The sequence below is a fragment of the Dermacentor andersoni genome, chromosome 1 (assembly GCF_023375885.2).
Source record: "Dermacentor andersoni chromosome 1, qqDerAnde1_hic_scaffold, whole genome shotgun sequence".
NCBI classification, from domain to species: Eukaryota; Metazoa; Arthropoda; class Arachnida; order Ixodida; family Ixodidae; genus Dermacentor; species Dermacentor andersoni.
The window spans coordinates 148,304,427-149,457,859 of NC_092814.1; the positions used below are offsets into that span (position 1 = coordinate 148,304,427).

Consider the following 1,153,433-nt stretch of genomic DNA (forward strand, 5'->3'; position numbering starts at 1 on the left):
CTCTCCCGCGGGATGCAACACTGCTCTACCGCCTATTACTTGGTGTGGCATTTACGAACGCCTATTCTTTCCGTCTATGAATGGCCGATACACCAAAGTAGAATACTTGTGGGTCCGAAGAAGCTATCGCGCACCTCTTGCGCGCTTGCCCTCAATGCGACGTACAACTATTCGTGGGCTACTGCAGTTTTTGAGGAATACCGGCCTCGGCGACCGATTGTAGTCCTGCCGTGCGGCCTACTGTGTGTTCCCGTCGATCACTCCCTCTCTCTTTCTATTCTTCCTTTCCCGTACCCCCAGTGTAGGGTAGAAAACCGGACATGGGTCTGGTTAATCTACCTGCCTTTCCTCTCCTTGCTCTTTCTCTCCCAAGACAATTTCCTATGTAAATTGCCTTGAATAAAAAGGAGGAGGAACAAAAACGCTGTTAGAATTTTCAAATTTCTTTATTCTATTTCCTGACCTTTGCCACGGACCATGGGCCTTTTAACCTTATTGCTATTTCTCAAAACAGACACGCACACGATGTCACACACACGTCACCCTATTGTCGTCACCGGGAGTGTTGTGTCATCGTCTAACCGCGTCGTCATCCTCAGCTTCACCATAGCTATAACGCTGCGTAAAGAAAACCTATAGCCCACATTGCTAAGCGCCGCACACGATCAAGTCTCCAGCAGACTAGCATTTATAAATGACATTTTAACCTTCACAATAGTGCCGGTGAGTACATGTCTCGAGCGCAATTAACCAAGAAACCACTATACATCGCCCGCCTAATATTGTTACGCAGTAGTGACGGTGAAGAAGGCTGAAAAACTGTGACTGACGAAACTAGTGTTTTATTGGGCGAACCTGTGCCCTCAAAAGCAGGCCACACTCAAATAACGACGATAGCGGCGAACACAGTCGGCGATCGTCGAAAATCTGATCTGCCGGTCAAGCGCGTCGGCTTTTAACATGGGTCATCGAAGGTTTCAGAGTAATCGCTGGTGCCCGCATGTCTTCCAGAAAATTCTGCACAATTCGCATTGCACATGCAATCAGATTACACAAACTTCGGTGACGAAAGAAAACGGGTAGAAACATCGATAACATTCCAGAGACTTCCGATCGATACATACGACGCCTCCCGCGCTGAATGATAACATTTGTTAGGCGGTGAAAAGCGCTCAACCGAAAAAGATAAGCACACGTGTTAGCCTCACCGGAGGTCTCTCCAAAGCGCACATACCTGCTAATGTCGTGTATAGTGCGTGAAATTCAACGCTTTGCTATAATGGAGGCGGAATATCAACTTTTTGCAACAGATCAAGTGGTATACGTGCGTACGTGGGCAAAATACGCAGAATGTAGCCGTAAAAGCGCTTAAATCTGAACTTTACCGAACCCCGTCACGCGGATTCTAACTCATGCTATACTGCAGCATCGTGCACTTGGTTGCCGGCCACGCTAACGATTGCGCTATCACGCAACAATTTGTTCAAGGATTTGCGCTACACGCGCACTCAGGTAGTGGTGCGTCTGCGCATTTATTTCGAATGGCGTTATGTTAATCGCATAGAAGTTGTTCTTGAGACGATGGGGATGCGTTGGTGTCACAACAAGCCACGACTAGACATGTCACAAACAACAGTGACGTCAACAAGTTCAATGTGCCGGATTTGGAGCTAAATCACCGAAGAAGCGATGAAGCTTGGTGTCGGAAGGTTGTAACTGAGGGAGCTTGTGCAGGTTGTAATGCGTCTACCTGGCCTAACACGTCGGCTGGGACGTTGGTTCGCGCCAATGACGGGCCGAATATCAGAGGTAAATTCGAACTGCGCTTAATTGAAGCACAAAGGAAAGGTGACGACGCATTTCGCGGGGAGTATACGTATACACTGAGGGCGCGCCAAGGAGTACGTGAGAGGTTTGTGGTACCCGTGTACTTAGATTTAGATGCACGTTAAAGAACCCCAGGTGGTCGAAATTTCCGGAGTCCTCCACTACGGCGTGCCTCATAATCAGGAAGGGGTTTTGGCACGTAAAACCCCATAATTTTAGAGGTTCGTGGAGGGTCGGTAGACACAGTGAACTGAGTTCCTTCAACGAAGTGTCGGTAATGGCGCACGGTAAGGCCCAAGGGATCACGTCCAAGAACGCTGTACTGTTCTTGGGTAGAAGCGAGGCGCATCGAGGAGAAGGCCAGTGGTTGCCAGGAGTCATTGGCCATTTTCTGCAGAACGGCGCCCCCAGCCGTGCTGGAAGCGTCAGCCATCAGTCGAGGGCGGCACCCGGTGTTGGCCAGACTTGTGCACGTTACAGAAAAAAATAACCGATTACAATTACAATTAGGTCTGTGAAAATTTAAGTTGATTAGTTACCAATTACTGTCCCACGAACGTAATTGAGCACTCACTAAAAAGTAATTGATTACTTTAACCTTGCTTTCCTCCCTGCGTTTCTTAACATTGCACAAGTACGTACAGTAAATAGAACGAGCTGTCCTGGCTCTTTCAATGCTTCCTCTTCAGCCCTTCACATGTTTTTACCTTCAACTAAGAATTGCTCTTCAAACTTTATTTGCGTAATCTTCCCTCGTATTCTTGTGATGACACCTACAGTGACATTGAAAGCTCTATCGATGTGCGTGCTGCGGAGAAGGGCTGTGTTGTGGAGTACGAACACTTTGCTCACAAGATTGCGCATAGTAACTCAATGCCGCGGTGCTCCAGTCTGGATCCTTTGAGAAGCGCAGCGCTTTGTTGTTGCTGGGGTTAGGGGAAAGCGCTCCCGATAGGGACCGTGAGAAGCTGAAAAATCGACAATGAACGTGCATATCAAGCTGCTCGTTCAGCTTAGGTAGAAGACAACCGTCTATCAATCCCGCTGTCTAGGACAGATGCTGCAAGGATGATCTGCCTACTTGCATGCCAATGCACCACTTAAGAGTAGAATGGACCACATTTTTTGTACGCCCGTTTATAAACCCTGGATACAAACTTAAGTCTCCGACTTCCACCAAGATTTCCCCGAAGAGACGCGACCCTTTTGTGTAGGCCATGGTTGGGCGTCGCATTTACCAATGCCTACGCGTTCCGCATAGGGGTGGTCGACACCGCAGCATGTGGTGATTGCGGCGACGCAGATGCAATACGGCATGTTCATTGCCAGTGCCCGCAGTACAGTGTGTAGAGACAATCGCTCTCCGTCGTGCTGAACCAGTTGGACAACCAAACCAGCCTCTGTCGGAAGAAATAATTTTGCAACATCGACGCGTCTTAGCATCGCACCAGAAAATCATGCAAGCGCTACTGCGCTTCTTAAGATCGACCCGCCTGTATGAACACGTGTGATTAGAACGCCTTTTCTGTTAGCTGTCCCGGTTCCCCCCCCTCTCTCTCTCTCTCTCTCATTGCCCTCTTTCCAAACCCTATATTCCCCACTCCAGTAGAGGGTAACAAACCAGAAACTCGCCTCTGGTTATCCTCCCTGTCTCTTTTTTTTCTCTCTCTCTCTTTCTCTCTCTGAAAAATCGTCCTTAGGTGATTCCCTGGCACCGACTCCGACGTGGCCATCGCTATCGATCCATAGAATCCCCGTTTCAATTTGTCAACCAATATGTGGTGAAACTTCTCTCGGCGCCTTTCACTCGTTAGCAGCCATTTAGACTTAAACGAAGAGGCTAACTTAAACGCAACGCTGGAAAAAAACATGGGAATCATCGATGTGTTCTCTGGTTTAACTTTACAAAGCATTCTTCGTGGGTTTCTTGCCTTGCGGCACTCTGGTGCTGTCAAGCACCCGGAAGACAAATCTCAGAGTGCCTTAGAGCATGCAAGCCCAAGAGCTGAGAACCTGTCTTGGTCTACCGTGATGCGCTTCAACAGCCGCAACACTTACCACCGCCAGCAAACATCACATCAGTGCGTATGTTTCCACAGACACCTTTAGAAATCATCTTCGACACATTTCCAGACTACAGTCTCAACGCCTTGCTCCTCTCTCGGAAATTAGACCAGAGGCCAAATTTTTTAGCATTGTAGCCTCCTATCTCTCATGTCTTCCATGCTATTTCACGCCTGCAGCAAGATGACCATGTCCTTTGTGGTGTCTCCGGCAGCCACAAGTGCGGCTTTTCATTCCAGGAGTTGCAAAGAAGTCCGAATTGCCGACAGGAAAAAACATTGATTCACATCGGATGAAAAGCACTAGGATGCTTACCAGCAAGAATGCCGCCTGTAGGGTGAGCAGCACAGCAACATAGAACGTCAAGCGGAAAGTCAGATAGGCTCACATAATCTCATGGGTGGCGGCAATGAAAAAAAAACCTGCCTTGAGTAACTACTTAAGAGGAAAAAACGAAACATCTCTGCCACCTGTTGTTCGTGTGGGCCGTGGCGCAGAGCTGATAGGAGTTTGATAGGAGTTATTGCAGGTCTGTCTTTGAGTCACAGAATAGAGCCCAATGATCTGGTGACCGTTGATGCATATAAAGAACTGCGCTGCGGAGGGCACAAATTCGAACCCTGTCGATGCTGCGGGGTAGCTGGAATCATGCCGCTCTACATCTACTGCATGATTCCTACTCCAATCGAGTTCACATTTATGCAGATGGCTCTCCTACTCTAACCAGCTCTGCTGGTGCGGTAGTTATTCCGTCGGCGTTAATCTGCAAGAAGTTCAAGATCAGTCCCCACGCAGCATCGACAGGGTTCGAATTTGTGCCCTCCGCAGCGCAGTTCTTTATATGCATCAACAGTCACCAGATCATTGGGCATATTCTATGACTCAAAGACAGACCTGCAACAACTCCTATCAGCTCTGCGTCACGGCCCACACGAACAACTGGTGGCAGAGATACGATTACACAACCATCAAGCCGTGGACAGATGCCACGATATATTATTTCAGTGGCCACCTGGACACTGCAACATCACTGGCAATGAAAGTGCTGCAAAGCTGCCCGTGAGGCACATGGAGAATGTGAAAACACCTCGATACCACTGTCGAGAACGGATGCAGCGCGACACCTCAGCGGTCTTGTCCATATTATCACTAAGAAAATGAAATACGCCAGAGTTCATCAACCGGTGTCTATATGGCATGGACCCACACATGAGATTACAACTTTAACCAGGTTTTACTAGACGAGAACAAGCGTTAGTGTGCCGTCTGCGACTAGGAGATTCTTTCACCAACGTACACTTATTCCTAATCCGAATGGAGGACGGTGCCAACTGCAGCACGTGTGGATATAAGACACGATCAAACGTCCCCTGTGTGACTGCCCAACATACGAAGATGAGAGGATTGCCCTTCGAACAACTTTAAGGCACTTAGATGACAGGCCTTTCCCAGAAGAGAAGATCTTTGGACCATGGTGTCATGCGTCTGTTATGTACAACGCCACAAAAGTACTGCTGTGTTTCTTGAAATGCATCAGCCTAATGACCACTTGTGATTGACTCAACTCTTCATTGTGTGTGTACCAGTGCAAAGTGTGCACTTCTCTATTTCTTCTCATCTTTCAATCCCCTTTCCCCAGTGCAGACTAGCCTACCTGGCTTAGCATGGTTAACCTTCCTAACTTTCCCTTATGACGTCTCTCTTTCTCCAGACATAAACGGCTAATTGTAACGGACACCAGCAAACGTTCAGGTTCCTTGAAAAGGTGGCCGTATATATAACCATAATTTAATATAACGCTGCACATCATTCAGCCCTCATAATACTGTTCGTGTGTTACAACCGCAAAAATATGTGTATATGAGTCACGTACAGTGTATCAAACAAATGGAAACATATACGCTTAACGATCAAAACTTTCTGCACTTGTCAGAGAAGCCATAGGCTGCACTAAGCGAAAAATAATTAAGCCGAAGCTCCTAGCGCCTATGAAGGCCGTTTTAAAGCGCTTTTAAAGAGAGAGAGAGAGAGATTTATTGTAAAAGAAAAGCTGAGAGGTTGGACTTCTAAGAGAGATGTGCAAATCTGCAGACCTGCCATGTTCACGTGACCAACGCGTAGCTACAGTACGCCGACTGTTGTAAGGAGGTTGCCCATGTACATGTTTTCATCCCTTTAAACGCTGTAGATGCCGCCAATTTTGAGTGCTCGAAGCTGCGTCGCCTCTTAAAGCCTGTTTGGTCAACAATTTAACTGGTAGCGTGCATGTAATTATTGAAAAAAAGTAATTGTACTAGAGTGAGCATTACTGAGAAATCGTTAAATTACAATATTGCCAAAATGGTAATTGATAATAAGTCATTAATTACATGTAATTGGTTACGTACAAGGTGGTGTTTGGTGCGCTAATAGCACTGCATGGGCGAAAGTCGTGTTTGACGACGGCGAAGGCCTCATCGACGGCATCAGCCATGTGTGGCTGTCACTATACCACGTTTTTGTCTTAATGTGTAACATGCATCCAAAATATGAAATAATAAGCAATAGAAAGCAGTGTACTAGTGGGTGGAAGATAACCTAAACGGCAGTTTAGGTTATACACGTACGCATATCAACCATAGCCGTCTCGTATGCACTCCGACCATGCTCGCTCAGCGACGGTTGCGCTAACACGTTTGCCACAATGCCCTTGTTATGCAACAGAAAACACTACCGGCAGAGCAGCACGTGCATTCCTTGGGCCAGGAGTGAAATGGAAATCGGTATCTCAGCGTGCAATTCTCAGCTTTCTTTTATCGGTCGCGGGCGATGTTCGCGTACCGCGCACTGTGGCCTCAGAGGCCGTCACAAGGACAAGTGCACCTTACAGAATAGCGATGCAAGCGCAACCTGAAATGAATGACGAGCACGTAGCGTCAGCTGCCTTCCCACTGAACGAAAAGGGAAAGTGCTCGCTGCACGCAGCTATCGGTTGCCGGTACAAGGTAAAAGCGGGAGTCACTTGATCCAGAATCGGCCAACACATGTGCAAATGTCTTATCTGAAATCTAAATCAAAAAAAGTCACAAAGTGGGGAATTTTGTGGGCAGCCCATTCGGAACAACCTTCGTATAATTGGGCGTCATTTTATGCGGAGATAATAATCAGACGCCGATAAGCACTTCATGAGTGGTAATCTCTAAAAAAAACAATACTGTAACCTCGAATGCAACGTTTCAGCGTTGTTTGTCCTTCGATTACTTTCGCTGTCGTAAAGGAGGAATTTCGCATCTGGAATGTAATAATCGACGTTGATTCTGCACCTTTCAGGCTAAGCACGTAAGCATTGTTTTTGGCATGTAAGAACCCCAGAATTAGATTTTTAATAGATTCCAGCATGTGCGTTGGATCTAACGTCATTGTGCCTGCATAACAGTATATACCTCTCAAATTTATAAGCATTTTATCGCATCATACTTTAGCAACTAACGGAAGCTAAACCCTGCCCGAATGTTATTTTTCGTTTCTTTTTTTTTCAATATCTTGCTTAGGGTCGGAGTCCGGGTATACAGGTTTGTACGTTGTTATTGTTGCTTGCATCGTCGTTGTTGTTTCTTTGGTTGATTGATTGATTGATTGATTGATTGATTGATTGATTGATTGATTGATTGATTGATTGATTGATTGATTGATTGATTGATTGATTGATTGATTGATTGATTGATTGATTGATTGATTGATCTCTCCTTAGATGTGTGCGTTTTGCTGTTGATGTTATGATAGTTTAAGGGTGTGTTTGCAGCCGTTGTTGGGAGTCGTGTGGAGTGCGTCAGTATAGAGACATCGAGGTTAATATTACTATTACACAAACAAACAATGCGTCATGGAGCCAAAGCTATTGTCCTGAAGTCTAACGTTTGAATGATCTAAGCAACTGAAATGAGGTTGCTGCGTTGCACGTGGTGCAGGGATAAGGAGGGAGACCGCAGTCCGAGCAAGAGACGAGCTCGAAACGAACCCGTACATCGAAGGGTTGCGGACGCTGCAGGCGCAGTCCGAGTCCCAAAAGCTTTGAACGCGTGACGAGGTGTTCAAGCAAGAGTTATACAATGGCAAGAGGACACTTGAAGACCGATTTTCGTATACGAGATGAAACGGGCTCGGCTGTGAATACATAGCAAGAGAATGCCAGTGTTGATAAATAAGTAGGCAAAATGACAGGACAAAGGAGAAAAAACTCGTCAGATAGAACGGCCAGTTACAAAAACGGGGCACAGGCGATGGACTAAGGCGATGATTACGACGCCATGCTAGCTATAGCTTACATGCATGGACATAATTCTAGTTTTCAAACTTAATCACCGCGCGTGCGCACCAGTGATCGCCGTGGCTCCTGTCAAGAGTGGTAGCGCAATCGAGAACATACATTACGCAAGCTTTACTTCCAAGGTCGGAGATATGTGAATCTTCGACCTTGGAAGTGGTGCCCAGGTAATGGCTTAGCGCGCGGGCACCGTGGCGCGACACGACTGCGCGCCTTTCCTGCTGACTGACTTTCGCTGCATCACCCGTTTTCTCCAATGTCAAGACGTAAACAAAGGTTACGGGAAAACTGATGTCGCCAACAAAACAATATAGCTAACGACGGGTCGCCGGCCGCAAGTCGCGCCTTCGAACGCGCTGGAACAAAGCACCGACGCAGTGCCGACCGAGCTGTACAGGGGAGAGGCACGTGGCGAGCGCATTCCTTGAAAGCCGGCACAACTATAGCGCAAACACCGCGTGAAAGAAGAAAGCTTCCCTCTGAAACTCCCACACCTGTCAGGTGTATAATAGGCCGGAAAACCGTCGCGTGTTCTTGCAGGGCAAGCAGGCATGCGGCTCACAACCGTGCAGGCATTAACCTGGCGATAAGCCCAGGTTATTTACTCACTTACTTACCTACTTACACTTACTTACCTACTTATTTGCTTTCTTTGTCTTTCTTCCTTTCCTTTTTATTTATTTTTCCCTAAGTAAAGTTGCTTGGGTAGGGTTATTTTCCTTCGAACGAGTGAGTCAGTTGGCGCGCAGTTCTCATAATGCCAACATGATATCCCTGTTTTTTAGAGGCGTCACTGGCTCGAACATGCTGTGCGACACCCACGTACAGCAAGCTCCCGCCCAAATCTTCCCATGTAAGTAATGTGTGCGCGTACATGTTCAATGCAGCCAGTGTCTGCAGAGTCACTTAGCACGCAGACCACGCACAGACCAAGGAAGCCTCCCATCCGAACGACGCTAATAAACCCCAACTGCTGCAGAATTGCGCACAAAATATCCTGGTGCCCTAGCTATGGGCCCCTCCATTCGTAATCTTGGCGCTGTGCCCGTTATTCTGTGCTTTGTAACGAGAGCTCCCCATTTTATGTCTGATATCTGGGGAAACTTAAACTTGCCTTCCTGATTGCGATAATTCAATGCGATTCATTTAAATTCGTCACATTCGCCGTTATCATTTCCTACACCTAACGGTCCGATCGTGAAGATTACGGCGGCGCAGCCAGTCCTTCACGGTTGTTCCGTGAAGGACTGGCTGTTCACGGTTGTTCCGTAATAAAATTACGAAGTGCTATTACGTTATTTGAGCTCTATTCGTGCCAGAGGCAATCAACGCCGCATCGACTCTCTCGGTGATGCGAGGAATACGCGACTCTACGACGGTACAGAATACGCCACGCTACAATGAAAAGCGTCTTTTCTGGGCTGCTTTTAAAAGTGGGCGCAACACACTGCAGCTTCATTTACAATCGCAGTTGCACAAACGCATGCGACAGCAGTCGACCGTCTCGTCACCGGGTCCTTATTGTTCTCACAAGGATGAGCGAAATTACAGGTGGATTTCGGACTCCAAAACACCAAAATGCACCCTCCTTGCACCCCACCTAGGCTATGCCACTGACTTAGTTAATGTGCACCTAAACCTAAGCAAGTGAAAGTATATATATATATATATATATTTGCTGCCACACCGCCGAGAGTTCACTGTGCTCGCGCGTTCACTTGCATAATTATTTTAAATAAGGGTTCGGTGCGCCGAACGTATCATTGTAGTTCGTGTATATTCAAACACACACACTGACTTAGTTCTTCAGTGTTTACGTTTACTGCATGACGTGAGACGCTGATAGAAAATCTAATCTTATGAAAATCACCGAGGGCGTGCGTAAACAACACAGTCGGACATTTTCCAAAACATATCATTTTCCGATTGCCCGTGGAAAAGGTACAAAACTAACCCGAGTTCTAGCCGCAAACGAAATGCTTGTCAGTTAGTAGTTATTCGCACAGCGAAAGATGCCGCCCAGAGCGAGTCGTCGAGATATTCCGAAACACGGAATATCTTTGAACCTTGCATGTCCAACTTCCCATCTAATGCATGTGACTAAAGTCAGAAAGTTTACATTTCTTTGGGCGAAAACGTGGATTTCCGACGTTGCGAGATGGCTTACATTCATGCTATAAATACTTCGCTTCGCAAACATTGCAGATGGTTCCGAGCCCACAGTTTGTTCACTTTTGTCGAGTATTTGATATGCTCCAAGACAGACGTAGTCTGTCAATCAACGAGCTCGTATTAAAATTAATGCCTGGGATTTTACGTGCCAAGACCACGACATGATTATGAGGCACGCCAAAGTGGGAGAACTCCAGATTAATTTTGACTACCTGGGTTTTTTTAACATGTACCCAAGACATGGTACACGGGCATTCTTGCATTTCGCCCCCATCGAAATGCGGCCCCCGCGGCCGGTATTCAATCCCGCGCTCTCGGACTTAGCAGCGCAACGCCAGAGCCACTACTGCGGGTGATTTTGGCGTATACTTTCTCGTCTATAGACCGCTTTGTGCGCAGGAAGAGTTCTCGAAAATTGCTGGGTTTAGACTCTGGTCCCTCTGGAATGCAGTATAATCCTTCTTTGCCGATAAATATGACCCCGGCAGACGGCGTTAAAGTTGATGACGTCGCGGCGAGCTGGTGCGAGAGCTTCAAAGCGGCGGCGACACTCGTCCTTGCATATTTTCTGGCTCCAAACTACTTTTCTCGCATTAAATGTGGCCGTTTTGCGATCGCAGGAGCATAATTTACTGATACTCCTCAAGTCAGCATTCCTCTTTGCTGCCTTTTCTTTTCTTAAATATGGGTGTATGGCTGAACAGTTTCATTTAGCTTCAACCAGCGCACGATTCTCACTTGCTTCACCAATTTTTTACACTACTCTCGACACGTATTTTCTTGGTCTTACATAGTTTACATCATGCTTTAGAGCATACCACGACATGCTTCCGCGTCGCTTTAACCTGCGTCGCTGAACGTGTACTTTGCTGAAGTGTGAAATGTCATGTAAAATTTACTTAGCTGGTGAACTGTGCAGGGGCTAGGAAGCCTTGTCAAGCTCTCTAGAGCTTTTATTTCCTGGCCCTCCGCTGTTTGAAGTGGAAATAAGCTGATTGATTGATTGCAATACGCGCTTCCACATTGTTCGCGTTTTCTGCACCCCGTCTCACAATCTATTTGCAGCGATGCGAAAGCGAAGGACTGCGTCAGCTGACCAGAGAACCGGAGGTTCTGACAGTGTGAGCAGTGCGAGTCCGCGACGCACTGCTGGTCTGGATCGCCTGCTCAGAGAAGGAAGCGCAGAGCACACGACGCGCAAATCAATCGGTGCGCTGACCGTCCGCAACGGTATTTGTCACGATGGACGGACGGTTATGTGAATTTCGCATATACAGAGTCATTGACGGACGCATAAAGCCGACGGAAATGTGTGCCCGTGGAACAAACGTTTTCATGACACCATTTCTAATGCGCCATTGTGGTATATTCAGTGTGTTCGGTGCTAAGCAGCACGGTGTGTTTCTCGTTTTCTTCCTTTGCACCGACGAAGTGCAAAGCGACGCCTCTGACACCGTGTTGAACGGCATCGTGTACAGGATGTGCGAGTGCGTCGGCGCTGAAACTGAAATTGGCGAAAAACTTTTTACAGTAAACGCGCGGCCTTCCTTTTGATGGGCTCAAGAAAGATTGAACTGCGCGCATTTTCTACGGGAAACGTACCTGATTAATTGAAACCTAGCGAGTCAGGGCAGCTTTGACAGCTCTCTACGTCGGTGCGGTTTACACGGTTTACATATACAATGCTGGGTCAACGAACACTGCCTAACAACCAAGGTAACCAACTGTCACCGTCACATGCTGTCCGTCAGCTGTTATAGATGGTTTGCATTGACGTCATCGTGGCCTACACCTTAGGGTACTAACACGTCGAGAAGCCGCGTATACAATAAATGTGACAGCCCGACAGCACGAAAAGCGCGTCTTGCACCGAGCGACAAATTGATAGCAGTTATAACAGTTATAACCCGGTTCACTGTAAGAAAGCCGGTAGATCCCAAGCCTTGTGAGAATCGATATTATGCGAAGCAGTGTGCAGGGAGCCTATCAAGTTAACGAAACGACCATGAGAGCACCAAGATGTACGCGGCTGTTTCATGACCTACATGACACACATGTCATGTGACACATGACACACATATTCATGTCACGACCTCTCATTTATATTCGTCATACTATGCTAATTTTGGTGTATACCAAGCTATTAGTGAGTTTTAGGCTTTGCGCAGCGAAAATTAGGGACACTGTTCACCGGGTTTAGTATAAACCAACGGAAGCAGGGCGTGGGGCTTTCGACACGCAAACACGTTTAGGTTCGATATTTCGCTAACTCCATATGGACCCTTTCTCTGTTTACAAACATACGCCCAGGACGGCTTCCGGTTTCGCTCAAACGTAGCCCGCTAAAGTTAGCGAGCAAGGAAGACATTAGCGGCAATATCGAGTAGCAGGAGTGCGTTAAAATCTAAGCCCGCAGATTTTCAACACTTTTCCTCTGTACACAACGACAATTTTACAAGTCAAGGTTGCCGTAAGCTATACGAAAAATCTTATGTATTATTCTTGAGGCGTATCGCGCATGTCTTTTATCTGCAAACTTAAAAATAGACTTTGGACACAGTGAACCAACTTAAAAACACGCTGTGTGTCCAGCGCAGTAGACTGATAAGGCCCGTGACCGGAAGTTTCTTGAGGCCGCTCTTTCGCTGCTGTTATCGTGCGAGCGAACTCATCTACTCATGAGCTGTTGCGCTACTCGACGATGTATTGGTTATCGTGACTGAGACACGGCCGGAACGCAGCTGGTGTTACCGTTGTGACGCACCCCTAGCGGCATCAACTTTTCAGCGTTCAGGCAGGCTCCGAAACATGGCCGTTGGGCATCGGATGCGCTGTGGGATCGAAGCCGCTGTAAACATGGAACGCAGAGCGCAGCCACTGTAGACATTCATGACATTCAAGGTAACCAACTGTCACAGTCACATGCTGTCGGTCAGCTGTTATAGATGATTTGCATTGACGTCATCGTGGCCTTTAAGAAAGCTTTAAGAAAGATTTGCGTTTCGTACGAGCTGATCGCTGACTGGTCCTGAGTCTCGCCTGGGAAGTACACTCTTAAATAAAAGGTATCCATAATCACTAACTAAATATTAACATGCTACTGTCACAAAAAGCACTAACTTCTTAGTAAGTGCATGTAGTGAAATGATGGTTAGTACTTTTCACTATCCGCTGGAGCTAGAAAAAGCACTGATTACTAACTAAATACTGCCTCGGTAGTGCAGTTACTAACGCAACTGAAGTAATATAATTACCAAGAATACAATGGCGCCTATTCGATTTATAAGTGCCGCTTGCATTGTCATATGAAGTCGAAGATACTGTAAAATCACAACTAAAATAAGAAATATATACATAAAAAAGAGAACCGCGTCCTTTCGTTACATATTAAGGAACCTATCAAGGCTATATGTACATAATGCTTAGCAAGGACATTAGCGCACTGAATGCGGGTAAGAATGTACTACGTATCTCCAACAAGCAACGATAAGCAAGACCACACTTACAGAATGACAAAGAGGTACTACGCGACACTTACTGCTTCAAGAGTGTTTATAGCTTTAGTTTCAGGGAGCACCTGTGAGCACCTATGTATTTGGTCACATAAAGAAAGCTTTGTGCACGCATTTCTAAAGCATACTGTCTCCATATATGTGTGCTACGACGTCGCACGTAACTGTCAGTCCGCCATAATGAAAAACACCGCAGTTTATCTCAATTTTGCGTAAGACTGTCGCATCATAGCATAGTAAGCCATGGCCAGGCGAGGTAGTAGTGGCTTAGTAGATACTTAGTAAAAACTACTAAGAAGCCTTTCTGGTTAGCAAAAGCAACACTTACTAGCTTTACTAGCCGCTGACTAGTACAGAACTAGAGCGCAATCCCCGTTGTTCGGAGAGCGCGTTCGGATGCGCCGCGCGCGGATAGGCCCCGTCGACTTCGCCAGCCGTGCGAAGTTAGGCGAGTCCTTGGCCTCGCGAGAATATTGCGAAGAATCCTGCCAGTTGGCTATTTGCAAACGAGTGCTTCCACGAAGTTAATTTTACCTCGCGCGCGAGACAGCACATAGGCCACAAAGCTCGGGTTTATCTGGCGCTAGGGTGCACAGCCTCTCTTTCCTGGTTCGCATTTGTTTGCGAACAGACGCGCGGTAGCAAAGGTGAATATCGTGCGCGTACAAGGAATCGCCTTGAAAAGCCGGGGAGAGCGGGCACGCTTCGACAGCAATCAGTCGCGGCCAGCAGCGCGGATGCGCGCTCGAAAAAATGACGCACTGGGTCAGAAAAGCAGAGGCGACATACTAGGCAGAGAGATGACGGCTGTGAGCGATAGCACTGGAGCCCGCGCATCCCCGCAGTTTGGTCAAGGTTTCCGAAGTTCTTGCGTTTTCGGCCCCCCCCTCTCCACTGGTTTCCACGAGGAAGTCGGGCGCGTCGCCGGATCACACGTAGCCTTTCCACTGGGCGACTACCGAACGGAGGGGGCAGCAGAATGGGGGGAATGGCACACAGACAGGCTTCAAGTCAGCACTCTGTGCGCGGAATTGCCCGAAGGTCTCCGAAAGACAGGAGTAGGTGAGAGCCGCGTTCGACTCAATGCCACGGCTTGCGAGACGCTCCTCTCCACTCGGCGCGCGCACGTCAAGCAGCTGTCGCGGGAGGAGGAGGAAAACGGAATTAACACGAAAGAAGAAAGGGTCTCTCGCCCCATTCGTTATTCGTTTTCGCTCTCTCAGTAGGCGGTAAATAAAGGCGCCGGTTCCATACGCTCACGCGTCTTGGCAACGCACACTCTCTGCCCTAGCCGTGTGCCCTACCACTCTTCAAAGTTGAGCAGAAAGGCGGCGATGTCTTCGAGCATGGATGCCGTCGTGCCCGACACTTTCTTGATGCGTGACCCGCGGACGATGGGCTGGCCGCTAGTTGGCAGCAAGCAGTTTCTAATCACACTGCTTCTGGGCTACATTTACTTGGTCAAGATTGGTGGCCCGCGCTTCATGAAGGGCCGCAAACCTTTCGACAACCTGAAGCCGGTGATCATGCTCTACAACTTGTCCATGGTGTTCCTCAACGCGTACTTCGTATACCACTTCCTGATACGCTCGTACTTCGGCGGCGGCTACAGCATCATCTGCCAGGGCATCGACTACCAAGCCCGCGACCAGACCACCATGGAGTTCCTGGAGCTGTGCTACTGGTACCTGTGGGTGCGCATTGCCGACTTCCTCGACACCATCTTCTTCGTTCTGCGCAAGAAGGACTCGCACGTGTCGTTCTTGCACGTGGTGCACCACATTCTGGTCGTTTTCAACGGCTGGTTCGGGCTCGCGTACGGACCCGACGGACAGGTTGCGCTCGGCCTGACGCTCAACAGCTTCGTGCACGTGGTCATGTACTCGTACTACTTCTTGTCACTGCTGGGGCCCTCGGTGAGGCCCTACCTGTGGTGGAAGCGCTACTTGACCCAGTTCCAGCTAGTGCAGTTCATCATCATGTTCATCCACTGCACCATCCCTGTGTTCAAGGAGTGCGGCTATCCCATGACCCACATGATGATCACCATTCCTCAAGCCCTGTTCTTCTTCGGCATGTTCATCCGCTTCTACGTGCAGGCCTACAACAAGCAGCCCGGCAAGCTCGCCGCTGCGGACAAGAGCCAGTAGGTTCGCGACGACCAGGCGAGTACGGGCTGCGCGGCTGCTCTGTCGCCGCACGGTGCGCGTTTGCCTCTCAGGCGGCAACTCTTCAAACACGCCGCTTGCAGACTTGCCGCCGGAAAGATCTCTGTCCGAATGACTGATGCAGTGACGGAAAGTTTCCCGGCTTACGGATGGCACGCGTTTGCCTGACGCCCAATGTGCTGCAAGTCAGCGAGAGGACGCTAATTCATTGGTGCCTCGTATTGCTATGCCAGATTGAGCATCGCTGCACACCTGACTGTTTTTATGTTCTTAGCCAGAAAGTCGTGCGACAGGCAGATGAAGAAAGCGGTTGTGAAGTGCTTCTGTAAAAATATCCTGTGCCGCTTGATCCTTTGCCTGCAGCGTGAAACGTCGTGTTCACTTTTATGTAGTCCGACAAAGGCAACCCAATTCAAATGTAATTACTCTGTGGCACATACATCTCATGTAAATAAATGCACATCCAGCCCCTTTGGGTTTTTCAACTTCGTGTGTCGAACGGCTCTTATTTTTTTGTTTCATGTAAAGCGATATTTTGCCACTTCTACGGCACATGCGCATGCTATTACAATGTCCCGTCGATATTGTGGACATGAAGATAACACAGTGAAGAATCATGACATGGTTTCGTACCAACTGAAATTTTCACTCACTTTTACTGTAGGAAGATGCGTCGGTATTTTTCAGTTCAGGTATTAGTCCCTCTAGTCTTGCTTGACATGACTGCAATCGCAGGATTCGTTCTTGTCTGGCACGTGCCTTAACAAGCTAGTCCACGATATCCGCTCTATCTTTACACATTGGGTTACGTCATTGCTTTGTAACAGGTCGATGCTCATGATCATTTCTGAACTACTGGGAACGCAAATGGTTGTTCGTTGCAAAAGATAGCTGGCTGGAATGCACGTTTTCTCTTCGAACTACTGCGCGAGCTTTTCACGCATAGTTGAATGCGTGACGTCCCGCGGTAACATTGTGATAGAATTCTTAGGCGTGCAGATGAGAACAAAGATTATCGCATTTGCAGCCAATCGTATATGATTTGGCCCTCTACAGGAGGAGGCACGAAAGTGTAGATAAAAATTCTACAAATAAGAGCCGGGCTGAGGAGACGCCACTTTCCCGACCTCAACAATAGTCCGAAAAATCCTCAATCGCATTACCCTCGCTATTTTCTTCGATGTTTCCTTGCGCACCGCGAGAAAGTGGCGAGGACTGCCGGCATCGATTTTGCCGGCAGGGCAAGTGCACATGCGCTATGGACGCCGTGACATCCATCTAAATTGGCGAAAAGCTTGGTCATTCGAAATGTGGCGTAGCAGCGTCACGCCTGGCGCTATACTGCGCCGTATCTTGCTGCGCTGAAGTTGTGCGCGCAGCTCGAGCACTGCTCCAAGCTTCCCTTCCATTCATGGCCGCAGGAATGCGTGCGCGAGTGTAGTAGGTTCACTATATGTTGGCAAGCGTAAAGTGCATGCTGTCGTTTGTGAGACGAGCACGTGTTGCGAAAGCTGTTGAGCATGGTCGGCTTGTGTGTCAGTAGCAGGTTCTGGTTACGCGTGAGCAGCTGCAAATTATAGTCGAGGCCCCACTGCATCGGCCATGTGGCTCACCTCCAACGCTCATTAGTCGTCTTGCTCCTTTCTTTCTCTTCTTTTTTTAAGTTTGCGTACAATGGAAAACAAGTACGGTATCCGAAAGAAATTTCGGCTTACGATGCGACTAAGACGTAACGCATGGACGCTTTCTGCGAAGCAAAGCGCCAATTGTGGATTCACGGTTCCCTGGAATAACCGCTGCGCGGATGACACGTACTACATTGGAAGTCGGCCAGGACGACCTGACGGCTCCACAGCGCGCAATTAAACGTGCGATCAGTGACGCGCGCCGGTTTTTCACGTAGGTTTTTCTTTTCTATCTTTGTTTTACCTGTGCCCCATGAGAATAGTCGCGTGGCTGGCTACTTCATAGGAGTTGGGTGGACATATTTTTCACAAGCCGATCGTTCGGGCACTCTCGCGCCGACGGCAAGTGGCACAACCACGTGATGGACACGCAGGCGCGGCTGTTACTTTACTATACTGTAACTATACGCATGCCCACGTGCACCAAAAGGGAAGTCCTTTCAAGGACTGTCCCGCGACGCAATGGGTACCGAGCAAGCATTATTATCGAAGCATAGTATTGGCGCCGCAGCCTCGCGATCGCGTTGTCTTGCGGGCATGGGCCGTAAAAGCAAACCATCCCGTGGCGCGGCGTCAGCATGCTGTACAGATGTGCACAGCCCGGTTCAAGGTATGCGTTATAAACATGGTAACATTTGTACAGGTGCAAATTTTCACATCTTCTTAATTAGCGGACACATATCCGCCTTAAGCAATGGTAATATAAGGCACGAGACATGCTGTAGCATGTACATAACATGTGTACATTGCCGCTGCAATTTTTAATAACATCGATACTTTATTTATTTCAAGTACTGCTAGCCCCAACGCTATACTAGGGGTCGTATCAGAGTGGTACAAACAGTCCATTGGAAGACAAGAACAGAATATATGAAAACAAAACTAAACCAATACAAACAATGTTTCTATACACTTGTCTTCCGCATCGAAACATTTAAAATATGAAACATGCTTTACGAAGGCATTATCGCCACAGAAAATCTTGGAATAAACCTTCATACCTAACGAAACATAACCTAAACATCCAAGCCCGCGCGGCTCTTGCGGATATTTACGGTAACGAGTGGCCATAAAAGTTAGTTTGTTTTGATTGTGGAATGGTACCGGTCGTATGCGAAGACCGGCTTGAGAAAACGATGCGAGAGAGAGAGAAAATGATAAATGAAAGGCAGGAAGATTAACCAGGACTGAGCCTGGTTGGCTACCCTACAGTGGGGAAGGGAAAGGTTAAGAGAAGAATAGAAAGTCCACTGTGAAGAACGATGCGAAGATTGTTGACAAAGTTGCATGTTTGCGAAAAATGGTGCGTTTCTCTCAGTACTTGTATAGTTTAGTACATAGACACTGCCGAGGTTATAAACAAAGCGATATAATATGTTAACCTGAAAGAAGCAACCCGGCCCACAAATGGGTTCACGCAATGTGCAAGCGGCAAAAAGCTCGAATATTGCACGACCTGAAACACGCAACCTGCAAATCAGATGCGCGTACTCCTGTGGAAACCGTGTGGTCCGCACGTTCGTATCTTGACTCCGTGCTGGATGTTTATCTCGCGAGGTATTCGAGCTTTGTAGGAAGTTGCGCTGCTGCGAAAACTTCGGTTGGCATGCGGTGTGCTCGTATAGAAATGAAAATCATGTTTGCAAGCTTGTGGTAGTGACAACAAGGAGGAAAAAGGGGGTGCCAAATAGTGCTGAATGTAACGCGCAGAAGTTGGACGTGCGGCTGTGTATCGGCTGATGCAGCAGTCAGGTGTTTCCATCTTGTATAACAAAGCCCTCAACTAAGAACTGGCTCGTCAAATCTTAACGGATGTTCCCAGCGAAGTCCTCTTCACAAAGTAGCGAATGATCGGTGAGATTGCAACATCCCGTGTCGGTTACTTTTTATGGAATTTTGTGCAGAGATGATTAAAGGTACACTAAAGCGCAACGTTTAAATCAGCTTGGACTGGTAATGTACAACATAAAAAAAAATTCAGAGCCATTCAACTCTGTGAAGGTAGATCACTAGCGGAGCTGTATACTATATGGTGGTAAATATGTTGATAATACATATGTTGATTGAAAATAAAAGACACCACTATGAATTTCGTTTTTTCATGATTATTGTTGTTTTACTAAATCGCATACTCGATGCTTTTTTGTTGTTTTTAACCTTCTTTCGTTAGATTTTTTTTTTTTTGGATTTGTTATTAGGTCACCAAGGAGACTATCGCTTTATGACCGCTATTACATACGGTCAGTGACTCTGTGGCAACACTGCGAAGGTTATTGGCCAATGTGAGGTCTATGCACGACCGACGTCGCGTCGTGGGCACAGTGATGTTTGTGTAACATTGAATGCCGAACCTTTCCAAGAGGAACACCACGAACCACTTTCCGTTTGGCCGAGACACGTCTATGTTTGAAATCACCGACAATTACGATGGGAATGGAGTCGGTAGGTGTGATCCAAGCAAAGGTGCACACGCCTGGCGTTTGCGGCACGATCTTCGTCCGTATCACGTGCCGCCCGCCGTTTCTGTTTACGACGGCGTTCTTCGTAGGCGCGCTGTTCTTCCGCAGTTCTCACGGCACGCGGCCTACCCATTGCACAGGTGGAAAGGAACTGAAATAAGGTTACGTGGCTTGCCTATAGAGTTGGTGACCTCAAACCGCAATCCATAGTAAGTATTGTCTATTCCGGTTTTTTACCCGCCGTGGTTGCTCAGTGGCTATGGTGTTGGGCTGCTGAGCACGAGGTCGCGGGATCGAATCCCGGCCACGGCGGCCGCATTTCGATGGGGGCGAAATGCGAAAACACCCGTGTAGTTAGATTTAGGTGCACGTTAAAGAACCCCAGGTGGTCCAAATTTCCGGAGTCCCCCACTACGGCGTGTCTCATAATCAGAAAGTGGTTTTGGCACGTAAAACCCCATAATTTAATTTTTTATTCCGGTTTTACTTTATTTATTGCGACATTTTTTTATCGCAATACGTTTTGACACTTCTCGCGTTTAAACGCAGCTGGGGCATACCCAGCGATAAGCTTTTGCTTGATGCTTTCGCTCTTTTAGCTCTGGGTTGGCCGCCATCTTTCTTGCCTGCGCACAAAAACCGTCAGAACGTGGCGTATAACAGCGTATAACAGCGTATAACAGCGTATAACAGCGTATAACAAATGTTTTTACAACTCCACTGTAAAAACATTTTTTTTTGCAGAAGAAGTTTGATTACTAGAGGGGAAAGTGGCGGCCAGATTTCTCTGTACTTAAGAAGTCGGGTCAAGTCGACTTCATTTCTCCAGCAGAAAAACTGAAAGGGTTGCAGGTATAAAAGCTGCTCTAGGCAGCTTCACCAGACCCCTGACAACCCCCAACAATGGCAGTGTACAACACTATGTTAGAAAAAAACAAAGGTATATATGTAGTGGCTCGATTAAAAGCATACATATAGAGCATTAACGATAGGAAAAAAAATAACACCTTATCTATAAAGATCATGTGCGACGACCATGATTACATATACAACATTACTATACATAAGAAAAACAGTAACTACGCGCAAAAGGAAAGTAAAAGAAACGCATGTAATCAGTACACTCTAGCAAAAAGTGAAAAGAAGGAAGCAAGAGCCCAGTAAGCAAAAAAGAGCAAGAAACCATAAACCACAGAAACACGTCATTCTCATTCAGGGCAAGCCGTTGTCGAGTTGTAGTGTAAGCACTATGGTTGTGTTCGTTAAGAATTGACAGAATGTTAAATTGAAGTGCTCGCATTTTGTAATTCGTACGAAAACCACACACAAATCATGGAGTAGTATTTTGTGTACGTGTATTATTGCTGTTTTGGGTTAAGGATCAAGTAGAGTCCATGAGCTGCTGGTATAAGTAGTTGCAGAAAAGTAGAAAGAACAGTGAGACTTGAAGGTTGTATAACTATTGTATTTTGATCATGTCATAATCTTGAAACGCAGTTTGAGTTGAAACTCGGTAAGGGATTTCTGCGATATGACCAATATTTTCTTCCAAAAGTAAAAGATTAGGTAGCTGTCGTTTGGTTGTAGTCAACCAGACTAAACTGCAATAATTAATGTATGATGCAAAAAACACATTGGAAACCTGAAGCTTTACTTCGTGGGGAAGAAAGGAGCAACATCGTCAAAGTGCATCCAGTGCAGAAGAAAGTTTCTGAGACAGATGTGCAATACGGGAGCCCCAATCGAGATGAACAGAAAAAAAAAAAAACGAGTATTTCATGCTCATAAACAACGTCAATGCTTTGCCCGTCATATGTTATAGAACCTGTAATGAGCAGTGCCTTATTCTTGGCATGAAAAGTGACTAAGATTGTCTTTCTCGAGTTAATTTTTATTTGGTTAGGCAAGGACCAAGCTGATAGCTTTGACAGGAACATCCCTGCCTTCTTTTTATCTTTCTCTCCCTTGACAGGATGATATCACAGTGCACTATTAACACATTTACATCAGGACCTAAGAGGATATTAGGTTATTGCTGTCGGAATACGTAAGAAATTTACCTGCCTTGTCGACACCTTCAAGGTCATTAATGTAGATGTTAAATAAGGGGTCGAGAATGTTCCCCTGGGGCACCACTTTTGTGACAGAAATAAAACATGACTCATAGCCTCTCAAACAGGCACACTGGCGGCGCGTTTGCAGAGAGGACTTTATCAGCTGGAGAGGCTTCCTGCCATATTCCGCAACATAGCAGTTTCTTTGCTAGAATATCGTGATTAAGGCAATCAAATGCTTTGCTGGAACCTATGAAAAGGCCCAGTGCAATGAAAGTTAGTTATTTGTTTGGTAGTAGGCACATGCATTCATTCATTGATAGAAGAGCAGTTTCCATTAACTTTCGCGCTCGGAAGCCAAAATAGGCTGCGGACAAAATATTTCTATCCTAAGAAAATTTGTCACGCTAGAGCAAATAATTTTTCTAGACCTTTCGAGAACACTGGAGGCACGCTTATCGGTCTGTAGTTTGTTGCCGCGTTTTTGTCGCCACCTTCATGTATTACAGGCAACCTTGATAGCTTCATTTGGTCTGAAACACGCCCCGACTCTTTAGCGTCGGATTAAAAATGTGAGCTAGCGCTGGGACAACAAATTCAAGAACGTATTTCACCGGTTTTATTTACTTTTTTTTTTACCCGCCGTGGTTGCTCAGCGGCTATGGCGCTGGGCTGCTGAGCACGAGGTCGCGGGATCGAATCCCGGCCATGGCGGCCGCATTTCGATGGGGGCGAAATGCGAAAACACCCGTGTACTAAATTTAGGTGCACGTTAAAGAACCCCAGGTGGTCGAAATTTCCGGAGTCCCCCACTACGGCGTGCCTCATAATCAGAAAGTGGTTTTGGCACGTAAAACCCGATAATTTCATTTTTTTTTCAATTGCTTTTTGGTAATGCTAAGGGAATTATTCAAACTCATAGCTGTTCTGTAAATTTTCGCGTCATCCATAGGCTCTAAGAACAAGCGTTGGGTAATGGAAAGTTCTGGAGAAAGAGTGTCTGGTGCGTTGTTGTTAGTCATGCCGGCGCTTACGAAATGTCCATTGAAATAGTCCGCAAGAGCGTTGCCTGCAAACTCGCAGCACTTCGAAATAACCTTCTATAACAAAGCGTGGCATGCTTTCTTGCACGCCCTCAGACGCTATTTATTACGTAACGTCTCGATGCTTGTTTGTGACGTAATAAAAGAGAGAATCATAATAAATATTTTTTTTTACATGTCTAAGTTAGCTCTTCACTTTGTTGCGAAGTATTTTTGATTATTTGAGTACTGGCGGTGGACGCGCGCGCTAATGTACGTAACAAAGTACTTGTTCTATACCATTTCAAGGCGACTTCGTGTAATCCAAGGCTTCCTTATTTGTTTTGATTACCCTTGTTTTGCTTGCCCTAGAAAGGAAAATGCCTAGCATATATCTGCGCAAACACTCAGAGAAATTTTGAATATATGCCTCGTCTACATTTTCTTTTTTTCTTTTTTTTTTTTATCTTGAACACAAACGACCGGTCAAACTGGCATATATCTTTGCTAAATGGTTCCAGAGCCGCCTCCGACACGCACTGATATGTATTGTTCATGCTCGCACTTTCCATTCGTTCTATGAGCATCACGTGTGACAAACAAAAAAAAAAGAACAGGGCAGAGGTCAGTATTGTCTGACGCTATCGTTCCCACATGAAAGACAAAGTTAGTAGCAATGTTATAGTGATCCGCCAGGTCACGGCTTGCTAAGCCAGCTGCTGTAGGTCGTGTTGGCGTGCTAACGAAACCAGCAGAATTGAAAATTATTCTCGCGCCGTGACCCGAGCGCCGGTGCGTCACCGTGACGCCACAGATTTGCAATTGTCTTCTCGTATTGGGACTGTTCTAGCGCAGTAAAATCCCTCTCAACTTGCTAGGTTGGGCCTTCTGTTCTTTTGTAATACAATGTAATCCCTCTTTAAAGAGTTAACGATGAACAATCAATTACACACTCCAGCTGTTGTAGTCCACGACTCCACGGCAAGTTGGGGACGGGAAATTGAGGATGGACGTCGCTGCCCGTTTTTCGTTTTACGCTTCTTTTCTGGCTCACCAAGCCTGCTCTTATGGCAAGAGTGGCCGTTCTGCTGTTGCAGTAGCGCAATTCACTAATATAACTAAACTTCCCCTTTAGCGCGACTTTGTATATTCGCGCTAAGGGCTGATAACATGAAATAATATGAAAACATGAAAATAAACATGAAAGACAACGGGCACCATTCGCGACTGAAAGAGCTACGCTAGCACTCCTAGCAGACCAGGCCGGGGTTCACGTATGCAGGCCGTGAGCCCGTCGGAGGGCGAGCATGCAAGATGGACGCTCGGGCTCGCAGTGTACACCTCGAACGGAGCAGTGCGATTTGGCGCAGGAAGAAATGAACGAGAGGGGAGCGCAGTCCAACGGCGCCGCTTTGTTACAGGTTTGCTAGCCGCCGCGTCAAGGATAGGCATCACCGCATGACTGTCGTGTCGGCACCGCCTATACTGGAACAAGTTCTCTTTAATCTTCCTTGTCCTCTTTTATTTGACGTCATCCGACCTTGCCCAACACCTTCTAGACTGTCGTGTCTGCGCGATCGGAATATATATCAGTGAGTGAGCCTGCAAGCGCAACAGTTTTTAGAGCAAGTGCACAGCTTCAGAAAAGGACAAGTGTTCTCCCCATCAAAACATTGTCATTCTAGAAGCGAAGACATTTACTCGAGATTTCATCCGTAAGGGCGCGTGATTGTTTTGTATACTTTCGCGGTGTCGCGAGTTGCCCACGTGTTATGTGTGCAGAGAGGGGTCCACAACCCCACGCGTCCGGGGATTTTCTTGGTGGTTTTTGAGGGGTCAGAAGGCCCGTGTGTTGTCGGGTGACGAGTCACGGTGCGCGCCATGGGGGTGCAGTACGCATGCAAAGAACGCATTCAAAGAACGTCGTCTTGTAAACACCGAGTGCGGATTCCACCACTGGTCATAACTTGTTCCGGCGAGCAAACTTCGAGTGAGACACCAGGTCGTACGTGGTGTTGCGGAGCCGTCTACCGAACTCTTTGCTGGCTATAGGGCCGCCGCCGAAGTTTGAGAAGGCCTGGTAATAAATTGCGCCAACCTAGCGCTTTTGGCTGACTACGTGGAAATAGGAAAGTGAAACGTAGTCGTAGAAAGAAAGAAAACGGTTTTGGTTTCCGATACCTTTACTTCAAGAGTAAACCCAACCCTTTGGGTTGTGGCCTACCAAACATTTAATTCTCATTGCCAATTGCATATGTGGGACGGGCCAACGGACCTACCGCCCTTTTTCTTTGTCCGTTTGAGCTAAATTAATCCAGAAGATATCCCGCCCCTCAGTCTTGGCTGAAATCAGGATGGCTGATAGATCAGTGAGGCTCCGCACAAGGCACGTTACAAGGAGTCCGGGCTGTAATCAGATTTACTGACAGATCAATCAGGCACTGTACAGTAGTTTGGGCTCTAACAGTCATTGATAAATTCGAAGAGTGAGACACTGCTTGCACTATTGCTCAAATTGCAATTGATTTGTTTTATTGGCCATGTATAAGCATATGGGAAGGTTCACCTATAAACATCTTCTTGTCTATTTCATCTGCCTCGCTTCCTGTCTACGTTTGATCATCGCACGATAGACTTCACGTTCCCGTAAAGAACGGAGGAGCAAGAAGAAGAACCGAGGACGAGAACGTTACTTCATCGCCGATCGCAAAGGTACATTCCTTTGGAAGATTATTCGGAACACACGCCGGGAAGGGGGAAATCCTCCTCCTCCTTCTCCTCTCAGCGTCGGATCTTAGTCGATACACTTCTTTTTTTTTTTGTTCGACGTTTATTCAACGTTTCCAGGAACAGATACAAAAACTGTTATTCTTATCACAATGCAAGGAAATGACGCGTTACGTGCTAGCATAATAGCGCCACACGCATCATAGGTTATTCTCTTTGTTCAAAGAAACTCTTGCAACGACTCTGTATGTGGGCAGTTGCCAATTCTTTTACTGTTGAGCATTCGCTCAGAACGAATTTTGAAAAGAGTTATTTAGCGCCGAAGACGGTTGCTGTATTGTCGTCGTTGTGATGCCGGGCTTTCGTAGTGACTTCCCTATTTGTGTCACCGCGCTTTTCCGCGTGAAATCTTGAAGAAAGAGTGAGGCTGCGTTTGTTGAACAAGTTCTCGGGTCGCTGGGCTCGGGGCTTTGAATTCGCACTTCTTTGTTTAGTTTTTGCGCTACGCCAGGAGCCACAGACACGCAAGTCCCATACGGCGCTCCGAGCTCTCGCGTGTGGTACCCCACATACGTATACAAGAGTTGCGTGCTTAGGATCGATGCACGCGGCATCCGAGCATGGAAGCTTCTCGTCTTTACCGTGTTGTCGAAAGTATAGCGAATCAACCTTTACCATAGTTGTGTAAGCTCCGCCGTCACCGAAAACTCATCCGCGGGGCAGAGCTACCCCACGTTTCCATTTATGATCAGAAGCAGAGATCAGAATGCCAACTCACCTCCGTGGAGGATCCTCGAAAGGGAACAATACAGTGGCAGCCTCTTTCTGGAAGACAGGTGCCGGAAAGCGGTGCAACAGCACTAAATTTCAGCTATTTAGTACACTGGAAATTAAATCAAAAGAAGAAAGTGATGAAGAAGAAGTGGAGGAGGAGGAGGAGGAGGAGGAGGAGGGGGAGAAGAAAAAGAAGCAGCAGCAGGACAGTGCGTTTGGCAGCGGCAGCGCGCGATCAAATAAATGGTCCGCGCTCCCGTAAGATAGGAACGAAGTCCGAGTACGGCCGTTTTTGTGCGCGCGCGCGCGTGTGTGTGTGTGTGTGTGTGTGTGTGTGTGTGTGTGTGTGTGTGTGTGTGTGTGTGTGTGTGTGTGTGTGTGTGTGTGTGTGTGCGTGCGTGTGTGTGTGTGTGTGTGTGTGTGTGTGTGTGTGTGTGTGTGTGTGTGTGTGTGTGTGTGTGTGTGTGTGTGTGTGTGTGTGTGTGTGTGCGCGTGCGTGCGTGCGTGCGTGCGTGCGTGCGTGCGTGCGTGCAATGGGGCCATTTTAGAGGTGGGGCAGCCAAGTTACAGAGCTGTGAAAGAAAGAGGCTGATTGATCTCGACCTCCGAACACGCCACAGTGCCGTTCTTTGTGAGGTCGAGTGCTGTGTATATGACCTCGACCTTGGACAGTTGGTGACAAAGATGCTCCCCCTTGTACCTCGCGCGACCAACGAGAGGAAGACGGCGCCGAAGAGGGTGCACAGCTGCAGCAATATACGAAAGTAGGCTTAAGATCATTACGAGGCCTAATATCTGCGTGTTAATAACGCGGCTATAAAAGAAACAAAGATATGGGACAGGGAAAATGTAGCGCCTTTGCCCAAATCTTATTGAATTATTATTCCACAGTGACATCTAGTGAATTAATACTACAAACAGTCAAATTTGTTCAGATATTTACTAAACATATATAGGAGTGCGGTAAAGAGTGCTTTTTGTAATATTTATGGCTAAGCTTTAACAACAACAAAAGAATAATAATTTACGAACATCTGTCTGCTTTCTCCCAGCTTGTTCAGCCATACTACTTAAAGCGCGTGCCGCGCCAATAGCTATTTAGCAACATTTTCTTATCTTTCTTTAGTTTTTTTTTCTTTTTTGCATTGCTGAAAAGGAGAGCTACGTGCCCTCAATAAAGTGCACGACTACAAAAGCACATCGGAGACTTTGGCGACACCTCACAGGCACTCCCTTCGCTTTGAACCAGCGATTTTTCTTTCTATTGCTCGTTGCGCGGCCCTTACAGGTGGACTAAATAGAAAACTAAGTTAAGCTGTATAAGTAGATTAGGCTTCTACAATGCCCCTCCCCCCCCCCCCCCTTCCGTAAAAAAAAAAAAAAAAAAGGCTCTCATACCGTGGAAGGGGAAAGCCAGGAAGCCAGGAAAGACGCAAACACGAAAGACGGATGACCAGGACACTTTGAACTTTCCGCACCCGCTCGCCGCGACGCGTCGTGGTGTTTGCTGCCGTCTGCTCGGGCACAAGAACTTTTTTTTTTAATTCGTACAGCAGGATTACACGGCATTCCAAAAGAACCAGAGTCTCAACGTAGCAAGTTTCAAGAACTCTTACTGAGCCACATCGTCCCAAATACGAAAACAACAACAACATCGAAATGCATGACATCACACGACTGACGTATGCTGGCGCTAAGGTTACGGCGCGAAATTACAAAAATTGAACTTTGACGTCCATTTTTTTTCTTCTATTACTCAACCTCTTACCGATAAATAAAAAAAACAATAGTGTTTTGAAAGAAGAATATTTCATCAAGTTAAATTGATTTAGCGTTTCTCGTTAGTGTCCCCCCCCCCCCCCCTTAACTTCCTTTCAAAATGTATCTTTTTGTTAGATATATGCCCCACCTGTCAGTGTACCGGCGCAACACTGCGATTATGCCTTTTTATTTTCAATGATATCAGTAGCTGCCGTCGATGTCCACCATACCTGCCAACCCGTCAAGATTAAAATTCATAAAATCTCGTGGACACGACACTGATAGGGGATGGCAAGCATTTCCGTAAAGCTTGCTCTGAGCACGCCTTTTGATAGATGTATATACGTGCCTAATTAGCGATGATTTCCCTATAGAATTGCAGCTAACAGGAACTTCAGATCAAATGCCTTCGTTGTCCATCCTCACCTTCAAGAACTTAAATTTCACCGGTCTACCATTGATCAGACTCTTGCTTTCGTATTGTTCTTTCTCGAGTCTCCCTCACCCTCAAGTACTAAAGAGCTAGCAGCTTTCTTTACACTTTAAACCGTGGCTGTGTATGATGTCTACATATGGCTACAGCAGTGAGCAAAGTAAACACGCCATAAAAATTTGTTTCCCGTTATTTTAGCGCTACAACTTGTGTACGTCCCCGCAAGGTACCGAATATTGGGCCGCAAAGCGGCAACCAGACAGTCGCATCGGACGACTCGATGGAATTTCGAAGACCGTCCCCAGACACCCAAATTTCAAAACACCGACTAAAACAAAGGTCCTTCGGCACAGGGCGTCTGGAGGAGAAATAGGCGAAAGAGGGAAAGCACCGGCCGGGTGTAGGATGACCGCGGGTCTGGGAGTGGCAGTTGGAGGAGAGACGCGTTCAACTTCAGATCGGCCGGGCGCTAAGAGAACCACAGGAACGAAGACGCCCCGAACCTTTGCGCATCGCCAACTCCACCGGTCCCTGCCGCCGCCGATAATTAGGAGCAACCAAGCCGTCTACCTACACCCGAGCCACAGGGCCAAACTCCACTGAACAATTGACACCACTGCGTCGCGTCGGATGATGGACGTGTAACCGTGAGCCTTCTGCTAAAATGTCATTGTTTCTTCATGCTCCATCTCCTGTTGTGTCACATTAGACATTTGATTTTTCTGTGAACTATTCGTTTTGCTTGTGTAATATTTCTTACCTGTAATTTGATTATTGATTCCCAAGACAGGTTTTGATTGTGTGTTCGCATATGGCGGCTCGTGTCCATTCTGTCCTCGTAGCACACCTGCAGGCGTGACACTAAAGTCCCTCACAACTTGCAAGCAGTAATTGTGGTGTATCGCGTAAGTTTGTAGCAATTGCTACGATTGGGTGGATGTCACATTTTCCCTTATTTACTCACCTCTCTCCAACCTGCTGGTTTCCGCAGAACTATTACATCAATCGCATAAGTTTGTGAAGTAATCACAATTGTGACGGAGGCCAGGATGGTTTTTTTATTTAATTTGTTTTGTCTACGTTTTTGAATGAAAATATCGGAGGTGTAGTCCCTGCGCACATAAGAGACTTATGTTCTTATTGCGCTACTCGCTATTTAAATACTTTAAAATCATTGTCTTCTGCAAATTTTTATCTTGAAAAACTGGCTCCAGTTCCAAAAGTCATGGCGTGGCCAGTACAATTTACTCTAGGCGACGTCACTTGCTGCCCCTGTGGCAGCAGATGACGTCGTATAAGTGTCAGCACGCAACATTGTCGCTTGGCTGAAAGGCGACTTAAACTACAGAGTTCTGCTGTATGAACCTGGGACGGACCTGGAATATTTTATTGCAAAACTGATTTATCAAAATTACTCTAAATATTTCCATGGCACAAGTGGTTGCAAGCGAGACGCCCTGCTACTAGAGAACTTCTTCGTTATTCCAGCAGCTGAATTTAGCGGAGTTCTTAAACTGGCGAAGTAAGACATATTGTAAGCTGTCTCTGCGGAATGTTCCCATACCAGGGACTATAGCTTTGGTCGTTGAAAGTCTATCGGTCAGTGCACAGCGCGTTTGGTAACTTGTGCGTTGTATGGAGCCAGTGCACCTTATAGATAAAATGCTCGTACTTCTTTCGCCAACACAAAGGGGCGTTAGATGTTGTTACGTTTCACACTGCTTCTATAACGTGCCGTTGCGTATTGTTTCGCTGGTTCTTGTTGTTTTACAGCGAAGCTGTTAGCCTCTCGGTGGTCGGTATTTTTCGTGTCCCTCTGTGAATAGAACTTATCATCAGCAGCAATGGGCTCGGGCCTGCCAGATAACTGAGCAGAATCTCAATAAAGTTGTTACCACCACCACCCCCGTAAGCAAGCAAAAATGCAATGGCTCATTCCCCTCGTAATGCAGAGGCTACAAGCACTCAGCAAAGTGAAGCGAACAGTGCATACATTCATTGAAATCACCCATACAACACGCGGAACAGCATACGTTTCAATAAAGAACAAGCTCAAGACAAGTATCCGAACCATCGGTTACGTATTGCATGCCCCCCTCAGCAGTTGTAGTGGTGGTTTGCTACAGCTTCGCTGAACATCCACTTTCGCAAGGCCGAGATGGCGAGCGAATTTTTTTAACTGCAAATGCTATGAACGTCACAAACGCATGTGTGAACATGTTTCAAAATAAAGAGTTAGTAGAAAGGTCTCTGTCAGTGGGTCTTTCGTAGTTCCTATGGTATTGTAGTTTTTTATGCGTTGACTGCCTACCATGATTTCGACGACGTTAGCGTTACCTGAGCATGTTCACCTCGCACAACTGATGCGTTATTTTTTTAATTCTCATCCGAGATAAAACTAGTCGGAATATAAATAAAAATAAAAGTAATAATACTAAACAAACACACGAGCAAGGAAAAAGATAAATGAAAGGTAGGGAGGGTAACCAGGACTGAGCCGATTCACTTTTCTGAACTAGGGGAAGGAGAAAGGGGAGGGAAAGATTAAAAGAAGAAGAGAAAGTTCGCTCCGTATATCGCCAACGTAGTAACAGTTCTCTATATCACAGACGGTCACTCAGTCTGGTAGCCTTCAGGAATCGCAGCAGCGCTTTTGTTGCATTTTGTAGCTGCCGTATGAGAGGCCATAGTCCCAGCATATTGTTCAAGGTGGATGGTGTTGTGTGCAACTGATTTAGAACTGTGCAGAGGTCATTACTTTCGTTTTCAAAGGCTGGGCAGTAGCGCAGGAGGTGTCTCCTCGACACCTCAGGCATTGCACTCGGCGTTATCAGCCATTCCAATCAAACATGCATTGGTGAATGCAACGCCCCGGCGTAAGGGGAACAGCTTTGTTTTCTCGCATCTCGGAAGCCCCGGTAACCGTTGCATAGATGGGCCGAGAGAGTGCAACCGATGGTGAGTAAATTCAGGTGTGTGCCGCTTCTCGAATGTCACACGGTGCGCTAGCTTGCTTAAGTGTTGGGCTGCGGAAGTCCTCAACAGAGGTACAGAAACAAGCACATAAATTTAAATAGAGCTGCCGTAGACAGACGGCAGTATCGCCAACCTTTAGTCGTTATGAAAATAAATCTGTCTGCTACAGCCCAGAGGGAAAAAAAGTAATTATAACGATCATTAAGTAGCTTGAATTTCACGTTGAACACAGCGTTCAATCCGATCGGATGCGCGACGGGCAGTGCCAGAGAGCCTCCGTTAACCTGGACTCTGCTGATGAGACTTGAGTTGCGTGCCCCCTAAGGTGCCTCGATGTCCTCAGGAGGAGGTGCGCGTTGAGGTACCTTAGTTCCCCTTCCCCCTTCCAAAAAGAAAGAGAGAGAGAAAAAAAATGAACTGCATCCGCTTCCTAAGACCGCGCGTTCACCGAAGGGGTTTTATATCAGTGTGCCACGTGCTTGGCCATGCAGGCCCGCCTTTCCATTTCGCCGCTGTCAATCCCTTTCCACCACGTTGTCTCTACCGCTAGCGTTCCCAGCGCGCTTCGGCGTGTGCGAGTTGCAAGTTCACTCGTCTACGTCTGTCGGGTTTCCCCTTTGACGTAAACGGCGGGCAATCCGTTGTTTACATTTCACGGCTTAAAATGTACCCTCCCTCCCCCCTCTGCTCCCTTCTTTCCTCCTGGCGCCGGCAGCGACGAGAACTTGAGCTGCACGCTACCCCCCGCAACCAGGAAGAAAGGACAAGCGCGATCGCGCGTTCCTTCCAACGTGACCTGCGCAACGAGGGCGCCCCACCGAGTGCCTCCACCACTGCAGGTCAGAGAGAGAGCAACACACACAAAAAAAAAATTGTGTTACTCTGCGGGCCGGTAAAGAGAAAAGAAAAAAACAAAGACATGAACTGTCGCCTGAGCCCCGCTTAAAAAGCACAAAGTGCGTGGTGCCCTGTTGACCGCCGGGACTTGTGAGAATAGCTTGGAAGGAAGGCAAGGAGACAGCAAACCTCGTGTCGAAGCATGGAGTAATCGGCAGTGAAATCCTCTATACAAAGCGACGGAGGAAACTAAAGCCCCAAGTGCATGGCGTGAATCGGTTCGACAAAACACGCGCTTTTCAGGCTTAAAGGTTCAGGAGGCGTGGACCTCCACAGTCGAAAGTGAATAGAACGTCGACGCCCACGAGGACACTCGCGCAAAATTTCCTCTCGCGTTCTATTTTGTGTCTTTCTTTTTCTACATCTTCCTCCATCGGTGCTTTTGCCGCTTCTCCACCCATGGCTTTTGTACTGTGTGAGGAAAGTTCTGCTTTGCTCTGTAGTGTTTGGCGGTGCTTGGCACGTGAGGTCTGCTTTTCTGTGGCAGTAGGGGTTGTAAAAATTCCATCAAAAGAATGATGTCCATTTCAGGCACAAAACTAAATAAATGCTGCTTTACATAATATATATGGGAATATCATCGTTTGGACTCCTTGTTTGGGAATGATTCGTTTCCTTTTTCCTTCTTTTGACCCATCATCAATTGCTCGGGCATCATCGATATCTCCGGCTACGGCCACTTGGTGCGATGGGTTACGAAGGAGGACTTTACATTTACATTTACCATTAAAGGAGTGCTGAAATTACAATTTCATCTCGTCATTTTAATACGTTATATGAAAGTACGAGCCACCCTGACGCTATGGAAGAACAGTGTAAAGCACGGCAGCGCCCTAAATAATTACCTATGTAACTTGTTTCTGTGAACCAGTTTGGGTTTCGTGAACCAGAAGTTAGATGCGTCATGAGGTCACGACACGCACAGGCTCGCTCAATTCCTGTAATCGCTGCACTCACTAACGTAGCCACAAGAATCTGGCAAACCACTCTGGTTTACTTACTTTTGTATTTATTTTATGAGCAACACCATCACACTCACCCTCGTTTCTATACTATGTCAGACAGTTCTCCTCGGTGTCATGTGTGACTATAATGTCGATAAGGATAGGTCCGGCACTGCTGAACGACTTTGTATTACATTATACAATATATATTTCAATGTTTCCGGACCTTCATACTTGCTAAAAGGGATCATTTTATGTTCGAGAAGCCTACCTTAGAGTTTTTACAACATCGAAAATATGTGATCATCAAGAAAAAGAAAATAAGGTTCGCTTTTTTTTTTGTCCGAAACGAAGTACTAAACGCCATGATAGAATGTGTAAGCGCGACTGAACGAGGACGTAGAAAGAAAGAGACACACAAATCGCTGTCTCTGTGTGTCTGTCTCTTTCTACGTCCTCGTTCAGTCGCGCTTACACATTCTATCATGGATTCAAACCAACCAGCCGCCAACGTGTTTTAACTAAACGCCCATACAGTTTCAAAAACAGCTTCGTTCTTTGGATAGCCTTGGGTCTTAGTCTCGAAGCTGACGAGATTCAGCTGTACAATTATCGGGCAGTGAGACATGGTGGAGAAGAGTGAAAGTATATAGGACTTTTTATTTTTATTTTGTGCGGCTCCTTTTTTATTTGGACGCTCAGTGAACGCTGTCGTGCGTGCATGTGCATCACTTTTTGACACTTCCCTTTTTTTTTGTGCACTCTCCACCCTCTCTGGAAAAACAGAGTTTACCCCTTAACTATTTCCTGGTCTCTTTCTCTCACCGGAACATATCCACAGAAGATTAGCGGCCATATTATGTCATTTCATAAAAAACTAGGCCTTGCGCTGGGCATTGTTACTTGTGCGCCCGCGCCAGTGCGTAACAAGCTTGATGAAGACATAAAAGAAAGTGCTTTGGCGAGAGAAGAATAAATGGTTTCTTTTTTAAAACTGAAGGCCTCAGGGCTGGGCAGTGTCGAGCGTGCACGCGTAGCAACTTCGATAGCATCTGTTACGCTGTGTCCCACACTAAGATTCCGTGGTAGTCATCAAGGCCCAGCTGTTCGGCCATATTATAAAGAGCCTGAGCTGTTTTGAGATTAGGTGTATATGTCGCAGTTCTCCCCAGTTCAGATAACATACTTCACGTAAAAATAGAGATTGACATCAGCGTCGAACGGACTTCGGCGTATTCATGCCTTCATTGCGCCCAACAGCCTCTAGCTCACTGACGCAGTCACGCAAGACACCAGTGTTTTGTTAGGTTTATTCAGTACCCCGTATCAGATATGACTTGCCGGAAGTGACGTGCATCTTCAGAATGAACGCGTATTTAGACGACGTCGTGTTTCTACACATGCATGCGCTCCAACTTCGTAGCTATATGGTTTCGGTACGTTGTGAGCTCGCTAAGGGCAGTGACGCACCTTGAAACGCCAATGAACGAGAATGGGTGCCGAGGTGTCCGATTTTTATTAGGCACAATCATGTGAAGCCAACATTTAATAAAGCCTAGAAAAGAACAAGCGAAATTATTGTTTTAACAGAAGTGTATAAATGATAAGGTACAAAGGGAAGTGAAAGTGGACGAAAAAAAAAAAACTTTCCGCTGGTCGGAGCCGAACCAACAACCTCCGCATTGCGCTTGCACTGCTCTACCAATCGGCAATCTGAGAGACAGTTCTCTATATTTCTCACAACCTTTTCAACTATGGACAATATTCGGTGACGCGAAATCGACTCTGAAGCTACACAGAGGCGCAATGAAAGCCCTTACAGAGTGTTGGCTCTTCACACTGCCGAGCTACCCACTCTAGCTGAGGAGAACGGCCATCATGTTACACTTCGGTGGACTCCCAGTCACTGTAGCCTACATGGCGATGAACTACCTGACGCTGAAGCGAAGAAGGTTATCGAAGACTCAGAGATACTGCATACGATTCCATTTTCAAGAGCGGACGCCAACTGCCTTCTCATACAAAAAGTCACAGAAAAGCACTGCTGCTATACGGTATATTGCCACAGACCCCTCCTTAGGTTTGACCCTAACATAACATTTATGTACCACCAAAAAATTCAGCGCAGTTGTGCCAGTCTTCTGCGACGACTTAGGCTGTGAGTTACGTTTACAAGTGCTTACCTGCGCTTAATGAGTGACACCGAGTCTCTCGACAGTGAACTGTGCCATTTGCATGATTCTATAAAGCTTGTGCTATGTGACTGCCCTCAGTAGGTGGAAGAGTGACACCGGTTGATTGGTGATCTTGCCAGCCTCGACAGCCCACTGTTGTCAGAGGAAATAATATTCGGCCCTTGGCGTGACTGCAGATCTAGTTTTCAGGTCATCCAGATCGAGAGCACAGGTCCGCACTCTGGGTTTTGAGTAGACTTGCCTGCTGTGTGCTTTGCATATTCAGTGTGTCGTCACATATAGTCACCCATCACGCTCCTCTTTCTTTCCCTCTTCCCCATTCTGCAGCGCAGAGCAGCTGACTAGAGGGATGTACTTCAGGCCAACCTCTGGCTTTCACATCGTTGAACTTTTATTTCTCTCTGTCTTGCTCGTCTCGCGTCGACCCGTCCAAACTGGGCTGTTTTTTCTTCTATCTGCCTTTCTTATATCACCTTTCTCTCTCGCTAGCTCGTCTCGTATCATAAAACTCGAGGGAAGGCACGAGACCATCCTTGATCTCCATCGAGTACACTCGTGAGAATGGTCTCACGTTGTGCATCCCATTGGCGCCCTTGTAGTCGTGAGGTCTGCGCCACCACATAACCAAACCTCTTCTATGTAGCGACGCTATTCTAGGCCGCCAAGGTCAGAGGAATAAGCACCGATACACATGGAATCTGGCACACAGCTGAGAAATAGCTCCTTTAAAGGGTATGGTTGCTGTTCACCAAGCCGTGACCGTCAATGTCAAGGCGGCGCGCACTGACACCTTAGAGATCGCAGACCATCAAACACGATGGACGCTGGAAGCACCCCTAACGGATGGCATGGTGCCATATATAAGTAAACGGTGCCAGAGAGCATGAAGGAGAAGCAAGGAGACCGAGACGATCACAAGGCACACTAACAACTAAATTATTACTTCTCGATCGCGCAGAATAAACACAGGCTGACAACCAATAAACCGAACATACACAACAGCACAAGCACAATAAAAAGCAAGCCTACTGCGTGTTCATACCAAATCCCGATAGGAAGCACACACCTTTACCTGTTGGCATAACAGGGGGAATTTTCTTTGGTCAGCTTGTAATTTCACATACCCTTTTTATATTTATATATTTTTTCTGATGTTTTTGTATTAGCCTTGCTTGATGTCTGTAGCATCACCTGGCTACGGGGCTTCCCCGTGGTCAGCCTCGGTAGCTCCTCAGGAGCTGCCGATTGAGTTTTTTCTTCACAGTGGAGCCGGCACCGTTCCTGTGGCCATGGTGCCGACCGACGGCGGTACGATCAAGATGAAAAACCCAAAAACGATTCAGGGCGAATTGCAGAAGGCCTCACCCCACTTCCGTCAAATCACAGAGGTCCGTCAGTTCGGCAGAGGTGGCATACTCTGCTGCTCGCCAGACCACACCTGTGTCAAAGAACTGCTGAATTGTTCCACATTCGCTTCCCATCCGGTGAGCTGTTTCGTACCACCACATCTCGCATGCTCTAGAGGCATTGTACGAGGGGTGGACGTCACTTTAACCCCTGAGGAGATTTTACAAATGTTCTCGGTGGCTGGCGTCATCTCCGTTTACCGGTGCAGTCGAGTGATTGACAATAAGAAGATACCAACAGAGTCAGTCATAGTTACATGTGCTGGAACGATGCGGCCAACAGAAATTAAGGTCTGGCCCCTAATTTACAAGGTAGAAGCTCTAGTTCCACGCATTCTGCAATGCAACCAGTGTTAGCGATTTGGCCTAAGTGTCAGAGGCTGCAGATCTGCACCCCGCTGCCATGCTTGTGGAGACAGCCACAGTTTTAGTGATTGTTCCTCCAAAGAAGAGAAATGTTGTCTCTGCGGTGGTGGTCATTCCGCCAACTACTCGAACTGTCCTGCAAGATCACAGGAAATGCAAATTGCAGATTTAATTGAAAGGAGACGTTGCTCACGCCGTGATGCTGTTGTTGAGGTCCAGGGGAGGTCTAAGGGATATGCAGGAGTGACAGCCCGTCAGCAAATGGTTGCAGACTCAGCCCTTTCCGATTCTATTGCGACAGCGGTCGAAACGGCGTTGTCAAAAGCTATGGAACGACTAACATCAAACCTGTCGGAGACTTTTGCTCAAGTGTTGACATCACAAATGATTCAGCTTTTCAGTCCTTTAGCAAGTTCTAATGCTAGCTCGCAGATTATTACACAGACCCCAACATCGAATGCTGAACAACTAATGGATCCCTCATCAGTTATTGTACAAGACGCAGACAATGCGAGGCCATCAACTTCAACTCAGCAAACCGACAACGGTTGCTTCTCTGGATCAGTGTCGGAAAACAACCAGGATGTAGAAATGGACCTCCCGACTCTTAAACGCACAAGATCACCTAACGATAACTCATCGATCTCTGTCCCGCACTCAAAAACCAAAACGTTTGTGAAAGATAGTCTTTCCAAGTCAGATTCTAATCCTAACTCTTCCAGCTCTGACCCTCAATCAAAACCAACAAAGTACGGTAAAGAGAGTCTTTCGAAGAAAGATTTTGTAAAAGACAGTATTTTAGAGCAAGCGGTTTCGAAAGCAGGCATTAATTCATCATAGGTTATTTAAAGGTATTACAGTGGAACTGCCGTTCCATTATTTCTGCCGCTACTGATTTAATATATTTTTGCTCACAACTTTCTCCCGACATTATTCTTTTGCAGGAAACTTGGCTCTCCAATGGCCAAGATTTTCATATAAAAAATTAGCGTTTATTTCGATTGGACCGTTCATCGAGAGGCGGAAGACTTGTTTTCTTGATAGCAACTAAAATATGCCACAAAGTAAAAATTTCCTACCAGTATATGTCTATGGAGTGTAAGATACTAGCAATAGATGCAACTACTCCTGGTTGTTCCCCATTTTCCTTAGTTAATACATATTTTCCCACAGGCGTGCATGATACTCGTTTCCTCGATACCGTTGTCAACTCTTGTAGGAAAGAAATTGTGATAGCCGGAGACTTTAATTCGCATCATGTGTCTTGGGGTTTCAAAACGGACTCATGTGGAAAGCGATTATCCGACTGGGCAATGAATCAAAATTTTTGTTGTATAAACACGAGGTCAGCTACCTTTATTCAGGGTCTTTCTAAATCGGCATTGGATCTAACATTTGCCAGTTCAGGAATTTCCGTAACTTCCTGGTCTACTGTCGACTCAGCTTCAAATAGTGACCATCTACCTATTAGGTTTGACATTGTCTGCCCTGTTATTCCCCTGGAGTCTCCGACGCGTACTTTTGTCAATTACCAGAAATTTCAGAGTATCTTGAAAACGGTTCTCAATTCCCAGAAAACGCGACCCAATGACATCAAAGACATCAGGCTTTGCGCAGTAGTAAAAAGTTCCTTTAAAAAATCCCAATTTAATGTTAAGATAAGCAAAAGTACTACCTCTCCTTGGTGGAATTCGGATTGCACGCGGGAATATAGAAGACGAAAAGCCGCGTGGAAGAAATTACTTTACAATCAGTGCCCGAGTAACTGGAGTGATTATAAATTCGCAGCTGCTGCGTTCAAGAAAACAGTATCGAATGCCAAACACGAGTATGACGAAAAACATCATGAATTCCTCTCTAAACCCAGCAACAAAAAAGCTCTGTTCAGATTCCTTCGATATAGAAAATTCATACCAACACCAGCGAATACTGAATCGATAATACTTTCACCACGCGAGTTATCTTCTTCTTTAGAATTCATAGGAAAGGGCTTAGCGCAACGCTTAACATCACGTTTGCCGAATGGGCCACTAAGGCCTCCCATCGCTGATGACTTCGTGGAAGTCACAGTGTCAGAGGTCTCCAATGTTTTTAGATCTCTGCCTGCCTCAGCTCCAGGTCCTGACGGCATTCCCAATGCCATGCTAAAAATGTTGTTTGAAATGTCTTCTGATGACATTCTTAACGCAGTTAATTATTCTCTAAAGAATGGTTGGATTCCACCAGAATGGAGGACAGCCAAAGTTATTCCGCTGCTTAAAAAACAAAGAGCTGGCTACAACCTTGACAACATTAGGCCTATCTCTCTTACGTCAAATATGGTAAAACTAATTGAAAGAGTTTTATATGATCGTATGATGGATCATATATCTGAAAATTCGTTACTGAGCCCAAGTCAAATAGGTTTCCGGCCCGGTCTCTCCATTTGGTGTGTGCATGTAGATCTGGAAAGCCGCATCCAACTTGCTGAGCATAGCAAACAAGTTAGCCCTTTAGTGACTCTTGACATAGCAAAAGCTTATGACAGCGTTGAGTACTCTCTACTGCTGGACACATTACAGTCCTACAATTTTCCGAGATATATAACGGCATGGATTTTTGAATTTCTAAGAAACATAAAATTTCATTGTTTTCTAAACGGCTTTTCTTCAAGAATGTTCGATCAGACAAGAGGGGTGCCCCAGGGGGCTGTTCTGTCTCCTATACTATTTAACCTGTTGACGAGTTCAGTACCACTGCACCAGGATGTGAATCTGTATGTTTATGCAGATGACATTGCATTCTTCGCGACAGCTAGAGACATCAATTCCCTTCACCTGTCTTTGCAAACGTACCTCTGTACTCTACAGACGTGGCTTCGCAACCTGCACCTGTCACTAAACGTAAACAAAAGTGCAGTCCTTGTTTTTCCGCTTTCCGGGCCGTTACAGTTATCATTAGTATATGAACAGAGAACCATTCCTCAGGTAGAGTCGCTTAAATACTTGGGTATCGCATATGACCGAAAACTGAACTGGCGTTCTCACATGGAAAATATTGGAACGAAGGCGACACGAGCCGTAGGTTTACTACGTAGAATCAGGAACCGACGTTCTGGTATGCGAAGTGACACATTAATTATGATTTATCGTATGTATGTACGACCGATTCTAGAATTTGGTTGTGTTTTGTTCTCCGGAAGTGCAAAATATAAATTAAGGCCCCTTGTTCTGTTAGAAAGAGAAGCCCTTCGACTATGTTTAGGTCTTCCTAAATTCGTTGCTATTAATGTATTATACCAGGAAGCGCGCCTACCTACTCTTCACACACGATTCCGCTTGCTTACGGTTCAAACCTACTTAAGAGCTTATGATTCTTCGCTACGACGTGGACAATATGCACTTATTAGTGAACCAAGTCCATTTTTTGAGACCACGTGGTCACGGTTCCATACTCCACAAGTTGTATTTGTGCAAGCACAATTAGCACCTTTAAATGTTCGCCTTAGAGAAATAATTCCGCTTCATAGCTCTACAGGATCGCTCAAAATTGAATTTGCGGACATTTTTCTTAACAATGCAAAATTTCTGCCAACAACATATTTGAATGACCGTTTACAAGATTATTTGGCCCGTTTCAAAATAAACGTAATAGCGACCGATGCTTCTTCGTGTGAAGAGAAGGCAGGTGTGGGTATCTACTCACCATCCCTCAATTGGTCTTTTTCACTTCGCCTACCAGATTACACATCAGTTTTTCATGCCGAACTTCTGGCAACAGTTCTTGTCTTGCGGAAATTACCCATTCATATTACAAGAGTTATTACCGCCACAGATTCTCTATCTGTATGCAGCGCACTTACTGCGTCTACAAAGTCGACAACCGGAAACACGTTTTATTCATTAGCTCCACCTCACTTAAGTTTAGTGCATATAGTATGGGTCCCTGGCCACCGAGACATTCATATTAATGAAATAGCCGATTCCTTAGCACGAGCTTCTTTAGCAGGTCCTGTGCTATTTGTGCTGCCGGCAACTGCGCACATTACTGCAGCCAGATATCAGCAAATTTCTTTGAGCGAGAACAAAAAAGCTCTGTCATTAGCAAAATCTTCAGATTTTTTACACTTAAATTATTCTTGGAACCGGCAATGGTGTCCTAACCGGAAATTTGAAGTTTCATTTACCAGGCTGCGTTGCCGTATTCCAACACTTAATTTTTACTTGCACAGATGTGGTCTGGCGGTATCCCCTCTATGCTACCTCTGCAATGAACCAGAAACTATAGATCATTTTTTATTATTATGCCGTTTTCTACTCATCGAAAACTATATCTAGAAATTCCACTTCAAAATTTAGGATTACCTTTAAGCAGCACTGTTATACTCTCCCTTGGAGCAACAGTTTTGGGATATAGCCACAGGAACGTTTGCCTAGCCATTTATAATTTTCTATATGGCACAAAAAGAATGCCTTGTTAATAGTTTTCAGTTTCAAGAATTGATTTATTTCTACTGCAGTTTAGAAAATTCAAAAAGTAAAAGCACAAATTCACAGTTTAAATCTTACTATTATTATTCATAATTTACCTTACTCAAGTTAAATATATGCTTTTTTTTAACATTCCTATCAACGCAAGGCTTATTATAGTATTGATCAATACTTTATCTCATGTATTCATAGTTTATTTTGCATCTTGGATTATTTGTTTTCCTTTCTTTTTCCGTGTTATTTATTTATTAACCAATTTATTTTACTTTATTGAATCATATTACCACCCGATTCGTGGCCTATCCCCCTCAGTGGGTTTGTGCCATTGACTGAGGCTTCATCATCATCATCATCTCTCTCGGCTAGCTATATTTCGTCCAATTTTACACGCTTTCCGCGGCGCTTTATGTGTCCTGTCTTGCGGCTATGGACGCGGGGCCTCCAAGAGGCCCGAACGGCCAGAGGACTAGGACAGTGAACTCTTCATTGACATAGGCCACCTGGTCCACCAGCAGTGAAGACTCCACTGAGGCTCCTGCTCTCGTGGCCATGGACGCGGAGCTTGCCGACCCTGCAGGCAAGAGGTCTAGTTTGATAAGCTCTTCAGGGAAGCGAGGCACTTGGTCCAGTACCAGAGATACACTGTGGTTTACTCATTCTCAGGCGATGACCCTTCGGATGATAGCTTTGTGTCAGTGATGAGCCGAAAGGCCAAAAGGAGGCTCATCAAGACGTCATCACCTAGGAGTGCATCAACCCTACAGGCAAAGCATGAGCGCTGGCCGCACACCATCCTGTTCATACCTGTGGACTCTTCCATCAACCTTCGAGGATTAAACAGGCAAGCTCACTCCGTTTTCCTTGAGGGAATAGAGCCTAATCAAATCAAGGAGGTCCGACTAAACACGCGGAAAAATGTATTGGCTTTCGACACGACCCGTTGAAATGCGCTAGACACGCTCCGACAGACTACAGAATGTGGGAACATCAAAGTGGAGGGGCGCCCGGTTATACCGATGGAAGACACCTGTACTGCCGGCGTCAACTACGACACTGACCTGGCAATTACGAACTCGGACCTGCCTATTCTGATTAAACCGGCGTATGAAGGAGTGGTCATAACGCACGTATGCCGCCTTGGAAACAGCCGCTGCGTGAAGATAGTGTTCAAGGGCGACACCATGCCTTCGTATGCCAAAGTCGGTCACTTCCCACACGTCGTTCGACCATTTGTCCCCAAGCCGCTTCAATGCCACAAGTGTTTCAGGATCAGGCATGTCAAAGGTGCGTGTGCAAAATCTACGGTGTGTCCCCGGTGCGCGGAGTCACACGGTGTCTGCCGCGCAACAAATATCAGGTGCGGTAACTGTGATGGGTCTCATGAAGCCACATTAAAGATTACCCACGTATAAAAAATGAAGCTGCTCTCCTGAAACAACTGGTTAGGGACAGCTCATCTCATAGTGAAGCTTATGAAACGATCCGGCGTCTACAAGCGTACAACGAAGGTGCAGTTCATGCACAGATTGTGTCAACGACATCAGCTTCTAGTACAAGCAGACCCGAGATAGCAAAGAGGCCTGAAACGGAAAAGTATTCCTCTGTAGGAGACTGACCGGCGCTTCCGAACGCCCAGTCTTCCAAGGAGCCTACACGCTTGATGCTTCCACCGACGCAAACTTCAGTTGGTGATGTGCCAATAGTGGACCGCCAAAGCATTCCGACGCTGCAGTCCCTAATCAATGCCGTCAGAGTAACGTTGGCCAGCATCGAAACTTCATCCGCTCGAAGAGGACTACAAGTGCTGGACTCGCTGAGCCCACTCCTAGCAACCCCCGAGTGAACCATGGCTAATAGACACCAGTCCTTTCGTAAGGAGGTCAGTGATACATCGATTATTCAGTGGAACGCCAGAGGTCTAAGATCTCGCATTGCTGATTTTCGCCAATTTGTGCCTGTTAACCGTTTTCCAACCATCGTTATCTGCGAACCAAAATTATACCATCCGATCGGATTATCCGGCTAGGAGTCAATTTCGTCCTCAAGCAACAACGAAAGTATCAATGTCGTCGTCTTCATTCGCCGTGAGCTTACCTACGTCGTCCAGCCTGTGCAATCTCATGGCGACAATCAGTATGTCTGCCTAACAGTCAAAAATAGAAAGCTCGCCTTTGCACTCGTAGGTGCTTACCTATCTCCACCACGCCCGTTTGACATCAAAAGACTAGAAGACATAACAAAAGCATATCCTGGCCCTTGGATTATCCCGGGGACCTTAACACCGATCACACCATTTGGGGAAGCTCAAGAGTTGACGCAACGGGACGAAGACTCGCTTCATTTGTCTCTAATCATAACCTCTTGCTGCTGAATGACACTAGTCCTACATTTCTACGGGGTGCAGTGTACAGCAGCTGCCTGGACTTGATCTTTGTATCACGCCGCTTTGCCACGCGCGTTAAGTGGTTTTTGGACATTGAGACACATGAAAGCTATCCCATCCCCACTCACCTTAAGATCGACGGGATGTCTAACACTCATCCGCCAAGCACACTACGAAGAATAGATTGGACTGTGCTTAAAGACCTGCTGGAGGACGCTTGTCACAAAGGTCTCTCCTGTGGAAGTTATTAAATAAGTGGCGCAGAATGCTATGCGCACGTTCATGTGCTCACCGAAGAACTCGCAATTCGACATGGAGTTTGAGCGACTTCGTGTGATTCGTCGTCGCGCCGAACGAAGATACCAACGCACGAAGTCCATTCACGATCTAAGGACCGCCCGTAGCACTCAAAAGACGATACAACGCCGCATGGATTAACTGGAATCCGAGCGATGGACAAAATATTGAGTCCCTTGACCCCCGTATACCATTGTCTCAAATATGGAGAACTGTTAGAGGCCTACGTTCTGTTCCGGAACAAAGCTTCCAATTCAAGACCCTAGTGCTCTTACAACGCTGACAAGACCTCGACGTAGCGGAAGATTGATGTGCTATAATTGCAGGCCAGTCCGTAACGGGCACAGGTTCCATTACATTTAACTACGTTCCAGGCACACGTGATTCCAAGCATCGATCTGCCGTTCACCACTCAAGAGCTCGACGCGGCACTTGCCTTATATAATCAGTCGACATCACCTGATCCAGATAATATATCTTACTGCATATTGTGCCACTTCGGTGAACAGGCACGACGTGCATTGCCGCACATCTTCAGTGAGTCCTGGCAGGCTGGAGACGTTCCTCAAGAATGGAACAGCAGTCGCCTGATACGGCTCCTCAAACCTGGCAATTCTCCTCTACAGGTTATTTCTTACCGCCCTATCACGCTGGCTAGTTGCATTGGGAAGGTGATGGAACGAATGATCCTCGCTAGACATGAATTGTACCTTGAACACTATGAAGTGTACCTAGGTGCCATGGATGGATTTCGACGTCACCGATGCTCCATTGACAACGTCATCGATTTAGTTACGTACTGTTAGATATGGGGCTGTTTCCTGAGCCTACTTCGAGTTCCCCAGACCACATCGAATCGCGCCGTGCTAAGTAAGGAATGCAGAAACACGGAAAGCACATTCCAGAGAAGCGCACGTGCAAACAAGTTGAAGGCCCCCACTTCGTTCACCGCCGGTAGCTATTCACTGCTTGGTTCTTCCAGAAAGCGAGGGGATAGCCCGGCACTGTTCCAGGTAACGTGAGTCCCGAAGCCAAACGGCTGTGATGTACCGGAAAGGCCTGGCAGCGTCGCACCGGTCGCCTTTGAAGAGGGCATTTGCCACCACAGCGGGGCCGTACCACCGGGAGCAGGTGGGCCCTCGGACAATGGAGCCAAATCGTGCCCCCTTCGCCGCCTTTGAAGAGAGCATTGCACCACAGCAAGGCAAGACCGCGGGGAGCCGCCGGGTGTGACATCACCGCACGGGTGCCTACCATTGGCCGAAGGTGGCGTCATCGGAGCGGGTTCTCCCATTGGCCGAACATGACGCGACTTCCAGTCTTCGAAGGGTTTAAAAAGAGGATTCCAGAGAGACTAGAGCATTCCCTGATTCACCTCTCTCGAACTTCTTGCCGCGGGCCGCAGCGTCCGAGATGCTGCCGGCCCGTAATGACTGTACAACTGTTACTTCTCTCTCCTCTCTCTGTATATAATGTCAAATAAATTCCCCCAAGTTTTGTTTTCATCCCGAAGTCCGTCCTCAACCCCTACAGTACCTTCAACATCAAAGGCGTGTAAGCGATTATCTGTCGCCATGTTCCTCGATATCACAGGAGCATATGACGATGTTCTGCGTGAGGCTATATTAGATGCTCTGGAAATGGTTGGCCTCGGCGGTCGACTCTATCGTTGGACACGCAGTTATTTACATATGCGGTCTCTCTTTTCGAATACCGAAGACGGCCCAACTTCTCAACATTATACACACCCTATAGTACCACAGAGTGGTGTGTTGAGCCCAACACTCTTAAACCTTGTGCTTATTGGTCTCATAGAATGTTTACCAAATACGGTGAAGTTGTCAACTCATGCCGATGACATCTGCGTCTGGGCATCTGGTGTAACACGTCCTCAAGTGCGTGCAAGGCTGCAAAAATCTGTGACGTCGATATCGACGTACCTTAGCGAACAAGGCTTCACGATTTCTCTAGATAAATGTGCATTGGTGGCATTTAGCCGGAAGCCAATGACTTCGTACGCCATATCCATCGATGGAAAAATTATCTGTTGGAGTCCCTATGTGGCCTACATAAAGAAGCGCCTGACAGCCATCTCTCATCGTGTATGGTTTCTTGGAGGAAAAGCCTGGGATACTTCAGTACACGTGATGATGCAACTTTACCGGACGCTGTTTCTCGGATATCTGAGGCACAGCTTGCAGTGCTAATACCTGCAGAACTAACATCCGTACACTCGAAAGTGCTCACGCCCAGGCGCTTAGGGTTTGCACAGGGCTGCCACGATGTACATCAACATCCGAAGCCATTGCAATTGCGCATGACTACCCAGCCACGATTTACATTGTTATGGAAGCGCTTAGAGCACACGTCAGGCACCTTGCTCGCGCCCCTCTCCACTATCTCGCCTCACTGCCAGAAGATCGACCACGTGCCTCTTTTTGTCAGACGATACTGCTTTATCGTGTATACCTGCCACCAGATTACACAACTGCAGCGATAGTTTTGCTTGCCCCTTAGTGCTTGGCTCAGCCACAAGTTCGACTGACAGTACCAGGGATTCGAATGAAGGCACAACTCTCATCACCAGCTCTCAGACAACTTTCGTTGCTCTTGCTGTACGAACAATACAACGACCATACCCATATATACACTGATGGTTCAACCACCGTGGACGGCTCTGCAGGATCAGTAATGTTCCCTGCGAAAGTCCCCGCATTGAAGTTGAAGACATCGCATCAGACTACATCGACAGCCGCGGAGCTCGCTGGTCTTCATAGCGCTTTACGGATAATGCAACAGGAACCACCTCAAAAGTGCAGAATTTTCGGTGACTCTAACGAAGCTCTATATGTATACATTGCTTGCTTTCCGCCTTACGCCGTAGACCCTGCGAACAACTAGTGCTACAAATCCGAGAGCTCTTTCGTCGCCTCGTCGAGCAAGGACACCACGTAACATTTCAGTGGCTCCCTAGCTACTGTGGCATAAGGGGTAATGAACAGGCCGATGAAGCTGCTCGGTCTGCTCTCATAGACGGCGTGCAGGAGCCAATCCCGCTGTTAAGAACAGATGCAGCAGCGCAACTTCGAGTGCTTACATATGATGCCTTGTTGCCGCTTGCATATGATGCATATGTTGTGAAACACGTTGCGAGATGTAACTACGGCTTACGCGAGGTTCCGTTGCCAATCTTTCTCCAGCATGTGTCGGTGGCTTAGCTCATCGCCTCTTTATTGCCCCAGTGTACCAGCATTTCTGGCATTGTTTTGATACATGCCGTAAACAGCTAAACAGACAGCAAAGTGGACATCGACCATGTTTAGTTTCTTTCCAATTCTGATGAAGACAGCAAGAAAAAGCTTCGTGAAGACAACATCGAAAATTAATAACGATGTAGGCTAGTTTTGCTGTCCAAACAAGATGGCGGTTGAGCAGCCTGGCTGAAAACTCAGCACGGAGCTCGCCTTCACAAAAGCAAGGCTAGTCCCGCTTTCTTATGCAATTAAAGGAGCTACGTTGTGTTTTTCGTAGGTTCGCGCGCAGTGTTAAGACATGGCGCTAATATTTTTGTTTGTCTTATGGTTTCATTCGCGGATGCGAGAATGGCGCCAAATCGCAGAGACCCGTCACAAGTGTATTCCATTACTTCTGCTCGATGCTGTTTTAGGCATCAACGGAGACACGCTTCAGTGCTGGCCAGAGTTTGAACGCAGCCTTTGATTACCGCAAATGCTTTATTTTAAATAACAACACAGTAAATGTCTTTCTCTTCGAATTTACTTCCAGGAGCCTCATTTTTCCACTGTATATTTGGGTTTCGTGGCACCAACGAAGTATTTTGTGAGCTTAGCGGCGCCACATGGGAAGAACCGCGCTGCATTCCAACCAAGGCCGAAGAGAGCCACGCGAAAGCAGCATGCACTTTCTTCAAGGCGTCAATTAACACGCACGAGAAGCACTCCCAAACAACTCTCCTTCCATGGGCTTCGAGTAAGGTAGTGGTATCATCACAATTTTCATTTTAAAACAAACAACAGTTAATGAGCAAAGGGATGGACCGATCGTGTTCGTTCGCCTTGCTTCCTTCCAAGCACGGCCATCTGCACGTCGCAACACACGCACACACATGAACCTATGCGCGCGTATAGGGAGATAGAAAAAGAAAAGTCAGTGCGGCGAGTTTTCGCTGCGAAGTACCCGTAATGACTCGAAATTACTTGTGTGATCGCGTGATACAGCGACGTAAAAAGCAACTTCCTGTGGCAATGCGGCCCATTGGAATAAAGAAATTCGCCGTCGGTTACGCCCAATGAAACACACAAGGAAACGCGCATGTTTGTAATGCGTCACGACAAATTTCGTCATTTTATAGACCTTACGTAAAGAAAACGAGAGGTAATGGAAATCGCCCGGCCACTGCACCGCCGCAAGGAACATAAATGAGATGACAGACTGTGTAACGACAACGCATTATACTGCGCGCGTACGGCTCGCGCGCCTCCGATCGCCCGCCGACGCAACACTGGAAGAGAGCCTGTGCACGCACCACTCGCACGCCTTCGTCGTGTCGGCGCCGGATATCATGCGCCGCTTCTCACCACTCCACCTATAATGGCGAAGCAACTCCGCGCGATTATATTTTAGAGACGTCAAGCCACTTTAACCTTTAACGCATAGTAGCCTTGGCTGCAGAACGATAAAGAAGCCAGGTAGAGGCAGGCACCCACACGCTCCGCTCATAGCGGATCGCAGGCAGCGTTGAAGCAGACCGCTGCCGGCTCGAGTACACAAGCGCAATCGCTTCGGCTGCAAATGCTTAGGATACAGAGGTCTCAGTAGAGCAAACCGTAAACGTTCCGCTAAATATGCCTAATATGGAAATCAGGTTGAACGCTTTCGCGCTCTGTCAATAAAAAACTCTTGCATCACATAAAACAATCGCTTACACGGGCATGTTTATGAACGGGGCGCCGACCAAGACTTAAAGGTAAGGAAGGTGGACTTCTTCAGTCCCTGTATGTTCGTAGTATGTCAAAGCATTTGTTCGTTTCATCGAAGAAATTTACCGGCGATTACGATACTCCCTTACGCGAAATTTGAGCGCAGCACTATACGTGTTTTGATTTCGCGATATATTGAGGCAAAGAATTTTAGAGAGACATGTAGCAGAGTCGGCAACAGTCGAAAATCTAATCTGCGGGTCAAGCGCGTCTGCTTTTATGAATGAATCGCCGAAGGTTCCAGTGCAATCGCTGGCGCCGCGTGGCTTCCAGACAGCAATACACAATTCGCCTCGCGTATGAAATCAGACCGCAAAATAAGCGCAAACCATGGCAATCGAAACAAGCGCTAACGAGACAAAACCAATAAAACAAAACAAGCGCGAGCGAGAGCTGCCGCGAGCAGACGATAGTGCGAAACGAGCGGTCCGGCTGAGACCAGATATGAGCACGCATCGAGCGGTCGGGCGGGTCCGCATAACACCAGTTTCCCGCGCGCACGTCACTGAAGGGGCCGCTCTCATTGGTCTCCGTCGTTCGCGGCTCGCGTCTTTCATCTTTCTCTGTGCTCGTGCGCTCGGTTACGCTACGCCGCCGACGCCGACACTCGCCGCAGGAACGGGCCCTCACAGAGCTGCGCTCTAAAAAACCACCGCGGTGGCTTAGCGGCTATGGTGTTGCGCTGCTAAGCACGAAGTCACGGGATTACATCCCGGCCGCGGCGGCCGCATTTCGATGGGGGCGAAATGCAAAAATGCCCGTGTCTCGTGCATTGGGGGCACGATGAAGTTCTCCTGGGGATCAAAATTAATCCGGAGACCCCCACTACGGCGTGCCTCATGATCAAATCGGGGTTTTGGCACGTAAAAACCCAGAATTCATTCACTTTCTTCAAAAATCGCGGCTGCTATCTGAAATGCGCCACGACACGTTGTACAAGGCCAATTTTCACTTAACAATTACTTGTATACAGAACATCGAATTCCCGCACCAGAAAACATTTGCTGAGCTCGCCTACTGCAGGCTCGTCAACCAGACGAGCGTCCCGTTTAAATTAGTTTGCAATGGGCGAGTGCCGAATCTTGCACTTTGATATTTGTATTGAATGTCGCATACCGGCACACAATAACTGGAATTTAAGAGAAAAGGTAACGCAGGGTAAAGTGGAAATACTGCACATAATGCGGAAATATACCGGCTGTTCAAAATTACGTTTTATGATTTTCTTAATATTACGCACTGTGAGGCACGCGAAGAACACCTGCGCATATGCGCGAGCACCTGCGCATATGTGGCCAGGGGGACACAAAGTGAGATGCTAACTATAGCGGTCAGCAGCCCAATTAACTAAAATTGAATAATTAACTTTTTGTTGACTGCAGTAATTGGGTGTGTTTTGTATTGAAAAGTTAGAGGCAGTCGTGTTTCTACACAGTATCAGTTGGAAGAATTCTTCTACAGCGTGTCTGTGCTTCGAGATATCCGACGACATATTTTATTTGTCGTTCGCATGATTACGCATGCAAGAGAGATAGGATCGGCGCAAAGCTACTCCCTGATGTGACGCGGCTGTTGCGTGCCGCGTTTAATCTGACAACGAGGCGGAAGCATTGGCAAAGATGATAACTGTTCCGCTTCCCCTCTGGGCTGGCGAAATCAAGATATGACAGCGCGGTGGGCCGTGCAGTTGTTGCTTTCGATTTCAATAAAACTTACAGTACTTCGAAATCGGCAGTCACTTTATTTGCGTAGCCCAGGCAAGGACCATGTGCGCTCGTCTAGCCACCATTACGCAAGCGCGGTGCCCTCCGGCTTCTCCGCTCGCGCCATTATCTCGGCACGGCAGCCAAGGCGGATTTAAAGTGGTGGCGAAGGCTGGGCCGAAAACTGGTTTAGCGCGACTGCAGCACAACCAGAGGATGGGGGGCAAAACACTCATATAAAGAAATGATAAAGCTACAAAATTGGAATGTAATCTGCCAATAGAAAAGAAAAAATATATTAGCACCTTGTTTTATGAAAGAGGTAAGTCATTTTATTAAAACCTGGCAAATTTTGTATTTTTGCAACACTCTTGACCTGCCCCCTATTCATGAGTGTGCGGTGCATTACAGCGCGTCTTTGCAGGCCTTGTTTCGATACCCGGCTAACCCGGCCACAGTGGCAGGAGCTTACGAAGCGATTTCTTATCGCCAGCTGTCTGCGATGGCGCGCCTGGTAAAGCGTATAAATTTAGCTCGCCGGTCTCAAAATGCTCCTTTTGCGAAGTTTCCGTCGTCCTTGCACGTCGCCTCTTTGTCACCGTTCGGTAAGATTTGCAGCCCGCTGCACCGCTGCGGCAGTTTTCTCGGTTTTGTCGTTTCCTTCGGCGTGCGGCCAGTGCGAAGTCTTTTTCCGTCTTTGCACGCTTCGCGCTCTTCTTTTGAAGTGCTTAGCGCTTCATTTCAAGATGAGCTTGCGGCATGTGAAGAAACGATGCTCCGTGGTACACTGCGACAGCGTGGATCGTACCATTGGTGTCACGCTACACCGATTCCCGCTGGACTTTCACAGGTGAGCTCTTGACAGTGTCGTCTGCTCTAGGTATGCGCGATAGCTTCGATATGGTTTCGCCGGGCTGTTCGCTCGTGTTTCATAGCTGTAACCCGTTCGTGCGTACTTGGCTTCATGTTTTCGGGGATATTTATGTACTACACTGCAGGGCACACACTTTCAGTGCTGAGGTGTGCGAAAGAGGCCCACATTTTTTCTAATTTATAGTGAGTTTCATGCAGCTGACTATCACCAACGTGAACTTCACACCGGGCTCTCAGGAGCAACCACGTGCACGCTACTGACCGGGAGGCCCATTTAGAACAAAGTTTGCTACCTGACAGCTCTGAGTACGACATTGTTTAGTTTTGCAAAACCATGAAGCCAATTTGAGGATCCCCTCGCAACTGGGAGTATCGAAACTCAGCCTCGTGTATGTGCGCGGCTTTGAGGAGGCTTTAACTGGATTCGCTCAGCAGGAGTTATTGCCTGCCTTGGTATTGCTGTCCTGCATATACATGACTGTCAGGGTAATTTTAAACGCACTTCACTCTCTTCACTCGTTGAGCTTAGAAAAGCAGCTAGCCGCGTGGCATGAGGATGAGCGTTACCGCACTCTGGGGCGCAGAGAGCTTGGCGCGAGCATTTACTACCATAGTTCAGATGTAATGCAAGTATAATTTACTGCAGTTAGCAGTGACAGGAATAATGACGCATTGGCGTTTCGAGTATGCGTATTCCTTTTGGCGCAGTTGTATCTAACGTGCATGTTGCATCACGTCCAGGTGCCGAGCGTGGGCGCAGTTCTGCCGCAACGTCAGCCTGGAGAAGGCGCCGTCGCAGCTACGAGAACTCAGGATTTGCTCGAGGCACTTCGAACCATCTGTGTATCTGCCGTCAGGAAGGCTGCGACACGATGCTTTGCCTACTCGAGCAAGCATTGCCGGTAATTTTTGTTATCAAACTTTTAAGGCATTCGCCGCTCTTGAAATGTCAGGTTTTGTGAAAAAATGAGATTTTTCCTTTTTGTCGTAACCGTAAACAGTCTAGCGTCTTTTGCAAAACAAATTATGTATCTGTCTTGTGGCTTTAAAAATTACAGTAAATTTCTACCTGCACCCTGCTAAGCGAAAACGAAAATGGAAGTATCGCTTTCACGTGAGCACATGTAATTATATACATGTCGTGTGTGTGTGTGTGTGTGTGTGTGTGTGTGTGTGTGTGTGTGTGTGTGTGTGTGTGTGTGTGTGTGTGTTCGTTTTACGTCTCTTGCATGCACGTTCAGCGATTCAACAGTTGTCAGTATTTGAATCAACTAGACGCTCACACAAGGGGGTGCTCCAGCCCTTTTATTTGTGTACTTTCTGTATGCCGTGCGACATTGTACAAGGCGTATTTTTCCGCTGTTGGGATCGAAACTTCTTTTCTCCCGGTATGCACTGTACACTGTATGTGAGGTTCGTGACAAATGTCCAACATAGCATAGAATTAGGTTTGTGCTTGTGGTAAGCTAATGGCACAAGCTTAGTAGGCGAAGGGTGCTCAAGCGAATTTCTAGGCACGGGTGCGGAAAAAGTACACTGACGGTGTGAATACTCTTGCCTGATATTTCCGGTAAAAAAAAAAGGATAATGGAAGTGGGATATTTGGTAGTCTGGTATGGCAAAGGGCTCCAAAGGATCTTAACGTGAGTCTGTCAGTCTTCCGGTTCAGGCTGTTTGATGCCGCTAGCCACTTCAGCAACGGAAACCAGGAAACCAGTTGGGCATAGAAGTGAGGGGGGGGGGGGGAAAGGGTGAGCCTTCCTAAATGTTTGAACTTTAGTACTCCAGAACTTTGCTTTCTTGTATGCAGAGCTTCTTTTTTCACCTTCAGTCTTATCAGGATGCAATCTTATGCCGACTTGGGCAAGGTACGCTTGGTGAAAAGCTTCTCGAGATATTGTGTGCTCATGTGTTATGTATCAAAGCACGCACTGAACGATTATAGAAATGCACTAATAATTGTTTGTGTTGTTGCCTTTTACCTCAATATTCATGCTAGCGAAAGCCAATGTTTGTACAGGTTTTTATTTTTTGCGATAATTGCTTACGAATTCATTCTTGTTGCATCTCATTGCGTAGGCCATAGGCTGACCTGCATAAATCTGTAAACAATATGGGGCACATTACTTGATTTGCGAGCTATCGTTGTTTGTGTGATAGGCAAATTTCGCACTCTTCAAAGTAAAACATAGCATATGAAAATTGCAAATAATTTACTGGTGCTCCACAGCTGCTGATGACATCAAACTAATGTGCCTAACGATTAAGGGTGGTAAACAGAATTTTATTTCATTGGATAAGCATTTTTCTTTCTAGAGTGATGACAATGTGAACCGCATGCTGTGGAAGCTATAGTTCTTTGGAAATTATTTACTATAAAGGTACTCAATTCTCTTTTCTCTCCGCAATAACGTTGCCATTTCAGACACCTCAAGCGAATGCAGCAGCGACATGGACTGTTCACAATCTCTGAGCGAAACTTCGGCATCAGTGCGCCGGGCTGGAGAACCAGGTGAGCAGGGTTGTATGCATAACTGACATGAATCTTTTGAAAATGGTGACGACTGAAAGCTCATTGGACTGCTTCCTATGATAGCTGCTGTCTCCGGTGAACCTGTTTCCAAGGGGTACGTCCAGAGTCTGCCGTCCCAGTCGCTGCTACTCTTCCAAGAAGGTGATTGTTATTTCGTATCTGCTCGAACAGCCTGAGGAGGTATGGCTCAGAAATATGCTACAATTCCTTGTCTGTGCGCTGTGCAGATGCAGATGGTGCCAGCCCTACTGGTTCTACGCTGAACCAAGCTTGTTCCCACGCCAGTGGCTTCATAATGGTTCAGTGTAAGTGTTAATTCCGCCTGTGGTGCTTAGTTATTATTTGTGCATTGTTGGGTTGCTGGCTTCCCTGTCAGAACTGTGCTGTCACTATATTTTGTTCTTTATATTCTGTGGGCGCAGCTGACCACACATATGCAGGACCAAGCACTGAAGCAAGCGCTTCATCTCTGGCACCTGGCACGGCAGGGGTGGCCGCAACACTGTCAGCGAGTGCTGATCTGTCACCAGGAGCTCCGTTCAGCAGTTCGCCTCTTTCTTATGAAGGTTAGCAATTTTACAACGCTTTCGCAATATTGCGCACTTTTTGGTGCTACAGGACTACATGCAGCTATGACTAAACCCGACGTAGCAACTTATTGCTCTTCCGTCGACTCTGTACGTTGCAGGATCTTTCACCAGCCCCATCAATGAAAGGCGGCCACTGCAGAAACTTCGAGCCAAGCTCAGGCAGCTGCGTAACCGCAACAAGAGCCTGCAAAGACTGCTGCTTCAGCGCCGTCGCATGAAGACCACTGCCGAATTGGTAGATAGTCTGCGTGAGCATTTAACACCTGCTGTTGCTGCTTTTGTTGAAGCTCAGTTAAAGATGCACAATGTCAGCAGGTTTGGCCGTCGATGGTGCAGCCAAAACAAAACCTTTGCTTTAGGTTTATACTTCCACAGCCCAAAAGGTTACAGATATTGCAGGAAACTCCTGCAACTTCCATCTGTTAGGTCACTGCAGCTGTGGCTTGCACGCGTGCCATTGAGGGTTGGATTTTATCCTGAAGTTTTTGATTTGATCGAGAAACGGGCAGCGTCTTTTCCAAGGCAAGACAGGGCTTGCACCATAATTTTTGATGAAATGCATGTTTCAAAGGAGCTGTCGTACAATCCAGTGTCGGACAGATTTGAAGGCCTTGAAGAGTACAGTGCAGCACAAGGTCCAAATCTTGCAAACAAGGCGCTTGTGTTCATGGCCAAAGGAATATGTACGCCGTGGAAGCAGCCTCTTGGCTACTTCATTGCAGATAAGGCAGCGCCTGCAACTGTTCTGCATGACCTTCTCTTCAAATGACACAAAATCTTGGTTGGAGCTGGATTGCAGCCTGTGGCTGTGGTTTCTGATCAGGGGAACCAAAATGTTTCTCTGTTTTCGAAACTTGTGACCCCTGAAAAGCCGTACTTATGTGTGAATGGTGAACCGCTTTTCTTTATTTTTGATCCACCGCATTTGCTCAAGTGCTTGCGCAATATGCTCATCAAGTATGACTTCAGGGTAGGCAGTGACACAATTAAAAGCTCGTACATACGACAGGCTTATGAGAAGGATCGAGAAATGCAAATTCGGTCCATCCCAAAGTTGAGTGCCCGGCACTTTAACTTTAGCTTCGAAGATGTCTGTGAAACTCGCAGCACAGGTATTCAGCAATCATTGCGCTGCTGCATTGTGCACATTGGTAACATTCCAACAGTTGCCATCAGAGGCTATCCACACAGCCAGATTTGTTGAGAGGATCGATACTCTTTGACAGTCTAAATACTTCACAGAAGCGGGGAAAGTCTCCGTATGCATCTGCAATTTGTGCAGGATCTGTGCATGAAGAGTTTTTGGAAGAGTGTATTGCAGTTTTCGAAAACATCGAAGTTCTAGGCTGTGCGCGGCAGCCTCTTTGCATCCGTGGCTTCTGCCAAACTATGAGGGCTGTGCTGCTGTTATGGAACCACCTGGCCTCTCGCTACGGTTTGACATACCTCCTTACCAGGCACCTGAACCAGGATGCACTTGAAAACACCTTTGCTATTGTTAGGTCGAAATCTGGATCGAACAGCAACTCGTCTTGCCGGCAGTTTCAAGCAGCATTTAGGCATCTTTTAGTTAGCAACCTTTCCAAACTGTCGGAAAGCAGCAACTGTGCTGAAGACATGTCTAGCCTTCTAGCCACTCTCCCAGTTTGTTTATCTAAGTCTGCTCCTTCTCTCTGTACAGCTGCCACATCTTTGCCAGTTGCAGTAGAAGTTTTGCCATATGATTATCAGTCTCCAATACTAGAGAACAACATTGTCTATTTTGCTGGCTGGCTTGCCTACAAGTTTATGAATGATCACAGGTGTGTTACAGGGCCACATACGTGCGAGGTGAGGCTAGAAAATGCCGCCTTTGCCGATCAGAGCCAAGTTCTCTTGTACTTAAGTGTCAAATCCTGGAGAAGGTGACTTTGGGAGCCTGTCAGTTCCTACACCCTCGTTTGTAGCTTTCATCAATGCTTGCGAGCAGGTTTTTGTCGCATCTAGTTCCAATATTGTGGGAAAAGAACAAGTAGGGCATGATCTGTGCATGTAGCTTCATGCCAAGGTAGAAAAATCGCTGACTGTGTGTGGTGATGACGTTTATGATGGTTTGTTTGCCCTGTTCGTCAGGGTGAGGCTGCATTGGCTTGCACGCAGAAAAAATCTTGAACTGCACAGTCAAACTACTAAACGGAAAGCCACGAAGCAAGCACTGAGGCTAAGCAAATGAAAAGGATGCAATTCCCGAGCTGTTGGCTGAATATTTTGTGAAGTTGCAGGCTATTATGCAGCCTGTGCAACAAATCAGCTTAGTCTGGTTTAACGGTTGCAAAGGGTTTTTTTCTGGTTCACAGCCTGGTTCACAGCCTGGTTTTATTCTTTTATTTTTTACTTGTGTATTTTGATTTGCTAGGATGTGACGTGGTTGCTCACAGGGGCAATGGTTTAACAATGTAGCATCTTTCATCGTTCATTCCACTATGTCACTCTTTTAGGGTACTTTTATGCCATGTACAGCCTGTTGAAGTGTCACCTATGTACTTGTGCAATATTGTCAGATAAAACGCCATACCGATAAAGCGAATGCCTCTGAAAGGAGACTTTCTAGGCAATGGATTAACCTAGTTTCCGTGGCGCTGGGATTAATTTTTCCACCTGCTCGCCCCCCTTGCAGTTCCGTGCTGGCAGGTATAATGAAATCAACCATTGTCATCATACCTTGTCATAACTACCACTCGGCACCACTGGCTACCAGGCCACCTTTTAGCAGGCTAGTTGCATCTCAGAGTTTTTAGTAGGATCTTTGTCAGCGCAACGAACAGAACAGCGCTGGACTATTATCTGGCTATATTGTAGCGTACAGTACACTGATTACATGCTTTACTGCCCCGCGAATGTCCTTGCACTTCACTGTACGCTGTACTTCATGTGTACTTTTGTTGACGTAAAATTACTTCAAATTGATCCGGCTAACGACTAGAAGTACTCTGGAGATGGTACGCCGGCTCAATGTATGGTATTTGCTCCTACGTTGAGCACGTTTGAGGGTGCTAAAGCTGGCTTTAACATTGCCTTGCAGATGTAAACGCACCTGCTATATTCTTTCAGCTGAAGAAATTAAATGTGAAGAATAATCCCAGTGTGCTCTATGGTCTGTGTTGATGCGCCTACTTATGTCATGTTATGTTTGCTTCAATTGAAGCTGTCGTAGCATTGTTTTCTATACTTTTCAATTTCCTAACTGACAACGTTCGTGGCACTTCAGGGCTTTTTCCTATCTGCACTGTGACTATTGAGATGATTAGCCAACTTAAACAATACTGCTTGTGCTGCCTGTGACATGTATTTTTTGTTTGTGTGCCAAGGGTGTGCTTTGTGACTGTATTTGTTTGGTTGCTGCAATAAACAATATGAAACTATGAAAACCATACTTGCCGTACACTCTATTGCGAACTGTGCACTTGAGCCAGTGCTTTGTGCATCATACCTTGCTGTACTCAAAAGCTCTCAAAAGTACTAGCACCAGTATTTGCTCTACGAATCATGCATGCTTCGCCAGTGTCTGGAAGTGTTGCTGCCGTTCTATGCTGCCCCTCCTTTACCAGTCACTTTCATTGCGTTCCCAATTGCACATTAACAAGGCCATAACTAGCAGGAACTCGAGCACATTTGACTGGCAAAGGTTGGGGCGCGCTGAAAGGCAGCAACCTTCGAGAGGTACGGGCTCGAAAACGCGGATTCTACAGAAAGACCGCTTTATAATTCGCGCCAAAAGCATACGTACGCGTGACGTCATTCTACGTCACGTTTGCGTAGTTTGCCCCCCAAAATCCAGGGGGCGCTGGAGTGCCCACGAGCCGCCATTTTTTGGACCAATGGGCGTCTATGGAGTCTTCGCTACCAGTACATCTACCTTGCGGCAGCTGCCGCCATCGTTACAGGCTGCGCGGTCGCGTGTTACGACAGCGGTTCCGGGTACTTCGATTTTTTATTTCGCCAGCTGATCCATGCGCCGATCCTCACTCTCGTGCATGCGTAATCATGCAAACGACAATTAAAATTTGTAGTCGGATATCACGGAGCAAAGACACGCTAGAAGAATTCTTCCAACTGATACTGTGTAGGAACACGACTGCCTCTAAATTTTCAACACAAACATACCGAGTTACTGCCTTCAACAAAACGTTAATTATTCAATTTTAGTTAATTGGGGTGCTGACAGCGATAATTATCATCTCACTTTGTGTCCCCCTGGCCAGATAACTCATTTGCATAGGTGGTCTTCGCGTGTCTCCCAGTGCCTAACTTTAAGAAAACCATGCAGCTTAATTTTAAACACCCTCTATAGTATTACAGTGTCTCCCTGCATTTCGTTCTTTCCGTCCTCCCCCCCCCCCCCCCCCGGGATTATTTATCAAAACTGGTCTATTTGCCTAACCTCCTTGGTTTGGCGTGGCTGCTGCTTCTGTCTGCCCCTGCTGCCCTGCTGGGCCGATATAATTGTGGATAAATATATGCAAAGGTTACATGTGTGTCGAGGAAGATGTTGACGCACGACTTGTGCGGAAGTACTTTAATGAATTTTAGAAGAGTTAACTGCTGGGCTAGTTGGTGATCTTGCATACTGAAAAGATTTTGCGCCAAAAAACAACACACACAAGAAAGACGATGTGCCCGTGGTGTCGTCGTCTTTCTTGTGTGTGTTGTTTTTCGGCGCGAAATCTTTTCAGTATACTTTAATGAATCATTGCTACGCTTCCTGGAAGTACACACCTAAACCTAAAGTGATAGTACAGCTCCGCAGGGCTCAATATTGATTAGACTTTGTCAACCCAGCAGGGCTGACGGTTTTAGGAATGCTCGTCACAGAAGCGTGCCTGCGCTGCGTATTGTCGTTTTCTGTATAGTATGAATTGCATGGCAGGTCATGAAGAAAAAAATAATGAAAAGAGCTGTTCTAGTTGTTAGAGTATCGGGTTTTTTTGCCGGGAGATCGAGGTCCGATCCGACCACCGGACGCGTACTTTTATTTTCTGTGTTTAGCAAGACAGCAGACCACGGTCAGCAAAGTCTGTTAGGCTTCACTCTGTGTTACGATGGAAACGTCAGTCTGCGCGTTCACAATGTGTTTCGGACGGGCCGACACATCCGGCCCGTCTGCGGGAATTTATTGGTGAGTGAATTATGCATCACTTACAAGTTTTTGTTCTGAATATTTGCTTTTCTGTCAACGTGGCTATTCTAGTCTTCGGTGTGCGCCGGTGGTGAGTGTTCTTATGCGGTAGTTTTCATGCATACTTATTAGACCCCTATAGCGACAAATATGACTAAACAGCAGGCTGCGCTGTGTCATCCCGTCGTACTTGTCGCGTTGTCCTGTGACTACAGCAGCTTACATCTACGTGAATAAGGGCCCCTTAACAACACTCTTCTGCGAGGTCACATTCTTCCTTGGGGAAAAAAAAAACGCACGACTTTCCAGCGGTATATACGCGAAAATACGCGAATTGTCCGGAAACTGGCAACTCGCACTCTGCAACGCAAGCTCTGTTTGGTAGTTTTCTGGATGTTCTGTGAGACTGGCACGCCTACTCGCCTAACATTGTTCGCTGCATCAGGTTTTAATTAGATTGTGCGAGTGAAATATCTCGATATTTTTTGTAGCTGTACTTTTTACACGCCACCTCTCTACTTATTTAGGCTTGTTTTACGAAGGCTATTTACTTGCTTCCCCTCGTTAACCTGGTATGCCAAGGTTGATTTGACGCAGACTGTTTGGCAGGCCAACTTGCTCCTGGCTGTCTGTCTTCACCAAATGAAAAAGAAAAAAAGCTGGATGCATATAAGCTGCGCTCTGCGTAAATTGCGCTTATTAATGAGCGCTCACCTGTTTAGCAACCTCGGTTACGCTATACAGCGCTGAGCGTCATCACCGGGTTAGAATTTTTTGATAGTTTGAATATTTTAATGCGGTCTTCCCATACGTGCTGGTCGTAAAAATAATTTCCCTTTGGTCCGATGGCTCCTTGGGCGTAGCGCCACTATTCACGTACTTACATTTTGGTGGTGTTTTACCATCTAAAGCCCGCACTTGTTGGGTAAGTATACGAGCAAGTGGCGTGTCATATAGTGTGGGTCGTTTTGTACACGCAATCGCGGAGAGTAACATAAATGCTGGACAGCGGTGGAAAGGGCGCCGATGGCTGCAGCATGCGGTGCTTCGCAGTGACATTACTTCAAGGCCGGTACAAAGGTACGTAAGAAAGGAAGTAGCTTTACATCCGCTGCAGTCTAAGGTTGCGCCTGCTGCATTGTCATTTTGGTTTTCGAACTACGCTTCGTTCCCATTTTTGTTCCCGTTCTTCTGTGAAAGTTAACGAATCGACTATTGATCATATTCATAATCCCGCCCCGCCCCTCCAGCCCTCTACAGATTTAGCTTTTTTTTCTCGTGTTTGCTAAAATATTACATTGTTTAGGGCTTATTTCAAATGATAGTAGCTGCTATCTTCACGCCATACTTTCTTATACATCAATGCCAAGTTCCACAATAAATACGCCTAAGACTGGCGACCGTACTAAAATGAAGTCGAATGCTAAAATAACATGTCTGGTGGAGGGACTGAGATACATATCATAGGAAGCCAACAAGGACACCAAGGACAACATAGGGGGTAATTACTTGTACGTACTAAATGAATTTAAAAAATTATAAATTAATGGCAATGAAAGTGGATGAAAAAACAACTTGCTGCAGTTAGGGAACGATCCTACGTCTTCGCATTACGCGTGCGATGCTACACAAGTAGAAAAATCGCTTCCTCGCACTGTCTTCAAACTGAATTAAAGACAACAGCGAGTTCACTCAATATGTGTTGGCATCTACGTCAGGGACAAAGACAAATCTCTGTGTCGAAACGATGTCTCCGTGGGACGTCCCTCGTTCAACCACTGTTGACCACTTCAAGTGTCCATCTTCCTGTGTGCCTCTGTCTTGCGTCCCTTCTGTTTCACGCTAGATAGTTCATGGCTATGTTCACCCTGTATCAACAGCAACGTGCGCCCCGTTTCTCTACAAGGCTTCTGCATGGTTTCTCTACATGTGCCTGCTCTGCAACTCCCGTCGTTGGCAGGATTTTCCGGTGTGAAATTACGCGCACATCGACTTTGGGGTAGTGGCGTGTTTCGGGCTGGCTCGATGTTACCTGGAAGACCTCGGTACAAGACCCCGACTTTCGTGATCATCGGAGAGCCCGGTGAGTATGCAGAATTGTCAGCCGGAGAAGCCAGGCGCTTACAAAGGCATAAAGATATGGCACAGGGGGTCGTGGTACTTTACCCATGTATGTCACAAAGCCCGCCGAGTGAACGAAAGAAGTGCTAACGTCACAGATTCTTATAGACCCTGCTTTCAGAAGTATGTAAATCTGGTTTGGAAAATAGTCGTCTCGTAAATTATGTAACTATTAATTGCGTCCACAGACATAAATAAATAGCTAGCTCAGTCACGACAGACTGCATTTTGAGCTATGCACAGATCATGTTTCTCACGAGCGGACAAGGATAGAAGCTTTTTCGTCAGTGTGGTCATCTGGCCAGCCGAAGGGTTTTCAGCAAGCCTGCGAACGGCTGGCTTATTCGTGAAGCCGTTAAAGAAACACGCTTTATTCGCGAGGTGATAGCTTCAAAGAAATACGTAAATCTGGAGTGCAGTGAAGAAAAGCTTGTGGAATACCTATAGAGGTTGCAGGTGTGGCTTCAACTTGGCGCCACACAATCTACATTCGATCCACGATGGTGCAGTGAAATCACCTACAATACGCTGCGTGACTCAGCAGTGTCTCTACGACCACCCGGCGTACAAGACAGTTTACCCCAGCTTCGCAAGCCAGTAGGCTAAAGAGTAAGTATACAGGTCGGGCAAGAACAGAAACGGGCACTTCTCAAAGGCACCGATATCTCCTTAAACGCATATGATAAGAAAATGAGGTTCTCGATGGCACCAGTGCACTTATGAGCAAGTGTAAACGACTGCATTGTTGTAATTCGCTTTTGCTTTTTTTCATAAACGGTCTTGCCCCCCCCCCCCCCCCCCGCCTTCTAGAAATGATTCCAAAGCCACAAAACTAATTTTTATCTTACTTCAGCAGAGTTCTACAATTTTATGTCACAATAAAGGTGTATTTGCGTTTGATATGCTCCTGGGTATACACACAGATCTTGATGCCACTAGCTTGTACGAGTATGCGGTCACTACAATTTGCACAAGATTGAAAAAGCAAGAGTATGGTGCAGTGCTTACACTTGCCGTTCGAATGATGTCATCGGTCTGCGTGTACATGGAACTGACCAAGGTCGTAACAGCGCCGCCCAGGTACAAGATGGCTCCGACACCATGGTGCAGCAAGTACTGCGCAGGACAGAGAGGTGAAACAATATGAGTCACAAGATTTCGCATGCCATCTGTGTGCAATGCTGAAAGTACACACATGGCGTGATTGCGGCTATGTATCTGTAGTTGTGCAGTGAGTCTTTTGTTGGGCACCGATGGTCAAGATGACAATCCTTCTGATTCTTTACATGAATCTTCCTTTCCTTCTTCTACAAACAGAAGCTTTTGAAGGATGCTGGATTTTCCCACAGAAATGCACCGCTAAGTTTAGTAAGCAAAGTTATCAGAGTATTTCAGTGGACAAGAAAGGCATGACAAACCGCAGATTTCCAACACTTCTAATTTGCAGTCAAATAGAATTTTATAAATCAGTGTCGCCTAAAACACGCTAGAAATTATATATACATGAGGGTTAGGCATGATTCGCCTTCGCCTTCCAAGCGCATTTCTGTCGTCGGCGTCGCCATGAACTTCCGTATTAAGTCCAAGGGCGATAACACCGTAGCCGCGCGCCCTACGCTGAATGTGCGAGTGAAAGCGTGTGGGGGGAGTCGACCATCGGCGGCTCAATCTCGCCCGCGCGAAAGGGACGAGTGCGAAGAGAAAGCGCGCCGTCTTTTCTCGCAGGCTAGGCACCCAATGTTGCGAGGCGCCGGAGGGAGGAGAGGGAGAGGAGCGGCGTTATCTCCGGCTGCAACTGCGCATGGGGCGGCTGCGCGCGGTCGTGCAGCCGTATCTTGAGAGCGATCTGCGTTGGGGGCAGTCTACGTACGTAGGCGGCTGGTAGCTTAGTGCGTGATGTGTGTCCTCGGCGCTCGCTTTGCGGTGACGCTATAGACAGCACGAATGTCACATCGCTCGCTGCAGCTGCCACGCCTCCTCACGCCAGAGTTTTGACAGCAAGTGTCCGCAGTCAGCCATCGAGTTCAATGTTTTCATGTTTGATGCGCGCGCTGACACACCATGCTAGTTAATTTAGTTAGCAAGCGAATGTCTACAAGTTGATACGGCTGATAAAAGTACTATACTTCCTTCTTATAGCTGTCTGCTACTTTGCTATGGCAATCGATGCTTCGCCTTTCGGGTGAAACTACGTCTTTTTATCCGAAAACGCAAAAGGATACGATTACAATGAAGTGAGACTGAAATTTCTTTGAAGTTGCAGACTCACAGCTGGTAAAAAAACAAAAAAACACAAGAGCCCCGAAAATGCCCGCAGAAGCTGATACGAAAGAAGTAGCCTGCTTTTGACTTGGCCGATACTTTCTGTACGAAATTCACATAGTCATTGGGCTCGGAACGCCTGCATGGGCTCTAGGTACTGCCAATGTGAGGTTTTATTGATCTGTACAATTATCGCTTCCAACCAACTTAATCACTATTTTTTTTTATTTATTATGCTTTTCGTTGTGCGCATATACGTTTGATGTTATGTAGCTGTGTAGCTTTTGCTTCGACAAATAGCATCAACGTTTTTTTTTTTTTTCATGTTCGCTTTTACTTCTCCTGCTTGGTCTTACGACTGAAGTATGTATTAAATAAATAAACAAAATACACAAAGCGCAACAGATTCAACTGTTCGTCTTCTACCTCGACCTCGGTGATTCAGGTAGGTGCTAATTATGCAGCGAGTGACACGCATTGTGCCACACGAAGGGTAAGTACTTTCTCAACACACTATATCCTTGTCACAGCCGTCCCTCTCAGCTGCTATAATTGTACAGGAGCAAGACGGCATCGCTAACACGCGTTCATCTGGCACCCGCCTGGAGTGGTAACGGTAGAACGCCGTAACACTGTGCTAAGGCGTCCTAACCTGCATTATTATCGGTATGGAATTCAGCGGCAACGTCCGGGCAACGGAGTAAAATATAGAGCAGTGGCCACTTTCCTATCTTGCAATGTATTTGGCGTGGCCTGCTAATCTCCCAGCGATAAAAGGCGCCATGTTTTCTACGGTGCTTCATCTTATGTACAGCGCAAGACCACACGGACGGAGACGAAGAGGACACGACAGGTGCTGGTCGCAAGTGAGAAATTTCGTTGAAATGAGCACACATCATACACGATCACGTCACGTGCACTCCTAGAACGTTATGCAAGAAGAAGCGTGGTACTGTAATCGGGAGCATGCTCATAGGCCTAGGCGTCAACATTTTGCGTGCATGATTCTGTCTAATCGCTGTCAGTGCTATGAAGGAAATTCAATTACTCTGTGATAATGGCACGGAAGGGTGACTGATACACACACAGTTTGCTTTTCAAATACGGAACTCATCTATATTTCCATCATGAGTTGATTACTATGACGGTGAATGACAGCGCACTGCTCAAAACGAGGATCGCAGCCGCATGCGTCATCCCCCCCCCCCCCCCCCCCCCCCCCCCCCCCCCCCTATGCGCTCCGATGTGCGACAGCCTATCATTCCTGCTGGTCGGCTCATGCTCTTTCAAGTGCATGTTGATGCAGCGCCCCACCTGCCCTATATACACGCTTCCACATGATAATGGTACACTGGTACACCACACACGTTCTGCAGGCAACGAATGGCAACTTGTGCTTAACGCAGCATTCGTTCGAAAGGCAAATCCTTTTCTAGGATGTTCGTTGAACGGCGGCGCCGATGCCACTTATTTTCCTTGGTTCCGCAAAAACCACGTCAACCCCGTACCTTATTGCCACGTTTTACCGCTAAGCTGTTAGCCTCTAGTTGGTGGGGGTTGTTCGTGTCGGCGGTCATGGCGCTCACAAAAATGTGGGTTGATTCCGGAGACAGTGCACAGAAGCGGGAAGCGAACAGTGTGCTGCTTCTCCAAGAGGCATCACGTGACCTCACCAGGTGGCATCATCACTCGAACATTTCATCGCATGACGTCACGTTTGACGTGATGACGGCATTAATTAAATCACCAGGCGATATCGTCACGTGACGATGCCATTATTCTCATATCTTCGAATTACAATCCGAAGCTATCATGTCTACAGCATGTGTGTAAATCCTACTTTACGAATTTTCTGGCACAATTTACTCTGAGAAATTCCATTAGTTCAGTAACACACTTGCGCTTGGCGGCGGGCTTAGGGGAACGAGCATCTATGCTGCACTTCCGCACACCTGCGTGCGCGCGTGACGTGCGCGTGCACGCCATGCATTTGTCCTTGATGTGTGGGTGCTCCGCCTGTCGCATCTGTCGCACAGTTTGCGCTGCGAGCGTAACTATCCAAAAATCGTACCTCCATTTAGCGGCCGCGGCCATGTGACAGACCTCGAACGTCAGCTGGAAAATGGCTTTGTCTTTCAGTTTCCGCGTACTAGAAATATATTTCCTCGCATATTCAAACTACAGTACGAAGCTAGCATGTATGCCGCTTGTGTATAAACCGTACCTTACGAATTCTGTGGCGCAAGTTACATAGAAAATTTTAATTCGTTCAATAAGGCACTCGTGCTTGGCGGAGGGGCTAGAAGAATGAGCATGTATGCTCCATTCCCGCACAAGTACGTGCTTTCATGACGTACGTGGCTTGTGGTGGCTGTGCTTGTCTAATTTCGGCTACAGCTTTGCTGTACATCCACTTTCACGGAAAGAAATGGAGGAGGATTTTTTTTTCTTTTTTTTTAAGGGCATGCGATATACGATGCACATAAGGCATGATAGCCACATTGCTTTTCTTTGTGCGTTCGTGCGATTTGCCGCCTTCCTTCAGCCATAAAATAATCTCGCAAGAACGGTTGAGTAAACTAGGAGTGTAGCCTGCATGTTTCAGCGTATGCCAAATTGCTGGCCGGAGCTCTCCTCCTCAGCGCCCGTCCTGTTGTCTTCGTCTTCGTCCGTGTTTTCTTGCGCTGTACATAAGATGAAGTTTAACCAACTTGCCCAAATGTCAATTCTAGCGCACATTTTCGCGTTCCCGAAACAAGACTTTCCTTAACTTCTGACAAAAGTTTTTCATTGCTAAGACGCGCAGCCACTTCTCATCAAATTATGCTATCATCCTTACCAGGCACGTACCCAAGGGGGGCCCGGGGGGAGCCCGGGGCCCCCCCAATATTAAGCGGCATAACCCCCCCCCCCCCCTCCCTATCCGCCCAAGGCACCACTCCTCACACACATTCCTAAAGCTTTGACAAATCAATCTACTGGGCGGTCAACACTTTGCTGCCTTTCACAGCGAAAGCAGTGTATGACTAAGTTCCGTAGTTTTTTTCGGCGTCCTTTAACAGAAAAAATAATGATGTGGGCCGATCCTGGTGATGTGCAAAAAGGGTCCAAGATCAAGGGCATGTACCCCTGTGGACTCGGGAACCTATAACGCGCCCTTCGGAATCTTCGGGATGGGGCCACAAATGGGGAGTTCTTAATGCTTGCTTCACCTCCACCGCGGGTCGGCCCGGCATTGCACTAGCTTCGGGATGGATCCACCTGTGAGGAGCGCTTAACGCCTGCTTCACCCCTGCTGCGGGTGGGCCCGGTATTGCAATATCTTCGGGATCGGCCTACGTATGGCGAGTTCTTATTCACCTTCACCGCGGGTCGGCCCGGCATTGCACTACCTTCGGAATGGACCCATGTGTAGGGAGCGCTTAACGCCTGCTTCACCCCCACCGCGGGTGGGCCCGGTATTGCAATATCATCGGGATCGGCCTACGTATGGCGAGTTCTTAATGCCTGCTTCACCTCCACCGCGGGTCGGCCAGGCATTGCACTACCTTCGGGATGGAGCCACAAGTGGACCCGCCGTGGTTGCTCAGTGGCTATGGTGTTAGGCTGCTGAGCACGAGGTCGCGGGATCGAATCCCGGCCATGGCGGCCGCATTTCGATGGGGGCGAAATGCGAAAACACCCGTGTACTTAGATTTAGGTGCACGTTAAAGAACCCCAGGTGGTCGAAATTTCCGGAGTCCTCCACTACGGCGTGCCTCATAATCAGAAAGTGGTTTTGGCACGTAAAACCCCATAATTTATTATTTTTTTTTTTAGCCACAAGTGGGGAGCGCTTAACGCCTGCTTCACCCCTGCCGCGGGTGGGCCCGGTATTGCAATAGAGAGTTTTAGTTTAGGGGACGCAAGCGGCTTGCGCACGCAAGAACTAGGGGCGCCGGTACTGCGCATGCGCAGACCCACCTGCGCATGCGCAGTACCGGCGACCCTAGTTCTTGCGTGCGCAAGCCGCTTGCGTCCCCTAAACTAAAACACTCTAATATCTTCGGGATCGGCCTACGTATGGGGAGATCTTAATGCCTGCTTTACCTGCACCGCGGGTCGGCCCCGAATCGCACTACCTTCGGGATGGAGCCACATGAGGAGAGCGCTTAACGCCTGCTTCACCCCTGCCGCGAGTGGGCCTGGTATTTGAAGATCTTCGGGATCGGCCTACGTATGGGGAGTTCTTAATGCTTGATTCACCTCCACCACGGGTCGGCCCGGCATTGTACTAACTTCGGGATGGACCCACGTATGCGGGGTGCTTAACGCCTGCTTCACTCCGCCGCGGGTCGGCCCGATATTACACTATATTCAGGCCGACCGGCAGCGGATGTGAAACACTTTGCTTTTCATTTGAGAGCTTTCACTGTCGTCAGCTTTCGCTGCCATTCCATCTTCACAGAGTGGAATAGTTGTCAATTTTTTCACTCCTTTTGGAGGGCGGTAGTTATCGGCATCTCCTGGGGTGTGGAGGCCAGTTTTGTCATCGATTCGGTGCCTGCAGGATGAACTCAAGATGAATTCAGTTGTCACCATCTATTGCACCATCTATTTATTGTTTTAATTATAATATTTTTATTTATTTATAATGCCCAACACAATTTTTATGTCACCATCGATTCAACGATCACGCCCATCCCTGTTGCTTCGTTAGTTCAATGTTCTTTGTTTATACTAATCCAGGGGCCAGGAAAGGGATTCGGTTCAGAGTCGGCTGGTCTGTAAGCTCGTGGAACGGGTTGTGGCCGGAGAAAACGCCAGTTGCGTTTAACTTTTCCTTTTGCTTCATTATTTACTCGAGTGACACCTCGCCGCGACGCTGGCAGATCCTCGGAACCATATATCCACGATATGGGTTAGATAAGGTGGAAAATAAGATATTGCGAAAAAGCGTTCATTATCAGACCCTGCAATAACCCTTAAACCCATAAGCAATATGACTGTCACCCGTTACCCCGTGTGGTTTTTCCCTTTTTGTACAGCACGTTTCGGGAAAACTGGCAACTGGATACAAGAGTCGCAAGGAGATGAGAAATTAAGCGATCGACTAAGCAAGAAAGCCAAGGCAACAGCGAAACAGGGAGGAAAAGCGAAAATGGTTTGTGAAAATATTTATGGATCAACATCTTCTTATTTAAAAAGGAAGTAGAGAAAATGCCGCCGGAACTGGAGAATAATTCCATGTGTTTTGAATTACGCTTCTATAGTTATCAATCGAGCCTGCTGACGTAGCCACTTCCCTGCTGTGCTAAAGGGGGGGGGGGGGGGGGGTGTTATAACCTTCCGCGGTGGGCGCAGTACGTCTAGAACCGCAGCGTCCTGCGCTCTACGCGGTTGTACGGGACTGGTGACCACGCATCGTTACACAACTTCCCAAATAACGACACGAGTCGGTTTTCCTACTTGGTAGAGCAGTAAACGAGGGATGCAAAAGAACTGTGACTGTTGCGCAAATATACATTTATCTGAAGTTCTTCCAGGGCTAAATCAAAAAGCGTTACTAGAAATCTTTATTTTGCACTCTCGCTTGTTAACTTGTTCTTGGCAAGGTTCTTCCCGCGCACCTTTCATTCGCGAGTCCATTTGATGAGGTTCTTTGTTTGCCAAGTAAAGAGGAAGTGTATATCACAGGCGTACCTGTGAGATACACGTTATTTCAATTCTCTTTTGCGGCTTTACGCGTCTTTATGGCAAATGGTGGGCATTATTCACATTTGTACTAGTAAAAGTACCCTCCACCTCATTTGCATAGAAAAGTTACCTTGGGTTGCCCCCCCCCCGAAAAAAATCCTGCGTACGTGCCTTATCCTTACGCTATTTTTAAAAATGACGAAATTAAAAAAAAACTAAAATTTTGTTTACGAATTGATGCGTGTATGGTGCATGATGTAGGCCGATGAACTAGCTGGTGCCTGACTTGGAAAAACGAACAGCGAGGCTATTCACTTACCTGGCCTCCCACAGGTTTGTTGTGGCGGTTTCTTAGCTTCCCTGCCCCAGCACACTGCCTTCGATATATTTTGCCGTACGCAAATCAGCGTTCTGTAGGTCTTTCTTTCTTATCCTCTTTTTTGCCCTGTTTTCATTCTTCACAGCCAGTGCAAACTAGCATAGCCGCAAGCTCTTCTCGAGTGTATTGTCATAATGAAAGTCAGAGACAAGTGAAAGAAAAAGAAGAAGAAAAAATGGGGCGGGGGTAGGATGCTTATCATGCGTATCCTAGACACCCCGACATCCTATGCGTATCCTAGACACCCCCCGACAAAACCAGTGGCGGTGCTAAGTGACTCACGACCGGCTCTCCAGGCACTCTCCGATCACCATCGACACGGAGTCACTGAGACCCTCCTGAGAGCAAAAATCTCGGCCCTCTCTGCAGTGGGGGTAGCCATCTCCTTCCACTGGCTGCCTTCCCACGTAGGAATCGCTGGAAACGAGGAGGCGGATGTCCTTGCTAAGGCCGCCCACCACCCGACCGTTCCACTCACCAGAGCAGTCGCAACATCGGACTTCTCCAGGCAGAGACTCAAACAGCTGCTCACATCCAGCCATCCGGATAGCAGGGTAGCTACCAACCGCGCCCCAAAACTCCTCCCTGAGAACGGCCTCTCGCGACGGGACCGTTCCACACTCCTTCGTCTGCGCACGGGCTCCGTGTGGACGGCAGCTAGGCTCCATGCCAAGGGACGCATCGCCTCGCCGGCCTGCAGAAGGTGCGGTGACGCCGAGACCCTCGAGCACCTACTCTGCACCTGTCCTGCACTAGCCCAGGAGCGCGCTCCAGTCACTGCCACCTACCGACGGTATGGACTTCCGGCTACCTCAGAGACACACCTGCTCTTCCCGGCCCGCTACCACCTCCCAGCACTGGCAAGCCTGCTTGAATATGTGTACACAAACGGGCTCCTAGATCGCCAATAGACTCCGGCCTCGCACGGCCTCTGCCCGAGCGCCGGCCATCGCCCCTGGATGATGCTGACGTCTGCTGCCTGAAACCAACTCTCCCTTTCCCCCTCTATCCTCTCATCTTTCTTTCCCCGCCCCCATTCCCCATTACGCTGCGCCGTGCTCCCATATGGGCTGCAGAACTGAGCGTATTTTCCCTCTCCCAAATCACGAAGAAGAAGAAGAAGAAGAAGAAGCAAATCGCAATATTTTCGGAATGCTTTTCTTCGACGACAGAAGAAGCTCTTCGACGACATGAAGGCCTGGCGGGAAGCGAGAATGGCTCCAAGTTCTATGCGCGCGCTCGTCCCGTCTTTATCTGCGTGTGGAATTTTCAGCGCTGATCTCCCCTCAGCAGTTATGGTTAATCCGGAATGAGGTAAAGGCATGCCGTGAGTGGGGGCCACAATGTTCTGTGCATGGGAAAGGGGATCACTCCCCCCCCACTTCGGACTCCCACTAGCCCTCACCTTGGTTTCAGATTCAAGCTTTCCCTTTCATCCATGTCGCTCTTTTAGAGTCCACCTCCTGAAACTCTGTTCCGTGGGAAAGCGAGGAAGTGGGGCGGGTGCGGGGGTCGTCAGAATTATTTTTATTGGGGAGAGGGGTTTGACGCCCCCCCCCCCCTGGCTACGCCAATGATCAGTAACATATCCAGTACGGCAATGGTTATTGCTAATAAATAGCATACCACAAAATATAGCAATTAAGGCTGCATGGCTACAATCACAAAGAAAAGAAAGAAAAAATTATCAGCCCAAGCAGCCCGTACAGATGGTTCACCAGCGAAGCTGAAAGGTACGGCCCTGGTGTTTACCACTGGGTAAATTAAGACGGTTCATTAACGTCTTTCTGAATTATTGGTTACGTCTTCGTGTATCATAATTAATTAATTAATGACGACGACGTATGCGGGAGCAGTCACACGAGCGCGTTCGCGCGGTAGCGCCGAGGGGCGCCAACGAGCCAGCTGTGGAAGAAGATAACGCTGGAGCCAATCCCGATGATGATAGTTTTTTTCTACACGCGGACACGATACTGGGGAAACTAGCCCTTCCTTAACAGCTTGGCTGTAAAAAAAGGGGGCAGCTTTTGAAACCCATAGTCGCGTAATACCTTCAAGTTTCACTTTATCAGAATAAGCTTATATGCTGCAACTTACGCGAATCGTCTTTCCTTGCAACATTTAAAACGGAAACATTGCCAAGGATAACATAGCGCAATGCACTGGACAGAGAGCAAGACAAAACAACAGAAGGACTCTCTATCATAGGTGTTAAGCTATCTTATTACTCCTAATGCTACACCAACTGGTCTATGCTTCTACACCACTGAAACGTAATCACTGCGCAGAAAAGTCAACACGTAGACCCCTGGTCTAAATTACTCTTTAGTGCCCCATAACGTAATGAAGCGCGCAAAAGCTATATGCAGCGACTTTGAAGTAACTGGGAAGCCAATTAAATACTAAGCTTTACATAATCATTGCTCAGCCACCTTTGCACTTTTTTTTAGTAGGTAGGTGTCTTACTGTCTTGGAACTGTTTATGCAGACAAGATGGTTTTACTACATCCGACCCTTTGCGCCCATGGGCAACACAGATTCCTATATAGAGAGCGATATTCAGGTTAACCTCCCTGCCTTCTGCTCTTCTCTTTCCTCCTCCTCCTATATAGAGAGCGAGCTACAGCGCTGGAATCTGTGCCGACACTACCATAATAGCTTACGTTCCTGAATTTTTTCCTAAAGCATAAGCCACATAGCCTGCTAGCTGCGAAGGCACAATGCTGAAGGAGGCACATTTTCATTGGAGAAAGCGAAGCCCAGGAAAGGAAACGCGCATCTCCAGCATCGTGGTAAACGCGATAGCCGAGGCGCGACTGCCGACAGGGAGTTCAGGGTCGTCGAATGCGCGCCGCTGGATTTCTCTTTCAGTGTGCTCTGCGGAGCGACGTGTGAAGTTCACTTTTCCTCATCCGGCCTTCGAGGGGATGGCGAATAAAGTGCAACTACGGGTGTGCATACAGACATAGGTGGCAAGAACTGCTGACGCTGCTGCTGTGTAGAAACTCTCGTCTTTTACGGCTGACAGCATGCGACCGTGTGCAGAGCATCGAGAGAGAGAAGAAAAAAAAATGCCATGGCGACGAGGCAGGCGCAGTGGCTACCGACTTTGCGCCGACGCACACGTTAAACACGCGTTTCTGCCATGTATGCGTTCTTTCAAGGAAAGCCGAGGACGACTTGCCGTGAACCTGATGTCATGATTTGACAGATGATAAAGTAAAATGAGCTAGGTCTGTGTAGGTTTTGTTTAGAACAGACGCAAAAGAGAGGGAGAGACGGAGGGGGGGGGGGGGCGAGCTGGTTGTTTGTTCAGAAAAAAAATGGGGGGGGGGGTGAATGAGAAGAATGAAGGAAATGGCTGTTGGCCGCACTGTAACTGCTTAACTGAGGCTGCTCTCACCTGAATGGCGGCCAGCACTGGCGATATGGGGTACGAGAGTTAAGGACACACTCTTAAACAAAATTACATTCTTTGGGTCGTATCTTGCCACACAACAATAATCGTCACCTGTCTTGTCCGCATTTGCTTTCTTTAACGCTGCGAGCCCGGCACTTGCAAGTCGCGAACGGCATGCGCGTTATCAGCATGACAGAGCACTCTGGACAGGAAAGTAGCGAGAGCAGCGTTTTCAAGTAAGGAAACGCAAGCAAGACAGATGACGATTATCGTGGTGTGACAAATATACACCCCAAATGGTGTAGTACATTTGTTTAACAGTGCAGGGGAAGAAGATTGGCATATTATAAGACCACAGAAAAAAAGTTTACTTACAAAGCGCATACAAGAATGCCACTGCAAAACGGAGTTTCAGTGGCGGATCTTGTTATGTCACTCACATTACTCTTAAGACACAATATATCAAATCGTTATTAATCAGTGATGGGCCTGGTTTGACGTCCCAACGCTCTTTAATGGGTTATAAGTGATGTGGAAGAACCCGGTTTTATATCGCCCACCTAGTCAATACTAAGCACCGAGTCATTTCGGCCCCGTAGCTATTGGTTGAGATGGTTGCGGCATTCTGTTCATAAGTTGACAGGAAGCTGTCCGCGATGGATGTTCTAGGAAACTGTGCAGTGCTTTCTACTGCTGAATCATATGAACGACGGCTCAAAGAAATTCGCAATTTAAAGTTTCCCGCTGCAGAAGTGACTTCGTTGTCTCGAAATTCGACGGTATTAGAATCATATCAGATATTCGATGGTAATTCTTGAATAGAATGCGATGTTTGTTTATTTTAGCAGCGGAGCTCGTATTCGCAGTTTTCCCATATTCGCACGACCCGGCCAACTTGTTATTTATTTTGTTTTATTTTATTTTAATTTTATTTTTATTTATTTTCTTCTTTTTTTTACATTTGCAAGTAATTTTGTGAATGGGCTGAAGGAGGTTTAAATCATAGATCCCGGATCTCAAAGAGGTGCGACGCATTTCTCTCGCATTTAACGCTAAATCGCCGCTGAATTTTCGATGTGCTAATCTACTTTATACGGTAGCTGATATAAAGGTTAAGGTCGCCAGTCCATAATTTCCGTAGACCTTCGGCGGAAAGACAACAGACTTTAAACAGCACACTAAATAATCCGTATAGATCTCATAGGCGAATCTTGACAGACTTTACGTGGCTTGGCGGAATAAATTTCTGCAAGGCAAGCGGTATTGTGCCGGTGAGCTGTGCCACAACGTCGTTTACCGATAGGTGCTGGCCCCATCTGCACAAACGTGGCCGCAGAGTTCCACCGTATACCTACCGATCTGGCCATGGCAGAATGAAGGGCTGGACGGGCCCGGCAACGAGGGAGAAAACGATCCATCATCTCACTTTTTAGCTCAGATGGGCGGAGTACACTGAGACACTTATGCACTCAATAATAACTGATAAAAAAACCAAGCCGCTAGAATTCTGACAACAAAAACATCTCAGCCTGGTAATATTTATAGACCCTTTTGGAGAAGTTTGCACTAGAGGAACGAGATGGCGCTTTCGGCGGCGCGCAGCACGTTGCCTCAGCGAAAGTGCAGGCATACGAAACCATTACCGTCCTGCCCTGCTTGTACGATCAGCTGTCGGAAAGGCAACTGGGTGTTCGCTAACGCACTGTGTTGCATTCATGCTGTAATATGGGAAACGGTAGAGGGAAGACGTGCGCAGCGGTTGGCTGCAACAATAGTGGCTGGCATCCTAAGGAATGAAATGAATCTGTGTGGCCAAGTCCACGGACCGCTGCTGCATAAGGACTGCCTGTGTTGTATTGCCGGCCCTTCGCGATGCAGGGCTTTCCTCGAGGATAAAAAAGTTTACTCTTCCGCCAGCGTTGCATCGCCAAGCCCCTGAACGTCGGCAAGAGTGAGTACCGCTCGTTACACCGTGACAAAAGGAGTAGCGCCGCTTCCTGGCATATAGTAATTGTTTCTCGCACTTTATCGACACACACACACCCCAACTCACACGTAAACTTACCCCGCATATCGCCAACAGATCAAAAATAAGTGAATGTGCGCACACTTGAATCAATGCGCCGAAGCATGGGTTACGGCAACTACACAGGCTACACCCGAATGCTCGAAGCTGAACGTTTCGTGACGGCCTACAGGTGGCAAGCGAGTGACCATAGCGATAATACGTCATCGCTAGAAGCTATTACAAATTACACAACACCTACTTTCCACACCCTTGTGTGCAGTAAGGAAAAATATATCGCAACCCAGCACACCCGCAAGCGATTAGGCAGATAACGAACAATCGTATAGTGAGTGCCCCAAGAAGCGTAACCGAGTCAGAAACATTACAAACCGCTGATTGACAGCACTTGCCCAATAATGAATGAAGAGCAAAACACACTGATTCTGATTTCATTCATAAATGGAGAGTTTCGACACCTTGGAATACATTTGTAGACCCACTTTTATACCGCGTACGCTGCACGCGCTGTTTGGACAAGGCGTAATGACCACCGGAAGCGATTACATGTCCTTTCAAGCTGTGGTGTCGTCCACCCAATCATCGTTTAGGATAGTCGCCAAAACAGAGGTTTGCTGAGCCGCACAGGTGCGTCATGCACATTTATTGGAAACACGGAAGCAGCTGAGGCAAGCAATGGACGCGTCACCACCTGATCAAACATGGCGGCGCGCACGGGATCACCGTGAAAGGGGTCTATATTTTTAAAGGAACAGGGAACTGTTCCTGGGACTCCTACGTTACTGTCTGCCAGTCTCGTCAAATACATACAATAACAACGTTCGAGCTCGAGGGAGCATACAAGGTCAAGCCCTACGTATGTGTATATGGCTGCCTTCATACAGACCAACATCAGGAACAATTGTCATCGCGAGAGACTATATGATCCAGACACACGTAGCTGTCGACTCTCTCGGAGCGCACATTCGCCATCTGTCAAGGGTTCCTGACCATCATTTAGCTTCCTTGATGACAGAGAAGCTTCAAGGGACCTTTTCCTGAGTGATTCACGCTCATAAAGAGCGTATAGCGACAACGTATACACCTGCGACAAAACCTTCATCTCTCCTGTTATGCCTACGACAGCCTCAAGTGAATCTAGCTATTTCCGGAATTACAAAGAGGGCCAGTCATTTGTCCCTGGCTCTGAAGCAACTGACGCTGCTATAACGGCGCCAGACATACTGAAACCGCATACATATTTATACTGACGGTTCGACTTCAGCAACTTTCGTGGCTCCGTCGAAGCAGATCAGAATTAAATTCAAGGTGTCCCGCATAACATCTACGGCGGCAGAATTTGCAGGCCTCCATGGCGATGTACCGGCACAAAAATGGGTCATGTTTTGTGACTCTAAAGCAGCTCTGCACAGCCTGCAGTCTGCTTCACATCACAGAACATATTCGAGAATATGGCACCCGAATGGACAGGGGAGGATTATGTTGCTGGTTGCAGGCGGAAATAGCCTTGCAAGACATGCCGGCAATTGAGACCGCGCGACTCCTTTTAGGAAATTTTGGGAAAGCTCGTCGCCGTTCAGAAGCGCAGCGCGCGCGAGACGGATGAACAAGACGCGCACAGCGAGGGGGAAGAGGACACAAGCCTGCAGCGTGTGAGCCATCCCGCGTGTGCCGCACCGGGCCGCACACGCCCCGACACAACGCTCTGATATGAGGCTGCCGAATGTTACGAACTATAGGCTAAGTCCACATCACTTAAAAGCTTCCCCAGGAGTCAGAACACTTGAAGAAAGCTAGAAAATTGTAAACAAGTAGCATTACTCATAATAGGTTGCTCTACAAAACAGATAAACTCTATTGTCTCGAAAACCGTAATAAGAAATTTCAGTGCAGTCAAAGGGGCTGGTTGGTTCATCATTGGAATAAAACAGAAACAGACCGACACAGGACGAGCGAGCAAAGAGCACAGGAAAGAGCGCTGACTAGCCACTAAATGCTCTATTGGCAGAAGCAGCGTATAAAGACACCATGGAAGGCGACGTAAAAGAAAAAAAAAAGGATAAACGCTAGCCACGGAGATAATCCAGTTATTTTGTTGATAACGTAAGGGACACAGAACTGACGCATGCATCGCCACTTGTGAATATACAGAAGGCCTCAAAGATTTCCTGCCCCTGCTGTTCACTATATTGATACGTGTACTTATCTTTATCGGGCGACCACGTTTCGCCGCTTAACAAATGCAATCGCACAGCGCGGGACGCGCCTGCATGTATCCGACGTTTCTGGAAAGTTATCGATGCTTCTACCCGGCTGTCTGTTGTCGCCGAACCTTGTGTTATCTGATTTCATCGCGTAGCGCGAATGGTGTAGAACTTTGTGGAAAGCACGCGGGTCCAAACGATTAGTCTGGAACATTCGACGACTGCTCTATAAAAGCCGACGCGCTTGACCCGCTGAGCAGATTTTCGACGATCGCCGAGCGTGTTCGCCGCTATCGTTGCGCTATAAGTGTAGCCTGTTTTGTGGGCACAGGTTCGCCCAATAAAAGCTAGTTTTCTTGTTCACAGTATTGCTACTGTGTTCTTTCTTCAACGTCACCACCACGTGACAATATATTCAAATTAGTTCGCAATTCTTAAAGACCGGGGTGCACGCAACCACACGTGTTACAGTAGGCAGCCAGATGAGTGTATGGGTTTCCTTTTAGTGAAGCGGCATGTTCGTGCGTGCGATCATTAATGCACCTCCCCATTTGCCCAGTATAGCAACGTTTACAATAGAGTGGGATCTTATAGACGACCTGCGTTGCACAATCAATGAACCCGCGAACATGATTTTTATAGCAGTTTCTTTCGCGCGACAGTATCCACCCTGTTGACTATTTTGCACAACCCGCTCAGTTTATTAGGGGCATTGCACACAACACTCACTGCAGCCTTAGCCGCAATTTTAATAATGTTATGGGAAACACGGTGTACATATGGAATGACAGCAAGCCTCGACCTCGAAGGCTGTGACTGCATAGTTTGTTTTCCGGCGTTCTTCAACTCTTTTACCAGGTCACCAGCAACGCTGCACAACACGCTGGTCGGGTAGCCTGCTTATGTTAGTCGGTTAACTTGTGGTGAAAAGCTCTGTTCAACAGAGTGCTCGCACGAACTCGTGAGAGCAGCTCATAAACATGTCTTAGCGATGCCTCGTTTTACGAGTTTGGAGCGTGCATACGAAAACGGGAGAAGCCCTTTCTTTGAGCGAGGCAAGTAGATCTGGGGTCTTCTGCGAGGACTTCAACGGGCGCAACTATGAGTGTGTTCTATTTGGTAAAAACACATAAGGTGGAAACCCTTTTTCGTGTGATAGTGTGGGAGCGGGAAACCTGGCAGCGACTCCTAGTTGTTTTCCTGCAAAACTTTCTGGGTAATCTGGAAGTGGACGACCCTTTCCTCATCCGGAAGCCACACGAAGTGTCTACTTTCTTGTAAAGTGAGTTCCCACCGCACTCCCGCGCCTTTCCCGTTGATGTCAAAGACTTGTACTATTCGTTACCAAGTAATCTGATTTTAGAGGAAGTTGGTGAGTGCATCGATAAGCATGGGGTGGTTAGTTTTCAAAATGCTTGGGGAACGCGGGTCGGCAGCTTCATGGAAATTCTCGCCTACTACCTAAAATCCACCTTCGTTTGTCATGACAATAAGCTTTTAATCCGAAAGCAGGGAGTGTGTATACTGGAGGAGGAAATAAAGAGAGAAGGCAGGGATGTTAACCAGAAATGCAGCTGGTTGGCTACCCTACTCTGGGGGACGGGAAAGAGGGAATAGAAAGATAAGATAGAGAGAAGGAGGGGAGGGGGAGGAAAGCCGCGGTGAGCTCGCGCACGCACGCGGAGGGCCTGAGCGAGTCAAAGACGTTCCCATAGGCCAGTCGCCCTCAAGAAAGACAAACGTGCCTCCATAGCTTTGTGAGCCGACGAGCGATGGTGACGGCCTTCAAGTAGCACCTGCACAGACAACGGCCGATCGTCCAGTCGTCGCAATGCGATAATGTTTGTCTTTCCGACTGAAATCGATGACACTGGCACAATAAATGTTCGATGTTCTCTTCCACGCCGCAGACGTCGCATGCAGCACTCTCGGTGATTCCAATGAAAGTAGTGTACGCCTTCGTGAAAGCCACTCCCAACCACAGCCGGTATAGAAGCGATGCCTCACGTCGGTGAAGCCCGGGTGGAGGTCGGAGTTGTAGCAGGTTTATGCTTGGCACCCGTACTCAGCGACATTTTGTTGGCACGCTATGACAGGTGCTTACTCGCTAGCCTACAGCTGACAACCGTAAGAATATTCCGCTTTGTTGACGATTTTTAGCATTCTATCGAGTTGACCCTTGTGACACGGAGTTAACCTCCAAGACAATTACAGATGCCTTCAGTGAGATAATGAAGGATTTTGTATTAACAACGGAGGAACCCATTTCTCCGTTTTCGTCCGCACACTCCAAACTCGTAAAACGAGGCATCGCTAAGACATGTTCGCGAGCTGCTCACACGCGTTCGTGCGAGCACTCTGCTGAACAGAGCTTTTCAGCACAAGTCAACCGACTAACATAAGCAGGCTACCCGACCAGCGTGTTGTGCAGCGCTGCTGGTGACTTGGTGAAAGAGTTAGAGAACGCCGGAAAGAAACTATGCAGTCACAGCCTTCGAAATCGAGGCTTGCCGTCATTCCATATTATTATTTATTATTTAGCAATACTGTAAGCCTTTACAGGCTCATACAGGAATGGGTCACAAGCAAAACAAAACGAAAGCTTATGGGCAAGAACAAGAGAAAGCAATGAAATGCCGTAATTGTTATAATGTAAACAAATAAGATACAAACATAACAAACATATAAAGAAACAGTGCAAGGCTGATAATACAGGCAAGGGGAACAGCTGCGTAAAGTGCAGACGTCGTAGTGAACAATCAAAACATAGTTGCGCAGTACAACGTTGTAGCAGAGCACTAAACAATCGCGAGCAGACCTACTCATAGAAAGTGCACGTATTTTGGTTTCAAATTGTTCGATAGAGTCAACATGCGCAATTTCTTCTGGCAAATGGTTCCAGGCTTCAATTGCGGAAGGTAAAAATGAATATTTACATGTGTTGCAGCGCGCAGAAAGAATGTCTTATGCACTTATTATGATTTGTTCTTTCCGAATGTTTGGCCTGATGTACTTTGTTTTGTCTGTTTATGCGCCCGTGATAAAGAAGGAAAAGAAACTTCATACGCCGTCCTGATATTAGAGTCAGGATGTTTGCTCGTTCACGTAAAGCAGTGACGCTGTCATACGGTGAGTATCTGCAGTAAATAAAACGGAGTGTCATGCGCTGTATTCTATCTAGTTTATCAGTGAGGTATACACTGGTGCGGGGACCCTACAATACTGGTATACTCAAGTTTCGGCTGAACAAGGGTTTTATACGCATTTAATTTGACATGGGATGGTGCTATAGCTAACTTCCGACGCAAGAAATTAAGTTGTCGGAATGCATTTACGCATGTGTTATCAATGTGAGTGTCCCATTTGAGCGAGCTCGTGAATGTCACACCAAAATATTTTACAATTTCTGACCTTATTATTGCTGCGCCCCTTATATTGTAAGTGAATATGTCAGGTACCTTTATGTGTACAGGGGATGCATGCTGTTTTACTGACGTCGAATTTCATTCCCCACCTTTCACACCAATTTGTAATGCTGTTTAGTTTGATCGTCCGGGGGCCGAACAGTTGTGTAGACAACACAATCACCTGCGAAAAGACGTACTCTTACGTTAGGCTCAACACATGATGGGATGTCGTTGATGTACACAAGAAAGAGCATTGGCCCCAGCACGGAACCCTTGTGGCACATAAGAAAAAACATCAAGGCTCTTAGACTCAGCATTGTTTACCGGTGCATATTGTGATCTGAGTGAGAGATAACACGCTATCCATGCAACAGTGTTAGATTCAATGCCAATTAGTTGAAGTTTTTCAATCAATTCACAGTGAGGCACGCGATCGAAGGCTTTGGAAAAATCTACGAATATGGCGTCTCCTTGAAGTCCGGAAGAGATTATCTCTGCGAAGTCACGAGAACTTTCCAATAGCTGTGTTATTATGGAAAGACCCTTCCTGAAACCATGCTGGTTAGGGTATATCAGGTTATTGCTTTCTAAGTAACTAATAATGGATTTTTTATAATGTGCTCCATTAATTTGCAGCATCAGCTTGTTAGAGAAATCGGTCGGTATGTGTCTATGTGCAACCTATCGCCACCTTTGTGAACAGGGATTACTTTTGCAACGAGCCTGTCTGAAGGTTATACGGCTGCTTGAAGCGACACCATAAAAATCCTGCGTAGGAACGTAGCTAGTTTGGCAACGTATCGTTTTAGAAACGCATTGCAAATGTCATAGGTACCGGGCGCCTGCGTGCGTGCGTGCGCGTACGTGCGTGCATGCGTGCGTGCGTGCGTGCGTGCGTGCATGCGTGCATGCGTGCATGCGTGCGTGCGTGCGCGTGCGTGCGTGCGTGCGTGCATGCCTGCCCGCGTGCGTGCGTGCGTGCGCGTGCGTGCGTGCGCGTGCGTGCGTGCGTGCGCGTGCGTGCGTGCGTGCGTGCGTGCGTGCATGCATGCGTGCGCACGCACGCACGCAGGCGCCCGGTCCCGATGACATTTGCAATGCGTTTCTAAAACGATACGTTGCCAAACTAGCTCCGTTCCTACACAGGAGTGCGTGCGTGCGTGCGTGCGTGTGCGTGTGCGTGCGTGCATGCGTGCATGCGTGCGTGCATGCGTGCGCGCGTGCGTGCGTGCGTGCGTGCGTGCGTGCGTGCGTGCGTGCGTGCGTGCGTGCGTGTGCGTGCGTGCGTACATGCGTGCGCACGCACGCACGCAGGCGCCCGGTCCCGATGACATTTGCAATGTGTTTCTAAAACGATACGTTGCCAAACTAGCTCCGTTCCTACACAGGAGTGCGTGCGTGCGTGCGTGCGTGCGTGTGCGTGTGCGTGCGTGCATGCGTGCATGCGTGCGTGCATGCGTGCGCGCGTGCGTGCGTGCGTGCGTGCGTGCGTGCGTGTGCGTGCGTGCGTACATGCGTGCGCACGCACGCACGCAGGCGCCCGGTCCCGATGACATTTGCAATGTGTTTCTAAAACGATACGTTGCCAAACTAGCTCCGTTCCTACACAGGAGTGCGTGCGTGCGTGCGTGCGTGTGCGTGTGCGTGTGTGTGTGTGTGTGTGTGTGTGCGTGCGTGCGTGCGTGCGTGCGTGTGTGTGTGCGTGCGTGTGTGTGCGCGCGCGCGCGCAAGAGCCAGGTTCAGTATACCTGGCTCAGTTATAACGACAGCGGGCATCACTGAATCAGATGCAAACGAAGCGTCACTTGGACGGGAAGAGCGTGTGAACACAGATTGGAAATGGGCATTGAAAGCGTTAGCAATAGCGTGTGCATCATGTGTGCACTATTGGGTTTTAATTAGTAAGTACGGGTATTTTCCCGTATGTTTTCCTCGGTATCTTTGTTTGTTGGCTTCTCATGATATGAAGCATTGTCACGTCACACGTGACGGCAAGTGAAACCTAAATAAGCGTCAGAATTTTCAACGCTATAGATTTCTCGTGAGTAGTCAGGCTACAAATGCAGCTCAGCCGACCGCGTACAGCATTAAAATAGAACAGGAAGTTAAACAGAATTGTTCCAGTCCCTTTTCTGTAGCAAGATGTGCGAGCACCCGTAAGGCGCCCGCATTTTTCACTGCATCGAGGGCAGCCTTGGTTGCTCGAAAATTAACAACATGAGGAGTGTCAGAACTGAGTTGAGGTTATTTCAAGTTAGTTGTGTCTTGCTTCAGCGTAGGAATTGTTTACCGATGACGGGAGGCTTTAAAAGTCTTTGTCCAACGTTCCCACTCTTACATACCCTAGAAGAGGGTCCACAGAGCCTTCGAACCTTTTGTCGAAGCGGTTCGGAACGGTTGCTTCAATAAGTGGCGGTTCGGGGTTTGGTTCCAAGATGACGGGAAAATACCGGTTCGGTATCGTTTCTAGTTCAGCAGAAAATAACGCTTCAGCTCCAATTTTCGCTTCAGTTATGGTTTTGTCCGACACCCTGGTTCTAACACCGCGTTTGTCTTGTTGCGGTTCAGCGTAACAATTAAGCTAGATGCGAGTTCAGTGGAGCGCGCTTCAAGAGCCGTGGTGCTTGAGATTATTGCGAATTTACAACGCACCTATAGCTGTTGAATCGTTGGCTGCAAATACGAAGACATCGATACGAAAGTTCTACATCGAGTGCCGTAATACGCCGAGCGCTGTCAGATATCCTTACGTATACAGTGCACTGCGGGGCGTCCGTGTAGCCGTTCACGCCGCTAGATAAGTGGGCTTCCGCGAAAATGAGGTGTCGTTTGAAACAACAAAAAGAGGCGTTATCGCTTGTCGATGCACCCAGCCAGACCAAATCCACAGGCCGTGGCGAGCCGAGAAGGGCATGCAATCCAACGTTCAAGCGCGCAGCTGTACACCCGTGTACAAAAAAAGCGGGCAGTTATCGGCTAAAGCAAGACATTTGCGCTTACATCAACTACGAAAGGCGCACCTGAAAACTGCTGCATATTCCACTAAAACGCTTTCCGCTCTCTACGATGTGCTTAACGGTGCTGCTGTCAGCTCAAGAAATTTTAGCGCGAGTTCGTCACTGCTTCATGCGGGAGCATACAAAATACGGCTGCACACGAACTCAAGTGAAAGCCGAGCGATAACCTCCGAGTTTATCAGCGGTAGCGCTAAAACCTGATGTAGTGGCGTTCCCATTACTAACAAAAACCCAGATAAAAATCGCATCATGGCGACTGATTGAAGGCGAAGCATATTAAGATAACGGCCAGCCCCTCCCCCCCCCCTCCCGCCTCGCCCCCTAACTCTACCTCACGTAGCCTCCAGTATGCAAGGAAGGAAGAAGGAGCGGGAGCACAGTGGACGGATGGCAAGGTAATCTTTGACTGCCAATAACCAATGCGCTGGAAGTACCTCTTCGGAGGCTTTGGGCTGGAGTGGCCCCTACACCATCGGTCACCTGTGCTTGGTGATCGACAAAAAAACTTCCAAGGAGCGTTTTCGAAGTGCTCGGCTCCTGTGACAACGTCAGATGCTCAACACCTGCTTTGGATGTGTCCTGAAACGCGAGCGATCAGACCTAAAATTTTAAGAAAGGCTAGACTGAAACCAGACCTACCTGAAAACTACGACCATTGGGGGATGGACAACAAGTTTGCGAAGACAGTGCTGCAGTTCTTGCACGATGCAGAGTTAGAAACATTTATGTAACTTTCTTTTATTCTTTGTGCCTTGATGTCAATCCTCCCGAATAAAACAAAACTTACGCAACACATTGAAATATTTCTTGCTGGAGGATATTCCTTTACACAGTCTAATACCAAATTTATTTCAAACATTTGCTGAGAAGCATTAAAATTGTGGGGTTTTACGTGCCAAAACCACAATTTGATTATGAGGCACGCTGTAGTGGTGGAACACCGGGTGTTCTTTAACGTGCACCTAAATCTAAGTACACGGGTGCTTTTGCATTTCGTCCCCATCGAAATGCGGTCGCCATGACCGGGATTTCATGCCGCGACATCGCACTTACTGTTAAAAAGCATACCAAGGTTCCTTTAAATAAATAAAGCACGTGATGCGAGTTACGCTTTCATATATAGCTGCTTGTGCTACGTCTGCATTTCTTGTTCACCAGTTTCAGGAGTGGATAAACCAGTCGTCATTTCGGATGTCACTCGATGCTTTAGCAGCCATTTACGAGTGCGCAACTGAGTCAAGCTGCATTGGCTTTGACAGAATTGGAAAATTAGCGTGCACAAGCACCAACTGAGCATCTAGTTCTACACTCATCGATTTGCTGAGTACCGAAGTAATTTTTTCCCCTGCGTCTTAGAAAGAAGGCTCAGAAGAAAAGAAAAGAACAAAGCAGGAATTCTGACAGGCTTAAAGGTAACTTAAAAGATAAACAAGACGATCGAGTTCAAGGAACTCAACAGATCATTCATTACGAGGAGAAAAAAAAAAGAAACCCTTGTGACAGGCCTTGTAACGGGCTGCGCGGCTGTCCCTGACGGAATGTACGACGCGCGTGCAAAAGGTAGACGGGCTCACCAGCAACAGGCCGCGTATCCGGGCGCCCGTTGCGCAGAAGGCGATCGTGGCGTGTATGTAGAGGCCGGTCATCCACTGCAGGAAGGCCACGGTCACGAGGAACTTGTCCAGTTCGTTGGCCGAGTCCCAGAGCAGCGCATAGATCGCCATTCCCAGGATCTGATAAAAAAGCGAATTGCGAACGCTTTTTTAAGTGTGTTCCTGATGATTGCGCTCTCGCGCTTTCGGCACCGGTTAATCTCCATCGCGAGCTATTATTGTAGAACCTATACCGCGGTTGCCATTGTGGTGGAGGGAGAAGGGGGAGATATACGCTAGGCTGTCCTCGGCTGCCAGGCATGCTAAGAATAAAGGGCGACGAAGTATATATATATATATATATATATATATATATATATATATATATATATATATATATATATATATATATATATATGTTTGGCTCAAGTTACGGGAGACACCCTGCATATAACCTCCCTGTAACTTAAACCAAGGATTTAAAAAAAAAGTGGTTAGCCGCAGCTGAATGAAACCACTACATATGGTTTGCAGTGATGTTGTGCTCCTTAGAGCATTTTTTTACATTACGCTTAATTAGTTAGCTAAGAAGAATTATGCAAAATATTTAATATGCACTTTAGGGACAAGTGCGTTCCGTTGCTTTGTATAGGGGGTTCAGAAACGACCGATCCACTTTTTTTTTTTTGGCAACGTACATGCTGCATGGCAATTTTTGGGGGCGTTTAAAAAAGCCCGCTAAATATGAAATAAAACCACGTGACTGCGCTCGTGCGCTATCATGTTGCATGCTAATGTTTGTGCAGCTGTAATATCTATGCAGCCGACGGATAAACAGTGCATTTACCAGCAAGGTGTAGATGGCTAAATTCTGCGGAACGCGCTTGGCCACATGTTGTTGACATGGCGATGACAATTACCCGAGCTTTGTGCAGGTCAAATACCACGTTTCCGCCATTGATGTACCGGAAAGCCGTCGTGTAGTATTGATTGGTCCGAAAGCCGTGTGCAATGTAAGTTATTTGCTCAGATTTTCTTGAACGAGATCAGCAGCTCCGATGTCTACGCCTTTCTATACAGTCTGTCTGTCTGTCTTATTCACCTACGGTGTTCTAAATCTGAACATACAATTTATTCCAATTGGTTTTGGTAAAATAATTTACTGCTGCGTTTGCAGCCGTCCACCAATTGAACGCATTTAGTGATGCCGCAGAACCCGCAGCGTTTAAACCAATTCAAATTGATTTTGTAAAGAAATTGAAAAAGAACTTCAATATCGTGAGCGCAATGCAAAGTCTGTGGTGGCCACTATGCTGTGAAGCACAATCGCAATGTGAATACTAATGACAACGCAACCATTGCTTTATCATGGTCACGGAGCCTGCGCATCCTACAGTGAGTTTCGGCCGTTCACATGTAGCTTGTGAAAAATGAACTGCGTCGTAGAAGGCCATTTTTGAAGCGACTTTCCTATCTTCTAAGTGGCTAATATGTCGCAAAATTCAATTCACTAAAAAGGTTTCCCGTCACTAAATACAAAAAGTTGTCCTAGCTACTCAAGCAAAGGATACATAATAAAAAAAAAAAAAATTCACCGCCCTTCCACTACTGTGTGAGGAGTGCAAGCAAAGCTCGGTATCCGCAGCGCTTCGTTGTCGTAACGCCTCAGCTTCGCGCTCCCTCCCGGCGAGTTCGGTACGTCGACGACGAGCCCTTTCTCGAGCGAGTTCCCGGCGGCATTCATCAAACGCCACGTGTTCTTCAACCGAATGCACAAGTTGCGGCCCGCTCCCGCTGCCGTTCCTTCAATGCAGCCTGCTCTTCGGCAGAACGAACGAAACGCGACCTCACCATCCGACTGTCGGGCCTGAACTGGCGGGAGCCCGCCGTGGTTGCTCAGTGGCTATGGTGTTGGGCTGCTGAGCACGAGCTCGCGGGATCGGAACCCGGCCACGGCGGCCGCATTTCGATGGGGGCGAAATGCGAAAACACCCGTGGTACTTAGATTTAGGTGCACGTTAAAGAACCCCAGGTGGTCCAAATTTGCGGAGTCCTCCACTACGGCGTGCCTCATAATCAGAAAGTGGTTTTGGCACGTAAAACCCCACAAAAAAAAGGACTGGCGGGAAACGGCGGGCGTTGCACGTTAAGACTAATTTTGCACGTTAAAAGGCTAAGAGTCTAATTATTTATGAATCTTAGTACTTTCTTGATATGGGAGCGAATGCAGCCGTATAGCTACATTACCGTACGGCAAATCACAAATCATTCTTTACCTTACGTGGAAGTTATTTTTTCAAGGTCAATAAATGTTTATTCGAGGGCCCATGCATGTCGGGGTCGCGGTTTGTGCACCGTAACTTGCGCTTTCCTATAGCCGCGTAACCTGTCAAGAGTAACCGTGTCGCCTCAACCGCTTCCTAGGGTCTGCGAACACCCTTATAGCACGAGTTCCGTGTACTTATTGGTCGGTGGGCTGACTTGCGCCGAATTGGCCCAAGCCGCCATGAGGCCATACCACGCAGCTTGCGCCAATGGACGCCTCATTGCTCGGGGAACTCACTATTTCGCAGAGAGCCATGAGTCCGCTGAGGGAGAAGAAGTAGCCGAGGTTGTATAAGCGGATGCGCGAGCAGGGCTTGCGGCCGCCGTGAGCCGCGTTGCCCACCACTGGCCGCTCGCTCATGGTGGCCACCGCGGCCGCCACACACGGCCAGTGGCACCTTGCTGGAAGACAGGCGCCCGACGCGTCTGCGAATGAGAGAGAGAGAGAGAGAGCTCCATAAACAGCGCTATATTTGAGCGTTGTCACTTGACTTGCAGGTTGTACACGATGCGATCCAAGTCCCCGTCAACCTGCCTAACCGTAACGAAGCCAATGTCTACATACCAACATCATATCAACGCAGTTTTAGGCAACTCAAACATGCGACAAAAAACGCTGCGCGTTTGTGAGCAGAAGCCCTCCAGTGTTAACGCTGCTGTCCACTGGGTGCAAGCACATAGTCTTGACCACGAGAACGACCTCGCGTACGGCGATGCTCACTCTTTATCGCCGCCTGTAGCTCCTTCTCTTTCCCTTCCCTCTGACCTCGGCTCTGTTTACATTGCGCGAAAATCTATCCCCCGGTGGGACACGGGTGCCCGCGTGTCTGCGCCCTTCCCAACAATTTTTTTTCCAGATGGAGGAAGGCTTTCCCCGGAGACATCGGACCGGCGCGGCCTTACACCAGCCATCACTTGTATACCTGGGTCACCTATAGGACTCGCGTACCTCACCATCATATCGTGGTTTAGGCACGTAAAGCACCAGAATTTAATTTTGTTTAAATATATGAAGACAATGCCCAAGTGTCCGAAGTGTTACCCTCCTGCGTCTGCAGCTGATGCCAACCAACCGTGATTTGGACGTTAGCTGGGACCAACGCAGTCCGCGAAAGTGTATTTAGGTAAGTGAAGTTGAGCAGTGGTCAACCTCCAGAGTGCGAACGATGGACAACACATTTAATCAGCCGCTGCTGCACTATCTGCCTGAAATCGGCCTCCATACTTGTGTGTAGTTTCATTTGGACATTATGCCATCTGGAAACTCAGGCGAATAAAAAAAATTGCGGACGCGAAGTCAACATACGAAATACTATCTCTGTAATCTGATTTGTGTGCATGGGAAGTGCATCTCACGCAACTTCTTGCTCACGCTATTTCAATAACTATATTCGTAATATTTCTAACAGTGAGTTTTAAATTAGGGCACCCACCTTGGATGTCCTCATTTTGAAATCGTTTCATAGGGTGATTAAGCACACATCGGAACCATATCGTCGTTACCGCCTCGATAGCGACAATACAGTCGACCACGTTCCATCTTCGCGCGCGCTAGTTAATCCGCGGCGTCCTCTCCAGGTGCATGCACGGCGTGCGATAGATATAGCACGCACAAGTATTGCGGGTCACCCGGACGCGTATTTCCAATTGCTAGTAGGTACAACGGGGCGTGGCACTTGCGGAAACGACGGACGTGTGCGCGCATGCGCGAGTAAGAGACGGTGCGAGAGAGGAAATGTGGGGACTTCTGCTCCTTTAATGTACGACTCTGCCTAGGCACTACGGAGGAGTTTCTTAGCGCGTGTTGTATGCGCTCGTCCCTAGGCGTGCCGGCAGCAGTCGCGGGGCGCGGTAGTGCTGAACTTAGCATCGCAAGTTGGCGGATCGACGCAATTATATTTATTCAAGCGTGCTGTTTACTAATTAAAACAACGTGTCATTAGTTCGCATTATTGGCGGTGCCTCCAGGACACCAAAGCGGCAACGGGGTCATCAAAGCTAGAAGCCGGACTGGTCCGTGGGTTGGGGCTCGCAGAGGTCTGCGCGTGCCGGGGGAGTATAAGATCGGCTGTCCGCTATCGCGGACAGCAAATTTTTTATGCGAGCACCCCCTGGCACGCTTCAGCCTCCGCGGCCCCAAACCACAGGCCGCCCTGCTTCCAGCTTTGATCCCCCCGCTCTTCGGTGCCCCAGAGATCCTGCGCCGCCTGCTTTAATATAACCTCAGGTGCTCTCCTGAGGCCTCCGTTTGCCGGTTACATGTGCCCTCCTGGAGCAGTGCTTGTAAAAAATGCAATCTATCGTCCCGAGTAAAAAAGCGACCCGTGACTTATAGAACATCAGTCAGAACCTTCCCCCTTAAGACACAGCGATCACCAAATGGGGCGTCCGTGCCCACTGCTTCACCGCGCCGGCAGCCAGCGTCCGAGCGCAAACAAACTCGACCCCCCATCCGCCATGCCGGCACGCCTAGGGACAAACGCACGCTACACGCGCAAAGAAACTTCTCCACCGTAGTGCCTAGGCAGAGTCACATATTCACGGAGCAAAGGCCCCCAGATTTTCTCTCTCGCACCCGCTCTTACTCGCGCCTGCGCAGAAACGTCGACCACCGTGAAAAGCGCCACGCCACGCTGTACCTACTAGCAATTGTAAAAACGCCACCCCCGGACGGCAAGCGGCAGCGCTATGCTAAAACACCCGATTGAAACGTATCAGCCCATAGTGACAGCTCCACTGTCACCGCCACCGCCTATGAGACGGTTGCAACTGGCTAGCAATATGTGGTTGCAATATGTGCGTATGTGTGTGTCGTGACGCATCACAAACATGCGCCTTTCCTTGTTTGTTTTTTCCTTGAGCGTAACCGGAGCGCATACTGGATGGCCCATGTCACATCTGACAGGGGCAGTAGCAGCAATGTGGCATGATTATCGATTGTCCCGTTGTAGTGACGATGGACACAGTCGCAAAATTGTGAATCACGAAACTAACTCTTACAGCGAAGCTGTTATCCTCTAGTTGGTCGAGAGTTTTTGTGTCCGCGTGCGCGGTGTTAGGATCGGCCTGCAGGGATACTGTTCTGCAAAGCTATTTCAGCCCGCTGCACGTGCTCCGATCGACCGGGGTGGTGGCGTCCTTCGGAGAACCAGCGAGGACAGCGCTAACCAACCATGAACTTACTCCAGAGAACTGCGGACTACGGCAGCGTCAATCCACCAGGCGCCTCGTTCGGAGAATCGCAAGAAGAGCTTCCCTGACAAAAGGGTGTTTTGCGGTACGGGGGCCCCAGGATTCGTCACAGTATGCTGACACACGTGGCGACTACAGGAGAAAGGCAGCTCTGGAATTTAGAGGCGCCGGCTGGGCCCGGGCGTGACCACCTGGCTACGGGGACGCAAGACAATGGACACCACGACGGCCGCGTTGCGAAGGTCAGCTGCGAGTGCTGCGAAGGTCGTCTGCCCTCGGAGGGGGGCAGTGAAAGTGCGTACGTGTGTGTGTGAGCCCTCCTCCTCCAAAAGGGCGGGTCGTCTACGATGGCGTCGAACGGAGTCTTTATAAGCAGCTGTTTGTCGCTGCTTAGAGTGGGCTCGTTGTCGTGCTCGTGAGCTGCGTGCTCGTCAGTGTGTTTGGAGCTTCGTGCACGTATGCTGTATGCTTCGTTTTGCGGGCTCCATTTGGGAGTCACGCTAGACTGTGTAACTGTATCACTTGTTTAAAATGTAAATACAGTAAATAAATCCTGCTCGCCTAAGCCCCGACGAAGAGTCAAGGTCCTCCCTACAGCTACGACCGCCAAATCTTACAGCGGTGCTAACACAAAAATGTGGGCCAATCTCGGCGACTGTGCAAAGAAGCAGGAATCGCACAATGTGCTGCTTTTCTAAAAGGCATCACATGACGTCATCAGGTGACATCACTTGAAGAAGGCGCTATCGCGTGACGCCACGTTTGATGTGATGACGTCATCAGTTTACTTCATCCGGCTATATCATCACGTGACGATGGAGTTATTCTCGTATATTCGAACTACAATCCGACGCTATCACGTCTGCAGCTTCTATGTAAGCCGCACTTTACGAGTTTTCTGATGCAATTTGAGAAATTCAATTAATTCAACAGCACACTTGCGCTTGACGGAGGGCATAGGCGAATGATGGCGCATGCTGCACTTCCGCACACGTGCGTGCGCGCGTAACGCACGTGTGCACACAATGCATATGCCTTTGCTGCGTGGGTGCTCTGCCCGTTGCATTTGTCGCACAGCATGTGCTGCGACCGCAATCGAAATTATGCCAAACACTGGTGATGATGTAGATGATGATGATCATTTAATGGCATCCCCTTTGAAACTGGGCGGTGACAGATAGTGACCTAGCCTGCATGATTTAATCAGGTATGCTATACATGTTTCTTGGCATGTCTAGCATTTGTTTTCGATCACTTTTGTATACATCTCCTTAATTTTTTTCATGAAAATCTACCTTGTACCGCTAGCTATGACTGTAAGGGATTCAGTCATATTGATCTCTTCCCTGCTTTTTTCCACCAATACTCTAAACGTCTCTTGCTTCTCTCGACTGCTGACCGGCTGATGCTTCTGCCCACTTTAAACCCAAGCGCTTCTGAAAGGTGCACGTTACCTACGGCTCTGACTAGGTGAATTCCTTCGCATTCCATTATAATGTGCTGAATGGTCTCCGGATTTGCGCTGCAGCATACACCTGCCTCATTTAGTTCCGAATATTTGCTCCAGTATGTTTTTTCCTTAGGCAACCGGCTCGAGCCTCAAATAGCAAGGTATTTCCCTTTGTGTTATCGTACAGATTTTCCCTTTTAATTTCTTTCTTCTCATTCTTGTAAATCTCCGCGGCCCTTCTTGTTTCCATTATTTGCATCCAATTAACTGTCTCTGTTTCTCTCACCTTCCTTCTGATGACTCCTGGTTGTTTATTTGCAGTTTCAATTTCCCTGTACTTGGTTGCCAACTTTCTTGACTTCTTCCTCCATTCTTTGTCCACGGTTTTCAAGTGCAGATACTAGTGTACATTAGGTGCTTATTTATTATCATCCATGTTCTTGAGTCTTTCTTCAAAACTAATTTTGCCCTGCGGTTCTCCGGCTTTAAACGAGGCTAAACCCATGTCACCCTGCACTGCCTGATTTGTGGTTTTGCCGTGGCTTCCCAAAGCCAACAGGCCTACCGATTTTTGCTTAACTTCCAGCCCCGACAAGATATCCGATTTTAAGCACAGAATGGCATTTTCAAACGTTGGCATTGGCACCATTACTTCTTTCCAGATTCCACGCACCACCTCATACTCATTGTGGCCTCACAGTGCTCTGTGTTTCCTTACTGCAGCATTCCCCTTCTCCTTTATCTTTAGACTCTCTTGGTGGATGCTTGAATAAGTCTTTCCTTCGTTTATCTATACGCCGAAGCATTTATATTGTTAGACTTTGGGTATGACTTGCTCTTGAATTGACACCACGTAATTACTCGTCTCTTCATTAAAGATCATAATTCCCGATCTCTCTGTGCTAAACGTATGACCTAGATTTGTCGCTGTGTTGCCACACATATTCGCAAGTCTCTGTAAATCTCTTGCACTGTCTGCCAGCAGCACTGTGTCATCCGCATACATCAGTCTGTGGACCTTCTGTCGCACCCTTTGCCTATTACGCATGTAGGATAAATCAAACCCCAATTCACTGTTTTCCAGTCGTCTTTCTATGCCCTTAATTTAAAGCGTGAACAACAATGTAGACAGAAGACACCTTTGCTTCATTCCTTGGTGAATTCCCACAACTTCATTACCTTTTCGACCTTCCAATACAAATTGTACTCGGTTGTCTCTATATTTCTCCCTCAGCAGCTTCACGAAATCGTCCTCTATGCCTTCGTGCTTGAGAATATCCTATAAATATTCCCTGTCTACGTCGTCATAGGCTGCTTTAATATCTAGAAATGCTATCGATAAAGGTCTATTCTGAGCTACTGAAATCTCTATGCACTGAGTTAGTACAAACATATTATCCCCTAAGCGCCTGCCTGACCTGAACCCATTCTGCAGTTCCCCCAGTACGTCATTTTTCTCTACTCACTTCGACAGTTCCAATTTTATGGCTTGCATTGCCATTCTATATATCACTGACGTAACTGTAACTGGTCTGTACGAGCTCGTCTTATCCTTATTAGCTTTGCCTTTGTAGATGAGGTTAATCTTGCTATCAGCGCCATTTAACCGGAATTCGTTCTAATCCCTTGTTACATGTCATTATTCAGCAGTGCCTTGGCCTGAGCGTTGTTTTTGATTAGCTGTATTGGGATTTCATCGGGTCCTGCTGCCATGTTATTAGGGACATTTTCTTCTGCTTTTTTTTTTTCAATAAAAGCTTTCTATGCTAAAGTTTGATCTCTCAGGCTTCTCTTGTGTTGCTGGATCTGTTTGAGTCTGAGCTGCGCTTTCTTTCGTGCCGAAGTTATCCCTAATAATGTCTGTGATGTACCGCAGCGCATCGTCTCCTTCGTAGATATTACCGTCTTCATCCCTTATAGCCACTGTCCAAAAGCCGTACCTCCACCTAGCGGCCACTCAGACAAACCTCAAAGGACAGCTGGAAAAGGGCCTTGTCTGTGAGTTTCCGCGTACTAGAAGTATGTTTTCTCGTACATTCGAGTTACAATTCGAAGCTAGCATGTCTGCTGCTTGTATGTAAGCCACACTTTGCGAATTATTTGACATGATTTACATTGAAAAATTAAATTTGTTCAATAAGGCACTTGCGCTTAGCGGAGGTCCTAGAGGAATCAGCATGTATGCTGCACTTCCGCACACGCGCGTGCGCGCGTAACGTACACTCTTAGAAATATTTACACCCTTTGGGGCTTATCTTGTCCCACAACAATAATAGTTATCTGCCTTGCCCGAGTTTCCTTTCTTGAAAGCTCGGCGCTCGCTACTTTCCTTTCGAGAAGCTGTGTCACACTGATAACGCGCATGCCGTTCGTGACTGGGAAGTACCGGGCTCGCAGCGTTAAATAAAGGAAACGCGGGCAAGACAGATGACGATTATTGTTGTGGGACAAGATACGCCCCAAAGGGTGTAAATATTTCTAAGAGTGATACGTCGCTTGTGGTGATACACTCTAAGAAAAGTTTACACCCTTTGGGGTGCCCCTTCTGCCACACAACAATAATCGTCATCTGCCTTGATGCGTTTCCTTTCTTGAAAACGCCGCGCCCGCTACTTTCCTGTCGGGAATGCTATCATGCTGATAACGCGCATGCCGTTCGTCACTGGAAAGTACCGGGCTCACAGCGTTAAAGAAAAGAAACGCATCAAGGCAGATGACGATTATCGTTGTGTGGCAGAAGGGGCACTCCAAAGGGTGTAAACTTTTCTTAGAGTGTAGTGCCCGTAGTGCTTTTCTAACGTCGGCAACAGCTTCACTGTACATCAACTTCCACAGGGTGGAATGGAGGCGGATTTTTTTTATTGGGCGAACCTGTGCCCACAATAGGGACACTAGAAGCACAAAGACAGCAGCGAGCACAGTCTGCGATCATCGAAATCTGATCAGCGGGTCAAGCGGGATTTGACTCGTCGAAGTTTCTAACGTAATCGCTTGCGCCTGCGTGCCTTCCAGAAAGTACTATGCAATTCACGTCGCGCATACAATCAGATTACATAACGTTCGGTAACAACAGACAACGAATCGAACTATCGATAACGGCCGAGAAAGTTCCAAACCATGCAAGCGCGTCTTGAGCTGAGCGATAGCTTTAAGTTGTTAGCGAGTGAAATGCAGTCCCCTAGAAAAGGTTAAACAAGTACACGTCTCACTATTATAGTATATAGTCGTAATCCCGTGAGTACAACTGCAGTGCATTGCATTCGCTGGCGCATCATACATCCGTCGGTGTTTGTATACGATAGTGCATGAAGTCTCGCGCGACGGTGGTTTTACGCCAAACGTAACATGCTGGCAGCACAAGCTCCTGTTCAGCAGCACAGCACCGATTCCATGCGGCGTACGCGTCGATCGATACCATATATGGAAACAAAGCGCTGTATGAACGGATCTCTGTCTGCGGTGGCTGCTGTGAATCGCGCCCACGCGCCGCCTCTTGCGATCTCCCGATTAGCGAAGCACTCGCACCACGCATTTCCCCGTTTGCAACGTGCTGCACGAGACAGATTCTCCGTGGCAGCCAATATATCGCGAAATGAAAGCACGTATACAGCTGCGCTCAAATTTCGCATATTGGAGTATCGTAACCATCGGTGATATTTTTTTCATTTCTGCCTCCATCGGAAGGCTGTCGCTGGGATCGAAGCCGTGAACTCGTGCTGAGCAGCGCAACGACATATCCACTGAGCGACCGCTGCCCTCTGCTACAAGAACGTGATGCACTAGAAAGGCGTGATGCACTCGAGGCCGTTGGGACGTGCAGGGTGAGCGGACGGTGTATGGCAGCGGTGACCTTTTTCTTTGCCGCTGCTGCACGGTCCACACAAGGTGTACCCAACGTGTACCCCTGCGATTCGACCCTCTCTCTTGTCCTTATCATGGGCTACCCCCCCCCCCCCCCCGCCCCCCCAACGCGAGGTCTCATCTCTAGTTTCTCATCGAGGACGAAGTGTGTCGCTAACAGTCGCTTCTTGATCTGGCCCGCGCTTTAACCATGTGAATATCTCGGCGTCACTGACCGTCATAGGTCGCACCGCACAGTTTTACTGCGAACCGTATCGCGGTTTTGAAACCCCAAAAGCCACAAAGAAGCGATAGCATCGCATCGCGTGCAGCAAGCGGGCCGTTCGCTTACAAGTGCAAAACGCAGAAGCGTCGGCAAGGGCGATTAGAGGCATTTCGTCGCTTTTAAGGCCAGTGCCTTACCCATTTGTGCACCCTTCCCCAGCCCACTGCCGGTGTTTTTATTCTTCCAAAATAGCCTATCGTGTCCCTCGAAATTCGCTGCGTACGTTAAATTGAAAGGCCGCCGGCTTGCAACCTCTCTACTGAACCCCCTGTTAGACCAAAGAAGTCATCGATGCTTTCGCGTGCCCATTTCCACGTGCGGTCAGGTTTTAGAACACTCGCTATGCACGTGCACACCGTAAATGTGACCTCGACAATGTCGTTTTGTCTCAGCTATCGTTCTTATACAGTATCATTTGGGCAACAATTTCAGCCATGGCTTCGAGACATACAACTATCTAAACGAGAGGCAGTGTTCGGAATCATCGCTTCCGGATTAAAGATCAGGCGTACGTCCTTTCTCTCTCTGTCTCTCTCTCTCTCTCTCTCTCTCTCTCTATATATATATATATATATATATATATATATATATATATATATATATATATATATATATATATATATGTGTGTGTGTGTGTGTGTGTGTGTGTGTGTGTGTGTGTGTGTGTGTGTGTGTGTGTGTGTGTGTGTCAATGAGAAAAGGGTACAGCGACATGACAGACTCCCGATAGATACAGCTTTCTGCTGCTCAATACGTGGTACATAAAAGTGTTTTTCCTAGCGTGAAAGAAGCCCGCGAATACGCGCAAGGTGCCTCGAGCGGCCAGTCGCACGGCAATTTCACGTGCATTTGCCGGATTCTTTCAGGCTCGGAGAAACACTTTTATGTAGCACGTATTGAACAACAGAAAGCTGTATCGGGAGTCTTTCATGTCGCTATACACTTTTCTCATTGGCACTTTTCATCTAATTATAATATTTGAGAACTTGAATAATTAATTAAGACTAATTATATAATTAGGCGAAATGAAAAAATAGTTTGAGTATCTCCAAACAACGGCTAACAACATTACCTTTGTTCGGTCCAGCTACATGGGATTTGCATATTTTTAAACGCTGCCCAAAGTTAGCTGGGACAGCCTGTATATAGGGTGTTTGCGAGAACGCTCTTCCGTGTGGACGTTTAAGAACCCCAGGAAGTCAAAATTAATTTGGAGCTCTCCACACTACTGCGTCCTTGAAAGCCCGTTGTACCAGCCTAAGATCGTAAAGCCGAACCTATTATATTATGAAGCTGCTGAACTTTCTGAGAGCAAAAGAACCGCGATGTGATCGGCGTATATCAATGTATGTCGATGCATACTAACGCTTACATTGCGCAATGCCTCCTCTACGAAATCACGTGGCTATTTGACTATATGTAGCCAGCCGCTCCTGAGCAAGCAGCAACTTCCCCTTTACATATTTTAGTATGGCTCGAACCACTGGTCATCGAGAGTGCGGAGTGTTAGTCTCATTTTAATATGGCCGCGCGTGAAAGCGTCTTTCGTACGGCAAAGTGTCGTACGAAATACAGGCAGACACTGCCTGTGCTTGTGTGTTTGTGTGACAGTGGTGCACTGACGCATGGGCCAAGAAGCTCGCAAGATGAGCACTGACACCTCTTCCATACACGTCATCAAATGGCAACATTTTACGGCATTCCCCCATTCTTCCCAAGGCTTCCGGTAGGCATAGCGGTACGATCAATTTTCGTCCAAAATTGATCATGCCGCCATGCGATGCACAAGAATACAGGCTTATCGCAATATTGTAAAAGGCTTACACGAAATTAGCAACTCTACCGCGTTTGGAACGTATACCTAGCGTAAGCGTTAATTATCCGGGTCGTCTGTTTCGCGCCGCAAAGCGAGCGTGTACTTACCTGAAAAAAAAAAAGAGAGAAATAATAAAAAGTGACAACTCCACTGTATGCTGGTGCAAAACTTTAGAAACAAAGCGCGCACTCACGATTTTTCGTCGGCGGTGTGCGGACAGCCGGCGGCTATCCACTCGCTGTCCGCTGCGTCGTCGGCTGTCCAGCGCGGCGGGGCTCCGCTCTCTGTGCCCCTCCGCGGTCGAGCCCGACAGAGCGCCGCTGGGCGCGAGTGTTACCCATCAGGAGCGGGGATGCGCGGTAACTCGACTCGCACGTCGGCGGTAAAAAAACTGCAGCCTGCGCCCGTCGACCGACGGCCCGGTTTGTTTTTTTGCTCGGCTTTCTCGATTTTCGTTCACGATCGGCGCGCGCCGAGTGCGACAGCCGAAATGCTTCAGCGCGCCAATTCTACGCATTCCGCCAAATGTCCCGGCTGATGGCCCGGTAGCGCTGCGGGAGGAAAACGCTGCGTGTGCGGCGTCAGGATTGAATCGTAACTAAGATGACAGCAGTGAGGGCTGTACACTAATATATCTCTTTGTGAAGACGATGTGAAATATGGTCGCATAAAATAAGGCGTTCTCCCTACCCATACTTTCGGATTGAGTGCTAAAAGGATTATTATTATTATTATTATTATTATTATTATTGTTGTTTTTGGGGCTGCTGCTGTTGTTGTTGTTGTTGTTGTTGTTGTTGTTGTTGTTGTTGTTGTTGTTGTTGTTGTTGTTGTTGTTGTTGTTGTTATACGACAGTGTATTTGCCCCAGTATTGACATCTATATTTAATAGCTCTTTGAGTGCTTCCACTTTCTCTCACACGCGAAAAACTGCTCGTGTTTTTCCTGTATTTAAGTCTGGCTCGAAAACCGATGCCTCGAGTTATCGCCCGGTTTCTGTTCTCTATGCGATGACTAAGATTTTTGAGCTTGCTTGTCACAACATATTGTCTTTTACTGTAAGGTACTCGTTGATTCCGAATCAGCGTGGATTTCTCACCGGCCACTCCACTGTCACAAATCTCGCTCCTTTCGTGACACAGATCTCCGCGCCAGTACCTCAAAAGGGGCAAGGCGACAGCATTTGCTGTAACCTCAGCAAAGCTTCTGATGTAGTCAACCACCCACTGCTTCTGATCAAGCTTACACACTTTGGTGTCGACACGTCAGTTCTCAATCTCTTGCGCAGTTATCTTCTTGGTAGGCAATCTTATGTTAACCAAGTGTCTTCTTCTTATGGCAACAACCCGCGTCCATCAAGAATCAGGGTTAGAATGCCTTTTTAAATTTTTAATAATGACGTTCTTTCCGCTATTCGCAATTCTTTGCTCAGTTCTATAAGCCGATGACATCAATATTTTAAAGAAAATTAATACTGTTGGTGACTGTCGCATTCTGCCATCTGACCTGTACTTTTTTTCTACTTGATGCAAGGACAATAACCTAACCTTGAATGCTGCTAAGACCAAAGTCATCAGTTTCATTCGCAAAACAACAAAGATTTTTTTTTTATGCTATAGATTATGTACCATTCTGTAAGGTCTGTGAGATCAATGATCTCAGCGTACTTTTCGACACAACCTTACACTTTTCTGCTGACACTGAACGCGTTGCAATGCAGGGTAACCGCTCTCTGGACTCAGATTTCAGAGTATCGAGGGAATTCAAGTCTCCTACGCCGTTCCGCAAGCTGTACACGACAATCAGTCTTCCTCAACTCGAATACGCATCGGCCGTCTAGAATGGCATTTTCTAGATCCAACAATCACACTGTGGATCGTGTCTGTAAGAGTTTCTAAGCATATATCATCACCGCTTCACTAACATAGACGCTGGACCTTGTTCTACGCTCTTAATCTTGTTCTAGGTAGGTTCCAGATAAAACAGTGCTCCAGATATTTTAACGGAACGGGCGGGCATTTTATGTGGATCCGAGTTGATTAGCGAGTTTTATCCAAAACGGTAGCTGTATTTTCTTTTAGTGTCTGCTTAGGTAAGTGAAACGAGTCATAATTAACCGGAACCAGTGGTTTATTCCGGTTACCTAATTGCGTGTTTTGTCATTTGTTCTATTTACCACTGTGAGGCAACGCCGTATCAGGATCGCATGTTCCAGCTATATAATTCATGCGCGTCTGTGTAGCCTTTAACGGAGGAGCTGACAAGTCCGCCAGTATGGTGTCCCCCAAGATATCGCATGGACAATGCCTCAGATTATACCGGACATGCGTAGGTATGGGAAAACTAATTAATTCTTGAACAATTAAAGAGGCTTGACAAGGTGCGTGGCTGGCAGTGGCTTGGGCCATACCCCAAGCATGGCGTACTACGAATGCGAGCTCTATTTTTGCACACACAAGTTTGTTTTGGCACGCACAAGCATTATTGGATCATTGTCATTGCCCTTACTTCGCTGCCGACGTAATCGCGCTGACCTTCTGTTTCTATTCAAACTCCTTCACGGTGTTCTCACCTGTCCCGAATACCTCAGTTGTATCATGTTTCGTATTCCGAGCAAAGATCACCAGTGAACATGGACCTTACCATGTCTCTGATATTCATCACCAACACTCAACCATCCACTGAATACCGAGTCTTTATAATGTTTATTTTCATGATCTCGATATCTTTCATAACTCGCTGTCATTGGTCTTTTCCGAGCTTAGCGTTGTTGTGCCACAATTTCGCACGTTGTTTAACTGTCGTTTCTCCTCCTCCTTTTGTATTTACCCTGCGCTTTGTTTAGGGCAGACTTTTTATTCCAAATAGTTTTTTTTTATTCATTGTTACCATAATTATATACCCCTGTCATGTTTTTCGTTTTGTTTTTGTTTTAATGTATGCTTGCGCCAGCACTCAGACGGGGGTAATAAATGATGGCAACCTTTTCCTGGGCACGGTCAATACATGAGTTACTATTATCATCATCATCATCATTATTATTATTATTATTATTATTATTATTATTATTATTATTATTATTATTATTATTATTATTATTATTATTATTATTGCCGAACAACATAGTAGGAACGCCAACATGGAAATTCATGGCTTGAAATCGAAAACAGAGGGAAACCTGACTGAGTTCCTTCATGAGCTGGCCCAGAAACTCGAACTACAGAAGCCTCGTAATGGGGAAGTGGTGGCTGTCCGGCGTCTTCCAAGCAAGAAGCCATCTCCGCCTATCTTGGTGCGATTCGCCTCACGCTGGTACGCAGCGCGAGGCAAGCTCCAGAGCCTTTTTGAATCGGAATCATTGTACCAGCTCTAATTTAATCAAAATATGACACAGCTCAACAGGAGGTTGTTTTGGTTAGCAAGGACCACAGGAAAGAAAGCAGGCTACAAAATCGTATGGGTAAAAGGCGGCAAAATCTTCGCAAAGAAAGACGAAGCCGCAACACTCATCCGATTCACTTGCGACTCTGACATCGATAAGATAAAATGATTGACCGACTATTACCCAGCCCACTAGAATTTCCAGGCTTTGGCGCGTTTAAGGCAAACTTTGGCCGAAACCGCGATCAGGAATTCGCGTTGGTAAACTTGAATGTTCGTAGTCTCCGCAAATATTGGGGAAAAATATTTTAGCAGAAGAATCTATAGGTTTTGTAGATACATTTGTTATCACCGAGATAAATGCACCACAGTCCTGTTTAGATATGTTCACAGTGAACGGTTATCGTGCAGTCTTATTGTACGCCCGGTACGCCGTGGAGGAGGGATCGCTGTCTTTGTGAGCGAAAAATACGATGTCTATGCTGTTGACATTACGTTTATGCATGCGAAATGTTTTGTTTTAAACGTGAATCTATTACACACGGCTTTTACATTACTCGCGGTATATAGACCGCCGTCTGGTAGCATGACAAGATTTGTAATTGAACTCAAGGAAATGCTTCTCAAGTACAAAGCAGCTGAGTCGTTCTGCTTGACCGGTGATCTGAACATTGGTATTTTAAGCACAAACAAAATTTATATTTCAGACTACATATCCTCGCTTTCAGCATATGGAATTGAAAACACGATCAATGCCCCCACACGTGAAGATTTCTTGAACGGTCGACAAGTCATCTCTTGACCACATCGCTGTTCGTGCGCCGAATCCCACTTTGACCTCATGCATCATTTCGTAGCGGCTAGCAGATCATTATTTAGCCACCTGTCGTTTTTCTCCTTAGTATAAACCATCTGGTACTGCTTCATCAAGTTTCAGTGATGTTAATAAGATACCCGTGACAATAACACATGAAAGAAAGTTGGATGCTTTAGTGGTATCTTTTCACTGGGCAAGTTTAATTCCAAATGATCCAGCCGAGGTAGTTAACTCAAAGATGTGCCGTAAACTTGACGAGCTCAAAAACACCTGTACGCGAAAAATTATGCGTAAAGAAAGGCGGAATCACGATTGGCTTAGCCCTGAAGTTTTACGAGCAATCGCGAATAGATACTGGCTTTGGAGACGTTCCAAGCGTGCTCCTAAAAACGCAGATCTTCGCTCAGATTACAGAGCCGCCAGAAAGAAAGTTGTGGCACTTATTCAATCAGCTCGACGGCTGTACTTTCAGCAGCAGTTCAAACGAGCGTTTAACAATCCTGCAAAGATGTGGTCACTGATTAACCATCTTCGTGGACAAGGCGGGAACGTCCCTTGTTCTGATGTTTTAGATGAGCCCGTTTCAAAAGCTGATAGCATTAATAAGCATTTCACGCTAGCGGCGGAAATGGCAGCAGCTCGACAAGGCGTAACGTGCACATTAAAAGAACCTTTATCAGCTTCCGCATATCTTCCAAAGTTGTCAAAGGAAGATCTTGCCAGACTAGTGTTTAGCTTCAAGTGGAGTAAGGCCGCTGGAATAGATGGCATATCGGTGGCACTGTTGCAACGGAATTTTGACGCTCTTTCCGACATTATGCTCTTTTTGATTAACGGTTTGTTATACCACGCAGTCATGCCTGAAAATATGAAGGCCGCTATCGTAAGATCACTGTTCAAGGGAGGTCAGAAGAACGCTGTTGATAACTATCCACCGATCTCTGTTTCGCCACTCCTATCCCAAATATTGGAGACATTTTTATTTGAATGCATGATGTCCTTCTTAAACAAATTCGCTGCCCTTTCAAACCGTCAATATGGTTTTATTCCAGGAAGGGGCACCATACAACTTCTGGAAGAAATTGCAGGCGAGGTGTACGCAGCATTTGAGGAAAGCTCATTTAGCTGCGCTCTCTTTTTAGGTGTTAAGAAAGCTTTTGACACGGTTAACCATAGTATTCTTTTACAGTAACTGTACTTACTAGGCTTTAGAGGTCCCTTTTATGCCTTTATCAAGAATTCTTTGAGTGGTCGTTCTCAAATTGTTAGTTTAAACAGCTAATCAGAATGTAGTAGCAAGCTGCTTGTGAAGGCTGGTGTACCACAAGGATCCAATTTAAGTCCACTACTCTTTATTATATTTACAAATGACTTCAGCTCAATAACTTCTAAGTGTTTAATATTTCAGTACGTGGACGACACTGTTTTGCTCACAAGACATATAAACTACGAGACAGCAGTTAATGTGTTGCAGGAAAACATAAATTACGTAATGAAACGGTTCGCTGAGATTTCAGTAACACACAGAAAACCAGAATGATATGTTTCAGAAATCCTTTAAAGACAGCCCTTATAGACACATAAATATTTTTACGTGATCATGATTCACTCTCTTGTCGTTGCGAAACCGTTGAATATGTAAATTCGTTCAAATATCTCGGTGTGGTTTTCGATAGCAGTTTATCATGGCAAGACCACTTGGCTTACGTTTGTGTCAGGCTACGGAAGGTTTCATGGTTACTCTTTATCTATAATATCTCTGGCTCCAATGTCCGTGAAGAAAACTATAACTTATGCACTTGTGTATAGTGTTCTTAGATATGGAATCACTTTATTTGCGTCATACCCTTGTCGTTGGCATTGCCAAATTGATAGCTTATTAAAAAACATGTTAAAGAACATTGCGTATAATTGACACATACCATCCGCGGCGGATATCTTGCGGTTCTACGTCTTCCCTCATTCCATTCTCTCTTCGTACAAACTGTTGTTCAGCGCCACTTTTGGAATTCATACTTTTTAGTTAAATTTAATGCTGATCGGAAGTTGCGAAAAACCTTTCGATATCATATACCGCGGAGCTCAACAAGGTATGGAAATGCAAGAGGGTCTGCTTATGTGCCTGTCATCTTTAATGGGTTACCAGAAGAACTTTCTGCTGTAGCCTCTATGCGTAACCTAAGATGCATTTGAGAACATTGTGTTGATTGTTGTATTCTTTTATAGACGTGCTTAAAGTATGAGATTATATATTTTGAGTTTAGTTTCCTTAGAGCTAGCATTGATGTCCTTGGTACTGGTCTTGTGATTGCTTTGTTTTTACACTTCTTCAGCTGAAGCTATTGTTTGTTTCAATTAGTGTTCTGTTTGTTGTTGCCATTTTGTTACCTCTGCCGTAAACTGCCGGGCCCAGTCCCACAAGCCTCCTGTTGGCTTTGACGGGCCTGAACTTCTCTGTATCCTCTGCAAAGTGGCAATTATTATTATTATTATTATTATTATTATTATTATTATTATTATTATTATTATTATTATTATTATTATTATTATTATTCATAACCACTGTCTAAATCACTGGGAACGCTATTATTTGGATGTGACCAAGGAAATGAATATATTCTGGTACATTTATACGAGCACGATTTTTGTCGGTGCTGTTGTTTTCTTTTGTCGCCGTCTCACATTAGTCGTCGGCAGCTACAGCTGTGAGCTAGCTGAGCACCACTTATATAAGGCCGACTGCAGTACAGAACAGACAGAAAAACTGAGCCGGCAACAAAAACAGGAAGGGCTCGCATCTTAGCGGTGGCTGAAAGGCAAATCGGCAGACAGAGCATAACATTGCAGGTGCCTGCCAATGCCCAGGATATAGGCATGTGTGTGACACTAGCACAATGCGTTTTCTCATCCGAAAGCCGTTTATCGTAGTCGACAATTACTCATCGCCACTTTGACGTGTCATCTGGGATACATCAATGTAGTGTTCTATGTCCTTTATTATTATTTTCTTGTATATATAAGTTACTTGCCTTCTAACACAAAGTCTGCTACCACACTTTTTGCAGATGATGCCACTATTCATTGTAAGATGCGCCCAGATGCTGATCATATATATATATATATATATATCCTCGGGAAGAGCTTAACCGTGTTACTATAAACGATTTGTTCCACGCTGTATATGCCGCGTAATACTGACAAGCGCACTTTACTGACGCTGGGTAGAAAACAATCCAATTCTATGAATGCACGCATACTCGCTTAACAACCAGCAAATGGGACAGGTAATCCACTTACAAGAATCTCAGCATCAACTTTCGCCTAACGTCTCTGGGAAGATACATATAGAGAATGATTACTGCCAAGGAACCATCGTGAGCTCTCGCATATGCTTAATAAGTAACCTTCACGACGCTCTCTTTTGCACATGCAAACTATGATAGCGAACATTCGTTCACCACCTATTCGAACTTACACATGCACATTCTTTGCTTGGCCATTTGCCTTGTTCTTGAGCGAGCCTTGTGACTATATTTGTTATTTGATTAGCCTTCAAAGTTAGACTCGCCATTCTGTGCTCATTGCTCTCTTTTACACACATACACACATGCACGTACGCCCACGTACACACAACGCCGCCTTTCCTTTTGTATGTCCCATCTAGCACCCAAAAGCAATGTTCCATAAACCCCGCCAACAAGTCCAACTAGACAGAGAGAGAGTAGGAAGCATAGAAAGGTAGGCAGGTTCGCCAGACGTAGTTCCGATTGGCTACCATGCACGGGGGGAACGAGCAGACGATTGTTCAATTGGTAAAGCACTCTGCACATCACTTGCCTCTCGGCAATATAGCGCGCGCAGACACAAATAATGTGTGCGAGCGTCTCATCACAGCTTCATGTGTCGCACGTGGCACTGTTGGCCATTCCAATAAGGCATGTTTTTCTTTTATTATTGAAATGAATATAAAAGAAAGAGATGTAGTCACCCTATAATGGTGACGGCTACTCCCTTTCTCATAGCCGAAATGACAATATATAATAAGAACATGTAGGAGCATTTAGGAACATGCAGAACATGAAATGAAACGACGTCACAGAGTCAGAAACGCACAGCACACTGTCCTATATGTCCACACACACACACACACACACACACACACACACACACACATATATATATATATATATATATATATATATATATATATATATATATATATATATATAAACAGGCAAAGGCAAGTCGCACCACGTTAAGTTTGTAAACAAAGTGACAAAGTCACACAAGTGGCCGCGATGTAGACTGCAATGAGCATGTGAACAAATGAGGAATTACAGAGTTGAAATAATACACGCACAGAGTATGACAGTCAAGAATGAGTTTCGACACATAATACAAAAGTATGACACGTAATATACAAGCGCTAATAATTACAAATAGTGAAAGCAAGTTGTAGTTACATTGTATGTCTATTCCGTGCGATATCTAGTACTTGGTAAGGATGCCTGTATCTTCGTAAAAATGTTCCTGTGCATTCAATGCTTTTCGCTGTGTTATTTTGGATGGCCATGGGCCCAGCAGTTTCGCGAGTGAGGAGAGAGAGAGAGAGCAAATGATAAAGGAAAGGTAGGGAGGTTAACCAGGACTGAGCCCGGCTGGCTACCCTACACTGGGGAAAGGGAAAAGGGGACGGAGAGATTAAAAGAAAAATAGAAAGTCTACTGGGTATATCGTTCGGTCACTCAGTTCGGATCACAGACGCTGACTCAATCCAGTTGCCTTCAAATATCGCAGCAGAGCTTTTGTGCCCTTTTGTAGGTGCGATATGCGAGGCCATGGTCCCAAGATCTTCTTCAAGGTGAACGGTGTTCTATCTAGCTGATTGAGAGCTGTGCAGAGGTCATGTCTTTCGTTTTGAAAAGATGGGCAGTAGCACAGTAGATGTTCTATAGTTTCCTCGGTACCGCAGGCATTACAGTCGGCGCTATCAGTCATTCCAATCAAAAACGTATATGCATTGGTGAATGCGACGCCCAAGCGTAAGCGGCACAGCATTGTTTCTTCATTTCGCAGAAGCCCTGGTAATAGCCTCAGTTGCATAGAGGGGTCGAGGGAATGCAATCGTTCTTGGGTGAATTCAGGTGTGTGCCACTTCTCTAATGTCATACGGTGTGCTACCTTGCTTAGGTGTTGGGCTGCGTCGGTCCGCGATAAAGGTACAGAAACAAGGGTTGCTCCTTCGTGTGCTTTCCTAGAAGCTTCGTCAGCGAGGTCGTCGCCGGAGATACCGCAATGGCCAGGCAGCCACTGAAACACGACGCCGTGTCCTTTCGCTATCATACGATGGTGCATTTCTCGTATCTCCGACACTAGTTGTTCACACGACCCGCGACGAAGAGATGACAGAAGACATTGTAAGGCCGCCTTCGAATCGCAGAATATTCCCCACCGATTAGCGGGTTGGTGAAGGTCGGTGAGGATTAATGGAGTGTAGTGCTTCTTCGAGCTGCCGTGTTTGCATCGCGTATATGGAGCATTCGAGGAGTAGATGGCGAACATCCTCATCGTCATTGCCACAGGAGCAAGCCGGGGAAGAATTTCGTTTTATTCGATGTAGAAAATTTTTAATGTATGCTGTCCCAAGGCGCAGTCGATGAATTAGTGTCGCGATATTTTTCGAAAGTTCTATATCCAGCTGGTATTTGAGTCGAGGGTCTACTCCGTAAAGAATCGATTCCTTAGTATGCTCATTGAACCAGCTTGACATACACAAGTTATAATATGCGATGCGTGTCCATTGCTGTTAAAGGGATGAGTTAAATTTATGCATCTTTATGGGCCGATTTTGCCAACGAGTTCGCTAATTCGTTGCCTGCTATACCAGCATGTCCTGGGACCCACTGTAATATCACTTCGTGTTTTCTTTCGGTAGCCTAAGTTAAACTCTTCAGTAGTGCGCATGTTATTCGTGCGTGTGGCTGGTTGTCATCAATATTTTCAAGACATGCTAAAGCCGATAAGGAGCCCGTAAAGGTTATCCACTTTTTTGGTGTCTCATATGTTTTGATAAAATAAGTGGCTTGGAGAATTGCCACTAATTCCGCTATGGTTGGTGACGACGTGTGTCATAGCCGACACGCGTATTCTACCTGTAAGCATGGCATAACATAAGCTGCAGCCGCACTTTCTTTGATTATAGAACCATCCGTGAACTCGTAAATAGACTCCTGGTACCCGTCAAATGGCTGATGTAAGGCTAATTGCTTCGCTGCTAATGTGGAAACGTCGCTTTTATTTTCAAGACCTTCGATTGCCGTTTCTATTTTCGGTGCCTATAGAAGCCATGGTGGGTAGCAGAGGTCTGAGTGCCAAAAAAGCTGTCATGGAAGTCGTCATTTATGCTCTTGAAACATGGCGTGTATCTGTGTACCCGGACGGTTCTCTATCATTGAAATAAGTGGGTGCACAGAATGCTGGCGCGTTTCCAGGCTGCGAACACGGTGAAATATGGTTCCTGCGCTTCTGCAATAGTGAAGTGACTGGATGTAGCTTGCAGGACTCCGATAAATACTCGTAAACTGCGAGCCTGCAGTAGCTGTAGTCGGTGAGGGGACGTCGTAGATAGTTTGTGCAATACAGGGGCGGAGTAAGCAATTTTCTGGCGGACAAGCACTGAGTGAACGTGGAGCAGGAATGCACTTGTTCCACCCCACTTCGTGCCTGCGATTCTGCGAAGAAGATTTATGACACAACTTATTTGATCCTCCGGGGCGGTCAAATGATGAATCCATCGAAGCTGGTGGTCTAAAATCATGCTGAGACAAAGATGTTTACGAACCAGCTCTATTTCATGGCCGTCTGTTGAATGACCGAAATTTCTTAATTTCTTTCTCGTGAATGGAAAAACCACTGGTTTGGCATAGGATATCTGCATGCCCCTTTCTCTTAGATAGTCACTTATTGCATTTAATGTTTCCCGCAAACGATGCATGATAACCTTTACAGTCTTATGCGATGTCCATATGCAAATGTCATAAGCATACGTAGATATATTTACGTCTGCTGGAAGTACTGCTGGTAAGCCTGCTATTGCTGCATTGAATGGAAGTGGACATAATACACTTCCTTTCGAAACTCCTTTGTTTATGGAGTATGCATTGCTTTGTCGGTCATTTGTATTTATATATTTCTTTCTGTCTTTCAAGAAATTATCAATTCAATTGAGAACCCGGTCATGCACTCCGAGTGTTGAGAGTCCAAGCAGGACATGAAGGTGACTGACTGAGTCAAAGGCCTTCTTAACATCAATGAACACAGCAACAGCAATGTTCCCACGACTAACCTCGTGGTCAACAAACGTTACCAAGTCAAAGATGCAGCCTATTGCACATCTATATTTTCTGAAGCCCGCCATTTGATCTGGTAGACAATTGCTTGATTCTATCCACCACTGCACTCTAATATCGATAATTGTTTCCATCACTTTTGAAACATAGCTGGTTAAACGGACAGGACGGATGGAGTCAAGAGACATGGGCGTTTTGTCAGCAAAGCAGTTTGTAAATGCGACGCCTAGTCAGAGAAGGTACAGCATGGTCTGTTCATGTCGTGGCAATGCATCTGTATCCGGAGACGACGAACGCAACCGACACATGGTGAAAATGTTCAATTCCCCAAGAGGCAAAATATTTTCATCATCATCATCATCATCATTATCATCATCATCATCATCATCATCAGCCTGGTTATGCCAACTGCAGGGCAAAGGCCTCTCCCGTACTTCTCCAACTACCCCGGTCATGTACTAATTGTGGCCATGTTGTCCCTGCAAACTTCTTAATCTCATCCGCCCACCTAACTTTCTGCCGCCCTCTGCTACGCTTTCCTTCCCTTGGAATCCATTCCGTAACTCTTAATGACCATCGGTTATCTTCCCTCCTCATTACATGTCCTGCCCATGCCCATTTCTTTTTCTTGATTTCAACTAAGATATCATTAACTCGCGTTTGTTCCTTCGCCCAATCTGCTCTTTTCTTATCCCTTAACGTTACATCTATCATTCTTCTTTCCATAGCTCGTTGCGTCGTCCTCAATTTAAGTAGAACTCTTTTCCTAAGCCTCCAGGTTTCTCCACCGTACGTGAGTACTGGTAAGACACAGCTGTTATAAACTTTTCTCTTGAGGGATAATGGCAACCTGCTGTTCATGATCTGAGAATGCGTGCCAAACGCACCCCAGCCCATTCTTATTCTTCTGATTATTTCAGTCTCATGATCCGGATCCGCAGTCACTACCTGTCCTAAATATTTTCACGGGACATCAATCGTAGCTTAGCCGCAGGGTCTGTTCGCGAAAGCGGAATCAAAACACATTGGTCCCTTTCATGTGCAGATCGGGCGGCTTCGTCGGCTCGGTCATTCCCGCTGATGTTGCAATGTCCTGGAAGCCAGTGAAAGATTGTGTTGTGTCCCTTCACATGGCTGTGACGATATATTTGTCGAATTTCTGAGGCCAGTTGTTCATTGGGTCCGTGGTGCATTGGGCTTTGTATGCACTGAAGGGCTTCCTTGGTATCACTAAAAGCTGTTCATGGTAAGTAAGTAAGTGCTTTTATTTACAGTAAGCAATATACAAAGCTCACTGCAGGGGCATGGTTACGGTGGTTCACTGCATGGTTGCGGTGGTTCCTGATTAACGCAATCAAATGCAGCACGGAGTGCCGCAAGCTCTTCAGCTGTCAATGTAGTCACACACAAAATATTTGACTTGATTTCTTCAGGTTTCACCGGGATGATGGCTGCAGCAACAGAGCTGTTGAGTTTTACCGAACCATTTGTGTAGACATGTCGGAATCTGTGCACGTTAAAAATGTGTTCCAAAGTTGATTTCTTCAAAGCTTGCAACGACACTCCAGCTTTCTTTTCTGATGTCCAGAATTGTTAGTTGTATTTGCGGCCGGTGCATATACCTAAATGACAATGACAATCGTGTAGCAGGCATTGGCAAGTAGGACTCATGTCTTACAATACTTTTGGCAAATATTGAATGTGGCCTCTTTACTGACAAGCAAGCGAGATGATGTGAGGGAATCCGAGTCAAGTGTCGGATGTGGGCTGTCAGGACATCTGTATCTATATAGACTGTCAAAGGAGTGACTCCGGCAATGGCCGCTGTCGCAATCGATGACGTAGTTTTGGGGAGACCGAGACAAGTTCTGAATGCTTGTGCTTGCACACTATGAAGTTTGTGGATATTTATAGTGCAAGTATTTCCTAGTACAGGTAGGCTGTACAGCAGGAAGCCCAAAAATAGTACGTTATAAGGGTATCTACAAACCGGGAAAGCCAGGAAAACCGGGGGAATTCTCAGGGATATATAATAGTCTGGAAATACTCCGCGAAAACTCAGGGAATTTGTGCTTCTATAAGAAAAAAATTGCTGTATTTTATTGAAATGGAACGTAATTTTATTGAAAGTGAACGAAAGCAGTGGTAATGCTGGCTCGAGTAACAGAGAGGATTCGTAGCGAATCGTCTCTGACGCGTGTCGTCGGCTTGAGCAGTTGCCAGTGTACAGTCAGCCACCGGCTTTTCGGACGCCCGATAATTCCGACGGCTTCGCGGCCCCACCACGTGCCCCATAGGGCCTATGTATAAGAACGTCTGAAATTTCGGAAGCAAGAACCCTTCGCCGTCAGATTTTCCGTACTTTTTGCCGTCACCGCGGGTCCGAAACGGCATTAATCAAATCCACCACCGCCACCATAGGCGCAAAGTTTTCATCTTTCCAGGGGGGGGGGGGGGGGGGGGGTCGACCAGCTTTCCGAACCCCATATGTGTGTATATATATATATATATGGTACCTGTCGCAGAATATGAGAATTTACAAGACCTCATAGTAGGAGACAGTTCAGTTTCACAGCCTGAGTCCTCTCGCACCACCAAGGATATGGCGTCTCTCGGTGGCGTAATCTTCCTTCGTGTAATTGTTGTATACTTGGCTGTCGCTAATACTGCTTCGCCTTTCCGGAGAAACTCCAGCTATCTCTGTCTTCATTTTCTGTGAGTCCGAGTATAGGCGCTGCTGCACATGACTGTTATTGATTCTGATTTCAAGGGAATCCGGTTTTGCCTCATTTCGGTTACTGAGTGAATTATACAGGGCGCCCCAACTATCATGCACGAAGACTTAAAAAAAGAGCAGTAGCGTTACTCCAGCCGCCAGTAATTTTTTTTTACTGAGATTTATTTCAGTAATTGCGATTATTTACCTAACTTGAGAAGTACTGTCCTAATCATCAAAGTGTCAAAGGGACATTTGTAGGCACCCCAAATAGCATATAATTAGTGTGTTTTCAGCGACGTACTGATTTTCCGAGTGGCAAAAAAACATCGCGAAGTAAGAAAAATACAACGTTACTGCCCTCCCACTCGCATCATAAAGCAGCACCCTCAAATAAGTTGATTGAAAGCAACTGCATGCCTGTCGCAAACACTAAGAGACAGAGCATCACCTTGATAATGGTAAGGAAGGAGCACCAACAGCAGGTTTCGCGTTTCGCAGCTATTCCTTCCTGTCATTTCTAGGACACACTTATTATGCGTCTCTCAAGGCCGACTGGTCACATTGATAACAAAAGCCCCTTGATAACGCGGCTGATGCGCCGCACTGACTATGCATGAAACGCGAAAAGCAATGGAATAGGCATGGAATGTTTCAAAATTCCCTGCTCTGCTAGCACCGCATCGAAAGAGTGCGCGCCCAGCTATATTTCCCGCCAAGAACTTTCCCACCAGAAAGCAATTTAAAGTGACGGTTTTATTTTTCATGAAAGTGTATGCGTGCTGCACAAACAGGTTCGTGCAAAAAATAAAAGCGAAACAAACAGACCGAGAAGCGACCCACATATAGAAAAAAGGCAAAACCGATGCGTTCAAGAAAAAGAATATACCACTTCTAAATAAGCCTAATTGGCAATCGGGATTCCTGCACAAAAAAGGTAAAAAAAAAAACATCAGATTTCAGTTTTCCCTTATTATCTATGAATTTGTAAGCCCTGTTGAACACCAGCTGCAGCCTAGAGGACGGTTAGAATAGGTCTCCTTTTGCAGCTACGCAGTACTGTGTCCGTTTTATCACATCTTCAATGGCTTCCTTGATGACCGACGCCGGAATTCTACGGCAGACATCTATCCGTTATACTCGCCTTGAACTAATCTGACACCCGCCTCGATCACGTAAGCACGATCTTTCACATCACCCCAAAGAAAGAAATCGAGTGGGGACAGGTCAGGTGACCTAGCCACCCAATTTACAGGCCCGTGCCTTCCAATCTATTGCGCATGAAAAGTGCCATCCAGCTAGTTTCGTACTCAGCTGCTGCTCTGTGCTGGTGCCATATCTTGCTGATACCACAGCAGTGCAAGACGTGACAGCGAGACTTCGCTGGGGGGGAGAAACTCATCCGCCACTCCTTCAAGAATTTCATTCACGTAACGCTGTCCAGTCAGTCTGTGATCGAAGAAGATGGGACCAATGATAGCACCGGCGTAAATTCCGAACCACTCATTCAGCTACCATTGGTACTGGTGCCGACTGCGCTTTACCCAGTGTAGATTGTAGTCCCTCCAATAGTGTGCATTATATGCAAATTTACCTAGGCGTTTTCGCGAAAATTGGCTTCATCTGTACACATGATTTGCTCAAAAAGTCCGGTGACCCATCAGCTTTTGTGAGGACCCAATTCGAGAAATCTAGACGATTCTACAGGTTCCTATCTTCTAAGAATTGGTGCTGGTTAAGGTAGAACGGGTGAAAGGCCGTCATTTAGAATCCTCCAAACTGATGACTTGGAAATTTGTATCTGGGCGGCCACGTCCCGCATGCTAGCAAGAGGGTTTGAGGCCATAAATGCTAGAACATCCGTGCGTAGGCTAGGACTCAAAGATGGAGTCCTCTGCCGTTGTTTCTTGAAGCCGCTGGTTTGTCTCAGGTTTTCATAATTTCTGATGATAGTCGATGTCTTTGTTCTACCGCCACACTTCCATGACTGATATATATATTTGCGGCCTTACTCTTGTTGCCATTTGCAGATCCCAAGGCAAGGATCATGTTTACCTTCTGCTCATTAGAGAAAGACATGGCGACTGGGACGAAACAAAACGCACGTTTAAACATTTGCACTGACGTTCTCAATTCGCTTTTGTGGTGATAGATAATGTGGCAAAAAAGAAAAAAAACCATCCGTGCACTTTATCTACTCTAAGATAACAGCTATCGCAGCTTGTTTCCAACTAACACCAAGAGCGACGTGTTAATTCGGCCGCAATGCGGCAGTTAACACACTAACACGATCACGCTGTTATTCTTTATTTCCTTTATTTTGTCCTGGCTAACTCAGAGGGAGCCTGTTCGAGGGCACTGCTTTATGATGCGGGTGGGAGCTCAGTCACGTGGTATTCTCCATATATCGCTGGGTTTATTTATGAATCGTAAAAAATTAGTACGCAATTAGTACATCGCTGAAAACACCACAGTTAGATGTACCTTGGCCGCACCTACAAATGCCTCATTAACACTTTGATAATTAGGATAGTACGTCCCGAGATAGATAATTAATTACAATGACCTAATTGAATCTCAGTGACCGAAAAATTACTGGCAGCCACGCCACTGTACTGGAAGCAATGCTCTTTCTTGTAAATCTTGATGAATGATATTCCATAGGGACGCTATATATATATATATATATATATATATATATATATATATATATATATATATATATATATATATATATATATATATATATGAATGAATTTGTTGTTTTATGGCGCAAGGGCCAATTATGACCAAAGAGCGCCAGGTCAGTGATGATGGGTTTGCGGTGGGTAGATGAATTCCGTAAGTTATTGTGACGTAGCTGTAAAGGGGCTTAAAAGCGATCTCTGTAAAGTGCATAAAAGCTATATGTAATAAAATTATGGCAATGACTGATGAGTACTAATAAGAACACAAAAAATACATTCTGATAGAATGATCATATTTTAATATACTTGAAAGCAAACGTTTGCAAGACGCACTACTGCCTAAGAGAGCCCTTAAAACGGAAGGGCCTGAAGGCATGTGCTGTATAAAAATATCGCAGCGGCTTCCTCTTTAGAGAGAATGTGCTACAAATTCGTAGGGCTAACAACATGTAAGACAACATCGTTTAAGAAACTTAGGACTGCTGTGGCGTCAAACAACGGTCCTTTACCAAGAAACATTACAGGATGAAGGGGGATGTGCTGCCGGTATGCTATCGGAAAGTGTTTCTTTCTCTCTGTTTCGGCTTCCCGACACTCCAGGAGAGCGTGGAGGACGGTGAGCCTTTCACCGCATCTACCGCAGGGCGGTGGTTCATTTCCAGTTAGCAGAAAACTGTGTGTGGCATATGTGTGTCCTATTCTAAGACGACAGAATAGGACATCTGTTCGTCGTGTTTTTGTTGCGGAGGGCCAATAACCTAGTTTTGGTTTAATCAAGTGAAGCTTATTATTTGTTTCAGCATCCCATAAGCGCTGCCAGTGGCTTCTGAGTTTCTTTCGGATGAAAGGCTTTAGGTCTAAGGCAGGTAGTGCAGTGGTAGAATGGATATCTTGTGAAGCAATTGATGTGGCAATTTGGTCAGCCAGCATATTACCCTCAATGCCCCTATGTCCAGGTACCCAGCATATTATGACTTGCTGCTGAGACATGTACGATGTACAAATAACGGAATAAAGCTCGGTAAGTACAGGGTTTCGATTATTGCAGAGGAACATTAGCGCTTTTACGACGCTTAGAGAGTCGGTGTATATAATGGCTCTGTGCAACTTTGTTTTCTTGATTTGTTTAACAGCAGATAGAATTGCATAAGCTTCCGCGGTGAATATGCTTATTTCCGGATGCAGTCCATCGGACTCGGAGAAGGATGGTCCGATTGCAGCATAAAACACGCGGGCATGTGATTTATAAGCGTCAATGTAAAACTCTATGCACGAGTACTTCGATTGAAGTTCCAAGAAGTGCATTCGAATATGTGCCTCTGGGGCGTGTTTCGTCACCTCTACGAATGATGTATCGCATTCTATGGGCTTCCACTGCCATGGTGGCAATGGCTTAGCTGGGACCACCAGGTTTTGCTGAAGAATTGGTACTTGCATTTCCTCAGCAAGCTTTCTAATGCGCAGAGAGAATGGTTCTCTTGCTGCAGGTCGATTATTAAAGAGCATTGCAGATGCCACGTCGTTAATGCTTGCATAAGAGGGATGGTCGCAGTTTGCGTTCACTTTTAGAAAGTACGTGAAACTGGAGTATGACCTCTGAAGATGAAGCGACCACTCATTAGCTTCAATGTAGAGACTCTCTACAGGACTTGCCCTGAAAGCACCGGTCGCCAAGCGGATACCTAAGTGGTGAACAGGGTCAAGCATCTTCAAGGAGCTTGGACTGGCAGATTGATATAGTATGGCCCCATAGTCTAAGCTTGTGCGTATAAGACTTTTGTACACGTTCATCAGACACTTCCTGTCGCTGCCCCATGTTGTATGTGATAAAAGTTTAAGAATGTTCGTTGTTTTTAGACATTTCTCTTTCAGGTGCTTTAAGTGTGGAATGAAGGTCAGTTTGGAATCTAATATGACTCCTAAAAATTTGTCTTGTGTGACAACTGGTATGTGCTGTCCATGTAGTTCTACACTGGGCTCTGCAAATAGGCCTCTTTTTCGAGTGAAAAGGACACATGAGCGTTTAACAGGATTCAGTTTAAAGCAGTGTTCCTCTGCCCATTTACACACTTTGTTCAAGCCAAGCTGGACATGTCGCTTGCAAATAGAAAGGTTACATGACTTGAAACCTAATTGTACGTCATCTACGTATACCGAATAAAACATGCTCTGCGGTATAGATAAGCGCAAGCAATTTATTTTGATTATAAAAAGGGTACAGCTTAATACGCCTCCTTGCGGCACCCCAGTTTCTTGTGTAAATGGCCTGGATAGAGCATTGCCCACCCTAACGCGAAATGTACGGTTTGATAGGTAACTTTCAATTACATTAAGCATATTCCCTCGAATACCCATTTCTGAGAGGTCTCGCAAAATCCCATATCTCCAAGTCGTGTCATATGCCTTTTCTATGTCTAGGAAAACACAAAGAAAGAACTGCTTATGGATAAAGGCGTCGCGAATGGCTGCTTCAATGCGCACGAGCTGGTCAGTAGTCGACCTACCCTCTCTGAAGCCGCACTGATAAGGGTCGAGCATTTTATTCGATTCAAGGAAATGTAAAAGACGACGATTTATCATTTTCTCGAAGAGTTTGCATAAGCAGCTTGTCAGTGCTAGTGGACGGTAACTTAAAACGTCGGATGGGTCCTTGCCCTGTTTCAAGACCGGTACTACGATAGCTTCTTTCCATGAGGATGGGAGGTATCCAGCAGCCCAAACAGAGTTAAAAAGTGCCAGAAGTGTCATCTGTGTATCAGTGTGTAGGTTTTTAATCATGTCATACATGATTTTGTCAACTCCAGGTGCAGAGCTCATACACGAGCTCAACGCAGCTCTAAGCTCAGCAATATTAAAAGGACAGTTGCATGGTAGATTTGGTCTGCATTTACGGTTTATTGACTTAAGTTCTGCTATTTGCTTATATTTAAGGAATGTTTGTGAATAGATTATGGAACTTGATACACGCACAAAATGTAATCCAAGGGCATCGGCCTGGTTTTCGAGGGTATTTCCTCGCTGATCAATCAAAGGTAATGGGTTGATCGGCTGCCCTTTTAGCCTTCTCAGCCCATCCCATACTTTAGCCTCCTGGGTATAGGAATTGATGCCTGAGAGAAACCTCTCCCAGCTTGCTCTTCTAGCCTGCCGTCTCGTGCGCCGTCCTTGTCACTTGATGTGTTTAAATGCGACGTGATTTTCCGCTGTAGGATATTGGCGCAATCCGCCCCATGCCTTATTTTGTCTTTTTCGTGAATCCCTGCAGTCTTCATTCCACCAAGGAACACGTTTCTTAGATGACTGACCATTTGTTTGTGGAATGAACTTTTCAGCTGCATCAATAATAAAGGCGGTAAAATATGCTACAGCATTATCTATGCTAAAATCGCGTATAAAATTTTGTGATAAGTAAGTAGATTCCTTAAAACGCTTCCAATCAGCGGAGTCAAGTTTCCAGCGAGGTACCTGCGGGCGAATGTCGTGTCGTGTTAGTAAGCTTAAAGTTATTGGAAAGTGGTCGCTCCAGAATGGATTTTCTGTAACATTCAAGTCTAAGTAAGAAAAATGTATGGAAGATCCAAGCGCTGAATCTATCGAGGAGTATGAATTATGCACAATATTATAGTAGGTAGGTTTTTTTCCTATTAAATAGGCACACACCGGACGTAACAAGAAAGGATTCGATCAATTTCGAATCAGTCCTGGAATCTCCCCAGAGTCTGTTATGAGCATTAAAGTCCCCGACAATAAGAAACGGCTCGAGAAGTTGATTAATAAGTTCGTAGAATTCTATTTTGCTCATGTGATAGCTTGGAGGTATGTAGATAGAGCAGACGGCTATTAATTTATTAAAAAGAAATGCTCGAACTGCAACTGCCTCGAGGGACGTCCGAAGCGGCAAGTGTTGGCAAGCAATCGTTTTATTGACAATTATGGCTACACCGCCGGATGAGGTGTTCACCTCGTCACAATCTTTACGAAAGATAATGTGCGACCGGAGAAAATTTGTCTGAGTAGCTTTTAAGTGCGTTTCCTGAACACACAGTACCTTTGGATTAAGTTTGTGTAGAAGTTCGGTTACGTCGTCAAGATTGTGGATGAGACCTCTCACATTCCTATGCATAATTTGTGTATCCATTTTGATAGAGTTGGTTACTGTGTGTTCTGGAACGGAAAGGTTAGTTCACGGGCCCTTTGCAGGCGCCGTGACGGGAGTTTTTGTCTCTTTTGGAGCGATCGAGAGAGCCTCGCCGTTCCTTAGGCGCTGGTGGCGCCGTCTTGCTGGTGGTTGTGTCCATCGCCTCTTGCGAGGCGCTGAACACGCGCTCTTCCGAGCGCTTTGTTTGACGTTAAAGCCTCGGCACGTTGGACCAGACCTTCGAGGTCACCTGCCCGGAGGTTGATGGCCCCTTCTGCTAGGGTGACGGAGCAGCGCTAGCTGCATGCAACCGCCGCGGAGACAGGTGCCGTAACTGCCGACTCACTGCTTGTGGGTCGGACAGCCGCCGGAAGCCGTTGTGTCGTTGCCCCCTGACGCGTCACATCGGCAAAGCTGCTCTTAGGCAGGTATGACACCCGCCTACGTGCCTCCTTGAAAGATATGTTTTCTTTGACTTTGATTGTCACAATTTCTTTTTATCTTTTCCAAGACGGGCATGACCGCGAGTATGCGGCATGCTCGCCATCACAGTTGACACAATGTGGAGTGTTCTGGCACATTTCGGAGGAATGTTCATTGTCACTGCACTTGGCACATGTCAGCCGGCCTCGACAGTTCTGTGAACTGTGGCCGAACCTTTGGCACTTAAAGCATCTAAGAGAATTGGGCACGTATGACCTAACACGAAGTTTGATATAACCGGCCTCGATGGACTCGGGAAGGACACTTGAGCCGAAGGTGAGTATAAGGTGTTTCGTCTCGATCTCTTTACCATCGCGCCTCACCTGAATTCGTTTAACTTTCATGACATTCTGTTTATATATATATATATATATATATATATATATATATATATATATGTTCCAGTTCCTACTGAATGTTGTACATATTTGCATTTACATAGATCATGGAAAGTGCACCACCAAATGACTGCCGCCTCAGGAGGAATCCACAGCACTGTCACTACTTTGTGCAGCCACAATCTTCGGTCGTAAAGAGGAGAGCGAGATGAGGATGGCCTCCTACCACAAGAAACATGAGCATTATTCATTGTACTTGTATTACCACACTGCAACAAGTTGCAAATCACTGACACAGTCAAACCTTGATTTAACAAACTATTCTAATTTCCCAATCTTAGTTTTCGGCCATTTTAAGCATGTGCTTGGAGCCTTCTAGTGAAAAATTAAAGAAATGTCGGCCAAGGCAAAAGTTATTTGCCTTGGCCGTTCTCGACCCCAGCCCGGCCGGCTCAGCCCTCAGAGCCAATCCTTTTCCCAAGGTTACGGATCCGTTTCGCCGACTTCCCTTACCTACATTGGTCTATCGGCTAGAGGCTGTTCACTTTGGAGACCTGCTGCGGATGTGAATGCGGTCCGGCACGAAAATCACACTCCCTCACTCGGATTTTCAAGGGCCGACAGGAGCGCACCGGACAGCGCAGGAGCCGCACTGCTCTACGGAGCCACCGTCCCTATCTCGGGGTGAACCCATTCCAGGGACTCGATCTCCTTACAGAGAAAAGAAAACTCTTCCCGGGGCTTCCATCGGCGTCTCCGAGCTGGTTTGCGTTGCCGCACAACGCAAACATAACAGAACATAACAGATGCAATGAACAGTAATTATGTCATGTGGTCTCAGATGATGCCTCATCGAAAGGTGCCACAAAATTTTACTTTCATCTTTTTCTTCCTCTGCCAGCTTCTTGCCAATATATGCCTGTCATTTACGAGGTTGCTGTCGTGCTCAGAACAGTGCCTTGTCTGCCATGTGCAATGCAGGAAAGTCTAGAAAGTGCATTGTAGGATCCACTTTTCTTCAAGCAGTTGGTTTTAAAGCAGTAGCCGAGTAGTTTAATGCTTTGTGGTCTGAAGGAACTGCATTGCACTTGATCCTATATTATAAAGAATGATGTCATATGTAGGCCACACTGTATTTGATGCAAGACATCAGTTCAGTTATATGTTTCCAGCACAATGTGCCACATAGGAACCCTCTGACCTAAAAGATAGGCATGCATAAGTGGTGTGTTGACTTAGTTCCAAACTCGCTAAACGTGCATGCTTTTTTGTCAAGATGCTATCACATGTGCTTAATGTCAGTTACCATAAAGAGTGTGTACCACAGCAGACATCTGACTATCAACATTTTAAATAAATATTTCTTGAATTATACTTGCAATAAAGAAGGCAAATGCAAAATCTCTTGCCAGGTACAGATTAACAAGACTAAAAAAACACTATCTTCTCACATCCATTAAGAAAGTAACAGCACAGCAAGCCATAGACTCATAAACACTATTGATTTCAGAGTCTTCATTTTCACTTTCATCAATGGGAGCCCGAATGGCTTAGAAATGTTTATAAATTATTAGAAATGTTTTTTTCCTGAATTGTTAGCACTGCTTACTGGAAAGAGAAGCAATACTGAGAGACACAACATTCACGTGCATTCCACACGCCATTGATAAAGGTCTCTGACGAAGGGGTCACTGAAGTCTATAGGTTTTTTTCATGGTCAAAAAAGCACGCAAAGCAATTTGAAGCGTGGTGAACATACAGCAACATATTCATTCTCTAGGCATAGGCTATCCATACCTTTACAAACAATCTTTAATTGTCTAACTCCATCTCTTCAAAAATATATTAAACTTTGTCCTGTGTGTATATTTAAATATATTGTGTATGTGCATCGTACTTACAGTGGACATTTAAAATAATGTTGCAGTGAGAAAATACGGATGAGGCAGCCACCGCTAGTGCTTCTGATGCGCGGGTCCTCCTTCTGTCAGGATTTGCAGAAATAAAGCGAAAGTATGAATTAAAAGCCATGCACGTCTGCGCCAACAATGATGCAGTAAGCTATTAGCCCCAGTAAAGTTTCAAGTGAAAAGGTCTACGCAAGTCAAAAGGATCTTCGTATGATGTGGGTGACAAAGCTCTGATATTTTAGGTGTGTGTAGGGGTGAGGGCGGGGGGGGTAGGTCTCGGCATAACCGGGGGGGTGGAGGGGGTTCAATCGCCGGAGCCTCCCCGTAGTAGGCGCCTATGACCGCCGCCATTTTGGTTACCTCGCCCCCTCGAACAGGCGCTGTCGCACGCAGATCCGCTGGCCGTCATAGCCACAACCGGAGCAACGCTAGGCCTGGGTGCTTCGACGTTCGCTATTAAGCTTCTTGCCAATTGGTCCCGTGTCTTTTCATTGAAAGAATTCGCCGCTGTCAGCACTGGTACCGACTCCGCCTTTGTAATATTCGCCATTGGCTTCGAAACTCGGAAAGAACGACGCGTTGCATAATTAATGCTGGTTTCAGAAAGTTAGCCTCGCCTCAGTATAACAATGCTACGCGGTGAAGCATACGCAAAAGTATTGCGGTGAAACATAACAAGCGTGAGTAGAGGCAACTGTCACGGGAAGCGGTATGTATTCATTAATTATACACGCGTGCACCCACCATCTCCTGTCACAGTACGAGCACCGCTATACCTAAAGTGTACTGCCAGGCCCTCAGAGCTTTTTCGGATGTGCCTGCAGCGAGAGTATCCCTTAAGGGCAGTAAAAGACATGCATTCATTTTTTCCAACTGCTTGATTTTTCGGACCTTTTCGAGGCCGATAGGGAGTCCGAAAAATCGGACGTTGACTGTACAACTGACCAAAAGGATGCTTCAAATGGTCCGTGGGGCGAACGCGCGGTGGAAGGAGGGCGAGAACAAAAAGTACCTACGCAATGAAGAATTAACGGGAAAGGAAGCGTGCCTCTGCTTTGAAGGAGCTTGAGCTCCAAAAACAAAGTGTTTGAAAATTAGTGGGTTTAACGTGCCAAGACCACTTTCTGATTATGAGTCACGCCGTAGTGGAGGACTCCGGAAATTTCGACCACCTGGGGATCTTTAACGTGAACCTAAATCTAAGTACACGGGTGTTTTCGCATTTCGCCCCCATCGAAATGCGGCCGCCGTGGCCGGGATTCGATCCCGCGACCTCGTGCTCAGCAGCCCAACACAATAGCCACTGAGCAACCACAGCGGGTAAAAACAAAGTATTGGCTGATGCCGAGATGCAGGAGTCCGTAATATAAACCAAAATAAATTCTTTAAAGCACTGAAAGGCAACAATGAGGCGTTGTGTGCAGGCTGAGAGTATGTCAGGGCAGTTGTGGTTATCAGCTGTTGAGAGAGAATCTTACTTTTAACAACGTTCGGGTATCACACCAATGAGCTTGCTATCAGTCGTTAGAAATAGCTCATCTTCGAAAATATTTGTTTCTATATATGCATCTCCTTTTTATTCGTATTTGGAAATGTTCGACAATGGGTTTTACCGTTTTCGAATATATTCTTTTCGCTGTGCATTTTAATAACCCCTCCCTTCTGTTTTCTTTTTGAATACAACACTACTCCTTACTATTCGAGCTTGATTAAGTCGTTTTTTTTTAACATGCTTACTAGAGAGCGACACCGTAGGGCGACATGGTGTCAGCCCGTCTTGACATAAAACGAAGTTCTGTGTCACTCAAGGAATTTCACAAAGGAACTCAGGGAAAACCTGGTAAACTCAGGGAATTCGGAAACGTCAACTTGGTAGACGGCCTGGTTATATAATTGCAACGTTGACTATACTGTAGCACTCCAGGACTTCCCGCCGGGAAACGCGAGAAGGTCCACAATGGCGGTCAAATGGTTTGTCATGCACGAGGTGTGAGGGCTCCAAGACAAGTCTCCATCAATGATGACGCCAAGAAATCGGTGCGTTCGTGTGTTCGGTACATTTTGGCCCTTAATCTGCAGAGCAAACGGGGCCATTGCTTTGCGAGTAAAAGCAACGAGTGCACACTTCTCAGGTGAAAGTTCCAGGCCTCGTCTTCTTAGATATGTTGACGCTGCCCTTGAAACCTTCTGAAGTCGTGCGCGGACTTGTACACGTGTCACTCCTGAAACCCATATGCAAACGTCTTCCGCATATATGGAGACCTGTACGGTTTGCGGCAACGCATCGGCGAGACCAACCAGCACCAGGTTGAACAGGGTAGGACTAAGTACTCCGCCTCCCGGTACCCCACGGCTGGTATAACTAGACAGCGTTGGTCCATCTTCAGTCAAAATAAAGAAAGATCTTCCATTCCAATCGCTGCCTATCCAGCGAAAGACGTGTCCACCAATCCCTACAGCTTTTAAGGCATCCGTAGTTATGTGATGAGCTACATTGTTGTCAGCAGCTTTAACATCAAGGAATAAGGGCGTAGTGATTTGTTGCAGGTTTTTCTAGTGATGTACATACGTTACAAGGTCAATAGCGCTATCTATTGACGAGTGTCCGCGTAGAAAGCCAGCTATTAACTCTGGATAGACGTCGCAAAATTGAAAGTATCCTTCTAACAGTGTAAGGACCATTCTCTCCATTAACTTGCCGATGCTGCTGGCCAGTGCTATGGCAGTTCCAATGAAGAATAGCCAAGCTTGAGGAGTGGAATAAAGCGAATAAATTTCCACGTGGTAGGCACCGAGCCGTCACGCCATGACGCGTTGTATAGGCCCATAAGTGCATTTCTGGCCTCTTGACCGAGGTTTGCAAGAGCAGAGTACGTGATACTATCCGGTCCTGGTGACGAAGAAATCCTGTACCAAACAAATGTGGCCTCCAACTCTTCAATGGAGAAAGGAGCGCCCTGTTGCCTTCTCCAGGGTAGCGTATCCCACTGCTGCCACCAGTTGTCGCGTTCTCTAGGGTAGCGTACTCCACCTCTGCCGAGTTGTTGCGACGCCTGTTTATCGAAGCTCGACCGACGTTACTATTGGGTAGCGTGGAGTTGTCGGTGGGCTGCGAGCATCCAGTAGACCAGGGCGACCAGGCAAGCTCGAGACGATTTCTAGTGCGAAACTTGCACGGTTTATTCAATGGTTGGTGAAAGATGAGAAGAGAATGAAATGAAAAAGTACATTGCGGGGAACTTTAAATAGGCCCACTAAAATCGTGGGCGGGATCGTGTTCACGTCAACATCACGTGACAGGCACTGAGTCTGGTTTGTGGATGGGCGTCTCCCACTTTCGGCGAGCCGGTACGGGCCCGCCTCCGCAGGTACCAACCCGCAGGTCCGAGATCGGAGGCGCTTATCCTTTCTTCTAGGCGACATTGGTTCGCGGAAAGGATGCCTGTTTGTGGATGGGCTCCTGTTTGTGGAAAGGCGACTGATCCATTCTCCCAATGGGCGTGGTAAGCCCTCGTCGTGGCTTTGCAGCTGCCCTCAATTTCGGTGAGCCTGTAGGTCCGGGAGGGGCGGCTTGATACTTTCTTCTAGGCGACGTTGGTTCGCGGAAGTTCTCCTGTAGAGCTTGACAGTTCGTGGAAAGGGCGTCTGGTTGTGGATACGCGGCTAATCCATTGTCCCTGTTGACGTCTTCACGAGCGTGTCTCCGCGGGCGGCAGCCCGGGGGCCTGTCTTGTTCGCGGAAAGGGTGCACACATACAAAGGGGCATGGGAACACTGCGGGGCGTCCGCCAGACCGGCATCCACTCGAGAGGACCATAGCGAATTAGGAATTCACCCTTCGTTTCGATGAAGCATGGTGGTCGAGCATCCCTCTTGCACGGGGTGCCACACGCCAGCCGTAACAGCCCATACGAGGATCTCGGGAGTAAGGGGTGACAATAGGAATAGGTGTGCAAGTCTGGAACGTTGGGCCCTCAATCCTTGCACAGTAATCTTCTGCTACGTCGACTTCTCGGCGTCCTTGATGGAGCGCTAGAGATTTCAATAGACGGCGCTGTTTCGGAGCTGCTCAAAGTCCACGGACTGTTCTCCAGATAACCGACAGAGGCTTACGCGGATTGAGACTCACAAAAACATTTACAGCATTTATTTTGCATATTTTCGCCTAAACTATATTGTGTATCTAGCCGCGTTCATGGTCGCATGCGTACGGGTAACTCCGAAACCAAGATTCTAGAACCATTGAGAAATACTATGCCGGGCCACCTCCTGCGATGAGCAAAACCCGTATACCGCGGATAATTCAAGCATGTTTTCAAGCATTTAAGATTTACAAAATTGACTTAAACTGACTCTACTGACACTTCTGGCGCTAACTTTCTAGTGAGACCCCCTCAAAAAAAAAATCGTAGCACCAAAGGAAGAGAAAAAGTGATGAGAAAGTTTGCAGTATCACGCAAACAATAAGAAAAAAATAACGTAGCGACAACAGTTGCAAAGTTCACATACAGATTTTCATCAAGTAAAAAAAGAAGGTCGTAGTTTGCGTCCATTTATTTATTCTACATTTACACTTATATTCGTTTTCGCGAGTTTCCGTTTGTACTCCTGTAGATCACGAGCATGTATTCGCAACTGCTAAATTGCAATTATTGCAAGTGCGGCGGCAAAAGGGACGTCAATAGCTTTTCTGCGCGAAGTGTACACACAATGTCTAACTGATCGCAGATGCTTACGCTGTAGCTTAAACAAGGCGTCGTATAAGTGCTTTCCAACCATAGAGCAAGGTCGCTTCCAAGGTCGCCTATTTTAAGCGCAGTTCAGAACCCTTGCTTGGCGGCCCGTCTCGCCACTCTGAGGATTTGCCCTTTGAGCCAAAGTCTCTGCCAATGCACCCTCCTCTCATCCGACGCCTCGGCCTCGGGCGCCGCATCAGTATCAGTTCCGTCTCGTTCGGAAAGACTGTTCCGATGCCTCAGGCAGGCAGACGAGACCGTGAGCTGTTTGGTGTACCTCCCTCCATACGCGACTAGTGAATTCCTGGTAAGCGCTAAAAGTTCTTTCTCTTGCGCATTTTCTTTTTTTTTTTTTCGCAGTACTTTTAAGTGCTGTTCAAATTCACCGAAAATATATCGTGTATCTACCCGCCGCATGAGTACGGAAGACTCCGAAACCACGATGTTAGAACCATTTAGAAATACTATGTTGTGCCACCTGCCGCGATCTGCAAAACCCGTATATCGCGGATAATTCAAACATGTTTTCAGGCCGCGTATAGGATCGTCTGGGCTGGAATTCTCCGACCTCAGGTCGCTTGACAGCCCGCTGGGTTATCTGACTGAGCTAGCTTGGATGCTTGGTTGCCACCGTCAGAAGTTCGAATCCTCGCGTCTTTCTTTTTCTTTTTTTTTTTGAAGGTCGCAAACTTGAACTCACCTTCCCCAGTACACTACATATCCAGGCTTGGAGAGGCGCCTCCATACAGCTACAACCAAATTAGGAAGACCCGCTAAGCTTCAAAAAGACACTCCTGAGTCTTGTTGAACAACCTGTCTTGTGTCTTTCTCGGCGGTTCGTGTGTGTCTTCCTATGCGCTTCTTTTCCGTCGATCTGCAATGCACCATCTAGCCCGTATGCAGGTATTGCTAAACTCCCTCACCAGAACAGAAATTGGCCTCCCTGGTGGAGTATTCGCCCACTCTCTCCTGAATGACTCACTCAATTAGCCATTGGCCCTCCGTCCCCAGCAGCTGCGGCGCATCTAACCAAGGCGGTGGTCAGACCTGTAACGCAGCAGAGGGTGCTAAGAATCTCTGGACCCGGACAAGCCACCAATGGAAACTGACCCTTGGCAACGTTTAACACCCGAACCCTCTCGAGTGAAGCAGGCCTAGCAGGACTCTTTGAGGAATTATCAGGCATTGCTTGGGATATAATTGGCCTTAGTGAGGTTAGAAGACCTGGTGAAGCTTATACAGTGCCGACAAATGGCCACGTCCTCTGCTATAGAGGACTGCCAGATAAGAAGCAGTTCAGAGTAGGATTCCTAATCCATAAGGACATAGCGGGCAACATTGACGAATTCTCAGCATTAATGAGATGATTGCAGTACTCGTAATAAAGCTAAATAGGAGGTATAAAATAAAGTCAGTACACACCTATGCTCCAAACTTCAGTCACGATGATGAAGAAATAGAACAGTTTTATGAAGATGTTGAATTATCGATGCGAAAAGTGCAAACTCAGTATACTGTAGTCATGGGCGACTTCAATGCAAAAGTGGGGTAAAAGCAGGCAGGTCAACAAGCAATTGGAAATTACGGCGTGGATTCTAGGAACACTCGGGCAGAGATGTTGGTAGAACTCGCGGAAAGGAATAAGCTGCGAATAATGAACACCTTCTTCAGGAAGCATTGGAACAAAAAGTAGACCTGGAAAAGCCGTAATGGTGAAACAAGAAATGAAATTGACTTCATACTTTCTGCTGATCCCAGCATAGTGCGGGATGTAGAAGTGTTAGGTAGGGTAAAGTGCAGTGATCATAGGTTAGTGAGGGCTAGGATTAACCTCACTTTGAAGAGAGAAAGAGTGAAATTGGTCAAGAAGAACCAGGCCAACCTAGACGCAGTAAGGGTAAAAGCAGACCAATTCAGGTTAGTACTTTCAAACAACTTTGCGGCCTGAAGAAAACATAGAGGCAATGAATGAAACCACAACTAGGCTGGCTTCAGAAGCAGTAATTGAAGTGGGAGGTAAGGCCCCAAGGCAACCAGTACGCAAGCTCTCCCAAGTAACAAAGGACCTAATAAAGAAGCGACAAAGAATGAAAGTGTCAAACTCAAGAGATCAGACAGAATTCACGGAATTGTCAAAACAAAGACAGAAAGACTGAGGAAGCAGCAAAAAATGGACGCAGCCTGAAAACAGTGAGAAGGAAACAAGGCATCGGACGAACCAAGGTGTATGCACTGAAAGATAGACAGGGTAATATCATCAGCAATCTCGAAGATACAGTAAAAGTAGCGGAAGAATTCTATACTGACCTGCACAGTACACAAAACAGCCACGATACCTCCATTCAAAATAGTAATGAACAGGTTAGAGAGGCTTTTTCTTTAACTAGCGATGAAGTGAGAAGGGCCTTGCAAGATAGGAAACGGGGAAAAGCGGCAGGAGAAGATGGACTACCAGTCGATTTAATCAAAGATGGTGGAGACATAATGCTTGAAAAGCTAGCGGCTCTTTATACGAACTCCCTATCGACTTCAAGGGCCCCAGAGAACTGGAAGAATGCAAACATGTTACTAATCTACAAAAAAAAAAATGGAGACGTTAAAGAATTGAAAAATTATAGGCCCATTACATTACTTTCAATATTTAATAAAATATTCACCAAGATAATCTTCAATAGAATAAGAGCAACACTGGACTTTAGGCAACCAAGGGAACAGGCAGGGTTCAGGAAGGGATACTCTACAATGGATCACATCCATGTCATCTATCAGGTAATCGTGAAATCCGTAGAGTACAATCAGCCTCTCTATATGTCTTTTATAGTTTACGAAAAGGCGTTTGATTCAATCGAGAAACTAACAGTCTTAGAGGCATTACGTAAGGAAGGAGTACAGGACGCTTACGTAAGACCACACTGGAGCAATAACATACGTCAGTTCACACCGCATGTAGATGATAACCGAATGTCATTAAAAGTCGATGTCACATAAAGTTTATTGCCTGAGGGTCGGACGGGTTTCTTTAGGTTCGGTTCACATACGACAAGAATGGGGAATCGATTGGCGAAAATCATAAATACGGGATTTTAGTCTACAGGCATTCCATTGCATAATGAACGCTTCCTTGACTTCTCTGACGAACTGCTGAGGTGGTAGAGCCATTGTGTTTGCTATTCGAGGCTCGCAATAACCGGATCCAGGTGTCCAGAAGTTGCCGTGCACCCCGAGCAGATGGTGTCTGCATGTCATTTATCAGCACGCGAATTACTTTCAAAAGAGACTTGATGATTTCGATTACTTGCTTGCCTTGACCTTGCACGCCATCCGTGCCGTCATTGTTGCATGGGTTGCACCATGGGTCTTTGTTCTGCTGCAGGACTTAATGTCGGAAGTGCAGACCAGGCGTTCGCACTAGATGTATATTCACTGCGTCACTAGACACCGTGTTGTGAGTGCGGGTGACCGGCTTGGGAGAACCAGCTGTAGAAAGTAGCGTCTTTCTTACGACAGCATCAGTATTCTCAGTAGATGAAGATCGTCTGCGTTGGGCATGACACCATCGCACTTTGGCGGCGTCGTCTTTGTGCGTTGAGTTGTCTCTCGCCATTTGTTTGAGGGATTTCAGGTCTGTCTTGCGTCTCGGGCAGTCTTTCGACGACGCTTCATAGGGAGCAGAGCAATTGCCACACTTGATCAGTCGCACGGCAAACATCATCACTATGGTTCTGCGAGCATTTTGGATTTATGGTCGAATTTTTGCATATGCTGCTGACATACTCGATCTTCAAACAATTGTGGCTCTGAAGAGGTCTCGGAACGAAAGGTCGCTCTGGATTACGAAAAAATTCAACTTTCGCGTGTGACGGCAAGCATCCTTCCTTGAATGTTATCTTCTTACAACGTGATTCCCCTAGGTCACGGACTTGAATAATAATTACATCCGCTGTAGCGAGTTTGGCCAAAATAGGCATGTCCTTGTCGTGGATTGACTCATCGATATGATAAATCACGCCTGATGAAGTATCGCTGTCCTGTGGTATTGCGTTGCGGACATTTATTGCGCCCAGCACTCTGACTGTGCTCCAGATATCCAGCGTTGCTCTGTTCTTGACACCGACTGCTAAAATATTCTTACGAGTGTGAATTCTCACATCTGTAATCTCACTCGGAACAAGAGCCCCTAATGAGACAGATGTTACTTGCCTGTTTAGCCGATTCAGGTCGACGGTTGGCGTCTCGGGATAAAAGAGGATGGAATGGACCGTGTCAGTGTTCTTTGCCATCGCCGTCATCCTTGTTGAAGACGAGGAAGCAGTGACTACTCTCCACTTTCCTTTTTGCCTTACAACTGTCAAGTAGTCCCCGTCATCCGACACATCTTCTTCTGAAGCAGAGTAGTATACCAGGATGCCCTCGCTGCCTGTGTCACTCAAAAGGTGGTTGTGCTTCCTCCGAACGCTTGACGCTATGACTTCTGTCTCGTCCGGACTCCTAGCTTACTTCACTTGCATCGCCGAAAGTATAGGAAGTGGCGCCTCCTGGAAACGCAAAAATACTCGTAAAGTGAGAGAAGCAGAAAACGGGGTTCCACACAAGAGCCACTGCTTCGAAGGAGGAGGAAATAAAGAGAGAAGGCAGGGATGTTAACCAGAAATGCGTCTGGTTGGCTACCATACTCTGGGGGACGGGAAAAGGGGAAAAGAAAGATGAGATAGAGAGAGGTAGGGGAGGGGAAGGAAAGGCCGCGGTGAGCTCGCGCGCACGGGGAGGGCCTGAGCGAGTCAAAGACGTTCCCATAGGCCAGTCGCCCTCAAGAAATACAAAAGTGCCTCCACAGCTTCGTGTGCCGACGAGCGATGCGGACGGTCTTCAAGTAGCCTATGCACAGGCAACGGCCGATCGTCCAGTCGTCGCAATGTGATAAATAATGTTTGTCTTTCCGACTGAAATCGATGACAGTGGCACAATGAATGTTCGATGTTCTCTTCGACGCCACAGACGTCGCACGCAGCACTGTCGGTCATTCCAATCAAAGTAGTGTACGCCTTCGTGAAAGCCACTCCCAACCACAGCCGGTATAGAAGCGATGACTCACATCGGTGAAGCCAAGGCGTAGGTCGAAGTTGGAGCGAAGGGTTCAGTTCTTGCAAAAAAACTTCTTCGAAGAAGTTCTATTATATTAATGCCAGTGGCATCAAATCATTTTAATCGATTTCGTCGTTAGAATTCACGAGAACCGTCGTGCTCATTCACCTCTTATCAGGCGCGTACCCAGGATTTTTTTCGAGGGGGGCCCAACCCAAGGTAACTCCTATGCAAATGAGGGGGAGGGGTTCTTTACTAGTACAAACGTGAATGATGTCCACCATTCGCCATAAAAGCGCGAAAACCCGCAAAGGAGAAATTTAACTTGACGTAGTAGTTCTGCGGAAACCCGCAAGGTGGAGAGACCAGGACGAATTTTTCTTCAACTATGAGGTTTTTCTTTCGAGGAACCCGTATGGGTTTCCTTTGTAGCAATTGCTACGAACGGGTGGATGTATGATTTTCCCTTTATTCAGAAATTTAACTTCTTCTCGAGCTTCTTTGTAAACCTCCAAGTTTCTGCCCATATGTTAGAACCGGTAGAACGCAGCGACTGTACACCTTTCTTTTGATTGATAGTAGTAGTAGTTTAAACTTTATTTATTTTAGGGGTTTTAAGCGGTGGCTGGCGATCCAGAAAGCTTTAGAAAATAATTATCTGCCTTGTTCCTTTACACGTCTTGCCTTTACGTATAATTATGTTTAAACCATGAAAAACTTGTGTAAATAATATGGTGCACTTTAACTTGTGCATAATGACTTAAAGAGAGTAACATTTCATTTCTACTTGTGCTCAAGTTTTGCACAACATCGTCCATAACTATCGTGCATGATCACTACTGAAACACCACTTTCCTCTGCTCCGACGTGCATTAAAAAGAGGAACACCCTGGAAATAACAAATCCATAGCCATACAAAAGCACTCAGTAACGAGTTCCCGCGAACAGTTCCCGAGTCGTGGCACATAAGCTGCATGTTCACAAGCTAGAACACAAGCTCCTGCAGTCCATGTGAAAAAATAATAATAAAGTAAATATAACGACGATGAGCACAGATACCACCACAGTATGTCATGCATCATATATAAGAACATATAATAAAGAATGAACATACAACGTCACATATCTGGGATCAAAAGCCTTTCTGTTGTCGCAAGTGTCGCAATCGTCGATGCACATGTCTGAATAAGGGTAAATAAGTGCCTTTAAAATCTCAACCTTTTGCAAGTTATTTCAAAACCACTAGATAGTTTCCGCGATTTTGTCGTTTCTTTCAGAAAGTCAACGAATGCCCGTACTGTCCGTGCTCGCAATGTTTCTGTTGTCCAGGCACCTGAGAGCTTCTCTAATGACAGCAGTCTTCTAACACGAATCTGGATTTCTTGTTAGTTTGCTTTTGTTTTGTTTTGCGTGGTTTTTTTTTTTGTTTTTTTACAGCTTTAGGCGGTTAGATGAGTATTTGCTACAGTGTAAGAGAACGTGTTCTATTATTCAACTGAATCTTCACCGAACAAATTGGGCTATTAGCTTTTCCTATCCTGTATATGAAGCACTTTGTGTAGGCTGCGCCGAGTCGTAATCTGTGTAATACTGTTTCTATCTCTGCGCCCAAATTACGCGACTGACTTAGTTTAGTAATGGGGCTCAATGTTCAACATTATTCCGGATAGATAAACTTATGAAGTTCACCATACCGATCGAGGTTAGCCGCGCTAACACGCCTTTCTTTTTTTTTTTTACTTTCGCTTCGACCGACGTGCGTGGAAACCTACTCAGGTTATCATACACATCGTCCGGGTGCGTTGTGTGCTTACACTAAGTTCACTCAACTCCTATGGTGCCGCACAGCTTTCTTTCCTGTCGACAGTTCACCATGGCGAGTGTGCTGTGCGAGTCTACATTTTCTGAAGTGCACGGAAACTATAGGGAATCCCGGTGGCTCTGACGTGGCACAGCCCTGGTAGCCCATGTGGCTGACATAGAAAGCTTGCATCCCACCATAACTCGCTTTCAGCGCACGGGAGCGTGCTGCAAAGCGAATGTATCGCCAGCAGTGACAAAGATCAAAGTTTGGTGTGTAGCCTCAGGTCGCTCAGTTTTAGTGTGCCTGAAAACTCGGTCTGGATAAGGACCTTGTTAGGCCGCTCATCTCTCGAACATGCAGAACGGGCGGTGCAGGGCTGCATGATTGTTTTTTATATACTTTCGCAGTGACACGAGTGGCCCATGTGTTTCATGAATGGGGAGGCGTCCACTCCCCAGCGCGTCCGGGCAGCAACCGTTTCTGTTTTTGAGGGGTCGGACGGCTCGCGGGATGTCGGGTGACGAGCCGCGGCGCGCGCCGGGGGGTCGCGGTGCGGATGCGGAGAACGGATTCGGAGAACGCGGTCTTACGCGCACTGGGTTGGCATTCCGCCGATGGTCATAATAGGTCCACGCAGACAAGCCTCGAGTGGGACGGCTGTACGCGTTATTGTGGCGCCTGCTCCCGAGTCCCCTGCTGGTTAGGGACGCCGCCGAGGTTTAGAGGGGCCTAGCAATGTTGACCACGTGTTGCGTGTACGGAGCGGGGGCCCACTCTCCTACGCATCCGGGCGGCAACCACGTGCCCGCGAGGTGTTGGGTGACAACTTGCAGTGCGCGCCGTAGATAGAGGCGCGCGGTGCGCATGCGGAGATCGCGTTCGGAGAATGTCGTCTTAAGAACTTCTGGATGCCGCCAACGGTCATTATTTTTCCACGCGGAAAAACGTTGAGGGGGGACTGCGGTATGCCGTGTTGGAACACCAGCGCCCGAGCCCCCTGCTGGCTAGAAACGCCGCTGAGGTTCGAGATAGCCTCAATAAACCGTGCGTGCCTGGCGTGTTTGCAGAGGCCGTCACTGACCACGTGGAAATAGGAGGGGGAGACGAAGTTGTGAAAAGAACGAAAACAGGGTTGTTTTCCAATCCATTTACTTTTTAGAGTAAGGCCACCCCTTTGGGTTGTGGCTTAAGCAGACTTTCAACTCTCATTGGCAGCTGCTTCTGTGGGATGGGCTAATGGTCCTACCACCCTTTTTCTTTATCTCTTTCACCTATAACAATCGAGACGAGGTGCTTGTTCCTCAGTCTAGGCTGTAATCACTAAACCTGATAGATCAGTAAGACTCCGTACGATGCAACGCTAGTCTGGGCCATAACCACTTAGTGATAGAACAGTGAGACTCGGTTGGTCGTATGTAGAGACAGTTGCTCTAACTTAAGAAAAAATAGAAGAGTAAGGTGCTGTTTACTTGCGTGTTTTGCATCAGTGTTCTTTTGCTAACTCTGTATTGGACTTTGTAAATATTTTCGTTGCAATATATCTTCAAGTTTTGTTACCTCCAACCTGCCTCCTGCTTCATCAACGCCGATAATCACCTTGAAGAGTCTTTGGTCGACTTCAAGGAGAAAAGAACAAACTTAACTGACCTCTTTGTACGAGCGCGGAACTGTCTAAACTTGGGGTTTTGCCCGATGGCAAGGGAGCCTGCGCGCGTTATTTGCTGCTGACGAAAGCAAGAAAGGGGACGTTCATTCGGCCGACAACCACGGGAAAAGCTACTGTGGGTAATTACGAGTCACGCCACAAGCGGAGAAACGTGTTATTGCGCGAGGCCTGTAGGTGATCACCTGCAGGACGCAACGGCTTTTCTTTATTTTTCGAAATCGCACTGATGCCCCGAGCATGCGATGACGCCGCGCCCTTGGTGACGGAGCCGCGTCCGATGAGCGAGTGCGGCGACGCCCGCCTCGCCCCGCGCGACGCAGCTTCCCCGCAGCAGGACGCCTCAATGACGCGCCGAGACTTGACGGCCATTGCGCAAAGCGCTTCCGACGGGTCTGCGGCGGCTTTCCGTCGTGCCTTGCGTCTCCTGCTGTGTAGAATTCCATTTTCATCAGCATGCGGCTGTCGCTTGATGTATGGACAGACAAACATTCTGGCTTTGACAGAAACTGAAGACAGCGTGCCCGCGTGCTTCGCATGCCTCGTGAGATTGCACGAGCATGCCTTATACATATGTACGGGCATGCGAGGCATGCTCGTGCAGATGTATAAGGCTGTAGGGTGACAGATGACACACCCGCGCACTAACTCGCTCACTTATTGGCTCTCTCGATCATATTGCATTAGGAACCTTGTTGAATGCGAACCACAGTTTGGCTACTTCGTTAAACACTGCAGTGTTCTAGTTTATCCCAGTAATCCGTTTCGCAGATCCTAAATAGCGGCCAGATACTTAGTGTCATATAATGCGTGTTTCTTTTTACATGGAGCACTTTTTTAAAAGCAAAGCTTTCCTTTGCGAAGCTCGCCGGGTTTCGTGACCGTGGGTGCTGCCAACCAATCACTGCTGAGCAGGCGCGCCGCTGGATTCCTCGCACCACCACCAGATGGCGCTCGCCTCCGCGCATCCGCGTAGTAACTACCTCAAAGGAAAAAACGAAATCAAGAAAGAAACAATTTATGATAACTCAAAAGCAAGCTCCTTACTTTTAGGAGGGAGATCAGGATGTCTTAGAACGCGTAGTCATAAAGCGAGGTACACCAAGGACGAAGAAGCATGTGCTTGTGGCGCTAAAGTAGGGAAACGATAGAAAATGTTTTATTAGAATGTGAAGATGTCTACCCAGCTGCCGGTTTAGGCTCCTCTGGCCTCCTTGAAGCTCTTGGGTTCAGGGACAGCAGGGAGAAAGTAGGCATATCCGCAACTAAGATAAGTAAGACGCGTTTGGAGGTTTAGTGGCAGAAAAGTAGGGAGACCACAGACAACGGAGGCGTACAAAAACGTATTTCCCAGTAATTGTTCAAAAAGTTTGATGCTGGCAATTCTTTATGTTTGTGTGTTTTCTCAAAAAGTATAGGTATGACATTAGGCAAAACAAGAACAAGAGCTTGGTGGCGCAACCCACCACCCCGTTTCAAAGGGTACGCTCATAGCATCCATCCATCCATCCGCAACAGCGGCGGCGCCGGCCGTGCGGGGACAGAAAAATAAAGAACCAGAAATATCGCCTTCACGCATCCGCGGCAACGGCGGCGGCGTTGCATTAGCCTGTCTACAATGCCTGAGTAAATCCTTCCGTGTCGTTTTGTGCGCACATTCAATAAACATAAACTCGTGTTTCGACACTTTATGCACTCACACAAAGCTTCGCTGTATGTATGATCCAACTCGTTGGATCTGCGGCATTTTTTTTAAAGAAACTGCCTTACATATGCCCCTGCCATATTTTTTTTTTTTCAGATAGGCTACTTGGCTAGGCAGACATTAGCAGGTAGGAAATTCTCAACTATAATTTCTCTAATTGCCTAAAATGTGCCAAATAGTTTTTGTTTGGTTATTCACCTTAGCGCTCATTTTGTAAATGCGAAATTAAAGCTGACGAATAGTGAAGTCATGTTTTCATTGTATATGGAAGAAATCCCCACACGAGCCCTACTTTCCAGATCATCATCATCAACAACAGCTTATTTCGATGTCACTACAGAACAAAGACCTCTCTACCAGTGATCTAGCTAGCTGATTCCAAGTTGTGCCTGCAGCTTTCTTCATTTGATCACCCCAACTAATTTTCTGCCGTCCTCTGCTGACGGGACACGTCTTGCAAAGCTCTTCTAACTTCATCGCTATTTACACAAGGAACGTCTGTATCCTTTTCATGACTACTTTCAATGAAGGTAGCGTGACTGCTCTGGGAACTGTACAGGTCAGTATAGAATCCTGCTGCTTTTACTATATAATCAAAATTGCTCATGACATTACCCTGCTTATAGCATACATCTTGCCCTGTCCTATGCAAATATTTTTTTCTTCTCACTCTTTTTATTCTGTGCTCATTTTTACTGCTTCCTAAACCTTTCCCACGTTGAATTTCGACTATCACTTGCTTCCATCTTGTTTTTCAGTTTTGACAGTTCGGTGAATTCTCTCTGATCCCTTGAGTTGAACGCTTTCATGCTTTGTAGTTTCTTTATTAGGTTCTTGGTGACCTTGGAGATATGCGACCTTCAAAATGTGCTACGAACTACACTGGCGTTCCAGTTCGCAGTTTCTTAAAAGCGTACCTCAATACCGTTCGGGTCGATCTGAACGGGAATGCCGAAGCATTGAGCGAAGCACGAGGTGCGTCCACTTGGCTTCCTGGTTTTTGCATCCAAACGAACAGCGCGTCTCTTGCGTCTCGGAGGCCTTCTACTTATGATCCTTCCTGCGCGGGCAGCGCCTGCCCGTCGATATCGTGACAGCACGGCGGCGGCGGGGCCAGCGACGGCGCGATTGAGCCTCGAGTGTCCGTATAGTTGCGACATCGGAATAAGAAAAATACCTAGTATGACACCTAACGCGGATATTTTTTCCTGAATGAATATTGGTCAGCAGGCTTTGGTGCAGAATTCAAGCTGCGACGAACGCTTTGTGCGGTGTGTGTGGTGTGTGTGCGTCCACTGTGTCCATTGTGTCCACTGTGGGCAACTTGACTGAAACGGCAAAGGTCTAGACGTGGCAGCTTCTTTTAAAAGGAAAGCGTTACACGTAAAAAAAAACACCAGTTAGGTGACACCGTTTGATGAATTCAAAAAAGAAAAAAGTAAGATAGGAAGGACCTGGGGCGCTGACAGCACGCAGACGGTCAAAAAACAGCGCTTGCATGCGCTAGCTCACGAGGCCAGTTCCTAACGACTAAATATATACGGCGTTATTTTTTTTTAGAGTTAACAGAACGTTGAAGTATCACCTGGGGCATGTAGCAGAATTCTACTCCCCGAGCTGGACTACCTTGAGAGGGGCACAATATTTGCACGAAAAATCGGAATGCTTAATTGACTAATTGTAAAATCCTTGCTGATTAAGTTTAAAATTAATTGCCTTGCGGGGCACATATTGCAAAGTATGAATTATAGCCGGCGAGCTCGCAAGGCATGTACACTAGGAATGAATTCCGATAATACGACCATTTTCGACATATTCTTTCCCGAAATGTGCGACGAAATACATTTGTGTTCGAGTTATTTGGGAGATTCAGTGCATGACAAGGCCTCTTGTTAAAAAAGTAAATGGAACAACAGTGTATTTTTACCACAAGCTTCACCACGTTTAAATCGACACTGACGATGGTTTCAAAGTTCCACTCATTGGCTTGAATTCGTAAATTACAGCATGTGACCTAAAATAATTAGGTTATACATCGATTAGTAATTTTTTAATTAATTGATTGTGAATTTTAGTTTCATATGCAAGCACAATGATGTACGTTTTTCTCTTACAATCGTAGAAACAAAATATTTTTGCGCTTACCACTGCTCTGTTCTTGCTGAAATATTGCTGAAATTTTACGCTTTATGGTACAAATCCTTCAATATAACACCTGCCACAGTTACTTGTCTGGTATCTTAAAAAAATCACCAAAAAGAAACATTTAAATCTAAGAACTGCAGGCCCGTTGCTTCAGGTAGCTCATCCGCAAAAATTACTGTGACGTTTCCCGTCACGAACGCGCCATACGCAGCAGCTGCCGGAGTAGAACGCCCTGTTGTAAACACTCGCTTACTATCTAAATTACCTATAGCATGGTGTCATCGCACACAGGCAAACATGAACACATCACACTCAATGACCGTGGACGCTCGATGTCAACATGCTGGCGTGAGGAATCGCGGCGGCGGCGATTAGCGCGTAAATAGCGCGTATAGGGCGCGTATATATAGCGCGCATATATTCAAGTGTGCTCCGATTCACTTATTCTTGACACGTTGGCGATAGAGTGGGAGTAGGTTTCCGTGCCAGTTGGGGTAGATGTGTGTAGACACTGTGCGCGAAACTCGCTATGACAGGAAGCGGCGCTACTCCCTTTGTCATTGTTCAGCGAGCGGTACTCACTCTTGCCGACGCTCCGGTGCTGAAGGCCTTTATTTGAAGGTTAGCGATATAACGCTGGCGGATGAGCGAATTTCTGTATCCTCGATGATAGCCGTAGATCTCAAAGTCCCGGTAACACGTACGGACAGTTGCAGCGGTCCACAAACATGATCACACATATTCAATCCACATGATTCAATCCAGCATGATTCGCAGTACGTTAGTGAAAACACAGTTTCATTTCCGACAGCTGATCGCATAGAAGCAAGGTTGAAGCAGCAATGGTTTCGTATTCGTGCACTGTCGCTGAGCCCACGTGTGGCACGTAAAGTCCCTCAATCATTTAAAAGTACCGCCAGGCTTTGATCCAGCCGACAACGCCTGCGATAGGCTGATCGGTGACATGTGACCTTGCTCCGCTCCTTTGCCGCCATGAAAGTTCCTGCGCGCCGGGCGAAGAGCGCGCGTTTCGCCTGTTGTGCTTTGCACATCGCTGCGATAATTTCGTTCCGGGAGGTCGGAAATGCCTTGTTGCTGTGCGGTTGGGTGCCGAAACCGGACGAAGGATGGCAAGAAGCTATTTTGCATCGCGCGCGGCAACCAGAACCTAACCAGACGAAAAGTATGGTTACACAGAATTGCACGGACGGACTTTGAACCGTCGGTAACAGCACGACTATGCGAGGCAAGTAACATACAACGATACAAAGGTGCGATAGAAAGTATACACGTGCGTGTGTCGAGCGGTGATAGTATTTCACTCGCGTGCATGGATGTTGAGGGCCGAAGTTTGTAGAGGTTATTTATTTTAGTTCGCTGTGAGCCCACTGAATAGATCGGTATGACCTAGGATGTGAAGAACCCAAATGCCTTGTTGCTGTGCGGATGGGTGCCGAGATCAGACGGAGGACGACCAGTTATTTTGCATCCCGCGCAGCAAACAAAACCTAACCAGAAGGTAATTCTGGTTGCATAGAAATGGACGGAAAGACTGAACCGTCGGTAACTGCACGACTATGCGAGGAAAGTAACGTAGAGCGATACGAAGGTGCGAGAGAAAGTATACACCTGTGTGTGCAGAGCTGCAGTATTATTTCATTCGCGCGCATGAATGTTGACGGCCGAAGTTTGTGGAGATTACTGATTTTGGTGCATTACGAGCCCGTTGACTTAGCAAGTGCAGTATGACCTAGCATGCAAGCAAATAGTGGGGCAGAAACGCATTAACTCGCTGACAAATATCCGCATTGCGTTACGTGCGATAAAAAATAAAATTCAGCAGCGAATTCTACTTTTACACTTTCCTGTGTTTGTGCGCGCATTGTTAACTGCGCTTTACAACACGTCCAAAATGTAATTTCCAATATTCTAATCGTATTTTGTGCATTGCATATGTGAATAAATATATTGCTAAGTGCCTGCATTACTCTATTTTTAAAAACGAATACTGCATAGCCACAGCTACTGGCCGTCAAATAATAAAGCGTAATACAGTATATCAAAGTGCATTCCATACAGCTGCGAGCTCGTTCCGTCCAAGTTTCCCTTACACTCGAAGATGTTTCAGTAATCGGCGATGCCATTTTACTGATGAAAAACACACAACTGCAAATTAACATAAGAAAAACGCCACAAGCGATACACGGATTGCCAGCAAAACACAGTGCAGTAATATCTGGGCCAATCCGCGTGCGTTTCGTATAAGGGCCCTCTAATTCTTACGGGGCTTTAGCGGTGCACGGAGGCGAAAAGGGATAAACACAACAATGCGCGTCATGATTCGAGTTTACGCGATGACGTCGCACGGTTCACGAGAACAGTCAACCGCATTCACACACGCGCACACACTACGCTTGATATTGGTGTGCCGTGAGATCAGATCGCGCTGGCAGCCCGAACACGATCGAGGAGACACGCTGACACGATCCATACCTCCTCTTCATCATGTCACGACAGTTGCACTGGCTCGTAGCATTGAACCACAAGACACAGCAGTCGTCGTGTAATCGCTTCACGACAGACACACTCAGCGGCAAGAAGGCTGTTGGCGCACTCGTTTCCACACACACACAGGATGTTGTTTAGTTGCCGTGAGGGTCGCGCGCTTTGAGAATCGCACGTTTGAGCCACGTTATGTCGAAAGTTTTTAGGTCCAAGCGACTGTCAGCCTTCATTTTTACACGACCTCTTCGTTCAATGCAACCGCTATGTGTACGCAGCACACTTACATGCAAAAGATTTCACAGAGCATACGGGATTAAGCGCAAGCAATCACCAAGGCTCGCGCGGTGATTGAGCGCAAACGACCGAAATGTAAACACGCGGAATCGAGGCGATCAAGCCCTCATTACGCTCTCTTGAGCTATTTTCTTGGAGCGCTCATTTGAAATTAAAGGACTAAATTTAGCAGTCCGGGTCCTTCTTTCGTTTTTCGCCACAGTCAGGCACCAGTAGGTTTTATTTCCGCTCGTATGCAGATATTTTTTCACCTCACGAATACCGCGGCGCCGCGGTTTAGCGTGGGAGCCGTCTGCTACAGGAACTTCCTAGGTGGCGCGCGCGGCAGATGTCGCTACCTTGAAAATTATACAGGGACCTTAGTGGCACGCCGCCGAGAGCGCCATCTCGTTTCTCTAGAACAAACTGCTGCGCGAAAAGGGTCAATAAGGCGCGCTTCCTTCCCTTGCGCACGCGAGATTGAGCTGCCATCGTCGGCTCACCGTCGCATGCTGTCGCACACACAGCGTACGGCGCACGAGGGCGATGTTATCACGAGAAGAACCCGGTACGTACGCATCTCAAAGAAAACCTGTAGCAAGTGCCAGAGGAGGTCAACCCAGCACGCATCCGCCTACATTCCTCCTCCGCGACGCCTCGCCTCGTTTCTCCATCCCCACTGCGCTCAACACATTCCTCTAGGTAGCGTTAAGGGCTAAATATAGTCCGACGTAGCGTGAGGGCGCGTACACGTTACGTAATGTTGGCGAGAACAACAGCGTCTATACTTCGGCCGATGGTTCGAGGTACGATTCCTCCGACGTGCTCGGCGTCACGCCCGCGCGCCGATAACGTCGGACTATAAACGAGCCTTTACATTTCCGCGCGCTCAGAGCGCTCCTTCGTACTTTCCCCGGCGCGCAATTCTCTTCACCTGCCGGCGCCTTCCTCGTTCGCTTGCTTCGCGGCTCCAAACACATACTGCGGATTTCACGAGCTGTTACGCTTGCGTGTAATAGTTAGGGGAAAGCATTACGTCACGCAGCCAGCCCTTTGCTCAGTGCTGGCCCAACACGTGACCTCTTGCGTCGAGATCAGGGAACAAGAATGGAGATTTGCTGATACGTTTGGTTCCCTGTAGCTATTCCATTAGTTTTTATTCGGTGCCCGCTTGTTCGGCCGCCCTGCCGTGGCTCTGCATGCAGAGCGGGAACGGTAAAACTAACCATGCACTTTGACGTGCGATCACGTTTTCGGCCGACAGGTTTGGCTTCAGTCACGTTGCGCGATGATCCTTCCTAACTTTTTCCTTCCTCCATGTCCATAATAGAGCCCCAGAACTCAATTCACTGAGAAATGCGAACCCTCGACTTCACAGCTTGCGCATTGCCGTATAATTGAAGTATTTGAAACAGCCTTTACCATGTAAAAAAAAAGAAATTATAAGTAACTACCAACTACAACGCTCCTGCAAGGAGTTGTACTCGGTGAACTTCATCGGGTCAGCGTTGGAACGGCTTCCATCATGGAGAAAGGAAAATGTTAGGAGGGAGCATCGCGCCACGCGATAGATACCAGGCCTGGTGGCCCAACACGTACGAGATGGCACGTCAAAGTGCGCGGTTGGTTTTAGTCTTCCCGCTCTGCAGACAGAGCCACGGCAGGGCAGCCAAACAAACGCGCACAGAATAAGAGCTACTGGCATGGCTACTGAGAACCAAACGGCTCAGCAAATTTAAGCTACGTCAGCTTTCGTCACTGCGATGCGATTCAGAAGATATACTACTGCAAATAACTTCGCGCAGTCAGCATTGTCAACGTCTCATTTCCCGCAACTCAATTTTCCTCGGAACAACAAATGATAATCGACTAGAAAAATTGAAGTAACGATAAGGAGACTACGGTGTCGAGCCCCCCACTTAACTTTTACCTCCACAGGTCTGGTCGGGCTATATCGCGTTCTGGCCCTTTATGCAGTGAGAGTGAATCTCTGCAACACTTCTTTTTTACATGCCGCCAGTTCATTATTCAATGGAAAAGATTTTTAGAAGAACCCTTCCAAAAGCTTGGCTTGTATTTGACTCTTCCTGTAATTCTTTCGTTTGGGGCTACCGTACTAGTTTACAGCCACAGGAACGTTTGTGAAGCCCTATGCATCTTTCTGCGTGAGGCAAAAAAAATTGCATGCTATAATTCTTAAAGGGACCGACAATTCTTAAAGCACAACGTGAATCGAGATAACCCCGCCAATTGAAAGATTGCCTATCGTAGTGGCTAAAACGAGCGATGTTTTTCTCATTAAACACGGATTCATATTTTTAATTTTTCACTAAAAGCAGCGAAAAAGGACCTTTGGCACTCCGCGCGCCAAAAGCGTGAAGATGCATAAGAGGCCTATCACGTGACCTTCTATTAGTCTGCGCGGTTCCTGGTCTTTTTATTGGTATTGAAATCCCTTTTTCTGTTATAAGTTTTGTCTAACTTACAATGAGCAGATAGGCCTTTGTTTGAAGTGAGTAGAAAAGTGGTGCTGCCTTCGCCTTCGTTTTCGATGAGTTGGCTTGGCTTGTCCATCGACAGAACAACGACGATGGGGGCCAGTGAGCTATGACGTAGGCGTGTACTTGGGGGAACGCGCAGTACAAATCTAAGAAAGGTCTCTTCAACAAAGCGAACTTATTGTACCAACCTTTTATTTTGAAAAATAGCCGAGAACGTCTAAATCTAAGTGGTTAACGACGTTTCCCTCACTCCTGTGACAGCAGAACGATGTGCGGCTTTCAAATTTTGCGAGGCGGGCTATCGACATCGCTCTCACTTCTCAGCGTTGCTGGAGGTGGGACCCTTACTTTTTTAGAGTCTGCTCAGATCGAAACATTCTGCTTGCTGAATGTCCACGAGCTTTTGGAAGTAACTGCTGAAGGTGCAAACACTATACCAAGGGTGAGCTTTGGTTGCGCCGTAAAAAAATACGTCCTTAAAGGGACACTAAAGGCAAATATTAAGTCAAGCTAAAGTGATAGATTACTGCTCGTGAATCTCTAAGGCGCAAATATTATCGCGAACAGAACCTTAGTAATTGAGAAATTGAGGTAAACGCAGGACATAGTTAGGGACTCCCCCGGGACATTCAAGTACTTGCCCGATGACGAAAGCACTCCTCATCTAAATTCTGTCACTAGCACTCAACCATTCGTTGCAAAAAAAAAAACATCCTTGTATTGTGTTATAAGATGAAATAAAATGCTGCTTGTCCAGTTCTATTTCATTCTTTAGGAAAAAGAACTAAAAACTTAAAAAAAGAAAAAGAAAAAATAAGCCTACCGAGACGATCAACTCGGAAAAGAAAGCCTCTGGACAGATTTGAGGAGAAGGAAGTGCCGTATCGCGCTCACTGCTGAACTGTGCATGCGTGCATCGGCAGGGCGCGTGCATCCCGGAAGCGTGCGTCCATGAACTCTCTGACTGACGAAGACAACCAGGTGTGTCTGGAATAAACCCTGTTCTTTACTTGTAGTCCTGGCGTGTGTCGGTGTGTCGGGTTCTGGACGATACTTCAGAAACGCAAGCGTAGAGTAGCTACTCAGAAATGCTGAGCTGAATTGCCAAGCTCTCGGCTCACGCGCACCTCAGTACTAGGTTAAGACAACGGCAAATTATGTTCTGCGTACCCACTCAGACGTCCATTGAGAGATCAGGCAAGACACCCGACGTGTCTTTTAAAGCGCGTTCTTCTCCATCATTATGAATGAGAGCGTTACCAAAACTGTTTGTCCTGTCGTTATTTCATCTGTAAGAGGTCGGATCCTCAGTCCCACGGTCAAATGTGACTCATGTCGAGGGCGCCTTTCTGAACAACAAACGATGGAGATGCAGCATACCCCAACATAAAAAATGCTACACAAACTGGATGAATCAATATGTCTCCTGAATGTTCATGCTCACAAAGTGACATCAACCCAATTTTCGCATGATTTCCATCAATGCACTCCATTTTATTGGGCAAATTGGGAACGTTAGTGTTTTTGTTTGTTCGTTCGTTTGTTTGTTTTTTCGCTTTTTATACCCTGAAGAAAAACGAAGAAAAAGAACAGGCCTTCTCCCCAAAATTCTGACTTTTTTCCGAGCTCTCACACCTCTACCTCTCACCGTAAGAATAGCTGCTTTGCAATTGCAGAAGTGTAAACGCTAATTCAGCTTAACATTGCATATTAATGTCCCGTCATCATTCCTAATACAACCCAAATACAAGCCTTATTTGAATGACCCCGGCTAGCACATCATTTCGTATAAGGTCAGGAGCGACGAGTTCTCCCCTGCCTTTCAACCGTGTACTTTTCATCTTTCGCGTTTTCCCGTGCAACGCGGATTCCCGTAGGGAGTCAGCGCCGAGCACCGTTAGGTTCTCGAGATATATAGGACGGCAGACGGTGTCTCGCAATTTCCCCGCTCCGATTAAGCCTTTGTTGCTTCTTTTGTTTCCTCGTTGCGAAACCCTTGCGGAATCTCCAAACCGGTTGGAGACATGCAGAGATCCGTCATCTTGGTGTCATATGGTAGTTTTTTTTTCTTTTGTCGTTTTTTGCAGCGTGCGCCGCTCACTCGAACCCTAAAGACTTTGCGTGACTCATCAGCTTCTATACTTCAAGGATCGCGCCGAAACCATGAGTAGAGTACAGCCACGGCAACCGGTCGTGAATCGAATTCCGAGACATATTTGGCTGATGGAGCAAGCTATGCGCTTGTCTTGTTGTAGTGAGCGAGCGTTGTCCATGTAGGCGTATGTAGGCTACTGAGTAGCAAAGCGGTGATGCGGTGATTGTTCGTCCGCTATTAAGTACTCAAAATTACGAATGACACTGATCCAGTGCAAGCTAAGAAGAGAACCGCATCTGGGCCATCCTTCTCGCGGCTTTTGGGAAACTCCTCATTGAACCGCGAGCTCTGTCTCATTCTGGGTACACCCGTTCCGTACACCCAGAATGTAACGGTTGGTCGGGAAATGGGTGGCGTGGAGCGGTAACTAAACGCGCTCGTTCGTAAAAAAGAAAACGAAGAACTCCCTCGATTCTAGAAGAAAAAAAAAAAGGCAATTATTTTAACTATAAGTTACGAACTGTGTGCCATGCATACTACTTTTTACTAACACGTTAGTAATGGTACCGAACATACTAACTAGAAAAGATGCTAGCCGTAATTAATGCGGTTCAGTCGCCAACTTCGAAACAGCTGCAATAGCGCAGCTGCAATATTATGATCAGCAATTTAGTGTAGTGTAGTGTAGTGTATGATCAGCAATTAGTGTAGCCAATATCCGATATGCATGAGCGCCGTCGCTTCCATCTCCGTGATTAGGTCGCTTTTATTCTATAAAAGAGATCAAGTATTGACAAGGAAGAACTACAGTTTGTTTGTCATATTCATTAGACTATATCATTCATGGCGGGTCACTGACATAGCAAGAATAATTAAGCATACCAGAGTGTGGATGTAGGCCAGTTGATGATTCATGATTTGGAAAGTTACCGCAAAGAATGCACGAGCCCAAGAAAGAGACAACACGAAGCGGTGTTTTGTGCTGTCCCTTTCTTCGTCACGTGTGTTCCTTGCGATAGTTTCCCAAATCAAGAATAATTAAACCTCGGGTGCCTACTCCGCACCGATAGGAACACACGATAAGAGTGAACAAGGCATCGCACAATACAATGGACAGCTTATGCGTAGGCTTGTATTGTATGTATACTGCTATAAATGGGAGCGCAGGTGGTACCAGTCAGTAATTATGGTAAATATCGGTAATATTTGAAGTGTAGCGAAAAGGGGAAAAAAGCTTCGAAAATAACTTAAAACGTCAAATTTACAACTCCACAACTTTGCAACAGAAACAGATATCACAATCTCAGAAACGTCGTATGGAGCGTCTACGGGACGATACATATGATACGCCAATTTTTTTAACAGATCGTTAAAATATATTTTGCAAAAACAGTTACTTGATATAAAAACATCTATAGTAAATATGGATCTTAAGCTGTAAATATAATACGATAACTTTACGCAGGGTGCCACGATAGAACAAGTGAAGTATCGAAGCATCCGAGATAACACGTTGCGACACCAAATACGTCATCGCATATCTTCTATTGCTCCATGTTAAAATGAAATAAAGTATTTAAACTTGTAACACGGAAGCTCCATAACATAGCATGCGTATAATTTTCGCATTGGTTTGTTTTTTTTAGTGCCTTTCGTGTGGATTTCGTTCACATTGCTCTCTTTTATTTTTTTCTTATTTGTTTTTTGTTGTATAGTTGTCCGTGAATCGTATAAAAGCGTGTTTCGAAAAAAATAATCCAGTTGGAAGTGAGCGCCGTGTTTCGTCCCTTCACTACTCTGATGACCACGTTGTGCTCTCGCGATGTTAGTTTAATTATAACTTTATTCACTTTAAGCACTCTATCAGTGGGAATGAGAGAGAGAGAGAGATGCGGACTGCGCGCCGGCTTCCGAGAGCGAGGGTGACGCGGCGTCGTGGCGATGCTATCTCCCCTCACGCAACACCTGGCGCTCTATGGCAGCAGCAGGCGTACCCTTTCCCCGGCACTGCTCCGTCGAGGCGCGCTCGTGACGGGGCGCCGCAGCCAGCGTGAATTCCGGTGCCGTTTCGGTGCTACAGACGCCAGTTTTTTTTTTCGCTCGATTACTCTGGAACCATAGAGCTGGAAACTTCGATGACTCATGTATAAAAGCCGACGCGCTTGACCCACTGATCAAATTTTCGATGATCGCCGACTGTGTTCGCCGCTATCGTTGTTCTTTGAATGTATACCCTGTTTTTCGTGGCACATGTTCGCCCAATAAATAGTTAGTTTCGCTATTTACAGTTTTGCTACTGTGTTCGTGACCGTCACTACCACGTGACAATATCATATCCCAACTTGATGGAGAAAAAAAGAAACCACGTTGCCTACACTGTACATGCACAGTGCTTAGCACCCTGCGTTCTGAAACAAATGTAGAGAAAGTACAAATTTATTTATATTACGAAACACGTGTGCCTAGTTTGTCAACTGAAAAATTGACAGCTTTAGAAAGAATCCGAATAAAGCAATTAAAATGGCATGTTCCGTGCGACAATATGATTGCACATGAACCTTACTCTTGCGTGTCACCAATTTCTGTTTAATTGAGTTAAATAGCTTCTAGTCGCAGTGTATTATGCTATTCCTGAAAGCCAACAGACCAGCGTGTTTATGTTTACATTCGCGGTCTGTTGTCTCGAGTTACATCATTATACCTTACGATTATTATTTGAGAATTGAGATTCAAACGTGATATGAAATGGCTAGCAGTGTGTACAGGAGTGTTCACCTAAGCCTTCGTTACGTATTGCCGCACAACTATTTAGAAAGTGTAGTTCAGTCCTTCATATCTTAGTTTAACTTACAAGCATGGGGAACAGAGGATGTGATTTTTGTCTTTTAACTCTTTATTTATTTATTTATTTATTTATTTATTTATTTATTTATTTAGAAGCAACACCAGTGGGAAACTTGACGGAACGGAATCTACCTCTCGCAAATAGCCTTCAACTTCTTTTTCTATACCATCCTTCTTAAAGTGTAGGCAGGCGTCGTGCTCGTCTCGGTAGCAGTTGCCAGCCTTCTCCCTCCCTATTTCCCTCTGAATCCATTGTATATGTGTGTTTTCATATCAAGTAATCGAATAAAAATCTGTGTATGTTCAGCTGGTACCTTCGCAATAACCGAGAACTAGATCATGCTTCGGTTAGGCTCAAGGGCTAATGGAACAAGCCGAACAGGGCCGGGCCGTGTCGGGCAGGGCCCGGTTCTTTCGGGAGCAGGCCAGGCACAGGCCTCGTTTGAAATCACCAGGCCGCGCTCGTGCGGCCCAACGCATGACACTTTTGGGCTCAGGCCAGGCCCGGGCCTGAAAAAAACTACCCGTGCAGTGCTCTAGTCCTGACCTATAGGTCTGTTGCGATATGAAAAAACGCGTCATGGACATATACTCTCTAAACCAGGACTTCTCAGCCATACAGAGAGTTTCAGTAGACCAGGGGCGGCTTGCAAAAACATTTAATAACGAAAATAATGACGAATTTAAGAACACATTCTTAAATGTTGCCTAGACGACTCCTAGTCCGCACTAGAACGCGCTCTTAAATTCGTTATTATTTTCGTTATTAAATGTTCGTGCAAGCCACCCCAGAAAGCTGGCTCCATGTACGCAGCGTTCTGCGAGCTCCGTCCGACTACGCATGCGCAGAGCGCTGAGGCAGCTTGGTCTGTGCTGGAGAGTTGGTGGCGGACCGTGTGCCCCGTGACCTCGCCAGCTAAAACTCTCTCTTGTATAGGGAGCGTGGATCTTGTATATGGACCGTGGTCCACAGTCCACAGTCCACCGTCCACGGATTCGTATTGTATACGAATTGTATACGGACCGTGGATCGAATCATACTGTTAATATGAACTTGGCGGCGAGAACGCACCTCGCAGTTGATGACATTTCAATGTATTGTTCTTTCTTACATGCACATGAAATCAATTAATAATAAAACGTAGAAAAGCGTAACATATGCTGTGAAAGTTAATGTGGATTTCTAGTGGTGCGCAGGCACGTAACTACAATAGGATATCAGAAATTGATTAGGCTATTAATTCCTTCTATGCTAAGAATAAATTTGCGCTTGCTTAGGTGCTTTCTCTTATTTACACTCCAGCCTCAGATAACCGCGCGGGTAGTGTCTGTGCCGCGAACGAAAAGTTGTCGGAATGAATGGGGAAAGTGAGGCACAGATGTGATCAAGGTCACAAGTTCACTAGTCCATAAACTGATGCCAAAAAAAAAAAACATTAAACTAAGCTAGGCAGGTAGAAGCTGGAAGTCGGCAAAGGGTTGTTCGTAAAAAGAAACAGCGGTCAGTCGTGGTAGCGCCAAATAATATTAGCGACGGCAGTCGGCCCATTACAATGTCCTAGCTTAAAAACGAAAAGCTTTACAATTCGGTCTCAGCTTTCTACGACCAGTCAGACTGCGGCAACTTCTGGCTGAAGCCACTTATTCGGCTGCCTGCTAAGCAAAAGAAAAAAAAAACATTGTTGCTTGTATAAAAAAAAGAAAAAAAGACAACAGTTACATTGCACCGAAAATTCACTCGAACTGGCAATTTTCGTAGGCTTTCCGAATGCAAATACGACCCAAATGCACTCACAGAGCTCGAAAATTGCGACGTCACGCGACGCCTTTAGCGCCACGCTTTGGCGCCAAATTCAAGAAAACGTAGCCCAAGCTCGGCCTGTCACCGTTCAATCTCCCTGAACGCCAAGTGCTATCCGATTCGCCCTGCACTTTGTTCGCTGCAGTTCAGTGCCAGTTCTGCGCAAAGTCGGCCCGGCACATCCCTGAACGAGCCCTGCATTGACTCTCCCGCAAGCGCAAGCCGGGACCGAATTCTCTCAACTCGTCCTACACAAACTTGCACGTGGCGGCGTGACGAAGACGCAGATGCCGCAGCCCCTGAACTATAGTCCACAAAGTGCAGGTGAATCGAGTGAACCAACATTTTTGCCACTAGCTACCTCGTGCCACATTTTCGGTCTACTACTCCCCGTATAGGAAAGCGTATACAGGAATAATACGTCCATGCTACAGGGACACTACGTGCATGCTGCCGACGGAATCGCCTATAAAAAACACAGCGCACGTGGGCGCGAACTCCAGCGACGTAAGAGGAAGCGAACGTCGTATAGGGAAGCGAAGCGGGCCATTCGCGACATCTGTTGCCAGACGCACGACATGCATGCATCAAGGATGTCGCGCCCTCCGAGAGGGGCGTTTCGCTGCAGCCACAGGGACGCTGTTCCTGGCCCGTGGCCGCTTTTAATGGCTACAGAAGACCACATCTCGAAGAGTGACGGTGTGCAGTTTCCACCTGCCAAATAATAATAGGACTTTACACAGCCCGTAAACCTGTGCTCCCGGGTGCACCTGCACGGGCCGTATTGAGCAAGGGTGAAGAAAAAAATAATTGTCCTCTTCCCTAATGCTGTTCTTACGACCAGGAGCTGCTTCAACTGCTCGCCACACAAACGCCCATTTCCGTTGATTAAACAAGTACGGCTATAAAGGCGTGGAACCGACGTCACAACCACAAAGCCGTCACCTTGGCAAAGCCTGTAAGCAAAATGTGGCTTATTTGTTGCGGTGGCAACAATTCCAAGTGCTGTTCTTAGAAAATAGTCCAGGCCTACGAAATCATCTTCCTGACTATTAATGCAACGTGGAAGAGGTGCGCAGCTCCCGCGATAAGTCCCATTGCCTGCGAAAAAGAAACAGAAAAAATACACGCCATTGAAATACGCTGCGCAGGGGGCAACAACATTTTGAGCACGCAGTGTGCCTACTAAAAAAAAAAAAAGTCTGTTATTTGTCAGACATGGGTGGCCCCTGGCAGTATCTTATATCTAGCTTTAAAGAAACAGGGGCTTTAAGGGAGACTGATAAATCAGTTGATTATTGTGGAGAAAGTGAACGTTAAGATGTACCTTTCTTTAATTTCGCGTGAAATTTCAGCGCCGCTAGCTCCCGGATTGCAAAGATTTTGTCTAAGCAGCCATTTTTGGCGCGGGTATATTTATATTATAATGCAATGTAGTCTTTTTTTATATATAAACAATTGACTACACTTCCGTAGATTCTGTCAGAAATAGTGTATTAACTTCAAAGCGACGTCGCCACTTGTACTTTCTGGTTCGCCAAGCCTCCTCTCACGGTAGGAGTTACTGACTCACTATTGCAGAAACTTGGTTTGCTTGTAAACAGAGCTAAACTTTATATTCCTGTTTAGCAACCCTCTAAAAATGTAATTTGAGTCATAAAATTGTTGAGCCGATTCGAACCAAGGCAAACAGGGCTTAAGCGGGCGATTGTATCGTCAAGTCCGATTACAGCGAATACCTTATGTCGAGGGTAGCGGATGTAGATTAGCACGAAATCACAGACACACAAAAAAAGGGGGAATAACGGAAAATTGGAAACGACAATGTATCTCCTTTACTCATTTTCTTTCTGCCCAGTACATGATAGCCAACCGACGATGTCCCATGGTTATATAACCACCTTCCCTGCCTCTCTCTCTCTCTTCTTAGTGACCTCGTTTCCATTTCGTATGTGCGACATTCACACGACTCGCAACGCCAATAAAGGTAACCATAGCTGGACGCAATCAGTTCCGTATTGGCAGCATCATGTCTGCCTTGTCCTCAAGGTCATGAAATATTATCCGCCCTATAGTAGCGCGTCAAAGCGGTGCACCTTTCCCGGCGACATCAAACCAATGAGCCCTACTCATTCATGCACATCACCTCACCTGTCCACCTGAATATCACCCTGCCCTAAAAAAATTCCGAAGGAATATTATTGGTTTCTATAGGTTTCATTTTTATGGCTTGTGAAACGCTAGCCTTGATAAACCGATAAATATGATAGCCTGTATTGGTCTATAAAATAATAGACCTGATACACCGATAAAATCGATAGCTTGTATTGGTCCATTAGGTTACAAGTGTATTGGTGTAGATAGGAACTCTTCGTCGAAATGGTTTGTTCAACAAATGTGCACTAATTGTTTGTTTTAAAGCAAAGCTATCTCGCTGAAGGCTCCCGGACTTTGCTGATAGTGGTTGCTGCTGCTGTCTTGCCAAGTAGCTCACACACCGGACATAACCTGTATAATGAATCGTGGCATATATACAGGGTGTATTCTTTTTTTCGCTGCACCAAATTTTTTCAAGATTGACAATGGCAGATAGCACAATTCTAACCCTTGATATAAATTACTCGATGAGGCGGTCACTACTTCTACGAGAAATCAAAATGTTTAATTGAATATGTAACGTAAGTACGCTAGTTAACTTATTAATTAATTACTTTACGCAACATATTTCAATCAACGAATTATAACCGCTGAGTTCACACGGTGTATCCACTTGGAACGAATTCTCTGGACAGCGCCAGTTCCGATATATTAATTTTCAAAGTGTCTCGAAATGCACTGGTGCTCCAGTTACTTTTATGCTTCGATGCATAAAACAGTGGTTTCTTAAAGGGACACTAAATCGAAACAATAAATCAGTTTAGACCAATGAAGCATTGTATGAGAACCTTGCAGGCAGTCATTTCGAAAAAATTGTTTGATTATTAGACGAGAAAATGAAGGTCTAAGTATCAGTATTTTAATTTCGCGCCGAAACCCCAGCGCCGGTACGTCAGCGTGACGTCAGGGATTCCAAAGTATGTTTTCGCATTTGGGCCGCGATGGCTGAATAAAGGTTCCCGAAACTTGCCATGTTTAATATTTGGTTCCTTTCGAACACAATGTAGTCAATCTGTACCGCTATATATAATTAGTAGGCCCTAGAAGATGCCATCAAAATCCAAGACGTCACAGCCCCCAAGTGCGGGAACTTAAGTAGACGTCGCCACCCGTATTTCGTTCTTGCGCTTTTTCTGGCTTATCAAACGTCTTATCGTTGCAAGAGTGGTGTTTTTGGTGTTGTAGAACGGTAATTTACTGATGCAGAAGAAATCCCTTTAAAGAAGTCATATCTCACCCCAGCTGCGTTCACCACGTCGGCGTTGAAAACATCAATGTTAAGGGCCTGTCCCGCTATCGAAAATCCGGCGACGGTAGCAGAGGAGTTGAAGCTGGCCAGGTGGGCGATGGAGACGAAGATGTAGAGAAGAGATCCGAGGGCGTGAAATGTAAGAAACTGCGAACAACACATACACAGGCAAACAACGCAATTAAAGGTATACTAAAACTTCAAATAAATGTTTGCGTTATACACAACACTGAGTGCAGACACCACCACCACATGCGGAGAGGCTTCCTCTATAATTTATTGAAATTAACTTCTACAACTGTATTACATGTATACCTTAAAGGGTACAGCCTTAACCTTCCGTATATGTGTGCACTGCCGTTTGACGAGCCATGTATAAACAGCCTCGTATAGACTAATCCGTCAGGTTCAACTTCAAGGGGTTTCGTGACGTCGTGCCAGCCGTGCTATAAACGTCAAGGTTTTCCAAACCTGCCGCGCTGCTCACAGAGAAAGCAGGCTACTTTCTTTGCGATAATGTGAGCTCACGAGGTCTTCGTGGCGTTTACTGAGAAGGTACATCTGGCGACCGTGATGATGACCATGCAGGGTTTCACCGCGCGCGTTTTGTCACAGCGCTCCCAGCTGCCATTCAAGGTTACATCGAAAGCATTCAGCTAATACGCATTGGAATTATGTACAGTGTGCGCCAAGTTCTTGCGGAACCGATTTCTAAACTGTCCACAAAACCGACGAGAAAAGTCACACTTTCCAAACTATCTGTTTGCCTGTTGGATGGCTACGCAGGCTGCAAACCTGGTCCTGGCACAGCAAACGCTACCAGCAAGAAAAGAAGCCCGTGCGCCATGCGCAGATAAGTAAGCGCCAGTTGTGCGATGCGTAAGTGACGTGGTGGGGACCAAATTTCCAATATGCAATTAATCTTCAATATTCCGTTGCCAGGAGCACTGACACTGCCATTCTAGCGGGACACTAGTTTCAAAATATTTACAGCAGAACTCATCTCACGATGACTGTCGACGGTAATGCGAATAGCAATCGAGCAATGTAGCCACAGACCATGTTCCTGAAGTGCCGCTTATTTAACACATATACTGGTAATTTTGAGACTTTCGTTGTTTCGGTTATATACCACATAGTTCAATATCGCCCTACTTTGCTATGGCACTCACTTGCCAAGGTCGCTCATGAGCATGGAGGAATGACAACGACTCTATGACGACAACGCAGTGACGATTGAACGACGAAGAAAGAATTATGTCGTTCTGACGACAAAGACGTGTAACGACGACGTCGTGGCGACAATGAGATGTCGATTCTTAAATTATGACGATGGCATAACGACGACAACGTGGTGACAACGACATGAGAACAATGCGCTGACAACGATTGTGTGACGACGTAGCGTGACGACGACGGTATGACGACAACCGGATGAAGAAGCGGAAATGATGACGATGGCATGACTAAGATAGCATGACGACGACAGTATTACAACGGAAGCATGATACCGTTTGTGTGATGACGCAATGACGATGATGTCAGCATAATCACGATTGAATGGCGACCATAGGCTTATTTATCGGGGGGGGGGGGGGGGGGGGCAGGGTGCGAAGTATATATATCTACAGAGAAATAAATCTCCCTGTCACAGGCGTTCATACAATCCAGTGTCCTTCAGGAAACGCAGAAGGGCTTTTATGGCCTTTTGCCTGCAAGAACGCATAGGCCATGGTCCAAGGACCTTTTCTTCTGAGAGCCCTGTGTTGTCTAGCAGGTTGAGTTTCGCTTGTAAAGTACGTTGTTGAGTGTCAAAGGAAGGGCAGTGACACAGAAGGAGCTCTAGAGTCTCATCGCACCCGCACAAGTTGCACGCCGCACTGTTGGACAGTTGAGTTGAGTTGAACAACTCAACTCAACTGTTGGTCATCCCCAACCACATGCGACACAGTAAAGTCGTTTCGTGACGGGAGAGTCCAAGTGGCAGGCGAAGTCTCAAATTAGGATCGAGAGAGTGCAAGCGTGAGTTGGTGAAACCCGGTGAATTCCACCGTAGAAGTGTGATGCGGCGAGCAAGTTCTTGAAGTTGTCGCGCAGCATCAACTCCTGAAAGTGGTATAGGAACCCGATGATGTTTTTGGTGAGCCGAACGCACACCTTCATCTGCGCTGTCGTTGCCGACAATCCCGCAATGGCTTGGCAGCCATTGAAATACAATGTAGTGGCCTTTCTCGAGCACGTGACTAAGGGCGTGCTTTATTTGGTAGACTAGCTGCTCGTGTAACCCATGACGTAATGCAAACTGCAGAGTTTGTAGGGCTGCTTCGGAATCGCAAAAAATGGCGCAGCGATTTGGTGACTGCTGGAGCACGTACTTGAGTGCACCTTGAAGAGCCGCAAGTTCTGCTGCTGTCGACATTGCATTGTCCGAATATTTAAACTGCAAAGTTGACCGATGAAACAACTACTGCTCTGGTAGAGCTGTAATAATTGGTGGAACCGTCCGTGCAAATGTGTATGCTGTCAAAATAGGACTCGTTGAGGAGAAGCAGAGACAAATGCTTCAAGGCTAGCGGTGACAAGTCTGCCTTCTTAGCAATCCCAGGAACTGAGTAGCATACGTGAATTTGCCGGAGACACCACAAAGCCGATGTTGGGCGTTTCGCAGGCTTGAAGCCAGATGGTATCGAGTCATAGTATCTCGTCACAATAGCACAGAATGTAGCCTGTGGTCATCGCCCTGGAAAATCGGCTGAACGGTGGCATGGTAGCGGAGAAAGATGTTAAATGCGCGCTCTTAGCGTCTCACCGACGATATGCGTAGGGATCGGGTGCAATGACAATCGTTGCAGCTGCCGAAGAACATCTCGGGAGGCAAGACGTGTCCGAAGTGCTTGGATTTGTATGCTCTGTAGTGCAATAAAATTAGTCTCGCATGTGTTGGAAAAACAAAAACATTGTATCGCAAAAAAACAATAAAAAGTGCCTTGTATAGCTGCAACATGGAGCGCACGGACGGTCCCCACGATTTTCCAGCTACGAATTTGAACATATTCACAATACAAATGAGCTTTTTCTTCATGTATGAGACATGCGGACTCCAGGTGAGGTCACGATACACAATAACGCCTAAGAACTTGCGAGCTTTCTCGTAAGCGATGGACTGGCCCTAGGTACACACCGTGTAGAAAGACGTCGCTTTTCGTGTAAATGCCACTATAGTGCACATTTTTTCTGTAGAAATCATCAGACTTTGTCGGCGAAGGAATGCCGCTGTCAGAGTTGCCGCTTTCTGTATTCTGGCGCGCACTTGTGGCCTTCTCACGCCGGACGCCCAGATGCAAATATCGTCAGCACAGAGCAAGACATTAGCAGTCTGTGGTAGCGTTTCGGCAAGCCTCACTAGAACAAGATTGAAAAGAGTGGGGCTCAACACTCCGCCTTGTGTAACACCACGACTGGAGATATATCTAATTCTTGGGCCATTCTCTGCAAGGACAAACACAGCTCTCCGTGAGAGATAGCTCCTAATCTACCTAAAGACGTTGCCTTCAAGTTCTGCAGCCTCAAGTGCTTGGAAAATGACTTCATGGGTTACGTTGTCGTAGGCACCTTTTACATCTAAGAAGAGTGCCACAGAGAGACGCTTAATGGCTTTTCGTTGCTGCACGGAGGTCACGAGATCAATGACGCTGTCAATTGAAGACCGTCCACGTCAAAAACCAGCCATAGCCTCAGGGTAAATGTTATAGTATTCGAGGTACTATTCCATACGTGTCTGCAACATCCTCTCCATGACCTTACCAATGCAACTCGCCCGCGATATGGTGCCCAGAGACAAGTGCTGTGCAGAGTACTGGACCAGTTTGACAATCGTACACTCTAAGAACTGAAAGCTTTAGGTCAGTACTCCCACAGAGCATCCACGCTGAAGGCCTTGGTTCCTCGGTCCGCGGGTTGTCACGATATACTGTAAGAACGACGCCCCCTACCGCGCTGCAGTGTACGCGGTTTGTTCGTGCTCGTCTCTATTTCTTTTTGTGTCCCCCTTCTGCTCTCTTTCTCTTTTTATCCCCCTTCACCCTTCCCCCCGTGCAGGGTAGCCAACCGGAACTGCCTCTGGTTAACCTCCCTGCCTTTCTATGCATCCTTTTCTCTCTCTCTCTCTCTCTCTCTCTCTCGCAAGTGCAGTCGGCGGGTACGATGTAAGGTCCAGCGAAGTAGAAAGATGGCGGACTAGAAAGACGGCCCAGGCTTCAGTAGAGGCACCAGTCGGCTACACTTCCAACCGTCGGGGACTATGCCGTCACGACAAGATTGATTGAATATATCCGGAAGACAACGTTGTGCTGTTGAACGTAGGTGCCTTAAGGCAGCGTAGGTCACCCCAACGGGACCGGGTGATGACGATCGCCTGCACGCAGCCATGGCCACTTGCAGTTCTTCCACAGAGAAAGGTACTTCCATGCTTTGATCTCTCGAGATGGGAACGTCATGTAGCGAGAAGCCAGCCAGCGAAACGAAGTCGCCAGTAACTTTCGCACAAAATTCTCCCGCGACCTCAAGCTCTGGACGACTTTGATGTAGAGCCAGCGCTGTGAAAGAACGACGTTGTTGTGGAGGTGAGCAAAGACACTGAAGAGTTCTCCACACGGGGGTAACAGCTTGCGAGGGTCCAGCGATTCGCAGAAGCTCTTCCATCGTTGGCCCTGAAGTTTGTTCATCTGACGCTGAACTTTCTTCTGAATGAGTCGGGCTTCCTTCAGGTCATAAATGGACTTAGTACGCCTATATCGTCCCTCGGCCCACCGGCTGGTCATCCGAAGCCTCTCCACTTGCTGGTCGAAATCTGTACGTCTTGTAGATGTTGTAAACATCCGCGTAGAAGCCTGCAGAGCATGTATGATCACGTCTTCGAGGGGCTCGGGATGGTCATGTCTGCACTTCTTCTCGATCAAAATTCGATACGCTTGCAAGTCTATCTGTCTTGAGAGCACAGGGTAAAAGGAACTGTCAAGGCCTCTGATGGCCATGTACGTAGGAATATGGTCGCTGCCATAAGTTAAGTGTCTATGAACTTTGGAACTTAAACTATGCGACACAAATGTCAAGTCCAAGCAGCTGCTGTAAGACAATATTAATCAATACAAATGACAGTGGATAAAAAAAATAACTGGCCGTAGCTGAGATACAAACCCACGTCTTCGCATTACGCGTGCGATGCTCTTACCAATTTACCTTCTGCGGCGCCGTTTTCCCATACGCTTTCTGGGGTACTTATGTTTATATGCTAGGAGGAAGAGGAGGAGGAAACAACTTTATTAAAAATAAGAGAAGGGAAAGGGGGATGCGCCAGAGAGGGAGCTAGGTTGGGACCCATGAACTAACCCCCTGGGAGTGTTAGCCAGCGCCACCGCTCATGGCCTTGGTGATGGATGTGGAACATCGTTTATGGCGCAGGCGTCACGTCTACGTGAACTCTTTGGGTGAAGACAACTGGTCAATAAACCCACACATGCTACCTGTATAGGTAAAATTAAAGCTACCGGATTGAAAGGCTGAAGCATGGTTACGTAACTTCCACGCAGTTCTTTCGACTCAACCAGTTCATTACTCTGCGTCGTTTGTAAGGACAGTGGACGCTTGTAGTCAAAGACGAAATCTATAAAATGCAACGAAAAGAGAGAGGCCGTCTGTTTTTCGTCTGACGATCTCAAAGTTTATAGTCAGACAATCTAGCGCGTAGGTACGGGTAAAAAAAATGTGCGTAATTAGCACAGTTCCATACGGAAATCAATAAATATATGCACAGAGAGCAAAATTGAGGCGAGCGGCATGTGGGAAAAGAATATGCAAAGCTTACATAGCTCGTCCCGGGCAGGACAGGTCTCGTCGACGTACTCTCCGAAAGTAGAAAGAAAAAACACTGCAGCCAGTAGCTGAAGCTAAGCGCCATCAGGAGCTGCAGAGAGGAAATGCCTCCAGCCGAAGACACTGACAAGGCGTAGACGATGATCGACAGTATCTGAGTGAAAGAAAGAAATTTATTGAGACACCACGAACTATGGGAATTGGTGCTATGCGAAGAATTGTGCAGGTATATATTTATTTCAACATACTGTCAACCCTTTGACAGGGTTATTACAGGAGTGGGGTACAGAAAGAAACAGTAATAATAGTAATTTTCAGGGGTAGATTTCTGAACAAGTACATATAAGAAAAAAAACATATGTACAACAGTAAGCATGAATGCGAGTATTTACAAGCATGCCAATAGAAAAAACAAATAATCAAATGGAGAATGCAAATAAATGACATCAGCTTGATGAGTACGTATTAAGTGAGTTATGTAACACCTCAAGGAAATGAACAATTATTTGCTGTTCGACTACAAGTCGGTCAAGATCATGTGTATGACGTAAGTGCCTTGTTTGTTTAGTTTCGACGTATCTTGTTTGGTCTATCTTAAAATAGTTGTGTAGTAGCATATATAAGAACTTCAGGCGGTGAATTTTAGCTCGACTTTGGAGTGAGGGAAAACGTGCACGGCGTAGCAATTCTGTCGGGGAATCAAGGCGTCGATAGCGGTTAAAAATAAATCTAATCGCTTTGCGCTGCACGTTTTCAAGCATGCGGATACCACTACTAGTGAAGGGGAACCAGATTATATTGGCGTATTCTAGAATCGGTCGGACAAGTGTGGTGTACGCTAAAAGCTTAATGTCACGGTCAGCGTGCCGCAGCGTCCGCTTAAGGAAAAACAATTTTTTCATTGCTTTCGCGGTTAGAGCTTCCGTGTGAACTGCCCAACTGATATCAGAAGTTATTATTACACCAAGATATTTGTACTGGCTTACATTTCGGAGAGTGACGTTATTAAAACCATAAGGAAATGTAAGGTTATTTTCTTTTTTTTTTTATTGACATTGCAACTGTTTTGTCTGAATTAATCACCATTTGCCAGTTAGAGCACCAACTTACTACTTCATTCAGGGCAATGTTCAGCTCAATTTGGTCACTGTGGCTTTTGACCTCCTTATACAGTACGCAGTCGTCTCATCATCATCATCATCATCAGCCTGGTTACGCCTACTGCAGGGCAAAGGCCTCTCCCATACTTCTCCAACTGCCCCGGTCATGTACTAATTGTGGCCATGTTGACCCTCCAAACTTCCTAATCTCATCTGCCCACCTAACTTTCTGTCGCCCCCTGCAACGCTTCCCTTCCCTCGGAATCCAGTCCGTAACCCTTAATGACCATCGGTTATCTTCCCTCCTCATTACATGTCCTGCCCATGCCCATTTCTTTTTCTTGATTTCTACTAAGATGTAATTAACGCGCGTTTGTTCCCTCACGCAATCTGCTCTTTTCTTATCCCTTAATGTTACACCTATCATTCTTCTTTCCATAGCTCGTTGCGTCGTCCTCAATTTAAGTAGAACCCTTTTCGTAAGCCTCCAGGTTTCTGCCCCGTACATGAGTACTGGTAAGACACAGCTGTTATAAACTTTTCTCTTGAGGGATAATGGCAACCTGCTGTTCATGATCTCAGAATGCCTGCCAAACGCACCCCAGCCCATTCTTATTCTTCTGATTATTTCACTCTCATGATCCGGATCAGCAGTCACTACCTGTCCTAAGTAGATGTATTCCCTTACCACTTCCAGTGCTTCACTACCTATTGTAAACTGCTGTTCCCTTCCGACACTGTTAAACATTACTTTAGTTTTCTGCAGATTAATTTTTAGTCCCACCCTTCTGCTCTGCCTCTCCAGGTCAGTGAGCATGCATTGCAGCTGGTCCCCTGAGTTACTAAGCAAGGCAATATAATCAGCGAAGCGCAAGTTACTAAGGTATTCTCCGTTTACTCTTATCCCCAATTCTTCCCAATCCAGGTCTCTGAATACCTCCTGTAAACATGCTGTGAATAGCATTGGAGAGATCGTATCTCCCTGCCTGACGCCTTTCTTTATAGGGATTTTGTTGCTTTCTTTATGGAGGACTACAGTGGCTGTGGAGCCGCTATAGATATCTTTCAGTATTTTTACGTACGGCTCGTCTACACCCTGATTCCGCAATGCCTCCATGACTGCTGAGGTTTCGACTGAATCAAACGCTTTCTCATAATCAATGAAAGCTAAATATAATGGTTGGTTATATTCCGCACATTTTTCTATCACCTGATTGATGGTGTGAATATGATCTATTGTTGAGTAGCCTTTACCCTTTACGGAATCCTGCCTGGTCCTTTGGTTGACGGAAGTCTAAGGTGTTCCTGATTCTATTTGCAATTACCTTAGTAAATACTTTGTAGGCAACGGACAGTAAGCTGATCGGTCTATAATTTTTCAAGTCTTTGGCGTCCCCTTTCTATTCGCAGTCGTCTGCGAATAGCCTAATGTTTGCGTTAATGTTGACTTCCAAGTCATTTATAAACAACAAAAATAATATCGGGGCCAAGACGGATCCCTGGGGCACACCGGATGTGACGTTTAATGTGTCAGAAACGTGCTCATTGCATTGCCCAAATTGTTGGTGGTCGGACAAATAGCTTGATATCCATCGAGTCATTGGCCCATCCCCAAGTTTGCGGACCAGCTGGATAACTAGCTTTTCATGGGAAAACTGATCAAACGCCTTTGAGAAATCCATAAAAATTATGTCAATTTGGGAGTGTTCGTTAATTCTTTGGGCCAAGTCGTGCATTATCTCGACAAGTTGCGTCACGGTCGATAGGCCTCACCGAAATCCATGCTGGTTGGGGTGTAGCAGATTATTGTCTTCGACAAACTTTGTGATGAATTTGAGGACAATATGCTCATGTATTTTACAGCTGGTACACGTCAAGGAAATGGGCCTGTAGTTTGATGGGATCGTCTTGTCACTGGATTTATGCACTGGGATTACTTTTGCGACTTTCCATTCAGAAGGAATCTGTGAATCCTGGATAGATTTTGTGAATATTAAACGTAGATACTTCCCAACTGGTTCTGCATACCATTTAATAGCAGACACAGTATACCCTGTCGGTTATTTCTGGGGTTTCTAGTAATTTATTTTTGGTAGATGGGATAATCGGGGAATGTTGCACCTGTCCATTATCGATTGTAAAAATCGACTGGAACTACCGATTGAATTGATCCGCCTTATCATTTGTTTCTGTTGAAGGAGTAGCCTTTCTATCGTTATATTTACCATTTACGTAACGCCAAAATTTTGCTGGTGACGTTTGCATGAACATGGATAGAGCGGTACCATAGTAGTGCATTTTGGAAACACGTATCTTGCTTTTCAGTATTTTAGATAACGCGGAAATCTGAGCGGTGAAATTAGCAGCTAAAGCAGACCTCCTAGCTTTCCTTAGCCTACTAATTTTACGTTTAACGTGAATTATTTCGCGGGTGATCCATGGATTATACTTTCTTGTAAGTTTGCGCTCTAGTGGGACAAAATTTTCAATACAATGCATGACGTGTGCTTTGAATTGCAACCATATATGATCTATCGGTGAGTTTGTATCCGAACAAAGATTTGAAAAGTCGAGAAATTCGTGAGTGAGATATGTTATTATTGCATCGTTGTGTTCCCTCTTCAATGCAAGTACATGTTTCACAGGGCCATGGTGTCGTACAAGACCAGGTAGAGGCAGTGTGCATAGGACTAACTTATGATCGAATATGCCGTCTAAGATTTCGGTGCATGTCTGGTCGTTCAGGAAATGGTCATAACAAGAACAACGTCTAGAATAGAACTAGATTTGCCCTGGATATGTGTGGGGACGCGTACCAGTTGCTTGAGGTTAAAGTTGAACGACATATCCAATATGACGTCATTCGCGGCACCTCGCACTGTTTTTATGACCATTCGATTTGAGGCAGGTTATATATATATATATATATATATATATATATATATATATATATATATATATTGCATGTTTCATGTTTTAACGTTTCGGCCGTGGCACGGCCTTCGTCAGAATAAACAATTTTTTTTTGTTGGTCATCCCATCTGTATGGGGAAATGTTCGTGTACAGAGACGCTACGTCTAGTGTGACTAGAAGAGCATCGCTTGGAACACGCAAGTCAGCGATATCGGACAGGAAGTGGTTAGTATCTTTGGTATATGAAGAAAATTTAGGAAGAATTGAACAGTTAAGGTTGTCTATATAGCGGGACAAATTCTCTGTGACGGTACCTATTGCTGAAAGTATTGGCCGCTGGGTTGTTTTCTTTATGGATTTTAGGAAGGAGATAAAATCTACAAGCTACCGGGCTTAGGGAACTAATGACTTCACTGCAGATTTTTCAATTTTGTTTTCTTTGGCGAGTTGTCTAAAGTTTCCTTTACGATGGTTTTGAACTGTTTGGTCGGGTCGTAACTCAGGTGCCTGTAGAATGACTGATCATTAAGTTGTCTGTGAACCTCACTCAGGTAACTGGCTTTGTCCATAATGACGACTGCACCACCTTTATCAGCGGGTTGTGTCGTCATGGTTAGCCAATGTTTTAATTGCGTCCTTTTCTTTCGTCATATATAATTGTGTCCTATATGTTCGTCATATACTTGTTTTATATATGCCAATTTATATACATACCAAGTTAACGAAACGACCATGAGAGCACCAAGACGTAGGCGGATAGATAGATAGATAGATAGATAGATAGATAGATAGATAGATAGATAGATAGATAGATAGATAGATAGATAGATAGATAGATAGATAGATAGATAGATAGATAGATAGATAGATAGATAGATAGATAGATAGATAGATAGATAGATAGATGCTGTCAAAGTGGCTAATGTTCGCCAAGAAATTCTTCGCATTTAAAAGTTAATTAGTGTATTTTAATTAATCAGCGCAACTATCGCAGAAACTTTTCTTGCTGCTAATGCCCGCTTATATCCACGCAGATTTTCTGCAAAAGCGGCAGGGGCCTAGATATGACAGCGTCTTGAAGAAAATAAGTGTTCCGCAAAAGAAGGGAACACCTAATACACACACACACACACACACACACACACATATATATATATATATATATATAATGTTCGAGAGTGCCTCCCGGTGAGATTGGTTGCGGACATAAAAAAAAAAGTTCTCGCCTCAAACAAAATTTGCTCAAATTAAAATGACTGGATCACAAGCTGAAAGGTTGGTGTGTTTAATGCCATGTATCTTTATCTGGAGGGCCTTAATGCTTAATTAAGGTCTGAACATTGTCAGAAAGTGACTTTTTGGCAACTGCGAAAGTAATATTCTGGAAAAGTACTTGATTTCATAGTCAAATGTTATATTTAGAATAAACTATAGCAACAGAAAAAAATAGCAAAAAGCTTCTGACTGCAACGTGAACGATGTTTATGCAAAAAAAAATGCCTGAAAGCGCAATTTTCTTTTTGTTTTTATTGAGCCAATTAAGCGCGGAAGATTCATAAATGTGATCACCTATGACGTCACATGAAAGGACCACGCCAGTAGAAGATTCTAAGATAAGATTTGTCATTTTATCTAGTATCGCACTTGATTAAAAAGAACATTTACATCCAACCAATTTTTGCTTCATGGCTAAAATTTCAAAGAGCGCGCACGTCTCCGAAAATTCTTTTTTTCGAGGGTAAATACTTTGGTGAAACCTTACACAATCACCAGCTAGCCAACTTTTTCCCCAGGACAGTCGGTGATGGTCACTTTAGTGTCAGAGAAGCAGGGCCATTCCACGCGTGGAATGACCCTGCCAAGAGCACAAAAGGACTTCCGGTCCTATCCGCGCGCGTTCCATAAAAAAAGCGTGGCCGGCACTCGATCTTTTCACCGAGTGGCTCCGGGCATGGGATGCCGCACTTGTAATGTTTCCGCGAACGTAATTCTAGGGTTCCGCGAGTGGCCAAAACGAATGTGACCCCAATCATCACTGCACGACACGCCACATCGGCAGTTCGCTGGAGGACCATCGCGGCAACGTCGCGTCGCGCAAGACTCGTCGCTGAGCGATTTGTGGGCCTATACGTCCGCGTTGGACGCGTTTCGTTCGCGCTCGCAGGGTTACACGTCAGTGAGAATGGACTCGGGTATTCTGCAGGATGAAAGCCACTGTCAAATCTAGCAGCGTCTGCCTGGTCGACTCGTTGCCTACATATGACGATCGGCTGTTTAAACGGCGCATTGTAGCGGGCACGCGGCCGAGCCCGTTCACGCGAGTCGCGGTACCAGTAGGCTAACGAGGGGACTGTGCATATCCATACAGGCTGGCTTGCTTCCGCGCTGCGTCCATTTGTGCTTTATGCAGCATAAATAAAAGCGGCCGTGGCTTAGCTTGGTTAAGCCTGGTGATTGCGAAGCAATAGTGTCCGTAGCGCCCCTGGTGAGAGGAGCGGGAGTTAGGCCGTCGGTGGCTACCGCCTCGCCTCGCGACGGCGTGAGATGGGGCCCCGTTTTTACACAGCTGGTGTGACGTCACACTGACCGTAGCGCCCCTGGTGAGAGGAGCGGGAGTTAGGCCGCCGTTGGTGGCTACCGCCTCGCCTCGCGACGGCGTGAGATGGGGCCCCGTTTTTACACAGCTGGTGTGACGTCACTCTAGGTCACGTGGTGTGACGTCACGTATCGAGGTCACGCTAAAGGTCAATGGTGCCTACCACCGCCTCGCCACGGAACGGGCTGAAGTGCGACCTAAAGTAGTATTGCTTCGCAATAAAAACGCACAAAAGGACACGCGCGAGGCGCACCGCGGTCTCACGGCCGGCCGACGCGGGCATTTAGTTGTGTTCAGTTTATCAAAGACCATTCTGCAGCGCGAGTGACTTGCGACACTCATGTGCAAAGAGAGAGAGAGAAAACAAGACAACACAAAAGAAATGAAAACAAAATGGAAATCCAAAAAGGAAAATCTGAGCTTTTGCGCTTTCTACACGCCCTTGGAAGAATAGATCGGTGAATTTCCGCTTTTTACCATCTATACAGGTATACTGCGCGCAGTGAGAAATCGTTTGCGACGCAAGCGTGTGCCCAACAACAGCTAGGGTACGATTGATTTATTGTATACTACGGCAAAAAAAAAACACTACAGCCTATTCCACTACGACTCGCGCCAACCCCGAAGGCGGTACACACACATGTATATTGTCTCAACGTTCTATAGCTGCCACGAGGAAAGCATCGGAGAATTCGGGCCGCTCCCGGAGGCGGCGCCATGCAGGGTCACACAGTGTCTCAAAGCGCTATAGCTGCCACGAGAGAAGAACAGGGGAAACTGGCGCGCTCTCGCTTTTATAAGCAACTTGTTGCTATGCGACGTGGCACATTTGAAAGGACAATAGTAATGTTGACAATTAAAAATTACATTATGGGGGTTTACGTACCGAAACCACGGTCTGAATATGAGGCACGCCGTAGTGGGGGACTCCGAGAATTTGGACCACTTTGGGTTCTTTAAAGTGCACTTAAATCTAAGTACCACGGGTGTTTCCGCATTTCGCCACCATCGAAATGCGGCCGCCGTGGCCGGGATAATATTGACCATTACTCTCGCGTTCCATTCCCGCGTTAGCTGGCCTAATCGAAACTGGCACGCGCACGTTCTCTTGATTTTTTCTTCTTTTTTTTAAAGCAAACTGTTGCTGCGACGTGAGGCACGCGCGAATCGTCAGAAAGCATTAGCCAGCTGTGGCGCGAGAGAAGCATGCATCCAGAGCATCGCATTATTGTGCACCCTGGTTCGAAACCCACCATCGAGTATATGTCATTGCTTTTGCTGAAGAGCCACGAAAAGAGGCTAGACAGGAATCTACTGCAAGGTGCCTAATATTAAGCGAAGAATGTTTCGCTTTACTAATGCTTCGCATAAATAGCTTCTTTAGTTATAGCTGCGAACACCAGCCAAGCAGACACGCTGCAGGAGGTGCGAGGCCGTTCTTAACCATCGCAGGATAGGTACAGCCGGAGAGGACCACTCTGCCGCTGACACTGAACACGCGAAGCAATTTAATGAATTCGTTGCAAAAGAGCTGAGCACTCACGATCGTGAAATCTATTATCGCTCGCTATTTTCGTTTTGTTTACAGTCATACTACGATTCGACTTCAACTCCACTGCTGGAACCTGCCAGTAGTCAGAGAACCAACCACTCCACTACCCCCTCCCCGTATCTTCTACTCAGTAATGGTTCCTGACCATGTTTATCCGGGTCAAGCGTGACAGCCCTAATAGATCTCATTGTCTGCCATGCCGATGTGACTCACCATTTCGGACGCTGTGAGGATGCCAGTCAGGCTAGTGACAAAGGCAGTGGTGAACTGAAACGGTAGAGCTGAAGAAGGCGGAGGAACGCTTGGCCCGGCGGTGATGGTCACCGGCGTGGGGCTCAGAGCCATGGACATCTTCTGGCACTGACAAATAAAACTGCAATATATATATAATTTTATTTTTTTATTTTTTTACTTTTCAATACTGCTGCTCTCAACTGAGAGCATAGCAGGAGGGCAATACAATATGTGAAAGGTTTACAAAACAATCAAACATGTAAACAAATATAGGAAATAAGAGGTTACAGTAACGCATTACAACAACATATACTGGTTACATGAATACAGACAGTGAACATCACTCTAGTGTTCAACAATATTGATACTATAAAGAATTTTAAAAAATCTAGTTTTTGTTGCCTTCAATTTTATTAGCGAATTCCGAGAACGATTTAGTGTTTGTGATAGATGGGTGAAGTTGGTTCCATTCTCTTATGGCAAGCGGAAAGAAAGAATGTTTAAATGTTTTGTTACTGTAGGAATATTCAATTAATTTGTTTGCATGGCTTTGACGTGCAGGTCGAGTGTCGGAAAACGAAGTGTATTTGGATGCGTCTATCTTGAGATTGTTGTGAAGCATCTGGAATGAAAATTTGAGGCGAGCTTCTTTCGCTCTATCTGCTAGCGTTTTTAGATTAGATGCGGCAGGAAGGTTCTAAGAGTGAATCTGTGCGCCTGTACCTGTTATGTACAAATCTTATGGCTTTTCTTTACACTGCTTCCAGTTTTCTTAAGTTAGTCATTGTATGCGGAAACCAAACCACGTTGGCATATTCTAAGATCGGCCTTATGAATGTCTTATAGGCGAGCAGTTTAATTGGAGTAGGCGCTAGCTTTAGACACCTTTTAAGAAAAAATAGCTTACGTAGTGCTGCTGCGGTAATGTTATCGATGTGCGGGTTCCACTTAAAGGGACACTAAAGGTTGCCAGAAAGTCAAGTTAAAGTGATAAAGCAATGCTCTAGAACGTCTAAGGCGTCAATATAATCGCGAACAGAGCTTTAGTAACCGAGAAATTGAGGTAAATGCACGACACGATTTGAGACCCCCAAGCGACATTCCGGTACTAGCCCGATGGCGAAAGCACTCCTCATCATAATTTATGTCACTAGTACTCAACTACTCGTATTACCCGCCGCGGTTGCTCAGTGGCTATGAACACGTGGTGGGCTGCTGAGCACGAGGTCGCGGGATCGAATCCCGGCCACGGCGGCCGCATTTCGATGGGGGCGAAATGCGAAAACACCCGTGTACTTAGATTTAGGTGCACGGTAAAGAACCCCAGGTGGTCGAAATTTCCGGAGTCCTCCACTACGGCGTGCCTCATAATCAGAAAGTGGTTTTGGCACGTAAAACCCCATATATTATTATTATTAACTACTCGTATTAAAATGATCATTTCATTAGATTATAAGAAGGAAGAAAATGCTACTTGTCTACTTCTATTCGATTCTAAGAAAAAAAAACATTTTGACGTTACCCTTGAGTAGTACGGGTGATCGAAAGGTTTCGTTTTCGCTCGACTCTGCGCGCTCGACTTTGCGCCGCGCGCGCTTTGGAGTTTCAGTTGTTTCTTTATCGCGTAGTGCTGCGGTGGTCCTGCTGGCTCGCGAAACTTGCATTTGGAACAAGCAGCGAGAATGCCACGTGCATGTGATGTCGTGGGATGCGCGAACAGTCCGCGGAACTTGGCCAAGGGCAGATGCAGCGACGAATATCCAACGTTGCTTATCACTGTGTGCCAACGAGTGAACCTCTCCGTTCGAAGTGGTTAAATGCCGTACCTCTGCCACAGCGCGCTGGTAAAGAGCCGAAAAATCACGTAGTGTGCTTGCTGCACTTTCGTCCAGAGGATTACCAGTTCAACGCCGACTTACTGAAGTCGCGTGAAGTGCCTTTCAAAGCAGGCCGTCGTCGTAGTAGTACGCAACGACGGCGGCAGCGCGAGCCCTCAACAGCAGGTCACGTTCATCCGTGCTTAAATTGCTGAACTCGAGCCCAGCATCGCGAGCTAATGTGTCATTGTCAGGGTCATCCATTGCAACGAGCGTCGAAGTTGGCGTCATAAAATAAAGAACCAGCTTATCGTCGTGCGCTTTCCCTTCCGCTAGCCACCATAGTTCCGCTTACGCGCTGCTGTCGGCTCTGTCTTGGCTCTGTTTCTGGCCGCGCGTTTGCGTTTTGTGCAGAAAAGCCGTAGTGCCGTCTGCGGGAGCCGTTTTACTCACCGACGGCGCAACGTCACTATGAGATCATGACGTCAATACTCCTCGATCGGAGGGCGGGTGATTTGAACTGCGCTAGAGGTACGCGGACGCTTCAGAACGCATTTTCTCTTAAAATAAGTCTCATCTTCGCACGAAACAAGCGTTTCGAGGTTTCTGGGATGGTATTTCAAGAGTCCACGTTGACTTAATATTAACCTTTAGTGTCCCTTTAAGGTCTGCGGTAAGTGTCACACCTAAATATTTATGTTTGTTAACTTTAGTTAGTACGGTGTCATTGAGTGCATAAGCGAAGCTGGAAGGATCTTTTTTTTTTTTTTGTAGTGATGGCAATTACGGCGGATTTTTTACGTTAATTGACATCTGCCACATTTAGCACCACTCAGATATTGTGTTGAGGGATGCACTCAGGGCAAGGTGATCTGCGTGATTGTTGATTTCCCGGTAAACAACACAGTCATCGGCAAAAAGTTTAATGTTGGAATCGATTCTCGTTGAGATATCATTAATGTAGATTAATAATGACAATGGTCTAAGGACTGATCCTTGTGGTACACCCGATGACACAGAAATAGTTTGTGATGTAACGTGTTCAAAGAATACAAATTGTTTATGATTAAGCAAAAGGTCCTTGATCCAACGGGTAATGGGGCTATTACCTAAAACGGCTTCTAGTTTGATAATATATATATATATATATATATATATATATATATATATATATATATATATATATCCCCTGTGGCATGAAGAACAATTTCACTCCTTGAGCTCGATTATTCCAAGAGGCGGACATTATATGCCCAGGAAATCGAAATGCGCAACTAATTATAAATATGGCGCTAAATTATTTTAAAGCTAATTGCTTTACGGTACATGTTCCAGTTTACAAATTGTAGCCAGTGAGTTCGCGAGACGATGAGCGTTCGTCCTGTATTTGACCCCGTCCGTCGTTGTCGTTTTTTTTTTTTTTTCTCGCGCTGTAACCTTTATGAATGCTTACCAACGTGTCCACCTCTCTACTTTAATACTAAAACTAAATCATGCGGTTTGCACCACCACGATATGATTTGAGGCACGCCGTAGTCGGGAACTGTGGAATAATTTTTACGACCTGGAGCTCTTTAATGTTAACCCCATGCACAGCACACAGGTGTTTTTGCACTCCGCACCCATCGAAATGCGGCCGCCGCGGTCGGGATTTCATCCCGCGCCCTTCGGCTTAGCAGCGCGATACCAAAGCCACTAAGCCACCACGAAAGGGTCCCGCTTCCTTGTGCTGAAACCTAAGAACGCTGTAACCCCTAAACAAAACCACGGTGGGTCAAGTGGAAGCATTGTAATCAACCCCTATGAAGCGGATCTCGTTTAATAAAATCTTTTGTCTTGAAAAATCGTTAAAAAGTACGTTAAATGCAAAAAAAACATGCTATGTACTTCGTAACTGACTTTACAGTTAAGCTTTTTTAAATTCTGAAAGATCTCAAAAAGTTGACAGTCACTTTAGCGTATACGCCGAAAAGGATGGAGGTGAAGCTAGCCTGCCCGCTCACGAGACATTCATTACATTACTTGACATTTTCATTCTAATGCGTTGTTACTTCCTATTGTTTTCTCCCACCAAAGGTAGTGGGTTCCGGTGCCTTAATTAAGTTCGCCCTAATTAACACCAACTGTCGCGGGTTCGACTCCCACCACAAGTCGCGGGTTCGAGTGTCTTAATTAACTCGATCTTTATTTAATCAACGGTGTCTTAATTATTCTCGCCTCAATTAACACCACCGGTAGCGGGTTCGAGTGTCCTAACGTTACTTTAATTAACTGTCTTAATTATATTGACCTAATTAACATAAAATATCGCGGGTTCGAGCATCTGAATTAACTATACCTTAATTAACCAGGTCTTAATTATATTGGCCCTAATGAACACTAAATGCCATCGGCTCGGGTGCCTTAATTAACTTTACCTTAATTAACTTCGCCATAAGTAACACCAGATGTCGCGGGTTCGACTCCCACCAAAGGTCGTTGGTTTGAGTGCCTTAACTGGGCCTTAATCAACTTCGCCCTAATTAACAAATACCAAAGGTAGTAGGTTCGACTCTCGTCCTTCACGATGTCATTTGAAGTTCAACTTTGAGATATGGCCGGTTGGCCCATATCTCCATGTTGGGTCGTGGGTTCGAGTGCCTTAAATAGCTCGATCTTAATCTAAGAACACAATGTCTTAATTAATTTCGTCTTAACACCAGAGATCGTCGGTCCGAGTGACTTAATTGACTCTACATTAATTAAGTGTGCCTTAATTAATTTCGCTCTAATTAACAAGCACCAAAGGTGGTGGGTCCTAGTGCCTCAGATAGCTCTACCGTAATTAACTGCACTTTAATTAACTTCGCCCTAATTAACAAACACCAAATGTAGTGGGTTCGACTCTCGTCCTTCACGATGTCAATTGAAGTTCAACTTGGAGATATGGCCGATTCGCCCATTCTCCATGTTGGGTCGTGGGTACGATCTGCCTTAATTAACTGTGACTTAATTAACATCGCCCTAATTAGCACCGCTTGTTGCGGGTTTGACTCCCAGCAAAAGTCGTGGGTTCGAGTACCTCAATTAACTCTGCCTTAATTAACACCACCCTAATCAACACCAAATGTCACGGGTTCGATTGTCTTAACTCTACCTTAATAACTATGGCTTAATTAACTTTGCCCTAATTAACACCAAATGTCGCGGGTTCGACTGTCACCAAAGATTGTGGGTTCGACTCTCGACCTTCACAATGTCAATTGGAATCCAACTTGGAGATATGGCCGGTTCGCCCATATCTCCAAGTGGGTTCGACTCCCACCAAAGGTCGTAGGTTCCAATGCCATAATGAACTCTATATTAATTAACTTTGCCTTAATTCGCCTTAACACCAAGGGTCGTGGGTTCGACTTCCACATAAGCTGGAGGGTTCGACTCCCACCGAAGGTCGTAAGTTCGAGTGCCTTAATGAACTCTATATTAATTAACCTTGCCTTTTCTCCTTTTCTTCTTTTTTTCTTTCTTTTTCTTTCATGATGAGCTGCATCGGAGTCAGCTGTGGAAGAAGCCAAAGACGACCAACGCTCGAGCAGTGGCACGAGGGCGTGTCAGCGCGAGGCGAGACTTTCTGTACAGCACGCTGTTAAGAAAGGCCCCATGACATGCAAGTTTTAGCTGTTAGGAATGGCCTGCCGAGGTGGCAACGTGCAAGTTTTGCCAGCCTGTTGCGACAGCGGCTGCAAACTTTTCTTGGAACGCCACCGCAAACCTCTAGCCACGGCGTCACTAAGTCGACTGTGTGTGGAGAACAATACGCGCGTCCTCGACTCTCCAACGCTGGAGCCGAGTTTGACGAAGCAGGCTGCCTGAACCCGCCACCGCGAACCTGATCTACTATGAGCGGGAGAGTTGCCGCGGGAACGTCTACCGAGACCCGTTCCCACGCGCCGTTCAAGAAGCAAGACAATGGACACCACGGCGGCCGCGCTGAGGGGGTCAGCTCCGAGTTCTGCGAAGGCCCTCTGCCCTCGAGGGGGGGGGGGGGACCGTGAACCTGTGCGGGTGTGTGTGTGTAATCCCTCGCGAGGAGGCGGCTCGTCTCCGGGTCGAACGTTTCCCTCACCTTGGGATCGAGGGAGGACCGAGTGTTTATAAGCCGCTGTTGTGCGGCTGCTCAGTACACTTTCTCTCGCAGTCATGCTAGACTTATGAACTGCAACATCCTGATGTAGATACTGTAAATAAACCCATATTCCTCGTTCTCGATGAGAAGCAGTCCTTCCCTTCATCAACGTCCTCAGCGTGGATAAGTTGGACGACGGCATGGGCCAGCTACCTTCTAGTTCATGCCGGACTCCAATCTTGACAACGGGTTACGAGCGATCGGATTGAGCCCCCAATCCTGACAACGCCAAGGGTCTCGCCATATGGTATCGCCTTAAAGCAACGCACGTTTTTTACAGGTTTAGTTTGCCTGCCAGATCATCGGATCTCAGAGGCCATATGCCGTCGTTGCTGCTATCTCCCGACTGTAGCGATAGGTGGCGCTGACATCTCGAATGTTTCTTTCGTTAGGCTTCGACACGGAGGAAGGAAACTAAGGAGAGGCCCTACCCCCTCCGCGCGCTAGGAGAAAAGTGTGGCGGAAATGACGTATAGGTTCTCATTTCTTTTGCTGCTTTTTTATTTTTTTTGCTGCATGGCCACGCCTTTTGGGCCACAATGGCGGCGTTGTTCTGATTTTTTGAGCGCGCACACGTGTTGCTCTGGTAGGTTTCGTGCCGTGGCAAAGGCGCTGTGTGGGCGGGTTTGCGTTAGTCACCGTGTCTTGTTGCGCTGTGTTACCTGCACCGTGCTCTGCCGGATGTTGCGCGAGCGCGCGCGCTCCGCGTGCGAAACCACGCGCAGCGCGGCGTGGTTTCGCGAAAGATGTAAACAAGAGAGGAGGGTGGCACAAAAGGCGGAGCATCGCCATGAGCAACGCCAACTTCCGGCTTCACTTTTGCTTCACAAAGAGTGACTTCAGGGCCTCTCCTTAGTTTCCTTCCTCCGTGGGCTTCGACTTGTTCGAAACGAGAAGCGATCTAGAAAACACCACAAGGTTATCCATAATACTCTGTCGTCGAAGCGGCTAAGCGAAAGCCGTTTACACAGTCATTTGCTACGAACGAAGTGCATTTTACAAAGGCAACGCCAAATTCAATTCGAAGCGGGCAGCCGGTACCGCTGCCATGTTTCACGCAAACTCCGCAAACACGCAAAGACGCTAACGCTAAACCTGAGATTCCTCATATCAGGCACGACATCTACGCCGATGACGTAACGTTCTGCGCATGCACCCGCTATTTTATAGCGTACGTACGCAATGGTACAGCGTACGCTAAACTAAAATTGCGGTTCGTCACTGCGCATGCGCAGAACGCTAAACGACCCATAGCGTATAGCGTACGCACGCTATTTCTCAGACTTAGCGTTAGCGTCTTTGCGTGGTTTGCGGAGTTTCTCGTTTCGAACGAGTCGAATCCTAACGAAAGAAGCATTCTAAAACCCCTCCATCTCCCAAAGTAGCGCCAACCACTTCCCTCCTCCTCCGCTCGGCGCGGCCTCGACGGTGGCGCCGCCGGTGCTGGGCCTGCCGTGAGCAGACGACGGCTAACACGCTACGGGAGGAAATCCGCGGAAAAGTTCGTTCGAGCCCTGCGGAGCAGTTTTTTCAATCGATATCTTGCTTCGCCAGTCGGTAACTGGCCTTAAGAATGTCGTGTTGAAATTGCGGAAGAAAGGGACAAAAGGACCATTATTCAAGGCGTATTTACAGCGTAAAGCGCGCGCACGTTGAGAGTTCGTGTTGCTGAAACACGACGCAAGCCCGCGGTGTGCTCAAAGACGCGCATAATTACCAAAGTTTCAGGTTTTGACAGCGTGAAAGTATGTGTACGTGGTTTCGTAGGTTCATTTACGTACCTGCAGGATACTTTTCTTCGGCCGGCGCGTGAGAGATTCCGACTGTCTGCAGTCAGCAGCGCCTGGCAACAGGGCCGCTTTTTTCATTGCGGGGTGCTTTGATAATCGTGACGATCGATCGTTTTTTTTTTTTGTTTTTTTTTACAAGTACTGCTCCAGGAGGGCACATGTAACGGCTAACGGAGGCCTCTGAAAAGCACGTGACATTTCAATAAAGCAGGCGGCGCAGGGAGTGTTCACATACAAAATTGGCTGTCCGCGATCTTATACCCCCTTGGCATGCACAGGCTTCGGCCGGCAAGCACCATCCAGCCCTGGTTGGAGCTTTGGCGTTCCCGTTGCCGCTTTGTGCCCTGGAGGCGCCGTCAATAATACGAAATAATGACACGTTGTTACAACTAGAAAATAAAATCTATTGAATACAATCGCTCCGAGGCGCCAACTTCTAAGCAGCGCTAGAGCGCCCGCGCGAGAATTATGAAATGCCAACGAGGAATTTACTGGCGCACGTACGACTCTACGATCAAAGTGCACGTTAAACATCCCCTGGCGACGTAGAATGTTATCCGGAGCCATCCACTACGACCTCCATCATAGTTTTGGTCGCTTCGGGACGTTAAAAACGTTAATCACCACAAACGAAATCATTACATGCGGGCATACATTCGAAGCTAAATGACTGCACCCATAAGTCATAGTGAGCCTTTCAAAAGCGTCGAGAATGTGCTAACTTCTGGTGGAGCTCAAAACACACCCTGAATAAAGTCGCTTTTATGTCACAAACCAGCTGCAGATGTGTGCACTTTCACCGCAAGACGAAACTAAATGAATCAAAGAGAGCACATTCGAAAAAAAAGTCAACTTCAACGCGCTAAAAACCACGCAGATCATGAACACATACACTTTTTCGAAGCGAAAGGCGTGGACTAGGCTCAAAAGAAGAGGTTGTGAGTAGCCATGAATACTTTGTTTAGCGCAAAACGACAGAGACAAGAAAGACGACAGGACAAGGCGCTACTCTCAACTGACATCATGATGTCAGTTGAGAGTAGCGCCTTGTCCTGTCGTCTTTCTTGTCTCTGTCGTTTTGCGCTAAACAAAGTATTCATGGATTCGCACCAACTAGCCCACCAACGCATTGTGTTGTGAGTAGCCGTGGCGCTTACTTCACAAAACCATGCATTCTTTGTCACTTCCTCGAAGTCAGCCCGCCCGATCCTGTAAATCCACACTTTTTGCGTTGCGCCCTGTTACGTTTCGCCTACGACGCGCGGTATAGCCGGCGCGGATGCAACGGACGCCGGGGCTTCGTTCAAAGCGGCGGACATTTTGGCCCGTTCAGCGCTTCCGCAGCGCCTCCTGCCATGCGCGTCCAGGCATGTTTCAATGCCACGTGTCTTCGTGTGTGCGTGTGTGTGTGTGTGCATGTTGGTGCCCACGCTTGTCAAAGCGCGGCAGCCGGGGAGAGGAGCTCCCCAACTGTGAAGCGAGGAGGTCTGACCAGCGCCGGCCCGGCGGATGCGTCACCTTCTAGTCTCAACGTGTACGCGCGGCGCCGTCACGTGCGCCTCATCCCGAGCCGTTCCTTCTTGCCCTCGACTCCGAGAGTATAAAAGCAGCAGCCCACGGACGCCGAGGGAGGCTCCGATTTCTTCCATCGAGTAACGTGCTCTCCCATCTCTCCACTTCGGTCGACCTGACCGGCCGCTCTTTTGCGATGCTATAATAAACAAGTTGTTCTGTTAGCAGTCGACTCATCCTTTGCCAGGACCTTCGGATGCTTCCAGCTGTGCCCCAGGCCGCCAGGCCAACGCTACCCTTGGGGCTTGCGACCCATTTGCAACAGCCCGCCGGATGGCAAAGCAAAAAGCTTTTTGCCCTCGCTGTGTCTGTTGCGGCAACCAAAGGCGCAGCGGCACGGTATCGCAATTAAGTTCTCGGCCCTAACAGATTCTAGTATGCTAACGCGCTCCGTCAGTCCGCCTGCCGTACTTTCGTCGCGGAGGCCCAACAATGGAGGTCGGAGCGCGCTAGAAAGAAAAAATATACAAAAGCGCCGTGCCTGCTTCCACGTGACACATATTGGCAAATGGGGGAGCGGAGGAGGCTGGGGCGACAGGAGGCGTGGAGGAGGAAGCGCCGGGGTGAGCGGGGTGGCGGAAAGATCTAAGAATGGCGCTACTTTTGAAAAATTGAGGGGTTTTAAAACATTCTAGTGTTCCTGTATATCACGGAGGAAGGAAACTAAGGAGAGGCCATACCCCCTCCGCGCGCTAGGAGAAAAATGTGGCGGAAATGACGTAGTAGGTCCTCATTTTTTTGCTGCTTTCTTATTTTTTTTTTTTTTTTTTTTTTTTGTATGGCCACGTCTTTTGGGCCATAATGGCGGCGTTATGGTTTTGAGCGCTCACACGTGTTGCTCTGGTAGGTTTCGGGCCGTGGCAAAGGCGCTGAGTGGGCGGGTTTGCGTTAGTCACCGTGTCTTGTTGCGCTGTGTTACCTGCACCGTGCTCTGCCAGATGTTGCGCGAGCATGCGCGCTCCGCGCGCGACACCACGCGCAGCGCGGCGTGGTTTCGCGAAAGATGTAAACAAGAGAGGAGGGTGGCCCAAAAGGAGGAGCATCGCCATGAGCAACGCCAAATTCCGGCTTCACTTTTGCTTCACAAAGAGTGACGTCAGGGCCTCTCCTTAGTTTCCTTCCTCCGTGCTGTATATGCTCCCGCAGGGAGCAGAGTTGCGCATAACTTTTCCGGCGCCGCTCGCAACGCTATTAGCCGAGCGCGATCACGTGGTGAAAACTGACGTCAAATGATCAACTGCGCGCTCCGAAGCCAACTTTACGGAAACGGCGCCGACTCGTTTCTGTCAGTGCCATCGAAATTGCAATCAGCGGGCCGCCGAGCGTATGGATCACCATCGGCTCCGGTTTGCAGCTACGGTATTCGAGGATATTAAGTTAATGACTTTGGTGAAGTGCTACGAAGCAGATCATTTTTACACTTGTATTCCAGTATGACGGGTTGCAGCGCACCAAACTGTGCAAATCGCACGGAAAGTGGCAAAGCTTTTTACGCGTTGCCGTGTGGACGGACGAGAGCGGCCGGCTTCGAAAGGGACCAGGATATGCGAGGTCCGTTCGCCTTGTTTACAGAGGTGAGTTCGGCTTGTTTAGACTAAAGCGGCATTTATCTCGAGTAAAACTCCTGTACACGTGCACGCTTAAATGCGTACGCCTGGCATGAGAGGTTGTTCATTTGTGCAATTTTTGGTGTATATGTGCAGCGCGACACAGACGCGGTACAAAGAAAGGACGACACGGCTGTGTCGCGCTGCACATATAAGCCAAGAATGTTAACTTACCAACTCGCTCAATTCGTTTGTTGCTCTTACGATTGTTCTGACTATGCGGCTCCAGAAAAGTGTGTTCAGAACAGAGTAAATACTAACACGTACAATTTGCCCGCTGCATCCTGGCTTTTCCCTGCTCCGCTTTTATTTTAATTTTTTTCCGGCGTTCTGATTTTTCGTGTAAAGTCGATTGATGTGCTGGTGTTCATTGTTTTGTAGTAAGCAAAAACACCGTGCTCTCCCGCTTATGAGACAGCCGCGATAGCTTATTCAGCATTTACCGCCCGCAAATTGTTGCTTCTTCGATCAGCCTTATAGTCGACGTGAGGAATGTGAAATTATTTTTTTACGTTTAATAAGCGCTGTGTTATAGTAAATTAACCTGAGTAGTATGAAGAGATAAAGAAAAATGTGCTGTCATATTACAGTCTGCAATTTGTGAATAATTATTTTGCCAGTTTGTCATCTTATGTGATTCGTCCAATAAAAATGACCTGTTGTTACTCTTAATAACTTGTTGTCTTTCCAGTGGCTTTGAATTCTGCCCCCCAAGGCTCCAAGAACCAGCACTCATTCCCTGACGCCACCAGCCATTGCTTAACCACTCCCTTGTACGAAATAAATTTGATCTAGAAGCTCGTGCATGTTGAATCTTTTTCCACTTGCAGATCTGCTGCTACGAAGCAGCTGTTAAGTTTGCGGTATGAATCGTAAAAATAAGCTTTGCATAAGATGTGCGCATATGAACATTTGAAATGCGTTTAAATTTACGTACGTGTCTGCACCGCATACAGTGAAAACGTGCAGCTGCTGGGAACGACGTTTAGTGATGAATGACGGTCAACGGTCACTGACATTATTGCAGGCACGATAGTTCTGTTGGCGACATTCATTATTCGTCTCGTTTCGGCAGCCAAAATGTGCTCACATAATTGTCTACTACACGTGTATGAAGTTCTTTTTAAACATGCCCTTTAAATAATTTCTTGCCTTCCACCTCTGCGGGAAAACTTCATATGCATGCTGAAAAACAATGCACCACTTTTTGCTGCAAGGGAATGCGCGTTTGCACGCGAACGCGAGCTGTTCGAGCCACAGGCGTGGTCAGTATTTTATATCGAGGGGGCTCCTATTCTTTATATGTACATTCGTGCGTGTGTACACAGAAATTAAAAATTTCCGGTGGTTGACAGCTCTCCGGCTATGCCAACCGCTCGAGCTTAGCCTGCATTAAAAAGTGTCATCTTGCTCAGCGATTGCGTTCAGTTGCCGCGTGTAGCTCGCGACCAACAGACTAAAAAAGCAAGTGGAACACCGCGCAGCATTTGCCTCCTGCGCGCGCGAGGAGTGGCTCCACTGCAGAACTGGATCATAAGCCGGACCTATGCGCAACTCTGCTCCCTGCGGGAGCAAATACAGGAACACTAAAACATTTTAAAACCCCTCAATTTTCCAAAAGTAGCGCCATTCTTAGATCTTTCCGCCACCCCGCTCACCCTGGCGCATCCTCCTCCACGCGTCCTGTCACCCCAGCCTCCTCCGCTCCCCCATTGGCCAATCTGTGTCACGTGGAAGCGGGCGCCGCGCTTTTGTATATTTTTTTCTTTCCAGCGCGGAGCAGGCGCCGCGCTTTTGTATATTTTTTCTTTCCAGCGCGCGCCGACCTCCATTCTTGGGCCTGCGCGACGAAAGTACGGCAGGCGGACTGACGGGGTGCGTTAGCGTAATAGAATGTGCTGGGCCGAGAACTTAATTGCGATGCCATGCTGCTGCGCCTTCGGTGCCGCAACAGACACAGCGAGGGCAAAAAGCTTTTTGCTTTGCCGTCCGGCGGGCGCAACGCAAAAAGAAGTGTGGATTCGCAGGATCGGGCGGGCTGACTTCGAGGAAGTGGCAAAGAACGCACGGCTTAGTGAAGTAAGGGCCACGGCTACTCACAACCTCTCATTTTGAGCCTAGTTCACGCCTTCCGCTTCGAAAAAGTGGGTGTTCATGCTCTGCGTGGTTTTTAGCGCGTCGTTTGACTTTCTTTTTTCGAATGTGCTCTCTTTGTTTCATGTAGTATCGTCTTGCGGTGAAATGCACGCATCTGCAGCTGGCCTGTGACATAAAAGCGACTTTATTCAGGGTGTGTTTTGAGCTCCACCAGAAGTTAGCACATTCTCGACGCTATTGCAAGGCTCACTATGACTTACGATGCAGTCTTTTAGCTTCGAATGTACGCCCGCATGTATAGATTTGGTTTGTGGTGATTAATGTTTTTAACGTTCCGAAGCGACTAAAGCTAGGATGGAGGTCGTAGTGGATGGTTCCGGATAACATTATCTAGCTCGCCTGGGGATGTTTAACGTGCACTTTGATCGTAGAGTCGTACGTGGGCCGGTAAATTCCTCGTTGGCGTTTCATAATACCCGCGCGCTAGCGCTGCTTTAGAAGTTGGCGCCTCGGCGCGATTGTATTTCTTCAATAAATTTTATTTACTAGTGCAACAACTTGTCATTATTTCGTATTATTGACGGCGCCTGCAGGGCACCAAAGCGGCAACGGGAACACCAAAGCTAGAACCAGCGCTGGATGGGGCTCGCCGAAGCCTGTGCCTGCCAAGGGGGTATAAGATCGCGGGCAGCCAATTTTGTATGCGAACACTCCCTGCGACGCCTGCATTAGTGTAATGTTACGTGCTCTTCAGAGGCCTCTGTTAGCCATTACATGTGCCCTCCTGGAGCAGTACTTGTAAAAAAAAATATATATCATCACGATTACCAAAGCACCCCGCAATGAAAAAAACGGCCCTGTTGCCAGGCATTGCTCACCGCACACAGCCGGAATCTCTCACGCGTGACCGAAAAAAAGTGTCCTGCAGGTACGTGAATGAACCTACGAAACCACGTACACATACTTTCACGCTGTCAACACCTGAAACTTTGGCAATTACGCGCGTGTTTGAGTACACCGCGTGCTTGCGTCGTGTTTCAGCAATACGAACTCTCAACGTCGCGCGCTTTACGCCTTAAATACGCCTTGAATAATGGTCATTTTCTCTATTTCCTTCGCAATTCTAACACGAAATTCTAAAGGCCATTTACCGACTGACGAAGAAAGATCTCGATTGAAAAAACTGCTCCGCAGGGCTCGAACGAACTTTTCTGCGGATTTCCTCCCGTAGCGTGTTAGCCGTCGTCTGCTACAGCAGGCCCACCACCGGCGGCGCCACCATCGAGGCCGCGCCGAGCGGAGGAGGAGGGAAGCGAATGGCGCTACTTTGGGAGATTGAGGGACTTTAAAACATTTGAGATGTAAGCGCCACCTATCGCTACAGTCGAGAGATAGCCGCCACGACGGCATATGGCCTCTGAGATTTAAAGATCTCGCAAACCAACTAAAGCTGGAAAAAACGTTCGCTGCTTGCTGTTCGCTATACTACAGCATATAGCGTACGCTATAGTTGCGTACGTTAAACTAAAACTGTCTAATAAATGGCAGCAACACTTGGCGGCTCTGTGACTGTGGTGTTCTGCTGCCGAGCACGGAGCTCGGTTTCACTTCCCGGCAGCGGTGTTACGACGGGGACGGAATGCACGGAATGTACCGTGCAATGTGTGCATAGAACCCCAGATGATCAAAATGAACTCGGAGCCCTCCACTACGGCGTCCCGAATAATGCTCTCTGAAATTTCGGGACGTTGAACACGACACATTTTAAATTGTACATTGTAAATCGATTTGCACCCTTAAGATAGAGTGTTTTCTATCTATAACTCACACCCTTAAACCCGTAAAGGGAGTAAAGGTGCGAGTTGTAGACCAATTTACGCACTTAAGGAGTCTCAGGGTTGTAAAACTCTTACAGTGTAGCAACCACACAGTGCAACATTCAGTAGCAGCTCAAAAAATGGGTTATCGAATGCATGGGACGTTTCATGCCTAGCCGGTTACTGTAACGCCGCATAAAGTTGAAGAGTAAATTACGACATTCTCGTCAGCTTCTCGGAAACAGTGAATGACTTGCTTATACGATAGATGAGATAGCACACTGCAGATGAGAGTCTGCATAAGAACAGCAGACGATTTAAAAGAAGCAAAAATCATCGCGCAAACTCAAGTGCGAATGGCAAAGATAGTCTCGTCGCAGTTGGATTAGCGAACGAATATACGCTCAAACCTTTTGAGGGATCGAACTATCGGAATCTTCATGAGATTATGCAACATGTGTGCTGCCGGCCTTTCGGCTATCATTGTCACTACTGCCACGTGGTAAGTGACTTGAGAATCAAAGGCGTCCTCTTCAGTCGGACGTCCTTCGTATGAGCGATTTTCGCACGAACCAGACACGTCAACGTCCGAGATTTGTTGCTACCGCAAGTTGCTGCGGCTGGAAAGTTGACGTGGGCAATGAGAAGACAGAAAGCTTCCCGTGTACTTGTTCTCCTTTATTAAGGCGAAAGCCTCCGATGGCTCGTGGGTCGAAAAATTGACCCTCCGGCGTTATGGCACCAAAATTCAAGCGCATGTTCCAGTACTTCTTTATCAATAGAAAAAAAGAGCTCGATTATCTCCGTTCGCCTTGACCGGACAGCCTTTTCAATAATCAATGGGGCCACAAAAGTCTCTGCGTGTGGTTTTCCCGGTTTTGTCATTTGCCAAGCAATGTACACGTGTCTTATGACGCTTCGAGGAGTATAAGTACCTCTGCGAGAACTGGAAACAAATCTGTTGTTGAAAGTTAGCGGCTGTGTGTTTGTCTAATTTGCCTTTCCGTGTCCCTCCCATTCTACCTGTACTAGAAGAAAATAGAAGATACCATATATACAAGTCCACGTAGCTCCCTTTGTCGATTAAAGTGTAAAAAAGATTCATTCAGTGAACCGGCGTATGTGTCTTGCTGGTCTTCATAGACTTGCCACGACCGTTCTAACGTGTCATTGACCACGCTAAATCAATGGCCATGTCTAGGCCACTGAAAAAGAGAACAGTAGAAAACAAGTAATAGGAAGTAACAACGCATTCGAATGAGACTGTCAAGTAACTTAATGAATGTTCGTGAGCGCGAAGGCTTTCGCTGTTATCCTCTTTAGCGTATGCTGAAGTGACTATCAACTTTCACCTGCGAAACTTGGCCACCGGCCCTATCGATTCAGTGTTTCTTTTTCTTGATTATCGTACGGAGGATGCACTCTTATTGTATATCAATATCTTGTACCAGCTAATTGTAATTAATATTGTAATAGGTTTAGGTTTAGTTAGTTTTTATTTTATTTTTATCTTTATTTTCATTTTTTGCTGTTGTTGCTTTGTTTTCTTTTTGCGGGGAAGTTCTCCCTCTCAGTAACTGGTTTACTTCGTCACCAAGCCTACGATTGTGAACCAAGCTACTACTGCCAAGCTACGCACACAAGCCATATATGGCTTGTGCAGGCTGCATAACTTCATGAAGAATTATTATTATTATTATTATTATTAGTAGTAGTAGTAGTAGTAGTAGTAGTAGTAGTAGTAGTAGTAGTAGTAGTAGTAGTAGTAGTAGTAGTAGTGGTAGTAGTAGTAGTAGTAGTAGTAGTAGTAGTAGTAGTAGTAGTAGTAGTAGTAGCTGTAGTAGCAGCACTAGTAGTAGTAGTAGTAGTAGTAGTAGTAGTAGTAGTAGTAGTAATAGTAGTAGTGCTCGAACGTCGCTGTATAGCTTCCCGTGTTCATTAATACTACATGGGCTGATCATACCGGGACGTGCGTAACACTATTGTGCTGTTCAAGCGTTCGCGCACAAACCTCAGGGCTAGCAAGCACCTCACGGAAGCAGGCAACCGCTTCTGACTTCAAAACTCTTTCTCCTCGCTCTGAATAGCACATAGTAAGCAAAAGGACCGTGGATACTACACCCGTTCAATATATTTTCACCGACTATACTTGCGTGAAATATGGCGAACGCGTACACGCGACCGTGAAATAGCAGTAGCCAACAACAGGTGCCGCCTATGGAAAGCAGTATTAAAGCGGCGCGTCAAATTAGTACGTGTTCTAACTCATTTATTATATACGTGACTTAAATAATAAATTAGGTGATATCGTAATAAGTTCTGATGGTGTCCTAAACCTAATCTTGAATCTTGACACTAAAAAGTGTACCGGTTCAGAAGGTATCCCGAATTCTTTCCTTGTAAGATACTCCCTATGAACAGCTCAGTACCTTACTGTAATCTTCCAGAAATCCTTAGACTCTGGTCGAAGTACCAACTAAATCGAAAACAGCCAAAGTCCTGCCTTTGTATAAATCAGGTGATAAACAACTATCTAACTACAGGCCGATATCTCTCACACCCCAGTCATGCAAGATGTTACAGCACATTATTCACAAACACATAATCGAATTGCTTAACTCTAATGATGTTCTAACATCTGCCCAGCATGTTTTCCGTCGTGGTTATAGCACTGTAACGCAATTAGTCGATTTTGTTTATAATATCGCTTCTAACCTAGACATAGGTAATCAAGTGGATGCCATCTTTATTGACTTCTCTAAAGTTTTTGACTCTGTGATTCATTCTAAGTTACTGGTAAAATTAAACGCCATATTCAATAATCCCTATCTTGTTCCTTGGATAGCCAGTTTTCTTCGTTGCCGCTTACAATTTGTTTCCTTTAACTCAGTGAACTCAACTCCTGTCGACGTTACGTCAGGCGTTCCTCAGGGATCCGTATTAGGCACTTTATTATTTCTAATATACATTAATAATTTACCTCGTAGCACCTCAACTAAAATCAGACTTTATGCAGATGACTGCGTATTATACGAATCCATTAAACCGATTGATGACCACCACAGTCTTGCCCAATCCCTTATGTTTTTCTGCGCTTGGTGCAAAACGTGGCAAATGAACATCAACAGTAGTAAAACAGTCGTGATGTCATTTTCCAATAAACAGAGCCCCTTCTCGTTCGATTATTCTCTGGATGGCATCCAACTTAAAAGAGTGTCTCAATATAAATACTTAGGTGTAATTCTAACCGAACATCTTTCATGGTCGAAACACATTGAATATGTAAACGGGAAATCCCTAAAAAAGTGGGTTATTTGCGCCGCACTTTAGCTAAAACCCGCCGCGATACTAAACTGCTATAATATAAAACGTTAATTCGTCCTGTTCTAGAATATGCATATGTCGTTTGGTTCCCCTACAAACAATGTGAAATAAGCTCGCTCAACGAAAATCTAACATGTTCAACGAAAATCTAACCATTTCACTTGCCAAAATAACAGCCGCGCTTTCCCACCAACACAGGCTCAACAATATTTGAACATTGAGCCATTACTTTCACGTTACCACACTGAAGCTTTAAAACTTTTATATACAATTAATAACTTCACCCCTGGTCTTTCTGATTGTAACTGTATCACATTTACAAACGCAAGTTGTACCCGTTGCTCCCACGCCTTGAACATAACACCTAGTTATGCCCGTGCTAACACATTCAAGTACAGTTTTTTTTTCCCCACGTAAAATAGAGCTTCGCAATTCTCTACCCGGTGCCATTCGTTCACTATCACCTGAGTCCTTCCATTTTTGCTATCACTTAAATATTTCATAGCTACCACTGCTGCGCATTTCCCTAACATGTAAAGCGTTTCTTTTTGATCATTCATCTTTTTGTGTTTATGTATGTTTAATGTGTAATGTATAGTAATGTATAACGTTCCCACTCCTGCTATAGCCCTATATGGGGCTGCTGTATATATAAATAAATAAATAAATAAAAAATTAAAAGAGCTTCCGCAGCAGTAAATTTATTTTGCATGGGCGAGCGTACCGTACCAGCCATTAAAAAAAATTACCTAATCTGATAATGTCCATTTCATAAGATTTTCTCATTTCTGTAGCAAGAATATAAAGCCTTTTTTTCTTTGACTATTTTATTTTAATCGTAAAATTATTAGTGAGATATGGAATCCTCTGTGGATCACGTAAATAACAATTAGCGGGGGGGGGGGGGAACTGGTCTGAACGCTACAATTAATTGCACAGTAGGTAAATGAGCAAGGCATAAATGAAAAAAAAAAAAGCACCAAAAGGTGAACTATAGTATCTTAACATGTACGGCATAAGTATGAAGCATAATACATGTTTCACGTTTTTGGCTAGTTAACAACTTTAAAGCGCCAATAAAAAGCACACAAATAAGATTTCAGCTAGATGTACAGAATACAGAGGCTCAAATGTTTCTGTCTAGCGGACGTGACAATACAAAGCTGCACATAATAAAATTAAGGACACATGGACAAAACAACAGTGACAGAGGCAAGGCATACGTAACAGAAGCAAGAACCCAAACTTTGTGTATAGAAGAAAGATGTCATCTAGTATATTACAACATGCGCTGTACGCGTTAGTGCAGTCCAGAATGTCTTACAAGCCACAAAAGGACGAGACACATTGGCATAACAATTAACAGAACTCCAATGTGGAAGGCACGGAAGTTTTTGCCAACCGATCATTGCAATAAATCGCATACGATAGCATAATAAGTAAGTAAAAATGCGCTTGCGAACTTAAGAACGATGAAAGAAAAATTCCAATCCTGAGTTGAGCCTGTCTGGCTTAACTCAGGATTGCAATTTCCAATCCATAATGGCCTGCCTGGCTATTATGGGAAATAATAGCGTGTTCCAGAATAAAAATGCTGAAAATGAACCCATTTTACCGCAACTGCGGCTACCTTCAAATTGATGTAGTTACTGTCTCCTGCAAATCTTGTAGTGTGATCATTAAGAATACACGCTTTAATGGTTAAAGAGAAGCATGACGAACAAGTCATGAATTATTGAATAGACACGATGACTTCTGAGCACGGGCAAATAACAAATTACAAAATTTAAAGCTTTTATCCACCTGTCTAAGCAGTTCGTTTCAGAACTGCTTCAGTCTGAAGAAGCAATTTGCTGCTGCGAGAAAATAGCAATGACGTTAAGACAAGTGCAATCGTCCCGCCTAGTGCCGGTCGGTTTAACGTGCACCGCTGTTCTTATTTTCTGTTTCCTTCAATATCAATACATCATGCTCGCTATAGCAAGTGCAATTAATTTGGTCGATGTACACTTAAAGTGGTCTAGCTCACAACCTAACAGCTGTCATAGTGCATAGGCTGCACAGCTGTCGTCGTGCAGCCAAATTTAGATTAGTGAAAAGCTTTTCTAGCAATTTACGACGCCGTGCACCGTGAAACTATAGGGAACAGTGAAGAATGCAGGAGATGAATCAGTAAATGCCTGTGCAGCGCTCCACTGAAACACCTTCTAGAAACACCCGCACCGACCGCCTCGGCGCGACAGATTCAAGCATTCGTTTTTTCAGTTCAAGCGCCTCATGCTCCGTTATTTTTTCAGTATGATGGTTGGCTGTGCATCTCACTTTATTCGGGTCTATTGTTACCGAACATGCTTGTCCATATCGATGGGACCACGGTTGTGACATTCACTTTTGCAAGAATAATTCTCGTATCAAGCAGTGATATGAAGCGAATAGAGTCTCCGTGCCTTGTGCAGAATTCTGTAGCACGCAGCACAGCTAGCGCCATGAACAAAACCGCTGCAAAGTGGCCACGTGAACGAAGTCAAACTCGTACTTGACTTCAAGCAGTTTTCACGCTTGAATCAAGAGCACACTTCTCTGTCTAGCTCAGCGGCGGTAACGTTTCCATATTTTCCTGGCCCGTGACACCCCGACATATCACAACAGTATCGCCTACCTGCCTACGACATACTTTTCTTTTCGTAGAGCTTATCTGGCGAACGTTGAAGCTGCTAGTACGCAGCGCACAGCCAACTGTTCACAGCGTCACAGCGCGCCGAGACTCCATAGCCTCGATATCTACTTTAGTTAACCATTGCCTACACGGGAAGCATGTCTTCATTCTTGCCTTCGGTGATTGTGAAGCAAACGCACACTTGACAGGCTTCACATGTGGAGGGGCAAAGCAAGAGCACATCGTCGCAAACAGCTTAATTCATTGCCTAGTGCTTCGAACGCAAGGAAATTGGATTGCCTAGACCGCACCTGTTCAGATGGAAAAATTTAACCCATACGGAAGAAGAAAGCAAACAAGAAGGATTACCTTTTTTTAGGACGACACAGGAGCCTAATTTCCTGGTAAGCTCTTCACAAAAGAGCACTGTTATTGGCGGGGAACAAATCCGTGCCGCAAGCTTCGAGAGAGCAAGATGCCCAATATGCCCATCGAAGGACTGAAGAGATAACAAAGAAGGATACGCTTCGGCACGAGAGATAGTTGCCAGGGCGACAGATATACAGCTAACAAGAGGCGCGCGTACCGAGCATGTGCACCCAGCGAAGTGCGAGACAAGGGAAATGGTGTGTGTGGGAGGGGGGGAGGGGGTCACCATTATGAGGAGAGAAGCGCTGCCATCGTTCAGCCGGGGTAAGCTCCGTACACCTGCTCTGAAGCCTGTCCTTCAATATTGCGAGTCTACAGGTATATCGACGGAGAACACAGAAGCAACGAATCCACAGTGTATGTATTCGCCTATAAGTGGAGGCAACCTCATGTTGACAAATAACTGTCCCACTGACGTGACCCTGCGCCGTCGCACTGTGAAGACATGGCACACGAAGAACGTTGCCGTAGCGCGTAACATAAGCAAAGGAACACTCGCGTTAGTCAATATGGATGTGTCGCCTTCATCGAAAGGCCAATAATGTGCGCTTGGTCAGCCATCTGCAGCACGTGACTCGCGCTGTATCCGTAGGGCTGCTATGCACTTGAGGGCGCAGAGTACTGGTTGAACTCATCCAAGACGATCTCGGACCTCCAGCCCAACACGGCTTACCGGCAACTCTGGATACGCGCGCACCGATCAGCAAACTTACAAAGACATGCACATTGAAAACTACATCGAAGCTGCACGTGACAAGGATTCGTGGCCGTGTAAGTGACGATTGACTACACAGCCACCAGTCACTTTCTGCCGAAGGTATTGGCTTATAAGTGATTGACACGTAATAAGAAGCACTAGTGTAATAGCAGTGTCTTGCACATGATGTAGAACCACACGCGCAACACAAAAGACGAAGGCACTTTCATTTTTGTGAATCGTGTGGCGCTGCTCTCACACCATGCCACACAATCGGCGCTTCCTTTCTCTGCAAAGAATGGGTTGCACAACGCTCGGTGGCGCGACCTTTCTTAAGATCTGCTAACGTTCCAAACAACGGGAGGCGAAAGTTCAAATCCCAAGGAAAAGCCATGCGCTAGCGACAGCAAGGTAGAGAGTTTGGCTACTTGGAATGGCTGCATACTTGAAATCAGTGGGGAAAACGATGGCAACGCGAAAAGACATTAAGACAAGCCGAGCGCTGTGAGGATGTGGCGCTCGTCCTGTGTCCTCCTGCTGTAGTTTTCCGCACTGATTTCAAGTATGCTATGATGACAGGTATGACTCGCCTCACTATGTCCTCCCCTGTTTCTCGATAGCCGTCTATAATGTTCCGAGGCAAGCTAACACAATGAAGTTCTGAGCTGTAAGCTCATGCTTCTTCTTTTCTCCCGCTTCTCGAACATTCCAGACGCGGACAGCACAATGCGAAAAGGGACTAGCTGACCCATTTTATAGCTTAGGTGAACACCGTTCGACAGCACATGAGTAATCTTCCTCAACTGCGCGAAGCTTACCTTCTAAGGAAACCGCGCGGGTTTCCTTTGTATGTCCTCATGCTTAAATTATGGGGTTTTACGTGCCAAAACCGCGATTTCACTATGAGGCACGCCATAATGAGGGACTCCGAAAGTTTGAACCACCTGGGATTCTTTAACGTGCACCTAAATCTAAGTACTCAGGTGTTTCCGCATTTCGCCCCCATTGAAGTACGGCCACCGTGGCCGGGATTCGATCCCGCGACCTCGTGCTTAGCAGCTAAACACCATAGCCACTAAGAAACTGCAGCAGGTTGGTGTATTACCTGCTTGCTCTTGGCCTCTGATTCGCAACAGCAATTTGTACTTGCGTTTATTGTGTAAAGTTCGTTACTTGTGTCATCTCGAGGCTCCCGTTCCATTCTATGCGAAGAAAATAGCGTTTGCTGGGCCATTAAAGAGCCTATATTTCGTCACTCGGCGCACAGTGGACGTACGCCTTGAGGGTTACGTTGACGCCGTGTCGCGCGCCGGCTCGCAGGGCTGCAGAGGCCGCTGCGTCATTACGGAATTGAAAGGCGCACAGTACGTGGCCACGCGGACCAGCGACGGAGCGACGCGAATAGGTCGACGCAATACAGGGTGCTTCAGCGAACACTTTCAAAATTTTTTAAAGGTTGCCTGTGGCAGATAGCTCAATTCTAGTTTATGAGCCGGTCTACTCGAAGCGGAGGACACTATATTTGCACAAAAAATGTAAATGCAAAATCGTCTAATTAAAGAGGATTGACTAGTTAACTTTCTAGATAATTATCTTTTGACCCGTATTGCAATTTACAAATTCTAGCAGTGGACTTCGCAAGGCGGATCCACTGGGAACGATTTCTCAGGACGTCATCAGTTTCGATATATACATTCCCGAACTTTGCGGAGAAATGCATTGGCGTTCCAGTTACTTGTGTGCTTAAGTGCATGAAACGACGTTTTGTTAACAAATTAACTGGAACGCCAATGCATTTCTCCGCAAAGTTCGGGAATTTATATCTCGAAACTGGTGTCATCTTCAAAATTCGTTCCACGTGGATCCGCCTTGCGACGAACACCATGGCTGTCATTTGTAAAAAATAGTAGCGTGAGCTGTTTAAGGGCTGGTGATGATAGATCCGTTTTTTTCATGATGCCAGGTATAGTGAGGTTGATTTTTGGCTGAGCGAGGCGCCATGGAGGAACCGATGGTATCGCAGCCGGAGTGAAACAAGTTGGCAAACGACGACAAGGAAGGACGAAACGCAACGTCCTTCCTTGTCCTTCGTCATGGTCATTCATATTTTAGGAATAATGTCGAAATGCAAGTCGACATTAGCTTAAGAGTTTGAAAAATAGCTTCCCTTCACATTAACGAAACTTGAAATAAGTGCTGAAAATGGTTTCCATCTCCGGCACCCCCCCCCCCCCCCCCCCCCCCCGTGTCCCACTCTGACATCCGAGGAATCTGGTCACATTACGTATAGGTCTGCTACTGTACACAAGATCGCAAGTTCTGAGAAAGCCGCGACGTGGAAGTATACGGATCGGGTGCAAAAAGCGCCCTCATATTGCGGTGAACTGAAATACTTCTTCACCCATGCATGCGACTGAAGTTGAAAAGCTCACTGCGTATAGACCACGGACGCAAGATGAACGCTGGGGCCGAATCTTATAACGGTTCGGAAGGGGAACGGTTCACTTGGCATCATCTGATTGGGCAAAATTTTGCTTGCGTCAGAGGCCGTCAGAAACAGCGGGGCGGCACCGAAAATTATGATCACGTCGGGCATCGGTCAATCATTTCCAAAGCGAACCTGTCTTTGGCTAAGAGTGGAGCCGGCGAAGGGGTAGTCCGCTTTGGCTTCCATTGCTGTGGCTTGGCTGTTGGCTTGCGACTCTGGCCGCGCGCGCCGGTCGCGCGACCCCGGAGACTCGTGGGCGTCGCTCGCGCGTGCGTTGGTTGCTTCGGAGGCTATTACTTGCCTTCGTCGTCTGTTTGGCGTTGCTCTTTCGGTGTCGACCACGGCTGGAAATGCGATACGCGTTCGAAGAAATGACGGATAATGACTTGCACCGCCCCTGCTGGCTTTGTAAGTAGACCTTTAGCAGGCTACGCTACGAACTGGAGGATACTCAGGTGCAAGAGTACCAGTGGTCGTTCCACGCAGAGGATGGATTTGCGCGCTGCAGCTCATAGCCACCGGCCTGCAGTTCCCAGAGGTCGGTCGGAAGCGAAGCATTAATCGGAATGGCCTAGATCTCTGCTGCCGACACTGTCCACGAAGTTGCTCTCGCAATTGCTGTGTTGGTCGGTAGAAGGGCTGGGTCAGCTTTCCCGTGACCTCCCCTTCTAAGCCAATACCAAGGAGATATTTGCTTGGTGAGATCGGATTCCCAGTGCTATCGCCAGCGTGAATAGCTCGCAGATCGCAATTCAGCAATCAGAAGGGTTCAGCCTAGGCTGGTCCAGCGCTCCCTTCATTCGGCTGATAAAACTATACAGTCAGGACGGGAAGATATTGTGATCTCTTATTTGGCTGCCCCCTTTTTCTCTAGTTCGGGAGTGCTGCACTTTGTTCCTCAATTTAACGGCACAGCGCGCACCGTCAGCACCACGCTCACCCGCCGCGGTTGCTCGGTGGCTATGGTGTTGTGCTGCTGAGCACGAGGTCGCGGGATCGAATCCCGGCCATGGCGGCCACATTTCGATGGGGGCGAAATGCGAAAACGCCCGTGGTACTTAGATTTAGGTGAACGTTAAAGAACCCCAGGTGGTCAAAATTTCCGGAGTCCTCCACTACGGCGTGCCTCATAATCAGAAAGTGGTTTTGGCACGTAAAACCCCATAATTTAATTTTTAGCACCACGCTCTTCGATGTTACTTCGCGCAGGCAATGCAGGGCCGGTATATCGTAATGTTCGATTTCAAGTTCCGTTGCTTGTATCACGCGACACGCCGTGGGGCAGATCGCATGCAGGAAAAGCGGCAGCGCGACAGCGAGCGAATCATGTCCAAGCCGATGACGAAGCGCGAAGAAAGAAGAAATATTTATATAGTCGGCTAGTAAAGGTGGCCCTAAGAACCAGTTCACGGTTTGGTCACGCTCGCTTCTTAGGAAGTGCTCGGAGTGCATTCCTGTCGCGTGCATCGTGCAAGCTCCTGGTAGCAGACGACATAGCGCTGCGCTGTGCTAACTCATTTACGCTTGCGATACCGTCTGTCGGCAGAGAATGAAAAAGAATGACATTATTACTTCAAGCATTGGGTAAACACCCGGCACCACAGGTTTATACTTTGGAACTAGCCGTATAATATTGAATTTATGTTTTATATTTAATTAGCAAGCAGAAACATTCTGTATTTCCTCGAGAGACCTCTGAAGTGAGCGAATTCAGAGGTCTCTCGTATATTGGTGGCGCCCTCCCCTTCTTCCACCTCCGGCTTGGGAGCGCCACATTTAGTGACGTAAGCGGCGAAGTGAACGGTTCGCTTTCCGAAGCGTTATAAGATTCCGCCTCTGCGAGTTACTCAGACTTTTTCGCAGTTTCTGCATTCCGAGAACTTCTTTTAGGCAGGCGTACGGCACGCACTGAAAAGAGCTGGTTGTATACACACCTTTTCGAACGAGATCTCTCAGTGAACAGGCAGCGGTCGAAACACAGTGCGTGTTTGCAAAGGTAACGCCATGTGTGCTTTTGATATTGTACTGCCAGCTGCACTCTTTCATCTTGGCAGCATTGACAATCCACTGCGTGAAAGGCACGTCCACACGCGAGGAAAAAGGCGCGGCCGCTGCGGCAAGCTGCCGCAGCATCCTCGCACCGCGCGAGAAATGTTTTTCGCGGCACGCCGCGGGCAGAGGAACCGTTGTCAGATGGGAAGAGGACTTGGCATCTTTGAAGGCGCCGCGTCCATGAGCTTTCGTGTACTCATCAACCCAGCATCATTCGATACATTGACCCCGGTTCCCCCCCTCAACCCGGGTTGACTGGGCGGGGGGCTTTGGTTCGGGCCAACGGTCCTTGCCGGACAAGGGGGCTGTTGTGGTGCAGCAACACAGAGTTACTGCACTCAACACACAAACAGCCATGTCGGTCTTACAGGACTCAAGCCTGACTGACCCTCGGAGTGCCTCGGCGCAAAACAGGCCAAGGCATACAACCATGGAGAGCACCAAAGCCGTCCGCGGAGCAGCGCGACCAACCAAGGGTGCGCCACCACCGGTTCCAGCTCTGGGTTCCATTGAACCAAACAAAGCCCCGTAGATCGACTGGCACACACGGCCGAGTCGAGCGACCTTAGGAGCATGCATCATAACTTAATGGATAGCTTTCCACCTGACTCATCAAAAATCACCGCAGGACGGGCCCACACTTCGAGAAACTTCTTCTCGCCCAAGCGGTGCCGCTCCCGAGTGAGATGGAACCAGACCTCCTTCCGTGCTTTCGCAAGCACTTCGTGAAGGCCCGGTGCCCTCCCCCCGAAAACTGCATCGCGGCGTGCCAACCACACTTGGTAGGAGGACTCGGCAAGGAGAAGCACGAACTGGTTGACCGCCTGATTAGGCAAAGGGTGCAAAAATCGAACTGTCTGATAAGGGACGCCTGGGAGATTAAAAAGACTAGCAATCCTACGGAGAAGAGCTGCAGGAAGCAAACACTGCGCAAAAGCATGAACCGAGTCCTCACGAGCGCCACAGAATGGGCACACTCCACTAGCCGGAACGGATGTGAAGGGCCTGTAGCTCAACGGCAGGCACCCTCGCGCCAGGCGATACATGAAAGTGGCTCGCCTAGCGTCGAGGAAACTGGCCGTGATGAGCTTCCAGTTTGGCCGGTGAATGGACAGGTCATACATCTGGCAATGCGGGGGGAGGCCTGGGGTAAGGATGTCTACTAATTCTTGGAGTGGAGTTGAAACTACGTCGATGTCGGGGCGAACCGTGCGGAGGCTTACCAAAGAGTTGGCAGCCGCCGCGTAAATGGTGGACGGGGTACCTGAGCGAGGAACACACTGGGAAAATGTGCTCTGCGAAAACAAGCGGAATCGGGTGCTAGGGAAAAACGAGGTAAAGCTTCGAGTCAGGATCATATCCGAGTTAAGAGCGACCTGGGTCCATCTGACGTGTAGTGCAGTAGCCACGATGCCCAGGTCGGGGATTCCGAGTCCTCCCTTATCCCTGGGCAACTTGAGCACCCGCCCAGCTACACAACCAGTTGTACCCTTCCAAAGGAAGCGAAAGGGGACCCTCTCCAAGATAAGCTTGGTTCGGGTTGGAACAGGAGACACACACGCCACATACGTCAGGAACGAAAACAAAAGTGAGCGCAGAATTGTCGCTCGAGCAGTCAATGGGCATGACAACGCGCTGAACTCCTGAATTCTGGTTTGGAAACCAATAAAAGCGACCGCTTCAGTGACGAGCGCACGAGGCAGCCGGTGTCATTCGGAGCCGTCAAACGGCTCTCGGCTGTCTTTGCGTTCGCGTTCGTCCTGGTTTGTGCTTGTTTTTTACCGTCTACGTATTGGCCTCGAGCTCCACCACTGGAAAAGCTGGCGCCACCGTCGGCGTGACGTTCTATTAGGGATTACGTGGACATAGCGGCCGCGTCGGCTGCTTCGGGAGCGCCGAAGCGAGCTGAAAACGAGAGTTTAAATTCCCTCGTACGGTGCGGTCCTCATTTAGTGGCGAGATTTTCACGCTTCGAGTGTCTCCTTTACAACGCTTGAAAGCACTTCAATAGGTAGTGGCTGCCTTTGAAGGCGCGCAACATGGTAGGCTACTGCTCGGTGCCGCAGTGCCGGACTTACGCAGCGAAGCCTGGTGTCAGCCTCATTCACACGTAGCCGCAGGACAAGAAGCTGCGTGAAGCTTGGCTCGCGAAACATAAAACCGGCAAACAGTCATCGGCTACAACTCGGGTATGCAGCAAGCACAGACGCGAGGAAGATTTCTGCTACGGCGCCGGGTCTGCGATGTTCGGAAAACGCGCACTGAGACGCTCGCCCGAGTCCGCTGCCCGACTAATGTCATGACGGTTTGGTCTATGAACTTGTCGATGCTATAATACTGGCAAGTTTACTGGAGTGGAAAGGGAGCGGTAAGAAGCACATTAAAAAAAGAATGACATATGGTCATGTTTGTGTTATGGATTAATGCACTGTATTACAAAAAAAGAAGCAGCGGGAAATCGCACGCTGAGAACACCGATAAACATACAGTGCGGCGCAACTCGAGAAATAATATTGAAACGTCCAAGAATTTAGAAGAAAAAAAAATTGAATCGTCGCGACGGCACATCACAGTCCCCGTAGGCGTCGAAGCCTCTACAATGAAATTATTTTTGAATAGCTCTGATAGCGCCCACGCAACAATGGTTGCTTGTATGCTGTCAAATGCTCATATTCTGCCGCCTAAAGCTCATGGCACGGCGCGAAAACGCGCGTGGTGAAAGCGAAACAGTACGCGAACAAGCATGCAGACGCGCAGTCGGTCGCTGCGAATCTGTGCGATCGCTGCATTGAGGCTTCATTCTATTACGCTCCATTTAGTTATAAAAACAATATAAGAACACATTTCACATAGTTTGCTCTCAGCGTTTACCTACCTTTCACGCAAGAAGCCGGTTCGGGAGACTCCATCGCGGCGACCGGGCGCAGTGGCGTTCACTGTACGTATTCGGTAAAGAGACATAGCGTCTGTAAACGATTCTGTGCTTTCAGTTTGCCCAAGATTATTATTTAGACAGTAAAAAACTTCTCTCGTTTCGAAAGTACTTACAGAAATATGCGGGAGAGCTCGCGCGTGGTGTTTTCAGTGAGCGCTGACAGCAAAACCTATGAGGAGCGCGCCACGTGATCCCTCATACTACGCCAGCGAGGCGCTTCCGATAGATGGCGACTCCGTAACTCCTCGCCGCCAATAGGCGGAGCGAGGATTTATGTGGATCTTCAAGTAGGAAAGGAGGTGGGGGAAGTTTATGAAATTGTTCAGTGCCACACACGCTGTGATGTTGCCCTAGGTTGCGCTTGCCACGAAGTCGTCATTGCCTGACTAGTCTCGCGTTAACAACCAACTACAAAGAAATACTGGAAATATCTTCGTGCTGTCACGTGACTGCCTTAGCGGCTAACACCAGTTGGTGCAGCCGCACTAGCCGCAGTACCGCATCTGTGTTTTATCGCCGGCGGCGTACCGCGCATGTTTTCCTTTAGTGCGGCGGTGCTTTAACAGTAGGTCCAACTATTAGCAAACAATCGCTTTTCTTCTACTCAGCAACATTAGGAGAAACCCTCACGATTGTGCTTGTTACACCCTAAAAAATTATACTCCTCTGGGGTGCTGATTTTTCTCAAGGCTACCACCTTTACCCTTAAGGCTATAACAAAATGTATTTTACGTGACAGCGAGCTCAAACTACACCTGCACTGAGAGAAGCCGCAATTTAATAGTGTATTAGTTCAGACCACCTGGTGCGCAAGGGAAATAAGCGACACGAGAGTTTGCCAGCGATTAGCTAATAATGCTTACATCGCGCAGTTTATGGGTCCTCTGTCGCCGCTATCATTGTATTTACTGAGCCCAAAAAGTCACCAAAAAATTTCATTTGTCCCCATAAACGATTCGATATTTCCCCATAAAGGCGAGGGTGTTGGCCGCGGGACAAATCAAACAACTTTTTACACCCGTAAGGGTGTCAAAATCTTTGGAGTGTACTTCTCTGGTAAAATGTTGCCTAGGGATAAGGAGCAAACTTGTGCTTATAATTTTGATGACACTAAAGGCTGTTTCGCCTTCAAAAAGAAAAGTGTTTTGTTGGACGAAACTTGCCTTAGGCGCTTTTCTTCATAATTAAAGATTATCTCTTTTAAGTTCGGAGCTACCACATTAAAATTACTAATGCACTTTCAAGCCCTAAATATCGGCTCATCGAAAGGTTGCACATTGTAAACTATTAGCTAGAGGTCACGTGAGAATAAGAAAATATATCCATCTTGCAATTTTCTTTCCGGTGAAACGAACAAAAACGGACCTGATGGGCTTGTTGATACGTGCATATATATCTAGCGCGAAGCAGAAGCTTGAGTAGGGGCAGCAACTTTCAATCTCTCCTAACATAAAAACAGACAGGTTGAAATCTGCGTTCTAAAAGGCGATTTAAAAATTATCCACGCTCCTGTTAAACATTTATTCGTCGCACTTTCCTGCAACCGCTTTTCGTGCTACGTTGCTGTTTCTCAATCAACGGCTGTGCAGCTTTGAGCGTCTTACCTCAGTTCCGTTGTAGCTGCCGGGGGAAAAAAAACTTTGGAAGCCTGACTTGTGATAGCACAAAAGAAGAGCAGTTGCAGTGGTTTGTTTTTGTGTCCCAGTGCCATTTGTTTGTTTGCTTGTTTGTTTGTTTGTTTGTTTGTTTGTTTGTTTGTTTGTTTGTTTGTTTGTTTGCTTAATTTTCTTTAATTTTTTTGTGAAATGAAGGAAGAAGGTAAAGCGCGTCTAGCGCGATGTTTATCAAAGCCTTCTTTACATCATATAAGGGGTGATCATTTTTAATTATGGAATATTTAAAATATCGCCTGCTGGAGTAACATAATCCTTGTCCTTGAGCTGGATTATTCAGAGACGCGGACACTACTTGTACGAGAAACCAAAACACACAACCAATTATTAACAAACATTCGCTAAATACCTCCTGAATAAGTTATAATAAGGCGCATATTGCAATTTACGAATTGTGGCCGGTGAGCTTGCAAGGTGTATTCACTTGGAATGAATTTCCAGAATGACACCAGTTTGGTGGCACGCGCCATTGAACTCGCCGTAAAAAATTCGCTGTCGTTCCACTCACTTTTGTTTTAACAAAACGCTCTTTTATGCACTGAAGCACAAAAGTAACTGGAACGCCAATGTATTTCGCCCCACACTTTGGGAAATAATATGTCGATACTGATGTCATCCTGTAAATCCATTTCCAGTGGATACGTCTCGCAAACTCACCGGCTACGCTTAATAAATTGCAATATTTGCCGCAAAGCAATTAATTAGGAAGTTAATTAGTCATTTGTTTTGTTTAAATTATGGGGTTTTACGTGCCAAAACCACTTTCTGATTATGAGGCACGCCGTAGTGGAGGACTCCGGAAATTTTGACCACCTGGGGTTCTTTAACGTGCACCTAAATCTAAGTACACGGGTGTTTTCGCATTTCGCCCCCATCGAAATGCGGCCGCCGCGGCCGGGATTCGATCCCGCTACTTCGTGCTCAGCAGCCTAACACCATAGCCACTGAGCAACCACGGCGGGTTTTATTTACTTGAATATGTATTTTGATTTCTCGTGCTATAGTAATGTCCGCCTCTTCGAATAATCTAGCCCAAGGGAAAGAATTATGCCATCTGCCCCAGGTGGTTCTTAATAATTCCGTAAAACATTTTTTAAAAATATTTTGTCACGAAATGTCCGGATTTGTGCAGAATCGGAAGGACGATGCGTAAATGTCGACTACGAAAAATATTGAAACGTATTTAAGTAAAATAGCGGCCGGTTATCTTTCAAATGAGAAAATTAGGGCTTTTACAAAAGTGAGCGTACGTGTTTATGAAGTGCGTGGGCTGCCCGCCTTACCCCGGGACGAGACGGTTCAAAGCACGCCGCTCTTGCGTGTTACGTGATGTAGGAGCGTTGAGGAGCTCCTGTGCACAGGAGCTGCGGTGGCGGGCCTTCGTCGGATCGAAGCCCTGATTCCTCACTGCAGGCGAGTGACGACGAGCTCTGTGCTTGCTCGAAGAGCGGCGATCTTCATATTTGTTTGCCACAGGCTCATGTATAACGGGACCGCCTTGCACCGGAGCAGCAGGTGCGTAGAGCAATGTGCATGATTCCAAAAGACAATGCAACATTTCGAGAGCGCCTTGGAACGGCGCGATACCACGATAACAGTGATAATGCGGCAAACGCAGAAGAGCACCACGTAAATGTTACATCCAACATAACCCGCGAACAAGACACGCGGGACGTAAGCAGGACCCTCCCTTTTTCTTTTTTTTGTTCACTATCCCCTTTCATCGTGCGACACATTTCGCGTTTACGATTTTTTGAGAAAGTTTATTGGTAAACTGATATTGAATACAGGTTAAAATAAAAATGTCGAAAAACAAAAAACTCCTGCCGCCAGTGAGGTTTGAACTCACGACCCCTGGTTTACGAGACCAGTGCTCTACCACTGAGCTATAGCGGCGCACGTGACACGCGCGCTCTCTGGGCTGAAAGAAAACGCGCAGGCCGATTTTTCTTTATTCATTATCTTTTTCCGTTCTTTCTTTCTTTTCTTTCTTCTTTTTCTTGGGAGGGGGGGGGGCGTACAGTACGTTCCAGAAGGGCCCCCCTCTTCCTTCTCTCTACGTGTCCTTCTTTCTTTCGCACTTCTTTCTATAGTGGAAAGCTCGAATTCACGTTTTCTGTGTGATTTGGTCCTATGAATTCGTTTATCATGCGAAAAGAATATAAATACCGGCAGACGGAGGCCTCAGGAGGGAGCACCCCAGAATACAGCACTCATGTGCACCGCTATGCAATCTGGGACCCCACGGCTCACCACGCTTCTGCCGTTGCACTCGTTGCCGCGAAAGCAGCACCACTTGTTAGCGTGAACGATTCTTTTAGATCGTTATACACATAGAATAAAGCGAAAATGCCTATTTAGCATAAAGAGTGCGATTTTAAAAAGCCCATATGGTGCACTTGTTAACAGCCGCCTCACCTACAGTGATCTGCGGTTACGTACGTGGTCAGCATCCGTCGCTAGTATCAAGGAGATAACTATAGAGAGCAGAACGTTAGGCAAAATGCGCATTCATGTTTTTATTAGGTCCTTATCGTGCCTAGTTATTACATAAGCACAATCTATAGGTCTATAAACCTTTTAGTGGCACTTTTATCGTGCCTATAAATGCTTATTTCGATGTTGGTGCCTATATTGGATTTTCAGGGGCTAAAAATGTATTTTCCGTGTTTTGCCATACATAGCCTCATCTTGTTCATAACGCTATCACCCGCTGAGGAACCGGAACGAAAGGATCCGATTATTAAACAAACACTTTGCTGGTGCAAAGGCTGTTACTAACACTTTTGCAGCAGGCGAGAGCATCGCTGTGAGAAGGACTCAAGCTGCACTACGCGACGATACTCGTGAAGGTGACTTGCGTACTTGTGCACGCTCACTTCCCGTTTTCAGCCGACATCATCGAGATACTTGAATACTCGGGCGCAACTCTTACCTGGAATTCGGGGCTCATTTTGGACGTTCAGGAAAGGTTCGCCACCATCCGCAATGGAGCTGCTGCACAGAGTAAGTTCGAAACTTCATTCTGTCTCGGACAACAATCCCGGGCTTTCGCTATTGAAAGAACTGTCAAAGGTTCTGACCGACGAAGTACAAGTATGTGTCGCTAACTTCGGTGAACATTGAGCGTGTTCCTTTTCTGCATATACAAAGTAATATACTGAGTGAAGGAAAAAAAAGGACACACAAGATGAAACCCGAAAATTTTGAGATGGTGCTTCTTTGTCACATCTTTCACAATTTCTCCCTCGGTGTCAAGTCACATTAGATTTCACATAAATCTTGTAACCTACACAACTCGCCTCATTCCGTTTTATTGAAAAAATAAAATGAATTTCGCAAAATCAAGGTTCAGCGGGCTGTGTCCCATACAAAATTATAATTTACCCTCAGATGCACAGCGGAAGTTCTTATTAATTGAGCCTATACGTAGGCCTTAAGGACAGTTTTTGGCGCCTGTATATGTCTTGTTACGTCTCAACACAGCCAGAGGCGTTAATTAGACGTTTTGCCACAAGACAACATCCACCCATCCATCAGCGCCTACCAAGAAGTCAACGCAGCGTTGACACCAACGGCTAACAGCTCCACAAAAGGCCACTGCCGCTACCTGACGGCCTGAACTAATGATCAAAAGGGCTGGCACACATCAAGTGCTACCGAAAAACGACGACAACCTTGGATTCGCAGTTCGACGTTTGCCACGAAGCAAACCCGCACCCATCCATCAGCGCCTCTCCAGACGTCAGCGCAGCGTGGACACCGACTGTTGACGGGTCCACAAAAGGCCACTACCCCCACCACTACCTGACAGCCTGAACTAATGATGAGGGGGGCCAACATCAAATGGTATCGAAGAACAACGGCGACCTTGAATTCGCAGGTTGCTATCTTGTCACATATTCCATACCATCGGTGGTGGGAGTGCTGCTATATGGTAGGAGTGTTACTATGGTAGGGGTGCTGCTACGACAGGAGTACATCGGAGGTGGGAGTGCCACGGAACGATGCGATATCATGAGCGTGGTATCGCGACCGATTCGACGGTTGTGATTGGCTGCGATACAGTCCTCAGATTCCTCAGTCAACTCGCCTAGGGAAGACGACGGTACTTGGCAGCAGCAGTCACGGCGATCGCACGCTTTTCTAAGCGCTTTGCTGTACATTCTCAGGTGCCGGCCAAGCTATATCTGCGAGCGGTTTGACTTCGGCTATCGCTGGACACGACGACCATCATCGGACCACGTACTTCAAGGGCATTTCCTGGCCTAGTGTACTGCGCCTGCGTGGATTCCTGGCGGAGAGCAGAAAAGCCGGCGAAGAACGCATCGACGCCTTACTTGGCAGCAGCAGTCACGGCGATCGCACGCTTTTCTAAGCGCTTTGCTGTACATTCTCAGGTGCCGGCCAAGCTATATCTGCGAGCGGTTTGACTTCGGCTATCGCTGGACACGACGACCATCATCGGACCACGTACTTCAAGGGCATTTCCTGGCCTAGTGTACTGCGCCTGCGCGGATTCCTGGCGGAGAGCAGAAAAGCCGGCGAAGAACGCATCGACGCCTTACTTGGCAGCAGCAGTCACGGCGATCGCACGCTTTTCTAAGCGCTTTGCTGTACATTCTCAGGTTGGTGAAATTTTGCCCTACTAGCCTGGGAGCTTTTTCGTTTGCCGTGACTGCTGCTGCTGCTGTTGCATACCAACTATCGCTTGTACTTGCTCTTGTGTACTGTTGTTGTCATTGCGTCATACCAACTACCATACCAACTGTCGCTTGTACTTGCTCTTGTGTACTGTTGTTGTCATTGCGTCATCCGAACTGCAAGCTTATTTTCCCCTTTGCCCAGTGGCAATGTCAAAGGAACTTGTTAAACTTTTTGAGGAATTGAAACGAGAACTTAAACAAGAGTTCCGTGAACTACGGGAAAGTCTCGAAAGGGACATAAGAAAGGACATCCGCGACATAAAGAACAGCCTAGGATTCATAAACGAGAGTTATGAAGAAATGAAAACGTCCGTGAACCGCGTTGAATTGGAAAATGGACAGCTAAGAACATCCGTAGTAAAACTAGAAAAGGAACGAGACGCTTTGCATGCTCAAGTTCAAGAGCATGAAGTGAAACTTCTACAAAATGAACAGCACATGCGGTGTCACAACGTTGAAGTGAAAGGTGTTCCGAAGACGCAAGACGAGAATGTCATGGATATCACAAAAAATATAGCGAAGGCTATTAAGATGCCCCTTGAAAGTGGAGACATCGAGGTCTGTCACCGCGTCCGAACTACGGGGAATACAGAAGCGCCAAATATAGTGGTGCAGTTTGTTCGCAGATCAATCCGTGACTGCTTTCTTGAGAAAGCTCGAAAGCTGAGGATAACGTCAGAGGACATTGAACTTGAACCCAAAACCCCCATCTTCATTAATGAGCACTTGAGCCCTTCCATGAAAAAACTGTTCGGTGCGGCAAATGCAAAGAAAAAGGAGTGCCAGTGGAAATATATATGGACTCGGAATGGTAAAATATTTGTGCGCAGAACGGATACCTCAGCAGTCATGGCGATCACCAAGTTTGATGATTTGCGTCAAATTGTGTAGTTATACCTGCAGACACCTAAAATTTGTTTCTCGACATGGGTTATCAGCCACACGAAATTAAGCATATAGTGAAACCAAAAAAAATCTGTTTTGTCAGTTTTTCATTTAAACGTCAGATCCTTAACAAACAAAGAAGATGAATTAACTGTTCTACTCGATACTTTCGGAGTGTCACTTACTGCGATCATGTTAACTGAAACCTGGTACACACCAGCATCAATTGTATTTCACCGTCCCGGCTATCAGTGCTTCTATCAAAGCCGCGAAAATAAAAGGGGAGGCGGCGTCGCACTTCTGCTTAGAGAAACATTGTCGTGCGAAATAGTCGTAGAATACACGACCACAACTGCTGATTACGAAGTGCTCACTCTACGAAGTTCTAACAAACTTTTCTGCGTTATTTACAGGCCACCATCTGGCGCCATTAATCACTTCTTTGAATTTCTTGAAAATATTTTTAGCTACGCATCTGATCAATCTGTAGATATGGTCCTAGGTGGCGATATTAACATAAATATGCTTTCATTGAGTCAATCCCAAAAAGAACTCCAGTATTTAATTGCTGCTAATGGTTTTTTTAGCGTAATAACAAAGCCGACGCGAGTGACTCTAGAAAGTGAATCTTTATTAGATGTATTCATTACAAATGTTGACAGTAATTTAGTAACTGCAGACGTAGTTTATACCGACATTAGTGATCATCTAGGAATCGTCATGATAGCTGATAAGGCTGTACATGTTAATTACAAAAGGCAAATAATTTATACACAATCTATAACGAACAAAAATCTTGAATCCTTTCTTGCTGCGATTAGCCAACAGACCTGGAACCACGTTTTCGAGGAAGATAGTAGTGATACCGCTTACCTTAACTTCATCACTACATTCAAGGCTATATATGATGCACATTTTCCACTAAGAAAGACAGCCACGTCATCAAAAGCACGGAAACCCTGGATGACGTCCGACTTGCTCCAAATGGTCAAGCATAAGAACCGATTGTACGCACAATTTGTACAATCAAAGGATGAAGAGTTGCTTCGGCAATTCAAAAAGTACAGAAATAATCTAACATCAAAACTAAGAATGGCTCGAGACGCCTATTTCACAAATGTATTTTGGAGCCCTGAAGAACAGCGGTCGGATGTAATCTGGTGAAAACTGAATTGCTTATTGCAACGAAATACCCGTGATACTTCCGAAAACTTTCAGCATGAAGGAAAACGAATTTATGGGACCTGTTTAGCTGACGCTTTCAACAATTTCTTTATTTTACAGGCATCTCAGAGTCAGGTAGAGTGCAGCCAAAATTACATTGAATTCATGAAGGGAAGCAGCTGTCCATCATCCCTTTTCGTTGCGCCCACGAACTACACAGAAGTTTTCTCGTGCATAAGTAATATAAAAAATAGCAAGTCAGTAGATGCAACTGGTCTCCAAATAGTGCCCATTAAACATGTTCTTCACCTAATATGCCCCGCTGTTACTCACATTTACAATCTCATATTATCTACCGCTGTATTTCCAAAGGCACTGCAAATGGCTCGAGTGATACCGGTTTTCAAAAGCGGCAACAAGAATTTGATTCCTAACTATCGTCCAATTTCTATACTGCCAGTGTTCTCGAAGGGTATAGAAAAATTAATGCACGGTAGGGTACTATCTTTCTTTGAAAAACATAACCTGCTCCTTGACTTTCAGCACGGCTTTCGAAAGAATCGATCCACTGAAACAGCATTACTGACTCAAAAAGAAATCATTATAGATATGTTTCAAAATAAGGAAATAGGTGCAGGCATATATATAGATTTTACTAAGGCTTTTGACTTGATAAACCACAGAATTTTACTACATAAACTGTCAAACTATGGTGTCCGAGGAAAAGCTCACGATCTTATAAAATCTTATTTGTCGAACAGAACACAATATGTTGACTTTAAAAATTCGTTGTCTTCAATACAAAATATTTATGCAGGAGTCCCCCAAGGAAGCATATTGGGACCGCTTTTATTTTTAATCTATATAAATGATATTGTACAATGTGTAACTGATGGAAAGATTGTATCCTACGCTGATGACACTTCGGTGTTCATAACCGGGAGATCAGAAAGTGACATTGAAGAGAAAGCAATCAAAACACTGAGTGCATTAAATACATGGGCAAAATCAAATTGTTTGAAGAATAATTCTAAAAAGACAAAAATAATATTGTACTTTCCGAAAGTAATTTCTAGGCCGTTGAACGTGTTCTTAAGCTCTGATACTGTTGAAATTGTTGATTCTGTTAAAATCCTTGGCGTTATATTTTCCAAGCATTTGACTTGGAATGATCATGTTGACTATATCAGATCAAAAGTGTCTTCAGCTGTCGGTGTCATGTTGCGCCTGCGCGGTATTCTTCCTCTAAATGTAAGGCTATTGCTATACAACTCATTAGTTCTTTCTCTTTTGCAATATTGTTGTACAGTTTGGGGCACTACGGGTGTCACAAATTTATCCAAGCTTCACCTTCTTCAAAAAAGAGCTGTAAGATGCATTGCTTGTGCTCCTTATTGTTCCCCCACACATGATTTGTTTTTAAAATATGAAATCCTGCCAATCTATAGTTTACACAATTATAGACTTTTAATGATCTATAAACGCTCTTCACAAGGTGATGAACATTATATTAATTATCTGGCAAAACTTCAGAAAAACACGCATATCCTGCAGACTAGACATAAAGAAATTTGGTTAGTGCCGACGCCTAGGGCATATTATACCGAGCAGTCTTTCTTATACTGTTCCAGTATTATTAAATAAATTGAACAGAGACTTATTTGACCCCTTTCAGCATTCAAGTGATGTTATTAAGCTATATTTTCTTAACAAGATTACGTAATACTGCACTCAGTTTAAACCTATACCTGTTATTAATTTTTCCGTTTCCCCATGACCAATTATTTGTTTTTCTAATGCCTATGTTTGTGCTGCAATGCATAGCGCTGCCTTTTACAAAGTGTCTTGTTATTTAGTTTCAGTGTTTATTTGGACAATCGATAATCTCTGCCTGTGTACTGTGCTGCCGAGTTGATAAAGGGGGCAGGACCTCTGTCAAGCTTACGAGCTTTTAGTCCTGTCTCCTTCTCTGTTCAAGAGAAAAATAAAGACTGAATTGACTGAATTGAATTGAAAAGCAGAGACTTTTCGTGCAGTGGGGCCGAGGGTACTTATGTGACTCGGACGTTTAACTTGTTCCTGCATGGAGTAGGCTTCCGTAACTGAAGCCGTGTAACTAAGCCAATAAACCCTTTTTCCTTCATTCCTACAACTGGAAGCATTCGTCCATGTGCTTGCTTTTTATCTGTTTTTATTCCAAATCGGCCTTTAGCCCTCCCCGATAGGTCAGAATGGTTCGGGTCCAGCCCACATAGGCGGGCGCCGCACCCACATGGGCAGAGCCCGACCCATTTTGACCTATCACGTTGAGATAATGGCCAATTTGAAATAACAACAGACTGGAATAGTTTTAGGTTTACGTTATGCATATACTACACCGCGGCGCATACACAGGTCTGAGCGGAACGGACCAGTAAGGGTAAAATAGGGTTGGTAATATTGATGAATGATTAGAGGATTAATCGATTAAAAGTATCCCGCAAGATGATTATTATTCATCTATGTCCACCTTTCATTTCATCGACTTAATTGATTAGGCATGTTCGATTAATTGTTTTCTAGAGTTTGACAGGAGTGGCGCGAAAATTTTGAAATCGCACTAGAATGGCGGATCCCGAGCACTGATTGTGCGGCTTTGGTAGAGTAGCTGTCGACTGTTTTTGCGAGACCCAAGTCATGCCGGGCCGAGCGCTTCCCCTCTCTTCTTCCACACGCCACCACGCCGCCCGAAGCCGCAGGCTTCGGGCGGCGTGGTGAAATGTTTTCGCAATTGAAGGCATACTATACCAACCCAGTCGTTGATCGTCGTGTCACTCCCAGTCCACTAAAGACGTGGCACAGCATTCGCGCCGGTTTAGAGCATGTATTTGACATAGCGATGGATTTCATGTCGATTCCAGCAAATCTGTAGCTTCCGAGTGTCTTTTCTCACATGCTGGTTGTGTGACTATTCAATGAAGCTGTCGGTTTCACCCAAACATCGCAGTCAATTGACATTCCTCCGCTCTGTAGAAAAGAGCATGTGGCTTAAAATCCTATAGCAGTCCTAAATCCTACCTAAATCCTACCTACCTAAATCCTACCCACACCTTATGTAATACCCCCCCAGGGGGTCTTTAAGGTGAATAAAGTGAAGCGAAGTGAAGCTGTAATTTCTTTTCCCTTGTGCATATTGCAATTTATTGCATATTTTAGTTGGACTTCACCTTTCACTTTTGCCATTCTTCTTATTTCTCGTTTAACTGTACTGTACGCCACCAGTGTACTGGGATTCACCAGTGCAGTGTATCTTGTTTAATTATGCTCTAAGCGCCATTTTATAACATCTACTGTTTATCTTTTCAAAGGCTAGTATACTGCCAACTCTATTTAGTCTGCAACAAATTAAAGATTATTCCTTCTCAAACTTTATACACTCGTATTTCTAACTTGGTTGCACCTCTCAAATATTCAAGTAGGGTCCCACAAAAGAAGGTAACTGGGTATCAACCTTTTTAATGTGCGCGGCAAAAAATTTCGAATAATCAAATAATTGATGAAAAACCCTGTATCGAAAGGGATTAATCGATTAGAGGCTAAAATTATGAATGATAAATCGTTATTCGAATAAAGAATACCAATCGACCATCCCTAGAGTCAAGATAAATATAGCTAATCCTCTATTTTGGTGCTAGATGGTTTTTCCTTCGGTCTCATCTCGTGCGCCATCGAGAATCGACGTCTACAACGCCACTGGTGGTTCTCCCCGACATGCCAGCTTTGTGAGACGCCTTCAGCACAACGCTGAACAGCTTGATCTCGCTATCAATGCTGTGCCATAAGGCGAAACTGCCAAATTCGTTTGGTTAGAAGCGAATTCGAAAAAAAAATCGCCGTACTTCTCTTTGTTTTTTTGGTAGTTTGTTTGTTTAAACAGGGCGCTTCTGTTTTTTTGCTCACTTCAGTATCCGCTTTCATAACGCGGCACATTCTATGCTAACTAGAAAAACAAAACATCAGCCATTCCACTCTGTGATGGTGGATGACGGCGAAGCTGTTTAGCACACGACACAGAGGGGACACAGAAGTTTGAGCAAACGTACGAACATATTTGTTGCCCTGATGGGTGATCATCGTGACGATGGGTATGCACACACATTCTCGTATCACCTCAGTTATTAAATGCGTCCGTCACGTAAGACAATGAATGGCTCATACCCCCTTAAGCAATGGTTCATACCAACGTAAATGAAAAAAAAAAAGAACAAAAGAAATTTAACGCCGCCTCTCCATTACGACGACAGAAGAGAAGTGAAATTCTACGCTGGAATGATGAGCGGCAATGGAGCCAGCTCTGGAATAAGACGACGAACGCGCGAGCAGTGGAACGAGCGCGTTCGATCGGTTGCGCCGAGGGGGCGCCAGCGAGCTAGTTCGCGGGTTGTTCGCGGACGACAGAAATGCCCTAGCCATACATGCTGCGCTGAAACTTAAAAAAAAAAAAGAAATCAGAAAAAAAAAAGCCCTGCCGCCAGTGAGGTTTGAACTCACGACCCCTGGTTTACGAGACCAGTGCTCTACCACTGAGCTATAGCGGCGCACGTGACACGAGCGCTCTCCGGGCGGAAGGAAAACGCGCAGGCCGGTTTTTCCTTTTTCTTTTTCCTCGTCTTGCGCGTCGGAATGCTTTCCTGATTCGGCGCGCTCCTTATTAGAGACATCTTTGTCGTGAAATTAGGCAGAATACTGTGATTATGCCGCACGGTTAGACCAGACGCAGAAACCAATAGTAAAAAAAAAAAAAATCTTGCGTAGACTAATACGTGTTCAGGGTTGCTTGTGCCGACCCTTCAGAAGCACATGGTTGCGTCAACCCCGTGCGTCGTCAAGCGCGTCAAGACAGCCAAGCCTCCATTAGTATTGTCACGGGTATAAAACTATTTACACGATGTATTTACACGATGCGTGTATAAACTTCACCGTCGACAACCTTGTCCTCTTTTCCACCGTAACACGACCCCCGGCAGAAAAGCACCGGGACGGGGTCGTCGGTAAGGGCATAGTAAGGCTTAAGCCGAGAGACGTGTACGACGTCAGGTTATGTGGAACCGGGTGGCATGGCGGAGGCCACGGGGTTTATCTCGTAAGTGACATTGGTCACTTGACGTAGAATACGGTAAGGGTCTTTGTAGCACGGAAGGAGTTTCTCGGAGAACCCCATTCGGCAGCAAGGACACCAAAGCAGCACGAGAGAGCCTGGTGAAAAATGTGTGTCACGATGGCGGCGATTGTAAGCGTGCCGTTGAGACTCCTGCGATGCCAACAGACAAGTACGGGCAAGCTGGCGCGCATGGTCAGCGCGGGCGATGGCGTCGCTGGCATACTCGGTCCTCGAATCCTGTATCAAGAGGAGTGAAGTGTCCAATGGTAATTCAGGGTCACGACTGAAGAGTAAGTAAAAGGCGGAATGAATACCCAGCAGTATCGTGGCGTGCTGAATTATAGCCGAACGTGACATTAGGGAAAGCCACATGCCAGTCCATGTGGTCGGTTGAAACGTATATCGATAGCATGTCAGTAATGGTCCGATTAAGTCGCTCAGTAACGCCGTTAGTCTGGGGATGATAGGAGGTAGCCAGTTTGTGCTTGTTGGAACGTGAGCGTAGGATATCGGCGATGACTTGGGAGAGGAAAGTGCGGCCGCGGTCAGTAAGGAGCTGTCGCGGGGCGCCATGTACTAAAATGATATCCCGGAGTAGGAAATCTGCGGCGTCGGTTGCGCAGCTCGTGGGAAGTGCCCGAATGATGGCATAGCGCGTCGCGTAATCAGTAGCGACAGCGATCCACCTGTTGCCGCAGCTGGACTCAAGAAAAGGGCCAAGGAGATCCAAACCCACGCGAAAGAATGGCTCAGGTGGAATGTCAATCGGCTGTAAGTACCCGGCAGGAAGCGTGGCTGGCTTTTTGCGATGTTGACAGGGCTTGCGATGCCGGGCCAGTAGAAGCGGCGGCGCACGTACGCGGTCCTAAGTGCGAGAAAACCCAAGGTGTCCAGCAGTTGGGGCGACATGAAGCTCCTGAAACACGGTTGACCGGAGGTGTTCAGGAACGACAAGGAGAAGGGGAAGACCGTCAGGATGAAAACTGCGTCGGTAAAAAATCCCGTACAATATAACAGCTTAAACCCGCCGTGGTTGCTCAGTGGCTATGGTGTTCGGCTGCTGAGCACGAAGTCACGGGATCGAATCCCGGCCACGGCGGCCGCATTTCAATGGGGGCGAAATGCGACAAAAACCCGTGTACTTAGATTTAGGTGCACGTTAAAGAACCCCAGGTGGTCGAAATTTCCGGAGTCCTCCACTACAGCGTGCCTCATAACCAGGAAGTGGTTTTGGCACGTAAAACTCCATAATTTAATTTAATTTTAATACAACAGCTTAAGCTTTGCACGAAAGGCTCCAGGTAAGTATTTCGTTAACAAATATCCGCCTAAGGCATCATATATTTTCCACCAACTTTTTTGTTTTGTTTTATTTTCATAAAGTTGAAGAAATGTTGGAGTTACGCTGGATTGAACGCCCCCTAACAATGGACGACCCTGCAACAACATCCCCTGACGAACGCCATTCTTGAGCCCCATTCACTCATTCCTCGGATCTTTTATATGAAGATCAGAGTGACTCTTATCAAAAGTGGCTTTGGGCTCTTCGTTTTCGCTTTCATTGAGTCGCTCGTAAAATTATCCAGTCACTTCCCAAACACTGGTGGTGTTGGAGAGCAGTCACGTGCCATAATTAAACGCGAATGGCACAAAACAAAGTGTAAGATTCTTACGTACATCGAACTGCCTGAAACTTTGCCGTGTGCATCATATGGTGCGCAAACCAGCGCTGAAAGTGCGCTCTGCAGGTCCAACACCGTGCGTCTAGCGGTGTCACGCACACTGGCGACTGCGGCAAAGAAAATGAGCATTCCCGCGAGCTTTCTCGCGTTCGCGGTTCATTCCGGCATGATAGTGTGGCGACGAGTGACCACGTAGACCGGTAAACTCTCGGGCTCACGCAGGAGAGGAAAAACCGATACTCTATCTCTTAGCGTAGCATTCATCTCTTTCGGAACGCTAGCCCGTGCCGGAGGGTGCCAGCCGCTCGTGCCTCGTTTAGACGCGAGCGTCTGCGTAATTCTCATGCGACGCCGATGCTGCTGCCGCTACCGCACGACACAGTTTCCGCACGACACAGTTTACGCACAAAAACGTGGGTAGCAGAGGTGAGTGTGGGAGAAACGTAGGGAGACCTTGCTTCTTGTGAACGTGTAGGCACGGGGCGTATCTGGCTTAAGAAAGCTTGCAGTTCGGCAACGTAGTCGGCAGGTGATGGCATAGGTGTTTTGGTGGTGGCGACAAAGAATCGCACGGAAGGCTTAGGTGAGTGCCGTAGACTAGCTCAGCACAGCAGCAACCTAGGTCGCTCTTGAGTGCGGCTCTGATGCCAAGTAAGACGAGAGGCAAATGTAGAACCCACTTCCCGGGCGATTCATGCGCCATAAGGGAGGCCTTGAGGTGCCGGTGAAAACGTTCTACTAGTCCATTGTACTGCGGGTGGTAAGCAGTCGTGTAAAAACGTGTCGTTCCGAGTAGTTTGAGTAGCTCGTTGAAAAACGCTGAGTCAAACTGCCGACCGCGATCCGTGACTATTGTGGATGAGCAGCCGAACCGTGCTATCCATGTAGACACGAAAGCTGCTGCAACAGTGGGCGCTGAGATGTCAAATATAGGTGTAGCTTCTGGCCACCGTGTATAGCGGTCGATGCATGTCAGTATGTAGCAGTAACCTTTCGAAGGTGCGAGAGGGCCGACGAGGTCCAGGTGTACGGTGTCAAAACAAGCATCCGGTGGGAGAAAAGACTTGGCAAGCGGAATGGGGTGACGCTGGATCTTACAGCGTTGACACGACAAACAGCAGCGAACCCAACAGCGAACTTGCGCGTTTAGCCGAGGCCAAACGAAACGACTGGAAAGAAGCTTCTGTGTCGCGCCTATGCCAGGATGCGACAGGTTGTGCACGGTTTCGAATAGACGTCTGCGAAGGGATGCCGGAATGTATGGTCTAGGTGTGTCGGTAGAAGTGCCGCAGACGATGGACGTACCAGCTGGGGTCACAACCACGTCCTCCAATTTCAGGAACGTTGACGAATTCCGGAGTGTACGAAGTTCGGTGTCGTCACGATGTTGACCGGTGAGTAAATCGACATCGATGATGAAAGGTTCCGACGTCAACGTGGAAACGGCATTGACGCAACTCAGAACGTCGGCTGGAACGTTGTCGGTGCCCTTGATGTGGCGGAACGTTGTTGTAAACTCGGAGATGTAGAAAAGGTGTCGACTCTCGCGGGGCGAGTAACAGGACGCCGAACGGATCATTGCGTGCACAAGGGGCTTGTGGTCAGTTCACGGCCGAACACGCTGTAGCGGGACTGCGCAGGCTTCAGTTTCTTGGAGAAAAAGGCGAGTGGATGCCACGCATTGTCGATGAATTGCTTCAGAACGGCACCAACGGCGGTGTTTGAAGCGTCGGTCATGATGGCAGTGGGCGCGTCTGGCTTTGGGTGTCTAAAGGCGGAACCGCATGGCGCGATTTCAGGCGCGATTAACGCGCGGATGGTGGGACGCACGCGTCATTTTGACGCGTGCCCAGCATGATCCGCCACGAAATCGCGCCGCCGCGTGCTGCTGCTCGGAGTAGAAAAAAACGCGTCGCGCGGCGCGTCCACCAATCAGAGTTCAGGTAAGTCACGTGGCATTTGGTCACGTGGCATTTTGGTTCTTTTTTTTTTTTTTTGCCACCAGATGGCCCTGCTCTCTGCGCATCTCGACGGAACCTCCCCGGCGGAATTTTTTTTTTCTCGGCAGAAATGGCGCGCGCGTCAAGGAAAACATGTGCTACCGTGATTTCGTTCGCGCATCGTGTTGGTTCGCGCATCGTGTTCACCTAAAATGAACAAAGCAACCTTCAACGAGGCCCTAATAACTAAAGTGGAGAAGCGTCGCGTCTCATCGCTAATACTGGCAAGACAATTTGCTAATAATATTACCAGTGTATGGTGCTCGCTCTCTTCTCAACCAGGCAGGCCGCACCCACATGTACCTCCTGACCCGCATTTTTTCTTGCTTCAGTATCAGCATCCCCCTTAATAGTAGCAATCGCCTCTTCTGCTCGGTAGTAAGCGGCCGACCCTCCTTTTTATATGTGAAGTTGTGAACAAGCAGCGGCTTCTCAGCATGCGGAAGGTACATAGTCGCAGTTTCGCACACACTATTGCTTCTTGAAGTTAAGCTTGATCAATACACTTCGGAAAGAAATGTCGTTGTCTAATTACACTCAGATTATTTTTATTGTAGTGTTCTGTAAGTTTAAGGGCATATTATATATGCGGTAACAGAGACAATACATGTCTTTGAGAGTTATGTTGTCTGGCAACCCGGAAAACGCGGCGCGAAAGTGCCGCTCCTTTTTTTTCGTACGGGTGCTCGCGCGTCGGCGGCAACGCGGGCGTTTGCCGCCCGTCGCGTTTTTCGCTCGCGAAAAACGCGCCATGCGGTTACAAGCAGCGTGGCGTCGGCGAGGGCAGACTTGACTCTTGTGAAAGCGTCGGTGGCCTCTTCAGTCCACTGAAGCACTTGTTTACGTTTGTTTACCAGCAGAGCGTCTAGCGGAGCCATAAGTCGTGCGTAATCGGGAATGAATCGGGCGGTATAAATTGGCGAATCCGAGAAACTGGCGAAGCTTGGTGAGTGTGGTCGGTCGGGGAAGGTTTTCGATGACGCGAATCTTGGACGGCAGTAGTCGAATGCCGTTAGCGTCGGCGATATGACCGAGGAACTCGAGTTCGGGTTGACCGAATTCGCTCTTGGCGGCGTTGGTGACAAGTCATTTACTGGCAAGGCGTGAAAACAACAACCGCAAGTGGTGAAGATGTTCTTCTGCGGAAGAGCTTGCAACGAGAAGGTCGTCAATGTATGAAGTTGAAGTTGAAGTTTATTTACATCGCCAAAAAATCAACGATGCGGGTAGGCCCGGGCAAAAAGGGAACACAATCACTTGAGGGACGCCCGAGCCCCCCTGTACAAGGCATACAGCGAAAACGTAAAATGTAAAAGTCATGGTAACACTCTGGCTATTTAACAAGGGCAAAAATATCTCGTATATGCATGAGTTTGTGAACAAAGCATAAACAGAAAAAACACAGCATAATAGTAAGAAAAGAAAAAAAAGAAAACACAGAAGTGCATAGCAGCAAGATAAAATTACACAGGATACATCGCAGCAAGATACGAAAAAAAAAATACATGAAAGCGGCTTTCAGAAAGAAGATATTAGTGAATTAGTGCACTTCTCATCTCAACAAGTGAACATGTTTCAGGAATTATACCCCTTGACAATAATTTATTCAAAACAGTGGGCAGGCTATGTCGGAGCATCTGCTGCCCGTACATTGTACGGGAGAAGGGAATGTGCCAAATTTCTTTTCTGCGAAAGGAGTATTCTGAAAGATTTTGACTGAGACAGGGTAATTCAAGAAAACTAAGCTGGTTATTTTGGATACAACGCTTGTATTTTAATGCTAAGTAATATTCGTACACGGTATTAATCGGCAAAATTTGGTAACGAGCAAACAGTTCCCGTGTGTGAGCAAGGTAGTCTACGTTTGCAATGTAGCGTACAGCTTTCTTTTGAAGCATGTATATTTTATTAATATTTGTTTTAGTGGTAGTACCCCAAACCAAGAAACAATAATTTAGGTGGGATACAAACAGCGCATTGTAAATAATTAATTTTATGCGTTCGGGCAGAAAATGCCGAAATTTTGCGAGAATTCCGGTGCACGTTGCTAGTTTACTCATAATGAACTGAACTTCAGTGTCCCAGCTCATGGTCTTGCTAAAAATTACCCCCAAAATCTTGACAGTGTCTACAAACTGGACACGTGAATCGCCTATGTATATATGTATATCGGGTTGAGTGGGAAACTGTCTTGTACTGAATAGAACCGCTTTAGTTTTTTTCGTGTTTATGAGTAAAGAGTTTGCTTCAGACCATTCCTTAAGTTTATCAAGAGCATTGTTAGTAACTGAAACCAGAGATTGTATGGAACTACCTGTGAAAAATAAACTTGCATCGTCAGCATAAATTACAAATTTCGGCTGGCTAACAGTCAAAACAAGGTCATTTATATATAAAATGAAAAGTAGAGGTCCTAAAATACTACCCTGTGGGACACCAGCAGTAATAGCTTGAAATGAAGATACATGTGGCCCTATTTTAACGCATTGTACACGATGACGCAAGTACGATTTCAGTAGTTCAAGTGGAGTGCCACGTATGCCATAAAGGTCTAATTTTTTAAGTAAGGTATTATGATTAAGGCGATCGAAAGCCTTTGAGAAATCTATGAAGATGCCGATGCACAATTCTTTATTTTCAAAAGCGTTAAGAATAATTTCTTTTTGAGACAATAAAGCCGATTCGGTAGATTTACCTCGCAAAAAGCCATGTTGTGCTGTTGATAACAGTTTAAACCTATTGCAAAATTTTAATAACCGTTTTTCAATAATTTTTTCCAACCCTTTCGAAAAAAGCGGTAAAATGGAAATCGGTCGGTAACTTGACATGCTATTTTTATCACCGCTTTTATATAACACTATTACCTTAGATTTCTGCATCTGCTTTGGAAAGGACCCGCTTGATAAGGCAAGGTTATAAATATAAGTTAATACTGGTGCTATTAGAGTGAGGACAAATTTTACAGGCGAGATTTGAACGCCATCTATATCACAAGACCTGTTGTTCTTAAAGGAAGTAAAAGTACTGCACACTTCAGTGTCATCTGTAGGCTCCAAAAATATGCTATTGCTATTCCGTCGTATAGTGTTGCAAGCGAAATCTGAACTCAGACCGGTATTTACAATATCTTTCAAAAACGTATTAAATTTATCTGCAAGTGCAACACGCTCAATACGTTCACCTTCAAACCAAAGTTCTGTAACTCCTGACGTAGACTGTGCTCGGTTTAATAATTTATTAACTTTTTTCCAAACTTGTGCGCTACCATCACAGAACTCGCTGTCAAACTCATTGTACAGAAAGTTTCTTTTTTCGTTTCTGAGAAAAGACGTTACTTTATTGCGGTATTGTTTAAACTTGCCTAGATCGGCAAGGGACTTGGTCCTCATAAATTTCTTGTATAACTGGTCTTTCTTTTTAATCATTCTAAGGCAATCTCGATTTATCCATGGCTTACGACTTCTAGTGGGCTTTTTTACAGTTTTCTCAGGGAAATGATCATGGTACAGGCGTTTAAAACAGGTGATGAATGCCTCATACGCCGCATCTACAGTCTCAGAAGAAAAGACGTCATCCCAGTTTTGATTTGAAAGAATAGAAAAAAAGGACGCGAGGGTGTCCGGAGTAATATTTTGCACAGTATTCTGCGCTGATAGGTTGTGTTGTTCATTTGCGGCACATTTCAGGAGCAAATAAATGGGATAATGGTCGCTGATAGAACTCTGTAATACACCTGAAAGTAAACTACTAGTATTTAGGTTAGAGATAAATACATCAATAAGTGTGGCTGTCTGCATCGTAACGCGTGTAGCCGTCTGAGTAAGTATGCAATTACCACTCGATTCTACAGTTAGTAAAAGCGCTTCCGAAGGGCAAGCCGCGGGTGACGGAATCGATGAAACGCTGAAAGGATTGGCCCGCCTTCCGGAAATAGACTGGTGGGCCGGAGGCATAGAGTTTCTCACCATAACACCTAGAGGGTAATCTGGCGCCACCGTCTATGGGAGTTTCTTAAGGGGGCACCGTGCCGTCATGGGAATGACGGGATATGTGTCTGCGAGGCTCCTGTTGGCTGGTGTTGTAAGAGGCTTCGTCTAAAACGTGGATATGGCTACGCAAATAACGCGTTATCAAAGTAAAATCTTCATAAAATGATTCCATTCACTAATATTACATCTTTACTCACCCACAATGCATGACCAAGCGAAGAAAAGCAAGAACAGACGACAAACTGTTTCAAAGCGAGCGCGAACCTTGTCGTCTGTCTTCCAACTTTAGCGGCCCGCTGATACATTTTACGTAACATATAGTCGTACACGCAATAACAAGTTATCATAGTTAAACAAAACATGTTTTCGCGTAATAATAAACCTAAAACACCTTTTCACGTGCTGTTTTAATGAATCATTGTGACAGACGGAACGGTATTTGCCAAGCGCGTCTTCAAGGTGTCCTGTCTCTACGAGAACGATGCCAATCCGAATCCACAATATACCGGCATTCCCATGCATACCACAGCGCAGCAGCGCCAGATTTCCCTCTAGGTAATGTAGTGAGAAACTCTATGGCCGGAGGTGACGATGTGATGGCACACGTCATGTTGCACCGGTTGCGTCCAGTACGACAGGCGCGTCAAAGTGGAAACTCGCGTATAAGAGCGCGGCGAAAGGTTCGTCCAACATGGCAGAAATAGGCGCGATCGGCGACGTGCCTGATGATGGGACGCCGGGAACGGATAGCTGGGTGACGGAGTCGATGAGACGGCGTCGTTGGACGTCGACAAGGAGTCCGTAGTTGTGCAAGAAGTCTGCTCCAATGACTGCATGACGAACGTCTGTAACCAGGAAAATCCAGCAGAACGCTCGTAGAAGGCCAAGGTTTAGCATGACGGAGCGTGACGAGAAAACTGGAATTCTGGTGCCGTTGACGGCTTGCAAAAACGACACAGGTGTCGCTTTTCGGTCGGAGTGGTGGGCGGGGATAATGCTGACGTCAGCTCCTGCGTCGACTAAGAACCGTTGTCCCGTAACTCTGTCCGTCACGTAGAAAAGGTGACTTGTGCGTTGGGCCGGACCACTCGTCGCCGTTATAGGTCGGCCGGCCTGTTTCCCCGCCAAGTGCAGGGACGCCGACAGTGACGAGCGTCGTTTCATAAACGGCGGTGGTAGTAGCAAACGCCAGACGTTGCAGCTGATGTTTCATTGCGGGTGCCCGTGCGTCTTGATTTGCTGGAACTACGGCTGCGTGGGCGACGAGATGACGTGCGGTGATGTTCCGCTCCGCAGATGATGCGTTCCAGACACTCACACAAGGAGTCGAGCGGAGATTGCGCTGCTGAAGAGCAGGGAAGACTTTGCAGGGCGGTTGTATTGTCACCCGGAGACTATGCCTTGGCTGCGATGGTTGGAGTGGCTACTTCCATGACTTTGTCGGCCAAAACGGCAAGTCCGGTAAGGTCCATGGTAGAGGCTGTCGCCAGAACCACCTGCACGTTAGCCGGGAGTCGTTGCAAAAACAATTCGCGCAACAGCGCGTCGTCGATGGATCTCGCGTTGTTTCCGAGCAGCCAGCTGCCTCATTCGGCGAAGAAGTTGACTAGGGCATCGGTCGCCGAGTTCTTCAGCGGACAGAAGCTGCTGGATGCGAGAACGCTGTGAAGCTGCTGCGCGCTGTAGCAGGGTTGCCTTGAGATCGTCATGGGCGGCGGTAGACAATGGGGCAAGCTGTTGTGATTGTCTCGTTTCGCGCAGCACATGATTTTGCGAGCTGTGCATTAGAACACCTGACTAGCGGTATAAGTCAGTACTACGCGAATACTGAGGCAGACACAAGCGGATCATGCATCATGATCGCGTGCTGAAACACGGTAGAAAATGGCATACTTTCCTTGTCTGCGCGCGCAACTGCACGACGTGGGAACAAGCAGACGAAAGGAAGTACATCCACAGAACACCTATAGAAACTTTGGTACATCTCTCTTGCTGCGCTGCAAAGTAAAACAAAAACATGCAGACATTCCGTTCGTGTTTTTTTTTATTTCTCTAAGCGTTAATTCGTCTATTCTGGCAACATATTACACAAATAACAGATGTTGGCTTGAATAATTCTCGAAGCCACGTGTCACCACGAGCGACGTTACAGCAGTGCACGGAGGAAGGAAACTAAGGAGAGGCCTTACCCCCTCCGCGCGCTAGGAGAAAAGTGTGGCGGAAATGACGTAGTAGGTTCTCATTTTTTTGCTGCTTTTTTTATTTTTTTTGTTGTATGGCCACGCCTTTTGGGCCACGATGGTGGCGTTCTTAAGGTTTTGAGCGCTCACACGTGTTGCTCTGGTAGGTTTCGGGCCGTGGCAAAGGCGCTGAGTGGGCGGGTTTGCGTTAGTCACCGTGTCTTGTTGCGCTGTGTTACCTGCACCGTGCTCTGCCAGATGTTGGGCGAGCGCGCGCGACACCACGCGCAGCGCGGCGTGGTTTCGCGAAAGATGTAAACGAGAGAGGAGGGTGGCCCAAAAGGCGGAGCATCGCCATGAGCAACGCCAAATTCCGGCTTCACTTTTGCTGCACAAAGAGTGACGTCAGGGCCTCTCCTTAGTTTCCTTCCTCAGTGCAGCAGTGCGATGTACAGTCGGCGTCACCTTTGTGTTGAGCGCGGGAACGGCGGCCGCCGAGGCGCTCCGGAGGCAACCAGCGACGTCTAACGGTAGCTGCTGGGCTCGAGATAAGAAGTGTCTGCGCGGCCTACGCATCCAATCGGGCCCAGCCAGCCCACAGAACACCTATAGGCCAGCCACCACCGTTAGACGTCGCTGGCTGGCTGCGGAGCGCCTCGGCGGCCGCCGTTCCACCGCTCTACACAAAGGTGACGCCGACTGTACGTAGGCGCATTTGTGTGGCATACGTCGACTCTCCAGCTGCGAGCGCGGCGCCCGCGAGGAGAAGGGCAAATGGCGTTCGGTTTGAAACTTAAGCTCTTTCCGCGCCGCGTAGCCACGTAATACTTCGCAGATACGATAGTTTGCGCGTACTGTATGCATGGCGCTTGTCAGCTCAAAATGACCAGACTTGCTGAGTGGTCCTTTAAGGTGTTCTGAACTCGTACGGTTTTATTATTAAGATGATGATATAAGGAGATGTTGACGCATAAATTAAGGCGCCGGCTACTCCTTAGCGATTGAATGGGTCTAGCCTACAGCATACATGGTTCAAGATTACATATCAAACAACCTTCTCATACAAGCACCAGAACTTGTCAAGCAACGTTTTCGCAGTAACACTATGACGTAAAAAATACATGGTACACACAATATACAACTTAATTAACTGCACAACACTGTAGAAGAAAGTCTAAAAAATACGAATGATACTGTCACCTAATGATACAGTCTCTAGTCAGCGGGTGGTGCATTCATCGTGTACATGCATTATCCCATATAGTCAGAACAGAACAGTCAACATAACACAATCCACAAACACATACAGCGACTTTGAAATAAAGGAACATTAAAAACGTTAATAACGGTCAACAATGCCGCTGTCCTCGAGAAAATCTTTTAATGCTTTTAAGGTGCTCTTCTGCATGGCCATTGCTGGTCAAGGGCCCAAAAGTTTCTTTAAACTGCATGATCTGCGGTCTAATCTCATTATAGCTGATTTAAGTCGGCATCTTGGTGTGTCGTTATGTGGGCAATCTAGAAGAAGGTGACGTATACCTCCATGTACAAATCCACAATTACATTCGGGAGTTTCCGCATGGCCAGTTCTATGTAATAAATGTCTGGTGTAGGTAGTACCTAGCCTTAATCGATGAATAAGGGCTTCCATATTTCTGTCTAATGACAAAGAAAATTTGAATTCAATAAATGGATTGATATGATAAAATCCGAGCTATTAGAATTCTGGTCAAACCACGTATTTCTACATATTTTGAAAGACGTCCTTATAATGCACCGTAGTTCATTCTTTGATATTGGGAGCTGAACTACATCATCTTTGAAGTGTGCTTGTCGTGCTGCTTAATCGGCTGCTGTGTTGCCAGGAATGTCGCAATGTCCTAGTTTCCACTAGAACGCGATTTCATGCTTCGCTTGGCTTGCCTTTGTGAGGTCTTTAAGCGTTTCGTGTATTATACTATCACTGATGTTTTTCCTTTTGTGCTGCAAAGTGTACGTTCATATTAGATACTCCAATTGTCAACAAAAACAAGAACAGAAAACATAATCCGACGTAAACTTTTCAGACCCAACAAAGCCCTATAGTGATCGACACACCTTATAAAGTCAGTTCTTACTTTCGACTGGTCTGTTACGATTCTGGAAAGGTACACTGTAAACGGAAATAGCTCCCAGGTGGGAGTATATTGTGTAGGAATCGCACCGCTGGCACGAGTTGTTGGGGTCTCGGTGCTGACGCCCGTTATTGCCAATGGGTCGCAAGCCCCAAGGGTAGCGTTGGCCTGGCGGCCTGGGGCACTGGAAGCATCCGAAGGTCCCGGCAAAGCAAGAGAAGACTGGTAACAGAACAACTTGTTTATTCTAACATAGCAAAAGAGCGGCCGGTCAGTTCGACCGAAGTGGAGAGACGGGAGAGCACGTAACTCAACAGTACAAATCGGAGCCTCTCCTCTGGCGTCCGGGGGCAGCTGCTCTTATACTCTCGGCGTCGCGGTCCAAAAGGGAAGGTCACGGGATGAAGGTCACGGGACGGCGGAGCATGAGCCCACGACGGCGCGCACGGTCGAGCCGAGAGACCTGCTGAACCGAGTGCAGTGACGCATCGCCAACCCGCCCACACGACGGCGCGAACGGTTGAGCCGAGAGACCTCCAGGCTCCTCATTCGGGGAACTCCGCTCCCCGGCTGCCGCGCTTTGACAAGCGAGGGCACACACACACACACGCACACACGAAGACACGTGGCACTGAAACACGCCTGGACACGCTTGGCGGGGAAGCGTTGCGGCGGCGTCGCACGGGCCAAAAGGTCCGCCGCTTTGAACGAAGCCCCGGCGTCCGTTGCATCCGCGCCGGCATTACCGCGCGTTGTAGGCGAAACGTAACAATTGCTTGTCCTCTAGCGACCCCACGGTTGGGAACAGAAAGTGGTTTTGGCACGTAAAACCCCATAATTTTTTTTTCTTTTCCCTGACTGTTGTTTCGAAACTCATTCAGGAGTTAAAATATACCCTTGGCGTCGCTCGATGGTCAGTCACTGTGGCGCTGTGTTCCTCCCTGTATACGCACTATTCCTTCCTTCGAAGTAAAGATGTCGTCATCTTCTAACCACGATCGATTGTGAATGCGAATAAAAGGTATTGCGAGGAGGGATATCCTTGATTGGTATAACCCTGCCTATGTGGGGGCGCAAGCAACCCATGTGTGAAACAACTCCGGCGTGCCGAATTTGCATGGTCGATATACAACGAGTGTACAAAGGGCAGACCCTTTACGCTTTTTATTTACAAAAAATTCAGCAAAAATATTGCTCACCTTTTCCAAAGCACAATTTTAGTGTGATTTTTTTTTCAGCAACCTATATCTTTCGATGTGAGCTTATCGTTGCTCTCCCTTTCTCTCTTTGAGGCCGTAATTTTTTTAAAGATCCATTTCATTATTCATTCTTTTCGCCCTTGGTCATTGGTCCGAACGAAGCCGCGCCACCCTAATCACCGGAATTGGCCACTCGGTGATATAGGTGATATAAAAGAAGAATACAAAATGTAGTAGATTGTTACAAAATACCACCTCTGGTGACTATCTTTTGTACACAATAGTGCACTTTTCTTTTTCTAGCGATTACGGAAATTTATAAATATAGGGTGTCCCACCTAACGTTATCCAAGCTGTTCAACGAAAAAAAAAATAAAACGCGGTGCCAGATACGATCTTAAGACCTACAGTGTCCTTATAGGTGTGACGAACGAACACCGTTAGATTTCATAATTGTATCTTGCACCATCTATATTTTTTTCGTTGAACCGCCTGGCTAAAGCGTTTCTATATGAGATGCGGTATCATCATCATCATCATCAGCCTAGTTACGCCCACTGCAGGGCAAAGGCCTCTCCCATACTTCTCCAACTACCCCGGTCATGTACTAATTGTGGCCATGTTGTCCCTGCAAACGTCTTAATGTCATCCGCCCACCTAACTTTCTGTCGCCCCCTACTGCGCTTTCCTTCCCATGGAATCCAGTCCGTAACCCTTAATGACCATCGGTTATCTTCCCTCCTCATTACATGTCCGGCCCATGCCCATTTCTTTTTCTTGATTTCAACTAAGATGTCATTTACCCGCGCTTGTTCTCTCACCCAATCTGCTCTTTTCTTATCCCTTAACGTTACACCTATTATTCTTCTTTCCATGGCTCGTTGCGTCGTCCTCAATTTCAGCAGAACCCTTTTCGTAAGCCTCCAGGTTTCTGCCCCGCAGGTGAGTACTGGTAAGACACAGCTGTTATACACTTTCCTCTTGAGGGATAGTGGCAACCTGCTGTTCATGACTTGAGAATGCCTGCCAAACGCCCCCCAGCCCATTCTTATTCTTCTGGTTATTTCAGTCTCATGATCCGGATCCGTGGTCACTACCTGCCCTAAGTAGATGTATTCCCTTACCACTTCCAGTGCCTCGCTACCTATCGTAAACTGCTGTTCTCTTCCGAGACTGTTAAACATTACTTTAGTTTTCTGTAGATTAATTTTCAGACCCACCCTTCTGCTTTGCCTCTCCAGGTCAGTGAGCATGCATTGCAATTGGTCTCCTGAGTTACTAAGCAAGGCAATATCATCAGCGAATCGCAAGTTGCTAAGGTATTCTCCATCAACTTTTATCCCTAATTCTTCCCACTCCAGGTCTCTGAATACCTCCTGTAAACACGCTGTGAATAGCATTGGAGATATCGTATCTCCCTGTCTGACGCCTTTCTTTATTGGGATTTTGTTGCTTTCTTTGTGGAGGATTACGGTGGCTGTGGAACCGCTATAGATAGCTTCCAGTATCTTTACATATGGCTCATCTACACCCTGATTCCGTAGTGCCTCCATGACTGCTGAGGTTTCGACTGAATCAAATGCTTTTTCGTAATCAATGAAGGCTATATATAAGGGTTGGTTATATTCCGCACATTTCTCTATCACCTGATTGATAGTGTGAATATGGTCTATTGTTGAGTAGCCTTTACGGAATCCTACCTGGTCCTTTGGTTGGCAGAAGTCTAAGGTGTTCCTGATTCTATTTGCGATTACCTTAGTAAATACTTTGTAGGCAACGGACAGTAAGCTGATCGGTCTATAATTTTTCAATTCTTTGGCGTCCCCTTTCTTATGGATTAGGATTATGTCAGCGTTCTTCCAAGATTCCGGTACGTGCGAGGTCATGAGGCATTGTGTATATAGGGCGGCCAACCTTTCTAGGACAGTGTTCCCACCATCCTTCAACAAATCTGCTGTTACCTGATCCTCCCCAGCTGCCTTCCCCCTTTGCATAGCTCCCAAGGCGTTCTTTACCTCTTCCGGTGTTACTTGTGGGATTTCAAGTTCCTCTAGACTATTCTCTCTCACCTTATCGTCGTGGGTGTTACTGGTACTGTATAAATCTCTATAAAACTCTTCAGCCACTTGAACTATCTCATCCATATTAGTAACGATATTGCCGGCTTTGTCTCTTAACGCACACATCTGATTCTTGCCTATTCCTAGTTTCTTCTTCACTGTTTTTAGGCTTCCTCCGTTCCTGAGAGCCTGTTCAATTCTATCCATATTATAGTTCCTGATGTCCGCTGTCTTACGCTTGTTGATTAACTTAGAAAGTTCTGCCAGTTCTATTCTAGCTGTAGGATCAGAGGCTTTCATACATTGGCGTTTCTTGATCAGATCTTTCGTCTCCTGCGATAGCTTACTGGTTTCCTGTCTAACGGCGTTACCACCGACTTCTATTGCGCACTCCTTAATGATGCCCATGAGATTGTCGTTCATTGCTTCAACACTAAGGTCCTCTTCCTGAGTTAAAGCCGAATACCTGTTCTGTAGTTTGATCCGGAATTCCTCTAGTTTCCCTTTTACCGCTAACTCATTGATTGGCTTCTTGCGTACCAGTTTCTTTCGTTCCCTCCTCAAGTCTAGGCTAATTCGAGTTCTTACCATCCTGTGGTCACTGCAGCGTACCTTGCCGAGCACGTCTACATCTTGAATGATGCCAGGGTTCGCGCAGAGTATGAAGTCGATTTCATTTCTAGTCTCACCATTCGGGCTCCTCCACGTCCACTTTCGACTAACCCGCTTGCGGAAAAAGGTATTCATTATCCGCATATTATTCTGTTCTGCAAACTCTACTAATATACTGTATTGTATACTGTATAATGGGGACTGTATTCAATGGTAAATAATATTTTTTTTTTAATATTGAATTTACGTATTCCTGTATACATACATTAAAAATAAATCAATAAAGATAAAAAAAAAAGCCCTGCCGCCAGTGAGGTTTGAACTCACGACCCCTGGTTTACGAGACCAGTGCTCTACCACTGAGCTATAGCGGCACGTGGCTTTTCGGACTGAAGGAAACCAAGCAGACAAGTTTTTCTCTTTTCCGTCCTTTTTCTTATTTACATTTTACAGCTATGATTTGCCGCGGATAACGCATCACTGCAGCGTACGTTAGGATGGGTGCCTGCGTTGCCCTCTCTGTTTGGCGATGGAACGTGGCGAACATATGCCCTTGGAGACGGCTTGCGCGTGGTATCGGGGATATCACACGGCAACGAAGAAAAACTTTTCTTCTTTTAGAGTAGCTCCTGCGCGCGGCAAAATAATTTGTAAAACCCCAACGCAGAACACACGGAGAACACTACATTTTATACACGAAAAAGGAAAATACGTCGGTTTGCGCGTTCCTTCTTCCATGTACTCCATCTGCATGTTAAAACAAACTGGCCTCTTGTAATGCGCGCATACATAATAACCACAACAGGAGACAAGGACGACATGCGTGTATATGTGTGTCCTAGCTATTCTCATTATAGTCAGTACTTTGCGATAGTGATATACGTTGCCCCATCCCTTCCTTCGAGGTCAACTCTATAAATAAATATCGTAAGAAAAAGCCTCGGAAGGTATACGGTTGCGTGGTAGTGGTTGGCATAGCTAGGGCGCTTGCAAAGGAAGCTGCCGCGCGTACAGGACGATCGTATACATGAATATGCGACACAGAAGACACACGAGGCGGGGCCGTTCCGGGCCTTTGTTCTCTCTCCACGGCGGTATGTGAGCCGACAAACGATCGAGGGTAAACCGACACCCCACGCAAGGAACATCCTGCGCGCGCGCGGTCTCACGCTCCAGTCAGCACGACGCGCGCTGTCTGTCCTCTTGATCCTCTGCCGACCGCTCTGCTATCGAGCCACCGTTTCTGGGCGTTGAAGGCGACGAAGAATGCACACATGGCTCTTACACGAGACCTAGGCCTCTGCGCATGCTTCTCTTTATGCACCCAGGCGGGCGCAACGAATAACACAACGCGTGAAGCCGTTTCTTGAAAGCGGTTGCCGAACAACGGCTACTGGCATCCCATAAATATGTGTGAATGCTTTCAGCTGAATCTATCTGACTTGTCTAAAATTTCCCGTCGCCCGCATTAGAGGTCCATTTTTTTCTTTTTTTTCACACAAGGGTACATAAATTTACCCAATATACATATTCAGGGCATCCCAGCTAACTTTAGCCAGAGTTTAAAAATATGCGAATGCCAAATAGCTGGACAGAACAAGGTAGCGTTGTTTGCTGTACCGTTTATAAAGCTTTTTTAAGAGGATCTATAAACGGTGGTTTGCTGTCACTTGGAGATGCTCAATTTATTTTTTAAATTTCGCCTAGTTAGATAACTAGTCTTAATTAATTAATCAACTTCTCAAATATTATTGTTAGGTAAGTATAGTGTCAATGAGGAAATTGTAGAGCGACGTGAAAAACTCCCGATACAGCTTTCTGTTGCTTAATATGTGTTTTCCGAGCCTGAAAAGAGCCCTCGAACACACCCACAGTGCCCGAGCGGCCAGCGGCACGGGAATCTTGCACGCATTTCCGGGCTTCTTTCACGCTCGGAAAAAGTTTTATGTAGCATGTATTGAGCAACATAAAGCTGTATCAGGAGTTTTTCATGTCGCTCTACAGTTTCCTCATTGACACTTGTTATCTAATAATATAATATTTGAGAAGTTGATTAATTAATCAAAACTAATTATCTAAGGTAGAATTTTAAAAAATAATTTGAGCATCTCCAAGCGACAGCAAACAACATTAACTTGATTTTGTCCAGCTACATGGCATTCACAATTTTTTAAACTCTCGCTAAAGATAGCTGGGACACCCTGTATATGACTCCCCAAATTATATATGCAGACGATACAATAACAACAGATAAAGTACACGAGGGCCCAGAAGTATATCCTCTGTATGGTGTTATATTACATAATAATACCGCTTGGTTATTATAGATATTACCAATGAAACTCGCAGCTGCATTTGCAGACATCTAAGACACCATGTCCAACTATCTTTTAATTTAGTAGATTTATAGTCATTCTACAACCCATCTACCCAAGACAGGATTTGCATGCTCGCATATAGATGGGATCCTCACCAATCTAGCCTTGGCATAACTTTTGAAATAGGTAAGAGAAATCACCGAGTTTTTCCGTTTTAGAGCAAATTAACAGAGTGCAGAGTTCTGCCTGTGTTAAAGCTGATGGCAGATGCCAACCCACGTGAGCACATTACAAGCACGAGGGTGGCACATTTGCTCATGCCATAGGCAGAGTGTTTTCATTTTTTGAAGGGGGGGGCAACCAGCTTCCCGAACTTCATATGTATATATATATATATATATATATATATATATATATATATTTGTTGCACTTGAACCTTCGTGTGACCTCGAAGAATTGACCACTGAAGTGATGGCACTATATCAGTATATAGTGCTCATAGTAGGAGACAGTTCAATTTCAAAACCTGAGTCCTCTCAGTGGTGTAATCTTCCTTCATGTAACTGTCGCATACTTGGCTATCACTAATACCGCTTCACCTTTCCAGCTAAACTGCAGCCTCTCTGTCTTTTTTTTCTTTTTCTGTGAGTCCAAGTATAAGCGCTCCTGCACAGACTGCTATTGATTATGATTTAGAAATATTCCGGCTTGGCCTCATTTTGGTTACTGAGTGAATTATACAGGGTGCTCAAACTATCATGCACCAAGACTTAAAAAAAGAGCAGTTGTTCCGAAGAAAACTTAGTTTCCAATACAGTAGAGTAGCTGCCAGTAATTCCTTAGTTATTGAGATTTAATTTAGTAATTGCAATTAATTATTTAACTCAAGAAGCAGTGTCCTAAATTTCAAAGTGTCAATGAGGCATTTGTAGGCACCCTAAAATAACATCTAACTGCGGTGTTTTAAGCGACATACTAATTGCACACAACATTTTTTCGACTGGCAAAAAAAAGGCCTCACGAAGTATGAAAAATACCACGTGAGTGCGCTCCCACCCGCATCATAAAGCAGCACCCTCAAATAAGCTGATTGAAAGCAATTGCATCGCCTGTCACAAACCCGAAGAGAGAGCCCATCAACTTGATAAGGGTATGGAAGGAGCACCAACAGCAGGTTTCGTGGCTTCGCAGCTGTTCCTTTCTCTAATTTCTACGTCACACTTATTATTTGTCTCTCAAGGCCAACTGATCACATTGATAACAAAAGCTCCTTGATAATGCAGCTGAAGCGCCGCTCTGACCACGCACAACTTGCGAAAAGCAATGTAATAGGCATATATAGAATAGTTCAAAATACCGGCTTTGCTCGCACCGCGTTGAAAGAGTGCACGCGAAGCTATATTTCGCGCCAGAAACTTGCTTCGAACCAAAGCCAAATTAAAGTGAGCATTTTATTTTTCATTAAAGTGTATATGTGCTGCAAAAGCGGGTTCATGTCAAAAAATAAAAGCGAAATAAACAGACCGGGAAGCGACCAATGTGTAGAGAAAAGGCAAAACCGATAGGTTCAAGAAAGTAAATATACCACTTCTAAATAAGCCGAATTGGCAATCAGGATATCTGCATAAAAAGAAAACCATCAGATTTCAGTGGGCCCTCATTATCTACGATTCGTAATCTCTGTTGAACACCAGCCTAGAGGACGTGTTGGAATAGGTCTCCTTTTACAGCTACGCAGTACTGTGTCCATTTTATCACATCTTCAATGGCTTTCTTGGTGACCGACGCCGGAATTCTACGGCAGACATCTATCCGTTATCCTTGTCTTGAACTAATCTGATGCCCGTCTCGATCACTAAAGCACGATCTTTCACATAACCCCAAAGAAAGAAATCGAGTGGGGAGAGGTCAGATGACCTAGCCGCCCAAAAAGTGCCATCCAGCCTGTTTCGTACTCAGCTGCTGCTCTGTGCTGGTGCCATATCTTGCTGATACCACAGCAGTGCAAGACGTGACAGCGAGACTTCGCTGGGGGGGAGAAACTCATCCACCACTCCTTCAAGAATTTCATTCACGTAACGCTGTCCAGTCAGTCTGTGATCGAAGAAGATGGGACTGATGATAGCACCGGCGTAAATTCCGAACCACTCATTGAGCTACCACTGGTACTGGTGCCGACTGCGCTTTACCCAGTGTAGATTGTAGTCCCTCCAATAGTGTGCATTATGCAAATTTACCTAGGCGTTTTTACGAAAATTGGCTTCATCTGTACACATGATTTGCTCAAAAAGTCCGGTGACCGATCAGCTTTTGTGAGGACCCAATTCGAGAAATCTAGACGATTCTACAGGTTCCTATCTTCTAAGAATTGGTGCTGGTTAAGGTAGTACGGGTGAAAGGCCGTCATTTAGAATCCTCCAAACTGATGACGTGGAAATTTGTATCTGGGCGGCCACGTCCCGCATGCTAGCAAGAGGGTTTGAGGCCATAAATGCTAGAACATCCGTGCGTAGGCTAGGACTCAAAAATGGAGTCCTCTGCCGTTGTTTCTTGAAGCCGCTGGTTTGTCTGAGGTTTTCATAATTTCTAATGACAGTCAATGTGTTTGGTCTACTGCCACACTTCCATGACTGATATATATATTTGCAGCCTTCCTCTTGTTGCCATTTGCAGATCCCAAGGCAAGGATCATGTTTACCTTCTGCTCATTAGAGAAAGACATGGTGAATGGGACAAAACAAAATGCACCTTTAATTTACCTTTGCACTGACATTGTCAATTCGCTTTTGTTGTGATAGGCTTTGTGGAAAAAAGAAATCCATGCACTTTATCTACGCTAAGTCAACAGCTATCGCAGCTTGTTTCCAACTAACATTAAATGTGACGTGTTACTTTGGCTGGGGCATGGCAGATAACACACTATCTTGATCACTATGTTTTTCTTTATTTCCTTTATTTCGTTCTGGATAACTCAGGTGGAGCCTGTTCGAGGGCGCTGCTTTATGATCCGGGTAGGAACGCAGCCACGTGATATTCTCCATATTTCACAGCGTTTACTTATCAGTCTGAAAAATATTAGTACGCAATTATCACGTCGCTGAAGATACCGCAGTTAGATGTCCGTTGGCTGTGCCTTCAAATACCTCATTGATGCTTTGATAATTAGGATAGTATGTCTCGAGTTAGATAATTAATTACAATTGCCTAATTAAATCTCAGTAACAAATAATTACCGGCAGCTAGTCCCCTGTACTGTAAACAATATGCACTAGGTTTTCTTCGAGTAACGCATTGCTCTTTCTTAAAATCTTGGTGCATGTTAGTTCATTGGGACACCCTGCGTATATTTATGACTTTACATGCAACTAACGATGCTCCAATCCCTAATAAATGTTGTGAATTATTAGAAATGCTTTTTTCCTGAGTAGTTAGCACTGCTTACTGGACAGAGAAGCAATAATGAGACACACAACATTCACGTGAATTCCACACGCTATTGATAAGTCTCTGCCAAAGGGGTCACTGAAGTCTATAGGTTTTTTTTCATGGTCAAAAAAGCATGCAAAGCAATTTGAAGCGTGGTGAACATAAAGTAACATATTCACTCTCTAGGCATAGGCTATCCATACCTTTAGAAACAATTTTTAATAGGCTACCTGCATGTCTTTAAAAAATATAATAAACTTTGTTCTTTGTGTATATTTAAATATATTGTGTGTGTGCATCGTACTTACAGTGGACATTTAAAGCAATGCTGAAGTGAGAAAATATGGATGAGGCAGCCACCACTAGTGCTTCTAATGTGCAGGTCCTCCTAGTGTCAGGATTTGCAGAAATAAAGTGAAAGTATGAATTAAAAGCCATGCACGTCCATGCCAACAATGATACAGTAAGTTGCAATGGCCCAGTAAAGTTTCAAGTGAAAAGGTCGACGCAAGTCAAAAGGATCTCCATATGATGTGGGTGACAAAGCTCTGGTAATGGCATGTTAGGTGTGTTTGCAGGGGGTGGGGAGGACTAAGCACCCCCCCCCCTCCCGGAAAGCTTCAGAGGGGGCTTGGGTCCCAGAGCACCCCCATAGTCAGCACCTATGGCGCACGCAATTGTTTATTTTCTTCGGCAGCACTGTTTTCATTTCAAACGTACAACTCGCACGCGGAAATAAATTACCCCTGAAGGCATACAGCTAGTCTAGTGTAGATGTGCATGTTTCAGCAGTTAAACTGAGTGATAAACGAAACACAAGGTTGACCGACCAAATGCATTTAGCAAGTTTTCGTACACATGTTACTGTGGATTACAATGCACACAGAGACAAGGACAGGAAACAACGAAGACAAGCACTGTGCAACAAGGTTTCTTTTCATTCGTTTCCTGTCCTTGTCCTGGGGAGATATTCTGTAAGAGTCCATCTAGTGGACATGTCCATTTCGTCTGCTGCTGAAGTGCTGATTGGCGGTGGCACCTTGCTGCTGTGGATGCGCAGCCCAGCATAGCCAATCAGAACTTCAACAGCAGACAAAATGGACATGTCCACTAGGTGGACACTAGGCAAACATTCTACAATTCCAGGGGGCACTGAATGTTCCGAAGTACAAATATGTGCCGCTAGCTTCGTTGGATGTCGAGCGCATTCCTTTTCTGCATACAAATAGGTACACTCATCAAAAGAAAGCCCTACATGAAGTCCAAATATTTTGACATGGTGTATCTTTGTCAAGTGCTGCTTTCACAACTTTTCTGGTGCTGTATAGTTACATTAGATTTCAGATAAATCTTGTAACTTACACAACTCTGAGTTCATTCTATTGAGAAAATAAAATGAATTTCACAAAGCTGGTGTTTAGTGCACTAAACCCCAGCTTTGTGAAATTCATTTTTGTGAATTCAGCTTTGCGAGTACAGGCCATGTCTTGTGTTCCTTGGAAAATCATAATTTATCTTCCGATGTGCAGCAGAAGTTATTAATTGAGCCTATACATGCCTAAAGGACAACTTTTGGCACATATATATGTTTAAAAATGACAACTTTGTTGTCTGTTATAGGTGCCTAAAACAGCAGTTTTTAGCGCTTAAACATACGGTCCCTACCTAGTTGTCACTTGAGACTTTTTGCTAAAAATGTAGTGTTTTCGGCTGCCACCTGGCGACTTTTTCAAAAAAATGTTACCAACATTGTTTTGCTATATACTTGAAGCCGAGAAGTAAGGAAGCTAACGTCTGCTTAGCAGAAATAGTAAGGCTAGCACCACTTTAAGCATATCTGTCTTCAAAACCTGCTAAAAAATGCACTGGCATCCCAATTACGATCATTCCAAACTACTGGGTAGGCTTCTGGGATGCTGTTAAATGAAATTTCAATGCTTTTTATAGCACAGTTCAAGGGCAGATATCTGTATGTTGGTGCTATAGTCTTAAGACTTCTGCTAAGCAGACACGACTTCACTACTTCACGGCTTTCATTTTGCAATTTCAGCATGTATCCCAGAGTGAATAATTTAGAACCTTTTTAATTAGCCACCTAGGCATTGCAAATATATATACATATCCCATTGAAATTGAGAAATTCATATTCGCAAGCCATTCTTCATTTAAGAATGCAATGCACTATCAGCAGGCATCAACGAAAATATTGGTAAACTACCCTCCTTATTAGACTACAACTATTTCTGCTTCTGGTTTTTTTCACACGTCCCAACTGTCTGTCTCACACAGTGTTGTATTTTTGCAATGTGACTTTTTGCAATACATTTTGGTTCTGCATCTCATTCTTTCTCTTTACTCATCCTAATGAGTTCTATTGCTCTTGTATTTTTCAAATGACACCTCCATCCTCTTTTTTGAGTTGACATAAAGACCGATCTCATCGCATCTACTGTGCCTGTGTGAGCTTTCTGGAACTTTTCATGCTGACATCTTACTAACAGTCCTCAGGTGATATTCAAACATGGAATGATGGCTCCGCGTGAGTCACCCACCTTGCCTTTTCACTAAACAGTGTTTCTAGCTAGATGCAGTGCTCAACATCATGTAAAGTTGCAAGTATTCGCCGACTAAGATTTCGCACAGGCTGAGAGTCTGAAGCCATCCATACGAATATTCTGTCCATGTGAACAGTGTGCATTTGAAAGCTTCTATTTGTTTACGTGCACCAGCCATGTAAAGTGCACTGCCACACATTATTATTTGCAAGGGCACAATGCCGATCACCAAAGGCATTGAAAACTAATATTTGAGCAGTACATTCCCAAATTACAGCACCTTCCGTATGAAAGTAGTGGTGCTCATGGATTTGTTTGCATTTCAGCAGTGCCTTGTCTTAGGCTATAACTTGTGTATTACGATATGATATACAGTAGACTTTTGTTAAGATGAACTTGAAAGGACTGTGAAAGATCTGTTAATCTTATCAGAATTCATCCAAGGAACTCAAAACTTGCTATTCCTGCTGCAACCAAATATCCATAACAGTAAATAATAAAAGAACCACCATTAATACCAAAATGCAGTCATTAAAAGACATTTATTGGATAAGCATTACAGAAATTATCAGAGCTGTGAAATGTGTGTGCTGTCACAGAAGTTGAAATTCCATCTAGGTTACAAAAAAATTATCTGCCCTCATGTTGAAAAACGTGCACAAAAGTACTCTGGGCATCATCAGCTGCATCGTGTGTGAAGCGGGTCCTTGTGGCTCCTGAGCAGTGACTTCATGCACCTAAGTACCACCCTGCAGGAGCACATCTAGGACCTTGTCACTTACTGTTTCTATGGTGTCAGCTCAGCAGGTTTCCACGTCATCGTCGGCATTAATGTAACTAGCTGTTTACATCCACGGACACATCATTCGCTTCTGGTGTAGCTAACAGAGTCGTGTCCTCCAAGTCTGCCTCTTGCCAAGCCAAGTAGCAGGGGTAATGTTGGCTGTCAAAGTTCGGCTTCACCAAATTAGCGGTTTCTGTTAAGCAGATTTTTTGCGCCGGTTCCATGGGAAGCCAACCAGATGCTCGCAAATTGTTCCTCATATCTAAATACTTAGCTTAACTGGGTTAACCTTAACAGGAGTCTACTGTATATTGCAGGTAGCAGAAAAAAGTGTTCGCTATATCAAAAGTATATCATAAGGTGGCTGACTGCCTGCTTCGTGAGTGAACTCTAAAATCATGCCACAGGCTGTGATGGTCTGCAACAGGTTTCTCTGCAACATCCACAAGAAACACAAGCTTTAACAGAGGATGTTTGCTGAAACAAAGACATATTTCAATACATTTTGGACCTAGCCCTGTCAACGGAAAGTGCTTCAAGATAACAGCAAGTAATCAAACAAGGGACATACTCTGGTGAAATTAACAAGGAATTGAGCATGAAGCACAAAGATAGTAGCCTTGTGACAATGCTCCTTTTGATGTGACAGCTCGCACGAACCACCCAGCTGCAAGTTCAAAAATCAGAGTGCCATTTCTGCTCAAATGAGCACGATATCGAAGGCGCCTGTATCACCTAAAAGAACGAGGATGCACACTTGAATACACATATGCACGCATAGAGTCAGTGCACTACCTGCACGCGACCTCACTACAACGAGAGAGCCCTGCTACTAGACGTGATGTGAGGCAGCCTCTTCTATTAGAACTTGACACTGGCGCTGCATGCTATTTGATAAGTGACCTAACATCGAATCTGGCCAAGTGTAACAGTTGTTCGTCACATATGTTCGTGTGCAGTCAAGCAGTAATGAACGTCAGAAATGCACGGACAGATGTACACTAACATTTATTGAAGATGGTAGAAGTAAAAGAAAACAAGCAGTAAACACAGAGTACAGAACGAAAGTCACTAAAACAAACACATATCTACGTTAAGTCCTACGCGCAGCGTTCAAGAAAGGAGTGAAAACGTCTCACAAGTTCAGTTCCAATGGTAACGATGATGGTAGGACTGTCGCGATGATTCTAGTTGGAGGCCAGCCAAGGCACAATTACTCTCGTGGGAGGCGAGCCAAGACACAACCTCTCATGAGAGGTGAGCCAAGACACCATGAAGGCACTGGTCATCAGATAAGGAAGGCGATGGCCCCCAACTGCATTACCGTGGCCAGCTAGTACACTCGAACGGGTGTCAGGCAGGTGGCTTCCACCGCCACAACTCCACGTGCCACCTCGAGCAAGAGGCGGCCTCAAAGCTAAGGCCTCGGTTAGGCATCAATTAGGCCTTGTCCCGGACACGGCCTTGTGCTGCTCCGACAGGCGGCTACAAACAGGCAACAGCCAGGCCTGCTCCAAACGACGTCACACCAGGCACCACTGCACGTCTGCACCAGCAGGCAGGCACGTCTTCAGGGCTGCCTCAGGTACTGCAGCAGGTGCTCCCAGAACAGCGCACTGCTCCTGCATCTTCCAAGTCACGAGCCCCTTGCCTTCTCCTTCAGCACCCGCCTCTCTTCTTCTTCCTTTTCTCTTGTTCAATTTTCGTGATGCTGCCAAGCACGCAAGCTGTCCCTGGCTCGTCTTCTTCTGCTTCTTTTTTCTTCATTCTTTTCGGCACAAAATACAAAGCCCTCAAGAGTTCTCACAATGTCCACGCTCACATAAATTACATCAAATTATGTCCTGGCACTACACCAAGGAATGGGCTCCAATTTTTCAGGGACATCTCTACTTTTGTGCACTTGGTCAGGTAAAAAACTTCGTTTCCTGCTCAAGTGAAAGTCGAAAGACTATACTTGCTTGTTCCCATTGCTGTCAGTCATGAAAGAAACTTTTTGCAACCTTGTAGAATGAGACTGCTTTGCAACACTCCCCATCCCCCCTAGCTCGCTGCCACATCTAAATTTTGCAAAGCTCATACTGTGCTGCTTGTCCTGCAAGGGCCAATAGAAGATCAACTTCATTGTCAGCAACACCAGCGCATCTTGAAACCAACACAGCAAGCCAAATGCGCAATACCATTGGTTTGCATTTGGAAAAGTGACTACATGTTGCATGCTTTTGCAATACAGCGGCAAAGAAGACTTTGCATTTGCATGAAATACAGCAGATCTGAAACTGTCTTCTTAGACCTGCATCTGTACTATAGTGCACTATTCTATATCCACATCAAGCACTGAAAGTCAACGATGAAGCAGCAGCACCTTTCAGAGTCACCTCAATCAAAATTTTTCTTAGTCTATTTTGAAAGGGAACTTGCTCAGAAAGTACTGCTAGTATAGTCTACAATTTCAACGCTATCACAGTGGCAAAAAGCACTTGAAGACAACACTCCATCTTATGTAGCTTAGACTGCAGTATGGATCACTGCAATCTAGTTTAATACAATACAATGTCAAGTCACCAAGAAATTTTATAAGAAATTTTATGTCAAGTCACCAAGAAATGCATATAACATCAGGTTAAAAAAAAGAAGATGTTGCCATATCCGAAATTAAGGTCGCTGATAAAAACATCAAGACGCTGCAACATAGAAGCCTGTGCTTACAATAGGCCAACCTCACCATGCTCACAGTGCATGTACAAGGGCCCTGCCAGCACCATGACACCCTTATTTTCACAAATTCGCCACTACATATGCTCATAAGGTAGCCTTGAGTGGTGACAGCCAGTTACACTGTTGTTTTTGCCACTGGGCTATCTTGATTAAATTTTGGTGCAGCAGCTATGGAGCTTGTCTGATTGCCGCGACAACTTCTTTGCACTGAAATGACAATTTATTTAAGCACTGGGGTCGATCAACGATCTTATTATGAGGCACGCCATAGTGGGGGACTCCAGATTAATTTTGACCCCCTGAGGTTCTTTAACGTGCAACCAATGCACAATCCAAAGGGATTTTTGCATTTCCCCCTCGTCGAAATGCAGCTGCCATGGCAAAGATTTTATCCCACAACTTCGTGCTTAGCAGTGCAACACTGTAGCTGTTAAACCACCATGGTAGGTCTTTGCACTGAAACAAAATGAAAGTTTGCAAAACAAATATTTTAAATGCTTATCAGAGCAGCCTAGCTCACAGAGTAGCAGATATGCAACTGCATCTTCCCAGCCTTCACTTAACCCCTCCATATAAACCCAATCCTTCACTTTCCCATAATACCACCCCAAATCAGTGCAACCATGCAGCTAGCACTGATTTTTAACGTGTTAAGGGGCAAATGTTGCAGAAAATCTAGTGTCTGCACCTGGCACCCGCGTCCCCGTGAGCGAAAATTCCCGTAGATATTTAGGTATATGTATATGCCACACCTTACTATATGACATGTGGTATATGCGGATTATATTGCCATACTATTCTATCACTAAAGTTGCTCACACCTTGTCTTACATTCTTGACAAAGTTATTCCTCAGAATTTTGAGAATGACAGCCCACAAACAAATGTCATGAAACAAAACACCAACAGCGCATGCCTTTTATGTTAAATCTTCTCAGATTGAAACAACAAAAGAAACCTAAAAATGATGAAATTTTTTTTTGCCGCGGCTGTGCACAACCTCCGGAATTGGCCCATGCAAGAGGCCGCGTTTCTACTAGAAAGCTCGCCTTTGTGCATAGCGTTTGCTGCCAGCATTTCCTGGTAAGCATTACAGTTGTAACATATGCTGCAGCTGCCGGGGGGCGTGAGAAGTAGTCGGGGATCTTTTAATGTTATCGCGTTCCACTCTTAAAGGCAAAGCTTAAGCATCCTCCAAATTTTTGCTTATGTTTAAAAAATTTAGCCTGCTGAGTCATACAACTGGCAGCCACTATGGCAGCTGCCATAGTGGCTTGGTATTGTGAAACTCATGGTGAGATCGATCTAAGGAAAGCTTGACCGTGGGATAGTTGGTTCAACATAACTTAAGGTTGTACGCAAGCATTACAATAAAGACTTCAACCAATAGGAGGGTTCGCAGACAAATGGCGTGAAATTCATACTCGCACCTGGTGCAACAGGTTGGTCTAGTGAGTGAGTGCAAGAATTTCACAATACTTGTGCTCATTATTATAGTAAGCATATTAACTGAGCTCATTTTGTACATCATGATTATGGAATACTACTACAAGCACAGACATGGCATACAAACAAATGTATAACCAGGATGAAATAGAGGACACATGAACAGCTATTATATCAGTTAAGAATTCATCTTCAATTGTCTAATTAAAGAGACATCAGACCGAAACACTACGTCAGTTTGGACTGATAAAGTATTCTTTCATAACTCTACTTTTGCTAATTTCGCAGCAGGAGGTTCATCATTTGAAGAGAAAATGAAGGGCGAATTTCTATTCTATTAATTTCGCCCAGGAACCCCAGCACTGGTCAGTCAGTGTGACGTCAAAATTTCAAAGTATTTTCTTATACTTGGGCCTCGTTGGCTCAGTAAAATTTCTTGAAACTTGCTGAAGTTCAGTTGTTGGATTTCTTGGAATACAATGGAGGGCATCTTTACTCATAAACAATTAACCAGACCTAGGCAGATCCAGTCAACATCCATGACATCACTGCAAGCTGGTGCAGGAACTTCAAAATGGCACCGCCACCATCTGTCTTTTGTTTTTATGTCTTCTAACTTTACCAAGCCTCCTCTCACTAAAAGAGTGTCTTTTTTTATATTATGGAAGTCTAACTAACTAATACAGCTCAGCTTAATTTTATCTTTAATTACCCTTTAAAGCTATTCATTGAACAGTACACATTGTTCCAAAAGACATTAGACAAACTCAAAAGTATATGGTGTAAAATGCTATTTATGGATAGCCCAACAAATATAAAGGTATGTGCTACTTGATGTCAACTCATTGCGATATGTTACATTAGCTAGAAAAAGAAAAATCTGTCCCTAGTTTTCAGAACACAATGTATGTTGACGAAAATCAATCCAGTAAGTTTGGCATCACAAAGCAACACTGAGGCTACGAGAGGCACCAATGTGGAGAGCCCTAGGCTAATTTTGACCACCACCTGGGGTTCTTTAACATACACCTAAATCAAAGTACATGGGCATTTTTAATTCTGCCCCCATTGGGATGCGGCCACCACAGCCAGAAACTGAACCAGTAACCTTCTGCTCAGCAGCAGAATGCCCTAACCACAAAGTCAGTGTGGCGGCAAAGCAAGCCAGACTATTAGTTGTGGGTCACTACAGAGTGCGACACCATGTCCACAGAAATCTATCACCACCACAGTCTAGCCAGCATAAATTGCTAATTCCTCGGCTATGGCGACAATAAAATGTGTTAGTTGTTGTTGCCGATACCAGTACCCATAAAATGCCAATGAAGAAGACAAACTGCTTGCCAGTCAAGTGGAAAAAAAATAGCTGTGATCTTTTTGTCCAGTTCAGTAAAGCCATTAAACTGAAGAGGTGCATTATTCCCTCCATATGCACAGACATGTACAGAAAAAGAAAAGAAAGAGGTCTGGGCTGTATACATCACTAAGGTATTTTGAAGATGTATTTCCACTATTCCTCACAAGTGGTATAAGGGGCTCTACAAGTCGACTTGCAATAACAAGTTTATTGTTCACCACCAAGAAAAATAGATTCATGTGCTGAGCTCAACTTCCCTGGCCATCTTGTAATAATTAAGGGGGTTACTGTGCTATAAACACATGGGTAACACAAGTAGAAGTGGCAGTGCGCCCTGTCCACTTCTACTTCTGTTGTCTGTGTGTTTAAAGCGCAGTACCCCCCCCATTAAAGATGAACTTCCACCAACTAGCTGAACTTGCCACTGTACTTCAATGGCCACATGTGACATGTTTGCTATCAACTTCTGCAGCACATGTGTAAGCTCCATTTGCCTTATCCCAAACAACTACCTGCACATATTGTTGTGTCAGGCTTATTTTGTCACATTTAATATTAATAATAAAAATCACTGCTGTGCAGTAATGAAAAGCAAGCAAAATAGGGTGCACATTTTATGAATAACAAAGACATTACATTATTATATAAATAACAAAAACATTTTATTATAACAAAGACACTTCCTCACCAGCACAGGAATTGGCATCCCTGGTGCAGTATTCGGCCACTCCCTCCCTTATGATTCCTACAATTAACCCATAGCCCTCAGTCCCCAGCAGCTGCGGAGCACCTGACCAAGGCGGCGGTCAGACCTGTAACGCAGCAGATGGTGCCACGAATCTCTAGACCCGGACAGGCCACCAATGGAAACTGACCCTGGCAACCTTTAAACACCCGAACTCTGTTGAGTGAGGCTAGCTTAGCAGGACTCTTTTGAGGAACTATCAGACATTGTTTGGTACATCAATGGCCTTAGTGAGATTAGAAGAACTGGCAAGGCTTACACAGTGCTGACTAATGGCCATGTCCTCTGCTATAGAAGCCTCCCAGATAAGAAGCAATACAGGGTAGGATTCCTAATCCATAAGGACATAGCGGGCAGCATTGATGAATTCTACAGCATTGATGAGAGGGTAGCAGTAGTCATAATCAAATTTAATAAGACGAATAGATTAAAGGTAGTACAAGCCTACGCTCCAACATCCAGTCACTATGATGATGAAGTAAATCAGTTATATGAAGATGTTGAATCAGCAACGAGAAAAGTGCAAACTCAGCATACTGTAGAGTAATGGGCGACTGCAATGCAAAAGTGGGGAAAAAGCAGGCTGGTGAACAAGCAATTGGCAACTACAGTGTCGATTCTAGGAACGCTAGAGGAGAGATGCTGGTAGAATTCACTGAAAAGAATAAGCTGTGAATAATGAACACCTTTTTCAGGAAGCGTAGCAAGAGAAAGTGAACCTGGAAAAGCCCTAATGATGAAACAAGGTATGAGATTGACTTCATACTTTCTGCCGATCCCAGCATAGTGCAGGATGTAGAAGTGATAGGTAGGGTAAAGTGCAGTGATCATAGGTTAGTGAGGGCTAGGATTCATCTCAATTTGAAGAGAGAGTAAAATTGGTCAAGAAGAAAAAGGCCTACCTAGAGGCAGTAAGGGCAAAAGCAGACGAATTCAGGCAGGTAATTGCAAACAAATATGCAGCCTCATAAGAGAGAGATGAACCTGACATAGAGGTAATGAATGAAACCGTAACTAGACTGGCTTCAGAGGCAGCAATTGAAGTGATAGGCAAGGCACCAAGGCAACCAGTAGGCAAGCTCTAGCTCCCAAGTAACAAAGGACCTAATAAAGAAACGACAAAGAATGAAAGTGTCCAACTCAAGAGATCAGATAGAATTTGCGGAACTGTCAAAACTTATCAACAAGGCAAAAATAAGGGATATTCGAAATTATAATGTGAGAAAGACTGAAGCCGTAAAACATGGACGCAGCCTGAAATCAGTGTGAAGGAAACTTGGCATAGGACAAACCAAGATGTATGCACTGAAAGATAAGCAGGATAATATCATCAGCAATATCGAAGGTATAGTAAAAGCAGCGGAAGAATTCTATACTGACCTGTACAGTACCCAGAGGAGTCAGGATACCTCCATACGAAGCAGTAATGAACATTATACAGAAGCTCCTATAACTAGCGATGAGGTCAGAAGGGCCTTCCAAGACATGAAACAGGGAAAAGCGGCAGGAGAAGATGGAATAACAGTCGACTTAATAAAGATGAAGGAGACATATTGCTTGGAAAACTGGCAGCTCTCTATACAAAATGTCTATCAACTGCAAGGGTCCCAGAAAACTGGATGAAAGCAAACATTACATTAATCCAAAAAAAGACAGACGTTAAAGAATTGAAAAATTATAGGACCATTAGCTTATTCCGAGTATTATACAATATTTTCACCAAGATAATTTGCAATAGAATAAGGGCAACACTGGACTTCAACCAACCAAGGGAACAGGCTGGCGCCAGGAAGGAATACTATACAATGGATCACATCCATGCCATTAATCAGGCAATCGAGAAATCCACAGAGTACAATAAGCCTCTCTATATGGCTTTCATAGATTACAAAAAGGCATTTGATTCAGTAGAGATACCAGCAGTCATAGAGGCATTACGTAATCAAGGAGTACACACCGCTTACGTAAAGCTTGGAAAATATCTAAAGATATCTACAGCTACCTTAATTCTACGCAAGTAGGAAGATACCTATAAAGAAAGGGGCCAGAATAGAAGACACAATTTCTCCAATGCTATTCACTGCGTGCTTGGAAGAAGTACTCAAGCTTTTAAACTGGGAAGACTTAGGAGTAAGGATAGACGGCAAATGTCTCAGCAACCTTCGGTTTACAGATTGTTCTATTCAGCAACACTGCAGACGAGTTACAACAAATGATTGAGGACCTTTACAGAAAGAGTGTAAGAGTGGGGTTGAAGATTAGTATGCAGAAGACAAAGCTAATGATGAATAGCCGGGCAAGGGAACAAGAGTTCAAGATCACCAATCAGCCTCTAGAGTCTGTGAAGGAGTACGTTTACCTAGGTCAATCACAGGGAACCCTGATCATGAGAAGGAAATTCATAGAAGAATAAAAATGGGTTGGATCGCATACGGCAGACATTGTCAGCTCCCGACTGGAAGCTTACCATTATCATTGAAAAGGAAGGTGTGCAATCAGTGCATTTTACCAGTGCTGACATATGGGGCAGTGACTTGGAGACTGACAAAGAAGCTTGAGAACAAGGACTGAGCAAACAGCAATGGAATGAAGATTGCTAGGCATAACGTTGAGTCAGAAAGAGAGCGGTTTGGATCAAAGAGCAAACGGGTATAGCCAGTATTCTTATTGACATTAAGAGGAAAAAATGGAGCTTGGCAGGTCATGTGATGCGCAGGTTAGATAAGCGTTGGACCATTAGGGTTACAGAATGGGTACGAAGAGAAGGGAAGCGCAGTTGAGGACGACACAAGACTAGGTGTGGCGATGAAATTAGAAAATTCGCGGGCGCTAATTCGAATTGGTTGACGCAGGGCAGGGTAATTGGAGATCACAGGAAGAGGCCTTCGTCCTGCAGTGGACATAAGATAGGCTGAAGATGATATTATGAATTGATTAGTACTAAGTAGACTACAGTTTCTAGCCATAAGAGTATTTTTGTAACTGTAGAAATTATTTACAAAAAGCATATGAGCGCAGCACATATGGCATTTTTGCAGAAGACATGTAAAACGAGACAGACATACTTTGTCGCTATTAAAGGAAGTTTGAAGACAAACTTTAAAAAAATCTTTATCTTTTTGATTCGACCCTTGGACAGTTCTTTTTATTGGAAATACAGAGCCAGTCACATTTTAATGGGCACCCCCATTTCTCAATATCAGATGACTTGATGGAGCCGAAAGAATATAGTAGTATTGGTCCATGTCGGTTCAAAACTTTCCTCAAAATCTTGACATGGCACAAGCTGAAAATGTCCATGTGCAGTTAACAAAATTGAAAATCCCGAATAAACTCACATCCACAAATACTGCGGTTAAGAACTGCTCTTTTCGTTAACTTCCAATATTAAAGATTATCGCTCGAGCATTCAATATCCAATAATCAAACATCGGCATGACATACATCTGGAAACAATAAAGAAATCACCGTTAAGAACGGCCAACGCGGGCGGCGGCACATACTTTCATCAGTCCCATGCTTTGACCCATGAGCGCCGCTCTATCGTAATTTCACACTGTGCTATGACAGCCTTCCTCCATCAATGGCGTGACGTCAGGTATTTCCCAAATGCAGGTGCGCGGAAGGGTCCCGGCGTGATTATGCTGGGCTAGGGTGGGTAGCTGAGCCACGGTATAGTCCATAGCCACGGGAACTTCGTCTATGGCCGACCACTGGCTTCTGTTTATGTCGCCACCCTTATTGTGTCGTTTCGCCGTATTTGGGAAGGGGGTTTATTTACATTCTTTAACCTGCTTTAGGTAGAAATTCACAATATTTTGCAGCGTCCAAATGTTTAAATATGTGACGTTAATGAGCAACTAAGAATTGTAATAGCCACTTTTATTTTAAATAGCAGCCTACAACGGAGGAACTACTTTTTTAAGCGCTCGTGGCGCGTGTGGCGCAAGGTGCACAGGCCTCGCTCCAAAACAAAGATTGAGCGTGTTTGTGTGCGTCCGGCAAGAAGTGTGCTCTCTGGCTTCATTGTGGCCTCGACTGGGACCGTGGACGAGTCACAGCGAGCGCGAACGATGCCCAGGAATGGAAACATCCTCGTTGTGGAGAGTGTCCTGTCGCCAGAGGGGTCAAACGTGATGGGCAAAGCGGCCGATGTAGAAGAAGACCTGGCGTCGGCCATCAAAGAGAACCTCAAACTCAAGTCGCACCAACAGCCATGCCACGTTTGTGGGCAACAGCGTCATCCCCGTTACTCGCCGTATTTTGTGCCTCGGCGGTCGGAAAGTAGTGGTGCGTTGTCTGCTGTGGCAAAAGACGGTACACGGAAGACCTGCGCTGCCGGCCATCACCACCAGCCGGAGGATTCCGACAAGGACCCCTACGAACTTTTGCAGGAACTCCTTCAGCAGGGAACGCTCATCCAAGAAGCCGTGCGGAGGCTCCAAGGCAACGTGGTGGGCAAGAAAAAGACCCCTCATTCCTTAGACAGCTCGTCGAGGGACTCATTTTCATTCTAGGATCGCATAAAAAAATGCAAGTTTTGCATCACATCACGGACTTTAGCAATTTCTTCCTGCCCATCAGAATGACAAACGCTGAGCGCGTGTGGCCGGATGGCACAAACGTTTTATCCATGTGCGCGTTTCAGTGCGTTCCTCAGCCCCTGTTCGTCTAAATGCGACAGGCTTTCAAGCTGTTTGGTCTCCGCGTGTTCTGTGCGTTCGGGTAAGGCCTCGTGTCGCAAATAAATCGGGACTTGATTCCGAGTTATCGTGTAAGTGTGTTTGACATTGTATGTCGGCCCGTTTCGTTGATCCTTGGGCCCTACATGTGGCATGTACGCTGCGTCAGTCGTCTTAAAATAGGCTTTGTAATGCCTACAGCGTACATACCGGAAAGTTCCATTTTGAGGAGAGACAGTTGAATGGGAAGGACACGGCGGCGGTGCTGCAATCGCGACGCGATTGGACGTGGCTGAAACGTCGCAGCGAGAAAGGCACAGTTCCGTAGTAGATTTTGCCATTTCAGTGCTGTCTCCTCACTAACCGATACAGTGCAGCAAATGGGTAGCCGTGAAACAGCAGTTGGGTTTTGAGACATTGATGTATCTATGCCAAGTGGTATTTCCTCTACGTGCAGACGTGTAGCCATTACCGTGCATGTGCGTACTTCACACACAACCGATAATTTTTCTCAATCGCATTGAAATTGGATCATTAGGTTAGTAACTTAACGTACGGCCATAGAACACAGGTCAAACGATAAATATAAATTAAGTGGAGTAGAGCAGACGACTGCGTTCTCGTTTATTTTTCTGTCATATGAACGCTTCCAACCAATCTCAACAATTTGCTATAGTGTCACGTGACTGGTTCGGCGAATCTCCTCGAGTCATTTCGCTGCTCTCTGTTGCTGTGTGTTAGGCCTATTGAGCGTTTTAGGTGTTCTGGCTTGCTGCGTCTGCTCCTCTCTGTTATTGCAAAACACCGTTCCGGCATGTGTTTTGCGCTGAATGAAGACATCAAGAGCTGCTAGTCATAACCTGACCTGTTTGAGCTCTATTTAATTAGGTTAATGACAAGTACGAAAGAGTTGCTTCAAGCGTCTGGTTTCTCATTTGTTTGGGGTAAGTAGTTTGGTTACATGTTTACTTGTTTCTGCATTACGGGTGCACGTTTCGTTCCATGTACGGAAGCATGTGTTATCGTTTAAATTCACTGCTTTTGTAGCTGCAGCCTTTTTGTATCTACGTACCTTTGAGAATTTGCCGTCTTTGACAGTTGTATAAAATGTGGTCCAAGGTTACACCCCCCCCACACACACCTTAAAAAAAAAAATCTATGTATATAACTGCTGGATTAAACTACTTGGCCAATTTTTATACGGGTATCTGCATGTACCGCTATAAAAAGATAGAGAGTTGCGTCATCTGCAGATTGTTTCAGTTCTAGGACCCAGATTGTCAGCGTTATGAAGTTCTAAAAAAAAATATATTTGCATTAAATGTGACACTCGGTGGCCTGCGGTCACAGCTTTTTAAATTGCACCATTACTTGCGAGATAGTACAATGGGGAAGAATTTTGCATAGGCACGAGTTAGATGCTGAACAAATGTGCGATCAACTGTACCATTGTCTCTGGGGGATCGTCGTCCCTTTTCCGTCAACGCTTCTGGCATGATTTTTTCGCTTATCCCAACCAGTTTCAGGCGTTGATCGTGTAGCATGCGCATGCCTTTTGTTTCTGCACCAGTTTGTGGAGGCCACGACAACGAAGAATATACATGACAAGTACAGAATCTCTAGTTTAATGCAATTTATTGACATTATGGCAACTGCAGTATCCTCAAATATACTTGCATTTGTGGCATACTGTATGTATGCATGTATGTATGTATGTACTCTATTTCAGGCATAACTCGTAACTTATTTGGTGTCATTCTTCTTCATAACTATACACTGTATTCACTCACACAGGCGTTATGCACCACACACTGCAGAGCTTATGGTAAGGAGGGAAACGTAGCACTTTCTCGCTGCAGCTGCGCTAAGTGCCACTTTTACTGAGAAGGAATCATATTGAGCAGTGTCAAGTGCTCAAAGATTCTAAAAAAAGCAGTACTGTTGCAGGTATTTGTACCTTTTTCTTTTAAACCCTAGGGTGGCCTTCTCTCTCCAAAGATGTCAAGCGAAGCAGAAACTGCCCAACAGTCTGCCACAGCTGATGGCTTAGACACTGACAGCTGTGCTACATCAAAATGTGAGCCGGTGCCACCTCAAGGAGCAGCGCATGAAATGTCGCGTTACCCTTTCTCAAAACAAGATAGAGAATCTCTGAGCAGTGTGAGCAGCGACTCTGGTGATGTTTCCAATGGCCATTGCTGCGATATTGAAGAAGAAGGCATAGTTGTCATTCCAGAGTACAACACCCCCATTATCGGCTATGAAGTCATGGAAGAACGTGCAAGGTTTACAGTAAGTTCCACAAAGTCATTTGTTTCCACTGCACTGTTTACATAGTTCCTGGTCATTCTATAAAAGTTGCGCATGCATTTTGGATATGTGAATGATAGTCAACTAAGTATTACTGGTGATTTCTGGATGGGCACTCAAAATGGCATTTATAAGTATACCAGTGGACTAATACTGCTCACTTGAAGATTTATTTGTAGATCAGTACCTCCTTTATCTCTTTGTAGTGCTTTGTCTGTCATAATGTGTGTAATAGAGCAAGTTTCGGTATTTTTCATATCAAATGGTTCAAAGGGCAAGTGACAATAACATGTTTACAACAAAATGCTTCTCTCTGTCCTGTCCTTCACATTGTTTGCAGAGGAGGCTGTTTTGTTATGCTGTTGCTTTAGCACAAAGTGAATTTTAGTTAGTACAATTTATGTAACTCTTGTCGGTTTTGTGGTCTGCTGGATTGTTTGCTTTATGGGCATAGTGCTGACCACAATAATAATCTGTAGGCTGCTTTTGTTGGACCATCATATTTGACAGGTTAAGTGTAAACGTTCGTACCTTGGAGGACCCATTTAATTTGTTCTACATTCTACGAACATTATGTCCGGTCAGGTGTTCAAGATCAGAGTGGAACATGTTGAAACTGGCCGCTACTGGTTTGTCTTCAGGCGGTACACTGATTTTGCAAGGCTGAGCAAGAAGGTAAGCTGCCACATCACTATTGGTTGAGGAGATTTATAACAAGATGCAGAAGTAATTTTAACACTGATTAGATATTGCAAGAGATGGGTGCTGGTGTGCATTTCAAATGCATGCCAGCACACACAGTGCACATGTTGAGCAAATTTTCATGTTAAAATGCTGTGGGTGTATAGTCTCCGTCAGATGCTTCAAAACCGCTGCACGAATTAGCAGACTTGTCAAGCTGCTTACAGGGTTCCTTGTAGAGATTTTCTTGGTTCAGAATTGCCACTGTTTAAGAGGAACAGTGTTCCTTACACTCCTTTGCATCAGGGCACAAGACATACAAACACTCTAAAACAGGGTCTTGTGGCATGTCTTGTCACTTGTGGAGTGGCTTTGAAACTTTTTCCAAAGCTTATTCCAGAACCTATCCCCAGCAGCTGTACAAGCTTTCTCTTGTTTGTTTTAATGTTTTCTTATTTGGTCATTTGTGTTGCAGCAAACTGTAAGCCACAAAAGCAGCTTTTGCCCAAAGTGCATTCATGATGGAACATTACATTGACCCCACAAAGCGCAAACACTGTTCAGTACGAAGGAAAATTAAAACAACTTGTTCACATTTATTTCTGGCCGTGCAGAGTACATTTGTGCCAAGAACAATGACATGTTATTTGAGTTAAAGCTTAGTTACTATCTTATATAATTAGTAATAATTTTTCTGAACTATGTACCATTGAAACTTTGCTCCAGCAAATGAAGAATGCTACTATTGATTTGCATTGTTAAGTTTCCCGTACTTATATAAGAATTTTCAGGTGTCAAACTAAGAGTATGAAGAATGATGCGCTGGACTTTGTTGGGTTAAAAGGCAAACTGCTGTGAAATTTTGGACCATGTAAAAAGTATAGTTTCAGATCCTCCTTGCAAAATCCTACTTCAACTACGAGTGGATATGCAATGAAAAGCTTGCAAAAAAAATGATATTGAGAAAAAAAATGCCATTGACGCTCACTGGAAGTGATGCAGAAACCAGAATGTTGAAAGCCAGCTTAGTTCCTGGTCATGACCTCTAAGATTGTGCAGCTGAAGATTTTGGAGACATTATTTTGGGATGTGTGTCACAGCCACCAACTACCAAGGGCCCATGTCGCCTGTCGAGGTGGTATTTAAAGGCTGTTGATTTATAAAAAGGGTTTCACAATTGCCAGCCCTGTAGGTTTGCTAAAAATTATTCAATAGTAATACAGGCAGTAACCTGTATTGCAAATGACATGACTCATTAATAACCATTTTAGCTGACTGCGGAAGCTGCAATAGTCCATCTCACAATTTGCTTGGCAGTGCAGCCAAAGGCTGTGTGGTAAAAAAATGTTCTGATTATAAACTCTTGCACTGCATGTTTGTAGTATGACCATTTATGTATGCAATATAATCTAGTGATTATATGTGACTAAGGTCATTGTTTATGTCTTTCTTGCACTAGATATTCAACCTTTTCTTTTTCTAGGTCATAAATATTAGTCCCACAGTTTATTGTCACATAATAAATTGGATATATGTAGCATGTTTTATACCACAAAGGGGAGCAAATTTGCTCATTGTTTTATTAACAGCTTATTTTTATGTTAGTATTCAAACATATAACAATGTAGCACTCACTTGCAGCCTGTGGAGGAAATTGAGGTGCTTCATTTTTTCTGCCTTCAATTAGTTCCCCAAATGTACAGTCTCAGGTTGTGACAGCATTTACTGATTCTTTATACGAAAGGTTGACCATTTGTCGTTTCAACTCCCCTATAAATGAGCAAGTAGCTTCCCTTCTGCCCTGTGTAGTAACGGCTCACAAGGTTTTGTTGGACACATTATACAGGTCGCCTCTCGGGGCTTTAGCATGGCTTTGTGGTCTTTCTTCTTTCTATGGCACACTACACTTGCACACAAACAAGTACTGCTGGTTCGAGCACACCAAGCACTATAAAAAGCTGTATCCGTGCTTGCATAACTGATCACTGATGTCCCACTATAGTCTGGTACAACTTTAGTAGGCAGCGGCATTTGCCCCTCAAAGGCGCATGCACACGAGCCTCCACCAGTGGGTACGCACTCCAGACTGATGTCGTGAGCTGGACGGCCGATGACCCTGCCGACCAAGAACATGGCAGCCCGCGCTTTGAACTGGGCCGAGTCGTGTCAGCTTGACTATTTCTCTAGTCGCATAGGCAATCAGCTGCCAAGCTTCAGTCATCTGGGCGGGGACTCTCCTGCCTTTTTAACTTGTGCCCTACTATAGGTGTGCAGGCTCTGCTGATCCAAGGGAACATGTGCATGTAATGCAGCAAGGAGGGCCCCAAGCGACAATTCCAAACAGGAATTGGGGTTTGAATACTATGTTTCAGAATCAAATTGACGCAATCCAATTACACCTGGGCAAATTAGTTGACGGGGGCCAAGAATGCTGCACCCCTACAGCAAAACAAATGGGAGCTCCATCTAGAGGAGCCACTTATCTGTTGGCCAGCGCTCTTGCAACATGCACCTTAGCAAAACGTAAGTCCATGCAGGGAGTACATGACCACAAGGTGCTGCCTCCAGACACCACGACGATGGAAGGGCATGCGCTCCCGCTGGGGCCAGGAGTCCTGACAAGCTAACTTCTGGCCACCTGCAAACAAAGAGCCACCACCGGCCAAAGAGGCTAACATATAAGCACCTTATGATAGTCCAGTGTGGTCTCCCCAAGTCCTGTTGTGCTTGGTGTGCTCAGGGCACCCACAAGCAAGGGACCAAATCTCGCGGAAAGTGGGCCAATGAGGCGATCTGCTGCTCCTGGAAGGGGTTGCTGCTTGTGTAGGAACAGGAGCATCAGTTCAGTGGCACCAAAAATGCCTGAGTGTCGTCAGCGTCTGCTGCAGGTCCATCCCACGATGACGATAAACTTTCTTCACAATAGTCAGGAGAAAATGGTATAGAATCTGCGCAGATTGAATTGGTTAAGACGACGCTGAAGTTTGACATTCACCGAGCATTTATAGATCGTGCTGTGCATTCTCAGGAACAGATGTTCTGTTGTGGATGGACACAGTACATTTACGCATTTGCACTCCTTGGCTGACATGAGCATTAGCTTCCATTACACTGCCAACAAATTGTGAGACAACAAGCTTGGAATTGAAACAAGAACTAGTAGATAGTGTACCACACCATCTCTTAGCATTAAACTAAAATATTTTTCATTGTATTGATAGCATAGCAGTAGTAAAAAAATGGTGCATTATATATATATATATATATATATATATTATATATAAATTTCTTTCCTATTTGACAGGAGATAAACTGATTTGTAAAGAGAACAAAGTCTGTTTTAGTCTAAGCTATATTATGCATTCCTTTTTTATAATTTTCTCTTGCAAAGCTCAAACCACGATTTCCTGGTCTGCAACTCTGCTTGCCTCCCAAGCGCTGGTTTGGAAATAATTTTGATCCCATGTTTCTTGAGGACCGTGTACTGGGGCTCCAGGCATTTGTCAAAAACATTATGGGCCACAGAGATATAAGTAAGAGGTAAGTAAGCTGTTGTATCTTTAATTATTGCAATGCAAAAATGTTCGTACAGTAAAACCTTGTTCAATTTGGATTTTGTGGAGTTGCAGTAGATGTCAAAACAAAATGATGGATTATCAAATGATCCATGAGAGCAAATGTTTATGACATCGGTACGCCTTAATTTAGAAAATATATCTAACTTTCAGCTATATTTTGTGTAAAATATATGTAGAAACTGCAATTCTCGTCATCTTGTACAAGCTGTAAACATTTGCAACTTGACCTCGCATGAAACTTCTACACAGCATCAAGGACTTCATAACTTTCTTTGTGCATCTTGTTCAGCAGCACGACATGCACATTTGTCGGTATACATGTTCTTTTTATTACCAAGTAAATCTGACTGTTTCATAGCCAATGAGTCAGCCGGCAACTAACTGTCCATTGCAGTGTTGTCAGTGGATGTGACGGCATCTTGCAACACACGTTATACAGAGGTAGTGGGTTTGGCTCCCACTTGCAGCAAATTGTTTTTTTGTCTGCTTTCATTTCCCTTTAGCTTATCATTTCTACACTCGAGTTAAAAACTACGAATAAATTCCCCTATGCTTTCCTTGGCTTCATTATCTGTTGCCTTCATAGGGTTGTCATAAGCTATGCTGAAGTACAAGCTCCAATTCAGGCAGATGCACTGTGTGAGATGTATAAGCAGTGATGTTACAAGGACGAAAGCGATGCATGATGCTTGTTGAGAGAAGAATAGTGATGACAGGTGTATGCACAGATTAGTACAACATGCATCTAGTAACATTTGGGGATCCTGTACCTGTTGTGTCACAGTGTGGCATACCCATTATGGAGGATTGGCCAAGAAAGGGCACACACCCAGTGGCACACACTGAGTGGCTAAAGCAAAGAAAATTGAGCAATAAGTAAATTTGTTAACTGTAATTCACCATTCGATTAACTGATCAGTTTGCTTTAGAGATGCTTGTGAGCTGAAATTATATTTTCAGGTTTTATATAGGAACTTATATTTTTTGTTATGGAGAACAGAGGAGTGCATACTTAGCATACAAGGGTTATATCAGCCTGTTCACTGGTACTTTCATTAGACGCACATACAACCTTTTTGTGTGTGTGTGTGTGTGTGTGTGTGTGTGTGTGTGTAAATATATATATATATATATATATATATATATATATATATATATATATATATATATATGCCAAGATAGTGAACAACCCAGCAGCATCCAGACAGGTATACCAAACCCAGGAAAGAGTAGGAAAAAAAGCTTCACTTTTGAAAAGTGCGAACGTGGTAAACCAAGTAGTCTGTCATCATTACAAGGAAACTGTTGCATGCAGTGTGCCCTGTACACATGCCTCAAGTACACATTACACAGGCCACCTGACAATGTGGTGATGGGGGCTGGCAAGTTACAGGCCCTTGCCTATGATTCTTTTACCCATCCACTGGTTTAAATAACTGTGCACCTACATTGCTTTGCACTCTTTTGATTTGTCTTGTGGTACACACAAGATTATGCTTAATACCCACATGCTGCAGCTCATGTTGCAGACTAAATCGGCAGCGGCATAACCATGGGGGGTTGATGCCTCCAGATAACCAGACCTTATAAAGGTAGCGGAATCTTTTTTTTTTTTTATTTTGCACTGTACTGGTCACAAACACATGAGCATTCACATGCATGGCACTTAAAGGGACACTAAAGGCAAATATTAATTCGAGCTAAAGTGATAGATTAGTGCTTGGGAATCTGTAAGGCGTCAATATTATCGCGAACAGGGCCTTAGTAATCGAGAAACTGAGGTAAATGCAGGACATGATTAGAGACTCCCCCGGGACATTACCTGCCTGATGACGAAAGCACTCCTCAGTTATATTCTGTCACTAGTACTCAACCACTCGTTACAAAAAACATCACTGTATTGTATTAGAAGACGAAATAAAATGCTACTTATCCAGTTCTATTTCATTTTTGGAAAAGAACTCATTCAAGTTACCCTTGACAATGACGCGGGCGGTCGAAATGTTTCATTTTCGCTCTACTCCGCGCCGCCCACGCTTTCGCGTCTCAATAGTTTCGTTATCGCGTAGTGCTGCACTGGTTTTGCTGGCTCGCGAAACTCTCACAAACTGCAAGTAGCGGAGAATTCAACTTCCATGTTATGTTGTGGGATGCCTGAACAGTCTTCGCCACTCGACCAAAAAGCAGCTGCAGCGGTGAATCCACCGCTCTGTCTTGGCTCGGTGCCGCCGTCTGTCGGGCGCCATTTTATCACCGATGGCAGCAAAGGGCAGTGATGGTGTATGCAACGTCACCACTCCCCTGGTTGGGTGGCAGAAGATTTGAATTTCGAAAAAGGTATTCAGACCTTTCAGATGCAATTTTCTCATAATCTAAGTCCTTTCTTGGCACGAAACAAGTATTGCGAGGTTTCTGGAATGGTTTTAAAACAGTCCACGTCAACTTCTTATTTGCCTTTAGTGTCCCTTTAACACACAGCTGAAAAATAGCTGCGTCGAAGGACGTTGCTGCTGTTCACAAGGCATGGCCATCCCTGACAAAGCTGCATGTACTGAGACCTCTAAGATGCAAACCTCTAACAAGGTTGATGCAGCTAGTACCCTTAGCACACAGTGTAAAGTGCCACCCTCCTATACCATATGTACAGATGTGCCTAACCTATGATCGCTGCACTTTACCCTACCTATCTCTTCTACATTCTGCACTATGGTGGGATCGGCAGAAAGTATGAAATCAATTTCATTCCTTGTTTCACCATTAGGGCTTTTCCAGGTCCACTTTCTGTTGCTGTGCTTCCTGAAAAAGGTGTTCATTATTCTGAGTTTATTCCTTTCAGCGAATTCTGCCAGCATCTCTCCTCTAGCGTTCCTAGAATCGACACCGTAGTTGCCAATTGCTTGTTCACCAGCCTGCTTTTTCCTTCTTTTGCATTGAAGTCACCCATTACTACTGTATACCGAGTTTACACTTTTGTCATTGCGAATTCAACATCTTCATAAAACTGATCTACTTCCTCATCCATGCTCTCATGGGAACATCGACTGACAGGCCTGTCGATGCTCCTATGAGATTATTAAAATATTTCTGAACTTTTCTAAATGTAAATCCATGCAGGTTTCTTGGAAAAGGCTTAACAATATCTATCCTTATTCCCTCAATTCAGTTAATATTGAGCAAGTTGATTCTTGTCGCTATCTTGGAGCAACAATAACTAACAACTTATTCTGGTTGGAACACATACTCAAGCTCACTGCTGATACCTCCAATACCTCCAAGTCCCTTGGCTTTATCAGACGATTCCTCGCTCTTTCTCCTCCTTTCATTCGTCAGCTAGCCTACGAAACTTTTATCCACACCAGACTTAAGTATGCATCTTCCATCGGGAGCCCCCATCAAGCTTATTTAATCAACACATTAGAAGTAATTGAGCGTCGAGCCTCATGGTCTATCACTTCAAAATATGACAGGAATATTAGTATTACAGTGAAACCTCATTAAACCGTAGTTGGTCGGAGCTCGGAAAAAGTATGTGCTACACGGTAGTACTGCTTAACCTAAATAGCGTGAGATCACCAACTTACCTGTCAAAAATGGAACTCAGAGAGAGTGCGATGAAAGGGGAAAAAAAACATACAGTATTTATTCACTTTGCGCGACAAAAGTGTTACTTTGTTTGATGCCGTGGCGGCCTAACAGCAACGACTGCGGCCTCAAACTTAGTGAAGTTGCGAGCCAGCTTTTCAGCCAGCCCCCTCTTCTCGGCAAACACTCACATGGCGGATTCCTCGTTGGCGTTGCATATTCTACGGGCGTGGTAGTGCTGCAGATGTCGCGGAGCGCCTTTTTCATTGCAGGGTGCTGTTCTCATCGCGACGATTGCATTCATGAGGCTGACATAATGCGCAGCTTCTGCCACTGTCGGACCTGAATTGCCTGTGCTGTCGCTTTCCATGTCGTCCTCATCACTGTCGCTAGACGACACTTTGGCAACAACAGGCAACGATGGCGAAAAGTTGAACCTCGTAGCCGACATCTCTTCGCGGTCGTAGCACAGCGCTGCCGAGGAACTGCTGCTTCGCATTCCAAATGCCACACACCGTAGTCAACAGTAGATCCCTGTCGCATTCTTGCGCCGACTTCGTGTCACTTTCGATAGAACGAATGATGTCTAATTTTTCTTCTATGCTGAGCACCCGGCGTCTTTTTTATCCTAGCTTCAGCATGACAAGAGTCCTTGTTTGCACGACGCCACAATGCTCTCTGGCACGGCACCGAAATGATTTTGATGTGGCTGCACGTGCAAACGCACAGGGCACTTGGAGGCCGTTGTTTTGATCCATGGGTCCAATCTCTGAGGCTTGTTGTTCTGTCAGGCGACCCAATTGAGACGACGCACTGCCGTGTTTGCGCGATGAGAAATGGAAACACTACGTGTTAACCGACACGTACGCAATACGCTGATACAGTTTATGTGGATACAAAACACATTATGTTCAATGGCTGCTGAGTTGGGGATTTGACTTTACTACTTTTAAAACGAAACTATTGTTTAAGGGGGTATGGTTTAACGAGGTTTTACTGTACCAATATCAAATCATCCCTTGGTCTTCCATATTTAGCACTGTGCTGCAAGATCACTCGTCTTTCTCTTTTCCACAAGATATGGTATAATTATCCGGATATTCATGGTGTTCTCCTGCTGCCTCCTAATCGTACTTCCTGTCGAGTTTTCATTTCCTTTAGTTTACAACGACTCCACAGATCTACCAAATCCTTTAATCAGTCTTTTCTACCATGCACTGTTGTAGACTGGAACAAACTTCCAGAGTCTATTGTCAATAAGAGAAATCCCTCAAAATTCAAAGATGGCCTTACAGCCCTTTTTATCACCTAAATATTTTGCTGTTCTTTTTGTCTTTCCCTCAGGAAGGAAGTAACTTTATTGAATCGCCAGTCAATGAACGTCGGGAGAGAAATGTCTTCCCCATCGCCCCTTAACAATATCTTTTCTGTATGTGGTTCTTGTTATATATAGTTGGTCTTTTAATTTGGTCTTTTTTTCTTGTTCACTGTTGTCATTTATGTCTTATCACACACTGTAATGTTTCCTGCTGCCACCCGCACCCCTTATGTAATGCCCCATCAGGATCTTTAAGAGAAAATAAATGATGATGATGAAATGATGAGCTGTATATGGCAAGAATGGCCACCAAAGGTTTGATTGAAGAGCTTCCTAAATCCTTTAGTTTGAGGATAGTATGCTGTACTAGTTTGGTAGGCAGTGGGGTATTGAGCAAGCAGGGCTTCAACCACCTGCAACAAAAACATGTGACCTCTATCGCTCTGCAACTCTCGAGGTCGACTATGGCAAGGAATGAAACAGTGCAGCCGAAAGATTGCAGCGTCACTGGCAGTGGTGCAGGAGCGGCAGTTTCAGCATACTGTCAGATGGCTGACTGCGACAGTGATCTATCATTTGACAGTGCGAGGCTAACGGTAGCGGCCCACACAGTTACGACACGGTCGAAGGCACGAGTAAGGCTTGGAAGTGCTTGTAATGAACTGACAGCTGGATGAGGTGGGCATTTCCGGCATGTACAAGGGGGGCGAATCAAATTTTCAGATGAAGCAATATACTCCTTACCAGTAGTAATGATACTTGAAGTATTCACACGTTTTGAAGGCACCTGCATGTACAGGTTGTGGGACAGTGTGAAGAGGCATGCATATATCAAAATGCAAAATCTAGGTATAACTAGCAGCTACTTCCAACTGGCAGGCTGCAACTTGCACTGGTTTAAGAGGTCCAATATAGTGAAATAGGTACCTTGGCAACACTAGGAATGGGAGATGGGAAATGCAGGCAAGGCAGAGAGTAGATACAGAAGAGAGATGATCCAGGTGTTCTTGTGTTGTGCTGACACAAAGGCATTAATGTCAACTGAGGACACCACTTTCTCAAAGGGCTAGGGGTAGCAGTGTTGGCTGGCAGTGGAGAGCATGACAGAGCATTGCGTCAGTGTGCTTATGGCCTGAGTAGTATGTCCTAGTCTATCTAGAAGAGCAGGCAGCATTAGGCCCCAAACAAAACAGCACCATGCATACAAGCACTCTGTGATGAACTAGGTGTGTAAGTGTCTGGCAGTAAAGGAATCAGATGAGCACCCAGTAGTGTAGTAGCTAAGCTGAGCATGCAAGGAAACTAGAATGTTTTTTATTGTGCTCGCATTTTTTAGGTACTTCATGCACTTTCCGGGGGCTATGTATCTATGTTTGTGCCTAACCATTTTCCTGCCTACCTGGGTCACTGGGTAGTCCATGGTCAAATGGGTAGTGCATTGGCCTACTTTTCTGAGGGAACAGGGTTCGAAACCAACCATCAAATGAACTTGGGTCAGTGAGTATGTGGCAATGTGTACATACATACATGCTGCTCTTCAATGAACCTCTTTTCATGCTGACACGACTCACTGTAAATGCGGGACTGGGTAGGTACCACTAAAGCCCTTTAGTCTCCCAAAGTAGCGCCATTCGCTTCCCTCCTCCTCCGCTCGGCGCGGCCTCGACGGTGGCGCCGCCGGTGGTGGGCCCGCCGTAGCAGACGACGGCTAACACGCTACGGGAGGAAATCCGCAGAAAAGTTCGTTCGAGCCCTGCGGAGCAGTTTTTTCAATCGAGATCTTTCTTCGTCAGTCGGTAACTGGCCTTTAGAATTTCGTGTTGGAATTGCGGAAGAAATAGAGAAAATGACCATTATTCAAGGCGTATTTAAGGCGTAAAGCGCGCGACGTTGAGAGTTCGTGTTGCTGAAACACGACGCAAGCACGCGGTGTACTCAAACACGCGCGTAATTACCAAAGTTTCAGGTGTTGCAGCGTGAAAGTATGTGTACGTGGTTTCGTAGGTTCATTCACGTACCTGCAGGACACTTTTGTTCGGTCGGCACGCGAGAGATTCCGGCTGTGTGCGGTCAGCAATACCTGGCAACAGGGCCGTTTTTTTTCATTGCGTGGTGCTTTGGTAATCGTGACGATATATTGTTGTTTTTTTTACAAGTACTGCTCCAGGAGGGCACATGTAATGGCTAACGGAGGCCTCTGAAGAGCATGTAACATTACACTAATGCAGGCGTCGCAGGGAGTGTTCGCATACAAAATTGGCTGTCCGCGATCTTATACCCTCTTGGCATGCACAGGCTTCGGCTAGCCCCATCCAGCCCTGGTTCTAGCTTTGGTGTTCCCGTTGCCGCTTCGGTGCCCTGGAGGCGCCGTTAATAATGCGAAATAACGACAAGTTGTTACAACTAGTAAATAAAATTTACTAGTTGTACTATTTACTAGTTACTAGTTACTAGAAGAAATACAATCTCGCTGAGGCGCCAACTTCTAAAGCAACGCTAGCGCACGAGTATTAAGAAACGCCAACGAGGAATTTACTGGCCCACGTACGACTCTACGATCAAAGTGCACGTTAAACATCCCCAGGCGAGCTAGATAAAGTTATCCGGAGCCATCCACTACGACCTCCATCATAGCTTTAGTCGCTTCGGAACGTTAAAAAGGTTAATCACCACAAACCAAATCAATACATGCGGGCGTACATTTGAAGCTAAAAGACTGCATCGTAAGTCATAGTGAGCCTTGCAAAAGCGTCGAGAATGTGCTAACTTCTGGTGGAGCTCAAAACACACCCTGAATAAAGTCGCTTTTATGTCACAGGCCAGCTGCAGATGCATGCATTTCCCCGCAAGACGAAACTACATAAAACAAAGAGAGCACATTCGAAAAAAAAAAGTCGAACAACGCGCTAAAAACCACGTAGAGCATGAACACACACGTTTTCGAAGCGGAAGGCGTGAACTAGGTTCGAAATACGAGGTTATGAGTAGCCGTGGCCCTTACTTCACTAAGCCGTGCGTTCTTTGCCACTTCCTCGAAGTCAGCCCGCCCGATCCTGCGAATCCACACTTCTTTTTGCGTTGCGCCCGCCGGACGGCAAAGCAAAAAGCTTTTTGCCCTCGCTGTGTCTGTTGCGGCAACTGAAGGCGCCGCAGCATGGCATCGCAATTAAGTTCTCAGCCCTGCACATTCTATTGCGCAAACGCACTCCGTCAGTCCGCCTGCCGTACTTTCGTCGCGCAGGCCCAACAATGGAGTTCGGCGCGCACTGGAAACAAAAAATATACAAAAGCGTGGCGCCTGCTCCGCGCTGGAAAGAAAAAAATATACAAAAGCGCGGCGCCTGCTTCCACGTGACAGAGATTGGCCAATGGGGGAGCGGAGGAGGCTGGGGCGACAGGAGGCGTGGAGGAGGACGCGCCAAGGTGAGTGGGGTGGCGGAAAGATCTAAGAATGGTGCTACTTTTGAAAAATTGAGGGGCTTTAGGTACCACTGCAGGCACGTACCTAGTGGGGGGCCCGGGGGGGGGGGAGGCCCCTCTCCCCTCCCCCCGAATTTAAGATGCATACCCCCCCCTTCCCCCCACTCTCTGCCCACGTCACCACTTCTCACAGACTTTCCTTAAGCACCGCCAAATCAATGTTGAGACTTGACAGCTATTCGGCAGTCAACATATTGCTGCCTTTTCCACTCCTTTTGGATGGCCGTGGTTATCGGCCTCTCCTGGGATATCAAGGCCAGTTTCCACATCAATTCGGTGCCTGCGTGATCAACTCGAGATGCATTCAGTCGTCACAGTCTATTCAATGATCACGCACATTGTTGTTGCATCCTTAGTTCAACCTTCTTCGTTTAGACTGATCCAGGGATCAGGAAATGGATTCAGTTCGTGGTCAGCTGGTCTGTATGCACGTGGAACGAGTTGCGGCCAGAGAAAGTGACAATTGCATTTAACTTTTTTTTTTTTGTTTCATTATTTCCTCGAGTGACGGCCCGCCGCGATCCTCCGAACCATATACCAGTGATATGGGTTAGATAAGGTGGAAAATAAAATAATATGAGACAATGTCCATCATCAAACCCTGCAATAACCCTTAAACTCATAGGCAATATGACTGTCACCCATTGACTCGTCTGGTTTTTCCTTAATTGTGCAGCTTTTTGCGTGCAATATTGCCAACTGCAAACAAGATTTGCAAGGATTTGAGAAATTAAGCGATCTACTAAGGGAGAGAGCCAAGGCAACAGCCAAACAGGAAGGAAAAGCTAAAATTAACAAATTTAACTGTTGTTGTAAAAATATTTATGGTTCAACATCTTATTTAAAAAGGAAGTAGAGAAAACGCTGCCGGAAGTGGAGGACAATTCCGTGTGTTCTGAATGACGCTTCTACGGTTATCATTCGAGTCGCCTAACGTAGCCACTTCTCTGCTGTGCTTATGTAGGTGTTTTTCTAACCTTTCGTGGTGGGCGCAGTATGTGTAAAATTGCAGCTTCCTGCGCCATACACGGTTGTACACGACTGGCGGCCACGCATCGTTACGTAACTTCCCAAATAACAATACGAGTCGGTTGTGGCACTTAACTGGTTAGAGCAGTAAACGATGGATCCAGAAGAACTGTGATTGTTCTGCAAATATATATTTCTGTATAATTCTTCCAGAGCTAATTAAAAAAAACGCTACTATAGTCTGATACTACTTAAGTCTGCAATGAAGCCCCACCCGTGCCCTCATAACCGCCAGCCACTGTTCCTCCGCGAGGCTGCAAATATTTCATACTTCAAACTTTTTCTGTTACCCAAATAAGGCGGCAACTACAAAAATAAAATTATTAGCGCATAATTTTATACCTTTTCCCTCGCCTATTATAGTGGAATGGTGAATGCCTAATTTTTTATTCAACTGAAATAACATGCTTGCTTCGCTACAACTATTTCTTGTGAAGTTTCACTTCAGTCTTGCAGTGAAGTTTCATGAGTAAAATGGGTTCAGCAGGGAAATGAGCAGCACCGCAGACTTGTGAAGAGTGAAATGTTCAGAGTCCATATATTTTGTCCGTGTCTGTTGCACACCTCATTGCTTCCGCCGATGAAAAGACTATTCAAGAACAGCAGACGCTCCAGGGGTATCAAGTACGACGCCATTTTGAAAAGGCCACATGATGACGATTTTGTTTGCGTCTGTGATTGGCTGGCGAAGGAAGACAACTCCGCGCGGGTTGTGTGCCTTGGTTGCCAACAGCTTCTTCTTTTTTAAGTTGTATTCTACTAAAGTAATCTTTATTTTACATTTTCGCTTCTTTACTTGTTCTTGGCAGTGTTCTTCCTGCGCTTATTTCCTGCGCAAGTCCATTTGACATGGTTCTTTGTTTGCCAAGTAAAGGAGAGGTGTATCGCAGAGGCGTACCTGTAAAATACACCTTATTTCGTTTCTCTTTTGTGGGTTTTTATGGTGAATGGTGGGCGTTATTCACATTTGTACTAGTAAAGGTGCCCCCCCCCTCATTTGCATAGAATAGTTACCTTGGGTATGTAGTTAATAGTTGCCGTGGGAATGTATTCTGTATTGTGCCTCTCTGGTAAATAAATATCATGAGCTTGTATGATATCTTACCCAAGAAAAGTAGTAATGCGCATGGATGACATGGTGGTGGTACTGTGTGGTTGCTACTGATTCTGCAAGCAGCTTTCTTTTCAGTACAGGATGTTATGTGCACTAAAGCACCTTGACACAGGGCAATATTCATTGGTACACAGTCTATTCTACTGCATTATGTGTTGTGCAGCAAAGGTTGCTTGCATTTTTTCAATCATGAGTTTATTACTATCTATGCATTTGTCAATTTCAACATCTTGAATATGTTAGTAACTTCCTGCATCAGGACTGAGTGCAAATTCTTAGCTCATATCATTGTAATATATTTGTAAAGAATGATACCTGTGCCACACAGGCGAGGTTAATGCCATTAAAAGTTTAAGACCTTAAGCTTCTTAATGTCATTATATTTCGATCGCTGCTACACGCGCATACTTAATGACATTAAGCCTTGCGGTGGCGATAGCTGCAGTGAAACAGTTAAGTTTGCTTTCCAATCGTAATACAATAAAAAACAGTTATCTAGAGAGTAGATGTTTAAGAAATGGCATGAGAAACATTAATCGGCGTATTGTATGTAGTTTACTTCAGGAATGTCATTGTTTCACCCAGCCATAAACTGTTTGAAGCCAAAGCTAGCTCGACGGCTAATCCATAGCGTAGCCAAAGCATTGAAATTGGAAAAATAGCGCTCACAGCTTCAAAGCTCTCAAGCAGCGATCCTGAAAAATTTGACCGTGTGCTCCAGTTTGTTCTGCCATATGTGCTTCTTCGAGTCAAGCATCGTCGAGAAATTTGAAGGCTTCAGTATGAGGCCAACAAGGCAAGGAGCCGCCGCAGTGCAATCGAACAGCTTCTCCTGGCTAACGCGCTCACAATGAGTGCTCTAGCCATAAGTAGCGGCAAGATCGCCTGCTGATCTCTACGAAAATAAAGAGCTCTTTTTAAATAAGTGAAGAATATATTAGTTGTTTTTATCTACAATTTTGCTTAATATCGTGAGACTATACGGCCACGGCGAGGACATTGTAAGTCGAGAGTACGCATTCGACGGCCAAGTGAGTTGTAATAATTGTAAGAACGCACTACGCCGCAAGAAAGAGAAATGTTTTAAAGAAAGTGAAGAATATATTAATTGTTCTTCACTAATAATCCGTTTAGTCTCGTCAGAATGTGTAGACATTGGGATCGAGAGTACGCATTTGATGGCAAAGTGAGTTACGAGAACGCACTACGTTGCGAATGGCATTAAGCTTTAATGCCATTAAGCATGTCCATGTGGCACCCCGCAAATGACATTAAAGTTTAAGGCATTAGCCAGTTAATGTCACTTTCTGTGCTCGTGTGGCAGGGATATGAAATACTTCAATGAAAAAGGACAGTCTATGGAACTATCTTCAGAACTTTACATTCATTGAAAGAAAATATTGTGATTACCGTTTGCAGAGTAAACTACAAGTGAAAATCTGCATGTTTACATATATTTGTGCATTGTCCTTTGACTTGGGATGAATTGTTTCCTTTCAGCCCTCCAGTTAGAGAGTTCTTCTGTTTGGATGATCCTCCGGAGCCATTAGACACCATAGAAGAAAGCAGGGTGTGTAAAGTTTCACCTTTTATAGAACAGTGCAATATGCGCATCTTACCTTGCAGCCAATAGCATTATGAGATTTTTCACAGCCCATAAAAGCACAGTTCAATGACTAGCGGCATTTTTTTTTTGCTTTATTGTGTCGTGTTGGAGCAAATGGTGCTCAAGTTTGAGTTTGTTTTTTGGTAGGATTAAATGCTGCATACTTGTGTTCATTATTCCTAGCCAATGAGTTGTGACATCTGGTCATATGTACTGTAAAAGCTTGTTAATTGCGATTTTGTGAGTCTGGAAAAAATGTTTGAACTTTCTGAATGTTAACTGCTGCAAGCTACAGGTCAATGACACTCAAGTAGTTTGTTGGCATCATTGTATTTTTGTTGGCTGCATAAAAATGAAGTGCAGTCATATTTAAATTTTTATACAAATACTGTATTTGTATTCATGAGGCTTTAAAAAGAGCCCTCAAGAATAGACAAGTTGTGGCACCATTTCTGTAAAGTAGCCTGTCAATCAAAGATTCCATGCCAAACTTGGCCTTGGCTCCTTTCAGTGCAGTCTCCTACACTACTGTACAATCTTGACTTGTAATGGCACCTCGACTCCATACTGAGAAGTTAAAAATTATGTGGTCAACCCAGCCATGGAGGGACATCCATGGGGACCTGCAGTCATATGTGCTAGAACAAATTAGTTCGCTAGCCGACATCCTCTTTTTGCATGCAGAAACAACATTGTCTGCAGCACCAGCATTCTGTGTTCATTCATTAGAGGTTCTGCTCATGAAAAGCTGTGTGTTGAGTGCTTTGCGGGCTGGCATCTCCAAGGTCCATTTTAGAGGATGCGAGCTGCCTGAGCCAATATAATGAATTCAAGCAAAGCAGCAGGCATCACATAGCCCCTCTATTACTTACCAGCTGTGCGAGATATTTGAAGGCATAACGACAACTTCAGGAATAGCAGGAATATTTCATACAAGATTCCATATATTTGTTCAAAATTTTTATCATGATACTTAACAAAGTGGCAATCTCCAAATTGCTGTGGCTAGTATGTAAGGCGACTAGGACAGCATTTGGCTTCATCTGCTGTGTCAGTCTGCAAGCTGCTACCCTAGAATAAATGGGCTAGATAGGTGATGGAGGGGTTGGTGAAAATGAAGTTAAGCATTTAGACAGAATGAGAATGTTAATGTCTGTGGTAATTTGAAGCTGTGCGCTCAAATATTTCGTGCATGCAGTACCGTGATACTGAGTAAAACCTGTGAAATGTGTACAAAATCTGGATACAAATTTTCAGAAGCAAATAACATAAGAAATTGTCTTCAGTTCCCATTTAAGTGCTTCAAGTTTTATGGTAGTGCTGCTGGAGCTTTCATTCCACTCAACTTCAACATTGTGACATTTGCTGGAATATGTGTTCCACTGTCTGGCATGCCTTGAGTTATGTTTCCAGAGTGAGCACTGTTATAAACTCAGTTTAACAGTTCGAGCCCGCCTTCAGAGCGACTGTCTTGTGTAGTGACATTATTTTAGCTACTTGCACAAGTTGATACTAATGGTCTAATGCAATGTTTCATTGGGCGCACCTTAATGGTTATGAAGTCTGTTCTCAACTCTATCAAGCTCAAAAGAAATGCGTTGCTGCTATTGCAAACCTATTTCAACAAGCCTTGTTTTCATTGCTGCAGAATGTTTTTAATGTTGATAGAATGGATGTAATTTTCTCTGTCATGTTATTGTTGCATTCCTCTTGCCACACTTGCGACAGTAAGTCTGGTGGCTGCATTACTTTTGTGAAGACATGTAGGCAGCACTTTTCATTAATGTATGAAAAGAAACAATTTTTACCAGGAAAGTAACTTCTTCCTTTTTTTTTAATGCATTTGTTCACCACGTGCTAGTATAAACACACTGCAGATGAGAGTGTTCCCTCACCACTTAACCCTTTGAGGGTTGCCGTTTTTCGCCACATGCGACTACCCAGGATCGATTTTTTTTATTGCAGATTCCAATTCTTCTTAGGGACTTATTTCGAAAAAAATTTACCGTAATTTTTCTAGGGTGACTGTAAAGTGAGAAAAAAATATTTTAAGTTGGCATATATGTACTCTTCATTCATGAATAACAACAATAAAAAAGGAAATAAACTTATAAGAATTAAAAATTCGATGCATTGTTATACACATAGTTCAAGGCTCTGAAAATGCGCACACGAGAATATTTCGCAAGACTCAAAAGTTCCTGCTCTTACACTAATATGTACATCCATAGCCTAATAGAACTGTGTAGGTGCGCGCACTCAAGAAAACTGTGTGGTTGGTGCTCGTCAAAAAAGCAAAACGTGTGACAAACTTCCGCTAATCTTCGTCTTATTGCCAACCAGAGGCAATTAGTTTTCGCGAGTGTCCAAAAAAAAAAAAGCAATGGAAATGCATGCACGGCGGCATCCTTCCTATGCGCACCCCTGTGAGCACTAAACGAGTGAGAGAGAGGCGGTCGCCCTTTGAGCGATTAGTAACGAGATAGCCATCCGTTTTGCAAGCGCAAGAAGCCAGCAACGCCTGCGCGCCAATGCGCGAGTGGTAGTGTATAGACGCGCGGGAGCATACTAGCTCTAAAACAAACCATTCAACGAAAACGAGAGAGGGAGGCGCAAGAAAAAAATTCCTTGTATTCCCACATAGTGGCAGCACATGCCAGAAAAGAAAAAGTTGGGAAATAGGCACGCTTTTTAAATGTGCAGACGGTGCCGTAAATATATGGCATCGACCATTTCGAGCTTGTTGGCGGCGCCGTATATTTACCTCATTGTCCCTTAAAGGGTTAAAGTCCTTTGAGGTTTTGATTGATTTCTGCGCAACTGAATTGTCTCGAGTGACCATTGAAGCCGCCTGTATAGCAGTACCAGCTTTGTCATTGAGCTGTGGTTCAAGGGCCTTCAACGTGTCTGTGTGACACCAGTATAATTTGGCCTGTGAAGAAACTCTGGCAGCACGATGTAGCCCATGTGCCTAATTTCACACATTACAGCTTTTCTGCTGTGCTTTTATATGGGAGGCATTACATTATTTATGTTGTCATGCAGGCATTGTGTGAAAACTTGGAAGAGCAAGTGTATCGACTAAACCAGCAATTGCGTGAACGTGATGCAGAGATAGAAGTCCTTCGCTCAGAGTTGGACTCTCTGCGGCTTCAGCATGGTGTCCTTGTCAAGGCACTCAAGTAAGTGCAAGTGCCCCTTACGCTTGGTTATCCCAGCTTTACATTGGTGATGTGTAATCTGACTTCCCATTGGGCTGCAGTGTGCTTTATGGATGTGCAGAGGAATTGCTCCCATACCGCATTTTGGTAGCACTGCCTTTTGACCATCATGAAAATCATCGCAAGATAACATTTGTTTGGCCTAAGGATGCTTATGTGGGCAATATCCATAAGGAGGTGTCGTGTGATGTCTTTCTTTTGCCACCTGGCTGCAACTGATGTGGGAGTTGTTTGTTGCCCATTGTGTAATTTCTTGTTGACGTGTTTGTAAAGTTTGTGTAGACCCTTTTGTCTATAAGTATCTTGGGCTGACAAGAGTTATGTAGGCCCTTGTCATCCTGAGCGCTGCCTGAAAAGAGCAAGTGAGCAGCGTCACCTTTTTTTATTGTGGCTTTACTCTATTGAAGGTATTGTCACAGCAGCCGTGCTTTTGAACCTTTCTTTCTTTCTTGTGCCTTTGTCATATGTGTGGCCGTGTGCTTGCCTTATTCATTTGCATCCTTCACTCTTCTTCTTTGGGCTTCTGTGTATGTTGTTCCCGGTGGTGCAGGCTGGAGTGTTCTCTGGCGAGCTGGGCCAACGCACAGCTCTCGAGAGACCGGCCACAGCTGCCATCGTCGCATGCCTTTGGTCTGCACGCTCTCAACCTCACCTTGTCCTCCATGTAAGATCATTTGCACCCAGCACTGCACAGTCAAATCTGGGATTCCTTGCAAAATGTGCTGGAATTGGCAGGTCATTGTCTCTACACAGCTATTGCATCTAGAATCTCAATGTAATTTTTAAGAAATGTTATTGCAAAGTAAATGGGAGGAGCTTGTACGTTTCTATTTTTTATTCAATGAAATATGTAGTCGAAATGATTTGTGACAAGTTTCTGCCAGGATATTTATTAAACATTGTAAGTGTTCTTTGTCATTAAAACACCATCACATCTCACTATTCTTATTTCGGTTCTCAGAAATTTTTTTAGCAAGGACTTTCACAATGAGAAGGAAGGGCCACATATTTTGCAGTGATACAAGTTCGACGCTTGAGCTTCCTTGATCAAGCATGAATATTTAGGTTTTAGCAACAAGTCAAAGTGTACTTGTTTCACTTTGGAAATTCCGTATTAAATGTATACGAATGTTGCATGCCTCTATATTAGGCTGCATCTGTATCGCATGTCATACAGCACAGGGACCTTCCTCTTGTAATGTCATGCTTTCTCTCCGCACTTCTGCATCTCTGGTCTGTGGTTTAAGGGTGTTGTTTTATTTAAGCTTTCTTTAGCAACAAAGAATTCAATCAATTCGAGGGTGCTTTCTTCAGTACTCTCTTTAGAGCAGTGCACTTTGGACGGGAGAGCAGTCATTGCAGACGTTTTGTTAATCAGCCCCCTTAACTACCGATGATGAGGTAACAGCGAGCGTCCTCTGGTGCCATTGACAAGTTAACTCGCCGTGAACTTTGTGCAATTTTTGCACATGTGTATATGTGCAGTTTCTTGTAATTTTGACGACTACATAATAAACAATGACCTTTAATTTTTTTTTTTTTCCATACCAGTAAAAGTACACTAGGCATTCCTGGTATTATATTTTTTTAGAAAACATTGGCCAAAATATGCAGGTCTAAAAGTAATTCCACACTTCTAAATTTTTTTTTTTTTAATTTGTCGTGGCAGTTGAGGGGTTAGAAAGCTGGTTAATCTTTAAATTACTGGCTTTAAAGCCCATGTAGCAGTGGAATTATTGTGGTGGGACACTGCAGGAGGCTAGAGCAAATTATGTGATACTATAAAAAGCACTGTTTGAGACATTTGTTGAGACATTTGTCATAAAAAATTCCCCTTTTACCTTCTAATTGCGATACCGCACACAAAGAGTGTCAGAATGCTGCCCACGATTCTGGACACTGTTGTCGCACAGAGCAGCTCACTGTGGTGGCCTGCTGAGGCATCTTACAGCAGGCCTCTACATGTGTTCTACATGAGGCCAGTGCCGAGAAGTCATTCAGATATATCATGCTTCAAGTAATAATATTATATTTATTTATTGTGCAGACGGACTGGTTTTATGACTTTGAGCTAGGGAGGCTTGCTGGATAACCATGTCACAACTCACAGTCTGCATATCTTAAAAATTTTAATCACACACTTACAAAAAAATATACTTTCCTTGCTACCAAAGTTTATACATGCATCGAGTTCATCTGTTGCCGTTGCTCTAATTTATTGGTGTTGCTGACATCCGTACACATATATACTTGTGAGTATCTGTATATTTGCCACAAATGTTCTATTGCAACCACAGCATGTATGGGCGCATTTAATCATAAGCTTTCTATTTTCTCCCAAAAAAAAGGGTCTTCTAAAATCATTATATGGTCCCTTTAATGCAGTTGCACAGTCCTTTCTCAAATAAGTTTCTAGTTGTAATGAGAGCAGCATTCCGGCAGAATAATACTTCAGTTCTAGTTGTAAGCTTGTTTTCCTGACCATCTTCAGAAAATAGTACCTTTGTCCCTCAGCAAGCTCTGTACCCCCGTGTACGAGTTAAATAAACCTTTGATCCTCCCTTCCTGTCTGTAAGTTGGTTGAGAAAAAAAAATGAAGTACTATTATTGTTTCATAGTATAATCTGTACATTTGTACTGTACACACTTCTCGCTACTCAATTGATGGGATGAAACATGACTATGCAGTCTTGTGGTATTCTTCTTTTTAATTATTTATTTATTTATTTATTTATCTATTTATTTATTTACTTGTTCCATACTGCCAGCCTTATATGTAAGGCTGGGGCAGGGTCGGCGGACACAAATACAAATACAGTCTACTATCATTACAACGGACCCGCATACAACATACTTTCGGATATAACGTACCATATTTCAGCCTTAGTTTATTCTACCTATTTTATTAATACAACAAAGTTCACTTTTAACGGACTACTCTACAACAGACTATCGACTACAGCGGACAAAATTGGCGACAATATTTTTTTTTCAAAATCGGGCCTATGAAACGTACTTCTGCCGTGTCGACACGGGCTGGCAACTGACTTGTGAGGGTCAGCCAACAATCGTGGCTTAATATGACGCGCGCCAGAGTGGAAGGCAGGGCGGAAATGCGCCGTCTTCTTTCGTGCACGAGGCACGGGGAGGGAGGCGAGAGTAGGGGGGGGGGGGGGTTACTCCGGCTGCTGCTGCTTACGGTGTGGCTGCCGGATCTTTAAAGCGATCTGCGATGTGGACAAAGTGCGCCCAGTGTCTGTAGCTTCGTATGCGCTGTGCTAACCAGCCGCCTGGTTAGCTCAGATGGTAGAGCGGCTGCCCCGTAAAGGCGGTGGTCCCGGGTTCGAGTCCCGCACAGGATGAATTTTTCTTCAACTGTGAGGCTTTCCTTTCGAGGAACCCGTATAGGTTTCCTTTGTAGCAATTGCTACGAACGGGTGGATGTCTGATTTCCCCTTTATTAGTTACTTCTCTCCACCTTGCGGGTTTCCGCAGAACTATTAAATCAGGTCTTAAATATATACCGGCTGTCCCAATTAACTATCATGCACCAAGATTTTTTAAAAAAGCAATGCGTTACTTAGAAGTAAACCTAGTGCATTTTGTTTCCAGTGCAGTGGAGTAGCTGCCAGTAATTTTTTCGTTACTTAGATTTAATTAGGTAATTGTAATTAATTATCTAACTCGAGACATATTATCCTAATTATCGGAGTGTCAATGAGGAATTTGTAGGTACAGCCAAGGGATATCTAACTGCGTTATTTTCAGCGACGTACTAATTGCGTAAGTATTTTTTCTGACTGATAAATAAACCCCGTGAAATATGGAGAATACCATGTGACTGCGTTCCCACCTGCATCATAAAGCAGCGCCCTCGAGTTCAGTTAGCCTGAACTTAATAAAGGAAATAAAGAAAAACATAGTGATCGAGCTAGTGCCTTATCTGCCCTGCCTCGGCAGAAGTAACACGACGCGTTTGGTGTTAGTTGGAAACTAACTGATGGCTGTTGACTTAGCGTAGTTAAAGTGCATGGATGGTTCTTTGCTTCTTTGTTTTTCTTGCCCCAAAAGCTATCACCATGAAAACGAATTGACATCATTGCAAAGGTTTGATGGTGCGTTTTGTTTTGTCCCAGTCGCCATGTCTTTCTCTAATGAGCAGAAGGTAAACATGATCCTTGCCTTGGGGGCTGTAAATGGCAACAAGCGGAAGGCCACAAATATACAGGGTGTCCCAGCTAACTTTAGCCAGAGTTTAAAAATATTCCGATGCACTCGATGATGACACGGCCAAATGCATGTTGCTGACTGTTGTATGGAGTGAGTCACACAATTTATTGTATTGTGCTTAGTTGCAGAATGAATCAATATTAATTTACCAACTTTGGAAACAATGACGTTAGGCAAAAATTTCCAATTAGAAAGTTTGAGTGGTTTGCAAAACCTCTAATTAAACAAGTTCTAACTTTCTATCTATTAAGTATTAGTGTTTTTCCGCTTTTGTATTTCACAGATACCCTCAGGGGAAAAAAAAAAACAGGTGAAATGCCTGCTTTCACTGCTTTATTATGAGGGTGGTAGTGCAGTCACGGGGTATTTTTTATATCTTGTGGGGTTTCTTTACCAGTTAGAAAAAATTGTACACAATTAGTATGTCACTGAAAATGCTGAAGTTAGATCTCATTTGGGGGTGCCTGAAAATGCTTCTCTGACACTTTCATAATTATGAAAATATTTCTTGAGTTGGATACTTAATTGTAATTACCGAATTCAACCTCAGTAACGAAAGAATTACTGGCAGCTACTCCACTTTACTTGAAACATTATGCACCAGGTTTTCTTCGAGTAATGCATTGTTCTTTTTTGTAAATCTTGGTGTATGATAGTTATTTGGAACAGGCTGTGTTATTCACCAGTCATCAGCAGTCAACAGCAGCCATGCGTAGCAGCACTTATACTCTGACTCACAGAAAAAGAAAAGTGAGTGAGTGAGGGAGAGAGGCTGCAGTTCTGCCGGAAAGCCAAAGCAGTGTTAGTGATAGCGAAGTATGCAACGATTACACAAGGGAAGATTACACCACCAAGAGATGCCAGATTCTTTGTGATGCGAGAGGACTCAGGCTGTGAGATTGAACTGTCTCCTACTATGAGGGCTTGTAAATTCTCGTATAAGGCAGCCGCTTGAGTGAACAATTCTTTGAAGTCATATGAAGTTTATTCAAGTGCAAGAAATACACACACACACACGGGGTTCGGAAAGCCGGTCCCCCCCTCCCCCCTCCCCAGAAAAATGTTTAAAATTCCGCCTATGGATAAAACGGACATTTTTGGGCGGATTATCAGGGTCCGTTGTAATGAGAGTCGACTGTATGACAGTGGTTTCAAACATGGTTAACAGTTTCCGTTAATGGCAATGCGAAATATTGTGAATAAAGAATAAGGATGATACAAACTTCTTGCAAGTCATGTCAATGCAAGCAGTTTACATACACAAAGCTTTTAATAAAAACTTGGCACAAACAATTCATTGGCATGAAAAACACCGACATATACATTTCATTTTTTTCGCTAAGGCAGTAGGGAAATATAATTAGTTAGGAAAAATGAGAACCCATATCATTGTGGAACCTATATTCTTTTAAGTGTCTACTATGTTTTGTTCTAGTGGGTCTGGTGTCTGAGAACGATAGGAATCGATGGCTATGTGCATTTACGTCATTATTTGTGAAAAGACTTGCACCAGGAGCGGGCTGCATGTAGAGGTGGAATGTTGCTGGTGTGCTTCATGCTTTTTAGCAGAGTTTGTTTGACCATGCCTGACCTCATCATGGAAAAACTCAGAACTATAAGTTCTGAATTGCATGGCACAAATTAAGAACGCAGCAGCAAATCCACCACTCTACAAATCAAAAGGAACTTGAGTAGATGTGTTAGCCAATTACGTTTTCTCATTTCCATGATGTCAAAGTGCAAATATAGTCTTTGTCAGTATGGTGTCAAGCTCTTCTTAAAACAACTTTGTCTGCGCATCAGAAGACACCGAGAGTCTCGTAATGTTTTTTGTGTTTGCTTGCATTTAATTACCGTATTTACCCGCGTATAACCCGCCCCTGCGTATAACCCGCACCCCTAACTTTGAACTCGGCGGAAAAAAAAAAAAAAAACTCGCGTATAACCCGCACGTTTACCTGAAAAAAAAAAATGAGCGCTAGAAAGATGCAACTCACACTCAGTGATCATTTCGTTTTCAGAACATTTATTCAAACGACCGCCACCACGTCACTGGTTATCCGATTCTTAATCGTCGCCGCTCTCACTACTGCCATCCGAGGCTTCATCGCCACTCTCAAAGACGTAGTCGTCCTCGGAACCATCCAAACTATTACTGATCGCACATTTTTTAAAGCTTTTCCGCACCAAATCGGCCGGTATCGCTTTCCACGCATCCACGATCCACTGGCACAGCAATGGAATATCAGGCCTTCGCACGCGTCCCGTCGGTGTGAGGGCGTAAATGCCGTCGGCCATCCACTGGGCATACAGCCGCTTCACGTGTGCCTTGAACGGCTTGTTCAGGCACACGTCGAGTGGCTGTAGCATGGACGTCATGCCGCCAGGTATTATGACGAGGTCGGTGCTGGTCTCGGCAAGGCGAGCCTTCACCGCATCAGTGCAGTGGCCTCTGAAGGAATCTAGTACGAGCATCGACCGGCGTGCCAGCAAGGCACCTGGTCTTCGCTCCCAGATTACTCGAAGCCAGTCACCGACTAGGCCACTGTTCATCCACGAATTTTCTTCCGCACGCACAACGATTCCTGGGGGCAGTGGAATGCTAGGTAGCGTCTTGCGTTTGAAAATGACATACGGGCGCAGTTTCGTGCCGTCAGCCAAAGCGCATAGCATGACTGTGCAGCGCAGCTTGGCATTTCCGCCGGTCAGCACGCTGACTGATTTGGAGCCCTTTTTTTCCATGGTCGTGTCCATCGGCATCTCAAAGTACACAGGTGTTTGATCAGCATTTCCCACCTGAGACAGCAAATAGCTGTGCTCCTTCCGAAGTGCGATCACATATCGTTGAAAGTTCAACAACTTTTCCTCGTAGGCTTCAGGAAGCCGCTGGCACATGGTTGTTCGCCGCCGCATAGAAAATCCATGTCTTCGCATGAAGCGCTGAAGCCATCCACGGCTTGCACGAAACTCACGTGGAATGTTCAATTCCCGGGCCAACTTCAGGGCTTCCATTTGCGCCATCTCAGTCGAAACAGCGTGGCCACGACTTCTCTGCTCCTCAATGAACTTCGCAAGCTGCGTCTCGAGGTGGGGGTACGCGCCAGTCTTCGGACCCCGAAACGTTCGCCTGTCCCGGTTCGTTGCTTCGAGACTCTCTTTTTTCTTCCTCCAGTCGCGAATGCACGACTCGTCGACGTCATGCTGTCTTGCAGCAGCTCTGTTGCCGATTTCTTCGGCAGCGGCTATAATCTTTAGCTTCTCTTTCGCTGTGAAACACTGCCGTCGAGTCGCACTCATGATGCCAAAACAAAGCAGGCAAACAGTGCAAACTGGGGTAAGTACACTAAACAGCGCCTAACGCGAGGCTCAACAATGCTGGCCTTTCGTTGGCCCTTCATCGGCTTGACAAGCGTCGATGACGATGGGGATGGCGGACTACACGGGGAGGCCGCCGCACATTGCGGTGAAGCCGACCCCCCCCCCCCCCCCCCCCCCCTCCCAAGGAAAAAATTCGCAGATAACCCGCACCCCCACTTTTTAAACGCGTTTTTTCACATTTTGGTGCGGGTTATACGCGAATAAATACGGTACATGGTACACTCATGTGAATGTCATTTAATTTTGCCATGAACCTATCTTTCAACTCTGTGGAAACATTTTGATTATGTCCTTTTGGAGTTACAGTAGATCCTCATTCATATGCTCAGAAAAAATACGATCCGAAGTTACTAATGTCGCACTTAACTGTAGTTGACATCTGTGTAATGTAAGCGTTGTGCAAATCGTTGGAGCACAAGATGCCAACACGCACCCAGCTGGCGGGGCCCGAGCAACCCAAGATGCATGTTTTATCGCTTTTGTAGCTTCTGAAAGCTTACGTTTGCCCTCCTCAAATTCGGCCTTAGTCAGTAGCTTCTTCGGATGGGAAATTTTGGTGGGAAGTTTTCACGTGCCCACTAGGCATGAATCATTGCACCACGAGACTCCGACACGCGTCAAGATGGTGTGACCTGAACGACCCGAGACGCACATTGTCATTTTCTTATTGCGTAGTGGTTAAAGACTGCGACGAGAAACGCAAAGGAAATTGAGCTTTGGGTGACACCGGAATACAGTGCCGCCAGAGTGAAGCATGATGCTCACTTCGCGCCACTTGCATCAAGAAATCGCAGTGCATTTGGGTTGTTGAATATTAAAAGCGTGCAGTGCGCTTCCAACGGTGCTGTGCGCCCCACGCACTATGAAACAGATAGGTGAAGAAACTTATCGCAATAGGCTTGGCAGCAATAACTGTGAATTCGACCTGCAACGATCCGGAAGGAGATTTGCTGGTACTGAGTGCGCACCAGGCGTTTTCACGAGATGGGCGGGCGAGCATTGCAGGGAAGCTGCTGCGGCGGGTGGCTGCTGTTATCAATCGTGCCTTTTCTTGTTTACATGGGATCTAGTGGCCAGAAAACGTATCGTATGATCGCGGTTTGGCGATGTACTGAACGTCGTTGGCAAAAGATTGTGTTTTCTAGGAACGCATGAACCTGAATTGGGTCATTTCTGTGTTGTCAATCGCGTACGGTGGCGCCAGAAAATCGTACTGACTGAGTGTTATGTCTACAGTTGTTTTGCCAGTGCTGAGAAGTTGCAACATGATGCGTGCCTGTTTCATATCCCTTCGCTGCTGCATACAGATTGATCTGGAATTCACAGCACTTAACCAAATCTCCTATTGTTCATTCCTTGTGCGTGCTGTCCTTGTCATAGTGTTGAACAGGGCACATCGGCCTTATTGCTTCACCAACGGCGAAAGGCTTCACCTCACATTCAACATGTTTTTGTGCTCATAGCCTTTGCATATTCTATTCTAAACAGTTACTTTGCCTAAAACAAAGACAACACTTTTCTACACTTAAGTTTTCTCCGACAAAACTTTTGGTAAACATAGTGGTAGTGTCCTGTCCTTTTTTGCGGTTTCTGAATTCTGCAGCACAGTAGTTTTACTGACTGAAAAACTGTGGGCATTTGTAAATAGCTTGCTTTGGCTTTAAACGAGAAGAAAGGGGGTTAACCGAGGGGCCCGATTTTTATTAGTCATATCATAAGAAGCCAACAAACACTGACACCAAGGACAACATAGGGGAAATTACTTGTGCTTAATAAATGAAATAAAGAAACGATAAATGAATGGAAATGAAAGTGGATGAAAAAACAACTTGCAGCAGGTGGGGAACGATCTCACAACCTTCACGTTTCGTGTGCAATGCTCTACCAATTGAGCTACCGCGGTGCCGTTTCCCCATCCACTTTCTTGGCTATCTTTGTTTCTTAGTAGAACCCTGGGAGTGTTAGCCAGTGCCTCCACTCACAGACCTTGGTGGCGGATATGGAACATCCTTTCTGCCGCAAACGTCACGAGAATATGATCTTTTTTTCATCCACTTTCATTTCCATTAATTTATCATTTTTTTATTTCATTTATTAAGCACAAGTAATTCCCCCTGTGTTGTCCTTGATGTCAGTGTTTGTTGGCTTCTTATGATATGACTAATAAAAATCGGGTCCCTCGGTTAACCCCTTTTCTTCTTGTTTATTACATAACGAGGATCTCGAATCTGGCAATATTGATGCCTTCAGGCAGCATGTGTGGGTTTATTGACTGGTTGCCTTCACCCCAAAAGATCACGTTCTCCTGATGCCTGCGGCAGAAAGGATGTTCCACATCTGCCGCCAAGGTCTGTGAGTGGAGGCACTGGCTAACACTCCCAGGGTTCTACTAGGAAACAAAGATACCCGAGAAAGTAGATGGGTAAACGGTGCCACGGTAGCTCAATTTGTAGAGCTTTGCACGCGAAATGCGAAGGTTATGGGATCGTTCCCCACCTGCAGCATGTTGTTTTTTCATCCACTTTCATTTCCATTAATTTATCGTTTCTTTATTTCATTTATTAAGCACAAGTAATTTCCCCTATGTTGTCCTTGGTGCCAGTGTTTGTTGGCTTCTGATGATATTGCTTTGGTTTGCAATTTTGCATGGAATAGTAACACAGCAACTTGAGATTTGTTTCTATAGGTGCATGTTTAACTATGTTTTGCAGCATGAAGACACAGAGAGGAGGGCCAGTATGGTTGTGCGGGAGAAGCTTGTGCTGAATTTTTATGTTGTGACGAACTATAGATGCTTGTGGCAGTTGCCTGAATCATTGGGGTTATATGTTTATTAAAATGGGCACATTATGGCACTGGCTAATTGGTAGTGCTCAACCTGTACCAATCAGGCATGTATAATTGAAAAGGTGGAAAACAAATGAAAGTCCCACTTCAGGAGCTGTAGTTTGGAGTGCTCACGGTAGTACCTGTCAGCAACGATGCACAAATTTTGTATTTTCATCAAGCCCTTTACGACTTCATGATGCTGCGTTAAAACACTAAAACAGTTTTATAATGGCCCAAGATGTTTCTCTGTGTTGTATAGCGAACAAAGACAGGTGATGACATTAAGGAGTAAGCAGAAAAGTTTACCCACGATATTAGTCTTGGTTGCCAGTCCCCTCTGACAGGCTTCACCGATCAGTGCTCATGCCATGCTCTTTTGCTCAGGCGGCATGGAATGAGACCGGCACTAACTCACTCGCTACTCGCCTTTGCATTGCCATGCAATGCCTGAAGAAATTGCTGGCCGAAGTGATGCATGCATTCAAAAGTTGGAAGGCGAATCAACCTCTAGTTGATGTCGATCAAACATTGTCGCTCCCGCACAGCTCACAATAATTAATGTGCTTCATATACCCCATTCTCACCTGCAACTTGCTTGGGGAAATGTCCTTGAAAAACGTAAACTAGTGGTTGAAATGCCATAACTTTTTTTCTCTCATTTTATTGCTCCACTCTAGAAAGTAATCAAACAAGAAAATCACCAGGACTGACAGTTGATAGAGACATGTCGTTCAACCCTAAATAGCATTGGTTTGTTTGACACTAACAGCTCAATTACGGGCTGTGGCAAGTGCACAACATGCTAGTGTACACGTGCAACATAAACAACACACCCTGTGTTGCGTAGATGAATGTGCATGAGCAGTTTCAACAGCGCTTGCACCCATGTGCTGTGTCGTCTGCTGTGCTGCTCCTTCACACCTTCACATTTGTGCCTAGTCAGCACTGTCGGTAGGAAGAGCACAGAAAAATCGTGAAGCAGCTCTAAACCTTTCCTGCACCATTTAAAATGAACAATGTGGTTCAGAGGACATCTGTGCTGCTCTATTGAATTGAATGGCATGGCGCAGCACCTCATAAACGGGTTTAGATGTAGAATTGAACAGGCCTAAAGATTTCCAGATGATCAAATTAATTTGTAGCTTTTTTATTGTGTATATGTGTTGTGAAGGCACCCTATCATGCATGCGCACCTGATGGCTCCTCTAAAAAATGCTGCCTGCATGAATGCAAACACTGAACCATCCACCGTAGATGCCTAGTATATACAGTGTCCTTGTTTGAAAACTATTCATGAGCTGCTGGTCTGTGCTTCGTTCTCTTTCCTTTCTCTTCTTTGTTCCTTCTTGCCCACTGGTGTGCACATTTGTTAGTACCTTTTTAGCATGTTTATTTCATAAAGTTGAGGGAGTAGTTTGTTGGGTTTGAGGCACAATTACAGATGGTGTTTTCTGTTCAGCTGTAACAGATCTGGGTGACCATAAGCGGACTACAAATTTTTTCAGTGTTGCATCTTGTAACAATGTTGCTAGACAGAGAATCCATATAGAAAAGAGAAGTAAACTCCAAGGCTATTAAAGTGGAAGACTTGACTGTGGATTGTTGTTTGGATAGCATGACCTTGGGTAGGTTTTGACTTGCCACGGGACCTGGTTGTGAAATATTTTGTCTTCAAAGTACCAGCGTCAGGGGCGTGTGCACAGAGGATGCTTCTATTTACAATCATGTGGATAAATGGACCCATGTAGTGATGCTCAAAAGCAGTGTCAAGCTTTGCATAGCACTGTCTATACATTTATGGTGAATTCGTATGGCAGATTCAGAGCACTTTCAGTATGCATTTCCTGCTTTCTTTTTTAAATCTTGTTTAAATGGCAGATAGGGTACGTGGGCCACATGTACTAATGGCAGATCTAGAGCTGATCTTTAACAAAGATCACTTTGTATAACAATATTCTGAGTCAACTGGCACTCTGCATGACTTAATTCCTTCACAGGTGGTTTATTTTTCTCCCAGCTCTTGTAGTGGCACTACAGATGTCATGGTCGTTGAATTTGTGGACAACATGCTTGCAAAAACTGGCATTTCATGAGAGTCTCAGGGAAAATGATTGTTTGGTTCAGTGCACTGACATTCACTTTTGTGTCGCATGATGCCATGACATGCTCAGAGCATGATTTCTTCTGGCACTTTTTTCATTGCTCGGCAACACACTCATAGACAATGCAATGTCGTATACAGAACACTTGCATTCTGGGCATGTTTTCGCAATACTTACTTTTGTTGTACTACTCACCAGCAATAGCTTTCGCATTACAGTTCTGCAAAACAAAGTGACAGTGCCAACAGCAAATGATGAAAAACAAAAATAGCTGTAGGAATAAAGGGAATGCTGGGTATGCATCCTAGCTGCTTGTTCGGTTGATGCCACTGTTGTTCCATTATAGCTTTGGCATTTCTGCTGTGTGCAAGAATGGGGTGCTTGATTACGGAGTCGGTTAGCCATTCTGAACCTACCATTGAAGTTCATCATTAGTTTTTCACCCCACCATTTTTTGGTGCACTACCCAAGATCATAGTCACCAATGTCATGTTTTGCTGTCATAAAATATTCAGATTGCTTTAGTCCTTGAGATTGCTTTTGCAATGTTGAAAATTTAGTAGGATAATTAGGATAAAGAAGTTTTTCCTCATTTTTTAATAGTGCCACCTATTTTTTTTAATCGTATAGGCCATGGGCCTGAAACACATAGCCCACCGGCCACTTGGGACCCTTTGAGCTCTCGTACCCACATAAACTCCTCGCATAAGTTACCAGAGCCTTAGATGCCCGTTCTCCTTCTGAATATGGCTTAGGGCGGATTTTAAGAAGCTGCGCAACATCTGTGCTCTACTACCCACTCCTTTCAACAGCTTCTCCATCGGCTTGTACCAAAAGGAAAAAAACGACTGCACCCTCCCCCCAAACAGGACATGCTGCCTTTCTCATGCACAATAGCTGCAACAACATAACAATTTTGTAATTGGTGAAAAACAATCCTAATAAATGCTCACTGGTCTTGATGAAAAGATGCTTTACAGGATTTAATGATCCAGTATCAGTTTACTTTGTTTTTAGTTTTGTTCTTTTACTCAGCTGGGCCTTTTCTTCTTTGTTTGTTAAAGGGGCCCTGAACCACTTTTTTCGAAGTGGAGAAAGACATTTAAAGTGAAAATAGGCTATTTCAGAAATATTTTGCAGCAAAAAGTACTTCATTATGTTGAGCAGAAGCAGAGTTATCGGCAATCAAACACAACTTCCACTGTGTTCCTGTTCCTGATTCAGTGCCTTGCCCTGCGAAGACTACTGCGGAGTGGGGCGTGTCCACAATGCTCCGCCTTCTAAATGCCACCGTGGCGCGCAGTTCAAATTTCATTTTTGATATTAACATAGACGCCGCGACTCCCAATCTTGGTGCCTACAACGCGCTAAATGTAAGCCAAACACGGTTGTCCTGAGTGAGCCGCAGTGCGCTTAGCCAGTGGACTCGGGGTGGCGCCCCGCAGCGGCCGCAGTATTTACGCTGTGTAGCCAATCACAGCTACCAATAGCAGCTGTGTAAGGGAATCCGCTTTATTACGAAATAAAGCGCCTGGAAGAAAGTGAGGAGGGGGCTTCTATTTGAAAAGAGAGCATTTGAGAGAAAGGTGTCTTCATGCTCTGCTTGCGAGCTCCATGCACCGCGTACGACAGCAAAATTTGGCTAAGATCTTCACAGCAGTGTATGCTACCCATGGATTATGTTATTTAACTGAGCCCGAAGGATGGTTTTAAAGGGACACTAAAGGCAAGTAAGAAGTCGACGTGGACTGTTTAAATACCATTCCAGAAACCTCACAATGCTTGTTTCGTGCCAAGAAAGGACTTAGTTTACGAGAAAATTGCATCTGAAGGGTCCGAATACCTTTTTCGAAATTCAAATCTCCTGCCACCCAATCACGGCAGTGGTGCCGTTGCATATGCCATCACTGCCCTTTGCTGCCATCAGTGAGTAAGATGGCGCCCTACAGACAGCGGCACCAAGCCAATACAGAGTGGTGGATAAGCCGCTACAGCTGCTTTTTGGTCAAGTGGCATAGACCTTCGGGCATCCCTTGGCGTAACATGGAAGTTGAATTCTCTGCTACTTGCAGTTTGTGCGAGTTTCGCGAGCCAACAAAACCAGCGCAGCACTACGCGATAACGAAACTGCTGAAACGGGAAAGCTTGGGCGGCGCAGAGTCAAGCGAAAACGAAACCTTTCGACTGCCTGCGTTGTTGTCAGAAGTAATTTCAATTAGTTCTTTTTTCTAAAAATGAAAATAGAACTGGATAAGTAGCATTTTATTTCATCTTATAATAAAATACAATGATGTTTTTGCAACAAGTGGTAACTGAGGAGTGCCTTCGTCATGGGGCAAGTGCTTGAATGTCTCGGGGGAGTCTCTAATCATGTCCTGCATTTACCTCAGTTTCTCGATTACTAAGGCCCTGTTCGCAATAATATTGATGCCTTACAGATTCCCAAGCACTACTCTATCACTTTAGCTTGACTTAATATTTGCCTTTAGTGTCCCTTTAAGAAGGAGCTTCATAGACTTTTCTTAACGAGTTATGCCATAATCAACGCATGTTACTGCCTTGCATGTGTAAAGTGTTGCCTTTTTCTTATCTCTCTTTAAAGGGCTGATGATTCCAAGGAAGTGGCTGGCAATCAGGATCCAGAGAGTTGCCCTGCAACATCTGAAGCTGGGGGTGGCGGAGATGCTCGGTGATCTTTTCGCAGAAGCCAAGAATCTGCACGGAATGTACTGTGAAAGTAGTCCTTATTAGACATTTTTTTTTTGTTATTTTTGTCCAATTTTTCAATTGGCTGCATGGTGAAAACATGGGACAATCTTGCAGTCTCCTATCATGTGCAACACAACTGAGGTTAGTGCACAAGTATTGATACTGAGCTTCTCGTTGTATGTTATGCTGCAGCATATCATTGGTCTGGCAGTGGCCATCTTAAGATTGTTTATTAAAGATATGAATGGAAAAGCAATATTCTTGGCTTTTGAGCTGGTGTGAAGATAATGGTATTGTATTGTTGGTGTCAGCCTGGGTATGTTTCTGTCAGTAGCAGCAGTGCACACCTTTAGTGACAGTACTGAAGTCTATTTTGAGTCTCGGAAAAAATGAGAGCAGCATTACACCTTTGCCAGGAAGCGTATGACATGTCTGTAATGTGTTTGCTGTTTGTGTCAATGCTCCAGGGCGCATTAGTTTTTTTATTGGTGCCTAGAATATTATGGCTGTCATTGATGTTTAATGAGGCATTGGACATACTGGAGTACTTTTACATAAAAGCAATGCCATTTTATTTTATCTCTGACCCAGCTATCTTGTGTGTGAAGTTTTTGAAATACATGATGTGGTGTAGAGAAGTTTTTCTCTGCACAGTTGCACGTGGAAGTACCATGTATGTACACAAAATTTGTAGCACTCTCCATTGTTTTGAACCACAGTCGCTGAAACAGGTGGTTAGAACTTGAGGATTGCTACACTCATTCTTCCTGCACTACAATGGCCAAAATGGCACGTTTAATACAGTAACATGCTTTTGTTATGTAAATATGTTTTTCTTTATTCAACCTGGCTGTTCTGGAATAACATGCAGCTGTGTACTTTGACACATTGCAAAGCTTTAGAAGTTTTTCTACTTGTTTTTGAAAGTAGCATAGAAGTGGTTGCAGACATGTAGAAACCAAGCTATATATGGATAACAGTGACCACATATTTACCTATGTTATTTTTGTGCACTCTTAGAGTGTTTGTGCAGTATTAACTGGGTTTTGTCACCCTTCCGCCTCTTTTTTTTTTTTTTTCCTCCACTTTTGTACATGTGATATGAAGGATTTGGAACTCTTCCTCCCTTTCTTTTTTTTTTTAACCCATTGTCTCTGCTTGTTCTCATCTTTTTGAAGCAGAATACACGGTGCCAACAAACTGGTTAGTGAGTACTACGACTAGCTTGTTTATTCCTCTCAGCTCTATAGGACACTAGGACACAGTTATATTGAAGCATGTTTAGTGAGCAACATACTGGGTGCTACACAAGGGAAAAATTATGCTTTTGTGTTTTTCATTGTGCTCAGGCAACTTTAGCACTGCAGAATCTCATTATTGCTTAGCTGCTTAAGGTTAAGCAACACAGAACACTCAGCATCATAAGAGAACACACACTCGTCATGTGAAGTGGCAGTCATACCCTCCCCTTTCAACTTCCCCCCTTACTTCTGCACCACTGTTTTGCATCCATATGTACCATCTGCCTCTGTGTTTTCCAGGGCACTTCCTTTATGCTTCCTTTATGGCCTGAGCAGGCTCTGGTTGTGGCAGATCAATCACTAACACAGGTTGGATCTAGAAGAATGGGCAACCTGTATGTAAAGTGGAAAACTGTGATGCATAGTGCAAAAATGCACACAGATTTAGTGTGACAGGTGTGCAGGTGACGGTTGCTACTGGTTCTCTACTTTTCCTTTTGACATCTGATACTTTGAAACATTATTGTCAGCTGGAAACTCAACTTTGCTAAGGTGTTAGACATGCTAGTGGAGTTTGTTATAATTGCTCATCATTTACCTGAAAGCTCATTCGTGCATCTCAAGCTATGGAGATGGCCACCTCTCTCGCCTGTATCGACATCGACAGCCGTGCCACCCCATCCTTGCGCCATCACATTATGCATTTTGTCCAGACACACTTTTTGAGACTCTATACTCTTGGAACAGCCGAGATGCCACTGCAAAGCTGCCACTGTTGTGCCTACTTTGGCTATGAACATAAGCACTTGCGAACTTTTGAGACAGATAGTACCATCAGCATAAGTTAAAATATGAATGGGAGAAAGCATGATTTTTTGTGCCTGAACACTTGTGGGTACAGTCTGGCATCGCCACGTAGCTTGTTTGCTAAACATGCTTTTGTCACGAAGCTCCATGCCCAAGCCTGAATCGTGGAACTACAATGGAACTGATAAACATAACAATGGAAATAAAAATTTTTTCTACATGTATATGTTTTAAGGGGAAGTTGCAACTGGAATGATCACATCATTGTCACAGTTTATCACTAATGGCACTGTTGTTTTGATTGAATTCCACTTTGTCATCCTAGTTTCATGCGTAAAAGAATGAAAGAGCATTTTTGCAAGACAATAAAAAGCTGATCAAAAATAATCATGGCAGTTTAACAAACTATGATTTGGGCATGTTTGAGCAACTGCCATTCAAAACATGGATCAGTCACCACAGCAACAGCAGCCAGACACGTGGGAAAAAAGTGTCTACTGTTGGGCACAGCTCGCTCATTCGATATCTTAGCAAGAAAATAGTAAAAAAGTTATGTCTTTGCATGATGTTCAGGCGAATTCTTGTTTTGCAGTACAGATTAATTTTCATACAATAAAGTGCAGCCACCTACCATGTTGGCACAGTGGCATCAGCGTTGTGCTGCTAAGTCCGGTGGCACAGGATCAAATCCCAGCTGCGGTGGTTGCATTTCAGTGGAGGCCAAATTTTAAAAAATGTCTGTTTATGATTCACCAGGTGCACATTAAAGAACCCCAAGTGGTCAAAATTAATCTGATGTCCCCCACTACAGCGTGCCTCATAATTGTATCCTGATTTTGGCATGTAAGACCCCAGAATTTATTGAAGTGCAGTCTTTTGCACATTTAAAATTGCATTCTAATGAAATTTTGCATATGTTCTTTCTTTGAAATATCTTATAAATGTTTATTAAAGAGGGAGCGTTTCCAACAGAGTTTTGGTCTGGCATACAGGCGTTTAGAGTTATTTCTTTTTAACAACATCCATTGAAGACTGTAAACCTAATGTCATAAATTTAGTTTATGGTCAAAAGCAAATTATGCTATCACATGGCTGTTGGAAATGATTAGCACATGAAAAAAAAAAGCATGAAGATGGCGGTGCTTTGGTGGTGTCGCATTAAAGAGAAGTGGAGCTACATAAAAATGAGTGCTAGCTTAAAAAGGAATGCTTGCATAAGGCTCAATAATTGCCTTCAATTTTGATAATTGTAACTTTAGTAATGTAAAAAATGGCTATCTAAGGAACATCTACCCCCGCCGTGGTTGCTTAGTGGCTATGGTGTTGGGCTGCTAAACACGAGGCCGCGGGACCGAACCCCGGCCACGGCAGCCACATTTCGATGGGGGCAAAATGCAAGAACACCCATGTACTTAGATTTAGGTGCACGTTAAAGTCCAAATTTCCAGAGCCCCCCACTATGGCATGCCTCATAATCAGATCGCCATTTTGGCACGTAAAATGCCATGATTAAATTTTTTATTTATTTAAGGAACATGTACCCTTAATTTCTACTAATAGCAGGGACAGCTACTTGGACTTTGTCATTTTAGACTGATTAAAAGTTTAACAAAGCTGAAGGGAGAGAGGCTTTGTACTATGCATTAGGGGTTCACAACAGTTTAGCTGTCATTGGCTGGAAGCGTGCAAAAAAACATGCCAGGCTGGGGCCATGACAAATAAAATTGCATTTTGTGTGTTATTGCTAGAATTCTGTTTTAGGCAGTTTATAAAAATTCAGTAATCCATAGATCTTTTTTTTTTTCTTTTTTGCACACATGAAATGAGGATGGCTACGTATTGATTGGTGACAATAGTTGCATGTACAATTAAACCTTTTTTTTATTCTGATTAAGATTGAGAACACCGCTTCATGGTAAGTGACAGGAATTTTACATCCCTAAAGCTGCATCTGGGCCATGAGCAGCAGCCTAGTTGAGGGCTCCTGATCGCCTAAGGTATTTGAATGTGCACCAGGATCTTGACACATGGATATTTTTGCATTTCTTTCTTACAAATGCAGGCGCCGGGAAGCAAACTGGCAAATTTGCTTGAGTGAATCTCGGCTGCAGCAGCTTCATTTCACGGGGGGTGAAATGCATAAATACCCATGTGTCAGTTTCATTATCGTGCATTAGGTGCGTATTAAAGGACCCCAGGTGGTCCAAATCAAATCGGAGTTTTGGCACGGGAAACCGCAGTCTCTTTTATTTTTTAAATTTGCATTCGGCAGCAGAGCACCATGTCCCACTGCATTATTACCCACCGCAGTGGGTGCTAATGCAGCATTGCACAATTCTGTTATATCTACCATACCACACCTCTTGCTTCCTCTTGTTATGAACATTGCATATCAATCGCACATCTGTAGGAAATTGTGCCACTACTCGTTTAACTTCGACACAGTGTTTTGTCTCTTGCAAGCACTACACTTGGCGACTACCTAAGAATTCACTACAAGCTCCACCCACAAAATCTGCACCTGTGCCTCAGCTCTTCAATACATGATTCCCAAAAGACTGCTTTGCTCGCCTCTACCATGATGTGACTGGAATGAGTGAGCCTAATTGTCTGGCATATCTATAAAAATTCACTGAGTGAGACAGCAGTGTAATTGCCACTGCATTCATAGGCTGTCGCCAACTAGTGCATATTGTTAGCAAGAGGATGTTAATTGGACCGTTTCAAATGGCTCTCTACCAGTTGTTGCTGAAGCAAATGTTGGCTGTGCTTTTGTGCCTTGCAGATCATTTTGAGAAAACCTGCTCTGTTTAAAGGTGCGATGTGAAGCGGCTTTGAACGTGTAAGTGAGATGTGTTGTACTGCCATATGAGGGTGGGACCTATGATGGTGCTTTATGAAATGCAGTGTCGGAAGCAACTTTCTACTAAGCTGTTGCCTTCTGATAAAGGATTTTCAAGTGGAGGACCTTGTGTGAAGCTATGCTGGTGCCCAGCAAAGATTAGTGCAATGAAGCTATTGTCACACATTGTTGGTTTGTTTATCAATAAAGTGCCTAACTAATGCGACATGAACAGCTCAAGCAGTCCCCTTTCTTTCTTGCAAGGTCGAGTTACTTTGGATTGTCTTCACTAATGCAGATAAGGTGCATGACATATCGAACTTTTCATTGCTGCCACCACACTGTTGTGAATTGTGTGCGGCAGCCATGCTGATCATGCTTGTTGCTGTTTAATAAGAGTTTGTATGTGCATTTCTCACATGAACATTTTGATTTGATGGAGTGCAAGCATCTTTTAGTTGGGTAAAAAAAGAAATTTCAAAATGGATGCTTTGAAACATCGCATGTTTCAGTGTTTCTGAGCAGCTATTTTGGACAGTTTTGGTATTTTGGTGAAACTCTTGAGAAAGTTTTGCTGTATAATCATGTTTTTTCGAACTGTAAACTGTGTAGCTTGCATCCTTGCCATTGTTTTCTGTTACTGCTACTCCAAAGCCGTAAAAGCTGCTGGAACTGCAAACACCCTGACAGAACAGTGCGCTTAAATTCTTGGTGTCGAGAGAGCTTGATGGCAAAGTAATCGGGATAAATAGGTTCACTGTTATTGAAGGAACCCCCAGTTCAGAAGGCGGCTGTATTTACACCCCACACCTTCCCTCCGCCTTTGTCCAGGTGCAGTACAGCAGGCGTGTTCTGTTGTTTGACGACTCTTAATGTGGCCCTACAACACCTTCTCTTCAAAACTGAGAATGCACTGAAGTGAACACAATGCCTTTCTAATTAATGTATTCCCACAGGAATGCTTTAGAAGAACCTACTATTAACGAAGATAGAAAAAGCACAGTGTTTACTTTTGCCATTTCTCCTTAATGTTTCCTCTCAACTGGGATGGTGCCAATAGCAGTGACTTGCCTGTTTGCTCCTTTTGCTCCTTTTTGCTTTTTCTTATTTCCGTGGTGCATTTATGGTAGCCCTTCAATGTTGGCATTTGACAAAGGAGAGCAACTAAGGAATGGTGACAGGATGGGTGAGACGTGTTGACTATACTGCTGCTTCCTCGTTTGCTAGAAGCCTGGAGGGTTCTGTACGCATGCATGACCTTTCACTCAGGTGTATCTCATGATCGTGGAATATCGCCCAGTAGCTGGCATTTATTGGATGTCATACAGGTCCATGACAGCATAGACGGGGCATTATAAGGGGGCCTTGAAAGCCATAGAAGAGAGCGAGCAATCTTTTATGCGAGATTGTGAGCTCCCTGCTACATCCAGTGGAATAATATTTGTTCGCACATTCCTTGCAGCACTGTCTACATATTGCAAACATTTTCTTATCTTGTTCAAAAATCATTGCAGTGCCCTTATAACAGTGTAATAATTGTGTCATTGAATAAATACCAGTGCATGGTGAATTCTGATAGATTGTGGCAGCATTCTTTTGCTTAAAATAGATCTAAAATTTCATATGTGCATATTGTGTAGCTGAAAGATGAAATATATTTTTTTAACACTAACAAACTAGCTGCCTTAAATTACATCATTCATGAAGCCATTATCGGTGTACAGGTGTGGTGGGTTGTGCTCATGGCTTCAGAAAATGAAAGCAGTAGAAGACATGTCTGCACTAAACACTGGTAGCTGTAATGTTACTTCAAGCATCCGATAGGTGGTACCTAGATTAAAGAAAAATATAGAAACAACACGTGAAAATGACAAAACCAAGACTGAAAGAAATATTTTATGACAGGTTGCATAATAGTCTTATAAAATCTAGGTGGTTTTCTTCGACCGGATTGTGTAATCTCGTGTCTGCCTGTCCATCTCTATGCACATGTGTTTGTTTCTGTTTTCGGTTTTGCCTTCCTTTCATCGGGGTATATATTTATTGTATGCCTGCAATAAACCTTGGAAGTTGCTAGTAAGTGCCTTTCTCTTTTTTTTTAAGTCCTGTCTCCAGTGCAAGTTCTCCTTCCTGAAGCCATATTCATAGTGACAGTAGTGCCTTAAGAGCTTTAGGTATGGCTGCTTGTAGAACTATATGGAAGGCAAGAGGAGACTGCATTTTGTTGTAGCAAAGGCCTGTAGCCAAGAATCAAGAGGGCATTCTCTGCACATCTGTGTGCAATGATGCACTGCATCTCTTTCAGGCTACATGCCCAGGACAGGAAGAAACAGTTTTCTCATTACTACTGTATGCCAAAAGCCTTCCTGAGCACCTGACAAGTGTAAATTGTACTCCTATGCCCATGATATTTTGTCCCCACTGCTCTCTTTTTGGCTGAGAATAGTAAAGTTTCGGGCTTTAGGTGGCACAGAGTGAACAATTTTATTCGGCAGTCATTATATTCAGTGTAGTGTGTGTGAATATTGCTAGCAGAACGTCGGCAGCAAGTCAAACGCAGGAAGTGGCCTATAACCCACATGGATGCTCGGTACACCACAAACTGTTAGTTTAAAGCTGTACCAGCACATCATCTACTTTTCATTCCCCCCCCCCCTTTTTTTAATGAAAGTCATCTGAACCCTAAAAAACTTGCCAAGCATCAGAGCACTCACTCTATATGCACTGTTGTAGCTTTCCTAGAGCCAGTTTCTAGAAACTGTTGCACCCATGTTTGCTTCCCTCCTGGATCATTCGTTGACTCTCTGGTGTCCCTGTGCATACTAATTAATTGTGCACCCTGATAGTGCACAGTGCATTGGTGTGCAGTGTGACATTCGTAGCTAGAGCTACCTAACAGTGTCATGACAATAATTAGGTTCCTATGAAAAGTTCTGTTGAAATCAGTGGCTCTGAATGGAGTGGCAGAGTGGCATGGAATACTATGTTAAAAAAAAAAAAAAACTTTGGGCTTACAGTTTTTTGCAACCCTGCATCAATTTATTAAAAAATATATATATATGCTGGTTCTTGGATGAGGTTTTTTTTTCTTTCTTTTCTCTATTTCATTGTTTCGGGTGTTTATTTTTTGATGGGCACCTCTTTGCCGGTGGCCTCCTGAACACAAATAATGTTTGTCTGAATCCCGCACTACCACGCACACGGAGAATGCAGCTGTAATGTATGTCTTAGTGGCTCCTGCAGGGAGCAATCATTAATACCTTACTTGTTAAAACAAGGTATACTTAGTGTGTCAAAAGATAAGTGCTTTAGATAAATGGGTAATTACGTTTAGTAGGGGAAAAAGAAACTTGAGGATCTCTGAAATAAAGTGGTGGTTGGTCTCTAACAAAGGCCAAATTTATTCACAGTAATAGACGAAAAAAATAGTGGCGATTCTTACACTAAACTTTTGGGGAAAAAAACTAAAAACAAAAGCCCTTTCTTCCCTTTTTTTATCCCTCAATTTATTTTTTTCAAATAGCCTGTGGCATATAGTGGGAATGTAACCTATTAAGTGGTATATCTCAAAAGGCAGGCATTACTTCCATGACAGACAACGTTGAGTTATCAAAGTTCCATTGACTAACTTTTTAGTTATCCACATTGAGGAACACACAGTTTGAAGCTAGGCATTGCATCCATTTAACAGGTATACTTTAGCACAACTTTTGAGATATCCATCGCTGAAATTTGCTATGAAATACAGAATACACCTGCTGTACACCAATCGGGTTATGAGCATTTGAAGGTATTTTCATCATAAAAGGAAACCTTGGCAGTTTCCTACATATCTGAACAAAATTTGTACTGTGTGTTCTCCAAATGGCAGAGCTGAATGTTGTGGGGTTCTTCTGCAAGCCAATTTTAGAGCTTGGTGTGCACATTCATGATCCCTGCCCTTGAGTGGGTGATTTTCATGTGGTTACCCAGTGCTTACCACATGTGATATCAGCACAGGAGCAGCCATAGAGTTTGTGTAGTTAGTTATACTAACTCTATGGGAATAGCAGGGCTGGTGCTGAAATCTTCTGAAGTGGTTTTCAAATGTGTGAAAGACTTTTGCCATGAGTGACTGTGTTCAGCTTATATGCGAGCATAAAGGTTTCAGAAGCAATGTGATCTTCATTTTTTTTACCAAGATGCATGTGCCCCAAGAGCTTTTAAAATTCATTGTAGTTGAACACAGCTTCTTAAGTCATTACTAGCAGTCCTGTTCCTGGCACATGCCTGCTCTGTAACATCTGGACTGACATTGCAAGAAGCATGTCTCAGGGCTGCCTGGTACAGTTTGTGTTAATTTTCTGCTTATTTAAGGTTACTTAGGCATTTTTATAACTATTTACTCAAAGAAAGTTTACACCCTTTGGGTTGTATCTTGTCCTCAAAGAATAAGCATCGTCTATCTGGCTTTGTGTGTGTTTTTCCCTTGAGAACCATGCACTTGCTACTTTCCTGTCAAGAATGATATGGCAATAATGTACACCCCATTTGTGACCTGGATGTACCGAGCACGCAGCATTGGAGAAAGCAAAGGCAAGCTAGATCGATGACGCCTGTTGTCTGGGAACAAGATAAGCTCCAAAGGGTGCTAGCTTTTTTTAGTGTACAACTATGCTAGCTTGACAGAAGGCACTTAATCTAACGCTGCCACTTTGTCATAATGAAAATAATTGCTGGTATTTCCCTTTAAGAGTCTTGGTAGTTCTGCACATAATGATTGGACTGCATATCAATTTATATATATATATATATATATATATATATATATATATATATATATATATATATATATATATATATATATATATATATATATATGTATATATGTATATATATATATATATATATATATCTTTACACAATATTGCTTAAACTGTGCAGCAGCTTTCTTAGTTCTCAAACGCAGCTTGTGCACATATCTTAGTAGTTTGTACATATGTTACTTGAGGCCACAGGTCCCCTCACTTTGCTGGCTTGAAATAAACCACATTTGTGTACTTGTTTCAGGTTCATCTGAGTTGCTGTCATGCATTTTATTTAGCAGCTCGCATTCCTTCATTGTCTTGTTAACCCTTTAAGGACGAGACATACAGGGTGATCATTTTTAAGTTTTACGGAATTTTTAAAAATCGCCTGTTGCAGATAACATAGTTCTTGTCCTTGAGCAGGATTATTATTACATTACTAGCACAAAAAATTTAAAATATTCAACTAACTAACTTCTTAATTACGTTATGGCACATATTGCAATTTACAAATTGTAGCCAGTGAGCTTGAAAGATGTATCCACTTGAAATGGATTTCCAGGATGGCATCAGTTTTGAGATATTTCCCAAAGTGTGGAAGGAAATACATGGGTGTTCCAGTTAATTTTGTGCTTCAATGCATACAAGAGCACTTTGTTAAAAAGTGGAACAGTGCAACTTAAGGCAAGTTTGATGGCACATATCTCCAAACTGGTGTCATTTTGGAAATTCACACCAAATGTACACCTTGTAAACTTGCCAGCTACAATTAGTAAATTGCAATATGTACCATAAAATAACTAATTCAAAAGATAATTAACTTTTGTTAATTAGTTGAATATATGTTTCTATTTCTCGGGCAAGTAATGTCCGCCTATCTGAATAATCCATCTCAAGGACTAGAATTATGTTATCTGCAACATGCTTTTTTTTTAAAAATTCCATAAAACTTAAAAATTACCATCCTGTACAAATACCTGCAAAAAGTTATTTTACATATATATGTGCCGAATTTACCGGGAGTAAGCATAATTAATGAAAAGAAAAAAATATTCTGCGGAAACATTTTTTAGCATAGAGGGGCAACCCCAGGCAGAAACTAAATATGCGTTTCACCCCAAGCCACCTATAGCTTCGTTTGGAACTTGTACAGATAACTCTTGTCATAGCCCCTTCAGGTGCGAATTGTGAAGGACTCTATAATAAATGTGGCAAACTTCAGACTCGACTCATTCCAAGGCACTCAACACTGCATTGCAAGTAGACAAGGTGGTAGGATAATGCTTCGTGCATTTTCTGATGAGTCATGATAATTAGAGTAATTACTAATCTAATAATATAAGTAAGTAATGCTCCATTTTTGCATTAAAAATTCAATGACAGGCTTGAAGTGTATGTACAATTTTATTATTGAGTGCATGCATTACGAGCAAAGAAAGATTAATTTTTCTCGGTTGCTGCCAGAACGTTCCACGTCGAACGTCTCATCAAATGTGGTAGTACTTTCAGCAGAGTGGCTGTCTGTAGCAGTATGGAGCTCATTGGAAGTGAAATCGAGGCGTGTTGGGCATGCGGGGGTTTCAATTCTCCTGAAGCTCAATGTCTGCTGCTTTTGCTTGGCCGCCATTCTAGAGAACTGGCAAAAACATTGCATCCACAAATGTGGACCTGGTCGCCTGAAGGGGTTGTGTGAACTGTAGGTGTACATTGCATTTACTTTACATTATGTGCGTGATACTACTGCAGCCGGAATATTTGCATCGGTGTGCCTCCTCTGACTGTTCTTTCAAACGAAAGCAAGTCGCGTGCCAAACTTCTTTCTCGTCATGTGATCCTACTCTAAACCAACAAACAATGCATACTGACTTGTCATTAAGTATTGGCCAAATACATTTAGCCAGAAACTCTGTACTGAGTATGAAAATTTGGCAAGAAAAAAAAAATTTCTGGTGTGTGGCCTGTAGGCAACGCTCATCCATAAAGGGTTAATACACTTGTACAGTGGATTCTGTCTTAATGTAGCTAGCCTAAATTGAAGTGCTGGGTAAGTGAAACTTTGGTACCGACTTCAGTTGGCTGCCTGTATGCGTAATCACAAATTTTGGTTAAACAGGGCTTCTTTTACTGTAGACTCCAGTTAAATGAAACTTTTCTGAAACCAAGGCAACCCTCACCAGCTGTTAAGTGATACAAAACAGCAGCACTACAAATACAGTATGAGGTGGTAACGCAAAGGGTAAGAGATAGTGATTCCATCGTACTATATTCCCCTGCTGCGATGTCAATTACTCCTCCATGGTTTTTGCTTAGCTTAACTTAATGTGCACCTTCTGCTGCGTGCCTTGCTGTGGACAATAAATTAGTGACTACAAAAAGGTGATAATCCTCACTGTGATTTACATAATCACAATGATTTTTTTGCATTAAAGTAACTGCAATTGAGGTTGTGAAACGTAAGTTTATTATGACAATAACCTGGATAGCTGTGATCCAGTGTGCACTACAGCGTCAAGCCAGCTGTAAACGGCATGGAGCTGAAATTGTGCAGGAGCATGATGGATGCGCAGAATTTCTGGGCAACCTTTTGCTCTTAACCATATCTTTTGCAAAATAAGCTACACATACCGAAGCTGGACGCAGTTATGCCCTTTCTTGCATCCCAGCATAGTAACAATTAACACAGCACTTTTAAAATAAAGCATTATTCAAAGGTTTTTGTGCCCCTTGCATAAATGAAACCTTGAATAAATGGAATACTCGTTCCTTTTCACTTGGCTTTCATCAAAGTGGGGTGTACTGCATTTGAAACCTGCATGTATTTTAGGGAAGAACTCGTTTCTCAAACAAGTTTTCTTCTGCAAATTTTTCTGAACACATTCTGTAAAACTTGCCAGAGTATAAAACGGTAAAGCACATGTGTGACATATTTTTCAAATGGATATGTTATGTGCAATAATGTGGCATTGCAAGAAAATGTTATACATTTTGTACGTGCATTTTTGGGAAGAACTTGAGGAAGGGTAAGGATTGTACGTGGAAAGTTTTCATCTTAAACGTTTGTTTTTGCAAGCTTGTGAATGTGATCTGAGCGTGCCCATTCACGGCAGCACATGTGCAACTTTAGCCTTCATGCAGATGGTGCATAGTGTACTTTTGTTGCTTAATTTTACAATCGAGTACGTATAACTTATTTATACTGCATTTCCAACAGAAAATTTTAGCGGGGCAGAAATACAGATGGACAGGTGGACAATAGCAGAAAGTGAACATAAGAAATTGCAGATACACGAAAATCAGCAAATAACATGATAGCATGCATCAATATTGCCTCAGTATACTCGAAACAAGCCAAAAATGTTATTGTGAGTTGCAAGACTCGACTGTTATTCCAGTCATCAACAGTTTGGGGAAGAATATTTTAAACCAATTGCTTGCTCCATTAAAAAGAGTTATTGCAAGATCATGTCTTGTAACACAGTCCATTGAAATGGCATTAAGGCTGACCTGGCTCAAATTCCTTGGCTGATATTAAAGCTGTATTTTAATCTGCCACTATAAAGCAAGGCCCTGTATCCCCCGCATCTGCAGCTAAGCTTAAGTGCAGGGAGTGATACAGTATAAACTAAAATTAGCCTTGTATCAATTTTTTTATGAAGACTTGAAACCCACTTGTTTTAGTGGAAAACAATGCCACACGAACCTGTCTAAACGATATTACAACATCGGACATCTTTGCACTTGTGCCATCCAGTGTAGCGTGATCACCTTGGCTAGCCGACAGAATGTGGTGGTGCGTGTGCACAGCAGAAGCGAATGGGTTAACCTACAATGCCATTTAAACCACTTGTATGATTTTCCACCAGTTCAAACACAAATAAGCTTTTCATAACACCAATGGAAATAAGACCTAGCAGGTTGAAATGCAGGAGACCATTTTACTGGGACTGCACCACCATGACGTAGCAAATGGTTAACTTGGTATGTGTCAATGAGGTTCAACTGTGTTCCTGTAATCGTAGATAATGACACTGCTAGGCTTGTGCAAAATGTTCCAGATAATTTTGCATGCAGACACTGCTTAGTTACTGTGCACCAGCATGTGGTCCTGCATTTACCAGCTTGCTCAGGATACTTGTTTCATAGCAATATTGGAGATTAAACTGCATGCCAAGTCTTCTTATGTTTTAGTGTGTGGGTGTACAGCTTCTGAAAGTTGAGAATCCCAGGGATGCGGGTTGCTGTAAAATAAGTGGATGTGCCAAACTTTTCTTTGTTGTCACGTGTGATCACACAGCATGCATCACAACACAATAACTGCCAATGCAGGCAATGCTGTGCAGCAAGGGCGTTTTTTTTTTTTTTTTTTTTTTTTTCTTTACTGTAGTGCCGCTTTGCGAAGGTGTTGAACATAGCAAAATTGACAGCAGCTGGTTTTGAAAGACAGGTACAAAATTGCATAATGCACACAAGATTATAGTTGACACTCGCGAGACATTACATGTTCACTATGCCTTAGCCGAGATGTTGTTCTTTAGGGACACGGTGGTCAATAGTAGACATGCCACAACTTGCTTTTAGTGTCATACTTGCATATTTAAACCAAAAGTAAACAAACAAAGCAAAAAAAGGTTGCTTACAGCCACTATTTGCTGTTGCCTGACGTTATCTTTATGCATGTCATAGGAAACATGTGAATTACTTAACTTCAGTGCTTCTATGTGCTCTATAAAGGCTCTCATGTGTGTCCATATGCCACAGCCAAGAGTCAAAGCATACCAAGTGTACTGGAAAACAACTTTGCATACCTTGGTGCTGGCTTGAGCGCTATGTCCTGTATTTACTCAAACTAAGCATTCCACCTTCCTTCTTTCCATGCCATCCTTTGCAATAAGGCACACCTGTGCATGGCACTAGCACTTTAAAACCAACAGCACACCACTTAAAAAGGTGGTTGAAGGGAGCATGCTTGCAATCAAGGAAATTATGGTAAGTTCTAACAATTTATATTTACCCCTATGTTCTGAAGAAAATGTGCTTGTGCATCTCAAAGTGACATGCTTCCAGACTTCAAAAACACTTGTAGGATTTATGCGTGTATATATCTTCACAAACAATTGAAGAGCAAAACAAGAACAAGGTGAAAGCAGGAGCCAACGTTTCGATAAGTGGACTTGTCTTCTTCAAGACAAGTCCACTTCTCGAAACGTTGGCTCCTGCTTTCACCTTGTTCTTGTTTTGCTCATCGTCTTGAATTTCCATCTCCTGCCTTCCCCGTCTTTTCCCAAACAACTGAAGAGCACACGAAAGTGTATTGTGCAAATATGGGTGCCTGGTTTACATCAATTACCTGCTTACTGTCTAAATGGTGCAGCAAACCTTACTACAACCAGGTGAACCTTCCTGGCCAAAACACTACTTACCAAACTTTCAACAGACTGAAATACAAAATGACTTTCGTGTCATGACCCAAATGGTAGAACAGTGAAAGTCCACTTTACAGATGACATACTTGCTAAGCATTTATTGGCTTGTCAGATTCACAGGGGCATCTAGTAGCCGAAAAATCACTTTACATAAAATGAGTTTCCATTTACACCAAAACACTGATTAATGCAAGCAGCATGCCGAGTCCAATGCTTGTAACAAAAAATTGTGCCGATCCACTACACAGAGCTCACCACAATTTCCCCGCAAATGCTCATGAACACCTTGGGATGGCATAACATTTGCAGTAAGCTACAAACATCTGCCCATGGGATAGGGCTGACTACTGACCGCAGTGCATAACACTACATTCATGCAGATGTCACATGACCACACACTTTAAACAGATGTTTCAAGCAAGGGTAGTTTCCACACAACCAAAGGCCTTGCGAAACACTTAGTAAAGCAGCAATGGGGTTATGTTTTGCTGCACTTCCAGGCTGGGCTGTGTGCAAAGCAGTTAGGGAAAAGTAAGAATGAGCAGTTCTTTATTACAGCGCCCAGAGTAGCATTGTTAGACAAAATGAAAAGCCCAGTGGTTGTACTGGGGAATGTGCACAATGCAGTTAACCATTTTTTATCAATGACTTAAATATAACTACACAACAAGCCCTTGGCAATGCAAGCATTCAAACATGGCACAATCTGTGTGCAGAAAGTTGCAGGTTTCACCTTTAGCAGTGGGACAAGAGCAGTATTAATGTGTGGCTACACTAAAGTTACAGGAGCACACCTAAGGAAAGTTCGGACAATGGCCTCTACAGAGAATTGCAGGTCTAGAGGAAAAGAAAAGCAAAGAAAGCAAAAGAGCAAAATGCACTATCTTGGAATGTCAAGGAAGCAAACCTAGAATTGCATGCTGATAGTTAAACTCAAAATAAAGCTGTTACACAGCCATAACAGCAGATAAAGAAACAAACTTCTTAAATTTTGGGGCACAACAAAGACCTGCTTGAAATCTCGAGACAGTAAGGACAACAAAGGACAACTCATTACAGAGACCAGACAGCCTAGCCTACCATTATGCTACAGCAGGACAAACAAGATTCGTTTCAAGAGCATGGACAAAGAACCAAAGAGCACATATCAAACAAAACTAATGGTGACCATCACATGCGAAGAACAGCATAAAACACAAGGTATCACAATCGACCATAGGGTAACACAAGAAAAAAAAAAAAAGACCTCTTTTGTGCTTGAATCTCAAAGTAGTGAGCTACTTGACCAGTAAAAATAAAAAAATAATGAGAATGCCAGTGTCGCACTGTACCATGTTGCTCTTGATGTGACTAGCTTAAATCTTGCCACAGTTTGACATTACACATTCCTCCGCAAGCTCACATAATCCATACAAATTTCCCTGGAGTTGAAGGAAGAGGCTGATGGAAAAGCAACTGATCTGAGGTTTGATGAAGACTGCTCCTGCTCATGCTAAGTACGCAAACTAACAGCATCGAACAGCTACTGGCCAATAAACAAAAGTGAAGTAAACACATCCACAGGAAGAAACTCCAACACCAAGCTATTTAAGTACATTTCCTTTTAACATCAGAGTGGGAAAAAAAAGGAGCAGTTAGCCTCGCAAGGCCTTAAGATGGGCACTTTAAAAGTGCTCCTGCAGCAGGTCAACTAGGATCTTGGACACTCCGTCCTTGCTGCTTCGAATGGTAAGCCGATACATCTGCGCTTGCCGGTTGGGTTCAAGTCGCAGCAAGGAACCAATTTGAAGAGCACGAGTATGGATGATTCCGGCACAGACAAAGTTGTCTGGGTTAGGATCAATGCCATCCAGGAGCTGCATGCCAAAGCCGGAGAGCTTGCTGCGGATGCCCTCATTCTCCATGGGAAAGCGTGCTTTGAATATCTTCTGTTCCTCTTGACCAGGGCTACTCAGATTCTTCCAGCGGGAAAAGAATGACTCAGAGTTCATAATTGTTGGCTCCAAAAACTTGTTAAGAAACACTGGCAGCTGCAGAGTAAACTTCTGCTGCACACCACAATAGACGAACTGCACAACCAGTCCTGGAGCTTCTGCAAAGTCCTGAACGCACTCCACGTTGACCATCTGCTCGACTTGTGCTCCTGCTTCAATGGCTGGTTCCACAGGCTTCAACTGGATGCTTAGTGCCATGTTGTCGATTGTCACGTTGGGCAGAAAACTCTGAAACTGGGATGCAGTCTTGTTACCATAGAAGAGTCCAACACGGCCAAGATTCTGCCGAAATTCAGCCTTGACACCAATCTGCAGAAGGTCATTTTCAAATAAAATGCCATTATGCTTGCATACAAATTTTTTGAGACCCTCTTCACTAGAAACCACCACAGCTGTGCTGCCCTGTGATCCTGAAGACTGATCTTCAAACACGTCTACTAAGCAAGCTGTCGTGCCATTTGTGGATGCTGGTGGGGCAGGTGGAGCAGTCTGGTCGAGAGAAAGGCCAAGCAGGTCCATAGTTGCAGGGGCTGTTGTTCCATTTGCAGGAGCGGCACCATCTACCAGCAATGGCGCTGCACGAAGGTTTTCCTTATTGCTGGCATTAATACCTTCAGACATGCCTGGTTTCTTGCGCTTAAGGATCGCCAGGATTGAAGACTCTCTTTCAGGAAATGGCGGCATTTCTTCTAAAACTGTTGCCAGCACATCAGGTGAAGCAATCTGGCTCAGGCTCAAGTATTCAACCGCACGCTGCTGCAACTCTGAGTCAGCACATCGAATGTTGTTGTTGCTACCAAGGATATTCTGGATTTCAGTTTTAATCTCTGGAAAAAGATTGATGAACTTCACATATGTGGTCAGCAAGAGTGCTCTGGTACTGGCAGAACAAAGATGATACTTGGAGTGCAGTAGCTGAAACTGGATCAGTGGACTGGAACGCTGATCACCAGCAATCAAGTTGCCAAACTCTCCAAGGATATAACCAGCTACCTTGACCATGTTTTCATGGCAGGCAGGTGCTTGAAGTGCCTCGAAGACAGTCTTTGCGGCATAACCTTGCACATCCTCTCTGTTGATAACTATTTGGATGACACGGTACCAGACCTCCTCACTGACGTAATCACCTGCAATGCGGATGAGGTTAAGGATGACATCCACGTACCATGTGTAGTCCGAGGCATACTTTTCTGCCAAAATGGCGACCTTGAGGACCATCTCCTCACGGATGGAGTAGTCTGCTGTTTCCAGATATGCCAGCATCTCTGCCACAATCTCTTCTGCGTTGGACTTGTCGCACATGGCATAGAGCAGGTCGACGGCTCGCTGACGAACGCTAACATCGCGCTCCGTCTTGAGCGCGTTCACGACCGTCTCCTGGTGCTTCTTCACGGCCTCGTGGGAGAACTCCGAAGTGGCCAACAGGCAGAGACTCTCCAGGGCCAGATACCTCAGATTAGTCTCACGATGCTGTAAAAATTGCCCTAGCTGATTGCAGGCTCGCACGAGCAGGTTCGGCTCAATGACTGCGCCCAGTCGGTCCATGTGGATAATGAGCGATATCGCTTCAAAGAGCACCGCATTCTTCGCATTGGAATGCTGCACTTTCTTAGACTTGGGCGGCTCCTGAGCCTTGTTCAGGATGGTCTCAAGACACTCGTTCAGGCGACCTCGGACACCTGGGTCGTCAGGGGGCGGGTAGTTCTGCAGCAGGCGCAGAAGCTTCATGCTCAGCCAGGGAGCCGGCACGAAGTAGTAAGTGTAGTCTTGCAGGTCCGTGTACGATGCGGTCACGATGCGGCTTAGCCGAGACACCGCCAAGGACACGCAGCCCCTGTACTCGTCCGGGTTCTTCTTGACCAGTGCGTCAATGAGGCTCACAGCAGCCGTAACGACGCCCATGTGCTGGTCGTTGAGTAAGTGTATGATGCGCGATGTCCATTCACCGCTGGGCGTAATGTCCGGCAGGGTACGCAACAACCGCAGCAAACATAGTGCGGCGCTTTGCTTCACCACGTCAATGGTGTCGCCGGATACCAGGAGCTTGGGGATCTCGCCGCCAAAGGTCTCGGCCATCTCACGGCTTCCAATATTGGCGATGCACTGCAGCGCAAGGTTCACGTGGATGGGGTTGCGGGCGCACAGGTCGTTCTTGATGCTTTGAATAATGAGTCGCATTAACTCGCTGTTCTCGTTCAACAGCACAGAGATAAACAGGTAGCCTATTTGCTTTTCGGAGTATTTGTTCGAGCTGAGCAGGTTTACCGCCTCCATGTGGCCGAAGTCAATGTCGTGGCCCAAAAGGAAAATGAACAGGAGCTTACACACGTATTTCTTCTTCTGGTAGCCATCAAGTGTCTTGTCCCCTTTAAACTTGGAACGAATGTTTGCAAGCTCCTTGTTGATGCGCTTGATCTCCGCCTCCTTGCTCTTGCAGTTTCGGATATCCGATATGAACACCGCCAGGCCGCGGATGCCGTCCCCTCGCACTGCAGGCATCTTTGCGTTTAACGAATCGGTCGACTTGTCGTTCTCTCACGTTGCTCGCTTGCTCGCACACACAGGCGCCTTCTCGAAGTGCTCAAAACAGCGCAATTGTCGGAGAAAACGTACTATGTGCGAAGGTAACGTAAGAAACCCTTGCGACGGGCTCCGCGGAACAGCCCCTCGGGAACGCTGCGGCGCTCAGGGTTGTCTGTACTGACCGGCGATTCCGTGGCACCGTGGATGTTTATATGGTTTATTTTGCCTGGACCAGCCTGGACAGTGTCCTGCAGAAAGCAGTCGTTGTCACAAAGTGATTCAAAAATTATTTAACTATATCTTTTATATTCATTGGAACTGATCAATTTTGTATGCCTTTGCGTGTCTCACGAATTCCAACTTTCTTGATGGCCTTTACGTGTTCGAAATTTAAACAAAACATGACATTCGTGCGTCAGTTTACCTATTTCCAACAATAGTTATAAGCGCATAAAATTTTACTTAAATATAATTACAAATGTCAATCAGTGCAAATCGTTATGTATATATATATATATACACACCCGGTGACGCCCGTTGCACTGCGAATAGGCAACTACGGCTTCAGTGATGCAGTGGCCGAATCGACTTATTCGGTAAACGAAACGGTATCTGCCCTACACAAGTTACATTGCGTGTGGAATGTTATCTGCGATTTCTTTTTCTGTGATTAATTATCAGGACTGTACCATAAGTCCATGGCACAACTACTGATTGATGCGCTGACAGGTAACATCACTACTTCACCGAATATCCTTTTTGTAACTTGCACTAAACTGTGGAAGGATGGGCGGCATGATAGTATATTAATATACTTGCACATTGTCTAGCAGTGCTACTTGATTTGGATTGACGTTAAATGGATTTAATCTGCACACCGATAGCATTGATGTGGTACAGTGATTCATAATACACCATGTTTATTGGTGCATGCGGTCGTACACTTCCATGGCTCGCACGTTCGTTGTGTGCGAAGACCATCGCTATTGTATTTTATGTCCCACCCGTTTTTGTGTCCTCGATTTTCATTGTGCATTTAGTAAGTTGTACGGGCATTAATTGTTTTTTTTTTTTTAAGGCTCATCGTCACTATGTAAAGGCTAGGGTGTTTGTTCAGCGCGGCACTTGGTGCTGCGGACTCGCTTGGCACTCACGTTCAAAGATTGTGTTTACGTTAAATGTTGCCATGGAATGCTTTTCTTTTTCTTTCCTTCGTAAATATGCATCTATGACATAATTTGTAATTATTCATTAAATGCTCTTTTGTGCTATTTTGTGATATCTTTGCTACGTATCCCCCTCTGCGTTTTGTATGGGACCATGCTTGGGAGGGCTGAAACAGCATGTCGAGTACCGTTATCGTCAAGTCTTCAGAAGCGATCTGTTATTGATAATCACCGATTGTAACACTTAAAACAAGTGGGAGAACCATGTCACCAACAGGCAATGGGGTGCACACGACACGCGCTCTGCGTGCGCTCTGTCAACTTGCACTGTTACTATTTTGTTGTTGGTTTTAAATGGGCACAATCCAAGACATTTCGAAACGTCCATGCAGGCATTGTACATTACTAGGCGAGCATGAGAATAAAACTCTAAGATGTATTAAGGCAATGGAAAGTTTGTCTAAGCGCTTCTTCAGAGCGGTTTTGTGCTGAGTTGTGCTCTATATGTCGAGTCACACTTATTACAATGAAGAGATCCAATCAATCAGTGTAAGTTGATGAAAGCAAAACCTGTAAGCTGTGCTTCCTGAATATGTTCTTTACCTCGGTTTAGCTCATTGTTTTTACTTTTGAAACATGTGATACAGAACAGTTAAAATAAAAAGTGACAAGTCCCAGGACTTTTGGCACTTTTTAGTGGCACCTTCTAATATTTGTAGATTACTACTAGTAGACAATGCAATCTTGCTAATGTTACATTCGACTGATCGCTTTCTCGTGCTCTAGAGTGCTCTCACGGTGCGGTTTACATTCGGCTGGTCGAAATCAAGCACTCGAAATACATTTGCTTGTTTCATTCAGACCACTCATAGGCGTTCTTGCCTTCAAGCTAGGAGTGCGACCAAGATCTAACAGAATCTTGATGACGTGGCTACTCCAATAGCTCTGGTAACAGCTCAGCATTCAGCTGGGGCAGGCTTTCTTTGGCTCCAATGATGAGAGGGCTCCACATTGCAGAAACCAAGCTGGAGCGCAGTAGGAACCAGTCACGTAGTACCATAAATACGTATCACAAACTGGTGTGAGGTGTAAAAAAATTGTCATTTAAATAGCACAAATTGACAGTATAGCATATTTGAGGTCAAGTGCCTCTAAAGTAAACTGTGTTTTGTGAGCAAAGTGAGAATGTCTATGAGCACTGACTGTATATGCTGTACATAATCTGGTTGTCCTTATGTTAGCAGAACTTGGTCCCTCATTTCGTAACAAAATAAAGCTCTTATGGTGCTGTTTAGAGGAGCATGCATGAGGAAGGGAACCTAAGTTCTACAAGCTTTTCCCTTACCCGCCGTGGTTGCTCAGTGGCTATGGTGTTGGGATGCTGAGCACGAGGTCGTGGGATCGAATCCCGGCCACGGCGGCCGCATTTCGATGGGGGCGAAATGCGAAAACACCCGTGTACTTAGATTTAGGTGCACGTTAAAGAACCCCAGGTGGTCGAAATTTCCGGAGTCCTCCACTACGGCGTGCCTCATAATCAGAAAGTGGTTTTGGCACGTAAAACCCCACAATTTAAGCTTTTCCCTCAACCCCCATTCATCTGGTATAAGTGAGCATCATTCTGTACTTATAATACTGCACCTTACAGGAAATGTCCTGGATGCCCAAACAGTTTTAGCTGTACAGCAACTTCTTGAGACTAGCCAACCAGGAACTCAAAATGAGAGGGGTAGGTACAAATGTGTTTTTTTTTTTTTTTTTCCTTGCAAGTTCTATTCCTGAAATGCTCTACAAGTTGCATGCAAGTTACTTGACAAGAATTGTTTGCATGTGGTAAAGGTTTAAAAAGTGTATCACTTAACAAGACTGTCATTTATTCATTGATTTGTGCTGTCAGTTCTTGCCACACATTGCTCTGGAGGGATATTAATTTTGACAGTCTTGGCATCACTGGTTGAAAAGGGGTCATATTGGCCAATTAACAGCTAAAAGACCAGTTTCCAGAATAGCAGCTTCACCACCTGCTACCAGCATAGAATTTGGTTCATAAATTACTAGAGCAGTGGTGCAGCAGCTGTGCCTATTGCGTCAAGAGTGGTCGTTTGTGCCATCCTGCTTTAAAACGGCATTTTTGCTGAAAATTGCACCAATCCTGTGCCAAATCAGAAGAACGAAAGACCCCTCTTGTTGGTGTGACCTTCATAGTAAATCTGAAACCAAAATCTGAAGCAAGCTGTCATCCTAATCATCCTGGAATTCATCGGAGCAGCCATAGTCACTGCATTTGCTGTCTTCATGCTTTTGTTGCATCTCTCTGGCAAATGTTCCAGTGTAATGCTGCTGTACGGTCTTTTTGTTTCTGTCGTTTGTGCTGCAGTTCAGTATTTCTTGTACCAGTGGCTTACAGAGTTCACTCTGTAAGCCACTGGTACAAGAAATGACTCGAGGAGAATGTCTGACCGAAAAGAAGCCTCGTATAATCTGTGATTGCACAGTATCATACTTGCTGTTGATGCCACTTAAAAATATATTGTAATACGTGTGTTCAACTGCTGGTGTATAATTTGCTAATGAGTGGGAACCTTCTTCGCAACCCTGCACAATTGAAAGAGCATGTTTTGTGGTTGTAATTTAGTCAGCTTACATGTTCCATGGCACCATCATCCAGGAGAGATTGTGCACATTAGAAGAAAAGTGTGGATGTATTCCCTGTAACTTTAGTTGTGCACATCCTAGGGCGTCGTCTTGGTGACATGCCCTAGTTCCATAAACTTTTCTTTCCTTGCTCACTTGAAGCACATCGAATATGCAATGCCTGTTGTAAGTCTCAATGGTAGAAGTAGTTTTATAGGGTGATATGTGGCACAATAATTAAACTGGTTTGGTAATGTTTAGCCTGACTACCTCATTGACGCACATAAAGCCTGCTCCACTATATTTATTGGCTTAATATATCTGTTATATAAATGTGTGTTGGACACTGCACCTAAAGTGCTTGTCACTGTGCCAAATCAGATTTTTGCGTGTGCCAAAAGGTTAAATAGCTGTTCCACCACTGCTAAGAGAACTCTGGCGTTTGTGTCTATGGAAGCTGTAAGCATGGTGGTTCAGTCAGCATGGAAATGATGGTCAGTACGTGGATTTGTCTAAAGTTCATCCTTCTGGCTGCATAAGGCTTTGTGGCATTGCAACCTGATCATCTTTGGCACATTATTGCATTATAAATGCAGCAGTTTGTAGTATGGCATAGTGTCAGATAGAAAAAAGGTTATTCAGTCAGTTGGTTGATCCAACAGAAATACGTTAGCATTAACTCTTTGCAAGCCTCAAGTAACTAACTAGATGCCTAAACAATGCCACAAGGCTACTTAGCAATGCCTAATAAATGTCACTTAATGCCTTCTACTTTGTATTTTGTGTTAATCGTGTATGTTCACTTTCATACATCTTGAGCTTGTCTTCTGATGCTATAATTGTTGTAGGACCTCCAATTTGGAAAAAAGGAATTACTGTCAGTTTGCTGCCAGAGCAAGTATCTGTCGAAATTATTAATTTATTTATTTGATACTTTAGGCCTCATTGAACGATGCAGGAGGGGAAAATAAAAATAAATACAAGATGTAAGAATTTCACACTGAAGCAATACAAGACAAACTATGACATCCAGTGTTAGTAACACAGCAGCACATCAAGAATAAATAAGTCTAATAATATCAGTACTAGGAATTCAAGGATTGTTCCATTCTGTTATTGTTCAAGGAAAGAAAGATTGCTTACTTGTGCTGTATGGAGTAAGAGAACAGGCATGGTGGTGCATCATGATTTGCATTTTCAATGGTTTCATGCAGATGAGAGTGCTTGTCACTTATTACTTTTTAGCAAAAAGGGTAACTTGGCTCAATGAACTTTATGCCACTCTTGTAATGTTAGAACACTAAGCTGTAACATCAAATCTGTTGACAAATCAGTGGGTCTGTGCCTGGAGAAATGGAGAAAATGAAATGGATGATCTTATGCTGAATCATTTCAGTTGATGTGAAGTTTTTTTTTTGCCTCTGCAGGCACATTGAAGAGATCGCCTAGATGACATTGACTGTAGCACACTGTAACATGTTTATTCCGACTTCGCCTTTCACGTCATCTTGTCGACATCTTCCTCCTCATACAATGAGTTAGTACTAAATAAGCAGCCTCTCCACAACAAAGACATTCGTGCCTTCACCCATTCAAGTGCTTCAATGTCCCACACTCGAACATTATTCGTCCATGTTGCTTCTGTCCACCACACCTTTCTCTCCCTTCCCTGAGGCTACCAGCAGCATAAGCTTCGGCGAGGGCAGCCTGCAGCAGCTGTCTGATGCAGCAGCAGAAATGGGGTCCCTCACCCGGCTATTGTGTTGGCCTTATAGGCTTGCTGCAACCTTGTCACAGTAGGACAAAAAGTCCTGTCTTCCTAAGACGCAATCACTGGCACGATACACCTTGCACCATGTTGCCTTTATCGAAGAACAGAACCAGCATGGCACTCCCTTCACAGTACAAGGTTGCCCTTGTGACAAAGCCTTCCGTACAACAAATTCATGGAAGTGGCGGTTGTGAAAATTGTCCACAAGATTGCCTCACTAGCAGCTTTCTAGCATTGCTTTCTTCTTCCCTGATTGGCATGCTGTAGGCCTCCTTTGTTTGCTTGCAGAATAGAGTGTGCAGTGGCAATGACAGGCCACATGGATGATTCACTTGGCCTCTGGCATTATTGAAACCAACATGCAGCCTCCTATGGTCCCCTGCATAGTGGGGAGTGCAAATAGCGATGTTGGAGCCACGTGGATGACTCACTGAGTCTCCGGCATTGTTCAAACCAGCATGCACCCTCCTTGGGTCCCTCGCATAGTGGGGAGTGCAAGTGGTGATGTTAGGACCATGCAGATGGACTCACTTGGTCATTCGCACAGATAAGCCTAACAATTTCCAATGCATTGGCATTTGTTTTCTTATAGAGCACTGTGCAGCCACGCCCAAGGGTGAGGTCTAAAATTTATGTATTAGCTGGTGGTTTCCATTCAGAAGGGAGTATTCTTTAATTCGTGTATTAGAAAACAGAGCTTCTAGGATGATCATGCACGTGCATTAGAAATCTGTTGATTCCAGTTGAAGTTGTTCGCTATAGACTCCAAGGTATTTGCACTCAGTTAATTTTGTAAATGATTCATATTTAAAATTGCACGAAAACGAGAGGCTGGTTCTATAATTGGTCATCTCATAAGTACTGTTTTGTTCTGACTAAGAAGCTTGAGAACAAGTTCAGGACCATGCAAAGAGAGCGATGGAACAAAGAATTCTAAGCATAATGTTAAAGAGACAGAAAGAGAGCGGTTTGGATCAGAGAGCAAATGGGTATAGCTGATGTTCTAGTTGACATTAAAAGAAAAAAGGGGGCTGGGCAGGTCATGTGATGCGTAGGTTAGATAACTGGTGGACCATTAGAGTTACAGAATTAGTGCCAAGAGAAGGGAAGTGCAGTTGAGGATGGCAGAACACTACGTGGGGCGATGAAATTGGGAAATTTGCGGGCGCTAGTTGGAATCGGCGCAGGACATGGGTAGTTGGAGATTGCTGGGAGAGTCCTTCATCCTGCTGTGGACATAAAATAGGCTGCTGCTGCTGCTGCTGCTGCTGCTGATGATGATGATGATGATGATGATGATGATGATGATGCTTCATATTCCATTTACTGCCACCACCTATGGAGGCAGTGAGGGTTTACATTAAGTGCAAACTGATCCTTATGGTTGCAAATTTCACTGAGCAGTACGCTGTCATCTGCAAACAACGTTATTTTCACAGGTTCAGTAATTAAGGTAAGGGTGACATTTATGTATATAAGAAATATAAGAAGTCTTAAAGCTCCTGGGGAAGATTGGAGGTAACAAGGGGTGAATTCGAAAAACAGTTTTAGAGAAAAAGGTTGGCTGCAGTTTATTAGGTAAGCACAAATCTGAATAAAAAAGCTTGAAGATGAACTTCACATGATAAAGGAGATAAAAGCTTTGGTAAAATATGAGAAATAATATCAGTCTGACATTCCTGAGGTTTGTTGTGTAGCAGTGGAGTAGCTTTTTCCAGAAGCCATGCTGGAATCTGGTGAACATGCTTTTCTCATCATGGACTGAAGTTGTGTAACTGTTATATCCTTAAAAATGTTACAGCAGGAGAATGTTAGCTATGTGGGATGGTAACTAGAAGTGATATTGCCCTTGTTGAGCTAAGGTGGGACGAGCTCTGTTCACTGGTCTGAAGGAAGTTTAGTTATTTATGCCATGTGACGATGAGAAACTTGAAGATATCTCTGCGCAGCAATAAATAAAAATGTTCGAAATATTATTACAGCTACACGAAACCTTTGTCTTCACATTAATTAGCATAGAAAAGCACACCTGACAAGGAAACATTTGTTTTAGGAAAATGTGATGAATGCAGCGATACGTTCATTCGCACTGAAAATGAAAAAAAAAATGCTGTGATAGTTGGTATTAAAATGAATAGCAATACTTTGCATGTTTACAAGGAGTGCACTGTCATGCATTATCTCATTTAGTGGCGTTTTCTTTTTACCTATAATGTTGCTAACATTTCTGGCAAATTATGCATAAAGTTAAGCAATATGATTTGAAAATACTGCTGTTTAACACTATTTACTGTTTGGCTAAAAATTCTTTGTGGGCCAAGAACAGTGTTCTGAAATATATGCTTGTTTTAGATGCTTGCTTTTTTTTTTAGCGTAAAATGCCTCGCCTAAACCAGGGGGGCAGCTCAGAAAGTCTTTACTTGTGTTATCAGTAACATTATCTGCACAGCAATTGCAAATGTCTTTAAATTTGTTCCATAATTTCTTTGTAGAAGTGACTGGGCAGAGGTCAAGATAGTGTAATTAACTTTTGTCTCAGGCACACGAGAAATTCTTTGCAGTAATGTGTTCAGATGAAGAGGTGCAGTGTGTAATGTTAAGAGGATAAAAAAAAAGAACTATCATAATCAAAAAAGCCAGATCCAGAAGAAAACCGTATGACTTGAGAATGTTGAGTTTTGTCAACCTGCTGTAGGCTTCCATTACTAGGCTTAGTTCTAGAGATGCTTATGGTTGTATTCATATAACATCATGGATTGCCTGAGGGGCTTTGCCTTTTTTCTCTCCCTCATTTTAAAGTGAAGCTTTCTTTGCCTGTCGGTTGGTAGGTCAGTCACTGGTCGAATTCTCACCAAGTAGATTCGCATTCACTTAAAAATAAAAAGTAAAGTGCACCAGGCAGCAGGTTTAAAACCTCTGTCGCCTAGCACAGTAGTCTGATGCTCTAACCATTAGGTAACAACCACACTTTTTTGGTGTTTTGAATTTGTAAGCTCTGTTACATGCTAGGCCACAACCACACATACATTTCTCTCATGCCAACACCCACTAGCCCTTTCAGATGGTTGCCAAGTGTTGGTTATGGTTACCATGCAGTGTTTTCAATTTTTTTTTTAATTTGGTGTGCCTTCTTTTTCGGTTTTTATTTTAAATGCTTATTGTCAGTTTTTATCGGTGAATATATATATATATATATATATATATATATATATATATATATATATATATATATATATATATATATATATATATATATATATATGTATATATATACACACACACACAGCTAAGCTTTTTTATTTTATTTTTTTCCCTGTGCATATGTGTTCTGCTTTTAGCATTGCTGTTAAAATAAAAGGCAGGCCCAAATAATGGCATGTTTATTCATCAAACTGGAATAGGAATGAAACGTGCATAAACAGGTACAAGTGAGTGAGATATTGAGTCCACACAGGAACTGTACATTTCACTTCCAGTCAAGTCATAATTACTTAATCCAGTTATAATACACACACTTGTGTTTGCCCAGGTTTTCTTCATTAGCATGTGCTCTCTCTTTTCTGTTTATCACGCTAAGTTGAGAGAACAGCTGATGCTGCCAACTAAATAAATCTCAACAAGAACAACGATGGGCCTTCCCACTTGCCTCCTTGGAGAAGCCTGCATACACTACTGTTGCTTCCAGATGCTGGTGGCGAGGAGGTTCCACAATGGACATGGGAGGCCTGCCCGCTGGCATCTTGACGCGGCCACGAGAACGGTCGGGAACATTTGAGTAACTCGGTTACTCGTGCACCCGACGGTTGAAGAAACTGATCTTTCTTGGTTAAAATCGAATTTGACGGAATAAATTCGGCAGACTTTTATCGGTTTCTTTCAGTTTAAACTGAAAAGGCTGAAGCCTAATTTTGATGGTAATTTCCATGCTATCGTATATACCAACAGTGTTGGCTTGGCCAAGAAATGGGTGGCACATCTTGCCAACGATAATTAGTTCTTTGAGATGATCGCCGCGTGTTGGTTATGATTGATTTTAATACTATAGCACATGCCTACAACAAGGGATTTCCTAAGAAGCAGGTAGTAGATATCTCTTCGAGATGATTGCCACATGTTGATAATTATGATTCCCATACTGTGGCACATGGCAAAACGAGAGACTGCCCAGGAAACATGTCTGCGTGTTGATTATGATGATGTGTTCAATATTATGGCACACACTCACAACAAGAGACTGGACAAGAAGTGGGCGGTACATATCATGTCCACACCAACCAGTTCTTTTAGATGAACACCGCTTGTTCATGTTCACACTGTGTGAATTCCACACTATGACACATACCCACAACGGGTGACTGGCCAAGTAGCGGCCAGTACATTTAAAATAAATAAGAAGAAATGAAGAAATAAAAGCTGATATAAGATTTGTCACATTGAATAGCACGGGTACATGACAGAACACATGCGCCATGTTGCTTTTATGCCGAAAACTCAAGAATGCAAAGGGAAAATTTATATCAGTTCATTATTCACTTCACGAAAGCTTCGCTTCACATAAATTATGACATGTGCGTTGGGTCTGCATAATTTTTTTTGTTGATCATTTCTGCATTGCGTAAATGTTGCGAGCATCCGACAAGAAGCAAAAGTAAGCGCGTCCTGTGCTTGCTTGTCTACAGTGGAAGTGGTTCCGGCTGCTGATGAGGAGAGCGAAGAAGAAGGAGAGGAAGACACATTCCAGTGTGGCAAATGCAAAAGGAAGTTCACCATGCTTGCTGCCTACTTTGCGCACAAGAAGGAACCGTGTGCAGGCAAGCTGCCAACTAGCCTGTGGCATCGGCCCCCTCATAGCACCTCAACCACCTTGGGCACTGTTGACCGGTTGGCAGCTGCCTCTCAGACGGTGGGCACTTCCAGAATTCAGCTAATGTTGATGCATGCATGCAGCTGGTGTCTGAACCTGGTGACTGGCATGTTCACAGGTTTCAAGCCAAGATATGTGTGGAATGTTTTTATAACCTTTTATTTATTTTTTTTTGTATTTATATATTTTTTTGTAAAAATAAATAACTTTTGCAAGCTTATGTGTTTGTGGTATGCACAAAAAAAAAAAATTGAGAACAGGGGGTGATTAAGTCAAAACTGCCGAGAGAGACCAACAGATTTTGTAAGAAAGGAAGGTGCAAGGAAATTAAAGTTCTTTAATTGCAGGGAGACATATCAATTGTGCTTCTGTCCAAATTGGATATATAAAGTAGAAGAAAACATCAAGGGCTTACTTGCAGGAATTCATACAACATATGCATGTTGCATGTGGCGATCTATTTGTTGACTACTTGAGTGGTTTGCTGTAGGTCACTGCAGACAGAATTAAGCTGCCTAAAGTGCTCAAAACTGTGTGTTGCACATGAAAAGAAAAATGTGGTAAATTATTACAAAGTGCAACTATCTTGTCATTTTGCTTAAATTGTAGTATTCAGAAGCAGTGCTACCAAATTTACTTGGATCTAAAGAAACCCCCCTGCCCCTCCTGATAATGAAATGGCATGGGGAAAAGCTGAAAGGAGAACTGACCCCCTTTTTTTCTTGCTTTGTTTGATAGATGCCTACTGTTTAGTCTTGGCACGACTCCCCAATTCCTGGAACGTGCAAAAAATCTTGAATTATGAGATCTTTTAATCTAATAAATTCAGAAACATGCCAAATTTCTTGCCATATAGTTTGTTTTCAAGGGCAGCAGCTTCTGTACATCACGACAGTTGAGAGGTGCAGGGGTCACGTGGTATCAATGAGGTGTGAGTCTGTGCAGTAGTCAAAGGCTCATTGTGGTTGCCTTGTCAAAAGCTTCATACGATGGGATAATAGGGGAGAGAAGGTGGGAAGAATGAAGCATGCTGTGCATTCCAACAGAAGCGACAGCAGGGACCCAAGTTTATTATCATGTGTGGAATATGGAAAAGCACAGAGTGTAAAGGAATGGTCTATGAAGCGTGCATCCAGCTTTTGGCGAGACAGGGTCATTTTGTAGCTTACGACCACTGGAACAGGCTGAATGGCGCATGTGTTAACCATTTATGGCTATTACCTCTGATTTTTGCGGCACACAGAGATGACTTGTAAACAAACCCTGTGCAAAAAAGTTGGGCCCCTTATGACATGCATTTTGCAATGGCCACCTTGAAAGAGGATATAATTCATGATATTCTGCACATTCAAGGAATTCTAGCATGACACTGTAGTTACGGGGTCGACAGCTATCTGGTAAAGCGAAAAATGCGGGATCGAATAATTGAATAATTTTTGTCAGCAAAATTTAAGATGCCTGTCAAGCAATATTTTAAGATGCCTCAAGCTTGACTATTACTATATATTCTCGTAAAATTCTTGCAGCAGAGCATATCTTGTGCAGTGTCCTGGAAATTTCAGCTAAGAACAAAGCATCTGATAAAACGTGGTTTAGGGATCCCTTACATAAAATCATTTTACTTTTTTGCTTTCGCTAGAACATCTGTAAAACATTTGTTGCATGAACTTTGTGTGTTGCAGCTGACAGCACTGCGGCAATCCCTTCCACGAAATGCGCGTGTCATCTTGAGTGAGGCGGATCTTCTGACACTTTCAAGCTCGCTGGAAGGAGCCTCCCAGATTGCCCTTGAAGAGCAAGCAGCCAACGGTGGTGAGGACCCCATGGGACAGGATGTGCTGCTGTCATCAGACCTGTCAGAAGATGCCACTTGCTCTGCCGTTGTCACTGTGTCACAGGTGGGTTAGCTTAGTTATGCAACACACCATCCACAATTTCAGTAAGAATTAAGTATTTTTGGTTTTTATTTTCATAAAATATGGTGCACTTTTTATTTATTGCAGATTTTGTTTCCACCAAAAACTTGCTTTCTTTTTTTTCGGTGGATATCTTTTTCTAGAAGAACATATGTAGTCTTTCTTGCACGGATAATTTTTTGCATGAAGCTCACCCTTTCTTGTAGTGGGGCGAGGGGTGGTGTGGGATGCCTGGTTCACTCATTTTTCTGACACTGAAATACACTGTATGACTGCACATTCCACTCTACAATGATGATCCAAAATAATGAAGTTTTTGAGAATCAGTCTTTTTAGCAAGGTTAAAATGTCATATGGTAATGTGACTATGCAGGAATCAAGATATTTAATATTCTAGCACAAATAGAATGAGTCTTCATTTGTAACATTATGAGGGTACAGAGCTCCAATGCATAATGCTGAAAAATGACAAGGTAGATATGATGATGAGCAATACAAGAACAAGGTGAATGCAGGAGCCAACGTTTCGATAAGTGGACTTTTTTTGTTCAAGGTGACATATGCTTTCCTCGCCACAGTATATATAGGTAGGGTTCTTCTAAAGGGGAGAGGGCATAAGGCAAGTGGGCTTGGCAATGAGCGAAGGTGTGTTAGTAATGAGAATGTCAAATTGAGAAAGGAGTGCAGTGCACAAGACCAGTGAGAGCAGTCTGTCAATCACGTGTCAACAGGCATGTGTCAGCCGGCATGTTAACGGCATGCACAGCACCCCTCTATTACCTGTTACGCTGATGGTCATGGGCTGTCGTGTCTCTGAAAGAGATAATAGAAGGAGCAACAAAAACCGGTGCTCATGAAAAAAAAGAAAGAAAATATTGAAATGGAACAAATAAATACATAAAAGAAAAAAAAACAGAAAGAAAGGGGAAGAAAAACCAAGCAACCAAACCAAGTGTTGTTACCTATAGCTTGAAATTTAGCATAGCAAATAGATTCTAAAGCTACCTTTGAAATGTTTATGCCTATTGGTTGCAATGTCTTGAACTTATGGATAAGGTATGATTCTCTGTATTTTCTTTCTCTTTCAGAATGGAAATCTGACTGTGAGAGGTAGAGTTTAAGTTCATCAAGGTATGACGTGGTTGGTTGTAATGCTCGGCGACGGCTTTGTCAAGCTTTTTAGCTTTGTCCGTGCGATCTTCGTTTAATCTGACATTCATTGATTGTCCCGTTTCACCGATATATTGTTTCTTACAGAAGGAACATTCAAGCATATAAATCACATCCGAACTTGTACAAGTAAAGCTAGGTTTGACTTTGTGTCTATAACTATTTGCAGTGCTTTTAATTTTAATGTCACTTTGAAGGTGCCTGCAGGTTTTGCACCTGGGGTGACAACATGCTTTTATTAAGAGGGAATGATGTTGGCTGACTTTTGCGTGCACTAACATGTCTTTAAAGTTACTGTTGCGGCGATAGATAACCCTTGGTACATCCGGGAATGCTTTTCTCAGACGCTCGTTACTTGATAATATTGGGTGGTACTTTTGTAGGATGTTATGTTTGGGAGTGCATTAGAATATTTTGTTATAAAGGCTGGCGGTCTGTCAGATTCTGGTGTAGGCTGTTTCTTCGCTAATTCCGACTGTCTCCAATCTTGAAGCCACATCATAAGCTCTATCGAGAGCAACTTGTGAATAGTTTCTTTCTGCTAGCTTTTTTTTTTTTTTTAAGGTCATTTAGGTGGTGGATGTAATCATGGTCTTCGCTGCAGATTCTTCTTATTCGTTTCGCTTGTCCAACAAAAATTCCTTGCTTGCACTGTCGGTGGTCATGACTGTTGCAGTCTAAATATTGCTGGCTATTCGTAGGCTTCCGGTAAAGTGTCATTCTCAGTTTCCCGTTTTCTATGTAGACTGTCGTGTCGAGGAAGTTGATCTGACTAGGAGGGTGGTGATCAGTAAATTTAATATACTCTGGTGAAAGCGATTGAAATGGCTAATTAAGTCGGTTAACGCAGTTGTGCAGTGTTCCCATATTATAAATATGTCGTCAATGTAACGAAGATAGGCGTGAGGTTTTAAAGGGTAGGATTTCAACAGGTCGGCTTCAAGCTGTCCCATGAAAATGTTCGCATACATGGGAGATAATGGTGTTCCCATGCTAGTGCCAGAAGTTTGCACGTAGGAAATGGAATCGAATTCGAAATAGTTGAGCGTGAGAACTAACCTAAGGAGCGACAGGTAAACTTCAGGAGCGTGCGCTTGGGGATTGATGGCGAGGGATATTGAAACAGCTTCAATTTCTTCACTCATGGGTATGTTAGTGTAAAGGGCAGAAACATCCAAAGTGACTAGAATAGTGCGGTCGGAAAGGATTTGGTTGGCGTTCATGCGGTCAATAATTCGAAGGAAATGTGGCATGTCTTGGAACAAAAGATGGGAGGGTGGTGGGGATGTTTGACAGGTGGTGATTTAGATAGTGACTCAGTAGACGTGTTGTTAAGACACAGTAGGGCGACCTGGGATTTCTGCTGTAAATATTTCTTCAACAGGAACTTTATGTATTTTAGGAAGGAGATAAAAGCAGCCTGCTTTTTTGTTCTTTGGAATCGTGAAGCGATATTCAGATTGCGTGATTAGTTCCCTGGACAGGAGCTCCGCTATTGTGTTTTTCACAATATTGCTGTAGTCTGAAGTTGGGTTAAAGTCGAGTTTTCTGTAATGGGTGTGGTTGCCCAGTTGTTTGGAGGCCTCATTCTTGTACTCTTCTATAGGCCAGATTACGATACTGCTGCCTTTGTCTGTCTGCTAGTTTTATTACAATATCATTCCTTTCCGCGAGTTCTTTAAGAATTTGGTGCTGGGCAGGGACAAATTTTTTCGTTTCGGGCAATGCCGCGCTGACTCTAGAATTTCCTTTGAGATCAGTTTTATTAATAAATCCAGGTCTGGGCACTGTTCGGTTTCCGGTGTCCACGTGCTAGGTGGCCTAAGAGAGTCTCTATCTTGTTTACTACGTCTGGCCTATCGAAAAAGAACTCATTGATGCGCATGCATCTTGAAAACTCTGTTATATCTTTGTGGAGTTCGTATTCGTTTACTGCATCTGCATTCTTCATGGGACAAAACGTTAGACCACGTTTCAGATGATCAACTTCCTTGGAGCTTAGACTCTGGGATATGTCTACTACGTTGCTACAGTGCTCTGGATGCTCTCCTGTAGGACTATCAGTGGAGCTATGTGCTGTAGGGGTTACTTAGTTTTCTTGGGTGGATCTGCAGCTCTAATATCTTTGTGCTGATATTTATCTAGTAATTTTTCCTCCCTAGTTTGGACGAATTATTCAAGTTCTCTTTCTCCGGTTCAGATAAATTTATGCTGTCGAGTTGATTAGTAATTATCGTAAGTTGTTCCTTGCAGTGTTCTATCTATTAAAGAGAGCGATGCATTTTCTAGGACAGCATTCCACTTCAATAATAACCTGGAGGGTAAGAAGCCGAGGGCACATCTGACCTTAATTCTGAGACCTTTTGGGGTTTTCATCTGTTTCATGCAGCTAGTGTAAGTTTTCAGGTGAAATCTGTAGTTTGTTTGTAATTTGTTTGTAAACCCGCCGTGGTTGCTTAGTGGCTATGGTGTTGGGCTGCTAAGCACGAGGTCGCGGGATCGAATCCCGGCCACGGCGGCCGCATTTCGATGGGGGCGAAATGCGAAAACACCCGTGTACTTAGATTTAGGTGCACGTTAAAGAACCCCGGGTGGTCGAAATTTCCAGAGTCCCCCACTACGGCGTACCTCATAATCAGAAAGTGGTTTTGGCACGTAAAACCCCACAGTTTTAATTTGTTTGGAAATCTAGCTTTACTTGTACAAGTTCAGATGTGATTCATATGCTTGAATGTTCCTTCTGTAAGAAACAATATATCAGTGAAGCGGGACAGTCAATGAACGTCAGATTAAACAGACATCGCACAGACACAGCTAAAAACTTGACAAAGCCGTTGCTGAGCATTATAACCAACCAAGTCATAACCTTGATGAACTTAAACTTTACATCTTACAGTCAAATTTCCATTCTGAACGAGAAAGAAAATACAGAGAATCGTACCCTATCCATAAGTCATACCTTATCTGCAACCAATAGGCATAAATGTTTCAAAGGGAGCTTTGGAAATCTATTCAAGCTATAGGCAACAGTACATAGTTTGGTTGCTTAGTGTTTTTTTGCTCCCTTTCTTTCCTTTCTTTTTCTTTTTTCTTTTATTTGTTTGTTTATTTTTTAACGAGCACCGGTTTCTGCCACTCCTTCTATTATCTCTTTCAGAGACATGATAGCCCACAATCACCAGCGAAACAGGTAATAGGGGGGTGCTGTGCATGTCGACATGCCGGCTGGCACGTGATTGACAGACGGCCTTGTCACTGGCCTTGTGCACAGCCCTCCTTTATTCTCAATTCGACACCTTCGCCGCTAACATACCTTCGCTTGTTGCCGCACCCACCTGCATTACGCCCTCTCCCCTTTAGAAGAACCCCACCTATATATACTGTGGTGAGGAAAGCATATGTCGCCTTGAAGACAAGTCCACTTGTTGATACATTGGCTCCTGCTTGCACCTTGTTCTCGTTTTGCTTATCGTCTTAAATTTCCATCTCCCGCCTTCCCCCTGTTTTCCAAGGTAGATATGATACTGCGTTAACATCAATGAACCTGCCCAGTTCACCCACCGCAGTGGCTGCAACGCAAATACAGCAAGTACTCTGGCCAGGGCTCCCCCGACCCCTATGCATACGCCACCTTCCCCACTCCTCATTTTCATTGCAGCAACAGGCAAAATGGAAGCAAATAATAAATAAAGCAACAGTTGCTTAAGGTGGCACACTTAAACGTGACCTAGACCTTACCAGGTTTCTTGCAATAGAGCACACATATGCTTGCAGTTGTGTGTCTGATCACCTTCTCTGTTCTCTGGTAAATTTGCCTTCATGGACCCTTTTCAGTTAAAACTGAATTCACATTTACAAATTCGGCATGCCTATTTCATGTTCTTTTTTGTTTGTTTTTTTTTTACCCCCTTTTTTTTAACCCTTTGAGGGTCAATGACGTAAGTATACGGCGCCATGTACAAGCCCAAAATGGTCGATGCCGTATATTTACGGCGCCGTCTGTACGTTTAAAGAAGCGTGCCTATTTCCCAACTTTTTCTTTTCTGGCATGTGCTGCCACTATGTGGGAATACAGGGAATTTTTTTCACGCGGCTCCCTCTCTCAGTTTTGGTTGCATGGTTTGTTTTAGAGCTAGTTTGCTCCAGCCCGTCTATATGCTACCGCTCGCGTGTTGGCGTGCGCACGGGCGGGCGGCGGTTTGGGTTTTGTTCCACGGACGGTTTCGGCTTCTTGCACTTGCAAAACTGATGGCTATCTCGTTACTAATCGCTCAAAGGGCGACCACCTGTTTCTCGCTCATTTAGTGCTCACAGAGGTACGCATAGGAAGGATGCCGCCGTGCATGTGTTTGCTTTTCTTTTTTGGAGACGCGCGAAAACTAATTGCTTCTGGTTGGCGATAAGATGCAGATTAGCAGAAGTTTGTCACACGTTTTGCTTTTTTGATGGGCACCCAACCACAGTTTTCTTGAGTGCGCTCACCTACACAGTTCGATTACGCTATAGACGTAAATATTAGTGTAAGAGCAGGAACATTTGAGAGTTGCAAAATATTCTCGTGTGCACATTTTCTAAGCCTTGAACTATGTGTATAACGATGCATCAAACTTTTTATTCTTATAAGTTTATTTCCTTTTTTTATTATTGTTATTCATGAATAAACAGTACATATATACCAACACAAAATATTTTTTTCTCACTTTACGGTCACCCTACAAAAATTAATTTTTTTTTTTTTTTCGAAATAGGTCCCTCAGAAGAATTGCAATCTGCAATAAAAAAAAATCGACCCTGGGCGATCGCATATGGCAAAAAAAATCAACCCTCAAAGGGTTAATTTTTCACTTTGCACCTAGGAACCAGTTATAGTTCACATCCATATGATGTGGGTTTTCACAGTTGCTGTTTTGGAAGGGAATGGCAGAGGTCTTGTTCAGTGTAATATATAGCAGTAAAAGGTCAGTGCACTCTAAGCTCTAACTAAACCAAAGTAGGGCATTTAATTTTGCTACCGTGTAAGCATCAAAGGTTTAGGTTTGAAGTTGCCATTTTGCTTGCTACCAAACATTGTGTGAAAACGGTATGTGTTTAGTGCCACATTTGATTAAGTATCTGATCATTTTATGCATGGAAAACTCCCAGTTCTTTCTTTTCATAAAATAAACACAAATTATGTTCTTTTGTCATTTCAGGTCACAGTCTATGATACCTCATATGTCTTGATTATCAGTTTGTGCAAATATAATGCAAGTTCTTTTTGAGAAATTAGCAGCTTAGAAGTATCTCATCTTATGTTTGAAACCATGCTTCGAAATTAGTGTACATTTCCTGTTCTTGAGGCGCTCTTGAGCGTGTAAAAACAAGTTGTTGTTGCCCGTATCATCTTTCATTCTTAGTGTCTCAGGTGGGAAAGGTATCTTAAGCAAATTCTCTTTTCAGGCAACTATGGAAAATGACCAGGCCGAGGCAAATACCAGTCCAGTTTCCTCTCTCTCAGTTTACACTCAGCCATTGAGTGCCGTGACTACTACAGGACTCACTCAGGACCTTGTGGCTGTAGAAAAGATGACTGCTGGTGTGAGTTGAAAACAATGTTTATCTTATCACAGCTAGTATCACGTGAATTTGGCAGAGAACATGGCGAAAAGTAGAGCTAGCTATAACATGGCTTCTGGTTCTGGCTCTTGTCTATGCTAACATTTACTCTGAATTTGACAGCCGACTGCTGAAAGTAAAATAAGTACCTGATCTCCATTCTTTCTTTGCTCTACTCATTACAGTTTACTTCCATTTTTGCTTCCAAAGCTGCCAAAGGCAGGCCATATATCGGTTATTTTCAAAGGGAAGATATACTGTCGAATCTCGTTAATTCAAGCATGCATAATTCGAACTACCAGTTTATTCAGTCTTACGCCATAATCCCGTCAAAGTTATATGTATTCCAATGGGCGAAAACGGCCAGTAATACGAACACGCAATAATTTGCGGCGGTTAATTCGAACATACCACGCTCCGACAGTGCTCTCAGCAGCGCGCCAAATCACGTGGTAGTGCCTCTGATCAGCGTTGCTTTGACTGCCATAGAGGAAAGGCTTAGGAGAAAACCTTCAACGCCGCGCGGGTGGGGGACGTGGTGGAAATTTCACCCTCTCCTAAATGGCAAGATCGCCGTTTCTGCGTCGCACCTTAGTGCCCCAGCCATGCTAGCAGCAAAACTCGTGCCACAGGAGGGATTGGTCCTGGGCCGATTTTTCGTAGCTCACCGCAGCGGCAAGTGAGCCGCGAGCGGAGACCATAAAGAGTGGCCCCTACAGTGACGGACGCGCTGGAAACTGGTATCGTGCAGACCCGCCTGACCGCTCTATTCGTAATCATGTCTGGTTCAGCCAGGCTGCTTGTTTTGCACTATCATCAGCTCTCGCTCAAGCTTGTTTTGGCTGGCTTGGTTGGTCTCGTTTGCGTTTCTTTTTTTACAATGACACGTCTAAACCGAGACGTCCCGATGGAAAGGTTGTTGGAGACAGTGCGCCATATCTGATTCTGCACAACAAGGCAGACCCTGAATACAAGGATGCAAAGGCGACACCCAGTACCTTATTCTCCTTTGTCTTTTAGGCGGCGACGCCGCAACAGGAGGGAGCACACCAACATGATTATGATCAGCGGCAATGACTTCATCATCTTGATATGATGTGACTATCGTTAAGAACGCAGGACGAAGAAGGTAAACACAGCGCTGATCGGTCAGCAGATGAAGGAAAAAACATGCAAGCACGCAGAGGAAAGCTGCAGCGGAGGCCCAGTCCTGGCATCAGCAACTCTGCTGCTTCTGTGGCAGTAGGTGGCATAGGTAATTAGCGCCATCCAGCAAACTGACGGGAAAGCAAATCCCCACTTCCCTCCCGCCCTTCCTCGCAACTACGCTCCCCTTGCCATCCCTCTCAACCCCCTAGTTACTCCCTCATCTTTGGCGGTCCTTGCGTATGCCCGGCCTCCGCACCGGCGGCGGCGGCGCTGGCCTGACACCAGCTTAGCCCGCTTCTTGAAGTTTTGTTTTCTGCCATTATCGGGAAGGGCAAGCGTTGGCCAGCGTGGGCAGTTTTATTGTCCTCGCTCGCTGTGTGCTTGTGCACCGTGATATTTCAGGACTCGCACTGTTCGTGCATCGTGCTATAGTGCACAAATACTTCAAAAACAAGTATTTCTTTTAATTCGAACTTCTTTTAATTCAAACAAGTTTTCGGGCCCCTTCGAGTTCGAATTATTGAGATTTGACTGTAATATGTTTTCTATGCAACCACTGTTTCCCTAGTACTGCCAAGAGAGATGCTGCTGCTATTGGGGTTTCAATTAGGGTCCTCACGGGGTCATCAGGCATACCTTTGTTGACCAGTCATATTCCATTGATCCAGCAAGGGCCAATTTCAGCATCAAAATAAGTAAACTTTTGGCTCATAAGAATGTCTGGGTGTTGGTTGAAACCATTGGTCAGCTTCATATTAATCAAAATATTGAATCAATGGAAGTCTACTTTACTTCGTTATAATGGTTGTTCATCCTCATAGTTAACTATGCTCATGGGGAAAGGATGAGTTACCTCTGGGTAAGCTGAAGCCACTGCAAAAGTCAGCAGCACACTGTCAGTTGACCATGAAAGATCTTTTTGTACGTTTTCTTAAAGGGTCCCTTACCAGGCCACATAGCAAATTTTGGTTATATGCTAGAAATTGTTACGTGCCCTCTAGGGAGCATTCTACCACAAGAATTTCTCAAATTGGTTCATTAATAGCCTAGATAGAAATATTTCAGTGCTGCGAACTGTGATTTCAGGAGGCGAGTGCCACCACCAACATAGACAAGACACTCTCTCCACTTGCCCTGCCTAGCCTCCGCAAGCGAAATTCCTTCCCTGCATTCACCTATACCGGAGCAGGAGGATCGAATGAGGCATACATCATGGGCCCCTCCTTCTTTTTTACACACAAGCGTACATGACTCACCAATGAAATAGGCGATGCGATGTTTGAAACCACGAAGGAAGCGAGCACCGGAGGAGGAAGGCGCCTGGAGGTAGAGAAAAGAATCACGTGCCAGGGAAAGTACGAAGGAGTACGCTGAGGATAGATGGATGCTATGAGCGCCCCTTTGAAATGGGGCGGTGGGTTGCGCCAGCAACTTCTGTTTTTTTTTTTTTTTTTTTTTTTTTTTTTTTTTTTTTTCCCCAACATTCTGCCCATATTTACAAAAAAAAAAAAAAAAAATCCCATCACCAAACTTTTTGAACCCCTATGGGGAACTTTGTTTTTGTAGGCCTCCATTGTTTGTAGTCTCCCTACTTCCACCAAACTTCCAATCGCCTATTACTAATCTCTTTTGCAGACATATTTACTTTCCCCCTGGTCTTGCTAAACCCAAGGCCAGAGGAGCCTAAATCGACCGCTGGGCAGATATTTTTACATTCTAATCAAATGTGCTCTATCGTTTCCCTGGCTTTACTGCAGCAATCACATGTTTATTCTTCCTTGTTTTACGTCGCTTTATACGTATGTGTTCTAAGGCATCTTGATCTCGCTTCGAAAAGTAAAGAGCTTCCCTTTGAGTTGTCATAAATTGTTTCTTTCCTGATTTCGTTTTTTCCTTTTAAGTAGTTACTCATAGCTGAGTCACTGAGCATGCAGCAAAGCAATGCCACTGAGAGGAAAGGTGGCATTCAGCAAAGCAGGGAAGGAGACAGAAGGCAAAGCATTCCAGAGGAGGAGGGTAGGCGGAGGCACACTAAGTTCACAGTCTCTGGCACACTTAAAAGAGGTCCAGACACCAACCAAAATAGTTTAAAATATCATCATGCCCTCTTTGTCAATGCCGCAAATAACCTACGACTCCTCTTCTGGTCTTTTGCAACCTCTTCCTTGTCCCGCTTCACCTTTCGAGGTCATTGGAATAGACTTGTACGGTCCTCTTCCCAAGACTTCCAATGGCAATCGCTGGATTGTTAGGGCCGTCGACCATCTAACACGCTATGCCGAGACAGCCTGTATACAATCTGTGAGTGCTGCTGAAGTCGCCGATTTCTTCAACGCAACATTCTCTTACATCACGGAGCTCTGCATGGTCTCCTCAGTGACCGCGGCAAAGCCTTCCTCTCGTCTCTTCTTACTGAAGTTCTGCTTGCCTCCAATATCGTTCACAAGACCCCTTCGAGTTACCACCTGCAGACCAGCATCTTGACAGAGCGTTTCCATCGTACTCTATCGGGTACGATTGCTATGTACATCAGCCCCGACCACATCAACTGGGATGCAATCGTGCCGTTTGTGACATTTGCATATAATACGGCTGTACAATACACCACCAGCTTTTCTCCATTTTTCCTCGTCTATGGCCACTCACCTAGTTTTGTCCTGGACGTCTCGTTCCTTAAAGCATCTTGTGTCCTCAGCAACGCACTTCTCAGAACAATTTTTGTCTCACCTCGAAGATTGCCGTCATTGAGCCCGCATTAACACCGACATCGCTCAGGATGTACAGAAGCATCGATACGACTCGACTCACCGTGTTGTCACTTTTTCCCCTGGTGACGAAGTTCTTCTATGGACTCCTGTGCGCGTTCCCGGTTCATTCCGTGTTCCCGGTCTGCACGCACCGAACATTCATAAGCAGATGCCCCATTTCATTCCTTTCATCACTTTCCACACTTCCATGAAAAAAAAAAGCTACAACCAAACCTTGCCTTGGCTTTATTATTTGTAGGCTTTATAATGGTTGTGGTCAACAACAACAAAACAGGCGCCTTTCGATTACTCTTGTCTGCACTTGTGGGCACGCAACCAATCGCAAGCAGCAACGATAGTAGTCACGTTTACACTGATACGTTAGAAGTGTACCCTATTCATACGCCGACGCTTGTAACACAGCTAAGATATTCGTCCACCCATAGTGGAAGCGTGCCGTATTAAGACAGTAGTGAAGGCAAATGGCCGCAGTTTCTGCAGCGTGCCCGCCATGAGTTTCTGTCACTGGCAGCTAAGCGCGCCCATCTCTGTTTCTGTCCCCTCAAAGTGGTCATGGCTACATTATTGCCGCAAACTTACCGATAGTAACGATATTATTCATTACTGATACGGAAGAAACTGTTTCAATGCACGCAATGTACTCGCAAGAAGAAAAAAAAATTGTGTTCGGCTTGCTCCGCAAGCCGCCATTTCTGTTTTGGTGTCCCTCACTGTTACATCGGCAGCTGCCTATTTTTTGACCTTTTGTCATCCCACAGCAAATGCGGGAGGAAAAAAAAAAAAGTTTTCTTTTCGTGGGAAATTTAACCCGCGTATTGATCGAACTCCTGAATTTGCATCAATTTTTTTTTACAAGAAAGTGCGATCATTATGCAAGTAAATACGGTAGTGTGAGCGCGACCCATGACTGACTCTTCTTCATCTCTACACATCATCATCACTTGTACGAATTCCTCATCTGTGATTATCACCATCAGCTGCACAGCTTGTTTGTTCTCCTTTGTTGTAGTTCGAGGTCGGCTGGATTAAACGGTTCCTTATCATATTTACGTTTCGGCTCCCCCACGGGAGCCTTGTTCACAATGAAACAAGCGGCAGATCTAGTGCCCTTTTTATGTGCAGCTCAAAACATGATTAAGGCACCTAGCATACGTGGACGGCAGATTGCCTTCGTTGTGATTAAGAGAGTGCGCTGTGGTTTGAATGATTAGGGACTCTAGATAAAGACGCATAGAATGATTTCGCTCCTTGGCAATCATGCGAGATTTTTCCCAGTTAATCGTATGTGACGTAGTTGCACAGTGTTCGGCCAGGGCATTCGATGCAACGTGTTGTTTCTGGATGTCATTCCTGTGCTGTTTAACCCTTTGAGGGTCAATGACGTAAATATACGGCACTGCGAACAAACTCCAAAATGGTCAATGCCATATATATACGGTGCCGTCTGTATGCTTAAAAAGCGCGCCAGTTTCCTAACTTTTTATTTTCTGTCATGTGCTGCCACTATGTGGAAATACAGGGAATGTTTTTCGTGCGCCTCCCTCTCTCACTTTTCGTTTCATGGTTTGTTTTAGCGCTAGTTTGCTCTCGCGCGTCTATGTACTACCGCTCCCACATTGGCGCGTACGCGGTCGGGCGGCAGCTTGGGTTTTGTTCCGTGGACAGTTTTCGATTCTTGCACTTGCAAAACTGATGGCTATCTCGTTACTAATCGCTCAAAGGGTGACCGCTTGTTTCTTGCTCGTTTAGTGCTCACAGGGGTGCGCATAGGAAGGATGCCGCCGTGCATGCGTTTCCGGTGCGTTTACTTTTTTTTTTTTTTTTTTTTTTTTTTGAGACTCGCGAAAACAAATTGCCTCTGGTTGGTGATAAGATGAAGTTTAACAGAAGTTTGTCACACGTCTTGCTTTTTTGACGGCCACACAACCACACAGTTTTCTTGAGTCGGCGCACCTACACAGTTCGATTACGTTATGGCTGTACATATTAGTGTAAGAGCAGGAACATTTGAGTCTTGCGAAATATTCTCGTGTGTGCATTTTCAAAGCCTCAAACTATAACAATGCATAAAATTTTCAATTCTTATAAGTTATTTCCTTTTTTATTTTTGTTATTCATGAATCAAAAGTACACATATACCAACGCAAAATATTTTTTCTCACTTTACGGTCACCCTAGAAAAACTACGGTAAATTTTTTTCGAAATAACTCTCTAAGAAGAATTGGAATCTGCAATAAAAGAAATCGACCTGGGCAGTCGCACCTGGTGAAAAAAATCGACCCTCAAAGGTTTGTCTTGTTTTGAAGTTGCCAGTTTCTCCGATGCAGACATACCGACAGTCTGCACATGAAACGACGTACACCACACCTGGGAACTTGTCCTTTTACAAAGGGTCTTTCACATGCACGAGCTCATGTCTAAGTTTACGGGAGGGAACGTGCACAGCCTACACGTCATATGATTGCAGAATGCGTGCAAGGGTTTTGCTTATGCCAGGGACGTACGGTATCAAAGCCCATTTTTGTGGGGGGTCCAGGGTGGGTGGGTACTGCGCGAGCCAAATGGTGCCATACTGAGTTAATTAAGTACTCAGGGTATCCACAAGCTGTCAATTCACGTCGCACAAGTGCATAGTCCAGCATGCGGTCTTCCGCTGTTGTGCATACGTTTTTCACCCAACGAAGAAGAGAGCAGACAACCGACCTCTTTTGCGAAGCAGGGTGCACGGATGTGTAGTTGAGGTAGCGACCAATGTGAGTTTGCTTCCTAAACACCTTGAATAACAGGTTTGGCCCCAAGAACGGCAGTTGGCATTCAGATTCCACTTCTATGGTGAACTTAATTGCAGCTTGCATACTGCTTAGGTGAGCCATGAAGAGGTCAAGGTTCTGTCATTGCAAAACACTTAAACAGTCGTCGACTTTCCTGAAGAAGACTTTAGGTGTCGGTATAAACGAGGACAGCACCTGAGCTTCGATAGCCTCTATTTTTAATTTAGCGACTATGACCGAAATCGACACCCCCATTGCCTCTCCAGGGACTTGCCTATAAAATTTCTTCTGGAACGTGAAGTACATATTTGACCAGCAAAACTTTAGTAGCCTACCTAGATTATGCACCTCAATGGGAGATCTGTCAGGCAACGTCGGGTCCTTGTCGAGGGCAGCGATGCAAACGTCCACGGCCATGTCTATTGGTACGCTCGTAAACAGTGATACCATGTCAAAAGAAACTAAAATTTCGTCAAGGTCGACACTTGTCCCTCTAACCTTTTCAATGAAATCGTACCTGTTGCGTATATGCGTAACACTTTTGCCAACCAGTGGTGATATCATTCTATGAAGAAAATTTGACAGCTTGTGGAGCGGCGAACGTGTGCAATCCCCTATGGGGTGCAGGGGAACATCGAGCTTGTGTACTTTCGGCAGGCCATAAATGTATATCCATTGTGGCAAGGCAATCTGTAGTATAACTGCTTGTGTTGAGGCAGCACCATGCGGAAGACATCAGCAAGCACTTTCTACAGGTGCCTCTGAAGCTTGGGTGTTGGGTTTCTTGCAACGTCAGTGTACGTGTGAACATACTCAATAGCAAGCACATTTTTTTTATGTGCGTACTTGCTCCTGTCTAGAAGGATGGTTGTGTTCCCCTTGTTGGCGGAAAGTACTACAATATCCTGGCTTTCCTGCAGCCTCTTGACGGCATCACCTTCCTGCTTGGACAGTATGTCCACTGTGGGTTGGGCGCGCAACTTCGACAACACGTTTACAACACATGTTCGAGCCTCGTCACTACAGGATTTATTGACCAAGTTTACAGCATGCTCAGCAGCGCATATTATTTTCTTTGTGCCGGTTGCAGGTCCCATGTTGAAGTTGAGACTGAAATTTAGAACTGCCATCTCGGAGCCGTCAGGCTGGTATGAGGACAGGTTGTACACCGAATTCTTGAGAGTGCTTGGCGAACATGCTGTGCAGCACTGCTTCAACCTTTCGAATTTTCTGTCTTGGCATTGCCCATCTTTCCGAGCGCGCAGATAGGCTTGAAAATTGGCATTCAATTGTATGCGTGCCACCTCTTCTGGATAGTGAGCCTCGAGACACTGTCAAGAAAAGAATGCGTCATTCTTAAGTCTTCGTGCTGGGTCCTTGCAATCCATGATCCTCGCTTACAACAGATGCCGTTCCACCTTGGAAACCACGCTTAGTCCAAATCTCGTCGACATAGATCTGTAAAGACAAAGCGAGTGCGGGATCAAGCTCTGGGACTTGCAGGCAAGGCTGAATGTCAGATGCCCGTTGAATGCCAGGATGCACATAGTCAGTGAGACAAACCGGCAAAGTTCAGTGATTACTTACTGGCCTACGCCTGTCGCAAATGTATGAGGTCGAGAGTATGACGAAAGCCCGTCTGGCCGGGATGATGCATACTTAAAGGGCCCCTCACCAGGCCCCATAGCAAATTTTGGTTATACACTGGAAGTTGTTATTTGTTCTCTAGGGAGCGTTCTGCTGCAGAAATTTTTCAAATCGGCTCATTAATAGCCGAGATAGAAATATTTCAGTGCCGCGAACCCATGATTTCAGCAGGCAGGCTCCACTGCCAAGCAATACGCTCTCTCCACTCACCCCGTCTAGCCTCCGCAAGCCAAATTCCTTCCCTGCGTTCTCCCATGCTGGACCTCGAGGATCGCGTGACGCATACGTCGCAAGCCCCGCCTTCATTTTTTTTCCGGCCCTATGCACTCCCGCTGACGGCGTCGTGCGCGAGCTGCCGTCCCGTTCGCGCAGCGCCCGATTAAATGCGCTGTGCACAAGGAAATATGACTAGCAGTATAATTCAGTGCTGCATGAATACTGAGGCAGAACAAGCGGATTGCAGAGCATGATCACACGCTGGAATACGGTAGAAAATGGCATAGTTTCGGTACTTGCGCACGTGACCGCACGACTGTGAGAACAAGCAGACGAAGCGGAAGTACATCTCTCTTGCTTCAGTGCGAAGTAAAACAAAAAACACGCAGACATTCCCTTTGTGTGTTTTATTATTTCTCTAAACTTCAGTTTGTCAATTCAAGCAATGGATCACACAGATCACAGATGTTGTCTTGAACAATTCTCGAAGTCCCCTGTCACCACGAGTGACTTCACACTGTGGACACCAATAAGTAGGCGCAGGCACACGAGTACATCATCCTCCGGCTTCGAGCGCAGCAGCCACGAGGAGAAGGAAAAACGGCATTCGGTTTGAAATTTCAGATCTTTCTGTAGCGTGTAGCGATGTAATACTACTTTGCAGACACCACCGTTATCGCACAATGTATGCTCTGCGTTTGTCAGCTCAAAATGGCCAGTCCTGATGAGTGGCCCTTTAAAAGGAAGAGGTTCGCACATTGACTAAAATGGTTTAAAATATATATTTATATTTCGGCTCCCCCAAGGGAGCCTTGTTCACAGTGAAACAAGCGGCAGAGCTGGTGCCCTTTTTATGTGCGGCTCAAAACATGATTAAGGCACCTGGCATACATGGATGGCAGATTGCCTTCATTGCGATTAAGAGTGCGTCATGGTTTGGATGATTAGGCACTCAAGATGAAGACGTATAGAATGATTTTGTTCCTTGTCATTCACATGAGATTTTTCTCAGTTAATCGTATGTGACATAGTTGCGCAGTGTTTGGTCCGGGCATTCGGCACATGTCGTTTCTTGACGTCACTCCTGTGCTGTTTAAGTCTTGCTTTGAAGACTGGCACAAATGTATGAGCCGTTGAAATGCTTAGACTCTACCCTCAAAGCAGATCGCTTTCAAGATCTGGCGTGCGCAGCCACAGAATACGCACTTGCTGCTGGAAAACAGCGCCTCCCCTGCCCCCGGAGCCTAACGTGCGACGGAAGATGGTGCGCTTGCTTCCCGCTTTCCTCCCTTGCGCACACGAGATTGAGCCCCCATCGTCGGCTCATCGTCGCACGCTTTCACTCGTGCATCAGCATACGGTGTGCGGGGACGATGTTGTCATCCTTGCACTTTATATGGAACATTGAGGTGACAATAATGACAGAAATGCGCCTGGAGTGTCCACATAATTTCTTTCGCAATTATATAGGAATGGCACCTACACACTTGCGTGTAAACCGCGTTCACGAAGTGAAACATTACTGTAATGTTTCTTTTTTTTTCTCACTTTCTTGCTGCGCGGCGCACTTCCGCCAATGGTCTCGGGCGCAAGCTGTTACGTTTGTCTCGTTTTGCGCAGTGCACGATTTTGCACATTGTGCACAAGTACATCTGACTATCAGTATAAATCAGTGCTACACGAACAGAAGCATACGCCAGCAGATCATAGGGCATGATCGTGCACTGAAACATGGTAGAAAATGACATACAGTCGACTCTCATTACAGCGGACCTTGATAATCGGATAAAAAACTTCCGTTTTATCCGAAGTCCGTAATATCTGAAACACCTCACTGCCGAAACTTTCGTCGCGATGTTTAACAGCTTTATTGCAAAGAGTGAGTGACGAACGTCCAAAGTAAAAAAACAAACAAAAAGTCGCAGTTTCACCCGAAAGGCGAAGCATCGATTGCGATACCAAATTAAGCAAGATAAGTGCGGCAGCAGCAGCGAGCGAATTGACCTTTGTGCTGTTTCTCACTTCAACGCGAACTAAACGTCGAAAGCACAGCGCATACGAAGCTGCTGGCACTGGGTGCACTGTGTCCACATCGCAGATCGCTTTGAAGAAGAGGCCCGAGCGGACGCGCACTTTGCCCATATCGGAGATCGCTTTCAGGATACGGCACCCGCGTGACTGTGCCTTTAACAGCAGCCAGCGGAGTAGAACCCCCCTCTTTCTCTCGCCTCCCCCCCATGCCTCACGCGCGAAAGACGGCACGCTTCCGCCCCGTTTTCCTCCTGCCCTCGCGCGCGCGCGATATGGAGCCACGATCATCGGCTGACCGTTGAAAGTCGACTGCCAGCCTGTGTCGACATGGCAAAAGTCCGTTTTATACGCCCGATTTTTACAAAAATTGCCGCTAATTTCATCCGCTGTAGCCGATAGTCCGTTGTAGCGTGGTACGTTAAGAGCGAACTTTGTTGCAGTAATAAAATAGGGAGAACAAACTAAGACAGAAATATGGTCCATTATATCCGAAAGTCTGTTGTACGTGGGTCCGTTCTAACAAGCTTAGACTGTACTTTCATTCCTTGCACATGTGACTGCATGACTTGGGAACAAGCAGACGAAATGGAAGTACGTTTTCTTGCTACCGTACGAAGTAAAACAAAGACACGCAGACATTCGGTTTTAAGTTTATTATTTCTGTAAACCTTAATTCATCTATTTAAACAACAGATCAAACAAATAACTGCCGTTTCCTTGAATAATTCTCCAAGTCGCATGTCACTATGAGTGACATCACAGCACTGCCATGTATGTCGGCGCACTTGTGTGATATACGTAGACTTATACGTAGGAAAAAAGCAAACTACATTTGGCTTGAAATTTAAGCTCTTTCTGCAGCACCTAGGGATGTACGAAGACTTGGCAGACACGATCGTTAGCACACATTGTATGCACTGCGCTTGTCAGCTCAAAATCGCCAGACCTGGTGAGGGGCCCATTAACAAAAGAACTGCTTTCTCTAACACAGCTCTCAACTCTAAACCACTTTTGCTGTTGTTATAAGCACAGGGTTGGCGGCATAACAAGTCTTGCATTGGTGGAGCACTGCAAGGCTGCAATTTTTGTATGACACTCGTTGCTGTATGTGAACAGATGCTTGTAAATAACAACAAAAGGTGTTTCTATACACAGGCAACTAGCAATGAGCGTTGCACAATATCTGAGGCTTGTAGCAATGCTTTGCTGGCACACTGAGGACTGTGAGAACATGAGGGCAGAGGTTGTATTTTGAAGCAATATTTTCATTTTACCACTCTTGTCATTCATGAAAGTAAGTGCCCCTCTGTGCAATAACGGCTGTGCAGCTTCCTCAGAGCCAATGGCAAAAGGCTAAAAGAGTGGAAATTGAAATAGATTGTTATTAAATATGCTTCAAAGACTGAAAAAGCCCCTGAATGTGCATGTGCAGCAGTTTGAACAGCGCATTATGTACCAAAGCACCCTTTTTCTACATACTGGAAGCCGTGTGCTTCACTGTTCGCATTTCAATCTGGCTAAGAGTACTACCCGACCTTCAGCTATGACTGTGTGCACAGGGTGCATAGTTGGCGTTGTTTACAGAGTTTGCGTGTGGTGCGGGTGAGGCCAGCAGTTTACCAACACAGTTGATTTGGCACATTTCCAGGTGACTGGCAGCTCACAGGAGTTCTGAACTGCTGAATCAGACAATAGCAGGGCTGTGAACTGCCAGATTTCACTTTCAACGCAATCAGTAGATCATCATTATAGCTATAAAAACATTAATTACATGCATTTATAAGAAATGTTTTCTTCATTAAAACAAGAGTTCTAAATTTATGGGAATTGCAAGGGGACTTATGATTACCTCATTACATCCTTTAGTTCATTATAAACCAACAAGGATTGACTATATTTATCTGGAAAAAATGACTTGCTGGGATGATAAATGCTCTTTGTAGTTGATAACTTAAATATTACATGCAAACAATGAATGAGACACCTGCGTTTGCTTTTGCGCCCTGTGGCCTTTCGTTATGCTGCTTATTGATCCACAGTAGTAGTTCAGTGGCTATGGCATTCTGATGGTGACAGCATACAGAAATTATTGTGTTCAAAGCCTTGGGCTCTTAAAGAAACTCAAGCATTCAACATTTATCTGGAGCTTTGCACTACATAGTCTCTAATATATCTGTATTGGTTTGGGACATTAATAACCATGAATCAATCAGCCAGTCACACTGCTTAGCATGAGAAGACAAAGCTACATGAATCACTTATACCTGTAGTCTTGAGTACCAGGGTCAAAATAACAGAATTTAGTGTGCCAATGTTCTGTCTACTATTCATTCTGTGTTTTAGGTACCAAGAGATGAGAACTCAGTGGCATCAGTACAGCCTTCAACATTGCAGTGCATTTTATAGAGCTACTGTTATTGAGGCCTGGGCACCAAATACAGATATGCTATTGACATAAAACGTTCAAGGGTGCTATGCTTCATATTGATCGTCAGGAGAGCCTAACCAGTCACTACATTTCAAAGAATGGAAGAACCGAAACAATGGAAGTCAATAATTTAGCAGGGTAAAGTACAATAACCGAGTTGTAAGTACTGCCCTGTGTTGTCGTCTCCCTCCATCCCGTATCTGTAGCAGTTTTATTCACAATGAAAGTCCATGTTTCATGTAGCCATGTGCTAGCCTCCTATTTTAAGGCTGCTCCTTTAAAGAACAGATACAAAATTTCAGTCTCGCTTTTTTTGCTCTGCTCAATAGCCGCCAACTCAGTAATCGCATTATGATGCTTCAGTTCCTCGAACGTGCAACAAATCGTGAATTATAACATCTTTTTATGCAAGATTCAAAACGGCCAGCGAAATTTTTTGGCATAGGGCTTGTTTACAAAAGCAACCCCTGTACAGCATGAAAATTGAGGTTGGGGCATGTAGTATCACTGATGCATGAGTCGGTGCAGTAGTCAGAAGCCTCATTGTGATTGCCTTATCAAAAACTTCAGATGATAGGATAATAGGGGAGAGAAGGACAAAGGTTGCACATTCTAACAGAAATGACGGCAGGGAACCAAGCTTATTATCCTGTGTGGAACGCAGATAAGCCCACATTGGAAGGAGAAAGAATGGTCTATGCGGTGTGCGTCCAGCTTTCAGGGGGACAGGGTCATTGTGTGGCATGTGTCAGCGGATTGTGACCATTACGTGTGATATTTGGGATGTACAGAGATGACTTGTAAAGATACCCTGCACCACAAAGCAACTCTCTATTTGACACACATTTTGAAATTGCTCCTAGAAGAGGATATAATTGGTGATTTTTTGCTCGTTCAAGGAATTCTGGTGCAACGCTGTTATTTACAGGGTTGACTGCTGTCTAATAAAGCAAAAAAAAAAGAAAAAGAAAACAGGACAAAAAATTTTTCTGTCGGTACCCCTGTACGAAGGCAGTTGGCCACTACATGTAACACATGCAGTAGCTCCTATTGCCTCCCCCCCACCCCACTTTTTCTTTTTTATTTTCTCTCTCGTTTTTTCTTTTTCTTAGACTAACACCACAGAGCGATGTAGCAGTCAGCCATGCAGTAGTCATGTCTGCCACTCTTGAGCTCTTGTTTGCATTTTGGTTGGCCCCTCCCCATGTACCTTTTTTAAAGCGAAGCTTTCTTGGACTCTTCCTTCGACAGGCCATGTATATACTTGGCAGGAGTGTGGCAGAGAGGAAAGTCAATGCGAGAAACTCATTTGGAGCTTTCGAAGGCATGGCATGTGCACAGTGCCCTTGACAGCTGTAATTATCTGTGACCTTCCTCAAAAGCATTCCAGAAAATGTGGCGCTGACTAGTCTATTAACATGCAAGTCCAGAGGGGACGTAGATAAAACTGTAGAGAGGAGGGGGGGGGGGGGGGGAGAGGAGGCAGAGAATGGGTGGAACCGACACAGTCACGAAACGAGTGAATAACAGCCTTGCCACTCTTACAGTTCCCATGCAGGAGGAGAGGGCAGGAGAGGGAAAAGATGATGTGAGAAGGCAAGGAAGCAGTGATTGTGGGCGAACTGAAGGTACTGTACAGTACGCTTCTGCTGTTTGTGGAAATAAACACCATGCAGATTTATCAAGTGGGCAACTGACGCAGTGTGTGCAGACGCAAAGTCTCATTAAAACACCCCAGGGTCTAGGCAACACTATAGAAGCGATCACATGTCAAATCAACACTTCTGTGCCCATTGCTGTGACGGCTGTAATGTCATAGCTGTGACAGCTATGACATAATAATAATAATAATAATAATAATAATAATAATAATAATAATAATAAATAAACGAAATAAATAAATCAAGGTGCATATTATTTCAAATCGATGGGTATATTGGAATCGTGAATACCACATGTACTGATGAGCAGGAGGCATTGCCATATATGCAACTTAGAAGGGTGATGGTTTGGGCTAGTTGGTTTTCCATGAAGTTGTGTGGTGCAGCACGAAATGAGATATTATATAAAACCTTGTATCAGACAATAAGCTTTCAGTTGGCAGTAAGCACTTGTCCTCGTTTTTTTGTATCCCTTATCCCGCTTCGAGCTGCACCACACAGCATATATGCAAAGGACAAAATATATGTGCAGCCATACACCCTTAACTCGAAAGAGGAGAATGCCACTGACTGTGGGGATGTCTGTGTCATACAAACAAAAGATGGAATTGTGATATCCATTGTGTAAATATCTTCAGGAATACCCAAGTGTGATATCGAGAAGTTCATGACCCTGCATTTTGCATGGGTTAGCCGTGATGACCCTACCCCACTAATCATCGTTGGAGACATCAATGTGGACATTTCAATACCAGACAATAAATGGTTCACTCAGTTTGTGCTAGAAGAGTTCAATTTGAAGTGCCACACCAATCCAAGTCATTCAACTACTCAACAACGGTCGTGTATAAATCTAACTTTGGCCAACATTCTGTCTAAGGTTGTAACCGAACCAGTCAGTGTATATCACGGTAATCACAAAGCTATCATCACTACTATTACGAAATGATGAAAATACATACATGTACCCTTGTCTAACCCTGTGCGATGTGCTACATCTTTTTGTGACACATCGTCTATACAGAGGGCACATAAAGCTGCAATGACCTTTCACATTCTTTCATTTTTCTTGCGCTAAGTACTGTAAGACGCAACAGGGTTAGGGCAATGTGCCCTCGCTACTTATCTCAAAACCTGCCTCTTGATCCTACCGGTCGACGACCCTTTCAAAATAAATAACTCGCAGGAAGTCCTTGATTTCCTGGAAAAGTCTCTGCTAATCCAATGTTTTTCCATTGACGTCACAGAACTGTATTATAATTTACTGAAGGAAGATGCAGTCAAGATGGTTGAAGAATGCGTCAACTTGTACGGATGTGCAAAATTTCAAGACGCGTGCAAATGTTCTGAGACAATTTTTTGTACCCCCTGAAAATGTACCTAAACTGGGCGCTTATCGAATGTGAGGGGGATATTTTTTATCCAGAAAGAAGGAATTGCTATTGGAACGTGCTTAGCTCCTGTGTTGTCGGATTTATATCTTGCGGCTGGCGACAGACGACTCACAGAAATGCTCAAGGTCACTAGTGTAATCCAGCGCTTCTGATATGTAGATGATTATCTTTTATGCACCGAGTATAGCAAACTTAACGCCACTGTCAAGGGAGTGTTAAACATGTTCCAGGAGGCACACTGCAGCCTCTCTTTCATGCGCAAACGACCAAAAGATTCGAGAATACAATTCCTGAACCTAAAAATAAGCCAAGGACATGGCCACACATGTTGTTCATATAAAACGAGAGGAGAAAAACAAATGTTGTGCTAAGACTCGAGCTGTTCAAAGGTTATTAAAAAAAGGAATAGCAAAATCAGGCAGTCACAGATAGCCTGAGCATACAAATTAATAGACTAAAGAAAAGTGGATACCCTGACAACATGATAGCGCAAATCAGGGAGCAAATGATGACGCAAATCAGGGAGCAAATGATGACGCAAATCACACAGCCGAGAAAGTGTGACAAAAATATTAAGGACAAACATAAGCGAGCTGTTATTGTTATTTACATTCGCAACCTGTTACACCGCCTAAAGAAGGTCGCAGAAAGGCAGGACGTAACAGTAGTGTTTTGAGCACCAATCAGTCTAAGGGCTGTGCAAGAAAGTGAACTCAGACAATAAAAATACGCAGGGAACTTGTAGCGTAAAACATGCGAAAAAATATGTAGCTTGCAAAAGTAATGTAGTGCAAGAGATTCCACTTAAATGTGGCAAGGTATACGTGGGCCAGATGGGATGCTGTCTGAACGACAGGCTTAGAGAACATTGTTATGCATGCGAGCAAATAGCCGTATCCAGCAATCTGACCATGCATCGTAGAACGTGCAAATGCACAGCTTTCTTTGACAAGACGAGAGCCATTGCTGAAGAATAAGATAAATTGACCAGGGAAATCTGAGAAGCTTTAGAAATAGAAGAAAATCGCTACTTTGCAAGCATGCCTTCAGTCATGCTTACTAAAGCTGAAATCACTTGTGCATGGAATGCATACACACACAAAACACACTGATATAATAACAACCAGATATGTGAGGATGTGATCTCAGAGGATCGGCTGTAACCATAGTTCACGCAGTTGGAATGTGTCATCGTGTGCTTTATAAATTGTGCTATTATCTAACAATAAACCAATTGGCATTTTGCACTCCTTTGTGTCAATTTGTGTTCGCTTCATATCCAGCGTTTCTTTTGTCCCTGTTGTATCTTACTGTACTTAGCCGAAGAAAAATGAATACACACCAACTAGCCCAGTTCATAGCTCTTCTAAATGTGATTTCATATTCTCCTTATCTGCTGGCATAAAGTGTTCGTTAGCGACATATTCATTAACATGCAATCCTTTTACGACTTTTCTTCTACAAGAAAACTTGTGCAGCCCAAGTTCATAAGTATTGTAGTGGCACAAAGCATCGCAGGGTACCGCCACTATTCACACCACTGCCACTTATAGCTCTGATTACCTGGTGGTTTATAACGGTAAGAAATTTAAAGGTAAGCTATAAAAAGAAACTATATCTAAGTAAAATAAAAAGGCGGTTCCATATCACACAATCACATTGAATACGTAGAAACATGATACAGGTAGCATCGCTAATAGCTGACATTTAAGCATGAAGTATTGCCAGCTTACCTGTTCAGGTCAGACAATGGAAAATTCAGTGCCTGTGGAAAATAGCTTAAAACGACTCGTGTGAATGCTCATAAGATAAACGGAGTATTTGGTATTATACTGTTCCTTGAATCCCCTTCCTAACGTCTAGCATTCATCAGACTTCATAACAAAGCACCACGCAAGAGAAAGTTCAATAACGACACTATAGCGGCATCAGAATTTGCACAAAAGATGCAGCACCCATTGGCCTACGCAGCACAGTATGGTGGCTGAGAGCAAATGTCATGGCACCAATCCAACTAAAAACAAAAAAATCAAGAAAACAAAAGGTTGGCTTCGCGCAGACATTCGCGGGCTTGTTTTTGTCGAAACGACGCGAGCACCGCCACATTATTCTGCTTCACCAATAGGGACGCACAAACCTCACTGCCTGCCCTCGCTAGAGGGCTCTGGCAGAAAGATAAAAGAATGTCGCTGCTTTTAGTTTTATTCAGTAGCTTAGTGGCAGCAGTATCAGGTTGAGAAGCGGAGTTCAGCCAACTTTTATAGTTTTGCACTGTGGTGTTGCGATAGCAGTATCTTAAGATGCACGATAGTCGTTCATGTATCGGAAATACAGATAATGACACACGTCTTGCCAGACCTATAATGATACAGATACAACATACCCAAAGAGTACCTAAGATAGTACCTAAGATATATGTATCTTCGATACTGCCCAGCATTGATTTAAGGTAACGTTTAACATCAACTCGCCACTCTCCTATTGGATTAAATGCTGAAGAAATTACACATTCACTGGCAACATCACCACTAATTATCATCACTCAAAGCAAACAGCATAGAAAGCTTCGCTTACATCAATTCCCACAGTGCGTGGGATCCGCATATTTTTTTCCTTGTTCCTTTTGGTTGTTTCACTTCACTGTGTGCTTTATCAAGCTGGTAACTCAACATTCTGTGTGTTCGTGTGTGTTTGTGTTTCAGGAAGAAACATTTTTGAAAGAGGTGGGGATTAAATATTCAGTACTACCTATATATCCATACAGTATATATTTCTCACAAAATTTTGACAAGCAGATTCACATGAAAAAGGACCACACGTAAGAACAAAGTTTACAACTGTTATTGAAAATATCACTGACTGGGAAGTTGACATCATACTCTGTTCTTTTGCTGGACAAGATGGACTTTCTTTTTGAGAAGAGGGAATGTGTAACTCCAAAGAGGACCAGCTTCTTCAGCATGGTGTTTTGTGTGGAAGAGCAGAGCTCACCAAGTGGATGTGGCCTCCATAGACCTCATTCATGAGCTATGCCTACTCAGTGAGCAAACAGAAAGAAATTGTGACTGGCTGTCTGTGTTTTCTAAACTCAAAGTGTTTGAACAAGTTATACTTGCACCAACTACTCATAGTTAATAGTGGAAGGCATTGATGTACTTGTACACATGCATGTATGAGAACACTATTGCCTTTCTTAGGAATAAACTACTTAGATAGGCAGGAAAAAGTGTAACAGGACCTTGTGTTTTTACATCAATATGGCTCCCAAAGCTGCACTCATGGGGCCATTGTATGCAGTAAACATCAATAGTGTGAGACTAGTAAATCAGATGTGTTGACAGGGGCCATCTGGATCCTTTGAAAAGTGTTTCACACTTGCATTGTGTTTAACATAGGTGCAGGTGTCTTGAAGCAATTCCATCATGAGGGAAGCAAAATGGCCTTTTTTAACTGCCTAACACACCGCTCATGCGATTGTTTGTTTGCTCTTGTCTCTGTCCATTCACGTTGTGTGTCATACCTGCACAAATGTAATGAGAGATTTTTTTTTTTTACTAAAGAAGAAATGGGACGCAATTATAATGTTGAGCTAACTATGCATAATTCAACCGTTGGACTAGGCTTAAAATAGGATGTGGTATGTCACCTGCTACTGCAGTGCTTGCCTGTATTGAACACCTGCACAGTGTCAGTATGTAGTATGTATGAGCGTGGATACCTCATCGTGTTATACTAAAACTGGGGCACTGCATCAGTGGGCAAGATACGAGCAAACTTGACAATTGGGTGAAAAGGCTAGAATAAGTTCCACCCGCCGTGGTTGCTCAGTGGCTATGGTGTTAGGCTGCTGAGCACGAGGTCACGGGATCGAATCCCGGCCACGGCAGCCGCATTTCGATGGGGGCGAAATGCGAAAACACCCGTGTACTTAGATTTAGGTGCACGTTAAAGAACCCCAGGTGGTCGAAATTTCCGGAGTCCTCCACTACGGCGTGCCTCATAATCAGAAAGTGGTTTTGGCACGTAAAACCCCATAATTTAATTTTAATTTAGAATAAGTTCCATTGTGTATTTTAACAGCCATTTCTGTGAGATAGGGTGTTGGGTGTGTTTATTGGTCAGTGGCTTGCACATTTCATTAAATTGTGGGGTTTAATGTCCTGAACTGCAAAGTGCATGATGGGAGACATTAGTGGAAGGCTCTGAATGAATTTTGACCACCTAGGGTTCTTTAACATGCATCTAAAACTAATTACACAAGTATTCTTGCATTTTGTCTACATCTAAATGTAGTCAGGAATTGAATCCACGATCTCATGCTGAAAAGCAAAATGCCAGAGCCACGGAGCCACCGTAGCGGGTGCACACAGTGTGCATGTGTAAGATCTCGTGTTGGTTCCAGTTCAACTTTAATAGGCGAGTACTCAGCTAGTATTTCCATTAAAGGAAAAAAATAGGGCGCAGGAATCACAGGACAGAAAGAACATGACACAAATGACGCAAACAAGCGCTCACTCACAACAACAAAAGAAAAGTTGCGAGTGTGCTGTTATTGCATTCTAGTTTTTCCAATAATGAAATACCAAGAAGCCCAACTATCCATCCTATTGCAGTCTTTCCATGTCATCACTGTCACACAGAGCTGTGAAATTGTATTCCATGAACAATTCATTGTGTGATGCTGGGTGGTTTGACAGCATTTCCATGCTTGTTTGAGCATGGTAATCTGTTTTATTGCAACTTGTACAACATGTGGACTAAATGCAATGTGGCAAGCCACTCTGGTTGTAGTGTTGTTGCTTAGCCCCTCAAGTTTTAAATTATTAAATCAAACTACAGGATTAGCGAAATTAAGTAGTGTTGAATAACAGAGGTCGCTCAGGCTGTAGCAGAAATTGAAGACCACCACTACTGTGACTGGATAGTGCCAGCTGCTGCATGTCGGAGTTGCACTTACTGCTAGTGAGATTTGAAGTGCAGTCTTTGTATGCACAGTGCTGGTCCATCATTGCAGTGTTTTTTACTTTCTTGCAAAGTGCTGTGTGTGTGTGTGTGTGTGTGTGTGTGTGTGTGTAAAATGCCAATCAAGAGACCATTTGTATCTACTATTACCAGATTCAGCGCTTCTGTTGAGTTTTAAAAGTGACAAGCATTTCTTGACTGACTTCAGTTTGTATGGATGGATTTTTGGGACCACATGCAGCCAAGCATGAATTGGTGCTTTCTTCATGCAGGAGAGCACAGTGATAAAGATGCTGCCTTCTGGTGACCTGATGACCTCAGAGCTCCAGGTGCAAGTTGACGAAAAAGGAGTTGAGTTCATTGTTGCCAATACTGCTGAGCTCAAGGAAATGCCACAGCCCACTGTTCAAACAGCAGCAACTGTCAGCCGGAGCAAGCGGCGCAACCAGGTATCCTCAGAAGCACCTTCACAGAAAGGGGTGGGTGACTGCTACACTTGTCCACAGCGCGTCAACTTGAATTGCTTGTTTGAATGCAACTGTGGGGTCTTTTTGTTTTATCCTTTTCCCCCCTCTTTTTGTGTGGCAGTGCTCAATGAAGAGTTTGAAAACATAAAAATTACCCACCCTAATACATGTAACCTCGGAGTGCACTAAGCACCCTCATAGGCCAAATAGCAGTAATACAATGGAGCAGTGGGAGGCACAGCTTGCTCGCTCCGACCTGGCAGCACAAAAGTCCTTAATTAGCCAGGTCAGGCAGGTGGCAGAAGCCAGTGGGGCCCTGAACTGAGAGGCTCCAGCCACCCCTACTTAAAATCTTTTCCTGTCTAATAAAGTTTATACGTATGCATGCACCCGCGCACGCATGGAGTCTAGAAAGACTTCATCGTGTCACGTGTAGGTGCCACTGGTAGCATCTGAGGTGAAACAGATTTTGATGACCTGCTTAGGCAACACTGCACCCATCAGGTGTGCAGATGCACTTGGTTTCCTGGAGAGCTACATAGAAATTTTTACACTACAGCATGCACTATATTCTATCTCATGCATGTACACATGCTGTCTCAAACTCGTGTCAAGTTTCTGCATACGTGCGGTGCATAGCATGCTGCAGGCCATACTGCAAAGTGTTTGGGGAAGCTTGAAAGGTATAATTGTGTAAAGTTTAGCTAAGGTAGTTAAAGAATGAGAAGTCAATCATCTAGTTGCCCACACGGCCTGTATACGAAGGCTTCATGGACTGCACACAGCCTGCAGTCCTGCAAAAAAAATTTTTAGAAGCATGTATGTCCAGCACTGATTTGCATGAAGGAGTAACAGTAGAAATCCAGGCTGTACATATAGAAAAACTTGCTCTGCTGCCAGTAAATCTTGGTATGTATACAAAAAACATTTCACAATTAATTAAAGGCCTTCTGCAACGAAATTTCACTTGGGCTAAATTTGCTATAAATGCATAGCATATATTATCAATGTAACCTTGGCAAAGTCACAGGACTGGTAACTCTAATTTTCTTATTAGCTGCCTTTACAGAGTGTTTAAACAGACGACGCGTGCACCTGGCAGTGGGCGGTAGTGGTGTGGATATGGCGAAAGTTCCAGAACTGTACACAACTGCTGATCTCTCAGTTGCACCTAGGCACTCGGGCACATCGCTCGCTCAGCATTTGCAAGTTGATGGGTGTCTCTCTCGGCATGCTTTCTCGTTGCGCACATGATTTGAGTTTGAAAAAATGCTGACGCGTTGCATAGACATCCACATGCCAAGTTTCATCCTAGATGCCAGTGCTCGTTTCTCCCCTGGTGGAACGATTTCACCTCCAACGGGTGTACATTTCCGCCGCTTCCCTTCAAGGTCGCACCCGCGTTCAGTTCGTGCTGCGCACGAAACTTCTTTTGTTTGCGACGGCGCCTCTTCGGATGACTCGAAATTATTATTGGGTTGTTAACTGTCACGACAGCAATGTTAACGCGAAAGGGTTGATGCCACCAGTGAAATTCTGCCGATTCACAAGAAAATGGTGTGAAAAAGCAGACGACAAACATGGATTACTGTGGTGCACCGAACAAAGTAAACAACTGGCAATTGAAGCAATCTCGTTCATTGATCACTCGTAAGTGTATGACGGTTTTTACATGTAATCCACATGAATTTCATGATTGCTTGGTATATAATCCTTTTATTAAAATAAAAACTTTTAGTTGTTCGACCAGCACTTGTCCTGTCTTCTTTCTCGTGTTTCGTTTGTGTGTGCGCTGCCCAAGAATGGAAACCACTTCTGTTGCATGCGCTAGCAGTGGCCGAAGTTGACGCGTGCCGAAAAATTGAATATGTGCACGATGCATTGAACATGACCAGAGTTCATTCCTGCATGACCTCTGCACCGATCGATCGAGTTACTGGACGATACACGCCCGCGTCTTGGTCGTATCAGCATTGCTGAAGCAGAAACGATTACTAATACTTTCAACTTCTCTTGAGCACGATTAAAAAATGGCCAAGCTATTTTCATTGCTGCCTCTTCTATATTGTAGGGGACGTACTAGCTAAAGTTGTGTGCACATGCCGTACTTGTGCTATGCAGCGATATATTTTGTTCATTTCCGTACAGTGTCGATGGAAGTCTGTTGTCGCCATCAGAGACAACACTGATTTGTAGCAAACATATTGTGGGAAACTGCAAAAATGACTTTAGCTAACACGCATCGTATGTGCCGAGAATTTTTCCGGTGGCACATACAATGTCATTTCTAATTACCTGCTCAGTGTCACTTACATGGCTAAGCAGATGCTGCCCTTTTGCCGCATTGCAGCCGTGAAAGTAATCGTCAAGCATACCGACCTTCTTAAAGGCAAATAGAAGCGTGTACATCGTCCTTCGAATAAAACATCCATGCACACAGACGTAGACACACACCGCACGCAGTACGAAACGTGCCTGAGCACACGCAGTGCAAGAGGCAATTAAGGCGGTGTGAACGAAAGATGGGAGAGGTGTACACCCGGCTAGTTGAATTTTGCCCCGCATGCGGCGTTCTCATGCCGGCGCGGCTGCGCCGCTCGGCGGTGCCGTTCGTGTGTATGGCCGTCAGGTGCTCAAACACGAACGACAGCTGTGCAGTACACAACGCCGCACAGAGGAAGACAAACGTCTTTCCTGTTCCAGCTTTCAATGTGCAAACGTGCTCCGCCCACAGCTGGCAAGTGTGAAGCAGGCCAGTCAATGTGCATAAAGCATTGAAACTGCACTTGACGAAGCTGCACAGGCTACATTTTGTGAGCATAGTCACTTGACCATGAAAGATCTGCTTGTGAAAAGCTTTCTGCGGATGACTATAAGTACTAAAAGCCGCGGTGGCACATGAAAGACAAAGTTAAGTTGTATTCAGGGGCGATATCCTCAAGTGATTATTTCTGGTGGTGCATCATATTCGAGACATTTCACATCTCTCTACATTGGACGCATCGAAGTAGACAAACAAAAGCCTTTCTGACACCGCGCCAAAAATGCTGTAAGCAGAAACCGCATGCTGCATTTGTCATGACGGAGAATGCGACGCAGTTTCCATAGTGTAGATGCAATGGCAAACTATGCCGCACCGAAGCGAGATGGGTGAAACTTTACCATGGCTCCGGCCCTGATTTTATGGGCACTTTGTGCCAAGTCTCAGCTACTTCTCATCCCTTACTACAGATGGCAGTGGTTGCCTGCTCGGTCGACTGGGCCTAAGGTAGCTAATGCTAAAGGCGTGAATATTGTCTTGTGTTGCCACCGTGCCACGCTGTGGCCGGTGTTAGATATGGGGCCGTTTCCTGAGCCTACTTCGAGTTCCCCAGACCACATCGAATCGCACCACTGCTAAGTAAGGAATGCAGAACCAGATGCCACATTCCTGAGGCAATGCGCCGTGACAACCTGACGGCTGTAATGGGCCGTGACAACCTAGCAGCGTCGCCCCGTCCGCCTTTGAAGAGGGCATTGCAAGTCAGCAAGGCAAGACCACAGGGAGCCGCCGGGTGTGACACCACCGCACGGGCGCCTACCATTGGCCAAAAATGGCGTCATCTGAGCGGGCTCGCCCATTGGCCGAAGGTCATTTTAAGCCGAGACACTGAAGGGCTTAAAGGACGCAGACCGGGAGCAGCATAGGAGCATTCTAGAGGATTCCTAGAGCATTCCTTGATTTCATCTCTCTCGAACTTCTTGCGACAGGCCGCAGCGTCCGAGTTGCTGCCGGCCCGTAATGACTGTAAGACTGTTCATTGACTCTCACTGTAAATAATGTAAATAAACCTCCCAAGTGTTTCATCCCAAAGTCCGTCCTCAACTCCTACAACTGGTGGCAGCGGTGGGATTTCCTCCAACTCCTACAACTGGTTGCTAGAGGTGGGATCGCCTCCAAATGCAACAACTGGTGGTAGCGCTACGGATCAACCTTCTTCGAGAGAAATCCCGAGGAACCCGGAACACAAAAAGAGCCTTCGTCCAAAGGAGTCGCGAGGAACCGGGAAGAGCAAAGAAGGGAGAGCCTTCGTCGAAAGAGGTCCTAAGGAGCTGGGAGTAGCTGAGAAGAGCGAGCCTTCGACCCAGGGAGTCCTGAGGAACCGGGAACAGCGGACCAATGAACCGGATGGCAGGGTGCTGCAACCGTAAGTGAGCGCGTGGTTTTTTTTCCTTTTGATTCGCCAGACTCAAATGTTGTGTGTTCATTTTAATAGTTCTGGGAATCGGGAATTTGTTGCATTGTGTGTTTGCACAAATTAATTAAGGAAAACAGTTCTAACCACCAGTCGGGGCAGCTGCCATGGATCTTAGAAGGTTGACGAGGTTAGACTTGTTGTTGGTGTGCGACGATTTGGGAGTTGAGGCGGACGAATGGATGAAAACGCCAGCTATCATAAAGGCGATTAACGATAGTGGCAATGATGATAAAAACATTAAGCTTGCTTGGGAGGTGATACAAGAACCACGGGAGTGTGAGCGTCGTGAACATAAGAGTGAGCGTAAGCGTCACGAACGTGAGAATGAACGCGAACGTGAGTATCAGGAACGTAAGCGTGAGCGTGAGCAAAAGTATGAGAGATACAGTATTGTGATCAGTTAATGGCACAGAGGCAACGGCTGTCTGAAAATTCTGTGGGCAGTACAGAGCACAAGAATGAGAAAGTGTCTAGCAGATTTTCACCAAGAGCCGACGAGAAAAGTAGTGCCTGTGAGGTTGGCTGCACGTTCATAGGTGAACGGAAAGGACTAGCTGCTAACGATGCCTTAGTGGCAACAGAGGCCGTTAAAGGCCGCAGGGAGAGCGTCGAGGTGCTGGGCCAACAAATGACTGTAGAGACAGCTAGGCCAGCTGCGAACAAATTGGCACAGTTACCACGCGTGTGCGTCGCTTGTAATGTTAGCGAGGTTGCTAGCGAAGAAAACGGTACTGCTGACCCGACATACGCGAGCACCCATGTCAGGTCAGATCTGAGTGCCGAAGTGATGTGCAAGCTGGACGATGCAGTTGAGAATAGTTCTCGGGGTGGCGAGCTCCGTAGCTCACGAGAGAACAACTGCATTGTTCAGGGATCGGTGCGGCTCTCCGCCAGTCTAGGTAGCCTAGAGATGGATGATTTAATTAGGAATCATTCGGACTGTGCGCGTGAGACAGCGCTTGAGACCGACGGGCTGTGTGTCGATGCACAGCGTGAGCTGGGCAATGCAGTAGAGGGCAGTTCGCAAGAGTGCGAGTTGTATAACTCGAGTAAAGCCTGCTGCATTGTGCCAGAGTCGGTTGAGCTGTCCGCCAGTCGAGGCAAAGATAGAGTCAATTTAAATGATAATCACTCAGACTGTGCGGGTAAGAGACCGATCCGGGCCGACGAGATGTGTAACGGCCAGCACGAGGCGCGAGATGACGGCATGAAAGAGAGTTCGAGGAGAAAGCGCCACAGAAAGAAGCGCCGAAAGGATCGGAATGCGGTGGCTAATGTAGCGAAGCCAAAGACGGCGACAGGCGCGAAAAAGCAGGGCGCGGAGAAAAGACAGGTGCGGTCGTCACTGATGATGTTGACGCATCCTAAACGTTCGAGCCACAGGTCAAAAAGAGACCGCGAAGCATGTTCTGCATGGACGCGGACAAAGGGCACGGGGCAGCTAAATTCCTCGTCGTTCCGTCATTCATTTCAAAGCTCAACGTGTAGTACGAAGAAGCGCAAGGTGGCAAGACGAGACCAGGTGGGGAGTAGCGACGCGATCAATCGAGTTAGTGAAGAAAACGGGGCGCCAGGACGCAAATTGGCAGGAGACTGTAACGTCTTGGGGGAGCTGATAGTGAGTCAGCCCTTTTGTTGTTCCTCGGCAGCCAGAATAGCTTTCAAACCGCGACCACCTCGAGTACGGCTCAAAAGTGAGTCAGTCGAAAACGTTTGGAACGGGAGGCCAAGAGAGCTTCCGTAGAAGTAAAAAGTGATGTTTTGTTTTATTTTTTAACATTTGCAAATTTTCGCGATTTGAGACTAAGATTTTCTTTCAATATGTAAAAGTATGAGCTTTGTTTGTGTTTTGTTAGAGAAGCTCGAGATTTGAAAGACGCGTTGTTTTTGTAAACATGTAGTATCACGAGGTGTTCATTAATAAGTAGATAGGCTTTCTTTTTTTTTTTGTGTGAGTAACCTGAGTGTCAAGGTTATCGTTGAGAGGCCTATCATAGCGCGCGTGTGTTTTAGTTAACCTTTTTTTTATAAGCGTTTTTTTTATTTTCTAAGGTTAACCGCGTAGGTTTTCAGTGAGTGCATGATTTGCACTGAGAAGCGTTCTTATTTCCTTTAGCGCCTGTCCTGTGCGGACGGAAGGAAGCAGATTTTTGACTGGGTTGCTCGTGTGTGTTGAGGGCAGCCGTATTCTGACTTCTTTAGTGAGCGTGCGTGGAACGAGTTATTAGCGGACGCATTTTTTTTTAAAGGGTTCTACGGAGTGCGTAAGTTACGCAAGTGTAGTTGTTAGTTTAAGGTACGTGTCCTGTAGGGACTAAAGGAAGATACGTAAGTAAGCATAATGAAACGTTTGCCTACGACGCAAGTACGCGTTCTGATTAGTGACCACATGGCTAGCGCGCTTGTGATTACGTACTTGTGAAGATGGCCAGACGGTTCAGTGGCACCAATACGTGAGATAACTACGCCACTGCGTTAGGGTTGGAAACATGCTGTTCGAGTAGTTAGGCCACTTAGGTTATGTTCGGCTGTTTTCACTGTTTGCATCGGCAACGACCCGTTGTTTTGCTACAACAATAGCACTCTGGTCTTGTCGGCATTCGGGGAGAAATGGATAGCGGTTTGGAAAGGTGGTTGGAACTGCTTTGTCAAAATTGGGGAAATAAAAGATCAGGGTTCATTTTGACTCAGTAATAGCCTGGCGAGTCAGGGGTGAAGAGCCTGCGCTTACACGTGGTGCAGCGCTGTGTTGTTTTGTTTGTTTGACGTATGTTCTCCAGGGCCCAGGATCCCGAAGGTTGTCAAACGATGCTCGACACCAGTACCCTGCAGGTTCTTTCAGCGTTCCTCATGGCCAGCGAATTGAGTTCACCGGCCATTCCGAACTTCCGGGGCGAGGACGAGCTGTTAGATATGGGGCCGTTTCCTGAGCCTACTTCCTAGTTCCCCAGACTACATCGAATCGCACCACTGCTAAGTAAGGAATGCAGAAGCAGATGCCACATTCCTGAGGCAATGCGCCGTGACAACCTAGCAGCGTCGCCCCGTCCGCCTTTGAAGAGGGCATTGCAAGTCAGCAAGGCAAGACCGCAGGGAGCCGCCGGGTGTGACACCACCGCACGGGCGCCTACCATTGGCCAAAAATGGCGTCATCTGAGCGGGCTCGCCCATTGGCCGAACGTCGTTTTAAGCCGAGACACCGAAGGGCTTAAAAGACGCAGACCGGGAGCAGCAGAGGAGCATTCTAGAGGATTCCTAGAGCATTCCTCGATTTCATCTCTCTTGAACTTCTTGCGACGGGCCGCAGCGTCCGAGTTGCTGCCGGCCCGTAATGACTCTAAGACTGTTCATTGACTCTCACTGTAAATAATGTGAATAAACCTCCCAAGTTTTTTCATCTCGACGTCGTCCTCAACTCCTACACCGGCGAAGTCTGATATGTCGTGCTGGCGACGCTAAGGTCGCTAAAATTTTGCCCTCTGCATAGTCCAGCATGAAACGTGGCCTGCAGCAGCACGGCGATCAGTCGTCGCAGTGGGAGCACACAAGTGCACGGCAAGTGAGCGCGTTATTGTTTGTCGAAGGCACGAACTCGGCAGACTCACTTCATTGAGCACATAGAGTTTCATACAATAACTCAAAGTGAACCCAAACTGTAGTCCAGCATGCTGCTGGTCAGCCAAGCTAATGTGTGATGCACTCTGCTCCAGCGGCTCTAGCATGAGATGGGACATGTTCTATTCCCGCGCCAGCCACACTAGACCATAGAGTGTTAAATTTTTGCCGGCGTAATGTAACTGCGCTGCGCGTGGATCACATCATGTTACACCAGACTATATACATGCCTTTAGCTTGGTCACTCAATATGCTCTTCATCTCCAAGTGGAGACGGAACGCATTGAGGCTCTGCTTGTTGAATGTAGACAACCAGATACAAACAACCGGCTTGACTCGGATAACTTTTTGCATTAAAAAAAAATCGTGGGTGCGCAATGGCATGGGCACAGCACACAAAGCAGCTAGCAGAGTATAAGAACTCTGGCTAGCAGACGTGCAGGATCTGTTTGCTGACACACGGGAACATTACAAGCAAGGGAAGCAGACAACACAGGTGCTGGTTCTGAACAGTCTGTCTTACGTCACTTCTGGCAAGTAGTAATGGTGGCATTAATTTTTTTTTTCAGTTTTGGTATGAAAAACGGCAATGTTTGCAAGCGTTTTATGATGCGCCCACTTGCATTTCAAGCGTAAGATTTTCTACAGAGGCTACTCTGTCTACATTATCTGAAACTGTTTCTTTTTTTTTTTTTTTTTTGTCATTGAAAATTTCATTGCAGTTGGCCTTTAAGCAAGAAAAAAAAAGTCTCGTCGCAGCTCCTGATAACTGTCGCAGATAATTGATGATACCAGCTCAAATGGGCAAATCAGTTCTGCGGAAGCCTGCAAGGGCTTCTGCATAACTTATTTGCCATACTTCAAAGTATAGTTTCAGAAGGTACTGATTTGCTCGAGTTGGAGTGAGTCCATAGCAGACTTTCAGCACGGAATTACATGGAAATCGCAAGAACAAAAGCATAGATACAGTGTGAAAACACCGGTGTACTTAGATTTAGGTGCTTGTTAAAGAATCCCAGGTGGTCAAAATTTCTAGAGTCCTCCACTATGGCGTGCCTCATAATCAGAAAGTGGTTTTGGCACGTAAAACCCCATTATTTTAGTGTTCTGTGTTTTGATTCCCATGATTTCTGTGTAATCCTGTGCTGGAAGTACGATTTAGTTTCACCCGTTTCATAAGTGCCGTATATAGATGTGGCAGGCTGCCCATACTTCCATTGAACAGCCATTGTACTGGTTACTACTACTTTATTTCTGATATAGACACAGACACCCTTTAATAGTTCCTTTTTGAAGGTGGTGTAGAGGAGGTGGCTTAAAGGAACGCTAAAGGTAAAGTTGAGCTGCATTGCTGAATTACGCTTGTACAACACCAAAACACTGCTCTTACTGTGAGGGGAGACTTGATAAGCCAGAAAACATGCAAAAACTAAAAACGGGTGGTGACACTTCCTTGGAAATTTCTATACCTGCTCACCATGACATCATGGATGTTGATGACATCTGCTCAGGCTTAGTTACTTTATTTTTTTGTTTTTTAGAATCGACTACATTGTGTTCTAAACAAGCCAAAGAGAGATATCAGAGCTTTGACAACATTTTTTGCCCCAGAAGTATCCAAATATGAGAAAATACTTTGAAATCCATGATGTCACATTGACGTATAGGCGCTGGGGTTGCGGAGCAAAATAGAAGAAAAGCTAGAAGCTTTATTTTGATCTTCACCTATAGTACTAATCAACCTCTTACCGTGAATTTAGCAATGTATTGAAATAATTTATCAGTCTAAACTGATTTAGTGTTTCTCTTTAGTGTCCCTATAACTTATTCCACTTTTTTTTTCTTTTTTTTTTTTTCAAATTGCTTATGTGAACCATAGTTTGGCAACTTGTCTGTGGTGCCATCATCATCTAAAGAGTGGACGTGGCTATTGTAATGTCATGCTCTCTCTCTTTGCATGATCAACACATGGTTCATCACTAGAATAAGCATCTGTAGTTTTCTTCCTGTCCATGCTTCTCTGTGTTGAGAAAGCCTCAATTTAATGTCCGCATGAGCCTGATTCTTTCAAGGGACACTAAAAAGGAGTATTAAGTTAAGCTTTATTAACAGCTTATACTTCTGAAATAGCAATAATGTCAGTCTTACCATGCGAGGACAAGCCAGGAAAGGTGCAAAAACGAAAGACTGGTGGAAACACCACGTTGAAAGTTTCTACATCTGCCTCATGATATCATGAATTTGACAGTGTCTGCTCACGTCCGGTTGATTATTTATAGATAAAGAAGGATTACATTCAATTGTAGTTGTAGAAGAGCCAATGACACAAACTAGCAAGCCTTGAGAAGTTATTCTTTTAAAGGTGGCCACATGGAGGAAAATACTTCAAAATTTGCGCTGTACTGAAGTCTCAACACAGTGGTACTAGTATTGGTAAGAACTCAAGAAACATAAATTCGGCCTTCACTTTCTCTGCTAGTAATCAATTCTTTTTTCCCCTCATAGGAATGAAAATTAATCTTTGAAAGAAAACATTTATCAGTCTAAATTGATTTAGTGTTGCTTTTTAGTGTCCCTTTCAAGCCTGTATCAATTTTGTGCTGCCTTTCTTGGAAAAAAAAAAAAAGCCCTGGAAGTAAGCTATAGATGAGCCTGACTCACTTAATTAAAATGGTGATAAATTAGAAGGGACGACAAGCATTGCTGCAACACCTTTTTTTCAAAACTGAGAACAAACACACTGGAGTGAGTGAGGCCTTTCAATGAATATATTTATCTCAGAAATTTTTGCAAAGTACTACCTAATCATAACGAAGATATAAAAGAGTGAGAAGAAGACTTTCCGCACGCCTCCTCAACACATGTCTTCTCAGTTGTGCAGCACAGACAGCGATGTCATGCCAGTTACTTTCTTATTTTTTTATTTTTTTCCACGGTGCACTTACGGTAACCCTTTAAGCTTGCGGTAACAGGAAGGGCAGGACGTGGTAAGAACTGCTACTTCCCCATTTACTAGAAGACTGGATGGATATGCACATGTGCGTGAGCTTTCCCTCGGGAATAACTCATGATCATAAACTAGAATTGCCCACTGACTGGCATCTATAGGCTGTTGTACAGGTCTATGACATCATAGGCAGCACATAATAGAAGGGGCCTTGAAAACCACAAGAGAGAGCAAGCAATCTTTCATGTGAGATTGCAGGCTCTCCAGGCTACATGGAGCAGAATAATGTTAGGCTTGCATGTTTGTGGCAACATTGTCCGTAGATTGTAAACTGTGCCCCTTTAACAGTTGGGGTGCATGTGAATGGGCCAGTCTTGTCCAATCAAAGGATGTGTTTATGGGAATTTTCTCTTTTGTGTTTAAAGTCAATACATTTGTTAAAAAATAATTTGGAGTTTATAATTCGTTATGGGTTGCTTCTTATTATTTGATGACAAATCAAATGGATGGTTCAAATGGGCATTTTTCTTCCGGTCTTGTTCGCAGTACGATAAAAGGCATTTTGCATCAGTGTTATAGTAAACAAACATTGTATATTTTTGCCTAATTTATTTGTTGTAGGTGAAGACGCAAAAGTGCCCATTCTGCAGCAAGGCCTTCTGCAAAAACTTCGACCTGCAGCAGCACATTCGCTCACACACAGGAGAAAAGCCATTTCAATGTGTCATCTGTGGTCGTGGCTTTGCCCAAAAATCTAATGTGAAAAAGCACATGCAGACTCACAAGGTAAAGGAAATGTGTTTTGCTTTTACTGTCATTGGCACATGTATTTTTGCACTTTTGTACTCAATGTAGGCAAAAAGTAGGAATTGCAACTAGGGTCATTGGCATATTTATGTGCTACTCTTTTAGTGTACTGGCCTTAACAGTACTTTTGAAGAACTTTGATGTACACTCAGCTGGCAGCATAGTACAGGGCAGTCTATTTGTAATGATCTTGAGTGAGTCAGAAAATCATGGTCTATGTTCACAAAGCTTTTCATTCCTAAAAACTGTTTGCTATCGTTATTTGCATCTAAGTGTTCTCACAAACTACTCCATGACCCAAACTGCTTTATACCAATCCTGGTGGCAATCTCACACTTAGCAGTGCAACGCCATAGCCACTGCTATGGTGTTGCACTGCTAAGCACGAGGTCGCGGGCCCAATTCCCTACCATGGCGGCCACATTTCAATGGAGGTGAAATGCTAAAATGCTCAGTACCAGGCAGTGGGTGCATATTAAGAACCCCAGGTCGTCATAATTAATCTGGAGTCCCCCCACTGCGGCATGCCTTAAAATCAGATAGTTATTTTGGCACTTAAATCCCCAGAATTTGATTAATTGATAACTGCTTTGTGAGCATGCACCTGGATCATTTTATAACCACATGTCATTGAATCCAAACAGATGTTATGCACCTTCATTTTTCCTCCCTTCCCTATACTGCTGACAAATGTTCAGTTTTTGGCCGTGTTAGACAGTCACGGAGCAGTCAGTGAGCTTTCCAATATTTTCCTGTTAACCATTCTTTCTCTCCCCTTCAACATAAAACTGTAGAACAAATACATCACTATAACCAAGCAATAAGTGGACTTCACACAATGTTCAACACAATATGTATTCCATAGTACTATTCACCCTGTAGCTTTGCAACAAAGGCGTGATATAATGGAAGCTTATAAAAACGGAAGGTCTCTCTAGTAGATATGATGATGAAGTACATGATGCACTTGTTCGCTTGTGGTAGAGTTGTGGTTATGAAAAGAACCATAGGTAGCTTCACTTGGTAGCTCTGTTTCAAATCTAGCAGGCAACACTGTGAAAGCTACGCAAGTAGTACGGTCATAGAAGCCTCATTCTGCACGTTTTGCAATGCAGTTGTGTTTGATCTGCGACATTTTTTACAGATTAACTGCTTTGTATATTGTAACTACAACATGTGGATGTAAAGTTGTGTCAAATCATGTATTATTTGTGCACCTTTGTGCTTCCAGTATACAACATTACAACATATAGTCAAATGCCTCTACAATGAAATGACCTGTATAACAAAAGGGTTCTTTATGTCCCGGCCCAATTCCTATCTTTCATATGTATTGCGAATATCTCTACAGTGAAGACTACTGCAGTGAATTTGCATGTACAACAAAGGAATCGAGGTGTGCCTGATGGCTGATTTGTCTTGTTGTGATTTGTTGTAAAAGGCTGATTTGTCGCTTTAGAATGAACGCATGTGTTTAGCGAACGCATGTGACAGTTCAAGCCCTGTTGCTTAGCTCCAGAAATCGCTCAACTCGTATGCGACTTTTTTCAATACTTTCAGTACAGCAGTGGGTGTATTGACTAACATATACATCACGGTTGATGACGTGAGGATGATGACAGATGACATCATTGAAGCCGGGAAGGGAGGGTGGCAAAGGTTGACAAAAGCAGCAGTGATGAAGAGCATGCAGATAAACCAAGAATCTTGACAAGGTAGCTATAGCAGCATGCGACGCAGTGCAACTGCACCTTGCATCGCTCCTGGACTTTGCCGCAGAGCATGCTGTAAACCTCGATGCTGTAAGGTCGACTGCAGTCGCACATTCCATTAAACCAAGAAAATTACCCAGGACAATTTACAGAAGAAAAATACAAATTATTTGACTAAATATAACAGAAATTTATGATAAATGTCGGTTTGGTCTTGCTAAACATGCTTAGCATGCTCTAGGGAGCAGTAGAGCATGAGATCTTTTAACAACGAAGTGATCTGTACAACTAAGGATTTTGTAAGTTCCAAGTGCTTCCTTATAAAGGCGTGTGACTGTATCATGTTTAGGGCACATACATAACCTGTATGCTGTGGCCACTGGTTGTAGAAATCTGCCATTCTGCTCGCTCTGTGGTAAATAGGTTCACATCTGCGGTGCCTTCCAAGTAATAATTAGGTCATATTTTGAGACGTGTAAGGCAATGTTGCATCGAATTGCATGACGCATACCTATACCTTTCTTATATGACTCACTATATTTTGGTTGGGAGTGCAAGCAGTGAGAAAAGTACCTCTAGCCTTCATAGTGTTGCCAGCTATGTCTGAAATAGATAAGTACCATGCAGAATTCACAGTAGGAGAGTACTTCATGCTGCCTTCTGCATCATTATTTTTTTTTTTTTTAAGCAGACGACTAGAGTCGACTCGTTACAACGAACCCTGAAATCCGACATAAAATGCCCGTTTTATCCGAAGTTCATAATATCCGAAACACCACACTTCTGAAGCTTTGGTCAGAAAGTAACAATGTTATTGCAAAGAGTGAGTGACGAACATCCAAAGTAAAAAAAAAAAAGAAAGTTGCAGTTTCGCTCAAAAGGCAAAGCATCGATTGCAATAGCAAATTATTAGACAGCTATGCAGAGTAAGAATAGTAGTTTTATCGGCCGTATAAAGTTGTGAACATTTGCTTACTAACTAAATGAACAAGCATGATGTCGCATGCGTATAGGTAAACATGAACACATCTTGCTCTATGACTGCGAAAAGTCGCTGTCAAAATGTGAGTAAGGAAGCGTGGCAGCAGCAACAAGCGAATTGACCTTTGTGCTGTCTCTCGCTTCAACGCAAAGTAAACATAGAAAGCGCAGCGCATACAAAGCTACTGGCACGGGGCGCACTTTGTCCACATCGCAAATCGCTTTCAAGATATGCAGCAGCCGCTCGAGTAGAACCCCTCCCCCCCCCCCCCCCACATGCACGCACACACACACCTCACGTGCGAAAAAAGACGCCCTGCTTCCGCTCTGCCTTCCTCCTTCACGCATGCGATATTGAGCCGCGATCGTCAGCTGACCCTCGAAAGTAAGTTTTCAGCCTGTGTCGACACGGCAAAAGTACCTTTTATACGCCTGATTTTGAAAAACATTGCCGCTAATTTCGTCCGCTGTAGCCAATATTCCGTTGTAGCGTGGTCCGTTAAAAGCGAGCTTCATTTCATTAATAAAATAGGTGGAGCAAACTATGGTTGAAATGTGGTTCATTATATCCGAAAGTCTGTTGTACGCTGGTCTGTTGTAACGAGTGTAGACTGAATATATCTTTTCGCTGCTGACATTTTATGAATGTCCCCATGCTAGTGATTTCATTTTTTTAATGGACAGCACTCAGCTTGCTTTTCATGGGTTGCAAACCTCTAAGGCTATGCAGCGAGTTATTCATCCTTGCTGTCCCAAGTGTTCCGTGAATTAACCACACTATATATATATATATATATATATATATATATATATATATATATATATGCAAATCAATAGAGTACTACACAACAGCCATAGCATAGCAGAAGCTCAATGTTACTTTATTGGATCATATAATTTCTTGGCTTACGCAATCATGATCAAGAACATTAAAAATCAACGTCTCTTGGGAATATTTTTTATTCTCTTTCTATCTCCAAGACATATCAGAATAATTCTACTGTAGCAATAGCTTAGCTGGCGAATTCTCATGTGGCAACATATTCATCTTGCTCAATTCCCCCTGCCTTTTATTTACTCCACTTTTTAAAAGTTGCAAGCTTTAGTCATTGCAATCTACAATTGTATGCGCCTTCTCATCTTGTGAAGGTGGGAAAGCACAGTGGTACAGGTACTACACATATACAGTCGAACCCGGATGTATCGAACCCACATATAATGAATTATTGTATATAACAAACAGCAGTAAAATCTCCTTAAAAATTTTTGTATAATATTTTTTATTTGATATATTTAACTTTTTTGTCATCCCCTTAAGATTCAATATATCCGGGTTCGACTCTAGGTTATAGTATCTGTGATTATTGAATTTATATGTTGTGTTACATCTAGTTTATTACTTTCTTTTCTCCCCCCTCTCTTTTTTACTGCTACCTCACTTTTGAGACTGCTTTTTCTGTATTATGTTTCTGAAAGAGGAAGTTGGCCTCTGTCAGGATGTAGTTCAAAAGAAACCAATACAAGTTCCTTGGAGAAAAAACATTACAGCTGAAGAAAAAATTTTGGAGGATGCTTAAGCTCTGCTTTTAAGAGTGGAATGCGAGAGCATTTAAAGATCCCTGACTGCTTCTCACGCTTCCCAGCAAGTGCAGCTTATGTAACTGTAATGCTTTCCTGGAAATGCCGGTAGTGAACACTATGCACGAAGTCGAGCTTTGTGGTTCTTTTTTTGATGGTGTTGCAAGGAACCGAGTAGGCCGCACCACTCCGACTGAGACAGCTCTCAAACGGCAGCTGGAAAATGCTGTTGCGTTAAAAGAGGTTTGTATGTCTGTAGGTTGTGTGTAAGTCGCACCTTAGGAATTTTCTGACGCATTTTACTCTGAGAAATTCCATTAGTTCAGTAATGCCTATGTGCCATGCTGATGTGGATCGGGATGGGTGGTTCAAGATGATTTTCTCGGCCGCCGACGCCTACACCAGGTTTTCTGTGACACTGAGCCCTTCATGCCATCGCATTAAACTGTACCTTTGTCAAAGGACTGAGTCTGGCCCCACTGCTCTTCTGGGGCAGTTCTTCTATCAACCGAGCTAACTAGGATGCTAGCATTTGGCAGCAGGTGGGTGTGTTGATGGAGAATGTGAAATGTGGGAACATTGATTAGTGAAGATTTTTGTACTATCAAATTAAGTATGCTTCATTTACTGACTAAATGTAAGTTTGAGCTTTGTGGTATATAGGTGGGTGCCAACTTTCTCTTTCATCAATTTTCCTCCATCTTGTGAGTTTTTGCAGAACGTGTGTCATTAATCAACCTATTGCTTTATATTTGGAACAGGTTTGGCCCAACGGCTTGTCGTGTACACTGCCAGCACAACTTGTTTCAGATGGCTCGCAGTCATCTGTGGATGACCCTAACAGCAAAGATGACAACGCAGGAACCAAGAAGGTCTGGAAACCAGTTTTCTTAAACATTTCATTGTTCTCTTTTTAGTGCAGTTTTCCCCATGCAGGATGCATTTTTCTGCCTGTTTCTACCCTCCTTTTTTATTTCATGAACTCTGCTTTCAGGTGATTACCACTGATGATGTAGCTCTGGCAAACAGCTATAGCTGCCCATTCTGTTCCTTTGTGGGGAAGACTTATTTTGAACTCAAGAGCCACCTGACATTCCATAAGCAGGAAAAAGTATGTATCTTCTATTCTTGCTTCCAGGACATGCAGCAGTGTAGTGATTCAAGGTGTTATATAACGTAATGACATCAGGCTAGGTTATACCATCATTTTCTAATATTGCTTGTCATCATTGTCTTCATTATATTTATTTATTTATTTATTTATTTATTTATTTATTTATTTATTTATTTATGCCCTTAAAGGCCCCAGTGGGGTGTTACGCAAGGAGGCTCAAATAATACCAAAAAGATTCATAAACTGAGACGTGTTGTGAACAAAAAAAAATGGCAGTTATGAAGTTGTGGTAACACAACATGCAGCATCTATGTTTTTAAAAGAGTAAATAAATAAAAGCAGTTGCACGACTACACAACAGAGGGAGCCACCCGAGCCTCGCCAATGAATAACAAACCACTTTGGCCTCAGCTTCACTAGAAGGGTATTGCCTCCTTCCTCACAAGGTAGCCATGCCCATGAAAAAGAGGTATAAGAGGAGCAAGGGACCAGGCACTGGCAGTTGACTCATTGGGTGGGAGCTGTCCTGTATCTTGGCTTGTCCCCCTGACCGTTCGCTCTCGTGCATGGATGAGTACTGCGTCTTGGCATTGCTCTAACCTTGTTCGCTCATGCCCGCTCGTGTCATTGTAGTTAACACCTGTGACAGTTTCACGCTGTCTTTGTCGATGCAGAAGTTTCAAGGTGGCTCCCTGGATTGAGTAGTCACCCTCTGCTCCTGCCATCTGACTTTCTGGTCTCTGTCATTTCTCTTAGGCTCGCTACTGCTTTGATTGTATTCGTGACATTGTGATTATTGATACTCGGGATGTCACGAGGCAAACTTCATCTTTTATCAAAGAACCTCTCTTTATTTCTTTATCACACTGAGCTTATTTTTCATTAGGCATGAGGTGCATTTTCTTTGCAGAGGACATACTAACTTACTGTTTCCCAGAGACTCAGTGATGCTTTTGTAATACTGCTCCTTTCATTGTGGCTGTGCTTATGATGTTGTCTTCATTCTACTTCAGGTTTTCAAGTGCATAGTGGGGAAGTGTGGCGAGACGTTCACAGAGCTAGATTCCTTTTTGAGTCATGCCAAGAGCCATGAGAGCAACATGATGTATCGCTGTGGCCACTGTCCACGCACTCTGGCTTCCTTATATGAACTCAATGTCCACCAGCTTACGCATTCACTTTGTGTGACCAGTGACAGCCATAGCATCAGCGTCACGATTGGTCCAAGCACAACCACATCTAAGGCCAACAACAGGCAAGTTACCAGTGCAATGATAATTTGAACATTTTATCTGCTGCACTTATGTTCCTCTCGTTATTGGCCATTGCCAACTAGTGCTGCAAAAATAAGCACAATAATATTGTATGCAAGAGTATGTTTTGGGAAAAAGTCTAGGGACATATATTTCTTGAAGGTTTTTCTGAGGGGATTAGTAGCAGTACTTGCATGCTGTAGGGTACTTTATGCTTGGTTTTACCTTGGGTGCACAGAGTGTAACCTCACTAAAACAGGATTTAGTTCGCTGTAGTAAAACTATGGTTTCATTCTTAATGTAGTGACAGCCAATCCATGCAATTCTCCTTTATGCTGTAGCAGGCTTCAAAGTTAAGGCGTACTGTTTTCAGGTTTAACTCCGCAGTATCTTCAAGCTCTGAAGGGCTAACTTCTATGTTTGGTTTGAGTATATTATTTGTTTGAGCATCTATTTGTTTATAATAGTGTGGAATTTCACTTGCACACCACAGTGCGCAAACTCAAGGAGGCTATTATAGTTACCAATAAAATTTGCTGTGCATCCCAAGTTATTATAGTATCCTTATGTTTTCAGGGTTTGTTGGAAGTTTTAGTGGTCATGATAAGGGCTTGCCTAAGTTTTCATGGTGTAGTGTGTAAGTGCAATATGCAAACAGGGTGCACCCTGCAGGCATGCACAGTTCAGCTTCTGTACATGTGTGCCTAGTATTATATACACACATACATACTCATACACATACATATTTATTTATTTATTTATTTATCTACCTCACAGGCTCCAGAAGGAGTAATGAGTGAGGTGGGGAGAGCTTCACATAATAGCAAAGGAGCAAAAAAGAAGTTACACAATGTTAAAGATATAAGCAGTGATGTGAATTAAATATATAAATTATCTTCAAAGGAGCTGAAATTATACAAACATAAGGTAAAATTCTACCAGTAGAAAGCAAGGTTATACAGTTAATAGGGAGGTTGCGTAATTACATACAAGAATGAGTTATATACACCAGGAATAGAAACACTTGAACACTACCCAAACGTTGCGCTGATTTTTGTCTGAAGGTTACAGGATTGTTAATGCAAGCAATTTTATCAGGAAGACCATTCCAATGTTTCATGGCACGTGACAAAGCAGATGATTTAAATGCATTAGTCTGGCCAAAAATGGGCTAGAAGCTGAGATGATTGTGCAAGTGCCTAGATGTACGCGATGGATGACTAAGATGCAAGGTGGATGAGTACTCACTATGAATGATCTTATGTAGCAGACAGAGCAACACTACATTCCAGCACAATACCAAGGATTGTTGCGACAATGACAACTTAATGTTAGATAGACTTGAATATGGGTTGTAATCTCTGGCAATGAAACATGGATCACAGTTTTGCATTGACTCAAGAATGTCAATTAGATATGCCTGTAAGGTGACCAAATTGAAGCCCTCAAATTCTAGTTTGGGGGGCCGGACTAATCTTTGATACACAGGCTTTCTTGTATAGGAAGGAGCACCATGAAGGTTGCGTTTTAGATGACCTAACGTGTGCAATGTTTGCTGTTATTTTTTTAATATGGGCAGACCATGATGAGCTTGTTGTTATAAGAATGCCAAAGTGCTTGTACGAGGATGCGCGGGTGACGAGGCTGCTGTCAATCGAGCAACTGAACGTCAAATACAAATGTTTGTGTGTATTTGTTATTATTTCACATTTATCAGTATTCAGGGTCACTTACCAAGCTAAGCACCAGTTAGTAACACGATCAAGATCTTGTTGAACAATATGGAGTGTATATATGCACTTTCAGTAATCTCAGTGGCCACTGTGCCGGTTTCTGCAGTTCTCCATGCGTGTGTGGCATCTGAGGGCTTACCCCATGTACAGTGGTATATTATTTTTTGCTGGTATTCAAAATAATGTTAGATTGCAGGCCACACGTAAATGTCAAAATTTTGCATAATGGCTGAACCTCAAAAGAATGATAAAGAAGTGCAGCCTTTTATCATGTTTATTCAGTAAAACGTATGTATAGATGATGTCAAAGCCGTAATCATTCAAGCCTGCCCAGTCATTGGAATAATGCAAACAAAGGACTTCATCTTGTGGGTCTCTTGCAGAATGTGTCATTTATTGCATCTTTAATGTTTGAAGACACAATGCATGTCCCCATTTTCTGTTCAACCACTGCACCTCTTTATGTGTACCTTTCCCAAGTTCTTGCCTGGTACCAGCTGATGAGGGAGGTTCAGCTGTAATTTAAACCGCTGACTTTTTAAGAAACATGTTGAAGGTTGTTGTGCTTAATAAATAGCTCCATTGACTGCATCTTTAACTCTTTCCTTACCGAGCCCATTGGGCATAGTTAGCCGACTAACGATAGTTTGAAATGCCACTTTCTTGACTTTCCGTGCCACTCACAGACACACTGCGCCGTTGCATGTGATGGAGAAAAACTATATTTTTGTTTTCTAAGCAGTTCGATTTTTTTACACCATGCGGCAATTTTTGAACGCGCTCCGAAGTTTTGCGATCGTCAAAGTAGAAAGCAAAAATGGCAGTCTTTGGGAGCGGCGAGCGCACGTCGAAAGATCGCAGATGTTGTGATTCGGCTGCGTCTGCAGCTGATTTTATCGATGGACAGAGCAGCAGCGAGTCTCAGGATGCTGCCTTTTCGTCGGATTTTGACTCTGAGAGCGATGGCGACGCAAACCAGCCAGGAACATCGGCGGCCGCAGACCGGCACTCCCAACTGTAGTGTTTGCAGTAAAATTTTTGTGTTAGAATACCTGTACAGTGAAAATTTTTGATTTTTTTTGGAGATAGTGCATATTAGACAGCAATACATTTTGTATATCTCACAATTTTCGTTACATATCTTTCTTAGTAGGTACAAGCATGGGGGGGGGGGGTCTTTACAAACTTTGTTCAGTTTTATCCCACAATCTTGATTCTATCATAAGAAGCCAACAGACAAAGACACCAAGGAAAACATAGGGGAAATTACTTGTACGTACTAATTGAATTAAAGAAATGATAAATTAATGGCATTGAAAGTGGATGAAGAAACAACTTGCCACAGGTGGGGAACGATCCCACGTCTTCGCATTACGCGTGCGATGCTCTAACCAATTGAACTACCGCGGCGTGGTTTCCCCATACACTTTCTTGGTTATTTATATGTTACTACCAGAACTATCCTTAGGAGTGTTAGCCAGTGCCACCGCTCACAAACCTTGGCGGCGAATGTGGAACATCCTTTCTGCCGCATGCATCACGAGTACGTGATCTTTCTGGGTGAAGGCATCCGGTCAGTAAACCAGCACATGCTACCTGAAGGCATCAATGTTGCCAGATTCGAGACCGTCATTATGTAAGAACGAGAAGAAAGGGGGTTAACCGAGGGGCCCGATTTTTATTAATCATATCCTGAGAAGCCAACAAGGACATTGAGGAAAACATAGGGGAAATTACTTGTACTTACTAATTGAATTAAAGAAATGATAAATTAATGGCAATGAAGGTGGATGAAAAAACAACTTGCCCCCAGGTGGGGAATGATCCCACGTCTTCGCATTACACGTGTGATGCTCTAACCAATTGAGCTACTGCGGCACGGTTTCTCCATCCACTTTCTTGGGTATTTATGTGTTACTACTAGAACTAACCTTGGGAGTGTTAGCCAGCACCACCACTCACAAAGCGGGTTTATTGACCAGTTGCCGTCACCAAGAAAAATCACGTACTCTTGACGCTTGCGGCAGAATGGATGTTCCACATCCGCCGCCAAGTTTTGTTAACTAGAGTCAAATTAAAGAAAGTCTACTGGGTGATTCCACGAGAGATCAAACATGCGTGTCCGCTTGATATTGTTGTTTTGTCTGTTTTGTTATGTCATGTAGAAATATTCAAACTACACGGAACCGAAAATTTTATTCCCAAAAGGCATTCCCAGCTAGCCCCAAAAAATGTGTGAAAGTGGCAGCACGAGCGTCCTCCTATTGCTTACCACAATATTTTCCGATTTCATGGCCGAATTAAATGCAAACTAAAAATGTTGTGTCAAAAAACTTTTCTGCTCATTTTAATACGCTTCACAGTAAATTAGTTCCATGAATTTTTTGATGCTGTCCACAAATGAGCAAAATGTAAAAAGATTCCAAACATGGCCCAAATAGAAAAATTTTGTAACTTTGATGTGTCTTGGCACATTTTCTATTTCACAAAAAAAACTTAAGAAGTGTCAAACATAAAACATTCTCTTTGCAACATTTATGCAAAATATTGTCTCCCTACATGAAACACAAGAGAATAAAAAATAGTTCAATAAACAAGTTTAAAAAAAAAACTGCCCATTTCTGAAAAAATTTTGGATGGAGGTCCGCTTATGTCGGGCAAAACGTGGATGCGATATTATGTATCCTCATTTGCTTTATTCACAAAATATAACGGGCCAAAGTGGCCCATGTTGAACATGCTGGCTTTAGTGCTGTGATGACTTGTTCTGGTTTGTTAAAGTTTACTCTTTCTTGAAAAAAGAAAAGGCAGTGGTTTCCACAAATTAAGGAAAGTTTACCTGGACTTCTTATAGTGGCAAGAATAGAGAATGTGTTTTCTGCTTTTTCTGGGATGCAAGAGAGAACAAACTCGACACTACTTGTAGTGCTCGAAAAAATTTATTGCGTGTCCTTTGCAGGTAGTATTTAAAAGGGTGTAATCACTGTCAGCCGACTAGCGGCAGTTCTCGCAATGGGCAGCGCATGTCCGCTTGACTGATCGCGGTTACACGTCCACACATGCCATGACTGAATTCCTGGCACACACGGCACTGACTTCCACTCCACTCACTCCTGTTGACGATGCTCCTTGATGGCTGCAGCAGACACATGAAGCAGGGTCACATGCTAAATGTTGCCACTAAGTTGTGTGACAATCTCGTGTGCCGAGTGAATGGAGGCAGCGCTTTCAGACCTGAGGTTATGCAAGGAAGCTTGGTGCTTAAGTAGTCCGCCCACGCCATCACAGGCATTCTTCCCATGGCCGGTAGTGGAAAATATCCACCTCGAGGACGTATACTTGGAGTGGCACAACTCGTACATTTGGTACCTATGTTAAAAATGGCTCGCTGCACCACCGCTGATGTATGTGACATGACAGTAGATGGGTGCTTTGTCATCGAGCACTTCGTGCACTTTACCTAGGGCATAGCAGGCGTGCACTGCGTCGTGATGCATGTTTTGCTTATGACAGCAAAGCTGTGTGTTGCTTTCCTTGTCATGGCGACACAGGTGAAAATGTAGATTTGCTTCTTGTGCTAATGGTACGATTTTGTTTAATTTGAAATAAGAACAGTCTAGTTTACCGCAAAATCAAAATGCATAAAAATGCTTCTGCGCTGCTTGCTCTTTGCCTCATGAATAGCCGCGGTCTGAGTGCGGAGTATGTGTTTGTGAGGAATTTATTTGGTCATCAATTTGCCAAGCTCTTTCACAAAAAAAAAAGGGGCTAGAGACAATGTCTTCTTGATCAAGTCACCGCTTTCCCAAACAGCAAATGTGACCTCGTCCTCGTCGACCATTCCCAGACTGGCCAAAGTCAGGCTTTCACTCCATGGGCAGCACTTGCATTCACCTAACATACAATCTGTGGTTAGGGAGCCACGAAGGCACAATGTTTTCACGCATTCTAATGAGATTTCCATGCCGGTTACATTCTCAAGCGCGGAGACACAAAGGTTGGCATTAGCGCAATGAATGCAAACGCGAACCTCTTGTTGTGGTGTGAGCAACACCCATCTTGGACACAGGCTGTGAAACTTTGACAGGGCAATGGCACTTGCGGGGTGAGCTGCTTTGAACATCTGGAACTTCTCGCGGATAGAAAAACCGCTTTGAAACATACTCTCTCTGGCCGTCCGTGATGACTGGCACAACGTCCTTCTTGTTCGGGCTCTGCTGAGAGCACTCAAGTTCGTCCTTGGGGAAGTAGTTGAGCGCAGCTCTTACATCCCATGGGCTTAACCTTGCCCTCATGTGCGGATCAAAATGTGACCACATTCCATGCTTCTCGTGCCAATTTGCGGCCTTTCTTAGCATGTATGTTGTGACAGCTGGGACTGCCTCTGGAACGTGGTTGTTTTCAACTTATGGTGGCACGATTGTTAAGAGACGGAGGCGCTCTCAATAGGACCTTGAAGCCTCATACGCTTGCTTCAAGCTATTTAACCAGCCAGCGCATGCACAACATTCTGTTACAGATGGTTCAGGTGTACTGGCGCTTCTGTATGCAGCGCTTAAAGTTGAGTGTATCTTCGTCACCGCAATGCTTTCAATCTCGTCCCGTTTTCTCATTCTGTAAGATCGTCTGCTGCGTTTGTGAATGGAAGATGGTGGCTGTAATGATGAAACATCAGAAGAAAGGTGGATGTACCTGTTCAAGTTGTCAATCGCTTCTTCTTCCTGGAGGAATGCCTCGTCTGCTTCATCATGGGTGTCACTACATGAACACAGGATTTCCTTGAGGCACGTAAAGCAGTGCTGGCACACCTCGTCGATGTCGCGAATATCCTCAGCCTCTGGCAGTAGCTTCCACCGGGAGGCAACATCCAAAACGTTTACTACACAATGAAAATTTTTTTTTCTTAGCAATCTTCTTCTTGTGAATGCTTAAATAATTGGCACAGAATACTCGGACCGTGCTATGAGCCGCATGCATCGCGTGTAGTGAACAGCTAGACCAAGTTGAAACGTTTATACTGAACAGCACCGCAATCATTCTGTTACTTTTTCTGTGCCGCTGTCATGACTGAGCCTCGAGAATGTCTCGCGGTTTCATGTTTTGTGAACAAGGCCCTCTAAGGCTTTTCATTGTGAAAACATGGGGGCCACGCTTGTTATCAAAGGACAATGTCCATCTGGTGCCACCAGTGACCTCTGCCGCTCTCGGTGTGGGAAAGCACATCAGCAAGGTGGTGACAAAATATCATAAATTAGGCAACTTTGGCAGTCTTTAGCTCAGTCATGCCACATTGCACTTTTTCGGACAGCTGAAACGCAGAGATGAAGGTTGAAGTAAGACAAGAATACACTAAATAAACGGCTTGGGAAGTGAGTCAGATAAGTTTTTATAAAGGCACAGTGTAAGTCGCACGTGGTGGTGCTGAAGAAGGTTCCAGTACCCATTGCACAAGAGGATGTCGCACCTGTGTTTGGCAGATGTGCAAACAGCATTGCAATGTGGTGACTCTTGGCCTGCTCAAAGCGTATTTACACTCTTTTATGATGTCCTGTACCATGTCACAATTTTTGCACATGAGCAGTTTGGAAGCATTGTCAGCTATCCCAGTCAGTACATGCCCAACTTTGTCTCACTCAGCCATATCGCTGTCGGCCTTAAGGCACAGAGCCAGCACATTCTGGATGTAAGAGACGCGTGATTCTGTGGACATCTGGGCACGGGTTGCTAGTTCTTTCTTAGCGGTGCTCTTCCACCCGGCGGGACGACAGAACAAGTTTGTCAGCTTCTGTTTGCACGCGTCCCAGTCGTTAAGCTCTTCCTCGTTATTGTCATACCACACCTTCGCTGTGCCTTGTAGGTAGAAGACCAAGTTAGCCAACATAATCATTGGATCCCATTCGTTATGGGCACTTACATGCTCATACGTGGCGATCCAGTCTTCCACATCGAGGTGGTCGGTGCCATAGAGCGTTCTTGGATCCTGCGGCTGAGCCAGCAAAACTGTCGGGGTTGTAAGTGTTGATATGGGCCGCGCCATGTCGGGATCTGTTTCGTCCGTTATGTTGTCCACTCCGAGGCAATGACCACTACGGAGTTCTGTTATTTTTTGTCGTGGGTACCCAGCACCTCCACCTATTTGTCACGTTGCAGAAGTCACATATAAAGATGTATTTACAATATTTATATGAGAGACAACGATGCATAAACAAGATGGCTGTCAAGAGCAATTCCATCTCTACACATCAAATTGTCTTCTTCAGACTGACGCCACTCATGGTTGTGCCGTAACAATATGTTATTCATACGCTGCTGAAACGTTAGTGGATAAAAGCAATTCCCTGTGTGTGAAAATAAAGTTACACTTGATATCAATCAAATGCAGTAGTCAAAACACTGCACTTTCCTGAGCATGTACTAATGCTTGAGGCATTGTTAAAACAGTGTAGATGTCGTCGCGGAAAATTAGGCACCTAAGAGAAGCTCCTAGGTCTTCACTGCTGCGGTCATATAACAATTGTGTACCCATGTCTACCAATAAATTTTGCATTGTTTGGTTGCGGAAGTGATAAAGGTACTGAATGCCTGTTTCAGTGATACCACATGTCAAAGTTTTATATTTCAAGTCTCCCCAATGCGCCAAATTTTACCAAAAGTTTAAGTGCCGTCCTCATTTTGTACGGTGCATGGTGTTGTTCGTGGAAGTGTTGCAGTGGTAGCATTAGCCACATGTCAAAAAGCTGTTCATCAAATTGATTAATATTTCTGGGCCCAATATTTTCTACTTAGTCAAGGAGAATTCACAAGATGGCTGCCTTTGAAAGGCTAGTGTATTTACTACCTGCATGAGCTGTAGCCACTTACTGCATACCTCATTAATAAGGCACACCACTGGTTCAGTTTTTCTATCTAGTATGTACTAGGTTCAGATGTGTTCACGAGAGCACAGATTTGGCCATCAGCTCAAAGCTTCACCCTTGCTTCCTTTGCTCAAGCAAATTCAGTGATGGTTATACCAATGCAATGCTATAATATACATGTGACTATAGGCTTTGCTTACGTTGTAGTTGAAATATAGTAGACTGAGGAAGGCACATGACATCATCCAGATGGCGTTCACAAATTGTAAGTTAAGGTTGGAAATATAGATTAACAATTAATCGATTAAAAGTATTCCGCAAAAGGATTATTCTTCATTGATGTCCACCTGTCATTTAATTGACATAATCAATTATATATGTTCAATTAATCATTTTCTAGAGTTTGACAGGAGTGGCACAAATATTTTTAAATCATACTAGAATGGTTGAGCATAAGCAGTGACTGTGCGGCTGTGGTAGAGCGACTGTCAACTGTTTTTGCGAGTCCTGAGTGATGCCAAGCCGAGCGCTTCCCCTCTCTTCCCTCACACGTCACCACACCGCCCGAAGCTGGAGGCTTGAAATATCCTTGCAATTCAGTGTATGCTATAGCAACCCAGTCGTTGATTGTCGTGTCGCTCTCAGTCCACTAAAGACGTGGCACAGCATCTGCGCCAGTTTAGAGCATGTATTTGACATAGCAATGGAGTTCATGTCAATTCCAGCAAATCCGTAGCTTCCAAGTGCCTGTTCTCACATGCTGGTTGTGTGGCCATTCAAAGAAGGTGTCAGTTTCGCCCAAACAATGCAGCCAATTGACCTTCCTTTGCTCTGTAGAAAAGAGAATGTGGCTGAAAATCTTAAACCAGAAATTTTCTTTTCCCCTGTGCATGTTGCAATCTATTGCTTATTTTAGTTGGACATCAACTTTTACTTTTGCCATTTTTCTTATTTCTTGTTTAACTGTACTGTACAGGGATTCACCAGTGCCATGTATTTTGTTTAATTCTGCTCTAAGTGCCATTTTACAGCATATACACTTTGTACACTCGTATTTCTAACTTGGTTTCACCTCTCAAACATTAAAATAGGGTCCCACAAAAGTAGATAACTGTGTTTAAACCTTTTTAAAGTGCCCAGCCAAAATTTCTATAATCAATTCATTGATAAAAACCCTGCATTGAAAGCAATTAATCAATTAAAGGTAAAGTGATGAATGATCAATCATTAATTGAATTAAAAAATTAATTGACCATCCCTATCATGAATGTACCTCTTATGTTTCTCGCAAGAAGAAAGATTCAAAATGCTCCTTTCACATATTTTTCTTCCATGGTGGCTAGATAGTCTTTTTTTTTTAACCTATATTTCATGGTGTGCAGTTTTGCTAAACTACAGCATGTGGACAGCACCTCATATTGGGCAGAGTAAGCACATCTTTTGACATTTTTCACATGAAAGGCCAGCATGTAGAGGACATCATCATTCTTCAGGAAAAAACAGCATTGACTGTGAGACCACAAGACGGTAGATAACACAGGCACTGTTGCATCTGTGTCGTCTGTTTTTCTCTGGTCGTGTCGTGTAGCCAGCACTATTTTTTCACAATGTTGATGCTCAACGAACTAGCTGACTTCATGCTCTTGCATGTTATCACTTCTGTTTAGGGGCGTGCGAATATTCGAAAATTTCGAATATTATTGAATATTCTATTTGTAATATTCGTGTTCTATTCTAAAACTAAATATTTGAAAATTTTCGAATGTTTGATTGGATACGAATATTCGAAACAAATCGAATATATTTCTGTCTCTACCGGAGCAAACATGGTTCTTAGGGTTTATGTTTATCTAATCTAAGAAAATGTGTCTGATATTGTGCTGAATTTTGTGATAATTTCATGCTACTGGCGAAACTTCACCTGTAAAATGAGGTTCGCCACTGGACGTCCAAGCTGTGCAGAAAAGCCAGCTTCGTAGTAGCAAGGGGCACAGGTTTGTGAACAGCGAGGGTGCACTCTTTTGCAGGTTCCACCCTGAGTCCTGAGCTTGTTGCTTGACAGCAAATGCGATGAGTGATGGCTAGTACAGCTCCAAGTTTACGGGAAATTGATGCGGTATAATAAGGGCACAGGTTGGTGAGAACAGGCAACTATGGTCGGATACAACTTTAGAAAAAAGGGGGCGTTTACTCCTCCGACGCGGATGCACACGAGCATCCACCAATGGGCACGCACTCTGGACTGACGTCATGAGCCGGACGGACAATGACCCCGCCGATGAAGAAGATGGCCGCCCGCGCTTCGAACTGGGCTAAGTCGCGTTAGCTGTGTGCTTCAGCGATAAATGCATTGTTTTATATAAGTGCTTTTTCAATAGCAACTGATTCATTTTAAGCTTGGAAAACGAGTAGTAGATATGCCATGTACATGCTAACAAGCGCAAAAGCCATGCAGAGCTGCTCTTTCTACTTTTGTCACTTGCAATGAAGCTAAAGAGCAGACGACGGGCAGCGTTGTAGAAGGCACGGGGTTATTTTTCTGTCGCTATCCGGCATGTGCTGTAGCACATGAGAGCTCTACAAAACCAGTCATCAAACTACAAAAGTCTTTATTTATACGGAGAATTGCGCGTTTCAGGAGCACGATTTTTCGAGCGGCACTATTGTAGTCGCGGAGGCAATTGGCTGTCGCGCTTCAGTCATCTGGGTGGTGCTTCCCCTTTTTTCTAAAGTTGTATCTGACTATAGCAGAAATTACTCTATTTTCCAAAGCTAACATGAGCCAAATACACAATCTTTTAGTATAACGGCTTACTGTAATTTCAATGTTCCAGCGTGTTAAAGGGACACTAAAGGCAGATATTAAGTCATATTAGAGTGATAGATTAGTGCTTGAGAATCTCTAAGGCTTCAATATTATCGTGAACAGGACCTTAATAATCAAGAAACTGAGGTAAATGCAGGACATGATTGCAGACTTCCCCGGGACTTCAAGCACTTGCCCAGTGACGAAAGCACTCCTCAAATAAATTCTGTCACTAGTACTCAACCACTCGTTTAAAAAAACATCATTGTATTGTGTCAGAAAATGAAATAAAATGCTACTTATCCAGTTCTATTTCATTTTTAGAAAAGAAGGACTAATTGAAATTACCCTTGACAAAATAACGTGGGCGGTAGAAAGGTTTCATTTTCGCTCAACTTTGCCCCGCCCATGCTTTCACGTTTCAGCGGTTTTGTTATCGCGTAGTGCTGCGCTGGTTTTGCTGACTTGTGAAACTTGCACAAACTGCAAGTAGCAGAGAATTCAACTTCCATGTTATGCCGCGGGATGCCCGAACGGTCTACGCCACTTGACCCAAAAGCAGCTGCAGCGGCGAATCTAACGATCTGTCTTGGCTCGGTGCCACCATGTGTCAGGTGCCGTTTTACTCACCGACGGAAGCAAAGGGTGGTGAGGGCGTATGCAATGTCACCACTTCCCTAGTTGGGTGGCGGGAGATTTGGATTTTAAAAAAGCTATTCGGACCCTTCAGGTGCAATTTTCTTGTAAACTAAGTCCTTTCTTGGCACGAAACAAGCATTGCGATGTTTCTGGAATGGGATTTAAACAGTCCACATTGACTTATTTGCCTTTAGTGTCCCTTTAAAATAAACCAACTTGCTAATAAATGCATATCATCATCATCAGCCTGGTTATGCCCACTGCAGGGCAAAGGCCTCTCCCATACATCTCCAACTACCCCGTTCATGTACTAATTATGGCCATGTTGTCCCTGCAAACTTCTTAATGTCATTCGCCCACCTAACTTTCTGCCGCCCCCTGCTATGCTTCCCTTCCCTTGGAATCCAGTCCGTAGCCCTTAATGACCATCGGTTATCTTTCCCCCTCATTACATGTCCTGCCCATGCCCATTTCTTTTTCTTGATTTCAACTAAGATGTCATTAACTCGCGTTTGTTCCCTCACCCAATCTGCTCTTTTCTTATCCCTTAACGTTACACCTATAATTCTTCTTTCCATAGCTCGTTGCGTCGTCCTCAACCTAAGTAGATGTATGTACACATACATAATGCATGTGTAATGTGTACATAATGCATGTGTAATGCATACATAATGCATGTGTAATGCATACGTAATGCATCAGTAATGCATGTGCTCATCATTATTCGATATCTCTTTTGATATTCGATGCTAAGTATTCGTATTCGATTTGTATTCAGAAATTTCGATATTCGCACACCCCTACTTCTATCACCACCTTCCTCTGCCACAAATGATGCAAACGGTGAGAGTAGCAACAAGAATGCACAAGACTAGCCATTTTCGACACAAGTATGAACTGTACGGGTGCTAGAACTTAGGCTGGTTATTTGCCATAATGCAAGGTGGCAATGTGGTTTTGGCATTGTGCTACAAAGCCTGAGGTTGCATGATCAAATTATAGCCACCACGTCCCCTTTTTGACAAGGGCTAAATGCAAAAATGCCTGTGTACCATGCATGGGTACATGTTTAAAGAACACCAGGTGGTCAAAATTAATCCGGTGAGGCACTACGGTGTGCCTTATGACCATATCAAATAGTTCTGGCTCGTAAAACCCCAGAATTTAATTTTTTTTATTAAGTGGGTAAATAAATGTATGTTGCAGTCTTCAGTTAAGTTATACCACCAGTTGGTATATACTGTTTTCATTCTCCTACCAGGTATGGGTTAACAAGGTGTCACTTTACTTGTTTGTTACAGAGCTATGTTTATTTCATTGCACGGAATAATTTTAGCTGCAGTCGAACCCACTTATAACAATATTCGAATGCCACGAAAATTCCATTGTTATAACTGATAATTGTTAAAACCGGGTTGCATGAAAAGATCAAAATAGGGGAATTGCAGAGCTGATCTTAGCAAACTATAATGGCGGGGAGGCCAGTGCCCCTCCCCACTATATCCCAACCACCTTCCTCCATCTGGCTGCTGATTGTGCTAACTCTTATAACTACTTCCTGGCTGCTCCAATCATGTGTAACAAGCCACTGCTGTTGCCGTTAAAGAATGGCACTGCTATAACTGCAGAGAGGGGTCACGGGTGGCAAGCGATATGCGAGCACCGCTGAGGCAGCGCTTTGGTGGACCCAAAAGGGGCCTTTTAAAAAATGCGAAGAGGTTGCCGTGGCAGCCTGTCAGCTTGAGAAGTCCAGAAGAAACGCTGAGGCGAGATCGCCACAAGCGTCTCACCCTGTAACGTTGCACTGCATTGCACGAGAAAACCCTATGTCCGTCAGCCTTGCCAATATCCTTCTCCAAGGTATCTAGGTGCTCCATGTAGTGCAGCAGAATGTTCCTCACGAAAACGAAGCGCTGGAGGGACTGAATCATCTGCCGGGCCTCTGTGAGGACAACCTTGAGGCAGCCTGCCCGACCGCGTCATTGCTGCCGTCGTCGCCGTTGCTATCCGATGCAAGCATGTTCGCAACAATCGCCTCATTGGTTAGAAGCACTTAATACTTCGTTTCCAAATCTATAGCCGTGCACTTTCTTTTCACTGCCAACGCCGTGCATTGCCGATTATCAGCGGGCGGGTCAGTCTTCCGTCTTGGTGGCGAGTCGAAAGAGGCCGAGAAACCATGTGGCCAGGAACGATTTCGACGCAAAAGACGAACACGGGGCTGTTTCAAGAACTGCGCTGAATGAGGAGCCAGCAAGCAAGATGCGAGCAGCGCAGTTGGTGTGGTCCACTCATGTTTCGGAGGGTGGTGCGGCGTAGAGGTATGGGCGCAGCCAATTTGTGTTCGGAGGGGTGGAAGGGCGATGGGAGAAAGGCGCACGGAGAAGGCTGGAAAATGAGAGCGCGGCGGCCGTTTGAGCAGCGGTCATCGTGCAGCGGCTCGAATTTCTTGTTTTCTTTTTTTCTTTTCAAGGACTTCGCATTTCACTACCTTTCGGCTTGGACACCGAGCAGCCAGACTTCATCGTTATAACCGATAATGTGGCATCGGGGCATTGTAGTAAATGGGTTATTTCGCCATGCAAAACATACAAAAGTTGACGGTATAGCAGCTTCTCATTGTTATAACCAATATATTGTTAAAACCGGTATTGTTATAAGTGGGTTCGACTGTATGTGAAATTGTGACACTTTCAGAGCAACTTAACATTGTACTTGCAGGCCACACCAGTGCCCTCACTGCCTGAATCGATATGCTACGCCAGAGGCATTAGCACGTCACCAAGCCACCTGCAGTCACAACTACCCATGCCCAATATGCCGCAAGGTGTTCCTTTGTGAGCGTTACCTTCGGCGCCATTTAATCGTTCATCGGGCGTCAACACCCCATGTCTGCTCAGTTTGCCACAAAGGTTTCAAGACTGACCATTACCTTAAGGTGAGCAGCGTATTTTCCTAACCTAGAGAACTTCCCATGGTGGCACTATGGGTTTGTGCTGCTGATCAAAAGGCCATTCTTGGTTTAACTCCCAGACAGTGCCATTCACATTCTAATGGAGGTGGCGAAACGCCCATGGATTTAAATTTCAGTGCAGGTTAAAGGGTCCCTTGTGGTTGGAATTGAGAGCTCTTTCTTATAGCATCTAAACCATGCCTTAAAATTGGTCAGCAGATATGTGAAACAGACATGTTTACTGAACCTGTCATCCTGACTTGTGGCACTTCTTTTCGTAGGGTGGCAGATACATTGTGGCATTGTGCAAAGGGGACAGTGCACTGTTAGTAGTGAGTATGTTGCATAATACTTGTCAAAGAGCCACAAAGGTGAAGCCTATATTTGGCCAAAAATAGCACCAATGGCCAGTGCATCAAATGTGTTTACATTGTTTGCTTTAGCCATTCATTATACATGAGGAATGAGGTACAGCAAAAATCTAATGAATGTTTGGTTGTACAGCTCAAACAAGCTGTAAAGTTAGGTTTTTTCTATTGGCCAGGACAAGTTATGCTCAACCATGAAAACGCATCCGCAACCAATAAGAGGTACCAATTTACAATTTTTTTTTCCCGGGGAGGGCTGCCTTAAGGAAAATAGTAAAACAAACTTGCATATACGAATGCAACCCCGCATCGTGGAGGAAGCCTAGTAATGCTCTGTAATGAGTCATCTTGACTCTACTTGCTGAATTCAGCTTGCCGACATAACCCAAATAGGTACACATATATACACGAATTTCTTGTGTGCCAATTAACAGCTTAAGCAAGTCAATGAAGCTACATTACTTTGTCAAAAAATGCATAAGCTTCACAGTAACTCACATCTCAATGTTCACCTACACTGGGTACAAGGACACAGCTGTGAGCCTTTTAATGCCATGGCAGATAGCAGAGCATGTGACAACATGAACATGCATCCACCAACACCTCTTGTTTAGACTCACTTACCATTTTCCTAGCCTCAAAAAAATTATCTTTGGGCAGTGCAACTCTGCTTCAGCTCTGGCCGCATGCGTCCTATCTTGGAGGTAATCTGTGAGTGGTTCAAAGGCTAGCTGACCCAAGATAGCTGATGGCTTCGGGTGCACTGTGTTCTTGTGCACCTAGTTCACGTTGATGCGAGAGGCAACATGAAGCGAAATACGCTTGCCGCTGCTGCCGCTCTTTGTCACGCCAGTGTACTGACAGAGAGTTCCACGGTCATCGAGTGAGATGTGTTCATGTTTGCCTGTGCACGCTTGACGACATGCTTGTGTAATTTAAATGTTTACGGCAGTTTGTACAACTGATAAATGTACTAACCGTGGTGCTTAAAGCTGTCTAATAATTTGTTGTTGTAATCAGTGCTTCGCCTCTTGGGCAAAACTGCGGCTTTCTTCCGGTTCACATTAAACAGAATGCTTAATTAATATGAACACTCATTTATGATTACTTGAACAGCACAGTTTTAAAATCAACACAATTTATGTTGTTCATTCCTTGGGTTCAATTTGTTGGCGGGCGTATGGCTACAGTTGAACCCGCATAGTGGGTTTAATAACCCACTATAACGAATTATTGTGTATTCGAACAGCTGTAAAATCCCCTTGGAAAGCCCATGCAAATGTATAGGGCTGGTGCACATGTATATAGAACGCCCGTTCACCTGCACATTCAATATATCGAATGTGGCACCATGCCAAAGACCTCAAAATGCACTTCTTTGTACACTTTGAGGCCTTCTGGTACCTGGAGGTGGAGAAGAGAATCTCGAAGACCATCCAAAAGAGATGGCAACACGCCCGTGCACAGCCGCTAAACTGACATCGGCACATTTGACATGATTCGTCACGTCTGTAGTGATAAGGAAGGCACAGGGCTTTCTCACCTTGACAGCCTAGATGAGATCGAGACGAGCGTCTTCAACTTCATTTCGCAGAAGAAGCAAACCAGGATCAGCAATTTTCTTGCACGTGCATAAAGTCTGCTTGCTTTTTTTTTTTTTTTTTTTCTGAGTTGCATGCCGCCATTTGCTTCAAGGCCTATTATTTTATATATCAAATTACCTATATATATAGAACTTTTTTGTGATCATTTTCAGGTTCGATATATTAGGGTTCAACTGTATTACTTTGTTAAAAATGCAGCCTTTGTCTATCTGCTTAACAAACAGTTTTCGCCGCTTTTGTTCACTTGTGTTTTCTAATCTTGATCAGGTCCATGCAGTTGTGCACTCCACAGAGAAGCCTTTCCTGTGTTCTCAGTGTGGAGCCACATTCAACCGACAGGACAAGCTCAAACGGCACTATCTGGTTCATGAATCAGTCAAACGGTTCAAGTGTCCTTTTGCTGCTCACCTGGGCTGCCGCAAAGAGTTCAACCGTGCTGACAAGCTGAAATCGCACCTGCTGACCCACAGTGGTGTGAGACCCTATGAGTGCCGCACATGTGGTCGTGGTTTCACCCAGAAGCAACGGCTGCACGAGCATGAGAAGCTGCACTCTGATGTTCGCTCATACCAGTGCACCAGCTGCCAGCAGAGCTTCCTGAACCGTAAAGCACTGGAAGACCACACATGCCTTGGCGTGGCCCACCACAGCAGGCAGACATGGTCTGCAGCCCTTCGTGGACGGCGGCGGCGATTTAACAGTTCCAGAGCTGTCAAGGCACGGGCACGATTGGCAAGAGGGCGATCCACTGCAGCTGAGGATGGTGTAGACGAACTTGCTGGTGAGCCAGCTGAGTTCAGCAGAGGTGTGGGCACCGAGAAGCAGCTGGACTCTAGTGGACCTACTTTGGAAGAGTTGGAGTGTGCAGAAGATATTCCAACAGCGCACATTGAGATTATTTCAGCAACAGGAGACTTGGACACTGCAGTTGCTGCAGTGACACAGGTGTACCAACCTGTAGAAGAAACTGTAGTGGACAATGGTGCAGAGGGAACCACTATTTTATATGAAGCTGTGGAGGAACCTTATAGTGAAGTTGTCTAGGAAGCATTGCAGGGTATTGAGCGTCCCTGTAGCTGCTGGTAACTTGCCAAGAGTGCTCTTACATGACCAGACACTCAGTGGTAAATATCTGAAGGCATGCGTCCCTGTTGGCAGTACCTCTGTGTTTGTCTCTACGGTCCCAAGAATACAACTGTTGAGTGCTCATTACGTGTACAAAGTTCATGAAAGATCTCTCTCTGTGTCTCAGTGTTCAAAGAGCCTTTATAAAATAGGGACTTTCTGTGGCCTAAGATTTTGGTTGTGAACACATTTTGAGGCTTGACTTTAAAGTTACTTCATTTTTCATGTAGCGTATGAAGTGTCAGATATGCTATGCATGTCTTTCCGTCATCATCTCTCCTTCATAAGATCAGAGCTTCTGTGACAATTAAACTGTTTCTGTTTGAGGATTTGTTCATTCCTTCTAAAAGAAATTGTAGACTTCTGTGTATGCTGAACTATACATAGTTGCTTCTTTTTAGTATTTAAGATTATAAGATTGTAGTCTTGCAAGAGAGTTTGTAGTTGCGGCAGCATAGTATGCTTAAAAGGTTGACTTAAATTTTTCGGCAGTTGTTCAACCCAAAATAAATGCCACAAGTAACATTAGCCACCTCCTGAACTACTTTAGATCTAGCTAATACCCCTGTCAAGCGGGCAAGTTAAGTGCACTTACGGGAAGTGCACTTTGGGACCTTGAGTGACACTTAAGGCTATGCGGTGCTAAACGGGAAAACAGAGCGCACTCGCACTAAAAAAATATTGGCGACAGACTAAAATAGTGTTTTTTGAAGATGTAGATTAAAATAAAAAAACCTCCTAAAAATTAATTGCTTTAGTTGTATTATTAATAAAAAACAATCTTAATCTATATTTACTCAACAAAAAATGAAAATATTTTTATATAAGAGTGTTGCAAGTCAATGCCGGCCAAGACGAATGCCTAGCCAATGGCATTCGTCACACGATGGTGGCGTACGACGAGGCGGCATTTGATCTTGCTAGAACAGAATATCGACAAGTTCTGGCCTGATTATTTTGTTAAAAGCTGCTCAACAGCTAATATGAACTGTGTCCTTTTTCTGTGCATTGCATTTTGTACTGTTCAAACCACTGGCTACGTACTCGGCCAGGAAAGTGCGTTCCGTGAAAGCATTCTGACCGGAGTGCACTCTTCGCCAAGTACACCCCATTTGCGACGTTTAGATTTGGGAAAGTGCCCTTCAAACCGAGTGACACTCTTCGTAAGTGTACTTAACTTGCCCGCTTTACAAGGATATAAGTATTATCTGTTATATTGCACACTGTATATAAGTATTTGGCAAAGTATGATGTTATGAAAAACAAGTGAATTTTCACGTAATGGAAGTTATTTATAGGGACAGAATAAAAGGAATGTTAAGCTGATTTGGTAAATTAGACTGCTAGAATACAACAAACAACCTTGCCATGAGTGTAGTCTTAATAAGCCAGAAAAGACAGAAACCAGACGGGTGTGAAATTCCCATGCTTTCTCCTTGTGGTGTCCTGAGAGGACCAGCATCTGCTCAGGACTAAATTATAGTTTTTCATTAAAGAAGGATTATATTGACTTCCAAAGGGACCAAACATTCAACATAGTGAGTTTGGAAACATTTTCGGAACGAAAGCGGCCCAAACAAGTGAAAATGCTTTAAAATACAATATGCCATGCTAACTTTCTAGCATGGTGGTTCGGAAACGAAATTCAAGATTGGGAACTGCCCTTCCTTTTCTACACTCATACGTAGTTAACCTATTCCTACTAAATAAATGTGTGTCTGGTCCTAAAAAAATGCTTCACTTGACTAAACTTAGTGTTGATCATTAGTGGCTCTTTAAATTCCACATGTATAGCAACAGTAAGTGCCGGATAGTGATATGCGATTATGCAACATAGTATGTTAATATTTTTTCCTTAAATTTAGTTTTTACTGCTGTCAGTACAGGTACACTGAGGAGATGCGTGACAACAAGTAAAATTCATTGTCACGTCTCTTCAGTTATAACATTAGCTTGTAAAAGCCTTTATATAAGGTGTTTCTTTTTATGCAGAACTCTAAAAAAATATTGTCATATCTAGGCCCCTGCCACCATTTTTGCAGATAGGCTACATGGCTAACTGGACATTTAACAGCAAGAAAATCGTGAACAGTGTTGCTGATTGAAATATACTAATTCACTTTTTGAATTAACTTTAACATGTTGAAATTGCAGAATTGAAGCAGTGGAGTTGTGAAATCATGAATTCTTCCCACAACTATAAAATATTGAATCTCGAGCCACTCACACTGTATGCCCTTTAGGACATACTTATTTTGATTGTGTTGCTGCAGCTTTCGAGATTACCATGATCCCATCTTCAGTTTAGAGCTTTCAAAACAGATCATTCAAACTGCGAGTTTGCTGAAAATGCAAGAGTTGAAAAGCCATGAGCGTACAAGGATACAGGTGTAGTATATGGTTGAAAAAGCAAAGTGGAATGAAATGGAGAGTGGCGGTGCATAAGCTGGGTCTTCACAAGTGTGCCATGTCCCCTTAAAAAACATTAATTAAATATCCCTTTTTGTGGCAGGATGGAGGTTTTGAAGAATGGAATTGCATGCCCAGTGCACTTCCATGCGGCCACACGCGTGCACGTTCGTTCGCACGGTATACGTATCTGCTCTTGCGCTCGGAAGACGCTGCATGCAATGTATTGCATATATTTGTGATATAGATGCTATGCGTAGCGCTCACTGTATACCACGTGCGCTATGAGTGCCCACTGCACAGCAACATGCACAGTAAAGATTTAAAAGCCACCTATTAAAACCATCATAGGCCATAACTGCCATATAACATTCAGTGGATATTCCATGAACACCAAATATCCGAGTGCTGAATCTGATAGATGCCATCTGGATGTTTCAAAGAAAAAAAAAGTACAGATTTTAATATCCGATGGACACCTGAATGTCTGAGAGCGATGTTTGCATGACGTCTGCTCGGACACCTCTTTTGCACGGGACAGTCCCACAGACATCCGTAGCACGTCATTTGGATTTGTGGGGATGTCCACTGAACGTTGTAATGTCCGGAGTTCGATGTCCCACGAACGTTACACGAATATCTGTGGCTCATTGGGATATTGGGGCTTTCTAACCGTCTTAGAAAACACAAAAGTAGAGTTTATAGTTTCAACTTAGAGGGCAGAGAACAGGTTCGAATAAAGTATTATAATTTGCCGCACCCTAATGAGGTATGGCTAGCTATCACTGAATTCCTTTATTTTATAGCATGTCACCAAGGGCACGATTAATAAAGCGTTCTGTGGTACCATTGGTCTGTGGATGATAGTTTGTGCCTGTGCAATGAACAACTACCCATTCATACATCCAGCTTTTCAACGACTTCACACAAGAAGGCACTACCTCGGTCGCTTAGGAGTTCACGAGGGCGTCCGTGACGAAGCACGAAACGGCGTAGTATAACAGTGGCGATTTCCTGCGTTGTATATAGCAGCTGGTAGGGCAGCGGACTCTGCATAACAGGTTTAGTGGATAGTGGTTGACAGCAACTGTAATCCACTGGTTGCCGGACGTAGTCAAGGGAAGTGGCCCATATAGATCGACACCGACACGATCAAAGGGTTGATATGAGCTTGGGGGGGGGGGGGGGGGGGGGAGTTCACCGGCTGAGAGGTGCGGTTGAGATTTGCGATGCTGACATTCACGGCAAGAACGGACGAAGTTCCGAACGAAGATACACGTCACACGTTAGTTGTAGTGGTGCCGAAGTCATTCGTACGTCTTGTAAACGCCGGCGTGGCCACACTGGGAGTCCGAATGGAGAGGGGAACAGAGATGATCTCAAGGCTAGCGGGATGACGAACAATCATGTACAGTCAACCACACAAGTTTACGGAACCCGAAATCTGAGAAAAAGCTGAATATATGTGCAGCCCTACAACGCAGCCTAGTATTCGCATTTACAGTATCTACCAGTATGTGAAAAACATTGTGATGTTTGGTTTTACTGATTACTGTTACAGGCTGCTTGGAAATTGAACGTTTTCCCGAGATTCTATAGGGTCCGTAAACTTTTATGGTTGACTGTACATCCCTCTGGGGCATAATTGCATCGGTACAGGAGCTGATCACGGATCGGAAAATGTGTAACTTGGCACCGAAGTGTTCGAGTTTTACGAGAATGTTCGAGTTACTTTTGAGGTATCCGAGAGAAGGCTGAAAATTTTGGAGGACGGCTAAGCTTCGCCTTTAAGTGTGGGACGTGATAGCATTCAAAGACCCCTGACTGCTTCTCGTGCCTCCCGGCAACTGCAGCTTATTTAACCGTAATGTGTGTGTGTGTGTGTTTGAAATGCTGGCGGCGAACACTATGCATGAAGGCGAGCCTTGTGGTTCTTTTTTCGATGGTATTGCAAGGAACCGAGCGGGCCGCGCCGCTCTTTCTAAGACAGACCTTAAACAGCAGCTGGAAAACGCCATCGCGTTAAAAGGGGTTTGTGTTTGAGTTTCCGCGTAACAGAATTATGTTTTCTCGTCTATTCAAATTACAAGCCGACGATATTGATTTGTTTGTTTATTTATTTATTTATTTGTTTATTTAAATTACTCTAAATGTCTGATGGCATTAAAGAAAGGAGTGGTGAATCATTATACAATGTTATACAATCATGCCTAGCTGTATACCCAGGAAGCACAGGTCGGCTACTAGCTAGTTTGATACAGCTTGAGCAGGCTAGAAGCAGATAGAGCTATGTCAAGCTAAAGTTTAGACATCTTCAAGATGGCTAGTACTTGATGTCCTCAAAGAATTGGAGGGAGGAGGGGAAAGGGCCAGCTCGTCAATACATAGAGTAAATGGGGGGGGGGGGGGGGGGGCGGAGCGACACGGTCAATCTTGTAAGTGCGGAAGTTGCCGGCATGCTTCGGAAAAGGTGAGGGGATAGATGCGTTGATAGGGCATATGAAACCCCTTGTTGCGTAATCAGCACCGCAAATGGTGCGCGCGGAAACCGATTCTTGGTAGATTTCCTACGCACATTTTGAAGCGCGCAAGTTCGCCGGTTTAAATCTGGCGCCACTTTGATAGCATACTTCTACCAAGGTCGGCTGCGGCTTGCAAGCTTGCAGCCCGCCATGGTGCGTGCAATTTCAGATATACATAAAGAGCAAGTATATATAAAAAAGTATGCTGTTCAAGAAATATAGCTGTGCTCAAACATTGAGAATGGCTGAACAAAATAAGTGGACTGCCATGTTTTATGTGCAATCAGTCTGTGCTTAGACTGAATTGCAACACTTGTTTAAGCTGTATCTTAAATTCGTAATAAATAAAGGGGCATAATGAAATGTTGCTTTTTCTGACATACATGGGTATATAGTGGCAAACGTCAGGCTCCGTATGAAACATCCAATAATGTTTCATTACCAATATTGATACACATTAAAGTTGGTGAGTGCTGATGTCATTTGATCACTAGAAATGCTTGTACTTACACAAGCTTAGGCAAAAACTGTTGTCTTGTGGTTTAAAAGGAAGGTGGGGGAGAATAATACATAGAGCACAAATACATTTCTTTCTGAACGTTGGAATAACAATTTCGATACTGGTGCTATGATTGACAAAAATATTTTGTTGCACTGTATTTATTACTTCTTTAAATGATTATCACTTTAGTACTTGTTCAATATTACACTGGCATGAAATTAAGCAGTGACATGAAATTAAACTCGTGGCAGACTGGCACGGTTCCCCATGAATGTCAAGTCACCTGATTCCGCTGCTCAAAGCTGGAACGTCGCCTTTGGACATTGCATCATACCGTACGTCCGATCGCACTTGCTAGTTGCATAGGAAAAGTAATGAAAAAGATGGTTCTAACCCATCTAGAGTAGTACCTAGAGCACTATGAACTTTATCCAGACACGTTGCCAGGATTGAGGCGCGGCCGTTCATCTATAGACAACGTTGTAGACTTGGTAACGTACGTCGAATTCTAGAAGGCCTGTAAACGCTTGTCTGCTGCCTTGTTTCTAGTCTTAAAGGGACTTACGATAATGTCACCCATGAAGCCATCCTTAAAGCGTTAGAAGCAATAGGGCTTGGTGGCAAGATATAGGTTGCGATCATTCTACGTGCTCACCGGGCATATGGCCCAACACCCGAGTATTACACTAGCTGCGGAATCCCTCCGGCGGAGTAGTAAGCCCAACGCTTTTTAATCTAGCCCTGATTGGAATACTACAGGACCTATCAAGCACCGTTCTACTCTCTATCTACGCCGACAACATCTGTATCTGGACTTCGGGGGTCACACAGCTTCAGCTTCAGAAGGTGGCCTCATCGACATCATGCTACCTTCGTAAACAAGGAACTGGAGGTGACGTGAAAAAAGTAGTGCGCAGTGGTGGCATTTACCCGGACGCCAATGTCTGCATACAGCATATCAATCAATGGACAAGTGATATCGTCCAGCAGAGTGCACAGGTTCTTGGGGGTTGTGATTGACAGAGACCTGTCCTGGCGATCCTCACGTGAACCATGTGAAAAAGCGACCGATTGCTATCTGTCATCTGTTCAGGTTCCTCGCAGGAAAGAACCGGGGTGTGTCCACACAATCCATGTTACAGCTGTACAGGGTGTTGTTTGTTGGGTTTCTCCGGTATGGCCTACCTGTTATATCGCACACCTACAAAACCAATTTGCGTACAATTCAAAACATTCAAGCCCAAGCTCTGAGGATATGCCTTGGATTACCACGATGTACGTCAACGGCTGAAACCATTGCGATTGCTCAAGATTATTCAATTACGACGCACATCGCCGTCGAGACAATGCGTGCACATTTCAGGCACATTGCCCGGGCCCCTTGCCACCACATCGCCGCACGCGCACTGACCATGGAAAGACCCTGCACATCATTTAGCACAACTCTCAGGGCATATCGTGCCTCGCTTACATCGGGATACACATCTGTGGCCGGACTGGTGTGTATGATGGTGTTTGTACCATCCTGAAGTACACCTCAGAATTCCAGGACATCATGAAAAGTCAGATCTACCACCGTCGGCACAGAAGCGATTGAGCTTACTCCTGTTGTACGAGAGATATAGTAACCACATACACATCTATACTGACGGATCGACTACATCGACCAGTTGTGGTGGTGCTGCGTTTGTACCGATGAGAGGAATAACACTGCGATTCAAGACGTCACATGTCACGACGTCCAAGGCTGCAGAACTCACGGCTATGCGCAGTGCGCTTCAATTTATTGACACAGAGAGTCCTTGTACATGAGCCGTGTTTTCCGACTCGAGACCGGCTTTACACAGCATGTAATCAGTTCTCCAACGTGGAGCTCACGAACAGTTAACATACGAAATTGTCAAACTTCATCACGACGTCAAATAGAAAGGCCACGAAATTATTTTCCACGTGATACCCATGGCCATTGCGGGATCAGTGGAAATGATCAAGCAAAGCTGCCCGGGAGACACATCAAGAACAACACAGCGTACTCATTCCTCTTCCAGGACACGCTGCAAGGCAGCTTCGTCACCTGGCACGCAAGCTCGCTGTAACAGAGTGGAACACTCCAAATATAAGGAGCACCAGGTTGCACGAACTGAACCCTTCGCTCCAGCTCCGACCTCCACTCGGGCTGCACAGATGTGATGCATCGCTTCTATACCGGCTGTGGCTGGGAGTTGCTTTCACGAAGGCGTACACTACTTTGATTCGAATGACCGACAGTGCTGCGCGCGACCTCTGCGGCGGCGAAGAGAACATCGAACATTTATTGTGCCACTGTCATCGATTTCTGTCGGAAAGAGCAACATTATCTATCGTATTGCGACGACTGGACGATCAGCCGTTGTCCATGCAGGTGCTACTTGAAGTCCGTCTCTATCGCTCGTCGGCCCACAAAGCTGTGAAGGCACTTTTGTCTTGAGGGCGACTGGCCTATCTGAACGCCTTTGACTTGCTCAGGGCCTCCGCGTGCGTGCGCGAGCTCACCCAACACCACCTAGATAGCACAAGGCCTGTTCACTGCGTCCCCCCATGCTACTGGCCCAGAATTTTCATTGCCAAGGCTGGCGTGACGAAAGCGGTAATCACTGTTGCCTACTCGAGACCAGCCCCATTAGATTCTATGGCAGTCGGGCTACTAGCATGACGTCAAGGATCGGAGTGAAAAGGCCTTGTGCCAACTATAGTGGTGTTGACTCACCGCGGATTTCCTCCTCCTCCCCTACCTCTCTCTATCTCATCTTTCTATTCCCTCTTTCCCTTCTCCCAGAGTATAGGGTAGCCAACCAGACGCATTTTTTGTTAACATCCCTGACTTCTCTCTATTCCCTCCTTCTCCTCCTGCTATTGACAAACGTAATTATCCGAGCTGCGGCACCGCCACAAGGTTGGGAACGGAATAGATGACGCTTTGCGTCGATTCCTGGCGTCACGATGCAAAGAGAGAGAGAGGGCCGCGATGAAGCCCGTGCCAGCGAAAATTAAGCTTGCGCTACTGTTGGTCTGCACTCGCAATGGAGAAGATAGAGAGACCGACGTCACTGGTGCACTTTTTCAAATTTCTTTGGGCACTGATATACTGGGCCGCCCGCAGTGCCAAAGTACTGCAGGCCTGTCGACGGCCACACCTGTGAACTTTGCACCGTCGCTCTCGAGGCGCGCTTCGCCGTAAATGCGAGCGCCGGGCGCGCTCGTTCAGCGCCCACAGGGGGATCTTCTATTGCTGCTGTATTTGTTCGTCTTCACAGCGCGGACTGAACGGAAGAGGGACTTGTGAGTCACATCGCCAGACTATGTTTATCCCCGCCCGCTCCGAGCATCAGCGCACCACACAAGCGGACCGCACATGAAACGTTCCGCAAGTATACTTGATCAACCACTTAGCGAATAAAAATTTTTAGCCCGCACATTCGTGCAATTATTACGTAGGATGTTGATAAGCTGCAGCCGACAATTCTGCGGCACTACACATCTGGTACATCGGGTACATGAGCTCGGGCTGCTGGATATCAGCAGAGCATTCTTTACCATTTACGCCCAGTCAAGTCGGTGGAAATAGGGGGGACGTCTTCAGACATATATGACATCCCCCCCCACCCCAATTGGCACCCGGGGCCCCCGGCCCCTCCTGTTACTACGTCACTGGGGAGGCGTCCGTGTAAAGGAACCATCCCGCAGTGTTTCCTGTGGCATGGAAGGCCAGGGAGTGCCTGCATTCAATGTGAGATGTGAAGCTGACATGGCGTGGTTTTGGGTCGATTGTGATCCGGTCCAGTGTGGCCCATACGGAACGTTTGGGTGGTTCGTCCGGTAGATTGGTTATCGCATATAGCCAGAGTCTTCGAAGGATGCCTGTTCTTTTGTAGAGTGTTTTAGTCTGTGAGCTGGGCCTCCCTGTGTAGTTGCGCGAGGTCATCTAGCTCGGGCGGTAGTAACCGCCAATACCCTGGAAGTCTTGGCATACGGTGGGGTACCTAGCATGGAAATCCACCAAAGGCCACTGTCAAGGACCCAGATGCCTGCGGTGAACACGAGCCGCATGCCCAGAGAAGCGGACGCTGCCGCCGGCGTCCGTGGTAAGACGCGCCAGATAAGAGGACACCGTGGCACGTGCTGTCTCGGGCACTGCGGTGCCGAGTCGAGGAGACAGCTCGAACTTGAGCAGCCTCCGTCAAACATATTTCCTCACCAGGTCTAGCCATTTTGAGCTGACAAGCGCAGTGCAAATAATGCGTGCTAACGATCATGTCTGCTAAGTACTACCCTGTGAACCACGAATGTCTCTGCAACGTCTATAATTTATCCAAACGTCAACGTCTTGAAGTCACGTACATGTTACGTCTCGCGTACGTGGCGTTTTTATAAGAAAAAATCTTGGCTGTTTATAGGACGTACTATCGACATGATTGTTAGGCTACCAGATAACGATATTGGATATACATAGGATATCATTCAAGCACCAATTGTTAGCTATATTTTATTGATGCACACCGTTTGAAAACAGTATCACCTAAAGTTCGTCAATATATATATATATATATATATATATATATATATATATATATATATATATATATACTTTCGATAAAGGCTGGTCTTCAGCCGGCCACAGCGTCGAAAATAAATTTGTATTTAATTATTAATTACCGTATTAATTTGTATTTTTCAAAGGTTTCCTCATATATATATATATATATATATATATATATATATATATATATATATATATATATATATAGATATATATATATATATATATATATATGCATATCACATAGCATCCAATGTATTTTGTAAAGACCTGACAAAGCTTTTTCGACCACACATGAATAGTTGTCCTCCCAGAGGCGTTTTCTTTGTTTCCCTATGACAAACATGTTTTCTGACTTGCTCAAATTATAGTTAATGACTATCGTGTTTGCATGTCATATGTTTGCATCTACTCTCCTATTTGCGCGTTCAATTTACGCTTAAAATGTGATGTAATTCAATGATATTGTTACGGAAGGATGAAGAAAGACAGAGGAAGAAGATCGGAGACGCTGGCTGCTGCGTGTTGGTGGTCAGCCATCTTAACTGCTCTGACTCATCCTGTATATATATTGTAAATATAGTTTTCATATACTCGCAACATCCCCGTAACATATTGGTGAGAGGTGCGGGGTACCACGGCTGGAAACGGAGCTCCGCAGTGGACGTCGCATCACCGTCCGCACCATGAATGACGGTGAGCACGCGGGATCAACGTCGTTGCCGCCTCCAACGTCACCGTCGCCAGTTACGTCGCTGTCACCTTCGGTTGTCTTTGTGCAACCCAAGGATCCTGGAACTTTCTGCGGGACCGATGGCGCCAACGTTGAAGAGTGGGTGGCCATGTACGAACGCGTGAGTGGAATCAACAGATGGGACCCTACGCTTATGCTAGCTAACCTGTTGTTCTACCTAAGAGGCACGGCAAAGGTGTGGTACGAAAACCACGAAGAGGAGCTAACCAGCTGAGACCAATGCAAACAGAAATCGACAGAGTTGTTTGGCAAACCAGCCGGCCGTAAAATTGCCGCAAAGCAGGAACTGGCCTCCCATGCCCGATCCCCCACGGAGTCCTATGTCTCGTACATCCAGGACGTGCTGGTACTTTGTCATAAACCCGATGATGACATGCCAGAAGCTGAAAAGGTCGGGCACGTGCTTAAGGGCATTGCTGACGACGCGTTTAATCTGCTCATGTGCGAGAGCTGCTCTACAGTTGACGCAATCATTAAAGAGTGCCGACAATTCGAGCAGGCCAAAAGCCGACGCGTCTTGCAACCATTCGCCAGACTTCCCAATACTGCCGCAACGTCGATGTGTGAAGATCAACCCGCACAGCACCATGCGTCGCCATCAGAGGACGTGGTGCGAATCGTTAGACGTGAACTGGATGCGATGGCGCCCGCAGCTTTCTGTTCGTAGCTTTGATGCTACCACATTTTCAGTTCCCCTGGTACAAGCCATCGTTCGCCAGGAACTTGAAAACATTGGTTTACAGTCTGTGTGTGCTGTCGCCAATCCCAGAGGTAACGAACGCCCGCCCTTCTACTATTTTTGCTCCTCCCCGGCGCTTCTCTCCACGTTATCGCAACCTGACTGAGTGGAGAACTGCGGATGACCAGCCGATATGTTTCACCTGTCGCCGCATTGGTCTTGTCGCCAGATACTGTCGCAACTCGTGGCCCTCAACACCTCGCACGCCGATCAACCTGAGCCGTTTTGATGGAAATACTCGCAATATTTCGCCCACCGCCGAGTTTAACAGCGCCGACAACTCTGCTCGGAGCACGTGGTACAGCCGCTCACCATCGCCGCGCGGACACCAGTCTCGTTCACTGCAAACACATCGCCCATCTTCCCGTTCGCCGCAGCCACGTCGCCTTTGTCCCCTGTGGCTTTTGGCCGCATCCTTTCGGAAAACTAGGAAATGCAGCCCTCGGAGGTGGTGCTGCATTGCCGACTACTGCAGCAAATCCTCTGTCTGTGCCCTCTAGGAGAAGCTTAATTGACGTTAAAATAGGCTGCGTACCTGTCCAAGCACTCGTCGACACTGGAGCCCACGCATCTGTGATGAGTGCTAGTCTACGTAGACGTTTAAAGAAGGTTCTCACCCGAGCAGCAGCCCGAGGGCTTCGTGTTGCCGACGGCGGCGTGCTGGTTGTTCTTGGAATGTGTACTGCGCGTTTAATTATAGCCGGCCGCCCTACTTCTGTTCTCTTTGCTGTGATAGACAACTGCCCTCACGACCTTATCCTTGGATTGGACTTTTTATCCATTTATTCTGCTCTCATCGACTGCGCATAGGCGTTCTTCAGTTAGAACAGCCTCAACTCGCCGATGCTCCGTGTACCGCCCCACCGCGCTTGTGCTCGCTTCAAGATGTGCGTCTGTCACACGATGCAGTTACTTACGTCACTTTGACCGCTCAGCCACAGGTTCCTGACGGTGAATATGTGCTTCGCTCCATCATCGACGCGCTTTTGAACCGGAACGTTGCTGTTCCGCATACGTTGGTCACGGTTACTAATAGCGACGACGCGTTCTACCGCTTCTGAATTTCAGCCTGTGCCCTCAAGTGCTTCCGGCCGGCATGTTATTGGCCAGCGTTTCTAGTGGTTGCGAATTTGACATTGAGAGTCTGAATGCCGAGAGTGGCTTATTAGCGCCAATTACAGTTGACAGCTCTGGTTCCTTAACGGATGACTTGGCGAAAATGATTGCACCTGACCTCACCTCTGCACAGGCCACGGACATACGCCTCCTGCTTGAATCGTACAGTGACATCTTTGATTTCGGCGATAGGCATTTAGGCCAAATATCTGTTGTTCATCACCGTATAAACACCGGAGATACGAATCCTATTCGTCGGCGTCCCTATCGTGTATCGCATGCTGAATGTCGAGTCATCCAATCAGAAGTGGACAAAATGCTCCGCAAAGGGGTCATCGAGCTATCAGCCAGCCCTTGGGCTTCGCCTGTCGTCCTTGTGAAAAAGAAAGATGGTACCTGGCGTTTTTGCGTCGATTATCGCCACTTAAACAAGATCACGCGAAAAGACGTCTGCCCACTACCACGCCTTGGACAGCTTGCACGGAGCTAAATACTTCTCGTCCATCGATCTTTGATCCGGCTACTGGCAGATTTCCGTTGATGAAATGGACCACGAGAAGACGGCCTTCATCACACCGGATGGCTTATATGTCATCCATTTGGCCTATGCACTCACTGAAAAGTCATGCCATTTGGCCTATGCAATGCTCCTGCGACATTTGAACGTATGATGGACTCTCTTCTGCGCGGTGTAGGAGTTGAGGAGGACGTCGGGATGAAAAACTTGGGAGGTTTATTTTACATCATTTACAGTGAGACGTCAATGAACAGTCGTACAGTCATTACGGGCCGGCAGCAACTCGGACGCTGCGGCCCGCGGCAAGAAGTTCGAGAGAGGTGAATCCGGGAATGCTCTGCTCTGCTCCCGGTCTCCGTCTTTTAAGCCCTTCGATGACTGGAAGACGCGTCTTGTTTTGGCCAATGGGAGAGCCCGCTCCGATGACGCCATTTTCGGCCAATGGTAGGCGCCCGGGCAGTGGTGTCACACCCGGCGAAGAGAGTCGCCGTGGTCCCCCCCCACCGCGGTCTTGCCTTGCGGACTTCCGCACCGTCTGGTTGTCACGGCGAATTACCGCCGTCAGGCCGACCCGGTACAATAGCGCCGTCTTGGTCCGGGACCCACTTCCAACAGTGCCGGGCTATCCCCTCGCTTTTCTGGAAGAGTCAAGCAGTGAATAGCGACCGCGGAGCACACGAAGTGGGGGCCGCCAACTTGTTTGCACGTGTCTTGCCTCAGGAATGTGTCATCCGTGTTTCTGCATCCCTTACTTAGAAGTGGCGCGATTCGAAGTGGTCTGGGGAATTTGAAGTAGGCTCAGGAAACAGCCCCATATCTAACAGCTCGTCCTCGCCCCGGATGTTCTGAATGGCCGGTGAACTCAATTCGCTGGCCATGAGGAACGCTGAAAGAATCTGCAGGGTATTGGTGTCGAGCCTCGTTTGACGAACTTCGGGATCCTGGGCCCTGGAGAACATACGTCAAACAAACAAAACAACACAGCGCTGTACCACGCGTAAGCGCAGGCTCTTCACCCCTGACTCGCCATGCTATTACTGAGTGAAAATCAACCCTGAACTTTTATTTCCCCAATTTTGACAAAACAGTTCCAACCACCCTTCCAAACCGCTATCCATTTCTCCCCAAATGCCGACAAGACCCGAGTACTATTGTTGCAAAACAAAGGGTCGTTGCCGTTGCAAACAAACAGTGAAAACAGCCGAACATAACTTATGTGGCCTATCTACACGAACAGCATGTTTCCAATCTATCGCAGTGGCGTACTTATCGCACGTATTGGTGCCACTGAACAATCTGGTCAACCTCACAAGTACGTAATCACAAGCGCACTAGCCTTGTGGTCACTAAACAGAACGCGTACTTGCGTTGTAGGCAAACTTTTCATTTACGCTTACTCACGTTTCTTCCCTGAAAGTCCTACAGGACACGTGACTTAAATGAACAATTAAACTTGCGGGACTTACACACTCCGCAGAACCCTTAAAATGATGCGTCTTCTAATAACTCGTTCCACGCATACCTTTCAGAGAAGTCAGAATACGGCTGCCCTCAACACACGAGCAACCCAGTCATAAATCTGCTTCCTTCCGTCCACACAGGACACGCGCTAATGGAACTAAGAACGCTTCTCGCTGCAAATCATGCACTCACTGAAAACCCACGCGGTTAACCTTAGAAAATAAAAAAACACATAAAAAAAAGAAGGTTAACTAAAACACACGCGCGTTATGATAGGCCTCTCACCGATAACCTTGAACCTCAGGTTACTCACACACACATAAAAGAAAGCCTATCTACTCATTAACTAACACTCGCGAGACTACATGTTTACACAAACCTCATCTTTCAAATCATGGAGCTTCTCAAACGAAAACACAAACAAAGCTCAAACCTTACACATTGAAAGAAATCCTAGTCTCAATTCGCGAAAACTTTCCGATGCTCAAAATAAAAAAAAAACAGAACACTTCATTTCTACGGAAGCGCTCTTGGCCTCCCTTTCCAAACGCTTATGTCTGACTCATACTTTGAGCCGTACCCGAGGTGGTCGCGGTTTGAAAGCTACTCTGGCTGCCGAGGAACAACAAAAGGGCTGACTCACTATCAGCTCCCCGAAGACGTTACGGTCTCCTGCCAATTTGCGTCCTGGCGCCCCGCTTTCCTCACAAACTCGATTGACCGCGTCGCTACTCCCCACTTGGTCTCGTCCTGCCACCTTGCGCTTCTTCGTACTGCACGCTGAGCTTTGAAAAGAACGACGGAACGACGAGGAGTTTAACAGCCCCGTGCCCTTTGTCCGCGTCCGTGCAGAACATGCTTCGCGGTCCCCCTTTGACCGGTGGCTCGAACGTTTTGGATGCGTCAACATCGTCCGTGACGACCGCACCTTTTTCCTCGCGCCCTGCCCTTTTGGGTTTCTCGCCATCTTTGGCGGCGCTACATTAGTTACCGTCTTTCGGTCTTTACCGCGCTTCTTTTTACGGCGCTTTCTCTTTGCACTCGCTTTCATGTCGCCTTTCTCGTGCCTCGTGCTGGCCGGTACACATTTCGTCGGCCCGGATCGGTCTCTTACCCGCACAGTCTGAGTGATTTACATTTAAATCTACTCTCACTTTGCCTCGACTGGCGGACAACTCAACCGACTCTGGAACAATGCAGCAGGCTTTACTCGAGTTATGCAACTCGCACTCTTGCGAACTGCCCTCTACTGCATTGCCCAGCTCCCGCTGTGCATTGACACACAGCCCGTCGGTATCGATCGCTGTCTCACGCGCAAAGTCCGAATGATTACTAACTGAATCATCCATCTCTAGGCTACCTAGACTGGCGGAGAGCCGCACCGATCCCTGAACAATGCAGTTGTTCTCTCGTGAGCTACGGAGCTCGCCACCCCGAGAACTATTATCAACTGCATCGTCCAGCTCGCACATCACTTCGGCACGCAGATCTGACCTGACATGGGTGCTCGCGTCTGCCGGGTCAGCAGTACTCTTTTCTTCGCTAGCAACCTCGCTAACATTACAAGCGACGCACACGCGCGGTAACTGTGCCAATTTGTTCGCAGCTGGCCTAGCTGTCCCTACAGTCATCTGTTGGCACAGCACCTCGTCGCTCTCCCTGCGGCCTTTAACGGCCTCTGTTGCCACTAAGGCATCGTTAGCAGCTAGACTTTTCCTTCACTTATGAATCTGCAGCCAATCTCACAGGCACTACTCTTCTCGTCGGCTTTTGGCGAAAATACGCTCGATGCTGCCTCATTCTTTCGCTCTGTACTACCTACAGAATTCTCAGACAGCCGTTGTCTCTGTGCCATTAACTGATCACAATACTGTATCTCTTTGATCAGTGCTGCCTTCTCTCTCTCATACTTTTGCTCACGCTCACGCTTACGTTCCTGATACTCACGTTCGCGTTCATTCTCACGTTCGTGACGCTCACACTTAAGAGTAAGTTCTTGAAGCTCACGCTTCCGTTCATTCTCGCGTTCTTCACGCTTACGCTCACTCTTACGTTCACGACGCTCACGCTCACGTTCTCGACGCTCACGCTCCCGTGGTTCCTGTATCACCTCCCAAGCAAGCTTAATGTTTTTATCATCATTGCCACTATCGTTAATCGCCTTTATGATAGCTGGCGTTTTCATCCATTCGTCCGCCTCAACTCCCAAATCGTCGCACACCAACAACAAGTCTAACCTCGTCAACCTTCTAAGATCCATGGCAGCTGCCCCGACTGGTGGTTAGAACTGTTTTCCTTAATTAATTTGTGCAAATACACAATGCATCAAATTCCCGATTCCCAGAACTATCAAAATGAACACAGAACATTTGAGTCTGGCGAATCAAAAGGAAAAAAAGCACGCGCTCACTTACGGTTGCAGCACCCTGCCATCCGGTTCATTTGTCCGCTGTTCCCGGTTCCTCCGGACTCCCTGGGTCGAAGGCTCGCTCTTCTTCGGCACTCCCAGTTTCTTCGGACCTCTTTCGACGAAGGCTCTCTCTTCTTCGCTCTTCCCGGTTCCTTAGGATCTCTCTCGACGAAGGTTGATCCGTAGCGCTGCCACCAGCTGTTGCATTCGGAGGCGATCTCACCGCTGGCGCCTGTTGTAGGAGTTGAGGACGGACTTTGCGATGAAAACACTTGGGAGGTTTTATTTTACATTATATACAGAGAGGTGAGAGTCAAGTAACAGTCGTACAGTCATTACGGGCCGGCAGCAACTCGGACGCTGCGGCCCGCGGCAAGAAGTTCGAGAGAGGTGAATCCGGGAATGCTCTGCTCTGCTCCCGGTCTCCGTCTTTTAAGCCCTTCGATGACTGGAAGACGCGTCTTGTTTTGGCCAATGGGAGAGCCCGCTCCGATGACGCCATTTTCGGCCAATGGTAGGCGCCCGGGCAGTGGTGTCACACCCGGCGAAGAGAGTTGCCGTGGTCCCCCCCCACCGCGGTCTTGCCTTGCGGACTTCCGCACCGTCTGGTTGTCACGGCGAATTACCGCCGTCAGGCCGACCCGGTACAATAGCGCCGTCTTGGTCCGGGACCCACTTCCAACAGTGCCGGGCTATCCCCTCGCTTTTCTGGAAGAGTCAAGCAGTGAATAGCGACAGCGGAGCACACGAAGTGGGGGCCGCCAACTTGTTTGCACGTGTCTTGCCTCAGGAATGTGTCATCCGTGTTTCTGCATCCCTTACTTAGAAGTGGCGCGATTCGAAGTGGTCTGGGGAATTTGAAGTAGGCTCAGGAAACAGCCCCATATCTAACAGCGGCTACAAATGGACTACTTGTCTTTGTTACCTTGACGACGTTATTGTTCTTTCTCCCACGTTCGGCAGCCACCTTACCCGACTCGCTGCAATTCTTGCGGTCTTCCGAAAAGCCGGCCTTCAACTGAACTCCATGAAGTGTCAGTTCGGGCGCCGTCAGATCACCGTGTCGGGACACCTCGTTGACGCATCCGGTGTCCAACCAGATCCGGAAAATGTTCGCGCCGTACGCAGTTTCCCTGGGCCACGTTTTGCTTCTGACGTGCGCTGCTTCGTCGGCCTGTGTTCTTGCTTTCGCCGTTTCGCCAAAAACTTCGCCGACGTTGCTCGGCCTTTGACAGATCTTCTAAAAAAGAACACGCCATTCTCATGGGGCCCGGAGCAGGCTCACGCGTTCGCCGCTCTCATCGGGTTTCTGACCACGTACCCCTCCCATACTTGCCCACTTTGATCCGTCTGCACCAACCGAAGTCCACACTGACACAAGCGGCTATGGCATCGGCGCTGTTCTCGCCCAACACCACAATGGTACCGAGTGCGTGATCGCTTACGCCAGCCGCCTGCTAGCTGTCACCTGCCAAGAGAAATTACTCCATCACCGAGCGGGAGTGCTTGGCTTTAGTTTGGGCTGTCGCCAAGTTCCGGCCTTATTTGTACGGCCACACGTTTTCGGTCATTACAGACCACCACACACTCTGCTGGCTATCTTCCCTACAGGACCCGACTGGACGGCTTGGTCGCTGGGCTTTGCGGCTCCAGGAATTTTCATTTAGCGTCTATTACAAGACTGGACGCCTCCACAAGGACGCTGACTGCCTTTCGCGTCACCCCGTAGATCCCCCCGATCCTGTTGCGCATGATCCCGTGAACTGCGTGATGGCTTTGACTGACATGACTGACATGCGCGCTGAACAACAATGCGACGCATCCTTACAGTCCATAATCGCCGGAGTGCAATCTGGAAGCACCGACGGCACGTTCCACATGTTCGTGCTGCATGACGGCATCCTCTACCGCTGCAATATCAACCCTGACGGCCCTGAGTTCCTCCTTGTCCTTCCTCGTCATCTGCGACCCGTCGTTCTCGAACAACTTCACGATGCACCGACGGCGGGACACCTTGGAGTTTTGCATACATACGACCGCGTACGACGCCGGTTCTTCTGGCCGGGTCTCTACCGCTCTGTGCGTCGTTATGTCGCAACTTGCGAATTGTGTCAGCGCCGGAAGAAACCTCCCTGGCACCTGTCGGACGACTCCATTCCATTGAAGTTCCCTCTGAACCGTTCTTTCGCGTAGGCCTTGACCTGCTTGGCCCTTTTCCGACAACGACTGGAGGGAACAAGTGGATCGCCGTCGCTACTGATTACGCGACACTCTACGCGATAACAAAGGCGTTGCCGACTAGTTGCGCAACTGACGTGGCCGATTTTCTCCTCCACGACGTCATTCTCCACCGCGGTGCACCTCGACAGTTACTTACAGACCGCGGCCACTCGCTCTTATCTCGAGTTGTCGACGACCTCCTCCGCTCGTGCCACTGAGCACAAGCTGTCCACCGCCTACCACCCACAAACGAACGGTCTTACAGAACGTCTCAACCGAGCAATCACAGAGATGCTGTCGATGTACGTCTCCAACGATCACCGCGACTGGGACGCCACGCTGGCTTACGTGACATTCACGTATAACTCGTCCCGACATGACACCCCAGGATATTCACCCTTTTATCTCTTGGTGTCAGGATTGGGGGCTCAATCCCATCGCTCGTGATCCGTTGTCAAGATTGGAGTCCGGCATGAATTCGAAGGTAGCTGGCCCATGCCGTCGTCCAACTTATCCACGCTGAGGACGTTGATGAAGGGAAGCACTGCTTCTCATCGAGAACGAGGAATATGGGTTTATTTACAGTATTTATATCAGTCTAACATGACTGTTTGAGAAAGTACATCAGTCTAACATGACTGGTTGAGAGAGAGTCTCAGTCCAACATGACTGCTTAAGAGAAGTGTGTCGAGCATCCGCACAACAGCAGTTTTTAAACACTCGGTCCTCCCGCGATACAAGGTGATGCGAACGTTCGTTTAGTCATCGCAAACTATCCGCCTCTCCGCAGGACAGTTTACACACACACATGCACACACACACGTGTTTACGGTCCGAAACCGACACCACGCGAATTTCATAGAACTTGGAGCCGTTCCGGGTAGCGCGTTGTCTTGCGTCTTGGTCGGGGCGTGGGAAGGAGCGCAAAACGGTGTTCCCGCGGCAACTCGCGCACCCGTAGCAGATCAGGTCCGCGTTGGGGAGTTTGGTAACAATAGTTGGCCCGCCGAACTCATTCCGTCACAACGGCTCCTATAGCTGAACCGACGGAGAGTGGAGGATGCGCGTATTGATATCGACACAAAGTCGACTTCGCCACGCCGTGGCTAGAGGTTGGCGGCGATGCTCCCGAGATGTTGCTTCCACAGTCGCAACTGGTTGGCAAAACTTGCACTGCAGCTGGCCGTTCTTCACAATGGTCGCGACCGCACATTGCCGTTTAACTCCATCCTCCCTCCTGTGCCACGTGTTGCAACTGAGTACGCTCGTGAAGTCATCGATCGCGCTCACATGGCACGTCAAGTCGCCCTATCTCGTTTATTAGCCTTGCAGCGTATACAAAAAGAGCGTTACGACCGCTGCCATCGCGATGTTAAGTTTGCACCAGGTGCTTAGGTGCTGCTCTGATCACCATTTCGTCGAGTTGGCCTCTCCCAGAAGCTTCTCTCTCGCTACACGGCGCCTTATGAAGTCCTCCGCCAAGTTAACGACGTAAACTACGAGATTTCGCCGCTAAACTTTGATGCATCCTCAAGTCAGACGCCTGTTCACGTCGTGCACGTTTCGCGGCTGAAGCCATACTTCGCTCGCAACTCTTCGCCTGCCATGAGCCGAGACGGCGTTTCGCCACCAGCGGGTCCTGTTACGGAAGGATGAAGGAAGATAGAGGAAGAAGTAGATCGGAGACGCTGGCTGCTGCGTGTTGTTGGTGGTCAGCCATCTTAACTGCTCGGACTCATCCTGTATATATATTGTAAATATAGTTTTCATATACTCGCACCATCCCCGTAACAATATACTTGTAGCAGGTGTGAAGTCCTGAAGAATAGGGACTCTGCACACCCGCGAGGCGGGCGCGCGTGAGCACTTATGCATTCACGCGAAGTATCTAATCTTGTGTGGCATTCTCCCCCTTGCACCTGTCACATAGCGCCTACTGAAGACTTAACATTCAACATAGCAAGCAATATACAAAAGCCCTGATACGCCAGGCAGTTTCCCGAGTTTTATTTCTCAGCAAGTTATTAAAATTGTATGTTCTACTTATGGTTCGTCAATAAAAATATGCTAAACTGTTCCCACACAGTAATGTGAATGTACAAAATGTCATCTGGGTAACGGCGGTTATAGCGCATTTTCGCTTTACACTAATATCCAAAAAAATGTTGCGAATATCCAGCAGAAACATTTATATAACATATTTTCAAGGTAAAAAAGAGGACTGTTATTTTCACATAAACTAGAGCAATCTCAACCTCTATTAGAGGTCTTGAATCTCCAACTGATAGATATAATGTACTTATAGGCAATGTTCGTGGTTTATGGGGTACATCACTACGCGCTGCGGAAATAACTGAGATTTCAAGCCAAACACCCTTTGCCCTTCCTCTCGCAGGCGCCGAGCTCCCAACAGGAGGGGTGATGTATACGCGCTAGTGGGCTACGTACATGTATGTACTGTGACGTCGCTCATTGTGATACGTGGCATCCAGAATTATTCAAGGCAACATCTATTATTTGTGTAATCTGTTGCTTTAAAGGGACTGACAACCGATCTTTAAGGACCTAGTTTTTTATGGCGCAACGCAAAGCTCTCCCTCGGTAGTGTTCACATCTGCAGCCGTTACTTCCAAAAGCGCGTGGATATTTAGCAAGCAGAATTTTCGATCTGAGCAGCCTCTAAAAAGGTAATGGTCCCTCCTCCAACAACACTGAGAAGTGAGAGCGATGTCATTAGCCCTGCTCGCAAATTGAGAAAGCCGCCAATCACTATGCCTTCACAGGAGGGAGCGTAACTGTATTTAACCACCTACATTGTGACCTTTTCAACCACTTCCGAAAATAAAAAGCTGGTGCAATAACTTCGTGTTCTTGTACACACATTTCCTATATTTGTACCGCGTTTTCCCCGTTGATTGTTGATTCAAAGCTTTATTATGCCACCGAGCTGGGGTGTCCGCTTCTTACCCTTCACTCAGATAGAGGGGGAGGACGAAGCAGTGAGTAGAGAAGCCTGAGAGGCCTTGCTCCAGAGCGTTTTCCCCCAATTACACGCCTACGTCATGGCTAGCTGGTGTTGCGACGCCGGTTACTTGAAGCTCGACTGGCGTTACTTTTGGGTGGCGTATCCCACCGCTGCCGACCAGTTGTTGCGACGCCTGTTTCTCGAAGCTCGACCGGCGTTACTCTTGGGTAGCGTGGCGTTGTCGGCGGGCTGCAGGCGCCCGGTAGACCATACGATCAGGCAGGGACAAGACGATTTGTAGTGCGAAACTTGCACTGTTTATTCAATGATTGGTGAATGATGAGAAGAAGAAAATGAAGTTGAATGAAATTTAAAAGTACATTGCGGGACCCCTTAAATAGGCCCACTAAAATCGTAGGCGGGATCTCGCTCAGATCAACGTCACGTGACAGGCACTGCGTCTGGTTGTGGATGGGCCGCTGGTTCCCTCTCCCAGACTTTTCACGAGCTTGCCTTCGCTGGTGGCAACCCGCGGGTCTTGGGGATCCTAGGCGGCTTGGTCCTTTCCCTTCTAGGCGTCGTTGGTTCGCGGAAAGGGTTTTCACGCACACGCATAAAGGGGCCTGTAAACACTGCGCGGCGTCCGCCAGACCGGCGACCACCCGAGACAACCATAACAAATTAGGAATCCACCCTCCGTTTCGATGAGGCATGGGGGTTGAGCATCCTTTTTGCTCGGGGTGTTACACGCCAACCGTAACAGCATCTGCGGCGGGGGAGGAAGATCCCGACGCGTAGAGGCCAGCAGCCACTGGGCGAGGGATCGGCGTTTCAGTAGCAGAGAGAGAGAGAGAAAACATTTATTTGTCATGAGATTGGGCGACTTCCTCGCAGGGTGGAGCCCTTAGTTCAGAGCCCCATTGGCTCGCGCCACTCCGCGTGCCCGCCGGATCAGCCGTCGCTGCTCTTGCGGGTCTGAGCTGGTCAGCGCAGTCTCCCAGGAGGAAGGTGAAGGTGAAGGAATAGGGGAGTAGCCCGGAGGGTGTGGGCACTCCCAGGTGCAATGATATACTGTGGGCTTTGCTCCACAATAGGGGCAGTATGAGGGATATTGTGTGGGGGGGAGAGGTGAAGATAAAAGAGGCAGGGAAATGAATTAGTTTGAAGCTGTCGCCACGCAACGGCATCTTCTCTATTAAGGGAATTATGTGGTGGAGGGAAGTGTCTCCTGGTATCTCTGTAATATTGTAGAGTTTCAGTGTAGTTCAGTGGTTCTGTCGGCGCGTCGTCTGGGTTGCACAGCTCTTTCAATGGCGCCCGGTTAGCGAGCTCTCGGGCTACCGCATTAGCGCGTTCATTACCATGGAGAGAGGCGTGTCCAGGTGTCCAGACGATACGCACCCTGTGTAACGCTGTGGGGTGTAATGATGTAAGGATGCGGTGTGTGTAGGGTGTCACCCTCCTTTGTGCCGAAGTCCTGCAGGCGGTCTGAGAATCAGTGACCACCGTGATAGGTCCATCCGGCGCCGGCATGGTTGAAGCGTGTACGATGGCAAGGGCGACAGCAGCCTCTTCCGCCGTGCCACTGTCCACAGTGTTGAGCGTGGCCGAAGCCCTCAGGATGTCTGCACTATCTAGAACGACTAGACATAGGGCACGTTTCTCTGGGTAGCGGGCCACGTCGGTGTATAGGACTGGTGTGTTTGATGTGTCATCGCCAAAGAGTCGAGCCAGGGCTTGTGCTCTTGCCTTTCTTTGACCTTTATGACGGTCAGGGTGCATATTCCGGGGAATTGGCGCCACGTGAATTTTGTTGCGAATGCTAAGCGGAAGAAGTGTGCGGTTTTCCTGTTGTGGTTTTCTTGGTGTTTGGTATCCTAGCCGGGATAGAATGTGGCACTCTTGCATTGTTCGTTGCAGACGTTGCAATTGGCTGTTAAGATGACCTTCAACTAGTTCGCGGATGGTGTTGTGCACCCCCAGTCGTAGTAGGAGCTGCGTAGACGCATGTGGGGGTAGTCCCAGCGCTGCCTTTAGTGATGTACGGAGGAGGGTGTCCATCTGGTGCATCTCAGTCTGAGTCAGATTATGATAGGGAAGGTGGTAGGTTAATCGGCTAATTATGAGGGCTTGCACAATTCGGAGTACGTTTTTTTCTTTCAGTCCTTGTCGGCGGTTTGTAATGCGCTTTATCATGTGCGTTATTGGGTAAGTTGTAGGCGGAGCACGTGTAGGGTATGTGTGGCCTTCCCGTTGTGTTGTATGTGAAGGCCTAGTACACGTAGTCTGTCTACGCTTGGAATAACGTTGCCATTGAGATGCAGTGTGATAGCTGGTGGAATATCGGCCTTGTTCCGTTTTTTGAATACAAGCAGGAGCTCCGACTTCTCATCTGCGCATGTGAGTGCTCCGGCTATTGCATACTCTTGAACTATATTTACGGCTTCCTGTAGTGCGTCTTGAATGGCGCCGTCTGACCCTGTGGTCACCCAGATTGTAATATCATCGGCGTACAGGGCGTGCTGCACGTTCGGAAGTTTGTCGAGGAGCGGTGTGAGGGAACCCCTCTTCCTTCGGTACCCTCTACAATTCCTTTGCCACACCCGGAAGGTGGTGGTAGTGCGCCTCCTAGGTTTGCTGGCCATGATTGGTTGATACCGCCTCGCTGGTGAGGGCAGGTGTTGTTGTACGAGCCGGACGGGTATAAGGGTGTAACCTTCTTGGTTCTCGAGTGGCGTTAGTGTCGTGTGGAAGTGAGTCGTTTTGATGGCTGAAAGTTGAGCTAAAAGTTGCACTGATGAATCGTTTCATGTCAGTCATGGCTTGTTGTATGACCTGTTGTAGCATGTGCTTGACATCAGCCATGATCTCTTCCTTCATTTTTTTGCATCTCCGCTCTCAACACAGTCGCCATTTCCTCTATCATTTCGCACACTTCTTGTTTGGTGCAGGAATTGTGAGGGAGTTTCTCAGGTGCGAGTGTGTGTGTCTGGGTGAGTGAAAGCGTCGCTGTGGGAGACAGTTTGTTTTGTTTGTTTGTTTGCTGTGCGGACGGAGGTGAAGGAAGCAGTAGCAGAATTTCCCTCCGAGATGACGAATCCTTGGTTCGTAGCTGGTAGATTCCTAGGAGTCGTTCATCTGTCCTCGTGGCGCTCTTGTATCTTTTCTCCCTGGTCCGGTCCGGTGAAACTGAACTTGCAAACCGGTCTCGCAACTGTTCGTCTCCTGTTTGGGCAAGCAATCACCCCAGAACAGTGCCGGATCCACAACCACAAAGCGGCGAGCACAAGGCCACCCTCCCCCAAGATACACCAGGTTTTACAAAAAAAAAAAAAAGAAAACCTGCTACTGCTTTACCTTCCCTGTCGCGCGTCCTTCCCCCTGAACACTAAAAACACCCATTTCTTGAAGCGCTCAGACGTGGTTACTAAATTCAGCTAACAATCAACTACAACTTCGCGATAGGAAAAAAAAAACGTATGAAAAAAATACAACGTAAAAATGCCACGGAAACCCGAGTGAGCATGAGGCTTTCGTTACTCTAGGGGCAAGGACTTAGACCGTCGGCATTGCCGTTAAGCTTACTCTTCTTGTAGCGAATATCGAAGGTGTACTAATGAAGAGCCAAGCTCCAGCGCAAAAGACGACCGTTTTTCGTAGACATGGACTGCAGCCATGTGAGGGGACAGTGGTCAGTCTCTATGGTGAACCTTGAACCAGCGATATAGCATGCTTTTATAGCTTCTGCACCGCCCATACTACGCAGCCGCATTCCTTTTCTGATGCACTGTATGCTTCCTCACGAACTGGAAGCTTTCTACTGGCGTACAGTACGGGGTGTTCGTTTTCGTTATCTTTCTTTTGACAAAGCACCACCCCCATACCCCGGTCGCTGGCATCACACTGAAGAATGAATGGCTTAGAGTAGTCGGGCGCGTTCAACGCTGGCTAACTCGTTAGTGCTTTCTTCAGCATACTAAAACCCTTTTCTTTTTCGTCATCCTACTTTACCGTTTGCGGTTCCGTTTTCCTGAGAGCATCTGTTAAAGAACTTGTAATCTCGGAATAACGCGGGTTATACATTTGGTAATACCCTGCCAAACCAAGGAATCACTTGATGTCCCGCTTGGTGCATGGTTGCGGGAAGTTGTCTGTTGCGGTCAGTTCAACCTCGGAAAGCCGTCGATGTCCTTGCCCTATTACGTGACCTAGATAAGATACCTCTGCGCGCCTTAATTGGTATTTGGGAGCCTTGACAGTTAAGTTGGCCTTTCGTAGACGACACAACACGGTTCGCAGGTGTTGCATATGGTCCGCCCATGATGAAGAAAAGATTGCTATGTCATCGAGATACGGAAGTGCAAAGTCCTCCATTCCCCGTAGACACCTGGTCCATAAGGCCAGAGAAACAATAGAGAGCATTATTCAATCCAAAACTCAGGGCTTTCTGCCGAAAGGTTCCCATCGGGGAAATAAACGCCACAAGCCTGTTTGCCCTCTCGGTCAACGGAACCTGCCAGTACACTCCGACTAATCGAGCGTAGAGATGAAATTAGCACTGCTAACTCTCTCAAGCCTTTCTTCAATATGCGGTATTGGGTAGGTCTGGTCCTTTGTGATTAAGTTGAGCCGGCCTTAGTCGATACACAGTCGCGGCTCCTTTCCTTGGACCTCAGCCAAGATAAGAGGCGAGGTATAATCACTCTCTCCTGCTTCGACTAAACCTAGCTCTAACATCTTGTTTATTTCAGCGGCCATGACTTGACGTTGACGAAGTGAAACGGGATAAGCTTTCTACCGAACCGGGTCCGATGAGGTTAACTCGATATCGTGAACGATCGCAGTGGTCCTGCCAGGTGTGTCTGAAAATGTGTGTAAATTCAAACACGAGTTCCCTCAGTTCGGCCCTTTGATTGGGATTCAACTCCGCCTGTTCTACTACCTTGTCAGTGGTCTCGTGAATGTCTTTTGCCCCCGTTAGTGATGTTAACTCACGAAAGTCGACAGGCATCTCCTCAGGTTGGTTAAGGGACATGTTCACAATGGCTTCCCTCTGCCGGTAGGGTTTAAGTAGATTGCTGTGGTACACTTGTGGGGTCCTTCGTTTCCCCGGAACCGTGATTACGTAGTTTGTTTCAGGTAATGTCTGAATTATGTCAACCGGAACTTCCCATTGAACCTGTAGTTTGTTTTTCAATGAAGGTTTCAGGATCATTATCTTTTCCCCAACTTCAAAGCGTCGCGTTCTAGCTGTCCTGTCATAGTATGCTTAGCATTGCTTTGGGCCCTGCGCATTTCCTGCTCAGCAACCAATGTGGCAGGGCTTACATTCAATAACTTTCTGCTGAATTCTGCCTCTCGAGCCATTTCAGGCTCTGGTGCTTTCATGACCTCTTCATTAGCTAGTGTACTTCCTCATTATCCCCTATAGGGCTGTCCTGTTTGGTGCTGGTTGACGAATCCTCCGTTAAACCTGTTTCCTCCACCACTGGACATTCCTACACTGCCTTGGCCGCGAGCTCCCTTGCCTTAGAACAAGTTAGTGCTTGCACTATTCCTTCACTAAACCCGATTCCCCTGCGTCGCTGCAAATCCTCAGATTTGTTAGAAAACAAATATAGATACTGAGGCGGGAGATGTGCCGAGACAGCGGTTTCAGTATACAGTACTCCAAAAGGGCCTTCGTTACGAATCTTTGCCGCAGGGAGACAAACACTGGAGGCCTGCCTCTACGGCTTGCCTTATCCAAGCACATTCTCCCGTGAACTGGCCTTCCTCTACGTACGACGGGTGCACCACGACCATTGTGGCTGCTGAGACGCGAAGCACCCGACACGGTTTGCCGTTTACCACGAGGTCTCGAATGTACGGTTCTAGCAATTTCAGATTTTCCTCGTTACTAGTCAGTGACATCAACACTAGTTTGGGGTTTATGCACCCCACGGAGATATGCCCCGTTTGCTGGCAGTTGTAGCAAACTACTGGTTTCTTTGCCTCGAAAGCTTTTTTTCTTTTACCTTTCTGCCCTCTGTTCGGGTGACTCATTTCCCTTGCTGTTCTCGTCACTAATTTTCACCGAATCTTTCCTTTCGTTGGATTTATACTTACTCCACTTTGACCATCGCTCTGGCTTGCCGGTTCTGTATTTATTCATCTCCTTCTTAGGAGCTTCGTTGCCTTCGAATGCACGGCGAGTTACGTACTCCTCAGCGAGATTGGTCGCTCTCGTGAGAGTTTCCGCACCTGGCCTATCCTGAACCCAATACTTGATATTTTTTGGCAGCCGGCGGTAGAATTGTTCTAAAGCAACGCACTGCATTATCTTTTCGGCGTCGCCGAGTGCATCCTCTTCTCTAAACCATTCTTTCAGATTTACCTCCAAGGTGTATGCGAACTCCGAGCATTACTCACTTTTGGTCCTCTCGACCTCCCTGAATTTTCGCCTAAATGCTTCTGCTGATAATCTATACTTTTGAAGCAGACTCGCTTTGACTTCATCGAAGTCCTCTGCTTCTTCTTTCCCCATGCGGGCAATGATATCAGCTACCGCACATGGCACTAACGTAAGGAAGCGTTGCGGCCACGTGTTTATCGCAAATTTTGCCTTCTCACACGTGCACTGAACTGTACCAGAAAAAGGCCTATGTCCACTCCTACTGCGTAGGGTGCCATCAAGTCTGTCATTCTGCGCTCACTTTCTCGTGCCTCTGTGCTAGGTCTTCCAGTATTTTGAGCCTTCAGAAATTCAATATTTAGGCGCCTCATTTTCAGGTCGCGCTCTCCTTTGGCCTGACGTGCTGTCCGCTCGCGCTCTTCTTTATCTTCTAGGCGCTTACGCTCTTCTTCCTTATGCGCAATCCTCTCTAGGCATTCCTTCAGTTCATCGTCGTCTGGCCCGATCGTTGCGATCGCCTCAATGATCTCCGGCTGTCTCTTTGATTCGGCAATTTGGAGGCCCAAATCTCTGGCCAAGCTCAACAATTCCGGCTTCTTCAGTGCCTTCAAGTTCATGGCTGCCCTTAGTGCTGCTAACTCTTCGCTCTATGACAACCTCGACGTACTCAAAACTTCCGTCAACGGTTAAAGAAAAATCACTGCTCTGTACTTTCCCCCCAAAAATACGTAAAGCCAAGTGATATCTTAGTGAAGAAAAGCCGTGCACTCACCATATGCAGTCATGAATCCTGGCACCTTCCTTCCGAACGTTGTCACCAGGATGAGGAGGCGACGATCTCTTAGATGTCGTCCAAAGTTGGGGTTTCCAGGGTAGCGTATCCCGTCGCTGCCTACCAGTTGTCGCGTTCTCTAGGGTAGCGTACCCCACCGCTGCCGACGAGTTGTTGCGACACCTGTTTCTCGCAGCTCGACCGACGTTACTATTGGATAGCGTGTTGTCGGCGGGCTGCAGGCATCCGGTAGACGATGGCGACCGGGCAGGGACGAGACGATTTCTAGTGCGAAACTTGCATGGTTTATTCAATGGTTGGTGAACGATAAGATGAAGAGAATTAAGTGAAAAGTTACATTGTGGGGCCCTTTAAATAAGCCCACATAATCGTAGGTGGGATCTTGCTCACGTCAACGTCACGTGACAGGCACTGAGTCAGGTTGTGGATGGGCGGCGGATCCCTTCTACCCGGTGAGCTTTCACGAGCCCGCCTCCGCAATTCGCAACCCGCGGAGTTTTATCGGGGATAGGCGGCGGATCCCTTTTCTTTCGCGCGTAGTTGGTTCGCGGAAAGGGCCCTCCCTTTAAGCGGGGGCTACATGGGGCGTTTTTCTCCTGCGATTATCGCGCGCCAAAAAAAAAAAAAAAAACGCGCTGGCGGGACGCCGGCCAGGCTACATGAGGCGTACGAGCGGCGAACGCCGCCGCAGTGTGGCCAGACAAGGCAAAAATGTTTTGGCTACCACTAAATGAACGAACAATGCTTATATGTTGTTTGCTTGTGTTATAATTAATAAATTATGCAATAAATACCCCACTAATATGTCTATACACATTACCAGGTATGTTTTCGCCGACGTAGCCATGGTGCTGACCAGCGCACGCGCGCGAAGTGTTCAAGGGACGGCAAGGAACGGTGAGACGGCTGGCCGCTCCCGCCGAAAACAGACGGAAGTGACTCCAACAGGCACTTCCGGTAGCGTCAGACGCGTGCGCGCCGCGTCAAAATCTAGCCGGTCCTGATCGGCGGCGGCGGCGGGCGTTTTTCTCGACGCCGGGTGTCAAATCGGCGCCGTGAAGCGAAAATCGCCTCAAAATAGCCCGGAATACATGGAGCGTTTTTGAGGCGATTTTCGCCTCACGGCGCCGATTTGACGCCCGGCGTCGAGAAAAACGCCCGCCGCCGCCGCCGATCAGGACCGGCTAGATTTTGACGCGGCGCGCACGCGTCTGACGCTACCGGAAGTGCCTGTTGGAGTCACTTCCGTCTGTTTTCGGCGGGAGCGGCCAGCCGTCTCACCGTTCCTTGCCGTCCCTTGAACACTTCGCGCGCGTGCGCTGGTCAGCACCATGGCTACGTCGGCGAAAGCATACCTGGTAATGTGTATAGACATATTAGTGGGGTATTTATTGCATAATTTATTAATTATAACACAAGCAAACAACATATAAGCATTGTTCGTTCATTTAGTGGTAGCCAAAACATTTTTGCCTTGTCTGGCCACACTGCGGCGGCGTTCGCCGCTCGTACGCCTCATGTAGCCTGGCCGGCGTCCCGCCAGCGCGTTTTTTTTTTTTTTTTGGCGCGCGATAATCGCAGGAGAAAAACGCCCCATGTAGAGTCGGACAGTTCACGGAAAGGTTCTGCTAAAGTCGCACACACACAAAGGGGCCTGTAAGCACTGCGGGGCGCCAGCCAGACCGGCAACCCCTCGAGACAACCATAGCAAATTAGGAATCCATTCTTCGTTTCGCTTAGGCATGCACACGCACGAAGGGGCCTGTAAGTACTGCGGGGCACCTGGCAGACCGGTAACCACTCGAGACAACCATAGCAAATTAGGAATCCATTCTTCGTTTCGCTTAGGCATGCACACGCACGAAGGGGCCTGTAAGTACTGCGGGGCACCTGGCAGACCGGTAACCACTCGAGACAACCATAGCAAATTAGGAATCCATTCTTCGTTTCGCTTAGGCATGCACACGCACGAAGGGGCCTGTAAGTACTGCGGGGCACCTGGCAGACCGGCAACCCCTCGAGACAACCATAGCAAATTAGGAATCCATTCTTCGTTTCGCTTAGGCATGCACACGCACGAAGGGGCCTGTAAGTACTGCGGGGCACCTGGCAGACCGGCAACCCCACGAGACAACCATAGCAAATTAGGAATCCATTCTTCGTTTCGCTTAGGCATGCACACGCACGAAGGGGCCTGTAAGTACTGCGGGGCACCTGGCAGACCGGCAACCCCACGAGACAACCATAGCAAATTAGGAATCCATTCTTCGTTTCGCTTAGGCATGCACACGCACGAAGGGGCCTGTAAGTACTGCGGGGCACCTGGCAGACCGGCAACCCCACGAGACAACCATAGCAAATTAGGAATCCATTCTTCGTTTCGCTTAGGCATGCACACGCACGAAGGGGCCTGTAAGTACTGCGGGGCACCTGGCAGACCGGTAACCACTCGAGACAACCATAGCAAATTAGGAATCCATTCTTCGTTTCGCTTAGGCATGCACACGCACGAAGGGGCCTGTAAGTACTGCGGGGCACCTGGCAGACCGGCAACCCCTCGAGACAACCATAGCAAATTAGGAATCCATTCTTCGTTTCGCTTAGGCATGCACACGCACGAAGGGGCCTGTAAGTACTGCGGGGCACCTGGCAGACCGGTAACCACTCGAGACAACCATAGCAAATTAGGAATCCATTCTTCGTTTCGCTTAGGCATGCACACGCACGAAGGGGCCTGTAAGTACTGCGGGGCACCTGGCAGACCGGTAACCCCACGAGACAACCATAGCAAATTAGGAATCCATTCTTCGTTTCGCTTAGGCATGCACACGCACGAAGGGGCCTGTAAGTACTGCGGGGCACCTGGCAGACCGGTAACTACTCGAGACAACCATAGCAAATTAGGAATCCATTGTTCGTTTCGCTTAGGCATGCACACGCACGAAGGGGCCTGTAAGTACTGCGGGGCACCTGGCAGACCGGTAACCACTCGAGACAACCACAACAAATTGGGAATCCACCCTTCGTTTCGATGAAGCATGGTGGTCGAGCATCCTTGTTTTCCCGGGGGGCTACACGCCAACCGTAACAGTATACGTCCAGTGAACTTTGTTTCCAGTGGCACTTTTTGCCATTTATCAAGCTGTAACTTCGTATTTGTAGATTTCATTGTATCTTCGCATTTCTTATGTACGAGGCCGAGTCAAATGAAACTGAGCCAACCCATCCCGCGCAATAATGGTTCGGTTCATTATCTGCGAGGCATGCGCGTAGCGCACAGGCATCTCTCATTTCCAACAGTGACACGCAGTTGTGAGATAAAGGTTCTTTAATGCTCTCAAACACTGGGTTGAACATGGTTTCCTGACATAATGGGCACTCCAAAAGTTGAACAGCGTGGTGTCGTGAGGTTTTTGACAGCTGAAGGTGTTTCCCGAAAAGAAATTGGTCGTCGTATGGCTGCCGTGTATACATTTAACATTGAATTTCATTGGCCATTGTGGAGCATTGTAGCAAACTGTTCAAAGAAGGACGGGGAAGAGACAAATATATTCTAAGACGGGGCCAAAGCCGCCATGCAATCACCCCCAACACAATTACAAATGTTGATGAGCTGATTAGACAAAAACGCAGGATAAAAAGCATCGATGAACTGGCACAGCGTGTGAACATCAGCCACGGTTCGGTTCACAGCATAATTCATGAACATCTCGGTTATCAGCTCTTGTGTGGGCAATGGATGCCCAAGATTTTGAACCACCGCCAGAAGACTGAGAGGTTCGGCGCTGCTTTGACTCATCTGATCCGGTATCAGAATGAGGGTGACGATTTCTTGTCTGCAATTGCGACCGGGGATCAATCATGGTGCCACTACTACGAGCCTGAAACACGACGGCAAAGCTTACAGTAGAAATATTCGAATTCACCACCACAAAGCAAAGAAAGGCCCTGATTTCCGCCGGAAACGTATTGTTGACTTTTTTTTTAAATCGCCAGGGGCAATTACTCATCGAATTTGCTAAACCTGGAGAGACTATCAATCGTTTCCAATATTGTGAAACGCCGGATTGTCTGCGTGTCCCAATCAAGAACAAACGACGTGGAAATTCGACGAATGGGGTAATCTTGCTCCACGACAATCCTGGTCCCCACGTCGCTGATGTGGTTTAAAACCGGCAAAGTTCAAGTGGGAAACGCTGCAACATCAGCCATACAGCCCAGGTCTGTTGCCTTGCGATTTCCACCCCATTTTGGGGCAATTGAAAAAAAAAAAAGATGAAAGAACAGCTCAAGGGAACCAGATTCGTGTCGGATGATGACGTGAAAGAGTCACTTACAGACATTTTGAAGCAGCAACCCAAGGAGTTTTATGAAGCGGGAATCAGGCTACTCGTTAGTCAGTGGGACAAATGTCTAAATGGTCATGGAGACTACTTTTAAATAGAGTACGCCGTTTCTCATATATTCGCATCGGCTCACTTTCATTTGACTCGCCCTCGTACATTTTGTAGAACTCCTGCTTTTTATACGTGCTCTCTTTTGCGACTATAATTTCGGTGCAATTACTCACAATACACGACCGGTGACAGCTGCTCCTGGGCAATACATTGGAACGAAGGAAAGCGTCATTAAGATTTTCCCTGGCCGTCGCACCTGTACAAAAATGTTAACAAGGTTCTTGAATGACAAAGTTTCATTAAAATGTTTGTCCTCAACTTGTTCATTTCATGGCCTTTACATTTTTCATATCAGTGACATGCACTGCTTTGCTGGTATCGAACTGATATAGTTCTAAAGTTCGTGTGATATTTTCTTTACTTATTAAATAGATAAAAAAACATGGAAGCATTGATATCGGTGATTTCGGGTACAATTTTTGGGACCATGCGAGTATATTCTTTCATGAAAAAATACATATTTTACTTGTCTTCACAGTGTGTAGCGTTCAAGAATTCGTTTGCAGCATCCTTAGCAATGGCAATGCAGTTATTATTCATGTATTTGAGCCCTCGAACGAGGAGGCCGAGCTGCAACGTGAACCCCCCCCCCCGAACAAAATTTCTGGCTACGCTACTACTTCAGGCGGCAGGTTGCTGCGACCACCATGTACATGCGGCAGCGGTTCTATGCCTGCGCGTTCTGCTGATGAACTGATGAGGCCAGTGGTTTAATCGTTCACGTTCTTGACGGCTGTATTTGTATAGAGCCGTAATGTGGAAAAATAGCTGTCTGCGTTACTTTACAGCACTGTAGTGAAGGATAGGAGCGCACAGACATCAGTCCCGCCGCATCATCGGTGCTTGCACTGCAGCAACTGAGCCAGCCGCATCACCACAGTTCTTGACGCAAGTGTGAGACGCTGGGGCTCCTAGCTGCTAACTGCGCGTCGCTTGACCGCTGGTCGCCATTGTCTGCCAAATACACCCTCTCATAGCATGCACCCTTAATAGCATCGGTGCATCATTCTTTTTAGAGTGAAGCTTTATTTGCCTACTGTGAATCCACCTCCTACTTCATGTCCGAAGCAGCGCTGCACTTGGCGCGCAATTTAAGCAATCTTCATATTGTAATGTCTGTAGAGCTAAAATACAGGTAAAACGAGACGATCATTTTGTGTCAATACTTCTATACAAATTACGGATGGAAAAAGCCACTGTGATATATATGTTTTTTAAACGCCCTTTCGAACGGCCAAATTAGGCATTCTTGCCTAACCATTCCTGCCTAGCATTCTTGGAACCATCGTGTTTTCATTACCACTGAGAATTCGGTTCCGTACATATTGAGTATCAAACAACACGACGTCTTCCTGCACATATACCAGAAAGACCCTGCTTTTACGTGATGATGATGAACTTTGCAGCACTTATGCGTTCGCTTGCCTTCTGATGTAATAATGATAATAATACACTGAATAAAGCTTTTTCGTCTTTCTTGGCGTGAAAGTGTTTTCATGACCTGTTCATTTGAACCGAAATGGGGGCGAAATGCAAAAACGTTCGTGCACCTAGATTTAGGTGGTCGTTAAAGAACCCCCGGCTGGTCACAATTAATCCGCAGTCCCTCCTACAGCGTGCCCCACAATCAGGTCATGCATATAATTTTGACTGCAAATAAAGACGGGGGCAGCGGAAGAGAACACAAAAACGACACGGGCGGTAACTTGTGCACTACTTTTTAAGGAGATAAAGATTCTGGGGAGAAGCCAGGACCAGACTGCACGCGAACTGATGGAGGCATATCACATAAAAAAAGAAAAGGCCAAGACTGTGTTAGTGACACTTCCATTAGGTTGTTTCAATCGGAGATATATGTTTTTTTTTTATAAATGGTTGCCCCACTAGGCTTTTTAGTGTTCTTGTTTGCTGCGTTCTGCGCATGTTCTATTTGTCTATATTTGCCCACGGGTTGCTGTGAATAAACCAGTTGAAAGTTTCCGCCCGTGCCGTCTTCGTGTTCTCTTCCGCTGTCCCCGTCTTTATTTGTGGTCAAAATGATATGCAGTAAACAGCAACAAGGCCAAACTGAAGTTCTCCTGAATCAGGTCTTGGTTTTGGCACGTAAAACCCCAGAATTTAATTTTTTTGGCATCAGACTTTCTTGCTTTCAAGTAGGTTTGACCTAGGGGAAAGTAAGTGCGACCCAGGTGCATCGCACATAATTTTTTTTCTTTTCTGTTTTTTAATATTTGTTTTCAGTTTTAATAATGTTTGTTATTTCATTTATCTGCATGGTGGAGAACGCGGGGCCGAAGGATCAAATAGCGTCTCTCGAATACCGACAAAAGATAATCGGCCCAGCGATTACCGCCGCGCCTACTACCAGCCACTTACGTGACACTTTTCTTTTCCCCTTGGGGTCTTAAAGGGCGTTGGAGGATTGTATCTCGAATTCACGTGCGCTCGCTCGCTTTCGTTGTCAGCCATGGGTCTTGCGACAGCAATTGCGTTTTCTGTTTTGCCTTCCATCACGGAGGAAGGAAACTAAGGAGAGGCCCTACCCCCTCCGCGCGCTAGGAGAAAAGTGTGGCGGAAATGACGTAGTAGGGTCTCATTTTTTTTGCTGCTTTCTTATTTTTTTTGTTGTATGGCCACGCCTTTTGGGCCACAATGGCGGCGTTGTTATGGTTTTGAGCGCTCACACGTGTTGCTCTGGTAGGTTTCGGGCCGTGGCAAAGGCGCTGAGTGGGTGGGTTTGCGTTAGTCACCGTGTCTTGTTGCGCTGTGTTACCTGCACTCTGCCAGATGTTGCGCGCGCTCCGCGCGCGACACCACGCGCAGCGCGGCGTGGTTTCGCGAAAGATGTAAACAAGAGAGGAGGGTGGCCCAAAAGGCGGAGCATCGCCATGAGCAACGCCAAATTCCGGCTTCACTTTTGCTTCACAAAGAGTGACGTCAGGGCCTCTCCTTAGTTTCCTTCCTCCGTGCCTTCCATTTATGTCCTTCTTCCCTTCCCCAAGGCTGCAGAAAATAGCGCCTCTTCCTCTCCATGGTCTCTCTCTCTCTCTCTCACACACACACACACACACACACACACACACACACACACACACACACACACACACATATATATATATATATATATATATATATATATATATATATATATATATATATATATATATATATATATATATATATATATATATATATAGTCATATCATGAGAAGCCAACAAACACTGACACCAAGGACAACATAGGGGAAATTACTTGTGCTTAATAAGTGGAATGAAGAAACGATAAATTAGTGGAGGTGAAAGTGGATGATTTGGAGGTGAATTGGAGGTGAATTGGAGGTGAGTGGAGGTGAAAGTGGATGAAAGTGGATTTCATCCACTTTCACCTCCACTAATTTATCGTTTCTTCATTCCACTTATTAAGCACAAGTAATTTCCCCTATGTTGTCCTTGGTGTCAGTGTTTGTTGGCTTCTCATGATATGACTAATAAAAATCGGGACCCTCGGTTAACCCCCTTTCTTCTCGTATATATATATATATATATATATATATATATATATATATATAGTAAACATAAATACTAAAGTTGTGGACGAATTGATAGCCGTCGCCGTAGCACAATTGGTAGTGCAACGCACGCGTAATGCGGAGGTTGTGGGTGTTCGGCTCCCACCGGCAACAAGGTATCTTTTCGTCCACTTTCATTCCCCCCCCCCCTTCATTATTTTCAACGTTTCAATTTCATCCACAGTTAATTTCCCCGATGCTTTCCTTGGCTCCATTGTCTGTTGGCTTTATTTAGTTATGATAATATATCTTAGAAACCATCATTAATTCTTGTCAATATTTCTAACTCCTGCACTGCCCCCCCTCCAGACAGAAATTCTTCCCCGGGTGCTACGTATGGAATGGAAAGGTGGCGTAAAAAGCGAGGTCCAGGCTGCATATCTTTATGGCCTCCGATATCGCCAGCGCTGACCCGCTGAACGTTTCGAATCTTAGAGATCGCATTTTCTTCCAACGGGTTTTCTGTTTGCAAACTAGATGGCGCTACTAATGCAATTCTTCATTCTCTCAGTCAGTCAATGTTTCCCTCTCCCGTGTTTGGTACCTGCAGGAGAAGCGGCGGCAAGCCGTGTTTTCGGTGGACGTTTACCTTGCTTGTCGCGAGTGGACGCGAGTCTGTTCTGCATTCTGTGGACGACATTTTGGTGTGTGCGTTCCGCAATGTGAGCGACTCTGTATTTCCTCAGTGAGCGCAAGATGAGTGGCGCCGATGTTGGCTACTCTTCGTCGGAGGACGATCTTAGAAGCAGTAAGGATAACCGCAAGGATGGTCTCTTCAGAAAAGTTCGGGTGAGTGTGAGCGCATCAGAGGTGTTATCTGACTTCGGCGGTTTGAAAACAACGGCCGCTCCACTGCATCCGCTCACTGGCAGATGCAAGTTGAAGTTCGCAATGCTTCAGGCTTCGTGGCGATGTGTATCGTGGGAGACTGGGCTTCGAACAGCTGTGCTGTGGCTAGAAACAGCCCACTCGCAATTCTCATATAGTACTTCTACAAACAAGCTTGATGTAACCATGGTGACAGACCCTAACTGAACAGAGTGCAGCAACAAGTGGTTGTCCAGATTCTTCTTCAGTCAACGTTGATTGATACATGCAGCGTTGATCAGGCGTTGAATCTGGCAACTCGTTCGTGGTCCGAGTTCATTATTGTAATTTTTTAACAAGTGAATCTCGCTTTTCGACTTTTTGTTTGTCGTGTGGGCAGCTGTAGATGTCATGTGCATCCTAACCACTACTTGAGTTCGTGTGCGTTCAATGTTGTCGCTTCTACAGGTTTATGGCAGAACATTGCTTTTTAAGAGGCTGATTTGAAATCAAAGCTAGTTTGTTTTCGTTACCTGCCGGCGCTTATTAAACCACTGGAGTCTAAACACGTACGTGTGCACGCATGTCAAGCTCGACGTATGTGCGTTGGAAACGTCACGTGGTTAAACCCTGTGTATACGCTTGCGGCACGAAATTTCTACGCACTTATCGTTTATTACGGAACAACAGTTTTCGTTATTTTCTGAAGTGAAGCCGCGCTTACGAGCCTTCTTTATATATATATATATGTTGCTTGGCGCGTCCTTGCTTTAATGTTGTGCCCCATTCGTAGCTTGTGCAGTTAGCTGCAATGCTTAATGCGCACTGCATATTCACAATGGAAGAAATACATTGTAATTACGCTTCTGTGACGTTTCTGTCTGGCCCTGTTTTATCGTACGTACTTAAACGCCTACGTTGGCGATGTCGGCGACACCTGGTATAGCTGACATGAGTTAGTATCGAGTCACCAGTCTGTCGTAATGTCGCTAGTGAGCAAGTGATGCGATCAGACTGGCGTACATAAAGTGTCGTGGGTGAACAGCAGTCATTGTGACGGTGTTATCGTTAGTTACGCGCAGAAGCGTCAGCGTATCCCATCGCCACTGTGGTAGCCGCAAATCTGCCGCCCATTTTGCTGCTGGCTTCGCAAAACCTTGCACGGATGGTCGGGTCGCGGAGTGTTTTCCGGCAGCCGCGCTGCAGCGCTTCCTCAAGCGGTGTGTTGTTTTCCAGTCTGCCCCGAGCCATCGCTGTTTTCACAGTCGTGCAGATTGCGCTAACCTTGAGTGTTCGCTTGTCAATGCGATTTGCGCAAATACGAATTCGTTATGTCGTGGCGGCTTTCTGCACCGCGATGTGTATTCAGTGGGCTGGGAGGACTTTGTGCGCTCTTTGATGTCGGTTTTGCGACTGTTCCATGTGCCAGCCTATTCATCCAGAACTGATGCACGTAGCCATCTACGCATGAAATTTATTTTCCCCTTGATGGCCAGGAGTAAGGGAGTTTAAACGTGTTCAAGCAAGGACCGTTGCGTTGTTTGTGCGCTCCCTAATCATGGACGTGAAAATGTCGCGTGAAGGCCATAGTATGTTTCCGGTTCTCCGAGCCCCAAAATGTTGACGTGCTCCGGTGGTGTGACTGAAACGTGTGAAGTGCACCGATGGGCAACGGCGATTTTCGTCGAGTCGTCATCCTTGCCTTCTTTTTAGCGCCTCTTGTGGACTGTTTGCTCCTTCTCGGCGCATGCGTTTGCTTGGTTTGCTCAGTTCGCGTCGCCTTCTTCGCTCCTCTGACGAAACGGCGAGCCGGTGCGCGTATTGTTAAACCAGAAACGAGCTGTCCAGCGATCACAGAAATAAAGCGTTTCTGAATTGCGATTGTCCGCGAAGACTGAGTTCCATGTTATACATTATGTATGCGCGTTTGCTTGTCGCGTTTTGGGTGAATAAATTGGGAGGTGTTCCATCGTAGAGGTGGCGCAAACGTCATTCTGTTGTTAATGTGTTCGCAACTTTTCTCCAGTGCAAAGCACTTGTGTCAAGAACCGACGTACTTTTCTAGAATGGCTGGTATTTATAAGAGCTCAGCAAGGACTGTAGAACTATTCATCAGCAGCTATTATGACGCTGCAAATTACGCGTCTGCTGTGACCACTAGCGTTTTTACAGCTCCGAGTAGCCTTAACTACACTCGGCGCGATTTCCGCCTGTGCCTCAAGCCCCACGCGCCTGGCCGCACTGCGCAAGGCGGTCGTAAATCAGCAACGAAGTGAAAGGAGTGCCAGCTGTTCGCTGCTTATAATGTATAGTTGATGGAAGTTGCGCACATTTCCTCGAATCTGTTCAGCTTTCACGCCCTCCAACGAGATCGTTTCTATTTTTCTGTCGCGGATTGTTTAATAAGTGGCATTATTAGAAAGTTGCTATATTAATAATCTACGATGTGCGTACGCAGATGTTTAATGTCAGTGCCTGCTGAGAAAATTGCCTTCGAATGAATTAACTGTTTGAACTTGGCTTTATCCTTTATTTATTTATTTTTTCATTTGTTTTTCTAATGTGCACGTTCACCACAAGTAGGAGACACGTTTACGACTGCGTGTTAAAAACGAGAGCACGAGTTTATAAGTACAGTTGGAACCATTTGCCGTGTTTTATCATCCTCCTGCGCGTCCTTATTTTCTCTGTCACGAACTTTTCGCTCGGCTACTTTTCTCATATATTTCTGCGGAGCTGCGGTGCGCGCCGCTCACGTCCCCTCAATCAGGGTCAACAGCTCCGCAGCAGCAACCGCACGTAATTGAGGAACATGATTTCCGCAGCCCCATTTTGAGAACGCCGAGGATACGGAAACAAAGCTGCGTACGACTTCCTTCTTGTGCAGATCTAAAGTCGAATTACGACACAATGGCAGTCTGCAGTTACATTCCTGCGTCCACTCAGCTTATAAACTGACTCAGGTTGTGAATGCATAGTTGCTGTCCCCGGGTGTTACTTGGCTGGCACGCTGATGAGCTCCGCAAGGTTCATCTCACGAACGTGACTAGGTCGGTCGTTAGCGGATCCATTCCGGCGCCCATTCCTTAAGCGATCACCTCCCAGTGTGCATCACACTGTCTTCCGGTCTACGCCGTCAGTGTCTTGGCGCGGCGAGACGGCCGGAGCAGTATGGTGGGCCTGCTCACCAGAGCAGTGTCGCGGTTTCCGAACGCGTTCGAAGTCGCGCAGATGCCGCCAGAGCTCTGTTTCTTATTCCAATAGTCTCACCTAAAAGTGTCCGGAAGATTTTGTCGTCCAGCGGGGTTGCTGCATGCGCGTGCGTCTGACCGTCTTGCAGAACACACGTGGAGCGCTTGCAGCAGCCAGCTGATGGGTGAACGTGTCACTACATTGTATAGTGAACAGAATGAGAGCATAAAGGCTATATATATATATATATATATATATATATATATATATATATATATATATATATATATATATATATATATATATATATATATAGGATCAGCAACAGTCACCCTGCGCACGCGCGAGCGTTTGTGTGTATGCGTGTGCTGTGCGTATGCGGGCTCGTGCGGGTAGGTTAGTGGGCGGGTGCAAGTGTTTACAGTAAGCAGGTTCAGTTGTTACAAGCAGACCTGGATCTGTAAAGTATTGGCATTTTCCCCACGTTGTCCAGCTGGTTCAGCTGAAAAGGAGAAAGATTACCTTAGACTTTCATTAGACTTAGATTAGACTTTCATCCGTGATGGCGATACCTACACTGAATTGGTGTTACCTCTTACAAGGAATTGTTTTAGTGTCGGGGCAGTTTCTCTCGCCGTTCTACTGATCTGGCATCCGGCTGGGAATATCTGCTTTTTACCCAGTTTCGATGGCCATCCTTCTGTTCTCGGTGCATACCAGAGAGCCTATGGACTCTACAGTAGTCATATCGGACTTGTTTTCGTCGCATCACTGGTCTGATCGGGTTCTTGGTGGAACTACACTCGCCTTCACAAGTGCTCCACGTGCGCATACTCGACCTGGCCAATAAAGTTATGCCGCCAAAACAAGATAAGAAGCTGAGAGTGATATGCGCGTCTTGCTTACTTAGGTACTCCTTGTTACGAATGTGAACCAACTAGTTATTCAACGATAGTCAACATAATGAACATTTTTGCAAAACTCCTGGAACTAGATTTAAATTCGTTAAAAAGAGAAGTGACCTTGCCCGTATCTAGGCCGTGTCTGAGAGTTTAGCACCAGTTTTCTAATGCGTTGTCAGAGCTCACCCGAGAGGTAGGTGCCTGACCGCGACCATTTGGAGGTCCACAAATTATATATATATATATATATATATATATATATATATATATATATATATATATATATATATATATATATATATATATATATATATATATATATATATGGCTGAGGAAATCACGCTGGCCCCGCTAGTGAAATGAAGAAAAAGAGTACGACGTACGTTTAATAAGCACAGTATATTTGACTGACCTTTCGGCTGGTATATATATATATATATATGACAAAGATTGGTCCGCCAGCCGAAACGTCAGTCAAATATACTGTGCTTATTCAACGTACGTCGTACTCTTTTTCTTCATTATATATATATATATATATATATATATATATATATACACGGAGGCACCGGTACACGCAGTCAAGAACCGGGGTCGACGGGAGGTGACAGCATTGGGCACTGCGCTGGCATAGGACGACTACGCAGATATCGATATACGTGCCATAAATCAGAGAGACACGTGTTGCGTTCTCTCAGAATCAGCGAGCACTGCTTGTTGTCTCTAAGCCCGTGTCCTTTCTTTCTCTATCCTGTCTATATGTGCACACATATATCCACAAAGGAGTTCGTGTGCAGCAATGGCTCGTAAGGACAGGCGTCCACCAATCGTGATACCGAACATAAAGCGAAGGTGGCCGATCAGTAACCCGAACGAACTAACACGAACTACCGTTGTGGATTTTGCCCGGAATTTTCATTTATTCTATTGACTGCTTTTACCGTCCCAAAGCAACTACAGGGAGGGGACATGGGAGACGGCGTAGCTTTACTTCCAACAACCTGCTGTTTCTCAACATGCGCCACAATCGAGGTGCGCCGCGGCCGAGGATCGGAACTCGCGACCTCACGCTGAGCAGTCGAAGGCCATGGATAGCCGCTGAGCCACTGCGGTTTGACATATTTGTGGTCACAGGCATTCGTGGTAGCTTTCGGAACGTTATACGATTGACTCTGTGTCAGTGTCCCCTACGTATATACTTCTTCGAAACCCACTATATTTTGCTGCACCAAGCTGACAGCTCCTTTGATACGTCGTCGCCCGCCGTCTGTGCTGGCCACTCCCAGACTCGGCACAGGCTGCTCCTTTTCCGCTCCCTGACATATTCTCACATGGCCGAAAGGTGATTTTTTGTGTCCGTTTTTTCTCTCAGTAAATGGCAATCCTGCGAATCAGCCTCATGGTCTGCAGTGCGCAGCCGTCTAGTTTCCTTATTGTTTCGCCATTAAAGCTGTTGGCCTGAATCAAAAGTCCCAGAACTCTGATTTTGTCCACTTTTGGAATGGGGATCCCCCCAGCTGTGAGGGAGATTTGCGGTTCCTCCTTACTGGCCCTGCCTTTCGGCTGGTATAGAAGCAGTTCCGATTTTTGCGGTGAACATTTAAGTCCCCTAGTTACGAGGTAACCTTCAACTGCCTGGATAGCTCTTTGGAGGGTCTCCTCTATTTGGGCATCGCTGCCCCTAGCTATCCACAACGTGATGTCATCAGCGTACATGCTGTGGCAATCCGCAGGATTGCCAACAGGCGTTCAGGGATGGGAGAAGCGAATCTAGTTAGGCTAGTCCAGGCCTTTGTTATATGTAGAATAGCTTATGTTGCTCCCTTCCTTAGTTTTAGGTCATTCGAGAAGAAGAAGATTGAGGGCATCATACGTAAAAGTATAAAACAGGCGCTGGGACTTCTCATCCGCACTGCAAATGAAAAGCTTTTAGCTCTAGGGCTCCACAACACTCTTGAGGAGATTATTGAAGCAGCGAGGATCTCGCAGTATGAGAGACTTGCGGGAAGCCCTACGGGCAGGAAAATCCTAGCTAGGCTAGGCATAAACTATGAGGGGCAGGAAGGCATTAAAGTCGACCTGCCGCGAAGCGTGCGGAACCGACTAATAATCCCACCACTACCTCAAAACATGCACCCAATCCATCACAAGGAACGCAGAGAGAAACGGGCCGAGGCTCTTGAGAAGCGTTTCAAAAACTCGAAGGACCTGCTCTACGTTGATGCTGCAGACTATGGCAACGGCCGCGTGGCCCTATATAGCTGTAGCGAGCGCTGAAACTAGATTGATAGCCAGTGGCACAGTTCCAACGGATTGCTCTCAGATTGGAGAAGAATCTGCCATAGCACTTGCAATTGCAAGTACTTCAGCCAAAATTATAGTCAGCGACTCTAAGGTTGCGGTGATGAACTTTGCCAGAGGCAGAATTTCTCCCGAGGCGAACAGAATCCTGCAGACCTGCAGAGATAGCAGGAAAATTGAAATAATCTGGGCACCTGCGCACGCCTCCCTCGCTGGGAACGAGGCGGCCCACGAATTAGCTCGAGGACTTACATTCCGAGCTGGTGGGCTAGCCGAAGGCGTCACGGGGCGGGACCGCTTAGTGTGTTACAGAGAGGTCACACAACACTACAGACTAGGGCGGGTTAAATATCCTCCGGCTGATATATCCTTAAACAAGAGCCAGGCCTCCACTTGGCGTCGCCTGCAAACCAACTCGTTTCCAAGCCCGGTGTCGTGCAGCCTCTACTACCCGGGTCTGTACTCCAGCCAGTGTAAGCTATGTAAAGCCAGGGCTAATCTTAATCACATTCTGTGGGAATGCCCACAGGCTCCCTCTGAGGGAAGAATAAAGTCTTTGGAACAATGGGAGACCTTATTCCTCAGCTCCGATCCGGAGATTCAACTGAAGACCGTCCGACTGGCCGAAACAGCCACTAGGATCCAAGGACTCCTGGCCGTCGTCTAGGTGGGAAGGCTTAAAGCCTTCCCTACATCTGTTGGACAAATAAAGTTTTACAATCCAAAAATCTCAGTAAATGGTCCCACCAGTCATAGTTGAGTCGGCGAGAACCTTACAAGACTTCTGCCCCCGTTCCCCTCTGTGATAAGCACTCAGTGTGATTCGAGTTTGCTGTTACCGTGCCAACACTAAGCTCAGTTTCTTGCTGTGAAGCAAAAGCTACGGGTTACTCGTAGCTTTCACAGTGCAGCAAAAGATGCCGTCATCCAAGTGCTTTACGGCGTTAGTTTTAAAAGAAAGCAGGCTCCAGAACCCGTATGCGCAAAAATTCTCTTATATAAATGTCGTCAGTGACTGGCCATCGCCGCGGAGATTGTGCCGTTATCATGGCGATCGCTATCATGAATGGTGTACACATGAACTAACTGGCCATTGAGGAAACATTTTAACGTAAGAGAAGATTTGTGCCCGTGTTCGCAAGACATTTCGTAGCTCGAAGCAATACTTAAGAGCAGGCGCTGATGAATTGTGATGGCGGCTGGCCAATACCAAATAGCTCTAACGAACAAAGATATTTGTGAATTCGGCCCTCATACCTTTTCTTGCTATTGGATATTGGACACTTTGACACACACACGCATACACACACACACGCACGCACGCACTAATACGACAAAAAGTTCCAGAAAAGTGAAGAGTCACGCGGCCATGAACGAAGCTATTTTAATTTTCGGGAAAGGAGTACAGTATTTTATGTATCTCCATATCTCCTTCTGCAAAAATAACCGGGGAAGGGACCCGAATTTGAGGGGAAAATATTTACTGCGAGTCGATGGTAGCTTAATTTCAGCCTGCAGCAAATAAAACAGGAAAGAAGACATCAGTGGTGGTTTGTGTGACATGTCAGGAACGTTACGTTAGTACTTTCCAGTCGCATTCACCTTTACAAATTATGTGAATATTACAGAATGCACTGGACTTTTTCAAGTATAGTGGATTCCTAATAGTCCAGAGCTATCGTAATAAACCTAACTGCATCAAACCTAACCTTATATGCGAGACTGAGCGTAAAAGCTCTCACATTTGCGTGCGCGCTGCAATGGTATACTCCGGTACCCCGAAACTCGAGAAGCTGCAGACGACCTTCGTCGAGGACGCCGTCTGTATTGAGCCTTGCCGAGCGGAGAAGACGAATAAATCAAGTGAAATGACATGTTAGTGCTAATAAAGATAGGCTCGCTGACTTCGTCCTTGTCGCCGTTGCATCCCTCTCATATGCGCATACGCTCCGAAGGTTGAAAGTTCCTTTTCACTGCCAAAGATCGACATCTTTCCGCCATTTATCGCTTCGCAAAACGACCGCTGCTGTCTGCATGCCCACGCCATCGAAAAATGCGAGCGCCTGAACTTTCGTGTTTCGTGCCCGCCCAAGCGCAGATCGCTTGTGGGCGATTCATGGCAGACATGCGGTGATAGCTGGATGTTTATAAATCAGGGATGCAGCAAATTCGCAAAAACAAACATACCTAAGCAGCAGATACCCGAACACATTTCGTAATACAGTTGAAGGAACACTAAATAAGAACAGTATTTCACTATTATGGGTAACTTGCGCCTCTGCATTAGCAGTTACTGTAATGGTAAGACAGAAAAAGGCAGGAGAACGAAAGATGGGGGGCGACGCCACCCTGATGTTTCCGCACCAAGCAGCTCGCTATGACGTCACTGGCTTTTGAATGCGTCCACTCGGGTCTGGCTTACCACTCAAAAAGGACTGCATCGCATTCTAACAGAAATGGGGACTCATTCTAACCCGTTCCGAGACCCCTTCGCAGTCCGCGACATCACACAGGCGTGCCGGCGCTGAGGTTACGGTGCGGAATTCGCTTGCCCTTTGTTTCTAACACTAAGGAACCCTTTTCCACCAAATCAATGAAATTTGAGATTCAAAAGATCGGGGGTTGAATTCGTAAAAATTTCGTATGATAGAATTGTTGGTAAGAGACAATTCTAGGCAATCCTGATGCTGGACATATTATTAACGAAGGTGCCGGGCCAATAACAAGTAACACTTACGAACGAAAAACTTCGTGGATTCGGCCGGCCGAATTCACAGAGCTGACGAAATGCATCGTTGTTTCAGTTACATTTGTGCTGCAATGCATAAAACAGCGTTTTTTTTCTTTTCTTTTTTTTTTGCAAAGAAGTGACTGGAACACCAATGCATTTCGTTGGTCACTTTGAAAATTAATATTTCAGAAATGGTGTGTTATCCTGAGAATTCGTTCCAAGTGGATACGCCTTGCGAACTCACCGCCTATAATTCGTAGACAGAAATATGTGCCGTAAAGCAATTAATTAATATAGAATTAACGCAATTATGTTAGTGATTAAGTTAAGCATTTTGATTTCTCGTAGAAACTTGGTGCAGCAGCAGCAAAAAAAAGCTATATAAAAAGAGATAAAAGGTCCAGATAACACACACACACACGCACGCACGCACACACACGCACACACACGCGCGCGCGCACAAAAGCGCGGAAAGGGGCAGCAGTGAGCACCATGAAATGAAAGAAGTAGGAAGTGGACCTTTATGGCGCCGTCAATAAACTAAACGTTATCCATCTTTGACCCTTTGGCAGCACCACAGAGATCAATAACGTTTTGGTTATTGGTGGTGCTATAAAGCGCCACTTCTCCCTGGCGCCACTACTGCCCCTTTCCGCGCTTTTGTGTGTGTGTGGATGCGTGTGCGTTTCCTTCTTTTTCTCTCCGTGTCGTCCTTTGATCTCTTTTTATATAGTAAACATGTAGTAGCATGCTAAACCTTTTGTTCGGCAAACCTCCCCACCTATGATTAAAGTTTCTCTCACTAGCGCGCACATATTTTCACTATGGTTGGCGTCAGAATATGCGCAAATTAAAAACGCGGCGGATGGGCTATACGGTGTGAATAAACTACCAGCGCAGTTCGTGTTCCAGACACTGTTGCCCTATATAGGCTAGCAGTCTGGCATAACGCCGCACCAACATTCTGAGCAGTTTAGCTCACAGGACGCAAATGCACAATATCATATATTTTTGTTTACTATTGTGTATTGGTCAGGCCTCGCTTTCGACGAAAAATTACGCAATCCCCGTGTCTTCTTTTTCTTTTTTTTTAGTCTGTGACTCGTGCGCGTGGCTTTGGTTAGCCAAGCAGCACAATAAATAACACAAACGCAATCCTACAGACACGAGCGCTTGCGCAAAGCTATTCGGCAGTCGGCGTCTGTGGATAGTGTTTCTCTCTCTCTCTCTCTCTCTCTCTCTCTCTCTCTCTCTCTCTCTGTGTGTGTGTGTGTGTGTGTGTGTGTGTGTGTGTGTGTGTGTGTGTGTGTGTGTGTGTGTGTGTGTGTGTGTGTGTGTGTGTGTGTGTGTGTGTGTGTGTGTGTGTGTGTGTGTGTGTGTGTGTGTGTGTGTGTGTGTGTGTGTGTGTGTGTGTGTGTGTGTGTGTGTGTGTGTGTGTGTGTGTGTGTGTGTGTGTGTGTGTGTGTGTGTGTGTGTGTGTGTGTGTGTGTGTGTGTGTGTGTGTGTGTGTGTGTGTGTGTGTGTGTGTGTGTGTGTGTGTGTGTGTGTGTGTGTGTGTGTGTGTGTGTGTGTGTGTGTGTGTGTGTGTGTGTGTGTGTGTGTGTGTGTGTGTGTGTGTGTGTGTGTGTGTGTGTGTGTGTGTGTGTGTGTGTGTGTGTGTGTGTGTGTGTGTGTGTGTGTGTGTGTGTGTGTGTGTGTGTGTGTGTGTGTGTGTGTGTGTGTGAGAGAGAGAGAGAGAGAGAGAGAGAGAGAGAGAGAGAGAAAAAAAAACTTTATTTCGAATCAGAAAGATTCGAGTCCGGCGAGTTCGTGGGCTGGGGCACCCGCCGAGGTTACTGCCAAGGGTTCTTGCCTCTCGGTGGCTTCCTTGGTCCGCTGGACTGCCAAGAGTTGGTCTTCCAGGTTCGAGCTGAGCAGTGCGGCTTGCCATCGCGCGCGGAATCTGTCGATGGAGGCTGCGCTCGCATTGTCCTGTATTAGTTCCTGGCATTCCCATAGCATGTGTTCTAGCGTGGCTCTGGTGCCACACACTTTGCATCTATCTGTTGTGTATATGTCTGGATAAATAGCGTGCATTAGTATCGGGCTCTTGTATGATTTGGTTTTTAATTGTCGCCACTGGACACCTTGCGATCTAGCGAGTTGTGGATGGGGTGGTGGATAAGTGCATCTTTGCATCTTGTAATGGTTGGTGATGTCGTTCAACCTGGTCATTCTGTCTTCCCATTCCCATATCTCGAAGGGCCCTGTTGAGGGGTCTACGTTCGTCGCAGCTCGGAAAGTCAGTCCTCGAGCTACGTTGTGTGCCGCCGCGTTAGGGTTGCCCTCTTCCGTTGAGTCGGTGGTGTGGGCTCGTATCCATAGGATTTGGACGCATCTGTCTTCCCTTGTTGGTTTGCCTTTTCTAAGTAGGTTTAGCGCCTCAGATGAGATCCGGCCGTTCACGAAGTTGTGTACTGCCGTCTGGGAATCGCTGATTGTATAATATGCGTTGGTTTGTGCTATGGCTAACGCTATAGCCGTTTCCTCCGCCGTTTCGATGCCTTTCGTGTTTATAGTCAAGCTTGTGCAGCATTGTCTGTTGTGGTTAAGTACTGCTGCCACAAAGCTGCGTTCGTGTTTGTAACGTGCAGCGTCTACAAAGACCGCGTCCTTGTTCCTTCCGTAGTTCTTCGCCATGTTCTTTGCCCTGCTTTTGCTCCTGCCCTCGCAATGCACAGGATGTATATTCTTGGGTAAGGGGGGTACCGTGAGTTTCGCCCTTATTTCCTTAGGTATGTCCCGTTTGTCTCCATGTTGTGTGTGGTAGCGGATCCCTAATTTATCTAGAATGTGCCTGCCCACCGTCGTCTTGGAGAGGCGTTCGTATTGCGCTATACGTTGCGCTTCTATTAGCTCCTCGTGTTGTGCAGTCCTAGCTCTAGGAGTTTCGCCGTGCTCGTGCTTAGCATGAGTCCAATTGCTTGTTTATACATCTTCCTAATCAGGCCATCTAGCCTCTTCTTTTCTGCGGCGCCCCATTTGCGGTATGCCGCCACATACGTCATCTGACTTATGACGAACGCCTGGATGAGCCTCATGACGCTTGCTTCTTTCATTCCCTCGTGCCTGTTGGTGATTCTCTTGATCAATCGCATCGTCTGAGAAACTTTGGCTTCGATTTTGCGAATAGTTTCTCCGTTGGTGCCCTTGGCTTCTATGATCATTCCCAACACCCTTACCTTCTCGACTTTGGGTATGGATTGTCCATCTTGGTTCATGAGTTGTTTGTCTTTGTAGCTTTGCGTGGTGTAGTTCTTGGGAGGTCTCCCCTTTAGCGTTGGTCTGTACAGCAACAGCTCAGATTTTTCGGCCGAGCATGTTCGGTGCCTTCTAGGTATTTCTCGACTGTTTCAACAGCTTCTTGTAGTCTCTGTTCAAGCGATCCATCACTACCATCGTTTATCCATAGCGTGATGTCGTCTGCATAGATTGTGTGGTTAAGTCCTTCGATTCTTTGTAATTTGCTAGGAAGACCAATCAGAGCCAGGTTAAAGAGCATAGGCGATATAACCGATCCCTGCGATGTGCCTGCACTGCCAATAGGCACTTTCTCGGACGTCAGATCTCCTACCGTGATTTTTGCTTCTCTATGCGTTAAGAAGTTTCGTATATAGTTGTACGTCCGCTCGCCCAAGCCAAGGTTGCTGATTTGGTGCAGTATGGTTTGGTGTGCCACATTGTCGAATGCCTTCTTGAGATCTAGTCCGAGGATGGCTCGAGTCGATCTCCCAGGTTCTTCTATTACTTGGTGCTTCAGTTGCAGCATGGCGTCTTGTGTAGACAGGTTTCTTCGGAATTCTATCATTGTGTTTGTCTTCTATGTAGTTGGTGGGCCTCGCGAGGAAGGCACGCTCCATTAGTTTGCCCACGCAGGAAGTTAAAGATATAGGTCTTAGATTCCTGAGTTGTAGTGGTTTGCCAGGCTTTGGTATTAGGATGACTTGTGCCGTCTTCCACTACTGCGGTATCTTTCCTTGTTTCCAGCACTCGTTGATATATTCTGTTAGTTTGCCAATGTACGCGTCGTCCAGGTTTCTGAGTGTGTTGTTTGTAACGGCGTCTGGGCCCGGGGCCGATTTGGTGTTGAGTTTGTGCAGGACTGTTGTTATCTCTGCTTCGCTAAACTCTTCATCGAGGTCAGAGTTCTGTTCCCCCTCGTATTCGGTATGAATACACGTCGATGCCTGTGATATGTATTTGAGTTCGACCGCTTTCAAAAATTCTTGCTATGTTCCTTTATACGCCTATAGGATCTTGTACATGTTTTGCCTGTGCGCCGTTTTTGTTTCCTCTGGGTTGAGGATATATTTGAGTAACCTCCACGTCTTGCTCGTGCTAAGTTGCTGATCCATCTCCGTGCATAGTTCCTCCCATTGTCGTCTTTGGAGCTGTTGTGCATATTGTTCTATTTCTTTGTTTAGTAAGGCTATCTTCTTCCTTAATCTGCTGTTATGTTTCTGTGTGCCTGTATTTCTTTTTGCCTTTTTGCAGGCACAGCTGTGAACCAACTAGCCTGACTCAGGCATCTTGTCGGCACAGGTATAGATCTTTCTACTCCAGCTAGGGATGTGCTGGTGTGTACCAGAGGGTTCGGTCCGCTGTGTAGGAGCTTGAGATCCCCGATATGATGACATCATAGAGTATCGAACTTTCAGTGTCAAAAAAAAAAGAAAAAAAAAGAAAACTTCTGCGTCGAGAAATACTTCTCGCGCACTTAAAAAAAGAAAGCACATTTTAAAAGCGTAGGACACATAAGAAATGAAGGAGCTATTTACTAGAAAATCGGGAGTGAAATCTATGAATCTATCTCGGTTGTAGCCGTGAGCAGCTGGTTGCATACGCCCGATGCTTCAGGTTAAAGCTGGTTCGTTTAATGTATCGTATTCCATGTGCGTTAAGTGAGCCGCTCTCCGCAAGTTATGTGGTTTGCGATGCACATATACGTCAGTGGTAAAGTGATCTGCACAGCTGTGCCGCGTTCACATCCATCGCGCTCCTGTGCCACCGGTGTGCGTGTGCAGTACCGGAACTTTGCCTTACAGTGTAAAAATGTTTACACCCTTAAGCCTGTTTTCTTGTCGCACTGGTAACACCCTTACCTTTAGGGCCTTACGACAAATTATGGAGGACCGCAGCGGAGCTCTAACTAGACGTGCGATAATAAAAGACGTAGTTGAAAACTATGTAATCATTCTGACAGCCTTGGCACACAAAAATATCCGACAAGAGAATTTCACAGGGAGCGATATGAAACTCTCCTATCAGAATGATTACATAATTTTCAACTACTTCTTTTGTCATCGCACGTCCAGTTAGAGCTCCGTTGTCGTCCTCTATAAATTTTTGTAAGGCCCTAACGGTAAGGGTGTTACCAGTGCGACAAGAAAACAGGCTTAAGGGTGTAAACATTTTTACAGTGTACTTTGTTTAGCTGTCAGGGGCCTACATACGTGACCTTCGCTCCTGTCAGCTGCTGAAATCGAGAAGGCTTGACTGCGGCGATGCCCCTTCTTTTCCCAACGATTTCCTTAATCTCGAATGTGATTAGGAATACCTAGCTGATTAGTATACAGGTTGTCCCACGTAACTTTAGCCAAACACTAAAAATATGCAATGCCACGCAGCTGAACAGAACTAAGGTAACGTTATTTGCCGTCGCTTGGAGATGATTCAGATAATTTTTTTGCATCCCGCATAATTACATACTTAGTCTTAATTAATTAATCAACTTCTCAACTATTATAATTAGGTTGCAAGTGTTAATGAGATAATTGTAGAGAAACATGAAAAGCTCCCGATACAACTTTCTGTTTCTCAATATGTGCTACATAAAAGTGTTTTTTCCGAGCGTGAAAGAAGCCCGCGATTACAGGCAAAGTGCCTCGAATGGCTAGTCGCGGGGCAATTTCGCTTTTATTTGCTACGTGGCGTTTGTATATTTTCAAACTCTGGCTAAAGTTAGCTGGGACACCCTCTATAGTTAAAGCAGTCGTAGAAAAAAAAGAAAAAAAAGAAAAAAAGAAAAATGAGCATGCGAATTTTTCGTTCGAGTGGGGCCACTCATAGCATCCAACCATCAGGTCTGTCTTCGCAGGGCCGCCGGATCTCCTTGTTTTTTCGAACTTATTCTTTCTTTTTAGACCGCCATTGGGGAATTCGAAAACAGGCTCCATAGCGGCATCATTTGCAGTGACGAATATCATTGCAGCTGTAGCGAAATACTGGCACTACGAATTTCACAAGATACATGCGTCTGTAGCCCTTCTCTTCTGTTTCTCTTAATCTCTCTCATTCCTGCAGTCTGTTTAGCGATTCCATTATTGTTCACTTTGTAAGCAACATAACGCCATGCGTTTTCCACACATATAGCCTTTAGTATATTGCTCGTTTACCGTCTAATCGGGTCTTCTAGCTGTACAACGTAAACAGATGAAACCGTAGAGCAAGATTTTTAAGCTGATGTAGCGGACAGTGTACCTTCCATTCAATAGACGACGCTTGAGCTTCTTACAATGTACAACCGCAAGCAGGTCATGGCTGAACGGAATCTACTTATGGCTTGCCCTTCGCCACCGTTTAATGTATCTGGATTTGCCAAGATGCTTTACGTGAATCTCACCATGTCGAGTCAGCAACATGCAGGTGGCAACATAATTGACCATATGGGAATGCACCCAGCATCCGCACAAACTGCTCCAAGTATACAAGTACTGAAATCGTGGGGCTAGTACGCCAGGCTGCACTCCCTGAATTATATATATATATATATATATATATATATATATATATATATATATATATATATATATATAGAGAGAGAGAGAGAGAGAGAGAGAGAGAGAGAGATCACGACAGCTTTTGTGGTCGGCAGGTGATAACTTCTAAAGACGCTCCGACCAAATGAAAAGCTGACGTAATCATTATACGGTGTAGCCGACAGAAGCATCTCCCTGCGTGAACTCTCGCTCCGTATTCGCAATCGAGCACTCTCGGGGACGCGGAGCCTGAGTGGAGCGCATCCTGTCTGCTTGAACTTATCCAGTCAATTGGCGCTGAAAGTATCTGCTAAAGCATAATCGACCGTTAATACGGTACTCACTGTACTTGCTTTCGCTACGCTATGATATCTTAAGATCTTTTTTCGAGAAAGACAGGTATTTTTCTTTCTCAATTTCCTTTCGCATGCCTTTAGGATTACGGGAAATGTTGCATCTCTTATCGCACTGCTGGACGCGAGCCATGACTTCCATCGCTTGGAATGTCCTGACTGCCTCTGAAAATTCCTCCCCGCGCCGCGCGAACAACACGTGCAGCTGCCCTGCCGCGGTGGCTGAGCGGCTATGGTGTTGTTCTCTAAGCACGAGGTCGCGGGATCGAATCCTGGCCGCGGTGGCCGCATTTCGATGGGGGCGAAGTGAAAAAACGCCCGTGGCCCCTGCATTGGGGGCCCGCTTCTGGGGCAGTTCGCTCACTACGGCGTGCCTCATAATCAGATCGTGTTGGTACGTGAAAACCCATACTTTAAAGCAGTACAGCTGGGGACCCAGAGACGACAGTCACAAACAGGGCACGGTAGGTGCTCTTCCGAATAAGTTAAGCAGTGTGGATCCTTGTATGCGAGCTGCTCCACAAGTGCAGGTCAGTGGAAGTCTAGCGCGGCGATTTTTTTTTTTTTTTTTTTTTTAAGCGAGATTTTATTTTGCGCACGAGCAGACCTCGCGGCTGCTGTTGTATTGCCGCCGCACAGGAGGAAACGTGCGCACAATTTTGATTCACCTTACTTCCATTTATGCTTACGAAAGATGCAGAAAACAAAAGAAGGCCGCGTTAACAGCTTGACGGGCCTCGATCCACTCGTTGCAGGCGACGGAGCGGCGATGCGTGACTTAGCGCCTCCTCTTTTTCAATAGCTTTCGATCTTGCGAGCTTGTCACGTGAGCACGTGTATACGTAAACTGCATGCCGTATGTCCGCAGCTGTTGCTAACCGTCGCCGCAGTGCTATGATGCAAGGTATACAGCGCTTTCCCAGCGCTCGGAATTGGCTGTCAGCGGCAGTCGCTACACTCACGGCCGGACGAGTTATCGCTGTTGCGTGTTGAGGCTACAATGCGCGTTCGCTGTTGTTTTCAGTATCCGTGTTAATGCCCGCGCCATCTTGCTGCTTGCGCCCCGAAGTGCGACTGCCTTTCTTGGCCAGCCCTGTTTGCTCGCCCGGCTTTTACGCGAATGCCGGCATTTCGTGCCAGCCAGAGCCGGGAAACAGCGCACGAAATCCAGTAATCGCTATACCGCTTAATTCATATGATGACGCCCCACTTGCCCCAACGAAGATCCTGGGTTGCCTCGACGTTGGGAACACGTGTCAGTATCCACTTGCATTAGTGTTAATAATTAAGTCCATAATTAACGAAAGTAACATAATTAGCAGAACCTCGCAGACGAAGGCATTGTTAAGCTCACCATGTATACATGATGGTACTACACTGCCTGTCATAGCAACAAGTGCACGTTGAAAACTGGTAGAAGCGAGATAAACCAGCGAGAAAAAAAAATGCTTCAACAGCATTCTCGGCTGCAAAAGGGCGAAGGGCACGACAGAACAATGCGGAGAGTGCCCACACACACACACACACACACACACACACACACACACACACACACACACACACACACACACACACACACACACACACACACACACACACACACACACACACACACACACACACACACACACACACACACACACACACACACACACACACACACACACACACACACACACACACACACACACACACACACACACACACACACACACACACACACACACACACACACACACACACACACACACACACACACACACACACACACACACACACACACAAATAAAAGAGCAGCAGCATAAATAATTGACGTGACAAAGGAGCTAAGCGTGCGCCATCATGTGCTCAAAATTAGACCTCTAAACGCTGGTCCCCCGTCTCCAACTGTCCTCTTGGCTCTCTTTTTCTTTTTCAAGCGTCTCCAGTGGGAAAGTGGTATTCTGGGACAACAGCGATGATAATGTGGGAAGGCCTAACCTCGGCAGCGGATCCAGAGAATAATCATCTCAGCAAACGGCATGGTGACGTCACGGGGCAAACGCGCGAGCACTGATGTTGGAGGGAAAGCCGAGCACCTTGGTCCCGGTGCCTCAAGAGACGGGTGCTTTCCAGTTGTGCACGCTTCAAGAGCGCGGTCTTCTCTCCACTGCACCCCCTCTGCAATGTTTAATGGGCCCTTTATTTTCCGCGCGAACGCATCTTTCCCTCCCCGGGCTGTTGGGCGCGCTTCTCGGGAGTCTCCCGCCGCTGCATGCGTGGCCGTCGGTGCGGCAGCTGGTCGCGCGACGTGTTGGCGCGCCGGCAGCTGCTGCCTGTCGCTGCGGTGCCTCAGACGCGGGCGTGCGCTCGCTCCACGCCCGTCGTGTTTCTCGGCTTATGATTATTTCTTTCTTCCAAGAGTGCCTCGAGGCGTCGACTAACAAAACTGAGGTCGTGCTGCAGGGGCTCCACAAACACCGGTCTCTGCATCCGCCCGTATAGTAGCGCCTCCTTATTTTTCTTTTCCTCGATTCTTATTTTCATCGAATGGAATGGTCTCTGCCGCTTGTCCCGCTTCGCGAGCGAAGTCGTGAGCCGTTATTGTCCTGGGAGGCGCTCACTACTGAGAGCTTAACGTTCTTAGCTGCGAACTTACTCAAGACGAGACTCATTGCCGAGAATTAACCGTTTCTGTATGGTTAATTCCACCGTTTTCTGTATGGTTGCAAAATCGCTATCATGTATGTTGGGGCTATTCGTGCAGCGAACCTCCACGTAGAACGACGAGTCCGGTCGTTTTAGTTTCTATGCAAGAAATCTCCTCTCCCTTCTTAAGTCGCACCCTGAAATGAGTAGTGGCGTGCGCCCGACCTAAAAAGCCGCACACTATACGGTTTTTGAAGCGCGGGAGTCGCGAAAAAGAAACGGGAAATATTCTTTCAGCTATAGCGCAGCTATAAAACGTAATCACTGCGCTCTTCTCTTTCCACTGAACTGCGCATCCTGAGTTATTGCTTAAAAAGAGAGATATCGGCATTTGTTCCGATAGAAAACTGAGAGGTTGGCCGGAATCAAAGTACTGACTTGCTACTCAGCATTAGAGAAGGGGAGAAGAAAAAAAAAGAGAAAGGAAGTGTTGAGCGTGAGAAAGCGCCGCGAATACATACGGCGTGCCTCGAGCGGCCAGTTGCGCGGAAATTTTGCGTGTGTTCGCGGCCGGGCTTCTTTCACGCTCGGAAAAAGTCTATTATGTAGCACTTATTGAGCAACAGAAAGCCGTATCGGGAGTTTTTCATGTAGCTTAAGGGGACGGGGTATTGTACGTTAATTTCAACAGTGTCTGCTTGGAACTCGAACCAGGTTGACCATTGGAGAGGGTTCGGCAGGGAAGACGAGGCGATGTAAAAACAAATAATAGAAGTTTAATACCTCGTTATTGGTGAGTGGTGCGCTACAAGACAGAAAATACGGAAACGTTCAGCGTGCGGGCAGCTGCACGCAAGGGCAGAGAAGATGTGTCCACACGTGGTGGCTCGCTGACTTTCTTATACCCTCCACCATCCGGGCAACCTCATTCTCTGTGGCTCCCAGGTAGAAGGCCTTATCAGGACACGTCAGGTCAACCCACACAGAGGATCATGGGAGGAAAGCCACTCCTTGGCGTAGAGGGTTTGAACGTAGGCCATGTCGGGTGAACCCACACAGAGGATCATGGGAGGAAAACCACTCCTTGGCTTAGAGGGGTTGAACGTAGGCCACGTCGGGTCAACCCACACAGAGGATCATGGGAAGAAAGCCACTCCTTGGCGTAGAGGGGTTGAACGTAAGCCACGTCGGGTTAACCCACGCAGAGGATCATGGGAGGAAAACCGCTCCTTGGCGTAGAGGGCTTGAACGTAATACAGAGGGAAGTAAGATTTGCACATTCCGCGCGTAATCCCGTCGCACACACCCGACGGACAAGTCTTTTCATTTTGACGAGCGTGACGATTAGGCACGCCGTGTCCAAGGCGTTTGGCATCTGTTCCATTCATCACCGCATAATGTGAACCGTAGCACTCTGCAGTTATCCCACTGACACTTTTCATATAATTACAATATTTGAGAAGTTGATCAATTAATTAAGACTAATTACGTAGTTAGACGGAATCCAAAAACAATCTCAGTCTCTCCAAGCGACGACAAACAACATTACCTTGGTTGTGTCCAGTTACGTGGCATTTCCATATTTTTAAATCGTGGTGTGTGATAGTTGGCACACTGTATATACAAAAGCGAATCAGAAAGGTTTTGCTCTTATGTTTTATTAACCAAAATAATGTACATACAGGTAATTACAAATATACGTGCTATTCTGCGTACCTTACACTGCTTCCGACATAGTCCCCACACCGGTTGAGACCGTCCCCTTGCAGCACTAAATTTGAGATGCCCTTGTGCCATGTTCTCGTCAGTCAGCGACGCACGCGGCCTCCCCGAACGCTCATCGTCATGCAAGTCTTCACGGCCTTTTGCGAAATCACAACACCACCACCTCACACTTCTCAAAGCGAGACTCCTTTCCTCATACGAAATCTGCATTTCCCTGTGGGTTTGGATGGGCGTTCGTCCCTTCCACCATAGAAAACGAATCACTTCGTCGCTCGTACGCCGTGGACGTGTGAAGCACAACCGCCATCTTCAACGACTGACAGCTGCGCTGTGCCGTGGAGCTACCGGCAGATAAGGCCGGGCCGGTCCAAGGAAGGTCCACCGCTGGGAATGGATATCTTGACTTAGCATTTGGTGCTTTAATTTGGCTAAAAAAATACGTCCAATGACTTTCTGATTCGCCCTCGTTCCCGGATGTTGCTGTACTCCAAAAATATTTGCGGTTGAATCTGCATAGCTAATATTATTAGTAGCGCAGTTTTGTCCGAAAGTTTGCAGGCCTGCTGCATGTATGGCCTGACCTTCGGTATACAGTCGCTTGGTATGCCCCGAACAACTCTTTCATTGCTCCTAAGTCCTAGCTATTGAAAGTGACAGCGCTTGTCGCTGTCCTGTTGCTTGCTCGGCGTGCTATGTCAAAGCAGATACGTCAAAGTAAACCGTGTATGGTAGGCGACAGATGGTAAAAAAAGAAAGCATATGGTATGTGCGCTTTTCCGGCTCAGTAGCATGCTGATACTGCCCATGACATTGTGGTAGTAGCCATCATGATGATCCTCAGTCGTCTTCGATTTTTGACCCCTCTCTTCTCTCAGATAAAATCCACGCACGCGCCAGCAAGGGCGTTATCTTCAACGATAACTTCACGGATATATGTTTGTTTGGATATTTGTTTCAATTTCGCATTGCCGTACCTTATGTTCATTCACTTGACCTAGTAAATAGGCGCTTGCTAGAGAAGGTTTTCTTACGTGGGAACAGCCGTTTACCGACGCTAGCCCCCGACATAAACGCTGGAACCTGCTGCCGCGAAAGAGATGCTGCATGCTTAGTGGGAGCTCGAGGAATTATACCGGCTGGCTATACGATTAGCATGGCGGCAAAGCTGAAATGTGAAGACGCACAAATCTGCATTTGAAGTGGATTACCTGAAGAGGCAGTGATTACTTGCACAACAAATCGCAATGTCCAGGCAGGTAATTAGAAGGTTCGCTGATTAACTGTAAATATTCGCTTTAGCACACATGCAGGCATTAAAGCCGAGAAGTATAGTGCAGTCATGCCAGGCTAACAGGAATCCTATAAGGCTAATTTCTATATATATCCCTCCTTAAGACGTAAAAATTGACCTTTCAGTTAAGAATTTCCCAAAAGCCTCCCCCTGAAGTCCAGCGGGATAATAACTGCAACTCGAATGCATTTTAGCAAATTTTGTGGACGGATATCCCAGACGAGGTGCTAGTCGTAGAATTTCTGCTAACCACACATGACTCCATGAACTGATGAACTGATCGTATTCAATTTTGCAATGTCAGTATGTCTTCCAAAGTGAACAATTAAAATTTTAATTAGTGAATCACTTTGATTGGTTACCTAGACATTGCGATTTTTCGTGCAAGTAATATCCGCCTTTTTAGGCTATCCACATGAGGAGGCCGAGTGGCTGTATATGCTCCATGCAATTTAAAAAGGAACGAATGAATGAACGAACGAACGAACGAATGAATGAATGAATGAATGAATAAATGAATAAATAAATAAATAAATAAATAAATAAATAAATAAATAAATATCTTCGAGCTAAAACAAACAAACATGTAACGTGGTGTATGAATACATGCAGCGATACAGTGACCGTTATAGCCGGGACCGCCGCGGTGGCTGTCGTTGCGCTGCTAAGCACGAGACCGTGGGTTCGGTTCCCGGCCGTGGCGGTACATTTCTATCGGGGTAGAATGAAAAAAAAAAAAAAAAAAGCGCTCGTGCACTTCGATTTAGGTGCGTGCACGTCAAAGAAGCCCATGTGGTCAAAGTTAATCCGGTGTCTCCCATTGCGGTGTGCCTCATAATCAGGTCGTGTACTTTGACTCGTAAAACCCCAGAATGTTATTGGTACGATTATTATCTATATATTTACAGCCGGGGCATGTACGTAGGAAGTGCCCTTGGTGGCATCGCTCACTGCGAGAAAATGCAAGTTGTGTAGTGAATCCAGCGTGTGGTTTGAGGCGTCGATCAAACAGGCGTTCACAAGTTGAGTGAGCGGCTCTTCGGAGTACCTCGTGAGCGCCGCTCTCCTCGGTGTCGCTGCCCCTGAGAAGGAACTTTCACACGGTGGCATATAAATAGAACGGCGCGTAATTGCGCCATTAGGCGGCTTTCCCCTCGGCGCCCACCCTCGGCGATATTGGCCGCCGACGGGTCGTGCGCGCGGGCCCTCGAGGAAGGTCGTGACTCCTGGCCGCCGTGCGTGGCCGGCGCTTTAAAAATAATCCGTGTCCTCGGCGATCGTGACGGCTCATCTGAACGCCGATTTCGCGGTGAGCCAAGAGCTGAGACCCTCGCAAATGCGCGCGTGCGTGCAATAGAGCCGCTCGGCGTTCGGAAAGCGTGCGCGCGCGCGCCTCTCGTGTATATGCAGAAACTTTCTGCACGTACAACGACCTTTCGTAGAAACGGCACAGAACGAGAGGCGGTAAAGAACCTGGGTCCGAATTCACAAAGATCTTCGTTCGCGAGTGTTCTTTGCCATTGGCCGGCTGCCTTCGTTAACATTATGTCCGGCGCCAGGATTTCCCGGTATTTTCTACGAACAATTCTAACGAATATACGGGCCCTAGCTGGTAATTGGTGTCGGTCTTTGACTCCTTTTTAGATCCCCGCGAAACTGTCCGCGCATGCACTGCTCAGCTGGGGAGGGGGGGGGGGGGGGGGGGGGTATTCTGTAAGAGTCCACCTAGTGGACTGTCCATTTTGGCCGTTCCTGATTGGCTACCCTGCTTGTGGTGTCTTCTTGTCTCGTCCCTTGTCTACATTTTGCGCTGTTACTAGCAGGATGGAAAACCAACAAGCCCAAGCTGCTATTCTAGCGAAATACATTTCTAGTACCTCGGGCGCCCTTTTCAATGTTTCACTCTCGACTTCCCAGCACTCATTGCCCTCATCGCAGCGCTTGTGGTGTCTTCTTGTCTCGTCCCTTGTCTACATTTTGCGCTGTTACTAGCAGGATGGAAAACCAACAAGCCCAAGCTGCTATTCTAGTGATTGGCTAGGGCCGCTCGTCTCCTCCTCGCTCGTACAGCTGCATCCAATCAGCAGCGGCCGAAATGGACAGTCCACTAGGTGGACTCTTACAGAATACCCCCCCCCCCCCTCCCCAGCTGAGCAGTGCATGCGCGGACAGTTTCGCGGGGATCTAAAAAGGAGTCAAAGACCGACACCAATTACCAGCTAGGGCCCGTATATTCGTTAGAATTGTTCGTAGAAAATACCGGGAAATCCTGGCGCCGGACATAATGTTAACGAAGGCAGCCGGCCAATGGCAAAGAACACACACGCGCGCACGCGCGCGCAAAGTATACTTACGCTGTTGCTATTCGTAAGAGCAGATATGATTAGCGAAGGCAGCCTGCAGCCAATGGCAAACAACACTCACTCACGAACAGATTTGTGAATTCGACCCCTGTGCCCGCGGTATATTCACAAAAAGCTCTTCGGCTGGAATTGTTCATATGAGAGAAAATTCCAGCCAATCCCAATGCTGGACATCTCATTAAATAAGGCGTCGGCAAATATGAGAGAGCACTTACGAACGAAAAGCTTTGTGACTATCGGGCCAAGATCCTTGCATACACGGGAAGCTTGAATGGTGGTTATTCTATAGCGGAATTACCCCTCATGTAATGTCCTGTTCAGGGACCTCTGAGGTATAATAAATAAATAAATAAATAAATAAATAAGTAAATAAATAAATAAATAAATAAATAAATAAAATGCGTGTGGTCAGTATCGATGCGGGCATCTAAAGTGCATGCATCAGTATTGAAAAACCGCAAGCATATTCAGGGACATTGAGGAAACCCGCCGTCCGCGTCAAAACACTGGTGAACTGAACGGATTGGCGGGTTCACTTGCAATGCTTTTCACATTTCTGCTGTATAGTTAACTATGCGGTTCAACTAGCGGGTTCTTTCTCTGATGGCGACGTTTAGTTACGGAGAAACTTCGGCGCGGCGACCACTGTGACTTGGCTTGACGATATATGACCTGGCTTGAGGATGCCTTACGATATCGCGACAGCTGTAGGTTGAGCCGTGCAGCGTCCGTCATGCCGCGGCTTCTTGGCACTGTTGAGCGAGGCTTTCGCACAGCGAGTTGCACGAAAAAGCGCTGTGCGAAGTCTTTCAAGTTGCTTGGGCGGAAGACAAACTCCAGTGTGCGTGGCCCGTTTTCTGAGGCTTCTCCATGCCAGTGTCGGTGGCCGCCGGTGAGCTGCGCACGGAAGAGGAAGGCAGCAACGTGTCGAGTGTCTCGCTCCCTCTCGGCCAGAGCGAGCGAGTTAACAAGCGCGGCGGCCGATGAGTCGCTGCATCTTCCGCATGCCTCCTCCTCTTTGCTCTCGCTCCCCTTAGCGGGCTGCCGGCGCCGTAAACTTGAACTTGGGCGCTCGATAACGACACGAGGAAGTGAAGGCACGTATACGAGAGCAGGAAAGGGAAGTTGTTGTAACCGTTGTTTGTAGCCTCGTAAGGCCTCTCTTTCGGCCGCACCGTTTCCGCGACCTTTTCTTTCGCTCGTCCGAGTGTTCTTGTGCAACGAAGTGGAAGAAGGAGGGGGAGGGGGAGGTTAGGAGAGGGTGAACAGGCGTGCGTACCGGTGGGCGGGGAACGCGAGGACGGCATGTTGCTGGCTCCTTTCTTTTTTTTCTTTTCTTTTTTGATGTTGAGGCAAACAAACCAGGACCATACCAGCACGGTCGGTCTATAGGCTCTGCATCTTCGGACCGCAGCTTGTTTGCCGATTGGGCGGGCCCAGAGGAAATTGCTTTTTGGGCGTTGTTGCCGGAGTTCGCCTGGTCAAATTTCACGCACCAGAGCCGTTTCTACATGACCCAGCTGAGCTCCCGTTTTTAGACGCCGGCCACACTGCGCTTTTTTTGCAGGCGTCGAGATTGTTAGGTATGCTTCGCCCCATTGAGATGACATTGCAAAAGCACTGCAGCGCCTTGGTCTCTATTTACAGATCAGTGTTTCGCGCCAGGTTATACGCCGGGTGCACGGGGTTGTCGGTGTCCATCGCACTTGTGTGTGTATTGTGTGAGTGCGTGCGAGGGGGCGGACGTACGGTCGTGCGTACGTATGTACGTGCATGCATGTAGCCGTTGCTCCCAGCTCACATTCGCTGCCTGTTATTCCACGAAACGCGCATGCATCCGTGCTGAGCGGTAACGTTGTGCGACAGCTGTAAGTAAACTTAGTGAAAGTGTGTGAGTTTGGGTCGTGACCTCTTCCAAGTTCGATCTTAATCAGAAGAGGAAACTGCGCAAATAATAATAGATTAAGGGAGGTCTACCTTTACTGATATCAAAAATGAAGCACACCGCGAAATTGCGATCAAATATACCTGAGCTTATAGCAGAGCGAAGCTGAAAAATATTGGATGTGCACATTGATAAAGCTTGCATGCTAAAGTTCTCGGTTCTCACTTCAAAACTACTATTATCGGTGCATGTACTATCGACAAAGATGATGTGATAAGCATCTAAGCCTACAAGACGGACTGATAGTAACAAGTGGCAACAGCAAGCGCCCTGCATGCAGATTGATTGCCTCCCTTTCCGGTGTCTGGGATAAGAGCTGATCAAAAACTGCACAAGATGTATGCCGATTCGGCTTTTATACGGACACCAACTTGCTTTATTGAGAACAATGCTCACATGTGTAGCTAGGTGCGTCGGAAATGTCTACGAGTTTAGTTAGGGCTTCTTATTGCGTTCCTCTGAAACATTCCTCTTGCCAGCCAGGCGCTTTCCGTCAAGCTTTGGATTTTATAATCATCATATTTATCTCAATTATCTTTTCTCTCCCTATTTTGTTGAAGTAGTGGCCAGAAAAGAAAAGAAAGGAAAAAGAAATTCACCGACGATTACTGTACTCCCTGATGCAAAATTCGAGCGCAGCTGTATACGTGTTTTCATTTCGCGATATATTGGCTGGCGCGGACAATCTGTCTCGAGCAAATACACGCAAAATGCCTCGAGCAGCCAGTCGCGCGGCAATCTTGCGTGTATTTGCGGGCTTATTTGACGCTCGGAAAAACACTTTCATGTAGCACGTATTCAGTCTTTCATGTTGCTCTACAATTTCTTTGACACTTTTCGTCTAATTATAATGTTCGAGAAGTTGATTAACTAATTAAGACCAATTATGTAATTGGGCGGATTGCAAAAAAAATTATAATCTGAGTATCTCCAAGCGACGGCAAACAACATTACCTTGGTTATGTACAGCTACGTAGCATTTGTATATATTCAAATCTTGGTGCATGATAGTTGGGACACCTTGTACTCGTATATTGGTTCGTTAGAATATATGCCCCGACCCTTTGTGATATCCAACGCATCATTAGCGAAGGCGGCCGGCCGCTGACATGTATGTAGTGTTCTTATGAACGTAAGACGTCTTGTATTCGATTCCACGGAGGCTCTTTCGTCGGCGTTCAGCCACAGACTTGCGCCCGAAAGTCGCTTTTCCCACCGCACTCGTGAGCACCCTGCGGTGAGCGGGCGAGCTGAGAAGGCGATGACCCAGTTCCTCCTTGGGACGGACAGACCGAGGATCCACCCGCGACAGCCAAGGCCGAGCCGGTAAATGGGGCGATGAACCGACTTCCGCGCGCTGTCATTACAGCTGCCACCGCGGGCCGTGCCGGCGCCCGCCATTAGGACGAGCCGCTTTCATTGTGGGCTGGTCGCACTACTTAGGGGAAGGCTGCCGCTGCGGCGGCATTGCTGCGTTCCGTTTTGGCGTGTCTCTCGTCCGGACAAAGGGGGGCGGCGGCCGGCGCTAGATCACGCCACCCCCCCCCCCCCCTCCGCGGAGTTGTCGCGCCTGCCTCCGGGACGTTCCCAGCTGTGGAACTCAGTCGAACAGCGAAGAACGATATGGGAAAGGTTTTACTGTATAGTCCACGAAGACACTGCCTTACCGGCCGAAACCAGGGGCGGCTTGCGCGCACATTTAATAACGAAAACAATAACGATTTTAATAACGCGTTATTAAAGGTTCCCTTGATCGCCGCCGCTTTGCACCTAGCGCACAGTTTATTAAAAATACTGCTCGAAAGTTTCACTTGAAAACATCACCTCTTAATGCAGAATATTACGCAACTCTGGCGAGCAACTTCTTATAACGAACCGGTGATATCGCCGTGTGGGAATTGAGAAGCAGGACATGTTCTGCCATTTAAAAAGAAGAAGAAAAAAAGAAGAAAAAAAAGCATTTTACAAGATTTTGGTCAACTTTTTTAGCAACAGGTGTCGCGACACATGTTCTACTCTAACTGATTGATTAAAGAAACGTTGTTTTTTACAGTGTTATGTGTTCTGTGCGACATTTTTCGACTAGTCGGAACAGTATATAGGGTTCTTACCGAGGCTAAGGACGCAGGGGAACAGCTTGCCCTGTTAACATGGCTGTTAATCGGCGCAAGCTGTGCTGTGCCTCGGTGTCCACACTCACGTCAACTGGAAGGCTTTCTTTCGGTGTCGAAAGACGCTGGGATGATTTCGTACGCCATCTTCTCGCCCAAGAAAGATTTTGAAAAGCGAGAACTTTTCCATGCAGCACAGTCGTCGGGTCGCCGAATGTAAACAGAGTGGACGCGAGCTACACGTGGCATCTCTGTGTGCGGCTCCAGCCAGCTTGTTACGTGGTAATTGTGCCGTTGTGTTGCGACCTGTGAGTACGAAAATTGCAGCAGTGTGTCCTTAGGTTTGTCGCACTGCTCTTACGGTGACGTGAAGGGTGTCTGAGTTGAAAAGAACGGACGAAACGGCGCAGCGTTTCAATGCTAGCGATAGGTCTATACGTCCTTGTGGTTAAAGCATCCAATTGCTTCAAAGCGTCTGTGTCGGCTGTATAGATTGTGACTGAGTTGTTGAATGGGTTTAAGCTTGTTGTACGTTAACGTAGCATTCACACTTACCCTGTCGCATGCGTTCTATGCATTCCGCCCGTACAAGCAACAGCCACGCGCCAATTGTTGACATATATGCCGCGCATTGTGATGTGCTGAGCGTTGATGCGCTGCCGCAGGGTCTCGGAAACTCGTCTTGCTGAAAGTATCACTTTCACATATGCTCGGTGCGCGTAAATATTGCTGCATAATTGTTGAATGTCGGAAACGTAGAATGCTTTTTACGACCCTCACACTTTACGTTTGCGTGTGTAATGTTCGTATAAGAAAATTGTTTACGCGTAACTATACCGCACACACTGCTTTAAATAAAAGCGTTTTATGTACCGGATTTCTGTCTGTATCTTTGGCTGCAAAATGAAGGCGGCATAGCGAAGGTCGCGCACTGTTGCTTAAATAAGTGCCTGGTATACATCACTCTTCCTGCTAAAGTGCTCCTTCGTTCTAGACCAAATTTCAAACAACGAAAGCGATTTGTGGTGCATGCATTTTAATGCCACATTTGGATGTACTATTGCATGTCTCGTTCAGATTAAATTGGAATACACGTCGCCTACTTCTTTGCCAAGTCGAAAGTGTAGAAATTGCGGGAACGGAAGAATCACGGTGCTCTCTGTCGCTTAGCGGCAAAACATGGCGCATGCTTTGTTTCGCCCTTAGCATATGGTTTCACCTTCACTGTGTCAGACGGCGCCACTGTTCCGTTACAGCAAATTCTGCACGTTCTGCTAGGCGCTGCAGTGAGTGGTCGCCTATTGACCTTTTTCGCGGCGATGCCGTATAGGCGCTGCCATATGTTTGATCACGTGGTGACGCGTCCTTTGCTTAATTGTCTCAACTGCCTCGTTCCCTCCGCGTTTACAATGGGTGTGTATGACGCCAGTGCGGTTTAGCAAACCTCTGTTTCGGGAGATATCGTAGACGGTGATGGGTGGATGACACGAAGCTTTGGCCACAGCTTCAGAGAACACGTAAAACCGCTTTGGAAGCTGATTAAGCTATATGTCCAAACGGTGCGAGTAGCGTATACGGGGTGCTTGTTTTAAGAGCGAGGCTTAACATGTATTCCAGGCCATCCAAACTTTCCGCTATTCCAAGCTATCCAAACTTGCTATATGGCTGTAATCGTGTCGTCCTCTTGTTTGAAATGGCTACATTTTCGCTCTTTCGGCCTTTTTGTCCGTATCGGCTGACATTCTATATGCGAGGCTGGAGAAGCGGTGTACACGGCTTTTTCTCTTCTCTTTTTCTGTCGGAACAAAACGGGACCGGTGCTTACCTAAAAATATGTGACCTCGTTATGGGTGTCCTTTGGGGCAACTCCGAACAAAGGGCACTGTGTATGCAAACGAGGCCGACCGAGCGTGCCTCGCATTTTTTGGGGCCATAATAAAAGCCCGCGCTCGCAAGCGCGCTCGGCGCATCGGCGTGCGACTTGCTCTATATTGCACTCTTTCGACGACAAAGTGGGCCCTCCGCCGCGGCATTTAGTTCGAGCGTCGAAGCCCCACGTTGAACGCGCCGCGAGAGCGCGCATTTGCGTGATATCGCAGAGGTCAGCGACCTCGCGTGGTCGTCTCGACGAGGGAGAAAGAACGAACTGAACTCACGTAGAAGGGACCATGCGGAGTACGGATGGTCATCTTGGTCTTGTGAGAACATCGATCAGCGGCCAGCCGCTGTAGCTAATTGCTGACGTCCTGTACGTGGCCGAAATTTCATCCGGCTGGCCGTTGTTTCGCCGTGCATGTGCATTGTTCGATGTACGCAGAAACGTGGAAGGGGTATGTTCTGTGCGATATTCATGCGTCTGGTATGAACGGGATACGACCGGACCTGGCATGGAGCCATGGGCTGGCGTGGGCGGGGAATTGAACGCAGCGCGTGGAATGTCATGTGTAATTGATGCGGAGCTTCCGGGAATGCACCATCCTGCCTCTCTCGCGGCCACAACGGGCCCGTTGCTCGGGCGCGAGTGAACGGACGGGTGAGTGTACGTGCCCGGAACGATGGAAAGCTTCCGCAGCCGGCGACACCGCCCGGCGCATATCTTGGCACAGCGTTCAAGGGCGGCTGTCCCGAGGACGCACACGCCTCTACCCGAGCAGCCGACGCCGGCCGGGCACGCAGCAGCCAACACATCATTTTGGTCTGTCCCCAGTTTCAATGGGAACGGCAGATTCTCGCGGACACCCTCCCAACTAACCTAGGACCTCAGCCGTTTAAAGACCTCCTAATTCCGCCCCACGCATCCACGCCAACTAGCAAAAGCAGTATTGGACGCTCTTTTGCACGTTATCTCTCACCCTATAGACCTCAGACTCTGCCCAGGCGGCGCTGCGGAAAAACCAGTCACCAGCGCCCCCATCGGAGCCTTGGCGCGAACTGGGTAGTGCAAGGAGAGCTGTCCGCAAGCGAAGGTGCATAGGCCACAATGGACCGTTCTCTTTCGTTTCTGTTGAGGCACGGTTTCCTAAAAATCAGGGACCTGGAAAGCGTCTTCCACCCATCCACGCTTCGGAAAGGAAGCTCAGCAGGGCGAAGTACGTGTACAATATAAAATAAAGTCTCAAGTTTTATTTCGGCGTGCTGCAACTCGCAAGTACAGAGAGTATCAGGTTTGTCTATAGGCATATCAGCATAAAAATCTAAGCATTTCAAATTGGTTCATATTGAATATGTCCTGAACGCAAGACTTAAGTATCTCCTATATTTTTATGTATTTTATCGTAATGTTTTGTCTCGCAATTATGTACAGAGAGTAAATCCTTTCATAGCCTTTTCCAGGGCAGCAAACAGAAAACGTTTTCCAAGGCAGCAAACAGCGTGCGATCATAACGAAAGAAAGCTTCCTACAGTGCCTGTGCGCTGCATCTTTCTCGCAGGAGCTACAGCATCGCTCGTACCTAATTTGAACTTTTCGCAGACGCTTCGAGCAACAAGCGCGCACAAATAAATGCAAATCAACGCGACATTTTTTTTCTTTACACACGTGCGTTACTTCGCAATTACTTATCCAGTGATCCTACAGCAACTTCATTGCTCACATTTGAAAAACGCAGTCGAGCAGGCTCAGCACATTGCGAAGCGTGCCTGTTGTATCGGCGCAGGACATACAAAATACGGAAAGTAGAAATGAGCTCGCGATACAACGATGCTCTAGAACAGGATTTTGAATTCATAAACGAACCAAAATGTTTGGTTAAGCTGACCTGTCAAATCTCTCCGTTCTACTTGTTGAGTCAAGCAGAGGCGGACGTCTGTTAAAAGGTGGAGATATCCATGGCACATAAGAAGGATGGTTCGCAACGTTGTTTTTTCGGTTACCAACGAAGTGGCGGCTGCACATTCTTGAGTTTTCGCTTGGTTACCACGGTCCTCCGTCAGGGCTACGCAACACAATTACAGAAGAACAAAATTGTCGCACTTTCTCATGCGAGCCGCTGTGTTGTGGGGAATGCAAGTAATTCGATTGCCCAACAGGTTGAACGGCCCGTATCCAGCGCTCTCGCCTTTCCCCTTCATACGATCGCGATGGAAATCAGTAAAACTGAACGTTGTTAATCCGTCCTTCACGTTCATGGCAATTTACAACACGACAGTAGCGTCGATTGCGGCGTTTCTTCGTAGCGCGCGGAGCTATCGCGGTTGCCGTCGTTTGCGCCATCAGTCTGAAAAGTGAGCCAGCAAGCGCTTTATGGCAGTTCGGCGGTGTGTCCGACTAGCTAGAATTTCATAGCTCTCTGTCGGGGTGTTAAATGCGCTAAACGCTCGCAATATGGACCAAAATCTAGTTAAATCGTTGTTTCGCAGTCGCTAGCTGCATAGGCAACTTAGCAAGGGAGTCTAGCTTCGCACTACTCAATTACTGCCTCTTCGCACCGGTAGGTAGCGCTACGCGTCTTGCAAAACTCCAGAGTCTGACGTCCATTATTTTGTGTCGGTTATTCCTGTCCCACAGACCATCATAACCGTTTTCCCTTCGCTCTTTACAAGAGGCCTGATGCATTGGCTAGAGGCCTCTGGTTTCCTTCTTGCTTAATAAACGTTTGAGACAATAACAAAAACTCGTGTAGATGCGAACGTCGCACACTTTCAAAGCTCACGGGCCACACGCCACGGCCACACGCCACGGCCACAGTGTATCCACATCCTCGTCGCTGCCGCCAGTTGCCGCGCGCGTGAAAGTGGCGAAAAATAAATTACGAAATAAAAACATAGATAGTATATATTTTTTCGCGAGAGAACGAAAGTTTAGCTGTAACAAAAACACGGCACACAGGCCATGACTGGAGATGGCAGACCGCCGGACCTGTGGGACCGGCGACAACTCAACCAGGGACTTCGGAACGCGCATGGTATGGCAGTCGTCATGGCTATTAGCCTCAAGAATTTGCTTGTGTTTATTTATTGCCCGTGGACTTCTCCCGTGCTTCTTCGGCAGGGAGGGCTCTCGAGCGCGTCGTCGTTGTGTGCCCGCTCACACGGAGCCCATTTCTCCTCTGGCAGAGAGGCGCGATTGTGCTCTGGAAAACTTTGTGCGCAAGTGGGGTCACGAAAGGGTGGCCGTCTTTCTTCGGAGCGGCGCGCGCTCCCCCGTGCGCCAGTCGATGTGCGCCGGCGTCCGTGCACGGGACGTACGATCTGCCGCAGAGGGCGCCACTGCACGACAGACCTCACCTCTGGCGACGTTACTAACCTTTCCTTCAACCTCCCACACCCTCTACGCGCTTTCCGACTGTGCAGGTGGTCCGCCGTTCCTTTCACGCTCCCATCGCTACGAAGCAGTCGAGAGAAACGGAAACAAAGCGGCCAGCAATCAAGCGGGAAGAATCTTCTCTCCGTGCTCACGGTTCGGCACATATCGGCAACAAAAAAGAAAGGAAAAGAAAAAGAGAGAAAAAAAAAAAAGCAGTTGTGCCACAGTAGTGTTTCCTTCCGATTGGAGCACCGATCTTTAGTATACTGCCTAGCCAAAAAAACTGAGAGAGAGAGAGAGAGAGAGAGAGAGAGAGACCAGTTGTGGCTTGCTGCGTTCCTCTTTGTGTCTCACTCACTCTCTTACTTTCTTTTTCTTTTTTAATTCTTCACATTTAACCAGGTGTTGACCTTGTGCCACCAGTATGACATTTATTCTTTTTCTTCCCCTTGCAAATTTTATTGCTAAACAATAAATTCGGAGAACAGGAACGGAGATGCTTGTTGAATCACGCGGCACTGCCCGGCACACTTAACAAGGGCTTTCAATGGAATAAACAGGAACTTGAACGCGTTGAAAAGCCTACACGCTTGAAGCATGAAAAAAAAAAAAAAAAAAGATTGCATCCCGTTAAAGGGACACTAAAGGCAAATACGAAGTCGACGTGGACTGTTTAAATGCCATCTCAGAAACCTTGCAACGCTTGTTTCGCGCCGAGAAAAGACTTAGTTTACGAGAAAATTGCATCTGAAGAGTCCGAATGCCTTCTTCGAAGTTCAAATCTACCGCCACCGAACCGGGGGAGTGGTGACGTTGCATACGCCATACCACCCTTTGCTGCCATGAGTGAGTATAAAACGGCGCCCGACAGACTGCGGTACAGAGCGAAGACAGTGCTGTGGATTCGCCGCTGCAGCTTCTTTTTGGTCAAGTGGCAAAGACCGTTCGGACATCCCGCGACATCACATGGAAGTTGAGTTCTCTGCTATACTTGCAGTTTGTGCGAGTTTCGCGAGCCAGCAAAACCAGCGCAGCACTACGCGATAACGAAACTATTGAGACGCGAAAGCGTGGGCGGCGCGGAGTCGAGCGAAAATGAAACATTTCGACCGCCCGCGTCGTTGTCAAGGGTAACTTGAATGAGTTCTTTTCCAAAAATGAAAAAGAACTGGAGAAGTAACATTTTATTTCGTCTTATAATGCAATACAAGGATTTTTTTTCTCAGCGATTGGTTGAGTACTAGTGACAGAATTTAACTGAGGAGTGCTTTCGTCATCGGGCAAGTACTTGAATGTCCCGGGGGAGTCTCTAATCATGTCCTGCATTTACCTCGATTTCTCGATTATGAAGGCTCTGTTCGCGATAATAGTGACACTTTAGAGATTCTAGAGGACCTTCTATCACTTTAGCTTGCCTTAATATTTGCCTTTAGTGTCCCTTTAAAATTTTTAAATAGGGCCGAGAAATTGAGAGGCGCCTTAACGGTTGAGGGAATGGGAAGTTTTGGTGTAATTTGCATGCCCCCCTTGCAGGTTTTGTTATCTCTCCCGGAACGCACGGTCTACGTACTCACAATACCTATATACGCAATGTTAAAAGACTTTCCACGGAATTGAGGCCGAGTTCACAAAGCTTTTCGTCCCGGAATTGGTGTTTGCCATTGGCCGTCCGCCTCGCTATATCATATGTCCGGCATCACGACTGTCTATGGCGTCTGCCCTTACCGTCCAGTAGCGCAAGGTTCTTTGCGTGCGTGCGTGCGTGCGTGCGTGCGTGCGTGCGTGCGTACACGAACCAAGCTGATGGCATGCATTGCTATACAGGGTGTCCCGACTACCGTGCACCAAGATTTTTTTTATATACGCAAATGCCACGTAGCTGGACAGAACCGAGGCAATGTTGTTTGCCGTCGCTTGGAGATACTCAGATTATTTTTGCATTCCACCTAATTATGTAATTAGTCTTAACTAATTGGTCAACTTCTCTAATATTATTATTAGATGAAAAGTGTCAATGAGAATATTGTAGAGCAACATAAAAAAACTTCCGATACTGCTTTCTGTTGCTCAATACGAGCTACATAAAAGTGTTTTTCCAAGTGTGAAACAAACCGGTGAATAAACGGAAAATCGCTGCGCGACTGGCCGCTCGAGGTGTTCTGCGTGTATTCGCGGGCTTCTTTCACCTGGATTTAATAAATAAAGGTGAATTAGTGAAAGCTTGTTAATTAGCTAGCTGCTGCACGGTGATGCTACCGCTGCCCCAATTGCGCCGAACTGCGCTGAGGGGCAAACCCTGCTACATCCTGCTACATACCAGCTAAATATGAGAAATCGGCCCCCGCCCTGCGCGTAAGGGTATACTCGGACTTTCGAAAACAGAACTAAGTCGTCAAGAGCCGTTCCTCCACACGATGAAAAGCGGCATGGAGGAGGCCAGCAGCTGCGGTAACTCCTTGGTGGACCGAGTCAAGCCTCTCAGTTAAGCCTGGATCATACCGCTGTTTCTTCCGTGGATGTTGTCTATGTTTAAGAGCCGTTGTCTGTCGTCTAAGTTACGGCCGCCAGTCTATATAGACTGGCGGCCGGAAGCCGAGATTAGGTCCGCAGGCGATATGCCGGCAACCACCGCGAACGCTTTCTTTTTCTTTTTTCTTTTTTGCGCTTAGTGGACGGAACAGCGAAATCTCGCGTGTATAGGCCGAAAGCTTCAAACTGAATGCGTGCATCAAAGCTTAATCTGAGAGCATTGCACAGTGAAAAGTCGCGCGCGCATATCTGCACTACGCGGCGGCACGCTGCGCACATCGACGTATTACAGCGCAACAAGCGAACGTGAAGCGCTTCCGCGGTCTCGACCATCGTGGAATTTTAAGTAGATCGTATGTCAGTGAAGCACACCACTAGGGCATTAAGTTAATTTTCATACCGCTGGCGTTAGAAAAAGCAACGGAATTACTTTGGTGCTAAAGTTGGGTGTTTTTTGGACTGCCTGATTATTCGAACGTGTGCGAAAAAAAAAAAAAGAATCAGTCGATGACTGTTTTGACCATCAAGTTGGGCACTCGGTACGCTAACTTCACATTCAGTGGCGAAAGTCCCGACACAGATACGAACCCGTCATGTGACGTAGGTGATTATGTAACGCGCTAGCCTAGAAGCCTGGCAGAGCTATAGCAGCTGTGCGATATATTGCCCTCTCTGGGTGACATTCCCCCTTAATAAAGTATATACGTGAACTTGTGGGAAGGGGGCCTGTGTATAGACTACAACCTACGAATGCGAAAGGATCGTGTGATCGTGTCAAATTTGTTGGTGAATATTTCAGAACGGAAGCGTTCTTGAAGAGTAAAACAAAATGAAATTGTCTTGGAATGAATCACTGAAGTTTTCAATATAAACATATGTACCATAAATCATCAAATCAAAAGGGACGTCTTTGTTTGCCAGCTCTACTTGTTCACAAAAACTGTGTCTGTTGCATGGGTCACTGAATGACCTATGCAAGCAGCTATTTGCGTAGCTGGCTTTAGTTTTATCAAAAGTACCGGTACTTAAACTTTAGAGGACTTTATAATATCGAGAGTTTACAATCGCTTTCATAAACCTGCTCCTAAATTCCATTTTACTGCTCCGAAATGGCATGGGCCAGTGACATCATTGGGCTCGTTACGGCACCTCGTGGTGGCCACAGTAGCCTACACTCTGCAGCACGCTGCTGTCACCTCGGAGGTCACTTGCAGGGCAAAGACAAATGATCTTTCTGTCTTTTTGAGACAGCACGCATATATACCTTTCATGTATTTAACTTATTAACAGTTTATGTATTAGTGAGAATGTTCTCACGGTCACGAAATCAGCCAACCGTTGGTGGACCAACTGCTTTTGATGATGACATTGCGGAAGCGAGAGCAAGCGACTGTTGTCTGCTTTTGACACGGAACTCTAATTTCCCTACTTTCATGCAGTGCAATAATATCTGGCTCACATGTTCACAGGAGCCTTGTGAAGCGATCGGCAACGTTTTTTTTTTTTGTCATCTTCACAAAGTGTTTCAGGGCCCTTTTAAGCTTACGGTCCAGTGAGAGTTCCGCGCGAAGCAGTCTGAATAATCGAGCACGTCTGAATTGTGGGCGTCTGAGTAATCGGTCGGCATCAGTTGTAAACCAGCCAGTTGCTGAGCAGATGGTCCAACCTTGCGAGGAAAAGCAGACCATTGAAAAGCGCCGGGTGTAAGTTGTGCTTGAGCGTGCCCTGGAACTGAAGAGCATTGGTGAGATTCAGTCTGGACAGGTGTTTCTCACTGATGCTAATCCTAGCCGTGCTGAAATGAAAACATGGCTAAGCTGGTAGCTGTCAATAAAAAAAATTCATAACCTGTGTGAACAGGTTTTCCCTCCTCATTGAAATTTAGTTTCAAATTTAGGTTTCCCTTACTTGTGTTAAAAGGCAGATCAGCATTGTTTTACACGAAGCCAATACTTTCTGGAAGGACGTTTGTCAATTTTAAGTGTTCAAAAGTGCCTAGGACGTGTCCAGCAGTTGGCAGTTATGGGCTCCGATGTGCTCCGAGATCTGTATTTTGCTGCTCCAAACTGCTCCGAAATTAAGATTTTTTTGCTCCAAAAATTGCTCCAAATGTCCGTTTGTCAGTGGAACCACTGCTGGCATCAAACACTGCCATTTATTGTACACGGAATGTCCGCTTCATCAAGTAATCCATCTGATGTGACATAATCGCGCCATATACCACAGGCGAATTTTAGTGTCCGTTTTGTTAACCTCCCGCCTTTCCTCTCTCTGTTTCCACTAAAAAATTCACCCGCGCGCTATAAATCCTCGAATAATAAAACAGCTGTTCCGACGTTGCAAAAGATTCACTCTGCATCTGGCACTTTTTTTTTTTTTTTTATACGCGTGCGAAGTTCTCCTCTCCATCATTATTTCGTTGTAGTCAGTTATCTTCAAGCACATCATGGCGATCTCTGCGTCCTCGTCGTCTCTTTTGTCGCATTAACGAGAGAAAGGGAAACCGAGATGCCAGATGTTTGCTAGTCGCAACCACTTGAAGCCAACAGATAATGATAGCCAAAGAAAGCATTCCAGTCCTCTGAAAACTTGCTTTCCCCCAGAGGGCTCGTAAGAAAGTTTCTTGCATAGCCTCATCGCAACAAAATCAAGAAGTATATACAGACATGTTTAAAATAATCCGTTATTCCAAGCTCGCAGACTTCTCTGACGTCATTTGATTCACAATTCTCTGTTGACATTCTTTTTTTAATTTCCTTGCTCTCTTCTTTTCCTTTTTCTTTCTTTTTTGTTTGTAGAGTTTATAAACGCTAACCTCATAGCAAGGCGAGAAGCAAATACCGATAACTTATGGTGACTTCTAGCTTATGATCTGCCTGCCTTCTTATAAAAACCGGTAATGTGATCCGTGCTTGAGGGTTCCGGTGCAATCTTCGATTTTGGTGCCCTGACCTGTATAATATACTAGGTAGTATTTCATTTTGAAACAAATAAACAATTTTTGATTCTTGTAGAAGGCAAATTTGCGAATGATAGCGGCCTGCATGATGTGTACATGCAGTGCGTGCCCTTTTTTTTTTTACTTTCAGCACGTAAAAAAGCCTATGAAATTTACCCGAATCACGTCTCTAAGATGAATTATCTGCCCATACGAACATCATTCACAAGAAAAAAATCAAAACGAAATCCTTCGTTAATTACACTATTTACATGAATGAACTTCTTATAGTAGATACAACTTAAAGGGCCCCTGAAACGGTTCAGACAAATTTTGTAGACGCGTAGGGTACAGCTTAAGCAGAACATTCGCACCACAATTTAAGTGAAGCGTTACGTATTAATGGAACTACAAGCTATTACAAGTTACCCTCCTCCCTAGCCATGCGTTTCCTCCTCAACTCGTTTGCCGAGCGATCGGGGCTAAGCTCCGCCTTCATTGGTTCTGCGTCATGATGCGACGTCACATCGTCCACTTATGGTTGTTTTGGAGACCGCCCCCGCCCGCGCGATACCTCTCCGCTAGCCGCTTGGCCGTCGACCCCAAGTGAGAGCTATCGAAGCAGCGTGCGTTGCGAGCATTCTGTCGTAGCGCCGACCGTGTCTGGTATTCCGGTAACCACAGGCAAGCTGGGTGTTTCGGCAGATGGCTGTAGGCATAAACTCAAGCTGATGAAGGAACTTTAGCGTAGACGTACGTGAGCGGCCTGATCGGTCTGCACGGTCCAGCCACTTGTTGGCGCAGAGCTTAACCAGCAAAACAAAGAGCTAATATTGCTCTAACCAAGTGGAAAACATTTTAAACATCTACAAAATCAACGTGTTGATGATTACACTCCTGCGAGAAATTTACACCACCAGCAAAGAAGAATACGTTTTGTTACTGCTTCTGTGTGTAGTCGAGCTCTATGCCACCAGGTGGCTGCACCGTGCAGACCATTCACATTTGCGCTTGTGCTCACCCGTTAAACGGCACAGTCAAGCGGCCAAGCCCTGTCCCCTTGCGCTTGCGTTTGCCCTAATACCGGACTCTCAAAACGCTATTGCGTTAGTAATCTTCCGGTGTAAAGTGACGGCCGCAATCGCGCAAATCCTGGCGCCGATCGGATAGCGGCAGTCCGATGCGCTGCAGCCAGTCCGCTCGTCTACTGGCTTGCAGAAAGACGATGTCGCAGCTGGACATATTGCCAGTCGCTACGTTTGCAGTCCACAACGCAACAAAGTCGAACCATAGCGCTCGCGAAAAGACAGACCAACACTGACGGCGGAGCTCTCGTCAAGAACGGAGCACGTTGTAACAAGAGCAGACGACACTTGCTGTGTGCCGGAAGTGCTTAAGTGTACTGAAAAATTGTTCTTGTGCATTCTCTTTATGTTACTTTCTTTTTATAAGAACAAGTTAACTAACATTCCAACTATGACGAACATCATTTGTTTACCATAAAGTTGGAAAAATTATCGATCACGCGCCCTGGTCAGCCAATCGGATAGCTCGCCCCACTGACGTCATATGGGTAGGGGCGGCTTAAAATTCCGCCGAGCAGTGTGCTGCAATCGGCAGCGATGTGCATTTTTAAAACCTTATAATAAATTACACGCTTTACGTGGAGCACTTAGATGTGTCAATTAATGATCAGAAGGACCTACTCTAACGACTCAGTACATTTGTAGAAATTCGTCAAAATCGTTTCAGGGTCCCTTTAAAAAAACAGCAGTTCACAACCAAGGCACACAAACCGTGCGGGGTTGTGTTAGTCCTCCAGACAACTACAGAAGCAAACAAAATCGTCGTCATATACGACATTTTTAAAATGGCGTCGTACTTGATACCTCCGGAGCGTCTGCTCTTCTTAAATAGTCTTTTCATCGGCGGAAGCGATGAGGTGTGCAGCAGACATGGACAAAGTGTATGGGGTTTGAGCATTTCACTTTTCAAAAGTCCGCGGTAGAGTTCATTTCACTGCTGAGCCCGTTTTACTCATGAAACTTCACTGCCAACTGAAGTGAAACTTGACAATAAATAGTTGCAGCGAAGCAACTGTTTTATCTCAGCTCAATGAAGAATTAAGCTTTCACCATTCCACTATGATATACGAGTGAAAACGTACAAAATTACGCGCTAATAATTTTATTTTTGTAGTTACCGCCTTATTTAGGTATCAGGGAAAGCATGAAGTACGAGCTATTTGCAGCGTCGTGGAGGAACAGTGGCTGGCGGTTGTGAGGGCGTGGGCAAACTTACGCACTGCAGACTTACGTTGTATGCGACTATAGTTATGCTTTTCTGCATTTTAAAATGGTGACATAGACCGAAATAATTGGCATCAAGCGCCAACCCCCCCTGTGATGTATAGCGCGGTGTAAGATGAAGCTTCGCCTTATCGAATTGAATTGAATTGACTTTTATTTCCGATTGTCACTTGGGGTGCGCCGAGTAAAAAAAAAAAAGAAGGCTGCATGAGCAACTTGACGCGCAAAAATGCGCGGCCCGTCGCTGCCTTGCCGCTGAAGCGAGTATGCATCCGATCGGGAATTTCGCACAGCGCCAGTCGGGAGTACTTTCGTGGAAAGGCGCGTGCGACAGCAGCTTCATTTTGCGCCACACTTCTAAGGCACAGGGAGCTTGGAACAGAAAGGCCCGCTTCGCGATGCCGCGTGCGTAATCAGGTAAATTGCACGAATCATTTGATGCCAGTTATTTCGGTCTACGTCGCGCGCCATTTCGAAGCGTAGAAAGGCGTAACTAGACTTTTAAGGCGATTTCCACCAGCTTTGTAATGTGCCGTAAAGTTTGTATGCCTATGAAGTTAATTAATGCAATTAGTTTTATTAGGGAACATATTACGTTGGTTTCTCGCCTAAATCATGTCCGCCCGTGTAGTTAATTCATTTGTAGTGACGTAATTTCATTAAAATTTTCTATGCCTTTTTTTAAAGTGTTCGAAATAAATAAAGAAAGCTAGACAATATTGTTGTGCATGGGACGGCGCTTGAACTGTGGTACTGAAAATTTTGATGCAGAAATATGACAGTGGTCTTTGCACGCTATCACAGAAAACTCCGGAGAGTATATACCCGCCCTTCCCGAACAGAGCGTTCACGCTTTTCTTGTACATCTTCTAGCATGTGCACGGAGCGAGCAGGCATGAGCACGTGCAGGCATAAGCCGGTAATGTTGTCCGCGCTATTATTCAGCGTGAGCCCCCTTACCTAGCTTTCGCCCTAGTAAGTTCTATACTAAAATATTTACGCACTAAACCAACACAAATACTATTTTTTTTAAAAGCGAGGTCGCGCATATGTTTAAATACAATACATTTTCGCGCATGTTGAGTCGCGTTAGGTAGTGGTTGTTGGTGTCTACAAGTATGACCGTAACAGCGAATGTTTTCAGAATTTCGTAACTTCGTGTCGAAGCTTGGCTGCTGAGCTCATCATCATCATCATCATTTATTGACCCTTAAGGACCCTTTTCAGGGTATTACATAAGGGGGGGGGGGGGGGGGGCAAAAGCATCAAGAACCACTATGCACTATGGACTCGTACGCTTTCGTAGTGTACCAACATTTCCGAGAGAGCATTGTATGCTTGTCTGGGCGCCTTTGCCCTGACCGTCGCTGCAGGTCACCGTTGACGCAGGGAACTGTGTGATGTTCTGACTTTGAGTGGCACAATGACGTCAACCGTCGAGCCATTTACGAGTTCGTGTCATGATCGTGATGACGCTGGCTTTCTCTACTAACTTTTGAGTGGAATCAATGTAGTAACGTTTTCATTATGAAAATAACAACAATATGAGTCGCTCTGTTCCTCGCGCTTCAATCTACAGATAATGTTGCTCGCGTGTTCCTTATTCTTTCGTCTCCGTCTCTCTTCTCACTCTGTCTCATTTTTCGCTGTAGCTAACCTCTTCCTGTTCTTTAATGCTTCCTCAGTTCACTTCGCACGTATGCCAGTATAGACTGCCTCTGTTATACACAGCGTGGGCCTGAAAATGGCCAGAGCGGTATCGGGCAACGAAATAACCACGTGAACACAGAGCTCGGCGAGCCGTCTCTCCCACTCCCTCGGCTGCTTGTATAGGAAAACAGGTGCCGTGCATCAGTTATCAACGCGCTTTGCCGCAGCCTCAACACTACGTTGCCTTGGCCGTCATCTGCAGCCAGACAGCCTCACAGAGGCGCACATCGCGCGGTGATCAGGCAACGTGTCTTTCGGCGCTCGCCGCGTGCAAAACGCCGCGCACGAGATCATTCTATGGACGGCGAGGTCGAGCCTACACAAGCCGGCAAAGGCGCGCACACACCCTTCGCTGTCTCGGGCTTCCTTCCCGTCGACGGCTGATGGCCGCTCGCGGAACTGCGTTTTTTGTCCCCGCGCATCATCGTGTCTCGAGGGGCATTGGCCAAGGGAAGCGCAAGAACTGGTGTTTTCTTCGCAGCGGCGACAACCTGGCGCGGTCTTTCAGAACGCGGTTTCCATCAGAAGCGAGGAGGGCCCTACCAAGTGCGCGCTTTGACGGTGTGCACACGTCCGCGGGCGGCGGCTGCAGGCGTGAGTTGCCTTTGTGTGGGCGCCCAGGGGGAGAGCCTTCTCTCTCCGGCTGCGCCATCGTTGCGCCACGGGCCTCGGCACTGCATGCACGCCGCTGTGACACGACGACTAAACTTTGCTTTCTGACATCTGCGATAGTTCCTTCCATCATTTTGGGCTGCCCGATTCATTGCCAAACCCCAGAGTGGGTACGTGCCATTGATTCATAAGGCTCTGCAGGCATCTATCTACATTGTCAGTGAAGAGCTGTCTTTGATTAGAGGAGCGCCGAAGACGACCGACCTGGGAAAGCCGTTCTGTGAACGGCGGTGCTGCTCTTGACCTCGACTTTACCAAGTTTTAATTATTTGGCAGTCTCATTTCCTGTTCTTCGATTCTCTATATGCCAAATCTTGCCTTCCTATCTCATTTAGCCTGCCTATGTTAACGATTAAGGGAAAATGCACTAAGGAGGAATATTATTAAGTGACGCTGTATGTTTCGCGCCGTGCTGTGAGCTTTAGATCGCAGCATATAAGCATTTGACAGTACACAAACAACCATTGTTGCGTGGACACTAGCAGAGCTGTTCAAAAACAAGCTCGTTATAACTTTAGGGGCTTCCGCGCCTACGAAGGTGACTTGTGATGTCCCGTCGTGACGATTCAATATTTTTTTCTTCTAAAGTATTGGACGTTACAATATCATTATTTATTTATTTACCCCCAAGGCCTTTGGCGCGTTACAGAGGGGGTGGGTACATGGTTGAACAAGAACAGAATCTAAAGTTGCGTATAAAATCAAGAAAAAACAAAGAAAAACAAAGCACACACACACATACAGAAAGCACATAGTGCAGGGCTTTAAAAAAACATTCGAAGTACAAATATATTTCTCAAGTTGCGTCGCACTGTATGTTTATCGGTCTTCTCAATCCGCCGTGGTTACTCAGTGGCTATGCTGTTAGGCTGCTGAGCACGAGGTCGCGGGATCGAATCCCGGCCACGGCGGCCGCATTTCGATGGGGGCGAAATGCGAAAACACCCGTGTACTTATATTTAGGTGCACGTTAAAGAACCCCAGGTGGTTAGTAGAAATTTCCGGAGTTCCCCACTACGGCGTGCCTCATAATCAGAAAGTGGTTTTGGCACGTAAAACCCCACAATTTAATTTTTTTTCGGTCTTCTCAGCGAGCAATTACCGGCTGCTTCTTTTTCTTAATCCAGTACATTTCATTGTTTGGTGCTAAACAGGCATGATCACATGTCATGCCTTTTTTAATGTGCTTTTTACCGTTCCCTTTCCATTCCAGTGAACTTGTCAGTATCTAGCAGTAACACGTTTGTAAACCAAAACTTCATGACGTATTAGTCGGGCAGCGCGCGCAGCCGAGTGTCTCAGTGCGCGCTTTGTGCTACTCACCGCGAATATCGCAGCCCCGACGCCGTAGCAGAGATCTTCCTCACGGAGGTGCTTGCTGGACACCCGAGTTGTAGCCGATGGCTGCTTGCCGGTTCTAAATTTCGCGATCACGCAGCTTCTTGTCCTGCGGGTACGTGTGAAAGCTGACACCGGGCTCCGTTGCGTACGTCCGGCGCTGCGGCAGCGAGCGGTAGCCTGCCATGTGGGGCACCTTCAAAGGAAGCCACTACCTATCATAGGGATTTCAAGTGTTGTCAAGCACACACCCGAAGCGGGAGAAACCTCCCCACTTAATAAGTACCGCGCAGCGCAGGTGGGACTTTAAGCTTTCGTTTTCAGCTCGTTTTGGCGCTTCCAAAGCAGCCGACGTGGCCGCTGTGTCCACGTGATCCCTCATACCACGTCACGCCGACGGTGGCGCCAGCTTCTCTAGTGGTGGAGCTCGCCCCCAATATGTGCGCGACATTTTGAGAAGCATCTAATGTTTGATAAGTACTACAGTGAACATAATTGGAATGCCCTACTAGACGAAAGGAAAGTCATTTGATCGGTTTCGAAAGTAAGTAGTTTCTATGATTTTTGAGGGAAGCCAGGCGCAACTCACTGATGCTGAATGCCAAAAGCAACGACAAGACGTCGGTGCGGAAAGGCAGAAGGACAACAATTTGTCTACAACTGCACGCATAGTAGGTGCGTTTCATTGTAGGCACGTGCCATAATGGTAATTCTCAGCCTTGCCTTCATAAAGGTAATGATTCCCACGATTCGCAGCCTCGAGTATACAGGGATCTGTTCAGCGAATGAAATGCTTTGGATATGACTTGCAGCGGCGATTCTGCTGAAGAAAGCTACTCAAGCAGCTCCACAGTACTAAATGACGACAGCACAAACTTTTGAGCGCAAGTCAAAATACACTTCTTCCGGTGCAATTTCTGCTTCCAGAAAGAGTCAAGCTTCCGCCTTCATGGCACTGCCAAAGGGTACGAAGAGAACCGGGCGACACAAAAATCATCGCGAGAATAGAAGCAAGCGAGGCATCGGTCTATTTGAACGGCGCTCAGACAAAAAAAGTAATAAATGGCACCCTCGCCCTAAAAGCTTGTATTCACTGTCTTCTGACATAGCTCGAGACCACACAGACGGCCGTTGTATCCGCCCCTCCCCAATTTTCTAGTTTCTTTTTTCTTGCGTAGTCTTCGCGTTTCGTTTATTTTCTGTGTTTTTTGTTCCTGTGCATAGCACGAGTCCACGTAGCCTCCCTTAACAAAGCCACAACATGGGGCCTGTAAGGTATAATTCGAATCAATGAATTAAAATGAAATGATGACATGTCTCGTCTGCTAACGCCTCTCCGTGAACCGCAATATATGTATGCGTGCTACTGGCGTCAGGGCATGCGCCGTGCAGACGGCACAACACGTGGGCTCAGACAAGAGTTTGTCCAGGCACGGCCAAGCGATTGGACCAAGTCACCCGAGCTTGGCGCAGCTACAGTGTACTATAATACTATTATCTAGTACACTCAGCGCAGCCGCGCACCCACTCCATCAGTTGAGTAGAGCCACGTGATTGGGGCAGCCCCCGCCCCCCCCCCCCCTCCTTCCCCAGGCCCTTCCACATTTTTCTCTCATGCGTAGCGCCGTCTGGCGAACACGCTGTGAGCAGGCAACCGTCGTTTCAGGATTCGTCCCTTCCAGCCTTACTCCGTGGGCCAGGTCTTATCTCTCCTTCATAGACCTCCAAGTTCATCTGCAATAACACCGTTGTATACCATCAGCATAAATTAAAACGTGAGCACCAAATAACAGATCAGAATGCCCGTTCCACCTAACTACATGGAAAGGCGACGTATGATGGCTGCGTAGACGGGTTCTAAGAATGGAGTATGTCCCGTGTGCGCGTTTGGAAGTGTGAATTAAGCCATTGTTACAAAGCTAGGCGAGCGTCGAAACGCAACAACGCATTCGACTCCTTTTTTACTTGTTCGCGTTTGAATGCACCGATAGTATACACTGACTCTCTGCATCAGGAAGTGCGAGCTCTGTGTCGCTTTTGTTTCGTGGATTTTGGCACGGCGCATCAACGATCGGCACGCCCATCGTATATACGACTGCTGGGAAATGTGATCTACAGGAATTCATACAGGCAAGGACGCGGTGTTGCTAAAGGAAGCATTTATTCACGGTTCGAAAATAGATCTCTCCGACGCCTATCGCTGCATTGTTGTCCCGTATGCGTCGACGCACTGTGACACCACGGATGTTTCACGGTTGCCCGTATATGCGCACCTAAGCACCTCGATCTCTGGCGTTTCGAGTCATCTTCTCCCTCGCCGTGATGTGTGTTCGATAAATTCATTGCGCCCGTAACGGGGCGCACACAGTGTACGACCATTTGGCTGGTGTCCGCTGTGAAGTTGTGTGTACGCATGCCAGGTGCGCCGTGTATGCATTGAGTTCGCGTCGTAGCTAACGCGTAGCCTTTGCGCGTGTGTCCCGTAAAGCACCGCATTTTATCTGCTCTTTTGTTTATTTATTTTTCTTTCCCTTGCATCCAGATATTAAAGCAGATATCCTTTCTGTTGCTTGGACCGGGCTACAGCGCATATGTCCGCGTTTCGGTTGGGTTCATGGGTGGAATCCCTTCTGGCCTTTCCCGATGCCGGTCTTATTCTTCAATAAAATGGGTCGGCGAGGATATACGTATGTCGGTGCCGATTTACCGTATCGACTCGGCCTTTCTTGTCCTTTGATTGCCGCTGCATGGCATGCTGTTCCACATTGGCGACGAGGTGCCTCGCGTTGTACTTTTAAGAGCAAGAATCCCGTGACCCAGATGTTGCGCTACGATCGCGTGTGTATATATTGAAATGGGACGAGTACCGCAACTGTAGCCGAGATTGAAGGTGTAATGGAATCATTCAGCCATTGTGCTCCTATACCTGTTTCTGTCTGCGCTTGTTGGCGATCTTCAAGAACGAAAAAAATAAAATACAAAGGTCCCTTTGTTACTGAGCCAATCTTTGTATTCTGTGCGGACTTCATACTAAGTGAAAATGTCCGAGGGTATACGTTGCGTGGTGCGGCCTGTGCGACATTCAACATTTTAGCAATACTGTGGCGACAGGCACCTCTTATAAACTGATAATGAAAATCTCACAGTATAAATAGAAGTGGCGAACGTACTTTCGAATAAAGTTTCTGCCATCTTTCTAGCCACAAATGTCCTCTGGAAATGTAACCGTATTGTTTAATTGAAGACCTGTGAAAAGCGGATGACGTTGATATATCTCGCACTGTGTTTGTGTGCAATACCCTTAAATCTTTTATTTTATTTTATTTTTAAACGGTGGGGGGCGAAGAGAGGGGCTGTGGATGAGTTGACGGGGAGGTCTATCAAAAGCAGTTTCACCTAGCCCGAAATTGTCTAATGCGTATTTCTCGGTCTAACGAATGACTCTTCTCTATGATGACGGCCATTTTCCTTGAGCGACATAGTCAGCTGCTATAACGGGCGCGGCATTTTTCGCATCTGCTGCGTTCGTGGCAAACTCGTTCTGGAGTTCCCGTGGTCGCCGCACTTGATTGATGTCGCTTTCCGAGAAGCGTTCCGTTCGAGGAGGAGAAGGCGGCGGCCGCGCTCTCTTTCGTGCCGGGCTCGCGCGTCCACTCCCGCCATCATGGGCGACGGCTGGCTCCATTGTTGGACCGCGGCGTCATCGGTGACCCGAGCTTGCTGGGTTGATTCAAGGCGTGTCTCGGGGCGCCGCCCGCGAAACAAAGGTGGCCGTGGTTTATATTGGCTTCGGCTCCCCCCGCTCTCTTCTCCCGCTTGTCGATGCCCAGCGGGGAGGCGATGATCCCGCGGGCTGACGGATGCGACTTCTGAGGGGCTTTCCTTTGCGGCGCACTGACACACAGAGCGAATGTGTGGGGTATGGAGTGCGTAATACTCTTGGAGAATTGCCTCTGACGAATGGAATGCTCCCAGTGTCATGTTTGCAGCGACACAAAGCGACTCGTTGAAGTAGCTTGGTTTTTCTTTTCTTTTTTTTCTTTCTTGCCGCTGCCTGTATAGAAAGCGAGACGCTTGAGTAGACGCGAAATTTCCGAACGCTTTCCGTCCGCTTCACCCTGCGTCGACAAGTCGACCTGTGGTGTGGGTTGCTTTTGCGACTCGCACATCCTGCAGCCGACATTTCTCACGTATTGCATCAAGGCACCCTAGCCTCGTAGCTTGTGTCGCTGCCCCCCCCCCCCCTTTATTTGTGGGGGGGGGGGGGAGTCTCTTTAGAGCGATAGCAAAGAAAAACACTACATCACTTTAGACTCGTAAAGTATTCTTTAAACTCACTATTTCCGTTAATTCCTCGGAGTACAGTCATAACTAAAAGAGAGAATTAAATCAACATCAAAATGTGGTTTAGGAGCGCACCTAGCTGTTGGGCGAGTTGGCGCATTTAGTTATGCTAGGTACTATGGCGCAAGGTAAACAAAAGCACACACCTTGAGTTAGCATAAACGTTTTATTATTCTTAGTTTTTTTTAATTTTGCGCCAATAACCCAGCGCCGGTACGTCAGGTGACATCACGGCTGTCAAAATAAATTTACGCAATTGGAACGTTGTGGCTTAATTAACAATTTAGAAACTTGGTAAGTTCAGTATTCTGCTCTATTAGGACACTGTGTAGTCCACTTTTTACCGATAAAGAGTCTAACCAGGCCCGAGCAGGCGCCGTCAGAATCCATGTAGCCACGGCGCGCTCTGGTGCGGGAAGTTGAAGGCGGGGGCGCCACCTGCCTTTCTTTCTTGCTTTGCTTTCTGGCTGCATACGACGCCTCATCCCTCGGTAAGAGTGTCCTTCTTTGCAGCGCGGTGCTGTCGAGGGGAGTTGCGCAGGCGAGCGGCGGCGAAGGTCGGCGTGCGGCGGTGCGCTCATCGGAATCAGTCTGAAACACAACCTTCGTCGGAGTACCGAATACTTTGCTTTGAAACTTAATTATTAATGAATATAAAATAAACGTTGTCTTGCGTACACCCCATACAAATACACAACGCCTCCGCGTTTTTTTTTTCCTTGCTTTTTTTTCTTTTCTTCTTTTTCTTTTGACCGAGTGATGCGTAATTTTTGCTTCTCGCGTCATGTTTTCTTGGCATCACGTTGTAGGTCAGCTAGTAATTTGTACAGCTACCGTGTTAAAGAGGTGCCATCAACGCAACCTGGTCATGCGGGCCAGGGCGTCGGTGAGGAATCATCATTAAGAGCAGCCAGCACGTAGACCCAGTATACTTAGAAGGGTTTGAAAATCTCTTATGCAGCTTCGCGGTCTGTGATGTATCATTTGCTGAGATTGGACTTTTTTTTTCTATCGTAGCAGTAATTTTTGCCTTTAGTGTCCCTTTAAGTGTAGAAAATCTGCGCAAGGGCAGGTACCGACCGCGCTATACGCACGGCGTGTATTTCGGGACAGGGTTCTAATAGGTGCGCTTCCTGGCACTGGTAGAACGTAACTATGATGTCTCTTAAAGGTTCTTCAGGAAGGAATTTAAAAAATGCAAACTATAGTGCACGTCATGTCAGCATCTGCATAATACTTCGGTTTTGAACTGTAAAAAATAAATTATGGGACTTTACGTGCCAAACCACTTTCCGATTATGAGGCACGCCGTAGTGGGGGACTCCAGAAATTCGTACCAGCTGGGGTTCTTAAACGTGCACCTAAATATAAGTGCGCGGGTGTTCTCGCATTTCGCCGCCATCGAAATGCGGCCGCCTTGGCCACGATTCGATCCCGCGACCACGTGCTTAACAGCCCAACACCATAGCCACTATAAGCAACCACGGCGGGTTACACTACACTCCAATTTGCACACTTAGCGTCGAAAAACGGAAGTTTTAATGAGAATTATACTTACCTTCAAAATATGAGTCACAGAATTGGTGATTAGAGATTTAGATTTCTTTTTCGTGGCCAGAGAGCCGTCTCTGACCGATCAACTTAAATAATAATAATAATAATAATAATAATAATAATAATAATAATAATAATAATAACGGCAACCTTACTTCTGAAGGAGAAAGTCAAAAATGTCACTTGCGCGTCTGGGGCCCAATTCACGAAGCTTTCTGTTCGTAGGAGCTGCTTATCAGTGGCCCGCTGCCTTTTCTGTATGCGTCCGATATCACCAGTTGCGCAGCCACTGTACCTAATAATCGCCCTATAGTGTACGAACTGCTTTGTGAGTAGGGCCCTTCATCCTTAGCCGATTCGACTAGTTATCGATGAATTGCGCAAGTACATCCGTTAATTCAAGAGATTCGAGCTAGAATTATATGGTACAGTATCGTGCGAGCGCGCGTTGCGATGCAAGATTCAGGTTACAATTCAACTACTCGCACTCTTGGCTCTGCCCGCTCCTTTCCTTCTATAACTAAGATGACCTCCTCCCGCTAGTGCCACTGTCGAAGTTGCGTTCCCAAAGGTCGGGTGGTTCGAGGAACAGTTATGGTGGCAAGGAGAGATATCACCATCCCTCTGACGCGTTATTCACGACCCTGTAGCCTGAGGTCATGCACCACCTTGGCGAGGTCAGAAGCGACGTGTGAAGAGGCCCGCTACTGGGCATATCGTCTAATGAAGAAACTCTCCGACCGACGTCATCAGCGACTGCTGTCAACCATGTTCGAGGCGCACGTAGTAACACGCGTGGCGGTTGTGCACACCAGGCTGACTAGGGTCACGGTGCGAGCGAAGAACGGCCGCAGCCATTCTTCGCGCGTCTGCGGCGCGCTGGCTCAGCCGAGACGTTTCGCCCGCGGGCTGCTGTGGCCCGCAGGGATGATCGCCGACCGCGCCGCTCTAGCGCACCCTGGTCGCCGCGTGCCTGTGTGTTGCGCATTCGTTGCCCGGCAGGCGACCCGCCTGACGCACCCCGCCGAGGGCCCCGCTGCGCTTTTTGGTCTCTTGGGAGCTCGTCCTTGCAGAGCACCACCCGACGTTGCCCCGAAGGCTGGGAAGCCATCTCTAAATGAGACGGTGTCCGTCCGTGACATATGTGGCGACATCTCGCGCATTGTCGTGCGAGGTGAGTAAGGAGCCAGAACAGGACCGCTTATGAGCGTCTGCCGAGCCAGAATGCCGTGATTTATTTGATCATCGAAGGTTTTAAGGAGACCGTCGATTGATTGATTGATTGATTGATTGATTGATTGATTGATTGATTGATTGATTGATTGATTGATTGATTGATTGATTGATTGATTGATTTCATAACGTCCCAATTCAAAGCAGGGATCATGAGAGACGCTGTGGTGGAGGGTTCCCTATTCATTACGCACCTGGTGTTCTTTAACGCGCACCGAAATCTGTACACGCGCGTTAATTTTCGCGTTCCGTACCATCGCAAAGCGCCAGCCGGTAAACGGACCCGTGACCTCGTCCTACCAAGGTACGATTGGCCGTTAGAAAATATTTCTGAAGGAGAGCTCAACCCGACATATCGTAACTCTTCACAAGACGCACTAAAATGGGGTCCGGCAGTGTTGTGGCGCATTGGAACACGAAGGCTTTGCATATCTGTAAATTTTGTTGTCTGCCCTTCCGTCCATTTATTTATTTATTTATTTATTTATTTATTTATTTATTTATTTATTTATTTATAATAATGTCAGCGCGAGAACCATCCAGAAAAGCAAGATCAACTCCAAATCGCCGCTCTGTCCGGGATAACGTCGTTTTAAAGGGCCTGGCTATGCGATCTGTATCCTCCCTGTCCCCGTCTTTTACGATGTCTAACGTTTTGTCGTGCTACCTCACCACTGGAATCAGCCGCTTTTAAAACTTCCCAATAATAGTACCAGTGCATAATGCGTTTTCCCATAAATAGCTCTGGCTTAAAAATGATAGGATACGCAAAATATGACAGTTTGAAATATAGAACACGAGCAGATAATACTTTCTTCGTTCTTTTTGTAAATTATTTGATGCAAGCATTTCATATTAGAACAAGATCCGTGCATTTGGTCTACCGGCTATTTGAAGTGCCTTTTATAAGCCAGCTTGGAAAGTGCAACGAACTTTCACCGTTTTGTCATTTGCAAGATGCTTGATCTGTCAAGCGGACTTCCATATAGTGTTGTGTGTTTGCAAGAAAGGATTTTTTTTCTGCTACCTGTTTCTTCTCCGCCACCCTTTCTTTATTTCTTCCCCACATTCGGGAGCGAAAAGAACATTCGGTATTCTGTTCCATAGGCGAAGAACTTATCGTTCGAATATTCGTATTCGATTCCATTTCGTTAGAAAAACATAAAAAACAACAAAGAAAAAAAGAAACGAAATACGAGTGTGGGAGTTTATTAGATCTACATTAGGCGATCTTCACCTCTTAACTAGGTGCGGTTACCTGCAGTTTTACAGACAGATTTGCTGATATTGATACGCACTTCTTAGCTCACACGTTTGAACACTGATGAAAGGTTTGCGCCATTAAGTAAATGACGTTTCGGCAATAAAAAAGAAAGCGCCACTCTTCGTGCGGGAAGAGGATTAATTGGCGGGAAAATACTCCCAAGGCCAAATGCGGGTGCGGCGACGCCACCTTGAAATTCCCGCACCAGCTCGCACCCGTGGATTTTGACGGCGTATCTCGGGTCTCGTTCATTTCTTTCGTCGGTAAAGATGAACGGCAGTGCACTCTGAAATACTGAGTGCGTTTGAAGAACAATTGCGTCGCCACAGCGCGGCCCGAATGCGAGAAAACTTTTCGAATTCGTGACGTCACACTAATGCGTCGGCGTTGTGGGGTTTTGGCGCAAATAAATAAATAAATATAGAAATATGAAAAAGGAAAATACAAGCTTGGCCTTTATTCTTTTTGCGAGTAATCAACCTGTTATCGCCAGTAAAATTAAAATGGAGTTTTCAAAAAAATGTCTCGCTCTTCACAGTCCCTTTAAAGCAGCTAGGCGAGCTGAAGCAGCTCGCGGACCCAGCTGACGGGGCATCGTCGGCAGTGTACGCGCCGCGCGTCCCTGCCGGTCATTTTCGTCATTTACTTTGCCACCAACGACTCCCGGCTGGATTCCTCTCCTATGTGTATATACAGCGAAGAAACGTGCACAGCACGCAAATTCCGCCACCTCGCTCATCCATCCGGGGCGTGTGCTGGGCGGTGTATACGCTGTATAAAGGAAGTAACTGCGAAAACACTTTTAAAAAAAATAAAAATGTAGAAGAACGAAGGTTCGCGACCGTCTTGCGAAACCTGTCGAGAGCAAGTTTCGCTGGTGCTGGCCACGTTCGCTGATCGCGTGTCGAGGCGTAGGCATGGGCGAAAAAAGAACGCTCAAGGCGTCGAGCGCGCGTCGCCGTGTCTGGCGCAAACATTGGCGCGTTTAGACGCGTTGCAGCATCGCACGCGGACCGTGCGCGCCTCCTAGCTCCTCGCCGTGAGACCATTATTACCGATTTGTTTTCAGCTTATTCCCGAGCGCCGAACGTATCCGACAAAAAAAGAAAAAGAAACGAACTGGCCGATAGGTGCTGATAGCCTGCTGAGGAGCCAGCACTCGGTACGCACAACGTCGGGACTGACACCCGCCCGTTGTTTAAACGTTTCATAACTGAGCGAGAAAGCGAAAGAAAAAAAAATCGATTTTTCACTTGGTCGGTTCTGTGCAGCGCTGCTCAACGAAAACAGAGCTCCGATGGAGACGTGATAACGCAACAGCATACGATATTCCACCTGCGCGCGAGATTTCCATCAGCCGTGGCTGAGGTGGAAAACCATGTAGAGGGGCCATACTGTGCGGATCGCCATATGCTACTCTGATGGTGCGCGCCAGGCTGGCAGGGCACGTAGTTTCATGTGGTAGGGAAGGTTGTGGGCGTCCGGTGAGCAACAAGCAGCTAGCCATGCAGAAGGAGATAAAAAAAAAAAGATCGTTGTCGTCTCAGTGTTCATACAGTATGACGCCGCAATTCCACGTGGACGCAACAAATCACGTAACGCGGCCAGTTCAATTCATGCGCCCAGAGCAGCGGGACTTCCCTTCGCGAAGTAGGAGGCGAGTAACATCACGGAAAGTGGAGGTTGTAGTCACGTGGCACCACGGGCCATGGACTCGCGCAGCCCACACTGTGACCGTGCTGCCGAAAATTTGAGTGTACTGAGCGCTCGACGGAATTTAGGAGTTGCGGAGAGGAACACGATTCTGACTGCTCGCGGCCAGCTCTTTGTGGAGCCGCGGTGGTTGCTTAGTGGTTTTGGCGTTGCTGCTAAGCGCGACGTCGAACGATTAAATCCAGGCTGCGGCGGCAAAATTTCGATGGGGGCAAATGCAAAAAAAGTTCCGTGCGTAGGGTGCACGTTAAAAAACACCTGGTGGTCAAAATTAATCCGGAGTAACCCACTATGGCGTGCCTCATAATCAGATCGTGGTTCTGGCGCGTAAAAACCTCAGAATCTAAAGAAAGGATTTGGTGGCACGGTCATTGCACGGCCTTCAACCACTACTCTGCGAATATTATCCTTTACTTATCTTTGTTTCCATTTGGTGTATTTGAACCGTGTATTCGGTATTGAAGCTGGTCGCACAAAATGACTATGTTAACAATTATTTGTCGCGCTCGAGAAATTGAGGCTGCAGTTACAGAGCCGAGAGCACCGTAATGAAACAGAAAAGGCGAGGCACATCGTTTGCGTACTGTGGGTGCATATGCTGTATATTGTTTGGCTGTTAAGACAGCTCACGGTGCAACACGTCAGCCTAGAACTTTCCCAACGGGCCATATATACGATATACAATGAAAAAAAAAAAACATAACAAAAGAAAGAAGAAGGAAAGGGAAAAGGAAATGAGCTCTAAAAGAAACCGCGTTGCATCGCTACCAAGAAAGGGACATTTCGGGTTGGACGGAGACTCCGCGCGATGGCGCCACTGCCTCTGCGCACTCCTGTGCCGAGAAACTACAGTGCTTCCGTCAGCTTTGTTTTTTTTTTCTTTTTTTTTATTCCTTCTCTTCTTAAATTTTGTTGCGCTGTGAAAGCGAGTGATGGGGGTGTGGTTGGGAGGGCGTATCGCGCCAAGTAATTACTTCTAGAGATCCAAGTACCGGAAGTGAAGGTGTTATGAAATCTGGGAGTGACAGTTAGAGACGATTACAAGCGAGAAGAAGAAGGGAAACCGCGGGGCCTGATCCTTTATTCCACCCACGGTTACAGCCATTCAAATCCGACAGACAGCGATGCCCAAGGAAACGTATATATGTACGTAGTAAAAAATGAAGTTCCTTCGTATTGAATTTTATAATTAACCTTGCATAAGGGATGAACTTCGTGTTCTATATAAAGGGAATGAAGGGCAAGTATTATAGAGAGAAAATACAACTTCGCTGCCACTGGGAGCCGAACCCACAGCCTCCGCAATTAACCGTCATTACACACACAGGCTGGTCTATGGGTTGGGGCTCGACTGGCCGCTATCCCTACCGCTATCGGCTGTCCGGGACATCGCCCTTGTCCGTTTAACGCCGTTAATTTCCGAAACATGAATTATAAATAAGTTTGTGACTATACCTTATCTTTGTAGCCAAAGTAGGGGAAGATGCACCTAATTAGCTTTTTTAGGATGCTTACTATGCAGTCGCCATTCCTCCTTTTCCAGTGCAGAGTATAGCCAACCGGGCTCAGCCTGGTTGACCTCCATGTCTTTCCCTTATGACTTCTCTATTTCTATTTGAGGATGTGGTTCCGTTACAAATACCCGCCGTGGTTGCTCAGTGGCTATGGTGTTCGGCTGCTGAGCACGAGGTCGCGGGATCGAATCCCGGCCACGGCGGCCGCATTTCGACGGAGGCGGAATGCGAAAATACCCGTGTACTTAGATTTAGCTGCACGTTAAAGAACCCCAGGTGGTCAAAATTTCCGGAGTCCCTCACTAAGGCGTGCCTCATAATAAGAAAGTGGTTTTGGCACGTAAAACCCCATAATTAAATTTTTTTCCGTTACAAATGTTTGAAAGGAAATCGCATGACCGTAATATATATATATACACTACACGCAGTTTTTACATCTGCACGCTGGGAGCTGTGACTGGCCGCATGCACCCCTGAACCCCATCGGCTGCGTGGCTGACACAAGCCACCTCCTTATCGGCACATGTAGTACCTGTTGGAGTTCATCAACGCTGCGTTGATGCATGTATGCGTGCACACATAAATGCACGTTAAAGAACAATGCCACAGAGACAAAGTTAACCCGGAGTTCTCCACTACGGTGTCTCTGATGGACCATGTTTTACTTTTGCATATCAAACCGCATCAGTTAACTTATTATTTTGAGAGAAAGCTTGTAAGGGAACAAGAAAAAAAAAAGTAGTCATTTGTTTCCCTGAGCGAAGTAATTAAGTAGGCATTCTTGGCCTGTCGGCGGCGCTGCGGGCCGCTTGCACTTTGTGTCGGAACACCGCCTGCGAGGCTGCGGCTGGCTGGTCGACAGTCCTCCGACTGGTACGAGCAGCGATAGCCTTCTTTTCCTTTTCTCGGCCGCAGGATGCACGAGCCACCGCCCACTGTGGCCGCAACAAAGGCCGGACACCGCTGCACGACGGCCTTCGGCCGCTTGATGAGCGGACGGCTGTGACCGATTCAGAGTTGCGGCCGCGAAAGGCAGCCTTTCGGGAACCGCTGTACATTGTTGTCACGGTATAAGCGAGGTGCACGTTTTCGCGCTATTACTAAACGAGAAAATAAAAACTTCCTTTACCGTAAGAACTTAGATGTAACGTACGCTTATGACGGCGTGAGCTTGCAAGGAAAAAAGAAGCAAGAAAAGAAAGAGGGAAAGAGAAACGCAATGAAAGGAGAATAGAAAGAAGAAAAATAGCATCGGAGTCGCAGTGGTGAAACTTGTATCCACAAGTTCTTGTACCGCACACAGTAAAAAAAAATAACCTTTGCAGGAGTTGGTTTGTTAGTTGTTTCTCAGTGTGCTGGCACAACCCACTCTTGGTGGTTCTGCCGAAATAGGACAGTAAAAGGGGTAAAGAATAAAAAAATTGAAATGCCGAGGATTATAGAAGATGTAACAAAGTACCCTATTTGCACGATTCCACCGCGCCACCGATTGTGCCACGCAGTTGCATTGCCGCCCAATGATCCAAAAACATAACGCGCCACCGATTCTACCGCGCACATCAAGTAACGAAACCCGAGTCGGCGCGTACCTTGTTGAAACGATGTTATGGAACATGCAAACGCACACACGCACACAACTGAATCTTAGCGGCTAGTGGTCATCGGAGTCCGACGACACCTTCTTTTCGCTGTCTACCGACCACAGAAAGCCATCCTTAGTTAGAGTTAATGCATTAGAAATGCCACACTTCTGGAGGCTCGAGCAACCATCGTCTGCGGGAGGGCATTCCACGCGCCGTGGATCCGTCTCGCGATGTCTCTGAGCGTCGCTTTCTTCAGACGTTCGATGGCAGCGTGGCTAGCTACCTTGCATTGAGGTTTTTTTTTTTTTTTTTTATGTAACAATCGGTTTCATTTTTGATCTTGAGTAAAATGAGTTCCGATTGTAACACGGATGCAAATTTGAGCGCACCTTTTATTCAAAAAAGTGTGCGTTAAAATCGTGCCATTACGGTAAGTAATTGGAAACATTGAAACTTTGAGTTATTCTATACACATATTTGTCGAGAAATAATAACTAAGTAAATATTGTGAAGAAAAATGAGAATGGGATAATACAGAAAAGTTAGCGTGCAATTCTTCTTGTTTCGCCCAGGTAATCGATGACAGGCTTCACAAACGTTTATCTCGCTGGAAAAGCAACCAGGACGGTCACACTATACAAAAGGACCGTAATTTCCAGTGCTTTGTTTGTTTGTTTGTTTGTTTGTTTGTTTGTTTGTTTGTTTGTTTGTTTGCACACGGCAAACAAACAAACAAACCACTGCAAATGGTCAAGGTCAGGGCAAACTTCCGAAATGTATCCTCTTAAGATGTTTCCCTGTGAACTAAACAAAATTTAAAAGTAAAGACGACAGGTTGTTTCGTATTTGTTTTAATTTTTTTCTCTGCGAAACAGCCTTTTATTTGTTGTCTTGTTTTTTTTTAATATCATGGCTTCTCCATCCACGTTCTCCGTACTGCGACTTCCGTTTTCTATGTTGCAAAAGTGGGACACAAGTTTTGATATAGCGCTTGCTAATATAACCCCTGGGCGTTGCATTCACCAATGCATATACGTTTGAAGTTCATCCTGTTTTTGAAGGCTACCGGATTGAGTGACAGTCTGTGATACAGAGCAGAGAACTGTTTCTACGTCGGCGATATGCACAGTGAACTTTCTCTTGGATTTTCCCTCAATCTCTCGCTCCCCTTTTCCCTGCCTCCAGAGTGCAGGGTAGCCAAGTGGGCTCACTCCTGGTTAACCTACCTTCCTTTCATTTATTCTTTATATATATATATATATATATATATATATATATATATATAATTAAAATGAAGTATGGGGTTTTACGTGCCAAAACCACGATCTGATTATGACGCGTGCCGTAGTGGGGGACTCCGAATTAATTTGGCCACCTGGGGTTCTTTAACGTGCACCTAAATCTAAGTACCACGGGTGTTCTTGCGTTTCGCCCCCATCGAAATGCGACCGCCGTGGCCGGGATTCTTTGTGCGTGCGTGTGTGTGTGTGTGTGCGTGCGTGTGTGTGTGCGCGCGTGTGTGTGTGTGTGTGTGTGTGTGTGTGTGTGTGTGTGTGTCGACGTCATATGTCTTGGCGAATTTAGACATATTGAATGGTGGCAAATGTCGTTCTGCCACCCGTATGCGATTGCACGTCGTATAGGAGGCAGATCAAAGGCATCACTTGAATCGGAAGGCGTTATGTAAAGCGCCATCTTCATAATATTGGCCCAAAATTTCATCATTCACACTGTGCAGCCAACTCAATCCACTATCGAAAAATAACGGCATTGTAGGGCTTCCATAGAAATTGAGAGTCAATGGAAGCAAGGAGCAGCTACGCGGTATTTCCTTTATAGATACATAGAACGATACCGGAAGCTATACAAAGCCCAGTGTGGCTCTCATGCGAGCGGCCTGCATGTCAGTAGTACTTACTTTTCTATTACAAGCAACATCCACTGGCGAGAATTTTTTTTCTTTCTAGCTCCTTGGGCGTGCTTCGCGATGAATGCTAACATAAAACCGTAGGGTGTCGGGCTTAGTTTGAGGCCAGGAGGCACCAAATTACAGCTCTAGATATTCAAGAACACGACGCAGATTTGACATACTCTCAGCTGAAGTCCATTTTATAGTACTCGGTGAGACTAAATGGTAATTCTCTTGCTTATGCAGACATAACTAATATAACTGTCTTGGATGTTGAAGCCTGCTCTCACTTAACCACAGTGAACGAGAACATTACCAAGGCTGCTTCTCCATTTGTTTTTTATCCGCAATGTGTTGGCACCTATGTCCCACAACAAGCGAAGCGTGCTAATTGCTGCTCACAGGAGCGAACTTTCGAAATATTATTCCACATCGCATTACGTTCAAAATACTACATAATCTCTTATGATATTATGCCAGTTCTATAATTCCAAGAAGGAAGAAATACGGGCGCGATGAGCATTCTTGTCCCTCCTCGAAGTACAGCAGTATTAGTAGCGTTTGCTATGCTAGCTTGTGCTTGTTACGGAAACACTGAGCTGCGCGAAAATACGAACGAAAGCACACACATTCATGTTGTGTTTGCTTGTGCTTATGATCGTTTTCAGTGCTGCCTGTATGGAAGGACCCCGTAGGTAATTAGAATGTTGTACCCGTGTGAGAAATATAATAGGGAGCACCCAAATATGTGCATTCAACGAGCCGTATATAGCGGCTCAGCGTCTACACCTAACATGCAAGCGATCCGCTAGTCGAAGTGTCCAGCGGTACATATCCAATATGTCAGGTTCGAATCTTCTCGTCATGAGTAATCGTTGCTTAAAATAGCCATTTACCTGTTCTCTTTCATATTGTTCACGAGTATACGAAGCCATAGGAATTGAAAGTTACAAATCTGCTCGAGCGGTAATGTGTTTGCTGTTGCATCTGATGAGAAGCTTGTGGACCACCTATAGCTAAAGAAAAAACGAATACTTTTTGTTGAAAAATAATACAAGCGGGAATGTTTATGTCTGTGCGCTCTTGAGATGAAATATTTCAAACACCCGGCAGAGTGCAGTGCGTGAGCGGAAGAAATAGGGATTAGTAGGAGGCGATTGGAGGATTGGTTTAATAAAAGTAGGGAAACGACAAAAAACGGAGACGTACAAAAGCACAGTTCGCAATAGGGGATCAGAAAATTTGGTTGTGGGAGTTCATAGTGTTTTTTTTTTTATTGTTTAACCTACGTAGGACATTAGGCAGTATAATAGCAAGAGCTTGGTGGCGCAACCCACCACCCCGTTCCGAAGGGGACGCTCATAACATCCATCCATCCAAAATTGGTCATCTGTAAAATGAGAACGGCGTCATTGGCTATAGTTGGTAATAAAATCATCACTGCAACAGAAGACTTAAAGAATCGCATGGTGTTGGCGTTTTCATGTGTTGCGCTGTTCCATGTTATTCGGCGGGGCACCTGTCAACGCAGAGGTCAAACTCTGAACCTTCTTTATCACGGAATATCAGCGTAAATAGGATGTACCTTAATTCATGCTATTCGTGCCCGTAGTATAATCTGCCTCTCATTTGTCATCACTACACATCTCGATCTCCTCTGGTACTCGCTTATAGCGTATACGATCCCGGACTCAATGACGTTTGGATTGCCGCACGCCAGCTCTGAGTGACGGCTCCGTTGTGCGTCAACTATTGTTTGGGATGTAACTTTTGCGTCACAGCAGGCTGGAGAACCTTGGTCGTACTTCTTACAGTGATAAACGGAAGACAAAAAAGAAGCCCGATGTAGCGACGCATAGGCCAAAGGCGCGTGACCCTGCGAGGCATTTTTTGCTGCTCGAAGCATATTTACAGTCAAGCGGTGTGACTATGGCATGTCTTGCTGTTTGTAGTACGTTGGTTTTGTTACGGTAGGGAGATTAGATTATTTAAGATATACGGTGGTGTTTGAAAATAAGCCTCATTTCGTTCGAGTTTGTCACAATGCTGCCGGCCTCCCTTATCATCGTGGTTCAAAACGTGGCGCAATATGGGGGCATTCGTCAGCTCATTGTGATGGATGTGTGTCGCTCTTCGCAATCCGTATCAACTCCTGCAAGGACAAATGTGCACGTGAGATGATTGAGGCAAACGCCATAATCACCGGAACGTCAAAATGTGTCAACACTATCCCATGCTTTGCTGGACATGACCAGCATCAGTTTTCTCTTAAGACGGCATGGCTTTGTAACGACGTGTGTGTGTTCGCTTTTTGTTGTCTTCGTCTTTCGTTGCGCTTCCACCTTGGGATTCTCTGTACTGATTTCATCTTCAATGTGAAGGCGCTGCGCTTACATTAAAGTACGGGTGCGAGTTTTCATGGTTTCATAGGCTAGCACAAGTTTCTCAGCTGTACAAGAATTTTAGCCTTCCCCAAGATATGCCTTGGTCTACCGCGGAGTGCGTCAGCGACTGAAGTTATTGCAATCGCTCAAGATTACGCTATTATAACGCACATTACCACTGAAACAATGCGTGTGCACATAAGACACTTCGCCCCGACCCCTACCCACCATCTCCCAAGTCTCCCAGTAGAAAGGACCCGCACGACATTCAGTGCAACTGTCTTCGCGCACCGTGCCTCTCTCAAGTCTGGTTACGCATCTGCGGCGAGACCTTCGATTGCTCCATGGTGTGTGAGTCGTACTCGAGTAACCTTACAATCCCAGGACTACAGAAAAAGCCGGACTTGCCAGCATCAGCACTCAAGCAACTTACTTTACTCCTCTTGTACGAGAAGTACAGCGACTGCACACACGTCTATACAGATGGATCAACTACATCAACCATTCAGGTGGCGCTGTAGTTATACCACCAATGGGAATAACCCAGCTATTCAAGACTTCCCATATCACTTCGTCTACAACTGCAGAGCTCGCGGCTCTCCGCGACGCACTTCATGTGATAATTGCTGAAAGTCCTCGAAAATGTCCAGTCTTCTGCAATTCAAGGCCGTCCTTGCAATGTGTGCAGTCGTTTCCCCGACATGGAACTCACGATCAGCTGATGTGCGAAATCGTGGAAGTTGTCCACCACTTGAGAGAAAAAGGCCATGATATCTTATTTCAATGGATATCAGCTCCTTGCGCTATTATTGGAAATGATGACGCAGATAAGGCAGCTCGGACGTCAAACAAAGAAGACCGCTGCGTCCCCATTCCTCTATCAAGGACCGATGCTACGAGACAACTTCGCATTCTAGCACGCGCGTTCTCCTTAGCAGAGTGGAATACCGCACATACACGGCGCACAAGACTGCACAGACTAAACCCTTCACTGCAACTCAGACCTCCGGCCGTACTGCACCGACGCGAAGCATCTCTTCTATGTCGGTTATGGCTGCGAGTATGGCATGTGATTTTTGCGAATGCGAGGAGAACATTGACCACTTATTGTGCCACTGTCTTCACTTTCAAGCACAAAGACAATCTTTGTCCAACACATTGAGGAAACGAGATCTTCCTCTGAGTTAACAGGCAGTAAGCACCGTCCCCACCGATCATCGGCTCAGAAGGCAGTGAAGGCACTTTTGTGCTTTCTGAGAACGTCTGGTTTGCACGAGCGGCTTTTACTCAAGTACTGTCCGTGCACGTCTCTATACACTCTCTCTCTTCCCCTTCTCCCTTCCACCAGCTTAGGGTAGCCAATCAGACTCTGGACTGCTTTACATCCCTGCCTTCCTTATATCCCCCCTCTCTCTCCCTCGATATTACTAGCGTTAGAAGCAGCTGAAAGATACCTTAGTCATATTTTGAAATCCGTGAATGTGGGCTGACTGATAATGCCGGACTTTGTTGAAATCGCAGTCATTGTGAGGTCATTCTTGTGTGTAAAATGTCGAACTTCTTTTGTCAGCGTCACGATGGCCCCGTCACACGTGTCGCGCAGCTGCAACGACCAGCCGAGAAGAGTCGCTGCAGCTTTGATGGCCGGCGGTCGCGACAACCGGGACCTCGCATAAACTCACCATTCACATCACACGAAGGGTTCTTGCGCACGGTAAATCGAAATTCCGTAATGAATGGTATAATTTGTCGAATAATATTTTATTCGTGACAAGCTGGTGCTTCCCATTGTGTCCATTGCTGTATGACTTCTAGAGGGCGCGCATTAAAGAAAGGTTCGAAGTGCTTTTTACGCCGCCAACATCTCGAACTCCTACTGTGAAGTATTTTAATTCAAATATCTTCAAGTGATGATGACAAGAGCTGTCCAACGGGACCCAAGAAGCCACCGTTTAGCGATAACTACTCTGCTCTTTATTGTTACTGTAAGGTATACATATTGTAGCTTTCAAATAACAGGGATGTCTCTCCGGCGTGTCACTATTTAAAATGTTCTGTAGTAAGCTTTGTTGGATCAAATGCATCATATATATTTTGTTTGTTAGTAAGGAGTATATGAGCAACCTCTTGCTGTGGAAGTCAAAAATTACTCGAGGTGCCTCGAATAGTGAAATCGTGATATCGAAACAAATATTCAAAGGATAAATAAATTATGACAATACATGTTTGCACATAAAAGGAATGGCTCCAGGAAGGAAGGAAAAAGTGGAGAAGGAAAGGCAGGGAGGTTAACCAGTTTAGCTCAATCGGCTTGCTACCCTACCCATGGTAGCGGGGTCGGGGGGGGGGGGGGGTGAAAGATGGGGAGGAGAGAGAGAGAGCACGTAGCACAGCACACACATCGTCAGTAACAGTCCATCACTCTTGCGTGGTACGTGACATCACTGTCACAGCCGCTTGTCCAAGCCCGTCTCTTTCAGAAACCGAAGTAGTCCCTTCGTCTCCTTCAGCTGCGATGTCTTCTGTCTGCGACATGTGAAGGAATGGCTCGAAGGCCTACATAGAGGAACGGGGTAAATAGGGGGAAATGGTCGATCCTTGCATCGCTTACGAAATCCCGGAGGGCCGCCGCTGAGTGTTACGTGGGGTCGACCGTCATTTCTGAGTGTTGTCCAGTGCTTAAATGTCCTTTTGTGCGGCTCGACGTACTTCTGCCGGATGTGTTTGTAGCCGGGGCACTCACTACCACAGCGCATGTTTATTCCTCGGTCGAACGCATGTCGCTGCACGTCGAGCAAGTGACGCTGTTGTAGGGGCGGTCATCATCACAGTATTGCGAGTCCTCGGCTTCACCAACTACCGTGCTGGAGTCGCCATGGAAGAAGAACAAGGAGAAAGAAGAAACAAACGGATGTATAATCGGATACGGCGTATGTTTTCATTTTAAATGTCTTAAAAAAGGTCGGATGGTGCTAAAACCAACACGAATAAACAAAACAAGGCTGACAGAAAGACGGAGACATCAAGTTATTAACACTGGTCGAACAGGGAATTTCGCTGGAGCGAACGTTTCGAAGAGGGGACTTGGGTTCGTCAGGGCAGCAGCTACAGGGTCCTGAATATTTGGCTGCGCGTATTTAAAAAAAGATTTTGCACTCACCGCTGCACTGTTCTTGCTCAAATTTTGCAGAACGATCGCATTTTGGCGTCGACTTTGTTTAATGTAGCACTTGGCACAATTAATTGCCTGGTTTCTAAGAAGAAAGTGCAAATTTGTCTGCGCTTATGGGTATGCGAGCTGCTGCCGCGACGGTGCAAGTATAAACTTGTGTCGCCACCTGTCGTCATCTGCAGAAAGCAGCGTTTCAGGGCGGGCAACACGCAGCAGCCCTCCCTGAAATGCTGTTATTTGCAGATGACGGCAGGTGGCGACACAAGTCTGTGCCAGGGCCGGCTTTTCAGACACCATTTTTCCCGTTGCCGAAAGCAGTTTCTCATTTTTGTCTTAAAGAACAGGCGATTAATCGTGCCAAGTGTTATACTAAACGAAGTCGACGCCAAAATGCAATCGTTCTGCAAAATTTGAGCAATAACAGTGCAGCGGTGAGTGCAAAACCATTTTTCTTTTTTTTCAACACGCGCAGCCTAATATTCAGGACCCCGTAGCTGCTGCGCTGACGAACCCAAGTTGGCTCCAGCGACAATAAAAGCAAATCATTTATCACCCCTAGCTGTGCACAGTGCATAACACCGTGTATGGTCACAAGTAGAGGGAAATGAAATTGCGCTGGCAGTTGCGGTCTTTTAACTGAACAAGAAATGAAAGGGTGCTGTTATGACACACACTGTGTGAGATGCGTCCCCACTCCTATACCTTGTGTCTGCTGCTGGGTGCATTCATTTCGCTTCGCTTATTAATAATTTGCCTACTCCTTCATCAACTTATTGGCTTTAAGTCGTGCCTTCGTCGTGCCTTCCCACTTCTTCGGCTAACCCCATCTCTTCCTGCCATTAAAACCTAATTTTTATTATTTGAGTTGCCCATGTAGCACTGCTGTCGTTCATTACGTGGACAACTTATACATAGACATACCAGTCTTCCTTCTTGAACCTTGCCTGCTACGTTCGCGGCTGTCGTTTCGCGCTTATTGACTTAGCATCGTTTCGAACACTTAAGGCCAAGATATAGTCCGACGTTCTCGGCGCGCCAGGCCGCGGCAGGCGAAGTCAGATACGCTGCGCTAGCGACGCCAGGGGTGCAAGAAATTTGCTTCCTCTACAGTTCGGCGTGCGCGCGCAGCGCGAGGCTGGCGCCATCTCTGCGTCCGGGAGCGCAACTTCACGGCTCGCGCATAAAACGAAAACTTTTGCGGCATGGCGTTAACTTGTCCTGGAAGCCAGAACATCGCACTTATATTGCTAGTTCGTCGGCTACGTCAAAAACGGAAGCGGAACATGTACATACGAAAGCTATTCGACAAGCGCCCTCAACTCGGCGACTACCACCAGCTAGTACAGGAGCTGCGAAATGCAGCTTACCTGTGGCGAGACCACACTGCTTTCGTATAGCTTCCCACGCGTTGTTCTTCCGCTCTGTGTCGCGGTAGTCCATGCGTTTCATCACATCGTATACACATGGATGGTTGCGAATCGCTTCAAGCAGGCGTCCTCATCGCGCTGTCATCAGACACGGATGTTGAAAAAACCACAGCCGCACTGTCAGTACGCGCACCGCAGGCCGCCATTCTGCCTTCTGCTCGCTGCCGCTACAGCGCGCAGTGCATTCTGGTCTAGCGTCAGCCGCGTGAAATAGAACACGCTCTATCTCCGCGCCGGCGGCGTTGAGTTCGCCAAGCGCACCTGGGCACGCCGGCTACGCCGTGACGCCGAACTGTAGAGTGCGCGTTTTTCACCGACGTCGCTTAACCGCGACGCGCGTGGCCGCGCGCGCGCGTTACGCCGGACTATATCTTGCCCTTTACTGTCACTTCGCGCAGTGATGCGAGAAATCGACTGAACAAGGCTAGATACATGTTGTCGGAACGTTTGGTTAGTCAGTGTATATTAATGGATCATTGAACACGACTGAAAATAATATGTATACCCAGAGAAAAAAAACTAAATGAGAGACTGTAACACGGCACGTATACTTCAGTAGTACATGCGTATATGGTAAGTTCTACGAAAAAGAAAACGGGAGTCAGGGCCGCATAACTCACACGAAAATAGCCAAGACGCAGCCACCACTTGCACAGGTATTTGCTCCATATATTATACGCTCGAGTAATCGCAGTGCGCGCGCGTGCACAAGGCGATGTGGCGCTGTAAATTGACCCAACCGCTTAGCGCATACGGGTCACCACAGTGCATATGCTAACTTCAGACCGCGTATAAAGTTCTGCGTTTGCGTCTGAACCAACCAAGCAAACAAACAAAGCTTATTTATTCATTTTTTTCTCTTTAGGTCTTGCACGATAGGTGAGTCCGTAGTGCCACCTCTTGAGACAGGAGCTCTCGAAATGTTCCTTACGCAGAGAATACTCTTTCCCACGGAGTAGCCATCTTTCTTGCGGAAAAGGAGTGGTTGGTCTGTGACGATATGCGTACGCAAGGAGTTCGTCGCAGCTGGAGGCGAGATCAACGCTATACTCTTTCCTGTATGAGTGACAGCACGGTTTATTCGCGAGGCAAGGCCTCTTCTCGGTAGTCTGAGCAGAGCGGGTTCTCTTCTTGGTGTTCTCGGTAAAGCACAGACCTCCTTACTTGCGCACGAGTATATACTGTGTCCGTGATAGCATCTCGCGATAATTTGCTCGCCGAGGACTAGGTTTGTTTGTGTATGGCACGTTGGCTAATTGCACTAGCGAGTAAATTTGGACGTCCGCGCGAGAAGGAAAAAAAAAAGAAAACCTCGTCATAGCTCCGTCGCGTTCAGAAAGCACCTCTATCAAGTGAGGGGTCGCAGTGAGGACATTTGCGCGCGATGTCGACAAAAGGACAAAGTGTGTGCCCTTTGTCTTTCGCGCTGTTCATCCCGTCATTTGACGCGTCGAAGTCTCGCGGGCCGATCGTTTGCACGCGCGTGCTCATTCGGGAAGCCAAAAAGGAGGAAGCAATCATCATGTAGGCGGTGGTCTTGTGACCACTACATACGCCATTGTTCGGCAGCGGGGAGGGAGGCGGATGTGGCGGTGGGCTGTCGCGCCATTTAGTCCTGCTTGTGCTCGTGCTGCTGGGGTCATTTTCCGTGCGCGCGAAGAACGTCTTCCTGCGCGTGGTGCAATCGAAGCCAAGGCTGTTCGGCGCAGCAGCACGGGTAGAGACGACTTGATGACGCTGCCAGCTCACCTCCAGACGGTCTCCTGGCTGATTGCTTGGTCGCGCCGTCCGGCGACAAAACCCCCGGTGGCCCCGACGACCTATACAGTGCCGCACACGATCGACATGACACCTTCGGTTATTCTGCGAGGCAGCTAGCGTACCTGCTGCAACTACAGCCGATTGACATGCCGAAGGCTTGATTTGACACGGTTGTATTCCTCCCGGCTGCCCCTCCGACCAAAGCACGGGCTATCGACGTGATCGAGCAAGCGTGGTGTCGTAGACATTTTTCTCGTGCTCACGTGGTCATTCAGGCCATAGGCAAAGCGTTGCGTCTCGGCATCGAACGTCTCCGACCGCTTTCGTTTGCCAAATGTAAGCGCAGTCGCGGCCACTCGTCTGCGTATTAATTTAGGTTAGACTCTGTCATTGATACATTTAGTGGTTTGGTTTCCTTACTGATTCTGCGTGTCTGCTTATCACAAACGACGTGCCGTCTTCCCCCTGGGCGGACGTGAGGGAATATTTATAATAATAATAATAATAATAATAATAATAATAATAATAATAATAATAATAATAATAATAATAAAAGAAAGGTTGTATACTATTACTAGTGTGGACGTTAAGAGAACCCTTCGAGATCGAGATCAGTCCAGAGCAACCCAGTCTCTCAAAGCAGGCAAGTTTTGTTTTGAACTTATTTTGTTCATTTATTGTACGCTTGGCGTCATTCGGTGCCGTATATAGCTGCTTCATCCCTTGCCGGTATTCCATGGTCTCTTAGTACGGTCTCGTTACCTTTGTAACTATAAGCCGCACGCATACTAGGGAGTACCCAGGTTTATTTATACACTGGAGACTACTTGACCAGAGTGAATTAGTTCTAAACAGAAACTGCCTAAGTGTTATGGAGAAACGTTGCGAGCCTAGGGCGCGCAACATGTTCGAACCACATGGGCCCATCAAAAGCCGCCGCAGCGGTGAGCTCTTCCAAAAAATCCGTGCCACATCGTAGAAAAAAGATACATGCAGTACTCGTGCCGTACTCGCTGCCGTATTTCCCTCTAGTAATGTCAGCAAGAAACTGTGTGCGTGCAAGGACTAATTTCCAGTGTCCTCGTACACTGTGATGATCCGCTATGTGTCTGTTGGATGCGGTCGCCTTCGTGTCACCGGACCGGCGCTTTCGGTACCGAGAGGAAAAAAGCAGCGCAATTGAGAAAGAGAGAGAAAGCAAACTTTAATGATATGCTGGCGATGTTAGCCTGGCTGTTCGCCTGACGTGCTACTCCAGGCCGGTGCTGGGTGATGATTATGATATACACAGGGATAAGCACTTAACAGGACATACAGTCACACACGCACGCATGCATATATATATATATATATACAGTAAGTATCGTATATCGAATAGACAAACGCAGACGCACATATGTACAGCAGGAATATTTATTTCGGTATAAATAGGAACAGGCTTATATTGAATAAACAGTCCACTATCACGGACAATCAGGGTAGTTTTAACACTATATAACTGCAACCGTCATGAAAAGAACAGCGCGAATAGCCGCTTGACACCTTTAGGGCGTTGTGGCAAACAAGGTGTCCCAGAATGATAGGCTGCTGAATGACCAACTTTCCAAAAACGCAAAGTAAGCAGTTGTTGACGAAATATTAGACGTTGTGGAAAAGCAAAACGAAAGAGCTAGGGAAGTATTTGCGTGCTCTAGACGCAATAAAGGGCCTGTTACAAGGAAAGTATCACTGGTTGTAACGTAAAAAATAAAACTGCTACATGTCTAGACTGCAAGAAATATAACAGGAACACCATAAGCAAAATTGCCGGTTATCATGTATTGGATGAAAAGAAAGGGAGCCGAGGAGCCCGGTTTTGTAAGGGCATCGTTTTTGTAAGAACGCTCGCCCATATTTGTTAGTCAGAACCATATGAAAACAACAGATAATGAAGGAAAGGAAAGCATAGGGTAAATTATTTGTTGTTTTTCATTAAAGGGGACACTAAAGTGAAAAATGATTTCTTCTGCATCGGTAAATTAGTGTTCTACAACACCAAACACACCACTCTTACAACGATAAAACGTTTGGTAAGCAAAAAAAAAAAAAAAAAGCACAAGAACGAAATACGGGTGGCGACGGCTACTTAAGTTCCCGCACCTGGGGGCTGTGACGTCATGGATTTTGATGGCATCTTCTAGGGCCTACTAATTACATATAGCGGTACAGATTGACTACATTGTGTTCTAAAGGAACCAAATGTTAAACATGGCAAGTTTCGGGAACCTTTACTCAGCCAACGCGGCCCAAATGCGAGAACATACTTTAGAATCCCTGACGTCACGCTGACGTACCGGCGCTGGGGTTTCGGCGCGAAATTCAAATACCGATACTTGGACCTTCATTTCCTCATCTAATAATCAAACTATATATTTTTTTTAAATGACTGCCTGCGGGGTTCTTAAACAATGCTTCATTAGTCTAAACTGATTTATTGTTTCGCTTTAGTGTCCCTTTAAGTGCAAATACGGGAAGCTCAAGGGAAATAGAGGAAGAAACAACTTGCTGGCGGTGGGAGCCGAGCCCACTCTCCTGACCTGCACTTCCGCTCAAGACCAGCGCCGGATCATCTCCAGTACTATGAAGACTGCGCTCCAAGGGCTCTCCTTCGCTTTGTAATGGACCCCCCTCACAGTAAGGGAGCACCCAAAAGTGCCATGTAGGGAGCTTCGCCCCCACTATTCATGTCATTGGCAATAAATGTTTCTACCACCACCACAACCTCCGCATTACGCGCGGGTTGCACTACCGATTGTGCTACGGCGACGACGGCAGTTCCCACATCCATGCCTAATTCTTGGGTATTCATGTGTGTGTACAAGGTCTAACCCAAGCAGCGTTAACGAGCGCCGCACTTCCACCGCAGAAGCGAAAACAACGCTTGCATTACCGATTTTGTTTCTGCATTGCTTTGAAACCTTTGTCGGTGTTTTACTTGTGATAATTATACTTTACGATACTTTGTTCAGCAGGCGGAGAACAAAAGACTAACAGTCGGTTGTTGCGAAATAGTCTGTTAGTTTTGATATTAGAAACTACCGAATAGTTCATTTTCGAATACGAATAAAATATTACACGCCAACTATTCCTGTTCGAAACTTCGATATTCGCCTATCGTATAGTAAATACATTACTAAAGCTAAAGGCATCTACACCCTGCTGGTAATTCACTATTTTCCTACAGCTGCACGAAAATTGGACCAACATGACACGTCTAGGTAGACGATTTACTTCATGTTAGCTCATATTCGAGTGTTTTAAAACACCTATACGTTCTTAAAATCCACTTCACGGTTATAGCGACAATTTTAGTGACATTTTTGTCTCAATTAAGCGGCACGGTTCAATAAACATTGGTAACACTAAACTATAATGTTTCCTAATGTGCGATTGAAAACCAGATCTGTCGATGACAAAGATAAATTTCACTGACGCATTTTCCAGCCTTCTTGATTGCGATATGGCACTCGGGTAATTCGGAGGGGAGGCGATCTTTACAGCACGTGCCATCTGGGCCCGCTCTTAATATGCTTCGCCAACTCATAAGCATGAACTTCTGTATAACCTCAAATGCATATTTTACAATAAACCAACATCTCATTAACGCACGAAATAAACGAACGTGTCATTGTTCATTGGTCTGCGGACGATTGGTCTGCATTTTGGACGATGCGCGCGGGCCTCCCGACCATATGCTCCAAACCGAACCAAACCAAAGCTGTCGGGTGAACATGGCCGGCGCTGGAGTTGTTTTTATAAATATACATTGTTAATAGTCTTCAGTGGTTCGTTCCTTGTTCGTCTCGCAATATTTTAAGCTTCTAAGCCTTTTCGGGGACAGTCGACGGGACTTTATATGCTTGCGAATCGCCTGCACAGGCTACAAAGCTGAACTGTGAGCTGCTCTTCTGCACGGATCCGGACATAAGCAGGCACACCGGAAAGCGTTTCCCGGAGACTCTAGCTGGAAGCAGAAGCACGCGGAACGCTTTTGTGCGACACGTGGGGAAAAGAAAGAAGAAGCGTGTACAAAAACAAACGGCGCTTCGGCGCCGAGTCGGCGTAAACAGGAATGCCGCCCTTCGCGGAAGACTGATCGTTTTGTGAGCTCGGGCGGCTTCGTTGTTTGGACACTTCACTTGTCACCCATTGTGCGCCACTACGTTTGGGTATTTGTTTGCTTTCCTTGTTTTTTTTATTATTATTACTCTGTCATTTGTCTGTTTCTCACTCGGCGTGTCACTTCGAAAGCATGTGATCTGCGCATGAACGGTTGTGAATTTCAGTGTGCGTCGTAAATCGAAATTACGCATTGACTGCCACATTCGGTAGCGAAATCACTGCTGACTTTTTAGTGTTAGTTTGAATTGGTCTCAAGTCATACTTGCGCATCGCGCCGCCGTGGCACGCGGCCCGCTCGGCAGGTGAACGAGTGTGTTGTCGATTGCGGCAACACCGGTAAACACCTCTTATGCGTGGTATAGCGGAGCGCCAAAAGCGTTTTGCACGAAAGGCACGTATCACTGCGCTCTTGTTCCGTATGCTGTGCCTCACTCCACAGCAGATCGTTGGCTCCCGGCACTTGGCGTCTAGCGGCTTTTATTCGAAGCTGAACGCACAGACGACGGCCGCCGCTGAGAGCTGAATATGTTATGTGCAACCGCTAGCCTCAGTCTGCACAATTATGGACTCGTATTTGTGAATGTGCAGCGAAGCTGCCACTGGTATTTAGAATACACGTTTCACTTTCGTGTTATGACGAATATTACTATGAAATAGGAATATGAACTTTTTTCTCCTTTTTTTTTTCCACCTTCGTTTAGCGCACGCGTGTAGAAAGTCGTGTAGTGCTATAGTGTCGTGTACATTCTGGTAACAATGTGGCCGATGTGATATGTGTTCGGCTTCTGGTTATCGACTAACAATAAGTTACTCTGCGGGCCGTCGCGCGAAATGTAAGCTCCAAATTTAAACTGCTGTCGGTGCTGGAATGTTGGGGGGGGGGGGGGGGGGGTTCTTCCAATAACAGTGAATCACTCTGCACATGCAACACTGCACTCTCCTGTATGCGCAGTCTGTGTGTTCACACGTGTCCGGCGCGAGATCGCGAATTCGATAATACTGACCGCGATGCTGCATTAATTCCGATCGAGGCGGAATGCGAAACCGCTCGTGTATACTGCGAATCAGGTCCCGCAGCTCACCTCGGCAGTGTTTCGCCGCTGTACTGCGGAGTCCCTCAATGTGGAATCTGCGCTTCGGGCCGCTCAACGCCGTCTGTCGCGGCGGCTGCGCTGTCAGTCGCGCCGCCATGTTTCGCGCGGAGTTGCGCTGGCTGCGCCATCGAGCAGCGAAGAAATCGCGCCTCCGCCTGTCAGGAGCGCGCAAATCTTCAGCGGCACGCGCCAGGACGGCGGCTGCCGCTGGGACGCCCGTGCAGAAGAAGCGGGCAGGCCAATTTATGGCGCGTGAGTCAGCTGTGTACCCCGAACAGCCGATTGCGTTCTTCCCCGTCTTGGTGCCGAGCGCGCGCGTCTTGCTTCCAGGAAGGTGCGGCCCGTGCAGCCGCGTTCGCCTCCGGTGGCGCGGTGCCACGTGCGCGGATTAGGTAAACGGCGATTCCCGGAGGCGAGCGGCCGTTGCGGTAGCACGCGTGCATTAAGTGTATCACCACCCTCGCCTGAGTCATATAGCCGTCCACGCAGTTCCGGGACGCATTTGACCCGACTGTTTGTTTACACGCGGTAACGGCTATATATATATATATATATATATATATATATATATATATATATATATATATATATATATATATATATATATATACACGTCTGCACTCAGTCTATTGATATTGAGGAGTTATAATACTAAAATATTCGGCGCACGCACGCATGCGCACACGCACAGACATGTATGCAGACTTCCTGCCGCAGATTATCGGTCCTCCCTGAAGCCAGCGGAGCCCTTGTCAGCGGGCTCTCAAATTATTTCTTTTTTTTTTAAAGCGAAGCTTTTCTTTGCGAACCTCGCAGGGCTTTCGTGACCGTGGGTGCATGTGTGGCTGTTCTCTGGCCGAATAGGCCAACCAATCACAGCGGAGGACGAGCGCCGCTGTGTTCCTTGCACCACCACCAGGTGGCGCTCGCATCCGCAGCAACGGCACCCTTGGCCTTCTTGAAGTTCTTGGGTTCAGCGTGAGCAGGGGGAAAGTAAACATGTCCGCAATAGAGATTAGCAAGAGGCGATTAGAAGATTGGTGGAAGAATAGTAGGGAAACAACAAACAACGGAGGAGTACAAAAAACAAGGTTCCCAAATAGGGGTTCAGAAAGTTTGGTGATGGGAATTCTTCGTGGTTTCTTTCCCCCTAATCTTTTTTTGCTTAACAAAGGTATGGACATTAGGCAATATAATAACAAGAGCTTGGTGGCGCAACCCTCCGCCCCGTTCTAAAGGGGACGCTCATAGCATCCATCCATCCACGGCGGCGCCGGCCGTGTGGGGGAAAGAAAAAAAAGAACCAGAAAGCTCGCCTTCGCGCATCCCGCGGCGGTGGCATTACATTAGCCTCTCTACATTGCCCGAATAAAGCCTTCCGTGCCACTTTTTGCGGACATTCAATAAACACAAACTCATGTTTCGACTCTTTATAAGCACGCATTGAGTTTGTCTCTCCGCTGCGTCTTTTGCGCATATGCTGCATCTTCTGTAGGCTGCCGCCGTGCATGTAAATACCATGTGTCCCAGCTAACGTTAGCCAAGCTGTTCAACGAAAATCAAAGGATTGAAAAAACGCGGTGCAAGATACAGTTATAAAACCTACGATGTTTGGTTGCCAGAGGTCTGGCGACCGAAACCGTCTATAGCTTTAAAATTGTATTTTACACCGTGTTTTTTAATTAATTTATTTTTTTCGGTGAAGAGCTTGGGTAACGTTAGCTGGGACGTACATGCCATTAAACCATCGAATAACTTTATTGTGACCTTTCTTCGCGCGCTTATGCCTGCGAGTTCAGAAGGTTGAAACGCTGTAATTTCTCAGCAGTTTGCCAAATGTCTCACTGGAAATATATTTTTTTTCTTTTCGTTTTTTGTTCATTTGCAGAGAACATGCGTTTGTTACTCAAGCAAAATTCTAACTGCAGGTTGATTAAGTTTTCGGTGTGGTCACCTCAACCTTTTCGCGTCGTCATTATGCATACGCAAAAGCGCACGTGCGGTTAACTGAGAATGTTTACTGACCGCGGGATCCGATAAAAAAAGCTGCATATCTGTGCAGGCTTGCAACTTCTCGGAACGCAGCCGTGGCATTCGGATAAACAACCTACTGCACAGTTTTACTGGTCGTGGTCACAAACTACTCGGAAATGCAAGTTTATATATATATATATATATATATATATATATATATATATATATATATATATATATATACCATCGGCCAATCTGTACAGACAACTGCAAAAGTTTACGGCGTGCAGGATCTATATATATATATATATATATATATATATATATATATAGATCCTGCACGCCGTAAACTTTTGCAGTTGTCTGTACAGATTGGCCGATGGTACGGCAGATGTAACCAAAGGTTAAAAAAAAAAATGTGTGTACATGGGGCTGGAGATATGGTAGGCCGCTATTTTACATTTTATAGCGCTTGCACATAAAAGTTGTCCGGTTGTCGGGCGTGGTAGTCGATCTGCATCTCCTTACTCCACTGTGAAGCACGCTCCAGCACGAAGGGAACGCGGCGTCGGCCGAAGAAGTGCAGGAAATGCCATTGACAGGCTCATTTTGTTCGTGCAATACTGACGCGGCATTCGCGCAACTGGAGGTGCACCCACACCTTTCCGGAAGCCAGTGGCAAACCCACCTATCGTGCCTGGTCGCTGCCGGACTGGAGAGCGCGCGCGCATGATGTGCTAGAGCTATCCGATGGACTTCAAGTGTATACCCTGGTAAGGGAAGTGTCTTTACGCGGAGTTGGTGCCTTTTCGCAGCAGCGCTCACGCGGTCGTGCAGTCACTCCTTAGTGCGGCGTCGTTACATCGCGTGTGTGTATTTTCTTGGCTATTTCTCCCTTCGTGTCGACAAGCTCCGATCTCGTCGAACACGGCAAGCAGCTGCTTTATTGTGGGAACCACCGCTGCGCTCCAGTGATTTGTCCCTAGGAGGGAATTGACGCATCACTCCTCGATGAAGGGCCCCGTGGTTTTGCTCGAGCAACCCGATGTTCGCACAAGTCCACTATAGCCTTTGCGAGTGGACTTATGCGCTAGCAAAGGCTAGTAGAGTGACGCCGATGAGCTCGAGATTTCGCGGAAGTCACGCTCGATTGGTATAAAAGTAATCCATCGTGTGTCCGCCGAGCTTATGTCGATGCTGACTACGTTTACCCTCGACACAATTTCCGTGTTTACTTTTCGGCTAGACAAGAACCGGCTGTAACAATAGAGCCACGGAGTTCGCCTTTTCTTTTTTTTCCTTCTTTTGTATTTCCGAAGTTACATGCCGTTGTCTGCTACAAGTTTATCATTTATTTTGGAGCTTGTTCGGTCTGAGCTGGGCTTTTCATTTCGTTTCTTCCTGTCAGGTTAAACAGCCGGTAAGAAATTAAAATGTAAATTAAAAAAAAAAAAAGACGGACTGACTGTTACATCATTACTCTCGCTGACGACATATGGAAGGTACGGCTCCTCCTTACTACCTCTCTTTTTTTTATTTTTTCTTGCTGCCTCATTTGCTTCTAGCGTGGATTCGCTGCACAGTATAGGTATATGTTAAATATGCGAATACCTCGGGGGTTATGCAATCTTGGCAGGCGTTTTTTACTCCATTCAAAGTGCTGTCCATTCGACCTCTTAAATTGGGTAATTCTCGATTGCGACTGTCGCGCCGGACCAAGGAAGTCAGTGCGGAAGGGAAAGGAGGCGGTGAAAGGAGGCGGTGGAAGAATTTTCGCGCAGAATGGGTTGGGTCGATAAGCGCGGTCTATTTCGGTAAGTTTGAAGATCGTTTTGCAACGGGAGCTGCATTGATCATGCGTGAATGGATGAAGGACTTGTCAGGACACAAGAGATTGATTTTTCCTTTGATTCATATGTTGTTTACCGCCGGGCGTGCGTGATAAATGTAATGAAAATACCGGAGAAAAGCCTTGTATGATGCACGTACCGCGACATTGTCTTCGCCAAATCATTGTCCATTAAACAACGGTCACAGTTCCCTGTGCTGCTTTAGTCTCCTTGGTGCATCTGTGCTTGTCTTGTGTGTTTTTGTTCTCTGTTTCACCGTCCCACTTGCGCTGGTGTTATGATGCTTGAGTTTGAACACCCTGAGCATCGTGCTGCGGTTGGCACGAGGCAGGGATACATCACTATCCTAGGCGCAGACAGCTTCCAGGTCCAAAGTGTTACTCTCCACGCAGCTCTATGACTTTGCCCCGAGGTAACCCGGTATGCCGCCTTTTGGCGTAGATCGAGTCTGGAGAGGGCACCCGAGTTGCGCGGCGCATAATGGCTTCCGCCGGGTGGCTTTTCCGCCCAGACGTTATCGCTGCGTCGGCTTTCAGAGGAAAATGTACGCAATATGCGGAGACGGCAGCGAGGTCTTGTGTTATGATTCTACCACGTTTAAAAGTAAGCCATGCCAGTCGGCATTCATAATCACACCAACTGCGCAGTATAGGTGACACAATTACGTCACACTCAATCGACTGCTTTCCGTTCGGTTTAGGTGCGGTGTGGGTTCGTGTACTAGGAGCCAAGCTGCAATGCTTTCTTGTAGCACCGTGCAAGCTGTGTGTGTCGGCTAATATAAATGACGAACTCATTCACAAAGAAAGAAAGAAAGAAGCAGCGACACGCTTGCTGGATGATGAATCGTAACTAGGCCCGCGAGCGCAAAACTTTTCTCAACGCCAACAAAATGCGTACTTCAAGGAAACCAGCTAGAAAATAAGGTAGGCAGAGTAACGCTGCGATCATCTTGGATAGGCAGTTGGGTCGGACGTCGCATCGCTGCTTCCAAAATAGGATTTTTAAACTTCACCATGGCCATCTGTGAAGTCGAACGCCGAATTTTGACAGTCTGGCTCCCTGTTCCCCGCGGATGTTGCGTAGCACAAACCTTTGTCTGGCTACGTTGGTTTACGGATTACCGGGCGTCTGAAAGGTGGCTGTGCATTTGAAACGGTTCGTTGCACTGGTAAACACAAAAACGAATCCAACCTTTGAGTTGATGGTGCATAGGCACTTGAATACATGGACGGCAAGCACATATGCCGTGATGCATGCGTCCTAGTACCACGCACTGCATATAGTAATGTGCCTGTGGATCCGTCAGTTTCAACGCACGCACGCACGCACGTGGCCACACTCTTCATTTTTTGGCGGGTCAGTAAATATGCAGGCACTGAATAGGGCTTGAAGTGCTTATTCATCCACATGCCTCTTCTCTGCGCTCATGGGCCCCTTGTTAAAAAAAAATCGTTCAAGAAAAACTTATTCGTCTAATAACGCCGATATCCATCAGCTCCTCTTGATAATATGGTCGCGTACATTGTACAAAACATATTTTCCTTCCCTCTCCATCGTTAGTTTCCTCCGATAACAGAGAAGCACCGTGGAGCCATGCACGCCTCGGGCCGACTTCCGTCTTCTGTTCATTTTGCTCTGGTGAAGGATGCGGAAGTTCATTTTCAATGAGAAGTAAAGAATATTTACGCGTCGGTGTTCTTCACCCCTACTACGCTTTCGCAAGGATACTAGGCGTTTTTGAAGTCTGGGCGACTGCATCTTCGGCTTTGGGCTAGTAATTCCGCGCATGAAACCGTGTACGACGACTGAGCAGGCGCATTCGCATTTCCGGTCTTCACGCGTTGCTCTTTTAACCGCCCCTGTTTCTGCAATACTTGCAACGCGTGGAGACCGGCTATTTTTCTTCCCGGGTCCGGCTTGACGCTTTTGATGCTTGAATGATTACCGCGGAACTGACGTCATTGAGACGCAATTGCACCACTTGTTGCACCTATTTTTCCTCCAGTGAATAGCAAGACGAACGCGGAGGGGGTTAGGGATGGGGGAAGTGGCTAACTTTTGTGCTTTCGTTGGTATGTGTATCTTTTCTGAAATCTTTGGAGAGCTGACAAGCGAAAAGAAAAATGTCTGTCTGATGGAGAGACAGATTAATGTCAGGATGCGTTGCCAGATGTCGAGAATTACGCGTCCCCCCTTATCACAGACACTATATCGTGGTGATGTCGTCAGCGTTTAGCGTCACTGACCTAAGAGGATGAGAAGCAGCTAGAGGGGAAGATCGTGTTCATTTGGGGTGGTTGTATACATGTTGTTGAACAGCGTGACACAGGACACACAAAATAAGCCCAGGTTAGAGCGCTAACAACCGAATGCTTTATTTCCAGAAGCGGTATACTATAAAGGCATAAGGGAAGCTAACATTTAAAGAAGGAAAAAAAAAATTATCAGGGGCCCAATTCACAAAGCTTTTTTTTCTTTCGTAAGTGCTATTTGCTGTTGGTCAGCCGCCAACAGCAAAGAGCACTAATAATATGTCCAACGTCGGGATTGGCTTACATTTTCTCTTACCAACAATTATAGCGTAAGAGCTTTTTGTGAATGCGGGCTCAGGGCAGTCAATTTCTTTTGTTCATAGGGAGAGGGACGGAGAGCTGACGCATGCGTCCCTGCGTGTCAAGATGCTGAAGGCTTCAAAAATCTGTATTTTTACACTTTCCAAAGAGTGCAACCGCACCTCTGGTCGACAAGGGGTAGCGAGGTGACTGTGTGTGTGTGTGTGTGGGGGGGGGGGGGGGGGGGGGCTTTAAGTGACACCGCGTGTCGTTGACACATATTTCCGGTGTAACAGCAATTGATTGCACACGAGTGGCTCAATTGTTAAAAAGTACTGCGAACAGCGCGCACGCGAGGTTTTGAAGCCTTCACCATATTGACACGCGACGGTCCCTACCCCCATCAACAAAATAAATCGGCGATATGTCCTTATCCTTTCTGCCTTTTTATGTGTTTGCCTTCCTCATGCATGCCTTTATATGGCGCTTCTGGAAATAAAGCATTTGGTCCGTAGTCAGCACTGTGTACTGTACCTCTTTTCTGTGTCCTATCTTTTTCGCACTGTTCAAAATGCTGTTGCTTGAGGTAGCTTGAGCGGTCAGGCAGCCAACCTTATTCGAAACTGAACTTGAATCGTACAGGTCAGGATATGTGGATGAGACATAGGACAATGTTACCAACGTTTTGTATCACGCGTTTTATGCGCTGTATTTATTGCTTTGGAGTGAGGGTATTTCCAGCGCTTCAGGCGTTCGCACTGTTGCCACTGGTTTTGCCGCCTTTTTCTCAGATCGTCGCTTCTTATTCCGCGTAAGCATGCGGTGTGGTGTGCCAAGCTTACTACGTCGCTCGACGAGCTGCGTCATCGGGATGATGCGCGGTATTGTATTCAGCGCCAGCATCAGAAGGTGCTTGGTATTCGCGCGGAGTCAGAGGTCGGTACACTGTGGACGTCGCCGCCCGCGGCATGCATGCGCTGGACGCGCGCATAGGTGTATAATTTGGCTTGGCCACGCGGGAGCCGGACTGAATCATAGCTGGCTAGCGGGGAAGGAGGACGAGGAGGTTGCGGCCAAGTGACGTCGATCGCCAGCAAGAGATGTGCACACGCGTCACGGACAGAGAAGCGCCCAGCGTGCGTGCCTGCGCATATCTACGGCGAGCGAGCGGGCACCGCGCTGCGAGAGGAACGAGGCGCGCACGGAGAAAAAAATAAACAAAAACACTCCGGAGGGAGGAAGGGCGGTGAAAGAGAAAAAGAGAAAGTCGCACAGGTGCGCTCACGGCGCTTTTCATTGGCTGGCTTCCTTGTTTGCTGTCTTTTTTTTTTCGAGCGGTTTTTATGTTCTGCTCTTCTTCCACATTCGCTCTCCCCACCGTCCGAACTCCTTTCCGTTCCGTGCCGGCTTTCGCTCGTTAAAGGCTCTTTCGTTTCCCTACGTCTATCTCTGTCGCGCACGTCATCCCCCCCCCCCCCCCCCTTCTTCTCCCCTCTACGCGCACGCCGACGAGGTTCGTCGTGTGTCGTCTCCGTCGCGCGGACTCGTGTGTGCGCGTTGTCATTCGTTCACGCCGCTGGCGGCGCTTGTCCCGGGAAGCCTCACCAGACGCATCCCTCCCGCGACAGCGATCGAATCTGAAACGATACACCGCACTGCGATCCGTCGCCGCGACATCCGAGCGCCCCGGCAGACGTCGTCGCCGACACCTCGTGACAACGGCCCTAGACCGCTGCTGGACAGGACGCACCTATACTTCCGGACCTTTGGAACCTTGCGCGTCATGCCCCTGTGCTTAGAGAGTGCAGGACGCTGAGCGCTTCGACTGAGCGCTTCACCGAAAATACGGCTGTGAAACTTTTTTTTCCTTGTTTGTTTCCTGCTTTGGTAGCCGACATTGTGCGACCACCTGAACGATGGCTTCCAGTCTGCGTTACCCCCAATTCCGTAAACGGGTGAGTGCGTTGTCGACATGTTCGCGCGATGTGTCCTTGCTGTCATACTCATTTGAGCCCGAAAGTGCAATGAACGAACACGATGAGGTGCAGAGTGTATTTTGATGGATCTAGGGGATTCATGTGTCCACGCAGTTCACCTTTGCACTTTGTTCCGTATGCGGTGACATTCGTTGTACAGAGGAGAGTAAAACTTGGCGACACTTGCGGAGAAACTGGCAGAATCCTCCGAGGCCATGAAAGAAACTTGATGAAAGACGCGGCCGCTGAACACTTAAAGAGACACGTTGTTCGGAAGAATGTTTCCAGACGTGACGTTGTTCCAAGTAGCGTGTCTCGCTTACACGTTAATGTTTCCCTTTACAGCTATCTTAAGACTTGCACCGTAAGTTTCTGTTTCGTGTTGGTTTTGCGTTGTGGTTGAAGGTGTGTCATAGTCTGCTGCTATTTGCAACTTTTTGATACAAGTGGGCACATGTGGGCTTATACTGTGTAGTGAGAAGCAGTCTTGGAATCTTACTCATAAGCATCATTGGTGGGATTGTTAGCTCCAAATATTCCGAATACATTGCAGATGAACGCGGTTATGCCTCGTAAGCAGGCCGACATCAGGGGTACCACCGCGATATTTCGCTTTGAGGCGTACTTCGTTATTACACGCTGTGCCAGTATATATTGCTTGGACGAACTGGCGGGAGGGCAAAAGATGACCGCATCTTCCGATTGACTTGTTTTTGGCGACAGCGAATGGAGATTATTAGCAGTTGTCCAACGGCGCGTGCTTGGCTTCCTTCCTCTTCGCCTGGTGCCACCCCTCCCCGAATGGGCGGACGCCGTGGCCGCCTGAGCAAACGGCGCTGTTGGCCAGCGCCGTTGGCAGCACCACCTTGCGTGCACGCTCAAGGCTACGCACCGGGCCCGCACAGCGGTGGCTGTTGCGAGGCGCCTGTCTGTCCCCATTCGTTGCTGCGTAACGCTTCGCCGGGCGAGGCTGTCCAGTGTTCAGCATACTCTGCTGTCTCACTCATGTGTCGTTCACCAGCGCACGCTGCGCATGGCGCACACGCTGATCTTGATATACCAGTGAACGTTCTCCGAACGTGTATATATATGCACACATAATGGGCCGTCTGTCCCGCCCACTTGCACCCGTCCTATTATACCATAGTTAAAGAAGACTGAGTGGAGATAGAGGTGCTGACTTTAGTAAAAAAAATAGATGTAATCTGGCCTCAGTACTCGCATGATATAATGTATACCGGTTGATAGGCCGCGGATAAGGTGACAAGCGCACAAACGACCACGAGTGCCCGCACACCCTGATGAAATGCCCGCCTTGGTAGTGCGGGACGCTCGGTCGGTGTCACTCCGCGCGCCAGGCACGAGGCGCGATGTACACGCGCAGCTGCTGCGCAACCTTTTGCAACAGCACGTACGCGAGAAGAGTGTAGCGGCTGCAGGCGTAAAGAATGTGACCTACAAGCCCTCCTCCAGATGTTATCAATCTTCTTGCGTGGGCTAAAATGATGTTACAGTTCATGCACTGTAATTAGCTGCATCTGCAAAGGTGGCTCGGTATTAAACAGGAAAGATCTAGCCGGCATCGAAGTGGCAGCTACCGCTGAGCTGCGAGTACATCTCTACAACCCTCATTTCTCATTGTTTGCTGAGCAGTGTCGCTAAGAATTTGCATGTTCGCTTGCACTTTCTCGATTTTGATGTCAGAAGCAAAGATACTTGGCTGTCTAGAACGCAAAACACAAGCCATTTTCTATGTATGTAATAAGAAATATGGGGCATTAGAGATGGAATATTTGTCGCCTCCCCCTCACCATTTTCGTCCCCTATCTATTCGTTTGACTAGGACCCCTTTGCGACTGCGTACACACGAATTTCCGCTGCCAATATGAACGTATTTTCTCAATTTCTCTAAAAAAAAATAAATTATGGGGTTTTACGTACCAGAATCACGACCTGGTTATGAGGCACACCGTAGTAGGAGACTCCGGAAATTTTGATCACCTGGGGTTCTTTAACGTGCACCTAAATCTAAGTACACGGGTGTTTTTGCATTTGGTCCCGCGGCCGCCGTAGCCGTGATTCGATCCCGCGCTCGTGCTTAGCAGCCCACAACCATAGCCACTAAGCAACCATGGCGGTTCCATTTCACTAAGTTTAGTAGCCTTGAATTATACCGAAATTTATTTGCTGGATCGAAAACGGAAAGATCGCACTCGCAAATCAAAAGTCGTTTGTCGCACATTGCGCCGTGCTATATACAGTGCGTGCTAAACCTCTCTTGAGCGCACGCATACAACATGGCGCTGGAATTCGTCATGACTACTTCGGTCGCTTTAAGATATACGACTCCGTGCAGTATAATCACGGAGATAGATAATTTTGACTGCGTCTCTGCTTGCGGTGTAAATGGGGTAAAAAAGAAAAAAAAATATTTTGCTTTAGGCGGCTTTACCAGATACTATGCTGATGTCTTACTATCTACTATGATATGCACTATATTCGCATATCGGCGATAATTATCAACGGAAGCTCCAAGCGGTATCCTAGCAGTGGCGCTTTGACAAATCGCACATTTTTTTTCTGAGAAGCCATCTGCTTGGTGGGGCCTTATTGAGGCGCATCATCGAGCATGTAGTGTTGCACGCGGTGTCTTACGACCGGCACCAGAGCCGTGGGAACACCACCCAAGACACAATCCCGGACGGAGCCAGCTGCGAAAAGGCCGTGTAGTTTACGGGCCACGCCTGCGCGGAACAGGCGTCGAGCACGCCTAATAGAGAACAGTCGCTATATTTCAACTGCACGGAGAACTGCTTGCCCAGGCGTCGCTGTTGGCCGCTTACGACCCTCTGTCGTGCGGGCTATGGGGCCGCTGCTTGCGACGGAGCGTCGTTTCGGCTCATTTCTTTTACGACGACCGGTGCGACGAACTTTGTCGCTGTGAGGTTGTCCTACAACTTGTGGCGCAGACCGTCACGACATCAGTCCGGATTTTGGGACTCGACGACTCAGCCGCTAATTATAGTCTATAGACTCGGGCCAGTTGATCAGATCGGAGTGTGGGAAGGGAAGAATAGATTGAATTAAGAGTGGCCGGTCGGTCCCGCTTCCAAAAAATGTTCCAAAGCTAGCAACAAGCTTGGCGAGCATTCCACCACCAGTAGAACGTTTAACGGCGTTCTGTGGAATATTTTCTCGGGTAGTTTCTATCACGGTACGTGTACACATTCATGTGCATATAGTGTATGATGAGTTGAGTAAGTCACGGGCACCAGCGCTAGGTAATTTTGATCGACCACTTTCAGATCACTTTCGCGTGGCGTAACGTTCAGCACATGGACCACGTGACGGCCATCTTGCCAAAGCACGCGGAGCTATAGCTAACAGTGATGGGAGGTGCATCATTATTTTCGTAGCAGCACCCACTTAGCCTAGCCAATCAGTGCGCGCTGGTTATATATATATATATATATATATATATATACGGCCCCGGAGCACGCGCGAGGCAGGAGAGAAACTCGGTCACGGCGCCCTGCGGTGACTCGTGCTGCGTGCTTATCTATATGAGACACGCGATGTTAGTATCTAAACAGTTGACTCAACAGTTGTCTCTCGGACGGCGCGTGGAAATCGAGTTTGGGATTCGACTTTTCGCCGGGTCATTTTGATCGCGCTTCCTTGTTGATTGGCTGTCTGCACATATATAGCAATCTTTGATTTCTCTCTCCGCGGGGGATCCGGATATTACTACGTTTCTGCATGCGCCTCGTACGTTGCCTAGCGCGAGTAACCGGGCCAGAAGGCCTACGAATTGCCTTCGCGCACAGCGGACTGCTGGGGCACAGGAACGCAAATGACAACGATGCGCCGTTCTGTCCTGGTTGCTTTTGCTCGTGCCTGTACCTGGCACGCAGCGAACATTTTAGAATCCTTGTTGTTTGCACCGGCGAAATTTCTCGCAGCTCCCGCGCCTGCACGCGCGCCTTGGGAAGCGTTGTGACAGCGAGCGTCGACGGCGGGGAGAGAAAGTGCGAGATTTCGCGCGGTTGAGTTACAAGCGCTGGAGGTTTTGAAACAGAGCGTGCTTGGTTACTAGCAAAAAAAGAAAGAAAGAAAACATGCAGCACAGACGGCGTGGTATAATGTTTCAGCAGCTTCGGCGACCACGCAAGGTATATGCGAGCGCGAGGAAGCAGCTTGTGGCCGCTTCTTCCTCCTGGCTGCATTCCTGTGGCTCGGAGCAAGAAAGTGCAGGGCTTCCCATTAAGGGGAACGCACCTCCCCTCGTCATTCCCGATCCCTCGCGTCATGACCGCGTCGGTCGCGCACTCCCGTTGGCGAAGGCGGCTCGGGTTCGACGGGGCGAAGGACGTCAATCGCCTCGCGCCGCAGCACTCCTGTCTAGCGAACCGCGCACAACACGAGCGGCGGTTGCAGTACGGGCTTAGAAATATCGCGGGCTGTAGGAAGGTCATTTCTAACCTCTTGTAGCGGGTAAGGTCTTGGAACGTTGCCGTCCTTTCATTAGCGCCACCCTTATCTTTCTTTGCTTCCTTTCGCGCGGTGACCAATTGAGAAGAAGAACTAAGATAAGAGGAACGAGAAGAGGTTTTGAATTTTCTATTAAGACCGAACGATTGGAGTAAAAAGAAAAAAAAAAGCGAACTGGACAGAATTGCGCTATATTCTCGCATATCATGTATATGTGTGAAGATCTCGCATAAGGAGTTCGTCCACAGCAAGCACGGCGAGCAGTGTAGGTGTGCAATTTAGCTCGTTATTTTCAGCCTCTTTTGACACTTCGGTCTCTTTGGACTTTCACTCGGAGGTGTCAGCATGGCTCTGTACAGCTCTCTACCGCTTCGCAACTCGTGCAGCTCATAATACAACACTAAGGCTCCCTGTGTTGAGCTGGCTTTCACCAGCTCTCACTTTGCCGTGGTAACACAGCATCAATGAAACGCACGTTGCGCACTTTTTCCTCGCGGATCTAACCCGCAAATAGTTATTGCGTGCGCGATACGAGAATGCCAGATTCTTTTCGCATGTTGCATGTCGAATGCGGCGCGTGCTTGGACGCTTAGCATCCGGGCGTATAACTCACACTTCGCGGTCGTTTGTGCCACCCGGATACCAACAGGAAAGAGAGCGCGCATTCTGCTTTCCTTTCACGTCGAAAGTTTATGCCAACGAGCCACTTCGCAGTGCCACTTCCACCCCGCTGCTTAGAAAATTGAGTTCTTTCGGCGTCGAAGAAAAAAAAAAGACATAAAAAGCGCCCGGGCAGCGCTTGAGCACAACTTTTATGTCTCGTCGCTCCTTATTTATTTATTTTTTTCGTTTTAGTGGAACTTTCGAGAGGACAGAAAATCGTCTAGCTAGAAGTAATCACGTTGCGCGCACAACTCTCCTGGCACTTCTCACCTCTTTTGATTTTATATTTACTGACTCGCAGATGACGTCCCAGCAGTTTCACACACACTCACAGAAAGAAGCAAGAAGTATTGCTCTCTGGGCGACTCGCTTTCTTTCTTTCTTTCTTTTTTTCTCTTTCTTTCGTTCTTTCTTTCTTTCTTTCTTTTTTTTTCTTCTTTTTTTTTTAACTGCAGTCCGCGGAAGGAGGAAAAAAAAAGGAAAGGAAGAAAGTAGCATGCTCGCCCCTCTTCTTGCTATCGGTACGGAGCGCGGACGAAAGGGAACGAAACTCCGCAAAAACGATGCCGACCGAAACACGACACGCCTTCTTCTGCTTGTTTCGGGAAAACGCGGAAGCCGTCGCTAAGAAAGAAGCGGCGGAGAAGAAATGAGATGCAACCCTATAGCGAAAAACGGTGTAACGGTATACAGCCGAGGGGGTGAACAACATTCGACGGCGAAACTGAAGAGACGCGAGAGCGAGACGACCAAGTTTGGCGGCTGCCCGTAGCTGTGCCAAGGTGTTTGCCGGTGTGCGGCGTACACGAGCTGAAAGATGGGTCGCAGAATGTGATACCGAAGTCTTGGGCCGAGTCTTCTCGGTTTACTTTCCATGCAATCGTGTTTGCCGTTTCTCAGAGTTTTCGCTCCTCTGTGGTTAGCGCGCGCGCGGCGTGCTTTCTCGGCGAGCTGCATCGCCTGGCACCGTTCTGAAACGGGACACGCGGTTCGGTGTCGTCTCGGGCTGAAGTCCCGAAGCCTGTACGGGCCTGCCGTTTCCGGCCGGGTTCTGCAATGGTGGCGCCTGCCGCCGCCGCCACGGGATATTGCGTCGCAGACGCGCGCGCCGAGCCACGGGTCTACAACGCGATACGCTTGGCCGCCGCCTCGCACACATCCTGTCAGCTTTGGGAAACCACCTTTTAGCCGTCTGTACGGCGTGCGATGATGAGATCGATCACGTGAGGGGTGTTGCCGAGTGCCATCTCCATTTTGCGTCATAGCCGGATAGGGGCCGTAAGAGATAGAAAGGTCAACGCAGCAGACGTCGCTTCGGAAGCAATGATTTTTCGGTGCCCCTGCGTATACTTTCCGTCAGTGAATTATTTGTCGTTGGCCGGCACCTTCACTGCGATCTTGTTGGCTATTAGTACCAGTCGGTTAGCTCTCTAAACGGGTTTTTGAACCTGGGGTTCTATAGATGGTGTCCAAATCCACGCCGCAGTGACGGATCAAAAGAAATCGATCTCAAATGCCGCGGGTGAAATAGAGCTATAGGAGAGAGCTTTACGTCACGCAGCCAAGCCAACTCTCCGTGGGCCTCTTCAATTTGTCGTCCCGGAATAGCCGAGACGCCGCGTATGCAACGCTCATTGGCTGAAAGCACCGCCTCGGCCAGTCCGGGACTGCCTGCAGAAACGGATAACGAAGAGGCCCGTGAAGCCATTCCCATCGCTTTTCCTCTCGCGGTATCGGCCCAACACGTGACTTTTATAGCTGCGAGACTAGGCGTATTGACTGGGAATCTTTGCTTCCGGTAGTTTTTAATCGATATGAACTCGTTCTGCTCCCCTGCCGTAGCTCTTCCTGCAAAGCAGGAGCACTAAATCGTATACGGCGCGCTCTGATGTGACGATCAAGTGTTCGACCGACACGTTTGGCTTCAATCGTATTGCGCGATGCTCTCCTCTAATTCTTCCCTTCCTCTGTGTCAAAGGCTCTGTGTTTGCGCGCTGCATGATGTCAGGGCTGGCATATATTAGATGCCACCTTTTCTTAAAACTGTAAAAGTCCGCCATATTGTAGAATTCGCCATTTTGTCAGTTCTGATTGGCCGACAGGCTGGCTATATATATATATATATATATATATATATATATATATATATATATATATATATATATATATATATATATATATATATATATATATATATATGGCCTCTCTGATTGGCTGAAAACGCCGCCATTGCGGAATTAGACAGCATGGCGGAATTTAACAGTGTAGACAGTATGCACCCCGATATTAGGTTAGAATTCGCAATATTGCTCGTATGTATACATGCAAGCGCGGTTAACCTGCATGCGTAGCTTTTGACAGCCACTCAGAGATTTAAAATATTCCGCTTAATAGATATCACGCACGAAAGGCCCTGTCAATATTATGGCTTCCATATGTTCGGCGCGCGCAGGAACTACGTCAAGACTTTCGTCTCAAACCATTAATTGTTGCCGCGTGGCGTGACCGTTTGAGTTGGTTGCCAGCTCATGTATCGAGCAAGGCTTGTGTCATATATATATGTGGCGCGCATTAGACGTGTATTACTATTCTGGTCATCGCCATATTGTCGAATTCTGTAATGGCGACATTTCGAGCCAATCGTAGATACCGTAGCTGCCCTCAGGACTAATCATAGCCGACAAGGTGGCGAATTCGACAATATGGCAGAATTTTACAATGTCCGCAACATATATAGTATACCCATGGACAAACAAGAGAAGGTTCGCTCCTGCAGTTCCGCGATGCACACGGGCGGGGACCATCCTGTCTGCCTCGCGCATCTCGCTGCGCATGCTGCTTAAAATGGCCTACTAACGCCTTCTGTTGTAATGTGTATTGATAACCGTTCTTCTCGGGTCAAACTTTGGACCGGTGAGCACGTATGCATTCGGATAAATACACAGAGTTATCAGCCTAAATTTCGATAACTATATGTTTATGCGTACGTGCGCCATCAGGTATAGCACAGAACTGTTAATCAACCATGCATAGCGAGAACAAGCTTGGAAAATATACCTAGAAAAAAATTAGTAGTGACATGTGAACGGTAATAACTGCGGCAGTCAACTCTTTTTTTTTTCTTTTTTCGGGTAGTTATCAACATTTCTTAAAAAGGACAGTACAAAGCAGCAGTGCATGTGTAGCAGCTGAAACACACGCACAGAGCGTATACAAAGAAAGTGGTGCAATTGGCGTGAACCGCATGTTCTTGCGACTGTTCATGCTGACGGGGAGGGCCTTCTCAACTTAGACGTAAATCTGAATGGGCGTACAGATGGAGGCAGGAAAAGCGGCCATAGCAGCTGTAAAATAATCATTGCGCAGCTGCACGAAACGACCTTTCGCGTGTGGCGCCCGTGTCTGTGCCGCGTCGCGCGCATTTGTGGCGGACATCCTCAGACACAACGCTTTACCGGAAAGGACCTTCCTGTTGCGTGGAGACGCAAAGCGCGACATTGAACTGTAAACAAAACGGGCTTTGAATCTGCAAGAGCCTTCCCCCCTAATGATCAAGACGAATAGTTAACGGGCGCGTACTGCTCAGTCATAAACGGCCCCTGCTTCGCCTTTTCGTATGGCTATATCGCAGTGGCACGGTTGCTCGTTTCTACGGTGCGTGCGCGTGACCGTACAGTCTGCGACCTCTTTTGAGCAGCTATTCCTTCTCCCTCTTATTCGCCTCCCTTCCCCCTATTTTGCGGTGCTGGATTTTTCATCGACCATTCTTCCGTTCCGTCATATTTCCATGCGGGGCTCTCTTTGTGTCGGCTCGTCCTAAAGAAATGACCGAATGCTTCGGTCGTCTATTAAAAAAAAAAAAAGCCAAGTAAAGAAGAAGGAAAATGAACAAGTGACCGCGGTGGCCTCCTCCGTTTTTCGCTGTTGAGCGACCGACGCTTATACGGAGGGGTTCCTCTGCAGACATGCATATGGCGCCTGGATGCTCTCGTAGTCATCCGACTTCCGCGTGGTTTCGTCAGCGCCCGCCTTCTGTGCATTCTCAGGCTTCGTGTGGTTCGATAAAGAAAGAAGCAAAAAAAAAAAAATGCTGCAATAAGCAGCAGAAGTGTTATACAACGTGCCGGCGCCAATAGGCGCTGCTAAGCTGTATGGTGGTAGCATGTATAGTAAGAATATAGGACTTTCCACTCGATGTTTGTAAAGTTCGACTTGTTTCCGATGCTTAATTCGAACTGAAACGCAGGAACACAAGACAGACAGCGCCATGTGTGTCTGATCTCCTGTTGATCTTGTGTCCTTGCGCTGTACGTTGAATTCCACTCGTATAATTCTGCCTCGATGCTGCCATGTCGTATTGCAAGCCTTTTGCATTGCAAACGCACCTCGGGCTGCTGAGATGATAATTACTTCTAAAGAGTTGTGTTATTGGCGCGCAAGACCATGGATTCAAGGTGCGAGGCTTCAAACCTTGGTTAAAAAGCTAGCATGCTCAGTGCTTAAAGGGGCTTCCTATAATGAAAGCGGGTAGGGCGGATTGACCAGTGCCAGTGATACGTAACGCCGATGGTGAAGCAGGGGTAACGGAAACTGCTCAACTGTTTCTGCAGCGGCAGTTGCAGTATGTCTGTTATATACGCATCGTCCTTTACTGCGTTAAAATCAGTACGATCAGAGCAAATTTTCAAATTCAAATTTATTTTTTGCAAGGAAATCTTGACAATCAAAGCCAGTCTAATCAGTTATAGAAAGCTCGAAGCTGTGTTTGATGGTCAAGTGGTCTTGAGGCCACTTGCCCAACTTTGCCGTAAGGTGAATATAAACAAACTCAGCCCACCACCACCACTGGGGATCGAATTCACGCCCCTGCGGCTATCGCGTCAACTTGTGTGGGCCCGTCAAGCAGGATCCGAGATGGGTGGCGTCTGTGCATGCATTTCAGAGGCCACAGCAGGCAGTACAACATAGTGGAAGGAGACAACGAAGTGTGCATGGGGCAAAGAAAAGTTCTTGAGACGATCGTGGTGTCCAATGCGAAGGTCTGCTGCTGTCGGTGTAAATGAGCCCAGAGCCGGAGGAATTGTTCTAATCTATCGGTTTTTGCTTCTTTACATTTAGCTTCACATATCGACGTCCCACTGAGTTGCACCATCCCCGGCGACGCGCGCTGCAGGCGTGACAAATCAGTAGACAACGCATGTGGAAACGAGACGATGCCGAAGACCGAACCGCTCTAGCAGGCGTCGGGCCTATATGTGTGTATATGTGCACCTGTCGGTACACTGTTGTCCGACGGCGCCGGAAAACGTCCTCTGACCCCCGCGCTGTGCAACGTGCCCGCTGTACGGCTGCACGCGTTGTCGACTTCCCCTGCCTGGCGGTGTTACGTGTACGCGAGCTTTGTTACGACACGCAGGTCGGCCGTTGTTTTTTGTGCGCGGCGATAACAGTGCGCAGGGCAGAACCGGTACGGAAAGCCAGTTTAACGGGACGTTGCATGTGCGCGCTGTCCCGTCGACAGTGTCTCGTAACAGAAAACATGCATGCAACGTCGGGGCACACGAATTATACGTTTGTTACGTGGTGCAACTCGCACTGCCTGCGTTGTGGTGCTGCGATCACGGGCTCAAGCGCTTGCGAGGCGGCAACACTGGGGACACAGCTGCACACGCTGTCTGTTGTTTTTCTCTGCTAAACTAATTGCTTTCAAGGCGTTCGATTGGTCCTCGCCCTCTTATTTGTGCGTCTTGTTTATCTCCCCCACTTTTTTTTTTTTTTTTTTTTTTTTGCTATGCACTTGTCACCAAAAGTATGCAAGTCGTGCGAGGTCGATCGGTGGAAGCAGAGATAGCTGCAGTAGCGACATCTATATACTTACGGCATTCTCTCGGCGGGTTAGCATAAATCGCTATGATTTTTTTTTTCTAACTTTGCAGATTCGCCAATGGTTGTAAATGTACTTCTCGTTTTTCGTTTTGTTTATTAATATTTTGTTATTATTGGTACTTATTTTTATTATTAAATATTTTTTAGGGGGGATGGGGGCGAGAACAGGCGTCGTAGAATTGTTTCACGTTTGCGCAGACGCCTGTACTTTCCTCTTTTTCTTGTATTCCGCGCGATCCGTCGTCGCTGTAGCGTACGCCTCCTCCAACGTACCCCCGTGGCGTCTCAACATCGTAGGCTTTTTCGCGATTTCTGCTGCGCTCTCCCGACAACATATGTCGCGGTTCGGTTCACGTACATGACAGGTGTGTCGCGACCGCCAGTGCCAAGCTGAGCGCGTAGATCTACGCTCGGGTGTCATTGTACGTGTACACGAAATGACATCCTGTCGTACCTCACACCGAAACTAGTTAGCGTCCGATTGACTTGGCCCTTTTGCTACACGTGCATGTTGTGAGCTTCCATTTTCCTGCATATATATCTTCTTGCGCGAACGCGTGGCTGTTATCGTCGCACATACTTTCCGTACATCCTTTTCTTCTACTTCATTTTTTTTTTCCTCCGCATTTCCGCCGCCGTCGTTTTACGTTTGTGCCGTCAATGGCGTAGCGCAAATGCGTGCTCGTTCCTTATATAAATAAAATTGCGCAAAAGACATAGGCGCGGTGATAAAGGTGGGAACTCTGCTTATGGTGCCCCGTCTTCTGTCCCCGTGTGCTTTTGTTGTTGTTGTTCTAGTTCATTAAGTCATTTTCCACCAACTAGCCTGTTACCAATACTCTTCTGGTGGGTTTTGAGATCTTGGCGTTTCTTGTTTTTAAATTTCCAGTCGGTGTAAGATATGTTGCACGAAAGTACGAAGAGTGGGCTGTGGCGACCGGGGCACGTATTCACAAAACCTTTCTTGCGCTGGAACCGCTCGTAAGAACAGATGCGAACCAGCCGTGGTGCTGGAGTTGGGCATATATGATTAGCGGATGCGATGTGCATACGGCAAACAGCAATTACGAAGGAAAGCCTTTGTTAATTTGACGCCAGTACGCGAGAAACATCCTAGGCAGTAAGCAAAAATTTATCGACGTACTTTCATGCTATGTGAAACTATGCTATACACGACTGCTAGTGCTCTAGTTGCTGGGTGCGCGAGCGCCGTACAGGGGCGCGGCCAGTTGTCTCTGGGCGCGTGGCGGAATGCGGAACGCGGCTGTTCCCTGCCTTCCTCCGCGCATTGTTCCACGGCTAGATTGATTTACGCGGCAGCTACGGAGTAGCGGCGGCGATCGATGCCGACCGTAGAGTTCCAACGCGGCGAGCTCAAAGCTACCTTCCCGCGACATGCGGGAGGAGGTTGGCGGAGTGGAAGGGAGAGGAAGCTGCAGCTCTTGCTGCGGCTGTGTTCCGCTGCTGCAGCTGCGGGAGAGGACCCCACATGCGCTCCGCCGAGGTAGTGCGTGAGCGCTGTCAAGTGCGACTATATTCAAGGGCACGCTGCAGCAGATGGAGGCTGGGGGGGGGGGGGGGGGGGGCGCAGGCATTGCCGTTACCTGAGACACGTCAAATAGGGGAACGAAAATATACAGGGAATGTGTGCACGCGACCACTGTGGCGCCTGCCTGCGCACAAGGAGGGCGGAGAAAGTTCAGTGCGACGTTTTTTGGAAGAAATTGTAGCGCAGGATGGATGCTGAACAGGCGCAGGATAGAAAGCGAAACATGACAGACGAAGAAACAAAAATGCATATGGAACAGAGACTTATATCTTCCTTGTGTCGTCCAGATTGCGCCACTAGTAATGTACCCACATATTCGTCCGATAGCGGCGCACTCTTCTTGCGAGGTCAGAAACTGACCCACTTTCGTTGGTGGAAATCTGCAGCGAGAGAAAATAAAACTTTTATAATTGAACCATTTATTACGGTGCCCTTAGACTGTCGTACATGCGGTGGAATGTTAGAATATTTTTGTTGGGCATACATGTAACATTTAACACTGGTTTGAACGCTGAACGTTTTTCCTTTCAATGAATCAAACGCACTAGATCAAAGGGCGGCTGCAGTTTTGAGTTATGCCTGCGTGCCGCGTATTTTGCTTGGGGGGGGGGGGGGGGGGGTGAAAAACGAAAACAGAAGAACACTTTTCTTTTTCGGCGTCTGGCCTTACATTTCGTGACCGCCAAAGTAACAGAACTCACTTGACTATATTGAGTATTATTCTAATTTGGTTAACCAATAATTCGAATAATGAGACAAGTGACCGGCGACAAACCTATGTATACGCTGAGAATAGTAGTAAACTGAGTTTAGTTGGTTCATAGCTAAACCGAGTTCGAACGGCTGAACTGAACAACAAGGGACTAACAGAGACAGACAAGGACGTCGAAAGAAAAAAAGAGAGAGAGAGAAGACAGCGACGACCTTGTCTGTGACCTTGTTTTTCAGTTCAGCTGTTCAAACTCGTCTTAGCTTTGTACGTTCAGTTCATCGTCTAACTGTGCGCCAGCCGTAGCTAGCTGACACCTGCAGTCTGCAGAGTGTGTTGTACCTGACTCCGAGGCGATTAGTACGTCTCCTCTTATGTTTCCTGCCCTGGCGCTCCATAGCTGCCAGTTGGGACGAGGAAGGATGTCGTCGCCACCGAGAGCTTTCGCGACGCAGAAGTGCAGCAGGAGTCCCGTCGGCAGGTCTTGAGGCCACTTGCATCGGCAAAATTCGCGCCCATTAATCATGTCGTCTGCTTTAACGAGAGAAGAAAGTATTTGCACAGATTCTTACTTTCCATTCGACTGTATGACATTCTTATCATCCATATTACCGACAGGCCAACGCTGGCCATGACAAAGCAGCGACGAGAGGCGAAATGAATCTGATCCGCCGCCTTGATGGGGTTTAACTTCGTGAACACATTTATTTTTATCTCTCATCTCTTACTGTGCTTGAACGAGTGCTAGGGCAATGGCGTCCGCTAAAGTTTGTGGCATCAGTGACGGCAAGTCATCGCCTCCCCCTCATCTAACCATCTTTTCTGTGAAAATGCGTTAGAAAAATGTCATGGCAAGTGTTTTATAACATCAACACGTTGCGACTAGCGGGTCGTTCTGCACTCATTTTCTTCTTTTGGTTTACAACAGCCCCCCCCCCCCCCCCCTTTTGTGTGTGTGTGTGTGTGTGTCGGCACGTGTATGTGTATAATCTGCGGCTTTCTTCTTTTTCGGGGGGTGGGGGGTGGGGGGGGGTGACGCAAGCGTGTACTAAGTGTACTAAGGCATCTAAGTGTGACTCACTTATATAGACCCAACGCGTGGCTCAAGAAGCGATTGTAGCCGTGCAGCCCTTGTACGCTGGATGTTTCGGAATAGCAGGAGCCATTTGTTTGGAAACGACTCTTCGCAGACCCTTCGAGGCCGGCCGCCGGTGTGCTTGTCAGCGAAGAGAGGGTCATTCATTTTCCTTCGAGGGGAAGCGCTTCGCGCGCTCAGGGCGGCGCCCTCTCGGCAGAGGAGGTGGCGCGCACGTGAGCGACGCTTTCGCTTTGCGACAGTCGCGGCGCGCACCGCTCGCGCCGGAGGCACCGGTCGTGCAAGTCGCATCCGCGAGTCTTGCATTTAGAGTCATGAGCTTCGCAGAAATGTGGCTATCCGTGCGCCGCGATCGTTGCGTCCGAGGGGAGGAACCTCTACCTGCGCATGCGACGACGCTGGATGGGGGCCAGCATTGCGAAAAAGAAGTCGTAAAGACTCTCGCGCGACCATTTGACGGAGACCGCCAACTTTTGTCGCGGGGAAATGACGCCTCGCAGGTTGCTTTTGGTCGCTCTGTGGCGTCTTAATAGATGGTGGACCGATTCGGCAGGCATGCGCGGTGCTTCTGCGGCGTGCCATTAATCGTAAGCTGAACGGTTGCTCAAAAACAATCCGAGTCTTTAGGTGTATTGCTTCGTTTTATTTGCCTGTTTGGAGGATTGAAGTCGGTAAAGGCGGCACTGAGAGTAAAGCTTAAACAATAAAACCGATGCATTCAATCCTTGAATCTTGAAACAACGTAATTGTGGCGCTAATTATCTCTCGACAGTTGTCATGCTTCTCAAGAAAGTGACGCAACTCGTCCTGTGAACGGCGAGCCGGGGTTTGACCGCACCTGTTGACATCTCGAATGCGAGGGGCGTGGCGCTCTGTCGCTAGACAAACTGGAGCGAGTGAGTGGCTTGGGGCGCGGCATCGCTTCGTGACACATCTCTCATGCTAAATGCGAAACGGCCTGCAGGCGCTGTAGGCCATCGCAGTGTCCTAGTTAACTCGCACACTTGGTGTCCAAATGTCGCACGCCGCCTCGTAGATAGGCGCAACTTTAGGTGTATATGCCGCATTCATCAAACCACTTATTTAATATCCCTGTATGCGATGAGATCTGCCTCGCAGAATCTGCTCTTACAGTCGCTTCGTTTCTTACAGTGGTACTGCGACGTCCACATTGAAATCACTCCGTGAATCGCACTCAAGTTGATGTGCGGCACATTCCTGATCATCGTGCGCCACGAAGGCGCTTTTAACTTCGCCACTGGCCGAAACCGGGTATGCAGTGCGGCTGGCTGAGCGGGTCGTGTGTATCGCTTCGTGTGCCACCCTTGTCATCCGAAGTAGCGAGTGTGTTACGAGTGCGTCGAGGCAAGCCTCTGTTGAAGAGCCTCGCACATGTGGTGTAAGCCTGGGCGAAAAATTGGCAGGCGGTTCGTTAAAACATAAGCAGCCTCAACGTGTCCCCAAAATGTATACTACGCCTGCCAAACGGGGAGGCGGGAATGGCTGGTGGCTTTCAAAGATGCGTTCTTTAGAAAAAACGCAGCTAGCTGCGTGCGTGTCGGCCATGGGACGCACCTTCCGTTGACCTCGACTGCTGCTGCTGTTGCCTCGATGTTTTCAGCGCCGTCAAAAAGCCGCGGCAAGCGTCTCTCGTGCCTCAGGCCGATTGCGCCATCGCTGCCTTGGGTGTTGTATACACGCTCGCGGCGGCATGCATGTCCTGCAGTCACGGCCGGCGTGTGATGGCCCCCTCCTTGGTGTTTCAATCGGGGAGGGACCTAAACGCCAGCTTCGAGAAACTCCTCGGAAAAAAAAAAGCGCCGCTTCGTTCTCCCTTGGAAGCGTTGCCGCCGTGCTTTGCGCAAATGCCTGGCTTCATGACTGCACGCGAGTGGCTTCCATCCCATGATTGCACTTGCGCACCGAAGGTCGCGCGTCTGATTGAAGAAAAACAAAAATTGCTTAGCGGGAACGATGTGATTTTGCCGCAGGTTTCACGCGACGCTGCTGCGGAGATCTTGGTGTATAACGACCGAGCACTTAGCATTTATATATAGCCTTAAAAGCTATTTCTCGTTGGGCTAGTTGTTGCATGATTCATAACGAGCAAGCTGGCTTAACTAATGTAACACATGCCAACTGTTATGCTGAATCTCGTCTCCAAAATAAACAGTTGGCAAGAAGTTCCGAGGCGCGGACGGCGTCTCGATGGCGTGCCTAAACTGTGAGAAAGAATAAGTTGGGCCGCATTAACAAATTATTGCCTTCACAAAATACCGAGAGTCACTCTTATCATGAGGCGAGGCTTGATAAGCCAGAAAAGGAAATAAATATGAACTACATTGTGTTCTGAAAAAGCCAAATACAACTTAGCAAGTTCCAAGAACTTTTACTGAGCCACAATATGGCCCAAATACGAGAAAATAGTTTGAAATTCGTGATGTCACACTGACGTAACGGAGCAAAATTAAAATAAGGAATCTGTGACCTTCATTTTCTCTTGGAATAATCAACCTCTTACCGAGAAATTAACGAAAATAGAGTTTTGAAAGTCTACTTTAGCAGTATATATAAACTGATTGAATGTTTCTGTTCAGTGTCCTTTTAAGTTGGAACTCGTTCTCTTTAAAAGGTGCGATCGTACCTCGGGTGAAGGTCACTATTTCGTGTTACTATGCTCGTCGCTGATTATGTCTCAGCTGTACATTCGTTTGAGGCGCTGCTGCAAGTCGCACGTTGGACGGCCAACAGAGAAGCATTCTGGTATATACTCGCAACTGTAGCGCCCGCCTGCAAGTCGGGCGTTCCTGCAGTTGCTGTGCATGACACGTAATATGCCGTTCCTATTGTGCGCGCTCTTGCATTGTCCTCGGGTCTCCCGTCAGGGACAGCCATCCGTCTGCATTAGCGCCTCGAGGCTGTGCCGGCGGCGACGACTAAAGGTCGCTAAAAAGGAGTGAACGCGCCCCTGTCTGCTCTCCGCTACAAAGCGCTTCTTTTTCCGACGATTCTCAGCGGGGGCGAACACGGCGTCGCCGCTCTGGCTCCGCGGCTGAACGGCGCGCGCCTCCCTATACGCGCCGGGTTTCGGCGGCGGGCGGTTGAAACCGCTTCGTGCACGCTGCTGCTGGCATTGCGTGGTCGACGTCAGGCATTTTGTTCCCGGCGCTCTTGCAGAGCAATGCCCCGATGGAATTCTCGTTATACACCTGCCAGATGACGTGCCTGGCGGGAGTGGCACGTGTCCGCCCAGAGGCGGGGTCTGGACGTCCGTGCAAGGCAGTCCTTCCAACTGGCGGAGGTCTCTTGGCGCGCGCATGTGCAGAAGAAGCGTGTCCCGTGTGCGTGCGCCCTCTCGGTTGTTGCTGCTGCTCAGATTTCGCGACAGCTTCTGTGGAAGTGGTGGCATCCGAGCAAGGTGCGGCGTGCCTTTGCTGGAAGCGACGCGGGTTTTGTATTCCGAGAGAGGCGTGGAGTGTTCAGGCCCGACTCCGGGGTTTACTAAACGGAGACATGCCAAAGGATCTCTGGCTGGGGTCGTGGAAACGGTATACATTGTAACCGCGGGGCGCGCAGGGACGAGGAAGTCGTATCATTTGCCATCATTGCGGTATAATCTCCATCTGGAATTTTTTCACACCTCTATATTCTCATTGTCATTTTGAAGTGTTCGCTAGCTATTAAAAGGCGAGATTGGTAAAGCGTTTTAAGCAGTTGTACATTCAGCCAAGTGCGGCGGCCCCGCTAAAATCTAAGGTTGGCTGCTTCAGCACGCTATTGAGAGACAATTGATTTCATTAACCAAAGTATTCTCAAGGCTACTTCGAAGTTACCTAGCTTTCGCAGGGCTCAGTGAGGGCGGTGACAGTGTGAGCGCGAAATATATGACTACATTGGTCCGCTATTCTACCGGCACTGGATTTTGTGTGAGTGAGTTTGTACAGGCTGTGCTATACTTATCGGCGTTTAAAACTACTGACGTCTCGTGCCAGGAAATCATCAACCTAAAGATTTGCGCACGCTCACTTCTACGGCTTAAGCAGATTACTCCGTTCATTTCTTGCTGCAGATACGCTTAATTTCCTTTTCTTTCGACTGCTGCGTGAAAAATAAATGCTCGCGTTTTTCGTTGTTAATTGTCCAACTGCGGGTTGGTAAAGCTTCCTGTATCGATCAGCCTCACACCTTAGTCTACTGGCATGTGTCATAAAGGGGCGACGTATAGTAGCGAAGCCGTACTTTTCTAATCTCCGTAATGACTGCACGGTTTCGTTTTGTGCGTTTGCATTTGTGTAAAATACGTATCGAAAATTGGCAAAGCGATGTTACAATACTAAATGCTTTCTTTCCGCGAGTGCATCTGTGTTACCAATGTCGAGTCTTCTCTCCCTCACTGACCTTCGCTGAAAAGAGCGTTTGCAGCATGCGCTGCCTGCTTTATCAAGCATGACACGACCATAAGCCACTGCAGCGGCATTGATTGCACGGTATGGTATGAATAACTTTATTTAGGTCCTGAGGGATCAGTCTGGGACTGATGCGGGCCGCTCCCACGTTGGGACAGAGAGGCCAAGCCCCTCTGCCGTCACACGAGCCCTCTGGACAGCCCCGAGTTGGTCCGCCAGCACTTCACTGTGCAGCATCCGCTGCCACCATTGCACGGTGTCTGCAGTAGTAGTTGCTCGTGCTCGAAGTCCTGCAAGCCCGCGGCGGCGTCCCCAAGCCGCGCGTTGAGAAGAGCTGCAGCGGTGGGGTATGGGGCCCCGGCTGTGTCGCCTGGCGCCATCTCGCAGCGCGCGCCTTCAACGGTACCGAGTGGTGGGCATTTTTGGCGGCGTGCATGTGGTCCCGAGTTCACTGACACAAAACGCGAGGAGCGTGCTTTCCGCCGCGCGACCTTTGTCTGTAAACAACGCTCTTGCGATACGCGTTCAGCAGGTACCGCAGTGTGTGCCGGCGATAGTGCGCCGCCCGACGCCGAGCTCTGGGCTTCGTAAGTGATGCGACCACTTACGTGATTGAACACGGCGGGGTGTATGTGTGGAAGGCCCCTCTCTACGCCCAGCCCAACTTACCGACGAACGGGTCCCGTGCCATTTTTGACAATCCCTAGCACGGGACGCACGGTGGACCCTGCGCGTTTGCGAAGCCACCAGCGGCTGGCGATGCCCCCCTCGGCAATAACCACACGTATGGTCCTGATGGTCCCCTTGTCGCCACCAATTCTCCCTCCCCTTTGCAGAGCAGCGCACTAGCTGAGGCTGACCGCTCTGTCTTTCTTCAAATAAATTCTCTCTCGTCTCCGTCAGTGCGACGGTTACACGAGAGTCCCTCGGTACATTTACTGGTCGTGACACTTGTGCGAAAACCTTGCTCAGTCCCAGTGTGAGGATACAGACAACGTTGCCCTCGTACGTTCAACCGAGAGTGTTGTGAGAGATTGAGGTATAGCACACGTTCACGTGACGACGCCCTTCGGCCCGGGTTGAAGCGATGGGTGTTTCTCGACTGCCACAGGAAGCCCGTCTGACTGCTCCACGTTCTACTTTGCTGCACGCGTTCCGCGCGGTAAAGTTTGGGCGCCTACTTGTAGGCCATTTTCATCTCAACGGGGATATCGTTCGGTCACTCAGTCCGGATCACAGACGGTGACTCAATCCGGTAGCTTTCAAAAATCGCAGCAACGCTTTTGTGGCTTTCTGTAGCTGCGATATGCGAGGCCATGGTCCCAAGATCTTGTTCAAGGTGAACGGTGTTCTATCTAGCTGATTGAGAGCTGTACAGAGGTCATGCCTTTCGTTTTCGAAAGATGGGAAGTAGCACAGTAGATGTTCTATAGTTTCCTCGACACCGCAGGCATTGCAGTCGGCGGTATCAGCCATTCCAATCAAAAACTTATATACTTTGGTGAATGCGACGCCCAAGCGTAAGCGGCACAGCATTGTTTCCTCATTTCGCGGAAGCCCCAGTGGACTTTCTCTTCTTCTTTTTATCTTTCCTTCCCCTTTTCCCTTTCCCCTGTGCAGGGTAGCCAACCGGGCTCAGTCCTGGTTAACTTCCCTTCCTTTCATTTATCATTTGCTCTCTCTCTCTCTCTCCCATCGTCTAACCGTTTTTACTCCCGACTTTCGCATAAGTGATTGGGAGGAAATACTTCCGTAAAAGTCGGCGTGTCTGCTGCCGCAAATTTGGAGGCGTTGATGATGTTGTCCCTTACGGGTAGCTATAGCGCTGGAGGGATGTTTCGAGCATGACTCAGTGTTGCTTTGCTTATTTTTCTTCTGGGTTTTCTGTATACGAGGGGAAACGTTATTTCACCTGTCACTACTGCTTCAGCGATGCAGCCGGTCCTTCTATTGATACTCCTGCATTGACAATTTCGAGTTTGGCTACTCGGACAGGCGGGATCGCTTTCCCTATGTGTGACAGGACCTCGCATTCCGGTCGTCAGAAATTTCTCAGAGGTACCTTCTGCCCTTTGCTGGCCGATTCACTGATGAGTCACCTGCAGGAATCCATCTCAGAGCCGCGCTCGTCTCAAGAGCCCCTCATCCGCTGACGTGTATGGAGTTTTCTCTGATAGCGGACCTCCGAAACCCGGTCTATGAGAAGGAAGTTTATCTATCCATTGCGCCCCCTCCCGTGCCTTTCCTTCTTTTTTCCTGCGTCAGGGCACTCAAGAAAGTGTGTTTTTGTCGTTATCACGTCTTCTCTTTTCTCTCGCTGATGTGCTCTCCATTCGAAAGACGCGCCGTCTCGTGGTGGTATACTTCGCCAAATCTAATTTGCACCTATTTGTGAAAGCGGAACAATAGGGTTGTCCTGTAAATATCTTAACTTTGCCCACGTAAGCCGACCAGGAAACGTTAAGCGTTTATTTAATAAATATTACGAAGTGGTGCAATACCATAGTGTGAAATTTTCTGCGGATTTTGCGGTTTTCGCGTCCACTGTCGTTCAAGAATGCGTCTGTCTGACCACTCGATTCCGTGGAGGGAATTTTTGAGTACCGTGATGGCATTTCTTGGGAGCCGTCATTAGCTTTCGGAGAACAGCACGTATAGCAAGTTGCGTAAGGTACGAAGCACTGTCCTGCAGTTCGTGAAACCATCGAGTACGAGAGTCACGAGACTCCGGTGATTATCGATGAACGTGGATGTGAGCTGCCAATAAGTCGAGAGGCGAAGATAACAGCATTCGTGTTCTTTGCACGACGAGTCAACTGATGCAGGCGATTGTTGCGTGCTATAACACCTAGGAAACGCGCTTCCCTGAGCGGTGAGCATGAGATGGACAGCTTGATCTCCCACCGGGAGACTGATTGATGGTGCTGCTCTCCCGTGCGCGTAGTAGCATGATTCCTTTTATGTTTCGCGGGCTCCGCCAGAAAAAAATGAACACGCGGTGTGTACCTTGCTGAAATGTTGAAGCATCTGATTTTGACGCATCTTGCGATTATCTACAGCTACTTCATTTACATCTTGACAAGTAGAACAACAAGTAAAAATTAGGCAATAAATTTTAATTACATAATTACTAATTAGATGTCGGGGAATACTGGCTGTTTCTCAACTGGACTGCGAACACGCGCTTGATCTTATTCGCATAGCTCTCTCTCTCTCTCTGTCTCTCTCTCTCTCTCTCTTTTTTTTTTCACGGTTCTGTGCATGATATCAGTACAGCCTGTATGTAAACGATTGCGCGGAAGTGAAAATATCCCCGAAGATGGATTCGCCAAGAAGCACCTGTAGTTGTGCTGCTTTATTTTTCTTTTCGCTTTCTTTTCTTATTTAAAATCTTTCTGAATCACTTCTGTAGCGTTTTATCTGGAGCTTCGTTAGCGTAAACTTTGAATTTGGCCAACGGACTAGGAGCGCTGACCTCTCGGCTTCAGAAAGAGGGCCGCAATACGAGCGGCATTTCTCGCGCTGGACCCGGTGGTGCGGGCTCCCCAGCGTGCTGCCCTCTCTCGCGTACTACTAGGGTGGTACGGCTGCTACGTCGACACGCTCCGCCACGCGAGGGCCAGGGTCGTCTTCTCGGGCGCGGCGGAGGATGTAAACGAGGCGCCGTGGAAACCGAACGTCCCAGAACCGTCCTAAACGTGCCGCTACTCCGTGTAGTTCTCGCACTTCCCCGCAGATGGAGCCACGCGCTTTACGGCTGACGGGAATCTTACGTGAGGTCAACGCCTCCTCCTCTACGTAGAAAAGGCGCTGATGAGGCGGTTGTTGTCGCGTTTTGCCTGTCGTCGTTCCAAGTTAAGGGAGCGAGAACTGGTAGCGTATATCTCGAATACAGCTGTCGTTTGAGTGTCACAACTTATCCAGCCATCAACCTCAAGTCACTTCGCGTGGACTTCCTAAATTTAAAACATCATGAGGAAACAGAGCAAGAAAGTTATATACACGTGCACACACAGGTTTCCTGGCGCGGTTTTAAAAAACTGTCCTGAAGTTCGCGAGGACGTTTCTCCTTCCCTCCACTCATTATTCTTCACGTTCTGTTCTGTATGTGTATTTAGCAGTTTGGACGTATGTGGAATAAGGCTTTCGCGCATCAGAGCTCCTCGTGAGCCTTGTGTCCGCGGATGTCACGTATATTATATTGGCTCCGACTGTTATGTATTAAAAAGCCTGGGTAAACATCTGGCCAGAAATTCACCTTGAAATATAAATGCTAAAGAACCTTTCCCCCACTAGATTTAGATTAAATCAAAGGGACAGTTTGGTATCGAAGTTAGGCCGAGCGCGCAACTTCAGCTCCTCGTTAGAACGTACTTGACCGTGAGCACCCTTGTTTCCGGTATTACCCATTGGTCGTTTCACTGTGAATGATGTACGAAGCACTATATGTATATACATATGGTATGCTTTAAGTTAATGTGGGCCATGCAAGACGTCTGGCTTTTTGCGCCTGCTTTCCTCCACAATACATACATGAGCTGACCCTGCGTTTCCCCTGGAGTCTCACTCGGTGCGTCATGCCGTTCTTCAAGCACCACTGTTACTTCATGGGACGCGCATGTGTAGTTAATGCCTGGCGGCGACGACATAATCTGGATGCGTGAATGTGCTCATGTAAGGTGAGAAAGAGAGAAAATCGAAATGATATAAATATCGCTAGGTATATACGTGGTCAGAACATTGAGTATTCGCATGGCAGATACGTGCAACTTCTGTCTAGGGTATAGTCGCCGAAGCTTTTTTGCATACTGCGATTCTGTACAGGGGGCCTCGATATCGGTGCCACCATTACCTACGCTCCGTTCTACTATGACAAAAAAAAAAAAAAAAAAAAAAAGAAATAAGAAAAGGACTCGCAATTCACGCTTTGCGAAGGTGGTTGGCCAGCGAAGCTGTAGTATCACCTGATTCGATAGGCTAATGTGACATAGCCTTGAACGATTGAGCAATGCACTACAGGAAATGATTGACGTTGCTGTTCCCTTCGTCGCTCATCGTATTTGTGCTGCTCTTCAGGCGTCCGAAATATGCGTGGCTTACTTTGGGCAGCAACCGCTGCGGCCTGCCTAACCTGAGCACGACGCCGTTGTGCATGTTGAGGTTGATGTTCCCGTCGCCGCTTATCGTGTTCACGCGGCTCTTCGGGAGTCCTATGCGTGGCCTTTCCACAGCGCTATCACAACACAAATTAAATCAGTTGCTTTACGCGGGTTGTTATTTCTCACATGAAAGTGTAAGGATGTCACTCCCTGCTTCGTATGCTACAGTTGCCGCTTCCCGGCAAGTGCAGCTTATGCAACCGTAATCTTTACAGGGAAACTGCGAACGCTGAGTGCTTCGCATTGTTCGAACGCGCCTTAATCTATCATGGGCTTTTGACACTTGTTTAGTGCGTTTCCTTATTGAAATGAATGCTGGGGTGTGTCTTACATGCGTAATTCTATTGGAGATAGGCGCTTCTCGCTTCAATTCGCGGAATCATTTTCTGTCGACCGTTCTGTCGATGAATACGAAGAAATCCCGTGATCCGAGTCATGTGCAGCTTCGCTGTAAAAAATAAAATATAAGTGCATCGTTCATGAAGTACTTTCTGCGATCAACCGCCACAAAACGCCATCTCTGCGGCTCACGCGCAGATGCTGTCTCTGCAAAACTGCACTCGTCTAACTGCACTCTGCCAACGGTAATCTGCAAACTGCACTGGTGTCTATGCAAAACTGGTGTCTTTATAGAAAACTGTAGAAATATATTAGCAAGCCGAATTTATTACCTCTGGTAGCTTCTAAACTTTACCATAAAATGGCTGTATCGTTGAGATAACTTTATAAGAGTTTGGAGGACCCAAAGTCGGAGCTGCGGCATATAGAAGCATATAGCAGCGCCCATTTCGTTACGGCGAGACGCTGCGCTCCGAGATTTCAAGCTGGCGAGACATGCGTGCGCTATTGAAGGTGCTCTGGGGCGAGGCAACCAGTGGTTAAAGCCTAGCTGCGCGTCTCAGAGAAGTTGTGCGTGCCTGCTCACTGGTTTGAACAGCGTGTCGGTAGCGTTATTGCGGCAGCGCATGCAAACAGCACGCGCGCGTATCCGGGCGCGTGATAAATCTCGCGGGAATGACCTCTCCCTCAGTGCTACTTTTTCTTTTCGTTTATCCTGTTCTCAGTGCACTACGCCGAGCACAGGAAAAACAACATCTGGCCCAGGTTCGCTTGTGAAACGCCGCGGCCGCAGCGCGATTTAGACCCGTGACTCATGCTGCCTCCGGCCGAGTGTACGTTTCTCGTGATGGACGGGGGGCTCCCGATGCGAAGCACAGGCTGGCATCGTGCGAGAGTAGCACGTGCGCCGGCTGAATATGAGGGTGACGGTACCACCACCATGTAGCGTGCGTCAGCGGTGACGGCATTGCGCATTCCGATCAGGGTTTCGATTAGATGTTTGCGTCCGGGCCAGCGCGGGAAAACGCACACTCGGCAAAGTTTCACGTATGCGCATGTGGCGCCAACCAAGCGTGGCCAGGCGTAAGCGTGACCATCTGCATCATCGCTCTTTCGGATAAGTTTCTTTTTCTTTTTTTTGCTCCAGAGTCACTGTTACTTCTTTTTACCGATGGCACCATATGCCGTCACTTTGATCAATCACTCGAGCCCCGAACTGCAGAGCAATTAAATAGCGGCAGATGTGGTTTTATTATTATTTTTTCGCGGTGTTTAGGGGTGAGTAACTCGCGTGTACTTGTGGCTGCCGCTGCTCGCGAGCATTTTTAACCGAACAGAAACGCGACAATATCGCTTTTCTTGATTCGCAGCTCCGCCCAGACCTTATGGACGTCTGTACTGTAGTATTTACTGTAATGTATGTCATCAGCTCGCCGCACTGCACATGGGGCACGCGTTCCGAGCGTGATCGTGAGATATATGTTACTACGAGCTGCAGGGTTTCTGACTCGCACCGCCACAGAGATTAGTAGGAAGTTATTTTCCTTCGTCAGGTGCAAATCGAAGCTTGCAACATAACAGAGAGTTTTAAATTAGGGGACACAAGCGGCTTCCGTACCCAATAACAGACGATCTGCTTGGATTTTGCTGGGACCCAGCGGTTTACGTATACGCAAACTACACGCAAGCCTCTCGCATTCTCTGATCTTAGTACCCCTATATGTAACGAAGCACACTGTGGGGAGCAAGGGTGTTTAAAACTTCCAGTCAGCCCGCGCCTTCAGCTTTTTGGACGTGCGCGCATGAACTCGTTCATGCACGCGCCAGTGCGTTCGGCTGTTGCTCTCGTATGCTCGTTGTGGAAGGTTTATCTCTCGAACCTCTAAATCTCAGTGGATGCCTTAGCAATGAGGTCACGGCGCTTGAAACCGTGCTCTTCTCTCTTTCGCTCGCTCACGCACTCTTGCATACCCGCGTCTAGTTCCGGTGAGCACGTATTCACTGCATTTGCTTCGCCGTGGGCGTTAAATTTCCGCAAATTACACTTTTCGGTTATTTTTATCGCTCTCTCTACTCGCGCGCGTTACAAGGCACCCGTGGTGTTCAGTGAGAATTCATGACTGTGAGCCGTGCCTCAGTAAGACTTCCAGCGCAAGACGGTTTGAGTCAGTGGGCTTCTCCGATTATGCAGTCCCTGACTGTCCGCAAACCGTCTGCGGCTTTCGGTCTGACTAGCCAGGACAGAAGGGCACGTCACAGTCACGTGATCCAGTTGTCGGGGATTGTCCGAGGCTTCCCCCGAAAGCACTGGGGCTGGAAGTCACCCACCTGGCTGTTGTCTGTCTGCTCTGGCTACTCGTAGATAGCCCGACTACTCAGTGAAATCGTTAGCGTGGTCTGCGAGATGGTGAAGCCTGGGAGGCCACACCGGCGACACAGCTTGCGTGATGGAACCGCAGCCTGGGCGGATATATAGAATGTGTTTGCAAAGCACAGATTAAGTCGCGCTTTCGCTTTTTGTACCACTTAAACGCTGTAATTAGGGTAGCTCGTTTCCATCAAAATTTAAGCGGAATTTCTACACGAAGGTAAGCAAAATCGTGTTCGTACCACGTCGCTGTTCTTGCAGAAAGCATCCGCTGATATTCACAAAGCGCGTGGGACTGTCAACGAAAGGCTCGACGCGTGCCTCGGCCTGAGCACGTGTGCACCATCTACTTATACTGCACGTCAAAAAGCAAACGCTACAACTTGGCAACAGAAGGTGTCAACATATGTGAGCAATAATTGGCGAAGCTCCGGTTGTATACCATCCCAGCTACCGGCGAACAGCCACATGCAATTTGACATATGCTTCCTCGCACGCCAGTTTCACTCACGTGACAGGCGGAATCCGCCTGTTTACTACACATATAGCAATAAGCATGAACGATTTCGCGAAACGCATCAAGAAAATTCAAGCATGCGTGCCTGATCGCTGTGCTTGTCTATTTAAAAACACGAAGGCTAAAGCTGCAGCAATTGCACGGCTTATGAAAAGCTAGCATAGCTTTTCATAGCTTTTCACACATAGCACGGATCTAACAGACGCTATAGCTGACTGCGCAATAGCCGTCTGGAACGCGCTGGAACGGTAACATGGCGGCCGATGCTGTGGGTATCTTTTTCAAACAGCCCTCGTCTGCAAGCTGCGTGCGCATGCGCTGATCCGAGCAAAAGAAATATAAAAAAATCTGCTGACAGCTGCGAGAGTCTGCGGACAGTCCGCGACTTAGAGTCTGTGAAAAAAAGAACGCGATTCTGCAGCTCTCGGACTGGTGGGCAGAGCCACGGCCGCTCGATGAAAACGCACAGTGTTTTCATCGAGCGGCCGTGGCAGAGCTTCCGAAGCTGTTCGAGAAGATCGAATGCGGGACAGCAGTCCGGGACTGTCAGGGTCTATAATAGAAGAGGTCAGTGCTGGCGTAGGTGTAGCCGATTGCCCAGATTAGAAAATAAAAGGAAAAATAAAAGGAAACGCGCAGGCAAATAAAAAAGGCGGATGCCCGAGTCGTGCAGCGTCTCTTTAATAATAATAATAATAATAATACATTATTATTATTATTATTATTATTATTATTATTATTATTATTATTATTATTATTATTATTATTATTATTCAGAGGCATCTGCGAAACATCTATATGTTTTGTGTGTTTTAACAGTTCGAAGAATTTTATCGCTGACGTTTTGTGAAAACAGAGGCGAGCAGCAACTGGCCTTTTAATGAGGCTTGATATGAGTACTCGGTCTACTAGCAACCAACCTATAACCAATAATTGCTCGCCTGCTGCTCTGGAGACAAGTGTGCACGGTGACAAAGTTGATGGCGTTAGCACACTTGTGCTCGTTTTGTTGCTTCCTCGTCTTATTGCACTGATGTTGACATTGCTTTAAGTGAAACTATAGGTGGAAACTATGCTATATAAGCTATAGGTGGAAACTATGCGTAGTTTCCACCTATAGCACTCTAACTATAACAGTCAGAGCTCTCACGAGCCGTCTTTTTCACGTATACCTCTATAATCCTGGGAAGGGTGGCGTAAAGAAGCCTATACGTACAAAGAAACTTGAAAAGAAGCTTAGGACCGCGCGACAGGCAACGGAAAGGTAAAGGCGTAAAGATGAGAAAGAAAGAAGACAGTACATGAACTTCCGAGCGAACACGAGGTAATGATATTCTATGCATGACATTCTTCGCTGTATTATAACTCCTTACAGTATATACCGCGAAGACTGGGGCTCGCGTGTCAGTCAGTCTGGTTCTTTCCTCGTTGGCGGACGCGACCCATAGCTTTCAGCATACTGCGCGGCGTTTGTGAGATGGGGTATTGGAGTTCGGTTAGTCATGCAATCTGGGTACAATAGGTAAGAGTTGGTCTTTTGTAGAGCAATATACAGTGGGTTCCAAGGCCAATGAAATGTAGAGAGCGGTGGAGCATTAAGTCTATAGCTATGAGACCAGAAATTTTCAGGCATGAGGCAGTAGGTTCGGTTGACGCGGGGCAGGTAGCAACGATAAAAGCCTTTTTGCTGCTGTGGATTAAAAAAAAAAAAAAAGCCACCGTTTAGGCTGCTGCTGCTGATGATGGAGGTGTGGATGTTGGCGGCCCTGAAGCGTAAGAGCTGTACCATTTGTGAGTCGTGGTCTCGGTCTTCTGTCACACCGAGGGTGGCGCTCCAGCCTACGCCGCCGATGCGTATCGAAACGGGTATATGGCCCACGCATACCAGGGCATCACCCGGAGGCTAAGCTGGCGCATGCCGTCGTCCGTGCCTTCTTGCTGAGGGTTGCTTCTTAAGTGATGAGTACGAGGTCGAGAGGTTGGAGGAACGGAACAGATGGTTTTTTTACATGGCGGAAAAAGGGCGAACTTATTTACCGGAAAGGTCATACTCGTACTGGCAGGAGCACGGCGCACAGTACATCGTAGCACGCAGAAGCTACATGTCAGAGCTACTACATAGTTCTGCAAGAGCACCCTCTACACACCGAGGATGTCTCTTAAAACCCTCCGTCTTCCCTAGATCACTCGCTAGGGAAACGGGTAAGGTCCCATTCAACCAGTGCGGTGGTTCGTATCGGCACTGCACACCGCCTCCGTTCAGGAGAAGGATGACACAAAGCACATGCGTCGCCCCCAAGCTGATCCTGGAAAGGGGGAAGCTAGCGCGTATCAGACCTAGGTTTTACTGATGACCGGGGAAAGGTCAATGGCCCAAGCTCGTCAGAAGGTAAACCAGCCACTCCATGCAGGCGCTGGCGTCTTTCGCTGTGGTTCTGGGAAACCCTCCGCTGTCTCGTCCCCTCGCCAAAGTCTACCAATTTGCCGTCACTGAAAGACGCACCTTCTGGTAGAATACGCTAAATTAACACATCGTCATGTAGAGTATATAGGTGACCCGTTGTTTGAAACAGGAATCTTGCGTTGAGACTGCCACAACTTGCGACGCCGCCTTCGCTTTCTGTTTATCGGGTCGTCGCCCTCACGCCAACCCAATCGCTGTTCGCTCAGTAGGTGCAAATCGGAGAAGCCTCGTTGATATTCACTGAAGCTCTTTCAGAGCAGGCAATTTCGGCGGTAAGAAGGTGGCGAGGGAAAGCTCGCGGATTTCAGTTTTACGGCCAGGTTTTTTTTCGCTAAATCACTGCTCAAGTACACGGAGGATGAGCGCCGAGTTCACCTCCGCGACATGACCGGCATCCAAGTTTCTCTTCGCAACATCAGCGGCAAGAAGCCGCGCGGATTTTACATCGAACACTTCCGCGTTTGGTTTTGTTGCGAGTTTTATTCAATAAGCGAAGAAGTTTGGATCGTCGAAACTACATTGATTCCCCTTCGATGTGTTTCTGCGCTGTCGATGGTTCGCTCCACGGCAGGACCCCGGTGTGCCGTAGCGCGTGGCGTGCACCGAGGAGCCCCTTCTCCAGACACGCTTCGCGCGGCACGGACCGCGTGCTCAGTGTCGATGCATGCGCGTGGCTCCTCGACTGCGATTAGCATCGTCAATCATCTGTGTTGAGCAGACAGGAATGCCTCGCTTCGCCACTGGACCCCGCCACATGCTGGCGCACCAAATCGCAGGGAAAGTGCATGTTCGCGTCGCACACGCATCTTTCTGCTCCGGTGGTGGAAGGGCGCGGCTGTTGTTCCGGTGGGGGGGGGGGGGGGGGGGGGGGGGGGGCACGCACCGGTAGTACCGCGTGGCGCACATGCGTCGTCACGTAGCTGCGCCAAGCGTGCGGCAGCAACGCCGCGGCCGCCTTCGAGGCGGCAGCAGGCGTGGTTGCCCGCAGAGCGCGCGGACGTCTTTGCCACGCATGTGTGGGCGCGCGCCGCCCGGGCGCGGTGGCTACGTGCGCTGTGCGGGCGTCTAGAGCAGCACTGGGGAGGGCGTGCTGCCGGGCGCACCCGCAACCACCCTGCGCTCCAGCTCCACGCGCGGTTTGCCACCGTACGCGGGGTTCGACGGGAAAGTTTCATCGAAGGAAAGTGATTCTCGGTCCACCTTGTCACTGAATGTACAGGCTCTAAACACGGCAACATTTTCAAGGGGGGCACATATTCACACTTTCAGAGATAAACGGCACAAACATTGGTAATGCCCAACATGATGACAATATGAGGCCTAAAGTTATGTCAAGATAAAGTTTACAGCATTCCGCGTAAAGTTTACGTAAGCTGCGCCGCCACAGATCATGTTACAACATGTTTAACATGACTGGCACGGAAATTCTGAGTCTGATCTAGACGTGCATTTACTCAAGGCCCTGCAAATTCTAATAATATCGATATTACCTTCAGACAAAAAAAAAAAAAGATAGCGATACATCCAAGCCCGCCAGTCTCCATGTTGTTATTTTGCGCTATAGCTAAGCTCTGCTTTCTTATAAGTTGTCAGAACTTGCACTTATACAGGGTGTTTCACGTAACTTAAACCAAGGATTTAAAAAAAGAAAGTGGTTTACCGTATAGCTGAATGAAACCTGCGACATATGGTTTTCCGTCATATGGCGCTCCCTATAGTAAAGGAATCAAGGTAAACGAGCCCGGCTTTCGATTGTCTAGCAAGCTGCTCTTTAGTACACATCCTTGAAGCTGTAGCGCCTGAATGATGTAGAACCTGCGTTTCTTAAATGCTTCGCCAACACAACCGGCGAACTCAAGAGTTGAACAACATTGATTGAGAATTCAAACGGAGGATTTCACTTGCTAGCTATCGGTGTTGGCATTTACTGCTTCGCTCTTGTCTGTACATCAGCACAAAATGGAGACGATCAGATTCGTTTAGTCTATTTTACAACGCCTAAGCGCTACTTTCACTGCAGCCAAATGCCTGCGTGCTACTCTTAGCTTGTGTAGTCATTACATATACGGGCCTCAGGCGTCAGTGAAAACCTTGGGGCGAGGAACCTCTTGTCTGCATGTGAGCCGTTTGCACTTGAACCTGTACAACGAGTGTACAAATCGACGCACGGGGAGGGGAAATATTTGCTCACGCGGACACCACTCTCGCTGTCAGCTCGGTGTCCGGAAATCTAAGACGCACTCCGGCCAATGATGTTAAGCTTCCCGAAGGGTGCTTTGACGCGCTAGAGTACGAAAGACGATGAACTCGCTGTGAATAACAGCGCAGTCGTGTCGACATTCGGGCCATCCTTCAAACGGCACGCCCACTTTAGGGGACGCGAACCCGATAAACTACACGCCCTCACTTTTTGTGCTCACGTGCACAGGTTGCTTGAGGCTCAATGGTGCGCAGTGCGACGTCGTTAGGTCAGCAATTTCCGCCATCTAGCACAAAAGCTCAGGGACGTGTGCGCGATGGCGGGTGATTCCTTGTATGAAGCTGCGGCAGCATGGCACTCGGCTGGCCGTATCTATCACCGTATACCGGGATTTATGTGCGCACCATATCTTCACAGCTCACCACATCCAGCGTCTGTCAAAGGCGAAGGATCGCTCTGGGCTCAACACGAGCCCCAGTGCATGCAGTCGGCACCGCCGTGCGCATTGAGAATTCGCAGTTGTATAAAATGTGGCAGATATCATCGCGAAACGAACTTCCGCCCGCGGCACTTGGCAACCAAGTCGCTGCAAATAGCTCAAAAATTCCTCCTCATCGCCGCACTGGCGTCTATCCACATCTCTCTCTCTCTCTCTCTCTCTCACTCTGTCGTGCTCCTCATGTTCAGGACAGCGCGGCCTTTCAGAGGAGTCGCCCTTGAAGCACCAACGTCCATCTTGCAAGGCCTCACGGCGTCGCCGCCTTCGTAATAATAAGAAACTCGGTGTCCCTGGGGCTGCAAGCCATTATGTTGAGAAACTGCTCAGAAGCCTGACCGACGTCTTTCACTGCATAACTGGTCTAGTGTTTACGTGAGCAGCTGATGCAAGGAAACCGCGTGCATCCTGGCAGCGTTTAGTTTACGCGTGATCAAGACTGCGCGCCGTGCAAGCTGTCTAGACCTGAAAATGGTTGCACTGTGACATATACTTGTTCTGAACCCATGTTTATCTAATCACTATGTTTTGTGTCTTGATTAATCGGGTTGACGGACATCTTGAAAGCGGTTACAACGTGACAAAGCGTTTTTTCTTGCGCCATCACGGTCATCACTTTGCGCTGAAAGCACGTGCAACGTCTAATTTTAATTGAGATGTTTTACGGCTACTACGTACAGCTGGTGCTGGTATACTGGTGAGATTTACACACCGGCCTATAACCGCGCTTTCGTGTAACTTGTGCCGTGTTTTGCGACGCTTTTTGGGCCACCAAGCCGTACCAGCAAGCTAAAGCTCAGACCGTATCGCGGTTTTTAATAAAGTTCCACAAACGAACTCTTCAGAGCAACACTTACAGACTGAGCCATGATTTAGCGAACGGATAGATACTTCATATTGGTTTCGGCTACATGAGGTTCTTTAACAAGTACCGAGAACTCAGTGCACAGGCGGTTTTGCATTCGCGGAAGTCGTAGCCGCTGGCCTTCAGCGATTTGTCACTGTTTATGTAAATTAGACGTTATACATAAACACCGTGCATGCCTGCCTTTTCATCCTTGTTGCGGACGCAATGCGCTGTCTCTTAAGCTCTGGGACAATGGTGCTTAGCATACGGCTGCTAGTATAAAGCTGACCTCTTACTCGAACATGTAGGTACAAGCGCGATGCCAAGCGCAAACTCCGCGACTGCACAGCGGTGACGTAACTTCCATTTCGCCGACTCGCTTTTCGATGTAGCGGCACACGGTGTTTACAAAACGGCGACCGAAATGCCGATAGCGTATTTGCAAGTACAAAGTGCGATTTGTTCGTTGGAGTTGGCGACTGCGCGTTGCTCGGCGGCAACCGATCGATGCAAGTCACGGGAGACGTCAGTCTCCGCGCGCTGTCGCAAACCATTCCGTCGTTTGCTCCATCACTTGTAAGAGCGGCAGATTGAATAACTCGTGGACCATACAGACTGCGGAAACACCGATTGGCGGCGGTGGTAGCCAAAGCAATGTATTCTGTGCAATATGCATGCCGCAAAGCGATTGTGCCTGGTGTGCCCGCACACAGCCGTACATCACGAGTGTCTGAAACGGACTCATTTTGCTTTGAGAAGAATATCTCTGGCGTCGCTGTCGTGCGCGCTCGTACGCGTGTTCATGTGAATTTGGGGCAAACCTATATGGGTAAAAGCTTACGACGGAGTGGCGCAGATTCTCTTGCTTACGCGTGAAATGCGATATGAAACATTGGGATTTTCATTTAGCGATGTCAGCGTGGGTGAGCGCGCACTTTCGCGTTGTAAACCGTTGGTTCTGCAGTTCTAGTATCTGTGTTTTCTGCGGTTTAGAAAGTCGTTTTTTGAAAACTAGAAACGGCAGTGTTGTTGGTACGCATGCATTTCGTTCTTGCCATGCCAGCGTTAGCGACGACGCGGCCCAGTAACGCTGTAAATTCAAATCCGCCATTCGTGACGCTCGGTCTCCTTGTCGCGTCGTGTACCACCTTTCATTACGAGCCAAAACAGCGCAAGGATCCTTGTCTATTGTCGAGATTCGTCTTAGTAACTCAAGCGCCTACAATGCCGTCCTGAGAGCTGTAAGCAGAGCTCGACCGCCGTAGCGTTGATTCGCTCGACGTTCTCCTGTCGTACGAACTCCTCCAGGTCCGCTTGCATCCCTGGTTCTTTGCAAGTGAGGGCGCAGTAAATGGGCTGCTTGCGGAGCTCGTGGAATGCGCGCACCGATGCACACGGCCTGCGGGGTACAACACAACTGAGCTTTGTTAATTCTTTTTTATTCAGAGACAGCAACAAAGGAATGGAGTTTGTGGTTTTCAACGGACACTTTCCGGGAGCTTTTCCAAAGAAAAATAAGGAGAAGGAAGCGCCCTAGAGGATTCGCTCTTAAGAGACCCACTATTATTGCATCAAAGAATGTCTGGCAGAAATATGCTTGGGAGTGCTTTCATGACTTTCACCTAAGACAGCCTGTGTCAAAAGCTGACATGAGTCGTACAAGCAGTGTGCGAACACATGGCTTGGACGCGCCGAACTTGCGATTGCAAGAATGGGTGGATTGCGTATAGCCGCGGTACCGAAGCGAATCGTCCTACCCACTTATCTTCCAGTCTTGTGATCTTCGAGTCACAATTAAAAAAAAAAAAATGTTGGGTTTTACGTGCTAAAACCGCTTTCTGATTATGAGGCACGCCGTAGTGGAGGACTCCGGAAATTTCGACCACCTGGGGTTCCTTAACGTGTACCTAAATCTAAGTACACGGGTGTTTTCGCCCCCATCGAAATGCGGCCGCCGTGGCCGGGATTCGATCCCGCGACCTTGTGCTCAGCAGCCTTACACCATAGCCACTGAGCAACCACGGCGGGTTTCGAGTCACAAGTATGTCATTGGTCCAGAAAAAAACATATAAGCCCATTCTTTCAATAAGCATCTCAGTACATACTTGCTGTCCCTTGGCTAGCGCTGAGCTTCATTATGTACTGCTTTTGTGTTTTTGCTGTTTTTTTTTCATTGTCCGATTTCTTTCACCGCGCTGCACTTTCATTCAATCTTGATTTGTCATCGCGCTCCACATGTTTGTGTTGGCAATTGAGTTTTTTATTGGCGTGTTTATGGTTAATAAATTTTCCTCTTTTGTGCCACCCTCTGAGGTGTTGTCACTTTGCTGTCATCATAAGCCGGAAAGCTAAAAAAAAGATATGACCCCTGCCGCCCTTTTGTGGCGTTAAAAACTTCATGCTGCTTGCGTTCGTTTGTTGTTTATTTGCACACTGATATTGCGCACGTATCTGCGTGCTTGATTTGACTTGATGCATACGTTACGCCCAGCTCCATTTGAATTGGTGAACAGGCACGTGAGGTGAACCGAGAGCAAGAGAGCTCGCGGGGGGGGGAGGGGGCTGCATAGCACGCGCCGCGCCCCGCGCAGGGAGGAGGAGGGCGACCGAGCGACTGGGGGAAGCGCAGCGGCGAGCCGACGCCACAGAGCGGGGCCGCAGAGGGCGCTATAGTTGTAGCTGTCACCGCCAGGCGCAAGCGATGGCGCCACCGTCGCTTCTTCGGTATTCCGCCCTCTGCGGTACTCATGCCGCTGTGTGCGACTAATCGTGCATGTTCTCTGGCCGCTGCCTTCGGCGGATTCCATGGCTGAAGATGTGAGTACATCCCCACTCTCGCTTCTATTCGTCGGTCTGAACGAGTTCTTTTTTCAGCGGACGTGATCGCACGGATCGCAGTGTAACAGCGCGCCTCTCTTGGGACGCCTCGTTGCCGTGCATTCCAGACGGCATGTTGCTCTGTTTACATTTTGTGGCAACGTGGTGTTTTGGCTGTCGCAGAACAGTTTCGATACCCTCTCTGGTGCGAAAGTGAGGGAACTCATGTTGTGCATCAGCGAGTTACTGAGGTACTCGCACGCAGCTGTTCGGCGCGACTTCGGAAGTCCAAGGTGCCGTGGTGATGCCGTGCCGGCGTTCGCACATTGCTCGTGCTGAAGTCACGTCGCGGATTAGGGGGCTATCGTCGATTCGACAGGAGTTCATCCGGTCTCGCGGCTTACGCAGAGATACCACGATCGGCGCGTTTCACCATTTCTCGAGACGCTTTCAAGTATGTCACGTGGCTGTTGAAACCCGTCCGTCGACCGCAGAGCGTGCCGGCCAGCGAGTTTCGCTGCTCGTGCTCGACTGCGGACGAACCGGGAAATGATCATGTGACGTCACTCTCGCGCGATTTCGTAGCTCGTTCGCCCGTCCGTTCACCTGCGACGATCGACCTTATCGCACGGCGGTTGTGTGACTGTCCCATTTTTGTTTGCTTTTAAACCTGGTCTTTCGTATCCTTGCGATCTGGTCAGATGCTGGTGACGTTTTATGGGTTCGTGTCTCCCTGTTTGCAGTGCGGCATTGTTGTGCTCGCTTGATCCACAAATAGAGCGTTTATGGTCGCTGCGATTTTCCGGTTGCGTACACAGGCCTTCATTGACGGAAACACTGCGTTTCATATTGTTGCGTTATTTGTGTTCAAGTTTCCTGTTTCAGCCATTTCGCGTTCGTTTACACTACTGAAGCAGTAAATCCGTACCAGTGGATCAGTGATCACAGATCGTACTTCATTGACTAAATTTGCTACACATACGTAGCGTCGCTTACTGAGATGTTTGTGCGCTGGCTCTTGATACTGAATCCCGGCAGTTACTGGCATTTTCAACATAGCTGAGTGCGTAGATTGTTATTTGCGTGTTCAGTTAGGTTAGTCGGTACGTCTTGCTAAACGGCAGATATTTAAATAGCTCTACACAGGACACTCTGTTCTTCTTTTGCTTGTCGTGCTGTTCCTAATGTGCTGTAATATTACGCTACTTTTGCATGAAGCCGAAGGGACAGCTCTCGTCTGTTGGTGAATTAAGCTGTGAAGTCCCCCAAAAGTTGGTGCAATACGACGTCGTGCTCGGTGCAATTCTCGGCGTGCATCTATTTCTCGAATCTCGCCTCGCATATTTGTGCAGAGAGTTCTCAAGTTTTGCACGGTGACCGGCAGCTGGAACCAAACTTGAGAGAAACCGGGGAGTCAAAGAAAAGACTTCGGCGGCATTTTCGAGTAAGAGTGCCCCCCCCCCCCTCTCTCCCTTGTCGCTGTTTGTGTAAGGGGAGCGGGATGGGGGAGCTAGTGGCCAGCTATGGGCAGCTAGGCGCTTTTGTAGCGCTGTCCTTGTTTGTAAACAAAAGTAGGAATTCGTGACCTGCTCGGGCGACCTCGGAAAGCAGTGGAGGTGGGGGAGAAGTAAGGGTCCGCCTGAGCACCTCTACCTATCCGAAGCCTTGCCTACTGACCGCATGCCTACGGCGGCGGGCCGGCATGCCTGGCTTCTCCCTCACCCCCGCAAAGGGCAGGATGGAATAGCCGGACGTTATGTCAGGCGGCTGCAGAACGTGGCTGCCCTTGCCACGTGACCGGCGCGCCCGGTTGTGGTGGTTGGCCACGTGTTCGCCGCCCGCTGCCACATCTGGTGCAGCACGAGGAGGGGCCACCTCCTTCCCCACCTTCCTGGATGGTCTTCGCCCTCCCGGTGACTTTCTTCGGCGCTTCTCCTTTGTTTCGTACGCCGCTAGGGCAGAGATGCCCGGAGTCGCTGACCGCATTCGCAGATAGTGTGCCTGTCCGGTTTTGAAGCACTTTTTGCGCTGTCTGTAGCGAATTCTCTGCCACCAAGAGGCGCTTCTGGATGACGTCGTGGGCAGATTTTTTTTTTCGATCGGCTAAATGTCTCATTCATAATGGCACAACTGAAAGCGTAGTCCTCTAAATATACTGTTCTTTCCAGCGAAACTGCAGTCGTATCACTTTTTTGTTAGTTCTTACGGTAGACGACATATACCGCAACGTTTCTGGGAACATGAGCATGAAGGGGAGACATCTTGAGACGCTGGGATCGACGTTAAAAGGACACTAAAATGAACAGTAAGTATGTTTAGATGGGCAAACTGTCGTTTCTTTCATTTGAAAAAAAAAAAAAAGGCTCGTTATTAAGGCAGAAAATGAAGGCTTCTCTTTATGAATTTCGCGCCGAAACCTCAGTGCCAGTACGTCATTGTGACGTCACAGATTCATGGGTAAAAAAATCAGGTTGTTGTTCTGGCGCGTAAAACACCTGAATTTAATTTTGACAACCTTGGATGCTTTAACGTGAATAAATCTAAGCACACGTGCGATTTTGCATTTCGCCCTCATCGGAATGCGGCCTCATAATCGGATTGTGGTTTTGGCTCGTTAAACACCAAAATATATTTTTCTAACGTTAAAACGTGGTCGAAAAGAAAAAAAAAATGAGGACACCTAGGCAGTTACTATTTCGTCAAAAACCGGACATTCGCGCTTCCATCAACTACGAAAGGCGGCGCCTCAAAACCACAGCACATTCCACTAAAAAAAAGGTACGCCCTCCGCTCGTGTTTAACGACACTGCGGTTAGCTCAGGAAATATTAGTCCGGGTTCTGTGTTACTTGTCTTGTGAGCATGCAAAATATACCTACACGAAGTCAAATGCAAGCCGAGCGAAAACCTCCGAGTTTATCAGTTGCTGGATAAACGCCGCATCATGGTGGAGAATCGGCGAAAGGCTTGCAGGGAAGGAGCAGCACAGCGGAGGCTTTTGAGTGCCAGTAAGACGGATCGTCTACGCAACGCGTTCAAATGCTTCTTGCTAGATGATTGGGAGTACGTCTTGTTGGGCTGTAGTTGGTGAAACACGGCTATTAGAAGAGGGACGCAAATTGACACACATTGTCCGCAATGCGCGCGCACACTTGTCCGCGCATTGTGACTATTGCAGATGTGAGCGGCGCATCTCACACAGAAATAACGGCAAAAAGCCAGCACACGCATGCGAGGGAAATTTTGGGAGCCTACTACATAAAGGAAAACGGGAGATAAAGGCGTCAGTGACCCATTCGTATCCTTGTACCGGTCAGAAAGCGCGTTGTTAGAACTTGTGACATGGAAAACAAAAACATTTCCCTGTTCTTTTTTTTTCTTCTCGGTATTCCCCTGTTGTCTCACAAGTCCTGCGCATGTCTTCGATGTATATTGTGTGCAATTCATAGGTGACCTTTGAGGGCATAATGGAAACAGTTGGTAGCGGTGGCGCTCGTCCTTTTGTGTCCTTCTCCGGGTATGTGTGTCAATTTGTGCCTCTGTTTAAAAATTCTGGGGTTTTACGTGTCAAAACCACCGTCTGATTATGAGGTATGCATACATCTACAAGTTATTGATCTTCTGTATTAGGTGTAGCGGGGCACATATGTTTGAGACATGTGATTGCTGAATCAAAATAAAATTGTCTCTTCGCGGGCAGTGTTTGTCGGTTGATTTGTGTCCGTGGTTCGCTCCAATGAATCAAGCGCTGTATTCTATTTCAACTCACCCGCTGTTTTGGTCATATGCATCCCCAGGGAAGCATTAGCACAACTGTACTGGTTTGTCGTGGAAACTGTTGTGCCTCTTCCGAAAATGCCTGCCAAGTGTTACCTGCACTGCCGACTTCATCGCTTAGTGCGCGAATCGCCTCGCATGACAACTTGTTCTCAAAGGAGGCGCCAGGGCCGAAACTTTGGGCCCGTGTTACGTCTGAGCGATGGGTGCGCTCTCTCTCGGTGATTAATATTGCTTGTTTGGCCCTTATGGCCCACTTAATACAGCCCAGAATGTGCCGTTTCTGGCCATTGACCTCTGTCCTTTCTCGGGAGTATAGAGCGGCTCTGCGTGATAGGTCACGAAAGACAAGCCGCTCCATCACTTAGGTAATGTGAGTCTTCGTTTTTCTTCTGAGTCACCGGCGAGCTATTACATTTTCTAGCATCGCACTCGACGTGGCATGCCTTTCAAGATAGTTGACAGTTAGCTTGGCATACTACATTGCGAGCAGATTTTGTTTGTTTTCATTGCGTGAAGACGATGATTTTGCGAATGTAATCAGCAGTGCAGACGAAGAGAGAGAGAAAAAAAATGCAGTCGTGCAAACATCGCAGTCGCGACATTCTTGTAGCTTAAAATATATGTTGTGCGACTATACTCGGAAAAAGCGTGCGCGTACTTGTGCGTGGCAGAGACTCGTAGCGATAGTATTGGAGCTCGAAGCTGAACGCCGATCTGGTGCACAAAGTCCTTAACGCCGTCTCCCTCTGCATAAGCGCCTTGGTAGTGCTTTCCGTTTCCTACTGGCCTTTGCAACCCCATTGCTAACAGGCCGATGGGCTTTGCAAGTACCCACGCATTGCAGCAAGATGAAAAAGAATATGACAGATGCGATAACGCCATTGTGTTCCATTCGGCTTTGCGACTGCTTGTTTGTTAGTAGTGCTTATCAACTGATACGGCAAGCAAGAAATGAGGTGCTTGTGGGCTGCTGTGCGGGTGCAACTGCAAAAGCAAATGACCGACAAGGGCACCTCTGTTGATTTGCATCGCGAATGGTCGGAGTAATTCATGAAACGACTGGAGGCGAGACACTTTTTCGAGTGTAACTGGCCCTGCGAGTCATCACTCACATTGGCTAGAAGCCTTACGCAGTCAAGTTTCCACTGCGCCTTACTGAGCAATGGCAGCGCTGAAAAATAATGCATTCGTAATAAATGTTACGAGCGCGGCGACTAGTCCGCCGAAAACGAGATTGATAGTTGATGCGAGGTTTTCTTTTTTCATAAACGCAACGTAGGAAACATCGCACCACGGCATAATAGAATTTTAGCTCCGGGGCTGCACTCAAACTCCGTTTTGCGCACTTAGTGCACTTGTGTGCTCCCTCTGGGTTCTTTTGTACGCCCGGCGGTTTGCGTCCCCTAAACTAAGAATCTGCTTTATCCGTGAGGGTCATTTGTTTTAATCCTATTGGCGGCGAGGAGTTACGGAGTCGCCATCTGTCGCAAGCGCCTCCCTTGCGTAGTATGAGGGATCACGTGGCGCGCTCCTCATAGGTTTCGCTTACGGCGCTCAATAAAAACACCATGCGGCAGCCCTCTTGGACATTTATGTAGGTATTCTCAAAACGAGGGAAGTTTTTGACTGTCGAAATAATAATCCTGGGCAAACTGAAAGCACAGAATCGTTTACAGACGCTATCTCTTTACCGAATACGTACAGTGAACGCCACTGCGCCTGGTCGCCGCGATGGAGTCTCCCGAACCGGCTTCTTGCGTGAATGGTAGCCAAACGCCGAGAGTAAACAATGTGAAACATGTTCTTATAGTGGGCTGTCTGTATAACCAAATGGGGCATAACAGAATGGAGCCTCAATCCAGCGATCGCACGGATTCGCAGCGACCGATTGCGCGTCTACCGGCATGTCCGCGCACAACGTTTTCCTTTCGCTGTGAGCGCGTTTTCGCACCGTGCCGTGAGCTTTAGGCCGCAGCATATGAGCATTTGACAGCACCTAGCAACCATTGTTGCGTGGACGCTATCAGAACTGTTCAAAAATAATTTCGTTATAGAGACTTCGACGCCTACGGCGACCGTGATGTGCCGTCGCGGCGATTCAATCTTTTTTTGTCTTGTAAATTCTTGGGCATTTCAATATTATTTCTCAAGTTGCGTCGAACTGTATGTTTATCGGTCTTCTCAGCGTGCGATTTCCCTCTGCTTCTTTTTTGTAATCCAGTGCATTCATTCTTAACACAAACATGACCATATGCCACGCCTTTCTTTAATGTGCGTCTTACCGCTTACTATGGGCTGTCCAGAGGGCCCACGATGCGGCGGTGGGGCAAGGCCTGACTGTCCCAACGTGGGAGCGGCCCGCAGCGCGCTGAGTCGCGTACCTCAGGACCTTATTAAAGTTTTGCATCCATCCATCCATCCATTACCGCTCCCTTTCCTTTCCAGTGAACTTGCCAGTATCTAGCATCAACAAGTTCATAGACCAAACCGTCCTGACATTAGCCGGGCAGCGGGCGCGGGCGAGCGTCACAGTGCGCGTTTTCTGCTACTCACCGAACATCGCGCAGTGCCGGCGCCGCAGCAGAAATCTTCCTCTCGTGTGCGCTTGCTGCATGCCTGAGTTGTAGCCGATGGCTGTCTGCCGGTTCTAAGTTACGCGAGCCGAGCTTCACGCAGCTCTTTGTCCTGCGGCTACTTGTGAATAAGGCTGACACCGGGCTCCGTTGCGTACGTCCGGCACTGCGGCATCGAGAAGTAGCCTACCATGCTGCACGCCTACAAAGGCAGCCACTACCTATTATAGTACTTTCATATGTTGTCAAGCAGACACCCAAGGCGGTAAAACAGCACCACTTAATTAGAACCGCAACGCAAGTGCGACTTTAAACTTTCGTTTTCAGCTCGCTTCGGCGCTTCCGAAGCAGCCGACGCGGCCGCTGTGTCCACGTGATCCCTCATGTCACGCCGACGGTGGCGCCAGCCTTTCCAGTGGTGGAGCTCGCCGCCAATAGTCGTTGGCTGCTGAGACGCGACGACCACCGGCGCAGTGACCGCATGCATGCTTTGGTCGTCAGGAACCGCTGATAGAAGCGTCACTAGTCCTAATTCGCGGGGTACATCTACGTTGTAGTGTTCACTATTTGATGGAAGATTTGCAAAGCGTCAGCGTGTCTTTGCATGTGCTCGTGACTGTGCTCCAACTTGAAGCCCCTCCATGTACGCGCCAGCGTCGGCCAAAACGTGTAGGAGCTTTAGTCCAACTCGGCGACGTTTCTGCGGGCAGCTTGCAGAGGCTTGTGTTCATCACGGCGCGAGGCTAACACTTGAGTGAGACAGCAAGCATTCTTCGAGCTTCTCGTTTCTTACTCGCGTGCGACTCTCGTCACTTCCTCTTGTACACTTTCATCGGCGCGCGAGGTTAGCTTCCTTCCTGTGGCGGCTTCAATTACGTTCCCTTCATTCGTACATATACAGGGTCCTGAATGTTTCGCTGCGTGTGTTCGAAAAAAAAAATGTTTTGCGCTCACCGCTGCACTGTTCTTGCTCAAATTTTGCAGAACGATCGCGTTTTGGCGTCGACTTCCTTTAGTATAGCACGTGGCACAGTTAATTGCCTGGTTTTTAAGAAAAAGGTGCAAATTTGCCTACGCTTGTGGGAATGCGAGCCGCTGCCGCGACGGCGCAAGCATAAACTTGTATCGCCACCTGCCGTCAGCTGCAGAATGCAGCGTTTCAGAGAGGGCAGCCTTGCGTTGCCCGCTCCTGCAACAATCTAGTAATGTTTCCTGGAACCATAGTTTCATACAATAACCATATGCCTGGAACAGGCGCCTGCCCTCCCTGAAGCGCTGCTTTCTGCAGCTGACGGCAGGTGGCAACACAAGTTTATGCTTGCGCCGTCGCGTCAACGGCTCGCATTCCCACAAGCATAGGCAAATTTGCACTTTCTTTTTCTTAAAAACCAGGCAATTAACTGTGCCAAATGACACACTATACGAAGTCGACGCCAAAATGCGATCATTCTGCAAAATTTGAGCAATAACAGTGCAGCGGTGAGCGCAAAACCTTTTATCGAACACGCGCAGCGATATATTCAGCACACAGTACATACGTGTACCTTCAAGATGAGGCTCAAAAACACGATGACACAAGCGCGCTCAAAGCGCCAAAGATGCATCGTGCAACAACTTCGTTGCGGCGTCGCTGCAATCACGGTGGGCGTGCTCCTCGCGGACTGCGCCATGATCTGAGGGTGCGCTGTGACACACCCCCCAGTGACGTATCACGACTTGTCCGCCGGGGATTCGTAATCGCCGCGCGAGCCTGATAGCGAGCATGCGGCGCCACAACTGCTTGCTGAAGCGGTTGCCGCACGCCAGAAATGAAAGCCGACACTAAACTGGAGGGCGAAATCGCGCAGAGGGCGGCTTCTCTTTGTGCCATCTCTCGTCCGCATGCCGGTGTCCTTAGCACGCAAGCGCTTGGTGGGCCGCTGCAATAATGGCATTCGACTCCGGGGAAGCCGGCAAATGGTCCTTGCGCGCGCCGTCGCGAACAAGTGCGCCCGCTTGAGGACTTGACGAGCGCCTGGGGCCGCACCCTCGTATTAACCCGTGGCCGTTTCTTTGTGTCGTATCCTTCGCGCGCTTTTTGTCGGCGCGGACACGTGGGCGCGCACGTCTTGTTCGTCCGGCGCTAAGTGACGTCCCCGATTTCCGGGGCCGAGTGTTAGGACAGCGCGATACCCTTGTGAGTCCCTCCTGCTGCCCCTGTGCGTGCGTGCCTTGAAAGCGGCGTGGCCGATAGCGGCCCGGCGTCTGCCGACACCTGTCGCGGTGCGTTCACCCCGCGACGACCGGCGCGGCCCACTCGGCGTCCCGCGAAAGCCGTGGGCGCTGTCGCCGGCGGGATGGCGCCGCGCTGTCCGCGTGCGTGGCGCTTGCGTTTGGAATAGTCATGAAAAGCTCGGTGCCCACGAAATGTGCAGAAGGTCGTTGCAACCGCCTACTGGTCGTCAGCAGAATGGGGACGTCGCGTTTCCGTAAATGATTCGTGTTTCTGTTCCAGGTCTGTGTTGTGTTCGATTCAGTTTGTGCTCTCGACGCCCATTGGTGCGGTGCAGTGTTGCTCCCCCCCCCCCCACCCGCACACACACGCACACGTTCGATATAAAAAGGTGGATCGGTACGTCTCATTGGATCCCAGTTAATAAATTCTTCGTCCATAAGCTGTGAAATTAGACGATGCTGTCGGCGCATCGATCCCGAAGCACTTTACCTGGTTTCGCCGTTGTAAATACATTTTTTTGTTTTTTGTTCTTATTGTCCACCATATCCAGTAGGTGCAGCGCAGGTAGTAACGTTAAAAAACCCTGCGGAGCTACACTACCCTGTTGTCTCCTTTTCCCAGTTTCGAAAGCTGAAAACCACCCGTGTGACTCAAAGTATCGCTGTCACCGCAGTTGCTTCGCATCTGTGCAGAATCAAAATGAGGATGTATTAAATCTTTTTTTTTTTTTTCTTAGACCATCGGAGACCAGAGTGGGCAGAAAATTGGCGCAGCATCTCAAGCGTAGCTCTGGAGCGTCAATGTGACAGTTAATGCGGATTTTTCTTACGAAGGAAAGAAGGGAGCTCTCAGGAGGAGCAACACCAGCCACTTCTCAAATCGTGAATGACTCGGAAGAAAAACTCCTCAAACGCAGATGCTGGTTATCCCTCCTGGGTGGTTAAAAGGGCCCTGAACCATATTTTATGGAAGTCGAGAAATGCATTTGAAGTTAAAATAGACGATTTCTGAAATACTTTGCCGCAAAAGATACTTCAATGCGTTCAGAAGAAGCGGAGTTATTGGCAATCAAAGGGTCGCATATGATCCCGTTCGCTGTGCACCGTGAGTCTTCAGTGCCTTGCACTGCGAAGGCTACAGCGGAGCGGGGCGTGGCCTACTGAACGCCACTGTGGCGCGCAGTTCAAATTTGATTTCGGATGTTCACCTAGAGACCACTGCCGATTCCGTGGCCTACGACGCGCCAACTGCGGTTGTCCTCAGCGAGCTGCACTGCGCTCAGCCAGCGGACTCGTCGCGGCGGCCGCCCTGTCTACGCTACGTAGCGGGCCGCAGCTACACGCAACTGTAGAACGTAGCGTTTGCTTTGTGTATACGACAGGGCTTCAGTGCGCGCTCACGCTGCTATGTTCCAGTCTGGCCATGCTAGTGGTACGTGTGCTACGTGGTCTGGACCGGCTTTGTCCTGCATCAGGTTGACCGACAGATTGTAGCCACATCCACCTTTGAAGCGCTGTGTGAATTTTGAAGCGCTATCAATAGCGAAGCGAAGGAGTGGTCAGGAGTCAGCACGTGCTGGGTAGCATACGTGTGGTCTGACCTTTAGTTTCGAGTAGTTCGAGGCTATAGTTTTGTGTTCAAAACTATAGTCGAAATTAGCGAGACCCGACGTCTACGACACCGATAAGGAGGGTGGCCAAAGTTTAATTCCTACGCGGCCGGGCAGCCGAGGCCGAGCATGCGTGAGCAGACGACAGCTGGCTTCTTCCGGAAGTATACTATTCTTACAGAAATGCGAAAGCACATTTTCGCATACTTCAGCCTGTTTATTAAATTGCATCAATAGATATACAGAGTAACTGTGGGAAGAAACGCACTGATGCAAACACCCTTCTTGATCGGCGTCAGCTATTGGCCAATAGCGGCCGCGTATGGGAATCTGCTATATTACGAAATCAGGCGTCCGGAAAAGAGTGAGGAGCAGGTTTCTGTTGAAAAGAAGTCGGTTGAGAAAAAGCTGACTCCGCGCTCCGCTTGCAATTTTTACGCGCCGCTCACTACTGCAAAATTTGGCTGCGATGTTCACAGCGGCGTATACGCTATTCGCGGACTGTGTTTTTTCACCAAGCCCGAGGGGTAGTTCAGGACCCCTTTAAGGTAGGACTGATAGCCTATAACACGGAAACCGCTTGCAGTAGGAGTAATAAAGATTGTTTTCACTCATTCATAAATATGCTTACATTTTGCGCGATGCAGTTTTGTGTAGGGAACGACAGGGAACGCATTTCTTTCATTCTTTCTTTCTTTGAGCGAGCAGCAGTGGAGATAAACTGAATGTGTTTTCAGTAGAACCCGCCACAACATAGAGGTCGGCATCTTTCTGGACAACATGAATAGTCAGAACGATGCGGGACATGTTGATTTTTCTACATGCTGTGAAACGCAAAGCTGTTGAATGTTCGTAAGAGCCTGCGTAAAATAAAATTTGAAAAAAAGTACAGAAAGGGGCTCCTAGGTTGTTTTCGTTTATTGAGGCCGGATGTTGCATGTTGCGGTCACCGTGAGTCGTTCCACATCCTATCGGCAGAAAATCACGCATACAGCTATGCACAGCAGTTTGCGCACCGTTATGCTCGTTTGTGTGCATTTTAATGTGGTCGAGTGGAGATGATGTTTTGTTCGTTCCAAATGAGCACCATGGCAGGCGCAGGAGCTCTCGTTTTTGTGTTGCCCGCTGCACTGTTTTGATAATGATGGCGCACGACCTCATTGCTCACAAAAAGGCCAAGTCTCAGAAAGCATTCTGCGTGCTTGAGGTCGCACGCAAATTTGATCTCGCGTGCTTTGCTTCTCTTCTCGAAGCTTTCTTTACTGAGGCGTGGTTCAGTGAAAAGAACGCATGCCTAAGCTTGCAGTCGCCGTATAGCTACAATCAGTGTTACGGTTGACCGCTGAAGTTTAACATTAGTTTCTTTGTCTCGCTTCTCCCCTCACCTTTACATAAGAACGGTGCCTGAAAAGGCCCGCACCTCTTTCCGAAGTGAAACATTTGTTCGCACGACAGCTTTATTATGAACTGACTCCGCCTATCGCAACACCTCCCAGCGGCTCGGGCGCCGCATCCATTATAGTTTCCGCAAGCTTCCACACATTCTTTGACTGCGCACTCTGGCTCCCACTTCCTCTCCATGCGTCGATTCGTCACAACGTGGGTTGATTACGCGCTTGCATCTGCTTGTTCTGTGTGCGCGGCCGCTTTCGGCGCGAACTCGCAATACAGTCACGCCGCCTCCGTATACGTGTGGATTGTACTTGCAGTTATTTGTCGCCCGTTCATTGAGTATAGCCGATTCATAATAGTCTTTCCTTTGTATTGGCCCCGCTTGATCGCCTCTTCCGCGTTTCAACGGATGTTCGCGCTGAGCTTGCTCGCGCGTTGCTGAAACGAGAGGGACGGTCGACGTCCCGCACAGCACACTTGCGTCGTGGGCCGTACCGTTGCCTCCACAGGCTTGCAAACACGCGTGTCATTTTCCGTTGCGTTTCTACTCGCGTCCTGTCCTGCTCGTAATTGGTGCCACCGGCGAAAGCGGCAAACCGAGAGAGGCGCGTCGTGTAAGGGCGACGCCGTCGCGCGAAGAAAGGTAAAACATAAGCCGGGCCATAAGGACAAGATTTTCTTTCCGCGTCGTCGTTCCTTCCGGCTGTATACGGTATAGCTTCTTGGCCTGTTTGGGCCTTCGGTCTGGGCGGATGCGCGTCCGGAACGCGCGCGCCCACTCCGCCTGCAACGCAACCTCCAGTGCCTTCCCGCCTCGGGATTGTCCTGTCACGCGGTGGTGAAGCGGCGGCCCCGTGAGACGCAAATGCGGCGGCGCGCGCGCCGCCGTTTTGGCGCTAATGGCCCGCGCGATGCGCCCAGATGCGCTCGCGTCGCGCGCGAGGCGAGCCCGCGGCGCAGCCGGCGCTGCAGGCATAAATAGCGCGTCCAGCATCCTCCCGCGCCGCCGTCCATCCGCGCGAGGGAAAGCAGTTTCGGATTCCTGCGGAACGTTTACCGTTGTTATGTCGTTTGGGAAACTTCCTTTTTCTTTTTTTCACGATGTGCTCCGCGTGACTTAGAAGGTGAAAAAAATAAAGAAAAAAGGCGAAGCAATGTTAAAGTCGGTCTAGCTGGCTGGCTCTTCGCGAGTCACTGAAAGAGCGAGCGCCAGCGTGTATGCGGAGGTTCCGAGCCGCCGGACGGATCATCCCTCCGTCCGGCGCATGCGTTCCCAATTGCATTTCTTTCGCCGATGTTTGCCTAACGAGCTTTCTTACCAGAAACATTCGGTATTGAAGCACGTTATATGTATATAATATTTTCTCGCTAAAGAACGTAGCACAGCTGGTGGAACCGAGAGCGAGCGCAATGTTCTAACTCTACGCGAACGTGGCGGATATTTCGAAGGCCCAGTGCTCTCATGCGCAACCGCACTGCCGCTCGACCATGCAGCCGCGCGTCGCCTCCCTAATTCCCGCTGATTCGCTCGTAAACGCTCTGGAATCCCCAGAACCGCAACTTCTGGTTCCACTTGTACATTCCGAGGACCCGCTCTTGTGCAATTAGTTCGAATGCAAATTTTTTGTTGTTGTTGTTCTTTCGTTCTTTATTCGTCACGGAAAGCAATATTTTCGTCGCTTCTCATTTCTGTTTACTCGCCAGTTTATCGCGCGAAATTTGCTGGTGAGCGATATATGACACAGAGTATGAACCCCGCCGTATCTATAGTGTTTCGATGTGGTGACGTTTTCAAATTTTGATGTGGTACAGTAAAGTGAAAAAAAAAAAAATCCGCCCAAGCACTCCGTATGCAAATGCTTAACCAGCGAAGCTGAAACGTGCGGCCCCGGTGTTTATCACTGGGTTAATCCCGACGGTTCATTAAACGATGGCTTGGTAGGCTGCCAGTTGCTCGCTACGCAGTTGCTGCTTGCACTCGGCTGCACAAGCCTGTTCTTGTGCCCGGGCTGCAGCATCGGCACTGTGTAGACAAGCTCGTTTCCGCTTCTGCTTGCGGCGTGGCTGATCGAAAGTTGCATGCTCCTTAGGAGTATACGTATGACGCGTGGCCTGCCCATTTCGGAGCCGGAGAGAAACTGCTACGCGCGTGCTCGGCTGCGACGGAGCAACGACGTCACTACTGGCGCAGCTAATCCAGCACCACCTAGCACAAGGCCGTTTCATGACGTCATGTTACCTAGCCCGACTGCTATAGAATCTAATGGGCACGCTCCCGAGTAGGCAGCAGTGATTTTGACCAGGTAGCGTGACGTCATAGATCGGAGTAAGCAGGCCTTGTGCTATCTAGGTGTCGTTGGCTAATGTGGCTTGACCCGACTGCCATATAATTTAATGGGAATGCTCCCGAGTAGGCAACAGTGATTTTGACGTCACCGCTTTGATCACGCCAGCCTTGTCAATGGACATTGCGGGCCAGGTAGCGTGACTTCATGGATCGGAGTAAACAGGCCTTGTGGTATCTAGGTGGTGTTGGCTAATCGCGCGCCTCTCTCTCTCTCTCTCCCCCTTTCGCGCATGCGCATGGGGTGGCGCCGGAGTTTTCTGCGTACAGGTGACCGACAGACGGACGAATCAGCTAGCCATATACAGCTTCGCTGTAAAACAACAGGCAGGCAGGCTCTTCAAACACGACAGACGCCTAAGGACCTGCGTTCCACTTTGCCAGCTCGGTGGTTTACGAGGTGGGCGGTGAGGAGGGGGAGAGGGAGGGTGTCATTCGTCTGATCTTGCCGTGTTGCTTCCTGCTCGCTCGCACTGGTGTCTGAGTTTAGTGCGTCGAGTATACCGCGATCAGCGTAACGTTTGTGAACAGTTCCTTAAACGTTTTCGTGTGCGCGCCGAACCCGCACGTGGAAGTGCCGGCAAATCAGGACCGGCCCCATGATTGAGCGGCAGTTCGCGCTATTAGTGCCCAGCAATCTGGGCGCTCATCGTGAGTGCGCTTTCATTTGCGGCTGACCATTGGGGGCCAGCGCGTGCCCATAATAGAAGCAGTCTGACGCACTTCTGGTGCTCCATAGTATAGGTGCGAGTGCTTGCGAGTTGGGTAGGCTAGCCGACCGTGCGCGATGCGCGCGCCGGAGTCTGTTTCACGCGAGTCACGACACCGCCGCCGGTGGCCCTGTAGAACGCGCGCGGCCTGCGATCGGTGGTACACAACGCACGTGGCACCACCGCCCCCAGGAAAAAAAGAAAGGAAAGAGAGAGAAATAAAAAGCGCATGGGGGCGACGACGAACGTTCTGTCGGGCGACGCCGCTGCTGTGGTCCGTATGTATGATATTCACGGCCACGCCGGCTTGAACACGGAACGCCCATCGGCGTGTTTTTCGGCGCGCGAGGCTTCATTAAACATGTAGCAGCACGCGGTTCGTTTTCGGCTCGCGCGTGCACATTCCACCTCACGCTCGCTGTGTGCTCTCCTTGGAAAGGCACAGCCGCGCAGCTGCGGCCGAGGTGGACGGTGGGCTTCGGCGAATCGTGGTTGCCGCTGTCATTTCTCCCGTTTATACTTTCACTGGGAGGATATGCATGGCGAGAAGCTTATTTTGGCTGTCATATCTGTGTTTTCTTAGTTAAATAAAATAGTAGAAAGCATGGTCGCTTCCTGTTCCGGTGGTGGTTAAGACGATTTCAGAAGTCCGAATTCCAGCGCCACCGATAAGTTACATCTGGTTGTAGTGGCTCGTGTGTACATTTTTATAAAGTTTACTCTCTCTCTCTCTCTCTCTCTCTCATTGGGGCTCATTGTTTCAACGACATGGCAGATCAACTGGCTCGATCACTTGCCTCATCTGAGACTCCTGTATCTCTTCTGTCGGATCCCCGCGCTCTCGACCAAGCACTGAAATCTAGCGCCCGATGGGACACACGCGCCTTGATTTCCCCGTGTGTCTGCTTTCTTCTCCGTAACTTTACCCGGTCGCAGAAAGTATCTCATCGGAGTCTTCGGGCTTAAGTGGCCCTTAACCATATCCGTCACCTGCGCTTGGGTATCGACAAAAGACGACCAAAGAGCGTGTCCCAAGTGATCGGGTGCTCTGACAACGTCAGGTCTTCCACACCTGGTTTGGAGGAAGGAAGGAAGGAAAGAGATAAGTAGAAGGCAGGGAGGTTAACCAGAATAACGTCCGGTTGGCCACCCCACACCGGAGGAATGGGAAAGGGGAAACAAAGATAACAGGGGGAGAGAGAGGAGAAGGAAAGAAGGAAATTGCGGTGAATTCGCTGACGTGTGTGGTCCTACAGAAATTGCATTAATAGTCACAGATGGTCGCACAAGCCCGTCGTCCTTAAGAAGCACAAAAGCGCCTTCACCGCTTTATGGGCCGACGGGCGATGGGGGCGGTGTTCCAGCAGCACCTGCACAGAAAGCGGTCGATTGTCCAGTTTTTGAAAAACTTTGGCAAGTTCTTGTCTCTCTGGGGTGTATCGTGTACAGTGGCACAGCAGGTGGTCGATGTTTTCTTCGGTGCCACAGACCTCGCATGCTGCACTGTCAGTCATTCCAATTAATGTAGAGTATGCCTTTGTGAAAGCAACTCCTAACCAAAGGCGACAGAGAAGCGTAGCTTCACGTCGAGGAAGTCCGATTGGAGGTTGGAGTTGCAGGGAGGGGTTTAGTCGATGCAGTCGTGTAAGTCGTAAGTTTGGCGAGTTCCACTCGGTCAGTGTGAGACTACGTGCCAGGTGTCGAAGCTGCCTTGCGGCGTCTGTCCTCGAAAGCGGAATTGGAACGATGTGCTCTTCTTGATGTGCTGTGCGAGCACCTGCTTTGGAAGTGTCCTGGAATGCGGGCGCGACCAGACTTGAGAAATTAGGAAAGGCTGAACTGGAAGCCATGGACCTACCCGAAAACTACGACCGTTGGGTGGCGGACAACAAGTTTGCTGAAACACTGCTGCAGTTCTAGTACGATGCAGGGTTGGAAGCTTTTGTTTAACTTTCTGTATTCTTTCTTCTTTATTTATTCTTTATGCCTTGCGCCAAATCATTTTTTTAATTCGCAGTTTCGCCCGAAGGACGAAGCTCTGACTGCGATAGCAAGGTTTAGCGTTGTGTTTGGACTTCTCGGACGTTGTCTAGCTACACGCTGGCCCGACTAACGCAGACGCGATATACGCGTGTGTGCCACAATTTCTGGCACCCTTAAAAGCTTTACCACGTTGTGCAAGGCCTGTATAATGACATCGTACAGGCGCCACTACGCTGCCGGTAAAGAGCCGCGCCAGCCAGTAAAATTACATTAATGTCATGTTTGAGCTTTGATGTCGTTCTACACTTTTAATAGTTTGCTAAGATTTAAGATGGCATGCGCTGTGATAGTTATGTTTCATGATATTCGTTTTTGGGCTGCCATTCTCAAAATTCTAAGGAATAATGTAGTCAAGAATGTAAGACCTGATACGAGAAACTTTAGTGATAGAATAGTGGAGCAGTACAACCCGCATCATGGCATGTAGCATACATATACCTAAATACATGCGGAACCTCACGGAAACGACGACGGCGAATATTCGCGTGGAGTGTCCATATAATTGCTCTCGCAATAATAATAATAATAATAATAATAATAATAATAATAATAATAATAATAATAATAATAATAATAATAATAATAATAATAATAAATAAATATCGCACTACGTAAGTCGTAACTACAGTCAAACACCTTTATAACGAAGTGATTGGGGTCGCCAGAATACTTCATTATAGAGGTTACTTCGTTGTAAAGATGGCTCACCGTGCCGTTCGCAACAGAGCAGGCTAAGCTTGTTTGGCAAAGAAAAAAAAAAAAAGACGCGCCTTTAACATAACTTCGAGAGATACTTTGTGAAAGAAGCTACCAATTTTCTTCTGCACACTTCGTCAGATGGAATATGCTAGTGCAGCCGACCTTATGGCATCGACGTTCACGTCGTGCTAATGCCGTTTGTCAAAGTATTCGGCTATTCGGCCTGCGGGGCTTTTGTATCGGGGGAGGGCGGTGTAACTACGTGGCTGCGGAGTCCAGACGCTCTCGCTTGGTCCATTTTGTCGTGTCGGTCGGCGATCCCTATGCGCAGAGCAGCTGTGTGGCGGCTGCGGAAAGCTGTGGTGAAGCCGTTATACGTGTTTGTTGTGAAGCGAACAGATAAGCCTTCGGGACCGCCTGAATTTATTCGTTGTACAGGCAAATTCGTTGTAGTTGTCTTCGCTATAAAGGCTTTGACAGTACATACCAAAGGCATTGATTGAAAAAAGGAGCGTACGGGAATCCTTCTTTATCAGGTCGTTTCGTTGTAGAAACGTCCGACTGTACTTGGGACTCATCAATGCGATGGGGCAGCTGTGGCGCTGAACCGCGTGGGGCACAAGTGTAGAAACACGTTATGAAGCCAGCCGTATAAATGCGAAAGAATTCGTGGCAACGTGTGAATTCGGGCATACGTCGGTGTCGCACAACTGAAATGACCACAGCTCAACAAAAGAGATGTGCTCCACACAGTGTGCCACCATACAGCGCACGGTTACGGCTGCCACCAATTGTTACGAGCTGGTACCTCCAGCTCGGGCCAGATTGACCATCAGAGAGGGCCCGGCAGGGAAGGTGAGATAATGTAAAAACAAATGACAGAATACATATCGTTACGGGTGACCGGTGCTCTCCCAGGCAAAAAGTACAGAAACGTTCGGCGTGCGTGCTCTGCATGCAAGGGTAGAGAAGATCCACCGTGGCGTCTCGCAAGACCTTCTTATACCCTCCACTATCCATGCAACCTCATTCTCTCTTGTTCCCTGGTAGAGGGTCTTGTCAGCACACTGGTCAGCGCACGCAGGAATTCGGAGAAAAACACTCGATCGCTGGCGTAGAGGGGCTGAACGTAGGACAAAGGAGAGTAGGATTTGCACTGGTGCGTAATCTCGTCGCACACACCCGACGTACAAGTCTTTTCATGTTGACGAGGATGACAATTAGGCACGTCGTGTCTCAGGCGCTTGGCATCCGTTCCATTCATGGCCGCACAAAGTGAACCGTAAGAGCACGCTGTGTTACAACAAGCGTTAATTATGTGCTCGAAGCCACCGCTTTCTCTTTTATCACTCCCTCTGTTTGCGCTATTAATCAGTGGAGTCCTGTCTAAATCTTACACGAGTTTTTTTTTTTTTTTCTGCGCCATTGTGTTTGACATAAATTGCGTACTGCGTTTTGTCGCAAGCGTCATCGCACGCAAAGTGGCACAGTCTGAGTCTGCTAATCTGCATTTAAGTGGTCCTGACCTGTCGATTCATTTTTCGGTCGCGGGCGAATAGAAAAAAAAAAAATAAAACATGCCGGCGGCCGTGCTATTCTTTGATCGCTTAATTTCTTGTTTGGTCCTGTTTCGATTTTACGGCACTTTGTGTAGCACCGTAAGATCAAGGCCACATGACATCCCTACTTCTCGCCAGTGCTACTTGTCTGGCGCGAATCCCCCCCCCCCCCCCGTGATTCCCTTAATCGCATGCGTTTCGCCGTCCCTGTTTGTTTTTGTTTGAGGCATTCACGCGCTGCGCGATGGTCGTAATCGCATCGAGACATCTGTGCGTCGCCTGTGCTTCTCGTTTTGCCTGGGCGTCTGTTAACCCGGTTGTGTCGTGCGACAAAAAAATGGGACAGCGTTTCGACCTGTCTTCGACCCGGTACGTACGCCCCTTTGCGCGTGGAGGAGGCGGCGGTACCTTCTATAGGAGTTGTGTCCTGTATTAGCCGATCCGGTGGTGGGGGTGCATACGTGCCTGGGGATCAGCACGGTCCCGTTCTGCCACCGCTGGAATTTACCGTTCGCCAAGAAGGTCAGGGAAATACCGGTGCAGCCGCCAGGTGACCCATCGGGGTAAGGCGAACAGAAAACAGAAAACAAGAGGACTCGTCAGTGCGGGGTTTAAGAAAAGCCGTGCTGATAAGCCGTCGGGAGTATCGGGAGCAGGCAGGCAGTGCGCCCGCCAGGCCCCCGGGGCTCTGTATACAAATCGAATCTGGCGGGGCGGGGCTGCCAAGGGCGTTGAGCTGGTCGAGCGCACTGGAAACGGCGGCCCGTTCCATTCGTAGCGCCGAGGGCGAGAAGGCTTTGTCGTCTAGCAGCGGCTCGCCCTCCACCGCATGATGTGGGTCGCGCTGGCTCTCGCCGGAGCCGCCAGAAGTCAACGGAGAGCGAAGTTGCCGAAACGTCCCGCGGCGCAGCTCCAACACCGCCGTCACTGCCGTTGATGCTGCTGTCTGCCGCAATTCTTCGCGGCTGCCACTGGAGTCGCAACAACCCCCGATCGCCCTGATCTCTTCCCAGAGCTCTGTTGTAGAGAAAGTGGCAAAGTGGCTGCGTCTCGGGTCCCCAGCCGCAGCTGGCGTTTGTCAACAGCCTTTCGCCGCCTCGCGCGCGTGTGTTTGTCGTCGTCTGGAGGAGACTGCAGTGCTCGCTCAACGCCGTGGGCCTGTGTGCGCTCGCTCGAGAAGGCTGGACGTCCCATCGCCCGGTGTTTGTGCACGGCCCGGCTGCCCACTCGCGCGGCGAATTCCGCGTTAAGCTGGTGGAGAGGCCGACCATAGGCTGAAGTGGGGCCCCGCGGCCGGATCGCCTGCTGCTGCAGGTTTGCGATGGCTTTCGGACTGGCTCGGTACTGACCCACATTGTGGCTCTTTAAGCACGTGCTCGTCGTTGTGCCGGGACGTCCGAGGGGCAGCCGCGTGTGTGCACTTGTCTCGGACGCTGTGGAATTTCGCCCACCGCCGCCGCCAAGCTGGCCAGTCGGCTCAGCAGCGACAGCCAGCCGGCTATGGAGACTTGGATTGAAAACCTGAACAATCTGGTGATCGCCCTGAAACAGGTCCCGCCTTTGTTTCTTTATTGGTGATTTCGGTTTGCAGCCTACGTGCATATATATGCGTCTTCCGCGAATAGAACATTAAATGGAGTGCGCAGCGGCAGTACGTCCTCCTCTCCTCGAGAAGAGTTTCGCTCCAGCGACAACGAATGGCCGCGTGCCCGCAAAAGGAACGAAGGAGATAAACGAGCTAAAAGGAAATTCATGTCGCGTGTTAAACGTGGTGTGCACCTACTGTCATTGGGTGGACAATTTTGGAACATGGAAAGTAACGAAAAAACAAAACATCTTGTCGCCGTCTCCAGCCTGGTTGCGCCGAGCATAGGACGCGCATGGTGTGTACACTAGGAATCTGCTCTCTTCGCCTTGTATTTGTACAGCTCACTGATATATTTCGTCCGATCAAAGCTAATGACGCGCGCGGCACGTATGTTCGCCTTTGATGCACGAACTCTTCTAAAGGCGGATGTTGTGGGCTCCTGCTTGCGTGTAGTGAGTGCACCGACGCCTTCGGGCTTTCTTTTTTGGCATGCGTAAACCCGTTTTTCGCGCGCACTTGTACGCGTGTTCTGTTATCTTTTTCGACAAAGCCACTGCGTTTGCATAGCTCCCGCTATCCGTGTGGCGGCGTCATAGACAAAATCTGGTGCAAATGGCCTCGGCAACAGCCCCCTGCCTTTACCGCGATACTGCAGCAATGGGGTCGCCCGCTTCGATGGAAACGTCGCGCGCGGAGTTGTCCGCCGTCTTGATCGCCTTCAGCATGCGCGGGAGAGTCTGCCTGCGGTGCATGCTGCAACCCTCGATCGCGCGTTTCGTGCGACCGCGTTGAGCAAGTCCGCGACGCGGTATTTTGTTTTAACTTTTCACTTCTTGATCGCTGCTACGGGTGATGGAGAAACGTAGTAGTCCTTTCTCGACGAAGTCTTTTTTTATTCCCTCTCTCATTGTTTGCTTTTCTCCGCGGTGTTTCGAAGTGTACCCCAGTATCACAAGGAGGGGAAATTAACTACAGCTACTGCTTGTTGTATATGCGCTATTAAAAAAAAAAAATGTCAGATGCTAAACAAAAGTTCCAGAATGTCTGTCCTTCGATTTGCCTTCACTGGACACAACGAAAATAATTCAATGTGGGTTATATTGTCACTTGTTGGAGGGGGGGGGGACGAAGTCGTCGCCGCATAAGATTACGGTGCACGCCTATATAACGCGCCTTGTGTTTTCTTGCAGGGCTCGGATCCCCGGGCTGCCACGTGCCGAGGCAAGCTGCAGTACCGCCGCTCCAAGATCAACCATGAAATCACCAAACAGATGATGATGCGCAACGGAGCTGAAAAGCTCTTCAAGTGAGTATACCCCTTTTGTACGCATTTTTGCCTTCTTCTCACTCTTGGTGAGACCAATGCAAAGTCAACAGCTTCTCTGTCGCCGTTCATGAGCAAGATTGATAATAACCATTTTCACTTGGAAGATCTTTTGAAGGAACTGTAGCAGTTGAGGCTGGTGAAAACTAATCGAGTGAAACTGGAAACTCTTCACCCGCATGAGCACGTGAAATGAAGTCTATTGGCAGCCTAGCGGCACAGACACATTTCGCGATGCTAAAGAAACTACGGTAAATAAATAAGAAAAATAAATGAATGCAATGTGCTCGACACGAGTTCAGTCGGTGCCACTGAGAGGCAAGCAAGACACGAGCGGCGTCTTGTGTCCTGGTCGCCTTTCGTTGCTAAAAGGCGCCTGCGCAAAGCCTGGAGGCCGACGAGGTGCACGCATTGCGGGCCGTGTATATGCGCGAAAGTGGTGGCCGAGTTTTAGGAGATGCGCGACGGTTTCTTTTTCTCGCAGTGTTCGTTTTGCGAGGGTGCGAAGACTCCGCGCCGTGTCGCTGCTCGGGGACCGCCGCAAGACTACATTCCTTTGAAATTGGGCCCCGCGAGTCGGCCATGTATGCATGGTAGTTTCTATCCTCCTCAAACGATCGAGGTCGGCTGCTGTACGGTGGTGGCGGGGAGCGGATAATGGCGACGATGGTGGTAGGGGGGTGGGGGGATACCGCGGTGGAAACAAAGGGGGGAGAATTCGCGCGTCACTCAGGTTAGTCGACCGGAAAGAAGTAAAGGTTGTGCAACCGGAAGCAGGGACATCTCGGCGTTCTCCCTAGGCACGCGCCCATCCATCTTATCCACCAGCCGTTTGGGCGAATATGCACTCTGCAGGCTTAGCCATGAGATTGGCGTCGGTCTTACCGTCCGTTAATGCTTTTTTTTTTCGTTTTCTCCTGGGCATAAGGTTGTGGCTTAGTTGTGCCCTTTGCACTGCAGCATGTGTGCTGCGAAAAGGCGTACGGTGCGATCGGAAAAGCATACGTCGACCGGCTTGAACCAATCGACGGCTCTGGGATAAGTCCGGAATCGAAGGAGGTGTGTGTGTGTGTGTGTGTGTGTGTGTGTGTGTGTGTGTGTGTGTGTGTGTGTGTGTGTGTGTTTGTGTGTGTGTGTGTGTGTGTGTTCCTTTCTCCATGTAGATGCGTGTGTTCGCAAGAGTAGGAAGCTGTCCTGCCGAAGCCAAGTCGTGCCCCGTCCACAGCGCCCCGAGGCGCCTATTACGCATAATGTGGTACTTAGGAACGCGGTAGGGGCGCCGATAAGCCTTCCGGCGCGGCCTCGCCGTTCTGCGGGGACCGAACAAAAGCGTTCGCAATTAGGCCAGGGCGCGTATCCAATTAAATCGTGCCAGGGGCCGTAACGGCGCAGCGAGCGACAAGCGATGCGCGTTAGCGGCGAACGCTGCCCTTGGAGACCGGAGTGCAAACACGGCCGCCATGTTCGCACCATTCGCTTTCATCCGTTGACCCGAGGGTTGCGACATCCAAGAAACGCTGTCTGTAGATTTAAAGTTACTCGTATACTACAGTCTCGCCACTTTTTACGAGAGCGCTATTGTTGAGAATGTCCGCGTGAGTGGATTGGATGGCACTGGCATATACGTGCCCCGAGTGATTTGTATGCAAGACGAACTTGGGTTTAATTTTACAGATTTCTTGGCGGTCTTCTGCGTGTAAACGAGAACGTTCGCTGTATTTCTAGGAATGTGAAAAACGCCTGTGTACCACTCATTGGGTGTACGCTAAAGAATCCCAAGTGGTCTAAATTATTCCGGAGTCTCCCACTACTGCGTGCCTCCTGATCAGGTTGTTCTTTCAGCACGTAAAACGCTAGAATTTTTATATATATATAGGAAGCGAGCAGCATTCCGCTTCTGCAAAGAAACAGAGGCCGTATTTCCTTATGATCCCTTCCGTTTTCAATTCTTTATTTCTCATCCTCGATCGTGCCGATCGAGGATGAGAACGGTGGATGAGACAACGGTGGTGTTCGAGCGAATTACCAAGTGCGAAAAGAATGTAAAGCGAAATGCATCATTTCGAAATACGACCCCAGATTTCAGGCTACTCGCTGCTCGTCCGTGCTTTAGTCATTGTTGCTTGTCATCGGCCTCCCATTCCGCTCTTCATTCCCTCCGAATTTTACGCTCTTAAAACTCCTCGGCTCTGCACTCGCTGAGTTTTGCTAACGTTGTCTGACCGTGTGTCAGCGTGGTGCAATATAGCCGGAGGTTTTCGAGTAGCTTGCGTGATGGCCAAATGTCAGATGTCAGTACTGTGTCTTGGCGAACTGCTCAGTCTGCCACGAGAAAGCATGGTCCTTTTGTGATGCTGCTCGCACTTGGCGACGTGTTTCGTTATGACGAACGGTGAATACCTGCGCGCTGCGGAACAAAGAAAGCGAAATTCGACCGCGCGTACCTTCTATATATAGGCTCAGGTATATCGGGCCCACCACGACTGCTTGGCTCACATGTCGATGTGGCTGTACAGATAAGCATTGTTTCTGAAACACTACAGCCAACAGTTCAAATCTATAACTGCTCCCCAGTGTCGCACCGCTAGAGCGCTCTAGACAGAGCATGTATGTACAGTCGTCCACAAAATTTTACGGACCGAGGAATCTGAGAAAAAGCTTAATGTTTCAGCAGCCCAACAACACAACCTGGTGTTCGCATTTCCAGCCGCTGCTGGTATATGCGAACAACATAGTGATGTCCGGTTTAGCTGGCTACTTATACAGGCTGCTCGGAAATTCAACGTTCTACGAGAGTCCGTGATCCGTAAACTTTTGTGGTTGAGTGTACGTATATGTACGTAACGCGCGCATAGAGGCATATATATAGTGTCCGCACCTCGTGCTTGCATGCGAACGCACGAAGGGGGCATGTGTCGAGTACAAGTGTAATCACTGTAGCCCCTTAAAAGGCTCGAATGATTACTTTCCTCCTGCTGTTAGAAACGTTCGTTGGTGGACGATCCTGGTGAGTTCAAATGACCCCACCTCTCGCGCCGAGCAACAGATGCGACGAATAGCGGGTCAACAGCAGGCAGAGCGGAAAGTAGTTCGTTTTCCTCGTTCATGCATGTGTCCCCATAATTGAGGCCTTGCTTGGTGCATTCGCGATTCGCGCGCTTCGACGTGTGCGTCCGCGTGGAATGGCGCACCATCGTGCCGCGGGGTGTGGCACCCGTCCCGTACTGCTTGCAGTGTGCCCCGTGTCGCCAGCGCGCGCCCTCGTGCTTTTCCTCGGAGCCTCGTCGTTCGATGGCATGCTCCAGATAGGCCGATCCGCACTGCCGGCCGCTTCTGGGAGAGAGGCTGATTGGAGGGGAGGAGGGGGGAGTTTCTGGGGTGTCCCTGTGGCTAATGGTTCCGTCCCCTTTCAGGCTATTATTATTCCTCCGTGACTCACTCTCAGCGATCCACTTCTAGCCCCAGACGCCTGCTTGTGGGTACACGGCGGTTTTATTTGCTTTGTGTCTTGTTTTCTCCCTGCAGTGTCGTTGTCTGTCGTCGTCGCCCTTTCATTGGCTTCCCACTTGCGGACTGAGCAGTCCACGGTGGGGCATATACCGCGGACAACGCGCTTGCAACGACCGCGCTGGCTCGATGAATTATGTTTCTTTTTGGTGCGATAGTGAACGCCGATCGTGCGGCGTTCATGTCAAGGGCTGTCGCCGCCGCAGCGACATTTTGGACGGCGAAGGCGTTTTGAGGGCGCGCCCGCATTTTTCTTGGCGAACGGCATGCTGTCTGTATGGGTCGTGTGGCGCCTTGTGCGTTCTAAGCGGCAGTCGCTTCGCCCGCGGCACTGCACGTCAGCCGAGGCAGTGCATGCGCCCGCTTGCTCGCGGTGAGAACAGGGCTACGACTCACCAGCTGCGAGTCGCGACTGCTTGGTTCGCGCCGTTCAAGGCGCCTTTTCGCGGTTAGTTTGCTGACAACCCAGCGCGCAGCTCGATAACCATTGCCAGCTGGCGAAACCGGTCGCATTTCCGGCGAGACACATCGATCGGCCGCATGCTTTCTTTTCCCCCTGCCAAACGCCTCTTGATGTTGAATTTACGAGCATTGTTGCGACGTTCCCTCGGTACATTCTATAGTGGCCTCCTATGGGGATATGTTAGAGGAGATTGTTGCGCAGAATTGAAGTGTGTCGGGAGTAGTGATTATGTTTCGTAGTTAAGTTTGCTCTTGTATTTCTGTGTTTGTGCAAAGTGAATCTGTTAGCGTAATTCATTCACTGACATGGTGAATGCTTTGGAAACAAATCTAACCAAATAAGGTCGCATTCCTTGCATTTTGTCAACTTTGCACGCTAATCAAATGCTTATTTCTTTTAGTCTTTGATATTACCATTGCACTTCTCTTGCAATTATAACCGTAACGTAGAAAGAAAAAAGTATGATACAACTTGGCTGCTTCTCCAATGTGGTTGTTCCGTCTCTCACTTAGGGCTCGAGTCATTCATTCAGTTCAAGCGCGCGTTTAGAAGTCTGCCGTAGCCGTCAGCAAATTGTGCAGACACATTTCGCGAAGGCAGCGGCGCGGGTTAATCTTGTTGCAACTGGCGTTTCCCGTGTGCCGCACAAGTTCGCTGCAAGTGCGCATCCTTCGCGCTTGCGTTTTGCTTCCGCGCGAGGCCAGGTGTTCGTTTTGTGGGAGCGGCAGTCGCCTTCCGACGTAGAGAAATTCCGGTGCGTCGTAGTAATAAGTCTGTAAATTTGGGACGTAAAAGCCGATCTCACCGTTGCATCTTTACACGAAATGGAATCTTGATATGCTGGTATCCAAGCATGTATGTTTGTCTTGCATAGGATAACGATGAGAATCTGGGGAAAGATAACGACAAAAGTGTGAATTTGGATGTTTATGGACACCCGAAATCCATTCTGTGGTCCCTGTTCTTGCCCTCGGCAATAGCATGCAGCATGAACAAGTCTATACGCGTGAACTGTGATTGCGCTTGCACGGCTTCGCTTGTTTATCGGCACTCACATAGAAATGTGCACGACACACAAATTGCTTTTCAAGGGCTCTCGACTATTTTTTTTTTTATTATTGTTGCGAAAGCAGCGAAGAGCTCGAATCTGGGTTTGTTGTGTGCGTCCGTTCCTTATCGCAATGGCGTCTTCGTGAAACCTTCTCACCGTCTTATTAGCCCTAACCATATGGCAAAGGAAAACAAAACTTTCCCCACTGCCGCAACTTGGGATTGAAATCATGCGCGGTTGTGTAAGTGAAGAGCTGAATTCGTGCGAACCACCGCGCTGCACTGTCGTGCGGCTTCCTCTCTTTGGAATTTGTGTGGGGTTTGTAGCGTGGGCAACATAGACTCTGAGAGCGGCGTCGGCGTCTGCGCATGTCGGAGGCAACAGCAAGCGACGTCCACGCATCATAGCGCGATGCACCAGTCGTTTGCAGCGAACTAGTCACTTTCCTCTCGCGAAGTGTTGTGTCACGATATCGCCTCCGCCATCATTGTTGCATATTGCCGGGGGAGTTGGAACAGGACTAGACAAGTTTTGCACGAAGTTGGGGGCCGTTCGAAGGGGGACTTGGAAAACTAACTGCTATCTCAGTGAATAAGTATACAGAGCCATAAGAACGGCTGGCGTCGGTCGATTCTTTTTCTTTTATATTGTCACAAATCTGCGGCACTAGCGCGCTTCTTTAATAATCGGTCTAGTAAAGCACCCGTGATGTCGGGGAACGGAAGCGCCTGTCTGTCTGCAGCGTGGTTCGCGGAACAACCCGCGTGGGTCACCGTCGCGTGCAGCCCACACCATCCGTGGGCACGCGTCGTGAGCGGCTTCTGGGAGGCAACCGACGCGAGTCGAGGCCCGAAGAATTCGGCTCGTAGCGCCTGCCTCTTACCGTCTGGTAGCGATAGGCTCGGTTATCTCTGTCCCTGCCTACGGAGAAACCGGTGAGTTTGGTTCGAAGGCACCTCCAATCGGGTCATTGGCCAGGCTGATCCATCTGCCGCCGGCGTCGACCGCTTTTCTGGGCCGCCGCGTCTGGCTGGCTGGCAAGCATGCGCGGGTGTTCGGGGACGACTGTCATTTCGTGGCGCCAATGCGCGACGCCCGTTAAAAATAAACCTTCCAGTTAAATTTCTGTGCCTCGCCGCGACGCCTCGCCTACATTAAAGGAACCACGAAATGGTAACATTAAGTCTGTTTCAACTGGTCAAGCATTCTTTCAGAACTCCATTATCACTCATTTAGCGGGAAATTACTGTTACTGAAGGAAATTAAGGCCCCGTTCGCCTTCGAATTTCGCGCCGAAGCCGTGTCGTCACGGTTAAGTTTCCACTTCGTCTTCAACGCGCGGGGACTGCCTCGTGCTCTCCCCCCCCCTACCTGCGTGTACGGTAAGAGGCGGGCACCCCAGCTCGGTGGAATAATAAAGTTTTCAATCAATCAATCAAATCCACTTCCCCTTTCGATTGCAAGGCGGCTAGCGGCTTCATCAGCTGCGGCGAAACTTCTTCGTTTTCATTTCACTTTTGATTCCATGCCCCGAAACTTTTGCGTTTGGAGATGGGTGTTTCGCTGCCAAATCTTGACCTGTCAGTTCTTCGCTGCTAGCTGGTATAGTCCAAAAAGCTTGATCGTGTGCGGAACTCGCTTTCTTTCGACGCTGCGTCGCATCCCTGTGCTGCTTTCTTCGACCGTACCGTGACTACTGAGGCACTCGTCACCCGACGGGTCACATTTTGCGTGACGCGGCCGCTGCGTCGAGCGGAGCAAATCGAGACGTGCGTGGCAGTGCCGCCTTATGTGCCGAGCAGGTCGTTCCTTCAGCGTCGTTAGTGGCCGTCAGTTCCGGTCGCTATAAGGTGGCGCTCAGACCGTGACACCGCGGTTCCAGCAAAGATAAAAGGTGAAAGTGACCGTTGGTAGTCAGAAAGAGGTGGGAAAAAGAAGGCCGCACCTAGGATATTTTGGAACCACGTAAACTTATTAAGCAGGATGTCTGGAAAAATACAACGTATCCTAGACGAAGATGGAAACAAACAAAAGGGGACGCGGCATTAAATTACATCCGAAAAATAACAGCCGAATCTTTCCAAGGCAATAGACGGCGTTGCTTACAAGGTAGGCAAGTACAAGGCAGTTGGCGACAAATTAGAAGGAATTTAATTTATAAAGATAAGGGGGACGAATATAGAATTCACTCATATAGACCATTGACCAACCATTGCATCGGTAACATACAGGTTAGCAATGCAGGCGATTAAATTAAAGCTGCAAGCGTGAGCAGAGAATAATGGCATATTGGGGGAACTTCAGAATGGCTTCAGAATCTGTAGGCGCCTGGATGGTAACTTATTCGGCCTTACCCAGTGTATTGAAATATCCAGAGAAGAAAGGAGACCGCCATAGTGTTTTTTTTTTTTAGACATTACCGGAGCGTATGACAACGTAAACCGCTACAAATGAGTCTGTTGGGAGTTTTTACGCTCCGCTCAGAAGTTGAGCGAAGCGGAAGCGCGAATGCGCATCGGCACCCTCCGAAGCGGGCGAGCGGAACTAGCGGATAGCGGAGCGATGGCACCTCGCTTGCATCGCTCTTTCCGAGATGGCTGCCTCCAGTGACTGCCGTGCTTTTCAACCACGCCTTTATGTTCGTCTGCGCAGCGCACGCCACGAAAGCGATTTCGTGTAGACGAAGATCTATGTTTGCTGAAAGAAGCGGCAAGTGCTGACCCATTTGAAAACTCGGCAGCGTGGGAGGTTGTGGTGCGCGCTGTGCAGCGCGTTGGCGTCAGAAAGGATTGGACTGGATGTGGAATGCGAGCTCGCTGGCTATCATGTGGTGTTCCCCAAGACAGCGCTTTATTTTCCACTCCATAAAATGTACCGGTAACGCATTACGAGCGCACGTGGTGAAGAGCGAGGAGCAAGTTGATATAGACAGGGGTGCCCTCTATCCCCGCTGCTGTTTATGATGTACATGGTAAGGATAGAAAAGGCGCTAGAGGGATCCCGATATCGGGCTTAATCTGTCATACAAACAGGCGGGCACAATAGCAGAGCAGCAGCTTCCAGGTTTATTTTATGCGGACGACATTGTGTTGCTAGCAAACAAGCAGAGTGATATGCAACGTCTGGCTAATATCTGTGGACAGGACGGCGATAATTTAGATCTGAAATTTAGCGTTAAAAAACCAGGTGTTATGGTATTCAATGAAAGCAGTGAACAGACAGTGTCAATACAGGGCCAGGAAATACCTCGCGCGAAATAATATATATACCTTGGTGTACGGAGTAACGACGGCAACAGATACATGGAAACACAGGAAAAAACAATAACTGCAAAGGGGAAGAGAAATGCGGCCATAATGAATCACAGAGCACTAAAGGATGTAATATGTACGAGGTGCTCCGGGGTATGTGGAAAGGTGCAATGGTTCCAGGACTTACATTTGGAAATGCGGTTCTTTGCTTGAAGTCAGGGGTACAATCAGGGCTCGATGGCAGCCAAAGGTCAGTGGGACGCCTCGCATTGGGCGCTCACGGGAAGACAACAAATGAAGCTGTGCAGGGTGATATCGGCTGGAGAAGTTTTGAAGTCAGGGAAGCTCACAGTAAAATTTATTATGAAGAACGACTGAGGAATACGGAAAAAAGCAAATGGGCCGGGAGAGTGTTGAAGTATTTGTACAGGAAAAACATTGATTCACGGTGGAGGAAAAGAACTGTCGAGCGACTGCCGCCACCAGCTAGTATGCGACCGGTATGGTGAGCAACATGACAACAAAGAGCGTCAAGCGGGAAGCCACAGAGGTTGAGAAACCTGCTATGAGTACCTACTTAACAGGAAAAAACGAAATCTGGAAATCAACAAGATATGATAACTCAAAGGGAAGCTCTTTACTTTTCGAAGCGAGATCAGGATGCCTTAGAACACGCACTTATAAAGCGAGATACAAGGAAGAAGAAGCATGTGTTTGCTGCGGTAAAGCTAGGGAAACGATGGAACATGTTTTATGAGAATGTGAAGATATCTGCCTAGCGGTCAATTTAAGCACCTCGGGCCTCCTTAAAGCCCTTGTGCTCAGCGAGAGCAGGGGGAAAGCAAACATGTCCGCGATAGAGATTAGTAAGATGCGATGAGAGGATTGGTGGAAGAATAGTAGGGTAAGGACAAGCAACGGAGGTGTAAAAGAACAAAGTTCCCTATAGGTTTTCAGAAAGTTTGGTGAGGGAAATTTTTCCTTTTTTTATTTCTTTTTAAATTAAAGATAGGTAGGACGTTAGGCAATATAATAACAAGAGCTTGATGGCGCAGCCCAGCGCTCCGTTCCAAAGGGGGAGCTCACAGCACCCATCCATCCACTCACTTGGTCTGGACGGACTGCATTATAGGGACGACGAATTTTTGACGCAGTGTCAAAATGCTACACTCGGTCTTCGATAAGCTCGGGCGAATGCCTTTCCGAAGTGTTTTCGTGCTGTCCCCTTTCGGAGGCATTGTGCCTTTATCGAGTGCCCACCACTCGTTTGAGAGACGCCATATGGTTGTGTGTGTAGATACGATGCACTTGATTTGCTCGTCGCCACGGTGGCTCCGGCGTTGCGCTCAGACTCAGCTCGAGATCGCAGGTTCGAAACTCGGCCGCGGTGCTCTCATTGCTGCGGGGACGGAATGAAAAAACGATCGTGTACCGTGCTTTGGGTCCATGTTAAAAGAACTCCAGACAATCAAAACGAATCCCTCCGCTACGTCGACTCTCATAGCCCACTGTGCAGTTTCGTGACGTTAAGGCGCATAATTTTCAATGTTCATGATTGGTCGTGCATTAGCGTCTTCTCCCCCACATTGCAACTTGGGGATGCGCTAGTGTCGTTTCTACAGTCGCGAGTCTAACCATCGCTTCATGGCATTAAGCGGTTAGGAAGTGTGCAGCAACCCTTAAATTGTTGTAGCGCACCTTCTGTGTCTTTGTGCATGTCAATGTGACTTACCAACAAGCCCACTTTAGCCGCTCTCAGCAACGCTTAGTTGGTCCACGTGGTACAGTAACTGGTATAATTCAAACGCACATCGGCACGTTATTTCCTTTTCTCTGTACAATAAATAAACGTGTGGCTTAGTTGTTCGTGCGTGCAGCCCGATGCACGTGTGCGTAGTCGAATTGCTGTCGTGACAGCGTGCCAGACGTCTAGGAAGAACAAAAAGAAGTCAACTTATCGCACGCATTTATTATCAAACGGCTTCCTCGTAACGGCGCACCGCAGGCGTCGCTCTGTCAAGTGTGTGGAAGTAAAAGCAACGCAAAGTGGCACGCTGGGGCCAACGCGCGCGCTGGTGGGACCGGTCAGCGCGCTCCGCATGTGTGGCGTCAACGACCCCGCGACGCGGATTATGGCACGAGAGCGCGTCTGGGCGGCACCCATATAGCGACGCAAATGAACGAATAAACATGGCGTCGTCGTGCATTAAGCGACTTTGCGCTTGGTGGGGACTACCCGCGTCTGGTGCCGTGCTTTACTTTGTAAGCACTCGCCTTGCTTCGTCAGTGAGCACCGCCTAAGGTAACACGCACCGATGAGGCGACATGCCTGCTCGTTTATAGGCGGCGAAAAACCGGTGGTTTTGCTGAGAATCTCCTCTGTTGCGACGATGAAAAACTGGCCACGTAGTGTGGTTGCGCCTGTGCGCTTGCGCACATTTAGTGTGTTGGCTGCGTTCCACGACGTGTAACAATCGATGCGGCGTCTCAACTCTCTCGCTGTCAAGTGTGAGAGCGTGTGACTGCAACCGCACTTTCTCAGAGCATAGGCATGTGGATCGGTAGAGTTAAATCATACTGTGAAAGTGACCGGAGCTGCTTGGAGGAATATCAGTGAGTTCAGTGCAGTGGTGACATTTACCAGGAAGCCAGTGTCTCCATACGTGATATCCGTCGACAGAAAGCTGATCTCGTGCAGTTTAAGTCAGATTTTTGGAGGTATTCATTGACAGAAATCTCTTCTGAACCCCTAGGTGCACGTTAAAGCACCCCAGGTGGTCGAAATTTCCGGAGTCCTCCACTACGGCGTGCCTCATAATCAGAAAGTGGTTTTGGCACGTAAAACCCCATAATTTAATTTTTTTTCTGAACCCCTCAAGTGAATTATGTGAGAAAACGTCCCACGGGAATTTGCCATATGTTTAAGCTCCTAGCAGGAAAGACCTGGGGAGTGTTAATACAATCTATGCTGCAACTGTAGCGTCCTCTTTATTGGATTCCTGCGGTACAGCCTACCGGTCATGTCCAACACCTGCAGAACTAACCTGAATACAATACAGGGCATCCAAGCCCAAGCCCTCAAGATATGCCTTGGTATACCGCGCAGTGCGTCATCGACTGAAGTTATTGCAGTCGCTCAAGATTACACTATTATAACGCACATTACCACTGAAACAATGCGTGTCCACATAAGACACTTCGCCCCGACCCCTACCCACCATCTCGCAAGTCTCCCAGTAGAAAGGCCCCGCACGACATTCAGTGCAACTGTCTTCGCGCACCGTGCCTCTCTCAAGTCTGGTTACGCACCTGCGGCGAGACCTTCGATTGCTCCATGGTGTGTGAGTCGTACTCGAGTAACCTTACAATCCCAGGACTTCAGAAAAATTCGGACTTGCCAGCATCAGCACTCAAGCAACTTACTTTACTCCTCTTGTACGAGAAATACAGCGACTGCACACACGTCTATACTGATGGCTCAACTACATCAAGCAGTTCTGGTGGCGCTGTAGTTATACCAACAATGGGAATAACCCAGCTGTTCAAGACTTCCCATATCACTACGTCTACAACCGCAGAGCTCGCGGCTCTCCGCGATGCACTTCATGTGATAATTGCTGAAAGTCTTCGAAAATGTCCAGTCTTCTGCGATTCAAGGCCGGCCTTGCAATGTGTGCAGTCGTTTCCCCGACATGGAACTCACGATCACCTGATGTGCGAAGTCGTGGAAATTGTCCACCACTTGAGAGAAAAAGGCCATGATACCTTATTTCACAAGATACCAGGCCATTGCTTCATCACTGGAAATGATAACGCAGGTAAGGCAGCTCGGACGTCAAACAAAGAAGACCGCGCTGCGTCCACATTCCTCTCTCAAGGACCGACGCTGCGAGACAACTTCGCATTCTACCACGCACGTTCTCCTTAGCAGAGTGGAATACCGCACATACACGGCGCACCAGGCTGCACAGACAACCCTTCGCTGCAACTCAGACCTATAGCTCCGGCCCGACTGCACCTACGCGAAGCGTCTCTTCTGTGTCGGTTGTGATTGTTGTTGTTAGTTGCCTTCACGAAAGCTTATTCAGCACGATAATTGGAAGGGCTGACAGTACTGCATGTGATGTTTGCGGGTGCGACGAGAGCATTCACCACTTATTGTCCCACTGTTCTCAATTTCAAGCGCAAAGACAATCTTTGTCGAACGCTTAGCACTCGTCCCATGTTTTTGCTTGTCACTGTGTCATTCTTGCGCTATGTATCCCAGTTTGTATGGACCTTACTCTTGACTGGTTAACATCCCTGCCTTCCTTATCTCTATCTCTGTCTGATCAGCTGGTTCACTTCCTTCGCATATTCCACTTGTTGCATGGTCTATGCGATGAGTCACTACCAGTTGGGTGGCAAGCGCGGAAACTGTAAAACTGGTTTTATTTTTGCAGTGAGAGCGTGGAAGACAGTGTCGGATAGCTTAACGCTCTATTGGCGCCTGTTAAACTATACTTTGAAGGACCGCCTGCTGTTTGTCGCCTGCTGATTGCCGTCGCCTTCTGCGGAACGATTTGGAGATGTTTTAGCTCGCCTCCGTGAAATTTACTTGGTGTCAGTTCATAGAAGGCGAAGAAACCCTGTGTAGCCTTTCGCTGCAACCGTAGCTACAGTATGCGGAAATTTCTCTTGGCTGCGTAAACATTCGACGCGCATCATCAGCCGCGGTGTGTGTGTGTGTGGTGAACTATTTCGTGTCGGTTTTTATTCAACGAAGAACAGCGGCGTCTCTGAATTTCCAGCGTGAATTAGGAAATTTTCTCACTAACCTATCGCTTGGTGTAAGAAACCATAGACCCATAAAACCCACAAGAACATAAGTGTGCTCGTGTACGGCCAGCCTAATGCAACCCCGTAACATCTAAGCGCCAATCGTTATAGAATATTTGCGTCGGCCACCGGCATTTCAAGTCTTGCATCCGCCTGAGCGCGCGCACCCGTCGTGGCGTCGTCAGTTGCACTTCGCTCCTCGAAGAGGAGGCAGGACGTATGTCGAGTGAGCTCCTGTACAATTTGCAATGTGGTGAAGGCGGTTTAAATCATGGATCGAGGACGTGAGAGTGGCGAGGTGATGTTAATCTTACCGCTAAATCTCCACTTATTATTTTTTTTTACATCGGTGTAAATAAATATTCGGGTTAGTGTGTTTCAGGAAAAACGAGCCCATGTCGCAGAAAAAGCATGTGAAGGTGACATGAAAGGACGGAGGTTTTGACCCATACTGTGCATATATGTTCAGGTACAGGTTCAGGAGCAAAAATAACTTGGAAAGGCGGGCGGTTGGAGTGAGCGCTAATATAGTTCCCCCTACCTTCCTTACCCCCTCCTCTCTTCCCTCTTTTCTTTTTTTTCGTTGGTCTTTCTGCAGCTCTAGGAGAAAACCGCTAATTGAGGTCGCTTTCGTCTTCGCGTTAATCACGCGCTGCGGCCAGCGCACGGTCCGCGGCGGCGCTAAACGTGGGAGCGAATGCCGAAGACGAGCCGCGTGACACCGAAGGTGGGCTGCGGTCGGCTCGCACTGTTCTCGCATAGCGGGGCGAGACCTAATGATAACGAGCCCAAAATAGGGTCGTGGCTTTGGGCCGGGCCGCCGAGGCTTCTCGCGTTGACCTTGAAGCGAACCACTGCGTGTCGGCGGCGCTGCAGGTTGGCCGCGCGTTGTTGCCGCTTTTGTCTTCGTGCGATCTGGGCCGCGGTGGATGCGCGTCGGGTCGACCCCGCAACGGCGCCCCTCCCGGTTCGCTACGCGTAACAGAGGGAGGCCCGGGCGCGCGCCGTGTCGGAGAGGGGGCGACACACGCCGCCGGCCTCGGCGGTGCTCGACCCCGGCGGCGCGCTCTTTAATTGGACCGCGTCGTGCGCGTGTCTTTTTTGTGCGTGTAATGATTGTCGTCGAGAGTACATATGATGACGATAGAGAAAGGCCGGGGAAGGGGTGCTGGAGGGGGGGGGGGGGGGGGGGGCGTCGTTCACTCGGCATTCGTCGAAAGGAAAAACGAAACCAGTTTGGGCGAAAGCGTATGCATGTCATTTTCAGGGTCACGTATCTTCCTCGAGGGCGCACGCCGACGGCCCGTCCTGCATGCTGGCCCGAACCCCTGTGCGCCGGGACGCCCGTCTTTATAGCACCGCGTTTCTCGCCACGCGTGATGTGCGACTTCACGCTTCGCGCGCACGTGCCACGCCTGGGTATCGCGCTGTCTTCGCCGCGTGCGTCGGAAACACCTTGTTGCGTTCTGCGTTTTTTTTTTTAAAGGCGACCGCCTGCATGACAGTGAGCGGTCGCTTTACGCGGACATACTTTAAAGCCATGTTCTCTCTCTTCCTTCTATGGCTGCCCTGCGCTGAAAGGCGCGCTATCAAGTGACTCTCACCTCTCAGGTCTTCTTTGCTCCAAGTTAAAAACAAAGTCGAGTGACGGGCTGCCTTTTTCGATTACGTCACCGCCAAATTAAAGAAAGGCTATATAGATTAGAAGTGCAAGAATTTATATTTGCGAAGTACACAAACGACAATTAAGCATAATTTAAAACTTACTCGATCCAGACGTCAAAGTAAAATTAGGTGTTTTAACTGTTCTTCGCCGTACATGGGTCACTTAATAGTACAGAAGCACGGAAGTGGCCACGGAGGCTTACACCATGACTGTTCTCATGCGCCGCGCGCTTATGCGCATTTCACCTTCACTGAAGAGTCGGGACGCCGGGTTCAGAAGTTCGATTGGGAATGCGGTCCCTAGTGTTGCGTGCACTACGAGTCGAGATTTTTGCACGATTTCATGCAGACTCGCGTGCTTTTGTGTGAAAGTCATACCCTAGCTATAGCGAGAATTCCAATACATATTTGTATTAGTCCGATAATTTTTTTTGTGTTCATGTATATGGTTATTGGGACTAACTGAATGAGTAATGCCGTGAAACATCAAAATAGTTAATAACAGTAGAATTACAATTTGAGTCCTCTTGAAAATATATTTGTAGTTTGCTATGATGCAGCGGAGAGCAGCGTTTATATTTTTCGTTAAGTTGGAAATCTGCCATGGATATTTCTCTGTCTTGAACCACTGGCACTACTTGGTCCCCAAAATTTTGCTTGCTATATGTAGTATACACCAGAACACCGTGAATTCAAAGCGCGCCGCCATATTGATGAGCGCCGGTCGCGCCATCTATCCCAAGCGCCGCGAAGTAGCAGGCCTGGGCTGCCACGCCGGGAGATGCGACCCGGCACGACAGCGAAACTTGGGCTTTTTAGCTGGGCGGAAGGCATGTTTCGCGTTTTTTCTAGCCAGTCATTTTCGCTGTCTCGATTCAATCAAACTTCAAGACCTCATGCAAGTCCGCAATGGCCACACTGAGTGATGTGCAGACTGCAGAAGCGAATACATCGGGTAACCACGTAAGCACGTAACCTGTGAAGGATTTTACAGCACTGTGTTGGTGCCACATTTTATTAAAGCACGCAGAACATTGTCCTCTGCACTTTCAGTTTGGTCTTGTTTGTCATGGTCACTACTGCTTTGGCCGCGTTTGGCAACCAACTGGCGAGGTCGTTTGACTGCCTGATTAGCAGATGCCTGCCCTTCACCACCTGCAAATTGAAAACAATATATATGTTATAGTAAGAAGGGCTGTAGTTCTTTCCCATGCCATCACTGTTGCGAAGACATAAAGTCCTCTCAAAATGAAATAGAAAATGCACCAGGCCAATTGTATCGTGCAACCCCTTAAGAGTACAACATTAAGAACAGAAGCCTACAGTACTCGAACAAGCAGCATGTGATGCTAAACCTGCACTCATTGGAAAATGAGGAACTACAGTAGTTTTAATGTTCAACTACATGTGCAGTCAAAGCCCATATAACAGGGCGAGCATGACGGATGCAGGTTTTGTACAGTTGCACAAACCATGACAGGGCACATAAAATTACCATCCCTACTTAAAGCTGCATCATCAGGGAAGCCTTTGGTACAAGACAACAACCGCACCTGCATTCCAAAAAATTAGCCCCACCAACTGCAGCTACCTGGTATCAGACCTGTTTCGCTTGTGCGAGGCCATATCGGATTGTTAGCGCTCCCTTAGAAAACAGTAAAAGAAACTGGTGAGAACGAGAAAAATTTTGTTACAAAATACAACAATAATTAAGCACCTTATTTTCCTCGCCTTATGAACGGAAAAATTTTGCGCTTTGCCCTGCATAACAGCCCGCACGCAGTTTAGAGCTCAGGATGCTCAAATGAATTCGTTACGAATGACACCTGCAACACCAGCTCGTAAAGACTGCAGGCGCGCTGCAAGAACGCCTTCGGCGACGAGCAGTCGTTTACGTTTTTGTCGACGCATGCTACGTGACGAGCAGACTTCGTTTTACTTTCATTAGCAATTACGCTCACCAGCAGGGCAACATACTATCGTTTACAACTTGTCGTTCACGCTTAATGGTCATGCCGTGCAGCAGCTGCAAGTATCGCTAACCGCAAACTCAACTGTTCCGCTTAACCGTCGGGAGCTCTGCCTGAATGAAAACACGAAAAGGCTTGCCTTCTTGTTATAGCCAAGGCGAAGCACCGGCGCGGGATTCTGCTCTGTGGGCTTGTCCAGAAAGTGCTCGGAGCAAACCTGCGTGTTACACATTACGTTCGTAGGGCGCAAAGTTGAACGTGGCACCAAAATATACACAGATCGAATACTCACTCGTGCATTTTCACTGGGTTGGTAGTTCTTCCTATTCACTGCAGCTATCCACCGGTGGCGCAGCTTGTCATTCTTCGTTGCGGTTGGAAATCGGTGCAGGCTGAAAACACCGCACCGGCACGATTCCCTACGTGTATTGTGCTCTTCGCAAACAGCGCTAAGCAACCTGCTCCTTTTCCGCTGGTTATTTTGGCATCCAAACACGACGCAACGATGCCCAGATGACTTCTTGTACTTTGGATTCGCGTGAACGGGCACATTTCCGCACTTTGGAGTCCTAGAGCTAGCGTTAGCCATGTCTGCTGGTCGCCGGCGAACACGCTTTGGCAGCCCAGAACAAAATGGCGCTGGTCGACCGGGCAATCCGGGTGCGAGAGTATGCGTTCGATTAGCCTGGGTGCGAGGCTAGCGTGTTCTGGTCTATATAGCATGTGATATATCGGACATGTCAAACGACGGATGAGTCGTTGAAGTGAATTGCCGTTGTGTGTTCATGCATTTGAGTATAAGCTTCTCAAATTGAGCCTCAAACATTTGTTGGACAAATAGGCGCCAATGGATCCACTTCGTAATCTCAATGTTTTTATTTGACTGGGGTATTTGTTGCCAACAAGCAAATGCAGTAGAACCCCGTTAAACGCAACCTCAAGGGACTGGATAAGTATGTTCCGGTTAGCAGGAGTTCCGTTTACCGAGGAAGGTGTGCAGAGAGGAACAGCGCTATGTGTCGTACACCCTTCTTAACACTGTTCGACAAGGGGCCCTGCAACACCTTCCGAACATACTAAAAAAGCGTTACCGATCTGTTGGCGAAGCTCCTGTGAACGTGTGAGCCAAATATTGCACTGCATGCAGCAGAGAATTTACAATCTCGTGTCAAAAGCAGTGAACAGATGCTTTCCTCGCATCCGCAATGCCGTCGCCGAAAGCTGATCGAAAGCACTCGGCCGACCAACGCCGCTGGCTGATTTCGTGATTGCGAGAACGTTCTCACTAATGCATAGATGCTGATTTTGAGCGAAAAAAAAGAAATACATGTCTGCGATCTCGAAAAGACGGAAAAAGTCATTTCATCCTTGCATCAATTTTTTGTTTGGCCGGGGCTTTGCCCTGCTGGCTTCTCCGCTGTGTAGCTTCCAGCGCGCTAGCGCAGACGAAAAGAGAGAAAAGGCCGCGTTTCGGTGTGATAACGCGACTTATAGTTAAAGGATTCGAAAAAAATCTTGCGGCGTGAAATTCGTGGGACGACGTACTTTAATTGTGAGGCGATTCTATGATTAGTTAGAAGTGTTGCGGGGCCCCTTTAAGCATAAATATTCGAATGTAGCAGCTACTTTCAGCTAGTGTGGCCCATGGTTTGGGAGTGGTCGACGGCTTCTGTATTAGCTAGTCTTCGCTGGTTTCGGTTTTGAGAAAGCGTCGGTGACGTATCAAAACAAAAACACAGCACTTGCTGTTCCAGTCAGTTGTTGGTCGAATAACACGCGGTCATGCAGGCAGTGTTGCCAACTTCTGCGAGCGTGTCGTTCAAATGAGACAAAGAAGTCGCTGAACTTTTCTCCAAAATATCTAAAGTTGTCGCTAAAGATGTCGAGTGAATTTTATTTGTTATAGGCGTTTCTGGAGCACTATAGTATCGGAGAACATGTCGTAACGTATCTACCGAAATGTTTCACGTTAGAAGGGTGGCGCATTAGGCTATTTGGTTTTTCGTAGTGATTAGTGGTGTAGCGCGAAACAAGACAAGTTTGTGCTGTCATGTTTCGCGCTATCACGTTAGTGTAGTATCCGTGCCGGCGAGGAACAGTGAATTTATCCGCAGCGCCGGTGCAGCGAACTTTTACTTTACTAGTGTTTTTTTTTTAAAGGCAAATTATAATGACAGCATGAACTCCCACGTTACCTTCAAATTTTGAGGATTACAAATCCAGCGCGGTTTAGAAGTGCACGGGTTAACCGACTTTCCTAGCGCAAACACGCACTTGGTTCAGGTTATGCCTGCATTTGTTTTTTTCAGCACTCGTGAAAGGAGAACTGAATTATGCGGAACGACCTTGGTCGTGTTCCTAACACACCAATGATAATTACGTGATCTTGAGACAGGTCAACTTCTACGTACGTTGTCGTCCCTTGATTCACCTGAAAACTTCGCTCGGTATTGTTTTGTCCGAAAGCTGCGAGAAATGGAAGCGGTGCGTTCAGATTTGCGTGAGCCAGCCGCTCTACTATGTACACCTTCTGCTACAGCTGATCTGTCCTAGTATTCACCTGCTGCGTTCTAAATCTCACCTAAAAATTAATGCAATATGCTTTGGTAATTTAATTTACTGCTACGCTTACGAACGTCCACTAACCGAGCGCATCCTTAGTAATACCGCAGTACCCGCAGCGTTAAGACCTAATGGGTTTTATGAAGAATGGTCGCACCAGTGGGCAGCGTCCGAATTTCGAGTTGCAGTTTTCGAGGTTGCCGCGCACGTCCACCAAATGAAATGGGGATTTATTAACTCTCGTCCAAGGGATCGAAAGAGGCTCTGTACGAACAGCCGTAGCTCTTAGCATCAGCAACACGAGCTCGGGTCTCGCGCTGAATGGATGGCAGTGCTCACAGTACTGCATGCATATTCTCCACAACAAACAAACAAATAAAGAAATTTCGTGAACGGTGAAGCCATGTTGTCCTCGGCATAACGACTCGCACCGTACGGCCTCTGTGAGAGCAGACCAAGGGGAGAGATTGAGACAATAAGCATTTATTTGGCAAAACAAGTAGGAAAATTTCCTCGATGAGTGGGGCCCTCAGTCCAGCGCTCCATTGGCATGCGCGACTTCGCGAGCCCGCTGGATCATCCGTTGCTGTTCCTGCGGGCTTGTGCTGAGCAGTGCAGACTCCCAAGAGGAAAGGCTATACGGTCGGGTATAGGAGGATCACCCGAAGGGTTAGGGCATTCCCATGTGGAGTGGTACCCCGTGGGTTTGGCCCCACAGTGGGGACAATAGGAAGGGTATAGGGTGGGATGAAAGATATGTAGCATGTGGAGACAAGGAAAGGAATTAGTATGCAGTTGCCGCCAGATAGCGGCATCTGTCCTATTAAGCGAAGGATGAGGAGGGGGATAGTTATGGCGGCTTTGTCGGTAGTACTCGAGCGTCGCGGTGTACTGTAGGGGCTCTGGCGGTGCGTCGTCTGGGTTGGACAGCTCTTCCGATGGTGCCCGGCCAGTCAGACCTCGGGCTGCCGCATTAACGCGTTCAATACCATGGAGAGAGGCGTGTCCAGGAGTCCAGACGATACGCACCTAGGAGGTTATATTATATAACCTCCAAGGAGCAGACCACCATTGTTTCATCGTGGTCACGGAGTGCACGTGCTGTACAGCCAAATAAAGCATGTTCTAGACAGTCATTTTCGTAGCCACATTTTAAACTTCGAACTGTTAAATGTCGCCAATTGTTCTGTCACGTCGCTATAAGCAGTCACCGAACGCGAAATATAAAATTTTGTTGCTAAACAGGCCAAGAATTCGCTAAATCAACGACAAAATTGCTAAAAATGGCCACACTGCATGCTGAGGGAGCCCAAATATACATAGGAATGGCGCTACGGTAATGGTGCGCTGCATTTGGTCGTCCGTATTTTGGTCGTCGATGAGGGGCGAGGGGGGGTGCCGCGAAACTGTCTGCCTGCTTTGAAAATCTATTAAAATTTTAGCCTGCTTGACTCACTGCCATCGCTCGCATTTAAGGATGGTTTTCTGGATAGAAGACAAGTGTCGCAAAAAATATATATTTGAGATCCTGCCTATTTCTGAGAAAAGTTCGTTTAGGGCTTGCTTCTGTACCTGATCCCCTTTACAGAGAGTTACGAAAATTTTTGTTTTGATGAACGATATTTTTGTTTAATTTTTGCATTACCCAATAACAAAACCAACCAATTTAGAGGCTGTTGTTCCGTTTAAGCGGCGATTCCGTTTAAGCGATTTTCGTATAAAAAGATTGTGTATGCAATTCGCTCTCCGAGGAATTTTCGCTAGTGTAGTTCTCAATGTTGAACACATGCGCGAAACGATGGATAAGCATCATGGGGAGAAATGTAATGCGACCATGGTCATTCCGCCCTACCTTTTTCACTTGCTAAACCTTTTTTTTTTTTTTTTTTTGAGGGTGGGAGGGAGCAACGGGGGGGGGGGGGGGGTCATTTATATCGGAGCTGTTTTATTGCGATCGTTGCTTCCGATGATCGAGCATTCCTTTCATTCCTTGCTGTGGCAAACGTGCTGTTCGTTTCGCTGTCCCTATCTGGCGGCCTTTTGCAAAATGCATGACCTGCAACGGCGGCGCGCGGTGCTCCTGCGCTGTTTGGATCTCGTTTTGGTGTGGCCTAATCCGCCCCTTGTGGCGCCGTTCACCACAGGCCGAAATCCAGTCGAAATCAAGCGGAGAATCGCGCGCTGGCATGATCCCTCGAGCCAGCGGCCTTGGCACGCTCGCGATCTCTGCTGCGGCAACGTGCAGGCAGTGGAGGTGCGCGAAAATCCGTGAAGAGCGCTCTGCCCCGCAGCTACACCAGCGACACCCATCTGGGCACGCATCGGGCGCGTCCCGCTTGCGATACATGACAGCGCCCTGCACGGCTCTATGTTTAAAAAAAAAAAAAAGAACTTGCGCACGCCTGTACTGCGACGCTTGAAACGCCTTAGCAACGAGCTAAGCTTCGTCGATGGGTCGACTTCCGAGCGCTCCGGCAGCGCTGTGTACAAAGATCGTGTAAGGCGACAATTATGAAAGTAAACGTGATCCAACAGCCTGATTATTGTTACTAGAGGCTGTTGTAACAATTTTCTTTTTCGCAGTAAACTTTTTGCACAATTATGTTAGAGTGCTGCTAAACCGCTTCGGAATTACTAGATGAAGATGCCAAAGGGAATGGGAAAAAATGGCATCTACCTGCACAAACAAGCGGGTCACATATTTTAATGGAAGAATCAAAGAATATATACTGGAGCATTCACCTTCTGTTTGTGTGGAAAAAAGGGAGAAGGCAGACAAAAAATGTGGTTGAAGGAAGAAATGTGCTGTGTGAAGCCGATGATGAAGGAATAATCAAACAGCTGGAAAACTGAACAAGCAAAATATCATTGAAATAGCAGCAAACCAAACAAGGCCGAACGAATATGTCCGCCCCCCCCCCCCCCCCCCCGCCTTCCCTCCAAAAAATGGAGGGGGTGGGGGAGGACGCAGGGTCGACCAGTCGTCAACATATAGATTTAAAACAATGTTTAATCCAAACATGTCTAAAGAAGTCGGGAAGCTACAATGTTAACAATCTAAAGAAGCGCTAGGTTAAAAATAAAACAATATAAAACGGAACACTCGCAGATAACCAACCATTGAGAAAGTTAATGTCCTCATCACATGGTAAAAACAGGACTTGCAGATGTACTTGTAATGGGATTCACTTATATAAAAAAAGCTTTACATGATTTTGGTACACAAATTCTGGGAGGCAATCACAATGTTTGCAATGTTCTGAGAGATATTCAGAAGGGTTATTGTTAAAGGGATGCTGAAGTGGACTAATAATTTAAGCTGTATCTGCTGCACATTCTTTTCATGCCGCCCTTCATGTGATGTTATCTGTCCCACTGCTCACATTGGCACCTATTGGCTGTTCTCAAACCTGTCTGGCCTTGTTTCACGGCCATGGTACTCAATGCCACAACCACTGACTGCGTAACGTTCGCCACTGCCAGGTTACTTTTGTGTCTCACAGACACGCATTTGCTTGATAAACAGTCTGCTTTCAAGTTATTTGCCTCATTTTTTCTTAATGCTGTTTTTGCAATGCGCCATTGTGCTGAGGTGTTCTTTTAATCGAGGAATGAGGCACAAGGATGCTGAATACTAAGATTTTGGCATGCTGTGTGTTCCTATTTGCAGGGCTACGACAAACAAGAAGCTTCGTGAGACAGTTGCTCTGGAGCTGAGCTTTCTCAACTCAAACCTCCAGTTGCTCAAGGAGCAGCTGGCTGAGCTCAACAGCTCTGTGCAGATCTACCAGAGTGAAAAGTACGTAGGGTGGCCTCCCCCCCCCCTTTTTTTTTTGTATGAAGAGCTGATTAGAGAGTTTGTGTATGGGGCATTGATCATATATAAGTTGGTCATAGTGCTGGAACATTGGTAGCATAAAATAGAAAAGAAGCGAAAGAAATACTGTAAGTTGCCATCGTTTCCTTTGTCTTGTGTGTTTCTCCAGTTTTGTGCTGCCTTGTACTAGGAACTCACACAAGTTTTACTGTTGATATAATCAGCTGTTTGTTAAATATGTGTTACAGTTTAGGCGCACAGATATCCTAGGCATTCTAGAAGACTTGTTCAGAAACATAAAACATGTCATTCTCTTACATTTGTTGCCACCACGTAAGCCACGCTTGTAGGGGACTTGTTCCATGTCTGACAGAACATGCAACAAGCATGTTAGGGTATTCATACTTCCAATGGAGGCTCATCACCATCTTTCATCACTCTTTTTAAAGCGACAGCGTTAAAGCACTCGTGTCTCGCAGAAAATCCGGCGTCGGTAGTGGCGACGTTGTCCGTGGAAAAAAAAAAACAATGCTTCCCGATCCGCGCAGGCCCTCCACGTGGCGCATAGGCGTTACTGTAATTGAATTTCTCAAAGTAAAATGCGTCAGAAAATTCGTAAAGTACAACTTACACACAACCTCCAGACATGATAGCGTCGGATTGTAATTTGAATATAAGAGAAAACATAATTCTGTTACACAAAAACTCAAACACAAACCCCTTTTCCAGCTGCCATTTGAGGTCTGTCTTCGTAGGAGCGGTGCGCACCGCTCGGTTCCTTGCAACACCATCCAAATGACGCTCGCTTCTGCGCATCTGCTGCAGCGGCAGCGCCCGCCGCACCGGGAGGGGGGGCGGGGTGGTGATAGCCAGAAAGCTCGCCTTCGTGCATAGCGTTCACCGCCAGCATTTCCAGGAAAACATTATGGTGACATAAGCTGCAGTTGCCGGGAAGTGTGAGAAGCAATCGGGGGTCTTTGAATGCTATCGCATTCCACTCTTTAAGGCAAAGCTTAAGCGTCATCCAATTTTCTTGTCCCCTTTCTTTTTCCCTTGTGTAGAATGCTTAGCAGCCAGAGCATACTAGCTCAGGCCGACCTCTTTGCATTCCCTATATATATATATATATATACACACACACACACACCGTGAATGGCGCTGGCTAACTCTCCCAGGATTAATCTTGTAGTACACGTACAAAAGCACATAATAAAGTGGGCGGGAGGCTGGCCGCCGCAGTAGCGTAATACAGATGTGTGTTTGGCTTCCACCTGTGACAAGTTATCATTTCGCCCACTTTTATTTCCCTCTATCTTTTTATTTCTGCATCTCAGTTAAGCAGAACAATAACTTCCTCAGGCTTTCTTTGGCTTCATTGTCTGTTTCTTCATGTGGCTGTAACTAACAGAAAATTTAGCCCCTTGAATCCCCTTATACTTCTTGCTCATGATAATCTGCGTGTTGCATGTTACGTTGTGTTGCTACCATTTTCTACATCTGTACAAGTTGAACTTTCTTATTTCTCTGATCAATGTTATGCAAAATAATTACAGGGAATTGATTCATTGCTTTCTGTAAAGCTCTGCCATTTATGGTTTTGCATTGTACTAACTGATATTGCAAATATTGGTATTCTTGGAGCAACATAAAGACATTCTGTGAGCTGAAACTGAATTAGCAGCTGCGACTTTGATACTCATCCTAAAGGAGTGCAAACAGACACAGAAAACCTAGACACAACAAGCACTTGTTGTGTCTAGGTGTTCTGTGTCTGTCTGTTTACATTCCTTTACTATGAATGTATACCAACTCGGCCAGCTCTCCACTCTCTTACTTTGATACTACTGCAGTGAAATTCTGTGTATTTTTTCTTTTCTTTTTCTGAAGACTGAAGCTTGAAAGCAGCAATAGGATAAATGAAAATAAAGTACTTATTTGTCAGCGCCAAGTTTCCTTCAGCAATTCTACCATTTAATAAAAAGGCAATTGTTCTTGTGTTCACTGAAAATAACAATCAAGTGGTTATATTGCATTGAACATTTTCATATGCACAGTCAGTTCACTGCATGGAATAAAGTTTTGACATAATCTAGAAGACTGTCATCAGCCATAATAAAACCTGAACATTCGCTTATTGTGCTTGTTACCTCTGCAGCCAGTCGCAGGTGGTACCGATGATCCCCCTAGGCCTCAAGGAGACCAAAGACATAGACTTCAAAGAGCCTTTCAAGGCAAGTGTTTATTTCTTACCTCTAATGGGCACTGAGCTTGACACTTGGTCCTAATTTGCTGTCAGGATCAAGTGAAGCTTTCTCTAGCTTCATTGTCTGTTTGCATCATATGGTTGTAACTTACAAAAAATGGGGCTCCTTAGTTTGCCTTATTCTTCTCACATATTGCATAGCAAGGGCCTCGACTTTGGCAGCCTGATATGGCAAGGTAGCGTATGAAAGTTTATTCTTCGGTTACCTGCTCCCAAGCTCATGTACTATGTGATACGTGAAGTTTAAAGGATGTTCCACATCTGCCTCAATGGCTGTGAGTGGCGTCATGGTTAACACCCCCAGGGCTACTATTGTACACATATAAACAGCTGCCGTAATAGCTTAATAGTAAACCATCGCACGGATATTGCAGATGTGGTTTCATCTATCACCTACGGCAAGTTGTCTTTGTGCCCACTTTTATTTCCCCTTTTCTTATTATACATTTCAAGTGAAAATAACAATTTATGCTTTCTCTGACTTTATTGCTTTTTTTTTCGTATGGTTGTAACTAACAAAAAAAAAAGTCGCCGTTTCGCCTGAAAGGTGAGTCATCGATTGCGATAGCAAATTCGTAGACAGCTATACGAAGTAAGAATAGTAGTTTTATTGGCCTTATAAACTTGGAAACATTCGCTCACTAACTGAATTAACAAGCATGGTGTCAGCGCGCACCAGCAAACATGAACACAACACACACGGTGAGCACGGACACTGTCAAAACGCTGGTGTGAGCAAGCGCGGCAGCAGCAGCGAGCGAGGTGACCTTTGTGTTGTCTATCGCTTCAACGGAATAGCGGCGAGAACACAGCGCGCACAAACGTATGAGCCGGCTGCAGATCCCTATCAAGACACGGCACGCGTGCGCGGTCGTGCAACGTATGCACTGGTTGGCAGATTCGAAGCCCCCCCCCCCCCCCCCCCCCCCACCGGTCCATCCCGTGCCACCTCCCCGCTTTCCTACCTGTCGCGCGCGAGGTTGAGCCGCGATGGTCAGTTCCCCTTGCGCCCGGTCGCGAAATACGCAGTTGGTGCCGGAGCCTAACGCCTCCATCCCTCGCTCTCTCCCATATCCCTCCCCCTCCCCTCACGACGTTTCGTGCGAAGACGGCGCGTTTGCTCTCGGCTTTCTCCCTTCGTGCGCGCCATATTGAGACGCGATCGTTGGCTTCCCTTGCGTGCTTTCACTCGCACATACAATATACGACGCGTGGCGACGGTGTTATCGCCCTTGGACTTTATACGGAACATGACGGCGGCAAAATGCGCCAGGAGTGGACCCGTATGATTGTTATCGCAATAAAAAGTTAGTAATGTTTCACTTCGCGAACGCGGGTGACGCGCAAGCGTGTGGATGCTATAGCGCACACGAAGCTATCGGACCTCGGTGCGTCTAGACGCCTAGACTACCCGCGTCGCAGATCGTATCTAAGACGGCTCGCGCGGCCGCGCCATACGCATCAGCCGCCGGAGTAGAACGCCTCCTTGTAAACATATGCTTACTAGCTAAATTAACAAGCATAGTGTCATCACGCACAGGCAAAGATGAACACATCACACTCGATGACCGCGGACGCTCGCTGTCAAAACGTTGGCGCGAGGAATCGCGGTAGCATCAGCCAGCGAAATCACCTTTGTGCTGTCAATCACTTCAACGCAAACTGAGCGGCGAGAACGCAGCGCATGCAAAGCTATGAGCTGTCGGACTACCTAGACTGTGCTCCCAAGGCAGATCGCTTTCGAGATAAAGCCCGCGCGACCGTAGTACAACGCTTTCCTCCTTCCCCGGTGCCATGCGCGCGACTGAAGACGGCGCGCTTCGTCCCCCCATTCCTCCCTTAGAGCCGCCATCGACGGCTCACCGTCGCACGCTTTCTTACGCGCGCGAGGATGATGTTATCACGAGACGAAGCCGGCACGTCCGTATCACAGACAAAACCTGTAGCAACTGCCAGAGGAGGTCAACCAAACTCGTCTGCGCCTACCTTCCTCTTCCGCGGCGCTTCGCTTCGCTTCTCCTTTCCCACTAGGCTCAACGTAACCTAGACTTCCCTCTAGGTGGTGTTGCTTTGCCGCGAATTCAGCGCGCTCCTTTGTGCTTCCCCCATCGCGCGATTATCTTCCCCTCCAGGCGCTTTCCTCCTCCACTTCCTTCGCGGCTTCCAACAAACATTCGCTGATTGCGCTAGCTGGCCATTTACGCTTGCGCATAAAATAGAACCCCATGGTGCACAATAAAATGATACTTTGGCGCTCGGAATCTCCATGTAAAACGCGCAGAAAGCAACAATTTCTATGAATAATTTTTCTGGGGTATTTTAGCTGGTGTTCAGGACCAGGGCAATGTTCTATTCATATTTCACTACGATAGCCTTCACCCTCTGTCATTGGTTCTAGTATCAGTATACCACCACTTATAACTATAGAAGCGCAGGCCACGTGCACAGGTGCTGTTGCCACACTCTTTCCCCCTCTCATTATTAATCAAACAGGATTCGAAACAAATAAGGCGCATGAAGGCCAACTTGCTACACTTACTGCACTTTCTTATCTGGTGTTTGTCTTACAACGCCAAATTTATGTGTTTCTATTTGTACCGAAGGTATTAAACTTATTTTTGGAAGTTAGGTCGGCCCGGTATTGCACAGTCTCCGGGATCTGCCCACACATTCTGGTCCATGCGCCGTGATATGGATGTAAACCAGCCAGGGTACCCCCCTGGTACCCCCACATGCAATGCACCCATCGTGGCCCCTCCAGCGCTTTGACTGAATTGCTCGTGTGCGCACCTTGCACGCCGTGCAACAATGCGGTCCGTGATGCGCTGCTGGCAGCGCAAGTGGGGGCACTGTCGATGCACTATTCGCCTCGCAAGCTTTGCTGTTCCACCCTCCTCGGGACAAATGTTCCGACCATCATCTCGTCAAATTGGCATGTTCATCCCGCCAGCGTCCATTCATCGGGTCTCTTGCTCGTTACGTAACACCCAGTGCCGCCCACCTGACCTCCGAGGCTGTCACTCGATGCCCTTCACGCTGACTAGTTGGACTGACGACAGACTCTTTTTGAAACGCGGTTTCACTGGCTCGCCTTGTTGCCGTTCTGTCTGGGTGAGGGGCCTTGTAGTGCCCACCGACGCTGCAATGCGGGGATGCTATGGTCAGCGCTCTCAGCCAGCACCTTGGTGCCAGCTGCTAAAAGAAGAGAAAAATAAAGCTAGGTGGCGCATGCTCGAAGCGCAAGCTTGCCACACGCCGTGTTGTTCTGGAAGCCTGCTACGCTGGTCACCGCCTTCACCCTTTTGCCAAAATAAATGTTGGGGTAATGGCACGGCTTGTGTGCCACTGTCACGACATCCTACAATTGTTTTTTTTTTTCATACGGTGATGCTTCTCTTACCGAATGCCTCATATGAGGCCTGTAAGAAATTGATAAATAATTAAAAACAAACAGTAATAATTGTTTTATCTTATGTAAGACCAGTACTACATTTATGACAGAATTTACCAAGTATACCAACATTCTATCAACAAATGTGTCATGGTGGTAGAACTATGTCTATACTCATATTTGTAATACCTGCATGCTTGTGGTCAGATCTGTGTATTACACATGAAATGATGTTGCAAAGGTGATTTTATATCTTGCCCATTTCCTGACAGGACTTCATTATGGAACACTACAGCGAAGATAGTTCTGTGTATGACAGCGCCATTCAAGAATTTATGGATGTTCGGCAGGTAAGTGAGCTGTGATTTTTTTTTCTTTTGCACTGGTAAAACTTCGTGCTTTGCTTACTGTGTGTGCTCGTACATCTTGACTTAAGCTAATGGACATTGCTGATAAGCTGATAATTGTCTGTGTTGCCTATTAACAGGATATATTATGAAATTTTTCACTTTATTATTAGCTGTACACTGCTAGTTCAGTTGGTGCAGCACTGTATGAACAATATACCTTGCACCTGTAAGCATAATGAGCTGCTACTGAGAGCTGGATGCTACCTGCTCATCCAGTATATGTTAATATGAAAATATGTTATTTAAAACAAATAATATATAATATGGGGGTAGTGGAGAATTCCGCACTGACTTTTAAAGCTGATGTTCTCAAAGAAGTGGTTCTAAAGCCAACTTCAGTATTGGTGTTTCTTCTTTATAAATGTATTTCATAAATCAGTGATATTAAATGGACACCAAAGGCAAATATTAAGTCAAGCTAAAGTGATAGATTAGTGCTCAGGAATCTCTAAGGGGTCAATATTAACGCGAATAGAGCGTTAATAGTCGAGAAATTGAGGTAAATGCAGGACATGATTAGAGACTCCCCCGGGACATTCAAGTACTGGCCCGATGACGAAAGCACTCCTCAGTTAAATTCTATCGCTATAGTACGCAACCACTGGTTGCAAAAAACATAATTGCATTGTATTATAAAAAGAAATAAACTACTACTTGTCCAGTTCTATTTGATGTTTAGACAAAAGAACTCAATAAAATTGCCCTTGACAATGACGCGGGCGGTCGAAAGGTTTAGTTTTCACTCGACTCTGCACCGCCGACGCTTTCGCGTTTCAGTACTTTCCTGATCTCGTAGTGCTGCAGGGGCTTTGCTGCCTCGCAAAACTTGCACAAACTGCAAGTATCAGAGAATTCACCTTCCATGTCATGTCGCGGGATGCCCGAACGGTCCACGCCACTTGACCAAAAAGCAGCTGCAGCGGCGAATCCGCCGCTCTGTCTTGGCTCGGTGCCGCCGTCTGTCGAGCGCCGTTTTACTCGCCGACGGCAGCGAAGGGCGGTGATGGCGTATGCAACGTCACCACTCCCCCTGTTGGGCGGCGGGAGATTTGAATTGCAAAAAAAAGGTGTCCGGACCCTTCAGATGTAATTTTCTTCGTAAACTAAGTCTTTTCTTGGCACGAAACAAGCGTTGCGAGGTTTCTGGAATGGTATTTAAACAGTCCACGCCGACTTAGTATTAGCCTTTAGTGTCGCTTTAAGAGGAAGCTTTAGCTTGGGGCTAACTCTGATGCCACCTATTCAGATCCATGTAAAACGCAGAAATGATTTTATCAGACAAGCCCTGGACTAACTTTAATGAAATTTGTTGCATTCGACAAAGAAAGTTAAGTTCTACTGACTATAGGAAGCAGAATTTTGATATAGGGCGTGGAACATTTTGCAAAAATTGATGAATATTGGCAAGCTGTAAAAAAAAAACACAAAGTTTACAAATCCGCAACTCTGCACCAAGAACAGATATCGCAGTTCTGTAAACTGCATTGGTTTGAGCATCTGCAGTGCACAAATTGCATATATGAATTTACAGCTTATGTGAATTTGTTGCAATAGTCTTACTCTCTTATTAATGGTATACTTCAGAGCGGTCTATATCAATTTTGTCTGCTTTTCATGTATCATTAGATGGAGTTTATAGAATTGGGATGTTATTTTTCATTGCTGAGTTACAGTTACAAACCACATTTTTGTTTCTTGAAATTCTGCAATTTTCACATTTATTATTAAAAAATTTACTGCCTCAATAAAAAGTCTACTTCCTGCAGTCACTAGATTTTAACTTTTCCTCTTAAATTTAACAAGCCTAATCAAATTGGGTGCTTTGGTTGCCGAGAAAAATGATCTCTCCGTTCCCATGCACCCAAGTAGGAGTGCCCGTGCTAAAGTTGCCTCTTAAGGATGAAAGTAGATCTTAAGACACTGTTAGGATTTACCTAAGTGAAAAAGTAATCATACCAGTAACCCAGCTGAGCAGAGTGACTTTCTGCTCCCTGGATTTTCATTGACAGAAAATATGCGCAGCTGTGAGCAGAACTGAGAGGTTCTGCCTCTTCGTCTTTCATGACTTATTTCTCTTGTGCGTGAATTGACAGTTCTACTGTTGCTGTTGCTCATTTTTGAGCATATTAGTTTGTTCACAAAATTACACCACAAACAACTGCACAATGGGCATCATTAATACATCATTACATCCATTGTATTGCATAGTGAGGCTCCACCTACTGCAGCAGTTCACACACAGTTTTATTGATGTCAATGCTCTATTATTTCGATAGTTTGCACATGTTAACTAGAATGCAAAAGTTTGAGGAAGGATTGAATGGAAGCTGATGCTCACAAGACTTGACTGAGTTGTGAATATCTGGAGATATGACAAAATTTTGCCAAGAATTAAGGGCTTTGGTTTAGTCAATTTTGATGCACTGTGACATTTGTGCCACAGTAAAGGTGCTTGCATGTTCACTGAACGAGGAAGTTCATGGTTTCCTTTATCTGCTTTTCTTGAATTGGCATCATTATGACAAGTACCATTTTAATGAGCAAAGACTGTTACTTCAAACAGACACATAGTGTGCAGAAATGCTTAAATATAACTTTTCTCATTGAGTACTATAGTAAATACTTCTTGCAAAGATGAACTTGGCATTTTATGGCATAAAGCAACTGCAGGAAAAATCTTTGGTTCTAAAAAGCAGTTCATACAAAAACAGAATTGATCACAGCTCAATTCATAGTGTTCTAGTTTTCAGAGAGCCTGATATTTTTTGTGCCTTTGGTTGTTGCAGACCACCTGTAGCTGCTAAAAGATAGTGCATTCTGCTGCTTAGTGCACAATTCACGTTTCCGGTTGTAGTGATGGCTGCCATATTTTAGTTGAGCATGATTTATATTTAATCCTATATATTGCTCATTTTGTGCATGCTTATTAAAGGCCAGGTGGCTATGAAAAACAAATACCTACAGCCTTTCCTAACAACAATAGCTCCTGTAACGACCATATTGCTTTGGGAGGTAAAGCTCTACATTGTTTGGGAAACTGTGGCTTCTCTTGTGCAGGCTGCCCGCACCCCAACACGGGACCAGGCTGGTGTTCAACTTTTGTTTGAGTACTACAACCTGCTTTATTTTGTGGACAGGCGTTTCTTCCCCCCTAATCGCAGCATGGGCATCTTCTTTGAGTGGTAGGCAACATGGACTTTTTTCTCTAAGCAACATTGCAGTGCTACTGTGTGTAAGTTGTGTTTAGGTACCGCAATAACATTACAATGCTTGAACTGTTCGCAAAGCTTTAGTGAAAGAGCTTTTTATTCACTCAAAACATCCTTGTTGTGGCATAGTGTTGATTGAAAGGCAGCCATCTTAGTTGTATGGGTGTTGTCACTCAACTGAAGTTTCTTGTGGGTGGTATTATTAAAAACAGTGCAAAGAGTACTACGTGTGATTGAACGAATCACAAGCTCGTTGTTCTAAATTTAAAGACAGTAATTCTACTTATAACAGACACTACAATGGAAGAACCAGTAACTTGGGATTCATTTCAAGCTGTTTTAAGGGCATTTCAAAAATGTGCACATCCCTTTCAGGCACTGCATGCACAATTGTCACAACAAGAAAGTGCACCAAAATGCGCCGATAAAAGTAATGTTTAAAGCACGTCACGTCAACTTGAAATACTTTTGATTGGACCTGTGCTGCAAGCTTGAATAATATACATGTAAAGTCTTTTAGTGAAATGAGGTGAGCTGCACATGAGTGCGTACCCCACCAGTGCCCTATCTTGGAGGTAATCTTCAGTGGGTGCAAAGGTTGGGCCTGCCAAGATGACTGGTGGCTGCGTGTGCTGTCTACCTGGGCACCTAGTGCTGGAGGTCGTGTAATGTCAAGCTTTGGAGATGAGTTGAAGCGAGAGGAATTCGCTCCCCTCCACGCTCTTCATCACGCCAGCGTTGTGACTGCGATTCTTTGCGTTCATTCAGCGAGATCTGTTCATGTTTGCCTGTGCTTGCTTGACACCATGCTTGTTAATTTAATTAGTAAGTTAATGTGTACTGGAATGTATACGACTGATTAGAACTATGAACCTGTACTGGTATGATTTACCTAGATGGCCATGTGCTGGGACGTGAGGTGTGCACAGGCCATATTCTGAAATCCATCTTCCATGAAATGGTTCTATTTGTTGGTTAAAGGTGCTAAATTAGTGTTTAACAAACTGTCTTGTGTTTATTAATTTTTTTTAGGTTTGACTCTCTAACTGGAGTTCCAAGCACACAGAAGACGGTTGCCTTTGAAAAAGCCAGCGTGTTGTTTAACATTGCGGCACTATACACGCAAATAGGTGCAAAGCAAGTGAGTAGTGATCCTTAGAAATTTACTATTTTGGTATTGTATGCTCTTGAAGGGGCCCTGAATCACCCCTCGTGCTTCGTGAAAAAAACACAGTCAGCGGATAGCATATGCTGGTGTGGACATCTCAGCCAAATTTTGCATTTAGTAAAGCAATGAAGGGGGCTAGTTGGTGAACGTTCATGGTTATATTGCGCTTAGTTTTACACTGACAATTGTATATAAGCGCATTCTTTAACAGTATTAAACAGTTGGTAGTTTGCGCTACGTACGTCCACGTCCTGTCCTTCACTTAATATTGTCAGTGTAAAACTAAGCGCAATATAACCATGATCAAATTTTGCAGTTGTGTGCGGCGCGTGGATCTCGCAAGCAGAGTGCGAAGTCGCCTTTCTCTCAAACACTCTTTTCAACAGAAGCCTGCTCCTCACTCTTTTCTGGACTCTTTATTTCGTAATATAGCGGATTCTCATTTGTGGCTGCTATAGGCCAATAGCTGACATCAGTCAAGAAGGGTGTTTGGAACAATGCGCTTCTTCCTACATTAGTGTGTGTATTTATTGAGACATTTTAATAAACAGGCTGAAGTAAGTGCAAATCTGCTTTCGAATTTAGATAATAATTATATGCTTCCGGAAGAAGCAGATGATATAAGAAGCAGACCATCGTCTGCTTACGCTCAGCCATGGCCACCCGCGCAGGATTTAAACTTTGGACACCCTGCTTATTGGTGCCGTAGCCGTCGGGTCTCACTAATTTCGACTAATTTTGAACGCTCAACTAGCCTTGAACTACTTGAAACTTAAGGTCAGACCGCACGCACGCTTGCCAGCACGGGCTCACTCCTGGCCGCTCCTGGTTAGATACCTTGGCGGACTTCACTTCGTAATGAGCTATTGATAGTGCTTCAAAATGCACAAGTTGGATGTAGCTACTATCTATAGGTGAAACTGGTGCAGGACAAAGCTGGTCGGCACCATGTAGCACTGCCAGACAGGAGCATATGAGCGCGAGCGCACACTCTAGCCCTGTCGTGCACAAAGAAAATGCTGCAGTTGCACACAGCTGTGGTCAGCTATGTAGCATAGATACTGTGGCCGCTGCAGGGTGTCATGACAAGTCCACTGGCTGAACGCACTGCGGCACGCTGAGGACAGCTGTGTTTGGCTTCGTTTGGCATGTTGTAGACGCCAAAATTGAAAGTAGTTTGAACTGCACGCCACGATGACATTCAGTAGGCGGAGTGTTGTAAGCACACCCCACTCTGTCATAGCCTTTGCATTGCAAATCGTTGAAGAAAGAGCAGAAGCACTGCGAACGATGTGTTTGATTGCCAATAACTCTGATTGGGCTGAATGCATTGAACTTTTTACGCCAAAGTAATTTTTAAAATAGTTTAATTTAACTTTGAATGCATTTTTCGACTTTGATAAAAAGTGGTTCAAGGCCCCTAAGGTTATTAGCTAGTTATATTAGCTCATAATATCAGGTATCCTGATTCCCCAATCCTCTGTTGTACTTAATTTATTGGAGCAATGGCCCACTTGCTCTGCTGCCACTGCCACAGGTTCAGTCTTGTTCTCTTAGAAACCAAAGCACTGGTAGTATTCTATGAGACCATAGCATCCTTTGTTTCAAAAACACTGGAAGTAATTTTTTTTCTTGAGAACTTAAGAAACACTGAGCCTGAACATAAAAGAAGGCTCATTATTTCATTTGTTGTTTACTTTTGTGGCCAACTGCTTTCATTTGCCTTAAATCCTTTAACACTTTTCTTACTGGACCATAGGAAATCAGATCAATTTGATTGACAGGTCTGCAACATGTTAAACATTGCGATCAGAGGTCTTCCACGAGCAGTGCCATGCACCGTATGAAATGGAGATGGCACTTATACTATTCTTTAGAAGTATTCGGCAGATTGTGGAGTCTCTAAAAATAACTCAACAGGAGGTATAGTCAAAACTGGCCTCGAGTACTCCCCACACTTACTGGAACACCAATGCAGTTTGTTGCAAACTTTGGGAATGCATATCTCTGAACTGATGTTATGCTCAGAATTCGTTCCTATAGTGGATATGACTTTAAAAGTTGCCAGCTACAATTTGTAAATTGCAGTATATGGTGTAAAGTAATTAGTTTAAGAGTTTATTGCCCAAATCTGTCTATTTGTTCAAATACTCACTTTCTTTTTTGTGCAAGTAATGTCTGCCTCTGAGGGTAATCTAGCTCAAGAAGTAGAACTGTGCTACATGTCACGGGTGATTTAAAAAAATTATGTTAACGATAAAATAAAACCCTGTGTGTGTGTGTGTGTGTGTGTGTGTGTGTGTGTGTGTGTGTGTGTGTGTGTGTGTGTGTGTGTGTCTGTGCGCGCACGTGCGTGCGTGTGTAATTTTTATTTCTTTTTTGGTGTGGTCTAACTTCGATTGGTTGGAAACTGGGATCAAGGCACGGATTTTGTATATTTAAGATTTGTTTACTCTTGGTACATTTAGTAAAAATCGCAAATTATTCATTTCACATTTCTTCAGGTGCTTCTTTGAAATTTTACGAAAGAATTCTCAAACTTTCTCGGCAATTTTTTCCGTGTTACTTCCATTCAAAATATAAATGATTCAGCTAAAGTTTTTTGTATTGCAGTATTTGTTGCGAATAATACACCCTGGAATAAAACAATAAAACATAAAAGCACTAAAGAGAGATTATCGGGCTTTATGTGCCAAAACCACAATCTGATTATGAGGCACGCTGTAGTGGGGGTACTGTGGAATAATTTGGACCACCTGGGATTCTTTAATATGTACCTAAATCTAACCACATGTTTTTCGCATTTCGTCCCCTTCAAAATGCGGCCACCGTGGCCGGGATTCGATCCCGCAACCTCGTGCAAAAGCATTGAAAGTGAGCATATTTCTGGCGATGAGGCAAAAGTTAAAAAGCAGTTACTCTAGACTTGAAGGTCTCAGAAAACTGCTGTCATTGTAGCCAGCCAGACCTTATTTTAAGAGGTTTTGTTCCTGCTGTGGTTCTATTATTTTTTTATCCTGTGCTTCTTGTTTTATATAGGACCGTGGAAAAAGCACAGGAATAGATTCAGCAGTGGACAGCTTTCTGCGAGCAGCTGGCATGTTTTGTTACATACGGGAGAACTTTAGCAAGCCACCTAGCATGGACCTCAGTGCTGAAACACTGGAGGTGCTTACCCATGTAATGCTGGTAAGTAGCATGTGCTTTATGGCTTCATTTAAATCTTCTGTTCCTCAGGGAAATAATGTAAACATTTGCAAATCTACTTAGGCGCAGAATTATGTCCCATGCTTAACTGAAATTTCGTGTAATCCATTTATAATTTACATTAATAATCATGGAATTTTTGTGTGGCTAATGCCCGAGACCATTGCTGTTTGCTTTGAGACCTTGCATATATAAAACAGTGCAACTGAAGGTGTGCATTGCACATTCAGTCTAGATCGTGATAATACTTGTACTTATATGATGAATATACTTTGGTAAAAGTACTGGCATTACGTAAAATGTGGAATCACTAGCTAGGAGCTGTGAGCAAATTTCCGTGGCTGCTGAGCATCTTTTGCCAAGAAACAACTTGGCTACTATTGTGTTGTACTGTGTGTCATATTACAGGATCAAAGACATGGATTACATTTACAGAGCAATGCAATGCATGCTTCTCTGGCTCTGGAATAGCATAATGCTGAGCTCAGTTTTCGTTAACGCTTTGCTGTTTTGGATTATTACTTCTGCTAGGAAATGCTTGATAATGTGTGTAGTACATTTGTCTTGATATTTTTTATAAATTTTTGTTAGTGCCAGCACTAGTTTTTATTATATGTTTTCACACATGAGGCTGTTTAGCATTTGCTGCTGCCCATAAATGGTACCGTAAATGAAGCAATGAATAAAGGGAAAATCAGACATCCACCTGTTTGTACTTTATTCATTACTTCTCTCCACCTTGCGGGTTTCCGCAGAACTACTACGTCAAACACTTGCCTTTGCTTCGTGTTGTCGACAAATTCGACTTCGCCCTGCCATCTGCTAGCCGCCTGGTTAGCTCAGATGGTAGAGCGGCTGCCTCGGAAAGGCGGTGGTCCCGGGTTCGAGTCCTGGACCAGGCCGAATTTTTTCTTCAAGTGTGAGGCTTTTCTTTCGAGGAACCCGTATGGGTTTCCTTTGTAGCAATTGCTACGAATGGGTGGATGTCTGATTTTCCCTTTATTCATTACTTCTCTCCACCTTGCGGGTTTCCGCAGATCTACTACGTCAAATAAATGAAGCACATCTGGAGGTCCCACTGGAGGCCATGAGAGAAACATGTGGCTGGTGCCATCTCTGAAAAGTTTAAGCTTAAGCGAAGAACTTGCAGTAAAACGCAGTCAAGATAAAAAGCAAAATGAGTTTGATTATGATCCTTTTTAAATAGAGTGACTGCACATAACTTTTTTATAGTGTCATGTGTGTTCTTTTAGTGTTTATGCATTGCACTGCTGTTTTTTTATAACCGTGATGTGTATCATTACACATGATTACCATGTTCCTTTTCAGGCTCAGGCACGAGAATGCCTCTTTGAAAAGCTGATCTTGGGCAATGTCGAGAAGCAAGGAGTCATGACTTGCATTGAAGTGGGCCAAGAAGCAGCCGAGGTAATTTGCTTCCTTTCCACAAGTTATCTTGTTATGAAAACCACATGTGAAGAAATTAATATGAGAATGCCACACCAATACTATATACAAATATTTAAGAAAGTTTGTTTCCCCCTATGCTTACCTTGACTTCAGATCTGTTTTATATGGTAGCTGCTTGTCTAAGTATCAAGCGCCCTCAGTTCCCCTGATTCTTCTGTGCATGCACATATACAGGGTGTCTCAGAACATGCACTGGAAAAAAAAAAAAGGAAATTGTGATGATTTAGCGACTACCTCGGCTTTCCTTTTACGATAGAGGGAAACATTTTTAAATTACTTGAGATAGTGAGTAAACAAGTAAATGTGAAAATTAGACCAAAATGAGCATTGCTCATTTCATGCACTGCCAACAATGAAGCGTAAACAGTCATGTCACTCATGGGCGTCTGATAAGGGTATGACAGTTGCGCTCTTTGGCAGTTCAGTTTTGGTTAATTGGATTAATTGACCAGACTTTATTATGCTGCAGAAATTAGCAACGTCAGCTATTTGCGTGCCTGGAACCAGTTGTAAACATCGGATGACATGCTTTAAGTGTGGCGTTAAGATCACATTTCTGACTCTTTAGATAAAGATTTTAATGTTTATAATTAGTAGAATAATTGTTCTGTTGAGTCACCTTAAATTGTAAGCCTCTCAGGTAAAAATTCCAAAATAATTGCCTAATTATCGCATCTTTGCTATATATTAAAGAAATTCGAATGCAGTTTTCTGAAATGCCTTGCATGTAAAGGTATGCATAAAGTGAGAAATAAAGGGTTCTATTGCAGCTTGTAAGTCATGCAGCTACATATATTTGATCTCTGCACACTTTTATGTCTTCTTAAACACACCAATAGGAAAGGAGTCTTTGGGCTGTCTGAAGTGCTTGGTGTGCGGGTGACGATGGGTAATCGCTGCATAGTCTGCAAAGTCTGAACATGATATCTACAGTGGCGTTGGCATTTGCACACTAGGGGGACGATCTCCCTTTCCCTCCCCATGCCTCTTATCTTCTAGTGTCCAGGGCTAAATAAACCTAAGCTTTCTGCAGCTTGGTGGCAGAAACTTGCTCTATTCTTCATGACAGCAAGTATCCTTTGTCATGTGAATTGTTGAGGTTTGCATGTAGTATTCAATGTCACTTGCAATAATTTTGACACATTGATTTAAGGGTGCAATAAGTCGCAAGCTTTAACAACAAGGTCTATTTTTGCAGTTTTTGTTTATCATCCCTTCAAGATTTTCACTTTGAGGTGCTAGAAGACTATTACTAATTTGGGACAATAGTGAACTTGTCATTATCTGCATGGCTTTGGCAGGTGTGACCACAATTTCAAGTTCAAATAGTGCTTGCTGTGTGTCTGCCACCTTTAGATAGGTTGTTCTAGGACTTTCCTTGTAACAACTAGCATCCAGAGAATGGTGAAAAGCATTCAGAAGTTATTAGGAAAGGTTGCTAAAGGTTATGCTCAAGCATAAATCATACAATTTGGCAGCTTCATGACACTCTGATGCTTCTCCATTCACCATGTTGGAATGTTATCAAGACCACACTTTCAAAGGATAACTTTTGGGGGAGCTTTTACTTTTGTGGAACATAGTATTAATCCACTGCAGAATCTCATTGGGGGTATGGGCTTCTCGTCTGGTGGCTTATCCAATGAATGCACATTAAAAGTGATATTCTCAAAAGTGATAGGCCAAGCATGCGGTTACAATATCGCTTCTGCTTTAATGCTGGCTGTTTAAGACCTGTAATCTGTCATGCCTTTAGCTTTTTTTTTTAAAAAAAAAAAGAAAACTCTGTTGCGCTCATCAGAAGGCCACAGAATTTGAGCCATTCAGAGAAAAACTCAAAAAGGTGATGCTGGACAGCTGCTGAGGGCCACAACAGTGCAGTGCATTGTTGCTATTTTCTTCATATAAAAATTATATGAGAAACCACAGTCACCATTGCACTTCCAAATGTCAGTAGCTTCCAGTAGTTGGTCAGGGCACTAGATTCCACTTTATGTCCCTCTATTGCAGTAGAGGTGCACTCATGCCTGTTTGGGTTAAGTGGACAGAAAAGCTGATTCACTGAGCTATTGTAAGTTAAAACTGTCATAAATTCTATAAAGCTCAAAGCTATTATCCTAAATGTGCGAAGAATTCAAGATGTACAAAATAAGCTCATGGTAGGTTTTAAGAGGTATGCATTCAGTCGAAACAAGTTAGGGTACTTATGAAATCTTAATACCATTTTTCTTATTTCTTGTTTTTCACCAAAGTCGGAGCTTAGGAAAGCTATTGTTCTTATGCCATAAAGCAGATAGACACGATTTCGACTGTTTTCTTGTATGACTTCAAATTTTAGCTGCTTTCATAATGAAAATTTTAGCTAATGCAGAAACATGAAATTAGTGCTGCCAAGCCATCCTTCGTTAAAGATCAATGATATTTGGCTGAGTGGCTTATAATATTGTTGTAAATTGACATATGAAATTTCATTAGTAAGATGGCTAGTATTTCAAAAGTTCTTTCTTGCCTCGTGTGAGAAACATTGTGCTACTTTAATTTGTAAATCTTACGCCAACTCTGCTAACATTTTCTTTCAGGTTGCCGAGGTTTATGCCCAAGTGCACAAGCTTATCTCGATGCCTCCTGTCAAGGACTATGTACCTTATTCGTGGATTAGCCTTATCTTGGTGAAGGCTGAACATTACCGTGCATTAGCACACTATTATGTTGCTGTAGGGCTTCTTGAACACTCAGGTGGGTGTGATGCCATTCCATGTGCAAATGATATTTGATGAACTATTCGATGTGGGAGTTCTGAGAAGTATGACATTGTTTGTCTGTGGCCAAATGTTTGTCTTCATGTCCACTTAGCTTGTACAGAAGTTTAACATATACAATTTACAATTATTCCAAACAACTGAGATATCCTTGACACCTGATGTGTCATTTTTAATGCATGTCTCACTTTTAAAGGGGCCCTGAATTACTTTTTATCAAAGTCGATAAATGCATTTGAAATCAAAAAGGACTATTTCAGAAATACTTTGCCACAAAAAGTACTTCAATGCTTTCAGAAGCGGAGTTGTTCGCAATCATAGGTAGCGTATGATCCTGTTCTCTGTGATCTCGTTCCTTCTTCAGTGCCTTGCAATGCGAAGGCTATGGCGGTGCGGGGCATGCTTATCTCTGCCTACTAAACGTCACCGTGGCGCGCAGTTCAAACTTGATTTTGGATGTTCACGTAGACACCACTACTTTCAATTTTGGCGTCTACGACGTGCCAAACGTAGCCAAGTGCAGTTGTCCTCAGCGAGCTGCAGTGCGTTCAGCGAGCCGTGGTGAATTCAGCCAGTGGACTCGTCGCAGCACCCCGCAGTGGCCACAGTATCTATGCTATGTAGCAGACCACAGTTACATGAAACTGTTGTGTGTATGAGCAGCGTTTGCTTTGTTCATGACAGGGCTTGAGTGCGTGCTCACACTTATATGCTCCAGTCTGGTCGTGCTGCGCGGTGCGGACCGGCTTTGTCCTTCAGCAGCTTGACTGACAGATAGTAGACGCATACAACTTGCGCATTTCTGAAGCGCTATCAATAAGTCTGCCAAGGCGTCTAACCTGGAGCGGCCAGGAGTGAGTGCGCGCTGGCAAACGTGCGTGTGGTCTGACCTTCAGTTTCCTGTGGGTTGAGGTAGTTGAGTGTTGAAAACTAGTCGAAATTAGCGAGACCTGACGGCTACGGCACCGATAAGCAGGGTGGCCAATGTTTAATTCCTACGTGGGCGACCGCGGCCGAGCGTGAGCATAGGATAGTCGGCTTCTTCTGGAAGTACATAATATTTATCGAAACTCGAAAGAATGTTTTGGCTTAGTTCAGCTTGTTAATTAAAGTGCTCAATAAATGTACAAAGTAACAGTAGGAAGAAGCACACTGATCCAAACACTCTTCTTGATTGATGTCAGCTATTGACCAATAGCACCCGCATATGGGAATCTGCTATATCAAAAAAATGAAGCGTCCAGTAAAGAGTGAGGTGCAGGCCTCTGTTGAAAAGAGAGCGTTTGAGAGAAAGGTAACTTCGTGCTCCGCTTGCGAACTCCATGTGCTGTGTATGAGTGCAAAGTTTGGCTGAGATGTTCGCATCATTGTATGCCATCGGCGGACTGTGTTTTTTTGTTTTTTCACCAAGCCCGAGGGGTGCTTCAGGGACCCTTTAACACTAACTGTGTTTCATCTATTTTTGCGTATATGTTAGAGTTTTATTTCCATGAGAGCTGATACCATATATATATATTTGTTTCTTTTGTTCATCCTGTTTTTCGCTTTTGTATAGCTAGCACATAGTTTTTAAAGATGCGCATTTAAGGAATTGGTGTTGGATCAAAAAGCCAAAAGCAATGGGCATTGCCAGGAAATACAGACAACTCTGATGCACCTGTTCCTACAATATTGCAAAGACAGTAGTTGTCTACTTGCAATGTGTTCTACACTTTGTCCCCCTTTCCTTCAACTAATCAACACTTCTTTGTGCACTTCTTTCCCCTCTTTCAAGTTATGAGAAGTTTGTCATGTTGCTGTCTGTATATTATAGTTTGTTTTTATTTGTGATGGAAGCAATGAACTTGTGACATTGGAGGTTTTATGCCATATTTATCATTACTTGTCACACTAAGCAGATCATAATGAAGCTGCTCTGTTGTAGTAGTTTGTGAAACAGGAATTTAAATGTTTTTTTGCTTTTTTGCAGGGGATTTGGATGAGGCCTTGAGGCGGTCTCTTGAATTTCTGCATGTCCAAGAGCAGAGCAATTCAACATGCATTGACATCAGAGTGCCCCAAACTTTGGAGGAGAGACGACAGCTAGGTCAGTTTCGTATGCTGCCATTTATACTGCTGAATTTTAATTCCAGCAATTTGCCCATGACTTTCACGCTTGGTTCAAAAATGGTATAAGTTACTGAGAGGCCAAATTAAAGAGTCCTGTGAACGCTCTGTGTTCTCTTGGTAATATATTGGTAATTGAGAATATATTATCAAAAACTGTCAATGAAGAGTCTCTGTCGTTCGCATGTTGCACTGCTGATTTTGAATGCAGTAACGAGGCATGCTTTTTTTTATATTTAACATTGTGGTTAGCTCCTCCTTTTTGCTACTAAGGGTGAACATCTGAACGGATACTTTTTGGTTTGTAGTACAAGTAGCACATGGTACTATGGTACTACAAAATGTACATTTTTTTTGCCATCATCACACAAAGCTTGTTCATTTAATACCAATACATATATACCAGTATGTCACATATATTTGAAATCTCCAACGCGTATTTAATGAGGTGTGCAATTAAAAAGAAAGTGGCATTTTTCGACATTTCCTTTCTTTCAATTTTTTACCAGTACTTTTAAGGTTTGAGAATCTTGTCAAACTGCACCTTATTATTGCGATAGCAATTATGTGGACACTCCAGGTGAATTTTTGCCATCAGTGTTGCCGTTAGGTTCTGTATAAAGTCCAAGCACGATAATATTCTATTGCGCCCTGCGCACCGTGTGCAGTGAGTTCGCGGGAAAGCGTCCAAGGGTGAGCTGAGAAGGATCATGGCTTCATGCGCACTGTCTTTCCACACAGCCAATGTTGGAAGGCACATGATAAAGCATGCACATGGCAGGAAGGGAGGGTGAAAGATGAAAAAGTAAGCTAATGTCGCTTGGGTTGTTATGACACACACTAAAAGTAATAGTTTGTTTCCCTCAAGACAATCAAGATGAGTAGAGTGGAAACAATCAAACTGTACAGATGAACAAAGGGCTGTTACCCTTTGTTCAGCAATGTAATGATTCCTGGTAGGGGCAAGGGCAAAGAAGAGCGAGGAATCCTGGAAACGTACTACATCACTTTATTAGGTGATGGCTGCATTAGTACAACCTTGGTGCGCTTACTTGAAAAAGAATTTGCCTCTTTAGATCGGTTACGATAGATGCAATAACTTGACTTTTCATGCTCTGTGATTTGTGATGCTGTAGTTGCGCATGCTCTGCTGGCCTTGCTGGGACTACGCCGTTTCTAATAAAGCTTAGTTGATAGTCCAGTCGTTGTGATGTGAACCTCTCTTCTTGTCCTTTGTGTTTTGTGACTCGTTTTTTTCTTTCAACAATCAAGGTGGCACACAGAAGTGAAGAGCTATTTGCTTTCTTAAAATGTTCACTGTAATTGAAGGGCTACCAAGTGAGGGAAGGGAGGAGATGCTGCAATCTGCAAGAGTGCTTTTTCACGCCTTTTGAATGCAGGTCTAACTAATCAATATCAAATTAGCAAAAGTCGACTGCAGCAGATTGTGCTTTGAGCTATAGTATAGCAACTTGCTGTTGATACGCATCTGAGCGTGAAGAAGGTCATCTTGATGAGTTCATTGCCAGTGCACCTAAGGTGCATTTATATGTAGCAGAGGTTTGGTTAATGAGTGTGATGTACTTGTGGTTTCTAGGTAAGGCCCACCTGCGTGAGGCTCTCCTACTGCACGAAGAAGCACTGCGCCTTCACCGCATGTGTCGCCAATTGCGCCAAGTGGACAACCTGCTTGGGCGTCTACGGGCTGACCATGACGCTGCTTTGCAGCGCTATGCTGACCTCGAGGAGGAAGATGACTTCCAGGAGGTGTTAGACCCACCTCAAATTCAAGGTCAGTGGGCTTTGCTCTGTTGTGTGTGACGCTGCGTTATCGAGCAGGCATATCATACTCTCATTGTATTGCAGGTATTGCTGCATGAAGCACCCGTAGGTTTTTATTGATTTGATTCAGGTTAATGTCATACTTTCATCGAGTAATCAGAATGTACAGACATCACCTGGTGCCAGTGTGTCTTTCACCTTTCAAGAATTTTTACTTTTGTAAGTGGGACATTTCTTGTATCATCATCATCATCATGGCGAAGTTAGCAGAGGCTGTGTTATGCTTATATAGTGTGTTTAGCTGTGACAAATACAGAAAATAAATTTGTGGTAGTGTGGACGAAGGCCATTATTTGTTTTATTTTTGCATACTGTATGAAATATAACTTAATTGGTGACAAGCATTTCCAGTGCTTGGGCTAAATTATAGCTGAAATGCAACTATCAATCATCCTGAACAATTTTTTTATGTGTTGACATGCTTTGACACCTGTAACATATATAAGTGCGGATTATCTCCATATGCTACGAGGTTCATGTCACTGCTGAGGGGTTGCATGCATAGTGGTCCAATTGTGAAAAACACTGCCAGTATACTGGTTGCATATGTGTCGAGTACTGGCTCGAGGTAGATATATGTCGGGAACACAGGACACTCATGTTAACAGAAATGAATGCAATATCTCAATATTACTGTTCAAAAAGCGTGGTTACCTTTTGGAACATATAAATTTGGTTTAACTAATTTGCATCAAATTAATGGAAGACAACCACAGTGTATTACACTAGCGTTGTGCCGAGAGGGTAGCTTTCTGAGAATAGTCTTGTCTTTTTTTTGTTCCTTCAGAATAGATGAACGCTAAGCAAACTGTTAGACAAGCAATGCTGATGCATTTGATAAAATTGCATTGAACATTGTTGCCTTCTGACGTGTATTGAAAAAAAAAAAAGACGTATCCCTCAGTCTTTTACATATAGGGATACTGATGTCATAGAATATTGTTGTTTATTGCTGTTTATTGTGTTAAAGGGAAACTGAAGTGTTTCTTTAATTGGAAGCTTGGAAATCCTAGCTACAGCTCTGTGCAGACGTTTACAGCCTCACTTTTGCTGAGCAGAACACAGCGGCTCACTTGAGGCTCGCCAAAGTAGCAGCAATAAACATTGTCAGCGTAGCAATTGGCCTACTGTTTCACTGATCCCTGCACCATGCCTCACTGCACTGTGGCTACCAAGCTACTACAGCTGTATTCATGACAAACTGATTTGAGGGTGGACACAGCAGTAACAAGCTCCAGACGAAATATAAATCCTAGTTTAGTGTTTTGGATTGTACAGGGCATTTAGCACTGTATTCGGATCACGTGCCTCAGCAATACCTCGGATGATGTCACGATTGTCTTCGCCAATCAGAGCTAATTAACCAACCCGCGGAGTCTCCTGCAGTCACAGCTGCTCGTTTTTGCTAAATTTAAGCAGCTTGTGATGACTTATGCCCTGATAAACAATGAATTTTGTTTTCAGGGGGTGAAAAACTACAAAATTCATTGAAAGCTAACTTTTTTTAAAAGTGCTTCAGTTGCCCTTTAAGTATTGATTGCATAAGGTTTAAGTACTGACAAGAACATGATGTATAGCCAGATTGTGTGTATCAAGAACACACTATTCAATTTGTCCATGGTTCAATTCTCTGCATGCATTGCCTACTAGCATGATGCAAACATGCTTCTAAAGAAAAAATAAAGTTTTGCAGTTTTGCTTACTAAGACCACTGTAATATTCTTTGCAGCTTCCACAAAGTATCAATTGACTTTGACATCACCCGATTTCACTCAGTACAAAGTAAAGGACCTCTTTCATGGGCTGGTGAGTGACTGTCCTGCTCTTATTCCGAAGCATCAAAAGTTTTGAGCGTCTTTGTTGTAGTTTCATTTTTATTGAAATATTACTCTGCTTTTGTGCAGAAGCCGACAGAGCACATGTAAATGTGGCCAATTCTTTATAACTGTCTTGATTTCATGTAACAGTGCATGCAATGACTTGTGGAGTGAGTGAAACATGTTTTTTCATGTTCGTGGACCACCAGAGGTTTATTAAAACGCTGAGATGAAAGTGGAGCTAACTGAAATTTAAAAGTTTTGATAGCAATTATACATGCAAACAAAAATATAAAAGGAAGTTCCAGAGCTTTGGACTGTAAAAAACACCTCCTGTGAAAAAGTACTGAGATGAACGCACATAATGATAATGCAACACCAACAGAAGTAAATTGCAAATAGTGAGTAATAATATAGAATAGGATGTGTCACAAATATACTAATTTCACATTGAATATAACCAAGGACTGGGAAGGACTAAAGGGCAGTTTGCCCTAAGTGATAATTTTCACTGTTGCATAATTACACTTAGGTGAAACTTACATTTACTTACAGTTAAAGTAATTTAACTGTAATGCACACGCACTCATTGCACAAAGATGGCTAGGAAAAACAGAGTTAATTGCTAAAAGTGCAATGTTGTACTGTGCACTAAAATTTCGTATAAATGTTCCTTCTTGAAGGGTGTTTTAAAAAGATTAGTAGTGCATATTATTGTTGTAAGGATCAATGTAATAGGATGTATACACTGAAACTCGGCCACGATGCACTGCAGTGCCTCAGTCACATCGACATCGGTTCACCATGTTCGTGACAGCGCATGTTCTTCTTCGGCAGTTCATGTCAATTTTGAGCATTGTTTCCTCTGCGTACTCCCACACACTGCTTGTTCCATGTTAGAACAGTAAATTTTAGTTTTACTTAGCAATTACGTAAAGCCCAGGTTTGGCACTAAGCGTAGAAGTGAATTGGATCGTGTCTTGAGTCACAGAAGGTGACAGTTTTGTGGTGGCACTATTGTCATCGCTGGAAAATGTGAACTCGAGTGGCATGACAAGCACCCCATTTTGCCAGCAACTTTTTCTAGTCATCTGGAAACCGCGCAATCTGGGGTAACGGATATTGGTCTGTGAGTGCCCAGCTTGATCATCGCTATTTCAGGCCTGTATCACTTCAGTCGCTGGCAAAGTCACTAACATGCTTAAGCTTCTACACTATTTTTGTTTTATTTTTGCAAGGCAAAATACAGCGCTGCAGCTGGCTGAAGCTTCTATCTCTCCTCCTACAATGGTTCCAAAATAGCAGCGTTGTATCAATGGAAAGCCATGCGCTCCGCATTGCGATGATACCTCCCGACACACAGTTTTCTACCCGATCTTTCACGTCGGCACACTAGAAAAGAGTTATTTTTTAAACTTCTACCTCACTTTTCTTTTTTAATATTTCTCCATGTGATAAAGAAGCATCTGGGGATTTAAAAAAAAAACAGGAGATATTGATTATTTTAATTGCCAAATTTTTCTTCAAAGGAGGAGTGAGTAGTCAACCGACGCGGTGGGCAACATTTCTATTGTCCTCCACCATGGGGAGCTCTACTACATACGTATACTCATTCATTAGATTAGCCATATTAGAGCAACTCTAAATTACCATAGTTATATGATGCTTGCAAATGCAAGTTTAGTGTAGTTTTAAATTTATTTTCAAAGTGACCTATTTAAGTGTAAATTACCAGATTAGGTACAGCACTTTCTATGTTGGTTAACCCTTTGAGGGTCAATGACGTAAATATGCGGCGCCGCCAAGAAGCCCAAAATGGTCGATGCCGTATATTTACGGCACCGTCTGCACATTTAAAAAGCGCGCCTATTTCCTAACTTTTTCTTTTCCGGCATGTGCTGCCACTGTGTGGGAATACAAGGAATTTTTTTTCTCTCGCCTCGGTTTTCGTTGCATGGTTTGTTTTGGAGCCAGTTTGCTCCGGCGCATCCATATACTACCGCTCACGCATTGGCGTGCGCACGGGCGGGCAGCGGTTTGGGTTTTGTTCCACAGGCGGTTTCAGCTTCTTGCGCTAATCTCGTGACTAATCGCTCAAAGGGCGACCGCCTGTTTCTCGCTCGTTTAGTGCTCACAGGGGTGCGCATAGGAAGGATACCGCCGTCCATGCATTTCCTTTTCTTTTTTGGAGACGCGCAAAAACTAATTGCCTCTGGTTGGCGATAAGATGAAGATTAGCAGAAGTTTGTCACACGTTTTGCTTTTTTGATGGGCACACAACCACAAAGCTTTCTTGAGTGTGCTCACTTACTCAGTTCGATCACGCTATGGAAGTAAATATTAGTGTAGGAGCAGGAATATTTCAGAGTTGTGAAATATTCTCGCATTTTCTAAGCCTTGAACTATGTGTATAACAATGCATCAAATTTTTTATTCTTATAAATTTATTTCCTTTTTTTATTGTTTTTATTCATGAATAAACAGTACATTTATACGAACACAAAATATTTTTTTTCTCACTTTACGGTCTCCCTAGAAAAATTATGGTAATTTTTTTTCGAGATAGTTCCCTCAGAAGACTTGGAATCTGCAATAAAAAAATTGACTCTGGGCGGTCTCAAATGGCGAAAAAAATCGACCCTCAAAGGGTTAATCATGCACTGCATGAATGCGTAAACTATTTGATATAATGCAGCAGCAAATTGTTCATTACTCATGAAAATGTGCAATATGTTGTCATGCTAGTCAGCTGGAAGCAGTGACATAGGCATTGTTTCACTGGATGCGTTGCCATGTTTGTGTAATGTAAGTACTTATATGTTTCGATGCATTGTAAGCAAGCAAGACTATGAGGACAGCATTATTCAGATAGCGCACACATTGTGAGAAAAGTGGCAGCATTAAGGTTGAATAGGGTGATTTTCTCAAAATTCTTGCAGGGTCCGATCAGTATCTTCTCTGCCAGGCACCATTGGTCTGCATCCCGGGCTGTGCACCTTACCAAAAAGGGCAAGGAAAGCTTCGGCTTCAGTGTGCGAGGAGATTCCCCAGTTATTGTTGCTGGTGTCGAAGCTTGCAGCCTTGCAGAGGTCAGTGTCACAACCAGAATCTTGTCATTGAAGTTACTTTTAGCCTTTTGAAGCAGTTTTCAATTAGGCTTATGCTACATTGCACTTCTTTGAATGTTACCATATGTAGGGTAAAGATACTGCCTAAAAAACAAACGGTGGCACGGGCAGATTTCAAATCTCTGTGACATAATGTGTGTTACTATATTTTGTCCTGAGGATACCATAAGGTTGCTCTGATCACAGTCAAAGCAACCATTTTTTCATGGCTAGTTAAGTCCATTGCTTATAACCACAACAAAGACAAGAACAAGTACACTGCAATGTATGAGCTGTGCTTTCAGCTAAATGTGTACAGTAGAATCTCGTTCATGTGTTTTGGAAAAAACCACAAGAAAAACATACGATTCGAAGTAACTAAAATATTTGACAGACTCAACTATTGTTGACATCTACTTAATGCAAAGCATCACGTGGATTGCTGCGGCACGAGACGCCGATGCGCGTTGAGCTGGTGGCGCTCCAGCGGTCCGAGACGTGCTTTGTTGTTTTTGTATTGCATGCTTTTAATGTGATAGCGTTGAGGAGCTCGCGGCGAAGAAAATCCGGCGTCGGACGTCGTTTCGGCAAAAAGATTTTCAAACCACACATACCCAGGCCCTCCATGTGATGCAAGGAATTTACTGAACTAATTAAATTTCTCAAGCTAAAACACGTGGAAAAATCATAAACTATGACTTACAGACAACCTACAGACATGGTAGCTCTCGGATTGTAATTTGACTATACGAGAAAAGATTTACACGAAAACTCAAAGAAACCCCTTTTCCAGTGTTTCTACAATTCACAGACCAGCCATGGCATCCACCATTTGTGCGCATCGCGGCTCACACAAGAGGCCGCGCTTCTACCACAAAGTCCGCCTTCGTGCATAGCGTTTGCGGCCAGCGTTTCCCGGTAAACTTTCCGGTTACATACGCTGCAGTTGCTGGGAAGCATGAGAAGCAGTCGGGGATCTTTGAATGCTATCGCGTTCCACTCTTAAGGTTAAACCCCATGAGAGCGATTTTGTGCACAACAGCGACGAGGGATAGCTTCGAGCGACGAAACGGGCCATCTCTTCGACAGATCGCTTGGTCTTGTCGCTTGATTGTTCGGTTCTGGAAATCTAGAATTCATCGCTCGTTGCCCGGAAGGGTTATGAGGCAAACGATTGAATTTTTATACGTGCAAGAATAAGAACCTACTACAAGACCATCAGAAATATTTTGTGCTGCTTTCTACAATAAGATACATCAACTTAAGTTAATAAAGCGTGCATCATGCTAGTTGCGACGCATATTTTCTGCCCTGAAATATCTGCAACGCCGGGGAGACGTCGCTCACAATCGTCGCTGGCATGGGGTACGACTTGTAGGTGACGAGCGAACGCGACAGCCATCTCCATCGCTTAACTTGGAGCTGTCGTGTGCAAGATCGCGACAGCGACGTTGTTGCCAATATTGTTGTTAACGTTGTTGCCGATATTTGAGGGCAACAAATACGCATCGAAACTAGCATGATACGTGCTTTATTAATTTAAGTTGATGTATTTTACTGTAGAAAGCAGCATAAAATATTTTTGATGGTCTTGCAGTAGGTTCTTATTCTTGCACATATAAAAATTCAATCGTTTGCTCGTTTCGTGCGACAATCGGCAGTATTTGAGTGACGCACATCCAGTTGTGGCTTTGTGCTATTGGCTAGTCGCTCATAGCACTTCCGGGCGATGAGCGGCGAATTCTGGGGTGGAATCTTGTAACGGTTCGGAAAACGAATTGTTCACTTCGCCAATGAAGTCATAAAATGGGCCACTCCCACGCCGTAGGTGGAAGAAAGGAAGGATGCGACCAATAGACGAGAGGGTGCCACCTCTTAAGTGTTTGTCATGATATGACAAGCTAATCGAGCAACTGCAGAATGTTTCTGCTTTCTAATTAAATGTAAAGTATAAGTTAAATATTATGCGGTGAGTTCTAAAGTATAAACATGCGATGCCGGGCATTTATGCAATGCTTGAAGTAATTTATTAATATAATTTGTTTTCGTTCTCAGCCGACAGGCGGTATCGCAAACGTAAATGAGTTTGCAGAACGCAGTGCTATGTCGTCTGCTACCAGGAGCTTGTGCAATCCACGCACTAAAAATGCTCTGCCAGCGCTTTCTATGTAACGAGCGCAACAAAGCCGTGAACTGGTTCTTAGGGCCGCCTTTACTAGCCGGCTTTATCAATTTTCCTTCTTTTTTCGCCCTTCGTCATCGGCTCGGACATTACTCACTCGCCGCTGCACTGTCACCATCGCTGCGATCTGGCTCGCGCCGTATCCCGTGATAGATGCAATGGAAATTGAAATGGAACATTAAGATATACGGGCCCTGCATTGCCTGCATGAAGTAAAATCAAAGAGCGTGGTGGTGGTGATGATGCACGCTGTGCCGTGAAATTGAGGACGAAAGTGCGGCACTCCCGAACTAGAGCAAAAAGGGCAGCCAAGTAAGAGATCTCCACAATAGCCAAGCGAAGGAAACGCTGGACCAGCCTAGGTTGAACCCTTCTAATTGCTGAATGGCAATCTGTGAGCTATTCACGCTGGCGATAGCATGGGGAATTCGATCTCACCATGCAAATATCTCCTTGGCATTGGCTTTGAAGCGGAGGTCACGGGAAAGCTGATCCAGCCCTTCTACCGGCCAACACAGCAATCACGAGAGCAACTTTGTCGACAGTGTCGGCAGCAAAGATGTAGGCCATTCCGATGAATGCTTCACTTCCGACTGGTCTCTGGGAGCTGCAGGCCGGTGGTGATGAACCGCAGTGCTCAATTCCTTCCTCTGCGTGGAATGACCATTGGTACGCTTGCACCCGAGTCTCCTCCAGTTCGTAGCGCAGCCTGCAAAAGGTATACTTAGAAAGCCGGCCAGGGGTGGTGCAAATAATTATCCGTCATCTCTTCGACCGCATATCGGACTTCCAGCTGTGGTCAACACTGAAAACAGACGACAAAGGCAAGTGATAGCCTCCAAAGCAACCAACGCACGCACGCGCGATGCCCGCGCGTATTCGGCGCCGCGCGACTGGGGCACGCGGCGAGGGTTGCAAGCCAACAGCCAAGCCACAGCAATGGAACCCAAAGCGGACCACCCCTTTGCCGATTTCGCTCTTAGCCAACGACGGGTTCACTTTTAAAATGATTTACAGATGCGTGACAGGATCATAATTATTGGTGCCACCTCGCTGTCTCTGACGGCCTCTGATGCAAACAAAATTTTCACCAATCAGGTAAGGCCAAGTGAACGATTACCCTTCTGAACCGTTATAAGATTCGGCCCCTAGATTTACAGAACCAAATGATCGAGCGCCAAGACTGAGTGATCTGTTAAAGCGACGGCCCATTTCGTCGCTAGAAGTCGTCGCTCGTTGCAGTCGCGCACAAAATCGCTCTCATGGAGTTTAGCCTTACAGTGGAACGCGATAGCATTCAAAGCTCCCTGACTTATACTTGCGGCGTCCTCCAAATTTTTTTAAGAGGGCGGCGGGAAACCGAAACGAAATCGAGCTGGTGGGTGACGCTGGATGCTGCCGAAACAGGTACTGAAATGAGAAACTGAGTACGCGCTGGCGTTTTCACGCGAGACAGGCGGGCGAGTATTGCGGTGAAACTGCCGCGGCGGGCAGCTATATACTATTCTCAATTGTGCACGCCTCGCCCATTTTCTTGTTTATAGGGGATCTAGCGGCTGGGAAACATATCGTACAAACGCAATCGAAACGTATCGCAATTTGGCGACGTACTGAACGTTGGTGCCAAAAAATCGTGTTTTCCGGGAATGTATGAACCGGCAAAAAATGAGCATATCTCTATTGGGTCATTTTTTGTCTTCTCGATTTCGAACGTTGGCGCCGGGAAATCGTACATGATGGCAACATATCAATGAGGTTCTACTGTATTAGAAAAAATGTCCCACTTAAGTGCTTTCACATCACAAAACATGTTTATTGTGATCAGAATCATGGTACCAATAGCCACAGCCAGCCGAGAACCACAAGAACTGTGGCAGTCACATGTAAACAGCAAAACAGGGCTGCAGACCCAGCACTGGCATTTAGTGGATACAAAATATGAAATTGCAGTGTAAATAAGTTGCTGAAACACACACACACATGCATGCACACACATACAGACAGAAAGACAGATAAAACATAGATAACCACAGTACCAAAAACAAGGAAACAAGAAGGGCAACTAAAAGTTGCCCTTCTTGGCAGATACATGTGTAGTTTTGTTGTTTTTGGCATAGCCTTGCTTTTTTAAATTTTTATTGTGTTATCTACTTTCTTGTTTGACTTTGAGCTATGGAACAGTGAGTGGCAAGTTTAGTGAACTTGATGCCTACAGAATTATGTTTTTAATGAAGTTAGTATAATGGTAAGTTTTCTTTCGTTTTTTTTTTTTTCCAGCTGGCTGGTGTAAAAGAAGGAGATTTCATTGTTGCCATTGGGGACCTTGACACTAAATGGTCAACGCACGAGGAAGTGGTACAATTAATAAGAAAAGCTGGTGATGAGCTGACTCTGCGTGTCATCACACCCATGGATCGTAGCTATCTACGACAGAGCCCAGCATCGTCAACCACCTCGTCATCTGGTGTGAGTTCAAGTGGTTCGAGCCGAGTGCAGAGTCCCAATGGTTCTATTGCCAGCAACAAAAGCAAGGACAGCCACAAACGGCTGACTTGGAACTTCTTCCGACGTGGAACGTCCAAGGAGAGGCGGGAAGCTGGTTATGATGCCAACATTTTGCTGCGTTGAACATATCACTGCAACTAAACCCAACTGGCATTGGTGTCGTGCCCAGTGGCCACTACCAAGGAACCGAGTGTGCACGAAAAAGCATCCATGTTAAAAGGACAAAGACAACGGAGTTGTTATACTTTAGTGCTGGAACTATGTTGCACCCAATTGAAGGATGCTTTTGATGAGCTGTGCTCAACCTTGAACTTTCAAGATATGGGGCCTGATCCTAAATAGTGCGATGGCAAAAAATTTGAGAACCTTCGTCAGTGTCGCCAATTGTGTCCAAGATCTGCTGCATTTGCTATGATTACTGCTGTGTGTTGCAGGTTTTTACATTGAGAAGACATGTGATTTTAAGTCTTGCAACATTTTTGCAGTTAGCACTCATTTCAGCTTTTACTGTTTCACATAAAATTGCAGTATTGTACAGATATATGAAGGAAGCAACAATGATAGTCATTGGTGGCAATTTGTAAATTGTTTTGCTTGTTTTGTATTCATGTAATGGTTAAAAGGTGTGTGAAATGTAAAGGACTTGCATGCTTGTGCTAAGAGTACCATCCTTCTGAACTGAAGTATCGTAGCACTCGTGCCATTTTTGGTTATTTGACTGCTGCAGCCATGCCAAATGTGGAAATCACATTACTAATCTTTTACTTGTACCCTTTACCTGTGTTTAACTGGTATGAAAATTTAGTGGGCAGTAAACAATGGGCCATTGCCTTGAGGCTAACATCTGGCCTGCTAAGAGTCAACTCTATGAATATGGGTATAAACCGGGCATCTCTTTATGCAGTATTAGTGCATTAATTTCAGTAGAATTATGTTCCAGAATGGCAGTTCTAGCTCTAGCCTATTTGTATACCTGGTGCATCATAAAGTTGCATTTTCAATCATCCCACCTAAGCTTTGTTTACGTATCCTTTAATTGTGAAGAAAGCATTTGGCACAAAGCTACATTTTCAATCAATCATCCCAGTTAAGGTTTGTTTACGCATCCTTTAATTGTGAAGAAAACATTTGGCATACCAATGCAGTTTGTTGTGCATATTATTAACCATTGCTGTGTTAGGTCCAGATGTTTGCTGGGTTGTGATGAAACAACAGAACTAAATGTTTTTCTGTACATGCATTGCAGTATGTAGCTAATACATTCTAAGAGGATATACTTTGCTTGCAGTGGTCTGCCAAGCGAGCTTCAGTTTTGTAGCATAGTGGAACACAGCTTACTGTTGATAGCGCTTTGCTTTACCTTCACAGTAGGGTTTTCGCTCATTCTTAAACCAAGTTAAGGACACTGTGGACTCGTAATTGCACATATTTGTTATTTGCAGCATTTAAATTTTCGTGCAGAGTTATTAAGGCAGTTCAAAGTGATCACTTTTGTTGGTCAAAGATACTGATGTGCATGACGTGCAGCTTAGAGGGATTGGGTGAGTGTTTACTATACACTGATGAACTCATGTGGAAGCAGCCGAAGTGTTGCAGGAAGTCATACAGTTTGTGTGGTGCTTAGAGAGGCGTCACTGACAGTGTCAAGGTATATAATGTACATACTGTACATATGGACAACCTAAGGCATACTCTATTTTTGCATCAAGGTTAGCTTTCTGACATTAGATTCTTCTTTTATTGCCTTCTAAAACACCTCCATATTGCTTTTATAACATATTTGGCTTTTGCTGATGCCGTGTACTAATTAAAAATTATAGACAAACAAATTCCAAGGCGTCTGTAATTTTTGTTACTTTCTAAAAAAATAACTGACTGCATTTCATGAAGTTATGAGTTGTTCTCTTACAATACTATATGAAAAGCAATTCAACCTAGCAGTGAAATAAAGCACTTATATTTGAACACCAAGTTGTATGTGTATAGATATATAAATACAAAGCACAATTTCTTTACTGCGCCCGACAACTACAGCAATGTGAAACCCTTTTCATTTCTCTTGCTGTCTTTCTCTTGACAAGGTTAACCACTTCTTTTAAATTGTGCTGATAAAGTGTCAAAATACAAGTAACAGTAGTGTTGTCAAACTGACATAAATTTATAAATTTGAGCACAAGCTTACCTGACAATGACTGTAGTGCCCACTTTGTGGAGGTTCACTTATCTCCAAGAATTTCAGCATGGACAAGCTTGTCATTACCATCTTGTGTTTGACCTTGTGCTGTAAAACTTTTGCATAAAGAACTTTCTGAGCCACTTTTTATGCTGCATTGCGAAGTTTAGCTGCTATTGTGTGCCAAGAATTTACCTTTTACAACAAAATATAAAGTAGGCTTAGGACCATCAGATGATATGAGTTTGGCTTTACTGTAAGTTGCAGCTTCAACTGATATCTGTCCTCTGGCGTAATTTTGTATAGCCAATTGAGAACCGCTGATAATGTATCTATATATGGAAGCAGCAATAGTCAGAGCGATGGCAACCTCCGCCGTAACCTCAGATACCCTGGCTTTAATTCAGCACGTGTGTACGCTTTCTTGCTTTGTATTACTGGCTACTGCTGTAAACGCTTAGTGATTTGAATACTTTGCAGCGTCCACAAATAGCACTTCCTCATCATTGCCATAGTGTTTGAGTAAAGGTTTAGCTCTGCTCATTCTCCTACCCTGGTTGAATTCCGGGTGCATATTTTTGGGTAAATTCGGGATTTGAATCCTGCTCCTGATCTCTCTGGCCAACACAACCTTGGGTCCTTGCTGGTTATGGTAATTTATTCGTAATTTATCAAGTATTCTGTCAGTCCGGGTGCTGGCTAGTCTTTCCAACTGAGCTATCTGCTGAGCTTCAGTCAATTCTTCTGAGGTGTTATGCATGCCTAGCTGCATTAATCTCTCAGTACTGGTGCTTTCGGGCAAGCCTATGGCCTGCTTAAAAGCTTTCTTTATGAGCGTATTGATTTTGTCCTTTTCTGCCTTGTACCAGTCAAGGTACGCAGCTACATAAATATTGTGGCATATAGCAAAAGAATGAATGAACTTAACAATGCTAGCCTCCTTCAATCCCTAATACTTGTTCGTGATTCTCCTGATCATCCTGATGGCATTAGTGACCTTGGTCTTGAGCTTTCTAAGAGTTTCACTATTATTTCCCTTCCACTCAATGTTGAGTCCCAGGACACTGATTTGGTGATTATTAACTTATTAACCTATTTGTTACCTAATGACCTAGTTACTTTGGGGCATGCTGCAATTTGCAATTGCAACATGTTATCAAGGCAGGTCTACTTATGCTAAAATACTGAAAGCCTTAATAATGGCCCACTCCAATCTTTCGGGTAACTTTCAACAACGCTTCTGGATATAGCAAATGTTAATGTTTATTAATAAGAGTTTAAGATCACCAGATGACATAGCAAGCACCCACCACCTTGGCAAAGATGGGACGAGGAAGGTTAAACAAATTGTAGGCGACATTTACTCATTTCGTAATGAAATTTTGCAGCACCTTTTTGCAGCAAGAATTTTTTCTTTCTTTCTTTTTTTTTTTCTTTTTTCACATTGATGGCTCTAGAAGGCTAATAAGAAATTTTTGGTGCATGCCAAAGGCCTGCCATGAAGAATTGAATTCTCAAATCCAAATAGTGCCTATCCTATGTAATGCTTTATTAGCATTTGCTATCAAACTTATCAGAGTTATTGATGGCAAGCACCTAACTGCCCATTTTTCATAATTACTTATTAAATTTGAGTGAGCTCCGGCTGATTATTTTATGTTGATAGAAATCCAGGGCTTAGTCTCCCTTCAGTGGAGGGGGGGGGGGGGGGGCCTCAATAGTGCACGCACTTTCACACACGTGCATTTATATGTAATCAGTGAAGTGTTGAATCACAGGATCCTGCAGTGAAAGAAACAGGTCAAAGAATAGAACCATGTAGGAAAAACAGCAGGATTTTACTGCCGCTTTGGCTGGGGACCAGCCTTCACTCTGACGGAGGGCAGTCCTCATCGACACATCAGTAACATCCTGGTATTTTCCCAATGTGCTGCTACTCTTCGACTTATATATGTTGATCCTGCCTTCACCAGAGTAGTTACTCTGATGGAGGCAAGACCACCTGCCAAAACGTTAGTAATCTTTTGTACATTTTCCCTATATATACATATACATGTACAGGGTTTCCCACGTAACTTGAGCCAAACATTAAAGATATGCAAATGCCACGTAGCTGGACAGAAACAAGGTGATGTTGTTTGCTGTTGCTTGGTGATAATCAAATTATTTTTTTTTCATTCCACCTTAGATAATTAGTCTTAATTAATCAACTTTTCAAATGTTATAGTTAGATGAAAAGTGTCACTGAGAAAATTGTAGAGCGACACGAAAAACTCCCGATACAGCGTTCTGTTGCCCAATATGTGCTACATAAAAGTGTTTTTCCAAGTGTGAAAGAAGCTCGTGAATACAGGCAAAATTGCCGTGCGACTGGCCACTCGCAGCACTTGTAATGCACAACTAAACAAGTGAAATGTAACTGGTAAACTAAAGAAACTAACGTTGAATTTCACTAATTTATGATAAGTAGCTTCGCGCCCATTTGGCTTACGAAACAGTGTGCTGTGCCAAGAATCTTAATCAAACAAGAGTGATGACCGTCATGTGCAGTGCCTAGTGCAAATGCATGCATCAGTACAATACCTGCTTTCCAATTTTTGCTTATGCCACATCAACCGATCAATTGCAATGAACTAATTAATCGACAAATTAAATTGGAGTTAATATTTCCCCGCACAAGGCACCAGTGGTAATAAAATCACCTCCAGTGCTTGTCATATGGGTGCTGCAGTGCTACAGTTGACCTGCGGAGGGGGGACCGGATTCCCCCCCCCCCTCCGGGCCCCCCATGACTTTAAGCACTGTATAAATCACGACACTAGCAGAAGTCTCAAAATATACCTGTTGCAAAACTGGCAAAATGCACCAGCATGCCATGTATTGTTCTTTCACAAAGCCTTGTTTATGAGCTGCAAGGCAAATCTACATAGACAAAACTGTGTTGCCTCAGTCTCGAGACGCTTTTACATTCATCAGATCAATATATTCCTGCTGAAATTTATGATAACGCAAAGCTTTTACATGCACCGATTTAAAAAAAAATGCATACCTGCAGGAATTTGAGAAGGTGACATAGCAGACTTGCTACTTCACTTTTCTGGAAATTCCTGCAGGGATATGTTACTTGACCAGTATATGTTAAAAAGCTTTTCAGCCGAGCATGCCACTCGTCATTGCAACTTCTCCCTAATGCTTTGGCCCACTGCACAGATCCGAGAGCTTGGGCAACTGTGAGCCAATTCTGAGGCTTTCATCACAGCAGCACATGTTCCAATGTTTTTGTTTTAGTTTTGCTAGATGGTGAATCTTTGCTCCTAGTTGTGCCCTTTTATGCCCACCGCATCTGATAACACAACTTGGACAATGTCTCTTACGACCAGTGCATTGTGATGTCACTGTGGGAACATGTGCGGGAACACTGTGCATTAGTGCACACACTGTGCACTAATGCACCACGTAAGAGTTTCATATCAAGATTATTAGACGAAAATTTGGTGTTGCAATCATACCGCGTTCATGCGAATAATGGGTGCTATACAAATTTTCTACAATTTGGCATCGATTTATCAAAAAAGCTCATTGCAGCTTCTTATGTTGTGTTTCAATTGTGCTGTTTGCTATTGTCACAATGTTTCTTTACAGCAGTTAAACGTTTAAGTTGACAATTAATTGTGAAATTTCCAATGCATAAATATATTGCTACACGTTCGAGTATGCGTGTCACTAAATCTAGATGACATTTAGCAACTGACCCTCACCACGTGTAGTTGTTTTTTATATTCTGAATTATTATTTTGTTTACTATCTTATAAAAACTGTAGGATGGCAAAACTGGATTCTCAATAACACTTATTATTGGTATACAATGTATTTGCAACAAAGAATGTGCTTCAATAAGAGGCTTGATATAAGAGTCCACAAGGCTGTTCAAAGCCAAAAGGATGAACCACTGCATGCACATATACTGGCATCATATTTCCTTTTAGTATGTGTTAGTACTAGTCATCATTATCAGCCTATTTTATGTCCACTGCAGGATGAAGGCCTCTCCCTGTGATCTCCAATTACCCCTGTCCTGTGCCAACCGATTCCAACTAGCACCTGCAAATTTCTTAATTTCATCACCCCACCTGTCTTCTGCTGTCCTCAACTGCGTTTCCCTTCTCCTGCCACCCATTCTGTAACCCTAATGGCACACCGGTTGTCTAACATACGCATTACATGACCTGCCCAGCTCCATTTCTTTCTCTTAATGTCAATTAGAATATTGGCTACTCTCTTCCTGTCTCTTAACGTTATGCCTAACATTCTTCATCCCATCGCCCTTTGCGTGGCCCTTAACTTATTTTCGAGCTTCTTTGTCAGTCTTCAAGTTTCTGCCCCATATGTCAGCACCGATAGAATGTATTGATTGTAGACCTTTCTTTTTAATGATAATGGTAAGCTTCCAGCAAGGATCTGACAATGTCTGCCGAATGCACTCCAACCCATTATTCTTCTGTAAATTTCCTTCTCTTGATCAGGGTCCCCTGTGAGCGATTTACCTAGGTAAACATACTAGTACTGAACTCTATAATGCAGTGCACATCTGCTCTGATGTAATGGCTTTTCTACTGACGACACCAGTGGCAGTTTAATAAACTGACGCCTATGCAGGGAACATGATTATGGCCTACTTCAAAGAGTGAGCATGAACCCTTGTTTGAATTTCATAATTCTTAGCACAAAGTGGAGGACTAAGATTTTCAGGATTTGCAGTGCATCAGAAGTAGTAGTCTCTGGTGCTGTTCTAGCTGGGTTTTCTGCACTCGCATGCGCCAAAAGCATGCAATCTTTAAGTATACTCGGAATATGTTTAAAGAAGTATGATGTATGATTAGCAAAAGACAGGCGTAATTGGAGATGGCTGGGGAGAGGCCTTCAGCCTGCAGTGGACATAAATATATGCTGATGATGATAATGTATGTTGTCCTCGCGACCTTAGAAATTAAATATAGAATTTTTCTTTTTCTTAACCTTCTAAATAATGACACATTTCAGGGTTAAAAGAATGTGCAGATCCAAAGCAATGTTGGAATCTGAATGATGTGCAACTTGAGTTAGTGAGGTAGCAGTAGTAGCAGCTAACACAAGCACATAACAGTAGCTGTTAGCTGTCTGCATCATGAGGATGATGGTGATGTGTGATGCTTGTCAAGGGAAGAATGTTGATGAGAGGTGCATGGGCAAAGAGAAATATGGCTCATGTATAGATAGATTGAAGGCTTCATACCGCTTGTATCACAGTGGCACATCCATTCTGGGAGATAGGCTAAAGATGGCAAATACCCAGTGGCATATATCCAGTGACTCAGGTTGCCTGCTAGGTCAGACAGCAGCCAACACATACCCAGTGGCCCAAGTTGTCTACTATATAGTTCCATAAATAGACCTGGCGAGGAAATGACACCGAACCTATGGGACGAGGCAAAGAAAGCTTTGCTTTAAATACTAGTAGATCTAGAGAAAGCCTATGACACGACATGGTGCTTTGGGATTCAGCGAGATCTTTCCGTGATGGGTGTTCATGGCAACATGTTAAAGATCGAAAGCTACTTGTCTAACCGCACGTTTTGTGTAAGAGTGGGCAATGCTTTGCCTAGATCATTCAGCCAGGCAACTGGTATGCCACAAGGAGGTGTGCTTAGTTGCACACTCTTTGTTGTAAAAATAAGTTCCCTGCATACAGTCATCCCATGCACAATGTTTTATTCGGCTTATGTTGACAATGTGAAGATAGGCTTCACGTCATGCAATATTGCTATCTGCGAATGAAAGGTACAGCTAGGATTAAACAAATTGTCTAAACGGGTGGATGAAAATGGGCTTAAAATGAACACCCAGAAAAGTACTTGCATACTCTTTTCAAACAAGAGAGGCATAACACCAGTGCCAAGTATTGTGATCAATGAAGATTAACCCTCTGTAAACAACAAACACAAATTCATAGGAATCATTCTAGACTCTAAGCTTATGAGGTGTGACACAAAAGAAACGAGACTAAGTGTGTAGCTTGAAAAAAGAGTGGAGTTGGCAACAACTGTTTTGCTGACGTAATCCCACACCTCCTCTATTCATGCGTCCAGTTTCGACGGAACCGATCACGCCAGTTGGGAGTGCTGCGTTATTAAGTGAACGTGTGCAACTGCATTCTGCCGGAAAAATGTCTGATGTAAAAACCGAACAGCGAATCAACATCAAGTTTCTTGTGAAACTTAAGAAATCAGCCACGGAAACATGTCAAATAATAACCGAGGCTTATGGAGATGTAACTTTGTATTGTGCACGTGTGTTTGAATGGCATAAGCGGTTTTCAGGGGGAAGGGACAGTGTGGAAGATGATGAACGTGCTGGGCGCCCAAGGTCAGCGATTACAGACCAAAACATTGCCAAAGTTCTTGATGTGATCAGTGGTGACCGAAGATTAAGTGTTCGTGCAGTGGCGGAGTTGGTTCACTTGGATAGGGAAGCTGTTCGACGCATTTTAACGGACGAATTACACATGAGGAAGATTTGTGCAAAGCTTGTTCCAAAAGTTCTGTCCGTTGACCAAAAACAGTGCCGTAAAGACGTGTGTGTGGACATGTTAGCGCCAAATTTGTTGGAATCTGTTGTAACATGTGATGAGACATGTTTTTTTACCTATTACCCAGAAAGTAAGCGCCAGTCAATGGAGTGGAAGTCTCCAGGATCCCCAAGACCCAAAAAAGCATGCATGTCAAAATCAAAATCAAATACAATAATTGTCTTCTTCGACATTAATGGAATTGTAATGATTGAGTGGGTTCCCAGTGCTCAGACTGTTAATCGACACTACTACATTGAAGTACTAAAAAGACTTCGTGAAAAAATTAGGAAAAAAAGGTCACAGCTGTGGAGTGATGGATGGCTGTTGCACCAGGACAATGCACCCGCTCACACGGCCCTATCTGTCAAGCAATTTCTGACCAGCAAAAACATTACTGTGATGGGGCATCCTCCTTATTCACCTGATTTGGCTCCATGTGACTTTGTTTTACTTCCTTAAGTTAAAGCTTGCTTAAAGGGAACCCATTTTACCTCAGTTGAAGAGGTTCAGGCAAAAACGGAGAATCTCCTGAAGGGCCTTCCAAAAACCTCGTTCCAGAACTGTTACCAGCAATGGTAGCACCGAATGCAGAAGTGTGTGAATGCTGCAAAGAGCTACTTTGAAGGTGATAATGTCACAGAGAACTGATTCAGTAAGTACAATAAGCTATTGAACCAGTCTCGTTTTTTTTTTGTGAAACCTCGTACGTTCATCCCCTATCTGAAGTATCTGAGAAATGTATGAAAATGATGATCCTTTCAAAATTTCTGTCACACATAACATGAGGTAGTGATTGGAAGTGCCTTTTAAACTTGTAAAAGAGTCCTGTGTGCTCACGCCTTAATTACGGTGCTATAATCTATAATTCTGCAACACCAAGAGCATTAAAATACTAGACCCTGCTCACCATTTAGGCATCCACATTGCAACCGGTGCCTTCAGGTAAGTCTTGTAGAAAGCCTCTATGTAGAATCAAATGAGTGGTCGATCCGTCTAGAGAAGTCATATTCCAGCTTCACATATTATCTGAAAGTACAGTCGAATCCTGAACATCCTTCTTACACAAATGTAAACAGTGTGTCCTGGTGCTTACTATTTAATAATTGGCCCAGAGATAGGGAGCCCTTCTCACTGCGTGTGAGGAAGCTCAGTGAAAAAATGGCTGTTTCACTTCAAGAATACCATCTAATGCATCCAGCAAAGCTGCTATCACTGTGGCAGTGGCAACTGGTAGATTGTGATACATCGTTTATCAAGGTCACAAAGCATTTTCCTGAGGCACACATTCAAATGCACTTCCTTGAGCTTCAAGCCACGTACTCATGCTCGGACTTTTACATCAGCGCATCAAAGTCGCATGCCAGTGTGTCTAATGCAACGGTCCATCATTTTTTAAAATCTACGTTCTGCACCCACTAACAAGCATCTTTAACAAGCGCGTTTGTCGGCTGTGAAAAATTTAATGCAACTAAAATTAGAGAGGGCGATTATATTTACAGACTCATTAAACATAATGAAGGCTTTAATGTCGCTACAAAAGCATAAAAGTCCTGTTATTATTTAACTTTATTTGCTCCTGTGCACTATTTATGCATCTGAACAATATATCATAATAAGCTGGGTGCCGGGTCACAAAGGCATCGAGAGTAATATGCTTGCTGATGAACTCGCTACGCCCAAGGATTTCCGCACTCTCATAGCTGTCCCAGCCATAGATCTGAAGCCTTTCCTGAAAATAATACTAAAGTTATTGGCAACACCTTTGGGATGCTGAAACGTCTTATAAGCTTCACTTAATTATACCACAGTAAGTCATTTGGCCATCAACAACAAAATCATGGCAAGCCAATGTCCTCTTAGGTCATTTTTTGAAGGAAAAAAACCAGTCAAAAAACACAAAGGACAAGAGGAGAGGTTCACACCACACACATCTCTTGTCCTTTGTGTTTTTTTACTGGTTTTTTCCTTCAAGTATGTACCAACTGGCCCCCAGATTTCAACCTTTCTCTTAGGTCAGTTGATAATAGGACACACATACGGCACACACAATTGCTACTTGTGGACTGGTGGTGAAGCTCCAATCTGTGGTAAATGTAGTGAGAGGTTGACCGTCCCATCCTCCATGTTGTCCTTCATCCAGTAATGTTTCTCAGTAAGGAATCGTTATTTAAGAGGAAGCTTTAGCTCGGGCCCAACTCCGACGCGGCCTATTCAAATACATGTAAAAACGCAAGAACGTTCTTCTGAGATAACCCCTGGACCGATTTTAATGAAATTTGTTGCTTTTGAGAGATAAAGTTAAATTCTAGTGACTGTTGGAAGCGGAATTTTGATTTAGGGTTTGCATTTTGTTAAAGAGATTTACAAAATTTCAGAAGTTTGAAAAAAATAGAAGCACGAAGTTTACAAACTAATAGCTCTGCATCAAGAACAGATATCGCGGTTCTGTAAACGGAATCCATTAGATCATTCAAAGCGGACAAATTTCATATGTCATATTACATCTTACGTGAGTTTGTTACGTTGTTTACGAGGGTTCTGCAAACGTTGTAATTACATATTAATAAATTTTTTGAGATTCATGTATAAGATGTCAAATTTGTCCGCTTTAGATGTGCTATTAGGTACAATTCACAGAATTGCGATATCGCCTATTCTTGCTGAGTTACAGAGTTGTAAACTTGATAGTTTCGTTTTCTGAAAATTTGCGATTTTTGCAAATTTTTAATAAAAAATTGACGACCTATATTGAAAATTCGAAACCAACAGTCACTAGATTTTCACTTTTTCTTTTAAATGCAACAAACCTCGTCAAATTTGGTGCAGTGCTTGCCGAGAAAAACGAATTCTCCTTTTACATGTATTTAGATAGGAGCACCCGAGCTAAAGCTTCCTCTTAACACAAAATCACGTTTAGGTTTTTTTAACTAAGTCTTCACACTACATGTTATCAGTCCAAGAAATTCGTAGCATGATCTCTCTTGAGAGGCCATTGATGCGATGGTAGCATTTTGTATAGCGCGCACCTCCAGGCCTTTGCTTTCCCAAGGGCTCTGATGAGACAATAGTGCTACTGACAGGGACATATTTTAATATATTACCCCTTTGTAGCATATCTTTTATTTTCATCCAACATATCATTGTACATACTATGTATCATTGCCATATTTTCTTACCTATATATTTTATGCACTTTACACCAAATGTTTTTAGGCCACTGTGCAGCTGCGTCACATATATCCTTTGACATTGACCACACCATCGGCTACATCAACCACCTTTTGGCACGCTTTGGCCATACTGGCCCTTGTGCCCCAAAACCCTATACATCGTCATCATAATCACTTTAAAAATGAACATATACAGAAGCTATGAGTCTGAAAGTCGAGCATTCCAAGTTGAAGCAGCATGGCCAATGCAGTGTGTATCAGCTGTTATGCAAATGGCATTACAGATTTTTACAGGCTCTAACGTAGTAGTAGTAGTAGTAGTAGTAGTAGTAGTAGTAGTAGTAGTAGCAGTAGTAGCAGTAGTAGCAGTAGTAGTTATTCAGCTCAATAGTCCAGTCGGGCAGCTGTGGAGAGGCATTACACACATGCATAAAAACTTGTGTTACAGCTATATGGTGACCACCTCCCTCTTTTTCCACATGCATGAGGTTTACTATTCAAGTGCAGTCAATGGCTGGAGTTTGTCCTCAGTTGTGCACTGGCAAAGCATCTATATCAGTCATGGAAAGTGACGGCAGAACTGGCAGAAACGGGTAGAACCAGGTATAATGGTAATGTTAGACTAAAGAAATGCAACGCACAAGGTGAAGGAAAGAAATAATGAGGGCAAACGGCTTGCAAAAAAAAATTTGCTTAGGTTGTACTGTGGAAATATGCTTTCACCAAATTGCCCACACTATTTTAAATGTGTGCTAAGGCTGTTGGCAATTTCGGAAGTAAGAAATCCAACCAGTAATAGCAGCCTCGATAAATAGCACTGGTGTGCATAAACTGTCCTTGGTAAATGACGTGCACCATGTTGGGGCATACTGTTTTTTTGTCCCAACGTGCACCAGAAAAATTGGTGCCACTGTGCAATCCCAGCAGGTATTGCGTGTGTTGCAGATGATGCGGACCAGCCAACAACTGATATTGATTTATATGGCAAGGAAGCTAGCGCGCATAGTACTTTTGTATGCACCTTTGTGAATTTAGTCCGACAATAGTGTCGACAAACAATTAATCAATTTAGCTGCCAGCTGCCGCTTTAAGGAACGCCTGAAAGTGAACAATTTTATGGGAGCTAAGCTCTTCAATGACATTGCTGTGAGTATTTCTGGCAGCACTGTGTTCATCTTTAAATGTGGTGTAGAACAGTCTGTAGCATCTATCAAAGCACTTTTGGGATTCAAGAGATGTGGGTGATAACCAAATATGAACTTTAGATCCTACTGTAAGCAAAGCTGGATTAGCATGGCTCCTGAAGACGACGGAAGCAATGGAATTCTGTGTGCATTTGCTGGAAATAAAACTTCTGAAAGTGCCATCGCCGTGCTGTTTCGCATGCCCCAAAGTACCCTTAATTTCACATCATCATCGAACTGCTCACATATGCAACTCTGCAGCATTCACGGTTCAAACCACGAAGTGGCACTAGCAGTGCACATCATAGAATAGGAAACCAGTGGGCAGTGATGTCCCACACAAGGAATTTTCCCATGCGGCTGGAATTTTTGGCCATATATAATTTTGGAGGAAAAGGGAAATGGGACCTTTGCAATATTAGGAAAAAAATTAAATTATGGGGTTTTACGTGCCAAAACCACTTTCTGATTATGAGGCACGCCGTAGTGGAGGACTCCGAAAATTTTGACCACCTGGGGTTCTTTAACGTGCACCTAAATCTAAGTACACGGGTGTTTTCGCATTTCGTCCCCATCGAAATGCGGCCGCCGTGGCCGGGATTCGATCCCGCGACCTCGTGCTCAAATATTGGGAGGACTACTAAGAATTACTGAAAAACTGCAGGGAACCAGTGGCAGTTGATGCTAAAGCTCTAGTTGATGCTAAAGCTCTGCATCACTATGTAGAAGAAATATGCGAAACTGAGCAGAAGTCACATTAAAATTGAATTCTCATTATACTGTGCAATCAAAATGTAAAATAAACTGTAATGTTTGTCAACATGAATTTCTTCCATCTTATATTCACGGTTGGCAAGATACTTTTTCAAAGAATATGAGGTTTCCCAGCTAATTTTAGCCAAGGTGTAAAAATATGCCAAAGCACTTTACTGGGACACAACCAAATGCATGTTGTTGGCTATCGTATGGAGCGAGTGCACTATTTTTTTTTATTCTGCTTAATTGCGCAATTAGTCAAGATTACCAATCAACTTCACGAGGATTAAATTTAGGGCAAGGTTTCCAATGAGAAAGTTGTAGAGTATTCAAGTGAACATTTAATTCAGCAGCTTCTAAAAGCTCCCTACTTGTTTTACATACTTTTTTTCTGCTTTCTAAGAAAGCCCGCGAAATATGAAGAAAAACAAAAGCACGTGACATGCCCGCTTGCGTGCCTGGCGGAACTATGCTTGCTGCGATTGCAGAGCTCTCAAACGCGCCGCGTATGAACGAATGGCGCATTTAATTTAGACTGGTGTGCTGCCACTTAAAATGTGACAGGGCGGCGACGCAGCTATGATGTGGTGCGCCTGGCAATTTATTTAAGCTTTGTGCTTGCTCTCGGCGGTTCACGATAGCAATGAGCATTTCAGGCAGCGCACACTACGCTAAACCAACACTGGCTAAACGCGTTGTTCATTCATACGCAGCATATATGTGTGACCACTGCTAGAGCTTCGCAGTGCAATCACAGTGCGCAAGCGGGCATGTCACATGCTTTAATTTTTCGTATTTCACGGACTTTCTTTAGAACAGAGAAAAAATATGATTACGAAACAAGTAGGAAAATGGAAGCTGCTGAATTTGATGTTTCCTAGAATGATCTAGAAATTTCTCATTGAAAATTTTGCCAATTCGTACTTGCAAAGTTCATTAATTAATCTTGAAAAAGAATACTTGCTAGCTGGGGCAATAATTTGTGTATGTATGTGCAAGGAAATGCACGGAATTTTGCTCTTTTTCTTTTTTTGAAATCGCACGGAGAAAAATGCTGAAAATTATTCTGTGAAGTACGGAACATCACTGCCAGTGTGCATCGGAGTGGTCCTCGGATTAATGCCCCTAAATAAAATAAAGGTAGCGCCATCTAAAACCCCTTAAAGGAGTACTGACACAAAAATTTGAAGTCGAGATAACTTGTGAGATCGATTTAGTTAGTCACACACACGTCGTCTATAAAATATCAGCGGCGAATATCGAACATATTTAAAATCAATTTTAAAGTACGTGCGCGCAGCCAACCGCAAAACAGAGCACCTCGCGACATTGACAGCAAGCGGGATTGTAAATAGCCAAGAAAACGCTACGTCATGTGGCCATGTCACGAATTTTTGTTGGCTACCATGCGGCTTACATGTGCTCTTCACCTCTGTTGTTGCTTGTTCTAGCTGTTGTACTTGTAGTGGGACGCTCCTCCTCCGCCCTCAATACTCCTTGTTTCTCCTCCTTTTCACGCTGCCTCGATCGTGGCGCCGCCTACGCCGCTCGAGCGTAGCATACGAAACAACACAGGGCCGCTATTTTGTAGCGACGTCTTATGCCTTATTCTATGCTACTCTTATCGTCCACCACACACGGCCGCCTGATCCCGTTGATATATGTGGGCAGACCGTCGCTCTGACCACTGGCCAAGCGCGAAAAGCCCGAAAAAGCATAGAATCGGAAAAGGCATCGCTACAAAATACCGGCCCAGAATACCAACGGCGCCAATATGCGCTCCTCGCCACTCCGCAGACCATGGAGGAAGGAAGTTTCCTTCCTCCGTGCCGCAGACGCTCATGAAGCGAAAATGGCGCTGGAGCACGGCTGTAAACAAACGAAGCCCGCGCGAGAGCCCACGTGATGCTATTAGGCCAATAGCGACTCGGCGTCGGCATCGGCCAGAGCGCGCGAGGAGGAGGCGCCATTCTTCAAAGCGTGGCGCTACTTTAGGGGTTTTAGCCACCGTTTATCTCCTCCTCCTCCTGCACCCGTGTTTAATCCCCCTACGCGGTGCTGAACTAGCAGACGCTCTCCGATGACAGATGACGAGTATGGTTGTGGGACAAGATACGCTCCAAAGGGTGTAAATTTCTCTTTCCACTCCGTCGACCGGGTCGCAGCGACTGCCTTGAACATGCTTCATATCGGGTACACTTCTCATAGGCACCGGAAAACACTACGGCACGCTTCGCCAAGTGTTTTACTAAACGAAGTCGACGCCAAAATGAGGTCGTTCTGGAAAATTTGAGCAATTGAGAACAGTGCAGCGGTGAGCACAATATCTTTTTTGTACACTCCAAGAAAAGTTTGCACCCTTTGGAGTGTATCTCTGCCACACAACGATAATCGTCATCTGCTTTGATGCGTTTCCTTTCTTGAAAACACCGCGCCCGCTACTTTCCTGTTGGGAATGCTATGTCATGCTGATAACGCGCATGCCGTTCGTCACTGGAAAGTACCGGGCTCGCAGCGTTAAAGAAAGGAAACGCGTCAAGGCAGATGACGATTATTGTTGTGTGGCAGATATACACCCCAAAGGGTGCAAACTTTTTTTTACACTCTTAGAAAAATTTACACCCTTTGGGGCGTATCTTGTCCCACAACGATAATCGTCATCTGTCTTGCCCGCGTTTCCTTTCTTTAACACTGCGAGCCCGGTACTTCCCAGTCACGAACGGCATGCGCGTTATCAGTGTGACGCAGCCTTCTCGACAGGAAAGTAACGAGCGCCGAGTTTCAAGAAAGGAAACGCAAGCAAGGCAGATGACGATTATTGTTGTGGGACAAATATACACCCCAAAGGGTGCAACCGTTTTAAGAGTGTAGAGTGTGAGACGCGCAGCGAAATATTCAGGACCCCGTATGCAACTGGGCCAGCCATGCAACTGTCATCATCACTAATTTAAATCTGCCGTGTAGTCAGTAATACGTGATAACATTAATCAGTTTTAGATGTATTTACTTACGTCAGTAAATATAATATTTTGCCTTAGCGAGATAATATATATTCCGCAAGGCCAATGTCATTTATACCTTCTTGCGGCTGACTGAAAGTGGCTTTTAACGAAGGGTTTGTTGTATTCGGGTTTCTTGTCTGGGCTGACGATTCCAGCAGGGTTCATGTAAATTTGACAAGTGTGGCTTGATGAGCTGCGCGTTGCACCGTCGTCGTAGGGATATAAGTATAATGATAGTCAGTACAACTTTACTGCAGGTGCCTTGGGAGCAGTTCTTCAACACCAGGTCATTCCTCTCTCGCCGTTCCGCCATGTCTGTCCAACTGACGCATCGGTTTGCGAGCTGCCGCCGGCATTAGTCCAGCCAACGTTTCAATTTTTAGGTTGGGAACAGTAGTAAGCTAAGTAGGAAACAATTACCGCTCTCGGCATTTCCGCTTCATGAACCAGCCTTATGAGCAAGCCATTTCGGTATGAACCGAACCACCCAGAGTCACAAACCGAAAGTCCTCTTGGATCGGGACATCCAGAACCCGCGGTTTGATGCTGGGACGTTGTTTGAAGTTTTGGCGGACGATCCGTACGAATCGAAGGTGAAGGTGCAGTCCTTAGACCCTGGGGACTCGGGCGTGATACTGTGTAACAGGGAAATCCTGCGCGAAGTGACGTCTCTCGAAGCTCTTGTGCTGCTGCCAGTCAAACCAGTGCGTAACCGGCTCAAGATCTATCGCGACCAAGAGTGGCTGAAGGAAATACCCGTCATTAGCGAAAACAAACGTGTTGTGGTGAAGGACAAGTTCGAAGGAATCGTCAAGTTCAAAGGAGTCGTTCGCGAATACGGCCCTGGCATTCGGTTCATCGTAGAAATTCAGGTAGTACTACTATCATATGTTGTTCTAACAGTGTAGCGCCTCTATGTTCCTTGTTAGCGCAAGCAAAACTCAGATTTGTTTGCAAGCAATCCATCTCTTCCATCATAACGGGCACCGGGCACTGACGTACTACTACGAATTTTCAGCCACACACATGCCTTCTGACAAGAACTGATTTGCTTATGCATGCTCCGAGCACATGAAACAAACAAAAAAAGAATAGTAAAAGTAGGCAGTAGAAGTGCACTTCAGGCCGTCCGTACTTTTTATATTGACTGGTTTTCCTTGGCAGGATGGTACCAATGACCCCATCAAGAGGAAGCAGTGTTTCTCAATTCAAGACCTTCGGCTTCTTGAAGGCCGGGAAAATTATCACGGTCAGTTCCGATTCTAGCCTGTGCTTGATGCCGTTTACGTTGCTTCCTCAGGTTGCATGGGCATGTGGTGAGAAAATAGTTTTTTGGCATATACTGTGGGACTTGTGTTCAATGAAGATTCATGCCAACAGTGATATTCGCCATCACTGCAAAGAACTGGCATGCATTTGCCACATGACTGACCTCCATGTTGGAGTTGCAAGCCTCGAAACACAGTGCAGGTGGCCGTAAAGGAAAAAGTGCATGAATCACAGCATTATTAAAAAGTTCATACATTGTGATTATACCTAACTGGCACATCACTAGATGCCTTCTGTGACAGTCCCTTCTCTGTATGAAGAAACTTCTACTCGTTCAATATGTGTCACAAGTGCCAGCATAGTGTATATGAAGTCAGGTATACCATAGAGTACATGGCTGCTGGGCGCATTTTACTATGAAGACAAACTAAGGAAGACACACACTATGTGTGTGTCTTTCTTTGTTCCTATTTCTCGTGCTGTTCATATTTCTTTAGTAATTAGTAATGGAGTTTCTACAAACCAAGCAATGTTTCTTTTTTTGTCAGTTTTGTATCAGTGTGAGGCACAATTCAATAAGAAGAAGATAAAAAAAACAGCAACAACAAAGGAATAGGTGATGTTCAAAACATGGCAGCCACAACGTTGCTTCCAGCACCTGCAGTAGACAGGAGCATGGCCTTTCAGATTAGTTGGTTACTCTGAGGGAGCCATTGCTAGGCTGTGTAATGTGGGTGCCACTTATAAAGGGCCCAGGAGGCATTTAAGACAAAGAAAACTATGTGTTAAGATAGACAGTATTTATATGTGACTGCGAATACATTAAAAAAAATGATTGTGTTGGATGTGAAGCTTTGTTATCAAGATCGATCACATTCAAGTATTCATTTATCCCATAAGATATGGCTGAGTCAGGCTTCCTTACCATTTTGTGTTTCTTATATAACATGTTTATTTTTCACTAAGTTGCATTATTGTGAGAATTTGAAGCAAAATACTTTGTCAGTATGGCAAAGGCAGTGGCTCGCTTTGGCAGGGGCGGTAAGTCAAGCATGCATAGAAAGAAAGAAGGGGGGAACATAAAAAGATAGTAGAGCGTGTGTGTGTGTGTGTGTGTGCATGTATTTACACTTGCATGCATGTGTATGTTGGGGGAGGTTAGTGGGGTAACTCGGTGATGTACAACTGGTGGGGACAAGATTTTGCAGGATTTGCAATGGCGTGCCAAACTGCATTACATATAGGTATAAGGGGACATTGCACTAGCGCGTAAAAAAGGACACGGACAGGAACATGAAAAAATACACACCGAAATGTCAGTGTTGTGCAATGTCCCCTTATACGAATAACCACCAACTAGCCCAGCTTTCTGCCTTCAATAAATTACGTTTTGGCAGGGACACAAGCACGAAAGGACGCTATTTGATTGGTGCACTGCCATGTGATGACACCAGGCGCTCTCTTCACCAGAAGGCAATAGAATGCAGCTTGGCACGTGCTCACTTATCCCACAATAATTTGTTCCCGCCTGTACATTCATACTGGAATATGCAGGAGGTCCTCTAGCGTGGACTTGTATGGGGACCTCCGAGTTTGGTTTCCTAGTAGGTATATTTATTGAACTGAGTGGACTTTTATTGAATATATTATTGAATTAAATTTATTGAAAAGTACCATTACTCAGAAACATACTGAATAAATGAAGTTTTTGTGCTGCTGCACAACTTCATGTGACAAATAGTTAGCAAAGGAAGTTATCAAAGGGCCAGAATAGTCAGACCTGCGAGCAAGGTCTTCCTGTTGGTTTACTCAAGAGTCAGGGTGGTCTATTTAACATATATGTACCAGGTGTTTTTATATGTAACATGTATATACATTTTTACGTATACCAGGTGTTTCATATGCAATGTGTATATACTACGTACATATTGGAACACTTCTTAAAGAAAAAGTTCATCTCTAGGCATGTGCCGTTTTTGCAGATAGGCTGTGTGGCTAGGCGGACATTAGCAGCCAAGAAAATTCTATAGATAAATTTGCAAATGAACTAAAATGCACTAATTAAAATTCCTACCTTTGGGGCACATGTAATTGCAAAATTGAAGCCTAGGAGTAGTGAAGTCATGTCTGCTTACCAGAAGTTCTATGACTAGCACCACTTTCGGGCTACCCATTCCCCAAATCTAAAACATGCCTCAACGTTCCAGTTAAAATCATCCCAAACTGTTAGAGGCACCCTTTTGTGAAACTGTAACACCGACTGGAACACCAACATGTTTCGTAACACAAATTTTAGGTTGCATATCTCAAAAGTGGTGCTGCTCTTAGGATTTATGCTATGCAGACATGACTTCACTGCTCCTCAGCTTCAATTTTGCAATTGCAACATGTGCCCTAAAGTTAGCAATAAAATATTTGATTAATACTGGTGTCACATAAACACTTCTGATTGCAATCTGGACCGATCCAGGTCGATATTCTCGACTGCAATTGGCTCTCGTACGCATTTTGTGCAAAGGAGCCGAGTAATGACCGAGAAATTTTATGTATTTATTTATTTATTTATATATTCATTTTACAATACTGCGGACTCTCTTGAGTTCAGGCAGGAGTGAGCAGATACAGTGCAAAAAAAGAAAACATTGAATAGACATTCACTACAAAAGATATGGAAAGATCCGGATCTGGCTTGATCGCCATCAAAAGTGCACCATGTGACACCTGTATAACATAGTTAAGTTGATTAGTGAAATTATTGTTTAAAATTTTCTTGCTTTGAAATTTTTGGTTTGTAGCAAGTGCAGACGGGAAAACAATAGTTTTTTTTAATCCAGTGTGGTAGCTTGGCAAATACTAGTCATAATTGCCATATCCAAAGCACATATCCAAAGCTTACTACAAGCAGTAATCACCTGACTGATATATATTTATTTCACAAAAGGATTTTTTACACCAATTATCTTTCTTTATTGCTTTAACTAAAATAAAAATTATTCTTATGATGCCTATTAAAACAATGCAAGAAGTGATTTTATTACAATTAAAATAATTTATATTTGTCAGTGTTGTGTGTACATGGTGATATCAAAAGTTTTGACTCTGACTCTGTTTTGAAGAAGGTTAGATATTTATGTGCATTCAAACACTGCCACCTTTGAAATAATCCCCTTGCACAGCAGTACAGTGCTCTCAGTATTCCTGCCACTTTGCAAGTATGTCCTGGAAGCCTCTTTTCCGGAACGAGCTGAGTACTCTTCTGCGATTTGTGCTCATGTCAAAATGGTGACCCTGAAAGGCAACTTCGGCATTTTTTTTTTATCATATTAGGATATTGTCATTTTCAAATGGCATTGATAGTCCTGTCACCGGCAGGATGGCTCAGTTTACTTAGAAATTCATCATTAATTTTAAATAACCAATAAATGAGATACCAAAACCGCAGCGGGTTGCTGCTTCGTGTGACGTCATGATGAGCCGATGACATCGGATCCTACACTACCATAATGCAAACACGCAAAGCGTGTGATGCAGTACATGTGGCACTCACATCAAAGAAGTGAAGCTGATGATGTCTCCTGACGACACGGGGAGCTTTTACAGATTTTCTGAACTAGACAGCAGCGATTTCAGTGACGATTTCAGTGACCGTGGTGGTGTAGTCTCTGACGTCACAAACACAGGATGGCCAGCAAAAAGTCAAAGTCGGGAATGCAACCAATCTTTAAAATTAATTTTCAGGAAAATTAAATGACTTGCAGCCATATTATTTAGCACAGATAATCGGAGTGCAAAAGAGAATGTATATCCAAAATTTTATGAAGATCAGTGGACATCGAAAAATCACGGGAGTTGCCCTTTAAGCTGGGTTTTTAATTTGGGAAGATAGGTAAACGGGAGCCAAATTCGACGAGTAGAGTAGAAACCATGTTGTTTCTGGTGAGAAACTCGTGTGTGGAGTGATCCGTGACATGGTGCGTTGTTATCGTGCAGCATCCAGCTCCTCGTGGGCCCCAGATCGGGCCGTTTTCTTTAAACAACATACCCAGAGGCCCTAAAACTTGGCAGTGAAACTTGCTGTTCATATTCTGGCCACTCCGGACGAGTTCCTGATGCACAATACCATGAATGCTGAATAACACGATTAGCATGCACTTTGTCAAGCTTTGGACATGCCTGGCCTTGTCTTTTTTTTTTTCAGTAATGGAGACACTGAGCTTTTCCACTGCAATGATTTGCCATGTCTCAGGGTCATACCTATACACTGAAGTTTCAACCCTATAGTGATGACCCTCAAACTGAAAGACAGGTAATTCGTAAGGATTCGCTTCTGCTTACATCACTCTTACCAAAATTTAAAAAACCCAGCTCAAAGATCACCATTTTGACACGATTGCTTAAATCACGGAAAGGCACTTGACTTGTTCCGGAAAGAAGGCGTCCAGCACATATTTGCAATGTAGCAGAAACGGTTGGAGTGCTGTATTACTTTGAAAGGGAATATTTTGAATGTGACAGCGTTTGAATGCAAATAATTATATTACTTCATTTTTTTTTTTCAGAACGGAGCGAGTGTCGAAACCTTTTGAAACCTTTTGTTTAAACCTTTAACTCAAATTTTATGAAAAAATTGTTAGCATAACGCTTGTTGTAACTCGTTCAAAACACATTACTTTTATTTCAGTTACATTGTTATGAAGCTAATAGCAGGTAGCCAAATTGTGTGGCTGGGTTTTATGGGCAGCCAGAGAAAACTCGCAATGATTGCATCAGATTGTTGACCAATCGAAAGCTTATTCTCCATCACTATGACGGATGGGGTTTTGCCTCATGAAGCCACACCTGGCCCATACCCTTCAGTCATGAATTACGATGCACTGTTAATAAATGTATCAAAGTCACGTAATTTTATTTCGAGGTATTGCAAACTCTCTTGAAAGAAAGCAAAGATGGTACAGAAGATCCCTTCTGCAGTTTCTTGTGAGATCTTGTAATTACAGAGTAAATAAATTTCGACTTAGTGTATCGTCAGTAATATTGCTTTTTTTTTTCATAAAGAGATTTGAATCATCGGCCCAAACTACACGCGCAATTTAATTATTGACTGCAGGCATAACAAGAAATGAAAAACTACTACTTCACCACTGCTGACATAAAGCGTCATGTCAGCATGTTGAGGTAGTGCCTTTAGTAAAGGGGTCATGTGTAGCAGTGCTCTGCAGTCTAAAAGCAAATGAAACATTGGCCAAGCAGAGAGACAATTTACCCACAGATCCTATGTGGCTTTTCTTCATTGCCCCCCTTTGCACAGCATTGGTGAAAAGAATTCGGATTCACAAATGTGCACTCTGAGACAAAGGGAATAAGGGACATCGTAGGGAGAGGGCTGCTGATTTATTTTCACCAGCTGCAGTTCTATAGCATGCACTGAGACTCTCGGTATACGAGTATTCTTGCCTTCTGTCCCCATCTGAATTTTGAGCCTGCCTCACGTTTTTATGATTTTGTGCTTTGCTGCAGAATGCTATAGCTACTCAAGCCACTACAGCAGGCGCCTTCCGAGACTAACCCACTTTGTGAAATTTTAATCTTTTTAATTTGCTTAATACATATACCTGCAGTGAAAGGCAACTGTTTATTGAGCTCATTTGAAACCAAGGATGTCCTACGATCCAACAGAGAGATGGTGTAGACGGCTGACATGCTTAAGTGACAAATGACGTCATATTCCAATTTAGAGGAGATGAATTGAAATAGAGGAGCTAATTAAATAGTTAGTTGAACTTTTGTTGATTAGTGCAGTGGTATGATTGCTGTCTTTCTTGCCAATTCTGTCCACTATACTCAAATCATGGTGTATGAGTATAGGGGTATGTTTTCTTTCTTTTTGTGTGTGTTTAAGAAATTTAAACATCTGCAAATACAGATAAGCAAGTTTTTCTCGAACGCTACCATAGTATTGCCTACCCCCCCCTCTTTTTTTTGCCCTTTATGTGAATGGAATTGCCTCTGCATTTTCTGCTACAGGTATCTTGCTGTGCCAGTTGTCTGCATAGCCAAATCATGCTGCTGTTGTCGTGGCACAATTGCATGTAGCAGAAGGTATAGGAAATGGAATAGCGTGTTGTGCTTCTTGCCACCACTTCCAGCTAATTCTTTTATCAGGATGATGTGGATGGGAACACGTTTGGCTTGCCAAGAACATCGTTGTCTGACCACATTCCATAATGTTACTCTATTATACTGAAATTTCTCGGTCTCACATGTTTATTTTTTTTTATGCAGTGCCATTCAGCGCTAAATTTATGGGCATGGCTTAGGAGGGGTGTGAAAGTAGTGTTATACTTACTTGTCACAAAGCCACACTCTGCAATAGCCGAACACTATCATCATTTTGCTTATGAATGTCTGATCATGCCAAGAAGGGCTGTCACTGCTGCTGCTATATAGCAAGAATTATTTATCTTACAAGCCATTTGAGACTAATCTTGATAAAAAAAAAGCAGCTGTGAGGTCTGGTGGATATTTGTCATGTCAATGAAGAAGTTGTAGTGTCTATTGAAACTGCTCATATGATGTATATGAGGCAGGGGTATTGCATTGTTAAGACATTTTGTGTGCTAAAGTCATGCTATGCTTAGTTCTCCAGAATTGTGAAAGCCAATATCAAATAAGTAAAAAAGAATCAGTTTCATTAACATTTTGTAGGTTAAATTGTAATATTGGATACGGGCAAGTCTTTGTGTTGAAGTCTTTAACAAGACCTTCTAAACATTGTGTTATGCAAAAGATACAGTGATCAAAATTTTAAAGACGCCAGGCATGAAGATAGCTTGCATGTGACTTTACAGATTCCACATTATAGCATTATTACACATGGACAGAACCTGAAAATAAGTGGGGTGGGTTTTGCTGTGCTCGAAATCGCTGCCGCAATGATCTCTGTGCAAGCTGTCTTTATACTTGGTAAAAGTGTGCAATAGCTTTACAAAAATAGCTACAATGAATGATAAACACCTACAGACAAGAGTAGTACTAGAAGTGCACAGTATGCCATATAGCAATATACAGTACAGTGGGGCAATATGAGAAAAGACAGTAAAATGCAAGTTTAGTCTGCATTTTAATTTCTTGTCTCAATATTGAAGTCATTGAAGAATTGCTGATCAGTCGAGCTAGTGCAGCACACCATTGGCCTATGTATTTGTCTGGTTTTTGTTAACCTTTATTTTATTTCCTTCAGAAGAAAAAAATTACTAAGGGGCTTTTGTGCTGTGTAGATTTCGTGATCGTCGTCGTCGTCGTCGTCGTCGTCGTCATCATCATCATCATCATTATTATTATTATTATTATTATTATTATTATTATTATTATTATTATTATTATTATTATTATTACACTTAGTTTCAAGACTGACAACACTGCAAGATAACCAGTGGAGCCACCAAGTGGCTATTGTGTGTAGCTTTTAGCGCCAGTGCATTGTGCATGTTGCGAAGAATTCACAAATTTATGTTCCGAATTTTGTCGGTTACAGTGATATCAGTGAACTTGGTTTTGTTTGTTCGTCATGGATGGTAAAGTGGACCGGAGAGTAGCCATCAAGTTTTGTGTAAAACTTGGCAAAACAGCCACAGAGACCGTGGACATGATTCAAACAGCTTACAACAATGATGCTCTTTCTCGAGTGAACATTTCTGTATGGCGTCGTCGTTTTTGTGAGGGTAGGGAGGCGGTCACGGATGACATTATACGTGGCCATCCAGTAGCCTTTCGAACGGACGAACAAAAGTATTGAAAAAGTGCATGAAAGCTGACTGACAATCGCTGTCAGTCCCTCAGGATGATTGCGGAGGACTTGAACATTGGTAAGGATACTGTTCAAAAGATCGTGGAACAAGATCTACAGAAGAGGATGATTTGTGCTAGATTTGTGCCCCACAGTCTGACAGCAGAGCAAAAAGAAGAGTGGGTGTCTTCATGTCAAGAGTGGGTCCAACTGGCTGGAAATGACCCAGAATGGTTTAAGAAAATCATAACTGGTGATGAATCACTCTTCCACATGTACGATCCTGCCACAAAGAGACATTCAGCAGCATGGGTGGGGAAGAATTCCCCATGACCAAAAAAACTCCACATCCAGAAGCCACATGTGAAGACAATACTAGTGATGTTTTTCGACTGGCAAGGTGTTGTGCATAAAGAATTCCAGGACAAACTGTGAATGCTACAATGTACAGAGACATTTTAGCACGCTTCCTGCAGCGAATGCAATGGGTCCGTCCAGAAATGATTCATTCGGGCGACTGGCTCTTGTTGCACAACAATGCACTGTGCCACAGAGCCATTGAAGTACAGACATCTTTGGCAAAAAAAAGCAGGTGACATGTTTCAACCATCTGCCCTACTCGCCTGACCTGGCCCCAGCAGACTATTTCTTCTTTCGAAAGGTCAAAATGGCGTTGAACAGAAAACATTTTGCCTCCATTTTGGACATCCAAAGGGCTGTGATGAAGGAACTCAACACTGTCAGGAAAGAGGACTTCCAGAAAGTAATCTAGAAACTATACAGCCGAGCAATTACCTGTATACAACAAGGAGGGTCATATATTGAAGAGTTGCTGCTAGTCAAGGTAATTCTATTCTGCATTATTTTCTGATAATGCCAGTCTTGAAATTTAGTAGACACACTTTGCATCATCGTTGTCGTCATTATTATTATTATTATTATTATTATTATTATTATTATTATTATTATTATTGTTGTCCTACTGCTGAGCACAGCTTTTAGCGCAAGAGACCATTTGAGATTCTTGGGAAAATAAAAGCCGATTTGATTTTGATTTGGTCATATTTATTAACGTCATGTTGTAGGCAATAAAACCATTACCAAAATTTAGTTGCCTTATTTTTTATTAACAGTCTGTTTCTTTCTCTCTCAAAGTTTCACTGTTGTGACATGCAACTTCATGTGCTTGGGCACTTGTCTAAGTGGTGTTTGTTCTGTTCAGTGTCTTCAGAGAGGTTATACAGTGCTGAACATTAGAGCATTTCTCGAGTTAATAGCAGGTTTTTATTGCATAAACACTCTTGGCAAAATTTCGCATTAGACTGAAAAGCAAGTACTATGTGCTTATGAAAAAGTAACTTCTTCAAGTTGTGAATGTGCTTACTCTCTCTTGAAAAATAGGACACTACCTCTCACTACCAATGCTGATAGTATTATACTTCCTTATCATAGTACACGACTCCAACAAGGTATATGTATATGCAGTGTTATCCTTGCACAGTACTTAAACCAGTAGAGCTGCCAAAATCTCCAGATGACATCCACTTACTAGTGGATTGCCAGTTACATGGAAACATCAGTCTGTTACAACCATAAGGAAAAACGACTTTCTCAGGCCAGCTGTATCTGCAGTAAATCCCAATCTCGTACTATTGGCATCTGACAACTTCCTTTGATAAATTCTGTCAGTGCCCACTGGTGTGCTTTCCTGGGTATGGAAATAACTTTATATACAGAACCTATAAGAACTTGCTGTTGCTGTTGATGCTAGTGTCAAAGAAGCCCTAGATTAGGAGCCCAAAATATGAGACGTTCCGGGCCAAACGCGTATTTCATGGCTCCCTGGAGGCTATACTGTGTCATTTCAATAGAGAAAGGTACTGACAACTTATACCTGGAAAAATGGTAAGAATTAATGGCGAAAAGAGAAACGGGACATGCAGGCATTGCACAACGGCATAGTGAACTACGTGTGGTCGATGGGCTGCATTTCTAAGGTCCCTGTTCTACACCTTCAACACCTCTCTTTGGATGCAAAGGACCTTGCTTGGTAACACGTAAGCTTGATCCTGACCCTCTGCTACTTAGTGGTAAACAAAATGCACATGTCCACATCAGCCAGCATTGCTGTTTGACTTTGGCTGTAAGTTTCCATTACAAACGCTTGAACCGCTCTGACATCTGCTTCTGTTGCTCATTCCCCTGCATATTGTGTGTTACTCACTTGACCATTTTTGTGCGCAACTAAATGTGCAGAACCTCCTATCTACTTGTGAAAAGTTCTGCCCAAATATTTCAATTGCAATTTACAGAAATTGCAAATATTGCAATTTCTGTAAAACCACACGTGTCAGCGAACTTGCCACGATTTTCTTCTTTCCTTCCCTCCTCTCTCTCCCTGTGATCTTTGTTTTCCCCTTTCCCATTCCCCCGGTGTAGGGTAGCCAACCGGACGTTATTCTGGTTAACCTCCCTGCTTTCTACTTTTCTCATTCCTCCTCTGCCCAAATAACCATCAGTGCATTTTTTTTCCTGCACCATCATGCAGTTGGCTAAGTAAAGAAGCAGTGTGCTCCCCTGCCCATTCTGACCTGTCAGTTGGTCTTGGAGCAGAAGTGTGCCCAGAAAAATTTGCTGTCAGATTTAGTTGTATAGCACAGCTGGTGGTTAGTCATGGTTGTGTTGGAGCAAAACCATATGCTTTAAGTTTAGAAATGTTTTCTGTTAGCTCAGCCACTAGGTGAACTTGCTTTGTTTTAGAGATTGCCAATTGGTGTAGCTTGGAGAGAAGTGTGGCAGAAACGTTAAAGTTGTCAATGCATGGGTACCATTGGAGATAAACTGATTCCATACACAGGGCGGTTGTAATCTTAACCTCAAGTTGGTGAATTTGATAAAGTGCCATTTCTACTGTTGATTGTCTCTTGGAACTGTTACAATTGTGTTCTTGCAGTCCGTTTTTCTCTCGGTGAACCTAGCCTGTGGCCTGTCATTAAATCCTTCGAAAATGACGATGCATTCTCTTATGTTTCTGTACCTTGACCTTCTAGGATAGTTCAATTGGTACGGGAGGTACTGCCTAGAAATTCTGAACATCTGAGCTCAAATTCACACAAAGTATATATGCTGGAACTGCTCGTAAGAGGAGATGACAGCCAGTTGCAATGTTGGACATATTAGCGAAAGCTGCTAGCCAATAGCAAACGGTGCTTACGAATGAAAGGCTTTATGAAATCAGTCCCTGATTGTCTTCCCGCTCTACTACAATGTGGTGAACTATAACCTCGAAAATTGGCGTATTCTGCAGTGCAGAAAACACTGAATGAACAAGCTAAGTGGATGACAAAGCACTGTGTGTGAGGGTGCCTTATGCCAGCATGATCAGTTAAGTAGACAGGGGCCTTTTACTGGTGGTACAAGCGGGTGGCACTGGATGGATGGGTGGATGTTATGAGCGTCCCCTTTGGAATGGGACGGTGGGTTGCGCCACCAAGCTCTTGCTATTATACTGCCGAATGTCCTGCCTAGGTTAAAAAAAAAAAAAAAAAAAAAACACTACGAACTTCCACAACCAAATTTTCTGATCCCCTATTGCGAACTGTGCTTTTGTGCATCTCCGTCTTTTGTCGTTTCCCTACTTTTATTCCACCAATCCTCCAGTCGTCTCTTACTAATGCCTATTGAGGACATGTTTGCTTTACCACTGCTCCTGCTGAACCCAAGGGCTTCAAGGAGGCCAGTGGTGCCTAAATTGACCGCTGGGTAGATGTCTTCACATTCTAATAAAACATGCTCCATAGATTCCCTAGCTTTACCGCAGCAACCACATGCTTCTTCTTCCTTCTTGTATCTCGCTTTATAGGTACGTGTTCTAAGGCATCCCGATCTCGCTTCGAAAAGTAATGAGCTTCCATTTGAGTTATCATAAATTGTTTCTTTCCTGGCTTCGTTTTTTCTTCTTAAGTAGTTACTCATGGCAGGTTTCTTTTCCATTGCCGCCACCCATGACATTATTTTGGCCTCTCTGACTTTCCGCTTGACATTCTTTGTTGCTGTGTTGCCCACCCTACAGGCCGCATACTTGCCGGTAAGCTTCCTAGTCCTTTTCCTCCACTGTGAACCAATCAATCCTGTACAGATACCTCAACATTCTCCCAGCCCATTTACTTTCTTCCATATTCCTCAGTCATTCCTCATACTCAATTTTACTGCGAGCTTCCCTCACTTCAAAACTAGTCCAGCCTATATCACCCTGCACAGCTTCATTTGTAGTCTTCCCGTGAGTGCCCAATGCGAGGCGACCCACTGACCTTTGGTTCACATCGAGTCCTGATTGTACCCCTGATTTAAAGCAAACAACCGCCTTTCCAAAAGTAAGTCCTGGAACCATTACACCTTTCCCCATACCTCGGAGCACCTCATACCTATTGTATCCCCATAGTGCTCTGTGCTTCATTATGGCTGCATTTCTCTTCCCCTTTACTGTTATTATTTTTTCCTGTGCTTCCATATAACTATTGCCTTCGTTTATCCATATACCATGGTATTTATATTCTGTTACCCGAGATATTTCCTGGCCCTGTATCGCCACTGTCTGTTCACTGTTTTCATTGAATACCATAACACCTGATTTTCTAACACTAAATTTCAAACCTAAATTGTTGCCTTCCTGTCCACTGATATTAGCCAGACGTTGCAAATCACTTTGCTTGTCAGCACCAATTCCTTTTCCACCTGGGTCTCTTTCATGCTCTTTTTTCCTTCAGATACAACCTCGGTATTGCCTTGCAAAGATTCGGCTGTTATTTTTCGGATGTAATTTATTGCCGCTTCTCCTTCCAGTCTGTTTTCATCTTCGACTAGGATATGTTGTATTGTTGACTTCCTGCCTAATAATTTTATGTGGTTCCAAAATACTCTAGGTGCGGCCTTCTTTTTCTCACGTATTTCTGACAACCAACGTTCACTTTCACCTTTTAATTTTGCTTGCACCTGTATTTGAACCATAGATTTTTTCTCCCGGTATATTTCCGATTTATAAGGCCAAATCAAAACCCGCCAAGCGTCTCAACACGCTCGCTTGCCTGCGAGTAGTTCGTAACTCGAAGGCCCGCTCAGAGGTGTTCAATTGGAATGGTTTCGCATTCACAACTCTTAAGAAATGCTTAGGTGTCCTCGATTTTTTTTCACTCCGTTTTTTGTTGTTTTTTTGGTTGCTAATTATTTACGGTACAATAAATTGATACCCTGATACCTATGTTCCAACTTTTCTATACAGTTATGCCTCATGAAGTGACGTTTAAAGTTTTCGATATGGTACACCTAAATTGGCTGCCAAAGTGCAGAGGAGCGCAATAATCTGAATTTGCCGAAATACCTTGAAGCGCTGCATATGTGGGTCACGGGGTGCACAAAATTGGTGAATTTGATAGGGCCACGAATCTATCGCGCGCCAAGTTGAACTGGCGAAATCGCGTTAACGTTAAAAGATAATGTCATCCCCACTTGTTGAAAAGCATCTGAAACCTTCCAGCCATGACTCGGAACTACCGCATTGTCTCCCAGTAAATTTGTATCTCTCGGGGTAAAAATTGCCATCCACTGTAGCATAATTCTGCGCAGGTAGCCTTTTCAGTTTCCTCGAAAAGCGCACTTCGGAGTTGGTCATATTCGTTGTTTTCCGAATATCGAACCAGGTCAACCACCTTTCCTAGCCAGGCGCATGCATCTGAGCCAACCAGAAAGCCAGCGTATGGCGACACAGGGTTCGCTTAGTTGCGAGTTACTAGAAAGAGTCTGTGTACGAGTGGCGGCGACCGGGGCTGCGCGCCATGTTGGTGCACTCCGTAGAGAGAACACGCGTACTGTTGCAAGTGCGCGTCGAATGAAGGCTAAAACCCCATGAGCGCGATTTTTTGCGCTCCAACCGTTCCAAAATAAAAGATAAGCTAAATACAAAGTCGTGGAAATGTGTTTTTTTTTTAGCATTTTCTAAGGTGTACACGCGCGTGTGCGTTAAAACCAGGGAACTTCGCGCACTGCGACGACGCGATGGATCCCCCGTATAGACCTTTTGCATCCGCGATGTGGCTTGCGATGTTCTCTGTGATCTCAGAGAACTTCCGGTCAGCCATTTTTGACAGTCCAGTTAGCCAAGAAAAAAATAAGTGTTTTTTAGCATAGTATACAGTATGCACATATTCTTGATGTTTTCAGATATAAAGAACGTGCACCGTGCGTCGAACTCATGTATGGGCTTTCTTTTTTTGTTTTGCACTTAACAATACAATTCACTTGTCAAACACTCCAACTCGCCAACAAAACTGGTGCCAGCTGGAGGGTCCTATAAATTTGTAGGCTATTGTAAGTGTTCTTGCGGAGGGCTTATCCGGAAGTCTTCCGGGTACTCTGCAAGCATGTAAATGGTCTATAGACCTCAGACTCTGCCCAGGTGGCGCTGCGGAAAAACCCGTCACCAGCGCCCCCATCGCAGCCTTGGCGCTAACTGAGTAGTGCAAGGAGAGCTGTCCGCAAGCGAAGCTGCATAGGCCACAATGGACCCTTCTCTTTCGTTTGTTGTTGAGGCACGGTTTACTAAAAATCAAGGACCTGGAAAGCTTCTTCCGCCCATCCACGCTTCGGAAAGGAAGCTCAGCAGGGCGAAGTACGTGTACAATATAAAACAAAGTCTCAAGTGTTATTTCGGCGTGCTGCAACTCGCAAGTACAGAGAGCATCAGGTTTGTCTATAGGCATATCAGCATAAAAATCTAAGCATTTCAAATTGGTTCATATTGAATATGTCCTGAACACAAGACTTAAGTATCTCCTATATTTTTATGTACTTTATCGTAATGTTTTGTCTCGCAATTATTGACAGAGACTAAATCCTTCCATAGCCTTTTCGAGGGCAGCAAACAGAAAACGTTTTCCAAGGCAGCAAACAGCGTGCGATCATAACGAAAGTAAGCTTCCTACAGTGCCTACGCGCTGCATCTTTCTTTCTCGCAGGAGCTACAGCATCGCTCAGAACCTTAATTTGAACTTTTCGCAGACGCTTCGAGCAACAAGTGCGCACAAATAAATGTAAATAAACGCGACATTTTCTTTCTTTACACACGTGCGTTACTTCGCAATTACTCATCCAGTGCTCCTACAGCAACTTTATTGCTCACATTTGAAAAAACGCAGTCGAGCAGGCTCAGCACATTGCGAAGCGTGCTTGTTGTATCGGCGCAGCTAGGACATACAAAATACCGAAAGTAGAAATGAGCTCGCGATACAACGATGCTCTAGAACAGGATTTTGAATTCATAAACGAACCAAAATGTTTGGTTAAGCTGACCTGCCAAATCTGTCCGTTCCACTTGTTGAGTCAAGCGTAGGCGGACATCTGTTAAAGGTGGAGATATCGATGGCACATAAGCAGGATGGTTCGCAACGTTGTTTTTTCTGTTACCAACGAAGTGGCGGCTGCAGATTCTTGAGTTTTCGCTTGGTTACCACGGTCCTCCGTCAGGGCTACGCAACACAATTACAGAAGGACAATACTTTCTCATGCGACCCGCTGTGTTGTGGGGAATGCAAGTAATCCGATTACCCAACAGGTTGAACGGCCCGTATCCAGCGCTCTCGCCTTTCCCCTTCATACGATCGCGATGGAAATAGGTAAAACTGAACGTTGTTATTCCGTTTTTCACGTTCATGGCAATTTACAACACAACAGTAGCGTCGATTGCGGCGTTTCTTCGTAGCGCGAGAAGCTATCGCGGTTGCCTTCGTTTCCCTCCATCAGTCTGAAGAGTGAGCCAGCAAGCGCTTTATGGCAGTTCGGCGGCCCGTCCGACTATCGTAGAAATCCATAGCTCTCTGTCTGGGTGTTAAATGCGCAATACACTCGCAATATGGACCAAAATCTAGTTAAATCGTTGTTTCGCAGTCGCTAGCTGCATAGGCAACTTAGCAAGGGAGTCGGGCTTCGCACTACTCAATTACTGCCTCTTCGCAACGGCAGGTGGCGCTACGCGTCTTGCAAAACTCCAGAGTCTGACGTCCATACACATGTGCGGAACAACTCGCCGTGAATCCTTACAAATTCAGTGTTTGTTCGCGGCACATGTTGCCGACGCTGACGTACACGCATGTTTGATGCCTACAGATCCCTCCGACTACTCGACAATTTTTTACAGCGAAGCTCTTAAGGGCTACTTTTCCCGCTATCGTGTCCGCGTGTATAAAAAAATCCCAAAGATAGTGCAATGCCGGGCCGACCCGCGGCGGAGGTGAAGCAGGCGTTAAGCACTCCCCATACGTGGGCCTATCCCGAAGACAGTCAAATGCCGGGCCGACCCACGGCGGAGGTGCAGTTCTCCATTAAAGGGCCCACATACACAGCTTCGCTGGTCATCGTTCACAGAGTGAAAGGGCACTGAGTGTTTGTTTGTTTTATTTTTTTTTTAGTTCTGATTAACCGCTCCGATGGATGGATGGATGGATGGATGGATGGATGGATAAGGCTGAACCCTTTAAATCGGGTGGCGGCACACGCCACGAGCCGTCGCTAGTAATATATTTTATACTTAGTGGAGGGTGAAGTTTCACTCTTGCCTTGATTTTAGCCACCGATCAGATACCCTCCGTTTGGTTGTTTCTACCCGCTTAAAGTCTACTTTGCTTCCACTGTCCCTAAAAGCCAATGCTCTGAGAAAATCAGCCCCGTTGCTTTGAAATGTAGGGCGAAGCCCTTTACTCTCAGGCATTTCTTGAGCGCCCCACGGCGGGTGCATTCAGCTATATGTTGCTACGGCGCCCAGTCGGAATTGCAACCATCGAAGAGTTCCGACGGGCGGCCTACACACGAACACGTTGTGGAGCCTCGTTTACATGCCGCGTTTCCAAATTAAAGACTATGCAGCGACACGCGCAAGCTTGGAAGTGACACTTTATAGCGCTGATTTTATGTAAATGTGCTACGTCTGCGCATATGGCCGCGCTTGGAAAACCACAGAGAAAAATACGCACGAACGCGATCCGACACGCTTGCACGGGACCAATAGGCATAGTCGAATGACCAATGGTTCACATACCTGCTAAAAAGTACCAAGAACAAACCTTGAATTTGTAAGGATTCACGGCGAGTTGATCCGCGCATGTTGATACGGGGGATCTATCGCGTCGTCGCTGTTCGGAAAGTTGTCTGGTTTTATCGCGCGCGCGTGTACACGCCTTGGAAAATGCTTAAAAAAAAAAAAAAAGGACCGCACGCTTTCACATACTTCGTATTTAGCTTATCTTACTAAATGCGAAGCATTTCTTGGCGGCGAGCATTTGCCACTTTGACACTATCTATAGATAGATAGATTGGCGCTCGCATGGACTAGCTAGCTAGCCGCCTACGTCTTGGCGCTCTCATGGGCGCTCTCATTGGCGTACCAAAATTGGCGTAGTATGACAAGAATGCACGACGAACATAAATGATAGGTCATGATATGAATGTCTTGACATGCGTGTCATGTAGGTCATGAAACAGCCGCCTACGTCTTTGTGGTCTCTCATGGTCGTTTCGTTAACTTGGTAGGCTCCCCGCACACTGCTTCGCATAACATCGATTCCCACAGGGCGTGGGATCTGCCGGCTTTTTTTATTATTACTTTGGAACGGCTGCTGCAACACGACAACGCATGACACCATTTATTCGACGCGCGTTCTTCTCCTCGCTGCGGAGTGCACCACCATGGCGCGCAGCCCGGTCGCCGCCGTTCGTGCATACACCCTATAATCATTTTTAAGTTTTGCGGAATTTTTACAAATCGCCTATTGCAAGTAACATAATTGTGTCAATTGAATTAGATTATTCAGAGAGGTGCACATTGCTTGCACGAGAAATCGAAGCACATATTCAGCTAATTAAAACAATTCACTAATTAACTTCTTAATTACTTCACGGCACATATTGCAATTTACGAATTGTAACCGCTGAGTTTGAAGGCGTATCCATTTGGAATGAATTTCCAGAATGACACCAGTTTGAAGATATGCGCCATCAAACTATGTAAAAATGCACTGTTCCACTTTTTTAACAGAACGCTCTCCTATGCATTGGAGCACTAAGGTAGGTAACTGGACGCCCATGTACTTCGTCCCACACTTTGGGAAATAATATCTCTAAACTGGTGTCATCCTGGAGATTCAAGTAGATCGTATTGCAAACTCACCGGCTACAATTCGCAAACTGCAATATGGGCCGTAAAGTAATTAAAAATTTCATTAGTGACCGTTTGTTAATTAGTTGGATATGTGTGTTGATTTCTAGTGCTAATAATGTCAGCCTCTTGGAATAACCCAGCTCAAGGACAAGAATTATGCTATCTGCCACAAGCGATCTTCAAAAATGACGGAAAACTTAAATATCATTCCAAATACTAGAATACTTGTACGCATGGCCTATAGATTTTGTGGGTGTGTTATGAAAATTCCATATGTTGTTACGAGATGAAAGCTGACTCTCAGCTTTATATTCGGACTAAGTTCTTTTGAACAAGGCAAACGCAGTTCGAGATGGGTTCAAGAAACGGTTCTCCTCTAATGTTACGTGCGGCTAGGCGCTTACAGTTCCTCATCTTGAAATTTTTTTCTAGCAAAAAAAAAAAAAAAGAAAGAAAGAAAAGAAACCGCTCTTCCGTAGAAACCGCATTGTACGTGCCTCGATATGCGCCTTCGCTACCCTCACCCCCGCTCTGGACCGCGTTTCACCACGAGTTTGACCACTTGGTTCGACTATGGTGGCTAGAAGGGGGTCGGGCTGGAGCCGGCGGGGCGCACAGAGGAGCGATGAAAGTTATAGATGGCGCTACTTGCAGCTGGTGCGCAGCCTTCGCGGCTTTTGAATGGGGCGGCGCACGGCAGCTAGCACGTGCGTCGCGTTTGAATTTTTAATGGAATGCGCGGCGCAAACACCACGAAGTGTTTGCAGCTCAGAGATGCATTATTAAGAAGGGTGACATTTCCTCGGAGAGCAGAGAATGGAAAAATGCGTTATTTGCAACACCGGAACGCGCAGACAATGTTTAGCCATGCGACTTAAGAAAGTAGAAAGATCACATTTGAAAGTCACCCTGGACAAGTTGGTTTTTACTAAAAGGTTTGGCGTTAACGCAAGTGAACATGGACCATGAACAAAAACAACCCGAAACGCCGCCTTTCATCTTTTTTTTTTTTTTTTTTTTTCATTCGCTCATCTGCCGCAAATATAGTCATTGGTCGCAGAGAAAATTGTAAACGCAAACAGGCAAAAACAACGCTGGGGCTGCGCGCAATGAACCGGGGAATATCGTCACCACGTCCTTCAGTTCACTCTCCGCATCCGCTTGCGCCAGCAACGTGCCCTTTAAAAAGCTTTGTAAAAAAAAAAAAAAAAATAGATACATATGTGGGCGCTTTGGCGAACCTCAACATGCACTAAATATTTTCCATCACTGCTTTTGTTGTACAGCTAGGTCCATAAGACGAGAGGAAACACTTTAATGTCAAATGTTACTGGCGTTCCCTTTGAAGAGTCGTCCTTCTACAAATATTTTGTGAAAAAGTAAGTGCAGCCTAGTTGAAACCACAAACTAGATAATTTTTGCTGTAACTGCTTTGCGTTGGAGCTCGCATCCCACTTGACGGAGTGTTATAAAATCATGCTAGTGAAAGCATAAAGCTTCTCTGTTGAAAAAAAAAAAAAATGTGAATGCCTCCTCTAGCATAGAGTTTCTCACTATAACACCTGGAGGGAAATCTGGCGCCGCCGTCTATGGGAGTTTCTTAAGGAGGCACCGTGCCGTCATGGGAATGACGGTATATATATCTATAGCGGCTCCACAGCCACAGTCCTCCATAAAGAAAGCAACAAAATCCCAATAAAGAAAGGCGTCAGGCAGGGAGATACGATCTCTCCCATGCTATTCACAGCGTGTTTACGGGAGGTATTCAGAGACCTGGATTTGGAAGAATTGGGGATAAGAGTTAATGGAGAATACCTTAGTAACTTGCGATTCGCTGATGATATTGCCTTGCCTAATAATTCAGAGGTTCAATTGCAATGCATGCTCACTGACCTGGACAGGCAAAGCAGAAAGGTGGGTCTAAAAATTAATCTGCAGAAAACTAAAGTAATGTTTAACAGTATCGGAAGAGAACAGCAGTCTACGTTAGGTAGCGAGGCACAGGAAGTGGTAAGAGATACATCTACTTAGGGCAGGTAGTGACCGCGGATCCGGATCATGAGACTGAAATAATCAGAAGAATAAGAATGGGCTGGGGTGCGTTTGGCAGGCATTCTCAGATCATGAACAGCAGGTTGCCATTATCCCTCAAGAGAAAAGTGTATAACAGCTGTGTCTTACCAGTACTCGCCTACGGGGCGGAAACCTGGAGGCTTACGAAAAGGGTTCTACTTAAATTGAGGACGACGCAACGAGCTATAGAAAGAATGATAGGTGTAACGTTGGGGGGGGGGGGGGGGGAATAAGAAGAGAGCTGATTGGGGGAGGGAACAAACGAGTTAATGATGTCTTAGTTGAATCAAGAAAAAGAGATGGGCATGGGCATGTAATGAGGAGGGAAGATAACCGGTGGTCATTAAGGGTTACGGACTGGATTCCAAGAGAAGGGAAGCGTAGCAGGGGGCGGCAGAAAGTTTGGTGGACGGATGAGATTAAGAAGTTTGCAGGGACAACATGGCCACAATTAGCACATGACCGGTGTAGTTGGCGGAGTATGGGAGAGGCCTTTGTCCTGCAGTGGGCGTAGCCAGGCTGGTCATGATAGTTCTTTACCATGCAGTTCAACCTAAGTACACACGTGTTTTTTTGCGGCCGCCGTGGTCGGGATTCGATCGCACGAACTCGTGCTCAGCGGCCCTGCACCATAGCCACTAAGCAATCACGGCGGGTCAAGAAGAATGTGGTAGGTGAAGAACCAGTGAATTGAGGGGATATGGGGAAAGTAAACTGCAGTCGTTTATCTCCGTTTATATTGGCTTCTTTTAAAATATTTCTTCAGTAATATTGATCCCCGTTACAATATATTCCTCGAAGTAACACTCATTCCTGCGTATTGCTCAAGGCCCGTATTTTGTAACGTTGCCTTTCTTTTTCATTATTATTTCGCGTCGCACCGAGTCGTCCATCTCGAGTCAATGGCGAAAGGAATCGAAAATGAATTTTTAGGAAATACAGCCCAAAGAAAGAGGGGTTTCAGTACCCCTTGAGAAATGGGGAAGATTAAAAGCCACGTCGTCGTGATGGCTCTCAGAGAGGCATTCATTTTATAATAATTCGAAGTAGTATTTAGACAATTAGAAAAATTAGACACTATAATGAACCGTTTAACCAGCATAATCGGACGATCGATCATATTGGAGGATCGAAGCCCGTCGTCCGGAGAGCTCATAATTAACCGCTTCCAGACTTGCAGAAGTTCACGCTGCTAATTTCCTCGGAGTAATATCTCGACCAATTTCGCTTAGAAAACAGAAACAAAAGCGCCGCCGAAGAGTGCAGTTGCCCTGCACTCGATCGAGGGAGGCGGCCAGGCTGGTGTTGCCGCACTTCGTTTTATGCGAGGTGTCCTGGTACACCGAAACTTCGGTGTGGGGGGGGGGGGGGGGTCACGTGCTTGGTGTGCCCCTGCTTGTCACTGTCTCTGCCGAATGGCCCACCAGCGGAGAATGTGCACTTCGCAGCGGGACCGCGCGTCTTTTGGCGAGGATGTTTACAGAGAGCGCCCGTCTGTACGGGAAGAGGTAGCGAAAAGGAAGAGCGCCACGTGTTCTGCGCAATAAATCGTGCGGCGACTTTGAAACGCGCCCACGTCCCCTCGTAGATGCTCTCTCTAGCAGGACGCAGGCGTCATCGCCGAGTGTGGGTGAAATTGGCGCGTTGGTTGCGGCTTGCATCACCAGCCACGTGAGACTTATAAATAACACCATTGGCGCCGGGAGATCTTGCGTCGGGCTATGTGTATGCATTGGACACGACGGTGACCTGATGAGAGAGCTTTCTGAGGAGTCTGTAGGTGTGTGCTTTGCGTATAAACAAAGCACCGTATTGGGAAGTGAAATTCCATGCTCGATCTACCGTATTTCCAAAAGCTTAAAAGCCACTCCGTGTGCGCCTGAAACTTTCTATGGACCGTACAGATCACGGTTGTGGCACAGGCGGTCCTCTGCAGCACGGATCGCGCTCTGGCCGCGGGATAAACTTACACCGATGTAAATTGGGCTAGAATCGACAACTGAGCGCAACTGAGCGCAACTAACGTACAGCTATGCACGCAGCGAAACCGCTGGCCAATATATAACGTGCTATGGAAACCGTTGGGTTTGCTTGAGGCAAAATCATCACTGCTGCTATTGTCGACGACATTTCATCCCCAATTTATGCCGGCGTAAACTTATCTAAGAGTAAATGCCTTCCAACAAAAGGGCCCCTCAAAGTAAGGACAACTCCCCTCAGTTTTTGTAGTCTCGTGTAGTGATGCATGGTAGTGCAGGCGCACAGAACTGTGTAGTGCACGGCTCTGAAGCGTGGAATTGCCTTTAGTACTGCCAACTTATGCTTTATGGAAAAATTTCGAAATAATAATAATGATAATAATTATGGAATTAATTCGCCGTATGCTGCATTTTTCCGGACTGCCTCGGCTTTCAGCAAAATGGTGAACTAGGCGGATGCCTTCGAATGACTATGGTGATGACGCTTAGCAACTGCAAGGTAATGCACCACTGAGCTTGCGGACGACTTGCGGGCAGCGGAAAACGTTGGCGTACGAGCAATTGTGTCTTGACGGGTTCAAATTTGAACGACAGTAAACTATACAGCAGTATACCCACCGTTGAGCGCGCATTTCAGTAAAGATTCCCTTCTCGTGCAGGAGCGCTTTTTGTAGCGGCTTGCAAATGGTGCAGGTCGGTCGTCCGCCCGTCACGTTTTCTACTATATAGGCCGCATTGTTTGCTGTATAACTAAAGCCGGATAAATTTGAAGCAATGCACAGGGCGTTGTTTATTATATGTGATGAAATTATAAAGATATGGCCTCGTTTTGTGAGCCACAAGAAGTCAAATACCATCCACCGGGGCGCGCCTTAAGATAAATCCCGGGAGAGAGCTCAAGATCGAGTCCGACTGAGAACGTACTGCGAATAAGCTTCATATATACTGGCTCAGAAAGTTGGTTGCCTGAGCAGAACTCAAGGATGAGCAACTTCGAGATCAGACGCGACTGAGTCGCACTCGTGGCGATTGCCAGTGATAAAATTGGATGCGTGGTGGCGCCTGTTGATCTCGACGTCCTTCACAGAGTGCCAAGGGAGTTGCGCTACAATAAAATATATCTGTACATATATATTTATGGCGCGGTTTTGCTCGCGCTCAAAGCTGATTTCATCGACTAAGCAGATAAGTATGCGCTTCACCTGACCGACATTGATTTTCGACAATGAACATTTGACTCCGCGAGACAGCGCTCTTCTTCAAGGCGCTGCCATTGAGGCAGCAGCACAAGTGACAATATTTATGGATTAGCAACTGCCAACTCAAGCTCATGCGGAGGGTCGAGAAAACCAATTACAGTCCACCGCTTTGCCTACGAGTTAAAGCAGCGATTGACTTATCAGCATTTACCGACGTTACGACTATCTTCGTCCCTCACAGCTAACGTGTATTCCTATTGCGCAAGTGAGCTAAGCGGATTTTTTCATAGTAGCTTGTGTTCCATTCATTTCAACGCGCGCAGCCCCCGCGAACATTTCGTTCGCTATCAAATCTTCGTGCGACGATGATGATGAGAACTTGTATTCTTTTCCATCATGCCAATTGTATACGCCCATGGATAGATCAGAGGCAATCATGTCATAACAGGTGTCCATGAATCGTCCAAACGCTCATAAAATTGTGAGCCTTTGGGCTAGACTTGAGCGATTCCATCGTCAACACACGTTAGGACATATTTGAATCCCTGTATCGTTCACATTCCTCGTCATTTTCAGACTTCTGTGCTGATATGCAAAATGCCATGACAATATTGTCGATATTGAACAAAAAAATGTTGCATTTATGGGTGACGTGGATATCAGCCTGATTGATTTATCGTCCTTGAACGGTATTATTTATCCTGTTTTTATAGGTTTGGTTAAGAGTGTCTCATCAATGTTCCAACACATTCCAGTCTAGACTACTAATTGCACTAATCGCACTAATTCCACTAACTGATCACGCATTGCCTTGCCTTATTCATCCGCCAGAAGCAGGTATTCCTGAAACCGATATTGCTTATTTAGCTGTCCTTGAGCATTACTACTACTTGCACCTTCGCCACAATCTCATATACCAAACTTATGTTCGATAAGGAATTATATTATAAGACGCCTTCACCAACGCTGGTCCATTGGCCCTCCGTTACTGCTATACGAATGATCAGCAGCAAGCATCTTCGCGATTTCTCTCCGTGTTGGCATCATATTACTTCAGTTGTGTTTCCTATAAATGGCAACGCAAAAACAAATTGCCTCACCTAAAACCCATGGGTCACTGGTAAACTGTGTACTATACTGAAGGCACACGGTATAGAACTATACAGAAATACGAAACGGTAACCATTCAACATAAAACTGCAGCATTCGATAAAAGAAGTACTGCTACCCATTTTCCGCTGAGCTAAAGCAGAGCAGCACAATTATCGGTCGAAGTGCCTACTCCGCCCCCTTTCATGTTTTGTTTATTTATTCCTGGACGAGTTGATTTCTATTACTAATAATCTAACAATAACTACCGCTGGGCAGTTAACGTTCATCCTGATCATATATAATTAATCTTACGACCGATATCGTCCTTTCTGAAATCATTACCTGTAACCTTCAAAACGGGTATCTTTCCTCGTAGACTCAATGCGGCAGGGCTACCCCCTGTTTTTAAGAAATGTGATCGTTCCTTACTAACCTATTAGACCAATATGCGTGCTGCTGTTTTTTTCGGTTGAGGAATCTGTCTTGAGAAAGGACGTCGACACAATAAACAGTTGTTCTTTAAGAAGCGAATCAACTTTTCAATTACACTAGACTCCCTTTAACCCGAACTCGAAGGGACCATGAAACTTTGTTCGTCTTATCAGAAGAATAATTGGCGACATGACCAGGTGCATCCAAATATCTTACTTCAAAACGGTAAATGAAGTAGACTTACAAAGGGGGAAAAATGACATAAAAATAATTTATTTAGCTGAATTTAATAGAAAAATTAATAGAAAAAAGGAGAAACGAGGCGAAGCGTCGCAAAGGCGGAAAGTAGGCGGAGGCGCGCTGGGTTGACTGCCTCTAGCAGTTTCTACAGGTTTGTGGTACGGACGTACCGGCATCGTCTCGTGATAACATCGTCCTCGTGCGCCATACGCCGTGTGTCAGTGGGCCTCTTCGATTTTCGGAGTTCTGGCAGCCCGCTGGCAGCCAGCTAGTTCCGGTCCTGATAGGAAGTCACGTGGACAAACCGAAGCTGCCAGAAGTTTGCAAAATCTAACGCCTTAGACAGCTGGCCGCGGGATAAATGTAAACGTGCTACCAGCATATGGCGAGGCCGGCGCGCGCTCGGCGTACAGTCGGCCCATTTATGCGTTGCTAGCTTGAAAATGTATAGTTGCATTCAGATATACGATCACTTTCGCGAGATTTCGCGCGACTCGGCACAGGACGCGCACTGGGCCAACCTTAAGTTGGACAGCGCAACAGACGGCCTCCGACGCGTCCGATGCCAAGACGCGAAATCGCGCGTAAGTGATCGTATCCCCGAAAGCGATCGCTCGAGGATCCCTGCTCGCAGCGAGCACGTCACCCACCGGCGATGTTGATGAGTTGGCGTTGTGCCATCACTTGACGAGACATGAAAATGAATGATATCGGCTACGTCTTATACGCATAAAATTTCGTGCCGACTTGCTTGGGCTTCGATTTCAGAAAGTTTGTTTCGGCTGATGGTGCTTCCCATTTTGACCCCAAGGAGCTGGGGATGCGGCTGGCGCATGAAAATGCACGCCGCCTATGACCAGCGAAAAGTTTCACGCGAAAAATAATATTGGTCGCGATCATGGGAGCAATAAGCTAATACGTGTGCCTATTACTGACCAGTTATTACTCAAACATATACGGCCTGCAGTTCGAACACATATCGGTTTCGAGGTGCTACCTAAGCATACGACGGACAGACGGAGCGAACACGGGCTAGCTGGAACGCCTTCGTTAAGTGCAGAAAAAGGAGATATCGCGGCATACATACGTGAGATATGTTTAAAAAAAAATACCACCAGAGAACGATGTACCGCAATGTGCGTGAATGAGCGTCTACAACTTGCGCGGACCACGATGCAGAAACATGCACACGTGAGAGCGCAGCGCGCTGATCACTGTCGGGAAGAAGCCTTCATGGGACACACATGCATACACACACAAAAGCTTATAATCAGAAAGTGGTTTTGGCACGTAAAACCCCATAATTTAACACACACAAAAGCTTCTAAAGGTTCACCACCGCTCGTATCGCACCACCTCGCAATGCGGAACGGTGCGTTAGGACCTAAGAAGATAACACTAGAAGTAAGGAAATCCGAAGATTATCGTAGACACTTGGCTGAGCGAGGTAAATTTAAGTCCTCAAGCGCCCGCATTGCAATCCGTCAAGTCCTCACAAAGATGGCGGCGAGAGCCCATCGCCATTTCTTAGTCGTCTGCTAGCCAGAGAACTTCCAGAGAGCAGCCAGACCAAAATCGTCCTGGCAGGTTCTGGCAGCCCGCGGGTAGTGGAAAATCGAAGAGGACCAGCGCGCAAGGGAGGAAAGGAGGGAGGAGGCGCGCCCTCTATTGCGCGCGCATGCCACCGGGGGCTTTATCTCGAAAGCGATCCGCCATATTGTGGCAAGCACTAGACGGGGCAAACTGGTCGATGCCTTCATCGATCGGCTACGGTAACATAAACAACAACGTCAGCATCCTGTCATTCATTGCAGAGACTGGACGGAAGAAAGAAAAAAGACTAAGAAAGCGCCGCGTTATCCCATCTTCAGTCAGTGCAGCGTGTTGTCAGATAATCGCACAAAAATCGCTAGAGAGATTATTGAAGCCTATGAAATCCACAAATTCAAAGACAAATGCACAAGCGCCGCCTCAATAGCTCTGTCACAAAAACAACTGCGTTTTCTTGAAGATAAATCGGAAACACGTGCACAGCTGTTGATGTGTCACTGAAGCCCTGTGCTCAGGTACTGTCATTCCCGCAAATTTTGTATATTTTCATTTGAGATTGATTCAAATTATGGGGTTTTACGTGCGAAAACCACTTTCTGATTATAAGGCACGCCGTAGTGGAGGACTCCGGAAATTTCGACCACCTGGGGTTCTTTCACGTGCACCTAAATATAAGTACAGGTGTGTTTTCACATTTCGCCCCCATCGAAATGCGGCCACCGTGGCCGGGATTCGATCCCGCGACCTCGTGCTCAGCAGCTGAACACCATAGCCACTGAGCAACAACGGCTGGTCATTTAGGATTGCTTGCCACCGTATTTAAGCAGTGGAAATCGCCTCAATAAAACCACTTGTAAGTTCAGCGCTGTGTATGTGCACTCGTCTCGTTCTTGACCTTTGCGCTGTTGAAAAAAAAAAAAAAACATCTGATTTGCGGGCACAGTCTAGGTGGGCCGATGGTGCGTAGCTTTGCGCGCGCTCTAATTCACAGTTCTAATTCTGATAAGTGCCTGACAATGCCAGCAACCATGCAGCCTAGATTCAGGCCTTAATAATTTATTAGGTTGGTGCAAAATTAATAAAGAGACCATTAATCCCACTAAAAGTAAATTTATTACATTGGATCACAACCAAAACCGCCTCTGTGTATTCCACCCATTTCATCGGCCATCATTCGATCTCAGCAAGTGAGGAATGTATACAGATCTAGATGTGATATGCAGAGAGCAATTTAAAAATTCACCGTCATATCGTTCAAATTAAAAAAAAAAAAAGCCTTGTCTTATGGCGTACGCACTTTCATTCGGGCTCGGTTCCTTCTTTTCATGGCTGGTACGCATCGCCAACGATGAGTACCGCCATATCGCCAATGCTAAACACTTATACAGGCAACCAATATGCTCACGGTAGCTTATTGTGGTAAATATATGTTCTATAGGGTCCTTTGTTTTCCATGAAAACTCGATAATTCCTGATTTTCGCACCCCGATCAAGTTTTATGAAGATCGGGTTAAGCCCGACTTCCCCCGAAGTTCGTCCTTTTGTAAACAATAATAATATGCAGGAGTTCAAGAACTAATAAACACTGCCCAACTTGTGTGAACAAGTGGTCAAGAAATGTCGTAGTCATTGTTATTATGGTATTGATTGTATTAATTAATTATTTAATTAATAAGTAATAATGATATTAATAGTATAGTATATGCGTCTATTTCGCTTAAAGGGCCCCCTCACCAGGCCACATAGCAAATTGTGGTTATACGCTGGAAGTTACGTGCCCTCTAAGGAGTGTTCTACCGCAAGAATTTTTCAAATGATAAATCTTTCAAGTGCGACGAACCCATGATTTCAGGAGGCGAGCGTCACTGCAAACATAGACACACTGCACTTGCCCACGTCTAGCCTCCACAAGCGAAATTTTTTCCTCGTGTTCTCCCATACCGGAGCCTGAGGATCGCGTGATGGATACGTCACGGGCCCCGCCTTCTTTCTTTTCTCTCTTCGGTTTGTAGGTTTTATTATTTCTCTAAACTTTAAATCGTCTAGTGAAGCAACAGATCAGACAAGTAACTGTTGCCTTGAATAATTCTTCAAGTCACGTGTCACTGCTAGTGGCGTCATAGCACTGCGAAATACGTAGGCGCATTTGTGCTAGGGTGGCCAGAATAGTAGCTAGAATTGTAGCCACCGTATACTTGTGCGACTGACGTTGACTCTCCAGCTGGGAGTGCGGCGCCCGCGAGGGCGTTTGGTGAGAAATTTCAGCTCTTTCCGCGTCGCTTTGCGGTGCAATACTTAGCAGACACGATCGTTAGCGCATATTGTGCGCTCTGCGCTTTTCAGCTGGCTTATATAATATAAACTGCCCTACATAATATATACAGCGCCTGCGCCGGCCTTGAGTGAACGGAAGTTCCTTGCTTGTTGCTTTTTTAGTAGCCGCGTTTACATGTATACGACAATCGCATTTCACCCGCGTCGCAGGCTTGTAAACGACGGTAGTGCGCTATAATAGCGAACTCAGCGTTAACATTACTCTGCACTGCGAACAGTAGCTGTGGCGTCGAGAGGACGTTTACCCAACTATGTCGCTTTCCAAGAAGGGTGGCCAATTCGGCTAGTTGGTATATCCCATTCATTGTGTTGCAAGAGCGTATAGCGGAAACCAGTACAACAAGACGACAACAGACATGGTCGAAACTAAGGCCCGACTGGTCTAGAATGGATACTCTAATTAGTTTGACTAATTATACTTTACAGCACATATTGCTGTTTACGAATTGAAGCAGGCAAGGCGTATCCATTTGGAACCAATTCTCAGGATGACACCAGTTTCGAGATATTCATTCCTAAGTTCGTGCGGCGAAATACATTGGCGTTCCAGTTATTTTTGTGCTTATGCTTAAAACGGCGTTTTGTTATAAAAGTGCAACATCAGTGCCTTATTACGGCAAGGATGATGGCGGCGCATATCACGAAACCGGTGCCATCGTCCGAAATTCGTTCCTAGTGGTCAAACTCGCCTGGCACAACTCGTAAACCGCGTTATGTGCCATGAAGTAATTAATTAAAGTACTTTAGTAGTTGCATTTTGTTAATTAGTAATCTGTGCATATCGATTGATTGTACAAGAAATGCACGCCTCTTCGAGTAATCCAGCTCAAGGATGTTAATTGTGCTATCTGACTCAAGCAATTTTTCAGGTTGCATAGTCATAAATAAGTAAGAAAAAATCTTGTATATGAGCCTATTCGAAAGTACATACCTTGGCTTATTGACTCGACACCAGGCGCCATTCGTTGTCGTAACTGCCTGCCACCCACCCTGGCTGCAGCTTTTGACGTACCATATCGCGCAATGAGAGCATTCTGTAGATTTTCTCCTGCCTGTATGACCAGAACACCACCGTCCTCCCTAGGCGTCAGATCCTTGGAATGGCGAAGATGTCATGCGTTTCGTCATTTGGCCTCAGGCAACTTATCTCGTTTCATACTTCTACAATGTACATACGCCGGTACTGTACAGGTATAATAGCGACGGGTCTGGTATACGACATATGCCTTATACGGCGACTTTTGTCATCCCTCAACTGGTCATCGCTCGTCGGTTTAAAATAGTCAACCGCCGCAGAGCTTGGTGAAAGGCGAGAGTCAGTTCTGCAGTTCTGTCTTCGTAGCCGTTTCGCAGTAAAAATGCCAAAATGCGGTCAGTGCGATGTATTTTAGATTTGCTCACTTGGTGATCTCATAGTGGCTATAGGCTGCGATGGTGCGAAACGTTCGCGCTCAGTCTACGAATATTTAACGTGTTCATGTATACTGAATTTTGTTCTTCCACTGGAGGGAAAAGCCGCATAGAACGCTTGTTTCACCTTGATGCTCGTAACACACTTATTGAACACGAGGCTGTCCATTCAAGCGTTGATGCCTGATACGCTATAGAGTATCTCCTGTCCCCCCCCCCCCCTTCTTTTTTTTCTCTGTTAAGAAGATTCTTTTATTAACAAAAGACAAAGAATGTGCGCGGCTGATAGCAACCAGAATTCATGGATGCGTGCCACCACCTCACGGGCTTCTCTTTACGAACTCCCGCAAGTGCGCGACGCGAAGCGCTTCACCTTAATATAACGTAATGTCACGTCCCGTCACGTTCACTTTCTTCGGGTTGATAATGAATAGTTCCTTAAAGAACGAAAAAGAAATGCAACGATAGTATTTTCTATAGAGCAGTGATGGTCATTTTCCACTCGCCCATTGACAAAGTACAGCCGGAAGCCTCTTTGCATTGCCTCCGTGGAAGTCTCCATGCAGGTACAGGTGCTTTTTTTTTTTTTTTTTTTTTTTTTTTTTAAGGCAGTGCAGGCGTTTTCGCGTTGCAGTAGTTGTTACAAAAATGTGTGGCCCACTTCGACCGGGACAGTGCCGTTTTTTAGGCCCTGTGACGGCACGGAAATTATCCGCACGGACCCGTTCTTAATTAGACACTTCGCAGTCCACGTGCTCTCAGATCAGGCTTAACTAGCATGGTCGCAGTGATCGATATCTTTTTGGAACAGAAATTTTTGACGCGGGGGTCCGCACATGCCATACACACTCATCTCAATCGGTCGTCATCAAATTTAAGACTTCACACGTAACGACATCTACAGGTTCCGAACTGGCCGCTCTTCGCGCTGCTGTCGAATACATTGAAAGACAACCGCCCAACAAATGGGCAATATTTTGTGATTCGAAAGCAGCCCTCCAGGGCTTGCGAGCTTTACGACGTGGCAATTATGAACAGCTGGTGTTTAAAATCAACGAAGCCTGCCATTGCGCTTCTGAACGGGGACATAATATCATCTTTCAGCGGCTGCCAGGACATTGTGGCATCGTTGGTAATCACCTCGCCGATGACGCTGCGCGACGTGCCCAGGCTGGCGCACCGACACTCCTTATACCTTTATCGAGAGCAGACGCTGCAAGAGAGCTTCGCAGTCTCGCTCGTGCCATCACGCTGACTTACTGGCATACACCATAGAACTCTAAGTATAGTTTATACAGCCTCGACCCATCACTGAAACTTAAATTACCAGCAAACCTTTCACGACGTGACGCAACACTGCTGTGTCGGCTGTGGACAGGAGTAGCATTCACCAACTCCTACAGCTATCTTATTGTAATGGCGGACTCACTAACGTGCGCTAAGCGCAAGTGTGAAGAGACCATCAATCATCTTCTGTGCCACTGTTCTCGCTTTGATAACCAGCGTCAGACTCTCCAGTGTGCCTTGAATAGACTGGACGACAGGCCATTTACGGAAGCAAAGATCTTGGGAGCCTGGCCTCGCAGTTCATAGCCCGGAAAGCAGTTCGAGCGCTTCTTCACTACCTGAAGGCAACAGACTTGAGTGCCCGACTATAGACATCCTGCACCTAACTTAGTGCATGTGAAAGTGCGGTATAGACTCATTTTTTTCTTTCTCTCTCTTTCACTCCCCATTCCCCTCCCCACGTGTAGGGTAGCAAACTGGACTCAGTCTGGTTAACCTCCCTGCCTTTACTTCTCTCTCTCTCTGTATGAGAGTCCATGGCGCTTGAGGAACCATTTCCAATAGGCACTATCAACCTTGGTTTTGGGTTTGTCTGGTGCAGTGTGTTCGCGGATCTCTTTTCGATCGCCGCTGCAACTTCTGATTGACCACCTGGTCGATATTAGCACCCCGCCACCCGTGTATACGCTGCACGAACGGCCGTCGACAGCCGTGCTCGCGTTGCCCGTCGGCGGCTGCGCGCCTTACTGCCGGTCTCGCCTCCGCGGCTATTTTTAAAGGGTGGACCATGGCGCCGGCGTCGTGCACGGGGCCGAGTGCGTTTCAGCCATCGAACCCTGGCTGCCCAGCGGCCGATGATCAAACTGGGCACCGTTTACCGGCCGCTTTTGAAGCGTGGCCGGCGTCGTCGCGACACAGTAGATGGGTGAAAGGGTGAAGGCGGGAGGGGGGCACGCACCCACAATTGCCGTCGGGGTCCCGGTTGCCGCGCGTTCGGAAGCGCTGTCGACGAAAAACACGGCGATCCGGCGGCTGTCGTTCTGGCGGCGCGAGCGTTTTGTTTTTCGACGGCCGCGCGCGTCGTCGACGCAGGGGGGAAGTCCGAGCGACGCACACCTCGAGCGACTTTTGGCACAGCGCTCGTCGCGACGAGCGGGGGCGCGCAGTTGCGGCCGCTGCTGAGTGCGGCCCACTTTCATGGACTGCATGTGCTCCAAGAAGAGGAGACCGCGCGGGGATGGCGACATGTACCTGCCCCGTGACTGTCATGGTAGGTGTCTCCAGGGGCTTGTATGGGATGCTTCTATAGCAGCAGCGGTGGCATATATAACCTAAGCCGAGTTTTGCTTGGCGTACATTCTGACCGATTGTGAACGCTGCTGCTATTTATGCACCTCCGACCTGCTTTACGAGTATAGCGCTGGCCGAAATTCTAAGGCGCGCCTTCGGAAAACGCTGCCGTTGCTTTCGAAGGCAGTGTCTAGATGCGCCAAGTTGCTGATTGGCGGTTTGTTTCTCGTTCCACTTTCTTGCGGTATATTTAACTAGAAGGCTCAGCATTTCCTAGGGCGACAAAGTAGCTCATTGGAGCTTGTCGGCCAGCGGTTCATGTCGCTACGTTATTTGATACCTTGATGCAGTGTTGCATCTATTATGCTGTCTCCAAAGTGCAGTAGGTATTCTGCGGGCGCGTGCAAGAAGCTTCCCTACCGTCGTCGTCGTAGTTTGCTTGTTCAGCATAAGCGGAGTAGTTTCGAAAGAAGAGGCGGTCCCACGGCTCGCGCTTTTAGGGCACGAGCGATGCCCCTCTGCTCAACTGGGAACACGTGGCCAGCCGCGCTTGAGAACTGCGCATCACTTCTCGCGCGCATCGCCTGTATCGAGTAGGCCGAGCAGTGCGTTCGGCTGCGTCATCTGGGAAGTGCTGTTGAAATATACACCAAAAGCAATGGAAGTACGTTTATAAGCAAGGAGATACTCTTGATTTCGTGATTGTGTCGCTGAATATGCTCATTACTGCGAACATGCGGCCAGCCTTGTCTCGTTCTGATACTGTTGTCGGAACGGAATCGGCCTCGGGTATCAGCATCTTCTGCAGACTGTGACATGCAGCACGCCACCAGGCCCAGCCAGTGATCGTCACGCTGCATGTCGCGTTGTGAGTGCGCGCCGCGCTGCCCTCGTTTCGACGCAGCTGTTGCTGGGGGGGACCGCATGCGCCGGGCTTCCAAATGAATCATTGTTCCGATGCGATGTTCCGTTTCCGATCGGCCACGCTACACTGGCGTGGGAAAACATGCGTGCGCTGCCTTGGCGGCCTCGCGCTCGGCGTTGCTCCACGCGCTGTGTACGCTCTTTCGCCAGGGCTGCTTGCAGCCGTGGCGCACTTAATAGGAAACTCCCGACAGCTCTTGCATTTGCTGCCATCCATGCGGCAGAAAGGCGTCAGGGCCGACTTAGGGAAGGGACGGTGAAAAATGAATATTGGAATCTATGTGAAGCAGGTAAAGCCATATAAAACTAAATGTGATGCCGTGCAGGTGTTTTCATTGCCGTCCTATTGAGCGTGTAATCTCACGCAGTGTCTACACCGTTAACATAATAATATGCCGGAATAGCAACAGCGACTCATGCGAACTGAGACATCGACGCAGTGACGATGACGATGCTTGTCGCGGGAAGCATAACGAGTAGAGGTGTGCGGAAGAGAGAAGTGCGACGCGAAAGACAGTGGCAAGGCTGACTATTATTCGCTCCTATCATTCCGGCGTCCTTGGCCTAATGGAAATTGGCGCGCGCGCATGTGCTCTCGCACGTGCTCCTCGACGTGACGCACGCTCCAATCGTCTCAACGAGGTAGTTGGCGTTGGCACGAGAGAAGTATGGTGTGATTATGGCCTAATACATTTGCCGCATTCGCCAATACACTTGCATATGCGGACGATCTCGCTTTTCGTCTAATTATTTATATTGTGTGAGAAAGCCTACTATCAGAACTGTGGAGTCCAGGATAGAGGAATTCGGAACCATTTCTGGTGTGCGAATGAACTGTACTAAAAGTTCGGGACTGTCATTTGCCTCATGAACGTTTCCACCGATACATATAGTTCCCTGGTATTGAATGATCTTGTGTGTCACCAGAATACCTTGGCGTTCCTTTGGGTACGTATAAGTGCACATTATTGGAGGGACCTTGTTTCAACCCCAAAGCGTTTTACGTCCGAATTTTCGTGCGGCTGTTTTTGCCAGAAATTAGCAAAAGATCGGCTATTCCGATAGTAGATCGACCTCAGAAAACTCACACTATGGAAAGAATACGGGAACTTTATGCACGTGTGCTCGGACGGTTCGGTGGCATCGTCCGCCGCAACTGTGGCCGTTGTTATGGCCGGCTCATCACGTCGCTCGAGCATACCAGCTGGAACACAATACTACATCAACAGCAACTGAGATTGTGGGGAATTCGAAAAGCCATATAGGCACATTTTTCATGAGCTCCCTCAGACCTGGACCATATTGTGAGACTTTAAGACCAGCGCTACAAATCAATGTGTCGTGAGGAAAAACTCTTACTATTTTGTAGCCCTAGACGGCGCGGATTTCCACACTGCTGCTAAAAGGACACCGTATTGTGTACCAATGGATCCCTGGACACTGTGGGGAATGCACGAGAATGGTATTGCTGATGCAACGTATCGCAAAAATGGCCTTAAATGACGGCATACTTGTCGCCATTCAATTGTCTAGGCCAGACAGCAATTCTTTTCTCACCGAGGCTATGCGGAAAGCGACAAATCAAATCAAATCAAATCAGACTTTATTGCAAATACACTTTTTGACAGATTTTGTTTGCTGGTCAATCTAAGCACATCGTGCTTGTTAGAAGACCAAGCAGCAGGTGGTACCCAACAAGACATTAGGTACAAGAATTTGACAAGACATTAGGTACAAGAAAATCGTCACAAACGTATTTACATGCTCAATCCCCATAGGACATTTCGGCATCCTACGTGCGAACTTCTTGCTCAGGCTTAGACTAGGTGTTGCCGTTACGCGACAGTATTTGCATCACATCCGATGCGTGGGCTCACCAGACTGTGATACGTGCAATGTGAATGAATGAATTCTGGAGTTTTACGTACCAAAACCACGATTTGATTATGATGCACCTTAGCGGGGGACTCCGGACTAATTTTGACCACCAGGGGATCTTTAACGTGCCCCCAAGGCACGGGACATGGGTGTTTTTGCATTTCACCCCCATTCAAATGCGGCCGCCGCGGCCGGGATTTGATCCCGCGACCTCGTGCTTAGTAGCGCTACACCATAGCCGCTAAACCACCGCGGCGGGTGATACGTGCACTGTACCCGAGAAAGTGGAACACATACTTGTTTCCTGTCCTAAATATGACCGTGAGAGGCAGGCATTGCTCTATTCGTCACCGCCAATTTACATCAATCAATGGAGCGAACCACCAGGGCTCTTTTACAGTTTGCAATGGCCTAGACTGTCAACGGGCCCTTTGGACACGAACGTGTATATGTAATCGCATCCTGCTGTCTATTTTCATCATCACTCCTTGTGCACCTCTTTTTCTCCTCATCCCCATCCCTCTGAGCAGAGACTAGAGGATCAGGCCGACGTCTCTGCCTTTCCTCAATCCATTCTCCTCATGACTTCTCAATCTTTGGCTGAGCTAAAGTGTGCAATTTATTGTTGCCAATAAAACTCTTCTAGGTACTGAAAATAAATTTCCAATGTTCCAGTATTTACATTCAGCGGTCTCACTGAATATTTTCAACATTTATTTGGTGATCAAGATATGAGCCCTGTGAGGCGGGACAATCTTTTCCGCCCAGTAAGTGCAGGCAGACTGGGACTGGGGCACCTTTATGTTGGACAAATAGTATCTCGTTTCTTCTTTTTTTTTGACCGTTATTCGTTACTCCGGGTGTTTTAAGGTGAATCTCGTCAGTATTTTTTCCAATTTAGTTGTTTCGACGCATTTTGATTCATGGTTCTCTCTGCAGGGATTCATGCATTAAGTTTTCTTTTCAGTGCGTTTTTTGACAGTTAGGTTTTCAAATGAATATTTCTCTATCACGCAAAACTGTGTATAAAGGTATAATAGCTATGCTTTTTCCTCCTCCGTTGTACCGACTGCATATCGGCCTATCTGGACATGACGTGCTTGCACGAGTCCGTAAAATTCCAAGACATTTGTCTATAAATGGCTCACCCGTTGCAGCCTGGTTAGGTAAGGAAGGTATTTTTGTGTATTCAATTAATTGTCGTCTTTGTGATGTATCGGGAACTCTGAAACACTGTTTTATGTTTCAGGGACGCCATTTGATGTCGAAATTTTCTCCAAAGGTCTTATGAAATATACCTTGTTCTAAACCCTCATACCATACATACATCATCTAAAAGCGATGATATGCCTTCTAACATGTTACTATTTGTGAGCGTGCACAGTTTATGAAAAGCTCGCATGTTTGTCCTAAATTCAGAACAATTGTCTTTTCACTATCACATTTTGTTCAAGTGGTTTTACATGTGAGAGACTTAATCTATACCATAGAAGTGACTGTACATCGGATTGGTATCTTCTGTTGCGGAAGTCTGTTTGCTTGCCTCCCTTTTTGGAGAAGTGTTTTCATTATTAATGGTCGGGTGTAATGTTTGTGCTTGTAGACGCGCCTATGGCAGTTTTCGCTGCTATTTGTATAATCTACGTGCGTATGTTTTTCTTTTTCATGATAAATACCATGAAATTAAAGAAGAAAACGATTGTGGTCCAATGGTTAGACCATCAGGAGGTTGCGCTGGGAAAACGGAGGGTAGATCCCACCATCGCTGACGTAATTTCTATTTGGAAAGGCAGCAGCCACGGTTAGCAAAGTACTGGAGGGTTCGCAAAGAAAGCCTCGCTTAAAAATAAGGACAAACTTGGTCCAAGGAAGCTGCTGCGTTTGACATTTTCGTTCATCTCTCTCCCGGTGATGTGCCTATCTCGGCGTCAACAAATCTTCGCAAACCCCGCGGCTGTTCGTTTCGTTTCACTGTATGTGTGGCTTGGCTAGCTTGGTTATGCGTGGCTTGGTTAATGACCGCGACTTCCCAGTCGCGACTCGCGGCAGTTATATTCATGAAAAGTAAGAAGACAACCTAATATTTCGGACGCTTAAAATAATTATAAAAAATAAATTGCACAACTTTCGAGTGTAGACAGCTCTCTACTAGCGAGTTGTGCAGTTCTAACACCGTTGTAAGAATGTTTTCATTCACACCATTTTTCATTTTGCTGGGTAGCTCTCAAGGCTTGTTATACTACTGGACAACCTTCTGTGACTGTATATGAAGGAAAACCTGCGGAGGCAAAGCGCGCACAACAGAGAGCGCTTCTGAAAAGAGTCCCCGTGTTTTCATCCACGCTAGTTTAAGCTCGGGAAGAGAAGACATAAACACCTTATTAGCAACAGTTAAATAAGACAAAACACACGACTGAATGTAAAAGTTTACTTATTTTTCGGCTTTTCCCATTCGTGTCTGGGAAAACGCGAAATCGTCGCACGTGGAAGCTACGTCAATTCCGCGTCTGTTCCTGTCAAACGCTGGCGAACTGCTTGACGCGGTAACACGTGTGCAGAAGCTCGGCCCCGTAGCTTTCCCATCGTAGTCACAGAAAGTTGTCCGCGAGTGTAGACTCGGCGAGTGAATTTCGCTGCGACGCATATCGGAATGATAAAAAAAAGCAAACGCGTTAGTGCGTCAGCCTGTTACACTAACCTCGATGACAATGCAAACAGGCTGTCGCATACCAGTGAAGAGAGATGTGTCGTTAGGTAAGTCTGGTGCAACAGGAATGTTAGGTGAGTAAGCAGCACAGAAACAAAACGCGCAAAAAAAGAAAGGAAGAGAAAGAGAAACACTGAGAAAGTGCCAAAACAGATTGCGTGGCCGAGTGCGTGTGCCCTGCTTCCTGAGAGCTCGTTTTTCTGTCATGTGCCCGACCACTTGATAGATCGACCTCTGTCAGAATAAAGGGTGCGGCATCATCGACAGGACTTATCATACCAGACGGCTGTGCAAGCGTTGCACTTGCGATCCACCGGCCTGTGTGAACACTCATAATGGGAACGCTCTTCCTGTTTTTTTTTTTTTTTACTTCTCTCTTTCTATTCTCTTTCCAACACCCAGTTCCCTCACCCGATTGCAGTGTAGCAAACCGGAAACTCATCTGGTTAACTTCTCTGCATTTCCTCTCGAGCTCTCTGATGTACCGTGCTAAGCTGACACGTATAACCAATCCACTGCAGTGAGCAGGCTAGATGCGAAATAATCGCTCCAAATGGGCGCAACCGCGTGGAAACTGTGTTTCATTATTTCTGTGCAGCAGAGCCAAGGCTACGCGGCCCGTGAGCGCAGGTTCTTGCACAGCGAGATGTAGTTTGGAACATGTAGGACAACTAAATGGCGTTGACAAATGATCTTGTCGTCAGGTGTTTACTTGGAAGCTTCTCTGAAGATCGCAGGGCGGTTTATTGCACGATTTTGCTTCGTTCGTTCATAAAATATTTATTGAGGCTCTGTGATGAAAATAGAGTTCTCCACTTGTTCGAATAAATATGTGCACAGAAAAGAAACTGGCGTACATACATTAATTTGCATTTAAAGAGTACAAACAATTCATTGATTTGACAGTGGCTAAATTTGTTTGTGTGGTCGACACAGCCAGTGCAACATTCCGTTGGACTCCCTCCTGGGTAGTGCGTTGTCCTTTACAAAAATGGCGTCTGCAGACGGGCTTGTGTGGCGTCGTTCCAACTGCTCTTTTACACGAAAGGAACGAATAACTTGGCGTTTAACATGCTTGGAACAGCGCAGAAGGAGTGGGGTACACGTGCACGAATTATAATGAAGAAAACAGCTGCAGTTACAAATATCAGCGAGCTCACTGCTGTGTACAAGTGGATGTTACAAGAGGAATCAAGAGACGGCGCCATCATCCTGTGCGACGTATTGTGCGACATGCTGGCCGAGTGCTGCTTCTGAACACACCGCTTCTGCCGTCTCCGCAACCTTACTTCTCCTCTGTAATATCTTGTAGATGCACGCATTTTTGGTGTCATTGCGAATATAGAATTTTGTAGCGCTGCTATCACAACTGACCACATTGCACACTTACCGCCTTAGCAGATGCTAGGTGCCGCCTGCATTGTAGCGCTCGCCGCTAGCCATTACCCCCTGAACAGCTTTCTAAGCTGTTCAGGGGTAATGCGCTTGGTAATGCCTGATTGGGGGTAATGCCCGATTGGTCAAAAGGCTTGCAGCTTGCACAGTGCTGCACGGAACTACTGAATCAAAGTATGGTTAAAATCGTGCGTACGTCGGCCGCCTACCTACACTATTCTAGCAACGATGCTGCCACCTCTTAATTGTTCTCACAATGTATAAAGGGTATTGCATAAAACATATCGCTCAAAACAAATTGCTGCCAAGTTCTATGTGCGAGACAAGTCGAACGAAAATTTTTTTTTCTTCTATGGTCCCTAGAATATTGGTACTACCACTCGGCCCCGAAAGCACTAGGGATAAGTCGTGCAAGAGTGTGTGGAACTAAGCTGGTTGGTGCATTCTTAGAAGGTAATCGGACAGCGTTTCAGATAGGACGAAGTAAAGATGACAGGCAGTGTCCGTCTTCTATACTTCATCCTGTCTGATCAAAGTACTGTTCCATTACCTTTTTAAAAAGTAGTGCATATACAGGTACACTAGTGCAAAGCAGTGCATGTCGCGACGTCTTGTGGCGCCTTGTTCAAGCACAAAACTTCTTTAGAAACGTTTCTTTTGTTAAATGCTGTTCTTGTCGAAAAATATAAACAGATAGAAAGGCCACCGTACAATCATTATTATACATGCTAAAGTGCCGCATGCGGCACTTTGCATAGTTCCGAATTTTGGTGCATGATATTTGGGACACCGTGTATCATAGAGTTTCCTACAATAATTATTGTATGAAACTCTATGCCCTGTATAGACCGTTTTTTTTCATGGGCGCCACCATGGATGGATGGAAGGTAAGAGCGTCCCCTTTGAAATGGGGTGATGGCAGTTGCCACCATGCTCAGCTTTTTATTTTTGTTTAACTGTGTTGGAAGTCATTAAAATTCGCCATTTCCTTTAAATACGTCTTCCTACACTTTTAACCCTATGTCACCTCTCTGCTTTTGAGCCACCGATCTTCCAATCGCTTTTTGCTAATTTCCACCGCATATTTATATACGTGACTATTGTTATCTCTAAACCCTAGGGCCTCAGGAAGCGTGACTGTGCCCACATCGACATCGGGATGGATAGCATCACATTTTAGTATGAGGTGTTCTATTGCATAGAGTTTCTCACTATAGCACCTAGAGGGAAATCTGGGGCCACCGTCTATGGGACTTTCTTAAGGGGCGCTGTGCCGTCATGGGAATGACGGTATATGTGTCCGCGAGGCTTGTGTTGGCTGGTGTTGTAAGATGCTTCGTCTAAAACGTGGATACGGCTACAAAAATAACGCGTTCTTAAAGTAAAATCTTCATAAAATATTTCCATTCACGCAAATGGCACCTTTACTCACCTACAACGCATGGCCAAGCGAAGAAAAGCAAGAACAGACGACAAACTGTTTCAAAGCGAGCTCGAATCTTGTCGTCTGTCCTCGAACTTTAGCGGCCCGCTGATACTTTTTACGTATCAAATAATTGTACATGCAATAACAAGTTCTCATGGTTAAACAAAACATGTTTTTGTGTAATAATAAAGCTAAGACAGCTTTTTACGTGCAGTTTTAGTAGAAAATGAATAATTGTGACAGACGGAATGGTGCTTGCCTGGCTCTCCGAGAACGATGCCAATCCGAAGTCACAATATACCGGCATTCCCATGCATACCACAGCGCAGCAGCGCCAGATTTTCCTCTAGGTTAATAGTGAGAAGCTCTATGTTTATTGTTTCTACAGATTTACCACACACAGTACATGTGTCTTCGTTAAATTTCTTTTTATAGCTGCGCGTTCTAAGACATCCTGACCATTGGATTGGATTTAGTGGCCTCATCCTTTGTAACGGGTGGACATCGCCGTGAAAAGTAGCGATGCCCTGGGGGAAGGAGGAAGGAAACTCAGAAGAGGCCCTGACGTCTTTCTTTGTGAAGCTAAAGTGAAGCCGGAAGTTGGCGTTGCTCATGGCGTTGCTCCGCCTATCGGGCCAGCTCTCCTCTCTTGTTTACATGGATGGATGGATGGATGGATGGATGTTATGAGCGTCCCCTTTGGAACGGGGCGGTGGGTTGCGCCACCAAGCTCTTGCTACTATGTTGCCTAATATCCTACCTAAGTTAACCAATGAAAAAAGAAAAAAAAAAAACGCTATGAACTACCACGTCCAAATTTTCTGATCCCCGATTGCGAACTGTGCTTTTGTACGTCTCCGTCTTTTGTCGTTTCCCTACTTCCACCAATCCTCCAATCGCCTCTAATGTCTATTGCGGACCTGTTTGCTTTACCACTGCTCCCGCTGAACCCAAGGGCTTCAAGGAGGCCAGTGGCGCCTAAATCGACCGCTGGGTAGACGTCTTCACATTCTAATAAAATATGCTCCGTCGTTTCCCTAGCTTTACCGCAGCAAGCACATGCTTCTTCTTCCTTCTTATATCTCGCTTTATAGGTGCGTGTTCTAAGGCATCCCGATCTCGCTTCGAAAAATAATGAGCTTCCCTTTGAGTTATCATAAATGGTTTCTTTCCTGATTTCGTTTTTTCCTCATAAGTAGTTACGCATGGCAGGTTTATTTTCCATTGCCGCCACCCATGAGATTAATTCAGCCTCTCTGACTTTCCGCTTGACCTTCTTTGTTGCTGTGTTGCCCACCCCACAGGCCGCATACTTGCTGGTAAGCTTCCTAGTTCTTTTCCTCCACTGTGAATCAATATTTTGCCTGTACAGATACCTGAACACTCTCCCAGCCGATTTACTTTCTTCCATATTCCTCAGCCGTTCTTCATACTCAATTTTACTGCGAGATTCCCTCACTTCAAAACTAGTCCAGCCCATATCCCCCTGCACAGCTTCATTTGTAGTCTTCCCTGAGCGCCCAATGCGAGGCGACCCACTGACCTTTGGTTCCCGTCGAGTCCTGATTGTACCCCTGATTTAAAGCAAACAACCGCATTTCCAAAAGTAAGTCCTGGAACCATTACCCCTTTCCACATACCTCGGAGGACTTCGTACCTATTGTATCCCCATAGCGCTCTGTGCTTCATTATGGCTGCATTTCTCTTCCCCTTGACTGTTATGGTTTTTTCCTGTGTTTCCATATATCCATGGCCTTCGTTTATCCATATACCAAGGTATTTATATTCTGTTACCCGAGGTATTTCTTGGCATTGTATCTCCACTGTCTGTTCACTGTTTTCATTGAATACCATAACACCTGATTTTCTAACACTAAATTTCAAACCTAAATTGTTGCCTTCCTGTCCACAGATATTAGCCAGACGTTGCAAATCACTTTGCTTGTTAGCGAGCAACACAATGTCGTCCGCATAAAATAAACCTGGGAGTTGCTGCTCTATTACTGTACCTGCCTGTTTGTAGAGAGATTAAATCCGATATTACTTCCTTCTAGCGCCTTCTCCATCCTCACCATGTACATCATAAACAGCAGCGGGGATAAAGGGCCACCCCTGCCTCAGTCCCTTGTTGATATGAACTTTCTCCGCGCTCCTCATCCCTTCCCATTCAACGCAAACGGTATTTTCTAGGTAAATCTCTCTCAAAAGCTGTAGACAATCGTTACCTAAGCCTTCCTCTTCCAGAATATCCCACAAAATGTTGTGGTCTACGTTGTCGTAGGCTCCTGTAATGTCCAAAAAGGCCACATACAACGGTCTGCTTTCTGCTTTTGATATTTCAATACACTGAGTAAGAACAAACAAGTTATCATCCAAACCCCTACCTATTCTAAAGCCATTCTGAAGCTCTCCCAAAATGCCATTATTCTCTGCCCATGCTTGAAGCTTTAATTTGATTGCCTGCATTGCTAGCCTGTATATTACCAATGTAATTAATGGTCAACGGTCTATACGAGTGAATTCTGTCTTTCTCCCCCTTACCTTTATAAATTAAATTCATTCTACTTTGTCGCCAACTGTCTGGTATTCGTCTATCTTTTAAAGTTTTTTCCACTGCTTTCACCAGAGCTTCCTTACTTTTTGGTCCCAGTTCATTTATCAGCCTAACGGGAACCTCGTCTAGCCCTGTGGCTGTGCGCTTAGGAATTTTCTCTTCCGCTTTCTTCCAGTCTAAATTTGTCAGCACCAGCTCCTTTTCCATTTGGGCCTCTTTCATGCTCTTTTTTTCTTCAAATACAACCTCGTCCTTGCCTTGGAAAGGTTCGGCTGTTACTTTTTGGATGTAATTTATTGCCGCTTCTCCTTCCAGTCTGTTTTCATCTTCGTCCAGGATATGTTGTATTGTTGACTTCCTGCCTAATAATTTTATGTGGTTCCAAAATACTCTAGGTGCGGCCTTCTTTTTCTCACGTATTTCTGACAACCAACGTTCACTTTCACCTTTTAATTTTGCTTGCACCAGTATTTGAACTGGTGCAACTGGTGAACTGGTGCAACATTTCTCGCGAAACCACGCCGCGCTGCGTGCAACCGTGGTGCTCGGACCCGCGCGCTCCGCAGCAATACTAAACAATCGTTAGCACGTTAGCATGATTCCGCCAAAGAGGGCAATATTTCCCGCGGATATTCCTTCGTCCGTTGCCATTGCCGTGGTGCGGTACATTGCGTACAGCGTTGCATGCGCGTTCATTTCACGAACTTTAGTCCCTCGTGTGCCACCTGGCCACAGCAAAATCCGGGAGAGCACGGTCCAGCTAACGCAGCGCAACAAAACACGGAGACCAACGCGAACCTGCCCGCACGGCGCCTTTGCCACGGTACGAAACCTACGGAGCAACACGTGTGAGCGCACAGAACTAGACAGAACCAAAACAAAGCCGCCATTGTGGCCCGAAAGGCGTGGCCGCCACGGCAAAGAAATAAAAATTCAGCAAAAAAGAGGAGAACCTACTACGTCATTTCCTCCACACTTTTCTCCTAGCGCGCGGAGGGGGTAGGGCCTCTCCTCAGTTTCCTTCCTCCATGCCCTGGGGCGCTATTCAAGACACGCATGGCCTGACGCATGGCGGCTATCACGGAGGAAGGAAACTAAGGAGAGGCCCTACGCCCTCCGCGCGCTAGGAGAAAAGTGTGGCGGAAATGACGCAGTAGGTTCTCATTTTTTTTGCTGCTTTTTTTATTTTTTTTTGTTGTATGGCCACGCCTTTTGGGCCACAATAGCGGCGTTGTTATGGTTTTGAGCGCTCACACGTGTTGCTCTGGTAGGTTTCGGGCCGTGGCAAAGGCGCTGAGTGGGCGGGTTTGCGTTAGTCACCGTGTCTTGTTGCGCTGTGTTACCTACACCGTGCTCTGCCAAATGTTGCGCGAGCGCGCGACACCACGCGCAGCGCGGCGTGGTTTCGCGAAAGATGTAAACAAGAGAGGAGGGTGGCCCAAAAGGCGGAGCATCGCCATGAGCAACGCCAAATTCCGGCTTCACTTTTGCTTCACAAAGAGTGACGTCAGGGCCTCTCCTTAGTTTCCTTCCTCCGTGGCGGCTATGGTAGGGTGGCTAGAATGGGGAGGTGTGAAGACCGGCCTCCGGAAGCTGGCCCCAAAACGCGTTCCTGCCGCGTGACGGCGCTGCCGGCCGGGGCGCCGTTTAGGGTGCCGTAGTTTCTCGCGGCGTCTCCATACCTACGGGCGGGAAAATGATTTGGTAGCGCTTAGTTTTAGCGTTTGAATGCGTTAGAATCTGACCAGACTTTTTTCTCTACATTGTAGATGCTGAGAGAATTTAATGTTTCGCTGCTCTCATTCCACATTGAAACAGCGAGCACCGGCTACGCAGCGGACACAGCAACGGTTTTCGCGACCACCTCTTGCCGAGATTAGCGCGCTTATGCCTTAACGAAAGTATAGTTCATAGAAATCGCCGCGCAAGGCCAGCGCATTGGAATAACCTTGAATGTGTCGCTCGCACATAAGTCACATATATGGGTTGTAACATTACTTTAAATGGAAGAAGTTCATGCAATATATCAGCATTGTGGTGAAGAAATTTTAGAAAGTACAAAGCGCTTGCGAGTTATGTGTATTGGAAATAACACAGTTATTGCATAATATCACATTTTTACAAAACACAGGGCTTAACCTTCTTGGCTTTGTTGTGGATGACACACTGATTTAAGCCTTTGAGGAAAAAGTGAATACATGCTATACAGTAAAACCTAGACACCGATCCTGTTAGATCAGCGGAATGCTTCCTGTAGACAATCTGTGGCACATTGCCTGCTAGAAGCAATAAATTCTTGACAACTTTTGCGTGCAGTCGCGTAGTGCTAAATGCACGAGTGAACCCGTCCTCGAGTGTCTGAACGGGGTTGTATAGACAGACTGAGGGATACAGAAGCCCCCCCCCCCCCCCCTGTCCCCATGCCCCCCCCCCCCCGCCCCCAGACTTAAATGCATAAGCTTGCATACTTCATTATAATAATGAACTGTGCAGGAGTGGGGTGATCATTGGCTCCGCTGGGCTGTCTCACAATACCAAATGAACGCTCCAAGCATTCCTGACTGAGGCGGGAAGTCATCAAGAACCTGAACCCAACCTTCTCAGTTAAATACGTCAAGAGGACTTTAGTGGAATGTATGGTCACACGCAGACCTTCTGATGTGCCCTTGCTTAAGAAGCCGAGCCCTTTAGCATGGCCCTCCCACTGATCCAGAAATGCCAGCATGCTGTTAAGTGCAGTTTCTTGAGCACTGCCACGTGTGAAACAACACGACAAGCATTTACCACCGGCACACGAAAATGAGCACAGTTGCTGTGTGCATACCTCAAAGCTTCAGCTGGAAACCGTGATGTCATGGCTTCAATTGTTTGAGCCATCACGTCAATGAACACCCTTGTTGGCTCCAGATTTGAGTACTGTTGCTCATTTTTTTGTTTGTGTAAGTCCATGGCGTGCACAACTGCACTGTTCAAAATATTGAAGGCCAGATTTACCCGCATCTTTTCAAATCCACTAGGGTATATGTGGGAATATGTCAACTTGGGTTCAACTTTCAATGTCAAGGCACTGCTGTCGACCTTCCATATCGTTGCAACATGTTCACAGGGTGTCAAGGGATAGCGACAGCAGCTCATACCACGTACTTTGAAGAAAAACTTAGTAAACGCGAGAAAAACGCAGCTGCACTACACCGACCGCGAGAGTTACTTTGCACTGCACCGTGGCCTACGAGACTGACAAGCTCACGGCGCTCCCGCGCTAGCCACCCTACCCGCGCCCCCGACGGAAGCGCCAAATTTTCCCCCAGTGGGAGGAACGCGTAGCGGGGCCTCCCTGGGCAATGGCGGCAGCGCCGCGGTCTTCACACCTCCCAATTCTAGCCACCCTAGCTATGGTAGCTGCACGGCCGCCATTATCCGCCATGTTCACTCTCTGATTGGCTGTCAAGAGGTCACGTGCTTTGAAATTTGTACCGGGAAGCGGAAGTTGTGCAAAATGCAATTTTGCGTTTTCATCAAGATGACGAAACGTGACGTAAAGCAGCGAATTTTATGGACTAATACATTTTTTTTGTTCCTTGGCACCTATATTGCGACGTTAGCGATTAAAAAAGAATGTGAGCGGTAGCGTACAGAAGCCAGTGCAATGTATGTGAAATTTCGCGAATATGCGGTGGCGATCCAAGATATGCGCCATGCCAGCTTGCTGATTGGCTGAAGGAATATCCCTTGAGGAGCGTCACAGGAAGGGCTGTTTCGTAAACGACATTTTGACAATGCGTGACTATGGTAGCTAGCGTGACGTTGCGCTGGGCCGCCATTGCTGAGATTTCCCGCCATAATCTGTAGTGCGACGAGCCGCGCGAATTATGCTAATGAGCAGCCATATGCAATGGCAGCCGAGAAGAATGCGTATCGCCACATTTTCCCCGTCGTTTGGCGCCATGAAAATCTTTTGTTCATAACGCGTGGTCATAGTATTTGCATCGCTCTCGGGTGGTGGGGCCATCATGTTTTAAAAGAACGCGTTTATACAATATAATATTGGTTGAACATAGCAAACTTTCGGCAATGTTGTCCACTTTTCACTGCTGCATTTGTCTTTTCGCGCAATCAAAAGTTATGACAACGGCGTCTTTCTAACTTTTAAAAAGAAATGTACGCAAGGCGGCGTCTTTCTAATTTATAAAAAGAAATGTACGCAAGGCGGCGTCTTGAAATTCCCTCCCGCGGTGCGAGTAACCAGCGAAGTGAACAAGAGACGGTAGCGCCGGCGCTTGGTCGCGCTAGTGGATATCTCTGGCGTGCGCAACGCTATCGGTGATATTCGGCCGTTTCTCAGGCAGCCGAGTCGGGCTGAGTCACTTGCTTCTCACGAGATAGCGATAACGTGGCCTAGAACGTGCGCGCATCACCACTGGTAGGTCGCGTATGTTGTCTCAAGCAAAAAAACAAGCGCGTTGGCGCCAACATACGATGACTCGTTCCATTTCCCGGGGACACGCATCCGAGCTATTGAAGCAGACTACGACTTGTACGCAGCAGATGACGGAAGCGAGAAGCGTTTTCGACGGAATAATCATACGCTTTGAGCTAGCTGCTTTATTTTTACTGCGGAGGAAAACTGTTTTGCTTTACCAATAACGCTACATTCAGTCCCTTCATTTTAGTTTCTTAGGCAAAACGTCAATTTGGCTTCACGTTTCGAAAACAAAATGGGGCCATCAGCGCCATTTTATTCGCGTCGCGTCTACGTCACGCACCGAAGAAAATGGCGGAATGTCCAGAATAGCGCCCCTGGCTATTCTAGACACTGTACCCTGGCTACGGTGTACTAGAAGCTATTCTAGTACACTGTAGCTGTGGCCTTGGTAGGTAACAGCGTATAACAATACTGCTACGCAGTGGCGCCATCTATGGGCAGTCGGCATGCTGGCTTTGGCGAGCGCTCCGTCTTGCATGGCAGGTATAGACCTTTTTCATCTGCGATGTGGCAGCAGTGCGTTCATGACCCCAGAGAACTTCCGGTCAGCCATTTTCGAGAGTCCAATTAGCCAAGAAGAAGTAGTTTGCCGCATAGTATACTGTAGGCACATATTCTTGACGTTTTCACATATAAAGAACGTGCACCATGCGTCAAACTCATGTACGGGCTTTTTTTTTTGTTGCGTATTACAATACAATTCATTGTCAAACATTCCAACTCCCGAACAAAACTGGTGCCAGTTGGAGGGTCCCATAAGTTTATGGACTATTGTAACTTGCGTTGCTCCTGAGGGCTTAACCGGAAGTCTTCTGGGAAAGCATGAAAAGGGTCTATACGATCGGCGGTAGTTTCTAGCATTTCTTTTCGCGTCCTCTACGTGGTAAGTGGTTCAGTGAGACGTACTGAAGTGGTTTAAGTCGGTATGGCCGAAGTTTCTGCTGGCGTTGAGGCGGACGGAGCACGCAGCGCGATGTGTGCGCGAATGTTTGAGCCTACAATTGGCCTCAGAGATCAATTCTGCATTTCTGAATGTTCCATTCACTAATGTGACCTTATTCCAGTATTTTATCCTCTTGTTCTAAGCTGCGGTTTAGGAGCAACGAAACATCGTAACGGCATGGGTACCGTTCTGCTACGATAGGAGCTGTGCTGTTATACTTTGACACGCATCCAAACTGTTAGCTGCAGATTACATTGAGCTGTGCTGTTATACTTTGACACACATTCAAACTGTTAGTTGCAGATTACATTGCGTTACTACTTGGTTCGGTGGATGAGGTTTCCACCCATGAATAAAATAGTTTTGGTCAGTAAAAACAGCATACCTTACAGTGTGAACTATACTTGTCCAGCAAAGCGACCGTTTACGAACTGTGCGAGCGTCCTAGGCAGTGCATGGCAGGTTCTGGATTACAGATATCTTTGTTCTGCATAGCGCATGGTCCAAGCATGCAGCATCAACGTTTATAGATCTATAAAAGTTGTGCAGCGTGACTATGCGAGGTCGTATCGCGGCATTAGCCCGTTTCCTTTCTTTTTCGAGAAAGAGGATGATAACCGAATTTGTTTTTCAGTTGTGTTCGTTCCGTTCTCTACTAAGCACTCACATGTATTACGGAAATTTTGTCCTCAATAATAGCCATCGCATTCTTTTTATGCGATCCCTCTCACATATTATGGCTTTACAGGACGAAAACGCAATGCCGAATCACATAGCTTATATATGTATCGTGCTGGTTCACCAACCGCAGTGATCACTGTGTTGACCAGCGCCATCGGCCTCGTGCAGGAAGGCTAGCGTAGACATATAGTGATTTCAGGTCTACTAGACTTGAAATGTGTGAGAACGATACCGGTGCATCACAAATATTTGATAGCGCCAGCCGCTTAGATGTTTCGTAGTTGCATTAGTTGGCCGTACACGAGCATGCGCTCTTATGTTGTCCCGACGCCAAGCGACCAGATAGTAAGCAGATTTATTATTTCATGCTGGTAATACAGAGACACCGGTTCTCTTCGCTGAATTAAAACCGATATACGCAAAATGGTTCACAACACATACACACCGCGGCTGATAATGCTGATAATGCACGTCACATGTTTGCGCCCCCAAAAGATATTTCCGCGTACTGTAGTTACCGATGCATAGAAAGACTTCCCTGGCGATCTTATATGAGCAGATATTGCGTGAATTTCACAGAGTCCGACCTAAACATCTCGAAATCGTTCTGCAGCACGCGACAGCAATGGGCACCCTGCAATGAAGTTTGCCTGTACATGTGGCACCACCTAGCAGCAGCAGTGAGCGCCCGCGGGTAGGCCCTCGCCGTCATTTCACCGTTGTCCGTGGTGCGCTCAGGCCTGCCTGAAAGCCTGCTTTTCCAATCTTCTAATGGATTCATCGTGGCCTCTTGGCAGCTCCTTCGTGAGAAGTATGAACAAAAAGAACAAGTGCAGATACTTCTGCGTTAAGGATTGTAACAACCGCGAAGGGGATGTCGGTAACAAATTGCACCGCTTTCCTTCAAAACCGGGGGAAGCAACCCGGCGATGAAGTGGATCGTCGCGGTTCGTGTCGGTCTTGCAAATTTCTGTTAAACGAACTAAAACGTAAATGCAAAAACAAGAAAAAATAAACAACCAGCAGCGGCACCCGTAACAACACACAATAAAGCGTCAACTGCATAAACACGCGTGAACTGATTCCCGCTCTTGTAAATTAGTTTAGGTAGTTGTTTAGCTCGTCTTACTCCAAAACAAACGCGCAGTGGTTGTTATGTGTCAAATCTAGCTTCGTAAGCGCTCCGTGCTGAAGCTTTGTACGCGCTGTGTTTCTTCCTGCGCCAAGATCCAGACGCGAATTCTGGAACCGAGCTCATTCATGCCGATATTTTCTCGCGCTTAGAACAACAGAACTAAGGTTGGAGTACACTGCAGCACACGTCGAGTATTCGAAAATTAGTATTTGTCTCGCGTACGCTAGCGCATATATGTTCAGTCTTCACATTGTTTAGTCTCAGCTGATTGCTCTCTATGATGCTTCAGCGGTAATGCCCTCTCCCATTCGACCCCGAACGACAATACCAGAATATGCTCGAGGCACTTTGTCAACGGAGAAAAAAACACTTACATGCCAATTCGCCAAAACCTCTACAATTGTGAGGTTCAACGCACGCTCCAAGTAATGAAGCGACAATTGACAGTTAAGAGACGTCCACAGCTGTATTTGCTCACTTAAGTGGCATAAAATAATTATTTGTTAACTATCTTTGAGTTCAATGTCGTTAGCATGCTTGCTATGTTGTGACAAATACTTCGCGACTTGCGGTGGTTACTTAGTGGCTATCGTGTTGGGTTGCTAAGCACGAGGTCGCGGGATTAAATCCCAGCCATTGCGGCCGAATTTCGATGGGGTCGAAATACCAAAACATCTGTGTAATTAGATTTAGGTCCACGTTAAAGAACCCCAGGTGGTCCAAATTATTCCGGAGTCCCCCACCACGGCGTGCCTCCTAATCACACCATGGTTTTGGCACCTAAAGCACTATAATTTAATTTAAGCGCCTTGCTGTGATGTTCGTGATGTTTACTTCTTTGACACGATATACATGGTTGCAGTCGTAAATCTGACGTCCTTTCTGAAGCGTCAGTGGTCCAAAATGGGCCTCGATGTTTTCGATTGCCTTAAAACTGCAATTTAGAATGTCCGACAGGTTTCAAACGAGCACCGCAAAAGCATGCCTTCGTAACAGTGGCCGCCTCGGTGTTTCGCGCAACTGACACGGTGGTGCTGATGGCTGAGCCGATCGCTGTGCCGCCTGACCATTGCAGGGAGCCCATACTTTCAAGCAGCGCCGCGCCAGATCACCCAAGCCAGAGAGGAGGAAAGGCTCGCCTCACGCCCTTTCCTCCTCGCCCGTTGAAAAGGTCTATATCCTGTTGAAAGTTGAATCGATTTACCATATATCAGCAACCTTTATTTAGGTTGATAGAAAAATGCGCCTCACGGAAACCACTTTTATCTAGCGTTCTTAGAAAACCTAAAGACCAAGATCTTCTTAGAATGCATTTCAATTTTTTTAATTATTTGTCCAATAGCAAGTTTCTTGCACTAAGTTGGGATGGAAGTACGAACAATATAGTGATTGAGATTGTCTCGAAACTATGAAAATCCATATAGGAAGCTGCAACAATCACCTGGAATTTTACCTTTCGATGTTAAGACAGGTACAAAAATGAGAATGCATAAATATTGATACTGACGGAAGTGCACCCTGGTGCGACGATAGTCTGCCTGCAGAAGACTGACCCAGATGTGATTTTCGGAACAGCGCATTTTAAGAAGACAATATTAAGTATACATGTATGAAGCGTGTACTGCAGCGGGACTCCTTTTTCGCGTTTCCCGAAGAACTCTAGGCGCCATCTAGCACTGCCACTGCGAAGCCCTCGCGTGGCCTCCGAAATGCATGGCGTGCCAGTGCGTGCAAATGCGTCATGCTGCATCTGGGCACTTCCATGGCCTCCGGGATTGCGTGCCCTCGCAGTTTTTTCTCCGGCTGACCTATTCGGCGCGCTCCCCAGCAAAAAAAGAAAAAAAAAAGAAATGTAATGGGGGGCGTGCGCCCAGCCGCCCTTCGATGGTGCTGTTAGCCGAGGGCTCCGGCGCATGCGGAGGCGGTCGTAGAAAGCAGACAGCACGGGATCTCAATGTACGCATTGCTTCTTTTTTCACATGTTGTGGAAGATTTTCACAGGATATATCCCAAGCAATTTTTCAGCTCTGCCTTTAACATTTTGCCGTCTCATCCATCTAGTTCCCTAGTGCCTTAGTTTTTTCCGGTACTTTTCTCTATTCTTATCCATTGATATTGTAGTACTTATGTATAATACTTTATTATTCTAAACAAAGATGTATGGGTTCACACAACATTCGTTAGCTCTGAGCTTGTAGCTTATCATGGATGGCAGAGTTTAATTGTTGTTGCCTTGTCTCACTTCCTATTTTTTCTTTTTTTTTGCACTTTTGAATTTTCTTTTTTGCGCAATTACAGTGATTCAGCAATTGATATGGTAAGTGCCACATTGTACGCCTACTCTGTAGTACGATGATCTTCGTGTAATGTTTACTGGTATCTTACTGTGCATACATTTTCTTGTTTTTAGTTTTAATTTCAATTGTACTTTTTGTTTGACTGCATTGATCTTGCACGCTGTATTACGTTGTGCTAATGAAACTTTTGCTACGTTGATACTTTTTTTGCCTTGTTGAATAATGCTTGTTTTATGTTGATGTAACAGTAGCTTTCCCCTTACCCAGTGCCTTCCTGAAGGCGTGTAAGATATCCATAACTAAATATATTTTATTAAATAGAATATGCATGCAGTAAGCAGGCACACAGATGAGAGACAAGCGGATTTTTGTGTTCGGTGTAATTAGCATTTCAATCATACTGTTCATAATCATAATACCTGCTTGCACGGCTACTATAGTATAGTAATAAATGAGTAAATAATTGTATAATATATCATTTCACACTTCACGCACAATTTCTTGCTCCATCCAGCCTTGAAACTGCGGCACGCAGCAGGCAATGGCACACAAACGCACACAGCAGAACACACCGATTTTCTTCAATCAGCAATGAAACCTTTTTTAAAGCTTGCTACGCCTTAGCTGAAACATTCACTGTTTGTTTTCTCTTTCAGTGACACTTCACCTTGAATATTTGCCTTTTAACTGGCACACTTGGTCGTGCGAGTTAGATTTTCATTTGCTAACAAAGCCAGCACTAGATACGTAGTTCTAAAGGTTGATAAAAGAGGCTAGTTGGTGGCTCTTCATACTTTCTACCCATCTCATGATGAACTCTTGCAGAGATACTACTTCTACATACTCACTTGAATGTAGTGGAAGTACCATGTGCGCGAAAAAAAATTTAAACATTTGAGAACAGTTGACAGTCATTTTAGCATACTTTAAATAGGATGAAGGCGAAAGCCTGAGCACCCACGAGGCATTCATTAAATTACTTGACATTCTCATTCGAATGCGTTGTTACTTCCCATTACTTGTTTTCTCCCACCAAAGGTCATGGGTTCGTGTGTCTTAATTAAGTATATCTCAATTAACTGTACTTTAATTAACTTTGCCTTATATAACACCAAAAGGTCATAGGTTCGACCCCAACCAATGGTCGTGGGTTCGACCATCAATGGTGGCACCATAAATTTTGGTGCCACTGAATTCTGGTCCTACCAACAGTCGAGGGTCCAACTCCCACCAAAGGTTGTGGGTTCGTATGCCTTAATTAACGCCAAAGGTCATGGGTTTGACTCTTACCAATGGTCGTGGGTTTGACCATCAATGGTGGCACTATCAATTTTGGTGCCATTGAATTTTGGTCTTACCAAAGGTCGAGGGTTCTACTCCCACCAAAGGTTGTGGGTTCGAGTGCTTTAATTAACTTTGCCTTACTTAACACCAAAGGTCGTGGGTTAGACTCCTACCAAAGGGCAAGGGTTCGACTTCCACTGAAGGTTGTGAGAGAGTACCTTAATTAACTAGATGCCTCAATTAACTGTCTAATGAACTATTCATTAATTAGCACCAAAGGTAGTGGGTTCAACTCCCACCAATGGTCGTGGGTCTCACTTCAATTTTGGTGCCATTGAATTTCGGTGCCATAACGGCGGACGGTCAATTTTTTGATAATGCCGGACATCAGGTTTTTTGACCCATGAGCCAGTTAAGGCTTTCGCCTTAATAAATAGCCGCCAGCATGCGCTTTGCCCCTTGTACACCTTCACTGCCATCATTCCTTAATCAGCAAGGGACCTTATAGCAGCGCAGAATCGTTTTTCTTGCCTCACCCAAGCTGCAGCAGCAGTACTGGAGCATGCGAAAGCCTCCTCTACGCATGAAAAGCCCTTGGGTGCGAACACCCCATTGCAAAGAAGGAGCTGGCCACACATACCACTGAAATTATGCTCTCTCCATGCAAATGGGATGGCCAGGACAAAACCTGCCAGTGTTTTGGAGGCCGTGGCTCCTCTCTCGCGCTTATTTCTGGACATGCTGCACCATCTAGTGGCACTGTCGAGTAGTCAGCACGTGGCCTACGAGACGAGAAGCGTGGCCCTCTGGTTCCTACGAATGCGCGCTTGCTGCACACCCAGTGGCACATACTCAGTGACCCAAGATGGCGAGAGGTTCATTGAAGAGCGGCACATTCCCAATGCATTCATGGCATAGCTTGCTGAAGCAGTGCTGTGAAAGATGTTCATTGAAAAGCAGCACATACCCAGTACCAGGGGCGTAGCCAGGGGGGGGGCTTATGGGGCTTCAGCCCCCCCCGAAATTTTTTCGTGCTGCCATGCGCCGCCGACCAAAACAACTCCTGGCGCCGGAAATCATGCTCGATTTGGTCTAGAATGTCTTTAATTCACGCTCGAAAAGACATTTTAGCGCGAACATTGCGAAATCGGGCTGGATTTCGCGGAAACGCCCATGCATCGGGAGTCACATATCGTAGCGCAAGGAGCCCCACCGAGCACAAAATTTCACGGGCGTTTTGATGGCGAGCGGGCTCGTCTCGGCATCTCGCGGAGGCCGCGGAATCTACGGAGCGCTTGGATTTCAATTCTGAAACTTTGTGGGTATAAAGTTCTCATAACATTTTGATGCGAAAGGTGCACTGACATTTCTAAAGCCGTGCTTTAGATTTTCAATTCCGGAACATTGTGTGTTTAATGCTGTTGTAAACATTTGACGCCAAAGGTGCATCGACTTTTTTAAAGTCGTACATCGGGCCATACAACGAGACAACCCAAATCAACATACTATCAGACAAGTTGACAAAGCACGCAGCGAGGTGCGATGAGACAAAGCGTTGTGGTGGTTCATTTGTGCCGTCAGGTCACAGAAAAGAATATGAAAATTTTTTTTTTTTCACCTGCGCCAAAGCATCCATGTCAAGACACTAAAGCCACCATTCTGACTAAGTTCTTATTTATTTTTCTACCTAGACTTTTATTCACGAGGATACATTGAGACTCTTTTATTTTTTTTTTTGTTCTCGCAAACCGCGGGCTGCCGACCCAGCCAGAGCGCATGCGTTTTTCTCGTGCTGCATCGACAACCGCGCGGCGTACTTGGATGCGCGTTCCTTTTTCTCTGGCCGACTGCCTTTTCGCCTGGCAGAGTTTTGGACGCTTTCTGGCTAGTAGACGAGAAAAAGAAACAATGCATAGTTGCTCGCCGCCAGCACTGCGGTGACTGGACGGATTGCAACGCGTTCGCTTGAGCGCAACCTCTCCAGAAAATTTTGTCTCGCCGGTGTAGGATACCGAGAAGTATGCGTATGGTTTTCTGTGGACCAAGCGTAACACGTTTTCTTCGATATTCCTTCGGTAGCCACACTAGGTGCCCAAAGTAGGCATTCAATTGTATCCAACATGCTTTCCTTTGCGTTATTCTATTTCGCCGCCCCCCGCCCCACAAAAGAAAAAAAGGAGACATTGTTGCGGCGCAGCGAATTGTCGCATGGTGAAAGTTCGATTTTGTTACTTCTTTTGCGGAAAGTAATGGGCCACGGGACGCTTGAGTTGGCGGATACTATTATATTATTGCAATCGCAGCTATATGAAGACTCCAGGCGCATTCCTGCCCTTGCCCTCATGTTCCGTATAAATAAAGGCCAAGGGCGATAACATCGTGACCGCGCGCCGCATGCCCTATGTGCGAGTGAAAGCGTGGGCGGGAAAGGGGGAGGGGGTGAGCCGACGATGGTGGCTCAGTCTTGTGTGCGCAAGGGAGAAAAGCGGGGAGGAAGCGCGCCGCCTTCCGTCGCACGCGATACATTTTGGGAGTGGAGGGATGGGGGGGGGGGGGGGTGTTGTGATCTGTGAATCTGTGGTTGCGCAAGCTGTTTATTTGCCTTGTTTGACGCATAATATATAGTGACTTTTTCTTAGGTACGTAGATTTATTGGAGACTTGCACGTATACTTAAACATCTTGTTGCGAGGTTTTGTGTATATGCGCAGTCAACTTTGTTTCCAGTGACAATTTTTTGCCCTGTGTCAAGCTGTATCTTCACATTTGTATATTCTATTGTATCTTCGCATTTCTAATGTACGAAGGCAAGTCAAATGAAAGTGAGACAACCCGCCCCGCGCAATAATGGCTCGGTTCATTATTTTCGAGGCATGCGCGTAGCACATACGCATCTCATTTACAAGTGACATGCAGAGGTGAGGCTAAATGTTCTTTAATGCTCTCATACACTGGGTTGAACATGGTTGCGTGACATAATGGACACTCCAAAAGTTGAACAGCTTGGTGTCGTGAGGTTTTTGACAAATGAAGATGTTTCCCAAAAAGAAATTATTCGCCGTATGGCTGCCGTATGCGTTGAACATTGCGTTTCATTGGCCACTGTGAAGCATTGTAGCAAACTGTTCAAAGAAGGACATGAAAGTTACAAAGACGATCCATGGCCGGGCCAGAGCCACCGTGCAATCACCACCACCACAATTGAAAAGGCCGTGGTTGTTCAGTGGCTATGGTGTTGGGCTGATGAGCACGAGGTCGCAGGATCGAATCCCGGTCACGGCGGCTGCATTTCGATGGAGGCGAAATGCGAAAACACCCGTGTACTTAGATTTAAGTGCACGTCAAAGAACCCCAGATGAGGGTGACAACTTTTTGTCTGCAATTGTGACCGGGGATGACTCATGGTGCCGCTACTAGTAGCCTGAAATACTACGGCAACGCTTACAGTGGAAACACTTGAATTCACCACTCCCAAGGAAAACAAAGGCCGTCATTTCTGCCGGAAAAGTGTTGACTTCTTTTTAGATCGTTAGGGGCCATTATTGATCGAATTTTCTAAACCTGGAGAGACTCTAAATCGTTTCAGATATTGTGAAAGGTCGGATCGGCTGCGTGTCGCAATCAAGAACAAACGACGTGGAAAATTGAGCATTGGGAACATCTTGCTTAACGACATTGCCCGTTCCCACGTCGCTGATGTGGTTAATACAAAACTGGCAAAGTTCAAGTGGGAAACGCTGCAACATCCCTCATGCAGCCCAGACCTGTTGCCTCGCGTCTTCCACATATGGTAAAATTTGAAAAAAACTGCTCAAGGGAACCAGATTCGTGTCGGAAGATGACGTGTAGTCATTTACAGATTTTTGGGGCAGCAACGCAAGGAGTTTTATGAGACGGGAATTACGCGACTCGTTAGTAGGGCAAGTGTCTAAATACTCATGGTGACTACTTTTAAATAAAGTACCCCGTTTGTCATATATTCGCATTGGCTCACTTTCATTTGACTCGCCCTCGTATATTTTGCAGAACTCCTGCTTTTTATACGTGCTCTCTGTCGCGACTATAATTTCGGAGCAATACACAACCGGTGACAGCTGCTCCTGCGCAATACATTCTAACAAAGGACAGCGTCATTGAGATTTTCCCCTGGTCGTTGCATATGTACGAAAATGTAAAAAAAACACACACACACACACACACACACACACACACACACACACACACACACACACACACACACACACACACACACACACACACACACACACACACACACACACACACACACACACACACACACACACACACACACACACACACACACACACACACACACACACACACACACACACACACACACACACACACACACACACACACACACACACACACACACACACACACACACACACACACACACACACACACACACACACACACACACACACACACACACACACACACACACACACACACACACACACACACACACACACACACACACACACACACACACACACACACACACACACACACACACACACACACACACACACACACACACACACACACACACACACACACACACACACACACACACACACACACACACACACACACACACACACACACACACACACACACACACACACACACACACACACACACACACACACACACACACACACACACACACACACACACACACACACACACACACACACACACACACACACACACACACACACACACACACACACACACACACACACTCGACTAATTCTATAAGGAGAAGGCCGAGCTGCAAAGTGAGCCCCCCACGAACGAAATTTCTGGCTACGCCACTGCCCAGTACACTTATGGTTCAGCCTGCTAATGTGTCAGGTTGCTGTCCTTGAGGAACCCTTGTGAAGTGGGCTCGATTCCCCTCAGCATAGGAGAAATTAAGGGATTGTTCTCGTCATTGTAGAGCGGCACACACCTAGTTACCCAAGTTGGCATCAAATACGCTCATTGAAGAGCGGCACACACATACTGGCACATACCCAGTGACATAAGTTGGCATCAAAGAGGTTCATTGAATATCAACACAGACTGAGTGACAAATACCCAGTACTCCAAGTTGGTGTCAATTATTTTCTTAGAACAGTGATACCTACCTAGTCCCGCATCTACTGTGACCCATGGCAGCATGAAAGAGGTTCGTTGAAGAGCGACACATATACATATACCACATACTCAGTCACCCAATTTGTTCCAACGGTTGGTTTCGAAACCTGTTCCCTCATCACAGCAGCCCGATGCACTACTAATTCGACCAAGAACCACCCAGTGACCCAGGTAGGCAGGAAAACGGTTGGATACAAACATGCATAGATAGAAGCATACATAGATAGCTAAATACAGTCAAATCTCATTGCTACGAACCCCACATTAACAAATTTCTAAAATTTACAAATATTTTAAAAATCCCCGCCAGATTGCCTATATTTTCAATGTAAAAATATTTCAGAACTACGAATTTCAATACAGCGCATATTTCAGAATAACGCACATAGCTTATTTCCCCCTTTATAACCGAGGAACATCAGTATTACGAAGTAACAGCGCTGCAACTTTCGCGCGAAACAGAAACCACGAGTGCAATAACTATCATCATCACCACGTCGAGTGTCAACTGCTTCACGACAAGCTTCACGACAAAGGTTTGGCGATGTTCGCGCGAGGTCCTACGATGAATGCAGCTAGCAACGGCGCCAAGAAGAAGCGAAAGCAGTTTTCGCTGCTGGACAAATTGGATGCATAGCAGGAAATCGACGCAGGGATTGTCAAGCTTCACCGGGAGTCACAACTCGCTTCTACGAGGAAACGGCTATGGCTGGGAAACTTTTCAAAATTTAATTTGATACTGTCAACCCCGTTCTTGGGGTCATTACAGGGAGGGTGATGTGTCAAGAATACATGAAACATAATTTTCATTCTATGTAGCATACGAATTCACTGACGCTGTTGGTAGTTAACGACAACAACAATTAGAAAAAAAAAATCCTAGGAGCAAAGAATAGTAGTTATAGAAAGAAAAGTCAACAAAAATTCTCGTAGCAATATTTAGTATACATCCTCGCAAAAGAAAGTATCTAACGCATTTTCAGTCAGCAGACCCCTCGTTGCTCACAACTGCATTAGGCAATCTGTTCCACATTTTAATCGTGTCAGGAAAAAAGGAGAAATGGAAAGCATCAGAACGTATTAAATAAGGTTGGATAACTCTGCTATTATTTAGACGATCGCATCTCCTTCCTGGAGGTTGTAAATATAGATCCTTGTTTATTTTTGTTCGCCCACTCATGATTTTGAAAAGAAACTTTAGCCTATGTTTACGTCTGCGTTCCTCCAGAGGCTCCAGTTCACAAGGTTTTAACAAGGCTGTAACGGACTCCGTGCATCGGTATTTACCGCATATGAAACGGTCTGCCAGTCTTTGTATTCTTTCTGTTTTTGCCTTCATGACTTTCTGATGAGGGGACCATACACAACAAGCATACTCCAAAACTGGTCGTACAAAGGTTTTGTAGGCTGTTAATTTCACGTCCTGTGTAGCACATTCCAGTTTTTTCTTGAAAAAGTATAGTTTTTGGTTTGCCTTGGAATATATATTGTCAAAGTGTGAGTGCCATTGCAATGCGTGCATAATACTGACTCCTAAGTATTTGGAACAAGCTGCATTATTCAATTTCAAAATGTGGACCAAGCTGTTCTTACGTGGTTGAAAGACGCCAGACTGCAAAACGTTCCTGTGTCTGGCCAAATGCTCCAAGAAAAAACCTGTGAATTTGCTGACGCACTTGAAATAACTGGATTTGACGCCCGTGCGACTTGGCTTTTTCGTTTCAGCCAAAGGAACGGAATAACTTGGCAGGTAGTCTCGGGCAAGGAAAAGGCTGCTGACAGAGAAGGAGCGGATTCCTGGTGCAATTATCGTTTTCTAGAGGTGGCTGAATCATACTCTGAAGACGATATTTTCAACATGGATGAGACCGCATGTTTTTACTAGCTCCTGCCAGACCTGACGATGCACTTCAAAGGGCAGCAGTGCAAAGGAGGGAAGAAGTCGCATCTTCGCATGACAGTCCTGCCTTGCTGCAATGCAACAGGCACAAAGAAAAACCGCTCGTCATCGGAAAGTACGCAAAGCCTCGCTGGATGAAAAATGCCATGGTGTTACCGTACGACTACCATGCCAACAAACGAGCCTGGATGACCAGAGAACTCTTTTCCGAGTGGCTCATCAAACTCAACGACCAAATTAGCAGGGATGACCGTAGAATTCTACTGGTTGTCGACAACTGCTCTGCTCACATTGTGAATCGCTTGACGCACGTTCACTTGGAGTTTCTACCGCCAAAGAACACGTCCTTGCTACAACCCCTAGACCAGGGCATTATAAAGAGTGCGAAAGCAGAATTTCGTAAGTGCCTTGTGCAGCAGTTGATTATCAACCTCCGCCTAAAGCAGCCGACTGCAATCAATATTCGTCAGGCAGCGGAAATGCTCATGGGAGCTTGGTGGAACTTGATGGCGTCCATTAGCAACTGCTGGCGAAAAGCAGGGCTTGTAAAAGCATCTGTGCAGCTTGAAGGTGACCTGGAGGTGACCGACAACAACCCAGGAGACCTGTGGACCGAGGTTGCGGAACTGCTGCCTGCCATCTCTTCCTTCGATGACTATGTGCAGAGTGACAAAGCAGCACTAACGGCGGCGGTCCTGACAACCGAAGAGATTGTTAACTGCGTTCGCGACGTCTCTAGTGACGACGACCCGAAGGAAGACGACTGTGGGTCACCGAACACAGAGAATGAGATCGTGTCAAACATTGATCTTTTAGTGCACATGAATAAAGTCTGCACTTTCATTGCTCGGTGTAATGACGTACCCGATGAGGTATTGCGCAAAGTGGAAGATGTAGACGCATTCTTCCTAATCGGTCGTGCCTGCTGCATGCGCCAGAAGAAAATCACTGATTTCTTCAAATAAAGCAGCTTTGAAGTGAGTGAAACATTTTTATTTGAGAGTATGCTTGTCTGCATACACGCATACTGCCAAGGTACGTCACTTTCATTCCTAGGTTTGACCACTGGCTTATAACCGCAAGTTTTTCATTACATCGATATTTCAACATAACAAACGATTTTCGGCGGTCCCGCGTGATTCGTTATATCGAGATTTGACTGTAGATACTTGGCCCCCGGAAAGTGCGTGAAGTAGCTTGAGAATGCTGATACATTAAAAGGATCGAATAATTGGACAGCCATGTGTTCTCTACATAGGACCTTTCAGGAGGCATAGACGTTTGGTAATTTGCGATGAGTTCACCTGTTGGTGCTGCTCTTTTGCAGATGGTATCTTGCTGCTTCCGCATTTATGCATATTCTTCAATGAAAGAGGTCGCAGTGCAGTCAAAACCACCTGCTGTGGATTCATTTTTGACAACCCCGCCTTCCTCGTTGTCTTCCTACAGTCGCGTTTCCCGAGCGGAATCAGCTTGGTTCTATTCAAGCTGCGTGGGGCATTGGTGCTCCTTTGTCCCCGCTGCGGCAGTGCTGTTGGGCACTCGGAGAATGCAAGCACAGGCGAAAAGCGGCCAAAGAATTTATTTGCTGCGAGCTGGGCGGCCGTCGTGTACTTGAGCTTTCCCAGCCGAGAAACCAAGATTGAAGAGGAGTAAATATTTTCAACACGTTTGTTCAGGCGGCCGATTTCATTTTGTACTATCCTTGGCACCTTTCAGGGTCGACACATGATATAGGAATGGCAAATTTTCTAAGCGCGTCTTGACTCGAAGGTTGCTGATCTAAGTTTATATATTGTTACTATGACTAGAAATTGGCCCTTACGTTCATTCTGTCACGGTGCTCTTTCTTCTAGACATGGGGCGCATTTGTGTACGCAAATGTTTTTGCACTTCGCCCCTTTTGTACGCGTCCCGATTGCATGTACATTCAGCTTTAAGCAGCCTGGGAATTCTGGCTGAAATCAAGAGCGCAAGCATACGTGCACGTGTTTGACCAATACAGTGTATTAAACCAATTCCAGGCCACGGAGGTGCTTTAGAAGATATTAAAATTCTTTTTCTGCTGCCATGGTCTCCAAACTTTTGCTCGTGACTGTACGCTAGGCAGAATGGGAGCTTTTAGGCTTGGCATGATGAGGAGTGAACGAATTTCTTTTGAGATGCAGTGCAAACCATAATATTTATAACACACAAGAAGTAGCAGTTTCGGCCGGAAAGCGGAGCACCTTGCTGCAGCAAACATTCGCTTACTAACTAAACAAGCATGGTGTCATACATGCACAGACAAACGTGAACAGCCCCGAGAAATCACTGTCACTACGCTGGCGTGATAAGGAGCACCAGTGCTATGTCCTAAACTGAACATTTCCTGCCGCCGCTCGCTTCATAATTTCAACTACGCCTCCAAAGCCCGGCATATGACTAGGTCTAATGGGGCTTTGCGTGCTCGATCACATGACCTCCAATATTAGGGCCGCGGAAAGATGGTGCGTATCAAGCCAACACATTAGGAGCGTATACAGTGACACTACAACACATGTCGCAAGTCGTTTGCAGCATTGCCGAATGTATGAGGCGTGCACAGATAATATCCTTGCACAGTGAAATGTAGCTCCTGGTGTAACTGTTTGTATATTGGCTGGATTAGAGATATCTAGTTTTGTTTGGTACAGGATAGATTTGAGCGATACAGTACATGACATGTTTGGACCTTTGCACATGCATGTCGTATACCGCAAATTACTGTGGCAATGAGCAGACGATGTGGTGCAGATGAACACATATCGAAGGGCATTCGGCCTTCCTATTGGCTAAGGCATTCTGCAGCTTCCAAACTGCTGCAAATTACTTGTGAAATGGAGTGTAGTGGAGTTGATCAAGCCACAATACCTCTTGGCTTGGTCTCGCAGCTGCAACGCATCATGTGATCGTAAACATATGGCCTGTGGGCTGCTCATTCTCCTCGCACTTGGACTTTATTCAGGACAACACTGCAATAGAGAAAATGCACCTGGAGTGTCCATATAACTGCTATCGCAATTAACATAGCTTAAATCCTGTGGTGCTTGGTTACCGTCAGGTTTCTATTTGGTGAGAGTGCTTTGTTAGGGTTTCAATGCGCAGAGCACATTCTCACGTGAAGAAAGAATTATGGCTTGCTTCGTCTCAGCGATGACTTTCGAGGTGAAAAAATATTGTTATGCATATAAAACTATTTACAGGATGTATTTTCAAAGAGAGATAGCGTTCATGAAACTAAAGAGCCCAGCCAGGTTATGTTGATTTTTCGTTGTCCTCGGAGCGATCAACGTTCTCTGTCTCCTTCACTTCAATGTAACAATATCATGCAGACACGACAGGTCATTTTGGCTGGATGGAGAAATGGCAGCTAAAGACAGTTACAAGAAGGGAGGGGGTAGGCTTTTTCACCGTCTTGTTAAATGGGACCCCTTCTTATCCCACTCATGGGCATTGAGGCCTGGGCTGGGTTGCAGCCACTATGGCTTCCCCCTGTTAGCACCCTCCTTCCCTGTAACCCAGCACTAGAAGCCGTGCTCTTATGGCGTTACACAATATACACAACATGAGACGTCCATCCACAACATGTTATTTAAATCTAACAAAAAAGTTATATAGTAGCACCTGAAATTATTTACGTTGCTAAAACTTGCACATACAATTTTATGAAGCTGATCATGACAAAGCCTCAGGAGAACGCAGCTAACTTGATTAACAAGGAGCATCGCTGTGGCACGTGCTGTGTCACAGTGATGTCATGGTAAAGGGGGTAATTCCTAAAGCTATTTTTGACATAGCTTGTGAGCGTTTATAGTGGAATTTTTGTTAATCTTTTGGTTTCCCTTGCCAGCAGTATTCTATAAAACCAGTTTATGTATAACTTGTGATGTGTCAGCATGAAAAACCAAAGACTTAGGAGACAAGGCCACATTACAGCACTGTTGCACATAATACAAATAGTGGCACTATCACATTGCACTTTCAAGCCGATGCCTCCACATTACTCTCATCAACTCCTAAACCTCCAAGCTGTGCTCATTCTGTCAGCTTGTAGTGATGTCACCAAGGATGAACCCTACTTGACCATTCTGCAATTTTCTGTTGTTCTGCTTGCAGGGAATGAGTTGTGCTTTAGTGCATTCTACTGCCTACTGCTGAGCTTGAGCACTCGTGCATACAATCGGTGAAGCAAGGTTAAACTTGTTTCACCGTTCAGAGAATATTATTTAAAGCTTTCTTGTGTATTTTGACTAAAATAATTTCTTTCTCCCATGTTATGTGTGTTAAAGGGGCCGTGAACCACTTTTTAACGAAGTCAAGCAATGCATTTGAAGTTAAATTAGACTACTTCAGAAATACTTTGCCGCAAAAAGTTTTTCAGTGCGTTCAGAAAAAGCGGAGTTATTCAATATCAAACGTCGTTCACGGTGCTTCCACTCCTTCACCGATTTGCATTGTGAAGGCTATGGCAGAGCAGGGTGTGCTCACAACACTACGCTTACTGAACGTCACCTTGGCATGCAGTTCAAATTTGATTTTGGATGTTCATGTAGACATCATTATTTCCGATTTTGGTGCCTGCGACGTGCCAAATGTGGTTGTTCCCAGTGAGCCGCATTGCACTCAGCCAGTGACTTTGTTGCGGCACCCCGCGGCGGCCGCGATATCTACGTTATGTAGCAGACTGCAGCTACATGCAACTGCAGCATTTGCTTTGTGCTCAACAAGGCTAGAGTGTGCGCTTGCGCTCATATGCTCCTGTTTGGCTATGCTACGTGGTGCGGACCAGCTTTGCCCTATGCCAGCTTGACTGATGGATAGTAGCCACATCCAATTTGTGTATGCTGAAGCACTACCAGTAGCCCATTGAGAAGTGAAGTCTGCCAAAGCATCTAATCAGGAGTGGCCAGGAGTGAGCCCATGCTGGCAAGCTTGTGTGTGGTCTGACCTTAAGTTTTGAGTGGTTTGAGGCTAGTTGAGTGTTCAAAACTAGTCGAAATTAGCAAGAACTGACGGCTACGGCACCCATAAGTAGGGTGGCCAAAGTTTATTTCCTGTGCAGGTGGCCCATGGCCCAGCGTGAAGAGACGATAGTCTGCTTCTTCTGGAAACACATAATTATTATCTAACTTCGAAAGCAGATTTGTACTTACTTCAGCCTGTTTATTAATATGTCTCAATAAATACACACAGTAACTGTAGGAAGAGGCGCATTGTTCCAAACACCCTTCTTGATTGATGTCAGCTATTGGCCAATAGCAGCCGCATATGGAAATCTGCTATATTACGAAATAAAGCATCCAGAAAAGAGTGAGGAGCAGGCTCTGGTTGAAAAGAGAGTGTTTGAGAGAAAGGTGACTTCACACTCCGCTTGCAAGATCCATGTGCAACTGCAAAATTTGGCTGAGATGTTCACAGCAACATATGCTATCTGCCGACTGTGTTTTTTCACCAACCTTGAGGGATGGTTCAGGGCCCCTTTAAATATATGTAGGGGGGCACAAATAGTTATTTTTGAGACTGAATCAAGTACATATCGAATTGTGTCAGAAGCAAATCAAATCAAATATCAAAAAGCACAAATGGAGGATTAGGAGCAAACAAGTAGTTTCTTCACATGCACAGGACTTTTCAGAGAGTGCGGCTGATCACTGTATAGCCTGTAAAGTATGGCCACCAAAGTGACGTAGCCTGCTCAACTACAGAAGTTCTCATGTTTTATGTCTATGCTATTCTTGTGGGGGGAAAATTTACAGTACTTTTGCTCCAGTTTTATGTTTAATTGGGTACAGCTGATGTTTTGAAATATTCCAAAAGTATTTGAAAAATATTTGCATTTATGAATGGTATCTATATTTGATTCAAAGACCAATTCAAGTAGGACACTATTTGATTCGTTATTCGAAAGTTTTGAACATTCACATACCCCTAAATATACGGGTTATATAAGCCATACATATACATAATAAAGTTTTCGAATGAGGAAATCGCATGCAAAAACATGGTAAGAAAAATAGTTTAAAAAAAAATGTAATTCAGTCTTCTCATAAACAATGTGAGAGTTTTGAATTTAAGGGGAAATAGTATTGAACGATTTATGCATACCTGGTAGCTTCTAGTGACTTTCCTATACCACTGAAGCTGATTTTAAAATGGCTCCATCTTTTGCACCTGCAGGGCACAATTCTGTGGTTCCACGTCTTCCGTCTAAGAAAAAATCACTCTCATCAGGAATAACTCGATGTGACCCTGCGCCATGGCACCAAGAGAGGCTGAGGGACTTTTGTGAGCCGGAGTCCTCACCATTGCGAATCGACGACCGTGTGGTGTGGGTGAGCGACCATGGCCCAGAGTATGGCACAGTGCGATGGCTGGGCCACCTGCATGATACCAGTGAAGACTTGATGGTTGGTGTGGAATTTGTGAGTGTGCGGTCTTCCATGTACATTCAGTTTTCCTGCACCCTATGTTGTGAAGTGCTTTGCCTTCAGGCACTTGGCCTTTTTTGCTCACAGGACAACCAGGTTGGCACAGGCACAGGAAAGTACCGTGACCGGCAGCTTTTTGAAGCCCAACTTGGCCATGCATCATTGATTCCCCTGCTGGGCCTTCTTAAAGCAGACGACTACCTTGGAGAACAGGCACCAGGTGCAGTGGCGCTGTAATAACTTAGCCATGCAGACAGAGTGCAGGTATAGATTTCAGTGAGGTGTGACTAATTAGGAAAATCTTTATTGCATTATTAATTATGGACTTTGCATGTTTACTATGCATTGCAGTGTTTGAGGCAATTCTTTTGCAAGACCTTTGGCACGTTTCCTAAATCCACCAAACAAGCATTTAGCTTAAGCCATAGAGTTTTTTACAATACTATCAAGGAAAAAAATCTGGCACGAAGCTCTGTCTATGCTAGCTTCTTGAAGGGTCCATTGGAATATCAGGATATGGATGGTTTGGTTTGTCTTGCCCATGGTTTGTTCAAAAGTATAGGTGTGGCTGCATATATAATGCTTTCTTGGAATTAACTCTTCATAACAAGTCTTGGTTCTCTAGTAATACATCTTGCATTAATGTTGGTTCACACTATAAAAATTAACTAAACAAAGAAAACAAAAATGTACTGCTTAAAAGCCTCCTGAACCACCCCTTGGGCTTCGTGAAAAAACACAGTCCGCAGATAGCATACACTGCTGTGAACATTTCAGCCAAATTTTGCAGTCGTGCGCAGCATGCAAAGCTCGCAAGTGGAGCACGAATTAACCTTTTTATCTCAAGCACTCTGTTTTCAACAGAAGCTTTCTCCTCACTCTTTTCAGGTTGCTATATTTCGTCATGTAGCAGATTCTTATACGCAGCTGCTATTGAGCATTAGCTGACATCAATTAAGAAAGGGGTTTGGATCAGTGTGCTTCTTCCTACTGTTACTGTGTATATTATTGACGCAGTTTAAGGGGACACTAAAGCAATACACTGAATCAGTTTATATGGATAAAGTGTTCTTTGAAAACTCTGTTTATGTGCAATCAGCATGTAATAAGACAGATGAACTATCTATTCTATTAGAAAGCTTTAATTTTACTTTTGGCATTGTAATGCTCACGGAGACATGGTTCGCATCAGACAGAGACATAAGGGATCGAAGTTATTCAGAATTTTTTATAAACAGAACTTGCAGATGTGGTGGTAGACTGTTAATACATGTTAAAGAAAAGCTTCGAATGTAACATACTTCATCAGTTTTCTTTTGTATCAAATGATATTGAAAGTCTTGTGGTGAAACCTATAATTTATGCCATTGCTACAATTTGCCATCCTAGTCGGAGCTTTTCAATTTTCATAGATTACCTTGAAACATTCCTTAACTACGTATTTGAAAATAAACTAACACTTATTTTAGGTGGTGACTACAGTATCTATATGTTGAATTCGTCCCTCTCACACAAGTTTTGTTCAGTGTTAGACTCAGTGTTAGACCCGTATTACCACTAATAGTGGCCCTTAATTGATTTATTCTTAATAAGCCTGGCTCCTAGTGACACTATGAGTGGTGTTCTTGCCTCACAAGTTACTGATCACTTGCCTATTTTTTTGTTTATAAAAACCCTCTACCAAGACACTAAAAAAGTACCTTATGTTAGATGAAAACTACAAAACATTAATCAACATCCATTCAACAATTTTTGAGCTAAACTGATAAATATTGCATGGGAAGCCATCTATGACTTGAAAAATACGCTGAAGCCTATGATAATATTTATGCCGGTTTAAAAAGTGTACATCAAAGCAGTTACACTCATACTTATTTGGAAATAAGTGCGATCACGTAAACCTTGGATAACTAATTACTGCCTCAACCTAACCGAGGAGAAGGACAAGCTCTTCAAAAAAATTTTAACCACACTCAGCCCTGAGGATCGGGAACTACTTCGAAAACAGAGAAATATAATACGTTCCTGCGCAATGCAAAATGCGAATACCTGCACGATATATCTTCTTTAGAAAATAGTTATAAGCCTGAAGCCATGTAAAATAAAATTAATTACCCTTTGAATTGTTACAATGCCAATCAAAATGTCAGCCAATTAAAATTAAATGATCAATCAGTGCATGGTACTAAACTGGCACAAGCTTTCAATGTGTTTTTCCTGAATCGAGTGAAAAGCTCTCATCATAATGATGCAACTAATATGGTTGAAAAATACCTTAATAGCCTTTCTCTAAACCTGACGAGCAAATCTAAACTATCGTCACACTTTGTTCACTAAGAAACAACACAGCTTTGAACATAGATAATTTACAAATAAAACCTATAAGATACGTAGCAGATTTAATTGCTTCAGTACGCTCATATCTACAATTTAGCCTTCTCAACTGGAACTTTTTCACAAAAAAATGCAAATATCAAAAGTTATTGTAATTTTTAAAGGTGGAGACAAAAATAACCTGGCCAATTACTGTGCAATATCTCTCTTCTACAAGTGTTCTCTAAAGGTCTGGAGAAACTGTTACTTTCTAGGATTTCTTCTTTTGTAGATAAATTCAATTTGATAAATGAATGTCAGTTAGGTTTTAGCAAAAGTCGATCGACGGAGCATGCCCTCTTAACACAAAAATAAATTATTCTAAAGGCATTTGAGGAAAAACAGTTTGTTATTGGAATATGTGAGATCTTTCAAAATCATTCGACAGCTTGAACCATGACGTGTTGCTACTAAAACTATTTACCAAAAAATGTTATTAATGGTATTACTAACAGTACTCTATATTAAATACTGGAAACAAAGCGTTTTTATCAACGACAACTTAGCCCCTCTGAAATCGATAAATGCTGGTGTTCCTCAAAGCAGCATCCTTGGAACTCTCTTGTTTAATTCCTCAAATTGAGCGATTGCATAGGCTTGGTAGACCTAGAGGTGGGAGACCTCGCCCCATCATTATGAAGCTCCTAGATTTTCGCGAAAAGATTAGTGCTCTAAAGAATGGCTATAAGCTAAAAGGGTCTCAGTGGCGCTTATCTGAAGATTTTTCTTCAAACATACGATCCATCCGTAAAAAACTATGGGACGCTACAGCACAATTCCGTAACAATGGTTCAGTGGTACACCTCAGGTACGACCATGCGTTTGTTGATAATCAGCTCTACAATTGGGACGTTGTTTCGAACTCTCTTGTAAAAGCTCCTGACCGCACCACTCACCATCATTTACCTCTCTCCCAGGGGAACAATCCTTGACTTAACAATGACAAGTACGATAAACTTTGTATATTAAATCTTAATGCAAGAAGCCTATCTAACAAATATTCAAGCTTTTCCTCGTTGGTGGCATCACATTCCCCACATGTTATCGGTGTTACTGAGACCTGGTTGCATAGCGACATCCTTGACTGCGAAGTAACTCCCCCAGGATATAACGTCATAAGAGTAGACAGGATTGCGGGCAGAGGCGGAGGTGTTGCCGTGTTTTTGCGCTCTGACCTACAGTTTTCTGTACTACAATCCCCACTTGAAATCGAGACGGTCTGGTGTAAGGTGCACATTAATAAAACAAATGTAATCATTGGTGTGTTTTATCGACCTCCCAAACATACCTCAAATGAAATAATGATCCTTAACGCGTTCATCCAAGAGCACGGTTTCGGCTCTTCAAATTTAATCTGCATGGGGTACTTCAATGTACCTAATGTTTCGTGGGCTTCATTATCGATAACTGGTGATAACGTCCCTCTTTCTAGAGAGTTGCTTGAATTTCCACTATCGCTTGGATTGATACAAATTGTATCTAACCCTACTAGAGAGTCCGCCATACTAGATTTGATTTTTCTAAGTGCACCGCTCTTTACAAGTGGCTTTGAGTGTGAGATTACGGACGGTATTTCCGATCACAAAGCTGTTATTGCTACTATTAATCTTTCAGTTTCAAGGCGCCACTATCAATATACCAGTTTTTACGATTATAATCATGCAGATGATACGTCCATACTTGATACATTAAGCATTTCATTCGACAGTTTCTCCCAGTTATGCACTACCAGTGATATCAATGCTATAGTATCCCATTTTGAAAACATTGTCCATACTTGCATAGAGCGCTATGTGCCATTAAAAACAAAAAAGAATAATCTAGACCTTCCTTGGATGACAAGGGAAATACTGCATTTGAAGCGTCGAGTAGCCAGAGCACGTGGGAAGCGCCACATGAATGCAGAAACAAATGACCAGTTCCGCTTTATGAAGGAAGAACTCCGTCAAAAAATGGACGCAGCTAAGAACTTTTATTATCAGTTCACTCTACCTAATTTAGTTAAAAATAACCCACGAAAATTTTGGAGCTCAATTTCGCCAATGAAGAACACCACCCAGACATTTCTATTAGGCGATTCCGAAATAAGCGATCCTGGACCTATTGCTAAAGCATTCTGTGAATATTTTCAGTCTGTATTCACACAGGACAATGGCGTAATTCCTCCCTACTCCACGACAACTAACATGTCCTGTGCAATTAACAATGTTACAATATGTAAGCAAGGAGTCCTGAACCTTATTTTAAATCTTGACACCAAAAAAGGCTGCAGTCCAGACAATGTTAACAATGTGTTCCTTCATCGTTATGCGCTTTGGACGTGTCAATACCTCACATTGATTTTTGAGAAATCTGTATCTACTTGTACAGTTCCTTGTTCATGGAAACGGGCTAGAGTCATTCCATTGTTCAAATCTGGGCAGAAACAATCTCTTCTAAATTATAGACCCATTTCGTTAACTTCTCATGCATGCAAACTTCTTGAACACATAATTTATAAACACATTATCACTTTTCTCGAGTCTAATAACATTTTATGCAGCGCTCAGCATGGATTTCGTAGTGGTTTTAGCACAGTGACTCAATTAACTGAATTTACACATGACATCGCTTTTGCTCTTGATTTAGGTCATCAATTAGATGCACTCTTCATTGATTTCTCGAAAGCATTTGATACTGTACCACATACTAAACTATTACATAAACTAAACTTTATCCTTAATAACCCGCTTCTCATTGACTGGATCCGTAGTTTTCTTTATGATCGTTCACAGTATGTTTCTTTTAATTCATTCAACTCTCCTGACGCATCAGTATCTTCCGGTGTGCCCCAGGGTTCTATTTTAGGGCCATTGCTTTTTTTGCTTTATATTAACGACATTCCAAGCTCTGTTTCAGTAAAAATTCGGCTTTACGCTGACGACTGCGTTCTCTACAATGTCATTTCTTCACCTAACGATCATAACACTCTGAATCAATCTTTTATAAGTTTTTGTGAATGGTGCGAACTCTGGCAAATGAACATTAACTTCAAGAAAACAGTCGCCATGTCCTTTCACAAGCATGCTAATTGCTCATATTTCAATTATTCCTATAAATCCACTTTTCTGCAGCGCGCATACGAATATAAGTATTTAGGCCTCCTTTTCACTCCAAGATTATCCTGGTCAGAACATATTCTAACAACTTGCAACAAAGGACAAAAAAAACTTGGTTATCTAACCCGAACTCTACGTGCTGCCCCCAAAGAAACTAAACTTATTACATACAAAACACTTGTAAGACCTATTCTTGAATATGCGTCTACCATATGGAACCCTTACAAAATTTCGGACATCCACAAAATTGAATCTGTTCAGAAAAAGGCGGTTCGTTTCATATACCGCCGTTATGATAGAATGTTTTCACCGTCATCTCATCTGAATATGCTTGGTTTAACCCCTCTTTCCCACCGTCGTCACATTAATTCTCTGAAACTTCTACACTCTCTATTTTACTCTCCACATTATGCTTCCCCTAACACATATCTGACCCGTGCAAAGCCCCTAATCACGAGAAGCAGCAATGACTTAAACTTATCCGTCTTTTTTGCTCGCACCAACACTTTTAAATACAGTTTTTTTTCCTCGGACAATTGAACTCTGGAATGACCTGCCTGGTTCCATCCGTTTTTTACCACATAGAGAATTTGGGGATGCCATTGAATGCTCCCCTTAGTCATGTTACTCACGCATGCTTCTTTGTATAGTGATTTTCTTTCTCGCATTTGTATTCACCCACTCCTGCAATAGCCCTTCTGGGCTGCAGTATTTGTAAATAAATAAATAAAATAAATAAATATATTAGTGATGTCACTAACATTACCAGAAAGCAACTTACATAATCTGCACGGATGACATGACTCTTGTATTTTGCGGGAACAACATTAAAACACTTCAGTTAAGCATCAATGAATGCCTCCAAGACCTCTTGACATGGAGTGGACTGTATTCATTAAAAGTTAATGAAAGCAAAACTAAAGCAATTCTTTTTACTTCGAAACAGTCACTGGTATCTCGCAGAAAATCCTATGCTTGGTCAATTGCCTTTAGAGATTGTTGACTCCTTTAGTACACTCGGTCTATACTTCCACAAGCATATGTCCTGGGTCACACATATATTAAACACATTATCACGAAACTTTCAAGGACTGTCGACATTTTGGCTAGATTTCATTTTTTTCTACCACCTGATACGAAATTACTGATTTACGACGCATTACTTTTGTTCAACTTGAACTACTGCTTTCTTGTACGTCATTCAATTTACACCAGTTGTGTGCACTTCAGAAGAAAGCCATTAGACACATGGATGGTGTGCCCTTCAATACACGAGCAACTTTTCATGTGGTTTAATGTAATACCTGTTCGTAATCTTTATTCATATAATATGGCCACACGATACAAACATAGTATGAATACTAGGGAAGACGTGATAACGGCATCACACTTAAAGATTAGGACACCGATGTACAACACACGTATCAAAGTCCCATTTTGTCGAATGAAATATGGCGAACAAATGCTTTTGAATTTTTTTCATAAAAGATCGATGTCACGACTTCAGTAAAAACACACTATGCTCCATTTTCACGACACGCTCATGATACCATTTATTTTGTGGATCTGCTTATCTGAAAACGAATATGCATTCTATTTATGTACCCCTGCAATTCTCTGTATTTTCTATATATCTTTTTTCAACGGAATTTATGAAACAATAGTTTGTGCATGAAATTTTGATAATGAAATGTATGCTGTTTTGTTTTTAATCTTTTTTGTGATCACAGAATGATTGTAATGTTAGAAGGTGTATTTGTGGTTTCTCCTACTGTATGCCTTGTAAAGGGTGCCCGAACCTCTGCCAAGTGAATTAATTTTCATATTTAGTTCAGGCCTTCCCCCATTCAGCATGGAAATCAATTCAATAGTTAATTTTGAAATAATGGGTTGGTTATCAGAAGAGAAAATGAAGGTCAAAGTTTCAGTTTTTGAATTTCGTGTCATATCCCCAACTCCTGTACGTCACCATGACGTCACGGATTTCAAAGTATTTTCTCGTATTTAGGCCACTTTGACTCAGCTCAGCAAATGTTCCCAGAACTTGCCATGCACAGCCTTTGGGTCCTTTAGAACACAGAGTAGTCTATCTTTACCGCTAAAGAATTAACTAGGTCCTAGAAGACGCTGTCAAAATCCTTGACGTCACAGCGAGCTGGTGAGGGAACTTCAAGAAGGCGTTGCCACCCATCTTTTGTTATTGCGCTTTTCCCAGCTTACCAGATGTCTTATCATGGTATGAGTGGTGTATTTGATATTGTAGAAAAGTAGTTTACTGATGCGAAAGTCAATTAGCACATTTATGTTAATTATTCAATTAATTCAATTTCTCATAGAAGTAATGGGCGCCTCATTGAGCACCTTATATCAAAGGTCAGAACTGTGCTATTTGCCTGAGGCAATTTTTAAAAATTTGGTGCAGCTAAACAAAAACGCCCTATATATGGGGTTCTATGGGCTTTTTACTGAAACCAGACTTTAGCAATGTGACACCAAGGAATGGGGAATGCATCAGTTGGGTTCTGCTGTACTTGAACACAGCTGACTTACATGCACTTAAGATTGAGAAGGGCTTGATTGAACCGAACCAATATTGCAGATGTGTGGCTGGGCCAAGTTCAGTTTTCTCGGCTGTTGCTATAGCAACGCTGGCTTTTTGGTCGTGCTGCTGCATCTGCTTGCATGTCTGCTTTGTCATCTGCTCTATGGCACACCCTTGGTTATAGCCATTTGCAGAAGAAACACGAGTTACTTAGATAATGAAAACAATTCTGCAGCGCAAGGATTCCTTTTATTATTGCATATTGCTTTCTCTGTTCGTCATTCAAATCTTTAGATACTTCGTTGGCTCCTTTTTTTCTTGACACTTACTTCATGGTGTCCTGCTCTCATGAAAGAAGAATTGCAGCATCTTCATTCCAACACAGTAGTGCATTATACCCAGAAATATTTACTCATGAAAAAGCACAAGGGAAGCTAAGGCTCCATTCATAGGCACTTATTGACATTGCATGTGAGTAATAGTCCTTGGCAAGGTGGAATAATTTGTACATTTAGATGTGTTAATTTGCATGTGCCTTGGCAGCAATAAGGCTGGAAACATTTTCCTAAAGGCTTCGTTGCCTTGTATCTAGTGTCCCCCTGCGTGCAATACAATTGGGCTTTTTTATGAACATTTTTTATGAACAGTAAACAATGTTTTCTGCCTGCTCGTAGCCTGTTTCTGTTGTTCTCACAGGGATTTATAAGGCTTAACATTCATTAATAGGGTGAAACAGATGCCTATATAATTTAAAATGGTTGCTTTGTAAATGACCAATTATGAGTATGGTGTGCAGTCTTTTCTTTGGACATTATGACGGTACACTATCATCCAAATAGAATGTCCAAACTGTCTGAAAAAGGGGATTTACATTTAGTCATCCCTCTTATTTTTATAATGCATCCACATGGAAACATAAAAGCATGTAGAACATAATTTCTTTTTTTTTTTTGCCATTATACGGCACAATGCATGTTTGGGCTGTCCGAAGGTTTTGCTACATCTGATATAGTTGCATAACTTCTCAACCTCCCACAGAGGCAAGGGGCTGTGGTGTGAATGTCGCTAATGCTATTCACTGTAGTTCATACCTATATCCAAGCACCTCTCAGCGATTCTGCAGTGCTTGTATCTCAGTGATCTCAGTGGGAAAAAAAATAATGATAGTGCTATCACTTGAAAAACAAATTTTTCATTTCTGTCACATTCATTCTAAGGAATGGAATGCAACTAAATGGAACACAGAGTCTAATGTGGATTTCAGGATACCCCTCTAAGTAGTTTGAGTGTACCAAGTTAAAAGAGAGCGATGCCACTACTGACATTGCACTGACGCAAGATGTTTGGACGAAAGTCAATTGGAAAGGTTGCCGTAGCGCACCTCTGCATTAAAATAGAACAGGTTTAGGTGATTGCTAGGTTAGAAATGGCTGCTCATTGGCAGCATGCTGTGAAGAATCTTCGAAGATGTACAGTGCAACGGTAACAACAGGAACAAAAAAGGAGACACAGGCGAGCGATTTTGTCCCTGTTGTTACCGTTGCACTGTACACCCTCGAAGATGCCTCACCAACTAGCTTGAGCAACCACTTTGCTGTGAGGAATGTTCTGCACAAGTAGCGAGAACTGGGCGAGTTGGAATATGTTCATGATCTGTCAACACAACAGACAGAGATGAAAAAGAAAAGATGAGCCCAGGCACTGTCTATCAACTGAAGCTTTAATGCAAACATGTGGCCTATATATACAATGGGGAAACAAAAACTAAAACCGATACCTTGTACAAGAGCATCATACACGTCACATGTGATTAAACCTGATTTAAGAACTTAAATTCATGCTGTGTTGGAGTGATTGTGTATATTGACCGCGTGTTTACATTAAAGATAAAGTCAATAGACAGCGCCTGTGATTGTCTCTTCTTTTTCATCTTTGTTGTGTTGACAGATGATGAAGAATGTTCACCAGGTCCCACTTACATATGTTCTTGTGGAGAAAATTATGCCTTTTGATAACTTTGTTTTTTGTGACTTGCAGTTGACTATGGAAATTCATGCTTTTACACTTCACACATTGATCGAAGGCTCAAGTTCCCTCCATCAAGCCATTTTCAAGGTGAGTTACTAAACCTTATATGTAGATGCTTGTACAATGAACACTGTGGCCAGGTGAAATGACTGCTGTGTAACGTCTTATGCCCTGTTTAGTTCAGTAATTTATTACAAGTTCCCAATGGCAAACAATACTGAACTCACTGTTGCCATCTTTTGTTGTCTTGTTCTTCTCAGATTTTTTTTCTCCTGCATTGCTAAAAAACTCTCTGCTGAGGTTTTAGAAAATATAGCAACTCCTCAAACTATATCTTGTTTTCAAAGAAGGCATTAACACTGTTGCTTATGTGGCTGTGATACAGGGTATCTAAGAAGCCAACAAACACTGACATCAAGGACAACATAGGGGAGATTACGTGTGCTTAATAAATGAAATAAAGAAACAATAAATTAATGGAAATAAAAGTGTATGAAAAAACAACTTGCCGCAGGTGGGGGACGATTTCCGCAACCTTCCCATTATGTGTGCGATGCTCTACCAATTGAGCTACCATGGCGCCGTTTCCCCATCTACTTTCTCGGGTATTTATGTTTCCTAGTAGAACCCTGGGGATGTTAACCAGTGCCACTACTCGGTCACGTACCCAAGGAGTGGCCCAGGGGGGCCCAGCCCCCCCCCCCCCCCCCCCCGAAATTAAGAAGCATACCCCCCCCCTCTTCCCCCCACGCCACCACTTCTCACACACATTCCTAAAGTGCCGCCAAATCAATGTTAAAACTTGACAGCTATTCGGCGGTCAACATTTTGCTGCCTTTTTCACTCCTTTTAGATGGCGGTAATTATATTGGCATCTCCTGGGGTGTGATGGCCAGTTTTCTCATCGATTCGGCGCCCGCGCAATTAACTCGAGATGCATTCAGTTGTCACCGTCTTTTCGACGGTCACGCGCATCGCTTTTGCTTTGTTAGTTCAACTTTGTTTAGACTGACATTGAGGCATTTTACATGTATTTGAATAGGCCGCATCGGAGTTGGGCCCGAGCTAAAGCTTCCTCTTAACATGTGCGCAACATGTGGAACCTGCGACGTGATGCGCCATTGTCGCATTTATGTAGTAAATGTGGCTACAGAAAGGGCAACAAGCTTGCATTCACCCAAGACCACTAGGTGCTGAATATATTATAAATGCTGGTTTTTGCTTGAGATTTGAGCGAAAAGGAAGTGTACCGTATATCATATTCCTACATTAATAATATTAGTAATATATCTTGACCAGTTGCACCCAGAAGTCTGGTGGCGTTCACTGGTTTTGTAATGCCTGCATTTATTCTTGCCCTTCACGAAAGGGTGAAACTTCTGGGAGAAATCAGGTTTTACCTGATTTTCACAAAACCTGTCCGGAGTGAAAAAAATCGGGAATTGTTGGGTTTTACCCAAGAACGAAGGACTCTGTATGTATGACTTAGCAAAAATTTAATAAAATCTGCTATGCTAGACAAATATAATTGTCTGCTTAATTTTTTCAATTCTTATGAAGGAATGCACTTTGTTATGAAAGTTTTCTGGGATTAAGAGCATTCCCTCAACCATGTGTTGACTTGGTTCTTTCTCATCTTACCACCACTCTCACTTGTACATATAGTTTACTCTCCAATAGCAAGATGTATTCTGTAGATGTCTTGAAATAGCGAAATTACTGAATCAAATATTGAATATTTTCTCTTTTCTAAACAAACTAAAATGTATTAAGTTTGTGTGAAGTCCATCTGTGAAAAAAAAGTTTATCTACTTTATTTCATAAAACATGCTCGTAATGCCATTCGCCAATGTAAGTTTGGTCAACTGAGGAGCTTGTAAATGAGAAACTACTGCTTTCACTTATCCGGTGCACCAAGACAATGAAAGTAGTGAAAAAAGAGAACAGCACATCTCCAGGTGCACATACAATGCTGCATTTGTTTGAAGATAAAAGTTTGACACTGAAGCACTGCACATGCAAATATACAGGGTGTCCCAAGTAACTTGAGACAAACATTAAAAATATGCAAATGCCACATAGCCGGACTGAACCAAGGTAATGTTGTTTGCTGTCGCTTGGAGATACTCAGATTTTTTTTTCATATCTGCCTGATTAGATAATCTGATTAGTCTTAATTAATTAATCAACTGCTCAGATCTTACAGTTAGATGAAAAGTGTGAATGAGAAAATTGTAGAGCAATGTGAAAAACGTCCGATACAGCTTTCCGTTGCTCAATACATGCTATAGAAAAGTGTTTTTTTGACCGTGAAAGAAGGCCGCAAATACATGCAAAATTGCCTTGCGACTGGCCACTTGAGGCATTTTCCGTGTATTTGCGTGCTTCTTTCACGCTCGGAAAAATACTTTTACGTAGCACATATCGAACAACAGAAAGCTGTATTGGGAGTTTTTCATGTTGCTCTACAATTTTCTAAATGACTCTTTTAATCTAATTATAATATTTGAGAAGTTGATTGATTAGTTAAGGCTATTTATCTAATCAGGCAGAATGAAAAACATAGTTGGAGTATCTCCAAGCGATGGCAAACAGCATTACCTTGGTTCTGTCCAGCTACGTGGCATTTGCATATGTTTAATGTTTGTCTCAAGTTACATGGAACATCCTGTAGACAGTGGCTATGGTGTTCTGTTGCTGAGCACGAGGTTTCAGGTTCAATTCTTGGCCATGGTGGCCACATATCAATGTGGGAATTTTTCATATTTCACAGGCTTTGTTCATATTTCGCGGGCTTTCTTTGCAACCAGGAAAAAAGGACTACGTGAGATGTATCATAAAGGAAACAACTCGATCGGTGTTTTCTGAAGGTGCTCTACAAATCTGCGTGTCATACTTGGGGTCCTCAGCCAATAATTAAAAAGTTGGGTAATAAAACCTAATTAATTAGTGAGTTATGGGGAAAACAACACATATTGAGTTACTATAGGCTATTGCTTCCAACATGCCTTTCATTTTTAAATTCTTGGCTCAAGTTATGTGGGACACCCTGTATACTATTCCCGAAGATAGGTCCTCTTATCGAAACGTTGGGCACCTAATTCCTGTTCGTAACTTTTATACCACAATATACTATTGTAGTATTATAATATATTACCCTCAGTTGAGAACACTCATGTGCTCAAAATTATAGTGACTTGTTTGGTTCTAGCTGTTGATACTTCACATGGAGTTGCTATATGGCCCCTTTGTCTAAGTTTTAATGAAGAAATTGAAGAAATACCTGAGCCACTTGCAGAAGGTGTAAAGGCCAAGTGTTATTCTGCACTGAATTATGTCTCTGGGTATTTAGTGTGCAACATATTCATACCCTAACTATATTGGTTAATTTGTTGTTCACCGCACTAAAACTATGGAAACAGAAAAAAAAGAAGAAAGTACATGGGTTGAGTATTTGCTTGTTAATAATTTTTTTAACAGTTCATGTGAATGTGTTCAAATAGAGAGACATTAATATAAATTGAGTACAAATATTTGATTAATACCATTTATTTTTCTTTAGCTACAGAAAGAAACTTGGAAAGGAAACATGTCTTAAAACAATTGGACTGATTTATTTGAATGCACACAATGCCATTTTAGAAGTTCATTCAGCTGGGTAGCTTGTAAACTAGAAGAACGTCCTCGTTAGCTAACAGATGAACAGCTTAAGCACCCAGTGTACCGGCTCCAAGCACCCAACAATCTTGGTGAGCTCCTATATTCAGCTATAATTGGGCATTTGAAGATATTAAATATAATATTTTCAATTAGAATATTTTCATTTGAAATGAAAGTATTTGATTCACACCTATTCAAGTAATTCAAATTTCTAACATTCGCACATCCCTGCTTCAGTGTAAATGTTCTGCTCACTAGTGTATTGATGTATTTTTTTTTTCTTCTTCAATTCTCGATCACTGAGTGTTTCAATGAAAAAAAGCTATGGTGATAATATAATATGTAGCTGAGGTACTTTCGTGGATTTAGAAATATAATTTTTTTTATTATGCTGAAAAAAAAAAAGAAGGCATGCAGCTTTTATAACTTGAGTGCTGTTCTGGATGCACCTTTGTGTTCATCATCTTTTCACTGTACATATTTCTCCTACATATGAGTAAAAATAGGTCACCTTGATCATTTCTGTCCATCGTATTTTCCTTTCATCTTTATTATATCCATGCATTTGGTCTGTCCTACCCCTCACTTGCTTATATATGTTTTGCTGCTTCCTTTGGTTTCCCTGCACATTGCTCTTGGCACAGCTCCCAGAGCAACTAGCCGCCATCTGTTTTTAGCCCTCACCCCATCTTCTGCGTAGTGACCTTCTTTTGAGCTGTGTTGTTGTTGAGTGCTGCCACATGAGCCTCAGTGTCTCTGGCAACAGCGATCCAGTTGGGACCCAGGACTTGGGAGGCAGCATTTGCACAACGTTAGCTGAGGTCAAGTGCAGCACTTGCACCAAGGCACGTCAAATGTCTTTTTGAGGCTCCTGTTTCTGCACTTTCGTTGGAGGAAATGGACATTTCAGCATGATGGTGCTCCTTGCAAGGACACATATGAGTTCAGTTAGAGTGTAGAATGCACTATTTTTCCAAATTCAGCAGCTGTGCAACTATGGGATTGTGAGTGGCAGATTGTGTGGTGATCATCCAAGGTGCAGTGCATGGTGCAATGACTCTTGAGTGCATATCACTAATGGCAGTGTCCTTGTGACCTTCCATTTGGGTGTTGAAGACGGATACATCTAAAAAGGTCAGAAGAATTTTGCAGAGCACTGCTGACATTACCAGGCCTGCACTAAATTGTGGCACTTTTTTAATCCTCAGGTGCTGAGGAAATTTAGAAATGTGCTGCTGCAAGTTGTGATCAAAGTTTGATTTCTGCCGAATAATCAGACTATATGTAAAAGATCTTTCCCCTGCAAGCCTCCTAATATAAGTTGCTGGAAGCATGTTTTGGTTACGGCAGCACATTTTTCCGCTGGTTGAAAGCTTTCAGGACAGGGAGAGAAGCCCTGGGGCAGAGTCATTTCGGTCAGCACTTTCAGATGGTGCCGAGTCATTCTACTCTGCACTGTCTGATCATAGAAGCAGTGTCTATTATGATGCAGAGTCATCAGACCTTAATTCTTCTGATTCTGACTCCAGATATGCTGATGTAGATGAGGAGCCCTGTCCAGAACAGATGCCAACAGTTGTGACTGAATTTGCAGAAGCTGTCACCAAAGAGAGCACACTTGATGAAGCTTATGAAAGCTTTAGCTATGGAAAGTTATTTGAAGATGTGTATGGGACTGTTGTTCATAGACCACCACTACTTAAATGTCAGCAAAAGCGTCAAGACAACAAAAATGAGAAGCAGCCACCACGAAGGTGGCGTCCACTCCCTCGCATCCCTGTACAATCAGCTTTTCCACAAGATAATTTAGTAACACGTGCCAGCCGTGAAGTGCCAGCTCATTATGAGTCACTTCCTACAGAATTAAGTTATTACATGAAGCAAGAGCAAGATCGGCAAGAAATGAATGAGGATGAACTTGGAAATGAAATGCAAGAAGAGAGTATTACATCTTCATTTTTTTACCTTGAGCAAGCAGCTGAGGAATTTGCAGAGTTTATTGTAGAAGAAGCAAAACATGAAGCTTGCAGACCTTTAGCAGAGACCTCTATGTTAGGAAACAAAAAAAAAATGGCAAAACTTGGCTTGGATAACTTGTCAAATGATGGTACTCGTAAGACTCATGTGCTGAATCATTCTGTGATTGGTACCAATGATACTACTTTACATCCAGTAACGTCAGAGGATCGGGATATTCTTGATGCTTTCAACAGGCAGTTTGAACCCTGCTTTGATTCAGAAGAAGAACCTGACAGTCAAGCATTTGAAAATGCCTCAGAGGAAGAGGCCGACTGCATAGAATATGCAGACTTAGATGAAAAGGGACTTCTAAATAGCAACGCTCTGCTTGGCACATTTAAGAGGTTTCCGCAGCCTGCATTAGACAGCCTGCATCATGAGCACTCGTTTTCAGATAGCTCACGAACTGGTGGAAGTTCAAGACGTCGCCCTACATCATTTCTACCTACAACTAGCTCAGCTAGTGAGCTCACTGATAAATACTGGAGACGCTACAGTTCAGATACAGCTGATGCTGCTACAACACAGTACAAGAGGCTTAACGCAGTGGACAAAAATGTTCTGAGCAGTGATCCAGACATTAGTAAATATTCACATTTAAACCTTTCAAATGGTTATGCAGATAGCACTATGATCTCTGTACCAGGTACAACTGCAGACATTTGCAGCTTTGTTGAACCTGTAGAGGAAGCGTCTAATTCTTTAAAAGATGCAAATGCTCATGTCCAAGCTCAATGCCTTCCTGTGACATATTCTAACAGGTTACTTGTGGAAGGCCTGTCAGAGTCGTACCCAATTCATGCATCATGCAAACTTTTACATGAAAACAGAAGTAGTGTGTTTTCTTCAGCGCAAGAAAATGACAGTGCCCTGTTGAATGAGCAGCCAAAACATCATTCTCCTCACCACAGTAATGTAGCACCACCTTCTCTATTGGAGGAGCAGCCAAAACCACCACCTCGCTCTCCTCGCTGCAGTAACGTGCCACCTCCTTCTATAATGGAAGAGCCACCAAAACCACCACCTCGCTCTGCTCACCACAGTAATATAACACCACCTTCCCAGTATCTGCAGATTTCACCGGAAGGTGCTGATATGCATCAAGGCTCTCCCTTGGAATGTAATGCTCAGGTTGAAAAAGAAGTTGATCCAGACAATGGCCTATGCGTAGAAAATAATGTGAAAGTACCTGCAAGGCGTAGAAGGGCCCTACTGGGACTTCAGGCATCTGAAGGCATTCTCCTAGATGGCAATGCACCACGAAAAGAAACCAGTATGCGTGCAGTTGCTGACCAATGTTCAGAAGACAGTCATACTTTCACTAAGCAGGGTGGTAAGGGAGAACTAATTGGCCAAGAGAGGCCTCAGACATTTGGAAAAGAATTTCAGCGTGGAGAACTCTGTTATGAAAGTGACGAGGACAGCAGTCTGTCATCTTGCATAGACTCTGGGAGTGATGAGGAGACCTCTACAAGAGAAATACTAAAACAGTCATCATTACAGGGTCCAGAGCATGATGAGGAGCCTCCCACAAGTGAAATTTTGAGGCTTCCTTTTTCTTTATCAGAATTGTCGAGACATCTTTTTGAAGATGACTCCCCTTTGGATGTTGTCTCCTTCAATGTTGTTGAAAACTGTGATTTTCTTAATGATAGTTGCTCTGGGAGTGCGCCATACATGATGAAACTTGGACCTAACGATGACCTTTCAGCATTTTTGGTTGACCCAGGCATAAATGAGCATCCTGAGGTGCATGACAGTGATATTGATAGTGTATTTGAAGACACTACAATTGAACCACATCATGATTCTAACTTAGACAGTGTTCATTCTGGTTGTCTGCCTTTGAATGAAAATCATCCGTACTGTGATGAAGATGTCGAGGATCAGCAGTCATTAGGAAGCCAGCCAGAATTGAAAAAATTGGTTTTTGATGTTCCCACACGTCCACTGAGAAAACGGGCTTACTCTTCACTTAAAAACAAAGAGTTACCAGTGAGCAGCATGGATGTACAGTTACAAGATAATATAGAGGCAGAACTTACGTGCAGTGATGCAGCTTCATTAGAGGAGATGACTGGCCTGATGACAGCAACTATTCCTTGTGTTTCACAACACACTGATACGTCACACATACAGCACATGAAAGAGAGTCGGAACGGTATGTATATGAGAGTGGTGACATCTCAAGAGCACAGTGTTTTAGGAGCTGATGTTCCTGGCCAGATCGACACATTGGAGACTAGTGGCAACAAGAGGAATGCTGCTGCTGCTGCTGCTACTACTTTATCAGACTCTGTTGCCTCCTCACCTCTGCCAACTTCCTGCTCTTATCAGGAAGTTCCCGGGGCAGGGGTTGAGTGTGATAAGCTGCCAGCCCTGGAAAAAACGAGTGGAGACAGCTTCTCTGATGGGAGGGCTTCAGTGAATGCAGCTAGTTCATATGGTAGCACATTTCAAGAGTGTGTGAAGGAAGAACATGACAAGATGGTGACTGAGCACGGGAAACTTATTGAAGAAGCACCTATAGATCTACTTGAAGATGTCATCCTCAATGAGTACCGTGGTAAGCCTAGTCGTTTTCATCCAGTATATTGATTACAGAACTTTGCCTTTGCATTATTTTCCGATTCATTATTGTTTTCTGTTCTTCGCATTGTTCAAAGAGCCATGATGTTGATGTGTCAGCACACAATTTTTGTTCCGTGTTAGCTGCACACACAACATAACATCACAGTGTTTGGATTATGGTTACATTTATGATATTACAACTTATCACTTGTTACCTTGAACCATGACTAGTTTTGTTTCAAGGAATGTGTTTAAACACATCCTTTATTAGCCAAACAGTGGCAGAGAGGGATCTACTGCATTTCTTTAAGAATTTGTATAGAACCTTGCATAACTTACATGAAATGGAAAAAGTGCAGCTTTTAGCACTTATATAAATGCGAAAATGACACCCCCTTACTGCAGACTTCGTGGTGATATATCACAGCTTCACAGGCTGTGGGCTTTTCAGATTGCAATGCAACAACCACTGTAATGCTAATAAGGGTTGTTCTCATGGTCTTTTTATATCACTAGTGAATTGACTTGAAGTTTTTCTCTTTTTTGATTTTGGAATATTTTTCATATATTATGCTACACTTGTAAGTTAATAGTGCTATGCATAAGCTTATAAGCTTGCATGGCTGGTGCACTTAAATGGTATTTCCAGACACGTCAAATTCTTGGCATATGTTGTGGTGAGAATTCATCACATACTTAATGTGGACAGCTAGGCTAGTTGGAATATCAGCATTTCATGCATTTGCAGCACTTTAAAGAAATAGGAAATATTAAGAGGAAAGATGATCTTCTAAATAAGAAAAATTAATAGACGAGGAAAGACGATAAAACAGGTCCTTTTGTCTTTCCTCTCAGAGGAAAGATGATCTTTTAAATAAGAAAAATTAAGAGAAGAGAAAAGACGAAAGGACAGGTCCTTTCGTCTTTCCTCTTCTCTTAATTTTTCTATTTAATCCCGATTTTTTACCATGAACAAGTTTTGTCAAAATATGGTTAAACCAGATTTCTTCCTGAAGTTTTGGTTTAAAGAAGCGATCGTCCAAAGCTACCAGTCTTCATGCACAGTACTAACTTTCTGAGCAAAATATGTGCAAATATATCTTTTTGTCTGCTACTGTGGCTAGTTTCATCTCTTGCTAGTGTTTCTTTATTTTACTTCTATTTGTATAATTTTTTTTTACATATATGGTAGTAGCAATATAAATCCATAAGGCTAACAGGACTAGAAAAACCAGTAGGTAGCAGTGTTGTGTTGCTGGAGTATTCTTATTAATGCATGTGGTATTATGAACATTTCACACAAAGCCCTTTCTCTTTGCTGCCAGTTGATTAGTGGCAAATACTGCTGGTCAGTACACTGAGAAAGCTTTTTCGGCCCAATTTTGAAGATGATGATTACCATACTAAAAGCCCAGTATTGAAGACAAAAGTGTTGTGTGTGCTTCTGAAGTGGTCATCAGCATAATAGTGCCTGAATCAAGCAAACTGTCAGCACTTGTAACAGCATTCTACATTGCATCAGGTTGTGCCATCAGAAGCTCATGCAACTGTATTGCAGCATGTTTTTTGTTGTAGTTATTCATTGAGAGTGAGCTGCCTAATCAGTAGGTAATTGCATGCATCTTAGGAAGTTCCTGCAAATGCACAAATGTTTTCTATTCACTATTGTTGCCTCTTGTCAAAGACATTAAGCAAGTTGACTTCTTCACTGTAATTCAAGCTCCCTTTTTAACTTTCTGTGAGCTGACTGAACATACCTTACTGGTTGTTATGCTGGTCCTTTGTCTGACTGGCCTACAGAAAGTATATATGATCTACATTAACACTGTTTATGGTCTATGTTGATTACATAGTAATTAGTGCATCTGCTAATAATAGCAATTTACAAACAGATGTTTAGCAATAGTGCTTCAGGGTGTCTACCAACCGGGAAAACCGGGAATTCTCAGGGATTTTGAGTAGTCTGGAAAAACTCAGGGAAAACTCAGTGAATTTGTGCCTCTATCAGGGAAAATTAGCTGCAAGTTTATTGAAAGGGTTGAAAGTCGCGGTAACGCTGGCTCGAGTAACAGACAGGAATCGTAATGAATAGTCTTTGACGCCCTGTCGTCGGCTGGAGGAGTTGCCAGTGTACAGTCAACGACCGACTTTCCGGATTCCCGATAATTTGGACGGCTTCGCGGCACCACCATGTACCCCATAGAGTCAATGTATCAGAACGTCTGAAATTTCAGACGCAAGAACTCTTCGCCGTCCGATTTTCCAGACGTTTTGCCGAGACCACAGGTCCAAAACGGCATTATTCAAAGCCACGACTACTGCCATTATGATGACCTCGCCGCCTCGAACCGCCGCTCTCACACGATGATCCGCTGGCAGCCGTAGCCCCCACTGCGGCAACGCTAGGCCTTGCTGCTTCGGCGTTCGCTATGAAGCTTCTTGCCGTTGAGTGCAGCGTTCTTTATTGAAAGAATTTGCTGCTGTCAGCAATGGTACGGACTCCGCCTTTGTGGTCCTCGCAATTGGTTTAGAAGCTTGGAAAGCACGGTGCGTTGCATAATGCCGGTTACCGAAAGTCAGCCTCGCCTCTGTACAGAAAATTACTTGGTGGAGCACATGCAAAAGTATTGCAGTGAAGCATAACAAGCTTGGGAAGGGGCTGTTGCTACGAGACGCAGTATGCATTCCTTAATTATACACGCGTGCACCCGGTATTTCCTGTCACAGTACAAGCACCAATATGCCTAATACATGTACTAACATGCCTGCAGAGCGTTTTCGAATGTGCCTGTCGCGGATTGAGCCCTTAAGGGCAGTAAATGACATGCATTTATTTTATCCAACCGGCCGATTTTCGGAAGTTCTCGCGGCCCCTGGGGAGTTCGAAAAATCGGACGTGGACTTTGAAACTTGCCAAGAAGATGCTTCAAATGGTCCCTGTGGCGAATGAGTGGCGGAAGGCGGACAAGAACAGAAAGGACCTACGCATTGGGGAATGAACGGGAAAGGAAGCGTGCTGCCGCCGTTTTGAGCTCAGAAAACAGTGTTGGCCACCAGCTGAGATGTGGGTGTCCCTCATCCAAACCAAAATAAACTCTTTAAAGCAGTGAAACACAACACTGAGGCGTCGTTCGCGGGCTGAGAGTATGTCAGGACAGTTTAGATTGACTTCCGAGCTGTTGAGAGAGAATCTCAATTGTGACAACGTTCGGGCCTCATACCACTGACCTTGCTATCACTTGATAGAAATAGCTCATATTTGACAATATTTGCTTCTGTATGCATCTCCTTTTTATTTGTATTTGAGAATGTCCGACTCGATTTGCGATTTTTTTCGAAGGCTTTTTATTTGCTGTACATTTTACTAACCCCTCCCTTCTATTCCTTTTTTGAATAGCATAAACACTACTCCTTAGTATTCAAATTTCATTAAGTTGTCTTTTTTAATTTTTTTCATATGCTTACTAGAGAGTGACAGCATTGAGCGATATGGTTTCAGCCCGTCTTGATATAAAACATAGTTCTGCATCACTCGGGGAATTTTGCAAAGGAACTCAGGGAAAACCTGGAAAACTCAGGGAATTTGGAAATGTCAACTTGGTAGACACTCTGTGCTCGTACTGTCTACGCTGGCAGAGTTTGTCACCATCACATCCAATATAGAATTTTCAGCCGTTTTAAGACAGTTGTGTATGTGTGTTCTTGGCTGTGTGGCTGCACTGCCCTTTTGTATTGCTCCATCCCACAATCGTGAGCTTTTAGCCATTGGCTGTGGTTCTTAAATAAAAAATCTTCTAGTCTTTTGTACATTATCATGTGGCTGAATTATAAATGATAGCTTGAGTGTGCACATGGTGATCTTGACAATTCGACATCACATCTGGCTGACTTCCCTTATTTGTCTGCATTTGTTTCTAGACTTCGCAAAAGCTTTTGATAAAGTTTCGCACCAATTATTACTACTGAAGCTCAGCACGCTGAACATCGACCCCAATATTCTCAAATGGATAGAATGCTTTCTGACTAACCGCACGCAGTACGTAACCGCTAATGATTGTTCCTCAAATTCCTGCGCAGTTAAATCTGGCGTTCCACAAGGCTCAGTTTTAGGTCCTTTGCTCTTTTTAATATATATCAATGACCTTCCGCGTAACATCACGTCATCCATAAAACTCTTTGCAGACGACTGTGTCATGTACCGTAGAATAACTAACGAAAACGACAACTACCTTCTTCAAGCTGATCTTAATCGCGTCTCTGACTGGTGTAATACTTGGCTAATGACCCTTAACGTAAATAAATGTAAAAGTATGGCAATCACGCGTTCTAACACTTCTGAACCTTTTACGTACACCTGAACGGAGCTAAATTAGAGCAGGTTAGTACTTACAAATATCTTGGTGTTTACATATCGAACGATTTATCATGGCACTCTCACATTAACTACATTACTAACAATGCTTGTCGTACGCTTGGTTACCTTCGCCGAAACTTTCGCCAAGCACCAGCACACCTTAAACTACAGCTATATCAAACATTAATCCGTCCAAAGCTCGAGTACGCTTCAGCCGTCTGGGATCCAGCTCAATCAACGCTAATTGACACGTTAGAATCGGTCCAGAACCGTTCAGCCCGATTTATACTTAATAATTTTGCTCGTACTGCCAGTGTCACCTTGATGAAATCCACTCTTAACCTTCCAGACCTGGTGATGAGAAGAACGATTTCACGCCTCTTGCTTTTTCATAAAATTTTCTTTCATAATCAAGTACTTCGACAGGACCTCATCTCAGAACCTCCTTACTTTTCATCACGTGTTGACCACCCAAATAAAGTAGCCGTCCCTTTGTGCCGCACTAATCTCTCCTTACATTCTTTTCTTCCGAAGACAAGTAGAGAGTGGAATCACCTTCCCCCCTCCATCGCTGCCACTGAGGACCAAGCGTTGTTCAAGTCTGCAGTTACTCAACACTTACTGGTGTAGCTGCAAACTGTTGTTTTTTTCCTGTAAATTCCTTTTATTGTTTTGTTTTCTATTTACATTGTACCCACCCCCTCTGTAACGCCCTCTGGGTCTTGAGGGTATACTAATAAATAAATAAAAATATAAATAAATTTACAAGTTCCTTTACTTTTGCTCCCATTCCTTAGCATGCTCTGCTTCACCTATTCTCTCCTGCCATCATGTGGGAAGCCTCTGCATTTCGTGCTCTTTGGCGAGCCCTCTTCTCGCTTAGGACTTCTAGTTGCCACCTTTTGTTCCTCCACTGCCTGCATTCTGTCACAGCTCCTCTATATAGGTGTGAAGAAAGGGAATTAGGAATGTGATTTTTAATGTGTAAGCATTCTAGGGCTACTTCCCTTACATATCTGTCTGTCCATCCACCTGTCTCTAATGCGTGGCATGATGTGCTCCGCAGGTATACATGGGATCCTATGGGGGTATATATGAGAATGCCTTATGACTATGTATGACTACTGAAAAGGTATTAAAAGTAATTAAGGTTAATAAGAGACTACTACAATTAATTATGAAATTAGCTTAATTGAATTCTGGGGTTCTGTGTGCTAAAAGCGCTAAAACCACGATTCGATTATATGAGGCATGCTGTAGTGGGGGGACTCTGGATTAATTTTGACCACCAGGAAATATTTGAATTGTGTCCCCAATGCATGGGACATGGGCATTTTTGCATTTTACTCCCATGAAAATGCGGCCGCCGCAGCCGGGATTTGATCCAGCGACCTCATGCTTAACAGTGCAACACCATATCCACTAAGCCACTGTGGCGGCTTAGCGGCTAACTAAGCCTGAATAAGACTCCTTAAGACTAATGAAGGGTAAGGAAGCCTAATGTAGATTAATTATGACAAAATTAATTAAATGCAATGGTGATTAATTTATTGTAATTAATAATAGTGAGGGTAGTTAAAGTTATTTGTTATTTTATTTAGTCCAAGCAATTGTAATTAAGGTGAAATTAATTAAACCTAATTTCGATTGATTAATATTAATTTGATCAATGTTAATAATGCTTCATACAGCCTAATTAAGATTGTATTACTTAAGACCAATAACAATTAATATGGGTACATAATGGAGATTAATTCATATTACAGTACTTAACCCTTATTCAAATTAATTATGATTGCAATAATTTCACCCAGTATGATTAATTACAACTAAGTAGGTTCACCAATTAGGTAATTACAACAGGTCAATGCAATACTTGCAGCACATTGCATCATCCTCAACACAGCTAGCCACGGAGTGCATAACTTGGCCACTCAATCACTCATTCATTGTATGAGTGCAAGATGAGCAACTGGAAACCTGCTTATGCACTATCTGACAAGTCCCACTAGGGAGATTCTGCAGTAACTTTTTTGCTGATTTTTACAGACTTTGCTGAAGACAAACAGAAACATGGTGGGATCTCTAGAGGACCGTCACAGAGTGAGTAGCAGTAGACTCCTTTCAGTTGTAGTTAAATTTGCTGTAGTGTTCTCAATTCAACACAGGCCTAAATCATTTGCTAAAAAAGCTAGGTCATCGAGCATTACTACCATGTCAATGATCTAGTTCTACTAAATCATTCACAGATCATTGACATGGCTTCGATGATTGATGATCTCTTTGGTATATTGTCCACTTAACTAGTTTCCGAGTATTCCTGCCAGCTCTGCTGCAGTCATCTGTGCTCTGTATTTGCTTTTTTGTTTGTTTTTCACTCAAGTGCATTGCATTAATACACTAACTAGCACTCTGAGCAGCCTTGCTTAGGTTTACATTTGTTAGCCAATTGTGTAAATAACTTTTACAGCTTTAAATCGTCAAGAGGTGACTGCAAAAGTAATCATTTTGTTACGTCCTTATGCTTGTTCAAAATAAAACTGAATTAATGCAACTGGACATTTGTTGGTGCCCCACTAATTACAATGTATATATACTGCAGTGTCAGAACATACTTAAATATTAATTAGGCATCCCTGATATTGCAGTGCTGTACATAAAGTTTCTGCAGCCTACTTCAAAAATGAAGCACATTGCCTTAAAAAAAAAATGAAACCTGAAACCTCCTAGCCAGTAGTGCAGGCTGTAATAATACTAGCACTGAAAGGTATGCCTGGGAGGTCTTTGTGAGCCGACAATAGTACAGCATTCAATTCCAGGCTGTGTACACGAAGCATGTGAGAAAATAGTTTCCCAGTGGCTGATACAGTAAAAAAAATTTTTTTTGCTTGTATGTTTACTAAGCATACCTATTAAACTTTAGATGTTAAATCCCTTATTAAACAATACTTCTGTTATTTGCATAGCACCTTCTGCGTGTTTTTGGCTTGTTCTCAGTGTCAACAGCGAGTTCTGCATTTATAAACTTACAAGTTATGTTATGTAGAGGAGGCCACAGTCTTTTTTTTATTTATTTAATGATAAGTTTTAGTTTTCATATTGCAAATGTCCAGGTTGATTTAAATGAAATGTTAAATTGGGCAGATGGCTTATGTTTGTCACCTCTTCACAGTATGCACACCAGAATGGAATTAAGTATATGTTGAGATTATACATTTAACTTTAGTATAATTTTAGATGGTGACTATAAATGCTTATAACCTGGCTGTACAAGGGACACTCATAAAGTTTGTACTGTATCATTTTTGGAAAATCAGAACTATACGTACGTAAGATGGGTTGCAAAACAAATGTGTCCCTCTAGCACTTTATTGCATGCTGTACTAACTGAGAGCATTGCCATCATATTGAAACTGAAGTGATGCTGCTAAAAGTTCTCCATGAGGAAGTAACCTTGAAAGCAAAGCTTTTTGAGAGAGAAAATAGGGCTTCTCTGACTGCTTGGTCCTATGGAGAAAAGTTGGATGCTCCACTCTGATGCACCACTTTCATCTAGAGGGTAATTTAATCAGCAAGTAGTGAGAGCATGTAAAATCCCTAGTACCAAAAATGACTGGGATGATGCCATTAAGGAGAAGGTTTACATGCATGTTCTGGGACTGTCACTCAGTTACTTTGACAGATTATGGCTGGAAATGTCAAAAAGCCTGCAGGAGAATGTTATGCTAACCTTTTAAAGACAACTATAAAAAAAATTATTTTTGAAGAGTAGCTCAAGAACATGTTTCACGACAATGGACTAGTTCATTTTGGACAGTGGAACACGACTTCATTGAGTTACCGAAAATCTGCTTCATTCCCCATTTCACCAAATTGTAACATATAGTGAGTTCTTCCCCTTTCCTCGAGTAGAAAGACACTTGTGCATAAATCATTTCCAGGGAAACAAAGAACTCTTACTTCACTACTCACCACAGATGCTTAAAGCAAATATGCTTGAATACTTTATGTGCACAATAAAGAATCCCAGGTGATCATAGTTATGCTCTGGAGTTCTACGCTACAATGTCCCTTGTAGACCACTGTGCAGCTTTGGAACATACAGCCCCATAATTTACCAAACTGTTTCTTGAAGCGAGATAGTTTTTGGACAGAAATGGTGTGGTCTTAAGAATGGTTTTCTTCAGCTCATATACTAGTGGAATAAGTGCATGGTCTTGGGTAGTTGAAGTAAAGGGCTAGAATGAACTTTTGTTGAATCCTCATTCTATAATATGCTCTTTCATGGAAGTAGTATGAACTTTATGAATGGCCCTTATACCTTAAACTCTTTTTTGCTAATGATATATGGCCTTGTGAAAGTTGTACCTGGGCGTTATGATCAAGAGCATTGGAGGTAGTTGTAATGTTGCTCTATAATCCTTTTTCTTTTTTTTCTTTTCTTTCTTTCCTTCCTTTTTTTTTTTGCTGCATACAACTAGCAACTAGTGATGCTGTTAATCACGTCAACCCTTTGTATGAAAAATGCCAAGGTAACACTTGCATGTGCTAGCATGCATGACTGTTTGCCCACTGTGCATGGGGCTTTGTTGTTTCCTTTTCTTTCTATCCTTCTGGCCCTTAACATGTAAAAGAAGCATAATTAGCCATCAAAATGGATTTAAGCTTGTCTTACATGCAAGCAGTCTCATCATCTCAATCAAGTCCTTTATCTCATATCACTCGTAAACCAGGTGCCATATTGTGTGCATGTTCTAATTTTAAAATAGTTTTTTTGTCTTATAATCAAGCATTGCATTATCGGCAACCATGTTGCGACTCATATTGTTCAATTTGTAAGCTGCGTTTTCGTTGCACACCCTTGTTGCTTTTTGCAAAATGTAAGACTTTTCAAGAGTAGCCAAGAAGTTGGCTAAACACTTTCTCATCTTAAGCCTTTGTAGTTTGTGCTTTACTTGTATGAGTAACACATATAACTTTATAATGAGTTTGCTTCAGCAACGTTTAAGTGTTCTTTGCATTGAAGATAAATATGCTCAAGTCACTGCCTCTTTTACCACTTGAGATTTTTTTCATTTCAGCCAGTTACCAGAGAACATTATATATTCTGTTTTGTTTCTCTGTGCAGTATATACAATTGCCAACATTTCAATCACAGTTTGAACTTAATGGAAACTGTACGAGGGAGTTCTTTCACTTTGATTAATATTTTATGTCTCTTAGACGAGGTTTCTCAGCAATGACATGCATTTTGCATACTTTGCATGAATTCAAGCTTTGCTACCAACTCCTATGCCGGCATCAGTGTACCAAGTATACATCCAACTACAATACAATTAAATTGACTGCTCTAGCTGGTGGAAAAAATTTAGTGGTGCCTGATTAAGCCATCAAGAAAAGCTATGTACCACCAGTATTTTACTGCAGAAGTTTGTTAGCTGTTGAGACCTTGCAGGCTAGAGTGCATTATGTGATGACAGCTTAAATTTAAATTTTTTTCTGTCACTTGAAAGCTTTAAATTTTGACTGAGTTTTTGTGCAAGTAGTATATTTTAATGGTTTGGCCAAATGAAGACCTTTGTAAAGATGCACAGGAACTATGGTTCATAACGCCAATTTGTGGAAATTGCAAAAGTTAGGTTAGATGCTTAAAAAAATTAAGTAAATCACAGTATCTGCCTTTAAAGCGTAATAGTGTGTGCAGCTTAAACGTGCGAGTTACATAATGAAATTGCAGTTTTGCTCTTATGTTGATAGCTTTCCTACATTGAAACCAAGTTCTCATTTGGCATGTTTATTGTCGATTTATTTAAATGACTACCTCACATAAAGTGTTGTCCTACAGCTTTGAACAACCAGACTGAACCAAAGGCCCCAGGAGAATGTCCGCCACTTTTGGTAAGAGTTGTTACAGCATACGACACATTTTGTTGCTTTTGTTTAATGTTTATCGGCTGTAAATACTGCAAGTGGAACAGACAGCTGTGTCTGCTACACCTGCCATATAGTTTTTTTTTTGCTTTTAACTGGCTTTAGTTATAAATTAAAGATGGGCAGTGATACGATAAATAAGTTGCACTGGTGCAAGCAGAGAAGTCAATAGTGTAGAAGTAAACGTCTTCTTTATGCAAGAGCTGCATCAATGTATGCTAGATAGGTTTCAAGTTATCAGCTGATACCGTATTTACTTGAATATCTAGGCCGGCCCCGATTCTAAGCCAACCCCCTGAATGTCCGAAGCCAGAAACAAACAAACAAAAAAAACCTACCTTTAATGTAGGCCGAACAAAAAGGTATGAAAACAGCATTTATTTAATACGAACATGCCGAGTTCACTCTATGTTATCATTGTTACTAACCACACACATGCTTGCGGACGCGCACAGGCTCGCGTCCGCGCGCCCATGCATGCGCAGACAGTGTGGTACGGCTCGCACGCATCGAAACGTGGCGCGACTTAGGTAAACAGAATAGCGGCTGCGATACTGACTTCTCTAGATGGGGCGCTAGCTATGCGCCATATTTGTCATTTTCATTAGAAACTGGTGCGTTTTTTAAAATTCGCAAATCTAAGCCGACCCTATAGTTTGGTATATAATTATAAAAAAAATATATATATATATATATCGGCCTAAATTCGAATAAATACGGTAGTTGTTGGTGTGATGAACAGCTGTGGTGTAAAACAGGAAAGCTGGATATTTTGCATGGTATATGGGCTTTAAGGTTATACCTGTGACAGATAAATCTTTGTTGCAAATAGAGGTGCTTTTTCGAGTCAGCTCAACTTGCTGTCAGGCTGCTGTATGTGCTTTGTCGATGCTATATTTGCATTTCTCTTACAGCAGAACGAGGCAAGTGAAATGCATAATATTTTTGCAAATTGGGAAAATGTAGACACCAAAGAAAACTTGCCTGACTAACATGTTGTGTAGATCTCAATGTTTTCTCACATCCACAGCATTTGAGAAATTTGAGAAATGTCTGGCAGAATGGCCTTCATTGGCTGTCAATGCCGGCAATAGTGGATTAGCTCAGCTGACACCTACTATCATGAGCTAATACAGGGTATATGCTTCCACCTTTTCACTGAACTTGCATTTCATATTGCACCTCTTCTCTCGTATCCTCTGCAATATATAGATTTTTTTCTAGGCAAAAAGGAAACTACTCTCTACACGGTGTGCTGGTGTGCTTTCCTCCTTTATGGCTTGTGCGATGTGGTGTTGACACGCTTGCATTGCGTTGTGTTGACAGGACGTAAAATTTCAAAGCCATTCTAGCACTCTAGTGAGGAAATGAGTAATGACATGGTACCAAATCAACAGCAAGTCATTGCCATAGTCAAGCAATATATATAGTTGGGTGTACGCATAAATGAAAGAAAGACGTACTCAAACATCCACCAAGATAATCGGACAATGAAGGGAAAACAGAATGCAGCTATAATGAAACATAGAGCACTTTAAGGCTACAACTAATATGAAGTGGTGCGAGGAATTTGGAAAAAAAGTAATGGTGCCAATGCTAATGCTCACATATGCTATTCTGTGCTCAAAATTGGAGATCTTATCGGGGCTAGAAGTTAACCAAAGGTCAGTGGGCTGATTGCCATTGGGGATCCACAGTAAGACCACAAACGAGGCAGCGCAGGGTGACATGGATTGGGCCTCGTTTAAAGTAGGAAAAGTGCAGACCAAAATTAATTTTGAAGAAAAACTCGGGAACTTGGATGAAATGTACAGGGTAATTGAAAGTGCAAATAGACAACCTAGAGTCATCAAAAAGAAAGTGAGAGAAACAGAGACAGTAAATTTCATGCAAACGATGGAACAAAACTACATATATGGCAAAAATGAAATCGGGGGAAAACCTGTACGGTAACACATAGGGTAGTGTCTTAATTGCTCTTTGAGACTCAAGCTGGCTGCCCGAGGACAAAAACATACAGGAGCAAATATTAGCAACAGGATGAGGCATGTGTCTGCCACAGCAAAAGTCCAGAGACTCAGCACATAGTAATATCGAATGTGTATGTATTCACCAAGCAAGAACCGTGGGGAACGCCCACATTCCAGAAGCATTGCGATTAGAGCAGATGGGAGCATTAATTGGTCAGCAGTCAAGTTAAGCAAGCGATAACCCCCCAGATTCAGAAATGCATCTTAACTTGAGGCCGTGCTTGACTTGATTTAAATGATGCCTGGCATGAATGTGCCCAAGTCGCTCATTGCGTTTTCTTCAGCACATTCACACAGGTGTCATTTAGATCAAGTCAAGCATGGGCTTCAAGTTAAGATAAATTTCTGAATATGGGTGTTAGAGTATTGGTGGAACAAAAGCAGGGAAGAGATTGGTAGAGCCTAGGTCGTTACAGGCTTAGATAACAGAACAATATAGAGATAGAGGTTTTAATAAAGAGAAGGATGATCAAGGAGACAGAAAAAAAATGCTATACTGCAATAAACATAGTAAAACCTGATTAGTTCAAGCAGGCTAGGCGACTACTTGTCACCGCCCTGTTAACTCCGTTTCAAAGGGGACGCCACTAGACATCGTCATCACCAGCTGCACCCAAGTTTAAATGTATTCCCTTTAGTGATCGATGTAAAGTAGCAAAGTACTGCTCATTAAAGCATCAGGTAAAAGCCACCTTAAGGCAGACTTTACATCTTCAGCTTTTCATAAGCCCTTGTGTGTGGCCTGCATTTCTAGTTATAAGCAGTGTGCATGGCAACACCATATGTATATAGCCCAACAAGCGGAGGTATATTGCAGGAGACGTTGCACATTCTGCACACATTTACATTATAGTATATAGTACAACCGTGCATGCCATATGTGTTACAACGCTACCATGGATCGAGCAAGGCTTCGCTGATCCACTCAATCAAGCTAATGAACGGGCGAGACCAAGCAACTTCTTTTTGGCGCTGTAGGCTGGCTTATAGTCAGATACAATGCAAGTCTGCAGTGAAGCCCCGCCCATGCCTTCATACCCGCCAGCCATTGTTCCTCCTCGAGGCTGCAAATAGTTCGTACTTCAAACTTTCTCTGTTACCTAAATAAGGCGGTAACCACAAAAATATTATAAGCGTGTAATTTTGTATGTTTTTACTCGTCTGTTATAGCGGGACGGTGAAAGCCTCATTCTTTATTCAACTGAGATAAAACGCTTGCTTCGCTGCAACTATTTATTGCCAAGTTTCACTTCAGTTGGCAGTGAAGTTTCATGAGTAAAACGGGGTCAGCAGTGAAATGAACTGTACTGCGGGCTTTTGAAGAGTGAAATGCTTAGAATACATAGACTTTGTCCATGTCTGTTGCACACCTCATCGCTTCTGCCTATAAAAAGACTGTTCAAGAACAGCAGACACTTTGGATGTATCAAGCACGACACCATTTTGAAATGGTCGCATGATGACGATTTTGTTTGCTTCTGATTGGCTGGCGGACTAACAACCTGGGTACAGTGTACTAGAATACTTTCCAGTGGCACGACCGCACCTCTCCGCTGACGCGCGCGGTCGCACCTGCAGTGGCGGCGCTGCAATCAACCGCTCTTGAAAACTCGCCCTGGTTCGCCTCTGCAGCGTACATGGCACACAAGAATACAAAGTGTGCTTGGTTATGTACAGCTGATGTTTTAACGTAATTCAGCTTGGGTTTGAAATTACTTTTTGGGTACTTTGTGTGGGTAGAGGTGTTTGGGCGTGTCTTTACAAAGCAAGTCTTTACAAGCAAATTTCGGGTGTGTCTTACAAAGCAAAGCTAGTAGCAGACGAAGGACAGTCGATGCGCTGCAATTTTTAAATTTTTCACGCTTAGTCGCCAACTTGGGCTAAATGGCAATACCAGAATAATTTGCGAGTACTAAATTTTACGAAGCAATACTTATTCGCGGGACCAAATATTCGCATGATGTTAGCGATCGCAAAAGACACCTTGTTTACAGTATGTTCTAGGGTGCACATGCACAGAAATCCGGCTGATTAAGACTGATTTAATATTTACACGAGAAAGCACTTCATTCTTAAAGCATGTGCTACACAAGAGGAAATACGACGCACAGAAAAAAAGAAGGAAGAACGACTTCGAAACTGCTTTCCCTGTCCCATTAGATTTTATTGCAGGTGCTCTGCAATAGCACAAGAATCATCCTGATAGCTTTAATGCACTTAACAAGCAGTGCAGAAATTGAGCTAAGTCAGTCTGCTTAGCTTCGGGTGCTGTGCTGCCTTTCTTTTTGACAGCATATGTGCTGTGTTCAAACCTTTGATAAAAAAAAAAATGGAGCCGTATGGTGACATAAAAGCTGACTATGCGAGGAGTGAGGCTCTCTGCATGAGCTCTGCATCCCACCTTCAAGGGAGCGGCACAATGAATCCTGTGCAGGACGTCCATTACACTTCCCAATGAACTTTTTGTGCACTAAAGCAATTTGTGAAAATGTCTTCAAGCCTTCAAAATGGAACAGTTCCACCGAGAGGTAGAGCAAACCTCCTTTATCATTGTAGTGCACAAATTCTGCAGCATGCAAGCGACGCCCTTCTTCTGTTGGAAGTAAGAGGCTGTCATTACATGCACAGCATTTGGCGGGCAGCACACACTTTTTTGCCACGTATCCGGAAATGTAATATATAAGCCTTAAGTCGCTCCTCTGGACATGGTACTTGTGTTCCCCTGCTTCATTGCCATGTGAACTCGAAGGTACTGCTTGTTTTTCTGTAAAAAGCTTGCTCTGGTCAATCAGCTGTTGCGTTGAAGTTTCTTCCTGGTCCCCCACATCAAGAAAAGAACTGATGACATCTCCCTCTGCATTCCCACCTGCAACACTATGCGCCAAGTTATAAAAGGAGAGACAGTGAACAGTTAGCAGAAACTGCTGTGGCGTTGGGTGTGAGTTCCAGCCAGATGAGAGTCTAACGATGAGAGCCTTGAATAACGACAGCTTCTTCGCACTGTTAGTTCAGGCGTATCCTGCGCTACACCCTGGAGCATAGCAGTGGTTGAGACATTGCTTTGCGCTCATTGATGTAAGTGGCCGCATTCACATGAGAACACTTGCGAAACACAACCACACAGACCAAGAGGCACAACCAAAACACACCACTGAAATGCAATGGTCGTGCGTGCCCAGACCGGTCGCCTGCAAGAGTGGTCGACGGCAGTGCCACCACTTCGGGTGCCACTTCTGGTGACGCATGCCGCAAGGCGCGGCCCCCTCCGCTCGTTGCACTGAATTGCTTCTAGTTCATGGTAACCTGGGGCGCGGCCCGTGTGCCTTGGTTGCCAAATGCTGTTTATTTTTTAAGTTCTATCCTACTATAGTAAATAAAGATGGGGAATATATTCACACAAGATTTCAAATTACAGACGCCAGCCGCCTCCTGCGGTGTGAACTTGTGGCCCTTTCCAAGGAGTCAGCACTTTCTTCAGTTTCCTGGCAAGCTCACTACTTATTACCGAGTGATCTGCACCTGTATCGACTAACGCGTTCACTTCGTAACCGTCAACAAACACACGTAAATCGGAAGCAACGTCGCTCTTATGGCACTGGTTTCTGAGTCCTTCATTGTCGTTCGGAGTCATTGATGGAGGTTTTCTTTTTGCGTCGGCAGTGGCTTTACCTACCGTGGTCGCTGACTAGTTTTCCCGATGCGGGCTCTGTGAACAGCGTCTTGGGGAGCTTGATGACGGGCGGGGACTCGGTGACCAATGCCCTTAACGGCGCTGTTGATCGAGGTTGGTGTTGCTGGTAGGCGTATGGGGAGCTGACAAGTAGACAGGTACTCTTCGATTTCAAATGGCCGCTCACTATTTCGAGGGCAAGGTGTGTTCACCGGAAAACCACGAAGCCCTGCCTGGCAATAGTGGCACATTCTGTACAGGTGGCCAGCCTCACCACAGTGGTAGCAGAGAGGTATTCGGTCAGGAGCGCACCATACATCAGCCTTCCTAAATCTTCTCTCGGGTGGTGGCAGTGTATTTCGAGGCATCGAGCTATTCATAGAGGAGGAAGTGGCTGTGATGTCAGTACGTCTGGGAGTTTGCTGCAGCACATTGATATACGAGACGCTCGGCTGGCGCACTAGTGGCGCTTCGGGCTGCACACCGAGCTGTGGTCCCCGGACCGCCTGTCTGACCTCTTCGCGAACCATGTCTGTCAGCAAAGAGAGCGTTGGAGCATTGTGGTCAAGCCGTAGCCTCTGAAGCTCTTCTCGCACTACAGATCGCACGAGCTCTCGTATGACCTCCACGCTGATTCCGATGACGGCTGGAACTGCGTCTACAGAGGTGATGTTCATTTCCCGGTTGCACATCCTTGATCGCTGTTGCAACATGCTTTCCATTGTTGTCGCCTCAGAACGAAACTCAGCGACGGTGCACGGCGGGCTCCGAACCAACCCTGCGAACAGTTCTTGTTTTACGCCCCGCATTAGATGGCGTAGTTTTTTGTCCTCGCTCATGTTTGAATCAGGTCTGCGAAATAGGCGGGACATGTCTTCTACATACATGGCCACGCTTTCATTGTTCTGCTAGTTTCTTGCCTGCAGGGCAGCTTCGGCCTTCTCCCTGCGGTCGGTACTCGGTTATGTTGCAAGCAACTCCCGTCGGACACCACCCCACGACACAAATGTCGCTTCATGGTTTTCAAACCATGTTTGTGCACTGTCCTCTAATGTGAAGTAAACATTTCATAGCTTGCGCTCTCCGTTCCATCCATTGAACTCAGCGACATGCTCAAAGCATTCCAGCCAGTCCTCTGCGTCTTCAAATGTGTCGCTGTGGAAAGGTTCTGGCGTCATTGGCGAGTTCACTACGATGTGAGTTGGCGTGATTTGAGTTGTCATCTCGGTAGCGTTTCTGTTAGCAGATGCTGATGCACAGATAGAATCCGCAAAGGGAAAAACTCAGGAGGCCCACCTCATAGGCAACGACTGCTGTGTTGGTGAACAGGAGTCAATTCGACAGGTCCAAGTCGCCGTGAGTCCGGGCTCTCTTCTTTGACTCGAGGAGGGCTTGAAATCATACCCCGCACCTCCACCAGAACTGTAACGCACAGTTGCATGACTGTACTTTAAACACTTTACGTTGGGCGAACTTGTGCCCGACAAACAGCTAAGCGAGAGCCTCACTACAACATCCACAGTCTTTTTGCAAGAGTCCCGCACTTCTTCTTCCCTTGTGTCCCGCGCTGATTACACATTGCTCCGATTGCATGTGCCTTGCAAGCCCGTGTTGCCCGCTTCACTGCCACTATCTTTCGCAGGTAGCAGTAAAGTGGACAGAGGCAGGAGGCAGCTGGCGCGTATAATTTGATGTCTTCTGTCAATATATATATTGGCACAAGATTTCAAGTTCAAGGATATAATTCAAGGCAAAGTTCTGTAGGTCCGGTGCATAGGTAGTTGAAGAAACGAAGGAGCACATTTACGAAAATTGCATTTTTATTGGTTTAGCGGTTCGGCCGTGGCACGGCCGAAACGTTAAATTTTCGTGAGTGTGCTCCTTCGTTTCTTCAAGTGTGTGTGTGTGTGTGAGAGAGAGAGAGATGAAAAGTACCGTAGCGACCGTAGTTCATGCTCCTGTTTCGGTCGCTGGCTCGTTGGTCGTCCAGCACGCATGTTGGGTGTTGATGTCCTGTAAGAGTTGGCGTGCAGCACTTCACAGCCGCAACTCTAGCACAGGCCCTAGTATTTTTTGCGCGACAAAGTGTGCGTGAAGCCTTTTGTCATGGCTCGACGGGCTCGACTACGAATTCACGCGAGCAGCAATTATCACGACACACGAAATAAATGCAGAAACGTGTTGATACGGTCTTGGAAACCGCGGTAATAAAACGTAGATGTCGTATTGAGAAGTGCAGATGCATTTAGCGGTAAACGTGAGAGGGAAGAAACGAGAGAGAAAAAAGAAAGAACGCTGCAATTACGGCGCGCGCTGCGCTGAGTGAAATAAGTAGTGAAAGGACTCAACATCAATGATCAAGACAACACTACACTCTAATCAACGCTAACGACTTGGCGCCGTAGCAACTGTAGTTGCAGCCGTCGCTATGTTGCAGCCACAGCTGGCCACAGGCTCCATATGCCTTTGAGGGAAAAGGAAAATTAAATTTTACGGTAAATCACATGTCAGTGTGATGGCTACGCCACGGTCGTGGGCTACGGCTACGACATGGGAAATTCGAAGTTGAAAATCGTTGCGGTAACCTGGGACATTCGCGCTAACCAAACCATCTGCAATGTCACCTCACCTCAGGAAGACGATTTGCTGCATGTCACGAGCAACGTGATAAATTTGCACTCTGGGCGACCAAAAATAGCCGGGTTCGGCGAGCCGTGACATCCTCTCGTTCATGGGCAGCCACACCTTCGCTTCGCAACCTTCGCTACGAAACCGAAACCACCGAAACTGCCTAACTTGTCGTGGTCGTGTTGGAGTGAAGTGCGCGTGCGCGGCGCATTCAAAATCTACTGCTGAACCTTATCAGGTAATGCTCATTGCTGTTTTTTGCCCAGCGCTAACAAATATGGTCGACATAAGCAGTGATTTTTAACTGTGCGGCACGGTGGTGTTTTGTTTAGGTTTCGACTTTCGACGCCTGTGATCGAGAAATGCTTCTCGGAAATTCGAGTTACGGGTCACTCCAGGTAGGGATTGCTAATCGTGGGGCGGTCCTTGCTGGTCCGGGCAGAGGAGGTCGTGTGTCCGGGGCGGTCCACATCTCTTGCAGTTAGTCGCAGCGCCCAGACAGGATTTTAAAGCGAAGCTTTCTTTGCCTCTTCCTTCGACTTTTCCACTACTGCTGCTGCTACTGCCTTGCACGCCGTGTCGGTGGGTGGTTGAGAGCTCACGGCAGGGGTGCGGGATACGATATAGGCAACGACAACGACGTTTCGGTAGAATGGGACCACAATGCCCTCTGACGCGCCCTCGGGGACGCAACAATGCCCTCTAAACGCCGTAATTAGGCGTGACCTCCCGCAAGAGCATTGCAGGAGCTACCGCGCTTTCTTGCGTGCTCACGCGCAACAGCAATGACAGTCCAGTAAGGAGGCAGGGAGAATTTTAGAGAGGGAGCAGAGAGAGAGGAAGCGGGGAATGGGTGCCACGTGGGACAACCGGATCCCATACCGACGCAGTCGGGAAACGGGTGATTAACCTTACCGCTCTGCGCTCATGCAGTTCACCTGACATGACACGGGAGAAAAAAAAATGCGTTGTCAGAAAGCATTGCTTATTTGGGCTCTCTTCAGTGAAGGAATGAGTGAATGGATGACACATCTGTGTTCTTTGTACTACGTGGATAAACACAAGTGGTGCAGGCAAGGTAGCACCACATGACGACTGTCGAATGCTGTCAACATCACCGGCAAATACCGTCAATGACACAAACAGCACAAAAAGTTTCGCTTACATCGATTCCCACATTGCACAGGATCTGCATATCCTTTTGTTCTTTATTTCTCAGGGAGAAGTTTTTCAGGAGTGAAAGAAGTACTTTCTCTGCTTTATCAATGCGTTCACATATTCAAAGAAGCGTTGTAATTTGCATTAATGTTAGTGTAATCAGCATATGAGCAAATGCTAGTGCTGTTTCTAATGGAAGTTTGTTTTGTCATGAATCTGCACTTATGTCTTCTCTTTTTGCAGGACAAAGGCAGCAGCACCAATCGTGAGTTCTAGCTCTTTTTTCCTAGTATGCGCCTAATGTGTGTGCGTGCGTGCAAAATGTGTTCCTCTGTATAAACATTGAAGATGCCTTACTGTTGCGATATATATGTATACGTGGAAAAGCTAAGACCTCCCATGTGTTGCTGCTTTCAGACATTCATCTCTTCTGAGGCACTTGTAATCTGTTTTAAATTTTTTATAAATTAACACTTAAATGTGCGCCCACAAAATTGCTGTCTTGTCATCTGTAGAGAGCAGTATTTTGCTGAGGTGCCAGGAAGTTTGCTGATTGGTCAAATTTTACTCTGCAAGAGTGGTAGCCAACTTGGATGGGTTTTTAATGAGTGTTGGCAAAGAAGCCAAGAAGCTGGTTCATGGTGGTGCATTGTGCAAAAGCTAAGTGGCCATAATGTTTTGCCAATAGGACAATTTCTAAAGTAGGCTTTATGCTTGGGTCTGGTTTTGACATATAGGCTAGCCTACTTTTCAGAAAGAAAAAATATAGATAACTTTGCTTTGCAAATGCACACTATGTAAAAGTGTCTTTGCATATTGCTGTGTGATTTTTCTGATGAAATTTCTTTGTGCCAGCTCTTCTAATGTTTGCCTTTTCCTGAAAAGTAGTTTAGTCAAGCCCTTTTATAATGGCCCCATTTAAAGTGAACTCTTTGCTTTCTATGATTTGCATTTCGTATTCAAAAATTATTTGCAGAAAGCTTCTGGATTGCTGCACACTCACAATCTGGTCGCTGTGCCATTTTGGTTTGAATGCACAGTGTAAATGACTGGCAGCATGACTATTGACATGTAAGCTGTTAGGTGCTGAATTCAAAGGAACTGCTTGTAGCTTACACTCCTAAAAATTGATGGAAAGGCATGTTCATTGTCCAGGGGGTGTTCAACTCTAAAGATTTTTTCACCTTTTAATATAACTTACCTTGTGCACTGGATGTTCCAGCACATATTATGCGCAGAGGATGCACTGGGCAGAGGCCACCCACTCCTGGCTGTTGAAGGCAGCCTTGACTTAGCCCAAACAAGCAACAACCTAAGCATGAACTGGAGTTAACGCCTTCTATGCCACACTACTACGCTGATGAAAAATTGCCGAATTATTTTGGAAGACCCCTCTTGCAAACATGTTTTACTTCCTCAGAAATATAAATTCGCTTCAGCTTTCACTGCCCCATGGACTGTATGCTGCCATCTACCAAAAGCACAACTAAGCACTGAGACGAAACTGTGCTCGTCCATAGCATTGCTAGAAAATGCAAAGTATGGTTGCTCACCCTTGGCCATTTTGACCAGAGACGGATGGAGGAATCCAGCTCGTCGAAGGCACGGAAGGGGTTAAGGTTTATGGCAGTGGTCGTGTGGCAAAGGGTCTAGTGCTCTCTGCTGCTGCCTAATTGCAGCAGTAGGCTACATGTGGAAAACATGTGGACAGCCTAACAAATAACTATTTAAAGTGCCAGTTAAGCAGACTATGGTAATGTTACTACCAAAAAATATTGCCTGTGTAATTTTCACTTGTGAAATGTTGGTACTGCTACTTGTTGGCTCCCTCAGAGGTTGTTTTAAGGCATGTCCATTCATTAGGATTCCGCATTTTCCGTTTTTTGTATTCAGAAATTTCGACGAACTTTTTTTACCTTTATTTACAATTAAAGATCTTGTTTGTCTGGTGAATGTCTTTCTACTAGAGGTGCTCATATTCAACCCAAACTTTATTTTTCAGGAATACAAAACATGTTTAGATGTGCAAATGTGATCTCATTTCTTGAAATAATCCTCCTTGAAACTGACGCACTTATCCCAGTGCTTCAGCAGTGCATGGATTCCAGCGGCATAGAGACATTTGTTCTTGAGTTGCAGCCATGAGCGGACAGCTTGCTTGACTTGCCATCATAACTGCTGAAACGTTGGGCTTTCGGGAACTCTCAGTGGTCCAAACAAATGGTAGTCACTTAAATCGAGGTCAGGACTTCATGCCGAATGTGGCGGTACCTCCCAACCAAGATCCTGCAAAGTGCACATTGTGCAATGCGTAGTATGTGGGCGGGCATTGTTTTGTATGAAGAGAATGCCCATGGTAATCAAGCCGGGCTGTTTCTTCCCAAGTGCAATGTGTGCACATTGGACTACCTTACAGTAGTACTCACTGTTGATGGTCTCATCACTGGGGATGTAGTCAACGTAAATGACGCTGCATTCATCCAAAAAAGTTGTCGTTATGCATTTCACTGCTGACTAAGTCGCTTCAAACTTCCTTGATATTGGGGAGCCGGTATGCTTCCGTTGTTCTGGCGACTTTTTTTTATTTTGGAGTGATGTGATGCACACACGTCTCATGGCAGGTGATGATCCAGCAAAGAAAACTCTTGCCTTCCCTGCCAAATGGTCTTTGAACTCAATGCAAGTTTGCAGTCTCCTGTCTCGGTCAAAGGCGGACAGTTGCATTGGTGCTTAGCATGCACCAGTTTTGCGGAACATCAGGTGTATGTGAATAACGGTGTTGTGTGTCGCTTGGGAGAGATGTCTGTTTTGCATGCTGACAAAGCATTACTCAGCAGTTTTCGATTATTAAATGCTCCACTTACTGGATCCTTTCAAAAACCCCAACAATGGGAGCGAAGTTACCTCATCTGGCATTGTCTTCCACTGCACTCTGGCCATCTCGAAGTTGTTTGCACAACTCAAATATTGTGCTGTGGCTTAGCATCACTGCACCATGTTGAGCTTGAAGTCTAGTGTGATTTTCAATCAGTTTTAGGCATTCGTTTGTGAGAAACGTTATTACAATACATTGTTCCCCAACTGTGTTCACAGGCTCCTCCACCATCTTGTTTAATACATCACTTCAAGGTGCAACTCAGCACCAGTGCATCACAGCTTGATATCCAAACAATGTTTCACCAAAGGATGGCAAACAGATGGCGCTACTGTGTACTTGTACATGCATAATACGAGAACTACAGGTTTGATTTGAGCAACCATGGATAATTTTTCAAGGGAAGGGGGGTGTCAAGCTTACCAGTTTTGTTTATTGGCAAACATCTGGTTAGCTCATTTTCTTGACACTGCAGATTCTGATCCCCTGCACTGTAGTTGTAGTCAGTATGCAAAATAACAAAGTTTTTGAGAAGCAGTCTAGCAAGGGCACAATAGTATATGGCAATGTGACTAAGCGGGAGTTAATAGTGAGTGCATTTGATATTCGAGCAAAAATAGCATAATACTTTATTCTTAACATTGTGGGACTACAGAGGACCAATGAATAATATTTTTAAAAATTTGACTAAGGTAGATACGACCACACATTATGATCAGTGAACTTGCCCAGTGCATCCACTACAGTTGCTGCAGCATGAAGACTGCAAGAACTTGGGCCAGTGCTCTCCTGGCCACCCCCTCCCCTTTTCTCTTCAAATTGGCAGCACAAGACACACACACAGGATTAAGTGGGAAGGCACATAGTCAAGGTGTTGACTGGAAACTGATTTAATGTGCAGTGAAAATGGATATACACACAAACAAAATTTGAGTCACTGCTAGCAAGTTTGTGCACTTCACATGATGCAGTACGAAATAGCCTGCCAAATGACTCCAATTGCCCACTCCTCATTTTCATTTAAGCGGCTGGTAAAATGGATGCAAATAAGATAAAAAGGTAAGCATTGCTTGGGTACTAGGCTGACATGGGACTTTAACCTCGCCAGGCTACTTGCATCAGAGTGCATGCCTCGTAGCTAAGTTCCAGCTGCCGTCTTGGCGTCTTGGTAAGTTTCCTTTTACTGACTCATTTTGGTTAAAACTGAATTTTGGCCAAGAAAATGGGCAGAATTTTAAAGCGATGGCTTTCTTTGGCTTTTCTTCCCACTTTGCGGTTTGTATGTTTCTGGTCATTTAATGGAGGAGAGTCAACTTGGGCCACTAGGTATTTGCTGGCTGCTGTCTTGCCGAGCAGACAACATGGGTCACTCTGCATTTTCCCAAATAAACAACTTGCCACTGGCTGCTGTCTGTCGTAGTAACAGCTTGGGTCACTAGGAATGTGCCGTACAGACAATTTTGGCACTGCAAGCATGATATGCACACACATACACACACACATTCCAGTGGATATTCATTGAGTCTATTTTTCTCTTTTGTGGAGAGATTACCTTTCAAAATGCATGCGTGTCAACTTAAGGAGCATCATTTGTCTGATTTTTTTTGTACAGGTCGCTATGTTGACGTGCTGGGCCTTACTGAAGATGCAGTGGCAGAATTGTGTAAAGTTAAACGAGGAATACAGGGACACCATAATTCATGCTACTTAGATGCCACACTTTTTGCCATGTTTTCATGCACTTACATCTTCGATGATATTCTCAATCGGGAACGTCAACCTGATGACATAGAAGAATATGATTGCATCCAGAAAGTGCTGCGTGACGACATTGTTAACACTCTTCGCAGGTACGTATGTGCTTGATATGCTACAAGTACAGTACAATCTCATAAAGATGAAATTGATGGCGCTCGTAAAAAATTTTCTTGTGAAACTTTGTAGATGCGAAATTTACAAATAACCATGAAACATGTGCAGCTGATGGTGATGAAGCTGCCACGAACAGTCGGCTATTATATGGCTGCTGCTGTTGCTTTTTTTGGGAGGGTTAAAAGATAGTCGATCTTTGTGTTTTATTCAGTCATCAACATTTTCTTAGCGTTCAAACTCTCAAGAGTAGCTCTTGGGTACTTTTTATTTTTTTGTGGTGGTGGCTTCACGAAAGCTTTGTTGAAGAGAAGATGTGCTTGGACTTCATTGTTGTGGTAATTTTGTTGCATAAAGTACTATGAGACACTGAAGGGGAATAATGAAAACTTTGTTAAGCTGGAAATTTAGTTGAACTGGCATTACCTATGCAGAAATTCGACTGTAGTTTGGTTAAATACATTTATTTCTTTATTACGACCATGTCATGTTAGCATGTCTTTAGACAGGTTCATTGCTTAACAATGTTTTAGTTCACAACCTTTGGCTTGCAATTCTGCAACTTTATCAGTATGAGACCCAACAACTTCACCATCACACTCTTTGTTTTGATGGTGTGCTTGTTTCAGATAAGCTTTTTTGTTACCACTGTAGCATATTTGCAATTTTGATTTGTTTCTTTCTTCTTTAGAGATCTTTATGTGCCTAGTGAAAATGTGATGAGGCTTCGAAAGCTCCTTGACTCTTTGGGAGGTGTGTCGGGGCTCACTACTGAGGAAAAAGGTGAGGACGTGTCTATGGTATACCCAATACTCCACATTATTTGAGTAGCAAATCTTTCAAAGTAAGAATTCTGGCTGTGACAACTGGCAAGATTAAACTTCTGACTAGATGAAAGTACAAGGAACCGTCTTAAATATCATGCTTGTTTACTTTTATGCAAGATGTGTTTCCTTAGAATACACCTAGAGGAAAAAAAATGTATAGCATCAGTGCAATTTCAGTAATAACTTAAAAGGCATTGGTAGATCCAAAAGGACCCGTCGTAGTTGCTCAGTGGCTATGGTGTTAGGCTGCTGAGTACGAGGTCGTGGGATCGAATCCTGGCCACGGCTGGAAATTTTGACCACCTGGGGTTCTTTAACGTGCACCTAAATCTAAGTACACGGGTGCTTTCGCATTTCGCCCCCATGGGACTATATCAGTTGTATATAAGCGATTGCCATCAGAATAAAGTTCAGTTCCGTGGTTCCCCGTCAATGTATGATCTTGTCTTATCATACGGCGCTTCGCGTCACTACAATCTGGTGCAGTCGGCGAAGCTAGTGACTAGCGACGAACTGCTTTTCCTTACCTGGCTTCCTGCTGTTCCAAGGGGCGTCACCTACGAGATGGCAGCGTATGGACTACCGCCATTACCGCCTTTCCTGGAGATGCAACAATTCTATGGGAGCAGTGGTGCGATGATCTCACATATTTCCTTGAAGCGACGGGGATGGACGCGCAACCGCCACTATGGAAAAAAGCAATTCTGCTGCAATGTCTTTGGGTCGAGGGACGCCGTGTTTTTCGCACATTGGGCCCAGAGCCAGCACGAACGTCTGACACGACCAAAGCCGGGCCGGAGGCAAGCAAACTAGCAGGAAAAGGCAAGACGGAGGCAAGTGAAGGGGATAGTTACACGGAGGCGTTGGGCTTATTGGAGTGGCAGTTCTCAAGCACCGTCAACGTACTGATCGAGCGACGTCGATTCACGTTACATCGGCAACTGCCGATTGAGCCGATACGAGAGTATGTCAGTGCCCTCCGACAGCTAGCAAAGACGTGCGACTTCAGGCATTTCTTGGAAGCAGCTCTACGGGACAGGGTTGTTGACGGAGTACGGAGCACTGAGTTGCGACAGAAATTGCCCGTGAAGGGGTCACAACTTACGCTCGCAGAGTCAGTAGAAATGCTGCAGACGTACGAGCAGGCAGCGGAGTGGGCTGTGGTCTATGACCAAGGGTCGCCCCAAACGGACATAGTGCAGCACGTATCTCAAGGCAGAGGCCCAGACAGTGACTCGGCAATTACGCCGGTGTGCAGGTGTTACCGGTGCGGCTCTACAAGGTACCTAGCTAATTCACAGGAATACAAAGCACGGGGGAAACGTTGCTCCCAGTGCCACAGGATGGGACATCTTCAAGCGGTCTGTGGCAGGTTGGCGGAGCGGGACGTGTGGACGGTCCGAAACAACGGCGCTAGCGAGGAGGATGTGCTCACTGTGCTGGCGGTCAGAGAAGTGGAACGAAGGACTTTGGTCGTTGATGTCGTTATTGAGATAAAGCCACTTCAGTTGCTGGTGGTTACTGGGTCGTCGGTGTCTATTTTGCCAGACCACGTTTATCGAGCCAAGTTCGCCAACAGGTTCCCTTTGGCTGCGGCTACAGCGACGCTGCAGGATTTTTCACTGAAGAAAATTCCAGTCTTGGGATAGTTCACAGCCAGAGTTGTACGTGGGAACAACTCGACTTGCCTTCGCTTTTACATTGTTACTAGGACTGGATGGGGTGCACCAGCTACAGTTGCACGTCATCGGTTCTACACTGGACTCTCTACAAGTCACGGTCAGCCCCCAGTCGCTTCCTCCTAAATTATGTGAGTTTTCCTTTCTTTTCGCTGATAAGTTGGGATTAGCGAAAAACATTGTACATTCTGTGAAGCGGCGCGCAGATGTAAAACCAGTAGCAGCGAAGGTTCGATGTTTGCCCCTGACGTTGCGAGAGAAAGTAGCGGCTGAACTGGCAAGATTATTGGATGCAGGCATTATAGAAAAGGTCAGTGCTGCGGAATGGGTGTCTCCTATAGTGGTTGTGCAGAAGAAGGATGGAACTATTCGTCTATAAGTCGATTTGCGTGAGCCAAACAAAGCAGTAGTCATTGATGGATTCCCTTTGCCGCACACAGAGGAACTGTCGCATGCGCTGAGCGGAGCAGCATGGTTCTAGAAACTGGATCTTGCTGCAGCCTACCATCAAGTGGAATTAGCCGAAGAGAGTCGCGAAATAATGACATTTATTACGCACGAAGGCTTATTTAGGTTCCGCAGAGTGTGTTTTGGCCTCACATCGGCACCAGCCGCATTTCAGCGAATGATGCAAGAAATCTTGAAAGGCTGCAAGGGCGTGTTGTTCTATATAGACAACATCGTAGTCTTTGGAAAGACTAAGAACGAGCACAACCATAACCTTTGCGGGGTATTGCATCAGATCGCTGAGGCGGGGGCTGCAGCTAAATCAGAAATGCTTGTTCGCTGTCAAGGAACTCTCCTTTTTGGGTCATAATGTGAGTCATGTGAGTGCAAGTGGTCTTGCCCCACTCAAGTCAAAGGTGGATATACTGTGATTAAAACACAAATGCCTGCCGATGTAGTCTCGCTGCAGTCTTTCCTTGGGCTCGTAGGCTATTACTCCCATTTTCTTCCCAATTATGCAGAGGTGGTGGAGCCACTGTGACGGCTTCTTCGTAAAGGACAGAAGTTTGTGTGGGACCAGAGCACCGAGGAGAGTTTTTGCAGGATCAAGGAGATGCTGTCGTCATGCGGGGTGGTGGCTATGTTCAACAAGTCTTTGCCTGTACAAGTGACCACTGACGCCTCGGCATATGGACTCGGAGCTGTGCTACAGCAGGTAGTCGACGGAGAAGTATGTACAGTGGCATTCGCTTCGAGGACACTAACTCCAACAGAATGCAAGTACTCTACCGGGGAACGAGAGACGCTGGCATGTTTATGGGCGTACAAACATTGGCACGTTTATCTGTGGGGCCGCAAGTTTGTCTTATGAACTGATCATCAGGCTTTGGTGACACTGCTGTCCACAAATGGGGTTGGAAGACGCCCACTGCGTATTGAACGCTGGGGTGCTAGACTTTTGAGATACATCTTCACTGTGCATTTCACAAAGGGGAACACCAATGTTGTTGCGGATGCACTTTCTAGGTTACCTTTGATCTCTGCAGAGGACGAACCTGTGGAGGAAGTAGTTGCCGTGGTTGCCAGCATGATCACTAAGAGTGAGTTGCAAGCAGCAACAGCTGAGGATTCAGTGATAAATGAGGTGGCGCAGCATGCTATGTCCAGATGGCCGGAAAAGGGCTGCTTAGCTGGAAAACTAAGGTTGTTTTTTCGTATACAAGAAGAACTGTCAGTTATAGACAGGCTACTGTTTCGCGCTGAACGGGTTGTTCCCCCGGCGACACTCACTTCCAGGCTAGTCATGATGGCACATGAATCGCATCCAGGCATTGTAAGGACCAAACAATGGTTGAGAGAACAGTACTGGTGGCCCAGAATGGACAGTGATGTTGAATCTCTGGTTAGGAATTGTGCTATCTGCAAAGCATCAGATGAATCTGCAAAAACCGTAATGGCCCTATTGGAGCCAGTAAAGTGGCCCAAGAAGCCGTGGGAAAAGCTTGGAATCGACATCGTTAGGCCGATGGAGCGAGCCCCTCCGGAGTGCAGGTTTGCAATCACTATTATTGATTACCACAGCAAGTGGCCCAAGATGGCATTTGTGTCCACAATCACTGCACAGGCAGTAGTGAAAGTGCTTTTGGAACTTTTTGCGAGAGAAGGGTACCCGAAAAGCATTGTGACTGACAATGGGCGTCAGTTTATGTCGACATGTTTTGAGCAGTTTTTACGTGATCGGGGAATCCAGCACTGCGTCACAACATTGTACTACCCGCAATGCAATGGTCAGATTGAGCCGTTCAACCGCGTTCTCAAGGAATATGTTCAGGTTGCGGCATTGGAACGAAGACCACTGAAGGAGGCAATCTGGGACTACCTGGGTGTTTACAGGGCCACCCCACATGCAACTACTGCAGCATCACCGGCTTGCCTATTGCATGGAAGAAGACCCAGAACAAGATTGGATGTTGTTGGCTTCCCAGAAAGGGAATTTTTCGAGGAGCCGCGCGTCGCCATGGAAAAGTTGAAACAGCGTTTTAAGGAGCAGCAACAATGAACAAAAAAGTACACCAATGAAAAACGAGGTGCCAGAGCGTCTACCATTGAGCCAGGAGATTTCGTAAAAACAAAGCAAGGCGGACCAAACACGAAACACAAGTTTTCTTTGTCGATCCAGGTGGAGAGACGAGTGGGCACGAATTCATTTTTGCTGGCAAATGGTACAAAATGGAACGCATCAAAATTAACAGTAATTGGTCAAGTAGGGACAGGACCGGCACAAGCACTAGCTGACGCGGTTACAGCGCGACGCAGTGCAGCCTCAGGGTTTTCCTGCGACCTGCATCTTCACATAGGGAAGATGGCAGAGCAAAATACCCCTACTACCGTCGAGAATCAATCTGAAATGGTGCCATCAGAAGACATCCAGGGAAGCGCCAACCATTCTGACGGTACACAGCCCACAGTAACGGAGTCTATACTAGAGGTTCCCGATCAGCAGGACAATTCTCGGTCGCATTTGGCCATAACCACAGCACCACTACGCACCAGGCCGGAACGAACAAGAGTGCCAGTACGATATCAAGACTACGAGCTTACCTGACTGTAGGAATGTCGTTCTTGTCATGTGCTGTGAAGTGAGTGCGCGAAAGTGGATTGATTTTTCTTTCCTTTCTTCTTTTTTTTTTTATGAGGGGCGAATGTGTTGTGTATAGGGGGCGCTGTCAATTATATCAGTTGTATATAAGCGATTGCCATCAGAATGAAGTTCAGTTCTGTGGTTCCCTGTCAATGTATAGTCTTGTCTTATCATACGGCGCTTCGCGTCACTACAGTGACATACTCTAATGATGGGGACATGAAACCCTACTTTTTACATCAAAACACCCTGCCATTTGAATTGTAGCTGCTTGTGGATGGTGCCACAAATAGCTTCCAGCCTTGTGGCTCAAAAAGTGGACAATTTCTCTCTTGTTTTATTGTTGTAAAAAACTTGTGAACATTTTTTTTTTTTTTTTACAGATCCCGAAGAGTTTCTAAATTCACTGTTCTATGCATTAAGGGTACAGCCATTCTTAAAACTAAGGTGAGTATGTAGATGAGCATTTCTATGCTTCATGCTGTTATTAAAATTCTTTGTATTCCGGTGGTCAAAATTATTCTGGAGTCCCTCACTATGGGTGGCCCCCATAATCATATCGTGGTTATGGCATGTAAAACCCCAGGCTTTAATTAGGTTTTGTCTGTATATTTAGCGTGTCTTTACTTTTTCTTAACTGAAGCATTTTGAGATCTCATCTGTTACTGGAAGTTCTTATTTATGATGAACCACGACTGACTTGCCTATTAACCATCGCCAACTTAGTGATAAACATAGAAGATAGCTGCAATTACCTTTGCTGATAAAGGAAGTGCTTAGCCCACTCCACAACGTAAATCAATATTGCACGTAAGCCTGTTAACATCTAGATATTTTTTGTGTGCAACAGGGCAATAATAAAGAACATAATGTTCCAGTGATTTTCAGTAGTGCATGTTTTAATTATTCTTGTATTTCTTTTGGACTGAAAAAAGGCAGTTGTGGTACTTTTTTGTACTTCTGTAATATGTTTTCTGCATGTGTTTGTGCACAAACATGTTTTGGTCCTCAGAAATTGTGTGTAATTCAAGCCCTTAACTGTTTTTGAATGTTAGCTATTATTTGCACGATGTGTGGAAACAAGTTATTTCTTGTTTTCTGGAGCATATGCAAGTGTGCATACTTCAAATATTGGTGAGATGAAGCTGATTGTGGGATTTGTATTTATATTTAATGAATCCTTTAAGTGTGAAAGACATATTCAGGCAGAGGTCTTTGGCATGAAAGTGATACTCCTGGGCTTGCATACTTTCTCCATTGAAATAGGGGAACATATTTCTGTGTGCTCCTGTGTCAGATTTTTAATTTATGTCAGTAATTTGCAATACAGCTCAGCATTTTCTGATCAGAAATGGTAAGACTTGACGGTGACAGTGTTGTGTAATGCCATCATCAGGGAGACAGTAAGTGATTAACCTCATGCACTGCATATTTCTGTGCATAAGTCATGAACATATGTTCCTGTGTGCATCTGAGCACCAGCTAAACTGCGCAGTGGTTCTTATTTTTGTCCATTATCCATGATACTCGGATGAGGGGAAGCTGTCCTCTGCTAAGTATGATGTCTGGGACCTGTCATGCAGAATGACTCAAATGAGTAAGGAAGCTGTGTATGAGAGCTTCTATGTGTGTGTCTCCTTTTTCTTACTGTTGTGTTTTGCACTGTGCAAAATCATGGCACCAATCAGCATTAAACATGTATGCTGCTGAGCTTTGATGTCAACGTTAGCAGATAGGAAATAATACTGGTTTTTTTTAGCTACTGTTACTGTATGTTATGGTAGTTGGCTGCACTGGCATGTAAATATGTCTGCTGGTTTCCATTATGTAGCGGTTTATATGAGAGTTTAAGATTTATGTGGCCCAAGCTTATAAGGTGGTGGTGTGGAGGCTATGTATGCAAAAGGCATGCTTGTGTCCACTTACGCTTCCATACATTGCCTTTATAAATTGCTTCTTTCCATTGTCGACTTGACTGTTGTGACACTGTAGGCATGACATCGTAGGCAGAGCACTGAAGGGTGTGAAATAGCCTTATAATCCTTTATTGTGCCACCTTTCATGTAAGTAGTGAAAGTAATGAAAGTGGGCTTAAGTATATGGTGTGCCAAGCATTTTAGGTCATCATGTGTGGTAATATGCAATGGTAACAGTGTTTGGAAGTGAGGTACTATTTTAACCCGAAATCATTTCTACAGAATTTAGTACAGAAGATGTTACTATCGAAACACCGCAGTCTTGGTGTCGGAAATATTCTTTAGGATTTAAGCTTATATGCCCATTATATGCCCCATTACGCGAAAATCCATCGGCGTAGTCAGCGTGACTGAAAGATGGTATCAAAAATGGTCACCAGCACAAACAGTAAGAACATGTCACAAAATGCTTGGATTTACATCAAATTTTCAGAGAGGTTCCTGTAAACAAAGTAAATTAATGGCTTTGAATAGAAATTTTGGTAAATTTCTGTCTGGGTAGGAACTGAAGCCATGCCTCCGGGGTGTGAGACGAGCATGCTTGCTCGATGCCACGGCAGCTCCACAGTTCTCGTTGACTAAAGGTGTGCCTAGTGCGTGTGTCATTGCGCACGTGATGGCACAGCTAAGGTATAAAATAAAAAGTGTTATTGTCCAATTGAACGACACTAAGCAGTCCTTCGAGTTATGAACTCCTCACGGGCAAGCGAGCGCATTGAGATGCTTGGTTCATTTTGGTATGGCCTTACCGAGATGCAGTTAGAATGCAGGCGAGAGCTTGCGCGGACAAGGAATGCATGGGAAAACACATATCACCAAAGGGACTATAATGCTTTCGCATTCCCATGCCTAAGCAGTCTTAAATGTCTCTGCCGATTTTTTTTGGTACCTAGTTTTTAAAAAATACTATTTTCTTCATTTTTCTTTTTCAGCTCGCAACAGGAGACGCACCTTTATCAGCTGTTTGTTGCTAAAGACGAGCAACTGGAAATTCCTACTGTGCAGCAGCTCTTCCACCAGTCCATTCATGAATCCAAGCTAAAGCTCAAGGAGGTCAGCTCTTCTACACTTTTTTGCTATTTTTATTTATTCGAATTGTTTGCAGAATCCTATTAGTACTTTGTCCACTGTTTGACGTAACTTTTTTTTTAACAAACTGCTTTCTTTTTTGTTTTGCATGTATGTAATACTGCATACATTTTTGTATTATTATTCTCTTCCTCCAACACTGTTGTTTTTAACTTTCTTTGTTGTCAATTTTGCTTAAATGTGTCTAGGTGACAGTAGGCAGGCGAAGCTACAGAAGCACCAATGAACGAGAAAAAGGGAAACAGAGGCGCTTGATTTTCAAGGTGCTTTAAAGCAAAAGTCTAGTAGAACATGATTAGATCATAGTACTGTAGTGTTTTCTATGTCTTCTTTCAGGGATGTCACACAAATTTTTGTTGACTGCAAAACTACTACTGTGGTGCAGCTGTCCTATATGGGAGAGCATTTTTTGGAGGTGATTTGGTGGGAGTCATGTGATGCAAAGCATGATGACACGTTGCGTAAAGTCATGTGACTCGCTCAGCTCCTTAAGGCCCAATTCAGCTCAGCTGTATGCATGGTTTTGGTTTTATACCCGAGCCACTGCAGCCACATTTCAATGGGGGCAAAATTCAAAAATTCTCATGTACTTAAATTTAGGTGTATGTTAAAGAACCCCAGGTGGTCAGAACTAATGTGGAGTAGTCCACTATGGTGTGCCTCATTATAAGATAATGATTTTGGCACATAAAACCCCAGAATTTATTTTTTGAATGTTTACCAGGCTTGTGTGCCAAAAGGGGGCAATGGATGAGCTTCTGCTGGGCAGATACCTAATTGACGGCATTTAACATCCCAAAACTGGACAGCAAACTTTAAGAGACACTGTAGTGGAGCAGTCAAGGCTAATTTAAACCGCCCTGGATTTTTAAATGCGTAACTGAATTTAAGTACTAAGTACTTCTGCACAGGACAGTGTTCAGGATGGAGTCACGTCTGGAATGAAAGCCACACCCTCTTTTTCGCTTGCACAATTCCATAACCACTGTGCCGCCGCAAAGGCTCACTGCAGTGCAGCTTGTGGACCACTGACGAGAGGTTTGAGCACAAACACTGACCTCATAAAGGACGTGAAGCTCTTGATTGGCTAGAATCATTAAAGAAAGCCTACTAGGTCATCTGTTAATCATTATTTGTATAAATAATATAATAGAAATAGATACTGAGGTTCAATGCATGATGTATGCAGATGTACACAGTTTTTATCAGGTACTAATGTTGATGATTTAAAGGAAATAGCAGGTTGAATAATTTGCAATGATGGTCTGTTAAAAATTCTCTTCTATATAGACTCCAGCAAGACTATAACCACATATATTAGAGCTCTCTCAGCATTTATCTTGCCTTTGGAGGAAATGCAATAGAGATTACACACACATTTAAAAACACCAGGGTTATACAGGGTATCCCAGCTAACTTTAGCCAGAGTATAAAAATATGCCAATGCACTCTAAGACGACGCGACCAAATGCATGTTGCTGACTAGTGTATGTAGCAAGTCACAATATTTCATGTATTCTGCTTAATTGTATTATTAGTCAAGATGAATTAACCAACTTTTGAAGCAAGGAAGTTGGCAAACAATTCCAATGATAAAGTTGTATAGCGCTTTATGAAACGTCCGATTGAACAGTTTCTAACTTTCTATCTATTAGGTATTAGTGTTCTTCCACTTATTGCAGATGCCCGCGAAATGCAAAAAGATACCATCTGACATGCCCGCTTGCGCGTTGTGATTGCAGCGCTCTCAAATGTTTCACATACAAGAAAACATAGCATCTAGCAGGGTGTTCTACTGCTTAAAAGGCGACGGGGCAGTGACGCAGGTTTTCACTGTGCGATTTATGCGACCGATGTGCTTCCCTCGCGGCGATTCATGATAGCGATAAGCAGGCACTAAGGCAGCACCTGGCTGGGCAAAAGCGGGTACGAGCAAGAGAAGTCGGGGCTATGCCAAGATGCAGTTCTCACCCATGTATGAGTGTGAATGGTCAGGGAACAAGCCAAGGCACAGGACAGCTCTCGCCCAATGGAACACCTGACCGTGCGTGGTCTCTTCCCTCCTTTTATACCTTTTTCTTGCAGGTTGCACTGACCTTGCGAGGGATGGAGGCAATACCTTGTAATACCTTTCTGAGAAAATGTGGCAAAGCTCGTGTGGCTCCCTCTGTCGCGTAGTCACACAACTGCTCATATTTATTTTCTCTTTAAGAACATAGGTGGCGCACACAATGTTACACCAGCAGCATTCTGTATAAATTTAATTATAAAACATTTACTGTGGACACTCTGTAACAAATCCCTGCTCCATAGTCAGATATAAGCAAGAATGGAACCAATATTCTTGCAAGATCAAGCTATTTTAGCAAAAACATAAATCAGCCCAGTTTTCAATCAAAAAGTTTTTTTTTTAAGTACAACTGGCCAGTCTTGAGAAATAGTCTGACAAATAAATTGAATTCAATATTTGTTCTTAAGTTGCACCTGTATCCGATGAGGTCACTGCCTTTTGCTTATTACAGGCTCATTTGGCATAGACATAATGGCAGTCAAGAGCCCTGTGTTGCCACCATATAGTACATAAAAGTTTAATGTGCCATGGGTGGCTCCATGTATGTTTTCATCATATCACTAGCTTATTCTCTTTTTAAGTTGTCCTGGCTTTTGGTTTAAATGGGCCAGGTGGACTTGTGTTGTCCTGTGTCATTTCGCAGGTGATGCTTAAGTTGGCCTGATAGCCATTTGAATGTACTTGTTTTCAGTATGTGTGTATACCTCCTGCACACTATTTCTTGACTCATCATCTTGTTGCTGATAATGCTATTGCAAGGGCCTCCCTCAGAATGGCCCTTGCATACTTGTCTCGTGGCAAGTATGCAAAGGCATACTTTCCAAGTTGTGGCATGTCATGTTGTGATGATTCTCGCAATGTATCAGCGATACCACGTGACCCTCACCAAATCACTTCCATAAATACTCTCTAGTCCTAAATACTATTAATGTTCCTACTGTTGTTGCTGCAGTTAAAGAAGTATGTCATGAAGTATGCAAATTTAACTGTACTCTGTGCTTAAAAGTTATATGCCTCTTCAGTTTTGAAGTAAATTGCTAGTGTGATGTGAAAAGATGGGAAGCAGCCGCTCTATCAGCACCATTTGCAAAGGTATTGCTCAGTGAAAGCTTTAAATAGACATGTTGCTGGTTGTACATGACTATAAACAAATCTTTGAAAATTTTTATCATCACATACTCAAACCAAATATCTACGAATTGGATTAGAACTACTCCTTAGCTTGTATGTTAAATATATTTATTACCTTTACTGCAAATTCAAGATTGGCCTGTACTTTTTCTGAGAAAGATTAGTAGGAAAGGGAGACACCGAGGAGAGCTTTGCAATTTTTTAAATGGTCAATTAGGTAGCATGAAGGTACATTGTAATAGTAATAGCTTTCTATATACTTTCATACCTGCACATTTGCGTAAAAGGCGCAGGGCGGTGGCCATTGCGCCTAGTTCCGGCGCTCGCTGCTAGTCAGTGGTGCCAGCCAAGAATAGAGCAACCGAGGCGACAGCATGGCGCCCACTAGAGCTGGCCTTTTTTCATCGCAGCTTGTGTCACTTTGCTGAATCTTAAGCACCAGTAGCACCCTACACTGGCACGAACAGTCTCCCGCAGATTGTGCTTGCACAAAAAAAATATGTGTACAAGAAAAAAACGAGCACGAGATATTGTTCTTATTTCTCCTAACATACTTCCTTACACTTTAATATGCTGAAACTGTATGACATACTAGCCTAGCAAAAAAGCAATATGAAGTTTGAAAAGTGCAACACAAACACAAGTATTGCCGTCATTTGCAGTTAGAGATTGTGGTCCGTCTTGGCACCAACTTCTGTGCAAGCATTTTGGGGATGTTGTTCTTGTTCGTTACCTTCAGGGCAATGTTAGTAGCAGGGAGTGGAAAAACTTAGTCAGGATCATCTCAAACAACATATCGTAATGATTGGTGCCTGAGTACTTGGCCTTCACCCTGTCACAGCACTTGAGCACCGTTTATACCGAGGTCGCACAGCAAAAATTGCGATCTCACGTTCATAAACAAATGACACTCATTGAACATCAAGAATAACTAGCAGTCTGAGCTTTCAGGTTGCAGTATAAAGTCGACGAAGTTCCCTCTTCACGTTCAAATATGGTCACATTAATCTTAAGTTACAACAAATTATTGAGGACCTTAACAGCGAGAGTATAAAAGTGGGGTTGAAGATTAATATGCAGAAGACAAAGACAATGATGAATAGCCGGGCAAGCGAACAAGAGTTCAGGATCGCCAGTCAGCCTCTAGAGTCTATGAAGGAGTACGGTTACCTTGGTCAATTACTCACAGGGAACCCTGATCATGAGAAGGAAATTTACAGAAGAATATAAAAATGGGTTGGTGCACATACGGCAGACATTGTCAGCTCCCGACTGGAAGCTTACCATTATCAGTGAAAAGGAAGGTGTACAGCAGTGCATTTTACCTGTGCTGACATATGGGGCGGAAACTTGGAGACTGACAAAAGCTTGAGAACAAGTTAAGGACCGCGCAAAGAGCAATAGAACGAAGAATGCTAGGCATAACATTAAGATACAGAAAGAGAGCGGTTTGGATCAGAGAGCAAACCAGTATAGCCTATATTGTAATTGACATTAAGAGAAAAAAAAATGGACCTGGGCAGGTCATGTAATGCACCGGTTAGATAACTTTTGGACCATTAAGGTTACAGAATGGGTACCAAGAGAAGAAAAATGCAGTCGAGGACAGCAGAAGACTAGGTGGAGCGATGAAATTCAAAAATTCACGGGTGCTAGTTGGAATCGGTTGGTGCAGGACAGGGGTAATTGGAGATTGCAAGGAGATGCCTTCGTCCTGCAGTGGACCTAAAATAGGCTGCTGCTGCTGATGAATCTTGTGGCTGCTGTGATGATGCACAGAACAAGAAAGCCAACCAATTCTATTTCTTTGAGCAAGTGGCACATGACCAAAGCAATTTTTGTATAAAAGTAAGTTACTGAAATTCTAAAGTGAGCTATGAGTCCGTTAAGTGCAAAGCACAATGAACGTGCTAGGACAGGTTGGTCTGTACTTCTTCTGGAGGATATATGCCCGTAGCACAGAGAAAGAATAATTTAGGAGGCGCAGCTCGGCTCCTTCCCATGTCGTCATAATGTCGCACAGGGGTTCAGCGGTGGACGTTGTGACAACACCCCATACCTAATGCTGGGCAGCTGACGTATCGTCACATGACGGTTTGTCGAAGCCATCGAAGTGATGCAAAGGATCTGTTCGACACTGGGAGCGCTCTCGTTGTCTGGTCGCGTGTGGCTGCTTGATGCCAGTGCGCCGCCCTTGCATTAGATTCACGATGTGTGCATCTCTTAGGTAGCTATAGCTCAAGTACACTACCGAACAGGATACTTTTCACTAAACGAGACGGGAGCTATTACGTGCTCTTGCTAAGCTGGCCGGTGCGCCATGAGACAGGGAACGACCAGTACTGCCCCAAGCAGCAACAAAGACTTTTTCGGCTGGCCAAGGATGACTGCACCTCGAAGGTCAGCGTAGTATTTACGCCTGCTAACCATTCTGCCGGGTAAATGCTTTTAGCAGACGTAGTCGCTTGTTGTCAGTTCTTGAACCTTGCTTTCTATAGTCTCGGCCGTTCTTGCAGGTGTTCTAGGTCATTTAGAGCTTTGAAAGTTCGAGTATTTTTTGTGCAGGATTCATATTAGCTGTTACACTTTGGGACGAAGCATTGGTGCCCCATTTTTGATAATCAGTGAATGCATGCACAGTGAACGCTTACATCGTAGAGGAGCAGTGGAGGAACTGCAGAAATTATGAAGGAATGATTCTGACTGGTCGAAGTGAGCAGGAGATTCTGGTCTATTCTGCTGTTCCGTCTGTACACGTCTGCCCAAATGTGGTGCAGAAATATAAGTAAATTTTGTTTCGCCGCATAATAGCTATGTCTCGCATACTCTCACACTTTTTATAGGCATGATAATAAAGTAGAACAAATTCTAATTTTTGATTACATTATAGTGGACAGTTTTGTTCCTGTTCTATTCCTGTTCCTTCTGTTCCTACAACGTCAAAAAATTTGAAAAGCACCAAGTGCAGTTTTCTGTACGTGCACGGTTATGGTTGCCGATCGTCCGTTTTTTCTATATGCGCCTGGCTGCGATTGCAGATCATTTGATATCTCAAGTGCGCTAGTTTTTTGCTCTCATTACCGTATAAAAAGCACGTGATCGTAAATATAAATCTTGAATAAAATATTTGCACTATAAAATGGTCTACAGGTCTTTTATTCCTTGAGTGCAAACCGCGCTGGCGAAAAACTTTTATGGCATCATCCAACAACCCAGTGCAAGTGGCCAGAAGCAGATGATGCCGGGCACCATCGTAGACAGCGGCCACGTGTGCTCTGCTCCGATCGCGAGGGACAACAAAAGTAGTTCCTTATGGCATCATAAGGGGCGCTGCGCCAATGTTTGCCAACTCGCAATAGCACGTCTGAAGCTGCACGTCTACTCCTCACCCAGCATGACATTATCATGATTCGCGCTCACATTGGCGCCGGCCCATAGTTTTTCCTCCTGTGATTATTACTCAATAGCCCATAGACAACTTCACAGATGAAAGCAGCGACTGCTTTATACTCTGTAGGAGGACTTGTCGTGCTAGTTGGTGTTTGCGTAACGACATATAGTGCGAAGGCACAATCACGTCACATGCACACGCAGGTCGCAGGCACATTCCCCCACCCCCCCTTTCTTCTGCCTGTCATGTTCTCTGCTGGCCTAGCTGTGTCCCCCACATAGTCTGCAGCTCTAAGATAGGCTGCCGAATAAAACACGTCAAGTTTTACGTGTGGTGCGCCACCAGGATGGTTTATGAAATTTTCCTGTCTTGTGCAAAGTCCTATGTAGGACAAATATGCCGCTGTAGCAGTGACCGAATGAGGGAGCATGCTAATAACTCGAAGAAGGACTTGACTGTGCATCTTTCAGTGCACTTTAAAACCTGCTCTTGTGAGCCGTGATTTCATGACGTGAAGTTCCTGGGCAGAAGCAAAGACAAAACGGCATGTGAGCTATGGGAAGCATTTTACATAAAAGAAAAAGTAGTACTTGTGTAAGTCAGACTTCTGTTGTTTTGTTCAATGCGGAACATACTTTCTTTTAGATCTTTCAAATGATCTTGCTAGTTCTGATTATTGCCCTTTGTAGTCTACCCTAGGTGGCTGGTGGGCTTGCCCATATGGCGCAATATATATATATATATATATATATATATATATATATATATATATATATACACACACATACTGTATCTTGCTGTCTTTCAAATAATGTTGTTAGTAGTGCACCTGTGATGTATATCCCTGCATCTTCTTTGTGATTGTGCCTTCGCACTACAATATGTTAAGCTTTATACTCATTTTATCCTTTATCCTCAGCCACTGCTTTATCCAGGCAAATAAGTTTTGTCACATTTTAGACTTCCAGACGTGCACATGCTACCTTTATGCCTTTTCTTCCTGCTGGCCACAGCTTGCAGATGCTTTGATAGTGTTCCTAGAGAAGGTGGTGTCAGCCCAGAATGGGCGCAATGTAACGAGGCCAGGTGAGGAGGTTGAGCGATTGCGTGGGCACAGAAAGTGTATAGCAAGCTACGTAATCACCCTCAGGTGTTCTGTAAGCCTCCCTGCTAAAATACTTTAGTCTTAGTAAAGAATGATTAAGCAGTGCACACTTTTCAGGAACCAACTGTGTTTATATATTTGTTGCAGATTCCAAAAGCATTGATCATCCAGATGCCTCGTTGTGGCAAGCAGTTTAAGCTGTATGACCACATTGTACCGAGTCTGAAGTTGGACATTACAGATGCCTTGGAAAATTGTAAGTCCATGAAGAAATTGCGTGCATTGTGCAGTGATGTTTCTTATTTTTGGAAGAACTGAATGGGAAGTGCATTCTGACAAATGTGCTATGTGACTTTTGAAAAGTCTTGTTTCTTAGATTAGTAGAAAGAAAGTAAAATATTTCTTAAGTGAAAGCAATAGTTTGGTCTCGAAACTCCAGAAGTTCACTACAGGGCAATATGGGTGCATACTTGTACTCTTGTTTAGCACTTCTGCTCACTTTCTTCATGCACAGTGTGGGAAAAAAAAGTTCTTTCTGGATTATGTAATCAGTAAGTATTGTTGGAATGAAGGGTCAAAAAAAGGAAATTGAATTCTCAATAACGAAGCATTGCTGTGAAGCATTACTTTGAATATGAGTTGTTTCATTGACACTTACAAGCTTGTTCTCATTGTGCAAGCACAAGAACTTCTATATTAACGAAACAGAAAGAAAGAGCAAGAACCCTTTGATGTGCTAAGCTAGGGTGAATGGAGTTGTTTAATTGCATGAGATTCGGAGAATGCTTTTGACATAAGGGCCGATGTTGCTTTTAGATGGTGACATGTGACTTTTAACAAGGAGCCAAAAGAAAGCTATTCAACATAAATGTTGTGAATGTTGTCATGTGATGACAGCTTCCAGAGAGACATACCATGAAAAACTTGAGAGAAACAGACTTGTTATTGGGCAAATTAGTGTCCACACAACAAAGAAGAGACGACATCAGCCAAAGGAACAAGCATATGTGGCCGTTATCAAATTGAATGGGATTACCTAAATCTCGCATAAGCTATAGGCTCCATGGTGCACCTAATAACGACAAAAATAAATGGAGAAAGCTGCGCTAATGCACTTGCTACTGTGCATGCCATAGTAGAAATAAGGCAGAATAACCCAGCTCATACATGATTGCTTGAGCGATGCTGCCACATAGTTGGAGTTGGAAAGCTTTCACTTTCACTTTATTGCCTTGAAGGCCCCTTGCGGGGTATTACATAAGGGTCAGGAACTAAAAAAAATTGAAGACGTTGGTTATAATGTTAATTACAAAATACTGTTATTTTGTCCAGGAAGGCAGATGAATTGGTGATGGTAGTGATGGGGTAGGGAAGGCTGGTCAAGTCTGCTGCTGTGCGAGGAAAAATTATGACAAGAAGGCAACAGGTTGTGTACTTGAGCAAGCAATGTTTAGTAGATGGCCTGTGTGTATGAGGGTGGAAAACTAAGGCACATGGCAAAGAGAACTGGTATATAGAACTTGTGAAATAATGACAAACTCATGATACAGTGGAGATAGAATAGGGTGTCCAAAGCTCATTTCACTTTTAATGAGGACATGCTCATGTTATGAATATGATGAGTGAATGAACCTTATGGCACAGTTCAGCATGGATTCTAGTGCATTGATGAGGTGGGAGTTTCATATGGGCAATCCATATTTAAGTTGTGGTCTTACAAGTGTTGTTTATGCTAGTAGTTTTATTTGTTAGAGGGCCCCTCACCAGGCCACACAGCAAACTTGGTTATATGTTGGAAGTTGTTACGTGTCCTCTAGGGAGTGTTGTGTCGTAAAAATTTTTCAAATCCGCTCATTAATAGCCGAGATAAAAATTTCAGTGCCACGAACCCATGATTTCAGGAGGCGAGCTCCACTGCATAGCGAGACACTAGCCTCTGCAAACAAAATTCCCTCCCGGCGTTCTCCCATACCGGACCTCGAGGATTGCGTGACACACACGTCACGAGCCCCGCCTTCATTTTTTTTTCTCCTTGCTTTTTTGCAGTGCAGCGCACTTCCACTGATGGCGTTGCGCGCGAGCTGTTGTGATTGTCTCGTTTCGCGCAGTGCACGATTTTGCATGCTGTGCACGAGGACACCTGATTAGCGGTATAAGTCTGTGCTACACGAATACTGAGGCAGACAAAAGCGGATCACAGAGCATGATCTCGTGCTGGAACATGGTAGAAAATGGCATAGTTTCCATGTCTGCGCGACATGGGAACAAGCTGACGAAATGGAAGTACATCTCTCTTGCTGCGGTGCAAAGTAAAACAAAAACATGCAGGCATTTGGTTTGTGTGTTTTTTATTTCTCTAAGCTTTAATTTGTCTATTCTAGCAACATACTATTACACAAATAACAGATGTTGCTTTGAATAATTCCCGAAGTCGCATGTCACCACGAGACTTCACAGAGTGAACACTTCTACGTAGGCGCACTAGCACGTGTACGTCATCGTCCAGCTTGGAGTGTGGTGGCCGCGAAAAAAAAGGGAAAACAGCATACGGTTTGAAATTTCAGATCTTTACGATTGTTATCGCGCATTGTATGCTCTGTGCTTGTCAGCTCAAAATGGCCAGACCTCGTGAGGGGCCCTTTAAGGGGCATTACGATCATTCAGTTTTAGAAATCCATGGTTTTATTTGCATGTGATGTGACAGGGGGGCCACATGCAAGCACCAGTTTCAGTCTGCATGACAGCAATGCCTAGATACTTGAACATGTCCACGGTGTCAGTGGGGATATTAGTAATTGTGTAAGGGAAGTGGAAAGGATTGTGACTGCGGTAAATTGACGTTTAGTAGGGTTTAGGACGATTAGCCAGTGAGTGTTGAAATTGGATGAAAAGACATTATTGAACATATTGACACATTGAAGCTCAGATGAAGTTGCACCATCATTTGAAATTCTAATAGCATGAATTGATTTGGAGTTGATTACCTACTTGCCAGAGTTTTTTTGTTGTTATTGTTATTGGTTAACATGCGAGGTAAATCTAAGTGGAAAAATGGATGCTTCTGTTGGCAGATAGCTGCCAAGTAGGCTTGTTCTGCTTCATAATATTTTTACCAAGAGTTAATCATGGCCTTAGTTTAGTGAAGCGTAAAAGATGATTTTTTTTATTAAAATCTTTACGTGTGTTTGTGAACCATGACCAATTGCAATTAGTGCGAATTGAGATTGTCGGAATACACTGTGCTAGGGGTCATTTGTCTTATTTTGGAAAAGCAATCAGTTTTATTGTACAGGGCAATGCAATAGTTAAAGCCTGATTCAAATGTGTGGTAGAATGCATCCAATTAATTGTTGATTGTGGCTTAATTTACTTCATCATACAGGCAGACAATTTTCTGATCTGAGTGATGTACAGCAGTGGAGAAAGAGAAAACAACATGAATTTGTTTATGATCACTTATTTTGCACAGGTAGAATGGGAGACATGCTTTCGGGATGGCTGGTTAGTATGAGGTCTAGGGCGCTAGCAGTGTCATGGGTTACATGTGTCTGCTGGATTACCATCTATGAAAGGTTAAAATTAAGGCAAGCATCTAAGAATTCTTTAGTTTCTGTTATGGCTGTGCAAATACTGAATAGTAGATTTTTAATCAAAACCAAGAAAAAAAAGTGGAATATCGAATTGAATATCGAATATTTGAAAGTTTTTCACAAGTTTAATGCTTACAAATGTTGGGAAAGAAAACACGGTGCTGCACATGCTTGGGAGCCTCCTAGCATTGCATAAATGTAACAAGCTATCAGTAGCTTAGGTACATAGAAAGCACTGATTATAGCTCACTTCTAGTATATGAAGGTCTGGAAAATATTTTTTTTTATCAATAGAATTTCTGTTGAAAACTATTGAATCAGTGATGTTCTGTTGTACCGAATACCAATGGGGTTCTCAGTTTAATAGTGGACTGGTGTTTTGTGGCAATCATTTATTTATTGCATAGAAAGGTTTGTGTTCCAGTTTTTCTCCAAAGTACAGAAGGGCAATCCCAATGTTACGGCAGGTAGGTTATTGTAAAGCCAATCTGTGCAGCAGAGGAAATGACCGTGCATCACGTGACATAATCACCACTCCGTGCATAGCTGGCGCCGAAGATAAAAACCAGGTGCCGTCCGTGCAGTTTCGTTGTAAGGTTTGATGTGCATTTTGTCATCTGCCAAATAGTCTGAAATCTGGAGGGTACCGGCAAGTTCGTGCGACCCCCCTTCCCCGCCTACCCTTCTAGAGCACAGCTCTCAGGCGTCCATTCTTGCAGTGAATGTCGGTGTCCTCAGTGTAACCGAGTGAACGAGCACAGTGAAGGATGAAAGAGCGAATGCTGAGCGCAGTGGGTGATGAAAGACTGTGATGGCGAAGAGAGCGTGAGGAGGAAAGTGGAGGAGGATGGTATGGTAAAAGCATGGGAAGAAAAGCGTAGTGCCGCGTAAGACGGGCTCTGCAGCGACGATGCCTATGAGATGGCGCCAGAGTAGCGCACGTCTTCTGTTTACTGCAGACACCACTGATGCCACTGATACCATATATGGAAACAAAGCACTGCATGAGTGGAGGACTGTTTGCAGTGGCTGCTGTGAATCGCACTCATGCTTTACCTACGCGCTGCCTCTTGCAATCTTCCGATTCGCGAGGCAGTCGCGCCACACTTCGCTCTGTTTGCAACATGCCGCGCGAGGAAGATTGCCCACACCAGCCAATATATCGCGAAATGAGAACACGTATAGAGCTGTGCTCAAATTTCGCATTAGGGAGTATCATAATCGTCAGTGAATTTTTTTCCTCCTCCCCTTTTATTCATTCGTGTCCGTGCAAATGCATGCAGTCGGGTCATGACACTTTTGCGCCCGCCTTGTAAATTCAAAGCTAGTATTCTGACGGGTTGCTTGATGCTACAAAAAGACGTCGATATGCCTCTACGAACGGCGCTGGGAATGAGAGGCTGCCGTACGGTGTGTCGCAAAGATGACGGCTGTGAGCAACTTCCGTACACTGCCATCTCATACACTCACTTTCATTTGCGAGGCTATTTGTCGGCTTTCCGAGTGCTGTGCAGCTGCTACGAGTAGAACTCCATCGACTCGGCACCAAACCGTAACTGTAGTCGTGGACACCCGGTGAAGCAGTGCCGATTAGTCCTAATGGCCTAGGCAGTGTGGCCGTGACGAAAATTCGCCGCTGGCCGATGTGTTTACGGGCCACAAGCCGTCGCGGATTGCTTGCTACTAATATGTTCGTTGGGTGCCTAATCAATGACCGGTTCCGAGATCACGCGTGCCGGTTCGATTGACAGCTGTTGAAGCGGCGTGAAGTTCGTCGCCGCGTATTCAACCAGTGCCTCCTAGATGCCGATTCAACACAATATATCTGCATGCCTATCAGCGGCTAATTGGCCCGATATTCGTGCATGCTTTGCACTTCATTAAATAGCCGCTGTTATTGTTGCCATTCCCTCTGTCCGCATTGCGTTATCATTTCTATCGGTCCTCGACCTGGATGAACCTTGTACCGAGAGAGGTGGTCCCAGCCGACGCGGTGCCATTGCTGTGTGTGCGATCTCGCATCAGGTCGATGCCGGGAAGTGCTCGAAGTGACAGTCTACTACCGCGTCAGCTGGGGCGGCGGCCCGTCTGCGGCGTGCTCGCCACTTTTGTCCCAAAAACGAAGTGAAACGCTCGCTTGGGCGACATCGAGCATGAAGGGCTCCGCAGTGCACGTGACCTGTGGCACTGCGCCGCTCTCCATATCGAATACTTGCAAAATTGAATAGAAGATATTCGATTCATCAATTGAATTTTCGAACATTCAGTATTTGATTTGGTGATATACGAGTATTTGTGCATCCCTAGTTTCTGTACGACTTGTGCCCACGTAAGGGTAATTTGACCAATTAATGTAGGTAATTGAAGTCCCCTACGAGCAAAATGCATGCATTCAGGAACTTTTTTTTAAAAATTTGTTGAAGGTATTGTTAAGATCCCGAGGAAAATCAGGATTACTGTTCAAAGGAAGATGACTCACATTGATTGACTAGTAGCAGCTGCAGTTTTAGCATGGCACACAAGCTATAAAATTTGTAGAATAGTAGCTGCATGAATTGAGCATATCAGCTGTTTTTTCACTGCAATATGAACAGCACCACCCCTATTTCCATTTTATTAATTATGTGCAACACTGAGGAGACTAGAGATTCTTTGCAGTGGCAGCGTTCACACTTAGAAATAGTGTTTTGTGATCAAGTCTTGGGAAAATGTTCTTCATATAAGCTCAGTTCTAAATGAAAAAAAGAATTTACCCTTAGAAACAAAGAAACCATGTACTCGTATGACTGCTAGCACATTGTTTTAGATCAATTTGCTTTTTGTCGTTTTTTATTTGCAGCCCATCGCGGCAGCCTCGCGTGCATGCTTGCGCAAGCAGACGCCGCTGGCATGCAGCAAGGCATAGATGCAATGCGCGGAGTGAAAAATTTTGGTGATCGTACTTGCATAGCTTCCACAGTGTTGCACCTGATGTATGAAACAGAGTATAGTATCCTGCCTATGTTTGTGAAGAAGATCAAAATTCACTAGATTACTCAGACCTTCACTGCCGCAGATATCTGTGGTAAGCCACATTTTGGTTAGTACAAGTAAGTCATTCCAGCGCCAGTGCTTGCCATTAAAACTTTTTTCAGAGGGTGCAGTTTTACTTTGCAGTTGTCATGATAGTTAAGAAGAATACTACAAACATCCAAGTGAACGTAGCATCAATACCACATGTACACATTGCATTAAAATAAAGTATTGTATGCATATATAGCAAAAAAAAAAGGGCATAAAATATGTTGGGGACATTTGTTTAGAGTGGAAACCATGTCAGCTTTGTACACTCATTAATAGGCTGAGCAATGCTGCCTGTGTGTTGCTTTTATTGTTTTTTTTTCTCTTCTCTCTCTCTTTTCTTTGTTTGAGATATTGTAATTTTCCACTGAGCTGTACCTTCTGTAAGAGTCATTTCACAGCTTGTTGCCTGAGACTAGTCTATCACTGTCAGTGTCGCTATCTTTATTATTATAGACTTTAATTGTGTAAGTCGTGTCATTTAAGTAGGATGGAGCTGAAAACCGATGCGCTTCTATTCAGTGTTTGGTAATTCGTTTGGTAATTTTTAGAGCAAAGCTCTTTATGGCTAGGCTTCCATGCATTTTTGTTCTGTGTCAACAAAAACTATCATCAGCAATGGCTCGTACCCCCCTAAGCAAGCAAAAACTGCAATGGCTCATCCCTCTTGTAGTGCAGAGGCTATATATATATATATATATATTACACGCAAATGTATATAAATAAATGTGTTCGTACCTTTGTTCAAAATTCTCTGTCACCTCTGTGACATGTGCTAGACACCTTTGCTGGTCATCCACCTTCACGCAGTGGAATGGCTCATGATTTTTATTTTTATTAACACAGGAGTTTTAATTAAAATCACCGCCCAAGCACTTCATACAGATGGTTAACCAGCGAAGCTGAAACGTGCAGCCCTGCTGTTTGTCACTGGGTTAATCCTCATGGTTCATTGAAGTCTTTCTCAATTAATGGTCATGTCTTTGTGTTTCTAATTGAGGTTACACACATGTTCGGCTGCGACAGAGAGAAAGACGTCAGTGATGATATGCCCGCAGTCCGCCGTTGTTGCTTGCATTTTATGTCTCGAGCTTTTCGGCGGCGTGGTTAGCAGCATCCACCTGCCATTGTCGCCTGCGATTCTTCGTTATTAAATTGCTTCAAAATTAAATCTGGCCATTACTTAAGACAATCAACGGCTCAAACCCCCATAATCACAGCCTCCCCATTACAATGACAGAAGAGAAGTGAAGTGAAATTCTACGCTGGAATGATGAGCGGCAACGAAGCTAGCTGTGGAAGAAGACGACGAACGCGGGAGCAGTGGCACTAGTGCATTTGCACGGTTACGCTGAGGGGCGCCAATGACTTGGCTGTGGAAGACGACGACGCTCGAGCCATTGCTGATGATAGTTTTCTGTGCACAGGCACGGTCAGACACATTGTTGTTTCGCCTAGCCATATAAATCTTTGCTTTAATATGATTTCGCTTCTTGTACAGCACCCAGGTTTTGCTATGTCTGTGGCAGACAGGCTACACAAGAGTGTTGGAACTGCTTCCGACCAGATGTGGGCCTTGAATGCACCAGTTACTGTGATAGCTGCAACAAAACGGTAAGCACTCTTGCATTAGATACTTTAAAGGAACACAAGGAAATTTTATACTTCATTTCATCGATCCATCATTATACTTTAACCAATTGATCTGAAATTTTGAATCTATTAGCAACAAACATGATGTATTGCAGGTTCTGTTTAAATGCATTTCTTTAAAAATATACGTTGAAAAAAACGAATTTGTATTAGCACTCTCAATGATATAAGGATAAAAGCTAGTTGTGAACGAAGTACTGGTGATATTTATATCAGTAGGTGCTACCAGAGCAACAGGTGCCTTGGCTTGGCTCGACTTCATAACATCAGGTTATACAGCCTCACCAAAAATGCAGGTGGACAAGAAACACCTACACACTGAGCACTTGGCAAAGGAAATCTCCTGAGTGAACACTGAAGGCTAGTGCCAGAAATGGAGTGTTCTTTATGCAAGCTAAGAGAGAACTCTGGCTCGTAAGCTATTTCATTCTAGTAGTGCATGCACATCTGGGTTCGTGTGCACATCCCTTTTGAGCCAGAGCCGATTGCACGGTTTCTATGTCACTGCACAGATTCTGGTACGTACTGTGCACCATGAGAGACTGTTCTGATAGGAGCCAGGGCCAGGTTTTGCTTAAAGCTGTTGATCAGTGTTCCAACTAGCTTATCCTTGCACTTAGTCCCTCAGATAATACGAGTATGCTATATGAAACATGATTGCATGGTCAACAAAATGTGACCGTATCAACTAATCATGTGCATGTTATTGACTGTTGCCTTGTAGTTCATGCCAGCACTAATGGAGTTGCCAGCCATTTTCTTTTCTTCTACATTCTATAAACAAAGCTACGGACTCTGGCATAATTGTGCATTAGCGGTCTGTATGACAAAGTCTACAACATACATGCACAATTTCAATTTGATTTAATGTTCTTTTAATGGTTACTGCACCTTAGCTATATATGTCGACTAATGTTGGCCAGGGAAGTGTGGATGTCTACTGAAGTTGCGTGAATGAATGACTGGTCAACCAAACAACTAAATGAATGCAGACGAGTGAGGACAGTGTATTAAAAGTGTGTGACAAAAACTGTCTGTAGCTGGCTTGGGCATGCAAGGAAAAGAAAGAGAAAGGGAAGCAGTCTGTAATGACTTATTATGCTGAGCACTGCTCTCGTTTAAGGCGAGGTGCAACTTTCAGCGCTCTAAGAATGATGAAAGGAGAGCGAAGCCTTAAAGGGTGAAGTCTGGCTTTTGGCTCTTTGTAACTTTAATAATAAAAAAAGAAAGAAAAGGACACCCTGGAGAAATTCTTTTGGAAGAAGGTTTATGTAATAGTGTGCTTTCATACCAAAGACATTGTAAAATTAAGTAAAAGTGATAATCTGCTTTAAAGTGACAGTGCTGTAGCGAAGCTGCTGCAAGAAATTGAGGAACATGTTTATTCATTCCAGTTTCTAGGAAGTGCACCCATTTATGTATTTTCTTGCATGTTTACAGGTTCATCAACACCAAGACCGAGAAGGCCATAAGCAGACTGCTTTGAGTAATGACCGTTTTGGGGAGGACGCTCAGCCTCGCAGACAGGTTATGACCCTGTTTGCAGTTGTCTGCATTGAAACAAGCCACTATGTCTGCTTTGTCAAGTGTCCTGTAGAGGATGGCAAGCACACGCACACCTGGTGCTTTTTTGACAGTATGGCTGACCGTGAGGGTTAGTGTGTTTGCAATTTATCTAATTCTATTCGCACTTTTTATGACCCATGTAGAGCATCCCAGATTAACAAAGATAATGCCCATATCACGGATTGGCGTTTTTGCTCAGTATACGGGACACTTTTGAATTGTGTTTCTTTGTCGAAACTGAATACCTGATGCTTGCAAAGCATATACAGTGAAATCCCAATAATTCAAAATCTCTTAATTCAAATTTAAGGATAATTCTAACCGCTCTTTTGGTCCCGGCAAAGTGCTATGTATTTGAATCGAGAAAAACTCCTGCGAATTCAATCTTCAAAAACCACACAACAGTTATTTTTAACAAAATCTCTCACTCCCATGCGCAGCGCTTGTGAAGGTTCTATGTTTCTCTAGGTATCGTAATGTTGGCGTAAAAATGGCCAGGTAAAACATGCGAGAAACCGGTTCCCTGAACTGAGACAAGCAGAGTGGTGCATGCCTGTCTTTCCCATCCGGCTTAAAATGAACAGGAAGTGCACACTGGGTCATGTTGTCGTGCCATGCTGCCTGCCCCCCTCCCTCCCTTCCTTTCTCCTAGCGTGCGCTTGATCACATTAGGGTGCCTCGATACCATGCTTCTCTGTACAGGGTGGTAACACATTCGGTTGCGCCCCTAATTATGTTGGAACATGTAAAAGCGCACTATGACGGACAGCGGGAATTTAGGTTCTGCGTTCACTGACAGTGTAAAAATTTGTAATTTTTTCAATTTATATACCTATATGCACTGCAATATTTATATCTCGCCTTAAAAACGGAGGTGGAACTAGAATAAGTTTCGAGCCCAGTAGACAACTAATCGTTCTTGACACGCTTTTTCTTACACTCATAAATTTGTTTCAAAAACAGTGATGATGCATATGGTGTGTACTTAAGGTTTTAGAGGTCATCCTTCAATAAGGCTGATGCAACTTCTGACTGTAAATGTATAGCTGTGTAATGCCGTGAAAAGCTATAGGACAAAGTGAGATGAATAAATACTGCATTGTTACCAATGGAGGCTTTGAATGATGCCTGACACCGGCAAAAGATGCCGAGAGTGAGTGGGGCTATACTAATCTAGGTAGAACCAAATTAGGAAGGCCCACTAAGCTTCAACAATTACACTCCCTCACTAGAATAGGAATTGGCCTCCCTGGTGCAGTATTTGGCCGCCCCCTCCCTTATGATTCCTACAATTAACCCCTGGCCCTCAGTCCCCAGCAGCTGCGGAGCAGCTGCTGGGGAGCAGCTGACCAAGGCGGCGGTCAGACCTGTAACGCAGCAGAGGGTGCCAAGAATCTCTTGACCCGGACGGGCTGCCAATGGAAACTGACCCTGGCAACCTTTAACTGCTGAACTCTGTCGAGTGAGGCTAGCTTAGCAGGACTCTTTGAGGTACTATGAGATATTGTTTGGGATATCATTGACTTTAGCGAGATCAGAACTGGGGAGGCTTATACAGTGCTGACTAATGGCCATCTCCTCTGCTATAGACATCTCCCAGATAAGAAGCAATACGGGGTAGGATTCCTAATCCATAAGGACATAGTGGGCAACATTGACGAATTCTACAGCATTAATGAGACGGTAGCAGTAGTCATAATCAAACTTAATAAGAAGTATAGATTAAAGGTACTACAAGCCTACGCTCCAACATCCAGTCACGATAATAATAACGTAGATCAGTTTTATGATGTTGAACTGGTGATCAGAAAAGTGCAAACTCCAAATACTGTAGTAATGGCCGACTTCAATGCAAAAGTAGGGAAAAAACACAGGTGGGTGAACAAGCAATTGGCAACTACGGTGTCAATTCTAGGAATGCTAGAGGAAAGATTCTGGTTGAATTCGGTGAAAGGAATAAACTGAGAATAATGAACACCTTTTTCAGGAAGCGTAGCAACAGAAAGTGGACCTGGAAAAGCCCTAATGGTGAAACAAGAAATGAAATTGATTTCATACTTTCTGCTGATCTCAGCATAGTACAGGATGTAGAAGTGTTAGGTAGGGTAAAGTGCAGTGATCATAGTTTAGTGAGAGCTAGGATCCACCTCAACTCAATTTGAAGAGAGAAAGAGTAAAATTGGTCAAGAAGAAACAGGTCAACCTAGTAATTCAGGCTGGTACTGGCCCTGGGATACATAGCGCAAGAATGATACAAGGACGAAGCAGGAACACAGGACGAGCGCTAACTTTCGCCAATTGATTTATTGCAGCTGGTGAGCTTCGTCCTTGTTTCATTCTTGCGCTGTGTATCCCAAGTTGTATGTATCCCACCAACACACCCAAACGTCTTCCCTGCTAATGGTACTAGCAAACGGATATGCAGCCTTAGAACCGAGAAATGATGATGACATAAAGGTAATGAATGAAACCATAGCTAGGCTGGCTTCAGAGGCAGCAGTTGAAGTGGGAGACAAGATACCAAGGCAACCAGCAGCCAAGCTCTCCCATGTAACAAAAGACCTAATGAAGAAACAACAAAGAATGAAAGTGTCGAACTCAAGAGATAAGATAGAATTAGTGGAATTGTCAAAACTGATCAGCAAGGTGAAAATAAGTGATATTCGAAATTATAACGCGAGAAACACTGAAGAAGCCGTAAGAAATGGACGCAGCCTGAAATCAGTGAGTAGGAAACTTGGCATAGGACATACAAGATATACGCACTGAAAGATAAGCAGGGTAATATCATCAGCAATCTCGAAGGTATAGTAAAAGCAGCGGAAGAATTCTATACTGGCCTGTACAGCGCCCAGAGGACTCAGGATAACTCCATTCGAAACAGTAATGAACAGGATACAGAAACTCCTCCTTTAACTAGCAATGAGGTCAGAAGGGCCTTGAAAGACATGAAATGGGGAAGAGCGGCAGGAGAAGATGGAATAACTGTCGATTTAATCAAAGATGCATGAGACATAATGCTTGGAAAACTGGCGGCTCTCTATACGCAGTGTCTATCGACTGCAAGGGTCCCAGAAAACTGGAAGAATGCAAATATTATACTAATCGACAAAAAGGGACACATTAAAGAATTGAAAAATTATAGGCCCATTAGCTTACTCCTAATATTATATAAAATATTCACCAAGATAACCTCCAATAGAATAAGGGCAACACTGGACTTTAGTCAACCAAGGGAACAGGCAGGCTTCAGGAAGGGATACTCTACAATGGATCGCATCCATGTCATCAATCAGGTAATCAAGAAATCCGCAGAGTACAATCAGTCTCTATATATGGCTTTCATAGATTATGAAAAGCCATTTGATTCAGTAGAGATACCAGCAGTCATAGAGGCATTACGTAATCAAGGAGTACAGATCGCTTGCGTAAATATCCTGGAAAATATCTGTAGAGGTTCCAGAGCTACCTTAATTCTCCACAAGAAAAGTAGGAATATACCTATAAAGAAAGGGGTCAGACAAGGAGACACAATCTCTCCAATGCTATTCAGCAACACTGCAGATGAGTTACATGAAATGATTGAGCACCTTAACAGAGAAAGTGTAAGAGTGGGGTTGAAGATTATTTTGCAGAAGACAAAAATAATGATGAATAACTGGGTAAGGGAACAAGAGTTCAAGATCGCAAGTAATTTTGAGAGTCTATGTAGGTAGATACACCTCAGGCATCAGAAGCCGTACACGAAAAGTTTGTGCACACTTCTTGTCTATTCTTAGAACACCAACGGCATAAGCACCTTTTTGCACATGCATTCACAAGGGTGAGTTTTGTGGACTAGCTATCGCTCCAAGATACGAAAATGGGTGCTTATTATGATCTAAACGTGTAAATCTAAATGCACAAAAGAGAAATAACATATCGGGCATCTTGAGAACTTTCTTCTCGCCAGCGAATTGTGGGCTGAATTTAGGTAGTGTTCGAACAATGAAAATAATTTTGCTAGCTGTTGTACACTTGGCAACTTAGTACTTACTCCTAAAACTATTCTTGCATGTAGTGTTGAAATCTTTAGATAGAAGGCCGCACCAAACAAATGAGCTAACTGTCCCCCTTTGCCACAGAAAAGTGTTTTTGTGCCCATCAAAAAGTGGGACACACATGTCCCACTGTGTTACAAAGGGTTAATGAGAAACAATTTATACATATTATTCAAACTTTCAACACAGGCGCAATCAGAAGTGTATTGAAATGTGTATGACATGTCTTAAATATTGCTATTTGCATCAGTGCTTTTGATGCACTATCTTGGCAGGCACAAATGTGCACACAGGAGCTGGAGGGAATATATACCCAGCTGAAAATTATGTATTAGTATGTGGTCCAAGCAAGTGGTCTTAGTAGTTCCAATTTGTGTACAGGATACTGAAATCATCATAAAGGGCAGTAAACAAAAGCTTTGACATTGTGTTCATCTTTAGCTGGGGATAGCTTTTGTATAGGACTGAATTTCTGAAGTGAAGACCAATACCACCACCTCTGTACTTTCCAATCCTAGGGCAAGCCTAAAATTTGTAGATTCTAATAATTTACCATTCATCAGGCTTTAACCATGTTTTGGGTAGAGCAATTACTTTAAAAAGACATCGATACTTTGCAGCACTTCACTGTGGTTGAGATACAACAGTAGCCTTCTCGCAGTAACTTCCTGTGCATTACTTCACTTTATTTGTTGTGTACTGTTGCTGTTAACATTTTATGAGTTTGGTCACTGTTTTAATGGTGCTGGACCATCCAAAACAGAAAGGTGTGGCCAGAGGTGTAATTAGCGTGTCCATCAAGCAGCCTGTTAAGCCATTACACCTCTTTACTTTTCATTTAATGTAAAGCCATGATGTTACATTGTGTAGCTCTCTTAAAGCGACACTAAAGAGAAAAATGGTTTCTTCTGTATTAGTAAATTACCCTTCTACAATATCAAAAACACCACTCTTACCATGATAAGATGCTTGGTAAACCGGAAAAGTCGCAATAACAAAAAGACAGGTGGCGATGCCTCCTTGAAGTTCCCACACCAGTTCACTGTAACATCCTGGATTTCGACAGCATTTTATAGCGCCTATTTAATTATTTCATGGTTAAATAGCTGCTTCGAAAGATCAACACAATCCTTTGCAGTTATTTTGATCCTTGGCAGCAGCTATTTATTCCTGTGTCAAGAAATAAAACGCTCAATTGTTAGTGCGCCGACGTGGTTGTCCTGTGTCGTTTTCCTTCGTCCGTTGTTTTATTTGGTGCCTTCATTGTAATCGATATAACAAACTTCAAGATAGTAAAATTCTCAATATAACAAAGTATTTAACTTTTTATAACTTCTTGTCCATAAAACACCATGTATTTAGAACCTCAATATAACAAGAGGTGTTTACACACGATTTCAATATAAAAAAGTTTCACTGCTGCCGCGATGGAATACCGAGACAATAAATAGAAACTTCCGCTGATGCTTAAATGGTTGAATTACGACCTGCTGCTTGTGAACGCGCCTCTCAAATCACGTGCTGTGTGACCAAGAAGAGTGTCTGATGATGCAGAGCAGCATCATGTTCCGTAAGAGATCCAAGTGTGATAAGATCCTATCACGCCCCTCGTGCTGTGTATACTTTGGATGAGAGTTAAATCGTATTAGGCGAGCCCAGAAGGATGATGGTTTGATAAGCACCGCCTTCCCGCTCAAGAAAGTGGAAAGGGGGAGCACTCTCGCGATCCCTCCTTTTCTAGCGGCTGTGGCTGCGCACGACTGTCAGCGTGGTTGAGCACATACACAGTCCACGTGCCCTAAAGGTAACCTGCTGCGTGTACAAAGAATGAGAGGCGCTGTAGTGATAGACAAAGTATTCGCTCCCCGCTGCTGGCGCTTTTCATGGCAGCGTCCTGCCACTGCAGGCGACATTATCACCCAAGGGTGGGGGCGGGAATGGATGTACAAGCGTGGCTTGCTTCGATTTATACCATGGATGTGAAGATATATTCGACACGGCATGAAACTGTATCTTTCGTCGCAGTCTCTCAAATCCAACAAAATTCTTTCTTTTTTCACTGAAATTTGCTTATTCCTATTGCCAATTAATTTGGAAAATTTCGCGGCCCTGTACGTGTAACAAGATCTCAATATAACGAAGAAAATAGTCAATTTTACTGACTTCGATATATCGAGGTTTGTATTGTATTTCACAATAAACTGCACAAAAAAATGTCGTTCGTTTTGTCTACTCCCCCCTCCCTTATTTTCTTTCCTTTCAATATGTGCACAGAATAACAAATGACTGTTAAAACAGTCATAGTTTGGGTGAGAAAGGATTCAGGCACGAGTGCTTTTGTCATCCTTGAAGTCTTATTTTTTTAAACTGCTTGTAATGCACCTGGTCCAACTGTGCAGGAGGTGAGGATGGGCACAACATCCCCAAAGTGGATAACTACATGGAGGCTGACACCTGGTTTGGACCAAAAGGCCTAGAAAAGTTGCGTGATATGGCTCGGCCTGATAAGAGCAAGATACTTCCTGGCATGACACGCAGGATGCTTTGTGATGCCTACTTGTGCATGTACGAGAACGAATTTGCTAAAAAGTACAAATGATGCATATTGGTTAGGCTTCAGACGACAGCAGTCGCGTGCAAGAGGCATGTTTGTGCATTGTGAAGAGTTGAATGATTCAATATCGTAACTATTAAATGATTTTAAAACTGCTCCAAGCCTCATTTTTCAGTCTCCGGACTGTCATTTATTTGTTTTACACCGCTTTCTGCACATCACAAAACATACATATCATGACAGCAGAGCTCTTATGTAAAAAGCACTGCACTTTGTAACAAGGCATCTAGCTTGTGAAAACTGTCCTGCTGAACTGCCACATTCACACTCCCCACATTGATATGCTACCATGAGTGCTTTCGTTTTTAGACTTTTGTAGTGTCTTCTACAACTTCAGTAACTTAAACTTTGGTTCATTCAAATAAAGTGGTCTACTGTGTTTTTAATTCATTACAAAAATTAACCACTTAATTAAGGCAGGTGTCTCAGTTGATTGTACTTTTCCTTCGCTGGGGCAAAGCACTACAGTTGAGCCTCATTTTAATGAAATCATACTTTTTGTAATGAAAAAATCAACATAGAAGTTCATTATTATCAAGCAGGTTTCCATGTTTTAACAGTGGGGAAATGTTTTCGTGAAAGTCCTGTAGGCTAACTTGAGAATGACTATCATTATATTAGTTTTCAATTAAAATTCTGGTTATAATGATGCACTAGAAATGACTATTTAGCAAAGCGATGAACGGGGCTAGTTGGTAGACGTTCATGGTTATATTGCGCTTCGTGTTACACTGACGAACGTGAAGGACAGGACGCAGACGTACGTAGCGCAAACTACCAACTGTTTAATACTGTTAAACAACGCACTTATATACAAAGAGACATGGTGGGGGGGGATATAGAAATATATGACAAGGTGACGACATGTGATCATACCTTGGGCCAGAAATACAGCGTTCACTTGCACCCGTTCGCCTTGCGAAACTCGACCTCAGCTTCGATAAGCGCGATGGACTGCCCGTGCCATCTGGTGCCGTTTTGACCGTGAATTCTTAGTCTCTGTTTTGCTGCCTTGCAAAATGGCATCGAAGGCGCAGTTGACGATGCGATGAGTGATGAGTGGCCGGAGCAGCGCATTCAAATTGCACGGGCTAAAGCGCGCCTGCCATTGGCTGGTGCGCGAGCGGCGGCCGCTCCCTTCGATGTCGCGCCCGCGCGCACCTGTCGTTGTTGCCTCTTGCTCCGTCCACCTAAAGCTCATACGTCTACTTGCAAGCTACTCATCTTGCGCTATCATTTAGATTTTCTCTTTTTTTTTTTCACTAGGTATTTGTTGCATGCGATGCCGGCAACGAAGCCCAACCGAGTGCAGATGTTCGGTGTGCGGAAGCGCGATATGCGACATGTACGAGCATCGAACTTCCGATCTTCCACAGCGAGTGCAGACTACGTAGACGCTTGCAACGGCAGAAATGCGCGGTCGGCACTCGAGAATCCGAGACATTGAGCGTGCCTGGAGCCGCAAGATCCAATTAGAAGCTCCGCAGGAGCTTTCCAATAAAAATATGTGTTCAACTTTAAGGCCCGTTTTCTCAGAATGGATTTTTTTTTTGTAGAAGTGGTGCTGGGAAAGGCGATATCTCAAGAACCGCTCTTCAAATTTGTGTGCCGTTTTTTAAAAAATTCTGTTCCTGAATGACTTTGCCAGGGCGAAACAAGCTTTTTTTGAAAGCTGGTGCAGTTAATTTATAATAAGCAACTAATTTTTGATGTGGTCATTACTGGCTACATCAAATTCCAAGTTGTGTCAGAAATTTTGGCGGGGAAATTTAAAAAAAAAAATGGCTTTGTAGACCCCTGGGATATCTATCAGGGGATCATCACAGTGCACTTCAGCTTCCTACGATGTCGTGGGATTTCTCCAGGCTCTTCCTCAGGCATACACATGAACCACCTAGTTTAATAAACACAGCTTCATGAAACTTTGCATTTCCTCATAGTTTGGTGATGTGAACGTACCCTGAAAGTTTCCATCGGATATCTTAAAAAAATAAATGTTTGGTCTCCAGGGTAGCCTCCCCCCTTATGCTAGACTATAAAGATACTTGCATGCATTTATTCATCCATTTCACTACAATGATGTAAGAGTGAATGAAGCAGGCACACTAAAACTGAGGTGATATTTTTTTTAATGAACATTGTTGAGATGAGAAACAATTAAATTCTGTGCTGAACCTTTGTGCTTGCAGTTTCTGGGAATGTTCCACAGACCACCACTCCTAGATGAGCTTTGTCGTCTTCTTTCTGTGGAAAGAAACAATTGAAAACGTACCTGCACATGAAACGTGTACATTGCACCTCTCACCAAGGACAGGCACCATAAGCACATGTGAAAGGTGATCTGCCAGAATTTGTTCATACTAGACGTAATTTACCAGTTTTGGGTTCCCCATAAACTGAATACTATATTCATTTGCAAGATGTGTTTTATGCTTTTATGAGTCATGGCACTGCCTTTACTGTTTAAGCAACAGCATTTTTTTATTATTGTAAATTTACAAATGACAAAGTGTGGAATGTTCCTAAAATGCATATGACTTATCTTCAATATTTGTTAACTTAGAAGACGTGCTTTAGAGGATAGTCCTGCTATTGGATACTGTTTAAAGAGCTTTCCTATGAATCGCAGCACTGTACCCCATTCCTTCATAGAGGTTCCACTGCTTCTATTGAGAATTTTCTATATGTCGTCTATATATTTTCTCATCTCCACTGAGGGTAGCATCACCTCCTTGAATAAAGTAGTTCCTTTACTTCAGCAACACTCCTCCACTCCAGAGTGTTCAAAGCCATGAATTGGCAAGGAGCATGATTGTTGCACAGTGGCCACTTCAGTCAGGGGGTGGTACTACTTTTTACTCAGCAGAGATCAAGTTTGTTAGCGAATAAACAGTGAAAATTCAGGCCAAAGCTTTATTAATATTCTCATTCCCCCAATAAGTCACAGTGCAGCTCCAGGCACCCATGTATTAGGTATGTGGCCTTGAAGCTGGCTGAAGTTTGAGACCCGTGCCCCAATGTAAAGCGCTCTGACATTACAGTGCAGGTGGGACATGTCACCATCAGTGTGGTCCTGTTGTTAGTCTTGAATACAGAATTGGAACTATAGCCATTAAAGTTTGTCCCATTAAATTACCATTGTAAGCAACAAATATACAGACTGGGTAAAGGTAACAGGGAACATCAAATTTCCATTTAAAGCCAGTAATTTTCCTTGTTTCTGTGCAGAATAAAGGTTCCATGAATGAGTTCTCCAACAAGATACAGCAAATGACAGTGAGCGAGGTTCTGACTTTCACATTTACGGGAATTGCTGTTTGATCCCAAATTAAGTGGTACATAATATACTTTAATATCAGCGCAGCGTGTACAAGACTTTTCATGGCCAAGTTATGTTGAGAGGGCAGAGAAAACCATAGTACTCTCATGCCCTGGCAGAAATAGACTGATATTTATGTGTGCCAGTACAGATGCACCACATGCTGAATTTTCCTAGGTTGCATTCTGTACAAGAATAAAAAAAAAAAAAAAAAAAGCACTGATACTGATGGCCATATACTTGCATTACTGAACACTACCTCTGACCTGTTGCTCTACTTGCCTTCCTCTTTTTGTTTTCTTTTGTGGACAGAAAATCTAGCTACTTACCACTAGTGCTTTATTTAATTTGCATTCACTATCAATGCAGCACACCGGGTCGACCAACATACTCTATTACTCACAGAAATCAAATGCACTAAGCTTCAGATGATGAAATCAATGTAATAAGCAACTATGCACGAAAGGAAAGGAACATTGGAGTATTAAGTATTAAATATCCATATATGACAAAGAATGGCTGAACACACCTGCAATAATGCAAGTTGGTGAGCTAGTTGGTATATACTTCTATGAAAACAGTGCTAAACTTGGGACAAAGAACAAGATGACACACTAGACGGCACTGCCTACATTTGTGCCTCCTTTCCTACATGTCTGATATTAGGTACAAAGCACCACTTTCCTTTAATGAACTTTTGTGGGCTTCAAAGACTAAAATTTTGCAACATAATATCTGGTATACTGAAGGCTCATACAATTAGGGCCTTCCTTGGAAGTTTCTCACCTGCATATGTTACACTGCAATGCAGAGATTGTGAACTGACTTAGGGCATTGTTTTTCTTTGCGGCCTTCAAGGCACTGCAACATGACAATAAAGGCTTGGAGTACCTGATGCTAATTTACAGCAACCACTTTGCAAATTTGCAAACATAGATTTAGCAAACATTTAGCTTTTTCTACAAAACGTAAAAAATTGCAATTAAACAAGTCAATCTGTGCATCGCACCAATTTACAACAGCCACAAACGGACAAAAAACAGAATCAAAAGGCAAGATGCCATAAGCCTTACACGAAACCCGTGGTCATTTAGCTGCTGCCATACGATCATCTGCCATGTTCACGGGCCAGCCGGAGAGTGTAGTGAGCTGCAGCAACAAGTGTTGCGCTGTTTTGGCACTTCAAATGGCAGGCCAAGATGCCTGCACTAACACCTACCTCTGAATTAACTTTAAAAAATGAGGATCTCATTTACAAGGATCTTTGGATCAGACTTTACACGCAAGCTGTTATTCGTTCTTAAAAATAAATTTCAGATGTAATTACCAGATCATTCAATAAGTAACTTAAAAGACTTAGTTAGCATGAGACTACCGACACCTTATGGTTGCGCCAGTGTTGTGTTCTTCTTTGCCTATGTCCTTGTCTGTTTAGCGCTGTTATTTTTCTAAACATGAACTACCATCAGGATTTTAGAAGCCCTCTCTGCAAAATGGTTGTTCCAATCATGTAGCATAAATGAATTTGAAGTTTGGAATCCATATTTTCATGGCTCACGACATGCAAGTAACGAATTTTTTTACTTAAATTTACTTAAAGGGGCCCTGCAACACATTTTGAACATGGTAAATAACGCACCTAGGCATTAGAGAATGCTGCCACAAACACATAAGCAAAATTTTATTCCTTCACATGTAGCTGTGAGCGTATAATTTCCCTCAAGACTTAAACTTTTACTTCAATTGAGTGAAACTCTCGCCATTTTTCATGTTCACTGTGAAGCACCAATGAACACAATGGGTGCTGCCAATTCTTTAATTAAAATTTTTTCTCTGCGCTGTTCAACTTTCATGCAAAAAATCGAAAGTGCCTTCAAGAGCTTGAATTGAATAAAACAAAGCTACGGCAGTTTAAAAAAAAGTGATATAGTTTGTGTGAAGCACATGATAAAGCCCATATACTGAGCTATACAAAGCCAAGCAGTAGCTGATATGGTTGAGTGGCAAATATGTTTACATTTTCCCCCTCTTGGAGTTACTTCAGGTAAGGGGCTTGCACTGTGTTGTAGTGGTGTGAAAGCATTAAGCTTTTCCATACTGAAATATGCTGGAAAAGTATTAAAAATAAATTTGAGTGCCATGTACATTTTTTGCTTATGGCTTTGTACATCATCTTGTCTTGCTATAGCCCTGTGTCAAGCTGCAGTATGTTAAAAAAGAACGAAAAACTTTATTCATGGATAGTGTTTACATTTGTGCAACAAGCACGACAAGTCTGAAGAATATCACCCAACACTGTGTTGTGCAGTAATGAGCATGAATTCATGCCACTGAAAACAGCCTTCGTGACGACTGGACCATGGAACTAAGCAAAGAAAAAAATTGGATGGCAAACCTGAGGCTCAACTAGGATGCAGTCAACAAACCTGTGGAATACTAGAAGGGAAGTTCACCCTCAGGCTTATTTCGTTAATACACCAGAAGTTCAGTGAGGTTCATCAGGACAAGTCTCTAGTACATGCTGTAGAGTAGCATTTTAAAAGCTGTAGGCTATTTTTGTTGCTCCCTGTTGTCCCAATTCATGCAACACATAACTTGGCAGAAAGAGGAGCTTCTCAATGCTACTACCAATAACTTTCTATGTGACACTTCAAGCACTAACTTGATTTAGTTACCATATATTTCAGACTAAGTTGCACCTTTGTATAAGTCCCACCCCTCACTTATAGCAAGTTTTGAAGGAAAGATTAGTACCTAAGTCGCACCGGTGTATAAGACGCACCTATTTTAACTCAATTAGCATGGTGAAATGTGATCATGCGCACTTTTGCAATGCACGACATTTTACACTAGCCACAAATTCTAGCACAAAAAACTTCGACCAACACTTATTGCATTTCATTCGAAGCCATTGATGGCCTCATCCCCCAACACAGTCAAAAAGTTCAGCTACTTTGGCCAGCTGAGTCACTGTCGTGGGCCTCTGAATAACTTTTATATAGGAACATCATTTGCATTGGTTCTGGAATGTGGCATGCTCGGGAAAAAAACCCTTATATTGGTCATGCCAGCGTGCATGGTTTAGGCATATAGTAGAAGTTTAACAGCATAAGTTTAACTGTATAAGACGCACCGAGAAAATTTTTTTGAAAGAACAAAACTGTGACCTATAGTCCGGAAAGTCCAGTATGTATATATGTAATATAATTAAGACACTATTAAAAACAATACTGGTGGCTAGAATATACAACTTTCAAGAATAGACAGCCAGGTTTGTTTGCAAAGATCTCCTTGTTTATTTTTAAACATTTGCATGTGTACTATACGAGACCTTTACAATCAAGCTCTCTTGGAATGCTAACATAATAAAACATTACAGGCAACATTTACTAGTGCGGATTGCACCGGTGTGATTCATTCACAGAGGCTTAGTTTTTGAGCTAGGAGCACATATAGAGCTTAGTTACACTGCAATCACATTCGTGCTCATGTTTCAATACTTCGCAGTTTGCTAAGATGACGGAACAGAAAAAGAAATATTGCATGTGGCTATAAAGCTTTTGGTATGGTCTGCCAGCAAACCAGTCAAGAGAGCGCTTGATTGATGTAGGTCACCACATCATAGAATTTGCATGATAACGATGTCCTTTAGACCTTAGACTTTGTGTAATTTGTGTGAATGTGAAATGAAAAACCATGTAACATTGTACTAAAATGTACGGGCAGAATCGATCACAGTATAACTCTTTTTACTCAAAAATGTTTTTTGCACTGTTAAATTTTTCTGCCAATTTGGTAGTCGCTGCTCACAGTCCGAAAAAATCGATTGATGACTGTAGTTTTCCTTGCAACAAAGAGGAGCAATCATACCAAATGAGTGAACAGCTTGGTTTCTGTTATTTGTGCATGCTCTGCTGCAAAAGGATGATGCACAATCTTGCGCAGAATCTTGCAACCATTGACAGTTTTGTCATCACGCACTTCAAGATACCTGGTAAAAATGTGTAACTTGCTTGCTGATCTATTGTTGATTGTTGTCACCATGTCCTGTGCAATTTCTCATTCTTCCATAAAAAGCAATGCATTCTTCATGCAATGGGTCGAAATATAAACTGCCAACCAGAGCATGGCATGCGATGTGCGTAGCTTGAAGTGTGTGAAATAGACACTAAAGAGCAACATTAAATCAGTTTGAAACTTCATGAACAATTCTTTCAACTATCTCCATTTATTTGACAAAAATGATGAAGACAGAAAACAAAGGGCTAAGTTTCTCTTACTGAATTTTCGCGTCTGAACTGGAGTGACAATATGTTACGAGGGTTGTCCGTAAAATAAGGTTCCCAAGGAGTTGCAGTTACGAGGAATGCTGTTACATCGGATCCGACGACACTGACGTGTGGTTTGGTTCCCTCTCTCCCAGTCCCCACCACGGCAAGCTGTCTGCGATACTCAGTTTTTCGCGTCTGAACAGGAGTGACAATACGTTATGAGAGTTGTCCGTAAAATAAGGTTCCCAAGGAGTTACAGTCGTGAGGGACACTGTTACATGGGATCCGGCGACACTGGCGCGTGGTTCGGTTCCCCCTCTCCCAGACCCCACCACGGCGAGCTGACTGCGATGCTCAGTCTTGGCTTGGCAGCCATTAGAGATGGAGCTCCCACTTGCTTCTGCCGCCAGGTGCGAATTACGCAGCGATTAGTTTTTTTGTGTGCAAAAAATACTGCGCCGCTGGACATTCAATTCCAGCTGTGTGAAGTCTACGGGGAAAAGTGTATGAGCGTACAACACGTGTGCAAATGGTGCAGAGAATTCAAAGACGGATGTACAGACGTCCATGACGAACAGCATTCTAGACAGCCATCAGTTTTGGACAAAATGATTGCCAAAGTGGAAGAAACAATGCTGAAAGATCGAAGGGTGACAGTTTGGGAGCTCTGTGAGATGATCCCTGATGTCAGCAAGAGCTGCATTGAGAAAATTTTGACAGACCATTTAGGGTGCGCAAGGTTTGTGCAAGGTAGGTCCCGAGAATGCTTACAGAAGACCACAAACGGCAATGTGTTGAAGCGGTCCGCAAATTTCTTCAGGCCTATGAAACCGATGATGAGGAATTCTTGGACTCTATTCACTGGAGACGAGACCTGGGTATACAACACGACACTGGAAATGAAACAACAATCCTGTCAGTGGAAACATCCAGAGTCGCCGAAGCTATGGGAGTTCAAACAAACACTGCCTGCTAGCAGAGTGATGGCGAGCGCCTTTTGGGACAGGAAGGGGTTATTGTTGTGCGAATTCATGCCTGCTGGTACAACAACCAATGTGGACCGCTACTGTGAGACGTTGCAGAACCTTCGCTGCACGATTCAACACAAAAGGAGAGGCATGCTCACGAAAGGAATGCGTTTCCATCAGGACAACGCTCGTCCGCACATCGCCCGTGTAACAAACGATCTCATCAACAAATTTGGATGGGATACTGTCATACACTCGCTCTACAGCCCAGAGATAACCCCAAGTGACTACCATCTCTTCTCTGAATTGAAGGAACACCTGGGTGGGACGCATTTTAGAACCGGAGAGAAGCTGAAAAAGAGGTTTTAAGCTACCTTCATGGCACGGCGGGAAAGTTCTACAATGCAGGCATAAAGAAGATGCATTGATCTCAACAGCGCTGATGTCGAAAAATAGGGGAAAGTCTAAGCTTTCCAAAAATGTATTATTCAATGCCAATAAACATCTTTTTCATTGGGAACCTTATTTTATGGACAACCCTTGTAGAATGACACTGGAGTTCAACATACTTTTGCATGTTAGGGCTGTTTTTGTGCAGAGAAAGTTTATAAAGTGCTAGGTTGAGTGTCTCGTTCCTTTAGAAGACAACGAGTCTTTGTTTATCCATAAATAATTAACTATGTTAGTTCAAAAACACACTGTCAAAACCTATGATGCCACGAGGGCAGTGCAGAAAATTTAAAGGGCCACACACCAGGTTTGGGTATTATAACCAGCTAAATGCAGTGTGTAGATTGCGTGTTGATAGTTTCTGTGAATAATTACACTTATATATGCCATGAAAAGTGCTAAAAATTCAGACGAATGCCTGTGTAGCCTTCTCACTGCGCTCGGAAAGCAAGGCTAGCGTGGCTAGCAAGGCAAAGAGTGACATTACAGTGAGTGGGTAGTTCAAAGGAGCATGCTTCTTAGCACACAATGCTGCTGCCAGGCAAGCAACCACTGCCTTCCACCCCAAACAGATTTGGTTGCCTCAGGTTCCCAGCAAAAGTGAGCATCAGATTTTCCCTTTAACTTGCTTGGTGTCATATCTGGGAGCTAGCAGGCTTCCCGAATGCCGTAACTGAAGAGGCCTTGGTGTGTTTTAATGTGATCAGCTTTGTACACATTTTTGTAATAGTGTGGCTGTACCTTTATGTATGCAGAGAGCACGCTGCGGCATGCACACTAAGGCACATGATACATGCCTGCCAGACAGCGAAAGAATCTGCCATGCTGCACTGGTGGCAAAAATGCCGCAGCAGTGTACCAGCCTCCAGTGGAGTGCGAGAGGAGGCCTAACTTGATTAAAGCATTCCCGCCACCTGACATGACATGGTCAAGTCTTGCACAAGTTGGTGAGGTCCCTCGCAATTTTTATACCCCTCAATCAGTGATGCATTGTAGATTGATCAGTTAGCGCTGGCAATGCGAGCTGGCAGGAATGGAGCTGGCGACAGCCGCAGCGTAGCCATGGCAACCAATGCTGCTTGGCTACATTGTTGTGTGGCTGCCACAAATATATAGTCCACAGCAGGGTACTCCTAATGGTGGGTGGAGGTGAAAATGTGGCCCACAGCTCCAGTTTACCGCCCACTGCGCTGGTCGACCAGCCGAAATTTCCAATTGTTTTTCGTGCGAGTCTCGGTAGTTTCTTTATCACATGGGGAAATATTAGAAAGAAAAGTGATGTAGAATTCAGAAAAACAAATTTTTGTCAACAAAAATTGGCTCAAAAATCAGGTGTCGGGAGGTCACTGCATTGTGCGACCTGTTCAACTTTTCTGTAATGCAATGCTGCCATATGGGAACCATTCTAAGAAGAGGGATCTGAGCTTCAGATAGCTGCAGCGTCGGAATTTGGTTATGCAAAGATAAAAGCAAGAGGAGTGCAAGAAAAGTGTAAAAAAATTAGTCTCTGCATTCATTACTGCTGCCACTTGGACACGAAAGTGCTCCTATAGGCGCAGATTTGAGTCGCTGGCACTTGTTTTGCGTGCATTCTCACAGCAGAGAGCTGTGCATTACTTCGTCCAGGTGAACTTTGGCAATTGCGGTAGGATGCTTTGCAGGCTTGTGTTAGTTTAGTTAATGCATACAAAGTACAAAATAGGTGACTACAATTCAAAATGGTAGAAGGTTGTGTGGAGAAACAAAAGAGAGAGATGATTAGTTGCATAACCTCCACTCTCCTGGTCCCAAGATGTCCACCCCTCGAAAATTTCTGGGGAGAACCCTGGTTCACAGCCACATCCTCTCTGCAGCAAACGGCACATGTCAACTTTCTGTGCAGCTAATGTGGACAGGTATAGGTTCACTTTAGTATCCCTTTAGTAGGGTAGTTTTACTTTATTAAAATGAGGTAACGGATGCATGCATTTCCATGGGGCTTTAAAGATGAATTTTTCTTGAACTTATTCTTGAACATGACAGCATTCATTCAGGCTTATTTTCATATGGCCACCCTGCCTAAACCGGCAATGTTGTCTCTTGGGATTGCCATCTTCGTTGCCTATGTCAGGAAGTGATCTCTGCTGCCCTGCAAGATTCATTTTCTCATATGAAATGCGAGGGCATTTCTTTGGCTACCTCGCAGGCAAAATTTTGTCATATGTAGCCGATAAATGAAGGAATGCGAGGTAGAAAGTAGAGAGCATAAAGCTTCCCGTCGAAGTTTGGGAAGAGGCATTGACATCATTCCAAACCAACAAGATGTGGAGGAAAAAAGGAGAAGGTGAGGAGATCCGGGGAAAAAAGGAGACCTGGAGTACGACAAAGCCAAGTAGACGCACCATCGCACTCATCTCAATCAGCATCTGCAGCAGAGCCAGTTAAGCATTCCAAATTTCACTGCTGGTTTGAGCGTTGTGCGCACAAACACTGCCGTTTCTGCTGTGGAGCTGTGGAATGGACAGTAAGCTTTCATCCAAGAAGTTTCAGTGCAATGCTAAACCTTGCTATCGCTTTTAATGCTTGTCTTTGAGCAAACCTAGATAACATTTTTTACGCCTCCTGTGGTTAAATCACCAAAAGAATTAGCCGTCTTTAGTTCCCCTTCTATACCCTCACCTTGAAGGAGCTACCGCCCTCTCCAACAGAACAACTAAGCACAGTGTACAGTAAAACCTCGTTAATATGTACCCGTTTAATCAGTAATTCCAGTTTAAATATACTTTCTATGAATCCTGCCCTGTCACCATTGAACCTACCGTATTGGCTGACCGCGTAAGCCATAATTGCTTAGTGCATGCCAATGGGTTAGTGCATAGTATTTACTTCACTTTTAGGCATGTACAAGCGTGGCATCGGCGAAATGTTGTGCACGCAGACCATAGATAGTGAAATTGTGGCACACAGACCTTTCCCAGACTGCAGTCGCCACTGATAGTGACATCAAAACATGGTAGCCATGACGTGTTTCCTGCTCCCATAGCTTCTAGCACTTCCACATCATCGTCATCATGGATGACGACGTAGATGATGGCGCTTCCGCATCCGATGCAGCTAGTGTGTTGATCGTCATGAGGGCGTTCGCAGAGAAGTGAGGACTGATGGAGAAACTGGCTCGAGGCCTTGCCGAGTTTGACGATGCCGTCGTTGCTGCAAGGCCGCTACGGCAGCAAGTGAAAATCACAGGTCTATTGCTGCCTGCTTGCAAATAAAACTTGTAAGCGTGTGTCTGAGTGAGGATTAACATGTTTTTTCGGCTGGGAAGTCTATAGTTGCTCATTTGCCATTGTTGGTTAATTAGTAAAATGCTTAGACCATACCTGAGCCATATTCCCAGCCAACTACATATAAACGAGGTTTTACTGCACTCTGCTGTACAGTTAAACCACGACACAAACTTCTTTTCACTGCCTTATTTAGTTCCATTGAACACTATGTATAAAAGAAAAATAAAGCAGAATGCTGACTAAAGTGGTGGTGTGGTTAAGGAGTTAGGACATTTCGGCTTCCACATGAAAACCTTGTTCACTAAACTAGAAGGCTTGAAAACCAAGTGAATAAAGCTTCCATGTGGAAGCTGAAATGCTCTTTAGTCTTTTAAGAGCATTGGCAGAACATAATGATGGTGACCGTTAGCAGTCGGCACTGTCTGCAAGGAAGCTTTGCTCTCAGCACAATCTCTACAGTATGCGGCAGTGCTTTTGATTCCATAAATATTAGCTGAGTTTCTTCTTTAAGTTTTTTTATATGCTTACAGAAGGATGCTATCCATTAGGAGTGTTCTAGAAACATGCGAAATGATTTTTCCTGCTGAAGCATGGTAGCTTCAAGTAATAAAAATTGCAATGCAACAAAGTTTTCTGCTGCAAGTACAACTTTGTTATGCTTTGTCTGAACTGTACCTCCAGCATTTAAAGGGTCCTTTAAACCATTTAGAATACTCTTGTAGACACATAGGGTACAGCTACAGCAAAACATTCGCGCCACAATTTAAGTGAAGCATCTCATATTAAGAGAGCTACGGACAATTACAAGTTACCCTTCTTCCTAGCCATGTTTTTTCTCAATTCGTTCGCCGAGTGATCAGGGCTAAGCTCCGCCTTCACTGGCTCTGTGTCATGAAGTGACATGTCGTCTACTTCCGGTGTCTTGGTGCTAGCACGTGAAGCCTCTCCAACCTTTCCGCTAGCGACCTGGCCGTTGATTCCCAGCGAGAGATACCCAAGCAGCATGCATTGAAAGCATTCTGTTGCAGCACCAAGCGTTTCCGGTAAACACAGGCGAGCTGGGCGTTTCGATAGATGGGCAGAGGCTTAAACGTGAGCGGCCTGCACAGTGCAGCCACCTGGTGGCGCAGAGCTCAACCAGCCAAACACACAGCTGTATTGCTGTAACCAAGTGTAAAACATTTTATACATAATTGTCATGGTGTATTCTCTTTCTGTTACCTTCTTATTTGTAGAAACAAATTAACCAACATTTTTGTTCACCATAAAGTTGGAAAAAATATTGACGACACAATGTGGGTAGCCAATCAAATAGCTTGCCCGGCTGATGTCACGAGTGCCCACTATGCGGCGATGATGGGGTGGCTGAAAACTTAGGGGAGTGGTGCCGCTGCGATGGGTAGCAATGGACATTTTAAAAACTTTATAATAAGTTACATACTTTACACGGAGCATTGAAATTTGTCACTTAATGATTAGAAGGGCCTACTGTAATGACTCAGCATGTTAATGACTCTCACATGGTTATTCACAATATGCACGATGCCTTTAAACAAAAATTTTTTTAAATTCACTGACTTAATGCTAGGGGCCTGTAAGTGATAAGCTGATGGAGTCACTGTGGAGTCCCTTGTATGCCACAGAGTAGGGACCTAACTACATGTCTCATCACAGTTGGCTGGGTGAGGCTTGTGTTGGCAGTGACACCTAAAAATCAATCTGATGGCAGACAAGTTCTGTACAAAATTTAGTATGCTTACATTTCTTCTGAAAGGTTCCCCACTGAAGACCGTTTCAAGTTCCGATGCTGTGGGAACGAAGGCATAAGTTCTGCTTCACAAGCTGAAGAGTAAAAATAATGAGCATTTTAATTCAATGCAAAAATTCTGTAAAAAAAAAAGTACTCAAGAAATGCAGCAAGACTGTTACAATTTTCTCATATATACTACATACACTGAACTACAAAGAAGATCAAAGTGTAGGCATTTAACTTTAACTGCAGGCATTGTACTGCAGCCCTGAAGGGCTATACCAAGAGGGGAGTACAAAATACAGAGATAACGGGGGGGGATGGGGGGGGTTACAATGAGTTAGGAGTTACCATGGTTTGTCAAAAGGGCATCACAGCTTTTTTCAGTATGTATCGTCAAATATATTTATAAAAATACTACTTTGAACAATGGATATAACAATGAAAACTATGACACCATCAACTTCATTATGTGTTCTATGGTAAAATAAACCATTTACAACAAAGATTTCATGTCAAGTTACCAGTCATAACAAATTGAAACGTATGATCCTGAAGAAAGAAAAAGAAAGGTAATAAAACGGGGTTGCGAGTTTTTAGACCTTTCTTTTAACTGCGCGAAAAAACTAGGACACAAGAAAGAAATGCACACCACATTACGAGTTTCACGTGATGGCACTGCACCATGTGTACAAGCGTACATGCACGCAGTGCGGTCCGAACCCTTCGAAGTCTCAATTTCTTAACACGTTACACCACTATTGCAAACTAAACTGCTTATTTTAAGATTTGTTCATACGCATACTGTACCCTAGTATGCATGATCACACATGCCATGTCAACTGAACAATCAAACCGGGCTTACGCAAGGGAGGTTCAGAGAAGTAGGAACTTTGGAGTGACTCCTCTGCAGTGGCTCTGTGTAGAAAAGAGAGAATGGAAAAACAAATAAAATAGAATAAGGCAATGCTCACACTCAGAAAAGATTTAGTCTCCGTTCCAATTATAGAACTCATGTAAACACTTCTGCTCTTATTGAACAACATGCAATATTGCACATGTTTAACAAGTCATCACATGATGCAATGGGAGGTTCCTTGCAATAAAAGGACAAATTAATGAGACAAGACATGGTACTTGTATCTTTAGCTCTGAGAAATGGCCGTGTTGTTTCAGTAATTTACTTAGACATCACCTCATGCAAGCATTTATCATGATGGGTGAATCACGCGTGAACTGATTACACAAGTGAACAGCGAAAATAGTGAATTTCCCCAAGGACTGAATACAAACAACAATTATTTTTTTTATTTCTAAACAATCACAAGGATTGTGTAGTCTGCTAAATTAAAAAAAAAAAAAAAAAAAAAAAAACAGGCCTTACTTGTTTTATTTGATAAAAGGCCTTAATTGTATCATTTGATATATGCAATGCCGTTCAGAACTGTTTGTCCAGTTAACTGATGAACATGTGAATGAAAAACAACTGAAAGGTGATTGTACCTGGCGCACCATCATAATGACAGCAATGACACAGAAGAACAGCCTGTCATCAGCTACTAGTACAGTGCTGTGCTTGTTGAAGCAGTAAAGTGTAATACTATAACACCACACATTGTTTTAAAGAAATACAAACATGCTAAGAGCCCAAATAGTAATAGGCTGCCCAATTTATAATAATTTAAGCTGCCTAAAGGCAAACTATCCTTAATGAATGACTGGAAATTACTGAGCAGCAGTTAGCTACTCCATGTGTTTGTTCTGTGACTGGTACCTCTGCACAGTAAGCACAGCTCCCATGTACCAGAGTCATTCATAGCAGTCACAACTTGCATCTGCCTTTTTTCCTGTAGACTACAATTAGCGTAATCACTTATATTTGAAAGAAATGAATATTCATCAACTTCAAATGTGTAGTGAATTCTTGAATCAAACATTAATGGAATAGCAGACTATTTGATTGAAATTCCAAAATTTCAAATATTCACAAACCCTTACTGATTTGTTAATTACGTGCTTTTCGAACTTCTTTAAAACAGGTACTAAACAGTGCACTTTCAACGAGCCCGCTTGGGCTTTATTGAAAGTGCCCGTGCAACACACGTATAAGGCGGCTGTGTTAAGAAATATCAAATTAATGAAAGTTGACTGTGCATGCCAGTGCATGTACATACGCACACAGCACACATGCATGCTGTGCAACCTACTTATAATGGAGCTAAGCAAGAACATTCAATCATCCTAACTGCACATTATTGAAGATGGGCCACTTTTACACATTTTCAATATATGATGTAGCAGCCAAAGCCCATCATACCTGCTTATCATTAAAGCAGGTTCAAGTGTATGAAACATGCACACATGGAAACACACCAGGTACTTTGCTACCCAACTGGCTGAGTTGCACATTAGAGGTAGAAGAATCCTTATCAATAACGATGCTTTTAGGTGAAAGAAAAGACGAAGTGCAGTCCTAAAAATGTAACAAGAAGTCACCAGAATGCAACAGGAAATTTGCAAGCATGTCATCTGGTACTGTTATAAGTAGAAAGTGGAGTCTTGGGTATTTGCCAATAAATGTCGAAAAGGACCTGCCGATTCCAAATTTAGGAATTGGGCTTATATCAAAAAGTGCCAAATACAGGAATTCATTGTGGCTAGTCAACCAGGGTCTGCATCATGCAACCAGACCCTCCAAAGTGAGTTGGGTGTTTGTGCTCAGCCAGTACACAAGCTCCCATGTGTTTGGGGTGGGGTCTCTGGCCGAGGAGGTTTTCTTTTTGCAGTTCTAAAAGTGTCACCCAAACATCTTGTCTATCATCTCTATTTTTCCGGGGAATACAGGGGGCCTCGCCAACCACGTCATAACAAAAAGGGTCGGATAAAGGATGCCTATGCGCATACGAGTCCATTCCTCTCTGCCCTTCCCGTGTATCTATATCAGTTTACACGTCTGGCAATAACTATAATTTGTGGTTAAAAGAAAGAGACTGGATGACTGACACACAGTTCTGAACATTGGCCAGCAGGGGGTTGGGGTAATAGAGTAAAATGTGGACAGAATAGGAGAATGTAGAGAGAGAGAGAAAGCACAGCGGGGAAAAGAAAACTGGGGTTATTTTGCAATATTTACATTATTTACAATAATGACTATAAGCCCGCCTTTCATGTAGGAAACTTCACCAGTGTATGCCAGCTAGTGGACACAAATAGGGTGAGCACACAGCCAGAGAGCTTATTTCGAAAGGCACACACCAACTGGCCATTTTGGATAGAGTGAGATTCCTAGAAATAGCAGTGCTGAGTTGTTTCGGAAATAGACACGCAACTTGTTCACCCCAAGCATGTATGCTGATACCTCGTCTTACAGATCTGCGTGCCTCCCCACACTAGACACATGACAGACGCGTAGCGATTACAAGAGAGGAGAGAAAAATGCTTTGTTGAATTAAGTGGTTGAGTTCTTAGAGGCTCTCAGTCCAGAGCCTCGAAGTCCAACAGGTACAGATGCGCTTTCTATGGTGCAGGGATGAGAATGCCCTGTTATTTTGTAGCAATTTTTGGAGCAGATAAAATTTCATTCTGGAGCAGACTGGAGCTGATTTTGAAGCTGTCTTATAGCTTATTATCACAATATATCTTATTACTGGGGGCAATATGAAGCAGTCAAATTTTAATTTAGAGCATTATAGTAATTAAGAGGGGTAACAGTCACAACACCTTACTTTCTGCACCATTAAAGAAGTGATGTAGAGCACCCTAGAAGCATTTTAACACAATTTTTGTGTTAAGTTCTGGTGAAGTGACTGGAGGTGTTTTACCACAGAAGTTGTTTCAGAGTCCCCTCTCCCGCTGCCTTGCTGCACGCACCTTTCCTCACTGCTCACCCTCTCAGTTTGCACTTTTTGATTGCGGCAATCATGCTGCGCAGCGATGCGATCGATGTGATATCACGATTCACGATCACCATGATTGTAGGGCCGCGTGATCAAGAGCAACTGTCATGGCACCGCAAAAAAGTAAAAAACGAAAGCCGCTACCAGCACCACCACATGATGCAAGTTCACTCCACCAACAGGGAGGCGCGGATAAGCCCAAGACGCCCTCACCTGCCCTTGCTTGTGGCTTGGGCGGCAAGATAAAAAAAATGTCGCTACCTTTAGTTTTATTCAAAGGGCTTAATTGAGTGCAGCTATTCGCACCCACTCGCAGCCAGAGTACAAAAGTTACTTTTACATGCACTTCAAGACAAACAAGACAATGCCCTGCACCGTGACACCTTGTATTTAGTACTTACAACCAACCTGGAAACAGCTCAGCAGATAGCACACTTAGATGGTTTTAGCAACCATAATCTACTCCAATTAACCCTTAATATTCCATTACCATATAAAGGTATAGTAAATACAGTTGAACCCATTTATAACAATATTCAAGTGCCACGAAAATTCTACTGTTATAACCGATAATTGTTATAACCAGGTTGAATGAAAAAATCAAAATAGGGGGATGGCAAAGCTGATGTGAAAAAACTATAATGGCGGGGAGGCCAGTGCCCCTCCTCACCACCTTCCTCCATCTGGCTGCTGATTGTGTTCCCTTGTTTAACTCCTTCCTGGGTGCTCTGATCGCATGTAACATGCCGCAGCTGTCGGCATCAAAGAATGGCACTGTTATAACAACTGCAAAGAGGTGTCACGGGTGGCAAGCGATATGCGAGCACTACCGAGGCATGGCATTGGTGGCCCCAAAAGGGGCCTTTTAAATATTGCGAGAAGGCTGCTGCGGCAGCCTGTCAGCTTGAGAAATCCAGAAGAAACGCTGAGGAGAGATCACCACAAGCATCTCGCCACATACTTCTCACTGGCTTGCACGAGAAAAGCCTATGTCCGTCAGCCTTGCACGCTATACGTGAAGCTTGCCGACACCCTTCTCCAAGGCATCCAAGTGCTCCACGTAGTGCAGCAGAAGGTTCCTCGTGAAAAAGAAGCCTGGAGGGACTGAATCATCTGCTGGGCCTCCTGTGAGGACAACGTTGAGGCAGCCTGCCCCACCGCATCATCACTGCTGCGGTCGCCGTTGCTATCTGATGTAAGCATGTTCGTGACGATGGTCTCATCGGTTAGAAGCACTTAGTTTCCAAATCTATAGTCGCGCGCTTTCTTTTCACCGGCAATGTCGTGCATTTCCAATGATCAGCGGGTGGATCGGCCATCTTCCGTTTCGGCGGCGAGTCAAGTGAGGCTGAGAAACCGCATGGCCAGGAATGACTTTGACGCAACCAACAAAGATGAACGTGAGTGATTAACTTGTTTGCAGAACTGCGCTGAATGAGGAGAGAAGTGGTTCTTGAGGGGAAAAGGAAAGAAAGGTTGACACCATCTTCTGCAGCCCTTGCGGGAGCACGGCTCAGCGCCTGCAAGAAGGGGGTGAGGGGAGTAAAGGACGAATGAGGAGCCAGTGAGCAACATGCGAGCAATCTTCTTGCAGCGCAGTTGGCGCGGTCCATTTGTGTTTCGTAGGGTGGGGCGGCTTAGAGCTATGGGCACAGCCCAGTCGTGTTCAGAGGGATGGAAGGGCGACGGGAGAGAACCGCACGGAGATGGCTGGAAAATGAGTGCGCGGCGGCTGTTGGAGCAGCGGCCCATCGTGCAGCAGCTCAAATTTCTCGTTAAATTTTTTCCGTTTTCAAGGATTTCGCATTTCACAACCTTTTGGCTCGGACAGAAAGCAGCCAGACTTCATCGTTATAACCGATCATACCGCATCGAGGCATTGTAGTAAGTGGGTTATTTCACCATGGGAAATGTACAAAAGTTGACGGTGCAGCAGTTTCTCATTGTTATAACCGATATATTGTCAAAACCTGTATCGTTATACAGTAAACTCTCAGTTGTACGAACGTCGGTTTATCGAATATTTCAGAATAACGAACTTTTTAAAAATCCCTGGCAGTTTTCTTATAGATTCTATGCAAAAATGTTTCACTTGAACGAATTTCGGAACAGTCAAAATATTTCAGTTTAACGAACTCGCTCAGAGGACCAAGGCTTGCAATGCACTGCACTGCACGCGCAACCGATGCCTGCCTTCATCAAACCGCCGCTCCAGCGGTAATGTAACATTGCTGGCGCTAGAGCGCCCCTGGGGCAAAGCGGCGACGCGGAAAACGAATGGCAACGAGGCATAGCCTCCGAAATCGTTCGCACAAAATGAGCAAGCATGTAATCTCGGAGGCCATGAACAAAGTAACATCGCTGGCGCTTACAACGCCGCTACAGCAAAGTGGCGATCTGTCACACCACAAACAACGTGGTGTGCTTTTTTGTTTCCGACCGGCTAGTTGGGGCATGGTCGTCGTCTCTTTCTTTCCAGTCTCGTCGGTTCTGCGTGTGCACACAAACGACCCGCGTGGTGTGTTTTTCATTGATACGTACAAATTCAATTTCACGCATTTCTAACACTATGGATGCCATGTCTTTTACTCCATGAATTGCACTTCAAACTTTTGACTCTGTATGCCATGTCTTATGTTGGTCTAGTGAATATTAAGTTTAGTGAACTTTCAGTTAAGTGAACTATATCCTTCGGTCCCTTGCAGTTCACTCAAGTGAGAGTTCACTGTAAGTGGCTTTGACTGTAAAACAATTCAAAACTATAACAACAGTGATTATACTACCATTAATGCTGAATTTAGAAATTTTTGTCAACAATGCATTTCTTCCTTACTTTTACAATCGAACGGTCGAGGGAAACTGGGTACTCTTTCGAGACAAATTATGCTCATTAGTAAACCAGCACATCCCAGTAATCAAAACATCACATGTTAATCGAACCCTTGGCTTACCAATTTCCTTCGGCAACTTCGAAGCAAAAAGAAACACATATGCAGGAATGCTAAACGATTGGATACCCCATCAGCTGGGGAAAAATATAATCGGTGTTTAAAAAACAACTCTACTTTATGCGCTGCTAAAGATGAGCAGTTGTCATGACCTTCCACCTCTGCTATATTCCAACCCTAAAAGCTTTGGCTAATCATCTCTCTGAACCGCGACACTAATCACATTTCTTAACATAATAGCGATCACATGCCCCCCTTCCAGACAATGAGTGTCCTTCATGCTTCAACACCTATTTTTCATCTATCTTTAGTACAGATCTCTCCACCTTAACTGATGCTCCCGACTATCAGTACAACTATCAGCACATGATGCCCATTGACATTACTATTGACAGCATTGTACCTCTAGTAAACAACCTCATGGTGTTTAATTCTTGTGGCATCTATGATATTAACTGCAAAATACTAAAGAACACTGTTATGACTTTTAGCAAAATATTATACCACATCCTCAGACAGTCACTAAGTTCTGGAGATCTCCTGTCGGATTGGAAGGCTGCGAAAGTAGTTCCCATAGTCAAAAACAGCGACAGATATTCACCTGATACCTACCGGACAACCTCATTAACATGTATTTGTTGCAAAATGTTAGAGCATATAATTGCCTCTCACATATACAACCATCTGGAAGAAAAGAACTTTTTTTTTTCGCTAATCAGCATGGGTTCAGGAAAGGCTTGTCATGCTACCTCTGCCGTACTACAAGGTGGTGTTCTTGGGCTGCTACTATTTTTAATACAGTTAAACCTCGACATAACAGACTTCAATGTAACGAAATTCTCGATATAACGAAGTATTCACAAGTTCTTGTCTATAGAACACCATGTATTTAGAACATCAATATAACGAAGTGTGTGTGCCTGCGATTTCAATACAACGAAATTTCACTGCGGTCGCAAAGGAATGCCGAAACAATAAATGGGAACTTCCACGGATGCAGATGGTCAAATGATTGAATTACAAGTGGCTGCTTGCAAACGCATTTCTCAAATCACCCGCCACCAGGCAACAAGAGCGACCACCGAAGTGAAGCCGCATAATGTTCTGTATAAAGTCCAAGTGCGATAAGATCCTATCACGGCCAGCGCACTGTGTGCTTTTGGTGCGAGTGAAAATGTATGCGGGTGAGACTTTCTAGAAAGATGCTGGATGCACGAGTGCTGCTTTCCCACGCAAGCAAAGAGAAAGACGGGCAGAGGAGGCAGCTCACGGTAACACGATTAAGCGCGCATGAAGGGGTGGAAGGTAAGTTGGTGCACATCTCCACTGTGGCTTTGCATGGCTGTAAGTGGTGGCTGAGCTCATACGCAGCCGCGCACCTTGCCTTAGCGGTAATCTGCCGCATGTGCAAAGAATGGACGTGCCGAGACAGCGTGGCACCGTGTAAGCTGTCTTCCCGCATGTTTAGTATTGGAGGTTGTGTAATCTCGAGTTTCGGTGATCCGTTGAAGTGAGAGGCAGACAAAGCATTTGCTACTCGCTGTGTGCGCTTTTCCCAATAGCGTTGTCTCAGTACGGGCGACGCTATCAGCCGTGAGGGAGGAGTGCAGGTGAAGGCGTGGCTGACTTCGCTTAATTCGTACCAACTATGTAAAGATATCATTGACATCCGTGGCATGAAACAGTATCATTCGTCGCCGACTCCCAAATTTATCAAAATTAATTGTTTTTTTCATTCAAATTTGCTTTTTTCGATTGCCCGATAATTCGGAAAATTCTGCAGTCACTTTCCATGCAAGAAAAAATCGATCGGTGACTGTACTTATTTGCATAAAAGGTCAAACTTCAATACAACGAAGCAAATTACTAATTTCACTGACTTTGTTAAATCGAGGTTTAACTGTATACATCAATGATCTTCCCAATAACTTAGCATCCCAAGTGTGAACCTTTGCTGATGACTGCATTATTTGCTGCCCTGTAACTAGCCCTGATGACCACATCCTGCTTCAAAACGATTTTCAGCTTATCTTGGATTGGTGTAACACTTGGTTAATGACTAAATTTATCTAAATTCAAAGTAATGTCTTTCACTCAGAAACACTCAATCTCTAATTTCCCTTATCACATAAATAATAACCCGATTTTTCCAGCTACTTCATACGAGTACTTGGGAATTAATCTTATACCAAGTCTTTCCTGGACCCATCATTCTACTATCGTATTTGCTGATTCTTTAATATCACTGGGGTACTTAGGCTGAAACCTACATAATTCACCCTCCAACATTCACAAGCTAGCTTATCAGACGTTTGTTTGCCCGCAGTGAGAATTTGCCTCTCCAATTTGGTCACCTTATCATTATCACCTAATCTGCTTATTAGAATCAGTTCAAAATAGAGCTGCTAAGTTTATCTCATGTAAATATACCTACAATTCAAGCATCTCATAAATAAAACTTGATATTTCACTTCCGCCCTTAAGTACTCGTCGTGATTTTGCACTCTTAATATTACTTCACAAGCACATTCATGCGGCTAGAAAATCTTGTTTACTGCTTGAAGTCGCACCTTGACATCATGCAGATTATATAATCACCTCAGCTTCAGCGTATCTATGGGAACAGTCATGCGTTCAATTGGTTGACGGCTCTTTTTGCCACTCAGTACGTGATTCCCAATTTCGTTGTATCTGAAACAAATCCTGATAAGTTCCGCCAGTTCCACTGCATAACTTCGACTGCATAACTTCGACAAATGGCATCATGTTTTTTCTTTTGTTTTCCAGTTTTATGCATTCTGCATGCTCTCGTGTCTTTATTTATGAGCTCATTATTTTGCTTATTATTCTAGTATTTTTTATCCTATGATATTGGAGTGGCTACTTTTGTACATTGTTGTCCTGTTTGCTGAACGAACTGCATCTTTTGTCTTTTCTCTAACATGCAACTGTCTCCTATTATTTTTGTGCAGTGCTCTGTTTGCATATAATGTTGTGTATACATGATTATACTGTCTATTTCTCATGTATATTATATTTTGTTATAGTATGTATACCCATTATATATACTCATTTAGTCCTTACTGCGATGCCCCCATTATCCAATGCCTCATACGAGGCCTGTAAAGAAAATTTTAAATAAATAAAAATAAATAAATAAATAAATAAATAAATAAATAAATAAATAAATAAATAAATATAATCTTTCGCTCACACCTGCCAAAGCCAAAGCTGCCTATCTGGAGCAGCGTGATGCAATTTCAGTCATTTTCCCGCTTTCGGCCCAATTTGGCACAGCAATATGATTGAGTATTAAAATGGTGCAAATGGCGCAAGATTCCTACCCTTGATGGTGGCAAGCAAGAAAGGGATGCTGAAGTATATGCTCTACACAGTGCGGGACAAAATCAAGCCCATCTTTTTTTAGAAAATGTACCGTCCCGAGTGGCCATGCCTCTCAGATGCTTCCCTTTCCCTATCTAGCATCCACGTGGAGTGCAGCTTTTCTTGAATGCGAATGATAGACAGAAAAGACAGCTGCTAGCCCTCTGACGAAAACTCCTGCATGTATATGTGCATGTATTTTGATGAATTTCAACTGTTGTTTATTTGCCTAACTGCCTTTATGACAAAGCTTTCTCATTCTACTGTTTCCTTACTGCTATAGATACTACGCATGAGCAATTTTTCATAGCCAAGTGCCAGAAATGCTGAAAAGATGGCACTGTAACAAAATAAATTCCAATAAGAGCCAAATTTTTCTAGGAAAATAAAACCCAATAAATGCCAGCCAAATTTCAAGATATAAAGGCAGAAAAATCCAATCCCTATTGATACATGGTAGTTAAAATACAGTTAGGTGCTCCTTTAAAATAAGAGGAATGTGGCCTGGTGTGAAAGCAGCAACTAATTAGCGACATGCAAACACAGTTACTTCTACAAGCAAGGATGGGGCCAGAGAGGAGACTACATATAGACAGAAGAGGCAAATAAATTGTTTATGAATAAGTATGAAGTAAAAAAAAAGCACTTGCATAAAGTTTGACCAAATGGCCGTTTTACTTGAGGATAAAAATATGAAGCAAAATGAAAACTTTAGCTGTACAACTATATTCCGTTCATACAAAGCTTAAAGCATTTCTGTGAAATTATTTTCAAGGATCTGCCCTTTAAAAGCAGACATATTCCAGACCATTTATATAAGAGCTGCAGGGCCTTCTTTGAATATGCTTGAAGCATCTTGCTCCAGTACACTGGGGTACTTAAAGATGCTGTTTCGGCATTATCCTTATGGAAAAACTTGTGTAAAAAACATATTAAATCCAGCTTTCACTAGGGCTTTGACACACACAACTATGTCATTGACAAATTCTTGCAGCTCTGTGCCAGTCATGCTTCCACTCAAGTGCGCATGATGTCATTATTTTCATGGAATTGCAGACTTTGGTCTGCAGCGGCTCAAGAAACAAAGAAACATAAATGGAGTGTGCAATGAAATGCGATACATGCCTGCAGGCAGCAGGCTTGGTGTCATGCCAGTGGCAGTGGTTGCGGGGTATATATGCTAGCTCAAGTCAGGCTGAATCCTCCAGCATTAGCTCAGGGCAAATGGCTCAAACGACATGTGAACCAGGGACAAGAGCTCAAAGGGTCTCCACAAGATCGATGCTTCCTGCTCTTCACCCTCCTGCTCCCATTTTCCTCTACACCTCTGGACCTGAGCAAATCCTCTGCACAATTTAATTTCCAAAAATTTTTCAATAAATTCTTAAAAATCCAGCAGTGGCAGCAGGTTAACTTTAGCAAAACTGCTCGTGCATTCTGGCAGTAACAATTCCTTTTCCATGATCACATGTTGAGCGTACATTCCATGATTTGGCTTCCTTGGGCAGCCATATACACATCTTAGCTTGACTAGCTATTTTCAATTCAATGCATCTGGAGCTGCTAAAGATACAAATTCTCAAGTGCCGAGGGCAGTGGAGATGTGTGCACACATGACATTGAAACATATGACATATTTAAATTTATTAAAATCAGAATTGAAACAAGGAAACAATTCAATTAAAGAAAGAATTAAGTAAACTGTACTGCATGCTTTCTTCTGTCTAGATGCAATCACAAAAAGAAAATAGCACAGATGCTGCATCCACCGATACACGATGGTTTATGACCCTCAAGTGGCAGTCACTGTGGCTGTTGAATGAAGCAACATGAAGTGTTATCTCACGTTGTGCAGTGAAAATGCACCTTTTGTTTTTTTACTTTATAACTTCGTGTCCATTGAGCACCATGTATTTTGAACCTCAATGTGCTCTACAGACTCCATCCTGGTCACTTTCAAAGGCTCAAAGGTCCCCTTTTACATTGACTACCTCCGCACAGACCTCCGCTGCTGACCATATCGACAAAAAGTGGAGGCATTTACTAAGTGCCGGCAGCTTGGCCATCGCCAAGACGTCTGCCCCAATGTGACCATGTGTCTCTGCCTAAAATGCGGCACGCCAGATCCTCCTCAGGACCACAGCTGTACTCCCACTTACATCATCTGCAACGGAACACACGAGACTGGTTCCTCAGAGTGCAAACTTCGTTACAAACCACGGACACTGCCCCCGAAACCTCCAGAGTCTGAATTGACACTTCCGGCCAGGAACACTGTACAGGCCCCCAATCAACGCACTGGACAAGAGAAGCCGCAGAGCAGCTCTGGCCGCATGAACACTGCAACAGCGGCGCAGCTCCCATCATCAAAGCAAGCTTGGCCTCCGCTGACTCCATGCAACGAGGAGAGACCGCCCATTAACCATACAAAGGTGAGCTGGGCAGGAGTAGTCTCCCACAATAGCAGCTCCTCACACGATGCTGATAGCTCTTTCATCAAATACTTGCTAAATCAGAATGAAATGCTTAAAAACGAAATCAAGCAGCTCAAAGCAATGCTCCACCCCCCCCCCTACCCCCCCCCATCGAAATCACTGACACTCCTGCTGCTACTTCCAAACCACAGCCACAAACGCTCGCGCCCACACTCACACGTCCTTCGACAGAACAAATGGACACTCTTGCATCCGCTGCTACGACGGAAGCTGCAACTCTAACGCCGCCTTCATCACACATGCAGCCTCCACCTGCAAAAAGGAAGAATGCCGAAATAACAGACACCGAGAACACCGTTGAAAACGCCATATTTGTCCTCACTGACCGCATGGACATCCTGGAAAACAAACTTGTTGCCCTTGAAAATCGGCTACAGAGTAAGCTTGATGCATTTATTTGTGAGGCATCTGCACAATTTTGCCAGTTCCAAGAGCTAATCGAGAGCTGGGGAAGACGCTCCGCGATGTCACAAGTTCCTATCTTTCAAAACGACAATAATGATGAAGCCAGCCCGTAGTCTAATCATCTGGCAGTGGAACTGCAGGGGGTTCCGCAACAAGCGCGCATGTCTAACACTATTTCTACAGAGTCTTAACGAGCTCCGTGACATTATAACCTTGCAGGAAACACACTGGAAAGTCACGCTACCTGGATACAACACGTTTCAAGACCCTCACATAGACAAGCCCAACACTGCCATACTTGCAAGACATCTTTCTGTTAAATGGGACACATTCAGCAGCACTGAAATCCCCCCCCCCCGATTTCATCAAAATTCTACCTCAAAGCCACAAACAACCCACCCTATGCTTGTTGAATGTTTATAGCCCTCCCAATGCTCAACAACACTGCTTTGAGCACATGCTTGCTCAGCCCAAAGCTAATGCCAATAAACAGCCGTTAGTCGTAACAGGCGACTTTAGTGCCCCCCATCAAATTTGGGGCCACTCCGCATCCACTCCTACGGGAAGAGCTCTATGGCGGCACATACAAAATCAAGGTTTCACCATCTACAATGACTTTACTCTTTTTACCCAGCTAGGAAATAGCGTCAGTAGGGATACATCCCACGACGTCACCCTAACTCACCGTATCACTCAGGCGACCTGGCAAAACCTCCAAAGCAACTTAGGAAGCAACCATTACATCCTCGAACTCCGTGTAGATTTTAAGCACAGACCGCTAGCCACGAAACCACTAAGGCTTACGAATTGGACGGAATTCAGAAAATCTCGCTGCAACACTAATGAAGAAACCATTACCGACATTGAGCAATGGGCGAACGCCTTGCAGGCAGACGTAGAGGCCCATACCACCACTCTCCCGCTAGACACACCCTTGGCCACAATTGATTCCAAGCTCCTACACATGTGGGAAGCGAAGCGAGCTTTACTTAGGAAATGGCTAACAACACGTTACAATCACAAACTCCAAATTAGAATCACCAAATTAGACTCTCAGATCCAACAATAAGCTATCAAATTGGCGGCACAGCAATGTACTCAGGTTTGCGAAGGAGCACATGGTAATCCCAGCACTAAAAAGACCTGGCAATTGCTCCGGCACCTGCTCGACCCCACCACGTCTAGGACGCACAATAACCACCAGATGCACCAACTGCTGCATGAACATGCAGCCGACCTGCCGACCATGTTCAGCAACCTGGCCTCCAAACGTATGTCCCCTCCTATGCAAATACCCATGCCCGACTATGCTGGTGAACCCAATGAGGAGCTTTGCAGTCCCATCACAGAAGTGGAGGTTCAACATACCCTCAACCAAGTGCAAACCACCATGGCACCTGGCCCAGACTCTGTGACCAATAAAACGCTTTGCAACCTTGATGAGCTATCCATACGCAAACTCACCGAGCATTACAACCACTGTCTCTAAGAGAGGGAGATACCCCAACAATGGAAAGCAGCCAAAGTGATCTTCATTCCAAAGCCGAATAAGCCAATTGACATTAATAACTTCCGTCCAATTTCTCTCACTTCATGCATAGAGAAGACCTTGGAGCATGTAATCCACCTACGCCTCTCCAAATACATCGAACATAATCACTTGTTCCCTTTGGAAATGACTGGCTTTAGCAAATCTCTTTCTTGTCAGGATGTCATGCTAAGGCTCAAAGAAGACATTATCGAACCGAGCAACGCACGTGACACACAAGCGTTGCTCGGCCTCGACCTCAAGGGCGCCTTAAACGTGTCCCACTTGGCCATACTACGCGAACTTAGCAGTATAAACTGCAGGGAGTGAATCTACCGCTATACACGCATCTTCCTCACGAAGTGCACTGCGATGCTACAATTAGGCAGCGAACAATCTGGCCAAATAAGTTTAGGAAGCACTGGCACGCCCCAAGGGGCAGTACTTTCCCCCCTTCTCTTCAATTTGGCTATGCGACCTTTAGCTTTCGCTCTCAAGAAGATTCCTGACCTCTGATTCACACTGTACGCGGATGATATTACGCTGTGGATGACCAGAGGTTCTGACGGGCACATCCAAGACACCCTCCAAGCAGCAATTGATCAGGTGGAACAAGTAGGTCACGAGTTGAATCTCAGGTGCTCCCACACCAAATCACAGCTTCTCCTTCTGCGCCCCACGAGACGCTTCAGGACTTCACCTCCAAATATCCAACTCACGATTGAAGGGCACCCTATACAGCACGTAGACATGATAAGGGTCCTAGGATTACACCTCCAACGCAACCGAGCAAATCAGCATACCTTGCAAACTACAAACAACGGTAGATAATGCGCTCGCTCCGCCTGATAGGGAGGATCTCCAACAAACATGGAGTGCTTCAATAGAAGGAGCTAATTCAGCTAATCAAGGCTTTTGTCTTAAGCAAAATCACCTTCGCACTACCATATCTCTCACCCTCTAGGCAGGAAGAGGATACTGTGAATTGCTTGATCTGCAAGATACACGAAGTCGCTCTCGGTGTTCCAATTAGAGCATCCACAGAAAGGGTGATGGCCACAGCCACACTCAATACTCTTTAAGATATTAAGCGAAGCACATCTATCATCGCAATACCACAGACTCGCCACCACTGAAGCTGGGCGTGAGATCCTGAGACAACTTCACATGCTCCACCATTCAACGAGAGCAAGCGACATCAACTTCCTCCGAACATACATGGCCAATACCACATCTAACCCCTACCCAGAAACATGCACCCCGAATTTCACGTCAAACGCCACAAACTTGGAGCCAAGGCGCTACAACACAGCTATGGACAGGCTGAAGGAGTCTACTATGTGGACGCTGCAGCCTACACCCCTAGACATTGTTATGCACTAGCGGTCGTAGACAACCAGGGCAACGCTGTTCATCATCAGTCAAGACCACCTCAGCGGTAGACGCGGAAGAGGCCGCCATTGCACTCGCATCGGGGCTACCCGATTGCGACGTCATCATTAGTGACTCTAAGACGGCTATCTGGAAATACAGTAACGGCTACATTAACAATCACGCGCACTCTCTACTTGTCGCTCACCCACCAGAAAACGACATCGCTCTCGTATAGACTCCAGCACATCAAGGACTCCACGGCAATGAAATGGCTCATGCCGCTGCTTGGGGATTCACGGACTGAGTGGCCGCAAATATGGGCCTAACTCTAGAATCCAAGGACTCCCAACAACACACCAATAAAGACACACTTGTCACATTCAATGAAATTTGCACACATTAGAGACACCAACGCCTAATGTATCCACCTCTCTCTCTGCCTAGAACGCGCCAGAGAGAAATACTGTGGCGACAACTACAAACTCGCACTTTTCTTACCCTGTGCACTTTGCACTTATTCTTTCCCGCCACATACCCGACACTGAAGTGTCGCTTTTGCCCTGTCCCGGTTGCAGATCTCTCCCATATCATGGCTGTGGTTGTGCATAGCCATCAGCGTGGCTGAGTGTATATGCATTCTGTTTGAGAGATAATCTGCCGCATGTGAAAAGACTAAGTGAGCTCAGACGGCATATCGTGCACTATCTTCCTGCACATTTAGTGCTCAAGGTTGCGCAATCTCGAGTTTCGGAAGTGTTGAAGTGAGATGCAGACGAAGTATCCGCTCTTTCTGCCAGTGGATTTATTGATCAGTTCATTGATTACCCCACGCGGGTAACACTATCAACTGTGGGGGTGGAGTGGGTGTGAAAGCGTGGGTGCCTTCGCTTCATACTGCCAATGTGAAGATATCATCGACACAGCATGAACCCGTATCTCTTTCACCGCCAGCTCAACAATTTTTTTCCTCATTCAAATTTGCTTTTTTTGATTGCCTGATAATTTGAAAAACTTTCCGACCCCTTCTGTGTAAGGAAAATCCATCGCTGACTGTACTTATCTGCGTAAAAGATTGAATTTCAATATAATGAATTTTTTATTTAATGAAGCAAATTTCCGGTTTTACCAACTTCATTATATTGAGTTATGTACTATAGCCAAGACAATGCAGATTAATTACAAACTTGATAATTCTGAGTGTGTCTGCTTTAACACCCTCTTTGAAGTCAAACACAACTTTCATTTTTCCAGATATTATCTGCAATAATAAACAAATGTCTTTAACTGCATTTTATGCACAGTAGACAGTGCAGACTGAAACTCTCATGATAGACTCCAACTTCCCGTCCAAAGTCGCACAACACTTGACACACATATTTAACTGGCTGCATTAAAATGTGATATAATTATTTGTTGCACTCTCAAGGCATAGAGCTTTCGTGGCACAGTTCAACCCCCCCACCCCCTCTTCCCCCAGAAAAAGAAGCGTTTCACTTGAGCATTTATTTAATGTTTGTCTTGATTACGGACACATAAAAGTCAGTAATTCAAGCATAAAAAAACAGCAACTTTGAAAAATATGCCTTTCATCAGCAAGCCCTTAGCACCTTTTTCTTTCTTTAGGTAGGTACAATCGCCACAACCTACAGTGCTTAATTAAGGGTGGACACCATAAGCCCAATGGAATGCCTTACTGGGCTCTCATTGTGATTCTCAAAAACGTAACTGTGTATATACCTGAGTGCTCAGGGTGTCTACCAAGTTGACATTTCCAAATTTCCTGAGTTTTCCAGGTTTTCTCTGAGCACCTTTGTAAAACTGCCTGAATGAGCCGAAACTTTGGTTTATGTCAAGACAGGCTGACACCATGTTACCTGATGCTGTCACTCTCTAGTAAGCATGTTGAAACAAAAAAATGACTTAATCCAGTTTGAATAGATAGGAGTAATATCTATTTCATTTAAAAGGAAAACAGAAGGAAGGTGTTAGTAAAATGCACAGCGAAAAAATGATAAAACCCATTCCAAATTGAGTGAACATTTTCAAATATGAATGAAAAGGAGATGCCTACATAAGTAAACATTTTTTAATACGAGCTATTTCTATCAACTGATAGCAAGCTCATCTGTATGAGGCCTGAACACTGTCCCAACTAAGATTCTCTCTCAACAGCTGGGAAGTCAACCTCAACTACTGACATACTCTCAGCCCGTACACAACATCTCAGTGTTTGGTTTCACTGCTTTAAAGAGTTTATTTCAGTTTGGATGAGGGACACCTGCATCTCGGTGTCAGCCAACACTTTGTTTTTTGAGCTCAAGCTCCTTCAAAGAGGCAGCGACACACTTCCTTCCTCATTCATTCCTCAATGCGTTGGACCTTTCTGTTCTCATCCTCCTTCTGCCACACATTCACCCCATGGATCATTTGAAGCACCCTCTTGGTCAATTATACAGTCAACGTCCGATTTTTCGGACTCCCTAGGGGCCGCAGAAACATCAGAAAAATCGGGCAGTCCGAAAAAAATTAATGCACGTCTTTAACTGCCCTTAAGGGCTAAACGTCCGAAAAAGCGCTTAAGGCCTGCCAGTACTTATTAGGCATATCAGTGCTCGTACTGTGACAGGAGACGGGGGTGGACACGTGTATAATTAAGGAATACATACTGTGTACCATGACAATTGTCCCTTCCCACGCCTGTTATGCTTCACCGCGTAAGACTGCTGTACTGAGGCGAAGCTAACTTTCGGCGACTGGCATTACACAACGCGCTGCGCTCTGCGAGCTTCGAAGCCAATCGCGAGGATTGCAAAGACGGAGTCGGTGCCTTTGCTGACAGCGGCGAATTCTTTCAATGAAAAACATGGCAGCACATGGCAAGAAGTTTAATAGCGAACGTAGAAGCAGCTAGGCCTAACGTTGCTGCAGTGGTGGCTACGGCTGCCAGCAGATCTGCGTGCGAGTGTGCCGGTTCGAGGCGGCGAGATAATCAAGATGGCGGCGGTGGTGGCTTTGATTAATGCCATTTCAGACCTGCAGTCAGGGCAATATACAGTGCTCACGGATTGAAATAGGACACGGAGCATTTAGTACAACCCTACATATGTGCAAAGTACGCGAGAGCACAATGTCATGTCGCTAGGAATTTGGTCACCAAAGGTGACGAGGGCTCCGATGTAAGTGTACGCGCCAGAATTACGTCGATGTGACACGAACTGCAGCCGGTTGAAGCGAAAGTATGCGCATTACTTAGCCCTAAATTGACGCGTTTCATTCCGTGAGCACTGTACATTGATTATATGGAGTACGTACTCCATATATATATGGAGTACGTACTCGCAGCAAAGCTGTGCGAATTATCGGGCATGTCTGAAAAACCGGGCATCTGGAAAATCGGTCGTTAACTACTCTGGCAATACCTCATGCCGATTCCTCTGTTACTGGAGCCAGCATTAACACGACTTTCGTTCTCTTTCAATAAACTTACAGCCAATTTTTCCTGATAGAAGCCCAAATTCCCCAAGTATTTCCAGTCTATTCAAATTCCCTGAGAATTCTTGGTTTTCCCGGTTGGTAGACACACTGGACTGCTCCTCGCTTCTTGTTACTGTTTCTCACTTCTAATATACATCCCATAATGTACATCTGCTGCCACCATTGCCATGGGTGGCACTGGTTAACACTCCCTGGGTTAGACCTTTGGCATACAGGCACCGCAGTAGCACAATTGGTAGCGCATTGCACACGTAATGCAGACGCTGCGGGTTCGACACCCACCGGTGGCAAGTTGATTTTTCGTCCACTTTCATCTCTCTTTAGCTTATCATTCCTGCCCTTCATTTAAAAACTTCAGATAACTTACCCCGTGCTTTCTTCACATGGTTGTGACCAACAAAAATTGAGCACCTCGGTTCCCCTGCTTCTCATTCAATACATACCGTAGTGTAATATACAACTCTCAGTATAGAAAACTGCATACTGCTTGGCCCTTGTAATCACATAAATACTCGTATTCTAAGACACACTGTATGCTGGGAAGTTTTATGATAGTGTGGTGATGGATGCGGCAGTCACCAAGTGAGCACATCTTCATCAAATCAGCCATGAGTAGTCTCACCTTTTCTTTGGGTCATACATAAAGAGAAAATTCAAAAGGCGGATGCCAGCTGGTGAGAGCCAGGGGAAGAAATGCTTCAGGTTGTTGTACCTAAAAAAAAAAAAAGATATTACACAGTTCACATGTTCTTGACATGCCCCAAGTACACTTGACAACATGATTGAACAAGAGATGTATAATGAGGCTTTAAACTGTCATTAAAGAGACACTAAAGAGAAAAATGATGCCACCTGTATTAGTAAATTACTCTTCTACAATACGAAAAAAGCGACTCTTACCATTAGAAGAGGCTTGGTAAGCCAGACATACCACAAAAACGAAAGCCGGATGGCGCTGCCAACTTGAAGTTCCTGCACCCAGCTCAATGCGACACTATAGATTTTGATGGAGCATGTTTTAAAAGGTCCCCAAAACATTCTGGACAAATCTTGTAGATGTGTAGCGTACAGCTACAGTAAAGCATGAGTGCCACAATTGAAGTTAAGCATCTTATATTAACAGAGCTATGGATGATTACAAGTTACCCTCCTCCCTAGCCATGCTTTTTCTCAACTTGTTCACTGAGTGATCGGGGCTAAAGGTACGCCTTCACTGGCTCTGCGCCATGATGTGATGACGGGTCATCTGCTTCCGGTTGTCTTGGAGCAAGCGTGCAAAGCCTCTCCAACCTCTCCGCTAGCTGCCTGGCCGTTAAATTCTAGAGAGAGTTACCCAAGCAGTGTGCATTGCAAGGGTTCTGTCGCAGCACCAAATGCGTCCGGTATTCCAGAAATTACAGGCGAGCTGGGCGTTTTGACGGATGGGCAGAGGTGCAAACTAAAGCCTCTCTGCTACTACTACTGCTGTGATGAAGAAGCTTTAGCGTAGACACACGTGAGCAGCCTGATCAGCCTGCACAGTCCAGCCACCTGGTGGTGCAGAGCTTAAACAGCCAAACACAGAGTGAATTTTGCTGTAACCAAGTGTAAAACATTTTAAACATTCAAAAAGTGTTCATGATCATGCTTCTGCCGAAAAATTTACACAAGCAGCAAAATAGAATACACTTTGTTACTGCTATGTTAGCTCTGTGTTTGTATGGTTAAGCTCGGCGCCACCAGGTAGCTGCATTCTGTAGGCTACTCACGTTTGCGCCTCCACCCACCCAGCAAAATTCCCAGTCCGCCTGCATTTACTGAACTACATGACACACTAAAACTCTCTATCTTAGTACTAATCCACCGGCGTCACGTGATGGCCACAAATGCGTAGATCCTGGCGCCGGTCGGATACAGTCAGCCCAATGCACTGCAGCCACTCCGCTCACATGTTGCCTTGCATAGGGACATGATGTAGCAGCTTGACATGTAGATCGCTAGATTTGCAGCCCACAATGTAACAAGAGCAATCCAAGGTGCTCGCAAGAAGAAAGCTTGAAATACAATACTGCGGACAGATGTCCACAGTATTGTGAAAATAAAAATAAATAAAATAAACCAACACTGACCATGCAGGTCGTGTCAACACAGAAAATGTTGTCACAAAAGCAGATGATACTTGCTGTGCACCGGAAGTGCTTGGGTGAAGTGATAAATTGTCAATGTGTGTTACTTTCTATAGAAACAAATTAACCAACATTCCAACTATCATGAACAACACCTGTTCACCATAAAGTTAGAAAAATTATAGATGAAGCGACCTTAGCCAACTGGATAGCTTGCCCAACTGACTTCAATTGGGCTACCTATGTTAATTGGGAGGGGGCGGCTGAAAACTCAGGGGAGCGGCACCGTTGTGATCAGTAGCGATGCATATTTTTAAAACCTTATAATAAATTACACACTTTATGCTGAGCACTCAAATGCGCCACTTAATGATCAGAAGGATCTACACCCTGCAGTACGTTTGTACATCGTAAAAATCATTTCAGGGCCCCTTTAGGCCTAGTCCATTTTTTAACTGTAGAAATGGACAACATACATTGTATTCTAAATGAGATAAAGATTTAACTTGGCAAGTATTGCAAACTTTTACTTAGCCAACAAGACACAAATTATGCAAAAATACTTTGAAATCCACAACGTTCTACTGAGGTGCTGGGGTTTCAATGCAAATGAGAAAAATTTAACATTGACTTTCATTTCTTCTTTAAATATTCAACCTATTGTCGCAAAAGTATTAACAATAGAGTTTTGAAAAGAGTACTTTGTCAGTCTAAATTTCACTAGTGTTTCTCTTTAGTGTCCCTTTAATTATGTCGCCCAAATTAAAATAATAATAGTAATGCAAAATGAGCAATAGTTTTGTAGTCATAAAAGCAATTGAACAGCACATAGTAGTTCCAAATTCAGTCTAAATACAGAACTTGTAGGATCTTAATGAAATCCTGGCTTTCGCATATACACAGAAAGGAAATGAACAAGTCTGCTAACATGGATTACACTATTAACTTCTATACTGCACTTGATATTAGACACTGTCAATGGTAGTGTTTATTTACAAACTTGCATTATTTTGCTTATAATTCTGGATGCCGATAAAAAAGAAATTCAAAGTGAACACGAAATGTCTGTTGTTTTCTAATATGCACTAAACTTACAGTGCACAGTTTGAAAGCTCAAGGGCCAACCTGGAAGCCTCTTTTAAATCCAGAAACAGCATTTTCTGAGCCCTGAGAACATGTTCAATTGATTGAGGTGTCTTTTGAAAAATATAATCCTGAAGAAATTAAAAAGGAATACCTGATATGAATGGAAGAATTAGGAGTGCAATATTTACTTTCTCTATTCCCCACACCTCTTCTGCAGGAGCAGTGCCAATAACAATGCTAGACTCATCAACCCTCACTTTTTTTTTTTCAGAGCGCTTATGATAAACTTTTGAGATGGGCCTCTGACAAAGAACAACAAGATGCATCAACAAACATTGCTTTCCGTTTTCTGATCATCCTTGAGAGATCTGGCAGGGTATGCACAAAGACGATCGTAAAAATTAAGTTAAATTGTGGGGTTTTACGTGCCAAAACTGCCATATATATGATTATGAGGCACGTCGTAGTGTGGGACTCCGGATTAATCTGGACCACCTGGGGTTTTCTAACGTGCACCCAAATTTAAGCATGCGAGCGTTTTCGCATTTTGCCTCAATCGAAATGTGGCTGCCGTGGGTTGATCATCTTGTGAGCACTAGGAATTTGTGATGAAAAACACAAATTGAAAAAAATTTGGGCTGCTGCAACCTGATGCCAGCTGGCAGCCAGCTGGGCGTTTTGAAAATGGAGAGGAGGAGCTGTCTTTAATGCCATTTCTTAGCTCTATGTGTAACATTTATCTGCAAAACTCGTCTGCAATGTTCACAGCTCCATGCTCTACCCACATAATGTGTTTGTTCACTGAACTCAAGGTCGTGGTTCAGGGCACCTTTAAAACAAGCAGCTTCTAACAAACAGCAAATGTGAGGGGAAAAAAAAGTTTGCTGACATCGTGCTTGCATTATTTGCTTTTGTTCTAAAAGTAGTTCAAATGCTTTTAGGTTTCAGAGGAATGTATCCAATATTTTTTTAGAGAATATTTTATATTTTACTGCCCCTTTTAATGTACGAATACAGAGAAATGGGGACGTATTCTTGGATGGACACTTTTGGCGATATCACTTTCAGTGCGTGCTTATTGGCTGGTTCAGCAAAACCGGATGAGCTGACTAGCTGGTTGGGCACTACGACATCATGCGAAAGGGATAGTAGTATCGCCGAAAGTAATCATCCAAGAATACATCTCATGCTTAAGTAAGCCAAGTTTACCCCTGGGCTTAGTGCTGGGGCCACTGTTGTTTAATATCTACATTAAGCACCTAACTGGCTTCATTACTCAATCTCCAATCATGTATTTAATGCACTTAAAGACGCTAAGGACCTAAGGATCTTCCACTCAACCAAAGCTTTCCAGGCTCATCATTTTCACAATACATACACATGGGTCAGGTCATCTTCCAGCATAGCATGGCACTGCACTATGCAATCGTTTATAAACTACAGAAAAGAAAAGGTGTTTTAATTGACTCATGCATAACATTCTAAGGGGTCCAGGAACCTTAGACAATATTTGCAAAATGAAAATGAACTGTGCACTGTAATACAGAATAGGAATCACTTACGGCTGTTGCTTAAGGGTGAAATTCTCCAGTGCTGGCAGCTTCGAATAGCCCTATTACCACAATGATGAGGGAGCGGGGGGGGGGGGGGGGGGGGGGAGGGAGGAAGGAAGGCAGTGCTGCATCAGCTCATGCAAATCTTGGCACCCAAGAATAGAATAATGCTACTGATTCTCATAACACAGCAAGGCTGAAGGACCAACAAGAATATCCACACAAAAATGAGCCCAAAAATAGTTAAATTGCACAACTGACTTCATATCAAACAGCCCAACTATGTTACAATCAATATGAAACGTCATGTAAAATAGCAGACTGCACAGAAAAGCTGCCAGAAGCAGGCAGAAAAGCAATTTACATCCTGAAAACTACTCGGTTCATTCTTTCTGAGCAAAGACTGTACAAAATGATTACTGCCAATGACACAGCTATTGAATCATACAGTGAAAGGCGACTTTACATGAAAACAATGAAGGTCTGCCATAACAGTTTTTTTTATTGTTATTTACTAATATGCAATGACGGCTGACACAGCTAAGAATAACAGAAGCCAGCCTGCACTAGGGCCAGGCTCAAAAAGGATGCATTTAGATAATGGCTCAGTACAAACTCCATAAGTACAATTCTGAGAACTAAAAATGCTTCCAATTAAATTTAACTAACTTCTGCTAAAACTCTTTCTAATTCGGAACAGTTTTTTTCAAAAGTCGTGACCCGCATGAAAACGTGCGGGCAGGCATTAAAGGGACACTAAAGGCAAGTATTAAGTCAAATTAAAGTGACAGATTAATTCTTGAGAATGTATAAGGTGTCGATATTATTGCAAATGGCTTATAGCAATATAGAGAGTAGTGCAGACAGAGCAAGGGCTAATGCTAACCTGTCCTACTGCGTAAAAGCAATTGAAAAGACCTTTACAGGTGCACTACGCTTCGTGCACACTGCTGTCTCAGAGCTAGCAGAAATTCTTTTTGCTAAAGGACGACTTGCATGGCACATTTTCCATGGGAATCGAAGATCACGACGTCTGTCAGGTAAAGTTCTTAAAGGGACACTAAAATCAAATATTAAGTCAATGCACGCTGCTAAAATACCACTGCAGAAACCTCACAGCCATTGCTTCGTGCTAAGAAAAGACATGTTGAATTCCAATGGTAGAGCCGGAGTGGGCAGCCGAACAGCGCGTGAGCACCCCACTATGGCATAGAGCGATGTCGCCAAATCCGAAATTGGAACAAAAGCCCTGCAGTCAGAGCAAGGGAATGGCAAGCAGACGCTCGTGCACACCATGCAACCAGATATGCAGCTTTCCAGTGTCCCTTGCGTGCCAGAGGAGATTGTCATTTGCTGTCATTGCCTGTTGCAACAGCTTCTGCATGGTGCATTGCGTCTGAACAGTGCGCACGACACTACGGGGATGTAGAGACAGGCCATAATAGAAGATTTCTTTCCTAAAAATCAGGGTAGAAGCAAATATACCTATAAAGAAGAAGAGCCAGAAGTAACATATAAATAAAAAGCACAAACAAAACACTTTTACAAATCGCTGACTTTCGCATTGTGGCTCTACACATATGGCTGTCAGCATCTGTGAAGAAAAGGAGACAATCTCGAAGACAGCACAAAGAGGGACAATTGAAACTACGACATACTAGAAGCCTAATGAAATGCACAAGGGGACGGGGCAAGTGGATCTGCCCAGAGTAGGAGTGAACAATGTCCTTGACGTAGCCGATTGTTCATCTCTTGGCAGGAAGGTGAAACATGACTTCATAGGCTTGCTCATAAGTGGTGGCTCCAGCATCGCTATCAGAATCAGCACTACACGAATCCAAACAACTTGTAGTGTCACAATGAGAGCTGTCACTCTCAAGCAGTGCAGGCAAGAATGTGCGACGCTATATAGCGGTGTACATTGCATCCATCAATACCGGCGTTGCGGCGTAATAGAAGCATGTTGGGAAAAAACAGGAAATGTGTCAGCTGAGCTGCGAGTGCTCTCAATCTGTCATTGGAACACTCAATCGGTGCTCCCTATCTGCAATCGGAACAGTGTTGCTCCAAAAAGAGCAAGAAATGCTGCTCCAGAAGTGCGCCAAATCTGCCATTGGAATTCGCTATTAGTTTAAGAGAAAATCGTGTCTGAAGGGTCCGCATTTCTTTAGAGAAACTCAAGTCACCCACCCCCGAGCAGAAAGTGGCAACATTGCATATGCCATTGCCATCGGTGGGTAAAATGGCGTCCGACAGAGGGCACTACAATTTCTTTACACAACACACAAACACGTGGCCACAGAAAATTCTTCCTCATTAGACATTTTCAAAAAGCAGTTGCTACCATTTATCAATACCTAGTACTCTGAATTTTTATCGTGTTTGTTGCTTTATATTGCAAATGATTGATGTTATAACAGGGTTTGTTTTTCATTCTTCTAAAATTTGACTATCTGTATTTTCTAACATATTGCTGTCGTACTTGGCATTTAATGTTTCTATAATTTCGTGACAGAAGGTCCCCATGCAGGCTTGTGCTCTGAGGCCTCCTTCCGCAAATTTATCTACGTAATTCTTTTATTTGTGAAATAAACGCAGATTGATAGAGAAACCGTGCCAAGATAGCACATGTATATATATGTAGTTATGTGCAGGACAGCACATATATAACAGGAATATCTGATGTGCTTATTTGTACTAAACTAATCTGGCATTTCCCTGCACTATGCCGCAACATCATGTGACATGGCATTCTCTGCGACTTGCAGTTCGTGTGAGTTTTGCAAGCCAGCAAAACCAGCACAGCACTATGCGATAACGAAACTACTGAAACTCGAAAGCATGAGTGGCGCAGAATCAAGCGAAAACGAGACCTTTCGACCGTCCGCGTCGTTGCCAAAAGTAACATGAATGAGTTTTTCCCTAAAATCGAATAGAACTGAACAAGCAGTACTTCTTCCGTCTTATAATGCAATGTAATTATTTTTTTTATTACAAGTCGTTCAGTGCTAGTGATGGAACTGTAATGAGGAGTGCCTATGTAATCGGGCTAGCACTTGAATGTAGTGGGGGCCGGTCATGTCGGTCTTGCATTTACTTCAATTTTTTATTACTAAAGCTGTGTTCGCGATAATATCGACACCTTATACATTCTCAAGAATTAATCTATCACTTTAATTTGACTTAATACTTGCCTTTAGTGTCCCTTTAATGCCTGTCTGCACGTTTTCATGCGGGTCACGACTTTTGAAAAAAAGGGAATGATGTGAAAAATTTGCTTACCAATTAGATTTCTAACAGCACACAATTCATATGAATTCATCAATTGGATGCAAGGCATGCTACAGCAGGCTACCCGTGTTTCATATCTAGCAGGGTAACAAATGGCCTGCAAGTTCATTTTTCACTACAATCAAAACTGTAACCATTTGTGATATTTCTGCACAGAAAATGAATGGCATTCTCACTATGGTGTTTGTTCTCTTTTTGCTAAGATTATCTTCATGGTAAGAGGTAACCACAGCAGTCTACCATGCCAAGGCCATGGCTGTTACTGTTGGATTATGGCCATATATATGACCATTGGAAAGACCAAGGCGTGCACAGCTCGGTTTCCAGTGCAAGAAATGTTTCATGCAGAGCAGGCTTAACAGACAATAGGCAATGAAGGAGAAACTAGCCAAACTGTAACAAAAAAGAAATGTGACTACGCACAGGCCATATCATGTCGTTGGGTGTTCCCAGCAAATCAATGATCAGTTCCAGTTGGTGAATCTCGGAGCGCCCTGGTAGCAGGGGCTTATGTAACAGCAGCTCCCCCAGGACACAGCCAGCAGCCCTTGTAACATGCAAGCATACAAGTGAGATACACGGCTTGGTTTACACTATCACCGATATGGCTTGTTTTTAACATTATACCCTACCATATGTCAATGGCTGTGGTCTGGGTCTTGGCTTGCAGCAGCAGTTCTGGTGCCCGATACCTGAGAAAATAGGTGTCCCAATTAAAGCACACACAGCACGCAACAGAGTGATGACAACAAAGGTAGTAGTGCAGGTTATCCATGCTATGAGGTACAAATAATCAATCCACACATATACTTCCATCTGCTCTAACAGACAACAACTGCCAGCTTTCTTGACTCCTGTGAGGCTACAATGCTCCTTCAAATGTTGGCTCCATTGAGACAATACTAGATTGATTTCACGAGTTTCACTACACCAACACTGCTTCAAAGGTTGGTGGTCCTTAGCAGGCTGAAGGGCAACTACGGCAAGAACTGCACAGTTTTTTTTTTTACTGCTGCAAACCAGCTTAGCCCTTGATATGAAGAGGCAAGTAAGTGAGGATAAAGATCGTACAATAGGAGCAGAAGCTTGATGTAGGCGAGTTGGTTTTGCATACTTGAAGAAAAGAGCGCTAAGAAGACGTGGACTAAAAGAAGAACGTGTACGACGAACAAGGCGCTACTTCCAACTAAATGTTTTTTTGAAGAAACAGGACTTTAAATAGAGACTTAGAATGGCCCATCGTGACACCACGACCTCCCTATCTCATTAGAAAAGCTAGCTCTTTTTCGGTAAGCGCCACTGAAGGGCAGCTAATGCACGTGCCCTCGGCCTTTAAAATGTAGAGTAAAGAGTAAAACAGCTTTATTAATAATATTTGAATGGCGAGAGCAGTGAGGGAGGAACCCTCAGTCCAGGGTCCCTAAGATGATTCCGGCGTTGTTTTGAGCCCGTTGTATCACAGCTCGGAGGACCTCGGGAGGTCCGTCGCGGAGGACATCGTCCCACAGCTCTTTGTTGCGTAGGGGGTAAAGGAGAGTTGGCAAGGGAGGAAAGAGGTTTGCAGTGCACTCAATCGTGACGTGGAAGATTGTGGGTGAGCTGCCACAGCCAGGGCAACGATCTGCATAACAGTGTGGGTAGAATTTATTGAGAGAGACAAGATTTGGAAAAGTTGCAGTTTGTTACTGGCGTAATGCCACTGCTTCCTCCCGTGAGAAGGACGGCGGTGGTGCAGTGTGGGTGCGACGAATGCGTGTATAATGACGGAGTATGTCTTTGTAACGGAGCAAGGGATCCCCCCACTCTGAACTAGTCGCCTCACCACGCCGAGTCGCCCGGAAGGAAATTTCTCGGGCAACCGCATGTGCGCATTCGTTACCCGGCAGCGAGGTGTGACCAGGGGTCCAGAGTAAGTGGATGCGGGGAGGTGTGGTTAGTGTATTTTGCAGGATCTGTTTGAGAATTTGGTGCGCCGCTCTCGGGATGCCATGTCCTGATAGGAACGCCCGGCATGCCTGTTGTGAGTCCGTCAATATATACACTTCCTCAGGAACACGGATGGCATATCGAATTGCAAGAGCAACACCGAGAATTTCTCCGTAAGCGGCATTTGTTCCGTGCATTGCAGCAGAGTCTCTTAGGGATTCGGTGCCATCTAAAACTACCGAGATGTAGCCCTCTTGAGTGCGTGATGTGTGCGTGTATAAAGTATGTGTTTCCGGGATGTTTGCAAGCATGCGGCCAATGTATCGTACACGGGCTTTGCGCTGCCCGTTGTCATGCTCAGCGTGCATATTACGTGGCAATGGATGAATACTTAGTGCTTGGTGTATCGCTGACGACAAGATCGTTGGACGGGTTTCACACTCAAGGGGTGGGACAGAGTATCCTAGCCGTGTGAGAAGATGGCGGCCAGTAGGAGTGAGTAGGAGGCGCTGGCGATGGCTGACCCAATGTGCCTCTAGCAGCTCGCCTAGTGTGTTGTGTGTCCCTAAGGTAAGGAGACGGCGTGTGGAAGTATAGTTCGGGAGGACATGGGCCAGCTTCGTCGCTTTGTGAATCATTGCGTCTATGCGAAGTTGTTGCACTTGGGTGAACTGCTGAAATGGGAGATGGTAAGGTGGCTGATCACGCATGCCTCCACCAAGTGCAGCAGGTCCTCTTCTCGAAGGCCCGAGCGCCTGTTGGAGACCCTCCGAATAATGGCCAGAATTTGCTCATTCTGTCTAGATAGAAGGGAAACAGTGTAGTTTGACCTGCCATTCGTTTGGACGTGTAGGCCGAGGATACGAGCACGATTAACCTGTGGTATCGGCGTGCCATCCACGTGCACAGTGATAGGGGGAGTAGAGGAACGGCTCCGGGGGCGAATGATTATGAGCTCCGACTTTTCCGGAGCACATCTTAAGCCACATTTTCTCGCGTACACGGAAACTGTACACGAGCACTCGCGTACTCGAGCAGGATTGACTGCTTGCTGCAGATGGTCCTGGATGGCTCCGTCGGAACCCTGTGTCGACCAGATAGTAATGTCGTCCGCATAAATAGCGTGGGCGACATCAGGGATCTGGTCTAGTAGCCGGGGGAGCCCTGCGAGTGCGATATTGAATAAAGAAGGGGAAAGAACTGAGCCCTGGGGTGTCCCACGTCCCACAAGGCGAATCGTACCAGATCGATGCGGTCCCATTCCTACGGTGGCTGTGCGATCTCGAAGAAATGCGCGGATATAGTTGTACATACGAATTCCAGCGTGAATGTGCAACATTGCGAAGGATGAGGTCTTGTTCAACGTTATCGAATGCCCCTTTTAGGTCTAAGGCGATGAGTGCTCTCGTTTGGGCGGACGACGGAGGTCCTATGACCTCCTCCCGCAATTGTAAAAGCACATCTTTGGCAGATAGATGAGCACGATACACGAATTGAGAGTTAGAAAAGAATGATTTTTCTTCGAGGAAGGGCTGCAGACGCCGCAAAAGTACATGCTCCATGAGCTTACCAATGCAGGATGTTAGGGAGATGAGTCGCAAGTTTTCAACCTTAACAGGCTTGCTCGGTTTGGGGATCAGTGTGATGTCGGCATGTCGCCATGCTTGGGGAAGCATGCCCTTGCGCCAGCAATCATTGAAGATATGGGTGAGGTGGTTAATATCCGCGTCACTGAGGTTACGAAGGGTGGCAAATCGGATGTGGTTGGCTCCCGGTGCCGTGTTGCGGTGTAGGTCTTGTAGGACCACCCGCACCTCGTCAGATGTGATGTCTGCATCGAGCAATTCGTTCGCCTCGCCTACATAAGGATAGTCAGGGTACTGCGGCGGCGGGCCTGTGGGTATGAAATGCTTCTCTAGCTCTCCAAGGAGTGTCGAGACATCGTCCCTGTACTCGTGCATTAGGATGTGCAGCTGTTGAAATGTTTTTCCCTTTGTTGTGGTGGGATCTGTGAGTGAGCGAAGAATCGACCACGTTTTTGCTGTGCTCAATGTGCCTGAGAGGCGATCGCAAAATCCTCGCCAGTTATTCCTCGTAAGGATCTCTGCATACTCCTGGGATTCCCGTGTAATTTGATCTATACGTTTCCTAAGTTTTCGGTTGAGGCGTTGTCGTTTCCATCGTCGACTCAACCCTCTGCGGGCGTTCCAAAGATGAAGTAAATGCGGGTCTATGTCTGGTGTCTCGGTTGTGGTGCGCAGTGTGCTTGTGGTGGCCTCTAGATCTTGTGCGAGAGTGTCAAGCCAGCTTTCGTACCCTTGGTGCTCAGGTGGATCCTGGCGACGTTCCCTGAATTTCGCCCAATCCGTTATACGCACATTTCGCACGGGCCTGCTCGCACCCCGTAATGACAAGGTGGTCGCCACAATGTAGTGGTCACTACCAAGGTGCTCCTCTAAAGGCCCGTGCACAACGACTGGGCCAGTATTGCGCACGAAGGTAAGGTCAGGGCAGGCGTCACGAGATACGCTGTTGCCTATCCGAGTGGGGTGCTCTGGGCCGGTAAGCAGTGTGTATCTCATGTTACAGATGCCATTACATAAGCGGGTCCCTTTAGCCTGCGATTTAACGTAACCCCATGCAGTATGCAGAGCGTTAAAGTCGCCGGCCACCACACAAACCCGTCCAACCCTACCAAATTCTGTTAGTAGGTGCTGAAAACAGTGCGGTCGCGACGAGGAGAACTGTATGCATTGAATATAAACAGACTCTTGCTGCGTTTACCTTGCGTAATTATTTCCAATATTTGGTGAGGAATGTCAATGTTAGTGGTATGCATGCGACATGTAACATGTTTCGAAAATAAGGCTCCCACAAGAGGAGAGACACCCGAGAGCGTGCTGTAGCCGGATAAAGAAAGGGTGCAATTGACTTCCTGTAAGAGGATGACATCGGGAGGGTTCGCGGATGTGGCGATATACTGCTGTAGGGAACCTCGTTTTCGGCGGAATCCCCTACAATTCCACTGCCACACCACTAGTTGCTCCGCGTTACGCGGCGCCATCATCATTGCGAGAGGAAGCAGGTGGTCGTGCAGGGGGATGCGGGCGCCGGGTGCCCACATTTGAAGGTTGCGGCCGAGAGCCTTGGTCGGAAAGCGCGCTTTCGTTGTTACCGCTAAGCTCAGGAACTTGCATGCGTGCGAAAGTGCACTCTATACATGATTTCACTTGCTCCGTAATCCCTATTTGAAGGTCCTCCATTTGGCATTCTATCCTGTCCAGAGCCGCCTGCATACTAGTGCTCATGTCTGTCACCAGCGCGTCCATTTGTTTTTGCAGGCGCTCACAGCGCGCCTCCATGTCACGACGTAGGCGGGCTATTTCTATTAGAGGATCGGGATTTGATAACGAATTGGTAATAGGGGAAAGGGTAGGGAGAGATTTACGGGGCGGAGCGAGTTGTGGGGGACCCTCCGCCCGACCTACCTCCCGAGGCGCCTCCATTGCTGTTTTCTTCTCCGGGGTCTGCTGCACCCCTGAAGGGACCAGGGTCACCTTGGCTGGGGCGTTGGTCTGCAGGGCGTTCTTGTAGGGTTGTTGGGAAGATGGGGAAGGAGGGCGCTTCTCTGGAGGCGCACCGATGCCTCGCGGGATCGGGACCGAGACTTGGAGCGGGTCCGGAACTTGCGACGGGATCTCGAACGGGTCTCCGACCGGACTTGTCTGGTCTCCTTCGTTGGGGCGCGCGACGTTCGGGTCTCCGCCGTATCTGTAGTAGTGGTCGGGTCGCTGGAGGGTTGGAGTTCACGCTGCTCTTTCTCGAGAGCTTTCCACACCCAAGCTTTGTTCAGTGTTTGCCTAGCACGCCGCAGGCAGTTTGGATCCGCTGTAGAGTGGGTCCCGTCACAGGATCTGCAGTGTGGGGTGCACGGATGTGACGGGGTGGGGTTGTCAGTCCCACACGTCGCGCAAATGACCATGTGCGGCGTAGGACAGTAATCAGCCCAATGGCCGAGCTTGTGACATATCTTGCAGACCAGTTGGTGGGGTCGATGGGGGTAGCAGCGGAGTTCTGCACCATAGAAACGCACGTAGCGAGGCACTTTAAGTCCTTCAAATGTTACCAACGCAACGTTGGTTTGACCCATCATTCGTGCTTGAAGTATTTGAGTTCCAGGAGCCAGAACTCATCCACTAACTTGGAAGACGGTGTACCGGGCAAACGACCTGGAACAATTCCCTTGCATGAGTTGTCTGGGGCCGCAAAATATGTTGTGATGGGATAGACCCGCTGACCAAGGTTCAGCTCCCTCACCTTGTACAATGCGTCGGCTACGTGTGACTGGGATGTGCTGATGATTGCCAAGTTCTGCTGAGGTCGCAGTCGGAATATGATGTCCTGGCCATCGTCGGTGGTCAAGCCGGCTGCACTCCATAGAGCACTGGCGAGTTCTGGGCGCATCCACTTATCGAGGCAAAGTCCTTCGTGAGGCCGCAAATTTATCTTTTCATCGTGCAAAAGAAGTTGAGGAAGGTTCTGATTCCGACTGCGCTTGCATACGGTAGGCTGGGAGGCGTCCGGAATGCTCAAGATGTTCTCAGAGGATTGCGTCTTGGCGTGCGTTTGACGGATGCGTAGCTTATGTATGACTGTCTTCCAACAGCCACCTGTGTCGTCGTCAGTTTTGTCGTCGTAAATGTTCGGGGTAGCATCTTCCCCCATCCTTTCCCCGGTCAGAGTGTCCACATCTTGTTATTGGGACGGAAAATTGGCGACGATGGGATCGGCGGCCACTCCCGCGGTATCCACCTTGGGCGTCTTCGTTGTTGAGTAACGCACGGCGGCATTCTCCGTCACCGATTGCGTCTTCTGCTCGTTGGAAAATGATGTTGCGGTAGATAAATGCTTCATCGAAACAGAGCGGTGAATTGGCCGAAGGCCCTTTGCACGCACGTTTAGAACATGGGCCTCGGAAGAGCTGGTTGATTGGCGCTCTTGGTTCATGGCGTAGAAAACACGCCAAGGCAGCTATGGCCCCGGCAGGGGCAGCCGCGTTGGAACTGCTTCAGAGCTGTAGAGGCGCGGGGAGCGGCAAAAAGTCCCGGGAAGAAAAGGCGGTCGGTGGGAAACGGCGAGAAAGCCGCTTCCCATATGACTCCCGGCGAAAGCGGCCCGGGCAAGGGCGGTCAAGGGCGGTCAAGGGCGGTCGGTGAAGGTCGCGTAGTCTTGGTGGTTACGGAGCGCACCGACGACACGTCCGTTCACTTCGGCCGACGGCTTGGAACTCTTGAAATGTAGAAAGCTTCTAATATCTCTCGTTCTAGTCTATCTCTAGACCGTGCCAGAAATCTGGTGTCGCGAAGATACGGATGGCAATTGTGACGTTTACAGTATTCTGCCAGATGCCCCCCCGCATTGTTATTTACGGCCCAATTGTGCTCACGCGCCCTTTTTCTCCGGCAAGACCCACAAGCCTGATTGCCCCTTTAGGGCTATTGTCTCTAAGAAGAAGACATGGCAGATGCAAGTAAGGCACTACCTGAAGCGCCATTTATGCCAGTTACCCCTAGATGACCCTTTCCTTGTGCGGAGCTCTAGAGAAGTCGTGCTGATTTTAGAACAAGGAACTTGGAGCAATGTGTACGCGTTTTCAGTGAACGTTGAAGACCTGTATTATGTGATTCCTCATGATGGAGTGCTCAGTGCCATTAGGAACAGAGTTGAAGACTTTGGTGAAGTTAGGTTCAGTTGTGCAACCGGAGTGAATAGTGGCCAGTTTTTAGAACTGTTAAGCTTTTATCTTCATTCCAGTGTCGTTAGTTTCAAAAAGCAACACTATGTACAACGCAAGGGTATTTGCATTGGATCGTCGCTCGCTCCCATTCTTTCAGACATCTTTCTCAGCGCCTTTGACAAGTGTGTAAATAGCATTCTGAATCAGTCATGTGCTCCTTCCATAACCAGGTACGTCGATGACTACCTGGTGGCTGTTAACGACGTTACAGGGCTTAGGCTAGATGACACTGTTGAATCTATAATTAACACATTTAGAAATGCATCGGAGGCTCTAAACTTCACATGCGAAAGGCCTTGTGATAACAGCATTCGCTTTCTGGACCTCAATCTCACTCTGATGAACACGCATGCCTGTTTCGAATACCAGCCGAGGTTGAACAAGCAGCTAATTTCATACGACACTGCGCACTCCAAGCTAGTAAAAAGAGGAGTTGCAATGACTTGTCTAAAAGAAGCACTAAATAAATCTTGCAACCACAAAATAGAAAGCAGTTTCAATAACCAAGCTTTAAAGCTACGCCTAGCCGGTTTCCCTTCACTCTAGATCTCTAGCGTTTGCGATAAGCTTCCTCAAAAGATCAAACAGGCAACAGAGGGCACTAACACAAAAAATCCATTTGATAGGAAGAGATTACATGTGATTCCTTATTGGCACAGGGTGTCTGACAACCTCAAGAAGGTGGCGCAAAGGCACAGTGTTAATCTTCTCTTCAGTGCACCGTGTAAGCTGGCCAAGATATGCCCTATGATGACAAAAGCAAAACCTGAACCATGCTCTAAGAAACATGCAGCGCAGTACACGGCTTGCAAAAGTAATTCGTATATGAGATACCCCTAAGTTGCCAACAGGTATATATCGGTGAAACCGGACGGTGTTTTAATGAAAGGGCGCGTGAGCACAATTGGGCCGTAAATAACAATGCGGGGAGCCATCTGGCAGAACACTGTAAACGTCACAATTGCCATCCGTATCTTCACGACACCAGGTTTCTGGCACGGTCTAGAGATAGACTAGAATGGGAGATATTAGAAGCTTTCTGCATTTCAAAGGCCGAGGGCACGTGCATTAGCTGCCCTTCAGTGACGCTTACCGAAAAAGAGATAGCTTTTCTAATGAGATAGGGAGGTCGTGATGTCACGATGGGCCATTCTAAGTTGTATCTATCTAAAGTCCTGTTTCTTCAAAAAAACATTTAGTTGGAAGTAGCGCCTTGTCCATTGTACATGTTCTTCTTTTAGTCTGCGTCTTCTTAGCGCTCTTTTCTTCAAGTACAATAGGAGCACGGTTCACGAGACTCACACCACCACTTTCCCCAACACTATTGCAAGAAAAGCATAGAGCAGAAGACAAAGCACACATGCTAATTTCATCATCATCATCAACCTATTTTAAAGGGACACTAAAGGCAAATATTAAGTCAAGCTAAAGTGACAGATTAGTGCTCGAGAACCTCTAAGGTGTCAAAATTATCGCAAACAGAGCCTTAATAATAGAGAAATTGAGATAAATGCAGGACATGATTAGAGACTTCCCCAGGACATTCAAGTACTTGCCCGACAACGAAAGCACTCCTTAGTTAAATTCTGTCACTAGTACTCGAACATTCGTTGAAAAAAAAAAAAAAAAAAAAAAAAAAAAAAAAAAAAAAAAAAAGAAAGAAACATCCTTTTATTGTACTATAAGAAGAAATAAAATGCTACTTCTCCAGTTCTATTTCATGCTTGGAAAAAACGCATTGAAATTACCCTCAACATCGATGCGGGCAGTCGAAAGGTTTCATTTTTGTTCAACTCCACGCCGCCCACGCTTTCACGTTTCACTAGTTTCGTTATTGCATAGTGCTATTGTGCATAGTGCTATTGTGCATAGTGTTATTGCATTGCATAGCAGAGAAGTCAACTTCCATGTGATGTCATGGAACGCCCGAACGGTCCACACCACTTGACCAAACACCAGCTACAGCGGCGAATCCACAGCACTGTTTTTGCTTGGTACAGCAGTCTGTCAGGTTCTGTTTTACTAACCGATGGCAGCAAAGGGCGGTGGTGGCGTATGCAACGTAACTACTTCCCCGGTTGGGTGGCGGGAGATTTTAATGTCAAAAAAGACATTTGGACTCTTCAGATGCAATTTTCTCGTTAACTAAGTCTTTTCTTGGCGCGAGACAAGCATTGAGAGCTTTCTGGAATGGCATTTAAACACTCCACATCGACTTAGTATTTGCCCTTTAGTGTCCCTTAAAGTCCACTGTAGGATGAAGGCCTCTCCCTCCAATCTCCAATTACCCCTGTGCTGCGCCAACTGATTTCAACTTGCACCTGCGAATTTCTAAATTTCATTACCCCACCTAGTCTTTTGCCGTCCTAGACTGTGTTTCCCTTCACTTGGCACCAATTCTGTAACCAGGGTGTCTACCAAGTTGATATTTCCAAATTTCCTGAGTTTTCCCGGTTTTCCCTGAGCACCTTTGCAATATTCCCTGAATGAGCCAGAACTTTGTTTTATGTCAAGACAGGCTGACACCATGTTGCCCGATGCTGTCATTCTCTAGTAAGCATGTCGAATCAAAGAAATGACTTAATCCAGTTTGAATAGTAAGGAGTAATATCTACTTCATTTAAAAGGAAAACAGAAGGAAGGTGTTAGTAAAATTCACAGTGAAAAAAATGGTAAAATGCATTCCAAATTGTGTCGAGCATTTTCAAATATGAATGAAAAGGAGAAAAGATGCATACATAAGTAAATATTTTTGAATATGAGCTAGGTATTTCTATCAACTGATAGCAAGCTCATCGGTATGAGGCCTGAACACTGTCCCAACTAAGATTCTCTCTCAACAGCTGGGAAGTCAACCTCAACTACTGACATACTCTCAGCCCGTACACAACATCTCGGTGTTTGGTTTCACTGCTTTAAAGAGTTTATTTCAGTTTGGATGAGGGACACCTGCATCTCGGTGTCAGCCAACACTTTGTTTTTTGAGCTCAAGCTCCTTCAAAGAGGCAGCGACACACTTCCTTCCTCATTCATTCCTCAATGCGTTGGACCTTTCTGTTCTCATCCTCCTTCTGCCACACATTCACCCCATGGATCATTTGAAGCACCCTCTTGGTCAATTATACAGTCAACGTCCGATTTTTCGGACTCCCTAGGGGCCGCAGAAACATCAGAAAAATCGGGCAGTCCGAAAAAAATTAATGCACGTCTTTAACTGCCCTTAAGGGCTAAACATCCGAAAAAGCGCTTAAGGCCTGCCAGTACTTATTAGGCATATCAGTGCTCGTACTGTGACAGGAGACGGGGGTGGACATGTATGGCAAGAAGCTTAATAGCAAACGTAGAAACAGCTAGGCCTAACGTTGCCGCTGTGGTGGGTACGGCTGCCAGCGGATCTGGGTGCGAGTGCCGGTTCGAGGCGGCGAGATAATCAAAATGGCGGCGGTGGTGGCTTTGATTAATGCCATTTCAGACCTGCAGTCAGGGCAATATACATTGACTATATGGAGTTCGTGGTGGTGCCGCAAAGTCACGCAAATTATCGGGCATGTTCGAAAAATTGAGCCTCAGAAAAATCAGTCGTTAACTGCTCTGGCAATACTTCGTGCCAATGACACGGCGTCAATGACGATTCGTTGCGATTCCTCTGTTACTGGAGCCAACATTAACACAACTTTCGTTCCCTTTCAATAAAGTTACAGCTAATTTTACCTGATAGAAGCACAAATTCCCTGAGTTTTCCCTGAGTATTTCCAGACTATTCAAATTCCCTGAGAATTCCCGGTTTTCCCGGTTGGTAGACAACCTGGTAACCCTAACGGTCCACTGCTTACCTAACTGTTAGAATGAATGTTAAAATCTAGCTGTAGTTAGGACAACTCTAGTAATCTAGGCATTACCAGATACATGAAGAAATGCACTAATTACGAAACTTCTGAAAGAACTCACCAAAGTGTGACTACACGTGGTGTCATAGGTTTCACAGGAAGACCATACTTTCTTGCAAGTCCAAAATCAGCTACAAAAGAAAAGCAGAAACATAACGAAAGACTTCAAGGGCAAACAGTGGCTAACAAACATGCAATTACGGCTCCCAACAGGAATAGCATAAAGCAAGAAGAGATTTTTGTTATTCTAGCTGGTGTTTGATACTGCATAACACAAGAAGCATTGTGAAACAAGGCACCAGAAGTGGTACACAGGACAGGTAGTACTACCAACCGAATGCAGGGTTCCTTGTGGAATTCGTGCAATTTATACCGTGAACATTTGTCATGGGCATAAAACAGCGTCATCAGGTGCTTAAAACAAAGACCAAAAACCTAGAAAACGGATAAACAACTAACAAACCAAAACCACAATGCATGATCAAATATTTGCATCTCATTTGTATACAACACTACAAAAGCAGAATTGATACATGTTCGCTTTACAAGAGTACACTTGCAGAAGTTCAAAAGCAACTGTATTCTAGCTTCTGTTATCATCTCAATCAAATCAAGGCAGACAACCAGAGGCAAGACAATGAACCAGTAAATGTGCTCAGTGATTGCACATCAACAAAAGACACATTCCTTCACCCTGTCATTTACATAATCACCCATTGGGTCCATGCATAACCTTCCACAAAATGGTTTCCACAAGTGGTTTTATAACAAAGTACTCAAAACCACCGAAATCATTCATTATACAGATGGCTTTGTTGTAAAGATCAAGTACTGTACCACTTTCACTAGAGCAGACTAAGCATGTTAAGCAAAATAAAATCATTATTTAATATAAATTCAAGGGATACTTAGTGAATGAAGTCGACATTTTTTTTTCTGCACACTTCCTGCAACAGAATGTATGAAGCACGGCTGCCCTTATGTCATTGAGGTTCACACAAGCTTTGCGGCAATACCCGGGAGTGATTAAAGTATGGCTGTAGAGTGCCAAATGCCACTATTGCCACCACTGTCGTTATTATTATTTTTTTCATTTTAAGGCTCTTTATTACTGTTGCCTTTGTCGACCTTTGCCTCTTTCCGATCCTTGTTGGCTTCGGCGACATCATCGGTCATAGGTTTCAGGCAACTCACTACATAGTCAACCTCAACGTATTCGTCAGCTGTCACACTCATTCCTGTGTTGCAACAAACGGCGTATGAGTTAAGCAATTCCTGGAGCTGTGCAACAAGACTAAAATAAATGCTGTGATTGGCACACTAATCAAGCAAGTCACTAGTTCTAGCACTGACCACAGCTCAGTGGCGGCTGGGGAGGGCAGTGGTGGCACCCCTAGGTACATCTGTTGTAAAGCTACAAGTTAGCTGTCAGGGGCATCTAAATTCCTTTGTTGTACAGGCAAATTTGTTGTATCAGTCCTTGCTATAGAGGCTTTTCACAATACCCATAAAAGAAAGAACTAGGGCAGTGCCACACATAATCTTTCATTATCTCAGCAATCTCATTGCAGAGGCGTTTGACTGTAGTGGGATGTCGTACAGTACAGTAATACAGTGTACACTCTTCACAACGGACACTCCTACGACAGACTTTCGGATATAAAGGACCATATTTCAACCTTAGTTTGCTCTAGCTATTTTATTAATGCAACGAAGTTCACTTTTAATGGACTATGCTACAACGGACTATCGGCTACAGCAGACGAAATTAGCAGCAACATTTCTCAAAATCGGGCGTATAAAATGGACTTTTGCCGTGTCGACCTGGGCTGGCAACTGACCTGCGAGGGTCAGCCGATGATCAGGCTAAATATCATGCACGCGAGAGAAGGAGGAAAACGGGACTGAAGCGTGCCGTCTTAGTGCGTGAGGCACGGGGGTGGGGATTCTATTTCAGTGGCTGCTGTTAACAGCATGGCCGCGCAGGCGCTGTATCTTGAAAGCAATCTGCGATGTAGACAAAGTGTGCGCCCGTGCGGGCCTCATTTTCAAAGTGATCTGCGACATGGACAAGATGCGCCCAGTGCCGGTAGCTTCGGGTACATTCGATTCGCGTGCACCACTTGAACCAATTCGTGAGGTGTCGCACCCTGCCATTAATTTCAGCGGTGCAGCAATGGCACCCGCAGAACCACGATGTTCGTTTCAAAAGGTGCAGGAAAGGTGCAAGGCTGGTTCATGATTTTGCTGAACCCGCTCCACTGTCGGTGCCGACTTCGTGCGGGCATACAGGTGCGAAGCAGACGATGCAGCACACGGGCGCGAGGACCGTTAAAACCCCGCTTACGCATGTCTGATGTGTCTACGCAACTGTGGTGTGTATTTACGCCCCAGAAACCGATCATACCTGCAGTTCAGGACCTCTCAAACTTACGCACTCCGTGCACATTAGTCTGACATAGCATAACGCCTAAACCGTGTCTGCACCTTTGCATTCGTCTCGAGTGTTTCGCTGGGCCCGCACCTCCGGAATCGAGCTGCACAGTTTCTGAACTTAAAAATTTTAATTGTGGGGTTTTACGTGCCAAAACCACTTTCTGATTATGAGGCACGCCGTAGTGGAGGGCTCCGGAAATTTCGACCACCTGGGGTTCTTTAACGTGCACCTAAATATAAGTACACGGGTGTTTTCTCATTTCGCCCCCATCGAAATGCGGCCACCGTGGCCGGAATTCGATCCCGCGACCCCGTGCTCAGCAGCCCAACACCATAGCCACTGAGCAACCACGGTGGGTCAGTTTCTGAACTTCTCGTGAACCGCCGTGAACTGGTTCGCAGTGGTGCAGGCGAATCGAACAGAACCTTCACATGCACTGTGCTTTCGACATTTAGTTCGCATTGAAGCGAAGACAGCACGAAGGTCAATTCGCTCGCTGTTGCTGCCGCACTTGCTCACTCCCATCGTTTTGACAGCGAAATGTGTTCATGTTTACTTGTGTGCACATGACACGGTGCTTGTTAATTTATTAGTAAGTTAACATTTACAACTTTATACGGCCAATAAAACTACTATCCTTACTTCGCATAGCTGTCTACTAATTTGTTATCGCAATCGATGCTTCGCCTTTCAGGCAAAACTAACTTTTTTGTTTGTTAGTTTTTTACGTTGGATGTCCGTCACTCACTCTTTGCAATAATGTTGTTACACATCCCGAAGTGAGGCGTTTCGGAGAGAACGGCCATTTTTTATCGGATTATCAGGGGCAGTTGTAATGAGAGTCGACTGTAATACAACCAATAAAAAACTGGGGTGTCTTTCTAACACAACTTCATCTTGTTTATTGGTCAAACACATTCAAGAACTTGCATGCAAGCTCGCACAGAGCAGAGAAAGCAAAGGAAGTACTGTACCAATTGGTGGCGCATAACATGAAACAGGTCGCCCCTACTTTAGTCTAAGTACATGTGCTGTGCATCTGCTTTAGCCCCTGATCTATTCCGTGGCACCTGTTATACTATTATGGATAGGGTCCGGCATTTTCGTTTAAAACAGAAACACATCTAAAGAATATGCCAAATTAGGTTCTAACCAAAAAAAAAAATCACAATTTGGCTCATAAAGTGTGCCACAGAAGAAAAGAAGAACACGGTTATTTCCAAAAATTTTTTAATCTCTAAATGCTATAGCATGATAGCAGTTGGCAGTCATTTCGATGAGTAATGAATAAATATATCTGCACTAAATTAGATGTATAATTAAGTGCAGTTATCAGTTTCTTTAATTCATGGCTGAGTGAGACCCCTCACTACAGTCATTATGCCACCACTTAGAAACTTGCTGTCAAATCTTAAGAATATTCACTGAATTTCATGGCTGGTACACATGAAGGTTGCATATGATTCCCAATGGCATCATTCCAAACGAACTATGCTTTCTTTCTTCTATTACTATGGTAATGTTACTGATAAAAAATGCATTGCACATCAGCTTAAATGAGAAATACTGCTGGCATTGCTAAAAAAACACATTAATGCAAATAAACAAAGAAAAAAATAAACAGCTGCCAGAAAAGTGTGCAGAATCTCTGAGAAATAAAAACCGAGAATGCTGAACCTTAATTATAAAACAGCTTAAAGCAGCGTAACATCAGTATTGAAGTGGTGCATTTATACCAGTAAACTTCATGATGGAACTATTCTAAGGTAAGAATCACAGTCATAAAATAAAAAGACACACTGACCAATTTTTAGGCAGCCCTTGTCAGTCAGGAGGAGGTTTGACACTTTTAAATCTCTGAAACATGAGGCAACAATAAGCAAGAGAGATATTAAAAATAACACTATCATGAAAAGTCCACTGATTCCCATTACAGATCTTTAATAATAATAATAATAATAATATAAAAAAGGGACACCTTTCTTTCTCTGGCAAAGTAACCATGTGTGATTTCACGCAATGTTACAAGTAAATATTGATATTTTCATGCCAACAAGAAGCAGGGTGTCAGCTTTGTCATGCCTGCAAAACCTCTGCCTGCCATTTGACATAAAAAAAAAAAAAGGTCATATACTGTATCTGGATTCAGAATTGGTGAATGCAAAAGCAAGACATGAAGACAGACACAATTTTGACACATGCATTCACAGCACTTTCTTCTCAGGATTTGCATTTGTCACATGAACAGATTACATGTGTATAAATTACTCTCATCCTATGTGTCAACAATGAAGGTAATCTATTAAATTATGCATCTTTTTTATGAGCTACAGTTGACACTCAGTTATAAGTTTCAACATCAAATTACTTCAATTTGTGACAAAAATTCATACAAAACCAGCACACTGCTAAAATATAGCACGTGTTTTAGTGTAACTACGCTCACCCTGAGTGTACATTTTTACATAGTCACTTCGATTAAAGTAGTACTACTTCTTGAGGGAAATATACTCTGTTGATACTGGACCTTAAAATTTACAAATGCCAATTACCTCTGTGACGTGCCTATTGCCTTCTTGTCCTATTTTTGGTGAATTTAGTGTTTTGCCAATTTCTAATTGACATTCACACCACAGTTGTATTTTACTCTTCAGGGCTTTTGCCACCATTCTTATACTACTTGCTGATTTTGCAAACTTCCATGCTAAGCTGAGTACTAAAGCTTGCTTTTCTCCCAGTAATAATCTTCTGCAACACTAAATACAAATTATGGCAACTTGAGTGTTTCCCCTCTCCATCTCTTTATGGAATTTCCTCATATCTGAACAGATAAGATATAATGCATATTCGTATTAGTTAGGCAAAAGCTGGAATTGCTTTAAATAATTAGTATTGCACTCCTGTAGCTTAACTGAGTGTTCAATATAATTTTTTATGCTTGTTTTATTTTTGTAACTATTAACTAAAAACTTTTTTTTATGACTTCTCTGTTCACTCCATTACTTTTTTATTATACTACTGGAGGAGGGGTTTCTAACCTTGGGACTTCCTCCTGCATATTTCTATACACATAAATAATGGGTGTTTACCATCAATATTTATTTATTCATAGCTATGCCCATCACATGTTGCATCACTTCATGCTATAAGGTCGGCCAAATATTGGAAATATGAAGCACAGGTCTAACCTATATATGGCTCACATATCAAGGGGACTACTGAAAGCTATCAATACCACTTAACTTTTTCTGTCTGACCTATTTCCAGTGCTTCGAAAGAAACAAACAAAATCAGATAGTAAAAGAGAACAGGAAAGGGGGGACACTGGTCTTCTGTTTCTACATTCTACAGCACCAGCAAGATACGGTTAGAAATTTAGGAACACAACAAAACATAGTCATTCATAACTGTGGTCAAATATGTACACCATTGCAATTTTTAAATAATATTGCATGAGTGTCGACCACACGGCATGTCAGCGCTTTACAACAGTGAAAAGTGCCAAGATCGGAGACAGTATGTGTAACCAATGTGCAGTTCAAATGTTGTCTGCTATGCCTTTTGCTTCAGGTGTGCACACACCCTGCCTTTGTTATACATAAAGCCCCATTGTGCACCACTACAAATATCCAGACCATGCAGCTACAGGTATTTGCACTGATTGCTTCTGCTTCATTTTTACAAGAATACCTCACATGTGCCTATAAATTTCCTTTATCTTTTTTTATCTTTGATCCTTGGCGCATGCACATCTTCCAGTAATAAAAAAAAAAAAGGAAAGTGCATTGCAGATCAAACATCTTGAAACTACAGCTATTCTCACACCAACCTTTTAGCAAACAGGACTGCACAGATAACCCTGGCAGAGCACATGTACTCTTGATGTGAACAATGTAGCAGATGATGCTTGTACCGGAGAGTTCTTTGCGAGCTTACTTGCGCATACTGTTGCTAATCATGCTGCTTCTTGCCATTATAGGACCCTGACGTGCTGCACGGTTGATGGTCACGCAATATTAATAAAAATTTGCAAAAGTGTACTTTAAATAAGCTCTTAGCTCTTTCTGTACTTCGGAAATGTGATCATTTTCATTGCTTTTATGTTTTAATCCTCTATTTCAAGAAATAGTAGTTGCAACATATACTTTGATATATAAAATTGCTGCCATTAGGAAACATCCCAAGACTAGCAAGCTCCACTTTCAAGCCATCCCTCCCCAAGAAATTTAATCATCGTTTTAAACAATAGCAAAGAGGAAGAAATTGCTCAAATATTTCAAGTAATCTTTATGTGAAGTTAGAAATAAGAACTCAAAAACAGCAGAAATTTCTTTTTGCAATTTTACTGCAGGGTAACATGCACACTTGCAACCCTCCTCTTAGTTATTTATTCGTATTGCCCACAGCGCCTAAGTGGCATTACAGTGTGTGTGTAGGTGGGGGGGGGGGGGGGGGTACGTACATAACAACATAACAAACAGGGAAGCAGGATACAAGAATTGTTCGAGCATGGCATATAGGTAAGAGGGCAGTATTAGTTAATGCAAAACAAGCGAGCATACACATTCAAAGTGCCGTAGCAAAGCTGGCATTATGAGTAATATGCACAACGGCTTATGGTAGACGAATCCAGTCACGGATCGATTGGGGGAAAAGTGAATTTCTGAATTTGAATTTCTGAATTTCTGAAAGTGAGTTTCAGTTTGGCTCTTGTATTCGCGTACTTTGTGCGCATGGTCCAAACGGCGGTTGTAGAATGTACCTATCGCGGACTATGCCAGTTCTAGAATTATAGATGTAGAAGAACTTTAGTCGTAATTTTTTCCTTCTTTCTTGGAGCAGCTCCCACCCCAATGTCTGCTAAGCTGTCTGCTGTAATTACCTAAAACATATCGGGCTCCGAGATTTTGCACTTTCTCAATTTTATCCTCATCAATGTTTGTTGCAGGATCCCAAACTGTACAACCATATTCTAGGATAGGCCTTACATATGTTTTATATAACGGATCACGAGCTTGTTTCGGAAAGAGCTTGGTGTTCCGTCGCAAGAAACCCACCATTTTGCATGCTTTTCCCGTGATATGGTCAATGTGATAGTGCCAAGACATGGACCGTGCAAGATATATTCCTGAATACTTGAATTCTAGAATGCTGCGTAAGCAAGATTCATTGATGTATAGTAGGTTGTGCTCTGTACTATGTTTTTTTCTTGTGAAATGCATGTGAACCGTTTTCTGCATGTTTAGTTGCATGTTCCCTTTCTTGTACCATGTATATGTTCTATCTAAATCATTTTGCAAATATTTAGCATCATCTGAACAGGTTATTTCGCGGTACACAACACAATCGTCAGCGAATAATCTCATTGATGACAGAACATTTATAGACACATCATTTATAAAAACTAAAAATAACAAAGAGCCTAGTACCGACCCCTGAGGTACGCCGGAGGTTACATGAATAACATCCGATGTCGCCCCATTCACCACTATGTATTGTGATCGCAGTGTAAGGTACTCCTTTATCCAAGCGATTACTAGGGGATTAATGTTAAAACAACGCAGTTTGTAAACTAATAAATCATGATCCACTACATCAAAGGCTTTTTTGAAGGCGATAAACACAGAATCTACACAATTCTCTTGATTCAGCACTTCCCACACATCATGAACAAATTCAGTTAATTACACCATTCTAACAAATTCAGTTAGATACACCATGCCTAAAACCATGTTGTTTAGGGTCAATCAGCAAATTAGTGTTAATGTGCTTCATAATGCTAGCGTATAAAATGTGTTCCAGGGTTTTACATGATATGCTTGTCAGTGAAATCGGTCAATAATTGCATACATGTTGCCAGGGCCCAGATTTATGAACGGGCACAACACAGGCCCATTTCCATTCATTTGGAAGGCAGCCTGTGAGTAGTGATTTCGCATGCAGCACTCTTAAATATGGAGAAATGAACTGCGCACACGGCTTCAGGAGGCCGCATGACAATCCATCCGGGCCAGGTGCTTTGGAGGGTTCCAACCATTCTAGCAGTGCTCTAATACCACTTCGATCAGTCACTATGTCTTCGATCCCTTGTATGTTTATATTTTTTGGGTAAGGTGGTAGCTTATATTACTTGAATATAAAATCGAAACGATCTGCATTCCTGAGCATGTACTAAAGCTTGAGGCACAATTAAAGCAGCGCAGCTGTTGAAACGAATGAATCAGGCAAGTTGGACATTTTGCTGTATTCACCCCTGCTGTCATTCAAAAAGTTATGCAGTTGAGTCAGCCAAAGCGCACATTTTTAATAGTTTGTTTAGGGAAGTGCAACAAACACTAGAGGTAAATTCTGATATCTAATTTTTATTTTTTGAGACAATAGAAACTAATAAAAAAATTGCAGTCTTCAATTCATACAATTGTCCCTTCTACAAAAGTCTAAATAAAATTATTAGCAACATGTCAGAGAGCGATCAATCAAGTTGACTGATTTCTTGTGGCACAGTGAGAAGACGAATAACAGCATTTTGTTAAATGTAGGGTGAACAGGCTAACTATAGTAAGTGCACAGTGACTGCCATACACACCGTGAAAGTTCTAAGCTAGACTATGAGTGAAAATTTATAACAAAAAGAAAGCAAGAGAAAGGCTTAAAAAAACAAACATTAATTTCAACGAGCCCCCAGAAAATGCAAAGCACACTCCGAAATTAAGTGTCAGCCTTGAGAGGCCACTTTAACTAGCTTTTCTTTTGTGAGGTTTTATTCTAGGGTACATTTCATGTCTTTTATAACCAACAGCCACCTAACAAATACACCTATAAGGTCATGACAAGCTGAACTGATTCTAAGAAAACACAGCATGGAAAGATGCTTTGAATTAACTTTTTATGTGAAAGGTGTTTTAAATGTGAAAGGCAAAAAGGTGAGATTTTTAAATGAGACCAAAATATCTGCGTAATGATAGTTAGCTTTGAAGCACATTTTCTTAAGCAACTGCACTGAAATACTGACTCCACGGAAATAAATAATTCAAATATGTGCATATTTGAGGTTCCAAGCTATATATATACATAATAGAAAATCGACTTCTAAATTCAAACATGAAAAAATTTATATTCTTCTGCAACTTTTCTGTCTTAAAATATGCGTATTCTTTCAATGCCTTTTGAAAACTTAAGACAAAAAAGATAAAAGATACAATAACCGTAAGGCAAGACTGTGTAATCGCACTATGTGTTCCAGTAATGAGTGATTATTGGACCCACTGCAGCAGAAAGTAAAATACAATTTTCTACAGTCTCTTCTTGCAGTGTGGAGTATTGTTAATTCGAACAGCAATGCATTTTGCCACACATTTTGAGCACACACATTTTTAAACTCATGCTGCATCCATAGAATTTCTAGTGAATAGGTATGCTCTGTGTGCCCAGCTGGCTTCAAGTTCACAATTACAACATGCCTCTCAAAGTTTTTAAACTATAAAATTAATTATTTATTTTAGATCATTTCCATCTATTACTGCTTATCAGACAGATCCTGACATTCACCATCTTGAATGATGCACTACCAAATAATCTCGCACTCAAATGCGTTGCATTTCATGATTACATAATGCCTTCCCTAAAGAAACTGGTAAAGCACGTCAGGCTGATAGATAGGCCGACTCAGACCACTGCTTCTAGTGCTCCCCAATGGCGGAACAGCAAAATGTACAGACCTGTGAACGATGAAATTCTTATGCAGGTACTGAAGACCTTTGAATAGCTGCATCATGATGCACTTCACCTAAAAGGTAAGAGAGCAGGTGGTGACATAGCAAACACCAAAGAATAAGACATCTCTTGCAGTGTACATTCTTACAGTCAAAGTGTAGAAATTATGGAAGTGACTAAAAATTTAATGGTGCAAGTAAGGTCCAAGCATCTCGCAATACATATATTTTTTCAAACAGTACAGAGAAAACCACCTGAAACATACTTCCAATTTGTTTTTAGTATGTATATTTAGTTTGTTTATAAGGTACATGTGTTTTAGAGACCTTCATTGTGTTTACTTCATTTTTGTGCCCCCCCATTCTTGCAACAGCCCTGATGGGCTGCAATATTTACAAACAAACAAACAAACTTGTGAATCCATGACAGCTTAATAAGGTACTGATCTGGGCAAGTTAGTATGCCCAGATCAGTAGTGTATTAAGTATACTGTACGAAGAGATTAAAGACTACAGCGATCAAACTGAACAAAATAGTGCAATAGCATTTAGACTGGAAGATGGTATGATTAACCTAGAGAGAACATTCACAATGTAAACAACAACAAACAAAACAAAGTCAGCGTTTCCTTGCAGATCTAATGTAACGTTCCAAAACGTAAGCCAGCACAAACACTTGGATGCAAAAATGTCTAATCTCAGCTAGACAGCTCATGTAAAGACCATAACCACAATGGCCATGAAGAAGTTATTTCTCAAGTGGATGCAGACACTGAACATTTAGCATATGTCACCGTTGCCACACTGGACCTTAAATATGGTAATATAATTAGGTTACCTTCACAAGCAGTGGTATCAACATGCTTGAAAACATGCAGCAGAAAGCAGTTAGACTTATTTTCACTCATTATCGCCACATGGATGCCTCGACAGAATTGTTAATGTCGTGCAGGATTACTTACATTCCAAAGTGAAGCTAAACTGCACCACCTAAGTTTTTATATATACTAGTGCACAAGTGCTTTAATGTAAGCCACTAAGATACATTGAAACTAAGCAAACTAGAGAAATGCTTCAAAGACAAAATTTCACACTTCAAGAACATTCATGAAACAAAAGCAAATTCTATTACTCCTTTTTCTTCTAGATGCATATGAGAATAGGATGATTTTGACAAGCTTATAATACAACAGCATAACATAAATTTCGAGAGCTGGCAAAAAAGGGAGTACTACCTGTGGTTTAGTAGTTGATTTGTCCTGATGAATGTAAGTGTATTACATGCCATGCTTTCCCTACCTTTGCGCATGGATTGTTTTTGGCACATACATTATTGTCCTTGAATGATTTTTTTCATTATTTCTTCGGTTTTGGTGGCTATTTATGCCTGTAGAATATGAACTTCTATGCTTACACTAACGTTATGCATTGTGCATGCCTTTTCTTTCTTTTTTTTTTTTGCAGTTTTCTTGCCTGATTATATAGCTGCAGACTTTCTAACAACTATATGTGGCCTCGATTCCCTGAACAGACAACAAATCATGAATTATACTATCTTTAGATGCACCAAATTCAAGATATATGTCAAGTGAAGTACAGCTTCAAGTGTGTTGAGCAGGACTCCACATACAATTACAAAAATTAGAGCTGGTGGTCAGGTAACATCACTGATGTGGGAGTCAGTCAGCACAGTGGTTGCAAGTTGGGCATATTAGTATACATACTTGCAAGCCATACTTTGATAATTTGATTGTCTTAGTAAAAGATCAGGGGATTACCCACTCAATGGATAATGAGGGACAAGACAAGAAGCTCGCTTTGTGCTCCAAGGAAGGTGACAGCAGAGGACCAGGCTTATCCCAATGTCAAATGTGGAGAAGTGCAGAGTGATGGAGGAGAGAACACATGTGTAGCTGCTGGCCACATGGTCATTGTGTAGGTTGTGAGCAGTGCACCAGGCCAACTGGCACAAGCATCAGTGGTAAGTGACATCACTTGACCACTACCTCCTGATGTTCGCAATGTATGAGTAAGTCCTGCTTAACACACCCTACCACGTACATGCAAAAGAAAATACAGCATGAAAAGATCCTTCGAGTGGACTTTTAATATGTGAAAGGCATGCATATTGGTATGCATATTGAGCAGGTCACATTAAAAGATCTAATTAATGAATCAGTATGCAGCGGACAATTTGAGGCACCATACCATGGTTACAGCTACTTCTAAGCACTCTCCCCTCAAACCCACCCTTGAAAACAGAGAAATGAAAAACAGAGAAAAACAAGACATTTTTGTCGTCTCCCTTAAAAAATTATGTGCTTTACATTGATCACAAGCCGATTAACTTTATCAAGTAGTTTTCAATGCAAAAAGAAATCGCATCGCTAAACCTAGAATATATTTCAGCAGAAATACAATCACAATTGCTAATGTTGTTTGGTAAAACCATCCACAATGACCAAGTGTGCATACTACAACTGCACTGCAGGACTAGTATTTCATCCAGATGGAACGATAATTGCTTAAGTTTCATCTAGACAGGAGAGTAATGCTGCAGGTAGCATCCTGAGGGATTCCATATTTTACAACTACTGCTCCAGAAGGGCACCTGTAACTGGCAAACGGAGGCCTGAGGAGAGCACTTGACATTATAATAAAATAGCCGCACAGGATCTCTGGGGCACCCAAGTGGCAGTTGGGGGGGTCAAAGCTGAAACCAGGGCAGTCTGTGCCTTTCGGCAGCTGGGGCCGCAGCATGCCGATACATCCCCATCATGTGAAGTCCTCAGTAAGCCCTGAATCCACCGACCAGTCCAGATTGCAACTTTGGTGTTCCCACTGCTCTTTTGGTGTCCTGGAGGTGCCGGAAGTATACTCAATAATGACATGTTGTTAGAACATGTATAGTTAATAACGAAACTCTGTAACAATGTTGTTACAACCAGGGTTTCGTCAGTCTAGATGGAACTTAAGCCATTGTTATCATTTCATTTGGCCAAAACGCTGGACACACTATTCATTTTACGTGAATCTAAGCTTTAATTTTAAACTACGCTCCCATAATAACCCCTCCTAGGGGTTGTCAGTACAAAGCAATAAATAAAATGAGGTAACAAAACAGGTTTTTTTCTTTGGCCTATTTGGATAACTGTAGACTCTCTAACAACGGTAATTTGATGTTGGGAGCTACCAGCAATAATATTTACTGTACCTGTGACTCGGAAAATGGACTTTGCATGTTGTCTAGCAGGCTTGCCAGGTCTTGCTCGCAGTACTCCATCACGAGAAAAATACTGGAACAGTGCAGGCAGACGCATAAAGCCCACAAACACCATACATGTCGATCTAAATGTACGAAGCATGGGCTCGGAGGGTAATGATGCCAAGGTATACACGATAACTTGCCTTTCCAAGCTTTTTCCAACAGCAACTTCTTTCAGGTTGACAATGTTTTGGTGCTGAATATTGAGCAAGAGGTTGATCTCCCGCAACCCGCTGACAGGAATGCCTGCGAAAGGTCTCATTAACTTAAAACAAGAAACACACTAAATTTCGACCGCCAGGCTAACAGACGAGTACTAAGCTACTGCAGAACACGTCGGTGGTATTTACCGTCTTTTTCCTGTTCCATTCGTACTTTCTTCATTGCAACAACTTCTCCAGTCTTCAAGTCCTGAGCCCTATCTGTAAAATAATAAAACGTGGCACCCTGAAAGCTAGCATCGGACAGTCCATACACTGCAACGAGACGAAACGTGTGGAATTGGGATGGAGCACTTACAGACGATCCCATATGTGCCTTCTCCGATTCTGTTCAGTTTTTCAAAGTCTGTAACTAATCGGCACCGACCTGTCTGTAGCAAAAGATCAACTTTTTCAAAAATGCATGATGCGCGCAACGCCAAATACGAGTTTTAATAAAACATTCTGAAGGACAGCAACACAAAACAGCTACACAAAACAACGACTCATTACAACGATACACAAAACTTACAATGTCCTTCTCTGGGATTTCAAAAAACTTTCCAGTGGACAACGACGCTAAAACAACGCGTTTCTCGGGCGCTGCTTGGTTTAAGCCGGCGTCCATGATTACCTTAACAAATCATAAACAAAAGTGTGCGAACATTCAAAGCTGCAGAGGCTGCAGAGCTGAAGCTGAGGAACAATTGGATTGGACTTAGATTGGACTGGATTAAATCACCGCAAGAAAAGTACAAGCTTGTGGCAAATTATTTCATAGTTGCAATAACAAATAATACTTTTTCAACTTCTATTCAATTATATTAATACCTTTTTTTTTTTCAGCACTTTTACACTTATACGCCGCTTTGCGATTGTTACCGCGTGAAGCGCTGCAAGCTGCTCAGCGCCTGAAATGTCGACTGCTTGAAATAAGACAGCAGGATGGGAATTGAAAGGGTAGTAATTGGTAAGATATCAAAGTAATTAGTTCAAAAACTACATGACCATTTCCTTTAACTGCGTTGGCATGATAGTTCTCTTAGACGTCACGCTAGTGTCGACTTTATGCGAGGATAGACTTGCAGCGCTTGCATGTAAACAAAAGTAAAACGCACTCGTCCTTTCCAATGTCGAATCGCGAACGGACGCAGTTTGTTGTCTTTCAGCAGTATGAGCGCTAACTCTAAGGTGTATCGCCTAATGCCTCTTCCATAACGTTAATGATCATTTTGTTGCAAGTCTAATAGCACCAGTTGTCGTTGAAGGTGTTGCGAGATCTGCATTATGGGCCGGCATGCTACCGATGCATCAAATGTCTAATGCTAGATATGTATCATCTGTACTTTCAGGTGGTGGAACAGGATTTATTGGAGCAGCACTAAGAAATGCCTTGAGTAAACTTGGTTATGATGTAATGATTGTATCAAGGAAGCCTGGTGCCAATGTGCTAACGTGGGTATGTATTGTAAAATAACACTAAAAGTAAATTATTTTGTCGTAAACCCTTTCGTGAAATCATTTCACAAAATTCAGTAGCCATTATGACTCGCGTTGAGTCGTTTCTTGTCCTCTTTATTCTGCTGTATCAGCGGCAATTTCTGTGAGCGGTATATATGTTAAGCGACGCTTGTATGATCGAACGACTGGCCGCGTGCCAAATTGTGAAATATATTGAATGCAGTTGCGTGAACAATGATCTTCATCAGTTTCAGCTCTTTCCAGTTAGCTTAAATGCATTTTGGCGTATAAGTTCAGCCACTTCAGCATTCTTAATTCTTTCTTTTTAGCGCTTTCCTTCTATATTTTTTTTTTTCTTGCATGGAAGTGAGTGTCAGGTGAGTAAACTCAGCTTGCTAATTTCACTTTTTGACATGATTTGGCTTGTCACAGCCACATCACGTAGGATACATGAAGTATGTAGGAATCTATCACAATTGCTGATTATAGTTCGGTCTGCTTGTCATTCTTTTTTTTATTTCTTTTTCACTGCACAAACCTTTATGGAACTGCTATATTGATTACTAGTAAAGTGTTTGCTATCTGCTTTGACACTGCATCACTGAAGGATCGATTGGTTAATTCTATGTCATTGCCAACTTCAGGCTGCTTTTAATTATTACTTTGGAGCACAGCATTACACCTTATGAAAAATAGACTGTGAACACATTAATAAGCATGCAGTCTTGGTGGCAATACTTACCAACGATGCTCTATTTAAAAAAGTAATACGCTCTTGTGACTGTGGTGCATACTTTTTTTATTTTCTTTAAAATCTTGGCCTAAAATGATTCTTGTTGTTCCCTTCCCACAGACTGACCTGGCAGAAAAAGGTCTTCCTGAGTGTGCAGCTGTTTTCAGCTTAGCAGGGCAGAATGTCATGGATCCTTTGCGAAGGCATGTGCATACGTTATATTGAATGTTTCCACCGTGTACACATTTTCTTGTGCTCCATGTTGTTTTGCAGTTCCACAAGCAGAAATAACTTTGAAGTTATGAATTTATCAGCTCCACTCCATCTCACCCATTACATTCAGTGCTCTGAAACCTATGCATCCTGTCAGCCAACCATGAACCTGCTGTGTGTCTTGAGGAAGGAAGAAGGCTTGTCTGTTGTGCACTCTTGATCCGCTCATGATCCTTTTATTCAACTGGTGTCACATGCAGGAAAATTATTAATGAACAGTGGAGGAGCTTTGTTCTGGTTCTTATTCCTGGTTAGTTTACTGGATGTCTTATAGCTTTTGCTGCACTACAGAAAAAAGTCAGACAAAGGTATAGTTTTCGTGCCTCTATTCTACCCTGCTCACGTGGCTAAATGAGCAATTCACAACTTAAAGAGGCCCTGCAAGGTCGTTTTTTGATCATCATATTTGTTATAGATCTATTCTCAGCATGTCGTAGAACACAGAGCAGAAAGAATTGTGAAAATTGACCTGCCCAAACGCAAGTTATTGGTCAGAGAAAATTCAAATACAAGGAAAATGAGAGCTACCCTCCACTCAAGTTTTCGCGGCTTTAAGATGCAGATTTCACTTTCCGATAACATCTTATGGTGCCTTAGTGGGAGTTGGCACGCCCACGTTGGCAAGCCTGCTCAGTGATGGTGTTCCATGGCCTCCGTAATCAGTTGGCGCATGGTTTAATCTCAGAGGCCATTGCTTCACATTTATGGTTACAACAGCTCCTGTGAGCTGGCTGCTGGCACGCCAAAGTGCTTGGCATGTGTTGCATCGTTCTTGTGGTTGCAGCACCTAGGCTGTTGGCTCTGTGATACATAAAATGGTTGTAAAATGCAGTGATGTAGGTTTTTTCACAGTACTCGCAATATTGTGCGAACTTAAATCGCACATTGCATTTTTAACCAATCATCATAGCGACACACTTGTTCGTCACATCCTGTCTACGAAGTACACGAAAGTGCCACATTGAGGCGATGACACCTGTGCTGTTCAGCAAGCGTTCCCTGGCACATTGCAGGGCCCCTTCAATTCAGTATGCATTTCTGTGCGCCATGTTTGGTTTGAGCTAGAGATTTTATTGGAAATACAAAGACAGAAAGGACAACTAGTGGCAAGTGCTAATTTGGTAGCAGGACAGTGTGACCTGCTAGCTATGCTGTCTTGTGTGTCAGTCATGACACAATACGTGACCCTATCCCTTATGAGTAGCTTTTTCATAGCCTGACGCATGTTTGATTTCCATCATATGTTACTTTACAGAAGGTGTGCACTGTGCAAGTTTGGCATGGATATCATTAGCATTGTGATACTTTTTTAAGTCCACTGCAAGACGAAGGCCTCTTTTAGAGATCTACATATCACATCTGTCCTGCATCAGCTGAACTGTTCCTACAGCTGCAGATTTCTTAATTTCAACACTCTGTTTAATTTTCTATCGCCATATGTGCATCAGCTGCATATTCATAGGTGGCAGGTGATGTACCATATGCCAATGCTTTGGAGATTAAAACATGATAAAATGGGAACATGTAGAGGAAGAAAAATGTTGACAACCAGCAGAATGTTCGCTTTTTTAAAACATTTAGTTGGTTGCATCTTCTGCAAATTAAACACAGAAACTATCCACATACAAATGGGTCAGTCCATGCCAAACACACCAGCTGAAAAATCTATCCTCTCCAATTTTTTTTTTAATGTGGACATTTATTAAGTCTGGAGAAATGTGCAAAAAAAAATTGTGTGCCTGAGCACCATTTGCATTGTATTATTATGAGCAAAATATGATGTAAAAGAAAACAAAAAAATAATCTTAATTCAGTGAAAGCAGAAATTTTGTCTCAATACCGTAAACAAATTGTGCTTCGCTGTGCACTCTCGTATATAGGCCCCGACCTTATTTTAAATTTAATTAATTAATTAATTAATTTTTATTTATTCACAATACTGCCAGTCTCCTACGAGACCAAAGCAGGAGGGCATTAGCACCACAATGCAATGAACACTACATAACTAAATTTAACAGGCGGCATAAAAAACTACCTATTTTTAAACAGAAAATAATAATGCTAGTTACATGCAAACAGGTTAGCGGATTGATTTATGCACTACAAAAGATACACACACCTAGAAAACAGCCAACTGGCTCTTTGCTACGAAAAAGAATGCAGAAAAAAAAGAAAGAGACGGACAAAAAAGTCAATTTGTCGCATATTTGAGAATTTTTTTATAAAAAAACATTACATTCATTTGTAGTTATTTTATTAACTATTCCTGGTAGGCCATCTCAAATCAAATAGTCGCGGTTAGAAAATCTGAACATTATTCTAATAGTTTTAAATATTTCACATCGTCAACTGTGCACGATCAAATATGAAATTGAAGCAAGAAATGCGATTAATTTTATCCCTTGCTCAGCGGACATAATGTACCAGAGCACGCTGTTGCTTAGGGAGCCGGGCTTTTCTGGTAAAACCACAATGAATCACAATAAAATACTGTTTAGACATGACGTTCGGCAGTGGTTATTGTTTGGATACTGTTTATAGTTCAGCACATGTGTCATTGTGTCATATTAAAAATTAAGCCGTTTCATTGCAACATACTTGATACAATAGTGGGACCATCTGCCGCAACCATTGGAAATAGAGAAAAAGTGCTTTCCTTTCGCTCACTCTGCCATTGCCGCAGATGATTCACATTTCTGGTTTGGGCGCAATGGCATACACAAATGGTATCTGGGCCACAAGGCTGCCATTTCTGAACTTAATGTGATAATGCACGACTGCATATGCTCAGAAGAGCACCGAATTTGCTAGCAAACTATTAAGTTATTTCTAAGGCTCCCTTTGTGCTTTTAAAATAGAGCATGCATGCCTTTTAACATGCACTATAATGAGAGAAACATTCTAGTGTCGCAAATACAACAATGTGCAAATTGTTTGATAGTGCTGGTGAGAAAGCTGTATATTATTTGCAAGGTATTAGAAAAAGATTCGATATTTGATTTGCTTCTAGCACTATTCAGTTCACATTCAATTTGACTTCTTTTGTTCTGGTTTTCATTCTGGTTCACCCACTGAAAACTGTTTAGTTTTGGTTCAACTCCAAAGTGAAAAAATAAAATAAAAAATAGTTCAAACCAGTTTGAACTGGCTCAAGTTGCTTGTCAAGGGCCCAGTAACACTTTTTCGCACAACAGGCTGTTGTTAATTAGCACTAACAAAGAGGTCAGCACCTGCTGTTCAGAGTTGCACTGGGGACATGCAACAAGTATGTGCTCAGTTATCTCGGGTACTTTGCACAGATCACAGTCTGGCATGTCTGCACTCAGATGCAATGCAAATATTGTCGTGTAAATGCAATGCCTAGTCTGCCCCCTACGCAATACGTTGAAAACCATACTAACTGCGACGCTACTTCTAAAATCACAGGCAGATGGTGTGTATTTACGAATGAGGCAGCATAGTTGAGCCACAAGTGCAGGTAGTGCATGGATGAGGAGCTCCAGAAAAGGTGGCCAACCTGAACTGAAAACCGCCGATTTTTCTTTTTAGTTTTGCTCTGGAGTGCAAAAGATTTTAACTCTCCAGTTCAGTTCCAGCTTGAGCAAAAATATTTTTTTTTCTTTTTTTTTTCTCTCCTTCCAGTTTTCAGTTCAGTTTCACTTCAATAGGGTACATTGTCTGCAACAACCTCCTGAGAAAAACGTAGTCAGTGCATAACGTTTCTCGCCACCCTGAGGTGTTTATTGCAGTGAAGACGTACTGCTGGTCAACGATGCCGTATGAAGTAGACCAAACTTCACAAATCTTTTGCCTAAAAAGAAAGCTTTTATAAAATCAGGAAACAAATTGCTGGGTGTCCTTTTATGAAACAAACACCCTTTCATATTTGTAAGTGGCCCACCTCAATGTGGAATTTACATGTGAAAATGTGATACAAATATAATTTTTGCATCTTTGGTATAACTTTTCTGTAACATTTCATGGTTGCATGCCAAAATATTTTAGCCAATTACTTGGACGCAAGAATGCCAGTAATAGTTAACAAAACAACTAAGGATAAATCTTTAAAGCTTCTATAAAGAACGTCAAGTGTGCCATAAATTGTCCTTTTTGCCCACATTATAAATATATTAAGTATAAAGTCAAGGCCTACAATTGAGAATGCATAGTAAATCATAACGTTTCTAAGTTATTGAGAGGAAATTTCCGCTTTCATTGAATTAAGGTTCATCTTTTTTGATTTTTTTTTTCTTGTACATGTTTTGCTCTTAAAGGTCAAATTCAAGTGGTGCTCAGGAAGACGAAATTTTTTTTTTTTGACACAACATATTTTGGGAATGCATTTTGTTTAAACCCAATAAACTACCACAATTCTTTAAATGGAAATCAGAGAGAGTCGAGTTTTTGGCTGATGCATGTAGCGTGGAATGACCAAAATACACATAGAATTTAACATAGCCATAGTTGGCTGTTTTGACATGAGTGAACTCAAGTGATTAGCTTGTTCTAAAAAATTCATCGGGGTTAAAGTAATAATCGACTAATCAGGAAGTTTATCTATCACTCACTCAGCCCTAAATCTAAAGTCCTTCGGCAGCATTAGTGGCAATGCCTCAAGCCTCACTGTGTGTCGAGACTAAAGTAAAGTAGTGACAGTAATACAGTATTTTTCGCTTCACATTTTTATCTGCAACACTGCAAGGCTTACTGACTAAATGTTTGATAATAAAACTCTTGTTGTAAACTAACCTGACATCTATTCAACCATAGGTGGACCCCTGGTTTCCGGCAGAATGTCTATGCAAGCAGAGTCGAAACAACAAAAGCGCTGGCTGATGCTATCCAAAAAATGGAGAGCCCACCTAAAGCATTTGTCTCTATCTCAGGAGTTGGTAAGCCTGATTTTAATGTCTTTTCTAAAGCATTTGTAAAACAGGAACAGTTTCAGGTAGTTTTGGCTCCTGTTACTAAGCATGCAGGTGTCTTGTTGACTTTTAAATTATAACTTTCTGCTTCAACACAGGTGAATTTGCTTAAATTCACTAAACAGGACCATGAGATTTCTCACTGCTAATAAATTTCGTATTTTTATGATATTCAATCCAACAGTCATGGTCCCCATGAGATTCTCCAAAAGCTGTGCACAACTTAAATGAGAACACCCTATCTGCATGTCCATGATAATACACACAATAAAGCACAGACACCATCAACTACATTTTTATATAAACATATAAGTATATGTATAAATTGGTTTCACTTGTATGGGAGACACTTATACACACAATTAGCACACTTTACGAGAAATGAAAATAAAATATAACCTGAGCTGTTTGTGAAACCAATGGTGGGTTTTCAGGATTATTCTGTCACAAAATATCTATTTTGTTAATTTGTAAATATGCCGAGTTCAGTTAATTTTTAATTGTTTGAGACAACTATTTTGTCATTGTTCTCAAAAAGGAACTTGTACACAAGAGGAATTTCTGCTACAAATTCTGAATATGCTTTGCTATTGTAAAAGGTTTTATTCCAGAAATAAAGAAAAGGCAGATAGTGTTCTGGACAATGAGCATTTATTTGGTTGCCAGTGGCAATTTGGCCTGTTGTCATTATGGTCCTGAATTCATGCAATGTGCTTATTTTAATTTTTTGCTTCTGTGTTTGACATACTGTCATTGTGAGAATGTAAAAAAAATTGTAATAGTTACATCACTTTACAATTTTTTATACAGTTATGGGTGCAGATGAGTGGCTTGTTGGGCGAGTTGGTACATGGTACTTGGTAAGGGTGTGCCAGCAAACAGAAAGGATAACTAGAAAAAATTGTGATGCAAGACACAAAGTAAGGAACAGGAAGGCTGCACCAGCACCCTTCCTGTTCTTTTTTCTGTGTCCTGCCTCACGATTCTTTCTAGTTATCCTTTCTGTTTGCTGGCATACCCTTACCAAGTTATGGCTGGTTAAACACTACTCAACTTCACAGGTGAAAATGTGGCATTTTCTGTGGTTCAAGCACTTTATTTTATGATGTTTATTTTTGGGTGGCAATTACAAAATGAAAATTAATAATGTCGATGGTGCAGGATGGGTGATGCTGTGCACAGATTCATCCATACAGAGTACATCAGCTCTCTTTAATGAGACACTAGAGGCAACTATTAAGTCATCGTGGACTGTTAAAATACCATTTAAGAAACCTTGTAGTGCTTGTTTCTTGTTAAGACTTAGTTTAAGAGAAAATCGCATCTGAAGGGTCTGCATGCCTCTAGCGCAATTCAAATCACCCACCTCTATGCAGGCAGTTGTCATCACCGTTTATAGATCTTTTTTCATTATAAACAGTGGTTGTCATGTTGCATATGCCATCACCGCCTTTTACTGTCGTCAGTGAGTAAAATGGTGCCCGACTGATAGCGATTGGTTTTTCGCTCGAAATGCAGAAAAGCGGCCAGAAACCGAGCCAAGACAGTGTTTTGGCTTCGCCGCTTCCAACTGCTCTTGGTCAAGTGGCGTAGACCATTTGGGCATCACGTGGTATCACATGGATATGGCATTCTCTGCTAGTACTTGCAATTTGTGAGAATTTTGCGAGCCAGCAGAACCAGCGCAGCCGTACACAATAACGAAACTACTGAAACACGAAAGCGTGGGAGGCACAGAGTTGAGTGAAAATGAAACCTTTCTACCTACCGTGTCATTGTCAAGGGTAACGTCAAAAGTTATCTTTTCAAAGAGTCGAAGTAGAAAACTAGCATTTTCTTCTACTTTATAATGCAATGCAATGATCTTTTTATTATGTGTGGTTCAGTAATAGTGACAGAATTATAATGAGGATTTTCTACATCATTGAGCTAGTACTTGAATGTCTCAGGGGAGTATCAAATCGTGTCCTGCATTTACCTAAATTTCTTGCTTACTAAAACTCTGTTCTCTATAATATTGATGCCTTAGACGTTCACTTTAGCTTGATATTTGCCTTTAGTCTTCCCTCAAAGCTTGCTCCAGCTTAGGTCACACGCTCGGTATGTGCAATGCAGTATTCACTGCATAGCTGCTGTTGAAGTGAAAGCAAACACAAGATAAGACTAGGCTGGTAGGCTGCTCTCTTGCTGCTCTCCCAATGATTCTTTGTTGGAAACAGATGGCTGATTAGTGGCTGAGACCACAGCATAAGGTGAAACTTTCCTGAAAAAGTCTACAGAAGGTGCTATAGTCGGGTTTCTTTTATATTTGAAGATCACATGTTTTTCTGGTGTTCAGTTCAGCAGTTAACTAGCCTTGGCTTGTCATTGCCTAAATTTGTGATGTCAAAGGCTGTTGCTTTCGGAATTAGGAGGTGGTACTATAGCTATCCAGCTTTTATTTTATTTTCTGTAATACCAAGCATCTACTCTTGGTTTAAAGTGACCTGCTGGCATGACATGGTCACGGATATTTAGCAAAATAAAACAAAGACAAACAGAGAGGACCCACTACAAGTGCTCACTTTTGGGAAGTGGTCAATTCAAAACTGAGACAGGAATTTGTACATTGACAGCCCTAATTTTTTTTTGTGCACTCCCTCCCTGTCCCAATTTCATCAATAAAGACCTGCGACCAGTTTCAGGTGTGTACTTCACAAATATAACTTGACTAAGCATTCTTCTTCAGTGCTTACATTATTGCCTACAAGAGTAACTTTAAAAGATGCTATTGCGCTACCTTAATATGAAAGTGTAGCTGCAGTGCAGTTATACCACCACCACTTTCAAAGGTGAACCCAAGTTCATATTGTATAGCAGGTCACTGTTAACTGCTAAGGTGTTCTGCTCCTGAGTGCAAGACTCCCAATCCTGCCCCTTGTCCTAGCAACCACATTTAAATAGGAACGAAATATAAGAACATGTGCATTCAGGGAGCTCGGCACATAGTATTTCATAAGGTCAAAATAAAATAGAGGCCTCAACTGGGACATTTGTTATAACAAATGTTGTTTGATGTAATAGTTCTGCGGAAACTCGTAAGGTTTCTTGTTTTTGTTTGTGGGGCTTTTCTTTCGAGGAACCCATTTGGGTTTCCTTTGCAGCAATAGCTACGATTGGGTGGATGTCTCACTTTCCCTTAATTAACAAATGTTGTTGCTTTAGAAGGACACTAAAGAGAAAAATTATTTCACCTGTATTAGTAAATCACCCTTCTACAATACCAAAACACCACTCTTATAACGAGAAAGACAGGTAGCGAGGTAGGTAGGTCCCACACTAGCTCGCTTTGATGTCATAGATTTTGATGGCGTATGCTTGGGCCTCGTTAATTTTTTTAACAGTAAAAATGGAGAACATTGTGTTTCAAAGGAGCCAAAGGCTGAACACTGTTAGCTTTGGGAAATCTTACTGAGCCAATGCGGCTCAAGCACAAGAAGTTACTTTGAAATCTGTCACGTCATAATGACGTACTGGCATTGGGGTTTCATTGCGGAATTGAGGAAAGGGAACTATGAACTTCATTTTTTCTTCAAATAATCAACCCATTATCACAAAGTTAATGACAATTGAGGTTTTAAAGAATACTTCATCAGTCTAAAACTGATTTAGTGTTTCTCTTTAGTGACCCTTTAAGGTATAAAACCAAAATTATTCCCATTACAAAGAAAGAAACACAACCTAAAGTGTGTTTTATTGGCTGAGCATTGCAAAATAGCAGTGAGACATTACTTTGTTAGAGCTATTTTGTGAAAACAGAATTTTCTCTTGTTAATAAATACATATGCATTAGCTCCAACATTATTGTGGCTGCAGTGTTATTGCAGTGCCACATTAAATTTTCTTCAGATAGCAGTGCTTACGAAGTGGTCTGGGACTGCCACAAAGCGCAGGCTACTACAAGCCCGACCCTGTGAAGGAGTACACTGAGGAGAGTCCTGGTGGTGACCATGACTTTCTTGCCAAACTCTGCACAAAGTGGGAAGCAGCTGCTAAACTCCCACCTGAAGTGAAGTGCCGAACTGTCACTGTGCGGTCAGGTAACACTTACACCTTTCTTTAATAGAAAAGTTCATTTGCTTTACTGTTGAAGTGGTTTCAAAGAAAAGAGTGAGAAAAATAAGGGGAACCGATGGGCTCAATTTTTTGTCAGTTACAACCATATGAAGCAAACAGTCATTGAAGTCGGGAAAGCATAGGGGAAATTGACTTAGTTTTTAATTAGGTTGCAGAAATAATAAAGAAAAGGGAAATAAAATTGATCAAAAATACAACTTGCCACAGGTGGCAGCCTAACCCACATCTTCCACATTACGCATGCAGTGCTTTACCATTAAGCTGCCTTGTCAGCTGTCCTGTCAACTTTCTCGGGTATTTCTGCATGTGTACAAGATTAGCCTTGTTTGGAGTGTTAGCCAGCATCACTCATAGTCGTGACTGCAGGTGTGGAGCATCCCATCACCTGTAGGCGTCACATAGTATGTGAACTTAGGAGCAGGCAAATAGCATGCACTTGTGGTTGAAAGAATGTTCCACATCCACCGCCATGGCCGTAAGTGGTGCTGGATAACACTCCAATGGCCAATCTCATTGGCATAGCCACAGAGGGGGTTTGGGGGGGTCAAAAGACCCCCTGGAATATTTCTGATGATCCCGCCCTTTCCATTTTCCCGTGGAACAGAAAGATTTAGGAGGTGGGCTGTTTTGACTGAGAAAGAGTGACGTGGATGAAAGGGAAAGGTTGAATGTGAAAGCAGGTCGAGGGCTGGTGTCAGTCCAAAAGGAGGGAGGGGGGGATCGTCAGAAAACTTCTAGGGGGTGTTTTGACCCCCAAAACCCCCTCATCATATCATGAGAAGCCAACAAACAAAGGCACCAAGGAAAACATAGGGGGAATTACTTGTACTTTCTAATTGAATTAAAGAAATGATAAATTAATGGCAATAAAAGTGGAGGAAAAAATCACGTGCCGCAGGTAGGGAACAAACCGAACAATCCCACATCTTTGCATTATGCTTGCAATGCTCTAACCACTTGAGCTACTGCAGCGCGGTTTCCCCATCCACTTTCTTGGGTATTTATGTTACTACTAGAACTAACCTTGGGAGTGTTAGCCAGCGCCACCACTTGCAAACCTTGGCGGCTGATGTGGAACATCCTTTCTGCTGCAGGCATCACGAGTACATGATCTTTCTGGGTGAAGGTAACTGGTCAATAAACCCGCACATGCTACCTGAAGGCATCAATGTTGCCGGATTCGAGACCCTCGTTATGTAAGAACGAGAAGGAAGGAGGTTAACCGAGGGGCCCGATTTTTATTAATCATATCATGAGAATCCAACAAACAAATACACCAAGGAAAACATAGGGAAAATTACTTGTGCTTACTAATTGAATTGAAGATTAATATGCAGAAGACAAAGATAATGATAAATAGCTGGGTAAAGGGACAAGAGTTCAGTATCACCAGTCGGCCTCTAGAGTCTGTGAAGGAGTACGTTTACCTAGGTCAATTAATCGCAGGGAACCCTGATCATAAGCAGGAAATTCACAGAAGAATAAAAATGGGTTGGATTGCACACAGCAGACATTGCCAGCTCCTGACTGAAAGCTTACTATTATCATTGAAAAGGAAGGTGTACAATCAGTGCATTTTACCAGTGCTGACATAAGGGGCAGAGACGTTAAGGACTGCGCAAAAAGCGATGGAACGAAGATTGCTAGGCATAATGTTAAGAGACAGAAAGAGAGCGGTTTGGATCAGAGAGCAAACGGGTATAGACGATATTCGAATTGACATCAAGAGAAAAAAATGGAAAAGGATAGAAAGTTGGGCGAGTTGGTACAGTAACATGATCTTGGATTGTAGCGCGAAGTGAACACGGACACAGATTTTCACAACAGATGGAAAAGCTTGAAAAGGCTAGTTATCCCGTGCATTTATTATCACTAACCTGTGAAAACCTTTTAAAATGGGTAAAAAGCACCGGTAAGAAACAAGAAAAACAGAAAAAAGAAACAAAGTTTGCTGTGGTACCCTATGTACATAGATTATCCCATGGTTTACGGAACGTGGCCAATAGGTATGACGTCAATACAGTTTTCTCGGCCCCCTGCAAGTTGTCTAACATGTGCCCTATGATGAATAGGAAACTTGAACAGGGCAGCTAAAAAAGAAAAGATGATTGCGGTGTTAGACATGTGTTCCCTTTAGTGCCTTGTAACACCGGTATAGTTTATCAGATTCCACTCAAGTGCGGGAAAACTTACATTGGACAGAGCAGCAGGCGCATTAATATTAGACTAAAAGAACACAAACATTCACTAAACAACCCTAATGCATCACATTTAGTGTCACATTGTTTCAATTGTGGTTGTAAACCTTTCTTTGAAGACACAAAAATTATTTCCAGACACAAATGCCAAACCACACGGGAAATAATCGAGGCATTCCACATCAAAAGATTAGGAGAAACTTGCGTTAGCCATGCATCTTTGTCTCTGTTAGATTGCGAATTTCAGTACCTTCGCAATACGTGTACTAATCTGAAGTAATCTTTTTTTGTGTTTCCTTCTTTGACTTCCATACCTCCTGATATGTTTAACTGGTGTTTTTTTTTACCTTGTCTCGTTCTTATGCTGCGGTTTTTGCAATCACCTATATATATATATATGTTCTTCGTTCTAATAAAAATTTAGTTGAGAGTTAGCGCTTGTCCTATCTGCTCCTTTCTGTGTCCGTGTTCACTTCGCGCTACAATCCAAGATCAAGAAAAAAATGGAGCTGGGCAGGTCATGTAATGCACAGGTTAGGTAACCGTTGGACCATTAGGGTTACAGAATGGGTACCAAGAGAAGGGAAACGCAATTGAGGACGACAGAAGACTAGGTGGAGCGATGAAATTAGGAAATTCGTGAGCGCTAGTTGGAATCTGTTGGCGCAGGACAAGGGTAATTGGAGATTGCAGGGAGAGGCCTTCGTCCTGCAGTGGACATAAAGCAGGCTGGTGATGATGATGATGAGTAATTCAATTAAACAAATGATAAATTAATGGCAGTGAAAGTGGATGAAGAAGAGTTAGAAAAGTGGTTAGAGTGTCGCACGCGTAATATGAAGACATGGGATCGTTCCCCACCTGCAGCAACTTGTTTTCTAATCCACTTTCATTGCCATTAATTTATCATTTCTTTAATTCAATTAGTAAGTGCAAGTAATTTCCCCTATGCTTTCCTTGGTGTCTTTGTTGGCTTCTCATGATATGATAAATAAGAATTGGGCCCCTCAGGAGGGGGGGGGGGGGTTAACCCGCTTTCTTCTTGCTCTTACATAGCGCGGGTCTCGAATCCGGCAACATTGATGCCTTCAGGTAGCATGTGCAGGTTGATTGACCAGTTGTCTTCACCCAGAGAGATCACGTACTCGTGATGCCTGCGGCAGAAAGGATGTTCCACATCCGCCGCCAAGGTTTGTGAGTGGTGGCACTGGCTAACACTCCCAAGGTTAGTTCTAGTAGTAACACATAAATACCCAAGAAAGTGGATGGGGAAACCGTGCTGCAATAGCTCAATTGGTTAGAGCATCGCACGCATAATGCGAAGACATGGGATCGTTCCCTACTTGTGGCATGTTGTTTTTTCATCCACTTTCATTGCCATTAATTTATCATTTCTTTAATTGAATTAGTAAGTACAAGCAATTTACCCTGTGTTTTCCTTGGTGACTTTGTTTGTTAGCTTCTCATGATATCATCGATTCCTGAGTGTGATAAAATCACGATATGTTCCATGTGATGAGGACCACGATACCATTATTGCAAGTTCTCTCCAAGTGTTTGTTCAAACAAGCCGAACAGCAGGTCACTGAAAGTGGGTGAAACTTGCATCATATACTATTGAAGTTCTTGTGCAATGTTTCGTTCCTGTATTTCAATGCAGAATATGGCATGGGCTCAACCTAGGGAGTGCGATTGAGCAATAGGCTACTTGCAAAATAGTATGCACCCCCTTCTGTACATAGCCGTGGCCAAACCACTCACTAGAAAATTTTGGAAAACGTTTATCTCCGCTGTTATCTGGGCTTCCAATAGGTCTCTTCAATTTTACTCTTTGCCTTTCTTTCTAGCACCTGTCTTGCCCCCTACTTTTTCGGCATCAAGTAATGATTGGAGAAAACGCCAGTTCATTTTCCGTTCACAAAAAACAGATAGACGGCAGATTTTTATAGACCATTTGCAAAAACCAAAGTTTGTTGTCTTGCCCAGCTGCTTGACTTAAAAGCATGCTTTCACAATGAGGATACACGTTTTTACGTTGCCAGGACAACACTCTGCTTAACTTCTGGTCAATGTTTTTGATTGGTCCAGCGTGCAGCCACTTAGCATAAAATTATGCAGTTACACCTATACTATATTTAAATATGATGCCAATTAATAGAAAATGAAAAGAAACTCATAACAATTCGTTTACTATATATATATATATATATATATATATATATATATATATATATATATATATATATATATATATATATATATAGAGAGAGAGAGAGAGAGAGAGAGAGAGAGAGAGAGAGAGAGAGAGAGAGTGGTAGCAGCCGGCATGGCGAACACCCCCCCCCCAAATAAATTGCTGGCTATGCTACTGGCTAATCTGGTACACATACACAACAAATACCCAAGAAAGTTGATGGGAGGACGGCTGCCATGATTACTTAATGATAAAGCACTACACGTGTAATGTGGAAGATGTGGGTTTGGCGTCAAGTTGTATTTTCATCCGCTTTCATATCCCTTTTCCTATTTTTTATGCATCTCAACCAAAATTAACACTTAATTTCTTGTATGTTTTCCCTGGCTTTATTTTTTATATGATTGTAACTTTCAATCAGAAGCTATGTTATGAAAGGCTGCCCTTTTCCTTAAAGGGGCCCTGCAATGCTGTTTTCAAGTCACCATATTTGCTCTAGATCTATTCTCAGCATGTCAAAGAACAAAGAGCAAAAGGAATTGTAGTTAATGCAATCAAAATCAATTTATTGGCGAGATAAATGTTAAGATACAAGCAAAGTGAGGGTTACTCTCAACTTGAATTTTCGCGGCTCCAGTTGCCACATTTCACTCTCCTGTGACGTTGTGCCAATAGAAGCAGGGCACTAGTAGAAGTCAACACATCACAGTTGCCAAGCCTGCTCAGCTTGTTCATGGCATTCCCATGGCCTCCGTGATCGGGTGGCATGCAGTTTGATCTCGAAGGCCATGGTGCCACTTTTATGGTTACAACAGCTTCTGTAAGGCAGCTGTTGGCATGCCAAAGTGCTCTGCATGTTGATGTCTTCTTACCACGGTTGCAATGCCTCACCTATGTCTGTGCGATACTTAAAATGGTTGTAAAACGTAATGGCAAAGTTTTTTTTCGCAGTACTCGCAATATTGTGCAAACATAAATCGCACATTACATTTTTAACCAATGATCATAGTGTCACTCTTTGATGCCACGTCCTGTCTACGAAGTACACGAAATTGCCACATCGAGGCGATGCTGTCAGTGCTGTTCAACAAGTTTTCCCTGGTGCGTTACAGGGCCGCGCCCCTAAGCAACTTCATTAACTTGGTAAGCATAATGGTCTGAAAGTAAAGAAATTTGTATCTTAACATGAAATCACATGAATTTATCCTCATATTCATGCTTTTGCGTTTACGTTTTCTGCAAGCGCTTGCACATGTAGCAAGAACTATAAATCTGAAGGTACGTGCAGGTTTTCTTGAAGCAGTCTTCTCACTCTTGATGAAGAGAAAATTGAGGGACAAACAAGGCAGAGCACTGATCTTATGTGGCAACTTGCACTTTTCTTGCAAGGTTTCAGCTTCAACCTGACTGCAACAGAATAAGGCTTGCAACAAAATAAGTTTGTTTATATGTGCAGTACCATTTCTGTAAACATATTACAGAGAATGTTTTTTTTTCTTCAGAGTTGCTTTATGTATATTTTGCTATTTCTTTGCAGTACTAATAACAATTATAACTGTCTTGTTGCCATGTGTTGCAGTGCTGTAGCAGCATCATGGCATCTGAACCATGCCATTTATTTATTTTTTGGCATGGTTGGAATAAATCTGCCTAGCTCTTGTTTGTGGGCTCACGATTCACTTAATGGGCACTGAAAATAATGACTAAGTTAGGCTGGATGTGCAGACCATTCATTCGGGTCCTACACAGCTTTTCTTCAGCAGATAAAGGTAGCTTGTTAGTAGGGAAATTTGTGATCCTGAATTACCTTGACACAAATATTTTGGTGCTGATGATACTGTATGTATGACATATTTCATGGTTTTATTGTGGACTTTGGTCACTTCTTTGTAGTAACAGTCTTGAGTTTTCCAAGTTGGATTTTTTTTTTTTTTTTTTTTGCATTAGTACAATGGCTATCATTACTAGTCTCTATGAAACCACAGTCTATGATACCACAGGGAGCTGCTTTAGTTCTTCGAAAGTCGCTCAATTTTCATAATGTAGCACCTCCTTTTACTCTCGCTGCTCCCTTTTGATGCACTGCTTCTGTTTTATTTTTCCTCTACATGCTCGAGGCATATAAGTGGCGTCCCACACATGTTATGAGCTCACACTTGTAGGTGCCATGTCCAGCAAAAAAACAACTAAAATAAACACCTTTTTTGTATTGGTAAAAAATTTGCAGGTACTACATGCTGTGGGAATAAGTTTAAGTGAACCTTCTATTGGTGTTTGCGAAGAATGCTGTTCTTGTTATTGACCATTTGGAAGTTAGAGCGCATGACCAAGTTGGACACATTTTCACCAAGAAACGCCTAGCTCAACATAAAGTTGTGGCGCTTGGAACATTTGGATTCCATGCATGACGACGATGGAATGACGAAGACAGTGTGATAATGACTGGATGACAACACCGGAATGACGAAGATAGAGCGACGACATGATGATGACACCAGAATGGCTATGACAGAATGAAGACAATAACAGAATAACACTACATGTCGACAATGGGATGAAGATTCTAGAATAATGACCAATGCATGGTGACAACAGCATGACGTCAATGGAATGTCAATAACTGTATGGTGGCAATTGGATATGAAGCTGGAATGATGATGATGGAATGAATACAATGGCATCATGACGACAATATAACACGAATGTATGACGACAACGCAATAATGACGATGGCATGATGAAAGCGGCAGGACAATGACAACCCTACAATGACTATGGCACAATGACTATTGAACAACCATTACGGCATGATAACTATAGGATGACGAGGCAATGATGAAGACGATATGCCAATGCCATCATGATGACAGTGAGAGAACGATTCTTAAAGGGACACTAAAGGCAAATACTAATGCAAAAGGATAGAAAGTCGGGCCAGTTGGTACGGTAACATGATTTTGAATTGTAGCGCGAAGTGACACAGAGAGAGTCCTCTCTGCTTCTAGTCTCTGTCTGTGTCACTTCGCACTACAAATCAAAATCATGCCAATACTAAGTTGACGTGGACTGTTTAAATACCTACTGAAAAGATATTGTGCCAAAAAACAACACACACAAGAAAGACGACGAAGCGCCCGTGGTGTCGTCGTCTATCTTGTGTGTGTTATTTTTTGGCGCAAAATCTTTTCAGTATGCAAGATCACCAACTAGCCCTGCAGTTAACTCTTCTAATGTTTAAATATCATTTCAGAAACCTCGCAATGCTTGTTTTGTGCCAAGAAAAGACTTAGTTCATGAGAAAATTGCATCTGAAGGGTCTGAGTGCCTTTTTCAAAATTCAAGTCTCCCACCACCCAATCGTGAAAGTGGCGACGCTCAGCAGCCCAACACCATAGCCACTGAGCAACCATGGCGGGTGGCTTAACAATGAAGGAATGTTCACAATGGAATGAAGGTGATAAAATAATGATGATGGAAGGACAAGGATGGCATGCAACGATACCATGTTTGTGTTGGAGCTCTCATTGGCACTTACCATACCTCACCTGCCACCCAAGGTCGCATTAGTTTGCACTATCTCCAGTGCCGGTTTGTACTATGCCCAGCATCCAACATTCGTGCAAGACAGCACCTTTGTATGTATATCATCATCATAATCATCAGCCTGGTTAACTGTGTGTGTATATATAAACGAGAAGAAAGGGGGTTAACTGACGGGCCCGATTTTTATTAGTCATATCATAAGAAGCCAACAAACACTGACACGAAGGACAACATAGGGGAAATTACTTCTTCTGCTTAATAAATGAAATAAAGAAACGATAAATTAATGGAAATTAAAGTGGATGAAAAAACAACTTGACGCAGGTGGGAACTGAACCCACAACCTTCGCATTTCGCGTGCGATGCTCTACCAATTGAGCTACCGCGACGCCGTTTTCCCATCCACTTTCTTGGGTATTTATGTGTCCTAGTATAACCACGGGAGTGTTAGCCAGCGCCACCACTCAAAGACCTTGGCGGTGGACGTGCAACGTCCTTTATGCCGCAGGCGTCACGAGAACGTGATCTTTTTGGGTGAAGGCAACTGGTCAATAAACCCACATATGCTACCTGAAGGCATCAATGTTGCCGGATTCGAGACCCTTGTTATGTAATAAACGAGAAGAAAGGGGGTTAACCGAGGGGCCCGATTTTTATTAGTCAAATCATAAGAAGCCAACAAACACTGACACCAAGGACAACATAGGGGAAATTACTTCTTCTGCTTAATAAATGAAATAAAGAAACAATAAATTAATGGAAATTAATTTATCGTTTCTATCGCAGAGCATCGCACACGAAATGCGAAGGTTGTGGGTCCGGTTCCCACCTGCGGCAAGTTGTTCTTCATCCACTTTAATTTCCATTAATTTATCGTTTCTTTATTTCATTTATTAAGCAGAAGAAGTAATTTCCCCTATGTTGTCCTTGGTGTCAGTGTTTGTTGGCTTCTTATGATATGACTATATATATATCCACAAATATATGTTCCTAGATACCAACCAACCCTGCAGCAGCAACACCAAACCCACGAGGTTAGGCAAAGAAAGCTTGACTTAAAAAAAGCAAATGTGTTTTCAAAATGTATTTTCAGCAGCTGGCCAAAAATGGGAGCAGGAAAAGAGGTGCTGGCACTTTTCAAGTGATTATGACTACTTCTTAGAGATACTGGAAAGGGCTTAAAGACCAACTGCAGTGAAATTTCACTCTGGCGAAATTTGTTATAAATCATTAGTACATATATAGTGCAAGATCAAAGCAATCTTGTCAAAGCTGCAGTGCCGCTAATCATTTAATTTTTTTAAGTAACAGCCTTTAAGTAGCACCCGATGCAGGCACCTGGTGGATAGCGGATCTGGCACAGATCTCGGGACATGGCCTCCACGATTTTCAGCGTGCCACGGGCACTACCAAATTTTCGAGGTGCCAGATTGGTGCTCAATGTTTTGAGTTCCATCTCATTTCTAATGAGCAGTAATGCTGGTGCTTTTTCCGAGATTTTAATGATACATTGACTTTATTTTGAATGTGAAATCTTGCACGGAGACTTCTCTATATCTACACTGTTTCAAACTAGGCTTTTTACGCTTTCCAATATTTTGTTGCAGTTGCCCTTTATGGTAGTAGCATCTCCACTTGCCATTCACTTTAGCATTGTGTTCCTGCATACCAAGTTGTGTGCTCCAGGTAAAGTAACCAAACACCATGTATAGTAACAGTATCCTTTTTTGCTTCATACATTACCTTTTCCGAGATTGGCTGCCGAAATGTGAATTTCCCTGTATTATGTTGCATATTGTACATATATCAAATTGTTGTATATGTTGACTATATTTTTTATTTTGTGTAGTGTTCATTTTTATAAGTTACGAATGTGGTTAAGGAGTATGTGAATATGATATTGAATACACATTGAACAGCTTTTGTTAGTATTTTATTTGTATTCTATTCAAAGATATATTTAATAGGGTAATATTGAGTTTTTGGTTTGGCTTAGTAAGTCTAATGTAGTGTGTCTGCAGCCCTCGGGGCATACAGCACAAACATCCTTGGAAATAATGATTACACAGGAGCAGCTTCACGTGTTTGCTGCTTGCTTTTAAGCCATCGCAGCCAAAAATAATGCTCAGCTAATGCACGAGTCTACTGCTCTGAAAGAAAGCTTATTCTCTGCCTCAGGAGACATCACATAGGGACTGGCTGCTAGGCGACCATATGAAGCACATACCTTGGATTATAACTTCCATCCTACTAACAAGAGATGCCTTGATTTTAGGCTACCTGCAAATGTGATAGATCCTATCACACTGCAGTGCAATTTTTAACGCAATAGTGTTAAGAGCCTCGTGCTGCAGAAAATCTGGCGTCGGCAGAGTTGTCCATGAGCAAAAATTTCTGTATACATTTAGTTATATGTATATGCCACGCCTTGCTATACGAGATGCGGTATATGTGGGTTATATTGCCACACCGTTCTATCACTGAAGTTGCTCATACCTTGTCTTACATTCTTGACAAAGTTATTCCTTATAATTTTGAGAATGACAGCCCACAAACGTCATGAAACAAAACATTGACACCGCATGCCTTTTATGTTAAATCTTTTTAGACTTAAATATAAAAGTACAAAACAATAACAGAAACCTCAAAATGATGTAATTTCTTTGGCGTGGCTGTGCACTACCTTCGGCATTGAACCACACAAGAGGCCGTGTTTCTAACAGAATACTCGCCTTCGTGCATAGTGTTTGCCGCCAGCCTTTCCCAGTAAACATTATGGTTACATAAACTGAAGTTGCCGGGAAGTGCAAGAAGCAGTCATGGATCTTTTAATGCTATTGCATTCCACTCTTGAAGGTGAAGCTTAAGTGTCCTTCAAGTTTTTACGTTGGCTTGTTGACTTTTTTCTTTCCTTTGCATTCCCTTCCTCACTAACATGACCAAAACTGTTTAGTGCCAGCTACATTTAAAAACAATTTTCTTATGCCCTCCTTGGCATCAGCAACTGTTAGCTTTCTTGGTAGCTATTTCAGCTGAATTAATATTTTTGAGTACCCTTTTAATGCCACATTCATGAAAATACACTAGTAGGCTTTCAGTGCATGATGGTGGGAAGCAGCAAAATGGCAAACTGTGTGGTTGCAGGTGTGGTGCTTGGCTCGAATGGGGGCATGGTCCAGCAGCTCTACTGGCCCTTCTTCTTGGGCCTGGGTGGGCCAGTGGCAAGTGGTACCCAGTTCATGCCTTGGGTCCACATCAGTGATATTGTTGGCATTCTCATTCATGCCATGAGCAAGGAAGGCCTCACAGGTGTCCTCAATGGGGTTGCTCCACAAATCGTTACCAATGCGGAATTCACCAAGGAGTTCGCACGTGCCATGTGGCGGCCAGCGCTGTTTCCACTGCCAAAATTTGTACTTGATCTGGCCTTTAGCCCTGAAAGAGCCACAATGATGACAGAAGGGCAGAAAGTGATTCCAAAACGTACACTTGAGTCGGGCTACAAGTACAAGTTTCCTGATGTGCAGTCTGCTTGCCAAGATGTACTACAGCGCAAGTGAGTGAGACAGCGCTCGCACAGTTTTCAAGCCAAGCTTTTTTTCTTTGGCTTGCAGCGAATCTTCAGTAAAGTTTAATGTTTTCATGGGACTGCATTTGTGTCTTGTGTAGTTCTTTTCAAAATAAATTGATATTTTTCAGTGGTTTCAATTGTTATTCTGAGTACTGCAGACATATTGTGGAAAACTCAGAATCCAAAGGTAACCAAAGATTTCCAGTTGAAAAGTGGTCATTGTCTCTGATATTCAAGTTTGTACAGGCTGAATAAAGTGGCTCTTTTCGTCGGTGGACAAAACAGATAAACAGGCCATAGATCTTCAACAGACAGGAGCCTCACCAAATGGTACACTGCAAGAATAATTTAGTGCTTTCAATTGCAACATGAACCACCAAAGGACTAAAATTTTTAGATGGTTTGCTGGGGTCTCTCATGCAAGGGCTTCAGAGGAAAAGGAGTGCCAAAAATGAGGTGATGAGCTAGATCAGGTGACTAGCTTTAGAACATTATCATGTGGCATTGAAGAATGGCAATGCAAAGGCTAAAATTACTGATGGTGTATAGGGCCTAAATAGACAAGGGCAGAACATATTCCAATTGTGAAAAACTTTTATGGGATAAACTCAACTCAAATTACTGATAATTTATACTGACCACTTGGGTGAGCACACAATGCATATTCTTTCAAGTTTAAGCATACTTCTATATGAATATATTTTTCAATGCTATACCTCGCTCCTTTGAAGCTTCTTTGCTACTGAGACATTTTTGAATGTAGTTTAAAATTTAAAAAACTGAGCAGCTCCACACTTCTGGCCTGCTTGCAATTACTTTTAACTGTAGTTGCAATCAGTTCAGCTTCAGATACATTCTTTACTCAGCAAACTTTAGTGGTAATGCTCAGTACAAGTGAGTATATTTTTTGTTCTATCACTTAATTAGCTAGCATCAAGTGCATTGTTAAATATTGATTACTTTGTGTATGTTTAAATAAAACATTTTTAGAAAATCATCGAAAACATCAAATTCAATTGTTTGTGCCTCGCTACTACTTTTGTAGTTTTTTTACTGCCAAGAGAAGTTATGAGTTAAGAAATGGGGTGATAATCTTTCACTCGAGTGTTCCTGACACTTCGGTTTGAGCACAGAATGATGTGGCAAAAAGAATTTGGGAACAAACGAAGGATTGCTCATCTTCAAACTGACCATTGTAACCGCTATACCACAGCTGTTTTGCATAACTGAACATGCAACACATACATTTGCCTCACCTTGTGCGCCATAATGCAGCACATGACCCTGGACAGTGTTGACAGATCTAGTACAGTGCTCACGGAATGAAATAGGACGCGGAGCATTTAGTAGAACCCTACATATGTGCAAAGTACGCGAGAGCACCATGTCATGTCGCTAGGAATTTGGTCACCAAAGGTGACGATGACTCCGATGCAAGTGTACGCGCCAGAATTACGTCGATGTCACACGAACTGCAGCCGGTTGAAATGAAAGTATGCGCATTACTTAGCCCTAAATTGACGCGTTTCATTCCCTGAGCACTGTACCTACGACCGGCATTCACATTGCACTGTGCACGAGCTTTTTTCCAACATTTGTGGGTTTGTTAACAAAAGCACCCAAAAATTTCACCCTGACTGAAGTGAAAGTAAACTGAAAACCTGCTTCATGGAGGGCTCACTAACCATGTCATGCATGCCCTGCTTGGAAGTGGATGGCACACTGCTGCTTCATGCTGTGTGCATGCTTCTTCAGATTGTGGGGAAAACTGTTAGCAGGAGTTTCCTGGAGTTCTTCTGGTGGTCTTGGAGTTCCCTAAATATTTCCCAGGAGTACTCAAGATTCTCTAGATCACATGGAATCCTTAAACATATTCAGGAGTTGGGTGCTCATTGCTGTTTGCACTAATAGGTTAAAGGAATTGTAGTCTGGCAATCTTTTTTCATGTTGAACAGAAAGCACAAAACACCAAGAAATTATGTGGCTGGCTTGGACATCACGACAGTGCTCAGATGCCCTGCATGTGAGCAAACCCAACTTTGCTGGTCCAGTGTCTTCATCGAAGCAACGGGATGTAATTCATTCTTGGTGTAAAGTGTTAAGCATAGAAATGTAAGGGCCAAGAAAAAAAAGAACTTAAGATTAGCAATTTTTTTTTCCAGCAGAGAATGTGAAAACAAAATTTAAAAAAAAATTCCACATACAGTTATACTAGCCATTCCCCGCTGTGCAGCATACACTTCTAGAAGCGACGACCACAGGAAAAAAAAGTAAAAAATGTGGCAGCACAGTTTTCAAGTGTCTACATTATATATATATATATATGCTTTCAATTTCGTTTTGAAAATGTAGCATAGCTTTCAAACACAGCAGAAACAAGTTGCCCTCTGGGTTGTAGTCCAGCACTGGTGTCTGGGACTCTGTGAAGCACGTGGAACCGTCAATCTGGTGGCAAGGCCTTTGCATTTATCAGCTGCTGACACCTATATAGCTTCTAGTCTGCTGCAGATACCTCTGCTATCTGCTAGTTGTGAACAAGAATGTTTTTGTTTAAGATGTTCAAGACAATCTCCACAACAGGCTTGTGAAGTAAACATGTTTGAAAGCGCATCTACATACAATCAAATATGAATGTGGAAGCAGCCGCAATCAATTCTAATGCAAGTGTGTCCAGCAAGAACGACTCTGACACTACGTGACCTTTTTCTGAAAAAAAAAAAATAAAAAATTAAATTATGGGGTTTTACGTGCCAAAACAACTCTGTTTATGAGGCACGCCATAGTGGAGGACTCGGGAAATTTCGACCACCTGGGGATCTTTAACATGCACCTAAATATAAGTACCCACGGGTGTTTTCGCATTTCGCCCCCATGGGAATGTGGCCGCCATGGCCCGGATTCGATCCCTAACCTCGAGCTCAGCAGCCCAACACCATAGCCACAGAGCAACCACGGCGGGTAACCTTTTTTAGAGCGCAGCTCTTTGGCGTCCGTTCCTGGGTTTCGCGTCGTCGTCGGCGTTGTCGTCGGCCTCGTAACCAGCTCCGCCCCCCTTTCATCCCCCCAGCGCTAGCAGCGACCGACTGATACCGCTGGATGCCGCTGACGCCGCTAGAGAGTCAAGATAACGTGACTGCATAGAACACCGTCGCCGCCATGCAGAAAGAGGAGGAAAGGGTCCCCCCCCCCCCCCCCCCCCTGTTCTTGTGTGGCGGATAGGGTGCTCTTCAGTTGCCGACGCGCCGGTTATTTCACGTAGGCCCCGGCACGTCGACGAATACGTGACCACCTTCCCACGGCTAGACCTGGTTCTTAGCGCTGCGGAAGCGAGGGTATCATATTGTTTGTGTCGGCATCGGCGGCGTTGTCCCTGAAACCAACTCCGCAGCTGGGGTTGACTCACTATCGGCGTCAGCGGCATCAGTCAGTCGCTGCTATCTCTTCCCTCTTCCCTTTATCGTGTTGTCCGCTTGCTGCGCGCGCTTCTGCCCCCATCGTTTGCCGCTGGGTGTACACGCCTCCCCCCTCTTCCTGCGAGTCTCCGGTTGTCAAAGCGCCGGCTCGAACTTAATTCCTTTCTTCGCTCCTCCTCCAATGCAACCCCTGTGCGGTGGCAATCAGAGAGCCAGATCGGTGGCGGCGGATGTGTATATGTGCACCGCCCGAGCAGAAATTGCCGCTGCCGTTCGCCCTGTGCGGTGGCAATCAGAGAGCCAGATCGGTGGCGGCGGATCTGTATATGTGCACCGCCCGAGCCGAAATTGCCGCAGCCGTTCGCCACTGCGAAATTATCTTGCTGGTAGTAGCTGCCTACTTCGCCCCTACCGCACTCACGAAAGACGTCGTGCACTTCCTGCAACTCGCATTAACCGTCCATCGATCCACACCGATGTTAGTAGTGGGGGACTTTAATGTTGACATAAAGACAAACAGCAATTTCCTAACACTTATGCGGGAGAACATCCCGTTCCTCTCGCTCGTAACGCGTCCCACGGCTGTGACAACCTCGCGAGGCACTTGTATAGATCTCGTCTTTGAGAATCAAGCATTGGTGTACCAAGTCGAACATATATCAGTCTATTTCTCCGACCACAAAGCTTCCTTCATGACTGTCAAGAACTGTTAGTGGAGTCTTTGTTAAAGGAATACGTGTGAAAAATAAAAAAAAAAATTCTGTGATAGCGCATACATGTGTTGCTCGATTTCTTTGCCTCAATCTATCGAAAAGGTGAAACAGCTTATTTGCTGCGCTCAAATTTCGCATTAGGAAGTAACGTAATCGTCGGTAATTTTTTTTTTTCTTTTCCTGTTATGTGTATAAGATTAGGAATCTTTCATAGACAAGAACAATGTGTTCATTCCGTTGTCTTTGCATTCTCTGTGTAATTATTGCAAGAATTTAAGGATAATTATCTTTTATTGCTAGAATAGTAAACTTAAGCTATTTTGACTGGAGTTAAAATTTTTCTCAATGTTTCCTGGAAACAATATCAGGAAAAAAAAAAAAAAAACGGCTTTCTTCCTCCCGCTCAAACCTTTAAAAAATTTTGCATCTCTAGTTAAGCATGATAGATGCTCTCATAGTGCACATAATGACATTCTTAAACAGCATGCACTTTCTTGCAACACCATACTGGAAGCAGAAATGCCATGACTACAAACATAAGCAATGCCTTGTGCTTTCACAAGGGCCACTGGGATATTACACAGAATCAAGTTTGTTCTGTCACAGAGAACTTGTGGGCACTGTGTGGTGGCATGGAACCTAGCTAGCGTAGGATAATTTCATACTTCCTCTTCAACTGGAAATGAAGTTCATGTGAAAGGAAACATGGCACAAACAATTTGATGCTTTTCAAGATGGTGTAAAGCTGTCCAGTTATAGGCACATTAATGACAATTTTATACTTTTTATTTGCTATTATTTTATTATTGATTTCACTTGAAAATGCACCGTCTAGAGTCGGATTCCTGCATTACAGGAGACTGCCACAGATCATGAGAAAAGCTCATAACAGCCCAGGCCAAGTTTCACACAAAACCATTGATCAGCGTAGTGGTGCCATGACACACTCTTACATTATTTTTTAAGCCTCACGGATACAAATACGGTGCAAGTATTAAGTTCAGTTAATTAAATTTTGTAGTTTTACACCCCAAAACCATGATAAGATTATGAGGCATGCTGTAGTGGGGGCCCCGAGAATAATTTTGACCATCTGTGGTTCTTTAATGTGTACCTAATGCAAAGTACACGGGCGTTTTTGCATTTTACTGCTGTGGCTGGGATTTGATCTCAGGCCCTCAAGCTTAGCAGCGCAATGCCAAAGCCACTAGGCCACCATGGCGGGTGGTGCAAGTATGCTTTCCATGAAAATGGAAGGAAACGCAGTTTAGGAAGGACAGACAGTTCACGCCAGCACTGATGGCGTCCCCAGATGTCTCTCGCTTATTGCATTTTATAAATTATACTCGATTTCACACATAGCAGACAATGCTATGAAGGTTAGAGAGGCCTTTCTAATTGTTTGCATCAGCGACCATGAAGCAGTAAGTCGCTTAAGAAAAAATATTAGGTAAACAACATGCATTTCGATGTAAAATTAGATCTTGTGCTCTCACACAAAACGTGACATATTTATAACATGAAAAGTGTTGGAGATTTAAACGTATTTACCACCAAAGGAGCAGAGCAACATGTTTCTGCAACCACTGGCCACAGTGCATCACTTATGCTCGCAACCAAAACATAGTATGTCGCCTACTAGAAGCACATACTATATACACAAGCAACATGCAATTTGACATAACCTTGTGTTCAAAAGTTGTAGTTGTAATAGATGAAGTATGTATTTCATAGAAAATGTAGGTCAAGAATAACTGCACTGTGAAACGCATGAAGCGAGACTTCTATGGCTACACTATGTACGTATGTAGATTCCACAGTGTTGCCTGCTATGTATGAAATGTGAGTACAGAGATCTGCACCTTAGCAGCAGAATAGTGCATTAGCAATCAATACAATGTAGTCACCCAAAATTGAAATTCACTTTACTGTCCCTTTCAAATAGGTTAAAAACTTTAAAGCACTGCTGAAACTGATGACAATAATTAACCAATTACAATACAATGTCCTGAGATGTGCAAAGTGATTACCTACATCACATCAGCTTTATCCATGTAGATCCTGGCTACTGGGACACACCGCATGGTGTGATGACATCAGTGTACTGTGTTCCACTATAGCTTTTTAAAAGGTCCAACAAAACTGCATGAATAACTTAAATTAATAATGCACGAGACACCAGAATCATTACTTCAGTCCTCACAGCAAAAAAGTACACACAATTACCTAAATTTTCTTTTTAATAAGAAAAAATTTGTGGTCTCAAGATGTGATTCAATGTTGATGAGACACTGCAGTTCTACCTCTCTGGTCTGAACACCAAAGCAACTAAAGGCCTGACTTGCTGCTGGGATATCCTCATACAATGCAAATATGTATATGCTACTTAGGCTCTGTTGATCCAATTAACGTTAAAGGAGTACGAACTTTGCATGCTTTGTACATCGTAATTCAATTTTTTAATATCACTATATCCACATTGTCGTAGTATAGCAGGAACAAAGGATCTTCAATATGCATGCATTCGCATTGGAGAGCTGTATACAGAGCTTACACATAATCTGAAAATTGTGACGTGTACTACCTTATTAAGTGACACTAAAAAAAGTAGTACAGCAGTCATGTAGTGATAAACTACAATTGCATACATAGTCAAGATGCCAACAGTGTTTCAGCTTGTTACAAAACTGTCCACAATGGCTATCCTATGCAATTTTCTCTCTAGGATGTTCATATTCTTCACATGATAGTTATGAGTCAACTGCTAGCTGGTCTTCGGTAAGGACGATCTTTTCACCAGGCTTGAATGCAGGTAAGCCTCGATATGGACAGCTTGCACAGCGGAAGGCATCACCAAGGTAGCACTGAAGTAAAGAAAGAAAACGGTGTCATACTACAGTATTTTCACTCTCATATGTATAAAATGCATGTTCACTAGAAGTAGCAAACAGTTATAGCAGCAAGCAATAAATTCGAAATCATCTGTTATCACACGTTGCTTGAATGCTATGAGGATGAATATGAAAATTATCTGCACTCTGGTTGACTAAAGAGACAAGAAAAACATTATACAGTTGACTCTCGTTACAATGGACCCTGTAATTTGACAAAAAATGTCCATTTTATCCGAAGTCTGTAATATCCGAAACTCCTCACTTCCAAAACATTTGTCACGATGTGTAACAATGTTATTGCAAAGAGTGAGTGACAAACATCCAAAGTAAAAACAAACATCCAAAGTAAAAAACAAACAAAGAAAGTCGCAGTTTCACCCAATAGGCGAAGCCTCGATTGCAATAACAAATTAGTAGACAGCTATGCGATGTAAGGATAGTAGCTTTATCAGCCATATTGACGCGAAATAAGTTTGCACGTGATGACACGGGACCCTTAAGGCGAGAACGACGAAGTTCGTGGTTGCGCGCGCGCTCTCCGAGGACCAGCCATCGCTAAAGGCAGACGTTTTTTTGCCAATCTGTCGGTGGTAAACTGTTTTAGTTGTAATAGCTGGGTGACATTTCTGGTGGAGGCGCTGGGTACGGTCGATGTTAAGATCTCCGGAGCATACCCCAGACCTAAGCCCGGCGAGTAGTTCAGCCGAGCTTACCCCTGTGCACATACGTGCCAGCCGACGTCTCCAGGGAATCCAGCCACAGCACTGTCTGCTACCCGAACGAACTAGAATGACGAACCAACCACCTCCTGCCACTCCTGCAGCATCGAACGTTGTCGTCAATCACATCCGGACACCGAATCTGTGCCACGGAAGTGCTTCAGAGGATGCTGACGACTGGCTTGACCATTTTGACCGGGTTGCCAACCTCAACGACTGGAACCACGAGCGTAAGCTACGCTACGTGTACTTCGCTCTTGAGGATTCCACGAAAACATGGTTTGAGAACCACGAGGCGACACTCACGTCATGGGAAGAATTTCGTAGGCAGTTCCTCAATGCCTTCGCCAGGGCGGACAGGAAGGAGAGGGCGGAGTTAGCGTTGGAGGCAAGAATTCAAGGCCCGAATGAGCGAGTGACGGCGTACGTAGAAGACGTGAATCGGTTTTTCAGATGTGCGGACCCTTCTATGACTGAAGCAAAGAAGGTGCGCCATCTCATGCGTGGCGTCAAAGAGCAAATCTTTGCTGGCCTCATTCGAAATCCGCCGACGACACTTGCAGAGTTCCATGACGAAGCCACTACTATGGAAAAGGCCCTTCAACAGCGGGCCAGGCAAAACAACCGCGACACCATGATTTCAAGGGAGCTCTCTGCCGTTACCCTCGGTAACGACGTTGGCGCCTTGCGAGAACTCATCAGGGCTGTCGTCAAGGAGGAACTGCAGAAGATGCACACGACCACTGCCCCTGTGGGACAACTTTCCATTGCGGAAATGGTGCGCGCCGAGGTCCGACAGGCCGTCCATATTCCTGGACAGTACGAGGCACCACAGCAGGGACCGCACGCCAAAATGAGTTACGCTGAAGCAGTACACCGTCTGCCACTCTCAAGTGCGTGCAGCAAGGTACACCCCACTCAACAAATGGACGTAAGCTTCAGGCCGCCTCGCAGCCCACCGCACATCGCCGAAGCAAGGACTAGGAAGAGCGACGTCTGGCGCACCACAGACTACAAGCCCCTTTGTTTTCATTGTGGCGAAGCCGGACACATCTACAGAATGTGTCCTTATCGTCATGTGGGGCTCCATGGATTCTCGCCAAATGCGCCTTGTCCACGACCTGGTGAGCGGCCACCGGAAATAGAGAGTTTCGTCGCGAATCGTCGCAATGTTGATCAGCGATGGCAGGAACCCCATTCGTCGTCTCCTGCTCGTTACAGGTCACCATCACCAAGCCAAGCCTTTACTCGCGGCGCTCTGAGACGCCGCTCGCCTAGGCCGGCGGGTCGGTAAAAGTGAGTTCAGCGACCTCCAGAGGTGAGGCCGCTGACGATGACTGTACGCAAGATCCTCCACTACGACGACAACGACGAAAACAGAACGACGCAGACGTACAGACGGAGTCAAACACCTTACGAGAGGTAGTAACGTCGAACATTCCCGTCACCATAGACGACGAAGAAATAACGGCGTTAATCGACACTGGAGCGGACATCTCAGTTATGAGCATGGACCTTACCTGCAAGCTGAAGAAAGTTTCTACCGAGTGGACTGGGTCGCAAATTCGCACTGCAGGAGGCCATCTGCTAACCCCGGTAGGAAGATGCACAGCATGAATGAGCATTCGTGGGTTTACGTACCTCGGAGATTTCATTATCCTCCCAATCTGTTCGAGGGACCTAATTCTGGGAATGGACTTTCTGCAGGCTAATGGAGCTGTGATTAACTTACAAAAGTCGTGGGTAACGTTTTCGACGGCGCAGGCCTTAGCAGGGAACAGCACTGACGACACATATGTCAACGCCTTGAGGATTGTTGACGAGAACATCACGGTGCCGCCAAGGAGCAGCGTATTGACCCTCGTCACCTGCGACGCACTCGACGGCCATGAGGGTATTGCCGAGGCAAATATCCCGCTGCTGCTCGAGAGACACATCTGCATCGCCCGGGGCCTTGTTCGAGTACAGCATAAGTGCTCGCAAGTTTTGTTGACAAACTTCAGCCATGAGTATCAGCACGTCCCTCAAGGTACAGCTGTGGCATTCCTGAACGACATTACTGACTTCTCAGACATCGGCACATTACAAGTGACTTCACCGGATGCAACAACTCACGCCAGCCTGAATACCCGCGTCCACATTAATGCTGACTTAGCAGATGTACAGAAGGATCAGCTGCTGGGCCTACTGACAGAATTCTCCGGCTGTTCTTCCACGGAATCCAAAGTCCAGCGCACTTCCGTTATGCAACACCGTATCGTTACAGAGGAGTCGGCGTGGCCTGTTCGTCAGCATCCGTATCGCATGTCACCTATGGAGCGGGAGGCGATTAAGCGTCAAGTTCAAGAAATGCTAAATGATGACGTCATCCAGCCGTCGACAAGTCCGTGGGCATCGCCTGTCGTACTAGTAAAAAAGAAACACAACACACTCCGCTTCTGTGTTGACTAGAGATGGCTTAACCGAGTCACCAAACGTGACGTTTATCCCCTGCCACGGATCGATGACGCTTTAGACCGTCTGCGTCATGCTCAGTTCTTTACTTCATTAGACCTAAAGTCAGGCTACTGGCAAATCGAAGTGGACGAGCGTGACCGTGAAAAACCGCCTTCATGACTCCCGTTGGGCTGTACGAATTTAAAGTGCTGCCTTTTGGTCTCTGTTCCGCTCCTGCTACGTTTCAACGAATGATGGACACTGTACTCGTTGGACTAAAGTGGCAGACGTGTCTAGTGTACCTAGACGATGTTGTGTTTTCCAGCACGTTCGATGAACATCTCGCCCGGCTACGAAGTGTCCTTACCGCAATACGCAAGGCCAACCTCACCATCAAGCCTGAAAAATTTTACTTTGGCTTCCAGGAACTCAAGTTTTTAGGCCACGTGGTCAGCTCCCAAGGAGTACAACCAGGCCCAGAAAAACTCGCTGCCGTTGCCGAGTTTCCTCGTCCTAAAGACAAAAAGGCTGTTCAGCGGTTCCTGGGCCTCTGCGCTTACTACCGTCGTTTCGTTGAAGGCTTCTCAAGGATTGCTGATCCGCTCACGAGACTGACGCGACAAGATGTGCCCTTTGCGTGGACGGAAGACCAAGAGCAGGCCTTCACCGAATTGCATAAACGCCTTCAATCCGCTCCAGTGCTGGCGCATTTTGATGACACCGCGGCAACTGAAATACACACCGACGCCAGCAACGTAGGACTTGGGGCCATTCTGGTTCAATGGCAAGATGGCGCAGAACGTGTAATTGCGTATGCGAGTCGTAGTCTGACAAAAGCAGAAGCTAATTATTCAACAACCAAAAAAAGAGCGCTTAGCAGTCGTGTGGGCCATCAGCAAGTTCCGACCCTACTTATACGGCCGGCCATTTCTAGCGATCAGTGATCACTACTCGCTCTGCTGGCTTGCCAACCTACGAGACCCGTCAGGTCGCCTCGCTCGTTGGAGCCTCCGCCTCCAAGAATACGACATAACTGTTGTCTACAGATCCGGCCATAAGCATAGCAACGCTGACTGCTAGTCATGTTCTCCTCTTCCCTTGACATCTTCCGACTTGGAGCTAGATTTGCCGTTCCTTGGTGTCGTCGACGTGGTGCGCATGGCTGACTATCAACGTGCAGACTCTGAGCTGCTTCCAGTCATCCGATATCTCGAGGGAGCTGACGTTGTTGTCCCACGCCCACTTTCACGAGGATTAACGTCGTACTGCCTGCGAAACGATGTCCTGTACAAGAAAAATTTCGAGAACAGCCAGGTAACGTTCCTTCTCGTCGTCCCGATGGCACTGCGCGAGGAAGTTTTACAGGCGTGTCACGACGATCACTGTGCTGGCCACTTAGGCTTCGCGAGGACATTAGCGCGCATACGGAAAAAATACTATTGGCCGCACCTATTTTCGTCGGTTCAGCGCTATGTGCGAACGTGCCGTGACTGTCAGAGGCGTAAAGTTCCACCTGTCAAGCCTGCCGGCCTCCTTCAGCCTTTGGATCCACCTCCAGCGCCGTTCCAGCAAGTGGGAATGGACCTTCTTGGGCCGTTCCCTACATCATCCTTGCAAAATAAGTGGATAATCGTGGCAACTGACTATTTAACTTGCTATGCGGAGACGAAAGCTGTGCCGCAGGGAACTGCTGCAAAAGTCGCCAGCTTCTTCGTCCACAACATCGTGCTTCGTCACGGTGCACCCGCTGTACTCATTACTGACCGCGGTGAAGCGTTTACAGCGGAGTTATTGCAACAAGTCGTCACACTGATGCACACCGACCACCGAAAGACCACAGCCTATCATCCCCAAACTAACGGCTTAACAGAGCGCCTAAACAGAACATTAGCCGACATGCACTCCATGTACATTGATGTGGAACACAAAACATGGGATGAAATTTTGCCATACGTCACGTTTGCTTACAATACCGCTGTGCAGGAGAGCACCGAGTTTACACCATTCGAGCTTGTTTACGGACGTCGCGTTACAACCCCCTTAGACGCCATGCTCCCGGTAGACCACGGAACCACAAGGAATGACACCACTGAAGATTTCGTCAAGAAAGCCAAGGAAGCTCGTCAGCTTGCTCAGAATCGCATCCGCACCCAGCAGAATACCGACGCCTACCGTTACAACCGGACCCGACGGAATGTCCAGCACTTACCAGGCGACCGCGTGTGGGTGTGGACACCTATCCGACACCATGGACTCTCAGAGAAATTGTTGCGCCGCTATTTCGGCCCCTATGAAGTTGTACGCCGCCTCAGTGATGTGAACTACGAGGTGGTGCCTCAAAACTCTGATCCTGGTTCGAACCGACGCTGTCCCCGTGCTGAAGTCGTCCACGTAGTACGGATGAAGCCGTACTACGCACGCGAGGGATAAGCAGCCCTCACAAACCGCTTCAGCATTGTGTACATTCCTGTATGTTTTTTTTTTGTCTTTTCATGCTGGCACTCTTGCCCATAGTGTGCGCCCGCTGCCCTTGAAGCGACCGGACCGGTCACTTTTGAGAGGGGAGCAATGACGCGAAATAAGTTTGCACGTGATGACACGGGACCCTTAAGGCGAGAACGACGAAGTTCATGGTTACGCGCGCGCTCTCCGAGGACCAGCCATCGCTAAAGGCAGACGTTTTTTTGCCAATCTGTTGGTGGTAAACTGTTTTAGTTGTAATAGCTGGGTGACAGTATAAAGTTGTAAACATTCGCTTACTAACTAAATGACCAAGCACAGTGTCATGCACGCACAGGTAAACATGAACACATCTTGCTTGATGATCACGTAAAGTAGCTGTCAGAACGTTATAGTGAGGAAGCACAGTAGCAGCAGCGCGCGAATTGACCTTCATGCTGTCTCTCGCTTCAACGCGAAATAAACGTTGGAAGTACATCATGTACGAAGCTACCGGCACTGGGCACACTTTGCCCACATCACACACTTTCAAGATATGGCGCCCACGTGAGAGCATACTTTGTCCACATCGCAGATTGCTTTCACGATATGGCAGCCGCACCATAAGCAGCAGCCACCAGAGTAGAATCCCCCCCCGCCCCTCGTGCCTCGCGCATGAAAGAAGACGGCGCGCTTCCGCCCTGCCTTACACCCTCGCGTGCACTATATCATCGGCTGCCCCTCGCAAGTCAGCTATCAACCCATGTCGACACGGCAAAAGTCCGTTTGATACGCCCGATTTTGACAAAAAATGCTGCTAAATTTGTCCGCTGTAGCTGATAGTCCAGTGTAGTGTGGTCCATTAAAAGCGAACTTCGCTGCATTAATAAAATAGGTAGAGAGAACGAAGGCTGAAATATGATCCAATATATCCGAAAGTCTGTTGTACACTGGTCCGTTGTAAAGAGTGTAGACCGTATCAGTTTAGACTGCTAAAGTATTCCTTGAAAAATCTTTTTTCATTAATACGTGACATAAGCCTGTTTCACATGCAAGCGAAAATGCTCGCGAATCCTGCCGCCGCGCCGCAGAAATATGTTTCGAGCGGCGGCGGCACTAGCGGCGAGGTTCGGGCAAGTTGGAATTTTATCGCAGCGGCAGAGCAGCAGCACCGCTTCCGAATGGCCCGCCTCGACACGTGACCAGTGGAGGACTAGTGGGGGAAAGCCTGCGCATAGGACGATGTTTATTTACTTGCTGCACGTCGTGCGGGCAACATGCCAAGAGAGCTTTTCAACGAATTGCTAATTGCTAAGCGCAGGATATGTATCTATAAAATAAAAATTTGAGAGGCACGGACAAAGCAATGCTTATGTTGGTAGTCGCAAACTACCGAAACTGGCTGAAAGTCCCGTGTTTTTTGCCAGCAACATTGCTATTCGCAGCGGCGGAAAACGCTCGGCGGCAATGCATGTGAAACGAAACCTCACGAAAAGCTCCGCAGCGCCGCGCCACTGTTCGCTCCATTCGCTCAATCGCTTGCATGTGAAACAGGCAATAGGTTGATTCTTAGAAGAGAAAGTGAAGGTCAAAGTCGTTCAAGTTCTTAAATTTCATGCCGTAATCCCAGAATCGGGATGTCGCTGTGATGCCACGGACTTCAAAGTATTGTTTCGTATATGGGCCTTGGTGGCTCAGTCAAGTTCACAAAACTTGCCAAGTTCAATTTTTATCTCCTTAGAAAGCTATGTAGCCCATTTTGAGCAATAAAAAATTAACAAGGCCCTACAGGATGCCGTCGAAATCTATGACTGCATCACGAGCTGGTGCGGGAACTTCAAGGTGGCGTCACCACCCATCTTTTATTTTTGCTGCTTTACTGGCCTACCAAGCCTCCACTCTTCGTAGGGCAGTATTTTTGGTATTGTAGAAGGGTAATATACTAACACAGGTGAAATCACTTTTCTCTTTGAAGTCCCTTTAAAGCTTCTACTGATCACAATTTCTCGAGCACTTTCATTACATGTCCACTGTGCCTCCTGCCACAGCTTTGCAGATTTCAACATTCTATGTCAGTTCGGTTTAGCTGCAGTCAAGATAGAAGGCCCATTCAATTCACCTGCATTTTATGATCTAGTTCATGAGATGCTGCACTTCAGTACATGTTTCACCAATTCAACATGGCGGCATCTGCACGTCGTCATTTGTTTCACTCAGAGCAGGCTTTGTGCAGGATGAGTTAACAGCATTCCCTGCACTCACCAGAAAGGTAGTGCAGTGTTTGTATAGAAGGTGCTGTGCCGCTTCCGCATGAACAAGAACTGGCAATGAATCAGTGGGAACTAGTTCATAAAGTGCAGGGTGAATCGAACGGACCTAGAGAAAATCAATGGCTGCCCCCCCTTGTAAATTGCACCAAAGAAAGCAGAGTACAGAAAGACATTCTCTAGTCTGACAAGCATGTCCTATGCTGGTATTGAAGACCTTGTCCAAAGTGAAGAGGAAGTGTTTTGTCACAAGAAAGTGGTTTAATTTCATACAAAATTATACATGAATTTTTATAGGAAAGAAGCACAAGCCTCAGCCATAAGAAAGGAGCTAGACGAACATCTATGACAGATGACAATATCAAGCATGCAAATGGTCTGATTCTGGTGGATTCTTCTTACTGACAGATAGGTAAAGTGTGGTGAAAAGTCGGGCACTGATCTTGACACCAGATGACCTGTTGTCTCTGACATTTGGCTAAAACAGCCTACAACAAGAGTGTGGATAAGTTGTAATTTCCCTCATACATTTAACCCACCTGTGTAGGGCTATTGACACGTTTCCCCACTTGCAGTATCAAGCAACTCAAAACTTATTGCTGTACTTACGTTTCCACATGAAGACTTTGGCTGCTGTGTGGCAGCAGCCTTGGCAGCTGCTTCACGGTCTAGTTCTTCAGCAAGACCACATGTACAGTTTTTGCAAGCACGTCTCTTCTTCTCACCACCACAGGCTGCAGCAAAAGAACAAAATGCAATTTCAAACCAATTATACTTCCATACCTAAGCAACTTGCTCTTGTTCTGGCTAATGCTGCTGCCACGTGAAATGCTTAATTGCCCTGAAGACAGCATGGCATAGTGCAAGTTGTACGAACACTGCCATTCTAATTTGTGCAAACACATGTTGGTTGAAGTCAAACCTCAATATAATGAACATCTACAGTAAAAGCTCATTAATTCGAATTCCACGGGAATGCTATGAAAATTTGAATTATACAAAATTCGAACTAACGAAAGTCAGAGAAAAAAATCGCTTGGTTAAGGCGCGTATATAGTCTGACGTGGCGTGAGCACGCGTGCACACGCTACGTCACGTTGGTGTGAAAAACGTCTATACTTCAAAACACTGGCGCAGCTAACGTAACCGGACGCGGCCAGCGTGGTCCGACGCGCTCGACGTCGAGATGGCTCTTGCTCAATCCGCGCGTTCGTTGCGCTGACTGGGATGGAGAAAAAAAAATATATCGCAGTCTCACGCAAAAAGCGAAGCATCGATTGCGATAGAAAATTAGTAGATAGCTATACGAAGTAACGACAATAGTTTTAGCAGCCGTATAAACTTGTAAGCATTCACTTACTAAATAAATTAACAAGCACTGTGTCACGTGCGCACAGGTAAGCATGAACGCATCTCGCTTGATGACCGCAGAAACTCGCTGAAAAACGCTGGAGTGAGGACACGCAGCAGTAGCAGCGAGCGAATTGACGTTCGTACAGCTCTCGCTTCAATGCGAACGAAACATAGAAAGCACATCACATATGAAGCTACCGGCACTACGCGCACTCTGCAAACATCGCAGATCACCTTGAAGATGAGGCCCACACGGGCGCGCACTTTGGCCATGTCGCAGATCGCTTTCAAGATGCGGCACCCGCATGGCCGCGCTGCAAGCAGCAGCCGCCGCAGATCGTCCTCCCGTCCCTCCCTCGCCTCACCCCCCTGCCTCATGCGCGATAAGAGAGGGCGCGCTCCGCCCCACCTTCCCCTCTCGCGAACGCGAGATTGAGCCGCGTTCGCCGGCTCACCCTCGCACGCTCGTACACAAAGAACATGGCGCGCGGCAACGGTGTTATCGTCCTTGCCGCTGATCGAAAAAGCAAAGCTGCGCGACCCGCCCGGCGACGCCAGCGTGCTCCCGCGCACTAGCACTCTCCCCATCCACGATGATGCAGAGTTCGAATTATCGGTGGCGGTGCGGATTTCAGTGTGAATAAACGGGATGTGTTACATATTGCTTTCAATACATTGTTGGACGGACCGCGGCAACTACTTAGAATTATCCGAAATTTCGAATTAACGAGCTTTTACTGTACAGTCGCCGACCGATTTTCCGGACTCCAAAAATTCGGACACGCCCGATTATTCGGTCAGCTTCGCGGCACCGCCGTTCTCCCCATAGACCATAATGTATAACAACTGCTGAAAGTTCGGACACCTTGCAACCTCTCGTCTGATTTTTCGGACACTCCTTGAGCCAACTCGATCGAGGGCATCATGCACCGACTCTGACCGGCGCATAGTTAGACTTGCTGAACGCCATTTTTGCTTTGAACTAAGCCTCCTTGCTGCCCCACGAAGTGGCGCTACTAGAAATCCCCGCTCATCATCATTGTTTCTGCCTGGTTCGATAGAGTGGCCGTACAGCAGTTCCGGTTTCAGCTTAGTAAGCCATGTCAAGACAATCCAGCAGCTGATTTGTGTCTTTCGCGCACATGGAGGAAGGAAACTGAGGAGAGGCCCTACCCCCTCCGCGCCCTAGGAAAAAAGTGTGGAGGAAGTGACAAGTTCTCTGTTTTGCCGATTCTTTATTTCTTTGCCGTAGCGGCCACGCCTTTCGGGCCACAATGACGGCTTTGTTTTGGTTCTGTGCGCTCACACGTGTTGCTCCATAGGTTTCGTACCGTGGCAAAGGTGCCGTGCAGGCAGGTTTGCGTTGGTCTCCGTGTTTTGTTGCGCTGCGTTATCTAGACCGTGCTCTCCCGGATGTTGCTGTGGCCCGGTGGGACAAGAGGAACTAAAGTTCGTGAAATGAACGCGCATGCAACGCTATACGCAATGTACCGCGCCACGGCAATGGCTACGGATGAAGGAATATCCGCGGGAAATTTTGCCTTCTTTCGCGCAATCATGCTAACGCGCTAACGATTGCTTAGTATTGCTGCGGAGCGCGCGCGTCCGAGCAGCACGGTTGCGCGCAGCGCGGCGTGGTTTCGCGAGAAATGTAAACAAGAGAGGAGAGCTGGCCCGATAGGCGGAGCAACGCGAACTTCCGGCTTCACTTTAGCTTCACAAAGAGTGACGTCAGTGCCTCTCCCTTAGTTTCCTTCCTCCGTGTTCGCGTACGACGCTGCGAGCACACAAAGCAAACACAGTGGTGTTTGCTTTGTGTGCTGTGTCGAGGTTTCGGTGTTCCAACGCGGCGTACGGAAACATCGCGTCAAGTGTCTAATGGCGCCGACAGTGCCCGCGCAGACTGCGCTGGGGAATGCCGGCAAGCGGGTGCCGGGAGGCCTAAGATTTGTCGCCTTCCGATGTGCTCCCTACTGACGCGGAAAATGTTCTGCCGAGACCTGTGTAGTGGTTGCATTGCGATTCCGGACACCGTCTCATTTGACAGTTTCAGAAGTGCTGACACTGCTGTACTGACATGCGCAGAACTCGACGACGGCGAGATCATTAGTCAGGTTTCTGCTGCACCCATTCTCTATGCTGCACCGCCGGACGATGCCTCCGAGTCGGAAGATGACGCACCATGCAAGGTCGATTCAAATAGGTCGCGAAGCTTCGGGCGAAAAGCGGTTCAGTACAGATCGTAACCGACATCAGCATGGGGGGTTATGGGAGCAGCAATTGAAGCGCTACTGTGTTTGGAGGGAACAAACATTGAGAAAGAAAAACAAGTTTTTTTAATTCAAACGAGACACAGATTCATTCAACGAAAATAAATTTCCTAGTCAATTTTATATATTCGTGACGAGTTAAGAAAATACAAGTTTAATTTTATTATTAATAAATGCATTTCTTTTCAGCACCCATTGCTACAGGGGGCGTTGACGCCACTATCACTCGCAATGCAATGCACGTCTTGAAATGGGCAGAAAGGCGCACTCTTAAAGTTCACCTGTTAAAATACGCCCCCCTCACACGTTGTGCTTTCTTGCATGTCGAAGTTTGTCTGAATTTGGTGACGCAGGTAGCTTCATAGCTTCTTAATCTGTTCAGTCAAAAGCAGTGAGTTACGACCGCCAAATAATTGTGTAGTTTTCGTGCGACTGCGTTGGCCGACGGGATTGGCATCCAACAATGGTATCGGCACTCTACACCTAAAGCTTTCGTCGGCCTCCAAGGAAATGATGTTCTCTGCAGAGATACGATTTCGACAACCGTATGGCTGGCTTTTCCTGCATCGTATTCGCGCTGAAAGCTCGAAACTCCCATCGAGTCGAATGGCGGGGCATTTGAATATATAGCTCCAAAAGCAGGCCAACAAAACAAATTTCGCACCTTCAAAAACAAAATGACGTCACTTCTGCTTTTAACGGACATGGCGTCACATTATTTTTTCTTCCACCGGAAGTGTTCCCACCACATACAGATGGCGCTAAGCCCCATGGACCGCCGATGGACCGCCATGTTTTGAACGTATGGGTTCCTATGGAAGCTTCGCTACCAGGTATATTTACCTTGCACCATGTGCTACGCTGCCGTCACACGCGGAGCGTGCACAAGCAGCGACTGCTTTCAGCCGCCTATAGTGACCGTTCGACCCTCTCCGAGATTCGGGCTTATCTGATTGCGCGTAAACGGAACAGCGTGCAACGGCGCACTCACGATTTCTTCAAGCCTACTGCCGAGCCCGAATAAGTGCGTGGAAATAAAGGATTTCATTTTTTTTTTTCTTAATCTGCTTTTTCGGACACCTGTTTATTCGGACATTTCCGCAGTCCCCGTGAGGTCCGAATAAACGGTCGGCGACTGTATTTAGTAAAATCCACAATGTAATAAAATTTATTGATTTCCCAATCCTAGTTGCATTGGAATGCAAGTATTTATTTTTCTAGTAATTTACTAGCAATGTAATGCCATTTTGTAGTTTCTGCTAAACAAATTCCATATGTATCACCAAAGTGTACCAGGAGCCTTTGCTACATGGAAAGGAAGCGAAAAACATTGCCCTACACAGAATTAGTGATTTTCACGCATCCTTTCTCGGGCAAATGATGATGGCAAGCAGAGGATGGAACTGACCACTGTGCCATTAGTCCAGCCAGCAGAAAAACCGCACTAGACATGCTCCATTTGTGCTGGTAGATATGCTCCAATGCAAATTAGCAGCTAGTTAAGACAGGAAAATGCTAAATGAAAGTTGCCTCACAAGCACCTGGGCAACGATGAAGTGCATAATTTCGGTGTTGCTGCACCATGTCATTATCCTAACTGTTACCAAAAATGAATATTCAAACCATTACAGTGGCAATGTGTTAGCACATCACTGCACCAGAGTAAATAAATAACTGCCTAGCACTGGTGGGCCATGATGACAATTTATTGACAACCCCTTTGAAATGGGACAGTGACAAATAGTCACCTAGCCTGCTCGAGTTAGTGAGGTATTTTCATTCTAGCATTTTTGTAAGCATCTCAAAAATTTTTTTTCTTCCTCAAAACTTCTATATCTACCTTGAACCGCTATAGCAGATCTGATTGCATCAATCTCTTTCACGCTTTTTTTCCACCAATACTCTAAACATCTCTGCTTATCTCGACTGCTGACCGAATGACGCTTCCGTCCACTTTAAATCCAAGTACTTCTTGAAGGTGTACATTATTCACGGGTTTCACTGGGTGAATACCTTTGCATTCCATTAGGATGCGCTGAGTGGTCTCCGGATTTTGCTGCAGCAGACGCATGCCTCATCTTATTGCGAATATTTGCTCCGGTGTGTTTTTGTCCTTAGGCAACCAGATAGAGCCTCAAATAAGAAGGCACTGCTCTTTGTCTTATCATACAGATTTTCCCTTCTAATTTCTTCCCGTTCTTGTAAATCTCTGTGGTCTTTGTCTACATGCTTTGCATCCAATTCACTGTCTCTGTTTTTCTCACTTTCTTTTATATGACTCTTGGTTGTCTATTTACGCATTCAATTACTATGTACTTGTTTGCCAACTTTCTTGACCTCTTCTTCCATTCTGTGGCCGTGCTTCTCAGGTACAGATACTTGTGCACTATACGCGTAGTGCGCGCCGATGGATGCGCCACTGGTGGCAGCCTTGCGCAGAACACATGGGAGAGGAGCCAGCCGCGCGCCGTAGTTTGTAGTGTCATTGGTAGTGCTTCTCTGTCTTCACGTTTTTAGAGCAACATAGGCAACACCCTTCGCATGTGTGGGGTGGCCAAAGCTTCAAGGAATCTAGAAGAATTGTTGCAGGGTGGGGGGCTCAAATACCAGCAATAACGTGCAGGCGATACGGTTCTAATCATTCCCCGCAAAGCCTCATCAGCGGGAGCACCAGTAGCAAAAATGGATCGTCGCTTCGGTGGGAAATTTCTTGCTCTCATACTTTCCTTTGTCTCGTCGGTGTTTTTTTCCACTCAATCATAGTTAGACACGTAAGCGACGAAGTTCGTCTGCAGTGCAGCACGCAGTTTAAAGGCATTTCGCTAAAGTTCGGAATGCCGTTTGCCGCTTATATTGTTTTCCGCTTCTTTACCACGTAGCGCTAGCCAGGCAGCACGACTGCACGAGCACATTGTGTTGTATGCTAAAGCTACTGAAGTTTGCAAGAACTGAAATTGTTGGTTTTATGTGGCGCGGTAAATCCTCGCACCAGCTGTGGCACACTGCATGTTTTTACACCTATTTTATGCGTGGCTTCGCACATGTTTAGCTCTTGCTTGTTGCTCCATGCATAACTCTTCTTGATTTATTTGAGCTGCGAGGTTTTCACCCTGCCTCGTTTGTAAAGGGTATAAATCACGCTGTGAGTTATCGGAATGATACCAAGGAAGTGCTTCTTTAACAGTTTCATTCTTTTCACCCAAGGGCATCTTAGATATTGTGTTTTTTGGGGGAAATGTGTTTAGAATATAGGTAGTTCAGGGCGAGAATTGGCTAATAGTTGCTGCATATGGTATTTTTGTTCCATTTTTCGCTGAAAAGTTCGCATCATGTTTGGGAAGTCATCACACCTCGATGCTGCCTGAGCAGACTTAACACGTCGGGTGAATTGTTTTGTTTCACAACGTAGTCCCTTCTTGCATGTGAATTTTGTATTCAACTGGACTCTTTCTCATTACGCTTACGCTGCAGAGGACTAAACCCGGCCTTGACGCCAGCGCTCATCTACTTTGACTGGCGCTGCTCTGCCTTTAAACATATCATGCGGCAACTCTCTCTAGTAATATAAAAAAAGTACTGAAAAGTTAGTCAGACTTTAGCTTTGCACGTTTCCAAGCAGCTCCCTTGGGGAATTTAAATTGCAAAAACTGCAGCGGGAACGGCAGTTCATCGGCATATGCAGCTGAATTGCATCGGCGGTACAGCACTAACACGCCTTTTTATTAACCCGTGCGTTTGGCGACTTCGTTGACTAGTGTACGCATTTCCATCAATAAATTCGCAATTACTCTTCTTGAGGCAACTTCTACTGCACTTATTCGACGATGTCACATGTATTCATCGGCAGAAAAATCACAACGGCATATGCAGACATGGCACCGTGCGGATTTGTTTGATATAAGTCTGCACTAACGACGGGTGCTTATTATTGAGGTACAGAAGCAGTATTACGGCAAGGGCAGAATTTAAAAATAAAACGATCGACAGATCGCATTACTCAACAAAATTTGTCGGCTAGTTAGCATGAGCTCCACTTCATGTAAATGGGGTTCATGGCATTTGTCTGCGGGACACACCTGGCACGTATGTGGACCATGTTGTCTCAAACATTGGTAACATCGTGTTCATACCCACTCCCACAGAGGTCAGAGTCTTCCCTACAGCTGGCACTGCAGAAGAAGCAGTCTGGCACCCGAACAAAGGAGAATTTGCAGCCGCGAACCTCAGTCATCCCTGCTGCAAAGGGTTGTCGTCTGCTACTGCTCCCGCGCGTACTGTTCGAAGCGCCCGCTAGGTGGCTATCAGTGGCACCTCTATAGGCGGTGCACGAGGCGTATAGCAGCCCATTTATTTTCATCCGTGCTCCCTCCAAATCGAATTTTGCTCTGCACTTCTCTGACTGTAAAAGGGGCCCAACCCATATCACCCTGCACTGCCTGATTTGTGGTTTTACCATGGGAAAGTCAACTGGCCTACTGATCTTTAGTTAGCTTCCAACCCCGACAAGATATGATTTTAAGCACAGAATAGCACTCGAGAACATAAGCGCTGGCACCATTACTCCTTTCCAGATTCCACGTACTGCCTCCCATTTATTGTGGCCCCAAAGTACTCTATGTTTTATTGCTGCATTCCACATCCCCTTTATTTTCAGGTTATTTTGGTGGGTGCTTGAGTATGTCTTTCCTTCGTTTATGCATACACTGGGGTATTTATATTGCTTGACTGTAGGTATGACTTATTGTTGAATTGATACCACGTAATTACTCATCTCTTCATTAGAAATCATTATTCCCAATTTCTCTGCAGTGTGCTAAACTTAAGGCCTAGATTTGTTACTGTGTTGCCACACATATTCACAAGTCTCTGTAAATCTGCTGCATTGTCCGCTAGTAGCACTATGTCATCCGCATACATCAGTCTGAAGACCTTCTGTTGCACCCTTTGCCCATTACGCATGTAGGATAAATCAAACCCTAATTCACTATTTTCCAGTCGTCTGTCTATGCCCTTAACATAAAGCATAAACAGCAATGAAGACAGAGGACATCTTTGCTTCAGTTCTTGGTTAAATTCCACCAGTAAACTTTGATCTCTCACACTTCTGTTTTTGCTAGACCTGCCCCGAGTCAAAACTACACTTAATTTCTTGCCGAAGTTATCCCTAATAACGTCTCTGATGTACAGCAGTGCATCATTTTGTTTGAAGATGTTACCATCATCACCATCTCTTATAGCCGTTTGCGAATTTTTAGTTGGAGCTCCAAATGCTCTTACATGATTCCAGAATCTTTTTGGTGTGTCTTTTTCTCTTCTGAAGATGTTATGCAGCCAACATTCACTTGTGCACTTAAGTTTCCCTTGTGGAAGCTCACTCGCCATCCTTTTCTTTTCTCGGTACTTGCTCCATCTAAGGAACATCTGTTCTTTGTGTAATCCCAATGTTTTGGCTTCTTGATGATCCCTAGATGCCTTCTTATACACCGTTTTTTCATGGGCGCCACCATATTGCGACGCAGTGGCGCTATCTATGGGCAGTCGGCATGCTGGCTTGGGCGGGCGCTCCGTCTTGCATGGCAGGTATACGTTCGGCGGTAGTTTCTGGCGTTTCTTCTCGCATTAAATCGTCTCCTTCCATTCATTTATTTAAGAGGAAAATTCGTCACCACTTCTTGGGAAAGTGATTGTGTTGTATATATTTTTACGCTTCTGTATGTCGAATAATACTCCTAGGATCTGCTTTTCGTGTTTATACTTTATTGTTATTACTATGACTCGACTTTGTTAATACTTTCTGTTCCTAGGATTGCTACTGCTGTTGTTAACCGCATTAAGTACACTTTTTCTACGTATTTGTTGTTGGAGGTCCCTCCCCAGTCTTTGACTATGGGACCTCCTAGAGTTACTTTTTCTGTAAAACATTTCAAGCGCATCAATAAACTGAAACTGAAACTCGTGTGGTCTATTTAGTATGACGTGGTGTCTTCTATGTGGTAAACGGTTTTGTGAGACGTACTGAAGTGGTTTAAGTCTGCATTGCCGGAGTTTCTGTTGGTGTTGAGGCCGACGGAGCACGCAGCACGATGTGTGCGCACGTGTTTGAGCCTACATTCAGCCTCGGAGATCAATTGTGTATTTATGAATGTTCCATTCACTAATGTCACCTTATTGCAGTAGTATCCTCTAGTTCTAAGCTGCGGCTTAGGAACAATGAAACAAACGCAACGATTGTAACAGCGTGGGTACCATTCTGCTACGATAGGAGCTGTGCTGTTATACTTTGACAAGCATTCAAACTGTTAGCTGCGGATTACACTGCGTGACTACTTGGTTCGGTGGATCAGGTTTCCACCCATGAATAAAATTGTTTTGGTTAGTAATAACAGCATACCTTATAGTGTGAATTAAGCTTGTTCAGCAAAGCGACCGTTTACGAACTGCGCGAGCGTCCTAAACAGTGATAGGTGCTGGATTACAGATATCTTTGTTCTATACAGCGCATGGTCCAAGCATACGGCATCGACGTTTATAAATCTATAAATGCTGTGCGGCGTGACTATGCAAGGCCGTATTGCGGCATTAGCCCGTTTTTCTTCTTCAAGAAAGAGGATGATAACCGAATTTCTTTTTTTCGGTTGTGTTCGTTCCGTTCTCTACAACGCACTCGCATGTATTACGGAAATTTTGTCCTCAAAAATAGCCAACGCATTCTTTTTAGGTGATCCCTATCAATTATATGGCTTTACAGGGCAAAAAGGCAATGTCGAAACACATAGCATTATATGTATCATGCTGGTTCACCAACCGCCGTGATCGCTGTGTTGAGCAGCACCGTCGGCCTCATGCAGGAAGGCTAGCATAGACATATAGTGATTTCAAGCCTACTAGACGAAATGTGTGAGAACGATGTGGGTATACAGTCAAACCCACTTATAACGATATCGGTTTTAACAATATATCGGTTATAACAATGAGAAGCTGCTGCATCCTCAACTTTTTAACGTTTTCCGTGGTGAAATAACCTGCTTACTACAATGCCCCAATGCCACATTATTGCTTATAACGATGAAGTTTGGCTACTGGGGGTCCGAGCCGAAAGGTAGTGAAATACGACATTCTTGAAAATAAGAAAGAAAAAGAAAAGAAAACAAGAAATTCGAGCCGCTGCACGATGAGCCGCTGCTCCAACAGTCACCGCATGCTCATTTTCTGCCCATCTCCATGCGCCTCTCTCCTGTCGCCCTCCCACCCCTCCAAACATGAATGGGCTGCACCCACAGCTCTACGCTGCCCCACCCTTCGAAACACGAATGGAACGCACCAACTGCGCAGCTCGCAGGTTGCTCGCATGTTGCTCGCTGGCTCCTCATTCAGCGCAGTTCTGCAACAGCTTAATAGCTCGCGTTGGTCTTCCTTGTTTGCGTCGAAATCGTTCCTGACCATGTGGTTTCTCGCCGCCATAACGGAAGATGGCTGATCTGCCCGCTGATCATTGGCAATGCACAACGTTGCTGATGAAAAGAAAGCGCACGGCTCAAGATTTCGAACCTAAGTGCTTCTAACACCATGATGAGGTGACCGTCATGACCGTGCTTGCATCAGATAGCAATGGCAGCAATGACGCGGTAGGGCAGACTGCCTCAATGTTGTCCTCACAGGAGGCCTGGCAGATGATTCTGTCCCTGCGGGGGCTTCGTTTTCGCGAGGAACCTTTCGCTGCACTACGTGGAGCACCTAGATGCCTTGGAGAAGGATGTCGGCAAGCTTTGTGTAAAGCAGTGCCATTCTTTAACGCCGACAGCCGCAGCTTGTTACATGCGATCGGAGCGCCCAGGAAGCAGTTAAACGAGTAAACACAATTGGCAGCCGGAAGGAGGAACGTGGTGGGGAGGGGCACTGGCCTTCCCCTCATTCACAACACACATCTCTGCCATCCCCCTATTTTGATTTTTTTCATGCAACTTGGTTATAACAATTATCGGTTATAACAATGGAATTTTCGTGGCACCTGAATATTCTTATAAGTAGGTTCGATTGTATCAGAAATATTTGATAGCGCCTGCCGCTTAGATGTTCCGTGGTTGCCTTAGGTTGGCCGTACATGAGCATGCGCTGTTATGTTTTAGTCCCTATGCCAAGCGATCAGATAGTGAGCAGATTTACCATTTCATGCAGGTAATACAGAGACACCGGTTCTTTTCGTTGAATTAAAACCAATATACGTAAAATAGTTCACAACACATACGCACACCGCGGCTGATAATGTGCGTCACATGTTTGCGCCCCGAAGAGATATTTCCGCGTACTGTAGTTACCAATGCACAGAAAGGCTTCCCTGACGACCTTATATGAATGGACATTGTGTAAATTTCACAAAGTACGATCTAAAACATCTCGAAATCGTTCCGCAGCATGCGACAGCAATACTTTCGAGCAGCACCGCGCCGGATCGCACAAGCCAGAGAGGAGGAAAGGCTCACTGTGCACCCTTTCCTCCTCGCCCAATGAAAAAGTCTATACTCTTCTATAGCTTGCTTTATTTCCTTGTTTCACCACTGGCGTGGTTTCCTCTTTCCAATCCAACAATTTTATTGCCATGTCTGTCTTGTCTGCAATGTCTCCTGCTGCATAACCTCTACCAGTTCCTTATATTCCCGGACTGTTATAGGAAGTGCCTCTGTTTTCTTTATGTACTTTACAATCTATGCTACATACTTTTCATTCATATTCAAGCATTCTGCTGCTACTGGTTTGTGTTTTGCATTGGTATCTCTCCCAAATTTTAAAATTAAAGGTTTACGATCGCTACCCAGGCTATCCTTTTCATGTTTATCTATTGTCATTTGGTCTAGTCATTAGTAGACCATTTCTGAGACTAAAATGTAGTTGATAAATGACTGCCTGTTTCTGCATTGCCACATTACCTGTCCATGACACTTATTCTCCCTGTTAACTATTATAAGGTTCTGTTCATTACAGAGATCCAGCACTAGAGAACCGTTGTACTCAGTACAAGCATTCATATCTCTTACTAAAACCACCTGGCCTGATTTCCTGAACTCATTATTATCGCTTCTAATGCAATCAATCAATTCTATATTTTTATCTCTCCAATGACTACCTGTTCATAGGGAAGCTACTCCAAGCCATAAGTTTTTTTCCTTCCAATATGCCGCTAATCCATAAATGCTCCTTACATGTCTTTTTTACGTTTGGCCACTTCATACTTCGCCTAATTAGCATGCCTACGCCTCTGGCTTTCCTTGAACCAGTCATTTTGTTGCAACCCTCTCATACTAAATTCTCAATCACAAGCGGCTTCTCCGAATCTCGTAGATTCGTTTTGGTCAAGGTGTAAATGCTAAAGGCTTCATCATTCAGCTGCGTTTGAATTTCCAGGCATTTTTCCTCTTTGCAACCACCCTGAATGTTTATGTAACAAATCTTACTGTTTCTATACTTATCCTTTGTGCGTCTTTTCTTAACTCCTTGAGGCCTAATTTTGCTCCTTCCTGGTGTGCCACTACATTCAATACTTAATCTACCCTCCTGATTGCTTAAGGCTCGCCTAGAAAAGCTACTGCTTATGCCGTGAACCAATGCCCAACCAGTGTTGCTACACTATCGCTAAAATGTATCCCGTCATGCACAAAAGCACCTTCATGGCCTGCCCAGTGCACTTGTCGGTTGATGACAATGACTAAAATTAATTGCCTTAGCTAGCGTCCAATCACTCTGTTTACTACAAGCACTGCCCTTTCAATTCCATACCCCTGTCTTTCAACCTCTGGCACTGTGCACACTGCGATTTGCACTTCCTTTGATACATTCTGCAGATCAGTAACCCCTTTGGCTATTAGCTTCGCAATCCCTGTCCCCCCGTCTTTGCAGTAAACGAATCACTTCACCCATTATCATCACTAGGTGCCTTTCCTTCATTGTGTCCACATGTGTTGCTTGACTTTTGCTATTACTTCCCCAACCGGTTTCTCCAGAAGCACGCTAAAGTGGACTTCCTCACGTGCAACTACCCTATCTATTATCACCGGTTCCACTTTCTGCTTGTCTGAATCACCAACAAAGACAACTCGATGCTTTTCCTCCTCCTCACCAGCAAAAGCTGTACTTGGTATAGTGATTCCCCTCTCCCCCGTGTCTTGTCCTCACCCTTCACTTTGTTGTAGTCTTCCACGGCCGGCATGACAGTGGTTGTCTCTTCGTGACTTTCACTGACATGACTGCCACTGCTTTCTGGCATGGCAGTTTCGACCTCCTTACCTGCTCTCGCTTCAGAGCCAGTCCCATTCGTGGTGCTTGAATTGAAGCGTTCACCATTGCTTTGCGGCCCTCAGCATCTTTTCTATGTAGGCTAGCTTATCTTCTACCTCCTTGCTCTGCTCACTCTTGAGTCCCTTTTCCAGCTTCCTGACTCACTCATCTAGCTCATCCTTCTCCTGCTCTAGACGGTCTAGTCGCGACCCTAGCACACATATCCTACAGATCAAATCTGCCCCATTTGCCTCCCCTACTGTTTTAAACTGCATTTCTTCCAATGCATAGGGTCGCTTTCACTCGGAACAACTCGCACCTGGCTTCCTACTACTACTAACCATTATCTTGTACTAACAAGACGTTGTGCAAAAGTAACCCTACTTGTAGAAAAAAATTTAATTAAAGAAAATACACAATTATTTGTTACCTACCTATATCTAACCAAAAAGAATAAAATGAAAATCATGAAAAATATATAAATTGCTCGTTTAACTTTTGACAACCAAATGAACGAAAAATCTAATAAAAAACTTATTGTGCTAAGAAGACACTTCCAATGGGCATATCTGTTCCCTTCAGCATCACTCTCTCAAGTGACACGTGTACAAAGACACCACCTGGTGGTAGCTGCTAGCTGTAGGTACACTCCATGCTGAAGCTTTTGCTCCTGACACAATCTCTACTGCATGCGCTAGTGCATTTGATGCCATAATTATTGCTCGAGCTCTGTGCAGGATTTTGTTAAAGGGACACCAAAGGCAAATATTAAGTCAAGCTAAAGTGATAGATTAATGCTTAGAGAATCTGTAAGGCATCACAGAGCCTTAATAATTGAGGTAAATGCAGGAAATGAGTACAGACTCTCCCAGGACATTCAAGCATTGCCCGATGAAAAAAGCGCTCCTCAGTTAAATTCTGTCACTAGTACTCAACCACTCGTTGCAAAAAATATGCTTGTATTGTATTATAAGATGAAATAAAATGCTACTTGTCCAGTTCTATTTCATTTTTAGAAAAAAATAACTCACTGAAATTAGCCTTGACAACAACACGGGCAGTCGAAAGGTTTCGTTTTCGCTCGACTCAGTGCCGCCCACGCTTTTGCGTTTCCGTAGTTTCATTATCACATAGTGCTACGCTGGTTTTTCTGGCTCGCGAAACTCGCACAAACTGCAAGTAGCAGAGAATTCAACTTCCATGTGATGTCGCAGGATGGCCGAATGGTCTACCCCATTTGACCAAGAATCAGCTGGAGCGGCGAATGCACCGATCTGTCTCGGCTCCGTACCGCCGTTTGTCGAGCGCCATTTTACTCACGCAGCGAAGGGTCGTGATGGTGTATGCAACGTCGTCACTTCCCCGAATGGGTGGCGGGAGATATGAATTTCGAAAACGGTATTAGGACTCTTCAGATGCAAATTCCTTGTAAACTTCTCGTAAATGTTCTGAAATTTTCTTGGCCCCAAACAAGCGTTGTGAGGTTTCTAGTACGGTATTTAAACAGTGCAAGTTGACTTAATATTTGCCTTTAGTGTCCCTTTAAGTGCTTGCTGCGAAAATGCTATCCACTACAGCTGTTCTGGGAACCTGCAAATTTTTACTGCTGAATTATAAAAATATCTCAATGAACAAAATGTGCAATTTTTAACTGGTTTTCACAGCGAAGTTACTAAGGGCTACTTCCTCCAGGATCGTGTCCATGTGTTAATCCAAAACTATCATCACCACAATTGGCTCCAGCGGCGTCTTCTTCTACAGCTGGCTTGTTGGCGCCACTCGGCACTACTGCGTGAACGCACTCGTGCCACTGCTCCCACATTCGTCATCATCATTATTAATTAAGAAACACAAAGACATAACCAATTTTACAGCAAATTATAGTGAAGCTGTTAAGGGCTAGTTCCTCCAGGATCGTGTCTGTGTGTAGACACCAAACTGCCCACACGTGGGCCGATCCTGAAGATAGTGCAATGCCAGACTGACCCATGGCGGAGGTACAGTTTGCCATTAACAGGCCCATATACACAGCTTCGCTGGTCATTCATCTTCACAGAGTGCAAGGGCACTGACTTTTTTCCCCCCTTGCGAATGCAACTACGTCATAACAAGATTTCGCTGTATCATGATACCAACACCATAGGTGGAAAGTTTTAATTTTTCCAGCGGAGGGGGGGGGGGGGGGGGGAACCAGCTTTCCAAACCCTAAATATATACAGGATACAGTGTGTCCCACGTAACTTGAGCCAAAGATTAAAAATATGCAAATGCAATGTAGCTGAACAGAACCAAGGTAATGTTGTTTGCTGTCGTTTGGTGATACTCAGATTATTTTTTTCATCCCACCTAATTAGATAATTAGCTTTAATTAATTAATCAACTTCTCAAATATTGTAATTAGATGAAAAGTGTCAATGAGAAAATTGTAGAGCAAGAAAAACTGTTGATGCAGCTTTCTGTTGCTCGATACGTACTACACAAAAGTGTTTTTCCGAGCGTGAAAGAAGCTCGCGAGTACACGCAAAGTTCCTCAAGCGGTCAGTCGTATGGCAATCAAAGAAGATGGGACCGATTATAGCACTGGCGCAAATTATGAACCACACATTGAACAACCACTGGTACTGGCGCCGACTGCACTCTACCCAGTGTGGATTGGAGTCACTCCAATAGTGTGCATTATGCAAATTTACCTGGCTGTTTCTGCAAAAATTGGCTTCATCTGTGCACATGATGTTGCTCAAAAAGTCCGGTGACTCATCGGCTTTTGTGGAAACCTAATTCGAGAGATCTAGACGATTCTGAAAGTCCATATCTTCCAAGCATTCGTGCAGGTTAAGGTGGTACAGGTGAAAGGTCGAGTCATTTAGAATCCTCCAAACTGATGTCTTGAAAATTGGTACCTGGCCGGCCACGTCCCGAACAATACCATGAGAGTTTGAGGCCATAAATGCTAGAACATCCATGTGTAGGCTAAGACTCAAAGATTGAGTCCTCCGCCGCTGTTTCTGGAAGCTACCACTTTGTCTCAGGTTTTCATATTTCTGATGATAGTCGATGCGTTTGGTTTACCACCACACTTTCATGACTGATATACATTTGCGGCCTTTCCCTTGTTGCCATTTGCAGCTCCCAAGGCAAGGATCATGTTTTCCTTCCGCTCATTACAGAAAGACATGGCGACAGGGACGAAACAAGATGCACCTTTAAACCTTTGCATTGACGTTGTCAATTAGCTTTTGTGGCAATAGATTTTAAGGCAAAAAGAAAAAACCATCCGTGCAATTTATGCTAGGACAACAGCTATCACAGCTTGTTTCCAACTAACGCCAAACATGGCGTGTTACTTCAGCCGGGGCGCGGCAGCTAAGGAACTAGCTCGATCACGGTGTTTTTTAAAATTTCATTTATTTCGTTTTGGCTAACTCAGAGGGACTTTGTTCGAGGGCACTGCTTTGTGATGTGGGTGGGAGCAGAGTCACATGGTATTTTTCATATTTCGCAAGGTTTATTTATCAGTCAGAAAAAAAATAGTATACAATTAGGACATTGCTGGAAATACCCCAATTAGATATCTTGTGGCTGTGCCTACAAATGCCTCATTGACACTGATAATTAGGACAGTAATAATTAGGATAGTATGTCCTGAGTTAGATAATTAATTACAATTACCTAATTAAATATCAGTAATGAAAAAATTACTGGCAGCTACTCTATTGTACCGGAAACAATATGCACTAGGCTTTTTACGAGTGATGCAATTGCTCTTTCATTTAAATCTGTGTGCATGATAGTTAATTGGGACACCCTGTATATATTTATATATTTAAGACATCAGCGCGCAAGTGACAATGTTTCTATTCCTTACAAATGTTGTAAATTATTAGAAGAGTTTTTTTTTTTTTTTTCATTTAGAATTACTTACTGGAAAGAGAAACAATACTGAGACGCATGTCATTTCCGTGCATGTCACATGCCGTTAATAAAAGACTCTGCTGAAGGGGTTACTGAAATCTGCAGGCATTTTTCAGGGTCAAAAAAGCATGCAAAGCAATTTGAAGTGAGGTAAACATATAGCAACACATTCATTCTCTAGGCATAGGCTACCCATATCTATAGGAATTTTTAATTGGCTACCTCCTTCTCTTTCGAAAATAAACTTTGTCCTGCACGTATATTTAAATATATTGTATATGTGCATGGTTTATAGAGGAAATTTAAAACCATGTTGAAGTGATAACATACAGATGAGGTAGCCGCCGCTAGTGCTTCTAATGCGCTTGTCCTCCGATTGTCAGGATTTGTAGAAATAAAGCGAAAGTATGAATTAAAAGCCGCGCATGTCCGGGCCAACAATAATTGCAGTAAGCTAGTAGCTACAATAAAATTTTAGGTGGAAAGGTTGAGGAAAGTGAAAAGATACCTTAAATGATGTGGGTGACAAAACTCTGGTAATGACACTTTAGTTGTGCATGTGGGGGAGGGGGGGGGGGCTCAGGACCAGGAGTTCTCCCCCAGCAGTCAGCACCTATGACTAGGACTGTATCCCCAAGTTTCCTATCATGATGATAAAGTATTAGCTTATGCTCAAAGAAACACTTTTTCCAGCACCCATTTGAACAAATTTTTCATAAAAGCTTCACATGCATTTCAGCTTGTACTAAACCTGCCTTGTGCATATACAGTAAACCCTCGTTAACACGAACTCGCATATGTCGAAATATCGGTTAAGTCGAAAGTTTTCCACGCCGCACCTTCCCCACCCATAGGTGTTATGTATTCGCACCCGTTTATCTCGAAGCATTTTTCGGGCGTAATACGGATATCTCGAAAAAGTCTCTGACGCTGGAGAAAAAAGTCGCGTTAATCAAGGAAGTGGAGAAGGCGGGAAGATCGAAAACAAGCATCGCCAAAGAATTCGGCATCCCCTTGTCGACGCTTTCGACAGTTTTAAAAAATCGGCAGAAGGTCTTCAATGGCTTCGAGCAAAGTTTTTCCAGCGAGCGGAAGCGGATTCGGGCCTCGAAATTCCCAGACGTCGAAGCAGCACTCATGCTGTGGCTCCGGAATGTCAGGGCAGCCAACCTTCCCGTGACAACCCAAATGATGATGGAGAAGGCAGACGCTCTGGCGTTGCAGATGGGCCACACAGACTTCAGTTGCAGTAATGGCTGGTTTGAACGATTTAAAAAAAGAAACAACGTGGCCTCGAAGCCTATCCACGGCGAAAGCGGTACTGTTGATGAAGGGGCTGCAGACACCTGGCGCAACCACCGCCTCGCTGAGCTGCAAAAGGCTTATGCGGACAAGGACATTTTCAACCTCGACGAAGCAGCACTGTTCTATAACATGCTGCCTAGCCGCACATACACGCCGAAGGGAGAAGCGTGCTCAGGCGCTAAGCAGCGCAAAGACCGAGTGACGATACTTTTCGGAGCCAACTCCACCGGCGATGAAAAACTGCCGCTGCTTGTTATCGGTAAGTCGCTCAATCCAAGGTGCTTCCGAAATGCACGGCTCCCGAGAGATGCGACTTACCGCGCCAATAAAACGGCCTGGATGACTGCAGCGCTCTTTGAAGAGTATGTGCGTGCTCTTGACCGCAAAATGGCAAGGGACGGCCGGAAAGTGTTGTTCGTTGTGGACAACTGCCCCGGCCACGGAAAAATCAACAACTTGGAGGCAGTCACGCTGGAGTTCCTGCCTGCTAATATGACGTCCGTGCTCCAGCCGATGGACCAAGGAGTCATTGAGGTTGCTCGCAAGTTCTATCGGAAGAGTCTCCTGGGGCGCGATCGGAGATATTTTGTTCGATACGCGTTCTGTTCAGTTGCTGCAACGTCACAAAGTTGCAGTATGCAAAATTTGTGACAGCGGGGCGGAGAGAGCAGCCAATCAGGAAGCGGTGACCTCCCCGGAAGTTTACTTCCGTCGTTTGTCGTCTGCTTGCAGACAGTATACTACAAAACGAAATGTTTCTCGTCTTCCAAATGAATGAAATCGTTACCTAAAAAAACGTATTTTATCTTCTCAAGCCCAAACACGTTTTCAAATAGTAGTACGTGTCACTACTGCAATTTATAACTATTAGGTTCTTTGCGTCGTCCCTAGGTGGTGTCGCGCACAGCGAGAAGAAAAAAGAAAAAGAAAACGACGGGAGGAGTGGCGCACTTTTCAAGGGGCAGCGACAACATTGCAGTGGCTCGCTGGCACCAATGATGTTGTCGATTTATCTGTACAACCAACGAATTATTTGTTTCGAGAAACAAAAACGACGCCGGAATTCACTTTCTGCCATTTCTTCAAACGCGTTTCGCACCGCCACCCGCTCTCCTCCTTCCTCTAGAAACGCCAGCGCAACAACAAAAGTTCCCAACGGAAGCGCCATTTTCTCGAATTAAACTATGGATTGGATTCAAACGTGCTATTCCGCAGCCGAAAGAAAGCCGAAAAGGCCGCCTGTTGGATCCAATCCAATCCACCAGACGCGCCATGCGAAGCCGTATGATCGCTCCAAACTTCTCAACTCCCGTCGCGTTCGGACGAAATGCTCGGTGGGCGGATGATTGACAGGAGCGTGTCGTCATTTTGACGTCACCAAAAACGGGGCGGCGCCCCGCGGCTGGCGACGTCGGCGCGGAGTAGGCCAATCGCGCGCGCCGGTAACCGAACGAACGCGCCGAACAACCATCTCCGATCGCACCCCTGCACCGCATTTTGTGCTCATACGACAGTGGTAAGAAGTACGAAATAGATTTGCTGGGTGCAGTCCACCTGATCGCCGAAGCCTGGCGACAAGTACGTCCATTGACGATTGCCAATTGCTTCGCGCACGCAGGATTTTCGCGCGCCGAGAAATCGCTCGAGCCAGACACTGACGAGTTCAGTGATTGCGATGAACTTTGCGACGAAGTCCGCAAAGCTGCCGGCTGCGCCAGCGATGCCGAAGACGGCGAAATCGGATTTGAAGAGTACGCGCTCTACGAGTCTGACGTGCCGTTACCGGAATGTTGTCCGACGCCGACATTGTTCAAATGGCAGTGAACGACGGCGATCACGCTGACGAAGAACCACCTAGAGAAGTGCCGACAACTGCAGAAACAAGGAACTTGCTACGTTTGCTCCACAACAAAGTTGAATGCAGCGGCGGCGAGCAACGGCTCATGCGGTGCGTTCAGCAGCTCGAGGACGCTTTTCTCGCGCCGAATGCCAACGCCAAGCAGGCAAGCATCACCAAGTTCTTTCAAAAACAATAAAATTCAGTTTTTCCTGGGAATTCTGCGTTTATTGCAAAAGCTCCCCACGTGCTGTGGAGCGTTTGTTAGCAGTGCTGGTTATCACTGGCTCTTTCAGTGACCCGGTCACTGAAATTTTCGGCATTTTGCTTAACTCGAAACTCTGTTTATCTCGAAATTTTTCCCGGATTTTACAACTTCGAGTTAACGAGGGTTTACTGTAGTACCATCAATGTTTTGTTTCATGACCATTGTGAGCAAGAGTTTTATAGTTTGTTTCAAGCACGAGCTCTTGCTTATCAAAGGTGACAACTTACCTTTGAGATCGCTTGGGTCTGGTTTCTTAAAGTCTTCTTCAGTAATCAACTGGTCTGGATCAACAAGGTCTACATCACCATCAAGCATGTCTTGTGCAGACAATGACCAAATCTTGCCTACATCTGCAAATGCAAAGTGGGACACACACATCGCACATTGGTTATTTGCATGTGCCAATCCTTCACACAGCCACTTTTAAATTACTAGTGCACCCTGAAAATATCTTTTGATCATGGATGTCTACAGTGATTTATGTTAAAGAGACCCTGCAACACCTTTTATGAAAGGTATATAATGCACATGGTATTACGGGACATCTCTTCATAAATATTTTGCAACAGTTAAGTATTTGAATGAACCTTCTACAAGCGAAGCTGTTGGCAATCAAATGCTGCCAATTCTGAGTTCTCATGGCCTTTCCCTCCACTTCTGTCACTGAACTGCACACTGCAGTGCCCAAAAAGAACGATACCCACTATTATCGCACCAAGCTTGTGTACCAACATGACCTCAAGGTCAGGTGGCACGACCCTTTGTCATGCCACCTGACTATGGAGGCGATAATACTGGCACAGTGGTATCATTGCCAGCCATAAGATGGTTCTATTGCCATATCAGTGACAATTTCTTCACTTCTGATTCTGCCAGAGGCACTGCTTAGTCACGATGCCAAAAGAAATCTGGCCAATGGCTTCTGCGTCATGACAAGTGGCTGGGACATCAGGACTTTAAAAGGAACAGCAGGTGGTGGGCTCCCTGCTACATGTATGGAAATAATATTAGGCTCAAATGCTTCGGCAGCATCATCCAGGAATTAAACAGGCTTTACCAAATCCAGAGAGCATTGCAGGGCCACTAATGAGTTGCTCTAAGAACTTGAAATTAGGGGATTGCATTTAACCACTCACACATTCCACTGCTAAAGCAATCTTTTTTTCCTCAACAAAAATTCCCAAAATAGATACCCTGATAGTATTAACTACGTCACTAAAATGTACTAAATGGGAAAATGTTGCATGACTGCAACACTGTGTTTAAATGTATGTTGTAAGCGTGGTGCAAGTCAACTCAATGCAAGTGACGTGCTCAGGTAAAACCCAGTGCCACAAGTGCTCATAATAGGCTGCTGTCTGTAGCATCATTTACTGGCCCAAATGAAATTTCCACAGTAGAAACTACAATATAAACAACCTATCTGGTGATAACAGTTGTTTCTTGCATTGTTACTGGCAATGGCACACAAGCCCAATCCAAATAATGTAAAATTCACTGAAAGTTTGTGCACTGAAATTTCATGAAAATGGCCATGCCACCTGCTTCTAAAGGGCACAGACAAGGAGCAAAATATATTAGGACAGCTTGCCTCTACCTTGTCTCTCTCTCTTTCTCTCTTGGCAAAAGTATCTTGGAAATAGTGAATGCAATCAGATCTAAAGAGTAGGGTCAGTGATATGGTGCATTCCCAAAACTTAAACACTTTTTTTCTTCTTTAAAGTGAAGGCCTAATTGCATCTTTCACCATCAGGTCCATTATTTTTCAAACAACCCTATGGCCACAGTTTCAGTGTCCTTGCTATAACTTGTTATAACAAATGTTGAGCGACAGGTATAATTTAGGACAAAGGAAGCCCCAATAAAGATTGAATTAAAAGATTAAATTGTGGGGTTTAAGATCCCAAAACTGCAAAGTGGTTTATAAGGATCCCTTAATGGATGGCTCCACATTAATTTTGACCATTTGGGGTTGCTTAATATGCACCACAATCTAAGTCCACAGGCATTTTTGCATTTTGCTCTCCTCAAAATATAACTACCACAGCCAGGAATCAAACCCCTGACCTAGCGCTCAGCAGCAAAACGCCATAGTCACACCATGTTGGGCTCTCAGTAAAAATGATCAGACCATTTCCTTTTTTCCAAAACCAAACGTACAAAGGTAATTGGAAATCGAAGGAAGGCAAAAGGTGCCTAGATGAAAAGATAACTTGGCACAGGTGGGATCTGAATCCACATCTTCCACATTATGCGCACAGTGCTTTGCCAATTAGTACCTTACGAGTCATGTTTTGGTTACCAATGTTCTCGCATGCCCGTATGATGTCAGGTGTTCGCCACATCCCCAACTACGCCTACAATACGCAATCCTCTGTCACTGCAAGCTCCAAGTTGGCCTATTTAAACATTCACCCAAATGTTTCTTAATTGCCATCAGATATCATGTCTGCTCACAGCACAATGCATTCCAGGGCTTTCAAGTAGTTCAGTCAAGCAGCACCATATCTGCTACACCATCAACAATATGAAAAAGGCTTTAGATGCTTTTTAATCATTGAACAGCAAAATTATGTATAGCATGCAAAACATTCAAGATGGGCTTTTTATAACTGCTGTCTCCAAGAGCCCAACATTCTTTCAACATTCAAATGACTGTATATGAACTTAAATATAATGACATAAATACAAAATGTTTATAGCCAATATCAGCATGAAAGAGAAAAATTGTTATCCACTAGACTGTAGCACAAAGCTACAAAGAAAACTGTGAAGATTTCTCTGAGAAACCTGTATGGGTTTCCTGTGCAGCTTCATGTTAGAAACAGAAACTAAAAGCACTTTACATTTGAAACTAGCCCATGCGCAGGAACAGTACAGTACTTTTGCATGCCTTGCTGCTTTCATATCTTTACATTCAAGATCCGTGAAATAATCATTATTACACACGTATTTTTTTTTTAAAATAATGCTCATAATGTTAGCACTACATAGCTTGCAGACTGCTTTATCATTTCTACTTTGAATGTGCATTCTACATCAATCAACCAAAACTGCAATAAATCCCCCTCCCCCTTTTTTTCTATTAAGCTGTGTCAATCACAAATGTAGCACCCCCTCCCCTTATGTAAATGCCTATGGACCCTTAAGATGAAATGAATGAAATGGAAAAGGAAAGTTTATTACATTATTATAAAAAGTTAATGCAGAGGTATAATATGCTGTATTACCTGAAGAGGGATCTTGGCTTCCAATGGATGTACCAGCAAATGGGAGCTTTGAGGAAGACCCAATCTCATAATTTGGCTTTGAACAAGTTATTTCCACAGACTCTGCATTGCTTGAAAACTGCAAACATAATTAGAGAAAAATTTTATAAGGTGGAAAATACTGCAGCTGAAAGGGGGTGCGATAAAAAATGACATTAAGTCACCCATTAAACAAACCGCACCTTAATATGCCATGAGATGCCATGAAATGCTATATATATTGCATAATTACCTGTGCCCAAATGATAAGATCCTAAATCTTTCCTTAGGGGTTTGTCATACTCCAGATTGTTCAAAAACAAATTGACACAAATATTTGTGTCCGACAAAATAATTTAATGACATTGTTGCATAGGACATTCTATAATATGTCATTAGGTTTCATACGGTGCTAAAGGGAAAAAAATTAGATATTCATGAATGACAGAAACATGTAGTAAAAAGAAAAAAAAGTGATAAAGGCCACGTTCGCAATTCATTTAGATTTTTTTTTTCCTATTAGAACTGTTTTTTCTTTACAACTTTCCTATAGTAAATTGTGAATTGCTGATAAACTTCTGGTTAACATTTAGAGCAGTACTCGAGGAATCATTGCCCATAATAGGCCAAGACAAAATACATCCTGAATATTAAATAATGGTCAAACATATAGCCAACATGGCAGTGTACAACAATGCTGGAGATGTGGAGTCTGCAGCTTAGAGATCAGCTGTAAGCAAAAGCATTTGCTTTTTATAAAGTGAAAGGTAATGCTTTTTAATTTTTAAATAAAACAGACACTTACTAACACTGAAAAGAATAATTTGTCCATTGTTCTTGTTACCTTCCTTATTGCAGTAAATGTGAATTGCACTTAATGTGAACGAATTTTGTGAACTTCTTAGTATGTCATTAGCATATTTTTGTTCTTAATGATATTAAAGAAAAGCATCATTTATTACAATAGACAAGAGTCTTTAAGGTGAATGGAGGAGGAAGAGAGAAAGAGAGTGAAAGACAAGGAAGTGAGCCAGCACGTAAACCAGCTGGTCGCCCTATGTGGGGTAAGGAGGTAAAGTGAATTAAAGATCATAGAAGACATGAGCTTAAAAAAGAAGAGTAAAACTGCACATTTGTACAGCCTAGAGCACAGCAATTCTCAAAGTCTGTCACTGAAACCACATCCTCAAGAAGCAGAACAATGCATTCAACGCCTTCTGTACAGAGAATGGTCTGCACCAGTGTACAAGATGCTCTCTTCCAACAAAGGAAGATTGTCCAGACTATCTAATGTGTTTGAGAGTTCTTTTCTAGGCACACTCTCGCGAGGAAATTCACAAAGGAAATGTGCAATTGTCTCCTCGTGGCCACCATTGTTGGATGTAGGATTGAATGTCAGCGTACACCAATGTAGCTCTGGGCAAGTTGGGTCTGCATTATGAAAACCAGCATGTAACACTAAAATGAAAGATGTGAAGAGACACAGATAAGTTCTGACCTATGTCTCCACGTGACCTTTGTTTAAGTGTTACAGAATGATCGTCGTGATAATAATAAAGTATACAGTACCTATGACGTCCCTACACATCAAGCATGTCTACAACAAAGTAGTTCATGGCTCAACCATGCACATGCACACCAGATTTAGACCATAAATGTGCAAACGTGTACAATAAGGAAGGTGAAGTCTTGGATGCACAGATTAGGCTCAGCCAGGATGGGTGTTGTGAAAAAAAATATAAGGATGCATGTCATCAGCAGGCTCAAAAAAAGCATTGAAATATGCACCCTCATGCATGACAGGCTAAGAGTACCAACAAATCACATGTTACTCAAATTAAGTGGATACACCAATACACTCCACTCAATCAGTGATGCAGCCAGACATATTTTGCAAGGGAAGTGGGCACCTTGACCAGGGAGGGGAAGGAACGAGGGAGGGGGACTAGGAAGGCTGTATACTAAGCATTTTTTTAGGGGGAGGGCACGTGCCCAGTGTGCCGCCCCCTGCCTAGGCCACCGAGCTAACATGCCCGACACCATACTGATCAAACAAAAACTCTGCTTCGACAAAACTGGTTCTGTGTGATTATGCTGCTTCAACTTCAATAATGTGTTTAATAAAAGGAAAACAATGCTACCTGTAGCTTAGCTGGATGTACCCATATAAATTATACAAGCATACAAGACATTGAAAGCAACATGTGTTTTGCACTCATATCTTAGTTTTCTCCAACAATTTCACATTCGGACATTGACTGCATGAGTCCTGCGAAGAAAAAAGACAGCATGGAGTGACTGACACCACCAGAAGATATCAATAGCTGCACCACATTCCCTTATGTACTGTCAAATGCAGCAAAAAAAAAATTTTTAAGCAAACCTGGCCAGCAATAGCATTATACAACATATCGATCTGAAGAGACTGTTTCCCTTTTAAAGCAAGATTTGAGAGCAAACAGCCTAACAGTTTACACAAGTTATTTTTAAAGTATGTCCAATATCATGCATCTACAAAGTATATCTATCCATACAACTACTCAAATATACCGTACCTGGGAGATGTCAATGAAGCCTGACAACTTCAAGTTGTAAACAATATTGCCAGGATCCAGACCTGCTCCTGCAAGCAATCAATTAAAATGCTTAAATCTCCAAATGAAAGCTTTGGAAAGGAATGTCCTTTGGCTGCACTTTTGTAGTGCAGACAACACTACTACAGCTATACATTTATCAACATGTCAATAGTAAGCTGCAGAAAACATTTTTAATGTGTATAGGTTGCATAGGTTGGAGTGTAAAGAGCACTGCCAAACGAGGTTGGCAGTAAATTAACATAAAGGAACTTACAACTGTTCTGAATGTGTTTTGCGAGTGTGGTGCTGATGTTCAACTGTTTGGGTTCCATGTCCCAAAAATTGTAGAGTTGATGGAAATATGTAGCAATGTTGAACTCAAGCATGACCTTATCTCTCAGGCAAGGAATTATATCTTAAATCAGCACAGAATGTTGCACAAAATGACACAAGGTGACATTCTGTGGGGAAACGCAACAATTATGCATACAGTTCACATAAATGTACATCTCCCGTTTGTTAGGTGCAGTTTTTGTAGATAACAACAATAAAAAAAGTTACTTTGCTGCCATTGTGGCTTTTGAATGTTTTTGTAATTCATGAATGGTTTTTGTCGAAATAACATTCCTTCCAAACAGGCAAATGGAAAACTGCTGTCATATAACACAGCAAGATTCATGAATGCCATCTTACTCATTATGTGTCAGCATAACATTTAGTCTTTAAATCCTGTATGGAAATTACTTGCCATGCATATCAAAAACGAAGCACATATGAAAAATAATTTGCTCCAATTTTTTTGCAGGTATATTTATATGCAGTTCTTTGTTCCTAGCTGGAAAGAACTTCCCCTTCAAGTGCTTATGATGCTGATGACTTCGTGCATGAATTTGAGTGCCACTATTTAGGATGTTATTGCATTGCTGTGTGTTATACTTATCCTGCATATATTCAAATGTTTAATTGGCTGTGTACCCTGGTTGGACTGCAGGATGGTTTGCATGTGCAAAAAAAAACAAACAAACAAACAAATTATTCTGGACACCAAGTGCTTTCAGCAGAAAGAACAGCAGGTGGCTTCTTCTGCCTGCGTTTTTGCGAGAGCAGTGCTCTTTTCTACAAAAATATGAACTTCTATATACTTTATGTGCATAACCATGGCTACACCCGACGACAACTTTCTGTGGCAGCACAGTTAAAGCTACACGCATGTGCGGAGCTTTTCCTTTTGTGTTACTATGCCAAATAGTGCCGGCATTTTTTCTGGTGGCTTACAGGACCAGGAAAACCAGACATGGACACCAGAAAGCCAAAACTGGAAACAGCAAGTAACGGAAATCCTTTTTCTAAGCAAGCTTCTTATTGTTATGAAATAAATCTTGAACAAAAAGTTAAAATAATAATTGGTAAGATTTGTTTTAAGCTACGTAGCTTCCAGTTGCTTGGATTCGCAGACTACACACAGCTGTGCAGTGGGCAGCTTTTTTGCTGCCCACTGCACAGGAAAAAAATATATGCTTTGGCTGCACTGCCATAGAATGTTGTCGCCGGGTGTAGTGGGCTGCTTTTAATGCACTGAGGCAGTTGCTGAAATGCACAATGAGAAAGGCACCAAGTGCTTTCTGCAGAAGCCTGCAATGCCGCAAAAAAACAAAAAAAAAACAAAAAAAAAAACATTCCAACCCCAATACAAAGTAAAGCAATGAACGGGGCTAGTTGATGGATGTTCATGATTATATTGCGCTTAGTGTTGCACTGACGAACAGAAGGGTCAAGACACGGACGTACGTAGCGCGAGTACGTCCGCATCTTGTCAGCCCGGGCCTTGTCCCTTATGTTCGTTAGTGTAACACTAAGTGCAATATAATCATCAACATCCAATACAAACAGTGCAAAAGTGCACGTGTTGTCACTGAGCGACTCCACTGCAATGCAACTGCACTAACATTATGAGCACAATTTATCTCAGAAGTGCTGACCAGTCATACTAGACCTTGCTCAGCTACACTCCCTTGCCTGCCTTATATTTGCGGAGAGATCAGAATTCCCTAATAAGACAATGCAAATAGATAGATTTACTTTGCTTGCACTGTTGCTTTCTGAAATGCAGGTGGTAATTTTTGACAGGATTGCACTTTAGAGATCATAAGCTACACTAAAGTTGCAGTCATTGTTCCCATAAAGTTCCCGTTGCAGTCATTGACTTTGGGACCCTCGTCTGCATACTACTTGTTGTTTACTTATTGTTTTTGGAATGACGAATAAAACTGAAACTGAAACTGAAAGTAAAAGGGGCCCTGAAGCACTTTTCTAACTAATCATGGAATGGTCTCACTACTAAAGGATGTCATTTCATGAATGTCATGTGGCAAAATGATTTTCAATCCTTCAGGTATAAGTAGAGTTATCATACCGATACACGGCTATCTCTCTATTTTTGTCTCCGCTAGCATGCTGGAACTTACACAGGAGAGATGCCAAGGAGGCAAAGCTCCACTCAAAACTTGAGTGTCTTGGCGGCAAAATGGCTCCTCGCGCCACCCTGTGGCAGCCGCAGTAGACTGTGCCACGCAGCACACCAATGCTATTTTGGAGGCAACGAGCAGCAGACGCAGCTACACGAAACTGTCATGCATAGACCGGCAGTGCAAAGATGAAATTATTTTTCTGTCTCTTAGAGATAGCAAGCATTTATGTATTTCATTTATTTGCCTCAAAATTAGCAATTAGATATTATTGAGAATGTTCTCACGATCACGAAATCAGCCAATAGGTGTAGGTGAGTCCAGCTGCTTACAATGATGCTGCATGATGACATTGTGAAAGCGAAAGCAAGCAATTTTTTGCTGTTTTCAACATGCAATTGTAAATTCCCTGCTGCATGCAGTGCAATAATATTTGGCTCACTTGTTCACAGGAGCCTCTTGTACAGATCGAGAACATTTTCTTACAATGTTCAAAAAGTGTTTCGGGGCCCCTTTAAGGAAATCATAGAATGTACAATGTAGTGCAAGTCATCTTGGTGAAAAGTAACTTGAATATTTCATCAGTATATGTAGAAGCTCGTTAGTGGAGCTTTCCTGATGGGCAGTTGCGGTCCTGGTGCTTTTCCTTACTTTTCTTGCTTGAGTACCACTATTCTTTGCCAAGAGGCAGTAAACTGTCCAGCCTTTTCTCTTTTTTTTTTCAATTTGCTTGTTTGTGTGAGCACTGCTATTAATGTTAACCATCATACTCCAGCGAAAAGCATCAATATGAATTACCACTTAGCTTGACAAGAAGCTTTCCATTTGGCTTTAGGAGACCAATAATGTTAGCAAAAGTGCCAGAACTTGGTCTCATCTGTGGTGTGACAAAACCAACGAGCACGACATCAAAACTGGACGCTGGGTGTTCAGCTAGAAGGCAAAGAGAAAACAAAGTACATATGGCTTAAAGTGGCACAGGTTTTATCAACTTAATCAGCAATACAAGGCCGTGTGGCATGCTCAGAACTCCGAGGAATTATAAAAAGTGCAGCTGCACCGCATCACACAAGTATTCACCGCAATATTTCGTTTTAGTTTTTCACCCGATATTTTCACGCAAACCGCTGATCACACGTGATAAAAAAAAATTCATTTTTGGCTTACAAGTAAAGCTTCTGGTTGCACTTACCAAAATTTCTAACCCGAGTACAAAAGGTCAAGGAGTTAAAGGAATAAAGGTGGCCTGCTTTTCATATGCACGAAACTCCTCACCGTTGACTTCTGGCTTTATCGACACATTGGCGAGTATTCAGACAACTGTCATCGGTCACTCAATGAATCAACACTACGGAGACGAACACACACATAGCAAAAACACTTTCCGGCATTGACGCTAAATGAAATACATCAAACATGAAGGCAACTTTTCGCTATAGAAGACGTTTTCAAAAGATAAGCGTATAAATATTTTTAATTATACACTCTATCAACGTGTTCCGAGAGCAAGCTAAGGCGCACAACAATCACAGCAGTTAACAGCCCGACATAGGCAGTCACGATAGCAAGCGCATAAGATGCAGGTGCAAAATGCTGCGGACACACAAGTACAAGCTGAGAGCATGTTGCAATACTTACACTCAAGCAATTTCACAGCATTTTCGAAATGACAAAGTTCAGCTTTTTTGACCAAAGCTGCAATTTTCTGTTTGAGGTCCGTGGCTGTTTCACTGTTGACGTGACCCTCCCACAAAACCAGCACCTTGTCTCCACCTTTCAAGATGTGCTCCATTGCTGAAATTATAGCAGTAACGCTACTAAATTCCACAACCTTGCTAAAGAAACTAACTGCGCAATCCACAATATATGATGCCCTACAGCGGATACGCCCATTGTAAATGCTGCTGATAGCTTTCAATAACCTTTAGTTTTCACTACATTCTGCCACAAAATGCAGACATTAGAATAACTCTTTAATAATGAAAAACTACATTCAGAAGTGCGCAAATCTCACCCAACAGCGCCGGTACTAGAGAAGACAAAACACGTGAGGCTTTGGATTGTATTGGATTGGACGAAAGCGTCTTGTTCTTTTCTTTTTTCTTGTTTGTTGTTTGCGCTTGCAACATGTTGCAACTGGTGCCAAGTGGTGCAGAAACTATGGGGCATATTTTCGGCATTTTTGGTGTGTTCTATTATATAGAATGTCACTACTGAACTCTTGTTTCCGATCTGTTAGCCTGCCCGAGCCTTAGGTTTTCGGAGAGAGCATTAGCTCGGGGCCTCCTATCTAAATACACGGGAACGGAGAAGTCATTTTTCTCGACAACCACTACGCCATGGTTCACCGCACCGAATTTGATTAGGTTTCATCATCATTATCATCATCATCATCAGCCTGTTTTATCTTTATTCTATGGTTTTATGTCCATTGCAGGCCGAAGGCCTCTCCCAGCGATCTCCAATTACCCCTGCCCTGCGCCAACCGATTCCAACTAGCGCCCGCGAATTTCCTAATTTCGTCGCCCCACCTAGTCTTCTGCCGTCCTCGACTGCGTTTTCCTTCTCTTGGTACCCATTCTGTAACCCTAATGGTCCAAAGGTTATCTAACCGTCGCATTACATGACCTGCCCAGCTCCATTGTTTTCTCTTGATGTCAATTAGAATATCGTTTATACACGTTTGCCATCTGCTCGATAACCTTATCAATGACATGGATGTGATCCATTGTAAAGTATCCCTTCCTGAAGCTAGCCTGTTCCCTTAGTCGACTAAAGTCCAGTGTTGCACTTATTCTATTGGAGATTATTTTGGTAAATATTTTATATAATACTGGGAGCAAGCTAATGGGCTTGTAATTTTTCAATTCTTTAACGTCTCCCTTTTTGTGGATTAATATAATGTTTGCATTCTTCCAGTTCTGGGATCCATGCAGTCGATAGACACTTCGTATAAAGAGCTGCCAGTTTTCCAAGCATTATGTCTCCTCCATCTTTGATTAAATCGACTGTTATACCATCTTGTCCTGCCGCTCTTCCTCGTTTCATATCTTACAAGACCCTTAATTCTGACCTCATGGCCAGTTATACGAAGAGTTTCCGTATCCTGTATTTCATTACGGTTTCTAATGGAGGTATGCTGGCTCCTCTGGGTACTGTACAGGTCAGTATAGAAATCTTCCGCTGCTTTTACTATGTCTTCCAGATTGCTGATGATATTAGCCTGCTTATCTTTCAGTGCATACATACGTCTTGGTTTGTCCTATGCCAGGTTTCTTTCTCGGTGATTTTAGGCTACGTCATTTTTTACGGCTTCGGTGTTTCTCGCGTTATAATTTCGAATGTCACTTATTTTCACCTTGTTGATTAGTTTTGACAGTTCCGCGAATTCTATCTTATCTCTTGAGTTCGACGCTTTCATTCTTTGTCGTTGCCTTATTAGGTCCTTTCTTACTTGGGAGAGCTTGCCTACTGGTTGCCTTGGTGCCTTACCTTCGACTTCAGATGCTGCTTCTGAAGCCAGCGTAGTTACGGCTTCATTCACTGCCTCTATGTCATCTTGATCTCTCTGTTCTAAGGCTGCATATTTGTTTGCAAGTTCCAACCTGAATCGGTCTGCTTTCACCCTTACTGCGTCTAGGTTGGCCTGTTTCTTCTCGACCAATTTTGCTCTTTCTCTCTTCAAATCGAGGTCAATCCTAGCCCTCACTAGCCTATGATCACCGCATTTTAGCCTACCCATCACTTCTACATCCTGCACTATGCTGGGATCGGCAGAAAATATGATATCAAATTTCATTTCTTGTTTCACCATTAGGGCTTTTCCAGGTTCACTTTTTGTTCACATTAATTGTGAACGGGAGATAATTGTAATTGTGAAAAGGGAGATACGATCTCTCCAATGCTATTCACAGCGTGTTTACCGGAGGTATTCAGAGACCTGGATTGGGAAGAATTGGGGATAAGAGTTAATGGAGAATACGTTAGTAACTTACGAATCGCTGATATTGTCATGCTCACTGACCTGGAGAGGCAAAGCCGAAAGGTGAGTCTAAAAATTAATCTGCAGGAAACTAAGGTAATGTTTAACAGCCTCGGAAGAGAACAGCAGTTTACGATAGGTAGTGAGGCACTGGAAGTGGTAAGGAAATACATCTACTTAGGACAGGTAGTGACCGCGGATCAGGATCACGAGACTGAAATAACCAGAATAAGAATGGGCTGGGGTGCGTTTGGCAGGCATTCTCAAATCATGAACAGCAGGTTGCCACTATCCCTCAAGAGAAAAGTGTATAACAGCTGTGTCTTACCAGTACTCACGTATGGGGCGGAAACCTGGAGGCTTACGAAAAGGGTTCTCCTTAAATTGAGGACGACGCAACGAGCTGTGGAAAGAAGAATGATGGGTGTAACGGTAAGGGATAAGAAAAGAGCAGATTGGGTGAGGAAACAAACGCGGGTTAATGACATCTTAGTTGAAATCAAGAAAAAGTAATGGGCATGGGCAGGACATGTAATGAGGAGGGAAGATAACCGATGGTCATTAAGGGTTACGAACTGGATTCCAAGGGAAGGGAAGCGTAGCAGGGGGCGGCAGAAAGTTAGGGGGGCGGATGACATTAAGAAGTTTGCAGGGACAACATGGCCACAATTAGTACATGACCGGGGTAGTTGGAGAAGTATGGGAGAGGCCTTTGCCCTGCAGTGGGCGTAACCAGGCTGATGATGATGATGATGGTTAATGTATCCTTATTATGTCATTATTATTATTATTATTATTATTATTAATGTCTCCTGCTACCACTAGAGTAGCTACAGAATTTTTCGACTACGTAAATATGAAAAAACATTTCTGATTGGGCTACTGAGCACGAGGTAGCGGGATCAAATCCCGGCCATGGCGGCCGCATTTCGATGGGGGCGAAATGCGAAAACACCTGCGTAGTTAGATTTAGGTGCACGTTAAAGAACCCCAGAGGGTCCAAATTATTCCGGAGTCTCCCACTACGGCGTGTCTCATAATCAGATCGTGGTTTTGACTCGTAAAACGCCATAATTTAATTAACTTAATTTAAACACACATTAAAAAACTACATCGCGCCCGATTGTACTCGTCGCGTTCAGAACATTCGCAACGTCAGAACCAGTTCAGAAATGCATATTGCCGACTATATATGTACGCTGTGGTCATATTCGTATCTCGAGTATATTTCCAAGAGACACTGGTTAGAATGATAGTTTGCTGGGTAAGTTTGCATTCCATTGTTGAGGAAGCAGCGAACAAAAAAAAAGTTCAATGTATAGTCAGGTGATAGCGTTATTAACAATAAAATTCACACAGCGCTAGACGACAGAACCAGAAAGAGGAGGAGACCTCTTTCTGGTCCTGTCGTCTAGCGCTGTTTGAATTTTATTGTTACCATGGAACACCAACTCGCCCAATCCGCTGCCCTTCGATAGCGTTGTGTCTATTTTCATTTAGGTCATATAAGTATTTTTTCGCACTGCCTCGCTCAAGAACCGGTTAGAAGGTACGCATTTATTTATTTGTTTATCACAATGCCCACAGCGCCCGCAGGCATGAGGGGGGGGAGCAAACAAAGCACCAAGAAATAACGCAGGTGAAACAAAACATGAACCCGGGACAATTTCACACACACGCACACGCGCGCGCGCACGCACGCGCACACACACACACACACACGCACACACACACACACACACACACGCGCGCGCACGCACACACACACACGCACGCACACACGCGCGCGCACTGCCTTTATGCAGTGTGTGTCATGATGCCTTTACGACTCTTCGTCGCCAGTGGTGTCGGCCTTGGTGCCGTGCTCGCACAGCGTCAGAACCCTAATGCCGAATACGTGGTCGCTTATGCCAGTCGTACACTCACAAAAACTGAGGCCAATTACTCAGTAACAGAAAAAGAGTGGCTGGCTATCGTATGGGCTCTTCAAAAATTTCGCCCATATCTCTATGGGCGACCCTTTGACGTGGTGACGGATCATCACGCTCTTTGCTGGTTGTCTAACCTCAAAGACCCGTCGGGCCGCCTCGCTCGGTGGGCCCTCCGAATTCAGGACTATGATATGCGCGTCGTCTATCGCTCTGGACGCAGACAATCTGACGCCGATGCCCTCTCGCGCTTCCCAGTAACTTCCGACAGCAGTACTTATACCTACAGACCTGATATCTCACCCCTTGACATCCTGGACATGGCCTCAGAGCAACGTAAAGACCCATGGATCGTCATGATATCCGACTTTTTGTCAAATCCTCCGGCAGCTTCGGCACCTCGAGCGTTACGCCGACAGGCGCAGCATTTCACCATCCGCGACGGACTTTTGCACCACCGCAACTGCCACAATGACGGCCGCACATGGCTCTTAGTAGTGCCCCGCCACCTTCGACAAGATTTATGCTCCGCTTTTCACTCTGATCCGCAGTGTGGTCACGGCGGAGTGTCGAAAACCTACGCACGGCTTCGCCTACGATATTATTGGCGAGGGATGTACAACTTCGTCCACAAATACGTACGCTCCTGCATTGCCTGCCAACGCCGCAAATGTGTCCCGCATTTCTCCACCGCACCTCTCCAGCCGCTTCCCTGCCCAGCTCAGCCATTCGACCGTGTCGGCATTGATTTATACGGGCCTCTTCCATCTACTGGCTCCGGCAACCGATGGATTGTTGTCGCCGTAGATCATTTGACACGATATGCCGAAACCGCCGCCTTGCCAGCCGCATCAGCCGTCGCCTCATTCATTCTGAACAACTTTGTTCTCCGCCATGGCGCACCCCGTGAACTGCTGAGCGATCGGGGTCGCGTATTCCTCTCGAACGTCCTGCAGTCACTCCTAGCTGAATGCCAAATTATTCACCACACTCTAAGAACAGTTTACACCCTTTGACTTGCCCCTTCTGCCACACAAAGATAATCGTCATCTGCCTTGATGAGTTTCCTTTCTTTATCGCTGCGAGCCCGGAACTTTCCAGTAACGAACGGCACGCGCGTTATCAGCATAGAACAGTTTACACCCTTTGGAGTGCCCCTTCTGATAACGCGCGTGCCGTTCGTCACTGGAAAGTTCCGGGCTTGCAGCGATAAAGAAAGGAAACGCATCAAGGCAGATGACGATTATTTTTGTGTGGCAGAAGGGGCAAGCCAAAGGGTGTAAACTGTTCTTAGAGTGTAGAATGGCTTCCTGGCGTCGTGTGCGCGCCCCGTATGGAAAACAATAACACGCCCTTGATTGTTGAAGTTCTGATGTGAAATTATTTAATATCAATCCAATTAACTTATGTTGCTTCCAACGAGTTCGATTTGTCTGTGGCGTCTTTTATTCGCTAACGCCGACGGCCGACGGTAACCGCACTTTTAACACGTCGTTTGGCATTTTATGCACTTTTAGACAAAAAGATCTAGAAAAGTTCTTGAGTTAGACATTCTGAATGTGTTTACCAAAACACACTCTAGTGACACCAGTAGTGGGTTTTGCCGCAGATAGAATATATACTAGCATATTCCAAGTGCGGAGGTTATGTTTAGAATAAATTCTATTTTCAGTCTTGTCATAGACCAAGACGTCTATAGCCGTTTGTAGCCGTTTCAAGAAGTTTTTAAGAGGTTCTGTGTTTCGTGGGTTGGACGAAAGGCCAGGAGTAGCAACAGGTGGTACCCAAAGCCACACGAGTGAGTCGATAGGGAAGAAGTGAGGGGGTGGGCTGAGGTCATGGCACTCTTTTTGGCGGCACTGTTGAGCAGACGTCAAAGAACGGGCCAGTTGTCGGCATTTCTCGGCGTACTGGGTGACCGTAGAAACAGGTGAGCACTCAGCAGGGTCCGGCCGGTACGGGACACTCTAAGAAGAGATTACACCCTTTGGCGTGCCCCTTCTGCCACACAACGATAATCGTCATCTGCGTTGATGCGTTTCCTTTCGTTATCGCTGCGAGCCCGGAACTTTCCGGTAACGAACGGCACGCGCGTTATCAGCATAGAACAGTTTACACCATTTGGAGTGCCCCTTCTGATAACGCGCGTGCCGTTCGCTACACTCTTAGAAAAATTTACACCCTTTGGGGCTTATCTTGTCCCACAACAATAATCGTCATCTGTCTTGCCCGCGGTTCCTTTCTTTAACGCTGCGAGCCCGGTACTTCCCAGACACGAACGGCATGCGCGTTATCAGTGTGACGCAGCATTCTCGACAGGAAAGTAGCGAGCGCCGAGTTTTCAAGAAAGGAAACGCAAGCAAGGCAGATGACGATTGTTGTTGTGGGACAAATATACACCCCAAAGGGTGCAACCGTTTTAAGAGTGTACCGGAAAGTTCCGGGCTCGCAGCGATAACGAAAGGAAACGCATCAAGGCAGATGACGATTATTGTTGTGTGGCAGAAGGGGCACGCCAAAGGGTGTAATCTCTTCTTAGAGTGTATGCTCGCGCAGCAGGTATACTGATAGCAGCAGGAGCGAAACGCCGGCGTTGCACAGCGGTGTCACAGAGCCACCGCGCTGCGATCACTTCGGCGACACAATCCAAATTTGTCGGACATCTCATTCTGTGCTGGAAACACTGGGAGGCAGAAAGTTTGAAAAAACGGCCACTGCCGCCCCCAATGTCTCGGTCGTGGGTTCGTTATGCCACTTGTGCGTCATTCTAAGCCGTTCTGTACATTTATACTGGATATTAATTGGAGTCATTTAGCTGTGCTGATTCTGCTTGCCGTGTGTTTTGCATCAGTGCTTCGTGACATCGGCTGTATTGCGTGTTTTCGCCGACGGCTTACTACCACAATGGCGTGATCTGCGTTCGCCGCCTTCGTGTCTCGGTGCGTCTTTGTATACGTCGCACGTTCGGACAACACTTTTTCCGGTAAATGAAATACATTGCACTTCGTTTTTCGTCAACAATGTGAATATTTTTAGGTGTTACCCGCGACAATTCTTGATATATGGGCTCTTCTGCCCTGCGAGTTTTCGTCATTACTTTTATACGAGGGTTCTTCTTGTGTTTAGCCGTTCAGCACTACCGCGCTCCACGACTTTCGCAACTACAGTCAGAACTTTGCCCTGCTTGTTAGTCTTTGTGGTTAACGTAGCACGAACCAACCGAAAGGAGTGCATTCGAAGACGACGCGCTGGCTGTAATGCTGAACCAGACTGAACTCGCCCTATTTTGTGTCCTTTTGTTCTTGCGTGTGCGCGCGCGTGCGTCAATGACTATGCAGTTTGTAGCGTTCCCACTTTATAGCAAAACAAAAATATTACTGCAGTGTTTACTTCATCTATACAATTCCAAATTAAATCGTCTGCTGATGTACAAATTTCACTTGTGTTCTAAATAAGCAGCAAAACCTTTAACCTATAGTAGGTGCTTCATCTGGGAGTGAAAACACGACAGCTTGGCATTTATTAATGAATGACTGTGACTGGGTCACCTTATTTGTAATTGCAAATCTGCCTTTCAACTGACTTGATGCTATCTTATTTTGTTCCTTTCACTCTATAGACGGCTGGACATCCTTCTTGTACCTTGGCGCTAGCTGGATGACGGGACCTCATCATGATCAGTGTAAGCCAATGTACTGTACCCTCTCTGGTCCTCCCAGTGCTTTTTATATGGGTTAAGGCCAGGTAGCGCTTCGTGGTAAAATAGCTAGTTGGTGTCTCACAAACGGGCATTTTTTTTTGCACTGGTCCATTATAAACTGCCACTATTATAACCAATTTCTCAGTGCCAGTGTACATACGCAGTTCTAGTAATATACGCAGTTCTAGTAATAATTAGTTTCCCTAAGCCTTACAAAATGTACCTGTAGGTAGTCATTGCTATGTAAGAACTCAAAAATTAAGTCTGCTGTGTCATACAAGTATACCATACATAAGTAAAAATTTGCTACAACAGTGTACATTACACCTTGCTTCCCTAATGCACAAATGTATTCAAGCCAGTATTTGGTTAGTTTGGTATTCTAAATGTTTTCTGTGTGATTTAGTTTCTTTACGGGAATTTACTGTACAGCATCAGCAAGCAGTCTAATTTAAGATTTATGTGTGCTGTAAAAGGTGTGCTTTGCCGCTAGAATTGATAAAACATGGGCCGAGGCTTCCATACAAGGACAAACTTCAATTTCGCTCTACCACCATCAGCACTTGGCTGGCGCTTGCAAAATGCCAGACTGTGCCAGACTGTTTTTAACCTTATTGTGAGGAGATCACAAAGTGATGTGTGGAGGCGCCTGCGTCTGAGATGTAGATTGCGCTGCAACATATGTGCATGTAGAACAGGCATGATGCTGAGGGTTCCAGCAGTTTGCTGAGGTGCTTTTAAGTTTTTTTCATAACTGCAATTTTACCTGTGCTGTTTTTTTATCACCTATTTCAATAATATCATTGGAGGTGTTATCAGAATTTAGCAATCTATTTGCCCTAGCCCATTAGCCTGCCACATTTGCCTTTTCACTAGGTGGGAAATTATTCAGCATGGACCATTACTTGAATACACCTTTTTGTGTGCAGTGGCTTCTCAATTGCGAGTCAACATAGATTCTCAGAATTACCTGAGGCTATAGATGCACTGATGAATTTGCTACCTATATGAATAACTTTGCACTTTCTTGCGCAAACAGCATGTTAACACTTCCAAGACAGTGGGCAATGTTATCGTTTGATCACATCATGAGATACTTTCAATTTTGTATGACACATCATCTAAAGTGTTGCATCATTTGTGTGAGGTATTGCCCTAATCCAATTAGGGTCACATGAAAATATATGGAACAATACTTTATCACCAGTCCTCCTTTGCACGCTACCTGCTTACTGTGTACTGTGTCATGTTTAAGTTTGAAAGAAAGGCAACAGCTAGGCAGCGCAAAATGCCAAACTTGCTTTTAGTTCAACAATTTAAAACGCTGTTTAACTTTTTAATTAAGTTAGTACATCATTTACCTGCAGAGTGAATTACTGTTTTAAACTGATTATATCTTGCAGGAAGCTTCTCAGAATTGTGTGACAGGTTGATAAGTGGCTTTTTAACCACAAAACACCATAAAATAATTTAAAGGCTGACTCTGCTATGCAACTTAATGACTATATGCCAGGAACAAGGTCTCCAAGTTGTGGCGCTGGCTGACACTCCCGGGGTTCTACTAGAACACATAAATACCCAGGAAAGTGGATGGGAAAACGACGCCGCTGTAGCTCAATTGGTAGAGCATAGCACGCGAAATGCGAAGTTTGTGGGTTCGGTTACCACCTGTGGCAAGGTGTTTTCTCATCCACTTTAGTTTTCATTAATTTATCATTTCTTTTTCATTCATTAAGCACAAGTAATTTCCCCTATGTTGTCCTTGGTGTCAGTGTTTGTTGGCTTCTTATGATAGGAAATATACTAGTCATTTTAAACATCATCGCATACATACCTTAAGATACCCGTAATTTAAGAGAAAGGAGTGCTTAAATTTATTTTTATTGTGAGCCAAACTTCTTACTTAGCACATATTACTAATTGAAGTTCCAATTTCAATATTCCCATTTCCTCCCTCATCTTTTTTTCCCTCTTCTGTGCAGGTATTGCTTGCCTATGTCTGCAAGAACCGTCACGCGTGGCCTGTGACAGCAAGCTTTTGTGGGCAGCAAGTGCTCTCCTACGAAGGCTGGCCTACTCTGGCAGCGGCGGCAATCATGTTCAAGATTTGTCCATGATCACCTTTGCTGCTATTTGTCACTCTTGTTGATTACACTTTCTGCATCTTTTCTAATTTATTAGGTAATAAAGTATGAGTATGCGACATGGTGTGAAGTTGATGTCTTGCTGCATTTTCGCGTGCAATCATCTTTTATGCATGAAAAGCTCATCATACAGTTTATGAAAAAAATAACAGCATATTATGATTTATCTTTCAGTTCTGGTAACATGCAATGTACAAGGAATTCACTAATGGATGGTATGCCGAAGAACGGGCCATTATTTCTGCGTGATGCTGTGCAAGCATGTGGCGTTACTTACAAGAGGCACCCACAAAGTAAGTTACAATTTACTTTTAAATGAAGCATGGACATCAGAAAAAATATATTTATATTGCTAGTTAGAGTGGTTCGCAGAGTGTTTTTCCAGATGTGTACTATCCATTATTTTTTAACTCATTGCAGCACAGTGTTCTGTTTCATATACTGGTGTAAGGCTATTGTGCCCCCTGTAGCTGAAACCGGGATGTAATTTTTGCCTGAACTGCAGCATCACTGACAAAATTTTTCTTTGCTAGAAGCTATTTCAATTTGGTGGAGACCCAGCAGGGCGAAGTTTTGTCAATATGACGTGTTTCACGCAGAGATGTTCTTGTTTAGGTCAATGGGTGAACATCGGAATGATATCAGCATACAATACAGATCTTGTTTTATTTGCAAGATAATTCTGACAGGCGGCATTCAATTGATTGGTCTAATTAAAAAGCACTAATTGACCAATGAGACTGTACTACACCATTCCCATGGTTCACATCTGGAAAAGCTACCTGTGCATCACTCTATCTGACAACATAAACTTTTTTTCTGATGTCCATGCCTCGTTTAAAATAAATTGTAACTGTGGGCAAACGTCGTGCTACTGTAACAGCTGCCGCAAAAATTTGAGGGAATGTCTAATAAGTCTTCAGTTGTTCTTGTCAAGCTGTCCATTAGCCAACTTTTAGCGTAACATTAGCAGGGCTTGCTGAAGTACTTCTAGACGTCCATGGCTACAAAATGTCTTGATCAAGACAGCTACTAGGCTTTTGAATTAGCCGTTCAAGACATCTTTTAGACATCAAATAGCTGCTTGCGTGTTTCGTGGGAAGCTCCTCCCGAAGTACCACGGGCCCTGCCGCGTGTTTGCGCAATCATCACCTGTTAATTACGTGGTTGAGGTCGTGTCACCATCTCCCGATCTGCGTCGTCGGGGACGAGAGGCTGTGCACATTGACCGGCTGAAGCCATATTACGATCCCCTCACCTCTTCCTAGATCGCCAGGATGGCTACTCACCCGCCGCGGTTGCTCAGTGGCTATGGTGTTAGGCTGCTGAGCACGAGGTCGCGGGATCGAATCCCGGCCACGGCGGCCGCATTTCGATGGGGGCGAAATGCGAAAACACCCGTGTACTTAGATTTAGGTGCACGTTAAAGAACCTCAGGTGGTCGAAATTTCCGGAGTCCTCACTACGGCGTGCCTCATAATCAGAAAGTGGTTTTGGCACGTAAAACCCCATAATATATATAGGATGGCTACTCTTCAATTGCGGGGGTGATTGTGACGAAGAAGATCGGCAGGCTAAAAAGCCCCGTTGCCATCGCGTGGCTCATACCCAGTTCGTTCACTGGCTGAGCCCTAGCTGCTGCTGCCGCGTTGGTCTCTGCTTCTCTAGGACCCGAATAAACCGCCTTTACAAAACAAACAGTCAACAGAGAAACCATTATCCAAAGCTCGTGCTAAATCATGCGTCAACTCAAGCAGCTGTGCTGTACAGGAAAATCTACTAGGAAATCTATGCTGCTGGGGGCTCAGCAAGGAGTGCACGTTCATATGGTTTATAACATTACTGTAAAGCACATGCCCAAGTATCTCACACGCAACGCTAGTAAGTGAGATTAGCACACAGATATGCCCCTTATGCACAGCAACGACTTTGGCCAGTTTCCAATCATTTGGTAAAAAGATCGCCTGTAAACACATTGGGTGAAGATTACGCACAGATATTTAGATACTTCCCGTGGGCATAAGGAAATCAGTGCAGGAGATAAAGCATCAGGCCCAGTTGCTTTAGACGCATTAAATGTTTTGAGAGCGGCCTGAATCCCTTGTTGGTCGATCATGATATCGCTCATGGGGTCGCCCAACACTGGGGTGGTCACGCCACGCGTAGTTTTGAGCGTCAACACGAGCAGCGCACACAGAACTGAAAAACGAGATAAAGCACTCGGCTTTTAACGCCACAGCGTTAAAACGACAGCGTTAAGGACAGCGCGACGCTTAACAGCTTAACGCTGTCGCGATAACGCGACAGCGTTAAGGAGCTTGTGTCGCAAAAAAGCCGGTGTCGTCGACGTCGGCCGTGAGCGAAAAATCCTGGAAGGCAATTCATAAATAAAAACAGCTTGCAAGATGGGCTAGGTGGGAATCGAACCAGGGTCTCCGGAGTGAGACGGAAACGCTACCAGTCAGCCACGAGTTCTTTTGTTTTTCTTTATTGCATGGAAATATTGGTAGTGTCAAATCAATGCGGTTACATTACATATGAACATACACACACACAAAACAAATTCACACACAGTATGCAGTCCAATAACAGTTCAAAATTCTGGCAAACAAACAAGCGTCCGGACGCGATATCCATTCAGGTACGGGATCATATGTAGCAACCACACTACGGACTTGAGCAGTCTCTTCACGGAAGATAGACCTTGTCGAGCGAGGTGGCTCGGCATGTCTGTCGATCGTTCGACTTCTCCATAATGAATAGAGTCCCAATAACATAAACAAATCGTATGGTGTATTACTGGCTGTCTTTTTGAAAGGAAGGAACCGGATACCATAATATGTGAGAGGAAAGTCCTTTTTGAGAGTTCTTTGTAGAATGTCCCAAAAATGAAATGCGTCACGACAAAGTATAAAGCAATGCTCTATTGTCTCGGGTTGATTGCAAAGTCTACAATTTGTATTCCAGGGTACGAACAGTCCTTTTTCCTGAAGCCACGTTTTAACTGGCAGTGTGGAGGTGTGCAGCTTAAAGAAAAACGTTTTCGCTGTAGGCGCAATGCACATTCTACGGACACGGCAAAGAACATCTTGACCAAATAGAGACCGATACGGCTTTCGGTACAGAGGTTCAGGGAAAAGGTTATCTATGAGGGCTACATTTAGCGACGTGCGATTAACGGTAAACAAATATTCAAGGGTGAATCTGGCTTTTAAAAATGAAATAGTGTCTACAAGTTCCTTTAGGAAGCCCCATAACGGTAGTTCTTGAGCAAAGTTTGTCGTGACAAAAAGAAAAGGGAGGTGTCACGCAAGACGTGCTCGTTTAACTGCGAGAAGGAATGGATGACGGACATTTTTAAGGTAAAATAAACGCATGACCAATTGTCGCACAAACAAATGCGCAAGACCCAGGCCTCCCTTTTCAAGCGGGAGAAAAAGGTTGTCCCTTCTCATGGCTTCCCATGATGAATGCCAAATAAATCATGCAAATATTCTATGAAATGCCTGGACATGGACACGTGAGCAGTGCATGCAAGACCTGCAGAACATAAAGAAGCTTCGAAGCGAGAAATGTATTGCACGCCTTAGCTCTCGCAAAAATAAAGAGATCACGTCCCTGCCAGGTTGTCACCTTTCGACGAATAGTGGTTATCGTGGACGTCCAATGAGGTCCACTATTACGGAAGTTATCGAGAGGTACTCCAAGATATCGCAACGGAGACTGATTCCAATGAATATTCGCGAATACAGAGGGAGTGAGCGCCCACACGCCTAGCCAAAAGCCTCTACTTTTGTCAAAATTTACAGTAGCTCCTGCAGTCTCACAGAAACGCAGGGTAGCGTCTATTGCCTTGGCAATGCTTGGCTTATCGACGCAAAAGAAGGCAATGTCATCTGCATAAGCTAGCACTTTAATTTCCTCATCGGCATATCGGTATCCTTTAATGCTCGAGTCGCAAAGCACGCTTAAGCAAAGCGGTTCGAAGTATATGGCGAAGAGTAAAGGCGAGAGCGGACAACCCTGACGAACGGATGACTGTACCTGTATTATATCTGAGAGCGTACGGTTCACAATTAACTTTGTAGTGCAATGTTTATAACAAAGTGTTATACCATTGTATAATACATCCCCTAACTGAAGATGTCGCAGTAGTTGGAACAAAAATTTGTGTTGAACCTTATCAAAAGCTTTGGCGAGGTCAATCTGGAGAAGAGCTACTTGATCCGTACTACCCTCTATGCACTCAAGGACTGAACGTGCGATATGAACATTTGTCTGTATAGAGCGACCTCGAATTCCGCATGTTTGATGATCACCTACTAATTTAGTAATGACTGTCTGCAATCTATTTGTCAGTACTTTTGCAAATATTTTGTAATCCACGTTACACAACGATATCGGCCTATATCCATTTACCCTCGTTATTTCATCATCAGTGCTCTTTGGTATTAAGGTTGTGTGGCACTGATAGAAAGATGGAGGAAGCTCACCATATTGATAGGCTTCCTCGAAAAGCTGCTCAAGAAAAGGACACAGGAATTCCTGAAATTTTATATAAAATTCAGCACTAAGGCCGTCAGGGCCAGGCGTCTTGTTCTTCTGCAGCGTTTCGATGGCAAAATTAATTTCTTCTCGAGTGATTGGCCCATCAACGCTGAGGCGATCGTCTTCTTCTAAGTGTGGCATAAGCGAAATAAACTGATCAGCGTTTTCTTCGTATCCATTCTGAGGCTTAATTGCAGTGAAAAGATCTTTATAATGAGCTTCAAATAGGTTTATTATTTGGGACGTTTCTGTGTATATAGACCCACCAGACTCAATTTCCAATATTTGCTTGGAAAGCGCACATCGCTTTTCATCACCGAGAGCCTTTTTTGTGGGCTGCTCTTCTGTGAAGCGAGTTGTGCGTGAAAGCACCATTGCTCCTTTGTACACTTCCGTCTCATATTTCTGTATTTGTGCGCGAACTGTATTTATTTCATCACTATACAACCCTGGTTTCTGGCTTTCGAAAAGCGTGCAGCTTGTGCAGTAGATCGTGAAGGTAATGCTTTTCAGCTTTTTTTCTTTGAGACAGCTCACATGAAATGGCAATCGCCTCATTTTTCACTCTATTTTTGAACATTTCCCATTGAGCAAACAATGGAAGCTGTTGACATTGTGTTATTTCTAGCCATAATTCTTTCACTTTGTTTACAGAACTTTCCTCTCGTAAAAGTTGTGTATTAAGTTTCCACAGTGCCCAGTTTGGAGCAAACTTGCGAAATTTTCGAGGACCCCATGAAACAGCTACCAAACAGTGGTCTGTGAAAAATACAGGCTTCATGGCGTAGTTGTGAATGTGAGACCAGAGATTCGTCGAAACATACACACGATGAAGTCGAGCATGGGAGACGCCTTGAAAGTGCGTGAACCGCACCCACGTCTATTAGATTCTGATCCTCCGTTAACTGATGCAGGAAAGTAGCACTCGCATCATAACGATTAGTTAGGTATGAGTGATCTCTGGAATCACAAACACAGTTGAAGTCTCCCAACAGTACCAAATCTCTGTCAGTATCTAGGAGCGGAGCAAGTGAGAGGAAGAAAGCCCTCCTGTCACTAACTTTTGAGGGAGCATAAACGGAAATAAACCGCCAATTACGGCCATGAAAAGAGAGGTCACAGCATATAAGGCGGCCTTCCCCATCAACACGTAGCGACAATGAAGAATGATTTAACTGCTTTCTGATTAACAAAAAGCATCCAGCGGAAGCACCACATGCTTAGCTAATACACACCTCGTAATCAGGTTGAAAAGTTTGCAGCGCAAGGTTGAAATCACCAGCAGATGATATCTTTGTCTCTTGCACTGCACCAACATCAACTTCATGCTGCCTAAGCACGTGTAGTAACTGCTGCTGCCGTCTTATATTCCTCAGCCCACGTACGTTGAGTGTCGCTACACATAAGGGTAGGGTGAAGGCGGTAGTCATTTTGCTCACCTAAAGCTTTTGTGTTCCATCGCCCTTGGCCACAGGTAAATCTGTGGTCTTGCTCCCTTTGGACTTCTTTGTGGCACTCTCCTGACTACGCTGATAAAACCGGCGCGGCACATTATTACCAGGAGAGGGAGGTCGCTGAGCACTGGGAGACACTTTCTCGGGCGCCTGTAGTGCACTTGCTGTTGCTTCGTCGTTTTGTGGTGCCGGATGTTTCCTTGTCTGACTTATGTTCATCGGCTCTTCCTCTTCTTCCTTGCCATCAGGGGGCTTTTCTTTAAGGCTTGCTAGGCCAGGTGTGCAAACTGAGTCATCCTCGCCTGTAGCCTCGCTAGTATTACTTGAGCTGTTGTGACTGCTTAGCATTGGCTTCAAGGACTCCTGGTCTTCGTCCCTAATGCCATCTGTAGTCTCTCCGGTGGCATCTATTACCTCTGTAGAATCCATGAGATGGTCCAGTTGTGGCTCGTCTGCGTTATATTGCCCAGAACGAAGCTTATTGGCGTATGTGGACACGCAGGCGTCCACTGAGTGACCAAATCGGTGGCACTGTAAGCATCTCGGTGTTCTGCATTGTCGACGAACGTGTCCCACACGCTTGCAACGAAGGCACAGCGGAGGCCTACCGGGGATAAGTACGAGGCACTGGTGTCCATAAATGGACATAATGTGCGGTATTGAGCGTACAGTGATAGTGTCCTTGAGCACCAAGGAAACCTCCCGGTTTGTTATCACCCATTGTTCCATACCAGTGCACCTCCATACTTCTCTCTCCACCGACTTCACCTGACCATAGCTCTGGAACGCCTCTTCAACGCGTCGTGGTTCAAGGTGAGGTGGAAGCCATAGTAATTTAAGCTTGATGTTTTTAGTCTCCGGATCTATCACCATGCACTTCAGCCCTTTGACACGGAGCTCACCACAGGCGACGAGAGTTTGTTTTGCCGCACTACTAGCGCAAGTAACCATCCATACATGGCTCATTTGATACTGTCCGACACCTACATTATCTGAAGTATTCACTTCCTCAAGCAGAGCGTCTCGGAAGTCAGGAGCACGGTATGGTCTGCCACTCAAGTCCGCATGAAGGAAGATAGAATTCAAAACGTCGTTACCGGTTGGTAGACGCGGGAGGACAACTTTGTAACTTGCATCTTCGTTCAAAAACGGGGTCGACGATCCTCGGCCTGGGGCCGATACGCTGTTTCCAGCAGAGAGCATTTTCGAGCACAGCCGTTCCACACGGCTTCTTCTTTCTTTTTCTTTCTTTCATGGTATTTATTATAGTAGCATTCAACCCGACATTCACCAGTTTTGCATAGGCAGAGAATGGAAGGCACAATCAAAGTCACACACAGAAAAGGCAGCGTTCATACTGTGAGTAGAAACGTTGGTTTCACTTTAGAAGGGTGATAAGGATAAGCCCCTCACCAAAATAGGGTACCACTCCGGTTGTATATCGAGTCCATCATAAATATATCGAGTCCATCATAAACATGCTTTAGGTGTAGGGTCATTTGGATAAAATGTACCCTTGTAGGTACCACCGTTTAGGCGTTTCGGTCCATCATTCGCGTTTTCCACAAACTGCATTCCCATGAGAAAAAACATATCGAAAGGCGCACTATTATCAGAGGTTGGCAGCAGGTATCGCGCAGTATGATCGTTAATCTCAAAGTCTTTCTTTATAAAGTCCGTTGAAGGACAGTCCAAAATAGGATGGCGTCGGTGCAGCTAATAAAACAATGTTTAATTGTCTCTGGTACATGACAAAGGCAACAGTTAAGAGAAGAGACAAAAATACCCTTTTTTTGTAGCCATGTTTTTACCGGTATGGTTTCACTATGAAGGTTATGAAAGAATGTTTTGCAGCAAGGGGATAAATACATTTTGCGAACTCTCTTTAGTACATCGTGGCCTGGCCATTTAATGTATAATAATCGGTAAAATGGAGGTGGAAACAGCATGGACAGTAAATCTTTGCACAACGTTTTATGCCACACAGAGTACAAGTATTCAGTGGAAAACCGAACTGTCAGGAAACGAACCGCCAAGTAAACTTCTTGCATGAACCCCCACAAGCATAAACGCGAAGAAAAATTTGAAGAAACAACTAAATCAGGTAACGCATTAACAAGTGTGACTTGCATGTATGACCGAATTATAGGATGCGAAGTATCGCGAAAAAAAAAGAAGAAACGAGACACTATTTGCCGCACATAAAGATGTACTAAGCCCAGCCCACCTTCACTAACAGGCCTAAAAATATTGTCTCGCCTCATGGGCTCAAAGGTTGAAGACCATACGAAGGTTGCAAATATACGGTGAAAGCGTTGGATGTATAGCCTAGCACAATGAATAACTTGCAATACATAGTAAATTTTTGTTGCCAAGAACTTATTGCAGGCTTCGGCTTTCCCAAAAATAGAAAGTCGTTGTGGAACGAATGTCTGGGCGTAACTTTGCAGGGCCGAAACCCGTTCTTTCCAATAGTATGCGCTTAATTTATATGCGTCTAGCGGCACGCCAAGATACTTTGGCGGGACATCAGTCCATTTAACGCATGTAAACTGTTCTGGTGTATAGCACCATGAGCCAAACCATAAGCCTAAACTTTTTGAGGAGTTCATTCGTGCTCCTGATACGCTGCCAAATTCTTCTATTGTCGATACTACCGTTTCAACACTGGACTTATCCGTGCAGAAGAACGCTAGATCATCTGCATAAGCTAAGACTTTTAGTTCATTACCCAGTATATTGAAGCCATGGATGTAACTCGACTGAATTACGCTTAAGCATAGCAGTTCCAGGTAAAGGGCGAATAGTAGTGGGGACATCGGGCATCCTTGTTTTACTGATGAGCAAATAGAAACGGGTTCGGAGAGTTGGCCATTAATAACTAAACGAGTAGTACAACAGGTGTAGCAAAGCCTAACGCCTTTAAGCACAATGGAGCCAACATTGGCATGCTCCAGAAGAGAAAATAAATAGGAGTGACTGACACGATCAAAAGCTTTAGCAAAGTATACCTGGAGCATTGCAAGCTGCTCAGTGGAACCATAACAGTATTGAAGAATTAGTGTACGGGCAATATGTATGTTGGTTTGAATTGATCGGCCCCTAATTCCACACGTCTGATGAGAACCAATTAGAATTGACATCGCAAATGCAATCTATTAGCTAAAACTTTTGAAAAGTTTTAAATTTGAAAGTTTAAAAAAGTTTTGAAAAGATTTTGTAATCCACGTTTGACAATGTGATTGGTCGGTAGCTATCAACAGAACGCAGTTTCTCTTCATCTTTATCTTTATTAGCCACGAGTTCGATGGTTAAAAGGGGGACAAAAGCGCCTCTAGTGAATTCGGTGTTGCCTTAGAAACGTGCCGTAGAAAGTTATACTGCGGTGTATATCGGTAATTATGAGCATGCAAATTACAGAACTCACAGTTAAACGAGTAGCGAACTACGTTTCCGCTACATTTCTTCTGCGCTTGGCGCACACGCAGAGCCATCTTGCGGCAAACACAGAAGACCCCCTCCTCGCAATGTACGGCGCTGCCCCGACAGGTGGCGCGCCACTCGCCCGCTTCTCCCCTTCGTCTCGTTTGAGCGCATTGGGGCCGTGCGGGGACCGGCGCGAGGATGCCCCAAAGTTGTGCTGTGGACTTAGAAGTGTTGTATATGAAAACTATGTGTTTGTATGACTCAAGAGCATGCCGAGCGAATGAGTGGGCGGTGCGAACGGGGTGCGATAACGCTATCGCGTTCCACTCTTGAAGGTGAAGCTTAAGCGTCCTCCAATTTTTTCTATGTCGTTATGGACGGTAGCGCCATCGCTATCAAGGGCCGGTATTTATAATACATCTTTACTGTTCATTTTAAAGAATTGCCACAGTTCTTTTGGTCTTTTCTGTATACGGAGGTGGAACGTGTTAAATAACTTTGGCTGTCTTGAAAGCTGCCTGCGTCCCTTCAGTTCTTTTCTTGTGTTTATCTTTAAGCTTCAACGAAGGGTTTATCTTACAAGCAGCGTAAACGTGCGCTCTCTGCTTGTCCTTGCATTTCACGTCCCGCGAACACCACAGCTTACTTTTGATGCGCCGCGCAGTCATAGCCTATGATGGTACATATCTTTCACGCATCTCGAGCAACTTGTTCCTAAATACTTTCGATAGCTTTTCCATGTTAATGAATTCACCCTGTGTCTTAAACACATCAAAGTAGGAATATATAGAGCTAGGATCATATCACTGACAAGTGCTTTTTTCATAGCTGTAGAAACGCCGTGTACCACCGTTAGCAGCTCTCACATACTGCAAATTCATATCGCACAATACAGCTTGGTGGTCGCTTATGCTCGGCAGCACTACTGTAGAACGCGCCGACTCTGGCGTATTAGTGAAAAATAAATCTAAACCATTTCTTGCTTTGTGGGCTCTACAACTAGCTCAGTTAGCTCGAAGAGGCGACATATCTTTAACATTTCTTTACTTGACTGGCTGAAAGCGCTGGAACTGGGATCTGCTAGTGACCAATCGATTTCCGGAAGATTAAAATGTCCGCCTATAAGTAGACAACCGGTGCACACTGTTTCCATTGCAGCGGTAAGCTCACCAAGAATATTAACTTTGCTTCCTGGTGGGCGACAGAACGAACGTACCGATAATGACCTACCGTTCTTCAATCTAATCTCTACCCACAATATTTCACTTTGACTGCATTCTGTATCAATTTCCAGGGAGCACACTGTCGCATCCACTGAAATAAAAACGCCTGCCCCGAAACGATTTCGGTCCTTACGGTACAAACAAAGACTTGGGAAATACTTCACTATCCTCAACGTCAGCATCGAGCGAGGATTTAGATCCAAGAACGACAGTTGGTCTAGACATATCAACGAGGCTAGAAAATTCATCACTTTTATTTCGTATACTCCTGCAATTCACAATGAAGAAAGAAAGCATCGACCCATCCGCTTTCAGTTCCTGTTAATCTGCGTGCGCAACTTTCATAGACGTACTTCATCTTATTTATTATAAAGAGTAGTGAACTTGAGGTTTACTTTGTCAGTCTTCTCTCGATTCGCCTTAGCGTAATCCAACAGTCGGTTCCGCTTTTTGGGCACCTTCTCCGAAAAGTCCTCCGAAATATCTGAACCTATTAATTTCTTTGCGCTTGATAACACTGCTTTCCCTTAAACGAAAGAAACTTGACCATTATTGGCGGCTTTTTATTAGCAGTATGCCTTCGAAGACGATGGAAGGCTTACTCTATTTCCGTCAACGCGTTCAGTGAAAACTAATGAGTTATGAAGACTGCACAAATGTCCTGTTAAGCTTCCATCGTGCGGCTGTGGTGGCCGACGGGCTGATCGTCCTTCGGGAAGATACACCCAGAACCAAACAACGAATGCTTTCGTCGTGACGGAAAGAAGCGGTGCTTTGTAGAAGGATGCGGCACCCCGCACGGTCGGTGTTCGCTTCATCGCTTTCCTTGCTTAACAGGTGATCTCGAGTTCAACCGCTCATCTAAGCGAATGTGCAGTTACCAGGGCCTAGTGGAGAGCCTAATGACGTCGAGTTCTGGGACATATTAAGTATACTGCACTAATCGTGCCATTGACTATAAAAAGTGACGTAATTTTTCTTCTTTCATTTTCTTTTTTTTTTTGGCGATGCTAATGACGCCGAATGCCCCATTTTTGACGAGCCATGACTGTGTGAACAACACACATCCAACTCTGAAACTTCGCATTTGTGGTCTTTGACGCTTGACGCTTGACAAGCGCACGATTTCTTGTTGGACCCCATATACTTTCACTTGTACCAATTGCGTTCCATGCAGTGTAAATTTCCCATTTGACGTGGCATGGATGGCGCGAAGAACTGTGTGTGTGTGTGCGTGTGCGTGTGCGTGTGTGTGTGTGTGTGTGTGTGTGTGTGTGTGTGTGTGTGCGTGCGTGTGCGTGTGCGTGTGTGCGTGCGTGCGTGTGTGTGTGTGTGCGCGCGCGCGCGCGCGTGCGTGCGTGCGCGCTGCACATATACGCACTGCGAACTGCGAATACGAACACGGAAAAGAAATACAAGATAGTGGAACGTATACGAATATATTTATCGACATCATCGTCAAAAAAGTACAAATTTCGAAATTTCCTAAAATAAATGAGCTATTATAGCACAAAATACACACAAAATGCCTAATTTGGCCACACACGAAGCGTAGCGGACCACATCTGGGTGTGTGCCGCCCAAGTGTCTGCAGATCAATCTCTACTCATGTGGCCTTCCTCGCCACACCTGAGGCATCCTCGTCGTCCTCCATAGTCAGCAGTGGCACAATCCCGGCTCATGTGCCCTTCTTGGTTGCACTTGACGTATGTTCCGCCGGTGGTGCTTCTCGCTGATTTGCCACGCTCCCAATGGCGGACGCCCCCGCAGATAGAAGTGAGCTCCCCCTTCTGTGGGGTTGCCTCACCCCAGCAGTCCGCTCCAGCCGCCAAGGCGCCTCCGTGTTGAAGGTTCTCGTTCCAGGCAGATCCCACGGGCGCCCCAACCTGCGCCTTTATAGACGCCATTGTCGGAGCAGCCATACGGACAGCACTCGAGCTGGAGACAGCAGAAATTGTGATGGTAACGCAGGCCCATCTGTTGCCTGAGTACTTACCACAAGGCCGCCGGGAGGTTGCTGCTTCATTACCACTTTGGCTCCGCGTCCACGGCCTAGCCCAAAGAAAGCGGCCGTGAAACTGTTCGGGACTTCAGCCGCGATCAAACGTTCTTCACAACAAAGTCTTCTTCTTCTTCTTTCTCTACTTGCGAACACCACTTGCTTCTATGACTGCATGCTCTACTTTCTCCTACAGGGATTACAATGATAGCCTCTAGAGTTGTGTAAATGTGTGGGCTTTTGCTGGCCATTTTCGGTGTTCATGTTTCTGAAGCTGATAGTCAACGCTATTGGGATCGTATGTGGCGTCTAAAAGTTACATTGTGCACCAAATTCTTGACTTTCCTGAGCAACGACGACGAAAAAGAAACCTGAGACCAGCGGGAGCTGCAATTGCGTGAAAAATAGAAAGTAAAGCAGTCCGTGCACGAGAGAAGCAAAGCACAACGCGAAAACATCTCAGCACGAGGCACGTGCTGCCTTCACGCGGTTAACGAACGCGGCAGAAGGCGGTGCAGATCCTCAAATCAGGCGAAAACAAAGTGTACGAGATGCAGTCGGCGTCGCATATCATCCACGTATAATTTATGGCGTGTATCACGAAACAAAAATGACGATGATGTTATGATGTTATCAACTAAAGCGGTGAATGAGCGAGTTTTTGTAAAGAAATTGCCAGGCTTCGTTGACTCCCTGATTCACTTCAATGAATTACTAGCAATTACTAGCATTACACTTCAAGAAATTACTTCTAGCAGCAATGTGAGCCCCGACTAGTGGATGCGTCCATCGAGTGTGATGTGCGATCTTCATAGAGCGGAAGCCCCGGTAATCGTATAAATCGTTGAGAGAACTCCAGCTACACATGAATTCTTAGAAATCACTAGATAATGCTAATAGGCACTGTCAATTGTTAGAAGGTGAACTTCCAGAAATGCGACGCCTCATACAGAAATATATGGGGTGATCATTTTCAAATTTTACAAAATTTTTAGAAATTACCTGTTGCAGAAACGAACATAATTCAGATGTGACTCAAACATAATTCTAGCCGTTCAGCTGGATTATTCAGAGAGGCGGACGTGCAAGAGAGATCGAAGCACATATTCAACTAATTAAGAAAAAGTCACGAATTTGCTCTCTTATGCTTAGATGCACAACAGTAACTGAACGCTCATGTATTTCGTCCCAACCTTTCGGAGACAATATATAGAGACTGGTGCCCTAGAAATTCATATGAAATGGATGCGTCTTGCGATCTCACCGGGTACAATTCGGAAATTGCAATACGTGCCTCAAAGTAATTAATTATGAAGTTTATTATATATATATATATATATATATATATATATATATGTGTGTGTGTGTGTGTGTGTGTGTGTGTGTGTGTGTGTGTGTGTGTGTGTGGAGAGAGAGAGAAAGAGCAACGTTCATGTCGTATCCGTTCGAACGTGGCCGTAGATCAGGCACTGCTTACCATGTACGAATATTCGTTTCTGTTCGAATGTAAGAAATAGGAATACTTTTTGGAGCCTGAAGGCAGAGGGCCCATGTGAGTGAGGATTGTTCAGATTGGTGCTACGGTATATAGGAGAACCGCGGCGTTAGCCACTGCGGTATTTGAGCGAACACACGGGGCAAATAACATCTGCCCACACTTTTCATTCAACACGAATTCCTCACTTTTTGCAGTCTAATTTTCAAACTTGTCTAAATTTAGGCAAATAAATTTATTATTCGGCCAGTATCACCATAATTACATCCCTTTAAAACAATATGCGGTGTGGCATCTGCTCACTCTTTCCTTCAGCGAACGCAGCACTCACGCGCGTCTGTTGACGTGTTCTTCCATTGTTTTATTACTATCATTGTCATGGCGCACCAAATGACTAATAGCAGTTGTTTCTTATTTACAAGCTCGTCAATTAAGCAGGCGCCCGTTAGCGGTAGGCATTACATGCATTTATAAAGTGATGTTAATAGCCCTATCCTTTTTGCCAGAATGGACTCTATACAACATTTTTTTTATGTATTTAGAAATGAGAAGAAAATGTTCGATATTCGACATGGTATTTCGACGTCGTTTTTCTATAATATCCCCATTCTATTCGATTCGTAAATTACTCTATTCGAACACACCGGTACATATGAGGTTCCAGCAAGCAAAGAAAGGGGCGTGCGTCTGGTGCCGTTGAGAATAGCGTCTAATTTACGTCGTAGTCCAAGCGGCTGGTGTCGGTTGATCATGTGGATCAAGTTGCAACAGCCGCAACACCATCTGCCAGAGCCTGGTGCAGCAAGCAGCGCGTCAAAATGAGCAGAAGACATTCAATTCTATTCTTTTTTTTCTTTCTGTTGTTGACGCGCTGACTAAGCAATCTTTCCACATACGTTTACTTTTAACAATCTCAACATCCCTTCTCCTGCATTCTAACAATATATCCTGCATCGTGCCTGATGACTGCTGTCAGACCCGATAATAACCAGCTTTTTTTTTTCATGTCTGGCAATAAACGCTGGTTATTTCGAAATTTGAAGCACATTGACACAGTCATTGAATGCGGCAGTATTGAAAGCACTTGGCGATCTGGCGTACACTTTCTCGACACCTGACATTAAACCGGAATCTTCGTAAAGTCAGGCCAAACGGCCTATGGCAACTGCCTCGCCTAAGACAGATTTAAGAACCGTTGCAGCCTCTACATTGTGCGAAGAAAAGATGTACAATGACCAGCGTCAGGGTAAATGGTGGGCATTCACTTCTCGTCTGGAAGCAGCATGGCCTGTCCTCTTTGCATCCTGTCCTCAGGGCGGCAATGGAGGAACCTTGGAGAACGCTTTCTTCACTTTCGCGTTTCTTCGTGGATATATTTCTACAGAAATCATTACAAAGTTCTCGAAAAACAGTTGAAACCAGAACCAGAGGCTAACTGTGGGTACGATTTCGAAGATGCATTACATGCAAAGAGGACATGGGGATACCAAAGAAAAATAAGGAAGAAAAAGAAAGAAAAGACTGGTTGCACACACGTGTAAATCATGTAGATATGTCAACTGACATAAGAAAACATAATACAAAACTCAATTTATACACTCTTCAACAATTATTGGTTGCATTCGACAAAATTAGAATGACATGGTATTTTTACTGCACGTTTCTGGAAACATGTTGCCATGGGAACACGTTGTCATGGGTTAAGTGCTGACTCAGTACGAAACATGCTTACTCAAGAAAGCAAAGTAGATCACAAAAAGTGCGTAGATCAATGTGATCCCGTGCTTGAAGCATGCCGCTTTAATAAACAGCAGCTCTGTTTATAAGGGATATAAACGTATTTTCGAAAGTTGGCATGAGTGTTTTCAGACAAAACCGTCTGGTGGCCACTGAACGGCAGTTTAAAATTCGGCCTTCAAAGGGCTGCTGAATATTGCGCGCTGGTTGTGGCCGAGTCGCATTTGAAAACACGTCAATTGATGCACCTATGGTGTATGGCACTTCTGTATAAACAGAGCTGCTCTTGTTAATTGACATGTGATCAGTAGCGACTATTACTTTCCTATTATCCTTCTGGGATACCAGGCGTCACAATGTCGGTATAAAATTACCTGTCAGTATGCAGACCAGTTTTATGCATATACTACAGCAACGACGCATGAAAGATATCGTCCATAAGCTTCGTTCAAAGTCTTCTCGCTTCTTCTTTGTCCTCTTTCTCCTCGCTCCTCATCCCTTCCCATTCAATGCAAACGGTATTTTCTAGGTAAATCTCTCTCAAAAGTTGTATACAATCGTCGCCTAAGCCTTCCCCTTCCAGACCAGAATATCCCACATGTTGTGATCAACGTTTTCATATGCGCCTGTAATGTCTAAAAAGGCCACATATAGTGGTCTGCTTTCTACTCTTGATATTTCAATACACTGAGTAAGAACAAATAAGTTATCATCCAAACGCCTACCTATTCTGAAGCCATTCTGAAGTTCTCCCAAAATGCCATTATTCTCTGGCCATGCTTTCAGCTTTAATTTGATTGCCTGCATTGCTAACCTGTATATTACCGATGTAATGGTCAACGGTCTATATGAATGAGTTCTATCTTTCTCCCCCTTACCATTATAAATTAAATTCATTCTATTTGTCGCTAACTGTCTGGTATTCGTCTATCTTTTAAAGTTTTTTCCACTGCTTTCACCAGAGCTTCCTTACTTTATGATCCTAGTTCATTAGTCAGCCTAACGGGAACCTCGTCTAGCCCTGTGTGTGCTTCGGAACTTTCTCTTCGGCTTCCTTCCAGTTGAAATTTGTCAGCACCAGCCCCTTTTCCATCTGGTTCTCGTTCATGTTCTTTTTTTCCTCATGCTCTTTTTTCCTCTTGCACCCTTCCCAAACATAATTATCAATCAGTGGCGGCTCTTCCGACTCTGTAAGGTGCGTTGTGCGTTTCTGTAACCGCGTACACCGCTATCTGTTCTCTATTTAACTGCTCCTCAATCTCTGCCCACCTTTCCTTTCTTCTGCCGCCCTGCATGTTTATGTAGCCTAATGCATAGCAAGCTCTCTTTCTCGTTTTCCTCCCATTTCTTTTATTGACGGCGATGCTAATCTGAGGTTCCCCTAAAGGACCTTCTTCATTACCGCCTACACTGGCCTCCTGAGCGCCCGTGGGACGTGGTGTAAAGTCACAGGAAAAAAATTTCAGAGTACCGCATTCGTTTTCCCCGCACCACCGACGCGTTCATTGGCCCAACCGTACCACGTGACTTTGGCGTGCCATATAACTTCCAAGCGCCGGGCGGGCCTGCTGAGTTAGAGCACAGGCAGCGCAGGTTCCCTACGTTTTTTGTGTTCCGATTGTCGCGCTCGCATTTGACTGCAAGGAAATCATGCCTGGCTGCTGCGCCTACGGATGCAGCAACCAAACTGAGTCTGGAAAGACATTTTTCTAGATTCCGACCGGGAAAAATGACCGATACCGTCGTTCTGCGTGGTTAAACAGAATCGGCCGAGAGAACTTCAAGCCTACAAAAAACACCCGCGTCTGCGAGGTCACCTTGATTGTGCTTTTCGGCACTGTTTTAAAAGATATTTAAGCGGAGTGCACGCGGTGTTAGCGATGCTACGAAAATAGAAGTTCATTGCGCGAATCGTTCGCATCTTGCAGGCTTGACGCGGGCACACGTGTACGCGTTTGTTGCTCAACACACGCGGTTATTCTATGCTCGTGGCACGCGAAGGCACACTTGTCGCGCGAGAATTCCACGTCCTCATGTGCACCAGGTACTCGCATGATTTCTCCGCGCACGTGAGCGCGCTCTCGCCTCGAGTCACTCGACCCATATGGCACCTGTTTTTCGCAGATCGTGACGATCGCAGTCAATAAAAACATGGTCAATACGAGGCCCATATTACTTCCTTTTTTCCACTTATCCTTTGCTCATTTATACATACGCATTTTGAGCTTGAAACCAACGGCCAGGTGATATTCGCAACACATGCTTCAAATTTTGAGCTTGTAAGCCGAGCACATGCAATGAACTGAAGTCAGCATACATATCATGTTTTATGTTGAAATGCTACGGTGCATACCCAAATAATGTTGTGCTTGATGCACAACAAGAAATACAAAACAACAGAACACCCAGTAGCTTTAGTTTCACTCTGTCACTATGCATGTTACATAAACCGCTCTAAAAGCACAAGAATTTTATGCATCGCCTATATAACTTAGAAAAAAAAAGTGCTGCGTCACCAGCGGGCGTTCCTGCTTTTTATTTTTACACAGGCAGCAAATCTTGGCAGTCTAAGAAAACAGTCATAAATAAGTTGAGAAGAGTAGCCCGCTCATGAACGCACTAGACAGCCGCGTTCATAAATCGCAATGTAGCAAACTCTCGCTCATTATCAGTGTACAGAAGTACATATACGTTGCTGTAATTATGCAAATGGCTCATATTGGCCTTCCACAAAATTTAGTGCGCGAAATGGTCATCGAAGTTGGTTTTTACGCCTGCTGTGCACAGATCGTCTTACGATCACGGCAAAACACCGGTGCGCACACGGCAGTCGCAGTGTGTCGTGCGTATACGGCGGACAAAGTCGCCCGGCAGAATCGAGGACGCGCGGTATCCGTTTACAAACTAAATTAAATGTATCCGATTTAGCTTGTGAAATTATACAATGAACGTACGTGCCTGTGACACTGTCAGGTGTTAGTTTCGCCCTGCTTGGAAACATTCAATATAAGCCGACGGCGGTCCACGATGTTCATGCCCAAAAGCACAAGCTTGCCTCATTCCGGCTCGAAGTGACGAAATGTTTCCTTCTTAGCTCGCTCCGCGGAAGGGGAAAAAAAAAAAAACGCGTGCATAAGCTCCCGATAGCAGCGCTAAGCTGTTGTCCACAATCGTAGCACAGTTCCAGCAGTAAACACGATCGGCGTGCAAAACAACCACCGGCTGCATTAGTTCGCACAAAATAACACTTTATTATCGTTCTTAGCAATAATGTTTTTTTTTCGTCCAGCCTAATTACATAATTAGTCTAAATTAATCATTGAAATTCTAAGATAACGTAATTACACGAAAAACTCCCTATACAGCTTTCTGTTGCTCAATACATGTTACATAAAAGTGTTTTTCCGAGCGTGAAAGGAACCCGCGAATACACGCCGAATTGCCGCCCGACTGGCTGTTCCAGGCACTTAGCGTGTATTCGCTGGCTTCTTTCACGCTCGGAAAAACACTATTATCTAGCACATATTGAGCAGGAGAAAGCTGTATCGGGACTTTTCCATGCTGTTCTACAATTTTCTCATTGATAGTTTTAATCTAATTTTAATATTAGAGAAGTTCATTATATCTTAAACCTAATTATGTCATTAGGCGGAATGAAAAAGATAATCTGAGTACCTCAAAGCGACAGCAAATAACACATTGCCTTGGTTCTGTCCAGCTACGTCTCATTTGCATATGTTTAGAGCTTGGTGCATGATAGCTGGGACACGCTTTATATCATGGGGTGCTACATATTTTCCCTGAAACCTTCTCCAACGAACACGGAAAAAGAGCCTTGATGGAATACACTCCTTAATGCGCTGCGGTCGTTCTCTGCATGCGAACCGAATAAACATCATTAGGTGCAAGCAACACCTAATGCCGACGGCAGTGGCTACAGAAATTTCGTTCGGGGGGGGGGGGCTCACGTTGCAGCTCGGCCTCCTCCTTACGAAATTTGTCGAAGGATCAAATACATGAATAATAAATGCATTGACATTGCCAAAGATGCTGGAAACGAATACTTGAACGCTACGCACTGTCAACACAAGTAAAATATCTCTTATTTCATTAAAAATGTATTCGTATGTACCAAAAGTTGTGCCAGAAATAACTGATATCTATGCTACCATGTTTTTTGTACATTTATTAAGTAAAAAAGATATCACACGAACTTTAGAACTATATCAGCTCGAAACCGGCAAAGCAGTACATGCCGCTGATATGATAAACTTAAAGGCCATTAAATAAACAAGTTGAGGACAAATATTTTAATGAAACTTTGTCATTCAAGAACCTTGTTTATATTTTTGTACATATGCAACGGCTAAGGAAGATTTCAATGACGCTGTCCATCGTTCCAACGTAGTGCGCAGGAGGAGGTGTCACTGGTCGTGTATTGTAATTGCACCGAAATTATAGTCGCAACAAAGATCACATATAAAAAGGAGGAGTTCTGCAAAATATGCATAAGAAATGCGAAGATACAATCGAATGTACAAATGCGAGGATAAAGCTTGATAAAGGGCAAAAAAGTGTCGCTGGAAACAAAGCTCACTGCATGTATCCACAAAACCTCGCAACAAGATATTTAAATATACGTATAAGGCTCCAGTAAATCTACGTATCTAATCAAAAGTCACCGTATATAATGCGTCAAACAAAGCAAATGAACATGTTGCGCAATAATAGATTCATATATCACAGAATCCTAAGGCCCGGCCCCCTCCCTCCCTCCACTCCCCCCGAAGACGGAAGAACATTTGTAAACTTCCTGCTTGCCGCTTCAAATAAATAAAACCTATCTGCCCTATCTAGCGCCTTGTACTCGGATTTACGGAAAGTATTCTTACAGATAAAGAAAAAAAAAGCTACAGTGCAAGATTTCATTCATGTTTCCCTCTTCATCGCGTAACAAAATGTGGAGTAATTGGTACGGGTTCTTTTATTGCGGTCGGACCTCGGGCGCCGAAAGAGTTGTACGGTAGCCATTATATATGCTAATCCTTGGCCCATAAGCCGTGTGAATTTTTTTGTCTTGTCCATGCTTAACAACAACAAAGAAAAAAAGGCGGTGCGGCATCCCAATTAGTGGCTACATAGTGGATATTACGTTGCGCTGCTAGACTCGACTCACGGGTTTAAACCAGGTCGGGAAATTTGATGGGAACGAAATGGGAAAACACTCCTGTACTGCTGTTTATGTGCACGTTAAAGAACCCTAGGTGATGAGAACTGAACAGCGTGCTTCATAATCATATCGCCAGACGTAAAACGCCAGAATTTTTTTAATTAATAAAGTACAAAAAAGGAAGTAGCGGCGTCGTTCGCCTTTCTTTAGAGGTGTAAACGAAAGAAATTATTCTCGAGTCCGATTTCTGAGTTAAACATGTTTCGCTTATCTTATATTTCATACCTAAATTTAATGCTGTTCCCAGCTGTAAGTCCGTTCAACTAAGCAGCTTCTGTATTATAAACGGCTGCTTTCAGTTATCCGGTGCACTATCACAAGGACAATAATGAAGCAATTAAAGGAACGGCATGCCTCACATACACGTAGAGATATTTGTAGATCTGCTGTGTTCGTTGAAGAAGGTAAGTGTGCTACCACAGTGGGGAACAAGTGTTAATGGGTTACAGACATGATGATGCTGTCAAAAAAATGTTTTCCTTGCCTCAATCAAGTTAGCAGATTTACAGGCTGCCCCGAAACGGGGCGTTTATATTCAATGGCAGCTAGGAACTTGTTCAGCAGAGTTCATTAGCACCCGTGCGTTAATTCTCTCTGGAATTGATCCGCCTCTGCGCAACAGCCACCAATCCTCAGCAGCACAATCATTCGGATTAAGAGTCCTCACTTTCACCTGCCCCTGGCCTTCGAGACTTCATAAGTGCTTTTATGTATTGCATTCGAACGGAAACGGCTGTTGGAATTCTGTAGTCGAATACGATCTGCTGAATAGCAAATAACAATTGATGAGACAACATGTTTTTACTTCATTTCGCCTGCTGGCACATTGAAGGAGGTTACCAGACAAGCCACGGAGATTACACATTGGTAAAGACTTCCCGGTCTCCCCGATTCATTCTGAGGACGTAGGCAATTATTTGTCCCTAACACTGTTGTTCATGTTAACATCCAAGAATTACCTTGATTCCTTTCCTCGAAAAGTCGATTGGTTCACCTGGGGCTGGTGCAGTTTTTAGAAGAAACACGCTTATTCCGGTCGGCAGTTTCCACTTTTTCAGTCGGTGCATTTGAAATATTTGATGATTGTTCTCTTACATGTATGCATTTCATATATATGTCTATGTACCCTTATATTTACCTACAAGTGCATTGGTGATGTGCATCTCCTCGCGCCACGCAGTCAATAAACGTGTGTTACGTTTCGCCTACGACGCGCGGTATAGCCGGCGCGGATGCAACGGACGCCGGGGCTTCGTTCAAAGCGGCGGACATTTTGGCCCGTTCAGCGCTACCGCAACGCCTCCCCGCCAAGCGCGTCCAGGCATGTTTCAATGCCACGTGTCTTCGTGTGTGCGTGTGTGTGTGTGTGTGTGTGCATGTTGGTGCCCACGCTTGTCAAAGCGCGGCAGCCGGGGAGAGGAGCTTCCCAACTGTGAAGCGAGGAGGTCTGACCGGCGCCGGCCCGGCGGATGCGTCACCTTCTAGTCTCAACGTGCCCGAGCGGCGCCGTCACGTGCGCCCCATCTAGAGCCGTTCCTTCTTGCCCTCAACTCCGAGAGTATAAAAGCAGCTGCCCCCGGACGCCAAGAGAGAGGCTCCGATTTCTTCCGTCGAGTAACGCGCTCTCCCGTTTCTCCACTTCGGTCGACCTGACCGGCCGCTCTTTTGCGGTGCTAGAATAAACAAGTTGTTCTGTTAGCAGTCGACTCATGCTTTGCCAGGACCTTCGGATGCTTCCAGTTGTGCCCCAGGCCGCCAGGCCAACGCTACCCTTGGGGCTTGCGACCCATTTGCAACACGTGGTTTGTTTCACTATAATATAATTTTCGTTGATCATTGTCCTTGATCAATATTCCACCAACAAGAAGGGCACGTAAAATGACACGATATCAATAAAATTTTCTTTCGTAGCTTCATGTTGCAGATAGGCGGCTTATGTGGTAAAAATTACGTGTTACTTTTAGAAAACAATGTTAAAAATAGCAGTTCGCCTGGCTAAAACTACAATTTGTACCGGCTGACAAGAGTAGCGGGCGCACCAAAGCAAGTAAAAGCATGAAAAAATTTTGCTGCACAGACTTCCTTCGAGAAAAACTAGGTGTGCGCCAGCATTCGCGCAACGAACGGGCGCTCGGTAGCAGACGACGCACCTGACAGCGACAGCAAAATTGAAGACGCCATGTTGTATAAACCATGCGTCAAATATGTATACGTAGCGAAAGAGTGTCAATCTAAATTTGCAGTTGAAATAAAGCACCATTATATGAGCGTATGCGCGCAGTCGGTCTCAACGCCCGCAGCGAAATTACGTTGAATCTGCCGCGAAGCGCGTCTCCCCCCCAATCCTGTTCGCTCGCAGCGTCCTCGCAAACTTTTTCCACGCGCGGCGCCTCAGCGGGAGGGCGCCGTTCGGTCCACTGGACCATTGTCTATGTACACTCTAGTTGCGCACACAAGACGGAGCCACCATCGTCGGCTCACCCCATCCCCTCTCCGTATACGCTTTCACTCGCACATACAGCATGCGGCGCACGGTGACGATGTTATCGCCCTTGGACTTCATACGGAACATGACGTCGACGACGACGACAGGAATGCGCTTTGAGTGTCCATATATGATTGCTATCGCAATAATATAATAAGAGCATCCGGCAACTGAAGAGTCCCGTGGTCCATTACTTTCCGCAAAAGAAGTAACAAAATGGAACTTTCACCATGCGACAATTCTCCGCCGCAGCAATGTCTTGTTTTTTTTCTTTTGGGGGGCGGCGGCACCGAAATGAAAAAAAAAACGCAAAGGAAAGCATGTTGGCCACACTCGAATGCCTACTTTGGGCACCTAATGTGGCTACCGAAGGAATATCGAAGAAGACGTGAGACGCTTGGTCCACAGAGAACCATATGCATGCTGCTCGTTATTTATTTATTTGACACTACTGCATGCGGACTACGATTGGAGTCCAAGCAGGAGTGGACACCGGAACATAATAAAATAAAAGTACACTGACGAGACAAACGACTTTACGGAGGTTGTGATAACATCGAAATGAAGGTGATGCCCTCAAGTGAGCGCGTTGCAATCCGCCGAATCCCCACAGTGATGGCGGCAAACGACCATTGATTCTTTTTTCTCGTCTGCTAGCCAGAAAGCGTCCAAAACTAAGGGAGGCCAAAATCCACTCGGCCAGAGAAAAACGAACGCGCACCGAAGTGGCCCGCGAAGTGGTCAGCGCAGAGCGCGAAAAGCGCATGACCTCTGGCTGGCTCTGCCAGAACAAGAAAATTGAAGAGGCTCAATGTATTCTCGCGAATAAAAGTCAAAGTAGAAAAAATAAATAAGAAAGAATGTACATTTGCTGGCTCTGGTGTCTTAACATGGATGCTCTGACGCAGGTGAAAAAAAAATTATATTCTTTTCTGTGACATGACGGCACAAATGAACCATCACAACGCTTTATCTCATCGGACCTCGTTGCGTGCTTTGTCAACTTGTTTGATAGTGTGTTGATTTGGCTTGTCTCGTTCTATGGTCCGATGTAAGACTTTAGAAAAGTCAAAGCACGTTTGGCGTCAAATGTTTACAAGAACATTAAACTGACAAAGTTCTGGAATTAAAAATCTAAAGCATGGAAATGTCACTGCACCTTTCGCATCAGAAGTTTCTGGGATATTTATACCTATAAAGTTTCGGGATTGAAATCCATGCGCTCCGACTATTCCGCGCCCTCCGCGAGATGCCGCGACGAGCCCGCTCGCCGTCAAAACGCCCTTAAAACTTTCCGCTCAGATGGGGCTTTTTGCGTTGTGTGACTCGAAGTGCATGGGCGTTGCCACAAAATCCAGCCCGAGTTCACAATCTTCGCACCGAAATGGCTTTTCGATCATGAAAACTACATTCTACACAAAATCCAGAAGGATTTCCGGCGCCGGGGGTTGTTTTGGTCGGCGGTGCATGACAGCCCCAAAAAATTTCGGGCGGAGGGGGGGGGGGGGGGGGAGGGGGCTCAAGACCATTAAGCCCCCCCCCCCCCTAGCTACGCCCCTGGCCGACGGTACTTACTTTTTTGTCAAGTTCATCTTGTGCGCCGTATCCACAGCGCCTCCAGTCGTGCAAAGTCGAACGGTATGCATGAATTGATCGAGGTGCTGTTATTTATTGGATCAAACGGATTTATTTGATTTCCCTGTATGAGTCGCGTGAATCTGATAAGGTGGACTGCCTGTGAAGCGGATCATATAAAGGTCTCCTCGAGGGGTGCTTGGCATAGAGAGAGAGAGAGTAAAACTTTATTCAATCTAAATAAAATAAGGCACGATGGTTGGAGCCCCTATTCCAGGGCCCCACTGGCACGAGCGGCTCGCTGGGCTTGGTCCAGAAGAGCCAACTGGCTCTCCCGACCCTCGTCCGCAAGCCATGCCTCCCACTGCCTATTCCTCATTAGTGGATGTTGGTGTAATATGGGACTGTCTATGTGCGGCGGCCTCCTGGGGCACTCCCATGTGATGTGTTTTAGCGTGGGTGTGTCTGTGCACCACGGGCACTCGTCAGTGAACCTCGTGGGGTGTATTCTGTGTAGGTGGTGCAGGTTGGGGTATGCATAGAGTTTCTCACTATATATACCTAAAGGGAAATCTGGCGCTGCTTCGCTGTGGTATGCATGGGAATGCCGATATGTTGTGTCTTGGGATTGGCATCGTTCTCGGATAGCCAGGACACCTTGAAGACGCGCGCCTGGCAAGCACCGTTCCACCTGTCACAATGATTCATTTTCTACTAAAACAGCAACTAAAAAGCTGTGTTTGCTTTACTGTTACACAAAAACATGTTTTGTTTAACTATGAGAACTTGTTATTGCATGTACAATTATATGAATCCACAATTTGGGGCTAAAATTGTTGCTCGCATTAATTCATCGAAGTGACTCAGAGAGACAACGAAACCTGGCAATTTATTCACGAGAAATCACGCATTCAGCGCTTTGGTTGATAACATCATCACAACGGTATTGAACTAACGCACTTCATTGTTTCGTGATCATGCCATAAATTAAGTGGATGATATGCGACGTCGATTTCATCTGCTGCATTATTGTTTTCGCCTAACTTGAGGATCAACCGCGTGAAGGTAGCACGTGCCTCGTGCTGAGATATTTTCGCGTTGTGCATTGCTTCTATATCGTGCACGAACTACCTTTCTTTCTATTTTTCACGCAATTGCAGCTCCCGCTCGTCTCAGGTTTCTTCTTCGTCGTCGTTGCTCAGGAAAGTCAAGAATTTGATGCGAAGAGTAACTAAATTTCGGCTGAGGAAGAGTCAGTAATTGACAAATTTCCTTGTAAATTATCCGCGGCAACACGAACCCATGACCTTCAGCAGTAACTCACCACTTCCGTTGCATTCTAAATGTAAGCGGACGAGCCAAGTATAAAAAATCGAAGTATATATATTTCTCTTAGACGCCACATACGATCCCCCGGTAGTGTACACCATCAGCTTCAGAAACTTCGACACCGAAAATGGCCACCGAAAGCCCATAAAATTCCACAACTCGATCTAGAGGTTATTTTTGCAATCCTTGTAGGAGAAACCAGAGCAGTCACAAAAGCAAGTGGCGTTCGCAAGTAGGGAAAGAAGAAGAAGAAGACTGTTGTCAAGAGCGTTTGATCTCGGCTGAAGTCCCGAGCAGTTTCACGGCCGCTTTCTTTGGGCTAGGCTGTGGACGCGGAGCAAAAGTGGTAATGAAGCAGCAACCTCCCGGCGGCCTTGTGGTAAGTACTCAGGCAACAGATGGGCCTGCGTTACCATCACAATGTCTGCTGTCTCCTGCTCGAGTGCTGTGCGTATGGCTGCTCTGACAATGGCGCCTATAAAGGCGCAGGTTGGGGCGCCCGTGGGATCTGCCTGGAACGATAACCTTCAACACGGAGGCGCCTTGGCGGCTGGAGCGGACTGCTGGGGTGAGGCAACCCCACAGAAGGGGGAGCTCACTTCTATCTGCGGGGGCGTCCGCCATTGGGAGCGTGGCAGATCAGCGAGAAGCACCACCGGCGGAACATACGTCAAGTGCAACCAAGAAGGGCACATGAGCCGGGATTGTGCCACTGCTGACTATGGAGGACGACGAGGATGCCTCAGGTGTGGCGAGGAAGGCCACATGAGTAGAGATTGGTCTGCAGACACATGGGCGGTACACACCCAGATGTGGTCCGCTACGCTTCGTGTGTGGCCAAATTAGGCATTGTGTGTGTATTTTGTGCTATAATAGCTCATTTATTTTAGGAAATTTCGAAATTTGTACTTTTTTGACGATGATGTCGATAAATATGTTCTTATACCTTCCACTATCTTGTATTCCTTTTCCATGTTCGCTTTCGTAGTTTTAATATTTTCGTGTGTTTATGTGCAGCATATATATATATATATATATATATATATATATATATATATATATATCTTCGCGCCATTCCATGCGACATCAAATGGGCAATGGAACGCAATTGCAACAAATGAAAGTACATGGGGTCCAACAAGAAATCGTGCGCTTGTTACGCGTCAAAGCCCACTAATGCGAAGTTTCCGAGAAGGACGTGTGTTGTTCGCACATTTATGGTTCTTTAAGAATGGGGCATTCGGCGTCGTTAGAACGCAAAAAAAGTAAAAGCAAAATGTAAGAAAAAATTACGTCACTTTCTGTAGTGAATAGCGCCATATAGGCCAGCGATCAATGCAGTACGTTTATTATGTCCCACACCTCGACGTGATTAGGCTCTCCACTAGGCAGTGCTAACTTCACACCCTCTTCTATGAGCGGTTGAAGTCGAGATCACCTGTATAGCAGGGAAAGCGATGCAGCGAAACACCGACCGTACGGGTGCCGCATGCTATATCGCATCCTATACACAACAAAGCACCGCTTCTTTCCGTCACGACGAAAGCTTTCGGTGTTTGGGTCTCGGTGTATCTTCCCGAAGGGCGATCAGCCCGTCGGCCACCACAGCCGCTAGATGGAAGCTAAATTGGGCACTTGTGCGGTCTTCACAACTCAGCAGTTTTAACTGAACGCGTTGACGGCAATGAAACCAACCTCGCAAACACCAGCGCAAATATTGCAATTCTCAATTGGCAAACTGGCACCACCAGAATTCAGAGAACACAGGGCGGACGAAAACATGCGAGGAGCCATATTGTAGGAGACGAAGTTTGCGAGCGTGCCTTAGCGGACACCACATGCACAAATGCACAGCATTGCTACTCATACAACATGAACGCTTTTTTTTTCAAGAAACACTGAAGAAGAGATAAATTTTATGTGTAATAAAGTAAGTAGCACTCTTAAGAAAATTTGTTACGATACAAATTTTGCTTGACCGAAACAAACATTGCATTCTTTTAATTGAAGCATGTCTGTTTATTGGCATTATCTCTTTTGCAAGCACCAATCACCCTCCTGGTTGATGCCGGTGACAATTAGTTCTGGACCGCTTTCTTCGCGCCCCATGTGAATCTATTTTGAATGGTGCGATTGCCAAAAGCAAATGATCCCTCGAGGTGGAAGCTGTGCTTTATTGTAAACACCCTGTCCCGAAGTCCGCAAATTTAATGGCGCTTGCCTCGCGGGGGCTGCGGACAGCCGCTTCGTTGCCTTTATATATGCGTGCGTTCGCGTTCTGAATATTGTGGTTGGTTTGCGTGAAGAAAAATCTGGCAGCACAAGTGCAAGATGAAATGAGCAATGAAACACTTCGAAATACAGCCGGTATTCTTGCATGTGTGTACAGCATCGCAGCAGGCAGAATTCGGCGTTGACCGTAAGTATAGTGTATGTTTACGAATGTCTAGTTTTACGGATTTTTTAAACATAGCCGGTGGTAGGTGGTGGTAACAACTTTATTGAGATTTTGCTCAGTTATCTGGCAGGCCCGAGTCCTAGGATGGCCTCTCACGAGGAGCGACCCTTTCGGCCCAGGCAACGAGGGCATTTTAGACAGCACAATTCTTCTTCTAGTGTTGGATTATTCGAAAAGGCGGACATTACTAGCACGAGAAACTGAAACACATATTCAATTAATTAAAAATTATCTCTAGAGAACCTCTTAATTAGTTTACGCTATGTTTTCCAATTTCCGAATTGTACCCGCCGAGACTGCAAGACATCCACTTGAAATGAATTTACAGGACGTCAGTTTCTACCTATTATTTCCAAAAGAGTGGGACGATATACGTGAGTGTTCAGTTACTGTTGTGATTCTATGCATAAAGGAGCAAATTCATGATTTTTTGTTCGTTAGTTGAATATATGCTTCGATTTCTCTTGCAAGTAAGGTCCGCATCTCTGAATAATCTAGCTGAAGGGCTAGAATTATGTTTGAATCACAACCCCATTATGTTTGTTTCAACAACAGGCAATTTCTTAAAATTTTGAAAATATTCACCAAGGTATATTTCTGTGTGTGGCGTCGAATTTCTAAGAGTGCACCTTCTAACCATTGACAATGCCTCTTAGCATTCTCCAGTGATTTCTAGGAATTCATGAGAAGCTGGAGTTCTCTCACCAATTTATATGATTACCGGGGCTTCCGCTCTATGAAGATCGCACATCACATTCGATGGACGCATCCACAAGTCGGGGCTCACATTGCTGCTCGCATTGATGAAAACGCTTTATTTAAAGAAAAAAAAGGAGAGGGGAGTTAGGAGAAGGGTGGTCGGATTCTTATTCCGGAATTCCGTTGGCTAAGGCCGCCGCCCTAGCTCTTTCCACGAGGGCTCGCTGGTCCTTGAGGGTTGAGCTGGACAGGGCTGCCTCCCATCCTTCCCACGTTGGCTGTTTTATAGCTTCTAAGGCACTATTAGCCTGGCAGGCCCATAGCATATGGTACAAATCTGCTTTCTGCCCGCAGAATTTACACTCGGCCGAAAAAGATTGTGGCTCAATAGCATGTAGCTTGACTGGGTTATTAAATGATAGGGTTTGTAACCTTCGTCAATGACATTCTTCTGATTTGTTTAATCCCTTAGTTGGGCCCAGGTATTTTCGTCGCGATAAGCGCAAGTGTTGTAATACGTCTGCATAAGTTATCAATGGCACTGGGAAGTCCGAGTCTTCGGGGAGGGAGGAGGAGGGACCCCGGGGGAGAAAAGCTCGGGCGGCAGCGTGTGCACGCTCATTTCCCTCTATACCCTCGTGACCTGGCACCCAAATCAGCTCTTTGCGCGAAGCGAAGACCCCAGATTGTTTGAGGATCCTGCAAGCTAGCGGTGCAATTCGGCCCCGCGTGTAATTTCTATATGCAGTTTGCGAGTCTGTAATGATGTATTCTGAACTAGGATGCGAAGCCGCCATGGCGATCGCCGCCTCTTCCAATTCTGCAATTTCCCCGTGCCGAACAGAAAGTCCATTGACCGTCTGCCCTTGATGCACCACCGATATTGTGGAGACTCCTCCCACCAGACCTGCAGCATCCACAAAGAAGGCTCCCTCTAATTGAGAATAGATCTGGTCCATCTTCTTGGCTCTTGCCCTCCTCCTTGCTTGATGATATTCTGGGTGCATGTTTTTAGGAAGAGGGAGGCAGTGTCGCGAATCTGCCCCTCCACTCTTTCGGAATGTCTTGTCTTGTTGCCGTGTAGTAAGGACAGCTGATATTTAGGTCCTCTAGTACCTTGCGTCCCGTTTTCGTTCCTGCCAATCTGGCATATTGACTTAATAGGTGGGCCTCAATCATTTCATCTGTTGTATTGTGCACCCCCAACTGCAATAAGCGTTCTGTAGATGTTTTGACCGACAGTCCTAGTGCCTTCTTATATGCTGTTCTGATCATGACATCGAAATGTTTTAAATCGCACCTCCTCATACGAAGGTACGGAGCTACGTACACAATTCTGCTGAGTATAAAGGCCTTGACCAACCGAAGAGTGTCGTTCTCCATCATCCCTCTCGTTTTATTGGTGATACGTGTGATCATTCGCATTACTTGTTCGCAGGATGTACGGAGTTGAGTAATCATTGCTGCGTTGACACCCTTGTTGTTAACCAGTAATCCCAGGATACGCGCTGTCTCCACTTCAGGGATCGCAGCGTCGTGCACCCTAATTTTGACCGGGGCTTCATCTTCTCGTCTGCGCATGATTAGAAGTGCCGATTTTTCCGGAGAGCAGCGCAGTCCGCACTCGTCGGCATACTTTTGAACTGTCGAAGCAGCCTCTTGGAGCGCCTCTTCCATCTGCCCCAGACTGCCCTTCGTCACCCAGACCGTGATGTCATCTGCATAGAGGGCGTGCCGAATTCCTTCTATGCGATCGAGTTGCTCAGGCAAATTTATAAGAGCAATATTGAAGAGCAGAGGGGAGAGGACGGCTCCTTGTGGAGTACCCCTGGTGCCCATAGGGATTGGCTGGGACCTAAAATCTCCAATTTTTACATGAGCCTGTCTGTCTAGTAGGAAGTCTCTGATGTATTCAAAAGTCCTTCTTCCACACTGTGTCTTCCCCAGGTTCTCCAGGATCTTTGAGTGCTTCACATTATCGAAAGCGCCCTTGAGATCTAGGGCTAAGATGGCTCTGCTACTACGTTTGTTGGGTGGGTCAATAACTTCCATCTTGAGCTGCAGCAGTACGTCTTGCGTGGATAGGCGCTCCCTGAAGCCAAACATGGTGTAGGGCATGTAATCGTTTTCCTCCAAATAAGCTGAAAGTCTGGCGTGGACTGCTTTCTCCATCAGCTTGCCGGCGCATGAAGTGAGCGAAATCGGACGCAGGTTGTTAATATTTACCTCTTTGCCCGGCTTAGGGATAAAGCTGACGTCTGCCGATTTCCACGACAGGGGCAGCTTGCCCGCATGATTCATTGAAGTGAATCACGAAGACAACGAAGCCTGGTAATTTCTTCGCGAGAACTCACGCATTAAGCGCTTTGGTTGATAACATCATCACAACGGTATTGAACTAACGCGAATCTTTGTTTCGTAATACACGCCATAAATTAAGTGGATGATATGCGACGTCGATTCCATCTCCTGCATTTTTGTTTTCGCCTAATTTGAGGATGTGAACCACCTTTGGCCGCATTCATCAACCGCACCATTCACCGCATTCATCAACCGCGTTCATCAATCGAAGGTAGCACGTGCCTCGTGCTGAGATATTTTCGCGTTGTGCTTTGCTTCTACATCGTGCACGGACTACCTTTCTTTCTATTTTTCACGCAATTGCAGCTCCCGCTCGTCTCAGGTTTCTTCTTCGTCGTCGTTGCTCAGGAAAGTCAAGAATTTGATGCGAAGATTACCTTCCGGCTGAGGAAGGGTCAGTAATTGATGAATTTCCTTGTAAATTATCCGCGGCAACACGAACCCACGACCTTCACCAGTAACTCGCCACTTCTGTTGCATTCTAAAAGTAAGCGGACGAGCCAAGTATAAAAAATCGAAGTATATATATTTCTCTTAGACGCCACATACGATCCCCCGATAGTGTACACCATCAGCTTCAGAAACTTCAACACCGAAAATGGCCACCGAAAGCCCATAAAATTCCACAACTCGATCTAGAGGTTATTTTTGCAATCCTTGTAGGAGAAACCAGAGCAGTCACAAAAGCAAGTGGCGTTCGCAAGTAGGGAAAGAAGAAGAAGAAGACTGTTGTCAAGAGCGTTTGATCTCGGCTGAAGTCCCGAGCAGTGTCACGGCCGCTTTCTTTGGGCTAGGCTGTGGACGCGGAGTCAAAGTGGTAATGAAGCAGCAACCTCCCGGCGGCCTTGTGGTAAGTACTCAGGCAACAGATGGGCCTGCGTTACCATCACAATGTCTGCTGCCTCCAGCTCGAGTGCTGTGCGTATGGCTGCTCCGACAATGGCGTCTATAAAGGCGCAGGTTGGGGCGCCCGTGGGATCTGCCTGGAACGATAACCTTCAACACGGAGGCGCCTTGGCGGCTGGAGCGGACTGCTGGGGTGAGGCAACCCCACAGAAGGGGGAGCTCACTTCTATCTGCGGGGGCGTCCGCCATTGGGAGCGTGGCAGATCAGCGAGAAGCACCACCGGCGGAACATACGTCAAGTGCAACCAAGAAGGGCACATGAGCCGGGATTGTGCCACTGCTGACTATGGAGGACGACGAGGATGCCTCAGGTGTGGCGAGGAAGGCCACATGAGTAGAGATTGGTCTGCAGACACATGGGCGGTACACACCCAGATGTGGTCCGCTACGCTTCGTGTGTGGCCAAATTAGGCATTGTGTGTGTATTTTGTGCTATAATAGCTCATTTATTTTAGTAAATTTTGAAATTTGTACTTTTTTGACGATGATGTCGATAAATATGTTCTTATACCTTCCACTATCTTGTATTCCTTTTCCATGTTCGCTTTCGTAGTTTTGATATTTTCGTGTGTTTATGTGCAGCATATATATATATATATATATATATATATATATATATATATATATATATATATATATATTCGCGCCATTCCATGCGACATCAAATGGGCAATGGAACGCAATTGCAACAAATGAAAGTACATGGGGTCCACAAGAAATCGTGCGCTTGTCACGCGTCAAAGCCCACAAATGCGAAGTTTCCGAGAAGGACGTGTGTTGTTCGCACATTTATGGCTCTTTAAGAATGGGGCATTCGGCGTCGTTAGAACGCAAAAAAAGGAAAAGCAAAATGTAAGAAAAAATTACGTCACTTTCTGTAGTGAATAGCGCCACATAGGCCTGCGATCAATGCAGCCCGTTTATTATGTCCCACACCTCGACGTGATTAGGCTCTCCACTAGGCAGCGCTAACTTCAGACCCTCTTATATGAGCGGTTGAAGTCGAGATCACCTGTATAGCAGGGAAAGCGATGCAGCGAAACACCGACCGTGCGGGTGCCGCATGCTATATCGCATCCTATGCACAACAAAGCACCGCTTCTTTCCGTCACGACGAAAGCTTTCGGTGTTTGGGTCTCGGTGTATCTTCCCGAAGGGCGATCAGCCCGTCGGCCACCACAGCCGCTAGATGGAAGCTAAATTGGGCACTTGTGCGGTCTTCACAACTCAGCAGTTTTAACTGAACGCGTTGACGGCAATGAAACCAACCTCGCAAACACCAGCGCAAATATTGCAATTCTCAATTGGCAAACTGGCACCACCAGAATTCAGAGAACACAGGGCGGACCAAAGCACGAAAACACGCGAGGAGCCATATTGTAGTAGACGAAGTTTGCGAGCGTGCCTTTGCGGACACCACATGCACAAGTGAGTGAGTGAGTGAGTGAGTGAGTGAGTGAGTGAGTGAGTGAGTGAGTGAGTGAGTGAGTGAGTGAGTGAGTGGGTGAGTGAGTGAGTGAGTGAGTGAGTGAGTGAATAAACTTTATTGTAGGTCCGGCGAGGACGCGAACTCGTCGCGCACCCGGCTAGTCCCACGTCGGGACCGGCAGGTCTAGCCCACCGGCCCGGTCGCGGGCACGCCGGACGGCCAGGATTTGCTTTTCTAGAGCGGGGCTACGCAGAAGCGAGTCCCACTCCTCCTTGATGAACTTGGGGTATCTCGACCCGCACTCCCAGACATGTGAGGTAGAGTGGAGGTCTGGCCGCAGGACGTGCAGGCGTCGTCGCGATACACGTCGGGGTAAGCCTCGTGGAGAACGGACAGACACGGATACGTGCTGGTCTGCAGAAGCCTAAGCGAAACGGCTTGCGCCCTATTCAACTTGGGGTGAGGGGGTGGAAAGACCCTTCTAGACATGTAGAAGAATTTAATAATCTCGTTGTGAGTAGCGGTAGCGTCCCTGTGGCCGTAGGGAGGAGGGGAGTCGGTGCTTCTTGCAGAGGAAGCGCGGTCCGTGAGGTCACGCGCAGCCCCGTGGGCAGACTCATTGAGGTTCGGGGGAGCACCCTCGACCGATCCTACGTGAGCGGGAAACCAGTGAATTGAATGGTTTGTGAGAGCATGTGGACTCGAGCCGCTAAGAAGACGAACAGCTTCCTTGGCGATGCAACCCTTCTGAAAAGCCCTAACTGCCATTTTGGAATCACTATAGATTTCGGACCCATGACCGTATAGCAGGGCGAGGGCGATGGCGACTTGCTCGGCGACTCCGGGGTCTGAAGTGCGAATCAAAGCGCTATTGGGAATGTTTCCGCTCGAGTCGACCACAACGACGGCAAAGGTTTTCCCGTCACTGTACTCCGCGGCGTCGACGAAGCTTGCGCTAATGTCGTGTCGCTTGATCTGTTTGAGGATGGCTGCTGCTCTGGCCTTGCGTCTGCCCTCGTTGTGGACGGGATGGACGTTTCGAGGCACAGGGGCCACTACGAACTTGTCTCGAATGCACCTAGGGATCGGAGTACTGACCATCGAGAATTCCGCAGTGTGGTAACCCAGCTCTTCGAGGATGCGTTTACCTGCCGCTGTGGTGGCCAGGCGACTGAGTTGAGCGCGTTCTTGGGCTTCGGCAATCTCCTCGGCGGTGTTATGTACCCCCAGCTTCAAGAGATCCTCGGTATGGGTCCTGATGGGTAGCCCGAGAGCCCTCTTGACTATTTTGCGGATAAGAACGTTGAGCTTGTCTCGCTCCGCTCTGAGCCAGTTGTGCATAGAAATCGGGTACGTAAAGTGACATAGTACGAAGGCACTGATAAGCCTGAGGAGATTGTTTTCCTTCATTCCTGGGTGCCGGTTTGCTATCCTGCGAACGAGGCGGAAAGCGTTGTCCGTCTTTGCGATGATCTTGCGGAGAGCCGTTCCGTTCCCGCCGTTGAATTCGACAAACATGCCCAGGACCCGAATAACGTCGACCCTGGGTATCACCCCCCCGTCACAAGTCTGATGCTGCTTTCAGAGACTGGCTTCCAATCTTTGGGTCTGCCTCCCTTCTCTTTTCTGTAAAGTAGGAGCTCCGACTTGGCGGGGGAGCATCGAAGTCCGGTGGGGCGGAGATACTCCCCCATCACGTCGATCGCCTCCTGCATGGCTTCTTCGACTCTGCCCTCGCAGCCGCGGGAGCACCATATGGTGATGTCATCGGCGTAAATGGTGTGCTTGACGTCCTCGACACGCGCCAACCTCTCGGAAAGACCAATCATACAGATTTTAAACAGTGTTGGGGAGATGACGGCGCCCTGAGGAGTGCCCCGCCCTCCGAGGGGCACATCTTCGGAGCGGAAGTCTCCAATGCGAAGCTCGACCTTCCTGTCAGTTAGAAAAGAGCTGACGTAGTTGTGGAATCTGGAACCGAGACCCAGGTCTGAAATGGTCTTGACGATGAAGGTGTGGAGCACGTTGTCGAAAGCCTTCTCGAGGTCCAGACCGAGCAGAGCCTTGACGTCTCTGGAACGGCCATCCACAATCTGATGCTTGATTAGTTTCGTGGCATCCTGCGTTGAGAGCCCGGCGCGGAAGCCGATCATGTTGTACGTGTAAACCTCGTTGTCTTCGAGGTACCCGTTAAGCCTGTTGAGGACGACGCGCTCCATGACCTTGCCGACGCAGCAGGTCAGAGAAATCGGCCTCAAGTTTTCCATGTTCGGGGCCTTGCCGGGCTTGGACCGTGCAGGCCGTCTTCCATTCTGCAGGTACAATGCCACTCTTCCAGGACTCGTTTATCTTGTCGGTCAGAAAGACAATCGACGTGTCGTCAAGGTTTCTCAACATTCTGTTGGTGACTCCGTCCGGATTCGGCGCAGACTTGCGGTTGAGCGCGAAGATGGCCTGTCTGACCTCGGCAATGGAGAAATCTTCATCCAGCTCGGGGCGTGGAGGGCCTCGGTAGTCCGGGAGTTGGGTCGACGGATCTCCGTCGCGACGGACAGCCAGGTACTTCTGTATGAGTTTTGCGATGAGTTCATCGACCGTGTTAGACCTGGTGGCTTCGTGAAGGGCCCGGGCCAACGTATGCCTTTGATTTGACTTCGAGCCGCTTTCATCGAGAAGGTGCTTTAGCATACCCCAGGATTTGCCGTTGCGAATCTGTCCGTCGAAGGATTCGCAGAGCTCGTCCCACTGCTGTTGGCATAGCGCCTTGCAGTGGTCATCGATGACCTTGTTGAGCTCCGAAATCTTCTTTCGGAGTCTGCGATTGAGCCTTTGACCCTTCCATCGGCGGAGCATGGCGGTTTTGGCCTCGATAAGGTGGGCGAGTCTGCTGTCCATCCACTCGACGTCGAGATCTGTTTCCACTTTCTTGGTGGCCGCGGAAGCGTCGTTCCGGATGCCTTCACACCATTATTCGAGAGTGGCGGGTGCCCTGGCTCTCCCGGGTTCGTCACGAATCTTGCGAAAATGGTCCCAATCGATGAACGTGAATTCCTTGACCCTACTCCGAGACACCTTGAAGTTGGTCTCGAGAATGTAGTGGTCGCTACCGAACTCCATGGCGGTGTTGTTCCAACCCACGTCCTCGACGTTCCTCACGAAGGCGAGGTCGGGTGTCGAGTCCCGGGTGATGGAGTTGCCAATGCGCATAGGAAAATTCTTGTCAGTGACTAGAGTGAGGTCCATCTCGTTGGCGTCTTGCCACAGGTTGCGCCCCTTGGTAGTGTCACATGCACAAATGCACAGCATTGCTACTCATACAACGTGAACGCTTCTTTTTCCAGGAAACACTGAAGAATAGATAAATTTTATATGTAATAAAGTAAGTAGCACTCTAAGAAAATTGGTTACGATAGAAATTTTGTTTGATCGAAACAAACATTGCATTCTTTTAATTAAAGCATGTCTGTTTATTGACATTGTCTCTTTGCGCCTGAGTCATGCTTTAATGAAAGCACCAACCACCCTCCTGGTTGGTGCCGGTGACAATTCGTTCTGGACCGCTTTCTTCGCGACCCATGTGAACCTATTTTGAATGGTGGGATTGCCAAAAGCAAATGATCCCACGAGGTGGAAGCTTTGCTTTATTGTAAACACCCTGTCCCGAAGTCTGCAAATTTAATGGCGCTTGCCTCGCAGGGGCTGCGGACAGCCGCTTTCGTTGCCTTTCTATATGCGTGCGTTCGCGTTCTGAATATTGTGGTTGGTTTGCGTGAAGAAAAATCTGGCAGCACAAGTGCAAGATGAAATGAGCAATGAAACACTTCGAAATACAGCCGGTGTTCTTGCATGTGTGTACAGCATCGCAGCAGGCAGAATTCGGCGTTGACGGTATAAGTAGTGTATGTTTACGAATGTCTAGTTTTACCGGTTTTTTAAAAATAGCCGGTGGTAGATAGCACAAGTTTTGTCCTAGTGTTGGATTATTCGAAAAGGCGGACGTTACTAGCAGGAGAAACTGAAACACATATTCATTTAATTAAAAATGAACTCTAGAGAACCTCTTAAATAGTTTGCGCTATATTTTCCAATTTCCGAATTGTACCCGCCGAGACTGCAAGACATCCACTTGAAATGAATTTACAGGACGTCAGTTTCGACCTATTATTTCCCAAAGAGTGGGACGATATACGTGAGTGTTCAGTTACTGTTGTGATTCTATGCATAAGGGAGCAAATTCATGATTTTTTGTTCGTTAGTTGAATATGTGCTTCGATTTCTCTTGCAAGTAAGGTCCGCCTCTCTGAATAATCCAGCTGAAGGGCTAGAATTATGTTTGAATCACAACCCAATTATGTTTCTTTCAACAACAGGCAATTTCTTAAAATTTTGAAAATATTCACACCGTATATTTCTGTATGTGGCGTCGCATTTCTAAAAGTGCACCTTCTAACTATTGACAATGCCTCTTAGCATTCTCGAGTGATTTCTAGGAGTTCATGAGGAGCTGGAGTTCTCTCACCGATTTATATGATTATACCGGGGCTTCCGCTCTATAAAGATCGCACATCACATTCGATGGACGCATCCACAAGTCGGGGCTCACATTGCTGCTCGCATTGATTCATTAAAGTGAATCACAAAGACAACGAAGCCTGGCAATTTCTTCACGAGAACTTACGCATTCAGCGCTTTGGTTGATAACATAACCACAATGGTATTGAACTAACGCGAACCTTTGTTTCGTGATACACGCCATCATAAGGTGGCTGATATGCGACGGCGATTGCATCTCGTACACTTCGTTTTCGCCTGATTTGAGGATCTGCACCGCCTTCTGCCGCGTTCGTTAACCGCGTGAAGGCAGCACGTGCCTCGTGCTGAGATGTTTTCGCGTTGTGCTTTGCTTCTCTCGTGCACGGACTGCTTTACTTTCTATTTTTTCACGCAATTGCAGCTCCCGCTCGTCTCAGGTTTCTTCTTCGTCGTCGTTGCTCAGGAAAGTCAAGAATTTGATGCGAAGATTACCTTCCGGCTGAGGAAGAGTGAGTAATTGATGAATTTCCTTGTAAGTTATCCGCGGCAACACGAACCCATGACCTTCAGCAGTAACTCACCACTTCTGTTGCATTCTAAAATTAAGCGAACGAGCTAAGTATCAAAATCGAAATAGGCGAATTTCTTTTAGATGCCACATACGATCCCAATAGCGTTGACCATCAGCTTCAGAAACATCAACACCGAAAATGGCCACCGAAAGCCCATAAAATTCCACAACTCGATCTAGAGGTTATTTTTGCAATCCTCGTAGGAGAAACCAGAGCAGTCATAGAAGCAAGTGGCGTTCGCAAGTAGGGAAAGAAGAAGGAGAAGACTGTTGTCAAGAGCGTTTGATCTCGGCTGAAGTCCCGAGCAGTTTCACGGCCGCTTTCTTTGGGCTAGGCTGTGGACGCGGAGTCAAAGTGGTAATGAAGCAGCAACCTCCCGGCGGCCTTGTGGTAAGTACTCAGGCAACAGATGGGCCTGCGTTACCATCACAATGTCTGCTGCCTCCAGCTCGAGTGCTGTGCGTATGGCTGCTCCGACAATGGCGTCTATAAAGGCGCAGGTTGGGGCCCCCATGGGATCTGCCTGGAACGATAACCTTCAACACGGAGGCGCCTTGGCGGCTGGAGCGGACTGCTGGGGTGAGGCAACCCCACAGAAGGGGGAGCTCACTTCTATCTGCGGGGGCGTCCGCCATTGGGAGCGTGGCAGATCAGCGAGAACCACCACCGGCGGAACATACGTCAAGTGCAACCAAGAAGGGCACATGAGCCGGGACTGTCCCACTGCTGACTATGGAGGACGAGGAGGATGCCGACGAGGAAGGCCACATGAGTAGAGATTGATCTGTAGACCCTTGGGCGGTACACACCCAAATGTGGTCCGCTACGCTTCGTGTATGACCAAATTAGGCATTTTGTGTGTATTTTGTGCTATAATAGCTCATTTATTTTAGGAAATTTTGAAATTTGTACTTTTTTGACGATGATGTCGATAAATATATTCTTATACCTTCCACTATCTTGTATTCCTTTTCCATGTTCGCTTTCGTAGTTTTAATATTTTGGTGCGTATATGTGCAGCATATATAATTATTCGCGCCGTTGCATCATCATCATCATCATCATCATCAAAAACCTGTTTTATGTCCACTTCAGGACGAAGGGCTTTCCTTGCGATCTCCAAGTACCCCTGTCCTGCTTGCGCCAACCGATTCCAACTAGCCCTCGCGAATTTCCGAAGTTCATCGCTCCACATTGTGTTCTGCCGTCCTCGACTGCATTTCCCTTTTCTTGGTACCCATTGCATGGTCCAACGTTTATCTAACCTGCGCATTACATGACCTGCCCAGCTCCATTTTTTTTTTCTTTTAATGTCGATTAGAATATCGGCTATACCCGTTTGCTCTGTGATCCAAACCGCTCTCCTTATGTCTCTGAACGTTATGCCTAGCAATCTTCGTTCCATCGCTCTTTACACGGTCCTTAACTTGTTCTAAAGCTTCTTTGTCTCCAAGTCTCTGCCCCATATGTCAGCACTGGTAAAATGCACTGATTGTACACCTTCCTTTTTAATGATAATGGTAAGCTTCCAGTCAGCAGCTGAGAATGTCTGCAGTATGCGATGCCACCCGTTGTTATTCTTCTATGAATTTTTTTAATGATCATTGTTCCCTGTGATTAATTGACCTAGGTAAACGTACTGCGTCACAGACTCTAGGCACTGACTGGCAATCCTGAACTCTGGTTGCCTTGCCCGGCTATTGATCATTATCTTTGTCTTCTACATATTAATCTTCAACCCCACTCTCACACTCTCTTTATTAAGGTCCTCAATCATTTCTTGTGATTCATGTGCATTGTTGCTGAATAGAGCAATGTCATGGGCAAACTGAAGGTTACTGAGATATTTGCCGTCGATCCCTACTCCTAAGCCTTCCCAGTTTAATGGTTCGAATACTTCTTCCAAGCAGGCAGTGAATAGCCTTGGAGAGTTTGTGTCTCCCTCTATGACCCCTTTCTTTACAGGTATCTTCTTGCTTTTCTTCCGTAGAATTAAGGTAGCTGTGGAACCTCTGTAGATATTTTCCAAGTTAATTACTGTATTTACGTAAGCGGTCTGTACTCCTTGATTACGTAATGCCTCTATCACTGCTGGTATCTCTACTTATCAAATACCTTTTCGTAATCTATGAAAGCTAAATAGAGAGGCTGATTGTACTCTGCAGATTTCCCGATTACCTGAATGATGACATGGGCATGATCCATTGTAGACGTATCTCTTCCTGAAACCTGTCCGTTCCCTTCGTTGACTAAAGTCCAGTGTTGCCCTTCTTTTATTGAAGATTATCTTGCTGAATATTTCTTATAATACTGGAAGTAAGCTAATGGGCCTATCATTTTTCAATTCTTCAACATCTCCCTTTTTGTGGATTAGTATAATGTTTGCATTATTCCAGTTTTCTGGGACCCTTGCAGTCGATAGACACTTCGTATAACGAGCCGCCAGTTTTCCACGCATTATGTCTCCTAGATCTTTGATTAAATCGGCTGTTATTCCATCTTCTCCTGCCGCTTTTCCTCGTTTCATGACTTGCAAGGCCTTTCTGACCTCATCGCTAGTTGTAGAAGGAGCCTCTGTGTACATGTATCTGTACATGTACAGGTACAGATACTCTGGGTACTGCACAGTATAGAATTCTTCCACTGCTTTTACTATACCTTCTACACTGCTGATGATATTACCCTGCTTATCTTTCAGTGCATACATCTTGGTTTGTCCTATGCCAAGTTTCCTTCTCACTGATTTCAGGCTGCGTCTGTTCCTTACGGTTTCTTCGGTCCTTCTATCGTTATAATTTCGAATATCACTTATTCTCGCCTTGTTGATCAGTTTTGACAGCTCCGCGAATTGTATCTTATCTCTTGCGTTGGACACTTTCATTCTTTGTAGTTTCTTTATTAGGTCTTTTTTTACTAGGGAGAGCTTGCCTACTGGTTGCCCCCCTTCGTGTCTTGCCTCCCACTTTAATTGCTGCCTCTGAAGCCAGTCTAGTTAAGTTTTCATTCATTACCTCTATGTCATCTTCAGCTCTCTGTTCGAAGGCTGCGTATTTGTTTGCAAGTACCAGTCTGAATTTGTCTGCTTTTACCCTTACTGCCTCTAGGTTGACGCGTTTCTTCTTGACCAATTTTACTCTTCCTCTCTTCAAATTGAGGTGAATCCTAGCCCTCACTAACCTATGATCACTGCACTTTACCCTACCTATCACTATAAGATCCTGCACTATGCTGGGATCAGGACAAAGTATGAAACCAAGTACATTTCTTGTTTCACCATTAGGGCTTTTCCAGGTCGACTTTCTGTTGTTCCGCTTCCTGAAAAAGTTGTTCATTATTCTTAGCTTATTCCGTTCTGCGAATGCTACCAGCATCTGTCCTCTAGCGTCCTTAGAATCGACGCCGTAGTTGCCAAATGCTTGTTCACCAGCCTGCTTTTCCCCCACTTATATATATATATATATATATATATATATATATATATATATATATATATTAGTGAAGCATTGAATCAAAGGATTCTGCAGGGAAACCGGCCAAAGAATGGAAACACGCAATAAAAATACTGTAAGTTTTAGTGACGTTTCGACTGGGCACCGGCCTCCACTCCGACGGACGCCGGTCCTGACTCATTGTCCGAACGGTGGCGTGATGGAGAGCGGCTTCAGTGGCGAACGAACCATTGATGTTGCCTGTAGCTTTCACACGTCTTCGAAACATGAGATTGTGCGACTTTCTACGCAAGCCACGCGAGAACAGAGCAATGCGATGCGGGAACATGACTGAATGTGATTTTACGTGGCAGTCGGTTTCGTCACAACTCTCACAGGCCACAGAAGTGTTTGGGACGTTAACTTTTTGTTTACTTGATTGGCGCTGAAAAACCCAACTTCAAGCAATGTAGTGAAGACAACTTACTTTAGAACTAAACAAATTTTTACGCGTGTTCTGCGAATAAATACATGATCCTGGGTGTATTTTAGGCATTTATTTAATGCGCCGATCCAATAAAGCATTTAGCAAGAATTGGAATTTTTGAAGCGCTTTTTTTTTTTTCAAAAATAACCCGTGGGTAAAGGGTTATGCGAACTCAATGCAAATAAGTGTAACTGCAGCACAGAACATTAGTTGCCTTGCTTCATTGACAACCTCAGGCACTACATTAGAGTGGCAGGCCAGAGCAAGTTATAGCTCAGGCTGGCATCTCTGCCTTTCTGTAAATCTCTATATCTCTTTCTCAGGCACTGTAACAATATATTTTATGGTTTGGCACCTACTTATCTGCAAAAGTGGACAAAATGCATGCGTCTTTGGTAAACCACAGCACTCGTAGTGCACAACTAAACAATGATAATTAACTTGTAACCTAAAGAAACCAAGCTGAACTGTCACTATTTCTTCAGGTGACTCACGAAACAGTATGCTAAGAACCTTAGTCGAACAACGGTGGTGACCATCATGTGCAGTGCCTGGGGGAAACGCATGCAGCATTACGACACTACCTGCTTTTCTTTTTTGCTCTTGCCAGATCAACCGATTATTCACGATTTATCCTTAATCGAAAAATTAGAACTGACTCGCACAAGGTACTACTGGTAATAAAATAACCTTCAGCGCTTATCGAATGGGTGCCGCAGTGCTACAGTTGACCTGCCGAAGGGGGGCCGAGCACCTCCTTAAAACAGGGCATGGTCCCTCTGGACGTCCCCTGACTTTAAGCACTGGCCACACCAATCCAAGTCACTCAACTACTCAACAACGGTCCTGTATAGATTTGTGGCCAAGGATCTGTCGAAGGTTGTAACCGAACCAATCAGTGTATATCACAGTAATCACAAAGCTATCGTCACTACCGTTGCCAAATAATGAAAATTAATACACGTACCCTTGTCTAAGCCTGCTTGATGCGCTACAGTTTCATTGGTCATCCACCTTCACAGAGTGGAATGGCTCCTCGATTTTCCGCACCCCACCACGCCACGGTGGTATTTAAGCAGCCCACCATGCAACAACTGTTCTTCGACGAGCATTGAAGTTTGGCCACCACACACATGTGAGGGATGTTGCTTATTTTGCTTCGAAAACCTCAATCAAACAGAGAAGCACGAGCAACGACGCAGAAAACTACGGCGGAGGGCTGCCTCGTTTTCCTAGTGCGCTTCGGTGCACCACGTTGAACGTCGCCATCTTTCCACACCCAGTGCGAGATAGAAGAGGAGGTCTCGGATTGGGGCACAAACGCACACGAAAATGCCTGTTTCATTTGTAATAAAATAAATTATAAGGTTTTACGTGCCAAAACCACTTCCTGATTATGAGACACGCCGTGCCAAAACCACTTTCTGATTATGAGACACGCCGTAGTGGAGGACTCCGGAAATTTCGACCACCTGGGGTTCTTTAATGTGCACCTAAATCTAAGCACACGGGTGTTTTCGCATTTCGCCCCCATCGAAATGCGGCCGCCGTGGCCGGGATTCGATACCGCGACCTCGTGCTCAGCAGCCCAACACCATAGCCACTGAGCAACCACGGCGGGTTGTTTCATTTGTGTTCGTCGCTGGAAACACGGAGCTTTCAACGTTTTGAAGCGTCCGAAACGTTGTCGTTGCCCGAGCTATAGTTTTAAGGAACTCTGCGTCGTTTTCTGGCCGTGTGGCACATGTACGTCCTGGATGCATTCACGACACTGCATGGTGGCCGCCTCGTGGATGCGTTCGGTCGCGCTCGGAGATATGTTTCTCTTCTCACATCGCGGCTCTTTCTTAGATGGTCATGCAATGCTTCGGCTTCTTCGGCGACTGCCGTCTCCTCTGCAAAAGTCACGTTGCTATAGTTGCGGTTTTCCTTCCGGAGTGCCTCGTCTTCGGCGCCAGACTGACGGTACGCCAGCTGTACCGAGTTTTCAGTGAGAGTGTGCGCGTGTATCCAGCTGCGACGAAGCGCCTCGCGGCATGGTTGATTCTGTATACGAGAGCGCTTGGTAATTCAAGTTCAAGTTCAAGTTTTATTCTTCTTCTAGTACAGACTAGAAACGTCCTCCCGGGCTAAAAGCTGCCGTCAGCAGCTTGACTGGACCCAGGAGGCGTTATACATGGCAGCGCGATAACAATAACCTTTTTGGTACAAAAAAAAACTTAAGCAGAAGTTTACTAAACATAAAATTGAAAACTCAGATACATGCTTATGAAAGGATATGTAAGAAACAACAAGACATTTTTGTACAAATAAAACAAAAAGGCAAAAAAGAAAAAACATGGTCATTTATATGCATCGTTATACATGAATATATATGTTATAGGTTAACGAAATACATCTTCGACTCTTTACGAGAGAATTTATTAGCGTAAACATGACTATTTAGAATTTTCGGCAAATTGTGTTTAATAGATTGTAACTTATACTCGGTGCGAAAGCGCGGTACAAGCCAAGGTTCAGGATTTCTGAAATGCACAGTTATGTCATGGTGCTTTAAGGTCGCTAGTGATGTAAGAAAATCTCTCCATTCTTTCCTTGCAAAATAAAATATTTGTAAAAGACGATATTCGTAGTACCGACCTACCCATATGATTTGGTATGTTTGTGATAATGTTTTTGTTGTTGATCGGGCTTCAATATTAGCAATGTGTCGGAAAAGTGCCTTTTGTAATGTAACTATTTTATTTATGTTAGTTCGTGTTGTCGTTGCCCATACTAAACTGCAATAATTAAATTGCGAGGTGAACAATGCATGATAAATTTGTAGCTTGGCTTTTGTCGGCATGTAAGCTCTACAGCGAGATAATACACCGGCGACTGCAGAAAACTTGTTTCGAAGGTTATTAAAATGAGCATCCCAACTCAAATGACATGAAAATATTACTCCAAGTATTTTGTGTTCAATAACTAGTTCTATGTGTTTGCCTAAATAAGTGATTGAATGTTCCAACTGAAAAGGTTTGTTTCTGGCTCTGAAAAGAATAGCTTTCGTTTTAGTGGGATTAATTCTGATTACATTTGAATGTGACCAATCAGATAGTTTCATTAGCAATGCATTACACCTGATAATTAGTTCGTTTGCGTCTTTTCCACAGAGAGTATAGTGCTATCATCCGCATATATAAAGAAATCAACTGTAGGATCTATATTTACTAAGTCATTAATATATAAGTTAAATAATAGAGGGCCCAAAACACTCCCTTGCGGCACTCCATTTTTAAGTGTCAAGAAAGAAGATAGGACGTTGTTAATACATACACACTGAGTTCTATTTCTGAGATATGATTCCATTAAAGTGAGTGGATGTCCGCGTACTCCATATATTGATAGTTTATATTTAAGAATGTCATGATTGATGGAATCAAATGCCTTGCTAAAATCGATGAAGAGCCCGAGGGCGAATTCTCCGTTGTCTATGCTTTGCACAATACTTTCTTTCAAGGATAAAAGGGCGGCTTCCGTAGATCTACCTTTTCTAAAACCAAACTGTGAGTTTGTTACTACATCATATCTGTCTAGAAACTTTGTTAGGCGTGTAGCAATAATTTTTTCTAGCACTTTGGAAAAAATGGGTAGGACAGATATTGGTCTATAATTAGAAACATTATTTATATCGCCATGTTTGTATAGCACAGATACTTTAGCTCGTTTCATGCCGTCTGGGAAAGTCGCCGATTCTATGGCTAGATTGAATATATGGACCAACGTGCGGATAAATGGTAAGTGATGTAAGACATATTTTATTGGCTTAATTTGCAAATTGTCAATATCCAATGCATTGCTGTTATTAAGATTTTTTATTGTTGTAAACACCTCATGTTCGTCAGTTGGCTCCATAAATATAGTTTCTGAAACACATTTATCTAGTGAATGCATGACTTGGGAGTCATGGGTGTGCGTAACGCTTGCATTCACAAAATGAGTATTGAAATGGTCTGCCAGTGCTTTACCGATCAATTCGCAATTTGCGTAGCTTATCGACTTGGGTGCACTACTTTTAGTTTGACGACCTAAAACGTTATTTATTATTTTCCAAACCGCATCTGGACGTTTCTTGTCGATTTCAAAAAACAGACGTTGATAGTAATCTATTTTTGCCTGTCTTAGTATTTTATTCAGTTTATTTCTTTCGGTTTTGAATTCCTTAAGTTTAATTTCTGATCTGGAGTGCAAGAACGCATGATAAAGGCGGTTCTTCTTTTTTATCATTTTGATGTGCTCACTCATAATCCACGGTTTTCGTATCGTTTCTGATTTCCTAACTTGCTTGAAGGGGAAATGCGCAGTATAGATGCGCACAAATAGTTCAAGAAACTTGTTATACGCTTCGTTAACATTTTTTTCTGTTAACACGGAATCCCAGTTTTGCGTACCTACAGCTAGACTGAATAAATCCAGTGCTTCGTTAGAAATGTGTTGGTAGGTAAGTAATTCAATGTTTTGTTTGATACTGTTATCTAATGCGTACACTATAAAGACTGGGCAGTGATCACTAATATCATTAGAAAGTGTACCCGCGGTGCAGACTGAGGTTTCTATATTTGTAATAAGAAGGTCGAGGGCAGATGAGGTAGATTGAGTAACCCTCGTTGGTGTAGTGATCAGATTGGTAAAGCCAAATGATAGTAGTAGATTGTTTAAATCCTGCACATGCTTATTTTTATCTAAAATATTTATGTTGAAGTCGCCTCCACAGACAAAATGAACATTATTAAATGAACAGAACTCCAGTAGCTTACCAAAACAATCAATGAAATTCTCAATACTTCCGCTCGGAGGGCGGTATATTACTGATAAGACCCTTTTCTTGTCCTTGACAGTTAACATCTCGCAGTCAAGACTTATGAATGTGAACTCTGGAATCAGTTCGTAATGGTAATTATTTTTAGTATAAAGGGCAACGCCACCCCCTCGCCTATTCTGACGGTTTAAGTAAAAAGGAGTATATCCATCCAGGCCGACGACATCGTAGCTACTTTGAAACCAAGTTTCAGAAATCATGATGACGTCGAACTAGAAAGAAAATTGGCTGAGAAGACAAGAGATACTGTCACTTTTGTGAATAGCGGAACGGGAATTGAAATGCAAAACAGAGATAAGCTTGGTATCTTGTAGATGAACGTTTTGTGGTAGCGCAAATTCAAAATATTCCATTTTGAACAGAAAGTACAAGATTTAACACAACATTTAGCATATCTTCGAAAGGTCTTCGTGATGCTGTATTCTTACAATGGGTGTGTCGTCCGACTGCCTCGCGAATATCCTGCCATTATACGACCAGACGGACTTCCATCCATGCTCACGTTTTCTACCGATAGCGATTCCAAGTAGTTGCTTTAGGGTAGGGCATAGGTGCTCGTTCACGTAAATTTTGCGAGTGTTATCATTTCCAATATCCTTGTTAGAAAGACGTGCCCTCTTTGCCTTGTTAAGCACAGCATCGCGCTTGGTCCTGGATTTAAACTGCACAATGATGTTCGAGTTTTCTGGGTCTCGGGTGGGTACACGGTGACATATTTCAATGTCAGTCTCGACAATTTCTTCTTCGATAACTTTCCCGATCATCTGAACGGTGTCCAGCACATTCTCATTATCTTTTTTGACGACGCCTTGTATTTCGAGATTTTTGTTTCTCGAGTACTGTTCCGAGTGCACAAAGCGTTTTTCAAGTTCTCGGGCCCTGCGTTCGAGGGCGTTGCATCTTTCTTGAAGCACCATATTTTCATTTTCTAGTTTTCGTCTTGCAGTTTCTTCAGCATTCAGTCTTGTCTTCAGTTCTTCAACTGAGGCGTGACCAAACTCAATGCTCTGAATTCGATTTTTGTGCTCTATTTTCATTTCTCGAATCTCATTGCGCATGTCCCTTTCCAATGCCTCACGATATTGCTTTAGTTGATCCCTAAATTCCTGTTTCACTTGGGTGAGTTCAGCTTTCATTTCCTCTTTTAGTTTAGCTATTTCCTTAGCCATACCTTATCAACACAAAATATGCACTCCACAAAGCAAAGAACAAAGCAAAGAAAAGCAAATAAAACAAAACAATGAAACCCGGCAGCAGCGACGGTAAATTGTATGCAATAGTATTAGTACAATAGTACCTTAAAACACCAACCTGCGGTAAAAATGCAGACAGGCGTTCAGCGTTGTAGTAGATGTGTCGTCGCTGCTGCCAAGTGAATCGAACTCCCGCGAAGCACTCGTTTATGAAGCTTTGGCGCTGTGACGTCGCCGCCGATGCCGCAGTTGATTGGCTCAGCTAACAGTAGTGCTTTACCACGAAAATCGCTGCCTTGTCCGCCACGTGACGTCACGCCACGCTCCGGACACGCTTGCAGAACGAACTGGTGGGGGGCACAACTTGCAGCTTCTGGGACAGGGGAATCTGCGGTAAAAATGCAGACAGGCGTTCAGCGTTGTAGTAGATGTGTCGTCGCTGCTGCCAAGTCTTCGCAGTCTTTTCAGTCTCAGGCTTCTTTTTCCTTTTTCTTTAAATTCTTAGCAGCAGAGAGGCTGAATTCTTTGACAAACAGGATGAACGCGATGCGTCCAATTTGAAACGAGAAAAAAAAAAAGAAAAGTAATAGGTGAACAAAACAAAATTAGCGGATCGAGAGCGATGGTAACAGCGCTTTTTCCGACAGGACGTGTGCTTGTTCAAATCTGCAGAAACAAAATTTTAGGTTTTCATCTGGATGCGTTTATTTCTAAGCCAAGGCTAGAGATACGACAGCCGATTAGCAACTTAGCCATGTTTTTGTGATAAATCTCTATTATAGCTGCGTTTTCTCGATGTTTGTATAAACGTGACAATGAATCGTACAACAGCTAACAACCACACAGTTAGTCAGCTAATTTACGTTACGCACACAAGAAAACTAACATACATCTTTATATTTGTATGGTTTAACAATGACATAAGGCTGTAATTTTAGGTCTCTCGCGATCAGCTTCGCGCTGAACAAGCATCTAAAATGACAAACCAAAATTAGTCTACCTTTGTCACACAGTTTGATAATTTCATTTTTCTTGGAGGTAATTAAGGGAACACTCGCCAAAGGCAAAAAAGTTTATCACACAAACGCTCGGTGGCAGCTTCTTTGTTGAAGCGGGCGTTCCGTTCTTTGCTCGGACGAATCTTAACGCGTAGCCAAGAAGCTGAATTAAACATTAAGAAATGACCTGGCAAGCAATGGCTACCCCCGCCAACTACTACGCCAGCAAGAAAGCCGTTCTACTGAGCCACCCCGCAACAGTACTTGTACTGAGCACCCATCCGACCCATCCTGTTGGCTCCCGATGTAAGCGAAACACTTGCAAGAGTGTTCAAGGATTTCAACGCTCAGATGTCCCACGTACCCACACACAAGTTAAGAAACCAACTGGCCTGCGTGAAAGATCCCTTGAAACGTAAACGTTTCCCGGGAGTGGTATATATATATATATATATATATATATATATATATATATATATATATATATATATATATATATAGAGAGAGAGAGAGAGAGAGAGAGAGAGAAAAAGAGGTTTCCTTAAAGTTCAGCACGCAGGATCCGACGTAACATACGCAGGAAAGAGACGAACCTTTTGGAAGACGTATTTACTTAACGTTGTCGGCTGGTGGACCAGCCTTCGTCAGAGTACAGTAACACATGAACAACACATACACAGCTTTAAAAGCGCCGTATCAAGAGCAGAGGGCGCACTATACCTGCGCTGACTAGACATTACACTGCGCATCATAAATCATTATCATTGCGCATTATAAATCATTATCAATGACACGCATATTGGAATACAAAAAATGAGATGCAGATGTGTTCAGGATAAAATATATACAAGCAGGTAAGTGCTAGCGGTTACCATGATTATGCATAGTGAAAACAAAATGACGTACATATGCAGATACAAAGGCGTGATGTTTAGCACATGGCACCTCTAAGTGCAACCTCGAATTATCTAAATATTGAGGTGTTAAGCGTACAACTTCAAGCCACATACGTCAAAAAAGCCACATGAAAAATAAAAAGCGTTGAAATCGTACATGTACACTGTGGGGGAAGTGTATATTTGTGCTCAATCTAAAGTTACTCAGGTTAGTTTTCCTTTGTTTTCATTTATTCCGGACGAGACAGCGTTAAATTTATGGATCAGATAAGGTTCGCGAAGCTCGCGGTCTTGGCTGGTGCGGAATACAGATTCGAGTGTGGTTACCTTGAGATTGTTAAATGATTGGCCCGGCATGTTAACATGTTTTGAGAGTGGTAGGTTTGGTTGGGATTTGGCATGCGATCTGTGGTTGTTAAAATGGATTCTGAAAGGTGTTTCAGTCTGGCCTCTGTATTGCATGTGGCAAGTGCCACACTCGAGCAAGTACACCACGTTACATGAATCACAATTGAAACTGCCTTTAATTGTGAACATGAATTGGCTGGCTGTGCTGGTGGCAGTCAATGTAGGTGTTATATGAGGGCAGACTTTGCAACGTGGTTTATTGCGGCGGCTGCAACCGGTTGGGTTAGAAGTGGCGATTTTTGAAGACGTTAGTATGTCACCTATGTTTTTCGAACGCGTATACACGACACGAGGTGGATCAGGAAAAACGGCCTTTTACCTGTCGCTTTGGGTGAGAATGTTGTAGTGTTTGCGGAGTATGCCTGAGACTTTACGGTTAACGCGGAATGTGTGAGTATCAAATTAGCCGACTGGGAGCCACTAGGCTTGTTTCTGCCCTTAAGAAAGTCCATCCGGTCGTGTCTTGCCGCTCGGTGTATCGCGTCATCGATCATCTTTGCTGGATATTTACGGTTGAGAAGTTTCTTTTTGGAGCTCCTGGCAACAAGAATTAAAACCGTCTTCTTCGGAACATATGCGCTAAAAAGCGCTGTGCCTGGCCGTGTGGAATCGCAGTCTTGCAATGACGCCCGTGCCTGCTTTCAAAATGAAGAAATTGATGATTATCAGTTGGCTTTTTGTAGAGTTTTGTGATTAGGCGTCCGTCAGAAATTGTAATAGTGACGTCAAGGAAGTCTACAGACGATGGTGAGTAATGATGTGTGAACTTGATAGCGGGGTGTGCCTGGCTGAATGCCGCAATGAAGTTTGAGTTTGTTTCGCTATGCGTCCAAATAGAAAATATATTGTCGATGTAGCGTTTAAAGTAGATATGTTTTAGCCGTACACTCTTAAAGAACGCGTCTTCGAGCACTCCCATGAAGACGTTTGCATAGTTAGGGCCTATTTTCGTTCCCATCGATGTTCCTCTAATTTGTACATAATGAGAATGATTAAATTTGAAGTTGTTAAACTCGAGAACTAACTTCAGCAGAACCTCGAGGGTTGGGCTGTCAATAGGGTTATTACACTGGAGGTGTTCATAGGAGTTCAAGACAGCCTCAATGCCATCCCCATGGGGAATATTCGTGGAGAGGGAAGTGACATCCATCGTCACCAGGAGCGAGCCTTCAGGAACCGTTAAATCTATTATGTCGTTAAGAAAAACATTAGTATCCTTAACGAAAGAAGAAAATGTGACTGGAATAAATTTGATTAAACTGTCGACGTAACGAGAGATGTTTTCTGTGACTGTTCTTATGCCGGATAAAATGGGACGGCCTGGATTACCTGGTTTATTTATCTTGGGCAGCAGGTTAAAGCGTCCGGCTATTGGAATAAGTGGGATCAAGGAGCGTGCTGTCTTATCGTCGTTCTGCTGCTTCACCAATGCTTTTATGGTGTCCTTAATGATGGAAAGCAATTCGTCGGTAGGATCACAGGGAAGCTCTTTATAAAATGTGCCGTCAGATAACTGTCTTATGACTTCTTTTATGTAATTTTCTTTTGTTCTTCTCACGACCGAGCCACCCTTGTCCGCCGGGTTAATAAAAATACCATCGCGTGTGCTTAGGAGAGCATTGGATTCGCTAGTGGAAAGATTTATCTGGAATGGGCCGCGTGTCTTTTAGTTGTCGAGCACGTCGCGAGAAACACCTTTGATATATAGGTCTAGGCATTTGTCCTGTTACCCGCCGTGGTTGCCCAGTGGCTATGGTATGGGCTGTTGAGCACGAGGTCGCGGGATCGAATCCCGGCCACGGCGGCCGCATTTCGATGGGGGCGAAATGCGAAAACACCCGTGTACTTAGATTTAGGAGCACGTTAAAGAACCCCAGGTGGTCGAAATTTCCGGAGTCCTCCACTACGGCGTGTCTCATAATCAGAAAGTGGTTTTGGCGTGTAAAACCCCATAATGTTATTTGTCCTGTTGCGAGGCCGGCGTCCAGTGTGTCGCGGACGGTACAGCTAGGTGGTCTTGTTTGCTACTAGCGCGGTCATGAAAATATTCTTTGAGCCTCAAGTTTTGGGAGAAGTTTTCAATGTATTTCATTAATTGGAATTCGTCGAAGCCCCCGGTGGCTGGACAGAAATTAAGGCCTTTTGAAAGAACCCTTTCTTCCGTAGGCAGAAGCGCAACATGGGAAAGGTTAACTATGGTAGTATCCGGGTTGGTTCTCTCCGGCAATGTTTTAGTAATTGGGATTACGGAAGTTGCCGAACAGCTTTGTTTGGTAGAGTCAGTTACTACCGGGACATTGTCCCGCAACAGTATACGGCTTTTTATTTTGCTTAACGCGTTCACCTTTCTTCCTTCGTAAACATTCATCAAATGTACTTCATGCATGCGGGATAAGTTGGTCAACCAAGGTATTTTCTACTTTTAAAAGTGAGCTTGCTGATATTCATAGCGATTTAAAATGATACGGACTAGCTGGAGTGAAGCATTAGTCAGTACTTCTTGCCACTTATGCTTGTTTACGGTGTATAGTTCAGAGGTAGCCGGGTTTACATGAATTCGAAGACCCCTAGGGATTTTTGAAGTATTAACATACTCTCTAAGGGTGGACACATGAAGTTCCGCACGAATGCGTTTTTCAGTCACCTTCAGGCACTTCGGGAAAGATACAGAAACAGTACTTAAATCTGAATGACCAAAAGAGTGTTGTAGTCACTGGTCACTCGAGGCTGGGTTATTTGGAGACTTGCAGCGCGGAACGTGGGATGGAGCTCTGTCCCTTGACATCGGGGTTCGTGCAGGTGGCTGTGTGGGCTCTTTTGACGCGTGGTCGCACCAGGACTACGAGGCGTCCAGAAGACATTTGGCGCAAAGAGGACGGATGTGACTTGCTATCAGGCTAACGCTCTCGAAGCTAGGGTGCAGCCCATCGGCATCAAGCACTCGGTGGGGGCCCGGGGTAACCATTGAAAACCATAATGGTGAAAAATACTGTTTTTGATCGATGACAAAGGCCGCGAAGCATCCTGTTGAACTTGCGTGCTTCCGTATTGCATCGTCGCACAAAGCCTAAACTTTTACTGTTGTATCGGCGATTTAGGCTTCTTGGCAAAATCAGGCTTACGTAGATTCGGTATACTTTCGGTAGTTCCATCCGGATGTGGTCAATTAACGTGCGGTATTTCTGGAAGACTGTAGCGGCACTCGAACAAGAAAGCTCGTTGGTACAGACATGCAGTACAAGAGTCATTGTGGTGTCAGGTACGAAGTCTAGCAGGGAGCGCACGTCCTCGACACGGGCGACAGACTGCGCCAGATAGTCCGCACAAGAACGCGTTCTTAAATTCGCTATTATTTTCGCTCTTAAATGTTCGTACAAGCCGCCCCTGGACTGAGGGAAGCTGGTCATTGTGATAGAGGACGGACGAAGCAGCGGGTGAAGACCTCCGGGGAAGACACAAGTCTCCCCTGAAGAATCCGCCCCAGCCGCAAAAGAACACAATATTTGAGCCCACTCACTGCGTGCGTGTACTGCGTTGGTTTCTCATCATTGCTGTTCCGTCGCCATGGTGCACTAATAATGATTTGTCGGCCCTATTTTGACAAACTGCAGCATTTGGCCTTCACCGCTCTAAAACTGTGTTTGTCTGACCAGGGCGTGTTGCGGGTTCGGTCGGCGTTGGCCGTAAACATTCCCGTTATGTTGCTGCCCAGTGCGTTAAGCGAATCACGAAAGACGTTTGACGGCGTTTTCAGGAAACTAGGTGGTCGCTGCGGTGCGTTGATGCATGCACTGATTTAGCCGCAATGCAGCAAAATGTGGTCTGGAATGCCTGACAGAAGGGCGGACAAAATTAATGGGCAAAACAAAGTTATGTAGTCTTGCGGTGCAGTGCTGACCTTAGCAATATAAACTTGATTACTTCCCCCGTGACACAGCTCGATCGACCCCGCATGTTAGTCGGCTCAGCGTAGCCCTTTATTTCCTTGCTCATGCCATGGGCAAAGCGAGCTCAATTCGCAGGCGTGCGCGTCACACGTGTTTAAAACTAAAACAATTGAGAGGTTATGGTTAGCTGCTCGACCTAATAAGTAGCTGGAGCGCTAAACGCACAGGAAAAATGAAAAAAAGAAGAAACTTTGGGGGAAGGAGGGGACGTACAAAAGCGCAGTAATATATATATATATATATATATATATATATATATATATATATATATATATATATGTATATATATAACGTTTTTCTTTATTGCTCTGTTAAAGGAATGTTTTGCGAGAGGTTATCCGGCAATCTGACAGTGTGTTGAACAGAAATAATCTTATGCCAACCTAAACAAACCTAAATTGTTTAGATCAGAAAGAGATAATTAAATTTATTTGCAAGAAAGTAGTGTAAAGCATGCTTGACGATTGTCAAACATGATAGAGCGTGGTGCATGTAATGTCCGAGATAACCCGTTTGTCAGTGAAATAACGAGATTTTCCTTGTCAGAAAAATTTGATATATGCAGCGCCGTGTGCCTAGAATTAAAAGCGAAATGTAACCCTTGTTTTCTACAATGTCGCTTAGTCGACACGCCATTTCGCGAAGCACCCCTGCGATCGTGCTTTATTTCCAAAGCTGCGCAGACTCTCATTTTCTCCCTTTTCGCGACGTTAATTTATGACAGAGTCGCGAGATTGTGTCCCTGCCGGCGAACGCTTTGGTTATATAACAAAAAGAAAGGAAATATTTTTTATATTAAAGTATAAAAATCTGTGATTTTACGTGCCAAAAGCACCATATATAGTTAGTCTATATTAGACACGCCGGTAGTGGAGGACTAGGAATTAATTCTGACCCTTCCACGAATGCGGCCGCCACGGCCGGGGTCGAATCAACAACTTCGAGCTTAGCAGCGCAATGCCATGCAGCCACTGGGCTACTGCACGGTGCCATTTGTCCGCTTCAGATACTCTGAAGGATGCAGTTTACAGAACGGGGATATCTGTTGTTGATGCCGAGGTAGGAATATGTAAACTTCGCGATTCCATTTTTCTAGCTTACCAATTTTTGAAGGCCTTTGTAAAAAATCGAGGCATTAAATCTAAATTCTGCTTCCTAAACCACCATAATTTAACGGTTTTTTTCTCAGAAGCAACAAATTTCATTCAAATCGGTCCATGGGTTGCCTTATAAAAGCCGAATCGATCGAACGAGGGATCAAGTCAATTACTTTGAGATAGTGATTGAGGATGATGATGATGATGATGATGATGATGATGATGATGATGATGATGATGATGGAGATGTATTTTTTACGTACTGGCGGGTTCTCTTCAATTATCATTAACCATTTCTTGTCTCTCCGGAGCAAAAGAACAGCAACAGCTGGTAAGAAGGACTTCGTGAGTTTGTCATGTGCCGTACGCTGGCGGATGTACACACAAATTTTAAAAGGGGAGGGGGGGGGGATGATGGCAGCGCATCCTGACATTCCCCCTCTATACGTACGTGAAACGAGGCGGAAGCATGTGGTTGTTGGCTTGCCAGTGACATCAGCAGAGATATACTTTCACCACCTGTTCAAAAAAAAAAAAAAAAAAAAGAAACACTTAGAGTGCTAGGACGTGAGCCCATATCGAACCTGATGAAAGACAGGAGGAAAGGGCTGGGAAACAAAGCGGGCGCACGTTTAGCGGTAAGGACTCTCGCGCTCGAGGTCCGACGTCATCGCCAGCATTTTTAATTTTCTTGTCGACATTTGTACTTTTTCTTGTAGACTTCTCGTAGAGTGATTCAGCCGATTGTACGGTAAAGTGCGCAGTGCACTGTGCATAAGTCGACATGTTTTTCCCTCGATATACGGATGACGAAGGCTGGGGATCGGCTTGCTTTGGAGATGGTCTTAATGATGTGGCCACGAAAATCCAGGTGGTATATTGGAACATGACCAGCGGATGTCGAACTTGTGCATCATTTTCGTTCTACGTCTCATTTAGGAGGACATAATGGGGACACATTCACGGGCGTCTTCAGGCTTTTTTCTTGAGAGGAGACGCGGATAAGTGCAATTAAGTTCAGGAAAGCCATGGGGCTCTTTACATCGCAGCTATAAAAGTCAAAGCTGTTTTTTGATCAAAGCTGTTCGCAAGGATTTCCGAGAATTCGCGAAAACGAACCTTCAGAAGCGTCACTGTTTATGAAACGACACGGCAGCAGCCGCTTTTTCATATCGCCGCAGCACCTAAATAAATGCCCTGTACGACGGAACCTTATAATTCGCGCAAGAATTATAGAGGCCCGAAAAGTGTGATATCCGTAAAAAATCTATGGCGCATTTAGAATCGAGATAAACACTGGAGACCACAGCATTACTAGTCGATTTTGCTGCACCCGAAGACGCCATTGTAACCGCTGCACTTAAAATCGCTCTGTGCGCCCGCAAGAAGAGGGCGTCTCACGGGCGGGATTGGAGTATATCAGATACTCATAGGCCTAATTGACTGACTTGGTCGATTGGGCTTATCGTTCAAGAGCCAAAAGGAACTATATGAAATACGCTATGGTGGAGGGTCCCGGATTAATTTTGTCCACCTTGGGCTCTTTAACGAGCATCCCAAGTTCGGTAAACGGCCGCACGCCACGGTCGGCAATCAAGTCTGCGACTTCGCGTGCTCAGTAGCAGAACGCCATAGCCACATAAGACATCCATTAGCAGCTGTAGGACGAAGTGCGGGACGGGAGAATGGCACTGGGCAGTTATTCTGAAAGCCCATTCAGAACACACCCCGCCGCGCAGGCTCAAGTGCATAGCGGAGTGGTTCTCTCGCTCAAATGAGCTGTTGAGGTGCTAGACGAGGCAGGAATGAGCGTGCGGGCGTTCGCCGATGGCTTCGTACGGCGTGATAATTTGTGTGACGCACAATGCGCGCAACGCCGCTGGGCGTGAAGCCCGAACTCTAGTTCGTCACATCGCTTTATAAAGTTTTCTTTGTTGTTTTCTTCTCTTTACACTTCTTGTCTGTGGGACAGCCTTTTTTATTTACCGTGACGGAAATTTCAACTCACTCCCAATTTTCACTACTATGCATATCAACAACATTCTATTTTAGTTCGGTGAAAGTTCGTCTGGTAAGGTAACATGATGGGGAAGAAATTGTGGTCACTGACCAAATCAAGGTAAAAATAACACAGAGACGTTTCGAGACCCGTACGGGTTCCTTGATCGCATTAAATAATAATGATAAGATGAAAAACTTTCCATCAAGGGACCCATACGGGTCCCGAAGCGTCTCTGTGTTATTTTCACCTTGACTTGGTCAGTGACCACAATTTCTTTAACATTCTGTTTGCTGCATTCCCCGGACATCCTCGTTCGTGCAAGATGTTGCACATGGTTTCTCCGCACTAAATCTTGTAGCTATGCGAAGCACGATTTACAGGGAAAATAGAATTGTCGCAACGTACGTATGACTGAACAGTTCCATCTCTGCTGCAACATTTCTCATTTCTGTAGCTCGGAGTCACTGCAAGTGAGATCTCGAAAATAAAGATCGGTGCTATTCGTTTGGACAGAGTGGCCTGCGCGCAATTCGTTAAATTGTACTGTAGAGAAAACGAACAGAAGATAAAACGAAATGACCATGTCCTCAACCTACCATATTCAGCTCGAAACTTGATATTCGGGAAAGATATAGCAGAGCTTTTTCGTAACAAATTGTTAGCGAAGAGTTCGGAATGTAGGATAGATTACTGTCGGATACAGTAACAGTTTGAAATACCGATGCTAAAAAGAGAAGAAAAAAAAGAAACATACAGGTGTGCGCGGTGTTACTATTTGAAACTATGGATCGAAATAGTGTGCCAGATAATTTTACTCGAAATATTGTCAGTTATAGCTACATTGTTAGCTGAATGAAGTAGCGATACGATGCAGGGGCATAAACAAATATAGTAAATGGGATATAGTGGGACGGAGACTCTTAATATAACCTCCGCAGAGGTGTCAGCCAATGCCAGTATCGCAGTATAAGCAAAAGGGAACGCCACTGACAGCCCGCTGGTCACATTCACTAGTGCGAACGTTCGCTTCAGTGAGCTACACCGCGGAGCACCGAGAGGGGCGGTGGCACTCATGCCTGGCGTTGTTTTAGCCTGAATGTTGCGCGCGCCAAGGTGCGAGCTCAGGGGCGCCCCCTACGCGGCCGCGAGCACTCCTCCTACGAAGCGGCGCTGGCCCAAAGAGTGCATCGCGCGGCCACGCCTCGGGGCGTTGCAGCCCACATACGCACAGACACACGGCGCGCGCGCTCGTTCCGGCCATCGATCCGCTGGCTGGTGATGGCGACGGAGGGTCCCGGATCGCCCAGCGCCCAGGCCAGCTGCGGAAAGTTGCCGCGACGACCGAACGCAGCGAGCCGAGCCATCGCGCCGCAGAGCCGGGCGCCGCGCAGGGAAGCCCCGCGATGAGAGCTGCGGCCGCCGGTGGACGCGGGCCGGGCGGAAGCAGGCGGCGGGTCATCCGTCGGCCACCGACACAGAGACCCGAGGTGAGCGGCCGCCTCGTCGCGGCGGCGCGCTCGTTGCAACCGCGTAGGCGCTCCCACTGTTTGGGAGCTTGGTGCTTGATGCTCGTCGAGCACGGTATTCGCCGAGTCCAAGCGAGGGGCTGAGCGCCTGGACCACTTCCTGTATCTCTCTCTTCTGCGTGCTTGGCCTAATCCTGAAGAGAGAGAGAAATGATGCGCGTATACCCATTCACCTGACGGAGTGTATGAGTCTGCGCGCACGTTGCACAACCTTTCATTCAGTTCATTCATTACGAAGGATTGTGCGCAGTGTGCTTGCTCAAGTAAACAGAAAAAAAAGAAGGAACAATGGATACATAAGAACCTTCCATCGGTGTATCTACTTATGCCTTCTTCTATTCGGTTCAGAATCTTCATTTTTTACTCTCTGGGGATCCCATCACCACTACCACACAATCGAAGGAGGTGGAAGAGGCAGTGTGAGTAAGCATTAGGCCTAAATACCCAGCGATGTCGTAGAGACGTAGTCTCAAATACGGATTACATGCTAACGGGCGCCGCACGGTAGAGGTGGCGGGAGACATCCCACGGATCTTCGTTGATCAGCGGCAGGAAAAGAGGTACGGGGAACGGGCCAGCTGAAGGGTGGAAGGGGAATGTTGGGAAGAGCTAACGACTGCGCGCGATCGGAGAGGAGGGAGAAAGTGCGAAGCTGCATACACAGAAGCAGCGTCACTGAAATTTGGGCCGACGGATTCCGCGTGCAAGATTGTGGCTGACATGTTGAATCGTTAACGGCTCGCCTGACCGGGTTACGATTGATTCGCGCAACGCACACGTTTTCAGCGCGGCATTTCGAGCGCTCCCAACAGCACGGCGTATCAGCACGTCCGGATTAACGGCTGCGGCCTCAATCGGCTGTTTTCGGCTTTGGCGACCTGTTCGCGTTCCCGGAGCGATTAGTTAGACCACACCGCTCGCTTGCATCTTCTTTTTATATGTTCTTTCTCCTTCGACGCTGGTGAACGCCCCCCTCCCCCTCCCCACAGGAAATGCGCTGAGGCATACGAACGGTTAGTTAACCCGGATTGCACAACCTTTCATTCAGTTCATTCATTACGAAGGATTGTGCGCAGTGTGTCTTGCTAGCACAAGCAGTTGGCTTAGTCTATGCATTCAGGATGCTGCGTCATTCTTGCTTAAGAGGAAGCTTTAGCTCGAGTGCTCCTATCTAAATACATGTAAAAGGAGAATTCGTTTTTCTCGGCAACCACTGCACCAAATTTGACGAGGTTTGTTGCATTTAAAAGACAAACATAAAATCTAGTGACTGTTGGTTTCGAATTTTCGAGTTAGGTCGTCAATTTTTTATTAAAAATTGGCAAAAATCGAAAATTTTCAAAAAACGAAACTATCAAGTTTACAACTCTGTAACTCAACCACTAAAAATGATAATACAATTCTGTGAATTGCATCTAATAGTACATCTAAAGCGGACAAAATTGATATCTCACACATGAACATAAAAAAATTTAATCATATGGAAATACAACTTTTGCAAAACCGTTGCAACCAACGTAACAAATTCCCATAAGATGTAAAATGACATATTGAATTTGTCCGCTTTGAATGATCTAATGGATGCCGTTGACAGAACCGCGATATGAGTTCTTGATGTAGAGCTATGAGTTTGCAAACTTCGTGCTTCTATATTTTTCAAACGGTCAAATACTTGAAAATCGTTTTAAGAAAATTCAAGCCCTAATTCGAAATTCCGCTTCCAACAGTCACTAGAATTTAACTTTCTTTTTCAAATGCACCAAATTTCATCAAAATCGGCCCAGGGGTTATCTCATAAAAACGTTTTTGCGTTTTACATGTATTTGAATAGGCCGCGTCGGAGTTGGGCCCGAGCTAAAGCTTCCTCTTAAGATGCAACATGAATGAAATCCTGCTTTTGACGAACGAGTTACGACTAGTGTGGGCAACATACATGATTGGTCTTATTACGAGAGGGCGTTATTTATGCCGTTGTAAACAGTTGTTTTGAATCACGGTTACGAACTAGCAATCCGTGATAGCAACTTTTTAAGCAAACGTATTTTGTACAAACCTAACATCGCTGTGATTATACTATGGCACGACCACACAGCGTATATCTAAATTTTAAGGCTGAGTACACAGACGGAACTACAAACATTTAATACACTTGCAATCACTCAATATCTGTAGTTATGCTTAGTAGTTATAAATTGGACAGCTACCTTCCGTTTCTTGATATTCTTGCAAAACTACATGGTAACCACTTGAGATTGAGATTGAGCCACTCTCGGTATGCGTACTTGAGATGAAAGTACGCATACCGGCCATTTTCGGAACTTTAAATCTGCGGATCCTTCTGGCCATAAACGTTCAGTCGTGTCGACACTTGTGCGACGAGCCCAGCGGACTTGCTCCAATCAGGAATACGCAGAGAAGGAGGTGGAAACCGTTCGGCGGGAGCTGGATGCCTGCGGATACCCTTCGTCATTCAGGAACTCTACAATGACAGCTGACGCACGCCCGGCGCAACCAATCACCCTTTCTACTCGAAAACGAGCGTCGCGGTGCCTTATGTACCGGGCTTCAATGAATCGCTCGCTCGGGTTCTGCGCACCTACGACGTACAAGTGGCACACGTCCCGGCACGGAATTAAGAATGTCAAGGACAAATTGGAGAGAAAGTATCTTCCGGGGGTTGTGTACAAATTTCCTTGCGCAAACTGTGAACACGTATACCTGCAGTGTATGTAGGTGACACCAGGAATTTCTAAAGAAGATTTCGGTAACATTTTAATGGTCTGTGAAGAACAAGGAAGTGTCGTCTAATGCTCTCGCACAGCATGCTGCGTCTACTGCGCACGTGATCAACTGGGATGACGCGTGCATCAGCGCCACCGAAAGAAAACTGGTCTCACGCTTGCACTTGGAATCTTTAATAATTTAAACTACTGCGCACACACTTAATAGCAATACTGGTATAAGCAAACATCTGGAGTCGTTTTAAACAAATGAAGTGGTCGCTGGGATGCCTGAACGCAGTGCTTTAGCGATTCTTTGTAGCGATATCTGCATATCGTTCCGCAATATTTGTGATATCATGAAACATCAACGAGGTTGAGCGAGATCACTCAGCAATAGGAAAGGACATTTTAAGTGTTCATATGATGTCGCAGGATACAATTTAACTAAGGTGTATAATTGCATGAATGTGGTTGTGACTGTGATTAGTAGTTGCGCGACCATCCTTAGCTGTTCTGTTATGCGGATATCCCACTACGCAGAGATAATTTTGCCTCGCAAGTGAATTTTCGCGCTTTAGTACTTTGATTATCTGCAACGAAAGGGAAGCGAAAACACAGTATTACAAGAGGATCATATGTAACATTGCAGTCGATAGACATAGGACGCCGTAATTCTGAGTTACTGCTGGCTATTTTAATGTCCTCTTTAGCATCGTGTTGTTAGCTTGACGGAAGGCAGCGGTCATTATCTTCATAAGTAAAGAAAACAACGCATTAGGGTTGGCACTTAAAATAATGTAAAATTATTCGCACCATTCTTATGCACGTAATCATGCTAAAACGCCCTTTGCTAAAACCGCTACATTTTTACTGTTACACCACGGAAAAATAAAACAAAAGCTTATGTGGAGCCACACGACGATCCTGCCAGTTCGCTGTCACCCATAGTGGCGCACCTTGTATAACTAAACTTATTAACTGCCTTGTATTTTATAAACAACCGAAAAAGAAGTAAAATATAGTTGTCTATATATGCGCACAAGCGGTGAAGTAGAGTCACATTAACTAGCGACTCCGACTTCATTGCACAGAAATACATGACATGACATGACATGACATGACAAGAACTTTATTTGAGTCCTGAGGGACTGAGATCTTGGGGAGCCAAAACCGAAGGCTCCCGAAGATCAAGTCGGTGGCTCCGCCCACGATGGGACCGGGAGATCAAGTCCCGCCGCGATGTCGTGGCCCCTCTGGACAGCTTGGAGTTGAATGTGGAGATTGCTGCTCTTGAGAGATTCCTGTCATTGTTCTTTCGTGATGGGTGGAGAGGCGTTAAGGGCTGGGCATAGCCAGAGCATGTGGTCAAAAGAGCATGAGTCATGACCACATTTTGGGCACGACCGTGAGTGTTTAGGATCTTTCTTGTTAAGGGATCGAGGAGTGAGATACGAACGGGTTTGCTGGAGTCTGAGTGTGGTAGCCTGAGGTTTGTTCAATTTGGGGTGAGGGGGTGGAAATGTTGTCCTGCCTAGTCGATAATGGGGAACAATTTCGTGGAAAGTACATAATGGATCTTTGTGGATGTTGACCTCGTTCCAAGCCTGGCTACCCGCGACAGCGCGGTGCGTGAAATCGCGCGCTCTCCGGTGGGCCTGCTCGTTAGGATTACATCCAAGCGGGTTAATTGAGCTATCTAGATGGACTGGGAACCACGAGATTTGGTATCCTCCTTCGCTGCTCTCCCTAGTCCTTTGAAGTGCTTTAATCACAATACTGTTCGCCTGTTCAGATATGATGGCGGACGAGAAGGATACAGGAATTTTTTTTATAACCAGTGCAAGAATAGCAGAAAGCTGCGTTGCACACCAGCAGCGCCAACAGAATAGGCTGAGCACAAGCCGGACACCCCCAAAAATCAGCATGGATATACAGAAACAGAAACGGCGTTTTGTGCTCCTTTCACGTTTAGTACGAACGTTCCGCGCATTTCGTGCAAAAGTGTGGCGTTGGAGGGCAACATACTATCACTTCACGGTAGTCAGCGCGTTTCATTACCAAACAATCGGCCCAAGTAGCGAAGCGCCGCCATGTGCATTTCAAAGCGAGCCTGCGACCGCATCATCCACACTAACGCGACGATGGTATTGTCCGATCTCGTGCCCAACACCATCGAAGATAGATGGCAAAGCTGTAGGCTGATTAATTTATCTCGCTAATTATTAGCGTTCGCGAAGGAGGAAGTCGACGTCGCTTGTATTAAGCCCGGATATTTTGAATTATTTTCTGTATCAAACAGACCATGCACGAAAACTTAGCTTATAGAAAACCCATTGTAAAGGCATAATGAGTGTTGTACACTTTTATCGCACTCTATGAGCCGCCACCTTCGACATGCTGAACAAGGCGCAGCGCAGTCCCCCTGTAAGGTGAGCTTTTGTTCAGTACTTTCACCGCCCAGGCGAATGACCGTGATCACTTTTATTGCTTGAAGATTTGATCTAAGAGCAGTAATGGAAATTTAGGCATATTTAGCCGTCGTTATTGAATAATCGAGAATTGCTTTCAACTGTAGAGAGATAAACAAGAAAATTCGATCAGGAAGGTCAACTGGACGGTCGTTCGGTTGATTACCCTATACGGGGAGAGGAGATGAGTGAATGTGAATTTAAAAAAAAAGAGGCAAAACGAGCGAGACAGTTCATTTGCGCAGTATTAGACGTACTGTGTCTGCAAGCATCTCTTCAGGTCTGTTGATTTCCGAAAAGTCATTAGAGCACAAGTAGCTTTCTGGGTTGATGATGGACGAGGCCAAGCGCCCAGGATTTTTGCTTCTTAAAGGATCAACCATGCAGTTGGCTGAGCGCGCTCCGAAGAGGCTGGCGTTGCACGTCAAAGCAGATGCAATGGCACAGGTGTCTGTCTCCTCACTGTTACAGTGGTCGTGTTTGGGGAAGTCCGTCATTCCAGTGAAAAAGGAGTGTGAATTTGTGCAGGCTACACCAAGTCGTAGGCAGCACATCAGTGTAGTGAAACAGCGGTTTGATGGTAATCGCAGCTGCAGTGATGAGTCAAGCATGCACAAATGGCGATTAGAATATTCCGGAGTCTTGCAAAGAGCCAGTGTGATGTCGCTAACAATTTGTTGAATTCCTGACATCGTCCGCTCATGATAGTGGTATGAGCATAGTCTGCGCGTTATCATGGGCTGATCGGGCAGCTTCATCAGCAAGATGGTTGCCGAGAATGCCGTAATGACCAAAATGCCACTGGAAAATACAGGGTGATAATTTTTAAGTTTCATAGAATTTTAAAAATCGCCCGTTGCAGCTATAGATAGCATATAATTCTTGTCCTTGAGCTGGATTATTCGAAGAGGCGCACATTACTAGCAGGAGAAATCGAAACACATATTCAGATAATTTAAAAAAATGTGCTAATTAACTTCTTAATTACATTACGGAACATATTGCAATTTACGAATTGTAGCCGGTGAGCTTGCAAGACGCATCCACTGGAATTTCATTTCCAGGATGATAGCAGCTTAGAGATATTATTTCTCGAAGTGTGGAACGAAATACATGGGCGTTCCAGTTACTTGTGTGCATCGATGCATAAGAAAGCGTTTTGTTAAAAAAAAAGTAAATGGAACAACAGTGCATTTTTACGGCAAACTTGATGGCGCATATCTCTAAACGGGCGTCATTCTAGAAATTCATAACTCATTCATAACGGCTAAGAACTCCACCCTGCGCTATGTCATGGCAAGCGTAGTGATCGTAGTTTGACCATCCGCAGTTTGCACAAAAATTGATCTCCTGTACAGGTCCACAGAAGATTCTTCTGTCCACAGAAGATTCTGCCACCAAGTCCAACAGTCTCTTGAGCGACCAAGATGGCTGCGTGACTGACGTTATCATAAATACCTTTGATGTCGAGGAAGGTGACTACTAGCTATTATGCACTTGAGGCTCTTTTGTTGTTGGACAGACGTAACGAAGTTGATGACGTTGTCAGTAGAAGAGCTGCCCCGTCGAAAACCTGCCACGGCGTTGTGGTAACTGCCATAATTCTATAGAAACCATTCAGGACATATGAGAATCATTGTTTCCGTTACTTTCCACGCACAACTGGAAAGTGCTTACGGGCGACACCATGTAATTCAAGGGGGCATTTTTCATGCTTTAAGGGCGGAATTAATCGACTATAGATTTCTATCGTTCTAGAACGATACCATCGTGCTAAGATTTATTTAAGCAGCGGAGCAATTCATTTCGAGAATCTTGACCTAAGTGGCAAAGAGCGTCGTCTGCAACTCTGTGAGTGCACGACAACTGTATAGGTGCAACGTGTTTACGCCCAATATAGTAATTATTTTCATGCGTACGGCTCTTTCCGCCTAACATATCCGCTTTGTTGAGCGGTGCATGAGCACTGAACAGTGGTCATATATGTGCTGCAGGCTGAGGGCCTTCACAGTGGTATATATGCATTGCGCCGCGGCATGCCGGCGTTCCCCTATGCCACGACGCTTGGCCAGCTTGCAATACATGGCTTCCATATATGGACTGCGCCATTACAGATATTGCACATCAGATCTTAATGAAACCGCTTTTATTATATATATATATATATATATATATATATATGTAAACCTGACTCCTGCAGATCGTTGTGGCTGCTGCACAAGTACGAAACATTCGTCAGGTGTTCGGGAACTTTAAGATGATTATAATTATTTAATTAATTTCAGTGCTCTGGGCCGACTGTACATGTTATATAGGCAGAGGTATACTTGCGGGCGAATGGAAACATAGAGAACGGAAAGTCTATCAAATATAAGAAAATAAAAAAAAGTAATCGAAGCACAATAAAACAAACAACACAGGGAATGATTACAATATCGTCCGCACCGTCGTAGTAACGTGCATAATATCGCAGTGACACGGTCAATGTCACTTGGGCGCGAAAGGAAAGTTAAACTAATATGCGTGCAACTAAATGCTGCGAAATTACGGCGCTTAAGTTTCCCTGCCCCCTTGTTTATTACTAGTGGTTCAAGCCGACGTTGTCAGCTTCGTAGACGAAACTCTTGCCTTCGATATGGTGGGTGCTGTCACTGCTGCGTGTATACTTTCATCAGAGAGACGACGCCAAGGAGGTTGTAAGTTGAAGAAACTTACACTGTATATATGACAATTTACAAGCAGTTGTATACATATGACGAGGGGAACATTGCATCTCATTTGCTCGGAACATGTTCATGCTTGTTGCGCATAGACAATGACCCTCGTCTCGAATGTCCACGGACAAGGAATTTAGGATTGAGGAAACTCGCCCGACGCTGATGAACTGGTTATCACGACCCCTTGTTCATAGTTGGCTTGTTGTGGGCAGCAGCAGCTTTCAAATGACGTTGACGTCCGCCGAGTTGTCGCTGGCTGCCTCGACGCGTCCGCGATGCCCCAATCGAAATGCAGGGCATTCGTTGCCGTCGACTGCTTAGTACTGCTCGACTGTGCCACTTAAGTTTCGCTCAATTTTGCTTCTTGCTAGCCGACACAGGCCGTAGCCATCACCTGTTCTCACTGTCTTAACTGTTGCTTCTTTTCATCAGAGAAATATACAGGACGCCAGAGGAGCTTTAACTTGGAGAGAATGACGCTCATGTATATACAACTTTACAAACACTTGGACATAGATATACAAGGTGAACATTGGATCCGACATCTGTTTTCTAGTTTTTCTCCAAAATGTAGACTTTCCTTGAATGATTTCGGGAACGGCATGGCTCGAGAGGCACCTTTTTAGACAGGCATCTTATATGTCCCTCGTCTTTCCTTTTAATGCGGTAGCATTATAAACGCACCTCAACCACTTTGTATAAGTAACCGTCTGACGAAAAATACGGGGCCGATCCCGAACGCAGTCCAGCCTAACACAGCGTCTCACAACGCTAGCTATCACGCGCCAGATGTTTCAAAGAGCGAATTTGGCACGAGAAAAGCATGTGTGCAATCGTGGCCTAATGGTTAGAGCATTGTGCTGCTGTGCTGGAAGACAGAGCATTCGATCCCACCATCGGTGACGCATTTCTTTATAGCATTATAGGCCGACTTCACCCACTTGTGAGGTATTTAACTCAAGGTGTGTTGAGCGTACGCGAGTGCGTCACAGTGTGCACGAAATTGTAGTTTGTAAAAGGTACAAGAGATGTGCCACTTTCATAAATGAAAGTGTGAAAGGACGCGCGCGCGCGCAGCTGCCGAGACGTCTATCACATGTCGGAAGAAGTCGGCCGATCCTTATATAGTGCCGATGTAGTGCAATAGTAAGCTGAGCCGCGGTCATGCTATGCTGGGCCTAGTAATTGCTATGGTGTAAAATGTGGTGCAGAAGAACAGCTGTATAGCTTTTAAATTATCGCACCACGAAAGTGTGTGTGTGTGTGTGTGTGTGCGTGTGCGTGCGTGTGCGTGTGCGTGTGTGTGTGTGTGTGTGTGTGTGTGTGTGTGTGTGTGTGTGTGTGTGTGTGTGTGTGTGTGTGTGTGTGTGTGTGTGTGTGTGTGTGTGCCGGAATTCGCACGTTTGCAGTGCTCTGCACCTTCGGTTTGGTCGAGAACGTTACATCCAATGTTCACCTTGTAAGTTCATCTTGCTTATATATTGTTCATATTGCAATAGTTCATATTGAAAAGAACTTTAGAAAAGTTTGAACGCACGTCAGTAAACAGTGACCAAGAAGGAAACAGCAAATGCAACCAGAAATATCTCGCTTACCAAAGTTCTCTTTCTAAAGAGCCTATAATAGCTCCCAGTTTAATGACGACACATGTGATGTCGTAGCGACATTACTTGGAAGGGAGTTCTATTCAGGTATGCATGCATAGTACGAATTCTGGGCCGCAGTTCGTCAGTAGTATGAGCGTTTTCACCAGCATCAGTCGGTTGTGAGCAGTCAATGATAAGAATGAAAAGAATGATAAAATGATAAGAATACAGCCGAGCGAAAGGAATCACTGCATTATACCGGCCCTTGTGTTTCTTCGTCTGAGCAAAGGAAGGGATACCTTGTGCGAATGAGCGAGAAAGGCAAAGGGCGAGTTTCAATTGGATAATCGAAAGCATTATTAGCAATCTTATTAGTAATGTGCTCTATGCAAGCACCCCAGCTAAAATCTGAAGCAAGCAGAACGCCAGTGTACTCGAACCTCGTTATAAACTGGATATAACAAAATAATGGATATAACGAAGCAAATGAAATTCCCCTCGAAATCCCCATAGAGAACCACGTACTTAAGACCTCGTTTTAACGAAGTGAAATTGTCCTGCCGCTGGATATAACGAACTAGATGCGTCTCCGAAACCGAAAAAGACCAGACCGTTACCCGACGAGTACTTCACTCTCCGCAGGGATCGGTACTCGTTTGCCGCGGCAATTAAAAACTCCCGCGTCCCTGCATTGAATACGCCGTCAAGCAACACTGTTTATTCTCACCGCTGCGCGAAATTGCGTGAAAGCAATGGCTCACTATTTCAGTTCTCCACTGACCTCCCTCTCCTGCGTGTGCATTCACTTCTCCCTCTCCACGGAGGTGCGGCGCTCGGGCTGGCCGCTGGGTGTGGCCTCCGAGATCGCATTGGCACCTGTGCAATCTCGGAGGCCGCGAGCCAGCCGAGCCAAGCTGGAGCGGCCAAGTTCACTTGCCTTTTAGATCACACAGCGGAGCGCTGTGTTGCGTGCCACGTGCTGCTAGACCGCGACGAGCCAAGTAGAAAGCTGAAGCGACAGGCTATCACTTTGAAACAGAATGCAGCTATCTAAGGGCTGTTGCATGCGGTGCTAAGAAGTCGCGTGTCGCACACGCCGAAGGTTTTGTTGTTGTTTATTCAAATTTCATCACATGCGTAGTCGTGTGCCGCAAAGCCATCTTCTTATTTCCATGATTACAATTGTGCACACAATTGGGCATATATTACAGTAAATGGCAATAGCTGGTATAATGAAGTAACGGACAGAAAGAAGGAACTTCAGCTCACCCTTCAACTTCGTTGTAACGAGGTTCGAGTGCATATATTTTAACGACATACCAGTTTCAATTACCCTGTCAGAAATAGAAGGTGCCATCACAATACTAGAAAGTTTTAGATGCTTGATTTTTCTTTTTCCATATTAACTTCAATTTGCCCTTTTTCACACCATTAATTTGACATTAAATGTATTAGGTGGAATCGATCATTGAAGTTCAGGGAAGAACAGGATTGGTAATATTTAAGTATTACGCAATCATCAACAAATATACGCTTTGAGGAATTTATTTGTTAGGCGCTACGTCATCAAATAAAGAATAAAAGCACAAGTGGACCCAGCACGTTTCTTTGTGGCACCACTAGTCTTTCTCGTTACTCATGTAGGGTTAGACATGTAGTCGTGAAACATTTGAGGGCAGGGTAAGGGGGGGGGGAGGAGGGGCGAAATGATTGATATGTATGGATGACACCAGGAGATGGAATGCCTTCACTGTCAATGGCGAAGGCTTGACCGTGATCCGTAACTACAATTTGCGGGGAAACGTGCGTAATGGATGGCTGTAAGACGTGTCCGTGAATCATTAAGCAGAAGTTCATTAGTAGAAACTTCAGCAAATTGTTTAATGAAATTCCTAACACAGCATTTTACCGGTAGTGCTATTGTCCTCGCTCGGCAATACGCGTATGAAATGGGCGTCTTCCGGCTTAATGCGCTCAAGAAAGTTTTAATGTGTGTTTTTTAATACGTAAGAAAGCATACGCGTGCTTCAAATATTTGCCTTTCGATTGGATAATTGCTGTTTAGACCAGAAGTATTTCTGTATATAGTGTACCCAATACTGAGGACCGTTCGAGGAACTCGCTTTGCTATAAGTTATTTTCTTCTTGTTCAGACACTGTTTTAAGTCTCGTATAACCCAGTGGTCATCTGTTTTTGAAACTATTGTTATTCATTTTTGGAAGTGCAAAAATCTATTTTTGTTAGCTTGTCTCGAAAAAAAAAACACGTGTTGATTATTCGTGCGGTCATCAATAATATCGTAAAATTCAACTACCCGCAAGGTTGCTCAGTGGCTATGGTGTTGGGCTGCTGTGCACGAGGTCGCGGGATCGAATCCCGGCCACGGCGGCCGCATTTTGATGGGGGCGAAATGAGAAAACACCCGTGTACTTAGATTTAGGTGCACGGCGTGCCCATAATCAGATCGTGGTTTTGGCACGTACAACCCCCGTATTTTATTGTTACTAAAATTCATCTGCGAAAGTTTGTAACACCGCTCGTCTTCCCTGCATCGGTGCGCAGATACTTTTGCAGTTGAATTTGAATAATAATAAATTACGGGCTTTTACGCGCCAAAACCCCGATCTGAATATATATATATATATATATATATATATATATATATATATATATATAAATGAGTTGGATCGCATACGGCAGACATTGCCAGTTCCTGACTGGAAGCTTACCATAATTGAAAAGGAAGGTGTACAATCAACGCATTTTACCAAGGCTGACATATGGGGCAGATACTTGGAGAATGACAAAGAAGCTTGAGAACAAGTTAAGGACCGCGCAAAGAGCGATGGAACGAAGATTGCTAGGCATAACGTTAAGAGACAGAAAGAGAGCTGTTTGGATCAGAGAGCAAACGGGTATAGACGATATTCTGATTGACATCAAGAGAAAAAAAATGGAGCTGGACAGGTCATGTAATGCGCAGGTTAGATAACCGTTGGACCATGGGATGGGTACCAAGAAAAGGGAAATGCAGTCGAGGACGGCAGAAGACAATGTGGAGCGATGAAATTAGGATATTCGCGGGGGCTAGTTGGAATATATATATATATATATATATATATATATATATATATATATATATATATACATATCTTATCTTTTGATTTGGTCGGCACGAGTAAGCTAGTACAGACAATGGTACGTATTTCATTTCTGGCAGCGCGCGTGTGTCTGCAATTTCGGGGATTATTCGTTAGCACAAGATCTTGAACGTGATTACCACGCGTAGGTCCACGTATAAGCTCTGTTAAGTTGTGGTAGAGGAGCAGGTAAAGAAAGCGAAGGCATTCGGGCCTGTTATTGTGACTACGGCGAGATAGAATGAACCAGTCCATAACAGTATAATTGAAATCGCCGCCTATAAAAAAAAAATGGGGGGGGGGGGGGATTCGGATAACAGCATAACTTGTTCCATCGCATCGATAAAAAAATCGGTAAGCTCTGGACCACTGTAAAGATAAGGGGGAGGGGCGGAAGGAGGCTCGGTAACAAAGGCTGATGACACAAATAAGACGACCAACATGACAAAACACTCAGGCTATTTCGAGAGCTGAGGCTGTTGAAATAAGAGAAGAGCAGCAGAGTTCGTTGATCGCAAAAATTAACCCCATCACCTCCACAGCTAATTCTGTCCGGGGGAAGAAAACGATGAGGGTAACGAAAGGCCACTGCTAGAGGCGTCATCAGAAAGCAAGCAAAGCACACAGCACAGCAAGCAAAGTGTAATCTGTGCGATTACACTTCGCGACCTCAGACACTTTTTTTGATGTACGAGAAGTGCAAATGTTCTTGCTCAGAACATTGGCTGCGTCAAGCGACCTTGCGATGTAGTGACGCAAGTGCGAGTTCATCGCTTCGTAGCGCTGTCTCGTCTCGCACGTTGTAGTTAATGATATCGATTGACTCCTTTTGTTTACCACGTGCACACGCAGTCTCGACTGCGCTCCCTCTGCTTAGAAAGCTTATTGCAGGCACAATGACGCTCTTCGGCCAGAACATTGCGCTACAAAAACGAACCAATCAATCAATCTGAATGGCAGATGATCGTGAACTAATTTTGGCAAAATATGAGAAAAGTAAGACATTTATTTTGACTTCTAATCTATATAATCAACCCGAGTGTTGGAAGCGAGCAAGATATTCATACAAGATATTCTGGCTATATACTCATTCGGATAGCATGCGGCCACATACGCCATGCCTACTTACTTTCGCGACAACCGGAGAGCTTTCTGCGAACACAATAAGCTCAGAGCTCTGTTAGTCCCCTCAGAGCGGTTCTTCCTTCACCTCAGGCTAATTCAGCTCACTCTAGTTAACGCATTTTTCGCGTCCCTCAGACGAGATTAGAGCGCGGAAGATTTTAACAAAGTGAACATGGATGCAGTAGCTAAATATGTCGTCCTTGTGACCGTACCGGTCGCAGCTTATGCAGTCAATCAGATGAAGAGTGAACAGCTCTCATTTGCTTAATTTATTTCGAAATGGGCTGGTAGGGTCGACTGACGCAGCTTTTATACAGGGTGTCCCAGCTAACTTAAGCCAGAGTTTAAAAATATGCAAATGTCATGTAGCTGGACAGAACAAAGGTGATGTTGTTTGCCGTCGCTTGGAGATGCTAAAATTAATATTATTTCATTCCGCCTAATTAGATAATTAGTCTTACTTAATTAACCAACTTTTCAAATATTATAGTTCGATGAAAAGTGTGAATGAGAAAATTGTAGAGCGACATGAAAAACTCCCGATACAGCTTTCTGTTGCTCAACATGTGCTACATAAAAGGGTTTTTCCGAGCGTGAAAGAAGCCCGGAAATGCACGAAAAATTGCCGCGCGACTGGCCCGCACGAGGCACTTAGCGTGTATTCGCGGGCTTTTCCCTGGCCGTTCAGAGTGCCCGCGATCGGGCCCTCAAGTTCGGCTTGGCGGTCCCTACGTGGGACTAGCCGGGTGGCGCGGGGCCACTGCGTCTTCTCTGGACCGAAGTAAAGTTACTTCACTCACTCACTCACTCACTCTTTGACACTCGGAAAAACACTTTTATGTAGCACGTATTGAGCAACAGAAAGCTGTATCGGGAGTTTTTCATGTTGCTGTACAATTTTCTCATTGACAGTTTTCATCTCATCATAACATATGAGAAGTTGATTAATAAATTAAGGCTAATTAAGTAATCAGGCAGTATAGAAAAACAGTTTGAGTATCTCCAAGCGACGGCAAACAACATTAGCTTCTTTCTATTCAGCTACGCGGCATTCGCACATTTTTGAACTCTGCCTAAAGTTAGATGGGACACCGTGCATATACACTTATAGATATCAAGGCAAATGCACATACTATATATACTTGTAATTCCATCGCGCAAGGGTGTGGTGCACATAGAGTGGAAAGGCGCAGCTTTATTTTGCTTGTACCTTCTTTTTATTCGCTACTGCGTGTGAAGCCTTGTCAAAAAAAAAAAAAAAAGTGCTTACGTCAAGCTAACTTGGCTTCGCCATCGTTGTGATGGCAAGGGCGGGCTACGTCCCGGAAGGTACAATGGATTCTGCCTGACGTCAGAGTCCTGTAAGGGTGGCGGTGCACGGGAATTCGTCGCGTACACTCCGCACACACACACACAAAAAGAAGAGTGAATGAAAATAGAAGAAACTGAAAATGGAGGCGGGGGCGGCGTTCCCGAGCTCCATCAGGCCCAAGGTGATGGCTGCTGATCACGCCAGCGACAGCCGCGCGTTGAGGGCTCAAACATACGCAATGTCCCCTAACTCTCGCCCGGCCTTGCCTGGCGTCGTCCGTACGTAGTGCAGTCAGTACGCGATGAATGCCCCATCACGTGAACCGCACTTTTCTTGTGGGCAGCGCACAAAACGCGAGAACACAAGAGCATACATAAGCGGCTGCAGTAGTCATCAGGCATGCAATCAAACACATGTAGAGGCGCCGCGCGGACACCGTGATCTGCCGTTCTGGACTCGCTGCGTTATGAGGATGGGGCGAAATCGCGGTAGTGCGTGCTCGTTGTGGCTACGCGTATAAGTAATATACGTTGGTGTCTGCGGAGCTCTGGCGCACTTCTGAAGCGCTCCAACCCGTGCGGACTGCAATATTGACAGCGAGAGAGAGAGAGAAAGAGAGGGTCTATGCCATTTTCTAAGAATGTCTGCAATTTTGATAGGCGAGCAATTTCACCACACATCGCGTTTTCGCAAGTTTTGTAATACGAATTTTCTTACAACAACACTATTCAAATTGTTTGTTGAAGCTATTTCCCTCGAATATTACGCTTAGGAAACAACATTCCGGCAATTACTGCGAAACGCGCTATACGCGTGCGCGAACGTGGAATAGCGCTGTATGCAGCAACGTATAGCGATGGGCGCAAAATATAGCCCCGCTAGGGATAAGGCTAAAAAAGAAAGAAACAAATATGCCTCCGCAACGTAAATCTATAACAACATACGAGTAACATATATCATGATCACCGTAGTTTTCTTCATCCTACGGATTTAAGGTGCGCTTTGGCGGCGAGCAAGGGTGTTCCTGCACTTGACCGGGGTATACGGGAGGCAAAGGTTTCGTCAGCGCATGGAGGGGTGTGGTTGCGCACCCAGCGCTTCGACCTCGCTTCCGAGAAGCCAGCTGACCTTGCGCCCTTGTGTGCATAATTCATCGCTCGAACAAGATCTATCGCCGAGCAAGCTCAGTTTTATTAAAGAAAGAAAGAACAGCCAGTGGCAGGATAGCACAGGTCAAGCGACAACTTGCGCGCATCGTTGCGGCGTTGTGATTGGCTGTGTGCTCCCCACTGACAGTTCAAACTGTCATTATTTGCGGTTGCAGCTCATCGTGTACCATAAATAATTGATTCGAGAAAGTTAGACGTTGAAAACGTTTAGAAGATTGCACCAGCAGATATTGTCAAATGCGCGGAGTTCTGAAAAAAAAAAAGTGTCACGAAAGCGTTGAAAGACTGGCTGGGTTTGTCTCGTGTTCCTGTACATTTGTTTGAATGTACCTTACAAGGCCCGATGCTTACAGGGCCGTTGTTCACCAGACGCAGTGCTTCAGCTATATTATCGCCTTTAGCTCAGGCCGGACGGTGTTTCCACTTCGATGACGCTATTCGTTTTGTTCACTTCTACGCATAGCTTGTCAATAGCGATGTGGTTGTACTTATTTCATTTTGTTGCCTTAAATAGCCAGTTACTGGGAGTGCTACATAAAGGGTGGACTTGTATAAATGTAACATGACAGTTCTTGAAGTTGAAAAATGACTCATTACAATATCTAAAAACACTGATGAGCTGGTGATGTCGACGATGTGATGGTGATTAGTAACTGCTCGCAAGAGCCAGGCGTTAAATGTCGTCGCACGGGCAAGTGAACGAGTAACTTCAAGACAAATAAGGGGAACAGTAGGCTCGGCACATTTATTTGTTTACTTTTCAGTACTCCAAAAGCCCTTACCGGAGACAGGAGAGAAATATTATAGTAGCATACATTATGACAGTGTTCCAAACGCATTGCGAAGTGCGCAAACAGCTGATAACTACCAGAAAAGGTAAACATGTACAATTTTAATGCATTCACGCACTGAGGAAACAAAAATACACCGCGTTAACTGAAAAAACAAGACATGAACCAAAATCAGTTGGCTGTATTCACTTACACAGAAAATATTTGCGCAAGAACTATGCAGTGTTACATCCGAGGTCATGCGCAGTACATTTAGAAATTCAGGAAAAAAAAAACTTTGGCAGTTTCGCCGGAGAGTCGAGGTATTAACAGTGATATCAAGGTTTAGCGTTACGCTTCAACTCATCGGATGGTGTCGAGGCAAATCAATTCTGCGGAAGCCCGCAAGGCGGAGGAAGGTTCATGAAAGCGAAAATGAAGTGATGAAAAGTATTCTTTTTTTTTCTTTCATAATTCCATACGCAACTGCGACATGTTGGTTGGACGCAGCCCGCAAGGCAACTCTTGTTGGGCAGAAGGAACAGAGCCCCGGCAGCTACCAGGCGTCTCGCAACGCTGACGTAATGAGCGCGGCTCATGACGTTGCAAGCGTCGCACGTCGAGGGTTCACGAGATGAGACCGACTGGGAACAAGCCGGCGTAAGTCAGAGCCCAGTGAAATACTAGATGGCGTTAGCTCGACGTTTACTGCCAAGATCAGATCATACACACATTAGCTCAGCAGGAACGCTAGTGTGCTTATACCAATATAGTGCGCGTGCGTACAACGCTCGTGCAAATATAGCGGGAGGCAGAAGTATGCCCTTGCCGCACCATCGAGGTGTTTGCGCGTAGGGTTGCCTGTGCGTCCACTTCGCTTCGTCATGGTTGCAGCCAATTAACGCACTCCGCCGTCTCTGGAGGCCCTCCACGCGCGAGCCGCGAATGCGCCGTCACCGGAACAGCACTACAACGGCGGCGTGAATGTGCTTCGAGCGTCCACATATAACTGCTATCGCAATAAAAGCAAAAGCATCACTTGTTGAGTCGCTTGTTGAAGCGCTTGTGGAGAACAAGTCGGTTCTGCTAGCCAGGTTATGGAACAAAGGGCAAATTTGTATGCATTTTTCTGGCGCGTGAATATATACCGCTTCATTTCTCTTCACTGCCGCCTCCTGTGACGCCTGCGCGGGATGCCTGGCTGCCTTCCTGCCACATGGGAACAAGAGTGCGCGCCAAAGAAAGTATTGTGACGACCCCTCGTCAGAAGACAGCTTTGTAGAGCTTTGCTCGGAAGCAGAAAGTGATGCGTTCACCGAGGACTCGGACGATGACGATTATGCAAATGGCGCAGGTTCTCGTCGGTGCCCGTGAGTGCTTCCCCCACCTACTGACTGCACCTTTGGAGCTGCGGAAAAGTAACCGCTATTCATGAACATGTGTTTGGAAACGTTTAGATTATTTCCTTCTCGTATATATTCTTTTCCTTGTTAGTTTTTTTTTCTTAGTGTATCGATCCCCGCATGGACACTGTGCCAACGTCAGTGCTGCGCAGAGACGCCTTCTTCGAACTTTTATTTCACGCAATTTGGGAAATAAAACAACCTTGCTGCATGAATTGAAAAAAAAAATGGCACCGTGTTAAAAAAAAAAAGAAAACTCTGTAACCTGAGCGAAAAACAATTCTGGTAACTTTGGTACAATTTTCGCCCTTTTTCGCGGTACGGAAAGGCTTAGCAGTGCGGCATACAGCTCAGTAGTTAGGGAACAGATGGGCGCGACGAGAAACGGGCAGGGGTATATGTCGCTGGTATATATATATATATATATATATATATATATATATATATATATATATATATATATATATATATATATATATATATATATATATATGTTAGGAACAAGAGGGGGCCAAAAGGAGATACTCGAAACTACTATGGGAGATAATTAGGTCAACGGTTACAAGAATATACAGGGAATGGTTTGCTAAGATTTCGTTATCAGCGGGTAAAAATGCTTGGATATAAGTTCAACTAAGAAGCCGTTAATATTGAACGCTTGTGAGATGCCGCGTAGAAAGAGTTTGCCTTTTGAAAAAGACAGCCTCAGTGCGAATGGTTATTCGCGATTTTGCCAATACTTTTTTTAATTGTTTGTTTATTTTTATTGTGACGCTCGAGCCTCGTTCGCACCGTCGCTGGCCCCTCCGCCGCCATGATGTCACGGTATCGACGCGCATGCGCGACTCACGCGTGGAGCGTTATGTCTTCAAAGACGCGAGAGACGGACAGTGCGTTTGGCCGCAAAACGAGGAAGCCAAGTGAACGCGTGCACCGCTCAATTGACTCTGCAGCTGAGTCGAATGGCAGCATCCGCTGCTGGTGCGAGCGTTGTGCGCACAAATAGCTGCTGAGCAGCGGTGTGCATACACTACGCAGCGGGGCATACGCAGAGTGACGTCCGAGCAGGACAGACAGTGCTGTACAAACGCCGACGGTTTCCCGCCTGTCCCATCTCGTGCACCACCGAGGTGCGACGCCATGCATTGGCGGCGCTCCTCCTCCTCACCAGCGCGCTATGCGAGACGCCTCATGGATGCCAGGGCCTGTTCCTTCTGCCCAGTTCCCTCGCGCGTTGTGCTACGCCAACATGTCGCTCCCGCGCTGCAGAACGCCGTCTGAAGGGCTTCCGCCACAACGATAAACCTTGCCACTGCTTTCAGCTTCACCCTTCGGCTGAAGCTGCCCAACTCTTTTTTATTTTTTTTACCTCATCTCCTTTCCGTGTTGCTAGACTTTTTTTTTCTCTCTTCGCTCTTTCTCCCCTTCTCGCATACCCCCCTTGCCGTGCTGTCAGTAGAACATCTTTCCTTAATTCTACTCATAAATAAACAATAATTTAATCGTGCTAATGTGAACGGTATAATGGAGGTTGCTACGTACGGCGTCGCAGATGAATGCTGCTAGTGCGGTTTCACAGAAGGACTTTACAGAACACATTTGAAAGGATAGGAGAAAGACAGAGTACAGAACGTTTATATAGAACAGATGCGTAGAAGGCGCGTTTCAGAATTTTAGTCTAGGTGCTCGCTAATAATACAGGAAGAGCGTTTAATGTTGAAATTTAGTACTCGGTTCACGGCAGTGAACAACGTTTTCAAATTTCCAGTCACCTATAGTATGGGCCTGCACAATGCAGGTGCGTGAACAAGTATTTTCCCCAGTTGTCTTTCTAAAAATAATTTTGAAGCCTATAGGATGAATTTTGCCTGAACGTGCTGGCTATGAGAGTTTCATATAATCTAATATATATAAAACAAATATAAGGGCGGTATCATAGCACGCCACAGAATTGACGGTGGCCGTAGGCGTGTCGAATTTATGGATGACTACGCACGATACGGTTTGCGCGCAAAGGTCAACAAATGCGTCACCATGCGTATTAATTAATCAATTTAATATATAATATAGCGTGCCTCCTATGGCTTTATTGCATGCCAAAAATGATTTAATTATTTGCCAATTATTATTTGCCAATTATTGAATTATTGGATTATTTCTGTCAAGTTATGGTGTAGAAATGAATGGCTGCAGGTACGTACAATGTGGCGATTTGCTTAAACGCAAAACTAATTCCGATAGTGCAAACTGAACATGTAGACGTATTAACATCAACCACGATTTCATTAAACTATCGGGACTCCTTTTGTTAGTGCGTTATTAGGTGTGTGAACGATTTCTTTAGTCGCTTTAAAGAAGCACGAGAGTTAGACGTGTCTGGGCATGATGGGACTAGCGCAGCCTCTCACTCATACATTGTCAGAAGAATAACTTAATCTTTAATGCGACAGCGTTAAGGGCTCCGTGTCGCAGAAAATCCAGCGTCGGCATACCGCGTATCGTATCGGAGCACGCATACCCAACCACTCTTTTATCACCTAAATTGCTCATACCTTGTCTTTTATTCTTACAAAGTTCTTCCTCGGAATTTTGAGAATGACAGCCCACAAACAAATGTCATGTAAAAAAAAAAAAACATCGACAGCACATACGTTTTACGTTAGATCTTCTCAGAGTGAAATGTTAAAAGGGCGAAACAGGAGGTCGGGCCACGCAAGAGGCCGCGTTTCTACCAGAAGGCTCGCCTTCGTGCGTAGCGCCAGTGTTTCCCGGCGAACATTACGGGCGCATAAGCTACAGTTGTCGGGAAGTGTGAAAAGCAGTCAGGGACTTTTGAATTGGCCAAACCCGTCGCTGGCACGAAAAGCGAATCGTGCATTAGTGCAATACTTGAAGTGCACCGGCTTACGAGACCGTTTATAGTGTCCCTGTGCATAGTGTCCCGCCCACACGCACTCAGTGCTCACTTTCTACCCTTTTCCTCTTTCTATTCCCCTTTCCCCCACCCCCAGTGTAGGGTAGCAAACCGGATGCTCTTCCGGTTGACCTCCCTGCCTTTCCTATCCTTGCTTTCTCTCTCTCTCTCTCTCTTTTTAGATATGAATCTGCGTCTCGAACCCGTTATTTTTTTCACTCGTGCACTTAAACGCGTGTTGGCTTTCTACAGGGTTCAGTTCAAGGATACAATCATTAGCTGTTCTTCGCCTGAGGTTTAACCCCTCAAAATCTTGCGTCACCAAGCTACTTTTAACGACCAGGGTCCGAATTCGCAAAGTTTCTCATACGTAAGTGCTCTTTGTTATTGGTTGGCCGCCTTCGCTTGTACTATGTCCAGCATCAGGATTGGCTGGAAATCTTTCTCACGAAAAATTCTAGCGTTAAGAGCTTCATGTGAACACGCGCCCAGATGTCTAGGCTTCTCGCAATGGGCCATATAGCCATGGAGACTACGGCCAACCCGTGCATCAAAAGTTAAAGGGGCTGATGGACCGAAAAATAAAGAAAGCGTGTAGAGGGAACAAAGGCCTGAAGTTATGGTCTGTACATCCACGTGCTTTATAACATGAAGGTCGCCAGCACATACAGCCTATACCGCTTACATTATCGGCCTGTTCGGTGATTTCATGTAGTGTAAACGCGGTCATATCGCTAACTATACTGCGGACTGTCGATACGAACGACAACGCAGAGAAAGACGCGCGGCACGTGGCTGACTCACAACTTTATTTGTGAAAGCTCACAAAAAACTGTCGAGCAGCCCACGCATTTCTATGCACGCTGTTCAAACATCAGTCCGCGTAGATGTGCCAAGCTGTGTCTATAGGCTATAGGCCGCCTGACGTGATTCTGTTTGGTTAAAGCGAATAGCTTCCTTTGTCCCTCTCCCGTTTTTTGTGGTGGTCGCACTTTCACTGCCTACACAAAGTACAGCCGATGCAAAGTACTCGCGTGCAACCGTGTTGCGGGCCGCGTTCGCTTATACGAGGTACGTGCTGTCACGCGAGAGCTTTTGGGCGCCTGAATTGAAGAACGTTTATTGTAGAAGGAAAGGGTTGGGGAATCAGGTGGGTGGGGCCCCTAGTCCAGGATGGCCTGAGCAGCCCGCCGTGCTTGGTCGAGGGGTGCCACTTGGGCCTCCTTCTCCTCGCTGGCGAGCCAGGTCTCCCAGTGCTCCGTTCTGAATTTTGGCGCCGGAGTGTGAGACGTATCAATTTTGGGTGGCCTGAGCTCGCATTCCCGCGTAATGTGGGGGAAAGTTAGCTGGCCTCCATACCCATGGGCATGTGACCACGTATGCCGTGAGGTGGATGGCGTGTTTTAACCGTAGGTGCGGGTGTGCATCTGTCTGCAGGCGGAACCACTCCTATAGCTCATGGATGTGGAAGCGGGTGGCGATGTATTTCTCGACGCTCGTGTTCTAGGACATCCCGGGGCGTGTGGGGCGCCTGGGGCGGAAGGAGGGTGCCTGGGTGGGGGACAGTCGCTCGGTGAGTAATAGCTCGAGCTGCACTGTGCGGTCTGTCGTTACCCGTGGCTGCGATGTGTTCCGGGCACCATACAATCCTCTGTTCCTGGTTTGTAGTGTTGCACCTGTAGGAGTCGGGCGACACGCGCAGGAACGCGGCTGCTATAACAGCATGCCATTTGAGAGTCCGTGAGGATATATAAGCCTTACAAAAATGAGTATGGAATTTCCGTTGTCAATTTGTTGACGTATCGTCAATTCATGTGAAATTCAATGGAACTCCAACGCTCAGTGAGCCAGCACAACGAGATTTCATTAAAAATTCGTTGTGCATTGCTCAATAAATTTCCTGTTGATAACGTTTCATTGATTTCTTGCTGCATTTTCTCACATAAGGGGCGCGCTACAGTGAACCCCGCATCCTAGCTAACTGTCAGCGTTACGTTCGGATATTCGCTTCTCATCATATATGCTGAAAATTGAGATTTTTAAATTGAAGCTCACTGTCCCACCTCCCCCCATCCCCCGCCTTCCCTATTGGCGAATACGGAAAGACAGTGTCTTTCTGTATCCACAAGGCAGGGGTCTTAAGACCCCTGCCTCATGGATTCTTTGGTTTTGATTGCAAGGGCGACCGCCAGGGCTTCCGCCGTGTTTGCCGAACTGGTCTTGGCTGAGGCGCAGGCGAATATATCTGCTCTGCGCGCCGAGCCAACGGCAGCCTGCGAAAAGCCGTGTGAGCTACAGCGGGCGGCGTCCGTGTAAAGTGCGTTTGGGTCCGTTCCGTACTGTTTTGTAAGCAAGTTGTCTGGCTCTGGCGTCGACGCGCTCCGTGGTATAAGGGACTCGTGTTTTTCGGTATATAAGGGCGGCGTGGATTTGGGTACGGATATTAGCGGAAACGGGTACGAGTCCCTCGTCACTGTATTGCGGCCGCATGCATGGGATAACCCTAAGGCACGTAGGATCTCCCTACCCGTGGGCGTGAGACTAAGTCTTTCTCGCTGCGAGATGAGGACCACGGCTCTCAGCTCCTCAAAAGTGGTGCAGGTCCATATAAGGCTAGAGGCAGATCTGTGGGTCTTCCTGTTTGCAGTTCGAGGGCAGCCTCGTAGGCGGCACGGAGGAGCCTATCGGCTTGTTCGACCTGGGCGCTACTGAGTTCTAGGTAGGTGAGACCGTACGTGACTCGGCTAATTGCAAATACGTTGATTAGGCGTAGCGTTTCCGCCTCTCCAAAGCCTTTGTGATGGTAGGTTACCCTGTGTACCATGCGCGCAATTTGTTTAACTGTCGTGCCAGGAGTTGTGGTCTGCGTGCCTATTACACCCCGAGACCAAGTATGCGTGCTTTGGCTATTATATCTCGCGTATGGGGCAGTCGCTTACTCTCAGGTCGAAGGGTACTTTGCCTCGGTAACACCTGCCATGCACCCGAACAAATTCCGATTTTTCCGAGGAGCATGCTCATACCACAGCCCTCCACAAAGAGATCTGCCTGTGCTGCTTCCTGTAGAGCATGTTCTTTGTGCCCAAGAGAGCCTCTGTTCACCTATAGTGTGATGTCATCGGAGTACAGGGCATCCCAAGTCTGGTATGGACTCGAGCTGTCGGGCGAGGCGAGCCATACAAATATTGAAAAATAGTGGAGATAATATAGCTCCTTGAGGCGTTCCTCTATTGGGCATGGTGAAAACATACGATCTGGTTTCTCCTATGCCTATCGTGGCTGTCCTATCAGTGAGAGAAGAACGGTATAGTTATATGTCCGTTCCCCACAGTTGATGTTGTTGAATTCCTGCAGGATGAGCTCTTTACACATAGTGTCGAAAGCGTTCTCCAGATCGAGAGCAGCCAGGATGTGTTCCGCACCCGAGAAACCTCGTCCCGCAGGCGGAGGAAAATGTCCTGCGTTGAGAAATTCGGGCGGAAGCCATACATGTGGCTCAGGAAAAAGCCTCGATGCTCTAGATAGTCTACTAGTAGGGTTTGAATTATTTCCTCGAAAAGCTTACCGAGGCAGGATAACCAGATGGAGGTACTGCAAAGTGGGTATTTTGCCTGGTTTGGGAATCAGTACGATTGAGGCCTCTTTTCATTCTGGTGGAAGGTTCCCAGGTTCCCATACGCGCTCATTAATATAGTGGACCAGTTGATCCAGGCAATCGTCACTAACGTTTCGTAGCATGGCGTTAGTAACGCGATCGGGTCCCGGTGCGGTGTTACGTTTGGCAGTTTGCGCCGCAGCAAAAAAAGTTCTGCCCTATAGTGATCGGCGCGTTCAGCTCTGCATCTGCCGTGTTCTCGTATCCGAGGGTCTACATGCAGTGGCCGATCGCTCGGGAAGGACATCCTTCTTCTTCTCTCACCACCCTCTCCACCTGTATCAGCTGCGGAAGAGGGCTTCGCGGCGGCGGGAGAGGAAGATGGCAGTGGCCTTATTCCAAGCCGGCGCTCACGCCATGGCAGACGACACACATATGATGAATCGGCTTATAAGCATATAGCAACCTATACTACCGCTGCAGAGGTTCTGGTTAATGGCTCTGTTCTCTACGAAATTATACAATGAAACAACTAACGCTACCTGAATATCCTCACTGCAGCAAACTTACGTTTTCAAGCGCATCATTCATTTAAAAAGCGAATATATCTTTCCAGAAGCGTTGGGCTACAAGCTTGCATTGACAATCTTCGTCCCTGGTTCCTTCACAACTTTTTTTCGTCACCTTGTGATATTTAGCTGTTAGCAGTGATGACTTACGGAGTCGCCATCTGTCGGAAGAGCCTCGCTTTGCGCATAAGAGTGATAACGCGACGCGCTCGTCATACGTTTGACTATCGACGTTCAATAAGAACATCACGCAGAAACCCTACTGGACCTTTCTGTAAGTACTCTCGAAACGACAGTTCTTTACTGTCAAAGTAATAATTTTGGGCAAACATAAAGCACAGAATGGCTTACAGACGCTATCTCTTTGCCGAATACGTACAGTGAACGCCCATTGCGCGCGGTCACCGCAATGGAGTCCCCCGAGCCAGTTTCTTGCGTGAAAGTTGGGCAATCGCTGAGAGCAAACTATGTAAAATATGTTCTTGTAGTGCGCTGTCTGTATAACGAAATGGAGCATAACAAAATGAAGCCTCAATGCAGTGATCACACGCGTTCGCAGCGACCGACTGCGCGTCTGCATGCGTGCCATGCACAATGTTTCGCTTTCGCTGCGAGCGCGTTTTCGCACCGTTCCGTGAGCTTTAGTCGGAAGCATATATGAGCATTTGACAGTACACAAGCAACCATTGTTGCGTGGACGCTATCAGAGCTGTTCAAAAATAATTTTAATATAACTAGGGACTTCGACGCCTACGGCGACTTGTGACATATGCCGCTGAGATGATTCAATCTTTTTTTTTTTTTTCTCGCGTCTTCTAAATTCTTGGACGTTTCAATATCATTATTTCTCAGTTAAGTTACATCGTACTGTATGTTTATCGGTCTTCTCAGCGAGCGATTTCCCACTGCTTCTGTTTCTTAATCCAGTATACACTCATTGTTTGGTGCTAACACATGCAGACATGAGCATATGCAATTCATTTTTTTTAGCGTGCTTCTTACCGTTCCCTTTCTATTCCAGTGAACTTGCCACTGTCCATAGCATCAACAAGTTCATTGATCAAAACTTCATGACATTAGCCGCGAAGCGCGCGCTTTCTGCTACTCACCGACCATCGCAGCCCCGACGCAGTAGCAAAAATCTTCCTCGCGGAAGTGCTTGCTGCACACCGGAGTTGTAGCCGATGGCTGCTTGCCGGTCCTAAATTTCGTGATCCAAGCTTCACGCGGCTCCTTGTCCCGAGGGTACGTGTGAATAAGGCTGACACCGGGCTCCGTTGCGTACGTCCGGCACTGCGGCACCGAACAGTAGCCAACCGTGTCGGACGCCTTCAAAGGCAGCCACTGCCTATTGCTTTCAAGTGTTGTCAAGTATAGAAACCCGAAGCGGCAAAACCTCCCCACTTAATCAGAACCGCAGCGCAGGCGGGACTTTAAAATCTCGTTTTCAGCTTGCTTCGGCGCTTCCGAAGCAGCCGACGCGGCCGCTGTGTCTACGTGATCCCTCATAACACGTCACGGCTACGGAAGCGCCAGCTTTTCCAGTGGTGGAGCTCGCCCCAATATGCATAGGCTAGCACAGGAGAGGAAACATTTACTGGAGCTTGGGTTTGGTCGTCTAAGCCCAATTTCTTGTTTGAAACTCTCGCGTTCAACAAGAAATTGAAAATGCAAACAGAAAATGGTGGACGACCGCCTTTATATAGGCCGTGACACGTTATGAAAGTTTAGGTTCGTGCGCTTGATCTTTGCGTCGAAGATGGGTGGATTCTATCGGCGCTTTGCGGGATGCCGCCCGAAAGCGCCACTTGTAAAGTACTTCTCCTCCTGCGCAGGCGGAAGCAATGGCACCTTAAAGCCATGGACTTGAGGTTCCCCGCCGTGGGTGCCTCGTCGCCGCTGGGCGCACCACCGGCGGGCCTGCTCCGCTCGCTGGAGCGGCGGCCGGGTCCCAGTGCGCTGCACGGCGGTCCCCCTCCGGGCCCGGCTGAGCCGGCGGCACCCGACGAGTCCGAGGACCGGCGCAGCTCGCCGCAAATCGCGGCCAGCGGCTTCTGCTTCCTGGCAGCGCTCTGTTGCTCGGCGGGCGGCTTCTGGGCGTCGGCGGCCGCCACGCGCCTCCTGGGCGTCGTCTTCCTGGTGGTGGGCGCCGCCGCCGTCCTCGCCGCCATCCTGTTCGTGCCGGCCGGCCGCGACGGCAAGCTGCCCGTGCATCGGCGCGCGCTGCCGCTTCTGCTGGCACTGGTGCTGTGGGCCGTGGCCGCCTGGATCATATTCCTGGTGGCGCAGAGCAGTGTTCACGGCAAGGGCGTGCTGGCCGCCGTGGCCGCCTTCCTGCTGCTCTTCTCGCTCGTGCTGCTGCGCGTCGTGTGCCGCCGCTGCCGGCACGGCCGGCGGCCGCTCAAGGACGCCGAGGACGCGGTGCAGCTCGAAGACTTCCACCATGTGAACACGCAGGTGCGAGACACGCTGCGCTTCGGCCAGTTACGCGCTGATCCGGCCTTCGGTCCAGCAGCCGCCGAAAGCCGACCCCCCGTGGTGCCCACGGCGCCGCCGGAGACGCCGCCGCAGGCGTCGGCCAGTTTCTCCACGTTCGTGCGCGAGCCGCCCTCGGCGCCCGCGGAGCCGCCGCCCTACGACGGCTTCCCGCCGGACGGCAGCCGCTGCCGGACCCCGCCGCCGCCCTACTCCACGCTTGTCTAGGGCGCCGCCAATAAGGGCACGGACCTGCGTGTGCCCAGCGTGTGTTGTGCGTGCACTGACTGGTGCAGGGCCCGGGCGGGCAGGGCGGCGGGAGGGCCACCGCCCACCCCCGCTAGCGTGGAATGCCCGAGGCGTAACCGACCCAGGTCGGCACAGCAGGCTTCGGCCGTTCCACAAATGCACACTGTACGCGTGCTTTTAAACAGGCTTCACGACAAGTTGTATGAGAGAGAAGAAAGTCTTTTGCTCTGTACCTGCCGAGTGAACGCCGTCGCCATGACAGGAGCTTTCTGCAGCGAGGCTCGTCGCACCACACGCGAACCGTCTAGAAACGTTAAACTGAATGTCGATCCTCACAATAGCCTGAAGTAGCATCCAAAGACATCTTTCTTATGCTGCAAACGAAATGTATTGCAGAATGCAGAAAGTCAGTTATGCTAATATTTCTTCGACACAGGCGCCACAGAAAGACGCGAGCACAGGATGATACTACCAGCACAAGCGCCGACTCAAAACTCAGATTCATTCGAAATGGACAGAACACTATATACCCAAACGTGGTTAAACAAACAAGTGAAAAGTAGCCATTCAAATCCAAGATTTCTTTTTGGCGCAAAACTGACACATGATTATTTTTTATTATGTATGTGCCGTGCCTATATAATTTCCCGTATTGTCTGATTACGATGCCTGGTGACATGACCCTGGCTGAACTCAGGTGTGCAGTCGCACTCCGGGCAATTCTGTGGCGTCATGTCGAAGAAATGGACCCGTACCAACTCGCCCAACCGACAGTTATAGTAATATTTGACTTACATGCAGCGGGCATACATACATTAGAATACATGTCAACAAGGTTTCTATAGAAGGCAGATAACGGACGAGCACGCTTCACGAGGAGATACACTTCAAATAAAGCACAGGGGCTGGCGTCGACCACTGTCCCCTAAATTATGAGACAACAGCTCAATACATCGTTAATCATTGATGAGGCACGAGTGATATTTTTTCTAGTCTCGTTGTTCTCTTGTTTTACTATTTACTACTTTTAATTACTACATCCCTTGTCATAGTGCAGTGTTCCTAGGTTGTTGTTTTTTTTTTGTGTACTTTCCTTTCAGTGCGGATGTGATCTCATAAAAAAGTAGCATTTCGAATCGCGCCCAGGCCTACATTGGCCATCTCCTCCATCTGAGTCTTCCTTCATCCTTTCCTTTCTTTCTTCTCCATTCCCTTCATTGCCGCATGTTGTCCTCGTCACCAATTGTCAACCCTTCCTTCCTGCGCTTATTGCTTCTCCACAGATATAGTTAGCATGCAACAAAACACTCTTTCCAGGAAAGTTGGGAATTTAATGTAGAGTTGGTCAAGTGACTCTTCAGAATCTGCACTCCGTCGCACAACCATGCAGTCTAGCGAGAGCTATCATGCATGCTGAGGCACTGATGAATGCGCAACAGGATTTAGTTCTGTGTTTGGCAATCCAGCCGCCTGCAGAACTGCGAGCATCTGCAGGTTCAAAGAAGGCGAGAAATGACCGCAAGATTCCACAATACACGGCGCGCTTGTCCCGCGCTCCTCGAGTTGTGCGTCGTTGCCAAGTGCAAAGGTGGCGCTGGCCAAGGCCGGCGCCGATTTACATGTTGCATGCACCCGCTTGCTTCTCAAAAAAGCACGACACGACCGTAGTTTCGTAGCCCTGTACGGCCATAGTGAGACCGAGTGTGTGTGTTCCGCCACAAGAGGCGGACGCGTAGTGTGTGCCGACGGAATAGGAGAAGTAAAAAATAAGTGCGTCGAGTGAGGAGACAGGAGGAGGACCGGACGCGGTTCAGGCACTTAAGTGATCGCGTACCTGAATAAACATTTCATAGTGCTTGCAAGGGGAATTCCTGAAATAGTCTGGCTCAGATCTCCGTAGCTGAGAGCGTATAGCTGTGTATATTGCCCACGCCTACTTCCATCATCGCATCGCTTTCTCCTTTCAGTCACATCGACCCCTTCCCCAATTCCCCGCCTTTCACAAACTAGCAACACTTCCCACGAACCCCCACCATTTGGCGTCCTTATTCCAGTTTATTTCCCTTGCCTTTCATACGTTTCCCTTTACGTACACTAGATGCCTAGCATGAGCGGGCATGCTATGAGCGATGCGCACTGTGGGAATTGTTCCCTCCCTCTCTCACCTCCTCCACACACACACACACACACACACACAATTCTTGTCTTCTGTTCTTTTCCGTTCGCTTACGGCCGCCACTTGTAGGGTGCTGTCGTCATTCCGAGCATCTCAATGCGCACCCCTGAAGTTTTCGTACACTCCAAAAATGCAGACATTCCTCTACAGTGTATAAAAAAATCAATAATAAGAAATAATGGTTTTCTGAACTGGTGTTACGATACATTTCTCTTACCTGCTACTATTCGTCGTCCACGCGCCAGTGCAGCACGTGGTCAGACCTCAGATGATCATGATTTACGTGTACATACATACATACATACATACATACATACATACATACATACATACATACATACATACATACATACATACATACATACATACATACATACATACATACATACATACATACATACATACATACATACATACATACATACATACATACATACATACATACATACCCCATTTAAAAGGTTAAAACTGTCACCCCGTCAACGGCAGCTCACTTGCGCGCCTCGTATAATCACTAAGCGTCAGTGCTCGACCCACAGCAGTGTATAACGATTTTAAAAAATCTGTCGGTCAGGCAGAGCTTTTCTGTCCAAACTCTCTACCATTAATAGCGCGGTCAAAAACAACGACAACGACGACGAACTGTCTTGTTGTATTTCTTGAACAAGGAATCTGTACAGCGGAACATCTAGTGTGGGGCACCGTTGAGGCATACCATTTGTTTCGGAGTGTGATTCGGCGACATAGTTTGAATTGTGAAATCGCGCAGGTAGCCATAGCAGACGTAACAAGCATAATTTGCACGCCGTAATTTCTGTTTTTTTTTTTGTCTATGAGTATATATTACTATGTCTTAACGCATGCATGCCATCGGTGCACCCTAAAGCTTTGAAAGTCATGCTTCTATGACATTCACACGCAAACTCTCAGTAGCAACGAGCCATAGACAGTGGATTACGTACAAAAGTTTCCGCGCACGAAAAAAAAATATATATTCGCGAACAGTCTAGACCCATGGAAATGCTGACACATTCTAACCCTAGTTTTTCCCCTTCCGATATTTCTGACGGAGGTGGCTTGTTTTCCGCGCATTGTGTACCTCATAAAAGTCAGAAGCGTAGCTACATCGTGTGGTGATTTTGAGATGCGTCAGTGAACACCTTCAACGAAGAGAAGCGATGTGTGCAACTATAGGATGACGCAAGAGGGCGATAGCTCTTCTTTTAGGGTGCCTCGACACCACGCTTCTACGGGAGGCGCTGACATCGAGGCACCATATCTTCTTTAGCACGTAGGACAAAGGTTCCTCAAGTTGACAATTCTACGGTAACCCCTCTCACTGTACTTCACTCTGTCAAAGAGAAAGATAAATGTAAAGGAAAGGAAAGACAGAGAGGCTCTTTACCAGATGATATCTCCGGTCGGCTATTCTGTGCTGGGGAAGGGGTACGAAAGATCACTGAAAAGAAAGAAAGAAAAACGAAATATGTGGATCCCACGCACTGTGGGAATCGATGTAAGCGAAACTCTCTATACTGTTTGCTTTGACTGACGATAATTAGCGGTGATGTTGACAGCGAATGTGTAATTTCTTCAACGTTTAGTCCAATACGAAAGTGGTGAGTTTTTGTTAAACCTTACGTTGCGTACACCACTGCTGCTTGTCTGCGTAGTACACAGAACACAAAGGGAGACGTGTTTGCTTGAGGCGTTGTTGTGCGTCATTGTTCATTATCTCTGATGGGGTTTAGTTTTATCATTGCCTCACATGGAACATCGCATCGTGGCAGAAGTCTTAACATTTAATTGAATTATGGGGCTGTACATGTCTAAACCACGATCGGATTATGAAGCACGCCGTAGTGGCGGACTCCGGATTAATTTTGACACCCTGGTGTTAACGTGCACCTAAATCTAAGTGCACTAGCGTATTTGTATATCGCTCAAATCGAAATGCGGCTGCCAGGGTTGGAATTGAACCCACGATCTCGAGCAATGTCATAGCCGTCAAGCTACCGCGGCGGGCACAGAAGTGTTGATTTGATGTGCGACCGGTTCCGTAGTGTCGTTTGTGCCGCTTCCCTGCGTCAGTTTGTCAAGCGCACGCAGGGCGCTTGACAAATTTGCATGGTTTGACGTAATAGTTCTGCGGGAACCCGCAAGATGGAGAGAAGTCATTAATAAGGGGGAAATGAGACGTCCACCCAAACGTAGCTAAGTGCTACAAAGGAAACGAATTTTTCTTCAACTGTGAGGCTTTTCTTTCGAGGAAACCGTATGGGTTTCCTTTGTAGCACTTAGCTACGTTTGGGTGCACGTCTCATTTCCCCCTTATTAATTACTTCTCTCCACCTTGCGGGTTCCCGCAGAAATATTACGTCAAACTCTTGCCTTTGCCTCGAGTTGTTGACAACGACTTCGCCCTGCCATCTGCTAGCCACCTGGTTAGCTCAGATGCTAGAGCGGCTGCCCCGGAAAGGCGGTGGTTCCTGGTTCGAGTCCCGGACCAGGACGAATTTTTCCTCAACTGCAAGGCTTTTCTTTTGAGGAACCCGTATGGGTTTCCCTTGTAACACTTAGCTACGTTTGGGTGGACGTCTCATTTCCCCCTTATTAAATTTGCATGGCGTTTATATTTCAGAAATAGCAGAAGCGTACCGTATACCGTACGTTCAGTTTTCTCGCAACCGCTGTTTCCTGGCCTTCTCGCGTTTTTGCCATCTCCCGCCCTCTTCCCCTGTATGGGAACTGCAAGAGTAGCAAGGACTCGTTTCGCGACTGCGTCGGTTCTACCCCCCCATTCTCTGCCTCCTCTCCTCCCTCCTCTCTACATTTCTATCTACGTCCGCTCCGGACTTGCACGTTAGTTTCTGCATTGCTTTTGAGGGGGTACAGATAGTTACAGCTGTCAAGAGGCTAATGTGGCGACACCCAGGGAGCTCCAGAGGGCATTGTGCACATGCCACGCGATGGAAAAGTCCAAACGAGTTTCTCGCGTCGACTTCCTCTCTTCAGCCATGTATATGCACGCACTGATTCACCCCCCGACGCGGCGCGCAAGACAGCAGCAGCAACAGTGGAAAAGTCGAGAGAAGAAGCAAAGAAAGCTTCGATTTAAAAGAGAACAATGAGCACGATTATCTGTATGGGCAAAATCACACAGCCTGTCAAGCCGCCACAACATACATCCCACAATGCGCTGTGCCACCCCGTCACAATTGTCGTACAATGCTTTGTGTTTTATATAACGCAGCAACGTCTTCATAGCCACTCTCGCTGATGTCCACGTGGGGCAGTGTCCGAGAATTTTAGTTTCTGAGATTTGGAGATTTCCCAGCAGGTATGATATGGAGGAGAGCGCTGCTCTTTGCTGGTTAAAACGAGGGAACTCACAAAGAAGGTGTGCGATCGTTTCCCTGAACCCGCAAAAGTCACAGAGCGGGCGGTTGGCCACTCTGGTTAGATAAGAGTGCGCGTTTGAAAGCGTTACTCCACGCCATATAGACGGCCTGGAAGGGTTCAGTCACGCCGTGAGAGGCCGGATGGAAGACGAAGCTATAAGTTAGGATCCAGGGTATGAAGGCGTGCGTTTGTAGGCTCGGCTGAATTTCACCGATTCAGTGTAGGGTCCAGCAAAAGGGCGATGTGACACTGTACCTCGGTCTAAAATATTTTTTAAAATACGTCTATCAGAAAAAGAACACCTCTCTGTCAAAATTTTTGAAGTTTACGGAAGTTCGCACCGGATGCGACAGCTGCTATTTTAGGGCGGCAAATTCAGCTCTAACGAACTTTGCCGGCACTCTGACACTTCCAGCTCCGTGACAATGAAAGGAGCAAGGAAAGTTTTCTTTGCCTTATCGAACCTTGGCAAGTCATCTGTGTGATTAAAACACCATATGTCAACGCTCGCAAACGCTCGCACAGTGGCCTTTCTTGTTGGACAAAGGCGGTAGAAGCCTCGAGCGCCAACTGCACTGCGGCACAAGTGTTAAATTATTCAGCTCGCACTACAAACACAAGCACAACGTTTGCACACGTGCACATTCACGTGGCGCTGTGCCCGGCAACTTGGACGACCTTTCTCAGCGGGCACAAGTGCATCTATTCGAAAGGACGACGCAGATACGATCCGAAGAAATTAGTAAGCAAACCTTAGCATTTAGTTCCAGTTAAAACATTTACCACGCCTTCAATGAAAGCTATCAGTGCACCGTCCCAAGGTGGGCCGCCACAGCGTTGTGGCTTTGGTGCACGCTCACACCTGCAGTCACAAGTTCGCGGCCCACAGCAGCGGGGAAAGAGCTAAGCGCAAAGCCTTGGCTAGAAAAAAAAGAAAAAGATGAACGAAACCTCGGAACCACGGTAAGTCTCTTCATTAACAGCTGACCAGAGAGAAAAGCGCGAAGCAGGCGAGCATACTGCTTTGGACTGACAAGTGATACTTATTTCAACTCGTTTTAAGATAAAATGGGTTCGGGAATATTTTTACTGACCTTAATTTATTTGCGGGGCAATTGCTATGGGCCGCGCATCGTAAAGTAATTACTTAATGAGTTAATTAGTCATTTTTACAGGGAAGCTGTTAAAGGCTAGTTCCCTCAGGATCGTGTCCGTGCGTACACAAAACTACCCATACGTGAGCCGATCCCGAAGATAGTGCAATGCCGGGCCGACCCGCCGCGGAGGTGCAGTTCGCCATTAAAGGGGTTGGGACACCAAATTTTGAGGCTATAAAAAGCATGTTGTAGGCTGCTTCCGTATGCAAGGACACCCAGAACGAAGTATTGGACGCTGCAAACATTTTAAAATAATTTTAATTCAGCTCCAAAAAGTCATTAAAAACTCCTTCTCGTAGTCGAGACCCATCGCTAGCGCGGCAGTTACTACGTCACAGAGGAGGAACGAAAATATTGACGTCATAGCACACTAGCACAAAAACGTGACGTATGATGAGTAGCGATGAAATGCCGATTACGGAGCCTGCTGAGCCGAGCGACCGAGCATAGCCTCCACTATTACCGAGCTACAGGCATATAGAAATCCTTTCTTAATGCAAAGAAAGAGTAAGGCGTGCAGGCACGGACACAAGAGGAGAGAAGTGGACAACACGAACGCCGCACGGCGGCCCGCGAACGGCAAACTGCGTGCGGCGAGTTGCCGAGCGAACGGGCCTACGTTTGAGCCGGCCGACTCCGAAAGGGACGTTATGCGGCATTCGTGTTGTCCGCTTCTCTCTTCGCATAGTCGCATAGTTCGGCAGCTCGGAGCGGTCTCTCGTTCGCTTGGCCTTTCTCAATGTGAGGGCCTGTCCACGTTACCGGCACGGAAACTCGCCGCACGCCGTTTGCCGTTCGCGGGCCCCCGTGCGACGGCGGTTTTGCTCGCGAACGGCGAGATTTCCTTGCCATTGAGAGGACGGGCCCGGGACCCATTTGTGCGGCAGCCGTACGGCGAAGCGGCCAATCAGCGACCAAGGAGTGGTCACTCTGGCCCCGAGGGCAGCTTCACCGCCTCTGATCGTTCGGCGCCGCCGATATCGTCGCTAGGCCTTTTCCGGTTCACTTCAAAGCTAAAGCGTACGGCGCTTCGGATTGAATCACCGACTCTCACAAGCCGCAATATTTTCTTACCGTTGTTGTCGCTCTTTGGAATAATTATAATAATCGCGACATGCACTTCGAATCGCCAGTTGTTTACCTCTGCTGGCAGAGCACGCGTATGCGCAAGCAGACGACGCAGCATAGTTTTACGTCACTATTTTTTGTGGCCCACGTGACCAAGCCATGTTGCGTTTCCTCCTCTGTGACGTCATAGCATCCCCCGGAGCCCAGAAACCGAAACCGAAATCGCTCGGCATAATAATGCTATTATTAAATTATTTATCGGATATATATGAATCCCGCTGTGTGTATCGTGCTCCCTGAAGCATGACACAACGTTTGAATCAACAAACGCATGAACGAAAATTGTGATGTCTCCACCCCTTTAAGGGGCCCACATACACAGCATAATCACTGGAAGTATTTTGGTAATTAATTGAATATGTGCTTCGATTTATCGTGCTAATAATGTCCGCCTCCTCGAATAATCCAGCTCAAGGACAAGATTTATTTTATCTGCCACAGGCAATTTTTAAAAATTGCGGAAAACTTAATAATTATCATCCCATGCATATATATAGTAGCGCTTGTGTGGTCTCGCTCCCTTTGCCCGTGTTTCGTTTCTGCGCTATTACTCTGGCGATTTAAAGTTTCGTGTGTGGGTCTTCATTACATATTTTAAAGGCCTTTCACCAGGCCCTGTAGAAAGTTTTGGCTTACTATGGAAGTTGTAAATCACCGTCCGTGCAGGGAGCTTTTTACCGCAAGAATTTTTTTTTTTTTAAGACCCGCCGTGGTTGCTCAGTGGCTATGGTGTTGGGCTGCTGAGCACGAAGTCGCGGGATCGAATCCCGGCCACGGCGGCCGCATTTCGATGGGGGCGAAATGCGAAAACACCCGTGTACTTAGATTTAGGTGCACGTTAAAGAACCCCAGGTGGTCGAAATTTCCGGAGTCCTCCACTACGGCGTGCCTCATAATCAGAAAGTGGTTTTGGCACGTAAAACCCCATAATTTAATTTTAATCTTTTTAAGGTTTCAGTAATACGTCAAACAAAAGTTGGAGGACGCTTAAGCTTCGCCTTCAAAAGTGGAACGCGACAGCGTTCCCGTCGTCCCGCCAAGGGGTGTAAGACATTGCGCTACGGCGCAGCAATCACTTACGAGGCGCACCGCATCGGACTTTGCACCCACCAATCACGCGGTGAGCGCCGAGCAACGCAGCGTTCGGCGCGGCAACGAAACGTGCGCCTGAGCAAGCGGAACGAACCAAAGAACTGGGTGTCTCGCAGGGGGAAACGATCTACGCGAGCCAAACGTCGCGATCGGCACGGACAGCCGGGCCGCGACGCGCCTCCGCACCGGTCCCCGTACAGCCCCAATGCGCTCAAACGAGACGAAGGCGAGAAGCGGGCGAGTGGCGCGCCATCTGTCGGGGCAGCGCCGTGCATTGCGAGGAGGGGGTCTTCTGTGTTTGCCGCAATATGGCTCTGCATGTGCAGCAAGCGCAGAAGAAATGTAGCGGAAACGTACTTCGCTACGCGTTTAACTCCGCCTTTCTTGTCTCCTGGAAAAGCTGCATTTAATTTCTTCGTTTGCTGGCGCTGTGACTGCCTGCTCGCGTAAGGAGGCGCTCTCCGATTACCACCCATATTTATTTCAAGTGTTAACTCTATAAATGTCAGCATTATGAGGTCAACGAACGTTATGTATTTGATGTATAGTTCCCATAAAATAACACAGCCGTCGTGGCAGGGGACACGACCTCGTGACTCGGTCGCACAACGTCCCACTGAGCGAATCAGCCAGAGTCTACGCAGCTGCGAATTTTACGACTCATACGCGAAATTTCTCATCGACTGAGAAGCAGTGTAGTAAAACGCAAGCTTTACATTTCACGTATCATTTCATTTATTTGGTGTCACGTAAAGAAATATTTTGCCAGCAATTAAAATCTCATTTTATTGGCCAGTGGTTACTCTCGCAAAGTAGTTGCACCACGCTTTATCATGTTTCGCAGTCGTCAAGCGTGTTTTACACAACTTGCAAATAAATCTCATCATTACTTTTCAATGCGGAAATTTTATGTACACATAAATGTTAAAGTACACAAATATCTGTACATCAAAAGCGTGGACACATGCATGCGAGTGGAGCGCATGCATGTGTGCAACCTGGCATGTGTGCAACCTGGCAGCATCCCAGGTTGATTTTATTTCATATCACGGTGTAGTCGCAATGCTGTTAAATCTGAAAACAAAATCGACTTGCGGTCCTGATGGTTTGCCCAATATTTTTCTTCGTCGTTATGCCGAAACTATCGCTAAATTTCTTGTGATCTTGTTTCGATGTTCACTATTAAGTGTGAGGCTACCTGATGAATGGAAGACAGCTCAAGTTATACCCGTCTATAAAAAAGGTGACCGTTTGTTATTAGAAAATTATCGCCCAATATCCTTAACATCTTCTTGTTGTAAATTGTTGGAACATGTTGTAGCAAAACGCATCACTCAATTCCTTGAGGAAAACTCTATACTCTCAAGCTTTCAACACGGATTTAGAAGAAATTTCTCTACTGCAACACAATTGCTCACGGTAGTAATTCATTTGCAGCATGCATAGATAATTGTGGACAAATTGACGCGATATTCTTAGATTTTAGTAAAGCATTTGACAGAGTTATTCATGATAAATTGCTCAATAAACTCGTAAATATTAACCTTCCCGACATTTTGGTCTCTTGGGTTTCCGATTACTTACATAACCGAACGCAGTTTGTTTCAATTGATGGTTTTGATTCCTGCAGTCTTCCTGTAAAATCAGGTGTGCCTCAAGAAAGTGTTCTGGGACACTTGCTGTTTCTTTTATATATATATGACATTGCCTCCATAATTACTCCTGGAACTCAAATTAGGTTATTTGCAGATGATGTTGTCTTATTTCGTGAAATCAAAGGTGTACATGATCAGGTTGAGTTGAATTCTAATCTCATTAATGTATCTAAGTGGTGCACAGATTTTGGCATGACTGTTAACACCGATAAAACTGTTTATCTTTGTGTAACGCTTAAGAAAACTCCTCTAAAATATATTTATAACCTGACATCTCTTCCTTTGAAACAGGTTACCAGTTACAAGTACCTAGGAGTTACAATCACTAATAACCTCTCTTGGAATCTGCACATTGATAACATTTGCTCTTCAGCTTTCCGCAAGCTTTGTTACTTAAGACATAAACTTCGTAATTCTCCTCCTAATGTCAAACTTCTTAGCTATTTCACATTCATTCGACCTAAGCTTGAATATTGCTCTATTGTTTGGGATCCTTATACTAAGCTTAACATTAAGAAGTTAGAAAGGATTCAGCGAAAAGCTGTCAGGTTTATCTATTCCAAAGTCAAGTATACTGATTCTCCTTCTGAGCTCATGAAAGCTAACAACATTGAGCTACTTGAATCGAGAAGAAAAAAATGTCGTTTGAACTTCTTAAACTTACTTCTTAACGGTAGAATGGCTATTGATCAGACGCAGTTTCTTTCCCCTTTGGCCACAAGACCTACGCGACATTACGAAACACACTTTCTAACCCCTTACTTTGCAAGAACAGACATAAGTTTTCCTTTTTTCCGCGTTCTGTGTCAGACTGGAATAGCCTAACAGAACCTTATGACGCACTATATGACTAGATGTTCATGTCTTTTTGTGTTCCTTCCTCTGGTACTACCGTGCTTCTTTTCTTGTTGTTGTTCTCCTTTTGTGTAAAACAGATATTCTGTAAATTGTATTGCCCATCCTGCTTGAACCAGATTGGTCTGCAGTATGTATTAAATAAATAAATAAATAAAAATAATGGAGGAAGAGGTCGGGAAAGTTAGCAACAAAGTACAGGGTAATTGAAAGTGTAAATTGACAACCGGGAGCCACCAAAAAAGAAAGTGAGAAGAATAGAGACAGTAAATCGGTTGCAAAGCATAGAAACAAAAGAAGACCATAGAGATTTACAAGAATGCAAGAAAGAAATTAGAAGGGAAAGTCGATATTCTAATTGACATTAAGAGAAAAAAATGGAGCTGGGTAGGTCATGTAATGCGCAGGTTAGATAACTGGTGGACCATTAGGGTCACAGAATGGGTGCCAAGAGGAGGGAAGCGCAGTCGAGAACGGCAGAAGACTAGGTCAGGTGATGAAATTAAGAAATTCGCAAGCGCTATAGTTGAAATTAGTTGGCGCATGACGGGGGCAATTGGAGATCGCAGGGAGAGGCCTTCGTCCTGCAGTGGACATAACATAGGATGATGATGGTGGTGGTGTGATGATGATGATGATTATGATGAACACAAAGGTTAGTAACTTGATATTTCAGGCTCGATTTGGTTGCCCACGGACAAAACATATCGGAGCAAATATTCGCAACAAGATGAGGCATGCGTCTGCTGCAGCAAAACTTCGAAGACCGTTCAGCACTTCCTAATGAAATGCAAAGGTATTCACCCAGCTAGACCCATAGGTAACGTACACATTCCAGAAACGCTGGAACTTAAAGTGAATGTAAGCATCAACCGGTCAGCAGTCGAGATAAGCGAGATATGTTTAGAGTATTAGTGAGAGAAAAAGAACAGGGAAGAGATTGGTAGGACCGGATCTGTTACAGGCATAGCTAACGGTACAAAGTGCATTGTAGAAGATTTAAGGAAGATGAAAAATATTAAGGAGATGTAAACACAATGTTATACTGAAAAGCATACAGAGCATACCTGATTAGCTTAAGCAGGCTAGGCGACTATTTGTCACCACTCAGTTTCAAAGGGGATGCCAATAAATCATCATCGTCAGTAACGGTATCCTCGACAAACAGCGCACCAGGGCGCCTCGGTACGGTTTGTCGAGGATATCATTCGTTTCCCTATTCGCGACTCCAAATGAATGCTCGACCCGTAGCGGCCGCGCCGAGAACCAGCCGGTCTAGGTTCAGCCGCAGGCTCTCACATTACAGCGTGCGCTGCAACCCCAGACAGCGCACAACATCCCGCGGATGTCCGTAAGCAATCCTGATATACCACGTCCTATGAAAGACGTCCCGCGGGCATTCATTGGATTCAGCGAAGTCCCAACAGTGAACAATTGCGGACGTTATCGGGATGTGTTGGCAGAGTTGGCCGGCAGCACGTTTGAAACGCGCACAAAACGGCTCAATATAGGCTGCGCATTCCGTTGTTTTTATTTTCGCGACTAAAAAAAAAAAGGAAACGCTGATGGGTCATATATTGGCAACATATGGAATTTATGCACACCTTGAAGGCCAATTCTTCCGGCACAAATTATAAATATTGAAGTCCCTCCTTGTCAGTAATGTAACACGCAGATTTCGCGGTATTGCACTGATTATTTCCTCGTTCTCGCCTTAATGACACTTCAGGTGGTGGTGCGGTGGTGCATGGTCGTGGTACGATGTTTATCTGTTCTTTGAAACGAAGGCGTTCCTTTCTCGTAGGGGCCTGATGACTGTTCATAAAATTCATCCACTTAGGCAGCCTGATGACACGTTGCTGTGTAAGTTTTACAAGATTGCTCCACTGATTTGCATGCAAAGGCCACCACTTGCCTAGGACAAGCATGGCTAATAACATCAATTTTACGCCCCGAGCCTGGGATATAACCTCCATCTCGCATGGAGGTAACATCCGAAAAAACCAGGACCGGGACCTCCGCGGGACATTTTTCGGTGTTTCACATGCATGGGAGGTTCAAATTTCTGGATTAGCGTAGGACATTTCAGGAAAATCCCTAGGATCTCCTCAACATCATTACAGGGACATCCATCAAACATCCTTGGAATGTATCTGTGCTGTCTGGGACGATCCCTCGTAGTTATCAAATCATCGTGGTACCGCCGCGCATAAGCCTGAAATAGGAAAGTGTGTATCACTACGACGTGTCATCGCGGGTGGAAAGACAGCAATTAATTTCCTGAAAGTAGCAGACCACGCGCAACGTAAAGTGACACGGATAAGAAACGCGCATTGGGAAAAAGGAGGCTGACACTATGGGCGGTTTGTTCGAAACACTTCACTTGGGACGCCTTCTTCATTGCCGGCGAGTAGACTATCGCTTTCTTTCTTATTATGCATTTTAAATATGTTGCTGGCGTTTCAAATCCCGGAGTGTACTTTGTTTAGGCAGGCGCTTTATTATATCAGTGATGTACGCTTAAGATTCATTTGGTTAAGTAAGTTTAGTTTTCTGCCCCAGCATTAATGTTACTAATGCCATAAGCAGCAGTAATATTCTCGCTATAGTGTACTGTTGTCCACAGGCACCGGTAGCAGAAACGTAACTATAGCTCGGAAGGTCTGAAGTTGATCATGACGCATGTTATTCCGCTAGGCGACATGTCGTTTGGATAGCATGCTTTAGATTTGCGGTGCAAGCAGAAGACGCCGAGTTCACATTCAGCGCGGTGAGTTGTCAGTTTATTTGCTCGCAAGAAATTTGGAAGCAACTGCAAACAGAGTTCGTTCCAGATAATTGGAGCATTCGGCCTGGCCACAGCGCCGCCAGTTTGTTTTCCGACACTGTGCTCGCAGCCAGTTCCATTACAACAGGTTCGATTCGTTTCCAAGTCGTGCATTTGCACTAATACGAGTGACATTGCTCAAAATAAGACCTTCGCTAAATTTCGGGAACCTATTGGAAGAAACGCAACTTGGTCCGATTGGTTATTTACTTCTCCCGTTTCACAGGGGTTTAAAGAATTCCTATACGGGCGGAAAGGTGTTCTGCTGTGTTCCCAAGCCTGGACCCTACTATTAGCCCCGCCCGATGATGGTGATGATGATTGATGATGATTTAATGGCATCCCATTTGAAACGGGCGGTGACAAATAGTCACCTAGCCTGCTTGATTTAATCAGGTATACCATACATTTTTTCTATCTAACATTTTTGTGTACATCTTAATATTATTCCTCCTTCAAAACCTACCTTGTACCGCTAGCTATGACTAATAGATCCGGTCATAGCAATCTCTTCTCCGTTTTATTCTTTTTTTTAGCCAATATTCTAAACGTCTCTTGCTTATCTCGACTGCTGACCAGTTGACGCTTCCGTCCGCTTTAAACCCAAGCGCTTCTGCTGGGAGGTGTAGGTACGTTAACTACGGTTTTCACTGGGTGAAACCCTTCTCATTTCATTAGTACGTGCTGAGTGGCCTCCGGATTTTTGCTGCAGCATACAAATGCCTCATCTAGTTCCGAATATTTGCTCCGATATGTTTTTGTCCTTAGGCAACCGGCTCGAGTGTCAAATAGCAAAGCACTGCCCTTCGTGTTATCGTACAGATTTTTCCTTCAAATTCTTGTGAATCTCCATGGTCCTTTTTGTTTCCGTTGTTTGCATCCAATATCTGTTTCTCTCACTTTCTTTCTGATGACTACTGGTTGTATATTCAGTTTCAATTACCCCGTACTTGGTTGCCAGCTTTATTTGAGCTTTTCATCCATTCCGTGTCCACGCATTTCAAGTACAAATACTTGAAAGTATCTTGAAAGCCCGAGACCTTCGAGTGGCGCTCTCCCGCGCTTGACGTCAGAGGGTGGACTCCGCTGCCGCGCCGCGCTACGTGAAGGCAACTTGGCTTTCTCGGCCGACCTGCTCTGCTTTGCTCGAGTTTTAAGCATGAAATGCTTTGAGCTCTCGTTGTTGGCGACCTTCAAGTGACCTTGAGAAAAAACGTCAGAGCCGTTATCCTCGCAAGTTAACCGCGCAAGTTAACCGCGCAAGTTGAGAACAAAACGAGATGATTTGGGCAGCCAGTCAAAACTTCAGAAAATGCGGCCGCTGGCCCCCAACCCTTTGTACAGGACCGCATTACATACGCTAGGTACTGCCCAAACAAGTCACACAAAAATCGCTTCCGAGTACTTCCTAATGTTTGTTCACAATATCACTCACGTTGCAACTTCTAATACGCTGAATTTTTATTTGTCATTACCAATAGGAGGGGGGGGGGGGGGGGTGACGTTCGAAAAGTAGATAGGCACCATACACTTCATTGTTATCTTTTGGCGCTGAGACAGGGTTGCCAGTGCTCGTTTGAACGCCAGTGGTCCATGAGTTCCGCGGCACGGGTTTTACGTCGCCTCGAGAGATGGCGCTACACTGCGCGGCGCCTCCTTCAGGCGATTTTCTTCTTCTAGCTGGACAGTGCGCTTTGTCTCCCTGGCGTCTTTCTCTGCCTGTCGTGCCGCGTTCAACCGGTCTTCTTCTTCTAGCTGGGCAGCGTTCATATGAACCAGTGCACAGTATGGCATGGTGCGGTGTGGTGGGGTGTGCCGTAGCGAGCATGCACTAGACCCATTTTAAGATTGTGGCTAGTACCATCTCCAACCAGTCTGCTCTGCTGGTTGCCCGTTCATGCTTACATCTACTCTCAGTCACGGGAGAGCCAGGAATTTTTTGAACTGTGCGTCTGCAGGCTTGTAGAACAGTACATACGGAATGTGTTAGGACACTGTTTCCTGCGAAATCGGGCGGTGTCGCCGTCGTCACCTCGCTTATAAGTGCGTGTACGGTTACTCATCACTGCTGTTCCGCTGTCGCGGCACACTCTAATGATTTGTCGGCCCTGCAGCATTGGGCCTTCAGCTATTCCGTCTGCGCTATAATACTATGTTTGTCTGTCCAGCGCGTGCTGCGTGTTCGGTCCCCCGTTGCCACAGACATCCCAGTTTTGTTGCTGTCCAGCGCGTTAAGCGTATCACGAAATATGTTTGATACCATTCTCAGGAAATTAAGTGGTCGCTGCGGTGCGTTAATGCATGCACTGCAGCAGCCTTGACCCAACATGCGGTCTGGAACGTCTGGAGGAAATTAGTGGGAAAAACAAAGTTACGTAGTCTTGTGCTGCTGTGCTGACCTTCGCAAGATAACTTTAATTAACCTTAATTAATTTCATCGTGACCTAGCTCGACTCTGCAAGTTAGTCAGCTCAGCGTAACTGTCTCTTTTTTTTTTTTGCTCCTGCCATGGGTAGCGAGCACATTTCCCGGGTGAGGTTCGTCCATCGATGAGAATTAGCACTCTATATAAGAACAGGTGACAATCTTTGCTAATTAGAACAGCGTTTTCAATACAATTGTCCTGTAAGCGCGTCATACATATCTAAAACTAAAACAAGAAATTTGAGAAGTTCAGATTGGCTGGTACTTGACCGAGTAAGTAGCTGGAGCACTAACACACTAGAAAAAAAAAGGGGGGGGGGAGAGGCAAGGGTAAAGGCACAAAGGCCTAATAAAATGTTCACAGACGTTCCTGCTTGCCGGTGCGTTTGCAGAAACGGCGTTTCCACAAGAGGAACGTAAAAATGCGTGTTTCATTGCAACCCCGGGTGATTTCCCTCGCACCCACGGCACGCGGTCCGACCTTATCGCACTAGGACTTTATACGGAACCTCACGGCGACGCCGGAAATGCGCCGGTAGTGTCCATATAATTGCTTTGTCGCATAGTTTTGGAACAAAATGGCAGACCTTCACGCAAGGGCACTACCTAAAGTCGTGTATTACGACGAGCGGCTTTTCGGCCCACTTGACGCCTATCCAGCTTTTATGGACACAAGGGTTTAGTTCACGTGAGTGCCACCACGTGGCGTAATGACCTTAAACTTTTCAAACTTCCCGCGGTGACACGTGATGAGGTCAACAAAACAAAAATAAAATAATTGAAGGCTGTCCCTGCGCATTGAACTCCGCCACAATGCTGGTCCCACCGGCGTTATCACTGTTCTTGATAAAGCGTAGCCGCTCGCCGCCTGGAAATGACTTATCATCCTAAGAGCGTTTAGTCCGACGAACGACGATTGATTCTGGGCTTTTGATACGGTTCCTTTTCTTTCTTTTTTTTTCTTTTCCTTTTTATTTTGGTCTTTCTGATGCTACGGAGTAAACAAGCTAGGTTAAACGTCAGAAGCACTCCGTGGCAGCATTTCTTCAGTCGGCACACATTGTTAAAGGGACACTAAAGGTTACGATTAAGTCACGTTAAAGTGATAAAGCAATGCTCTAGAACGTCTAAGGCGTCAATATAAACGCGAACAGAGCTTTAAAAAAAAAATTATGGGGTTTTACGTGCCAAAACCACTTTATGATTATGAGGCACGCCGTAGTGGAGGACTCCGGAAATTTCGACCACCTGGGGTTCTTTAACGTGCACCTAAATCTAAGCACACGGGTGTTTTCGCATTTCGCCCCCATCGAAATGCGGCCGCCGTGGCCGGGATTCGATCCCGCGACCTCGTGCTCAGCAGCCCAACACGATAGCCACTGAGCAACCACGGCGGGTGCGAACAGAGCTTTAGTAACCGAGAAATTGAGGTAAATGCATGGCACGATTTGAGACCCCCCAGCGACATTCCGGTACTAGCCCGATGACGAAGGCACTCCTCATCATAATTTATGTCACTAGTACTCAGCTACTCGTGTTAAAAAGATCATTTCATTAGGTTATGAGACAGAAAAAAATGCTACTTGTCTACTTCCGTTCGATTTAAAGAAAAAATAACATTTTGACGTTACCCTTCAGTAGTATGGGTGGTCGAAAGGTTTCGTTTTCGCTCGACTCTGCGCGCTCGACTCTGCGCCGCGCGCGCTTTGGAGTTTCAGTTGTTTCGTTATCGCGTCGTGCTGCGCTAGTTCCTGCTGGCTCGCGAAACTTGCATTTGGAACAAAACAAGCAGCGAGAATGCCACGTCCATGTGATGTCGTGGGATGCGCGAACGGTCCGCGGAACTTGGCCAAGGGCAGTTGCACTGGAGAATCTAACGTTACTTATAATTGTGTGCCAACGAGTGAACCCCTCCGTTCGAAGTGGTTAAGTGCCGTACCTCTGCCACAGCACGTTGGCAAAGAGCCGAAAAATCGCATAGTGTGCTCGCTGCACTTTCGTCTAGAGGATTACTGAAGTCGTGTGGAGTGCCTTTCAAAGCAATGCTTTCCCGTAGCGCTGTTCCCTCGGTCTTGCCTGCAATCTCCGAAGCGCAAGAACAACTGCAGGTCGAAGACGGGGCGGGGCGGTAAGTGCGGCATTTGGTTTCCACGAAGGAAAAGCTACAAATGTGTGAATATGTGCAGCCATGACCAGTGGCGTAGCCAGGTCGTCTGGCACCCGGGATCCATAGGTCTTCTGTCACCCCCCCCCCCCGGGTGTAGCCCGCGGAAAGAGGGGTGTCTTCAGACATATATGACACCCCCCCCCCCCCTCTGGCCCCTTGCACCCGGTGACCCCGGCCACCCGCGATCCCTCAGCAGCGGGTCACGTTCATCATCATCATAATCATCATCATCAGCCTGGTTACGCCCACTGCTAGGCAAAGGCCTCTCCCAAACTTCTCCAACTCCCCGGTCACGTACTAGTTGTGGCCATGCTGTCCCTGCAAACTTCTTAATCTCATCCGCCCATCTAACTTTCTGCCGCCCCGTGCTACGCTTCGCTTCGCTTGGAATCCAGTCTGTAACCCTTAATGACCATCGGTTATCTTCCCTCCTCATTACATGTCCTGTCCTGCCCATGCCCATTTCTTTTTCTTGATTTCAACTAAGATGTCATTAACTCGCTTTTGTTCCCTCACCCTATCTGCTCTTTTCTTATCCCTTAACGTTAAACCCATCATTCTTTCCATAGCTCGTTGCGTCGTCCTCAATTTCAGAGAACCCCCGTAAGCCTCCAGCTTTCTGCCCCGTACGTGAGTACTGGTAAGACACAGCTATTACACACTTTTCTTTTGAGGGATAATGGCGACCTGCTGTTCATGATCGGAGAATGCCTGCCAAACGGACCCCAGCCCATTCTTATTCTTCTGATTATTTCAGTCTCATGATCCGGATCCGCAGTCACCACCTGTCCTAAGTAGATGTATCCCCTTACCATTCCAGTGCCTCGCTCCCTATCGTAAACTGCTGTTCTCTACCGAGACTATTAAACATTAGTTTTCTGCAGATTAATTTTTAGACCCACCCTTCTGCTTTGCCTCTCCAGGTAAGTGAGCATGTATTGCAATTGGGCCCCTGAGTTACCAAGCAAGGCAATATCATCAGCGAATCGCAATTTAGTTACTAATATATTCTCCATTAACTCTTATCCCCAATTCATCCCAATTCAGGTCTCTGAATACCTAATGTAAACACGCTGTGAATAGCATTGGAGAGATCGTATCTCCCTGTCTGACGCTTTTCTTTATTGGGATTTTGTTGCTTTCTTTATGGAGGACTATGGTGGCTGTGGAGCCGCTATATATATCTTTCAGTATTTTTACATACGGCTCGTCTACACCCTGATTCCGTAATGCCTGCATGACTGCTGAGGTTTCGACTGAATCAAACGCTTTCTCGTAATCAATGAAAGCTATATATAAGGGCATTTCTGATAAAAGCCTGGAAAGGCACCAGCAAAAGCAGTATGTACCATATATTGTCGAACCTAAGGAAGGTTTTTTTTTCTTTTCCGTGCTCAAGTTGACCAACATGCGGAGGGGTGCTTACGTTTATTAAACTAAATATTTCATGAGGTTTGTGCAATAATGCCATTTCATTAAATAAGTGCTTACCCGGAATTTTGTCTTTCCTTTTGTAATGTCTAGCTGTCGACCGTATAAGAGCACAGTATGAGCACAGTATGAGGCCTCAATCACTCATGAGCACAGCAAATGATTGATTAAATCACCTTTAAATACATCTAGTACAACACATGCACCACGTGCCACACTGCTTCGGACATGAAGCAGGGCACAATACATGTCACCAAAACTGGAGGCAGCGGTCCTGTCTATTCACATTACCACAGACCACTCACGAGTGCACCCATGCTATGGCCAAGCTACTGAAAGTAGAGTATTCAACAGGATAAGGGAAGGAGTAGGAGGGAAGGGGAACTGCCTGTGTGCCCAGAAAAGCGACTGCAAAGGACGAATGCTTTTTGGAAAAGCACAGAGTGTCTACAGCTTTGGTGATGGCACTGCCTCTTGCCTCATGTCAAGCTGTGCTATGGTGTACTGGAATAGGGTAGTGTGTTGTCCGGGGTCGAAAACGTGGCTCTTTTTGCGATGACGGCCAAGAGTGCTGGAGCACGGATGGATGGATGGATGTTATGAGCGTCCCCTTTGGAACGGGGTGGTGGGTTGCGCCACCAAGCTCTTGCTATTATACTGCCTAATTTCCTACTTAGGTTCAACAATGAAAAAAGAAAACAAAAAACACTATGAACTACCACGCCCAAATTTTCTGTTCCCCCATTGCGAACTGTGCTTTTGTATGTCTACGTCTTTTGTCGTTTCCCTACTTTTCTTCCACCAATCCTCCAATCGCCTCTTACTAATGCCTATTGCGGACATCTTTGCTTTACCACTGTTCCCGCTGAACCCAAGGGCTTCAAGGAGGCCAGTGGTGCCTAAATCGACCGCTGGGTAGACGTCTTCACATTCTAATAAAACATGCTCCGTCGTTTCCCTAGCTTTACCGCAGCAAGCACATGCTTCTTCTTCCTTCCTATATCTCACTTTACAGGTGCGTGTTCTAAGGCATACCGATCTCGCTTCGAAAAGTAATGAGCTTCCCTTTGAGTTATCATCAATGGTTTCTTTACTGATTTCGTTTTTTCCTCTTAAGTAGTTACTCATGACAGGTTTCTTTTCCATTGCCGCCACCCATGAGATTATTTCAGCTTCTCTGACTTTCCGCTTGACCTTCTTTGTTGCTGTGTTGCCCACACTACAGGCCGCATACTTGCTGGTAAGCTTCCTAGTTTTTTTCCTCCACTGTGAGTCAATGTTTTTCCTGTACAGATACCTGAACACTCTCCCAGCCCATTTACTTTCTTCCATATTCCTGAGCCGTTCTTCATACTCAATTTTACTGCGAGATTCCCTCACTTCAAAACTAGTCCAGCCCATATCACCCTGCACAGCTTCATTTGTAGTCTTCTCGTGAGCGCCCAATGCGAGGCGACCCACTGACCTTTGGTTCCCGTCGAGTCCTGATTGCACCCCTGATTTAAAGCAAACAACCACATTTCCAAAAGTAAGTCCTGGAACCATTACAACTTTCCACATACCTCGGAGGACCTCGTACCTATTGTATCACCATAGCGCTCTGTGCTTCATTATGGCTGCATTTCTCTTCCCCTTTACTGTTATGGTTTTTTCCTGTGTTTCCATATATCTATTGTCTTCGTTTATCCATATACCAAGGTATATATATTCTGTTGCCCGAGGTATTTCTTTGCCCTGTATCTCCACTGTCTGTTCACTGTTTTCATTGAATACCATAACACCTGATTTTCTAACACTAAATTTAAAACCTAAATTGTTGCCTTCCTGTCCACAGATATTAGCCAGACGTTGCAAATCACTTTGCTTGTTAGCTAGCAACACAATGTCGTCCGCATAAAATAAACCTGGGAGTTGCTGCTCTATTACTGTACCTGCCTGTTTGTATGAGAGATTAAACCCGATATTACTTCCTTCCAGCGCCCTCTCCATCCTCACCATGTACATCATAAACAGCAGCGGGGATAAAGGGCACCCTTGCCTCAGTCCCTTGTTGATATGAACTTTCTCCGCGCTCCTCATCCCTTCCCATTCAACGCAAACGGTATTTTCTAGGTAAATCTCTCTCAAAAGCTGTATACAATCGTTACCTAAGCCTTCCCCTTCCAGAATATCCCACAAAATGTTGCGGTCTACGTTGTCGTAGGCTCCTATAATGTCTAAAAAGGCCACATACAACGGTATGTTTTCTGCATTGGATATTTCAATACACTGAGTAAAAACAAACGAGTTATCATCCAAACGCTTACCTATGCTGAAGCCATTCTGAAGCTCTCCCAAAATGCCATTATTCTCTGCCCATGCTTGAAGCTTTAATTTGATTGCCTGCATTGCTAGCCTGTATATTACCGATGTAATGGTCAATGGTCTATACGAGTCAATTCTGTCTTTCTCCCCCTTACCTTTATAAATTAAATTCATTCTACTTTGTCGCCAACTGTCTGGTATTCGTCTATCTTTTAAAGTTTTTTCCACTGCTTTCACCAGAGCTTCCTTGCTTTTTGGTCCTAGTTCATTTATCAGCCTAACGGGAACCTCGTCTAGCCCTGTGACTGTGCGCTTAGGAATTTTCTCTTCCGCTTTCTTCCAGTTTAAATTTGTCAGCACCAGCTCCTTTTCCACTTGGGTCTCTTTCATGGTGTTTTTTCTTCAAATACAACCACGTCATTGCCTTGGAAAGATTCGGCTGTTACTTTTCGGATGTAATTTATTGCCGCTTCTCCTTCCAATCTGTTTTCATCTTCGTCTACGATATGTTGTTGTATCGTTGTTGACTTCCTGCTAAATAATTTTATGTGGTTTCAAAATATTCTAGGTGCGGCCTTCTTTTTCTCGCGCATTTTTGACAACCAACGTTCACTTTCACCTTTTAATTTTGCTTGCACCAGTATTTGAACCATAGACTTTCTCCCGGTATATTTCCCATTTACTGCTTACTTCATCCTGCGGCAACTGTGCCTTCTTTGCCTGCCTCTGCTCTCGAGATGCTTTCTGTCGTTCGGCGATCGCTTCTCATATCTCCTTGTTCCACCAGCTTTTTGGTTTCTTTTTTCCTTTCCAACGAACATGTTGTTTTTCTTTCCGTATTTCTGTCGTTATTATACTTAGAAGCTCACCACATTCCCACTCTTGGGCATTTGCCAAGTTCTTCCTCAACTCTAGTGACTATATTTGCTATTTGTTCAGCGTTCAAATTTTCACTGGCCATTTTGCTCTCCTTGCTCTCTTTCCCAACTACATACCCCATTTTCAAAATGATGCGTTTATGGTCACTCCCTATGCTGCTAAACCGTTCCTCATCGATGACCATTTCTCTCAACTTTTCATGAATTCCTTCTGTCATCAGACAGTAATCAATGGTCGATTGCCGGTTTCCCACTTCCCACGTGATCTGCCCTTCGCACTTAGGCCCTGTATTCACGATAACGAGGTTATGTTGTTCACAAAGGTCGAGCACTGACTTCCCGTTATTGTCGGTATAGCCATCTAAATCCTGTATGTGGGCATTCATGTAACCTAATAAGACAATTTCAGCACCATTCCCGAAACTCTTAATATCAGCGCTTATGCATTCCATTAACTCTTGATTCTTCTCTCTGCAATTATTTCCGGTACACGAATAGGTTACGCCCAGCCAAGTTTTCTTTCCACTCATTGTGCCTGATAACCAAAGATGCTCTCGACATTGTGAATTTACTCTTTTCCATTGGCTCCCTGATGGATGAGCATTCCGACTCCCCCTCCCTTTCTTTATGACTTAGTTCTGTTGCACCCTTCCCAAACATAATTCTCAATAACTGGCGGCTCTTCTGAGTCTATAAGGTGCGTTTCTGTAACAGCATACACCCCTATTTGTTCTCTATGTAACTGCTCCTCAATCTCTACCCACTTTTCCTTTCTTCTGCGGCCCTGCATGTTTATGTAGCCTATGGTATGGCGAGCTCGTTTTCTTGCTTTCCTCCTTTTTCTGTTATCGACGGCGATGGTCTTCTAATGTTCCCAAGGGGACCTTCTTCATTACTATCTACTCTGACCTCCTGAGTGCCTGTGGGCCCCCTAAAGAAGCAACAGCGCGACCACCAAGTTGCCAGCCCACTTCTCGTGCCCGCCTGTAATTGAAGTGGATCCCGTCTCGTTTAAAACTACCACAACTTCTCACTTCCCTGTTTACTTCGACAACCTCGAAGCCTTACTCTCGGCTCATTTTCCATATTGCCTCATTAGCAGCCACTACAGCTTTTTGTACATGACTGTCACGTACCTCCGGCACCGCGCACACCACGATCAGCACCTGAGGGGATAGCTCGCGCAAGTCGTCCACCCCCTTCGCCAAGCGCTGGGCTAGTCCCGGCCCTTTCCTGTTTAGGATGTCATTTAGCCCACCTGCTACTATGACAAGGTTGCGCACATGGGCATTTTTCGCGAGCTTTTCTTTTGCTCGCTCCATGACAGAACCCAGTGTCCACCCTGGAAATGTCCCTACCGCCACTCTTTTGTCGCCTTTCAACCTCTCCACAATTGCTTTTGAGCACCCAGCCAGGTTTGAGTCGCCAGCGATAATCACCCTTTCACTCTCTCCTACCTCGCCCTGCTTCCCTTTTTCCTTTTCCGCGTGATTCGGACTCGACAAGGGGCATTGTCCCCTGGGCTCCTGCTTTTTCCGCGTGGCGGCCTCAAGGTAGGTGCCGCTCTTTCCAGCTAACCCTTCATCACCCTGCATGCATTCCACGTATTTCGCTGACCCTCCCTCGCCTGTCGCGTCGGGGGTCTGCGTTCCATTGTCATGCACTTTCTCGTTCCCAATGGCGGCCCTGTTCAGCTTTTCCTCGGCTGCTTCACGTCTCTTTTCAACTACCTTCCGTGCATCACGTTCCCTGTTTAGCTCATTTTTGAGCTCTTGCACCTGTTTGAGAAGCTCTTCCTGGAAAGCCTCCATTTTCTGCAGCCTAGTATCGACATCACATTGTGTGCCGGTTGATTCGATGCCCTTTCCATTCTCATCAGTCTCCTCATCTGCCTTGAGGGACCCCCCGCGCACTGGTTGCTTTCCCATCTTTCTCGCCATGTATTGCACAGCTTTTTGCAAATACTACAATACGATAATAATGCTACTACTGATGCAAATACTATAATAATATATCAATGCAGAGCGCGTGCCTTTTAGCAAAGACCGATATGCAAAGGATCCAAATCCTCAAAATGTCGCAAAGCAACTCTCACCACTGTTTCAAAAACAATCAATGCCGCGGAGACCGAAGGTATGAGACGCTCTCGCACGCGCTCCTCCACGCGGTCACGCTCTCACTTTACTACCAAAACATGCACAGTAAAACCACTAATAGCTATTTGTCTTGCCACTTCCAAGCTACCATTTAAAGACTACAAACACTGAACGTCCCACCCGACTGCACGTGTTGGAGCACGTGGCACGAAAGGACGCTCTAACCATCCTGCAAAACAAACGTACACGAAGCACACCCGCATACCCGAAATACGAGAGACAAAAAAAAGGAAAGAAAAAGAAAACCACCCAATTACTATTTAAAGGCAAAAAATCTGCAAATAAAGAACAGAAGCAAGCTCAAAGCATGCACAAAAACTTGTGATTTCGTCGCCGCCACGGAGCCCCTAAAAGCACGTCCATTCGCCACAAAATCGAACCTTTTCGCCGGTCTACTGCAGCGCCATCTGTCGCTGCAGCCTGGAGTCATTGCTGGCAAGAGGAAAACAAATGGTGCAACACAGGGCCTCCGGGATCAGCAGTTATGGTTGTCGCGGAGGTCATGCATGTACGTTTGGAGCTCGCCAATTGCTTGCTGTGGTTTTTCCTGCCGCGTTCGCACATCCTTTATGCGCACGGGAAGCGCTGGGTTTGCAAATGTACTTTGTGTGTGCGCACGCGCCCGTGCATTTGAGGTTCCTGCATAACGATCCCAACAACTCCGGGCTGCTTTAGATCGGGCACATTGAGAGCATTGGTTGTATTCTTTCCTTTCGGCACCCTTTTACCGAGAGGTATATCTAAATGTTAGCGGCTGCATTCGTCACAGAACAGTTTTTTTTTTTTTTCAGTGAAACCTGGCAACCGCTTTTCTGGCTGATACAAAATGAAAGGAATCCCGTGCAACCGACCAGACACAGTGCAGGTGCTCTTTCCGGGCTTTTCATCCTCGCGTCTTTCGAAATACTAAAATCGCATGCGTGCTTACCGAATGAAAGGAGCAGACGAGTATTTGTTTGTCTTCTGAAAACGAAACGCTGAGCCAATGATTGAGCAGACGATCAGGAACACTGCATAATCGTGGTCGGAAACGTGCAAGCATTGACGGCGTTATTGATGTATCTTAACAGTTTGTATTATTTATTGTTTGCAAATTATAAGAATTTCCATTGTGTTTTGAGAGCGTTTTAGTTTGTAAATGCAGTAAGTTTTGCACAACATGTTTAAATTTCGTGCGCTAGGCACGCCGGTCGATCGCAGCGCCCCACTGGTGGCGTCATCGCAGAAGCGTCCCCAGTTCTCCCATTGTTTTTCCATACAGACGGCACACTGCCCTATTCCATACACCACAGCTGCGCTGCACTTGGTACACATCTTGAACTGCCTGCATTAAAAGTCACACACAATTACTTGCTGCACTCTTGAGAAATTGAAGTTTTATGTTGTAGGTATGGTGTCGATAGCTACCCAGAAATATAAAAAGTGATACACCACCAGGCTTCTGGGTCAGCACTCTTTTAATGAGACACTCAAATTAAAGAGCCCAAAGTTATCTGTAATGTTGAAAAAATTATGGTCCTAGTCAGATTACTGCTTGCCACCAGCCCACTTCCTTGTAGCCAAGCACTCATTCTGCCCACTTGACATGGAGGCCTTTGTGACATGGCCCCACCCGCTGCTTTTGCTGTTATCAGTGCCCCATAACAAATTGACCGTCTGTTCCACACACTAAAAAAAAATTTCATTATAACAATTGCAGTAGACCGGCAAGTTGGGTTACAAGGTGGAAGTTCATCTTGTAGAGTTTGCGCGCATCCTGTCCACTTCTGTTGTTTGCGTGTTCATAGTGCAGTAACCCCCCTTATTACAAGATCATAACAATGGTCTGAACAGCAGCAACTTATTTTAGAGAACAAAGGAAGTGCTTACATTTGCATACAATTTGGAGCAAAGTGGGGTGGGAGGGGGCCGGCTCTTCCAATATAAGAATAGAGGGGGCACTTAGAGTCAAGCAAGTATGGTACAGATGTGCTAAAGGTTAGCCACACTATGTTGGGAAAAAATAAACGAGGAGAGAGATCAAGATGACCAGAAATTCATGACTAGGTGCAATGTAAGAAAGGGTACAATCTGTTGTCTGGCAAACGATAAGCTTTAGGTGTCAGTAAAATTGGCACAGCAAAATGTCATCAAAATGTTTCTGCAGCTGTGCAGAACACTCCACGGAACTCTAACTGAGCATGGCATAAGCATTATTAAGATTACATTTCAACATGCACAGACAAAATTCACACATATAGGAAATTTTTTATCATAGCCATTGTTATCGGTAAGTAGATTATGCCTAATGGTTATGGTTTTTCCCAATTTCTGATAAGGTGAATACTGTGGACAAAACTCTGAATCTCAGTGACTGGATTGAGATGGCGCCTCCATGGGACTGCCTCAAGGATGACATTTTAAGCGAATACTGCGAGTTGTTGTGCAACCACTATGGGCCACGTGCACAACTGCAGACGGGTCTGAAGTTTCAGCCTGTGCGCTTACTTCACTTTGTGCATATCCTGTGCACACGAAGAAAACAAACAACAAACATTGGCCAAGAGCGCCAGCTAAAAAAGGAAAAATAAGCAGGCTGTTCGTAGGCATACTATTTGGAGTCCTTTGGGTGAATCTGAGCAGGCAACCATTTCCTAGATTACTTGTGCTTCGAACTTTAGTAGCCAAAAATACAAAAATGTATCGAACTTCGAACTTTAGTAGCCAAAAATGTGAAAATAACGAGATAAGGATATCCTTCTTTTTTAGTCATATTGTGCTATAGACATACTGAACTCTCAACAATAATAAACATCTCAACAAATTCATTTAGTGAGCTGTCAAGCACCGAAAGAAATGTAAAAATGTGTGAAATTCCTCTCTACAGCAGTGTTTCCCAGCTGGGAAGAAAACATCCCAAGACCTAAGTAATGCGAGAGGTTGATGATTGACATTAAAAACAAATAGTGAATGCATCATGCTGCTAGCTGTTTTCTATAATTGCAAAAACTGCAATGAGCATTTCAAGGTACCCTGTAAAAGTATAGGTGGTTTATTTAGTGAATGCAAGTCATTACTATGCAAATAAAATTTCTTCACTCATAAGGAACCAGTGCTGAAATTTCGCGTGGCAATAGCAGTGCCATAACACACAGCTTAGCGAGCAGTGAAAACAGTTTTTAGTAGGACATGCTTTCATTTCGCATCGGCAAATTCACCGCTCATCTTGAGACACATGTGCCCAGCGCCTCACCTGAGTGGGCATCAGCATGCTAGAACACGTGAACGCATGCACTCCTCAAAAGACCAATTGCTACAGACAAAGCTTGGCCAGATGCGCCGGGCGTTATCAAGTGTAGGTATAGGCGTGCCTCTGTCATCATCCAAGATAACCTACCATTTCCTTGGCGTCCCTATCGGACAGCCTCAGCATATTCTAGTAGGACGATCGAATTGCTGTAGCACCTCCTGACCAGTGCTGTTATCCTATACAGTGGTTGAAAAATGGATTTTGCTGGAGTTAAGTGGTATTTCTTTTTCAATCACTGTGAATCACTCCAAGTCCCTATCTGCTTGTCTATCTCTGTCCTGTTCGGCTATACATATAATAGCATTAAATGTTATTCTTGATTCACAAAACTGTTTGTTTCTGACTCAACAAGAAAATTTCCATGAGTTAAATAATGACTAGCAATTTAATTACTAAATATGTTATGAAGATGTCAAACTAGGTGCACAAGAGCACTATGAGCAAGTTTTACCTGAATTTGAGGAAGCATAAATACAGGATGACTTCACGTTTAATGCTCAGCCAAAGTTACAAGAAGCACTGTTTGTTAGTAGACATACTGTAGTATTGGTTATTGGCTTAAATCTCATTTTACATGTTAGCTTATCTTTGAAAGCAAGCAGCATACTTCACAGTAGAAAAAAACAAGGCATTTTCAGTTAACCCTGAAGTAGTTTTTCATTAAAATAACCTCACAAACACTATCTATGTAGAAAATATACCTGAAGAATGCTATAATAAATGAAATTATTATGAAGAAACAAGGCAATCCTAAGGCAAATTACACAATGATCCACTATTTGCTTATGTCAAACAACACAAGTTCCTAGAAAATCTTAAAGGGCCCCTCACCACGTCACATAGCAAATTTTGGTTATACGATAGAAGTTGTTATGCGTCTTTTAGGGAGCGTTCTATTGCAATAATTTTTCAGATTGGTTCATTAATAGCCGAGATAGAAATATTACAGCGTTCTAAACACATCATTTCAGGAGGCGAGTGCCACTGCCAACATAGACCCTCTCTCCACTTGCTCTGTCTAGCCTCCGCAAGCTAAATTCGTTTCCTGCATTCTCCCATACCAGAGCTGGAGTATCGCGTGACGCATACGTCGCAGACACCGCCTTCTTTTTTTTTCTCTTTCTCGTTTTTTGCTGCACGGCACACTTCCAATGATGGTCTCGTGTGCGAGCTGTTACGTTTGTCTCATTTTGCACGCTGTGCACGAGAACACCTGACTAGCGGTATAAGTCAGTGCTACACGAACACTGAGGCAGATGCAAGCGGATCACAGAGTATGATCGTGCACTGGAACATGTTAGAAAATGACAGTTTCGTTCTCTTTGCGCGCGAGTGAACGACATGGGAACAAGCAGACAAAACAGAAGTACAACTCTCTTGTTACGGTACGAAGTAAAACAAAGACATGCATTCGGCTTGCAGGTTTTATTATTTCTCTAAACTTTAATTCACCCGCCATGGTAGCTCAGTGGCTATGGTGTTGGGCTGCTGAACACGAGGTCGCGGGATGGATTGAATCCCGGCCACGGCGGCCGCATTTCGATGGGGGCAAAATGCGAAAACACCCATGTACTCAGATTTAGGTGCACGTTAAAGAACCCCAGGTGATCAAAATTTCCGGAGTCCTCCACTGCGGCGTGCCTCATAATCAGAAAGTGGTTTTGGCACATAAAACCTCATAATTTTTTTTTAACTTTAATTCGTCTGTTTAAGCAACGGGTCAACTAAATAACTGCTGTTGCCTTGAATAATTCTCAAAGTCACGTGTCACCATAAGCGACATCACAGCACTGCCATGCACGTAGCTGCACTTGTGTGATATACATCGACTCTCCAGCTCGGAGCGCAGCGTCCGCGAGGAGAAGAGCAAATGGCATTTTGTTTGAAATTTAAGTTCTTTCTGCGGCACGTAGGGATGTAATACATATCGGACGTGATCATTAGCACGCATTGTATGCACTGCATTTGTGAGCTGAAAATGGCCAGACATAGTGAGGGCCCTTTAAGCTAAACACTGCGCACAAGTACTATGTACAAATATTGAACTGATGGTTATTAAATTAGTTAAAAGCATGGCTAAATTTTATATAATGAAGCATTGGAAGAATTCTGTCATTTCAGCAGTGAAGCAACATATTTGTATAAAGTAGAACGAATCAACTTTGTCAGTATTAACAATAACATTTAAAATGACATGCACACAAAATAGCTTTGTTGAGAACAAGCAACTTCCATAATTTAGAGTCCCAACTCAACATGTAAAATGGAATGTTGGCAACGGACCTCAATGCAGACGTAGAAATATTAACTCACCGAGTTTTATTCAGAATTTACACACTGCTTAATGCAAGCTTTCTTATTACCTGGCACATCTTACAGAGGCATCAGAGTTATGCTCACATGAATCAAGGAATGTCCTGGTCAATAACAGTCACTAGGAAGTCGATGGATTTTTGTTACACAGGTGGCCAGTTTCTTCAAAATTTTCTAAAAGAAAGCCACTACTCCAATGACTACAAACTTCATTAGATTAAACTTCAAAACAACTTGTCCCCTATTCTCTCCTATTGCCACCATTCCCACTCCTCAAGTACAGCATCGACCACTTCTATGCACCTTGTTTCTGGGTGAGAACTCCAAAAGCACTGCTAACAAGTGGTTATTACAATGTCTGACAGGCTGCCATTTTCATTCTAGATATTTTTTTGACATGTGGGACAATGTAACAACTTTTATGACCCACTACCAGCTGCTGATTACATAACACAAGCAATTCATTTCCAAACCATACATGCTGTGAAACTTTCAACAAAACGTTCATACAGTTAAACATTGATTTAACGAAGTAGGTAAAATCGGCAATTTGCTTCGTTATATTGAAATTTTGTTGTATCGAAATTCGACCTTTTATGCAGATAAGTACAGTCGCCGCCCGATTTTTCTTACACGGAAAGGCGCCGCAGAGTTTTTCGAATTGTCCGGCAATTGAAAAAAGCAAATTTGAACAAGAAAAGAATTCACTCTGATAAATTTGGGAGTCTGCGACGAATGATACGGTTTCATGCCACGTCGACGATATCTCCACATAGGCGGACGAATTAAGCGAAGCCAGCACGCTTTCGCGTGCACTCTGCCCTCGCGGCTGATAGCGTCGTCCCAGTGCGGACGACGCTATCATGAAAAGCGCCAGCAGCGGGGAGCGAATGCTTCATCTGCCTGTCGCTCCAACGGTTCACCGAAATTCGAGATTACGCAACCTTCAATACTAAACGTGCGGGAAGACAGCTCACCGTCTCGGCACGCCCACTCTTTGCACACGCGGCAGATTGCCTCTAAAGCCAGGGTACGCGGCTGCGTATGCGCTCAGCCGCGCTTACAGTCATACTCGGTCAAGACGTGCGCCAACTCCCCGCCCCGGCCCTCGCGCGCGCTTGATCGTGTTACCAAGGCGGATGGTGTTACCGCGAGCTCGCTCCCCTCCCCCTCTTTCCCTTTGCTCGCGCATGGAGGCGGCACTCGTGCGTGAAGCCACCATCTTTCTCGCCCTCTCACACTTTCACTCGCACCTAAAGCACAAAACACGGGGCACGATAGGATCTTATCGCTCTTGGACTTTACATGGAACATGATGCGGCTTCACTTCGGCGGTCGCTCTTGTCGCGCCGCGCGCGATATGAGAAGAAATGTGTTTGCAAGCAGCCGCTTATAATTCAATAATTTGTCCATTTGCGTCCGCGGAAGTTTCCATCTATTGTCTCGGCGTTCTTTTGCTGCGGAAGCGAAATTTCGTTATACTGAAATCGCATACAAACACACTTCGCTATATTAAGGTTCTAATTACATGGTGTTCTATGGTCAAGAGGTTATGAAAAGTTAAATACTTCGTTATATCGAGGATTTCGTCATTATTGAAGTTCGTTATATCGAGGTTTAACTGTATATGAAAGTGACACATTATGCATGCTTCTGATATCTTAACACATCAAAACACATCCCTATAATGCACAAACACAAAAAAAAACTTTACATGCAAAACATGTAGATGCGTGCTTCGCCACATAATCATCAGCAAATGCCATACTCCTGGTTCTTGACTAGTTTGATAAGGACATCTGTTCTCTGATGTGTTAAAAAAAAAGAAGAGAGAGAGAACAATCACTGTGTTCAACTGCCATATTTCCTGCATCTTGGAGCAAAATGGATTACAGAAACTACGGGCTGCAGAATGACAGCATTGACAGTTGGCATGACTTATTTTGCTTCTCACAGGCTCAATTCAATGGGCGATTCAGCACTTCAAAAGAAGACAGTGTTAAGTATCTGTACCACAGAAAACACCCTCACAAAACATGATCTGCACCTGCCATTTCAACAAACTATAACCTAATGGCACCACCAGTGAACTACACTGCTCCTGCAGCATTTTGCAGAAAGCTTGAGGAGTTACTCTTCATATTCATAACATTAATTTACACTCACCCTGAATCTCAAATAGACCCTGCAAAACTTCCCAAATCTTGCTTATGTTGCATGAATGGTATCACTGAACACGGTTGATTTTCTGGATTGGAAAGCTTTGAGAAATGCCACATAATATCAGCACGTGAGAACGTCTAAGTTTACGTTCATATGCTGTCACAAAAGGTTTCCATTCTCTTACTTCACTCGTCAATTATTGCTCCTACATGGAGCAACTCAAACACAATGCATGGCTGGCACAAAAAGGAAGTTGGTGAATCATGGTAGTCAAGCCAGCTAGTGTCCACTGCTAGTGATGGCACTCAAGACCTTTACTGTAGTGCCACCATGACTTTGCCAATGCATAAAAGCATGTAATTTACAGAAGTGAGCACAAAGATGAGTGCAATGTCTGAGATTTTGGAAATGTAAATATCTGGGAACAGTAACCGAAGTAAAAAAGTAGCCAGGATCCTTTCTGAGAAGTGGTTAACGTATTTTGCACTGTTTGTTTTAAGGTACTGTGTCTTAATTGAAGATGCTGTAAGACACAACATATTATTTTACAGCTTTGAAATGGCAGTGAACAATACCTTTTTGTTTGCCTGTACTTTGAAATGTCTCAGCTGAGTAATTTAAGGTTTACCTTTGCCAGTCTTCATAGCTGTTTTTGGGACTTATCTCTATGGTTTGCAAAGAATATATCTGCAGCAAAATTGAAGGCATTAATAACTGCAGGACCCCTTTCAGGGGAAGTACTCTCTCCATGACATGTCTCAGTTCCAATGTCACCTGCATTACTACCCTGAAAAGCAGCACAAATCGTTCTAGGCACGAAGATATAATCCCATTTTATAAATCACAGTCATTTTTATGTATACAAACACATTATAATGAGACTCAATGACATTTCTAGGTGAAATGCACTTTAATTATGGCATTTATCATGGCTTTCAGCAATTAAGAAATCCACAAACAGGTAATTTGTGAACTCCAAGTACACCACATTTCTTTCTACTTGTTATGATGCAAAGAGCTTTCATGAGCAGCTACTGATGCACTGAACTGGTTTCAGATCACACAGTACTGACTTGTGCACAACATTTCTAATTATTTACATAGGCGTGTAGGTTTCAATAACTTACAGTATAAAAAAGCTTATCAGCATTAAAAAAAGATAGTAATTAAAAAAATTTTCTGTATAGTTTTACACTGTACATGCAAATGGTGTTTTTTTCTCATTTTCAACACTACAGAAATATAGCAATGCCAGCTGATGATAGCAAAACTACCTGTACTGAAAATTTTGATGACCATGTTACTAGTTCAAAACTGAAAATGTTGTCAACATGTCAGGTCTTTAGTCATGGTTGAAAATGTCTTAGACATATACACACAAACCAAGCGCTAAGTACTATGGAATGCTCCTTTAGCATTGGGTCGTGGACCACTTAGAAGAAAAAGAAAGAAGACCTAAGCCTTATTCCTAGTTGGTTTCTTTCGCTTGAGCAGGTAGTAGTTGACATACACGCACTGTTGTTCTGTTACAAATGGCACATAAAAGGTTCTTGCATAAACTGGAGACCTCTTGCTGTCCAAAAACTTGACAGAAGTGATGACCTCCCAATCTGGACTGGACGAGTAGTCAGGCTCACGATCAGTCACATCATGACCATCTGTGTCAACAAGGTAGTCACACACAGTTGGATTTACATAGCGAGACTGTTCTTCCCTATTGGCATCATTCATATCTGTGGGTATGATGCGTGTTCCATTAGCACCAGATGCATATGGCTTGGGAAGCTGTCCTCGAAATTCTGACTCAATGAAGGAGAGTTCCCAGTTTTGAGGTAGAAAAAAAGACGAAGGAAATCTGTACCACTCTTTCCCCACACAAAGTGTTGATGGCACAATGTCACCCTGGCTACCATGGCTGTCAGCACCAAGGCTTGCAAGTGGCCCAAGCTCCATGTATATCTCCATGGGTGCTCTGCAATGAACATAAGGGGACTACATGAAATAAAGAATTTCAGATGACTTCTTGATGAAGGTTCAAAAATTTGTATTCCATGACCAGGAAACAAAAAAGCTTAGTGGCCCTGCAACACTTTTTGACAAAGTTACAAGATGCCTCACACCCAAATAAGCATTGCTTCAGTAATCTCCTACAAGAATTTTTGAGAACCATTTTGTATCAGCAAAGTTGAAAACACAAACTTTCCTGGGAAGCTTTCCTTTCTTTTTCCTAAGATGCCGGAAGCTACAATGCAATGCTGACACATGACTGTGCTGAACCTTTTTTTTTTTTTCTGATGTTTTGAAGGACAACCGTGAACATGGGTGCTAGCCAGGGGCATAGCCAGGGGGGGGGGGCTTCTGTGGCTTCACCCCCCCCCAAATTTTTTCGTGCTGTCATGCACCGCCGACCAAAACAACTCCTGGGGCCGGAAATCATGCTAGATTTTGTTTAGAATGTCCTTTTCATGCTCGAAAAGACATTTCAGCGCAAACGTTGTGAAATCGGGCTGGATTTCACGGCAACGCCCATGCACCAGGAGTCACATATCGTAATCCGAGCACGGTTTCAAAGGCGTTTTGATGGCGAGCGGGCTCGTCGTGGCAACTCGCGAAGGCCGCAGAATCTACAAAGCACATGAATTTAAATTCTGAAACTTTATAGGTATAAAGTTCTCATAAACTTTTGACGCGAAAGGTGCATTCACATCTCCAAAGTTGTGCTTTACATTTTCAATTCCGGATCTTTGAGAGTTCAATGTTCTTATAAACATTTGACGTCAATGCTGCATTGACTTTTCTAAAGTCGTACATTGGACCATACAACGAGACAAGCCAAATCAACATACTATCAGACAAGTTGACAAAGCACGCAGTGAGGTCTGGTGAGACGAAGCACTGTGGTGGTTCATTCGTGCCGTCATGTCACAGAAAAAAATACAAAAATTTTTTTTCACCTGCGCCAAAGCATCCATGTCAAGACACTAAAGCCAGCAAAGGTAACTAAGGTCTTATTTATTTTTCTACTTTTATTCGCGAGGACACATTGAGCCTCTTCAGATGTTTTTTTTTTTTTTTTTGTTCTCGCTACCCGCGGGCTGCCGGAGCACATGCGTTTTTCTCGTGTTGCCCCGACCACCGCGTGGCACACTTCAATGCGCGTTCGTTTTTCTCTGGCCAAGTGGATTTTCGCCTGACTTAGTTTTGGACGCTTTCTGGCTAGCAGACGAGAGAAAAAAACAATGCATGGTCGCTCGTCGCAATCACTGCGGGGACTCGACGGATTGCAACGCATTCGCTTGAGCGCAACCTCTCAGGAAAATTTGGTCTTGCCGGTGTAGGATGCCGAGCAGTATGCCTATGGTGCTCTGTGGACCAAGCGTCTCACGTTTTCTTCGATATTCCTTTCGTAGCCACATTAGGTGCCCAAAGTAGGCATTCGATTATGGCCAACATGCTTTCCTTGCGTTTTTTTTTTTCATTTCCACGCCCCCGCACCACAAAAGAAAAAAGGACATTGGTGCGGCGCAGCAAATTGTCGCATGGTGAAAGTTCAATTTTGGTACTTCTTTTGTGGAAAGTAATGGGCCACGGACGCTTCAGTTGCTGGATACTCTTATTATGTTATGGCGATAGCAATTATACGGACACTACAAGCACATTCCTGCCATCGCCGTCGCCCTCATGCTCCGTATAAAGTCTAAGGGCGATAACATTGTGACCGCACGCCGCATGCTGTATGTGCAAGTGAAAGCGTAAAGGTAAAGGGGTGGCATGGGTGAGCCGACGCTGGTGGTTCAGTCTTGTGTGCGCAAGGGAGAAAAGCGGGGAGCAAGCGCGCCGCCTCCTGTCATACGCGATACATCAGGTGGAGTGGAGGGAGGGGGGGGCAGGCCTTAGGATTCTGTGATCTGTGAATCTGCTGTTACGCAAGATGTTTATTTGCCTTGTTTGACACATTATATACAGTGACTTTTTCTTACATATGTAGATTTATTGGAGACTTATACGTACATTTAAATATTTTGCTGCAAGGTTTTGTGCATACGTGCAGTGAACTTTGTTCCAAGTGACATTTTTTTGCCCTTCATTAAGCTGTATCTTCGCATTTGTATATTCCATTCCACTGTATCCTCGTATTTCTAATGTACGAGGGTGAGTCAAATGAAAGTAAGCCAACCCACACCGTGCAATAATGGTTCGGTTCATTATGTGCAAGGCATGTGCGTGGCACAGAGTCATCTCTCATTTACAAAAGTGACCTGCAGGTGTGAGGATAAAGGTTCTTTACTGCTCCCGTACACTAGGTTGAACTTGGTTTCGTGGCATAATGGACTCTCCAAAGGTTTAACAGCGTGGTGTCATGAGGTTTTTGACAGCTGAAGATGTTTCTCCCCCTAAAATTAGTCGCCGTATGGCTGCCGTGTACATTGAACATTGCATTTCATTGACCACTGTGAAGCGTTGGAGAAAATGTTTGAAAGGACGTGAACGTTGCAAAGACGATCCAAGACCGGGTAGGAGCCAGTGTGAAATCACCCCAACACAATTGCAAAGGCTGATTAGGGAGGATAAGCGTTGATGAATTGGTAGGGCGAGTGAACGTCAGTCACGGTTCGGGTCACACCATAATTCATGAACACCTCGGTTTTCAGCTCTTGTGTGCACAATGGATGCCCAAGATTTTGAACCCTCGCCAGAAGACGGAGAGGTTCGGCGCTGCATTGACTCATCTGATCTGGTATCACAATGAGGGTGATGACTTCTTGTCTGCAAATGTGAGCGGGGACGTATCATGGTGCCACTAATACGAGCCTGAAACACGATGGCAAAGCTTACAGTGGAAACATTCGAATTCACCACCCCAAAGAAACCAAGAGCCATCATTTCCGCCAAAAGATGTTGACTTTTTTTGTCGATCGCCAGGGGCCATTAATGATCAAATTCATGAAACCTGGAGAAACTATCAATCGTTTTCGATATTGTGAAACGCCGGACCGGCTGCGTGTCGCAATCAAGAACAAAAAACGTGGAAAATTGAGAAATGGAGTCATCATGCTCCACGACAATGCCCGTCCCCATGTCGCTGATGTGGGTAACACAAAAATGACAAAGTTCAAGTGGGAAACACAGCTACATTCACCATACATCTCAGACCTGTCGCCTTGCGACTTCCACATTTTGGGGCAATTGAAAAAACAGCTCAAGGGAAGAAGGTTCCTGTCGGACGATGACATGAAAGAGTCAGTCACAGATTTTTTGAAGCAGCAATCCAAGGAGTTCTATGAGACAGGAATCACGCGACTTGTTAGTCAGTGGGACAAATGTCTAAATGCTCATGGAGGCTACTTTTAAATAAGGTACCTTGTTTGTCATATATTTGCATTGGCTCACTTCCATTTGACTCGCCCTCGCATATTTTGCAGAACTCCTTTTTATATGTGCTCTCTGTTGCAACTATAATTTTGGTGCAGTTACTCACAATACACGACCGATGACATCTGCTCCTGAGCAATACATTCTAACAAAGGACAGCGTCATTGAGATTTTCCCCTGGTCGTTGCATATGTACAAAAATGTAAACAAGGTCCTTCAATGACAGAGAGAGAGAGAGATGCAAATGAGGGAAAGGCAGGGAGGTTAACAAAGTTTCATTAGAATATTTGTCCTCAACTTGTTCATTTCATGGCCTTTACATTTGCATTTCAGCAGCATGCACTGCTTTGTTGGTTTCAAGCTGATATAGTTCTAATGTTCGATCGTGTGATATTTTCTTTACGTATTAAACAGGCAGAAAACATGGAAGCATTGATATCAGTTATTTCAGGTACAATTTTTGGGACATACGAGTATTTTCTTTTACGAAAAAATACATGTTTTGCTTGTCTGACGGCGCACACCATTCAAGAATTCATTTGCAACATCTTTTGCAATGACAGTGCAGTTATTATTCATGTATTTGATCCCCCGACAAATTCTATTAGGAGGAGGCCAAGCCACAATGCGAGCGCCCCCCCCCCCCCCCCCCCTTCAACGAAATTTCTGGCTACCCCACTGGTGCTAGCGCTCCCACTTGAGCACGGCCATGATGAGGCATACTAAGGCTTTCCACTGTGTGTGCGTGTTTTCATTGTTTGTTCAGCATTTGTTGAAGAATTTGCTAGCTGAATGTGGCTCTAGCTGTTAACTGGCACCGACTGGTAATGACCATTTAAAAAGATTAAGCCAATAACCATTATGTGCTCCCTTGTTGACATGGAGCTGACCACAGGGTGGCAGATATTCACTAAAGATGCAGGAAAGTGCAAACTAGCTTCAGAGTACTATTGTCTGCATGTAGGTGAGTACTACTTTGTCCAAGTACTGTTCACAAGAGCATGGCCGAAAGTCCCATTATTTCTCATCTATCTCCATGTACCATTCTTTATTGCATATCGATTTCAACAAAAATTGCAGGGCCCATTTAAGGTGTCATTGCTCAGCACTTAGCAGCGACATTGATATGCTCACTGGAATGCCCACTCGCCCTTGACAGCTATGTTTAAATGTAACAAAAAGGCAAATTATTTATCATTAGAAACAAGCATTCTGGATAGAAAGAGGGGAGAGGATCATGGCTCGAATAGCAAGCAGACAGATTTTAGAACACACATAACTTAGTGCTTTGCACCTATTGCCAAATATATGATTATAGGGCTCAGCAGTTGGGAAGAACTGAATTGCCTCGCATCCAATGCATGTATTGTGAAACTGAGAGGTGCACTCTACACTTCTGTCTACCCCAGGTGTGTGCCACTAAATTCTATACAGTGCAGTGATGGCACAAGAAAATTACATTTCCTTATAGTTTTCAGATTCTGGAGATTTGCAGGTAGGTACACACTAACCATTCATGCTTAAGTATTGGTTTTTACCCAATATAATGCCGATTAGTGTTGCATGAGCACAGGCCTAAAGGTTTAAAAATAAGATTGTCTGTGCTAGCTTGGCACCTCTACCAGGAGCTCAGAGAGTTACTTTCTTTCAAACAAAGTGTTCTTAAAGGTACACAAAAGGCAAATAATAAGTCGACATAGGCTGTTAATATACCATTCCAGAAACTTCGGAGCACTCGTTTATGACAAGAAAAGACTTAGTTTACGAGAAAATTGCAACCTGAAGGGTCCACATGCCTTTAACGCAATTTAAATCACCCACCCCTGAGGGGAAATGGTGACGTTGCATATGCCATCACCACCCTTTACTGCCATTGATGAGTAAAACAGCACCCAACAGATGGTGCTACTGTTTTCTTTGCAAAATGCAAATGCATGGGAATGGAAAAGCCAAGCCATGACAGAGCGTTGGATTCGGCGCTGCAACTCTTATTGGTCAAGTGGTGTGGACTTTCCGGGAATTCTGTGACATCACATGGACATGGCAGTCTTTGCCACTTGCAGGTTGTGTTAGTTTTGCAAGCCAGCAAAACCAGCGCAGCACCACACGATAACGAAACTACTGAAATGCAAATGTGCGGACAGCATAGAGTAGAGAAAACGAAACCTTTCAACCGCCCACACTGTTGTCAAGGGTAACGTCAATGAGTTCTATTTTTTTTTTAATCAAATAGAACTGGACAAGTAGCATTTTTTTTTCATCTTATAATGTAATACAATGATCTTTTTATTAAAAGTGGTTGCATACTAGTGACAGAATTATAATGAGGAGTGCCATCATCGTCGGGCTAGTATGTGAATGTTCTGGGGGAGTCTAATCGTGTGCTTCATTTACCTCTACTTCTTGATTACTAAAGCTCTGTTCGCGATAATAGTGATACCTTAGACATTCTTGAGCACTAATCTATCACTTTAGCTGGACTTTAATTGTCCCTTTAACACCACTGGTTTGGAGGCAATGCATACAGTAACTCATGAAAGGGCCACACTTATTTTTCACAATTCTGATAAGGTGCTGTCCTTTCATAAGGTGCTGATAAGGTGCTGTCAAAATGGTGCCGGCACAGTTGGCGACTACTGCTTACCCCGGATCCCCGAATCTACCATTGCATCAGAGGTAAATGTGCAGCTCTCACCATCTAGTAAGGGCACGTGGAGGTGCCATTTAGGCAAAAATTCGCCGATACAAATGCACAGCATCGGGGCACCAAATGCGATTGCTTCTCGAAGGGAATTTTTTTTCTTCCAAATTTGGGGCTGTCAAATTGGGGGTGCAGCCCTTACACGAGTCTATATGGTATAGCGCTCTCGGCTTTCCCTGCAGAATGTCAGAGCACTATGTAAGATCACTACACCAATGTGATGGCAGAAATGCATGTGCAGTTTTGCGATAGAAGCTTGATAGCAAAAAAAAAACTGATATGCAAGTAATTAGCACAAGCAAATGTCCTCAGACATAAGATGTAGGCTTATCACAGTAGCTACAGTGTTTGTAAATTAACACGTAAATTAATATATGCAAGAGATGCAATGCAATTTGTCACATGATTTCCGAAACATTTCCAAACATTAGCATGCCTGTAGCCAATAAAACCTATGTAATTTATTAACATTCTTAATTAAGTGCTTTGCATTTAGTGATCTTTTGCACCTAAGAAGACCACAAGGATCAAAGGTATGGCCACTGTCAAGAACAAGAAGTGGATGTGCATGCAAGAGATCCATTCTCCTGATGCTGCTATTCCTTTCAGCAATCAAAGAAATTGAGGTGGTACAAAGCACAAAGATACATGCACACCACATAATTTTATCTTATAGGACCCTTCACTAGGCTCAATTGGAAATTTTGGTAATACATTTGAAATTTTAAAGTGCCATATAAGGAGCGCATTCCTGCAATAGTTTTTCAAAATGGTTTATTAGTATTATTAAAGGAGATAGGGGAAATTGAAATAGTGCATTGCCATGCGGCCAGGAGCCAAGCTTCACTGCCAACATATACCTCAGTCACACAGGACACTTTCGATCCCAATCAAGCTCGAGTGGGATTGAAAGTCATAGAAATTCTCTCCCTTTGCCTCAACTAGCATCTGTAAGCGTCATTCCTTCCCTGCCTTCTTCCATACTGGAGCTGAGAGACTGTGCCATGCTTACGCCATGAGCTCTGTTTCCTGTCTTTTTTCTCTTCCTTATTCACAGTGTAGTCTACTTTCAGAGATGGTTCTGTGCGTCTTGAATTGGATGAGTTAACAAAGTCATGTGCTGTAATCGGTGACATTGCAAGTAGTCCAGTCTAATGTGGAGGCGTTTACAGTCTGATGCGGAGGCATTTATGCATGCGACTGATTCTCCAGCAGGAAGCAGTGCTCCCTCGAGAGAAGGGGCACACAGGCTTTCGTTTGAAAATTTCAGTCATTTTCTGGCTGTGTAGCAGTTTGATACTTTCCATACACAATCATTAGTGCATGGTCTACACACTATGCAAGTCTGTTGCCCAAACTTGATGAGGAGCCCTTTAAGTAGTTAGGTAGCAGATGGCAAGTGAACTTTAGGCAATCCAGGTAAATGGGCTAGTTGGTTGCTAGATTTTTTACTCATGTTATTAGTGTAACAGACACAGGACACAAAGATTGTACATACACGCCATAAACACTTGATCACAATCAAAAGTGCCCCATCTAGAAACTCTCTCCCTTAGCCTTGACTAGTATCTGCAAGCAACATTCATTCCTTCCCTGCCTCCTCCCCACACACATGCATTTGTAGTCAAGCATCTGTGGTGTCTGTCTTCTCTTTGTGATCCCATTTCTATTGTACAGGGAACACGCATGACGAATATCAAGTCAAGAATTGTGGCATTGCTGGAGCATCACTCCATGGCTCACATCAATGCCTAAACATTGGAAACTTTGGCATCTAATGCATTTAACAAGACATACTTGCTAGGACTGCTCTGCAAGTGATCTGCATATACCTAAATGGAATATATATCACTGCATGGAAACTAATTTATTTCTAATGGACTTATTCAATTGAATTCTTTATTCAACATCATCATCATGAGGATGTTTGGTGCGTCAACAAAAAGCCAGAAGAAAGGCTTGACAGAGGTCGATGCACCCTACGATGACTTGGCAACAGTATCATGGTGTATCATATAGCATGTGTAAAGCATTTGCAATAGTAACATTGGCACAAATGAAACGGTATTTGAACATTACAGGCAAAACAAAAACAAGCACTAAGCACTATGACAAAAGTTTCATGCGGTACATACATTTACATCAATTCACAGCGCGTTATTTAACATTATTCGCATTAAATTCACAGCATGTTATTCATATAATCAACAATGCATAAGAAAGCAAATGTCTGCGCAATATGTGACCTCTTACGGTTCTGAATTAAATGAAATTAAATTCTGGGGTTATAGATGCCAAAACCACTATAGAATTATGAGGGTCACTGTAGTGGGGGGCTCCGGATTAATTTTGACAACCTGGTGTTAATGTGCACCCAATACATGATACACGGGCATTTTTGCATTTTGCCCCATCGAAATGCTACCACCGTGGCGGGGATTCGATCCCGCAACCTCAGGCTTAGCAGCAAAAAAACTCTTACAAGTTCTTGTACTGACATTAGTGAATGTTCCAATAATGCCAATGTGTGTTGATTTAACAGTGACCGCCATTGGTGAGGAAAACAAAACGAAAAAGCTTCACCGCTTATTGTGCAATGGCGACTTTCTTAGTATTGAAATTTTGGTATGTCTCCTACTGTCATTTAAGGAAAAAACAAAATATATAAGCTTTCACAGCTCAGTAATAGTGCTGATTAAGAATGGATGATGCACATCATCCATTAAACCATGGGAAAGAGAACGTATCGATCTCAATCGAACCTGAAATTTCGATAGAGGGCCACCGTCCTGGACACGGACAGCAGCGTGGCGGTGACCAGAAAGACGAGCCAGAGATGCTGGGCCAGAGCGGACGTGGCGCGTCGTGCGACACCCGTCAGTGTGCGCGAGTAGAGGCTGGTCACAGACTCCAGTGTGTTGACACAGATAGCGGCACACAGGCAGATGAGCGGGTACACGGGAAAGAGGAAGCGCTCCTCCTTGTGTGCTTGGCTGAAAAAAATTGCGCACCAAAGGTAGAGTGGCGCCAGCTCCAGCAGGCAGTCAGAGCTCACACGGCCCTGTGGCGCATGACCTTGTCGTGTCAACTTAGGCCACATCAACACTACCGGACCTGACGCCAGAGCGGCTGCAAAAGCCACATTAAAGTTGAGCAGTCCGTTCTTGAAGTAGAAGGACCATGGTTCGACCCCGTACAAGTTGGCGCCGTGCTTGCTGAACACGTTATAAATGACAATGTTGAGGGGCGCCAGCACGGTTCGACCGAAATAATGCGAGTCGATGGCCACGAGCACGGGAAGAATGAAGGCGAGCGAACCCACACAAGAAACCAAAAAAGGGTGAAGCTTGCGCTTCACGCAAGCTATGTCGTAAGCAGCTGGCAAGCTAAGCGCGGCCGAGAACGGCCAGCCCAGTAGAGCACCTACGGCAGTAGCGAACACTGTGACACGGTAGTCCCCAAGGAACCAGCCTCCACATGCGACCATCGCACAATACATGGAAAATGCGCTCGGAAGGTACGCAGTACAGGAGATGAACATGCCAGTGCTAAACAGAAGCAGGACTAGAGTCGAGCGTGCAACTACCGGTCCGAAGCGCTTAAGCACACCTTTATAGAAATAGACCTCGCAAAGCGCGCAGACGAAGCCCAAGATGCAACGCATAAAGTAAAATACAAGAACCCTGTTTGACTGAAGCAGGTTGCTGTAGACAAGGCCCGGAAGCGCGTGGAGCCAAAGGTACGCATACGATCGAATAGCGTACTGGGGAGAGTATTCCCAGGTTTGAAGCCCTTTGCCATACATCAGGTAGTGCGTAGGCTCCCAGTAGTTAAAGGTCTCGTCACAATCAGCTATGTTGTTCCACACTGCTGCACATAGTCGAGCGGACAAGATTGCTTTGAAAGCAGTATACGGCAGAGGCGCCCATGGGCCAAGTTGATCATCATTTGCATTCGCAGGTGGCCGGGGCTTCGCGGCCAGCTGAAGCTTTCTGGGGTGGTCCCTCGGTTCTTTGCGACGCTGCCGTGCCATCGTGACAATCGATGACTGTGAGCTTTGTATGCTTTCCTTACTTCAGTTCAAAACACGATAACATGGCCTTTGAGTTGGCACTCAATGAGCAGAACAAGCAGACGTCGAAGGGACACATATCTGCGATGCGGTAGGCGATGGCGATGTCAATATTTGAAGATTATAAATTATGATACTATACACATTCATATACTAAAATAACAATTTAATATAAATATGCAGTAATTTATTAATAATTCTAAATCTATTTAGTAAAATATTAATGAGAAACGTATGATCAGGTTTTGCGAATGTGTTTCAGTTTTTGTTTCTCAAGGTCAAACACTATGTTTACCTCATGGTTTACCTTCACTGTTGCCATGCGCCCTGGTTGTTTACATTAGAGTTTAAGCTCTATAGTTTAAGCGCCTGGAGGAAGATCTGGCAGATATAGGCTAGTAAACTGTAGTCTGGGCCAATCCAGGCATTGGTCCTCTATGGGTCTAGGCATGGTCTAGGCGATGAAAATGGGAACCGCAATCCGCGGTGGTTTCGTATTCGCAAGCCAATATTTCAAAATTTCAAAATCAAAACACTGATAACCTACCAACAGTAACGTGAGAGAATAAGGACTCACTCCCATTCGAGATCTGTCTTGTTTAGCACAGTCCTAATGTAACCCATTAAAAGAAGAAGCAAAAAAAGAAGACATTATTATTCTTTTTTTAACTGAACACCGGTGACGAGAGTAGTGGCATATTTTAGTTACGTTTGGATTGCCTGAGCTGCGCGCTGCTGCGCTTGCCAAGTGAAAGCTTTGAACAACGGCTCATCGCTTTATTTCAGGATACTTCAGGTGCTGTTGTCTTGCGGGGGTGAAGTTTATTTGCCTGCCGCGGTTGTCGGAGCTCGACCATTTGCCAGGAGCATTCGGTGACATAGTTTCAGAACGACAGCGCAGTTGACCCGAAACAAGACGCCATTGTTGTAATCCAGATGAAAACAGTGATCAGCTGTCGTCCAGAAGTAATGATCGCTGGCCTTAGGTCAAAATTTCAGAGTTTTGGCCTCACTACGAGTTCTGGAAGTTCGAAGAGCCTTAAGAAAAGTAAAAGAATAGAGGAGCACCCTCGAAGACTTGCGGAAAACTTTTTCGCCTAAGCTTATTTTCGTGTCGAACGTTCGAACTGTGACGCGATCACTTTTGTGTTCCTTTAATATTGGTTGCGCGCTTGTAGTCTCAGTGGGACAATGAAGCTTCTGGAGAGCAGCCGCTTCGAGGCCATCAACTCAGCGTTGTGCTTCGAGACTGGTGATTGCAAGATTGTTGGCAGGTACGTGCAGAGCGAAAGCTCGAGCTGGAACATCGCATAAAATAATGTGTACTGGGAACGAGTGCTCACCTAAATGTCTGCCATGTACAGGGCACCCCGGTATTTTCGCCAAACGCTGATTTAACGGCGATTGGTGATGTCAGAAAAAAGTTTGTCTCCTTTCCGAGCGATATAAATAAGGGCGTCGTCTTAAAGCGAGAATGTGTACTACCTGATATTGATGCTCTAAAATCGTGTGCAGTAAGCTGCGTAGGCGCCCACTTGCGAACTCCTGGTTGTTTTTATTTCTACTGGAACACTGCGTTACGGAGTACGGTAGCCGTGCTAGGACCATTTTTGCCAATCTTGCAGTTATGACGCCATTTCAAAATTGTCTACTCATATTTTCATTGCAACAAATACTCTCATCCTGCATTTGATTGTGCTGCGCGTGCTTGACAAAATTGCGAGTTCAGGCAAAGTTGCGATTGCGTTAGCGCTTGAAAGAACGGCGATCTTCAACAAGAAGAATACGTTGTCAATGCGTTCCTGCATTATTAATAGCATAATGTTATAGACGTGAAACAGTGAGCACATTTTCAAAGGCTTTGTCTGGTTATGAGAGTTGCTTGACGTTTTTTGTTTGCTGAATTGGAGCTGAACAGGAAGGCTTGGAACTGCAAATTGGCATCACCACTAGTTTTCTCGATATGAAGACTTGCACGCACGCTTTACGAGTGCATACTTCTTTTAGAGAGCTTATTTATATTGCAAGTGTGTGTATATATATATATATGGAGGTGTCCTGAAGCAGAACTTTGTGCATGTTTTCTACAGTGAACGATAGTCAGCACTGCATGTGAACTCTTATATTCTCTGCCCAGGATTGAGAGCTACTCCTGCAAGATGGTGGGAAGCGATAAGCGGTTGTTCAAGACCATGAATGCTGAAGCAGGTGGTGGCCCAAATGACTTGCAAGCACTATCGCCACCACAAAGTGTACTTGTCTCGCAGAGTCCAAGCAGACTTTACAGGCAAGTCACCCCACATCTATGTTGCTGCAACCTACATTGCTACTCAGTGTGCTGTCTTTAACTCGGCACTCATATTTGTCACTCTTTATGTCCCTCGCTGCAGCCGGAGCCAAAGTGATGATGGAGAGTGCCACTTATGTGACACTATTAGTCGCAAGACTCTATTTCACTTGATTGGCACCCTGAATGCGTCCTTCCATCCAGATTATGATTTCAGCCAGGCCAAGAGTGACGAATTCAGCCGGGAGCCCAGTCTGGATGTGAGAACCATTTTCAATTTTATGCGATAGCCTCCCTGATAGCTGAAGGGTCTTTCTATATATACGCTAGAAAAGTTTGCACAGTGTAATTTTGACCAAAGTCATTTAACCACAATGATGAGGATGCTTCTCGTAGGGGTTGCGATATTATCATGTCACTGCTGGAAGATGCACAGATCTTGTTCTATTTTCTAGAGATCAGTGTTGTAATGCTTCTCCACTTGTTAAATAATTTTATGAGACCATCGACGGGCACGGCAGTCAGCACCATGTCATGGAGTACAGCTGTGTTCCGAGTGTTGTCCTGTCCGAGAATCATTTGCTATGTTATATCATTCAGCTCGACATAGCTCCTGTGGCCTATCTGAATTCAACTTAAGTAGAAACGTGCACACAATAGTTTTCATAAGTGACTGCAAGTGGTAAATAAGCAAAGCAGCAGGGGCTATGTCAGGCTGAATAGCATAACCTAGCACACAAGAGGACACTGCCTGCATGCACCGTAGGTCGCCATTTTCACATGTGCGTATTATGACACAGCTCTTGTCATCTTGGCAATTGGCGTTGTTGTAAGATTATAAAAAATTGTAGAACTGTTCATACTATTCAACATTCAAACTTATCCAAAATTTGTATTGTCTCATTGAAGTGTTGTGATCACTGAAATAAGAGAATTTCCCTTCAGTTTAAATTTGTATGAGTTGAATATTGACCATAAAGTCAAGTATTGCATATTATACTGGTGTCACATGGCGCACTTTAGATCGCGATCAAGCTTGATCTGGATCGAAGCTCTCTACTGTGATTGGCTCCCTCGTGCAGCTTGTGTAAAGGAGTCTATCACGACCGAGAAATTAGATCCGGATCGGGCTTGATCGCAACCAGAAATGCACCGTGTGGCACTGATATTACATCCAAGGCCCCATCACTGGAGCACCTAAATCTGTTTGTTTCAAACAGCCTGAATGTTGTGTGTTTGCCACACAACTGCTATAATGCACTGTTTTGTACAAAAAGTGTATCAATACATGTATTTGTGGCATATTACAACATTGAAGTAATGTGGAGTACATTTAACTGCAAATAAGTATAGCTTTATTGGTCTTGAGATGTGTACTGCGATTATAGACCAATTATATGCACATTGTGAATGTCAGAAAGTTGTTTCGTGAAGAAAACAAAAGAAAAACAGGAAAAGCTCTGATAAACAAGCCTGTGCAATTACAATGTCTTATCGTGGTTAGTGAATCACTATTCACACAGTTACTTGTTTGACATTATTTCTTGAACTTGGACAGAATAAACAGGCATTTTGCCCTTACATTTGTGGTGAAGCTTTCCCAAAACCATCCAGCCTTTTTTCTTTAACAGTCAGCTGTGCAATTAAAGCTCAAACTTTTTTCCATTATACGGATTAGAACTGTTATTGCAGTGCTCTGTCATGAACAAAAACAAAATGTAAATGAGACGATTCAAGCATATAGAATGATCATTGAAAGGTGAAACTAGAAGTGGAGTACACTGGCATTTAGCCTGACACATCTGTAATCTAGGTGTTTGACTTGTTCATTTGAATGGCCACTGCATATCATTTGTCTACAGTGGTACATAACTAAGAGTCGATTTAGAGCATTTGAAAAGCAGAGTTGTGGTCACAAATGCAGTGCAGCTGTGTGCTTCATAATCATATCGTGGTTTTGGGACGTAAAACTCCAGAATATTTATCCAGAATGCATTCATTCAAACCTTGATTGGAATAATTTTTTTTCTTTACCTTCTATGGGGGGGTGTAACAAGCTTTCTTAGGTGGTGATCCAAATTGCAAATTTGAATGTAGTTACCATCCTCCTTATGTAGCACGAATTTTCGAGTAGTGGTATTTATGTGATAATTTTGAAAATAAAATTGTTAACACATTTGCATGCTACTTAGTCAAAATGTCAGCTTCTAAAATCTGTGCAAGAGTTCGTTTATTTAAGCCAGTTAGCTACAGGACACCCCTATCATGAGAAGGAAAATGTGGAAAACAAAAACATGGTTGGAGCGCAAACGACAGGCTCTACCGAGTGGTGACTGGCAGCTTGCCACTATCCTTGAAAAGTGCAGAATCATTGCTTCTGCTAGTACTAACATATAGAGCAGAAACATGGACGTTAACAAAGTAGCTTGAGAAGAAGTAATGTACCATGCAGTGAGAAATGTTAGGAAAACTGATAGGCGAAACATTAAGAGACAAGAAGACAGCAGCATGGATTAAAGAGCAAATGAAGGTAGCCAATATTCTTGTTGAGATTAAGTAGTAGGAGGAAATAGTGTTCGGGAGGCCATGTAATGCTTAAAGGGACACTAAAGTGAAAAATAATTTCTTCTGCATCAGTAAATTACCATTCTACAACACCAGAAACACCACTCTTACAACGATAAGACATTTGGTAAGCCAGAAAAAGCGCAGGAACGAAATACGGGTGGCGACGCCTACTTAAGTTCCCGCACCTGGGGGCTGTGACGTCTTGGATTTTGATGGCATTTTCTAGGGCCTACTAATTATATATAGCGGTACAGATTGACTACATTGTGTTCTAAAGGAACCAAGTATTAAACATGGCAAGTTTCGGGAACCTTTATTCAGCCAACGCGGCCCAAATGCGAAAACATACTTTGGAAACCCTGACGTCACGCTGACGTACCGGCGCTGGGGTTTCGGCGCGAAATTCAAATACTGATACTTGGACCTTCATTTTCTCATCTAATAATCAAACTATTTTTTTAAATGACTGCCTGCAGAGTTCTCAAACAATGCTTCATTAGTTTAAACTGATTTATTGTTTCGCTTTAGTGTCTCTTTAAGTTAGGTAACTAGAAGTCTATTCAAATTACAGAACGGGTGCCAAAGAAAGGCAAGTGTAGTCAAGGATGGCAGACAACTAGGTGGTGTGATGAAATTAGGAAATTTGCAGGTGTACGACAGTGTCTGCTGGCACAAGACAGGGGTAATTGGAGATCGCTGGGAGAGGCTTTCTTCTTGCAGTGGACATAAAATAGCCTGATGATGATAGTCAAGACAAGCCAAAGCAGTTGATGTACAGCATGGTCTATCTGTGCTATGTTGCTGCATATACAGGGTGTTTCAGCGAATACTTTCAAAAATCTTTAAACGTTGCCTGTGGCAGAAATCACAATTCTAGTTCATGAGCTGGTCTACTCGAAGTGGCGGACAATACTTGCACAAGAAATTTAGATCCAAACTCGACTAATTAATACAAATTCAGTAATTAAGTTTTAACTAATTACATTGTGGCCTATGTTGCAATTAACAAATTCCAGCCGTGGAGTCTGCAAGCCGGATCCACTTGGAAAGAATATTCAAGATGACACCAGTTTCGATATATAAATTCCCGAACATTGCAAACAAATGCATTGGTGTTCCTGTTAATTTGTTAACAAAACGTCGTTTCATGCACTGAGGCACACAGCTGGAACACCAATACATTTCTCCGCAAAGTTCGGAAATTAATATCTCGAAACTGGTGTCGTCCTAAGAATTCATTCTAAGTGGATCTGCCTTGCGAAGTCCACTGCTAGAATTTGTAAATTGCAATATGGGTCATAAGATAATTAGCTAAAAAGCTAACTAATTAATTATTGTTAATTTGTCAATTTGCATATCAATTTTTTGTGCAAGTAGTGTCCGCCGCTTCGAGTAGACTGGCTCATAAACTAAAATTGAGCTATCTGCCACAAGCAACCTATAAAAAATTTTGAACGTGTCCGCTGGAACACCCTGCATCTTGAGCACCTATTTTTTTCTTGTTTTGGCAGACATGTTCTGATGCACAAAGGAAAATGTGGGTATTTTTGTCTGACCAAGCATAGTCACCTTTTCCTTTGTTTCTTGTCTAACTTCTTGCCTATAACTTTTAGTGAGTTTTGTAAATTGTGGAAATGCCGCATCTCTGGATATGTTAGATGGTTTGTTCAAAATTGGGCGAAACAAGTTATTAGTGCTTTGTGTGGTTATAGCAGTGTCCTCTGCCACATTCAGATTCAGGTTTTATTTATTTGTTACATACTGCCAATCCAAATTGCAGGTGGCAAAACAATTACAGATAAAGTGTCAATATGCAGTTACAGAGTCTATGCAACATTATATGCGGTTGAGGGAGCAAAACTCGTGCAGTAAAAACATAATGAGCAGGCACACAGCACGTAATGATCACATTCAAGAACTGTACTATACATAAGTACACAAAATTTTAACTGTGGGTAGTAAGTAAGTGATTTTCAAGTAATTTTAAAAAATTTACTCAAATCATTAGTTATACATTTGGGTAATCTATTCAATTCTCTAATTGCCTGTAGGAAGAAAAGATATTTTAGACAGTTTGTGTTTAAACGGTATTCTTGTAAAGTTAGTGGATGTTTGTGGCTTGATTGTCTAGTTTTGCATTTAGATATAAATCTTGAGCTGTCGATCTTAAGCTGCTTATGAAGGAGTTTGAACAGCATGTTTTGCCGTGGAAATTTAGTGCAATTAATGTTAAGAGTCCAGATCTTTCAATAAATTCTGAGGGTGAATTGAATAGACCATATTTGTTGTGGACAAACCTAACGGCTTTTCTTTGTACACCTTCCAGCTTGTTAACTAAATTGTTTGTGGCCGGGAACCAAACTATGCATATTCTAGTATAGGTCAAGTAAAGGTGCTGTAGGCTAAGAGCTTTGTTTTAGGTAGTGCAGATCAGAGTCACTTTTTAAGGAAGAATAATCTCTGTAAGGCAGACGATGCAACGTAGTTTGTGTGCCTCCCATCTAAAGTCGCTTGAAATTACTAATCCAACATACCGTATTTACTTGCATAATGATCACACTTTTTTGTCAAACAAATTGACGCAAATTCAGGGGTACGATCATTACCTGGGTTAAATTTCCCACAAAAGGAAACATTTTCTTTTTTTATCCCGCATTGGCTGCGGTATGACAAGCAGGCGGCTGCCGCTGTCAATGCGGGACACCAAAATAAATATGGCGGCCGGCAGAGCAAGCTGAACGCACCAAACGCGATTATTTTTCTTCTCGTCAGTACATTACGCGCATTGAAACAGTTTCATCCGTATCAGTAATGAATAGTATTGTTAATATCGGCAAGTTTGTGACAATAACGTAGCCATGTCCACTTTGAGGGGACAGAAGCAGAGATGGGTGCGCTTAGCTGCCAGTGACATAGAAACACATGGTGGGCATGTTGCGGATGCTGCGGCGTTTGTCTTCACTGCTATCCTAATACGGCACATTTCCGCTAAGGGTGGACGAATATCTTAGCTGCGTTACAAGCGTCGGCGTATGAATAGGGTACACTTCTAACGTATCAGTGTAAACATGGCCACTATCGTTGCCGCTCGTGATTTGTTGCGTGCCCACGAGTGAAAACAAGAAGAATTAAAAGCCGCCCGTTATGTTGTTGCTGGTGTTGTTTACCAAAACCATTATGAAGCCTACAAATAGTAAAGCTGAGGCAAGTTTAGTTGTAGCTTTCTCTTTTTTTTTTTCATGGAAGTGCGGAAAGCGATGAAAGGAATGAAATGGGGCATCTGCTTAAGAATGTTGGGTGCATGCAGACCGCTTGGTATGTCTTCAAGAGTCGTTTGCATAGCATTCGACAGATGGTAAGCCCGATCATCATTAACTAGACTTGGTGCACGACATATCGCTGCAACAAGTTCAGGGTGCGATCATTACACGGGAAAGAAAAAAAAACTTATTTTCACGGCAAAATTCAGGGGTGCGATCATTACGCGAGTGCCAATCATTATGCGAGTAAATACGGTACTTATGTTGCTTGGCTTTGGTTAGTTGCATGTCAACAATGGTGTAAGAAAAATCTGATATGTTTTGTTTACGTGTTATTCTTAGCAATTCTCATTTTCTTACATTCTGATACTGATATTAAAGCATTGTTGAGGACAATATGATCTGAAGGACAGTTAATTTCTTTATAAATTATGCAATCATCGGTGAAAAGCTTTATGTTAGTTCTAATGGATGAGTGTAGATAATAAAAATTCAGGATAAGATAGGAGCCAGGACGCTGCCCTGTGGTACTCCTGATGTAACATGATTTCTTCGGTCAGTGGAGTATGCGCTAATCCAGTATGTAATTGGTCCTTTACATATTGTCACCTGTAATTTTTTTTTATTAGTTTTTGATGTGATACCCAGTCAAAGGCTTTAGAAAAATCAAGTGAGGTAAGGACAATCTGCTTTTGTCCGTCAATGGCCGAAGAGGTGTTGTGTATTAATTTGATTAATTGTGTAACTGTGGAGAGGCCTTTACAAGACCCATATTGAGATAGTGACAAATTGAGTTCGTTTTCAAGGTAAGTAATGATGTGTTTAAGAATTATGTGCTCAAGTAATTTGGATATTGTGCTTGTTAATGATATTGGGTGATAGTTGGTGACATCATCTTCACTGCCCGGCTTGTGAATTGGTATCACCTGTGCCATCTTGGTCTCGCAGGGCAAGGTACATGAAGTTAATGACCTGTTGTAGATTATATGCAGATCATTGGCTATCCATTCGGCGTAGCGGGTGATAAACTCATTCGGCATATTATCAGGCCCTGGTTTTAAACGTTTATTTTTCACAAAAAAATTTAAAATACCTGCTTCGTCGTAGTTGGCACTGCGAATCTCAACATGTGGTGGGGTGTGATTGTCTGCAGCGAAAATTGAGTTAAAGTAATTATTAAATAAGTTAGCACTGTCTTTGCTTTCTTTGGGGGACATTGTACTTCTGATGTTTTGGATTTAAGTAGTTCCAAAATTTTTGTGGTGCATCACTTAAAAAATTAGGTAATCTGAAAGAAAAGTAGTGATTTTTGGCAGCGGTTATTCTAGATCTCATTGAACTGATAGGTTCCACAATGTTACTTTTAGTTATAAGCGTCGGCGTTCGTTTAGAAGATTTTCTGAGGCACTTTGCATTTTGCATTAATAATGTCGCGATTTATCCATAGATTTAATTTTTTTGTTTTCTTGTCTTTGGTTGGTACGTAGTAAGAAATAGAATGTGCTACAACTTCTTCAAATTTCTGCCATAATGATTCGATATCAGCATCAGAATGGTAAGCAAGCTGCTCAAACGAACTAAATTTGTGTGATAGGCGGTCAAGCATGCTAATGTCATTAGCATTCTTGAAATCGAGGAAAGTTAAAACATATTTGCAGGGCTTTATGCGATCACGCACCAGAACAGAACACAATACTATCTTGTGGTCTGATATGCTGTCTATTGACTCAGCGTTAGCTTTATCAGAGGTAAAATGGTCGCTTAGAAACACCAGGTCAAGTATACTTGAGGAACGCCCCTGCATATGGGTGGGCTGCTTAATAATTCGAGAGAGGTTAAATGTTAGCATCGTATCAAAAATTGTCGGAAGAGGGTGTCTGATTTTGCATCGTGAGCCAGTCGATATCAGGGAGGTTAAAATTGCCACCCAGTATAATCCTACATGTAAGAACATGAAAGTGCAGGTAAGCGTACAAGGAATGCATAAGATCTATGTTTGACAAGGGGCTCCAATAAATGCAGCCAACAACAACTGGGCAGGAAGTAAAGTGCATTTTACAAAAAACAGCTTCCACCCCTTCAACGTTGTGAAGTGCCGTGAAAGCAAAATTTTTTCTGATTAGAATGGCTATGCTTCCCCACGTGTAGTTCTATCTTTACTACAGATTTCATAATTAGGCAGTGTTATCTTGAAGTCCCTAATGTCACTTGACAGCCATCTTTCGTTGAGCGCGACAGTCAGGCTCAATGCTGAGTAAAAGTGATTCTAGCAAGGTTATCTTTTGATTATTTTGTCTGCAGTAGTAGGCTCACATCAACCTGAACTCAGTCATGCTGAATAATGTGTGAATGGTTTCTAGTTTCTAGACACGCACATGCACAGATACACACAGACAATAATAATTTACACAACACCTCTGCTGCAGGGACCAGGCTGAGTGACCCCAATGACTGCTTAACTCTCATTGGGACCATTAAGCAGTGGCAATTGAGAGCACATTCAGTGGGCCCACATGTGTGCTCTATTTTGCTTTCTTTTTTATAATGTTAATGTTTTAAGGGAGTACTGACACAAAAATTTTCTATCTTGTTTTTTATGCTGCAATAAGTAGCTAATGACCCAGTAATCACGGCACGAGACATCATTGGCTTCAGAGCACGACAGGTAATTATTTGGAGCCTTGTTTGTAGCCACCATTCCAAGTCTCGGTTTGAGAGAGCACGAGATGGGCCAAAGAAGGAATGTAAACACAGTTGGACATGTGATAGCACAAAACTGTGACGTACGCGCGCCAGCATGCTCGCCGAAGTGCGAGCCATCGCAAGCTTCGTGTTGCTAGTTCGTCTGCTACTAACTACGCCTGCACATGCTTTGCGATGTCGTCGCCATCATCGTCGTCCTCATTCTCGTCCTCCATTGGCGACTATTACCTGCTTGCGGTAGTTGACGTTGAATTAGACGTGGCCAGCCACATTTAATTGGATCCACTACAAAGCAGCGACTCGGAAAGTGCAGCTAGCGACAGCTATCAACATGCATGCACACCGGTACAAGTAGTACAAGCCATTCGTCGAAGGTGCTTTGGGAATGAAGCATATTCCGGAGCAGGACACAAGGCGAAGTAAAGGTCGACACAGCATCAGGCTTGGGGGTGTGTAGTCTTGGTGGAAGATCATCGGACTGCTCTAAGCTCGGCCGGTTTTGTTTATGCTAGGCACGCTCGAAATGAAACGAGCAAATCTGGCTGCTCTTCAGTGGGCTCCATTCTAAGCGTCCAGCGGCGCGCATAAACTCGGACCACTTCTGCCGCTTGTTGACGCCGACAGCATAGCCAACGAGCAAGCCAAGCGAGCTGGCAATCGCTGGGAAATGGTATATAGGCCTAGCTCGCTGGCCGTCGAATCTAATGTTGAGTTCCAATGGCGGAGTCGGAGCAAGTTTTTCTGCTCGTTTCGGAGCAAGTTTGTTCCAATGGCAGAGTGAGGGCGGGAGTAAGGTGTTCCAATGAGAGAGTCGGAGGGGATTCAGAGCGGGAGTCACTCCGTGGAGCAGAAAAAGCTGCTCCGCCAAAATCGGCGGAGTGGACCGGAACTCTGCGTGACGTATTTCCTTTACCACGTTTGTCCGCTGGGAGGCGCCACCGGTCACGACTCGCGAGGAAGCAAAAGCTGCTGCACGCTTGGCGAGATATCCATTCCGCACTTTTAAAAAAACAACAGGTGAACGGCGCTGAAGAGATAAGTGACCGGTGCGGCGGTGCTGGGAGCAAACAGCGGAAGAAAAATGACAACACGCAAGGTATCCTGGGTAACTCGGTGATAGAACTTCCGCGTCCGCCTTGCTCCGGCGGCGCAGGTTGTGTTCCATTCGCGGATCTGGAGGCGTTGCTCTGCGCCAGAGTCGAGTGCTCGCTCGCGGAGTCCGTCGGCTGCTCCGACTCCGCCATTGGAATTCAACATAAGGCCGACGGCCCTTGCGGCCCATCTGCAGCTGGTAATAAAGCATCTGTATTCGTCAACGCAATCAACATCTGCACATTACAACGTTTTATAAAATGCACACTTTCGAAGTCACTTTATGATTATTTCATGTCAGAAGAAACTTTTAGCTGATTTTTGTGCCTCTATCAACGGCGAAAGAGGTCAGCGTCACGACCAGGGAAAGAGAAAAAGACCGGGACGATTCGAACGGCGAGAAACTTGCTCGCAGGACCCGCCCTGATGGCAGCACAAACTCGTGACGTAGCATTTTCTCTGTTGTTTACATTCCTTTCTTGATGTCAATGTCGCGAGATGCTGCGTCTTGCGGTTGGTTGCATGCACATACTTTAAAATTGATTATGAATATGTTCTAAGCAGTATTCACAGTTGATATTTTGCAGATGTGTGTGTACCCACATAAATTGATCTGACACGCTAACTCGACTTCGAAATGTTGTGTCAGTACTCCTTTAAGAGAAGGGGGAAGCTTTGAAGCCTTCTTTAAGGCTTCCTTTACCAAATTTAATGAAACTGCAGTCTTGTTGAGATTCTTGTGGTAATTTCAAATATGCAATCGTTTGTATAGTAGGCAAATTAGTTTCACAGCTAATTAAAGATAAGTGACTATTGTTGCCAGGAACAATGGAGCAAAGACTAATGGCCGAAATATTGCTTTAGGACATAGCTATATACTAGGAAGTATGAGGTTCACGATGGTATGGAATACCTTTTGGTGTGAGAAGTATTAAAAATTATACTGCACTTCAAAGTTCTGTGTTCAAAATGTGGCAAAAGCCCTCTGTTAGAGGGAACACTTGAGCATGTGGCTCATGCTCTGCGCAGCGCCATGTAGGGGAAGCGGCGAATACGAAGCGCATGCGTGAAACAGTGCAGGGACCACACATGCGGCACGTCATCTACTACCAAACCACCCCTTCACTTTGCTCGTGTTTGGTCGCCCTCCCATGCAATCGCACTTCAAGAGTCGCCGCTTCAAGGAGAAACATTTAATTTAGTGCTGTGCCATCCGTGAGACATAGAAAGCACATTATCCCCGCAGGGGCGTCTGCGTCAGTAGGCGTTTGGTGTGTTGCGACACCACGGACCCGAGCACACGAGGGTTGGACCCTCCCGCGTGTAGCCGTGCGCGGCTTAGCCGTGTCCGGGGAAAAGGGGATCCTGGGGGTTGAGCCAATGCCGGGTGTTTGGACCTTTACGGCCCCCCGGCGGCGGCAACACACCTCTTTGGCCTCGGCTTCACGTAGACGGCACCCCCGGACTGACCCACCCGGGGGAAATCGGCAGTCGCCTTTTCCTGTCTCTCTCTACTCAAATCTTTGTCTTTCTCTTTCACTTTTCACCTTTCCTGTCTCCTATTTACTTCATTTCATTTCCAAGTTTCCGGGCGGCTAGGGTTAACCATGTGGGCGTGGCCTTCCTTGGTCATGGTTATATGGTTATAGCAGTTATGTATGGCTAGTGGTTTTAAAACACTCCCGTGTTGGGCTCCATGGTGGGCGGCCAGCTTAGCTGCCGAACTTATATGTAATTTCATGGACAGAACCCCCTCTTCAACAAAACCTGATCGGAGGCCGAAAAAGCACCGGACCGAGGTAATGAATTTCAACAAACCTAGTGATTGCTTCACAAAATTTTTTGTCATCACGTCTGAAACTGAACAAAAAATTCAAGACATGTCCCCCTTCCTCATCGCCAAAGCACTTAACGAGTGTATTGGTGAGACCTACAAAGCCAAGAAAATGAATTCTGGAGACCTCTTGCTCGAAGTTATGACGGCTGAGCATAGCAGGCAGATTAAGAAACTTGAGAAGATCGGTGAGAACAGTGTGTCTGTCTCACCACATCGGACACTGAACTACGCGAAGGGTGTGATTTCAGATACAGAACTCCTTAAGTGCAGAGACGAGGAAATCGAAGAAGCCTTGAGAGATCAGGGTGTTCTATGTGCAAGACGAATTAAATTTAGAAAAAATAACATTGAAACTCCGACCAAACACATTGTGCTGACCTTCAACTCCTTAACACTCCCAAGTGCCGTTAAGGCTGCTTACCTGTACCTTAGAGTAAGACCATATTTGCCCAATCCCCGCCGGTGCTTTCGGTGTCAGAAATATGGGCACGGCTCCCAGTCATGTCGCGGAAGAGCAACCTGTGCTAAATGCGGTCAACCAGACCACGGTGATGAAACGTGCACAAACGAGCTGTGCTGCGCAAATTGCGCGGGTCAGCACGCGGCATTTTCCAGATCTTGTCCTCAGTGGAAAAAAGAAAAAGAAGTGATTGCATTGAAGGTACGGGAGAACATATCATACATTGAAGCCAAAAAGAGAGTCGCTTTTGCCGATAGAGGTACTTACGCACAGGCTGTGCACAGAGGGCGTGCGCCGCCGATGGTGTCAATTGGAACCCAGGTGGAGCTGCTGGACAAAGTTTCAGCTCTCCGGCCCTCCTCACCCAGTGAAATAACAGACGCTCGTCGCAACCCTCTCCCAAGAGGCCCAGAGGCTTCTGCTGAGGCTGACGGCAGTCAGCACGTGGTAGAGGCCACGAAGGTCTCAACGCCGGTGCTGAAGGACCGCTTTCTTTCCAAGAAGACGGCACCTTCTCCAAGCACCATCAACGATGAACGCCCAAAGGGCGATGATATGATGGAAGTGTGTCCGCCGGACACGAATCAAACAAAAGAGCCTACATCTGGTAGGCAAACCAAAAAGTCGGGTATTCCCCCTGGAAAACACAAAGGGGGTAGACTTCCGGTCATTCCTCCTGCTAAGGAGAAGTGACCTACAAAACATTTTAGCAAGTTTCTTGCTCATTCACATAAGTCATCTTTGTGACCTCTTACATAGAATCTCTTCGTGAAGTACTTGATAATCCACATCATCAAATATGGCTACTATTGTGCAGTGGAACTGCCGTGGTCTAAGAACCAATATTGATGACATTTACGAACTTTTCGAGGATGCTGAGGCTTCTGTTATGTGTTTGCAAGAAACTCATTTGAAAGGTTGCCATAAACAACCTCTGCGTCGATATAGCATCTTTCGCAAAGATAGGGAAGAGGCGTCAGTCGCATCTGGAGGAGTCGCTATAGTGGTTGCTCAAGGAGTCCCAGTACGCGAAGTGAAGCTTAACACCAACTTAGAAGCTGTTGCAGTTAAGGTTCAGATAGGGAAAACAATAACAGTATGCTCCCTGTACTTACCACCAGGTAAGAATATCACAATAAAAGAATTAGAAAATCTCGTGAAAGAACTTCCAGAACCTTTCCTTTTATTGGGTGATTTTAATGCTCATAATAACATCTGGGGCAGTAACCACACTGGCGCAAGGGGGAAAATGGTAGAAGAATTTTTAGACAACTGTAATCTGTACCTTTTTAATGATGGAAAGCCAACATATTTTATTGCTAAATCACAATCTACTTCAAGCATTGACCTCTCCTGTGGCACGCCGTCACTTGCTGGATTTTTTATTTGGGACGTGAGGGAAAACCCACGTGGCAGCGACCACTACCCTATAATACTCAAGCCGATCGACGCGCCTCCAACAACGCCAGTACGAAGACAGAGATGGAAGCTGGGTAAAGCAGACTGGTCAGTTTTTTTGGAAAGCTCCGAAATAAGGATTGATGATGTCATCGCACTCAATATTGACGACTTATGTGATGCGATAACGAAACAAATTTTAGATGCAGCTGAACACTCCATACCACTTTCACAAGGAAAACTTCCACGTAGACCAAAACCGTGGTGGAATGAAGCATGTGATAAAGCTCGTAGGAAACAAAACTGTGCATGGTCTCGACTTAACAGGTACCCAAATTTCGAAAATTTATTGCTTTTTAAACAAAAGCGCAGTGAGGCTAGAAGAGAAAGACGGATAGCAAAAAGAACATCATGGGTGAAATATGTGAGCTCTATAAACAGTCAAACAACAAGTAAATTAGTCTGGGAGAAAGTGAGAAAAATAGACGGTGTTCATACAGAATACACACTCCCTATATTCGACGAGGAAACGGATCTTAAAGGGCAAGCAAATATACTTGGCGAGCACTTTGCTGGAATTTCGAGTGACGCTCACTACACGCCCGAGTTTCTTAAGATAAAGGCCACGGCAGAAAAGAAAGATCTTCGGATATCTCTGAATAGTACTGAGCCATATAACTGTCCTTTTACAAAAACTGAACTCTTCGATGCAATATATTTAGGGAAGAGCCATTCAGCAGGCCCGGACAACATACACTACGAAATGCTGCGACACCTACACATGAACACGTACGACACAATCCTTCACCTCTTCAACAGGTTGTGGGCAGAAGGCTATTTTCCAAAAGCATGGAAGAAGGCGATAGTTCTACCACTTCTAAAACCTGGAAAGGCACGCTCTGATCCTAACAGTTATCGCCCCATTGCCTTAACCAGTTGTTTAGGAAAAACATTCGAAAGAATGGTTAACAAACGGCTTGTACACCTTTTGGAAAGTAACGGGTTACTTGATCAGTACCAGTGTGGCTTTAGAGCCAATCGCAGCACAATCGACCAATTAGTTCGGTTAGAAACAAAAATCCGTGAATCTTTCGTCCAAAGGCAGCATTGCGTCTCCGTTTTCTTTGACCTATCAAAAGCGTATGATACGACGTGGAGACATGGCATTTTAATGGACTTGCACAGACACGGAATAAAAGGGCACATGCTTTGTATAATCAAAAGCTATCTGGAGGACCGAACTTTTCAGGTAATGTTTGGACCAACTTTCTCCAACTGTTTTATACAGAAGAATGGAGTGCCGCAAGGTGGAGTATTGAGCGTTACACTATTTTTAGTGAAGCTGAATTCGATAACTACAGTTATTCCTTCTTCCTTAATGTATTCTTTATATGTCGATGACATTCAACTTTGTTTCTCCTCTTGTAATATGGCTACTTGCGAACGCCAACTCCAGTTGGGTGTAAACTCTATAGTGCGATGGGCAAACGAAAATGGTTTTAAATTTTGTGCAGAAAAAACAATATGCGTACCTTTCAGTCAATACCGAAGGCTCACACCGGACCCAACATTACATATTAAAGGACAGCAAATCACAGTAAAGAACGAACACAAATTTCTTGGTATGATCTTTGACAAAAAACTCAACTTCAAAGCGCACATCGCTTATGTAAAACAGAAATCTCTGAAATCCATAAATTTAATAAAGCTCCTATCCCACCGATCATGGGGTTCAGATAGAATATGTCTCCTTCGCATATACAATGCAGTTGTCCGATCACAATTAGACTACGGATGTTTTGTGTACGGCTCAGCTCGAAAGTCAGCATTAGAGGTTCTTGATCCGGTGCATCACCTCGGACTACGTCTGTGCTCCGGCGCGTTTCGTACGTCTCCTGTACAAAGCTTGTATGCAGAAACCAACCAGCTGTCTTTGGAACACAGAAGACTATTTCTTGGAAACATGTACATAATGAGAGTACTGTCCTGTTCAACGCATCCTTGTAGACGACTATTTACAAGGCCGCGCTTTGAAACACATTTTAGCAACAAACCGGCAATCATTCCTTCCTTTTTCATCAGGTACCAAAAGCTGAATGCGGACCTATGTTTCGACGTAAGAAATAAATTCTTGCAAGATGAACCTTCTTTGGCTCCTTGGGAGATGAAACATGCGCAATGCGACTTTAGGTTAACAAAAAACAGAAAACAATTTTCACCAAGAGAGGCGTTACTAAGCGAATATTTAGAAATAGAATCAGAATATAATTTTTGCGTGAAATACTTTACAGATGGATCAAAAAGCAATGGCAATGTAGGCGCTGCAGTGACATCAAATCAATTTGAAAGACAAATGAGACTTCCAAGTCAGGCTACTGTCTTTACTGCAGAACTTCATGCCATTTCGTTAGCTCTTGAAGACATCCTGAAAAGAGGAAATAACCAATGTGTTATATTTAGCGACTCCTTGAGCTCTCTTCAAGCTCTCGCATCTAGGTTACCATCTAGAAATAATCTATTGAAGAAAATAAAAAAACAATACACAACATGTCACAAGAGAGCGTTAAATGTCACTTTCTGCTGGATTCCTAGTCATGTAGGAATTCCCGGTAATGAAAGAGCAGATTTTATGGCAGTCAGTACCAAAGATTTGGAGCTACATGATGTTGGCCTACCTTGGCAAGATTATAAAGCCACTTTAAAAATAGCAGTTAAGAAACACCGGCAGAAAGTGTGGGATCAAGAAAAACTTAACAAGCTTCATTGCATAAAACCTATTCTACGAGAATGGCAGAGTTGTCGCCACAGACAAAGATTTTACGAGGTTATTTTATGTCGCTTAAGAATTGGTCACACAAGGCTGACACATAGTTACTTAATTAATAACAAACCACAACCAACATGCCAACACTGCGGTGAAATTTTAACCGTGCTACATATTTTAATAACATGTCCTGGTTTAGAAAAATGGAGGCAAAGATATTTTAAGATTTTTTACGAAAAAAGAATCCCTATCCATCCTATGTTGTTATTGAGCGATGAACCACTGGTCCCATATGAAGATACTTTTAACTTTTTAAAAGCCACAGGAATCCTACAAGAACTGTAGCACATTTCATGTTTTATATTTTTACTTGGCCATTTACACCATTTTACAGCATTTAAACAAATAAGCTAATACGAAAATCATGTTCTTGGCGCATTATAGTCTGCACGGCTGCTGCGCCATAAAAATTCCAAATCATCATCATCAAAGCACATTATGACACTTACTTCTACTGCAGTGGTGTGAATGCAAACAAGCAGTGGCAGAGAACAGTATTTTTGGTCACTCCAAATAATGTCGCTGTGCTGCGTCTCACGCGATTCGGCGGTTGGAAATGCATTTACAACACTGCAAATTCTTCTGCATGTATTTTCTTATATACGTTAGGGTCACTCCTTCACTATCATTTTGAAAGAAAAGAGCGATACTTTCGAATGACTATATACACGTTCACGTTTCCTGATTCACCTACAGTAGCTTTATATGGCGTTTTGTATCTTCCAGCAACTCAACAGACTAAATGCGTCGTAGACAGACAGCACTGAAACATGCCGTGTGCAACGGTGTCGAAAACAAACTATGGTGTAACTTGTGCTCGTTTCGTTGAGTCCATCACCATGCTCCCTTCGCGAAATGAATGTGTTTCGATATGTTGTGCGACAATGTCCAAACGTGAAGCTTCCTAGCTTTCTCCACAAAGGCAGCACTCCATGTAGCCTATAATGTCCTGAAATGCCGATCATTTCTAAGACCTTAGCATCCAGGTGGCGGGCAAGTCAAGCGCAACTTTGCTCCTTAGATCGCGTTCATCGCAACCGTGGCTCAAGACATGTGGCTGCTCAGCCCCACGCAGTGCCTCACACCGCGCACAGGTGAAGCAATGGGGGGCAGCAGATGACGCGCGGCGTGCACTGCCCCTGTGCCATTTCATGCATGCGCTTGGTTTTCGCCGCTTCCTTTACATGGCGCTGCACGGAGCATGAGCCACATTCTTGCGTGTTCCTTCTAACAGTGGACTGACCTGTACAGCCCCACCAGTAAAATGAAAACCACAATGTGAAAATCTGCTTCTATCATTGTGTGCATTATGCATTTATCTAAATGCTGTAATAAGTGCTATGATTCTTGCTGCCCTGGTGGCTGAGACATTGCTCCCGAAAATTGCAAGGAGCTAAAAATTTGTGTTTTGAAAAAATGCTAAAAAGAAACAAACAAAGCTAATTTTTAATGGGATGCCGCTACAAAAATATCAGAACTATATTTATATTGCTAGACAGTTAGTAGCCACCATGTGTATGTATATATTCAGTCAGCCTACAGCTACCCGAATAGCATGTTCAAAATATATATATTTTAATGTATTTTTTGGCCCGCACCCTTGCCGCAAAACTGACGCCATGCTCTGCAATCCGGGACTGATGTCAGCTTCTTACGAACTAAGTCGCAAACATTATTTTATGGCATTTGCTTTTCTGAAGAGGGACGAGTGCACCGTCTTCGCTGATGTTGACGTTATTATACGAGCGTAGTCTCGAAGCAGGATCTAGAATACATGACACAACACGCACCCGCCGCCAGCGTGTGTAAGGAGAGGCATGGGAATAGGTGTCAGCACATCTAGGGTCTCCAAAGTAAAACAACACCCGCGAATGGGCTTGACGACAAAGGGTAATCGTTTGCTTCGCTATCGCTTCATTACCGACGCAGTACAGGATTGCACGATGCGCTGACAACTATAGTACGGTTTGGTGCGATTTTATCACTGGCTCATCTGAAGCTTGGCGATAACCGCCTCCTTGTTAGTATGGCATCTTGTACTTAGTTGTCTAATATGCTTTTCTGTGTCCCTGTTGTTCTGCTTGTGCTACCACAAAAGAGAAGCAGAGGACACTTGCTTTGCTTTCTGAAGACGTTTTAAGCGGGTGCTAACTCGCCACTTGCGATCATGGTCTGATTTATATGCTGTGATCAACTGAGAAATGGCAGGTCAACTGTTCTTTTTTAAGCAGGCCTAGCAGACGAGCACTCGCCGGCAGTGTTGTTGTACGAGTTGCTATAGCAACAGTCATTCGGACGGCACCTCAGCATGCGGGCGTGCTGAGCCAATAGTAGGGTGGCATGTGTTGCAAACTCCGTCAGACCAGCTTGTTTGCACTTTTCCTCTGCAGCCATAGTAGACAAGTAGAGCCAGAACGAAAAGGCGAAACTTTGAGCTTTCAAATTTACCAAGATGGGCGGTACTCAGCGGGTTTCTTCGGGTGGGGTGCCTTGCCACTCGACTGGGAAGGCCTCCTTCCACTTCTCTTTTATTTCCGTCACCCCCCCACTTTGTAGTGCTGCTGAGGTGTCCTCACAGTGAGAGACAGTTACAGCGCTGCACTTTTCTTTTTAATCTTGTTCCTTAAAAGTCGCATACTGCTACATTCAGTGGCGGGAAACACGAGAGATGGCTCCATGAACTCCTGTGTTTCTACGCAATTTTGTGCTGCTTTCTCGCCATCTCTGCTGTCAAAATAATTGTTTTTCGGACACTTAAAATGTCTTTTCAGCTAAACAGCCTTCATGTTGCGTTTATTAGGCATGCAGATGCCAAATCAAATGGCTTCCAAAAATCGTGTTCATTCCTCACGCAATTTTTGGCCTTCTAAGACCTCCATAGAGGCCTGTTTCAAGTTTGTTGACACAGATGAAAAAAAAAAAAAAAAGAAACACTAAAAGTAGAGGCATGTGGTTGCAGAATGATTCAAGCTAATGGGACTGACAGGCTGCCCGGGTGGTGCTGCAAAAACGCCACTGAACAGCACCCCTACGAGTGCCCACCAGTTTCACTTTTGCTGCGTTATGGATTCTCGCAAATTTTGGATGCCAAAAACTTAAGGCCAGGTAGAGAGGAAAGAACAAGTACATTTATGATATGCAAGAGATTGAATGGATTCTTTTGGCATGCTGCACTTTCAAATTGCAGCGACTATGATATGCTGAGATCCAGGGAATTTCTATAAGCATGTTCGTGTGATTAACGATAATGAATGCATGAACCGCTTGCTCTTAATAGAGCCAAAATTATCAGGTGATCTGCAATTAACAATGTCGGGGATTAAAGGTCGAACTATGATGGCTGGCTGCATTCTTTCGGGCAGCCTTGGGTCCCTCAGGTCTTGCCCATTGCAACACAATAAATAAATTTCGCGAATACTTTTGGAGCATGCTCAACAGTTATGTGTAATGTTTCGCATTTGTCATTTATAATTGTTTCAGTGTGTGGCGGCAGTTTACAATTTCGCAAGCAGACGACATGGTTACAAAATAGCACGCAATTACCTCAAGCTTCGTTGTGTTGCCCTGTGTTCTCTGGTGTCGACAAGGTATTCACTGAATGCTTTTTTCAAGACTTCTTTGGAGGCGAGTCAGGAGTAGCCACACAACAAGCAACTCCCGCGGCTGCATGTTGCTAGGCACAGTGTCGCATGAAAATTGAAGCTTTCTCCGTGAATGTTTACAGTGGCTGCGCTCTGTGATCCCACAGCGTGTCCGATGCTTCCGATGCTCGCGTACATTTCAGCACCTGCTGGTGACAGAGTTGTTATTGTGTACTCATTTTACAATGTTGAACAGAGAACTCCACTTTGTACGGCTTTGAGGGGAACCGTTAGAAACACATCGGAATTATGACCCTCTTATTCATGACAATTCACCATGCAACAATAACGGCGGTTATGACAATTTGGGACCATGCGCTGCTCACTGTAGTTGCTGGATTTGCCTGCCTTTGACATGGTTTGCTGGAGGAAAAAGTGCTTGTTTTCCATGACCTATGTCACAGGTGGTAGCACACAAGGTCATGTGTACATTGCAAGCACTTTTTGAGTCCGAAAAACTATGCAGAAAACAACACACAAGCGAGACTCACATTACTCTATGGAGTGTTGTCATATCTGTACTACTCAGCCAACTTCTTTCGCCACCAGGTTGTGCCACACAGCATTCAAAACTACAGGCTTTCAGCACCATAGTGTGGGTATCCATCCAGAGCACACCAAAATGTTCTACTTACAAATTTATAAAGTTCTGTCACAAGATGTTTAATTGGACAATAATTTTTTGCCTTTAAGAGGTTTTGAACCACTTTGTCAAAGTGATGAAATGTATTTGAAGTTAAAATAGACTATTGCAGGAATACTTTGCCGCAAGAAGTACTTCAGTGCATTCAGCAGAAGCAGAGTGATTGGCAATCAAACGTCCACTACACAGTGCTTCTACTCCTTCTTCAGTGAATTGCACTGCGAAGGCTACGGCGTAACGGGGCATACCCACAGTGCTTCGCCTACTGAATGTCACCGTGGCACACAGTTCACATTTGATTTGGATGCTCACATAGATGCCACTGCTTCTGATTTTGCCACCTATGACACACCAAATGCAGTTGTCCTCAGTGAGCCGCAGTGCTCTCAGACAGTGGACTTGTCGTGGCACTCTGCGGCGACCTTGGTATCTATGCTATGTAGCGGACGGCAGCTACATGCAAAATTAGTGCATATGCGCTGTGTTTGCTTTGTGCATGACAGGGCTTGAGTGCTCACTCACACTTATATGCTCCAGTCTGGCTGTGCTACATTTTTCGGACCAGCTTTGTCCTGCACCAGCTTAACTGACAGATAGTAGCCACATCCAACTTGCGCATTTTGAAGCACTGTCAATAGCTCAATACGAAGTGAAGTCTGCCACTGGAGCGATCAGGAGCGAGTGTCCTCTGGCAAGTGTGCGTGTGGTCTGACCTTAAGTTTCGCATGGATCGAGGCTAGTTGAGTGTTCAAAACTAGTCGCAATTAACGAGACCCAATGGCTACAACACTGGTAAGGAGGGTGGCCAAAGTTTAATACCTACGCGGGCGGCCGCGGTTGAGCGTAAACAGACGATAGTTGGCTTCTTCCGGAACTACATAATTCTTATCGAAATTGGGAAGCATATTTTCGCTTACTTCAGCCTGTTTAATAAACTGCGTCAATAAATATACACAGTAACAGTAGGAAGAAGCATACTGATTCAAAAACACCCCTTCTTATTGATGGCAGCTATTGGCTAATCAATAGCAGCTGCGTATGGGAATCTGCTATATTATGAAATGAAGTGTCCAGAAAAGAGCAAGGAGCAGGCGTCTGTTTAAAAGAAAGCATTTGAGAAAAAGGTGACTTCGAGCTCTGCTTGCAAGCTCCACACCCCGCGAATGGCTGCAAAATTTGGCTGAGATGTTTGCAGCAGCGTGTGCTGTCTGCGGACTGTGTTTGTTCACCAAGCCTAAGGAATTGTTCAGCACCCCTTTAAGAGCTATAATTTCTGGTGATTATCTTTCTGGACACAGAAGTGACATAGCGAAGGTTTTATTTCAGGGCGGGCATAGGTTCAGCTTGCCACCTACAATAAGCACATGCAAACATAATATGGCGGCCTGAGAGTTTCAGAATAGAGAGGTGAGTTGGCAATTTAGGTGTTAGACCCCAAACCACCCTTTCATATGCAGCTGGGACTCTTATAGTCTTTGACTGAATTTAACAAAGCAAGCCTTTGTGGTCTCTTTGTGCTTGCCTTAACTACGCACTTGAACCACCCACTCCTTGAGGTTGGCAAGTAAACACATTCAGTGGTTAGATAACGAACATTTGAACATCTCAGCCAAGTATTGTAGCTATTTGTTTTGCATGCATGCTGACAAATGGCACATAAAGACAGCTCCCCCATTTTTGAAAGGGAGGGCACCTATGTTTAAAAAACTGCCAGCCAGCTGACATCAGGTGGCAATAGTCCATAGATACCAACCATTGGGTGATTGTTTTTGACCATAAGTTACTCTGCACAACCTTCCGGATCTGTCACGAATAGCTAGGAAACGGGGAAGTGATGGTTGTTAACATGTTGCCTGGCCCTGTGACCACTCCGTTATTGCTTTTAGGCAGCTTTGTCAGAGGTACTTATAGAAAGGTTACCATAAGTATGTTGCGGAGAAAAAGAAAATACAAAGAAAGATGCGATGGGTAGGGCTTTGCTGCTGGCACCACCCTTGCCGAGGAGAGTGGATTAGTTGAGGGGGAATAGTAAAAGCAAGCATTGCACTCCTAATTCCGCCTTTCATGTTTGCCTTTTTTTTTTTTGAAATATCTCTTGAAAGACCACATTGCTACGAACATGTTTGTCAGGTCTTGGGGGAAAAGGTGTTTCAGGGCCCCTTTGAAATGTGGAATGTGTGTCCACTGTAATCTTTTGTCGCTGAGTTGAATGACACTTGTTTCCTTGGCCTGCAGTGGGTGATGAACACTGTGGACAGCAACCTGTTTGCGACAGCTAACCAGGCATACAGTGCACTTCGAAGCCACCTGTGGGCAGCCGTGGAAAGTGAAATCTCACTGACTGAATGTGAGATCTTCAGTTACAACCCAGATCTGGCCTCAGATCCTTATGGGGAGGATGGTTGCTTGTGGTCTTTTAATTATTTTTTCTACAACCGCCGGCTCAAGCGCATTGTCTTTTTCACCTGCCGGGCAGTCAGGTGAGCTACTGGCTTTGTCCTTCAAACTGGAGAAATCAAAACATACTGTTAAAGGGACACTAAAGAGAAAAATAAGTTTAGCTGTATTACTAAAAAACCTTACTACAATACCAGAAAAGTCATTCTTGCTGTGAGAGGAGGTTTGGTAAACCAGAAAAGATGCAAGAATTAAAGCTGGGTGGCTCAAATCCGTGATTCAAATCCCGGTGCCGCGCTATTCTCCACCGGAAAATACAAAAAAAAAAAAAACGTGTGTTGAGAAAATTGCACAAACAGGCCTGGAGTGCGGCCTGATCCCGGTGACCAGAACCGGTAACGCACTCTCTCACCAGAGCAGGATTGGCCACCCTGGTGCAGTACTTGGCCACAACCTCCTATATGAATACAACAATCGAACCCCGGCCCTCAGTCCCCAGCAGCCGCGAAGCAACTGACCACGGCGGCGGTCAGATCTGTGACGCTGCAGAGGGTGCTAAGAATACCTGGCTCCGGACAGGCCGCCATTGGAATCTGAACCTGGCAACGTTTAACGTTAGAACGCTATCTAGTGAGGCGAGTCTAGCAGTGTTATTGGAGGAATTAGAGGGTAGTAAATGGGATATAATAGGGCTCAGTGAGGTTAGGAGGACAAAAGAAGCATATACAGTGCTAAAAAGCGGGCATGTACTGTGTTACCGGGGCTTAGCGGAGAGACGAGAACTAGGAGTCGGATTCCTGATTAATAAGGAAATAGCTGGTAACATACAGGAATTCTATAGCATTAACGAGAGGGTGGCATGTCTTGTTGTGAAACTTAATAAGAGGTACAAAATGAAGGTTGTACAGGTCTACGCTCCTACATCTAGTCATGATGACCAGGAAGTCGAAAGCTTTTATGAAGACGTAGAATCGGCGATGAGTAAAGTCAAAACAAAATACACTATACTGATGGGCGACCTCAATGCCAGGGTAGGCAAGAAGCAGGCTGGAGACAAGTCAGTGGGGGAATATGGCATAGGCTCTAGGAATAGCAGAGGAGAATTATTAGTAGAGTTTGCAGAACAGAATAATATGCGGATAATGAATACCTTTTTCCGCAAGCGGGTTAGCCGAAAGTGGACGTGGAGGAGCCCGAATGGTGAGACTAGAAATGAAATCGACTTCATACTCTGCGCGAACCCTGGCATCATTCAAGATGTAGACGTGCTCGGCAAGGTACGCTGCAGTGACCACAGGATGGTAAGAACTCGAATTAGCCTAGACTTGAGGAGGGAACGAAAGAAACTGGTACACAAGAAGCCAATCAATGAGTTAGCGGTAAGAGGGAAACTAGAGGAATTCCGGATCAAACTACAGAACAGGTATTTGGCTTTAACTCAGGAAGAGGACCTTAGTGTTGAAGCAATGAACGACAACCTCATGGGCATCATTAAGGAGTGCGCAATAGAAGTCGGTGGTAACGCCGTTAGACAGGAAACCAGTAAGCTATCGCAGGAGACGAAAGATCTGATCAAGAAACGCCAATGTATGAAAGCCTCTAATCCTACAGCTAGAATAGAACTGGCAGAACTTTCTAAGTTAATCAACAAGCGTAAGACAGCGGACATCAGGAACTATAATATGGATAGAATTGAACAGGCTCTCAGGAACGGAGGAAGCCTAAAAACAGTGAAGAAGAAACTAGGAATAGGCAAGAATCAGATGTGTGCGTTAAGAGACAAAGCCGGCAATATCGTTACTAATATGGATGAGATAGTTCAAGTGGCTGAGGAGTTCTATAGAGATTTATACAGTACCAGTGACACCCACGACGATAGTGGAAGAGAGAATAGCCTAGAGGAATTCGAAATCCCACAGGTAACGCCAGAAGAAGTAAAGAAAGCCTTAGGAGCTATGCAAAGGGGGAAGGCAGCTGGGGAGGATCAGGTAACAGCAGATTTGTTGAAGGATGGTGGTCAGATTGTTCTAGAGAAACTGGCCACCCTGTATACGCAATGCCTCATAACCTCGAGCGTACCGGAATCTTGGAAGAACGCTAACATAATCCTAATCCATAAGAAAGGGGACGCCAAAGACTTGAAAAATTATAGACCGATCAGCTTACTGTCCGTTGCCTACAAAATATTTACTAAGGTAATCGCAAATAGAATCAGGAACACCTTAGACTTCTGTCAACCAAAGGACCAGGCAGGATTCCGTAAAGGCTACTCAACAATAGACCATATTCACACTATCAATCAAGTGATAGAGAAATGTGCAGAATATAACCAACCCTTATATATAGCTTTCATTGATTACGAGAAAGCGTTTGATTCAGTCGAAACCTCAGCAGTCATGGAGGCATTACGGAATCAGGGTGTAGATGAGCCATATGTAAAAATACTGGAAGATATCTATAGCGGCTCCACAGCCACCGTAGTCCTCCACAAAGAAAGCAACAAAATCCCTATAAAGAAAGGCGTCAGGCAGGGAGATACGATATCTCCAATGCTATTCACAGCATGTTTACAGGAGGTATTCAGAGGCCTGGAGTGGGAAGAATTGGGGATAAAAGTTGATGGAGAATACCTTAGCAACTTGCGATTCGCTGATGATATTGCCTTGCTTAGTAACTCAGGAGACCAATTGCAATGCATGCTCACTGACCTGGAGAGGCAAAGCAGAAGGGTGGGTCTGAAAATTAATCTGCAGAAAACTAAAGTACTGTTTAACAGTCTCGGAAGAGAACAGCAGTTTACGATAGGTAGCGAAACACTGGAAGTGGTAAGGGAATACATCTACTTAGGGCAGGTAGTGACCACGGATCCGGATCATGAGACTGAAATAACCAGAAGAATAAGAACGGGCTGGGGTGCATTTGGCAGGCATTCTCAGATCATGAACAGCAGGTTGCCATTATCCCTCAAGAGAAAAGTGTATAACAGCTGTGTCTTATCAGTACTCACGTACGGGGCAGAAACCTGAAGGCTTACGAAAAGGGTTCTACTTAAATTGAGGACGACGCAACGAGCTATGGAAAGAAGAATGATGGGTGTAACGTTAAGGGATAAGAAAAGAGCAGATAGGGTGAGGGAACAAACGCGAGTTAATGACATCTTAGTTGAAATCAAGAAAAAGAAATGGGCATGGGCAGGACATGTAATGAGGAGGGAAGATAACCGATGGTCATTAAGGGTTACAAACTGGATTCCAAGGGAAGGAAAGCGTAGCAGGGGGCGGCAGAAAGTTAGGTGGGCAGATGATATTAAGACGTTTGCAGGGACAACATGGCCACAATTAGTACATGACCGGGGTAGTTGGAGAAGTATGGGAGAGGCCTTTGCCCTGCAGTGGGCGTAACTAGGCTGATGATGATGATGATGATGATGGCCAATGCCATCTTCAAGTTCTTGCTCCAGCTTACTGACTTCGAGGATTTTGATGCCATCTCCTCAGGCCTAGTTAATTTTTTGGGCTACAAAATGGAGTGTATTTCATTTTAAAGGAGCTAAAGACCAAAGTTAGCAAGTTAAAGAGAATTTCTGCTGCATCATACTGAAATCCGTGATGTCACACTGACGTGCTGGCATTCCGGCAAAAGAGGGGGGGGGGGAGTTTAGACTTTGGTTATTTTTCTACTGATCAACCTGTGACCTTGAAATTGAAAAATAACTTCATTTGTCTAAAGTTGTTTAGTGTCCTTTAGTGTCCCTTTATAGTGAATCAAGTACAGCACACTCGCAGATCATTATATTAACTATAACTATAGACATCTGTGCATCATCAAATTTGTGTGTCAAAGTGATAAAATTGCTTTTCACAATGCCTTCATGCCACATTATTTGTTATAACAACTGAATCTAGCTTGTATGAGCAAGCTTAAACAGAAAAAAAAAGACAAATGTTTTGAGTTAGGAAAGAAAAATACTCTGTCATATTTATGGGCAAAGTTTCTTCAGTGATGTAACATGCCACAGAAATTACATTAAGTGGCAAGCCTGTGGGGTTTTTTTCATAGAAACATTGCTAGAAAATCTGGCAGAGCTCCCTCGTTGGACACGAATAATAGTAAGTGAAGATTGATTTCTTTGCAGCTTGAGTAGCTGTTCGCTTGGAGACTTTGACCAAACAAGCTTATTCATTGTTTTTAAGATTAAACGGAGAGATAATACTGTCAATTTAATGTGGTCTGTTAGTACTCTTCGTATGTCTTGAGTAACTGTGTTGAACTATTTCGTTGTTATTGAAAAGGAGTTATTTTTGATGTGTTACCTTATTTAGCATATTTGTGTGTTTTTGGAAAAAGTGTGCTGTAGTGTTACTTTCGTAAAAAAAAAAAAGAAAAGGAAAGCTAGAGCTAATCAAGGCATTTTACTTCACAGTTGTGTAGCAAAATGCAAACAAATAAATATGGAAGTATCTAAAAACTATTTCTTTTCCCAAAGCTTGTAGAAGTCTGTGGCCTTTCTTAGACTGTGATTGCTATGATCTAATTGCTTACTGTTCTAATGCGCATCTTTATAGATTTGTAACCTGTATTTTTTCATACAGTGCGAACAGCTTTGAGTATGGCCGAGACGATCTGGAACTCGAAATGAACATGGAGTTGGAAGAAGAGTCTGTGGCCAATACCAACAGGTTAGCATCACTTCTGTCTGAAGTTCTTAATATGTTTAATGAGTTGTACAGAACAGTGGTACTTAAATATGTCAGCGGCTTCAGTTTTGTAAATAATGTAAGTGGTCTATATAATGCTAATGTCAGAATTCTGGTTCAGAAATGCGAAGAAATTCAACATAGTGATGTGTCAATGAGTAGAATATTGCACTCGCTGACAGGGGCCATCGCTTTCAGTATGCACCATACTGTGAAAGCTCCTTAATTTGACCTGTGTTAACCCAAAAACTCTGATAATTTAGACTGTCTACCTCGTCCCAGGAAACATGCATTAGCATCAGACGCTAGTTAATTTGGAGGTATTTGCTGGCACATAGGTAAATTCAGACAAGTCCCAGAGTGTAGCAATCATATAGCACCACTATGTGCAAAGAAAAGGCGGCAGTGGAGTGCATGTCACCACATCATTTACCCAGCAGACATCACTAATGTGTGGTACTGTCGGTGTCAAATGAAACTTGAATAGCGGAGTGCCTAACTCAAGGTAAACTGCACGCTGTCCAGTCATCACCATCGACAGGCACACACTTCCAGTTTGACTGCCCTGCGTGATGATGTTCCCTTCGTGCTGCGATATTTTCGTTTCTGTTCTGGGGCTCCCTTTTATTTGAAGGTTAGAAAAGATGACGGTGCAATAATGCTGACTGGCACAAACTCCGTTCACGTTTCATTTGACGCCGATATAGCACATATCCTTTTGCTGCACTGGGTGATGCTACTCGCCCTATATTGTGATATTTTAGCTTCTGTTTTCTTTGGTTTTTCATTTGTCGCTTTCAAATAAAAGGGAGCTAGAACAGAAATGAAAAGGGGAGCATCATCGCACAGTGTGTTCAAACCGGATGAGCGTGCCTGCCAATGGGGATGACTGGACGGTGCGCACTATAACTTCAGTTATGCTCTCCGATGTTCAGGTTTCATTTGATGCTGATGGTACATAAGTGACATGTACATAGTATACACCTCTGGTTTAACAGATGTTTCACATCTGTCGCCATGGCTACAGGTAGTGCTGGCCAATGCTCCCAGGGCTAGGTTATAATATGTGTCCATAAATGCTGAAGAAAGTGGATGAAGGAATAACCGTCACTGTAACTCATTTGGTAGAGTACTGCACATGTAGTGAAGTCTGTAGGTTTGACTCCAACCAGCACCTAGTTGTCTTCTATTTTCATTTTTGTTATTCGTTTATTACGAATGTGAAATTTTATTGCATATTTATTTCTTTTCCATAATTAACTATACAGTTCAAGAAAGTAATAGTCATATAAGGTAGGAGTGTGCGAATATTTGAAACTTTCGAATAACGAATCATTTGAAGATTCATTATTCAAATTGTATAATCACTATTTATAAATGCAAATATTTTTCGAATACTTCTTAAATATTTAGGAACGTCAACTACACCCAAATGTACATAATATTGGAGCAAAAGAACAGTAAATTTTCACCCCCATGGACATAGTATAAACATAAAACATGAGAACGTGTGCAGTGGAGCATGTTAGGTCACTTAGGTAGCCATACTTTACAGGCTGTGCAGAAGTCATTCGCTCCCTCTGACAAGCCAAATGCATATGACTAAACTACTTACTTGCTCCTAACGTTCCATTTGTGCTTTTAATAAACAGTGCTTCATAATGTACTATGTATGACAGAAGCTTGCTTTTTAAGAATGCTAGGACGGGAACGTCGTTTTATATTAATTGTGGTAATGGTTTTCATTATCCTAAAACTCTTCAAAAAATATTCTATGTTCAGTTTGATTCAGTTCTGGCACTATTCAGTTCGTATTCAATTTGTTCTCAAAAGTCACCCCAGTCGAACCTCGTTAACTCGAACCTGCTTAATTCGAATATTCGGTTTATTCAAACTGACGCCATGGTCCCATCAAAGTTGATGTGTCTTCCAGTAGGTGAAGACGCCCGGTAATTTGAACGTGCAATCATTTGCAACTGTTAATTCAAACATACTGCACTCCGACAATGCTCTCAGTAGTGCGCCAAATCACGTGGCTGCGCCTCCAACCAGCATTACTCTGACCCCACCATGGAGGATGAGCTTAGGAGAGACTCCTCAATGTCGCGTGCGAATAAACGAAAAAAAAAAAAAAAGAGTGGCAGAAATTTGTGCGCAGGTGTGTGCAGGTGCACATCACCGATCACTTCTGTTAGTGACGGTTTAGTGACTTCTGTTAGTGTTGCGGCACCACAATGTACCCCATAGAGTCAATGTATAAAAACGTCGGAAATTTCGGACGCTAGAAACCTTCGCCGTCCGATTTTCCGGACTTTTCTGCCATGACCGCAGGTCCGAAATGGCATTAGTCAAAGCCACCACCACAATTTTAATTATTTCGCCGCCTCGAGCTGGTGCTCTCGCACGTAGATCCACTACTGGAATAACAGGGAAGTGAGATGGTGTGGTGGTTTCCAACGAGACGGGATCCACTTCAATCACAGGCTTGGACGAGAAGTGGGCTGGCGACTTGCTGGTCGTGCGGTTGCTTTTTGGGGGGCCTGCAGGTGATCAGGAGGCCAATGTAAGTAGTAATGGAGAAAGTCCCCTAGGGGAACCTTGGAATAGCATCGCCATCAAGAGAAAAAGGAGGAAAGCAAGAAAGAGAGCTCGCCATGCAATAGGCTACATAAACATCCAGGGCAGCAGAAGAAAGGAAAAGTGGGTAGAGATTGAGGAGCAGTTAGATAGAGAATAAATAGGGGTGCATGCGGTTACAGAAACGCACCTTAGAGACTCGGAAGAGCCGCCAGTGATTGAGAACTATGTTTGGGAAGGGTTTAACAGAACTAAATTGGAAAGAAAGGGTGGTGGAGTCTGAACGCTCATCCATCAGGGAGCCAAATGGAAAAGACTAAATTCAAACTGTCAAGAGCATCTTTGGTTGTCATGTACAATGAGTGGAAAGAAAGCTTGGCTGGACGTAACCTATTCGTGGACCGGAAATAATTGCAGAGAGAAGAATCAAGAGTTAGTGGAATACCGAAGTGTTGATATTAAGGGTTTCAGGAATGATGCCGAAATTATCCTATTAGGTGACATGAATTCCCACACACAGGATCTGTATGGCTATACCGACAACAACGGGAAATCAATGCTAGATCTTTGTGAACAACATAACCTCGTTATCATGAATACATGGCCTAAGTATGAAGGGCAGACAACGTGGGAAGTGGGAAATCCGCAATCGACCATTGATTACTGCCTGATGACAGAAGGAATTCACGATAAGTTGAGAGAAATTGTCGTTAAGCAGAAAGGGTATAGCAGCATAGAGAGTGACGATAAATGCATCATATTGAAAACTGGAAATGTAGTTGCAAAGGAGAGCAAGGAGCACAAATTGGCCTGTTTAAATTTGAACGCTGAGCAAATAACAAATATAGTCGCAAGAGTCGAGGAAGAATTTAGCAAATGACCAAGCAAAGAGCGGGAATATGGTGAGCTTCTGACTGTAACAATGACAGAAATACGGAAAGAGAAGCAACATGATTGATGGAAAGGGAAAAAAGGAACCGAAAAGGTGGTGGAACAAGGAGATACGAGAAGCGATCGCCGAACAACAGGAGGCCTCCTGAGAGCACAGGCTGGCAAAAAAAGCGCAGTTGCTGCAGGATGAAGTAGCCAGAAAATGGGAAATATACCATGAGAAAAAAATCTGTGGTTCAAATACTGGTGCAAACAAAGGTAAAAAATGAAAGTGAACGTTGGTTGTCAGAAATACGTGAGAAAAAGAAGGCCGCACCTAGAATATTTTGGAACCACATAAGCTTATTGGGCAGGAAGCCTGGAACAATACAACAACATATCCTAGACGAAGATGGAAACTAACTGGAAGGGGACGCAGCATTCAATTCCATACGAAAAATAACAGCGGAATCTTTCCAAGGCCATGATGAGGTCTTACTTGAGGGAAAAAAGAGCATGAAAGAGAACCGGATCGAAAAGGGGCTGGTTGCAGACAAATTTCAGCTGGAAGAAAGCTGAAGAGAAAATTCCAAAGCGCACAGCTACAGGGCTAGATGAGGTTCCCGTTTGGCTTATTAATGAACTAGGACCAAAAAGTAAGGAAGCTCTGGTGAAAGCAGTGGAAAAAAACTTTAAAAGATAGACAAATACCAGACAGTTGGCGACAAAGTAGAATGAATTTAATTTATAAAGGTAAGAGGGAGAAAGATAGAATTCACTTGTATAGACTGTTGACCATTACATCGGTAATATACAGGCTAGCAATGCAGGCAATCAAATTAAAACTGCAAGCATGGGCAGAGAATAATGGCATTTTGGGAGAACTTCAGAATGGCTTCGGAATAGGTAGGCATTTCGATGATAACTTATTTGTTCTTACTCAGTGTATTGAAATATCAAAAGTAGAAAGCAGACCGTTATATGTGGCCTTTGTAGACATTACAGGAGCGTATGACAACATAGACGGCAACATTTTGTGGAATATTCTGGAAGGGGAAGGCGTGGGTAATGATTGTATACAGCTTTTGAGAGAGATTTACCTAGAAAATACCATTTGCATTGAATGGGAAGGGATGAGAAGCAAGGAGAAAGTTGATATCAACAGGGGACTGAGGCAGGGGTGCCCTTATCCCCACTGCTGTTTATGATGTACATGGTGAGGATGGAGAGGGCGCCAGAAGTAATATTGGGTTTAATCTCTCATACAGACGGGTACAGTAGTAGAGCAGCAGCTTCCAGGTTTGTTTTACGCGGACGACATTGTGTTGCTAGCTAAAAAGCAAAGTGATATGCAACGTCTGGTTAATATCTGTAGGCAGGAAGGCGAGAATACAGACGGGTACAGTAGTAGAGCAGCAGCTTCCAGGTTTGTTTTACGCGGACGACATTGTGTTGCTAGCTAACAAGCAAAGTGATATGCAATGTCTGGTTAATATCTGTAAACACGAAGGCGAGAATTTGGGTCTGAAATATAGCGTTAAAAAATCAGGTATTATGGTATTCAATGAAAACACTGCATAGACGGTGTTCAGGGCCAGGAAGTACCACGAGTAAAAGAATATAAATACCTTGGTATATTGATAAACAAAGACGATAGATATCTGGAAACACAGGAAGAAACAATAACAGCAAAGGGGAAGATAATTGTGGCCATAATGAAACACAGATTACTATGGGGATACAATAGGTACGAGGTGCTCCTGGGTATGTGGAAAGGTGTAATGGCTCCAGGACTTACAGTTGGAAATGTGGTTGTTCTCGAAATCAGGGGTACAATAGGGACTTGATGGCAAACCAAAGGTCAGTGGGTTGCCTCGCATTGGCCGCTCACAGGAAGACTACAAATGAAGTGTGCAGGGTTGGACAAGCTTTGAAGTGAGAAATGCTGTCAGTGAAATTGATTGTGAAGAGCGACTGAGGGATATGTAAGAAACACGAGTTTTCAGGTATTCGTACAGGAAAAACGTTGATTCACAGTGGAGGAAGAGAACTAGGAAGCTTACCAGCAAGTATGCGACCTGTATGGTGAGCAACTTGGCAACAAAGAACATCAAATGGAAAGTAAGAGAGGCTGAGATAATATCATGGGTGGTTGCAATGAAAAAGAAACCTGCTATGAGTAACTACTTAAGAGGAAAAAACGAAGTCAGGAAAGAAACAATTTATGGTAACTCAAAGGGGGAAGCTCTTTATATTTCGAAGGGAGATCAGGATGACTTAGAACACGCACTTATAAAGCAAGATGTAGAAAGGAAGGGAAGAAGAAGCATGTGCTTGCTGCGGTAAAGCTAGGGAAGTGATGGAGCATGTTTTATTAGAATGTGAAGATATCTGCCCAGTGGTTGATTTAGGCATCTCTGGCCTCCTTGAAGCCCTTGGGTTTAGCGAGAGCAGGGGGAATGTAAACAGGTCTGCAGTAGAGATTAGTAAGTGACGATTGGAAGAGTGGTGGAATAACAGTAGGGAAACGACAAACAATGGAGTCATGCAAAAACTAAGTTCACAACAGGGGTTCAAAAAGTTTGGTTATGGGAATTCATCGTGGGGTTTTTTTTTTTTCCTTTAACATAGGTAGGACATTAGGCCACATAAGAGCTTAGTGGCGCAACCCACCACCCCGTTCCAAAGGGGACACTCGTAGCATCCATCCATCCGCTGGCAGCCGTAGCCACACCGCGGCAACGCTAGGCCTACCTACTTCGATGTTCGCTATTAAGCTTTTTGCTGTTCGGTGCTGTGTTTTTCATTGAAACAATTCGCTGCCGTTAGCAATGGTGCCGACTCCGCCTTTATAATCCTCGCCAATGGCTTCAGAGTGCGGAAAGCATGGCGCGTTGCATTATGTCAGATGCCAAAATTCAACTTTGCCCCAATACAGGAATTTTATGTGTGAAGCATACAGAAAATTTGAAGGGGCAATTGTTACCGGACATGGTGTGTTTCCTTTAAAGGGCCCCTCACCAGGTCTGACCATTTTAAATCGACAAGCCCAGAGCATACACTGCATGATAACGATCAAGTCTGCAAAGTATTACATCGCTACGTGCCGCGAAATCTGAAATTTGAAATTGAACGCAATTTTCCCTTCTCCTCACGGCCGCCACGCTCCAATCCGGAGGATGATGTACACATGCTAGTGCGCCTACACACACGTGTTTGCACTGTGATGTCGCTCGTGGTGACATGTGACTTCGAGAATTATTCAAGGCAACATCTGTTACTTGTGTAATACATTGCTTGAATGGAAGGATTAAAGCTTGGAGAAATAATAAAACATGCACACCGAATGTCTGCATGTTTTTGTTATACTTTGCACCGCAGCAAGAGAGATGTACTCCTGTTTCGTCTGCTTGTTCCCACGTCGTGCAGTCGCACGCACAGACACCGAAACTCATTTTCTACCGTGTATCAGCGCAGGATCATGCTCTATGATCTGCTTGTGTGTGCCTCAGTATTTGTGTAGCACTGACTTATACCACTAGTCAGGTGTCCTCATGCACAGCGTGCAAAATTATGTGCTGCACGAAACGAGACGGTCACAACAGCTCGCGTGCGACAGTGTCAGGGGAAGTGCACCGCGCTGCAAAAAAGCGAGGAGAAAATAAATGAAGACGGGGCCCATGACATATGCTTCACACGATCCTCAAGGTCTGGTATGGGAGAAAGCAGGGAAGGAATTTCACGTGCAGAGGCCAGACGGGGCAACTGGAGAGAGTATTTCACTTGGCAGTGGAGCTTGCGTCCTGAAATCATGGGTTCGCTGTAGTGAAATGTTTCTATCTCAGCTATTAATCAGCTGATATGAAAAATTTTTGCTGCAAAACGCTCCCTAGAGGACACGTAACAAGTTCCAACATATAACCAAAATTTGCTATGGGGCCTGGTGAGGGGCCGTTTAATTATACACGCGTGCACCCGCCGTCTCCTATCACAGTACAAGCATTGATCCCCTTAATAACTCACTGCAATTTGTAAATACGTGTGAATAAGCCTTGTGGAACTTCCCACTCATGTGTTAGCTCAGTGAACATGCGCCACTGCAGTTAAGTCCTTCACTCAGTTAGCTTCCTTTAATTCGAACTTCTTTTAATTCAAACAAATTTTCGGTCCCCTTCAAGTTTGAACTATTGAGATTTGACTGTATTTGCACACCCCTAATATAAGAACATGTAATTTCCCCTGTGCTTTCCTTAGTCTTTTACTAAAGAGCTGAGTTCCTTGATTCCCCTAGTTGTTCTCACTCCTTGCATAGCGAAGGTCTCAACTTCGGAAGGTAGCATATATTGGCCAGTTGCATGCTCCGAAGATAATATGCTTTGTGACAGCTGCAGCTTAATGGATGTCCCACATCCACTGTCATGGCCACAAATGGTGCTGAATGATGCTTCCTGACTTGCCACTATTCTTGTAAACAGGGGTCCTACCTGTTATAGACGTCTCCTTGAGTACGTCGTGGCATTGGTGATGTCACAGTGGGACATCACCCGTGCACATGCAGTGGCTTTGGTTGGCAAAATGCCACCTCCACCAGCTCTTGGTGCGGTGCACTCGCATAGGGCTTAATGTGGGTGTGCACCACATGGACGCTTTCTTTTTTTTTTTCTCCATGTACCTCCACAATCATCCTGTCAGCCAGATTATCAGTATTGTGTGCCGAGGAGCATTGGTGTGTAGTAAACTGTATGATGGAGATGATGGCAATGCTGGCGTTATTACTTGCGGAAGTGAACAACATGGTAGTTTGTGGTGGACTGTGCCATGAAGGATAGAGACATTAACTTTTCTTCAGAAATGCACCACATTTGTTGCGGTGTGATAAAGTGTGCAGCGAAAAATGGGGACGGTATGAGCTCACCTTTGCGTAGGAAAATGGACCACTTTGTTGTATGGACGTGTGTTTGTGGCTGGTGTAATGTGTGATTAGCAATGCATCTCCTCTGCGAGAATGTGGACGTGCTTGACGTGTAATGGGGCAGTTGCAGTGACGAGGCGTTGACAGAACTTCATGGCCTGTCATTTTTGTACAGGTGGAAATAATTGAGATGCGCTGATCAGTAAACACATATATCTCATTGCCATCTGTGCTGTGTGAAGGAAAAATAAATTTTAAGCATAAGCTATCAGCTTGAAGGTGTGACTGTAAATGAGCTCCTGGCATGCTTTTAACATTCTTAGAATAGCGTGTCCCTCGACACAAGGAATGTGCATGCGCTACTACATGGTTTTACCACTGCAGAAGCTGTGCATGTACAAAAACTTCGGGATTGGGGATTGTACAAAAGGCAACCTACTAAAATTATTTCGCTTTATAGCAGATCTCATGGGTCTTAACCCTTTCCCTACCGTAGACGAGCTGAGCTTGTCCACACGCTTTGTACCCCTCCCACCGAAGACAACCTGTAGTCATCCGTGCTGGAAGAAACGCTCGTGCACTGCTGCAGTCAAGCTACCCTGATGAATTTTGTTTAGTTCTTTTTGACTTCAACAGATGGCGCCGTAAAAAAATAAAAAGCACATTCAAAGCTTGCATTTTGGCCGATTAACGTTTCAATGCTGGCAACTGGGATTTAAAAATGATGTCCTCTTCTGTGTGTGCACGTGCCGGCAACGGCTTCTCTCTGGAAAAAAGGAAAAACAATTTTGCGAAAGATTTGTCGGACTCTGATCGGAAGAAGAAGTTTGAATTTCCTTTGAGAATGGCAGCGATGATACTGAGTAGCATACCTTCTCTGAGTCGTCAGATTCGGACGATGACAGCGTCTCAACGTGTCAGCAGCAGACAAGGTTTTTTTTTACGGCCACGCCTGGCACAAAGGTACCTGTGACAGAGGACGGGAACTGTACACCGTATTTGAATTGTTTCTAACGAATGAACTAACAGATCTTTTACTCCGTGAAGCCAACTGCTAAACATACCTGGTGCAAGGAACGTGGAGTAGCACTCTACACTATTCCATGCTTCGAAATGTACCACACCAAGTCTATAATTTAGGGATCTGGCATCCCTTGCCACAAGCATGAGCCCCACTTGTCACAGTATTGTTATTGAATTTCTAAATAGACATTTTTTGCAACGTGGACTACAGAAAGTCGGAGATGCTTCGCTGTGCAGTGCAGTGAAACCAATCCTGTCACCGTACTTTCAAAAAAATATTTTGCATGTATCTTACAAATAAAGTGCTTTTAAGGATATTTTCTTGTTTCGAGATTTGTAGTTATATAGGCAAATAAAAAAAATCGGTATCTTTGTATTATTTTTGGCCAAAAAACTATGTAGGGAACGGGTTAACTAAAACAGTGAATTTCCTTCTTGTACTTATTTTTTATACTTACCATTGTGAAATGAAATTTATGCTGTGATGATGCACATAAACACGCAAAACTGGGTTTTCTAAAGTTAAAAGCAGCAATGGGCAGGCACAACGAAGTAAATGCACAATAAATAATCAATTATTTGCATGTGCTATGTGCATTCGCATTGCAATGACTAATAGGTAAAATTAATTCAAATATTGTGTTTAACATCCTTAATCAGCAAAGATGTCTTATATGAAAACCACTTTAGCCACCTGGAGTTTTTTACTTTGCACGTAGAGTATGGTAAAGGCTGTTTTCGCATTGTGCCCCCCATCGGAATTTAGGCGCCACCACTGGGTATACCTGATAATTGTAGACGAAGTTAATCTTGTATACCATGTAACATCACAGTGAAAATGGACACAAATTAAGTACATTCCCGTCTGTGCTATGCATTGTCCGAAGACCATTCATTTATGTGAAGTGTTGTTTTGGTACGGGGCAAATGTTCTTCTTTTGTGGCAAAATACTTGCACTCAAAAGTCATTGAAATTTTTGTGACTTTCATCTACAGAAGAGCCATTCTTATGAAATCACCATATGCTGACTTATAGGCACCATGCACTTGGAAACAATGCTATGTTGCTGTGTCAGCATATCGAGGACAAGTACTTTCAAAGCGAAATTAGTATAATCTGTCACTTCAATTGTGATCACAGCAAATTAGGCACAAGCAATGCTCCTATGCGAAGAGATGCTGCTGGATGAACGTTTTTTGCCAACCAGTGCCCTCTTCGGAGGTGTGGCGGATGGGAGAGGCACTCACAGTGATGTTGCACTCTTTGCAAATGGGAAGAGGTCTAGGGCACTTATTTTCTATATGTCAGCACTGCCATACAATCTCCGAGCTCATTTGGGCCATGGGCTATGTTTCAAATCATCTTGGGCACGGTACTACATATACATTCGTATATCTGGTTTGCACCAGTTGCAAGGTGTCTTTTCTGCCTGTTTCATTTTCCTTTATTACGAATTGTAGTTTATCACGAATTCTCGTGTGTAATAAATGCTATAAAATTGTGAAATATTTATTCCCCTATGTTATTCATTGCTTCATGAGGTTGTAAAAATCAAACCCCTTCATGAGCATCGATAACATGCTTCAGGAAGTTTGTAGTTGTACAAGAAAGAGCACTTGTTAGCATTCATTACACTTGGTCATGGTTTTCTATATGTAGGAAGGCTATAGTTTTTATTCAAGGGGCAGTTTCATGTTGGGCAGATGAAATAAAAGATAACGGGCTGAATGTATTCCTGATAGCAGCCCATTTCAGAGGGTGGTTTATCAGTTTCGGGAGCAATGTGCTGCAGGTTTTATGATCTTTAGTTCGCAGTTCGCAACATTGGCACAGTCTTCAACAAGTATCAGGCTCAAATATGGCTGAATGTATTCTTAGACTCTTGGAAGTGCTGGAGTTTGTGTGTGAGGGGTATATTGATTGATTGATTGAGTATATTGATTCCAGATAAGCAAAGACATTATTTGTATAGTTAAACCTCAATATAAGAAAGGCGGTGAAATTGGCAATTTGCTTCGTTATATCAAAATTTTGTTGTATTGAAATGCGACCTTTATGCAAATAAGTAGTCACCGGCCTTCTCTCTTTTTTTTTTCTTGCAGGGAAGGGGCTGCAAGATTTTCTGAATTGTCTAACAATCAGAAAAAACGAATTTGAATGAGAAAAATTCATTTTGTTGAAGTTCAGAGTCTGTGATGAAAAATAGTTTCATGCCATGTCGATGATATCTTCACATCAGCTGTCCAAATTAAGCGAAGCCAGCCACAATTTCTCAAGTCCACTCCACCCCTGCAGCTGATAGTGTCACACTCAGTAGTACAATGCCATCATGAAATGTGCCAACAGCGAGATGTGAATGCTTTGTCTGCCTCCTACTTCATTGAGTCTCAGAAATTCGAGATATGCAACCTCCAGTACTAAATTTGTGAGAACACATTGCACATAATGCCATGCAATCTTGGCACGCCCAAAAACAGGGTTCGCAGTCTGCTCAGCTGCGCTGACAGCCATGCGGAACCACGGCCATGCCAGAAAAGGAAACACGCATCAACATGTCCCCCACTCGTGCACGCTTGAGCACATTACTGCACCCTCGCACGCTTGAAACTAGCTCCTAAAGCATACAGCTCGCGTGGCACTATAGGATCTTATTGCACTTGGACCTTGTATGGAACAGGACACTGCTTCTTATGTCGTGCAGCCCCTTGTAATTCAACCATTTTACCATGTGCATCCATGGCGATTTCCATTTATTGCCTCGGTATTCCTTCGTGGCGGCAGAGAAATTTGGTTATTTTTCTCTTGTATAAACGCTCCTTGTTATATATTAAAATTCAATATACATGGTGTCTTATAACAAGTTATAAAAAGTTAAATAATTTGTTATATCAAGTATTTCATTATATTGAAGTTCGAGGTTTCATTATACACAAATGTACTTCAGTGGTGGTTGTGATCTAATGTCCTGAATGTTTACTACTGCTTTTTCCCTGCAGAGCCACACAAGAGGCATTTTAAGAGTGCGCCTCAAGAATTATGAATCGCTCCAGCAGCAAGCATCCATACAACTTGCACCAGGCACATCACTGGAATCTCCCGTCCGCTTTTTGCACCTGCTCATTCAGTACATTCACTACATTTTCCACATTAGCGCACAAGCCATATAATTGGTTGATCACATGGTACCCTAAAAAATTTGTACATACAACTACATTGTGTACACATCAAACATATGCCAATTTTTAACTGTACAGTCAAGGATTTTAGACAAAAATCTTGCTTTATTGCCCGGTACAACAAATACTACCTGCCTTTAATGAAACATCCCTTGCCTTTGAGTTGCACTTTCTCTGCTGTCTGTCTTTTCCCTGTTACTCACTGCATCCAGATATTGCAGGATACTAGAAAGAGCTCTTTCAAACCACACCAGGATTGCGATAAACTGCGGCTTTTTGAAAATGACCGTGTCATGAAAGGAAAATTTTATTTAAACATTGTTAGAAATTCTGCAGTTACCTCTGCTTGTTACTCTGATCTAGATAATACCTAAGCAATAAGCTGTAATAGACTAAAGTTCTTTTTCTTGTCTGCTTTTTGTCTATTGTCTGTCTACTGAGAGATTTGTCATGGCAAAGCAGAATTGCCTGTCTAGTTCCTTCTATGTGTGGTGTGTTTGCATACCTACGTCATCATTGCTTATATTAATGAAGTTGCAGCAGTGATCTGCAACATCAGACATAGGCATGTCAGAAGGTGGATTTTCGTCAAATAGATGTGTTTTCTTCTGCATAGCCAAATGATAAATGCTGCTCTTTGCTTGTACACATAGCCATTTGCCAGTACAAACTATAAGAGAGCACTTATAGTAGCAAACCCATCTGTTGTTGTGTTCCTTGCAATATTTTTTCCCCATCGGCTGCATGGTATGACAAGGCAGTAGCTGCCACTTGTTCTGTACTACCGGTTTAGTGTGTGAAAAGCAAGATGGTATGAGCAGTTTTAAAGGTTTCTTTTTAATGTACATTTTACAGCTATTTAATCCAGAATGAATAAAAAAAATTTGGTGTTCCTTGTATTTTATCACTGGCATCCATCTGAGCATGCCATACTTGCATGCATAGTGATTTAATAGCAGCAGCAGATATTCTTTGCTATGCATACTTTTTTTTTAAGACTATACAAACTTTAAAAAATCTCCTGTGGCAGTCGCCACAATTCTAGACCTTGAACTGCATTTCTCTAAGTGGTGGACATTTATGAATTTAGCCAGAGAGTTCACAAGGCATATCCGTTTGAATGAATCTCGGGATGACACCAGTTTCAAGATTCCCATAGTGTGTGACAAAATACATTGGCATTCCAGTTATACCTGTGCTTCCATGCATAAAATGGTGTTTCGTTAAAAAAATGGAACAGTAAATCTTTTACTGCAAGTTTGAAGGCTTGTATCGAAACTGGTGCCATCCTCAAAATTTATTCCAAGTGGATATATGCTTTTCAAACTTGCCAGCTATAAGTCGTAACTTCCAATATGTGCCAAAAAATAACTAGTTAAAGCCTTAATTTGTGAAATCTTGTTAGTCAATTATGCATTTGGATTTATTCTGAAAGTAATGCAGGGTGTCTGCCAACCGGAGATTCTCGGGGATTTGCAGTCCTGAAATACTCTGGGAAAACTCGGGGAATTTGTGCTTCTATCAGGAAAAATTAGCTGTAATTTTATTGAACGGGAACGGAAGTAGCGCTAATGCTGGCTGTGAAACAGCCTTTTGACGCCGTGTCGTCGGCTGGAGGAGTTGCCAGTGTACAGTAAACGACCGATTTTCGGGACGCCCTATTTTTGGGACATTCCCAATAACCTGGACGGCTTCGCAGCACCACCACGTACCCCATAGAGTCAATGTATAAGAACGTCTGAAATATCGGACGCAAGAACCCTTCGCTGTCTAATTTTGCGGATTTTTTGCCGTGACCGTAGGTCAGATACAGCCGCTGTCAGTAGTGGCACCGACTCTGCCTTTCTAATCCTCGCGCATTGCTTCAAAGCTCGGAAAGCACAGCGCCTTGCATAATGCCGGCTCTTGAAAGTCAGCTTCGCCTCGGCACAATAGTGTTACGCGGTGAAGCATACGCGAAGTATTGCGGTGATCATACCAAGAGTGCATAGGGCAATTGTCGCGGGGCACGGTATGTATTCCTTAAATAAAAACACGTGCACCCGCCGCCTCCTATCACAGTGCGAGCATCAATACGCCTAATAAGTGTACTGGTAGGCCTTCAGAGCTTTTTTCGGTCGTGCCGGTGACGACTTGAGCTCTTGGGGGTAGTAAAAGGCATGCCTTCAGCATTCATTTTTTCAGACTGCCCGATTTTTCGGAAGTTTTAGCGGCCCCTAGGGAATCCGAAAAATCGGACGTTGTCTGTACAACTGACCAAGAAGGTGCTTCAAATGCTCCGTGGGGCGAACGTGCGGCGGAACGAAGACGAGGAAAGTGCCAACGCATTGAGAAATGAACGGGAAAGGAAGTGTGCCGACGGCGCTTTAAAGGAGCATGAGCTCAAAAAACAAACGTGTTTGCTGACGTCGAGGTGCAGGTGTCCCTCATGCGAACCAAAATAAACTCTTTAAAGCAGTGAAACGCAACACGGAAGCATTAATTGTGCGGGGCCAGAGAGTATGCCAGGACAGTTGAGGTTGACTTTCCAGCTGCTGAGAGAATCTCACTTGTGACAAAGCTCGGCACTCGTACCAATGAACTTCCTGTGAGTTGATAGAAATAGCTCATATTCGAAAATATTTGCTTCCGTATGCATCTCTCTTTATTCGTATTTGAATATTCGACTCGAGCAATGGGCTTTCGGAGATATTATGTTCGTTGTGCATTTTATTATATTCCTTCTGTTTTCTTTTTGAACAAAATAAAATATTCCATACAATATTCAAATTGGATTCAAACTGGGGGAAAACTTGGGGAATTAGGAAATGTCAACTTGATAGGCGCCCTGTAATGGCGTTAAAACTGCTGGTCAGGTCGTTGTGCAATTTCTGGTGAAATTTTTTGCCCGTGTCGGAAGGCCACCGGAACATGAATCACTTGCACCAATCATAGCCTCCTATATTTTTTCATGCCCGCCCACTGAGTGGGGGAACAAAGCGCGCCGTCTGTACCGCCTAGTTCATGCGCCCGCCACCAGACCGCGCTGCCTTCCCATACCCTGTCCCAGAGCAGACGACGCGACGCCGCCGCTTGCGCACGCGCTCGTGGAGACAAGTTTGGCGTTCGTATTTGAGATGGAATTATAAAATATAATCGCACGTTAAATTGATGTTCGTACACAATGTGCAGTGGAAGTAAGCAACACATAACATGTTGTGGAGAGCCAGCCCTTCACCAAAAAGCGCCGAACTGTGAGATCATAGCTCACATTTTGAGGGTCTTTCGTGACAGCGGTTTTATTTCAAACACTTTAGCCATGTCGTGTTTGTCTGTCGCCTTCATTGCAAAATTTGTGAATATTGGGCGAAAAAACTTTGTCAGCAACAGTTGCAGCAGGTTCTCTTGGTGTCCTGGCGTCGAGCACATCAAGGTTTTGTGCTCGCGGAGTATTGCAGCGGCATTACTCACAGCCTCCTTCAAAGGCTGATTCATGTGCCTTCTTCTTGCGAGAAGAACGTCGATAAATTTCTCTAATGCGTAGAGAACCGCTAAAAGTTGTCCAGATGGGTAGATGAGTCCACCGCGGTCTTGGTGCTTTATCAGCGAGTCCGAGGGCGCCGAGGCGTTTGGCTTTTTTAACAGGCTGACGCACTCCTCGCAATTGATATTTTCTTGTACAACTCTTGCCAAGTAGCCGCCGACCATAGCCAATGCTGCGACATCTGGAGTAGGAAGCAGAGGCTGTCCTCGCTTGAGTCGCTCTGTGAGCTCTCTACATGCATCTGCAGGGAATTCCTCGCTGGTTCCTTCCCTTGTGTTTTTCTGTTGCGGCAGCGTTGACAAGTAATCGCTGCCTTCTGCTGCCATTACGTTGCTCGTACCAGCCGCCGACGCGATGCCAGTCTTCAGAGTCTTCTCAATACCTGACAGAACAGCTCGGGCATCCGTTTGATCATTTGAACCTGCTGACTTCCTCAGCCAGCCAAAAAACGACTCGATTGGGTCAGACGACATTTTTCTCGTTAAAACAAAGTGAAAGCGCATCTCTTCAAGAAGATATCGAATGCACTCAACATTTGAACGAGTTGTCATCACCAGGCCTTCGTAAGTCTCCTTGGTTAAGAAGTTCTTCGCCAGGCACTGGCTTTTGAGATCGGCCAGGTAGTCGAGGAAGCTTGTTTCAAGCCAGATTAACCGTTCATCGCTTGTAAATTCGAACTGCTTGCAATCGGCATTGTTCTGGTGTATGTGCTGGGTACAATTGCTCACGTCCATGAGCATGAACCAGCGGTGCACGGTGTCCATGAATTCAACCGTCGGTCCGACACCCGCGAAACTTGCGTCGCATGTGTGGCCCGCTTGCTCTTGCAGGAGCTTCAGTGCCGCTGTCACCGCAGGAGACAAAACTTGGATTGCTCTTTTTACGTTCATTTTTTCGATGTTTGTGGGGAACACGTGTTTTCTTGTTAGAAATCGAACTGGCTTTACAAGGCTGCCTTGCTGCATTTTGTAGAGGCTCTTCAAGTGGTTCGCCGTTATTTCGCCGCCTTTTCCAATGTCACGCGATAGAAACTGCGAGCGCACGTTTTTGACCAAGTGGCACTGATCGAATGCTAAGAAAAGCTTTCGATTCGGTGTTCCTGGGTGCTCAATGCAATGCGTGAGGCTTCCGTTGCATAGAAGTTGGAACGCTAAGACATTGATCTTGTGGTTGTCGGTGACAATGCGCACGATGAAAAATCCAATGTTTTCAACTTCATTCAGGACGTGTCGCATGAGCGTGTGCAGCTCGCGGCCAGTGCAATTTCTCGTGAAAAAGTATGCCACGGGTATTTTAAACGAAACTGAAAGGCCGTTGAGGACGAAGCACAGAAGTGAGTTGGCTAGCACAGGCTCATTTGTTGTTTCCTTAGGAAAGCTCCCACCATAGTCTACTTCACCGATGAAGGCGTCCCTTTGTTTATGATAAAGTAGCCTCTGTTTCACGCGCATTTCGTCGACAATTAAAGAGCACGCTCTGGCTTGCGATGAGGGATGAGAAGCGAGCTCGGTTGACAGCCTTTGCTTCGCGAGTTCCGTCACGCCGACTTCGCCACGTGATGTGCCCATAAAACGCTCCAGGGTGCTTCGACTGGGCAGCCGGAGAATGCCTGTAGTTCTTATGTGCTCGTATGCGCGAGTCGAGAGGTTACGTAAAACTACAGCATGGCGCACTGTCAGATCAGACCACGTTGGTTTCGTTTTCCCGAAATTCTTAACTTGTTCTACTAATACTGACGCAGCCAAGTCTTTCTCCTTCGCTTTCTCGACAACTTGGAGGAATGCATGAAGAAAGCACTCTTCCTTGAGCTTTTGTATTTCTTGTTTATAATTGTCGACGGTATTCTTGAGCCGCTCAATATGCGCGTTTAAGTCTCGTTCTTTGCGTCTCCACTTTCGTTTGTCCACTGTCGAAACCGAGAATTGTGAGGACACCTGCACTGCTCTGTCCATCTGCAAAGTCGCGGTGATGCAGCGCTCGCTAGCGCCGTTTTTCACGGGTGGCAACGGTTCGGTAGCGGTGCAGTCCACAGGTGACAAATCTTCAAAGACGACGTCGACAACCGGCAATTCGTAGAGCGGATGCGGACACGACTTTATTTGGTTGTCATCAATGACTGCTCGTCGCTTCGGCGGTGGTGGGTTGGCTAGCGCAGCAGCCTCGCGCTTTTTCACTGACGCGTAGCTTCTCTCTCTTTTTTTAGGAGGCTGCAAGTACGCCGGATATTCTTCGAAAATGCTGGGAATAGCGTCTTTCTTAAGTTTCCGAATTTTGCAACCTTCCTTAAAGTCAGAGGAACTGAAGTGTCGGCTGCATACAGTCGAATAGCACGACGTCGTATTCGGTACTGTTGGAATCTCACCGCAGACACGAGTTGTTGGGGTCTCGGTGCTGACGCCCGTTATTGCCAATGGGTCGCAAGCCCCAAGGGTAGCGTTGGCCTTGCGGCCTGGGGCACTGGAAGCATCCGAAGGTCCCGGCAAAGCATGAGAAGACTGGTAACAGAACAACTTGTTTATTCTAACATAGCAAAAGAGCGGCCGGTCAGGTCGACCGGAGTGGAGAGACGGGAGAGCACGTAACTCAATAGTACAAATCGGAGCCTCTCCTCTGGCGTCCGGGGGCAGCTGCTCTTATACTCCCGGCGTCGCGGTCCAAAAGGGAAGGAGGGAAGGTCACGGGACGGCGCAGCAGGGGCCCACGACGGCGCGAGCGGTTGAGCCGAGAGACCTCCAGGCCCCTCATTCGGGGAACTCCGCTCCCCGGCTGCCGCGCTTTGACAAGCGAGGGCACACACACACACACGCACACACGAAGACACGTGGCACTGAAACACGCCTGGACACGCTTGGCGGGTAGGCGTCGCGGCGGCGTCGGACGGGCCAAAATGTCCGCCGCTTTGAACAAAGCCCCGGCGTCCGTTGCCTCCGTGCCGGCATTACCGCGCGTTGTAGGCGAAACGTAACAGACCGCCCCGCCGGGGGAAGGAGATCCCGATGGTCAGGGGACTGCATCCGCTGTCCGGAGGGATGTCGCTCGATGATGCTCATAACCGAAGTTGGGCGTCCCTGGGCGTTTCTTGAGCGCAGCGCACAGAGAAGGCCTCGTTCTCACGTTCAGGTGCACACAGGACACTGCAAAGTGACTTCGGGAGAGTTGACATTTTTGTTCTCGTTTCCGGCAAGCGTTAGAACCACGCCAAAAGTCAACCGCTCAGTCAGCAAGCACGGCACAACCCTCACTAAGCCCTGCCAGGCTCTTTCCCCTTTTATACTGCTGCCTAGTTCCTTACAGTAGTTTAGCAGCACTCAGAACGCGTCCACAAATCGGAAAAATTGCACTAAAAAGCACATCATCACTTTGAAACACTACACAAAAGCAATAAGTTAAAAAAAATCCTGCCTCAGGAAGAAAAACATCAGTAACAAGCAATTTTGAGGCTGATTCCCACGTTAGGGCTTCGACTTAAGCCATCGGCGTTACCGTTGAGACTCCCCTTTTTGTAACGCACCTCAAAGGAATATTGTTGCAAAGCGAGGCTCCAGCGCAGGAGGCGGCCATTTTTGGGAGAGATGGTCTGCAGCCATTGGAGAGGGCAGTGATCCGTTTCAATGATAAACCTCGAGCCAGCTAGGTAACATGACAATTTCTGAACGGCCCACACGATACACGCACACTCTTTCTCGGTGGCGCTATACGCCTGCTCACGACTCGTCAGCTTACGACTAGCATACAGGACGGGGTGTTCTACTTCTCCATTTTCCCGTTGGCACAGTACAACGCCCATGCCTCGCTCACTAGCATCACACTGAACAACGAACCCTTTTGTGTAGTCGGGCGATCGTAGCACCGGCTGGCTTGTTAGGGCGCTCTTAGGGCGCTAAAAGCCCTTTCCTTCGTCTCCTCCCAGACGACTGTTTGCGGCTCTGTCTTTCTTAGAGCATCCGTCAAGGGAGCCGCGATATCAGAGTACCTGGGGATGTACCTCTGATAGTAGCCGGCGACACCTAAGAACGACCGAATATCGGTCTTCGTGCGCGGTCGCGGGAAGTCTCGCACAGCGGCCACCTTTATTTCAGAGGGGCGGCGACGACCCCGACCAATCACGTGTCCGAGGTAGACAACCTCGGCCTGTGCTAACTGGCACTTGGGAGCCTTGACTGTCAAGCCCGCATCGCGCAGGCGGGTTAGCACTGCCCGCAAGTGCGCCATATGTTCCGGCCAGGATGCGGAGAATATCGCTACGTCGTCTAGATACGGTAAAGCGAATTCTTGCTGTCCCCGCAACACTTTATCCATGAGGCTTGAAAAGCAGTATGGCGCGTTCTTCAAACCAAAACTCAAAACTTTAGGACGGAATGTCCCCATTGGTGAAATGAACGCCGCATACCTACTAGCCTCTTCTGTAAGTGGAACCTGCCAATAACCCCTGACAAGATCTAGGGTGGAAATAAACTGAGCGCTACTCACTCTCTCAAGGCGCTCCTCGATGTTAGGGATCGGATAAATTTGATCCTTAGTGATGGAATTAAGCCTGCGGTAGTCGACGCAAGGACGAGGTTCCTTGCCCGGTACCTCAACTAAAATCAAAGGGGAGGTATAATCACTCTCACCCGCTTCAATAACACCGAGCTGTAGCATTTTCTTTACCTCAGCCTCCATAATATCGCTCTGGCGGGGTGACACCCGGTACGCCTTGGATCGTACTGGCTCTGGGGAGGTAAGTTCTATGTCATGAGTAAGGACAGAAGTCCTACCAGGCCTCTCAGAGAACAGACCTTGAAACTCTTGTAAGAGCTGGTGTAGTTCGGTTTTCTGCTCAGGCGACAGCGATGCTTTACTTATTAAGTCACTAATGACTTGATCGGTGTCTTTCCTGTTCGTCACTGAGCCTAGTCCCGGAAGCTCGACCGGAAGCTCTTCGGGCACGTTTACCATCATGCACACCACTGCTTCCCGTTGCTTATAGGGTTTGAGCAGATTACAGTGGTAAACTTGCTGTGCTTTCCGCTTTCCTGGCAGACTCACCACGTAGTTAACGTCCGACAGTTTTTGAACAATCCGTGCTGGGCCCTCCCACTGCACGTCGAGTTTGTTCTTTAGCGATGTGCGCAATATCATGACCTCATCGCCCACCTCAAAACGACGGGCCCTGGCTGTCCGATCATAATAAACCTTGGCCCTCTGCTGGGCCTCTGCCATTGCTTCACCTGACAACTCCTGTGCCCTTCTTAAGCGTTCGAGGAGCTTAAGCACGTACTCTACCACGACTGGGTCGTCGCCCCTGCCTTCCCATGATTCTCGAAGCATGCGAAGCGGAGATCGCAGCGAGCGACCGTACACCAGCTCAGCTGGCGAGAACCCCGTAGCCGCATGCGGCGCGGTTCTTAATGCAAACATCACTCCAGGCAGACACAGCTCCCAGTCAGTTTGATGTTCAAAACACAATGCTCTCAACACGCGCTTCATGACGGAGTGGAGCTTCTCAACGGAATTCGACTGGGGGTGGTGCACTGAGCTGTGTAATAGCCTTACCCCGCACCTTTCGAGAAAGGCTGTCGTCAAAGCGCTAGTAAACACTGTGCCCTGATCTGACTGGATTTCTGCAGGAAAACCAACTCGCGCAAATATGGACAGTAGTGCATTGACTATCTCAACTGAGCTGAGTTCTTTAAGCGGCACTGCTTCAGGGAACTTTGTCGCTGGGCAGATCACAGTCAAAATGTGTCGGTACCCCGTGGCTGTTACCGGCAGAGGTCCCACTGTATCAATAACGAGCCGTCTAAAAGGCTCCGTAATGATAGGCACCAACTTCAACGGCGCCCTCGATTTGTCCCCTGGCTTGCCCACCCGCTGACAGGTGTCGCATGTCTTCACAAAGTGGTCTGCGTCCCGAAAACACCCCGGCCAATAGTACTCTTGCAAGAGACGGTCCTTAGTTTTCTTAACTCCTAGGTGTCCGGACCACGAACCCCCATGCGACAAGCGCAACAGATCCTGACGATAGCATTGAGGCACGATCAGCTGATCGAACTCCACTCCCCTGCGGTCTAGATACTTCCGGTACAGGACCCCACCTCTTTCCACAAAGCGAGCATTTTTCTTGGCGATACCTTCCTTGATAATGCAGCGTATGTTTTCTAGGCTGCCATCCTTCTTTTGCTCGGCTATCAAAGCCGACCGGCTGACTTTTAGCAACCTGTTAAGTCCGTCTGACGTAGGCGCGATGAGCAAATCTGGAGACAGCTCTTCTAACTTTCCCGTGTCGGGATTTTCCTCTCCAGTATCTGGTGCCTTTAACGCTACAGGCTCAATTTTATTCAGTTCGGGCGTGCTCTGAATACCAGCTTGCTGCGCCTCTGACCCTTTCTCATCGTTCAACAACGTCGGCCCCGCAACTACCGCCTTTGCAGCGAGCTCCCGAACCTTCGATCTGGTTAAGGCCTGAACGCTAGCCTCACCAAACAAAAGCCCCTTCTCGCGCAGGAGGTGATCGGACCTGTTTGAAAATAAGTATGGGTACTGGGGGGGCAGCATAGATGACACTGCGGCCTCCGTCTCAAGTGCTCCGAAAGGTCCTTCAATAAGCACTTTTGCTACCGGCAGACACACGCTATGAGCTTCCACTGCTTGCTTGATCCATGCGCACTCGCCCGTGAACATATCGGGTTCTACGTAAGAGGGGTGAACTACATCCATTGTAGCTGCGGAATCGCGAAGCACTCGGCACTCTTTCCCGTTCACGAGGAGGTCTCGCATGTAAGGCTCGAGAAGCTTCATGTTCTCGTCAGTGCTGCATATAGACAAAAACACGACTTGTGTTTTTGTTTCTGGACACTGCGCCGAAAAGTGACCCGGCTTCTGGCACGTATAACAAACGCGCGCTTGCCTCGTCTCGAACCGCTTTCTGCGTTCGGCTTCGGTTGCCGCCGTTTCCTTACGTTCGGTCGGACTGCTTTCACTCGCATCCGCACTACGTGTATCCCCCTTTGCTCTCATGGGTGTGAACTTCGGCCTCTCAAACTTGGAGCCAAATTCACCCTTTTGACCGTCCTTAGCTCCGCGAGCCCGACGCGTCACAAACTCCTCGGCTAACTCAGCGGCTCTAGCCACCGTACTAACGTCTGGCCTATCCAAGACCCAGTACCGCACGTTCTCAGGTAACCGACTATAAAACTGTTCTAGCCCGAAACACTGCAGAACTTTCTCGTGGTCACCAAACGCTTTCTCTTCTTTGAGCCACTCCTGCATGTTTGACATAAGCCTGTACGCAAACTCTGTATATGACTCACTTCTGCCTTTCTCATTTTCCCGAAACTTCCGACGGAACGCCTCCGCTGACAGCCGGTACTTTTTTAGCAGACTCGATTTCACTTTGTCGAAATCCTCTGCCTCCTCTCTCTCCAAGCGAGCGACTACGTCGGCCGCCTCGCCGGGTAGCAAAGTGAGCAAGCGCTGTGGCCACGTTTCCCGAGAGAACCCCTGCTTCTCGCACGTTCGCTCAAAGTTAACCAGGAACAAACCAATGTCCTCTCCAAGCTTAAACGGCCGCATCAGGTCAGTCATTTTGAACAATACTCGTTCTCCTGCACCGTGTGCCTGACTTCCATTACGAGCGCGTTCCATCTCTAACTCGAGACGCTTCATTTCCAACGCGTGTTGACGGTCGCGCTCTTCTTTTTCTTTCTCTTTTTGTTCTTTAAGTTCACGCTCATCTTTCTCTTTCTGTTCTTTACGTTCGCGCTCATCTTTCTCTTTCTGTTCTTTAAGTTCGCGCTCATCTTTCTCTTTCTGTTCTTTACGTTCGCGCTCCTGTTTCTCTTTTTGCTCCTCCCTCTCCTCAATGGTCTCAAGGCATTCCGACAGCTCGTCATCCTCAGCTTCTAACTCAAGAATAGCCCTTAGCAGTTCTGGTTTTCTGAGTTTGTCTGAGACATCCAGACCCAACTCTCTCGCAAGCTCTAGCAATTTCGGTTTGCGCAACGACTTCAAATCCATGGCTGCTCTGAATGCTGCTTTCTCTACTGCCTACTATTGTCTTGCCGCAAACTAACCCGGTAGCAACGACAACCACAATTACCAGCTCTGTTTCTAACACTAACAAAAGCCTGGCAAAACTCAGAAGAAGAAAGTCCCGCACTCACCAAACCTCGCAGCCAAGAATTCAGCGCAGTCGTTCCGCTGCAGGCAACCAGTCATCACACAGGGCTCGTTGCACTGCTCCCGGATGGTCGTTGAGCTGCTCAGCATACAGTCAACCGCATCTCTTCGCTGCTGGCCTCCGTTGTCGCGATCTCACCGCTGGCAACCAGATGTTGGAATCTCACCGCAGACACGAGTTGTTGGGGTCTCGGTGCTGACGCCCGTTATTGCCAATGGGTCGCAAGCCCCAAGGGTAGCGTTGGCCTTGCGGCCTGGGGCACTGGAAGCATCCGAAGGTCCCGGCAAAGCATGAGAAGACTGGTAACAGAACAACTTGTTTATTCTAACATAGCAAAAGAGCGGCCGGTCAGGTCGACCGGAGTGGAGAGACGGGAGAGCACGTAACTCAATAGTACAAATCGGAGCCTCTCCTCTGGCGTCCGGGGGCAGCTGCTCTTATACTCCCGGCGTCGCGGTCCAAAAGGGAAGGAGGGAAGGTCACGGGATGAAGGTCACGGGACGGCGCAGCAGGGGCCCACGACGGCGCGAGCGGTTGAGCCGAGAGACCTCCAGGCCCCTCATTCGGGGAACTCCGCTCCCCGGCTGCCGCGCTTTGACAAGCGAGGGCACACACACACACACGCACACACGAAGACACGTGGCACTGAAACACGCCTGGACACGCATGGCGGGTAGGCGTCGCGGCGGCGTCGGACGGGCCAAAATGTCCGCCGCTTTGAACAAAGCCCCGGCGTCCGTTGCCTCCGTGCCGGCATTACCGCGCGTTGTAGGCGAAACGTAACAGTACCCAGTTTTCACGAGAAATGACTTTCAGCCATTTTGCGCACAGTTCCGGATCGCTTGGTATTTCGTGGAACGATATGCCCGGCGTCCGTTGTTTACTGGATGACTTGCAACGTGGCACACAGCAGTACGGCATCTTGTCGGGCGCAGGACACCACAACCGATTCCACACTGCAGATAGAGAACTGATTGGGTATAAAAAAGAAAGTAACGCAAGGAAACGATAAGAACTGTGCATCGTAAATCACTGATCTTATACTAGTAAAGCAATACACGTTGCAACAACGCCAACAACTAACACGTGGTCGCGGAAAATCTAGTAAGCAAACGGTCGCTTCATTTGTGTACACTGCTTACAAGTTCGGTCATGCATCCCTGATATTTCAAGAAAATATATATATAAACATGCTGCTGTTGCAAAACGCATACGCTTACCTGCAACCAACACAACGGAAATCGCACAACTCTTGCTTGGCGGATCGGTTAGGGTGCTTCGATGGGCCTCGACGCGTAGCTCGGTCTGGCATGTGAGGGCAGCATTTCAGGAAGTATGGGGTGTGAGCGCCTCTCGCGGAGAGCCGAGGCGTAAATCGAGGAGGAAAGGAGAGGGCAATGGACGGTCTCCGCGGCGCCATTGCGCGGGCATGAAAAATATAGGAGGCTATGCACCAATGCTCAATCAGTTGAGTGAAATACAGCAAAACACTGTTAATACGACCCGTTTAATAAGTAATTCAGGTTTAAAGGAACTGGCTCAACGCATAGCTCAACCTCGGTAGTGTTTACGTTGTAGTGTACTAGATTACACTATAGTTTACATATGCAGCGGTTACTTCCGAAAGCGCGTGGATATTTTGTAGGCAAATATTTTCCATTTGAGCAAGAGGCCCTCCTCCAGCAACGCTGAGAAGTGAGAGCGATGTCTATAGCCCGCCTCGCAAATTGTGAAAGCACCCATCCTTCTGCTTTCACAGGAGTGAGTGTAATTTTGGTTAACCACCTACATTTTTTTACCTTTTCAACCACTTTTGAAAATAAAAAGCTCGTACAATAAGTTCGGGTTGTTGTACAGACCTTTCTTTGTACGGCGTTCCACATGGCGGCTCACAAAGAGTGACGTCAGGGCCTCTCCTTAGTTTCCTTCCTCCGTGAAAACGAAGATGAAGGCAGCGCCACTTTTCTACTCGCTACAGACGAAGGCCTATCTGCACATTGCAAGTTAGAAAAACACTTATAACAGAAAAAAGTGTACTATATTGCAATACTAATGAAAAGACTAGGATCCGCGTACACTAATAAAAGGTCGCGTGGTTGATGCTAACACCGCGTGGGGCGCCAAAAGTAATTTTTTTGCGACTTTTAGCGAAGAATTTGAAATATAAATCTATAATATACGTTTAATGAGAAAAACATAGCTCGTTTAGCCACTATGGTAGGCAATCTTAAATTTCCATCAGCGGGCTTATCTCGATTCATGGTTGGAGCGGTTGTCTGTCTCATTAAAAGCCGAAATTTGCATATAGCCCGCACCCCAATTTACTGTTACTTTTTTTAAAATTCTTGGTGCGGATTATATGCCCAAGAACACGGTACCAGGAAGCATGGAACAGGGTGTCTACCAAGTTGACATTTTCAAATTCCCCAAGTTTTCCAGGTTTTCCCTGAGTGCCTTTGCAAAATTCCCTGAGTGACACAGAACTTTGTTTTATGTCAAGACGGGCTGACACCATGTCGCCCGATGCTGTCAGTAAGCATGTTGAAAAATAAAAAACGACTTAATCCAGTTTGAACAGTAAGGATCCTTTTATTAAAATTAGAAAACTGAAGGGGGTGAGTTAGTAAAATGTACAGCGAATAAAATGTATTCGAAAAAAAATGGTATAGCCCATTGCAAATTGAGTCGGGGCATTTTCAAATACGAATAAAAAGATGCACACAGGAACTAATATTTTCGAATATGAGCTATTTTTATCAACTGATAGCAAGTTCATTAGTATATGAGTCCCGAACTGTCACAAGTGAGATTCTCTCAGCAGCTGGAAGGTCAACCTCAACTGTCCTGATATACTTAAAGCGGCGGTGGCGCGCGTGAATGGAGGGGCTTTAAACATACTCTCTGCCCCCGCACAGTGCCTCACTGTTGCCTTTCAGTGCTTTAAAGAGTTTATTTTGGTTCGCATGAGGGACACCTGCATCTCGATCGTCGTCAGCCAACACTTAATTTTTTGAGCTCAAGCTCCTTCAAAGAAGCGGCGGCACACTTCCTTTCCCGTTAATTGCTCAATGCGTCGGTCCTTTCCTCGCCCTCGTTCTGCCGCGCATTCGCCCCACGGACCATTTGAAGCACCTTCTTGGTCAGAATTGTACAGTCAACGTCCAATTTTTCGGACTCCCTAGGGGCCGCTAAAGCTTCCGAAAAATCGGGCAGTCCGAAAAATGAATGCATGTCTTCTCTTTATTTATTTAATTATTTACAACATACTACGGTCAAAAGACCAAGCAGGGGGACGTAACAAAAGTAGTTGACAAAAGAAATTCAAAAAACGAAAAACATAGTGAAACGGTAGAAGACAGCATAACACATCATTATAATCAAAAGTCAGCAGGACAAAGCAAAAGTGCAAATCACAACCAAACAGATACACAATATGAAAAAAAAAAACTACACATTTCGTACCGTGTGGTCACAAACAGAAAGGTACACAGCTCTCAAAGTCAGGATTATCCCCATCACAACATGGTTCCAACGGTAACGCATTCCATTCTTTTATGGTCAGAGGAAAAAACGAATACATGAAAAAAATTGCGCGCGCAAAGTAAGGTTCAAGAGTATGAGCATGTGTGCGTCTAGTTTGCCTGGAAATTCGGTGTGTTAAGTAATTAAGTTTCAGGTTTAATGTTAAATTTACCCAAATCTATGAGTGGAGAAATTTCAGCCTAGCAATTGCTCTTCGGTGTTATTACTAGTCATGAGCGTTGACGGCGAGTCATTTCTCTGGTAAGCATTAAATATAAAACGGATCGCTTTTCGTTGCACCATCTCAAGTTTCCTAATATCTTTCTTGAGATATGGATCCCAAACGACATTAGCGTAATCTAATTTAGGTCTTATAAATGCATTATAGGCCAGTAGTTTTATTTCTGATGGAGCTGTCTTTAGTTTGTGCCTCAAGAAACCGAGCTCTTTAGAAGCGGATGAGCATGTTTCAGTAGTATATGACTTGACCATGCTAAGCGGTTTGTAATCGTAATGCCCAAATATTTATATTCATCAACCTCCGTCAGAGGGCAATTATTGAGAGAATACCTGTAATTAAAAGGGCATTTATGTGTAATGCGCCTGAAGACTGATTTATCACTGTTTAGTTTCATGGACCAATCCTTACACCACTTGGAAACGGCACAGAGATTAGATCGTAGGCATCCTTGATCACTAGGAGTGATAACGGTTTTAAAAAGTATACAGTCATCTGCAAAAAGCTTTATACTTATTTTTGACGTATTAGAGGTAACAATGTCATTCATGTACACTAAAAAAAGAACAGGTCCCAAAACGCTACCTTGAGGGACTCCTGGTGTTACAGGCAGAACGCCAGACGCGCAGTCACTCACTTAATTGTACATGTTGTTTGCGATCAGAAAGGTAGGAACGAATCCAGTTAACCAGGTTAACAGGTAGGCCTATGCCTTGTAATTTCGAAATTAGTTTGCTGTGCGCGACGAGGTCGAACGCCTTACTAAAATCCAAGAATATTGGCGGCGAGGAGTTACGGAGTCGCCATCTATCGGAAGCGCCTCGCTGGCGTATTATAAGGGATCACGTGGCGCGCTCCTCATAGGTTTTGCTGTCAGCGCTCACTGAAAACACCATGCGCGAGCTCTTCCGGACATTTCTGTAAGTACTTTCGAAACGAGAGAAGTTTATTACTGTCTAAATAATAATCTTGGACAAACTGAAAGCACACAATCGTTTACAGACGCTATCTCTTTACCGAATACGTACAGTGAACGCCACTGCGCGCGGTCGCCGCGATGGAGTCTCCCGAACCGGTTTCTTGCGTGAAAAGTAGGTAAACGCTGAGAGCAAACTATGTGAAATATGTTCTTATAGTGTTTGTATATCTAAATGGAGTGTAATAGAACGAAGCCTCAATGCAGCGATCGCGCAGATTCGCAGCGACCGACTGCGCGTCTGCATGCTTGTCCGCGCACTGTTTCGTTTTCACCGCGCGCGCGTTTTCGCACCGTGCCATGAGATTTAGGCAGCAGAATATGAGCATTTGACAGTATACAAGCAACCATTGTTGCGTGGGCGCTATCACAGCTGTTCAAAAATAATTTCATTGTAGAGACTTCGACGCCTACGGGGACTGTGATGTGCCGTCGCGACGATTCAATCTTTTTTTTCTTCTAAATTCTTTGACCTTTCAATAGTATTTCTCGAGTTGCGTCGCACTGTATGTTTATCGGTGTTCTCAGCGTGCAATTTCCCGCTGCTCCTTTTTTGTAATTTAGCGCATTAATTCATAACACAAACATGACCGTATGCCATGCTTTCTTTAAATGTGCTTCTTACCGTTGCCTTTCCACTCCACTGAACTTGCCAGTATCTATAGCATCGACAAGTTCATAGATCAAACCGTCATGACATTAGTCGGGCAGCGGACTCGGGCGAGCGTCTCAGTGCGCGTTTTCCGAACATCGCAGACCGGGCGCCGTAGCAGAAATCTTCCACGCGTCTGTGCTTGCTGCATACCCGAGTTGTAGCCGATGACTGTTTGCGTTTATGTTTCGCGAACCAAGCTTCACGCAGCTTCTTGTCCTGCGGCTACGTGTGAATAAGGCTGACACCGGCCTCCGTTACGTGCGTCCGGCCCTGCGGCACCCAGCAGTAGCCTACCATGTTGCGTGCCTTCAAAGGCAGCCACTACCTATTGTAGTGCTTTCAAGCGTTGTAAAGGAGACACTCGAAGCGGGAAAATTTCGCCACTAAATGAGGACCGCAGCGTACGAGGGAATTTAAACTCGTTTTCAGCTCGCTTCGGCGCGCCCGAAGCAGCCGACGCGGCCGCTTTGTCCACGTGATCCCTCCTAGCACGTCACGCCGACAGTGGCGCCAGCTTTTCCAGTGGTGGAGCTCGAGGCCAATAGCTTCAATTTGGTATCTCGTATCAAGCGATGCGGCGAACTCGTGAATTGTTGTGACCAGTTGTGTTGTTGATAATTGTTTCCTAAAGCCGTACTGGAAAGACGACAGATAATTATTTTCTTCAAGAAAGAAGGAAATGTAATGTGTGACTACATGTGTTCTAACAGCTTATGTCGTGCAAGTTAAAGAAATAGGCTTGTAGTTTCCAACGTTCAGACGATCGCCTTTTTTAAACACTGGCACTACACGTGCCGTACGCCAATCATCAGGAATTAAGGAATTTTCAAAGGAAAGACGAAAATGTGTGTTAAAATATGTGCAACCGGTTCGGCATACCTACGCAAAAATGTGCGCGGAATATTATCCGGACCAGCTGAGGATTTCGTTTTCAGGTTAAGAGGAAGCTTTAGCTCGGGCCCAACTCCGACGCGGCCTATTCAAATACATGTAAAAACGCAAAAACGTTTTTCTGAGATAACCCCTGGACCGATTTTAATGAAATTTGTTGCATTTGAGAGAGAAAGTTGAATTCTAGTGACTGTTGGAAGCGGAATTTCGATTTAAAGCTTGAATTTTGTTAAAAAGATTTTCAAAAATTCAGAAGTTTGAAAAAAATAGAAGCACGAAGTTTACAAACTAATAGCTCTGCATCAAAAACAGATATCGCGATTCTGTAAACGTCATCCATTAGACCATTCAAAGCGGACAAATTTGATATGTCATTTTACATCTTACGTGAATTTGTTACGTTATTTACGAGGGTTTTGCAAAAGTTGTAATAACACATTGACACATTTTTTGGGGTTCATGTGTAACATATTAATTTTGTCCGCTTCAGATGTGCTATCAGATACAATTCACAGAATTGCTATATCATTTTTTCTTGCTGGGTTACGGAGTTGTAAACTTGATAGTTTCGTTTTCTGAAAATTTGCGATTTTTGCCAATTTTTCATAAAAAAATGACAACCTAAATCGAAAATTCGAAACCAACAGTCACTAGATTTTAAGTTTTTCTTTTAAATGCAGCAAACCCCGTCAAATTTGGTGCAGTGGTTGCCGAGAAAAACGAATTCTCCTTTTACATGTATTTAGATAGGAGCACCCGAGCTAAAGCTTCCTCTTAAGAGGAAGCTTTAGCTCGGGCCCAACTCCGACGCGGCCTATTCAAATACATGTAAAAACGCAAAAACGTTTTTCTGAGATAACCCCTGGACCGATTTTAATGAAATTTGTTGCATTTGAGAGAGAAAGTTGAATTCTAGTGACTGTTGGAAGCGGAATTTCGATTTAAAGCTTGAATTTTGTTAAAAAGATTTTCAAAAATTCAGAAGTTTGAAAAAAATAGAAGCACGAAGTTTACAAACTAATAGCTCTGCATCAAAAACAGATATCGCGATTCTGTAAACGTCATCCATTAGACCATTCAAAGCGGACAAATTTGATATGTCATTTTACATCTTACGTGAATTTGTTACGTTATTTACGAGGGTTTTGCAAAAGTTGTAATAACACATTGACACATTTTTTGGGGTTCATGTGTAACATATTAATTTTGTCCGCTTCAGATGTGCTATCAGATACAATTCACAGAATTGCTATATCATTTTTTCTTGCTGGGTTACGGAGTTGTAAACTTGATAGTTTCGTTTTCTGAAAATTTGCGATTTTTGCCAATTTTTCATAAAAAAATGACAACCTAAATCGAAAATTCGAAACCAACAGTCACTAGATTTTAAGTTTTTCTTTTAAATGCAGCAAACCCCGTCAAATTTGGTGCAGTGGTTGCCGAGAAAAACGAATTCTCCTTTTACATGTATTTAGATAGGAGCACCCGAGCTAAAGCTTCCTCTTAAGTGGCAAACACAGCTAGTACATGATGATGATGTATAGGGTTTTGTGGCGCAAGGGCCAGTCATGGCCAAAGAGCGCCAAGCAGTGGTGTTATGTACCCGGTGAGAAAAATAACAACAAAGGGTATGGTAGCTATGACGAGATAGTGTGGCTGTATAGAGGCATAAGACAAGAAGCAGGATATAAACATGTTAACATAAGGACAATGGCTTGTCAGGTGTGCTGTTAACCTAAAAGTTATACCATGAAGGTGTGAGGTAATAAAAATTTATATATGTCAGTAGCACTACTGCCTCAACGAGGTCCTTGACTGAAAGGACCCGGAGGCAAGTGCTATACAAAGCGCTGCTTTCGCAGCAGGAGCCTCTGATTAGAGGCCGTGCTACGAAACTTGTGGGCCTAGTATTTGTAATACGTCAACATCCTGTAAAAAGTTAAAAACTGTTTTTGGGTTAAAAAGCGGGTCAGCACCAAGGAACATACATGGGTGTAAAGGGATCTGCTGTCGGTACGCTAGAGGGAATTAAGTGCTTTTTCCTTCGAGATTCCGCTTCCCGACACTCCAGCAGGACATGGAGGACTGTCAGTGTCTCGCCACATTTACAACAGGTTGGAGCTTCGCTACCGGTCAATAGATAAGAGTGTGTGCCATATGTCCTAAGGCGACAGAAAATCACTTCAGTTCGCCGTGTTTTTGTTATTGGTGCGTAATTTCCTAAGTGTGGCTTAATTAAATGGAGTTTATTGGAAGTTTCAGTATCCCACATCTGTTGCCAATGCCTTCTAAGTTTTTTGCGCAAAAATAGTTTTAGGTCTGAAGGTGCATACCTATGGATGAGTTGCCAGCTTTTTTTGTAATGGATTTGGCAATTTCATCAGCGAGCGTGTTGCCCTCGATGCCCCTGTGCCCAGGCACCCAACATACTATGACGTGTTTATTACACGAATATAATTTGCACAGGAGTGAATATAGATTAATGAGTATGGGATTCTTGAGGTTCTTGAGTGATATCAGAGATTTTACGACAGATAGGGAGTCTGTAAATACAATGGCTTTCTGTAGCTTTGTTTTCTTGATTTGTTGAACAGCAGACAGTATTGCGTAAGCCTCTGCGGCGAAGATGCTCGTTTCCGGGTGCATAACGTTGGATCCGGAGAACGATGGGCCGACAGCTGCATAGGAAACGCCAGCGTGCGACTTCGAAGCGTCAGTGTAAAATTCTGTGTACGGGTATTTGTGCTGGAGTTCTAAGAAATGCATTCTTATGTGTGCCTCTGGAGCGTGTTCTGTAACCTCTACGAAGGATATGTATCGCATTCTATGTGCTGCCGCTGCCACGGCGGCAGTGGCTTTGCTGGGACCATAAGGTTTTGCTCAAGAGCCGGAACTTCTATTTCCTCAGAAAGTTTTCTAACGCGCAGAAAAAATGGTTGTCTGGCTGCAGGTCTATTATCAAACAACGTTGCAGATGCGAGGTCGTTTATGGTTTCGTAACACGGATGGTCGCGGTTCGCGTTAACTTTCAGAATGTAAAGGAAACTGCAGTACGACCTCTGAAGATGAAGCGACCACTCGTTGGCTTCAACGTAGAGACTCTCTACAGGACTCGTCCTGAAGGCACTGGTAGCCAGGCGGATACCTAAGTGATGAATAGGGTCAAGAATCTTTAAGGCGCTTGCGGTGGCAGACTGGTAAACCACGGCCCCGTAGTCTAGGCGTGTACGTATAAGGCTTTTGTAGACATTCATGAGGAATTTCCTGTCACTGCCCCATGTTGCATGCGACAAGATTTTTAGAATGTTTATTGTTTTTAGGTATTTGTGCTTAAGATATCTTAGCTGCGGAATGAAAGTGAATTTTTTTTATCCAGAATAATGCCCAGAAATTTGTGTTCTGTGTTTACAGGTATGCGCTGTCCATTTAAGTCTATATTGGGATCTGCGGTCAGTCCTCTCTTTCGTGTGAATAACACACATGAGCTTTTATTGGGATTGATTTTAAAGCCATTTTCTCTGGCATATTTAGACACTTTGTTCAGTCCAATTTGGATGTGTCGTTCACAAATTGCGAGGTTACACGACTTGAAACCGATCTGTATGTCATCTACATATAGGGAGTAGAACACGCCGTGCGGTATTGCTGAACGTAAGGAGTTCATTTGTATGATGAAAAGCGTACAGCTGAGTACGCCTCCCTGCGGCACCCCAGTTTCCCGTGTATATGGTCTGGACAGAGCATTCCCAACTCTAACGCGGAACGTGCGATTTGTTAAGTAGCTTTCTATTATGTTAAGCATATTCTCGTGGATACCAATTTCTGAAAGAACTCGTAATATTCCATACCGCCACGTTGTATCATATGCTTTTTCCATGTCGAGGAAGACAGAAAGAAAAAACTGTTTGTGTATAAAAGCGTCGCGGATATTTGCTTCTATGCGAACAAGACTGTCTGTTGTAGAACGGCCTTCTCTAAAGCCGCACTGATAGGGATCGAGCAGTTTGTTTTCTCCAAGGAAATGTAAGAGCCTGCGGTTTATCATTTTTTCATAAAGTTTGCAAAGACTTGTTAGAGCAATGGGACGGTAACTTTCCACTGAGGATGCATCTTTACCTAGATTTAGAATGGGTACTACGATGGCTTCTCTCCATGCCAGTGGAAGGAACCCAGTTGCCCAAATAGTGTTAAAGAGGGACAACAGAGCCAGTCGAGCGCTAGAGTTCAGATGCTTGATCATCTCATACATAATACGATCGGCTCCGGGAGCAGAGATTTGACAAGTGTTTAATGATGCTCTGAATTCCATAACACTGAAGGGACGGTTGTAAGGTTCGTTTTCTCCACACTTTCTATTGGACGGCTTGCTTTCTGCAGATTGTTTTAGTTTATGGAAAAGCTCCGAATAATGTTCGGAGCTGGACACATGTTCGAAATGCTGTCCAAGGGCGTTAGCCTGGTCTTCAAGGTTATTATTGCCTTGGACATCGACCAAAGGCAGGAGGTAAGGTTGGTGGCCTACTAATTTTTTCAACCGACTCCATACTTTTCCTTCTTGTTTGTAGGATTTAATGCCGGAGACGTATTTTTCCCAGCTTTCCCTTTTAGCAGTGCGCCGTGTTCGTCTTCCTTGGAACTTTATATGTTTGAAGTTAATAAATTAAGGTTCTCAGTTGTTGGAGAGTGGCGCAGCATGTCCCAAGCCTTAAGTTTATTCTGTTCTTTTCGTGCATTCCTCGTTCCACCAGGGCACTCGCCTTTTCTTCGGGGTCCCGTTCGTTTGTGGGATGCACTCTAATGCGGCGTCAATCATAAAAGCGGTAAAATAAGCAACAGCGTCGTTTATATTAAAATCGTTAAGAGCGTTTCGAGGCATATACGTCAGAGTCTTAAATTTTGCCCAGTCTGCAGATGCAATCTTCCATCGAGGGGCGTGTGGGGAAGGATCATGTTCTTTTGTAGATTGGAGGATCACAGGAAAATGGTCACTGCCATAAGGGTTCTGAATAACTTTCCAATCTAAGCGGGGTACTAAGGTCGGGGATACTATGCTTAAGTCTATGTATGTCTATGTATTAAGTCTATGTATGTGTTATGTGCAAGACTGTAAAATGTTGGTTGTTTCTTATTTAGCACGCAGGCGCCTGAAGAAAACAGGATTTGTTCTATTATTCGACCTCTTGCATCGCATCGGGAATCCCCCCAAAGAGTATTGTGTGCATTGAACTCCCCAACCAGTATGTATGGGTCTGGCAGGGCATCTATTAATACCTCGAGTTCTGTTCCATGGAGCCGAAAGTTAGGCGGTATGTAGATAGAACAAATGCTAATTAGTTTTCCAAACAATAAGGCCCGAACCGCAACTGCCTCAAGAGGTGTTTGAAGTTCCAGAGCACGGCATGCAACGGACTTATCAGCTATTATTGCTACGGCGCCGGACGAGGTGTTGGCATCGTCACGGTCCTTGCGAAAAATGGCGAATTGCGTCAGAAAGCCTGACTGTATTGGTTTTAGATGTGTTTCTTGTACACACAGCGCCTTGGGATTATATTTATGTACGAGTTCTTTGACGTCGTCGAGGTTGTGGAGGAGATCGACCTCTAACGTTCCAATGTAATATTGGTGTATCCGTGTTGTTATTGATATGTGCTGTGTGTTTAGGAGAGAGAAGCTACTTTAGCCCACAGGGCTCTTTCCAGGCCCCGTAATGCGGGTTTTGTCCTTTTTGGCGCGCTCCTGAGAACTGCGCCGAGCCTTCGGCGTCTGGGACGCCGACGCACTTTGTGATGTATCCATCGCCTCCGCCGAGGCGTTGGATGTCCGCTCGCGGTGTCCGCTCGCGGGTGTTTCGGGCTTCTCTACGCGTGCAGGGGCCCTTAAAGAACTAGAGACAGCAGACCCTGAGGGCTGCTGGCTCTTGCTGGGTGGCAGGCCAGCACTAGCTGGTCTCGCAGTGGGGGCGAGTGGCGACATATGCCGCCGGTCCACTCTGGGTGGTCCTAACAGCCGCCGAGTACCGTTGTGGCCGTGCCCCCAGCCGTGCCACTTCGGAAAATGTTGGTCCCTGTGCAATAGAAAGACGCTTGTGCGCTTCTTTGAATGAGATATTTTCTTTTACTTTAAGTGTTATTATTTATTTTTCCTTCTTCCATGAAGGACAGGAGCGAGAATAGGCGGCGTGTTCGCCGTCACAGTTTGCACAGTGAAGTGGGTCGTTGCAGTTGTCCGCAGGGTGGTCATGGGACGCGCACTTTGCACCGGTGGTACGGCCTCGGCAGCTCTGAGAGCCGTGGCCGAATCATTGGCATTTGAAACATCGTCGTGGATTTGGTATGCACGGTCTGACATTAATTTTCATATAGCCTGTTTCGATGCTTTCAGGGAGTGTGCTGGTACAAAGGATCAGAATGCTGGTACAGGTAAGGATCAGGTGTTTTGTGGGTATTTCGTTGTCATCTCGGCGGATCTTGATTCGTTGCACATTCGTGACATGCTGTTCCTTCCAGCCCTCTAGCAGCTCTGCCTCAGTCAGTTCTAGAAGGTCCTGCTCTGAAACTACACCTCTTGTGCTGTTGAGGGAACGGTGAGGGGTTATTGAAATTGGGGTTTCACGAAATGAAACAAGATTTGTCAATTTGTCGTGTTGTGTTTTGTCACTAACTTCAAGGAGAAGGTCGCCACTGGCCATTTTAGTAATTTTGTATCCAGGGCCCAGTGTGTCAGTGAGGCACTTCGCAACAACAAATGGAGAAAGCGTTCTTACAGTTCCTGTTCGTTTCGGTATGGATGACGTGAAAATGTGGGAAAATATCTTTGCTCTTGGCGAAAAAGTTGAAGGGTTCATCGGTGCGGCTTCTTTTCAAAAGGGGTCGATCAAGTAGCTTTGGGAATGAGCTAGAAGCCATAGAAATTACTGAAATTTCGGCAGCTGTGCCAGCCACCCACCATGGAGCCCAATACGGGGACGTGGCAGGATTCTGTATAAATGCAGCCTGCCAGCGCCAGCAGTACACAGCCACTATAACCTGATGTATATACCCAAGATTGGATACATTACACACGGTTAACCCTCGCCGCCAGGAAATTTGGAAGTGAGAAGACGGGAAAAGAAGACAGGAAAGATGAAAAGGATAGAGAGAAAGGCGAAGATTGGAGAGGAGGGCAGGAAAAGGCGACTGCCGATTTCCTCCAGGTGGGTCAGTCTGGAGGTGCCGTCTATGTGAAGCCGAAGCCGAAGAGGTGTGCTGCCTCCGCCGCGGGGGGCCTTAAAGGTCCAAACGCCCATCATCGGCTCAACCTCCAGGATCCCCCTTTCCCCAGACATGGCTAAGCCGCGCACGGCTACACACGGGAGGGTCCAACTCTCGTGTGCTCGGGTCCGTGGTATCGCAACACACCAAACGCCTGCTGACGCAGACACCCCTGCGGGGGACAGCTAGTACACCTTCATATGTTTTAAAATCGGGAGACATTACTGAAAGAGAGTTATCATGCGTTGCCTCGTGCTCGGAAGTGGTAAATACGGAACAGAAGTAATAGTTAAACTGCTCAGCAATTTTTGGGGCATCATTCACGAGATAACCGTCAAGGAATATTTCACGCGTGGTACAGCATTTGTCTCTTCTACATATCGCCAGAATTTATCAGGGCTTTTTATCCAGAAGTCAGGCAATGATTTAGTGAAATCTCTAGCTTTAGCATCGGAAAGTTTAGTAACAAGCTTGTCTTTTAGATCAGTAATTATGCTGAACGAGTTCTTCTGTTTTTATCTCGTTTTAGCCTACGGCGTAAATGGATAATTTCTCTGGTCATCCACGGATTGTTTTTGTTAGTACGAATATATTTGTCAGGAACGAACTTGTCAATGCAATAATGAACAGTCTCTTTTAGAGCATCCCAGAGTGTATCGTGACGCTGCCCATGCATCATGTTATCACGAAAGTCCCACAAACGGTCAATTATGGCGTGGTCGTCAGCTTTAGTAAAATCCCTAATTAGGTTTTTTTTTCTTGCTTTTTGTGCGACTTCGTAACTCGAGTTACGAAGTCGCACAAAAATCAAACTAGGATCCTAGCGGAACGGAGACGTACACACCGCCCTTATTACTGCCCTTAAGGGCTCAAATCGCCACAGATACGCCCGAAAAAGCCCTGAAGGCCTGCCAGTACACTTGTTAGGCATATCTGAGCTCGTACTGTGACAGAAGACGGGGGGTGCGCGCGTGTATAATTAGAGAATACGTACTGTCCCGTGACAATTGCCCCTTTCCACGCTTGTTCAGCTTCACTGCAATAATTCATGTACGTTTCACCGCGTAACACTTTTGTACTGAAGCTAAGCTGCCTTTCGGGAACCGGTATTATGCAACGCGCCTTCGAAACCAATCGCGAGGGTTACAGAGTCGGAGTCGGTGCCATTGCTGACAACGGCGAATCCTTTCAATGAAAAACACGGCACCGAATAGCAAGAACCTTAATAGCGAACTTCGAAGCAGCTAGGCCTCGGGTTGCTGCGGTGGTGGCTACGGCTAGCTAGTTGCCAGCGGATCTGAGTGCGAAAGCGCCGGTTCGAGGCGGCGAGATAATCAAAACGGCGGTGTCGGCTTTGATTAATGCCGTTTCGGACCTGCGGTGGCGGCAAACAGTCCGGAAAGTCGGACGGTTCTTGCGTCCGAAATTTCATATGATCTTATACATTGACACACACACACACACACACACACACACACACACACACACATATATATACACACACACACACACACACACACACACATATACACACACACACACACACACACACACACACACACACATATATATATATATATATATATATATATATATATATATATATATATATATATAATGTGTGTGTGTGTGTGTGTGTGTGTGGGTGTGTGTGTGTGTGTGTGGGGGGGGGGGGGGGGGGGGCACGCGTGGTGGTGCCGCGAAGCCGTCCGCAAGCATTTGGGCACTTCACAAAAATCGGACGTCCGGAAAATCGGTCTGGACACTAGCAACTCGTCCAGACGCCGACACGGCATATATACAATTCGTTACGATTCCTCTCTTTACTTAATTATTTACTTATTTACTTACTTTCGGAAACTGGCATAATGCAACGCGCCGCGCTTTCCGAACTTCGAAGCCATTGACGAGGATTACAAAGGCCAAGTTGGCGCAATTGCTAACAGCGGCGAATTGCTAACAGTAGCGAACGTCGATGTGGCTAGGCCTAGCGTTACCGTGCGAGAGCGCCGGTTCGAGGAATAATGCCCTTTCGGACATGCGGTCATGGTTAAAAGTATGGAAAATCAGATGGCGAAGGGTCGTTGCGTCCGAAATTTCATACGTTCTTATACGTTGACTCTATATGGCGTACGTGGTGGTGCCACAAAGCCGTCCGCATAATCGGGCATGTCCCAAAAATCGGGCGTCCGGAAAATCGGTCGTTGATTGTACACTGGCAACTCCTCCAGCCGACGACACGGCGTCAAAGACAATTCGTTACGATTCCTCTTTTACTCGAGCCAGCATTATTAGGCTGACTTTCGTTCCCTATCAATAAAAACTGACAGCTAATTTTCCCGATAGAAGTACAAGTTCCCCGACTTTTCCCTGAGCATTTCCTGATTATTCAAAATGCCTGAGAATTCCCGGTTTTCCCGGTTGGCAGACACCCTGATGGAAGCTGTGGCAGAAACATACGTGGACGCCTTAGGAATTCTGCAGTTACAATAATTCTCCCCAGAAAAGAGAAAAAATACCAGTTAAGGACGTCAGGTGAAGACACTATTATTATGCGAAAGCGTCTATTGGTCCAATATTGAGCGAAAAAGCCGGCGTCTGTCGTCTGTAGCAGTGAAACGGCAGGCAAATTCCCATTGGCTGCGACGCCACGTCAGGAGCGGGCCTCGACGGGGCAGAGTGGGCGAAAGAGAACACCTGCTGCATCAATAGTGCGTCAGGCGCTGCGTGAGGGGAGAGGGCATCGCCGTGTCGGTTTCTCCGGCGTTACGGGACGTGCTCTGCATGGGCTCTCGCTTTCCAACTCATTTTCGGAGGTCGAACTGATTCAGCATCCTGACCGCTGCCTTCAATCGACGCGGCAAGTCACTGAGATCATTTTGAGACCACCCCGACCCCAGTGAGTGACATTTTCACCGTTTGTCGTCTAACTGAACCCCCCTCCGGCTCTTGGCGACCACGGCAGCCGCAGGCGCCCAACGGAATCGCTAAGCCTAGACGTGGCCTAAGCTTTGGCCTGCCGACGGCTTTGTACAGGAGCTCTGACTGGGGACAGTGGCGCATTTTCGACCAACCTTCATGAATCTGCATCGCATCGAGTGAGAACCTCTGTCTTTCATGCACGTTCCGGTACATTTTAACGTTTTTTCTTCCGTGAACGCCGCCGGCACCCACAAGCCCTTTATTTCCAGATGGAGGACGCTCCGACCGAGAAAGTTGCGACGGACGCTGTGGTCCCGTCTGCTGCAGCGGCGATGGATACGACTCCGGCCACGACCACGACTAGTGACGAAACTTCCCGATCGAGCGAGGACGGCCGTGCATGAGTGCTGGTCCAAAGTAAGCGCCGCGCACGCAAAGGCAATACCCCCCAACTGCGTCGGCTCGTCATGTTGCGGCCACTCCCCTTACCCCTCCACGACTACAAGGCCATCCTGCGTTCACATGGAGGGCTACGTTTGGACCAGTGGGCTCGTGTCACCCTGACCCAGGCCATTGGGGAGGCCGCCGGCTTGTTTTTCGCCTACGCCCGGAACAGGATCTTGCCGTGATAAACACGCCGCATGAACACATCGCCTTGAACCTGTACATAGTCCAACACCTTCGCCTGGGCCAGCGCACCTATCCCGTTTCGGTCTACATAGCGGCACCGGACAACTCACATAAATTAAGGAATCATCTCTGGTGTTATCCGGGAACGATCCCGTCCGAACTTCTGGATCATCTCGTTACGCCGGGCTTCACTGTCTTGCTGGCACGTATGATGGGCAAATCGAACGCGGCCCTCCTCACCTTCGAAGGACTCCGGGTTCCCCACTACGTTCGCTACTACGGCGCCGAATACCGCTGCTACGTCCCCGCCAGCAAGTCTGCACAGTTTGCCTCCAGTTGGGACATCACTCTGACAACTGCCCCACACCGGACCGCATCGTATGCGAGATATGCGGCGTTGATAACCCGATACCGGGACACTCCTGCTGGCCCAAGTGCCGCTCGTGCGGGGGCGATCACCCCACAACAGACGCGGGCTGCCCCGCCCGTGTTCGGCCCCCCTTCAACAAGGAACGGGTTCGGAAGATACTTCAGCAGGAGCAGGCGCAGCAGCAGCAGCAACAACAACAAGTGAATTATTACACCTTCATCCCGATCAAGGTCCCGGTACCGAGCGAAGTCACGAAGCAAGGCCAGCTCTCGCACCCGCCCCAGGACTGAGTCACGCCCGCCACCAGCAAAACGGATGACCACTTCACAGAACGCTACCCCATTGAAGACACCCAGGGCGGACCAGCTGCCGAGAGAACAAAGCCAGCAACCCAAGACCTCCAAGGCCGAGCACAACTTGGCGGAACCTCTGGAGGTAAGCTGCGCGAAGGGTCCTCCTCTGCTCTCACCCTCCTCTCCTTCTCCGCCCCCAACTCCACTTCACCCTCACAGACCACACAGAGCTCCCACATGAATGCGCTTCAGCAGCTTCGTTCTGAACTGGAGGCTAAGATGCAGGCTCTGGATACCCGACTAAGACGCGAGATACAGACCGCGTGCGCCAACGTTCGACAGGAGTTCCGCGAAATGCTTAATGAGGCAGTGTCTGCACTAAAAGACACAATCAACAAAACGGTGACTACACTCCACGACCTGATAACGAGCAGCATCACCGCTCTATTCACAGAGATACAGCGGGAAACACAGCGGGACATACAGCAAATCCACCAGGAGCTAGCACCCGTCCAGACAACTACCCCTAGCACAAAACGCTCTCACCCATATACGCGCCCATCAGTCCTCAAACCCGAAGATGGGGACGTTTAACGCGGACCAACTCGTCGTATGACAATGGAACTGCAAGGGGTTCCACCGCAAGCGGGGCCCCCTGCAGCAATACATTGCCACGACCACGGTGGCTCGATACTGATATCATTCTGCTTCAGGAACCTAACTGCACCCCCTCCCTCGCGGGATACGAAGCGCACAGCAGCAACTCGCAGCTCGTGGGGGCCGTGGTGTCCAACCGCTTAACGGTCCTGACTCATTCCGTGGCCACCAACATCCCTCATCAAATTTTAGAAGTCATTACACACCATAAACGCAGCGAAAGTATCTTTATTCTAAATATGTAAAGTTCCCCCCGTACACGCACCCACAATTTCCACTACCTGTTCACGGAGTTTAGCAAGCTCGGGAGCAAATTGTTGATCTGTGGAGACATCAATGCACCGAACCCGGTCTGGGGGTACCCGGCCGAAGGTAATAGTGAAAGGGACGAAGTGTTGGGATGGGAAATGCAACATGTGCTTCACATTGCTTTCTGATCCCGCGCAACCCACCCGCATCGGGAACAGTGTCACGAGAGATACGTTTCCCGACCTCACAATGATGCGCGGCACTGGAGCGGTCCTGTCCAGTGAGACGAGAATTTAGGTAGCGACCACTACATCGTCGTAACCACCCTTCCTCTCAGCAATTCTCGCCGACCCGAGCGCCGGGTTTGTATAACGGATTGGGCTCGATTTCGGGAGCGTCGGACCGCCGCTCCAAAAGCGGGTGGGTACGAGAACTGGCTCGCAGCCCTCACAGCAGACCTCGAGACAACTACACGCGCGATCACTACTACGTCTGCCAATTCCAACGTTGACCCACACCTGCTCCACCTGTGGGACGCCAGGAGGGGGCTGAAGAAGCGATGGAGGAGGCAGCATCTGAATCTCAAGGTGCAACTACGGGTTGCCCGTATCACGCGAGAAGGGCATGAGTACGCTCAGACTCTTACCGGTAACAACTGGAAAGGATTCTGTGACCGTCTGTCCGGCACGCTGGGCACGGCTAAGACGTGACCGATTCTCCGAGCACTGATAGATCCACCGGGCACCAAGACGCACACACACAAGCGTTTGCACGTTCTTACTCACTCGTTCCGGGACAACCCCGATCGCCTCCTCCAGGAGCTCGAGACGCGCTTTATCCCATCAGGCTCGAGCCATCATTATCGTCCGCACCCATATATCACAGAGCCGCCCACCGCGCTAGACGCAGAAATCACAATTCAGGAGGTCCGTGCCGTGTTGCAGGATATCCGCAAGAACTCGATCGGCACCGGGAGCGGACCACGTCCGGCATGCGACTCTCCGCAATATCAATAACGAGGATCTTGAGTGGTTGGTGGACACGTTTAACGAGCATTGGCTGAATGGCACGCTGCCCCAGACATGGCGCCACGCGGATATATCCCTCATCACAAAGCCGGGGAACCTATCTCCATCAACAATCTCAGACCCGTGTCACTTACGTCCTGTATAGGCAAGGTCATGGAGCACGTGGTCCTGCGGCGCCTACAGCCGTTCCTCGAGCGCCAGTCCTTTTTCCCGCATACGCAATTCGGTTTTCGTTCGCACCTGTCGACACAGGACGTGCTACTACAAATAAAGGGGGAGGTACTCGGTCCCCCGCAGGGAGCAAAAACCCGCGCTTTGCTCCCGCTCGACCTTAAGTCGGCCTTCGATAATGGGGAGCACGACCTCATCTTCAACAACATCGCCGAATCGCGCTGCGGCATCCGGGTATACAACTACGTCCGAGCCTTCCTCCGCGACCGCACAGCAACGATCGGAGTTGGTGCTCACCGCTCGGGTATCATCTAACTAACGGGACGTGCCCCCCCGGGATCGGTGATCTCTTTAACATTGCTATGGCAGGTCACCCCAAACAACTGGACCAAGTCGGGTATCTTCACCATGCGCTCTATGCCGACGATATAACGCTGTGGACGGTTCGGGGCTCCGACGGAGCCATCCAAGACCGGCTCCAGCAGGCGGTCGAGATCGTGTCAGACTATATACGCCCGAAAGGGCGGCCTCAGTTGCGTCCCCCACAAGTCCGGACTCGTCATCTTCCGTCCACGCGGCAAGTCTCCCCCGGACCCAATCACAATCCTCGTCGACGGGACCACGGGTGTCGCGAGCGCGCGTCCTCGGACTTTACTTTCAGGACGATGGCAGAGCTGGTCACACCCTCTCTCTACTTTCGCGCCAGACGGAGCAAATCATCGCTATGCTGCGCCGCGTTATCAATCATCGCTCGAGATTTAAGGAAAGGACATGCTGCGATTAGTAGACGCATGCATTTTTAGCCGCTTCAATTATCATTTCCCCTTTCACCGCCTAACGGGAGCTGTTAGGATCGGCCTGCAGGGGTACTGCTCTGCAAAGCTATCTCAGCCCGCTGCAGGCTCTTCGATCGACCCGCGGTGGTGGCGCCCTTCAGAGAACTGGCGAAGACGACAGCGCTAACCGACCATGAACTTCCTTCGGAGAACTGGAGACTACGACAATGCTAATCCACCATGCGCCTTCGGAGAGTCGGCGACGGCAGCAGGGCTGGCCACGTTTGGCGGACCGTGTATTGTTGGTTGATTTGCCGTGGCCTAATGGTCTATTTGCAGCAAGAACTTCTCTAACAAAAGGGTGTTTTGCGGTGAGTTTGCTCGGGCCCCAGGATTCGTCACAATCTGCTGACACTCGTGGCGACTACCGAAGAAAGCCAGCTCTGGTATAAGAGGTGCAGCTGCGGCAAGCGTGACCACCTGGTTACGAGGACCCGCTCAACCCGGGTTCTGGGAATCCAAAGTGCGTATGTTTGTGAGCCCTCTTTCTCAAAGGCGGGTCGACTACGCCCCAACGACTGTGGACGGTCCGATTGGACAGCAGTTTTCCCTCCCCTAGGGATCTAGGGAGGACAGAGGCTTTTTAAACAGCAGTTTGTCGGCTGCTAGAGTGTGCTCGTGCTCGACAAGCGGAGTGAGAGGTGCTTGGAGCTTTGTGCTCGTGTGCTGCATGCTTCGTCTTGCGTGCTTCATTTGGGAGTCACGCTAGACTGTCGAATGTATCTCTTGTTTTAATGTAAATATGTAAATAAATCCTGTACGCCTAGTTCCTCCCAAGTTCCTCCCTACTCTGACAAATGGATGGCAGCGGTTAGATAGGCCTACGACTCGTAGTCAGCAATGAGACCTCACGGACTTTGGGACATGATGACCGACCGGTATCCCGATCAAGTTGGAGGCGACTTGGGATTGACCACCTCTTGCAACTGACTGGATACGGCGGAAAAAGACTGGTGATATGGTGCTGCTTGAGTGGGTAAGCGTTTGGTTTTGGCTGTAAGATTTACCAGGCTTCAATTTCTCTGTGTTTGTAGATTTGAAACGCTGGGGATCTTTTACTTGTATTCTGATTTGCGTGGGAATCGCAGCAAGTATTGTGTGACAGCAGAGCCAAAGCTTAAAGTAGCGACCATGGTGTGTTGTGCCCTATTGTGTATGACGAGAGCTGACCTGTTGTGGTTGTGTGATGAGCTCCAGGTAGACGTAGAGGACGATTTGACGGAAACAGAAATTCGTAAGACCATTCTGCAAAGTGGCAATGATTAGAAATTCATCGAACAAATAAATAGGTAAACGAATTCTAAGCAAAAGACGGGAACAGGAATCAATTAGGGAAGAACGCCAAGAGCGCGAGCGAGAACGTCAAGGTAGCGAGAATAAACGGTAGAAAAAACGGCAAGAGCTTGAAAAAGAAATGGCAGCAGTGAACAAACAGATACGAGATTTGCAGCAGTTAAACGCACGAAGTCAACAGTGGCTTGAGAAATCTGTAGGCTGGACGCAGCGAAAGTGGGACGAAGTAGATAGCAGATTTTGGTCGAAAGCCGAGAGAAGTAGTAGTACCTGTGAGATTAGCTGCACGTTCATAGGTGAACTCAAAGTGCTAGCAGCTAACGATGCCTTAGTGGCAACAGAGGCCGTTAAAGGCCGTAGTGATAGCGACGAGGTGATGTGCCAACAGAGCACTGTAGAGACAGCTAGGCCAGCTGTGAATTAATTGGCACAGTCACCGCGCGTGTGCCTCGCATCTAATGTTAACGAGGTCGTTAGCGAGGTACAGAGTACTGCTGAACCAGCAGACACGAGCACCCATGTCGAGATAACTGTCGAGTCGGATCTGCGTGTCGAAGTGCAGTGCGAGCTGGACAATGCAGTTGAGGGCAGTTCACAGGAGTGCGAGTTGCATAGCTCGAGTAAAGACTTGCATTGTTCCAGAGTCGGTTGAGCTGTCCGCCAGTCGAGGCAAATACGGAGTTGATTTAAATGAAAATCACTCAGACTGTGCGGGTAGGAGAGCGATCCGGGCCGAGGAGATGTGTACCGGCCAGCACGAGGCGCGAGAAGGCGGCATGAAAGAGAACTCCAAGAGAAAGCGCCGCAGAAAGAAGCGCGGTAAAGATCGGAAAGCGGTAAATAATGTAGCGCAGCCAAAGATGGCGGCAGATACAAAAAGCCAGGGCGCGAGGAAAGGAATGGTGCGGCCGTCGTATACGACGTGTGCGCATCAAGCACGTTCGGACCACCAGTCAGAAAGAGACCGAGAAGCATGTTCTGCGCGGACAAAGGGCACGGGGCAGTTAGGTTCCTCGTCGTTCCGTCGTTCTTTTCGGTGAACAGCATGTAGTGCGAAGGGGCGCAATGTGGCAAGACGAGAAGAGGTGGCAGAGAGTCGTGACGCGGTCAGTCGAGTTCGTGATGAAATCCTGACACCAGGACGCAAATTGGCAGGAGACTATAACGTCTTGAAGGAGCTGATAGTGTGTCAGTCATTTTGTTGTTCCTGGGTAGCCAGGATAGATTTCGAACCGCGACCGCCTCGAGTACGGCTCAAAAGAATGAGTCAGACGTAAACGTTTGGAACGGGAGGCCAAGACAGCTTCCGTAGAAGTTAAACGTCTTTTGTTTTATTTTTAGCATTTGAAAATTTGCGTGATTTGAGACTAGAGTTTCTTTCAAATATGTAAGGTATGAGCTTTGTATATGTTTTGTTTGAGAAGCTCTGAGATTTGAAAGATGCGTTTTAGGTAAAACTTTAGTTTCGCGAGGTGCTAATTAATGAGTAGATTGGGTTTTCTTGTTTTGTGAGTAACCTGAAATGTCAAGGTTATCGGTGAGAGGCCAATGGTAACGCGCATGTGTATTAGTTAACCTTGTTATTTGTTTTTATTGGAATGAATATTAGGAGACGTTGGCGCCTTTATGGTGGCACCGGCTACTCCTTGTCACTTGGCAAAGGAAACAAATTTGCGTAAAAAGGGAGAATAGCGACACAAAATATGGCACTGAGTAGAACACTGGATGAATAAAAAGTATACAGTCCAACCGTACATGAGTCGCAAAGTTCTGTGCATTAGTTCAGTCCACGTACGCATATATAAAGTCAGATATTTTGAATAGCCAAAACACACAACACATGTAATTCACTGCAAGTACAGAACAGAATTATACATACTGTGTAAAAGTTGCGATCACCACATAAACCAATTATGAACCACGAACAATGTTTATGTTACTCATTTAGCGTATTCGGATCATTTGATACTTAATATTTTCCCAAAATGTTGGTGCCCTCTAAAAACTTTTTCAGAGCAAGAAGCGCTCTTTTTTGAAGGCCGGCAGTTGGCCATGGGCCAAGTATCTTTTTTAGAGTGAATGGTCTTCTGTCTAATATCAACAAATTTGCTTGCAGTAACCTTCTTTGTGGATCGTATTTCGTGCACTCGAGGAGAAGATGATGCACATTTTCGTCTGGCTGGCCACAAGAACACTGCGGACTAGAGACACGTTTTATCCTGTACAGGAAATGTTTCGTAAATGCAGTACCAAGATGCAGGCGGTGTACCAATGTTTCAAATTTTCTGTTGTCTCTTAGATTTTCCGGCATTGATAAGTTTATACATGGATCTATAAAGTATAACTCCGAGTTTTTAGTCTGCTGATCAAACCAGGTAGTTTTGCTGAGGCGACAAGAAATCTGTCTCAGGAGTAGACGGACTTCACTACGCAATAGGGGAAGATTGGTTGTCTCCGCGTTATTGTGCGCCCGATTCGCAGCTGCGTCCGCTGAAGTATTACCAGGGATATTGCAGTGCCCAGGTATCCACTGGAATGCAATTACGTGGTTCATTACGCTTGCTTTTGTAAGTTCTTTGAGTGTCTCATACAATAGCAAAGTGTTCAAAGAATTTTTCTTATTGCTCTGTAGTAATGTGAGAGCGGCTTGCGAATCGCTAAAGATAACCCATTTTTGCGAATGTTTTTCTGATGTTATGAAACGCAAAGCACGCAGGATTGCAAACACTTCTGCCACGGTGGAAGATGTCTCTCGGGATAATTTAAATGTTTGCTCTAGCGCTAAATGTGGAATGACGAATGCTGAAGTCGAGGAATTTTTATGACACGAACCATATGTATAAACGTGGATGTACTGGGGATATAATGAGTAAATTTGGAAGAGTGCCAGTTGCTGTGCGGCTACTATGAACATGTCTCTCTTAGATATAATCCCGTCAACCGATAATTCTATTTTAGGACATGTTAACATCCAGGGAGGGTAACAAACATCCACTTTGCATTTTTCAAGTCTTGATAATAATGCTTGATGTTCTCGAACAACATCGTGAATTTTGCTTTTGTTTCTTTCGCTAAGCGCGAGGTTTAATGGATGCTTCTCGTGTTGGGTTAAGATGCGATAAATATGTCGGCATGTTTCAACCGTTCGTATGACTGGAAATGGTGGGTGACGAGCTTCTGCAATTACTATAGAACTCGAGGTAGCCTGCGGAACCCCAAGACCCACTTGCAGCCCTCTTGCCAGTAAACGTTGAAGACGTTCCTCAGAAGTTTGCGATAAACCATGGAGAATAGGTGCCGAGTAAGCAATTTTTTGTTTTATGAGTGCGTTATGAACTTGTAGTAGTGAAGAGACTGATCCCCCCCACGTTGTGCCAGCGAGTCGCCGAAGTACCTTTATTACTGCATTCGTCTGTTTTTCAATTACGCGGATGTGTGAAGCCCATGTTAGCTGGCGGTCAAGAATAACTCCAAGAAATTTATGCTCTTTCACAAGCATCAAAGTTTGCCCATTAAGCGTAAGTTGGAAATTATTTAGCTGTCGTCTAGTGAAAGGAAGTACGGCTGTCTTTGCGTATGAAAGACTCATGCCTCTTTCTTTTAAAGAGGTGTCGATACTAGCTATCAAGACCCTCTTGCAGCATTGTTTGAATGTCTTGTATATGAGATCCAGAGGCCCATATGCAGATGTCATCTGCGTACAGAGAATACTGTAGACCAGGTGGGAGTTTTTGTGACAAGGCTGCCATGACGCAGTTGAATAAAAACGGACTGAGAACACTGCCCTGCGGAACGCCCTGCGTGATGCTGTGATAATTACTCTCTCCTTCGATTGTTTCCATAAATATTCTTCTATCTCTCAAGAAATTTGATACCCATCGCAGTGTTCGACCGTGTAGGCCAAGCTCTAACATACCAGCAAGGATGTGTATGTGACTTACAGTGTCGAATGCTTTTTGAATGTCTAAAAATACTGCTACTGTCACATTTCCGCAACTTCATGTTCGACGCATGTGGCAACGTCTAATACTGAATCAATTGTACACCGATTTTGTCGAAAACAGATCATGTAGTTGGAAAACACATTTGTATGTTCACACCACCCTTGCAGTCGACGGTCTATCATCTTCTCCATTAGTCTGGAACAACAGCTTGTGAGGCTGACGGGTCGGTAGGAGTCAATTTGTAACAAAGGGGATTCTTTCCTGGTTTTAGTACTGGAATTACCCGGACTAATTTCCATGAATCTGGAAGGGTCTCTCTTATCCAGATATCATTAAATATCTCCAAAAGAGCCATTTTTCCTACTGTACCTAGGTTCTTTAACATCATATACGTGACACCATCTGGGCCTGCGGTTGTCCTTGTACGGCATGACGAAAGAGCACATTTCAATTCATTTAAACTAAACTCACAGTCAAGGTGAGGATGTTGTGACATAAAGCACGCACGAACTTTCTGTTCTGCTAGTGTTGTCGAACTTGTAAATTGTAGGCAAGTAAACGGAATGCCTGGTCTGGATATAAGTTGACAGAATTCGTCAGCAACAGATGCTTCCAGAGTGCTTCGAGCTACGGCAAGGGCTCGGAAGGGATGGCTAGATCTGGGTAACTGGAACACTAAAAGATCGGCCAACTGACCATATTCTGGGAACTGGAGTAAACGGAGACAACGACGCGCACTATTAAATTGTGGGGTTTTACGTGCCAAAACCACTTTCTGATTATGAGCCACGCCGTAGTAGAGGACTCCGGAAATTTCGACCACCTGAGGTTCTTTAACGTGCACCTAAATCTAAGTACGCGGGTGTTCTCGCATTGCGCCCCCATCGAAATGCGGCCGCCGTGGCCGGGATTTGATCCCGCGACCTCGTGCTCAGCAGCCCAACACCATAGCCACTGAGCAACCACGGCGGGTGACGCGCACTATTCTCGCCACCTTCTCGTACCTAATTTTTGTAAGCGTCTGCGCGAAGTTCACCGAACTTTCTGTGCCATCTTGTAGTCATCCAGCTTTCCACTGCGGCGGTAAGCCCGTTCTGCGCGTCTTCTAATTGCTCTTAGACATTCATATTCCCCGTCGACTGCAGCGTATTCATTTGGAACAATGACTTGCTTTGTGCAGATCTTGTAAGACTCACACAATATGTTTGCAAAACTTTGAAAGTTCGGATTTTCGCCCAATGAGTTACTTAAATGGTGACGAAAACTTTGCCAATTAGTATATTTTGAGTAGCGTCGGGTCCCCTCACTGCGAATGAGGCGATGTTTTACCAGGATCGGAAAATTATCACTACCGTGCGTTTCTATGTCCGTTGACCATTCAACGCCATCAAGGAGGTCTTGTGAGCAGAGCGTAACATCTATACAGCTTGAGTAACGAAACCCCCATAAGAACGTTGGAGAGCTGTCATTTAACACGATCAGATTACTTTTTTCTGCGGCAGACTCTATAATGCTTCCACGGGAATCGTTATATTCACTGCCCCAGATGACGTTATGTGCGTTGAAGTCCCCACAAACCAGCACATGTGAGTTTGCGATACCAAACACATTCACAAGCTGTCTACTGATATTTTGCTAGAACATTGTATATAAAGACTGATCACTGTGATGCTTGTATTTCTAAAAGATATCTTGCATGCTACGAACTCCGCTATAATTAAATCGCTCGACCGTATTAAATAGGACGGCAGGTCCTTTCTCACGCATAACATCGCTCTGCTACTTCCAGCAATGCGCGATGATGTATATATAACATAGTCTGAAAGATGAAAATCATCTCGTACGCCTGACTCCTGTATACATAAAACAGGGAAGTTATGTTGAGCTAGTATTTTGCGAAAATCAGCTGACTTATTTCGAAGGCTATTAGCATTCCACTGAAATATGAAAACATTGTTGTAACGATTATTCATTGTAAGCCTGCCGTGGAGCTGTTGGTGGTTGTGGAAGCACCAACGATTACATAGAAAGCAGTGCTTTTACCTCTGGTAGGTTGTTTGCTTGTGGAATGGCCGGCACTGAGAATTACACGCAGAGCTGTGAATAGCACGGGCAGGATCATCTGTGCTACGGGTAAATTTAGACGCGTAATCACCGAACGACGCTGAAGCTCCATGCGTGCTCGAAGCAGGTCGCTGAAGAGTTGACTGAGATGGTCGCTGGGATGACTGGTGTGGTTGAGGCGAATGCTGAGGTAGTCGCTCAGATGTTAGATGAGGTTGTTGTGTCAATGGCTGAGGGCGTTGCTGAGAAGGTCGGCGAATTTCACTCGAAGCCTGGGCAAGATGAGTAGCATTCTCTGAAGGTACACGTATCATGTTGCTCGCTGTCAGAACATTGTCGACCTGAGTGCTTCAGAGCTGCAGAATAGTTTATATGGACCCCTTGCTCTTTTTCTTTGTTAGGAGTTGGAGGCGCGCATCTTACAACATCAAGGTTGGGTGGGAGCGCATTACGAGGAGGCAGTCTTCCGTATTTCAACTCATGTCTGCGTAACCTTGAGGCAGCTCTGCTCTGAGGGCACCCGGGGTAGGAAGCTGTATGGTTTCTGCCACAGTTAGCACACTTTGGCTGACACACAGACTTGCACTCTGAATGGTTGTGGTCTTCTGAGCATATCTTGCAGCGACGTTGACTGCGGCAGTTCTTCGATAAATGTCCAAATCCCTCGCAGGTGTAGCATCTTAGAGCAGGGCCATGATATTCTTCTACGGGGTGACTCGTGAAACATAAATGCACTCGTTGCGGCATTGGTTTGTCTTCTCTGAAATTGAGGATGACGGTTCTCAGAGGGCGTGATTCCACCGCTCCGTCTTCTTGGCAATTGTAGCGCGCCTGACGACGGGCAGATGTCACTCCAAAATCCTTTAGGAAGTCAACCAGTTGTTCTTCTGTATACTCAACTGGCACATGGCGTATCTTGCCAACATTCTTGGTATAAGATGCCGGAGTGAATGGCTTGACTTCCAAACCAGCCACTTCGCTCATCGACAGTAGATGTCTTGCAGATGAGACTGAAGTAACGCTGACAGAGAAACTTCCATCTCTATTCACGCGGTATGACTGCACCTTTTCCTTTGCCGCGGAAACAATTTCCGACGCAGCGAGGTTCGGATTCACTTGCCAGAAGTGGCGTCCTTCCTGTGAGGGTCGAAAAACAACTGGGATTCCCTCAGGCCGCTTCTTTTTATACGTTACCAAGGAGAACGGCGTTTCATCGCAGTCTATGTCTTCATCTTCACTTAGCTCATAGGTAGATGTTTTGTCGTCGTCAACCCGTGGTTTCTTGGCTTCACTTTCGCTTGTCTCGGCCATATTCACTGAATGTGCGCTGGAAGGTAGGGCAGCGTTGAAAACTAGCGTCGCCGGCTTGATGACATGGCGCGTGCTGTGGCACTTCCGAATGCGGCGCCGATTCTGCGGCACTCATGCGCCTAGGAACGCGCTGTCAGACATATGGCTCGTGCCGGTGTTCTTAGCTGCCTACCGCCATGGTAGGCGTAGATGCGCTGCGGAGCACAGCAAAACCACGCGATATTGTTCGTAATCTTTAGCACACAGGAATCCCACGGGATGTCTGTTCTCCCTGGACAACAGTGAAGTCTCAACACAGCACTGATTCTTCGAAGAAAACAGAAAATAATATCTCACCAAAGAAGCAGCGGCCGCTCGGAGGGACTTTTTTTTTTAATAAGTGTTTCTGAATTTTCTAAGTTTAGGCGCGTAGGTTTTCAGTTAGTGCACAATTTGCACGGAAAAGCGTTCTCAGTTCCATTAGCGCGGGTCCTGTGTGGACGGAAGGAAGCAGAAGGTTTATGACTGGGTTGCTCGTGTGTGTTGAGGGCGGCCGCGTTCTGACTTCTCTAGTAAGCGTGCGTGGAACTAGTTATTAGAAGACGCATTTTTTAAAGGGTTCTGCGGAGCGCGTAAGTTACGCAAGTTTAGTTGTTCGTTTAAGGTACGTGTCCTGTACATGGACTAGAGGAAGAAAGGTAAGCGCGATGAAACGTTTGCGTACGACGCAAGTACGAGTTCGGAATAGGGACCACAAAGCTAGCGCGATTGTGATTACGTACCTATGGAGTTGACCAGGCTGTTCAACGGCACCAGTACGTGCGATAAGTACGCCACTACGATAGGGTAAGAACAGGCTGTTCGTGAAGTTAGGCTGCTTAAGTTATGTTCGGGTATTGGCGGTTGAGAGCCTTCGGCTTAGTTCTGCGTAAACCTTTCCTCTTGTGCAGCCCGACGATTAGATCGGGTTAAACTCAGGGGGAACGTGAACGCTCGCTTTGGCAGCACAAAATTTTGGGGCCGAAATTTGGGGTTCCTATTTGAGCGGCTTGCACTGAAATTTTGATAGGAAGCCTGGTGGGTTATCAGCTGATTCCAGGTGTTTGCACGCTGAGTGGTATTGTGTTGCCGGGATCGACTCTTCTGTGCCAGTTGTGAGATTATTGAAGGCATTCCAAGTGCGCAGGAGTTGCAGAGAGCAAAGCCATATTCTTGCTCGCCAGCCATTCTCTTCCTGCCCAGCGGTTGTCAGCACTGGCCAGGAGAGATTTTTCGGACCATGGAGGAGCTGTTAGGATCGGCCTGCAGGGGTACTGCTCTGCAAAGCTATCTCAGCTCGCTGCAGGTGCTTCGATCGACCCGCGGTGGTGGCGCCCTTCAGAGAACCGGCGAAGACGACAGCGCTAACCGACCATGAACTTCCTTCGGAGAACTGGAGACTACGGCAACGATAATCCACCATGCGCCTTCTTCGGAGAGTCGGCGACGGCAGCAGGGCTGGCCACGTTTGGCGGACCGTGTATTGTTGGTTGATTTGCCGTGGTCTTCATGGTCTATTTGCAGCAAGAAGAGCTGCTCTAACAAAAGGGTGTTTTGCGATGAGTTTCCTCGGGCCCCAAGATTCGTCAGTCTGCTGACACCCATAGCGACTACCGAAGAAAGCCAGCTCTGGAATTAAGAGGTGCCGGCTGGGGCAAGCGTGACCATCTGGCTACGAGGGCCCGCTCAACTCGGGTTCTGGGAATTTTAAGTGCGTATGTGAGTGTGTGAGCCCTCCCTCTCAAAGGCGGGTCGACTCAACACCCTCTAGAGAACTTGTCGACTACGCCCCAACGACTGTGGAGGGTGTGATTGGACGAAGGTTGGACAGCAGTTCCCCCCCCCCCCCCCATAAGGATCTAGGGAGGACAGATGCTTCTGTTTGCCGGCTGCTAGGAGGGCGCTTGGCGCTCGTGTGCTGTGTGCTGTGCGCTTCGTGGTGGGTGCTTCGTGTTCCTTTTTGCAGTCATGCTGGGCTGTTGAAATGTATGTCCTGTTTCAATGTAAATATGTAAATATATCATATACTCTTAGTTCTCAATGAGAGCAAGTTCCTCCCTACAACCACGTCCCAAGCGTGGGTGAGTTGGACGACGGCATGGGCCAGCTACCACATAGTACAACCCCTACCACAACCCTTACAACTGGATGCCAGCGGTGAGATCGTCCTACAACCCTAACATGGCGCATGTGCATTAGTGACTAGGGAGAGAGAGAGAGAGAAATATCCGCGGCGAGGCGCGCGTTGTGACGTCATGTACCTCCTCGGAGCACTGCCACGGCGAAATCGCAAGTTCGCGCCCAGTAAAGCTTTCGCTTTAAAAACTTTTTCATCATCATCATCGTCGTGGCGGTGGCATGCCGCGTTGGCACCGCAGGCTTCTGCTGCTTGCTGGCTCGGGCAGCGCGTACGGCTATGGCACATTACTCGCAGCGCAAAACTCGAAGGATCGCTCAGTGTCGTTCAATTAAACATTGCTTTCGCATTCAGAACTCATAAGAAGTGCTTAGGTGTCCTCGGATTTTTAATTTTAAAAAGTTTAATTATGGGGTTTAACGTGCCAAAACCACTTTCTGATTATGAGGCACTCCGTAGCGGAGGACTCCGGAAATTTCGACCACCTGGGGTTCTTTAACGTGCACTTAAATCTATGTACACGGGTGTTTTCGTATTTCGCCCCCATCGAAATGCGGCCGCCGCGGCCGGGATTCGATCCCGCGATCTCGTGCTCAGCAGCCCAACACCATAGCCACTGAGCAACCACGGCGGGTTCCTTGGATTTTAAGGCGAAAGCCTTTCTAGGCTCTTGGTGAAGTTTGTGTCAGCAGACCTGACAGTCGAAGCGTCATCACGCCATATGAAGACAGATTAAAGAATGAAAACTAACAGTTCATTAGTGAATGATAACGTTATAATAGATATTGGTAGAGGTTAATAGTGACTTGTAATGACTACTAATGACTCCGAAATGACCAATATGTCTAACGACGGCTTGTAATGACCACAATTGATTAGAAATGTGTGGCAATGAGCAGTAATGACTACTACTTACTTGTAATGACTACGAAATGACCAATATGTCTAACGACGTCTTGTAATGACCACAATTGATTACAAATGACTAAAATGCTTACTAGTGAGCAGTAATGACTAATAATGATTGAAATTTCTAATGACTAGTAATGGCTATGAAATGACCAATATGTCTGACGACAACTTGAAACGACTACAATTGATTAGAAATGACTAAAATGCTTAGTAATGACCCATAATGACTAATAATGACTGAAGTGACTTGTAATGACTATGAAATGACCAATATGTCTAAGAACTTGTAACAACTACAATTGATTAAAAATGACTAAAAATGCTTAGTAGTGAGCAGTAATGACTGAAATTACTTGTAATGACTATGAAATGACCAATATGTCTAACGACAACTAGTAACGACTACAATTCATTACAAATGACTAAATGTGCTTAGTAATGACCAGTAATGACTAATAATGACTGGAATGGCTTTCGCCGTTCACCTCTTAAGAGGGATCTTAAGAGACCCTGTAATTTTTTCACTGTATGTTTGCAAGTTTCCAAATGCTACATGAGGAAAGATTAGATATAGGGATGGAATGTCTTGGGGACCTGTGGTTTGCAGTTGACAATGTCCTGTTTAGCAGTGCAGGAGGTGACTCGCAACGAATGATTGAGGAGCAGAAAAACTGAGGTAGCCAAGGTAGCTTTGAAGATTAATGAAGAAAAAAAAAGTTGGGACGCGATTGCACTTCCAGTGGAAGTCTTCCCGCGCGAGTTTAGGGTAAAAATGGGGCGGAGTCACTGGTCACGGCACTCCATCCTCTTGTGTGAGGGGAACATTCGAACTGCTTAATTTAGGCGCCCGTTTCTGCGGCGAGCGTCGGCACTGCCCCTCGTAACCTAGAGAACGAACACAGCGAAGGATGAAAGCGAACGCGGAGCGCAGTGCGCGGTAAATAAAAGGCGGCGATAGCGAAGAGTGCGCGAGGAGGAAAGTGGAGAAGGGTATGGCGAAAACGTAAAGCGTAGTGCCGTGCAAGGCGGGCTTTGCGGCGGCGATGGCTACGAGATGGCGTCAGAGTAGCGCGAGTCATCAGAAAACTTTGGTTTGGGATTTCATAGTGTTTTTTTTTATTTTTTATTGTTTAACTTAGGTAGGACATTAGGCAGTATAATAGCAAGAGCTTGGTGGCGCAACCCACCGCCCCCTTCCAAAGGGGACGCTCAGAACATCCATCCATCCATCGTCTGTATGGAAACAAAGCGCTGCATGAGCGGAGATCCGTATGCGACGGCTGCTGTGAATCGTGCCCACGCGCACGGCCGCTGGATAAAAAAAAAAGTGCGGGCTGCTATGGGAGCGAACGTGACAGCCGTAGTTGCATTCTCGGCCGCTTGGTTGGGCCGAACGGCGCTATAGCTCTCGGGGACGGGACTCGGTTTCCACGGGCGAAGGCGTTCGAAGCGCGTTCCTCACGCAATTTTCTATGCCGATCCGCACCTTTTTTTTATCCAGTGGCCGTGCCACACGTCACCCACGCGCCGTCTTTCGCGATCTCCCGATTAGCGAAGCAGTCGCGCCACATTTCGCTTCATTTGCAACATGCCGCACGAGTCAGATTGTCCGCGCCAGCCACTATATCGCGAAGTGAAAACGCGTATGCGGCTGCGCTCAAATTTCGCATTAAAGGTCAACTCCGGCGTTTTTTTAAGCATGTTAGGATATTGCCATCTTCAAGTGGCATTGACAGTCTTGTACCTGGTAGTGTGGTTCAATTTGCTTAGAAATTAATCAATAATTTTAAATACCCAATAAACGAGATAACAACACCGAAACGGGTAGCTGCTTCGTGTGATGTCGCAATGAGTTGATGACATCAGATCCTACACTACCATAATGTAAACACGCAGTACGCATGGCGCTAACGCCAAAGAAGCGAAGCTGATGATGTCTCCTGACGACACAGGGAGCTCTTGCAGATTTTCCGAACTGGACAGTGGCGGTGCAGTTTCTGACGTCACAAACACAGGGTGGCCAGTAAAAAGTCGAGCCGGGAACGCAACCATTCCTTAAAATTTATTTTCAGGAAAACTAAATGACTTGCAGCCATATTGTTTGTCACAGATAATCAGAGTAAAAGAGAACGTATATTCAAAATTTTATCAAGCTCAGTGGACATCGAAAAATCGCAGGAGTTGCCCTAAGGAGTATATACTAATCGTCCGTGATATTTTTTTTTTCTTGTTGGTTTCGATTGTTTCCTTATTGTCTATAGAGGCACCAATAATCTGCATTTACATTACTGCAACGATTAAATGTCTTAACCGCGCGAATTACGCATTCTTTGCTGCACCATCTTTGGGATCAGCCCATGTACATTTTGACTGTACTATATTTAGAATCGGCGCACATTTTGACGTATGATGGTTAAGTAACCTTAAACAATTTCTCTGGTTTTGCATCCCAAAACTACGACCTGATTATGAGGTGTGCCATTCGTGGTGTAATAATGTCGGTATTCTGTGCCAGAGACCATCTTCGAATGTGGCCGTAGAACGATATATATATATATATATATATATATATATATATATATATATATATATATATATATCGACATATCGGCCCACGAAAAAGGCTTACAATCACGTAAAAGCGGTGCCAATTTTTTCGTGAGCCGATCCCGAAAGAGTCTTTAGCAAGCGTGATTGGCAGTCAGCCTCTTGAAGCAGTAAACGAGCGCACTTATTCTGACCAAGGTAGTCACAGGGGACATTGATCATGAGACAACTCCAGACAAAAATGGGTTAGAGCACATCTGGTAGACAATAAAATGGCAGATTACCAATATACTTCAGAAGTATGCATTTTGCCATATCACTGGGTAGCCAAATATTCTATCAGAAACAAAGAAGTGGAGTCTGGTACATCTTGTAACACTAATGTGGGCTATTAGAGCAACAGAATGGATTATAAGGCAAGGAAACAGTTGAGGGCTGCAGTAAATTAAGTGGCAAGACAAGGGTTTCTGCAATCACAGGAGGTGGTGAACACAGGAGATGGATAACTGGAGATCGTTGTAAGAGGCCTTGGTCTTGCAGTCGACCTAAATAGGTTGATGCAGTGCTTGTCATGGGTACTTTGTCCAGTTCCCTGCAGTGTTTATCAAGTCTGTTGGAGCAGAGAAAGGTCAAAGCACACGGAAAAATATTCAATTTCTTTGAGCATTCCAAACTGATACCATAATAGCCAAGGTATAGGTGCTTAAAGCAAAGAAACTGCTGCAAGCGCTCTGTACAACCTCCCTTAAAGTGACTGACAGCCGATATACGTATTTAGTAAGCATACTTTTTCGATCTGAGCAGCCTCTAAAAAAGTAAGAGTCCTTCCTCCAGCAATGCTGCAGTAAGAAGCGAGAGCGATGTCGATAGTCCGCCTCGCAAATTGTGAAAGCCGCCCACGTTCTGCTTACATGGGAGTGAGTAACATGTGGTTATAACCACCTACATTTTTACCTTTTCAAGCACTTTTGAAAATAAAAAGCAGGTGCAATAACTTTGCGTTGTACAGACATTTCTTAAATTTATACCGCGTTTTTCCCAAAGTACACGCTGTACGTCATCGCTGGCTGGCCCCCGTCATCGTTGTTCTGTCGATTAAAAAATTAAATTATGGGGTTTTATGTGCCAAAACCACTTTATGATTATGAGGCACGCCGTAGTGGAGGACTCCGGAAATTTCGACCACCTGGGGTTCTTTAACGTGCACCTCAATCTAAGTACACGGGTGTTTTCGCATTTCGCCCTCATCGAAATGCGGCCGCCGTGACCGGGATTTGATCCCGCGACCTCGTGCTCAGCAGCCTAACACCATAGCTTGTTCTGTCGATAGGCAAGCCAAGCCAACTCATCAAAAACGAAGGTGGAGGCAGCGCTACTTTTCTGCTCACTACAAAAGAAAGCTTATCTGCACATTCCCCCCCCCCCCCAAGTCAGGAAAAACTTACAATGAAAAGTATACTGCATTTCAATACTAATAAAAAGACCAGGAACTACGTACACTAGTAGAAGGTCACGTGGTGGACCTCTTATGCAGCTTCATGTTTATGATGGGTGGGGCGCCAAAAGTCATGTTTCGCGACTTTTAGTGACAAAATAAAAATATAAATCCGCGTTTAAAAAGAAAAACATGGCTCGTTTTAGCCACTACGATAAACAATCTTTCCATCAGCAGGGTTATCTCGATTCATGTTCCGGGTGGTTGTCTGTCCCTTTAATGCTCATCTTATTACCTCACATCTTCCAGTCTTCGCGAAGCCCCTGCAACAACTTTCTGCCTTGGAAAGTGATTTTTTTCGCTCTTCCGCGAACGTATATGGGGTTCCAGCAAGTACGGACGCAAGCACAAAACAAGAAGAAATGCTCGCGTCCGTACTTGCTGGGACCCCTTATACATTCACCATGCACCAACTGGCCCAGCAAACCACACTACTAAACTGCTATGCCGTATTTATTTATTCGTTGAAAAGAGAAGCGTACAATCATAGCATTCTATCGGTGTTAACATATAGGGCAGAAACTTGGAAATAAACAAGGAAGCTAGAGAACAAGTTAAGGAGAGCACAAAGAAAGATGGAATGAAGAATGTTAGCCGCAACGTTAGCTGGGCAGGTCATGTAATGGGTAGGGTAGATAAGTGGTGGACCACTTTTTCATCCACTAGAATTGCAGAATGGGTGCCATGGGAAGGTAAGCACAGTCGAGAACGGCAGAAAACTAGGTGAGGTAATGAAATTAGGAGACTTGCAGGCTCAAGTTGGAATCAGCTAGCGCAAGACTTCAAGATCACGGGAAGAGGCCTTCGCAATGCATCATCATCATCATAATCAGCAGCCTGGTTAAGCCCACTGCAGGGCAAAGGCCTCTCCCATACATCTCCAACTACCCAGGTCATGTACTAATTGTGGCGATGTTGTGCCTGTAAACTTCTTAATCTCATCCACCCACCTAACTTTCTGCCGCCCCCTGCTACGCTTTCCTTCCCTTGGAATCCAGTTTGTAACCCTTAATGACCATCGGTTATCTTCCCTCCTCATTACATGTCCTGCCCATGCCCATTTCTTTTTCTTGATTTCAACTAAGATGTCATTAACTCGCGTTTGTTCCCTCACCCTATCTGCTCTTTTCTTATCCCTTAACGTTACACCCATCATTCTTCTTTCCATAGCTCGTTGCGTCGTCCTCAATTTAAGTAGAACCCTTTTCGTAAGCCTTCAGGTTTCTGCCCCGTACGTGAGTACTGATAAGACACAGCTGTTATACACTTTTCTCTTGAGGGATAATGGCAACCTGCTGTTCATGATCTGAGAATGCCTGCCAAATGCACCCCAGCCCATTCTTATTCTTCTGATTATTTCAGTCTCATGATCCGGATCCGCGGTCAGTACTAAGTAGATGTATTCCCTTACCACTTGCAGTGCTTCGCTACCTATCGTAAACTGCTGTTCTCTTCCGAGACTGTTAAACATTACTTTAGTTTTCTGCAGATTAATTTTTAGACCCACCCTTCTGCTTTGCCTCTCCAGGTCAGTGAGCATGCCTTGTAATTGCTCCCCTGACTTACTAAGCAAGGCAATATCATCAGCGTATCTCAAGTTACTAAGGTATTCTCCATCAACTCTTATCCCCAAGTCTTCCCAATCCAGGTCTCTGAATAACTCTTGTAAACACGCTGTGAATAGCATTGGAGAAATCGTATCTCCCTGCCTGACGCCTTTCTTTATTGGGATATTGTTGCTTTCTTTATGGAGGATGACGGCGGCTGTGGAGCCGCTATAGATGTCTTTCAGTATTTTTACATATGGCTCGTCTACACCCTGATTCCGTAATGCGCATGCCTTCATGACTGCTGAGGTTTCGACTGAATCAAACGCTTTCTTGTAATCAATGAAAGCTATATATATAAGGATTAGTCATATTCCGCACATTTCTCTATCACCTGATTGATAGTGTGAATATGGTCTATTGTTGAGTAGCCTTTACGGAATCCTGCCTGGTCCTTTGGTTGACAGAAGTCTAAGGTGTTCCTGATTCTATTTGCGATTACCTTAGTAAATACTTTGTAGGCAACGGACAGTAAGCTGATCGGTCTATTATTTTTCAAGTCTTTGGCATCCCCTTTCTTATGGATTAGGATTATGTTAGCGTTCTTCCAAGAATCCGCTACGCTAGAGGTCATGAGGCATTGCGTATACAGGATGGCCAGTTTTTCTAGAACAATCTGCCCACCATCTTTCAACAAATCTGCTGTTACCAGATCCTCCCCAGCTGCCTTCCCCCTTTGCATAGCTCCAAAAGCTTTCTTTACTTCTTCCGGCGTTACTTGTGGGATTTCAAATTCCTCTAGACTATTCTCTCTTCCTTTATCATCGTGGGTGCCACTGGTACTGTATAACTCTCTATAGAACTCCTCAGCCACTTGAACTATCTCATCCATATTAGTAACGATATTGCCGGCTTTGTCTCTTAACGCATACATCTGATTCTTGCCTATTCCTAGTTTCTTCTTCACTGCTTTTAGGCTTCCTCCGTTCCTGAGAGCATGTTCAATTCTATCCGTATTATAGTTTCTTATGTCAGCTGTCTTACGCTTGTTGATTAACTTCGAAAGTTCTGCCACTTCTATTCTAGCTGTAAAGTTAAAGGCTTTCATGCATTGTCGTTTCTTGATGAAATCTTTCGTCTCCTGCGATAGCTTACTGGTATCCTGTCTAACGGAGTTACCACCGACTTCTATTGCACACTCCTTAATGATGCCCATAAGATTGTCGTTCATTGTTTAAACACTAAGGTCCTCTTCCTGTGTTAAAGCCGAATATCTGTTCTGTAGCTTGATCCGGAATTCCTCTATTTTCCCTCTTACCGCTAACTCATGGATCGGCTTCTTATGTACCAGTTTCTTCCGTTCCCTCCTCAAGTCTAGGCTAATTCGAGTTCTTACCCTCCTATGGTCACTGCAGCGCACCTTGCCGAGCACGTCCACATCTTGTATGATGCCAGGGTTAGAGCAGAGTATAAAGTCTATTTCATATCTAGTCTCGTCATTCGGGCTCCTCCACGTCCACTTTCGGCTATCCCGCTTTCGGAAGATGGTATACATTATCCGCATGTTATTCTGTTCTGCAAAGTCTACTAATAACTCTCCCCTGCTATTCCTAGTACCTATGCCATATCCCCCCACTGCCTTGTCTCCAGCGTGCTTCTTGCCTACCTTGGCATTGAAGTCGCCCATCATTAGTCGCCCATGAAGTCGCCCATCAGTACAGTGTATTTTGTTTCGACCTTACCCATCGCCGATTCCGCGTCTTCATAGAAGCTTTAGACTTCCTAGTCATCTTGACTGGATGTAGGGGGTACACCTGTACGACCTTCAATTTGTACCTCTTATTAAGGTTCATAACAAGACCTGCCACCCTCTCGTTAATGCTACAGAATTCCTGTATGTTACCACCTATATTCTTATTAATCAGGAATCCTACTCCTAGTTCTCGCCTCTCCGCTAAGCCCCGGTAGCACAGGACGTGCCCGCTTTTTAGCACTGTATATGCTTCATTTGTCCTCCTAACTTCACTGAGCCCTATTATATCCCATTTACTGCCCTCTAATTCCTCCAATAGCACTGCTAGACTCGCCTCACTAGATAACGTTCTAGCGTTAAACGTTGCTAGGTTCAGATTCCAATGGCGGCCTGTCCGGATGCAGGGATTCTTAGCACCATCTGCAGCGTCACAGGTCTGACTGCCGCCGTGGTCAGTTGCTTCACAGCTGCTGGGGACTGAGGGCCGGGGTTTGATTGTTGTACTCATACAGAAGGTGGTGGCCAAGTACTGCACCAGGGTTGCCGATCCTGCTCTGGAATGCAGTAGACATAAAAACATTTGAAGGCCGAATCCACTCTGTGAAGGTGGATTGCCAGCGAAGCTGTTACCATCTACTTAACCTATTATAGTCTAACGAATGAAATGAGTACGTCGTGAAGTGCAGGGTATAACCCGCGATGGAATCATCTTCACCGCGTACATTTCGCCGGGCACTTCCAAGGCCGACGTAGAGCGGTTTATGCGAACGCACCTCGCGGTGTTGGCGATAGATAACACGTACTACGCCTTTCGTCATCGTGGGGGACTTTAACGTCGACATTTCGAAACAGGAAAACAAGTGGTTCTAGGCTTCGAGGGAGGCAACGAAGTCGTCTGCATGTCGATCGGTACGTTGACCACCTGTCCTTTGATGCCGAACATCCCGCCTCTGTGAGAGATGCACCTGATCGACATGAACGGGATCCGCGGTGCAACCACCCGTTCTTCGACAACGTTCAGCGGGGGCAGATGCGGCGGAATCGGAGGGTACGAATATCCGCGAGTCTTGGAAAGGAGAGGCAGTTTACCTTCGAGTAGAGAATCCTTGCAGGTCATACACGGCCACTCCAGGGATCCCTCACGCACGGTGAACCCCTTGCCGCACGTGTGCGTGTGCGCTATGTGTTTTTTTGCGCTAAATCGTCGATTTCTAGAAAGCCGAGTTTTCTGTGGACCGCCACGCAAGAATCGCCGGTTGGTAGAGGTAAACAGCTTCGCTGTAAAGTAGGCTGATGATGGTTTGTTACAATATAGGCAGATTTTTTTTCTTCAAAAATGTTACCCAAAATGATCCATCGACCTATGTCCATGGTCCAAGAATCTCTACTTATATTTGTGAATAAAACTAGCAGAAATACTGTGCTAATGAAGTTCCTCCGTCACACCTGCTGTTCCAGCAGCACTGGTGGCAGTTGCACTGGTGTAAGTCGTAAGTCGCCTTAATTGCTTCCCTCGTCCATACCCAACCCCCGACACAATCAGGCCTCTCTA

At 45.4% G+C, this 1,153,433-nt stretch overlaps 17 protein-coding genes, 5 long non-coding RNA genes, 4 other non-coding genes and 1 pseudogene across 49 annotated transcripts in view; 14 read left to right on the top strand and 13 right to left on the bottom strand.

Annotated features, from left to right (window-relative positions):
* LOC126544860 (uncharacterized) overlaps positions 1 to 100,168 on the bottom strand; it is a 219,679-nt gene extending 119,511 nt beyond the window's left edge. For both annotated transcript variants that reach the window (XM_050192390.3, XM_050192388.3), the window contains exons 1-4: positions 99,935 to 100,168; positions 89,396 to 89,583; positions 86,815 to 86,973; positions 63,878 to 63,985 (exon numbers count right to left, since the gene is read on the bottom strand). In XM_050192390.3, coding sequence (XP_050048347.1) covers positions 63,878 to 63,985; positions 86,815 to 86,973; positions 89,396 to 89,518 — 390 coding nt within the window. In that variant the 5' untranslated portion in view covers positions 89,519 to 89,583; positions 99,935 to 100,168. The remainder of the gene's footprint in view (positions 1 to 63,877; positions 63,986 to 86,814; positions 86,974 to 89,395; positions 89,584 to 99,934) is intronic.
* On the top strand, positions 15,103 to 16,531 carry LOC126544859 (very long chain fatty acid elongase AAEL008004-like). Its single transcript, XM_050192387.3, has one exon. It carries the CDS (start codon positions 15,213 to 15,215, stop codon positions 16,026 to 16,028), a length of 816 nt encoding a protein of 271 aa, XP_050048344.1. The 5' UTR covers positions 15,103 to 15,212; the 3' UTR covers positions 16,029 to 16,531.
* On the top strand, positions 52,051 to 59,005 carry LOC126530242 (uncharacterized). Its single transcript, XM_072287538.1, has 7 exons — positions 52,051 to 52,447; positions 53,212 to 53,372; positions 54,896 to 54,982; positions 55,067 to 55,144; positions 55,231 to 55,308; positions 55,426 to 55,569; positions 55,692 to 59,005. The coding sequence occupies exons 1-7, from the start codon at positions 52,146 to 52,148 to the stop codon at positions 56,360 to 56,362; spliced, it is 1,521 nt and encodes a 506-aa protein (XP_072143639.1). The 5' UTR covers positions 52,051 to 52,145; the 3' UTR covers positions 56,363 to 59,005.
* LOC126530210 (uncharacterized) lies at positions 56,384 to 59,005 on the top strand (annotated as a pseudogene).
* A 53,183-nt stretch (positions 100,169 to 153,351) lies between the features above and the next one.
* On the bottom strand, positions 153,352 to 191,735 carry LOC126544866 (uncharacterized). 2 transcript variants are annotated; one of them, XM_050192397.3, is made up of 5 exons: positions 191,602 to 191,735; positions 170,367 to 170,513; positions 161,984 to 162,145; positions 156,109 to 156,267; positions 153,352 to 153,815 (listed from the first exon to the last, which is right to left on the bottom strand). In XM_050192397.3, exons 2-5 carry the CDS (start codon positions 170,502 to 170,504, stop codon positions 153,744 to 153,746), a joined length of 531 nt encoding a protein of 176 aa, XP_050048354.1. In that variant the 5' UTR covers positions 170,505 to 170,513; positions 191,602 to 191,735; the 3' UTR covers positions 153,352 to 153,743. The 2 variants fall into 2 exon arrangements, with proteins under 2 accessions (XP_050048354.1, XP_050048355.1); XM_050192398.3 differs by having other exon boundaries at positions 170,367 to 170,526.
* An 11,595-nt stretch (positions 191,736 to 203,330) lies between these two features.
* TRNAT-CGU (transfer RNA threonine (anticodon CGU)) lies at positions 203,331 to 203,402 on the bottom strand. The gene has a single exon. It is a non-coding gene; the product is annotated as a tRNA-Thr (tRNA).
* A 9,364-nt stretch (positions 203,403 to 212,766) lies between these two features.
* Positions 212,767 to 212,838, bottom strand: TRNAT-CGU (transfer RNA threonine (anticodon CGU)). The gene has a single exon. It is a non-coding gene; the product is annotated as a tRNA-Thr (tRNA).
* A 16,701-nt stretch (positions 212,839 to 229,539) lies between these two features.
* TRNAT-CGU (transfer RNA threonine (anticodon CGU)) lies at positions 229,540 to 229,611 on the bottom strand. The gene has a single exon. It is a non-coding gene; the product is annotated as a tRNA-Thr (tRNA).
* An 18,918-nt stretch (positions 229,612 to 248,529) lies between these two features.
* LOC126544869 (GSK-3-binding protein-like) lies at positions 248,530 to 249,351 on the top strand. The gene has a single exon (XM_050192400.3). The coding sequence runs from the start codon at positions 248,659 to 248,661 to the stop codon at positions 249,100 to 249,102; it is 444 nt and encodes a 147-aa protein (XP_050048357.1). The 5' UTR covers positions 248,530 to 248,658; the 3' UTR covers positions 249,103 to 249,351.
* An 88-nt stretch (positions 249,352 to 249,439) lies between these two features.
* Positions 249,440 to 293,400, top strand: Snx16 (sorting nexin 16). Of its 2 annotated transcripts, XM_050192379.3 has the most exons (8): positions 249,440 to 250,211; positions 251,245 to 251,559; positions 252,163 to 252,252; positions 255,650 to 255,798; positions 267,860 to 267,929; positions 271,011 to 271,147; positions 271,737 to 271,850; positions 286,328 to 293,400. In XM_050192379.3, exons 2-8 carry the CDS (start codon positions 251,266 to 251,268, stop codon positions 286,416 to 286,418), a joined length of 945 nt encoding a protein of 314 aa, XP_050048336.1. In that variant the 5' UTR covers positions 249,440 to 250,211; positions 251,245 to 251,265; the 3' UTR covers positions 286,419 to 293,400. The 2 variants fall into 2 exon arrangements, with proteins under 2 accessions (XP_050048336.1, XP_050048337.1); XM_050192380.3 differs by lacking the exon at positions 271,737 to 271,850.
* An 8,204-nt stretch (positions 293,401 to 301,604) lies between these two features.
* Positions 301,605 to 306,244, bottom strand: LOC126544837 (AP-2 complex subunit alpha-like). The gene has a single exon (XM_050192337.3). The coding sequence runs from the start codon at positions 306,025 to 306,027 to the stop codon at positions 303,199 to 303,201; it is 2,829 nt and encodes a 942-aa protein (XP_050048294.1). The 5' UTR covers positions 306,028 to 306,244; the 3' UTR covers positions 301,605 to 303,198.
* Positions 306,245 to 306,595: 351 nt separating this feature from the next.
* On the top strand, positions 306,596 to 383,318 carry LOC126544839 (zinc finger protein 341-like). 4 transcript variants are annotated; one of them, XM_055062153.2, is made up of 13 exons: positions 306,812 to 306,945; positions 308,866 to 308,946; positions 315,308 to 315,382; positions 316,302 to 316,525; positions 318,169 to 318,384; positions 325,012 to 325,149; positions 346,468 to 346,674; positions 358,084 to 358,248; positions 363,302 to 363,412; positions 363,535 to 363,651; positions 364,668 to 364,909; positions 379,664 to 379,880; positions 382,135 to 383,318. In XM_055062153.2, exons 4-13 carry the CDS (start codon positions 316,391 to 316,393, stop codon positions 382,909 to 382,911), a joined length of 2,325 nt encoding a protein of 774 aa, XP_054918128.1. In that variant the 5' UTR covers positions 306,812 to 306,945; positions 308,866 to 308,946; positions 315,308 to 315,382; positions 316,302 to 316,390; the 3' UTR covers positions 382,912 to 383,318. The 4 variants fall into 4 exon arrangements, with proteins under 4 accessions (XP_050048300.1, XP_050048297.1, XP_050048299.1 ...); XM_050192343.3 differs by lacking the exons at positions 306,812 to 306,945; positions 315,308 to 315,382 and adding an exon at positions 306,596 to 306,780; XM_050192340.2 differs by lacking the exon at positions 315,308 to 315,382 and having other exon boundaries at positions 306,811 to 307,090.
* Positions 367,978 to 368,050, bottom strand: TRNAT-CGU (transfer RNA threonine (anticodon CGU)). The gene has a single exon. It is a non-coding gene; the product is annotated as a tRNA-Thr (tRNA).
* Positions 383,319 to 420,948: 37,630 nt separating the features above from the next.
* On the top strand, positions 420,949 to 618,098 carry Rhp (GTP-Rho-binding protein rhophilin). 4 transcript variants are annotated; one of them, XM_050192344.2, is made up of 15 exons: positions 420,949 to 421,185; positions 561,460 to 561,575; positions 584,551 to 584,679; positions 586,853 to 586,928; positions 590,624 to 590,701; positions 593,819 to 593,943; positions 595,003 to 595,111; positions 598,178 to 598,327; positions 599,675 to 599,773; positions 602,395 to 602,551; positions 604,544 to 604,660; positions 606,278 to 606,472; positions 608,252 to 608,328; positions 611,279 to 611,428; positions 615,906 to 618,098. In XM_050192344.2, the coding sequence occupies exons 1-15, from the start codon at positions 421,093 to 421,095 to the stop codon at positions 616,254 to 616,256; spliced, it is 2,022 nt and encodes a 673-aa protein (XP_050048301.1). In that variant the 5' UTR covers positions 420,949 to 421,092; the 3' UTR covers positions 616,257 to 618,098. The 4 variants fall into 4 exon arrangements, with proteins under 4 accessions (XP_050048301.1, XP_050048303.1, XP_050048304.1 ...); XM_050192346.3 differs by lacking the exon at positions 420,949 to 421,185 and adding an exon at positions 503,302 to 503,730; XM_050192347.2 differs by lacking the exon at positions 420,949 to 421,185 and adding an exon at positions 539,654 to 539,758.
* On the bottom strand, positions 610,516 to 623,566 carry LOC126544882 (uncharacterized). Of its 2 annotated transcripts, XR_008608784.2 has the most exons (3): positions 618,316 to 623,557; positions 614,067 to 614,337; positions 610,516 to 610,926 (listed from the first exon to the last, which is right to left on the bottom strand). It is a non-coding gene; the product is annotated as an uncharacterized lncRNA (long non-coding RNA). The 2 variants fall into 2 exon arrangements; XR_008608785.2 differs by lacking the exon at positions 614,067 to 614,337 and having other exon boundaries at positions 618,316 to 623,566.
* A 9,578-nt stretch (positions 623,567 to 633,144) lies between these two features.
* Positions 633,145 to 778,177, top strand: CYLD (ubiquitin carboxyl-terminal hydrolase CYLD). 7 transcript variants are annotated; one of them, XM_050192324.3, is made up of 17 exons: positions 633,145 to 633,897; positions 634,190 to 634,274; positions 702,145 to 702,389; positions 702,483 to 702,615; positions 712,446 to 712,523; positions 727,090 to 727,143; positions 729,522 to 729,572; positions 730,886 to 730,938; positions 740,701 to 740,722; positions 744,945 to 745,182; positions 745,893 to 745,984; positions 751,179 to 751,242; positions 753,704 to 753,824; positions 761,706 to 761,814; positions 769,710 to 769,822; positions 771,302 to 771,515; positions 777,867 to 778,177. In XM_050192324.3, the coding sequence occupies exons 1-17, from the start codon at positions 633,499 to 633,501 to the stop codon at positions 778,064 to 778,066; spliced, it is 2,271 nt and encodes a 756-aa protein (XP_050048281.2). In that variant the 5' UTR covers positions 633,145 to 633,498; the 3' UTR covers positions 778,067 to 778,177. The 7 variants fall into 7 exon arrangements, with proteins under 7 accessions (XP_050048281.2, XP_054918130.2, XP_050048282.2 ...); XM_055062155.2 differs by having other exon boundaries at positions 702,145 to 702,299; XM_050192325.3 differs by lacking the exon at positions 729,522 to 729,572.
* Positions 778,178 to 780,193: 2,016 nt separating this feature from the next.
* Positions 780,194 to 845,601, bottom strand: Cdc2rk (cyclin-dependent kinase 10). 5 transcript variants are annotated; one of them, XR_008608786.2, is made up of 16 exons: positions 845,422 to 845,601; positions 845,209 to 845,281; positions 845,040 to 845,111; positions 844,833 to 844,935; positions 844,639 to 844,720; positions 841,431 to 841,498; positions 835,517 to 835,569; positions 831,337 to 831,406; positions 820,298 to 820,357; positions 820,089 to 820,212; positions 816,384 to 816,433; positions 812,253 to 812,342; positions 792,971 to 793,023; positions 792,116 to 792,197; positions 790,038 to 790,289; positions 780,194 to 780,325 (listed from the first exon to the last, which is right to left on the bottom strand). XR_008608786.2 is itself a non-coding variant. In XM_050192366.3 (16 exons), the coding sequence occupies exons 1-15, from the start codon at positions 845,515 to 845,517 to the stop codon at positions 782,522 to 782,524; spliced, it is 1,104 nt and encodes a 367-aa protein (XP_050048323.1). In that variant the 5' UTR covers positions 845,518 to 845,600; the 3' UTR covers positions 780,194 to 780,325; positions 782,474 to 782,521. The 5 variants fall into 5 exon arrangements, 3 of the variants coding, with proteins under 3 accessions (XP_050048323.1, XP_050048324.1, XP_054918132.1); XM_050192366.3 differs by lacking the exon at positions 790,038 to 790,289 and adding an exon at positions 782,474 to 782,549 and having other exon boundaries at positions 845,422 to 845,600; XR_008608787.2 differs by lacking the exon at positions 780,194 to 780,325 and adding an exon at positions 782,474 to 782,549.
* A 152-nt stretch (positions 845,602 to 845,753) lies between these two features.
* LOC126544856 (epimerase family protein SDR39U1) lies at positions 845,754 to 868,035 on the top strand. 4 transcript variants are annotated; one of them, XM_050192382.3, is made up of 6 exons: positions 845,754 to 845,859; positions 846,242 to 846,348; positions 847,204 to 847,286; positions 852,127 to 852,248; positions 856,214 to 856,360; positions 867,477 to 868,035. In XM_050192382.3, exons 1-6 carry the CDS (start codon positions 845,835 to 845,837, stop codon positions 867,890 to 867,892), a joined length of 900 nt encoding a protein of 299 aa, XP_050048339.1. In that variant the 5' UTR covers positions 845,754 to 845,834; the 3' UTR covers positions 867,893 to 868,035. The 4 variants fall into 4 exon arrangements, with proteins under 4 accessions (XP_050048339.1, XP_050048340.1, XP_050048338.2 ...); XM_050192383.2 differs by lacking the exon at positions 845,754 to 845,859 and adding an exon at positions 845,987 to 846,080; XM_050192381.2 differs by lacking the exon at positions 845,754 to 845,859 and having other exon boundaries at positions 846,172 to 846,348.
* A 5,897-nt stretch (positions 868,036 to 873,932) lies between these two features.
* Positions 873,933 to 914,482, bottom strand: CIAPIN1 (cytokine induced apoptosis inhibitor 1). The gene is made up of 8 exons (XM_050192372.3): positions 914,302 to 914,482; positions 913,926 to 914,081; positions 913,086 to 913,220; positions 909,802 to 909,869; positions 907,229 to 907,346; positions 904,226 to 904,348; positions 883,394 to 883,518; positions 873,933 to 874,893 (listed from the first exon to the last, which is right to left on the bottom strand). Exons 1-8 carry the CDS (start codon positions 914,465 to 914,467, stop codon positions 874,780 to 874,782), a joined length of 1,005 nt encoding a protein of 334 aa, XP_050048329.2. The 5' UTR covers positions 914,468 to 914,482; the 3' UTR covers positions 873,933 to 874,779.
* Positions 914,483 to 936,105: 21,623 nt separating this feature from the next.
* On the bottom strand, positions 936,106 to 936,860 carry LOC126544871 (uncharacterized). The gene is made up of 2 exons (XR_011892212.1): positions 936,689 to 936,860; positions 936,106 to 936,584 (listed from the first exon to the last, which is right to left on the bottom strand). It is a non-coding gene; the product is annotated as an uncharacterized lncRNA (long non-coding RNA).
* Positions 936,861 to 950,819: 13,959 nt separating this feature from the next.
* Positions 950,820 to 951,492, top strand: LOC129388241 (uncharacterized). The gene is made up of 2 exons (XR_011892213.1): positions 950,820 to 950,921; positions 951,026 to 951,492. It is a non-coding gene; the product is annotated as an uncharacterized lncRNA (long non-coding RNA).
* Positions 951,493 to 956,822: 5,330 nt separating this feature from the next.
* LOC129388242 (uncharacterized) lies at positions 956,823 to 957,481 on the top strand. Its single transcript, XR_011892214.1, has 2 exons — positions 956,823 to 956,910; positions 957,015 to 957,481. It is a non-coding gene; the product is annotated as an uncharacterized lncRNA (long non-coding RNA).
* A 6,249-nt stretch (positions 957,482 to 963,730) lies between these two features.
* LOC129388243 (uncharacterized) lies at positions 963,731 to 964,455 on the top strand. The gene is made up of 2 exons (XR_011892215.1): positions 963,731 to 963,890; positions 963,995 to 964,455. It is a non-coding gene; the product is annotated as an uncharacterized lncRNA (long non-coding RNA).
* Positions 964,456 to 984,064: 19,609 nt separating this feature from the next.
* On the top strand, positions 984,065 to 1,014,926 carry LOC126544858 (uncharacterized). The gene is made up of 2 exons (XM_050192386.3): positions 984,065 to 984,304; positions 1,011,671 to 1,014,926. Exon 2 carries the CDS (start codon positions 1,011,696 to 1,011,698, stop codon positions 1,012,536 to 1,012,538), a length of 843 nt encoding a protein of 280 aa, XP_050048343.1. The 5' UTR covers positions 984,065 to 984,304; positions 1,011,671 to 1,011,695; the 3' UTR covers positions 1,012,539 to 1,014,926.
* A 27,046-nt stretch (positions 1,014,927 to 1,041,972) lies between these two features.
* On the bottom strand, positions 1,041,973 to 1,058,305 carry Alg9 (alpha-1,2-mannosyltransferase Alg9). Its single transcript, XM_050192348.3, has 2 exons — positions 1,056,813 to 1,058,305; positions 1,041,973 to 1,047,948 (listed from the first exon to the last, which is right to left on the bottom strand). Exons 1-2 carry the CDS (start codon positions 1,058,081 to 1,058,083, stop codon positions 1,047,432 to 1,047,434), a joined length of 1,788 nt encoding a protein of 595 aa, XP_050048305.2. The 5' UTR covers positions 1,058,084 to 1,058,305; the 3' UTR covers positions 1,041,973 to 1,047,431.
* Positions 1,058,306 to 1,058,796: 491 nt separating this feature from the next.
* On the top strand, positions 1,058,797 to 1,101,381 carry Maf1 (repressor of RNA polymerase III transcription Maf1). Its single transcript, XM_050192392.3, has 6 exons — positions 1,058,797 to 1,059,396; positions 1,060,260 to 1,060,409; positions 1,060,513 to 1,060,669; positions 1,083,071 to 1,083,315; positions 1,087,825 to 1,087,911; positions 1,100,309 to 1,101,381. The coding sequence occupies exons 1-6, from the start codon at positions 1,059,314 to 1,059,316 to the stop codon at positions 1,100,328 to 1,100,330; spliced, it is 744 nt and encodes a 247-aa protein (XP_050048349.1). The 5' UTR covers positions 1,058,797 to 1,059,313; the 3' UTR covers positions 1,100,331 to 1,101,381.
* Positions 1,101,382 to 1,103,488: 2,107 nt separating this feature from the next.
* Positions 1,103,489 to 1,105,018, bottom strand: LOC140215261 (uncharacterized). The gene has a single exon (XM_072285910.1). The coding sequence runs from the start codon at positions 1,104,974 to 1,104,976 to the stop codon at positions 1,103,735 to 1,103,737; it is 1,242 nt and encodes a 413-aa protein (XP_072142011.1). The 5' UTR covers positions 1,104,977 to 1,105,018; the 3' UTR covers positions 1,103,489 to 1,103,734.
* Positions 1,105,019 to 1,153,433: the final 48,415 nt, after the last annotated feature.

Bases quoted from the DNA above. Each gene is read 5' to 3' on its own strand.
- LOC126544859 (XM_050192387.3), top strand. From the start codon at position 15,213: ATGTCTTCGAGCATGGATGCCGTCGTGCCCGACACTTTCTTGATGCGT.
- LOC126530242 (XM_072287538.1), top strand. From the start codon at position 52,146: ATGCTCCTTTTGCGAAGTTTCCGTCGTCCTTGCACGTCGCCTCTTTGT. The intron at 52,448-53,211 runs GTGAGCTCTTGA...CATCACGTCCAG, and splicing joins TTCCCGCTGGACTTTCACAG to GTGCCGAGCGTGGGCGCAGT. The intron at 55,309-55,425 runs GTAAGTGTTAAT...CTGTGGGCGCAG, and splicing joins TGGCTTCATAATGGTTCAGT to CTGACCACACATATGCAGGA.
- LOC126544866 (XM_050192397.3), bottom strand. From the start codon at position 170,504: ATGTCCATGGCTCTGAGCCCCACGCCGGTGACCATCACCGCCGGGCCA. The intron at 156,268-161,983 runs GTAAGCTTTGCA...TGTTGTTCGCAG, and splicing joins TCCTGCCCGGGACGAGCTAT to TTTCTTACATTTCACGCCCT. The intron at 153,816-156,108 runs GTGAGATATGAC...TCTTTTTCGCAG, and splicing joins ACGTGGTGAACGCAGCTGGG to GCAATGGGACTTATCGCGGG.
- LOC126544869 (XM_050192400.3), top strand. From the start codon at position 248,659: ATGCCCAGGAATGGAAACATCCTCGTTGTGGAGAGTGTCCTGTCGCCA.
- Snx16 (XM_050192379.3), top strand. From the start codon at position 251,266: ATGTCAAGCGAAGCAGAAACTGCCCAACAGTCTGCCACAGCTGATGGC. The intron at 252,253-255,649 runs GTAAGCTGCCAC...TCTCTTGCAAAG, and splicing joins TTGCAAGGCTGAGCAAGAAG to CTCAAACCACGATTTCCTGG. The intron at 267,930-271,010 runs GTGTGTAAAGTT...GTTGTCATGCAG, and splicing joins ACACCATAGAAGAAAGCAGG to GCATTGTGTGAAAACTTGGA.
- LOC126544837 (XM_050192337.3), bottom strand. From the start codon at position 306,027: ATGCCTGCAGTGCGAGGGGACGGCATCCGCGGCCTGGCGGTGTTCATA.
- LOC126544839 (XM_050192340.2), top strand. From the start codon at position 306,982: ATGCGGTCGTACACTTCCATGGCTCGCACGTTCGTTGTGTGCGAAGAC. The intron at 358,249-363,301 runs GTAAAGGAAATG...TATTTGGAACAG, and splicing joins AGCACATGCAGACTCACAAG to GTTTGGCCCAACGGCTTGTC. The intron at 379,881-382,134 runs GTGAGCAGCGTA...AATCTTGATCAG, and splicing joins AGACTGACCATTACCTTAAG to GTCCATGCAGTTGTGCACTC.
- Rhp (XM_050192344.2), top strand. From the start codon at position 421,093: ATGAGTGGCGCCGATGTTGGCTACTCTTCGTCGGAGGACGATCTTAGA. The intron at 602,552-604,543 runs GTGGGTGTGATG...GCTTTTTTGCAG, and splicing joins AGGGCTTCTTGAACACTCAG to GGGATTTGGATGAGGCCTTG. The intron at 606,473-608,251 runs GTCAGTGGGCTT...TATTCTTTGCAG, and splicing joins AGACCCACCTCAAATTCAAG to CTTCCACAAAGTATCAATTG.
- CYLD (XM_050192322.3), top strand. From the start codon at position 717,429: ATGTTTTGGTTACGGCAGCACATTTTTCCGCTGGTTGAAAGCTTTCAG. The intron at 745,985-751,178 runs GTGAGGACGTGT...TTTTTTTTACAG, and splicing joins GCTCACTACTGAGGAAAAAG to ATCCCGAAGAGTTTCTAAAT. The intron at 753,825-761,705 runs GTCAGCTCTTCT...TATTTGTTGCAG, and splicing joins CCAAGCTAAAGCTCAAGGAG to ATTCCAAAAGCATTGATCAT.
- Cdc2rk (XM_050192366.3), bottom strand. From the start codon at position 845,517: ATGGACGCCGGCTTAAACCAAGCAGCGCCCGAGAAACGCGTTGTTTTA. The intron at 816,434-820,088 runs GTGCGTAGTCAC...TTGTGGTAATAG, and splicing joins CCAACGACATGATATGGCCT to GGCTATTCGAAGCTGCCAGC. The intron at 812,343-816,383 runs GTAAGTGATTCC...TTTTTTTTTTAG, and splicing joins TTCACCCTTAAGCAACAGCC to GTACAACAACCTGAAGCATT.
- LOC126544856 (XM_050192381.2), top strand. From the start codon at position 846,187: ATGCTACCGATGCATCAAATGTCTAATGCTAGATATGTATCATCTGTA. The intron at 847,287-852,126 runs GCATGTGCATAC...ATTCAACCATAG, and splicing joins GTCATGGATCCTTTGCGAAG to GTGGACCCCTGGTTTCCGGC. The intron at 852,249-856,213 runs GTAAGCCTGATT...CACAAAGCGCAG, and splicing joins TGTCTCTATCTCAGGAGTTG to GCTACTACAAGCCCGACCCT.
- CIAPIN1 (XM_050192372.3), bottom strand. From the start codon at position 914,467: ATGCCGAAAATATGCCCCATAGTTTCTGCACCACTTGGCACCAGTTGC. The intron at 904,349-907,228 runs GTAATACAGCAT...TTGCATTTGCAG, and splicing joins AAGCCAAGATCCCTCTTCAG to ATGTAGGCAAGATTTGGTCA. The intron at 874,894-883,393 runs GTAAGTACAGCA...TCTTTACTTCAG, and splicing joins CAAAGTCTTCATGTGGAAAC to TGCTACCTTGGTGATGCCTT.
- LOC126544858 (XM_050192386.3), top strand. From the start codon at position 1,011,696: ATGGACTTGAGGTTCCCCGCCGTGGGTGCCTCGTCGCCGCTGGGCGCA.
- Alg9 (XM_050192348.3), bottom strand. From the start codon at position 1,058,083: ATGGCACGGCAGCGTCGCAAAGAACCGAGGGACCACCCCAGAAAGCTT. The intron at 1,047,949-1,056,812 runs GTTCGATTGAGA...TGTTCATTGCAG, and splicing joins GCCCTCTATCGAAATTTCAG to AGCACCCATGGAGATATACA.
- Maf1 (XM_050192392.3), top strand. From the start codon at position 1,059,314: ATGAAGCTTCTGGAGAGCAGCCGCTTCGAGGCCATCAACTCAGCGTTG. The intron at 1,059,397-1,060,259 runs GTACGTGCAGAG...TTCTCTGCCCAG, and splicing joins GATTGCAAGATTGTTGGCAG to GATTGAGAGCTACTCCTGCA. The intron at 1,083,316-1,087,824 runs GTGAGCTACTGG...TTTTTCATACAG, and splicing joins TTCACCTGCCGGGCAGTCAG to TGCGAACAGCTTTGAGTATG.
- LOC140215261 (XM_072285910.1), bottom strand. From the start codon at position 1,104,976: ATGCAGCAAGGCAGCCTTGTAAAGCCAGTTCGATTTCTAACAAGAAAA.